Raw genomic sequence first — 1153433 nt, 5'->3', positions numbered from 1 at the left:
AACATGCATTTGGTGGTGTCGTCCGAAAGTGCTTCGGCATATGTTTAAACTCTGGATAAAGTTAGCGGGGACACCCTGTCTATAAGACCGAAATTTCGCCCTACCCAAAATCATCGCAAGGCACTCATTCTCGATCGTAAAATAATTGGCTTGCGTTTTCGACAGTGACCGCCTAGGGTAAGCTACTACGCTTTGACCTCCATTGTTCCTTTGAACAAGCACGGCACCAATGCCTACGCTACTAGCGATGGTATGAGTGTGCGTCTCGGCATCTTCGTTGAAGTGTGAATACACCGGTGGTGACTGCAGTCGTCGTTTCTGCTCCTGAAATGTGCCTTCTTGCCGTGTTTCCATTTAAAGTCAGCGTGGGAATACGTGATATAGTTTAATGGCTTCGCAATTCTTGAAAAGGTCCTTACGAAGCGCCTGTAATAGACACGCAATCCAAGTAATTTTGGAATGGCCTTCTTGTCTACGGGCCGCAGTAACTTAGCGACGACAGCTATCATCTGTGAGTTAGGGACGGATAGAGAATTGCTGATGACGCGGCCTAGGAGCAGAAGTTCTTGCAAAGAGAAACGGCACTTTTCCGACTTCAAGCTGAGTTTAGGTAAATATATCGCTTCAAATACTGTCACAAGCCGCCTCAGGTGATCGTCGAAATTTGTAGCAAAGACTGTGACTCCTTCCAAGTATACAAGAGAGGTCTGCCTCTTCGGCTCTGCGAACACAGTGACATTCACGCACTTAAACGTTGCAGGCACTGACCAAATTCCGAATGCCATGACCTTGAGCTCATTCATACAGGCTGTTCGGCGTCATGAACGCGGTCGTCACACGATCGCTCTCGCCGTCTTCTATTTGCCAGTAGCCAGTCTTGATATGCATCGACGAGACGTATTTAGCGTCGCAGAGCCGATCGAATGCGACGTTTAGCCGTGGGAGGGGGTATACGTGCTTACTTGTGAAATAGTTCAGTCTACGATATTGGACGCAGAAACGCAGCATTCCGTCCTTTTTCGCCGGCAAGACTACACGAGATGTCCACGGGCTTCTCGACAACTGGACGGTGTCGCCGCGCTGAATTTCGTCAACTTGCGGCCTTATAGCCTCAGGTTCTCGCGTCGAAGCTTGGTAAGGGCTATGGCGGAGTGGTTGAGCGCACTATTCGGTTATTATGCGATGCTTTGCGACTCATAATTGTCGAATTATCGATGACTTCTGAAAGCAGTTTTTGTATCGTCGAAGCAGACTTCTAAGCTGTTACTGCTTAATCACGGGGAGACAGGTATTTATGTCGAAGCCTGGTTCGAGAACTATGGTCATCGGGGTAGATGCGGCAGAATCACAGAGGACAAACGCATTGCTGTATTATGCAATTTCTGCGATCTATGTGATAGTCGTGCTTTGTTCACGGTCTTGCACTCCTTGCTGACATCAGCATCAGTTTTGCGAGTCGTCGCAAATTTCATGATCGAGCAGTAGATGTTGCTCGCCTTCAATAACGTCTTCTACGTCTGCGGGTGTTTCAGTGCCGACGGAAATGATAATGCTGGAGGGAGGCGGGACGCTGGATTTCCGAGCACGCTCTAGGCATAGCGACTATGACAGCGATCTGATGGTAGCGTTTGATTTTCGGATAATGTTATAGACTTTGACTTCAGGTCGATGATTGCGCCGTCTTGGTTCAGGAAGTTCATGCTGAGAAGGACATCTCGCGAACACTGTTCGACGATAATGAAGGTGACAGGGCAGGTCCTACCATGAGCTGTAATTCTTGACGTGCAGATTACAGTTAGTGTTGTTAGGCGTCTTCCAGCGGTCCGAATTTGACGGCCTTGCCATGCAGTCCTAACTTTATACGAATGGGCAGCGATGGGTCCACTTGTGACGAATAGTGCATTCCTGCGCCGACTAAGGCGGTGATTGCATGGCCGTCAAGCAGTACGGCGAGGTAAGTGGTTGTTTGTTTTGCGTTGCAGTTTCGTCTGGGCGCCGGATCGCGGCTGCGTAGCGTTGACCTGTCGTGTCGCTTTTTCAGGTCTTCTTTTTTCGGCGTATTTTTGCTACGGAGGCTTTGTCGCAATGGCGGCGTGTCCTTCATATATACACGTGCACTTGTTTATATTTCGCCAAGACGTTGTTTCGTAAGACAAACGAAAACAATCTGCGCTTAAATACCCTCAGGACAAAGTGGGTCGTGCCTTGCAAGTACTAAGCAAGGCTTCTGAGCTTCGCGGCCGCTCACTGTTGCTGGACAAAATCATCTGCACTTAGTGTACCCATAAAGACCTCCTCGTCTTTGTCAGCTTGGGGTTGGGAGTCCGCCGTAGCGCAGTTCAGGTCGTCGGTACCAGTGTGTTTTCTTCTGGACTTATGGGATACAGCGTTTTCATATTGTTGCAGTCTGAGGCTCCACAGCGCTAGACGTCGTGAAGGGTACTTTCATTTCACTCGCCAACATAACCCGTGACGGTTGCGGACGACTTTGAAGGGCCTGACATATGAATGGCCTGAATTTTTTTGTAGCCCAAAGGCTGGCGAGGCAGTCCTTTTTGGTCACAGAATAATTGCCTTCAGCTTCTCAGAGTGACTGGCTAGCGCGAGCTACAAGCCCTTGAAGTCCGTCTTTCGTGTGGACTAAGACGGCACCGAGGCCTAGGCTACTGGCGTCAGTGTGAATTTCTGTATCGGGCGTCCTCGTTGTAATGAGCAAATACTGGTGGCTACTGCATGTGTGGTTTGGGTTCTCGACATGCGTCGGCCTGCGGCGTTTCCCACTTCAACTCTACAGCACATTTAGTTAGATGTCTCAGTGGCTCAGCGATGGGTGAAAAGTCCTTGAGAAAGCGCCCGTAGTAGGCACACATGCCAAGGAATCTATGCACTGCCTTCTTGTCCATTAGGTGTGGGAACATTGAGATGGCAGCTCTCTTCCGCGTATCGGGGCAGACTCCGGATTTTCTGATGACGTGACCCAGGAACAGAAGCTCATCGTAAGCGAAGCGGCACTTTTCCGGTTTCAAGGTGAGCCCTGATGACTTGGTGGCCTTTAGTACTGTCCTAAGTCACTTAAGGTGATTGTCTAAATTTCTGATGAAGACGACGACGTCATCAAAAGTAAACCATCGATAAGAATGTGAACGTCGCTGCCTATCTCTGGCGCGCCGAAGTAGCCCGACAGCTACCCTGGCAAGACCTTGACGGCGGGCGATGCAGGCATTGGTCATCGCTTCCGGCACGGGTTGCGGAGATTCCGGCTCCACTTCGAAGACTCCCAATGACCGCTGTAGTTCATCCTTTACCATATTCTTTACCATCTTTTACCTTTGCCGAGGCCACTGTGAGATTGCGACGAATGCAAGATCTTGCGCAGTTTTTCGCGGACAATGGCCCTGATGATCTCTTGGAGATCCTCCCAGCCCAGTGCTTGGATGGCACACTGCGGCGTGCGAACTTAGCGAATATATTGCCCAATACGCATTTACAGAGTTTTCTCGATCGTGGTTGCCTCTGATGAGAACTCAACTGCGGTCTCGGACGGATTGCGGGTCAGTCCTTCGAAACGTTTTGGCTTTAGCCCCGCATCGGGAAGCCGACTTTTTTCTCCTTCTATATTTCCAGATCGACGTGCCGCAAAAGACGCGTCATCTCTTTCGTGAAGATGGCGGTGATCTTATTGGGCAGTTACACTCTCATTTCTAGCAGGACTTGGGCTCGTTCTTTGCACACGACTCTCAAAGCCGCTGCGGAACAGCCCCGCACAACGTTCTAGTGTTTTTTCCATTCTCGAAAAAAGACCTGGCGGCGTCTTCCAATGTGAAAAATAGATGGCGCAGCTTGTCGTCGTCACAAGCTGCGGCTTGTCTATTGTGTATCACATTCTAAAGGACACGCCGAACCAAGCGATTACAATGGCACCTTCGACGAGGGATGTATCAAAGATAGCGCACCTGACCCGCTGATTATATTTCACGATTGCCGACTGTGTTCGCCGATATCGTTGCGCTTTGAATGTAGCATGTTTCTGAGGGCACAGGTTCACCCAATCATTAGTTTCGTCACTCACAGTTTTACTGATGTTTTCTGCAACGTCACTACTACGCAACGTCTGCTGGAGCTGCTTGTGCGTTCATGTGCCGAACGCCTCCGCAGAGCCTTTACCAATGTCCCACACCTAAACACAGCTCCCAGACGCATGCCGCATGCCGCATGCTTCCAAACATGCCCCTGTAGGATGGAACTCTACCTGAAAACACGAGGAATCAGGATGGCAACGAGAGCAGCTAGAATAACAGCCCCATGCCACCAACACGGATCGTGTGTCAGCAGCCTTGGAAGCCACTGACATTCTGTGGATCAATATTTCCGGGCCCGGAAAGCTTGCTGGAGACGCGAAAAGGGGTCGCTGCATTCGCCAAGGTCTGAATACAGCTCATTTCTCAGATGTCGATATGCCAGGCATGCCATATCGTCCTGACAAGAATCAAGGTATCGAGAAACTATCCCTCCTTTGGATTCGCTTGTACAATTAACGAGTAACCCATTGTTTTGTAGATTTGCAGAGACATTTCAGCTGATGTAGTGGAACGGAAACGTGATCTAAATTTGATGTTGCACAAATATAACTTGTGGTATATACATGGCTCACTTCCATTCTGTACATCCGCTCAATCGATATGCTCTACCCCTGACTTCATCATCATTATCAGCCTGGCTACGCCCACTGAAGGGCAAAGGCCTCTCCCATACTTCGCCAACAACCCCGGTCACGTACTAATTGTGGCCATGCCGTGCCTGCAAACTTCTTAATCTCATCCGCCCACCTAACTTTCAGCCGCCCCGTGCTACGCTTCCCTTCCCTTGGAATCCAGTCCGTAAACCTTAATGACCATCGGTTATCTTCCCTCCTCATTACATGTCCTGCCCATGTCCCATTTCTTTTTATTGATTTCAACTAAGATGTCATTAACTCGCGTTTGTTCCCTCGCCCAATCTGCTCTTTTCTTATCCCTTAACGTTACACCTATCATTCTTCTTTCCGTAACTCGTTGCGTCGTCCTCAATTTGAGTAGAACCCTTTTCGTAAGCCTCCAGGTTTCTGCCCCCTAGGTGAGTACTGGTAAGATACAGCTATTATATACTTTTCTCTTTAGGGATAATGGCAACCTGCTGTTTATGATCTGAGAATGCCTGCCAAAAGCACCCCAGCCCATTCTTATTCTTCTGATTATTTCCCTGTCATGATCGGGATCCGCCGTCACTACCTGCCCTAAGTAGATGTATTCTCTTACGACTTCCAGTGCCTCGCTGCCCATTGTAAATTGCTTTTCTCTTCCGAGACTGTTAAGCATTACTTTAGTTTTCTGCAGATTAATTTTTAGACCCACTCTTCTTCTTCGCCTCTGAGTTACTAAGCAAGGCAATATCATCAGCGAATCGCAAGTTACTAAGGTATTCTCCATTAACTTTTATCCCCAATTCTTCCCAATCCAAGTCCCTGAATACCTCAGTCTCACTGTTCGAATTCACATGCAACAAAGGGACAACATGCGCAGGTCAGTTTTTTCTGGCTAGTGGAGGCAGGGTATAAAACTATGAATATATTAATATTGACGGATGATCGATTATGTCGAGGGTAATAAGGATGCCAGAAAAGAAATCATTTACATCTACATTTGTGATACAAACGTCACTTAAACTTTATCCTTTATCCTTTTACAGGCTAGCCAACCGGAACTACCTCTGGCTAAGCTCCCTGCCTTTCTATACTTCATTTTCTCTCTCTCACTCTTGACGGAAGCCTATCTGGCCAGGATGCGTCATCAAGAGGAAATATGACACTGACCACGGAAAGAGTAAAATACGTATAGACTTCCCTGAAGGGAGCCTTGTTCACAATGTAATCAATGACGTCCTTGTTCCCCTCAAAAGGACAGCCGCCAAATGTGGAGTTCTCAGCGCTGGCAAGTTGGTTCGTATGTGCCAGGTGGTAAACGACAAAAAACACTAGAGCCGGTCTGTTGAAAAACGCATGCTGCCGATTTCATTGGCGGCACTATAGGGTTTTTTATAGCATCGCTTGTCATGTGGCTAGTGCTACGTCCGCAAACTGGCCGCTGTGTAAACTACAAATTTAGCAAATTTCGGGCGCAGGTAGCGGCCTTAGCGGGATCTGTCCATTTAGGAGACAACTGTTAGTGATGCCCGCAGGCGCCTTCGTTTCACAGAACACGTGTTATGGGAGAATATATGCACTACGTCTGCTGGCTTGGAGTGGCCCCTGGCACCGGCGAAAGATGCCGAGAGTGAGTGGGGCCATACTAAATCCAGTACAACAGAATTAGGAAGGCCCACTAAACTTGAACAAAGACACTCCCTCACCAGAAAAGGAATTGGCCTCCCTGGTGCAGTACTTGGCCAACAACATCCCGAATGATATCTACAATTAACCAATCGCCCTCAGTCCACAGCAGCTGCGGAGAACCTTACTAAGGCGGCGGTGAGACATGTAACGCCGCAGCTGGTGCTAAGAATATCTGGTTCCGGACAGGCCGCCAATGGAAACTCACCCGGTTAATTTTTAATGTCCGAAGTCTGTCGAATGAGGCTAGCTTAGCAGTACTCATTGAAGAACTATCGGACATTGTATGGGATATCATCCGCCTTAGTGAGATTAGAAGGACTGGTGAGGCTTATGCGCTGCTGAATAACAGCCATGTATGTCCTCGGCTATAGAGGTATCCCTCAGAAGAAGCAATGCGGAGTAGCATTCTTAATCCATAAGGACATAGCGGGCAACATTGATGAATTGTACAGCATTAATGAGAGGGTAGCAGTAGTGGTAATCAAACTTAATAATGAATGAATGAATGTGTGTTGTTTAGTGGCGCAAGGGCCAGATATGGCCAAAGAGCGCCAAGACATTGTTATTTATTTCGCGGTGGAATGATGAGTTCTGTGAAGTTGTTATGACGAGGCTGTAAAGGGGCCGGAAAACAGTCGCTTTAAAGTGCGCAAATTCTACCTGCAATAATATTATGGCGATGACTAATGATCAGTACTATGAGCCTTACACTGCAGTGCGGAAGAATATGATATGCAGAACATCTAAGATGCAAAAATTAGCTAGAGCACAACTGCCTCACCAGAGTCCTTGAAACACAAGGGCCTGGAGGCATGTGCTATACAGTACAACTATCCCAGCGGCATCCTCTAAAGAGAGGAAGCGCTACGAATGTATGGAACTCATTAAATGTAAGACCACATCTCTGAGGAAACCAAAGACTGTGCCTGTAATAATTAGTGATTTTGGACCAAGAGAAATAGCAGGATGGAGAGGAATGTGCTGCCGGTATGCTAAGGAAAAATGTCTCTTTCTCTCACATTCGGCTTCCCGACACTCCAGGAGGACGTGGAGTACGGTCAGCCTCTCCCTCCATCTGCCACTGGTTGGAGGCTCACTTCCGGTGAGTAGAAAGTTATGGGTGCCAAATGTGTGTCCTTTTCTGAGACGACAGAATAGAACGTCTGTTCGGCGCGGTTTTGTAGTAGAGGGCCAGAATCCTAACTGTGGTTTTATAGGGTGGAGCTTATTTTCCGTTTCCGCGTCCCACATGCGTTGCCAGTGGTCTCGCAGCCTCCTTTGCAAGAAACGCCTCAGATCTGTGACAGGCACCTCAGCGGTAGGGTTAGCGGCTCGCGATGCGATTGACGTGGCCATCTCGTCCGCCAGAACGTTACCCTCGATGCTCCTATGCCCAGGCACCCAACATATATTGATATGCTGGTTAGATATGTACGCTTTACACAAGACGGATAAGACGTAGTAGTTCTGCGGAAACCCGCAAGGTGGAGAGAAGTAATGAATAAAGGGAAAGTCAGACGTCCACCCGTTCGTAGCAATTGCTACAAAGGAAACCCACACGGGTTCTTCGAAAGGAAAGCCTCATAATTGAAGAAAAATTCGTCCTGGTCCGGGACTCGAACCCGGGACCACCGCCTTTCCGGGGCAGCCGCTCTACCATCTGAGCTAACCAGGCGGCTAGCAGATGGCAAGGCGAAGTCGAATTTGTCGACAACACGAAGCAAAGCAAGAGTTTGACGTAGTAGTTCTGCGGAAACCCGCAAGGTGGAGAGAAGTAATGAATAAAGGGAAAGTCAGACGTCCACCCGTTCGTAGCAATTGCATGGTGCATGGTGCAATTGCATGGTGGTTTGTGGTGGTAGCAATTGCTACGAACGGGTGGACGTCTGCCTTTCCCTTTATTCATTACTTCTCTCCACCTTGCGGGTTTCCGCAGAACCTCTACGTCAAACTCTTGCTTTGCTTCGTGTTGTCGACAAATTCGACTTCGTCTTGCCATCTGCTAGCCGCCTGGTTAGCTCAGATGGTAGAGCGGCTGCCCCGGAAAGGCGGTGGTCCCGGGTTCGAGTCCCGGACCAGGGCGAATTTTTCTTCAATTATGAGGCTTTCCTTTCGAGGAACCCGTGTGGGTTTCCTTTGTAGCAATTGCTACGAACGGGTGGACGTCTGACTTTCCCTTTATTCAAGACGGATAAGAGTTCATTAGGTACTGCAGTTTTGTGTCTATAGAGTGACATCAAGGCCTTCACAACGCTTAGGGAGTCTAGATATATCGCTCACTTTTGAAGTTTTGATTTTCTTTTATGCTTCACAGAACACAGTAATGCGTAGGCCTCGGCCGTAAAGATACTTGCTTCCGGATGCAGTACACCGTATTCTGAGAAAGATGGGCCTACGGTAGCATAGGACACCCCGGCATTTGAGTTCAAAGCGTCTGTGTAGAACTCTGCGCAGGAGTGTTTGTGCTGGAGATCTAGAAAATGCATTCGCATTTCGAGCTCTGGTGCGTGTTTTGTTACTTCTAAAAAGGATATGTAAGATTCTATCACCGGCCACTCCCAAGGTGGTAACAGCTTGGTTTGGATGCATTAGGCGAAGCTCGGGGAGCGGGACATGTATTTCATCACTAAGCTCCCGCACGCGAAGCGAGAAAGGCTGTCTTACAGAGGGGCGGTTATGGAAAAGTGTCCTACATGTCATATCGTCAACAGTGTTAAAACATGAATGTTGATGATTGGAATGTATTTTCAATGAATATTTAAGGCTGATGTAAGTTCTCTGTACACGGAGTGACCGTTCATTTGATTCTGCGTATAAGCTTGAATAGGGCTTGTCCTGAAAGAGCCAGTGGCCACACGGATACCTAGATGGTGGACAGGATCTAGAATCTTTAGTGCGCTTGGAGCGGCAGAGTTATACACGACGGCACTATAGTCAAATCGTGATTGAATTAGGCTTTTATAAACACTCATCAGACACTTCCTGTCGCTACCCCACGTTGTGTGGGATAAAATTTTAAGTGAGTCCATTGTCCTTAGACAATTTTCTTTAAGATACTTAATCTGCTGAATAAAAGTAAGCTTGGAGTCAAGCATAATACCTAGAAATTTGTGTTCTTTGTTGATAGGTCTTTGATGTCCACGCAGTTGGACACAAGGATCTGCAACCAGGCCTCTCTTTCTAGTAAACAGAACACAAGAAATTTTGTGGTGGTTGATTTTAAATCCGTTTTCTGTGCCCGCTTGGAAACCTTGTTCAAGCCCTGCTGCATCTGTCTCTCGCATATTGCGAGGTTACAAGATTTGAAGCCGATTTGAATGTCGTCCGCGTAGACGGAATAAAGAATGGCAGGTGGTAATGAAGCAAGAAGCGTGTTCATCTTCACGATAAAGAGCGTACAACTAAGCACGCCTCCCTGGGGTACACCTGTTTCTTGTGTGAAAGGTCGCGACAATACGTTGCCCATTTCCACGCGGAAGATGTGATTCTACAAATAGCTTTCAATTATTTTCAACATTTGTCCACAGATGCCAATTCCCGACAAGTTTCGCAAGATGCAGTAACGCCATGCTGTGTCATATGCCTTCTCCATGTCAAGGAATATTTATAAGAAAAACTGTTTATGTACATATGCATCACAAATATAACCTTCAATGCGTACAAGATGATCTGTTGTCGACCGGCCTTGTTTTTTTTAAATTATGGGTTTTACGTGCCAAAACCACTTTCTGATTATGAGGCACGCCGTAGTGGAGGACTCCGGAAATTTCGACCTCCCGAGGTTCTTTATCGTGCACCTAAATACATGGGTGTTTTCGCATTTCGCCCCCATCGAAATGCTGCCGCCGCGGCCGGGATTCGATCCCGCGACCTCGTGCTCAGCAGCCCAACACCATAGCCACTGAGCAACCACGGCGGGTACCGGCCTTCTCTGAAGCCACACTGATAGCGATCAAGTATATTGTTGAGTTCAAGGAAATGCATGAGTCTCCGATTAACCATTTCTTCAAGAAGCTTACACATGCTGCTTGTAAGAGCTATCGGGCGATAGCATGCCGCCAGAGATGAGTCGTTCCCCTGCTTCAAAACAGGGACCGTAATTGCTTCTTTCCATGTGTGTGGAAGGTATCCAGCAGCCCAAATAGTGTTGAAGAGTACGAGTAGTGTAACATGGGTGTCTGTGTGCAAGTTTTTGATTATGTCATACATGACTCGGTCAGGTCCCGGTGTAGTGCTCTTGCATGAGATCAAGGCAGCTCTTAACTCGGCAATACTGAATGGGCGGTTATACGCTTCGTCGTGTCTGCATTTACGTACAAATGGCTTAAGTTCTTCTATTTCTTTGTATTCAAGGAATGATGCAGAATAGTGTATTGAGCTTGACACACGCTCAAAGTGTTTCCTTAGAGAGTCTGCCTGGTCTTGCATGGTATCCCCTTGGTCGTTCACCAGAGGCAATGGATGGATTTGTTGCCCTTGTAGCTTTCTCAAGCCATTCCACACTTTTGCCTCCTGCATGTATGAACTAATCCCGGAGAGCAACCTCACCCAGCTTTCTCTCTTTGCCTGACGTCGTGTCCGCCTTCCCTGTGATTTAATTTGTTTAAAGTGTATTAGATTTTCGGTATTAGGCGATCTGCGCAATACGCCCCATGCCTTGTTCTGTCTCTTTCGCGCCTCTCTACAGTCTTCGTTCCACCAGGGAACATGCCTTCTTAGTGAACCACCATTCGTTTGTGAAATATACTACTCGGCTAAATCAATAATAAAAGCGGTAAAATATGCAATGGCATCATCCATAGTAAAATTATTTATAAAATCTGGTGATAAGTAATATGATTCTTTAAAATGCTCCCAATCCGCCGATGCTAATTTCCATCGAGTTATATGCGGAGGGTTCTCATGCAAAGTTATGAGGTTTAAAATTACAGCGAAGTGGTCACTTCCATACAATTTATTGATCACGGACCATTCTAGGTGATGCAGAAGAGAAGAACCGATAGCTAAATTTATTGCAGAATATGTGTTATGTTGGACACTGTGATATGTCGGCTCCTTGTTAAACAGGCAGGCACTAGAAGTCAAAAGAAAATTTTCAATTAATCGACCTTTCGCGTCGCATCGCGAATGGCCCCACATCGTGTTGTGGGCATTAAAGTCACCCACGAGTATCTAGGGGTCAGGAAGCTGATTAATTAGGTTATGGAAATCGTTTTTTTTCAGGTGATAGTTAGGCGGTATCTATAAAGAGCACACAGTCACCAGTTTGTTAAAAAAGATTGCCCGAACCGACACGGCCTCATGGGGCGTCTGGAGGGCAATCTGTTGACAAGCTACAGATTTATCCGCTACTATTGCAACACCGCCGGAGGCGTTAGCCTCGTTGCGGTCATTACAATAAATTATATGCTGACGTAAAAAGTTTGCTTGTGTGGGTTTAAGATTTATCTCTTGAACACACAGCAACTTGGAATTGTGTTTGTGTATTAGGTCTCTAATGTCGTCGAGGTTATTGACACAATGCGGTGGAGCTCCCGCACCGCGGGACGGCGCGCGCAACGGCCGGCGCCATGGAAGATGACGAAGCGCGTACGCTTCACGCTCTTTTTCTGGCCCGCCATTAAAGAGAAGCGTATACTTTGTAAGACTCGTCTTCAATCTACGTTTCGTTTTTCTGGTGGAGGTGCGGGGTACATGCTACCACGCCCAGATCGACCGCCGTCTACAAGCCCAGTACGAAGTCCGGTCGAGCTGACTCGTGTTCACGTACGGACAAGCCGTGAACTTCAGGGACTGCCGCCTGAGCACGAGCCTCTACCCAATCGAGTCGGAAAGATGAGTACATCAGTTCCGTCTTCTTCCTCAACGGCACCGACCGAGGTCGTCCTTAACCAGCCGCGAATCCCCACATCCTTCCATGGGGACACTTTCGAGGATGTTGAGGGCTGGCTCGATCACTTTGAGCGTGTCGCAGAATTCAACAGCTGGACTCCAGAGCGCAAGCTACGAAACGCCTACTTTGCCATCGAGGACTACGCGCGGACATGGTTTGAGAACCGTGAGGCGGTCTTATGGACGTGGGATGAATTCCGACGCCAGCTAATCAGCACATACGCCAGCCTGGATTGCAAGGAGCGAGCTGAATCTGCAAGTCAGGCGAGAGTATAGCGGCCGAACGAAAGCGTCGCAATGTTTGTCGAAGATATGTGCCTACTTTACCGAGGCGCGGATCCAGCCATGCCGGAAGAAAAGAAGGCCAGGAACCTGATGCGTGGTGTGAAGCAAGAGTTATTTGGTGGCCTAATACGCAACCCACCAAAGACCGTCACAGAGTTTCTCGTGGAAGCCATATCAATGGGAAATGCACTGCAGCAACGAACAAGGCAGTACAACCGCGATGTGTCGACCCTATCGCGTGAGCCTCTCGCTATACCCTTGGACAATACCGACGCCTTGCGGGAGCTCATTAGGATTGTTGTCCGAGAGGAGCTCCAAAAGCTTCAGGTGGCTCCGGTATCGGTACCGCGAATCGCTGCAGTACCGATACTGAGGTTGTCCTGCGGTACCACGGCTGAGGTCGTCCGGGAAGAAATCACGCAGGCAGTACAAGTCCCGGAGCGAAGCGAGGCACAACAGCACGTGGTACGGCAGCCACGGCCTCGCATGTCGTATGCGGAAGCTGCGCGAAGTTCGTTGTCTCCGACTTTTCACAATGCGCGCGATGTCCCGGACTTTCATGGTGTGCCCGCTGTTGAACAAGCGACTGCCGACCTCAGGACTCGCCACACGCCATTCATGGCTGAAACACGACCACCCCGCAAGAGCGACGTATGGGGCACTGCAGACCGGAGACCCTTATGTTTTCATTGCGGTGAAGCCGATCACCTCTAGAGGTCCTGTCCTTACCGCCGAAATGGGCTGCGAGGATTTTCACTGAATGCGCCTTGCCTACGCAGTGGTGAACGTCCCCTCGAGATTGAAGCCTACCTCGAGGACGCCAGGAGCTCATTTGGCCCACGATTCCGTGGCCCCCGGTCACCGTCAGCTGCCCGATACAGATCTTCCGGCCCCGTCTTCACGCCGAGCGCAACAAGGCGTCGCTCACCCAGCACTGCCTCACGGGAAAACTGAGTCCTGCGACCTGCGGAGGTGAGGTGGCTGACGTTGCGAACGCTGAAGATCCTCCATTACGCCGACCGCGATATGACACAATTGAGACGCAGAGAAAGCAGTGTAGTTCGGTGTCAGTATCTTGCGACGTACCAGTTACCATTGATGACCACGAAGTCACGCCGCTAATCGACACGGGTGCGGACACGTCTGTTATAGGCCAGAATCTCGCGCGCACGCTGAACAAAGTTTCAACGCAATGGACCGGAACTCAAATTCGTACTGCAGGGGGGCACCTCATAATTCCAATGGGCCGGTGCACGGCAGAAGTCAACATTCGGGGCTTCACGTACATCGGCGACTTCGTCATTCTTCCTGAATGTTCAAAGGACCTTATACTCGGCATGGATTTCCTTCAGGCGAACGGTGCGATCATCAACCAGCAAGAGTCCAGAGTTAGCTTCGCTACTACGCAAGCCATAGCGAACAGTAATGACAACGACATTGACATCGCGCTTCGCGTAGCTGACGATCACGTAACGTTGCCACCCAAGAGCAGCGTGCTTACCCTTGTCCGATGCGACATGGACGATGACGCCGAAGGTATTGCTGAGGCCAACATCCCCCTGCTTCTTGAGCGCCACATTTGCATAGCCAGAGGGCTTCTTCAGGTGCGAAAGAAATGTTCAGTCGTTTTGCTAACAAACTTTAGCAACGAGTATCGGCATGTATCGCGAGGAACGACAATCGCATTTCTTCGCGAAATCATTGATGTCACTGACATTGCCACATTGGAAATCGCATCGTCTCAGCAATCTGAGTTACCCAGCCGAAAAGAACGGATTCACGTTAACGCTGCTCTGCCAGACCATCAGAAAGACGGTCTACTGAGTCTTGTGAATGAATTTGCGGACTGTTGTTCAACGCCATACTAAGTAGGCGCACGTTCATCACAAAGTACCGCATTATTACTCACGAGTCTGCACGTCCTGTTGGCAGCATCCTTACAGAGTGTCTCCAGTGGAAAGAGAAGCGACCATGCATCAGGTGAAACAGATACTCCAAGACGACGTGATCCAGCCGTCCACAAGCTCGTGGACCTCCCTTCAGTGTTAGTCAGAAAGAAAGATAACACGCTACGGTTCTGTGTAGATTGCAGGAAATTGAACAGTGTCACCAAGCGTGATGTTTACATTGCCCCGCGTCGACGACGCATTAGATCGTCTAGAACATGCCATGTTTTTTCTTCGTTGGACCTTAAATCGGGGTATCGGCAAATCGAAGTTGATGAACAGGATCGTGAAAAAATAGCGTTTATGACACCGGACGGGCTTTATGAGTTCAATGTACTCCCCTTCGGTGTCGGTTCCGCACCTGCCACTTTTCAGCGGATGATGGATACTGTGTTTGCTGAACTCAAATGGCAAACCTGCCTCGCATACTTCGACGACGTCGTCGTTTTCTCGAGCACGTTTGACGAACATCTCGCACGACTTGAGAGTGTCCTCGCTGCTATCCGTACTGCCAGCCTCACCATCAAGCCTGAAAATTGCTACTTCGGGTTCCAAGAGCTCAAATTTCTTGGCCATGTCGTTGGTCCTAACGACAAGTTAGCTGCCGTCGCCGAGTTTTAGCCACCCACAGACAAGAAGGCTGTCCAACGCTTCCTTGGTTTGTGCGCATAATATAGGCGCTTTGTCGAGGGATTCTGGAGAATTTCTGAGCCTCTGACACGGCTTACACGCTACGATGTGCCTTTCATTTGGGCGGACGAGCAGCAGCAGTCGTTCAATGAATTGCGCCAGCGTTTGCAAGCGGCCCCGATACTTGCTCATTTCGACGAAGACGCTGACACTGAAATCCATACTAACGCCAGTAATACGGGTCTCGGTGCACTTATTGTGCAGTGGCAAGCTGGTGCGGAACGACCCATTGCTTATGCAAGCCGCAGTCTCACCAAGGCTGAGAAGAACTACTCAACCACTGAAAAAGAATGCTTAGCGGTTTTGTGGGCTATTGGTAAATTCTGACCCTACTTGTACGGTAGACCCTTTAAGGCTGTCAGCGATCACGACGCCCTGTGCTGGATTGCCAACCTCACGGATCCTTCAGGCAGACTAGCCCGTTGGAGCCTGAGCTTACAAGAGTACGACATAACAGTTGTCTACCGATCTGGGAGGAATCACAGCGATGCTGACTGTTTGTCACGTGCACCACTCCTTACGACGTCATCGGACCCTGACCATGACTTGCCATTTGTCGGCGCTATTGACGCCATAAAGATGGCTGAGCACCAGTGTGCTGACCCTGAGCTGCTGCCGTTGACCGAGCACCTTCAAAGAGTTGCAGGTGTTTTACCCCGCTCGCTTGTGCGCGGCTTATCATTGTACCGCTTGCACAACAGCGTCCTTTACAGGAAAAACTGCGGAAGCGGTCCCAATACGTACCTCCTTGTCGTGCTGTCGGCGCTGCGCCAAGACATTTTGCAAGCCTGCCATGATGAGCCATGCGCGGGGCACCTGGGATTCGCTAAAACATTAGCAAGAATGCGACAGAAGTATTACAGGCCCCGGCTTTATTCTTCTGTGAAACGGTACGTGAAGACCTACCGCGATTGTCAGAGCCGCAAGAAACCACCAGTTAAACCGGCTGGCTTTCTCCACCCTGTGGACCCTCCTCAAGCACCGTTCCAACAAATAGGAATGGATTTACTTGGGCCATTCCCAGTGACCTCTTCGCACAACAAATGGATAGTCATCGCTACCGACTACTTAACTCGGTACGCCGAAACCGAAGCTATTTCGCAAGCAACTCGTATGAAATGGCCAAGTTCTTTGTACGCCACATCGTACTACGACATGGTGCACCGTCTGTTGTCATCACCGACCGCGGTACAGCATTTACAGCCGAACTAATGCAGGACGTTCTCCAGCTGACGCATTGCTCCCACCGCAAGAGCACTGCGTATCACCCTCTGACGAATGGATTAACGGAGCATCTGAACAGAACCCTGGCTGATATGCTTTCCTTGTATATCGACGTAGAGCACAAGACGAGGCACGAGATCTTACCCTATGTGACCTTCGCGTATAACTCTGCCGTACAGGAGACTACGCAGTATACGCCGTTCGAGCTTGTATACGGCCTTCACGTCTCATCCACACTTGACGCCATGCTACCTCTGGCTGATAATAGCCCGACCAGCGAACACGTAGAAGAGTTCGTACAAAGAGCTGAAAGAGCCCGCCAGCTTGCTCGGCATTGTATCCGGAGCCAACAGTATGCCGACACCCTTCGGTACAATCAGGGTCGACGCGACGTCCATTACAATACCGGCGCCTTCGTGTGGGTCTGGACGCCCATCCGTCGCCGTAGACTCTCGGAAAAGTTGCTCCGCCGGTATTTTGGTCCCTACAAGGTTACACGCCGCCTCAGTGACATCACCTACGAAGTCGTCCCCTGCAGTTCTGACCCCGGTTCGCCCCGTCGTCGTCTTCGCGCTGAAGTTGTTCATGTAGTGCGCATGAAACCCAACTATGCGCGTACGTGAACTCCGAGCTGCACCTGAAGAGCTCCATTTGTTGTCGTCGCTGAAAGAACTTTTTCACGCGGCCGAGACGGTCGCTTTTCGCATGGGGGGCAATTGACACAATGCTGTGTGGGTCTCCCGCACCGCGGGACGGCGCACTCAATGGGTGGCGCCATGGAAGACGACGAAGCTCGTACGCTTCACGCTCTTCCTCTGGCCCGCCATTAAAGAGAAGCGAATATTTTGTAAGGCTTGTCTTCAATCTACGTTACATTATGGGGAAGTCCTCTAATATTCCACTGTAGTACTTCTGCATCTATGTGTTGGGTGCTGTGTGTTTAAGAGACGAGGATTATCTCACGGGCCTTTTGCAGGCACCGTGACGGGAGTTTTGTCTCTTTTGGAGTGATCTAGAGTGCCTCGCCGCTCCTTAGGCGCTGATGGCGCCGTCTGGTTCATCGTTGTGTTCATCGCCTCTTTCCAGGCGCTGGACACGCGCTCTTCCGAGCGCTTCGTTTGACATGAAGGCCTCGGCATGTTGGACGAGACCTTTGAGGCCACCTGCCCGGAGCTAGATGGCCCCTTCTCTTGGGCTTGGGTTGCAGCGCTAGCTGCGGCTACCGGGGGGGGGGGGTGTGGCGGATGGCGTCACTGCCGCCTCACTGGGTGTGGGTCGGACAGCCGCCGGAGACCGTTGTGGCGCTGCCCCCTGACGCGCCACTTCGGCAAAGCTGCTCTTAGGCAGGTATGTCACCAGCCTGCGTGCCTCCTTCAACGATATATTTTCTTTCACTTTGATCATGACAATTTCCTCTTCTTTTTTTCCAAGACGGGCACGACTGCGAATACTCGGCATGCTCCCCATCACAGTGTATACAATGAAAAGAGTTCTCGCGAGCTTGACATATGTTCATGGGCACTACATGTCGCACATGTTTGGCGGCCTCGGCAGCACTGCGAGCTGTGACCGAAACGTTGGCATTTGAAACATATGAGGGGATTTGGCACATATGGCCTAACACGAAGTTTGATGGACGCGGACTCTGCGGACTCGGGCAGAATACTTGAGCCGAATGTGAGTATAATGTGTTTGGTCTTGATTTCTTTGCTGTCACGCCTGATCTTAGTTCTTTTAACATTGATAACATTCTGGTCACTGAAGCCCTCCAAGAGTGCATCCTCAGTGAGCTCCAGCAAGTCGTCGTCCGAGACAACACCGCGGCTTGTGTTCATCGTACGGTGCGGGGTTACAATTACTTGAGTTCCCCAAATGACACTAGTTTTTTTTTTTCAATTTCTCATATTGTTTTAGATCGCGGAGCTCCAAGAGGAGATCACCGCTTGCCATCCTCAGCGCCTTATAAACTGGACCAAAGACTTCAGTCAATGTCTTAGAAACAAGGGATGGTGAGATTTTTCGCACTGGTTTAGCTGGTTTTTCAGAGTGGATCACGTGAAAACGAGGGAAAGATTCTTTTTGCCGACAAAAAACTGAAGACTTCATCGGTGCGCCCTCTTTTCTGAGGGCGATCAGGAAGAGGAGGGAAGGAGGTTGCCATAAAAGAATTGAATTTTCGGCAATAACGCCAGCCACCCACCGTGGAGTCCTACAAGAGGACGCTACCGGGACTGTAAGAACAGGTCCTGTAAAGTCCAGCTGTACGTCATCCCTCTAACCAAATATGAGATAACCTAGGTTGGCTATTCACACAAGGTTCACCCTTGCTGCCTGGAAAAATTGGAAGAGAAGCCAGGAGAAGACAGGCAGAGCGGAAAGTGAGAAAACGACGAAGGCTAGAGGGAGAGAGAGAGACAGGAAAAGGCAACTACCGATTTCCCCCGGGTGGGTCAGTCCGGGGGTGCCGTCTACGTGAAGCAGAGGCCAAAGAGGTGTGTTGCCTGCGCCGGGGGGCCTTAAAGTCCGAACACCCGGCATCGGCTCAATCCCCAGGATGCGCCTTTCCACGTTCGCGGCTAAGCCGCGCACGGCTACACGCGGGAGGTTCCAACCCTCGTGTACGTGGTGTCGCTCAAACTTAATAAGAGGTATAGAATAAAAGTAGTGCAAGCCTACGATCCAACATCCAGCCACGACAATAAGGAAGTAGATCACTTTTGTGAAGATGTTGAATTAGCGATGAGAAAAATGTGAACTCGGTGTACAGTAGTATACAGTGACTTCAATGCAAAGGTGGCGAATGGCGGAAAGCAGGCGGGTGGACAGGCAATTGGTAACTACGGCGTAGATTATAACGAACGCTGAAGGAAAGGTGCTGGTAGAATTCGCAGAAAGGAATAAGCTGAGAATACTCAACAGTTTTTTTCAGGAAGCGAAGCGACAGAAAATGGACCTGGAGAAGCCCTAAGGGTGAAACAAGAAATGAAATTGATTTCATACTTTCTGCCGATCCCAGCGTAGCGCAGGATGTAGAAGTGATATGTAGGGTAAAGTGCAGTCATCATAGGTTACTGAGAGCTAGCATTCACGTCAACTTTAAGCGAGCAAGAGTAAAATTGGTCAAGAAGAAACACGTCAACTTAGAGGCAGTAAGGCTAAAAGCAGACAAATTTCGGGTACTACTCGCAAACAACTTTGCAGCCTTACAACAGAGAGATAAGGACAATGACATAGAGTTAATGAATGAAACCGTAACGAGGCTTGGCTTAAGAGGCAACAAGTGAAGTGGGAGCCAAGTCACCAATGCAACCAGTAGGCAAGCTCTCAAGTAACAAAGGACGTAATAAAGAAACGACAAAGAATGAAAGTGAATCAGCAGATAAGATAGAATTCGCAGAATTGTCAAAACTGATGAACAAGGCGAAAATAAGTAAAATTCGGAATTATAACGTGAGAAAGACTGAGGAAGCCGTAAAAATGGACGCAGCCTGAAATCAGTGAGAAGAAAACTTGGCATAGGACCAACCAAGATATATGCACTGAAAGATGAGCAGGGTAATATCATTGAACTAACGCAAAAGAGCGATAACTGCTCAGGAGCAGAAAGGCAACTGACTTTATTGCGAAGAACGGCTTGTTCTTATGCAGAGGACGCTATGACGTCACAGGGCCGTATGTAATATTTATTCGCATCATATAGTTCCATATCACAAGACGCCACGCACAAACCTTGCGCTACAACACTCCTTCCCAATTAGATTAAGTTCGCACTCCACTTCCTAGATTCCTCATGTCCAAACCTATCTGGCCGACGTCGCGCACGGCTGCGTCGTCGAGGCATGACATTGGGCTTCCTTGGAACTTCTGTGCTCTGCTCTGCTGGGGATGTGTCCTTGTGTGAAGTGGTTGTTGGTGCCGTAGTCGGAGAGTCGGTTGAAGTCTGAGGAGTTGGACTCGGCATAGAGTTCCGCAATGCAGCTTCCATGGGTTGTGCGGTGGCCATTGCGAGTCTTGTAGTGGTGTCTACGGGATCTGTATCTGGCGGTTGTTGTGGCTCGGCCAGGCGCATCGTGTCGGGAACTAGCTGCAATGGTTCAGTTGAGACAGGTCTAGCAAAGGAGTGACGCAAATAGTCGGTATTCACAAAGCAACACTTCACCCGCCACATTCACATGATATGTTACTGGATTCACAATCTGCGTAACTACGCCGTCTTCCCAAGTCACATTTTCACCACCAACGCATTTAACAAACAATTTTTCACTCACTAAGAATTCACGTTCAATACCCCAGTGCTTATTTTTCTGCCGCTTGCTGTTCAGCTGTTTCTTGAGCATATCTTGCTGAAAATCGGGTTTTAGGAATGACAACTTGGTCTTATAGGTTGCCTCTTTAAGAATAGTTGTGCAGGAGTGCTGCCTGCCACACTGGGTGGCGTGTTTCAATAGCTTTCAGAAAGCTGCCTAACACGGCTTGCACCGATTCTCTGTTTTGCGAGACATCTGATAAGAGCTGTTTCAGCAATTCGCGCTTCGTTGTTTGCACCACACGTTCGTCTGCCCGCTCGAAACTGGGTGATAGGGCGGCGTTCTTGTATGTTTAATCTGGATTTTAGCCACGTACTCGAACTCCTGTGATGCAAATTGTGGCGCGTTGTCACTTACAATTTCGTCGGCAAATCCGTACGCTGCGAAGGCACTTCGAAATTGGGAATCATTTGGCTTGTGACAGTTTAAGTCATTAGCACTACTTCAATCCACTTAGAATAGACACAAATTAAGTCTAGGAAGTTAAGCTGTCCTTTGACAGTAAAGTCAGCATGCAGCCTTTGCCAAACCTTTGCCAAAAGACAAGTACGACCTTAGGGTCGTACTCGTCGTTGAGACGCTGCATCTGCGTTGTTTGTGTCCAGTAGTACAAGTCACGGTAGTACCATCTTCGTCGCCGGATAAACTAACTCGGAAGAGCGACAACGGCCCAGGAGCAGAAAGCCAACACACTTTATTGCCAAGAACGGCTTGTTCTTGTACAGAGAACGCTATGGCTTCACAGGGCCGTGTGCAATCTTTAATCGCACCATATAGTTCGATATCACAAGCGGTCACACACAAAACTTGCGCTACGACAATCATCAGCAATCTCGAAGGTACAATAAATTCTATTCTGACCTGTACAGCACCCAGAGGATTCGGGAGAACTCCATTCGAAATGATAATGAACAGGATACAGAAACTCCTCCTATAACTAGAGATGAGGTCAGGAGGCCCTTGCAAGACACAAAACGGGGAAAAACGCCAGGAGAAGGTGGGAATAACAGTCGATTTAATCAAAGATGGAGGAGACATAATGCTTGGAAATCTGGTGGCTCTCGATACGAAATGTCTATCGACTGCACGCGTCCCAGAAAACTGGAAGAATGCAAACATTACAGTAATCCACAAAAAGAGAGATATTAAATAACTGAAAAAAGGCCTATTAGCTTACTCCCAGTATTATATATTTACCAAAGTAATATTTAATAGGATACGGGCAACACTAGACTTTAGTCAACTAAAGGAACAGGCGGGCTTCAGGAAGGGATTCTCTACAATGGATTACATCCATGTTATTATTCAGGTTACCGAGAAATCCGCAGTATATGGATTTCATAGATTACGAAAAAGCATTTGATTCAGTAGAGGTGCCAGCAGTCACAGAGGCATTGCCTAATCAAGGAGTACAGACCGCCTACGAAATACCTTGGAAAATATGTGCAGAGATTCCACAGCCACTTAAATTTGACACAAGTAGGAAGATAGCTCTAAAGAAAGGAGTCACACAAGAAGACACAATTTCTCCAAAAGTTTGCGTGCTTGGAAGAAATATTGAAGCTATTAAACTGGGAAGGTTTAGGAGTAAGGATCTACGGAGTAAGGACCTCAGCAAGCTTTGGTTTACCGATGACAATGTTCTATTCAGCAACGCTGCAGACCATTTACAAGAAATTATTGAGGAGCTTAACAGAGAGAGTGTAAAAGTGGGGCTGAAGATTAATAGGCAGAAGACAAAGATAATGATGAATAACCCGGCAAGGAAACGAGAATTCAGGATCGCCAGTCATCCTATTGAGGCCGTGAATGAGTACGTTTACCTAGGTGAACTAATCGCAGGGAACCCTGACCAGGACAAGGAAATTCACAGAAGAATAAAAATGGCTTGAATCGCATACGGCAGACATCGTGAACTCCTGACTCGAAGCTTACCGTTATTTTAAAGTTATGTTACCGGTGATGACATATGAAGCGGAGACTTGGAGACTGACAAAGAAGCTTGAGAACCAGTTAAGGACTGCGCGAAGAGCGATCAAACGAACAATGTTAGGCATAACTATAAGAGACAGAAAGGGAGCGGTTTGAATCAGAGAGCAAACGGGTGTAGACGACATTTTAATTGACACGAAGAGAAAAGAATGCTGCTGAGCAGCTCATGTAATGGGGAAGTTAAATAACCGTTGTACCATTAGGGCGACATAATCGGTATCAAGAGAAGGGAAGCGCAGTAGAGGACGGCCGAAGACTAGGTGGTGCAACGAAATTAGGAAATTGGTGGGTGCTAGTTGGAAGCGGTTGGCGGAGGACAGGTGTAATTGCAGATCATGGGGAGAGGCCTTCATCCTGCAGTGGACATAATATAGGCTGAAAATGATGATGATTATGATAGATACGGGAAAAGCAGATTTCTGATTGAGGTCGACAACATCAAAAAGCGGTCCTCTATAGGCATTAAGACTTGCTGAATCTGGTTGGCAATGAAAGAGTGCGGCTATCTGCGTAAAAACTAGAGGTATACACGTCTGCGACGATTGGATGGACGCATGTGCCACAATTCTAGGTTTTACTGTGCTACCACGTGTCATTTGTGCGTTCTTTCCTTGGTTTCAATCACTTGGAGACTGGCGTCCTCCCTGTTCTATTTTGTTTTACTATAAACCGTTCTGCTGTTTCATAAGCGCCGGAAATACATAGGTCATCAATTATCAAACTAACTCAACTGACTGTCGTAGGAAAAATCTTCCTGCCTACGCAAGAATGAATAACGGTCCCTCTTTTATTTTGGAGTGGTATAAATTACGCTACTGAAGTTAATAACTGTTAGCCTTTTTTTACAGAGATGATACGTCCGTACATTCTTCTGACAAAGCCATTCGCTTCGGCTGTCAAGCTAAGCGCAGACCTTAGTAACACGTCTACCTCTTGCCAATATAACTCTTTCAGCGGTAATCCTTCAAAGACAGAGTTCGAACCACAAGATTTTTTGTCATAACGCTGCAATCAAACTAAATGGCAATTTTTCGTTGTTTCTGCTAACGAATGTTCATCCATGGGTGTTATCTCTGGGTCAATTCCTAATGACGTTGATACTTACGAAGCCAAATAGCCTATGGAATTGGATGATCCATTCACAAAACGTCACTACTTCTTACACTGTACCAAGAATTTATTCACAGTTAGATATCTATTCTATCGCGACATGGGGCAATGCTTCTCTAAATCTGTATCACCAACACCGCATTTAGGAAAACAATATTGTCACGTGCTGGTGACGTTGAAGAACACAGTAGCAATACCGTAAAAGACAAAACTAACTTTTATTGGGCGAACCTGTGCCCACAAAAACAGGCTACAATTATAGCACAAGGATAGCGGCGAACACGGTCAGCGATCGTCGAAAATCTGATCAGCGGGTCTAGCGCGTCCTCTTTTATACATCAGTCGACGAATGTTCCAGTGTAATCGCTGGGACCCGCGTGCCTTCCAGAAAGTTCTACATCATTCGCGTCGCGCACACGTGCGATCAGATTACACAAGGTTCGGTCACAGACAGCGGATGGAAGCATCGTTAACATTCCAGAAATTTCCGATACACGCAGGCGCGTCCTGCGCTGTGCGATAACATTTGTTAGGTGCTGAAACGTGTCGCCTCATATAGACAAACAAGTCCACGTGACAATACCCCCTCTCCAAAAGCATCGACCCGATGCTGCAAACAAACGAAAGTAATAAACAAAACAACTGTAGCAATGATCGTGTTGACCATTGATTATCGTGGCGTGATCTGTGTTGTTTCTTGCGTCGCCGTGTTGTAAGCGAATATCACGTACGGCAGGACAGCATCCCAGGTCTTGTGTTCGACGTCGACGTACATTGCTAGCATGTCGGCGAGGGTCTTATTCACCCTCTCTTTAAGACCATTCGCCTGTGGGTGGTAGGCTGTTGTCCTCGTGTGGCTTGTCTGCGTGTTTTGCAGAATGGTTTGGGTGAGCTCTGCTGTAAAAGCCGTTCCTCTGTCGGTGATGAAAACTTCTGGGGCACCATGTCGCCGCAGGATGTTCTCGACAAAAAATTTCGCCACTTCGGCTGCGCTTCCTTTTGGTAGAGCTTTAGTTTCAGCGAAGCAGGTGACATAGTGCTTCGCTACGACGACCCACTTATTCCCGGATGTTGACGTCGGAAATGGCCCCAACAAATCCATCCCGATCTGCTGGAATGGTCAGCGAGGAGGTTCGATCGGCTGCAGTAATCCTGCTGGCCTTGTCGGTGGTGTCTTCTCGGCATGTCTTGACGCCGAGAAGTCTTGACATGTCTTGACGCCAAGTCTTGACGCCGGCATGTCTTACTGGACGCTCAGACGCGACCAGTAATATCTTTCCTGTATCCTCGACAGTGTCCGGGAGAATCAGTATTTGGATCGTCGCGTAGGGCGTGCGGTACTTCCGGACGTAGCGCTGATGGTACAACAAGAACGTAGCTGGCGCGGACTGGTGAGAAGTTTTTCTTCACAAGCAGGTTGTTTTGTAGCGTGAATGAAGACAACAGACGCCTAAATGCCCTAGTGACAACGTCGGTGTTCCCTTCCAAATACTCTATGAGACCTTTTAGCTCCGGGTCTGCTCGTTGCTGTTTAGTCGTCTTCCGTGCTTATTATTTCGACGAAGGCGTCGTTGTCCTCGTCGTCTTGCGGTGGGGGATCGATGGGGGCGGGTGATAAGCAGTCGGCGTCAGAGTGTTTCTTCCGGTCTTGTATATTACCGTGACCTACGTTAATACGCACGTCTACTGGCGCTCACTCAATCACTCACTCACCTTAGTACTCACATATACTAAAAGTCATGAGCACTTACATTTATACCATCGTTGAGTTCAGTTAAGTTTATTTGCCTTAAGTATTCCCGATTTAAGCGATACTACATAAGGGATTGGTATAAGATTCGAATGTACACTTGTTCAAGTAACGTTCAAGTGAAGTTCAAGTGTGCATATATATGCACATACATAGTAAACATATTCAAGTATATTCACACGTGTTCACACATATCGCAGCCATTCATACACGTATGTATATACAAACAACATATCTAAGGAAAATCATGTATAACGCAGTTGGAGGTGGTCAGTGACCTGTTGTAAAAATACGGATGGGCAGATTATGTCGACAATGGTAGGGGGGAGGGAGTTCCAGTCTGCCGCCATGCGAAGAAAAATACGAGGCTAAAAATGTTGATGTTCGTGAACGTGGTCATGAAACCTGCTGCGAGTGACTGGTCCGGTATGAACTTTGCGTTGCGGGAGTGATATAGGGTGCTTGATGAAGGATAGGACTGTGAAAGAATTTGTGGTAAAGAAAGAGGAAAGCGATGCGCCAACGTAAAACGAGGTCCGGAAGCCCGGATAGTGATTTCAGTGACGTGACGCTTATGTCATATGAGTGCGACGAATGGATGAATCGAGCGCCGCGGTTTTGTACCGCTTCGAGAGCGTCGATGAGATATGCTTGATGCGGATTCCGGACTGCTGAGGCGTATTCTAGTTTCGGTCGTACAAGCGATGTGTAGGCAAGTAATTTTACGGGATTTGGGGCTTTCCGCAAATGACGTTTTAAGAAACTTGAATTTTTGTTAGAAGCTGAACTGATGGTATGCACATGCGTACGCCATTGAGGTTGTCTGATACAGTGACACCTAGGTATTTATTAGTGTCAGTTGATTCAAGAGCGAAGGCATTAATTGCGTACGGAAACGTCGGAGGATTATGGCTGCAGGGGAACGACATGCTTTTGCATTTGTTAAGGTTTAGTGTCATTAACGAAGTGGTACACCATTCCGAAATATTAGCAAGGTCACTTTGTAGGGTAAATTGTTTCGAAGTGTTAAGTATGGTGCGGTAGATAACACAGTCGTCCGCGAATATGCGTATATTACAGGATACATGCAAAATTAAGTCGTTGATATAGATTAAGAATAGGAGCGGGCCAAGAACCAATCCCTGGGCGACGCCTGACGTTACTGGAACCTGAGTGGACAGGTGGTTATTTATAACAACGTACTGCGATCGATTAGTAAGAAATTTTGTGATCCATGTTAAGACAGTAGGATGTAAATTTAGCTGGGAGCGTTTTGCAAGTAATTGTTGGTGAGGCACTTTATCAAAGGCTTTAGCATAATCAAGAAAGATCGCGTCAGTCTGTAGATTACTATCCAGGTTAGTGTGGATGTCATGTTGAAAAACTGCAAGCTGTGTTTTGCATGACAACCCCTACGGAAGCCATGTTGTGAAGGATGGAAAACGTGATTACTCTCAAGAAAATTTATTATGTGGTAGTAGATCACATGCTCCATGATTTTACAGGGGACGCTTGTTAGAGAGAGATAGGGCGCTAATTAACTTGGGTATTTCTGCTAACTGACTTGAGAACAGGAACGACCTTCCCTGTCCTCCAGTCGTCTGGAACGACTCCTTAAGAAAGCGACTGTGAGAAAATTAGGTTGAGATAAAGTGAGACGTTGGGTTTGGTGTTTTTCAAGATTTTGGCATTAATTTCGTCCATTCCAGTAGAAGATTACGGTTTGATATTTTCTCTTATGGATGAAATTTCATTTTCACAAAAACTTGTCGCTGGCATGTCACAATGAAAGTCAAGCAAATGTACCCAGAGGGGTGCGCTCACTTCGTCAGAAAGGGCAGAAGCGAACGTCACGTTGAACAAGTTCGCACAGTCCACGTCCGCAATTCTTTCATTCATGTCACTCGTGGGCACGACTTCTCGCGGTTCGTCGTCTTTCAGTGTTTTCGAAAACTGTTCTTGATTAGTTTTTAGTAGCTTCGGCGATTCTAAGTGGTAAAAAAAGTGCTTTGCTTGATGTAGAGTATAAAGGTAGTTTTTATCTGCTTTGTAATATTTCTCCCATGCATTTGGTTGATCTCTAAACTTTGCAACCCGGAATAGACGTTTCTTTTTATTTTCAAGCATTTTTAATGTTTTCGTAAAGCATAGTTTGTGACGACTGGCTCTGAAACTTACTTTTGGTACAAAGTTATCGGTATATTCCTTGAGCTTTTCTTTAAAGCGTGTCCAATTGGCATCAAGATTATGGTGGTGAAAAGTTGTCTCAAATGTGGGAAAATATGTGCTAAGCTTACCTCATTTATCGCTTCATAATCACCTTTGTCTTACAGCTGTATCGTCTTCTTGTACATTTCGCACTTTGTTGGTCGAAAAGAACAACCGGCACGAATTGCTTTGCGGTCGCTGAGTTCGTTAAGATAATGGATGTATGATAGGTTTTCGGGGTTGTTGGTTAATATTAGATCTAAGATATTGGATTTATCTTGTGAAACACGTGTTGCTTCAGAAACTAGCTGGGTCATGTTAAAATTGAGGCAGATATTGAGAAAGTTCCTGGCCTCGGTTAGTATGGTCGATGAACATATATTATCAGTGCACCAGTGTATTTGCGGGAAGTTAAGATCGCCAAATAGTAGTATGTGTGCATTTGGGTGAGCAGCAATAAGCTGACACATGCTTTGGTTAAGCTGGCTGCAAAATTCGCAAGTAGTTCGGGGAGTTCGGTAACAAACGCCTAGTAGTACGGTGTGTGGACGTGATTGGTAGTCACCCATAATAATTCCAGCTTTGACTGAATATTGGTGACTGCACAAGAGAATGGCTCGTAGAATGCAATCAGTACACCGCCACCGCGCGTGGATGCACGGTCATTGCGGTACACACAAAAGTTCGGCAAGTCCGATAGCATTTCAGTATAGCTCACGTATCGGTAAGTACCATTAGATTACTCCTAGAGGACAATACAATGCTAGATATACGTTCACGCTTTTGAAGAAAACTGCAGATGTTAGTGTAAATCGCAGAAAGTGAAAGAACATCGCTAGAGACAGTATATGCTCGGTTCTTTTCTTTCTTTTTTGCTGATTCGGCTGATGTGATAATTCTTTGATGCTGTTCGTACTGTCGTCAAAGATGTAACACTTTTGGTTCATATACAGAGTTTTGAAACGGACGGAAAATTGCTTGTTCTTGCTTTTCGCAAAAGCAATCAGTTTATGGGGCATTTTGGACGGAGTGCAAGAAATCCTCACCGATGCCATAACTTGTTCTTTTAAGCATCCGGCCATTTGACAGCATTGCAGTTTTGGTCTTGTGTAATGCAAGCTTTACTAGAATTGGCCGGCAGCGACCAGCTGAGGGACGACCAGGGCAATGCAGGCGCTCTATATTCCTTGGTTCGATGGTTAACTGTAAATGATCCCGGCAAAGGTTTGTGATCACCTGCTCTGTCTCTGCGAATGTTTCCGACGAGGAGCGGTCGGGGACACCGTAGAAGATGAGGTTATTTCGCCTCGAACGGTTCGTGGCGTCACCCATACGGTAGTCCAGCTCCGAAATTCGAGAGGCAGTGCGCTCTGTGCCAATGTGCATGGTTTCAATGTCTTTCATCAGGGGTACTAATGCCTCATAATGATTTTCAAGATCTTTTAGGCTTTCGTTCAATTCCCTGATTGCTTTGTCAGTATTGTCGAGCTGAGCTTTCAGGCCTTATATTTCTGCAATTACCTGCACTTGGCCGTTAGTCAGGTTACACAATTCAGCGAGAAGGGCTTCAGCAGAAGGGCGAGGGTTAGATTCAATATCTCCATCTTGGAGTAGTAGTGAGCGCATTACAATAACGCATTCCCTAACAATAGTAATACAGCACTGTGGACTCGGTCACTGTACCAGGCAATAATTGCTCGTTTTTTTCGCAAACATAACGTAAATTTCACCAACCTGCATAGCGAAAGTGAAACGATTAGTGGCCCGTGCACACGCACAGTCCGTGCACTGGCACGCTTATATCCATACACGCAAGCACTCACTTACATTCACACTCACCAGCACTCAACACCACGTTCACGCTCACCTCCACTATCCCACGTTCACACTCGCCTGCACTCACACTCACCTCCACTCATTCACGTTCACGCTCACCTCCACTCACTCACAAGCCCTCACCACCTTCACACTCACTTCCACTTGCACTCACAGTACTGAGTCACGTTCACAGTCACCTCCACTCACACTCACAGGCGCTCACTCGTACTCACCTCCACTCAGACTCACTGGCTCTCGCTCGCACTCACACTCACCTCCGCTCGCACTCACTGGCACTCACTCGCAGTAGCACTCACCTCCGCCCACATTCACGGGCACTCATTCACACTCGCAGTCAACTCTGCTCACACTCACTGTGCTCTCTCACACTCGAACTCACCTCCACTCACACTCACCGGCACTCACTCGCACTCGCACTAACCTCCGCCCGCACTCACTGGCACTCACTCGCCTCGCACTAACTTCCTCCCGCACTCACTCGCACTCACCTCCGCTCACACCCACTGGCACTCACTCGCACTCGCACTAACCTCCGCCCACACTCACTCGCACACACCTCCTCTCACACTCACTGGCACTAACTCGCACCCGCACTCACCTCCACTCACACTTACTGGCACTCACTCGCATTCGCACTCACCTCCACTCACACTCACTGGCACTCACTCGCACTCGCACTCGCCTCCACTCACACTCACTGGCACTCACTCGCACTCGCACTAACTTCCGCCCGCACTCACTTGCAATCACCTCCGCTCCCACTCGCACTCACCTCCATTCACACTGACTGGCACTCACTCGCACTCGCACTAACCTCCACCCACACTCCTTCGCACTCACCTCCACTCACACTCACTGGCACTCACTCGCACTCGCACTAACTTCCGCCCGCACTCACTCGCAATCACCTCCGCTCCCACTCGCACTCACCTCCACTCACACTGACTGGCACTCACTCGCACTCGCACTAACCTCCACCCACACTCACTCGCACTCACCTCCGCTCACACTCACTGGCACTCACTCGCACTCGCACTAACTTCCGCCCGCACTCACTCGCAATCACCTCCGCTCCCACTCGCACTCACCTCCGCTCACACTCACTGGCACTCACTCGCACTCGCGCTCACCTCCACTCACACTCACTGGCACTCACTCACAAACGCACTCACCTCCGCTCACACCCACTGGCACTCACTCGCAGTCTCACTAACCTCCACCCACACTCACTCGCACTCACCTCCGCTCACACTCACTGGCACTCACTCGCACTCGCGCTCACCTCCACTCACACTCACTGGCACTCACTCACACACGCACTCACCTCCGCTCACACCCACTGGCACTCACTCGCAGTCTCACTAACCTCCACCCACACTCACTCGCACTCACCTCCGCTCACACTCACTGGCACTCACTCGCACTCGCGCTCACCTCCACTCACACTCACTGGCACTCACTCACACACGCACTCACCTCCGCTCACACCCACTGGCACTCACTCGCAGTCGCACTAACCTCCACCCACACTCACTCGCACTCACCTCCGCTCACACTCACTGGCACTCACTCGCACTCGCGCTCACGTCCACTCACACTCACTGGCACTCACTCACACACGCACTCACATCCGCTCACACCCACTGGCACTCACTCGCACTCGCACTAACTTCCACCCGCACTCACCCGCAATCACCTCCGCTGGCATTCACCTCCACTCACACTCACTGGCACTCAGTCGCACTCGCACTAACTCTCGCCCACACGCACTCGCACTTACCTACGCTTACACTCACTGGCACTAACTTGCACTCACCTCCACTCACACTCACTGCCACTAACTCGCACCCGCACTCACCTCCACTCACACTCACTGGCACTCACTCGCACTCGCACTAACTTCCGCCCACACTCACTCGCACTCACCTCCGCTCACACCCACTGGCACTCACTCGCACTCGCACTAACTTCCGCCCACACTCACCTCTGCTCACACTCAGTGGCACTCACTCGCCCTAACCTCCGCCCGCACTCACTCGCACTCACCTCCGCTCACACTCACTGGCACTCACTCACACTCGCACTCACCTCCACTCACACTCACTGGCACTCACTCGCACTCGCACTAACTTCCGCCCACACTCACTCGCACTCACCTCCTCTCATACCCACTAGAACTAACTCGCACTCGCACTCACCTCTACGCACACTCACTGGCACTCACTCGCACTAGCGCAAACCCCCGCCCACACTCACTCGTCCTCACTTCCGCTCCGCTCAACTCACTTGCACTCACTCGCACTCCCCTCTGCTTACGCTCACTGGAGCTTACTCATACACGCACTCACGCCTTTGAAATGAGGGCTACTGAGTGTGAGTGCACTCATTAGTGGTTGCAGGCAATTCCTGAGTGACGCAAAAACACAAGAGCTACTCATCCATGTCGATATCGATTTATCTGATGAAGACGGCATTCTGGATGACCTCCACAGCAGCAATGAATGCTCAGATATCAGCACTGATGATCAAGACGATGAAAATGACGCACCACGAAGCCAAGAAGTTCCAAGCCGAGGGCCCATTTGGAAAACGACAGAGTATGTGCTTCGTTTCCGTAAATTGTTTAGATGATAATGGCATTATTCGAAAGCACCTTCTTGAATCCAAGTTGTGAATGATACTTTTTTTGCTTCCATCCCAGGCGCACTTTCGATACCACGCCGCTTCAGCTCCACTCAAGGTTCCCTCTGCTTCTGTTTTCCTACTTTACCAAATACTTCCTGCTGAACCTTTTCTAAGCTATGCGCGGAGTAAACGAACCTTTATTCTGTTCAGAAGAGAGACCACAGGTTTGTGCGAACACTATCGGAAATTGGAAAACTTGTGGAAATCCATATACTACTGGGCGTTGTTGTACTGCCTAGAGCAAGACCCTGCTAGTACCGTATATCTCCTGCACATCTTGTCAGAGTAAAATGACACGGGACCAAGTTTTCGAGTAACGCGGCATGCTGCAAATCATGGGCATCACCAAAACATCAGAAACACAAACCGAGAACACGTTCAGAACGGAGCACATCATCCAGTCATTATGAAATGCGTGTCACGAGCTGCCGCACCCGAATGTGCTATCTGTCGATGATCAGATGATCCTGTTCAGCCGACGTTGTCCTGCCCGACAATACGTACCAAGTAGACCAAATACTGTTGCCTGAAGAACTTTGTTTTGTACAGTTGAGATGGAGTCACGCTAGATTTCGTCACCAATAGCGCGTCGAATTGAGAGTAAAGGAATGCTGTGCACAAGGACAAGGCCAGGCCCCTCCCCCCCCCCCCTACGTTCTGTCAAAGCACGCGTGTTAGCCGGCGTATCAACGGCGTCTGACACGCCGCCTCAAAAAAGAAAAGAGGAAAAGACAGGGAGAAAGAAAAAGGAGGGGGGGATACGCCAAGAAATCAAACTAAGTGTTGTTGCCTATAGCATGCAATTTAGCATAGCGAATAGATTCTAAAGCTCCCTTTGAAACGTTTATGCCTATTGGCTGGAATGTCTTGAACTTATGGATAAGGTGTGATTCTCTGTATTTTTTTCTCGTTCAGAGCTGAAATTTGACTGTAATATGTGTAGTTTACGTTCATCAAAGTTATGACCTGGTTGGTTGAAATACTCGGAGATGGCTTTCGGAAGCTTTTTAGCTGTGTCCGTGCGATGTGCGTTTAATCTTACATTCATTGATTGTCCTGTTTCGCCGATATATTGTTTTTTACGGAAGGAACATTCAAGCGTATAAATCACATCCGAACTTGTACAAGTTAAGCTAGATTTGACTTCATGTATATAACTATTTGCGGTGCTTTTAATTTTAATGGGACCTTGAAGGCGCCTGCAGGTGTTGCACCTGGGGTGACAACATGCTTTTATTACGGGGGAATACTGTTGGGTGACTTTTGCGTGCACTAACGTCTCTTTAATGTCCCTGTTTCGGCGATAGGTAACCCTAGGTACATCCGGGAAAGCTTTGCTCAGACGCTCGTTACTTGATAATACTGGGTGGTATTTTGTTAGGATGTTGTTTATGTTTGGAAGTGCATAAAAATATTTTGTTATAAAGGCCGGCGGTCTGTCAGATTCTAGTGTGGGTTGTTTCTTCGCCAGTTCCGACTTTCTCTCCAATTTTGAGGCGGCATTTAAGCTCTATCGAGAGCAACTCAGGGATAGTTCCTTTCTGCTAACGTTGTTTTAAGGTCATTGAGGTGGTGTATATAATCGTGGTCTTCACTGCAGATTCTTCTTATTCGTTGCGCTTGTCCGACAAAAATTCTTTTCTCGCAATGTCGCGGGTGATGACTGTTGTAGTCTAAATATCGCTTGCTATCTGTGGGCTTCCGGTAAAGTGTCGTTCTCAGTTTCACGTTTTCTGTGTAGACCGCCGTGTCCAGGAAGTTGATCTGACTAGGAGAGTGCTGAGCAGTAAATTTGATACTCGGGTGAAAGCGATTGAAATGGCTCATTAAGTCGGTTAAGGCGCTTGTGCCGTGTTCCCATATTATAATTATGTCGCCAATGTAACGAAGATAGGTGTAGGGTTTTAAAGGGTAGGATTTCAACAGGTCTGCTTCAAGCTGTCCCATGAAGATGTTCGCATACGTGGGAGCGAATGGCCTACCCATGCTACTGCCGAAAGTTCGCAGGTAGTGAATACAATCCAATTCGAAGTAGTTGAGCGTGAGAACTACATAAGGAGCGATAAGTAAACTTCAGGAGCATGCGCTTGGGGATTGATTGCGAGGGATCTAGAAACGGCTTCAATTCCTACACTCATGGGAATGTTGGTGTAAAGGGGCGAACCATCCAAAGTGATTAGAATAGCGTGGTCGGAAAGGATTTGGCTGGCGTTGATGCCGTCGATAATTCGAAGGAAGTGCGGCGTGTCTTGACACGCCAGGAACATTGCCCGTGACCGCCTTCTGAAATCTCATAAGAGTCAAAGGCGTTTGTACGACCGGCGACACCGAGTCGTGCACTTACAGCCTTGTTCTTGGGTGCTCCTATTGTCTCCGTCGCGTCAGGTCGGCCTGTCAGAAAAACTGCTGTCTCGTTACACAGGTCCATACCGAGTGCTTCGTGCCGTGACTCCCGTCACCTATGAGATCGCCCCTGACACCCGATGTGCTTCCCAGTCCAGTGATATTGTACACGCTCCACGACTGAAGCAGTATCACCCTCCCAGTGAGGACATTTGGACGTGCCGGGGCGTCACTTCTGCCGCCGGAGGATTATGCTACACGCGTGTGGTTTTTGATTGTTTGAACGAGGCGTGTGGGCGCCATCACTCGAGAAAGGAGGAGGAAGAACAAAGTGGGCGTGGCGCTGTGAATCTAACTGGTCAGCGCTACAAGTGCTCTTGTAAATAAATCGTGTAAATAGTTGCTCGTCTTACTGACTCGTCCTTCGCGTAACAATATGTCTGCCTTGTTGTTCACGAAACTGGTTACCGTGAGTGATTTTCACGGTGGCTTCGGCAAGATCATTCGAAAGTGCTATGACGCGTGATAGCGCATATTCATCATAAAGCTTGAGTCCCTCCAAATATATGTTTACTGATCAGGTTGCTAGGTAGACATCGTGATGTGCGAGTGGGAAGGGGAACTTGTAAGCGACGAGACCATAGAGTGTGAACGCGTTTATGTAGTAGACATAAATGTGAAATGCTGTGATGGGTAGCGAATGGCTGAAGGTCAAGTTCTTGTTAAAGTTAGTAACCATGAAATTGCGGCGGTACTTAGATGACATAAATAGAGCCGGCCTGTTCTGAATCAACTAGTTTTATCTTGTAGACGAAGTACTTGTGATGAGGAGACCAGTCTGCTGAGGCGAATTCTAGCTATGGGCGAAGAAGAGTTATGTAAGCTAATTTACGTACACTTGAGTTAGAAAGACGCAAGTTGCAACGCATGTAGCCACTGGTTTTAGATGCCTTAGCACAAATAGTAGTTATGCGTTTCCTCCGAGAAAGGATAGGAGTTACACTCATGTTTAAGTAGGAGTATGAAGACGCATGAGGTAACACTCTTATTTATAGAGTAAGGGAAGATAGATATAGAGTGCTCACGACCTAGCGAAACTACCTTGTTTTTAGTTGAGTTAAGCGTCATTAGCCTGTTATCGAATGAGGAGGTAATAGTGTCAAGATGAAGGTTAACATGATGATCAGCAATTTTATTACCTTGGTAGATGATGAAGTCATCGGCAGAGGGCCCTATCCTGGAAGTTATATTAATGCTGACGTTATTAATGTAACTAATGTAACTAATTATATAACTGTAATAATGAGAACACAAATATAAATTGTGTTGTAAGCGCTTACAACATACAGAAGTTAGTGAAATGGAATGGGGATTAGAAATAATATTACGGGGACCAGACTTTGGAATAGGAGCAACGGATGCTTTCTTCCCGACCTCGGGTAGAATTTTTTTTTCAAAACTTATCTTTATGTACTACCGCGCTCAATATGAGTTGCAACGTCCAAGCGCCGACCGGAGCTCTCTCCTCGGCTTGCATTGCGACAACACTCGCTAGGAATTCTGGGAGAAAGTGCTGTTCCGGGAAGTGACCGTACCCCCATCAGAAAAACAGCTTGCAGTCTGTGGCTCCAGGGTTTTAAAGGCGGCCTCCTTCAGCAGATGAAAAATTTTCTGCTCAGAGCCCGAATTTACCTGCGTCACTTTATTACAAAATTGAACTCAATTTGATGCAAACGGACTAAATATGCAGTGAAACGCAATTCAAGCATCACGCACATGCAGGAAACGGTTTTTGAAGCCCAGTTTCGCTATGACTAAAAGATCGCACATGGAGTCACTACTGATTCCTGTCACGAGACCACATTCACTAGGTGTATTTTTTTTTGCTCCCAAGACACGACACATGTGAAACGACTGGGATCTCCACGCCCTGCTTGGTTCTGAGCATGACAAGCTTACATGACCAAGTCGCTAGAGATTCTGGTCACGCGAGCACCTTCTGACATGCTGCCCTATTTCGTACCCTGACTTCATGTATGTCAACCGATAAAAATTCAGTCGAGTGCAATGCTCTTCTACCCGGGGATGATGCATATCAAACGAAATGGTTTTCGAAGCCCGGCTCAGCTACCACCATGATAAGCTCACATGACCAAGTCACGCGTGATTAGGGACGCACGATCACCATAAAGAGCACTGGAAACTATATCTACATACCCATGACGCATATCAAGCGACGCGGATGGAGAAGCTCTCTTCGAGTACGAGAGTAAGAGAGTTGACACGGACAAGTCAGTAGTCATTCAGGCCACGTGACTACTTTCGGGCTTGCTGCCATATTGTGTACCTTGGCCTGATGCATATTAAACGAAATGGTTTTTGTAGCCCAGTCTGACTATCGCTACAATGTGGCTTCATGTTGTGGTTAGTGACTCTTATCACGTGGCCGTATTCGAAAGCATTGCACTCGTTTGTATCCTGGCCTGATGCATATCAAACGAAGTTGTGTTGGGAGCCTGGTTCCGCTATGACTCTTGTGAGCTCACACTAGGTAAACACTAGTGACGTAAATAAAAGTGCCACATAGCGACCGTGTGCACCGTTCTTCTATCCCAGAGCATGATACATGTCAACCAATATCGTTTTTGAAATCCTCTTCAACAATCAAATCGATGAACGGTAACGACCAAGTCCCTAATATATTTTGCCACATGACCACTTTCGGGTGTGATGCAATGGTTTTCTACGTGCATGATGTATATCAAACGAAATGGCCTTAAAAGCCCTGGTCAACTGCCACTATAGTAAGCTCACATGAGGCAATTACAAATGATTAGCGCTACATGACCCCGTCCGGACATGGTGAACTCTTCTTTTGTTCAGCCTTGGTACGCACTTATCTGAATGGTTTTAAAGCCTGGTTCAGCTATCACTGAATGAGCTAACACGCTGAAACTTAAAGACTGGTGTTACATGACAGGGTATCTTAGCATAGTGCGCTCTTCCATCCACACATTATAGATAGCAAAGAAGGTGGCGTCCGTCTCTCTTGGGCTATCTTTACATAAAGCTCACTTTGCAAATGAGCTAACGATTCGTGTAACATGACCATGTTCGATCACAGTGCGCCCTTTTAGTAACAAGGAATGACACATATTACAGGAACGAACATATGAACCCCTGCTAAGCTATCGCTCCAATTAACTGGCAAGACTAGTTCAGTAGGGATTCTCATTGCGTGATCATGTTCTTGTAAAATGTGCTTTTTTACTGCGTTAGGTATTCCTAGCACTAGACCCCCCTCCCCCTACGCCCTTGAGGCTCAGCGCTATTTTTACATTGAGAACACTTTTATGCGAATATATGAAAAGATGTTATGCCCATTTTGATACTGCGAGTCACCAAATTGAAGCAATTTAATACAGATATCATCCTATGTAGTCATACTCTTGACAATTAAAACGAAGGCGTAAACGAAAGGAACTGAAAGGGTTAGGATTCAGCTGTAGGTGACGCCAAATTTCAGTGAATTAATTCGTATGTCCTTGCGCGTCACCTCAGGCCCAGTGTCGGGTTATGCCTCCTTGGAGGTCAGTGACATCCTCTATTCGAGAAGGCGGTCCTCTGTACAGTGCGTCAAAGAAGCTGGAGTCGGCATTCGCACAGTCTCACCTCCTTTCTACCGCCTCCGAGAGCGCACTTGCCAAAGTGCCATGACATTCGCTCCTCAAGATGTTCAGCTTTCTTTTGCCCCCTATATGCTCAATTCTGTTCATGTAGGCTCTGTTGGTAGCCATCGAAGCCTTCTAACGTTAAGATAGATATGAAGTCCATCCACTTTCGTAATGTGTGCGCAGAGGAGAGGTCCTGTTGAAAAAATAAAATCACTATCGGGATAGCGCCGTCTTGAACCTATAAAAGCATGACGAGATTACGTATTTCGGAGCATTTCCCTGGTGTACGGCTCCCATCTATCCAATGCAGCACACAAGGTTTCCCTCTGGATACTGCGTCCCACACATTGACTGCGCATCTTTCGCTCAAGTAGGAGGTCTTGTGTACATAGTGAAGGTGAGACCTTTAGTAATCGGGACGTCAGATGCGCCTTTGGAAATCGCTAACGGTCGTAAAGGCAGATTAATCGGTGAAGACGACTATATTCCACCTATCTGCGCCCCACGAGGCGTGTTCGTTGGCGAAAAATAGGTGCTCAGTTTTGTTTTGTGCCGATATCGGTGGTATCTGCGCCGCTACGTGGCTGTGGAGGTCGCCTTCCGCTAGCTGCCGTTTCAGTGTTGATTGGCTGAAAACACGCTGGCAATAGCACCAGTTTGGCAGTTCCAAAGCGTTTCATGTGGGCGGCAGCAAGAACGGCTTCATCTTCGAATTCTTCTGTTACCCAAGGGCTACGTTGATGAGGAGCACCCGTGATTCAGCCATCTTCTCTCTTCGCTTGTGTGATTCTATTTACGCTCTGCGTTTACCTTCCCACCATTATCTCAATTTGTCTCTCAAAATATTGCTTTGTTCAGGGATCTGTAATTCGTACCCATTCTTTGTTCAGCACCCGTGAGATGACGGCCACATGACGGTCGTGTGTTCGTGTGTTCAAAGCTTACAGACAGATAAATTCTTGTACAGTGGAATCATTTTGCTGTAATCTGCGTCTCGCTGATTGGAGCCAAGTCATAGATTCTACTGAACCAGAAGGATCCTATACAGAGTTCATAAGGGTCTTTAGCGCGGCGTGTGACCAAAGTTTTCCGCGTAAGTTAAGAAAACGAACTCGGAAAGCCCGTAAGCCATGGGTCACATGGGAACATCTGCAGAGTATGAAAGAAAAAGATAAGCTCCACCAGCGTTTCATGAAAACAGGACACCCGACTGACTTGCAGGTTTTTAAGCGTTTCTGAAACAATCTAAACAAACAGTTCCGAGATGCAAAACGGATATACATGACCAATCTTTTTTCTCCCGAAGTGTGCAGGAAACCCTACCTAGTCTGGAAACGACTAAATACCGTACTGCAAGGCGACCCCAAAGAGGAATCAGTTTTATCAATCACCAATGGAGGCGAGACATTAACAGATACCCATTTAGCGGATTACTTTAACGAGTTCTTCACATCATTAGTCAAGAGTGAGCACGATCCCAAATGCCTTGACTACTTAACAACACGAATAATGAATAGTGCATTTCTGTTTCCCACTACAGTGCACGAAATTTTAAGTTCAGTCATGTCCCTGAGGAATAGTATGTGTACCGATGCTGATGACTTCCAGATACAACCTGTAAAATATGCCATCAATATAATCGCACCGATTTTAGAACATGTAGTCAACCATGTGTTTTCCATCGGCACTTTCCGCAAAGGACTTAAGAAATCAAAAGTATCAGTGATTTTCAAGGGCGGTGATATTAACGACTTATCTAATGGAAGTCCAATTTCATTTATTTCTTGTGTTTTCAAAATGCATTGAAAAGTTGATATATGAACGCATTTCCAGCTTCGCAATGAAACACAGCATTATCACGCCATGTCAATACGGTTTTAGGAAAGGCTGCTAAACCGAAACGGCCCTTCTTAGCCAAAAAGAACACATTTTGCAGTCCTTTGAAAATCGACTATGCACACTAGGCATATTTGTTTCCTACTCTAAAGCATTTGATGCAATTAATCACCAGTCTTTGCTTGAGAAACTGGAATATTATGGCTTTAGAGGCACTTCCCTAACACTTCTCACTTCCTATTTTCATCATCGTCGGCAGCAAACCAGTGTTAACGGTTTTCTATCTGAAGTAAAACCAATTCGTGCTGGTGTGCCTCAAGGCAGTATCTTAGGCCCATTACTCTTCAACATATATGTGAAGGATATAGTAAACATGGACAGTAACACAAAATTTATTATATACGCAGACGATACACGTATTTTCATAACAGGGTGTGATCCGTCTAGCCTCATAGAAAAAGGCAACGTGGTGTTAAATAAACTTGACGCTTGGAGTGTGGTTAACTCATTAAACTTAAACGCTGCAAAGACGAAAGCAATTTTATTTCGCCCTCAGCACAAAGCACTCAATATAACCAGCAGCCTGAAAATTGGGTCATCAAGTATACCAATATCGCGCGAAGTCTTGGCGTCGTTTTTGAAGAACACATGACGTGGACAGTTCAAGTAAATGAAACATTAAATAAGCTTTCAAAAACTGTAGGGGTGTTGTGCAAATATCGCTACATCTTGCCTCAGAATATAAAATTGTTAATTTACAAATCCCTGTTTTTGTCGAAATTATCGTACTGCTAATTAGTCTGGGGCACGACGAACACAAACAAACACTCAGAAACTACATAAACTTCAGAAGAAAGCCCTTCGCAACATCGTTAATGCTGCATACGACACACACACGGAACCAATCTTTAAGGCCCTAAATCTATTAGCAGTAAATGAGTTTTACCCTATAATGTTAAATAAATGCTACAAATCGGAAGGAAAAATAACAATTCATTTCTTACTGAATTGTCCGGACTACGCCGGCTTGAGCATGCCCGTACATTGAGAATGCGTGAGCTGTGGAAGGTACCTTGAACACGTACAAAGTACGGCACTCAGATGTTAAAATACCAGTTACCTGCGCTGCTTAATAATTCAGAGTTCCAAATATAACACAATGCCACGCCTAAATGTCTTCTTTGCTTTGCTGTGATGTTCTATTTATCGGTGCTTTTTGCTTTCGCAATAGAGTGTGTAATCTCATGCAGTATTCATGTACTCATTTGACCCTGTAGTGTGTTCAAGCGTATTTCTTTCTTATTTTATTATTTTTTCTACACAATGATTTGGTGTTATGCTTCTTTTACTAGTACTTATGACAATAGCAGCTGATTTAAGACCGTAAATGCACACACACCTGACTTCTGTACACTGTTCAGTTTATTTATGTTGGCGTGCTGTATTTGTTATCCGCCTTCTCTGCCAGTATTCGGGGGTGCAGACCTCGTCAAGCCTGATGAATGGCTTTTTGTCTGTACCCACTAAGTGTCTTTGATACTGAAATAAATTGATTGATTGATTGATTGATTAATCGATCGACACCGCCAAGAAGCAACAGTAGACGTTTACCGAAGTGTATCATGTGTTCCACGTCTGCAATAAGCAACAACTCGGAAGAGGTGGCAGTTACAGACTGCCGCGTTATGTACTGACATGCGGCTCACATCATATAGAGTTTTAAAAGCTTTTTAAATAATATGTATTCGCTTTTTCTTCACGGTAAAAACTGGCTGCGGCTCAGCTCGGCTAGGCCCAGTTATGCAAGCGAAAGCGTGTTATGCTTGGTTATGCTGTGTTGTTGAGTTAGGCTCATATGGACAACCCCATATTTTACATTGTTTGCATCGTTTATTTACGGTTTAGTTTTATGGCAGCTAATTCTGTTCCCTTTTGTTAAAGTAGTTTGGCGCCATTTTATTCTTGGCCACGCAAAGTAAATCAAGCCCAACCACTCTCTCTAGAACACGAGGCCTATTCGTGACTCAACCAATCCATGCGGTACCTGGCAGCAAAAGCAAGCAACGCTAATTGGAAGTGAAAGTATCAGACGCCCCTGGTCAGCCTAATAAAAACCATTAGTATATGGCAAGTGGAGCCGCGAAAAAACAAAAAAAATGAGCGGGAAACTACTTTTGCAGTGTTCTGCAATACGTGTCAACACGGTGACAATCGCTTCACAAATTTCCTTCCTGCTGCAACAATCGGCGCCGCAGGACTTTATGAATTGTGAATCTCCGCGCATGGGTATGAAAGTGACGCTTGCATGTATATTTTCGTCCGTTGTGAACAAAAGATTTCGTCATTCCTCGCATCTATTATTTTTAAGGTGTCCGATGCACGGAGCTCCTGTGTGCTCGTATTCGCCTTTGTCATCACAACGTTGACTCGCACAAACAACTGCCACAGCTGAGATCATAACGCATTTCAAACGCGCTACAAAGTTGCGCGCACTTGCTGATGACTAAACATGCAATCTATTTCGCCAGATTTTGTCTTGGGCCAGTAATCACCGGTCATCTTGGGCCAGCAGCACCGGTCTCAATCTTGCACCGCGCGCATTACTGCAACAAGGAACCGTTGCGCGATAACTTGCCTACGTAAAAGATCGTGCGGCAGTAACTTCATGTACTCGAGGCGTGAATCCCGCATCTGTCTCGAATAGAATGCGAGGAAGTGATGACCGGCCGACATCGCAACCGTAGCAGAAGTGCCTTTATTCCGGATAAGGTCCGCGAAAGGGGTGCCCCTGGGAGCAAAGTCCACACACACATAGCGGCGGGTAAGCAGACGCAAGCTAGAAAGTATGAGTAAGCAACAGACCGTACCCGCGCAAGCCCCCGATGACGACGATTGGCTTTTCCTCATGCAATTTTTTAAGCATCTATAGGAACGCACGTCGTCGGAAGGCAAAGGTCGTCTTGACGGGTGGAGACCACTGCTTGTTGTCTCGGTTTCCCTCTGGAGGTTAGCCCTTTGGCATTAGCGGTAGCACGTGCAAACTGTCGACGCCAAAAGAGGCTACCGACACGATCGATCATGCAAAATATTTTTTCGTACTTGTTTGGCGAAATTTCACTGTGAATTAAAACGACCTGTCCACGCACACGGATGAATCTCAGCAAAAGCACATGCATTTTTACGTGAGCACGTTACATATGTTCGCATGCCGACTTATTTGGCTTCCCCTTCTCGCTACAGACAGCTATACATTCCCTACTGAGAACAAAAGAAGCTGCCAACGCGAGAACGTAATCTACTGCTACAGCTACGAAGAAGTTGGTGGAACAAACGCGGCGCATTATTAGAAATATTGACAACCGAAGGCACCCTCGGCGAGCGTGGCTCCATTGGTTGCAAGCTAATTGATGGAAAAATTGCCCACTCCCTTACTTAGAGTAATGAATGAACATGGCGCTAAGGTACTCCCTTCCGTCGGCGACACCTGAAGCTCAGAAGCCATTCGATTCCCCTATGTAGACTCCGCGAAAACATTCGTCAGCTAGACCGCGATCTCGAGCGGATATGACACGCCGAAAATTCCGAAACTTCGGTGTGATTGCTTACAGTGGCTTAAACACGTCGAAACTGCTCGACGTCAAGTATTGGATCGTTCTCCACAAAACACCGCGAATACCTCCACAAGCAAGGAGCCACAATATATTCCCCGGCGACGAGCATCGAGTGAACCTCCATGTGACACAATGTGGCCAGATCCTCGCTGCGCCCCCTAAAGGTGAGGTAACTCACGAATAGTAGTTGGATCCTCCTTGACCATGCACAGTTTGCCAACCGAACTAGTCGAACGTTCTGTTCTGGGAGCACTCACTACCGTCGTTTCGTCAGTTTTCGAGGCCGTCGTCGAAGTTGAAGGCGAGGCGTCCATTGCCGCCTCTAAAGCTCGCCCTGTCGTCCTTCTGCCGCCTTCACCCCGCGCTAAGCTCGCCGAAGTTCACGTTCTTCACTGGTTTCAACCTGCCACTTAGCGCGCCCGTACTCACGTCTCCGCTTTATCTCATTAGCAAGTCGAGTGACATCTGGAGGTTGGTACGACTCAGCTTGCCGCTTTCGTCGCTGGGACCGGGCAGACAACTTCGCCGCAGATTGACCAGAGTCCACGCTCCTTTCTACCATCGCACGACGGCTCAACTGAAGTACTGGCCTGGATATAGCGAAAAACTGCGAGGTGGTAGAGAGCACGGCGCCGTCTGCCTTTGAAGAGATCGGCGAGTCACGTAGTTAGTCACTTAGACACATCTGGCGAGGTGGCGGTCGGTGCAGCGGCAGCGAGTCATGTGGTATCAATTTTTAACTATAAAGTCTTACTCTCGCACACGGCGAAACTCGCTCGACTAGGCCAGTAACGCTGTCGCTTTAAAAATAACCAGTGTTTCAAATGCGCAATATGTAATAACGACGCAAACGAACTCACAGTGTCGTCTGCAACCGCGTCGCAGGCAGACGATACTGAGCTGAACTACGCGGTGAAGCGGCGCACTGGCGCCAGTGGCGATAAAATCGCGCCTCGATCACTGTATAACTAGCGATCTGAGTGCAATGCTCCTGGGTCTGAGTCCAAGTGCAGTGATCCTGGTAATATGGCCAGGGTTCCAGAAAGCGAACGGGTGAAGATTGTAGAGCTTTCCTTGCGGTGTTATTCTCAGCGGAAGATCGCAGAGATGACGGGGCGGTCTACACACACAGTCAACCGAATTCAACCGAAGTCAACCGAACAAGGCCGCATTTCAGATGCTCCACATGACCGACGCCCACGGGCAACTACAGTAGAAGAAGACGAAGTCTTGACCGCTGCAGCGTGTGCTAACCCATTCGGTGTTGCTAAAGGATTTGCCGATACTGCAGGTGTTTCTGTATCACTTGCAACGGTGAGAAGAAGACTAGCGCAAGCGGGTCTAAAGAGCCGGGTTGCTGTGCAAAAGCCAATGGTGACTGAGGGAAACAAAGCGGCCCGTCTCCAGTTCGCAATTGATCACAGTGGATGGAGCGTTGACCAGTGGAAAAGAGTGCTGTTTTCAGATGAGTCGACATTCGCCACTGTCTGGGACCAGAAACGTCGTGCTTGGCGTCCGGACAACGCTCGCTACGACCCTGAATATATTCAGGAAGTGGCTACAAGTGGCAGGACTGCTGTAAGCGTATAGGGAGCCGTGTCGGCCAAAGGACTGGGTCCACTGGTCCGAATCGAGGGTGCCCAGACGTGTGAGAAATACTGCGACATCTTGGACTACACAATGATTCCATATGTCCTGGTTGGGCGGTTTCCCGATGGAAAATTTTATTTTCAGCAGGACCTATCCCTCATCCACATAGCAAACCGGGTCAAGACACTGTTAGACGATCATGGCGTGCCCCAGCTTCAATGGGTCCCAAAGGGTGCGGACACGAATATTATTGAACATGTCCGGGGCCGAATGAAGAGCACCCTGTCCAAGCAACTCCTCCACAGTGCATCCCATGACGACTTGTGGGTCACCGTCCAAGAAGCTTGGAATGCCATTCGAGCGGACACTTGCTTCAATGAAGCATTGTTCGAGTCCCTTCCTTCGAGGATGCGTGAGGTGATCAGGGCGCGTGGAGGGATGATACGCTACTGGACGTCTCCAGTTTCCCCCATTTAGGTTTACTTTTTCAAAACGAGGGCCTTCGTTGGACCTCCTTTGCTTATGCTTTTCTCGGCAAACAAAGATATCAATGCAGTGGCGTTTTGTTGCTAAATGAATTACAATTTTTCCTGAACAGTGCTCGCTCCCGTGACGGACGTTGGTAACTCGTAGTTATGTCATCGGCATGCCTATGTCTATGGCACACTAAACGCACCGTCATCTGCGTGCAGTGACGATGGCATATAGCGTTGAGAAGACGACACGGGAATGCAGCTCGCGGCTGGGACAGCCGAAGCCCTTCCACATCAACCTCACGCGCGTCGTGTAGGCAGCACCGTACGTCCGTTATGGTCTACGGCCATACGCTCGTGTGTGCAAGTCATGCAATCAATTTGCCAGGCCTCTGGACGAATGTGTGGAGGCGCTGGGGGGGGGGCGGGGGGAGGGGTGTTGAGCTTATCACTGCCATCAAGAAAGAGCGCGTTATGCTACAACAATGGGATGTAACGAAGGGCTTTACTGAACTTGCCTTCCCAACCTTTCTTTAGTGATAGTGGGATGCCTTGTAGAGTGCATGGCTTCAAATCTGTATCCATGCCTTGCTAAAAAATATACATCAATTTGCATAGTCAGTCGAATGGGAAGTAACTGCTTTGGTATTGATTACCACCGCTACACTTTGCTGTGACATTAACCAGAGAGAATATTGCACCTCCTGATGAATGCGCGTGGCAGTTTCTTCCCTGCCCTACGGCTGATCTCGAGAGTGCGCGCGAAGAGCACCCGCTCCCCTCGAGGCCGGTAGTGCCTTCCCGCGTATCGGCGCCGCCGCATACTGTACCGCAGGAATACCAGCTGAAGTGAGTGTTTTATCCCTAAATTGGCGCGCTCCGAAAATATCTAGCTTGAGGTAAGATCCCCAGGATTTAATTATGGTGTAGTTATTCTGACCCCTTCTCCTTCAACAAAGTCTCAACGTAGTTAGCTCTTTAGTTCGTTTGGTCTGCGTCTGTTAGAGGTAGAAAGATTATTAGCCGCAACCCTAGCTGTTTTTTGCATTTAGTAGAAACAAAAGGAACATATCTTACAGTCTGGTAGCCATCCTTTGTGCTAGGAATCAGCCTCCTATTTGACGAGATATTTTTTGTCATATACTATCGCTTTCTTTCTGCTTGCCTCATCTTGCTCATTGTGTCCTGTTCCTGAAGTTTCCGTTCTGGACTTGCAACATTTTTGCATTATGAAGGTACAAGGCGAGTGCTAACCTAGCTTGTTTTTCCTGGCATAAGTGGAAGTTGCAGTCTGCGCTTCGCAGAGCAGCAGTCACTCGCGGCGCTAAAGATGATAAGTGCGTCCCAATTTAACAATCACCAAAGTAAGGTTTCGTTTTTCCTATCGGTGTGCAGCAGTCGATAATCTAGTGCACCAGAACTCCTCTGGTACTTTGCCGGCCCGGCACAACATCAACGCTGCTTTGAATAAAAACAGACTGCTGCAGTAATTTGACTCTTTTACTGTCTATTTTTTAAACGTGAGAATAATCGTAACGCCTGCCACTAGCGAACTTTACATGACAACTATCGAGCCTCTGAAAAATCCCTACGTACCAAAAGAAGTAGTGACTCCCTGAACGAGAAGTAAAACCCTAGATATAGGGATCAGTGGCGTAGTAAAGGGAGGGGGGGGGGCGTGGGCGTGTGGTGTACTCATGCACAGGGCGGGCACCACTAAATAAACAGTGTGGCGATGTGGCTTTTGGGTCCCTCTTCGCTTCAGTCCGCGCTATCCTAAAATATGATATTTTAATAATTGCTTAATTAGAAATTATACACGAAACATTGCAATTGGGGAATTGAGGACCTAAAGCCATATTATTAATTCAACAAGAACTTCTCTACGCAATATCGTCTAGGGTTCTAGAGCATGCAATGCTTGGCAATGCGGGCGGCCCAGTATGGCAGTACCGAAATTAATATGAAATAATGCACCAGCGACAGCAATGTCTCTCTCCTCTTGATTGCGATTGCATACCAACTGTAGCTCATGCTTTCGCTGGCGCGGGCTTCATCACGGCCTTCTCGCTTTCTGCGTGGTGACGTCAAGAATCCACGTTGAGCGGGCTCTATTTATTTCCCAACATGGAGGCGGTAGAGCAGCTATAAGATGACGACGTTCGCCAATAGTAGCAAAGAAAGAAAGGTTTTATGGATCAGAATGACAGACTTCGGAAGTGTCATAGCATTGACCCCGCGCCACAGGGAAGCATGTGCCATTTTCTAATAGGGTGAGGAGATCCGCGTCACTAACACGTTATTAAATTTTCTTTCGGGTTCAAGGATGCGCACAGCCAAAATACTGCATGCGGTAGTGCCTACGACAATTTTTGTTGAGATGCTGTTGGGCAACTCATGAATGTCGTGCTTCAACTGTGCAAATGCGATAGAGCCTCTGAAATTGCCAATGAAAGTTTTATTGAAATATTTTTGTGACTTGTCATCCATATTTTCCACGATGCCTTACATTCTGACAGCGCATGTGCAAATGCGCTTAATACAAGTTATCAACGCGGCACCCTGTGCTATTTGGTGCAGAAAATATACCTGCGTGTGTATACCTGCTTCATTCGCGATTTCAGGGAATAAAAGCGAAGAGGGGGGGGGGCGTACCCAAGGCGGCTGTGCTGGTTCTGAAACAAACCCCACACACCTCCCCGCAAATTTTCGATGTTCTCCTCTTCCTGAATACAACGCGGAGGGGGAGGGGGTGACATAGGGTCTATGGGCGCCGGGTGCCAGACGACCTAGCAATGCCACTGCTAGGGGCAAATCCCTAAGGGTGGTGTCAATGCGCGAGATACCCTGGCTACAATGTTCCTTGGCCGTCTCGTCGGCCGCTTGTTACCCGGTCTCTCGCACGCAGCACGCAGGCCGTGAGTGAAGTGGCAGTGGGGCGGGGCTCCTTTAAATTAATGTAGAACCCTCGGCATTGGCCAAAGCGGCGCTCTGCCCGTGAGGCTGAGAAAGCGGTCTTCGCGGTGTGGCGCTGGCATAGTCTCCTGGAGCAGAAATCAGCGCGGATGCGGTGGTGGTCGTGAAAACTTTTATCGGTCAAATCGAGAAAGTTCGGAGAACACGATGTGGCCCGCTACATGGCCGTCTCGTCTAGCTCCCATTCACCAAAGCCCTTTAGAACTCCAGCGAGGAGCAGTTAAAGAGGACAGACAGTCTCTCATGCCTCTGGGGAAGGGTTAGGTGAAGCGGAAAGGTGGGAATTTTGTGTGCATGCCCACACCATGTGTACGATATCACAGGTCTCCCCACAGTGCGCGCACCAACCTGCCGTGTTAGGATCAAAATGTTTGATGTTTGCAGGAAAGAACAGAGTACCTGTCTGCAGGCGCCTTAATCTTCGCTCCTCCGCCTTACTTAGCCCGTTTGTAGGAGCCGGCAAAAAGCGGTGGTTGTCTCTATAATGTATTATGATTTCCTTGAACTGCAGCAGCGGTTGGTTTGCCTCCGAGCCAGAATAGCCGCGGTGAGGAGGATCCCGGTGCGTCAGTGCTCGGGCAGCCGCGTCAATGGCCTCATCACCTCGTAAACCCTGGTGGGCCAGGGGCCCGAATGATACGATTCGGTGTTGGATCAGTGGCAGCCAGATTTAGAATTTGACTGGCTAAGGGGGAAATGAAGGAGAAGCAATGTGGTCCAGATTGCAATGTTATCGGCATATAACGCGTGTTAAACGCCTTCCACCCGCGTTTTGGAGGCACATAATAGCTGTGTTGGACAGGAGCGGGGATAACACCGATCCGTGAGGGGTTCCCCGGGTTCCCAAAGGCTGCAGGGGGCCGACCGCATAGTCGCGCTGTCTGCTGTGGCAGTGTCACATCACTACCGTATGTTTGTTTATAGCTACGAAGGTGCCAATGTAGACGCATAAAGAAAGCTGTCCCTTGAATTTGAGTCATTTAAAAGGAAATCAGTTGGTTGAAAGCGCGTTTCATATGAAAAAGCGGAAACTGCCGACCCTTGCTTTTCCGAGCTTTTTCTTTGCTCTTTTCTTCAGTAATCTCAGCTACAATAACCCCTCCCCACCCCCACACGCAAATAAAAGCAGTGTTACTGTGCTATGGGTCCGGAGGTGACATCGACTGTTTTCCTTTCCGATGCTCGCTCACATTAATAACAAAAGACATCGCAAATAATTTGTCTACATTCATCCTATATTTGTTTGCCTGCTATGTAAACATACAAGCGCACTGAGACTTATTTTTTATTGTGGCGATCAAAGCAAGATTTACAATACCAGGATTTAATAAAGTTACAGAACATATCGTAGGTCGCGATACAAATTTATTGCAACTTGAAAAAGACGAAAACAAATTGCGTACTAAAACGTACCCCTCAAATAGATCTGAAAATGTATGATTGTAGATTCTCGAAAGCGTCGAAGTTGTACGACAATATACACACATGAAATTTCTTCTGTTAGGTGCTAGTATATTTTACCTACTGTTTCATAATTCGGATACGTAATCGCCAGCAGAAAAGACGCGAGACACGCATAGGGGCCGCCGCCCTTAAGTCTGCGGGCTAGGGGCTGATTAGCTGCAAATACGACGGCCACAACCACCCTCTGAATATCTCCAATTAAAGATGATTCAGTCATCCATGTAGGGGCGCCCGATAGATCACCATTTTCCGGAGTGTTGGGCATACCTCGTAGCTGAGTTTGCTGTGAAAGCTCATTTAAGTGAATATTGAGCGAACCCGCGCTGCCGCTAGCTCTTCGATGATACTAATTCGCACGTTATAAGCTCCACGTCCATCCAGCACCGCCTTAGCGATCGACCACTGCTAGCTACCATTCAAATTTAACATAATAAAGTACAAACAGCGGAAATAAATAAAAAGACTACGTATTGGTAATTGTGATGAAATTGCTACCAACTTTCACTATTTACGGATCATTGCCTTTCGGTCTTCGACGCACGTTATGTCCCCGTCTAGTGGGACATTTTCACTGATATGAAAGCCACAAGTTATCTTCACATACATACACAGAAAAACTGCCTCCAAGGCCCACCTACATTCGACTGATATTCATCTTGGAAATCTTATCAGCGGTACCATTCCTCAAAACAGGGACTGCAGCTGCGTGTCGTTTTCACAAAACTACTCTATGATCGCGAAAAGTGCCAGCTGCCTTACCAGAGAACTTAGGCCTGGTCGAAGCACTTCTGCCAGACAACGTTGTATCAAACATTATCATAGAAATGTAAACATTTTTTTTCCCGCGAACTTCATGAATCATTTTTTGCAGTGCTCACCCACCTTTATTTTCGTCGTTTCCCGTAATATTTCTTGCTTCCTTCTTTGCCTCTCTTCCCTTGAATTTATTGACACTTCATTTTCTTCTCACGGATTTTTTTTCGCACCTTGCTTATATTTTTGCCTTTTCCTGTTCATTTGTTTTCCTCTTCTTTTACACCTTTTCGCTATTGCTGAACCGTTGCCTCCTGGGTCCTTCCTGAATGGTTTTGCAATCCTCCCTCCACTGTTTAGTTCCTTCCATCTTTCGTTCTACCTCCTCGTCACTCCACTCCTACTACGCGTTCGCTGGCCTCCTGACTTTGCAGCGCATTGCATTTGCAATGGGTTTTCATTCTATATACTTCCTCAGGATGTCTCGTTGAAGCAGCGTCTTCGCGGGAGGCATTTTGTACAATGTCCACGTGTGACAGGGACCCGCTTCCCGTTTTTTGTCATAACTTGTGCAGTTTTGCAATCCCCCAGGCAAACTGTTTGTGCTTTTCTTAGCCTCACAACTACAGCCAGCTGAAATCGTTCCTTTTTTTTAACGGCAGCGCTGAAACCTGCTCAATGCAGCAACGCGGCGAAGCAGACAGCCAGCATTTCTCCTCCGATATTCGACGGGAGAACAACGCGCGGGCCACCGCCTTTTTGACACACCGCCTCCCATCGAAGCGCGCCGCATTCTGAATAGTACCCAGCCTTCTAGAACACTAACTTCGTGCTCCGCTGCGGCTTTGGAGAAACCCCGGCGAAATCCGTGACTGTGGCCAGTGGAACTAAGGCACTGAAACGATGCACTACGATCGAACTTTGTCAAGATACTGCAATCACTGGCGAACCTGCACTTCCGCGGTGGCTCAGTGGTTATTGTGCTCGGCTGGTGGCATGAAAAGACTCGAGTTCGATGCGACGGCAGCGGTTCCATTTCCATTAAGGCGAAGTGCTAGAGGCCCGTTTACTGTGCGATGTCAGTGCACGTCCAAGAACCCCACATGGTCTAATAATCCAGAGCCCCGCTCCACAGTATTCCTGATATGCTGAGTCGGGTTCGAGGCGTTAAACCACGTAAAACGAGCAGGCAAAGGATCGCGAATTTCCAAAGTGAGCATTATGTGATGATAGCACAAGAAAGTTTAAGAAATGGCTTCTTTGCTACATATATGTGATGACCCTAATATGGGACAAAGGTTCGTGTACTCAAAAGGTTCTGATGGTTCTCTTAGGCGGAGCCTCCGAGAACCCAATTGAGGACAAAGCCGTTCGTTTCGAACACACACACACACAAATGTTTAATGGAACTAAAGAAGGCTTAAAATTAAATAGAAGAAACTATCAAACATAAAAGAAACACTCAAATACACATCAAGACGCACATAAGCCCCTTTTTCAACAAGCTTTTCAGAGGAAAAGCTGCCGCTTAGTGCGCGACATAGCTCACAACTCTACAGTCATGGTCTGTCCACGAGATTGCGCATAACACTACAGTCATGGTCTGTCCACGAGATTGCGCTGTAAGGTTTCATGCGCAGTTCACACAGTTGCACAGTTCACTGAGCATACAGATCAAAGATATTAACGGAAGACACTAATTGAAAAGCACCACAACAAACTCTATAAAATTATAAGTGTAGCATCAAAGACTATTACAAAACACTCTATAAACCATGAAGTTGAAGTCACGAAGTCCGAGGTCAAAAGTCCGTGAAGAGCCATAAGCGAAGCATCGGCTCATCAGGTGACCCTTTCTCATATCAACCTAACTAGACATTTAACTTCTCGGTCAGAGTGCACTGGCCGGTCCGTGACCATATAGCTCCAGGCATTAATGTCTGTGCATGGCTTCGACCGAGTCACTGCCTGTGTTCTAATGTAGTGAACCTTGTAATGCGTGGTTGCCGCATCAGTGCCAGTGGTCGAACCACACATGAGTTCATGAAAACAAAGGATGTTCTGGATCCTTAAAGCCACAAGTTGGTGGGGCAGACATTCCTGAGCCCTCCCAAGTGCCCATAGTGTCACAAATAGTTTTTGTCTGATTCGAGGGACGCAGTAAAGCCCCTCAATACTTTTTGTGGAAACCAAACACGGTTCCACAGGAGCCCTGATATTTTCAGGTTCAACTTGGCCCTGGTGCGAACCCTCAGACGTGCTATCTTTAGCCTGTAGGAGGTGCTCGGTTCCAACTTTTTCAACCAGGCCCATGCACGCCAGCTCTGAACCTTGCACGAACCATTCATCGCCTGCGCTGTGCTCACGCGGCACTAGTTGAGGTATGGAAGCAGTATGCTCCTTGTCTTGTGACCATACCTCAGTATATTTGCCTACAATGGCATCATTACAAGGTGTCTCTCCTTGAGACACTTTTTGGTCGCCAAGGCCTGACGTCATGTCGGAGGGCACCCTCGGGTCGCCGCCGCACTGCGGTGCTGCATCCTCAACAATGGACCTCGTCCCTTCGGAGCAAGCATCCGCGAGTGCCTTGATGTGAACGCGCACCCTGCGAAGCTCTTCCTCCAGGCGTTCCCTCTCAGCTGCCTGTTCTGCCACTCGCCTGTCGTGCTCTTTCTGCACTTTTTCGCATATTATTACCCATCTGTCTTGAACCCACCTGTTCGCGTCTGCCCCATGCAAACCCAATCGCTGGGCTACGGTGGCTAAAACAGACAAACTAATTCCTGGCTGTTTCTTGCCAAGATATGCGCCCTCAGCCTCTGCGACTTTAAGCCGCAATTGTAAAATTCTCTCCTCTAATACAAGCTCCTGCTTCTTGGCTTCGCACTCCGCTGCCCGCTCATCTCGCGCCCGCGCTTCCTGCTCGTTCCACCATGCCCTCAACTACGCACTTTCTAGCCCCATGCGCTCGGCTAAGGCTAACAAGTCTCGTGTGCTAGCCATAGTTCCTAGCGACCAGAATAAAAAATATCCAAACGAACGGCTTTGTCCTGTAGCGGACGCCAATTTGTGATGACCCTAATATAGGACAAAGGTTCGTGTACTCAAAAGGTTCTGATAGTTCTCTTACGCGGAGCCTCCGAGAACCCAATTGAGGACAAAGCCGTTCGTTTCGAACACACACACACAAACGTTTAATGGAACTAAAGAAGGCTTAAAATTAAATAGAAGAAAATAGGAAACATAAAAGAAACACTGAAATACACATCAAGACGCACATTTGGGGCTAGTATGGAGCTAAGTAGCGCGCGAGTCTGGGCTTGCCATGACGGCAGGGATACATAACAGTCTCGAAGCTGCGACGCTGCGACAAGCTGGTGAAAGGAGCGGCGCCGGTCTCACCAAAGGTCGTGGTCTAAGTTGGTTGACCGAGCGACCGGAGCTGGCCAGCTCTTTCTCGGAGAAGTAAACCATGCGGCTTGGTGGCACGAGCAGACGGCGGCGGCGTTCTGGCCGGGCAGCTGGGTGTAGAGATCGGGCCCGTAGCCCGACTGCTCTTGTCCTGCCCACGGGCACAGAAGCTTGAACGCCGGCCTCGGGCAGCGGGCTGCACGACAGACGGGGGCGGCGTTCTGGCCGCGCAGCTGGCGTAGAACTCGGGCCCGTAGCCCGACTGTTCTCGTCGTACCCACGAGCACAGAAGCTCACCGGCCTTGAGGAGCTGGCGGCACGCTCGGGTAGACGGGCGACGCACAGGAACAGGTTGGCAGGAGGCCCCGGTCGGGTGAAGTCCTGGTGGCTTGGGTCCGGAACCCGACGGCCCGTCTTCAACGCCCGCTACGGTGGTTGACCTCCTCCTGCCGTCGCTTCCTGGGACTCTCCTGGCGTCTCCCCGGCGTCTCCTTTGCGTCTCCTTGCGTGTCCTCCGGTTCTGCCAGCGCACCACGCTTTTTTTTCTGATCTGTCCGATTTGGCATTCTCGGATTGGCTGCCTGACTCCCCGTGGTCTTTCCTAATTGGTTGCTTTTCTTCTTTTTGTTTTTCATGCGCCGCGCGTTCTCGTGCCGGACGCTCTTCGGTGTCGTTGGGTTCCTTCTTCCAGCATGGAATCCGCCTCTGCGCGCGCACTCCCTGTCGTGTGCTCCTGACCGTCCCGATCACCGCACCATGTTGCGCCCCACACATCACAATATAATATGTAGATAGAAGAACGCACTAGGCTAAGACATGCTCTCACATAATCCTATTCGCAAAACTTTGCCTATGTGAGCTCATTATTGTGCTAGTTGGACAAGGCTTTAAACCTATCCAGATTACTGTGCATCTACACTGAATAGTAAAGGAGTGCATCGTGCCCGGTCACATACACAGAACACTAATGACTAGCGAATGCCTCACGTGAGCTCACCCGCCGTGGTTGCTCAGTGGCTATGGTGTTGGGCTGCTGAGCACGAGGTCGCGGGATCGAATCCCGGCCACGGCGGCCGCATTTCGATGGGGGCGAAATGCGAAAACACCCGTGTGCTTAGATTTAGGTGCACGTTAAAGAACCCCAGGTGGTCAAAATTTCCGGAGTCCTCCACTACGGCGTGCCTCATAATCAGAAAGTGGTTTTGGCACGTAAAACCCTAAATATTATTATTATTATTCACGTGAGCTCATCAAAAAGACAGCTGACAAGGGCTTTTAAAGTAATTTTGTATGATATGCATCATACCCTGGGTTAGAAAAACAGTGCACTATGTTGCAATGTGGCAATTTTATCGCAGTCACTACCGATGCTGCACGTCAGCTGGGGCCAACGTTCGATAGGTGTCGGCAGTTCCTGGCCCAGTGATGGCCTAAGGTTGACAGCGTGGTTTTAATATTGGCTGTGCCATTCTGATTGCTTGCCCAATGATGGCCTAAAGTTAACAGCGTGGTTGAAATATTGGTTCTACCATTCTTACTGCTTGCCGAATGATGGCCTAAGATAAATAGCTTGAATCGTATATTGGCTGTGCCACTGTGACAGAGATCCAAGGTTGTTTGCACATGCAACACAGAATATAGCCCTGCCATTCGAGAAGAAGGAAATATGGGACCGACATTCGCATTGATTTGCCAACATGGTTTACTAAGCTGGCTTTCTTGGAACAATGCAGGGCTTCAAGTAAGCAAATGTGTTAGGCTTAAGTGACGCTTAAAAATGTCAATACAAATTTAAAATATGAAGTTATGTGTGCCTAAACCACAATGTGATTATGAGGCGCGTCGTAGGGGCGAGGCGGGGCGGAATTTGTACTAACCACCTGTGGTTGTTCCATGTCAACTGAATGCGTGGTATGCAGCCGTTTCTGCACTTCGCCTTCACCAACATGCGCCCCTAAACAGACAAGTCAATGCACGGCGTAGCAAGCAGGAGAAGTCGCATAACGGGCAAACTAGCCGCAGCTTTATTGGTCATCCTTGGTAACATGAGCTTTGCATAAAAAACAACCGTATTGCGCACTTGCCTGCACATTGTATATTTTGCATTACGCTCCGCGGCTTCAGAGGATCATATTTCTGAGGAGAACCAAGAATTACAGTGCCGCAGGGCTGATGGAACCGTTTTATATTGCATCGAGATGGAGCGCATATGTATTAGTGAAACTTTGTTTAGCATGCATGGCAAGTTGCAGTGACATTATCGTCGTGCTCCTATTCCAATAGAATTGTTTGTTCGCAGATGCGTAGTAAGCTCCTTTATGAGTGCCCCTGACAGAAAGAAAAATTAGTTGGAAATTTGTGCTTGTCCGTGTCAACAGCCTCTAGTCGTTGCCTGTCTTTGGCACGTCGCCATTCCCGATTTTTTTTGCCCCTACTTGCATCTCCGTCACGCACCCGCGTGAGCCTGGTCAATGCTATCAATCAAGCGCTCAGACACTACAAGCTTCTGTGTCGGATTGGCTGCTCTCGCAGGCAGGAGTGAACGCGGCGGGGTTACTATTGTCGTCTTTGCCTTCCTCCGTCGCTGCCGCCCGAAGAACGCGGTCGGGCTAGGTCCAGCGGGGGAAAGTGTGGCATTTAGTGCCGTTTTCTTCATTCACCCTTTCCTTTTACCCTTTCCTTCTGTGCATAGCTAGCACCGACTGGGCGCAACACCACCTGAGTGCTTGCAGAAGTCCGTTCTTGTCAGCGCACTCCTATCGCGAAAAATGTTCGTTTGCGGTCGTCATTCCTACTGAGAAGCCTACATCTTGAAATACGCAGCAAAGTTGGCACGACTGCTCGTGAGTATTAGAATTAATTATAAGCGGAAACAACATGCAGAAAAATGTCGGCGCTGGTGGCCACTGTCTTCGATGTGGGATGAACTCGGATACACAGAAGCGTGGATCTTGCAATGGTGAGTGCATTTGTTTTGCGCATGTTATAAGTTTTATAAGGAGTCAGACGAAGTTAATTAGGAAACGACTTAGGGTTTGTGTTTTGCAAGTAAGGTTGTTTCAAAGGCCTCAATTTCAGGACACTTTTGTTTTTAAACATATGTCCAGCTGCTCAACGCTCTTTCTCTTCACTTTTTAATTCCAAGATTTGTGTGTATATTACTGTTGACGTTCTAACATTTCTCATCGTTTCGCTGCGTCTTTAACGCTGAATTTTTCCCCATTCATGCTCAGCACTGCATCGATTTTGAATGGATTAAAGAACGATGTGTCGTGGCGATTGCAACTTTATATTACGTTTGCCTGCTGTAAGCTTGGGCCATTCATGTGTGCATCATAAATATAGGTTGACTAGAAATTTAAAACAGTTTTTATGTGCAGCGGTTACATTTCAGATATGATATACCATACTTTCTCCGCCGACTTTTTTAAATGAATACATTTTCATATAACCGCCAGATCGTTGTCGAGTTCCCTGAAGTGGAAGAACGCAATTATTGCAGGAACGAGCAGGCGATCTAAAATGAAATGGTGGTCCTCACAGCTTAAAAATGCTCTTATCACAGTAGGCTAGTACACAGCCGAAAGAATCTCTCAAATATGCTTTCTTATTTGTTCATTTCTTGCCTGTGGAAATTTAGGTGCTACTAAATTGCTCATGTCGACCCATCAACTTTTTCTGAGCAGAAAAACTGTGAGCCGAATCGACAATTCTTTTGCGATATTTTAGAATGAATGTTATAAACTGCTGCCAATCCAAGCGAAATCACGCGATATATACAATACCGAAACAGCCCTGGCTAATGTAGAGTGCCTACAATTACATAGTTCTTATTCGTAGCGTCCGAATGGTGCCCGGAGCAGAACACGTGTAAATCTGTTTGTGAATTTCACCCAAATTCAGGGGCTTTGCTTTTATCAAGCCATGCGCGCTGCCTGATCCTGCTAGTCATACCGAGGAACCGCGCTTATTCCCACTTCTCTAGGTCAAAGATTGTTTCCAGCCGGCAGTCTTTCTTTCTTTTCCTATAATAAACGACGATTTTGCTAGTGTTCCTTGAGGGAACTTCTCGGATTTCACATGACCAATTTCGCACAAAGGCTGCACTGTGTCTACACTATCTGAAACTAGGCTTTTTTTACTGTAGCAGGTTTTGCAGCAATTTTTTTAATTGGAAAGTGCTCCGGTGACTAGGTGTTAGGTGTAAAAAGGCGGACGGATCTTGCGCATTTTGTTTGTGTTCTAAATATTCTCTGTTACACTTTCTACGAAATATGCCATATATGTTGAAATAATAATACGTGCTACATGAAAAATATCTTGCAAGAAAATTTCTTGATTTACCACTTCTAACTCTCTGCTCAAGCTTATATTCTTGCTGTAGGGCGATTTTTCAAATGAGAATACTGCCACATACATTTGTCATACCAACATCTCTGATAATATTTATTTTTATTTTACAGTGCAAGCATCTCCTCCAAGTAATGGTGAAGTCGCTAAGGAGCGTGGTAGCAAATTCAACGAAACCACCGCGTTATTGTGGTCCTCGGGGGCCTGCCCAGCCCGCCGTCCTCCAAGCACTGACCAACCTGCCTACCGATGTCAGCTCCCTGCCCTAAAAGCCATGGCCAGCACACTGTGCTGGGCACCTTGCCCACGTCCAATACTGAGGGCGCGGCCTCTAAATATTCGAACATAACCGAGCGTCACCCATCTAGGTCGATGGAAAATGCCTTTTATGCAAATTTATTCGCCAATGAACCGTCGTAAAGTGAATTTCAGTATTATTTTATTATTATTTGCATCTATATAGGACTTCTGCTTCTTGACATATCTTTCTGTTGAGCTTTCTTGGCTACTATTGAGGAAGAAGGCATGGGGACAATTACTGTCAGAAATGCCGCTACCAAAAGGTTCGGAGTAAGAATAGTTGTGTACCCTAGAGCCAGCGTACCTACAATATTCGTGATGAACAGGGCATGGTCTCAAAGCAGGAATCAATAATGGCAACGATATGGCTCAACACTGCTCCTACGCTGGCAGCACAATGGTTGCCGCATTGGCATAACATTGTTCCAATATTGGCTTTAATCCTGGGCCAACATTGGATTGCGTGGCACTTTGCCAATATGCCAATATTCGTTGAAGATTACTACCAATTGCTGCCAGGATTGGGCCATTCTTGACCAATGCTGGTGTGATATCTGGGCAGTTTACCTAGAATGAGCTCATAAGAGTTACAGCCGAACCAGGCTCCCAACACAATTTCGTTTGATATGCATCAGGCCAGGATACAAACGAATACAATGCTTTCGAATAGGGCCGCATGATAAGAGTCACTAGCGACAACATGAAGCCACATTGTAGCGATAGTCAGACTGGGCTACAAAAACAATTTCATTTGATATGCATCAAGCCAGGGTACACAATATGGCAGCATGCCCGAAAGTAGTCACGTGACCTGAATCACTACCGACTTGTCCGTGTCAACTCTCTCACTCTCGTACTCGAAGAGAGCTTCTCCATCCGCCTCGTTTGACATGCGTCATGGGTATGTGGAGATAGTTTCCAGCGCTCTTTATGGTGATCGTGCGTCCCTAATCACAAGTGACTTGGTCATGCGACCTCGTCATGGTGTTAGTTGAGCCGTGCTTCAAAAACGATTTCGTTGGATATGCATCATTCCCGGGTAGAAGAGCACTGCGCTCGGCTGAACATTGGTCACGTGACGACATCACTAGTGATCATCCCATGTGGACTTATTTAGTGATAGCCAGACTAGGTTACAAAAACCATTTCGTTTGATATGCATCAAGCCAGGGTACACAATATGGCAGCATGCCCTAAAGTAGTCACGCGGCCTGAATCACTACTGACTTGTCCGTGTCAACTCTCTCACTTTCGTACTCGAAGAGAGCTTCTCGATCCGCGTCGTTTGATATGCGTCATGGGTATGTAGAGATAGTTTCCAGCGCTATAGATGGTGATCATGCGTCCCTAATTACTAGTGACTTGGTCATGTGACCTCATCATGGTGGTGGCTGAGCCAGGCTTCGAAAACCATTTCGTTTGATATGCATCATCCCCGGGCAGAAGAGCACTGCGCTCGACTGAACATTGGTCACTTGACCACATCACTAGTGATCATCCCATGTGGACTCATTTAGTGATAGCCAGACTGGGCTAAAAAACCATTTCGTTTGATATGCATCAAGCCAGGGTACACAATTTGGCAGCATGCCCTAAATTAGTCACGTGACCTGAATCACTACTGACTTTTCCGTGTCAACTCTCTCACTCTCGTACTCGAAGAGAGCTTCTCCATCCGCGTCGTTTGATATGCGCCATGGGTATGTAGAGATAGCTTCCAGCGCTCTTTATGGTGATCGTGCGTCCCTAATCACGCGTGATTTGGTCATGTGACCTCATCATGGTGGTAGCTGAGCCGGGCTTCGAAAACCATTTCGTTTGATATGCATCATCCATAAGTAGAAGAGCACTGCGCTCGACTGAACATTGGTCATGTGGCCACATCACCAGTGATCATACCATGTGGACTCATTTAGTGATAGCCAGACTGGGCTACAAAAACCATTTCGTTTGATATGCATCAAGCCAGGGTACACAATATGGCAGCATGCCCGAAAGTAATCACGGGACCTGAAACACTACTGACTTGTCCGTGTGAACTCTCTCACTTCCGTACTCGAAGTGAGCTTCTCGATCCGCGTCGTTTGATATGCGTCATGTGCATATAGAGAAAGTATCCACCGCCCGTTACGATGGTCATGCGTCGCTAACCACTAGTGACATGCTCATATGACCTCATCATGGTGGTGGCAGAGCCGGGCTTAAAAAACCATTTCGTTTGATATGCATCATCACCTGGTAAAAGAGCAGTGCTCTCGACTTAACTTTTATCGGTTAACATACGTGAAGCCAGGGTACGAAATAGGGCAGCATGTCAGAAGGTGGTCGCGTGACCAGGACCTCTAGCGACTTGGTCAAGTAAACTTGTCATGCTGAGAGCCAAGCAGGGCGTTGAGACCCAGTCGTTTCACATGTGTCGTGTTCTGGGAGCAAAGAAAAAATACACCTCCTGAATATGGTCTCGTGACAGGAATCAGTAGTGACTCCATGTGAGATCATTTATAAATAGCGAAACTGGGCTTCAAAAACCGTTTCCTGCATGTGCATGATGCTTTAATTGCGTTTCACTGCATATTTAATCCGTTTGCATCAAATTGAGTTCAATTTTGTAATAAAGTGACGCAGGCAAATTCGGGCTATGAGCAGAAAATTTTTCATCTGCTGAAAGAGGCCGCCTGTAAAACCCTGGAGCCATAGAGTTTCTCACTATAACACCTAGAGGGTAATCCGGCGCCACCGTCTATAGGAGTTTCTTAAGGGGGCACCGTGCCGTCATGGGAATGATGGTACATGTGTCTGCGAGGCTCGTGTTGATTGGTGTTGTAAGAGGCTTCGTCTAAAACCTGAATATGGCTACGCAAATAACGCGTTCTCAAAGTAAAATCTTCATAAAATGTTTCCATTCACGCATAATACATCTTTACTCACCCACAATGCATGACCAAGCGAAGAAAACCAAGAACAGACGACCAACTGTTTCGAAGCTAGCGCGAACCTTGTCGTCTGTCCTCCAACTTTAGCGGCCCGGTGACACGTTTTACGTAACATGTAGTCGTACACACAATAACAAGTTCTCATAGTTAAACAAAACATGTTTTCGCGTAATAATAAAGCTAAAACAGCTTTTCACGTGCTGTTTTAGTAGAAAATGAATCGTCGTGACAGGCGGAACGGTATTTGGGAAGCGCGTCTTCAAGGTGTCCTGTCTCTACGAGAACAATGCCATGCGAAGTCACAAGATACCGGCATTTGCATGCATACCACAGCGCAGCAGCGTCAGATTTCCCTCTAGGTAATGTAGTGAGAAACTCTATGCCTGGAGCCACAGACTGCAAGCTGTTTTCCTGATGCGGGGTACGGTCACTTCCCGGAACAGACCTTTCTCCCAGAATTCCTAGCGAGTGTTGTCTCAATGCAAGCCGAGGAGCGAGCTCCGGTCGGCGCTCGGACGTTGCAACTCATATTAAGCGCGATAGTAGATCCAAACTCTGTAGTGTACATCAGATATCAGTAGTGAGTTCGGTAATCCGTTGGGACATAGAGCTTTGAACTTACACACCTTAGATGTCAAATGTGAGAGGCTCCACATCTGACCCAAGATTCATAACCATATCTTCCGAATCATCTGCCCCTATAGAACATGAAAAGACCCGAACCAAACATAAATATAAAAAAGCTGGTTTCTTTGGTTTGTAATTAATGATACTGCGTTGGTCACTGATCAGAAAGAGAACTACATATTCTGTTAACACAGCAAGCTGGGCGACTTGGTGACTGAACATATTCCGCTCGTATCGTCCACTTCCTTTTGCCCTATGTCCGGGTTGCAATGCCCGCCGCTAGGAATATTAAATATTGTGTTTCATAATTTCAGTTATGTATTGCGAAAGCTCTTTTGAGAATGCACTATGGAAGTATGCCAGCAAATTGTTTCGTTCTGCGTGAACCGGCTATCACCTGTCTTATCTATACGTTAAAATGGGCAAGGCATGACTTCATATAGGTTCGACTCAATATTCTTCCTTATTGTGGCAATCGCAAGCGTATCCGTGAAAGACCGAAGTTAATGGCCAAGAATTATTGTCAGCTTAAATTCCTTAACGCTTTATTTGCTAATATTGCTGGGAACCGCGGGTCACTCGGTGAGCTTCAACATGGGCGCACTGCAAGTGGTGAACGTATTGTTCCGACAGCCGTTGACTTCAAAGGAAGTTGTGGGCTGTTAATAAAAGCTTACAAATGGCAAAGCCGCGGCAACGATGGTTTAGAGATATGATCTGTTATAGGCGTTTTTGTCATTCTCGGGCCATTCACTGCATATTGCTACACGCGTGTGGCATCTGATAGTTTGAAGGAGGCGCGTGGGCGCCATCACTCGCGAAATGAGAAGGAAGAACGAACTGGGCTCGCGCGGTGAATCTAACCGCTCAGCGCTGCAACGGCTTTTATATGTGTAACCTGAAAATAGTTGCTTGTCTTACTGACTCGTCCATCGCGTAACATTGTGGTGGAGGTGGAACGTTCCCCGTCCCCGCCGTGGAGCTCCGAAGCGGACGCACCATCGTCTTCTCAGCCATGGCTTCCGATGGAACCATCCCGTCCCCACCTACACTTGCGGCGCCAACCACAACGTACGTTATGGTTCCTAACCTCCGTGATCCTGGGACATTCTCCGACCAAAATGGCGTTGACGTCGACGACTGGCTCAGCATGTACGAGCGTGGTAGCCAAAGCCACCACTTCGACCCTACCATCATGCTTGCCAATGTGATTTTTTATCTGGACGGGACACCGCGTGTCTGGTTTTACACCCATGAGGTCGAGCAAGCGAGCTAGGACATTTTGAAAGAGAGGCTTTGCGACCTATTTGGCAACCGCTCAGGTCGCCAACAGGTTGCGCGAAAAGAGCTTGCCACCCGTGTGCAGTCGTCGACCGAATCATATGTATCCTACAAATAGGAAGGGCTCGCGTTTGGCCGGAAAATCTACGAGCGCATGACCCAGGTTGACAAGATGCGCCATATCCTAAAAGGCATCGTTGACGATGCCTTCAATTTGATCGTCTATAACGACGCTTCTGCCGTCGACGCCATCGTCAAAGAATGCCGCCGCTTTGAGGTAGCCAAAAGCCATCGCTTCGTCTCACAGTTTTCATGGCTTCGAAACACCCCTGACACATCCTCTTGTTCCGCTATTATCGCCACAGACCATCTCAAGAGAACGTCCAAAGTATCGTTCACTGTGATATTGAAGCGGCGAGACCAGCCCCCCTTCATCCACGACCCCTTGACGGTACCTTCGACGAAACGGTCCCCACTATTTCCGTTATTAAAACAGTTGTGCGTCAAGAAATTGTAAACCTTGGCATCCCTACCGCCTGCTCTGTCTCCTGATCTGATTTGGCACCCATTCCTATGTCCACAACCTGTAATGACCTTTATTTCGCTCCTAGACCCCCGAACCCCAGAGGACAAACAGACCTGCTTCCACTGCCACCACGTTGATCATGTAGCCCACTACCGCCGCACCATCTGGATGCCGCCGTATTGTAGCTCATTCCCTGCTCCTTGCCCATACGCCGATGCTCGCCGTTATTCACCTCGCCGTCTGTGCCCTACTTCTTATCCCCCTGACAGCTGCTCCTCCGTGCGATCACCGTCAAGCCGTCGCTCTCCGTCACCCCAACCTCACCGCTTTTCTTCGCCAGAACCGACGTCCGGAAGACTAGGCCATGCAGGTCTTGGAGGTAGCGCTGCATCCATCACGTTCGTCCTGTCAAATCCTCCGGTGACCCTCCTCCCCAACACGAACCTAATTAAGGTAGACCTCGATGATGTTCCGTTGACGGCATTAATTGATACCGGAGCCCAAGTATCCATAATGAGCGCTAACCTATGTCGTCGCCTCAAAAACGTTCTTACGCCTGTCATCACTCGAGCCGTACGTGTCACCAAATGCGGTACTGTTGGCGGCAGTGGTATGGGCACAGCTCGCACAAGAATTGGTATTTGCTAATTTGGGCGCGGTATCTTTCCAGCACAAAATTCTGGTTGCGCGGGTCACCGTAATATATTCGAAAGGAAGCAGAGCTGATCGGGCTGCAATTATAGGCCAGTGTGTATCCTGCCTATAAACGAACTCTTTCGATAGGGTCACGTGGTAGTGACGTATAAAGAACACAGTAGCAATAGTGTGGAATACGAAACTAACTTTTATTCGGCGAACCTGTGCCCACAAAAACAGGCTAAACTTAAAGAACGGCGAAAGCAGTGAAATCTTATCTGATCGAAATCTGATCAGCGCGTCAAGCACGTCGGCTTCTATACGTCAGTGTTCGAATGTTCCAGAGTAATCACTGGGATTCGGGTCTTACACAAAGTTCTACACCATTGGCGTCACGCATACATGCAATCAGATTACACAAAGTTCGGTAACAGACAGCGGATGCAATCATAGATAACATTCGAGAAACTTCCTATACATGCAAGCGCGTCCTGCGCCGTGCGATAACATTTGTTAGGTGGTGAAATGTAGTCACCCGATAAAGATAAAAATGTACACGCGTCAACACCCCCCTCCTAGATAGCATCGACCCGATGCTGCAAACAAACGAAAGTAATAAACAAAAACACCCGTAGAAAAAATACAACAAAGGAAGTTGGCCAGCGTGCGCGAAAGGACTTAAGATGCGCCAAGTGGACCACTTCAGATAGTGCGCGGCGCCGCTGTGGATGCGAAATGGCGTCTGGCATGACCTCATAGTGCACTTCGTCAACACGTCGGATGATTTTGTAGGGTTCGAAATTGCGTCGCAATGGTTTCTCACCGAGTCCTCGTCGACCTATTGGGGTCCTACCCAAACACGGTCCCCAGGTTGGTACTGGACTTTGCTTCATCGGAGGTTCTAGTGTCGGCTGTCGGTAGGCTACTGGTTCTGGATCCGTAGGTGCGCGAGCTGTCGGGCTTCTTCGGCATGATGGAGATAGCAACCGACGTCAAGATTATGTTCGTCAGTGACGTGCCGCTACATGGTAGCGAGCGTCGTCGTCGGGTTACTGCCGTAAACCAGCTTGAACGGCGTGATCTGTGTAAGTTTGTTGCACCACCATGTTATAAGGACGGCATCCCACGTCTTGTGCTCGACGTCGACGTATATTGGTAGCATGTCGGTGAGGGTCTTGTTCAGGCGAGACGTTTCGTCTGTGGGTGGTCGGTAGTTGTCCTCCTGGGGCTTGTCTGACTATTGCAGAATGACTTGGGTGAACTCAGCGTTAAGAGCTGTTCCTCTGTCAGTTATGAGGACTTCTGGGGCACCATATCGCAGAAGGATTTTCTCGACGAAAAATTGCGCCGGTTCGGCTGCGCTGCCTTTCCGTAGCGCTTTAGTTTCAGCGAAGCGGGTGAGATAGTCCGTCGCCACGACAATCAATTTATTTCGGGATGGTGATGTCGGAAACAGTCCCAACAAATCCATCGCAATCTGATGAAATGGTCGACAAGGATGCTCGATTGGCTTTAGTAATCCTGCTGGCCTTGTCGGTGGTGTCTTGCGTCACCGACAGGCTCAGCGTATCTTGACGTAACGGGCGAAGTCGACGGTCAGACGCGATCAGTAATACCTTTCCTGTATCCTCGACAGCGTCAGGGAGAATCCGAGGCGCCCAGCGGTTGGATCGTCATGTAGAGCGTGCAGTAGTTCGGGATGCAGCACTGACGGAACAATAAGAAGGTAGTTGCCGTGGACTGGTGAGAAGTTCTTCACTAGGAGGTTGTTTTGTAGAGTGAACGAAGACAATCCGCGCTTATATGCCCTAGCGACAATATCGATGTTGCCTTCCAAATACTCGATGAGGCCTTTTAGCTGCTGGTTGCTATTTAGTTAAGTCTTCCGCGCTTTTTATTCCAAGGAAGGCGTCGTCGTCCTCGTCGTCTTGCGCCGGGGGATCGATGGGGGTGCGTAAATAGTCAGTCGGCGTCAGAGTGTTTTCGTCCGAACTTGCAGATTACCGTGACATCATATTCTTGTAGTCTGAGGCTCCACCGTGCCAGCCGTCTGGCTAGCCGGCACAACGCTTGATGGTTGCTTATGACAATTAATGACCTGCCATATAGGTATCGACTGAATTATGCTGTCGCCCAAATGATGGCGAGGCATTCCTTTTCAGTCCTAGAATAATTCCTGTCCGCTTTTGACAGCGACCGGCTAGCGTAAGCTATCACGCGTTGAGCTCCATCTTTTCTCTAAACTTGGAGAGCACCGTGGCCTAGGCTACTGGCGTCAGTGTGGATTTCGGTATCGGCGTCCTCGTCGAAGTGTGTAAGTACGGGCGGCATCTGCATGCACCGTTTGAGTTCTTGAAATCCGTCGGCCTGCGGCTTTTGCTACTTGAACTCGACATCGCATTTGGTTAGCTGTGTTAGTGGCTCGGCGATGTGACAAGTCTTTGACGAAGCGCCTGTAGTAGGCACACATTCCAAGGATTCCAAGCACTGCCTTCTTATAGATGGGCTGTGGGAACCTTGCGATGGCAGTTGCCTTCTGCGGGCCTTGGCGGACTCCACTTCTGCTGATGACGGGGCCTAGGAACAGAAGCTCCTCGTAAGCGAAGCGGCACTTTTCGGCCTTCAGAGTAAGTCCTGATGAAATTATAGCCGCTAATTCTGTCGCAAGCCTCCTAAGCTGATCGTCGAAATTTCCGGTGAAGACAACGACGTCATCCAAGTTAACAAGACACGTCTGCCACTTCAATCCTGCTAACACTGTGTCCATGAAGCACTGAAACGTTGCAGGTGCCGAGCACAGTCCGAATGACATGACTTTGAACTCGTAGAGGCCGTCTGGCATGATGAAGGCGGTCTCTTTGCGATGTGTCCATGTCGACTTCCATTTACCAGTAGCCAGACTTGAGGTCCATGGATGAGAAGTATTTAGCGTTGCAGAGTCGATGCAATGCGTCATGTATTCGTGGAAGGGGTTACATGTCCTTCGCCGCGATCTCTTTAAGTGGATGATAATCGACGCAGAAACATCTTGAAGGGGCAGCGCGAAACAACGACAGAAGACAGGAACACACAGGACAGCGCTGTCCTGTGTGTTCCTGTCTTCTGTCGTTGTTTCGCGCTGCCCCTTCAAGATGTTCAACCAGTACCAACTCGCCCAAATGTCGATCCTTCGACGCAGAAACGTAGGGTCCCTCCTTTTTCTTCACCAAGACTACAGGAGATGCCCACGGGCTTTCCGACGGCTGAATGATGTCGTGGCACAGCATTTTATCGACTTCTTGCCTAATCGTGTCACGGTCTCGCGTCGAAACTCGGTAAGGGCTCTGGCTGGGTGGTGGAGCGCACTCGTCAGATATTATGCGATGCCTTGCGGCTGGCGTTTGTAGAATCATCGATGACTTCGAAAAACACTCTTTGTATCGTAGGAGAACCCTTCTGAACTGTTGCTGCTTATTAATGGCGAGACTTATATTTATGTTGAAGTCTGGTTCGGGAAATATGATCGTCAGGGTAGATGCTGCAGAATCCGAAAGGACAAATGCATTGCTGGTTTCCATAATTTCCTCGATATACGCAAGCGTCGTGCCTTTGTTGAGGTGCTTGAACTCCTTGCTGAAGTTTGTTAGCAACATTTTAATTTTTCTTCCGTGCAGGCTAGCAATCCCTCTTGCGACACAAATTTCACTGTCGTGCAATAGGCCTTGGTCACACTCGATGACGCCATCTACGTCAGAGGGTGTTTCGGTCGGCGTAATCAGGTGTCCTCCAGCGGTCCGACTTTGAGGGCCTTCCCATGTAGTGTTAAGTTTCTTTAACTGGGCGGCGATGTGTCCACTCATGACGGAGTAATCAGCCGCTGTGTCCACTAAGGCGGGGACTGCATGGCCGTGGACGTCGAGAAGCACGTCGAGGTCCGTGGTTCTTTGTCTTGCGTTACAGTTAGGTCTTGGCTTCGGATCATGGCTGCTTCGCGTTGACCTGTGGCTGGTACGTGGCGTCGTCCAGTCATCTGTTGTCGGTGTATTCTTTGCTTCTAGGCTTCGTCGGGACGGCGGCGTGTCGTTGTTATGTCGTCGAGATAGTTTCTTCGGCGTCCTCATCGGCGGCGGAGGATCTTCGTCAGTTTGATGAACAGCAAGCGCACGTCCATCTTTTGCTGATTTTAGCTTTCCGGACATGGGCTCGTAGAACTGCCCCGGGCTAGCCCAGTCTATGGACGGCGCTGCGGCGACAGGCAGCGGCCTGGTGGTGGCCAACGGGGCTGTCTTCGAAAGCTCCATTGAGTAGCAGCGACATAGTCGGCGATATTGCGAGGGCATTCACCTTGCTGCGGGCGCAGAGCGTTCACAGCGAACCCTCGTCGTGCCATTTCGCGTTATGGGCATCGGCGGTAGGTATGTCCGGCTTTCCCTCAGTGATAGCAGAGCGGGCAATTGTCGGGGGCGCGCTTAATGTCCGTCTTACTCACGTAGCTGCACTGGGCAACGGGTGGGCGTGCTGGTGGCGGTGGAAGACGGAATTACGGCGTCACAGGGCCCTGGCGCAATCATGGAGGGGGATCTTGACGACGGGCGACGAAGGCTTAGGTCATCGCTTCCTGCACGGGAAGGGACGATTCGGGCTGCACTTCGGCAACGCCCAGTGATTGTCGAAGTTCATCCTTGACGATGTCAGTGACTGAGGACACCTGGGGTTGCGTCGAGGGAAACATATTGGGCAGTTCTTCGCGCACAATGGTCCTGATGGTGTCTAGGAGATCACCGGGGCCCAGTGCTTGGATCACCGGAGCCCAGGCGTGAGCACTTGGCGGTTAAATATCCTAGTGCGCATTTCTAGAGCTTTCGCAATTGTTGTTGCCTCTGTCAAGAACTCAGCTACGGTCTTCGGTGGGTTTCGTATCAGTCCGGCGAAAAGTTCTTGCTTTACTCCTCGCATCAAGAAACGCACTTTTTTCTCTTTGGACTGTTTTCGGGTCGGCGTGCCGGAAAAAAAAACGGGTCATCTCTTGCCTGAAGATGGCGATGGTCTCATTGGGTAGTTGCCCTCGTGTTTCCAGCAGACCTTCGGCCCTCTCTTTTCGGACAACGCTCGTGAGCGTCCCCAGGAAGTTACTGCGGAAAAGGTAACTTGTTGTAAAAGTGGACTCCCGGTTCTCGAAGCAAGTCCTCGCACCATCTTCCAAGCAGAAGAACACATGTCGTATCTTATCCTCAGAGGTCCAGTTGTTGAAGGTCGAGATCCTTTCGAAGGTATCGAGCCCGGTTCCCGGATCTTCCGAACTAGCTCCACAGAAGGTAGGGGGCTCTCTGGGTTGTTGAAGTACGATGGGGACACTGGGGCTGCCATTGTGATTGTCTTGGCCACAATCTTCTTGGTCTTGTCAGGTAGAAGTCCGTACTCCGGGGAATGTTTTGTAGACGGCGACTTGCTCGATGGTCGCAGTCTACGTTGCGGTCCGGGCTTGGCTCACGGCTTGTCGGGGGCGTCCGGTACATGAACGAAAATCACCTCCACCAGATGTCCCGTGGTAGTGACGTATAAAGAAACAGTAGCAATACCGTGGAAGACGAAACTAGCTCTTATTGGGCGAACCCGTGGCCACAAAAACAGGCCACACTTAAAGAACACCGACAGCGGGGAACGCAATCGGCGATCATCAAAATCTGATCAGCGGGTCAATCGTGTCGGCTTTAATATATCAGTGGTGGAATGTTCCAAAGTAATCGCTGGGACACGCGTGTCTTCCACGAAGTTCTACACATTCTCGTCGCGCATACATGCAATCTTGGGTGCTAGAAGATAAAGCTATTCCAAACTTTTCTATTCCAATTCTGCAATCAGCCATCCGAGATTGGTCAAAAACTATTTTGGACCCCGCTTACGCCACCTGTCTATCACGCGACGTCTCGAAAACCGCGATAGCTCCCCATCTGATATGACATTACACGCTAATTATGCCGGATTGGACCGAGCACGAAAACATTGTTAGTTTTGATTCGACGCCTTTTCGCCATTAGACCTCGGCTATTGGTCAAAAGCTTTAGGGCTGCACCCACTTCACCTGCCTTTCACGCGACGTGACAAAACCGTGAAAGCTCACCGCGTCAGAGTTACGTGTACGCGTTATGGATGCATTAATTTGCCAACAAAACTGAATTTTTTTCTGAATAGCCGCAGGCTGTCCCGTTCTGAAAGGAATAAAAGATGGCTGCCGCCGATCGCTCAGGCACTCGCTGCTCGCGCCTGCCGGAGAGCATGGATTTATTTGCGTATAATAAAACTTTTTGCGCCGCAGTGTAACGTTTTCGAGTATTCTTGGCACGTTTACGACCTATCTCTGCCAACTCTTCTTTGCTGAGTAACCATTTTAGCAGCATTATTTACCTTTCGTTGCATGCCACCGCGATTTTCGACCAGCCACCGCAAGCTAAGTAACGGGAAGCAGACCAATCACAGACGCTGGCACAACCCTCTTCATCCGGTTATGTAGTTTCAGTGCACTGAAACGAACCCATCGAATCGCTCTCCACTTGAACGTGCACCTTGCCTCTTGTCAGCCAATTAGATAAGACAAGCCACACAGTATAGGCAGTGTTATTAGGTTTTAAAGTAAACAGAAGTGACCTCCTAGAAACAAGGAGAACGTTTGATTGGTCTCTTCAGACCACCCAGCGGATCACCGCCCGATGCTTGCGTCGGCGGTTACGCAAATTTGACGTCACGAGATTGAAATGAAAACATATTGGAATAGTTTTACGTTATAGGGCCCCATACTGCACAAAGTTCGGTGACAGACAGCGTATGGAACCATCGATAACAATCCAGTAACTTCCTTTACATGCAGACGCGTCCTGAGCTGTGCGATGACATTTGTTAGGTGGTGAAAAATGCGCATGGGCAACAGATGTAATGAGGAGGGAAGATAACGGATGGTCATTAAGGGTTATGAACTGGATTCCAAGGGAAGGGAAGCGTAGCAGGGGACGGCAGAAAGTTAGGTGGGCGGATGAGATGGCAGGGACAACATAGCCACAATTAGTATATGACCGGGGTGGTTGGAGAAGTATGGGAGAGGACTTCGCCCTGCAGTGGGCGTAACCAGGCTGATGATGATGATGATTACGAAAACTGGTCACCCGATAAAGATAAACAAGTGCATGTGTCAATATGATCGTGTACGACCGGATATCAGAATTTATAGGGAAAGACACTGCATTACGGATAAATCAATTTTGTTTTACTAAATTACCAAGTCGACGGAGTCCTCATCACTAGAACGAAAGGAGTTCATCGTTCGCAGTTTGAAAACAAACGCATTGTGCTCGATGTATTTGTAGACTTCAGGAAGTTCTTTGACCTTCTCTATCACAGTATCTCACTGAGAAAGCTTATGGGATTTTATCGGTCGTCATGCTTAGTTACTACAAAAATCCTTTTTATCCCAGCAAAAACATTTGGTCTAAAAAGGCATTGAAAACTCTTGTCTCTACAGCCGTCATCTGTGGTGTTTCGCAAGGCAGTATTCTGGTATCCCTTATCTTTAACTGATACCGCGATGACTTTGTAAATATTACATATCAAGAGAAATAGCTCATCTACGCAAAAAACACGCGCATGTTTTTTCCAGGGACATACATTACTGAGCTTGCAATTGTATGCAACAACACGAGTCAATTGTTGGAAAGATGTTTGAAAGTAAACTACATGCGCACAAATGCAAGCGAAATCAAATCGCTTATTTTGTGAACGAACGAACATATAAGCACCACTCATCTCGCGATGAATGTCGACTGTAACGCGATTAGCAACGAGTGATGTAGTGACATACCGTATTTCTCAAGCCACATTTCTTTGATATCTGTAGTGGTTATTGTGGGAGTGCCGTTGACTCGGCTATATGTGACATGCTTTGGTATCATCCCACTTTGCTATGGCATTCTCTTGCAAAGGTAGTCCATTTGCATTGCTGCTCAAAAACGGCATCATGGCGCTGGCACTGGGACGGCGATGCAATGATGAAGGAGGACTGTCGTCCATGGAACGACCAAGGCGGTATGAAGACTACTACATGAAGGCAATGAGACGATCATTATTAGATGGTGCTGATGGTGCGCCGACGACAGCGTGACCACGGCATATTCACAATTGGATGACGAGAGCACGATAAAAATAGAATAACGAAGAGGAATTACGTCGATGGACCGGCGAAGGCGGTATAAACGCGACGATGACGCTGTGAGGAATGTCGAAAACACGTTGCTAAAGTGATGGCCGTGATGATGACGCTCGCTCTCCTTCCCCTTACTAAGGTAGAGGAAGTTGGGTTTAGGAAGCTTCGGGTCGGGGTAGTCCTTGCACCCGCTGTGATCTTAACCTGGAACTCGTCCTATTTACCGCTTGGTGCTACGTGCCCCTACTGGTGAGCCCCAGTGATGGAGGCAGGTGCGTACGACCTAATCTGCACGTATCCAGGCTTACAGTTGTAACGCTCATGTCTCCTGCTTCCGCTACGGTGTGACAACCAGCTAAGATGGCCTGACACATAACAGATTCCACAACACACTGCTTCAGTTCATACACAACACAGGCCTCGTGGCACACAACAATACATATATGCACGTCAAAAATTGTGCCTTATAGGAAAGTCTGCATCACGATATAAAAGCACACGGTCATGTGTTTATCTAAATCAACGACACCCCGCCCCCCGCCTTTCATACTCTCTAAATAACCCTATCTTCATAGTGAAATATTTAGCTCGCACAATTGACAAGGACACACTGAAGGCGGACACTATTTCACTATGAATATTTCACTATATATCTCAATATGAATTTGTACCAACTCGCCCAACTATTAGTTCTGCAACACTATCTTGACATCCGTTCTCATTCTAATGCCTGCTAGTCCACACCACGAATGAGGTACCCTGGCCTGCTTCATTATTTACGCCACGGCTTCTTTACTACTCAGTCTTCTTCGAAATTAGTAGTTCCAGGTATATTCACACAAGCACTTGTCTTCATCGGGCGACACGTTTCACCACCGAACAAATGTTATCGCACAGCGCAGGACGCGCTTGCGTGTGTGGGAAATTTCTGGAATGTTATCGATGGTTCCATCTACTGTCTGTGGCCGAACCTTGTGTAATCTGATTGCATGTGTGCGCGCCGCGAATAGTGTAGAACTTTGTGGAAGGCGCGCGGGTCGCAGCGATTAGCCTGGAACATTTGACGATTGATGTATAAAAGTCGACGTGCTTGACCCGTTGATCAGATTTTCGACGATCGCCGACTGTGTTCGCCGCTGTCGCCGTTCGTTGAGTGTAGCCTGTTTTTGAGGGCACAAGTTCGCCCAATAAAACGCTAGTTTCGTCTTTCTCAGTTCGGCTGCTTTCTTCACAGTCACTACCAGGGGACAATGTCTAGCTAACTGCATTGAATTTCAATGGTATCATTCCGTTTATTACCTATTCGCCAATCAGAACCGTACCAACGTAGTTTTGACGATGAAAGCTAGCCTCGTATTAGCCTCTGATAACTTGAGGAATGGTTTCTCGTTTACGACTGTTCGCAAATTGTATCGCCCTTGTTAGCTACATGACTAGTCACGTCTGCGCATAAATCAACAGAAGTAGGAACCGCATAACAAAATACAGGTACATTTCTTCCCTCTTTGCCTCGTACATCACTCCAAGTTGCCGTTCTGGTTCCCTATTTATAAGTTTTGTGACGTTCTAGCAGACATTAGATAAATAGGGGCTGATTTGCATAAATACATTTTCTGATAGCTTTTTATTAACTTATATTGCATCCTATCCCTACTCCCCTGTTTGATATGAAGTTTCCCCGAAGTAAAATAAATAAATTCATATATAAGCAAATAAACAAATAGCACATACTTTGTCCAACAGTGAAGGTGCCTGAGCCGCTTGGTAAAAAACGTATTCCATAACACAACGACGCCCAAGACCGCGTCAAAGCATTTAGTACTCTAGAATAAACCAAAGTGAATTCTTTCCTCTTGGTGTCCGATAAGTTCATTATTAATGAATGTGTAAGTCTATGATAAAGGTAATGATATAGTTCATCGGTAATGAGAAATCACTAACAGAAAAATACTTACAAAGAACTGTTGATACCATTTCGTAAGCGAAACATACGAAGGAAGGGGCCACGAATGCTTTGAAACCAAGCTTACGCTGATATCAGTGTTAAGTCATCGTCAGCGGCCGCACTCTAGAAGCGCGCCTTATGCTCCAGCTACTCTTTTTTTATAATATCCCTGGTAAGTAAGCGACTGCAGCGCCATCCATGTTTGAGTTCATGAAGTGGTCCACCGTTACGGGACCAAAATGCCACGCGGCAACGTCCCCACCTGTCTGTCAACGGTGGCGCGCAGGCGCTGCTGGGTCGCTGTTCTCACAGGAAACGGGAAGTGGCTCATGAGCGCCCAATTCGGAGCGAAGGCCTCGAGACACAGCGCGCCACGCGGCCTGGGGGAGCACACCGCTCATGTGCGCGGTAACGCGTGTCTTGGAGAACCGTCCCCGGGCTTCCAGGCAGTCTCCTCGCTGGGCGTTTTGCGCGCGTGGCACTTCCGGGACGCGGTCATTATACATACGCTGCCGCACCCTTCGTGATAAACCGCATCAAAACCTCGTGGTGCTTCCCTCTTTGTAGCCGCTAACTTGCATTCATTGGAGCCTGATGTGTGTTCGCAACACTGGTCAAAGGCAGTAGGTGTCGTGCAAATTATGTTCTGAAGAAGAGCTGATGCACTAGTAGAGTTTTTCATGTACCAACATTGTGGGCTTTTCCCAGAGCCTGCGTAAACTGTAATGAAGAGAAAAATGTGGGAGAACGTATGCCTGGAAAAAATCAAGAGAGCAGCTGGGCCCGTGATTCTAGTCCGCTGAAGTGTCACAGAAAGTCTACATCGTCGTGAAGCGATAACATTGTGCTCATACGACGGCACCAGAACTAAACTTGCCATTTGGACGTGTCGCTGATATACGAGAGCTGTAAATGAAGTTCAGTGTTTGACGGAAGCCCGTCTGGTCGGGATGAAACATGGTTAAAAGGTTAACAAAAACCCGGGGCACTTCGCCGACCAAATAAAGATTTAAAAGAAAAGAAGTCGTTTCGGGAGCCGAAACGTCTTCTTTTCTTTTAAATCTTTATTTGGTCGGCGAAGTGCCCCGGGTTTTTGTTAACCTTTTAACCACGAGAGCTGTAAATGTAACATAATTCCGTCAAGAAGATACTAGGAAGAACTTAGCCCCACGTGAGCCCAGTTCCTCGTTTCTTCCTTAGTGAAGAAACCACGCTAGGTTTACTTCAGCCACTAAGCACTCCCCAGGCTACCAGCTAGATTCATGTTGCGCAATCACAAACTCCTGCTTCTGTTAGCATTTGCTGTGGTTCATTTCACTGAATAGTATTGCACATTTCAAAATCCTACCTATGCAATCGCCCCCATCTTTTTAGGGGGGGGGGCGGGGGGAGAGAATCATTAGCGCAGTAACATACAGGCAAAAAATAATCATAAAAAGTGGGGGTGTGCGAATATTCGAAATTCTGAATGCGAATTGAATCGCCTCTTCTAAGACGGTAGGCACGATGCGCGACCACTCTTATGTCACGGTCGTGCTGCCTTTGCTCTTTGTATTGAGAGAGAGAGAGAGAGAACAACTTTAGTAAATATGCCTGCAGAGTCGGTTAGGCTCCCTCCACGCAGGGAGGACAAGCTTTTACCGCGACGCGGTATTGCTACCTGCGCGGTCTGGGACTGCACTCACATCACGCGAAGTGGTTCGTTCAGTTCTTACGATCGGCGTCGCCACGTCACTGTTCACCAGTGAGCTTAGCAGCATATAAGCTACGTCGATGTTGATGAACCCTTTCTGTTGACTATTGCTTTGCTGTTGCTGCTTTGCTGCTATTTTTTAATACATTGCTACGTGTTTTGCTTTCTTGCTGAAAGATCTTTTCATCTTTGGTGGCATTGGGCCCGTTCTACGGAAAAAGAGCTGCTGACTGAGCAAATAACTCACAAAAATAAAATCAATATTATTGAGCGCTGATGCCCCTTGGCTTTCCCTACAATTTCCGCTTTCACTGGAAGACCGACCATGGGAACCTTCGGGACCATCCGCATCGGCGTACTTTCATGAAATGACTGAGGCAGACGAGGCCGGATCAGATGACGAGATGGCAATCTCTGGGAATCTGAGCAGTTGTGCGGCTCTGTGGTGTACGCCAGGTTCTTTAGATTCCACTAGGACTACACATATTCGTTTCTGCAAGCATTCACTTTTCACTATTCAAGAATTTGCGAACAGTCGCGGGAACCTTAAATGAACTGGAATAGCTTTGTGTCTCCGCACTGTGAAAGCTTCGTTTAATGTAGGGTACGTTTGACGAGTGTGTGCTAACTTCATTCTTGCTTAGCGTTGTAAGAATATATTTCTTACAACCAACGGCATTCGACTTAAGGACATTTTAGCGGCGACGAGAGGGGGGAGGAGAGGAGGGAAGTTGTCGTGTTTCTAATTTTTTTTACAACAACGTGGTACACAGTCGCACGGGAACCAAACATCGCTACAAAATAAAATAGTACAGCACAGTCTGTAGTGAAAAGCAGTATATTGCAACATCCGATAGAGAGGCCCTATATGTATCAAAACAAGAAGTAGAAGGAAAGGCTGTCAAGATGCAAGAAACTGCAGTGCATTTCCATTTTTACAGCCATGAAACTCGGTTATGCAACATTGAATTTCGTTCAAAACTCTTAAGTTCTTCAGGAAGTAAGTTTCATTGAGTAATTGTGCGCGCAAAAAAAGGAAACTTTAGTAAATTTGTCGCAGATTTTATTTCCCGAACTTTCTAGCCATGATTTCGTCGCTGAAAGGTTTAATGCGGCGGTAACACATATATTTATTTCTTGATGCCAGTGTGCTTGTGGTAATTATTAAGAAACAATTTCAGAATCAGACAGTGCCTACGGTGGCACAAGAAAAACTTCTGTAGATTTGTCTTCATCGCTGTGAAGTTGTTGAGACGACGGTAATCCCTGATCATAAAACTGGCGTGGCAATTTGGTATCCTGTATGCTTTCCCCAGAGTCCATTATAATTAGGATCCCAAACCACGCAGGCGTATTCAAAAATAAGCCTGAATCATGTTCCTCAATCATTTGTTGCAATTCGACATTGAAGATGAAATGCATCAAATGAGTGAGGACCTTAACTGAGAAAGTGCACTAGTAGGGTTGAAGTATAATATGCAGAAGATGCAGGTAATGTTCAATTGACTGGGAAAGAAACAAAAATTAGTGATCGCCAGTCGGCCTCTAGAGTCTGTAAAGGAGTGCGTGTATCTAGGTTAATTACTTACAGGAGACCCTGGCCGTGAGAAGGAGATTTACTGAACTATAAATATGGGTTGGAGTGCATACTGCAGGCATTACTAAATCCTTACTGCGAGCTTACCACCGTCGTTGAAAAGAAAAGTCTAGAGTCATTGCATTATATCGGTGATACCATATGGAGCAGAAACTTGGAGGTGAACAAAGAAGCTCGAGAACAAGTTAAGCATTGCACAAAGAGCGATGGAACGAAGAATATTAGGCGTAACACTGAGAGACGGGAAGAAAGCATAAACGAGAATACTCGATATTCTAGATACCACTAAGAGAAATAAATGGAGCTCGGCCGGCCGTGTAATGCGTAGGGTAGATAACTGGTGAACCATTAGTTACAGAAATTATGGAATTGGTGCGAAGGGAAGAAAAGCGCTGTCGAGGATGGGAGGAAAGTAGCTGGCATGATGATATTAGAAAAATTTACAGGCGCAAGCGGGAATCGGTTAACGACAGACACGCGTAATTGGAGATCACTGGCAGAGGCCCTCGTCCTGTAGCAGACGCAAAGATAGGCTGATGATTATGATGTATACATAATTTTTTATTCATGTAGAACTACATATAAAAGTACGGGCCAAGAACATGCAACTTTTTTTTTCCTTTATTCGTTGTTCCAATGGTATGCTCGAGCCAGGAAAGAGCACTTGTGAAATGCGCACCAAAGTATTTTGCACCTGCCACGCGCTGAAATATTATGTGGTTTATAAAATGTAACATATGTGTGTTTAACTTTTTTCCTTGTGAAATTAGTGTAAATATATTTTGTAATATATTGAGCTATAGACAAATTATATTCAAATCTGACGGAGTGATATTATATCTTTGGCATTCTACATTTCTATGTAAACAGCGCCGTTGTCGGGGTAAAGCCAGTCCTGGGAGTCAATTTCTTTTGAAATGCCACTATAAATATTGGCAAAATCAATGTTTACAACAGAGATCCCTGTGGGACACGGCGTAATATGTGCTAACGAAAAAAAAGGAGCCCTTTAATAAAGTGAGTTACTTTTGGCCTGAACGACAACCTTTAAGCCTGCTGACTACATTTTCTGGAAGACCAAAGTGTGTAAGTCAGTGATTTGAATTGAAGTGACTGTTCTTGTCCAAAGGCTTACAGGAATCCAGGAGCACGCAGTTCACTGGAATGTCTTTGTTAACTGATGATGCCATGTCAAAATGGAGGTTTAATAATGTCTTTGTTTATTACCGCTGGAAACCGTTTGGTAGCCAAGGCAGGAGTGGGTCCACAAGAATAACAGCAAAAGAAAAGCACATACGTACAAAGTGAAGCTTCTGCGGAGCAAATCAGGAAGAAACAAACAAGACACACACGTTTTACATTGAAATACAAAAACAGAAAGCATCAGAAAGATACCATCGAAAAATAAAACCAAGCACGCCAAACGTATTCGCTGGATCTTATTGCACGTAAATATGCATAAGGTGACGATAATCCACAAGGTGATGCTAAGCAGGCCTATTAATAAGGCAACTTGTTCCAGTCGGCTATCATTCTTGAAAAGAAGGACAACTTGTATGCATTGGTTATGCGTTGAGGAATTACAATTGTTTTATCGTGTTTTTGTCGAGTTTGTCATGTTCTGTTGTGCTGCGCATAGGTACAGAATCTTATTTTGGTATGATTAATAATGATGTCAAATAACATATTCAAACGTTGGATTTTTCGATGGGATTCCCCGTTGGGAAAGCCTGAATTGAGTCGATAACAATTGCGAGTCGCATGAAAAATCTGCGCGAAATGCATGCTGCTTCTGGAAAAAGTAACTTTCTTTAGCGCTATTTCCTTATATTTTGTTAAAAAACTTTTCTTTGTTACTTTAGGTGCCCCCAATATAAGCAAAATTAGCGGGTGTTGTTCCACAATATGTCTTGGTTCCCGTTCGTGGACTGGTAGCGCATGGGCCTATGGTACCCGTGCTAATTGTCGTTCTTCCGGGTAAAGCCATTGCCAAGTGGGAACGGGATGAGTAAAATAAGAGGGGACCAAATGTGTGTGCGAATGTTTTCAGCCCTCTGCCACAGCCACTATCGCGCTGTCAGGGCCAGTCGCTGTACTAGGGTTCATGTCGCTCGCAGGGCCCAGAATGTCCTCCTAAGATACCCATGCCGCCGCCATAGATTACGCAACTTGCATACAGACGGATAGCTCCGCATGATTCCCTTGTAGAATATGCCAGAAAAACAGATTTGAGATGGTCGTTTAGTCCGATTGTTTTGCATTCATATTCCTGTAATGATTCCGTCAAATGTAGCGAGATTTGGCCTCTCCTAGTTCTTTGTTAGATTTACTTTTAACTAATTACCAGACTCTATTTCTCCTACTTTCACGGACGATAGCAAGTTTTTATAGGATGCATTGTTAGCTTCCGTAATGTAGCTTTCTTACAAATACTTAACTCTAGAGATTTCCTTTATGAAGGGGCCATTTTCGCTTTGCAAAGGCGCGCAAATAAGAGTGGTGTTCGTTTTTATATATAGGGCTACGTATTTCACTCGTCACGAACGGTTCGCATCTGCGACGTTTAAGGCCATGCATAATTGACTGAATGTGCTCCTCAATCACGAGTTGTATAGTTTTCTTATTAGCGAACACCATGCATTGTCCGCAATGCATTCACAACATCTTTTATAAAATTCCTATTAAACAGAGCGTAACTCGGTTGAAATAGCTTGGGAATTTTCTTGCTTATATAAGTATAATTTCGTTTTGCTGCATCTTATGTTGCGTAACTAAGTGCAATGGAAACATGGTCAAGCGTTTTCAAGGTCGCTCATTCCATGGACGCACTAAGCGTCTAACATTACTAACAGCACTTACGAATAACAGGTAAAGAGCAGCAAATGTCCAAGAGATTGCTTTAGCTCTCTGCAACACATACTGTATGAAAAAAGAGGTGTTTACAAAGCTCTCACGATCATTATGCAAAGAAGTGTGCGCGTTAAACAAGCGTTCTCTCTGAATACTGACAGCGTCTGGAAGATTGAATTCACCTCTTATGACAATAAAGTGGCAAGATTTAGCAATAGGGAAGCCTTGCAAATCATCAGCAGTCCTGAATTTTCTGTGGGTGGCTTGTAGTGTGATCCACTTGTAATTGTTCACTCGGTTGATAAGGAAACCTTGCGTCATTGCCCTTCCCAGCTTCGGTCTGAGTTCAACGACCAACTTTCGAACGCAACACTTTATACCAAGAGAAGAACACCACCGCCATGTGTGCGATAGGCTCTGATGGAAGGAAGGCAAAGCCTGCTACGGAATTGCCAGGACATGACTTAAAGAATTTACTCATTTTTATTTCTTTTGAATGTATTTCCTTTCCCACGTTTTCCTGAGGTGCGCGATAGAAAGAAGTCGCACTGTTGAGAAACCAGGTGATACTTGTGCGAATTCACCGATGTCTATCAAGGCAAGCACTGAGCTTGTGACGATTCGCCATCGTCATGAATTAAAGCACGCGCTAAAACTTGCATTAGTGCTTTTTCTTTTCTGTAATTAGGTCCTTCATAGATACCAAGGAAAAAAACACTCACCACAGGCGTTACATCTAATTTTGCCCAATTTCTACTAGTTACTAGTCAAGACTTCTACCCTCCCTCTACTCACGGTGGACAAGCCTCAGTCCAGGTAAACTGTCAGAAATGTCTCATTCTAGATAGAGAGAGAGAAAGAACTTTATTTGCCACTGCAGGGTAGGAAGTTAGGGCAGGTAGGCCTAGTGCGGCTCCCAGGTGGGGGCGACGTCTTGGGCCCACGAGACGAGTGGCAGTTGCGTTTTCTTGTCTGCTCTGGTCAGCAGCTGGTTCCTACCCTCCTCGGAGGGAGCTGGCAGTAATGATTGTGGGGGAGGGTTGCCCTCGCATCCCCAGAGAATGTGCGCCCGAGTGGCGAGCACTCCATGGTCGCACTTAGTACATACGGGGTCGTAATCCCCTCCAGTGATTAAATAAAGCCTAGAATGACTGAGAATTGAATCAGTTTGCAGTCTGCGAAGCATGGTGGCTTGCGCTCGTTCGAGGTCGGGGTGGGGAGGCGGGTACACTCGTCTCGTCACCTTGTAGAAGTTTGTAATTTCAGCATAGGATTTGGGGGCGTCTACGAGCACATCTGGGACGAGGGGCCGGCCTCCCGGTTAGTTAGGCCTCGGGCTAAACGGTCGACCCCTTCGTTCCCAGAGTTCCCCGCGCGAGCAGGTACCCACACTAAGCTTACAGTTCTGTCGAGAGCGCAACCGCGGAGGATGTGTGCGGCGGGAAGAGAGAGTGAGTTTTTTGAGAAATTTTGGATGGCTTGTTGAGACTCACTGAGAACCGTGCTTGGGCGGGGATCCGCGATGGCTAGCGCGATAGCGACCTCTTCGTCAGTGGTGGAGGAGTGCTATGCTGCGTCGCTAGATTATTGCGGCACACCCGCTTTTCCAGGTGAGCTGGAGAAACTGCCGCTGCTGTGAACACTTCACAGATGGCGTTTGATTATAGCGCTGTGCTCAGAAGGAAGCTCTTGTGGTCAGCAGTGCCGTCAGCCGCTATCAGAGATTTGTTCCTGAGAGCCTTAGGACAGTTCAGTACAATGCTTTAAGACCAAGCACAAGATATCTTCATTTACTTTTGTTCGATGCGCGCCGACATGAGTGTGTGTTGTTTGGGTGGTTTGCGACCTTTCTCTTTTGCAGTTTTCTTCCCTAATTGTTTAATTGTTCTCTTAACTGCCACTGTGTGAAGCAAATTATGATCGCAATTTTTTCGTATAAAAAGGGGCACATGGAAACCACTAGGTTCAAGGTAGAGACGTTGTGGAGCCTGATTGTTTGCTAACAGAATAGTGCGCAGTGCCACGAGAAGGTGAGTAGCTTAACTGTCGGATTTCTCTATAAAGGCATCTAGTTTAATCAGGACCTAACCATGACTCAGTTGCTATAGAAGCGTGCCGTGATTTGATGAAAGTGGTGATCCTTTAAATATAGGCTCCTAATATATCATGAACGAAGCTGCCCTTTTCAGGCAGCCTTTTCTTAAATTTTAGAAGGATAATTTTTATGCATGTTTGAATAAGTCATAATTTGATGTTTTCCTCAGCTAGGAAATGAAGAGATTTATTAGGTGAATTAGCACTGGCCAATAAGTAAATCATAGTTATTGTGCTCGACAGGTACCACCGATTGAGAAGGCAGCCGCTAAGGTGCACCCTGCAGTTCTCACCACCGCAGGAGGTCGGGTGGCGGCAGAAAGGTGCGCACAGCAATCGCTCATAATTTCATGGCCACAACTTATTTCTAATTTGAACTGCGAACCTGCTTGTCGGTTGCATTGCATCTATATATATATATATATATATATATATATATATATATATATATATATATATATATATATATATATATATATATATATATATATATATATAGGGGGTTTCTTCAAGGTTCAGCATGCAGGACCCGACGTAACACACGCACGCAAGAGCCGACGCACTGTTAGGAAGACTTGCTTACTGAACGTTTTCGGCTGGTGGAACAGCCTTCGTCAGAGTACAGTAATACATGAACAACACACACACACAGCTTTAAAGTTTGAATCATAAATCATTATCATTGCGCGTTATGAATGATTATCAATATATATATATGTTTGTGTGTGTGCGTATGTGCATATATTGTAACCACTATTAACGTACTTCATCGTTTTCATTTGTACATAGCGATCATCATCTTCCTTATCCTTCAACTTCTTCGCGCATGAGCTGGGGCGTTGGATTTTTTTGGGATAAACAGTGCCGGACAGCTTGGTCAGTCTCGGTCTTATAAAGTGGTCGTTGTACGTCAAGACTCCGACGTCCTCTCGCGTTCCTATCCTCCTTGGAGCCAAGTTTCGGTGACCGCCTGCGCCCGGCTACCCCTACAACGACACTTCCAACCCCGGCTCTTCCGGTGCCACTAACCCTACCACACAGACGACTCCACCTGCTATGCCCTCTTGGACTGTGACGAGCATTCGACGCGATCCCCCCATCATTGCGGGACTCCGCGGTGATGGCGTCGACGACTGGATCGAGCACTACGCCCGCATGAGTTCTTGCAATAAGTAGAACGACACGCAGAAATTGAGGCACGTCACATTCCACTTGACTGGTGTTGCAAAGACGTGGTATTTCAATCATGAATTCGACATCGCAGATTGGTCCACGTTTACCTCCAAGCTTCGACGAATCTTCGCTTCCTAGTCTGGCCGTGCCTAAGTCACCAAGGAGAAGCTGGGCACGCACCTCCAGCTTCCACAAGAGTCTTACACCTCATACGTAGAGGATGTCTTGGCTCTGTGCTGCCATGCGAACCCTAGCATGACGGAAGCCGAGCGCGTTCAGCACATATTAAAAGGCATTGGGTCTATCGCGTTCGGCTCTTTAATCCTGCGAAATCAGGCTTCAGTCCAAGGCATCACTTCAACATGTCAGCGCCTACACGAGCTGCAGTCTCTTCGTCTTCAACATGGCAGCAGCGCTCCTTAGGTTCCCTATTCTTCAGATCTACCTCCTCTTATCCGCACGATCATCCGCGAATAGCTTCAAATACAAGACCTGAGGCGTTCACCACCTGCCTGTGTCCCCCCCCCCCTTCGTCTTGCGCGAGGTTGTAAAGCAAGAATTGACAGCGATGACTACACCCACGCGGCATCTTGCTCCGGCCGCGCGCCCCACACCTACCTACGCCGATGTTGCTTCGCTACCCACCTCTACCGTGACCTCCGTGCCTGCTGACGTTACCTATGACCATTTGGCTTCGATGGGAACCAGAGCATTTTCTGCGCCATCTTACCCTCAGTGGCGTCCACCTCGTCCGGTTTGATTTTGCTGTGGTATACGCGGCTACATATCTCGCTTCTGCCGCCGTCGCCAGCAGCATGGAAGACTAGGCTATGCTGTGCACGAGAGAGACCGCACTCGCCAAACAGAAGCCTACCATCCCGGATCCTACTCATTCCCTCAGCAGCGTGCTCCGTCTCCTCAAGCTGCTCCCAATCTGCCTCGTAGTTCCCGTTCGGCCAGCCGTCGTTCTCTTTCGCCTTACCGGCGCGTGCGCCTTACCGGCGCATGTATACATGACCGCTTCGCCCCACTTTCCATCTTGCAGACCAGCACTCTGAAAACTACCCTATTGATAATCCCAGCATTGCCCATCATGAATTTTATGCTGGCCATGATGTAAAATGTGCTGGGTATGATGGAAAACATGGTGGTTATGGTGGAATTCATCGTGGGTATAATGGGTGGATGGTGGGTACAGTGGTAGATGGTGGGATGTATTTGTGGGATACATATTGGGTGACTTGGTGATTGTCTCAATGGTGGGCGGGCTGGGTGAATGGTGGGTGGATGGTGGGATGACTACTGGGTGACCTGTGTAAATGGTGGGTGAATGCTGGGCGTGCTGGGAGGATAGTGGGTACATACGGGGTGAACTGTGGGAATGGTGGGTGAATGATGGATGTGCTGGGTGAATACTGAATGTACGTACTGGGTGAAATGTGAATGGTGGGTAAATGGTGTGCATGCTGGTTGAATGGTGTGTGTACTGGGTAATTCGTGAAACACATAGCGCAAGAAAAATGAGCGAATATATGTGACAGCCAGAACATGACAGGTGTGTGTGTGTCACGGATCTCCTCCGGAGAACACTCTGGCCGAAGGAATGGACTAGGAGACAGGCGTACCCACACAGATGCACATTTAATACAACCCACGCGACAAGAACAGCAGCACACAAACCTAACAAAACTAACACACAAGATACAAAAACTATCAGTACACACGAACCGGTAACACTGCCACTAGCGTTCCATTGAGAGTGGTTGGCGTTCGTGCTTATGTCTGGTTCGGTGCGGATGTGGCGTGGTGTGGGTCCCGTAGCCGGCGTCGGAGTGGCGTTCGACGTTCGAGGACTGGCGTCGCTGGAGGCGTCGTTGGTTGCGTCGTACACGCTCCCGGTCCAAGCGCCCGTGGAGGTGTGGCCGATGATGTTGGCGTTGGGGCACCACCCGAAAGAGTGGTGACAGCGGTAGAGACACCCCTGGCCGTAGCATGTGGTGGCGTCCTCCGTGGACTCCCCGGAACGGGCTCAGGAACGGCAGGAAGTCTGCGGTGCAAAGCCGTAGAACACGAGCACGCCGAAGCAGTAGCCGGCGTCGCTCTCTTCCGGTCGAACCGTCCCTCACCCGCCGAGTCTCCGCTGCTTTCTTCTCCCCCCCCCGTGTCTCGCCCTTCCTCTCCCTTTTATAGCCTTCTTGTTAGTCCACGTAATCCTTCTCTTCGTCTTCTCTTCTTCACCAATCATTGCTTTCCATCTCACCGGATACTTCTCCACCAATCATCTCTTGTCACCTCACAGAGAACTTCTTTATCTTCTTTCGTCTTCGGTTAATCCACGTCATTCCTAACGCCATCCTCGTCGTCTTCTTGAAACATTTCTTCGTCTAGCATTTTATTTTATCTTCCCTCTTATATGTGACAGTGTGTCAGTGGTTGTAATGTTTGGAGTGATAATGGTGGGTGCCTAATGTGTACATGATTGTTTGATTTGCCAAATGGTACCAATGCATGTAGTCCCATTTTTTACGCATATAAACACGCATGCACATGTACTTTGCTATTATAACATTTATTCTAATATTTCAGCATATTATTTCATAGTGCATGCCTAATACATAATACAAGTAGTTTAATATATCTTGATGTAATGACTAATGAATGCGTACCGTTCCTACACTTCGTAGAAAGGCATGAAAGGAAGCGGTTATGATAATGAAAGGTTATGCTTGTAGCTTTCATAAAATCAACTTTGAATGATATGCTGAAAGCCAGTAGTTGTGCCTAAAAGGTGTGTTACATAATGCTTGATTCTACTTATGTTACACTATACTAAACATTACGTGAGAACCAGAAAAGAATTCCACATTGTGTTGGGAAGAAAGGGTATTTGCTAAACAGAAACGCTGTGCTTACAGATGGCTTGGCAGTTCTGTAACTCAGAAAAGCAGACACGTTCGCTAAGTAAATCTGTCATTTTAGCAGTAGTGTGACATAGGAGCTTATTGTTTAGTTAGCACATTGTTGCTCTTATCTTCTGTGCCATTGTCCAGACGAATGCATATAAACATCCTACATGCATAACAATTCGGTGGCAAAGCCAATTACCAAACTAACAAGATAGTGGAGACTCATACTTCAGCACAAGCTGAAATGAATTTCTTGTTTGCTTCATGACATACCAACTACAGGTGATGGAGGAATGAGATTTTGAGTACTGATATATATATATATATATATATATATATATATATACATATATATATATATATTTACTTGAATGGAGTAACTAGACACGGCACAACCTATATTACTGCTGAATTCATGTCGGCACAATGTAACAACTAGTGCTGAATAATATCTCAAAATGTCTTCTTAACTCGAAAAGGCAACAGTGCATAGATGAGAATTTTGTACTTGGAGCTAATGATATGAAGAAATGGCATACACTACTCCAGACAAATAAACAATTATATTTGCCTTTAATGTGGTGGAAGGGCGCCAGCACTGGGGACATGCTGAAATTTTGATAAATCAACCTGAGATTCACGTACTGCAACAAGTTTAGATAATTTTGCTTTATAGTACGATTTCTACAGCTGGATTGCTATGAAATTTCAACACCACTAGAGGCATTTTACTGTCAAGCAGGAACATCTTTAAAAGGACACTTATTGAAGAAGGCGAACAAGACAAAATTAGTCACAATGTGATGTCATGTCCCACTTTAAAGACACAACCTGATCAATATTTAATAAAAAATTGAGAGACCTCTTTACGGATATGTAAATTTATTAGTACAAAAAAAAAGAAAAGTATAAAAAAAACACTTCTAAACCGGGATTCGAATTTTGGACCGAAGGATCACGAGCCTAGCGTCTTACCACGGCACCACGGCGCACTGGTCTTTCAACGCACATTTTGGCTATGTCAACAGTAAAAATCGCTGTCCGCGTTGCTGTTTACATTTGTATTTTAAAAGCCAAGATGCGCGTTCCCTACACCGCGTCAAGTGTTGCTACCAGAGCACAAGTGTTGTTACCATCGACAGGTACATGGTGGAGTGATAGAACATCGATTTTGCTGTACGATATGCATATTGAATAAGAAATTCAGAAATAGACAACGGTGACCGGGGACACTGTTAGGGTTGTTACTGCTAATTTCGAAAATTGTCTCTCGCTCTTTACACTTTTGAGCGCGGACATAATTCGTGTGCTCAACGCAAAATAGCTACTTAAACACTCGTGGATGAGTCTTCATTCTGACAGCATACTGGCTTCTCACGGCAGCGCTGTACCAGATTAATGAGACCCGAGCGAGACAGGTTTTTACGCAACTTTGTGGAACAACCCAAAACTTCTTTTCCGCTTCGCATAAGCTTGTGCAATAATTCTGGGAAATTAACTAATGCGTCAGTGTAACCGCACATGCAAGTTCACAGGCTTGTGTGCCACATCTTACCAAATAAAACAAAACGGATACGCAGCCATTCCTGCGGATGGTATGATTTTCATCAGCGGCCGATATTGAGGAGGCGGGTAGGGCGTTGCTGGTGCCGCGTCGTAGCGGCACAATTATAACAATTGGCCACGTCGACTTTAATACCGGTGTCGGTGCTATCAGCATTGCCGGATTGAGAGAAGCACGATTGAATGCCGCGCAAGAGAAAAGTACAGTGCACACCACCGATGCGAAACTGGCAAACAATTTTAAAGGGCGGCGACGGAGAGCGCTTCTGTTGCGACTTCAGAACTCTTGGCCGTCGAGACCGAATGTTTCAGTTGCGACGTCAGAATTGCTGCCGTAACGTCAGAGTCGCTGTCATGATAGAAAGCTATTGTTCCGACTTCAGAACTCCTGTTGTCTCGACAGAACGTTTCTGTTGCGACATCAGAGATCTTGGTCATCGCGACAGAATGCTTCTGTTGCGACATCAGAATTTCTGTCGTAACGTCAGGAATGTCTGTCAACTACGGAAACGTCAGGAACTTCTGTCGTACAACAGAAATTTCTCTAGTTGCGACATGAATTCCTGTTGTCTTTTTCAACTGGGGTACCTTGTGGATTCTATCGCTGACGCAAGTAAATCACAAAGCTAATGAAGAAACACCGAATAAAACCGCGCATAAGCAGCCGCGTCTATTCCCTGGAATGCACGGTAGCACTTGGCTGCGAACACATTGTACACCGCCGCACATTTCTTGCACCCACCACATAGGACACATTCACGTGGCAGAGACATGCGGTTTTTTCGAGGAATATTCGTGGGCCGCAAGATAAATACAGAAGGCATGGACGACAGGAGCGCAATACGCACACATTCACCACAGCAACACGAAAGCAATGCGGATGACACGGTTGTTACCCACGCCACACGAGCGATTAATCCTCGTAGATTTGATGCTTTCTGACTGAATAAGTTACAACGCGCACGGAAACATCGCACACTGGACGTGTACCTCCGAGATCATGTCAACAATTCTAATGCTACAGTAGAGGGTGACGACATCAACAAGTCCTTCAAAACGAAGTGACGGCGCAGGTAGCACGGGCCAATGCACGGGCAGTAGCGCAAGGCGTCGTGGGTAGGCATGCATGGGCTTCAAAACAGCTGAAAGTAGGCGGCACACTTTCCAGAAGGGAGCAATGGGAGACTTGGCTCGCCAGCGTCGACCAGGCACGGCGGACCGCACAAGCCAGTGGAGTTCTGGGCTAGGGGCTCCACCCCCTCGCTTTCCACACCTATTTTTTTTTCCTTTTTTACTAAACCTTCTTTTATATATTTGTTCAAATCACATCCCGGAGAAGGCTTCGTAAGAATGGCATACGCGAATCTCGAAGGCCAGCTTTTTACTGCCCGCATGCGGCGGAAGCTATCGGAAATCGAATAAACGTCATAGAATTTCTTTCTGCGCTAAAGTACAGCGCACAATATAAACAGTGCGATGGTTGTTTATGTATTGGAACCTCTATATGTAGTTGGGCGCAACAAGGCACAGAGCGAGTGTGTGCTGGTTATTATTTTAGTCATCGCGAAGGCCAAACAAACTCCCAATTTCACAGGTGGCGCAACCCACCGCCCCGTTTCTAATAGGTTGCTCATAGTATCCATCCACCAATCTTGTTCCCTTGTTTACATGTGCTGTCGGTCGTAGTGTTTTTTTGATCGTGTTTTTGCGTTTGCTGTAATGAATTGTGACAGTTCGCGTGCACAAAAGTGCCAGAAGATAGCTTGTGTCTCGCTGCAAACTTGCGGTATGCGTGGTGCGCCAGGCAAACGTGGACCAACGATTTTCATGCCATGGAGTGCGTTCCTTTTGTCCCTGGTTGTTGTGGAGAGTTCGGTGGACGCCGCAAAGAAATGATGCGCATTATTAGCGTTCCGCAGGTCGTCCACTACGCAACGGCATGTATGCGGGAATAACTTTGCAGCTCTGGCAACTTGGAGGGCGCTTTTCGACCGCATCGTACCATTTGAAAGGTGAGTACACGCATGCTGTGCTTGCTTCTCGTGTGTGCATAGAGTGCCTTGCGAGCATAGGAAATCCAACTCCCACGACGACATTGACTGTGCCGATGCTTGCTGAGCGTTGGTTCACATAATTTGCTTGCGCAAGTTTATTGGCTTAATGCTAAATTGAAAATCTTGGTGAGCGTTTCCTTCTGGTGAGAGGGATTAGGTTCGGCAACAATCCTTATTTGCGCGAGCTGCCACTTTTCTGCTGAAGTTGGATAATAAAGACTCATCTGCCTCTTTACCTTTTCTTACTGCAATGACGTTTCCTCTCTTCCTTATGCTTCGAGGTTGTAAATAATCTCTGTTTACGCGGTTGTTGGTTTGCGAGCAGTTATTGGGAAAAAGTATAAACACCATGCAAGTGATCCTGCGCGCGACAGCGACGCGATGTAGATGGCTGTCGCGCTCGCTCGTTCCCTACAAGTCGTACCCCATGCGAGCGGTCTTGCGCGCGACAGCGACGCGATGTAGGTTGCTGTCGCGCTCACTCATTCCCTACAAGTCGTACCCCATGCGAGCGATCTTGCGCGGGACAGAGACGCGATGTAGATGGCTGTCGCGCTAGGTCGTTCCGTACAAATCGTACCCTATGCGAGCGACGACATTGAGAGCCGTCTCTCCGGTGTTGGCGGTATGAGGGCAGCAAATACGCTCCAAAAGTGTGCTTTAATAATTTAGGTTGCTATGTTTTACTCAAAGGAGCAGCGTAAAACATTTCTTTAAAGTCTTGCAGTAGATTCTTAACCTTGCACGTATCAAAATAGTCGTTTGCTTGTTCCGTGCAACAAGCGGTAGTACTCGACTGATGTACATCCAGTTCCGGCTTCGCGCTATTGTCTGTTCGCTCAGAGCACTTCTGGGCGACGAGCGACGAATTCTAGATTTCCAGAACCGGGCGACAAGAACGAGCGATATGTTCGCGCGACGGCCCGTTTTCTCGCTCAAAGCCGTCGCGCGTCGTCGCCGCGGGCAAAATCTCCCTCATAGGCTTCGGGCAAAAATTTTAAGCAAAACGGCTTGCTACTACTACAGCTTACGTTTTGAGACAAGGTGTTTTGACATAACTTTGACATAAGTAGACATGATAAGACAAAGTTGCTTTAACTAAGTGATAGAAAAAAATGAATTGTTACGTAAACAAACATTTCTTTGCAATGTACTGTTGCTGTATGTCTTAAAAATTTTATTGTCATGAAAAGGTCCCTATTATCACAGCATTCACCAGTAACTTCGACCTTGTGCTCTGTTCCCACCCAGCAGAGGTGCAAACATTGTTTTTGATACTTTTTAGGTGCTCCTTGCATGTGTTCACAATGTGACTTCTTTAAAGTGCCACTGCTATAAGTTAACACAGAACCTATCTTGCAGTGGCAAGGCCGTGGCCAACAACAGTGTCCACTTCAGGGAGGAGCTATGGCTGCAGCAGCACTGTGTGTAATCGGATGGTCTGGTCAGGTATGACTGAAGTGTATGTGTTTGCAAAAGTAGGATCTCGGTATCATTCGTCAATAAGTTTATGGACATATTACTCAGCAGTGCTTACTAAATAGGCTAAATATCTGCTCAACTTTATTCAACTTGCTGCTTATTTTTGTTTGTAGACATTGTGTACACATTACCTTGTTCACTTTAAAACTAGACCTAACATGTCTTGAGGTTTATTTTTTCTTGCATCAATCACTTGGCCTGCGCGTTACATTTTATTTTGCTTAGTACACATTATATCTACCTTTTGTTATTTTGTTTTATCGATTTGAAACTTTCCTTTGTTATACCTTTTATATCCACTTTTTTTTTCGTTTAGGCTACACGCTTGTGCAGTTTCTGCACACGTATGGATTAAAAGTGTAATGGGCCAAATATGTCACAGGTCTAAGCATGCAGCACGCTTACCATTGTTTAACATTGGTATTTACAATTATTGTGATGGTTAATTGCACGAACAAGACTAATTGAGAAAAGTGGGACAAGACAGTGCACTAGACTTCAACTTACAAGCTTTATTCAGAAAACACGAAATGAGGCCCACCATATGCTCAAAAATATCTGCAGACAGATGCATAAATAAATGTGCCACATGGGAGGAAACCAAATGGGCAACGAAGCCAATACTGCCCACAACAAGCCATTACAAAGCATTCAGCAGGTTCTTAAGGTACAACAAACAATCCTTTATCAGTGAGTTCCAGTAAAGGAGTGCTTACACATTCATCAGCAGCCTTTGAAATGCCAAACACCAAATGTTTCCTTATCTAACTGCCTGGCAAACCGTCTGAGCAATTGCTTGTTTTGAAAACACAGGTAGCATTTACAAGCACATCTTCACCAGTGGTCAGCCAAATGGGCAGCGCCTGCTAGAGCGTTTACAGCGTTCTGCTGCTCCCTAAGCCTCTCATTCAAGAACCTGCCCTTTTGTCCAATACAGTACTTTCTACAGGGAAGTGAAATCTTGTATACCACCCCCACATTGCAGTTAAAAAAATGGGTGACATGCTCCTTAGTGCATGTACCCTGATTCCCAGCGTTGCTTACCAACCTGCACATTCTTGCGAGCTCTAGTGGCGCTGAAGAAAACACCTACGCTGCACTAGTTTGCCACTTTGTTTAGGTGGTGGGACACCCTATGTACATATGGCACAGCCACAGGGCGCCCACTGGGACGTGCGTTATTGCACCGAGCAGCTGCCAGATCTGTTTTTACCTCTTTAATGAGGCTCCCAGTAATTGACACTAAGGTTTATCGAGATACCCGGCCCTAAATAAATGGCTCGCTTGTTGCTGAGCGCTGCAGGAAACCCGGTGCACAAGATTTAACCAGAACAGCTCTCGGGCAGCTAGGAGCTATGCAGCTTTTTACATGGAGTATGCCAAACGGTAGTCGAGCAAGAGCTTCTTTTTCCTTAGAGTGTATATATAATAAAGGAAAGTATGATTTAAAATTACACTAGAATATCGAATGATTGCAGGCGATCATCTTCTGGCAACTCATGTGTGAACTTGGGTCCTACTGAACACTGTTCGAAAACACCCACAATGTTTTAACAGCAAAGCCAGCACAACAAGAAAGTCATTGGCACTACCACATTGCCCACTGGACGTGCAGTAACGCATGTCGCAGTGGTAGCTGTGCAGCTCTGCCATACATACACAGGGTGTCCCACCGCCTAGAAGAAAGGCGGCGAACAAGTTTGGTGTAGGCATTTCTTCAGCACCGCTAACGCTCACAAGAATATGCAAATTAGTAAACATTGCCGCGCGTCAAGGTACATGCACTAAGGCGCATGTCACCCGGTTTGTTAACTGAAATGTAGTGGTGGTAAACTACATTGCACTTCCCTGTGGAAAGTGGTATATTGAACAAACAGGTGCCTGAATGAGTGGCTTGGGGAGTACCGGAACACTGTAGATGCTCTCACAGGCGCTGGCTACTTGGCTGATCACTGCTGAAGTACCCATAAATGCTCCCCATGTTTTTATAACACACAAGTGCTCAGCCAGTTTGCCAGGCAGTTATATAGGAAAATGTTTGAGGTGTTTTGCATTTCGAAAGCTGCTGATGAATGCATAAGCACTCCATCACTGGTACTAGCTGATAAATAAGTGTTGTGTCTTCAGAAGAATCTGGTGAATGCTTTGTAATGGCTTCTTGTGGATGCTTATCAGCTTCTGTGTGCATTTGGTTATCCCTTATGTGGCACATTCGTTTATGCATCTCATCATCATCATCATCATCAGCCTGGTTACGCCCACTGCAGGGCAAAGGCCTCTCCCATACTTCTCCAACAACCCCGGTCATGTACTAATTGTGGCCATGCCGTCCCTGCAAACTTCTTAATCTCATCCGCCCACCTAACTTTCTGCCGCCCCCTGCTACGCTTCCCTTCCCTTGGGATCCAGTCCGTAACCCTTAATGACCATCGGTTATCTTCCCTCCTCATTACATGTCCTGCCCATGCCCATTTCTTTTTCTTGATTTCAACTAAGATGTCATTAACTCGCGTTTGTTCCCTCACCCAATCTGCTCTTTTCTTATCCCTTAACGTTACACCTATCATTCTTCTTTCCATAGCTCGTTGTGTCGTCCTCAATTTGAGTAGAACCCTTTTCGTAAGCCTCCAGGTTTCTGCCCCGTAGGTGAGTACTGGTAAGACACAGCTATTATATACTTTTCTCTTGAGGGATAACGGCAACCTGCTGTTCATGATTTGGGAATGCCTGCCAAACGCACTCCAGCCCATTCTTATTCTTCTGATTATTTCCGTCTCATGATCCGGATCCGCCGTCACTACCTGCCCTAAGTAGATGTATTCCCTTACGACTTCCAGTGCCTCGCTGCCTATTGTAAATTGCTGTTCTCTCCCGAGACTGTTAAGCATTACTTTAGTTTTCTGCATATTAATTTTTAGACCCACTCTTCTGCTTTGCCTCTCCAGGTCAGTGAGCATGTATTGCAATTGGTCCCCTGAGTTACTAAGTAAGGCAATATCATCAGCGAATCGCAAGTTACTAAGGTATTCTCCATTAACTTTTATCCCCAGTTCTTCCCAATCCAGGTCTCTGAATACCTCCTGTAAACACGCTGTGAATAGCATTGGAGATATTGTATCTCCCTGCCTGACGCCTTTCTTTATTGAGATTTTGTTGCTTGCTTTATGGAGGACTACGGTGGCTGTGGAGCCGCTATAGATATCTTCCAGTATTTTTACATATGGCTCATCTACATCCTGATTCCGTAGTGCCTCCATGACTGCTGAGGTTTCGACTGAATCAAACGCTTTCTCGTAATCAATGAAAGCTATATATAAGGGTTGGTTATATTCTGCACATTTCTCTATCACCTGATCGATAGTATGAATATGGTCTATTGTTGAGTAGCCTTTACGGAATCCTGCCTGGTCCTTTGGTTGACAGAAGTCTAAGGTGTTCCTGATTCTATTTGCAATTACCTTAGTAAATACTTTGTATGCAACGGACAGTAAGCTGATCGGTCTATAATTTTTCAAGTCCTTGGCGTCCCCTTTCTTATGGATTAGGATAATGTTAGCGTTCTTCCAAGATTCCGGTACGCTCGAGGTCCACCATCCTTCAACAAATCTGCTGTTACCTGATCCTCCCCAGCTGCCTTCCCCCTTTGCATATCTCCTAAGGCTTTCTTTACTTCTTCCGGCGTTACCTTCGGGATTTCGAATTCCTCTAGACTATTTTCTCTTCCATCTGTCTGCACATTAACTGAGCATGCGGTGGCCTGTTTGCATGTTTCTTCTGAATAAAGCTTGTCAGTTGAAGTCTACCGCTTTGAATAGTCCGACCTTTATTCCGTTCGCCTTGTTTGTGCTAGTAACTATGTCACAGGAGCTGTGTCAGCGCCAACTAGCCCAACCTTCTGCATTAATTTCACAATTATTTCTCAAGTTCCCAGTACAATGAACACGAGCTTGAATTTCTTTAAATAGTACATGAAGGCCAGTATTCACTGTGCTGTAAGTACTACAGCAGTGAGGAGTTTTCTAGTAAGCTTGCTTTCTTTCTCTAAATATTTTTATTTTTGACGCAGTAGTTCTGCGGAAACCCGCAAGGTGGAGAGAAGCAATGAATAAAGGGAAAATGAGACATCCACCCGATTTGTAGCAATTGCTACAAAGGAAACCCATACGGGTTCCTCGAAAGAAAAGCCTCATAGTTGAAGAAAAATTCGTCCTGGTCCGGGAATCGAACCCGGGACCACCGCCTTTCCGGGGCAGCCGCTCTACCATCTGAGCTAACCAGGCGGCTAGCAGATGGTAGGGCGAAGTCGAATTTGTCGACAACACGAAGCAAAGGCAAGAGTTTGACGTAGTAGTTCTGCGGAAACCCGCAAGGTGGAGAGAAGCAATGAATAAAGGGAAAATGAGACATCCACCCTATTTGTAGCAATTGCTACAAAGGAAACCCATACGGGTTCCTCGAAAGAAAAGCCTCATAGTTGAAGAAACATTCGTCCTGGTCCGGGACTCGAACCCGGGACCACCGCCTTTCCGGGGCAGCCGCTCTACCATCTGAGCTAACCAGGCGGCTAGCAGATGGTAGGGCGAAGTCGAATTTGTCGACAACACGAAGCAAAGGCAAGAGTTTGACGTAGTAGTTCTGCGGAAACCCGCAAGGTGGAGAGAAGCAATGAATACAGGGAAAATGAGACATCCACCCGATTTGTAGCAATTGCTACAAAGGAAACCCATACGGGTTCCTCGAAAGAAAAGCCTCATAGTTGAAGAAAAATTCGTCCTGGTCCAGGACTCGAAGCCGGGACCACCGCCTTTCCGGGGCAGCCGCTCTACCATCTGAGCTAACCAGGCGGCTAGCAGATGGTAGGGCGAAGTCGAATTTGTCGACAACACGAAGCAAAAGCAAGAGTTTGACGTAGTAGTTCTGCGGAAACCCGCATGGTGGAGAGAAGCAATGAATAAAGGGAAAATGAGACATCCACCCGATTTGTAGCAATTGCTACAAAGGAAACCCATCCGGGTTCCTCGAAAGAAAAGCCTCATAGTTGAAGAAAAATTCGTCCTGGTCCGGGACTCGAACCCGGGACCACCGCCTTTCCGGGTCAGCCGCTCTACCATCTGAGCTAACCAGGCGGCTAGCAGATGGTAGGGCGAAGTCGAATTTGTCGACAACACGAAGCAAAGGCAAGAGTTTGACGTAGTAGTTCTGCGGAAACCCGCAAGGTGGAGAGAAGCAATAAATAAAGGGAAAATGAGACATCCACCCGATTTGTAGCAATTGCTACAAAGGAAACCCATACGGGTTCCTCGAAAGAAAAGCCTCATAGTTGAAGAAAAATTCGTCCTGGTCCGGGACTCGAACCCGGGACCACCGCCTTTCCGGGGCAGCCGCTCTACCATCTGAGCTAACCAGGCGGCTAGCAGATGGTAGGGCGAAGTCGAATTTGTCGACAACACGAAGCAAAGGCAAGAGTTTGACGTAGTAGTTCTGCGGAAACCCGCAAGGTGGAGAGAAGCAATGAATAAAGGGAAAATGAGACATCCACCCGATTTGTAGCAATTGCTACAAAGGAAACCCATACGGGTTCCTCGAAAGAAAAGCCTCATAGTTGAAGAAAAATTCGTTCTGGACCGGGACTCGAACCCGGGACCACCGCCTTTCCGGGGCAGCCGCTCTACCATCTGAGCTAACCAGGCGGCTAGCAGATGGTAGGGCGAAGTCGAATTTGTCGACAACACGAAGCAAAGGCAAGAGTTTGATGTAGTAGTTCTGCGGAAACCCGCAAAGTGGAGAGAAGCAATGAATAAAGGGAAAATGAGACATCCACCCGATTTGTAGCAATTGCTACAAAGGAAACCCATACGGGTTCCTCGAAAGAAAAGCCTCATAGTTGAAGAAAAATTCGTCCTGGTCCGGGACTCGAACCCGGGACCACCGCCTTTCCGGGGCAGCCGCTCTACCATCTGAGCTAACCAGGCGGCTAGCAGATAGTAGGGCGAAGTCGAATTTGTCGACAACACGAAGCAAAGGCAAGAGTTTGACGTAGTAGTTCTGCGGAAACCCGCAAGGTGGAGAGAAGCAATGAATAAAGGGAGAATGAGCCATCCACCCGATTTGTAGCCCGGACCAGCACGAATTTTTCTTCAACTATGAGGCTTTCTTTCGAGGAACCCTTATGGGTTTCCTGTGTAGCAATTGCTACAAATCGGGTGGATGTCTCATTTTCCCTTTATTCATTGCTTCTCTCCACCTTGCGGGTTTCCGCAATACTACTACGTCGAACTCTTGCCTTTGCTTCGTGTTGTGGACAAATTCGACTTCGCCCTACCATCTGCTAGCCGCCTGGTTAGCTCAGATGGTAGAGCGGCTGACCCGGAAAGGCGGTGGTCCCGGGTTCGAGTCCCGGACCAGGACGAATTTTTCTTCAACTATGAGGCTTTCTTTCGAGGAACCCTTATGGGTTTCCTGTGTAGCAATTGCTACAAATCGGGTGGATGTCTGATTTTCCCTTTATTCATTGCTTCTCTCCACCTTGCGGGTTTCCGCAGAACTACTACGTCAAACTCTTGCCTTTGCTTCGTGTTGTCGACAAATTCGACTTCGCCCTACCATCTGCTAGCCGCCTGGTTAGCTCAGATGGTAGAGCGGCTGTCCCGGAAAGGCGGTGGTCCCGGGTTCGAGTCCCGGACCAGGACGAATTTTTCTTCAACTATGAGGCTTTTCTTTCGAGGAACCCGTATGGGTTTCCTTTGTAGCAATTGCTACAAATCGGGTGGATGTCTCATTTTCCCTTTATTCATTGCTTCTCTCCACCTTGCGGGTTTCCGCAGAACTACTACGTCAAACTCTTGCCTTTGCTTCGTGTTGTCGACAAATTCGACTTCGCCCTACCATCTGCTAGCCGCCTGGTTAGCTCAGATGGTAGAGCGGCTGCCCCGGAAAGGCGGTGGTCCCGGGTTCGAGTCCCGGACCAGGACGAATTTTTCTTCAACTATGAGGCTTTTCTTTCGAGGAACCCGTATGGGTTTCTTTTGTAGCAATTGCTACAAATCGGGTGGATGACTCATTTTCCCTTTATTCATTGCTTCTCTCCACCTTGCGGGTTTCCGCAGAACTAATACGTCAAACTCTTGCCTTTGCTTCGTGTTGTCGACAAATTCGACTTCGCCCTACCATCTGCTAGCCGCCTGGTTAGCTCAGATGGTAGAGCGGCTGCCCCGGAATGGCGGTGGTCCCGGGTTCGAGTCCCGGACCAGGACGAATTTTTCTTCAACCATGAGGCTTTTCTTTCGAGAAACCCGTATGGGTTTCCTTTGTAGCAATTGCTACAAATCGGGTGGATGTCTCATTTTCCCTTTATTCATTGCTTCTCTCCAACTTGCGGGTTTCCGCAGAACTACTACGTCAAACTCTTGCCTTTGCTTCGTGTTGTGGACAAATTCGACTTCGCCCTACCATCTGCTAGCCGCCTGGTTAGCTCAGATGGTAGAGCGGCTGCCCCGGAAAGGCGGTGGTCCCGGGTTCGAGTCCCGGACCAGGACGAATTTTTCTTCAACTATGAGGCTTTCTTTCGAGGAACCCTTATGGGTTTCCTGTGTAGCAATTGCTACAAATCGGGTGGATGTCTCATTTTCCCTTTATTCATTGCTTCTCTCCACCTTGCGGGTTTCCGCAGAACTACTACGTCAAACTCTTGCCTTTGCTTCGTGTTGTGGACAAATTCGACTTCGCCCTACCATCTGCTAGCCGCCTGGTTAGCTCAGATGGTAGAGCGGCTGCCCCGGAAAGGCGGTGGTCCCGGGTTCGAGTCCCGGACCAGGACGAATTTTTCTTCAACTATGAGGCTTTCTTTCGAGGAACCCTTATGGGTTTCCTGTGTAGCAATTGCTACAAATCGGGTGGATGTCTCATTTTCCCTTTATTCATTGCTTCTCTCCACCTTGCGGGTTTCCGCAGAACTACTACGTCAAACTCTTGCCTTTGCTTCGTGTTGTCGACAAAGTCGACTTCGCCCTACCATCTGCTAGCCGCCTGGTTAGCTCAGATGGTAGAGTGGCTGCCCCGGAAAGGCGGTGGTCCCGGGTTCGAGTCCCGGACCAGGACGAATGTTTCTTCAACTATGAGGCTTTTCTTTCGAGGAACCCGTATGGGTTTCCTTTGTAGCAATTGCTACAAATCGGGTGGATGTCTCATTTTCCCTTTATTCATTGCTTCTCTCCACCTTGCGGGTTTCCGCAGAACTACTACGTCAAACTCTTGCCTTTGCTTCGTGTTGTCGACAAATTCGACTTCGCCCTACCATCTGCTAGCCGCCTGGTTAGCTCAGATGGTAGAGCGGCTGCCCCGGAAAGGCGGTGTCCCGGGTTCGAGTCCCGGACCAGGACGAATTTTTCTTCATCCATGAGGCTTTTCTTTCGAGGAACCCGTATGGGTTTCCTTTGTAGCAATTGCTACAAATCGGGTGGATGTCTCATTTTCCCTTTATTCATTGCTTCTCTCCACCTTGCGGGTTTCCGCAGAACTACTACGTCAAACTCTTGCCTTTGCTTCGTGTTGTCGACAAATTCGACTTCGCCCTACCATCTGCTAGCCGCCTGGTTAGCTCAGATGGTAGAGCGGCTGCCCCGGAAAGGCGGTGTCCCGGGTTCGAGTCCCGGACCAGGACGAATTTTTCTTCACCTATGAGGCTTTTCTTTCCAGGAACCCGTATGGGTTTCCTTTGTAGCAATTGCTACAAATCGGGTGGATGTCTCATTTTCCCTTTATTCATTGCTTCTCTCCACCTTGCGGGTTTCCGCAGAACTACTACGTCAAACTCTGCCTTTGCTTCGTGTTGTCGACAAATTCGACTTCGCCCTACCATCTGCTAGCCGCCTGGTTAGCTCAGATGGTAGAGCGGCTGCCCCGGAAAGGCGGTGGTCCCGGGTTCGAGTCCCGGACCAGCACGAATTTTTCTTCAACTATGAGGCTTTTCTTTCGAGGAATCCGTATGGGTTTCCTTTGAAGCAATTGCTACAAATCGGGTGGATGTCTCATTTTCCCTTCATTCATTGCTTCTCTCCACCTTGCGGGTTTCCGCAGAACTACTACGTCAAACTCTTGCCTTTGCTTCGTGTTGTCGACAAATTCGACTTCGCCCTACCATCTGCTAGCCGCCTGGTTAGCTCAGATGGTAGAGCGGCTGCCCCGGAAAGGCGGTGGTCCCGGGTTCGAGTCCCGGACCAGTACGAATTTTTCTTCAACCATGAGGCTTTTCTTTCGAGGAACCCGTATGGGTTTCCTTTGTAGCAATTGCTACAAATCGGGTGGATGTCTCATTTTCCCTTTATTCATTGCTTCTCTCCACCTTGCGGGTTTCCGCAGAACTACTACGTCAAACTCTTGCCTTTGCTTCGTGTTGTCGACAAATTCGTCTTCGCCCTACCATCTGCTAGCCGCCTGGTTAGCTCAGATGGTAGAGCGGCTGCCCCGGAAAGGCGGTGGTCCCGGGTTCGAGTCCCGGACCAGGACGAATTTTTCTTCAACTTTGAGGCTTTTCTTTCGAGGAACCCGTATGGGTTTCCAATGTAGCAATTGCTACAAATCGGGTAGATGTCTCATTTTCCCTTTATTCATTGCTTCTCTCCACCTTGCGGGTTTCCGCAGAACTACTACGTCAAACTCTTGCCTTTGCTTCGTGTTGTCGACAAATTCGACTTCGCCCTACCATCTGCTAGCCGCCTGGTTAGCTCAGATGGTAGAGCGGCTGCCCCGGAAAGGCGGTGTCCCAGGTTCGAGTCCCGGACCAGGACGAATTTTTCTTCATCTATGAGGCTTTTCTTTCGAGGAACCCGTATGGGTTTCCTTTGTAGCAATTGCTACAAATCGGGTGGATGTCTCATTTTCCCTTTATTCATTGCTTCTCTCCACCTTGCGGGTTTCCGCAGAACTACTACGTCAAACTCTTGCCTTTGCTTCGTGTTGTCGACAAATTCGACTTCGCCCTACCATCTGCTAGCCGCCTGGTTAGCTCAGATGGTAGAGCGGCTGCCCCGGAAAGGCGGTGGTCCCGGGTTCGAGTCCCGGACCCGGACGAATTTTTCTTCAACTATGAGGCTTTTCTTTCGAGGAACCCGTATGGGTTTCCTTTGTAGCAATTGCTACAAATCGGGTAGATGTCTCATTTTCCCTTTATTCATATTTTTATATTCTTCTTAAGCTATATTCATTCATGCAAGTAGGCATTGTGGCAGAGTCTGTGTCCAGTTGCATCCTTTTTGACTTTCTGTCTATACTGCATAGACCACATAGTTGGTACATAGTTCAGTCTATTGATGCACTATCATTAAATAAGCATGCAATTTTGCACATGCAAGATTGCCTGCTCGCTGTTGCTAAAGCATTTGCTGGTTATTGCTATGTTGCTCATCAAGTGAACTTGATTTCAACAGCACCACACAGAACATCTGCTTGGCAGTGGTGTAATTTTAATAGTGATTATCAGCCAACAAGCTCTAACTCTACAGCTGTCCAGAAATAATTCTATTACTTTGGGTCTCTCCACATATTTGGTCAGCACAGTGGGCAGTTTTCTATTTATTCTGCTTGGTGCTGTTCAGGTGAGAATATTTTCAACCAGCAAGTACAAACTGTAATGCTGTCAAAAGCCTTTGATTACTGGCAAAGGAATTGAAAGCATTGTACGTAATCCAAAAAGTAGTTTTCACAAAATACCAGTGTCAAGAACAAGCATCATATGCACTGCAACTCATGGTTTTATGTTGGTATGCAGGTATCTCAAGCTAAGGGTGCTTGTGCATGTATTTTCCACATATTAGCTAATGCTTTAGCCATATGAAACTGCCTATGTTGTGGCTGCTGAAGTCAAATTTGTGGTTGATGAACCTGCTTCTTTTTGCTGTGCACTTACATTTCTGTTGTGTCTTAAGGTTTGTAGCCATGTGACAACTGATGTATTGCAGCAGTGTCAAAGGTAGCTTGCACCCATTATTGCTACAGTGTGCCAACAGACACCTGTCGCCGTATTTGTGCCTTTTCTGAGAACCAGCTGTATCCTCTAGGTGAAATTTGTAGTGTCGTTTTGAGTTTGCCAGTCATTTCATATAACTCTTGAGAACAAATTTTACACAGTGAAGGAAGGGAAACCATACAACATGACCAGTGATGACTAAATATTTTGATAGAAGGAATAAAAATAACACTGAATGTATGCTTATATTGTGCACAAGTTCCTTCAGAAAGAAAATGTGAGTTGTCATACAAAGGCAAAAAATCACAATAAACAGTGTTTGCGTAAAAAAAGGTGAATAGTCAAAGACTAATTTCTATCCCCTGTCATCTAGAAAGGACGCCTTTTTTCATGCATTCATAATGGGGGCTTGCTCACACGTCTTATCTTGTGGTATGCCTCTCTGATTTCACTTGTCAATTTTTCACCGTGGGTGGAAACAGATAAACTAATGTAATCGGGCCTAAAGCCCCATCGCGGCAATGCACGGCCAAGTCGGACGAGCATGCTGGTCTTCTCAGTAAAATGTGGTGATTTCTTTGGTACATATTTACTTCCTGGCCTGTCAGCTTCCTAACATTGGAATGCAGTACACTGCCCCTAACACGCACTAGACATATTTGGTGGTATGTTTAACCAAGCGAACCTCGCTTGCCTGCTCGCTTTTCTCAGTTCCCTTGTGGACTGTGCTGCATACCTGCCTACTTTATTTTTTCGCTGGAAATATGTGTGCATTGCATTCCACAAGCGCATTGAGAAAGACATCCAGGCAAGGGAGATTTGTATAAATTACCACTAAATATGTGTTGTGTCCGTCATTAGTAGTGTAGCCTATGCCTCTGTTCATGTGTATGTTTAGTCAAATGTACAGGGTCGTCAACTCTTGGCACGAACACGACTCAGCGTGACCACGCGCCGCGGAGTGCCAGCGTGCATGGCGCAGGGGGGATGTGGAGCTTCGTGTCATCTGCTATAGTGCGGGAGCACGCCATGCTTTAGCGGATGACACACGACATGAAGTCCCACCTCTAAGCCCCTGTGCGCCTGCGCCGCTTAGCTCCGTTGCACAGCCATGCCATGCGCGCTGGCAATCCGCGGAGTTCGGCCACTCTGCACCATCTTCATACTAAGAATGGACGGTCTTGTACATGTGGCAGACTGGCCGGTGCATCAGCATGTGCCCAGGAGAGCACCATTATCCACTCAAGGGACAAGCATGCTCGTCCCACTTGACAATGCATTGACACAACTGGTGATGCACGCCAGATTTAGATTGTTCATCTGTTTTGTTTACTTAAGGCAACCGATTGATCGACAATATCACTGAGGCATACCATTTAAAAAAAGAGGGACATCTGTCAGCCAGTGCTCATTATGATTGCATTAAAAAGAGGAATACTCTCTAAATGACGCGGAATAGTGATCACTCCCTGCTTATTTGTTCTATTTTTATGCATGTACTGTTTATCATGATTTTGTACATTTGTATTGCAACTTGTGCCCTTTGTCTTAAAAGATCGCTTGTGCAGTGCAAGGGCACACACAGTTTAAATATTATCTTTAATATTTGCATCAAAATTAACGGTGAATTGGTAGCTTTTGTGTCTTGTTGTCTTCTTTCTTTCCCTTGTATGACTCAAAAGGTAAACATTAACGTACACCAACTTTCTTAATTACTTGCCCGTCAGTGTTGATAAACATGAAATGTTCTTTTGAGCCAGAATATTCTTACCATTTCTCATTTCCGGTCAGCATAGTGCTACTCCTTTGGCTATTTACAAAGCGTGCTAATATGTACTTCTGATTAATGCAAAAGTTAGTTCTAGTTGGTGGTAGCTGAACTTGGACATCATGACAAGTGCGAGGGCACACACACACACAAAGAGACACAGACTGAACGGGCGCTAGACATCAACTGAAAGACCTAATGACAAAAAACAGCAACGCACATATTGCACAAAAACCTACAAAAAAGATGTAGAAGGTGCAATTGTCACTAAAGAGAATTCCACTGCCGCTGTACTAGCGCTGTACTGTTACAACAAACATTTCAAAGCTGGTCGCAGTAAAAGGAGTGTGCACACCGAGTTCTGAAGTTTGAAGTTGTGACGGGACTTGGTGCATTCGTCGCTGCAGTTTAGTCATGACGAAAATATAACTGCTGAGATGAGTGAGTGGTGCGAGTGGTTTTCAGAGACCACAAGGGAATTCACTTGTTTTCAACCATGCAAGGGTAATCATACTTTCAAGGCATGTCTCCAGTGTTCTTTAGAACAAGGCCATGTTGTGTGATGGTAGTGGCCTTTGGAGACTGGCGTGCGTAAGTCTCTAGGTAACTTGTGCTGGACTGTTCTCCGTGTGATACTGCAATCTTGGAGGCCTTGACGTCACTCGTTCTTGCATGGCGCCACCTTCTCTGCATGGCGGTGCGCCTATTTGAATCAATTGTTTCGCTTCCTCTGTTAATTTCATTATTGCAAGGTTAGACTGTACGAAATATGAGCGTTTGCTGCCCTTAAAATGGCAAAATTTTATTAGTTTAATCGTTTACACAAAAATGAATTTCTTGGTGAGGTTGGGTTTAACCCCATCTTTTTAAACTTGTTCGAGGGGCAGAAATTGGAAATTATAGAGTTGCATCAGAAATTGACGGACCTAAGTAACCTATATCATATTGTTTTATACAAGTGTGTTTTAGTGTTAAGAATACTGCTCAGAAAAAAAACACTTCATATCTATTGCAGGTGCAGATTGGTGTGGGATTTGTGATGCCACTCAACAAGTGGCATTACATACTCAAGTCTGCTTCCGACGGAAAGTGCACATTAGAGGTGGCATGGCACCTGTGGACACCAGTACAAGCAGGTGAAAGCAGCCTCACTGGTCAGGCCTGCCGGACAATGTGCCGCGCATCTGGGAAGCTTCCGGCAACACCGGAGAAAGTGGCTGCTTTGAAGAGTAAGTCAACAGTCACCTCATTTTAAGAACATAACTGCATATCTACAAGTTATCTGAATGAGTCAGCATTGCATGATGTATACAGAGTGACAAGAAATGCCAAAGCAAGAATGAGGCAAGTGCCTATATGTTTTTTTATTTTATTCAAAATACCCCCAAAGGCCCTCATTACGAGGGTATTACATGGGGGGGGGCAATCACAAGCACTGGTCATTAGTTAGTACATACGAAAAACAAGAGAGTGTAACAGAAGTAATAATACAGTGAAACATAGGTAATATACAAGATAATTAGGCAACAATTATTACAGAGAAAACATTAGTACATATTAGGAGAACATAAGGCAAACTGCAATGAAAAACATCAACAAACATCCAAAACACTGTACAAGTATCAAAAAAGAATAGTAATACGATTAGTCGACAAGTCGTGAGCGAATTAAATGTTGAAACTTAGTCAAGTCGGGTTCCGTGGCAATGACTGATGGTAAGGCGTTCCATTCAGTTATTGTGCGAGGTAAGAACGAATATGCATAATGGGATGACTGGCAGTTAATGCGTTTGACTTTGTATGGATGGTCACGGCGTGGAAAAATAACTGTTGGTGACTGAACGAAATCATCGTGAAGTGATGGATGGTGATAAAGCTTATGGAAAAGTGTTAAGCGAGAAATTTTACGGCGAAGTGCTAAGTTGCCCAAGTCAGCTTTATTCTTTAACGAGGTGACGCTGGTGTAACGTCAATAATCTGAAAATATAAAACGTGCATCACGGTTCTGCAAGGCTTCGATGTTACTGATGATATAAGTTTGTTCGGGATCCCAGATGGCAGACGCGTATTCTAGTTTAGGACGAATTAATGTTGTGTATGCTAGTTTTTTAACATGCATAGGGGCTTCTCTTAAGTTATGTTTATTAAGTCCGAGAGTACGATTTGAAGAGGCAAGGGTAAGATTAATATGATTATTCCATGATAAGTTTGACTGAAGATTGATGCCAAGGTACTTGTAAGTAGTTGCGAGTTCCACAGGGTTGTTATCAAGGGAATAGGTGGTTAGAATTCGTGGCCTATTGGTGAAAGACATGAGTTTAGTTTTGGAAATAGTTAATGGCATTAACCAATTAGAACACCATGTACTTATTGCGTCCAGATCAGTTTGTAGTAAGTGGCTATCAGTGTTACTTGTGACACATCGGTAAACTACACAATCGTCTGCAAATAGTCTGATTTTAGATGAGACGCTACTGGGTAAATCATTAATATAAATTAGAAAGAGTAAAGGTCCAAGTACGCTGCCCTGTGGAACTCCAGACGTAACATCAGCATAACATGAATTGGAATTGTTAACTGATGTAAACTGAATTCTAGATGAGAGAAAATCGGTGATCCATGCAATTATAGTAGGGTGAATGTTAAGCTGTGAAAGTTTAAGTAACAACCTGTGGTGCGGAACACGGTCAAATGCCTTAGAAAAATCTAGAAATATTGCGTCAACTTGGAACCCGGCGTCTATTAGTGCGTGTATGTCGTTAATAAATCCGGCAAGTTGTGTGTCGCATGAGTAGCCTTTGTTAAAACCGTGCTGATGCTTAAAAATAATGTTATGGTCTTCAAGGAAGTTGATGACTTGACTGTGTATGATATGTTCGAGTAATTTACAAATAGTGCTGGTTAAGGAGATGGGACGATAATTAAGGGGAGAAGCACGATCACCTGATTTGAAAATGGGTATTATTTTAGCAATGCGGCAGTCATTAGGAATACCACCAGTTGATAGTGACTGGGAAAATAGAGCTGTTAACATGGAACAAATACTATGCGACGTATTCTTTAAAATTTCATTGTTGAAACCTAGATGGTCGGCACTAGATGACATTTTAAGATTGGTTAGTAGAGATAAAACACCAGCCTCACTGATGTCTACCTCATGCATTGTGAATCCCACTGTCTGTAAAGTTGGCAATGAGTTAACGTTTTCATGGGTGAAAATTGATACAAACGTATCATTTAGAAGTTGAGCACAATCTGAATCGGGGATGGGAACACCAAAAGAATCTGTAAGAATGATGTCAGTGCGAATTGCAGGGTTCACTACACGCCAAAAGTGACGAGTATTCTTTTTTAGCATGGATGGTAAATCATGAGAAAAAAAGTTATTGCGAGTGGATTTTAGCAATGCCTTATAAGCCTTTTCACACGCTTTGTGTTTATCCTGGGCACTGGCTAGACCAGTCAGCTTAGCCTGCCTGTAAAGTCTTTTCTTTTTGTTATTAAGCCGCCGAAGCTTGTTTGTAAACCATGGAGAACTGCTTTTGCAGGAAATGGATAACACAGGAATGTAGGTGTCAATGAGTGAACTGAGGGTGGCCTCAAAGAGGACCCAGTTCTGTTCAATGGAACGTGAATGATAATCATGCAGAAATTGACCTGAAAATGTTGTTAATTCATTGTCAATTGCGTCGAAATTGGCTTTGCCGTAACACCTAATTTTCTTTTTGGTAATTATTTTTTTGCTCACGCAAAAGTTAATGCATCCAGTTATGATATCATGGTCAGCGATGCCTGCTTCATGAGTTATGTCGGATAATATTTCAGGATTATTAGTTAAAACTAAAAGAAGTTTCAGTGGATCGTGTTGGTTGACTAATAAGTTGTGTTAATGAAAAGTGAAGACAAGTGCGGAGAAAGGTATGTGCGGCCCCATCCGTGGCCGATACGGAGAGCGTCGACCAATATATATTTGGAAAATTGAAATCACCAAATATGATAATTGACGACCTCGGAAAATGCGCGCACACCTCGCTCAGCACTCGATGATACTCTTCGGAAAACGCGCCAGACATGTCGGGTGGACGGTAAAAAACGCCAATTATCACACCAAATGCTGCACCCTTCAAGGAAATCCAAATACATTCCAGAAAAGAATCGATAATGATGGGTGCGGCGATGAATTCTTCCTTTATCGCGATGAGCACACCGCCCCCTCTACGCTGTTGCCTATCACATCGAAAAAACTTGAAAGTGGATTCACTCGTAAAGATGTTGTTATCGTGTATGGCGTTGTTAAGCCAGGTCTCGGTAAGTAACACTAAAGAAGCCTGGAATGAATCGATGAGCGATGAGAGTGCAATACCATGAGCGATAATACTTGTAGCGTTGGTGTATAAAAAGAGAAGTTTGTTATCAGTGCTACAGTGCAATTTAACGGGTGAGCCAGTAGATGAAACTGAGCTTAATGAAACAAAGGAGGAGGAACGTCATTGATCCCTGCGCCGAGAAACAAGAACAGCCTGGCCTTCATTGGTGTTCCACTCGTAAACGTCATTGTTCAAGTGCAGTTTGTTGAAAACCAGACGCACTCGATCTCCGTCCTTCTTCATAGTTCGCGAGAACTGGAGAAGTTTCCGTCGCTTTTCACGAACTGCTTCCGAGTAATCTCGCGAGATGCTCAAGTTAGTGTTCTTCAATTTATGGCCGCGGCTCAGAACCAGTTCAACTTCCTTCTCATTGAAAAATTTGGCTATGATAGGCCGATTCTTCTCAGACGAAAAGCGGCCCACACGATGTGCTCTCGAAATTGACGTCACGGTAAGCCCAAGTTTTTGGTACAGAAATTACTTACGAGTCGTTCTGACTCTTCCCAAGTTTCAGACTTCGCCGAATCTGTTAAGCCATAAAAAAGAACGTTAGACCACCTAGAGCGATTTTCAAGGTCATCAATTTTTTCCTGTATGCCTACGAGACCGTTGTCACTGCTCGTGATGGACTGAGCACATGGGAGCGCTGCAACTTTCTGCTCTAGATCAAGGACACGCTTTGTCAGTTTTTCTAAGTCATTCTTTAACTCCACGTGCATTTGAAGCACCTTGTTCACAGATTCTTGAAGCACTGAATTACTAGCTTCAACACGCAAGATAGAGCCAGCCACAAGGTCTAGCTTTTCCTCTTGAGCCTTGGTCATAGGTCCAGGGTTTAGCTCGACATCACCATCCAGAACAAGCAGGCACAACAGATACGATGTACAAGCGCGAACACTTTTCAAAACATGGGGTGGCCACGACACCGCTAAAAGACAGACATCATCGTCACGATAGGAATAAGCGTCATAGTAGCTAACCTGTATAAACATCAGCGGTGAGCGCAGGATCCCAGTGGCGGTGCCGTGGCCTAGGGCGGCGTTGGAATGCGCACACTTTTGTACTGCCCGCTCAGCTGACTCAGTCCCACGTTGCCAGACGGAAAAATCTGCGGCATCCAGAAGTGGCGCAGCATCCAGGAGAGGTGAAGTGGCCAAAAACGGTATTGATAGGCCGCAGTCCGTTGACGAAAGTGCGCCGAGCCAGGGGGAGCTTGTATCGTTGTGCCATACACGCATGGGTGTCATCGGGACCGGCTGCATCGAAGAAACAGACCATGGCCGGCCCAGGGAAATCAGCAACAGGACCAGTATAAACATCAGCGGTGAGCGTAGGATCGCAGTGGCGGTGCCGTGGCCCAGGGTGGCGTTGGAATGCGCGCACTTTTGTACTGCCCGCTCAGCTGACTCAGTCCCACGTTGCCAGACGGAAAAATCTGCGGCGTCCAGAAGTGGCGGAGCATATCTTTTTGTATATCTTTTTGTTCTGCTGTATATTCACTGTGTCTCGGCGCACAATTTAAATGTCTCTGTGGGTATGAAAAGGAGCACAAGATAATTTCGGGATAGGGGTTTCCGGCGAAAACCGCCCACAAAGGTTCCCCCATAATCTGGTTGAATTAAAAACAATCAAGAAAGTCGGGTGGCTACACGAGCAGTTAATTTGACAGGACCTTGATAGCTTGCATTCACCTGCTGCTCATTGTCTTAACAGAAGTGAACATTTAAGCACCTCATTGTCTTTGAAATTTCTAATGTAGACTTGGCATGGGTTATTGTAGCTTTTCATGCTGCAGCTTTCATTTCACTTTTTGAAATAATGCTTCGCAAGAAAATGGGTTCCGACACAGCTTGGCAGATTGTATGGTCTAAAAGAAGCTTTTTAAACCACTGCCTTCCAAAGTGTTGACTGTGGTCACCTGATGTGCTGCTTTGCAATCTGCAGCGTTAACAGCCATGCAATTTCAAAACACTATTCTGATTATTGTAATGTAAAAGTTATAAACAGGGATAAAGTGCCTCAGAAAGGGTGGCCAATGTTTCTTTAGGAGGACCTATCGTCTGAAAGGCCGCCTCGTCATCCTCGGCATGTTAGTTTTAAAGTGTTAGTAGAGTGACGTCACATGCGGTTGTCGGGAGTGGCTGGTTGTAAAGGGAGAGACTTGAAGGAGAACGAGCGCGGTCACCTGATGTCTGTAAGCATGATTCCTAAGACGTGGGAAGAAGAGTGGGAGTGGGAAGGCGGGGAGAAAAGGAGAAAAAAAGAGACACCAAGAGGGAAAGAATGAACAATAAAAGAAAAAGAAGGGCCTAGGAGAGTGTTTGCGAAGCAAGAGGTTAGGGATCATTCACGGGTGTCTTTGGCAGCATGTTCTTGTGGTTTCAAAGGAGCCGGTGAGGCGGTCAGTGCTCGTGTAATAAAAAAAACCCAAAAAGACAATTGAAAGAATGACTGAGTAGCATAGCAGCAATGCGTCGGATAATTTAGAAGGAGTTAAGATTGCAACAAGGAGTCCGAAATGCAGTGCATAGGGTAGCTGGAAGGCAGCGGCATGGTCTTTCTAGGGACGTTAGTCTTAGTAGCTCAACGTAGGTGTCGTCACAGCGGTATACAGAAGTGGTAATACCCTGTGTGGCTGAGGCACCGAAGAAGGTATCCTGGCGCCTGGGACTTTGGAATGTGTTGGTGAGTGTGTTTCGAAAAAATATAATAAAGAACAGACAAATATGGGGGTGAACTGAAACTGGAATAACAAATAAGAGGGTGGCATGAGCAAAAGCGGGCAGAAGCAGATGTACATGGGAAAACTTATTTATGCGAACACATTTATGGGGATTCTACAGCCTTCCTATTGCGCTGCACTGACAGGCCCCACACATACCTACGATACATAGACGACATATTCATAATATGGGGACATGGTCAAGACAGCCTTGATAAATATGTAGGATTTCTAAATTCTTTTCACCAAACAATGAAATTCACATCAAAATCTTCAATGGAGCGCATAAACTTTCTGGACACAAGAATATACATTGAGAACTGGGACACTAATGACAATGCTGCATGGAAACCTTTTGACAAACAACAGTACCTAGAATATACAAGCCACCATCAAGCCACATTGCAAGGAAGGCATCTTTAAAGGCCAAGCACATGGCTACGTCGCATGTGTATTGAAAACAAAGACTATACATCACCTTAACGAAACCCTATCAAAGGGGAACCACCCAAAGAGTGCCCTTCAGAAAACCTGCACCGATGTAACCAAACTTGACTGAGCCGAGGTGCTCGAGCTCCACCCTAGGATCACTAGAACAGCACCTCTTCTTAGTACTAAATTCTCAAACACACTCCCAAACATGAACAAGATCCTCAATAAGTACTACCCAATTCTCACCAGCAACCAGAAACAAGATTTTTCCCGCCCTGCCCAGAGTAGTCTTCAGATGCAACACTATAATATTAAGGATATTCTTGTATGTGCCAAACTAAAAAAAACAAAGTTAGGAACCAGTCCCTGTGGCTGCCCGGGTGCTCTACATGCAAACATATTTAATATACTACTACAGTAATAAGTACAGCATCAAATTACTCGAACAAGGTAACTTCGAGTTTCATCTGCACATCAAGCAATGTAGCCTACTGTCTAGAATGTGCCACTTGGAGCAAATAATAAATAAGTGAGACAGGACAAAAATTCATAAAAGACTCAACGGTCACCGCGCAGATACAAAAAAAATTTACCTAAAGCAGTAGCCAGCCACTTCAATGAACATGTCATATGTGTGACAAAGCAAGTCTCTAAGACTACAAATTTCCGCTCACCTCTCTAGAGCAGATATATGAAATCATACCTCCTACACAAGTTTAAATGCCTACATCCAATCGGAATCAATTTAACACATAGCAACTTAGAATCTTTAAAAACTTTAAAGCGGTAACTTAAATCGGAAAGCCTCATGTCATCAACCAAGGCACAAAACACATTTTGCCACCAGCTAAAGTTAATTCTTAACCTCACATATTCCACTATTCCCAATTTTTACCTGCTTACTACCCAATTTAATATATTCTTTCATGTTTTAACGTTTATATCAACTGTATGACCCCTTGACCCATGTACACCTACCTCCGCCCGCTTTTACTCATGTCACCCTCCTATATGTTATTCCACTTTCAGTTCCCCCTTTTTTCTGTTTTGTATCATATTTTTTTAACACCCTCACCAACAAAATCCAAAGTACCAGATGCCAGGATACCTTTTTCTGCGCATCAGTCACAAGGTATCACCAGCTCTATATACCACCGTGACGATACCTACGTTGAGCTACTGAGGCTAACATCCCTAAAACACCATGCCTCTGCCTGCCAGCTACCATATGCATTGCATCCCAGACTCCTTGTCACCATCTTAACTTCTTCAAGATTACCCGACGCGTTGCTGCTACGCTACTCAAGTCATTCTTTCAACTGATGTCTTTTGGGGTAGTTTTTGTTACTCGCGCCCTGACCTCCTGACCAGCTCTTCTAAAACGGCAGAAAAATGCCGCCAATGACACTCCTGAATGCTCCCTAACCCCTCACTTCCCCAACAAGCTCCCATGCCCTTCTTTTTCTTTCTTTTTTTGCCTCTTGGCATCTCTTTTTTCTGCTTTTCTTTCGTTTCTTTTCTCGCCGGCTTCCTATTCTCACAGTCTTGTGCCACAGTCTTAGGAACCATGCTTACAGACATCAGACAGCGCTCATTCTCTTTAAAGCCTCTCCCTTTCGAACCAGCTGCCACTGACAACCGCACGTGACGTCACCTTACTAGCCCTTTAAAACTAACATGCTGAGGCTGACCAGGCCACTCGCTTTTGACGAAGATATCTCCTATCGAAACGTTGGCCAGCCTTTCTGAGGCACCTCATCCATGTTTATAACCTTTATACCACAGTGTGCTATTCCATCTGTCAGCCCCTTTCTTGATTTTGGATGTTCTGATTATTGAAGTTTGTAAGATATGGCCTATCAGCACTTTCGGCATCCTTTCAGTGGCCTCATTTTATTTAAGCATAAGAATGAGGAAAGAACTGCTACACAAAGAAAGCACCTCGTACATTAGTCGCATGTACGCTCTGATCTGGATAGCTGATCTTGTTCTATGCAAAGCATCCTAAAATTGTCATGCCTCTCGTCGGTGCCAAGAAAAGCAAGGTGCTGGGTGTCATGCGGAATTCCAGCGCTTTCTGCCAGCCTGGATTAGGAAGGACAATATAATGTGGCTGTAACTGGCATTCTTCTGCCAAGATTCAATTGTTTTATGGATCAAAGTACCAGTTACTCTTGTAGTCGCATCAACACTCTGCCGCAGATTTCATTTCCTACAGAAATATGTTTTTTAAACAGACGAGCATGAAAGATTGCTCTGTATTAGGTTAAGATGCTTCTTTAGGCTTTTTTTGCATTGAAGATGTAGGTTAGCTTAGCAAAGTAGCAATATGGAGATTGAAAAGTACAACACAAAAAAAAAATGGCAGATCCCATGCACTGTGAGAATCGCTGTACACGAAGCACACATTGTTTGCTTTGATTGACAATAATTAACGGTGATGCTAGTGGCAAGCTTGTAATTGTTTCAGCGTTTAGTCGAATACAAAAGTGGCGAGTTGATGTTAAGCGTTACCTTGCATGCACCACTTCTGTTTGTCTGCATAGTCCACAGAACACACAGGGAGATGTTTGCTTGAGGCGTTGTTGCGAGTCATTGTTCATAATCTCTGAGAGGGAATTGAGCGTTGTCATTGCCTCACATGGCGCACCGCATCATGGCAGAAATATTAAACTTTAATTGAATTATGATGCTGTGCATACTTCAATTAGGTATTGTAATTGTATGTATACAATGTATACATAAGTTCGCGGTCTGCACTACATTTCACTGTGTAGCCAAGACCCTCCTGTTCTGTGTGACGCTTCTTTCAAGTCTGGGTGTCCTCGACGTCGAGTGCACGCCTTGCTGGCACGTGTTAATGGGCTCCTTCTACACACATGGCCAACACACTGTTGAGATTCCAGCTTAAAGCGCTCTCTTCAGACTAAGGACGATTCTAATGTTTACACTATCACAGCCCAGCATCTGAATTTTTCTCGCATAGAAATTAAAACCAGCAAAGCACGTGCAATACACACTAATGGTGAAATGCTGGGGCAGCAGCGCCGGTCAGAATGTGCAGAGGTGAGCGCCAATGGTAACGTTGCAAGAAATCCAACGGCACGCATGACAAGACCATAGCAGCTGCAGCGCCCGTAATGTTGGGAGAAGAGGCAAAAAAAGCTTCACTTTAAAACATTGGTTGCCATCATTTGCAGCTAAATAAAGCTTGCAAGCCAGCCATTATACAGCTTTTACATGAAATCTTTTATGCCTATCTGGCAAATGCTAAAGTTACGACTTCCACACCAACTGCACGAGCACCAAGCAATGCTAATAAATGATAGAATGGACAAACCAGATAGCTTGCACCTTGCAGCTCTCCTGCATGCGTTAGAGACAGTGTAGCCAAATTGTGGCTCTCCGAAGTTGACAGGAATTTGGGTGGTCAAAGAGCAGACAAATTATGCGAAATCAGAAGCCATATATCCACCCCATAAGGCTTTGAGTACAGCTCCCATGTGTCTAAATTTTGCAGTTAAGCCAACCTCCCGATGAGAAGAGGCGTGGCTTTGGCTTTGGCAAAAAACATACGAAAATCCCATGTATATCTGCAAAACAATGTGATGCATGTGTATGCATTCTCACTGCAAATAAACCTGTGCTGGCTGCGCCCTGGGTAGCATGTTTGTGTGTAACATTTGCTGCATTTTGTTATCTGAAACTTTTGTTGAATTGATCTTTCACTTGAAGTGATTAGAGCATATTTCCTTCATTCATTCATTGCTAGAAATCATTGGAAAAACAATTCACTTATATATTTATTGCACTCTCCTTTTATACTGCCTGGAGAAATACATAAGTGACCATCCAATGATGCCACCTGCACCACATCCGGAGAACCACCTTGCTTCTCTGCGAAAGCACCTTTGGAGCTTTCTTTACACAAGCAGGACGCCAGGGCAAGCGAGTGGAAAAGTAAATACAGTACATGTCCATTGATGCTTTTTGAATAAAGTGTGATGATATGCTACGTAGTATGGTGCTTTACAGATTGATTCTTTATGGCATGAAAATAGCCGCATCTTGTCCACATGTATATACAGACTGTACACTTCACAAGACTCAACATCACATAACGATAGCCCGTCATGAGCTTTCGAATAGCAATGGCTGCTCCTTCAATTCATCACACAACTTGCCTTTGACGTGCTGCGCCCACGATGATATCTAACCCAGTGCCCACCGTGCAAGCCAGCGCCCACCGTGCCACCCATCCCTCACCGTACCGCCCAGCACCCACTGTGCCCAGCAACCACCATGCCGGCCAGCACCCGCCGTGCCCAGCAACCACCATGCCGACCAGCACCCGCCGTGCCCAGCAACCACCATGCCGCCCAGCACCCACCGTGCCACCCGTCACCCACCATGTCACCCAGCACCCACCATGCCACCCGTCACCCAGCATGCCACCAATACCATATTTCCACCATGATGATGGATGATGGATTCCACTATGCCCAGCATCGGGTAAATTTTCATTAGGGTAACTGTTGCAGATTTTGGAGGAAAAACTACTTCCTATCGGTGTTCTAAAATTTCTCATGTTCGCCTGACCAACATTCTTTATGTAACTGTTGAAGGTGTTCCGCCTCAGCTCTTATCGATACCGGCGAGACGACTCACCGGTACCGTTTCTGCTCTTCGTAGTGACCTGTGTTCACGACTATGGAAGGTAAAAACGCCTTATCTAGGACCTATTTTGTGTGGTGCTAATAATGCATTCATTCACCCCGACGGACAGTGTACTGTTCGTGTTCTCATCGATGGCATTCGCCACCACATTGAGTTTATCATCCTTCAAACGTGTATCAATGAACTTATACTGGGTTGGGACACCCTACATTCTGCTTCAGCCGTCATTATATGTAGAGAGGAAGTTGTCCATATCACAGATACAGCCCTTGTACCTTTTACGGTTTCTTCACCTTCATGCGTGAACTTGGCCATTGCTGTAGACTACGCCCTGCGCCCTGGTCATGAAGACGTTTTCGCCGCGAAATCCAGTCAGATGGCAGACGGAGACGCTCTAGTCGCCCTTTCTTCCCCAGTACTTCTCGCGGAATTCTCATTGCTGCCTGTCTCGTACGGTTCTCGCGTGGCCGCGCCCTTCTGTCTGCTTGCAACACGACCGCAGATCCTGTGATACTGCCCAAAGGAATGATCGTGGCAACCCTCGCCGACAGTCAACCTATCTCTATAGTCGCGCTTTGCCCTTCTTCATCGCCAGCACCAACTTCAGGTTTCGATTATTCTTTCCCTCCTCCCGCCGTTCTCGGCTCTGACCTAACAGCCGCGCAGTCAGAAGCCTTGCTGATGGTCTTGGCGAAGCGCAAAGCCCGTTTCGATAGCTGTTTCCCTGTGTTGAGCCAAATTTCTGCGACTTCACACCACATCGAAACCGATGGTTCCGCTATAATACGACGACGCCCCTATCGTGTATCGCCGTCCGAATTGTAGGTCATTGAACAAGAGGTTGCTGACATGTTTGCTCGGAAGATGACACGACCTTCATCTAGCCCCTCGGCTTTTCCCGTGATTCCGGTGAAGAAAAAAAGATGGATGCGTTCGCTTTTGCGTCGATTATCGAGCGCTTAATAAGATGCACACGCAAGGACGTATATCCAATACCTCGAAGTGTCGACGCCTTGGACACACTTTAAGGGGCGGAGTACATCTCCAGCCTTGATCTTCAATAAGGAGTGGCAAATTCTGATGAACGAGACTGACAAAGAATAGACCGCATTCGCTACACGAGACGGACTTTGCGAATTTAACGTAATGCCTTTTGGCCTTTGTAATGCTCCCGTCACAATTGAGCGCATGATAGACAACGTACTTCGTGGTCTAAAATTGAAGACCTGCCTCTGTTATCTGGGCCATATTGTCATTTTCTCGCCTAACTTCAGCCAACACCTTCATCGATTAGACGAAGTTCTCAAGTGCCTTGCAAGTGCTCGTGTCCAGATCAATAAAAAATGCTAATTTGCAAGCAAGGCAATAAAAGTATTGGGCCACGTCGTCTCAAAAGATAGCATTCAGCCTGACCCCGAAAAGATTAGTGCTGTTGTCCAATTTCTTCGCCCCCAGAAACGGAAAGATCTACGTAGTTTCCTAAGCTTGGCGTCATATTTTCGCCGATTTATACGCAATTTCGCTGCAAGAGCAGCTCCTCTACACAAGCTACTGGTTACTGGTGCCCCTTTCACAGGGACTAACGACTGCGAGTCGGCTTTTCAAGCTCTTAAGCAACATCTTACTTCCAGACCAGTGCTTCGCCACGTTGAAGATCGAGCACCCACCATACTTCATACTGACGCGAGCGCACAAGGTATTGGCGCAGTAATTATTTATTTATTTCGAAATACTTCTGCAACGTAATGCAGCCTCTAAAAAGCAAGTCACAGCATCTGCCAGCCGAACACTTTCTTCAGCTGAGCGGAACTACACCATTACAGCGCAAGAGTGCCTGGCTATCGTTTGGTCGATTCAGAAATTTCGCCCGTACTTTTACAGCCGCCAATTCACCATCGTCACCGACCATCATACTCTGTGTTAGCTGTCATCAATGAAAAACATGTCAGGGCACTTAGGACGCTGGATACTCCGCTTGCTCGAATATGACTTTACAATAACGTACAAGTCTGGGAAAAGTCATCAAGATGCAGATGCATTGTCTCGTTTCCCACTCTCGCTCTCTCCGGGTAACGCGCCGTTGTCTTCCCAACCACGTCGTTCCAATGCTACGCCTGCCTCTTGATAACGCTCCTGCACCAAGATAAACTTTCATCATGCTCTGATTTCGTCTCGCTTCAGCGGGCCGACTCCTACTGTCGAACTCTTATAGATCGCCTTAGTGGATTCACCGAACCACCCAACACCCGCTTGCTATGCCAACTTCGACAATTCCGCCTTCAAGGTGGAGTGCTACACCACTACGTTCCCACCCAACAGGTCACTGGTGGGTCCCAGTTCTACCTCGCGGCCTTCGCCTGCGAGTATTAGTGGCACTTCACGACGACATATCGGCTGGCCACTTAGGCTTCCACGTGACTTACGACCGCATCAAGACCCGCTGCTTCTGGCCTGGCCTATCTACAACGGTGGCCAAATACATTGCCTCTTGCGGGTCATGTCAGCACCGCAAACGCTCGACATCCCCTCCTGCCGGTTTACTACAACCTCGCCCTTGCCCGGGGGTACCTTTTGAATTTGTTGGAATTGATTTATATGGTCCTTTGCCTTTGATATCCTCCAGTCAGCGTTGGATTGTCACTTCAGTCGACCATTTAACAAGATATGCCGAGACTGCCCCTCTGCAATCCGGTACCGCCTCTGAGGTCGCAGACTTTTTCTTGCGCTACATCGTCTTGCGCCACGGCGCTCCTCGCGTTCTTCTCAGTGACCGTGGCAAGGCGTTTATTTCCCAAGTCCTCGAGGAAGTTCTTCGAGCCACTAATGCCATCCACAAACCTACTTCTACCTATCATCCGCAAACCAATGCCTTACTGAACGCTTCCACCATACGCTGTCTAATGTGATTTCCATGTACATCCGTCCTGACCACGCTGACTAGGATAAAATTCTTCCTTTCGTGACATCCGCATATAATACTGCTATTCAACAGACTACCACATACAGCCCTTTCTTTCTTGTGTATGGATTAACTCCTTCCACCCTATTCGACACGGAATTTTTTAGCACCTTCTTCGCCTAACGCGTCCCTTCCAGAAGATGTCGCTACCCGAGTTGCGCATTGCCGTTAAATCTCCCGGCAAGGCACCGAAGCTACCCAAACTGAGCGCAAACGTCGCTGCGACAACAAACGCCGCGACCTCCGTTTTCATCCTGGAGAGCAAGTCCTGCTCTGGACTCCAGTCCGCACTCCATGCCTCTGTGAAAAGTTCCTTCAACGCTACATTAGCCCATACACCGTTGTGCAGCAAACATTTCCAGTGATCTATCTGGTCAGCCCAGCACACTCCGTCACTGGCGGGCGCCGCTGGAATGCCGAAATTGCTCACTTCTAGTGGGTGGAGCCCTTCTCTCCCCGTTTAGATAATCTCTAATCTGCGGAAAGTGGCTGAGGAGTTCTATAGAGATTTGTACAGTACCAGTAGCACCCACGATGATAATGGAAGAGAGAATAGTCTAGAGGAATACGAAATCCCACAGGTAACGCCGGAAGAAGTAAACAAAGCCTTGGGAGCTATGCAAAGGGGGATGGCAGCTGGGGAGGATCCAAGTAACAGCAGAGTTGTTGATGTAGTGCCTGGAATATACTGGCTAGTGGGCCGTCCAGCCGCTCTTTTCAATGGATGAGCGTGGCGCCGCCTGCAATGAATGCCCACGGTGGCCGGCAGAGGTCGTTGCCATACGGGTGGAGGCAGACTGCGCGTGTCGTCTGCTTCGCACATCAGTTTCGCAGCGGTTGCGTCGGTTTCCATGTTTGCGTTCTCAGTGTTATAACAGTGTTGCGTGTTTGTTCTTGGTGTTATCAAAGAGTGAGTGTGTCGCTGTGGTGTTTGTGTGCCTGTCATTACCAGAAATATATGGCGGCGGTGAAAAAATGCCGAAGCTAAAGAGACCATGCAAGGAGAGGACCTGCTTTGTGCCGTTGTGTAAAAGCGGTTACCGCTCGAACACAGAGCGTGTATCCTTGTTCAATGCACCATCTGATGTGAAGCGGCTAGCAGAATGGGCAAGAATGATCAAGAGAATGGACAGAAGACTAGCACCATCTGCTGTGGTTTGCGAAAAACATTTCGAAAGCAGCTTAATCGAGCGCGCGTTCTCTGTCACCGTGAACGGCGTTGTCCACGAGATTCCTCGCGATAAACCGCGCCTGAAACCCGACGCCGTACCCACGATATTTCCTGACTATCCTAAGCACCTTGTGCCTAAAGTGCCAGTAAAAAGAAAAACAAGAAATCTGCGGGAGCAAGATCTAAAGCTTCCATCAAAGTGGCGCAAGCGGGGTGAGTCAGCTGCCTCTGAGATGTGCTCAGCCGTTGAGGGAGCGGAAACAGAGAGTCTCGAAGGTGTCCACCAGAATGCTGCTGTACCTGAAGAGTGCATCCCACGCAGTAGCTTTGAAGCAGCAAGCGCGCAAAATGATGGAGCTCAGTGCCTGCAAAACACTACTGAAAGTCGCCATCCGTTCAGCGACCTCTCCATTCCTGTCGCGTGGATGAAAGTGCCATCTCTGCCAGCAGAATCTGTAGCTTACGCTTATTGTGAAGCCGAAACAAATAACTTCGCCACCGTTTTCATTCAGAAAGTGGTATTGTTCGAAAAGCCTTTGCCTGAGCGACAGTCAGTAGTAGCCACGGTTTACTTGAGAGGGAGAGAGAAATCAAAACAAGTCCTTACAACTCGTGATGAGGCCGAATCCCTGATGAAGAACGTTTCCTTGACTGTTCTTTGTGGTGGATGCGGCCTAAAGCCTGCTTCAAAGAAGCACACTTCCTGCAGAGATGTATTTTGCGGAAAATGCTTGTTATCTACGAAGTCTGAAGGGGAGTCCTGCGGTATTTTCTGCAAGTACCAAAGAGTTCTAGCTCAAAACCAAGCCTGCAGGAGAAAGAAAAGGGAAAAGGCAAGCGCAGAGAAGCATGGCGAAAAGAAACACTGTAAGAACATTTCTCGAAATTTGCCAAGAACCAAGAAACGACTCGCAACGGCAAAAGAACAGGTGGCACACATCAAAGAGAAAAATGAGGCTGTTAGCGAAGAGGCATTTGAAAATAAAATTAAATCTCTTCCTCACTAACAGCAACTCGCTGTCAAGAACTGCTTGGTCACTCCAAGACGGAAGTCACATAAAGGCATGCGATACAATGATGAGTGGATCGTAGAATGCATGATGATGAAGATGCGAAGCCCGAAGTTGTATGAACATCTCCGCAGAGAAACTATTATGGTACTGCCTGGGAGAACTTGCCTGCAAAGGTATCTGCAACGCTTCAAGGGTGGCTTTGGCCTCAGTGCCAATATTTTCAATGCCTTGACTGAAAAGACGAAGGCCATGGATGTTTACAGTCGACACCGTGGTCTCGTCATCGATGAGATGAAGCTTTCAGAGCACCTAAATGTAAAATCAGCAAGTGAGTAAAGCTTCATTGCATATTCTTCGAAACTCCTGCGTACATGAAGAAGTTGGAGTGTTCTGCTAATCGCTATGATTTTCCTCAAACAAAATGTATTACGATCGAACGCCCATATGCCTAAGGTGTTCTGCAATGTGTTGCTTTTTATTGCGATATTAATTATATGAACACGTACTCCAGGTAAATTTTCGCCACCGCCGTAATGTTCTGTGTAAAGTTAAAGTGCGGTAAGATCCATTCACACCCCTGAGTGCCGTATCGTGTGCGTGCGACGGTGCGCCAAAAATTATGATGGTTTGATGCACACCGTCTTCCCGTGCGCTCTATGTTGGAGCTGACATTCAAGCGCGAGCTATAGGGGGCAGCAGGCTCCTCTAGCCCAGCCGTGGCTGCGCATAAAGCCCGCATGGCTGTTCGCGCACCGCACCTTTGCGACGGGTGCATAGCCTAATTAGGGCGAGCCGAGATGGTTTGTGGCTACATAAACGCTCTCTGTTCGCCTTGAGTTGGAGGTCGCGTAACCTCAAATTCTGGAACGGCGGTGAAGCGAGAGGCATTTCCTCCCCTCTGCATGTGCTCTAAACCAGAGTTCCTGTTCATCGAGTGCTGTCCGTCAAGAAGTACCGGTGCGCACGCGACACCGTACTTGTAAATTGAATTAGCGAATCTTTACTGTAACCTATACGACTGATAAAACTACGAAGCTTAATACGTCGTGCAGGTTAATGCTTTGCCATCGCTCTAAATTCCTCGCCTTTCATGTGAAACTGACATGTTTACATTGTTTTACTAACTACTGATATGTTCCAACCTTTCTTGAGATGTCAAAGTAAAACTAGATGTTCCTCCTGTGCTTATTTTTTACAATTAAGGCCACATTGAAGGTTTTGTCGACCTCGGGGATCATACACCTGCTGACCAGAAGAATGTGCTGGCAGACCATGGCATGGTAGTGCTGTTTCAGCCATTTACTGGTTAGCTGATTTATTTTTCTTTTTTGCTTCGCAACCGTATAATATGTAAGGCGTATGCGCTCAGAAAATACTTATACCTTTATGCAGGAAGCTGGACACAAATTCTTGGCGTTCTTGCCTCCAAGGGCAATGTGAAATCCGCGACACTGGCAAAAATCATTGTGGAAACAGCCATCCTTGCGGAAAAAGCTGGTCTCTTTGTGGACTGCATAACATGCGACGGCGCCAGCTGGAATAGGAGCATGTGGCGGCTGTTTGGAATACACGGTGAGATATCTTATTTGAGTGCAATATGCTAAGTTGTTCTTGCAACGTTGTGCTAGTACTGCAGCACACGCTTTACGATTTTTTAACTTGTGATGAATTAATCGCCAACCGTGGTGGAGCAGTGGCTTTGTTGAAGAGCGCGCTGCAAAGCCCAAGGGTGCGGGATCAAATCATTGCTGCAGCGGCAGCATTTCGACTAGGGCGAAATGCAAAAACGCCCATGTACCGCGCAATGGGTGGACGTTAAAGCACCCCAGGTGGTGAAAATTAATCCATAGTCCAGTCACCCACCATGGGGTGCCTTATAATCTTATTGTGGTTTTGGCACGTAAAACCACACAATTTTTTTTCTTGAAATTAGCTAATAACTGCTTCTCCTTAACATGTTTTCTTTATTTATTTTTACAAGGTTCTGCAAGCCACGTTCGGAGCAGCAGCAAGCACTCAGTCGATCTGAAGAGGCAGTTGTTTTTTGTGTCCGATTTTCCACACTTAATGAAGAACGTGAGAAATGGATTTGTTGCAAAAGGGTACCTGACACCAACTGGACATGTCCACAGTGGTATTGTTCAAGCAGCTTTCGAAGCAGATCGGGAAAGTGTTACACTGAAAGTGATGCCGAGCATTACAAATGCGCACATTAAGCCGAAGCGTTTCGAAAAAATGAAGGTGGACATCGCGTTTCAGCTCTACAGCGATCAGGTCATCAAAGGACTATTTGTGTACAGGGAGCGCGTTGAGTCTTCGTATGGGACTGTGCAGCCGACTGTACATTTTGTGAAAGAAATGAATCGCCTGATTCGTGTCATGACATCACGGACAAGCGGAAAGGCGCTCAAGCCTGGAAGTCCAAACATGCGCGTTTTGAAAGGGTTTCTTGAATATTTGCGAGAGTGAGAGCAGCATGCAAAACCGGCTGATGATGGTTTTCTTACAGAAAGCACAGCTTCTGGACTAAGGGTTACCATCACAAGTATCCTTAATCTGTTGTCCTACCTGTCATCTACCGTGGGCTTGAAATATCTTTTAACGTCCCGCTTAAGTCAAGATAAGCTAGAAAACCTTTTTGGAATAATTAGACAATCATCAGGCTGCAATGACCATCCAACAGTTTCGCAGTTTCTCGTGACTGTCAAGTTACTGGCATTTTATAATCTAGCCAAACCACCCAGAGGAGGAAACTGCCCACCAGACGTGGTCAGAGCACTGCTCAATCCAAATGAGTTGTGTGCAACAACAGGCAGCAGCCTACTGGACAGGATAGACGGCCTTCTTGACCGCGGAAGTATCAATGAAGCTGAGGATGTCATTCAATCTCTTGCGTCCAGTGGTGAACATGAAGCTTACACAGAAAAAAGGAGCAATAGCGCTTTGATATACTATACTGCAGGTTATGTTGCACGAAAAATCATTGCCAAAAATTCTTGTCCCCAGTGTGCAGGCTGCCTTTGCGTAAGTAAAGCAGAAGCTAGGGCCGACGTTGCTTCATATTTCACAACCCATTTTGACAATGGAGGCCTTGCCTATCCTAGTCACGCCTTGTCAACAGCTGTGAAGGCCATGGAAGATGCATTTACTGCGTTCTTTAGTAAAAACAAGTTGCATGTAGCGAGTCTAGCTGATTTTTCAAGTCAGCTGCAGACACCGGCCTTTCCACAACTAGGGTGCCCAGAGCACGAAAAAGCAACTTTGACCGCAGTTGTAAAGCTCTATGTTCTTTTGAGGTTTCGTATTTTTGCAAAAAGCATCAACAAAGAGAGGGAAGCGCAAAAAAAAAAAACGGCAGAAGCTCCTTAAACTGTGTCACTGCAACTAGATCTATCTTCATGTATGTGTGCTTTATCTCATCTAGTGCAGTATTGTGCCTCCGTTTGACTGTTCTTCCACTTGAATAAAATCTTCGTTACGCTTAAATAAAAGCTCTGTTTCCTATTTTTGTTCAAGTACCTCAGACATAGAAAGAAAACTGCACGTGTTTACCAGCTTTAAGAAATTTATATAGCACACGGAACACCAGCAGTCCATTTTACATATATTGTGCCAGGGCACTACCCCCGGCGGCAAAAGCGCCGTCCCGGAGCGACTAAAGATCGGACTCGGAAGCAGTGTAGTAGGCCTTGAGCCTACTGACGTGTACGACATCACTAGATGCCAGAGGAGAGGACGAGGTTGAACCCACAGGAGCAATTTCGTAAGTCACAGGCGTCACCTGGCGCAGCACGCGGTAGGGCCCTGTGTATCGCGAAAGGAGCTTCTCTGAAAGTCTGACGTGACGAGTGGGCGACCACAGGAGCACGAGCGCACCAGGCGAAAACTGTACGTCACGATGTCGGGCGTTGTACTGGCACTGCTGAGTGGTTTGTGAGGCCGTCAGTCGAGCACGGGCAAGCTGGCGTGCATGGTCGGCGAGGGCGATGGCGTCGCGCGCATACTCGCTTGTGGAGACCGCAGCAGGAGGAAGTGCCGTGTCTAAGGGCAAGGTAGGTTCGCGACCATACAGTAGATAAAAGGGAGAAAATCCAGCTGTGTCGTGCCGGGAAGAATTGTACGCAAATGTTACGTAAGGAAGGGCAATGTCCCAGTCGTGGTGGTCCTTGGAAACGTACTTGGCCAGCATATCGGTAAGAGTACGGTTTAACCGCTCTGTCAGGCTATTGGTTTGAGGATGGTATGAGGTAGTCAGCTTGTGTTGAATAGAGCAGGAACGCACAATGTCGGCGATAACTGTCGAGAGGAAGTTACGACCACGGTCAGTAAGCAGCTGTCGCGGGGCGCCATGCACTAAGATAATGTCACGCAAGAGAAAGTCCGCGACGTCAGTGGCGCAACTGGTAGGGAGAGCTTGCGGGAAAGCGTATCACGTGATAGTTACTTTAACGTGGTTTAGAAGCATTTTAAAGCTTACAAGTTGTACACAAAATGCGTGTTAGACTAATTTGTAATTTAGTACGCTTCGCATTATACAACGAGCGAACGCTGTGGTGGCGTCATCACATCCATTCACCGGCCGAGCATGGCCTAAGCATCTTAGAGGCCCAGTGTAAACGAGCTCGTACAACGAGCTTGCAGTGCGCGACCTACTGATCAGGCTCGACGAAGGCCACTATTTCTTGGCTAGTTCTGTTCCTCCGTGAGAAATCTTTCCGTGCACCCCGTCAGACTTCCAGTAGCTTCGGCGACCTTACAGATCGCAACGCGCTCCTACTGTTCACGGCGTAATGCTGAAGAAACAGCTTGTCCGGTGTTCTTTCTGTGAGTGCGCTGAGTTCCTCCACTCTGCGTGACTGCTAGCGTCACGAAAATTACATAGTGCGTGCAAAAGGAAGAGAGCCTATGTAGCTACGATGCGACAAGGAGGTGCCGTTGACGATGTAACTCGGAACCAACACAGGGAAGGAGGCATCGCCAAACTGCAGATAAGCATATTTCTACTGTTTATTATTTAGCATAATATTAGAGCACGGATTAAGTCACTTTCGTAGTAACGAACTGAATGTGCAGCATTGTAAAAAAGACACTGAGAACCAATGAGTGTTCATGCTTTTACATGCACGGGAGCCCACGAAAATTGAAAGGTGATCGCGTTTACCCGAGCTTCGACGCCATCCCATGCCACATTCATGTCATCAATCAGGAAATTGAAAAATCTGCAGAGCACAAGAAGATTTTTACATGGCTTCATTTATAGTACATATGCATTTTGATTCTATGATACACATACAGTCATAAACGTTTGACGTAGTAGTTCTGCGGAAGCCCGCAAGGTGGAGAGAAGAATTATAAAGGGAAAATCAGACATCCACCCGTTCGTAGCAATTGCTACAAAGGAAACCCATACAGGTTGCTCGAAAGAAAAGCCTCAGAGTTGAAGAAAAGTTCGTCCTGGTCCGGGACTCGAACCCGGGACCACCGCCTTTAGGGGCAGCCGCTCTACCATCTGAGCTAACCAGGCGGCTAGCAGATGGCAGGGCGAAGTCGAATTTGTCGACAACCCACGAAGCAAAGGCAAGTCTTTGACATAGTAGTTCTTCGGAAGCCCGTAATGGAGTTGTCGACAAATTTGACTTCGCCCTGCCATTTGCTAGCCGCCTGGTTAGCTCAGATGGTAGAGCGGCTGCCCCGGAAAGGCGGTGGTCCCGGGTTCGAGTCCCGGACCAGGACGAATTTTTCTTCAACTCTGAGGCTTTTCTTTCGAGGAGCCCGTTTGGGTTTCCTTTGTAGCGATTGCTACGAACGGGTGGATGTCTGATTTTTCCTTTATAGTGATAAACGTTGTGCGTAATAGAGCACAGGAAGCACACTACCTTGGGAAATATCGAGACTATGCAACTATATTAATTCGCCACTAGCAAAGTGGAATACGAATCAGAAAAGGGGTCAAGCAAGGATACAATATCACCTAGGAGCTATTCACAGCGTGGTTAGAAGTATTCGAACTATTACACTTAGGCGGACCTAGTGTGAGCATTGGAAGGTTGAATAATATGGAAAAGATAAAGGTAGCCTTCACTAGCTTGGGGAGATAGGAGAAATTCATGGCTGACATTCAGCCCACAGGTTCTATGGAAGAGTATCGTTATCCAGGGGAAATATCAATAGCAGGTGCTGATCTAAACCAGGAAACTTATACAAAAATTTTATGGATTAAACAGCACATCATGATCGCCACGTTACCGGTATCCTTGAATAAAATTCAGAATCCTTCCATTCTACCGGTTATAATATATGGGACGTAAACCTGGAGGTTAAAAAAGAAACTTGAGAAGTTGAGCATTGTGCAGAAAACGAAGTAACAAAAATGGTTGGATATAGCATTAAGGCAGGAATACAGTGGCGTAATAAACCGTGGTAACTGATATATGCTAGTTGAGATAAAAAATGGAGTTTGCGGACAGGCCACGAACGTCTTCAATCACTTGTTGCCAATTCATAACAGGTGATTACATAAGCGTGACAGAATTGATGTCAAGGAGAGAGAACTGCAGCTGAGGATAGTAGAAAATTTTACCTTGGCGCTTCATGACATCTTCACGCACACCGAGTTCTGCAGAGCGTTGGGTCTGCATTGTTCGACTGCTAAGGAATTAGAGCCCCATTGTGAGACGAAAATATATGATTTGTCCATCAAGAATAACGCTGACCCCCCCCCCCACCCCCCGAAATATACACTCAACCTGTGGCACATGCCCCAACAGGGAACACAGCAAACACTCGGTAGTATTTTCTTCAAGCAAGCCAGCACACTAAGATTCTCAATGCATTTTCATTTCGCCACATATGCATAAGCACAACCGGCTTGGCGCAACATCCGCATCTCGCGCTGCAATGAATTGTTCAATGCCTCGCTGTTTCATAGTGCGGCCAATAGATGACACGTGACCAAAATTCAGCATTATGCATACTTAGTAACTTGACCAATGAAGAACCCCAAGTTCTTTATCAGATTAGCATTCATAGGGTATTTCACACAATTTGTGATGTCCATTTATCTATTTATACTTAACTAATCTCTTTCCCAAGAAAGTGAGCCATTTGGAAGGCACCCTGACAGACAAGTGGAACCACCGGCAAAAAGTCAGCAACCAGCGAAAAAGTGAGTTATCACAGGCAGCTGCATGTGAGATGTGGATAGCACAAAATTTGACTCGGCTACATAGAATCGACAAATTTGGCAATATCGTGTGCCTAGACATTGCTTCAATGCTAGTCACAGTAGCGCTGACATTGAAGGCGCCTTAATTCCTACGTACGTTCCGTCGACAGACTCGACTACGTTCGTTATCTTCTCGCGAGGTAGGAAGCGTTCCTTTATATATACCCGCGCAGCCGCACTCGTCGGGAAAGTTAGCCACCGCTTACGCACTCCCGCATCGATAAGCGCGTCAGACACATATCTGACACAGCGGCTCACAGTAGTTTGATGACGTCCAATGTAAGGCTTGGGGCCAACGCTTCCCTGAAAACTCCCAGTCCCGTAGAAACGGAGGGCGCAGGAGTCTTGCTCTTCGACGGTGAGCGAATGAAGCCCGCCACGCTGTCTCCGCAGACGAGTCTTCGCCTAGCTCGTCACAAAGCCAGCGCAGTGATGTCTTCGACAGGCGAAAATGACACTGGAACTCCACGTCAGTGATGTGCGTGAAAGGGTCCAGACGGTCCTACTGACGCTCGCTGCCGCTGGATGCAATGACACAGGCTGCTGCTGCCGCCACCATGTTCCCGAGTTGAACTCTGCGGGGGTTTCGCGATGTACGAGTTTAGCACGAGTTCGCCTGTCAATCAAAACCAGAGGTCACGGCCCGCGCGAGGCATGTAACTCTTGTGTGCGCACCCACCACGATTGGGCCGCGCCCAACTTATTTTTTCACAACAGCGACGCATTGCCGAGCTGAGAGGCATCAACAACCTTGTCTGCCGACATAAAACACGCACAACGCACTGTCATCGGCGATGTACTGAGCAACATTATCAAAAACAAAGCGTTGACTGTCACTGGCGTTTGCATATATATTCTCGGGCTGAGATGGCCCCACAACACGGTTTCATTGCCTGCATTGTGGCGAGGTAGCGCACAGTAAATAATTATCGGCACGTCACTGTAGCTGCTTGCAAGGCGTCGATGCGCCGGGGTGGACGACGATGCTGAGGAGCGCGTATCGCAGTAATCGTTTGAGGTGGCTGCTCTGTCATCGGTGATGTATCGGAGCCACAGCGTCGTAAACACGATGAGTGTCCGAGAATCGCTCGCTTTTCTACACCCAGTGCAATGACATTTATTCATCACAAGCACTGCGCACTCAACAGTTCCAACACCTTCCTCGGTTCGAAGTCTCATTTCATAACTGCACACAAGAGCTGTCGCCTGCTAAAATGCGATTGCTGCGGTGTCGTTACAATATTCATCTGCCATCGCTGTGGCTCCACCAGAGATAATCCACAAGCACCTTGGTGTGCACAACACACTGAAATACTGCGTACATGTGCTCATAGGCTACTTCATTGGGCAAGCCATGACAAGCGATGAATTGTGTACCTGGGAAGCGGGCACTTTTTTGCAATGTATCACAGAGGCTTCGCGCACGAACATAAACTGGTACAGTTTCACTGAACTGCGTAACTACGGTCCCTAAAATAACGTACCACCGTTTTACAGCGAGAGCCGTTGCTCCCGTATCTATGACTAGTGTGGGCCTTAAATGGGGGCCTTAATACCCTAGTGAAGCGCTGCGTTTCTATTACCCCAATAGAGAAAGAGCGGTCATGACTGACTTTATTGAGAATAGCACTGCAGCGCTCTAGGCGACTTCTCACCGTATGAACTCCCTCGTGCGTGCGACCTCCCTTCAATGTATCCGCTTGTAAGCTTTCGCCTCACTGTCGCCACTCGCGGCAAGAAGTGCAAAATTTAATCATTTGCTCGATCTCCGTTTGTCATCAGAAGTTTCTAGCATTCAAAACGGGAAACAGATACTTAAAGAAATAAAAATGTTCGTTCTTTTATTTGTTGTATCTTAACGTATTCGTTTGAGCGAAAGTGTAGGTGCAAGAATGCGCCGCATGTACCCTGCTCGCAATCGACGGAGAATAGAAAGACATTGCCCGAAAGTGGAGGCACGCCCTTACGCGCCCGAGAAAGGAGTGTCAAGCGGCACACTGCAAGTGTGCCGCTTGACACGCTTTTCGGGACAGTCACGGTATTGCGAAGTTGCGATAATACGTTGATAAAATTACGCGGCGCAGGCGCGTTTAGCTGTGCAGCCTTCAGCGCTTGCAACGTGGAAGCAGTGACATGCCGCGTGGAACGTGGAAGCAGCGACATGCCGCGCAGGGCGCGCTCATGTTGTCATACGCGGCTTTTTGTCTACATATGTTTTTGCCTGTAGCTTTTGTGCGTTCCGCGCTATCTCGGTTCACTGACTGCCGTTGAGCAAACTCGAGTGAACGAGAAACTCGGTGCATCCTGCATAACACCCTTTGTTGGCCTCCAACAATTGACACGCTGCAGAATCTTTACTTTTAAATATGATTGCTGTATCCTGAAACCTTGCTTCGCATAATTTCTTATTCTCATTCTCGCCGGCCTTGGAATGAAGCGCCAAATTTGTACCCTAATCATTTTTAATGAAAGCTTACGCTCCCGCAGGCGTTCATTAATACATCGGCCAGTTGGGCCGATATACCCTTTCTCACAGTTCAGTGGTATGCGGTATACGACCTCTTCTTCAAACTTCACAAAAGGGTTTGTATGTTTAATAGAACACCCTACTTAGAGTTATCAGAACCAATCAGGCTGCACAAAGTAGCAAGATTTCGAGGCGGTGAAAACAACACAGGAATCTTGTATTTCACGGCGCATGTTTTAAATTTATGCGCCACTTCATGAGAATACAGTATCGTCAGTGGTTTAGCTTTCTTTTCAAATGTTTGGCCTTCTTTACTGCTTCTTCTTTCACCTTTTTTCAATAGCGGCTCCGAAGCTGCGCTTAAAACCAAACAACGCAAGCCAGCCTTCCTCAAGTACAAAATCTGTTCGTCAAAGCTTGCTTGTGCCTTATGACAGCTCACTGAGTGGGCATGGAAGCACAATCAAAAAGCGGGACACGCGCTTCCTCTTGTTAATTTTGCAGGTTATCGGCATGTTCCTGGACTGTCATGGTATGCATGCTACGCCCTTCTTCAGCACCAGCATCACACCTGCGCATGCGCCCGAAGACTGCAGCGGTGGAGCGCAGCTGACATCTACGGCTTTCATCGTCATCACCATCATCATCATTCGGAATACGCCCACTGCAGAGCAGAGCCCTCTCCCCTACTACTCCAAATAGTCCGGTCGTCTTCTAATTGAGGTCACGTCGTCCCTGCAAACTTCTTAATCTCATTCGCCCACCTAACTTTCTGCCGCCCCTTGCTATGCTTCCCTTCTCTTGGAATCCAGTCCGTAACCCTTAATGACCATCGATTAACTTCCCTCCTCATTACATGCCCTGCCCAAGCCCATTTTCTTCTTGATTTCAACTAAGATCCAATCTGCTCTCTTCTTATCCCTTAGTGTTACACCCACCATTCTCCTTTCCATAGGTCGTTGCGTCGACATCAATTTGAGTAGAACCCTTTTCGTTAGCCTCCTGTTTTCTGCCCCGTAGTTGAGCACTTGTAAGACATAGCTCTTGTACACTTTTCTCTTGAGGGATAATGGCAACCTCCTGTTCATGATCTGAGAACGCCTGCCAAACGCACCCCAGCCCATTTTTATTCCTCTTATTTCAGTCTCATTATCCGGATTCGTGGTCACTCATTACCTGTCCTAAGTAGATGCATACCCTTACCACTTCCAGTGCCTCGCTACCTGTCGTAAACTGTTGTTCTCTTCTCCCCCCCCCGAGACTGTTAAACATTACATTAGTTTTCTGCAGATTAATTTTTAGACCGGCCTTTCTGCTCTGCCTGTCCTGTTCAGTGAGCATGCATTGCAATGGGTGCCCTGAGTTACTAAGCAATAATAATAATAATATTTGGGGTTTTACGTGCCAAAACCACTTTCTGATTATGAGGCACGCCGTAGTGGAGGACTCCGGAAATTTTGACCACCTGGAGTTCTTTAACGTGCACCTAAATCTAAGCACACGGGTGTTTTTCGCATTTCGCCCCCATCGAAATGCGGCCGCCGTGGCCGGGATTCTATCCCACGACCTCGTGCTCAGCAGCCCAACACCATAGCCACTGAGCAACCACGGCGGGTTTACTAAGCAAGGCAATATTATCAGCGATTCGCAAGTTACTAAGAGATTCCCTATTAACTTCTTCTTCCCAATGCAGGTGTCTGAATACCTCCTGTAAACACGCTGTGAATAGCATTAGAGCGATCGTATCTGCCTGCCTGACGGCCTTCTCTATTGGGATCTTGTTGCGGTCTGTATGGAGCACTGCGGTGGCTGTAGAGCCAATATAGATATCTTTCACTGCTTCCTTTGCTAGCTTTCATGGTATAAATTATGGGGTGTTACGTGCCAAAACCACTTTCTGATTATGAGGTGCGCCGTAGTGGAGGACGCTGGAAATTCCGACCACCTAGGGTTTTTTAACGAGCACCTAAATCTAAGCACACGGGCGTTGTCGCATTTCGCCCCCATCGAAATGCGGCCGCAGTGGCCGGGATTTGATCCTGCGACCTCGTGCTCAGCAGCCCAACACCATAGCCCTGAGCAACCACGGCGGGTAGCTTTCATGGTTGGAGTCGAGCATGAAATAGGTGGTAGCTGGCCCACGCCCTCGTCCAACTTATCCACGCTGAAGACGTCGTTGAAGGGAAGAGCTGCTTCCCGTTGTGAACGAGGAATATGAGATTTATTTACAGTATCTACATCAGAACGTTAGAGTTCATCAGTCTAACATGACTGAAAGAGGAATGCACTCTGAGGAGCCGCCAACGGCTCCTTAAATACACAATGTCCTCCCTAGATCCCTAGGTTAGGGATAACAGCCGTTGAACCTCTGACCAATTCGGAGCGTTTAAAGTCATCGTAGCTGACCCGCCTTTCAGGGGGAGGGTTTACACACACAGGTTTCACTGACTACGCCGAGGTGAGCTGGTTCTCGCAGACACGTTTCTTACACCGAGCTGGCGCCTCTTCATCCCAGTGTTGACTCCCCAGATAATGGCCGCCGCGTCCGTCCATGACTTCTAAGCCCCCTGAGATGGCGGCAAGACGGCCGCAAAACATCTCCTCCCAGGATTTCCACCCCTTCTAACAAGCCATGGCGGCCACGGCGAATCCACGAACAATAGTTGATCCCGCGGGCGCGTTTAGTCATAGCGGCGCCGAGGGGTGTTGATGCGGCATACCGTCGTCCCTACCAAACGAGGCGCCGCGGAGGTGGGGAAGGCTTCCATGGTCGCTTCTGGGAAGCTCGCCACCCTCTCAGCTGCGGCTGGCTGGGAAAATTTTGTAGGTCGGTACCCTTGCAGGCTGTTCGTAAGAGCTCCTCCATGTCCCGGAAAATCTCGAATGGTCAGCGCTGATAACAGCTGGGCAGGAAGAGTATGGCTGGTGGCAAGGGGGGATGCTTTGGCTCGCAGCGACCAGCTGTGAAATAGTGACACCACCACAAAACATTCAACAAGGACAGGCAACTGCAAAACGAACCCCACAACAGACTTCTGCGCCGAGATGAAGTATCTTCGATCTCACTTTAGACCCGCTAGGCTTCAACTAAAACAGAAGTTCGGAAACAAAAAATGCTGCATTTCGCTACTGCGATTTGATAGGAATTTCGTGCTGACAAATTGGGCAATCATGGAGGGAGTCCTGCTAAATAAGATGGGATCTTCTTGGCTTAACAAAATTAACAGTAAAAACCCCAAAATTTAGGCGGGATCCCAAAACTCAGAATTCAAATTAGCCTGCTCAAACCATCCGCACTGCTATGGAACTTTACCTTCTTATATCTCACGGAGAAGTTGCACTCTTGGAGAGTGTGGTTCCATCGGAGCAAGCGGCCATTTTTGTGTGACATTTGATTGAGCTACGTCAGAGGACAGTGGTCTGTCTCGAAGATGAACCTCGCTCCATACAAGTAACACAACAACTTCTGGGCTGCCCAAACTAAACAAGCACATTCCTTTTCTGGAGCGCTGCAGGCTTCCTCTCTTACAATTAGTTTACGGCTGGCATAGAGGATAGGATGTTCCTCGTTACCGTGGCCGACCTGACTAATTACCACTCCCATACCCCTGTCGCTTGCGTCATACTGAACTATGAATTCCTTTGCGTAGTCTGGTGCGCGAAGCACAGTACGTGGAACCAATAGCGTTTTCAAATTTTGCGAAGCCTTTTCCTTGTCCTTATCCCAGTGCACGCTATTGGGTGCTCCCTTTTGGAGGGCATCCGTTAAAGCACTTGCCATTTGCGAGTAATTCTGAATGTACCGGTGATAGTATCCCACAACTCACGAAAATGAACGAATGTCTGTTTTCGTGCGTGGCTGGGAAAATTCTCCAATCGTAGATATTTTCAACTCGGCCGGCCGTCTCGTGCCCTGGCCGAGAACATCGCCCAGATAAGTAACATGTGAACAACAAAATCTACACTTCTCCGCTTTCATCGTTAAGCAGGCTTTCCTCAATCATGGGAACACCTGCTTGAGGTGCGATACTTGTGGTTCCCAGCTGTCTGAACAAATTGCTACATCATCAACATATGACAAGGCGAACTCCTGCAAGTCCTTTAGGACCATATCCATTAACTTAGAGAAGCTAAACGGCGCGTTCTTCAGCCCGAAGCTGAGTGCCAGAGGGCGAAAAGTGCCTACAGGTGAGATGAATGCGGCACAGTAGCTGGCACTTTCTGAAAGAGGAACTTGCCAGTAGCCACGCACGACATCTATAGTTGAAACGTATTTAGCAGGGCTAACTCTTTCAATTCGCTCCTCAATGTTGGGTTTCTAATACAGATGATCCCTACAGTGATGGAATTTGACTTCCTTTAGTGAGCACACGGACGAGGGTCCTTGTTAGGGGTTTCTACCAGTATTAGCGATGACGTGTAGTCACTCTCAGCGGGCTCAATACCTCCCAACTCTAGCATGCGCTGTATCTCTGCCTCCATAATTTCTCTTTGTCTTGAAGACACCCTGTAACGCTTTGATCTTACGGGTTCAGTTGATATCAGCTCTATTTCATGCGTTATTAGTTCGGTTCTACCCGGCCGATCGTTCAATCTGTCGAGATATTCCCCTCACACCCCTTTTAGCTCGTCTAGCTGCTCGGGTCTTAGAGCGTGCGAGCTTACCGAATGTTTTACTACTTCTTCTACGGTGATTTCAGAGTTGGAGGTCGCCTTATACTCATTAAACTTGGTACTAGCGTCATCCTGTTCCTTGATGGTACAGTTAGCGATTCCACTCCGCTCGAAGTATGGCTTCATCAAATTGCAGTGGTATATCCTCACCTCCTTCCTGCGACCGGGCATTTTCAGAGAATAGTTCGTATCTAAAAGTTTGTACAACACTTTAACGGGCCCGTCCCAGTGAACTTCAAACTTGTTCTTTCTTGAAGATTTCAAGATCATTACCTGGTCTCCGGCGTTAAACGCACAAAGCCTCGCATTCTTGTCGTAATAGAACTTGCCGTTCGTTTGAGCTACTCCCATGTTCTTTTCAACTAGTTCTTGGGTTGTACCTAGCCATTCCAGTAGATTTAGCACGTATTCTACCAGTGTTGGACTCTCTCCTCTTTCCTCCCACATCTCCCTTAACATTCTCAGCGGAGAACGGAGTGTCCGCCCATACGCTAGTTCTGCTGGCGAGAACCCTGTAGCCTCATGCGGAACCGTTTGCAATGCAAAAAAAAGTAGCCGGAAGACAATTCTCCGAGTCCTCCTTGTGTTCGTAACAGAGCACCCGCAAAACTCGCTTAAGCACTGAGTGCCACCTCTCTACACTATTTGAGTGAGGGTGATAGACGGAACTGTGTATCAACTTTACCCCGCACTTTTGCAAGAATGTGGAAGTCAGTGTGCTGTTGAATACTGACTCTTGATCCACTTGAATTGCGGCTGGAAACCCAACTCGTACAAATACTGTCAAAAGCGCGTCTGCTGCTTCGGTGGAGCTGAGCTATTTCAGAGGGAATGCTTCTGGAAACTTTGTAGCCGGACACAGCATGGTAAATAAGTACCTGCAACCCGACATTGTCTTTGGTAGAGGCCCTACCGTGTCTATCACAAGTCGTCTGAAAGGTTCTGATATTAAGGGCATTACTTTTAGTGGAGCTTTCCACGTTTCCCCTGGCTTACCCGAGCGCTGGCAGCCGTCGCATGATCTTACAAAATTTTCTCCGTCTTTTAAAGAGCCAGGTCATTAGTATTCCATAATCAATCTTTCCTTTGATTTGTTTGTGCTTATGTTGCCAAAGCACTCATTTCCATGACAGAGGCTCAAAAGGTCATCACTGTACATAGTAGGTACCACAAACTGATCTAGAATCCTACCCTACCGGTCTCTGTAGTGCCGATACAACAATCCTCCTCTCTCTTGTATCGTCACGTTGCGACTAGCAATGCCTTCTTTAGCTGTGTGATGTAATTTAGCTAAGCTGTCATCTTTCTTTTGCTCGGCTGCCAGTGAATCTCTGTCCGCACGTAAGAGCTGATCAAAGTTCTTTGAAGCCGGTGATAGTAACGACCCTGTCTCAGTTGCGAATGCGTCAGCTGGCTCTTCCTGCAGGCGTGAACTTCGACACCATAGTGATACGCTCGCTCTGAGCTGGTCAGCTGACAGGCTTTCCTCAAACGTCTTTTCGTCCCTCAAGCCTAGCTCGGATTCGGTTACTGAAGTTACCTCTTTTGCTACTTCCGCTGAAGCAGCATTTGCATTTTCAGCCGAAAGCGACGCGATTTTACAAGCTTGGCCTCGCGTCAACGCTTTTACCACACCCTCTCCCAGTTTAAGCCCTTTGTCACGTACACTCTAAAAACAAAGAGAGTTCCGGGCACTCTCTTTGAGAGAGTAGCTGCTTGCCCCATATTTCACTCTCTTTTCGAGAGTACATCGACCCTCTTTGAGAGAGAGTAGGTCAACGCTGCGGAAGAGTACTAGCAAGGGATTGCTAGTACCCTTCCGCAGAGTGATAATACTCCTCCCACAGGGAGTGCTAGTACTCTTCCGCAGAGTACCGATACTCTACCCGCAGGGGTAATAGTACTCCGACAGACCGAGTACTTCCACCCCCCCAAACAGAGTGCTTCTACTCCTTCAGAACAGAGTGCTAGTACTCTTCCCAATACCCTCTTAGCCAAGTCCTGGCGACGCATGCAGGCAGGAAATCAGATCAAATTAGGACCGCTGATATAATGTTACGTGGTCGTGACGTCAAAGAACACAGTAGCAATACTGCGAAAGGCAAAACAAGCTTTTATTGGGCGAACCTATGCGCATAAAACAGGCTACACTTAAAGCACAACGAGAGCGGCGAACACAGTCGGCGATCGTCGAAAATCGGATCAGCGGGTCAAGCGTGTCGGCTTTTATACAGCAGTCGTCGAACGTTCCAGACTAATCGTTCGGACCCGCGTGCCTTCCACAAAGTTCTACACCATTCGCGTCACGCGATGAAATCAGATAACACAAGGTTCGGCGACAACAGACAGCCGGATAAAGCATCGATAATATTCCAGAAATTTCGGATACATGCAGGCGCGTCCCGCACTGCGCGATAACATTTGTTAGGTGGCGAAACGTGGTCGCCCGATAAAGATAAGTACACGCGTCAATATTCTTCCCTAGGCAGCTCCTCAGAGACAGTGGGCCAATCCCAAGCGGCCTTCACAATAGGCGTGAGCAAAGTTTTGCAGGATATTAAAGTCATTTCTCCTGGCAATTTGCTGCCTACCACGAGGCGTGACTGCTCTGAAGTGGCGTGTACGTATGCATGCCGAACGCCACGGCGGAGAAAGAAAAGGTAATTAACACTTAATCCGCAATTATCTTGGCAGATTTCACAATCAGGAGTCACATAATCTAATTAGAACACAATTGTCAAGGGAACCACATACTTATGAAGAATCACACAATGCTCTATACATCACGTGGATTTGAACCCGCGTACACTCGCATCTATACATTTCAAAGCACACATCCTAACCATTACACCACAGCGCCACCACGCCCAGCCATGTTCTTTTAGAGGTTATATATATACCAAATGTATTTGAGGAATCGGCTGCGGTGGTTTCTCTGCAGTGCGCTGTGCTGTTGTGTACTGGAATACGTTTGCGTTTGCACCATTTCCATTCCTTGCTACGACTAACGAAGGAAGACAACGTAGACGACAACGTGAGAACTATTCACGGCTTGTCGTCACCGCAGGAAAACAACAAATGTGCCGTTCGGCTCACGATCGAGTGCTTCTACCGTCCATGCATTATATGTTCTCCGAAAATACGCGGATACAAAGTATCGCGCCAACGATCTACGTATGTGAATTTAATTCGCGCGTATACCGGTGAGCATTTGTTTATTTTTTCGCTAGTTCCATTCGTATATGGTCAACTTCGACGCCAGTACCAGGCATTTCGACGTGCCTCACGCTGCCGTGTAGGCGTTCTTTTCAAGTGCATTAGTTTAGAGTTTTGTTCAGTCCGCTGTGAGCTGTTGTCCTGCATTAGCAGTGGATCGTTAGAGTTTTGAGGAGCATGCATTCCAGCACTTGGAGACTGCTTGTGCTCGATAGCCGCGTCACATGCATTGGCACGCATGTTTAAATGACTAATGTGTCAAATTGTTACGCGTGCACTGCTCGTATCCTGTGGCAGTGCTCGTTCTAAAAGCTTCGAAGACCATCTACACTCATGCGTGTGTTCAATATATATGCACAGGAGGGACTGGCCGGCTAGTTGGTTGAGCATTTTAGAAGAAAAAACAGCGCAACACAAGGACGACGCAAAAACATGGACCACACCACGAAGCGCTGGTGTGGTTGATGCTTTTTTTCGTCCTTGTGCTTGCGCTGTCTTCTTCCACGGTAGACGCACACCATAGGTACGCGAAAGTTTAGGAGCATAGGGGGTTAACTTTGTTTTCCCCGTTTCCTCTCAGTGTCAATGGCACAGTGCGTTGCCCGGAATTGTGCACACTTACCCCCATATGCAGAAATGTATCATGACTTGAAGCCCATGCTGGACTTGATCTTAATGACGCAAGTTGTGAACGCACGAAAAGAAAGGCAGTGATCGTCTTGGGGGAAGTTCGCAGCAGGCGTCGTTTATATCAAGTCAAGCATGAGCTTTGTATTAAGATACATTTCTGAATACGGGGGTTAGTCATTTGTTTCTCACAGAACGTGTCGAAGAAATGCCCACCAAAATGAGGCACATTCGTAAACTTTACTAGGCAATACGATGCTCCATAGAAAAAAAGGAGAGTGGTATTAAAAGCTTTCAGTAACTTTCTTTACGCCAAAATGGTTGCGCTCTCGTGGCTTCAATGTACAGAGATTGTGCAGCGTTAGCTAAAAAGCATGAATTTCCGAACTCCATGCCAAAATATGCTTGTAAAATTATTTAGGTACTACAATGCCGGGTTTGTAGCGATCCTTGAAAATCCTTTATTTCTGAAACGCCATTTTCAAGGCATTGAAAACCCTTGAATTTTTAGAAGTACTGGAAAATCCTTAAACTTGTACACTTGGCTAGACTTAGCAGACATTGCCAAGCGTTTTTTTCCTTCTGCGACACTCTCTCGCATGTCGCAGAGAATTGTCTGTGGAGGTAATAGAAGGAAAGCGACATCCTTAAAGTTGAAATTACAAAGGAGCTGCAGATACCAGTTTTATGGACATGGAACCGGCGACAAATGTACTTGGAGGAGCAGAAGCAGGAAGCTCATCAGTTGAGGCATTCTAAGAGAAGTCGTGAAGAGTAAATCTTACAGCTACAGACACAGTAAAAAGAAATTAGAAATGATTATTGCTTATTTGATGGTGAAAAGCTGTGGCAACAGATGACATCGCATACGCTGTCAAACCAAACAGTATTCAAAAACTGCAAATGTTGCAGGTCCAAGTAGTTAATTGCGCTATTCCATAAGAACTTTGCGCGCTTTCTTGAAATGCTTCCTTGTGTGTGTGTAGTGATGGGCGGTGAAAGGCAAATTAGCAGTCTTTCAAATGTTTGAAATCAGTGAAATGCGATTTGTTTTTTTTCTTTTGCTTGCATTCAAGTTAACGATGTTGTTGAACAAGTTATTGCCTGCCCAAACTGCTAAACACATCGCACGAGGCCCTTGAAGTTACTGTGTCGGGGTCTCGAAAGTCCTTGAAAACCATTGAATTTTTTCTCCAATAATGCTACGAATCCAGTAGAACAACTGTCGCGGAGTAAAAACCTTGGCTGAACAGGGGCTTATGCGCAGAGCACAGGAAGACTAGAAATGCAGTAATAAGCATGGAGGGCCCTGAAAAAAATGTGCCACATCTGCTCGTCTGCCTTGTGTTTCTGCACCGACTATCGCATTTTTAATAGAAGTGCACTTTCTGTTCTACTCCAATAAACGCAACATTACGAACTCCAATGGGGGGCACTCCTTCAGCCAGTGCAGAACTCTTTCTGTACATCCCAGTCAGCTCTGTCATTTTTCCAGCATTGTAGTACAAGATTTGTTAGACTAGTTTAGCAGAATATGAGCAGTATACTCTTAAATTAGCTGTTTATTTGTATGCAGAAGTTCAGGTCCTCAGTTTGGTTGCATGACAAATTTCCATACCTCAATAGATACAAGAAACAGTTTTATTGCAGTTTAATGGAATCCAAACAGTAATAATCACAACAATATACTGACATACATTTTTGTTCGTACGTATACAGCCCATGTCTTGGCACTCTATAAATTCAACTATACATCGCAAGCACTGTGTCCTGAACACTATTATTCACATGTGTAAAACCATCACAGCAATTCTTCAACAAATATCACAGTGATTAGTGACATACACTTTGTAACTGCTTTACATGAGCATAATGTATACAAATGGTCCCTTTGTACGTACACATGACTAGTGCCACCCGAGTACTATTACTCACAGATGTAAAACCAATAAAGCAGTTCTTTAACAAATATCACAGCACTTAGTGACGTACATGCTGTAACTCCCTTGTAAAAGCTTGATACAAACACGTGAGGACACAGAAAGCTAGCAGTGGGCCTACATGGGAATACCACCGCCTCAATACTAATTCACAAGTGTAAAACCAACCAAGCAGTTCTTTCGTGATATTCTTTAAAGAATATCACAATGCTTCGTGACATACATTTTGTAACTAGCTTATATAAGCTTTATACAAACATGAGAACATACGCGAAGCTAGCGGTGCACCGACACAGAAGTGTGGCCATCTGAACACTAACATTTGCAAGTGTAAGCTTAACAGAACAGTTCGTTGTAGTGATTCACATTTTGTAACTGCCTTATACAAGCTTAGTGCAAGCACAAGAATGCGGAAAAAAATAAATTAAAAACTGGCTCAATGCATACACAAACAGATCAACACAAATGGTAAACACCGCTTTGAAGACACACGTGACTGTGGCAAAGCGCAGTGCTGTGCCGGTTGAAACAGCCATCCACAAAAGTATTGAGCAATGCTTAAACCACAGGCAATAAAGTGCTGAAAAACTGCGTCTCTAACGTACCGATCTTAATTCAGATTTCTTGAATATACGGCTCTCTTGCAGATAAGGCATCTGATCCAAATGACCTGATTTTAGACCTGCTACATCCATACAATGCATTCAGGTATAAGTGGTAATATTAATTATAAAAGGCATTTAAAAAGTTGATAGTATGATGAAGATGCATGACTAGAAAAGTTGTCCCCCTCGTACTTGTTAAAAAGGTGTAAGTGCGACACATGTACTTTTTTCCTCAATTTTTGCATTAATGGACACCCAGGAACCTCGAACCCACACAAAAAAAGATACTGCTATGTTAATATTGTTACGAATAATTTCTTGTGAAAGCTTTTTTACAGACAAGTTGCAGTCTAGTTTCTGGAGGTTGAGCTGTATGTGCAAAATAACATAGAAAATGGCCACATGGGAGCATGACACTATGTCATAATGTTCGTTTCAGTTGACTCTCTTGCCCTACAAGTCGCTGCTCACTGTGGCTAGTGATGCAACAGCAGTGTCTGTGTTATTTTCATCACACTTGTGTCCTATGCCATCCTTACCAGAGTTGGCGGCACATAGATACCCAAATTTCGATAGTGTTGCTTTCTCAGGTGGTTGTTTTTGATTTGCTCAATATCAGTTGGCACTTCACCTGCATCAAACTTTTTTACCTTTTCAACAGCAACATCAACAACAATCTTATGACATCTGTGTTGTCCTTCAAGTTGCCTACAAAGACCAGTCAATCTATAAAAAACACTGACAGTCTCTACTATCTTCTAATGGGGGAGAAGTGTGCCCCACCATGTGTTCCACATTGTTGTCGCTAGGTGGGCTGGCTGGGGAGGCTGCAACTGTAATATGTTTGCATTTGCATATCTTAAAGTGACGCTTGTACTGTGTTGTAACACCTAACTTAGTCTTGCACTTGCTGCACTAAAACACTGGCTCACAGTCGTGGTGAAAAGCTTTTGTATGTTGAGCAAATGAGTTGTATGCACTACAAAAAAGTCACAGTGATAGCACACATGTTGCTGTACCAGGCCTAGTGCGGTTTCTTCTGACACTGCTGCTGATGCTGATGCGCTGCTGCTTGCCTCGTACACTGTTGTAGCTGCAGTAGACATGGCCGTCTCTGTATCTATTGCTGCCGTGTCATCTGTCTTGGTAACTTCAGGTGGTATCGGGCTCACTTCTGCAACAGAGATGTCGTTTGCCCCTTGAGGGCTCTCGTCATGAGGGCCAATAATTTCGTAGGCATTGTTTCCTGCATCGAAGAACCAGTAAGAACAGCCTGAATTAATAAACATAGCTCTAAATAGTACGGACATCAAGACTTAACCACAAGCTTTGCACATCAGTGACCAGGCTTAATGAATAATACTTGCAGGAGGAGTTGCACAATTGCATGTGTATATTACAGTAAAGCCTCATAAGAGATACTCAAGAGTCACGGGAAATGTCTCCCGAAACTAAAAATTTTAAAACACTGAGGAGCCAGACTAGATCACTTTATTATGCATCATCACTAAAGTAAGTTTAGAGATATCTGAAGGAATAATTGCTCAGGGTGGCTTAAAGGGCCTCTAAACCACTTCTCGACATTTTTTGAACATTTCAAGTAAACACGCGTATCGAAATCAGAATGCCGTCACAATGAACAATGCCAAACGCCACAGTGCGTATCACTGCGGGAGCACCACAATATGAAGAAAACGGCCCCGTGCGCCTCTCTGGACCTATCCTGCAACCCCCAGTTTGTCCTGACGTCCCCATGCTGTCTCTGATGATGTCACCAGTTTCCGATGCTGTCGATTGGTAGAACGAAAGTGTACGACTGCCGGCAAGGCCTGCAAGCAAATGCACACACTCCTTCTTCTTTGTTGCGTTGCTCGCGATGCCATTGTTGGCAGCCCATGGGGGCAAAGAACAGAAACGCCAACAAAAGGGTCTCCCTATGAGGCTCTTCAACATGAGTTACGATACAGTTCAATTGTATTGGCGAGGTCATTAGCGCCACCCCTCGCAGGACGACGGGCCAGCGCGGTAGCAAGAGAGCTCGTTGGCGATGGCCTATCCCGTAACATTTGGGGGTGTACTAGGCGAGGAAAAGACGATACTGCCCAGATGGCGTGTACCAGATGAAAGAGTAAAATGAGCGGGGACTACTTTTCGATAATCAAACACACGTAGCTCCACTATTACTGCACCGTTTCGAAAACTTCTCGTGGCTACGTGTTCGTTGCCTTATCGTGTACAACTGCAACACCGCAACTGAATTTCAACCTATGTGGTTTAGGGGCTCTTTAAATAAGACATTCACAACTTTTTAGTGACTGCAGATTGCGTTAGCTTCCTTCTCAACTTCTGGAAGGTAAACACTTCACTTTGCAAGCCTTGTTGCTCGCAGTACCTTTGAGGTGCTCTTAGACGCTCGTCAGCTTCAACTGCCGAAACTTTCTGCCCTGCATTGTCCTCGTTGCCCTCCTTTCATAGTTCATGCTTAAAGAAACATGTGCAATTGACTTGTGTGATGATTGCGTGATCTCTACGCCCTTCGGAGCACACAAGGTGCACGAAGTGAATGTGTCTGGGTTGTGTCCCTTCAAAGTAGTGAATACTTAGTCATCCTTAGTAACAAAGGTGTCTCTTTTATACAGTGTCGTTAACCTGGGAAACATCGGGAAACGAACCAAACCCGTTTCAGCTGTCTCTTACAAGCAAGTGTATCTTGTAATGAGATTCTACTGTGCTTAGTATTTTTCTTCTATGGATCATCTCCATGTACATATAGTCACAAAGACATGTTGTGTGGAATGGCGAATCAGGAAACAGCTCGTACCCTTACTTTTTGTTCCTAACATAAGCAGCTGATAACAATATGATAAAACAGCCGGCAATGAGGCTAGCATGGAACATAATCCTTGAGCTCTAAACAGTTTTTTGGGCCCACGTCATTCCCTCACATGACATAAGGAAACAACTTGATCGCAATAATGACTGCATGTGATCTGAGTTGATTGAAACAAAATACGTAAGGTTGTCCTGTATTTAATTTTATCAGAGTGCTTTTTAAATGTCCTGCTGGCGATCCTGGTTGCACGATGTTTCTCGTGCTTTTTGGCGCGATTCCTTTCTTTTCCATTCCACCCTTTTTTTCTGGTTTTCTCGCCTTTCTCTTCCCCCTTGTGTAAAATAGCACACCTGAAGTATCAAATCTGCTGAATTAACGTGTGTATCAAACCTGTTAACATGTGTGCTTCTCTGAGGTCTGTGGTATTTTGGCGCTGTACAAGTCAATTCAAAAGGAAAGGTCCCTGTCTTTAGTATAATTATATATATATATATATATATTTATATATATATATATATATATATATATATATATATGTCTCTGTCATGTTGTGCAATATATGTACATCCAGGAGTGCCTGCATGCTCTTCTCCTCTGCGCTCCAGTGACGAAAAGGAGAGCCTTTTTATGTACCATAGTAAAACATTCAAAGGATTTCGCTGTGCCCATTACATCACTTATCATATGGATCTCTCACAATAGAGAGTAGCAGTGGTCCATAATACTAGCCCATCCCAACATAACTATAAATTAGCACATACCAACATACTGTGAAACACCTGTTGCAAAGCCGCTGGTGCTGGCAATTTCTGCAGCACTGCAGTGGTACAGCCGAGTGCCACCTGTGCAGTGACAAATGCATATGCATGTTAACAACTCAGTAGTTGCTGATCGTTTCATAAGCGTTACACTACACAACAAAGTAATCTAGACAACTTTGTTGGAACAAATGCACATAATTAGGACACCATTTAAACAATAACTCCATTAATTGCCCCCAATATCTCACTCACTAAAGGATTACTACTGAAACATCGGTGGAGAGCTCAGATTAACACAGCCCATAAAGGACAAGCTTTCTTTGAGGAAAACAGCTATAACAGCGGTTAGTCTTCTTGATCATATTATGTGCTAGCTTTGATTTAAATTTCATGTAGTACTATCAAATATGAGGTGCCGCGTTTCTAGCAGCAGAAGGCGTCGTCAGCCTCATCGTACTACTGATTTTTGCACTGTTTGCGTCAGTGAGCCGACACATACAAAGAAAACCAAATTCACACATACATATACAGTGCCAAGTGCACTACTCCTTCTGAAGACGCAGCCACCAATGCTGCTGAAAGGAAAAGTTATATAGCGTGCGAGACTGCATGGAACTACCACCTATGACTGTAAGTGTATGATCTGCTGATTGGAGAGGTAGTCACATGCTATTTGTAGTCTCTTTTAGAAGCATTACTAAAGGGTGAATTAAAATCTATTCATAAGTCACGAATTCACGCATCCACAGTTTGGCTAAATAACTTGTGTGAAAAAGACATGTTTACCTGGAATAGCAACCTTTTTTCCTGCTGCAAAACTTTCCTTCGAATTAATGAAATAACCTTACAGCGTCCTAATATATTGCGCTTCTCGCAACTACTTGCTGGCTGTGGCGAGTTCCAGTATTTATACCGACTCATTGGGCGACAATACTGCCAAACACAAATGCTTCACGACCACGAGAACACGTCCCTCGCAGAGAATAGCAACCATATATGCCTCTGTGAGACATGATCGCACCTTTGTGGTCAAATTATACATTAGAACGACACCACCATCTCATTAAAAAAAGCCTCTGTACGAGGCAGCAGCCAACTGCATAATGTGAAATTGCAACTGATGTCCACTTACTGGTGGCCTGTGTTTGAGTCACTTCTGGCAGTTGACTGGGTGCTGAGAAATGCACGTCCTGCGTCGTCCCTAAAAAACATACAGGGTTATGTCAAATGTTGAAAATATATATACGCCGGCATTTCATAAGTCGGAAAACAAACGAGTAAACTAATAAACAACAGTAATGTAAACAGAGTACACATCATAAGATAGGCGGTCAACTGGTAATGCATTACGTGAAAAACCTAATGCATAGGAAAGACTATATGTATACACACGAAGCTGACAAACAATTTAATTTGCTTTAGGTTTTTCCGTGTAATATAATATATTCAAATTATTATGTCTCGTGGTTAGAGCGAAATTAGTGTAAATTACGCGCTAAAGTATGTACCCTGGAAAACTTTTCTTCAAGATGCACTTGTGCGCGCTTGGAATGAGTAGCATTCTAATATTTACGCATATGGCATTTAAGATAGTTGCTGAACACAGATTTCCTTTGCTCTATGTCGTGTACAGTGAGCTACATACATCCCCCCCCTTTTGTACTAGCCATACTGCGTGCCACTGCACCCATACGCAGTCAGCAAACCTCACAACACAGAAATAAAAAAAGATGCGCCAATCACCCGTGCCTGCATGTTGTACTGGGCCTAACCTAACCAAGCATGGGCAGTTGCTTTTTATAGTAAGCACAGGCGACGCGCTCATTGCAAGAATGTATGATGGCACTAAGCAAATATGCAATTTCATTGTACCACTATTTTTTTATCACATGGATGTATCGGCTGAGAGCCAAGAGAAAAAGCAGTCACTTCTCAGAACTAATTAGCTTTTTTAAAACACATTTCTAACTTTTCAATGACACTTGCTGCTATGTGTTTGTCTCCAGAGAGCATACTTGATTTGACTTTCCGATCAGAGACATTACATAAATTTACCATGTTAAGATGACTGCCTAGAGCACGTCAGAATTTTCTTCTTTGTGTAACATACTGTATCTCGATTTTGTTGACATTTGGTGAAATGGTACACCCAATATACCCACATACTAGTTTTTGTGTACAAATTGCATGCCAATGTATTTTGACTTATTGGCATTCGCTCCTCTGCACTACGTGAAGTCGCGCTGCACTGGCTGTTTCACATCCTCGTGTCCTTGCAGCTGCCTTCTTGCGTTATATAAAGCGGGTACCTGAAAAATATCGTGTGCAAAAGTCAACACAAGGGCATGGTGCAAAACAACATCAAGACAGTCAAGGCCATGGCAATAAAAGAAAGTCTTAGCTCTTTGTCTTCCTAGTGAAATGCATGCAAAACGTCCAAGTATGACTGCCACAGTCAACTGCTAAACTAACTTCAATTTTTAGATTTAAACAAAAAAAAATAACCAACAGTTCATCCTTGTTTGTCACCAATGTTAGAATACTCCTGCTAATAAATAGAATATTGGTCATTTTCAGACGTCATAGGTCTGTCATAAGTCTGGTGTATCGCAAACACCACTTGTGACACATCCTAAGCACGTGCCCAGTGTGCCCCCCGCACCATCCCTGGTTGTGCCACTGCTGAAGCCATAATTTGAGGATCAGTGAGGATGAAAATACTGTCCTTCAGTTCAATGGATATATGGATGTGTCTATAAAAAAAGGTAACAAGGCTTGTTATGGCAAGCTTACCCACATTTCAATACTAACAAGAAAGTTTACTGCGGCTTGCATCTAAGCTACTAAAAGGCATGAACTTATTTTCATTTATGAGGTGCGCAATGGAGTTCATTTTTGAGACTCGACTACTGCTGCAGTTTGAAATCTAGCATTTTAGATTCTTGAAGGCATGTAAAAGTTGCAGTTAAACCGCAGTTATTAGTTTATTAGACACGTTATTGTTCTGTGAACGACAGCCGACTGGTAAACGGAATTAAACCAACATCTTATTTTCATATTTTATTTCTCTACTAAAGATATTCAAGTGATAAACACATTTTGATGTGCCACGCAGTAGCAAAATGCATACATTAGGCTTGTAACCCCCAGAGGAAGGCTGATTTAGCTGTTTATATGACCGAACTCTGACACGCCAACTCATATTAGCAAATGCACAGGCATGTCCAAAACAATAAGCGTATGCAAAGCGCCCCTGCAATTGCAATTCCACACAGCAGCCGTTATATTCGATGCCGATGCATAACTGGCTGTTCGACAATTCACCAAGTTCGTAGACATAAGCATCCTTTCAGTTTCGCACCGTGCTCGAAAACCGCAACAGGAGACAAAACGAGACTATAATCACACCATTTCAATACATGAGCAAAAACAGTTCAGTCTTAGGGATAAACACTGTGAGAGCGATTTAGTCCGTGACGGCGACGAGCGACGGCGTCGAGCGACAAAACGGGCCGTCGCTTGAATAGATGGCTCGGTTTTGGAAATATAGAAATCGTCGCTCGTCTCCCGGAAGTGCTATGAGCGACTAGCCTATAGCGCGAAGCCAGGCCTGGATGTACATCGCTCAAATACTACCGATTGTCGCACGGAACGAGCAAATGATTAAATTTTTATACGTGCAAGGATAAGAACCCACTGCAAGACCTCCGGAAATATTTATTGCTACTTTTTTATAATAAAATACATCAACGTAAATTACTAAAGCACGCGTCACGCGTGATTGCAGCCCTCATACCGGCAGCACCGGGGAGGCATCGCTCAAAATCGTCGCTCGCACGCAGTAGGACTTGTAGGCGACGAACGAACGCGACAGCCATCTCCATCGCGTCGCTTATAGGTGCCGCGCGCAAGATCGCTTATATGGAGTTTATACTTTTTTCAGCATAAAACATGGATACCTCATGCGTTTTCAGTAAGTTCAAGATAACGCGCCCAATTGACCTCTTGCAGCATGCAGCTGAATGCCTGCGGCAATGTTTCTAACTAGCACTGGTGCTGCACGTAACTTCAGTGGCCGCAGATTCCCGCTCGGCGAGACACCGTCAAGCGCGCGGCTTGTTTCTAACAAAAGCATGCTGCCAGCAAAATGACGCCTTCTGTTATGTGATTCCTCATATCAACAGCGTTCCGTACACTGTATACTGCCAAACTGAATAAATTCAAACACACAAAACGCACGCAAATCACGCTCCGCATAGGCTCGGAATCACGGGCTGGTGAACAAACCATTTCAACCGTCCTCTCGCGTGGCGTCTTATTGAACATACCATAGTTCTGGCAGCATCTGCGATTTTCAAAGCTCTTACGGATAACGGCAAAGTGATGAAATCACATGCAGTTATCGCGACGACTGGCTTTTTCAATTGACATCGAGAGACACAGCGCGTATGCGTATTCCGTTGTCAATCGCGTCGGCTAAGCGCAGCGACGAATTCCTGGCGATAGCACTTCATATACGGAGAATGTGCACCTAAGTTAAAATTCACTTACCGTGGAGAATTTGTCGTTATATCCAATGCATGACGAACGACTGTCGTATTTTCGCGGCGGCGCGAGATGGCTGACACACGACCTGCCTTGGATGGCCTTCGTTGCGGCTCGCTGGACGGATCAACTTTCTCCGGTGCTGTGTTGTTCCGCGATCTTGAGCGCGCGCGCGCGGTGGAGCAACTCCGAGTGAAAAAGTAGAGCGCTCGCTACGCGTTCCTTTGAACTGCGGCGGCCTGTTCTCTTAGAAGCAAAATGATGTGTTCTTTGCTCAGCGTGCATAAGTGATACATTGCCAAGTTCGGGGCCAGCCACCTCAGTTGAAGCAGAAGATTACGCTACGTTTTGTTCTCTATTGCCGCAAGAGTAGAACGGGCATTCTACACTCTCTCTGAAGGGGAGAGTCAGAAGCACATTTCACTCTCTCCTTGGTGACAGAGTGAACAATGCATTTCACTCTACTCGACATTTTGCGAGAGTAAAACAACGCTTTGAAGAGTATAAATCGGCCGCTTCACTCCTGCGATACCCCTCCTAGTTTTTAGAGTGTAGTAACTGATCCGAACTATTCGAAAAAATGTAAGGGTACTGCAGCGACAAAAATTCGGGAACTGCAGCCTCGGTCACCAGCTCCCCTGAACGGTCTACTGATTTTCGTTTTGACCCTGGGCAGTCACACGCTGTGTGTCTCCCCATATGATTCTAACTGTTTAATCCATGCTACTTTTTCAGTGAAGTCATCTACCGTCACGCAAGATAGATGGACAAAGTTCATCGTGGCGGCACTGTCTCGCAGCACCCGGCATGGTTTGCCAATAACTTCCAGGTCGTGAAGATATGGGCTTAAAAGTTCCATATTATCGACTTTTTCATCCACGTAGGAGAAAACTATGCTGGGCTTCCCGCAGTTTACAGCGATCTGTTCCAGTTTGTGGCACTTATAGCAGCGGATCAGTCTAAAAGATTCCAATTTTCTTTTCTGCTCTTTTTGTACGGTTTCCCCGTTAGACTTCTCGCTCATTTCTGAGTGCTTTTCATCCACGTTTACAGGTTCCGGTCGTCTAGTCTGAATCCTTTTTCAATGGAAATGGTTCCGCAGTCCATTTCGACCTTCGCAATTTCCGTCCTCGGCGTTCAGCTTTCTACGCGTTGCGTCCACTTCAGCTAATTCAGCCGTCCTTTCCACAGTGTTTACATTTCCTCTGTCTTGCACCCACAGCTTCACAGATTGTGGGATGCTTCTGTAATAGACACATGCATTCAATAATTATGTCTCTGCTCTCGTACGCTTCCGCGCTTTTCCCACTCGACTAGGTTAGCCTTTATATCATACGCAAACTCCGGATATCCCTCGCTGTCTTTCTTGGCCGTGTTTCTAAACCTCTGCGAAAAGCTTCGGCTGAAAGGTGGTACTTTTCCAAAAGACTACCCTTAACTTCCGCATAATCATATGCATCCTGCGCACTGAGTCTGCCGATTACTTCCGCAGCCTCACACGGCAACATAGACAGCAACCGCTGTGGCCATGTACTCGGACCAAAGTTCATCTTCTCGCAAGTCCTTTTAAAATTTCCCAGGAACGAGCCTATGTCGTTCCCAACCTCAAATGGCTTTAACAGGCTGTCTATGCGGTATGATTCTGCCTCAATTGATCATCCCAGAGCCCCTTCACTTCCTTGAGACAACTCCAAACGTTTGCTTTCAACTTCAAGTTGCATTTTTATTAACTCGCGATCTTTCTCGCGTTCCTCTCTCTCTCTCTTTCTGACCCGTTCTTCTCTGTCCTGTTCTTCTCTCTCTCTGTCCCGCTCCTCTCTTTTCGCAAGAAGGTCCAACCCCATTACAGTGTCTTCCTTACTGGCGTGTTCCCTTGCGTACCTCTACGCCCATTTCCCCACGAACAATGAACAATTTGTCTCTCAGCAGTGTCCTTAACTCCATGATTGCTGCATTACTGCCTTGGTTGTGCTCGCTCAACCTACCTAGGAAAACACAACCTAGCTAACAATCAACAATCCAGCTTCCTTACTGTTCTAAACAGAACAACCACAAAATGAGGCCTAGAGAGTTAAAGCAAGAACCAAGCACTTACCGCAAACACAGCACCACGTCTCAAAGTCCGTCTCACCGCAGCCAGCCATTGTAATGGCTGTAGTCACGCATGAAATACATGGTAGCTGGCCCATGCCTTCCTCAAACTTATCCACGCTGAGGACGTCGTTGAACGGAAGGAACGTTTCTCATCCTGATCGAGGAATATGAAATTTATTTAAAGTATCTACATCAGAACGTTAAAGTTCATCAGCCTAACATGACTGAAAGAGTAATGCACCCTGAGGAGGCGCCAACGGCTCCTTAAATACACTATGTCCTCCCTAGATCCCTAGGTGAAGGAAAACGGCCGTTCAACCGCCTACCAATTCTGAGCGTTCAAAGTCATCGTATTCATCGTAGAGAGGGAGGGTTTACACACACTTCCGCACAGGTTTCACTGACCACGCTGAGGTGAGCGGGTTCTCGCAGACCCGTGTCTTTCTCCGAGCAGGCGCCTCTTCATCCCAGTATCGAACAAAAAAAGCACGCTTGTTCGTAGTGCGAAAAATCGTCGAACGCAGAGAGATGGGCTGTTTACAAAGCCGCTTCTGTGGCACATTTATAGGCGCTGAAAACGGCAAAATCTACCTTTCACCATTCAACGCTGCTGTCCTCACTCAAAACTAAACCTAAACCCTTTTGGAATACAACAAAAAACAGCAACAACTACGTAACTCTCAATAACAATGGTGAACCAGTTCCGAAGCATCTTTGCGCCTGGATCCATAATAAAACCTTTACAAGCTCATTCTAGGATCCAATATTCAGTCTTCCTTCGTATCTGAGAGCACATCTTACACCAATGGGTCCCATCATGATTGACCAAGCCGGCATTTGTGCTATTATTAACAGACTAAAACGTTCATCTTCATGTGGCCGGGATGGTATTAACGCTATATTCTTGCAAAACACTAATGAGTACAGCTCTATCATGAATTACATTTCAACTAAATCGCTCAGCGATGGGTGCTTACCCAAGGATTGGAAAGTAGCCAAGGTCGTGCCTTTCTACAAGTCTGGTGACGCACACAACCCAAGTAACAATGATGCGATATCGCTAACATCAGTTCCGTGCAAAATATTAGAACACGTCATCTTTACTCACTTAGTTAACTTCTTAGAGTCGAACAACTTCTTTCATCCATCCCAGAATGGTTTTCGTAAACATTTTTCGTGTGGAACACATCTACTTACATTTACTAATGACCTTCACGCATTCCTTGACGCCGGCCTTATCACTGATTGCATATACTTGAATTTTGCGAAATCCTTTCATTGTGTGAACGATGAGCTCCTTATGATAAAACTAACCAACCTAAACGTTCATCCTTTAGTACAACACTTGATATGCGACTTTCTTTCTTACCGCACTCAATTCGTCACGGTGAATGGAACCGATTCTCTGGAGGCACCTGTTCTCTAGTGGCACTCCGTAGGAGCCTGGTGGCACCTTCGGAGTGCCACCGGGCTCAGTCTTAGGCCGATTACTATTTTTGATTTACATTAATGGTTTACCTACTAGCATCGCTTCTTCTGTCTTTTTGCTGGTGATTGCGTTATCTACCGCACGATTTCAAATTATACTGAGACAATAATCCTTCAAACTGACCTAAATATTATTGCTGCTTGCTGCGAACTGAGGAAAATGAAACTTAGCATTCTTAAATGTAATCAATGAGAGTATGGCGTAATAACGCCTTACCCCAACTACCTTCTTCACAGCACAGCGCTTGAATCCGTAGCTACATATAAATACCTCAGCGTACATATTACTAATGACCTTTCATGGAAATACCACATCGACCACGAAACATCGAAGGCCAATCGTATGCTTGGTCACTTGAAAAGAAACTTCTCTATCGCACGTTCATCACTCAAGCGAAATCATTACATTGCATATCACTTATGTCCGATCTAATCTCGAATATGCCTCATCAATATGGGACCCCGGCCTTGCACACCTTACCAATAACTTAGAGGCAATGCAGAATCGTTCAGCACGCTTTATCTTAAGTAACTACCATTTAAATTCCAGCTTAACTAACAGGAAATGGATACTTAATCTGCTCCCGCTTGCAAATAGACGGAAACTATCTCAAATTGTCTTGTTTTATAAGATCTATCATCACAACCGTGTTCTTAGGAGACGACTAATTAAACCGCTTAATTTTGTTTCATCTCGACTTGATCACCACCACTAAGGCCATATCCCTCACCAAAACACTGTAACATACTCGCACTCTTTCCTGCCCAAAACCAGCCTTGACTGGAACCATCTTCCCGCCTAATTACTTAGTTTCCAACTGTGAGAATTTTAGTGAAACGTTTGCCGGCGCAATTTAACGCTATCTGTCACTTATTTTCCGTAAACGTTCTCCATGTCGGTAGAAAACTTGATCCTTTAGTGCCTTAATCGGCTGCAATAGTATTTTCTTGCGATAATTATTGTGCAAGCCTGCCATGACAGTGTTTGAATTTCCGTTGTTATTAGAAATTAGATTGGTTCCCATTCTTAAATTTTTTAATTGTGTATGTGCAAATGACTGTATTTATGTTGAACGATTGACCACTACCATCTATAATGCTTGTATGCCTTGAGGGTACAATAAAAAAATAAATAAGTAATTAAATAAATAATGGTGTCCACAAATGTAGGGACAACTGTTTAAATGTATTCTTTAATGCAAAAATGCACAAAGGTGACATTCCGCTGAGTGTACTGTAAGTGAAAGAGGTTCCTCGAAAACAACGTTAGCCGTTACCTTCTAAAGCAGCTTAACACCTTGGTTATAGATGACCCACTCATCAAAAAAATAGCCTTCACATCATAGCTATTTTACGTGAGACCAAGTCGCTAGGGTACTTACTTTCAATAGATGCTCTTGACCTTTTTTACTCTATTCCGCAAAAATAATTGTTAGCTGCCGTCCTGAGTTGCATTTAGATGAACGGGCAGGTACCCTTTCGGAATACCGTGGGAATTTCGCTTGATAACTTCATAGCGCTCCTGCAGTTTCCTTTGTGTTCAACAGCTTTTTTGTTTTCAAAGCCAGTTTATGTGCAAAACAAAGGAATTTGTTGTGGCGCGTGCGTGGCTAACGCACTTTGCAAGATTTTCCTTGCGGACATCGACAGAGCGCTATCCAAGGAGTTTGACGGAGGCAAATTGGTCAAGGTTTTAGATATGTTGATGATTTTTTAATTTTACTGACGAAACGATCTCCCATTACCTACTGACATACTGTGCAGGGCATTTTACCTGATTTTAAACAGCAAACCAAAGGCTTAGATTTTAGTTTTGAATTAGTTAAAGATACCAGCTTGCAGTTTTTAAATCTTGACATAAACCTTACCGACGAAGGCTCCTGCTAGGTGTACCAACCCCGTGCCCGCAAGGAATTGATGCCCATGAGTCTACAAACTCCAAGACTGTTAAACGTGCGATTGGCATTATGTGCCTTGACTCCGCGCTTAAGAGGAAGCTTTAGCTCGGGTGCCCCTATCTAAATACATGTAAAAGGATAATTCGTTTATCTCGGCAACAACTGTACCAAATATGACGAGGTTTGTTGAATTTAAAAGAAAAACTTAAAATCTAGTGACTGTTGGTTTCGAATTATTTAGTTATGTCGTCAATTTTTATTAATAATTGGCAAAAATTGAACATTTTTAAAAACCAAAACTATCAATTTTACAACCCTGTAGCTCAACAATGAAAACGATAATACAATTCTGTGAATTGCATATAATAGTACATCTAAAGCGGACAAAATTGATATGTCACACACGAGCCTGAAAAAATCTAGTAATGTGGAAATACAGAATTTGCAGAACCCTTGTAACCAACGTAACAAATTCACGTAAGATGTATATAGACATACCGAATTCGTCCGTTTTGAATGATCTAATGGGTGCCGTTTACAGACCTGCGATATCTGTTCTTGATGCAGAGCTATGGATTTGTAAATTTCGTGCTTCTAGTTTTTTCTAACGGTCGAATATTGAAAATTTTTTCAACGAAATTCAAACCGTAAATCGAAATTGCGCTTGCAACAGTCACTAGAAATTAACTTTCTCTCTCAAATGCAACAAATTTCATTAAAATCGGTGCAGCAGATATCTCAGAAAACGGTTATTGCATTTTACATGTATTTGAATAGGCCGCGTCGGAGTTGGGCCCGAGCTAAAGCTTTCTCTTAAATATTCGTGCTGTCGTAAGGCACAAGGAAGCTTTGACGAACAGATTTTGAAGTTGAGGAAGGCTAGCTTTCCTTGTTCGTTTATAAGCGCAGTTCCAGATGCGTTATGGGAAAAAAGGTGAGCAAAGAAAGAAAAATAAGCAGTGAAGTACGTCAAATATTTGAAAAGAAAGCTAAACCAGTAGTGATGCCGTATTCTCACAAAGTGGCACATAATCTTAAACACGTGGCCATGAAATACGAAATTCCTGTGGTTTTTTTTCCGTGCCCGAATATCTTGCTACTTTGTGGCGCTTGATTGGTTCTCATTACTCTAAGAAAGTAGGGTGCTCTATTAAACACACAAATCCTTTTGTGAAGTGTAAAGAAGGGGTCGCATACTGGATACCTCTGAAATGCGCGAAAGAGTATATCGCCCAAACTGGCTGATGTATTACTGAACGCCTGCGGGAGCATAAGCTTTAATTGAAAAATGCTTATGGCCAAACTTGCCGCTTCATTGCACGGCCTACGGGAATGACAATAAGCAAGTATGTGAACCAAGGCTTCAGGATACAACGGTCATGTGTAAAGGTAAAGGTTCTGTGGCGCGTGAATTGTTGGAGGCCAACCTCATTAAGAAACGAGGCGACGCCTGTGTCAGCACCCAGTCTCTGCATATTTACGCAAAAGAAAGCATGTTTTTAGATCAGATTTAGATTTTGGTTAATCGTGATGCCCCTTACATACGTCTTCAGTGTTCTTGCGCGTGCGCATTCACATAAACAGTGTTCTTTTTTCGTCCCCTTCTCCCCATGGCTATATAATCAGCTGCCTTTGATTTCAATGAACAGTTGGAAGTAGCGGCTTGTCCTGTCTTTGTTCCTTCTCAGTGTGCCGTCACTGCTGGCGCTTCATCTTTTGAAATCAGATGGTAGAGCGGCCGCCCCGGAAAGGCGGTGGGCCTGGGTTTGAGTCCCGGACCATTACAAATTTTTCTTCAACTGCGAGGCTTTTCTTTCAAGGAATCCGTATGGGTTTCCACTGTAAAAATTGCTACGATTGCGTGGAAGCCTGATTTTCGTTGATTAATTACTTCTCTCCACCTTGCGGGTTTCTGCAGAACTATTACGTCAACCTCTCACTTGTGTATTTCAAGGTAAATATTTAGGTGTTTCTTTAACACGCGCTCTCGAATGGGAAACCAATGTTAACAACATAACCTCAAGTGGAAATCAATGTATATGCTGAGTACCAAAGCGACCTATATTTCTGGGAAGAGGACTTCGTCTTGCGCCTGCAGATACAAATCTTCTGCCTTTCGAAATCCATGTTCAAGCAGTTCTGGAGTACACGAGTATTGTTTGATTTGCGTAAAGAAAAGAACTCATAGGAGGAAGGCAATAAGGCTCATTTCTAATAAATACAAGTTAACGGTCTTATCTATGGAATTATTAAAAAGAGCTGTTTTATTAACACTGCAAATTAGGGCAGTACTATCCCGACTAAAGTTGTTGAGTCAATTTATTCATGGTGACAAACCATTGACACATCCGTATGAAGTTCTTCGAATAGTTCTTGTTGAGCACGGTACAAGCACTCTAGAACACCTAATGAATACACATTTAACTCCAATTGCCTTAAATATTAATATTTCCTTAAAACAATTAGGGAATAGAATGAAATTGGTGCTTCCGTTACTAACGTTTTATCTTTAAGTAACTTCACGACTTCGAGCGGCCGCCAACTTAAACAGCGTTCGCTCGGAGCTTGTCTCTCGTTGATCATCGAGGAGGAAGCTGCAGGTAAACAAGATAATGTAAAATGTAAAACAAACTGGTTTAATACATCGCTACGGGCGAGCGAACATCAAGCAACAGAGCAATGGAGCAACAGTATGCCAGGAACTACAAAAGTTAGAAGGAGAGCGCTTATCTACAGAACAGCGCTCTCTCTCTTCATATCCCGTACGGGGTGTTGTCTTCACAACACTGGAATCTGGAACAAGCAATTTGAATGCGTCTTTATGCTTCGAAAAATGCATTGGCGCTATTTGTGTACTAGTGCGTAGCGTGCCGTCGATTCGATCTATTCGAATAAGAAAAAAAAAAGCTATTTCCCGGCATAGCGCGCGCGCATAAAAAAAGAACACGCCGCTAGCACAGGCCATTGCAAAAAAAAGAAAACTGCGTATGTGGCATGAGGGGGAGGGAGGAAGCGAGTAGCGAGCAGGAAAAGTCGGTATAATAATTAAAAAGAACGCTACTTTGGAGTAGATGTATCGCGCGTCATATGTTCCTTTTGCTATGAAGACGTACGGGCCGAAGTTACGGCACGAAGGGGCCATAGCTGAAAGACGCTTTAGCGCTAGCATGCAGAAAAGCCGCTGCATTTACTCGACCAAAGCGAGCCATGCGCAGGTGACGTTGGTCAGGAGCAGGAGCATGGTTAAAGTCATAGAGTTTCCTAAAACCGACTAGAGGAAACTCTGGCGTTACAGTCATTGACCCACCATGGGAATGGTGGGAAGTACATGAATTTTTCTGTGTTCGTGCTTTTGGATTGAGACATTCTTGTGCTTTCTTTACTACGATCCCTCATTGTCATAAACTTCATAGCGCTCTATACTCTTCGAAGTGGAGAAGACAGTGCGAACACGCTTAATCAGCACTAAGACAACAATTCAGCTTGTCGAGGTGCCCAAATCAAAACGCACCAAGCGTCTCAAAGCACTGGCATGCCTATCACATGGCCTATCGATGCATGTGTCCGTTGTCTAATGGTTTCAGTATCAGGCTTCTGGTCTAGAGGTCCTGTGTTTGAATCCAGCCGTCGGACAATTTGAAGAATGTTCATTTAATAATAAATTACGGAGTACATTGTTGAAAATGACTAGCTTATAAAGCCACAAAGCCGTTTGAAGCCAGAATGACGAAGATTAGGCAAATTTATGTACTTCCCATAACTCCTCTTGTGTCTGGCTCAGACCAGACGCGTGACACTGGACCACGCAAGCGCAGTCTGCAACCCTTTTATTCGTCACAGTAAAGCCACTTATATGGAAAATCATATTGAATGACGATGACGATATGTACACTGAAAGAAACGAAACTGAAACAATAAGGAAGGATACAACATCGCCTCCCACTTGAAAATACAACATAGTAATTTGCAACAACCAAAATAACACGAACTAAACGCTTATTGTTCAGGCAAAGAAAACCCAAATCTTTCGACAGGTCGGCGTACCCTAGTGCTGCGACGCAAAGGTTGCTACACCGAATCCTCTAAAGGAGCGATCACTTCTTCATTAACTTCAGCCCTTGTTTCCGGCGATCGCAACAGTTCACCCTGTTCAGCGTCTGCGCGGCTTTCAGCCCCAGCGGTACCCGAGTAGTCAATACGCAATTCCCATGCCCATTGTTCTGTTGTCTGCGATTGATTGCAGGGAACCTGAACTAGTTTAGACGCGTTCCAGCAACGGCCGTCGCTCATCAAAAAGCTATTTTTGCCTTTTCTGCCGACAATCTTGAAAGGTCCTATGTACTTTACCGACGCTTTCCCACCGCCTGCTGGCTTGCGTACACGAACGAAGTCCCCTACCCTAAAGGCTGGTCTTTTCGCACCTCGCCTCCTGTCCGTATACTGTTTTGCATACGTCTGCTTCGCCTTAACCCTAGCAGGAAGATTTTTATTTGAACCGGCATGGACACCCTCTCTTGTCGGCAAACCCACTGTATTGAGTCTTGTCCTTGGCTGGCGCCCGTGAAGCTACTTAGCTGGCGACACACCCGTTGTCGCATGCGGCGTCGACCTATGTATGCCGAGATAGTCAACCACAGCAGCCTGGAGGGGCCGTTGTTCCAGTTGGGCAACCAGCATGAAATCTTTCAGCACGCGATTAAAGCGTTTAATCGCGCCGTTTCCTTGTGGATAGTACAGAGAAGAACAACAATGCGCAATACCCCTCTCTCTCAAGAATGTTTCAAACATTTGCGATCTAAACTGAGGCCCATTATCTGTGACAATTTCTTCCGGATAGCCTTCTCGGCTGAACACAGCCTGCAAAAAATCGACCACACTCTGTGACGTCACTTTAGATGAAAAGGCAACCGCAGGCCACTTGGAATGATAATCGATCAGCGATATCATGTACCTACAGTTTGAAGGGGCCCAGTCAATCGGTCCCACTATATCCATTGCTAACTTCTGCCATGGTAGCGCTGTAAACGTCACCGGGCAGCGGTGCAAACGACGTTTTGCAGACTTGTCCGCGGCCTGGCAGATATGACAAAAATGGATTGCTTCTTCTACCTGTTCATTCAAACGCGGCCACCAGTAAAGATCACGTAGTCTCTGCTTCGTCCTCACAATTCCTGGGTTACCTTCGTGCGCAAAACCAACAAGGAGCGAGGTTAATTCACTCGGAACAACTACCTGCTCGCCGCGCATCAAAATGCCATCAACGAAAGAAAGCTCTTCCCCCACGTTAAAGTACGGCATTACTTCTGCTGGCAAAGCTTTTCTAGGTGCCCAACCATGTACCCCGTGTACAACAACCTGTTGCAGTGTGCTGTCTGCAGCAGTGGCCACCTGTAGCCGTTCCTTTGTTAGGCACTCTGATACAACGGACACAATTTCTTCCTGCATCGTCTACTGCGAATCACAGTCAAGAGGTAGGCGTGAAAGCGCATCGGCCACGACCATTTTGCGATCCCTTTTGGTACTCTATGTCGAAGTTATACTACAAAAGTCGAGCTGACCATCTGGATATACGCAAAGGTCAGCGTCCTGTACCGGCAACTGAAAGTAACGTCACTAGTGCCTGATGGTCCGTACGCAACAAAAATTTTCTACCCCACAAGTAGACGTGCCAGCGCTCGCACGCGAAGAGACAAGCAAGGGCCTCACGTTCCCCAGCGGAGTACTTCCGCTCAGCAGGAGTCAGCGCACGCGATACGAAGGCCACCTTGCGTACGCTGTCACCATCGCGTTGCTGAAGAACGGCTCCCAGTCCCTTATCAGATGCATCTGTCGTAACAATTACATCGAGGTCTGGGTTAAACATTTGTATGACTGGGCTTGAAGACAAAGCTGTCTTAACAAGCTGGAAGCTACGCTCAGCCTCATCATCCCACGTGAACTGTTGACCAGACCGCAGGAGCCTTCTAAGCGGCTCGACGAGATCAGCAAATCGCGGCAAAAACAGAGCATAGTAACCAGCGAGACCCAAAAATATCCTCAAAGTGGCAACTTCGTGAGGAGCAGGCACTTTGACAATAGCGTCAACCTTACACTGCAATGGTGTGAGCCCTTTTGAGCTCACCGTAGGCCCTCAAAAGGGTAGTTCTGAAACAGCAAATGTGCATTTCCGGTTGAGCTTCAAACCTGAATCACCAATGCCTTTTAGCACCTGGTGTAGATTCTTGTGGTGCTCCTCACGTGTCTTGCCCCACACAATCACATCATCAATGTAACAAAGTACGCCTTTACAATCTTTCAAAATATGCTGCACCATTATCTGAAAGGCTGAAGGGGCAGATGCAAGGCCAGAACACACTCTCTTAAAACGAAACAATCCTCCGTGTGTGATAAAGGTGGTTAGTCCCCGACTTTCCGGAGTCAGTGCTAGCTGGTGGTATGCCGACACTAAGTCGAGCTTTGAGAAGCACGTTCCTCCAGCTAGTTTATGAAGTAGTTCCTCTGTATGCGGAAGAGGAAAAGCATCGGCAATTACTGCCTTGTTCACTTCACGAAGGTCCACACACAACCTATTTGAAACGTCCCTCTTCCTCACGACGACGATCGGTGAAATCCACTCCGATGCGTCGACAGGTTCAATTATATCTTCGGCCAGCAGACGTTGTATCTCTACCACCGATACCTGTTGCCGTAGCGTGAGCGGCAGGCGTCGGAGCTTTGCAACGACTGGTTTCACAGATAAACGGCCTTTAACACGGTGAACAAAGCCTTTCACATGCCCTAACTGTTCCGTGAACAAGTGCGCAAACTGTTGCGTGAATTCTGAAGGCAGTGAATCAGGGCGCGTCACCTGGCAGCAATTCAAGGTTGAGCCGTTGAAAGTGATTCCCAGGCTCCGAACGGCATCAAGCCCCAGCAGCGAAGTGCCCTTGGTTGTGACATGAAAAAGCACACTGGCTCTGTTTCCCTTGTAAGATACGTCAGCAAGAAAGCAACCGCTTAACTTGATTTGTTCTCCGGAATAGTTACACAAATTGGCATTCGGCGGTCGCAACGAGTAGGTGTTGGCTAGATATTTGTGGCAGTGCTCTTCACTGAGCAAAGAAACCGTAGCGTCCGTGTCGACAATCAACGACAATCTTAACTTCCCGATAGAAATGTTGGCTCGAATATCTTTCGCCGACGCATTACGGTCACCGATTTGAAGTACCGTGACGGCGATGGCCTTCTCGGGCTTTCGAACGGCAGATTTCTTTTTCTTCGACTTGCACACGCTTGAAAAGTGACCAATTTTTCCACAAGAGTGGCAATTGCTTGTCTCTGACGCCCCGGTGATCGGAGCCAGCGCGCTCGCCTCCACGCAAGACCCAGGTCAAAGCCGGCCGCGGCAGTTCGTGTCTCGACAGCTTTTCTCAAAACCTCGCCGATCGCATTGTCTGGACGCGGCTAGGGTGGCAAAGTCAAGGGAAAGAGCAAGACCCGCTCTAGCCGGGCCGGGCGGCAGTTCCCGGTGGGTCGTATCCACCGTCTACTACGCAAGGGAAACTACGCCGAGCGCGTAGGTGCCGGTGCTCCGGTCTACCTGGCGGCTGTCCTCGGGTACTTGGCCGCCGAAGTACTCTAGTTGGCCGGGAACGCAGCCCGCGACAACAAGAAGACTCGCATCATTCCCCGACATCTGCAGCTCGCCATCAGCAACGACGAAGAGCTCAACAAGCTGCTCTCGGGCGTCACCATCGCGCTGGGTGGTGTGCTGCCCAACATTCAAGCCGTCCTGCTCCCCAAGAAGACCGAGATGAAGTCCTAAACACAGCGCACGGTTCCGCTGACCTCGGCAGCAAATGTATCTCAAGCTGGATGGAGTAACCAGACGTGTTCTCGTCAGGCATAACGCGGGGCTGTTTTTAAAAGTCGCTGGTGTCACTTTTTTTTCCTGTAAATAACTCGAGGTGAAATTTGTGTTGTCCTGTGTATAGAACTGTGCGTGAACTTGTCCGTGCTCTGTGATCGCGCTGTATGTGTTCTGCTGGTGGCAGTCTTTCACGTACCTGCTAGAAATATTTTAGTTCTATGCAAATTTGTTTTTTACATTGTTTAGAACTATCTTTTATGTTATGTTTGTATTAAGTTATCCACTCTTAGGTTGTAAATGGTTGTGTTGCACTTATATTTCACGAGATTGTATTGAATAATTTATTGTATCTATAACATCTGTTTTATCGTTATAGTTGACTTCACTAATTATATGCATGAAACAATGCCTTTTTTGCATTTTGTATTTTTCCAGAGTGTACTGTGTAGCTACATGTAGAGTATCTAGTTTATTGTACTTTGTATACACATGTTCTATGAAAAATGTTGTATCAGCGCTTACATTGTAACAATATGCCCACCTGGTATGGTCTCGATAATGTGACTGGCAGTATTGAAAGTAAATAATAATAATAATCACTCGCATATTGTTTAGGAATACAAAGCTGCTCTATCTGTATAATAAATATAATCGTCAAATTCAGAGACCTCCTATGTTCCGTGCCTGACCAAAGTATAACATGAGACAACGAATTATTGATCATAAATAGGTACAGGCTGGACGTTTGGGAGTATGCTCGGGCCAGTCATGCATCGCCCTTGTGTCTTTCTACAGGGATCACTGAACATCAATACAAAATATTTACCCAAGGTGCTAGGGTGATATAACTCAGTCTCACGTACAGCAACTTAATATATCTTGAAGATTCATGGCGGTTAGCGTTCGAGTATTTTAAAGACGTTGCAAAGAAATGGAGACAAGTGGTTACATAGAAAGCAACCATTCCAGCGGAAAGTGAGTGCGTGCGAGTGGGTCAACCGACCGCAACTTTCCGCTTTTTCCTGATGAGTACCATACCGTTCATGACGCTCTCATGATTTGAAGCTCTCGCGTACAGAAACAGCTTCTCAAAAGGTTTTCGGAATCTTTGATGAATCTAAAGAGATGGCAAGACGGGTACAGCAAGCGTCCCTTGTCCCGCAGCTAGACGTGAGTAATCAGCTGCGCTCAGCTGGCAAAGGTATTTTTTCTTGGCTAGTAGAATATAGCCACACTGGTGACACTTTGTTTTCAGAACAAACTTCCTAGTCACATAGCCGCAAATACACAATATGACCCTTTCATCATTTTTTTGAGACTGCGTTCGGCGTAATCGGGTTCTGCACCGTACAGGTTGCCTTCTTCTTTCAGCCTTTCGATCATGCAACATTTGTCTAGCTTTGCACCACTTGCATTATCTTTATTGAAAAGTGCAGTGAGTACACATGGCTCTGAATTGGTGCTATGATGCATTGTCTAGAACTGCGGCGGAGGCGCGTAACTACGGTATGAGCTAAGAGAAGTAAGAAAGTTAAGAAATATTGGGAGTGGTGAGGCAATTTGGGGACGACATTACGCCGTATGATAGCTCAATATGGTAAGTGAGAAAGGTTACGAGACAGGAAGTGATGATGTAATATGGAGATTACATTACTAAGATTACGCCGTATAACTAGAAAAGTGCAGGGGCTTTCTTCGCGTATAATAGGTCAATGAGAAGAAAGAAAGGAGCGAGGTGTGGACGTGATATGAAGCCGTGACATTCGGTCAACCCGCCAGAAGCATTGAATCTTGCATCTGCGTCACTTGCATTTTCGCGGCCAACTCCTCCTTTTAGAAAATTTTGCATCTGTTAACAAGTTTTTTTGTAGATTGAAATGAATATATGGCTATTAATGGCTCAGGTTTTTTCGCATTGTTGATGTGAAATTTTGGCCTCTCTTAAAGTCCTCTCTTAAAGCATCAGCATGTAACTTGTCTCATATTACCATATGCAAATGGCCCGCCAGTGGAATAGTTGTAAGGATAGTTTATTGCATAACGTAGGATTGTTTAGCAAGAATTTGTTGCGCAGGACGATGTATGCGTTTGCGTTATATTGCCACCCTTAATGCACTACAAATATTTCTATTTACTTTAAATATCAGTACTGCTATTGCCTTCAATGGCAGTAAAAGGTAAAAAGTTTACGTCCTTGCAATTTTCGTTAACTAATTACAACTACGTATTATCTGATCACCAATTATAGTTGCTATGTTCGAACCAGTGAACATACGGAATAAATTCCTAAATTTACTTTCATGTTAAGAAGGAAACAGCAGAGCGCGGGATACAGTCTTTCAAAGCAAATTCAACGCATGAAATGAAAGTAAGTGAAAGGTGCAAAGCGTTAGCACCAGTAAGCCGTTCATATCTGCTTCGTTCTTCTGGTTATGGGCGTAATCTCGTGCTTATTCTATTTTGCAGCACATTTACGTTCGTCATGGGACGCTTAACTAAATTAATATTCCTCCGCTTGAAATAAAGGGCGCGCTGAATGTGTGCCTGAAACAGCACCTTAATTAAGTGCGGACTATTGCCGTGACAAACCTGCAAGCATAGAAGGAAATCAACAAAATCCCTGTATATACAGCACACAAACACGTTCTCTGTGCGGTGAGTCTCCTGCAGTATTACGTTGCAGTTACGTAGTATACTACAAAAGCTAAATTGTCGCAATGTTGCCTAATAGCTATAAAAATATCAAGTGCATAGCTGACGCCCACCGCACTCGCGCAGCGCAGAAAGCACACGGGCCCGGCAAAGCAGCGCGGCGGCGTGGCAGTTCTTTGGAAAAGCTTCATCCCCCCAGTATTCTAGGTCACCCTAGCCCGGTTTGGTCCAATCAGATATGCACGCGAAAGATCGGACCATAAATTGGCATAACCGTCTCATGGAAGCACCCATCGCCAACTTATCGCTTTGGCAGATGAGAAGGGGTGAGCGTCCAAAGGAAGAGCAGGAACCGCTGGTGTACACACGCACGCACACACGGTCGTGTTTCGGCGACTCGTCGGCGCCTCCCTAAAGCCGAGGAGTCTCACGATTCCCGGCCCTTTGGCGCCGTCTGCAAAGGTCTTCCCCTGACATAAAAACTGTTACAGCGCAAACACATGCAAACACAAAGTATAAAGGACGAGACACAAGCGCTGAGTGATGCGAGAAGAGGGAACAACACAGAAGGAAGGGCACGCTGAACAAGAAAGGTACTTCATTAAAACTTCTTTCTGGGCGAGTTGGTGCATACTTGACATAAAAATTGTTACAGCGCAAACACATGCAACCACAAAGTTTCAAGGACGAAACTACCTAGCACTAAGTACTTGTGTCTAACTACTAACTACCAACTAAGGAATAACTACTCGTGTCTCGTCCTTGATACATTGTGGTTCCATGTGTTTGCGCTGTAACAATTTTATCTCAAGGATGCACCAACTCACCCAGAAATAAATTTTATTAAAGGTCTTCCCATCCCTGATGTTGAATGCCACTGCGCTTTGCGCCCGCGCTAAAGTTGCACTTTTTGTTTAGTTGTTCATTCATTGCAAGAGCCATGAAAATAATTTAGCTGCACTAGCCTACGCTTAGTGCACAAGCGAGTAGGCACTCGTGTACTTGAAACAATAGAAAGAGTTGTTTTCCATGCATTACACAAAAGAACGTTACAAAACAATAAACTACGTAAATAATGAATGAAAGCGCGCAGTAACAATCGGGTTTGTCACCTCGAGCACTCAAATACATCGCGCTAACACTAATGTACATTGGAAAGTGAATATCAACTGCTGAGAAAAGAGAAACGGGCGTGACGTGTAAATTCGCACCCCAATATAAAAGTTTTCGTTAACAGTGAATTTTCACAAGTTTTCTTTAAAATGTATTTGAGAATTTGCACTCCTTTTTCGGCCAGGACATTTGACCTTGGAAAGTGCGTACTGGATGTGACGTGAAGGGAAGTTGTCCGCTAGGCACGAAATAGAACAAGGGAAGCGGAAACCTGTGCCCCCCCCCCCTTTGCAACCGCCCCCATTTAAGGCGGAAGCCTTTAATGGCTCATTGTCAAGGTCATCTGTCGTTAGCAGAAACTGTCACGGCTTTCCGCCCTCCTGGTTGGTCTCCTCTGTGTGGTGACGTCACTGTCGCTAGGCGCAGGTGTGCGCCTCCTGATTTGCTCGCGTGCGTGACGTCACTGTCGTCAAGTGCGCGTGTCGGGGTGGTTCGTCAACGCACGGGATGACTCATCACATGGGCACGCGTGGCAGCCGTGTGTTCGACGGTGCGCCCTGACGTCACTGTCGTCAGGCGCTTGAGTTGGCTTCCCGATTGGCCGCTGTGTGGCCTGACATCACTGTCGCGAGACGCGCGTGTCCACCGTCTGCTTGGGTGTGGTGTGGTGGCGGCGGTGGCGCCAGTTTACTTCGCGGTATCGCGTGGGAAGGATGCCTCGTCTCGCCAAACCAGTGTCTCCCAACACGCGACGTCCGGCAGCCGCTGAACGCAAACGGCGCTCAAGATAGGCGGAGCGTATACGACGCATGCATCAGGGTGGCGAGGCGTGTCCGACAGCACAGAGTCGAGGGACGCGACGGGCCAACGCAAGAGAGGCAATACATTTGAAGCGACTCGCTGCATCTCCGGGTACCAAGGCAAATGAAGCTCGGAAGCGCTGTGACCGCCATATTGCCGCAGCAAGCCGAGCAAGTACAAGTCAATCGAGTGAAGTGGATGACGAGGATTGCCACCTACACCCCACACCGCCATGGAAGACGCGTCTCCTCGTGATGCACAAACAGCGCTGCAACAGTTCCAGGTCGACACAAACTACTTTAACAGACTCTTCGTCTAGAACTATGTTGCAGGCATTTAATAAACAAACATTCACAGTTACAGTCACATTCACAGTACGAGCATTCACAGTACGAGTTGTGTGCCTCCTTGGTGTTTCCGACGCAACAAATCGCCATTGGCAATGGTGTCAGGCTTCCGCCGTTCCACACTTTAGTCTCGACAAAGCGAAGTGTCTTCCGTCTTTTTTGGTAGGGACTCCGAGCTGCTTCACAAACGGTAAGGGTAGCCTTCCGGTAGTCCCTTGGAAACTGCTGCCTTTCTTCATTTGAAGTAGTAGCTAAGCGCGAATGAAACTGCGGACACAAGGAAGACAGAGAAGGACAAGCGCTACTCACAACTGTTTAATGGAAGGAAGGATAGTGCATATATATAAATATATATATCCTGTTGTCACGCATGCACCTACCAAGCATACGAGTAGCAGGTGGATGCACATCGAAGGAGGTTGCGCAAGAAGTGAAATTCGGCATCCAGTATTCTGATAGAAGGCTCACTCACACATCTCTATTCTTCTTGAGAAAGAAGGCCTCAAGAGCGAGCCCGGAAGAGGCGTTGCCGCTCCTACCAAGAATAGTTGTCGCAGAAAATCGATCGTCACAACCACACTGCTTCGTAGGCGCATGCGTGACAAGAGTATATATATATATATATATATATATATATATATATATATATATATATATATATATATATATATGTTGCCACATCCTATATGGTCACCGCGGGTATGTGCCAGGCGATGAGAACGACGCTGAAGTAGCGCGTGAGTGGAAAAACAGAGACAACAACGACGTCGCGTTGACTGCTCTGATAAAGTGCTTCCATACGTCCTCTACGCCGGCTTTCCCGTCTTCTACTAGGCTGCGACACTGGTGGAGGTGCGGGGTAGGATTGCCTCATGCTCGGCACCCCTTCGCGGAGCCATACCTCGAAAACGGAATCACCTTCGTTCGTCGAAACTCCTGTTCACCGGTACAGTCGCCACCTGCTAGGCCTGACGCCCGAGTTCAACCCTTTGCAGGACCCTGCTGGAACGCGTCTACCTCCTACCGCCATGGCTACTGCAACTCCATCGCAGGTGACGCTGCAGAATCCTAAGATACCAGAAAGTTTCCATGGCGACGCTTTTGAAGATGTCCAAGATTGGCTTGACGAATTTGAGCGTGTCGCCAGTTATAATGACTGGGGCTCCCAGCAAAAGCTGTCTAATGTCTATTTCACGCTTCAAGACAGTGCGCGGACGTGGTTTGTGAACCGGGAGAGAAGCTTGACCACATGGGATACCTTCCGCACCCAGCTGCTAGACACGTTCACTAGTACCGACAGAAGAGACACTGCTCAGCGGCTACTCGAATCCCGTATTCAAAAACCAAACGAGAGCGTAGCCATGTATGGAGAAGATATAACCCGCCTTTTCCGCAGAGCAGACCCTGAGATGGCCGAAGAAAAGAAGTTACGCTATCTCTTGCGCGGTGTGAAGGAGGAACTGTTTGCCGGACTCGTGAGGAACCCACCGACGACAGTGGTCGAATTCACCAAGGAGGCTACCGCTATAGAACGGGCACTAAAGCAACGGTACCGCCAATATGATCGCGCGAACTCGCCGGTGAATGCTTCAATGCTACCTGAGAGCTACGGCACGTCTCTGCGTGAATTCATCCGGGAGATTGTGCGAGAAGAGATCCGGCAGTTTGGGATTTTTCCTATGGCACCTGCGGTGGCTTCTGTCGCTGATATCGTTCGGGAGGAGGTTCGAGAGGCCTTTTCGTCCCCCTACCGGCAGGCGGTGCCGCGACGACTAACCTACGCGGAAGCGGTCTGTCGTCCATCTCCCGCGACTTCGATGCTGCTGAAACCGTCGACCACTACGACGCAGCCAGCACCGCCACCCCCGACACCATATTTTCGCCAGCCGCTGCCAGCTATGCCGTATCGCCGCCAGCCGATCGCTGCGCCTCGGTCTTACGGCGAATCCCCTGTGGGCTACCCGCTTCGAAAGACCGATTTGTGGCGCACCGCTGACCGCCGGCCGCTGTGCTTTCATTGCGGCGAAGCTGGACATGTTTACCGCGCGTGCCACTACCGCGCAGCCGGGTATCCAAGGTTTCCCAACTGCCATTACCCTGTGTTTGGTGCTGCACGTACCTGCGACGAAAATTCTACAAACTTTCGGCCGGGGGGTTCAGCGACGCCTCGATCACGTTCCCCTTCTCCGGCTCGTTATACCCCACCGACTCGTCGCGATTTTTCTGACGCCCCTAGGGGCAGGTCCCCTAGCCCGCGCCGGGGAAACTAGAAGCAGCGACCTCCGCGGGTGAGGTTGCAAACCGTCTAGCTGTCCAAGAGCCCCCATCACCGACGACCGACGACTCTAAAACTCCGACGCATCCAACCGCACCCCCTGTAACCGATGCCGTCAGCGCAGATCTTGTCGTTTTCATTGACGGCCACCAAGTGGCCGCTCTCGTCGATCCTGGTTCGCATTTTTCGATAATAAGTCAAAAGCTGGCCGACAGGTTGAGAAACGTGAAGACGCCGTGGACCGGGCCCCACATCAGAACTGCCGGCGGCCAGTTGATGACGCCGATCGGAAAATGCACAGCCAGGATAGTAATCGCCGGTGAAACCTTCGTGGCCACCCTCGTCATTCTCTTTGCGTGCTGCAAGGAACTTATATTGGGTATGGATTTCTTGAGAGAGTACGGTGCAGTGAATAATGTCCGTGACCTCGTCGTCACATTTTCTACGCGATCAGACGACGTCGACCCCGCGGAGCACCAGCGACCCCGTTTACGTATCGCCGACGACGACGTCACGCTTCTGCCGCGAAGGTGTGCCCTCGTACCTGTTATCTGCGACAACTTGAACGCCGGGACTGGTGTCGCTGAACACATCGACGCACTGGTACTGAGTCAAGGCGTTTCCATCGCCTGAGCCGTAATTCACGTACACGACGGACGTGCTGAACTCCTGCTGACGAACTTTACCAGGGAACGTCGACACATTGTTAGAGGCACGGCTGTTGCTTACTTCGACGAATTGACCTCAATACAAGACTGCCTCTCAGTGGAGCACGCGACGGCCACCGTGGCCATGCCTGCCCCTGTGGTTGATATCAGTCCTACCTTGTCACCTGTCGAACGTAACAGCCTTCTTGAGCTCATCGATGAGTTTAAGAGCTGCTTTTCATCTACGTCACGAGTCAGCCAGACGCCGCTCACTAAGCACCGTATTCTCACCGAAGCCGACGCCAGACCAATTCGGCAGAATCCTTATCGTGTGGCACCTAAAGAGCGCGAGGCGATACAAACGCAAGTGAAGACGATGCTTGAGCACGGGGTTATTCAACCATCTAAGAGTCCTTGGGCATCGCCTGTCGTGTTGGTGAAAAAGAAGGACGGTAGCCTGCGCTTCTGCGTCGACTATCGAAAACTCAACCAGATCACAAAGAAAGACGTTTATCCGCTGCCGCGTATCGACGATTCACTGGACAGGCTACGATACGCACGTTGCTTTTCGTCGATGGACTTGAAAAGCGGCTACTGGCAAATCGAAGTTGATGAGAGAGACTGTGAGAACACCGTTTTTGTGACGCCCGACGGACTTTATGAATTTCAGGTGCTCCCCTTCAGTTTGTGTTCTGCGCCAGCAACGTTTCAGCGACTAATGGACACGGTACTCGCAGGCCTCAAGTGGCAAACCTGTCTGGTGTACCTCGACGACGTAATTGTTTTCTCCGTCACGTTCGAGGAACACTTACGGAGGCTAAAGACGGTCTTTGAATCAATACGCTCAGCTGGTCTAACTTTGAAACCTGAAAAGTGCCATTTTGGCTTTGAAGAACTTCAATTTCTCGGTCACGTTGTCAGTCGTGAAGGTGTGCGACCTGACCCTGATAAAATCTCTGCCGTTGCTAATTTCCCAACGCCATCAGATAAATAGGCAGTGCGGCGTTTTCTGGGCCTTTGCGCCTACTACTGACGCTTTATTGTGGACTTTTCGCGCATCGCATGGCCATTAACGCATCTAACCAGAGAAGATGTCCCCTTCGTATGGGGTGAAACCCAGCAACGGGCATTTCACGACCTATGGCAACGGCTGCAGACGCCTCCCGTGCTCGCACACTTTGATGACGACGCCCCAACGATTCTTCATACCGACGCTAGTAATGTCGGCCTCGGCGCAGTGCTTGTACAGCGGCAGGACGGCGCCGAAAGAGTGATTGCTTACGCCAGCAGGGCGCTATCAAGAACGGAGGCAAACTACTCCACCACAGAAAAAGAATGTCTCGCACTGGTGTGGGCCGTCCTGAAATTTCGGCCATATTTGTATGGTCGGCGTTCCACCGTTGTCAGCGATCATCATGCACTTTGCTGGCTGACTAATTTAAAAGCTCCAGCTGGTCGGCTAGCGCGCTGGAGTCTTCGTCTCCAAGAGTTCGACTTCACGGTTGTCTACAAATCAGGGAAACAACACACCGACGCCGACTGCCTTTCTCGGTCTCCTGTTCAGACTGCAGTGCACGACGATGATGACACGGCTTTTCTAGGCGTGCTAGATACTGTCGCCGTTTCACGCCACCAACGCGAGGACGCAGAACTGGTTCCTCTTTTTGATTACTTAGAGGGAAGAACAGGCAACGTCCCACGTTTATTCGCCTGAGGGCTGCCTTCATTCTGCTTACGCCACGACGTTATGTATAAAAAGAACTTTTCACCTAGTGGCAGCAGCTACCTACTCGTCATTCCCGCATCTCTTCGCGACGAAGTCCTACATGCCTGTCACAACGAGCCGACCGCTGGTCACTTGGGTTACACTCGGACATTAGCAAGAATTAGGCTAAAGTACTATTGGCCGAGACTTGCGTCGATCGGAAACGTTACACACAGACATGCCTGGATTGCCAGCACCGCAAAGCCCTACCCGGCAAGCCAGCTGGACTGCTGCATCTTGTTCAGATACCGCAAGCGCCGTTCGAACAAATTGGCATGGACCGTTTAGGTCCGTTTCCACTGTCTACTGCCGGAAATAGATGGATAATCGTCGTCACAGATTAACTTACGTGATACGCCGAAACAGGTGCTATCCAACGTGGAACAGCAACCGAAGCAGCACGATTTCTTGTCGAAGCCGTCGTCTTAAGGCATGGCGCTACCGCAGTGGTCATACCAGACAGAGGATCTGCGTTCACGGCTGCGCTTCTGGATACCGTGTTGCGACTAAGTGGTACCACTCATAGAAAGACCACGGCTTACCATCCCCAAACGAATGGGCTGACAGAACGTCTGAATAAGACTCTGGCAGACATGATGAGTATGTACATCGACGTCGACCACAAGAACTGGGACGAGATTTTGCCATATGTTACATTTGCATATAACGCGGCTCGCCAAGAGACAACACGCGTGACGCCTTTCAACCTTGTTTACGGACGCGAAGTGACAACCATGTTGGACGCAATGCTGCCGCACGAGTGCGGTGACGACGAGACTGGTGCCGAGGAGTTTACGCAACGCGCAGAGGAAGCCAGGCAGCTTCCGCGTTTGCGAATCACACAACAACAGGAATACGATGCCCGACTCTACAATCTTCGACACAGACCCGTCACGTACAACGTCGGTGACCAGGTGTGGGTCTGGACTTCGATTCGTCGGCGCGGGCTGTCTGAAAAGCTCCTGCGAAGATACTTCGGCCCGTATACAGTTCTGCGCCGCATCAGCGATGTTCATTATGAAGTTGTCCCCGCCAGCCATAACAGCTCCAACCGCCGGCGACATCTGCCCGAGGTTGTGCATGTGCTTCGTATGGAGCCATACATTTCCTCATGACCTCAACTTTGCACCGTCTGTGCACAGCCTTCGGACCTTGGTGCATCGGAACGATTCCTCTTTTTTTCAAAGGGGGGGCAAATGCCACATCCTATATGGTCACCGCGGGTATGTGCCAGGCGATGAGAACGACGCTGAAGTAGCGCGTGAGTGGAAAAACAGAGACGACAACGAGGTCGCGTTGACTGCTCTGATAAAATGCTTCCATACGTCCTCTACGCCGGCTTTCCCGTCTTCTACTAGGCTGCGACAATATATATATATATATATATATATATATATATATATATATATATATATATATATATATATATATATATATATATATATATATATATATATTGTTACGTGCGAAGGAGACCGTCTTTAACCCTTACGGGTGAAGGGGACCGTTTACTTTTAGGTCGCGATCGAAGGTGAGCGCAAGAGCGGCCAGCTGGTTAATCAACTCAGCGTCGTTCTCTTCTTCCTTCCTCTACTCGGGACCACAAGCACGTTCACTGGTCTTCGTTTTCTTCATGCGTAACATTCCCCTCGTCACAGACGAAGCCCACCGGGTGAGTTAATCCATTTGCCTGGACGTGAACAATTTCAAGCGGGCGACATGGACCACTTGTGTCTTGGCAGCTCTTCTACCACTCGCCGTGAGGCGAGCTATGTTATACGTTACTTCCGTGAGTCTGTTAAGAATAACAAATGGTCCATCGTAGGTGGCCAAAAGCTTTTGGCATAACCCGCGTTTCCGTACTGGAGTCCACAGCCAGACTAAATCACCAGGGCGATAGGTTACCGGACGGTGGCGAATGTCGTAGCGTTCTTTTGATCTGTTCTGCGATGCCAAAGGGCGCAAACGAGCAATACGACGAGCTTCTTCGGCAAGGCAGAGAGTCTCGGCGACAGTGGGATTTTCATGACTACAGAAAGGGAAAACAGTGTCGATTGTGTACCGGGGTGGCCGTGCGTACAGCAGGAAGAAAGGGCTATAGCCGGTAGTCTCGTGCTTGGCGGTGTTGAACGCGTACGTGATAAAAGGCAGTACGTCATCCCAGTTCTTGTGGTCGGATGAAACATACATGAATAGCATGTTTACAATTGTTCGGTTGGTGCGCTCCGTAAGCCCATTCGTTTGTGGATGGTATGGTGTCGAGTGACGCAAGTGGGATCCACACAAACGAAGCAGCTCCTCTACGACGTCCGCTGTGAATTGTCGTCCACGGTCGCTGATGATCACGCGAGGCGGACCATGTCGCAGGATCACATACTGCAGCAGGAATGTTGAAACGTCAGTGGCAGTTGCGGAGGGCACGGCCGCCGTCTCGCAGTAGCGCGTGAGGTAGTCGACGCAAACAACTATCCAACGATTTCCCTTGGCTGATTTTGGAAATGGACCTACGAAGTCAATGCCCACTTGTTGGAAGGGCGTGCATGGAGGCGGGATCGGCTGCAGGAGACCAGCTGGAGCAGTAGATGGCCGTTTGTGGCGCTGACACTGCAAGCAACTGGCCACAGACGTCTCAACAGACTGTCGCATTCCAGGCCAATAAAAGCGCTCCTGAATCCGGTAGAGCGTCCTCGCCGAACCTAAATGGCCAAACGTAGGGTCATCGTGCATAGCACTCAGAATCGTTGTGCGAAGGCTCTCCGGTACCACTAGGAGGAAACGTGCGCCAGTGCTGGAAAAGTTATTCTTATACAGGAGTCCATCACATACACAGAAATGGTTTGCTGTCGTCGAGGCGAAGAGCGGTGTTAATTTATCGTCTTTTCGCTGTTCGGCTTTGAAGCAGTCGAAGTCTGGAAAACGCGGCGACACAGAAGCCACGAGGTGATCGAAGTCGTCGGCGTCACAGTCCGTGATGCTAAGTGGCATACGCGAGAGGCAGTCCGCGTCAGCGTGTCGTCGACCGCTCTTATAAGATACGGTGAAGCTGTATTCTTGCAGTCGGAGCGCCCAGCGCGCAAGACGGCCACAAGGGTCACGAAGATTCACAAGCCAACACAATGAGTGGTGGTCGGTGACCACTGTAAAGGGGCGTCCATACAGGTAAGAACGAAACCGCTGAACCGCAAATATTACCGCGAGGCATTCTTGTTCCGTGACAGTGTAATTCTGCTCGGGCCTACTTAATGAGCGGCTTGCATATGCGATCACGTGTTCGCGGTCACCGTACCGTTGAACTAGGACGGCACCAATACCTATGCCACTCGCATCCGTATGGAGTTCCGTCGGAGCTGAAGGACTGAAGTGTTGAAGAACCGGTCGTGACGTCAGCAGAAACTTCAACTGACGAAAAGAAGAGTCGCACTCTGGAGTCCACTCAAAGGGGGTGTCCTTTCGTAGCAGGCATGTCAGCGGATACGCGACGTCGGCGAATTTCGGAATAAATCGGCGGAAATAGGAACAAAGCCCCAGAAAACTACGGAGCTCCTTGACAGAACGCGGTGCACTGAACGCTTCAACGGCTGCTGTTTTCTGGGGATCAGGGCGGATGCCATCCTTGTCGACAAGGTGCCCAAGCACAAGGGTTTGGCGTTCACCGAAGTGGCATTTCTTAGAGTTTAAAACTAGACCAGCATTTCTGATGCAGTTCAGGACAATATCCAGGCGCGAGTTGTGTTCACTGAAGGTGCGGCCAAAGATGACGACGTCATCGAGGTAGCACATGCAGATGTTCCACTTCAAGCCGCGCAGAACAGTGTCCATAAATCTCTCGAAAGTTGCCGGAGCGTTGCACAATCCAAATGGCATCACATTAAATTCGAAGAGGCCGTCAGGGGTTACAAAGGCAGTCTTCTCCTTGTCGTCAGGATGCATCGGAATTTGCCAATAGCCAGATCGTAAATCTACTGATGAAAAGTAAGAGGCGGAATGAAGGCAGTCTATTGCGTCATCAATACGTGGAAGTGGGTACACGTCTTTTTTTGTTATAGCATTCAAACGGCGATAGTCGACGCAAAATCTCCAAGTACCATCTTTTTTTTTAACAAGAATCACTGGAGCTGCCCACGGACTCGCTGACTCTTGTACGACTCCCTTTTTCATCATTTCGTGCGCTTGTTCGTTGATAATCTGGCGCTCTGATGGTGAAACACGATATGGCTTTTGTCTAATCGGATTTGCCGAACCCGTGTTGATGGTATGGCGCGTTCGAGACGCAGGGATCGCAGGCATTTTGTCTTTCTGCGCAAAGTCGAATACTGAAACGTGCTTCGAAAGCACACGCACTAACTTTCGGCGTTCACTCGTGCTGAGCGATTTATTTACCATCGACATAAGGGCTGTTTCCGAACTGTGGCCATCAGGTTCTTCCGGCACATCTGTAAGTTCAGCCACTGATAAGGACGCGTGTTCCCTGGCGAAGGCTAATTTCATGCCGTCTGGTAGTATAACGGGCTCCTTAGAACAGTTTACTGTCCATAAGCCAGTGCGTCCGCCTTTGATTGACACCACACAATGTGGCACCAACACATTCTTCTTCACACAGTTAAAGTGCATCGGTTCTACGGTAGCTTCGAAGCTGTCGGAATCGGCGCCGCAACAGACAACGGGAACGCAAACGGTAGATGACGCAGGTATGACCGTATCACCACAAACACACAGTGTAGTTTCGCGATCTACAGGGTTCTCCATGAGTCCTGATGGAATCGCACCACTTATGAATACTTTCCCTGTGCGGCAGTCGACAGTAGCCCCACACTCCTGCAAGAAGTCCATGCCGAGAATAACATCATGGGTCGACCGAGGAATAATTACAAACTCTGTCGTAATAACATGGCCTCCCAAGCACACGTCAGCACTACACACCCCAATAGGTCGCAACGGCTCGCCACTTACTCCACAGAACTTTGAACCTTCGTCCCATTTAAACAAAACCTTTCGCCCTAACACGTGTTTAAAAGAGGCACTCATAACAGAAATTGTTGCGCCTGTGTCCACCAGAGCCATCACAGGGACATTATCTACAAGAACGCGCACTTTGTTTTTCAGCATCAACACAGGAGGTATTTCTGTCAGTAGCATGTCTCCAGCGACCTCACCTCCATCGGCCGCGCTAGCCAGTTTTCCGGTGACGATGGGGACGTGGTGCGATGCCGCGGTGACGGAGAACGGGGAGCACGACGTTGCGGTGGGGGTGTCAAACTCCTGTCAGATGCCGGGGAGCGATTCATGGAGCTGCTGAGCCAATACTCGTCGCCAGATGATACGTGTGGTGGCCACGGGGCACAGTGTGACCGTTCGGAGGGCCGAGAAAACTCTGAGGGCTGGCCATACCACGTGGCCATACGCTGGTTGCAAAACCGCGAGATATGACCCGGGACACCGCAGGAATAACACACCGGGAGAGGTCGAAACCTTGGTTGTTCGTCAATGAAGCGGATATTATCATTTTCCCGCGTGTAGTGGGTTGGTTCGTGGCGTGTGTCACGACGATACATCGGGCGTCGAGTAGGCGTGCGTTGAGCGCGTTGGTCATAGCGCGGAGTCGGAGGGCGTGTTGTCATCCTCGGCTGTGGGGCTGCGCTGTACTCTACGGCCGCTGCGGTAACCATCGGTTGCCAAGGGGCCGCATGTGGTGTCGTCATAGCCTCACGTGACGTGTACACGCCGTGGTGGTCAGCAGTTGAATGCAACTCCTCGCGGCGGGAAAGTTCCTCGCGGACAATCTGTCGGATGGTGGAAGGAAGGTCCAGGCAAGGACTCGTGTCCACACTGGCAACCGTCGTAACGTTTGCCAATCGACCAAACTTTGGCGCAATCCGACGCATCTTGAGCGTTTGAAAAGTTCTGCAGTGCCGAATGACGTCAGACACAGAACTGAGGCTCTCCTTTCCAATTAGAAAATAGTACACATCCTCAGCCGCTCCTTTCAGCAAATGTCCAACTTTATCTTCTTCCGACATGCGAGCACTGACCACCTTGCACAGCTTTAATACTTCTTCGATATATGTTGTGCATGTCTCACCTGGTAGCTGCGCCCGTTGAGACAGTGTCTGCTCCGCACGCTTCTTTTTGGCGACTGAGTCCCCAAAACACGCCTTTAGCTCGTCAACAAAATGTTCCCACGTCGTAAGCGCGTCCTCGTGGTTCTCGTACCACACGAGGGCGGTATCGGTCAGGGAGAACACCACATTGGTGAGCTGAGCGGTAGCATCCCACCCGTTGGACTTGCTCACTCGTTTGTAGTGGACGAGCCACTCGTCGGCATCTTCCCCCGCTTTGCCTCCGAAGGTGGGTGGAACTCGGTAGTATGGCAGTGGACTGCTAGGCGCTGCCCTAGGAGCGGCTCCTTCTTCTGGCATGTCGAAGACGGTCACGGCTGATGGCGGGAGGCCGGCAAGTCGACGGCTTCGACGAAGCTGTGGCAGTGACGGTTCCGTTGTTGTCAGCGGTACCCCGCACCTCCACCACTTTGTTACGTGCGAAGGAGACCGTCTTTAACCCTTACGGGTGAAGGGGACCGTTTACTTTTAGGTCGCGATCGAAGGTGAGCGCAAGAGCGGCCAGCTGGTTAATCAACTCAGCGTCGTTCTCTTCTTCCTTCCTCTACTCGGGACCACAAGCACGTTCACTGGTCTTCGTTTTCTTCATGCGTAACAATATATATATATATATATATATATATATATATATATATATATATGCACTATTCTTCCTTCCATTAAACAGTCGTGAGTAGCGCTTGTACTTGTCGGCCTTCCTTGTGTTCCTTGTGTTATTCGCGCTTAGCTACTACTTCAAATATGGACGACCAACTAGCCCAACAGTCAACTCTGCCAGAATGCCTTTCTTAATATCTCCGAAATGTCGCTCACTATGTAGCTTTGCCATAGGTAAGCACACTGAGTCTTCGCTCATGGCTTGTTTTATCCATGTACGTTTGGACACGTAGTCTTCACTTTTCACATACTTTGAATAGACGACGTGCATGTTGGCCGCGCAATCCCTAAGTTCCCTGCAATCTAGGCCATTTACCGTTAGATCAGTCATGTATGACTTTACAAGATCGCTGTTACTCTAATACTTTCTTATGCAAGCGAAAACTGGCATATTGTTTAGGCAGTTTCTGGCGAAGTGACCCGTTTCCCTCAATGATAACAAGCTAACGGAACTTTCAATTTGAGCTCTTCCGAATGAGTTGTATGTTCCCTTCTATCTCTTTCAGGTGCCTTCGCTATGCCTACGGTGCGCACAGAACTGCGACTAATGTCTCGTTCTTATTAGGTGGTTTGCTGCCCTCGAGGGTGGCCATGAGGAAGACTTTTGATAGTACTGCGTGGTGCTGCTCTGCGGCCTGAAGCCACGACCTGCCACTTACTCATCGGCCAGCCGTGTTGCGTTCTTTGCAGACACACCTTCCTTTCGAGCCTTAGCCCAAAGGCGTACGTTATCTGGCCGGGTCTCGTAAAACTGCTTTAAGTAGACTAAATCTGACAGTTTACTGACGTTATCCGACCCTGTTCCTTTTACCCACTCTGCAAAATTATACTTCAGGTTACATGCACATTCAAGAAAGCTTTCATTAGGCTTCTTTCTTTCCTGCCAAAATCTCCTCCGAAGTTCCTCGGTGGAAAGTTTGTATTTTGCTAGCAAACCTGACTTCACGGAACTGTACGCGCCAGACGCGGCTGCGCTCAGTCTGGCTACGAGTTCCGAAGTCTCTCTCGGCAGTAACGCCAGCAACCACTCTGGCCATGTGTCTTAGTGATATGATTGTTTCGCACAAATCCGTTAGAAATTAATCAGGTAGAGAACAATTTCATCACCCGTATAGTGCGGCTCAAGCAAACTCGTCATCTTCATGCTTTCTGTTTGTGTCCGCGCCACAACCGCACTGCTCGCTATTCTCGCTTCCTCTAGTTCTATTTTCGGGAGATCCACTTCATGCTGCCTCTTCTCTTCGGCTCTTTCTTGCTTCTCGCGCTCTATTATCTGGCGTTCTTTCTCTTCCGCAATTTTTTTTCCTTTCGCGCTCCATCACCTCGCGTTACTCTCTTCCGCTCTTCCTGTCCTCTCACGTTCCTTCTCTTCCCCTCTTTCAATCCTCTTGCGAGAAATATTTTTCCCGGCCTCTGTGAGCTCGTACTCATTGAGACCCACTTTATCAATCGCCTTACGAAATTCTGGCTTCCTCAATCTATGATTAGTCTCTATACCGAGATCTGCTGCCAAGAACAACAGCTCCTCTTTCTTTATGAATGCTTTTCGAGAAATGACTACCACTTCCCTACATTGCTCGCACACCCAGTGCCGATTAATCACAGCTAATTGTCCGATAGAATCCTGTCCTTATCGTCCGGCAAAACGTAGTCGCCCAAGCACTCACCCCAAGTCGAGCATGCGAAGGTCATGTCTCCTGGAACCACGTTCCCAGATCCGCCGATCCAAGATGGCGGAACTTCCCTTCTGCTGCTCTTCCTTTTAGATTCCTTGAGTCGTACAAGACTTCACATTCTTACTGGGACAGTTGTGCCGCCCGGAGCCACGAAGAGGAGGGCTGCTGATCCGAGATCCGCAGAAGTCGCTCTTCTGTCCACAGTTTCCTTCGATCTTGCAAAGTTCGTGTCTGTCGGAGCCACGTGCACATGTCCGCCAATCCCAGATCGTGAGGAGTGCTTTCTTGATCCCACCGCTGACACGAGTTGTTGAGGCTAGGGTGGCGTTGAGGGCATGGAATCCACCAAGCCGATCGACTATTTCGTCAGGTTGTAGAAAATAAATAAAAAAAGTTTATTTAGCTTAGTTACACGACTCCAGATACGTCGGAACAAGTTCATCGTCTCAGTTCCCATCAGAACCCTTAGTCCTCACTCTCGAAAAGTCTCTGCTTTTAATAGCGTCGTAGTCCCTAGGCGAGCCGACTATGGAACCTGAAGACTGTCCATCAGGAAATCACCAGCGTTGTCTCCGTTGCAATACCACGCCCATGCTCACAATAACGCGCAGTAACTCCACCTCGAAAAAACTGGTTTGGAATCTGTGGAAAAAAATTATCGGCCGACACCTAGTTCGTCGTCGCACCCCCTCCCCCTCATTCTTTTCCCCTCAGTCTGCCAGGTGAAGGGCGGGCTGAGGGCCTTTCGTAGAACCCATCAACAGCCGATTTGTAGCGCAGACGGATGGGTGGCGATTTGACTCGTCTGCGCTTATCAATTCCGTTGTCGTGGTTCCCTCTCTTTCATATTTTCGGTCGTTTCCAGGTAATCGTGGGGTGAGCGCTTTTAGTCATCCGCGCCACGTTGACGTCTAGATAGGAGATGCGGAGGTTTGACACGTGGTAAACGTTCAATTGATACCCTTGGTGGTGTGGAGACCTGATAATACGATGCAATACACGATTGTTGGTATTTGTTCCTTCGATACGAGCTGGTGTCTGTCAACATGTCCGTTGACATGACCAATACATATTACACCGTTTTTTATTGCAAGGCACCGCGCGTTTGCACGATAACTTTTGAGTTGTTCGAGTCACGGGCGTAGTCAGGATGTTATTTTGAGGGATCAAACGGGGTTCTACCCTCATATGTACGTTCGTGCCTACTTGTATATGTGCGAGTACATATGTACTTACGTACAAATTTAGTAGTGTTGTTGGCTGGGCCAATTGGTGCATGGTGAACGTGTAAGGGGTTCGAGCAAGTAGGGAAGCGAGCACAAGTACGAAGAAAGGGACATGACAACGCTGGACCAAGACTTACAATTTGAAACTGAAATGGCACTAACACAAATGCTGGCGAGATCTGTAGAATAGAAAACACGTAGAAAGGAGGCCAAGGTAAAAGAAAAGCAGTTTTTATTCTACCTTGGGCTGCTTTTCTTCTATTTTGGGCTGCTTTCTGCGTCTTTCCTGTCCTACGGATCCCGCCAATACTTGTGTTAGTGCCATTGTAGTGTCAACTTGTAAGTCTCGGTCCAGCGTTGTCTTGTCCGTTCCTTCTTGTGCCCGCGTCCGTACTTGCGTAACCCCTTATACGTTTACGTACAAAGTCTACATTTCGGCGTGTTAGCACTGTACCCCAACCCCCCTGCAGCTACGCCAATGGCTCGAGCGTAGCCTGTAATAAAACGTGCCATTTTACTCAGCACGTGCGAACAACTGCCGTATGTAGCTCGTGACGAGCAGTTAAAATAGCAAATGGAACACCGTGCGGCATTTCCCACCTGCGTTCGCGAGGAGTGGCTTCACTGCAGAGCTGGAACACAAAGTAGACCTAGGCGCAACTCTGCTCCCTGCGGGAGCATATACGGGGACACTATTTACCACCACTTGAACTTCACAGAAAACGCTAGAGACGACCTTAGGGTTGAGAGCGCTGCGCCCAAATGCGTTTTTGTCAATCTGATTCCCCACCAGCCTCCCCACCACGGGGCTCTATTATCAATGACCTTTCACTTCATCTTGATAACAGCAACATATTCTTGATGAACAGGCACAATGCTCTGAAACACTTGCGCACAACTGTGGGGAGACAGTGGGTTACCCAAGCATACGGTGTCAGGGATTCCATCCCACGAGACAGAACGACGGAAGTGTGGTGGTTGTCATATTGGTCGTCAATTCTAAATGTATGGCACGGTGACGGCACACGAGAAGATCATAATGTATCCCATTTTCTCAGTAGCAGCCGTGCCACGCCGCGTAGAGGGGCCCACAGTAATCCAAACTAATGAAGGCAGACTTGCTTCGCTGACTCCGTCTCGCGGCAACGAAGGAAGCGCCCGTGTCTCGGCGGCAGGCTTATGGCACATGAAAGATAAACAGCTATTTCATTATCATCATCATCATAATCATCATCCTGGCTACGCCCACTGCAGGGCAAAGGCCTCTCTCATACTTCTCCAACTACCCCGGTCATGTACTAATTGCGGCCATGTTGCGCCTGAAAACTTCTTAATCTCATCCACCCACCTAACTTTCTGCCGCTCCCTGCTGCGTTTCCCTTTCTTTGGAATCCCGTCCGTAACCCTTAATGACCATCGTTTATCTTCCCTCCTCATTACATGTCCTGCCCATGCCCCCCATTTCTTTTTCTGGATTTCTACTAAGATGCCATTAACTCGCGTTTGTTCCCTCACCCAATCTGCTCTTTTCTTATCCCTTAACGTTACACCCATCATTCTTCTTTCCACAGCTCGTTGCGTCGTCCTCAACTCTTTAGCACCCTTTAAATGGTGTACCGTCCTTTTACAATCGAAAACCTGTCTCGAAGCCCACAAAGCGTGGCCTGAACTCCGCCATGGAGTACGCATTCATGCGCCGCTAAAACAATGAGAGAGTGGAATGCATGCCCTACGGTTTACAGGACTGGGTGCCTTACATGCGAAGTCGCTGCGAGCTGCTGCAGACGGCTACCTACACTAAGTAAACCACTTGCCTCCGGGAAAGAATGTAGTGTAAGAATGTGAGTCGTTGATGGTAGCCCTTTTCCTTCGCGCAGTGCTTGTACTTCCTTGGAGAGAACAACTTTTCTTCGACATTTTGCAAGCAATATTGTTCCAGCGTGTACATCTATGCTACGGTTAGTGGCCCAGCAAGTCGGTAGAACCAGTCGATGACTCTTAACGGTTTCTTCTCGCTACTTACATGTTGACCGGTACTATAGTGTTCGGAGCAAGAGCTGCAGGGCAAACTTACGTCATTTCTGGAATTTTTACCAAGTCCTTCAATTTGTTCTCGCAATTCACTATGCTCAGTAGGAATGGGTTGTTCCGGGTCATGAGACCAGGTTGGAGCGTGCCACCACATAGTTACTGTAAGAAGACGGTCGCTTCTGACTTGATAATACTCCTTGCCTTGCGAAGTCAGCTGGGTTCTCTTTTCCGGCACAATGATGAATTGCATTGGCAATGTTAGGCCAGAATCTCGGAGACTCTATGACACACGAACTTTTGTCAGTGTACTTTGAACCCAATGCAGGGCGACGAGTGAGTCGGTCCAAAAGCGAACTGGAACAGAGCTGAGAAATGGTACTGTATTGACGTATCCACACAACCTCGCACCGATGACGCAGTCTATTGGCTCCAGGCGCTGAACCGAAGTCCCTTTGACAGGTGCAACACGGATCTAGCTTATCAACAGCTACGTGTTGTTGGTGCCGTTTCTTGAGCACGCACGTACATAGATACAGGAGCCTAAGCTCTTGAGCCTGCGTTAGAGAATGCGCGTAGCTCGATTGAAAAGGCTCCATCATTTGCTCCTCGCAGCAAGACGTACGGTTAAATAAAATAGGGGCCTGTCGGCGAGCGCCGTATTCAGCCACTCGGTAAGACTGTTCGTCTCCGGGTGGTAGGCTGTTGTCCTCTTGTGGCTTGTCTGGCTGTACTGCAGAATGGCTTGGGTGAGCTCCGCTGTAAAGGTTGTTGCTCTGTCGGTAATGAGGACTTAACGTGCGCCATGTCGAAGCAGGATGTCCTCGACGAAGAATTTTGCCCCTTCGGCTGCACTGCTTTACGGTATAGCGATCGTTTCGGCGAAGCGGGTGAGGTAGTCGGGCGCCACGACAGTCCGCTTATTTCCGGATGTTGACGTCGGAAAGCGTCCCAACAAGTCCATCTAGATCTGCTGAAATGGTCGGCAAGGAGGCCCGATTGGCTTTAGTAATCCTGCTGGCCTTGTCGGTGGTGTCTTGCGTCGCTGACAGTCTCGGCGTGTTTTTACGTAACGGGCGAAGTCGGCGGTCAGGCGCGGCCAGTGATGCTTTTCCTGTATCCTCGATAGCGTACGGGAGTATCCGAGGTACCCAGGGGTCAGATCATCATGTAGGACGTACAGTACTTCTGGACGCAGCGCTAAGGGAACAAGAAGATACATTTGCGCAAGCTTCCAGAAGAGGGTTACAGCGCCGAAAAAACACAACACACAGCAAGCGAGACGGGACAGGCGCAACTTCCAACTGTTTATTCACCGCGTATGCGAATGAATATGAGGTCAAACAAAGATGGACAGCAAGAACCACACATGCGCACGAGGTTTTTACAAAAAGCGGATAAAGATAGGTGAAGTACACACGTATCTCACGCCCGTGTATCTAAAAAAGCAGTTTCATTCTTATAAATGGAGATAGATGGGGCGCTAACACAATCGCTACAGTTTCTTTCAATATAGTAGGCCTCCAACAGTTCACGGGCTGTCTGGTCCTTACTTCTGTTTAAAACCTTTGTTTCTTTCAGCCTTGCCACACACTTAATCTTCCTTTCTTCTCCACAGGCTTTACAATGATGCGGCAGATGAGAACCAGTACCATTTTTTAAGTCGCGATTATGTTCCGCTAATCGGTCATTAATACAACGGCCGGTTTGTCCGATGTAATTCTTTCCACATGTGAGAGGTATCTGATATACGACACCCACGGCACATTTAACAAGCGGAGCTGCATGTCTCTTTTTACAGTCAGTTTTGTTTACCTTGTTGGGATCAGTTTTAACGCACAAGCCAGCCAGTTTTTTTGGGGCGGAAAAAACCACAGGAACCTTATATTTTGTCGCTACATGCTTCAAATTGTGTGCTACCTTATGGGTGTACGGGATGACAACCGGTCTGCTTTTTCTTTTGGGGAGCTCATCTTGGTCGCCCTTCTTTGTACTTTCTTTTTTCAATTTCTTCAGCAAGGCTTCCGCTACTCCGGTTAAAATCGAGGTTGGAAAGCCTGCTTTTTCCAACTTCCGAATCTGGGTGTTAAAGCTTTCCTCTGCCTTATGGCAACAAGATTTCTTCAGCGACGCTTCCAGGCACATCTGAGCAATGGCGCGCTTTACTGTCTTTGAATGGGATGAATCATAGGGCATTAGTTCTTTTTGTGCGCGAGGGCGATACATCCAGCAAAAGCTTTGGTCATTAAGGGTGATGTCAATGTCTAAAAACTGCAAACTGTTGCCTTGGGCAAGCTCATGGGTGAAGTCTAAACCTTTTCCGAGTAGTTTAAAACCAGATAAAACTTCTTCCACTATTTGTGGGTAAGATGAAGAAACCTGTTTCTTTAAAATAATTAAAAAATCGTCAACGTATCTAAAAGTTTTCAGCACTTTGGCTTCGTCGAAAGTATCCGCCAGTGACCTGTCCATCTGCGCGAGAAAGATGTTACAGAGCACTGGAGCGACGCAGGAACCAATGCAAATTCCTTTTTTCTGAACAAACAGCTGATCTTCAAATAATACCACCGTGCAAGACAAATAATACTCTAACAATGCCAAGAAATTCGCAACTGAAACACCGGCAGAGTTCTGGAAGGAAATTGCCCCATTCTTTTCAATGCACGACTGTACAGCGGCTAACAACTCAGTCTGTGGGATAGAATAGAACAAGTCAACAACGTCAATGGAAAACATATAACCTGAAGACTTATTGTCATTCAAAAATTTAACAACATCAAGAGAGTTCCTGCAAGAAAATGGGTCTTCGACATCTAACCCATTAAGTTGCCTTAGCAGGAAACCACTAACATGGCTCTGCCAAGCCCCTCTTTCACTCACGATACATCTGAACGGGATTCGTTCCTTATGCGTTTTTGCAGTGAAAAACACGTATAAGCTATTTCCTTTACAAAGCCGAATACCTTTAGCAATTCTGTCCAAGCCAATACGTTCACACAGAGAAACGGCATTAGATTTCAGCTTTCCCAGATTAACACCAGTCTTCCGGAAATTCCTGTGCACAGCTTCATGAGCCTTCTCGTTGAACATACCAGACGGAATGATGACGAATCCGCCCTGCTTGTCCGCTTGGGTGAGTCGCAGCTTCTGGTCGGCGAAGAACTCGACGACTCTTTTGGTGGTCGACTCTTTTCTAGCTCCGTTGATGGGCGCGGTCCTGTTGAGGCTGTCCACGCCATCTAGCAAGCACCTTTCCTGGTCCTCTGGGTCAGCTTTACCGGCAATCCTTCGATTCAAGGAAAGTAGCTCATGCCCTGGAATCCTAGGCTCGATGCTGTACTTCGGGCCCTTCCTAAGGATGGCAACTACATCTTCCGGGATACTAGTACCCCCCAGAACCCTGAGCGCCATGCAGCTGTCTTGGTTTCTTCTTTCAACACATTTTGACAGTACCGGCAATGTCTTTTTCCACATGAATTCACTAGTTTGCGCGGCCAGCCGCCTGAAGGACTGAAGTTTCACGCCTGCAATGTTCGCAGAGTTCTGGGAAAAACATATCCATTGCAGCCAATCGTACAGAAGACGTACCTGACGCCAGAGTTCCGCACGTAAAATTCGGCACATCCTCTTGACGTGGCCAAGTGAAGGTCTGGTAGAACCAAACAGGCAGGAGATCTCGTGTGGGACTAGGCCTTTTCTTATGCAGAATCCCATCTTCCTAGCGCGGCAGGAGATGAGGGCGATATGGCTGACTAACACTGAAAGAGGCGGTGGTCTTGCAGAAGGAACACAAAGAAAGGGGCCCACTGTAGAAGAAAGGTAACTGAGTAATACTTGTTGGGGGGCTAGTTGGTGCATGTTTCCAGAAGAGGGTTACAGCGCCGAAAAAACACAACACACAGCAAGCGAGACGGGACAGGCGCAACTTCCAACTGTTTATTCACCGCGTATGCGAATGAATATGAGGTCAAACAAAGATGGACAGCAAGAACCACACATGCGCACGAGGTTTTTACAAAAAGCGGATAAAGATAGGTGAAGTACACACGTATCTCACGCCCGTGTATCTAAAAAAGCAGTTTCATTCTTATAAATGGAGATAGATGGGGCGCTAACACAATCGCTACAGTTTCTTTCAATATAGTAGGCCTCCAACAGTTCACGGGCTGTCTGGTCCTTACTTCTGTTTAAAACCTTTGTTTCTTTCAGCCTTGCCACACACTTAATCTTCCTTTCTTCTCCACAGGCTTTACAATGATGCGGCAGATGAGAACCAGTACCATTTTTTAAGTCGCGATTATGTTCCGCTAATCGGTCATTAATACAACGGCCGGTTTGTCCGATGTAATTCTTTCCACATGTGAGAGGTATCTGATATACGACACCCACGGCACATTTAACAAGCGGAGCTGCATGTCTCTTTTTACAGTCAGTTTTGTTTACCTTGTTGGGATCAGTTTTAACGCACAAGCCAGCCAGTTTTTTTGGGGCGGAAAAAACCACAGGAACCTTATATTTTGTCGCTACATGCTTCAAATTGTGTGCTACCTTATGGGTGTACGGGATGACAACCGGTCTGCTTTTTCTTTTGGGGAGCTCATCTTGGTCGCCCTTCTTTGTACTTTCTTTTTTCAATTTCTTCAGCAAGGCTTCCGCTACTCCGGTTAAAATCGAGGTTGGAAAGCCTGCTTTTTCCAACTTCCGAATCTGGGTGTTAAAGCTTTCCTCTGCCTTATGGCAACAAGATTTCTTCAGCGACGCTTCCAGGCACATCTGAGCAATGGCGCGCTTTACTGTCTTTGAATGGGATGAATCATAGGGCATTAGTTCTTTTTGTGCGCGAGGGCGATACATCCAGCAAAAGCTTTGGTCATTAAGGGTGATGTCAATGTCTAAAAACTGCAAACTGTTGCCTTGGGCAAGCTCATGGGTGAAGTCTAAACCTTTTCCGAGTAGTTTAAAACCAGATAAAACTTCTTCCACTATTTGTGGGTAAGATGAAGAAACCTGTTTCTTTAAAATAATTAAAAAATCGTCAACGTATCTAAAAGTTTTCAGCACTTTGGCTTCGTCGAAAGTATCCGCCAGTGACCTGTCCATCTGCGCGAGAAAGATGTTACAGAGCACTGGAGCGACGCAGGAACCAATGCAAATTCCTTTTTTCTGAACAAACAGCTGATCTTCAAATAATACCACCGTGCAAGACAAATAATACTCTAACAATGCCAAGAAATTCGCAACTGAAACACCGGCAGAGTTCTGGAAGGAAATTGCCCCATTCTTTTCAATGCACGACTGTACAGCGGCTAACAACTCAGTCTGTGGGATAGAATAGAACAAGTCAACAACGTCAATGGAAAACATATAACCTGAAGACTTATTGTCATTCAAAAATTTAACAACATCAAGAGAGTTCCTGCAAGAAAATGGGTCTTCGACATCTAACCCATTCAGTTGCCTTAGCAGGAAACCACTAACATGGCTCTGCCAAGCCCCTCTTTCACTCACGATACATCTGAACGGGATTCGTTCCTTATGCGTTTTTGCAGTGAAAAACACGTATAAGCTATTTCCTTTACAAAGCCGAATACCTTTAGCAATTCTGTCCAAGCCAATACGTTCACACAGAGAAACGGCATTAGATTTCAGCTTTCCCAGATTAACACCAGTCTTCCGGAAATTCCTGTGCACAGCTTCATGAGCCTTCTCGTTGAACATACCAGACGGAATGATGACGAATCCGCCCTGCTTGTCCGCTTGGGTGAGTCGCAGCTTCTGGTCGGCGAAGAACTCGACGACTCTTTTGGTGGTCGACTCTTTTCTAGCTCCGTTGATGGGCGCGGTCCTGTTGAGGCTGTCCACGCCATCTAGCAAGCACCTTTCCTGGTCCTCTGGGTCAGCTTTACCGGCAATCCTTCGATTCAAGGAAAGTAGCTCATGCCCTGGAATCCTAGGCTCGATGCTGTACTTCGGGCCCTTCCTAAGGATGGCAACTACATCTTCCGGGATACTAGTACCCCCCAGAACCCTGAGCGCCATGCAGCTGTCTTGGTTTCTTCTTTCAACACATTTTGACAGTACCGGCAATGTCTTTTTCCACATGAATTCACTAGTTTGCGCGGCCAGCCGCCTGAAGGACTGAAGTTTCACGCCTGCAATGTTCGCAGAGTTCTGGGAAAAACATATCCATTGCAGCCAATCGTACAGAAGACGTACCTGACGCCAGAGTTCCGCACGTAAAATTCGGCACATCCTCTTGACGTGGCCAAGTGAAGGTCTGGTAGAACCAAACAGGCAGGAGATCTCGTGTGGGACTAGGCCTTTTCTTATGCAGAATCCCATCTTCCTAGCGCGGCAGGAGATGAGGGCGATATGGCTGACTAACACTGAAAGAGGCGGTGGTCTTGCAGAAGGAACACAAAGAAAGGGGCCCACTGTAGAAGAAAGGTAACTGAGTAATACTTGTTGGGGGGCTAGTTGGTGCATGTTTCCAGAAGAGGGTTACAGCGCCGAAAAAACACAACACACAGCAAGCGAGACGGGACAGGCGCAACTTCCAACTGTTTATTCACCGCGTATGCGAATGAATATGAGGTCAAACAAAGATGGATAGCAAGAACCACACATGCGCACGAGGTTTTTACAAAAAGCGGATAAAGATAGGTGAAGTACACACGTATCTCACGCCCGTGTATCTAAAAAAGCAGTTTCATTCTTATAAATGGAGATAGATGGGGCGCTAACACAATCGCTACAGTTTCTTTCAATATAGTAGGCCTCCAACAGTTCACGGGCTGTCTGGTCCTTACTTCTGTTTAAAACCTTTGTTTCTTTCAGCCTTGCCACACACTTAATCTTCCTTTCTTCTCCACAGGCTTTACAATGATGCGGCAGATGAGAACCAGTACCATTTTTTTTTAAGTCGCGATTATGTTCCGCTAATCGGTCATTAATACAACGGCCGGTTTGTCCGATGTAATTCTTTCCACATGTGAGAGGTATCTGATATACGACACCCACGGCACATTTAACAAGCGGAGCTGCATGTCTCTTTTTACAGTCAGTTTTGTTTACCTTGTTGGGATCAGTTTTAACGCACAAGCCAGCCAGTTTTTTTGGGGCGGAAAAAACCACAGGAACCTTATATTTTGTCGCTACATGCTTCAAATTGTGTGCTACCTTATGGGTGTACGGGATGACAACCGGTCTGCTTTTTCTTTTGGGGAGCTCATCTTGGTCGCCCTTCTTTGTACTTTCTTTTTTCAATTTCTTCAGCAAGGCTTCCGCTACTCCGGTTAAAATCGAGGTTGGAAAGCCTGCTTTTTCCAACTTCCGAATCTGGGTGTTAAAGCTTTCCTCTGCCTTATGGCAACAAGATTTCTTCAGCGACGCTTCCAGGCACATCTGAGCAATGGCGCGCTTTACTGTCTTTGAATGGGATGAATCATAGGGCATTAGTTCTTTTTGTGCGCGAGGGCGATACATCCAGCAAAAGCTTTGGTCATTAAGGGTGATGTCAATGTCTAAAAACTGCAAACTGTTGCCTTGGGCAAGCTCATGGGTGAAGTCTAAACCTTTTCCGAGTAGTTTAAAACCAGATAAAACTTCTTCCACTATTTGTGGGTAAGATGAAGAAACCTGTTTCTTTAAAATAATTAAAAAATCGTCAACGTATCTAAAAGTTTTCAGCACTTTGGCTTCGTCGAAAGTATCCGCCAGTGACCTGTCCATCTGCGCGAGAAAGATGTTACAGAGCACTGGAGCGACGCAGGAACCAATGCAAATTCCTTTTTTCTGAACAAACAGCTGATCTTCAAATAATACCACCGTGCAAGACAAATAATACTCTAACAATGCCAAGAAATTCGCAACTGAAACACCGGCAGAGTTCTGGAAGGAAATTGCCCCATTCTTTTCAATGCACGACTGTACAGCGGCTAACAACTCAGTCTGTGGGATAGAATAGAACAAGTCAACAACGTCAATGGAAAACATATAACCTGAAGACTTATTGTCATTCAAAAATTTAACAACATCAAGAGAGTTCCTGCAAGAAAATGGGTCTTCGACATCTAACCCATTAAGTTGCCTTAGCAGGAAACCACTAACATGGCTCTGCCAAGCCCCTCTTTCACTCACGATACATCTGAACGGGATTCGTTCCTTATGCGTTTTTGCAGTGAAAAACACGTATAAGCTATTTCCTTTACAAAGCCGAATACCTTTAGCAATTCTGTCCAAGCCAATACGTTCACACAGAGAAACGGCATTAGATTTCAGCTTTCCCAGATTAACACCAGTCTTCCGGAAATTCCTGTGCACAGCTTCATGAGCCTTCTCGTTGCTTTTTTAGATACTGCTTTTTTAGATACACGGGCGTGAGATACGTGTGTACTTCACCTATCTTTATCCGCTTTTTGTAAAAACCTCGTGCGCATGTGTGGTTCTTGCTATCCATCTTTGTTTGACCTCATATTCATTCGCATACGCGGTGAATAAACAGTTGGAAGTTGCGCCTGTCCCGTCTCGCTTGCTGTGTGTTGTGTTTTTTCGGCGCTGTAACCCTCTTCTGGAAACATGCACCAACTAGCCCCCCAACAAGTATTACTCAGTTGCGCAAGCTCTTGGGCCAGTTTGTGCATGGTGAACTTGGAAGAAAGGCTACCAGCGATACACGAAGGACGCGGACACAACGAAAAGAAGTTAGACACGGACGCACGCTAGACTTTCAACTGTACAATACTCCAGGATGGAAATATGACGTTCGGAGCGCGTGGCCGCCGGTACATGCAGCGCCGCTCATCTGTGCTCATGGGACCAAGCTGCTGCATTGTGGTATAGCGCGAGGGGAGAACATCTAAGGAGCAGAATTGCTCCTTCCCATGGAGGAAGGAAAACTGAGGATTGGCCCCACCCCTTCCACGTGCTAGGAGAGAAGTGTGGAAGAAATGACGCAGTAGGTTGTCCTTTTTCTTTCCTTTTTTGTTTCTTATGCTGTAGCGGGCACGCTTTCGGGCCGCAATGGCGGTATTTTTATGGTTCTGTGCGCTCACACGTGTTGCTCCGTATGTTTCGTACCGTGGCAAATGTGCCGTGTGGGCAGGTTTGCATTAGACTTCCTGTTTTGTTGCGCTAGGTTATCTGGACCGCGCACTGCCGGACGTTGCTGTGGCCAGATGGGACCGGAGCAACTAAAGCTCGTGAAATAAACGAGGATGCGGCGCTGTACGCAATTTATAGCGCCTTGGAAATGGCAACGGACCAAGGAATATCCGCGGGAAACTTTGCCTTCTTCTGCATAATCATGTAACGCGCCATCGCAGGCCGAATCCGACGTCTATAACAATGAGCCAGCTCCTTGCAGACCAGTGAATCCTGCTTTTGACAGCGCATGGTGCATTTGCGGCACGTAGAACGTACGTTATTCAAAAATGCATAGTCCAGGTTTTAGAACATTTGTATTCAGTTACAACTTGCTTTTGTGCGTATTAAAACACGTGTTGCTCAACTGTTGCCTGTTTCTCGCAGTACTGGCGACAACACGAAGCCTTTTAAGCAAAGTGTGTTAGAGGTTCAGGCGCACCTGCACAGGTGTACCCAATACACATGTTCATAAAGCCTTACGCAGAATATGGGCATTTTGCTGCCCTCGGCACCGTGCGCCGGCCAGCCGATGCTTCATCCGGGAAGATGGGAAAAAGGTATATGTGGCTACTTTGACTGAGTAAGGAACGTCCCCCTACCCCAGGCGTATCTTATCTGTGCGCGTGAGAAGTGCAGGGAGGTGAAGGATAGCGGATGCGCTACAAGAGTTAGCAAGGCTCCTCAGAATGTACGCCTGCGAACGCATTAAACGGCTGTTCCATGGTCTCACGCAGGCAGGTTCTGCGCGCGTATTTCTCTGCACCGCGCACCGACTATCGCAAAACTTTGGTTCCGTGAAATTCACTTTCCGTGGGAAGAAGGCACATGAGGCCGCAGCCAATGAATGTAAACGCGGAGTCAGAAATGACATTCTGCCTCCTCGACGGCGCATTGCGGCAGTGATGCGCAGCCACCCGAAATTTGTTTTATAAAGCACGATGATTCCTCAGGCCACTGTGAGAATACGTGTTTAAGCTCATAAACTCCAGAATGATCTCAAATTTGTGGGTGTGTCGTACGTGTCTCCAGTGCATTCTTGGAGTGCAGTGTGACTGCGAACATTTTTTTCGTATCGCCAGACGTCTGGCTCATAAGTCCGTCTGAGAGCCCCAGGAAGTCCAAGCAGAGCAAAACAAGTACAAGAGAGCGATAAAGGTGACTGTTTTAAAAACACGCAGGAACTGGGCAGCGGCCGGCACCTGCAGTTGATGAAAACAGTTCAGTTGGCTGGGCTGATCAAGCATGTTTATTTTCATAAAGGCCAGTAAAGGCAGGCGATTCGACCTCAAGGCCCAATTTGCGAAAATAATTATTAACTTATTTCAACATGGACTTCGGCAACGGTAATGCAATGAGACATCGCGATTACATCCTTTTGATTTGCATTGCTGCGGAGCGTGCGCGTCCGAGCAGCCAGGTTGCGCACAGCGCTGCATGGTTTCGCGAGTGATGTAAACAAGAGAGGAGAGCTAGCCCGAAAGGATGGCGTAGGAACGCCAACTTCTGGCTTATTTTGTGTAGTTACAGGGTCCGTGAGTGTCGTGATGAGACAGCTGCTACAAAGACTGCAGAAGTTGTTTATATATAATTACGATACCTGACTTCGGCGATGCCACAGCTCCTGCAAACACTGCAACGGCTGCTACTTTTGTGTAGTTAAAAGGTCCATGAGTGTTGTGACGAGACAGCTGCTGCAAAAAGTGCAAAAGTGGTTGCTTTTGTGTTATTACGTTACCCGACTTCTCCGATGCCACAGCTCCTGCAAACACTGGAACACCTGCTATTATGTGTAGTTACAGGGTCTGTGAGTGTTGTGACGACGCAGCTGCTGCGAAGACTGCAAAAGTTGTTGCTTTTGTGTTGTTACGACACCTGACTTCTGCGACGCCACAGCTCCTGCAAACACTGCTTCAGCTGCCATTCTTGTGTAGATACAGGGCCCGTGAGTTTTATGACGGTACACCCGCTACAATGTCTGCAAAAGTTCTTGCTTTTGTCTTGTTAGGATACCCGACTTCTGCGACGCCACAGCTCCTGCAAACACTGCTTCAGCTGCCATTCTTGTGTAGATACAGGGCCCGTGAGTGTTATGACGGTACACCCGCTACAATGTCTGCAAAAGTTCTTGCTTTTATGTTGTTAGGATACCCGACTTCTGCGATGCCACAGCTCCTGCAAACACTGCAAGAGCTGCAACTTTTGTGTAGTTACAGGGTCCGTGAGTGTTGTGACGACACAGCTGCTGCAAAGAGGGCAAAAATTGTTTCTTTTGCGTAGTTACGACACCTGACTTCTGCTATGCCACAGCTGCTGCAAACACTGCATCAGCTGCCACTTTTGTGTAGATACAGGGCCCCTAAATGTTATGACGAGACAGCCGCTACAATGACTGCAAAAGTTGCTGCTTTTGTGTTGTTAGCATACCCGATTTCTGCGATGTCACAGCTCCTCCAAACACTGCAACAGCTGCAACTTTTTTTTAGTTAGAGGGTCCCTGAGTGGTGTGACGAGACAGCTGATGCAAAGGCCGCAAAAGTTGTTGCTTTTGTGTGTTAACGTTACCCGATTCCTGCGACGCCACAGCTCCTGCAAGCACTGCAACAGCTGCTATTTTGTGTAGTTACAGGGTTCTTGAGTGTCCTGATGAGTCAGCTGCTGCAAAGACTGCGGAAGTTGTTTCTCTATAGTTACGATACCTGATTTCGGCGATGCCACCGCTCCTGCAAACACTGCAACGGCTGCCACTTTTGTGTAGTTACAGGGTACGTGAGTATTGTGACGAGACAGATGCTGCAAAGAGTGCCAAATTGTTCCTTTTGTGTAGTTACGATTCCTGGCTTCTGCGATGCCACAGCTCCTGCAAACACTGCTTAAGCTGCCATTCTTGTGTAGATACAGGACCCGTGAGTGTTATGACGGGACAGTCGCTACAATGAATGCAAATGTTGTTGCTTTCGTGTTGTTAGGATACCCGACTTCTGCGATGCCACAGCTCCTGCAAAAACTGCAAGAGCTGCAAGTTTTGCATAGTTACAGGGTCCGTGAGTGTTGTGACTAGGCAGCTGCTGCAAGGACTGCAAAAGTTGTTGCTTTTGTGTTGTTATGATAACTGACTTCTGCGACGCCACAGCTCCTGCAAACACAACAACAGCTGCCACTTTTGTGTAGAGACAGGGTCCGTGAGTGTTGTGACGAGAAAGCTGCTGCAAAGGCTTCAAAATTTGTTGCTTTTGTGTTTTTACGTTACCCGACTTCTGCGACTCCACAGCTCCTGCAAACACTGCAACAGCTGCCACTTTTTTTAGTTGCATGGTCCGTGAGTCTTGTGACGAGACAGCTGCTCCTAAGGCTGCAAAATTGTTCCTTTTGTGAAGTTACGATACCTGACTTCTGCGACGCCACAGCTACTGCAAACAATGCAACAGCTGCCACTTTGTGTAGTTACAGGGTCCGTGAGTGTTGTGACGAGACGGCTGCTGCAAAGGCTGCGAAAGTTGTTGCTTTTGTGTTTTTACTTTACTCGACTTCTGCGATGCCACTGCTCCTGCAAACACTGAAACAGCTGCCATTTTTGTCTAGACAGAGGGCCCCTGAATGTTATGACGAGACAGTCGCTACAATGACTGAAAAATTTGTTGCTTTTGTGTTGTTAGGATACCCGATTTCTGCGATGTCACAGCACCTCCAAACACTGCAATAACCGCAACTTTTTGTAGTTACAGGGTCCGGGGGTGTTGTGACGAGGCAGCATCTGCAAAGGCCGCAAAAGTTGTTGCTTTTGTATGTTTACGATACCCGATTTCTGCGATGCCATAGCTGCTGCAAACATTGCAACAGCTGTTATTTTGTGTAGTTACAGGGTCCGTGAGTGTCGTGATGAGACAGCTGCTGCAAAGACTGCAATAGTTGTTTATGTGTGGTTACGATACCCTACTTCTGCAATGCCACAGCTCAACCAAACACTGCAACAGCTGCTATTTTGTGTAGGTACAGGGTCCGTGAGTGTCGTGACGAGACAGCTGCTGCACGCAGTGAAAAATTGTTCCTTTTGGGTAATTACGATTCCTGACTTCTTTGATGCCACAGCTCCTGCAAACACTGCAACGGCTGCCACTTTTGTGTAGAGACAGGGTCCGTGAGTGTTGTGACGAGACAGCTGCTACAAAGAGTGCAAAATTGTTCCTTTCGTGTAGTTACGATACCAGACTTCTGCGATGGCACAGCTCCTGGAAACACTGCAACAGCTGCCACTTTGTGAAGGTACAGGGTCTGTGAGTGTTGTGACGAGACAGCTGCTGCAAAGGCTGCGAAAGTTGTTGCTTTTGTGTTTTTCCGTAACTCGACTTCTTCGATGCCACAGCTCCTGCAAACACTGCAAGAGCTGCTATTTTGTGTAGTTACAGGGTCCGTGAGTGTCGTGATGTGACAGCTGCTGCAAAGACCGCAGGAGTAATTTTTTTGTAGTTAGGATTCCTGACTTCTGCGATGCCACAGCTGCTGCAAACACTGCAACGGCTGCCACTTTTGTGTAGTTACAGGGTATGTGAGTGTCGTGATGAGACAGCTGCTGCACAGACTACAGAAGTTGTTTGCAAAATTGCAAACAACTTCTGCAAAAAAGTGCAAAATTGTTCCTTTTGTGTAGTTACGATTCCTGACTTCTGCGATGCCACAGCTCCTGCAACCACTGCTTCAGCTGCCCTTTTTGTGTAGATACAGGGCCCGCGAGTGTTATGACCAGACAGCCGCTAAAATGACTGCAAGAGTTGTTGCTTTTGTGTTGCGAGGATACCCGACTTCTGCGATGCCACAGCTCCTGCAAACGCTGCAACAGGTGCCACTTTTGTGTAGTTACAGGGTCCGTCAGTATCGTGACGAGACAGCTGCTGCATATACTGCAAGATTCGCTGCTTTTATGTTCTAACGATACACGACTTCTGCGATGCCACAGCTCCTGCAAACACCGGATCAGCTGCCATTTTTGTGTAGGTCCAGAGTTCATGAGTGTTATGATGAGACAGCTGCTGCAAAGAATGCAAAACTTGTTCCTTCTGTGCAGTTACGAAACCTGACTTCTGCTGTGCCACAGCTCGTGCAAACACTGCCACAGCTGCAATTTTGCGTAGTTACAGGGTCTGTCAGTGTTGTGACGAGACAGCTGCTGCAAAGAAATCAAGAGTTGTTTATTTGGAGTTACAATAGCGGACTTCGGCGATGCTACAGCTCCTGCAAACACTGCAACGGCTGCCACTTTTGTATAGAGTCAGTGTCCGTTAGTGTTCTGACGAGACAGCTGCTGCAAAGAGTGCAAAATTGATCCTGATGTGTAGTCACGATACCTGACTTCTGCGAAGCGACAGCTCCTGCAAACACTGCAACAGCTGCCACTTTTGTGTAGAGACAGGGTCCGTGAGTGTCGTAACGAGACAGCTGCTGCAAAGAGTGCAAAACTGTTGCTTTTGTGTTGTTAGGATACCAGACTTCTGCGATGTCAGAGCTCCTCCAAACACTGCAACAGCCGCAACTTTTTTGTATTTACAGGGTGCGTGAGTGTTGTGATGAGACAGCTGCTGCATAGGCTGCAAAATTTGTTGCTTTGGTGTTTTACGTTGCCCGACTTCTGCGATGCCACAGCTCCTGCAAACACTGCAACAGCTGCTATTTTGTGTAGTTACAGGGTCCGTGAGTGTCGTGATGTGACAGCTGCTGCAAAGACTGCAGGAGTTATTTATTTGTAGTTACGATACCTGACTTCGGCAATGCCACAGCTCCTGTAAACACTGCAACGGCTGCCACTTTTGTATAGAGACAGTGTCCGTGAGTGTTCTGACGAGACAGCTGCTGCAAAGAGTGCAAAATTGATCCTTATGTGTAGTCACGATACCTGACTTCTACGAAGCCACAGCTCCTGAAACACTGCAACAGCTGCCACTTTTGTGTAGAGACATGTTCCTTGAGTGCCGTCACGAGGCTGCTGCTGCAGAGACTACAAAAGTATTTGGTTTTGTGTTGTTAGAATATTCGACTTCTGCGATGCCACTGCTCCTGCAAACACTGCAACAGCTGCCACTTTTGTGTAGTTACAGGGTCCGTGAGTGTTGTGACAAGACTGCTGCTGCAAATACTGCAAGAGTGTATGTGTAGGTACGATAGCTGACTTCTGCGATACCATAACTCTTCAAACACTGCAACACCTGCCACTTTTCTGTAGGTACAGGGTCCCTGGGTGTTGTGACGAGACAGCGGCTGCAAAGAGTGCAAAATTATTCTTTTTGTGTAGTTACGATTCCTGATCTGCGATGCCACAGCTCCTGCAAACACTGCTTCAGCTGCCATTTTTGTGTAGATACAGGGCCCTTGAGTGTTATGACGAGACAGCCGCTACAATGACTGCAAAAGCTGTTCCTTTTCTGTTGCTAGGATACCTGACTTCTGCGATGCCGCAGCTCCTGCAAACACTGCTACAGCTGCAACTTTTGTGTAGTTACAGGGTCCGTGAGTGTTATGACGAGACAACTGCTGCAGAGACTGCAAAAGATGTTGGTGTTTTGTTGATAGAATGTCCGAATGCGGCAATGCCACAGCTCCTGCAAACTCTGCAACACCTGGCACTTTTGTGTACTTACAGGGTCCGTGAGTGTAGTGACGAGACAGCTGCTGCAAAGACTGCAAGAGTTTATGTGTAGTTACGATAGCAGACTTCTGCGATACCACAACTCCTCAAACACTGCAACAACTGCCACTTTTGTGTAGGTACAGGGTCCCGAGTGTTGTGACGAGACAGCTGCTGCAAAGAGTGCAAAATAATTCTTTTTGTGTAGTCACGATTCATCTGCGATGCCACAGCTCCTGCAAACACTGCTTCAGCTGCCATTTTGTGTAGTTACATGGTCCGTGAGTGTCGTGATGAGAGAGCTGCTGTAAAGACCGCAGGAGTTGTTTATTCGTAGTTACGATACCTGGCTTCGGCGATGCCACAGCTCCTGCAAACAGTGCGACGGCTGCCACTTTTGTGTAGAGACAGCGTCAGTGACTGTTGTGATGAGGCAGCTGCTGCAAAGAGTGAAAAATTGTTCCTTTTGGGTAGTTACGATTCCTGACTCCTTTGATGCCACAGCTCCTGCAAACACTGCTTCAGCTGCCATTTTTGTGTAGATACAGGGCCCGTGAGTGTTATGACGAGACAGCCGCTACAATGACTGCAAAAGTTGTTGCTTTTGTGTTGTTAGGATACCCGACCTCTGCGATACCACAGCTCCTGCAAACACTGCAACAGCTGCAACATTTGTGTAGTTACAGGTTCCGTGAGTGTTATGACGAGGCAGCTGCTCCAGAGACGGAAAAATTTGTTGGTTTTGTGTTGTTAGAATATTCGACTTCTGCGATGCCACAGCTCCTGCAAACACTGCAAGAGCTGCCACTTTTCCATAGTTACAGGGTCCGTGACTGTCGTGACGAGGCAGCTGCTGCAAAGACTGCCGCAGCTCTTTATTTGTAGTTACCGTACCTGCCTTCGGCGATGCCGCAGCTCCTGCAAACACTGGAATGGCTGCCACTTTTGTGTAGATACAGGGCTCGTGAGTGTTATGACGAGACCACGACTACAATGACTGCCAAGGTTGTTGCTTTTGCGTTGCTAGGAAATCCGACTTCCGCGATGCCACAGCTCCTGCATACACTGCAACAGCTGCCACTTTTGTGTAGATACAGGGCCCGTGAGTGTTATGACGAGACGGCCGCTAAATTACTGCAAAAGTTGTTCCGTTTTTGTTATTAGGATTCCCGACTTCAGCGATGCCACAGCTCCTGCAAACACTGCAACGGCTGCCACTTTTGTGTAGTTACAGGGTCCGTGAGTGTTGTGACGAGACAGCTGCTGCAAAGAGTGCAAAATTGTTCTTTTTGTGTAGTTACGATTCCTGATCTGCGATGCCACAGCTCCTGCAAACACTGCTTCAGCTGCCATTTTTGTGTAGACACAGGGCCCGTGAGTGTTATGACCAGACAGCCGCTACAATGACTGCAAAAGTTGTTGCTTTTGTGTTGCTAGGATACCCGACTTTTGCGATGCCGCAGCCATTGCAAACACTGCAACACCCGCCACCTTTCTGTAATTACAGGGTCCCTGAATTTTGTGACGAGACAGCTGCTGCAAAGACTGCAAAAGTTTCTGCTTTTGTGTTGTTATGATATTCGACTTCTGCGATGCCACAGCTCCTGCAAACACTGCAATAGCTGCCGCTTTTGTATAGTTACAGGATGCGTGAGAGTTCTGACGAGACAGCTGCTGCAATGAGTGCAAAATTGTTCCTTTTGTGTAGTTGCGATACCTGACTTCTGCGATGCCACAGCTCCTGCAAACACTGCATCAGATATCATTTTCGTGTAGATACAGGGCGCATGATTGTTATGATGACACAGCCGCTAATATGACTGCAAAAGTTGTTTCTTATGTGTAGTTACGATACTTCACTTGCGCGATGCCACAGCTCCTGCAAACACTGCAACAGCTGCAACTTCTGTGTAGTTACAGGATCCGTGAGTGTTGTGACGAGACAGCTGCTCCAAAGGCTGCCAAAGTTGGCGCTTTTGTGTTTTTAAGTTACCCGAGTTCTGCGATGCCACAGGTCCTGCAAACACTGCATCTGCTGATATTTATTTGTAGATACAGGACCCGTGAATGTTATGACGAGACAGCTGCTGCCAAGACTGCAAGAGTTGCTTATGCGAAGTTACGATAGCTGACTTCTGCGATACCACAACAATGCAAACACTGACAAGCTGCCACTTATGTGTAGCTACAGGGTCCCTGAGTATTGTGACGAGAACTGCTGCAAAGACTGCAGGAGTTGTTTATGCGAAGTTAAGATACCTGACTTCGGCGATGCCACAGCTCCTGAGAACAATGCAACAGCTGCCACTTTTGTATAGTTACTGGGTCCGTCAGTGTCGTGAGGAGACAGCTGCTGCAAAGACTTCATAAGTTGTTGCTTTTGTGTTGATACGATACCCGACTTATGCGAAGTCACAGGTCCTGTAAACACAGCACCCGCTACTACTTTTGTGTAGTTACAGGGTCCGTGAGTGTTGTGACGAGAAAGGAGCTGCAAGGACTGCAGGAGTTGTTTATGGGTAGTTACGATACCTGACTTCGGCGATGCCACAGCTCCTCCAAACACTGCAATGGCTGCCACTTTTGTGTAGTTTCAGGGTCCGTGAGTGTTCTGAAGAGACAGCTGCTGCAAAGAGTGCAAAATTGTTCTTTTTGTGTAGTTACGATTCCTGATCTGCGATGCCACAGCTCCTGCAAACACTGCTTCAGGTGCAACTTTTGGGTAGTTACAGGGTCCGTGAGTGCTATGACGAGACAGCTGCTGCCAAGACTGCAAGAGTTGCTTATGTGAAGCTACGATAGCGGCCTTCTGCGATACCACAACTCTGCAAACACTGCAACAGCTGCCACTTATGTGTAGCTATAGGGTCCCTGAGTATTGTGACAAGACAGCTGCTGCAAAGACTGCAGTAGTTGTTTATGCGTAGTTACGATACCTGACTTCGGCGATGCCACAGCTGCTCCAAACACTGCAACAGCTGCCACGTTTGTGTAGTTGCAGGGTTCGTGAACGTTGTGACGAGACAGCTGCTGCAAAGACTGCAAGAGTTGTTTTTGTGTAGTTACGATACCCGACTTCTGCAATGCCACAGCTCCAGCAAACATTGCAACAGCTGCTATTTTGTGTAGTTACAGGGTCCGTGAGTGTTGTGACGAGACAGCTGCTGCAAAGACTGCAAAAGTCATTTATGTGTAGTTACGATACCAGACTTCTGCGATGCCACAACCCTGCAAACACTGCAACACCTGCCACTTTTCTGTAGTTACAGGGTCCCTGAATGTTGTGACGAGACAGCTGCTGCAAAGACTGCAAAAGTTGCAGCTTTTGTGTTGTTATGATATTCGACTTCTGCGATGCAACAGCTCCTGCAAAGACTGCAACAGCTGCCACTTTTGCGTTGTTACAGGGTCGGTGAGAGTTCTAACGAGACAGCTGCTGCAATGAGTGCAAAATTGTTCCTTTTGGGTAGTTGCGATACCTGACTTCTGCGATGCCACAGCTCCTGCAAACACTGCATCAGATGTCATTTTCGAGTAGATACAGGGCGCATGATTGTTATGATGACACAGCCGCTACAATAACTGCAAAAGTTGTTGCTTTTGTGTTGTTAGGATACCCGACTTCTGCGATGCCACACCTTCTGCAAACACTCCAAGAGCTGCCACTTTTGTGTGGTTACCGGGTCCGTGAGTGTCTTGACATGACAGCTGCTGCAAAGACTGCCGCAGTTCTTTATTTGTAGCAACGATACCTGACTTCGGCGATGCCGCAGCTCCTGCAACCACTGCAATGGCTGCCACTTTTGTGTAGGTACAGGGCTCGTGAGTGTTATGACGAGACGGCTACTACAATGACTGCCACGGTTGTTGCTTTTGTGTTGTTAGGATACACGACTTCCGCGATGCCACAGCTCCTGCAAACACTGCAACATCTGCCAGTGTTGTGTAATTACATGGTCCGTGAGTGGTGTGACTAGACAGCTTTTGCAAAGGCTGCAAAATTTGTTGATTTAGTGTTTTTACGTTACCCGACTTCTGCGATACCACATCTCCTGCAAACACTGCATCATCTGCCACTTTTATGTAGATACGGGGCCCGTCTGTGTTATCACGAGACAGCCGCTACAATGACTGCAAAAGTTGTTCCTTTGTTGTTAGGATACCCAACGTCTGCAATGGCACAGCTCCTGCAAACACTGCAACAGCTGCCACTTTTGCGTAGTTACAGGTTCCGTGAGTATCGTAATGAGACAGCTGCTGCTAAGACTGCAGGAGTTGTTTATTTGTAGTTATGATACCTGACTTCAGCGATGCCACAGCTCCCGCAAACAGTGCAACGGCTGCCACTTTTGTGAAGTTACAGGATCCGTGAGTGTTGTGACGAGACAGCTGCTGCAAAGAGTGCAAAATTATTCTTTTTGTGTAGTTACGATTCCTGATCTGCGATGCCAGAGCTCCTGCAAACACTGCTTCAGCTGCCATTTTTTGAAGACACAGGGCCCGTGAGTGTTACGACCAGACAGCCGCTACAATGACTGCAAAAGTTGTTGCTTTCGTGTTGCTAGGATACCCGACTTCTGCGATGCCGCAGCTCCTGCAAACACTGCTACTGCTGCAACTTTTGTGTAGTTACAGGGTCCGCGAGTGTTATGACGAGGTAGCTGCTGCAGAGACTGTAAAAGTTGTTGGTTTTGCGTTGATAGAATATCCGAATTCGGCAATGCCAGAGCTCCAGCAAACTCTGCAACAGCTTCCACTTTTGTCTACTTACAGTGTCCGTGAGTGTAGTAACGAGACAGCTGCTGCAAAGACTGCAAGAGTTTAGGTGGAGTTACGATAGCTGACTTCTGCGATACCACAACCCTAGAAACACTGCAACACCTGCCACTTTTCTGTAGTTACAGGGTCCCTGAATGTTGTGTCGAGACAGCTGCTGCAAAGACTGCAAAAGTTGCTGCTTTGGTGTTGTTATGATATTCGACTTCTGCAATGCCACAGATCCTGCAAACACTGCAACAGCTGCCACTTTTGTGTAGTTACAGGGTCCGTGAGAGTTCTGACGAGACAGCTGCTGCAATGAGTGCAAAATTGTTCCTTTTGTGTAGTTGCGATACGTGACTTCTGCAATGCCACAGCTCCTGCAAACACTGCATCAGATGTCATTTTTGCGTAGATACAGTGCGCATGATTGTTATGATGACACAGCCGCTAATATTACTGCAAACGTTGTTGCTTATGTGTAGTTACGATACTTGACTTGTGTGATGCCACAGCACCTGCAAACACTGCAACAGCTGCAACTTCTGTGTAGTTGCAGGATCCGCGAGTGTTGTGACGAGACAGCTGCTCCAAAGGATGCCAAAGTTGGCGCTTTTGTGTTTTTAAGTTACCCGACTTCTGCGATGCCACAGCTCCTGCAAACACTGCATCTGCTGCTATTTTTTGTACATACAGGGCCCGTGAGTGTTATGAGGAGACAGCTGCTGCCAAGACTGCAAGAGTTGCCTATGTGAAGTTACGATAGCTGACTTCTGCGACACCACAACTCTGCAAACACTGCAACAGCTGCCACTTATGTGTAGCTACAGGGTCCCTGAGTATTGTGATGAGACAGCTGCTGCAAAGACTGCAGGAGTTGTTTATGCGCAGCTACGATACCTGACTTCGGCGATGCCACAGCTCCTGAAAACAACGCAACAGGTGCCACTTTCGTATAGTTACTGGGTCCGTCAGTGTCGTGACGCGACAGCTGCTGCAAAGACTTCATAAGTTGTTGCTTTTGCGTTGATACGATACCCGACTTATGCGATGTCACAGCTCCTGCAAACACAGCAGCCGCTACTACTTTTGTGTAGTTACAGGGTCGGTGAGTGTTGTGACGAGACAGCTGCTGCAAAGACTGCAGGAGTTGTTTATGGGTAGTTACGTTACCTGACTTCGGCGATGCCACAGCTCCTGCAAACACTGCGATGGCTGCCACTTTTGTGTAGTTTCAGGGTCCGTGAGTGTTCTGACGAGACAGCTGCAGCAAAGAGTGAAAATTGTTCCTTAGTGTAGTCACGATACCTGACTTCTGCGATGCCACAGCTCCTATAAACACTAAATCAGCTGCCATTTTTCTGTAGATAGAGGGCCCCAGCGTGTTATAACGAGACAGCAGCTACAATGACTGCAAAAGTTGTTGTTTTTCTATTAGGATACCCGACTTCTGTGATGCAACAGCTCCTGCAAACACTGCAACAGCTGCAATTTTGTGTATTTACAGGGTCCGTGAGTGTCGTGACGAGACAGCTGCTGCAAAACTGCAAAAGTTGCGGCTTTTGCGCTGTTACGATATCCGACTTCGACGATGCCATAGCTCCTGCAAACACTGCAACAGCTGCCACTTATGTGTAGCTACAGGGTCCCTGAGTATTGTGACGAGACAGCGGCTGCAAAAACTGCAGGGGTTGTTTATGCGTAGCTACGATACCTGACTTCGGCGATGCCACAGCTGCTCCAAACACTGCAACAGCTGCCACTTTTGTGTAGTTGCAGGGTTCGTGAGCGTTGTGACGAGACAGCTGCTGCAAAGACTGCAAGAGTTGTTTATGTGTAGGTACGATACCCGACTTCTGCATTGCGAAAGCTCCAGCAAACACTGCAACAGCTGCTATTTTGTGTAGTTACTGGGTCCGTGAGTGTCAGGACGAGACAGCTGCTGCAAGGGGTTAAAAATTGTTCCTTTTGGGTAGTTACGATTCCTGACTTCTTTGATGCCACAGCTTCTGCAAACACTGCAACGGCTGCCGCTTTTGTGTAGTTACAGGGTCCGTGAGGGTCGTGACGAGACAGCTGCTGCAAAGACTGCCGCAGTTCTTTATTTGTAGTTACGATACCTGACTTCGGCGATGCCGCAGCTCCTGCAAACAGTGCAATGGCTGCCACTTTTGTGTAGACACAGGGCACGTGAGTGTCATGACGAGACGGCCACTACAATGACTGCCAAAGTTGTTGCTTTTGTGTTGTTAGGATACCCGACTTCCCCGATGCCACAGCTCCTGCAAACACTGCAACAGCTGCCACTTTGGTGTAGTTACAGGTTCCATGAGTGTAGTGACGAGACAGCCGCTGCAAAGGCTGCAAAACTTGTTGCTTTGGTGTTTTACGTTACCCGACTTCTTCAATGCCACAACTCCTGCAAACACTGCAACAGCTGCCAATTTTGTGTAGATACAGGGCCCGTGAGTGTTATGACGAGACGGCCGCTACAATGACTGCAAAGGTTGTTCCGTTTGTGTTGTTAGGATACCCGAGTACTGTGACGCAACAGCTTCTGCAAACACTGCAACAGCTGCAACGTTTGTGTAGTTACAGGTTCCGTTAGTGTTATGACGAGAAAGCTGCTCCAGAGACGGCAAATGTTGTTGGTTTTGGGTTGTTAGAATATTCGACTTCGGCGATGCCACAGCTCCTCCAAACACTGCAATGGCTGCCACTTTTGTGTAGTTTCAGGGTCCGTGAGTGTTCTGAAGAGACAGCTGCTGCAAAGAGTGCAAAATTGTTCTTTTTGTGTAGTTACGATTCCTGATCTGCGATGCCACAGCTCCTGCAAACACTGCTTCAGGTGCAACTTTTGGGTAGTTACAGGGTCCGTGAGTGCTATGACGAGACAGCTGCTGCCAAGACTGCAAGAGTTGCTTATGTGAAGCTACGATAGCGGCCTTCTGCGATACCACAACTCTGCAAACACTGCAACAGCTGCCACTTATGTGTAGCTATAGGGTCCCTGAGTATTGTGACAAGACAGCTGCTGCAAAGACTGCAGTAGTTGTTTATGCGTAGTTACGATACCTGACTTCGGCGATGCCACAGCTGCTCCAAACACTGCAACAGCTGCCACGTTTGTGTAGTTGCAGGGTTCGTGAACGTTGTGACGAGACAGCTGCTGCAAAGACTGCAAGAGTTGTTTTTGTGTAGTTACGATACCCGACTTCTGCAATGCCACAGCTCCAGCAAACATTGCAACAGCTGCTATTTTGTGTAGTTACAGGGTCCGTGAGTGTTGTGACGAGACAGCTGCTGCAAAGACTGCAAAAGTCATTTATGTGTAGTTACGATACCAGACTTCTGCGATGCCACAACCCTGCAAACACTGCAACACCTGCCACTTTTCTGTAGTTACAGGGTCCCTGAATGTTGTGACGAGACAGCTGCTGCAAAGACTGCAAAAGTTGCAGCTTTTGTGTTGTTATGATATTCGACTTCTGCGATGCAACAGCTCCTGCAAAGACTGCAACAGCTGCCACTTTTGCGTTGTTACAGGGTCGGTGAGAGTTCTAACGAGACAGCTGCTGCAATGAGTGCAAAATTGTTCCTTTTGGGTAGTTGCGATACCTGACTTCTGCGATGCCACAGCTCCTGCAAACACTGCATCAGATGTCATTTTCGAGTAGATACAGGGCGCATGATTGTTATGATGACACAGCCGCTACAATAACTGCAAAAGTTGTTGCTTTTGTGTTGTTAGGATACCCGACTTCTGCGATGCCACACCTTCTGCAAACACTCCAAGAGCTGCCACTTTTGTGTGGTTACCGGGTCCGTGAGTGTCTTGACATGACAGCTGCTGCAAAGACTGCCGCAGTTCTTTATTTGTAGCAACGATACCTGACTTCGGCGATGCCGCAGCTCCTGCAACCACTGCAATGGCTGCCACTTTTGTGTAGGTACAGGGCTCGTGAGTGTTATGACGAGACGGCTACTACAATGACTGCCACGGTTGTTGCTTTTGTGTTGTTAGGATACACGACTTCCGCGATGCCACAGCTCCTGCAAACACTGCAACATCTGCCAGTGTTGTGTAATTACATGGTCCGTGAGTGGTGTGACTAGACAGCTTTTGCAAAGGCTGCAAAATTTGTTGATTTAGTGTTTTTACGTTACCCGACTTCTGCGATACCACATCTCCTGCAAACACTGCATCATCTGCCACTTTTATGTAGATACGGGGCCCGTCTGTGTTATCACGAGACAGCCGCTACAATGACTGCAAAAGTTGTTCCTTTGTTGTTAGGATACCCAACGTCTGCAATGGCACAGCTCCTGCAAACACTGCAACAGCTGCCACTTTTGCGTAGTTACAGGTTCCGTGAGTATCGTAATGAGACAGCTGCTGCTAAGACTGCAGGAGTTGTTTATTTGTAGTTATGATACCTGACTTCAGCGATGCCACAGCTCCCGCAAACAGTGCAACGGCTGCCACTTTTGTGAAGTTACAGGATCCGTGAGTGTTGTGACGAGACAGCTGCTGCAAAGAGTGCAAAATTATTCTTTTTGTGTAGTTACGATTCCTGATCTGCGATGCCAGAGCTCCTGCAAACACTGCTTCAGCTGCCATTTTTTGAAGACACAGGGCCCGTGAGTGTTACGACCAGACAGCCGCTACAATGACTGCAAAAGTTGTTGCTTTCGTGTTGCTAGGATACCCGACTTCTGCGATGCCGCAGCTCCTGCAAACACTGCTACTGCTGCAACTTTTGTGTAGTTACAGGGTCCGCGAGTGTTATGACGAGGTAGCTGCTGCAGAGACTGTAAAAGTTGTTGGTTTTGCGTTGATAGAATATCCGAATTCGGCAATGCCAGAGCTCCAGCAAACTCTGCAACAGCTTCCACTTTTGTCTACTTACAGTGTCCGTGAGTGTAGTAACGAGACAGCTGCTGCAAAGACTGCAAGAGTTTAGGTGGAGTTACGATAGCTGACTTCTGCGATACCACAACCCTAGAAACACTGCAACACCTGCCACTTTTCTGTAGTTACAGGGTCCCTGAATGTTGTGTCGAGACAGCTGCTGCAAAGACTGCAAAAGTTGCTGCTTTGGTGTTGTTATGATATTCGACTTCTGCAATGCCACAGATCCTGCAAACACTGCAACAGCTGCCACTTTTGTGTAGTTACAGGGTCCGTGAGAGTTCTGACGAGACAGCTGCTGCAATGAGTGCAAAATTGTTCCTTTTGTGTAGTTGCGATACGTGACTTCTGCAATGCCACAGCTCCTGCAAACACTGCATCAGATGTCATTTTTGCGTAGATACAGTGCGCATGATTGTTATGATGACACAGCCGCTAATATTACTGCAAACGTTGTTGCTTATGTGTAGTTACGATACTTGACTTGTGTGATGCCACAGCACCTGCAAACACTGCAACAGCTGCAACTTCTGTGTAGTTGCAGGATCCGCGAGTGTTGTGACGAGACAGCTGCTCCAAAGGATGCCAAAGTTGGCGCTTTTGTGTTTTTAAGTTACCCGACTTCTGCGATGCCACAGCTCCTGCAAACACTGCATCTGCTGCTATTTTTTGTACATACAGGGCCCGTGAGTGTTATGAGGAGACAGCTGCTGCCAAGACTGCAAGAGTTGCCTATGTGAAGTTACGATAGCTGACTTCTGCGACACCACAACTCTGCAAACACTGCAACAGCTGCCACTTATGTGTAGCTACAGGGTCCCTGAGTATTGTGATGAGACAGCTGCTGCAAAGACTGCAGGAGTTGTTTATGCGCAGCTACGATACCTGACTTCGGCGATGCCACAGCTCCTGAAAACAACGCAACAGGTGCCACTTTCGTATAGTTACTGGGTCCGTCAGTGTCGTGACGCGACAGCTGCTGCAAAGACTTCATAAGTTGTTGCTTTTGCGTTGATACGATACCCGACTTATGCGATGTCACAGCTCCTGCAAACACAGCAGCCGCTACTACTTTTGTGTAGTTACAGGGTCGGTGAGTGTTGTGACGAGACAGCTGCTGCAAAGACTGCAGGAGTTGTTTATGGGTAGTTACGTTACCTGACTTCGGCGATGCCACAGCTCCTGCAAACACTGCGATGGCTGCCACTTTTGTGTAGTTTCAGGGTCCGTGAGTGTTCTGACGAGACAGCTGCAGCAAAGAGTGAAAATTGTTCCTTAGTGTAGTCACGATACCTGACTTCTGCGATGCCACAGCTCCTATAAACACTAAATCAGCTGCCATTTTTCTGTAGATAGAGGGCCCCAGCGTGTTATAACGAGACAGCAGCTACAATGACTGCAAAAGTTGTTGTTTTTCTATTAGGATACCCGACTTCTGTGATGCAACAGCTCCTGCAAACACTGCAACAGCTGCAATTTTGTGTATTTACAGGGTCCGTGAGTGTCGTGACGAGACAGCTGCTGCAAAACTGCAAAAGTTGCGGCTTTTGCGCTGTTACGATATCCGACTTCGACGATGCCATAGCTCCTGCAAACACTGCAACAGCTGCCACTTATGTGTAGCTACAGGGTCCCTGAGTATTGTGACGAGACAGCGGCTGCAAAAACTGCAGGGGTTGTTTATGCGTAGCTACGATACCTGACTTCGGCGATGCCACAGCTGCTCCAAACACTGCAACAGCTGCCACTTTTGTGTAGTTGCAGGGTTCGTGAGCGTTGTGACGAGACAGCTGCTGCAAAGACTGCAAGAGTTGTTTATGTGTAGGTACGATACCCGACTTCTGCATTGCGAAAGCTCCAGCAAACACTGCAACAGCTGCTATTTTGTGTAGTTACTGGGTCCGTGAGTGTCAGGACGAGACAGCTGCTGCAAGGGGTTAAAAATTGTTCCTTTTGGGTAGTTACGATTCCTGACTTCTTTGATGCCACAGCTTCTGCAAACACTGCAACGGCTGCCGCTTTTGTGTAGTTACAGGGTCCGTGAGGGTCGTGACGAGACAGCTGCTGCAAAGACTGCCGCAGTTCTTTATTTGTAGTTACGATACCTGACTTCGGCGATGCCGCAGCTCCTGCAAACAGTGCAATGGCTGCCACTTTTGTGTAGACACAGGGCACGTGAGTGTCATGACGAGACGGCCACTACAATGACTGCCAAAGTTGTTGCTTTTGTGTTGTTAGGATACCCGACTTCCCCGATGCCACAGCTCCTGCAAACACTGCAACAGCTGCCACTTTGGTGTAGTTACAGGTTCCATGAGTGTAGTGACGAGACAGCCGCTGCAAAGGCTGCAAAACTTGTTGCTTTGGTGTTTTACGTTACCCGACTTCTTCAATGCCACAACTCCTGCAAACACTGCAACAGCTGCCAATTTTGTGTAGATACAGGGCCCGTGAGTGTTATGACGAGACGGCCGCTACAATGACTGCAAAGGTTGTTCCGTTTGTGTTGTTAGGATACCCGAGTACTGTGACGCAACAGCTTCTGCAAACACTGCAACAGCTGCAACGTTTGTGTAGTTACAGGTTCCGTTAGTGTTATGACGAGAAAGCTGCTCCAGAGACGGCAAATGTTGTTGGTTTTGGGTTGTTAGAATATTCGACTTCTGCGATGTCACAGCTCCTGCAAACACTGCAATGGCGGCCACTTTTGTGTAGATACAGGGCTCGTGAGTGTTATGACGAGACGGCCAATACAATGACAGCCAAGCTTGTTGCTTTTGTGTTGGTAGTATACCCGACTTCCGCGATGCCACAGCTCCTGCAAACACTGCAACAGCTGACACTTTTGTGTAGTTACATGGTCCCTGAGTGTTGTGACGAGACAGCCGCTGCAAAGCCTGCAAAACTTGTTGCTTTGGTGTTTTGCGTTACCCGACTTCTTCAATGCCTCAACTCCTGCAAACACTGCAACAGCTGCGCCTTTTGTGTAGTTGCAGCGTTCGTGAGCGTTGTGACGAGAAAGCTGCTGCAAAGACTGCAAGAGTTGTTTATGTGTAGTTACGATACCAGACTTCTGCGATGCTACAGCTCCTGCAAACACTGCAGCAGCTGCCACTTTTGTGTAGTTAAAGGGTCCGTGAGTGTAGTGACGAGACAGCTGCTGCAAAGGCTGCAAAACTTGTTGCTTTGGATTTTTATGTTACCCGACTTCTGCAATGCCACAGCTCCAGCAAACACTGCAACAGCTCCTATTTTGTGTACTTACAGGGTCCGTGAGTGTTATGACGAGACGGCCGCTACAATGACTGTAAAAGTTGTTCCGTTTGTGTTGTTAGGATACCCGAGTACTGACGCAACAGCTTCTGCAAACACTACAACAGCTACACCCTTTGTGTAGTTACGGGGTCCATGAGTGTCGTGATGAGGCAGCTCCTGCAAAGACTCCAGGAGTTCTTTATTTGTAGTTACGATACCTGGCTTCAGCGATGCCACAGCTCCTGCAAACACTGCAATGGCGGCCACTTTTGTGTAGATACAGGACTCGTGAGTGTTATGACGAGACGGCCACTACAATGACAGCCAAGTTTGTTGCTTTTGTGTTGTTAGTATACCCGACTTCCGCGATGCCACAGCTCCTGCAAACACTGGAACAACTGCCACTTTTGTGTAGTTACATGGTCCGTGAGTGTTGTGATTAGGCAGCTGTTGCAAGGGCTGCAAAACTTGTTGCTTTAGCGTTTTTTCGTTACCAGACTTCTGCGATGCCACAGCTCCTCCAAACACTGCAGCAGCTGCCACTTTTGTGTAGTTAAAGGGTCCGTGAGTGTAGTGACGACACAGCTGCTGCAAAGGCTGCAAAACTTGTTGCTTTGGATTTTTATGTTACCGGACTTCTGCAATGCCACAGCTCCAGCAAACACTGCAACAGCTGCTATTTTGTGTAGTTACAGGGTCCGTGAGTATCGTGACGAGACAGCTGCTGCAAAGAGTGAAAAATTGTTCCTTTTGGGTAGTTACGATTCCTGAATTCTTTGATGCCACAGCTCCTGCAAACACTACTTCAGCTGCAATTTTTGTGTAGATACAGGGCCCGTGATTGTTATGCCGAGACAGCCGCTACAATGACTGCAAAAGTTGTCCTTTTGTGTTGTTAAGATACCCGACTTCTGCGATGTCACAGCTCCTGCAAACACTGCAACAGCTGCCACTTTTGTGTAGTTACAGGGTCCGTGAGTGTCGTGACGAGACAGCTGCTGCAAAGACCGCCGCAGTTCTTTATTTGTAGTTACGATACCTGACTTCGGCGATGCCGCAGCTCCCGCAAACACTGCAATGGCTGCCACTTTTGTGTAGATACAGGGCTCGTAAGTGTTATGACGAGACGGCCACTACAATGACTGCCAAGGTTGTTGCTTTTGTATTGTTAGGATACCAGACTTCTGCGATGCCACAGCTCCTGCAAACACTGCAGCAGCTGCCACTTTTGTGTAGTTACATGGTCCGTGAGTGTTGTGACTAGACAGCTGTTGCAAAGGCTCCAAAACTTGTTGCTTTAGTGTTTTTACGTTACGCGACTTCTGCGATGCCACAGCTCCTGCAAACACTTTATCTGCTGCTACTTTCTTGTAGATACAGGGCCCGTGAGTGTTATGACGAGGCAGCTGATGCCAAGACCGCAAGGGTTGCTTATGTGAAGTTACGATAGCTGACTTGTGCGACACCACAACTCTTCAAACACTGCAACAGCTGCCACCTATGTGTAGATACAGGGTCCCTGAGTATTGTGACGAGACAGCTGCTGCAAAGACTGCAGGATTTGTTTATGCGCAGTTACGATACCTGTCTTCGGCGATGTCACAGGTCCTGAACACAATGCAACAGCTGCCACTTTTTTATAGTTACTGGGTCCGTCAGTGTCGTGACGAGACAGCTGCTGCAACGACTTCATAAGGTGTTGCTTTTGTGTTGTTAGGATACCCGACTTATGCGATGTCACAGCTCCTGCAAACACAGCAGCCGCTACTACTTTTGTGTAGTTACAGGGTCCGTGAGTGTTGTGATGAGACAGCAGCTGCAAAGACTGCAGCAGTTGTTTATGGGTTGTTACGATACCTGACTTCGGTGATGCCACAGCTCCTGAAAACGCTTCAATGGCTGCCACTTTTGTGTAGTTTCCGGGTCCGTGATTGTTCTGACGAGACAGCTGCTGCAAAGAGTGAAAATTGTTCCTTAGTCTAGTCACGATACCTGACTTCTACGATGCCACAGCTCCTAAAAACACTAAATCAGCTGCCATTTTTCTGTAGATAGAGGGCCCCAGCGTGTTATAACGAGACAGCAGCTACAATGACTGCAAAAGTTGTTGCTTTTCTATTAGGATACCCGACTTCTGTGATGCCACAGCTCCTGCAAACACTGCAACAGCTGCAATTTTGTGTATTTACAGGGTCCATGAGTGTCGTGACGAGACAGCTGCTGCAAAACTCCTAAAGTTGTGGCTTTTGCGCTGTTACGATATCCGACTTCGGCGATGCCATAGCTCCTGCAAACACTGCAACAGCTGCCACTTATGTGTAGCTACAGGGTCCCTGAGTATTGTGACGAGACAGCTGCTGCAAAGACTGCAGGGGTTGTTTATGCGTAGTTACGATACCTGACTTCGGCGATGCCACAGCTGCTCCAAACACTGCAACAGCTGCCACTTTTGTGTAGTTGCAGGGTTCGTGAGCGTTGTGACGAGACAGCTGCTGCAAAGACTGCAAGAGTTGTTTATGTGTAGGTAAGATACCCGACTTCTGCATTGCGACAGCTCCAGCAAACACTGCAACAGCTGCTATTTTGTGTAGTTACTGGGTCCGTGAGTGTCAGGACGAGACAGCTGCTGCAAGGGGTTAAAAATTGTTCCTTTTGGGTAGTTACGATTCCTGACTTCTTTGATGCCACAGCTTCTGCAAACACTGCAACGGCTGCCTCTTTTGTGTAGTTACAGGGTCCGTGAGTGTCGTGACGAGGCAGCTGCTGCAAAGACTGCCGCAGTTCTTTATTTGTAGTTACGATACCTGACTTCGGCGATGCCGCAGCTCCTGCAAACAGTGCAATGGCTGCCACTTTTGTGTAGACACAGGGCTCGTGAGTGTCATGACGAGACGGCCACTACAATGACTGCCAAAGTTGTTGCTTTTGTGTTGTTAGGATACCCGACTTCCGCGATGCCACAGCTCCTGCAAACACTGCAACAGCTGCCACTTTTCCGTAGTTACAGGTTCCATGAGTGTAGTGACGAGACAGCCGCTGCAAAGGCTGCAAAACTTGTTGCTTTGGTGTTTTACGTTACCCGACTTCTTCAATGCCTCAACTCCTGCAAACACTGCAACAGCTGCGCCTTTTGTGTAGTTGCAGGGTTCGTGAGCGTTGTGACGAGAAAGCTGCTGCAAAGACTGCAACAGTTGTTTATGTGTAGTTACGATACCAGACTTCTGCGATGCCACAGCTCCTGCAAACACTGCAGCAGCTGCCACTTTTGTGTAGTTAAAGGGTCCGTGAGTGTAGTGACGAGACAGCTGCTGCAAAGGCTGCAAAACTTGTTGCTTTGGATTTTTATGTTACCCGACTTCTGCAATGCCACAGCTCCAGCAAACACTGCAACAGCTGCTATTTTGTGTACTTACAGGGTCCGTGAGTGTTATGACGAGACGGCCGCTACAATGACTGTAAAAGTTGTTCCGTTTGTGTTGTTAGGATACCCGAGTACTGTGACGCAACAGCTTCTGCAAACACTGCAACAGCTGCACCCTTTGTGTAGTTACGGGGTCCATGAGTGTCGTGATGAGGCAGCTGCTGCAAAGACTCCAGGAGTTCGTTATTTGTAGTTACGATACCTGGCTTCAGCGATGCCACAGCTCCTGCAAACACTGCAATGGCGGCCACTTTTGTGTAGATGCAGGGCTCGTGAGTGTTATGACGAGACGGCCACTACAATGACAGCCAAGTTTGTTGCTTTTGTGTTGTTAGTATACCCGACTTCCGCGATGCCACAGCTCCTGCAAACACTGCAACAACTGCCACTTTTGTGTAGTTACATGGTCCGTGAGTGTTGTGATTAGGCAGCTGTTGCAAGGGCTGCAAAACTTGTTGCTTTAGCGTTTTTTTGTTACCCGGCTTCTGCGATGGTACAGCTCCTCCAAACACTGTAACAGCTGCCACTTTTGTATAGTTACAGGGTCCTTCACTTCACTTCACTTTCACTTCACTTTATTACCTTAAAGGCCCCCAGGATTGGGGGTCTTACATAAGGGGTGGGTAGCTATTAAAATAAATTATATACACAAGGGAAAGATGTTTAGGTACAAGTTTGCTCGCTGGTAAATATGTTAATTATACAGTTCAAAAACGTCGATGGGCAGGTGATTGCGGCGATTTCGTGTGGAAGGCCGTTCCAGTCCGAGGCTGAACGTGGGAAGAATGATGTGGCAAACGTGGTAGTGTGCGTACGTGGACGGGCGACTTGAAAGGGATGACCAATGCGGAGAGAAATGCGTGCAGGAGGGCTGATGTAGGGTGGATGATGAAGTGAGCTGTAAAAAAACCTATGAAATAAGTACATAGTAGCGATACGACGCCGACAAGTCAGGCTTGTTAAGCCGGTTTCTGCTTTTAACGATGATATACTGACATTATATGAATAGCATGAATGGATGAATCTTGTGGCACGATTCTGCACTGATTCTAGACAGTTTGTTAGATATTTTTGGTTAGGGCTCCAGATGGCAGAGGCATATTCCAGCTTAGAGCGTAGGAGTGACTTGTATGCAAGCAATCTTAGGTTTGGTGGCGCTAGACGTAGATGACGTTTTAGGAAACCAAGGCTTCTGTTAGCAGATGATATCACTCTAGTGACATGCGCGTTCCAGGTTAGATCGTTAGACAACGTTACGCCTAGGTATTTGTAAGACTGTGTTAATGCTATCGTGACGTGCGAAATTGTATAAGGCAACAGGAGAGGATTACGTTTTCGATGAAATGACATGAGTTTGCATTTATCGGGGTTTAGTTCCATGAGCCATTGGTTACACCAGTCCTGGACGCAAGTTAAATCTCTTTGAAGAGTTAGTTGATCAGAGGGGTTACTGATTGTGCGATAGATAACACAGTCATCGGAAAAGATGCGAATGTTACAGGAGACCTGTGTTGGTAGGTCGTTAATATATATTAAAAATAGAAGGGGACCAAGAACTGATCCTTGCGGGACGCCTGATGTTACTGCAAGAGACCTAGAGGTTTGATTATTAACGTGAACAAATTGGGTACGGTTTGCCAGAAATTCTTTTATCCACTGTAGTATGTTATGATGCAAATTTAACCAAGAAAGTTTTAGTATCAAGCGCTCGTGGGGAACCTTGTCGAAGGCTTTCGCGAAATCTAGGAAGATTGAGTCAGTTTGAAGGTTAGAATCAAGGGCCATGTGCAGGTCATGGACAAAAATAGCTAATTGCGTTTCACAAGATAGGTTTTTACGGAAGCCGTGTTGAGAAGGATGAAAGAAATTAATAGAGTGGAGAAAGTTCATTATGCAAGAATAAATTACATGTTCCATGATTTTGCATGGCACACTTGTTAAAGAGATGGGGCGATAATTAAGGGGCGATTCTTTGTTACCTGATTTGAAGACCGGAACGACCTTCCCCACCTTCCAATCGCTGGGTATGCTACCTGTGGAGAGTGATTGTGTGAACAGTAATGATAAGTACTCTGAAGAAGCATGACGTATGTTTTTTAAGAGTTTGCTGGTGATTTCGTCAGTACCTGCAGAAGATGACACCTTAATATTTTCAATGATACCGGCGATGCCGTGTGCAGCGAATGTGACTGGTGGCATGAGCGATCTTGGTTGGGAAGTTGGGACAAATGTTGGCATATCAGTTTCGTTTGTGAAGACAGATGAAAATGCAGTGTTAAATATATTTGCACACTCAACGTCGCTCACTTCCTCGCCATCCGTGTCGGTAAGTGTGATGATAGGCGCATAATCAGGGTTTAGAACTTGCCAGAACTTTCTGGTATTATTGCTTAGGATCTTCGGCAGGTCAGTATGAAAAAATGCATGTTTGGCATTAGTAATGGACCGCAAATACGTTGACTCGGCCTCGTAGTATTTATTCCATGCGCATTCGCTTGGGTTTAGTTTTGCTGCACGGAAAAGTCGTTTTTTCTTGTTCTCGAGCTTTTTTAAGGACTTTGTGAACCATGGTTTATTATGATTGGCACGAAATGTAATGGTGGGAATGAATTTGGATGTTAGTTCTGCAAGCTTGGTTTTAAAAGTAAGCCAGTTGTCCTCAATTGATCGGTCATGAAAATCTCTTTCGAATTCTGGAAAAAAAGCAAGCAATTGGTTGTTCATTTCATTGTAATTGCCTTTGTCATAAAGGCGAATTCTTTTGTGGAACGTTTGGCGCGATTCCGCGATGAAGGTGAAAGTAGCATGTATAATTTTGTGGTCGCTAACTTCGCGGAGATAAGTAAGATTCGCTAAACTTTCAGGGTGATTAGTTAGTATAAGGTCCAAGATGTTTGACGAATCACGTACGACGCGTGTAGGTTCTTTTACTAATTGGGTGAGATTAAAATTTAGACAGACGTCAAGGAAGTTAGTTATTTCTTCATTGCTTGTTGGTGTGAAGTTCTGCCAGTCAATAGACGGGAAGTTAAAATCGCCAAAAAGAAGAATGCGCGCGTTGGGATGTGTAGTAGTAAGTTGATTTAGGCTATCATTTAGGTAATAAGAAAATTGTGGATAGCTGTAGGGGAGTCTGTAGCAGACACCTAGTATGACGGTTTGAGGTGCGGAACGGCAGATTACCCATAGTATTTCAAGTTCTGATTGGATATTAATAACAGAACAAGGCAATTGTTGGTTAGTGGCAATGAGAACACCTCCTCCTCTGGAGCCCCTGCGGTCCTTGCGGAAAACTTTAAAATTAGGTAGATTGGCAAGAACTTCCGTATCAGTGACGTCATCTGTTAGCCACGTTTCAGTTAGTACAAGTATGTTGCTGGAAGATGATGAAACAAGATTACAGATGTGTTCACGTTTGGGGAGGAAACTGCGTATGTTTGTGAAAATAATAGAAAAAGAAAGATTTGGAAGTTTACCACGAGGGCTGCTACCAGGAAGTTTAGTTACACGACGATGAACCGTATGCTATGAGATTTCTTTTACTGTCTGCGATGATTCGTCGAATGCGTACTGTTTCGGACCGATGAATAATGTTTTGTAGCGCAAGGAAAATTTTGTGTTTTTAGTTTTGGCAAATCTAACTAGATGCTTTCGCGCATCTCGGACAGGGCGTGAAAAATCCTCCCCGACGCTGTAATCAGTCCCTTTTAACTTACGGCCATTTGAAAGAATTAGCTGTTTGGTTTTAAAAAATGTCAGTTTGACTATAATTGGGCGAGAGCGCCCAGAAGAATGGCGCCCAAGACGGTGAGCCCGTTCAATTTCTTTTGGGTCAATGGTTAGACCTAAGTGATCACGGCAGAGGCGTAGGACAGATTCTTCAGATTGGGCGTAGTTTTCCGATGCATTGTTATCTGTGATATTATAGAAAATTAAATTGTTTCGTCGCAAGCGATTTTCGGCGTCATCCAGGCGGGCTTCTATTCCTTTGATATCTTTGGCTGTTTGGGTGGTGTTAGTGCAGATCGCATCCATGTCGGTGCGTAGTGTTACCAGGTCTTGATAGCGAGTTTCTAGGTTGGATAATCTGTTACTGAGGTCAGATATAGCCTGTTCAGTAGTTGTTAGTTGGTTTCTAAGGCCTTGAACCTCGGCGAGTAGTTGTGACTGACCAGTAGACAGCTTCTTTAGTTCTGCGAGTACAGTGTCGGGACCTGGGTTTGACTCGATATCACCAGCCAACAGCAACAAGGTACGTACTACATCATAACATTCAACAACAATCGAAAGGCAGCACTGTGGGCTCGGTAGCTGCAGGAGACAGTAGTTACTTGATTTTTTTGTGAAAAGACAATACTGATTACTGACCTGCGCAGCGAAGGCGAACGGCTTAGATGAGTGCATCGTGCCACAGCGACCGAGCCCACAGAGTGCCGCGCGTTGGTGATGGTCTTTTATAGATGGCTCCTCGGTTGTTGTCGATGACGGTGCGTGAATCCAGGGGCAGTTGAGGCACGGCAGTGGTGGCGCTGCCGGGCTATCTGTAGTAGCAGACAGCAGACAAGGGCTGGCGGGCCACTCGCAGCGAAGTGGTTCGCTGAGGGCCGTGGCATCAGAAGCGGCGGGAACCAGGGACAGGATGAGTATCCGGATGATTAGACGGGCAGGCACCTGCGCAGCGAAGGCGAACGGCTTAGATGAGTGCATCGTGGCACAGCGACCGAGCCCACCATGAGTGTTGTGACGAGACAGCCGCTGCAAAGGCTGCAAAACTTGTTGCTTTGGTGTTTTACGTTACCCGACTTCTTCAATGCCAGAACTTCTGCAAACACTGCAGCAGCTGCGCCTTTTGTGTAGTTGCAGGGCTCGTAAGCGTTGTGTCGAGACAGCTGCTGCAAAGACTGCAAGAGTTGTTTATATGCAGTTACGATACCAGACTTCTGCGATGCCACAGCTCCTCCAAACACTGCAGCAGCTGCCACTTTTGTGTAGTTAACGGGTCCGTGAGTGTAGTGACGACACAGCTGCTGCAAAGGCTGCAAAACTTGTTGCTTTGGATTTTTATGTTACCCTACTTCTGCAATGCCACAGCTCCAGCAAATACTGCAACAGCTGCTATTTTGTGTAGTTACAGGGTCCGTGAGTATCGTGACGAGACAGCTGCTGCAAAGAGTGAAAAATTGTTCCTTTTGGGTAGTTACGATTCCTGAATTCTTTGATGCCACAGCTCCTGCAAACACTACTTCAGCTGCAATTTTTGTGTAGATACAGGGCCCGTGAGTGTTATGACGAGACAGCCGCTACAATGACTGCAAAAGTTGTTGCTTTTGTGTTGTTAAGATACCCGACTTCTGCGATGCCACAGCTCCTGCAAACACTGCAACAGCTGCCACTTTTGTGTAGTTACAGGGTCCGTGAGTGTCGTGACGAGACAGCTGCTGCAAAGAACGCCGCAGTTCTTTATTTGTAGTTACGATACCTGACCTCGGCGAAGCCGCAGCTCCTGCAAACAGTGCAATGGCTGCCACTTTTGTGTAGATACAGGGCTCGTAAGTGTTATGACGAGACGGCCACTACAATGACTGCCAAGGTTGTTGCTTTTGTATTGTTAGGATACCAGACTTCTGCGATGCCACAGCTCCTGCAAACACTGCAGCAGCTGCCACTTTTGTGTAGTTACATGGTCCGTGAGTGTTGTGACTAGACAGCTGTTGCAAAGGCTCCAAAACTTGTTGCTTTAGTGTTTTTACGTTACACGACTTCTGCGATGCCACAGCTCCTGCAAACACTTTATCTGCTGCTACTTTCTTGTAGATACAGGGCCCGTGAGTGTTATGACGAGACAGCTGATGCCGAGACTGCAAGGGTTGCTTATGTGAAGTTACGATAGCTGACTTGTGCGACACCACAACTCTTCAAACACTGCAACAGCTGCCACCTATGTGTAGATAGAGGGTCCCTGAGTATTGTGACGAGACAGCTGCTGCAAAGACTACAGGATTTGTTTATGCGCAGTTACGATACCTGTCTCCGGCGATGTCACAGCTGCTGAACACAATGCAACAGCTGCCACTTTTTTATAGTTACTGGGTCCGTCAGTGTCGTGACGAGACAGCTGCTGCAACGACTTCATAAGTTGTTGCTTTTGTGTTGTTAGGATACCCGACTTATGCGATGTCACAGCTCCTGCAAACACAGCAGCCGCTACTACTTTTGTGTAGTTACAGGGTCCGTGGGTGTTGTGATGGGACAGCAGCTGCAAAGACTGCAGGAGTTGTTTATGGGTAGTTACGATACCTGACTTCGGTGATGCCACAGCTCCTGAAAACACTGCAATGGCTGCCACTTTTGTGTAGTTTCAGGGTCCGTGATTGTTCTGACGAGACAGCTGCTTCAAAGAGTGAAAATTGTTCCTTAGTCTAGTCACGATACCTGACTTCTGCGATGCCACAGCTCCTATAAACACTAAATCAGCTGCCATTTTTCTGTAGATAGAGGGCCCCAGAGTGTTATAACGAGACAGCATCTACAATGACTGCAAAAGTTGTTGCTTTTGTGTTAGGGTACCCGACTTCTGCAATGCCACAGCTCCTGCAAACACTGCAACAGCTGCAATTTTGTTTATTTACAGGGTCCGTGAGTGCCGTGACGAGACAGCTGCTGCAAAACTGCAAAGGTTGTGGCTTTTGCGTTGTTACGATATCCGACTTCTGCGATGCCATAGCTCCTGCAAACACTGCAACAGCTGCAACTTATGTGTAGTTACAGGGTCCGTGAGTGTTATGACGAGACAGCTGCTGCCAAGACTGCAAGAGTTGCTTATCTGTAGTTACGATACCAGACTTCTGCGCTGCCACAGCTCCAGCAAATACTGCAGCAGCTGCCACTTTTGTATAGTTAAAGGTCCGTGAGTGTTGTGACGAGACAGCTGCTGCAAAGGCTGCAAAACTTGTTGCTTTGGATTTTTATGTTACCCGACTTCTGCAATGCCACAGTTCCAGCAAACACTGCAACAGCTGGTATTTAGTGCAGTTACACGGTCCGTGAGTGTCGTGATGAGACAGCTGCTGCAAAGGCTGCAAAACTTGTTGCTTTGGATTTTTATGTTACCCGACTTCTGCAATGCCACAGCTCCAGCAAACACTGCAACAGCTGCTATATTGTGTAGTTACAGGGTCCGTGAGTATCGTAACGAGACAGCTGCTGCAAAGAGTGAAAAATTGTGCCGTTTGGGTAGTTACGATTCCTGACTTCTTTGATGCCACAGCTCCTGCAAACACTGCTTCAGCTGCCATTTTTGTGTAGATACAGGGCCCGTGAGTGTTATGACGAGACAGCCGCTACAATGACTGCAAAAGTTGTTGCTTTTGTGTTGTGAGGATACCCTACTTCTGCAATGCCACAGCTCCTGCAAACACTGCAACAGCTGCAACTTTTGTGTAGTTACAGGTTCCGTGAGTGTTATGACGAGAAAGCTGCTCCAGAGGCGGCAAAAGTTGTTGGTTTTGTGTTGTTAGAATATTCGACTTCTGCGATTCCACAGCTCCTGCAAACACTGCTTCAGCTGCCATTTTTGTGTAGATACAGGGCCCGTGAGTGTTATGACGAGACAGCCGCTACAATGACTGCAAAAGTTGTTGCTTTTGTGTTGTGAGGATACCCTACTTCTGCGATGCCACAGCTCCTGCAAACACTGCAACAGCTGCAACTTTTGTGTAGTTACAGGTTCCGTGAGTGTTATGACGAGAAAGCTGCTCCAGAGGCGGCAAAAGTTGTTGGTTTTGTGTTGTTAGAATATTCGACTTCTGCGATGCCACAGCTCCTGCAAACACTGCAATGGCGGGCACTTTTGTGTACATACAGGGCTCGTGAGTGTTATGAAGAGACGGCCACTACAATGGCAGCCAAGGTTGTTGCTTTTCTGTTGCTAGTATACACCGACTTTCGCGATGCCACAGCTCCTGCAAACACTGCAACAGCTGCCACTTTTGTGTAGTTACATGGTCCGTGAGTGTTGTGACTAGACAGCTGTTGCAAGGGCTGCAAAACTTGTTGCTTTAGCGTTTTTACGTTACCCGGCTTCTGCGATGCTACAGCTCCTGCAAACACTGTAACAGCTGCCACTTTTGTATAGCTACAGGGTCCATGAGTGTTGTGACGAGACAGCGGCTGCAAAGGCTGCAAAACTTGTTGCTTTGGTGTTTTACGTTACCCGACTTCTTCAATGCCACAACTTCTGCAAACACCGCAGCAGCTGCGCCTTTTGTGTAGTTGCAGGGCTCGTAAGCCTTGTGACGAGACAGCTGCCGCAAAGACTGCAAGAGTTGTTTATATGTAGTTACGATACCAGACTTTTGCGATGCCACAGCTCCAGCAAACACTGCAACAGCTGCCACTTTTGTGCAGATACAGCGCCCGTGAGTGTTTTGACGAGACGGCCGCTACAATGGCTGCAAAAGTTGTTCTGTTTGTGATGTTAGGATACCCGACTACTGCGACGCCACAGCTTCTGGAAACGCTGCAACAGCTGCACCTTTTGTGTAGTTACAGGGTCCATGAGTGTCGTGATGAGACAGCTGCTGCAAAGACTGCAGGAGTTCTTTATTTGTAGTTACGATACCTGACTTCAGCGACGCCACGACTCCTGCAAACACTGCAAAGGCTGCCACTTTTGTGCAGAGACAGTGTCTGCGAGTGTTGTGACAAGACAGGTGCTGCAAAGAGTGCAAAATTGTTGCTTTTGTGTAGTTACGATACCTAACTTCTGCGATTCCACAGCTCCTGCAAACACTTCATCTGCTGCCATTTTTGTTTAGATACAGGGCACGTGAGTGTTATGACGAGACGGCCTCTACAATGACTGCAAAAGTTGTTGCGTTTGTGCTGTTAGGATACCCGACTTCTGTGATGTCACAGCTCCGGGAAACACTGCAACACCTGCCACTTTTGTGTAGTTAAAGGGTCCGTGAGTGTTGTGACGAGGCAGCTGCTGCAAATGCTGCAAAACTTGTTGCTTTGAAATATTATGTTACCCGACTTCTGCAATGCCACAGCTCTATCAAACACAGCAACAGCTGCTATTTTGTGTAGTTACAGGGTCCGTGAGTATCGTGACGAGACAGCTGCTGCAAAGAGTGAAAAATTGTTCCTTTTGGGTAGTTGCGATTCCTGACTTCTTTGATGCCACAGCTCCTGCAAACACTGCTTCAGCTGCCATTTTTGTGTAGATCCAGGGCTCGTGAGTGTTATGAAGAGACGGCCACTACAATGACAGCCAAGGTTGTTGCTTTCGTGTTGCTAGTATACACCGACTTCCGCGATGCCACAGCTCCTGCAAACACTGCAACAGCTGCCACTTTTGTGTAGTTACATGGTCCGTGAGTGTTGTGACTAGACAGCTGTTGCAAGGGCTGCAAAACTTCTTGCTTTAGCGTTTTTACGTTACCCGGCTTCTGCGATGCTACAGCTCCTGCAAACACTGTAACAGCTGCCACTTTTGTATAGCTACAGGGTCCATGAGTGTTGTGACGAGACAGCGGCTGCAAAGGCTGCAAAACTTGTTGCTTTGGTGTTTTACGTTACCCGACTTCTTCAATGCCACAACTTCTGCAAACACCGCAGCAGCTGCGCCTTTTGTGTAGTTGCAGGGCTCGTAAGCGGTGTGTCGAGACAGCTGCTGCAAAGACTGCAAGAGTTGTTTATATGTAGTTACGATACCAGACTTCTGCGATGCCACAGCTCCTCCAAACACTGCAGCAGCTGCCACTTTTGTGTAGGTAAAGGGTCCGTGAGTGTAGTGACGACACAGCTGCTGCAAAGGCTGCAAAACTTGTTGCTTTGGATTTTTATGTTACCCGACTTCTGCAATGCCACAGCTCCAGCAAACACTGCAACAGCTGCTATTTTGTGTAGTTACAGGGTCCGTGAGTATCGTGACGAGACAGCTGCTGCAAAGAGTGAAAAATTGTTCCTTTTGGGTAGTTACGATTCCTGAATTCTTTGATGCCACAGCTCCTGCAAACACTACTTCAGCTGCAATTTTTGTGTAGATACAGGGCCCGTGAGTGTTATGACGAGACAGCCGCTACAATGACTGCAAAAGTTCTTTATTTGTAGTTGCGATACCTGACTTCGGCGATGCCGCAGCTCCTGCAGAATCTGCAATGGCTGCCACTTTTGTGTAGATACAGGGCTCGTAAGTGTTATGACGAGACGGCCACTACAATGACTGCCAAGGTTGTTGCTTTTGTATTGTTAGGATACCAGACTTCTGCGATGCCACAGCTCCTGCAAACACTGCAGCAGCTGCCCCTTTTGTGTAGTTACATGGTCCGTGAGTGTTGTGACTAGACAGCTGTTGCAAAGGCTGCAAAACTTGTTGCTTTTGTGTTTTTACGTTACCCGACTTCTGCGATGCCACAGCTCCTGCAAACACTGTATCTGCTGCTACTTTCTTGTAGATACAGGGTCCGTGAGTGTTATGACGAGACAGCTGATGCCAAGACTGCAAGGGTTGCTTGTGTGAAGTTACGATAGCTGACTTCTGCGATACCACAACTCTTCAAACACGGCAACAGCTGCCACCTATGTGTAGATACAGGGTCCCTGAGTATTGTGACGAGACAGCTGCTGCAAAGACTGCAGGATTTGTTTGTGCGCAGTTACGATACCTGTCTTCGGCGATGTCACAGGTCCAGAACACAATGCAACAGCTGCCACTTTTTATAGTTACTGGGTCCGTCAGTGTCGTGACGAGACAGCTGCTGCAAATACTTCATAAGGTGTTGCTTTTGTGTTGTTAGGATACCCGACTTATGCGATGTCACAGCTCCTGCAAACACAGCAGCCGCTACTACTTTTGTGTAGTTACAGGGTCCGTGAGTGTTGTGATGAGACAGCAGCTGCAAAGACTGCAGCAGTTGTTTATGGGTAGTTACGATACCTGACTTCGGTGATGCCACAGCTCCTGAAAACACTGCAATGGCTGCCACTTTTGTGTAGTTTCAGGGTCCGTGATTGTTCTGACGAGACAGCTGCTGCAAAGAGTGAAAATTGTTCCTTAGTCTAGTCACGATACCTGACTTCTGCGATGCCACAGCTCCTGCAAACACTGCTTCAGCTGCCATTTTTGTGTAGATACAGGGCCCGTGAGTGTTATTTATTTATTTATTTTACAATACTGCCGCTCTCAGCCGAGAGCCTAGCAGACGGGCATGAACATTTCTTTTCCCGACATAAATACATGTGCGAGTTACACAAAGAATGAAAAGGCAACAATATTCAACAAAAATACAAAAGACGAGACAGTCGCTACAATATGACGAGACAGTCGCTACAATGACTGCAAAAGTTGTTGCTTTTGTGTTGTGAGGATACCCGACTTCTGCGATGCCACAGCTCCTGCAAACACTGCAACAGCTGCAACTTTTGTGTAGTTACAGGTTCCGTGAGTTTTATGACGAGAAAGCTGCTCCAGAGACGGCAAAAGTTGTTGGTTTTGTGTTGTTAGAATATTCGACTTCTGCGATGCCACAGCTCCTGCAAACACTGCAATGGCGGCCACTTTTGTGTACATACAGGGCTCGTGAGTGTTATGACGAGACCGCCACTACAATGACAGCCAAGGTTGTTGCTTTTGTGTTGCTAGTATACACCGACTTCCACGATGCCACAGCTCCTGCAAACACTGCAACAGCTGCCACTTTTGTGTAGTTACATGGTCCGTGAGTGTTGTGACTAGACAGCTGTTGCAAGGGCTGCAAAACTTGTTGCTTTAGCGTTTTTACGTTACACGGCTTCTGCGATGCTACAGCTCCTGCAAACACTGTAACAGCTGCCACTTTTGTATAGTTACAGGGTCCATGAGTGTTGTGACTAGACAGCGGCTGCAAAGGCTGCTAAACTAGTTGGTTTGGTGTTTTACGTTACCCGACTTCTTCAATGCCACAACTTCTGCAAACACCGCAGCAGCTGCGCCTTTTGTGTAGTTGCAGGGCTCGTAAGCGTTGTGACGAGACAGCTGCCGCAAAGACTGCAAGAGTTGTTTATATGTAGTTACGATACCAGACTTCTGCGATGCCACAGCTCCTGCAAACACTGCAGCAGCTGCCACTTTTGTGTAGTTAAAGGGTCCGTGAGTGTAGTGACGAGACAGCTGCTGCAGAGGCTGCAAAACTTGTTGCTTTGGATTTTTATGTTACCCGACTTCTGCAATGCCACAGCTCCAGCAAACACTGAAACAGCTGCTATTTTGTGTAGTTACAGGGTCCGTGAGTATCGTGACGAGACATCTGCTGCAAAGAGTGAAAAATTGTTCTTTTTGGGGAGTTACGATTCCTGACTTCTTTGATGCCACAGCTCCTGCAAACACTACTTCAGCTGCAATTTTTGTGTAGATACAGGGCCCGTGAGTGTTATGATGAGACAGCCGCTACAATGACTGCAAAAGTTGTTGCTTTTGTGTTGTTAAGATACTCGACTTCTGCGATGCCACAGCTCCTGCAAACACTGCAACAGCTGCCACTTTTGTGTAGTTACAGGGTCCGTGAGTGTCGTGACGAGACAGCTGCTGCAAAGACTGCCGCATTTCTTTATTTGTAGTTACGATACCTGACTTCGGCGATGCCGCAGCTCCTGCAAACACTGCAACAGCTGCCACTTTTGTTTAGTTACAGGGTCCGTGAGCGTTGTGACGAGACAGCTGCTGCAAAAGCTGCAAATGTTCTTGGTTTTGTGTTTTTACGGTACCCGACTTTTACGATGTCGCTCCTCTTGTAAATACTACAACAGCTGCAATTTTGTATCGTTATAGGGTCCGTGAGTGTCGTGAAGAGACAGCAGCTGCAAAGACTGCAAAAGTTGTTGATTTCGTGTTGTTACGATACCCGACATCTGCGATGACACAGCTCCTGCAAACACTGCATCAGCTGCCATTCTGTGTAGTTACAGGGTCCATGAGTGTTATGACGGGACAGCTGCTGCAAAGAGTGCAAAAGTTGTTCCTTTTGTGTAGTTACGACACCTGACTTCTGCGATGCCACAGCTGCTGCAAACACTGTATCAGCTGCCACGTTTGTGTAGTTACAGGGTCCGTGAGTGTTATGATGAGACCGCTGCTACAAAGAGTGCAAATGTTGCGTTTGTGTTGTTACGATATCCGACTTCTGCCATGCCACTTTTGTGAGTGTTGTGACGAGATAGCTGCTGCAAAGACTGCAAGAGTTTATGTGTAGTCACGATAGCTGACTTCTGCGATACCACAACTCTGAAAAGACTGCAACACCTGCCACTTTTTTGTAGTTACAGGCTCCCTGAGTGTTGTGACGAGACAGCCGCTACAATGACTGCGAAAGTGCTTGCTTTTGTGTTGTTAGGATACCCGACTCCTGCGATGCCACAGCTCCTCCAAACACTGCAACAACTGCCACTTTTGAGTAGTTACAAAGTCCGTGAGTGTTATGACGACACCGCTGCTGCAAAGACTGCAAAAGTTGTTGCTTTTGTGTTGTTACGATATCCGACTTCTTCAATGCCACAGCTCGTGCAAGCAATGCAACAGCTGCAATTTCGTGTATTTACAGGGTCCGTGAATGTCGTGACGAGCCAGCTGCTGCAAAGACTGCAGGAGTGTTTTATGTGTAGTTACGATACCTGACTTCGCCGATGCCACAGCTCCTGCAAACACTTCAAGAGCTGCAACTTTTTTGTAGTTACAGGGTCCGTGAATCTTCTGACGAGACAGCTGCTGGAAAGAGTGCAAAATTGTTCCTTTTGTGTAGTTTCGATACCTGACTTCTGCGAAGCCACAGTTCCTGCAAACACTGCATCTGCTGCCATTTTTTTGTAGACACAGGGCCCGTGAGTTTCATTACGAGACAATCGCTACAATGACTGCAAAAGTTGTGGTTTTTGTGTTGTTAGGATACACGACTTCTGCGATGCCACAGGTCCAGCAAACCCTGCAACAGCTGAAAGTTTTGTGTAGTACAGGGGCCGTGAGTGTTGTGACGAGACAGCTGCTGCAAAGGCTGCAAAAGTTGTTGCTTTTGTGTTTTAACGATACCCAACTTTTGCGATGCCACAGCTCCTGCAAACACTGGAACGGCTGCCACATTTGTGTAGTTACAGGGCCCGTGAGTGTTCTGACGAGACAGGTGGTGCAAAGAGGGCAAAATTGTTCCTTTGTGTAGTTACGACACATCACTTCTGCGATGCCACAGCTGCTGCAAACACCGCATCAGCTGCTACTTTTGTGTAGTTACAGGGGACGTGAGTGTTCTGACGAGACAGCGGCTGCAAAGAGTGCAAAATTGTTCCTTTTGTGTAGTTACGATACCTGAATTCTGCGATGCACCAGCTCCTCTAAACTGCAACAGCTGCCACTTTTGTATAGGTACAAGGTCAGTGAGTGGTATGACGAGACAGCTGCTTTAAAGAGTGCAAAGTTGTCGCTTTTGTGTTGTTACGATGACCGACTTCGGCGATTCCACAGCTCCTGCAAACACTGCAGCAGCTGCCACTTTTGTGTAGCTACAGGGTACGTGAGTGTTGTGACGAGACAGCTGCTGCAATGACTGCAAAAGTTGTTGCTTTTGTGTTGTTATGATACCCTACTTCTGTGATGCCACAGATGCTGCAAACACAGCAACAGCTGCCCCTTTTGTGTAGTTACAGAGACCATGAGTATTGTGACGAGACAGCTCCTACAAAGACTGCATGAGTTGCTTATGTGTAGCGACGATACCTTACTTCTGCGATGCCACAGCTCCTAAAAACACTGCAACAGCTGCCATATTTGTGTAGTTATAGGGTCCGTGATTGTTGTGACAAGACAGCTGCTGCAAAGGCTGCAAAAGTTGTTGCTTTCGTATTTTTATGATACCCGACTTCTACGATGCCACAGCTCCTGCAAACACTGCAACAGCTGCAATTTTGTGTAGTTACAGGGTGCGTGAGTGTTGCGACGAGACAGCTGCTGCAAGGACTACAATAGTTGTTTATGTGTAGTTCCGATACCTGAATTCTGCGAAGCTACAGCTCCTGCAAACACTGCAACAACTGCCACTTTTTAGTTACAGGGTTGGTGAGTGTTGTGACGAAACAGCTGCTGCAAACGCTGCACAAGTTGTTGCTTTTGTGCTTTCACGTTACCTGACTTCTGCGATGCCACAGCTCCTGCAAACACTGCAACAGATGCCACTTTTGTGTAGCTACAGGGTCCGTGAGTGTTGCGACGACACAGCAGCATCAAAGACTACATAAGTTGTTGCTTTTGTGTAGTTACGATACCTGATTTCTGCGATGCCACAGCTGCTGCAAACACAGCAACAGCTGCCTCTTTTTTGTAATTACAGGGTCCATGCGTGTTGTAACGAGGCAGCTGCTGCAAAGACAGCATGAGTTGTTTGTGTAGTTACGATACCTTACTTCTGCGATGCCACAGCTCCTGCAAACGCTGCAACAGCTGCCACTTTTGTGTAGTTACAGGGTCCGTGAGTGTCGTGAAGAGACAGCTGCTGCAAAGACAGCAAAATTTCTTGCTTTCGTGTTGTTACGATACCCGACATCTGCGATGCAACAGCTCCTGCAAACAGTGTATCAGCTGCCATGTTGTGTAGTTACAGGGTCCAGGAGTGTTATGACGGGACAGCTGCTGCAAAGAGTGCAAAAGTTGTTCCTTTTGTGCAGTTACGACACCTGACTTCTGCGATGCCACAGCTGCTGCAAACACTGTATCAGCTGCCACGTTTGTGTAGTTACAGGGTCCGTGAGTGTTATGATGAGACCGCTGCTACAAAGAGTGCAAATGTTGCATTTGTGTTGTTACGATATCCGACTTCTGCCATGCCACTTTTGTGAGTGTTGTGACGAGATAGCTGCTGCAAAGACTGCAAGAGTTTATGTGTAGTCAGGATAGCTGACTTCAGCGATACCACAACTCTGAAAAGACTGCAACACCTGCCACTTTTTTGTAGCTACAGGCTCCCTGAGTGTTGTGACGAGACAGCCGCTACAATGACTGCGAATGTGCTAGCTTTTGTGTTGTTAGGATACCCGACTTCTGCGATGCCACAGCTCCTGCAAACACTGCAGCACCTGCCACTTTTGTGTAGTTACAGGGTCCGTTAGTGTTGTGACGAGACAGCATCAACAAAGACTGCAAGAGTTGTTTATGTGTAGTTACGATACCGTACTTCTGCGATGTCGGAGCTCCTGCAAACACTGCTACAGCTGCCACTTTTGTGTAGTTACAGGGTCCGTGAGCGTTGTGACGAGACAGCTGCTGCAAAAGCTACAAAAGTAGTTGCTTTTGTGTTTTTACGGTACCCGACTTCTACAATGCCACTGCTCCTGCAAATACTGCAACAGCTGCAATTTTGTATAGTTACAGGGTCCGTGAGTGTCGTGAAGAGACAGCTGCTGCAAAGACTGCAAAAGTTGTTGCTTTCGTGTTCTTACGATACCCGACATCTGCGATGACACAGCTCCTGCAGACACTGCATCAGCTGCCATATTATTGTAGTTGCAGGGTCCGTGAGTGTTGTAACAAGATAGCTGCTCCAAAGACTACAAAAGTTGTTGCTTTTGTGTTGTTACGATCTTCGACTTCTGCGATGCCACAGCTCCTGCAAACACTGCAAAAGCTGCCACTCTTGTGTAGGTAAAGAGTCCCTGAGTGTTGCGACGAGACAGCTGCTGCAAAGGCTGCAAAAGTTGTTGCTTTTGTTCTTTTATGTTACCAGACTTCTGCGATGCCACAGCTCCTGCAAACAGTGCAACAGCTGCAATATATTGCAGTTCCAGGGTCCGTGAGTGTCGTACGAGACAGCTGCGGCAAATACTGCAAGAGTTGTTTATGTGTACTTACGAACGCTGACTTCTGCGATACCACAACTCTGTTAACACTGCAACAGCTGTCACTGTTGCGTAGTTACAGGGTCCCGGAGTGTTGTGACGAAAAAGCTGCGGCAAAGACTACAAAACTTATTTCTTTTGTGTTGTTACCATTCCCGACTTCTGCAATGTACCGGCTCCTGTAAACACAGCAACAGCTGCAACTTTTGTGTAGCTACACGGCCCGTGAGTGTTATGACCAGACAGCTACTGCAAAGACTGCAAAATTTGTAACTTTTGTGTTGTTGCGATATCCGACTTCTACGATGCCACAGCTTCTGAAAACACTGCAACAGCAGCCGCTTTTGTGTAGTTACCGGGTCCGTGAGTGTCGTGAAGAGACAGCTGCTACAAAAACTGCAAAAGACGTTGCTTTCGTGTTGTTACGATACCCGACATCTGCGATGTCAGAGCTCCTTCAAACAGTGCTGCAGCTGCCATTTTGTGTAGTTATCGGGGCCATGAGTGTTATGGCGGGACAGCTGCTGCAAAGAGTGCCAAAGTTGTTCCTTTTGTGTAGTTACGACAAATTACATCTGCCATGGCAAAGCTCTTGCAAACACTGCATCAGCTGCCATTTTCGTGTAGTTACAAGGTGCATGAGTGTTATGACGGGACTGCTGCTGCAATGACTGCAAAAGTTGTTGCTTTTGTGTTGTTACGATACCGGACTTCTGCGATGCCACAGCTCCTGCAAACACTGCGACAGCTGCCACTTTTGTGTAGTTACAGGGTGTGTGAGTGTTGTGACGATACAGCTGCTACAAAGACTGCTAGAGCGGTTTATGTGTAGTTACGATACCTGAATCAAACCCCGGCCCTCAGTCCCCAGCAGCTGCGAAGCAACTGACCACGGCGGCGGTCAGACCTGCGACGCAGCAGAGGGTGCTAAGAATCACTGGCTCCGGACAGGCCGCCATTGGAATATGAACCTGGCAACGTTTAACGCTAGAAAGTTATCTAGTGAGGCGAGTCTAGCAGTGCTATTGGAGGAATTAGAGAGCAGTAAATGGGATATAATAGGGCTCAGTGAAGTTAGGAGGCCGAAAGAAGCATATACAGTGCTAAATAGCGGGCACGTCCTGTGCTACCGGGGCTTAGCGGATAGAAGAGAACTAGGAGTCGGATTCCTGATTAATAAGAATATAGCTGGTAACATACAGGAATTCTATAGCATTAACGAGAGGGTGGCAAGTCTTGTTGTGAAACTTAATAAGAGGTACAATATGAAGATTGTACAGGTCTACGCCCCTACATCCAGTCATGATGACCAGGAAGTCGAAAGCTTCTATGAAGACGTGGAATCGGCGGTGGGGAGACTGAAAACTAAATACACCATACTAATGGGCGACTTTAATGCCAAGGTAGGCAAGAAGCAGGCTGGAGACAAGGCAGTGGGGGAATATGGCATAGGCACTAGGAATAGCAGTGGAGAGTTATTAGTAGAGTTTGCGGAACAGAATAATATGAGGATAATCAATACCTTCTTCCGCAAGCGGGATAGCCGAAAGTGGACGTGGAGGAGCCCAAACGGCGAGACTAGAAATGAAATAGACTTCATACTCTGCGCTAACCCTGGCATCATACAAGATGTGGACGTGCTCGGCAAGGTGCGCTGCAGTGACCACAGGATGGTAAGAACTCGAATTAGCCTAGACCTGAGGAGGGAACGGAAGAAACTGGTACATAAGAAGCCGATCAATGAGTTAGCGGTAAGAGGGAAAATAGAGGAATTCCAGATCAAGCTACAGAACAGGTATTCAGCTTTAACTCAGGAAGAGGACCTTAGTGTTGAAGCAATGAACGACAATCTTGTGGGCATCATTAAGGAATGTGCAATGGAAGTCGGTGGTAACTCCGTTAGGCAGGATACCAGCAAACTATCGCAGGAGACGAAAGATCTGATCAAGAAACGCCAATGTATGAAAGCCTCTAACCCTACAGCTAGAATAGAACTGGCAGAACTTTCGAAGTTAATCAACAAGCGTAAGACAGCTGACATAAGGAAGTATAATATGGATAGAATTGAACATGCTCTCAGGAGCGGAGGAAGCCTAAAAACAGTGAAGAAGAAACTAGGAATTGGCAAGAATCAGATGTATGCGTTAAGAGACAAAGCCGGCAATATCATTACTAATATGGATGAGATAGTTCAAGTGGCTGAGGAGTTCTATAGAGATTTATACAGTACCAGTGGCACCCACGACGATAATGGAAGAGAAGATAGTCTAGAGGAATTCGAAATCCCGAAGGTAACGCCGGAAGAAGTAAAGAAAGCCTTAGGAGATATGCAAAGGGGGAAGGCAGCTGGGGAGGATCAGGTAACAGCAGATTTGTTGAAGGATGGTGGACAGATTGTTCTAGAGAAACTGGCCACACTGTATACGCAATGCCTCATGACCTCGAGCGTACCGGAATCTTGGAAGAACGCTAACATAATCCTAATCCATAAGAAAGGGGACGCCAAAGACTTGAAAAATTATAGACCGATCAGCTTACTGTCCGTTGCCTACAAAGTATTTACTAAGGTAATTGCAAATAGAATCAGGAACACCTTAGACTTCTGTCAACCAAAGGACCAGGCAGGATTCCGTAAAGGCTACTCAACAATAGACCATATTCACACTATCCATCAAGTGATAGAGAAATGTGCAGAATACAACCTACACTTATATATAGCTTTCATTGATTACGAGAAAGCGTTTGATTCAGTCGAAACCTCAGCAGTCATGGAGGCATTACGGAATCAGGGTGTAGATGAGTCATATGTAAAAATACTGGAAGATATCTATAGCGGCTCTACAGCCACCGTAGTCCTCCATAAAGCAAGCAACAAAATCTCAATAAAGAAACGCGTCAGGCAGGGAGATACGATATCTCCAATGCTATTCACAGCGTGTTTACAGGAGGTATTCAGAGACCTGGATTGGGAAGAATTGGGGATAAAAGTTAATGGAGAATACCTTAGTAACTTGCGATTCGCTGATGATATTGCCTTGCTTAGTACCTCAGGGGACCAATTGCAATGCATGCTCACTGACCTGGAGAGGCAAAGCAGAAGAGTGGGTCTAAAAATTAATATGCAGAAAACTAAAGTAATGCTTAACAGTCTCGGGAGAGAACAGCAATTTACAATAGGCAGCGAGGCACTGGAAGTCGTAAGGGAATACATCTACTTAGGGCAGGTAGTGACGGCGGATCCGGATCATCAGACGGAAATAATCAGAAGAATAAGAATGGGCTGGAGTGCATTTGGCAGGCATTCCCAAATCATGAACAGCAGGTTGCCGTTATCCCTCAAGAGAAAAGTATATAATAGCTGTGTCTTACCAGTACTCACCTACGGGGCAGAAACCTGGAGGCTTACAAAAAGGGTTCTACTCAAATTGAGGACAACACAACGAGCTATGGAAAGAAGAATGATAGGTGTAACGTTAAGGGATAAGAAAAGAGCAGATTGGGTGAGGGAACAAACGCGAGTTAATAACATCTTAGTTGAAATCAAGAAAAAGAAATGGGCATGGGCAGGACATGTAATGAGGAGGGAAGATAACCGATGGTCATTAAGGATTACGGACTGGATCCCAAGGGAAGGGAAGCGTAGCAGGGGACGGCAGAAAGTTAGGTGGGCGGATGAGATTAAGAAGTTTGCAGGGACGGCATGGCCACAATTAGTACATGACCGGGGTTGTTGGAGAAGTATGGGAGAGGCATTTGCCCTGCAGTGGGTGTAACCAGGCTGATGATGATGATGATGATGACGATACCTGACATCTCCGATGTCACAGCTCCTGCAAAGACTGCATCAGCTGCCACTTTTTTGTAGTTACAGGGTCCGTGAGTGCTATGACGAGACAGCCGCTACACTGACTGAAAAAGATGTTGCTTTTTTGTTGTTAGGATACCCGACTTTTCCGATGCCGCAGCTCCTGCAAAGACTGCAACAACTGCCACTTTTGTGTAGTTAAAGGGTCCGTGAGTGTTGTGACGATACAGCTGCTACAAAGACAGCAAGAGCTGTTTATGTGTAGTTAAGATACCTGACTTCTCCGATGCCACAGCTCCGGCAAACACTGCAACAGCCGCAACTTTTTTGTAGTTACAGGTCCGTGAGTGTTGTGACGAGGCAGCTGCTGCAGAGGCTGCAAAAGTTGTTCTTTTTGTGTTTTCACGTTACCCGACTTCTGCGATGCCACAGCTCCTGCAAAACATTCAACAGCTGCAATTTTGTGTAGTAACAGGGTCCGTGAGTGTCGTGACGAGACAGCTCCTGCAAAGACTGCAAATGTTTTTGCTTTTGTGTTGCTACGATACCCGACTTCTGCGATGCCGCAGCTCCTGCAAACACTGCAACAACTGCCCCTTTCTTGTAGTTACAGAGACCATGAGTATTGTGACGAGGCCGCTGCTGCAAAGACTGCATGAGTTGTATATGTGTACTTACGACACCTTACTTCTGCGATGCCACAGCTCCTGCAAACACTGCAACAGCTGCCATATTTGTGTAGTTATAGGGTCCGTGAGTGTTGTGACGAGACAGCGCCTGCAAAGGCTGCAAAACCTATTGCTTTTGTGCTTTTATGATACCCGACTTCTACGATGCCACAGCCCCTGCAAACACTGCAACAGCTGCAATTTTGTGTAGTTATGGGGGACATGAGTGCTGTGACGAGACAGCTGCTGCAAAGACTACAAGAGTTGTTTATCTGTAGCTCCAAAACCTGACTTCTGCGATGCCTCAGCTCCTGGAAACACTGCAACAACTGCCACTTTATTGTAGTTACATGGTCCGTGAGCGTTGTGACGAGACAGCAGTTGCAAATAGTGCAAAAGGTATTGCTTTTGCGTAGTTACGATACCTGACTTCTGCGATGCCACAGCTGCTGCAAACACTGCAACAGCTGCCAGTTTTGTGTAGTTACAGGGTGTGTGAGTGTTGTGACTATACAGCTGCTACAAAGACTGCAAGAGCTGTTTAGGTGTAGTTGCGATACCTGACTTCTGCGATGCACCAGCTCCTCTAAACTGCAACAGCTGCCACTTTTGTATAGGTACAGGGTCAGTGAGTGTTATGACGAGACAGCTGCTTTAAAGACTGCAAAGTTGTCGCTTTTGTGTTGTTACGATGACCGACTTCTGCGATTCCACAGCTCCTGCAAACACTGCAGCAGCTGCCACTTTTGTGTAGCTACAGGGTACGTCAGTGTTGTGACGAGACAGCAGCATCAAGGACACAAGAATTGTGGCTTTTGTGTAGCTACGATGCCTCATTTCTGTGATGCCACAGATGCTGCAAACACAGCAACAGCTGCCCCTTTTGTGTAGTTACAGAGACCATGAATATTGTGAAGACACAGCTGCTGCAGAGTCTGCAGAAGTTGTTGCTTTTGTGTTTTCACGTTACCCGATTTCTGCGATGTCACAGCTGCTGCAAACAATGCAACAGCTGCAATTTTGTGGAGTTACAGGGTCCATGAGTGTCTTGACGAGACAGCTACTGCAAAGACTGCAGGAGTTGTTTATGTGTAGTTACGATACCTGGCATCGTCAATGCCACAGCTCCTGCAAACACTCTGACGCCTGCAACTTTTGTTTAGTTACAGGGTCCGTGAGTGATCTGACGAGACAGCTGCTGCAAAGAGTGTAAGATTGTTCTTTTTGAGTAGATACGATACCTGACTTCTGCGATGCGACAGATCCTGCAAACACTGCATCAGCTGCCACTTTTGTGTAGTTACGGGGTCTCTGAGTGTTACGACGAGACAGCTGCTGCAAAGACTGCAAAAGTTTTTGCTTTTGTGTTGTTACAATATCCGGCCTCGGCGATGCCACAGCTCCTGAAAACACTGCAACAGCTGCCATTTTTGTGTAGTTACGCGCTGCATGAGTGTTATGACCAGACAGCTATTGCAAAGACTGGAAAAGTTGTTGCTTTTGTGTTGTTACGATGTTCGATTTCTGCGATGCCACCGCCCCTACAAACACTTCAACAGCTGCTACTTTTGTGTAGTTACAGGGTCCGTGAGTGTTGTGACGAGACAGCTGCTGCAAAGGCTGCAAAAGTTGTTGCTTTTAAGTTTTTACGTTACCCGACTTCTGCGATGGCACAGCTCCTGCAAACACTGCAACAGATGCCACTTTTGTGTAGCTACAGGTCCGTGAGTGTTGCGACGAGACAGCAGCATCAAAGACCGCACAAGTTGTTGCTTTTGTGTACTTACGATACCTTACTTCTGCGATGCCACAGCTCCTGCAAACACTGCAACAGCTGCCACTTTTGTGTAGTTACAGGGTCCGTGAGTCTCGTGAAGCGACAGCTGCTGCAAAGACTGCAAAATTTCTTGCTTTCGTGTTGTTTCGATACCCGACATCTGCGATGCCACAGCTCCTGCAAACACTCTATCAGCTGCCATTTTGTGTAGTTACAGTGTCAATGAGAGTTATCACGAGGCAGCTGCTGCAAAGAGAGCAAAAGTTGTTCCTTTTGTGTAGTTATGACACCTGATTTCTGCGATGCCACCTGCTGCAAACACTGCATCAGCTGCCACTTTTGTGTAGTTACAGGGTCCATTAGTGTTATGACGACACAGCTGCTGTAAAGACTGCAATAGTTTTTGCTTTTATGTTGTTACGATGTTCGACTTCTGCGATGCCACACCTCCTGCAAACACTGCAACAGCTGCCACTTTTGTGTAGTTACAGGGTCCGTGTGTGTTGTGACCAGACAGCATCATCAAGGACTGCAAGAGTTGTTTATGTGTAGTTACGATAGCGAACTTCTGCGATGTCGCAGCTCCAGAAAACACTGCAACAGCTGCCACTTTTGTGTAGTTACAGGGTCCGTGAGCGTTGTGACGAGACAGCTCCTGCAAAAGCTGCAAAAGTTGTTGCTTTTGTGTTTTTACGGTACCCGACTTCTTCGATGCCACTGCTCCTGCAAATACTGCAAAAGCTGCAATTCCGTGAAGAGACAGGGTCCGTGAGTGTCGTGACGACACGGCTGCTACAAAGACTGCAGGAGTTTATGTGTAGTCACGATAGCTGACTTCTGCGATACCACAACTCTACAAACACTGCAACATCAACCACTTTTGTTTAGTTACAGGGTCCCTGAGTGCTGTAACGAGACAGCCGCTACAATGACTGCGAAAGTGCTTGCTTTTGTGTTGTTAGGATACCCGACTCCTGCGATGCCACAGGTCCTGCAAACACTGCAACAGCTGCAACTTTGTTGCAGTTAGAGGGCCCGTGAGTGCTGTGACGAGATAGGTGCTGCAAAGGCTACAAACGTTCTTGCTTTTTGTTTTAGCGATACCCGACTTCTGCGATGCCAACGGAAGAAACTGGTACATAAGAAGCCGATCAATGAGTTAGCGGTAAGAGGGAAAATAGAGGAATTCCAGATCAAGCTACAGAACAGGTATTCAGCTTTAACTCAGGAAGAGGACCTTAGTGTTGAAGCAATGAACGACAATCTTGTGGGCATCATTAAGGAATGTGCAATGGAAGTCGGTGGTAACTCCGTTAGGCAGGATACCAGCAAACTATCGCAGGAGACGAAAGATCTGATCAAGAAACGCCAATGTATGAAAGCCTCTAACCCTACAGCTAGAATAGAACTGGCAGAACTTTCGAAGTTAATCAACAAGCGTAAGACAGCTGACATAAGGAAGTATAATATGGATAGAATTGAACATGCTCTCAGGAGCGGAGGAAGCCTAAAAACAGTGAAGAAGAAACTAGGAATTGGCAAGAATCAGATGTATGCGTTAAGAGACAAAGCCGGCAATATCATTACTAATATGGATGAGATAGTTCAAGTGGCTGAGGAGTTCTATAGAGATTTATACAGTACCAGTGGCACCCACGACGATAATGGAAGAGAAGATAGTCTAGAGGAATTCGAAATCCCGAAGGTAACGCCGGAAGAAGTAAAGAAAGCCTTAGGAGATATGCAAAGGGGGAAGGCAGCTGGGGAGCTCAGGTAACAGCAGATTTGTTGAAGGATGGTGGACAGATTGTTCTAGAGAAACTGGCCACACTGTATACGCAATGCCTCATGACCTCGAGCGTACCGGAATCTTGGAAGAACGCTAACATAATCCTAATCCATAAGAAAGGGGACGCCAAAGACTTGAAAAATTATAGACCGATCAGCTTACTGTCCGTTGCCTACAAAGTATTTACTAAGGTAATTGCAAATAGAATCAGGAACACCTTAGACTTCTGTCAACCAAAGGACCAGGCAGGATTCCGTAAAGGCTACTCAACAATAGACCATATTCACACTATCCATCAAGTGATAGAGAAATGTGCAGAATACAACCTACACTTATATATAGCTTTCATTGATTACGAGAAAGCGTTTGATTCAGTCGAAACCTCAGCAGTCATGGAGGCATTACGGAATCAGGGTGTAGATGAGTCATATGTAAAAATACTGGAAGATATCTATAGCGGCTCTACAGCCACCGTAGTCCTCCATAAAGCAAGCAACAAAATCTCAATAAAGAAACGCGTCAGGCAGGGAGATACGATATCTCCAATGCTATTCACAGCGTGTTTACAGGAGGTATTCAGAGACCTGGATTGGGAAGAATTGGGGATAAAAGTTAATGGAGAATACCTTAGTAACTTGCGATTCGCTGATGATATTGCCTTGCTTAGTACCTCAGGGGACCAATTGCAATGCATGCTCACTGACCTGGAGAGGCAAAGCAGAAGAGTGGGTCTAAAAATTAATATGCAGAAAACTAAAGTAATGCTTAACAGTCTCGGGAGAGAACAGCAATTTACAATAGGCAGCGAGGCACTGGAAGTCGTAAGGGAATACATCTACTTAGGGCAGGTAGTGACGGCGGATCCGGATCATCAGACGGAAATAATCAGAAGAATAAGAATGGGCTGGAGTGCATTTGGCAGGCATTCCCAAATCATGAACAGCAGGTTGCCGTTATCCCTCAAGAGAAAAGTATATAATAGCTGTGTCTTACCAGTACTCACCTACGGGGCAGAAACCTGGAGGCTTACAAAAAGGGTTCTACTCAAATTGAGGACGACACAACGAGCTATGGAAAGAAGAATGATAGGTGTAACGTTAAGGGATAAGAAAAGAGCAGATTGGGTGAGGGAACAAACGCGAGTTAATAACATCTTAGTTGAAATCAAGAAAAAGAAATGGGCATGGGCAGGACATGTAATGAGGAGGGAAGATAACCGATGGTCATTAAGGATTACGGACTGGATCCCAAGGGAAGGGAAGCGTAGCAGGGGACGGCAGAAAGTTAGGTGGGCGGATGAGATTAAGAAGTTTGCAGGGACGGCATGGCCACAATTAGTACATGACCGGGGTTGTTGGAGAAGTATGGGAGAGGCATTTGCCCTGCAGTGGGCGTAACCAGGCTGATGATGATGATGATGATGATGATGACGATACCTGACATCTCCGATGTCACAGCTCCTGCAAAGACTGCATCAGCTGCCACTTTTTTGTAGTTACAGGGTCCGTGAGTGCTATGACGAGACAGCCGCTACACTGACTGAAAAAGATGTTGCTTTTTTGTTGTTAGGATACCCGACTTTTCCGATGCCGCAGCTCCTGCAAAGACTGCAACAACTGCCACTTTTGTGTAGTTAAAGGGTCCGTGAGTGTTGTGACGATACAGCTGCTACAAAGACAGCAAGAGCTGTTTATGTGTAGTTAAGATACCTGACTTCTCCGATGCCACAGCTCCGGCAAACACTGCAACAGCCGCAACTTTTTTGTAGTTACAGGTCCGTGAGTGTTGTGACGAGGCAGCTGCTGCAGAGGCTGCAAAAGTTGTTCTTTTTGTGTTTTCACGTTACCCGACTTCTGCGATGCCACAGCTCCTGCAAAACATTCAACAGCTGCAATTTTGTGTAGTAACAGGGTCCGTGAGTGTCGTGACGAGACAGCTCCTGCAAAGACTGCAAATGTTTTTGCTTTTGTGTTGCTACGATACCCGACTTCTGCGATGCCACAGCTCCTGCAAACACTGCAACAACTGCCCCTTTCTTGTAGTTACAGAGACCATGAGTATTGTGACGAGGCAGCTGCTGCAAAGAGTGCATGAGTTGTATATGTGTACTTACGACACCTTACTTCTGCGATGCTACAGCTCCTGCAAACACTGCAACAGCTGCCATATTTGTGTAGTTATAGGGTCCGTGAGTGTTGTGACGAGACAGCGCCTACAAAGGCTGCAAAACCTATTGCTTTTGTGCTTTTATGATACTCGACTTCTACGATGCCACAGCCCCTCCAAACACTGCAACAGCTGCAATTTTGTGTAGTTATAGGGGCCATGAGTGCTGTGACGAGACAGCTGCTGCAAAGACTACAAGAGTTGTTTATCTGTAGCTCCAAAACCTGACTTCTGCGATGCCTCAGCTCCTTGAAACACTGCAACAACTGCCACTTTATTGTAGTTACATGGTCCGTGAGCGTTGTGACGAGACAGCAGTTGCAAATAGTGCAAAAGGTATTGCTTTTGCGTAGTTACGATACCTGACTTCTGCGATGCCACAGCTGCTGCAAACACTGCAACAGCTGCCAGTTTTGTGTAGTTACAGGGTGTGTGAGTGTTGTGACTATACAGCTGCTACAAAGACTGCAAGAGCTGTTTAGGTGTAGGTGCGATACCTGACTTCTGCGATGCACCAGCTCCTCTAAACTGCAACAGCTGCCACTTTTGTATAGGTACAGGGTCAGTGAGTGTTATGACGAGACAGCTGCTTTAAAGACTGCAAAGTTGTCGCTTTTGTGTTGTTACGATGACCGACTTCTGCGATTCCACAGCTCCTGCACACACTGCAGCAGCTGCCACTTTTGTGTAGCTACAGGGTACGTCAGTGTTGAGACGAGACAGCAGCATCAAGGACACAAGAATTGTGGCTTTTGTGTAGCTACGATGCCTCATTTCTGTGATGCCACAGATGCTGCAAACACTGCAACAGCTGCCCCTTTTGTGTAGTTACAGAGACCATGAATATTGTGAAGACACAGCTGCTGCAGAGTCTGCAGAAGTTGTTGCTTTTGTGTTTTCACGTTACCCGATTTCTGCGATGTCACAGCTGCTGCAAACAATGCAACAGCTGCAATTTTGTGGAGTTACAGGGTCCATGAGTGTCTTGACGAGACAGCTACTGCAAAGACTGCAGGAGTTGTTTATGTGTAGTTACGATACCTGGCATCGTCAATGCCACAGCTCCTGCAAACACTCTGACGCCTGCAACTTTTGTGTAGTTACAGGGTCCGTGAGTGATCTGACGAGACAGCTGCTGCAAAGAGTGTAAGATTGTTCTTTTTGAGTAGATACGATACCTGACTTCTGCGATGCGACAGATCCTGCAAACACTGCATCAGCTGCCACTTTTGTGTAGTTACGGGGTCTCTGAGTGTTACGACGAGACAGCTGCTGCAAAGACTGCAAAAGTTTTTGCTTTTGTGTTGTTACAATATCCGGCCTCGGCGATGCCACAGCTCCTGAAAACACTGCAACAGCTGCCATTTTTGTGTAGTTACGCGCTGCATGAGTGTTATGACCAGACAGCTATTGCATAGACTGCAAAAGTTGTTGCTTTTGTGTTGTTACGATGTTCGATTTCTGCGATGCCACCGCCCCTACAAACACTTCAACAGCTGCTACTTTTGTGTAGTTACAGGGTCCGTGAGTGTTGTGACGAGACAGCTGCTGCAAAGGCTGCAAAAGTTGTTGCTTTTAAGTTTTTACGTTACCCGACTTCTGCGATGGCACAGCTCCTGCAAACACTGCAACAGATGCCACTTTTGTGTAGCTACAGGTCCGTGAGTGTTGCGACGAGACAGCAGCATCAAAGACCGCACAAGTTGTTGCTTTTGTGTACTTACGATACCTTACTTCTGCGATGCCACAGCTCCTGCAAACACTGCAACAGCTGCCACTTTTGTGTAGTTACAGGGTCCGTGAGTCTCGTGAAGCGACAGCTGCTGCAAAGACTGCAAAATTTCTTGCTTTCGTGTTGTTTCGATACCCGACATCTGCGATGCCACAGCTCCTGCAAACACTCTATCAGCTGCCATTTTGTGTAGTTACAGTGTCAATGAGAGTTATCACGAGGCAGCTGCTGCAAAGAGAGCAAAAGTTGTTCCTTTTGTGTAGTTATGACACCTGACTTCTGCGATGCCACCTGCTGCAAACACTGCATCAGCTGCCACTTTTGTGTAGTTACAGGGTCCATTAGTGTTATGACGACACAGCTGCTGTAAAGACTGCAATAGTTTTTGCTTTTATGTTGTTACGATGTTCGACTTCTGCGATGCCACACCTCCTGCAAACACTGCAACAGCTGCCACTTTTGTGTAGTTACAGGGTCCGTGTGTGTTGTGACCAGACAGCATCATCAAGGACTGCAAGAGTTGTTTATGTGTAGTTACGATAGCGAACTTCTGCGATGTCGCAGCTCCAGAAAACACTGCAACAGCTGCCACTTTTGTGTAGTTACAGGGTCCGTGAGCGTTGTGACGAGACAGCTCCTGCAAAAGCTGCAAAAGTTGTTGCTTTTGTGTTTTTACGGTACCCGACTTCTTCGATGCCACTGCTCCTGCAAATACTGCAAAAGCTGCAATTCCGTGAAGAGACAGGGTCCGTGAGTGTCGTGACGACACGGCTGCTACAAAGACTGCAGGAGTTTATGTGTAGTCACGATAGCTGACTTCTGCGATACCACAACTCTACAAACACTGCAACATCAACCACTTTTGTTTAGTTACAGGGTCCCTGAGTGCTGTGACGAGACAGCCGCTACAATGACTGCGAAAGTGCTTGCTTTTGTGTTGTTAGGATACCCGACTTCTGCGATGCCACAGGTCCTGCAAACACTGCAACAGCTGCAACTTTGTTGCAGTTAGAGGGCCCGTGAGTGCTGTGACGAGATAGGTGCTGCAAAGGCTACAAACGTTCTTGCTTTTTGTTTTAGCGATACCCGACTTCTGCGATGCCAAAGCTCCTGCAAACACAGCAACAGTTGCAACTTTGTGTAGTTACTGGGTCCGTGAGTGTTGTGACGAGACAGCTGCTGCAAAGACTGCAAAAGTGCTTGCTTTTGTATTGTGAGGATACCCGACTTCTGCGATGCCACAGGTCCTGCAAACACTGCAACAGCTGTAACTATTGTGTAGTTACAGCGGCCGTGAGTGCTGTGACCAGGTAGCTGCTGCAAAGGCTTCAAAACTTCTTGCTTTGAGTTTTAACGATACCCGGCTTGTGCAATGCCACAGCTCCTGCAAACACTGCAACCGTTGCAATTTTGTGTAGTTACTGGGTTCGTGAGTGTCGTGACGAAACAGCTGCTGCAAAGACTGCAAGAGTTGTTGCTTTTGTGTTCATACGATACACGACTTTGGCGATGCCACAGCTCCTGCAAACACTGCATCAGCTGCCATTTTTGTGTAGTTACACGGTCCATGACTGTTATGACGAGACAGCTGCTGCAAAGGCTGCAAAAGTTGTTGCTTTTGTTCTTTTATGTTACCCGACTTCTGCGATGCCACAGCTCCTGCAAACTGTGCAACAGCTGCAATATATTGCTGTTCCAGGGTCCGTGAGTGTCGTACGAGACAGCTGCGGCAAATACTGCAAGAGTTGTTTATGTGTACTTACGAACGCTGACTTCTGCGATACCACAACTCTGTTAACACTGCAACAGCTGTCACTGTTGCGTAGTTACAGGGTCCCGGAGTGTTGTGACGAAAAAGCTGCGGCAAAGACTACAAAACTTATTTCTTTTGTGTTGTTACCATTCCCGACTTCTGCAATGTACCGGCTCCTGTAAACACAGCAACAGCTGCAACTTTTGTGTAGCTACACGGCCCGTGAGTGTTATGACCAGACAGCTACTGCAAAGACTGCAAAATTTGTAACTTTTGTGTTGTTGCGATAACCGACTTCTACGATGCCACAGCTTCTGAAAACACTGCAACAGCAGCCGCTTTTGTGTAGTTACCGGGTCCGTGAGTGTCGTGAAGAGACAGCTGCTACAAAAACTGCAAAAGACGTTGCTTTCGTGTTGTTACAATACCCGACATCTGCGATGTCAGAGCTCCTGCAAACAGTGCTGCAGCTGCCATTTTGTGTAGTTATCGGGGCCATGAGTGTTATGGCGGGACAGCTGCTGCAAAGAGTGCAAAAGTTGTTCCTTTTGTGTAGTTACGACAAATTACATCTGCGATAGCAAAGCTCCTGCAAACACTGCATCAGCTGCCATTTTTGTGTGGTTACAAGGTGCATGAGCGTTATGACGAGACTGCTGCTGCAATGGCTGCAAAAGTTGTTGCTTTTGTGTTGTTACGATACCGGACTTCTGCGATGCCACAGCTCCTGCAAACACTGCGACAGCTGCCACTTTTGTGTAGTTACAGGGTGTGTGAGTGTTGTGACGATACAGCTGCTACAAAGACTGCTAGAGCGGTTTATGTGTAGTTACGATACCTGACATCTCCGATGTCACAGCTCCTGCAAAGACTGCATCAGCTGCCACTTTTTTGTAGTTACAGGGTCCGTGAGTGCTATGACGAGACAGCCGTTACACTGACTGAAAAAGATGTTGCTTTTTTGTTGTTAGGATACCCGACTTCTCCGATGCCGCAGCTCCTGCAAAGACTGCAACAACTGCCACTTTTGTGTAGTTAAAGGGTCCGTGAGTGTTGTGACGATACAGCTGCTACAAAGACAGCAAGAGCTCTTTATGTATAGTTAAGATACCTGACTTCTGCGATGCCACAGCTCCTGCAAACAATGCAACAACTGCCCCTTTCTTGTAGAGACAGAGACCATGAGTATTGTGACGAGACAGCTGCTGCAAAGACTGCATGAGTTGTATATGTGTACTTACGATACCTTACTTCTGCGATGCCACAGCTCCTGCAAACACTGCAACAGCTGCCATATTTGTGTAGTTATAGGGTCCGTGAGTGTTGTGACGAGACAGCGCCTACAAAGGCTGCAAAACCTATTGCTTTTGTGCTTTTATGATACTCGACTTCTACGATGCCACAGCCCCTCCAAACACTGCAACAGCTGCAATTTTGTGTAGTTATAGGGGCCATGAGTGCTGTGACGAGACAGCTGCTGCAAAGACTACAAGAGTTGTTTATCTGTAGCTCCAAAACCTGACTTCTGCGATGCCTCAGCTCCTTGAAACACTGCAACAACTGCCACTTTATTGTAGTTACATGGTCCGTGAGTGTTGTGATGAGACAGCAGTTGCAAATAGTGCAAAAGGTATTGCTTTTGCGTAGTTACGATACCTGACTTCTGCGATGCCACAGCTGCTGCAAACACTGCAACAGCTGCCAGTTTTGTGTAGTTACAGGGTGTGTGAGTGTTGTGACTATACAGCTGCTACAAAGACTGCAAGAGCTCTTTAGGTGTAGTTGCGATACCTGACTTCTGCGATGCACCAGCTCCTCTAAAGTGCAACAGCTGCCACTTTTGTATAGGTATAGGGTCAGTGAGTGTTATGACGAGACAGCTGCTTTAAAGACTGCAAAGTTGTCGCTTTTGTGTTGTTACGATGACCGACTTCTGCGATTCCACAGCTCCTGCAAACACTGCAGCAGCTGCCACTTTTGTGTAGCTACAGGGAACGTGAGTGTTGTGACGAGACAGCAGCAACAAGGACGCAAGACTTGTGGCTTTTGTGTAGCTGCGATGCCTCATTTCTGTGATGCCACAGATGCTGCAAACACAGCAACAGCTACCCCTTTTGTGTAGTTACAGAGACCATGAATATTTTGAAGACACAGCTGCTGCAGAGGCTGCAGAAGTTGTTGCTTCTGTGTTTTCACGTTACCCGATTTCTGCGATGTCACAGCTGCTGCAAACAATGCAACAGCTGCAATTTTGTGGAGTTACAGGGTCCGTGAGTGTCTTGACGAGACAGCTACTGCAAAGACTGCAGGAGTTGTTTATGTGTAGTTACGATACCTGGCATCGTCAATGCCACAGCTCCTGCAAACACTCTGACGCCTGCAACTTTTGTGTAGTTACAGGGTCCGTGAGTGATCTGACGAGACAGCTGCTGCAAAGAGTGTAAGATTGTTCTTTTTGAGTAGATACGATACCTGACTTCTGCGATGCGACAGATCCTGCAAACACTGCATCAGCTGCCACTTTTGTGTAGTTACGGGGTCTCTGAGTGTTACGACGAGACAGCTGCTGCAAAGACTGCAAAAGTTTTTGCTTTTGTGTTGTTACAATATCCGGCCTCGGCGATGCCACAGCTCCTGAAAACACTGCAACAGCTGCCATTTTTGTGTAGTTACGCGCTGCATGAGTGTTATGACCAGACAGCTATTGCAAAGACTGCAAAAGTTGTTGCTTTTGTGTTGTTACGATGTTCGATTTCTGCGATGCCACCGCCCCTACAAACACTTCAACAGCTGCTACTTTTGTGTAGTTACAGGGTCCGTGAGTGTTGTGACGAGATAGCTGCTGCAAAGGCTGCAAAAGTTGTTGCTTTTAAGTTTTTACGTTACCCGACTTCTGCGATGGCACAGCTCCTGCAAACACTGCAACAGATGCCACTTTTGTGTAGCTACAGGTCCGTGAGTGTTGCGACGAGACAGCAGCATCAAAGACCGCACAAGTTGTTGCTTTTGTGTACTTACGATACCTGATTTCTGCGATGCCACAGCTCCTGCAAACACTGCAACAGATGCCACTTTTTTGCAGTTACAGCGTTCATACGTGTCGTAACGAGACAGCTGCTGCAAAGACAGCACGAGTTGTTTGTGTAGTTACGATACCTTACTTCTGCGATGCTACAGCTCCTGCAAACACTGCAACAGCTGCCACTTTTGTGTAGTTACAGGGTCCGTGAGTGCCGTGAAGAGACAGCTGCTGCAAAGACTGCAAAATGTCTTGCTTTCGTGTTGTTACGATATCCGACATCTGCGATGCCACAGCTCCTGCAATGACTGTATCAGCTGCCATTTTGTGTAGTTACAGTGTCAATGAGTGTTTTGACGAGACAGCTCCTGCAAAGAGTGCAAAAGCTGTTCCTTTTTTGTAGTTATGACACCTGACTTCTGCGATGCCACACCTCCTGCAAACACTGCAACAGCTGCCACTTTTTGTAGTTACAGGGTCCGTGAGCGTTGTGACGAGACAGCTGCTTCAAAAGCTGCAAATGTTCTTGGTTTTGTGTTTTTACGGCACCCGACTTCTACGACGTCGCTGCTCCTGCAAATAGTACAACAGCTGCAATTTTGTATAGTTATAGGGTCCGTGAGTGTCGTGAAGAGACAGCAGCTGCAAAGACTGCAAAAGTTGTTGCTTTCGTGTTGTTACGATACCCGACATCTGCGATGACACAGCTCCTGCAAACACTGCATCAGCTGCCATTCTGTGTAGTTACAGGGTCCATGAGTGTTATGATGAGACAGCTGCTACAAAGAGTGCAAATGTTGCATTTGTGTTGTTACGATATCCGAGTTCTGCCATGCCGCTTTTGTGAGTAGTGTGACGAGATAGCTGCTGCAATGACTGCAAGAGTTTATGTGTAGTCACGATAGCTGACTTCTGCGATACCACAACTCTACAAACACTGCAACACCTGCCACTTTTGTGTAGTTACAGGGTCCCTGAGTGTTGTGACGAGACAGCCGCTACAATGACTGCGAAAGTGCTTGCTTTTGTATTGTTAGGATACCCGACTTCTCCGATGCCACAGCTCCTGCAAACACTGCAACAACTGCCACTTTTGTGTAGTTACAAAGTCCGTGAGTGTTATGACGAGACCGCTGCTGCAAAGACTGCAAAAGTTGTTGCTTTTGTGTTGTTACGATATCCGACTTCTGCCGTGCCACAGCTCCAGCAAACATTGCAGCAGCTACCACTTTTTTGTAGTTACAGGGAGTGTGAGTGTTGTGACGAGACAGCTGCTGCAAAGACTGAAAGGGTTGTTTATGTGTAGTTAGGATACCGGACTTCTACGATGCCACAGCTCCTGCAAACGCTGCAACAGCTGCCACTTTTTTGTAGTTACAGGGTCCGTGAGTGGTGCGACGAGACAGCTGCTGCAGAGGCTGCAAAAGTTGTTGCTTTTGTGTTTTCACGTTACCAGACTTCTGCAATGCCACAGCTCGTGCAAACAATGCAACAGCTGCAATTTCGTGTATTTACAGGGTCCTTGAATGTCGTGACGAGACAGCTGCTGCAAAGACTGCAGGAGTGTTTTATGTGCAGTTACGATACCTGACTTCGGCGATGGCACAGCTCCTGCAAACACTGTATCAGCTCCAATTTTTTGTAGATACAGGGCCCGTGAGTGTTATGACGAGACAGCCGCTACACTGAATGCAAAAAATGTTGCTTTTGTGTTGTTAGCATAACCGACTTCTGCGATGCCTCAGCTCCTGCAAACACTGCAACAGCTGCACTTTTGTGTAGTTACAGGGACCGTGAGTGTTGTGACGAGACAGCTTCATCACAGACTGCAAAATTTTTTTCTTTTGTGTAACGATACCCGACTTCTGCGATGCCACAGCTCCTGCCAATACTGCGACAGCTGCCACTTTGGTGTATCTACAGGGTCCGTGAGTGTTGTGACGATAAAGCAGTTGCAGACTGCAAAAGTTGTTGCTTTTGTGTAGTTACGATACCTGACTTCTTCGACACCACAGCTCCTTTAAACACTGCAGCAGCTGCCATTTTTGTGTAGTTACAGGTCCGTGATTGTTATGACGAGACAGCCGCTGCAAAGTCTGCAAGAGTTGTTTATGTGTAGTTAGGATACCTGACTTCTGCAATGCCACAGCTCCTGCAAGCACTACAACAGCTGCCACTTTTGTGTAGTTCAGATTCCCTGAGTGTTGTGATGAGACAGCTGCTGTAAACAGTGCAAAATTTGTTGCTTTTTATGTTGTTACGATACCAGATTTCTGCGATGCCACAGCTCCTGCAAACACTGCAGCAGCTGCCATATTAATGTAGTTACAGGGTCCGTAAGTGTTGTGACGAGACAGCTGCTTCAAAGTGTGCAAAAGTTGTTCCTTTTGTGTAGTTACGACTCCTGACTTCTGCGATGCCACAGCTCCTGCAAACACTGCAACAACTGCCACTTTTGTGCAGTTACAGGGTCCGTGAGTGTTATGACGATACATCTGCAGCAAAGACTGCAAAAATTGTTGCTTTTGTGTTGTCACGATTGTATCGTTTGTAGTGTCTACAGAGTAACAGCCTGTACCAGTTCTCAGCAAACGAAGGCTCGCCAGCATTTATTCGTGCTCGTTTTATACCCAGTACAGGAAAGGGCACACAAGTGGCGAGCATGCGCTGAAGATGCTACACGCAGGCACGTATCATTTCGGCTTATCTACCTGATACATCTTCCTTTCTTGGAAGGAAACTAAACAATTTTAACGTTTTAACGAACAAATGCGCTCAGAAGAATACACAGCACCATCACCGATTAAAGTTTGCGTACCCAGTTTAGATGGTTTAGAGCTCACGGAACTTGCACCAAATTGTCATCATATCTCATATCATCATACTGAGCTAAGACAGCCTAGCTGCTAGAGCCTCACAGCAAATTTAATCAAATTGCTGCGGCTTCTTTCGCGCTGGGATCTTCGTGGTTCTCGTGTCGGTGGCGTAATGGCGGCAGCACTTTCGTTGTTTGGTTGGACCTGGCAAGGGGACCCGTTCTCATGGCTGTCGTCTGGTATGTCGTCATCACTAGGTGCAATGCTGAAAGGCTCAGACATAGCCATGAGATGTTGTCGGTTGGGTCGCAAAACGACGCCGTCTTCGGTGGCGACCTGGTACGACCTTGGTTGGGCAGTTGCATTAAGAATCTTTGCTTTCGGCGACCACGAGTCTCCTCGTACTCTGACAACGTGGCCTTTTTGTAGCGGTGCAAGACTGCGCCTTGGGGTTCGGTACTTTTCATGTTTCTTCACCGACTGTCTGTGAGCTTCGTTGAAGTCTGGGAGAGTTGTGCGAAGTCGTCTGCCCTGAAGCAACTCTCCAGGTGACTGACCGTCTTCTAGCGGACTGCTCCTGTAAGCGAGCAATCCAAGCCACAAATCATCGTTAATCTCCGACGTCTTCTTTAAAATTCGCTTTACTATTTGAACGCCTTTTTCTGCGAGGCCATTCGAGCGAGGAAACCGCGGGCTGGACGTAATGTGTTTAGAATCGTACTTCTTGGCAAACAGTGCAAACTTTTGACTCGCAAACTGCGGACCATTGTCTGTGCACACTTCAATAGGTATTCCATACCTTGCAAACACTGCGCTGAGCTTTTTCACAACTGTGGTCGTCGTTGTATCACTTAGAAGTTCCACCTCCAGAAAGTTGGATAACACGTCAAAAACACACAGGTACGATTTTCCGGCCCACTGAAAAATATCAACACTTCTCGGTACCATGCATGTTCAGGGGCTGGGCGGTCCATGAGCGGTTCGCTTTGCTGCCGAAATGCATACATCTGACAGACTGCGCACCTCTTGATGTGTGCTTCAATGTCAGCATTGAGACCAGGCCAAAACAGCAGCTTACGTGCTCGAGATTTGCATATATTTATTCCCAAGTGGCCTTCGCGAATTCTTCGAAGTAGCTCAGGGCGCATGCTTGACGGCATCACCACCTTGCATCCCTTAAGCAACACACCACTCAAGACAACCAATTCACTTTCGAAGGATTTTAGTGTCCCAGGGACTGGATGACTGCTTTCCAAGCAATGAATGACTTGAATGAAGCAGTCTTCCTTGCTAGTTTCTTCTGCCAAACGCTTCAATGTTTCCTCGCTGACAAGTGACGACAAAACACTTACCGCGTGAACTTCCACGTCATCGTCGATGTTTGCTTCTGGGTTTTCGACGGACGCTCGGGACAGCATGTCAGCGACCACCAAGCGTTTTCCTGGAACAAACTGGAGTTTGTAGTGGTATCTAAGCAATTGAAGAAAAAATCGCTGAAGTCTGGGCGGCATTTCTCCAATCGGCTTCTCCGAGATAGCTATTAAGGGTCGATGGTCTGTCTCGAGGACAACGTTACGTCCGTACGCAAAATGGTGAAACTTTTCGCACCCGAAGACAACAGCCATAGCCTCTTTTTCTATCTGGGAATGTCTACGTCGCGCTTCGGTTAAGACGCGTAAGGCATAAGCGATGGGCTTCCAAGAACCCTCATGAAGCTGCCAGAGAGCCGAGCCTATTCCATATTGCGAAACATTGGATGTTATCTTCATAATCCGTTTAGGATCGAAAATCGCCAGCACAGGATCTTTGCTCAGACTGTCACAAATCATTTTCCATTCTTTCGCGTGGTTTTCCGTCCACTCAAAGATGCGGTCTTTCTTTATCAAGTCGCGAAGCAGTTTCGTTCGGTCCGTAATTGATGGCAGGAACTTCGACAAATAGTTTACGACACCGAGCATGCGCTGTACTGCTTGCTTGTCAGTCGGCGGTGACATACTTACCAGAGAACTGACCAGGGTAGGATTTGGGCGCATGCCGTCTGCCGCAAGAACGTCGCCAAGAAAAAAATCTTGCGCACGCCAATGCGGCACTTGTCTGCATTAAACGATAGACCAGCTTTCCGTACTGCTTCTAGTACCACTCGTAACCTCTGATCGTGCTCTTTTCTTGTCGCACCCCACACGATGACGTCATCAACGTACACTCGCACTCCGGGCAGTGTCTCGAATATTTCGCTAAGAGCCTTTTGAAGCAGTTCTGGGGCGGAGGCTATACCGAAGGGCAGCCTCAGAAAGCGGTAATGACCGAAGGCAGTCGCGAACGTACAAATTGTTGACGTTTCATTATGGAAGTATCTGGTGAAACCCCGAGTTGGCGTCAAGCGCGAAAAAAAACGTGCTCTAGCTAGTTATGATTCAATATCTTCTCGACGCGGCATCTCATAGTGCTCGCGCTTGAGGCTGTCATTAAATTTCCTCGGGTCCATGCATAACCGTAGTTTTCCGTCCTTTTTTCTGATAATAACTAGAGGACTCACCCAGTCCGTCGGCTGGTCTTACTTGGCTACAATGCCGGCTTTGACCACGCGGGCAAGTTCTTCGCGCAGAGGCTCTTTCAAGGAAAGGGGCACACGGCGGGCTGTCTGGACGACTGGCACCGCATCTTCTCGAAGAACCATGCGATATGGTCGCTTGATACATCCAGTCCCAGAATAAACCTGTTGAAACTCTTGGACAACTGCCTCGCTGTTGCTTATTCCGATGTCGTATACGGTGCGCGAGAACCGTCCAAGCAGTTCGCTGGCTCGCAGTCCAAGTATGACATGATGGTTCTTCTTCACGATAAAGAAATTAATCTTTGCCGTCTTGCTTCCGACGGCCACCGTGGTAGTCATGTCTCCGAGGTGCTTGATGACTCCTCCGTTCTAAGATCGTAGGATACAGTTGCTTCTAGCCAAGGGTACCCTCGGCTGCAGTTTTTTGTAGGCAGAGAATGGCACGAGGTTGGCTTGCGATCCTGTGTCAACTTTGAAATCTATTGTCGTGTCCGCAACTTGCGCTCTGACCACCCAGTCACGGTCACACGATCTTCCAATGCTGTTGACAGATACATCAAGGATGTCAAATTCCTCTTCGCTATCTTCGGTGCTCCTCACTTCCCTAACTTGTCTATTCACCTTGCAACGGACAGCAAAATGATTCTGCCCTTGGCATTTTCTGCACACTTTGCCAAATGCAGGGCAGCTTCGCGGACCGTGCGTACGTCCACACCTGCGGCACTTGAACATTGCAGATCGTTCATCGCACTGCTGCTGCTTCGTATGCTCCCGTAGTTTGACAGCGTCAATCTGTCTCTGTTCTCGAGACCAGATTTCGTTTTGGACGGCAGTAATTTCCGCGGCCTTGCAGACTTCTCCCGCTTTAGCCAAGGTCAACTTCTTATCCTGCAGCAACTTTTGCCTTACTTTGTCATCATTTGTACCAAAAACTATTTGGTCACGTATGAACGACTCTGCCATGGTGCCAAAGTTGCATGAACGAGACATCTTCCTGAGCCCTCTGACAAACTGTTCAACCGGCTCACCTTGAGCTTGGACGCGTTGCCTAAAGAGGTAGCGCTCGTGCACTTCATTCAGCTGTTCTGCGCAGTAAGTGTCGAACTTGGCTATGACAGTTGCGTAACTTTCCCGGCTCTCATCGTCCCCGAAAGTGAAGTTGTAAATTTCCAGTGCGTCGTCGCCTGCCACGGTTAGCAGTAAAGCAATCTTTGAGGCATCCGGTCGAGGTTTCTTGTCGGGCTCGGAGGCAACCAAGAAAAGTTCAAACTTTTGTTTGAAAAGCTTCCATTGCTTACTGATTTCGCCGGTGAAATGTAGCGGCTCTGGTGGCTTCACAAGTTACATGCTGCTTTACCGTGCCCGAGCACTATGGGCGTGACTTCTGACACCGTGTATCGTTTGTAGTGTCGACAGATTAACAGCCTGGACCAGTTCTCAGCAAACGAAGACACCCCAGCATTTATTCGTGCTCCTTTTATACCCAGTACAGGAAAGGGCACACAAGTGGCGAGCATGCGCCGAAGATGCTACACGCAGGCACGTATCATTTGGGCTTATCTACCTGATACAACGATACCCGACTTGTGCGATGCCACAGCTCCTGTAAACACTGCAACAGCTGCCACTTTTGTGTAGGTACAGGGTCCGTGAGTGTTATGACGAGACAGCTGCTGCAAAGAGTGCAAAAGTTGTTCCCTTTGTGTTGTTACGATACCCGACTTCTGCGATGCGACAGCTCCTGGAAACACTGCAACAGCTGCCACTTTTGTGTAATTACAGGGTCCGTGAGTGTTGTGACGAGACAGCTGCTGCTAAGACGGCAGAAGCTGTTGCTTTTGTGTAGTTACGATACCTGATTTCTGCAATGCCACAGCTCCTGCAAACACTGCAACAGCTGCCACTTTTGTGTAGTTACAGGGTCCGTGAGTGTTGTGACGATACAGCTCCTGCAAAGACTGCAAGAGTTGCTTCTGTGTAGTGACGATACCAGACTTCTGTGATGGGCCAACTGACGCAGTGACAGTAGAAGAGCCCACACTTTTGTGTATTTGCATGACGCTGAACTCATGACTCTGCCAATTCTGATGCAAATGACCGAGTGGCTGCATTATGTGGCCATTACAAAAATTATTGGGGGAGGGGCAAGATTTGTTGAGCCCCACCACTCTCGGCTTCTCGTGGTTCCCCCTGGGAAACGCTGGGACTATGGCATTGTGTTTACCCCCATAGGCTAAAGAGAGTTGAAAGGAATCGTTAAATAGACAATAGAGCTAAAGCCTCTTTGTTGTTGGCATGCCACATGGAGCAGGCAAGTACAATTTTCATATATATAAAATTTTATAATGCAAGAACAATGCTTTGTGAAACACACACTGTTCTAAAGAAGAGAAGCAAAGTAAGAGGTTTTATACATGAGAAGCTGCTTTAGGTATTCTGGCATAGCCAATTTGTCTAACAAGTTACCACATAAACCTCTTGGAGTCCGATTTACGGACACTGAGCTAAGGCAGCCTAGCTGCTAGAGCCTCACAGCAAATTTAATCAAATTGCTGCGGCAGCGAAATGTGATAAGAAATGACTGATTTTGGTAACACCCACTTCCATCCTCTTTACCTCATTCATGCAAGGCTAATAATTTGTGGTATTTTTAGGTACCTACCGATCATGCAAACTGTGTTCGGCCACTCGTGGCGACAAGAACTATGCATACCACGACAGAACGCGACTGCTTAGGAACAGTATATCATTAAACAACACGGTAAACGAGAGCACCGAATGAGCGAATCGAATCATGCAGCAATTCCCTTTTGTTTATCAGCAGTGATGCAGCACGAAATTATGTGCACTTCCTCTGAGTCAAAAATCTAGAACAGGCCCAACCACAGTCACTGCGATACATTTCAAGCTGGCAATGCACGTTGACTGGGCCAGCGCCTCAAAACACTAAGCGCCTCGGCACACTACACAAAAAGCCTACTGTGCAAACTTCCAAGGCTATGCAGAGCACAATAATTTCCTGACGTCTTTGGCGCACGGTTGCGCACAACGCTTGTCTTTTGTGGGTCACTGAGTGCTTCATTTCTCGCAACAAATGTATGGGTGCAGCGCTATACAGCCAGTACTCTGACATTTTTTAAAAACAAAATCATTTGAAAAAGAACCGCTTCAGCTGTTCAGATGTTCAGATGTGCGCTGTCCCTGCAGGCGGCAGCCGAGGCGAGGAGTCCACGGCAAAGCGGCCATCTCCACTTCGACAAAAAACTCGCGCAAGATCGCTTGCACACTAGATTACAGTCACGTTAGCATATTTGTAACAACGGAATGATACACTCCTTAAACCGCTGCACCACGAAGTCATCGGTCGCGGAGGCCGATACACGCCAGGCAGCGACAAAGGAACGGCACGGGGAACGATAAACGAAAACAAAACTCACCTCCGAAATCCAATCCGTAGAACCATTTACAAGGCGGCGAACGCCAATCCATGCATTCCCATGCATACCACAGCGTAGCAGCGCCAGATTTCCCTCTTGGTGTCATAGTGAGAAACTCTATGGCATACGAAGGGTGGATGGATGGATGGATGGTATGAGCGTCACCTTTGGAACGGGGTGGTCCGTTGCGCCACCAAGCTTTTGCTATTATACTGCCCAATGTCCTACCTAAGTTAAAGAATATAAAAAATAAACATTATAAACTCCCACACCCAAATTTTCTGATCCCCTATTGCTAACTGTGCTTTTGTACGTCTCCGCTTTTTGTCGTTTCCCTACTTTTCGTCCACCAATCCTCCAATCGCCTGTTACTAGCGCTCAAGCCCTGCAGTGCCACGCTGACAGTGTGGTAAACTACAGTCCGGATCGTTCGCGACCGGCCGGAGCAATTCTGCTCCGTACTTGTTCTCCCCCTCGCGCTATACCATAATGCAGCACCTTGGTTCCAGGAGCCCCCACGGGTGGCGCTGCATGTAGCGACGACCATGAGCTCCGAATGTCCTATTTCAATCCGAGAGTACAGTACTTTATTGGAATTTACATTGTCGCACACAACCTCCGACGCAGGCGCATCATCAACTCCTCCCAAGACATGTGCTTAGTTAACAACTCGAAAGTACATTACCGCGCGAAAACAGCTCAGGTGTACGCAACTTCTCCTCCCAGGACCAGTGCATCAATGTCCATTTTTTATTAATCATCTTTTCCCCTTTTACCTACCTATCGCCTATGTAAAATATGATTACTAAAAGAAAAAAACTGACATTGATGTATGGGTGTTGGGAGGAGAAGTTGCGCATGAACCAGCTGTTTCTTTTTATTTTGCTAAGAGTCCCTTGCAAGTGATTTACCTAGATAAACGTATTCCTGCAAAAGTTATACAGGCTGAGTGCCGAAAATGAAATCTCGTTCTCTCGCGATGCTATTGCATAATACATTTGTCTTCCGCTTAATATCCTTGAACCAGACTCTTACACTTTCTCGGCTAGAGCCCTTAATCGTTTGTTACAAATAGTACCGAGCATTTGTTAACATGACAATGTCATCTCTAAACGGTAGGTTGTTGCTGTAGTTGCCGTTATTCCTCACTCCTAACCTCTCTCAGTCTAGCTGCTTGAATACATTTAGGCATACAGTGATAGCATTGTAGATTTCGTGTCATCGATCAAGAGAAGCATTTTGAAGATATCTGGAGATTCGAAGTCAGCGCATTAATATCTGGCGTTCCGAATCGGCATTCACGGAAACTTTCTTCGGAACCACTGTACGGAGTCAGTGTACTGCTGCCTAGAAGTCCTGTACTAATGCGAGCTACCTGATTCGAGCGCAGGCAGAGCGCGTTTATTGTATAGCAAAGAAAATGCGGAACCGGCAAACGTTAAGTTATAATGTACACCTTGACCATTTACACCGGTAATGTAAAGGTGTTAATGGTTTGTCAAATGGTGTCTTCTAATGGAACAAGCTTTTCTTGGAAAGGTGGCATTTCAAACATGTTTACGAGGGTAAAAAACAAAAAACAACCCTATTAGAGCTGTACGGGTGGGAAAATTTTAAAGGAGTCTATATGTTTGGGCGATGGGTACAGCAAGTGTGATTAGTTTATTTATACTTCGTAACTTCATCCTTGTCCATGACCTGGTCCCGGACCTTATGCATTTTTCTTCAACAACGAAGCTTTTCTTTCGAGCAACGTGCATGGGTTTCCTTTGTAGCAATTGCTACGATTGGGTGGATGTCTCATTTTCCCTTAATTAATTGTCCTGTACTATGCAGAGAATAGTGGTCCGGGCATGTCGACTCACCCCTTTTTCTCTCAAATATACAAGTTCACCTCAATTGTTCTTTGCTTACTTCATCCTTTTTGGGGAACTTTCACTTTAGCCTTGCACATAAATCTCCCCTCATTAGGTTTAGCGGCGATTCCTTGACGTATGCTGTGTAGTGGGTACCTGCCATAGTGTAGGTAGCAAGCAAGCATGGCGGCTTCATCGGCGCATGAAGGCGGCGTCACTGAACCGGCGCAGTCCCAAGTCGTCGAGCGCCTCGTCAAGCTGCTCGACCAAGTGGAGAAGCGGGTCGAGCTTCTACGAGAGCATGCCGCGTCAATAGAGCAGGAGCGCCGAGGGCTCGTCGACACCCTTAGCTCAGTGGCCAGCAGCCAGGAGCTCGCCTCACTCACGCCGGGTACGCCCTTCCTTTGCAGGGTATTTGCGTACGTATTAGCAAGATTTATTGCGATGGTAGTTGTACAAAGAGCCGTGCCACGTTTTAGCCTTCGTCACTGACGTACTATCGCGCTATTGATGGAGCATGCGCAGCCCGCGACCAGAGATGCACGCAATGAAAGATCCAAGCGCGACCTGTATTAAATAGACAAGGCAGCGCCGCGCTGGAACGCGACTATTCTAGCCTTCCAACTTGGCCATGTCCTACTCGGCCAAGCAACCCGCCCTGCTGAACCGTCCTTGCAGGACAAACGTGCCAGCGTTCAGCGTTACGCCACTGTTACAAGCGCTGTGCGCGCGTTCGCGTTTCTGATAACCAGCGTCGTGCATACCATAAATTGGTGCATACAATGGTTTGAGCACAACGGGCCGTAAATGCAAAACTAAAACTCCCAAGCCTCATTTAAAGGTAGCATCCGCGCCGTCCATTCACGCCACCGGTGCACGTCCGGAGAGAAGGTTTCCTCCCTCGCGTGATCTCGAAATCAGTACTGCCACGACATTGGCGAAGTGTTTTAATTGAGGGGAAATCTGATGGAGGAGACTTTTGGGTGATCCATAAATAACTACAACGCAAGAAATAAGAACGCTGGAAGACGCAAGAAGGTAAAGAACACAGTGCTGAGGAACTGCGGAAGTAGCGCTCAGTATATGCTAAGCTGGCTTTAAAGCAAAAAAGAAGAAACAGTGTTTGTGCTGTCTGCACGTACCCTTTGTGTCGCGCTTCATCGCACTGGTAACGTAAATAAAGAATCTTGTAACCGACTGCCTTGCTTAACCGCAATGATTACACACAAGGCCCGCCCGCTAATACCATTGTCATTCACTTGCTTTTAAAATTCTGCCTATTCTGCTTTTGACCACCCTATATGTTTGTTAAGCAAGTTGTACGGCCTCCATACTGATTCTTTGCGAGTAGTTTCTTCCCTTCATGTGTTAATTAGGTTCCTTCATGGTGTATCGAAATTTTGATGAATAAATTGCCTTCTGAGTGTATTCATCATCATCAGCCTGGCTATACCCACTGCAGTGCAGAGGCCTCTCCCATACTTCTCCAACTGCCCCAGTCATGTGCTAATTTTGGCCATGATGTCCCTGCAAACTTAATCTCATTTGCCCACCTACGCTTCGCTTCTCTTGGAATCCAGTCCGTAACCTTTAATGACCATCGGTTATCTTCCCTCCTCATTACATGTCCTGCGCATGCCCCCATTTCTTTTTCTTGATTTCAAATAAGATGTCATTACCTCCCATTTTTCCCTCCCCCAATCTCTATGCTTATCCCTTAACGTTACACCCATCATTCTTCATTCCATAGCTCGTTGCGTCGCCCTCAATTTAAGTAGAACCCTTTTCTTAAACCTCCATGTTTCTGCCCCGTAGGCGAGTGCTGGTAAGACACAGGTGTTATACACATTTCTTTTGAGGGATAATGACAATCTGATGTTCGTGATCTGAGAATGCGTACCAAACGCACCCCAGCCCATTCTTATTCTTCTGCTTATTTCAGACTCATGGTCCGGATCCGCGCTCACTACCTGCCCAAAGCAGAGGTATTCCCTTACCATTTCCAGTGCCTCGCTGCCGATCGTAAACTGCTATTCTCTACCGAGACTGCGAAACATTACTTTAGTTTTCTGCAGATTAATTTTTAGACCCATGCTTCTACTTTGCTTCTCCAGGTCTGTAAGCAAGCATTGCAATTGGTCCCCTGAGTTACTAAGCAAGGCAATATCAGCGAAGCAAGTTACTAAGGTATTCTCCATTAACTCTTATCCCCAATGCTTCCCTATCTAGCTATCTGAATACCTCCTGTACACACGCTGTGAGTAGCATGGAGAGATCGTATCTCCCTGCCTGACGGCCTTATTTATTGTTATTTTGTTGCTTTCTTTAAGGAGGAGTACGGTGGCTGTGAAGCCGCTATAGACATCGTTCAGTATTTTTACATACGGACCGTCTACACCCTGATTCCCTAATGACTGCATGAGTGCTGAGGTTTCGACTGAATCAAACGCTTTCTCGTAATCAATGAAAGCTATATATAAGGATTGGTTATATTCCGCACATTTCTCTATCCCCTGATTGATAGCGTGAATATGGTCTATCGTTGAGTATCCGTTACAAAATCATGCCTGGTCTTTTGATTGACAGAAGTCTAAGGTGTTCCTGATTCTGTTTCCGATTACCTTAGTAAATACTTTGTAGGCAACGGACAGTAATCTGATCGATCTATCATTTTTCAATTCTTTGGCGTCTTCTTTCGTATGGGTTAAGATTATGTTCGCATTCTTCCTAGATTCCGGTAGGCTCGAGGTCATAAGGCATTGCGCATACACGGTGGCCAGCTTTTCTAGAACAACCTGCCCACCATCCTTCAATAAATCTGTTGCTACCTGATCTTCCCTAGCCACCTTCCCTCTTAACATAGCTCCCAAGGCTTTTTTTTTACTTCTTCCGGCGTTACTTGTGGGATGTCAAATTCCTCTAGCCGATTCCCTCTTCCATTATTCTCGTGGGTGCCACTGGTACTGTATAAATCTCTATAGAACTTCTCAGCCACTTGAACAATCTCATACATATTAGTAAAGATAGTGCCCGCTTTGTCGCTCAACGAATACATCTGATTCTTGCCTATTCCTAGTTTCTTCACTGATTTTACGCTTCCTCCGTTCCGGAGAGCACGTTCAATTCTATTCATAGTATACTTCCTTATGTCTGCGGTCTTACACTTTTTCATTACTTTGGAAAGTTCTGCCAGTTCTATTCTAGCTGTATAGTTAGAGGCTGTCACACATTGGCGTATTTTGATCAGCTCTTTCGTCCTGCTGCGATAGCTTACTGGTGTCCTGTATACAGAAGTTGCCAACGACTTCTATTGCACACTCTATAATGATGCCCATAAGATTGTCGTTCAAGACTAAGTTCATTTTCCTGAGTTAAAACCGAATGCCTGTTCTGTAGCTTGATCCCGAATTCCTCTATTTTCCCTCCTACCGCTAATTGATCGGCTTCTTATATACCAGTTTCTTCCGTTCCTTCCTCAAGTCTAGGCTAATTTGAGTTCTTACCATCCTATGGTCACTGCAGTGCACCTAGCCGAGCACGTTCACATCTTGTATGATGCCAGGGTTAGCGCAGAGTATGAGGTCTATTTCATTTCTTGTCTCGCCCATTCGGGCTCCTCCACGTCTACTATAGGCTATCCCGCTTGTGGAAGAAGGTATTCATTATTCGCATATTATTCCGTTCTGGAAACTCTACTAAAAGTTTTCCACTGCTGTTCCTAGAACCTATGCTATATCCCCCCCCGACTTGTCTCCAGCCTGCTTCTTGCCTACCCTGGCATTGCAGTCGCCCATCAGTATAGTATATTTGTTTTGACTTTAGCGATCGCCGATTCCAAGTATTCATAGAAGCTGTCGACTTCTTGGTCATCATGACTGGATGTAGGGGCGTAGACCTTTACGACCTTCAATTCTGACCTCTTTTTTCACAACAAGACCTGCCACCCTCTCGTTATTGCTATGTAATTCCTGTATGTTACCAGCTATGTCCTTATTAATGAGGAATCCGACTCTTAGTTCTAGTGTCTCCGCTAAGTCCCGGAAGCACAGGACGTGCCCGCTTTTCAGCACTATATAAGCTTCTTTTCTCCTCCGAACCTTACTGAGTCATATTATATCCCCTTTACTTCACGCTAATTCTTCCAGTAGCACTGCTGGAATCGCCTCACTAGATAACATCCTAGCGATAAACGTTGCCTGGTTCAGATTACAGTGGCGGTCTTTCCAGACCTTGAGATTCTTAGCACCTTCTGCTGCGTCACAGGTCGGTCCGCCGCAGTGGTCAGTTGCTTCACAGCTGCTGGGGACTGAAGGCCAGGATTTGATTGTTGTATTCATATAGGACGTTGTGGCCAAGTAGTGCACCAGGGTGGCCAATCCTGCTCTGGTGAGGGAGTGCGTTACCGGTTCTGCTCACCAAGATCAGGCCGCACTCCTGGCTTGTTTATGCAATTTTATCTACACGCGAATTTTCGTTTTATCCAGTGCAAAATTGCGCGGCACCCAGATTCTAACCATGCTCATCTCGCACGCGAGGCGGATGCTCCACGTCTACGCCACCGCTGCAGGCTGTATGCGTGGACAGGCTATATATATGCATGCGTGCACAGCTGACACAATTGAGCCCACCTAAAAATTTAAGTTGGCCCACCTTCAGATTTCGACACAGCCCACCCCAAATTTAGGTTGGTGCAGCCCTAAATTTCAGTAGAACGACCACTAATTTCAAGCTGGTGCACCCCAAAATTAAGTTGGCCTACCGCCAAGTTTCTTGTTGGGCCACCCACAAATTTCATGTTGGCCCTATCCGAAACTTCACTTGGACAACCTAGACTTTCCAAGCTAACGCACCCCACAATTTGAAATTGCACAACCCTTAAATTTCAGTTAGCAATTCCCCAAATTTAAGCTGTCCTTCCACCAGATTTCAAGTTTGCCCACCCTCAAATATTAACTTAGACACCCCAAATTTCAGTTGACCTACCTCCATATCGGAACTTGGCACATCGCCAAATTTAAGCTGGCCCACTCCCCAATAGAACACGCCAAAATTTAAAGTTGGCGGACCCTAAATTTCCAATTGGCCTGCCCCGAAATTTCAAGTTTACTGAAACCGAAATTTCAAGTTGCTGTATCCTCAAATTTAAGTTGACCCACCTACAAATACAGGTTGGCTCACCACACAATTTGAAGTTGGCCCACCCTCAAATTTCGAGTCGTCCGAACCCCAAATTTCAGTCGACACACCTCCAAAGTTCAATTTGACCCACCCCCAATCTCAAATTGGTCATGCCCTAAAGTTCAAGTTAGCCAACCCCCAAATGGAAGTTGTCCCACCTCGAAATTTCGAGTGGGCCCATTGCCAAATTTAAATTGCCATTGCCAATATGATTTGGCCCCCTCCCCAATAGAAGTAGGCCCACACCACAATTTGAAGCTGGCCCCACTTCAATTTGGCCTGCTTGCAAATTTCAAGTTGACCGACCCCCAAATTTCAAGTTGGTAGATTCCCAAATTTGAGTTGGTATATCGCCAAATTGATGTTGGCCCACCACCCAATTTCAATTTGGCCTGCCCCCAAATTTCACTTCGCTTCATATATTTCGAACACAAAGTTGGCGGTTCTCCAGGTAAGACACTTGTTTAGACAACTTGCAGGGATCTGGGAACCGTACAGACAGCAGACAAAGTGATACATTAACAAACCCAAAATTAACAAGACTTGTCATCACTGGGTATTTTAAAATAGTGAAAATAATATACAAGGCAAGATAAAAACAAATACTGATACGGAAACTACAAATCTCACGTACATTCAAAACATCAAACGTCAAAAATAAAGATGCACTTGTGTTATAAGGGTTCTTCACTGATTCAACAAAAAAATCTTATTTGCGATTTAAATTTTGAAAGCTGCACTGAATTTTTTGTGAGGTCAGACGCTTTATTAATGCGGGTATTTTATGATAGGCGAGGGCAGGCCTTCCATAATTGATACGTGTTCGTGGCGTTGTTATCCGTGGTGTTGTTACGCATTGCATAACGAGCTGACGTTGTGTCGGCTGAATGTAGCAGGTTATGCTTATGTACGTGCAGGAGGAGTTGGTAGTCATATATTTTGCTCGCTTTATGCTAATTGTGTTTTATGAACAAAGCATTAGATGGTGGATCTTTGGCTTGTACATGATAATTCTAAGAAAATCTTGGCCCATTCTTTTGCTGGACCTCCAGTTTGTTATTATTCGTAGTCATTGTGGTGTCGCAAACTATTATTTTACTACAGCGCAAAGGACTGGGACGGGACGAGTGCACGTACACGCGCTGAAGTTACAACTGGTTTTATTGAGGCGATTTCCATTGTTTAAATACGGTGGCAAGAAATCTCAAATGAAAATACACAAGGCCACACAAATATTGCCGGAATGACAGTACTTGAGCCTAGGGCTACAGTGACACATGAACAGCTGTGTACGTGTTTCCTAATCATATTCAAGAAAACGCAGCTCCTTTTCTGACAGAGATATTGAGGCTGCGCTTACACATTTGTCTTTGAAATGGTGGAATCTGTAGTGTCTCCACACTTTGACGGTGTGGCTCTTGAAAGCAAGTCCACAATCGCCAATTCTTTGCCTGGCAGAAACTCTTAAAACATACTCGGATATTGGCAGACGAAGAAACAAAAACGTTGAAGCCTTGGGGGCATGTTACCGATGTCTTTAGCTGCAATGACTAACAATGGCTTGTGAAAGGTGCCTATTACAATTTTCTTGCCATAGACAAAATGGTGGTGCAGTAAAACACGTTGTCGGGCTAGTTGGTGCATAGCTTTAAATAGGTAAAGCGGCCATAGTGACGGCACACAAGAAGGAATACAGATAGGACAAGGCGCTTCCTGTCTGTATTCCTTCTTGTGTGCCGTCACTATTGGCGCTTCACTTAGTGAAAACAAAATGGTGGAACTTCTCGCAACCGTATACAATTCTCATCGCCTCTTTCTCGATCTGAGAATAACGTTTTTCCACTTCGGCCACTGGTCGTGACGCATAGGTGACAGGAGGCCAGCGACTGGTGTGTCGTTAAAGGAGTGCAACCCCTACGTCATCCTTAGAAGCGTCTGACGTTATCTTAGTTTCTTTTGCAGGGCTGAACATAGCAAGCATTGGGGCAGTGTGCAGTGGCTCGCAGATGGTGTCCAATTCTTTCGTGTGCTTTTCTGTGCAATTGAACACGGTGTACTTCCGTATGACACTTCTAAGAAGCTTTGTTTTGTCAGCCAGTGTTGGCAGATGTTTACCAAAATAGTTTATTACACTTAGCATGTACTGAACGGCGTGTATAGTTTGCTATTTGAATTTGGCTTGGACAGTGTACTAATACTGGGTTTGGACGAATTCACGCGTCACTGATATCATCGCCGAAAAAAGCTATTTCGTGTACTCCATACTTAGCCAAGTTGAATGTTGGCGCTGCTCGTTGTGCTGCAAAAATAGCGGATTTAAGGCGATCGTCATGCTCCTGCCTTGAAGTTCCCCACACCAGAATGTCATCAATCTACGCCCTTACTTCTGGTAAAGGGTCGAAAATCTCGCTGAGCGTTTTCTGGAAGACTTCGGGTGTAGATGCGATTCCAAATGACTGCCTAAGGAAGCGGTAGCGACCAAAGACGTGGCGAACGTGCATCATCATTGATGTGGCCTCGTCGAGTGGAATTTGGTTGAAACCCGCGTCCGCATCTAGTCGGCTAAAGGATTTTGCGCCTGTCAGCCGCGCATCGATTTTTGTGCTACGGCATCTGGTAGTGCTCTAGTTTCAAGCATGTGTTTACGTTTCTTGGATCCATGCACACCCTGAGGCTACTGTCTTGTTTCCTCGCAATAACCAGCGGACTAACCCAATCAGTTGGTTCGTCCACATTGCAGATGATGTTCGCCTTTTCCATGCGCAGGAGTTCTTTCTGCAGAGGTTCCAGTAACGCGAAGGCAACACGACGCGCTACATGGGTCACCGGAACTGCATCGTCACGAAGCACCATCCGGTACTCTCGCTGCGCACAACCAGTGCCTCCGAAGGGACGGCAAAATTCCTGTACGGCCGGGACAACCTTGTCTGTGGCCACGAAATCGACATTTCCGAAGAGTAGTGCTAAGTATTCAGCCAGTTTCAGACTTAAGATTGGCTGTCACCGCTTTAAAACGATGAAGTCTGTGAAGCACCTACGATAGTTGATGGAGACCACTTGAGTTGTCTCTCCGCAGTGACTTATAGCATTTCCGATATAGGACCGTTAAACCAAATTACTTGGCTTCAGGCGTTACATCGTTCGGAATCTGTTTTACACCCCCCAACGGTAACAGATTGGTTTGGAAACCAGGGCCCACATTGAAAGCAACGTGTTGTTTTCCAACTTGGGGCCTAACAATCCAGTCCGTTTCTGGATTCCGCATACAGTGAGGTCAAAGATTTCAAAATCTCCCCTTTCATGTTGCACTTCGCCGACCTCATGCTTTCTGCAGCACACCGCGAGAAGCACGCCAGATTTTGCCAAAGGCGGGACACTTCCTTGGCTTGTGTCTTCTATTGCACTTGGAGCACTGGAACGTGTTTTCCAGGCTTTGGCTCTAGTGTGGGTAGCTTTATTCGAGAGCGTCCACTTTTGCTTTGCTACTTTGCATTCCTTCGTTTTGTTTGCTCGCAATCTCTGCGGCCTTGCAGGTTTGTTCTGCCTTTGGAGCGTCAAAGCCTTCTCGCTCAATATTTTTTTCCTTTGTTTATTGTTCCTGGTACTAAACACAACTTGCTCGCGAATCATCCAGTCAAAAGGCGAACGAAAGTTACAGTACTTTTCTTGCTTTCGTAGATTTCGTATTAAGTGCTCCACCGGTTCGCCTTCGTTTTTCATTCTTGTTCTGAAGACGTAGCTTTCGTGGACTTCGTTCTTCGGCTCTGCGCAGTATTCTTAGAATTTTTTACCACATTTTTGAAGTCTTGCCTATTTTCGCCTTCAGCGAACTTAAACTTATTGAAGACATCCAGTGCGTCATCCCCGGCAGCAGTCAGGAGCCTGGCGGTTTTCGCAGCTTCTGTCAGCGATTTTGCTGATTCTGTTGCTTGTACGTACAGTAGGAACTTTTGCTTGAATAGCTCCCAGTTCTTCTGAACATTTTCTGTTAGACGAAGATAGTCCGGTGCCTTCCGCGGTTCCATGATCCTCGGTACGGATAAGCGTCGCAGCTGCTTGCACCGTTGGCACCACATCCGACACCATATATCAGCACAGACAGGCGTAATAGACTGAGACATTCGCCGAGGAATATGCCACCAGCAATTGTTGCTGCGGCATTTATGTCAACGCTTAAATAGGCCATCGTCGGTCAATGCGCACCAGAGCGCTCATCACATGGCATGCTCGGCAAGACCAAGCATGCTACAGTAAGCTAGCGCTGTAAACAGTAAAATGGGTAGGTCGTGCATTGATATTTGAGCAAGCTAATGAGTCAAGAATAGTTTCGAGCTGTTTACAAGATACATCCCCCACTGAGCATTTCAACTTACCCCACCCTTAAATTTCTGTTTGCCCATTCCCGAACTTCAAGTTGACATATTTGAAGCAGTAGCTCAGCGTAAATAAAACCACGGACACAAGGAAGACAGACAAGGACAAGCGCTACTCACAACTGTTTAGTGGAAGGAAGGATAGTGCATATTATATATATATATATATATAGATATATATATATATATATATATATATATATATATATATATATATCCTCTTGTCACGCATGCGCCTACCAAGCAGAATTGAAGCCGGTACATGCACATCAAAGGCGGTTGCACAAGAAGTTAAATTCGGCATCCAGTAATGTGATGGAAGGCTCACTCACACATCTATCTCTATTCTTCTTGATAAAGGCCTCAAGAGCGAGCCTGGAAGACGCGTTGCCACTTCTGCCAAGAATAGTTGTCGCAGAAAATCAAGCGCCGCAACCACACACTCGATTCGGCATCCACACTGGATGCCGAATTTAACTTCTTGCGCAACCGCCTTTGATGTGCATGTACCGGCTTCTCTACTGCTTGGTAGGCGCATGCGTGAAAAGAGGATATATATATATATATATATATATATATATATATATATATATATATATATATGCCCTATCCTTCCTTCCATTAAACAGTTGTGAGTAGCCCTTGTCCTTCTCTGTCTTCCTTGTGTCCGTGGTTTTATTTGCGCTAAGCTACTACTTCAAATATGGACGGCCAACTAGCCCAACAGTCAACTCTTCTAGAATTCAAGTTGACCCACCCTCAAACGTCGAATTGGCCCACTACTAAATTTCAAGCCTGCCCATCCCCAAATTTCAGTTGGCCTGCCACGCAATTTCAGTTGCCCCACGCGTGAACTTCAAGTTGACCCGCTCAAAATTTCAGTTGGGCCAAGCCCAAAACTGAAGCTGGTGCACTACAAGATTTCTACTTTACGCATCCCCAAATTTAGTTTGGCACGTCCCCAAATATTCGTTGGCCGACCCCCCAATTTCATGTAGGCCCATTCGCAAATATGAAGTTCACCCACCCCCAAATTTTATGTTAGGGAATCTCCAAATTTCAGTTGTCCCACTCCCAACATTTAGGTTGACCTATCACTAAAAATAGGTTGGTGCACACCCAAATTACTGTTGGCCCACCCTCAATTTCATGTTGCCCAAGCCCTGAACTAAAGTTGGCCTTCCCCCACATTTCGTATTGGACACACCCAAATTTCAGTTGGCCCTGCTCTACTAGAAGATAACCAAAGTGTCTTCTATAGAGCCTATGAATCCACATAGGTTTTCTCTATGATGAAATAATTTCTTTTCAAAATTGTTGTTTATCGCTTACAAAGCTAACACCCATCTACATTTACAGTGTTCAACGGCATAAGATATGTGTAGCGGTGCGACTATCGCCTCCAAAGGAGGCTAAGAATTTTATAGTAATACTAATAATAAATGGGCACGGCGAATCAAATAAGATAAAGCCATCTGAACTACGTGTCCTGTATTGGCAGATTTTGATGTGCTATGCCACTGGCTTCACAGACAAACCACGAACGGCCCAGGCCATCAGAACTTCTGACCATTGTCGCTTGCAAGAGCCACGCAGCTATGTTCGAATGTCATCATCTATGCACTGGCGCATGCGTATGCAACGACGACGGTGTCCGCCCCCGCTATGAAAACGGAGTGTGCTGGATTCTTAAGGGCAGTCGGCGCCGAGGTATTTCGTGGACACCGGGAAGCTATTAGGATGAAGGCAACTTAATGACAGAAAGCTGCGCTAGTGGGTAAGGATTCATTATGAAAAATAGAGGTGAGGCGTGCAGACAGGACACAAGAGTAGAGAAGTGGACAACACGAACGCCGACTATCAACTCAAGGGAGAACTGAGGCGAAAAAAGAAAGAAGACACAAAACTCATTTGTGCATGCTCAGGAATGGTAACACCACGTGTCAATCGGGTACACGTGCCGGTCTACGTGAGAGATAACTGTTAAGGCACTTAATCTTTTCGTTATGTAAAGTAATCAAAGGCTGACTCACGCACGCACTTACACCATTATAGATATGCCATTCCTCTACCATAAGACGCGTATCTTCATTCTTATGCCTGTACAATATCGCGCATTCATCTAACTCTGGCGTGCAGTTACAATCTCGGCAATGTAGCGAAAGATTAGAAGGCGATCCACCGGTTAACGACCTTTTATGTTTCATTAGCCTCTGATTGATATACCGCCCCGTTTGCCCTACGTAGAACTGGACACAGCTAAGGGGAATTTTACACACCACACCCATACGACAGTCAGTAAAACTGTTATTCTTATTGTGCTTTACTGGACAAATATCTGTTCGTTTTTTGCCTTTTACCCGCTCCTGTTTATTCTGTACGGCAGCGCATATCATACCTAGCTCATTGGGAGCAGTAACGCAACATTAACATCATATCTACTAGCAACTTTTTTAAGCCTTTGTGACACTGAATGAATATACAGAATAGCCACTACTCTTTTTTTGCTATTACTGCTTTCTGTAATCACGTCCGTCTCTCTCGAAACCGACTTCTTTAGGCGCTCAGCCACAGCGGCCACCGCTACACTAGAATAACCTGCTTCTAATAGACGCCGGACCTGCGCATTAAAACTGGCGCTCATTTTGTGCATGCACGATCTGGTGAGGGAAGACTTAAGGCACGACATGGCAATTTCGTTTTTTACTAATTTAGAATGCTTGGATTGAAAGTTTAGCAACGGCTTCGAAGATCTTGGGGAGTACTGCCAACAAACATGATTTTGTTCGAAGATCAAGGAAATGTCAAAAATTGAATTACGCATCGCTGAGGAAATTCCTTATTTAGTAAAGCAATGAAGGGGGCTAGTTGGTGAACGTTCATGGTTATATTGCGCTCAGTTTTACATAAACTTTAATCCTCCCCCATAAAGTTAAAATTGCTGACTTACTAAGGTAGCAGCGGAATCGAATTCTTCCCTATTGCACAAAATCAGGTAATCATCAACGTAACGAAATATCTTGATAACGCTATCACCTAAGGCGTTTTCTGAGCAGTTGTCAACCTCAACCGTCAACTGGGCATGCCAGGAGGATTGGAGCTATTTTTTCCGCTGAATCATGGCGGCAAGTGATATTCTACCAGGAGTGTCTAAGGGTCCGTTGCGTGGCCCTGGAAGACGGTCGCCATTGGAACCGCCCCTGCGCCGATTGGAATAACTTAGCCGTGCAACATGCGGACTTCCTATGGCGGATGAAACTTCCGGAGCTTCAACAAAGTAAGAGGAAACACCTTTCTAATAATTCACCGTCAAATAACGTACTAGTTCTTGGAGACGCCATCGTAAGTGATAACCATAGAAGAACCCTTGCTTTAGGTCCTAAGCACTGGTTCAAGCCTAACATAAGACCCGTTGACGTTATAAGCATACCGCGCTGCATAACCACGTTCGTCCCGGAAGAAGAACGCTCACGCTGTATTTCGGATCGCATTGCTATAATTAAACAATCAAATTCTCATTCTAAGACGCCTGACCCTGTCCGTTCCGTTAGTTGATTACCTTGTGGAGCATAAACTTAGACCAGTAATATCCGACAAGAAAGGTTATTTCGTAATTATGCCAGATGGCATGTTTTCAGAAAAAGCGATTTCATCCATAGAAAAGAATTTGCAGCCAGTAAAACTTAAGCCTTCGTAGTTAAACAACGTGCGGTTGACCTCTTATCAAGGCATAATATTGATAGGCTTGTCTGTAATGTCAAGAAAGCTAAATCCCTAACCTTAGAACTGTTTTTTTCGGCCAAGACCCATAAACAAGAAATTACTTTTCGTGCTACAGTGTCAGAGAAAGGGACGTGGCAGGTCTGTGTTGCTAGTAACCTTCAGAACTGCGTAGCTTCACTAGTTTTTTCAGACCCCTTTTGCCTACGTTATTCTGAGGCACTAGTTCAGTATTTGAGAGAGGAAAATCCTGGTTATTGTACAGCTTTTAGTATGGATATCGAAGACCTGTAATATTCCTTGCCGCATGACGGGTTGCTAAATTTCGTAAATGAGTGCATTAATGAACAAATGCAAGAGTCGGCTTTTATTGACAGATGCGGTGTTTCCACCGGAGCTTTTCTAGAAATTCTTTCAATGTACTTGAAGTCGACGCTGATTGGGCTGACAGATGGCGTTTCTCTGCAGAAATCAGGCATTTGTATTGGCTCAAAGGTTGCTCCTTTTCTTAGCAACATTTACCTGAGTGAGGTTGACAACTGCTTAGAGAAAGCCTTAGGTGATAGCGTCATTAAGATATTTCGTTACGTTGATGATTACCTGATTTTCTGCAATAGGAAAGAATTCGATTCCGCTGCTACCTAAGTAAGTAAGCAATTTAAACTTTATGGGGGAGCATTAAAGTTTCCCAAGGAATTTTCTCACCGACGCATAATTCAGTTCCTTGACATTTCCTTGATCTTCGAACAAAATCCTGTTTGTTGGCAGTACGCCCCAAGATCTTCGAAGCCGTTGCTAAACTTTCAATCCAAGCATTCTAAACTAGTAAAAAACGGAATTGCCATGTCGTGCCTTAAGTCTTCCCTCACCAGATCGTGCATGCACAAAATGAGCGCCAGTTTTAATGCGCAGGTCCGGCGTCTATTAGAAGCAGGTTATTCTAGTGTAGCGATGGCCGCTGTGGCTGAGCGCTTAAAGAAGTCGGTTTCGAGAGAGACGGACGTGATTACAGAAAGCAGTAATAGCAAAAAAAGAGTAGTGGCTATTCTGTATATTCAACTTTGTCACAAAGGCTTAAAAAAGTTGCTAGTAGATGTGATGTTAATGTTGCTTTCACTGCTCCCAATGAGCTAAGTAGGATATGCGCTGCCGTACAGAATATACAGGAGTGGGTAAAAGGCAAAACCAACAGATATTTGTCCAGTAAAGCACAATAAGAACAACAGTTTTACTGACTGTCGTATGGGTGTGGTGTATAAAATTCCCCTTAGCTGTGGCCAGTTCTACGTAGGACAAACGGGACGGTGTATCAATCAGAGGCTAATAGAACGTCAAAGGTCGTTAACCGGTGGATCGCCTTCTAATCTTTCGCTACATTGCCGAGATTGTAACTGCACGCCAGAGTTAGATGAATGCGCGATATTGTACAGGCATAAGAATGAAGATACGGGTCTTATAGTAGAGGCATGGCATACCTATAATGGTGGAAGTACGTGCGTGAGTCAGCCTTCGATTACTTTACATAAGGAAGAGATTAAGTGCCTTAACAGTTATCTCTCACGTAGACCGGCACGTGTACCCGATTGACACGTGGTGTTACCATTCCTGAGCATGCGCAGATGAGTTTTGTGTCTTCTTTCTTTTTTCGCCTCAGTTCTCCCTTCAGTTGATAGTCGGCGTTCGTGTTTTACACTTCTCTACTCTTGTGTCCTGTCTGCACGCCTCACTTTTATTTGCATATTGAAGCCAACTGGATTGCATGTCCTGTATTGAAAGATTTTGCTGTGCTATGCCATTGATTTCGCGGAGACTCCACGAATGGTTCGGGCCTTCAGAACTACTCACCATCGTAGCCTGCAACACCACGCAGCTATGCGCGAATGTCATCATCTATGGACTGGCGCATGCGTATGGAGTGACGACGGCCTCCACCCCCGCTGCGTGGACGGAGTGTGCTGGCTACTTAAGGGCAGTGGGCGCCGAGGTATTTCGTGGGCACCGGGAAGCTATTAGGATGAAGCCAACTGAACTGAGTGTCCTGTATTGAAAGATTTTCCTGTGCTATGCCATTGATATTGCGGACACTCCACGAACGGCCTTGGCCATCAGAGCTACTGACCATCGTTGCATGCAACATGCCACGCAGCTATGCTGGAATATTTTCATCTATGCACAGGCGCATGAGTATACAATGACGACGGCCTCCGCCCGTGCGGTGAGAATGGAGCCTGCTGGCTATTTAAGGGCAGTCGGCGCCGAGGTATTTCGTGGGCACCGCGAAGCTAATAATTTGAAGCCACCTGAATCGCGTTTCACGTAATTGCATATTTTGCATTGCTATGCCACTGACTTCAAGGGTGCTCCACGAACGGCCCTGGCTACCAGAACTACTGATTATCGTCGCATGCAACATACATGCCACGCAGCTATGCTCGAACGTTATCATCTATGGACTGGCGTATGCCTATGCAACGACGACGGCCTCTGCCTCCGCTGTAAAAACAGAGTGTGCTGGCTAATTAAGGGCAGTCTGCGCCGAGGTATTCCGTGGCTACAAAGAAGCTATTAGTATGAAGCGAACCAAATTGCGTGCCCTGTATTAGTAGATTTCGCTGTGCTATGACATTGATATCACGGACGCTCTAGGAACGGTGATGGCGATCAGAACAACTGATCATCGTCGATTGCAACATGACACACAGCTTAGCCAAAGGTTGTCATCTATGCACTGACGCATGCGTATGGAAAGACAACGGCCTCCCACCCCGCAGTGAGAGCGGAGTGGGCTTTCTACTTAAGGGCAGTCGGCGCAGAGGTATTTCGTGGACACCGGGAGGCTATTAGGATCAAACAAACTGAATTGCGTGTCCCGTATTAGCAGATTTTGCTGTGCTTTGCATTGCTTTCACGGGCGCTCCGCGCACGGTCCTGGCCATCATAACTACTGACCATCGTTGCTTGCAACATGCCACGCAGCTATGCTCGAATGTCATCATCTATAGATTGGCATATCCGTATGGAATGACGGCGGCCTGCGCCCCCGCTTTGAGAACGGAATGTGCTGGCTGCTTAAGGGCAGTCGGCGCCGACGTATTTCACAGGCACCGGGAAGCTTTTAGGATGAAACAAACGGAACTGCGTCTCCTGTATTTGCATATATCGCTGTGCTATGCCACATACTTCACGTACGCTCCACGAACAGTCCTGGACGTCAGAACTGACCATCGTCGCTTGCCACTTGTCACCAGCTGTCCTCCAATGTTATCATCTATGAACTGGCGCAAGCGTATCGAAAGACGACGGCCTCAGCCACGCTTTGAGAATGGAGTATGCTGGCTATTTAAGGACAATCGGCGCCGAGGTATTTTGTGGGTATGGCGAACCTATCGCCCCGAAGCCAGCCGAACTGAGTGTCCTGTATTTTCATATTTTACTATTGTATGCAAATGATTTCACGGACATTCTACGAAGGGTCGTGAACATCACAACTACTGACGATCGTCACTTGCAAGATGCCACACAGCTATCCTTGGATGTGATCATCTATGTACTGGCGCTTGCGTACAGAACGATGACTGCCTCCACCTCCGCTGCGAGAACGTAACATGCTGGCGACTTAAGGGAAGTCGGCACATAGGTATTTCTTATGCACCGCGAAGCTCGTATGGTGATGCCAACTGAACTGGGTGTCCTGTATTTGAAGATATTGCTGCGCTATGCCACTGACTTCACGGCTGTTCAACGAACGGTCCTGGCCATTACAGCTACTAGCCCTCCTCGCTTGCAACACGCCAAGCCGCTATCCTGGGATGGTATCATATATGGACTTGCGCTTGCTTACGGAACGACGATTGCCTCCACCCCCACTGTGAGAACGGAGTGTGCTGGCCACTGAAGGGCAGTCGGCGGCTAGGTATTCCGTGGGCACGGCGAACCTATTAGGGTGAAGCCAACTGAATTGCCTGTCCTGTATTTTCAGATTTTGCTGTGCTATGCCATTGATTTCGCATATGCTCCACGAACGGTCCTGGCCATCAAAACTATTGGCTATCGTCTCTTGCAACATGCCACGCAGCTATGCTCGAATGTCATCATCTATAGATTGGCCCATGCGTATGGAATGACGACGGCCTGCGCCCCCGCTGTGAGAACGGAGTGGGCTGGCTACTTAAGGCCAGCCGGCGCCGACGTATTTCGCAGGCACCGGGAAGCTTTTAGGATGATGCAAACGGAACTGCGTGTCCTGTAGTGAAATATTGTGCTGTGATATGCCATTGATTTCGCGGACACTTCAAGAACGGTCCTGGCCATCAGAACTGCCTACCATCGTCACATGCAACATGGCACGGTGCTATGCTCAAATGCTATCATCTATGCGCTCGCGCATGCGTATGGAACGAAGACGGCCTCCGCTGTAAAAACGGAGTGTGTTCGCTACTATAGGGCAGCCGGCGCCGAGGTGTTTCGTGGGCACAGGGAAGCTATTAGGATGAAGCCAACTGAATGGCGTGTCCTGTATTAGCAGATTTTGCTGTGCTCTGCCATTGATTTGAGGGACGCTCCACGAACTGTCCTGGCCGTCAGAACTAGTGACCATCGTCGCTTGCAACATGCCACGCAGCTATCCTAGGATGTTATCATCTATGGACTGGTGCTTGCGTACGGAACGAGGACTGCCTCCGCCCCCGCTGTGAGAACGGAGTGGGCTGGCCACTTAAGGGCTGTCGGCAGCTAGGTATTTTGTGGGCACGGCGAAGGTAGTAGGATCAAGCCAGCTGAACTGCGTGTCCTGTATTTGCAGATATTGCTGTGCTATGCCACTGACTTCACGGACAACCACGAACGGTCCTGGCCATGAGAACTACTGACCATCGTCGCTTGCAACATGCCACGCAGCTATGCCGAATGTTATCTTCTATGGGGTGGCGCATGCGTATGGAACGATGACGGTCTCCGCCCCCTTTGTGAGAGCGGAGTGTGCTTTTTACTTAAGGGCAGTCGGCGCGGAGGTATTTTGTGGGCACAGGGAGGCTATATATTTATTAATTTTTTATTTATTTATTCATACATACTGCAACCGCTTTATGGGGCTATTGCAGAAGTGGGTTAGACAAAAAGAAGTCATACAATAAACAAGTAAACAATAACATATTAAAAATTCACAAGAAATGAGGCAGATGACACAAATGAAACTCAAAATTACAGCAACACTGAGAGTCAGTACAAAACGAGAATGAGTCGGTACACTGTAACAAGAAAATAGATGAAATCATTTGTAGTTAACTTTTAACATGAAATCTTTTAGTGGCAGTGACCTAATTGTTCCGGGAAATAAGTTCCGGAATTCAATAGTACGTGGCAAAAAGCTGTATTTAAATTTATTATTTCTAGCAAAGTAAGGCTTAATATTGAGGCTATGGTGACTCCTACTTGACCGAGGAATGGCTGAAGGAATATATATGGGATGCGAGACACGATAAGCAAAATTGGCGATGCCATGCAGAAACTTCAATGACACAATGTGACGGGGTATGAATAAAGGGGTTAGGTTCAAAGAACACAAGGCACGAGAGGGTGAAAAATAGTGATCATAGCGACGATATATGAACCTATTAGATTTTCGTTGTATGCTCTCAATGGAGTTTATGTCGCACTGCTTATGAGGGTTCCAGACAGCAGAAGCATAGTCTAGGATTGGGTGAAATAAAGTTTGATACATCAGTAGCTTAGTTTCCTTTGGAGAACTGTTGAACATCCGCCTCAAATACCTGAGCTTCCGGATTGCTTTAGTGCAAATGAAATTAATGTGTTTGTCCAGGACATGTTAGTGGTAAATATGACGCCAAGATACTTGTATTCCAAGACCCTGTGCAAGGATAAGTCGTTGAAACTATAATTGATCAATGAACGAGAGCCACTATTAGAGAATGACATTACCAAATTTGTTTTTATTTGCCAAGTGCTACACCAGGTGCAGAAGCTGACAAATAAAGTAGTTAGTTCAAGATGATCTTCTGGTGTGTTATTCACGCTTTTCAAAACACAGTCGTCCGCATAAAGGCGTATGTGTGAAGTGACGTTTCGAGGTAAGTCATTAATGTATAGTAGAAATAGTAAAGGACGAAGAACCGGCCCTTCGGGTACATCAGATGACACGTCAACAGAAGAACAATCAGTTGAATTATAGCATACGAATTGTGACCGATGAGAAAGAAAACTGGCAATCCAGCTAACCCAGTGAGAATTTCTCAAGATCATGTTAAGCTTTATTAAGAGATTGGAATGCAGCACAGTATCGAAAGCCTTGGAAAAATCTATTAATACTGTTACGGTGAAGGGAACGAAGAAGTTGGATTGGACCAGACGAAGACGAAGTCTGGCAGTTGCCTGAACGCCATATACGCCAGTTGTAAATATACTTTATTTACACTCGTGGGCTTGCTTTCTTCCTGCAACATTTTGGTGGAGGAGCGGGGTACAATCACGGAACTTCGCAGCGAACGTCATCTACTTGCCGCAACAATGGCAAATCAACCGACACAAGCGACAACGCCTCAGCAGCCCGTGCCAACGGTCATCCTCACTCATCCGCGGGACCCAGGGACATCTTGTGGCACGGACAACGCCGACATCGAGGACTGGCTTACGATGTACGGACGAGTGTGCGACAACAACAGGTGGGATCCAACAATGATGCTACCAAACGTGATATTTTACCTAAGAGGAACTGTGAGGCAATGGTATGACACACACGAAGCTGACCTAACGAGCTGGGATGTCTGCAAAGAAAAAAATGCGATACCTGTTTGGCAGACCTGTCGGTCGTCAGCTGGCGGCAAAAAAAGAACTTGCGTGTCCCGCTCAAACGTCCACAGAATCCTATGTCGCCTACATACAGGATGTGCTGGCCCTTTGTCGCAAGGCTTATAACATGACCGAGGCAGACAAGATTGGTCACATATTGAAATGAATTGCAGGCGATGCCTTCAATCTCCTGATGTGCAAGGATTGTGCCACTGTGTATGCAATTATAGAGGAGTGCCGGCGCTTCGAACAAGCGAAGGGCCGCCGCGTCGCTCAGACTTTCGACCGATTCCCCAATACCGCCGCGACATCTTCTTGCGAAGACCCGCCGTGCTTCGTTCAGCCCACAGGACCGGAAGAAATCACGCGCATCGTTCGCCGTGAGCTTGAGGGCATGGCTCCGGCTCCAGTCCGTTCTGACTGTCGGGAAAGCGTGTCCGCTATCTCCCTTATACAAGCGGTCGTTCGGGAGGAAATAGCAAGTTTGGGCATTCCATCTCTCTGCTCGATCCGCCATACAAACACCTACCAGATTTCTCCGGCCGCTCGCTCCCAGACGCAAAGCTTTCCGCCACCTCGTCGCAACCCAGCGGACTGGCGCACAGCGGATGATAAACCTATCGGCTTTAATTGTTCCGGTATTGGACACATCGCCCGTCATTGCGGCAACTATTGGTCGTCGCCTCCTCGGTGGTCGTCTGTGAGTCTCTACCGCCAATTACCAGACAATTGTACTTTCTCGCCCTATACGCCGACTAGGAACATCAACGCCGACAGTGCTCCACCAAGATCTAACCGCTCCACATCTCCGCAAGGTCGTAGGTCCCGTTCGCCTCTCGTTCAACGCTCTTCGTCCCCTTCTGCAACCGGTCGCTTCGCTTCCGGAGACTAGGCGGTGCTGCTCCCGGAGGTAAAGCTGCAACTCCGACCCGGCCCACAAATCCTCTGTTGACCCTGCCTACATGTGGAAACCTACTGGACATTGAAGTTGATGGCGTTCCTGTTAGATCTCTCGTTGACACAGGAGCGCACATTTCAGTTATCAGCGCTGCTCTCCGCCGAAGGCTCAAAAACGTTCTGACACCCACCGTACCGTGCACTGTGCGAGTCGCCGATGGGAGTACTTCACCTGTCCTTGGAAAGTGCACAGCACGTGTGACCATTGGGGGTCATTATGCCGTCGTTCTATTTATCGTCCTTGAACACTGTCCACACGACCTAATTCTCGGCCTCGACTTCCTTTCGAAACCCTCTGCCCAAATTGACTGCTCCGCAAGTGTTGTACATTTGGATCTGCCGCTTCCTGCCGACGCAACAACTTGTGTTTCACACCGCTTATATTCTGCTGAGTTTGCAAGGCTGTTTGCACAAGCGGCTACAAATGTCCTCCTGACGTCCTGTCCTGCCGTACCTGATGGCGAGTACGTCGTGTCGCCGCTTACTGACGTGGTTTGTCGCGCAATATTGCCCTACCGAGCACCTTAATCCGGATCCGCGAAAACTGCGCTCGCGTGCCCATCCTCAATTTTGGATTTTCGTCGCATGTGCTGCCATACGGTATATCCATAGCGCATATCACTCATTTGGAAGAATTTGATATTTCTTCTTTGACCTCTGAATCCTTCGTCAGTACCAACGGACTTTTGTCACCCACTCCTCCGTACTCGACGCCTGCGGACGATGTTTCTAAGATGATAGCCCCTGACCTTCCTTCCGAGTAAACAACAGCTCTTCGTCACTTCCTGTCATCTTTTCGGGACATCTTTTATTTGGATGACCGCCCACTTGGCCAGACATCTGTTGTGACGCATCGCATCAACACCGGTGACGCCAGCCCCATTCATAGGCGGCCATATCGTGTCTCCGCAACAGAAAGGGCCATCATACAGAAAGAAGTAGACAGGATGATGGACAACGACATCATTCAACCTTCCAGAAGCCCGTGAGCATCACCAGTTGTCTTAGTAAAGAAGAAAGACAACTCGTGGCGCTTCTGTATTGACTACCGTCACCTCAACACGATAACAAAGAAGGATGCTTATCCTCTGCCTTGCATTGACGACGCTCTTGACTGCCTTCACGGATCCAAATACTTTTCATCAATTGACCTCCGCTCCAGCTATTGGCAGATTAGCGTCGATGAGATGGACCGCGAGAAAACAGCCTTCGTCACACCGGGCGGTCTGTACCAATTTAAAGTCATGCCGTTTGGACTATGCAATGCGCCAGCTACATTCGAGCTGGAAAGAAGCATGATAGGTGTAACGTTAAGGGATAAGAAAAGAGCAGATTGGGTGAGGGAACAAACGCAAGTTAATGACATCTTAGTTGAAATCAAGAAAAAGAAATGGGGGCATGGGCAGGACATGTAATGAGGAGGGAAGATAACCGATGGTCATTAAGGGTTACGGACTGGATTCCAAGGGAAGAGAAGCGTAGCAGGGGGCGGCATAAAGTTAGGTGGGCGGATGAGATTAAGAAGTTTGCAGGGACGACATGGCCACAATTAGTACATGACCGGGGTTGTCGGAGAAGTATGGGAGAGGCCTTTGCCCTGCAGTGGGCGTAACCAGGCTGATGATGATGATGATGATGATGATGATGATGATGATGATGATGATGATGATGATGATGATGTAGACGACGACGACGACGACATTCGAGCGCATGATGGACTCTCTCTTGCACGGCTTGAAGTGGTCTAGATGCCTCTGTTACCTCGACGATGTGATTGTGTTTTCGCCGAACTTTGAGAGCCCCCTGCGGCGCCTCACAACCATACTCTCCGTGTTTCGCAGGGCTGGCTTCCAGCTAAACTCCTCCAAGTGCCATTGCGGTCGCCGTGAAATTAACAATCTCGGCCATCTCGTAAACGCCGCCGGAATCCAACCTGATCCACAGAAAGTTCACGCCGTGGGAAATTTTCCTGTACCTTGTTCAACAAACGATGTCGGTAGTTTTCTGGGCTGATGCTCTTATTTCCGGCGATTTGTGAAAAATTTTGCGACATCGCTCACCCTCTCACTGACCTTCTTAAGAAAGACGTCTCTTTCTCTTGGGGACCTCTGCAGGAGAAAGCCTTTTCTACCCTGATTGAGCGACTTACAACTTCCCCAATTCAGTCACACTTTGACCCTTCTGCGCCCACTGAACTACTAACTGACGCGAGTGGTCATGGCATCGGCGCTGTCCTCACTCAGCATCACCAGGGCCAAGACCGTGTCATCGCTTACGCTAGCCGCCTTCTTTCCACGCCCGAGCGAAATTACTCCATTACCGAGAGAGAATGTGTCGCGCTCGTATGGGCGGTCGCGAAATTCCGGCCGTACCTTTTCGGTCGGAGCTTCTGCGTCGTAACCGATCATCACGCCCTCTGTTGGCTCTCCTCTCTAAAGGACCCAACTGGACGACTTGCACGTTGGGCATTGCGTCTACAGGAATATACATTTTCTGTTATGTATAAGTCAGGGCGCCTGCATAAATACGCTGGCTGCCTGTCCCGCAATACCGTGGATCAACCGGACGATACCGACGCAGACTCGGACATCAGTGTTCTATCCATCTCCGACTTCCTCCATATTGGCGACGAGCAGCGCAAAGATCCTGTTGTTGGAACACTTATGGAACGCCTATGTTCCTCGCCCAATGACCCCTTCCTCCGCATGTTCACCTTGCGCGATCGAACTTTATACCGTCGTAGCGTTCGTCCTGTCTGCCCGGAGCTCCTCCTAGTCGTTACCAAGCACCTTCGACTAGCCGTGCTCCTGCAACTTCACGACACTTCTACTGCTGGACATCTGGGCATCATTCGTACATACGACCGCCTGCAGCGCCGTTTTTTCTGGCCCGGCATCTATCGCTCTGTGCGCCGTTATGTCACTTCTTGCGACATGTGTCAGCGCCGGAAGACGCCTGCTACGCCTCCCGCTGGTTTGCTTCAAGCAATCGATATCCCCACAGAGCCTTTCCTTCGTGTGGGCCTAGACCTTCTGGGCCCCTTTCCAATTTCTATCAAAATCAACAAATGAATTGCTGTAGCAACCGATTATGCCATGAGATATGCCATCGCGCGAGCGCTACCAACCATCTGCGCTACAGATGTCGCAGACTTCTTACTATAAGACGTCGTCCTGCACCACGGCGCCCCTCGCCAGTTGCTGACGGATCGCGGCCGCTACTTTATATCGAAGGTCGCCGATGACCTGCTCCGCTCCTGCGCAACAGAACACCAGATTGCTACCGCGTACTACCCTCAAACGAACGGCCTCACCGAGCGACTCAGCCGCACGCTAACCTAAATGCTGGCCATCTAGGTTTCCGACGATCACCGTGACTGGGACGTCGCTTTACCATACATCACTTTCGCATACAACTCGTCCCGTCACGACACTGCCGGATTTTCACCATTTTGCCTTTTGTATGGCCGCGATCCCACCTTGCCCTTTGACATGTTGCTGCCTTCCGCAGTGCAATCACCCAGCACTGGTTACGCTCGCGAAGCTATTAACTTAGCCGCCCAGGCCCGAGATGTCTCGCAAGCTTCTCAAAAACGACGCTACGACCTTCGACAGCGAAACTACCATTTTTCACCTGGTTCCCTTGTCCTTTTCTGGACGCCTTCACGTCGCGTCGGCTTGTCGGAAAAACTACTTTCCTGTTATTCCGGTCCATACCAGATCTTACGCCAACTGTCTGATGGGACATACCAGATCGCCCCAGTCGGTCAGCCTTCAGTGCCTTCCAACGTCACCAGCGATGTTTGTCACGTCGCCAGGCTCAAGCCCTATGTCCCTCCATTAAGTAAGGCTTGCAGACTAAACTTGCACCGGGACAGAGCTACTCTGCCGGGAGGGTAATGTTACTGTGCAGGGAAGGAAGAAGTTGAATTGGACGAGAGGAAGACGAAGTCTGGCAGTTGCCTGAACGCCAAATACGCCAGTTGTAAATATATGTTATTTTACACTCGTGGGCCTGCTTTCTTCCTGCAACAATATAGTGTCGACCTGGGTGCCGACATCAAGGGTGGAGAGAATGTCGTGTGAGAATTCAACTAGGTGTCTTAAGGTGCTGAAACCTTTCCTAAAACCGTGCTGAAAGTTAGAAAGCATGTTATTAGATTCCAGAAATTCTATTATAGGTTTGTGAATTATGTGCTCGAGCATCTTACATAAATATGATGTTAATGAAATGGGTCTATAGTTAGATAAAAGCTGTTTATTACTAGATTTGAATAATGGATGTACTTTGGCCAGCTTCCATGAGGATGGAACAATGCCGGTGTTGAAGGACTTTTGAAAGATGATGGTTAAGTACCGAGCAGACCACAATGAATCACGAACGAGAAAAGAATTGGGTATACCATCAGGACCGGTCGATTTTTTATTGTCTAACTGTAGTATTATGTTCAGTACACCATGCTCATTAATCATGATATCAGTAATCGGGGTTGCCACTTTATTTATTTTTGTTTACACAATACTGCAGGCAGCAATGCTGCCCAAGCAAGAGAGGGTTTACATAAAATGCCTTATCAACATATTTTCAAATGAAACATAAGAAGTGCATTCAACAACACATTCCGGTAGATTCCATTCTTCGCTCGTAAGTGGAAAAAATGATTTTAGAAAGATTTTAGTTTGAGCAAAGTATGACTGATCTACTTTAGAATGAAAAATACGCGACGACCTTTGAGAAGCACGGGTAATATATGTGGCATTTGTTAAACCTATTTGCTTATGAAATAACGAGTAAAAAATTTTCAACCTGGCGATTTTACGGCGCACGTGGAGCGGATCCAGTCCAAGTTGGCCTAACATGCCAGAAACTGATGAAGGTGTTTTTTAATCAGAGCAAATAAACCGTTCAGCCTGGCACTGAATTCGTTCAAGTTTGTCAATTTCCTTTTTAATGAACGCATCCTACACTATGGAAGCATACTCTAGGACTGGGCGTACGAGGGAACGATAATCTTGCAGTTTGACAGATGACGGGGACTTCTTTAGCTTTCGACGTAGAAAGGAAATTTTTTGAAAGCGTTATTGCATATGTTGTTAATATGGGTGTCCCGCTTGAGGTTACTGTTAATTGTTATGGCTAAATATATAACAGAGGTAATTGATTCAAGGTTCCGCTTGCCAATGGGGTAAGTATAGAGTAGAGGTTTTCGTTTCAATGTTATTGTCATTGACACTGTTTTGAAAAAATTTGCATTCCTCTGTCGTCGCACCAGTCCGCGAGTTTGCAAAGACTATTGTTAAGTGTATCCTGGCATGAAGAACTCCTTACAGTGGAATAAATAACACAATCATCAGCAAAAAATTTCACCTTCACATTACGATCCAAATTTTTAGCAATATCATTTACATAGATAAGAAACAGCAGGGGTCGCAACACTGTGGTACACCGGATTAAACAGGCAGGCTATTAGATTTCACACCATCGATTTGCACAAACTGAACACGACTCGCTAAAGAAGCTTGAATCCAATGTACTATATTTTCTGGTAATCCAAGTGTTTTAAGAATTTCAGTTAAATTTGCACGTGGCACACGGTCAAATGCCTTTGACAAGTCTAGGAATATAGCGTCAATATGCAGGCGGTCATCAATGGCACTGGCAAAATCATGTACAACGGATAACAATTGAGTTGAGGTTGAAAACTTTCTACAAAAGCCATGCTGAAAATTAAAAAAAAAATTATTCACTTCCAAGTGGTTAGAAAAGTAATTAGCGATAATATGCTCCAAGAGCTTACAACACGTGCATATGAGGGAAATAGGTCTATAATTGTTAGGAATAAGCTTATCATCTGATTTAAACACCGGTATTACTTTGGCCGTGAGCCAGTCTTTCGGTACTGAGCTCTGTTTAAGGGATTCACTAAAAATAATGTATTTTAAAATTATGGGGTTTTACGTGCCAAAACCACTTTCTGATTATGAGGCACGCCGTAGTGGAGGACTCCAGAAATTTAGACCGCCTGGTTCTTTAACGTGCACCTAAATCTAAGTACACGGGTGTTTTTGCATTTCGCCCCCATCGAAATGCGGCCGCCGTGGCCGGGAACTAAAAATAATGTATAAGAATTCAGAAGTTAATTCGGAGTAGCGTCGAAGAAAGTTGTTAGGCAAACCATCGGCTCCAGGCGATTTTTTTACGTCAATGTCAAGCAACATAGTAAGAATTCCTTCACGGCTAATTGAAATGTCAGGAATTGATTGAGATGTAAATAGCGCATATGATTTATCATGGGCGCTGAGAACTGAAGGTCGAGTGAATGCTTTATAAAATGTGTCATTTAACTCATTGTCGATATCTTTAAGATTAGAACTTACGCTGTTATTTATCCTTAGCTGCTGAACACTACAATTAGAGTCAAACAGGAAACGCCAAAACTTGTCTGGGGAACTTTTTAGGAATGTAATCATAGTCTGATTATGAAATTTGTCACGGGCGTTGCGAAGCTTGATGAGTAAAGCATCCCTTAAAGAGCGGAATTCGGTGCTCTGAGCTAGCTTATACTTGCGTTTGCGCTTTATTCTACGTTTGAGATGAATGATTTCACGAGTGGTCCATGGATTATGACGTTTAGTTTTCGTTCTACGTGTCGGTACGAATTTATCAATACAATGCTTAACAACAGAGTTAAACTTGTCCTAGAGAAGCATGACGTCATCATCGCGTTTGAAATCATCGAGGGAAAGGTGTAAGCAATCCAAGGCGGATTCGTCATCAGCCGATGAAAAGTCTAGAAAGGACCGCGTGATGGGTGTAACTTGGACGCTTTTTTGTATTTCTAAATCCGCATGTACAAGTTTGTGGTCAGCTATACCTTCAGTTAACACAACAGCAGGATTTTCCGAGAAGCCTTTGATACAACAAGGTCAAGAATTGATTGGGGGAGTTCTGTGACGCGTGTGGGATGTAGTACAAGCTATTTAAGGTCATGAAAGAACATAGAATCAAGGAGAGCGTATGCACTGTCAACATCATGAGAGCCAGAGATTGATAACTGTTCCCAATCAACGCTAGGCAGATTGAAGTCACGAGCCATCAGAAATTTATGATTAGGTCGGAACTTGCACTCTAGGTGGATGGCAATGGATTCCACGAATGACACTGGGCTTTTGAAAGGCCTGTACACGACACCAACCAAAATAGAAAAATCTCGATATTTAACGTCACACGAAATGCTTTCATGCTGTGGTATGCTTGGAAGCTGGACACAACTTATCTCCCTTTTTGCGATCAAGGCAACGCCCCCTCCTCGCCCAGTGCGGTCATGGCTAATTATATTGTGGGATGGGGGAATTATTTCAGAGTCATTTATCTCCGGTGTCAACCAAGTTTCTGTGACTGCCAAAATGTGTGGGTCATAGAGGATGAGGATATCTTCTAATTGGGTTGACTTGTTGGCAAGACTTCTTGCATTAGGCAAGATAAAACGGAGCGTCTCTGTTTGCAATCAAGGACCAGTTTTAGGGAAATTAGTCTGAGGTAGCATAACTGGTTGCGGGTGGCCTCATCCCCAACGTAAATGCTATTGTCTACCCGAAGTCGCTCATAGTCCAGAGAAACTTTATGGCCTTTAGCTTTAAAATGTTTGCCATGTTGCCATAGTTTGGAAAGTTTATTTAAGGTAGCCAAACAAAAGTCGTGGCTAATAGAAATAGTTGAGCCTTTCAGTTTTAATGAATTGTGTAGGACGCGCAATTTCTCGTTGTAATCAAAGTTCATAATGACAGGTCTATGTTTATCAGGCCGTCTCTTTTCCTATTCTGTGCACCCTTTCTACGGTGCCGACCGATCATCCCAGCTTTACGCGGATTAGGTCTTCAGTAGTTGTGTGCTTTAAAGTGCTCGGACTCTCATGATCAGATTTAGGAAGGCCAAAAACAACTAAATTGCGGCGCCGACTTCTGTCTTCAAAGTTGTCCAATTTCTTTTGTTGCGAATTGATCACCTTCTTAAGAGGCGCAACTTCAGATTGAAATTGCCTGATTACTTCGCTATGCTGAGCGAGTACTTTAGCGTATCATTTGATTCATTGAAACGGGCGCTCATGGTTTTTTTGAGATCGGAATGCGACGTAGCTAGGTTATTAATAGATGATTGTAAGGATGAGGACATATCGGAAAGAAGAAGCTTAGTCTCATCCCTAGAAGGTCCTGGATTTTGCTCAATATCGCTAGCAAGCAACAGCAAAAGCACACTCCATGCATAATCAAGTAAAGAAAGGCACTGTTGAGGGCACGGCAGGATGATAATATACCTATCATCACTACGAAAGCAACGACAGGAATAATAAGGACGAACCTGTACAAAGAACAAAAGGCAGTTCATGGCTGCATCTGCGATGGTCTCGCCATGCCCTCTGAAGGTGTGCTTGAGTTGCCCGGGTATTTGTACTGTCAGTGGTGGCGCTGAAGGTCGGGGCTGATGAGCAGATTGCGTGACCAAGCCTCGGTTGATATCGGCAGTCACGTGGTCCACGAGAACTCCGTCATCAAGACTGCAAGATGAGTTGCTGATGGTGCGCACAGGATTGGTCAGCGCGACCTGTACAAAGAACATAAGGCGGTTCATGGCTGCATCTGCGATGGCCTCGCCATGCCCTCTGAAGGTGTGCTTGAGTGGAGGGTCAAAGGATGGAACTTCGTGGGTATCTGATGAAAGCACAGATTTAATGTAGTCATTAAAAGCATCAGCTATTATTAACGGATCATTAGTTGTTTCATCATTGAAGATAATAGATGCCGATCTAGACCCTGTTGGCAAGACAGAGCGCCAAAATTTGCGAGGACTAGTTTTTAGAATATTTCCTAAGTGGACATTGAAAAAACAATCTTTTACTGATTTTGTAATTACTCACAGTTCTTCCTTTTCCCTACGAAACTTGATAGCGCTGTTAGGGTCTGATAAACGCTTCACGCGCCTCAGGCGTCCGACGCGGTGTGATACGTGAAGGCTATCACATGACATTCAGGGTACTTTGAGGTTCCTTCTCTTTATATTTAGCGGAACAAAACGTTGCATGCAGTCACTGACAATAGTTTCAATGTTGCTGACTAGTTCGCTGATGTCACCTATGTGACTGATCGTGTGAAATGCATCGAAAGAAGAAGCAAGCAAATCGGTGATAGCAATATCATCAGCGCGAGCGAAATCAGGAAACGTGGTGAAAGTCGACAGCGGCGCGAAAACAGGACAGTAAAAAGTAACTGCCACACCCTTGTGGTCCGAAATTCCATCTACAATATCACATTCAAAACCACACTGAAAAATATTTGAACCGAGAAAGACCAAGTCAAGCAGCGAGTCACCTCTTGTTACTTCGTTAACAATTTGCTTTAGATCGAAGAACAAGGAAATGTTCAGCAATTCTTGACAGATGGATGTTTCCCGACCAGAAAACGTAAATGATGGCCAATGGATACCTGGAGCGTTGAAATCACCCATCAAAATAAGATAAGACAGCTTCAATGTTTCTATGTTCAAATAATTATTAAGGATCCGCAATACATCGACAGATGAACCTGGCGGTCGATAAAGAATACCGGTTACAATGGACTGTTCGTTAAGAAAAATTTTATACCAGACAGATTCAATTTCTGCTGGCGCCTTCATAACGGAGAACTTATTGTCAGATAGAACGATAAGAGCGACCCCTCCGCCGTTGCTATCCTGTTGATCCGCTCGTATCGCCACGTAGCCTGGGGGAGTGAATTCTGAATCATGGAGGCCATTGTGAAGCCACGTTTCCGTAATGCCCACAATATGTGGGGAGTGCGAACACACAAGAGACAAGAAGTCAGGAAATTTGTTTATAATGCTTCTAGCGTTAATATACATAATCGAAAGCTTTCATGCCTGTGCTTAGGACGTCAAACAGAAGAAGTAGTAAAATGTCGGGTTGTGCTTTTGGGGGACTGCCTGTGGTCTTTCTCGAGGGCATCCTTATCAGCGTTCCAGACGTACCGAGATTTATCAATGAGAATGTAACTGAAACGAAGCTTCACCTAAGAGCCATTGTTGCGATATACCTGAGACGCTTCCCAAAGTTTTTTTCGGAGTGCACGAATTTTAAAGAAGTCTTCGGTTGCATACTAGTCAGTGTCTTTAAATTTGTGTACGTTCTTTAGTATGGTTATTTTCTCGGAGTAGTCCAGAATTCTCATATTAACAGGACGTGGACGGTCCTCGCATACCCTACCAAGCCTATGACAGTGTTCGATGCTTGGACATTGGATCGACAATTTCTCTGAGATGACGTTTGACACCTTGTTAAGTAAGTCCTCGCGATCTTCATTTGGGTCTGCTGGGATGCCATTTAAGATTAAGTTACTGCAACGAGATCAATTTTCCAGGTCATCCTTCTTCTTACTCAGCTGCGCCACAGCAACAGTCAAGGAATCAAGTTGAGTACGTAAGATGTCGCACTTTTCCGGTGGTGAGAACTCAAGCGCCGTCACACGAGATTCGAAGCGTTAGAAACGCTCGTCGACAGTTTTCTGTAATTACTTTATTTCTGCTATGTCACGAGCTATTCGCTTCTGCCCATCTAATAGTTCAGATAACATTTTGGCAATCAAAGTGTCATTAGCATCAGCGGCCGTAGGGTTGGCGTGTGACGTGGAAGCAGCGGCTGCCGCGGTTCTCGTAAGACTACTCGAAGCCATATGAATTTTGGGGAAAGGGTGAAGACCAGGATTTTTCTTTGGAGGGCTGCGGTTCACTTCCACGTCACCGCTCAACAGAAGGCGACTCAATCAACACATCATTTGTAAAGAACAGGAAACAACATCATGTGCGCATAGGAACAGCAGTAGAAACCTATCGTCGGATCTGATACAATGAGCGCCTTTGCGGTAACATACCTGCACGAAGAAAAATATACGAGTGAGCATCTTGCTGGCACTGCTTTCACATAGCCCACTGAAGAAGGGCGCTGGGGGCAACGCTTTTATATCCTCGGTAGATGACGTAATAGCAGCGCGTAGGCCACTGATAGCTGGCTGATCCAGCGAGGCGTAGACAATGTCGTGCAAGGGGTCCATAGATACGCCGATGAACGGGCCAGGGCTATCATACAGGGTGATATGGCAGTACAGACGCGCATCGTCAGTGCACGGCACGTGCCGACCTTGTGAGCAGAGGCCAGCTGGACACGAAGAAATGTTGCAGCCAAAAGGAGCAGCACAGAACTCAACAGGAACAGCCAGGCAATCCAGAAGCTGCACGAAGAAAAATATTCCGGTGAGAATCTTGCCGGCACTGCTGTTTCATAGCCCACTCTTACGATGAAGCAAACTGAATTGCGTGTCCCGTATTACCAGATTTTGCTGTGCTTTGCCATTGCTTTCACGGATGCTCCACGCACGGCCCTGGCCATCAGAACTACTGACCATCGTCGCTTGCAACGTGCCACGCAGCTATGCTCGAATGTCATCATCTATGGACTGGCGCATGCCTATGCAACGACGACGGCCGTCGCCCCTGCGGTGAAAACGGAGTGTGCTGGATAATTAAGGGCAGTCTGCGCCGAGGTAGTCCGTGGGCATCGGGAAGCCATTAGGATGAACCGCACCGAATTGCGTGTCCTGTATTAGCAGATTTTGCAGTGCTATGCCACTGACTTCAAGAAGGCTACATGAACGGCGCTTGCCATGAGAACTACTGATCATCGTCGCATGCAACATGCCACGCAGCTATGCCCGAATGTTACCATCTATGCACTGGCGCATGCGTATGGAACGACGATGGCCTCCGCCTCCGCTTCGAAAACGGATTGTGCGGAATACTTAAGGGCAGGGGGCGCCGAGGTATTTTGTGGGCACCGGGAAGCTATGAGGATGAAGGCAATTGAACTGCGTGTTCTGTATTGGAAGGTTTTCCTGTGCTATGCCATTGATTTCGCGGGCACTCCAAGAACAGTCCTGGCCATCAGAACTACTGACCATCGTCTCATGCAACATGCCACGGGGCTGTGCTCGAATGTTATCGTCTGTGGACTCGCGCGAGCGTATAGAACGACGGCCTCCGCCCTCGCCGTGAAAACGGAGTGTGCTGGCTACTTAAGGGCAGTCGGCAACGAGGTATTTCGTAGGCACCAGGAAGCTATTAAGAGAAAGCCAACTGAACTGCGCGTTCTGTAATTTCAGATTTTGCGGTGCAATGCCACTAAATCAAGGACGCTCCACGAACGCTCTTCGCCATCAAAACGACTGACCATCGTCGCTTGCAACCTGCACCGCAGCAATGCTCGAATGATATCTTGTATGCACGGGCACATGCGTGTCAAACGACAACGGTCTGCGCCCCCGCTGTGAGAACGGAGTGTGTTGGCTACTTAATAACAGTGGCCGCCGAGTTATTTCGTGGCCACCGCGAAGTTTTTGGATGAAGCCAAGTGAATCACGTGTCCTGTAATTACAGATTTTGCAGTGCTATGCCACTGACTTCAAGGACGGTCCACGAACGGCCCTGGCCACTAGAACTACTGACCATCATCGCTTACAACTTGTCGCCAGCTGTTCACCGATGTTATCATCTATGGACGGGCGCAAACGTATGGAAAAACGACGGCCTCCGCCACGCTTTGAGAATGGAGTATGCTGGCTACTTAAGGGCAATCCGCACCAAGGTATTTCGTGGGCATGGCGAACCAATCACGATGAAGACAAGCGAACTGCGTTTCCTGTATTTGCATATTTTGATATTTGTATGCAAATGACTTCACGGACTTTCCACGAAGGATCGTGGATACAGAACTACTAACCATCGTCGCTTCCAAGATGCCACACAGCTATCCTTCGATGTTATCATCTATGGACTGGCACTTGCGTACAGTATGATGACTGCCTCCGCTGCAAGAACGTAGTGTGCTGGTGACATCAGGGCAATCGGCACACAGGTATTTCGTGGGCACGGCGAAGCTATTATGGTGATGCCATCTGAACTGGGTGTCCTGTATTTGCGGATATTGCTGCCCTATGCCACTGACTTCACGGATGTTCAATGAACTGTCCTGGCCATCAGAACTACTGGCCATCGTCGCTTGCAATATGCCATGCCGCTATCCTGGGATGGTATCATATATGGACTGGCGCTTGCGTACGGAACGACGACTGCCTCCGCCCCCGCTATGAGAACGGAGTGTGCTGGAAATTTAAGGTCACTCGGCGCCGAGGTATTTCGTCAACACGGCGAAGACACATGCAAATGAACTGAATGTCCTGTATTGACATATTTTTCTGTGGTATGCCAATGATTTCACGGACGTTCCACGAACTGTGCTGGACATCACAACTACTGACCATCGGCGCTTGCAAGATGCCACACAGCTATCCTGGCATGTGATCATCTATGGACTGGCACTTGCGTACAGAATGATGACTGTCTCCGCCTCCGTTGCGAGAACGTAGTGTGCTGGCGACATAAGGAAAATCGGCACACAGGTATTTCGTGGGCACGGCGAAGCTATTATGGTGATGCCAACTGAACTGGGTGTCCTGTATTTGCAGATTTTGCGGCGCTATGCCACTGACTTCACGTATGCTCCACGAACGGTCCTGGCCATCAGAAGTACTGACCATCGACGCTTGCAACGTGCCACGCAGATATCCTGGCATGTTATCATCTGGCATATCCTGGCATGTAATCATGTTCCGCGCATAAGCCGCTGCGCGCGCCAACACAAGAGTGGACCATATATATCCCGCACGGGCACTACATCGGCAGTGGGCACGGCGGCACTACTAGCATGCGGTGCACTAATGCTCTCATCTTCGTTGTGCAGGAGAGAAGGGCTTATGGAAAATGCTTTCGCTCAAGCGACCGTTTTTTGGTGGTGCTGCCGTGCCCGCAGCTATGTATTTCTGTGGAAGTCGGAACAAACCTCGGACCTGAACTAAAGGACATCGTTAAGCAACTAAAGGAAATTGCTGCTGATATCAAAGAAATAAAAGAACTTCTTGCAGATATAGAGACCAAATTAGATGCCATAGCACTTCTAGAAAACAAAGTACAATCTTGTCAGACCGAGATTTCCCGCATGAGTTGCGTGATAGAAACAATGGAAAAAAAATCGATGACCTTGAGAACAGAAGCAGGAGAGCTAACTTAATAGTTTATGGCATACTGGAAACGGAAGAAGAAACAAGCGACAGTCTTGAGCAGATAGTTAGCAGAGATATTATACAAGATGTCCTAGAGCTGGACCCAGTTACGATAGATCGCATACAAGCAAAATCGCATCGCAAGCGAAAAAGACTAGGCCGGTAATTAAGCTACTGAATTCCCGCGACAAATCGGCAATATTGAAAAAAGGTTTTAAACTTAAAGGCTCAAAATTTGCGATTGGGGAAGATTTTTCTCCTAAAATATGGGACATTAGAAAGAAACTTTGGAACAGTGCCAAAGAAAATCGCGACAAACACGACGAAGTCTCCCTCGCCTTTGACAAACTGTACATTAACAGTCGCGCCTTTGTTTGGGACGACGAAGCCAATGACAAAGTACCCCTTTCAAAAATGAAGCGGAATCAAGCAAAACATACGGCCCGCCAATGACGCGGAGAAGAGCTCGATAAGACAAGTAACAATCATGAATGTGAATGCAAGAAGCTTACTAAACAAAATAGAATCTTTCGAAAACCTGTTAACTGATCGCGAACCTGATATAGTCGCCGTCACGGAAACGTGGCTTTCACCGGGTGTTTCCAACCATGAAATCATTTCACCGAATTATTCAGTCATTCGAAAAGATCGGGGTTCTCGTAGGGGTGGCATGGCTCCTGTGATACAGAAAAAACTTCAATTTGTTTTACTGCCAGATATATCAGGTGCTGAAAGCGTGTTTTGCAGGATTCTTTTTAACAATACTACTATTTGTTTGGGTTGCTTCTATAGAAGCCCCTCTTCGGGTGATGAGAGCATTTCTGCCATTCATGAGTTTCTACATCGATATGCTAACAAGTCTAGAATTATCCTTATGTAAAAGTTTAACCTTCCAGATGTAGACTGGGTAAATATGCATCACACATCATCTTCTTCAGAAATTCTGTTTGACCTAATGTTATCATTTAACCTTCACCAAATAATCCTAGAACCGACGCGTGGGCAAGGTTCGGCAAAAAATATCCTTGACCTTATACTGATCAGTGATCATTTTTCAGGGCACCAACCACAGAGAGAAATTATTCAAGGCATTTCAGATCACAGCATGCTGCTATGCTTGTTCCCTCTGCACGGCTCAATAAGAACGCGTTGTAGTACGTCTACAGTACCCAACTTCGAGAAGGCGGATGACGCCAGCATACTAACCCACCTTGCGCACGAATTTCAAACCTTTACTGAAATAATCTCTGACCCCTCAGTCGATGTGAACACAGCCTGGCTTCATTTTAAGAATATGGTTTGCTACTGTGTAACTATCTTCCCTTAAAGAACAAGCGACCACAAAGAACAAGCCCATGGATAACTTGGGAAATCATCCACGCCAAACATCATGTAAAAATGATACGTAACTCTATTAAAAATCATGGATCATGCCCATCCAAAACTAACAAACTAGCATGCGCAGTACCACATTTTCGACAGAGAGCCAAAGAAGCTAGAGATCATTATTTTCATATAACGCTGCCTAACTTTCTGACAAACAGCCCTCAGCGATTCTGGAACCACTTCCGCCCTACTAAAGACACGTTATCGGACTTGTCTCCTGAGGAAAAAACTATCAACGCTAATACGTACAATAACTATTTTCACTCGAACTTCACAAAAGATGACGGTAACCTGTCAGACTTGAGTAGCAGTTCAACATCGCGTATCGATCCTTTAATCATTTCTGACGCGGGTATCTTTAACATGTTGCTCACCCTTGACCCTAAAAAATCACGCGGACCAGATGACATTCCAAACCATTTTCTACAGAGATACGCAGAGTGGTGCAGCCGATACTTGGGCCTCATATTTCGAAGATCCCTATCACAATCATCCTTACCTGACGACTGGAAAAATGCGAAAATCATCCCAATGCACAAAACAGGAGACACCTCATTGCCCTCTAATTGTCGACCAATATCTCTTACTAGCACCGCTTGCAGGATGCTCGAGCATATCATCCTTAAACACCTAACAAACTTTCTTGACACTCACAACTTATTAACGCCACACCAGCACGGATTCCGCCATGGATTGTCAACCGTCACGCAGCTTACGGAAGTTCTGCATGACCTCGCATTTAACATCAATAACTGTACACAGACGGACGTAATATTATTATACCTTTCCAAAGCATTTGATCGCGTATGCGACAGTAAATTATTAACAAAATTGTGTGGTTTTATTGGGGACGGGGTAATTTTAGACTGGGTAACAGATTTCTTAACAAACCGGACACACTTCGTACTATTTCAGCATGTGGAATCTGCGACAGTGCCTGTCACATCAGGCGTCCCCCAAGGTTCCGTGTTGGGGCCACTGTTATTTTCAATTTTCATTACCGACATAACCAGAAATATTGACTGTAATATCAAACTGTTTGCTGATGACTGCATCCTCTACCAAACAATTAACACCTACGAAGATCATGTTTCGCTTAGCAACTCACTAGACCAACTAAATGAATGGTGCAAAAATGGCAAATGACCATGAACACAACTAAATCAGTTTCCATGACGGTAACAAGAAAAAAACAACCTTACGACTTTCCGTACTTTATTAACGGCACAATGCTAACGAAAGTTCACCAGCATAAATACTTAGGCATCACTCTAACTTCTCGCCTGAGATCGGACGCGCACATTGCCAACGTGACCTCGAAGGCATTACGCGAGCTATTTTATCTCCGAAGATGTCTCAGCCTCGCACCAACGTCGACTAAGCTTCTCGCGTATACTACTTTCGTTAGACCGGTTTTGGAGTACGCTAACACAGTTTGGGTTTCCCCATTAAGTAACTAACATAACGAAACTGGAAAAAGTACACCGAAAAACGCTGCGGTTTATTCACAAGTATAAGCGCACAGATTCACCCACTAACCTTGCGGCTATGTCGGGTTTAGCGACGCTCTCATCAAGGGCGAAGCTAGAACGGCTCAAATTTTTATTTACCTTGATTCACAACTATTATAAGATAAACCTAACAAAATACATATATTTTCGCAGTCACGATCATCGAGACATAAACATACACACGCTTTAACAGAATATTCATGCCATAATGACACATTCATGTACTCCTATTTCCCCCTCGTGATAAGGGAATGGAATCGCCTCGATCCGTCAGTCATTTCTGCAGACCCATTATCTCAGTTCACATCACGGTTACAATCCACATCTAGTAATCAGTAACGCAGTCTTATTCACGTAATATGCTTTGCAACTCTTGTAAGCCATGCTGATTATCGTGAAAGTGTTTACTGTTCATTTTGTTCCCGTTTGTTATCCTTCTCATAATGGATTCTCTGTATTGCTTCGCAAGTCTCCTAGAAATGTGATATCTATATTTGCTTTTTATGTATTCTTACCTTGTTCCTTCACGTTCCTTGCTTGGTTTATCTACATGCAATTTGTACGTGCACGTTTATTACCATGTCTTTCATTTCTGTATGTCCACCTGCCATGGTCGCTGATGCGATTGGTAGTATTGAAAATAAATAAATAAATAAATAAATTTATGGAGTGGTCCTTGCGTACGCAACGAGGACTGCCTCCCCCGCCCCTCGTTGTGAGAACGGATTGTGCTGGCCACTGAATGGAAATCGGCGTCTAGGTATTTCGTGGGCACGGCGAAGCTATTTGGGTGAAGCCAACTAAATTGCCTGTCCTGTATTTCCAGATTTTGCTTTGCTATGCCTTTGACATCACGGATGTTCCACGAACGGTCCTGGCCATCAGAACTACAGACCATCGTCGCTTTGAACATGCCACGCAGTTTTCCTGGGATGTAATCATCTATGCGCTGGCCCATGCGTATGGAACGACGACGGCCTCCGCCCCTACTCTGAGAACGGACTGTGCTGGCTACTGAAGGGTAGTCGGTGCCCAGCTGTTTCATTGGCACCGGGAAGCTATTAGAATGTAGCCAACTGAACTGCGTGTCCTGTATTGGAATATTTTGCTGTGCTATGCCATTGACTTCACGGATGCTCCAAGAACGGTCCTGGCCATCAGAACTATTGACCATCGTCGCTTGCAACATGCCACGCAGCTATGCTCGAATGTCATCATCTATGGACTGGCGCATGCGTATGGAACCACGACGGCCTCCGCCCCCGCTGTGAGAACGCAGTCTGCTGGCTACTTCAGAGCAGTGGGCGCCGAGGTATTTCGTGGGCGCCGGCAATCTCTTAGGATGAAGACACTGAATTGCGTATCCTGTATTAGCAGATATTGCTATGGTATGCCATTGACTTCACGGACGTTACACGAACGGTCGTGGACATCAGAACTGCTGTTAGTCATCACTTGCAAGATGCCACACAACTATCCTGGGATGTTATCATCTATAAACTGGCGCTTGCGTACGGAACGATGACTGTTTCAGCCTCCGCGGTGAGAACCTAGTGTGTTGGCTATTGAAGGGCAGTCGGCGCCAAGGTATGTCGTGGTCACCGGGAAGCTATTAGGATGAAGCCAACTTAACAGCGCGTCCTGAATTGGAAGGTTTTGCTGTGCTATGCCATCGATTTCGCGGACACTCCGTGAACGCTCCTGACCTTCAGAACTAATGATCATCGTTGCTTGCAGCATGCCGCGCAGGTATGCTCGACTGTCATCATCTATGCACTGGCGCATGAATATGGGACGACAACGGCCTCCGTACCCCGCTGCTAGAACGGAGTGCGGTGGCTACTTAACGACAGTGGGCGCCTAGGTATTTGGGGGCATCGGTAATCTATTAGGGTGAAGCCAACTAAAGTGCGTGTCTTGTATTACCTGATTTTGTGGCGCTATTCCATTGATTTCACGGACGCTTCACGAACGTTCCTGGCTATCAGAACTACTGACCATCGTCGCTTGTAACATGCCACGCAGCTATGCTCGAATATTATCATCTATGGACACGTGCATGCGAATGCAACCACGACGGCCTCCGCCCCCGCTTTCAAAACGGAGTGCGCTGGCTACTTACGTGCAGTCGGTGCCAAAGTATTTCGGGGGCACCGGGAAGCTATTAGGAAGAAGCCAACTGAGCTGCGTGTCCGGTATTTGCAGGTTTTGCAATGGTATGCCAATGAATTTACTGAGGTTCCGCGAACGGTCGTGGACATCAGAACTACTGACCATCGTCGATTCCAAGATGCCACACAGCTATCCTGGGATGTTATCATCTATGAACTGGCGTTTGCGTACGGAAAGATGACTGCCTCCGCCTCCGCTATGAGAACGTAGTGCGCTGGTGACTTAAATGCAGTCGGCAGCTAGGTATTTTGTCGGCACGGCTAAGCTATTGTGGTGAAGCGAACTGAACTGGGTGTCTCGTATTTGCAGATTCTGCTTTGCTATGGCATTAATTTCACGGACACTCGACGAACGGTGCCGGCCATCAGAACTACTGGCTATCGTCGCGTGTAACATTCCAAGCCGCTGCCCTGGGATGTTATGATTTATGCAATGGCGCATGCGTATCGAACGAAGACGGCCTCCGCCCCGCTGCGAAAACTGAGTGCGCTGGCTAGTAAAAGGCAGTCGGCGCCGAGGTATCTCGTGGGCACCGGGAGTCTATTAGGATGAAGCCAAGTGAACTGCGTATTAGCAGGTTTTGCTGTGCTGTGCCATTGATGTCACGGACGCTGCACGAACCGTCCTGGACATCAGAGCTACTGACCATCGTCGCTTGCAACAAGCCACGCAGCTATGCTCCAATGTTATCATCTATGCACTGGCGCATGCATATGGAACGACGACGGCCTCCGCCCCCGCTCTAAAGACAGAGTGTGTTGGCTCCTTGAGGACAGTCGGCGCCGACGTATTTAGTGGGCACCGGGAATCTATTAGAATGGAGTCAAATGAATTACGTGTCCTGTATTAGCAGAATTTGCTGCGCTATGGCATTGACTTTGCGGACACTCCACGAACGGCCCTGGCAATCAGAACTACAGGCCATCGTCGCATGCAAGATCCCACGCAGCATTGCTCGAACGTTGTCAACTATGCACTGGCTCATGCGTGTGGAACGACGGCGCCCTCTGGCCCCGCTGCGAGAACGGAGTGTGCGTGCTAGTTAAGGGCAGTCGGCGCCGAGGTAAATCATGACCACTGAGAAGCTATTAGGATGAAGCCATGTGAACTGCGCGACCTGCATTGGAAGATTTTGCTGTGCTATGCCATTGATTTCGTGGACACTCTACGATCGGTCCTTGCCTTCAGAACTACTGACAATCTTCGCTTGCAACATGCCACGCAGCTATGCTTGAATGTCATTATCTATGGACTGGCGCATGCGTACGGAATGACGACAGCCTCCGCCGCCGCTGCGAGAACGGAGTGTGCTGGGTACTTAAGGGCAGTGGTCGCCGAGGTATATTATGGGCACCGGGAATCTATTAGGATGAAGCAACTGAATTGCTTTTGTTTTTTGAGGAGATTTTGCTGCGCCATACCATTGATTTCATGGACGCTTCACGAACGTTCCTGGCTATCAGAATTACTGACCGTCGTCGCTTGCAACATGCCATGCAGCAATGCTCGGATGTTACCATCTGTAGACAGGTCCATGCATATGCAACGACGACAGCGTCCTCCCCCACTTTCAAAACGGCGTGTGCTGGCTACTTAAGGGCAGTTAGTGCCGAGGTATTTCGTAGAAACCGGGAACCTATTAGGATGAAGCTAACTGAACTGAGGGTCCTGTATTGGAAGGTTTTGCTGTGCTATGCCGTTGATTTCGTGGGCACCTTACTATCGGTCCTTGCCTTCAGAACTGCTGACCATCGTCGCTTGCAACATGCCACACAGCTATGCTCGAATATCTTTATCTATGCACTGGCGCATGCGTATCGAACGGCGACGGCCTCCATACCCTGCTGCGAGAACGGACTGTCGTGGCTATATAACGGCAGTGGGCACCGAGCTATCTCGTGGGCACCGGGAATCTATTAGGATGAAGCAAACAACGTTGCGTGTCTTGTATTACCAGATTTTGCTGCGCTTTTCCATTGATTTCACGGACGTTTCACGAACATTCCTGGCTGTCAGAACAACTGACCATCACCGCTTGCAACATGCCACGCAGCAATGCTAGAATGTTATCATCTGAGGACCAGTGCATGCTTATGCAACGACGACGGCCTCCGCCCCCCTGTGAAAACGGAGTATGCTGTCAATTAAAGGGCACTCGGCGCCGACGTATTTCTTGGGTACCGGCAGCATATATGAATGAAGCCAACTGACCTCCGTGTCTTGGATTGGAAGAGTTTGTGGTGATACTCCATTGATTTGGCGGACACTACACTAATGGTCCTGGCATTCAGAACTACTGACCACCGTTGTTTGCAACATGCCACGCAGATATGCCCTAATGTCGTCATCTATGGATTTGCGCATGTGTAATGAACGACGACTGCCTCCGCCCCCGCTGCGAGAACGGAGTGTGCTGGCTACATAAGGCCAGTCGGCGCGGAGGTATTTCGTGGGCACCGGGAGGCTATTAGGATGAAGCCAACTGAACTGTGTGTTCTGTATTGGAAGATTTCTCTGCTATGCGATTCATTTCGCGGGCACTCCACAAACGGTCCTGGCCATCAGAACTACTGGCCATCGTCGCATGCCAGATCCCACGCAGCATTGCTCGGACGTTATCAAATATGCAATGGCGCATGCGTATGGGACGACGACGGCCTCCGCCCCCGCTGGGAGAACAGAGTGTGCTGGCTACTTAAGGGCCGTGGGCGCCAAAGTTTTTCGTGGGCACCGGGAATCTATTAGGATTAAACCAACTGAATTGCGTGTCCAGTATTAGCAGGTTTTGCTGCGCTATGGCATTGATTCCCCGGACACTCCACGAACGGCCCTGGCCATCACAACTACTGGCCATCTTCGCATGCAGGATCCCACGCACCATTTCTCGGACGTTATCAACTATGCACTTGCCCACGCGTATGGAACGACGACGGCCTCCGCCCCCGCTGCGAGAACGGAGTGTGCGTGCTACTTAAGGGCGGTCAGCGCCGAGGTGAACCATTGGCACTGGGAAGCTATTAGGATGAATCCAACTGAATTGCGTGTCTTGTATGAGCAGATTTTGCGGCTCTCTTCCATTGATATTGACACGTGTACTTATCTTTATCGGGCGACCTGGTTTCGCCGCCTAACAAATGTTATGTCGCAGCGCGGGACGCGCCTGCATGTATCTGAAGTTTCTGCAAAGTTATCGATCGCCTGACGCGAATGGTGTAGAACTTTGAGGAAGGCACGCGGGTCCCAACCATTAGTCTGCAACATTCGACGATTGATGTATAAAATCGTACGCGTTTGACCCTTTGATCAGATTTTTGACGTTCGCCGACCGTGTTCGTCGCTCTTGTTGTGCTACAAGTGTAGCCTGTTTTTTGTGCTCACAGGTTCGCCCAATAAAAGTTTGTTTTGTCGTTCACAGTATTGCTACTGTGTTCTTCAACGTCACCGCCTCGTGACATCTCGTGGAGGTGCTTCTGCGTTCATGTACCGAACGCCCCCGCAAATCCGCGCTCCAAGCCTGCGGAAAAAACCAACATCAACCAAGACCAGCGTGCTAGCCGCCGACTTCAACGACTGCCCCCAGAGCACGGACTTCTACTTGAGACGAGCAGGAAGACTGCCACCAAGTCCACCCCAATGGCAGCCCCAGCGTCTCCCGTCGTGCTGCAGCAGCCCAGGGAGCCCCTGACGTTCCGCTGCTCAATATTCGAGGACCCGAACTCCTGGTTCGTGACATATGAGAGGGTCGCTGCATTTAAAAGCTGGAACAGCGCCGACAAACTGCGACATGTCTTCTTCGCATTGGAAGACGCTGCCAGGACTTGGTTCGAGAACAGAGAAGCCACCTTAAAGACCTGGGACCTTTTCCGAGACGGCTTCCTGCAGACATTCACAAGAGTCGTACGCCGAGAACCAACCCAAGCACTACTAGAAACCCGAGTGCAGCTGCCTAATGAGACCACCGCGATTTTTACAGAAGAAATGAGCCGCCTATTCCGCCACGCCGACCCAGAAATGTCCGAGGAAAAGAAAGTTCGGCTAATGATGCGTGGTGTAAAGGAGGAACTTTTCGCGGGTATGGTACGAAGCCCACCGAAGACTGTCGACGAGTTTCTTCGCGAGGCCACTAGCATCGAGAAGATACGATAAATGCGGAACCGGCAGTTCAACCGCCGCACGAATTCGGCAAGCTACGCCGGAGTTCATTCACTGGCCACCGACGACCTGTGCGAGACTATCCGAGCGGTCGTGCGGGAAGAGCTACACATGCTGTTCTCTTCATCACAGCCTCAAATGGCGTCGATTGCCGACGAATACATGAGGAGCTCCAGCAATTCAGATTAACCCCTGAATCACCGCAGCCTCAGCCATAAGCGATGACATAAGCCGCTGTAGCCCGCCGTCACGTTCCCCCTCCGCGCCCACGGCAGGGCCCAGTGACGACACAGTTCCGTCCTCCTCCACCAGCCCCGCCACCAGCACGCCAACCCGTCACCCCACGCCGAATTCCAAGGAAAACGGACATTTGGCGCGCCCCCGACCACCGCCCGTACTGCTGCCACTGCGGCGAAGCCGGCCATGTGTACCGCCGATGCCCATACCGCGACCTTGGATTGCGAGGCTTCGCTGTCTACGCACAGCGCCCGAGGGAAGGTGAACGCCCTCGTGACATCGCCGACTACCTCGCCGCTACTCAGTGGAGCCCTCGACAACCATGCCGTTCGCCGTCACCAGACCGCTACCTGTCACCACAGCGCCGACCATACACTGGCCCAGCCCGGGGTCGGTCCGTCAGCTCATATCCGGGAACTAAAAGCAGCAACTGATGGAGGTGCGGCTGCTGCTCGTCGAAATGACGAAGATCCTCCGCCGCCGACGAAGACGCCGAAAAAACTATCTCGACGACATAACAACGACGACACACCGCCGTCCCGACGAAGTCTTTCAGGAAAGAACACGCTGACGAAAGACCACCTGACAACGCCATGCAGATTTTCCTGTGCTGTGCTATTGATGTCACGGACGCTGCACGAACGGTCCTGGACATCAGAACTACTGAGCACCGCCGCTTGCAACAAGCCACGCAGCTATGCTCCAATGTTATCTTCTATGTACTAGCGCATGCATATGGATCGACGACGGCCTCCACCCCCGCTCTAAAAACGGAGTGTGCTGGCTGCTTAAGGACAGTCGGCGCCAACGTATTTCGTGGGCACCGGGAATCTGTTAGGATAAAGCCAACTGAATCGCGTGTCCTGTATTAGCAGATTTTGCTGCGCTATGGCATTTATTTCGCGGACACTCCCCGAATTTTCTTGGCTATCAGAACTACTGACCATCGTCGCTTGCAACAAGCCATGCAGCAATGCTCGAATGTTATCATCTATGGAACGGTACATGCGTATGCAACGGTGACGGCCTCCGTACCCCGCTTCGAGTACGGAATGTGGTGGCTAGTTAATGGCAGTGGGCGCCGAGGAATTTCATGGGCACCAGGAATCTATTAGGATGAAGGAAACTACTTTGCGTGTCTTGTATTACCAGATATTGGTGCGCTATTCCATTGATTTCACGGACGTTTCACGAACGTTCCTGGCTACCAGAACAACTGACCATCAGCGCTTGCAACATGCCATGCAGCAGTGCTCTAATGTTTAAATCTGTGGACAGGTGCATGCTTATGCAGTGACGTCGGCCTCCGCCCCGGCTGTTAAAACGGAGTGCGCTGGCTACTTAAGGGCAGTCGGCGTCGAGGTATTTCGTGGGCACAGGGAATCTATAAGGATGAAGCAAACCGAATTGCGTATTAGGAGATTTTGCTGTGCTATGCCATGAATTTCACGAACACTCCAAGAACGGTTCTGGCCATTAGAACTACTGACCATCGTCCCTTGCAACATGCCACACTGCTATGCCCGAATGTCAACATCTATGGAGTGGTGCATGCGTGTGGAACGACGACGACCTCCGCCCCCGCTGCGAGAACGGACTGTGCCTACTACTTAAGGGCAGTGGGCGCCGAGGTAAATCGTGGGCACTGGGAAGCTATTAGGATGAAGCCTCGTGAACTGGGCGACCTGTATTGGAAGAATTTGCTGTGCTATGCCATTGATTCGTGGACACTCTACGATCGGTCTTTGCCTTCAGAACTACTGACCATCGTCGCTTCCAACTTGCCACGCAGCTTTGCTCGAATGTCATCATCGATGGACTGCCGCATGCGAATGGAACGACAAAGGCCCCCCCACTCGCAGCGAGAACGGAGTGTGCTGGCTACTTAAAGGCAGTGGGCGCCGAGGTTTTTCGTGGGCACCGGGAATCTATTACGGTGAAGCCCTCTGAATTGAGTGTCCTGAATTAGCAGATTTTGCTGTGCTATGCCATTTATTCAACTGACGCTCCACGAACGGCCCTGGCCATCAGAATTACTGACCATGGTCGCTGGCATCATGCGGCGCAGCTATGCTCGAATGTCATTATCTATACAGTGGCGCATGCGTATCGAAAGACGACGGCCTCCCTACCCCGCTGCGAGAACGGAGTGTGGTGGCTTGTTAACAGCAGTGCGCCCCGAGGTATTTCGTGGGCACCGGGAATTTATTAGGATGAAGCAAACTACGTTGCGTATCTTCTATTACCAGATTTTTCTGCGCCTTTCCATTGATTTCGCCGACGTTTCACGAACGTTCCTGGCTATCAGAACAATTGACCATCAGCGCTTGCAACATGTCACGCAGCAATGCTCGAATGTTATTATCTATGGACAGGTGCATGCTCATGCAACGACGACGGCCTCCGCCCCCCTGTGAAAACGGAGTGTGCTGGCTACTTAAGGGCAGTGGGCGCAAAGGTTTTTCGTGGGCACCGGGAATCTATTAGGATGAAGCAAACTACGTTGCGTGTCTTGTATTACCAGATTTTGTTCGGCTATTCCATTGATTTCACCGACGTTTCACGAACGTTCCTGGCCAACAAAACTACTGGCCATCGACGTATGCCTGATACCAAGCAGCATTGCTCGGACGTTATCAACTGTGCACTGGCGTATGCTTATGGTACGACGACGGCCTCCGCTCGCGCTGCGAGAACGGTGTGTGCGTGCTACTTAAGGGCAGCCGGCACGGAGGTAAATCATGGGCACTGGGATGCTATTAGGATGAAGCAGAGTGAACTGCGTGTCCTGTATTGGAAGATTTTGCTGTGCTATACCATTGATTTCGCGGGCACTGTACTATCGGTCCTTGCCTTAAGAACTACGGACTATTGTCGCCTGCGACATGGCACGCACTTATGGGCGAATGTCATCATCTATGGACTGCGGCATGCGAATGGAACGACATGGACAGAAGGACAGGCCCCCACACCCGCAGCGAGAACGGAGTGTGCTGGCTACTTAAATGTAGTGGGCGCCGAAGTTTTGCGTGGGCACTGGGAATATATTATGGAGAAGCCAACTGAATTGAGTGTACTGTATTGGCAGATTTCTGTGCTATGCCATTCATTTCACGGATGCTCCACGAACGGTCCTGGCTATCAGAACTACTGACCATCGTCGCTTGCAATGTGCGATGCAGCAATGCTCGAATGTTATCATCTATGGACAGGTGCATGCGTATGCAACGACGACGGCCTCCGTACCCCATTGAAAGAACGGAATGTGGTGGCTAGTTAATGGCAGTCGGCGCCGAGGCAAATCATGGGCACTGGAAAGCGATTAGGATGAAGCCAACTGAATTGCGTGCCTTGTATGAGCAGATTTTCCTGCACTATTTAATTGATATTAAGGATGCTTCACGAACATTCCTGGCTATCTGAAATACTGACCATCGTCGCTTGCAACAAGCCATGCAGCAATGCTCGAATGTTATCATCTACAGACTGGCGCATGCGTATGCAGCGACGACGGCCTCCGCCCCCACTGTGAGAACGGAGTGTGCTCGCTACTTAAGGGCAGTCAGCGCCAAGGTATTTCATGGGCACCGGGAAGCTATTAGGATGAAGCCAAGTGAACTGCGTGTCCTGTATTGGAAGATTTTGCTTTGCTACGCCATTGATCTCGTGGACAATTTACGATTGGTCCTTGCCTCGAGAACTACTGACTATCGTCGCTTGCAACATGCCACGCAGCTATGCCCGAATGTTATCATCTATGCACTGGCGCATGCGTATGGAACGACGACGGCCTCCGCCCCCGCTGCGAGAACGGAGTGTGCTGGCTACTTAAGACCAGTGGGCGCCGAGGTATTTTGTGGGCACCGAGAGTCTATTAAGATGAAGCCACATGAATGTCACGTCCTGTATTAGCAGATTTTGCTGTGCTACGCCATTGATTTCACTGACGCACCACGAATGGTCCTAGCCATCAGAACTACTGACCATCATTGCTTCCAGCATGCCACGTGGCTATGCTCGAATGTTAACTGAATCTATCCACTCGCGCATGAGTATGCCACGACGAGGCTTCCGCCCCTGCTGTGAGAACGGAGTGTGCTGGCGACTTAAGGGCAGTCGGCGCCTAGATATTTCGTGGGCAGGGCGACGCTATCATGATGAAGCTAACTGAACTGCGTGTCCTGTATTGAAAGATGTTGCTGTGCTCTATCATTGTTTTCGCGGACATTCCACGAACGGCCCTGGCCATCAGAACTACTGACCGTCGTCGCTTGCAACATGACACGCAGCTATGCTCGAATGTTATCGTCTGTAGACTAGCGCTAGCGTATGGAACAATGACGGCCTCCGCCCTCGCTGTGAGAGCGGAGTTTGCTGGCTTCTTAAGGGCAGTTCGCGCCTAGGTATTTCTTGGGCGTGGCGAATCTATTCGAATGAAGCCAACTGAACTGCGTGTGCTGTATTTGCTGATTTTGCTGTGCTATGTTAGTGCCTGCACGGATGTTCCACGTACGGTCCTGGCAATCAGAACAACTGGCCATCATCGCTTGACAATGCCGCCAGCTATCCTCCGATGTTATCACCTATGGACTGGCGTAAACCTACGGAACGATGACGGCCTCCACCCCCGCTGTGAGAACGGGGTGTGCTGGCTATATAAGGGCAGTCGGCGCCGAGGTATTTCGTGGGCGCGGCGAAGCTAAATGAACTGCGTGTCCTGTATGGGAAGGTTGTTCTGTGCTATGCCATTGATTTCGTGGACATTCCACGAACGGCCTTGGCCATAAGAACTACTGACGATCGTCGCATGCAACATGCCACGCAGCCATGCTGGATTGTTGTCATCAATGCACGGGCGCATGCGTATGGAACGACGACGGCCTCTGCCACCGCTTTGAAAACGGAGTGTGGTGGCTACTTAATGGCAGTCGGCACCGAGGTATTTCGTGGTCACCGGGAAGCTGTTAGGATGAAGGCAAGTGAATAGCGTGTCCTCTATTAGCAGATTTTGCTGTGCTATGCCCTTGATTGCACGGACGCTCCACGAACGGTCCTCGCCCTCAGAACTACTAACCATCGTCGCTTGCAGCATGCCACGTAGCTATGCTTGAATGTCTTCAACTATAGACTGGCGCATGCGCATGCAACGGCGACGGCCCGCGCCTCCGCTGTGAGAACTTAGTGTGCTGGCGACTTAAGGGTTGTCGGCAGCTAGTTATCTCGTGGGCTCGGTGAAGCTTTTATGGTGAAGCTAACTGAACTGGTTGTCCTGTATTTGCACATTTCGCTGCGGTATGCGAATGACGTCACGCACGTTCCACGAACAGTCCTGTACATCATAACTACTGAGCATCGGCGCTTGCAACATGCCACGCCGCTATCCTGGGATGTTATCATCTATGGACTAGCACTTCCATATGGATCGATGGCGGCCTCCACCCACGCTGTGAGAATGGAGTGTGCTGGCAACTTAAGCGCAGTTGGCACCGAAGTATTTCGCGGCCAAGGCGAATCTATTAGGATGAAGCCAACTGTACTGCGTGTGCTGTATTTGCTGATTTGGCTGTGCTAGGCCATTGACATCTATCTCGGATGTTCCACGAACGATCCTGGCCATCAAAACTACTGCCGTCATCGCTTGCAGCATTCCACGCAGCTATACTGGGGTGTTATCTTCTATGGACTGGCACTTGCGTATGGAAAGATGACTGCCTCGACCGCTGCTGTGAGGACAGAGTGTGCTGGCGACTTAAGGGCAGTCGGCGCCGAGGTATTTCATGGACACAGCGAAGCTATTAGGATGAAGCCAACTGAACTGCGTGTCCGGTATTTGCATATTTTGCTGTGGTAAGCTAATGACTTCACGGACGTTCCACGAACGCCCCTACACATCAGAACTACTGACCATGGGCGCTTGCAACATGCCACGTAGCTATCCTGGGATGTCCTGGGACTTGGCAGCAGCGAGGGCAGCGAAAGTTCGTTCCTCACACGCCTGCTTTCGTTTACTGCAGTTGATGGCGCGCTGGCAAAACAGACGCATCTACTCGTGGTCTACTGACTGTACCGCCACGATTGCTGACTGCACCACACGTATCGAGAGGCAAATCGACGCATCGACACGTGCCGAGGCACGAACACTGCCTGACGAAGCAGGGACCGCACCGACGCAAGGCACCGCCAGGGGAACCTTCCTATAAAACCTGCTCCATTGGAGTCCTGCACCTCACTTGGCAGCTGCGAGGGCAGCGAAAGTTCGTTCCTCACACGCCTGTTTTCGTTTATTGCAGTTGACGGCGCGCTGGCAAAATCGACGCATCTACATGTGGTTTACTGACTGTACCGCCACGATTGCTAACTGCACCACACGTATCGAGAGGCAAATCGACGCATCGACACGTGCCGAGGCACGAACACTGCCTGACGAAGCAGGGACAGTACCGAGGCAAGGCACCGCCAGGGGAACCTTCCTATAAAACTTGCTGCATTGGAGCCCTGCACCTCACTTGTCAGCTGCGAGGGCAGCGAAAGTTCGTTCCTCACACGCCTGTTTTCGTTTATTGCAGTTGACGGCGCGCTGGCAAAATCGACGCATCTACTCGTGGTCTACTGACTGTACCGCCACGATTGCTGACTGCACAACACTTATCGAGAGGCAAATCGACGCATCGACACGTGCCGAGGCACGAACACTGCCTGACGAAGCAGGGACAGTACCGAGGCAAGGCACCGCCAGGGGAACCTTCCTATAAAACCTACTGCATTGGAGTCCTGCACCTCACTTGGCAGCAGCGAGGGCAGCGAAAGTTCGTTCCTCACACGCCTGTTTTCGTTTATTGCAGGTTAGCCATCATTTTCTTACTACACAAGTATCATTGAATTGCTGCCTCTCTGCTGCCAAAGTGATAATATGGTGTTGTGAATATGAGCGAATTAGCAAAGTTTCGAGAAGAGATGAGAAAAGAAATGCTTGAATTCAAATCTGCAATTGAGAGAGAACTACGGAAGGAAATAAGAGACCTAAAAAACAGTGTGAGCTTTTTGAATGAGGAAGTCGAAAAATTAAAGGGAGGAAACGTTGATCTTGAGAGGGACAACAAGTCTCTAAGGAGCATCAATGAAAAGCTGACAACTGAGTGCGAAGCTTTGAGGAAACAAATGTCTCAACAGGATCAGAGGATCACTGCCCAAGAACAATATTCTCTCAAATATAACCTTGAAATTAAGGGAATACCCAAACTTGCTGATGAGGACCTTCCTAGTACCCTTCATGAGATTGGCGCACTGCTAAATGTTCCCATCTCGAAAGATGATGTTGAAAAGTGTCACCGTGTACCTGCAAAAAATTTCACTTCAAACCCGAACATAGTAGTCCAATTCAAGAGCCGCTCCAAACGTGATTCGGTGCTTCAACAAGCAAAGAAAACGCGCATTTCGACAAAGGATCTTGGCCACTCCTCTAACACGCTTGTGTTCATCAATGAACACTTTCGCCCAGTTTTAAAGCAACTTCTTGGCATCGCAATAGCTAAAAAGAAAACAGCAAACTGGAAGTTTGTGTGGACGAATGGTGGGCGTATTCTTGCACGGAAGGATGCAAACTCGCATGTTCTGCACATTCGTGAAGCATGTGACATTGAAGAGATTGCTTAGAATCGCTTTGCGCTGTTGTGGTGCATCTTTTCTTTCGCCATGGCGATATCATCTCGTGACATCAATAATCTTGTAGCGAGTCGCTTTCGCGACAAACTGTGCTGCTTTGATCTAAACATTCGTTCAGCACGACACAAGATGAACTATCTGCTTTTCATAACACATTTCTTTCACTTTTGACGTCATAATGATTACGGAAACTTGGTATACTTTAGAAGACGAGGTTTACAGGCACGATAGTTATAACACTTACTTCCTCAACCGTACGAATAAAAAAGGGCGTGGACTTGCTGTTTTAGTAAAGAACGACATAGACTCTCGAATAGTATCAGAATTTTCTTTTATTAATTCCGACACTGAATGTTTAACTCTAACGTCACGAAATTACGTTTATTCTGTCATATACAGACCACCTGATTCATCTGTAAATAATTTCACCAGTGTTCTTGAACAATTATTCAATTACGTAAACGACAACAATTTAAGACGGTGGCGACATCAACATCAACGTACTAGAGTCTTCTCCCCTCGTAAATGAGTTTGTGGCTATGGTTGTGTCAAATGGTTACGAGATTGTAACAGAGACCCCCCACGTATCACACCAAATTCAGCAACTTTAATTGATGTTTTTATTACCAACATAAACAAAGATAACGTGGAGTCAGGTGTATTGTATTGCGATATGAGCGACCACCTAGCACTTCATTTTATTACAGACCAAAAAGCCGACGGAGTTACTGACTAGAACAGTTCAAGACATCGCGCCTCTTTCCTTGGCTGCTTTTAGCACAAGTCTTTCCCAAACAGATTGGAGTACAGTCTACCTTTAATTAACTGCAGATTCAGCCTACGAGATATTCATAGCTATCCTTAAGCAAATTTATTTGAAGCATTTCAAAGAAAAGGTTGTAAAATAATGTCGTAAAAATCGAAAACCATGGATAAATTATGAATGTTTAAAAGTTTAAAAATGATCAAGAAGAAAACGACACTCTTTAGTAGGTTTTTAAGAACTAGAGACATATCAGACCTTAAAACATTTAAAGAATTCCGAAATAAAGTAAATGCGTTTATTTGGAAAGAAAAAAGAAATTATTTAAGTCAACAATTCGTTCCAGACTTCTGCAATGGGAGTGCATACATCTGGAGGAAGCTTAATACGTTACTTCACGGGACCCCTATTTGCCCAGGAATTACGGAAATAGAAATAGATGGCCGCATTGTTAAAGATCTAAAGCTTGCTGAAAAATTTAACCACTTTCTCATAAACGTTCTACAGCCAACGGTAACTCGCGCACAGACTACAGAAACGAACAGCATCTTTTTCGCACCAACCGACGATCAAGAAATAGTCCTAACCTTCTCTACGCTAAAAAACACCAGCGCACCTGACATAGACGGTTTTCAGATATCTCCGATCAAGCATGTAATCCGTATTATAGCTCCTGTGCTCGCCCACATTTATAACCTGTCTTTATCGACGGGCTGTTTTCCAAAACAAATGCAAACGTCTGTTGTGACTGTGCTACATAAAAAAGGAGACAAAAATGACCTTGGGAACTACTGACCCGTCTCTATATTACCGATATTTTAAAAAGGCTTTGAAAAAATTATTTTTAAAAGAGTTATAAGCTTTTGCACCAAATTTCACATAATAACAAAGTCGCAATATTGTTTCATGAAGGGCAGGTCGACTGAGACCGCTTTACTAGCCCAAAAAGAAATAATTCTAAAATCTTTTGAAGATAGGAAACTCTGCATTGGAATCTTCATAGATTTTTCCAGGGCCTTTGATCGTCTCTGTCACTACACTTTAATTGAAAAACTAGAAATGTATGGTATTCGTGGCATCCCACTTTCACTCTTGAAATCATTCCTTAAGTGCCGATCGCAATGTGTAAAAATTAACAATTACTGCTCTTCTCTTCAGCCGATAATCACTGGGGTACCACAATGTAGCATTTTAGGGCCGCTGCTTTTTTAACTTATTCATCAGCCACATTGTAAATATTAATGATAAACTTAAATATATAATCTATGCCGATGACACTAGCATTTTCCTCATTGGTAATGATATGGGTGCATTGACTACACTTATCAGCACTACATTAGAGAACCTATATGCATGGAGTGAGCAAAATTCATTAGTCATTAACGCATGAAAAACAAAAGCTGTTATTTTTTCACTCGCGGATGCATCTTACTTCTTCACGCGATGTCATACGCTTAGGTAGCGCGACGATTGAAATTTTAGAGGCGGTTAAAACTTTAGGAGTGTTTTTTAATTGTATAATTTCATGGGAACCACGAATTAATAAGCTATTAACTAATATTTCCAAATGTGTAGGTATACTCGCACGACTGCGTTCCTTGCTTCCAGTTTCCGTTAAGATAACACTTTATAACAGCTTGTTTTTATCGCATGTCAGTTATTGTCTTTTTGTATGGGGAAGTAGAACAGCAACGAATATTAATAGACTATACAAATTACAGAAAAAAGCGATTAGGCACATTGCTAACATTGACTACTATGCATATACGAGTGAATTATTTAAGCGGTTTCACATTATCCCAATTCATCAGCTTTACGAGTATTACCTAGCAATAAGATATAAAAAATCCGTGCTCAATAGCAATCGAGATTTTTTGGATATTTTCAACTTGAACCATACACTATCCAATACCCTACTCGTCACCAACAACACTGGATCATTCCATTGTGCAGGACACACTTTGGCCGACAAATGCTTCGCTTCACTGTTCCTGTTTTATTAAACAAATTAATTTAAAAAGATAATAATTAAGGAATGTGGCATACATGTTATTAGGGAAGCCCTTTTATCATGAAATGAACGCAATATTATGTAGCAGTAACTAAACTTTCAGTGTATATTGGAATTTGTCTTCATGTATTATACTGTATAATTTAACCGTACAGGAATCATTATATCTATATTTTCAGTTCACGATGAATCTATGTGTATTACGACTTGTAAATATTAACCCCTTCTTGCTATGAACGAATTTTGTTCGTCTGTCCTCAATGCATTCCATGTATCAGGGAGGCTCGGGTTCCCCTCAAGTGACTGATGTACTTTTATCCCGAGCCTGCCCTCATGCTTAAGATGAAAATAAACTGATTTGATTTGATGTTATCATCTGTGGACTGGTGCTTGCCTACGGAAGGACGACTGCCTCCACCCCCGCTGTGAGAACGGAGTGTGCTGGCGACTTAAGGGCAGTCGGCGCCTAGGTATTTCGTGGGCACGGCGAAGCTATTAGGGTGAAGCCAACTGGATCACGCGTCCTTTATTAGCAGATTTTGTTGTGCTATGCCATTTATTTCACGGACGCTCAACGAATGGTCCTGGCCACCAGAACTACTGACCAACGTCGCTTGCAACATGCCACGCAGCTATGCTCGAATGTTAACTGGCGCATGCGTAAGGAATGACGACGGTCTCCTCCCCCGCTGCGAGAACGGGGTGTGCTGGCGACTTAAAAGCAGCCGACGCCGAGGTATTTAGAGGGCACGGCGAAGCTATTAGGATGAAGCCAAATGCACTGCGTGTTCTGTATTTGCAGATTTTTCTGTGCTATGCCACTGACTTCAAGGATGTTCCTCGAACGGTCTTGGCCTACTGACCATCGTCGCTTCCCACATGCCACGCAGCTATGCTCGAATGTTATCATCTATGAACTGGCACATGCGTATGCGACGACGACGGCCTCCGCCCCCGCTCTGAGAACGCACTGTGCTGCCTACTTGAGGGCAGTCGGCGCCGAGGTATTTTGTGGGCACCGGGAAGCTATTAGGATGAAGCCAACTGAATTGCGTGTCCTGTATTAGCAGATTTTGCTGTTCTATGCTATTGATTTCACGCACGGTTCACGAATGGTTCTGCCTATCAGAATTACTGACCATCTTTGCTTGCAACACGCCACGCAGCTATGCTCGGCTGTTATCATCTACGGACTGGCGCGTGCGTATGGAGTGACGACGACCTCTGCCCCCGCTGTGAGAACGCAGTAGGCTGGCTACCTGAGGGCAGTCGGCATCAAGTTTTTTCGTGGGCACGGCGAATCTATTAGGATGATACCAACTGAACGCGTGTCCTGTATTTGCACCTTGGTAAGTGTGGAAAGTACTTCAAGATTGACGATATGTTTATCGTTGTTCTGCCGTGCACCATAGCTTGTGTTGATATTGCCATGGCATTCTGTCAATGTGGCTGTTGCTTAGTGGCGTTTTAGAACAAAACCGAAGACCTAATGTGGAGCATATGCTGCAGAAACTTTTGGACGGCAAAAAAAAATGAGAGGACATATTGGGAATTAACGCCGATCAATCTTCGTTTTCTACTGAACAAGGCAAGCTAAACCGAAGTATGCTTCAAGTTGAGAGCACATTGAATATAGTAACCATGTATGAGAAAGATTTACCCACCTTGGAACAACCTTGGAGGATATGGCTATTGCCATGGAAGCGCAACATGAGAAAACGGCTGATTTAGAAGAGCGCAGCTGTAGAAACAATCTTATAGTGGTTCAAATGCCTGAAAGGGAAAATGAGAGTGCTGAACAGATTTAAAAGAAAGTGTGAACTTATCTTTTCCGTGAGCGACCTAATGGTAAAAAAGAAGCACAGTGGTAAGTATACATAGGCTGGGTAGAAAGCTGAAAGCAATATTACGCCCAATTATCATGAGGGTTTTTGACTACATAAAGAAGGCTGCGGTGTTCAAGAACTCCAGAAAGGAAAAATGGACTGATATTTCTGGCTCCGATTATTATTCTATAAGGACACTACGAAAACAGGAACATCTATGGGAAAGCGCGAAAGCAGGAAAGGAATGGTGCAGAAAGGTTTGGCTAATGTATGACAAGATTCTTATGGAGAACGAGTTGCATGCAAGGAATCATGCCCAGTCTTGGAGAATAAAAACAAGCAAGGAAAGCACAACAGCACGTGAGTCTCAATGGCACTATAGAAACGTAACTCGAGATTTCACCGTAATAAATAATATTGCTTGCCGCCTACCGAACAAACCCACTGAATTTGAGCACGTTCTCTTTGCGTATAATCCCGATATTGTCATTGTGACCGAAACCTGGTTGCCCTCAGACATATGCAAAAGCAAAATAATACCACCCTCGTATCAAATTATTGGTGAGGATCATGAAATTCGTAGTGGTGGCGTAGCGATTGTTCATAAAAAATATTGAGCTTGTGATGATACGCGAATGTCCTGATAACCAAATTTTTTTGGTGTGCGGCTTTCCTTGCGTAATTGGCGCTGTTTGTAGACCCCTTAATGCCGCTCTTGCCTTTCTAAAATGTATTCACGACTTTTTGATTTGATGTATCCGAAAACACGCATCTAATTATAGCAGATGATTTACCCTGTAATATATTTGCTGGGATGTACGACAGATTGGCTCGGCAGACTTCAAACACTGCGATGCTTTATTTTACATGGTATTTAGCAGATATCTTGCGCTGGTTAATAATGAAGCAACTAGAATTAGACCAACTGCTCGGTCAGTACTTGACCTTGTATTTATAAATAGCAGGGTTACTGATTAGGCCGTTTCTGTTCATGACGGACTATCAGACCACAAACTTCTCCTACTGTGCTTAAAGAAGATGTTTCCAGTCAAGCGTCACAGAGAAACACTACTCGTAACAAATTTTGCTACTGCAGATGATGTCAGCATCCTATATCTCCTAGGTGGCATTGGAGACGTTTGATGGAGCAGATGGGGTGACTACATTGTGGTATATGTATTATCAATGACTGTGTCACTACACGTAACAAATTTTGCTACTGCAGATGATGTCAGCATCCTATATCTCCTAGGTGGCATTGGAGACGTTTGATGGAGCAGATGGGGTGACTACATTGTGGTATATGTATTATCAATGACTGTGTGCATGACTATGTTCCAATGAAGATAAAAAATGTGAAAAGTCGGAATCCTAGGGTGAACCGAGAAATCATTCAGGGAAAGCGAAAATTAAAACGTAAAAGAAAATCAAAACCAAAGATCATAAGGAGATTCGAGATCTTTCGATAATACTAAAGGAAAATTATCTACTGCGAAAAAAGTTTACTACACCCACACTTTATCACGGGTTATGAAAGATTCGCCACAGCGTTTTTGGTGTCACTTTGCTCCATCACGTCAGGATGTGAAGCATGTTACTGAATGTATAATTAGACTGCACAAATTGCTGATAGATTTAACGAATTTTTCCATTCCCAGTTTGACCCTTCCCTACCATTTCCTGCAGAAGTAAGAGAGAAAATGACTAATGCTCGCTAAGGCATGCCTGACATTATCTTAACTGTAGAAGGTATAGTTTCACTTCTTTTAGGCCTACACACGAAAAAGTCACCTGGCATGGATGGCATCCCTAATGAGCTCTTGAGACGATATGCTGAATAGATCGCGATGTATTTGTTAATAATTTTCCGTGCGTCTCTTAAACAGAACAATTTGCCAAATAATTGGTTAATGGCGCGAGTCGTGCCACTTCATAAAACTGGGGACAAATATCAAGTTCAAAATTCTAGTCCATTTCAATTACATGTACTTGATCAAAGATGTTCGAACTTATTATATTCCATTCTATTCTAGCGTATTACAAGCATGAATGCCAGATTAGCGTACGTAGAGCAGAAAGTCGCTGTACTTGAAACTCAGCAAGAAGCTGCTCATATCCGAGGCAATATTACCGAAGCCATGAAAAGTGAGAATGCATTCGTGCAATCTCGTCTGGACGATTTCGAGCACAGGTCAAGGAGAGATAACTTGATTTTCTATGGTATCGCCGATGGTGCCTCTGAAACTTGGGCGGAAACAGAAAAAAGAAGTTCGTGCACTCCTTGCGCAGTTTTTCGCGTTGCAATTGCCCGAAGAAGAAATTGAGCACGCGCATCGCTTAGGTTCCTTTATAAATAACAAATGTCGACTAGTGGTAGTGAAATTAGCATCATTTAAAGCAAAGGAAAACATAACACATTATAACAAACTGAAAGGATCCGGGGTATCCATTCAAGAAGACTTCTGTCGGACAACTAGAATGACCAGGAAGAAGTTAATTGCATTTGGGAAGTCTTCCTGTCAATTGTATTATCTCAGGTACAACAAATTGTTCAACAAAACGTGCTACGCTTATTGCTCTCAAACCGTTACCGTTTATGAACTCCAGCAGAACAGTATTGCTACTGCCAGCGGTAATGTAGGCAGCGGCAGAATAAATTTCCCTGCGAATCCCCCGTCACCCGCTTCCAGTTAGCATCGCACGGCCGTATAGAATAAGCTTGACAACGATTACTCTGTGTTGTTCACTAACATCCGCTCCATTATGAATAAGCGCGATGCTCTGTCTGCGCTGATCGACACGTGCAATGCAGATATTATTGTTTTAGTCGAGACGAGGCTTTCAGATAAAATTGAAAATTCGGAGCTTTTCACGTGCAGTAAGGCTTACAGTATTTATCGAAATGACAGAATAGGACGATGTGGCGGTAAGACCTTGATCGCTATTTCATCTGATATCACCTCTTTTGATATACACGTGCCTTCGCAAATTGAGTTCTTGTGCTGTTGTATTCACATAAATAACAAAGACGTGATATTTGCCGCGTGCTACCGACCACCCGATAGTACATCCACATGTTGCAATGAGCTATTTGATTGTCTTAACCAAATCGTTGTTAAATATCCAGCAGCTCCAATATTCTTGCTCGGCGATTTCAATTTCCCTAGCATTGACTGGGCTGTTGACTTCCCATCAATGACTTTATCCTCATCCCAATGTTCAACCTTTCTTGATATATGTTCGACATTTGGCCTCACTCAGTTTGTTAAAGAGCCTTCCCGTGTCACTGCAATTCCTGCCAACATCATTGACCTCGTCTTCACCACATCCCCTGATTCAATTTCATCATTATCGATTATACCTGGTTTAAGCTATCATTGCGTGATTCATTTTGCAATCCCCTTACGCTCGCCACAGCGTCTAAAACACCGTAAGAAAATTCGTGACTACAGTCGAGCAGATTTTTCCTCGATCGATAACGAATTACAAAGTTTTGCCAATTTCTTTTTTCCTCAGTTCTGGGAAAGAACTATTGCAGAAAACTGGCTCCTTTTCAAGAACAAGGTTCGAACGCTAACTGAAGAATATGCTCCGACTGGCCTATTATCTCCATGCAATCGGGCTCCTTGGTTTATCTTGAGTTTAAAACAGCTTCATAACAAGAAAAAACGCATTTTTCGACGCTTCAAGCTATCTGGGGAAACCAAAGCAAAAGCTGTCTACGTAGCTATCGCATCTGAACATAAAATGGCCATTCGCTATGCCAAGAATTGCTTTTTTTCTGAAACACTACCTCATCTGCTCACAACTAACCCTCAAAAGTTTTGGAACATTATTAACGTACGCAAACCCACAGAAATCGTTCTGAAAACTGACGATGGATTTCCTGTCCCCCGTGAGCTTTGCTCAACGGTTTTTAACAACACATTCTCGCTATCTTTTTGTAACGCTCTAATAGATACTTCACCATCCGCACGTGCCTTTACGTACCCTGAGATGGAGCCGATTTCGACCGATTTAGATGGCATATACAACTTGATTAAGAAAGCTAAACTTTCTTCATCGGCAGGTGTTGATACCATAAATTACAAATTCCTTAAGAGTACTGTAACGTATTCATCTGCTTTCTTGTCATATATTCTTACGCAGTTTTTGCAGAGTTGAACACTTCCTGACGACTGGAGGACGGCGAAGGTGATTCCAGTCCACAAATCCAGTGATACACATAACCCCTTAAACTGCCAGCCGATCTCCTTAACTTTTATTCCATGAAAATTATTAGAGCACATAATCTACTGCAACCTGATTAGCTTTCTTGAGTCTAATAATTTTTTGGCGTCACAGCAGCATGGGGGGGAGGGGAGGGGTTCGCAAAATTATTCTTGTGTGACTCAATTATTAACCTTTACTAATGATTTGTCTCCCGCATTAGATCGAGCTTCAGTTATTGACTGCATCTTCCTTGACTTCGCGAAAGCTTTCGATACCGTCTCCCATCGACTGCTATTACTGAAACTTAGCACACTCCATCTTGATTGCAAGTTCCTTAAGTGGATTGAATGTTTCTTGCAGAATAGAACACAGTACGTTTCTGTTAATGATCATGACTCTAAATCATCCAATGTAACATCCGGGGTTCCTCAGGGGTCAGTCCCAGGGCCTCTTCTTTTTCTATTTTATATTAGTGACCCGCCTGATTCTGTTACTTCTAACATAAGGCTCTTTGCAGACGACTGCGTACTGTACCGCGTAATTTTTAATGAGTCTGACTTCTCCGTTCTTCCCTCTGACCTAAATAAAATTTCTTCTTGGTTTGATGCATGGCTTATGAAACTAAACATTACCAATTGTTAAAAAATGGGGGTGTCTCGAAAGATTAACCAGTCCATTTCTCAGGGCTATGATCTTAACGGTTGCCCTCTTCAGTTCGACCACAGCTACAAGTATCTAGGCGTCCATATCACTAATAATCTGTCATGGCAGAAGCATATCCACCATCTTATTAACAAAGCTAACAGTTCCCTTGGTTTTCTTAGGCGGAATTTTCGCCGCGCTCCCGTTCCGCTGAAACTACTACTATATAAAACACTCGTGTGTTCTAAACTCGCGTACACTTCATCGGTATGGGACCCGTACACTAGCTCGTTAACACAGTCCATAGAATCGGTTCAGAACCGCTCAGTTAGGTTTATCCTCTCTAACTACTATCGCTTAGCCAGCGTTTCTCGCATGAAGCAAATGCTTGAACTACCTCTCCTTTCTATTAGACGTCGAATTTCCCGCTTATGCCTGTTTCACAAAATATACTACACTGATAATGAGCTAAAAATGACACTTTTTTGCCACCGAATCATTTGTCATTCCGTATTGATCATCGAATGAAGGTTGGGGTGCCTCAGTGTAAGAGCACTGTATACCTCGAAGCCTTCATCCCGAGAACAAGTCAAGACTGGAATCGCCATCCCGCATTCATCGTCACTATCACAGACCATGATGTGTTCAAGTCGGCTATCTGTGACCATGTGCTGCCTCACTAGCTATGCTTTTCTTTTTTCTATTGCCACTCCTCTTTGTAATGCGTGTACGGCCTTGAGAGTAAATAAATGAAATGAAATGAAAAAAGCTTGTTTAACTATATCGAAAGCTCGAACATATTTATAACTACCATAGAGTTAGCAGCACATTATCCACTATCACTCAGCTTGCACAGACAGTACACAATATTCCTCACGTAATTACTGAAACAGATCAAGGGGACGGAATTTGCCTAGATTTATCAAAAGCTTTCTGTTTTGTATGCTGCCATTTAGTGAAAGTGAGGAGACAGTCCCCTGTGACTGCACGTAGTCGGCGATCTGGCAGTGCGTGCTTTTCTTCTTCTTCTTGAGGTAGAACACGTTTTAGAGATCATTGAACGTGTGCGTATGTAACTCCTCGCCAGGCCGTCTCGTTATTCCTTCGTGGCTGCAACATGGTGCCAGAAGAAGAGGTTCTACAAGCGGATATGGGCTCCTAGTGCTCTGCTCTGCGAAGGACGATGCCAGTAACGAAACGCTGGTGAGCTGCTCCCTACACGCACATCTCGGTATTTAAGTAGCGCAACTCCTTAAAGTTCAAGGCCATGGCGTCATTCGCAATGCAACCGCCGGACGCCTTCAATTTTTCGTCAGCGAACGAGTGGCCTAAGTGGAAACAAAGATTTTAACGTTTCCAAACATCTTCAAGGTTATGCGTTAAGCCTGAAAAGCGTCAAGTAGGCACCCTACTCTACATCATGGGCGAGCGAACCGAGTAAATCTATGCCACTTTTGCTCTCTCCGAAGAGAACTCCAAGAAATGCGACGCAGTCCTAGAGCAGTTCGACAAATACTTTACCCCGCAAGGCAGCGTAATCTTTGAACGAGCCAAATTCAACACCAGAGTGCGACACGACGGTGGGTCAGTCGAAAATGTCGTTACTGCGCGTCACACACTTTCGAAAGACTGCGTGTTCAACGCTCTTCGAGAAGAGTTCGCGCGCGACCGCCTCGTAGTTAGGATAAAAGATAAGCAGCTATCCGCCAGGTTACAGCTCGACGCTGACCTGTCTCTTCAGAAGGCTCTTGAGTCCGTCCGCCAGATCGAGAGCGTCCATGAGCAACATGTCGAGCAACGCCAGGAAGTGCCATGTGTCAACAAAGTTGCTTCCACTTCCCCATTCTCTTCGATTACTTCGAAATAGGACAAAAGCGGCAGCTATTCACGTGGGGCAAGCAAGCAATCTTCATCCTCCAGTAAAAACACCTTGCAGAAACCATGCCGTTGGTGCGGTCAAGGGCGTCACCCTCGCACTCTGTGCCCAGCACGCTGGGAAGTTTGCAGGAATTGCCGGAAAAAGGGTCATTACGCCTCCGTATGCATGTCCCAGCGCCTCGATTCTGTCGAAACGCAACAACTCAGTTTAGAAGCAGGATTCCTCGGAGTAATGAAGACCTCGGATGCTGGAACATGGGAGGCTACAGTCTTGGCCCAAGGTCAGCCAGTAGATTTCAAAATTGACACTGGCGCCGAAGAAACAGTCCTCCCCAAACGAGTATTCCAGACGCTCAAGGACATACCTTTTCTGTCAGCTCCTCCTCGCTAGCTCCATGGTGCAGAGGGAATGCTTCTTCCAGCCACAAGAGTGGCACAACTCGAGCTCATCTATCGCGACTGGACGGCTGCTTTGGTTGTCTACGTCTTAGATGAGGCCCGCACTTCATTGCTAGGCAAGCCAGCGATCAAAGAACTCCGGATGTTGACATTTGTAAACACAATAGCTGAGAATGCGAATTCGAAAGAAGGATTTCCAGCGTTATTCTAGGGACTCAGCAAGCTGCACAAGGAACACCGAATTCCGCTGCAAGCAGGAGCGAAACCTTTTGCGCTCAGCTCTCCGAGGCGCATCCCAATTCATTTTTACGAAACGACAAAATTGGAAGTACAAAGAATGCAGAAACTCGGCGTCATAACACCTGTCGACGAGCCGACTGAGGAGTGTGCACCAATGGCAGTCGTCCCAAAGCCCTCCGGAGGCGTAAGAATCGGTGTGTACTTCACAGAACTGAACCGCCACGTTCTGAAAGAATGGCATCATATCCCTTCCGTGGAGAACTCTCATACTTCTTCATGGATGTAAAGTGTTCCTCAAACTGGGCGCTAACTGTGGATTTTGGCAAATTCCACTTTATGGAGGTTCCAAATAGCTCACCACGTTCACCTCACCTTTCGGACTCTTCTATTTCAACTGGTGGATGGGGATCTGGCAGTGGCGCTCCACTTCTTCTTGAGATAGAACACATCTGAGAGACCATTAAACTTGTGCGCATGTGACTCCTCGTTTGCCCGTCTCGCTCTTCTTTCCCGGCTACAACACTTTCGACCACGTTTCAGATTCGGATTTCATTGGTAAACTACTTGATCTCGGAGATTATTTAAATATAATTAAGCGGAATAGTTCATAACTTACTAACAGGTCGTAATACGTCGAAGTGAAAGGAAATACAGCGAAAGTTCTAAAAGTAACATGAAGTGTCCCTCAAGGAGAGTCTCTGTCAGAACCGGTATTGTTCCTATGTTATAACAATGACTTGACAAATGACCTTAACTATGAGATAATACTTCGTTTACAGATGATTGCTTAATATACTCTAAAATCTCGTGTCATCAGGGCCAATTAAAGTTAGGTTCAGCACTATAATCAATCGCCAATTGGTGCAAGCGCTGGAAAATGAAAATAAATGACGGAATACTGTTTATGCGCGAATAACTAGAAAAACAAATTTATTACATTACAATTACAAGTTAGACGGTAAAGCAATAAAACAAGTGAGCCATTTCAAGTATTAAGGCGTTACAATATCAGATCACTAGGAAAAACACAGGCTTAATTTATGTAATGCCGCAGAAGATAAAATTTGGTCAGTAAGACGGAGGCTTAAACTTGCTCCCCGAGATGTTGAACTAACTGCATAGCTGGCATTGGTGCGTCCTGCGATAGAATGTGCTAGCATAATATGGGATCTGCATAAGAAGAATGAAGTAAATCAAACTGAAAAAGCATACAGAGGCGTTCCGCAAGTTATATGATGTAACAATATAGGTACACGGATTCAGTGACTGAGGTGCTCACTCAACTAAATTTGCCCGAGCTTCCATTGCGGCGAAAAGTGGCTAGCCTAAAATTTATTTATTTAATCAAATATTACTGCTTCAATTTCGATGCTCGAAGGTACTTACAAAAGAGAACATCACGGATATCACGGCACGTTAGGTCTGGTCACGAGGACTAATATATGGCCATACCTGCAAAGGTTGACTCATTTAAGTGCTCCGTCGTTTCTAATACGATTGAAGATTGGAATGCGCTACCGCATAGCATAACGAACATTGATTCTCTAGAACAGATCCAAAAATCTGTACTTACCTATTATTCTTCTCTCTAACCATCCTCACACAATATTAGCTTCTTTGTGCAATGATAGGCAGCATGTTTAACATGACATGATTGAAATGATTCTACCAGATATTGGCGAAGTTCCTGTTTGTGATGTTGAAAATTTGATTTTGTGTGGTACAGTTGTTGCTTGTAGTGTTCCGTGCCTGTCATATAATGCTTAATTCTATACCTGCGTATATACCTGTTTAAAATTGGCATAACTAAGCTGTTGTATTTTCTGGTTTCATTTGCGTTGCTTTCGTGTTTGTAGAGATCTTTGGAACTTATTTTATCATTGCTCCACCCTGTATGGGCCTTCGGGCTAACAGTATCAATAAATAAAAATATATAAATATAGGCTCACGTGCAAGTAGCGCGAGAATGAAACACGCTCCGCACTCGACCTGAGGGGCCGCGATGTCGGCCATTCCTGAGATTTTGATGCACAATAGCTGGCCGCCCTACATAAACCGCGACAATGGCGATTGAATCTTCGTGCCGCTTTCCACAAATTGCTGACCCGGACGACCAAGCCCAGCCATGCCAGCATCAGACCATCCATTCTACCAAGGCGTGAGACACTTTCCAAGGAATCCACTGGGCCATACCTAAGCGCTTTGGGTATTTCTTTGACCCGCCCGTCTCCTTTCTTGTACATACTCGTAAGCTGTCCGCTTTCAGTTCAGGGGCACCTCACTCATCACTGATACAAAGGGCGTCTGACCGCCTTCGCTAGGCGCAAATCTCACTCTCGCAGCCACGGAGACGTCAGAAGCACACCTTTCGCGATGCATTCAGAGACCGCCGAATGCTGTAGGCATTCCAGATTTCAGCGCAAGCAGCAGAAGGAGAGGTTTCCGATTTTGTGTGCTCACGACATCCGCGAATGCATGCCTCACCGCAATTTCGCAAGAGCACCCCCCCCCCCCCGTTCCGTCATCGGGGTTCGTCAGCTAGAAAATCAAATCTACGTCAACAATATGAGCGACCAACACTTGCGTTATCTTCACGCAATTGTCGAGCTGCCAGACTGCCCGCTTTCGAGCCCGGACCTCTACAAGCCTGGGTATCTTCGCGAACCAGCGGATGGTCACAATTTCGCACTACGGTATCAGTCTGGCTGCACCTGGCTCGCAACCTACGCTGCCGGTGCTGCCTAGTACATCTCTTTCTGATATCGTGAACCCGACACTACTAACGATGACAACATCTGCACACTTAACCTGGATTTACCATGGGACTTTATTTTATTCACGCTTCGCACTCGGAGAAGGGCCCTGTAGCGGCCCGACGGTCGCCTCCAAATCAGGCAAAGAAGAATATTGGCTCACGTGCAGGCAGATCAAGAACAGAATAAGCTAGGGCGCTATACCTAAGCTGCCGCTGTCTCGGCTGCTCCTGAAATCCCGCTGCACGATGTCTGCCGGCCTAAATAAACCGTGGCTACGCCGGCTACCCCTTCGCGCCTTCCGACAAATATTAATTTCGCAAATTACGCATTTTTGTGCAGATACAAGACATTACACTTTTCGCATGACTTTATGCGTCACGGGGCTGGGTACTCGCTAAAGCATGCTCACGCATTAAAATGCATCTGCCAAGAGCTGCGAGCGCACCTCCAACTGGTGCTGCTACATCCTCGCTAAAATGTACGCCGTCAGACACAAAAGTGTTACACCAGCGTGCTGGGTGCACTGTCTGGTTGCCACGTGCACTTGTTTGCCTTTATCGTGTGACCGCATTTCACCGACTAACAAATCGTATGGCTCAGCGTAGGACGCTCGTGAATGTGACAACGCAGATCATGCCGTTCAAGCTGGTTTACGGCAGCAAGCCGAAGACGACTCTAGACAACATGCTTCCGCCCGTCATCAAAGAAAACGACATCGGTGAACTCCGTTAGGTCCAACGTGCGAATGAATCCCATAGCTCGCACGCCTTTCCATCGACAACTAGAAGCGGACTTACAGCCAACACTACAATCTTCGAAGACGCGACGTCCAGTACCAGCGCGGTGACCATGTTTGGGGTTAAACCCCAATACGCCAACGAGGACATAGCAAGAAACTTTTAGGCGCTACTTTGTGCCCTACAAAATCACCGACCCATTGCCACACTGGCTTATGAGGTCGTGCCAGACGGCATTTCGCAATGACAGCGGCGCCTTGCACGACATGAAGTTATCCACGTGGTGCGTCTTAAGTCTGTATATGCCCGCTGAAGAAGTTAGGGACTTATTTTGTTTCTTATTTGTTATTGTCGATTTTTCTCTATAATGCGTGTTTGTTCTCGCTTCGTGTTTCTTTGTGGCACCAGGACGATGCTATTTAGTAGGGGGTTATTGACACCTGTACTTGTTTATTTTTATCGGGCGACCGCGCTTCATCGTCTCACAAGTGTTATATCTCAGCGCTGGACGCACCTGTATGTATAGGAAGTTTCTCGAATGTTATCGATGGTTACATTTCGCTGTCTCTTGTCATGGCACCTTGTGCAATCTGATTGCATGTATGCGCGATGTGAATTGTCTAGTACTTTCTGAAAGACACAAGGGCACCAACGATCCCCCTGGAAACTCCCATGACTCCTGTATAAAAGCCGACGTGCTTGACCCACTGATCAGATTTTCGAAGATTGCCGTCTGTGTTCGCCGCTATTGTTGTTCTTTGAGTGTAGCCTGTTTTTGAGGGCACACGTTCGGCCAATAAAACGCTAGTTTCGTTATTCGCAGTTCTGCAGCTTTCTTCACCGTGAATACTGTGTGACTTCTGGTGGAGGTGCTGGGAACGTTCATGCACAGAACGCCCCGAAATGCCATGATCCAATACCGAAGCAGGAGGAGCACACCAACGAAGCCCTGCACCATCGAACGAGCCGCCGACTACAAAGCTTGCATTTGAAGCGCGGTCTTCTACACTAGCGCAGAGGAAGGATCAACACCAAGTCAGCAACAACGATGACGACAATACCACCATCAGAGGTAGTGTTTCAGCAAGCCAGGAAGCCACCTACCTTCGGCAGAGCTTCCTCGCAAGGCCGGAGACTTGGCTCGAGACAATCGAAAGGGTGTGCGAGTGCAACTGATGGCAAGTCGTCTAACGTCTATTTATAATAGACGTTAGCAGCAAGTCCTTCTAATAAAGTTAGCAGCAAGTGGAAGCAAGTCCTCTGCGAGGACTTGCTTCCGAAATTGAGAGTCCTCGTTAACGACATGGCATCTGTTCTGCAGCCAGCTTTTGAAGATTTTCGTAAGCGTCGTCAGAAGAGAAAAGACCAAACTACTACAAACCTGAGCGCAGCTCCCTAAAGAGAACGTCGCGTAATTCAGGGAAGAGGTGGCTGGTCTTTTCCGTCACGCTGACCCGGAAATCTCTGAAGAGAAGAAAGTACGTCTTCTCATGCGCGGAGTAAAACAAGAACTCGTCGCCGGAATAATAGGCAATTTCTGTCAGAAGCAACGACAATTAGGGAATTGTTAGAACTACATGTGCACCAGGCTCTGCAGAAGTTCAAGCTCTCTGCTCCCTCTGCTGGCGAGAGACAACCAGACAGGTTGTGCGCGAACAACTACAGAATATATTTTCAGCATCGCAGTCCCTGTTAATTCGATTGCTGATACAGTGCAGAATGAAATCGAGTGGTCATTCGGAGTTCCCGGAGTACAGCCGGAATCGCCACAGCCTCAGCCTGAATCGAGGACCTACGCCGCTGTCGCCCGCCGTCCCGTTCCCCTTACTGGGCCACACCAGGGCCCAGTAACGCCACACGTCGGAGATCCACAGCTGCCGCCGCATGCACGTCTACCCATCGCCCCGCGCAGCATGCCAAGGAAGACTGAAGTTTCGCGCATCCCCGACCATCGTGCACTCTGCTACCATATTGGAGAAACAGGCCACGCCTACCGCCGATGCCCATGCAGCGAGATTGGCCTACGGCGGTTCACCGTCAACTTGCCATATCCACAGCTTAGCGAGCGGCTAGGTTAAATTTTCCAACTACATCGCTGGAACAGAGTGTAGACCCCGACGTGCTTCGTGGTCACCGTTTCCAGGATATTACCTGTCGCCTTATTACTGACCATACATTGCGCCAGCCTAAGGCCAGTCCCTAAACCCCTATGCGGAAAACTAAGACGAGCAACCGATGGAGGTGCGGTTGCTGTATGTCGAAATTACGAAGAGAGTCTGTCAATCGAGGAAGACGCTTCAAGATCTATTTTGACGACGCAGCGACGACACGCCGCCATCCCGACGAAGCATGGAAGCCAAGGGTGCGCCGTCGAAAGATGTCCTGACGACGCCACGTACTAGCCACAGGTCAACGCGACGAAGTCGTGATCCGACGCTGCCATAATCTGACGCCAAGACCAAACTGCAACGGAAGACAAAGAACCACCGACCTCGAGGTGCTTGTCGGTGGCCACGCAGTGACCACCTTAGTGGACAAAGGAGCCGACTACTCCGTGACGAGTGCACCCCTAGCCACCTAGTTGAAGAAACACAACTGTGTGGGACAGCCCTCAAATTCACAGTTGGAGGACACCTCATAACGCCGGCAGGAATCTCCTCCGCAAGAATTACAGTTCATGATCGGACCTACCCTGGGACGTTAGTTTTCCACCAACAGTGCTCACAAGAAGTAATTCTCGACATGTACTTGCATAAACACAGTCACTCTTCGACCTGTGCTAGTAGTATATAACGCTGTCCATAGACCAAGCGATACCCACGCAGAGGCCTTTCATGGTACCTAAGGACCAAGTCAGCATGCCGCTTCGCTCCAGCATTAGGATTTTCGCCGGCATCCAAACAAGCGCGCACGTAGAAAGAGTCATCAAGAGTGACCAATCTATGCTGCTCGACTGTGAAATTTGCGTCACAAGAGGGATCGCTCAAATGCACGGAGGAAAAATGGAAGTGACGCTGACATACTTCAGCGAAGATTTTAAAAACATCAAAAAGCACACGACGATCGCATGCAACGAGGAAATTGTGGGAATAATTAATGCGTTTGTCCTCGCGGTTTCGGCCGCGTCCACCACGACGATCATGTTCCTGAAACAGACTTCGACATAAATCCAAGTCTCACTTTGAGTAAGCAGCAACCGCTCGAAAGGCTTGTCCGACAATACAGATTGCTTTTCGTCGACATCGACGATTGTACAAGCACCACTTGGAAAGCATCGCATAACAACCAAAGATTGCGCTCGACCACACCACAAAAGCTCTTACAGAGTTTAGACACGAGAGCGTGAAGGTATAAGACAACAAGTCGACGAAATGGTGACCGATGGCGTCATACAGCGGTCGGAAAGTGCGTGGGCATCTCTTGGAGTCGTGGTCAAAAAAAGGGACGGAACGCTGAGTTCCTGCGTCGATTATCGCAGACTGAACAAGATCACGATGAAGGAGGTACGCCTCTCCCACGCATATATGACGCATTGGATCGGCCCTGCAACGCTAAGTACTACTCATCAATGGACCTCAAGACTGGCTGCCGGCAAACAGAATCCGACGAGAAGGATCACGAAAAGACCGCGATCATCACGGCAGACCGCCTCTATGCGTTCAAGGCCATGCCATTCAGACTGTGCTCGGCGACTGCAACGTTCCGGCGCGTGATGGACAGGTTAGCAGTAATGAAGTGGCAGATCTCTCTTATTTACTAGGATGACGTCGTTGTCTTCGCCAGAAATTTCTACGTACACCTTAGGTGGCTTGCGACAGCACCATCAAGTCATCAAGGCTCACTTTAAAGCCAGAAAGGTGCCGCTTCGCTTACGAAGAGCTTCTGTTCCTGAGCCACGTCATTAGCAAATCTGGAGTCCACTCCAACCCGAAGAACACAGCTTCCATCGTAAAGTTGGAGCGCCTATCGACATGTAGGCAGTGCGTAGATGCTTTGGTATGTGTGGCGACTACAGGCACTTTGTCAAGGACTTTTCATGCGTTCCTCAGCCGCTGACATGTCTAACTAAAGGTGGTGTCGAATTAAAGTGGCGGACACCACAAGCAAATGCATTTCAAATACTCAAACGACGCGTACTGTAGCCACCATTACTTGTGCACTCCGACGACGGCGCCGATACGGAAATCCACACTGACGACAGTAGCTTATGCCTCGCTGCTGTCCTAGCTAAGAGGAAAGATGGACATGAACTGGTGATAGCTTATGCTAGCCGGTCGCTGTCAAAAGCGGAATGCAATTATTCTACACAAAAAAGGAATGCCTCGCCTTCATTTGGGCTACAGCAAAATTTCACGCTTACCTATATGGCAGGCCATTCAAAGTCGTCAGCGACAATCACGCGTTGTGTTGGCTAGCGAGATTGAAAGAATAAATGAGTGAATGAATGAATGAACCTTTATTTTCTACCGAACATGGAAGGGGGTGAGAAAAAAGCCGTAGAGGGACAGCTTGGAAATCTCTCAACCCCTTGACAACACATGGAAGCGGCCGGTCGGCATTCCGCGCGATAAAGAAAACTAACAGAAAATAAAATACAGTGTAGGCATAAATTTGGTGCAGCATCTCAGCACATACATGAAACACTCCTGACAGGTATACATTGACAAATCTATAAGGAATGCTTTGAAATTTGTCAACAAAAAAGCAACGGTAATAACAAAAACGGCATGTCACATAGACGCACCTTAACAAGACCACTCTAGAACAATTTGTATAGACAGAAGTAAGTAATTTACGTAATGAATAGTGCAGCCAAATCATTGTTTAACTAGGAAAATATATGTGCTCAATATGTCAAACTCAATTAATGAGTGCGACAAATTCTTGTTCAGTAAGTTTAAGCTATACGTGGAACGGCAAGTCGGAACATTTGGAAATTTCGGTCCTGGGAGTGTCGTAGGTGGCAGTACTCTTTTCTAAGTTCGCAATTTACGTAAACAAGAAATTCCTCTGTTTAACACATGAAGAATTCGATCGCGCTAGCCTATGCCAGGATAAATTGCTACACTTAAACATTTTGTATCTCTTCAGCAAGTGGGACGTAGACTATCAGTAAACGAGGTTTGCAAAAATCCGCATAATTCTTTCTAAACTTTTATGAACGCCATAGCATTTATTTCTGGTTGTGCACCATCTTAAAATGCAGTATTTAAATCGGGTCCTTATGGACGGCTGGTGCGGAGGAGCCTCAAACTGCAAGAATACGATGACACTGTAATCTATAAGTCCAGACGAAAACACTCAGATGCCGACAGCTTGTCTCGCTCTTCCGTGGAACCGCCGCCACAAAATAATCAAGAGGCGGACGGCTTTTAAGTACAATAAGTGCAGACGACTTTGCCGAGCAGCAGTGAGCGGACCCGGAGCTCAGAGGCCCTGCCGAGCATCTGCAAGGCAAGACCGACTTTGGCCTGAGGGCATTTAGGCACGCATTGCCTTCGTTTATCTTACGAAACGGCGTCCTCGTGAAGGATTTTTCGCCAGCCCGCGCCAACTACCTTCTCAGTGTACCCGCAACCCTCAGCACTCCGGCCAGAAGTTTTGCACGCCCTGCAGGATGACCAGACAACCGGGCACTTCTGGCTTTGCCGTACGCTCGCAAGAATACAATAAAAGTACTATTGGCCGCGCCTGACTAGTGATGTCGCCGGTTCCGTCGAAACATGTAGAGAATGCCATAGACGCCAGACACCACCGACATGACCGGCGGGATTAGTACAGCCAACAGAGCCACCTTGCTGACCATTTCACTAGGTTGGGATGGATTTCTTGGACGCTTTTCTACGTCAATATCTGGAAGCAAATGGATCGTCGGGGCCACCAACAACCTTACCCGCTACTCCAAAGCGAAAGCCCTGCCCCAAGGTAGTGCAGTGGAAGTAGTCAAATTTTTCGTCGATAACATCCTGCTGCAACAGGGGGCAACAAAAGTCCTAATTTCTGACAGAGCTATATAAGCTCAGCTTTCACAGCTGAGCTTATACAAGCCATCGTAAAGTATAGCCAGACAAGTCACCGAAGGACCACTGCCTACCACCCGCAGACTAATGGCCTCACGGAACGATTGAACAAGGCGCTCGCCGACGTGCTAGCGACGTACGGGCGCCGACAAAAGTGGTATACTCCACGCAGTCCACGCAGAGGGAGCCGGAGTAGTGGCACACTGCATCGCGACGCCATCTACAGGCGGCATCTGGGATTGAGACAGCCAATGGGTGCCCTTTATTATCGGCAGACATGATCCGAGATTATGCCTGTCGATGGCGTTGCAATGCAGTTTGCCGTACAATCAGGGGTACAATCAGGACTCGACGGGAACCAAAGGTCACTGGGATGCCTCGCATTGGGCGCTTACGTTAAGACTTCAAATGAAGCTGTGCAGGCTGATATGGGCTGGACAAGTTTTGAAGTGAGGGAAGCTCGCAGTAAAATTGAGTATGAAGAACGGCTGAGGAATATGGAAGAAAGCAAATCGGCTGGGAGAGTGTTCAGGTATCTGTACAGGAAAAACATTGATTCACAGTGGAGGAAAAGAAGTAGGAAGCTTACCAGCAAGTATGCGGCCGGTAGGGTGGGCAACACAGCAACAAAGCAGGTCAAGCGGAAAGTCAGAGAGGCTAAATTAATCTCATCGGTGTCGGCAACGGAAAAGAAACCCGCCATGAGTAACTACTTGAGAGGAAAAAACGAAATCAGGAAAGAAACCATTTATGATAACTCAAAGGGAAGCACCTTACTTTTCGAAGCAAGATAGGGATGCCATAGAGCACGCATCTATAAAGCGAGATATAAGAAGGAAGAAAAAGCATGTGCTTGCTGCGGTAAAGCTACGGAAACGATGGAGCATGTTTTACTAGAATGTGAAGATATCTGCCCAGCACTCGATTTAGGCACCACTGGCCTCCTTGAAGCCCTCGGGTTCAGCGAGAGCAGGGGAAAATAAATATGTCCGCAGTAGAAATTAGAAAGAGGCGATTGGAAGGTTGGAGGAAGAAAAGTAGGGATACGACAAAAAAAAACGAGACGTACAAAAGCAAAGTTCGCTATAGGAGCTCAGAAACTTTGCTTCTAGAAGTTCAAAGTGTTTTGTTTAACCTAGGTAGGATATTCCACAGTATAATAGCAACAGCTTGCTGGCGCAACCCACCACCTCGTTCCAAAGGGGACCCTCATAGCATCCATCCATCCAGCCCAACTTTCCCACTGTCGCCACCAACTTACCTATGTAGTGAGGTGTGCTATTTCATGTGGAAACTTTACTCAAGTATTTCGACTACTTAGTCTGTACACGCCTTTAAAGAGAGATCTGCGTAGAAGTGTGGAGGGTGCACCGAGTGCTGTCCTTATGGGTCTTCAAGCAACACTGAAGAAATCGAGAGAAGCACACCTTCGGAAGCAAGCTCGCCTGCATGAAATGATGGACTCTAGAATGCTCGAGTTAACTTCGGAAGCTGACTCGCCCAAAGACAATCACCACATTTACCAAAACGGTGAAGTGGAGGACAGCATCTCATACTACATTTCAGGCTATGGGGTGCGCAAATTCTCCGAGAGCACAACTTTTCATTCCTGTACGAAAGATGTCAGCTCTCCAGTGCCATTTGTTGGCATTGAATCATACCTTAGGGTGTACAATAGTTTCAAGCAAGGGTGCCGAAAGCATCCCACCAAAACATGCTACAGTGTAGAAATGCCGCAAACATAGCATTTTATATTTCCTAAAAAAGTCTCGTTCTGGGAGATAGCTTTTGGAACATCGGGAGTTGCTGAACCTTGCTCTAGTTCGATGTGCAGAGCCTATGGCCACTTTTACATGCCAGGTACTGTATTTCATCATTGTGACTCGCGTGCATTTTTATGCGAAAGACGAGAGTCGCCAGCTGGAAAACAAAGAAAAGGCCGTCATTGCAAATAAAACCTCTTCTTCCGTAGCTATTCCCTCCATGCTTCTGATTACGTTTGTCTTCATGTAATGCTTGTTTATGGTAACTGATATTACCGTTATTATAACATGTAAAATTCTTCTTGCCAACAGGTTGATCAGTGGCCTGTGTTCCTCTTCGTCCTTGGTTCCAGCGTCGTCTGTGGCCACCATGGTTCCATTTCCACATGAGCTTGCACTCACTGCGAGTACTTTCAAGCGTCTGAGCCCTGTACTACCTGCTGCATCTGCGCGGACTGCACGAGACTTCAACGAGGACCATGTAAGGACGCACACAGCGGCTCTGACTCAATTTGGCAGCAGAAGTTGCGGCGGCATGTCCTCGTTCTGAGAAAATTCTTCTTGCCAACAGGTTGATCAGTCGCCTGTGTTCCTGCTCGTCCTTGGTTCCTGCGTCGTCTGTGGCCACCGTGGTTCCATTTACACGTGCGCTTGCACTCACTGCGAGTACTTTTAAGCGTCTGAGCCTTGTACTGCCTGCTGCGTCTGCGCGGACTACACGTGACTTCAACTAGGACCATATAAGGACGCACACAACGGCGCTGACTCAATTTGGCGGCAGCAGTGTCGGCGGCATGTCCTCCTCCTCAGAAAATACTTCTTGCCAACAGGTTGATCAGTCGCCTGTGTTCCTGCTCGTCCTTGGTTCCTGCGTCGTCTGTGGCACCATGGTTTCATTTCCACCTGCGCTTGCACTCAAAGAAGTTGAAGTTGAAGTTTACTCATAGGAAAAAACATAGGTACATAAATGTAATATACAGAAGAGGGTCCCAAAGCAATGATACAGAAAACGGCACCCTCGGTTAGTAACTACAACAGAATTGTGACATAGTTGGCAGCATAACAGTGGATAGCATAATAATATATTAGTTGCAAGACAATCAAATGGTAACGAAAAGAAAAAAGAAGATAAACCAAACAAACTATGCTCTAATCAATAAAGTGTAACATATATAACAACGCGAGTGACAAACTTTATAAAATTGTTAAAGGCAAAAAGCAAAAAAAGAACGAACAAAGAGGGATAAAAAAATGTGGCGCAATGTGAGCACTGCAAAAAAAAAAAAGAATGGGTGATACTTATTAGTTAGGTAACTATGAAAATACAAATATTTATCAGAAAAAATTATCAGAGGTTAGCAAAAAATCTTTTAGCGAAGCTTTGAAACGCTGAAATGTAGGTAGTATTTTAAGCGAAGCAGGCAAAGGATTCCAAAGTGTAATGGTAGCGAATGTAGATGTTTTTAGCATAGTTAGTACGAACTGATGGTAACAGAAAATTATAATTAGAAGCGAACCTAGTAGGGTTTGTATTTCAGAGGGATCTGCTTTGAATATATTGAAAGGTCAGCTGGGAATCACGCAATTTATAAAACTATATTGCTAAATTGTAGTTGAATAATCTTTTTATACATAGAATTTTGTACTGCTAAGCAGGCCCACAGCATTAGGGCGCGGTGAACTGTGGGTGATGATACAGATTGCTCGATTTGTATATGCTGAACTGAAGACAAATGACATAGATATGTATTACCCCAAACGATTAATCCGTGGTTAATGTGTGAATGAATTAACGCAAAGTAGAGTGAAAGCAAAGCAGAAGGAGAAAAATAGTGTCGTGCCTTGATAAGTGCACGGATACCAAAGGCGCATTTCAGCTTGACGTGATTGATGTGCAGGTGAAACTTCAGATGGCTGTCTAGGATAACCCCTAGAAATGAAACGGCGTCGCTAATGGGAATAGAATGATTGCCTAAGGTTAACGAAGGAGGAATAATTAGTGATTTTTGGTGCGAATGGAATACTAAAAATATCGTTTTAGATGGATTAATGACTCGATCGTTGTCGTTACACCAATTCATTAGGTGGTCAAGAGTTTTATTTAGTTTGATTACTAGAGAACAGATACACTTATCAGCTATAGATATAATTGTATCGTCAGCATAGAGAACGTAGTGACTTAAGTCAGTGACGTCTGGCATATCATTAATGTAAAGAGAAAAAAGCAAAGGCCCCGGTATTGAGCCTCGTGGTACCCTTTGGTTAAGTTTTTTAGAACTGGAGAAAGTTTCACACGCATAAACAATGAATTCCCTATCAGACAAATAACTTATTAAGAAGGCCAGAGCAGGGCCAGTTATTCCATATGCTTCCAGTTTACGAAATAAAATCATGTGATTAATAGATTAATTAATAAGGTCTAAGAAAACTGAACCAACGAATTTATTATTGTCAAGATTATTCTTAATAAAATCAGTTAAGCAAAGTAGAGCTAAGTTGGTGGAGCTTCCAGACCGAAAACCGAACTGGCAGGATTTAATTATATGGCATTTTTGCCAAATACTTGCTTAATCTGATCAAAAATAATTGTTCAATTATTTTACTTAGGGAAGAAAGAACCGAGATGGGACGGTAATTTGAAATTAATTCTTTGTTACCTTTTTAAAAACTGGGATAACCTTTGCGCGCTTTAGCAATGGCGGAAATACACAAGATTTAAAGATCAGGTTAATTACTACGCTCAGGGGTTCACATATGACATCAGCGACTAGCTTTAGGTGGCGCACTGCAATACCATCTAATCCTGGACTTGTATTACGAAGATTACACATAATAGAAAGCACTTCATGCGGCGTGACAGGATGAAGGAAAAATGAATGGCTCAGGCGATCTATTTTAGGCTGAAAAGTTGTTAGTTTGTTTCCCTCGGGCAATGCGAAATGAGCAGAAAAAGCACTTGCTATCTGAGAAGGCTGACAAAAAGTAAGATTGTCGCGTACAATTTTAGAGATAAACTTAGGCGGCTCATTGTTGAAAAAGTCATTCAGCAACTGCCATTGTTTTTTAGGGTTGTTTTTATTCTGCAAGGATGCTGTTTCATAGTAAAGCCTTTTGGCTTCTCTGAGACTCCTGTAAAGAACGTTGCAGTATATTTTGTACAGATTTCTCAGAGAACAGTTAAATGGTTGTCTTTTAGTCTTCTTATACAAATTATCTTTTTTGCGCAAACTCTTCAGCAGACCATCTGACATCCATGGATTATTCGGGCGTTTAAATCGATTTTGACAGCCCACAGTTCGAGAGCAAGTACTGATAGCTTTAGTGAATAAATTGCAGAAGAAATTAAGAGCTTCTATGGGGTCACCAATAAAATTCAAATCTGACCAGTCAGTGGAGCTAATGATAGAACGTAATTTATCTGTGTCGAGTACTGTAGCGAAGTAAGAGGTGGCAATGTTGGCCAAACGTGTTTTGAAGATTGCAAAAACCGGAAAGTGATCAGTGAGGTCAGTGTTGACAACGCCCGCCGAAATGGGTACGTCTAGGTTTGTTAAAACATGATCAATTAGTGAATGAGAACCCTCACCAACGCATCTTGTAGGCGATGTAATGAGTGATTCAAGGCCGTAGCAGGCTGTAGCCACTGAAGCAGTCAGTGTAGGCTGTATACAAGCTAGAATTAACATCCAGCAAGTTGGTGTTTATATCCCCCACAATCATTACACTATTATTTTCCGATAGCAGTTTGGTAAGTACGTTATCAAGAGCATAGATGAAATCCGAAGCGTTAGGACCTCGTGACCTATAAACACAACCGAGAACAAATCTTTTAGTGCTACATGCGTCGATGGGCTCGTTAGTTTCCACGCATACCGTTTCTCAGCAATCGACGTGAAAGTTTAAATCATTTCGGAGAGTGTAACTGATGCGCGGAGAAACAAAGCTGGCAGCCCCACCATACCTACTGTTTAAACGGTGACAGTACTCAGGACTGTAAGAATGAAACCCATACATTTTACTATCATCGCTAGAAAGCCACGTTTCGGAAACACAAATAAAAGAGAAATCATGATCAAGCAAAGATAAAAAATTATTTATCCCCTCGTGATTCTTTCGTAGACTGCGTGAGTTAAAATGAATCAGTGAAGGATTAGTGTGACAAAGTGAAGAACGAAGTTCACGAGAATACGTAATGGACATAGCGATGAAAAAGTGACCAGGTACGTGTAATCAGCACAATAGGCACTCTTACGTGAATATGCGCAGATCCGACTCGGCTGAAATACGGAAAACCCAACTATCAGTAGCTTTCCGAGCTTTGATCTGGCTGTTTTCAGTCCAGATGTACTGCCACTATTTTGCCTTTTTCAGGGCAAGTGCTTTGGCAAACAGCATTTTATTACTGATTGTCAAATGGTCGTTCACGTAAACAGCCGTGCCGTTTGTGCCAGAAAGCCCAAGGTGGCTCACACGGAGCCGAGCCTTGCGGGCTCTCTTTACAAATTCATTTTTCTTGTCTCTTGATACAAAGCGAGCAATTAAATGTTGATCGGATGAGTTGGACGGAACACGATGAACTGTCTCAATGTCAGTTTCAGATACAGGACACTCGATGACGTCGCCCATACGCTTCAGAATGGCTCGGCAGTCCTCCCCCTTTGTCAGAAGAATTCCTTTAACTTCAATGTTGTTGAGCCTAGAATATTACTCCAAATCAGCCACCCGTTTCACAAGCATTTCATTTTGGGCCAATAAGGACTTGTTCGAAGTCATCAATTCATCCTGCTTGGCTCTGAACTCATCAAACAAGTTGCTCATAAAGTCAATGCTTTCGCGATGCGAGGCATTTCCAGACAGACCAAAGTCGTTCAATTTCAGTTTGATCTTAGAGCCCATTTCTAACATAAGGGATTCCATCCTATTGTTGAAATGCTGTTCCCGTTGTTCAATTTTTTTGGCAAGTTCTTGACACGTAGGCGTGACGTAACAAACGTGTGGGCAAGCAAAAAAAAATATATTCAAGAAAATAGAACTGACAGGAAAATGGCAGCAGTTGTGGCTAAACAAAGTTGAAGCAGCTAAAACAAAGATGCAAACAACCAACCTGAAAGCACAAGTGCAGAGTTTAGGCGTTGCACTATTGCCACAACTGCCACTGCCAAAGGATCCGAGACGCTGCTGAAGCTTCATTGTATGCCCTTGGAGGTAGATCGCAGCTGTAGTCCATGCAGCCGCAGCTGTCACCGTCGATGAATTTGCAGCACGTGCTCAGTCCAAACAAGCTCGCCTGCCGCGTCCAGAAATCAGCACTGGAAAACTTAATAATAATATATGGGGTTTTACGTGCCAAAACCACTTTCTGATTATGAGGCACGCCGTAGTGGAGGACTCCGGAAATTTTGACCACCTGGGGTTCTTTAACGTGCACCTAAATCTAAGCACACGGGTATTTTCGCATTTCGCCCCCATCGAAATGCGGCCGCCGTGGCCGGGATTCGATCCCGCGACCTCGTGCTCAGCAACCCAACACCATAGCCACTGAGCAACCACGGCGGGTACTGGAAAACTTGATAAATCCTGAGCGAAGGCCGCCCAGTCGATGGTACGGTTCCTGAAAGTACAAGCGCAGAGTTTAGGCGTTGCACTATTGCCGCAACTGCCACTGCCAAATTGCGAGTACTTTCAAGCGTTGAACCCTGTACTGCCTGCTGCGTCTGCGCGGACTGCATGTGACTTTAACGAGGGACATATAAGGACGCACACAACAGCAGTGACTCAATTTGGCGGCAGCAGTTGCGGCGGCATGTCCTCCTAAGAAAATGCTTCTTGCCAAGAGGTTGATCAGTCACCTGTGTTCCTGCTCGTCCTTGGTTCCTGCGTCGTCTGTGGCCACCATGGTTTAATTTCCACGTGCGCTTGCACTCACTGGGAGTACTTTCAAGCTTTTGAGCTCTGTACTGCCTGCTGCGTCTGCGCGGACTGCACATTACTTCAACGAAGACCATATAAGGACGCACACAGCGGCACTGACTCAATTTTGCGGCAGCAGTTGCGGTGGCACGTCCGCCTTCTAAGAAAATACTTGTTGCCAACAGGTTGATCAGTGGCCCGTGTTCTTGCTCGTCCTTGGTTTCTGCGTCGTCTGTGGCCACCGTGGTTTCATTTCCACCTGCGCTTGCACTCACTGCGAGTACTTTCAAGCGTCTGAGCCCTGTACTTCCTGCTGCGTCTGCGCGGACTACACGTCATTTCAACGAGGACCATATAAGGACGCACACAACGGCACTGACTCAATTTGGCGGCAGCAGTTGCGGCGGCATGTGCTCCTTCTAACAAAATGGTTCTTGCCAACAGGTTCATCAGTGGCCTGTGTTCCTGCTCGTCCATGGTTCCTGCGTCGTCTGTGGCCACCGTGGTTTAATTTCCACGTGCGCTTGCACTCACTGCGAGTACTTTCAAGCGTCTGAGCCCTCTACTGCCTGCTGCGTGCGTGCGGACTACACGTGATTTCAACGAGGACCATATAAGGACGCGCCCAACGTCACTGACTCAATTTTGCGGCATCAATTACGGCGGCACGTCCTCCGTCTAAAAAAATACTTCTTGCCGACAGGTTGATCACTGGCCCGTGTTCCTGCTCGGCTTTGGTTCCTGCGTCGGCTGTGGCCACCGTGGTTTCATTTCCACGTGCGCTTGCACTCACTGCGAGTACTTTCAAGCGTCTGAGCCCTGTACTGCCTGCTGCGTCTGCGCGGACTGCACGTTACTTCAACGAGGACCATATAAGGACGCGCCCAACGTCACTGACTCAATTTTGCGGCATCAATTACGGCGGCACGTCCTCCGTCTAAAAAAATACTTCTTGCCGACAGGTTCATCACTGGCCCGTGTTCCTGCTCGGCTTTGGTTCCTGCGTCGTCTGTGGCCACCGTGGTTTCATTTCCACGTGCGCTTGCACTCACTGCGAGTACTTTCAAGCGTCTGAGCCCTTTACTGCCTGCTGCGTCTGCGCGGACTGCACGTTACTTCAACGAGGACCATATAAGGACGCACACAAGGGCACTGACTCAATTTTGCGGCAGCAGTTGCGGCGGCACGTCCTCCTTCTAAGAAAATACTTGTTGCCAACAGGTTGATCAGTGGCCCGTGTTCTTGCTCGTCCTTGGTTCCTGCGTCGTCTGTGGCCACCGTGGTTTCATTCCCACGCGCGCTTGCACTCACTGTGAAACTCGGCTTTAATTATCATTGCTTTGACCAATTGGAACGCCTGCTGCTGAGCAATGCCCCACTTCCACTTCGCCCTTGCGCGCAATAGTTCGTACAAAGGTGCAAGGATCGTGGCTGCCTGCGGTAGAAACCTTTGGTAACAGGTGACCAGACTCAAAAATGTCCTTAACTCGGGCACTCACGTAGGTGTGCCGACGCCTAGAATAGCCTCATGATTTTCCCTTGTGGCATGCACGCCCTTATCGTTCATTTTGTAACCCGAAAAATCAAGGTCATTCTCACGAAGCCTTGACTTCTCCCCATTCAACCGCACCCCGAACTCGCGGAACCTTCCCAGAAATCGGCGTAAGGTGGCGGCATCATTCCGCTTTTCTGCAATGATGACGTCATCCAAATAGACCTGTACTCCGGGCAGTCCTTGCAAAATTGTTTCCATGCGTTGCTTAAATAGCGCTGGCGCAGAGGCTATTCCGAACGGAAGACGTGTGAAACAAAAAGGGCCGTTCTGTGTATTCACCGTTGTGAGCACTTGCGATTCTTCGTCTAAGACGATTTGATTGTAGGCGTCCCGGAGATCGATAGTTGTAAAAACTTCACCGCCGTTTAACCTCGCCATGCTGTCCTCTATGCGCGGGAGAGGATACTGGATCGTATGGCAGGCTTAGTTGACAGTAGATTTGAAATCGCCGCGTGAGCGAATGTTTCCGTTACGCTTTACCACCGCCACCACGGGTGCCGCCCACTCCGAGTGTGCGACCGGGGCAAGAATTCTATTTTCAACCAACCGATCAATTTCGGCCTCCACTTTTGAGCGCAATGCGAACGGCACCGGCCGCGCCTTGCGGAACCGAGGAACAGCATCATCCTGCAATGGCAAAAGGGCGAGCGGTCCCTTTATGAGCCCTAACTCGGATCCAAACACGTCGGAAGATTCTTCTAACAAGACTTCAACGCCACTGCCAACTTCACGAATGGCTGCACTCTCACCTTCCTGCGTTGCGCTGAGCACCGGCTCCCCAAGAAGGTCCAGCGCTGTCATGACTTTCCGGCCACACAGGTTCGGCCCGGAACAACACAGCACCGCTAATGTGGCTTTCGTAGTCTTCGAACCCAAGGAAACATCGAGCTATAACTGGCCACGCACCGGCAATGGTCCAAGGAAGCATGGCAACTTGAGCGGCGATTCTTGCAGTTTCGGCCAGGCGCCTTGATGCTGTACTTAGGTGGGCCAAGTAATGATAGAAACCGGGGACTCTGTGTCCAGATGCCCCCTATCTTGATCGCTATTCCTTTCCAAAGTAGAGTGCACATTATTGTCTTTACGGTGTGAATGTTTCCAACGAAATTATCTGCCGTTTCAACTAGGAACAGAGCTTCTGATCCCGGATCGTTGCAGTTTCCTGCTGACGCATGCAAGGCATTAATTTGCTGGGGTGGCCACGTGAAAGGTACCCACGTTCTGCTGTCTGCTTGTCCGGTACACATCTTGCGAACATGACCGCGCTGCAGGCACCGGTAGCATTTCGCCGAGCGGAACCGGCAGGTTCTTGGGTCGTGCCCTGTTTTTCCACACCTGAAGCATGGTGGCCGACTTCCACGTCGTGCATACATGTTTCTTAACATGTGTAAGCCTTCGCCTTCGGGCGCAATCTTCAACGTCTTCACGTTTTCTTCCGCCATTTCCACTGCTAAGGCGATTTCCTCTGCTTCGCTTCTTGTTAAGGATGCCTTCGAAAGCAGTTGCGGCGTACTGAGTTGTCTTGAAGGCTACAAACTACACGGTCCCGGAGCATCCTGTCAAGTAAAGTGCCGAAGTTGCAGGTATCCGCCATTTGCCGAATGGCTACGAGAAAATATCTGACTGGCTCTCATGGCATCTGGTTGCGTGAGAAAAATTTGTAGGATTGGGCTATTTCATTCGGACTGGGCGAAAAATGCTTCTGCAGTATGTCGAGTGCTTCATTGTACGACAGCTCGTTCTCCTTTGTTGGCTTGCAGCGTCCACTAACAACGGCCACCGTATGAGTGCTCAGCCGTTCTACGAGCAATGCTCGCTTTTCTTCCGTGATGCCGTTGCCTTCGAAGAAAGCTTCTCGCCGCACTATATATGCCGGCCAGTGGTCCGTAGCTTCCTGGAACTGCGGCGGACTTGCGTATCCGGCCATGGCTATTGGGGTGTTTGGAGGTGGGGCGGCAGGCTTATCCCATCATCGTCGCCACTGAAGTGGTCACGTACTCCCAAGAAGATCAACGGAGCAAAGAACATTTATTACGGGTACCGCGTGCAGTATATAGCACACAACAAGAAAGAGGGGAAGGGACAAATAGAGAGTGAGGGAAGAAAGTGATTACAGCAGGTGCGCCCAGCTTCATAGGCTCGTGCGGTGCCATGACGATACAACACTAATAATGCGCGCCTTAAACACCATTAGTATCACCTATCTTTAAGCCTCTCCTTGGGACTCTTGGTTCACAGTGTGATAAAGAAAATAAAACCTTGCAGAGCTCCGCGAAGAAGTGAGCCTGACGGTCGAGCGGCTCCAGACGCGCGTCAAGTCGGTCGACGTGTCGGTGACCACGCCACGCAGCGCGGAGCAGGAGACTGCGCTCGGGCAGATCGAGCAGTATGTCACCAACCTTGTGCTTCGCATGACCTCTGACCCCAAAGGTGCCAGGTAAGGAGGTGGCGTGCGAGGGCTTCACTTCTGCCACATTTGGCGAAAAGATATTGCTTCCCGCCACCATGACGACCCTGCTCGTGTCAGGCATATTAAATCGCAAGTATTCACTTGAGAATGTGGTGGACGGTTTGTTATCGCCCAATTCATGAACGTACAGCAACATACAGGTAGAGCGCATAGAGCCGAATATGTAAAACGAAAGCGCGCAGCAATTCACTATAATGGAGGGTTCGACGAAAGTTAGTCTACTAATGTAAGATAATTATGAAGTTGTGACTAAGAAAACATATAAAAAGACATTTCGGAGCGTCTACGTGTTTTTGGCGTCCTATATAATCGCGGTTGCACACCGAGAAGCTTTATGTCGCCTGACGAGCCGCGTGATAGTTGGTCGCAAAAAGAGCGCGTTCACACCCAACTCACATTCCGCACGAAGAAACGCTTGTTGCCTGCCGCCAACGCCCACGAGATGCGCTGGAACTCGGGAGGTCACTTCTCACTGGTTTGTTCGGAGTTTACGGCTAGTGCAGGATTGTTTTGTATGAGCCGGTAAAAAAAAGTAACACTACGCCCAAACCAAACGTAAACTATATATTACTTGGGTAAATACGGTAACGCGCTTCCATAGAAATTAATTGCAACAATGTATGAGTTGGCTCGGTGCCGCTTTAGAATCGCTTGTGCAGTAGCTACAACCGTGGCGTGCAAGCCAACAGCACTACATCAGCGGCGCACGCAGCTGCAGATGCTACAGCGCGTGCACGACCGCACTCAACGTAGTGCAGGTGATGCATTACGTCAGTCGCGCTCTCCAGCAGTATGGCGATATACCTAGGTATACACTGCACTGGGTTAACCGTGTGCTTCTGAGAGCGAGGGTGGCGTAGCGTCGCAGCGATACCCTCTCGGCTCACACTACACCGGGCGCGCAGACGTCACGCCTGCTCGTCCCTGTCGAGGCACACTCGTGGCATGGAGTCACAGTCTGATGTAGGCTGCTTCAGGCGCCGGCCGCCGGCCTTTTTCGCTCAGTAAGCGATTTGACGCTTTCGTACTAAAAGGCGAAGACGACGTAAAGCAATTCCTGCAGAGCAGGTTCAAATGTGAGAGGCAGACCCCACATATCCCCTTCGGCCATGGCGCACACGTTTGTGGACGCGAATTATTTTTGCCATTACTGTGCAGTGGTTGCTAGGAATAGAAAACAAACATTAAGCTTTCAGTAGATTGAACATTCTGCTCTACTAAAGTGCACCCATTTCACTTCTGAGCAGAATTTATCAGTTCAGACGACTGCTATGGTGAAGGCACTGGCGTGTTTGAAGGGACGTTTGAAGTGGGGTGCTTCGGTAGCAATTTCGAAAGATGTTTTGCCTTTGTTGAAATGCTTGTGCCCAATAATTAACCTCTGCATGTAATTGGAGCGGCTGAGAAAATATTTTTTATTGAAGAAACGTAGCATGACTGACTGTACAGTAAACGAACAATTAATTAATATGTATTAATATGGCGGGTCTCTATGAAATGCACAGAACCTTTCTCACCTCACCTTGACTTGCTTCCTGTATAGTCTGCAGCAGCTTGGCATAAATTTATGTAAATTTCACACATTTATCGACAGTCGCACATAATTAGTGACTGAATGGGATATGGAGCAGGGCACTTTCATTCATTATTTTTGTTCTTGAATTATAATAGTACGTGCTGGAATAGTTGAGATCATTTTCTCAGTTAATACATCTTGTCGTATTAGAATCTTTAGGAAAGTTCGATTTCCAAAAACGTCAAAACCTGCTTTAATAGTAGTTTCTTGGCTAAAATATTTTCAGGAAGAAAATGAACCTTTTATACCTAAATATTTCTGTAACATTGTAGTAAATTGAGGCTAAGTTCAAATTTTAGTTGTAATGATATTTCATATATGTAATCATTTTTTGTGTTATATATGTTTAAAGTATGTGTTATATACGTTTAAAATGTTTTATATATTTATATAAAACACAAAAATTATTACATATATGAAATATCATGACAACGAAAGAATTGAACTTGACCTCAAAGTGACGACAACGTTACAGAAATGCAACGCAAAACGCGCTACTGGCATTATCCTGCACTATCACCCCGTAGAAGGTATCTCACAAGAACAGTTTGCCTTCATTACTTCAGTATGATAGTTTTACCAAGGTGACATGCCTAATTGGTCCATATTGCAGCCGTAACTTCTCTTCTATTTGATCTCTATTAAAGAAATTTAAAATCTGAAATTAAAACAAGATACATATTTTTATAAATATGCGTGCAGCGATTCAAAAGTTTATTTTTAACCCCGCGTCTACCCTTAACTTTACAACGGGCTGGAATTACAACTTTGCTGCTCTCCAACACGAGTAGAGGAGAAAAGGATGCCACATTCACGGTGAAAGCCGTATCCGGCTCGCATCAACCCTGCAAATACACACGCTCAGTTAACCCACATCTATTGGAACGCACATACCTTCCGTTTCCTACTCAGCAGACTTGTCCTGCAGGCTTCTCTTCAAGCAAACCACGGTATATATTTGCAAAAGACCAGCAAAAATACTTTGAAGCTATGACGTAACTGGCCATGCCAGCGCCATTTGCACAATGGCCGACCGGATGTGTGCAACCCTGAGCAGCTTCCTCCGTTTCCTCCTATCCCTGCCATTTTATTAACTCGTGAAAAGCGACGCTTTCTTCCGGCGTGGAAAAACAGTTTCAGGCCAACCTGTGCAACCACGGCTCTCTTCTTTTGGGCGTCGTAGATTTTGCGGTCGCTGATGTGGCATAAGGATGGGGCATAAGGCAGGCAATAGTCATATGTTATTTTATGCCAAGATACGATGTAGTGAGCGGGAGTAGATAGCACGCACGTAGAACGGGAGCACCTAGCACCGTTAGGGTCGGTCATCGTTCGGACCCACTCACTCACTCACTCACTCCCTCAATCAATCAATCAATGTTTATTTCGGACATAAATACAATGTTCCGGGTACGTCCACGAGGCGTGGTAAAAGGAAACACGCATGTTTCCTTCGCCTCGGGAGTACACATCAAACAGCATTTTCACAAAATCAGATACAGTGTGCAGCCATATCATACCAAATAAATAGAACAAAACACAGGTATTATAATACATAGGGAACACAGGCAAATGTACACTTGACATAGATTATAATGAATTGATTACTACACATAGAGCAACAAGTCATACAATATAGTACAATACGTTGTATCACTACATAAATATGAATCTATGGGATGAAATTATACTCTAATGTCAAGATATTGTTACGGAGATGTTGCGAGTATATAAAAGCTATATTTGCAATATATATATATATTTATATAGGATGAGTCAGAATAGCAAAGAGTGCTGAGCACCAACAACACGCAGCAGCCAGCGTCTCCCCGATCTACTTCTTCGTCTCTCTTTTCGCATGCTTCATTAACAGGACCCCCGGGTGGCGAAGCGCCGTCTCGGCGCATGGCAGGCGAAGAATTGCGAGCGAAGTATGGCTTCAGCCGCGAAACGTGCGCGACGTCGACAGGCGCCTGACTTGAGGATGCATCAAAATGTAGCGGCGAAATCCCGTAATTGGCGTCGTTAATTTGGTATAGGACTTCATAACGCCCTGTGTAGCGAGAGAGAAGCTTCTGGGAGATTCCAACCCGACGATATGGTGACCAGAGGAGCACCCAAGCACCTAGTGCGAACTTCACATAGTGATGGCAGCGGTCGTAACGCTCTTGCTGTACATGCTGTGGGGCTAATGAACGGGATTGGGCGACTGGACGTGCCAAGCGAGCGCGATCGATGACTTCACGAGCGTACACGGTTGCAGCGCGAGGCACAGAAGGGAGGATGGTGTCAAACGGCAGTGTGGGGTCGCGACCACGCAAGAGATAAAAGGGTGAATATCCTGCGGTGTCATGTCGGAACAAGTTATACGCGAACGTCACGTAAGCAAGCGTGGCGTCCCAGTTGCGGTGATCGTTGGAGACGTAAATCGACAGAATCTCTGTGATTGTTCGGTTGAGAATTTCCGTAAGACCGTTCGTTTATGGGTGGTAGGCGGTGGACGGCTTGTGCTCAGTAGCACAAGAGCGGAGAAGGGCGTCGACAACCAGAAACAAGAACGAGCGGCCGCGGTCTGTAAGTCACTGTCGCGGAGCACCGTTACCTCTCGCTGGAGAATGACGTCGCGAAGGAGAAAATCAGGGACATCAGTTGCGAAACTAGTTGGCAGCACCTTGTTATCGAGTAGCGTGTCGCGTAATCAGTAGCGACGGCGATCCACTTGTTCCCTCTAGTCGTTGTCGGAAAAGGGCGAAGCAGGTCAAGGCCTACGTGAAAGAACAATTCAGACGGAACAATGGGATGGAGTCGTCTGACAGGTGCCAGGGGAAGTTTCGGCCGGCGCAGACACAATTCGCAGGTTGGGACATAACGACGCACTGAGCGGTAGCGGTAGAGACCCGGCAAGAAAAACCGGCGCCGTACGTGGTCGTATGTACGCAAAACTCCAAGGCATCCCGCCGTCGGTGCATAATGAAGTTGTTCGAGAACGACAGGTCGCAGAGGACGAGGGGGACAAGCAGCAACAAAGGGCCGTCATGGTTGATATTGCGGCGGTAGAGGAGGCCGTCATGCAGCAGGAACATGCGGCACCTGCCGTCGGTGCTGCCAGATTGCACTCCTGCGATATTGTACTGTAAGGATGCGTCGCGTTTTTGTTCAACGCGCATGTCGGTCATGCCAACCAAAGCTATCACGCAGGTCACCGGATCATGTGGAACAGGATCGGGAGGATCCACAGGGTGACGCGAGAGGCAGTCAGCAACCCAGTGGAGGCGTCCAGTCTTGTCATCATCATCATCATCATCCTAGTTAGGCCCACTGCAGGGCAAATGCCTCTGCCATATTTCTCCAACTCACTGGTCAGGTACTAATTGTGGCCATGTTGTCCCTGCAAACTTCTCAATCTCATCCGCCCACCTAACTTTCTGCCGCCCTTGCTACGCTTCCCTTCTATTGGAATCCAATCCGTAACCCTTAATGACTATCGGTTATCTTCCCTCCTCATTACATGTCCTGCCCATGCCCATTTATTTTTCTTGATTTCAACTGAGATCTCATTACCTCGCGTTTGTTCCCTCACCCAATCTGCTCTTTTCTTATCCCTTAACGTTACACCCATAATTCTTTCCATAGCTCGTTGCGTCGTCCTCAATATGAGTGGAACCCTTTTCATGAGCCTCCAGGTTTCTGCCCATACGTTAATACTGCTAAGACACAGCTGTTATATACTTTTCTCTTGAGGGATAATGGCAACCTGCTGTTCATGATCTGCGAATGCGTGCCAAACGCATCCCAGCCCATACTTTCTTCTCTGATAATTTCAGTCTCGTGATACGGATCCGCGGTCACTACCTGCCCTAATTATATGTATTACCTTACCACTTACAGTGCCTCGGTACCTATCGTAAACTGCAGTTCTCTTCCAAGACTGTTAAACGTTACTTTAGTTTTCTGCAGATTAAATTTTAGACCCACCCTTCTGCCTGTCTGTCTGTCTTCACTGTGATCCTTCACTGTATTTCTGTCTTCACTGTGATCCATTCTGGGATCGACTATTTCCTTTTTGCCGCCCAACTCACTGTCACTCTCTAGCTGTGCGCTTAACCTTAATGAAAGACTGGGACGGCGTTCGAGAAAGTCACGAGACAGTGATTCGGAAACGTTATATCTGGAGCGCACGTAAAACGCTTGCTTGATAGGGCTTGCGTATGACTCAAGCTTGCGAATCTGTTTCAGTGCACGTGCCCTTTCCCCCTCTGTGACTTTGAGACGCAGTTAAATTTTTCTCGCCTTCACCTCCGATTGCCATTCACTTGTCTCTCTACGTCTGCTCTCAGCTTCAGCGACTTGCAGTCATCACTGCAGGTTTCTCTCCCAATTCGCGTTCCCGCTCTAGAGGCTGCATTTTACCCTCTCGTTCCGCAGCCCTTTCCTCCCGGGCTTGCGCCTCCTGTTCATCGTACCACGCCTCAACGGAGTTCTAGGAGGCTCCGCCTCAGGGAAGCAATCTCCAACAATAACAGAAGAACTTGCATCAGAAATTGGAGCCCGCGACAGGACAAAGCCGCTTGTTCATTTTGCGTGGCTACCCTACGAGGTTGAAACCATGACTAGCATGCGAGAGTTATACACTCTAAGAAAAAAGAGAGTAAAATGTGTGTCATGGCAACTTGACTCTCTTTTTTGTTCCGAAGACCCACTTGTGCGCGAGTAGAGTCAGAAAACAAGAGTGAACATTTGCGCATGGGTCGTTTGACTCTCAATAGCACGCGAAGAGTCGTCGTGGAAGATCGCGATTCCTCTGATATTCGAGATGAGTCTGGCGAGAGAAAGATTTTAATGCAGGAGACGAAATACCAGATAACCTCTTCTGTTTTAGGCAGGCCCTCTGGTTCCTGTCCTGGTTGTAATGCGGTGTATCATTCTTTCATCCTTGTCATGTTCTGCAATTACTTCGAACTCTATATATTGATTTTCCTTTACCATGTTTGTTGGTACCTCACATGCTTAAGGGATAGCTGGTTTCCTATGCTAAGGAAGATATGGATTTGTCACACTGGATTCTCACCATAAGTAATTCTAAAAAAAAATATTGACTACTAAACAGAGCACAGCAACGAGATAACAAGTTCAATACGCGCACTCAACAGTGTCGATTGCAAATGTAATTCCGCGAGTTAAAACAAAATTTTGAAGATTTAAGTTCCAAGATCAATATCTTGTTATGAGACTCGCGGTAATGGGAAGCTGCAGATTTATTTTCAGCAGCTCGGATTATTTAACATGTACGGAATGCACGGTATACGCGCGTTTTCGCATTCTGACCCCGTTGGAAAGCGACTGCCGGGGTTGTGATTGGACCCGTCACCTCGAACTCAGCAGCGCAACACCAAAGCCACTGGGCTGCCGCAGTGCGTTGCGTTCCGCGACCAGAAACAAATATTAGCGTGCGCAACACTGCTTTGGAACACCCTAGAAATATAAGAACAAAAATATAGCAGTTTCACCCCAATGCTGCATGAACCACTCCACGAACTATTGCACGAACCAAGGTTCGTAGTTTCATCGGCTGAATAAACTGCAGTAAACATTCGCTTACTCCTTAAATTAGCAAGCACTGGGTCACGCGCGCACGTGCAAACATCGACAGATCTCACTCAATGAACGCGAACACTCGCTGTCACAGCGTTGGCGTGATGAAGGGCGCGAACAGAGCGGACCGAACGCTTCTGCTGCCTCTTCCTTCAAAGCGTCTCCGAAAAATAGCGCTATCTGAGCGCTCCCCCCCCCCCCCCCAGCTTTGCATCCCTCGGAAATTATCTCCAAAACAGAGCGAGGGTGGCGCAAGACCGGGCTAGAGCAACGGCCAGAGTGCGCGCGTTTTATCACGTGACCTCCCAAAGATACTTGACTTAGGGCGCCCATCCAGCCCGGCTCAGCCTCGAACATTTCCTTTAACCCGCACAGCCAACGGCGCGGGATATGATCTTATCGAACTTGACTTTATACGTAAGCTCACGGTGACACCGTTAGATATATTTCGACGGTTGTATCCATATAACTGCTATCGCAAAATTCGCAATAAACAGAAAATTTTTCGAAGGACCAACAACGCTTCTTCTCCAACGTCGTGATACAGCGGTGAACGATATTTCTGGAAAATGTGTTGCTAAATCTCTCGCCAAATGACTACGCTCGCATTTGGTGACAGCGGAACGCAGTTGCAAGAAATTGTGCAGGAAATACCGGAGTTCTGTCAGCTTCAGGTGCACTACATTATTCAGTAACGTCGGCGGCTTTGTAGTTCTACCTTACATCAGAGCAAACTGCACTCGACAGAGATCAAGGGCAGCCGCACCGTTATAGCTAAGCAAATTAAGCACAATTAGGCCGCGTCTTCCCACTTCGAGCACGCTCCGACAGCCCAACGATAGATATTTCAAACGTAACCACACTTGGAAGAGCAAATTTTGCTTCTGCGAAGTGAACGCAGCGGGTATTTCAAGACGCTCTTAAATTCATGGCTGTTTCATTCGTGAACATTACTTACGTGACGTAAAATTATCCGTGAGCAAAACAGTTTTTATTTCAACGCGAGGAAAGAAAACCGAAACTAGCGCAACTGTTTTGCTCAGTTGTGCGGATACGAATGATCCAAAGCCGAAGCCATCAATAGCATGACGCCATTTTGCGATTGCGTTGCATCTCGCGCGTGTACGTTGTTGTCGAGTGGTGGTTCTTTATTCTATGGAGTGGTTCTGAAAGCGCTGCGTTAGGGGCGACTGCTACCAGGCGTTGCGGCAAGTTACGGTGGGAACGTCTGTCCGTGCTGTGTGATTGCGACGAAGAGGACTTCCGCCAGCAGCGGCGTGTCGCCGATTTCGTCTTTGCCGACATCGAGCAAGTGCAGCTCGCCGGACCGTCACAAGCGCCGGAAGCGTTGCGTTTTGCACTGCGTTTTCCTTGTGATATGGGAGATCGCAACGCAGAGACGACCAGATGCATACGAAGGACTACCAGCGGAGAGTGACCTGTGCCTTATTTCTCTTAACCTCTCAGGTAAGCGTATCAGCTTTTGTTCCGAGTTTGCAAACGACACGTACTCGGCCCTTCCGGTACGGCTACATTTTGCGCCACTTTTCTCTTAGCTGTTCACAGAAGTTTCATAGGCATGCGTGCGCGTATGTATGCGAAAATACTACTGGCAGACGGAAGCCTCAGGAGAGCATCTGAAATTATAGCAAAGCTGTACTGCCATAGACAAACATCGTTCTTAACGACTGCAATGACGAGTGGCCTGTCGCATCGAAAAATCCGTAGAATACCAAGTATTGCGTAACTTGAAGTGTAGATACAATACTAGCACCAGTGTGACTTTCGCTGGCGAAGACAGGTTCTCGAAAAAACAGCTTGTGTATTCTGAAGATTTACTAGCGTTTTAGGTATATTACCGCGAATAATAAAAACGCTACAACGCTGTATGGCAGTGTCAGGCGATGTGGCAGCACGGACATTTTCGTAGCGGTAAGACGGCTGCATGCACGAGCGAACAGAGGCAACGCTTTAAAAGTGCTGAAACAGAACAAATTTAATGTGCATTTGGCTGCAAGTCGGAAACATTAGCTCACAATATAAGCCGATATATAATGTTATTTTTTATGTAATGTTTATTTTCACGGTTTTAAATATTCAAAAGCATGAATTTGTTGCAACCTTTATATTGTAAATCCTACTAGGCTTACAAAGCCTGGCTGTGTCATGTAGAGAACTTGTGGTATTCCTACTGGATTTTCTATTTTGAGTCCGGTATTTTATGAAAAAGAGGGTCTTTTATTTGTAGTCTTATGTTAGTGCAGATATGTGGCAAGCAGAAATGAGTTGATTGCAAAGTTGTACCTCCCGGTGAGCTGCATATGAACCCAAGTTTATCCTGTCTTGGCTATTGTAATGTGCATATAAAAATTTTAAGTATATACAGCTGTAGTTGGCTTAGTCGCTGTCGCGTATTTTTAAAAGTAGAAGGCTATGATTATTTTACTGTTTTCATGCAGAAATACCTCTTTTTTCTTGTACAAAGAAGTGCTCACAGCATTGAATGAAATGAAGTGTGGTGTATTTTTCTACTAATTTAATAAAGGAAATTTCGTCTGCGGTGTATCAGAGATTAGTTTACCTTCTTTTACTACACAATGCGTTATCTCCTCTGCTACTGCTGTTCTTCTGTGTATTTTTGTAATTTTGAAATGTACTTTATTTTAGGTATTCAAGAAATGGCAACATCCAGAAGAAGACGCCATCTTATCCAGCACGTTATGGGTGAGACAGATCGTAGCAGGCACTTTTGCATACCTCATTAACATATGATGCTATTAGTTGTAATTTTTGTGTCCACTTTCCTGTCCTTTATTCATTTCAGCATTATTGGGCAAAGGGTAATACTTTTACATCGACGTAGAGTAATTGTCCAAAGGAGAGACATGGCTGGAGAAGACGACACACATAAGCCTCCTTTGTCCGTATGTCTATGTTGCGCAGTTGATCTGTCGTTATCTACCAACAAGCCCAAGTTCTTCATCAGCTACATTTACTAATTCTCCGTTATTACAATTTCATTGATACAACATTGAAAGTACAGAGGTACACAGGAAGAGAGACTTGAGAGATGAAGAGCAGTAGAACAAGGAGCATCACTGAAGCCAATGTTTTGACAAAGAGAAGGAGATAAGTTTTCTTGTCAAAACATTGGCTCCAGTAAAATTTCTTGTTCTATCACTATTTACGATTAAAAGACAGCATTATTGTTCTTTCTGAAGTATTATGCATTATGGAATCAAAATTAACAGGTTGAAATGTCAGGAATGTGAAATTTCTTGTGTATTCTAATGCTACAGCGAAAGCCAGAAAAACAAAATATAGAGAACCACATTGTTATTTTTCACTACCCAGTTTGGCCAGCTTCATTCAGAGCTTGCACTTTGTTGCATTAACGACCACTGGGATTCATTAATTGAATTGCTTCGTGATTAACTTATGTTTAGAGATGAACTTGTTTTAATATAGCTTAACATCGTGCGTGTAAAAAATATACAATGACATTTTAGGAGGCTTGCAGTTGACTAGCAGCTCAGGTTTCCACCAAGCTTCCATGCACAAATCGGATGCACATTCTTTTTTGTCATTGCTTGGATTTTCATGACCATGAGTACCATTTCTTTATTGTCGACGGTCTAGTTGCGTTGTAGGACGTAGCTGTTTACATTTATTTGTATTGGTATCCATGTTACACAGACAACTGATTTTTTCTTATAAATTGTGACATGGTAGGACTAAGCGTATTTGTGGAAATTTGCTGCAGGTACACTCTGGTGGCTCCCGCCCCTGCATCCTGCCAACACCGTGTCCTGACTACGTCCACTAGGGAGTTCGAAGCCTTTGGCGGCTCCTGCCACCACCGTGTCCTGACTACGTCCACTAGGGAGTTGGCAGCCTTCGTGATAATGCCAAGCAGGCTGGAAGCCGACAGAAAGATTAAGGTAAATGCATGTAATTAATTGGCAACTTTTTGAGTGAAATGGCTTGTAGCCACTCAGCAATGAAAGAATTAACTTTAAAGCAGTTTAGACTCCCTGCTATCGCTGCAGGAATGCTCAAGTCCATGCATTTTGCTTTAGCCGCCAAGAGGCTATGTGGATTAGACGAAACACGATGCAAATTTTGAAACTAGTAGGAGACCACTTGTACATTTTTTTTCTTGCTTAACACAAAGCTGCTTTGATAAAGGTTTAGCAATTTAAAAACTATACAGTGTACTCGCATACATGGTATTGGGCATAAATTTACTAGAACTGCCTCAATAGTTAGTATGCTGATAAACTTACACCAAAACTGACTTTTTTTGCTAGTTCATCCTCATCTCTGTGCACTGCTGCATAATTTACCTTCCTGAAACCAGTTTTTGCATGCAGCACAAGTACAATATATGTGGATTACATAAATTTGCAGCTTTTGCTGTAAGCCAGTTCTATGAAATTAAAGTTAATAGGCCATCTTGTCCATTTTTAGTGGCCCATATTAAACTGAGCAGTGGCTAATAAGCAGTTCAATTTTTGGTGTAAGGCCTCTGTTTATTGTCCTGAAAAATTTGGCCCCCTTAATGAAGGAACCAATTTTTTAGCTATGCCTTTTATGATGCATAGTTTGGTGTGTTACACAAAATCTCAGGTAGTGCTTGCGCCAGTAAAAAACTTTTTAAGTATTTCTTGAAATTAACATTTGTCCTATATTGAAGGGCCTCCAGTTCTTCAAAAAAAAAAAAATTCAAGTAGTCGTGTGCCAGGTCGGGACAGCTCGCATGGAATAGCCTACTTACACAAATAGGGAGGGCTATACCCACCGTGGTTGCTCAGTGGCTATGGTGTTGGGCTGCTGAGCACGAGGTCACGGGCTCGAACCCCGGCCACGGCGGCCGCATTTCGATGGGGGCGAAATGCGAAAACACCCATGTACTTAGATTTAGTTGCACATTAAAGAACCCCAGGTAGTCGAACTTTCCGGAGTCCTCCACTACGCCGTGCCTCATAATCAGTGGTTTTTGCACGTAAAACCCCATAATATAAATTTTTAGGGAGGGCCAAGTACACTTGACTTTATGTTAAGATACTATTATTGACCTACAAAAGACAAAATGAAACATTCCATCCTATAAGCAGCTCTTCACATTCATTTACACTTTTGCACATTTGTATACCTCAGGTCTGCTGTCTTGTGTCTGTTTTCATTATCTGCTATGTACCGATGGTAAACTTCAGGTTTGCCTTATTGTGAAGAATATTTTGGTGCTTATAGATATGGATCTGTGTTTTTCAGGTTGCCTCGAAATTTTACCCAAGCCGTGCCATACACTGGCCAGGCCTCCTGCAAACGACGTATAAGCAGGCTCAACGCATGAGTGTCGAGTGAGTCCGGAGATCAAGGCAACCTGCTGTGCAACCAGCGTGCAACCTTTGGTGACCCCTCTACATGTTCCACCTATTTCACAGCTGCACCTCAGCTCCCACCTATCCCAACAGCATCAGCAGCAGTGGTCACTCATCAAACCATGGATAAATGTTGGGGTGGAGTGATTTGAAGAGGCTTTCTATGTGTCTCTTCAACTTCTTAGCAAATACTTGTGTTACTATGATTCATATGTGTCTTTAGTAGCTACTTTTTAATGGTTCCTTTCTATTAGAGTTCTCACCATCGATTCCTGCTATTATAATGTATATCTGTGTTTATGCCTAGTTTTTCGTAGTTCTTTTGCACTTGTGTATGTAATTGATAGGTTCATAATTGTTATACAGAAGGCTAAAATGCAAACTTATGGCATTTTTTTCTTCATTTTGATAATCTACAGCACTGCAAAGTGTTCAAGAAGTGTAGCCTAACGTGGGCTTTGGTGCAGGAAAAATTTAAGAGCAATATAGGGTACTTATTTCGAACACTCATTATTTTTGGAAAAGTTAAGAATATAGGAGCACAGAAAAGAAAATATTAAACTAGAGAAACATATATATAAATAGCAGAAACTATAGCATAAAGCTATGGTGCCCTTGGCATTTCTCAGTGCCTATTTGCCACACTGACGAATGTCAAAGGCATTGTAGGTTTCATGCACGCACTGGTTGTGTTACACTTTTGAGTATTGCATTTCTCAAACACAAAGGTTTACAGCAGTGTTCTAAATAGCAAATGCCTTTCTTAATTTATTAGTGCAAGAGTAACAGTACAGATCATGTAAAAATTATTTTACAGACTATATGTCCATGGATGCATGCTTCTGATGACATAGCAGTGACGTGGTAGTGGGATGAATGTCTATTTCAGATTTAAATATTGGCTTCCAGGTCTGGGTTAGTCTCCTGCACTGAGTAGTCTAGGTCAGAGCCCATTTACTAGAGAAAGTGAATTAAACTAGGAATTATAAACATCAAAAGATCTTGTTTAGGAAACTAATGTGACAATCAGCAAGGTTCTTTGGGCATTAATTTCCGAATTTGTGAGGATATATTTTATGAGTGGCTTCACTATTGTGAGAACAAATGTTTGTTTATTGTCACACTAGGGTTGGCTGCCCCATTTGTATACAACCCCTTTACAGGCTAAAAATTCAGTGTGTTACCCTGTTTACACGCATGATAGCACTTTTAAAGAAAATGACTCAAATTCAGGGGTGCGATCATTACGCGGGTTAAATTTCCCGCAAAAAGAAAAAGAATTTCATCTGGCATTTGCTACAGGATGACAACAGGTCAGCAAATAGGCGGCTGCCGCTGTATGTAGTGCGGGACACAAAAAAAAATGGTGGCCGGCAGAGCAAGCCGAACGCGCCACACGCGATTTTTTTCTTCTCTTGAGTACATTACGTGCATTCAAACAGTTTCTTCCGTATCAGTAATGAATAATATCGGCAAGCTTGCGGCAATAACATAGCCATGTCCACTTTGAGGGGACAGAAACAGATGGGCGTGCTTAGCTGCCAGTGACATAGGAACACATGGTGGGCATGCTGCGGAAACTGCAGCATTTGTCTTTACCACTATCCTAATATGGCACGTTTCCGCTAAGGGTGGGCGAATATCTTAGCTGCGTTACAAACGTCGGCGAATGAATAGGGTACACTTCTAACGTGTCAGTGTAAACGTGGCTGCTATCTTAGCCGCTCGTTATTTGTTGCGTGCCCAGGAGTGCAGACAAGAAGAATCAAAAGACGCCTTTTTTGTTGTGTTTGTTGGTCACAACCATTATAAAGCCTGCACATAATAAAGGCAAGTTTGTTTGTAGCTTTTTTTTTGTCATAGAAGTGCGGAAAGTGATGAAAGGAATGAAATGGGGCATCTGCTTAAGAATGTTTGGTGCATTCAGACCGCTTGGTTTGTCTTGAGTTGTTCGCATAGCAGTCTACAGATGGTAAGCGCGATCATTATTAGCTAGACTTGGCACATGACATATCGCTTGGGCAAGTTCGGGGTGCAATCATTACACGGGAAATAAAAAGTCGAATTTTGACGACAAAATTTAGGGGTGCGATTATTATGCGAGTAAATATGGTAATAGGCTGTTTTTGGTTTTGCGCACTCAATGTTAAGGGATGCAAATGGTGACATACCACAGAATGCAGAACTGACTAAAGAATGCAAGCAGGGCGTGGGGCTTTTTAGGCAGATGCGTGCTTGTGCTATTTATAAAATAGCTCCCCATGGTATGCCTGAAGGCATTATCTAACGCTTTGATAGAATACACTGACACCCACTTATTAAGGGGAAATACTCCTCAAAACAACTTTTTTATATATTAGTACTAGATTTGAATATACTATCATTCATGAAGTGTTTTATTAGATTTGAATTGTCATTGATTTTTGTGTAGCTGCTGTTTTTTAGTTATGTCCAGCACAGTGGCAAAATATTTTTGTGGGCACTTTCTGGTGTATAAAATTTTCAGAAATAGCTTCATGCTGTATCTTATTTAGCTAGTTGTATACTAGAAAGTGGTGATACCTATCCAAATGGCTTGTACAATTACTTGAAGTATGCAAAAAATATTAGGCCACTATAAATAATTTTACAGATTGCAATTTCAATTAGATATCAGTATTCTGCATATCTTGAAAAGTACGTATGCCAAATTTCGTTAGTATAGGAGAATTATAAGTGCATAAGGTTATTCTGATGCTATTTTGCGAAAATGTTTTTGAAGTATATTCAATAATTTTTTTTACAATAGCGTGAGAAGTATGCAAGATTAGTAGGCAGGCCTGTCTGCCTGCCTACTAATCTTGCATACTTCTAGTAACTTTACATGCTGTTTGAATAGATATTGGCACTTTGCAGTCTACAAAGAGCTTAGTTAGCTACAGCACACTGCTTTTTGGGAAAATTTAGTACACTGGAAAGTGTCCACAAAGATCACCGTATTTTCCCATTGTGTAGGACATAACTCAAGAAGCACCCAAAAAAATACTAATGACATATATGAAATCTCCATGAAGAACTCTACAATTTGCTCTGTTTTCAAACCTCTAGTACAAGTAATAAAGCTGTTTCGAGTAATATTCAATCAGCAAAACATGCCCCTTGCTATAGTGACCTACAACATAGCGACGCAAATTGAAGGCAAGTCCTTTTGTCGAAGCGACTCTGGGCTGTCTTCCCAGGGGCTTCTGTTAAACACTGAAATTTCCTGCATTTGTCTGAAGTGCAATACTAAAATGTTTGTGAATGTGCAATTGGTATTGGCACACTAACAGAAAAAAGACAGTTCCGTGGAATGTAGAATCGACTATAACTTTGTTCGACATTTACATTTTGACTCCATATCTTTGTTTTGTGTTTTGTACTGAGTGTTTCAGCAGTGACTGCCGCTAAAATTGAACATAACTGCTTCATGACAATGCGACAATTTTCGCTAACAAAAATTTATAGCAGTGGCAGGCATTATAATTACAGTACTCAATAAGTCTAGTTTGTAAGAACTCAGACTAGCACCAGTTCTGAGATAAACAACCCAAAAACACATGATCAAATGGGTTTATCTTCCACACAGAATTGTCCCACAAGGCTTGCAAAATATTTTGTGGCAAAGTATTATCTGCAACAGCAAAGCATGTTCCACCAAGTATGGCGATAAATATTTCAGAGCTGTCAGTCTGAGGACTCCTACAAACTAACAATACCTTGAGCACTGACTAGCCTCAACAATGGGAAGTCAGCCATTTTGCTGAAATTATTAAAACCAATTATTGTGATCTTGTTTAAGAAGAAATTTGCAATGATGATGCAGTTCTAGTCTCCGTCACTTTTGTAAATCTTTTCCAATTATTTTTTCAGAGTACAATTTTTGGAAATAGAGGTATTCATTGCAGAAAGAGCTAGTACATGGCATTTGATAATAAAGGTAGTGGTCATTGTAGACTTTCTGTCTTCAGCATTTGTTCTGTTGCACAGCTGTTTCTTGAAATCTGAAAGGATGTACCCGCCTCCTTATGTTAGCAAGAAACAGGGAAATCTGTCAGTGTGTTTTGTTTAGAATACAGCTGATCAAACCGATAGTTAGGCTGCTTGCTAATTATAAAATATGACGATAATAGTGCAGGGCCATAAAAGCAGTGATGCTGACTAACAGCTATGCCCAGCTACATCCACGCAGCTGTGTCATACAATGTGCATGTGTTCGCCATGCATGTGCATGTGTTCGCCAAAGCATTCGATACTGTTTCACACGAATTACTTTTAACTAAATTAAGTAACCTCAACATTGATCCTAACGTGCTTGCTTGGATAAAGTTTTTTTGTCTAGCCGTTCCCAATTTGTTTATGCTAACGAATACTTCTCTTCCACTGGTCGAGTAACGTCCAGTGTACCGCAAGGCTCGGTTCTAGGACCATTATTATTTTTAATTTATATTAATAACCTCCCAGACCAAATTAAATCATCAATTAAGTTATTCGCCGATGACTGTGTTCCCTATCGTGTCATTTCTAACTCTCGCGACTGCGATACTCTTCAATCAGACATTGGCATAGTAAGATCATGGTGTGCTAGATCCCAAATGAAGCTCAATTCTAATAAATGTAAGGCGATGCGTGTGTCCCGTGTTGTAAGAAATACCACCCTTCCTACGTACAATATTAACAACATACCTGTAGAAAATGTATCATCATATAAATATTTTGGTATATACATTACGCACAATCTTACATGGAACATTCATATAAATTACATTTACGGTAACGCTAATCGCATGCTTGGGTTTTTACGGCGTAATTTTTCATCGGCAACTGCAGCTGTCAAGTTATTTCTGTACAAATCCTTAGTGAGGCCTAAACTTCAATATGCATGCTCCATTTTCGACCCTTCTACTCTAAAGCTAAAAAACACCATCAAATCCATTCAAAACCGAGCTGCTCGTTTTATTCTTTCGAATTATTCTCGTCATGCAAGTGTCTCATCAATTAAACTAACCCTTGACTTGCCTAACCTAGGGTTACGTCGTAAATACTTTCCCCTATGCCTTTTTCACAAGATTTATTACTCTAACGAAACACTTAAGGATGAACTAATCTCCCCGCCATCATACATATGGTCACGCACGGATCATCGTTTTAAGGTTGAAGTTCCAACTTGTCGCACCAACGTTTATTTTGATTCCTTTATAACAAGAACGACGAATGACTGGAACCGCCTCCCTGCCTCCATTACTGCCATTTCTGACGCCACAAACTTCAAGAATATTGTTAACGAATATGTTTGTAATAATCGCCACTCCTCTCTGTAATGCCTCCAGGCCTTGAGAGTATGACAATAAATAAATGTGCATGTGTTCGGAAGAGCCAAATGTCCAATTGTTTGTCATCTTGTACAAGCAGATTATGCGCTAGGTGTAATTTATGCTCAGTAAATACATAAATCAGTCATGTCAGGTGTCTTACTTTAGGTTGCAAGTTCGAAGTTCCTGTAATCTTGCTAGTTTTTATTTCTTTTCCTTTGTGAGCATGAGTGACTTGGTCGGCTTCGCACATATTCTCAAGACTGTTTCTTCATCACTGGGAATCACGAAATTTAATTTAGGTATAAAATTCCCAGTTATTGATATGGTAGGCTTCGAGCTTAATTCAGTTTTTTGCATATGTTTATCTACGAAGTAGTTTTATCGTTCATTGAAACATATCACGCAATGCACAGTGGGCACCCAAATTATAAATGTCTGTTCTTGCTTTCTGCCCTGCTCTGGTGTTTTCAAAACCTAGCATTGGTGCAATGGCCTGTCAGCAGCTGCAGAAAACTAGTAAAGTGGCTAAAGTTAACGGTCAACAACATAATTAAGATACAAAGCAAAAATATAAGTTCGCAATTGTCCCCCATAACCAGAGTTTCGCTTAGAATTAAAAAAAATTTACATCCTGCTCTGGTGTGAGAGTTGCTTTGGTCACCAAAGGGACTACGTAGAACCTGTGCTAGTGTACACAACAAAGCAAAAAAATCACTCCAGATTAGAGTGGCAGTGGAAAGTTAAGCACAGATGTTTTATTTCACGCATCGTTAATGTGGCTTATCATCTGCTCCTGTTCTGTGGGAACGCATACATTGGGAAGACAATCCTTTGCACCATTGTTACCTTAGCGGGACAACAGAGGAAGGTAGAAATGGAGAACAGGTATTCACACTTGGTTGCCCGCAGTGTATTATCTGGATGTGTTTCACTCTACAAAAGACTACTGCGGTAGATAATCATAATGACAAAGACAAAAGTCAGTCATCCGTCCGTGACCTCCAGTGTTTATAGAAATACTTCTTTCTGTATATGTGCCAAGCCGTAGGGAGGATTTACATAACTCAGTCATGCTTGCTAAGTTAAAGATCAGAATAAGGAAAATCACAAGAACATTGTATGAGTGATTTGTAAATGTGGCACCTAATGTAACTTATTCATGTATGGGCTGAGGATAGATTACAGCCAGTGCATAATGTGCTCTTAAAGGATGACTTGTGATGAGTAAAAGCCTTCCTCACATCTTCCTCTTTGTTTCTTTTGGATCTTTGTGCACTATGTGTATTGTTACAGCTGCATGCATGCAGCTGGGTATAGTTTGTTTGTGTTCTGCTTCCTCCCTTGTCCTCATCATTCATGCGCTATCTTTGCCGTAACAAAATATAGCTACCTGTGCTACTTATTTTGTGAATGTGTTTCCATTATGGAAAGTTTTGTATTAGCGGTTATTTCTACCTGTGAAATTGTCTGTGTGAGCTATTATACTTAGTCTTTCAAAAGTACATTTCTCAACATAAATAAATGACCAATATAAGTATTGCTGTATTTACTTTTGTAATTTTGTCAGTTATGAAGTTTTTATGCACTATTGCATGTTGTATGACAGAATAAAATTGATGCACAACTTTTCTAATGTGGTGTTGTTCAGATCAATTTTCATCTCACGCTAACACGCAGAAATTGTGTGGGAAAAAGTGCCAACAAGAGTACCATAAGGTAAGACAGCTGCTTTTACTGTTAGATTGGATTATCAATTGCCAGCCAGTTATTTTCAGCAAGCTGTGTAATGCATAGATAATGTAATCTAAGTTGGAATATTGTTTTTATTGCACTTCATTATTGGGTCTCTTTTGTACATAAATGCAGCTTTTCTTGTTATGTGTAGCTTACTTGCTTAGAATGTCAAGTCGTAAGTTGAGTCTTTTAGAACAGGGAAATAGGTTGAACTTATAAATCTTTTGACATATTATAAGAGACTTGTGAGGTGGTGAATTGAACTTCTACATGAGTTACACAATATTTTGCGGTCTCATTATGGTTCCGAGTGGCATTGCAGTGTCATGCATATACACTGCAGGCTACATATTGGATATTTAAGACTGTTTTGCTTGGTTGGCTATTGATTCCAGTTTAATAGCAATGACAACTGTCCTGCTTACATAGTGATTCTGTGCTGACTGATACATTTGAATTTTCCAGAAGACAATAACAAAGATTGATGAAATATTAACTTTTTCTTGCTAACCTCCCATGTGCTTTTGGGCAAGCTTACTGTGGATTCTTTGTTATCCTATGTTGTCTTTTCACAGTAGCCTTCTTGAGAACTAGCTATAGTTGTGTGTACTTACAGCAAGAGTTGTTGACACATATTGAAAAGTGGCTCGACACTGCCATACAAGAGTGAAACGATTTACATGAATTAGCTTACTTTATTTGCAAGAGACCGGCACCATGCAGTAAGGTTAACTTGACACGCACTGCTGGAGTCTCCAGACTCATCTAGCATAGTTGCCTGAATCATTCTTGCAGTGTTCATGTGACACTTTATCTTGAGTCATCTGACTCATCTAGGATTTTTAACTGACTCCCTCAGCACTAGTCTTCTGACCCTTTTGAGAGGGTATAGGCGACTACTACAACAGAGTATGCATGACTATTGTGTGCGGAGTCACGTAAACACCTTGTATCGAGCACAGATACTCGTGGGACTCTGCCAAAAGAGAGTTCGGGTGTCTCCCACAAAGTGTGTCATATACGTGACGAGTCCAGACTCTTCGAAAAGAGTAAGGGATACTCTTTTTTTTTTCTTAGTGTGTAGGTTTTAGCTGAACGCATGAGGCTTGAAGCTTCTTCAGTTATACGAAGTCAAGACAGTAGTTTTATCGGCCGCATAAACTTGAAAGGATTTGCTCACTAATTGAATTAACAAACATGGGGTCAGCGTGCACTTGAAAACATGAACACATCCTGCTGGATGACCGCATACACTCGCTGTCAAAACGAAAGCGTAAGCGCGGCAGCAGCAGCGAGCAAATTGATTCATGCTGTCTATCGCTTCAACGCAAACAGTGGCGAAAAATCAGCAAGCACAAAGGTATGAACCGTCAGCAGATCGCTTTCAAGTTACGGCGCGCGCGATCATGCGCCGCTCCTCAAAACGCGCTGTTGCTGGCAGAGTAGAAGCCCACCCTTCCCCACCTCCCTCCCGAGCTGTCCTCTCACTTGCCTCCGTTTTATGCGTGAGCTTGAGCCTCGATCGTCCGTTCCTTTTGCGCCCGATCGCGAAAAACGCGGTTGCTACAAGAGCCCAACGCGCCCTCCCTCCCTGCAAGCGCCCCCCTCCCAGCCGTTAGCCCAACGGAAGACAGCGCGCTTCATCTGCGCCTTCTTCCCTCGTGCGCGCCAGATTGAGTCACGATCGTCGGCTCACCTCGCACGCTTTCGCTCGTATATACAGCATACGGAGCGCGGTGACGTCTATATTGCCTTTGGACTTTTTACCAAACATCACGGCAGCGGCGACGGCAAAAGTGCGTCAGGATAGGATCGTCTGTGTAACTGCTAACGCAATAAAAGTATGCGGATCTCACGCCCAGTGAGAATCGATGTAAGCGAAGCTTTCTTGCTTCTTGCGTTCATTGACGGAATTTGGCGGTGATGTCGACGGCATACGACAGTCGTGACGTCAAGTTAAATGTTACTTTGCGTGCACCACTTCTGTTTGTCCACCTACCACACAGACACGGAGAGGCGAGTCATTCATTCGCTCATTCCTTTCAGAAGAGATCCCTAATGAGCAGTGGTTCATGGCGCCGCATTTTGTTTCTCCCGTATCTTATTAGGGGAATTGCCATGTAAACAGAGGGGTACGGTTAATTACCTGTTTCCTGACTTGGTCTGTACGGGATTGAGTTGTACCCATACCCTGCCTCCTCCCTTTCTGCTCCATTCTTCGTACCTTCTCCATGGACTGCCGTTGCAGTGCACATGAGAACTAAGGCAAGCGCGGCAGCTCTTAAGATGGCGGAACGTCACGCCTAGTTACGGCGTCCAGAGGGCATTATGTCGTACCTCAGAGCGCGTCGGTGGACATTGTGGCCACGCTCTGCCAAAATGTCGTCGACGTCGCCTGTCTCGTCTCCCGCACTTCCACCGTGTGCTCGCAACGCCCCCCTCCCGAACGCGGCGTGCAAGGCAGCAGCAGCGGAAAGGTCCTGGTAATAGAAGCTTGGCTTTAAAAAAATGCACTTGCGTCTCAATCACATTGCTAGCCGAGGCTTATGCATTCGGCAAACTATATTGGATTTCTGTCTTGGTCGACTCAATTGTGGGCATGCCGAAGCATGAGCTTCATTTTCTGAGTATGGCCACGGCTTTTATGATGGCACGTACGTCTCTGTCAGTCCCTGCTGCCGAGGATACTTTTCTCAATAAATACGTCTCATTAAACCGGCCGGGCACGCTGGCTCGCACTGCTTCGCAAAATTTTGTGGTGTCTGAAGGTTTAGGTGCTCTGGTGGAGGGCTAGGGAAAAACAGCCTCAAAGTGGGCACAAGCGCCAAAAGCCTCAGAAAATCCGCTTACTAGACAGAATAGGCGTGAGCAAAACATGGCCTGATTGGTCTGAGACAGTTTCTCGCCGCAGTGAAAGCGGAAATTCGTTCCGTTCCGCTGCACAGCATGTAATTATCCCACCGTAAATAAAGGATGGCGAGTAAAGTACTGCCATCGCTCATCCAGGCAGTCAAAAAACAAATTCTATGTGTTTCACGTGCCATAATCACAATTTTATTGTGAGGCATGCATAGTGCGGGACTTCAAATAATTTTGACCACTGCGGTTCTTTAACGTGCCCCTAATGCACAATACATGGAAGCTTTTCCATTTCACCTTTATAACATGCGGCTGTGGAGGTTTAAGTTTAATGCCGCTTCCCCGGGCTTAGTAGCACAACGCCACAGCCCCTAAACCATCATTGCTGGTGAATCGACGTAGTTAATAATTGCCCCGTGCTGTACGATAAAGCTCACAGCGTCTACAAGGACACATTCCAATTGAGCGAGGTTTGAATGAAGATGTCCGATCAGCTGGAAATAAGCAGATTGTGCAGCTTCAAAGCATTGGCGTATCCCTACTTCTCATGCTCATGTGGAGTAAAGCAGTAGACGCAAATCCACGACCAGCGCTCCTGGGACTCCCACTTCTTCAGTGCTCCTGGTGCTTCTCCACAAAACAAGAAGTTAATGGAAGAAAAGTTATTTCTTCTTGGTCTGCTGGGCACACAGTTAAAACTCGGAACTGAAGAAAGGCACAGACGAGAGGCGGAATGACACGCAAACACTCTATTGGATTGTTAATGTATCAATAAATGGGCGCGATGCTTGAAAGCCGCGGCAAAGGAAATGTGCGCATCTCCGTCATGCTCGACAAGGAATTAAACTAGGCAGTTTTGCTCTCTTGCCGCTTCCTAAGTGTGAAAGCATACCTTTCCTTTTCTGCCAGTGCTTCCTGCCCCTTTGACAGCTGTAAGAGAGAGCGCTTGCTGTGCTGCAGATGTACGGCATGGTTAATACCCATGTCCTCTACGTAATTACCCCAATGAACAACCTTGCCTTAAGTCTCCGCTCCAATGAATATATTCCTTCAGAGTTATCGTTTCATTAATAAATAAAACAAACTCCCTTCTGCAACTGTTTCGCTATTCGGTTGCATTGAAAACATCGCTGATGGTTTCTCCAGAATCTTTGATTTCCGCTTGTCGCGCATACGCAGGGCCCAATGCAAGGCGTACCTGAGTGCCTGCTCGACTGATGCGGCCGGGCCAGTCGACCAGAAGTTTCAGGCAGCCATCTTGGGATGCACAGCCGATGATCAGAAGAAGACACGCCGTCGCCTTGAGGCTATCCTGGCGGCCCTGCCGCGTCGGTGCTGATGTCGTACGCCACTCGGTGTAATAATTCGCTTTCGGCACAGTGCACACTTGTGCCTTTGCAACAAAGGACAGCTTCATATCCAAGAATGCCTTCGAAGCCGAGCTAAGCGCAAGTGCACCTGGCTGTTTGAATATGATGCACTAGACACGAGTGAAATGATAAGGTGCAGAAATTGTGTCGCAGTTCGAGCACTGCTATTTTTGTTTCGTGGAATGCGCACACTGATGGCTATATTGCGCAGTGGGACTTGAAGACCGATTCTGAACGCAATCTACTGATTCTGTCTCATCATACCCGTAGGCAAAATTAAGGACAAGTACGGACTGGGCATCTTGGTTAAATATTCTTGGGTGGTGTTTTATATTTTATGAACGTTATTCTGTAGTACATACACAATACAATTTCTTAGAAAACATTCCAAGACTGCTTTAAAGTGCTTGATTGTACGACAAAATATTCCACAGATAATGTGCTGCTCGTTCCGAGCTGAAGACAGTAATTTTCTTTTATTAGCATAGTTACATACTGGGCTAGATCTACATATAGCATTTCAATTATATTGTGGTACAGCTCACTGTGTTCATAAAAATGACTCCTTGTTTTTTCTTTTTTTTAATTTGATCCAATGACGCAAGATGTACCAGAGAAAACTCAGCGCCCTTCCAAACTGTGAAGAAGGATGAGCAGCGAAGTTGTGCATGTGGGGCCGTTAATGGTGAACTGAACCCTCGCCGCGGGTTAGCCCAGTATTGCGCTATCTTCGGTATCGGCCTACGTATGCGGAGTGCTAAACGCCTGCCTCACGTCCGCCGCGGGTCGTCCCGGCATTGCACTATCTTCGGGATCGGCCCACATATGGGGAGTGCTTAACGCCTGCTTAACCTGCGCCGCGGGTCTGCCCGGCATTTCGCTGTCTTCGGGATCGGCGCAAGTATGGGCATTGCTTAACGCCTCATTCACCTCCACCACCGGTCGGCCAGGCATTGCACGGTCTCCGGGATCGGCACACGTATGGCGAGTTTTCTGCTTACCACGCCTACGACAGGAAAGTTTTCCTGGACTGGTAGAGGCATCCAGCTTCGCTGTAAAACATGGCACATACATACGCACAGCTAAGACACGCAGGCATGCGCCTTGAAGCTGACAACATGCAGTTTGTGGTCTGTAACAGAATGCTATTTATTGATTCTCTCCCACAGCATATAAATACAAAAATAGGAGGAGGTAAGGGGAACAATACTAACGGGTGACGGTGTCTACTACGTCTTTTTGTCTCACTAGCACAGTCTCTGTACTGGTCTTCGTGTGGGACGTGAAGCGCTTGACTGGGCTATCACTTTCGACTGGCCTACGTGGCTCGCCACGGCCTCCGTTCAAGCTTCAGGCACCTTAGACTCCCCCACGTTGCCCTGAATTGGTGGTCTAGGTAAGTATATTGAAATACATTATGTAACCGCGCAAACGACAGCGGACGAAGAAGGAAACACACAAGACAAGCGTGGAACTTCTACTCAGATTTACTCCAGGAAAGCCACACACTTATATATGTATCATAATCACACTTGTTAATCATCGGACAGCCATCACTCGACGTTGGCATGCGGGCGTGAGTCACACAAATTTCTGTGTAAATAATTTAACTCTTTTTCACTCAGTGACACTGAAGAGCTGCTTACGTGTATTTATGTGTACCTCCGTATGCGCCCGCGGGTTGTCGTGCCGGAGTATCGAAGACGATATAAGCAGTTGGTGCGGTTTCTGGAATGCGTCAACACATGCGGAAGACCAGTTAGACATGTGGATCCCAACGGTAAGCAGGCACGTCAAAGGAACGATAACGGTTACGAAATTGCGCACAAAGCGACGAAAATAAGAACAAAGACCGACGATGCTTCGGAGGTTTTTCAGTGACATAGGTCTAGGAGATTCGGCGACAGCTCGAAGTATCGCAGGATCAGGGAGGACGCCATGTTTGGATACAACGTGGCCCAAGACTGTCAAGGTGCGAGCTGCAAAGCGACACTACTTGATATTCAACTATATTCAACTGAAGACCAGCCTGTTCATGACATGTCAAAACTTGTTGGAGACGAGAGAAGTGCGTCGAGAGGTCCCCCCCCCAAAAAAACGATGTTATCAAGGTAGAACATACATGAGTCATTTGATTCCGCGAAGTAGGGTAGCCATCATGCGCTCGAAAGTTGCGGGTGAATTGCAGAGTCCGAATGGCATTACATTAAATTCATTTGGCCAACCAGGGTGACAAACGCTCTCTTCAGACGATCGCATGCGGCCATGGTAACTTGCCTCTAACCAAGTCTCGGGTCCAATGACGAGAAGTACCAGGCGCCTTGTAAAGAATCAAGTGCATCGTCAATTCGGGGTAAGAGGTAGACGTCCTTCCGTGTTACTTTGTTGAGACGGTGGCAGTAGACACAGAATCGAATAGAACCAACCTTTCTGAGCACAAGCGTAACTGGAGAAGACCATGGATTTTGGAATGGTTTAATGACACCATTCTCGAGCATGTCATTCACTTGGTCGTTGATTACCCGACGCTCCGTCGCTGAGACGCGATAAGGGCCTTGTCTGAGGTAAGGCTGGGACCCGGTGTCGGTGTTTTGGGAAACACTGTCCGTACGATCGAAAGCGTGTTCCGTACACTCGAAGGAAAAGCGGATACTATCTAGGAGGTACAGAAGTTGGTCGTCTGTTCCAGAGAAAGGTTGGCGTCAAGGCACGAATTAACGACTTCGGTAGCCAATTGGGAGCTCTTGGGAAATGGTGTCATGGTGTCGAGCGAATGTCCAGAAGAGGAGGCCTGCTCGTTCAAACAATCCGATATGTCAGTGGGGTCGACAGCCGAGGGACTTCTCGCGAAGCAGAGTGAGCGGGTATGCGAACGGGTTGTGCGCCAGAATAACTGTTGTACCAGCGCCTATGTCAAGAATGGTGAATGAAAACGGTAAAGGTTTGGTGGTCAAGAGAAGTAGATGTTGTTGTGAACAGCACCTGGGCGTTGGGCGCCGATACACAGAAGAAAGGGAACTGTGTTGAGCTTCTTGGTGGCAAATCAGAATTAGCGGCGACAATAATCTTTAAGGGGGTGGGGGAGGCGGCCGGCCGAGTGTTGTTAACGAGAGACAGAGCAACTTCGGCACGGGTGGAGCCAATGACTACGCTGTGGCGCGACAGAAAGTCCCATCCCAGGATGAAATCATGAGAGCAGGAAGGCAGCTCAAAGAATTCAATCATGTAAAGAACGCCCTCAATAACTGTCCTAGCGGTGCATGCGGCTGAAGGTGCGACTGGCTCAGTGGTGGCAGCACGAAGTACAATGCCAGAAAGTGATGTGGTGACCTTTCTGATCTTACGGCGAAGAATCTCATGTATGACGGAAATGGGAGCGCCGCTGTCGACAAGCGCGAATGTAACGATTCCTTCAACTTGCATTTCTTTGATGTTTTGTGGCGGTAGCGGAAGTCTTGGGCATTTAGACAAGGGTGCACCTCTTGCCTCCGAAGCTGCAGCACTTAGTTTCCCTCGTTAGAAGGCGGGTGACGACGCATCGGCGATATAGAACGGCGGCGCGGTGATAGGGTACGATGGCTGCTGAAGTTCTGACGACCGGTACAGAAATTTGGCTACGGGTTCGAATCAGTATACTGGTAGGCGGTAGGTACGTGTGGATCAGCAACGGTTCATCCGGACGCAAAAGCGGTGGCGACAAAATCGCGCCACGTGTCCCGTGAGACCGCAGAAGAAGCATATGGGCCAATTGTCCCGCGTGCGCAATCAATTTTCTGGCCTGAAGTACTGAGGGGGCTTTCGAGGCACAGGGAGAAGTGCTGGGCGTGGTGGCGGCGTAGGGTGGGGAAGCATCGTTGGTTTAGAAGGCGACACGACTTCAGCGTACGGCAACAGTGCGGCAATCGGAGCGTGCCAGTGGGCTAGCGGAAAAGCCTCTGCAACCTGCTCGCGATGTCCTGCTGCACGGCCGAGGACAAAGTTAGAACGGCTCCTGGGTGGGAGAGAGCAGCAAGTGCAGGAGCGCTACCTCTTCACGAATGAAGCCTTCGATTTCAGGTAGCAGAAACCCGTGATCAGTCTGCCCGGGAGCAGTCGCCAAACTGGAAAAGGAGGCCACATAAGGAACAGTTTGACGAGCGAGCGCTCGTTGTCGGCGTAGTTCGTCGAAGCTTTGGCAGTTGTGACTATAGCGGCAATGGTAACATGATTCTTAGCCAGGAGCATTTGAAAACCGTCGTCGTTAATCCCCTTAAGGATTTGTTTAATCTTCAGTCATCGTTCGGCTCACTCAGTTGCATAGATCGATGACGTCCTCGATATAACTAGTGAAATTCACTCTGGGAGGTTGAGCTCGTTGGCGCAGGCGTTGTTCGGTGCTAAGTTTTCGCACGTTCCGACCGCCAAATACCTCCACGAAAGCAGTCTTAAAGTCATTCCATGTCGCAATATTGGTCGCATGGCTTCGGAATGAGAGGTCGGTGACATCCGCTAGATAAAAATAATGTTGGTGAGTTTTGTCGGATGATCCTATTTGTTGTGGTTGCTCACCTGTTGTGCTCACCTGTTGGTACGACGAAAGCCAGTCGTCGGCGTCAGTACCAGCGGTGCCACTGAACACAACTGGGCCTCGCTGACGAACGGCACCGCCGGTGATTCGTCGAATTGACGAAGAGGATCGCTCACCGGCGTCGTCTGACATGGTCGTGGTGGTAGCGGTGAGCAGACTATCGCTCCGGAGTTCCAGGGCGATGCCTTAGGGTAGCCCTGCACCTCCACCAAATGCTACGAGCTTTATTTACTGTTACAGGGAATCGCAGTCACGTCCGGTCCAGCGCGCAGAGAAGCTGAGCTATTCCAGCGAAGCGCCACTGCGAGCAAGAACAGGGACACCGACCATGTGGTCTTTGTGCTTCTCACTTCAGGAACCATGCGGCCGCAGTAACACTTGTGCTATCTTTGTCCAAATTAATAAATATTTACGCCACAATGAATAAATCACGTCACACGCACCCCAAGAAAGTTATATAAGCGCGAGCGTGGTATTGAAATCGGGAGTGTGATTATACGGCCTAGACGTGTACATTGTGTGCGCATGATTCTGCCTAGTGTGTTTCAATGTTCTGAATAAATTTTAATTCACACAGTGCTAATGACACTGAAGGGTGACTTCAACACACAGCTTTTGCTTTCCAAATACGGAACGCTCCTACTATGGCCCTCATGAGTTTAGTACTATGACTATGAACGATAGCGCATTGCTCGAAACACAGTTCACAGCCACATGTTCCACTCAACCCCCTCCCCTGGCCCCCCAATACGCGCCGATATGCGACAGCCTATAATTCTTGCTGGGCCTTTAACTCTCTCTCGAACACACATTGATGCAGTGCCGCGTGTGCTTTACGTACACGCTTCCGCGTGATTATGGCAACTGTTAATTGCTCTATAGGGAATGCATGGCAACTTGAGCTTGACGCGGCACTTGTTCGAGAGAGAAATCCTGGATTTTCGTTAAACAGTGGCGCAGTTTCTCCGTGTTTTCCTTGGTGCCGAAGAAAGCAAATTCCACCCCGCACCTGTCTGTCACGTTCTTGACGCCATGTGACATACGATGCAGATATAGCATCACACGCACCTTGCTTTTCATTGTACCTTCATTGCGATTTGCCGCCTTATTTTTAGCCAACAAATAATCTCCAAAGAAGGGGTGAGTAAAAAAATTCGTGAAGTCTCAACATTCTTATGCGGACCTATTACCAGCGAAGCTGTTTAGGCGGCAAACATGGGCTGCATACATTAAGAAATCATACTTTTTAATTATACGACACCCCACTACGCTGACAGAATAAACACCTCCGCGATCACGCATCGGTCACCCTTTGCATCGGCCGCAACCGCGGCTGCAGCCGCGCTGGCACCTCCCATGCGCGTGACCTGATAACCAATGTATGTTTCTAACGACGACACCAGTGGGTAGATAGTGTTGCTAGTTTCGGTATTGGCATGAAGGAAAGAAATAAAATAGGAGAGGCCTTGACGTATCGTTTTAGAAGCCGGAAATGCAGCCGTGTTGTTGTGCCATCTCCCGTTGCACCTCCCCTCAGCTCACCGGAGCAGATAGGTGGGAGCTTTGAACTTGCATTGCGACGAGCAGCCGGTAGTGTGTGCGGCCTACGCGCGTCAGAACAGAGCCTACGAAACTTCTGTAACACTTTTAATAAAGCAGCCGTGCTCGATCCTGTGGTTTTCCGTGGCACGTTCAAGATGGCGACGATGACCCATGCCATAATTACTTGAGTGGGTCTGTTGCTGACTGACAATTCACACTCAGACTCAAAACCCAACTTTCAAGCTGCCGCACCACGCTCCAAAGTCAGATTGCCTCGCGAACAGAATGTACCGAAAGAAAGGCGCGAGCCGAAAAAGCCTGCCCAATTTTCAGAGGCCTAGAAGAGCAGCGAGAGCTTCAGGAGCCTGCGTACAGATTATTATCAGGAAAGTGCAGCGGCCGGCACTCTCCGCGTGGCTACGGAGGCGTCGCCAGTAGCGGCGGCGCAACGATCCACTAAACCTGCAAACGCAGCCGACAAAACGATCGCATGCACTGCTACGCACGCACATGCTTCACGATCGCAGATGGTTTTGTTCAAGTTTTTGCCCGAAGCACTCCGTTTATTTGGTTTGGTCGTCTCTGTTTACGCTCAGGCAATGAAATGCGTGTTGTTTTTTGGCCACGTAGGCTAAAGCGTTTTCTGAAATCGCTATACCATGTCTGTCTTAGCCGCTGGAACCTAGCCACGCTGGCGAGAACACGGATGCTTTCGATCGCAATCGAGTGCCATCCGGACGAACTTCAACAATATAGAAAATGATCACTGCTATACGTTCACCAACCAGGATCGAATTTGTGTAGCTTACATCTGGAGGGCGAAGACGACTGTCTATGCGAGCTCGAGTGAGCAGACTCACATTGTGCATAATCCCAACCGACTGCCTGCATGATAGAGTAACTATACATAAGTAGTTCCAACAACCTCCAAAGTAAGTGTAAATTAAGTTGTTGCGTTGCACGTTCGTTCTCTCCTTGGCACATATTTCAACAAAAGCACATTATAAGCGGCGCCTTAGATGAAAACAGAAACTGCGCTAATGAATCACGACGAACAGCCGGAGTGGTGGCTCCTAGCGCGAACAGAAAGGCTCACGAATTCAAGAGCAGCCAAGAAAACGTGGACGCACACACTGAAGTCACATACGCTCACAGAAACAAACTCATTCTGCAAGAGTAATTGAAATTCATCTCTAGAAATCATGTCGCGCATATACAGTAAACGCGAATAGGTAGAAGGACAGGACTAGAACAACAATGATTCCGGAAGGCAAGAAGTTTTTCGATAGACTTACAAGCCCGCCTTTTATTCAGCACCACCACCTTGTGCCTTCCACACAGTCTTTGATTACAAGCATATAAAACAGACAGGACGAATGCAAGCGACGTGCACAGCACTGGTATACAGCTACCGGCCCTTGTGTAGTTCAAGATCGTTTCGCCCTGGTTTCTATAGGGTCTTCAAATACCAGCATTAAAAAAGCAAGAGACGAACGTATTCAGATATACGTGCGCTCACACACGTCAACTAGCTCACTTGTAGTTGAGGGTCATCGCGCTGTGGCTACGATAGTGTCATCAAGTACCATCGCGTAATAAATGCGGAACAACAATCAGGAGATATACGTCCCTGCCATACAGTTACTAGACTGCCTTTCGTTCAGCACCATTGCCCTCAGCCTCCAAAACAGCATTTGATATTGTCATCGAATGGCAGTTTGTACAAATCAAGCAAAGAACATGAGGATACACGCAAAGCGCAGACATACATCAACTAGGCCGCCTGTTTTTCAAGGTGGTTGTGCTGTGCCTTTGGTAGTAATCAAATACCAGCGTGTACAATACAAGGCAAGTATAAAAGGCGCCGGCATGCATCAACTAACCCGCCAATAGTTCAGGGTATTGGGTATCGCTTTCAATGTATTCATCAAATAGCAGCGTTTATAAAACAAGAGAAGGACATAAGGAGACATGTCCAGTGCTGACATGCATCAACTTGCCTGCCAGTAGTTGAAGGTGGTTGCGCTGTGACTTTGATATCGTCGTGAAATTGCAGCGTGAACAGAACAGGCGGAGAACATAAGGAGACATGCACAGAACTGACATGCATCAACTAGCCCGCTTGTAGTTCAAGGTCGAGGTGCTGTGGCTTTGATATTGTCATCGAATGACAGGGCTTACAAACCAAGCGAAGAAAATATGGGACATACGCAGTGCTGACGTGCATCAGATAGCCTGCCTTAAGTTCAAGGTCGTTGCGGTGTGCCTTTGATAGAGTCATTAAGTTGTAGCGTGTTCAAAACAAAGGAGGAACATAACTAGACGTGCACAGCGCCGGTGTGCATAAATAACCCGCATATAGTTCACGGTATTTCGTTGCGCCTGCGATATAGTTATCAAACAGCAGTGTTTAAAAAACAAGGGAAGAACATAAGGTGACATGTAGACTGTTGGCACGCATCCACTAGCCTGCCTGTAGCCCAAGATGGTGGCGATGTTCCTTTGATATTGGCGGCGAGGAGTTACGGAGTCGCCATCTGTCGGAAGCGCCTCACTTGCGTAGTATGAGGGATCACGCGGCGCGCTCCTCGTAGGTTTCGCTTACCGCGCTCTATAAGAACACCACACGGTAGCCCTCCTGGACATTTATGTAGGTAGTCTCAAAAAGAGGGAAGTTTTTGACTGCCGATATAATAATCTTAGGCAAACTGAAAGCACAGAATCGGTTACAGATGCTATCTCTTTACCGAATACGTACAGTGAACGCCACTGCGCGCAGTCGCCGCGATGAAGTCTCCCGAACCGGCTTCTTGCGTGATAGGTAGGCAAACGCTGACAGTAAACTATGTGAAATTTGTTCTTATAGTGGGCTGTCTGTATAACCAAATGGAGCATAACAGGATGGAGTTTAATCCAGCGATCGCAAGGGTTCGCAGCGACCTACTGCGCGTCTGCAGGCACGTCCGCGCTCAATGTTTTGCTTTCGCTGTGAGCTCGTTTTCGCACCATTCCGTGAGCTTTAGGCCTCAGTATATGAGCATTTGACAGTACAGTAGCAGCCATTGTTGCGTGAACGCTAGCAGAACTGTTCAAAAATATATCCGTTACAGAGACTTCGGCGCCTAGCTACGGCGACTGTGATGTGCCGTCGCGACGATTCAATTTTTTTAAGTCTTTTACCTTCTTGGACATTTCAATAATATTTCTCAAGTTGCATCGGTACGTTTATCGGTCTTCTCAGCGTGCGATTTCCCGCTGCTTGTTTTTCGTAATCCAGTGCATTAATTCATAACACAAACATGACCATGCATATGCCATGCCTTTTTTTAATGTGTGTCTTACCAGTGAACTGGCCAGTACCTAGCACCAACAAGTTCATAGACCAAACCATCATGGCATTATACGGGCAGCGGGCGCGGGCGAGCGTTCCAGTGCACGTTTTCTGCTACTCACCGAACATCGCGCAGTCCCGGCGTCGTAGCAGAAATGTTCCTCGCGTCTGTGCTTGCTCCATACCCCAGTTGTAGCTGATGGCTGTCTGCCGTTTCTACGTTTCGCCAGCCAATCTTCACGCAGCTCCTTGCCCTGTGGCTACGTGTGAATAAGGCTGGCACCGGGCTCCGTTGCATGCGTCCGGCACTGCGGCACCGAGCACTAGCCTACCATGCTGCGCGCCTCCAAAGGCAGCCACTACCTAATATAGTACTTTCACATGTTGTCAAACAGACATGCAAGGCGGTAAAGCCTCACCACTTAATCAGAACCGCGGCGCAGGTCGGACTTTAAACTTTCGTTTTCAGCTCGCTTCTGCGCTTCCGAAGTAGCCGACGCGGCCGCTGTGTGCACGTGATCCCTCATGCCACGTCATGCCGACGGTGGCGCTACCTTTTCCAGTGGTGGAGCTCGCCCTCAATAGTAATCAAATTGCAGCTTCTCCAAACCAAAGGAAGAACATAAGGAGACGTGCACTGCGTTTGCATGCATCAACTAGTCCACCTGTGGTTCAAGGTCGTTGCCCTGTGCCTTTGAAATAGTCATCAAATAACCGCGTGTACAATCGAAACTAAAAATACAAGGAGACATGCACAGCACTGACTTTCATCAAATAGCCTGACTGTAGTTCAAGGTGGTCGCGCAGCGCCTTTGATACCATCATCAAATAGAAGCGTGTACAAAACAAAGTAGGAATAAAAGGATACATGAGCAGCGTGGACAAGCATCAAATAGCCTGCCTGTAGTTTGAGGCACCTGCGCTGTGCCTTTGATATAGTCATCGAATAGCAGCGTTTACAAAACAAGGGAAGAACATAAGGTGACATGCACAGTGTTGACATGCATTCACTAGCCTGCCTGTAGTTGAAGGTCGTTGGGCTGTGCCTTTGAGGTAGTCATCAAATTTTAACGTTTCAAAAACAAGGGAAGAACATCAGGAGACGTGCGCAACGTGTACATGCATCAGCTAGCCCACCTGTAGTTCAGGGTCGTTGCGTTGTGCCTTTGATATCGTCATCAAAATGCAGCCTGTACAAGACAAGGTGAGAACATAAGGAGACATGCACAGCGCTGACATGCATCAACTAGCCTGCCTGTAGTTCAAAGACGTTGCGTTGTGGCTTTGATATAGTTATATAAAAGCAGCCTTCACAATCGAAGCGAATAAATAAAGGAGACATGTACAGTTCTCATATGCACCAACTTGTCCGCCTGTTGTTCAAGATCGCTGTGCTGTGGCTTTCACATAGTCATCAAATAGCACCGTGCAAAAACCAAGCGAAGAACATAAGGATGCATGCACAGTACTGACACGCATCAACTAGCCAGCCTGTAGTTCAAGGTCTTTGTGCTGTGTCTTTCATATAGTCATCAAATAGCAGCGTGCACAAACCACGCGAAGAAAATAAGGAGACATGCAAAGTGCTTACATGCATCTACTAGCCAGCCGGTAGTTCAAGGTCGTTGTGCTGTGGCTTCGATATAGTCATCAAATTGCAGCGTGTACACACCAAACGAAGAAAATAAGGAGACATGCACAGCGCTGACACGCATCAACGAGCCCACCTGTAGTTCAAGGTCGTTGCGCTTTGCCTTTCATATATTCAACAAATAGCAGCTTTTACAGAAGTGGTGAAGAACATAAGGAGACATGCACATTGCTGACATGCATCAACTAGCCAGCCTGTAGTTCAAGGGGGTTGCGCTGAGCTTTTGATATCGCCATCAAAATGTAGCGTGTACAAAACAAGCTGAGAAGATAAGGAGACATGCACAGCGCCGACACTCATCAACTAGCCCGCTTGTAGTTCAAGGTATTGCGCTGCGCCTTTTATATAGTCCTCAAAAAACAGCATGTACAAAATTACCGGAGGACATAAGGAGACATGCACAACACTGGCATGCATAAGTAGCCATCCTGAAGTTCAAAGTGGTTGCGCTGTGGTTTTGATATCCTCATCAAAAACCAGAGTGTACAAAACAAGCTCAGAACATAAGGAGGCATGCAAAGCGCTTACATGCCTCAACTAGCCCGCCTGTAGTTCAACGACTATACGATGTGGCTTTGATACAGTCATTAAATAGCAGCGTGCTCAAAACAAGGGAAGAACATAAGGAGACGTGCACAACGCTTACATGCATAAACTAAACCGCCTGTATTTCGAGGTCGTTGCGCGGCGCCTTTGATATAGTCAACAAATAGCAGCCTGTGCAAACCAAGCGGAGAACATAAGGAGACATACACAGTGCTGACATCCATCAACTAGTCAGCCGATAGTTGAAGGTCGTTGTGCTCTGCCTTTGATATAGTAATTAAATAGAAGCGTGTACAAAACCAGCGAACAACATAAGGAGACCTGCACAGTGCCGACACGCATGAACTAGCCCGCCTGTATTTTCAGGTCGTTGCGCTGTGCTTTTGATATAGTCATCAAAGAGCAGATGTGGGGAAGAACAGAAGGCGACGTGCACACTGCTGACATGAATCAACTAGCCTGCCTGTAGTTCAAGGCGGTTGCGCTGTGCCTTTGATATCTTCATCGAATAACCACTTGCACAATCGAAACGCAGTATACAAGGAGACATGCAAAGCGCTGACATGCATCAACTGGCCTGCTTGTAGTTCAAGGTGGTTGCGGTGCGCCTTTGATATCGTCATCAAATAGAAGCGTGTACATAACAATGTAGGAATAAAAGGAGACATGTAAAGCGTTGACGGGCATCAACTAGCCTCCCTGTAGTTCGAGGTGGTTGCGCTGCCCATTTGATATATTCATCAAGCAGCGTTTAAAAACAGGGGAAGGACATAAGGTGACATGTACGGTGTTGACATGCATGCACTAGCCTGTCTATAGTTCAAGGTCGTTGCGCTGTGCCTTTTTTATAGTCATCTAATTGTAGCCTGTTCAAAACAAGGGAAGAACATCAGGAGACCTGCACAACGCTTACATGCATCAACCAGTCCACCTGAAGTTCAAGGTCCTCGCGCTGTGCCTTTGATATAGCCATCAAATAGCAGGTTTTACAAAAGTGGGGAAGAATATAAGAAGACATGCGCACTGCTGACATGCATCAACTAGCCTGCCTGTAGTTCAAGGTGGTTGCGCTTTGCCTTCAATAAAGTCATCAAATAGCCGCGTGTACAATCGTAGCGAAAAATCAAGGAGAAATACACAGCTCCGACACGCATCAACTAGTCCGCCTGTTCAAAGTCTGGGCGCTGTGTCTTTGATATCGTGATCAAATAGAAGTGTGCACAAAACTAGGTAAAAATAAAAGGAGACATGCACAGCGCCGACATTCATCAACTAGTCCGCTTATAGTTCAAGGTATCGCGCTGCGCCTTTGATATAGTCATCAAATAACAGCGTGTACAAAACTACCGGAGAACATAAGAAGACGTGCACAACACTGGCATGTATAACTAGCCATCCTGTAGTTCAAGGTGGTTGCGCGGTGCCTTGGATATCGTCATCAAAAAGCAGCGTGTACAAAACAAGCTGAGAACATAAAGAGACATGCAAAGCGCAGACATTCATCAACTAGCCCGCCTGTAGACCAAGGACGTTGCGCAGTGGCTTTGAGATAGTCACCAAATTGTATCATGCTCAAAACAAGGGAAGAACACAAGGAGACACGCACAACGCTTACACGCATCAACTATATCGTCATCCAATCGTCCTGCTGTTTGCTTCGTGGGAACGCGTGTACCGACTGCATCGTACTGCGCCTGCGTGGTTTCCAGCGCGGCCGTTAATAGCTCGTCGAAGACCCAGGAACATTCAATTTAGCAGCAGCGGCTTGCGGCAGCGTGTATACCTGCCTGACACTTCAAATTTTTTACCGTACAGATGAGTGTGTTTCTAGCAAGTTTTTGTTGTATCTATCACACCTTCTCCTGCCGTTGCTGCAGCTAGTACTGTTGGTGCTTTAATGCCTGCTTTTTCTAAAGCTATGAATTACTGCTTCTCTGTATCTACTTTGCAAGGTTGTACTTAATCTTGTTACTTTGAATTTCGCAGTACTCGCATAGCATGACAAAGGAAGTGCATAAGTTTGAGGATCTCAAGCAATGAATGATGCAGGAATTTCGTGATATTCGAGAAAGCCTTGAGAGGGATTTAAGAAAGGACATCAGGGAAATAAAGGTTAGCCTGAGCTGCATAAACGAAGGCTAAGAGTCAATGAAGGTGCCCTTTGGTCGAGTCGAAACAGAAAATTAAGCTTTAAAAGGAAGTGTTAGGGTGTTGGAGGGTAAGCATGATGCTAAGTGTGCGGAGCTGAAGCAACATGAGACTAGACTTATGCACAGTGAAGAGCACTCGAGATGCAATAATGTAGAAGTCAAGGGCATGCCACGTGCTTCGAATGAAAACGCCAAAGAAATCGCCATGAAACTAGGACACGCACTAGGCATGCCCCTTGAGGACTCTGACATTGAAATTAGCCACCGTGTTAAAACATCAGGCGCTACTACTTCTCCTAACATTGTCATTCAATTTGCCAATCATGACGAAACTGCTTCCTAGATAGGACTTGGAAACAAAAGCTATCTTCGGATGCCTTGGGATTTTCACCAAAAGTGCCCGTTTATGTAAACGAGCATTTGTGCCCTGCCATGAAGCCGCTATGCGGTGCCGCGAAGGAAAAGAGGAAAGAATGTAAATGGCAGTATGCATGGACAAGAAACGGCAAATACTTGTTCGCAAATCGGTTACGGCGCCTGCTGTTCTACTAAACAGCCTCGATAATTTAAGCAACATCGTGTAGGAAAGCTCAGTCGTTTTTCTGTTTTGCTTTTCTGTTATTGTGTTCAGTTATGGGTTTTCTATGAGATGGTGTTAACATAGTGATGAATGCAAATAGACCAGCACTATCATTTTTTCACCAACGCGTTCGTTCATTAGCCTCCTCATACCATGGGTACCCAAAGGGTACCTTTTTATTTAATTGGGCAACAATTTGCAGAATTGAATACTCGCTTTGAGACCCGTATTTCCCGTTTGCTTACATTGTATTTTCCGCTTTGTGCAAGAGATAGCGCTCTAAGTCTTGCCGCGGCTGCCGCATGTGCAGTCAAACATGGCTTCTTCCAGCGCGCGCGCGCGTTTTCGTCCCCGCGGTAAGTAAACTTTTCTTACGCTGCCTTGCGGCCCTCCTCCTAAACTTTGTAGCTGTGATGAAAATGAAGACACAATATAGAGCGTGCTGGTACATGTTTAGTACGAGTATTGCACGTAGTATTGATACTAGGTGTGCGTGAAGTTTTAGGTACCTAATTGGGTACTTGGGGATTGAGTTGTTTAGTGGTGATTTACAGGAAAGTACCTCACGGACGAAGAAATTCAGGCTCTTTTAGAGCAGAGTGATGCGGATTTGTCAGACTGTGATGAACCAGAGTGCGTCGACAACTCCGCACAAAGTTTGGACGAATCCAGCCGAGAATGCAACTCGACGATAGTGACGATCAACCGAACCAGCCTTCTACTGCAGACTACATGAGGAAAACAAAAACGTAAGTGTGTATATTTCAAAATCTTTACATTTTCAAATCTTTTAAATTTCGGCGCAGGAAGTGATGAACAGTGTACACCTCCCAAGAGAGCCAAGGTGATTCCTCTGCCGCCAGACAAGGTGCGCTACGACAGGACTGGACACTTTCCAGAATATGAAAGGCTGAACTCCCAGATTAGGTGTCGGAACCCGCAGCCAAAGAGAAGTCGCCATTAAAATGCCGTAAATGTAACGTGGTTATTTGCCTGCAAAGTAAGAACTGTTTCCTGGAGTTCCATACGGCCTAAGTCCCAGAGTATTCACTCTGGTACGAACGAACAAACTACCTTTCGTTCAGATTGTTCACATGCAACATTTTTGATCGGTTGTTTTGCTGTATTCTGCGTGCAATAAACAAACTTTATCAAAATTGTTTAAGAATTTATGTCTCAGGACTGGTGAGGCTAGTGAATAAAACTGATGAAATGGAAATGCTCCTGGAAAACGTAAATCTGCCTTTCACTGCTCTAATGCTTACGGAAACGTGGTACGCTATCATGCCACCTGTGTTTTGTCCCCCCGGCTATCAAAGTTTTTATCGAAATGGTGAAGTAAAATGCAGAGACGGTTTTGCTATTTTTCTTAAGGAGGGCATCACATGTGAAATTGTGGACGATTTTGCGCTATCAGTTTTGATATCGAAGTACTTACACTCCGAAACCGCGAGAATCTTTTTTGTGTCATCTACCGGCCACCCTCCGGTGATTTTAATCGCTTTTTTAGTTTCACCGGAGAGCTTTTCAGCCATGTTGCGGAGGGAAATTTTAACTTTTTTCTAGGAGGTGACTAACGTAGACATGTTTACGCCCGCGCACTGCGAGGATGCAACGGTGGCGTAGAGGTAGAACAACCGCCTCGCGTGCAAGAGGTCCGTGGTTCGAATACCGGTGGCGCGCAATTTTCCACCGGATAAAAAAAATCAGCGTGTATCAACAGGCCTGGAGTGTGGCCTGATCCCGATGACCAGAACCGGTAACGCACTCCCTCACCAGAGCAGGATTGGCCACCCTGGTGCAGTACTTGGCCACAACCTCCTATGAACACAACAATCAAACCCCGGCCCTCAGTCCCCAGCAGCTGCGAAGCAACTGACCACGGCCGCGGTCAGAACTGCGACGCAGCAGAGGGTGCTAAGAATCACTGGCTCCGGACAGGCCGCCATTGGAATATGAACCTGGCAACGTTTAACGCTAGAACGTTATCTAGTGAGGCGAGTCTAGCAGTGCTATTGGAGGAATTATAGGGCAGTAAATGGCATATAATAGGGCTCAGTGAAATTAGGAGGCCAAAAGAAGCATATACAGTGCCAAAAAGCGGGCACGTCCTGTGCTACTAGGGCTTAGCGGAGAGACCAGAACTAGGAGTCGGATTCCTGATTAATAAGAACATAGCTGGTAACATACAGGAATTCTATGGGTGGCAGGTCTTGTTGTGAAACTTAATAAGAGGTACAAAATGAAGGTTGTACAGGTCTACGCCCCTACATCCAGTCATGATGACCAGGAAGTCGAAAGCTTCTATGAAGACGTGGAATCGGCGATGGGTAAAGTCAAAACAAAATACAGTATACTGATGGGCGACTTCAATGCCAAAGTAGGCAAGAAGCAGGCTGGAGACAAGGCAGTGGGGGAATATGGCACAGCCATTAGGAATAGCAGGGGAGAGTTATTAGTAGAGTTTGCGGTAGAGAATAATATGCGGATAATGAATACCTTCATCCGTAAGCGAGATAGCCGAAAGTGGACGTGGAGGAGCCCGAACGGCAACACTAGAAATGAAATAGACTTCATACTCTGCGGTAACCCTGCCATCATACAAGATCTGGACGTGCTCAGCAAGGTGCACTGCAGCGACCATAGGATGGTAAGAACTCGAATTAGCCTAGACCTGAGGAGGGAACGGAAGAAACTGGTACATAAGAAGCCGATCAATGAGTTAGCGGTAAAAGGGAAAATAGAGGAATTCCAGATCAAGCTACAGAACAGGTATTCGGCTTTGACTCAGGAACAGGACCTTAGTGTTGAAGCAATGAACGACAATCTTGCGGGCATCATTAAGGAGTGTGCAATAGAAGTCGGTGGTAACCCCCTTAGACAGGATACCAGTAAGCTATCGCAGGAGACGAAAGATCTAATCAAGAAACGCCAATGTATAAAAGCCTCTAACCCTACAGCTAGAATAGAACTGGCAGAACTCTCGAAGTTAATCAACAAGCGTAAGACAACTGACATAAGGGATCATAATATGGATAGAATTGAACATGCTCCCAGGAACGGAGGAAGCCTAAAAGCAGTGAAGAAGAAACTAGGAATTGGCAAGAATCAGATGTATGCGTTAAGAGACAAAGCAGGCAATATCATTACTAATATGGATGAGATAGTTCAAGTAGCTGAGGAGTTCTATAGAGATTTATACAGTACTAGTGGCACCCACGACGATAATGGAAAAGAGAATAGTCTAGAGGAATTTGAAATCCCACAGGTAACACCGGAAGAAGTAAAGAAAGCCTTGGGAGCTATGCAAAGGGGGAAGGCCGCTGGGGAGAATCAGGTAGCAGCAGATTTGTTGAAGGATGGTGGGCAGATTGTTCTAGAGAAACTGGCCACCCTGTATACGCAATGCCTCATGACTTCGAGCGTACCGAAATCTTGGAAAAACGCTAGCATAATCCTAATCCATAGGAAAGGGGACGCCAAACACTTGAAAAATTATACACCGATCAGTTTGCTGTCCGTTGCCTACAAAGTATATACTAAGGTAATTGCAAATAGAATCAGGAACACCTTAGACTTCCGTCAACCAAAGGACCAGGCAGGATTCCGTAAAGGTTACTCAACAATAGACCATACTCACACTATGAATCAGGTGATAGAAAAATGTGCGGAATATAACCAACCTTTATATACAGCTTTCATTGATTACGAGAAAGCGTTTGATTCAGTAGAAACCTCAGCAGTCATGGAGGCACTGCGGAATCAGGGTGTAGACAAGCCGTATGTAAAAATACTGAAAAACATCTATAGCGGCTCCACAGCCACCGTAGTGCTCCATAAAGAAAGCAACAAAATCCCAATAAAGAAAGGTGTCAGGCAGGGAGATACGATCTCTCCGATGCTATTCACAGCGTGTTTACAGGAGGTATTCAGAGACTTTGATTGGGAAGAATTTGGGATAAGAGTTAATGGAGAATACCTTAGTAACTTGCGATTCGCTGATGATATTGCCTCGCTTAGTAACTCAGGGGACCAACTGCAATGCATGCTCAATGATCTGGAGAGGCAAAGCCGAAGGGTGGGTCTAAAAATTAATATGCAGAAAACTAAAGTAATGTTTAACAGTCTCGGAAGGGAACAGCAGTTTACAATAGGTAGTGAGGCACTAGGAGTGGTAAGGGAATACATATACTTAGGACAGGTAGTGACTGCGGATCCGGATGATGAGACTGAAATAATCAGAAGAATAAGAATGGGCTGGGGTGCGTTTGGCAGGCATTCTCAGATCATGAACAGCAGGTTGCCATTATCCCTGAAGATAAAAGTTTATAACAGCTGTCTCTTACCAGTACTCACGTACGGGGCAGAAACCTGGAGGCTTAAGAAAAGGTTCTACTTAAATTGAGGACGACGCAACGAGCTATGGAAAGAAGATTGATAGGTGTAACGTTAAGGGAGAAGAAAAGAGCAGATTGGGTGAGGGAACAAACGCGAGTTAATGATATCTTAGTTGAAATCAAGAAAAAGAAATGGACATGGGCAGGACACGTAATGAGGAGGGAAGATAACCGATGGTCATTAAGAGTTGCGGAATGGATTCCAAGGGAAGGAAAGCGTAGCAGAGGGCGGCAGAAAGTTAGGTGGGAGGATGAGATTAAGAAGTGTGCAGGGACAACTTGGCCACAATTAGCACATGATCGGGGTAGTTGGAGAAGTATGGGAGAGGCCTTTACCCTGCAGTGGGCATAACCAGGCTGATGATGATGATGATGACTATAAGCAACAACTTCAGGACCTGATAATCGTGAACGGTTTGAGCAATGTAATTGCAGCGCAAACACGTGTTACTTAGGGAAGTGCCACACTGTTAGATATTTTCATCGCAAACACTTACTTTGATCATCCCCGCAGGGGCGTCTGCGTCAGCAGGCGTTTGGTGTGTTGCGACACCACGTACCCGAGCACACGAGGGTGGGACCCTCCCGCGTGTAGCCATGCGCGTCTTAGCCGTGTCTGGGGAAAGGGGGATCCTGGAGGTTGAGCCAATGCTGGGTGTTCGGACCTTTAAGGACCCCCGGCGGTGGCAACACACCTCTTCGGCCTCGGCTTCACATAGACGGCACCTCCAGACTGACCCACCTGGAGGACATCGGCAGTCGCCTTTTCCTGTCTCTCCCTCTTCAAATCTTCGTCTTTATCTCCCACTTTTTGACCTTTCCTGTCTCCTTCTCTCTTCTTTTTACTTCCTTTCTCCTGGCGGCAAGGGTTAACCCTGTGTGGCTATCCAACCTTGGGTACACCATATTCGGTTATAGTGACGGCGTACGACTGGCGTCGTGCAGACTTGTATGCAAGCTCTGCCGCGTCCCCTCGTTGGGCTCCGTGGTGGGCGGTCGGCGCTGTTGCCGAATATATAGATTTTTTCATGGAAACTTCTTTCCCCTCCCTTGCTGATCGCCCTCAGAAACGAGGGTGCACCGAAGATGTGTTCAAGTTTGTTGGACGCCAAACCCAGAATTTTCCCCGCTTTCACGTTGTCCATTCAGAAAAGCCAAACAAAGTAGTCCGAAACATTTCACAATTCCTTGTCTCAAAATCCCTGGCTGATGTTTTTGGTCCAGGTTACAAGGTGTCGAGGATGGCAAGCGGCGACCTCCTCTTGGAGCTCCGCGATGTAAAACAATATGAGAAACTACCGCAACTAGTGTCGTTTGGGGAGACCCCCATAACAGTAACCCCGCGCCGTACAATGAACACCACCCGTGGTGTTGTGTCAGATGATGATTTGCTTGAGCTGACTGAAGCGGAACTCCTGGAGGGCTTCAGCGAACAAAATGTCATCAATGTCAGCAGAATTAAGATGAGGCGAGAAGGTAAAGAGCTTCAGACGAAGTACTTAATAATCACCTTTGGTTCAAGTTTCTTGCCCGAGTCAATCGAGGCCGGGTATATCAAGCTCCGTGTCCGGCCGTACGTGCCAAACCCACTCCGTTGTTTCAAATGCCAGCGCTTCGGCCACAGCTCGCAGAGCTGCCGAGGTCGCCAAACTTTTGCTAAATGCAGTGCCCAAGAACACACCACTGAAACTTGTGAGAATGCTCTCCACTGTGTAAACTGTGATGGGGAGCACGCCGCGTACTCGCGGTCGTGCCCCTCCTGGAAGAAGGAAAAAGAAATAGTAACGATCAAAGTAAAAGAGAACGTATCATTCAAAGAGGCACGCAGGCGGGTTTCATACCTGCCCAAGAAAAGTTTTGCCGATGTGACGCGCCAGGGGGCAGCGACACAACGGCCACCGGCGGCTGTCCGACCCACATCCAGCGAGTCGGCAGTTACGCCATCTGCCCCCGCGGCGGTTGCAGCTAGTGCTGCTCCGTCAACCCAGCAGACGGGCCCATCGACCCCGAAGGTGGGCGCAGCTGAGGCTGCCCCAACTTCCCCGGCCCCTTCCAGCGCTGGCAACAGCCGGCGCAGCCAAATACCTCAGGGAGCCCCATCGACCTCTGGGCTGGTGGGCGCAGCGGTCTTGCCCTCCAAGGCGGGACCCTCGCTGGTAACTTCCCGCTCGCAAGAGCACGTGTCCGGCGCCTCACAAGAGGCAATGGACACTACACCTATCCCCAAGGCGCACCAAGTGCCTAAGGAGCGGCGAGGCTCACTCGAACGCTCCAGAAAGGGCAGAACCCCTGTTACAGGGCCTCGAAAGAGCTCTGTAACCTAAGCCATCACCTCCGTTTCCATACACACAGCGCTTATTAACTTTCAATATGGATACACAAATAATTCAATGGAACGTTAGAGGTCTTCTTAGGAACCTTGATGACGTGCAAGAGCTTATCCAAAAACACAATCCAAAAGTGCTGTGTCTACAGGAAACACACTTAAAACCACAACACACAAACTTTCTCCGACCTTATGTTAAGCTCCGCAAAGATCGCGATGATGCTGTCGTATCAGCCGGCGGTGTTGCTATTTTTATTCATAAAAGTATTTCCTGTCAGCATTTACAGCTACAAACGCCTCTTGAAGCAGTGGCGGTTCGAGCTGTTCTTCGAAATAAACTCGTCACCATTTGCTCGCTTTACGTACCCCCATATTACAAATTAACGAAGCATGAATTCCAATCCTTTATTGATCAATTGCCAGAACCTTACGTTGTTCTTGGCGATTTCAATGCGCACAGCTCCCTGTGGGGCGACTCTCGTATAGATGCGCGAGGTCGTCTCGTTGAACAGTTCCTTTTTTCTTCTGGAGTGTGCCTTCTAAATAAGAAAGAACCCACGTATTACTCTCTTGCAAACAGATCCTTTTCGTCAATAGATCTTAGTATAGTTTCCGCGTCTATACTGCCCGAACTCAAATGGGAAGTTACGAGCAATCCTTACGGGAGCGATCACTTCCCCGTACTGCTAAGAACATCTAAAGAAAATGAATTTCCCTCATAAGCTCCTAGGTGGAAGATAGATACAGCCGACTGGGAGAAATTTCGAAATCTATCTAGCATCTCATGGGCTGATATGTCTTCTCTAGAAATTGATGCCGCTGTGGAGTATGTTACAGCGTTTATAATAGATGCCGCATCTAAATGCATATCTGAAGGAAGTGTTTTGGCATGCAGACGGCGTGTCCCGTGATGGAATGACGAATGTAGTATTGCTCGTAAGAAACAGAACAAAGCGTGGGGGTGGCTACGCGCTTCCCCCACTGCAGAGAATCTTATCAAATTTAAGAAAGTAAAATCTCAAGGGAGGAGAACCCGCAGGCAGGCCAGAAGAGAAAGTTGGCAGAACTTTTTATCAAGTATTAACTCGTTTACAGATGAGGCGAAAGTCTGGAACCGCGTAAATAGAATTAGAGGGCGACAAACATATTCACTCCCTCTGGTAAACACACAGGGTGATATGCTGCAAGACCAGGCAGACTCACTTGGGGAGCACTTTCAGAGCGTGTCAAGTTCAACAAATTATTCAGAATCCTTCCTCAAATACAAACAAATAGAAGAATGTAAGCCACTAATAGCAAAATGTCGAAAGAATGAACCATACAACTGTCCATTTAGTATTGCAGAGTTCAGAGCTGCCTTGAGATCATGCAAGAGCTCCGCACCGGGTTCTGACAAAATCATGTATGAAATGATCAAAAACCTACACAATGACACTCAAGTTACACTACTCACAATTTTTAACACTATTTGGGCTGCAGGATACTTTCCAACTGCATGGAAAGGAGCAATTGTGGTCCCTGTTTTGAAGCAGGGGAAAGAGCCATCCATGGCGGCAAGCTATCGTCCGATAGCTCTTACAAGCTGCCTGTGTAAGGTTTTTGAAAAAATGATAAATCGGTGACTCATTCGTTTCCTTGAACAAAACAAAATGCTTGATCCTTATCAGTGTGGCTTCCGAGAAGGGCGCTGCACAACCGACCATCTTGTACGTATTGAAGAACATATTCATGACGCGTTTGTACACAAACAGTTTTTCTTATCGATATTCCTCGATATGGAGAAGGCGGACGATACGAGCTGGCGCTACGGAATCTTGAGATATTTGTCAGAAATGGGCATTCATGGTAATATGCTAAACGTAATAAAAAGCTACTTGTCCAATCGTACCTTCCGGGTGAAAGTAGGCAATGTGCTGTCACGTCCTTTTATACAAGAAACCGGTGTACCCCAGGGTGGCGTGCTCAGTTGCACACTCTTTATTGTTAAGATGACAACACTTCGTGCTTCCTTACCACCGGCCATTTTATATTCTGTCTATGTGGACGACATTCAAATAGGCTTCAAATCCTGTAACCTCGCAGTATGCGAGAGACAGGTACAGCATGGTTTGAACAAGGTGTCAGGGTGGGCAGAGAAAAATGGTTTTAAAATGAATCCTCAAAAGAGTTCTTGCGTGCTGTTTACAAGGAAGAGAGGCCTGGTTCCGGATCCTTGCTTGGAAATGTGTGGACAACAGATACCTGTAAACAAAGAACACAAATTTCTAGGTGTTATACTTGACAATAGACTCACTTTCGTCCCACACATTAAACATCTTAAAGAAAAGTGTCTAAAAACAATGAACATAATGAAACTTCTATCCCAGACTACGTGGGGTAGTGACAGAAAGTGCCTAATGAATCTCTATAAGAGCCTCATCCGGTGACGATTAGATTATGGTGCCGTGGTATATAACTCTGCCGCTCCGAGCGCGCTAAAGATGCTAGACCCTGTTCACCATCTGGGTATCCGTTTAGCCACAGGAGCTTTCAGAACGAGTCCCGTACAAAGTTTATATGCAGAATCGAATGAGTGGTCACTTCACATCCAGAGAACATACATCAGCCAAACATATTTTTTGAAAGTCCACTCTAATCCTGGACATCCCTGTTTCAACACCATTAATGATATGATATATGCTACACTGTTTCGTAATCGTCCTTCCGTAAGACAGCCTTTCTCGCTGCGTGTGAGGGAGCTAAGTCATGAAATGCATGTTCCACTCCTCGAACTTCGCCTAATGCATCCAGCCAAGCTGCTACCTCCTTAGGAGTGGCAGTTGATACAATGCGATACATCTTTCATGGAAGTTACAAAAAACGCTCCAGAGATTGAAATCCAAATGCATTTCCGGGAACTCCAGCACAAACACTCCTGCACGGAGTTCTACACAGACGCATCGAAGTCATACGATGGGGTGTCCTACGCAGCCGTCGGGCCATCCTTTTCGGAAACCGATGTACTGCATGCGGAAACTAGTATCTTTACGGCTGAGGCCTACGCACTATTGTCGGCTGTGAAGCATATCAGGAAATCAAAACTCCAGAAAGCAGTCATATATACGGATTCCCTTAGTGTTGTGAAGGCCTTGATGGCATTCTCTAACCACAAAAATCCGGTAATTAACGAACTCTATTCTGCTCTGTGCAAAGCGTATATAGGTAATCGACATGTCATCATATGCTGGGTGCCAGGTCATAGGGGCATCGAAGGTAACGTTGTGGCGGACCAGATGGCCACGTCAGTTGCATCACATTCTGCTAATCCCACCGCTGCAGTTCCTGTGACAGACCTGAAGCCCTTCTTACGGAGGAAACTACGGAACCAGTGGCAACGCCTATGGGACGCGGAAACAAATAATAAGCTCCACGTGATAAAGCCACAGTTAGGATTCTGGCCTTCCGTAACAAAATCACGCCGGACAGAGGTCCTATTCTGTCGTCTCAGAATAGGACACACATTTGGCACACATAACTTTTTACTCAACGGAAATGAGCCTCCAACCTGCGGTAGATGCCGGGAGAGGCTCACCGTCTTCCACGTCCTTCTGGAGTGTCGGAAAGCCGAATCTGAAAGAAAGAAACATTTTCCCATTGCATACCGGCAGCAGATCCCCCTTCATCCAGTAATGTTACTCGGCCCAGAACCGCTATTTGACACCAACGCGGTCCTAAGTTATCTGAAAGATGTTGTGTTGCATGTTGTTAGCCCCATACGTTCATAGCGTCTCCTCTCTTCAGAGGATGGCGCTGTGATAATTATTTTGAATAGCACATGCCTCTAGCCCTTGTGGTTCAAGGGCTCTGGCGAGGCAGCAGTGCTCCAAGTAATTTTACCATCTTATATATTTAATATTTTGCATCATCCTTCTACGATGGATTTTAATGTTCATAGTACTCGTCATTAATCATCGCCATAATTTTATAGCCCATAGATTTTACGCACTTTACAGCGAATATTTTTAGGCCACTTTACAGCCAAGTCACATCTTCCATAGTACATCGTCAACATTACCACGTGTCATGGCGCTCTTTGGCCAAACCTGGCCCTTGCGCCACAAAACACAACACATCATCATCATTACTTTGATCATGTAATAGAGAATATTATTTATACAGATATCAGCGACCATTTAGGTATTGTTTTGTTAACCAACAGTACCTTCCGTTTAGTAATAAAGGGTACACCAATTCGCTATGTTGAAGACATAACGGCACGTTTTCTGGAAGATATTGCAGCTCCATCAATTCGCAGCAGTGGTACAATATTTTAAGTTCAAACAATAGCGAAAGTGCATATTCAGCTTGCATCATTACATTTAAAAAAATATACCATGGACAATTTCGACAAAAAAAGCTAGAAGAAGCTTCGAAAGCTCGTAAACCTTGGGTTACCTAGAATTATAAACATGATTAAGGATAAGAATTCGCTGTACGCCCATTTTGTTAAACATAAAAATCCAGCTAGTCTAGAAGAATATAGGTCGTACCGAAATAAACTTACAAGCAAACCGAGACCAGCTAAAAACTTACATCTACAAAACGTATTTTCAAAACCGGCGCCTACGCGATCCGATGTGACATGGAGAAATTTAAGCTGTCTGCTAGGCCCTGGTAAACCTCACATTATTCCCCATAACTATCTACATCAAGGCAAACGGCTGTCTTGCGCAGCACTAGCAGATGCTTTTAACAATTTCTTTATCCAACAAGTTAACCCCTGTAGTGATTTACAGAGTAGTCATTATGGTGCATTGCCCATTAAAAACTCGAGTGCGAAACCATTTTTCTTCACTCCTACGAATTGTGCTGAGTTTTTAGAGCGCAGCTCTTTGGCGTCCGTTCCTGGGTTTCGCGTCGGCGTCGTCGTCGGCCTCGTAACCAGCTGCGCCCCCCTTTCATCCCCCCAGCGCTAGCAGCGACCGACTTATACCGCTGGATGCCGCTGACGCCGCTAGAGAGTCAAGATAACGTGACTGCATAGAACACCGTCGCCGCCATGCAGAAAGAGGAGGAAAGGGTCCCCCCCCCCCTGTTCTTGTGTGGCGGATAGGGTGCTCTTCAGTTGCCGACGCGCCGGTTATTCGTTGTCCCTGAAACCAACTCCGCAGCTGGGGTTGACTCACTATCGGCGTCAGCGGCATCAGTCAGTCGCTGCTATCTCTTCCCTCCTCCCTTTATCGTGTTGTCCGCTTGCTGCGCGCGCTTCTGCCCCCATCGTTTGCCGCTGGGTGTACACGCCGCCCCCCTCCCCCCTCTTCCTGCGAGTCTCCGGTTGTCAAAGCGCCGGCTCGAACTTAATTCCTTTCTTCGCTCCTCCTCCAATGCAACCCCTGTGCGGTGGCAATCAGAGAGCCAGATCGGTGGCGGCGGATCTGTATATGTGCACCGCCCGAGCCGAAATTGCCGCTGCCGTTCGCCCTGTGCGGTGGCAATCAGAGAGCCAGATCGGTGGCGGCTTGACATAAAGACAAACAGCAATTTCCTAACACTTATGCGGGAGAACATCCCGTTCCTCTCGCTCGTAACGCGTCCCACGGCTGTGACAACCTCGCGAGGCACTTGTATAGATCTCGTCTTTGAGAATCAAGCATTGGTGTACCAAGTCGAACATATATCAGTCTATTTCTCCGACCACAAAGCTTCCTTCATGACTGTCAAGAACTGTTAGTGGAGTCTTTGTTAAAGGAATACGTGTCAAAAATAAAAAAAAATTCTGTGATAGCGCATACATGTGTTGCTCGATTTCTTTGCCTCAATCTATCGAAAAGGTGAAACAGCTTATTTGCTGCGCTCAAATTTCGCATTAGGAAGTAACGTAATCGTCGGCAATTTTTTATAAGCTCTCTTAAAAATAGTAAATCGCAGGACACGGATGGTATTGAAATGGACCTATAAAGCATGTCCTTGACATCATTTGTCCTGTTGTTACATTTAAAACTTGATTCTGTCGTCTGGCCAATTTCCAAAAACCGTGCAAATTGCTGGAGTGCAGCCTGTGTGTAAAAAAGGTGGCAAAAATTTGCTAGGCATTTGTCGTCCAATTTTGATCCAACCAGTATTTTCCAAACGCATTGAAAACATATTTCACGCTAAAATAGCATTATATCTTGACAAAAATAACTTGTTAGGCGATTTCCACAATGGCTTTAGGAAGCATTGCTCCACCGAAACAGCTCTATTAATTCATGAAGAGATCATTCTACAAGAGTTCAGCAATAACCCGCCGTGGTTGCTCAGTGGCTATGGTGTTGGGCTGCTGAGCACAAGGTCGCGGGATCGAATCCCGGCCACGGCGGCCGCATTTCGATGGGGACGAAATGCGAAAACACCCGCGTACTTAGGTTTAGGTGCACGTTAAGGAACCCCAGGTGGTCGAAATTTCTGTAGTCCTTCACTACGGCGTGCCTCATAATCAGAAAGTGGTTTTAGCACGTAAAACCCCATAATTTATATTATCTTTTAGTTCAACAATAAAATATTACTTATGGCAATATATATACATTTTTCCAAAGCATTCGATCTTGTAAATCATAAAATTTTACTTGCTAAGCTGCTAGCTCATGGTATGCGTGGTATCACCTTGGAGCTCTTTCAATCTTATTTATCGCATCGAGCACGATATGTAGAGTTGGAAAGGGAAAGGTCCAGTCCTCGGCTATAGGAATTAGAGTGCCGCAGGGAAGCATCCTTGGACCACTCCTGTTCATAATGTTTGTAAACGATATGCCACGAAGTTTGAGAACGGGCAAGATTTATTTTTATGCTGATGATACAGCAATATTTATCACTGCTACGTCAGAAAACTACAGCTTCAGGGCAAGATAGCGTTAAGAGAATATAAAGATTGGCCTGATGCAAACTGCTTGCGAATAAATGTCAGCAAGACAAAAGTTGTTGTCTATGTGCAAAAAGGCAAAAAGTTACAAAATACAATAAACATGAATATAGATACGGATCAATTAGAGATTGTTAATACGGCCTCTGTTTTAGGTGTAACATTTGCTAAAAAAATTAAGTTGGAATGATCACGTGGAACATGTTAGTAAAAAGCTATCTTCAGTTGTAGGTATAATAGGTCGATTTAAATCCTTGCTTCCTCTTAAAATTAAAATTTTACATCATAATACTTTAGTATTGTCAGTTCTGCAATATTGTAACCTCGTTTTGGGCACTACTAGCAAGGCAAACCTTACGAAATTGCATTTGCTCCAGAAAAGAGCAGTGCGATACTTCGCCAAAGTCCGCGTTTATTTTCTACGACAAATCTGTTCTCAAAGTTTAAAATTTTGTTGTATTCTCTTTATACAACTATCGTTTTTTACCCGCCGTGGTTGCTCAGTGGCTATGGTGTTGGGCTGCTGAGCACGAGGTCGCGGGATCGAATCCCGGCCACGGCGGCCGCATTTCGATGGGGGCGAAATGCGAAAACACCCGTGTGCTTAGATTTAGGTGCACGTTAAAGAACCCCAGGTGGTCAAAATTTCCGGAGTCCTCCACTACGGCGTGCCTCATAATCAGAAAGTGGTTTTGGCACGTAAAACCCCAAATATTATTATTATTACCTATCGTTTAATTTTGAACTACAGGTCATACTTGAACTGTAATAAATCTATTGTGTTTTCTCTGGCCGATTTAAAAGCTAAACGTAGCATCCGTGATATTAGGCATACGCACACTTGGGACCAATTACGATGAACAATCATTGACATTTACAGTACCCATTCTACTTAATCAACTCGCACAGAAAGACTTTGATGACTTATGCAACTCCAATAATGAATTAAGACTATTTTTCCAATTATACCAAATAGACTACAATCTCACAATATATTTTTTCACATAGTACAGTCATGAGTGCGTGTCAGCACACCTGCCCATTCGTGTATATAGATCTATGTGCATTGCTTGTGCATATTGACACGTGTACTTGTATTTATAGGGCGACACGTTTCACCGCCTAACAAATGATATCGCACAACGCAGGATGCGCCTGAATGTATCGGAAGTTTCTGGGATGTTATCGATGGTTCCATCCGTTGTCTGTGACCGAACCTTGCGAAAACTGATTGCATGTGTGCACGACACGAATAATGTAGAACTTTGTGTACGACACACGGGTCCCAGCGATTAGTCTGGAACATTCGACGATTGGTGTATAAAAGCCGACACGCTAGACCCGTTGATCAGATTTTCGATGATCGCCGACCGTGTTCGCCTCTATCGTTGTGCTATAACTGTAGCCTGTTTTGTGGGCACAGGTTCGCCCAATAAAGTTAGTTTTGTCGTTCGCAGTATTGCTACTGTGTTCTTCAACGTCACCACCACGTGACAATATCGTATATATCTACATGTGAGTGTATATTATTACGATATCATCGAGCGATGCTCAAGAGATGAGCCGCCGCGAGAACGACGAAGTTGGTCAGTGCCCTTCGCACGAGCGAGTGTCAACCTGGCTGCCTGGCTCCAGTGTAAATAGCCTGTAAATAGCATCTTTCGTCTGTGTCTTTCCACACGAAACATCTCTGGGGGAGGTCAGCGATCCCCGTCCTCACCACGGAACTCCGAAGTGGTCGGCGCACTGAGCTTGTCACCATGCCTCCCGTTGACGAGCACGCCTCTGCAATGGCTGCGGCTTGTCCGACTGCTCCAATCGCCACCGTTGCCCCACAACGTGACCCAGGTGTGTTCTCTGGCCTGGAGGCACAGGATGTCGACGACTGGATCAAGCTCTATGAACACGCCAGTGCTAATAACAGGTGGGCAGCAACGATCATGCTCGCCAAAGTCATTTTTTATCTCGGCGGTACCCCACGCGTGTGGCACCAATCGCATGATGACGAAATAACCAGTTGGGACAACTTTAAAGAAAAGCTACGGGAACTGTTCTGCGACCCCATTGGGTGCAAGGCTGCCGCGAGAAAGGCTCTTGCGTCTCGTGTTCATTCATCTACAGAGCCATACGTTACCTACATCCTCAAGGTCTTGGCTCTATGCCGTAAACTTGAGGACAATATGTCCGAAGCAGATGAAGAGGCACATGTGCTAAAAGGCATCGCCGACGACGCTGTCAATTTGCTTGTTTTCGGCAACGTCCGGACTGTCGATGCCACTATGAAAGAATGCAGTCACCTTGAACAAGCTAAGAGCCGCCGTATCTCACACCACATTGCGCGGCTACCCAACACTGCTGCTACGTCGACATGTGAGGGCCGACCGCGTCAGACTACCACTTGTGACGTCGTCACCCGTATTGCCCGTCGCGAATTCGAGGCTGCCTGTTCGCCAACCTTCTCCGCGACGCCTCCCGATCCGCCAGCAACCACCATTCCGATGATTCAGGCCGTCTACAGACGAGAATGTCAAAACATGGCTCTGAACAGCGTGTGTTCCACGTCTCGACCCAGCGTTCCCCAGTTATCTAGTGGCCCTCCTCGTTCCCGGCAGTCCTTTACTGCCACATCTTGCCGTAACCCGACAGAATGGCCTATCTCTGATGACAGGCCGATCTGCTTCCACTGCTGTCGCATCGGCCACGTCGCCAGTCACTGCCGCAACCGATGGCCACCACCTCCTCGGACTCACGCCGCCACTTATTCCCGCACCTTTGGACCTTCTGTACCCTGTGCCACCCGCCGTGAATCCACTAACGCTGATGTCCCTGCTCCGAACCTTAGTTACAGTCGCTCGCCCTCAGTTCGACGCCACCAGTCTCGTTCGCCCCAACCCCGCCGCTTCTCTTCGCCGCCTATCACCTCCCGGACCCAGCCGGAAAACTAGGCACTGCAGCTTCTGGAGGTGAAGCTAAGTTGTCGACCCTGCCCTCAAATCCTGTGCTCACGTTACCTAACCCAAACCTTCTTGACGTTGACGTCGACGGCCATTCTGTCACGGCACTCATCGATACAGGAGCACATCTTTCTATTATGAGTGCGGCCTTCCGACGACGACTGAACAAGCTCCACACCCCAGCGTCGGCACGCGTCGTCCGCTTTGCGAATAGTGGTACTGTGCCTATCATCGGCATGTGTACGGCACGTGTCAGCATCGCCGGCCGCCACACTCCGGTCCTCTTCACCGTAATTGCTCATTGCCCCACGACCTCATTCTCGGCCTCGATTTTCTCTCCGCCCATTCTGCTCTTATTGACTGCTCTTCCAGTACACTTCGCCTTGAGTTGCCGATGCTCACAGAACCTTCTGGCGCACCCCACTGCCCCTTACGCTTTACCGCCTTTCTTCGCCTGCCGCCGAAGCCCATAGCCTACATCGTACTGTTGTCTTTCCCACCAGTACCTGATGGCGAGTACCTCGTAACTCCTCTGCCCGACACCCCAATACAGTATGACGTCACCGTGCCTCACAGTGTACTTACTATTACTGCGAACCACACTCTCATGCCTGTCTGTAACTTTGCAGTGACAAAGCAAATTCTACCGCAAGGTATTTGCCTTGTCACCATTGATTGTCTCGGCGACCAATACGTGGCAGCGCTATCGACCAAAGGTTCTCGCGAGCTTAGAATGCCCCTCGCGCCTGCCTCGGGCGTTGATCCCAACATAAAGAAAATGGTTGCGACGGACCTGTCCTCTACGCAGGCTGAAGACCTTTGCGAAGTATTATCGTCCTACCGCGATATTTTTTACTTCGACGATCGCCCTTTAGGCCAGACGCTCACGGTCAAGCATCGGATTCCTACTGGCGATGCTGCGTCCATTCTCCGACGACCGTATCGGGTTTCTGCGTCGGAACGCCGAGTAATTCAAGATGAAGTCAACAAAATGTTCGATAAATCCATCATTGAGCCTTCATCGAGTCCCTGGGCGTCACCTGTGGTGTTGGTTAAGAAGAAGGTCGGCACGTGGCGCTTCTGTGAAGACGACCGTCATCTGAACAGCATTACAAAGAAGGACGTCTACACGCTCCCACGTATAGACGACGCCCTTGACTGCCTGCACGGTTCCAGCTATTTCTCGTCTATTCATCCTCGTTCGGGATATTGGCAGATTGCTGTTGAGGATGGCCTATACCTGATGGCCTATATCAATTTCATGTAATGCCGTTTGGATTATGCAGCGCCCATGCTACCTTTGAGCGTATGATGGACTCCTTGCTCCAAGGTTTCAAATGGTCCACATGCCTCTGCTACCTCGACGACGTCATCTTCTTCTCGCCAACGTTCGACACTCACCTTGAGCGTCTCACAACTATACTTGATATATTTCGAAAGGCGAAGCTGCAACTTAACACGTCCGAATGTCGTTTTGGCCACTGACAAATTACTTTTCTGGGCCATCTCGTTGACGCTTCCGGAGTAGAGCCTGATCCCGACAAAACTCGCGCTGTCCGAGAGTTTCCGGTTCCGAAGACAGCCGCAGACGTTCGTAGTTTTGTAGCGTTGTGCTCGTACTTTCGTCGTTTTGTTCAAGATTTTGCGACAATTGCTAGGCCCCTAACTAATCTTTTGAAGAAAGGCGTTCAATTCTCGTGGGGTACTGCAGAAGCCGCCGCCTTCTCTTGTCTCGTCACTCTTCGAACCTCCCCACCCATTCTCGCCCACTTCGACCCTGAGGCCCCTACAGAATTACGTACAGATGCCGGCGGTCATGGCTTAGGTGCTGTCTTATCCCAGCGTCAGCGTGGCAAGGATCGCGTTATTGCTTATGCGAGCCGCCTCCTAGCACCATCGGAGCGCAACTATTCCATTACGGAACGAGAGTGCCTTGCTGTTATTTGGGTGGTTGCAATGTTCCGTCCTTACCTTTACGGTCGTCCTTTTTCCGTAGTCACTGACCATCATGCTCTCTGCTGGCTGTCATCGCTAAAGGATCCTACAGGCGGGCTTGGTCGATGGGCTTTGAGGCTACAGGTATTTCCATATTCCGTGGTGTACAAGTCTGGCCGCCTGCACCAAGACGCTGACCGTTTGTCGCGTTACCCTGTTGACAACTCTGGCTCCTCCAATATTGCCAGTGCTTCTTGCGTATTCTCTGTATCCCAGCTGCTTCAGTTTGCCGACGAGCAACGCCGTGACGCCTACATCAGAGCACTTATCGACCGTTTTGAACACTCTCCGGCCGATGCTGCTCTACGCCTCTTCGTCCTCCGCGACGGTACTCTGTACCGTTGTAACCTTCATCCGGACGGCTCTGAGTTCCTGCTTGTAATACCTAAACACCTCCACTCCACCGTTCTAGAAGAGCTTCACGACGCACCAACGGCGGGACACCTCGGCGTATGTCGAAACTATGATCGTGTACATCGCCGTTTTTTCTGGCCGGGCCTTGCCCGTTCCATACGACGTTACGTCGCCGCTTGTGAACTTTGCCAAGGACGCAAGAAGCCTTCCCAGCTCCCCGCTGGTTACCTGCAGCCGCTCGACATCCTTGCCGAGCCCTTCCATCGTGTCATTTTGGACCTTCTCGGGCCATTTCAGGATTCCACATCAGGAAACAAGTGGGTTGCAGTCACGCCGTAACCCGTGCTCTTCCGACCAGTTGCGCAACTGATGTTGTGGACTTCCCCCTACATGATATCATTTTGATGCACGGTGCTCCGCGTCAATTGCTAACCGACCGTGGCCGTACGTTTTTGGCCAAAGTCATTGACAACATCATGCGTGCCTGCTCAATACAGCATAAATTTACCACCTCCTACCACCGTTACACGAAAGGCTTCAGTGAGTGTTTGAACCGCACCTTTACAGACATGCTATCGAAATATCTTTCAGACGACCACCGTGACTGGGACCTGGCTCTACCTTACATTGCCTTTGCATACAACTCTTCCGGTCTCGAAACTGCTGGCTTTTCCCCGTTTTACCTCTTGTATGGCCGCGAAACAACGCTACCACTGGACACTGTGCTTCCGTCCGCCACAACTTCAACTAGCGATTATGCCCGTGATGCAATCGCCGATGCTGACCATGCTCGCCAACTTGCGCGCGCTCGTCTACATGTGTCTCAAGACAAGCAGAAACAACACTACGACCTCCGTCACCGTGATGATCATATTGTGCCCGGTGCCCTCGTGTTACTTTGGCCACCATCTCGCAAAGTTGGTCTTAGTGAAAAACTGCTTTCCTGTTACACAGGCCCATGTCGTGTCATGCGCAAAGTGACCGATGTCACCTATGAAATCGTTCTAGACACGCCCACTATGTCCTCCGCTGTGACAACCAGTGACATTGTCCACGTTGCCCGACTCAAGCCCTACAACTCTCCATGGACCTTGGATATTTAACAGCACCGTGACGGTGCTTTTGCCGCCGGGGGGTAATATTACGATATCATCGAGCGATGCTCAAGTTGGTCGGTGCCCTTCGCACGAGCGAGTGTCAGCCTGGCTGCCTGGCTCCAGTGTAAATAGCTTGTAAATAGCATCTTTCGTCTGTGTCTTTCCACACGTAACAATGTGCATAAACGCGAAATAGTGTGTGTATATAAGTATGCATGTATTTTGTGTATTTTATACTAGGTTTTTTCTTTTTGTTGAAAGTGCATTTGTTTCCAATATTACTTGGTTGCGAGTGTTGCATTTTTCGTGATGTTTCTGCAGTGCCCTGCTGTCAAATGTATAAGGGGGCGGGAACCTCGTCAAGCTGTACCCCAGCTTTTAGTTCTGTCTCCTCTTTTTCAATGCGAAAAGAAATAAAACATCATTCATTCAACTAGCCCACCTGTGTTTCAAGGTCGTTGCGCTGCGCCTTTGATATAGTCATCAACAACCATCTATTGCAAAAGTGGGGAAGAACATATATATATAAGGATACATACACACTGCTGACATAAACCAACTAGCCTGCCTGCAGTTCAAGGTGGTTGCGCTGTGCCTTTGACATCGTAATTGAATAAATGCGTCTACAATCGAAACGAAAAATACAAGGAGACATTCACAGCGCTGACATGCATCAACTAGCCCGCCTGTACTTTAAGGTCAGTGCGCAGTGTCTTCGATACAGTGATCAAATAGAAACGTGTACAAAACAAGGTAAGAATAAAAAGAGACGTGCACAGCGCCGACATACATCAATTAGCCAGCCTATAGTTTAAGGTATTGCGGTGAGCCTTAGCGATAGTCATCAAGTAGCAGCATGCATAGAACAAACGGAGAACATAAGCAGACATGCAAAACACTGACATGCAACAACTCGCCAGCCTGCAGTGCAAGGTTGTTGTGCTGTCCTATTCATATCGTCATCAAAAAGCAGCGTGTACAAAATATGCTGAGAACATAAGGAGACATGCAAAGCGCAGACATGTGTCAACTAGCCCGCCTGTAGTTCAAGGAAGTTGCGCTGTGGCTTTGATATAGTTCTCAAATAGCAGCTATTCGGAATGTCGGGAAGAACACAAGGAGACATACAAACTGCTGACATGCCTCAACTAACCTGCGCGTAAATTATGGTGGTTGCACTGTGCCTTTGATATTGTCATCAAAAAGGAGCATGTAGAAAACAAGTGGATTTCTCGGTTCCGCATTTCCAGTGTCTTCTCGATGCTGGTGGCTTCGCGAAGAAATTCGTCGAAGGTCTTCGGTGGGCTCCGTACCATTCCGACGAAAAGATCCTCCTTTAAACCACGCATCAGTAGGCGGACTTTTTTCTCCTCGGACGTTTCCTGGTCGGCGCGGTGGAATAGGCGGCTCATTTCTTCTGTAAAAATTGCGGTGGTCTCATTAGGCATCTGCACTCGGGTTCCTATTAGTGCTTGGACTCGTTCTCGGCGTACGACGCTTGTGAATGTGCGCAGGAGGCCGCTTCGGAACAGGTTCCATGTCGTTAAGGCGGCTTCTCGGTTCTCGAACCATGTTCTGGCGGCGTCTTGCAATGCCAAAAAGAAATATCGAAGTTTGTCGTCGCTGTTCCAGCTGTTAAAAGCAGCGACCCTCTCGTATGTTTCAAGCCTGGTTTCCGGGTCGTCGAATGTTGAACCACCGAACGTTGGAGGCTCCCTGGGCTGCTGCAGCACGATGGGCGACGCTGGGGCTGCCGTTGGGGTTGACTGGGCGACGATCTTCCTGGTCGTCTCAAGCAAAAGTCCGTGCTCCGGGAGCAGTCCTTGCAGCCTGCGGCTACGTCATTGGTTCTTGGCGACGTTGGTGTTGTCTTCAACGTGCGAGCTTGGGTCACGGCTTTGTGGTGGCGTCCGGTACATGAACGCAAAGCACCTCCACCAGATGTCACGTGGTGGTGACGTTGAAGAACACAGTGGCAATACTGTGAAAGACAAAACTAACTTTTGTTGTGCGAACCTGTGCCCACAAAAACAGGCTACACTTATAGAACGGCGACAGCGGCGAACACAGTCTACCACAGCGTATCTTCAGCGCGGAGAAGAAGCCCGACACATCGCGCGCCTACAGATCAAGAACCAGCAGTGTACCGACAGCCGACAACCTACGACGATTCGTCGAGTACAAGCCCAGCGAGCGTGTTTTGGTTTGGACCACGATACGCCGACGAGGATTGATTGAGGAACTATTGCGGCGCTATTTTGGACCCTGCAAGGTCATTCGACGTATTGCAGCACTGGACTATGAGGTCGGGCCACACGGTATTTCGCATTCACAGCAGCGCCGCGCATGATCTGACGTGGTCCACGTGCCGCCTCCGAAACTATTTTACGGACGCTGACAAAGTTCCTTATTTTGTTTTTCTCTTTGCTACTGGTGTTTTTCTCTATTACTTTCCTTAGCAGCATCGGGTCGATGCTTTTTAAGGGGGGATGTTGACACGTGTACCTGTTTGTCTTTTTCGGGTGACACGTTTCACCACCTAACAAATGTTATCGCACAGCGCAGGATGCGCCTGCATGTATCGGAAGTTTCTGAAATGTTATCGATGCTTCCATCCGCTGTCTGTGACCGAACTTTGTGCAATCCTGATTGCCTGTGTTCGCGACGCGAATAACGTACAACTTTGTGGAAGGCACGCGGGTCCCAGCGATTACTCTGGACCATTCGACGACTGATGTATAAAAGCCGGCGCGCTTGACCCGCTGATCCCATTTTCGACGATGGCCTACTGTATTCGCCGCTATCGTTGCGCTATAAGTGTAGCCTTTTTTTGTGGGCAAAGGTTCGCCCATTAAAAGTTAGTTTTGTCTTTCACAGTATTGCTACTGTGTTCTGCAACGTCACCCCTACGTGACAATATCGTCATGAAATAGTAGCCTCTACAAAAGGATTGCAGAGTATAAGGAGACATGCACAGCGCTGACCTGCATCAGCTAGACTGCCGTTATTTCAAAGTATTGCCTTTGTGCCGTAGATATAGTCATCACGTAGCAGGGTGCACACAATAAGGGCAGAACAAGAGGAGACATCCACAGCGTAGACATACATAAATTAGCCCTATGAAACATCGTTCCAGCGCACAAATGAACAAGGACGAGAAGAGAAAGACAGCACGAACGACAGACTTCAACTTAATTTTATTCATGGAAAACAGGGCTTTATGTACACAGGGGGAGGGAGGGGGGCTGCGAGTGCGCAGGACCACCCAAAAATATTTCCTTGGTCTAGGCAGCACTGATCAGAAGTGTCAAACCAAAAGAAGAAAGGAATAAAAGCAAAAAGTGAAAAAAGGTGAGAAAGCCATTCCCCCTCTTTTTTACATCACTCAGTACAATCTTGCTCATCTCCCGCCCTACCTAGCTGATTCTACACACTAATCACAATGATAATCACAACCAACTAGGCCAGCTGCCCATACTTAGCCATAATTTAGCCCGCCTATCTTTCATGGTGGTTGTGCTGTAGCATTGATATCCTCATCAAATAGCGTCTACAAAACTAGCGAATAACATCAGGAGAGATGCACAGCGCTGACATGCATCAACTAGCCCGCCTGTTCTTGAAGGTGATTGCACTGTGCCTTTGAGAATCATCAAAAAGCAGCATGGACAAAGCGAGGGAACAGGATTAGACCCACACAGCGCTGACATGCACTAACTCTCTCACATGTAGTTCAAGGTCACTGCACTGTTCCTTTGATATAGTCATCGAAAAGGCGCCTGTACAATCGAAGCGAATACTAAAAGAAGACATGCACAGCACTTCATACATTAACTAGTCCGCCAGTAGTTCAAGGTCGGTGCGCTGTGTCTTTTATACAGTCATCAAATATCAGCATGTACAAACCAGGCGAGAAACATAAGGATACATGCACAGCGCTGACATGCATGAACAAGCCCGCTTGTAGTTCAAGGCCATCACACAGCGGCTTTGATGTAGTCATCAAATTGCAGCGTATACATACGAAGGAAACAATGCAGGGAGACATGCACAGCACTTCCACGCATCAACTAGCCCGCCTCTAGTTCAAGATCGTTGCTCAGTGCCTTAATATAGTCACCAAATAGCCGCGTGTGCAAACGAAGCGAAGAATAAAAAAAGGACATGCACAGCGCTGGCATGCATCAAGTAGCCCGGCTGTAGTTTAAGGTCTTTGAGCTGTGCCTTTGATATATTCATGAAACAGAAGCGTGTACAAAACAAGCTAAGAATAAAAGGAGACGTGTTTATTACCGATATGAATCAAATAAGCCACCCGTAGTTCAAGGTATTGCCTTGCGCCTTCAATACCGTCATCAAATAGGAGTGCGAAATAAAGAAGCAAATAACATAGGGAGACATGCACTGCGCTTACATGCATCAACTGGCCCGCTTGTAGTTCAAGGTCATAGCCCTGTGCCTTTAATATAGTCGTGAAATAGTCGCCTGTACAATCGAAGCGAATAATAAAAGGAGACATGCACAGCGCTGACTTGCATCAACTAGCCGGCCAGTAGTTCAAGGTGGGTGCGCTCTGTCTTTTATATAGTCATCAAATAACAGCGTATACGAACCAAGCGAAGAACATAAGGAGACATGTACAACGCTGACGTGCATCAACTAGCCCATCCGTAGTTCGAGGTCATCGCGCTGTTCCATTGCTATAGTCATCAAATAGCTACGTCTAGATAGCTAGGGAAGAAGATAAGCAGACATCCACCGCGCTGACATGCATCAACTAGCACGCCGGTACCTCAAGGTGGTTGTGCTGTGCCTTCGATATAGTCATCACACAGCAGTGTGCACACAATAAGGGCCGAGCGAAAGGAGACATCCACAGCGTTGACATGCACCATTTAGCCCGCCTGTCGTTCATGGTCGTTGTGCTGTACCATTGGTGTCATCATCAAAGAGCAGCGTCTACAAAACTAGCGGAAAACATAAGAAGAGATGCGAAGCGCTGAGATGCATCAACTAACCTGCCTGTACTTGTAGGCAGTCGCACTGTGTTTTTGATATCGTCATCAAATCGCAGCCTGTAAAAACAAGGGCAGAATATCAGGAGACATTCACAGGGCTGACCTGCATCAACTAGCCTGCCCTTAGTTCCACGCATTGAGTTTTGCCTTCGATATAGTCAACACATAGCAGCGTGCACACAATAAGGGCAGAACAAAAGCAGGCATCCACAGCGTTGACATGCATCATTTTGCCCGCCTATCTTTCAAGGTTGGTGTGCTCTACCATTGATATCCTCATCAAATAGCAGCATATACAAAACCAGGGAATAACATAAGGATACATGCACAGCGCTGACATGCATAAATTAGCCCGCCTGTATTTAGAGGTGGTTGTGCTGTGCCTTTGATATAGTTACCTAATAGCAGTATGTACAGAACAAGGGAAGAACATAAGCAGGCGTGCACAGCGCTGGCGTGCATCAGCTGGTCAACCTATGGTTCAAGGTCGTTTAGCTGTGCCTCTGAATGTCATCAAATAGAAGCATGTACAAATCAAGTGAAGAACATAAGGAGGCATGCGCACTGCTGACATGCATCAACTAGCCCACCTGTAGTTCAAGGTCGCTGCTCTGTGCCTTCTATATATTCTAATAGCAGCGTGTACAAAACAAGGGTAGAACATGAGCAGACACGCAGAGTTCAGTAAAGTGGAAAGTTGGGCTAGTTCGTGAGTGATCATCATACCTTGCTGGTGAAGCAGCGCACTGACACGGACACAGTGAAGTCAAACAGGAAAAGACGACACTCGCTGCCTTGCCTCATACTTGCCTCATACTTGCCTCATCATACCTTGCTTCACCAGCAAGGTATGATGATCACTCACCAACTAGCCCAACTTTCCACTTTACTGAACTTCATTTCCATTACAACGGGCCCTTTTATATGTTCGAACAACTTCAAAGCAATATGACCCTAGCACCCTGGCTACAGTTATGGCAATATGCGTCTGGAAGGCAAGAGTGGCATCTTGGCATGTGAGGTACAACGTGTGCCCCCAGGAACTCGAAACCATATGCGGTTTCCTTCAGCCATCTTCAACACACTCAAAACGAATTTTTAGGATTGTGAAAGCCGAATTATGGAGACGAGCAAGGCAATTCTAGGATTCCCTGAGAGTAACGTGCGCCTTGCTTCATGGTCGAGAGCACAATAGGCGCTTCAGGGAATGGTGTAGGATGTCCGACAATTTGGCGGAATGGTTATGGGCGACCACGAGACCACACCTACCTAGACCAAAGAAGCACAGACCACCGGAAGGTAGGGTGGTCACCTTGGGAGACACCACCGTAGCCGAGAACTACAAAAGGATTCTTGGACTCGGTCCGAAGTTCTGCTTCGAGCCGACCGTCACTCCACCAGAAAAAGTAGCACTGACCAAGACCATGGCGCGTCGTTTGACCGAAGAGCGTCCATGTTTCATCACAGAGAGTATGGATGTGCTTTCCAGGACAATAACCGCCGACAGAAAAGAGCAACACGTAAGGAATCTAGTGAACTTTGGCGTGAAGAACGATTTACGGTTTCTGACTTCTGATAAGGAAGGTTGTTTTGTAGTGCCTGAAGGTCCCTTCCAAGACAAGGCGATGACAGCGGTGAGAAAGAATTCCGTACGTGTCGACGTAAAAGCTAAAAAGGTGAGGGATAAAGCGGTCACATTACTGACAAGCAACAATTTTGAGCGACTTGCTTCAGCAGTTAAGCGCTCGTGCAACCTACACCTCGAATTGTTTTTCGTGGCAAAAACACACAAGGTTGACGTTCCGTTCAGAGCCATAGTATCAGAAAGCGACTCGTGGCAGTTGGTTGTCTCTTCATTTCTTCAAAACCACCTTAATGGCTTGATAGTTACCGATCCGTTCGTTTTACCAAACTCTGAAACGTTAGTAACGCACTTAAGCACGTCTAAGCCTGGACGATGTGAATTCTTCAGCATAGATGTACAGGATCTGTATTACAATATTGAGCATGGTCCCTTATTATCGAGTGTTAGGCATTGTATAACGGAAGACAACGACGAGATGGAATTTGTCAGCAAATGTGGCGTATCAGTTAATACTTTTCTTGAACTATTAACCTTTTACCTTGAGTCCACATTTGTAATGTGGAATAATGTTATGTACAGACAAAAGTCCGGTATATGTATAGGCTCAAAAGTAGCTCCGGTACTTAGCACAATTTTTTTAGGTAGCACAGACAAAGCATTAGATGCAAACCTTGAAGACCTAGCGGTAAAAGTGTTCTGCTTTGTGGACGATTTTTTGGTTATAGTCGAACATGGTGTTTTGGACGTAAGAGTGAATGAAGTCTTAAAAGTGGTCAAGGACAACAGCCAAGGACTGGCTTTCACTGTTGAGTTGCCGAAGAATGGCAAGCTACAGTTTTTAGATTTGGCGTTAACTTCCACACCGGACCACGTTTGCTGGTCATACAATCCACGATCAGAAAAACCCTTGCTTAGCTATAATTCGGGACACTCTAAAATTGTAAAAAGTGGCATAGCCTTCTCGTGCCTGAGGCCGGCCTTGACTAAGTCTTGCCCGGAAAAATAAAAGAAACTTTCAGCCAACAGGTTATCAGACTAAAGAATGCAGGATATGAAAAACATGTACTCTGTACATCAGCTTATAAGTTGATTCGTTATGTGCGCAATGGCTATCAGAAAGAGCGCAACAGAAAAGAGATTGATAGCAAAAAAAATGTCACTACCATATGCACAGAAAATTGCGCATAGCTTAAAAAACGTAGGTGGCAGATATGGCCTACGAGTAGTTTTTTCAGCGCCTAACAAACTCGGAAAAATATGTGCCGGACTGGATCTTAGAGTTTCAACAAAAGTAAAAGTAAATGGTCGTAAGTGCACAGTGAAGCATAAAGAAAAACTTGTCGAGTGCAGGTCATCTGTAGTCTACTGTTTGCCCATATCGTGTGGAAAAGTGTACATCGGCACTGACATGCATGAAGAAGCCTACCTGTAATTCAACGTCGTTGCGCTGTGCATTTGATGTAGTCAAAAAGCAGCGTCTGCAAAACAAGGTAACAACATAGACTTGTCCAGCGCTGACATGCATGATCAAGACCGCCTGTAGCTGAAGGTATTTGCACTGTGCATTTGACATAGTCATCAAATAGCAGTGTGTACAAAATTAGGAAAAAACTTAAGCAGATATCTCAGCACAATGCGTTGGCGGGCTAGTTGGTGCGAATCCATGAATACTTTGCTTAGCGCAAAACAACATACACAATAAAGACGATCAGGACTAGGCGCTACTCTGAACTGACATCATTTTATTGCGTCACTCCTTTATAGAACAGCTGAAACTAGAGGAACATGCGCAGTGAGCACTAAGCGGTGGAGCCACCAACATCCGATCCCAAGAGCGCACTGATGCGACAGAATCCAAAAAACCAAATTCAGCGCTGTACAAGGTTGAGGAAGGCACACTAATGCACTGCGACCCCAATGACTGAATGAAGAATGCTTCCGATAACTCTCGGGCGGTGGTGTCACGGCTCTTTTTCAAAATCGTGGTATCGCGAAACATAGGTTTGCACTTGCATATTTTACGATGCTGAGCCAAATGAGAACATGTGCCTGTTGGTATGGATCGCTCATGCGCTGTGGCATAAAGGATTCTTTCGATTTTGTTTCCTTTCTGGAAGACAGCCATTCAGTAGCCGGCATTTTTTTCTGTTGACGTCGAAGATCTTTACTATTCAATACCGCATGATGAGCTATTTCGCAGTGTGATGACGTGCATAGAAGAAAGTGGTGAGGTAGATTTTCGCAATGCGACCGGTTTGTCCTCGGAAAGTTTCATGTCCCTTCTTCAATTTTATTTAAGTGCAACTTTTATCCGGTTCGAAAATAACCTCTTTATCCAGAAAATGGTGTGTGTATTGGTTCATGTGTTGCGCCTGCTCTTTGTAATATCTTGTTATCGTTTGTCGACCGCGCTCTTAAGAGTGTCTTAAACAATGACTCAGTTCAAATTTTTAGATATTTTGACGATTTTCTTGTGATAAAACAGACTAACAATGAATGCTCCGTTACGGTATCTGACATTTTAACTCTGTTCAATGACAATGGCAAAGGTTTAACTTTCACACATGAGCTATCTGGGGACGGTAAACTCCAGTTTTTAAATTTGCAGCTATCCTTACAAACAGGCCACGCCTGTTGGATGTATTCGCCACGTGCACGTAAGGAACTTTTACCTTACGCGTCTGCGCACTCTAAGACTGTGAAACGCGCCATTGCTTTGATATGTCTAGAATCTTCGTTAATGAAATCTTGTCATCACTCTGCGAACCTGAGTTTCATTACACAATTACATACGCTGCAGGCTGCTGGTTACCCAAGTGTGGTGGTGACGTCAGTCTCAGAGTTATTCCTTCAGAAACTGAAAGGGAAGCGGCACAAAAGTAAATGCATCACAAAAAAGAAGAGGCCTTAAGTTGTGCCTTTTTTCCACAGAGTGGCTCACAATTTAAAGAATGTCGCCACTAGATACCAAATTGCGGTACTGCTTTCCGCTCCTCAGAAACTGTCGATTTTGTGCAGCCGTATTTGTAAAACAAGTAAAAAACCAGATTGTGAAAAGAACCACGTGAAGTTTGTAAATTGCAGCGTCCGTGTGGTTTATAACATTCCCTTGTCATGTGGCAAAGTGTATGTAGGGCAGTCAGGCTGCGGTGTCAACGAGCGTCTTAGAAAACATGAGCGATCCATACCAACAGGCATAGGTGCCCATTTTGCTCAGCGTTGTAAAATATGCAAGTGCAAACCCATGTTTCGTGATACCACGATTTTGAAAAAGAGCCGTGACACCACCGCCCTAGAGTTATCGGAAGCATTCTTCATTCAGTCATTGGGGTCACAGTGCATTGGTGTGCCTTGCTTAACCTTGTACAGCGCTGAATTTGGTTTTCTGGATTCTGTCGCATCAGTACGCTCTTGGGATCGGATGTTGGTGGCTCCACTGCATGGCGCTCACTGCGCATGTTCCTCTAGTTTCAGCTGTTCTATAAAGGAGTGACGCAATAAAATGATGTCAGTTAAGAGTAGCGCCTTGTCCTGGTCGTCTTTCGTGTGTGTGTTGTTTTGCACTAAACGAAGTATTCATGGTTAAGCAGATATGCACAGCGCTGAAATGTCTCCTGTAGCCTCTCGCCGCCTGTAGTTCAAATTCATTGCAAGGTGCCTTTGGCATAGCCATTAAATAGCAGCGCCTACAAAACAATGGAAGAACATAAGGAGATATGCACAACACTGACATGCATCAAGTAGCCCGTCTGTAGTTAAAGGTCGTTGCGCTGTGCCTTTTATATAGTCATCAAATAGGAGCGTGTACAAAAATGGTAGAACATAAGGAGATATGCACAGTGTTGGCATGCATCAAATACCCGCCTGTAGTTCACGGACGTTGCACTGTGCCTTTTGTATTCTCGACAAACAGATGTGTGTACAAGACAAGGTACAAATAAAAGGAGACATGCACAGGGTCGACATGCGTCAACTAGCCCGCATTTAGTTCAAGGTTTGTGTTGTACCTTCGATATACTGATCAAATATCAGCGTGTACAAAACCCGTGAATGTGATGCTACCATACATTATTGTTTATTTATTCACCACTAAAGCCACGCTTCGTACTAACTTCCTTATTAGAATATCAGCGCTCAAACAACGCGTACCAGCAGCCAACTCTCGACAATTAGAAAAGTGGTGTGTTCCCAAAACTCTAATGATTTACGGTCAACAAATGTGAAAGTACGCAATATCATACATCCTGAACGCTAATATATCCTCAATTGATGGCCCACCAATAAATAAAGGTGCTTTATTGGAATACTTTCTAAACTGAATAGTTTAATCGGCAGCTGATTTATGTCATGTTTACATTCAGCGTTGTGCGTTGTTTTCTGTGGATCTGTTTGGAATGATTTTGCAAGCATTGTCTAATTTCACTTTCTTTTTCTCTCTCTCGCTCTGCCTTTTTGTAGCAGTTGATGCTTCATCAAATATTTAATTTAAGGTATACATGTGCGCGCTTGAGTGGTGCGTATCTATACCTTGTGCGTGTGTCTATGGGAATGTATAGGTGTGTGTATATATGTATGTATATGTATATACATGTGCGTAAATATGGGCATATGGGCGCCACTTCTACGGGTGTTTGCACGTGTACCTATGAATGTAACATGTCAGTGCACAAGCTAGTTTTGTATTGCTGTATGTACTTGCAATTCTTTTTCTCGTTCTCCAAAGCTCGATGCGAGCAGTTTCTTTCTTTTCTTTTTTTGTTTCTCGTGTAGCTTTTACTTCTCGTACGGGTTTACGACATACACTGCGGCTTTGCCGGTGGTGCTGAGCCTGTAGGGGCGCAGGCCTCGTCAAGCTGCTCAATGAGCACCTTTTTGTCTAGGGACCATTTTTCCTTGAGGAAAACACAAACAGTTTCTGATACTAATAGTTATTCTGAGACATGCACAGCACTCACATGAAGCAACTAGCCCTCCTGTACTTCAAAGTAATTAGATACGCACGCACACCAAACCACTCGCCTCATAGCAAGCATCGCAACTCGACGTCACGGCATGAAAGAAAACAACCTTATACGCCTGGTAACCGCCCACGCCCAGAGTGAGATCACCTGTGTCGCCCCGTACCTCAGCCTCAATGCAACCGACAAGCTCAAACTCAATACCATGATCAAGAGGGCCCATAAAGAAGCCCTACAGCTTCCTATCTCCACCTCTAACGAAAAACTAGACGCCCTCGGCATTCACAACACCATGGACGAGCTTACTGAAGCGCACCGTATCAGCCAATACGAACGAATCGCCAATTGCACCACGGGCAAGCACAGTCTAGGCACCCTAGGCATAACCTACACCACCCAATTTGGACCAAAAGTGCCCATCCTTCCAAACATTCGCGCTCAGATAGTTATCCCGCCCACACCTCGCAATATGCACCCTCAACACAGTCCGGAGTGACGTGCTGAAAAAGCTAAACAACTACAATAGCGCACGATAAAGCAGGTGACGTAGCCTACGAGGACACAGCGGAATACCCCAACCAAAGCGCCATGGTGGTAGTCGCAGTCGCGGGTTCGCAGTACTGCCTCGCTGCGGCTGCATTAATACTCACCACGGAACCCGAAGAAGGAGAATAAACGGCCATTGTTTTGACCAACGCGGCTACCAATGCACACTGCATCATGAAAGATTCAAAAACGGCCATTCGCAACTACAGAAGAGGACTGATAGCACCCCAAGTGCAGAAGATACTCTCTGACACTCCTCCCTTAAGGCAACGCCGCGTCCAGATCATCTCGCCCACTGGTCACTCGGGGCTGGATTTAAACGAAGCCGCCCACGATGCCGCCCGATCTCTCGCACACCGGGCGCATCATCCTTTTCCTGCGTCTTCCGATCCCGACCAGCCCTCTGTTCTGCATCGCGGTCCCGCGCGGGACCAAATTGTCACGTTCAGAGCAATTCTCCTCCACTACCGCAGAGAGCGGTTACGCTGCCCCTCCCCCCAGCACACAAAACATTGAACAAATATCTATCCACCACTCGGCGACTCCTTCAGACGCGAACTTTCCCGAACCCCGTGCTTTACAACCGCATTTACCCCGATGCATACTCCCCACTCTGCAAAGCGTGCAAGGCCCGCGCTGACCTCGATCCCATTATCTGGCAATGCCCCAAAGCCTCACCCACCAACACCTACCGCACTAACACACGCATCATAATAACTACGGCCAAGCAGTGGGAGACATTGCTGCTCAGCTTGGACCCAGAGGAGCAGCTCTGCGCCGTCCGGATGACCGAAGACACCGCCAGAAAGCAAGAACTGGCCGTCGCCTCAGGAACGGGGGGACTAGGGGTTAGTCTCCCGACCCCCGCCACCCGTGAACCCCATGAAGGACATGATAAAGGTATCTCTCTCAATGTCGTTGCGCTGTGCCGTTGACATAGTGCGCTGAACCACCCAAAAATATTGCCTTGGTCCAGGCAACAGTCATCAGAAGTGTCGAAACCAAAAGAAGAAAGGAATAAAAGCATAAATGTGAGAAAAGGTCAGAAAACCTTTCTTTCTCTCTTTTCTTCCCATTTTTTTACATCACTCAGTACAATCTTGCTCATCTTCCGCCCTACCTAGCTGATTGGACGCACACGTTTGCCCTGAGATAATCAAGTTCTTTTTTCCCGAGTACCACAGAAGGAGCAATGACACAGTAGTCGTTTTCATTGGAGATACAGAAGGCTTCAAAAATTTCCTGGTTTTTCTGATTGCTAAATTTGCGCAACACACGTGTTCGTTCGAAAAACGCCTTGCACGCTGACTTGTGCGAGCAACGGCGAATGTGGTCGGCAAATCACCAACGCCACGTAGTGAAGTAGCATTCCTGCGATGCTCTAGCAGGCGTTCATTGAGACAGCGCCCGGTTTGGCCAATATAGCATTTCCCACAGGCGAGGGCAATACTATACACAACACCAACGTCACATTCAACGAGGGCTTTGGTGTGCTTTATTTTGCAGGCTGGCTTCTTCTGGGATTGGTTTACTAGGCGACACATTCGTCCTAGCTGACGGAACAACAAGAAGGTAGCTGGTGCGGACTGTGAACGAAGACAATTAGCGCTTAAATGCCCTAAGGACAACAACGTCGGTGTTCCCTTCCAAATACACGACGAGCCCTTTTAGCTCCGGTTCTGCTCGTTGCTGTTTAGTGAAGGCTTCCGCGCTTATTATGCGGCATCTACTAATGTTTTATTCTGCACTTCAGGAATAGTTAAAATACACAAGACATACAATTATAGGTTAAGCAGGAACTTCAACTTAGAAACTTGTAAGAACATAACAAATTTGCGTGTTCTGGCCAATTTAAGAATTAGGCATTTAAATTATCCCACACGTCATGGAGAAAATTGGAAAGTAGACACAGTACGATTAAACTCCAGAAAAGAGCCCGTGTCTTACACTCTTCCGTCCCTCCTCAATCACTATGACCTTAACAATTTTGACTTATTTGATTGTTCATATCAGGATATCCGCAAGTTATACAAAGTGATGGATATCTCTGATATTTCTACTTCTTAACACTGGTTTTACTACAAACTTTGTCTCGTTTATCAAATCCATAACCGTATCGAATTGTTTCATCTGGTTGTATGTAACTATTTGTAACAAATTGATTTCTATATTGTTTTTTCCTGTACATTCAGTGTATTTATTATAGACATCTGTAATTTGATAGCATTTCAGATATTCATTTTTCTAAGAAAATGTTTTGTATTTATTTTTGATGACTGTAAAAACTGCCTTCTGTATTACCTCAGCATTTCCTTTACTTTGTGTGTGCCGTGTAGTACTAAGCTGTCAAGTTTCAATTCTTGATTTATTTTACGGTAGTGCTGTTACCGCTCCGAAATTTTTCCATGGGGCTATGGCCTAGTCAAGCTGTTCTGAAAAACACCTTATTGTCACAGTCCTTCTTTCTGTATCATTGAGAGAATGAAAATAAAAATTGATTGATTGATTGATTGATTGATTGATTGATTGATTGATTGATTGATTGATTATTCAGAGGACGGCGTCGTCGTCCTCGTCGTCTTGCGGTGGGGGATCGACAGGGGCGCGTGATAGGCAGTTGGCGTCATAGTGTTTTCGTCCGGACTTATAGGTTACCGTGACGTCATATTCTTGCAGTCTGAGGCTCCACCGCGCCAGCCGTCCTGAAGGGTCCTTTGAGTTAGCTAGCCAACACAACGCGCGATGGTCGCTGACGACTTTGAATGGCCTGCAATATAGATAAGGGCGGAATTTTGCTGTAGCCGAAATGACGATGAGGCATTCCTTTTCAGTCGTAGAATAATTGTCCTGCGCTTTTGACTTCGACCGGCTAGCATAAGATATCACCCTTTCAAGTCCATCTTTCCTCTGGACTAGGACGGCACCGAGGCCTATGCTACTGGCGTCAGCGTGGATTTCGGCATCGGTGTCTTCGTCGAAGTGTGCAAGTACTAACGGCGGCGACTGCATACGTCGTTTCAGTTCTTGAAATGCGTCGGCCTGTCGCGTTTCCCACTGGAACTCGACGTCACATTTGGTTAGATGTGTTAGCGGCTAAGCGATGGGGGAAAAGTCCTTGACAAAGCGCCTGTAGTAGGTGCGAATGCCACGGAATCTACGCACCACCTTCTTGTCGGTGCTCTGTGGGAACTTTACGATGGCAGCTGTCTTCTGCGGGTCGGGGCGAACTCCAGATTTGCTGATGACGTGGCCTAGAAACAGAAGCTCATCGCAAGTGAAGCGTCACTTTTCCGGCTTCAGAGTGAGTCCTGATGATTTGATGGCCTCTAATACTGTCGCAAGCCGCCTAAGGTGATCGTCACAATTTCCGGCGAAGACAACGACGTCATCCAAGTAAACAAAACGTCTGTCATTTCAATCCTGCTAACACTGTGTCCATGACGCAGTGAAACGTTGCAGGCACCGAGCATAGTCCGAATGGCATGACTTTGAACTCCTAGAGGCCGTCTGGCGTGATGAAGGCGGTCTTTTCGCGATCTCTCTCGTTGGCTTATATTTCCCTGTACCCAGACTTGAGGATAATCAACGAGAAGTATTTAGAGTTGCAGACCCGATCAAATGCGTCGTCAATTCCGTGGAAGGGCGTATACGTCCTTCTACGTGATCTTGTTTAGTCAACGATAATGGACGCAGAAACGTAGGGTTTCGCCCTTTTTCTTCATCAGGGCTACAGGAGATGCCCACGGACTTTTAGACTGCTGGATGATGTCACCGCACAGCATTTCGTCGACTTGATGCCTAATAGCTTCACGTTCTCGCGTCTAAACTCCGTAAGGGCTGTGGCGGATTGGTCGAGAGCGCTCTTCGATTATTATGCGATGTTTTGCAACTGGTCCTTGTCGAATCCTCGATGACGTCGAAAATCAGTCTTTGCATCGTCGGAGAAGACTTCTGAGCTGTTGCTCCTGGATTTACGTCGAGGTCTGGTTCGGTAACTATGGTCGTCGGGGTAGAGGCGGCCGAACCCGAGAGGACGAACGCATTGCTCGTTTCCAGAAGTTCCTCGATGTACACAATCATGTGCCCTTGTTGATGTGCTTGAACGCCTGGCTGAAGTTTGACAGCAACTCTTACGTTTTTCCGCCGTGCAGTCGCGCGATTCCTCTTGCGACGCAAATTTCTCGGTCTAACAGTAGGCGTTGGTCACCCTTGATGACGCCTTCTACGTCGGCAGGTGTTTTTGTGCCAACAGAAATGGCAATGCTGGAGCGAGGCGGGATGCTGACTTGACTTTCGAGCACGCTCAAGGCATGGTGCCTACGAGAGCTCTCCGGCGATACCGCTTGATCTTCCGACAGGGTTATCGACTTCGACTTCAGGTCGATGACTGCGCCGTGTTAGTTTAGGAAGTCCATGCCGAGAATGACGTCGCGTGAACATTGCTGGCGGATAATGAAGGTGGCAGGGCAAGTCCGGTCATGAGTAGTAATTCTTGCCGTGCAGGTTCCAGTTGGCGTGATGAGGTGTCCTCCAGCGGTACGAATTTGAGCGCCTTCCCATGCAGTCTTAGCTTTTTTCAAATGGTCGGTGATGGATTCATTCATGACGGAGTAATCGGCTCCTGTGTCTACTAAGGCAGTGACTGCGTGGCCGTCCAGAAGCACGTCGAGTTCGGTGGTTTTTTGTCTTGCGTTACAGTTTGGTCTTGGCGTCGGATCCTCGCTGCGTCGAGTTGACCTGTAGTTGGTACGTGGCGTCGTCAGGTTGCCTTTCGTCGGCGTATTCTTCGCTTCCGGACTTCGTCGGGACGGCCGCATGTCGTTGTTATGTCGTCGAGGAAGTCTCTTCGGCGTCTTCATCGGCGGCAGATCATCTTCGTTAGTTCGACGAACAGCAACCACACCTCCATCGGATGCTGCTTTTAGTTTTCCGGATATGGGGCTCGCAGAGCGGCCCCGGGGCTGGGCCAGTGTAGCGTCGGCGCTGCGGCGACAGGTAGCGGCCTGGTAATGGCGAACGGGATGATCGACGAGGGCTCCACTGAGTGGCGGCGAGGTAGTCGGCTATATCGTGAGGTCGTTCGCCAAGCTGTGGCCTCAGCGCGTTAACGGCGAACCCTCGGAGTCTCATCTCGCGGTATGGGCATCGACGGTAGATGCGACCCGCTTCTCCGCAGTGGTAGCACAGCGGACGGTGGTCGGGGTTGCGCCAAACGTCAATCTTCCTTGGAATGCTAACTGGGGTGACGGGTTGGCGTGCTGGCAGCGGGGGTGGTGGTGGACGATGGAGCTGTGTCTTCACTGGGCCCTACCGTGGGCGCGGAGTGGGAACGTGACAGTGGGCTACAGCGGCGTGTCATCGCTTGCGGCTGAGGCTGCGGCGATTCAGGTGTTACTCCGAGCTGTTGTTGGAGCTCCTCATGGACGGCGTCGGCAATTGAAGCCACTTGAGGCTCTGATGAACAGAACAGCTTCTATTGCTCCTCCCACACGACCGCTCGGATAGTCTCGCGCAGCATGTCGATGGCAAGTGACAGAACTCTGGCGTAGTGTGTCGAGTTCGTGCGGCGGTTGAATTGCCGGTTCGCCATTTGCAGTGTCGTCTCGATGCTGGTGGCCTCGCGAGGAAACTCGTCGACGGTCGTCGGTGGGCTCCGTACCATTCCGGCGAAAAGTTCCTCCTTCACACCACGGATCAGTAGGAGGGATTTCTTCTTCTCGAACACTTCCGGGTCGGCGTGGCGGAATAGGCGGCTTATTTCTGCTGTAAAAATCGCGGTAGTCTGTTTAGGCAGCTGCACTCGGGTACCTAGTAGTGCTTCAGCTCGTTCTCGGTGTACGACACTTGTGAATGTCTGCAGGAAGCCTCTTCGGAACAGGTCTCATGTCGTTAAGACGGCTTCTCGGGTCTCGAACCACGTCCTGGTGGCGTATTCCAATGCGGAAAAGACATGTCGAAGTTTGTCGTCGCTGTTCCAGCTGTTAAACACGACCCTCTCATACGTCTCAAGCCAGGTTTCCAGGTCCTCGTATGTTGAACCGCGGAACGTCTGAGGCTCCCTGGGCTGCTGTAGCACAATGGGGGACGCTTGGGCAGCCAATGGGGTTGACTGGGCGACGATCTTCCCGGTCGTCTCAGGCAAAAGTCCGTGCTCCGGGGAGAGTCCTTGCAGCCTGCGGCTACCTCGCTGGTTTTTGGCGACGTTAGTGTGGTCTTCCGCGTATGGTCACGGCTTTGTGGGGCCGTCTGTTGCATGAACGGAAAGCACCTCTACCAGATGTCACGTGATAGTGACGTGAAAAGAACACAGTAGCAATACTGTGGAAGACGAAACTTTTGTTGGGCGAACCTGTGCCCTCAAAAGCAGGCTACACTCAAAGAACGATAGCGGCGAACACACTCGGCGATCGGCGAAAATCTCATCAGCGAGTCAGGCGCGTCGGCTTTTATAGATCAGTCGTCGAATGTTCCAGAGTAATCGCTGAGACCCACGCGCCTTCCAGAAAGTTCTACGTCATTCGCGTCGCGCGTGCACGCAATAAGATTACACAAGTTTCGGCGACAACATACAGCGGAGAGGCATCGATAACATTCTAAAAACTTACCATACATGTAGACGCGTCCTGCGCTGAGCGAAAACATTTCTTAGAAGGTAAAAGCCCTCACCCCTAAAAGATAAACGAGTTCACATGTCAATATTCGTGACTTATGTGATTCAATAACGAAACAAATTTTAGATGCAGCTGAAAACTCCATACCACTTTCACAAGGGAAGCTTCCACTTAGACCAAAACTGTGGTGGAACGACGCATGTCATAAAGCTCGTGGGAAACAAAACTGTGCACGGTCTCGACTGAACAGGTACCCAACATTCGAAAATTAATTGTTATTTAAACAAAAGCGCAGTGAGGTTAGGTGGGAAAGACGGATAGCAAGAAGAACATCGTTGGCGAAATATCTGATCTCCATAAACAGTGGCACAAGAAATAAAGTAGTCTTGGAAAAAGTAAGGAAGATTGACGGTGTTCATACAGAATACACAGTCCCTATATTTGGCGAGGAAACGGATCTTAAAAGGCAAGCAAATATACTTGGCGAGCACTTTGCTGAAATTTCGCTTGGCGCTCACTACAGTCCTGAGTCTCTTATGACAAACTCCACTGCAGAAAAGAAAAATCTTCGGATATTCACTGAGTAGTAATGAGCTGTATAACTGTCCTTTTACATAAACAGGACTCTTCGATGCGATCAACTTAGGGAAGAGCCATTCAGCAGGTCCGGACAACATACGCTGAGAAATGCTGCAACACCTACACGCGAACACGTACGACACGATCCTACACCTCTTAAAGACGGAAGGCTATTTTCCGAAAGCATGGAAGAAGACGATAGTTATACAACTTCTAAAACCTGGAAAGGAACGCTCTGACCCGAACACTTATCGCCCCATTGCTTCAAACAGCAGTTTAGTAAATACATATGAAAGAATAGCTAAAAAACGGCTTGTACACCTTGTGGAAAGAAACGAGTTACTTGATCAGTACTGGTGTTGCTTTAGAGCCGATCGCAGACGTAATCATCATCATCATCATCAGCAGCAGCAGCAGCAGCCTGGTTACGCCCTCTGCAGGACAAAGGCCTCTCCCATATTTCTCCAGCTACCCTGGTCATGTACTAATTGTGGCCATGCCGACCCTGCAGACTTCTTCATCTCATCCGCCCAGCTAACTTCCTGCCACCCCCTGCTACGCTTCCATTCCCTTGGAATACAATCCGTAACCCTTAATGACTATCGGTTATCCTCCCCCCTCATTACATGTCCTGCCCATGCCCCATTTCTTTTTCTTGATTTGAACTAAGATGTCATTAATTCGCGTTTGTCCCCTGACCCAATCTGCTCTATTCTTATCCCTGAACGTTACACCCATCATTCTTCTTTCCATAGCTCATTTCGGTGTCCTCAATTTTGTAAAACCCCTTTCGTATGCCTCCAGGTTTCTGCCCCGTACATGAGTACTGGTAAGACAGAGCTGTTATACACTTTTCTCTTGAGGGATAATGGCAACCTGTTGTTCGTGATCTGAGGATGTCTGCCAAACGCACCCCAGCCCATTCTTATTCTTCTGATTACTTCCGTCTCATGATCCAGATCCGCAGTCACTACCTGTCCTAAGTAGATGTATTCCCTTACCACTTCCAGGGTTCGCTACCTTTCGTAAACTGCTGTTCTGAGACTGTTAAACAATACTTTAGTTTTCTGCAGAGTAATTTTTAGACCCACCCTTCTGCTTTGCCTCTAGAGATCAGTAAGCATGCATTGCAATTGGTCCCCTGAGTTACTAGCAAGGCAATATAATCAGCGAATCGAAAGTTACTAAGGTATTCTCTGATCCTCAATTATTCCCAATCCAGGTCTCTGAATGCCTCCTGTAAACATGCTGTGAATAGCATTGGAGAGATCGTACCTCCCTGCCTGACGCCTTTCTTTATAGGGATTTTGTTGCTTTCTTTATGGAGGACTACGGTGGTTGTGTAACCGCTTCAGATAGCTTTCAGTATTTTTGCATATGGCTCGTCTACACCCTGATTGCGTAATGCCTGCATGACTGCTGGGGTTTCGACTGAATCAAACGCTTTCTCGTAGTCAATGAAAGCTATATGTAACGGTTGGTTATATTCCGCACATTTCTCTATCACCTGATTGATAGTGTGAATATGATCTATTGTTGAGTAGCCTTTACGGAATCCTGCCTGGTCCTTTGCTTGACAGAAGTCTAAGGTGTTCCTGATTCTATTTGCGATTACCTTAGTAAATAGTTTGTAGGCAACGGACAGTAAGCTAATCGGTCTGTAATTTTTGGTGTCTTCAGCATCCCCTTTTTTATGGATTAAGATTATGTTGGTGTTCTTCCAAGATTCCGGTACGCTCGAGGTTATGAGGCATTGCGTATACAGGGTTGCCAGTTTTTCTAGAACGTAGAGACATGGCGTGTTAATGGATTTGCACAGATACGGAATAAAGGGGCACATGCTTGGTATAATTAAAAGCTATCCGGGGAACCGAATTCTTCAAGTGGACTTTGGAGCAACTTTCTCTAATTGTTTTATACAGAAAAATGCAGTGCCACGAGCTGGAGTGTAAGTGTTACGCTTTTTTTAGAGAAGCTCAACTCGATAACTACACTTATTCTGTCTTCCTTAATGTATTCTTCATACGTCGATGGCATTCAACTTTGTTGCTCCTCTTGTAACATGGTTACTTGCGAGCGCCAACTGCAGTTGGGCATAAACTCTATAGTGTTATGGGCAAGTGCAAATGGTTTTAAATTTTGCGCAGAACAAATATATGCGTACCTCTCAGTCAATATCGAAGGCTCACACCGGAACCAGCATTGCATAATAAAGGGCAGCAAATCACAGAAAAGAATAAACACAAATTTCTTGATGTAATGTTTCAGAAGAAGCAAAACTTCAAAGCGCACATCGCGTATGCAAAACAAAAATCTCTCAAATTCTTCAGTCTAATAAAGCTCATATCCCAGCGATAATGGGGTTCAAGTCGAATATGTCTGCTTCGCATATACAATGCAGTCGTCTGATCACAATCGGACTACAGATGTCTTGTGTATGGCTGAGCTTGAAAGTCAGCATTAGAGATTGTTGACCCGCTGCATCATCTTGGACTACGTCTGTGTTTCGGCGCGCTCCGTACGTCTCCATACAAAGTTTGTACGCAGAAACCAACCAGTTGTCTTTGGAACACAGACGACTAGTTCTTGGAAACATGTACGTAATGAGGGTACCGTCCTGTTCAACGCGTCCTTGTAGACTAATATTTACAGTGCCGCGCTTTCAAACACATTTAGAAACAAACATGCAGTCATTCCTTCCTTTTTTATCGCGTACCAATCAGGTACCAAGAAAACACAAAATCAATAAACCAAATGACATAACAGCGCTTTAAACGTCACTTTCTGCTAGATTTCTAGTCATGTAGGAATCGCCGATAATGAAAGAGCAGATTTTATGGCAGCCGGTACTAGAGAGCGGGAGCTACATGGTGTTGGCCTATCTCGGCAATATTATAAAGCCACATTAAATATAGCAGCTGTAAAACACTGGCAGAAACTGTGGAATCAGCAAGAACATAAGAGGCTACATTGCATAAAAACTGTTTTACGAGAATGGCGCAGTTGTCGCCACTGACAAAGACTACGAGGCAATCTTATGGCGCTTAAGAATTGGTCACACAAGGCTGACCTATTGTTACCTAATAAATAATAAATCACAACCAATATGCCAACACTACGGTGAATTTCTAAACGTGCTATACACTTTGATACAATTTCCCGGCTTAGAAAAACCGAGAAAAAGATACTTCACATTTTTTTTTACGAGAAATGAATCGCTTTTTATCGCATGCTCTTATTGAGCGATGAACCATTCGTGCTATATGAAGACACCTTTACGAATTTAAAAGCCACAGTAACTCTGCAAGAACACCCGCCGTGGTTGCTCAGTGGCTATGGTGTTGGGCTGCTGAGCACGAGGTCGCGGGATCAAATCCCGGCCACGGCGGCCGCATTTCGATGGGGGCGAAATGCGAAAACACCCGTGTGCTTAGATTTAGGCGCACGTTAAAGAACCCCAGGTGGTCAAAATTTCCGGAGTCCTCCACTACGGCGTGCCTCATAATCAGAAAGTGGTTTTGGCACGTAAAACCCCAAATACTATTATTATTAACTCTGCAAGAACGGTAGCACATTTCATGTGCTCATATTTTTACTTGGCCATCAACACTATTTTACCACATTTGAACAAACAAGCTACTACCAAAAAACATGTGCTTGGCGCAGTATAGCCTGCACGGCTGCTGCACCATAAAAATTGCAACTCATCATCACCAAGAGATGAAGGATCAAAACTATGCCACGGCTTATATGCACCAATTGGCCCGCCTGTAGTTAAGGACCCTTGTGCTGTGCCTTCGACAGCGTCTTCAATTACCAGCATGCAAAAAAACAAACGACAAACGTAATTAGACGCACAGCGCTCACACACATCAACTAGTCCTAGTGTAATTCACAGTCCTTGCGCTGTTCAAATACTATAACGTGCAGAAAACATAAGGACTAACGTAAAGAGACACATACAGCGCTGAGATACACAAACCAGCCCGCTTGCCGGTTGAGGTTGTTGCGCTGTGCCTTCGATAAAGTCATCAAGTAGCAGCGTGTGGAAAACAAGGGACGAACATAAAGGAACATGCACAGCGCCGAGAAACGTCAACTAGCCCACCTTTTGTTCAGTAGTCGCTCCCTTCGGTCGAGTGGTCAAATACCGGCTCGTAAAACACAAGGGACGAGCGTTCATATATGTCAAGGAGCCCACCTGAGGTTGACGGTCGCAGCGCTGTGCTTCGGCAGAGTCTTCAAATACCAGAGTGTAAAAACGGAAGAACATAAGGAGACACGCACAGGGTAAGCATAGGTGGCGAGTTGGGCTACTTGATGTATATGGCTAGTTGGGCTAGTTGATGTATATGACATCAACTAGCCCGCCCGAACTTTGCGGTCGTTGCGGTGTGCTTTCGATACAGTCGTCAGTTAGGAGCATAAACAAGGAATTAACGTAAAGAGACATATACAGCGCTGAAATACGCCAACCAGCCCGCTAATTGTTCTTGGTCATTGCGCTGTGCTTTCCATGGAGTCATCAAATAGCAGCCTGTGAAAACTTTCCGCTCATTGCTCATCACAGAATGCAAGTATGCTCATCCTGGCCTCATGTTATTACGTACGCTTGTGTGCTGTCCCATGCGTGCATTGCGTGCGAAGCGAGCAAAGTAATCCGTCACACTGTGACGCTGCACCAACGGTTTCCGTCTCCTGACTAGCGATTAGACCGGGTGCGTATAAACATATCTACGCTGCTACCTCTCCCGCGTGGTTATCGCTATGTTGTGAGCATAATGGAACGTTTTACACGCTGGCTCGTGGCAGTTCTCATTGTTCACACCATTTTAGAGACAGTGGCAGGCGCCTTCGTCTCTGTCTTGGTTTCACCTTTTGGCTGCACAGCCATTTTAACAGCACAGCGTGGATGACAGCTTGAATCTGCGTTATTTTGTGTCCTTTCCTTAACTTTATATGTACTTCTTAAGTTTCGCAACTCCTCCTCTCGATCCTGGCAAAACTTGTTCCGAGGGACTGTGAGGGCGCTGTCGTCGAGCTTTTCGGCCAGGCACTGCTCTGCTGAAATGAGCACGCAGGGTGCGGGTGTTTGCACTGCTTCTTGTGCTGGTAGCCAATTTTAATTTCTCACTGTGCGTGCCTTGTTACACTCGCCTTCCGCGTGGCCGGCGGCCAAGGCCTTTCACGTCTGGTCCATCTTCAGCGCTCACGGATGCGCGATTTCCTGCGATGTACGGGTCACCGAGTGTTGATAATATGCGCGCACTTTCTGTTTAGGCCCAATTTTTTTGCGTCTGCTGACATATACCTTACTACTGGTGCCCTATATTACGACATATTACGGAACTTCATGACAACACGCCGAGGTATTTCGTCTCTGTTTCCATCAGCAGCTACATGAAAGCTCTTTCTTACAAATGGTATTTAATTGTCCCCACCGTCAGATCTTCGTTGTTCCTTTAGAAGGCGCGAGGAGCCATTTCCTGCGCGGAGAAAGGTTTGGAGAAAAGTCCTGCAAGGGACAGTTTCAGGATGCAGACATAATCAAGTCACATGTTACACGCCACATGAGTAAAAACCATTCCTTTCTCAAGACGGCAAAAGGCCGCTAAATCATCATATTGTTGACATAGATTTAGTGGCTGTTTGGCGTCTAGGGAAGGGAATGATTTTACTCACAAGGTACATTCCTGTAATTCATTGCAATTTTTATATCTTAATATTACCTTGCCGACGGGTAACAGTTCGGGGCTTTGTTGGCCTCGGACAACAAAGGAAATACTGCCACATGAGTCGGCACATTCCAAGATAGTTAAGAGAGCCATTTCTAAACATTGCCTTCAATCCTGTCTTGTACGGTCGTACCCTCACGCAGTGCAGGCATGCTTTAAGGATCAGTTGGTTCGACCGTCTTGTACTGAGTTTCCCCGCGCGCTGATTACTGCCGTAATGAGCGCGCGGTTTTGATGCTTTGTATGTTGCGCATTCGCCTGCGTGTATATATTTCATGTTATATGATACAATAGAGAATAAACATTCGAAAGATGGCGCTCCCCTTGTTCCCTTCCGTCCTTCCTTGTTTGCGCAAAAGCGGTCATATTTATGTTCTACTCAGCAATATGAACTGTCCAGCCCAGCCACATGTACTTCTGAACCATCACCGCGCTAGGCTGTAAATAGCAGACGACGCTTGCGCGCTTGGCGCCAACCTCGACGGAAGCGCAGCGATGGCGGGAACGACAGCGGGCCGCTTGCTGCGCATAGGCGAGGAGTTCGGGAACTGAAAAGGTATCCGTAAACGTTTTGTTTAGTTGTGCATTTTATTTTCTTTGTTTCAAATTCTGCTAATCCCAATGATAGGGGTGTTGCAAAGTTGCACAAACAGCATATTACAAGAGAAATACATAATTTTATCTTATCACACAAAAGAAATCTACATACATAATATACACATACAATATGCCCATACATGTATATGAAATGACACCGTGCTCGACAAAAATAGCAATATAATTAGTAAAAAAACAAAAAAACAAAGTGGCACCTTTCCTGCATTCTTGGATTCAAGCACCGTCGCACTACTGCTTATCATCCGTGCACTATGGTCGAGCATCTACATCGGCAGCTCAAGATTCCCATCACAGTACAAAAGGATCTTGAGCAGTGCACCAAACAGTTCGTTCTGCTTGCTGCGCTATACTGTTATACAAATGACAAAAACACATATTTTTAACTTTTGTATAACAGTATCGAGCAGCAAGCAGAACGATGCCACTCCCACTGGCCCCAGCCGAAGCTTTATTGAACCAAACAGTTGAAGATTGTAATGCTCAGTCTTCGAGCCGTTCTTTGTCGCGACCTCGAGTATTCTGCGGCCGAACTTGTTCTCGACTGCTCCATACGTCTTCCCGCCGACAGATCGCGACAGAGAAGGCAAAACTTCGACACCAAGCATATCTTCAATATCTCAAGAAACGCTTCCGCGACCTACGGGCCATGCAACGTACGTCAGCGAAGCAACACCTATTCGAACACCCGGACCTCGTGTCATGGGCATATGTTTTTTCCTAGGTGAGAAGGCATACAGGTTGCTATATCGCCGGCTTATCACGGACGCTTTCCGGTTCTGTGCCGTTCCTCGAAGATTTTTGCCAGTGCGCAGCACGGACGTTTGGAGACATTGCATTCATCACCTCAAGCCGGCCTACCCGGAGACACCAGTCACCCACGTGCATCTCCAGTGCACATATTTCTCAATTCCCCACCTTGTGTTGAATTATCAAAAGCTTCCGCATCGCGTCCATTTCAAGCTTGCGGTTTATAAAAGGTAAATAACCTCGTAGTGAAGATTCAATTGAATTCCATACGTTCAAAACCTGGCGGGTCATAGGCGTTTCGTGAGGTTTAGCGCTATCTGTGTCACGATGGAACACTTCCGGCGGAACAAAAAATAAAATGACGCCATATCCTTTTAAGAAGAGATGGGACGTCATTTTAATTTCAAAGCAATGAAACTTATTTTCGTGGCCTGTCATTAGAGCAGTATTTTCACGTATCCCGCAATACAACGCGAGCTGCTGGCTCGCAAAGCGACGCAGCGAAAGTTCAGCCGTGTCGCAATCGCCCCCATGCTTGGCGCGTCGTTTCTTTGGGAGCCGCCAAAAGCTTTCGGTGTGGAATGCTTGCCGTATCGCCGGACGCCTAGCCTACTGGTCAATGATGTCGTACGAAGGCTGCTAAGTGAAAAAAAATTCGGCAGGGGCACTTTATTCTGCTTACGGTTGGAAATGAGAAAGCAGTATACCATCTGTAGGCTTCGGAACATGATGAACGCGCTCTTTTTGTACACTAATGACGTGGCGCCACCTCCTCCTTAATGGTTGCAGCGTCACGTGCCCACTGGTGTAAGTTCTCGGCCACACTTTTAGTCACCAGTGTGCACACTTTAGTGTAGGACGTCGCACACTAAAGTGTGAACACGAATGCATCGCGTCCACATTTCAGTGCGGGACGGGACGTGAGCAATGACGCTCGCACCGGGCGAGCCAGAACCGCGGAGCCGCCGTGGCTGCGGGGAAGCGCGGCTCGTATCGCACCCCGGAGGCCTGGATTCCCCACCCAGACAGAAATGGGGTACATTTTGCTTTGAAAGTAATTAATTTACGTTGTTTCCAGAAACCTCCATGAGAAATTTGACGTACTTTCAAGTTCTTTTTTTCACCTGTTTTTACTCTCTGCGTCGTTGGCCACTTTTGATGCCATCTTTCTGTCGCGCCGACGGATTTTCGCGTAATTGGCCCTTTACTGCTTTCGTATAATAATCTGGCGATTGTAACTAATTACTATTTACTGTACGCGTTACCTACGATGCATGAAACACACCTCGCAAAACACAACGCCACAAGAACTCAGACGTACGTTGCCGACGAAAACAACACATTTGAAGGGGGCGTATAGCAGCATGTGAACTTTATGAGCGCGCCTCTCAGGATACTTGAAGCACGGCATTTCACTGCAGTGGGCATGAACAGCCTTTTTTTTTCAGCGGGCGCTAAAAAGAACGTGCAATCGTTTCCAATTTTTCAGCGAAAGAATTCTTTTGTGTCCTGGCCAGATCAATACAAATTTAATTAGAAATTTCATTTCGTTAAATATGTCTAAGTTGGGCTTTCTCTTTATTGAAAGAAACATTTTTATTTACAATCGCTGTTCCTCGTCACCTAACCGCGCTTCACTCGCTGCTCCCATAACCGCCCTTGCTGGTGTCGGTGAAAATCGCTTCTGGACGGATTTTAGCCCAAAGCTTCGCGAGCAGTTTGGATCGGCCTTGCTTTAGCCAGGGCGCCTTGTAGCACCCCCATCTGCTGGACGTCAGCTGGCACTCGCAGCAAGCCATGAACGCAAGAAATAAAGCTACGCTATGAGCGATTGCTCAGTTATCAGGTTTGCGGCATGCGTGTCGATCGTCGTTCTCTGCCCTCAGCATACTGAAGCGAGGGCTGAGGTAACGCTACAGGCCAATGAAAACTGATAGGATCAGTTAGTGACATAGGATAGAGGCCATGCGCCACGCGCATGAGCCAAGCTTCCGTGCACTTTTGAAACAGTGATATGACGGGCCTAAACATGTCAGAATTACATTTTGGGAGACGCTTGTTGTTTCATTATTACTTGACTCTAAAATGTGCGCCTCCGTTATACAGTGCTACGATTCTGACTTAGTATTTTTAATAGTTTGTTTTACCTTTTCTGGTTCTTCGGTTGGCTTGTGCGAAATCGCTGGGATAAGACGCGTATGTCACCGTCACCTCCACTTCTTTTTCTTTTTTTGGTCCTTGTGTTTCTTGCGCTGTTTTTCTGTTAATTTATCTCATGAAATCAAATTTTGGAAAAAACGTTTCTGAAAGCTCCGTTTTTGTAACTGCAAATTACTTCCGGGATTCAGCCTGCTATAGGATATGCTCGTCGGCAACCTCAATTTGAGATTTGTTGTAGCAGTGACTGATCGCGGCGAAATATTGATCAATAAAACAGATTACATTATCCGCAAGATACAGAACACTTTATTAGACAACCTTTTGTTGCATTTTATTTTAAATTGCCGTTTGAGAACCCGGTAAAAGAACGCATGTTGCGTCATATGATGACGTTTCGGTTGGTTCTATTCGTGCCAGGAAGTAGGTAAGCGCTTAGTAAACTACACATAAGCAACAGCTGAACAATGTAGTTATTGTTACATTTTATTCCGCACAACAGCCACACGGTTGTTTCACAAAGATACAGCACTCTGATATCTTTAGATATAATTGTACACATTCTTACGGCTATTAGGACAAACTTTCTCATTCTCATTGCTTGTCTATAAAAGCCGCTGGCGGCTTTACACACAGCATTTGTGTACAGGAACTTTCACCTCGAAATTACCTTAGAACATGTGGCACATAAATTGACAAACTTGGGAAGGCCGTTTTAAATCCTCCTCATAAGGGACGCTCTGAATGGGCTGAGCATCGCAATGCAGAACCAGCTGAGTTTCACTGTGTGCAATCTCTGTAAATAGTAGAAGGACGTCATGCATTAGGAACACAAACTCCAGCATCAATTGCAAATAAAAAGGTGCTTAGTACCTATTAGCATTTGCCTTGCAAAGAAACACATCAAAACTGCCAGTCACGATAGCGCAGAAACGCTGCCCAGATATGATAGCGTTACTCAAGAAGTAAAGCGGTTGCGATGAGCTAGTAGAGTTCGGGTGCGTGGGACGTGAAGGAAATTACTTCAATGTACGGGGCCGATAACGTGAATCAAACATAAGCCAACGTGGCCCTCAGTCGAGCCTAGCGCTAAACATGTGCAAGCCAACACAATTCATAAGCACAATATGGGCTGTTTCTGCCGAGCCGTCTCCTTATAAGGAGACGTCTGTATAGGCCTATAGGCCTATACAGACGCCTGGGTTATACAATTATTTAGGAAACTTGATAAGGTAGCCCTTAATTGTACACCAGAATTCCTAACCTACAGCTCTTAGTAAGAAAAGTTGCCATAAAACTTTGACCTTTGATAAAAACAGACCACGCGGATCACCTTGAATCACGTGATGGAGAATATTGGAATAAATTTGACTGAAGAGGAAGAAAATGAAGCAGGTAGAATAGGATGGCGGCGGGCTCAGTCGAAAAATGTGGAGCAGACGGGCCCAGATCTCTTTTATGCACTTCTCTGGCGTGCAGGCATTCTACAGCTTTATCATATATCGCACGGTTCATACTGTTCACGGTGTAGCTGAGCCCTTTCTGCCCGAATCGTTTCGAGACATTTCACCGGCAAATCAGAGTCACCGAAAAGTGCCTTTAATCCGTCTGTGATGCACTTCCATAACCATAAGACGTATGACTTACTAACCTACTGAGTAAGCCATCATCATCATCATCAGCCTGGTTACGCCCACTGCAGGGCAAAGGCTTCTCCCATACTTCTCCAACTACCCCGGTCATCTATTAATGGTGGCCATGTTGTCGCAGCAAACTTCTTAATCTCATCCACCCACCTAACTTTCTGCCGCCCTCAGCTACGCTTCCCTTCCCTTGGAACCCATTCCGTAACTTTGAATGACCATTGGTTATTTTCCCTCCTCATTACGTGTCCTGCCCATGCCCCCCATTTCTTTTTCTTGATTTCAACTAAGATATCATTAACTCGCGTTTGTTCCCTCACCCAATCAGCTCTTTTCTTATCCCTTAACGTTACACCTATCATTCTTCTTTCCATAGCTCGTTGCGTCGCCGTCAATTTAAGTAGAACCCTTTTCCTAAGCCTCCAGGTTTCTGCCCCGCACGTGAGCACTGGTAAGACACAGCTGTTATAAACTTTTCTCTTGAGGGATAATGGCAACCTGCTGTTCATGATCTGAGAATGCCTGCCAAACGCACCCCAGCCTATTCTTATTCTTCTGATTATTTCAGTCTCATGATCCTGATCCGCAGTTCCTACCTGTCCTAAGTAGATGTATTCCCTTACCACTTCCGGTGCCTCGCTACCTATCGTAAACTGCTGTTCACTTCCGAGACTGTTAAACATTACTTTACTTTTCTGCAAACTAATCTTTAGACGCACCCTTCGGCTTTGCCTCTTCAGGCCAGTGAGCATGCATTGCAGTTGGTCCCCTGAGTTACTTAGCAAGGCAATATCATCAGCGAATCGCACTTTACTAAGGTATTCTCCATTAACTTTTATCCCCAATTATTTCCAACCCAGGTCTCTGAATACCTCCTGTAAACACGCTGACATTCTTCTACATCTTCATCCTCTTTTCTCGTTTGTTGCTCTTAGCTGTCGTGCAGCCACGCATGGATGTCTGCCCGCCATCGAATACCTCTGATGGCCAATCCAACAAGGCGTGTGCTTTCGCCAAGTACGAGTAGGGGTGGTTGCGTCGTTACTTCTCGTCCATTGCAACATCATCAAACCGGTACGAGCGCAAAAGAGCGTTGCTTTTAAAGGGACAAGATGCTGAGGAGTCCACAGGGCTAGGCCTCTAGCAGTTCGTCATCCTGTTCTCCAACTTTTTTTTTCAAATTATTCGTCTTCATTTATAAATTATTCTCAACTACATTATCAAAACAGCTCGGTCATGGAAAATAGCCGCTGTGGTCGGAACTCTTTGAGACTTCAGCTCCGTGTCACTTGAGAGGAAAAGAAAGCCTCGTTTGCCGTTTATTGCTGAGTAACGATAATTGCAGCGCAGTAATCAAGACAATTCACACTCGAGTTGCAGCCACAGTGGTTAGACCTCACAAATTCATTTCTTAGAGAGAGATATGAAAATGAGAGAAAGGCAGATTACTTAAGTAGCACATACCTCAAGCAGGTTACCTGCGTTAGCAGATGCGGCGCACGTATGCGGGTGAATGCATACTATGATCGAGCTTCCGCAGCAAAGGTCACCCTTTATTTCTTTACGTACACTCACAATCTTTGTGATCATAAACACGGGAAAGCGTGCTAATCGATGTATGCAGAGGACTTTGGCGGACGGCTGCCGCACTCTTGCAAGTTTAGTGGACGCACTCACCAATTCCGCTCCCACCTCCTCTGCTGCTGTCACTGGAGCCCAGCAATGAGAAATTACGCAACGTGTGGTCACAAACTAGCAGACTATGGGAAAGCGCAATCAGGGAGGGAGTGCATGCGACTGGACTACAAGGGTGGGCCAGCCCCACGTCAATGTTCTCAACAAATAGAGAGCGCTGCCGAGTTCGCAGACAGTGTTAGTTGTAAGCCCTCTGCGCCTGGTTGCGTAAGCTGTTGTAAAGCTCTCAATAAAAAAGTAGCGAATACGCAGAACACAATTGGAATGACCCCACATTTACAAATCACTCAAGGTATTGTTTTTAAGTAAAATACAATAGGCTGCTAAGAAGACATTGAACGGAGATGGGTCTGAGCGAGTCGATGCAGCAACCTGCTTTTAACTAAAGGTTTGTCAACGTACAGGCGCATGAAAGATGCAAACGACTCTTTCGTACTCTACGCTTTATGAACTTATATGCAAGTCAGCTTTGTTCGTTCACTCGCGAACCAGTAGCAGATGCGCCAATTTCACAAATATATCTGTAAAGCTAGCCAATATAACAGCATTCAACTAGAGAATATACTTATGCGCGTGATTTTCAGCAGTGGCCAATTTATAACGTTACCGGAAAATAGACGCCAACTTCGCCTACGCCAAAATGCATTATGCAATCTATCTGCCCTCATTATCAAGCTTCGCTGACCCAACTCAAAAGAAAGAAACCATGGTAAAGCCAACATTTTCTCACGGTGAACAACGAGCAAGCGCAGGTTACCTCAGTGGACAGATTTCCTGCTGCACATTTCTCCCGCCACCCATAATACAATTTCCTTCAGATGGCGGCAGTGGACGCAGGCCTCGTAAGCATGGGTAATTGAGCGCTACGCTCTGCCCGATGGCACAGACTGTTGCGACTTACTTCGTTTTCGTGGGATTAGTCAGCGTTTCTGTTAGTGCTTCAATTGTTATTGACTACAGCGCAGCAACCTGACTACATTGCGCAAATACCTCGTTTAAAAAATGGCAAATCTTTCTGAATTAATATTTTGGCCTGCAGGGTTACAGTTAGCTATTGTGCTGGTCAACTTAAAGCAACTTGCCTTAAGCCTGCCGGAGAAGTTCAACACATGCGTTGATGTCATTCCATGGAAGTGCTTTCTCTTTTCCCCAAATTGATATATCTGGAGTCTCCTCGATCAACACGTAGGCGGACCATCTAAGAGATAACTTGAAAGGGGAGGAATACAGGCGTCTTACCGTTATTTTCTTTCAAAAAATTTGGTGATATGAATAATTTCGCTGCTATGACAAGCTATTACCTACGATTCGTATGTAATACAATTGAGAATAATAAAATTTACCCATGTTCACTGCGTAGTCATATGCACTCTCCCTACCATTCCTGTTCGTCGTCTAACTTCTATCTGCAGTGCACAGAGGATATACATTGGGAAGCAGCTTTGGAAAATAACCTAATCTTCAACAAAATCTTTATATGCATGTTGGCAAGACTGCATAGTGAGAGCAGCTCGCGCAAAGAACACGGACCACAGTGCAGGTTTGTATCTGCTTCCCCTATTTTGTCGCTACTCGCGAATATTTCTACTACGTAAACATGATACAACGTGGCTGGGTACGATGGCTAGCGGTAAATTGACGAGCGGCAGAATACAACCGTTGCACACCAGATGAGTGAGTCCGCTCACAGTCACAAGTTCATTTGCTGTGCAGCACTGTCTCACGGAGCTGGTACTGGAGTTGCACAAAGTCGGCTGTTGCCCTTGTATAACGCACGAGATTTTTCTTCACAGTAACTCCCAGTTTACCATAGTTTTTATTATTGGCAAAAACATCGGGATGCCAAACGAGAGCAGCCACTGTTCGTCGGAGCGTCCGTACCTAGCACGGCCAACGGTGGTGAGCAGCACGGGAACCAGCGACAGCTCTGAGCATGTGTTCCTCACACGCCGAAAATACCGCAAAACATCAAGGAAGAGGCACGTTTCTGGAAGACTGTGGTAACGGCGTCCGAGACCTCAGACGTGAAGCAATACGGACCCAGAACAAGGCACGGGAAAATCATGGGCCAGCTATGAACGTTCTGTGTTAGGGCCAATCCGTGTTGACGTTCTCCAACATTCAAGCAGCTGCTTTGAGGTGATGCTTCTTAGCCGTACGCATCAGAAACTACACTACTGTAGCTACCTTGAGCTGAAACTTGCCTTTGTAGCAAAAAATAAATTGCAAGAATGTGCATGGCCAAATGACTAGGTGGCGAGACCTCATTAACTGCAAATCATAACTGCCACCTAACCGCGTAATGAACTCAATATGACAAGTAAGCGAAAGAACCATAGTAACAGCTGGCACGGCGTCACGAGGTGGCCGTGCACTTGTGGCAGCGGCTGTGACGAACACGTGCGCATAAGTAAATAAGCTCTTTGAATTCCTGTTTGCGCTCCCAGCACTTGACGGCAGAGTTGGTAGTGGTGCCACCCCGCCATTGGTGAAACCTTGATACTAGGTACTAAAGCAGTTCCATATGCCTTTCGTGTATATTGACGCGACAAGTGTCGTTTCCCCTGGTGCTGCAGTTGTTTTGACATCGCTGACAGCAAAATGTTCGCAATGTGTGTAGGTAGTCGAGATGGAAAGCCCAAGAGGAAGGAACTGGGCGATCATTTTTTGATGCAAGCTACGACGTCCGGTAGTCCTATCGGGCGTGTGGCTCGCTAGCAGCGCGCTACCGGCACCTTTCGGTCACTCCACGTGGCTGCGTGCAACGAAGAGAGGCGCAACAAACGAGCGCCCGGCTTGTCTTCCGTGCTGCCGCTTCGCGCGTCACGCTTCAGTGATGATCGTTCAGGTGTCGGAGCAGGGCGGACCTGCGAGTGCCAGCTGACGCCCGTCGACGGTCGCCTCGTGTATGCAGCCCACGAAGCCCAAGTAGAGCGCGGCTGGCAGCCCGGGCGGCAGCTTGGGGCACCCGCCCAGCCACAGCAGCCCGTCGGTGTTGAGCTGCGTGGCGCCGGGGGCAGCGGTCGAGCTCAAAGGCTTCGCACCGTCCACCACCAGGGTGGCCAGGCGGCCCTGGCGCTGTAGCCGCGCCGTGTGCCAGCGGCCATCGTCGAGCCGCGACCCGGACCACAGTTCCTGACGTCGAGCGCCCAAGTCGTACGAGACGACCAGCCTGCCTTGGTCCAGCGCCAGCGCCATGTGGTCTCCACGGCCGCCCGTCCAGAGCAGCAGACCGCGAGGCTCCCGGCTCCGGAAGCGAATCTCCACCTCGTTCTCTGGGGCGCCGCTGCGGTAAGGATAGGGAGCGCCGTCAGCTACAGTCTCAGACGCCATTAGTGCGCAATCACTGCGGCGTGCGCTAATCGGTTCTGGTGCGCGCGTTACTGGCAGAATGTACTGGAGAACCTAGCAATTAAAGAGCGGCAGGAATGAACCGCGTCAAAGCTAGTTCCGTACTTTTCCTCTTTGCTTCATTAAGAATGCCGCGCTTATTGAAAATTTTGTTCTCGCCGACATGTAACTCTAGATTACAATAAATCCCGCTCCTTTAGCTTTACGCTCTAACAGCTCGAAAATCAAACAGCACACAGAGAATACGACACACGCAGGCGCTTACGTCATTGTCGTGTTTTGTGTGTGCTGTGGCTCTTCGCGCCGTTAGGATTCTTAGTAAGCCACACCATCTTGTCCAGCAACAAGGTACTTTACCGGTGTTTTTTTTTTCGACACATTGAAACACACTCCACGCACCATTTACTAAATATTATCTGGGCTATCGATCGCTCCATATGCAGTGTTATCCGGCGGCAGTTTTCCGCTCACGATATTGCAAACAAAAAATTCTACATGAGCGAGAATTTCTGCATCATCAAAAGACGGCCACTCTATCGGTTCCTCTACTACTTCAGGCAAACATTCAAAATGCTGTTGAAATCTGCGTCTCGAACTGAACCCCAACCGAAAACCGTACTCCGATAGCAATTTTCTCCGTCTTGAACCCTAGTCCGACCATGTTAGAACGTGTTTGAGCCTGAACCAAACCGGAACTTAAAAGAATAGTCAGGCAGGGCGATCTCGTGCAGATGTTTATCGTCATTATTGCGATTAGCATTCAAGTGCAAGTTGGTGGTGGAAGATTTCCTACTGAATGAATTGTTAGAAATTCCGTCAACGTTATATGCACCGCCAACCTGTGGCGGCTACGGAGGAAATTGGCCGCACCGCGTTAATTAGTTGTAACGCAACAAATCAGTCGGCGGGGATGCTTCTATTTCTCCGATCTAGAGCACATTTGTTCAAGTAGTCCTCAGTTTACAGGCACTCACCATACACATGGCAGATGGGAATTCGTCCGGTACTCATAAAACCTTTTGTTATACCGGTCACTTCGTTCTAAATGAGCAAAACGAAACAAGTAAAAGCAGGAGGCAACGTTTCAACAAATGAACATGTCTTTTTCAAGACGAAATTTATTGGAAGCCTACGGATAGACAGCAATAATTAGACTACACCCGTCATCACTCGCGACAGTGCAAGCGAAACAAAATTTTATCGGATAATTGAAACGAAAAGGAAGAAGTACCAGTAGCGAAGACAAGGATTATATCCAACACTTACATGACCTTAAAGCAGCGCTAGCAGAAAGAAACTACTCACAAGTTCCTCTCAACAGGGTTCATGGTGTTGCGTCAAGATAGGAGAGGCAGTCGGATCAAGCTAAGAAACAGCCTACACAAAACTCTGAGAGACCACCAGCCTTTATAACAAGGTGTTCTAATGATCTTACAAACACAAACAACAACCTACGAAAATACCACCTTATTTTATCAAGTAATGAGCTTCTGAAGAACGTTCCCGGAGGTACCAAGGCTTACCTATTGACGCAACAGATTCTTTAAAGACGTGTTAGTGTATGCGAAACCGAGCCAGGACCATTCCCCCGTAATAAAAGTATGTTCCCGCCCCAGGTGCGAAACGCGCAAGCACCTTCAAAGGGACGTTAAAATTAAAGTAAACACCAATAGCTATACAAATGAAGTGAAAGCTAGCTTCACTTCCACTAGAGACAATGTAATTTTTATTTATTTATTTATTTAAAATACCTTACAGGCCAATTTAAGGGCATAGGGTAAGGGGGGACACAAACTAAGTGTTTCAACAGGAGTAAACAATATAAATATCAATACTGGCAGGCACAACATAAGTAAAGCAAAGTTCAAAAAAATTTTTTTGTCTAGGCTAAGCTTTAGACAGCGTAAACACAGTAATATACTCATACACACAAAAAAATACAAAAATACAAGTGTGAGAAACAGGGTAGGAAAGCAGGTCAATAACATCCTTATACAATGTTTCTACAGGAAGCTTTGCAATTCTTCGTGAAAGGTGTCACGATTTGTTAAGCGCGCAATGTTATCAGGAAGACTGTTCCATACGGTTATAGCACGTGGCAGTGCTGATGCATTAAATGACAATGTATTGCCAAATATGCGCTTGAAACTATGCCTATTGTTAAGGCGGCGTGACGTGCGTGCTAGTACTTCAAGCGGCAACACATGAGGTCGATTACCATGAACGTATTTATGGAAAAGGCAAAGAAGACTTATCGTGCGACGAGTTTCAAGTGGCTGGAGCGAAATGTCTGCTTTAATTTTAATTGCGCCGAAAGTTCTGTCGTAGTTGCTTGTGATGAAGCGCGAATACTTGCATGTTCCTTGTATAAGAAACAACATATCGGTAAAACGGGACAATCAATGCAGGTAACGTTAAAGGGACATGGCGCCGGCACATGTGAAAAGCCTCCTAAAGCCGTCGCCGAGCACTTCAACCAAGCGGGTCATAACTTTGATGAACTTAAACCCTCCATCCTACAGTCTAATTTCAGTTCTGTGCTGGACAGAAAATACAGAGAATCATACCTGATCCATAAGTTCAAGGCATTGCAACTAATAGTCACAAACGTTTCAAAGGGATCTTTAGAATGTATTCGCTAGGCTAAATCTCAAACTACAGGCAACAGCATTAGTTATTTTTCATTTAACGGTTTAGCGTTTTCTTTTTCTTTATTCCCTTTCTATTGTTCTTTTATTTATATGTTCTTCCACGAGCACTATTTTCTGCCGCTTCTTTTTTTCTCTCTTTCAGCAAGACGACAGTTCACTGACCTCCAGCAGAGTAGATAATCATCCCCCTCCCCCCTCGTCGAGGCCCCTTCAACGAAAAAAGGAACCCAAAATGACAGGTCAGCCGGCTGACACATGGCGTTACCTCACATTCCTACACCGACGTTGAATAGCATGTGTCTTTTCGATGCTACATCCTCATTGCTAACGCACCGTCGATCGTTGCCTCGCTCATCACCACTACACTCTCTCCTTTTTAGAAGAACCGTACATATTGTGCCATGGAAAGCATATGTCGCCTAGAAAAAGAGAAGTTCGCTTGTCGAAACATTGGCTTTTACCTTGTTCTCGTTTTGCTCATCGTTTAATTTCCATCTCCCGCCTTCCCCATGTTTTCCTTTGACTTCATTGTAGATGCATTCGAGTGCAAATGTCTTATGGCACATGCCAGCGCACTGATTTTGTAGCTTTAGGGGCTACGCCTATTCGTAAAAGCCAAATCATCGTACATTTTTCTTCCTATATATTTCATAGAAAAACAAAATAAATGCTTTGTATACAATATATTCAATATTTAAAATACAGTATTATTGAAACTATAGCACACACACAAGGGCGATAAGCATCCTGAAGAGAAATTACCGAAATCTTGAAGAGATATTCTTGAAGAAAGCCGTTACTTTCAACGCACCAGTGAAATCAATTATAAAAATAACCATTACTTGAGCACGCGGTTTGATCGCCAAGTGCACAGCCAACACTGCAACTCAGGAAAATAAAATTTATAACGAACATGAAGTTGAAGAAGATGATGACCATATTGTCGCGTAGTGGTGACGGTGAAGAAAGCAGCAAAACTGTGAATTACGAAACTAGCGTTTGATTGGGCGAACCTGTGCTTTCAAAACAGGCTACACTCAAGGACCAACGATAGCGGTGAACATAGTCGGCAATCGTCGAAAATCTGACGTGCCGATCAAGCGCGTCGGCTTTTATACACATGCGATCGAAGGTTCCAGAGAAATCGCTGGTGCACGCGTGTCTTCCGGAAAGGACTGCACAATTCGCGTCGCGTATACAATCGCATCACACAAGCTTCAGTGACAACAGGCAACGCCTAGAACCATCAATAACATTCCAGTAGGTTCCGATCATGCAGGCGCGCCCTGCGCTCAGCGATGCCCTTAAGTTGTTAGCAGGTGAATTGAAGTTCCTCAAAAAAGAATAAATAGGTAGACATGTCAATGCTCCCCTCTTATAGAACATCGTACAGACGCTACAAACGCTGGCGCAAGAAATTGAAGCACATACAATTAAGAGAAATAAAAAAAAACAGATTCCCAAAGTTAGCTTAGGTAGAAGCGCTTGAGACGCACACCATGGACTATTGTAGGCCTGGAGCGGTGCCGCAGTGATTGCGTAATGCCGTCTGGCACGACCTCATAGTCCAGTGCGCCCATACGTCTGATGATTCTGTAGAGTCCAAAACAGCGGCGCATAAGTTTTTCGCTAAGTGCTGCTTGGAGTATTGGGTTCGGAACCCGAACACGGTCGCGGGGCTGCTACTCGACGTATCGTTGCCGAAGGTTGTAGTGTCGGCTGTCGGTCCTCTTGCTGGTTCCTCATCCGCAGGCGGGCGAGCTGTCAGACTTCTTCGGTGCACTGGATATACGTGGCGACGTCAAGATGCTGCCCCACGTCGGTGATGTGGGGCAGCATGGCGCTGAGAGTCATCATCGGGGTCCTGCGTATACCAGCCTGAACGGCATGGTCTGCGTTGTTTCTTACACCACCGTGTTGTAAGCGAAGGTTTAGCAGTACGGGTCCCACATCTTGTTTTCGACATCGACGTACATAGCTAACATGTGGGCGAGCGTCTTGTTCAGACGTTTCGTTAGACCATACGTCTGTGGGCGGTAGGCAGTGGTCCTCTGGTGACTTGTCTGGCTGTACTACAGTATGGCCTGAGTAAGCTCAGCTGTGAAAGCTGTTCCTCTTTCAGGAATGACAGCTTCTGGCGCACCATGTCGTAGCAGCATGTTCTCGACGAAAAATTTGGCTACTTCCGCTTCACGGTCTTTGGGCAGGGATTTCGTTTCGGCGTAGCGGGTAAGGTAGTCCGTAAGCACTATGATCCACTTGTGTCCAGATAATGACGTCGGAAAGGGTCGCTACAAATTCATCCCGATCTGCTGAAACGGTTGGCATAATAGTAAACCCGCTGGCCATATAGGTGGTGTCGTGTTTCGCTGGCAGTCACGGCATGTTTTAACCTAGCGGATGACGTCGGCGGTCACGCGCAGCCTATAGCACTTCTCTTGTATTCTAGCAAGCGTACGGGAAAACCCAAGGTGCCCAGCTGTCTGATCATCGTGCAGGGCAGCAAGAGTTCTGGTCGAAGTGCTACTGGCACAGCGAGAAGGTAGTGTTCGTGGACTAGGGAGAAGTTCCTTTTACGAGGACATCATTGCGCAAGCAAAATGAAGACGGTCCGCTACGAAATACCTTACGTGCAACGTTGGTCTTGCCATCTAAGTACTCCACCAGGCTTTATAACTCCATGTCTATTGGTTGCCGTTCGGCGAAGTAGTCTTCAGTTGTTGCTCCTGGGAAAGCGTCGTCATCCAGTTCGTCTTGCGGTGGTGGATCAATAGAGGCATGCATACGACAGGCAGTCGGCGTCAGGATGCTTTCTACCGTAATTACACACCAAGGTGATGCCGAATTCCTGGAGTCTGAGACTTCACCGGGCAAGGCGACAATGGCGGATTGCCAAGTTTGCCAACCAACAGAAGGCGTGGTGGTCGCTTACCACTTCGAAGTGCCTGCCTATATGCATGGCCAAAATTTCGCCGTAGCCTAAATGATCGCAAGGCAGTCTTTCTACCTCGTAGAATAATTCGCTTGGGTTGTTGACAGTGACTGGCTAGCTTAACCTATGATACTTTCAACTCGGTCCTTCTTTTAAACTAGTATGGTACCGAGGCCTACGCTACTTGCGTTCGTGTGGATTTCCGTCTCGGCGTCTTCGTGTATGTGTGAAAGCAGCGTAGGTGACTGTAGCCGTCATTTCAGGTCCTCAAATGCGCCATTCTGCCATGTTTATCATTTCAAGTTGTCGTCGGCTTTCAATGTTCCGCAATTCTTGAAAGTATTTTACAAAGCGCCTGTAATAGGCACACAAACCAAAGAATCTGCGCACTGCCTTGGTAGTTATCTTCTGTGGGTTACAATGGACTGCAAACTTGTTTATGACATGGCCAAGGAAAAGTTCTTCGTAAGCAAAGTGGCACTTTTCCGGCTTCAGTGTGAGTCCAGATTACTTGATCGCCTCTAGTACTGTGTTGAGTCGCCTCAGGTGATCTTCGAAATTCGTGGCAAAGACCGCGACGTCATCCAAGCAGACGAAACAAGTCTGCCGCTTCAGTCCTGTCAAGACTGCGTGCCTCACGCGCTGGAACGTTGCAGAAGCCCAGCAAAGTTCGAATGGCCTTACCTTGAACTCTAAGAGGCCATCTGGCATGGTAAAACGGTCTTTTCTCGATTCCTTTCGAATTGTTGCTTACTTATTGAGAGGCTTGCTTTATTTCGGATACTGATTCTTCAACAATATTCGTCGAGAGAGATGCGGCAAAATCGGAGAGGTACAACGCATTGCTGGTTTCAACTATTTCTTCGAGATATGCATTCGTCGCGCCCTTGTTTACATGCTTGAACTCCTGGCTGAAGCTGGTCAGCATCGCTTTCGCTTTTACTCCATGAAGTCCAATGAAGCATCTTGCGAGGCAAATTTCACAATTGAGCAGTAGACGTTGCTCATCCTCAAAGACGTGTGTGAGTGTTTCGGTGCCGACGGAAATGACAATGCTCGAACGAGGCGGCATGCAAACTTCATCTTAGAGCACACTTGAATCGTGATGACTACGAAAGCTCTCTGGCAGTATCGCTTGATCTTCAGACAGCAGTTGGCTTCAAGTAGATGATTGCGCCGTATTGGTTCAGGAAGTCCTTGTCGAGAATGACGTCTCGTGAACACTGTTAGAGGATAACAAAGGTGGCAGAGTCCACTCATGAACGGTTGTTCTTGCCGGGCAGCTTCCAGTGGGTGTCATTAGGTACCCGCCAGCAGTGCCAATTTGATGTCCTCATGCAGTCTGCCTTCAACTGAGCGGCGATTTATCCACACATGACGGAGTAGGCGGCTCGGGTGTCCACTAAGGTGGTGACTGCGTGGCTGTCGAGAAGAACGCCGAGGTCGTTGGTTCATTTGCTTGCGTTGCAGCTAGGACTTTGTGTCGGATCACGGCTGTGTCGTCTTGACCTGTGGCTGGAACGTCGCGTCGTAACGACTTCATTTGTCAGAGCATTCTTTGCTTCTAGGCTTCGTCGGAATGGCGGCGTCTCGTTCATATTTCGTCGAAACGATCTTCTTGGCGTCTTCGTCGATGGTGGAGGATCTTGGTCAGTTCGGCGAATAGCAACCACAGCTCCATCGGTTGCTGCTTTTAGTTTTCCAAATATGGGCTCATGGACCGGCCCCATGGTATATGGTTGGCGTTGCAGGGACATTTAGAGGCCTGGTGACGGCGACTCGTCGAAAGCTCCACTGAGCGGCGGCGAGTAGTAGGCGATATCACGCAGCATTTCACCTTGTTGCGGGCACGGCGCGTTAACTACGAGCCCCCGCAGAGCGATGTCCTGGTATGGACATCTGCGATAGGTGTGACCTGCTTCTCTGAAGCGGTAGCCAGCTGGAGCGGTGGTCAGGAGGGCGCCAGACGTCTGTCTTCCTTGGGTAGTTGCTCTGAGCGACATACGGTGAGCTGGCGGCTGCTGCGGCGAACGACGGAATGCGGCGTTATCGGGCCCTGGCGTGGGCCCGGAGGGGGCAGTGTCAAGGCGGGCTATGGTGGCGTAGGTCATTCTTTCCGGCTGAGGCTTAAACAGGCTAAATTCAAGGAACAACAATAGTGATGAACAGAGTCGGCGATCGTCGAAAATCTGATCTTCTGGTCAAGCGCGTCGCGTTTTATACATGAGTCATCGAGGTTTCCAGAGTAATCGCTGGTGCCGGCGTATTTTCCAGAAATTATTAGACAATTCGCTTCACGCATACAATCAGGCTGCTCTAGCTTCGGTGACAACAGACAACCCACAGAACAATCGATAACACTCCAGTTGGTTCCAATTATGCAGCCGCGCCATGCGCTGAGCCATAGCTTTAAGTTGTCAGTGGGTTAATTGCAGTCCCTGAGAAAAGGATAAACAAGTACACGTGTCGATATATTAACATGTCTTCCAAAACGTGGCGGCGACAAATCGCCACCTAGCCTCCTTGAACTACTCCAGTAATCTGCAGATATTTATCAGCCTGACATTTGGTCTACGTCTCTTTAATATTTTCACCTTTCCTCGAAAACTTCATTTCCAGTTTGTACAGTAATGCATGCCTGTTAGGGATCCGGTCATATCATCTTCTTCCCTGATTATTTTTCAACAACACACTGAACTTCTCTTGCTTGGCTATTCACCACTAAACGCTTACATTCGCTATAAATCATAGCGCATTTTAAAGCTGACCGTTTCCTACAGGTTTCGCTGTGTAAATACATTTGCATTGCATTACTACGTGCTCAGTTTCTCCTAATTTTCGCTGTACCACACATGTGCCTCATCCTGATGCGAATATTTGCCACGGTATATATTTGTCCTTTGGCAGCCAGCTCAACCTTCATATAGTAAGGCGTTGTCCTCCGTGTTATTGCACGCATTTACCATTGTAACTCTTTTTGTGCTATTGTTATAAATCTCCGTAGCCTTCTAAGTTTGTATTCTTCGCATCCAGTTTACTGTATTTGTATCTCACAGTTTCTTGTTCATGACACTGGGTTGCCTATTTACATTTTCAATTAACACGTACTTGGTTGGAAACTATCGTGGCTTCTTCTTCCTTTCTGTGGCCACGCTATGAGGTACATATATTTGTGCGCTTTAGCCATCCATCCATTTTCATCCATTTGTTTGAGTCCTCAAGGTTAATTTTGCTCTGCGTTTTTCTAACTTCCAAATAGGCGTAACCCATGTGTCCCTGCACAGCCTCATTTGTGGTTTTACCTTGGGCGCCCAGGGGAAACTGGCATACGGACGTTTTGTTAACTTCCATCTTTGACAAAACGTATAATTTTGAGCACTAAATGCCGTTCGCGAACGTTAGCGATGACGCGATTCCTCCTTCCCGGATTACACGCACCAACCTAAATTTGTTTAAGCCCCAAAGCGCTCCATGTTTCATTAATGCTGCATTTTGCTACCCCTTCATTCTTACATTATTTGGTGGATGCATGAGTAACCTTTTCCTTCGTTTATATATACACCCAGGTATTTATATTGCTGAACTGCGGGTATGACTTGCTTCCTAAGATAAACAGGTTAAGAAGAGCGACCACTCGCAAATGTCCGGACACCGCAGTATCCGACTACTTAAATCGGCGTGATGATCTGCTCGGAAGCGTCATCGAGGCCGTCCAGGTCGGGGTGAAGGCAATGGCAGCGGTACCTGCACACTAACCACGCATTTTAACCACGCAGGCAATAGCAGCATTCGACGCTATGCTGCTCTGCCTCTGAGCGAGATCATTCAATTTGCCCGATTACACACGCGGCACCGCGAAACGCCATTAGCTCTCTTAGCGAGTAACGTAAAAGCGATACGCAAAATGAAGCTGCTGTTGCCCTTCCTTCTCATTCCGATTCCCCCTGATGTACGCAATTACCGCTTGGATGCATAGTCCCTTTACAAGAATACCGAGACGCACCGCTTTATCACTTCATTAGCTATTAATTTTACGCCGCCCTACTTTTGCACAGGAGGGTTCCACTGCGAGCCACGCTTCGCAATAGATGGACAGATGCAGATAGATATTTCATTTTGAGTGTGGCTCAACAGCCATTGGCCTAAACAAGCGCAAATTAGGTCAGACACAAAGACCATGACATGAACCGGACACATTACAGAAAAAAGAAAATCACAAAGAAAATATAGAGAATAAAACAAAAATTTATAAAGAACAATGCCAAACAGCAGTTTAGCCAAATATGCCCATTCTATGAAATAAATTATAGGTGATCTGCAGACGATTCATGGGACAAATGGCACGCTTGCGAAAAAAAATGTATCGCAACATTTAACATCAGTAACTGGTCACACTCAATGAAGCCACGCACAATTTTATGATGGAATTGTGAGTCACGCACAAGTCGCCTGTCATAAAGAGTAGACACACTAAGGTCTGCTAGGAGGGAATCATAGATATAAAAACGACGGCGACCAATACATCTATCACAGAGTATGCATGCGAATTTACGCTGAACATTTTCAATTCGATTAGAACAGCCAACGGAGACGTCATTCCAGGCTACTGATGCCAACTCGAGGCGTTGTCTCACGACAGCACAGTAAAGAGTGCGCAGGCACTCATATCGATGAAATTTTCTTGTTAACTTAGAAATAACGCCAATATGACTCAATCCGCGCAAAACAATTAAAAATACATTAAAGATACAACTTGACGAAGGACTTCATAAGGCCCTCTGTAGGGAAAGAGAAGTTAATCATCATCAACAGACTGTTTTATGTCCACTGCAGGACGAAGGCTTCTCCCTGGGATCTCCAATTACCCCTGTCCTGCGCCAACTGATTTCAACAAGCGCCCGTGAATTTCCAAATTTAGTCGCTTCACTTTGTCTTCATCCGTACTCGATGGCGTTTCCTTTCTCTTGGTAGCCATTCTACAACGCTAATGGTTCAACGGTTACCTAACCGGCGCATTACATGACCTGCCTAGCTGTATTTTTTTTTCTCTTAATGTCAATTAGAATATCGGCTATACCCGTTTGCTCTCTGATCCAAACCGCTCTCTTACTGTATCTTAACGTTATGCCTAGCAATCTTCATTCCATCGCTCTTTGCGCGGTCCTTAACTTGTTCTCAAGCTTCTTTGTCAGTCCCCAAGTCTCTGCCCCATATGACAGCATTGGTAAAATGCACTGATTGTACACCTTCGTTTTCAATGATAATGGTAAGCTTCCAGTCAGGAGCTGACCATGTCTGCCGTATGCGATCCAACCCATTTTTATTCTTCTATGAATTTCCTTGTCATGATCAGGGCTCACTGTGATTAGGTTACTCAAGTAAACGTACTCCTTCACAGACTCTAGAGACTGACTGGCGATCTTGAACTCTTGTTCCCTTGCCCGGCTATTCATCATTATCGTTGTCTTCTGCATATTAATCTTCAACCCCGCTCTCACCCTCTTTCTGCTGAGCTGTTACCCGTGAAATGCGGTCGCCGGAAAGAATGATAAATAAGTGCACGCGTCAATGTCCTCCTCTTAAGAATCATCGTCACAGTGCTTGAACAATGAGTGCAAAATCTAAAGAACACGTAGTAAAGAAAAAGAACAACCAAAGAGAAAGAATGTCACAGGTTTCGTTATCCCTCATACAATGGCTTAAGCGGCCCAACATGGACTGCTTAAGGTCGCGAGCGGGGCTGCTCTGTTTACGTAATGCCGTCTGGCAGGGCCTCATAGTCCAGTGCGCCAATACGTCGCATGATCTAGCAGGGTTGGAAGTAACGTCGCAAAAGTTTCTCACAAACTCCTCGTCGGCTAATCAACGTCCACACGCTAGCACTGTCGCCGGGCTGGTATTCCACGTAGCGTTGTAGAGGATTGTAGTGTCGGTTGTCCGTCCTATGATGGCCTTGTTGTGCAGGCGGGCGAGTTGTGCTTCTGCGGCGAGCTGCGGACAGGCTGCGACGGCGAGATCTCTCTGTCAGTGACGTACGTACGGCAGCATGTCGCCGAGAGTCGTCGATCGGTTGCGAAGAATTTCGCTACTTCCACCGCACTACCTTTGGGTAATGCTTTGGCATCTGCGTAGCAGGTAAGTTAGTCGGAGGCAACGAAGATCCTCTTGTTTCCAGGTATTGCCGTCGGAAATTGCCACAACAAATCTATCCAGGTCTGCCGCAGCTGTCGGGAAGGAAGCTCCATCGGTTGTAAAAAAATATTGCTGGCCTTGTCGGTGGTGTCTGGCGTCGCTGGCAGCGTCGACACACATTGCGTAATCGATAACGTCGGCGTTCAAGCGTGGCCAGTCACACTCTCGCGAACGCAGGGGAAACCCCTAGACGCGCTGCTGTTTGGCCGTCACGAATGCCGTGGAGAACGTCTTAAGACGCCCACAGTAATGCGGCCAGACATTCTCCACGCTACCTGCGCCACCGGTGACAATAGCATATATAGTCGGAAATGAGAAAAAAAAATTGCCTGCGGCTTAGCTCAGCTAACCCTAGGTATGCAAAGCCTGGTTAAGTATTCGTTTAGCTAGGTTAACCTCTCATTTAGCTGTAAATGTTACAGTTAGGTATGCAATCGTCGTTAAGCCAGGTATGAGGGCTGCGCCTGCGTCGGTGGCTAGAAATCACTGGCTTGGGTAGACACGCATCGCTCAGCGGTGCGACGCCTGTTGTGCCACAGGGAAAGCGCAAGTGCTAGACATGCAAAGAGATGCCGCGAACATGCGCAGTGCCGAAGTACAAACGGACAGGGCGCGAACGCGGTTGCTATATTGATCTGGACGGTTGGACGCCTGTTGCATTCCCGACCCTCTCCAGTAAAGCAACTAGCCGGCCAATATCTGCGGGGTAGTCTGACACTGTTTGGCGACGACGGCTCAAAGGCTTCTGCTCCCACGCAACGCTCCGAAAAGACGGCGGCCCGGCTTCGCCCTCATCCACGGCCAAGTTCGCACTGACCAGGCGAGCGCGACGCTGCTCGTATCCAGGAGCGCGGTGAGTCACGTGGTCAGCCGTCTACCCAGCAGTGGTGAACGTATGCGCCAAGCTGGCGTGATGCGTTGCCAAGGCTACGGCGCCGCTGCGGTCAGATGAATGTCAATTTGACCGCGATGGCGGAACTCGGCTCCACGCGATTAGTAAAGCTTCTGCTTTAAAAAAATGGAGAGATGCACTCAAGACTGCTTACGTGTGGGAATGCGAAAGTATTATACTTGCTTTCGTGAAATGTTTTTATTTCTGCGCGCGCGTTCCTTGCGAGCGAAAGCTCTCGCCTGCATTTTAACTGCACCTGAGTAAGGCCAAATGAAAACACGCCATGCGTCTCAAAGCCCTCGCTTGCCCGCTAGGAGTTCACAACTCAAAGGACCACTCTGCGGCATTCAATTGCACATTAATGCGTTTCATTTTATACTCATTTGATGTACTCATAACGTGGGGCCACCTCCTTCCTACGCACCGGCTGCACCATCACGTTCCCGGCGAAGCACGCTCTAGGTTAGTCGACCAGAACTGTGGCGCAGCCATCGGAGAAGCATGCTCGTCTCGCATGCCCGGGCTCCACCCAGACCGCTAGTTACCTGATACTCCCTTCAAAGGCATTAATTCACCTTGTTTACATGAACCACCCTGAGAAATTTGACATTAATTCGAGTATTTATAAACATCAAAATGCTTTTAGCTCCTGTTGTCGGTGACGTTCAAGTGACCTTGCGCCAAAACCCAGAGCCGTGTTCCGGGCACTTAAGGACGAACATCCGGGCAAATTACGAGAAAAAAAAGAACAAGGTCATCAGGCAACCAGTCAAGACCACATTACACGCGCTAGTTACCTGATTCTCCAAATAAGTTACAAAAATATTGCTTCCGAGTTCTTCAAATGTTTGTTCACAATTTTACCGTAACTGCAACTTCTAGTACGCTGAAGTTTTAACTGTTATTTCCAATAGCGACATTCAAAAAACAGGTACAGGTCACTATACACTTGATTGTCATCTTTTGGCGCTGAGACAGAGTTTCTTGTGCTCTTTTCACCGCCAGCAGTCCGCGAGGTCTGCGAGGCGTACGGCAGCGTCCAAGCCGTTAGCGTCCACCGCGGATTGCTATTTTACAGTGAAGATGTATACCTCTTCCGTGCGAGGAAATGTTTGTGTCGCACGCAAGAAGCTCCCCATATGTGGGCTGATCCCGGAGACAGTGCAATACCGGGCCGACCGGCGGCGGAGGTGGAGCACTCGGAGCCGGATGTCCAGCTGCAGCTAACGATCTGGCCACCGGAAGTCGCTGCCAGGTATGATCTGGTGGCCACGACCGGCAGCCTGAAGGCCAACCACGCAACGGCGGCATCTTAATTGCTTTTATTTTTGGCCTTTACTAAATAACATTTCAACCACTACCACCACCAGGCGTTAAGCACTCTCCATACGTAGGCCGATCCCGAAGACACGGATGGCGGCGGCGGTGGTGAAAGGACGCTTCACTTATCTGTTCTTTTTTGCCTATCCAGACGACCTAAAAACTGCTACCGTGGCTTAGGAACTGCGTGCTGATTGACGTCACTGACCTCGTGCAAGTGTTCTCGCGCTTCCGGTGCCGAAAACTGCGACTGTACACACGGGTGGCGGCGGCGGTTGTCAAAGGACGCTTCACTTATCTGTTATTGTTTGCCTGTCCAGGTTGGTTATGACTTCTGGGAAGGCGGTGTTTCACTGTTCGTGCATTGCTGGAATCGTCGCGCCTGCAGCTGCTTTCCTAAGCGACGTTTTTTTCAACGTGTTCTTCATCGTCAAATTTTCTCCACCCACCAGACGACCTAAAAACTGCTACCGTGGCTTAGGCACTGCGTGCTGATCGACGTCACTGACCTCGTGCAAGTGTTGTCACGCTTCCGGTGCCGAAAACTGTGACTGGACACACGGGTGGCGGCGGCGGTGGTGAAAGGACGCTTCACTTATCGGTTCTTTTTTGCCTATCCAGGTTGGTATATTCGCTCATTTCTTCTGTTTACCGCTAAGTTACCGCTACCGCCGTTGCCACCATGTTCTCTGCTTTGTTCAGTGCTGTGTGCTATATGTGCCTTTTGTCAAACTGAGTGCTACCGTGTATTTCTCGACCACGGAACATGGCAAACAGATGTCAGTTCTGCGATGAGCCCCTGCCATGTGACGGCCGCGTCCTGAATTGCAGCGAATGTGAGTCCTCATCATCATCATCATCAGCCTGGTTACGCCCACTGCAGGGCAAAGGCCTCTCCCATACTTCTCCAACAACCCCGGTCATGTACTAATTGTGGCCATGCCATGCCTGCAAACTTCTTAATCTCATCCGCCCACCTAACTTTCTGCCGCCCCCTGCTACGCTTCCCTTCCCTTGGGATCCAGTCCGTAACCCTTAATGACCATCGGTTATATTCCCTCCTCATTATATGTCCTGCCCAAGCCCATTTCTTTTTCTTGATTTCAACTAAGATGTCATTAACTCGCGTTTGTTCCCTCACCCAATCTGCTCTTTTCTTATCCCTTAACGTTACACCTATCATTCTTCTTTCCATAGCTCGTTGCGTCGTCCTCAATTTGAGTAGAACCCTTTTCGTAAGCCTCCAGGTTTCTGCCCCGTAGGTGAGTACTGGTAAGACACAGCTATTATATACTTTTCTCCTGAGGGATAATGGCAACCTGCTGTTCATGATCTGAGAATGCCTGCCAAACGCACCACAGCCCATTCTTATTCTTCTGGCTCTTTCCGTCTCATGATCCGGATCCGCCGTCACTACCTGCCCTAAGTAGATGTATTCCCTTACGACTTCCAGTGCCTCGCTGCCTATTGTAAATTGCTGTTCTCTTCCGAGACTGTTAAGCATTACTTTAGTTTTCTGCAGATTAATTTTTAGACCCACTCTTCTGGGTCTAAAAATTAATCTGCAGAAAACTAAAGTAATGCTTAACAGTCTCGGAAAAGACTTATGTTGGTAATTGTAATGGCTGGTCGGAGTCAACATTCAAGAGCTAAGGCGAAAGCGGCCGCAAGGCATAGCGATGTACTACTTGCCGTCCATCAAAAGCTAACGGTGGGAACAAGAACATGAACTCTGAGCTAACTATCTGTCTGGCAGATATAACTAGAAGGCTTGATGCTCTGGCTGGGCTGGCAGCTCAAGTTGGGGGGATTAAGGATTCAGTTGAGCTATTGTCACAGATGTATGACGAAATCCTGAACCGACAAGTTAAACAGGAGCAGCAAATTAGTAGCTTCAACAGGCATGTAGGCAAATTAGAGGCGGTTTCCACTTCAAATGACATTCAGCAATTGAAAGCGACTGTAAATGACGTTGAGTTTCGCAGTAGGAAACTAAACATCGAAGTAAATGGCATTCGAGCTGCGCCAAACGAGGATTCGCTGTGTAGGTTGAATGATCTGACTAAGACTGTTAGCCTACCAGAGCTGACGGGGAATGACATCGGCGCTATTCCCAGGCTTCCTTCAAATCCAAGCAAAACGCCTGGATTTATTTTTCGATTTGCCCAGCAGTCAACCCGCGATAAGTGGCTGGAAAAGCGGAAAGCCCTCAGGAATAAGTCTTCGGGTATTTCGATCACTGAGAACATGACTCAACATAACAGATAGCTGCTCCGCTGCGCAAAAGAATGGCCAGAGCGCAACGGCTATCGTTTTTCATGGCATTGTAATCGCAAGATTCTTGTAAGGACAACAGAGGGTGATAGTGCCTTTGTCATTCGTTGCGCGGCTGACCTTGATAAGCTGTGATATGATTTTACCTGGCACTGCACCCTGATATTTCTTTTAGTATCCCTCTCACCATGCTTCCTTCACAAGTGCGCAGGTAGACGTTACAAACCTTAAAGACTTCTATGATACTGGTTGCCAAAAATGCCTTAGTTGTGTTCATTTTAACCTCAGATCTGGTATAAATGAGCAGGATGAACTCGATCACTTTTTAGCGAAGCGCAAGTACGCTTTGACATTGTGATGTATTCAGAAACCTGGTTTGCCTCGGAAGAGAGCGTGTTTACATCTCCAACATATAATTCCTTCTACATGAACCGCTAAGGCAAAAGGGGTGGTGACGTAGCAATGCTAATCTCCAACTTAATTGATTCTGAACTAATGCCATAATTCTGCTGTATCACTCCATTTTATGAAACGCTTGCTATCAGATGTGGTACTTCGGTTTTTTGTGTTTGTTACCGCCCTCCTTCGAATAATATCCTTCTGTTTTTCTCCTTCTTGAACTCTCTGTTAGAATTCATCAGTGAAAGAAAATACGCATTAATTCTAGGTGGTGAATTCAACATCAACATGTTAGCTGATAGCAGTGCTAAATTAGAACTCGAATCGCTGTTAAGCTCTCATTCTTGTCAAAACTATATAACATCCCCCACGCGAATCACTACACAATGAACAACGCTTTTTCATCTGTTTATAACCAATTTTGATCCTTCATTTGTTAAGGGTGGCACTTTAATTCATAATATTAGCGACAACTTGCCTGTATTTATGTTTGTCAGTCAATTCACTAACGCACGTAAACGACTGCATTCTGAATTTTCATACGGACTAATTACTCCTGAAACACTATCCGCTTTTAGAGACTGCTTAGGAAGAACAAACTGGAACGAAGTATTCGCAACGAGCGACCCCAACTTGGCATACGATTTGTTTCTCAAGAAGTTCTCTGAATTATACTTTGCATGTTTTCCAGTCAGGACTTTTAAAATATGCAAGAAAAGTCGAGAACCTTGGGTAAAGAAAGAATGCCTCAAGCCTATAAGAAAGTGGGACCATTTGTTTAAGGCATTTATAGTCAGTAAATATCATAGATCCCTCACAGTTTTCAAGAAATACAGAAATTTCGTCACCAAACACCTTCGTGATGCAAAAAAAGCAATATTATTCTAACCTATTCAACTCGACATAAGGACGCATAGAAAATGTTTGGAAGGCACTTAACACTGTCATTAGTAGTGCATCTGAGGCAGTAACTAAAATTGTACAAGATGGAATAGAAATTCAAGGCCCTGAGCTAGCTAATGCATTCAACGACTTCTTTCTATCAGTTGGTGACGCTACCACCAGCAGCGCTGACCTAAGATATATGAATGATCGAACAAACCAAACCATATTTTCAGAGCCAGTTTCAGATGGTGAGCTTGTAGCTACATTTCTAACTCTAAGCAATAGCAAAGCCACTGATGCGGACAATATCCAAATGAAACCAGTAAAATATGTCATTGACATACTAGCACCCTGCCTTACCTACATCTTTAATATGTGTTTATCTACGGGATCTCTTCCTCGAAATATCCAGACAGCAAAAGTAACAGTTGTATATAAAAAGGGTAATAGAAATGATATGTCCAACTACCGACCTATATCAGTTCTGCCTGTATTTTCCAAAGGTTTGAAGAAAACAATTTTGAAACGCCTGACCTCTTTCACTGACCGCTTCAACTTGATCAGTTCTGCACAGTATGGTTTTCGGAGAAACAAGTCTACAGAGCTCGCACTACTGGCCCAAAATCAATTCATTCTAGGAAATTTCGAGTACAGAAATATGGTACTTGGGCTTTTTTAGACTTTTCAAAAGCCTTCGACCTCATTAATCATGATATTCTGCTTCAAAAACTAGATCACTATGGCATAAGAGGTATCGCGCACAAATTAACCAAGTCGTACTTACTATACCGTACTCAATTTGTAGTCATTGAAGGAAAACATTCCTCAATAAAATCTATTAAAACAGGTGTCCCTCAGGGAGGCATTCTGGGACCATTTCTGTACATACTTTATATTAATGATATTGTCCACATTGATGAAACAGCCCATTATATAATCTATGCTGATGATACGAGTTTATTCTTTTCAGGCAAGTCATGTGCCGATTTGGCAGTCGAGTGAATAACGCACTGTCTGAAATGAATGCATGGGCTCAAATGAACTCCCTAAAACTAAACATTAATGAAACGAAGGCTCTTCTATTTCACGCCCGTCACACATATGTCCAGTTACCCACCATTTCGTTAAATAACTATAAAATTGAAGTGGTAAAAAGCTTCAAATCACTGGGCTTGTATTTCTCACAAAACATGACATGGGATGATCACGTGAACTACATTATTAATAACCTATCTAGGACAACCGGCATTATGCGCCATCACTGTTACTATTTTCCTACCTCTGTTAACATACTCATATATAATTCTTTATTTTCTTCTCTATTGAATTACGCGTTTCTTGTATGGTCAACAACAACAGCTTCAAGCATTAGCAAACTTTCTGTGTTGCAAAAAGTACTCTACGACTAGCCTGTAAAGTCACATATCGCTACCACAGTGCAGAATTGTTTAAGAAGCACCACATCATTCAGGTTTCATCAATGTATGATCACAAGCTATGCCGTTTATATAAACTCGGTTTGCTGAAAAATAATGATGCCACGACAAACCTAGCAAGGCTAGAAAAAAACTTCCTTGCTTATAATGTGCGCCATCCTGAATTGTGGTACTTCGCCAAATGTAGGACCAATTACGGAAATCAAATGTTAAAATTTCAATTGCCTACACTTCTAAACCACATAATAAAAGAAAAAAAAAGATTGACATATCTAGTACATCACCAAAACAACTGCGTTTAATGTTTGTATAATGATGTCATACGATGATTTTCTATTTGACTACTGTATAATCCCCTTTACAGTGACGTTTTATAACTCTTGTAAGTGTTTTCCTCTTAGTAGGTTGTACTCTCTTAGCCGTACGCTTTTATGATTCCCCGTGTGATAGGGGGTCAGGGCTCCTCAAGCTGTTTTTGCAGCTTTTACCTGTCCTCCTCCTAACATTTTCTTGTTGCGGAATAAACTCAATTCAATTCAATAGTGCAGTACCGGCATGACCCAGGGCGGAGGTGAAGCAGACGTTAAGCACTCCCACACGTGACCCGATCCCGGCTAGAGACGCTCCCAGACACTCGTAGCGAGCGGACGCATTTCCCCTCGCTCCGACGACCACGGCACTCGCTACAGCCCTTGTTGTGAGAGGTCGTTTTTTTTTACCCCTAACCCTAGCTACTTGTTAAACTTCTCTTACGGCAGCGCTCTTGAGCGTAGCCCTTTTTAGGGCTTCCAAGGGAGAAGGTATGGACATGTAGCCGGCCGTTCCGGCCCTTGGTTGGACCCTGACATGGATGACACCCAGGACACAGTGCCCGGCTCACGAGCGAGACGCCACAGTCTCGCTCGTGAGCACTGGACTTGCTGCTTTTGCAGGCCCGCCGTATGCTAGGCTCGGAAGGGATGCCAAAGCCTCTGTCACCGACAACCCGTAAGAACGCCGTCCGCAAGAATGCCAACCGCCACGCACGTGGCAACCGCTATCGGCGAGAGCCCGCCCACACCAGTGCCGCCGCAGCATCTTTCGCCGAGATGGAAAGCGACAGCAGTGCTTCAGTGCCAACGTCTACGAGTAGCAGCACGATCTCCTCCTCGCCGGCCACCAGCCCTGACAGCACGGAGTCGTCGCCATCGCTCAGCGCCTCGTGTAGGGGGTCACCGACCTCTACACCCACGAGGTCCGATCGCTCGTCGTCGTCTGCATCATTGCCTGCCTCACCGCTGACTCGCGTTGACAACGAAGCTACCAGCGCGGCCGCGACGGAAAGCAGCCCACCGCCCACGTTAGAAGCTCCGCAACATGGCGAACAACATGTGAGCGACCCCCGCCGGCGCCATGACAGCCACCCGGCGTCACCCTCCCCAGGCCTCCACGTGGCAGCGGCTGCCGAGCATTCGCAGAACTGGCCAGCTCCCCAACCAAGCAAGGGCCAACAAGTCGAACGGCGAACAAAAAAAGCCCCCACTGGCCAAACCACCCACTCGTCCGCGCCCGACAAAGCGAGAGAGAGAGGGTCAGTCTGCTTCTTCTATGACTCACGCCGCGGCCACACCTGCGATAGGTTCCCAAGGTACGAGCACCGCCGGCGCCGAAGCGAAGGAGGCAGCTAGCTCGGCGTGCCCCAGCTGAGTTCTCGGGCCGCTCCAGCCGCTCGCTCCGCAGAGCAGCCAGCAGCAGCAGCCCCACACCAAGCCTGAACATCGCCCAGTACTCATCTCCGCCTCGAATTCAACCGAGCAAGCTACTCAACACAGCGCCAATCCCCACTCACTACCCAAGAGGGCCGGGAGAAGGAGGCCGCGCTACAGGCCTGTCGAGATGATCACACATACACCCTCGGTCGACGACCCAGCCTTAGGAGAACGCGCTGACACGGTCCTGTTTCGTCCCGAAGGGAAGAAAGGCAACTTCCTGAGACTGGCGCAAGAAGCTATTGCCGCACAGCTCTCAGCTATTCAGGGAACACACCGCGTACGGGTGAACTTTCGACGGAATGTTGTCGCCGTGGACGCGCTCCCGGGGGCAGAACTGTCACATCTCCTACAAGTCCGGACCATCGGCGATGTGCCAGTGAAGGCGAAAGCGCTCACAAAAAACACCTGCGCTGGCACCATCTTCGGTGTCGACCGCTCGTTCGACGCGGACACCGTGACCCCGTGACCGTCCTCTCATGGGAACGCAGGGGCCACAACATAGCGGTGCGATTCGCCGCCAACGCCGTTCCGGCCGAAGTGCTCCTCTTCAAGCGGCGTCGCACGGTTCGTCCCTGGCTCCCGCGGCCACTCCAGTGCGATCGACGCGGCTTGTTTGGTCACGCCGGCGCAGCATGTTCAAGCGATGCCCGCTGCCTCCGTTGCGTAGAGTCGCACGCCACCGCCACCTGCACCACGCAGAGGCCACGCTGCATTAATTGCAGCGGGAAACACGCAGCCTAGGAGCCGCGCTCCCCCAACTGGCAAATGGAGAGGAAGGGTGCCGTGCTGTTGTCACTGCCGCCAGAGCCTCTCACGCGACAGCAGGCGATCGCTAAAGCTCGCGTCTCATCAGACGCCATCCGACGGAAGCAAGGAGCAGCCACCCGTCCTTCCGCGGTCGTACAACCTGGGTTGTCATTCAGAGACGCGCTCAGCCGGCGCAGCAAGCGCAGACGCAACAGCCCACTACCCCCGCCACTTCCGATCCAAAGGATGCAGTTATTGCGGCCCTCGCAGCAGCAGTGCGCGTCCTCATAGAGACAGCAGCGATGGACGACACCACTCGGCAAATGTGCGCCGCTGCCCTTGCAGCCCAGCAAGCCCTTCCCCAGCATGGATAGGCGATCTCCGAAACATCGGCCGCGCATCCTCCAGTGGAATGTTCGCTCGTTGCGCCGCCGTCATGCTGAACTCACCGAGCACCTCTCACTACACGAATACGACGGGCTCGCGCTACAGGAAACTTACGTGCGTCCCGGCGAGTTCAACCTCCCCGTATTTGTGGCCTATCACACTGCCACCGAATGGCAGCCGCAGACCTGCAGCAATACTTATTGCTGCGACCCGCTGCATTCGCCTGGACGGTCCTGCGCATCTCTGTATGTTCGCGCATGTCTCGTGCAAGCCGACGTAAATGTCACCGACATCGTGACCAGTTGCATCGAGTGCGTGACCGTGACTATGCGTGTTGGGGGAGCCGACACGTGTGTCGCCAGTGTTTATGTTCGGCTCGTGCGTGGGTGGGACAGTTAGTTCGTCGTTGCGCTTGTCGCTCGTATCGGGGGTGACTCCGTGGTGTTGGGTGACTTCAACAGTCACCACACAACATGGGGGTGCCCCCACACCGAGCCCTGAGGTAGGGACTTGCTGAACTCCATCCTCTCTGTGGGCCTCCTACTTCTCAACACCGGCAGTCCCACATTCGTGCGCCGGGGCTCACGGGAGAGCGCTATCGACTTGTCGCTTGTGAGCGAGGGTTGCCACTACGAGTGGCGACGCAGCCCCGACACTCAGGGCTCTGATCATTACCAGATCTCCCACAAGCCGCACGCTGCAGCCCATGGACTGAGGCGCTCCTACCGTGTCACCGACTGGACACAGTTTCGGAAACTGTGTGCCACGCCCCCTACTGAGAACACGGATTTCCTGACTCACGTGACACGTGGTGTCGACGCCGCCACGAAATGCTGTTCTGTGCCTGCGGGAACGCCGTTGCCCGACATCAAGCTGCTTAACCTTCGAGCTGACCGGCGCCGCGCTGAACACCGAGCCATCAAGAGCGACAAGAAAGAGGATTGGACTCTCTACAATCGCCTTGATGCGGCGTGCCGCCATCATACCAGGCAGCGGCGCAACCAGAGCTGGAGCAGTTTGTGTGTGTCGCTCGACGATACGCGCAACAGATTGCGCGCGCGGCGCATTCTCGGCGCTCTCCTTCGACCAAACATCCCTCGCTGTCTTGCGCTTTCCATCGCGGTCGCACAGGGCTTGAGCGCAGAGCAGCTCGCGAACGCGTTCGCCGCCACCTTTGCACCGCCGCCGCCATTGCGTCCGACGGATGGCGCAGTTTTCCAGCTTCCTGAGCACAATAAAGCCGCGCTCCTCGCGCCGCTGCGCTACTTCCCGACAAACGGAATTCCGAAGCAGGTGAAGGCGCTGTGCACGGAGGACTTCACCTCGAGCGAGCTTCGCATCGTGCTCAACGCTTGGAGGCGACGTTCTGCGCCGGGCGCGGATGGAATCACCTTCCAGACGCTGCGAAACATCGACGACGAGAAGCTCCCATCGCTGTTGGAGGTGTACAACCGCGTCTGGCGCACCGGCGTCGTCCTTCCCGAGTGGAAATAAGCAACCGTGGTTCCTCTCCTCAAGCGCGGCAAACCGGGAAGCAGCGTGAGCTCCTACCGCCCGGTTTCACTCACGTCTGTCGCCGGTACTCGAAGCCATGGCACTTGGTCGTCTGGAGTGGATTGCAGCGGCACTCGACGCATTCTCTCCCGAGCAGAGCGGCTTCCGCCGGCTGCGCGCAACGGCTGACGCCCTGGCCGAGGTTGTCGCTACGCTCGAGCAGGCGGCGGGCCGTCGCGAGCCGGCTACCTTGTCCTGCTTGTTGTACAGGGCGCCCTCGACGGGTTGCCGCATTCTACGATCGTCAGTGCACTACACGAGCTCGGCATCACCGACCGACTACTCGACTATGTACGAGCCTTCTTGTCTGATCGCACGCTTCGGGTGCGGGTGGGAAGTGCGGTCAGCCGGCCGCACAGTGTGTGTATTGGTGTTCCGCAGGGCAGTTTTTTGAGCCTCTTTTTGTTTAATCTTGCCCTCGCGTGACTTCCGGACTACATCCCAAAAGCGATGCCGCACGAATTACGGGTGGCCATGTACGCTGACGACATCGCCCTCTTCGCGACTGGCCCTACTGCAGTCGGCTATCAGGTGCGTGCATCCGTCCAGACTGCAATCGACGCAGTGGAACAGCACATGGGAAGCATCGGCCTCCAGCTGTCGGCGTACAAAACAGAGGCACTGCTGCTACATCCACGAGGCACGCGAGCACGTGCCGAAGTGCCACCGCTGACTCTGAGCCGTTGCCCTCTCCCGTGGCGCAAGAGCGTCCGTTACCTCGGCCTGCAGATCGACTGCCGCGTCAACTTCAATGCGGCCGTCTTCCACATCTGCAAGTAATCTAGGAAAGTCGCCAGCGCCGCGCGCTCTCTTCTCGCGCGTGGACACAGATGCACGCCGCAACTCGCACTGCGCGTGTACGACTCTGGGGCCACATCGAGGGCACTCTACGCCCTCCCCACCACCAACGCTCGAGCGGCGAATTGGAATGCTATTGACGTGGCACACCGTACTGCGGTGCGAGAACGATACGGCCTCTATCGCTCCTCCCAAGTAGGGGCGACACTCGCGGAAGTGGGAAACTGGCCGCCATCCCTTCCTGCACGAAAGTAGGCGCTCCACCACATTGAGCGCCTGCAACGCTCTCCACAGGGCCAGCGGCTCGTCTGCAGACTCCACTCCCTTCCGAACTCGGGTATGGGCAAGCGCGCCACCGAGTTCTTAAAGCTCATCGGGTCGTCGCCACAGTTCGTCTCCCTGCCGTACTACTCCAGTCTGCTCGACGTGAACATCGCGGTGCCTGGCGTCGCATCAAAGCGCCGAACTGCGGTGTGCGCCATGAGACGGGAGACCGCCTCCCTACTGCACGAGCGAGTGGCAGGACGACTACTCGTCTACACCGATGGCTCGGTGACGCCAGGGCGTCCGGTGCTGCGGCTTGCACGGCACCGGACATCTCGGAAACGCGCCAGTGCCGACTGCGCTTTGCCGCGTCGTCGACAGTGCCCGAACTCGCCGCAATCGATCTTGCTGCCAACCTCCTTTTGGAAGATCCGAACATTGTGTCAGCGGCCATTCTCACTTAATCTCGTGTGGCGCTTTGCATGCTGGCCAGGGCCTACGCCGGTGTGCCCCTTGTTCGAGTTGGCTGCAAGCTGCGACACATCGTGAATCAAGGCTGCGACTTGGCGCTCCAATGGATACCCGCACACATCGGATTGCCAGGCAACGAGGAGGCCGACTCCCTCGCCGAGGCGGCGCACGGTGAGTGCTTCCCTCTCACCCACTTGGTGACGAGTTCGTCGCGGCCAAGACAGTGGTTCTGCGCAGCCTCACTGCGCAACATCCCGATCGGCGCGTCGCGGCGGGAACGCCCTCGCGCCTGCTTCCGCGTGCGGGCCTTTCCCGGGCTGACTACGGCTTACTACGGGCTGACTACGGCTGCTACAAAACAGCGGCGCGCACACACAGGCTCACGGGAACCGGCAGCCCCGTGTGTGGTAGCTGCGACGGCGTGGAGACATTGGAACATCTGCTTCACTGCCCGGCTTTCGGGACCGGGACCTCTGTACGCCTCCTACCGCCGATGTGGCTTGCCATCCACCACCCTGCAGCGCCTACTCTTCCCCAATGCTCCCAGTTCCATCACCAAGCGTGCATTTTCGGCATTGATGAAATTCTGTGAAGCAATACACCTCGGAGCGCGGCTCTAAGACCCGCAAACTCTTAGCTACATTGTCCTTTCTTTTACTATTCTGGTCTCTCTCTCCTTTTTACTTCCGGTCTCTATCTCCTTCATCTTTTTCTCCCCAAACCCCTTCCCCGTGCAGTGCTGTTGAGGTGTTCTCCTGTGAGAGACAGTTACGACACTGCATTTATCTGTTTAATTTCTCTTTAAAAATCACTTCACACACATCCCAACGATAGTGAAATACCGGCCCGACTCGCGGCGGAGGTGAAGCAGGCGTTAAATACTCCTCATACGTTGGCCGATCCGGAAGATAGTGCAATAGCGGCCCGACCCGCGGCGGACGTGAAGCAGGCGTTAAGCACTCCCCCATACGTGGGCCGATCACGGAGATAGTGCAATGCCGGACCAACACGCGCCGGAGGTGCAGTTCACCATTAAGGGCCCACATATATACCTTTACTGGTGATCCTTCTTGACAGAGTGGAAGGGCACTGAGTCTTTTTATGTTGTTTTACTCTTTGCCGTCGGCCATTTTTCGTACTATGATTCGGTCACGCCGCCGACTGCAACGCCGGATTTTCGCGTGATGGGGCATATAATGCCTTCGCATAATAAAAATGCCCAGCAGCCGCACAAAGGGAACCCGGTCCCGCAGTGTGGGTGTCAGCAACCCCACCACTGAACCACGCCAGCGCTTACTAGAATGCGGCGCGAAAATGCCCAATCAACGCGTCCTGTTGCGCGGGAGGAGACATGCTATGTGGCATGCGTGCCGCGTAGTCTCGATACGTGTACATCTTGCATTGCAGTTACATATGTAACACCAGGCAGAACGCCATATAGGAGATGAAGGGTAGCGATACAGGGCAGTTAAAGAATTTTTGAGAAAGCAAAAGAAGTTTAAGGATATGTATACAAGCATGCTAGAAAATATATGTAAGATGTATATTCTATACCGGGTTAAATGAAGCTGGCTAGGTGAGTATGTGACCACCGCGTTTCAAAGGGTAATAATAATAATATTTGAGGTTTTACGTGCCAAAACCACTTTCTGATTATGAGGCACGCCGTAGTGGAGGACTCCGGAAATTTTGACCACCTGGGGTTCTTTAACGTGCACCTAAATCTAAGCACACGGGTGTTTCGCATTTCGCTTCCATCGAAATGCAGCCGCCGTGGGGGGGATTCGATCCCGCGACCTCGTGCTCAGCAGCCCAACACCATAGCCACTGAGCAACCACGGCGGGTATTTCAAAGGGTAGGCCACTAAATTATCATCACCGTCATCGCCATTAGCATCGTGTCGTGTCTTTGGCTTGCGATGTGAGAGTCGGGCCGCGTAGCGTCTATACGAGCGCCATTTGCATTGTATTTGCATATTATTACACTAGACGGCACGTCATGTACCAGTTGCATACGTAGAGGTAAAATGTAGACAGCCAACTCTTGCAGAAGTAAAAGGAGGTTATCGAGATTATAAATATTGAAGTAATGAAAAAAACTCGCAGCCATTCCATTCTGTGAATGCGTCCTACCAGCGGAACAGCAAAAAGTCAAAGAATACCAGTTAGTGTAAAAGTTTACTTATTATGGGCTTTTCCCTTCTACGTCTGAAGAATACCGTACGAACACGACCATTCGCTACTAATAGCGGCAGTGCTCAAGTGTTCACCTGATGTCATGATGAGTCCTTGAAGCAGTCACCGCGGCCTCACGTAAATAAAGGAACCATGATACAATCTGTCGTAGAAACAAATGAGCAAGTCCTAGCCCACCTTTCTCGAATGGACGGAACAAATTCGTTCGACCGGTCCACTGCCAAGTTGACGCCAAAATAAAAACGGTGAAAGCATGGTAAATTTTATGTATGCTTAATCGCAATGCACATAACACATTCATCACCTTGGAAACAAGAAAGAGGTTCCAGACAGTGGCTCGTGAAAACATGGACAATTGCCTGCCTTGCCACGCCGCAGTCTTTTCTCTTGGACTCAGCAATTGATCAGTCAAGTACGCCACAGGATCAGGGTAACAATCAAGTGGCACACTGAGGTATTGCATTGGAGCAATCGACAAATGTATACGAGAGAAGTGTTGCGGCATGTCTTTTCAGTCGCCATGCCAAAAAGCCGCAACTCTTCTCTCAGTTAATCTTGGCTCCGGTACATTCACAAAAAGTTTGAACAGCATTGTTGGCTTGTTTAATGCTCTCCCAGTCTGAGCAAAAGTCGGCAATACCATCTGCGGAAGCCAATATTTTTACATGTGCAGCCTGCAGCCCAAAACCTATTATATCATCATTGTAAACGATGGCCAAACAGAGTGACCCGAGGCAAGCTGGAAATAACGGCGAATATGGGTATCCATGCCTCACCTGAGAGCGAACGCACACGCTAACACTAAGTTCACCTATGACAATAATGCGCGTTGTGCAATTCGTGTACGCCCTATCTTAACACCCTCTACTATTAGGTTGCCCACGTTAGAATTCTCTAAAATGTAAAAGAGGCTCTGGTGCAAGACGCGATCGTAAGCTTTTATCTAGTAAAGCTGCATGTTCGCCACGTGCTCACCAAGCGCATCGCAGCATTCAAGCACACCTCGCGCAACATGCACGTTTTTCACAGTAGAGCGGTCTTTCATACCACAAGTCTGCTGTGGCCCTACCGACATTGTTATAACACCTTAAGTCCTTTCGCTAATATTTTCAGAAAAATTTTGCAGTTGACGTTGGTGAGGGCAATCGGTTGATAAGATCCCGCCAACAGACATTTTTATGCATCATCACTTTTCGGTATGAGCATAATATGCGACGTTGTGAAGAATACGCGCACTAGTTTCTGGTCATGAAAACTCTAAGCAGCATAGGAGTGACCATACTCTTAAACGGTTTATAAAAGGCGGCCCCTAGGCTGTCAAGCCTAGGTTCTTTACCTCAAGCCAAGTCGTCACATGCGTCTTCTATTTCCTGCTGTTGTGATCGGCCGTTCTCCCCGCGACAACCTCAAGCCACGGCTAACGTGATTATGGGGAACGGGCCGACAGCCTCGTCAAAATGGTTCTGAAAACGAATGATTAATGACCAGCGTGGGAGGACCTAGTTCAGAAGACGTTTTAGCAATCTATGGAATGATACGGCCATCACCTGTCAGCCGCCCTAACTGGCATGTCCACACCGCGGACGGAGTAAGTGTGCGTTAGGAGTCAGCGTACGTCCACCCGCTCTGCCACCTTGCACCCAGTAATGTGCGCGCGTTTCGGACCAAGCTCCCTTCGGAGGGAAAGGCAAACGACCTCCGGATTGGCGGGACCTGATGTCGTCAGTCTCCTGACGCCGGATTAGCGGAAGTGACTGAACAATGACCACGCAAGCCATAAAAGGAGCGACGGACGGCGGGAGTGATCGGCTGCTACAACTTCATCATGAACTTTTCTCTATTACTTTTGCTTTGCTTCTAAATATGTAAATATAAACGTGTTTGTCAAACGTCCTGAATATCGGACCCAGCCTCATGCTCACTTACTCCTCTCCGAGCAAAGTGAATTCCACGTCTTCGAACCCCGATTCGCAACATTGGATGGCAACGGTGAGATAATCTGTGCAGAGCTTTGATTTCGGCATGGTGAGTGCACGACCTTTTCGCCTTCAGAATTGCCAGGTTTTACGCAGTTCTTCCTGGTTACAAGGGTGTTTGAAGCCTCGTTGAAAGATATGTTGCTTCAACACTTAATTGCTTGAGAAACTTGTGGGCAAAAGAGAGATAGCCACGGATTGGAGGAAGTTGCGCACAACGGACCTAAACGCGATATGCGTGGAATTCGACATTGATTATGGGAAAGAGATGAAGCAGGCGGAGGTCATCGATGCGATAAAGGCAAACAGCAGAGATGACGAGGAAATTGTGGAGGCTTTGGAGGATGTTCAGGGCCAGAGGGAACGCGAACGCGAGAAAGAAGGCGAAATAAGATGGGACAAAGAGTACCAGAGGGAAGGCGAACACGAGATAGGCCGACAGAAGGCGGTAAAAAGACCGTTAACTCGAAGCAAAGAACTTAGTTCCACAGATAGCCCAAGCAGTGGCCTCTCAAAGCACATCCTCCAATGCTCAAGTAGTGAAGCCGCCAAAGATAAAAGACCTGCTACAGCTTTGTAAAACGAGAGAGGACATCGGTTTCTTTTTGGTTAGTTTTGAAAGAGCCTGCGAAGGCAAAGTGCCACGTGAAATATGGTCGCAAATGCTACTAACCGTTCTCCCTTGTGAGCAGCGGAAGTGCTTGCTCAACTTAGAAAAGAAGTCGATTATGACAAAGTAACAAGCGTGCCGCAAAAAAGGTACCGACTCTCCGCCGAAGCCTTCCCCCGTCGCTTTAGAGATAAAGCAAAACGGAGCGACGAGCCATTCACCGACCTCATGGAATGGCTCGAGGGCGAGGACGTTTTCGGATACCATCATAAGGTTGTCGAGTTAATATGCATTGAACAATTTTTATTGGTCTGAACGAAGAGGCGCGCCAGAGAAAAAAAGACGTAGAGCGGGCCGCAGAGCTGGCCGACAAATTTAGTCTCAGACGAGGGGAGGAGAAAGAACGCGTGAGAGCGGCAAAGAAACCATACCTAGAAACTGCTAAGCGCCCCGAACCTAGCAATCATGCAGGGCAGGTACAAAAAGGCGCGAACGAAATAAATCAGCACAAGGAGTCCACCAACAGTGCGTGCTCAGGCAAGGAAATAGGGGAGCAGAACAAGAACCGAGATAGAGAGTTCAAGGCACAGAAACCAATTGTGATTTTAGGTTCCACGAAACCGGGCATTTGGCGATTAGTTGGCGCATGGAAAAGGTAGCTTTTTCGTTGCTAACCAACAATGACGACATGCGGCTGCTAGAGCCTTACTTACGAGATATGGCCATAAATGTCCAATACTGCTGTGTTCTCCGTGCTTCCGCGGCTATCGAGGACGTAATCCGAACCTCGCACGTGCCCGCGGACACGTTTACGGGGGAATGTGCATGGATTAGACAGGTAGCCCGAGAGCATAGCGTAGGTCTGCCCATGGCAAGGGCACTCGTTAAGGGTGCGTTCGAAGAGCTGGAAACAGAAGCCGCCGTGTCACAAAGTTTATCAAAGCAGTATGGCTGACTCTTTTCTAATTATTCAGAGCAAGTGTTGGGAGAAAGACATCTGAGCTTCGGAGAATACATTGTAATGGCTCTCACACCTTCGAAGACCAGATAAATCGAAACGCAGCTCTGTGATTCCGAAAACATAGAGGCGCGGACACTAGGACAAATAGGGACCGCAACGAATTCGGGAGGCGTTTCGGGCGACAACGAGAATAGTTCCAGTCTCCCCAGAGAAGGTAGCGAGGAACGGTTTGGGCGGCTTCTTAGAACTGTCGAAAGTGGGCCCAGAGGTCATCGCGTCAGAACAAACCAAGGACGAAGCACTTCGGGTATTTAACAGTACGGTAGGGGAGTGCCAAGAACAAAAAAACGTGGTTTTTCGCCGTTGCGCAGACGTCGGTATGCCCGTACACGCGTCTGAACCACAGTCACTTTCCGTCCTGATAGAGAGGGCCACCCATAGTTCCGATCTGAATGAAGAACAAATGCAGGAGCTTGAAGAGGTCCTTGTGGAGTTCACTGAGCCGTTCGAAGATATGCCGGAAAAAAACAACTTAGTGGAACACCACATTGAATTAATTTCCAACGAGCCAATTCGCTCCCGACCTTACCGAGTTGCACCCAAGCAACGAGAAATACTTGAACGCGAAATTGAAAAAAAATGTTGGACATGGTGTCATTGTCCCTTCCGAGAGTGAATATACCTCGCCTCTCATACTACAGAGGAGCCCGGAAAGTAGCCGAGGCACTGCATCGATTGTAGGAAATTGAATGCAATCACATGGGACCAGCTGTACGCTATTCCGAACCTAGATGAGAGGTTTTTTAGCGCACGAAAAGGGACGAGACACAGTGGCAAGGCGCGGACACAGCGCTACGTCCCCGTCTTGCCACTGTCTCTCGTCCCTTTTCATGCGCTAAAACACCTCAGTTTTGGAATACCAACACGCCCTAACCTACGCTCTAGAAGAGGGGGTGGAGACAGTCCGCCTGCCCCAGTACGTCTCTACACTCGATCTGACATGCGGCCACTGACAGGTACCCTTGACTAAGCGTGCCAGTAAATACACCACGTTAGTCTCGCCCTTAAGGAATTTTCGACCGTTGGTCCTTAGTTTTGGGTTCAAAAACGCACCCTTTCGTTTGTCATGGATCACGGATTGTGTGCTCGCCGAGGCAGAGGACTACGTTGTTCCATATCTCGATGATATTGAGGTCTTTTCGAACAGTTGGGAAGATCACATGGGCCACATGCGAGATGTCTTAACGGGATTACGTTACGCTGGGCTCACTGTAAGAGCTGAATAAAGTCCGTTCAGCAAGACAGAGGTGGATTACTTTGGGCGTCTTATTGGGCAAGGATACCGCCGGCCTCATGAGACAAAACTTGCCGCCATCGATAGCCACCCACTACTAACACCAATGTCCGCGCATTTTTCGGACACGCTGGATATTACCTGCATTAAATCCCAAACTATTCCAATGTCGCCAGTCCCTTAACCGATAGCTTAAGCAAAGAAGAGCCGATTAAAGTACACTGGAACGAGATGAAGGATAGTTCTTTCATGGCTTTAAAGAAAGCCCTAACGTTTCAACCCATTTTGAGAGCTCTGGTTTGTAACCTGCCATTCATACTGCAGTGCCATGCCAGGGGTCTCGGGGCAGTTTTGTGTCAGCGGGACGAAAATGGACAAGAGCACCCGGTGCTTTTTGTTAGACGAAAGCTTACTGTAAGCTAGGAAGCATGTAGCACTTCGGAGAAAAAGTGAGCGTGCCTTGTGCGGGCCATCCAGAAGCTTCGATGCCATTTAGCCGGCTCCCGCTTTGTTGTGGAGACGGATCACTATTCTTTTTCATGGCTCCGTAATATGTGGCCCAAGAATGGTCGCCTACTGCGATGGAGTCTTGTCCTACAGGAACCAAATTTCGAGGTGAAGTACAACAAGGGAAGGGAAAACGGAAATGCAGACTCGCTGAGCCGTGGCTTTTTCTACTGATGGAAGACTGACCCGTATTCGAAACTCAGACCATTAGTTGATTTTCAGTTTCTTTTCTTCGAGTGTTATGTTAATGACTGCTTTATTGTGCAAGTTGAAGACACCTACGTAGGTACGGTAAGGTTTTTTTAATGCTTTAATTGTTCTTCGTCATGGGTATCTCAAACACTATCCCTTTGTAGATCGCCTCAGAGCTGCTTACGTGAGCTGCGCTTTCTCTGAGACACGAATGAAGTGAAATTCATCAAAACGTTAGTCGCGCTGTCATTTCAGCTTATTTAGGGTCGTTTGCGCGGCGCTCCTCTATGGCTGCCTTTCTCGCGCTCGCTGGTTCTAGCCTCGGGATTAATTATGGGAGAGGGTATGATTACCTGGCATATCTAGGAGGGTGGTTGCGTGCTTGCCTTGTCGCTGCTCGGGCGCTGTGCGGCTTTGATTGCTAAATGCCAGTTCCCAGCCTACGACCTGCAGACGCAATGCCTCATAACCTCGAGCGTACCGGAATCTTGGAAGAACGCTAACATAATCCTAATGCATAAGAAAGGGGACACCAAAGACTTGAAAAATTATAGACCGATCAGCTTACTGTCCGTTGCCTACAAACTATTTACTAAGGTAATCGCAAATAGAATCAGGAACACCTTAGACTTCTGTCAAGCAAAGGACCAGGCAGGATTCCGTAAAGGCTACTCAACAATAGATCATATTCACACTATCAATCAGGTGATAGAGAAATGTGCGGAATATAACCAACCCTTATATATAGTTTTCATTGATTACGAGAAAGGGTTTGATTCTGTCGAACGAAACCTCAGCAGTCATAGAGGCATTACGGAATCAGGGTGTAGACGAGCCGTATGTAAAAATACTGAAAGATATCTATAGCGGCTCCACAGCCACCGTAGTCCTCCATAAAGCAAGCAACAAAATCCCAATAAAGAAAGGCGTCAGGCAGGGAGATACGATATCTCCAATCCTATTCACAGCGTGTTTACAGGAGGTATTCAGAGACCTGGATTGGGAAGAATTGGGGATAAAAGTTAATGGAGAATACCTTAGTAACTTGCAATTCGCTGATGATATTGCCTTGCTTAGTAACTCAGGGGTCCGATTGCAATGCATGCTCACTGACCTGGAGAGGCAAAGCAGAAGAGTGGCTCTAAAAATTAATCTGCAGAAAACTAAAATAATCCTTAACAGTCTCGGAAGAGAACAGAAATTTACAATAGGCTGCGAGGCACTGGAAGTCGTAAGGGAATACATCTACTTAGGGCAGGTAGTGACGGCGGATCCGGATCATGAGACGGAAATAATCAGAAGAATAAGAATGGGCTGGGGTGCGTTTGGCAGGCAATCTCAGATCATGAACAGCAGGTTGCCATTATCCCTCAAGAGAAAAGTATATAATAGCTGTGTCTTACCAGTACTCGCCTACGGGGCAGAAACCTGGAGGCTTACGAAAAGGGTTCTACTCAAATTGAGGACGACGCAACGAGCTATGGAAAGAAGAATGATAGGTGTAACGTTAAGGGATAAGAAAAGAGCAGATTGGGTGAGGGAACAAACGCGAGTTAATGACATCTTAGTTGAAATCAAGAAAGAGAAATGGGCATGGGCAGGACATGTAATGAGGAGGGAAGATAACCGATGGTCATTAAGGGTTACGGACTGGATCCGAAGGGAAGGGAAGCGTAGCAGGGGGCGGCAGAAAGTTAGGTGGGCGGATGAGGTTAAGAAGTTTGCAGGCATGGCATGGCCACAATTAGTACATGACCGGGGTTGTTGGAGAAGTATGGGAGAGGCCTTTGCCCTGCAGTGGGCGTAAATAGGCTGATGATGATGATGACCTGCAGACAACCCTCCATCCACGATGGCCATTGCCCCTGAACGTGATACTCCCGCCGAGCCCGGTATTTCGAGCCAGAGCTGAGCCTGCTGGGCAACCAAGGCCTCTTCAAGGGGAACCGATGAGCTGCCCCCTTTCGAGCCCCCTTCCTGGCGGTGGACGGGCTGTTGTGATCGGCCGTTCACCCCGCGGCAACTTCCGGTCACGGCTAAGACGATTGTGGGGATCGGGCCGACAGTCTCGTCAAGCTGCTTCTTAAAATGGATGACTTATGACCAGCGCGGGAGTACCTAATTCAGGAGAGGTTTGACAAATCAGTGCATCGATACGGCCATCCCCTCTCAGCCACACTAATTAGCATGTCCACGACAGGGACGAAGTCAGTGTGCGATCTAAGTCAGCGTACGTCCCGCCCCATTTCCTTGTTTGTGCCCAGTGATATGCGTGTGTTTCCGACCCAGCTTCATTTGGAGGGAAAGGGCAACCGACCTCCGGATTGGTGGGACCTGATGTCATCAGCCTCCTGATGCCGGATTGGGGGAAGTGACTGAACAATGACAACGCAAGGCATAAAAAGAGCCATGGATGGCGGGAGTGATCGGCTGCTACAAGTTCATCAAAATATTTTCTTTATTATCTTGACTTTTAATAATTACATCAATGATTTTCCCTAGCTCATCAACTCCCATATCCATCTGTTCGCTGATGATAGAGTAATTTTCAGAGAAATTGCCAATGCTAACGACACTGAATTACTTCAGTCGGATCTTACCACTGGTGCAATGGATCGTTAATGGAGCTAAATATTAAGAAAGGCAAAGACATGCGTGTGTCTAGGAAACCATCTACCATACCGTCATACTGCATTGACAACATGTCGTTGGAATCAGTTTCTTCATATAAATATCTTGGTGCTTACATCACTTCTAGCCTCAGCTGGTCTCTTCATAATGACAACATAATTAAAAACGCTAATCGCCATTCCTGGCTACTAATATCGCAACTTCTTCAACGTACCTACTAATTTGAAACTTTTGTTATATGAAACTTTAATACTACCCAAACTCGAATGCGCCAATCCGGCATGGGACCCTGCTCAAGAAGACCGAATCAGTGATCTCGAGATGGTTCAAAATAATTCTGTAAGTTTTGTTCTTCCTAACTACAACCGCACAGCGAGTATAACTAGCATGAACTCTAATCTTTGCCTCCCATCGCTTGCAGAAAAGTGTCTCGGATTGCACTCTTCCACAAGTTGTACCACCATCCCACTCCACGAGATCATCTAATGCCCCATCCAATTTCTCTATCCCGTCGCAATGATCATCAGTGCAAAGTTGGCATTTTTTCATGCAACATTAAAAGTTTCTCACACTCATTCCTGCCGCGAACCTCATGTCACTGAACCATCTTCCCGCTTAAGTTGAAGGCCTTGCTAATTATGAACAGTTGCGTGAAACTTTATCTAATATTGTTCATACAGGTGCCAATTAAAAATTAATGTAACCAAGTGTACTTCTCTTCTTCATTCTTTTGTATTTACCACTCCCCCTCGGTAATGCCCTTGGCCCTGAGGGCTGTAATAAATTAAATAAAACAACTTTTCTTGTAAACATCTAAATATAAACATCTTTGTCAAACGTACTGAATATTGGACCCAGCCTCATGTTCACCTACTTCTTCACCATCAAAATGAATTCCACATCTTCGAACCCCGTGTCACAACACTGAACAGTAAACTTTTGTCCGAGACGTGCTTTACGTTCGTCATCCGGCACCGGCAGAAATTGAAAAAAAAAAGTTTCTGGACGCCATCCTTAAAATACTTTTGGTGGCTTAGCAAGTTATTGAAATGCTCGGTTATCACACGTTTATTAACCTTGCTATCGGACGTTATTTCCTTCCCTTAAGCCGTCTGACGGATTTCCTTCTGGCACACGTATCTATTTTCCTCCGATAGCGCACGTTTCGTTGGCATTTCCCCATCACATAGCGTTTCGGATCTTGCACATATAATCGCAGCTTTGTACTTCTCAGCACCAATTAGTTCCAGTTGACTTTTAACGCGTTTTAATTGCAAAATACCTGCTGGCTTTATTCGCCTCGGACAACTAAGGAAATGCTGCTATATGAGTCGGCACATTCTAAGACAGTTACGAGAGCAATTGCTAAACATTCCCTTGAATCCGCACTTGTACGGTCGCGCCCTCACGCAACGCAGGCAAGCTTTCAAAATCAGTTGGCTCGACTGTTTTGCGCTGGGTTTCCCCATGCCCTCATTACTGCCGTTGCCGAGTCGCACCTCAAGAAATTCAAGAGCGACGAACACAGGAGAAGGACTGAGCGATAGCGGAGAATTTTGACTCCGTAGGTCTTGCCTTATATGCACCATATAACTTAAAGAAGGTTGCAAACAGACATGGGGTGCCAGTCCCATTCTCTGCGCCACGCAAGCTCGCCCAGTTGTGTTCTAGCATCCTTTCTGATGGGTGCAAGAAAACTGGCTGTTTTAAAGTACACGCAAGGGGCATACAGAAAATGTGCTACCGTAGTTGTGTATATCTTTCTGCTGCCTTGCGGTGTAGGAGTTGTCGGACGATCTCGCCGCTGCCACCATTTGAAGGATTTGAAGGTCGTACAGATGAACTTGGGAGGAACTAGGTGAACAGGGCTTATTTACATTATTTACAGTTGAACATGAGATACATTCACACAGTCTAGCGTGACTCCCAAATGGAGCCCGCAAGACGAAGCATACAGCAAACGAGCACACAGCTTACGAGTACATTTCTAGCACGACAACGAGCATACTCTAGCAGCCGACAATCGCTGCTTATAAGCATTTGGTCCCCCCTTGACTCCAAGGGGACGGAAACGTTTGTCCAGTCATTGTAAACAGGCCGCCTCTCCCCTGGTCGGGTTACATACACACACGCACACACACACACAGGTGCAATGGTCCGGAGCCGACGTCAGAGGGGCTTCGTAGAACTCGGAGCCGATCCAGGTAGCGCGTCCGGGTAGCACATTGTCTTGCGTCTTGGTCGGCGCGTGAGAAGGAGCCTACGGCGACTTTCCCGCGGCAACTCCCCCACCCGTAGCAGATCAGGTCCGCGTTGGGGAGTTGGGTAACAATAGTTGGCCCGCCGAACTCATTCCGTCACAACGGCGACGAGGCTAGAGCGTAATGGTGGCGGTTTCAGCCCAAAGCCTGCTTCGTCAAACGCATCCTAGCTGAAGCGACGGAGAGTGGAGGGCGTGCGTATTGTTCCCGACACAAAGTCGACTTAGTCACGCCGTGGCTAGAGGTTGGCGGCGCCGTTCCAAGATGAGGTTGCCACCGCTGGCGTAAATGGCTGGCAAACATGCACTGCAGCTGGCCGTTCTTAACAGCGCTAAGACGTATGTCGGCCAGACTGGACGATGCGCTAATGAGCGTGCGCGGGAGCATCAGCTCTCAATGAAAGGTAAAGACGGAGCACATTTGCCTAAGCACTGCAATTCACATCCGTGTGAGGCGCGACTGGACCAGATACGGATTCTTGGAAGAGGCAGGGACACCACAGCACGTGAATTGTTAGAGGCCTTTCACATTAAAGAGCGTGGCTCGTCTTGTGTTAACGACACATCAGTTTTACTTTTACATGCAGAAAGAAGGTTTTTTGATAGCCGGCTGTTATAGGGCATTGCGTGATTGAAGCTGTTTTGTATGTTGCGCATTCGCCTGCGTGCATATATTTCATGCTATACAACAGATAATAAACAGTCGAAAGTTGGCGCTCCCCTTCTTCCCTTCGGTCCTTCCTTGTCTGCACGAAAGCGATCATATTTATGGTCTACTCAGCGATATGAACAGACTAGCCCAGCAACATGTACTTCTGTTACCAACACTGCCACACGCCCACTTGCTGGAGACGATGCACCATCCAAATCCGCCTCGCCCATGAGCAGGTCGGATGAATCCGCGCTGCGCCTGGGTCGGGTCACGCTCGCGTACGTCCGTTCGCACTTACTGTCTTTCCGTTCGAAGTGCCGGCAGACACCACACCGCCAAATTCCGCACTTGTGATGAATATGGCTTGTGCCACGGCGGCGAAGGCACAGCAGAGCCCTGCCGGGCGCAACAACGAGGGCCAGCTTGCCCGCGGTACTCAGCTGATGAGGCAGGTCGTCTGCTTTCCCCCCAGCATTCATATTCAGGATCACGAGCCTGGTTGTAGAGCACTTGCTGCTCACTCCCTCAACCTGTCAACGCTCCCGGGTGACGTTGGTGACTTTTCCAAGCGACGCGAAGGCCAGGCCTACGTCCTTGTCAAGCACACTATTGAGGAGCTAGTGCACCTCCATGTCAATGAAGATGTAGCACTTGCCTTGCACTTGCAGTTCACCTATGTTGTCCAGCTTCTTCTCCCCTTTACCATCTTTGAATTTGGCAGCCCACACATGGCTTATGCGGTACGCCCCTGTGGCGATAACCTAGGGAAGTACCGCATGTCGAGCGAGGGCGTCCCGAAAGTCTTCAACCCTATACGGCCGAGCACATACGTAAGCGTGCAAAAAACGGTTTGCAAACAAACCGGCAGGTATAGAAACTGTGCAGAACTACCTGTTACTCACTGTCCATTGACGAAAACCTGTTTCCGCGACCAGCCGTGGCCGCTGTAACAGCTCCGACGGAGCCCTGCGTTCTGCGTCCGTTCACGAGTGTGGCCGGAATTTAAACCCTTCATTGCGCCACGGACACATACATCGACAAGCAATATGAAATGCCCTTCTGAATTTATCGCCGGCAAGCCAGTGCCTTGAGACGCTTGGCGCGTTTTGATTTGGCCAGCTCGATAAGCTCAGTCGTTGCAATTAGCAAGCGACTGTGCGTCTTCGGAGCGTTTTCTGCACTTCCAAGAGTATAGATTTCTCTGGAATTGATGACAATGAAGGCATCCAAAACGTAATAAACAAAGCCACAAGAACGTCTCAATCTACTAGCACGTACATCACGTAAATCTATGCACTTTCCGTCATTCCCATGGCAGCTGAACGATTGCAGCGCCAGTGTTCCGTCTAGTAATTACAGTGGGACACTCTATATGCAGAGGGGCCTCAATTTCAGCTCCCTTAAACACAAGCCCCAGAATTCCCTATCGTAATTATGATATCAACCGATATATTGGGTTCTTTCTTCGCTTCGCGCTTGCTACGCCAGGTATCATGATCTACCTTAATGGTTTTCTTCCTTCCTTTTAAAGTTCATGGGAGTTTTGAGGCACGGAAGTTGAAAAATTATGAGAGGGTAGACATATAAATCTGAACTGTAACACATGTATGGCATAACTGAATAATTGAAACAAGCTAGGCGACTCTCACCGTCCCGTTTCGAAGGGAATGTCATAAAATCTAGATCGTCGTCAGTATCGTATAGAGTCATTTGACACGCGAAGTCACATGCGCGCTGCATAGCGTAGATACGTACAAACCTTGCGTTGCGATTCCGTTATATCCCACCACGTGTGCCGACACGCAGCAGTCGCAATGTGCAATTATGTGCTCCGTGCAGTTGGCCCTAGTTTAATCAAACATGCTAGGTGACTGTTTGGCACCATCCCGTTTCGAAGGGGATGCCAATAAATTATTGTTATCATAATCATCAGCAACAGCAACGTACCGAGCCGCAGGTCAAGAGATGTGACATGTGCGCCGCGTAGTCAGCAGATACCAGTGTTTACTCCACGGTACTCGTTATGGCGCCTCCTGGCACGGTGCGAGCCGCTACTGAAGAAGCAAATCGTGCAGCTACGCGCGCCACTGCAACGAGACAACATCTGGCTCATCAGGCAGCAGCAGAAGGCTTGTGCAGAGAGCAACACAGGCTGCAGCTCGTCGTTGAGGCCACGCGGACATGAAACCGCGTTTTATCGTGAGAGACTTCGCCGCGAAGACACTGTAGTGCACGGTGCCAAAAATGGAGACTTGATTTGCGAGTAGCATCGACTAAAAATACTTTGACCTGCGCAGCCGGTTTCACGTGTCACCTATTCGTTGGAGGGAGTAGATGTTCTTATTCGTGATTTTGTCAAGGCGAAGGTAATCGACGCAGAAACGCAGAGTTCTATCTTTTTTCTTCATCAAGACTACAGCAGACGCCCTACTGGATTTTCGGCGACTGGACGATATCGTCGCGCAGCATTTCACGTACTTGTTGCTTTATAACTTCACGTTCCCGCCTCGACAATCAGTAAGGTCTCCGGCAAAGTGTTCGAGGGCACCTTCGGTTATTAGGGGAGAATTAGAAACCGGTCTTTGTCGAATCCTTGATGACGACGAGAAGCAGTCCTTGTATTGATTGAGGACACGTTTCAGCTGTACTTGCCTATGCCTGGTGTTAAAACTGTGCAACCAGGACCGGGGCGGTAGCGTGGACATGTCGGTTTGGTGCTTGACTAGCATGGATCGACCCAGGCAGAGACGCTAGACGATCCACGTAACGAGCAACGAGTAACTTTTAATTGCATCTTTACGGAGCGGTTAGCTATGCAAGCTTTCTGACGGAGAGCAACACACAATGTAGCATGTGCGCAAGTCTGTTGAAGGCTGAAATCCGTTGGCGGAGTGGGGGAGGAAGGGGCGGGGGTCTCTTTATGTATAGTCCCTTAAACTTCGTAAAGTACTGCCACGCTCTGAAGAATGCCGCCTCCTCCTCGCGCGCTCTGGCCTAGGCCGATGCCGCGTGGCTATTGGCCTAATAATCACGTGGGCCCTCGCGCCGTGCATCAGCGCCATTTTTGCTCGAGAAGCTTCTACGGAGTGGCGAGGAGCGCATGTTGGCGCCGTTGCTACGCTCGAGCAGTGTAGGAGGCGCCACGGTCGAAGAGGGAGCGTGAAAGAGACGAGAAACGAGGTGGAGTGAAGGCGGAGGAGGAGAGTGTCGCTACTTCACGAAGTTTAAGGGGATTTATCTTTATGCACTCTTTGGAACGCCCTCACTCAGGAGAAGGAGACGCGAACGCTATCCACGCTTGCGACCGCCACTCGGTGCATGGAAAACAGCTTACCAATTTTTCTATCCGCCACTGCCCCAGGAGACGGAAAGGAACTGACGCGCGCGCACTCACAGACACCGCCGGCGTATTCCTCTCTGAAGAGGAGGACAAAGAGGGAATGAACACACGGACATAACCGCCACACTCACTGAAGAGAGATGCCACTGTAGACCCTACGCAGACATCAGGGCGTCGTGCGAGCTGTGGGTAAGGAGGAAAAAACGCGCACACAAAAGTTAACGCCTTTTGGCCATGTTGCAGCCTCCTAGGCGTTTGTCAACGGTTGTGGACGTCTCGGCGTATTTCCTTTTAAAAACGACTTGGTATGTGCCGTGGCTTAGGAGGCGCGACATCAATCTTTCACCAGACAGGCCAGTCGTAATACTGAGAAGAATCGGATTAATATCGAAAGATGGTTCTGTACACGGACCGTCCTCGCAGCTCCAGCTGAATGCGAGAGGACATCGCTGATACTTCTTCCATGAAAGCAATCTTCGTGTCCTTGTTCGCGTGTTTAAACCCTTCACTGAAGTTTGTAAGCATTATTTCAGTATTTCATCCGCGCAGTCGAAGAATTCCTCTTGCGACGCAAGTTTCACCGTCGAGCAGTAGCTGTTGGTGACCACTCGAAGACGCATTCAACTTCTGCGCATGTTTCGGTGGCGACGGAAATAATGATGCTGGAGTGAGGTGTAACCCTGACTTCGTATTCAACCACACTCAAACTTGGTAAGTCAGAGAACTCCCTGGTTGTACATTTGGTATTCGGATACCGTCATTGACTGCGCCGTGTTGGTTCAACTTGTTCATGCCTAGAACTACATCTTGCTAGTTCTGCTGGATAATGACGAAAGTGGTGGGATAGATCCGTTCGTGAGCTGTAATTCCTGCCCTGCAGATTCCAGTCAGTGTTATCACGTGTCCTCCAGCTGTCCGGATTTGAAGGCCTCAGCTTTCTTAAACTTGGCGGCGAACAGGCTACTGACGTCACAGTAGTGGGCTCCTCTATCGACTAGAGTGGTCACGTTTTGGCCGTCGATAAGATCGTTGGGGTCGGTGGCTCGGTTAGGCCATGGGAATGGATGACGGCTGTGCCGCGCTGTCCGATTGATGTTACGTCGGGTCGTCAGGTCCTTTTTTGTCGGCCTATTGTTGGCTTCGAGGCTTTCTGTCATTCTTTATTACACGTTCTTGATTACAATATATAAGAGGTAATCAAAATTGGCTAGGGCCATAGCCAAAGACTAGTAGGGGCCTAAACTAAGATATATAAGTACAAGCAATACATTTTAGACAGCGAACAGTAAATTTTAAATATCCATGTCTGGTGAGGATGAAAATAAACGCGAAAAAAAGCATAAACTGCGATTCATTATAAGGTAATACGCAACAGGAAAAAAGGCATGATAATACAATTGACATAACGAACACAATTGACATGTACTTGGCGTGGTGATGCATACACTGCAGGTACAATACAACAGAATGCTAATATACGGTAATAAATATAGGTCATGCGTACGAATGACACTTACAGTGAAGAAACATTATTTCACTACTACAATAAAAACTAATCTATGACAGATGCGGGCGAAAAACAAATAAATCATGGGGTGTTACGTGTCAAAACCACGATCAGACTACGAGGCACGCCGTGCTAGGGAACTCCGCATTAATTTGACCACCTGGGGTTCGTTAACGCTCACCTAAATATAAGTACACGGGTCTTTTTGCATTTCGCCCCCATCAAGATGTGGCCGCCGTGGCCGGGATTTGATTCCGCGACTTCGTGCTTAGATGCGCAACACCAAAGATACTAAGCATCCACGACTATCCTCGGTCAGTCATGGTGGGAGTTGACTTGGCCACGACCTTCCTGGTCGTTTCAGGCAGAAACCCGTGCCCCGCGGGCGGGATTTTTAGCCTGTGGCTTGCTCGACGCTTCGGGGCCAGGCTAGTGTTTTCTTGAGGGTGTGGGTGCGTCTGGTACATATATGAATGCAAAAGCACTCCACCAGTTGACGTTGTAATGAGAGAGAGCACCGTAGTAAAATTGTCAAACCACGAAACTAAGTTTTTATCGGGCGAACCTGTGCCCACAAAAGTAATTGATGCTCGAAGAGCAACGATAGCGGCGAGCATAGTCCGCGATCGCCGAAATCTGATCAACGGCTCAAGTGCATTGGCTTTCATGCTTGACTCCTTGAACGTTCCAGCGTAATTGCTGGCGCCAGCGTCTGTTCCAGAAAGTGCTCCACAATTCGTGTCGCGCAACCAATCTGAGTACACAAAGTTCGATGGCACAGATGGAATCAGCGATAACATTTGAGGTAATTGCAAAGCATGCAGGCGCGTCAGGCGCTGACATATAACTTCAAGCTGTTAGCAGGTGAAGTGCAATCCGCGGAAAAAGGAGAAATAAGTATACCTGCCAATATTTATACCACCTTTTGGTTCTTCCAGGCAGCTGGAAAACTTTCAACCGTTCATTTCATACGTCAATACAGGCTAAAACCCCAGTCTAACACATTTATTTTGGCCGTTTATTGACCCAGACATTTTAAGTTTGCGTGCACATTCTCCCTAGCATGCGGATCCCCTTCCCTCCCATTTTTAAGTCTATACGTTGGTAATGATGTACTTTATTTTCAAGACATCTTAAAGGCTGTACGAGGACTTGTAGCCGCGCTAACAGGTGCCCTGTAAAAATATGCTCCACTTGAAACAGCTAACCTACGCATCGTAACAGAGGGAGAACCTTCGATGCTAATAGAAAGTTTCACGACTTAGTGCCGTTTCTCGCGGCTTTCCGCGCCAATTCAAAATTTTAATATCTCTTTGAGCAATAAATGTTACCCATAAATAATATGATATTTTGCGACATTCAGATTGTATTTTGCATTCTGGTGAGTTGGTTTTCTTAAGCAGACAATGTGGGACAAACTCATTACATCATCATTACGTTATAAAAATACGTGCCTATAGTGCCTACCAGGAAGGTGTCGGTGAAACATGAAAATTAATGCTAATTGGAAGAAAATATTCGTGGATGAAAGCTTGGCAGGCCATCTAGCGCAATAGTAAATAAAATGCCATTTACTCACCCTAAGGGCTCTTCGTCGACGCCAGGCTCCCTGGAAAAATAAAACCCCTATTAAAATATACACGGGTGCAAATTCATTAAGTGCGGATACTTCGCAAACTTCGCGGTATATGTTGCAAGCAGTCCTCCTAGCCTTTACTTCTTTTTTTTTACACTAAGGCCCAAAAGGATATCCTGGATTACATATCCCTGCAGCCTAATTGTGAGCGAACGGGTTCCTGCAGTATGGCATTAGACTTTCCGTGTTGGCAAACAAATTTTCAAGTTTCAAGTATATTGCTTCATTCATTAGTGGTACACATATGCAGTAGAAGTTATACAGAAAAAGGTCCCATAGTTATAAACTGCAGCGGGACCTCTTGTTATTAGTTACATAATAATATATAAATAAAAAGGTGGCAGTTGCGGTTATAAACAAGAAAAGCAGATTACGCAATTTCTACCAGTGTTAAAGTAATAAAACCTATGGCAACACATCACAACATAAAAAATGTAAATAATAGACAACATAAAAAATACTTCTAAGAATAGATGCAGTTTACAAGGTATTAATATACGCTCTCAGTGAACGTTGGTATGACGATAATGTAGGTGAGGGTTTCACGTGAGCACGTAAATTATTCCACATTTTCACACTAGCAAAACCAACAGTTAGTTTGCAATTTCAATTTATCAACTTCACTTATAGAATTCACAGCCTCTCCCTCTGTGAACACTGACGAAGAAAATTTGGAATGTAACCCTACGGAATGGACTTATTCACGATATTACACACTAGCCATCCTTACAGTCTAACATAACCAAATTCAGCGAAAATTCACAGGCTGGAGGAGTTTTTTCCTGGTGTGGTGCGGGGCCAGTGCGAATTTTGTTTCAACTGCAAAGCTTTCATTTCGTTTCTTTTTTCGGAAAAGTCCTTTTGGTGTTGTTTACTTTCATAGTTTCGTACTGTTATTGGTCGAAAGACGACTTGTCCTTTCAGATTTTCAGTCCTTCAGTGCTATAAAGTCCTTCAGCGTGAGCGTCAACTGCTTAAGCCATACAATAAGAAAGGGCAGATGCTGCTACGACTGTAAGAAGTTGAGGAAGCTGACTTGCATTAACAAAGGAGGGGACCAGTGCAGCACTTTGCCTTTTCAGGAAATTCAGACGCGAGAACCCGACAAGTAAGGCAACTGTGGCCGATAACCAAAGGAGTAAAAATTGCTGAGCGCTCGTCTCCCATGCCATTAGTCTAGCAGTCACGGTCGCATCACCTCTGTGCCTACATGTCAACGAAGACAGCGAGCTTACAAAATGCGCAAGAAAGGCACGAGACCAAGCGCATGCCGTGAAGTGGGTTAAAATATTCTTCTCAATTGCTCTTCATGTTATATCCCACAAGCCGGGTGGTGCCTTTGTGATCTTAGGGCAGAACAAACAGTTTCCATAAAAACGATGCCTAGAAAACAGGCCGCAAAGCATTGTCGACAGTGCGAAGACTGTCTTTGATAGAAACTGGGAGAACGGTTGCTAGAACATGGTAATGTTTACCCATTTCCAATTATAATCACCATTGTACCATTGTGGTCGATGATATTTACAGAAAAGCCCGTTTTGCAACAGAACTACAACTTCGCTACTTGTATACAGTGACAATTATTGCATGTGTATTTACCTATCACATGTTTGTATTTCCGTTTATGATATGCACAGAATATTCGCAAGAATAAACCTCAGAAGTTCCTGGTTGAAGACTAGGTGGTTCATGCTGATGAACTACTGTGCAAAATGCAAGGACGACTAGCGCCGTGCTACCGCTCTTTCCTCCTTTTGTCTCCAAATTACACAGTGCGTTACTCGTTCAATGCAGCTTCAGTAGGTAGTCATGTCTAGTGATTGCTCGCCTTGGTCTTTAATTTATTTAGTTATTTAGTTATTTCAAGTACCTGCAGCGCCAGAAGGCATTATTGCAGGGGGGATTACACAGTGGTCCATAAGCTCGACAAAATATAGAACTGGTCAACCAAAAAACAACACAATAGAAATGTTCACGCCCCTATAAGTTCAGCAGAAATGCTCTGAACGATGCTTCAGTGCAACAATCAGCAATTTCCTGCGGTAGCTGATTTCACTGTGATATTGTGTGTGAAAAAAATGAATGCTTGAAGACGTTTGTTCTACAAATAATTCTCTTGTTTTTAAAGAGTGGTCACGTCTGTGAGTGATGAAATGAGGAGGTAAATGGTAAGTTTCTCTATCTATTTTAGCCATACCGAAATAAATGATAAAAAGCATTTCTAATCTCATGTTTTGTCTGCGTGTGCTTAGGAATTCCCGCCCCAAGTTGTCCTTGGGTGCTGTAATACTGGAAGTAAAGTCACAGGTATTACAGACAAAACGGGCTGCGCGGTTTTGTACATGCTCGAGCATATTAGACAGAGTTTTGGCTTGCGGGTCCCAGGCCATACAGTGATACTCTAATATGGGTCTTACGTTCGAAAAAATAGAGCCCAGAATGACCCCAGAAAAAGCATTTCTAATCTCATGTTTTGTCTGCGTGTGCTTAGGAATTCCCGCCCCAAGTTGTCCTTGGGTGCTGTAATACTGGAAGTAAAGTCACAGGTATTACAGACAAAACGGGCTGCGCGGTTTTGTACATGCTCGAGCATATTAGACAGAGTTTTGGCTTGCGGGTCCCAGGCCATACAGTCATACTCTAATATGGGTCTTACGTTCGAAAAAATAGAGTTGTTCTTTAATTTTGGGAGGAGCTAACCGGAAGTTGCGTTTAACAAAATTTAGCATTTTACAGGCTTTCGCTGTAACATACTCAACGTACTTAGTCCAAGATAAATTCGATGAGAAATAAACACCAAGATATTTATACTGAGTTAGTCGCGATAGCTGGACATTGCCTAAAGTATAATGAAATAGATATGAATTTTGTTTACGTGTAAAGCGCACGTACTGACACTTACTGGTGTTCAAAGACATTTGCCACCTAACATACCAGCGTGTTATACAGTCCAAATTGCGTTGCAAGCACTCGTGGTTAGCGGCAGACCTAATGCAGTCATAAATCACACAATCATCTGCATACAGACTCACTGTGCAATGTCATTGATGTAGACCAAAAACAGCAATGGCCCCAGAACAGATCCCTGGGGAACTCCCAATGTAACAGCAATGTAATCAGATTGTGAGCCATTAATTACAACACGTTCCATGCGTTCTTGTAGATAACACTTAATGCAATCAAGCAATGAAGCAGAGATACCAAGGGATGATAGCTTAAAGAACAGTAAAACATGGGGAACAGAATTAAATACCTTTCTAACATCTATAGATATATAGTCAGTCTGTACAACGAGATCGAATGAATGAAAAAATCGTGGCTGAATTCTAGGAGCTGTGTCGCACAAGAACGACCAGACCCAAAACCATGCTGATATTCGCTACAAAAATTATTGTTTTCTAGATGTTTTATTATGGCACTGCATACGATGGGCTCCAGTGTTTTACTACACACACTCGTTACGCAAATTGGTCTGTAGTTGGAGACAATATCTTTTGCGCCACTTTGATGGATTGGTACCACGTTTGCAACTTTCCACTTTTTAGGTAAACAAGAAGTACTTAACGATTTCTCAAAAATAATAACCAGATAGTGGGCGATTGTGTCAGAACAAGCCTTTAACACATAAAAAGGTATACCATCAGGACCACTTCCAGAAGAAGCATTTATATTTCCAAGCAACTTAAGTATACCACCATGTGTCACCACCAGTTCTGGCATATGTTTCGAACACATTGTCGGGAATACGCGGTAATTCATTATGACAGGGAGTTGTGAAAGAAGATTGGAAATACAGATTTAAGCAAGAAGATTTATCGAAATCATCAGTAAGAAGTACACTACCGTTTTTTAAGCTCGGGATGCCAACTTATTCTTTGATAATGGTTTTTCAACACTTCCACATTTCTTTCGGTTTATCTTGTGACTTTGGGCCCCATGCTAAGAAGTCTTTTTCCTTAGCAACCTTGTTTTTTACTTTTATATCTTTTCCAAGGGTTTTTAGCATTACAAATAGAGAAGGGTTACGCTGCTTTCTATAAGCATTGAGAAGACGATGTCTCTTCTTAATCAATTGCTTGACTTCCCGAGTTACCCAAGGCTTATCATTACTTTTTTTTTTCTAGCCAAATGTTTCCATGGAACATGTGTGTCAACCAGGAGCTTTAGTGCGTAGGAAAATGTATCCCATACGGTACTGCAATCTTCAGACTGAGCTAAATTACTGAATTCCTGCAGGAATATGGCAAGGTCATTAGATAATGAAACATAATTGCCTTTCTAAAAAAATATACCTTCCTTGAGTGATCACGTGCACATGAGAAGGCGACAATCTGCACATGCGCCACAATGCAGTCATGGTCACTAATACCGGGAATTACGGCGTTATCAGACACAAGCACTGGCTGGTTTGAAAAAAGCAGATCTGAGACAGAAGAGCTATTCGGACCACACCTAGTAGGTTAAGTAACAAACTGATAAATATCATTGGTAACTATTGCCTCGCGGCATGCTATAGACCGAGCGGAAGAATTAGCAAGGACAGGCTTATAGTGAACCCACCTCACGTCAGGCATATTGAAATCACCGCCCCTAATATAGTCATTATGTACTGTAGAAAGAAACTCGGATAGGGTTGTGAAGGTCTCAGGCGATGTGCAAGCGGAAGAACGGCAAAAGGAGCCAACTGTCAGCAACTGACCAGTTTTAAAGCGAATACTGCAGCAAACTGACTCGGGACAATCAGTTGGGATTAACATGGGAGATGATTGCAAGCACGATTGAACAAGTAGAAAGACACCACCGCCATGCGCATTGCGATCGGAACGGTAGACGTGAAAACCGAGCGGAAAAACTTCGGAACTACCAACAGATTCGTCGAGCCAAGACTCCGTACCTATAATGCCGTGGGGTTTTACAGTTTTGTTTTTTACACTTCTGCAGTTCACGACTAAAATGGTAAGCTTTGAAATTGGATGACCGGAACGTCCCGTGCGCACACTTAGATAGCCGCATTGTCTTGTTTGCCGCAAGAAGGTACACATTTTCTAGAATTCTCCAAGGGTCTCCAGATGCCGACTTCCTAAGGTAGGCCCCTCGCTACAGCTCTAATTGGAACGCTACTACCAACGTTGCTATAATTTAATGGCTGGGTGTGGCGTGCACAAACACCTAACCCTACTGTATTGGAAGGTAAATAGGCCAACAGGTAACTCCTATATATGCGTGAAAACCATTTAGTACATGTTGTATATCTATCCTAGCTGCAACGCCAAGGGCCTCTCTCGCTGGCCAATTGCAAACCGGGTGGCCTCGAGAAAATTTTCGAGACTAACAAAAAATCGGGCCGTTCGGTTTCCTTTGCTCCCGTTCGCGCGCGCGCGCACGCGCGTGTGTGTGTGTGTGTGTGTGTGTGTGTGTGTGTGTGTGTGTGTGTGTGTGTGTGTGTGTGTGTGTGTGTGTGTGTGTGTGTGTGTGTGTGTGTGTGTGTGTGTGTGTGTGTGTGTGTGTGTGTGTGTGTTGGGGGCCGGTACTTGAACAGGCACTTGTCGGTTGACGATGCATTTAAGAAAAGAACGATGCTTTATTTCTTAGATTTCGGCCGGGATGCGGCTTTGGCAAGGAATACATGAAACGGTAAGGCGTTCTAATTACATATGCACATGGCTACGGGGCCCCGCTATGCGCTTGTCCACTGTCAAGACACATTATTGCTCTTAGTAGCTCGCACTCGTGACCAATCGATAGTACATGTCAGACGGGAAAAAAAGTGCGCGACGGGATGTTTGTAACAGGTTCACGGAGCAACATTATATACCGTGTAAGGGGGGGTTATTTGGCCCTTAGAGCAGCAGCGACAAAGTCAGCACCAGCAGGTAGGGCGCAGCCTGCGAACGAACTGGGTACGCGCCACGCGATGGCAACGGGGCTTTTCAGCCTGCCGATCTTCTTCGTCACGATCACCCGCGGAATTGAAGACTAACCATCCTGGCGACCTAGAAAGAGGTGAGCGGATCGCAATAGTGCTTCAGCCGGTCAATGTGCACAGTTCTCGCCCCCGACGATGCAGATCGAAAGATGGCGATACGGGTTCGACTACGTAATTAACTGGCGATGTTTGTAGCACAACCACGCAGTAGGGCCTGTGACACTTCGGGAGGAGCTTGAACGAAAGACCAGGAGCAGCAGCAGGTGGGACCCAAAGCCACACAAGTGAGTAAATGGGAAAGGGGTAAGGGGGGGACTGAGGTCATGACGCTCTTTTTGGCGTCCCTGTAGAGCAGACGTCAAAGAAAGGGCCAGTAGTCGGCGTTTCTCGGCGTGCTGAGCGATCGCAGAAACAGGTGAGCAATCAGCTGGGTCCGGCCGGTACGGGAGAACCGTATTAATGGTGCTAGAAGGATGGTGGCAGTAAAGCAGAAAAAATGGTGAGAATCCGGTAGTGGCTTGAGAGGCAGTGTTGTATGCGTAAGTGACGAATGGAAGTACAAGATCCCAGTTGGAGTGGTCAGACGCAACATACATTGACAGCATGTTACCAAGAGTTCTGTTGAATCGTTCTGCTAAGCCATCGCTCTGTGGATGATAAGCAGTAGTAGTGCGGTGAATAATTTGGCATTTAGATAGGAGTGAGTGCAGGACGTCCGAGAGGAATATGTGGCCTCGATCGCTAAACAGTTCACAAGGTGCGCCATGGCGCAGAACGAAGTTGTTTAGAATGAACGAGGCGAGGTCTTTTGCTGATGGCGGCAGGCAAAGCGGCGGTTTCAGCATACCGTGTCAAATCATGTACGGTGACAACAATCTATCGGTTGCCAGCGCCAGTATATGTATGAGGCCTGCATATATAAATGCCGACACGGTCAAATGGCTGAGCTGGGCAGGGAAGTGGCTGCAGAATTGCGGTGGAGAGATGCGAGACATATTTGCGTCGCTGGCAGGCAATGCAGGATAGTACGTATTTGTGGACGAAGGTGTACATCCCTGGTCAGTAATCTCGTAGGCGAACCCGTGTGTAGGTTTTTGACACTCCGCCGTGACCACACTGCGGGTCAGCGTGAAGAGCGGAGCATAAATCTTGTCGAATGTGGTGGGGCACTCCTAAGAGCCATTTGCGGCCGTCCTTGTGGTAGTTGCGGCGGTATAAAAGTCCGTCGCGGATTGTAAAATGTTGCGCCTGCCAGTGTAACGTTCGAGGTGTTGAAGCTGCCGGAGGATTTGATAAAAAGTCGAATATCATCACGATCTATGGGTCTTTTCGTTGCTCCGAGGCCATGTCCAGGATGTCGAGTGGTGAGATGTCATGTCTGTAGGTAGAAGTACTGCTGTCTGAAGTAACTGGGAAGCGCGAGAGGGCATCGGCGTCAGAGTGCGTCCACTGCGATAGAGGACACGGATGTCATATCCTTGGATTCGGAGGGCCCACCGAGCGAGGCAGCCCGACGGGTCTTTTAGGTTAGACAACCAGAAAAGAGCGCGATGATCCGTCACCACGTCAAAGCGTCGACCGTAGAGATATGGGCGAAATTTTTGAAGAGCGCATACGATAGCCGGGCACTCTTTTTCTGTTACTGAGCAATTTGCCTCAGGTTTCATGAGGGCACGACTGGCATGAGCGAGCAAGTATTCGGCATTAGTGTTATTGCGTTGTGCGAGCACGGCACCAAGGCCGACACCACTGGCGTCAGTGTGAAGTTCTGTAGGTGCGCTTGGATCGAAGTAGCTCAAGATTGGCGGAAGCGCAAGAGGGCATCGGCGTCAGTGTTTGCGTCCACAAGGATAGACGACACGGATATCATATGCCTGGATTCGGAGAGCCCACGGAGCGAAGCGGCCCGAAGGGTCATTTAGGTTAGATAAGCAGCAAAGAGCGTGATGATCCGTCACCACGTAAAAGCGTCGACCGTAGATATATGGGCGAAAGTTTTGAAGAGCGCATATGATAGCCAGGCATTCGTTTTCTGTTACTGAGTAATTGGCCTCAGATTTCGTGACGGCACGACTGGCATAAGCTACCACGTATTCGGCGTTAGTGTTCTTGCGTTGTGCGAGCATGGCACCTAGGCCGACACCACTGGCGTCAGTGTGAAGTTCTGTAGGTGTGCTTGGATCAAAGTAGCTCAAGATTGGCGGAGACGTGAGTAGGGGCCCTATAACGTAAAACTATTCCAATATGTTTCTATTCCAATCTCCTGACGTCAAATTTGCGTAACCACCGACTCAAGCACCGGGCGGTCACCCACAGGGTTGTCTGTACAGACCAATCAAACACTCTCTTCGTTCATAGGAGGTCACTTTTGTTTGCTTGAAAAACGAATAACATTGCCTACACTGAGCGGCTTGTCGTATCTAATTGGCTGACAAGAGGCGAGGAGAACGCACAAGTGGAGAGGGATCCGCTGGGGCAGAGCCTGTGCACTGAAAATCGATAACCCGATGAAGAGGGTGGTGCCGGCGTCTGCGATTGGTCGGCTTTCCCTTACTTAGCTTGTGGTGGCTGGTCGGCGGCATGCTACGGAAGCTTAAAGGGCCCCTGAAACGGTTCGGACAAATTTTGTAGACGCGTAGGGTACAGCTTAAGTAGAACATTCGCACCACAATTTAAGTGAAGCGTTACGTATTAATGGAGCTACAAGCGATTAGAAGCTACCCTCCTCCCTAGCCATGCTTTTCCTCCTCAACTCGTTCGCCGAGCGAGTGGGGCTAAGCTCCGCCTTCACTGGTTCAGCGTCACGATGCGACGTCACATCGTCCACTTCCGGTTGTTTTGGAGCCCGCCCCCGCCCGCGCGAGACCGCTCCGCTAGCCGCTTGGCCGTCGACTCCAAGCGAGAGCTATCGAAGCAGCGTGCGTTGCGAGCATTCTGTCGTAGCGCCGAACGTGTCTTGTATTCCGGTAACCACAGGCAAGCTGGTCATTTCGGCAAATGACTGTAGGCATAAACTCAAGCTGATGAAGGAACTTTAGCGTAGACGTACGTGAGCGGCCTCATCGGTCAGCACGGTCCATACACTTATTGGTGCAGCGTTTAACCAGCCAAACAAAGTGCTAATATTGCTCTAACCAAGTGTAAAACATTTTAAACATTTATAAAAACAACGTGTTCATGATTACACTCCTGCGAAAAATACACACCAGCAGCAAAGAAGAATACACTTCGTTGCAGCTACTGTGTATGGTTGAGCTCTGTGCCACCAGGTGGCTGCACCGTGCAGACCATTCGCATTTGCCCTTCTGCTCATCTCATGGCTCATCCCGTTACGGCAAAGTCAAGCGGCCAGACTCTGTCCCCTTGCGCTTGCGTTTTCCCTAATACCGGACTCGGGAAACGCTATTGCGTTAGTAATCTTCCGGTGTAAAGTGACGGCCACAAACGCGCAAATCCTGGCGCCGATCGGATAGCGGCAGTCCGATGTGCAGCAGCCAGTTCGCTCGTACGCTGCCTTGCAGAGGGACACGATGTCGCAGCTTGACATACTGCCAGTCGCTACGTTTGCAGTCCACAAGGCAACAAAGTCGAATCATAGTGCTCGCGAAAAGACTGAGACCGAATCTGACCGCGGAGCTCTCTTCAAAATGGAGTACGTTGTAACACAAGCAGACGACACTTGCTGTGTGCCGGAAGTGCTTAAGTGTACTGAAAAATTATTCTTGTGCATTCTCTTTATGTTACTTTCGTTTCATAAAAACAAATTAACTAACATTCCAACTATTACGAAGATCATTTGTTTACATTAAAGTTGGAAAAATTATCGATCACGCGCCCTTGTCAGCCAATCGGATAGCTCGCCCCACTGACGTCGCATGGGTGATTTCGGTCATATGGGTAGGGGCGGCTTAAAATTCCGCCGAGCAGTGCGCTGCGATCGGCAGCGATGTGCATATTAAAAACCTTATAATAAATTACACGCTTTACGCGGAGCACTTAGATGAGTCAATTAATGATCAGAAGGACCTACTCTAACGACTCAATACGTTTGTAGAAAATCGTCAAAAGCGTTTCAGGGTCCCTTTAAGAGTGACGCTAAAGCTTACCCGCAGCAAAGAAGAGTTGGTAGAATGAGGTGGCAAACTTGCCGAAAGTGCTCGAAAACGTTGCACCGCCACAAAAGGAGTTTTATTATACGCAAATACACTTGTGCTCTCCGGCAGGTGCGAGTAGCCAGCGTCTCAGCGATTGCGGCCGCCATATTTTATTCCTTTCGGAAAGGGGGAGCCTGCGGCTATTGCGAAGAAAATTCAGTTTTGTTCGGCATATTAATGCATCTTTATCGCGTACACGTCACTTTGACGCGGTGAGATTGTGTGGTTTTGTGACGTCGCGTGACAGGCAGGTGAAGTGGGTGCAGCCCGAAAACTTTTTACCAATAGCCGAGGCCTAATGGCGAAAAGGGGTCGAATCAGAAATAACCGTTTTTCTTTTTTCTGTCAAATCATGCATAATCAGTGTGTACACATCATATCAGATGGGGAGATATCGCGGTTTTCGTGACGTCGCATGACAGACAGGTGAAGGGGGGGTGGTCGAATAAAGTTTTGACCAATCGTGGAGGGCTGATAGCAGAATTGGAATAGAAAAGTTTGGAATAGTTTTACGTTATAGCGCCCTAGGCGATGAAGAGTCGTAAAGGCATCATCAATGGCTTCAGACCAAGCAGAGACTTTATTGTCTTCTTGCAGAAGTTGGTTTAGTGGTGCGATCACTGTAGCGAAATTACGAACGGAACGTCGAAAATAGGAGCATAGAGGCGCTATAACGTAAAACTATTACAAACTTTCTTATTCCAATTCTGCTATCAGCCCTCCACGATTGGTCTAAAACTTTTTTCGACCACCCCCACTTCACCTGTCTGTCACGTGACGTCACGAAAACCGCGATACCTCCCCATCTGATATCATGCGTACGCACTGATTATTCTTGATTTGACAAAAAAAAAACAGGTACTTCTGATTCAACCCCTTTTCGCAATTAGCCCTTGGCTATTGGTAAAAAGCTTTCACCTGCCTGTCACGCGACGCCACAAAACCGCAAGAATTCACCGCGTCAAAGTGACGTGTACGCTTTAAAGATGCATTATTATGCCGAACAAAACTGAATATTCTTCGGAATAACCTCAGGCTGCCCCGTTCCGAAAGGAATAAAAGATGGCTGCCGCCGATCGCTCAGACGCTGGCTACTCGCACCTGCCGGAGAGCATGGGTGTATTTGCGTATAATAAAGCTTCTTGCGTTGCCGTGGAACGTTTTCGAGCACTTTCGGCACGTTTACCCCCTCATTCTGCCAACTCTTCTTTGCTGCGGGTAAGTTTTAGCGTCACTCTTAAGCTTCCGTAGCACGCCGCCATTTTCGACCAGCCACCACAGGCTAAGTAAGGGAAAGCCGACCAATGCCGGCACCACCCTCTTCATACGGTTACCGATTTTCAGTGCACAGGCTCTGCCCCAGCGGATCCCTCTCCACTTGAGCGTTCTCCTCGCCTCTTGTCAGCCAATTAGATACCACAAGCCGCTCAGTGTAGGCAATGTTATTCGTTTTTCAAGCAAACAAAAGTGACCTCCTATGAACAAGGAGAGCGTTTGATTGGTCGGTTCAGACAACCCTGCGGTTGACCGCTCGGTGCTAGCGTTGGTGGTTACGAAAATTTTGCGTCAGGAGATTGGAATAAAAACACATTGGAATAGTTTTACGTTATAGGGCCCTAGGTCAATGAAGCTGCGTAGTGCTTTCAAATTTAATGGGCTTCGGAAATTCGGATACGGCACGAAGTTTAGCAGGATCAGGAAGAATGCCTTCTTTGGAGACAACGTGGCCTAATATAGTCTGTTTTCGAGCTCCAAAAGGGGCACTTATATAAGTTAAGCTGGAGACGAGCATTCCGGAGACAGGTCAAAACTTGATGTAAACGCCTAAGATGGGTCGGAAAGTCGGGGGAAAAAATGACAACGTCGTCGAGGTAGCACAGACAAGTATGTCACTTCAGGCCGCGTAGGATGCCGTCCATCATGCGTTCAAAGATGGCGGGCGCGTTGCACAGACTGAACGGCATTACAGTGAATTTTTACCAGCCGTCTGGTGTTAAAATCGCATTTTTATAACAGTGAGCGTCAGCCATGGGCACCTGCGAGTAGCCAGAGCGGAGATCTAAGAAGGAAAAAAACTCCGCTCCTTGCAAACATTCAAGTGCGTCGTCAATACCTGGCAACGGGTATACATACTTTCGATTAATCTTGTTAAGCCTTCGATTATCGACGCAAAATCGTATGGTGCCGTCCTTTTTTTTTTTTTAACTAGGACGACTGGTGCTGCCCAGGGACAACTAGAAGGCTGGATGACACCGCGATGGAGCATATCGTTCGCCTGGTCATTGATAAGGCGTCTTTCAGTGGCCGATACTCTGTAGGGATTCTGTCAAATTGGTGCATGGCTCCCAATGTCGATAGTGTGCGAAACAGTCGTTGTGCGGCCGAGTGAAGTTTCTTGGCAGTAAAAAGAGGAAGAGAAGCCTTGTAGCGAGTGAAGAAGTTTGTCGCGCTGCGTCGTCGTAAGGTCAGTGGCAATAGCTGGCATAAAATAACGCGGCAGTGACTGAGGAGGCGATGCCTCGAGAGTGGCAAGATAAGTGGAATCGTCCATCCTGTGAAATATTGAAGATGAGGTCAGTGGCTCTGCTCTGCCAAGGCTTTCACGGCCGCGTAAAATATTGGTTCAGTCGATGGGTTTGAGACGCACATGAGAGAGGCGCCAGCTTTGAACTCGAGGACGGCTAACTGCAGTGGTAGTGAATGGCGGTGAACTAAGAGTTCAGACGGAGTGAAATGTACTATGCCGTCATCTACATAGTCAGAAGTGATACTGACAAGAGCGGAAGACCAGGCAGGTATAACGGTGTCTTCTGAAACAGCGATTTTGCGACAACCGTCCTTGTGGTCAGTGATAATATCGGTCGAAAACTGAAACAGATCGATTTCGGTGCGGGCGCAGTCAATGATACCATAATGGTTAGAGAGAAAGTCCCAACCTAGTATGACGTCGTGTGAACATAATGGCCACACGACGTATTCTATGATATAAAGGACCTCCTGAATGAAGACAGGAGCGGTGCAGGCGCCGGATGGCTCGACGTGCTGCGCGTTGGCGGTCCTAAGGGACAGTCCCGAAAGCGGCGTTGTCACTTTTTCTATCTTGCGGCAATTACGGGCATCTATCGCTGAAAGTGCAGCGCCGGTGTCGACAAGTGCTGTCAATGTTCCTTCTATTGCAACTTCAATAACGTCCTTCGGGGAAGTGTGAGGCCTTATACATATCGCTGACACGGCAGTTCTCTCCTCCTCGCCTGCGATATTTAGTTTTCCTGGCGCAGAAGGCCCAGCGGCCGGTGCATGAGGGAAAGGGAGCGGCGGCGAGGACAAAGTGAAGGGCCAGCGGCGGAGAATGTGGTCTCAACGGCAGGAGGAGATTCAAAGGTGTCCGAATAGTTGCGGCGTTGTTGGAAACGTGGCGCATATGGACGCACGTTGTTGGGGACGTTCGGTGTAAGCAGGCGACAGTTACGTGCCACGTGTCCAGCACGGCCATGATAAAAACAAATCGGACGATTGTCTTCCGTGCGCCAATCGTCTTAAGGTCGTGCATAGTGCACCAGTGGCCGGACTGTAGGGGATACGGGTGGGCGCAAAGGTGGGCGAAGGGTAGGTCTGTGACGCACGTCAGGGGAGCGGCCGTCGGAGCCTGCTGCAGAGAAGGCGAAATGTGGCCGGCTACCTGCTCCTTGACAGATTGGAGAGCGGGCGCCAACGGAGTACTCGACTGGCCGTGTGTAAGTGGAATCAAGGAAAGCTGACGAGCCACCTCTTCACGGACGAACTCCTTGATCTGCAGCAGCAACGAAGTGTTATCTGGGGCAACAGCAAAGTTCGACTTTGAAGTGGACTGAGGTGTAGATTGGCGGGTGGCTACGCATTGTTTGTGTAGTTCGTCGACGCTTTGACAGAGACTGCCGAGTTCAGTTGGCAGACTGCCGAGTTGGCAGAGTTCAGATACTGCCGACGCATTTTTCGCCAACAGCATCTGGAAGGCGTCGTCTTCAATGCCTTTTAAGATATGGCGGATCTTCTCGGCATCAGCCATTGTGACGTCAACGCGGTTAGAGAGGTCGACAACATCTTCTATATAGCTGGTAAATATCTCCCACCACTGTTGCGCACAACCACGTAAACATTGCTCGGCGCGAAGCTTGCGAACCGCGCGGAGCCCAAATACCTCTGTCACGTTAGTCTTGAAGGCCGTCCACATTGTCAGATAACTTTCGTGGTTGCGGTGCCACACGCTGGCGACACCGTTCAAACAATATGGCACGTAATTCAATTTTTTGGTGTCGTTCCAGTGGCTGTGGATGCTCACCTGGTCGTAGTCAGCGAGCCAGTCTTCTACTTCATGGTCTTCGGTACCGCTCAAGATGGGTGGGTCACCTTGACGCAGTGGGCTGGGGCAGGCCAGGGTAGTCAACGGGGCTGCGGGTTGTAGTTGTGGTAGTCCTTCTTCCGGCATAATGAAGACGGGCTGCAGTGTCCGATTACGAAGTTCCAGAATTCCGGTTGTACCCAGCAGCTCCACCAATAATAAGGGGGGTTTATTCGGCTCGTAGAGCATCAGCTACAAAGTCAGCACCAGCAGGTAGGGTGCAGCCAGCGAACGAACTGGGTAGGCGCCACGCGATGGCAACGACGCTTTTCAGCCTGCCGATGTTCTTCATCACAACCGCAAGAACAGAGGTCACAAAAAAGATGACAGGGGTTTAAAAATAGAAAAGAAATAAAATTTTCGACGTTATGGTTGTAACAGGTTCGTAGAGCAACACTATATGCAACAAAAACAGGGTTTAGAGAGATGACGCACGGTTAGCAAAAAAGGAGAGAATCAACAGTGCCAGTAGACAGATTTTTGCTGTAAGGCGAGTGAGTGCACCCGTCACCAATCATCAGTAGACATATTAAACGTGGTAAAAATGCACCACGGGATGCGGTGGCTGTAACAGCAGGTCCGTAGAGCTACAAATGTAACAAATGCAGGGTTTACAACATAGCTTAGCGAGAAAGGTGACAACAGAAGTTCTCATAACGATGTGACAACAATCATTGACGAACATCACTCGTCCTAGGTTAGATACAATAAAATGAGACGTCAGCAACCAGAAAATTGTTTGGGGTGAAAGTCACGCGTGTAGGTTGTGCGAACAGCTATTCTGACGACGTGGCGTTAATGATGCGATGAAGAACAAGCTGTTTAATCTAAGAACAACGAGAATGCGATTCTCTATTTCGCGTACAGAAAGGTCAACGTACCAGGGTTCTCGTTAATCCCAGCAGCCACGGCACTAGACTTATGGACTAGAAATGAGTCACGAACCTCCCTTTCGTAGTGCGATTTGAAACCACATTCATGTATGGCGGCGGTTAGCTTGCAAAAGAAGTGGCGCACGAAAACGACATGTTCGGATAACGAAAGGTTAGGGAAGGTCACGGCATGCGATCTATGATTGTTAAAACGCAATGTAAGGGGTGTTTTCGTTTGTCCAATGTACTGTAGCTCACACGCTGAGCATTCAAGCCATCACAATAGGTTAACAAGAAAAATCGTAGAAGCTACCGAGATTACACGGGCAGGAGCGTTGCGTCAGTTAGCTATCAGTCTGCATGTGGCAGTATAGCTTCTCTGTGGATTCCGATGGGCGTATATGTATGCCTAGATCCGCAATAACATGTTTGTTGCAAGTTAGCGCCTGTCCTGTCTCGACTTGTCTCTCGTCCCTACTGCGCTGTGTTACATGCATTATGATAAACAACGGGGCCGCACGTTTCAGCTTCGCTGGTTCACTTTTATTGTTATTATTATCATTATTATTCTTATTATTACTGTTGTTATTATTAGACAAAACCAATATTGATCACCAAGTAGATCAGTTTATGGAGCTTGTTTTGAGCAGTATGCGCAAATACATTCAACTGGTTCTCGTCTGAACTCTATATTGCCCTAAAACATAAACATTGCCTCACCGAAAATCTAGAATTTCTGTGCCTAGTGAGTCGAGAGAAGAAATCCGCTATCTTGAGGCTCTCTGGGAACTTGATCAATATTGATCAATATTATTGAAGTTTGGCTTTGAAACCAATGTCCTGAGTTGTCGCCAAATTTCTCTTCTCTGTGATACGTCAAAGGTTTTTGAGCTTGCTCTTCAGAACATATTGTCTTATACTGTGCATAACTCATTCGTACCGTAGAAGCATGTACCTCTCACCCGCCACTGCACTATCAGAAATCTCGCAAGTTTCACGACACAGATCTCCGTGCCGGTATTTCAATGGGGGGCAAGTTGACAACCGTTTGCTGTGACTCACGCAAAGCTTTTGATGTAGTCAGCCACGCATTGCTTCTGGCCAAGCTTAAGCATTTTGGTCTTGATTCGTCAGTTGATGATCTTTTACGCAGTTGTCTTCTCGATAGATCACGTTCAGTTAACGTGAATAGCCAAAAGAATTCATATTTAATGAGAGCGAGTGGTGTCTCTTAAAGGTCAGTATTAGTACAGCTGCATTAAAAAAAAATTACAACAAAGTTCTTTCCTTTACTGGGAAAAATTTCGTACTGTATTCCGATGACATCAAGATCGACCTTTAAGGAACTTCACAATGTGACGTTTCACTCCCTGCAGTTGGACCCTGCTTCTTACCCTGCAGTCGGACCTTCATTCTTTTTCTAAATGGTGCAAAATAACCTCACCTTGAATGCTCCTAAGATCATAATCATAACTTTCACAAGCAGAACAGCAAGCATTTCTTTTCCCGATTCTGTAGTTTCTGTACCCTTGCGGCCTTTGATATCAATAATCTCAGTGTACTTTTTGACACAACGTTTCTCTTTTCTAATCAAACTAAGCGGCGCTGTTTGCATTCTATCGTGGCACTTCAAGTCTCCTACACTGTTCCCCGATTTATACACAACAATCTGTTTTCCTCGACATGAGTACGTGTCGGTCGTCTGGAATAGAATTTCTAGATGCCACCATTATATTATAGATGGAGTACAGAAAACGCTTGTACATATATATTGTCACGTGGTAGTGACGGTGAAGGAAGGAGCAAAACTGTGAATGGCGAAGCTAGTGTTTTATTGGCCGAACCTGTGCCCTAAATAAACAGGCTACACTCAAAGTGCAATGATAGCAGCGAACACAGTCAGCGATTGTCAAAAATCTGATCTGCTGGTCAAGCGTGTGGGCTTCTGTACACGCGCCATCGAACGTTCCAGAGTAATCGCAGGTGCCGCGTGTCTTCCAGAAAGTTCTGCACCATTCGCGTTGCGCGTACCTGCAATCATATTGCACAAGGTTTGGTGACAACAGACAGCGGTTGGAACCATCGATAACATTCTAGAAACTTCAGATACCAGCAGACGCGTCCCGCACTGAGCGATAACATTTGTTAGACGCTGAAAAGCGCTTGCCCCTAAAATATTAACAAGTCTACGTGCCAATATCATTCACGCTTTCCTAACCCCAAAACAAGACCTTGTACTCTTGGATAATTGTCAATGCCTTTACTTTGCTGCAGAAGTAATGGCCGTGAACTCCTGTTTATTCTCAAACTCCTTCACGAGAACTTCACCTGTCACCCACTCTCACGTTTACTATGTTTCACATCCGAGCAGGATTTCCAGAGAACATTGACATTTCAATGGCCCTGCTCGTCATCATCAAAACGCAACTGTCCACATAATACTCAGCATTCATAACGCTTAGTTTCATGCTCTTTATATTTTTGTTATATTCCCAGTTTTGTGCAGGTATGTCAAAGTTTAACTCATTGTTAAAGGCCATTCTCATGTTTTTTGTATTCACTTTTAAACACAAAAAGAGAGAGGTACACCACTTCTTGAATTATTCATGCCCATGTTAAATGTGGCGTCAATTCAGAAAACTACTCTACTTCGTCTAGAGCTCTTCGAAGTAGGTTCAGCAGCCAGACTGGTACCTTCCGTGAAATGTGGACTGGGTCTTGAATACACGGAAACTGGGATGTGGACTGATTCAATGATAACGTTACACAGGATATGTTACACAGGACATCAAAAGACATTGGACAGCAATGAAGAGCGAAGGAATTGAAGCGTTATTTCGAACCAGAATATCCAATGGAAGATAATTCCTGAAGAAGCTACCTGGTGGAAACGATTCTAGGAAAGGCTAAATCGTTCTGTAATGAGTTCCGTTGGAGCGCTTTCTTCAACGCGATGTTGAAGAAACTACTCAAGTGGAACTGACTAAGCTTTGAAGAGTTATCAACAACACTTATGCATGTGGAATGAATGATTAATTCGCAACCAATGACCTACGTCTACAGTAACCATTCCTAGCCTAGACCGCTTACACCAGGAAGGTTCCTGATCGGGAAGAAAAGTCACTATGCTGCCATCGAACAACTAACATTTACCCCAGTATTCAGAAACGCATCTTAACTTGAATCCCATGCTCGATTTCATTTTAATGACACCTGTCGTGAACGCGCCGCAGGAAACGCAATGAGCGTCATGGGCTCATTCATGCCAGACGTCATATAAACCAAGTTAAGCATGGGCTTCAACTTAAGATGCATTTCTGAACACGGGCGTTAGTCTGAAGACGTAACATAATTAGCGATAGCACTTCGATGTAGGTCATCAGCGGGTTCTCAGAAGGCTTCTGGACAAGGTGGCGCCGTGAATACTTGTAGGAACCTCATTCGGCTCTCATAATCAAGAAAACCAAGTGTTTGCCCATCAAGATGGAAGAACTTGTACTAATAAAGAAGCACACCCAGGGAACAGCGCAAGTTAGGACAAGTTGATGAACTGTTCGCAGCGATTGCTGGAAATGCCCGTTCTTGCAAAGCTCGTTCACCATGCGGAGCAGTCTTACGACGACCGATGAAGCTTCTCTACCACATGGAGGCTGTGGATGCAGACATGAGCCAGAACAGCAGTCCTTGAGGCCAAGGGTGCGCATCAGTACTGTCGGGTGGCGAGCCCGTTGAAAATCCTACCGCGGACCAAAGGAGAACGTTGTTTAAATAGCAGCGTCGATGGGGAAGAAGTCTGCCGCACGAGCTTCGATTTCTTCCAATTTTCGATGCTTCGATCGTGGAATAAGCGGCTCCATCTCTAACAGCTTCACGTGGCCTTCAATAAGGCCTAGTCGTTTGTTTTCGTTTTAGACAACCTATTTCCCTGTTTCGCCTCAATAAAACTCAGCTCGGAGCAGCAGTCAACCTTGCCTCGTTGTCGAGTTGTTGTTTTTTTTATTCACGCTACCACCCTCCCCAGTAGTCACATTTTAAATGAGAACCTAAGTCTGGGCTACTTAGCCCATTGCTCTGTTGAAGAAATGAAGGCGGAAAGTAGAACAATGGCAGGTGCCATAATGCACAATTATATAAAAAGAAACATAAATACAGGGATACAAGCAAAAATAAACACACACCCGAATGTCATTTTCACTGTAAAAAGACATGACCGCATATGACAGTTTGAAAACGTGGTACGCCCTGAAAGTTCCATCCTTGACTATATTTATTTTCTTGTATGAGAGCAATATAGGAACATTCGTTCTTTCTACTCCGATTTCTACCTTCGGAAGCACAAGGGTGACATGGCATGATTTTACTCCTTCAAAATCTCCTTGAGGAAACCGCGCGCAGGAAGTTTTAAATTATTCCCAGCACGAAACATGCTGGTCACGGGGCGCCTCCCATGAGGCGGTGCGCGGTGCCAGTAACTGCCTGCATTCAGCGTAGTTGGAGTTACTCGTCGCTGACAGCTTGTTTACATTCGTGACCTGCTTGGCATGCCAAGGTTTTGTGAGACATTCAAAAGCGTAAGCATTCCTGTGCCTACCCAACGAGAAATTGCCTCCGTCCGCCCATCACGTAAGACGAATCACCATAACAAATTAATGCATAAAAAAGAGACCAAATTCGAAAGCGTTCGCAGGGGTTAGCCTCGAACTTAACTCTGCGCTCAGAAGCCGAGTGTCTTAGCGACTCGGCGAGACACCTGCGCGCTTACAGATAGTGAATATATATGAATCATGGGAATGTTCTGTCCCGGCGGCAATAAACAAATGTTAGAAGAGCACAGTTTGTATAAAGGCCGCGTTCACAAATTTGGTGATGGTAGAATAAAAGCTATCTCAGGGGCCATTTGTACAGCCGACTTGAAGCGTCGCCGAGATCAAGAAAATGCAGATTTTGCGAAAATTCAATGCCAAACATTCACATTACCTATGCGTTCTAAAGATCGAGGGATACACCATCCGTTGGGGCATTCCTTCGCAGACCGAAATGTCACTGAGCTCCAAAGACTCGTGCGCATCACGTTGTGTTATACAGGTAGATAATCAGTCCATGAATCGATTAGGAGTGATGAGCGGTTATATGGGTTTCACCACGGTTGATGATGATGGTTCTATGGGGATGGATAAGGCGCTAAAGAGCTATAAGGCATGATTATGATTGGAGCAATTCTGATGAGGTTAATAAGCACCGACAAGGGTTGATAAGGATAGGGTCAAGTGCTGTAAGGCTGGTAAGGACAGGTAATGGTTGATAAGGACCGGGTAGATTGCGATAAGGCTGATACTGACCAACAAGGTTAGATAAGGCATGCATGGAGCACGATAAGGTTGATAATAAACGATAAGTTTTCACGGGTGACAAATAGCGTGAAATAAACACGGACAAAGGAGGAACACAGCACGAGCGATGCCTTCCAACTTCTAGGGTTTATTGGACGCATACACAAATATACTCTACAGGTGGTCTTGTGTATGCCCGCAATAAACCATAGTAACTGGCACTTAGCGCTCGTCGTGTGTTCCTCCGTAGTTTTTGTTTATTTTGCGCTGGTTTTTACCCATGGATTCATACAAACTAGCTCGCATTCATACCCTTTTAAGGTAAGGATCGGACCTAGTACGATAGGGTGCACAACGGCCGATAAGGGTTGATAAGTGTTTATGCTTGTAGGATCAAGTTTCTTAACATTGAGAATGAATCCGGCTTTTGCCAGAACATTGTTCACGCATACTTGGACAACTCCTAAAGGAGTTCTTGCGTGAAATTTTTTTAGCCTGCTGCCTTCAAGAAAGTGCCTGAGGCACGCCTGTAACTTACTGTATCTTAGCTTCGCGTGTATTAGCTGTGATCATTTTGTGTGACAGCGGACAGCGTGTGTATGAGCTCTTCGCTCTTTATACTTCTGTCGTCTCTTTTCATTGCGTCATTCATTTATTCAAAGAACACTTTTGATTTTCTAGATGTCGGTCGGTGAGACGTGGTCGCATCATCTAAGATTACTAGGTTAAGGCTGAGGGCTGTAAATCGTATATCTTACGCTCTCCACATCCGCTTAATCTTTCCTGAAGCTCATGCCACGGCTATGGCATTGGGTGAAAATGCGCTCGTTTGACCCAATGCACCCCAGTGTGCTTACCTAGAGCCGTGCCTGAAGTGCAGGAAGGACGTTCCCCGAAAGGCAACGGGCCTCCTTTGGGCCTCGTCGAAGGCGAGCTCGCACAGGGCTCCGCCGAAGTGCGCCGGGCACAGGCACGAGTGTGCGGCCAGCTGGGGCAGACAAATGCCCCCGTTCAGGCAGGGCCCGGCTGCCCCGCCACCCATGCACGGTGGCCCACGGTGCTCGGACACGCGTTCCGAGGCAGCCGCCCGTGCCACCAGGTCGGCCCAGGCATCCCCGTTGAGCACCAGACGCTGCAGCGCCCCGTCCAGACCGGGCGAGCGGGGTCCCGCGTCGACGCTCATCGCGGCCTCCGGCGGCAGCCCGCCGAGGAACAGCGGCTGCTCCAGGTTTAGTTCGCTCAGCGGGCCCTGAGAGATGAATACTGTGGCTGCATGGGCGCTTTCAAGACCTCACGCTGCTTTGACACTAAAACCACTTTGGTCTGTACTGTGTTCGCTACGCTGACTTTCGGCTGAAAAATGGCCTCAGCAAGCCTCTCACTTGGCGGCCTGGAGGACGCGGGGACCGTGCCACAGCGTCCTTTTGTAATGCATTGCAAAATAGTAGACACAGATATAACTACTCCGCCGTGAGTGTACGGGTTTCCCTCAAAGCAGAAGTAACGACAGAAAAACTCTGTAATACCTGCAGATATAAATTATTAACACCCATCAAAGCGACACGCAGAGTAACAATTGGGCTTTATAGCCGCACTTCTGCTACTAATTTTAACAATTTGACCTCGTTCATAAGGCTTCATTCACGAGATGGAAATGTAGCAGGGCCCGATCTCGAGCAGAGCGATACTCACACTCGATTCTCCGTGCACTGTGGGTCCATCGTCGAGCTGTAAGGAGCCCTCCCTGCGAGTGCGCGTCACACGCACTACGTGCCATTGGTTCAGAGTCACTTCATTGGGGGACCTGCAGCACGCGCCAGAATTTTCACTGTATAGTTCGTACTTCTCGAAACGATCAGCCTCGTTCTAAAAGTGGTAAAATTTTACCTCATGGTCTATGTGGTACTGCGAAGAACGCTAGTTGAGACAGTGTTTGACAGGAAGATGGAGATTTAAAGGGATTAACAGAGGCAGAACAAGGGCAGCCTGTAACGAACCTTTTGACGGAAGTCTTTGACAAGGCCCTTACCGCAAGTGCTCCCCTTCTTCTAAAGGCCCTCCCCTAAATTGTGGCAAGCAAAGGGCTGAGTGCAGGAAGCCAAAATGCTCAAAATGAGGTAACGGCGAGAAGGAAAAGAGGAGCGGAGTGTGCTGCGGTGTACTTAAAGAGGTGAAAAGAAGGGAAAGAACCTGTCAGCAGGGAATCCAGTGAGCTAACGTTTCCTAGAAAACCAAAAGTATGATTGTTCCGCAGCTTCATGTAATGCAAGAAAGGCTGACATCTGTCAGGATTTAAAAGAAAGCTCGCCGAATGACCGTTTGCTCGGCAACAACTGCACCGAATTTGATTACTTAAAAGCAAAAGTCTACCAAATGCAAGCAGTAGGTCTTTTAAGGTGTCTTTTTTTTCACTCATGTAATATGTAGCTATGGCCGAGGAAGAGCGCTATTTTTTTGTACTGTTGAACATGGCAGAATTTCAGAAAACTAAATCCTCAAGACTACAGTTTTTCATGTTCGTCTCGCAAACGATATGAGAACGCTTTGATGTGCCCCCATTGATACATGTGAAATGGACAAAAGTATTGTAACTTTTATTACACCACTGACAAGCAAGTACGGCTTGTACAAACCCGTCAAAAATATTGTAGCACTTTCTTGTAAGCGGTACACACATATAGCATATTTGTCTACTCCAGACTCTCTAAGAGTTGCAGTTTACGGAACAGGTATATCAGTTCTTGGTGCACAGTTAAGAGTTTGCAAACTCATTGCTTCGGTTATTTAAGTTATCTGTTGTTGGCCATTTTCGCGAGAACTAAAATGCCTTGTAATAAAATTTGGCTTGCTACATTTGGTATAATTCGGATCTTTCTTCTAAATGAAATGAATTGTATTCCAATCAGTTGTCTGCGTTTTACATCTACTTGAATAGGAAAACTGCAGCTTGCCTCGCGGTAAAGCTTGCTTTTAAGAAGAGAGAGCGCCAGAGCCTAACGAATGGAAATACATGTCTTGTCGCGACCGCAGACCCAGAGAAATAACACGAATGTCTTCGCCAAATACAACATGACAGCATAAATAAAAGACAAAGCAACTGAACTATGGGCAGGAGTAAGTAAAATTACGAAGGCCAATAAGACACCAGAGTAGTTGTGCAATATATATATATATATATATATATATATATATTATTTTGAGAGCCCTCATAAAAATATAAGCTCCAAACTGATACTTCACTAAACTTAATATGTCACCGCACATTTTTAAGTGCGGCTCGATGTTGCTTCGTGAAAAGACTCAGAGGAATGGCCGTGATATTTGTTGGGGAACAAAATTCAATTTTCTTATAGCATAAATTGCAGTACCAAAATTATTGAGTCAAGTATCAATTACATCGGGCTGTCTCTAGTGAAAAGCAGAAAGTGACGACTGAATAAAACAGCGTGTTTCGTGTACCTAGTGCTTGGCTTGTAGCCGCCGGCTATCTGCGGACGCCATCACTGATCAGGAATGCTCCTTATCTAAAGAAAAACTTTGTCTTTTATTTTTCTTGTTTGTCTTACGAGCGGAGCAAATTAGTTTTCACTAAACGAGGCTGCCGTTAGACATATAACCTCAGGCTTAATTATAATGAAAATAGTTCGGTGAGTAAAGAATGTACTTACACGAGGAGTACAGATCCCCTGCAGCATGAAAGAAAATTGTGCGTTTCGGTCAATATTGTCTCCTCTGGTCACGGACAACGTAAGCGTTCAAAGCACCAGACCATTGTGAAGACACGTATAACTGGCACGCTTCATGTCAGCAGTTGAACCTTGTGGCAATAAAATATTGGTGAAACCCATGGAAATACTTATTCGCGCTGCAATGTGTGGCGCCTTTTGAAGCAGTAGAAACAGCCTGGCCACCTCCGTATTAATGTATTAATGTATGTATTAATGACCGCCTGCGTGAGCACCACTCCTCCCTGGGGTCAGATAACGGCACAAACTTGCCTCGCCATTGCAATGAATGTGGTTGTCACCCTTTGTTCAGCAATGTGACGATTCTTGGAAGGGGCAAGGGCAAAGAAGAGCTAGAAATCCTGGGAGCGTACTACATCAGTTTATTAGGTGACGACTGCCTTAGTACAACCTCGGTGCACTTACTTGAAAAAGAATTTCCATTTCTAGGTCGGTCACGATAGTAGCGATTCTTGGCTTTTCGTGCTCTGTGATTAGCATTGGTGCAGTTGCGCATGCTCTGCTGGCCTTGCTGGGACTACACCGATTCTAATAAAGCACAGTTGATAGTACAGTCGTTGTGGTGTGAACTTGTCCTTTGTGTTTTTTTACTGGTTTTTTCCTTCAAGTATCTACCAACTGGCCCAGATTTCCACCCTTCTGCACCTGCGGCGGCTGGCGACAATCTTTCCAGTGGTGATGCTACGTATACGGGCAGCACTTCGCGACCTTCGGCTGCTGTCGCACACGAGCCAAACAGCAAGCTCATACTTGTAGCTCCACCATTGTCTCATCCTGCAATGGTTTTCCATAAATACCAATATTTTATTTCGTAACTTGGTTATAGAATTTTTTCAAAACATATAAAAAATTATTTTACATGCCCCAAATGTGAAATCCAAGAGTCTTTTCTTTCAATACAATCATGTTTATTGATTTATTAATTTAAATTGGCCTGAGGGCATTTTCAGAACGAGCGCGGCTCCTCTCTTTTGCCCCAAGGCCAGAGAGAGGAGTGGGGCACACGTCTCTAAAGGCCGCCCACGTGCGTCTTTTTAGTGAAATGAAATGAAAAGAAAGAGACGTAGTCACCTTATAATGGTGAAGGCTACTCCTTTTCTCATATGGGAAAAAACAATATGAAAAGTGTCTAGGAAAATGAAAAGAAATTGCTTCATACGATGAGAAATCCACAGCTCAGTCCTTTACGCCCATGAACATAACAATATAAAAGTGAAATGAAAGTTGCATCACAATGATTCGTAAACAATCACAAACACACGTAAACCGCAGCGATGGAGACTTTAATGAGCATATAAACAGATGAGGAATTACACAGTAGTAAAATAATTCATGCACAGAATGCAAAAATAATTAGTGCTTGTACACGTAGTATACAAGCACTAATTATTACAAATAATAGAAGAATGTTATAGTAACATCGTGTGATAATTCAGTGCAACACCTAGTACTTGTTAAGGATGCCTGTTTCTTCATAACAATGTTCAAGTGTGTTCAATGCTTTTCGCTTTGCAATTTTCGATGGCCGTGGGCCCACCAATTTTGTGAGTGGGAAAAGGCGGTGAGGTTTGATGGAGTGCAGCTCTTCTTCTAGCCGCCTTCTTTGAATCTCGTATAAGGGGCATTCGAGGAGTAGATGGCGAACATCCTCATCATCGTGGCCACAGGAGCAAGGCGGGAAAGGAGAACGTTTGATGCCATATAGGAAATGTTTGGTGTATGCTGACCGAAGGCGAACTCGATGAATTAGTGTCTCGTTACTTTTATAAAGTTTTACATCCAGCTGGTTTTGAGTTGAGGGTCCACTTCATCATGAAATGATTCATTAGTATTTTCGAGAAACCATGTTGCATACACAAGTCCTTCTTTAGTACTCTCAATACCTGTTTTGTGTCCATTGCAAATAAAGGGATTTGTTTAATTTCTACATCTTTATGGGCCGATATTGACAATGAGTCCACTAGTTCGTTGCGTGCTATACCAGCATGGCCCGGGACCCACTGTAATATCACGTCATGTTACCTTTCATTAGCCTGAGTTGAACTGCTCAGTACAGCGTATGTTATGCGTGCGTGTGATTAGCTGTCATCAATATGTTCAAGACATGCTAAAGCCGATAAAGAATCCGTGCAAAAACCCACTTTGTATGTGTCTCATATGTTTTGATAAGATAAGTGGATTGGAGAATCGCCACTAATTCCGCTATTGTTGGTGAAGACATTGGAGATATCTCCAATGCTATTCACAGCGTGTTTACAGGAGGTATTCAGAGACCTGTATTAGGGAGAATTTGGGATAAGAGTTAATGGAGAATACCTTAGTAACTTGCGATTCGCTGATGATATTGCCTTGCTTAGTAACTCAGGGGACCAACTTCAATGCATGCTCACTGACTTGGAGAGGCAAAGCCGAAGGGTGGGTCTAAAAATTATTCTGCAGAAAACTAAAGTATTGTTTAACAGTCTCGGAAGAGAACAGCAGTTTACGATAGGTAGTGAGGCACTGGAAGTGGTAAGGGAATACATCTATTTAGGACAGGTAGTGACTGCGGATCCGGATCATGAGACTGCAATAATCAGAAGAATAAGAATGAGTTGGGGTGCGTTTGGCAGGCATTCTCAGATCATGAACAGCAGGTTGCCATTGTCCCTCAAGAGAAAAGTTTATAACAGCGTTGTCTTACCAGTACTCACGTAAGGGGCAGAAACCTGGAGTCTAAGGAAAGGGTTCCACTTAAATTGAGGACGACGCAACGAGCTATGGAAAGAAGGATGATATGTATAACGTTAAGGGATAAGAAAAGAGGAGATTGGGTGAGGGAACAGACGCGAGTTAATGATGTCTTAGTTGAAATTAAGAAAACGAAAAGAGGGCGTGGGCAGGACACGTAATGAGGAGGGAAAATAACCGATGGTCATTAAGAGTTACAGAATGGATTCCAAGGAAAGGGAATCGTAGCAGACGGCGGCAGAAAGTTAGGTGTGCGGATGAGATTAAGAAGTTTGCAGGGACAACATGGCCACAATTAGTACATGACCGCGGTAGTTGAAGTATGGGAGAGGCCTTTGCCCTGCAGTGGGCGTAACCAGGCTGATGATGATGATGATGATGATGATGACGACGACGACGACGACGTGCGTCCTAGTAGACAAGGGATAGCTCTAAGGATGGTAACCGTGCGTTAGTTTGTATTTCATATATTACTAAAGCTATTCTGACATTTACAATAATATCTATTATAAAGCGTTTCTTTACTGTGCCGATCTTCCTTCAGAAACAATTTTTCTTACTGGCACTGACACAACAATCACGTTGTTATAGACCCATAGCTTATCATAGCTTCTAGGCAGATATTGTGTATTTTTCTAAGTTGTAAAAATGAAATAATTTGAATTGAATTGAAAGGCGCGTATATAGTCCGACGTTTTTAGCGTCCCAAGCAGCGGCAGGTGAAGTTCGCTGTCACGCCAGGTCATCGGCATGAGCTGCAACGCATGCGTACAACATAAATGGTAATTTTTGTTAACGCCACTTTTTCGTTTTCATCACGCACCATCTTTTACGGAATCCTCGAACTAAGAGGCTTCTGCATTTTAGAGTCATCAAACTGCTCGAGGATCAAACGCCAGTGCCCCCAGTGTGCGCCCAGCGCTGTTGTGAGCAGTTGCGTGCGTCAGATGTTGCGAATTTTTTTTTCATGGAAGATAACCACTGCAATGGAACTCTAAATTAATTGCTCACTGCATATAAGCTAAGGGACGACTGTAGATGGATATTTTATTAAATTATGAAGTTGTGGCTGCCAAAAGCCCTGTATACTTATGAGGCACCCCATAGCGGGGGACTCCGGATTCATTTATGCCACCTGGTGTTCTGTAACGCGCACCCATGCACGGTAAACGGGTGTTTTCGCATATCGCCGCCACTACAATGCAGCCGCCGTGGCAGGGGTTTGATCCCATGCTCTCGGGCTTAGCAGCACAACGCAAAACTCGCTATGCCACCACGGCGGCCGTAATTTAGATGCATCTACCAGTAGCTCGGAGGTTAGCGGGCAGCATACTCACGAAACGTTCGCTGCACCAGAACCCAAGTCATATCGGAACTGGACACGTCCGGCTTCAAGTCGCAGTGCCAGGAAGTCACCTCGGCCGGAGGATCCTCCGCCGTTGTAGAGCAGGAGACCCTACGTGGGTGAAAATGAATCAGCGTCTCGCATTTGATAATAGCTCAGATCGAAGGACACGTATGTGGAATGGCAGTTGATTTGGGAAGGTTGCATCAGTACCAACGGACCAAAAGCACTGGCGCACATCCATGGCAAAGCCTGTAAAATTTTCGAAGGGAATACCACAGGTTTTTCCAATGCTACTCATAGTAACAAGCGGATAAGGCACCCAAGACGAAGCAACTATGCGAGCAGCCCATAGGAAACACTGCAGGAGAGCAAGACATGTGCCTAGTGCCGATAATTCTATGCAAGTAACGAGGCAAACACAGCACCCACAGCATATCCACTTGTAGGCCTCCTGATGATAAAAGCTAACGCCTCGTACGCAGCACGAGCCTCTCAACTACTGTCCCTCGACAGGAAGTTCAAAGTGTACAAGACGTACCAGGAATAGAAATAATCAATGAATCACTTATTTATCGTGCCTAGGAGCAGCCATCAGGTCTGATTGCTGGCGAACGGGCACATTGAAAAATAAAGGAAAGAGCTCGAGGGGAATATACGTAAAAACAAATAATAAAAGAAAAGTTTGAACAGAAGACATACGAAAAAACGCATACATACGAAAAAAGGCAAGCTGAATACAAAATGAAAAAGAGAAGGGCACTTGAACAATGTGTAAAACTATGACACAGCAATACAAAGCACAGGAAAGGACAATGCCATAGAATTCTGAAAAATAAAAAGATAATGAAAATAAGCGTAATAATGACTATGTATTCTGTGGACAGTTTAGTGTTGCTGATGGTAGGCACGGGCATGGAAAGGTTATGTTCTCTGCCGATCTTGCGCACAAACGAAACATCGTATAACTGGGGAGTTCAGGATAGGTAAGCATACCGGGAAGGAGTCTGAATAACAACAAAAGATAACTGCGATTACGTCAACAGGAAAGTAAGGGTAATAATCCAAGAGTTCAAGAGAAAGGTTCAGTGTCCGTGTTAGCAAAGGACTGATGATGTAGGCTTAGAAACTTTTTTATACCCGACCTATAATGCAACGGCTGCATATAAAAATTACATTCCATAAGACCGACGCGTAGTCCAGTTAAGGAAGAGAGATTGTTGTGTACGAAGTGCGCAACGGCGCTCAAGACGAATTCCCTCAATAGTGTGCAAACAGAGCCCAGAGGGCGCATACCCCGCATGCCAATGATTTTATGCAAAAGTCTAAGGTTGTAAGAAAACCTACACCGAAATCATTAATCTCACAGACCCTACATGACGGTACAGAATCTTCAGAATACGAAAAATAAATGCTCGCGGTTTTGCGTGGGAAAGTCATAGCTTTGCTCTTAGCAGCGTTCAAAGTGAGGTTTTTATCTTTGCACTACTTAGAAAACAGGACAGAGAGCAGAGTTCGAAATTCTCAGAGTGCGCATTTTCTAAAAATCTTGACCACATTGGCATATAGAAGGTAAGGCGAGTACCGAATAGCGGAATTCTTCGCATTATTATTATTATTATTATTATTATTATTATTATTATTATTATTATTATTATTATTATTATTATTATTATTATTATTATTATTATTTTAATCAATATTAAAAATTAAAAAAGGAGTGGCCCTAATAATGATCCATGATTGACGCCGTTAGTTCCGAAACTAAATGTAGACGCTTGATCGAACTATCGAGATTTGTGATGGTCGAGCAGCCAGCGTCCCCCGACCTTCTTCCTCTACCTTCTTTAATCCTTCCGTAACAGCACCTCCGGGTGGTGAAGCGCCGTCTCGGCTCATGACAAGTGAAGAATTGCAAGCAAAGTATGGCTTGCATAGTATAGCGAGAGAGAAGCTTCTGCGAGAGGCCAACCCAACGATATGGTGACCAGAGGAGCACCCAAGCACCTGGTGCGAAATTCACATCGCGATGGCAGTGGTCATAACGCTCTTACTGTATATGCTGTGAGGATAATAAACGAGATTGGGCGACTTGACGTGCCATGCGAGCGCGATCGATCACTTCACGAGCGTACACAGTTGCAACACATGGCAGAGAAGGGAGGATGGCGTCAAACGGCAGTATGGGGTCGCGACCATAGAAGAGATAAAAGGATAAATATTCTGCGGTGTCATGTCGGGACAAAGTATATAATAGCTGTGTCTTACCAGTACTCACCTACGGGGCAGAAACCTGGAGGCTTACGAAAAGGGTTCTACTCAAATTGAGGACGACACAACGAGCTATGGAAAGAAGAATGATAGGTGTAACGTTAAGGGATAAGAAAAGAGCAGATTGGGTGAGGGAACAAACGCGAGTTAATGACATCTTAGTTGAAATCAAGAAAAAGAAATGGGCATGGGCAGGACATGTAATGAGGAGGAAAGATAACCGATGGTCATTAAGGGTTACGGACTGGATCCCAAGGGAAGGGAAGCGTAGCAGGGGGCGGCAGAAAGTTAGGTGGGCGGATGAGATTAAGAAGTTTGCAGGGACGGCATGGCCACAATTAGTACATGACCGGGGTTGTTGGAGAAGTATGGGAGAGGCCTTTGCCCTGCAGTGGGCGTAACCAGGCTGATGATGATGATGATGTCGGGACAACTTATACGCAAACGTCGCGTAAGCCAGCGCGGAGTCCCAGGTACGGTGGTCGTTGGAGGCGGCGTACATCGACAGTCCCGCTGTGATTGTTCGCTTGAGACATTCCGTAAGACCGTTCGTTTATAGGTGGTAAGCGGAGGACAACTTGTGCTCAGTGGAACAAGAGCAAAGGAGGTCGTCGACAACTCGAGGTAACAACGAGCGACCGCGGTCTGTGAATAACTGTCGAGGTGAACCGAGGTGGAGAATGACTTGTTGGAGGAGAAAATCGGCGACGTCAGTTACGGAACTAGTCGGCAACGCCTTCGTTATCGTAGCGTGTCGCGTAATCACTTGCGACAGCGATCCACTTGTTCCCTCTTGTCGTGAGGAAAAGGGCGAAGCATGCCTAGGCGAGAGAACTGTTCAGAGGGGACTTCGATTGGATGGAGTCGTCCGACAGGTGCCAGGGGAGATTTCTGCCGGCGCTGATACGATTCGCAAGTTGCGACATAACGACGCACAGAGCGGTAGAGACCCGGCCAGAAAAATCGGCCTCGTACGCGGTCGTATGCACGTAAAAATCCAAGGTGTCCCGCAGTCGGTGCATCGTGAAGTTCGAGAACGACGGGACGCATATGACGAGCAAAGACAATGAGTAACTCAGTTCCGTTAGGGTTGATATTGTGGCGGCAGCGGATGCCGTCATGCAGCACGAACATGTGGCACGTGCAGTCAGTGCTGCCAGATTGCACTCCGGCAATTATGGACTGTAAAGATGCATCGCGTTCTTGTTCAGCGAACATGTCGGTCATGTTAGTCAAACCCATCACCCAGGTCACCGGATCATGCGCAACATGATCGGGAGGATCCAAGGGGTGACGCGAGAGGCAGTGAGCGTCCTTGTAAAGGCGTCCAGTCTTGTAATAGACACTAAATGAAAATTCCTAGAGCCGCAAAGCCCAGCGACAAAGCCGTCCAGTGGGGTACCGTAGGGAAGACAGCCAGCAGAGTGCGTGGTGGTCTGTAACGACTGAAAATGTACGGCCGTACAAATATTGCCGGAACTTGACAACAGCCCAAACTAAAGCGAAGCACTCCCACTCGGTGATGGGGTAATTTCTCTCGGCAGGTGACAGCAGGCGGCTGGCGTAAGCTATCACCCACTCGATACCATTCTGCTGGTGGGCGAGCACAGCGCCGATGCCATAGCCGCTTGCGTCAGTGTGGACTTCGGTCGGTGCAGACGCATCAAAGTGGGCAAGTATGGAAAGGGTGGCCAGAAAGCCGATGAGAGTGGCGAACGCGCGAGCCTGCTCCGGCTCCATGAGAATAACGTGTTCTTCTTTAGAAGATCTGTGAAAGGCCGAGCAACGTCGGCGATGTTTTTCACGAAACCGCGAAAGCAAGAATACAGGCCGACGAAGCAGCGCACGTCAGAGGCCGAACGTGGTACAGTGAGACTGCGTACGGCGCGAACTTTTTCTGGATCTGGTTGGACACCGGATGTGTCAACGAGGTGTCCCTACACGGTAATCTGACGGCGCCCGAATTGACACTTCGTGGAGTTCACTTGAAGGCCGGCTTTTCGGAAGACCACCAAAATTGCAGCGAGTCGGGTAAGGTAGCTGCCGAACGTGGCAGAAAAAACAGTAACATCGCCAAGGTAACAACGACAGGTAGTCCATTTATAACCCCGCAGAAGAGATTCGATCACACGTTCAAATGTCGCAGTAGCATTGCATACGGCAAATGGCATGACTTTGAACTGATATAAGCCATCCGGCGTGATGAAGGCCGTCTTATCGAGATCAATTTCATCAACTGAAATCTGCTAGTAGCCGGATCGAAGATCGATAGACGGAAGTATTTAGCTCCGCACAAGCAGTCCAATGCGTCATCGATGCGTCGTAGTGGGTAGACGTCTTTTCGCGTGATCTTGGTTAAGTGGCGATAATCGACGCGAAAACGCCAGGTACCATCCTTTTTTTTTCACAAGGACGACAGCCGAAGACCAAGGGCTCGCTGATGGCTCGATTACCCCGCTGCGGATGCATTTTGGCCCCTTCTAATTGGATGAGTCGATGTTCTTCATGCGATACACGATAGGGACGACGACAAATAGGATTCGTACCTCCAGTGCTTATACGGTCGTGAACAGCAGATGTTTGGCCCAAAGGCCTGTCGCCGAAATTCAAGATGTCACTGTACGATACAAGCAGGAGTCGTATGTCCGTGGCCTGTGCAGAGGTGAGGTCAGGTGCAATAATTTTCGTGAAGTCATCACTTAAGGAACCAGAGATGTTAGCTGCAATTGGCGCTAATAAGGCACTCTCTGCATTCAGACTCTCCATGCCACATTCGCTTCCACTAGAAACGCTGGCCTAGAACATGCCGGTCGGAAGCACTTGAGGGCACAGGCTGAAATTCAGAAGCGTTACAAGGACGTCGTTATTGGTAACAGTGACCAACCTATGCGCAACAGCAACGTTCCGTTCAAAAGCACGTCGATTATGGAATAAAGCACATATTCACCGTCAGGAACCTGTGGCTGGGCAGTCAAAGTGACGTAACTGCCTCGGGTGGGAGACACACATATTGAATCAAGCACAAGCGCGGTGGGGCGGTACTCGCACCATCGGCGAGTTGAGGCAGTTCTAACTGAAGAACGCCGGTCGCGCAGTCGATGAGAGCAGAATGAGTGCATAAAAGGTCTAATCCAAGGATAACGTCGTGAAGGCAGTTGTCGATCAAAGCAAAGAGAACAGAAGTAGGGCGGCTGGCTCTAATTAAACGCGCAGTACACATTCCAAGAACAACCTGCACGCCGCCGTCGGCCACACGAAGCACTCGGGCAGCTGTTGAGGTGAGGACCTGCTTTAAACCTCTACGTAGGCTAGCACTCATCATAGATACATGGGCTCCAGTGTCGACGAGTGGTAGGACAGGTACGCCGTCTATTTAACGTCAATTACACTTCTCCTTGTGTGCACAGACAGATGATTTGCTGCAGTAGTCGCAAAGCAGCACCACCTTCGAGGGCTGCATTTCTTACTTTTCTGAAAGGGTGCGGCCAAAAGCCACAGGGGACGAGAAGCGACGTGGCTTCGGCGAACGGCAAGGTGGGCGACGTAATTGCGACGAACGAGACTCGTGTCTTCGCGGCTTTGGTGAGCGGCTGTACCACGTGTTTCGAGCACAGTTTGCGGCGCTGTTGGACTCGGTGGTGGGCGAAATATTGCGGGTATTTCCATTAAAACGGCTCAGGTTGGTCGGTCTGCGAGGTGTTGAGGGCCATGAGTTGCGACAGTATCCGGCGACATGACCAATGCGGCGACAGTTGAAACATATCGGCTGGTCGTCCGCAGTTCTCCACTCATTCCGGTTGCCATAACGTGGATAGAAGCGTCGGGGTGGAGCTAAAATAGTAGAAATGCGTTCGTTAGCTTTGGGATTGGCGACAGCACACACAGACTGTAAACCAATGTTTTCAAGTTCCTCGCGAACGATAGCTTGCACGAGGGGAACTGGAAATGTGGTAGCATCAGGGCTACGCGAACAGAAAGCTGCGGGCGGCATCGCATCCAGTTCACGTCTAACGATTAGCACCACGTCCTCTGATGGAGACGCATGCTGCTGTGCGGGTTGATCTTCACACGTGGACGTTGTGGCACTATTGGGAAGTTTGGCGAATGGTTGCAAGACGCGTCGGCTTTTGGCCTGCTCGAAGTGGCGGCACTCTTTAATGCTTGCGTCAACTGTAGAGCAGCTGTTGAACATGAGCAGAATAAACGCGTCGCCAGCAATGACCTTAAGCACGTGCCCGACCTTTTCGGTTTCTGTCATGTCGGGATCGGCCTTACGACAAAGTGCCAGCACGTCGGGCATGTATGAGACATTGGACCATGTGGGGGATTGGGTACTGGAGGCCAGTTCCTGCTTTGCGGCAATTTTACGGCCAGCTGGTTTGCCAAACAACTCTGTCCGTTTCTCTTTGCATCGGTCCCAGCTGATTAGCTCCTCCTCGTGGTTTTCGTACCACACCTTTGCCGTGCCTGTTAGGTAGAACAACAAGTTAGCTAGCATAAGAGGGTGCCATCTGTTGTTTCCACTCACGCGCTCGTGCATGGCCACCCACTCTTCAACGTCGGCGCCATCGGTCCCGCAGAAACTTCCAGGATCCTTGGGTTGCACAACGACAACCAAAGGTGACCGTGACGTAGCTAGTGACAGAGACGTTGGAGGCGACAACTACGTTGATCCCGCGTGCTCAACGTCATTCATCGTGCGAACGGTGATGGCACGCCCACTGCGGAGCTCCGTTTCTAGCCGTGGTACCCCGCAGCTCCCAGCAATATGTTACGGGGGTGTTGTGAGTATAGGAAGACTATATTTGCAATATATATGCAGCAGGAGTCAGATTAGTTAAGATGACTGGCCACCAACAGCAGCCAACCTCCCCCGATCTTCTTTCATTCTTTCGTAACAATATGTTGTGAAGGGCAAGCTCAAGGATTTTAGACGTGGCACAGAGCCCAGAAATAGGGTGAGCAGTTTTCGAGATGTGAGGGAAAGTGGAAGTATTTAGAGAGATATTAAATATACATATCAGTAATTGGGCAAACGTACTGGCGTAAACATTCAGCATTGAGGAGGGGATGCTTCAGAGCCACAGGATAGGGAAACTTTCATGCCCTTAAGGCATCAGTTGATGAGCTTTTTATAAAAGAGCCCTGCACTAGATGTTGGAACTGTCGGGTTCTGTTGACTCACAGCTCTGTTGAAGCCTGAACTTTGGCATAAGCAATGCGAAATGACCATCAAAACATAACGCAACGCCTTGGGCTTCTACTCCGATGGAGCTCAGCAGGCGAAAACACTCTTTGTATTTACCAGAGCGCTTGCGGTTATATTTCCAAAATTCTGGCTGCCTGTCGGAGGCGCTTGTTTCCAAGAAAGCAATATATGAACGCAATATATCCCGCTTAGAGGGGCGTTTGCTGAGAGCCTGAAAAAGCGAGAATCTCAACTCATTAGGCATAGGACTTTCATGTAAGTTTTATGTTGCATCCTTCCAAAATTAAAGCTACAAAGTGTTCACAAGAGCCACACGCCGTACAGTCTACATCGCCTTAAAGCATGCAGGCTTTCAAGGGTGATATTAGTGAGCCTGACTGGTCTTTTCGATATAACATGTGCAAGCGTGATGTACAAAAAATTCATTGCAACCTTTGTGCAAATTTATACTTCCCCTTGAAGAGAATAAATCAATCTAATGGGAATAAAAATGTGTGGGTTACGTCGTCTCTCAACTGAATAATACAGGTAAAAGTTCCGCGTTATCATGTGTTCTTCAATTCACTTGCACCAGCAAATCTGGCAGTCTTCAAAAAAGCAGGAATCAAGTAAATGGTAAACTTAAGCGATCTAAGACAGCCTACAATGAGACAATATTTGCTGATAGTACAAATAAATCAGCTGACTTATTGTGGAAGGTTATCGACGATGTACTCGGCCGCGCAAAGCAAGATGTCGCGCCAGAAAACATTGAACCAACCTGCAAAGCGCTGGCGGATCACTTCAGCAACCAATTTTTAAACGTAGCTATTGACCCTTTTCGCGGAGCAGTTTGTTCTATAGAAACGAGATGGGCGGTTTCGGCGGCGCGCCGCACGTAGCCTCAGCAAAAGCGCACGCAACCACTACCGCTTCCATCTTGGTTCTGTGCGATCAGCTGTCGGCAATGCAACTGCGTTTTCGCTAACGCACTGTGCTTCAGTCATGCTGCATGGAATCATTTGGATTGAAGACGTGTGCTGTAGTTCGTTGCAAAAATAGTGACTGGCATATTAATGAATTGAATGAATTTGTGTGGACAAGTTCACGGACGACTACTGCAACTGTCCATACGTGTTATCAGCACTTCGAGATGAACGGCTTTCTTCGCGGATACAGAAATTCGCTCACCTGCCCGCGTTGTATCGCTAACCTTCAAAGAAGTGCTGAAGCACTAGAACGTCAGCAAGAGTGAGTACCGCCCGTTAAACAATGATAAATGTAGTAGCGTCGCTTCCTGTCACAGTACGTTTCGCGCACACTACCAACCCGCATCTACTCCAAATGGCATGAAAACTTAAGCCGACTCTGTCGCCAATGTGTCAACGAGTGAATGGGCGCACACTTGAACATATGCGCACCATCTACGCACAATAAGTGACGGACTACAGCGATAGCGCACGAAGGGTCGAAGTTGAACGTTTAATGACTGTCTACGAGAGGAAGTGAATTGCGAGCGATGACACATCCATGCTACAAGGTATAACAAGGTAGAAAACAGCCGCGGTTCCAGCTTTGAGCGCAGCACGGACCAATCTATCGGAAATGAGCACGCCCGCGAGCCATCAGGCAGAAAATAAGCAGATAGTGACCGCACCGAGGAAGTCAGAAAGGTGACCAGCCGCTGCTTCAAAATATTGGCCAAATAAATAACGAAGAGCAAAACGCACTAATCCTGACTCAATTCATGAGCGGAAAGTTTGGAGAGCTTGGAATGCATATTTGGCCCCGATTTTAGAACAAGCACGATATTTGCTGCTCGCGCCATCTGGACATAGCTTAACGAGCTCTGAAAGCGCATGGACAAAGCTTCGTTTCGTCTACGATAAATATCGGGAAATATCGGGAAATATGGGGAAATAACGGGAAATATCGTCTACGATATTTCCCGAACCAGAGGTTTGCAAAACTGCACTGGCGTCATATAAACACATTGTGAACATGGAGGCGACGAAGGCAGTTCAGGCAAGCAATGGGCGGGTTACCACGTGATCAAACATGGCAGCGCCCACCGGATCGGCGCGAAATGGGTCAGTACAAATGCAATAACCCTCTGTCGACATATCATTAAGAGGTATATCAACGTTCCATTCCCCACATGAAATCTTCCGCAGATGAATGAACAGGAAATCTGCGCTAGTTTTATCAACCTAAAAAACGACTAAAGCACTAGACATTGATAAGATTCAGAGTACACCACTCAAACATGTTTTAGATATTATAAGTCCCGTACTTCCTCATGTATTAGATTCGGTATTCGGTCGGGAGTATTTCCTGATGATATGAAGAAACAATTTCATTGCCAAATTAACATTTTCATTAACGACCACTCACTCGAACGAACACACTCATTTAAGTATCTTGGTGTCATTCAAAATGAACATCACCACTGGAAAAATCAGATTAGCGACGTCTTTTCGAAGTTGGCTTCTGGCTGTTATGCTTTAATACAGGCCCGCTATTCTTTTAATTAACACACATACACTCCGTACCCTTTATTTTGCCCTTAATAACAGTAATTTAACATACTGTGTAGACTCATGGGGTTTGACATACAACACTTACCTTGATTCTATCCAGCGATTACGAAAACGGGCTATCCAAATTATAACACAAAGCAAGCATACTGAACCAAGTAAACCAATTTTCCAGTTATTAAATATCCTTCCTTTTGCCCTTTCGCGGTCTTTAAACATAGCAGTGTGTGTAAACAACATAGTAAAATATAACCAACCTTTCAATGCCACCCTGTTTCGCTCTCCTTCTCGACTCGCGAGAAACCTCACACGTAGTAACTTTAATCTACTACCGAATAATATCTACAGTGAAAGATTGGTGCAGTTTTCAGGAGCCAAGGTATGGAACGCTTTACCCCCAGAAATAAAACAGTTCCTCGAAACAAATAAAACATTAAGAACATACTTTATGAGCCCTATTTCATCTATGTGACAGTCGTTCTCGGTTTGTGTTTGTTCTACCCTGTTCTTCATTACAGATCTTTATTCATTCTGCTGTAAAATGCACATTATTTGATTCTCTCCTCATTGTATGCTGGAAGTTGGCCTTTCGCCGTGATTTTGGGCTTTTCATTTTACACAAGTGCTGTGTCATTGTCATCGTATATTTTTGTTTCTGAACTCCACACTAGCCTCTCGCTATGGGCTCAGTCAGTGTTTTGATAATTTGTATGACAAGAGTAGCAATAAAATGAAATTAAATAAAAAGTAGGGTAACAGTAACATCTATGGAGGGAATAGTGCTGTGATCGACCTGTCAAGTGTGAGACATCCAGGCGTACGTTCCCATGACAGGATGGTTTGCCTCGTCCCAGAAAAAGCTGTTACAATAAGCCTGGACGTCGACCTATCAACTGTTAGAAGCGTTCAAGCGGGCGTCCCCATTGCAGACATAATTGCCCTCTTCTCCGAAACAGCGTCACCAATTTTATTCCCCGAGCTGACACAAAGAGAAGGACGAAGGGAAGACAAACCGAAGGGCACGAGGTCGTCGACGACGGAACCTGCCGAAAGCACTAATGCTTCCACAGGCTCCCAAAGAAGGCAGCGATCACCAGCAGACCGCAAGGGATTGATCATGTTGATCAAACCGCTCGAGACTCGGATGAGAGGCAATGAAGTTCATACAACCTTTTCTACTTTTTTTCATCGTCACGATGCCCGGCTTCGTCGACATTTTCCTGATTCTTGCGGTGAACACCCACCTCACCCAATCGCGACCGTATCAATACAGCTAACATGCCAAACAATAGACCAATATCAATCATTCCAATTTTTTCAAAAGCTATGGAAAAAATTATGTTTTCTCATATGTCAAAATTTTTCTATTCACGAAGGCGATTGGCAATTCGGTTTCAGAAAAGAGCAAGTCTACTGAGTTAGCGTTGTTGGCAATTAGAGAAATTATACTCCAAACATCGATGAAAATTTCTTCAGAGCAGGCCTTTCCGTAGACATCAACAAGGCCTCTGACTCCTTATGTCACGAAATTTTATTGCACAGACAGTGCATGCACACATGGTATTCGTGGCACTACACTGGCCTTCGTTAGATCTCACTCGTAGGAGTGATTAGGACGCGTTCATTTAGATAGTTACACGTCATCCTTTTTGCATGTCTTAAGTGGCGCCCCACAAGGGAGCATATTAGACCATTATTCTTTAACGTGTAAATCTACAACATTGTTAATATTGATAATACCATAAATGTTGTAATATACGCGGACGACACCAGTATGCTTCTATCAAGCCCAGACCCAGACGGATTAATTACTATGTGCAATACAAGAATGCAACACTAGGTGCGCTGCAACAATTACTTCTTTGGTCCAGTTAAAATTTAATAACGATTAACACCAACGCAATCAAAAGCTGTAATTTTTCGTGCCATAAACAAAAAATCATTGCAGCACAGCAACTTGCGTATGCCGATAAGGAAATCGATACTGTCAGTGAGCACAAAATTCCTGGTGTCACCGTTTCTTCTCACACGAGTTGGGATCCGCATGTCACCAATATGTGTAAAAGAGCTACTTCAATAGTTGGCGTACTTGCTCGCTGACGACGTCTTCTCCTGACGCAGGGGGCGTGATACAGGTGTGCACGTCATTTTCACGCCGAACCAACACTATTCCTATCTATGGCACTATAACGTAAAACCATTCCAATCTTTCTATTCCAATTCTGTAATCAGTCCTCCACGATTGGTCAAAAACTTTTTTGGACAACGACCACTTCCCCTGTCTGCCACGCGACGCCACGAAAACCACGATAGCTCCCCTTCTGATATGACGTGCACACACTGATTATGCCTGATATTAAAGAGAAATGAAAATAGTTATTTCTGTTTCGATGCCTTTTCGCCGTTTACCCCCGGCTATTGGTCAAAAGTTTTCGGGCTGCACCCACTTAACCCGCCTGTCACGCGACGTCACAAAACCGCAAGAATTCGCCACATGAAACTGACGTGTACGCATTAATGATGCGTTAATATGCCGAATAAAACTGATTTTTCTTCGGAATAGCCGCAGGCTGCCCCGTTCCGAAAGGAATAAAAGATGGCTGCCGTCGATAGCTTAGGCGCTGGGTACTCGCATCTTCCGAAGAGCATGGGCTTATTTGCGTGTAATAAAGCTTTTTGCGTGGCCGCGTAACGTTTTCGAGCACTTTCGACACGTTTAGGACCTCGTTCTACCAACTCTTCTTTGCTGAGAATCCGTTTCAGCGTCATCCTTGAGCTTGCGTTGCATTCCACCGCGATTTTCGACCGGCCACTGCAAGCTAAGTAAGGGAAAGCGAACCAATCGCAGACGGTATCAGCTATCGACTTTTACTGCACTGGGTCAGCCCCATTGAAGATTGAAGCCCTCTCCACTTGAGCGTGCTCCTCGCCTCTTGTCAACGAATTAGATAAAACAACCCGTTCAGTGTAGGCAATGTTATCCGTTTTTCAAGCAAACAACAGATACCTCCTATGAACGTGGAGAGCGCTTGATTAGTCTGTTCAGACAACCGTGCGGGTGAACGCCCGCTGTCTGCGTCGGCGGTTACGCAACCTTGACGTGAGGACATAGGAATAAAAACACATTGGAATAGTTTTACGTTATAGGGCCCCTTGTGGACTGTCCACTTTCGATTTTTATTCACGCTGTATTTTTGAAAGCGAGCAGTTTCAACTTTTAATATAACAGTGAACGCGTGCCGCCGGAAGCTTGTTTTGTCGCAGAAGCGATGCATGATGCAATGATGGTGCAGATTTAGCTCATCGCTGGCATCAAGACAATGCGTTGCCGCCGAGAGAAGGAAGATAACAAAAGTGAACAGCTCGGTAACTGCTCACAAAGTGGTGCCGATGGTGACGGTGCCATAGTCACTATATCTGGGGCGGTGATATTGACGTTTCAGATGCATTTTATTCTGTTTATCTCGATTTCACAAATAGATAATGTTATAAATGCAGTGTCATTCTTTCTTGTCTCGTAGGTTTAAATATAGGCTTAAATAAGCTCTATATCCCATTCTTCCGCGAGAGTAGGTGTAAGCGGGGAAATGCCTGTTCGCGCTCTCTCTGTCTCTGTGCCATACACACACAGAGAGAGAGATACGACAACTGTTCGACACATCTAACATGTAAGGGCTTCCAGGCCTTGTCAAGGTGCTAATAGCAACTTATAGCCGGCAAACCTCTCCAGAAACCCTTTTTTTGTTCTTTCTCCTCACTTTCTGGCAAATAATACAGATTTAATCAAAGCACATCGCCACCCCTAACTATGATCACCTATACCAATATAGCAGTGCCCATACCGCACCGGTCACCCGCTTTCATCCGAATTCGCGCTTATTGCTGCCCTGTCAGCAAGGAACACGTGTCGAAATCCGTCATAGGTCGTCCGACGCTGAGGTCAGAGCATTAGGTACGATTTATCGTAATTAACTCTATACCCTGCAAAGTGTAGTGCGTTTCCGGCACATGACGGTCTGTTTGGCGTGATATTCCACTTCTACGGGCCCACTTGAATGAAGTGAGAGTACGTCTGCAGAAATACATTTACATTTGAAAAAATAGGCTCCAGCATGCTCTTTGCCCCTCGCGCACCTCCTTGAGCCGCCATTTGCAAATTAGTAAAAGATCATAAAGCACCGCAAAACATTCTTTCCTCGCGTCATCTAAGCCACGACAACAGTACCAGAGGTCCCGAAAGCATGCCTGATGCACGAGTAGCATTGAAGCCTTTAAATAGCATCGGTTGCGAGCGCCGCGGCGCGGAGGAGGAGCCGGCTACGCACACCTCTGAAATTACGCTCTCTCGGTGCGGCTGGGAGGGCCGGAGGAAAACCAGCCTGCGCATGCAAATCTCGGAGCCCACGGGCTGGGCGCAATGTGCGCGTAATGTCACGGCCGCAGCCATCGCCCGCTTAGATCAGAGGGCATCGCATTCAGCCAATGGGTTTCTTCGATTTCCCCCTTCTGGCTACCCGCGGGCTGCCAGAGCCAGCCAGAGCGTCTTCGTTTTTCTCGGGTTGCTCCGCCCACCGCCTACGCACTTCCGCCGGGCGTTCGTTTTGCTCGCGCTGGGCAGTTCTGGCTACCCGCGGGCTGCCAGAACCTGCCAGGACGATTTTGGTCTGGCTGCTCTCTGGAAGTTTTATGGCTAGCAGACGACTAAAAGAGGCGATGGGCGCTCGCCGCCATCTTTACGGGGACTTCACGGATTGCAACGCGGGCGCTTGAGGACTTAAATTTACCTCGCTCAGCCAACTGTCTACGGTCATCTTCGGATTTCCTTACTTCGAGCGTTATCTTTTTGGGTGCTAACGCTCCGTTCCGCATCGCGAAGCGGTTCGGTACGAGCCGTGGTGAACCGTTTGAAGCTTTTGTGTGCGTGTATATGTGTGTGTGTCCCCTGATTGGTTCTTCGCGGCGGTGAACAGTGCGCCGCCCTCCCATGTGTGCATGTTACGTGCATCGTGTTCCACGCAAGTTGTAGATGCTCATTCACACATTGCGGTACATTTTGGGTTCGTATTTCTCTGATGGCGTTCCTTTTCACATATCTCGCGTATGTATATCTCGCCTTTCTTTGCAGTTAGCGAAGGCTTTGCAGCTACCCCGTGTTAGCTGCGCCTCCCCGTCGTATGCTTAGGTGGCAGCTCGAAACCGATATGTCATGGAACTGCAGGCTGTTGATCTAGAAATACACTGATTGCACTCGGTACATTTAGACACACGTACATTAGCTTATTGCTCTCATGATTGTGACCGATGTTATGTGGAACGTTTCGCTGGTCACAGGCGACGTGCATTTTCACGCGCCAGCCGCGTCCCCCAGCTCCTTAAATGAGAAGCACCATCAGCCGCAACAGACTTTCTGAAATCGAAGCCCAAGCAGGTCGGCGCGAAATTTTGTGCATATGAGACGTACCCAATAAACTGCTTTTTCATGTCTTGTGATGACACAATGCCAACTCATCAATGTCGCCGGTGGTCGACGTGATCGCTGCGAGCGGGGATCCTCCAGTCATCGCTTTCGAGTATACAATCACGATTTCGCGTCTTGTCATCTGCCGCGTCGGAGGCCATATGTTGCGCTGCGCAAGGCGAGGTTGGCCGAGTACGCGTCCTGCGCCGAATCGCGCGAAAGTGATCGTATCCCTGAATGCAACTATATATTTTAAAGCTGGCAACGCATAAATGAGCCGACTACGCCGAGCGCGCGCCGGCCTCGCCGGGCGCTGCCATGCTGGTAGCATGTTTACATTTGGCCAGCTGTACCGGCGTTCGATTTTGCAAACTTCGGGTAGGTTCGGGTTGTCTTGGGATCCCAGCCCACGTAACTTCCTGTCAGAACCGGAGCTAGCTCACTGCCATCTGGCTGCCAGCGGGCTGCCAGAACTCCGAAAATCGGAGAGGCCCAATGTTTGCCGTCGGGTTTACACCGTCGACGCCGAGTCGCGTTCTTCTTGGTGACAAGCGCAGCACTCCAGCTGCTGACAGCGTTTGTGGCGCAGTGTCAGAAAGGCTTTCGTTCGTTTATTTAGAGACGTAATGTGGTCGGGCATGATACAGTTCAGAAATAATCGCTTGAGAATAATTCCTCTGAACGCAACATTGGTGTTCGTGCGCCAACGTAGCTTATAGAACTTACAGTAATTTAGAGAAAATGTTTTGCAAGCAGATATTTCAGGGGTATGTGGCCGTGCTCGCGAAATGTAGCCTGTGCTGCTTCGTCAAGTGCAGTTTACATGTTTTGTGCTAGTGGGCTGGTTCGCGTCGCATTTACTAGCTGCGGTGCGGTGAACGATTGTACCATAAAAGCTGGGAAAGGAAAGATGTGTCCTGCGTTCAACTGCGCAGCATTGTTTACTGCGCAGGCATCGTTTGTTTTGGAGCACACAGAATGCGTCTCCATTCTTGCAAACTCAAATCACATGCGCAACGAGAAAGCGCGCTGGAAGATACACCCATCGACTTTCATATGTTAAGCGAGCGACGTGCCAGGACGCCTAAGCGCATCTGAGAGAGTCGCGTATGGTACTAGCGCTTTCGCCATATCCACATCACTACCACTCACCGCCAGGCGCAAGCGGCGGCTGCCTATAGGCACCATGCAAACGCTCCTATTAAGAATGTTAGACAGTTATTAGCCTTGCGGCTTTGCCAAGATTACATTGATAACGTATGCTATGCATTTATAGCTAATATAGCCGGAGTGAAATTTCGTTGCAGTTGGCCCCTTAAGTGCCGAGCAGCCCCGAGCCCTCAGTTTGTCTTAAGGAATGCTGCAATATTATTCGGCCTACGGACCCATCGAGTGCTCTGCAAATGGAAGGGCGATGTGTGCTCTATCGCTGATCTCTCTCAGTGCAGTTCACCGAACGGAAAAGGCAAATGTGGCCGCAGAGGGATGCCGGTGTACCTGTGGAGCCCTGGTGAGGAACCACAGCTCGAGAGAGAATGCCTGTCCCACGTTGTGCAGGCGCGGCAGCTCCAGGTATCCGTCGCCCGCGAAGTCTGGCACCGCCGCTCGGCCCTCGCACAGGCGGCCGGTGCGGCCCGCGGGGCAACGGCACGAGAAGGCGCTGCCCCGTGCAAGGCATGAGGCTCCCACGCCGCACGGGTCCGGCTCGCACGCACGGCGGCGGGGACGCTCACACTGGGCGCCCTGCGATGCAGAAGCACGCACTGAGATCGCCGCTGTGCTGCGGCGGCAGAGCCACGCTACATCTCTCGCTGAAATTGGTCTGAGAAAAGACCAGTGCAGGAAGAATAGAAGGGACAGATGCCACCACTCTTTGAAAAATCGACCCAGGAAAAACAACACCATCCCGACTGCTCTCTCGCCGCTATGTTTGTGTCGGATGCATACAAAAAACACAACGCTTTTCACGGGCATAAATAAAACCCGATGTAGCAGCCAAATTACAGGAAGTACGTAAAGGAAACCATTGTCCTAATTAAAACAATGTATCTGTCTGTTAACAAATTACTAAAGCACCACTTAAAATCGAAAGAAAATAGAACTTGATAGGAAGGTGGAGCTCGAATTTATTTCAATTGTGGGGCTTAACCTTCCATAAACTGCACTATGCGTTATTAGGAACGCCCTAGGTGGAGGGCTGCGGAAGGATTTTGACAGTGTCAACTTCTTTACGCGCACACAAAGCACATGACACGGGCGTTCTCGCATTTATCCCCCATCGGAATGCGGCCGGAATCGCAGGTTTGCGCTCGGCAGGATGGTTCGGTCCTACGCGGGCGTGGAGCCAACTTTCCCACTTTTTGTCGAAACACTGGCTCCAGTGACGTGCCCATGTTCCACCACTGTCAATAATTACAATCATTACTTGGATTTTACTGCTTGTAAAAAAAATTCCTGCAACGACATCCCTGAATCGCATATTGTCTGGACCCCGGGACATGAATCCTTGGAGAGAAGCCAAGCGGCTCACGCTGCCGCCAGAGAACGCCGGGCAACCCCGACATCGTCTACCACCAGACGAAATGGTACTACACCATTTGAGAACAACTGCAAGGAGAACACGAGGGAATATCCGCCACCACCCACATGACAAGCTTAACAGAGAAGAAGCCGTCACACTACGCGGACTTGAGATGCGCGATTACTTCCACGACACTCCACTACACGCAATGTACCCCTCAACATTTACAAGAGACGGCCAATTCTGCAATATGCCAAACACCCTTCACCACGTGGTCTGGCATAGCAAAAAGAACCCGCGGACAACGTCTTTCTAAGCACCAACGGAAGACCAGTGGGAGGCACTGCTGACAAGCGCAACACATGAGGACGAACACATGGTCAACCGGTGACAGCACAGTGCCACGGCTAGCTGAAGCATTGTGGCCGCCCACCTTCGGGCATCAGCAGCTTCGTCTCTGAAATAAAGCTTGTTCACTTACAGCGCCACCACCTAAGGGGCATCGAGAGGACACCAGCTAAGTTTCCTGTACGAAATCATAGTTTATGCTTTGATTGTATGCGTTGACTCTGATATTGTCGCTGCATCATTATCTCATTTCATCGAATACGTTCTAAAGGCTACATTAGCCGTGCCATAGAGAGTTCTAACAAATCGCAAATATTTGTCGTCATTCTCGAATTGGTACGGTTTTCAGACTTGTGCGATGAATGCTAATGTGCCGTTAGAGGCCTAGTCAGGTTACATCGTCAGGTTACAGTCATGTCAACCAGCATTCAGTCTTCCATACGTGTTTTTGCTGGTCTGCGTAATATATAAAGAAATAGGAAACCAGAACGACACTTTAACCCTGCAGTCAGACTTAATGACTCTTTCAGAATGGTGCAGCAAATGACAGATCAAAATTAACATTGAGAAAACTAAGCCCGGTAAATTTGGTCCCAGTCTCAACTTCTTGCCTAACGAGTACCTGGTTAACAATTCTGCAGTTGAAGCAGTTTCGTCGTATAAATACTAAGTAGTTCTGCTCATTTGCAATTTAAAATGGAATGTATATATAGAACTAATCACTAGCAAAGCTTTTAGAAAGCTTGGCGTCCTAAAACGCCGATTACGCATTGCTAATTCCGACACCAAACTTCAGGCATTTCATTCGTTAATTAGACCATCGTTAAAGGACGCCTCTAACATATGGCATCAACATGAAGCTTACCTTACTGACATGCTGGAATCAATTCAATGCAAAGCCGCTAGATTCATATCGTCCTCATATTCTCGTTATCACAGTGTGTCGTCTATAAAAAGAACCCTTGGCATTTTGCCTTTCGTAATACGCAGAACAGATTTACGATTATACTTTTTTCACAGTGTTTATTACAGTAACTGTGCCTTTTCATGCAAATTTATTCATCCAGCAGCACACATCTCCGCCCGTATTGACCACGAACTCAAGGTATACTCAACCTTCGCGTGGACTAAAAAGTATTTACACTCACCTTTAGTCATGTCAACGAATGAGTGCAACACCCTTTCGCCAGTCATTGTCAACCTTAGGGAATTACCCTCTTTGCAATCGGCCTTACTAAACTACCTTAATGAACAAGCCTGCCATCCCAGCTGATATTTTGTAAACTACCATGTTATCCTGCTTGAGCGCCCTACTACCTTTGATCACTGCCATGTATTTGTTGCATTATTCTAAATAGTGTTGTAGTTCGATGTTCTGTTATTGCATTATATAATCATTACGCCATGCTATTACTAGATTCACTCTACCTTCTTAAAGCTGAAAACAGTTATGTTTTTTATTTTGTGTTTTGATCCTAATACTTATAACCCCCCTTTTGAAATTTCTTGTTGTTTTCATCCCTCCCCCCCATGTAATGCCCTATTCTGTGCCCCTAGTGTGAATGAAACGAAATGAAACGAAATCAAATGAAATGAAAATATAACGTCACCTTATGTCCTAAGCATCACGACAATAATGTATTGTTACGCAAAACAAGTAGATCAATAACTACATGAATGAATAAGTAAACAAATCAATAATTGTGCGAGCGCGATCGTATTTTGCGAAGTCTCCGAGCCTTCCATGTCTATGCCTTGCTTATAGGCTACAAGAGCGTATCGCTTTTAATCAATCCAACCATTTTTCATATTATAATCCTCAGTGATTATTTTGATCACTTTGTATGATTCTTAATACACGTTACATATTTACTCGAGTGTTTTACATATGCTTTGTGCTGGAGGTCGCATCACTGTCTTTGATTACTGGTCTTGTGGAAGGAAGCATTCGCGCATGTTTTCGGGGGTGCATTCCTTTTGTGTAAAGGAACAAGAGAAGGTGCGGCCGATGTTTGTGCAATGACAGCAACCACACGCACAGGAGACATGGATTGCGCTAGAAAGTTTTATTGCTGAACCTTGCCACCCACCTGCTTAATCCTGTTATATCTCTTCTTGAATTTCCTGCTGCTCATTGCAGCGCAATAGCTCCCATTTTCATTTTTTTCTTTGCGTAAAAATTGATTTCATTTCTTGACTTTGGCCACCATGATTGTGTCGGCCACAGCGATTGCAATCTGCGCATGACTAGGGGATTCTTTCTTTCTTGTGGCAAAACATCGCCGTGTTCCTAGACATCCTAGGCATCAAGCTTTCAGAGGCCGAACTCGGCTCGAGCAAGCACTCTCGCACCGGCGCCCACTTCCCGCCCACCTGGAATCCCGGCGCGCACAGGCAGCTGTGGTTGCCCGGCGCCTGGTCCAGGCAGGTGGCGCCGTTCAGGCACGGTCCGCACGGCGGGCCGCACTCGCGGAGGCGCACGGCGCGCAGCACGTCGCGCGAGGCGCCCGACAGGCGGACGTCGCGCTTGCCCAGCCGCAGCCGGCGCAGGCAGCCCCGGAAGCCCCGCTCCACGCCGCCCACGTTGTCCAGGACGCCCGCGGGGGGCCCCAGGCCGCGAGGACCCGGCAGCCAGCCGACGAACAAGTTCTCGGCGAGGTCCAGAGACTGCAGCAGGCCGCCCGATCGACCGCGAATGTCTGCCTCGCCGTCCAGCGTGAGGAAGCCGTCCTGCACGCGACAGACGCACAAAATGCATCGGCAGCTTTCAAACATACACTATTCCATCTCTGCACTCAATTAGTGAGACAGCAGTGAATTCTTGCTCTCCGTCGCCCGCAGAGGGATTCTCGAAGAATGCAGTGGCTAGGAAATAAACACGCATATGCGTCGTAATAACAATATCTGAGTTCCCACAGGAAGCTCAAAAGTTGAGGATGCGGGAAAGCATATAAATGGACAACACAGAACTAAGGGAACCAGAAGAAAATATATGGAATATACTGAGCCAATTCACGCATTTTTTTGTGCTCTGCAAGCCAACCGTTCTGCAAGATGGCCTATAAATAAATTTACGAAAGGCTGCAAAACATTGCAACCCGCGTTGATAAAGTTCGTTAATTGCGATAACAATTACATGGACGCACCGAACGCATATTTGTCGTCGTCGTCGCTGTCTCTGTGAGGTCATTTATTTATTTAGGTACACGTTTCCTATATGCCACAATCTGTTACGTGACATGCAGCATACGCGCGTTATATTGCCCCCCCCCCCCCATTTTATCACTAAAGTTCTCGATAGTAGGGTCGCTATAATATAAAACTATTCCGAACTTTTTTTATCAAATTCTGCAATCAGGCCTCCTTGAGGAGGAGGAAAGAACTTTATTGTGTGCCCTGTTATTTGGTGGGGAGGGCCAAAGGCCCCGCCTAGATGACGGCCAGGAGTTCGTGGGTCCTGGCGGCATCCTCGGCCCGCTGGACGGCCCCTAGTTGATCCTCTAGGGTGGGGCTCAGCAGCACGGCTTCCCAGCGCGTGCGAAGGCTGCTGCTAGAGGCCGCATTTTCTTTGTTATTTATCCCTCGGCATTCCGATAATATCTGCTCCAGAGTGGCTCTGGGATTCACATGTTTTGCATTTGTCCGTAGGATATACATCCGCATATATGATGTGCGAGAGCGAAGGATTCGGATACGTCCTAGTTTTGTAACTGCGGCCATGCGACAGACTGCGTGAGGTCGCGGGAATATGCGCCTCTGTAACCTATAATGTTTCGTGATGTCGTTTTATGTTGTCATTCTGTCCTCCCATTCCCACTCATTTAACGCACCGTCACGTCCGGAGGGTGTGGGGGCGTCACTTGCGACTGCGGCTCGGTCCGTAAGCCCTCGAGCCGCGTCATGTGCCGCCTCGTTGTTGCCGTCCTCCGTGGGGGTGTGAGCGGGTGTCCAGGTGATGTATACCTTTCTTTTGTAATTTTGGCCTCCCGCAAGAAGAATGCGTAGTGCCTCCGCGGAGATTCGGCCGTTGGCAAAGTTTCTTATTGCCGTCTCAGAGTCGCTGTCAATCACGGTTGCGTTAGTCTGAGCTACTGCGAGCGGTATGGCTACTTCTTCAGCTATCTCGTTACTTGTGGTTCGTATCGTCGCGCACGTCTTGCACCGTTTCTCCCTATCGATTACGGCTGCCGTAAACCCCCGTCTGCGACTGTATCGAGCCGCGTCTACGAACACTGCGTCCTTGCTGCCGAATTTCTTCTGTATTTGCTTCGCTCTGTTCTCTCTTCTGTCCGTATTGTGTTCTGGGTGCATGTTCTTTGGTATGGGAGGCATTACCAATCTTTCCTTCGTCTTTCTCGGGTTGTCCACCTTGACACCGTGTTGTGTGCGGTAACCTATGTCTAATCTCTCTAGGATGTATCTGCCGGCTCTACTCTTAGAGAGGCGTTCAAATTTGCCGTACATTGTGCTTCAATGAGCTCGTCTATCGTGCTGTGTAGGCCTAATTGCAGTAAGTTGTCCGTGCTGGTGCTGATCGGTAGTCCTATGGCTAGTTTGTATATTTTCCGAACGAGCCATTCTAGTTTGATCTTGTGGCTATGGTGTTGGGCTGCTGAGCACGAGGTCGCGGGATCAAATCCCGGCCACGGCGGCCGCATTTCGATGGGGGCGAAATGCGAAAACAGTGTGCTTAGATTTAGGTGCACGTTAAAGAACCCCAGGTGGTCAAAATTTCCGGAGTCCTCCACTACGGCGTGCCTCATAATCAGAAAGTGGTTTTGGCACGTAAAACCCCAAATATTATTATTATTAGTTTGATCTTTTCCGGGATCTGGCATATTAAGTACGGCGCTACGTATACTATTCTACTTATTACAAAGGCCTGTATTAACATGATCTTGTTTTCCTCTTTCATCCCACTATTGTTTATTTGTTAGCCTCATGATTTGCGCTACAGTTCCCTCCAGTCTTCTGAGGGTCTCTCCGTTGTTGCCCTTGGCTTCAATGAGGAGCCCCAATACCCTGATCCTATCGACCTTGGGTATGGGTTTCCCATCGGCCGTCTTTAACTGTATCTCCTCTCTATGGGGGAGCTCTTCCCTTTAGTTGCCTGGTTTGCGACCTCTGCGAGTCGGTCTGTACAGCACCAGATTCGATCTCTCTGCCGAGCATGTTAACCCTGTCCCCTCTAGATATTTTTCGATTGTTTCGACTGCTATTTGAACTTTTGGCCACCCCCACTTCAACTGTATGTCATGACTCGACGTCACGACAACCGCAATAGCTCCTCATCTGATATGAAGTGTACACACTCATTATGTATGATTTCATAGAACAAAAGAAAAATAGTTATTTCTGATTCGACCACTTTGCGCCATTAGCTTTCGGCTATTGGTCAAAAGATGTTGGGCTGCACCCACTGCACTTGCCCGTCACGCGACCTCACAAAGTCGCAAGAACACCGCGTCAAAGTGAGGTGTAAGCGTTAAAAATGCATTATATGCCGAACAAAACTGAGTAACCGCAGGCTGCCCCGCTCCGAAAGGAATGAAAGATGGAAAGATGAACGATGGCTGCCGCGAATCCCTCAGGCACTGGCTTCTAGCACCTGCCAGAGAGCATAAGTTTATTTGTGTGTAATAAAGCTTTTTGCATGGCCGTGTAACGCTTTCGGGCACTTTCGGTACGTTTAGGACCTCGCCCTGCAAATCCTTCTTTGCTTCGGATCCGTTTTAGCATTATTCCAAAGCTTCCGTTGCACACCGCCGCGATTTTCGACCCGCTACCGCCAGCTAAGTAAGGGCACCAATCGCAGACGCCGGCACGACACTGGTCATCCGGTTATCGATTTTCAGTGCAGTGATTCGACCCCATCGAGTCCCTCTCCACTTGAGTGCACTCCTCACCTCTTGTCAGCCATGTAGATCAAACAAGCCGCTCAGTGTTGGCAATATTATTCGTTTTTCAAGCAAACAAAAGTGACCTCGTTTGAACAAGGAGAGCATTTGGTTGGTCTGTTCAGACAACCCTGCTGGTCACCGCCCGATGCTTGCGTCGGCTGTTACGCAAATTTTACGTCAGGACATTGGAATAAAACTATACTGGAATAGTTTTAAGTTATACGGCCCTAGGTCTTACATACTTCACAATATATTCTTCAAAATCTTGAGAATGCAGCTCACGAACAAATGCAATAAAACAAAACACCGACAGCGCAAGTCTTTTTTTTAAATCTTCTCAAATATTTAATATGTGGAACAACAGAGCTCGAACTATATAACGATGTATATTTATTGGCGCGGCTATGCACTAGCTGCAGGATCGGCCCAGAAAAGAGGTTTGTAACGCAGCCGAGATGAAAAAGTGGTGGTAAAGTCGCTAAGAAAGACGTTGACATTCAATAATAAATATATAAGAAATTGACCGCTGGCCGAAATCAAACAGAAGTCCCTTTGCACAATTACAAAGACGGCGCCGAATAAAACAACACACGAAGAAGGGGCACTTCGTGTGTTCCTTCTTGGTTGCGAATAAGGTGACCATTTTAGGGAGCTGTCGTACTCAATGAATCTAATGCTTAGGCAGAGGCTTGTCTGTCTGATGTATTTATGTCAACATAAAAAAAGGACAAGGTACACGACATTTCATGGACATGCAACGAAGTTTCTGTAGAGTCTCGTGATGCACTGAGCTTGTTCGGTATTCCTTTCCTGCGCATGCGCTTTTAAAGAGCTGGACAATTAGCGCCTAGCTTGTTCTGAGGAGTTAAAACTTCGATATTACATCGCGATGCCACTTCTGCAGTGATCTGAAAGCACATGAGTATAGGGTTTTACCGCATGCTTATGTTATCAATGCTTTCCTTTGGTGCGCACTCCGCTCCTACATTCTTGGCCCTTGAGGCTCTTAAAAGTAGCTGTGGTAATAACAGCCCCTGGCTAGACACTTCACGAAGTTTTTTTTACCTGACCTTCCACGCTTTGTTTTTCCAGATGTTGACAAGACCTAGTCACCGCGAACAGACGCAGCAAAAATCGATGCCATACTTTACAAATTTCGAATGGCACGAACGAAAGCTTAGGAGGGCTTTTACAGAACGGGACTTCTATTTCCAGCATACGTTTGATGCACAAAGCGGAAGTTACAGGTCTAGGAACCACATCTTTTGATTTTTTGGGGTCTCAAACAAAAAGATGAAAGCTAGCCGCTGCACTTTCAACATGCTAAACACTTGTGCGACCTTTTGGCTCAAGCTGATCCTATTGCCAAACTAGGCAGTTATCCACGTATATCACGACGTTGAGAGCGAAACCACTCAGATTCCTCGATATGACTGGGGCCACCTTAGCCAAAAAAATGTTACTCAGGAAAGGCTCTACTCGTGACCCCATACGTACACCTGAACGTTGAAGATCGAGATTAGCTTCCCAGGAAGTGAACGTAGAGCGAAGATAAACGGACAACTCTAAAAAATCTTTCATCGAAACACCACAACGGGAAGTGAAAGCCGCATCATCCTTGTGTTCGCTATGCACTCTTTCACGCTCTGCATCAAGGCGTCGTGTCGCATAGAATATAGTCTCTCGCCATCAATGGTAAAGGCTCTGCAATTTACACGGTTTCGCGGATACAGAAAATCTACAACATAAGCAGAGCAAGGAACTGAGAAAGGCTCCTCAACACGAAAAGATTCCAAATGATTATTAAGGAACCCTGACACCGGGAACAAGTATGTGTTCCTCTCCGATACTACTGCTTTAAACGGAAGATCAGATTTATGTGTTTTTGCGGAGAGCACTTCCCTCAACAGTCCTTTCCTTTACCTCACTTCACCCGCTAATTTCTCTAGCAAGAGATTTCTGAGAAGTTCTACAGCTCCATATCTCACCTTCGTTTCCTTTTCACACACCAACCTTGACCCCTTGACCCTCTCGTGGAATAAATACTACTCATCCGATCGTTCATAGTTTACAGTTATCGGTGGTCATCACTTCGCCATAGTTTCTGTAAATTCTACATTCCACCAGGGATCAGTTCCTGGCCCTCAACTCGTTTTAATTGATGTAAATGACTTGCTATGGAGAATTTTATCATCGATTCGAATATTCGCTGACGACTGTGTCCTGTAACGCCGCATAACCACTACTAAATGCCACGAACTACTCCAAAACTATCTCTACATGATAGAAAACTGGTGCTCGCACTGGATGATGCAGCCTAATGCTCTAAATGTAAAGTTATACGTGTATCTCGCAAGCAGTCTCACTGGGAATACAACTACTCAATAAATTCCACGAGCCTAATACATGTAGACAGGTACAAGCTCCTTGGCATCTTAACCTGTAGCAACTTCCCGTTAGCCGAACACAATAGTCAACCTCTGACTAATGCATCAAAAAAACTTGGTTATATTAGAAGAACGTTGTTTCTGTGTCCACCCTCACCCCGCCAATGAGCATACGTAACCTTCTTTCGCACTAAACTTGAATACGCGTCATCATTTTGGCGGCCTCATCAAAGCTACCTAATTAGGCTACTAGAAACAGTGCAAAAATTGTGCTGCTCGCTTCATAACGTGTAACCACAACTGCCACTCGAGCATCAATGGCATGATGAAGTCACTCGAACTGGAATCTCTAGACGTGAGACGTCAGGTATCTCGACTCTGCTTATTTCATAAATTGTACCACTACTTTCCTAACTTGCATGGCTCCTTACTACTACCTCCCGCCCTCTATTCACACCACCTACTAAACTTTGCGAGCATCCAACTACTTTTTGATAGAACCACCGCGCTTAATAAACAATTTCTTCCTGTAGCCTTTGAGGACTGGAAAAACTTTCCCCAATCGATCGTTACAGAGCGTGATCCGCGAAAATTCAAACAACTAATAGGAAACATGTTTTGCTCAGAATCACGTTATTACTCCGCCCACGCACCTTACGTTTCTATATATTTATATGTGACATTTATGTATGTTTATAACTATTGTTACTTGCTAAGCGTCTAGGTAGTACGTATGTTACTTTTCAAGCACTCTGTGCACATGCGTTTTCTGTGGCATTAATTCTACGCAAATTGTCAATTTTCTTCGCTCTGATCATTCTTTCTGCTGTTCTGACTGATGCCGCCCCCCCTCCCTTATGTAGTGCCCCTCTGGGACGTTTTGGGTATAATAAATTATGATGATGACCTTTCGTAAGTTCTTTTTCACTGCTGCCGACCCTTTCTCGTAAAAAGTATCTTCCTTCATGACGACTAAAGACCCATTTCGTACGACACGACTGCCGTGAGGCCGGACGTACCTGAGAAGTCAAGGAGAGAACCGGTGTTCCCGGTGCGAGACGACTGATGGCCAAACACGGCACTCAAGCCTTCGGCGACATATGCGCCCCTGAACTCCTCTGAGACGCGAGCCGCAACCTCCCTCGACAGCGTCAGCAGCTGTGCCGGCGTAGCATTGTGCAAAACTTGGGTCCGAGTCGCAGCGTCTTCTCTTACTCCGTAGGGATGGGCTGGCTACTGATTCAAATTTGAACCTTGTAATGTGTCTGCATTCTTTTTCCAAGGCAAACACGGGCTTGTGTGGCACCACATCCACTTGTTGGTTTGGTTGGACGCCTTTATCCAACTTTGAGAGCTTCGCGGAGAGCTCAATTCAACTCAGTTTTCTCAACTCAGCAATTTTCGAAGAATCTTACCTAGTACCATAGCTCAGCATTGAGCATCCCGCCACATCCACCTTGCGTGTCCCGTAGAAGGACGCAACACATCACAAATAACTTGTACTTCTGGCAAACATAATGAAGCCTTAGCACACCAGGAAGCTGTTATTGCGCAGCAGATGTATATTGCGATCAGCGAGGGCACATATGCATATGCGGAATTAGAGAATAGAAGTTTTCGAACACATAAAAGAGCCATGCGTACTAGAAAGTAAGCTTTTACAAGGTGAAATTTGGGCGAATTAGTGAGACTGCATACTCGGTGCACACATGATAAGGGCTTGATTCAGAGCTTGCTTCCACGTATTACGATCTCGGAGCTTTTTTGTGTGTGTTGTTGTGCACACCATCGCGATTTACTTGGAAAGCTATTTTAAACATTTTGGGGGCACTGAAGCGCGCTTGACAATGCTTTTGCTCTGTGTCGACAGATAAAAACTCGTGGCTTTCCGAGTATAAATTTTAGTTTGAAGTTAGCGCTCGTGTTGTTGTGTGTTGCTTTTTCTGTGTCTTCGTGTTATTTGAACTTCAAATGAAGTTCGCAGCTTCCTCCAAACGAAGTGAATTAAGTGATAGAACTGTACGCCGCAGAGAGAGCGCACAAGTCGGCGTAATGCGAGCGACTCAAACGACGATCTTGCTGACACGACGCGTTTTAGTGACCACGCTCAACGTAGTGCACGATTCACATTCGCGATACCAGGTCACTGTTGTTGGATTTTTTATAACGTTATGTTGATTTAACTGCTTTGCGTCAGGCGCAGAGCACCGCAAGACTGTCGACGGCTGGAAGAAAATTCTTGCGCTTAATTCACAAACACCTATGGAGACTTTGTTACGGGAAATGCGAAAAATATAGAAAGAACTTTGCAGGAATCGAGTGAAAGAAATAAGTGACACCATTTCGCCTAGATGTGATGTTAGGTCGGGGTTTGGAATAAGCATTTCCAACCAGTCGCAAGACGAATGTCTGCTGCGCGTGTTATGCTGTGAACGTTTTTCTGCGAAGAACGAAGTCACTTCCGTGATACGCGGCTGTGTGGTTACATATACAAATTCGTTTGTTTGTTTGTTTGCGTGCTTGTGTGTGTGTGAGTGTGTGTGTGTGTGTGTGTGTGTGTGTGTGTGTGTGTGTGTGTGTGTGTGTGTGTGTGTGTGTGTGTGTGTGTGTGTGTGTGTGTGTGTTCGTGTGTGTTTTTGCGTGAACGTGCGCGCGCGCGTGTGTGTGTGTGTGTGTTTGTCCGTGTGCCTGCGTGTGTGGAGCCTTAGGACTCGACCTAACCGAAGCTTCATTAAATTCACAGATATGATCTGTACATTGTCAATCACCGTAAGTGCACCCTCCTTAGTGCATTGATAAATAAATACCAACTAATAAAAGGCGAATTATTATAGGTTATTAGTCCCTGACAGGCTCGCATAAGTGCCTAGATATTATTGGGCGGTACTCTATAGTGTGTAGTTATAGCATCACCGAATGCACCTTAACAATTACCGGCAATGACAGGTGGCCGTCGTATCTCACTCTACATATTGGTTCACCGGCCGCTTTATAACGACACCCGGTTGACCTATTATTGTACGAAGCTTCATGGCGGCATGGATCTTTGTAGTTCATTTGAATCAAGTGGCATAGGCCAACCCGACAGATGTCTGCTCAAAATTTTTCACCATCAGAGACAAGTATTTGTTTCCTTTCATTTCATCCGATTACCCGCCGTGGTTGCTCAGTGGCTATGGTGTTGGGCTGCTGAGCACGAGGTCGCGGGATCGAATCCCGGCCACGGCGGCCGCATTTCGATGGGGGCGAAATGCGAAAACACCCGTGTGCTTAGATTTAGGTGCACGTTAAAGAACCCCAGGTGGTCAAAATTTCCGGAGCCCTCCACTACGGCGTGCCTCATAATCAGAAAGTGGTTTTGGCACGTAAAACCCCAAATATTATTATTACTATTCATCCGATTGGCTACAGGAGGACTCGTGGGACCATTATTCACTCCGTTCATGACATGTATTTTATTGCAGAGCTTCACGCTCGTTCGTACGTGAATTTCGCATCAATGGTGGTAGGCGATTTTATTCAGCATTTAAGTTTTTTTTTATATTGTCACGTAGTATTGACGGTAAAGAATGGAGTAGCAAGACTGTGAATAACGATACTAAGTTTCTATTGGGCGAATGTGAGCCCGCAAAGACAGGCTACACTCAAAGCACAACGATAGCGGCGAAAACAGTCGTCGATCGTCGAAATCTTAGCTGCCGGGCAAGCGGGTCGGATTTGGTGCATGAGTCATCGAAGGTTCCAGAATAATCACTGGCGCCCGAGTGTCTTCCAGAAAGTACTGAACAATTCGCATCGCGCATACAATGCGATTACACAAGGTTCCGTGACGACAGACAATGGATAGAAGCATAGATAAAATTTGCCAAACTTCCGATACGTGCAGGCGCGTCCTGCGCTGAGCTATAACGTTTAACCTTTGTTAGCCCGTGAAAAAGTGTTCATCAGACAGAGATAAGCAACTACACGTGTCAAACGGTCATGGTAGTGACCTCCCGCTTCATATCATAGAGGATTGCCGCCCGTCGCACGCATACGTTCGCTCACACCGTAGGCCAAGGGATGAGAAAGAAATGTCACGTGCAGGCACTACGTCGCTTCGAATTTGTGCTCGATGGAAACTATGAGCAATATATAAGAACGCTGAGGTTGATAGCAAGGAACACCACAGCGAATTGTCGAAAAGCAATAAGTTTTACTGCGAGAAAAAAAAAAACTTGAACCGACAAAAAGCGCATATCCCCTTTGGAATCAAGCATACAACGCACAGCTCAGTATTCATTTCCATAAAGTAAAGCATAAAACAAACGTCGAAACCGCATGATGGATGATAAGGCGCCAGTGAACAATGCGAGGCACATTCCTTCTCCTCGCGTGTGTTTCCCGGTAAAGATTACGGTTGCTTAAGCTGCTCCGGTGGGAAAGGGGCACCAGCAGCATACGAATCATTGAGTGACGTCAGCAAACTTCATATATAAATGGGGGATATGCCTACAACTCATTCACTTCATTGCAAGACCGCTATGGGTAGACCAGGCAAAGACTCACGAAGAGCAGCGGGAATACGATGAGCGTCGAAGACTGCAAAATGGTTATGCTCAGCAACGGTGTCGTGCTAAGACTAGGCAGAACAATAAAACATATACCCATCCATGACATTTGAGTGGTTTTCTACCAACTTCGCTGGCTATTTACTATCGCAGTTTCGGGACGGCTAGTCAATTTTTGATAATTTGAAACATTTAGGCGTTCATTCGCTGCTTCATCTCGCATAGAAAATTTTAGCCCACAAAAGAATCTGGAAAAATAATCATCCGCAACCCTATGAGCGAGGGAAAGCTCGAACTAGAAATTAAGACGATACAAGTGCACAAAGAAAATCAGTGAATACTTGACAATTGTCAGTGATGGACACCACTCTTCTATTTGCTACCACCCAATAGAATGTCACGAAGAGTATGATTATTCAGGCTATTGCGCGCACAGGCAAACAGAGCCTGTCAGGTACCCGCCGTGGTTGCTCAGTGGCTATGGTGTTGGGTTGCTGAGCACGAAGTCGGAGGATCGAATCCCTGCCACGGTGGTCGCATTTCTATGGGGGCTAAATGCCAAAACACCCGTGTACTTAGATTTAGGTGCACGTTAAAGAACCCTAGGTGGTCGAAATTTCAGGAGTCCTCCACTACGGCGTGCCTCATAATCAGAAAGTGGTTTTGGCACGTAAAACCCCATATATTAAAAAGAAGAGCCTGTCTGGCACTAAGCAGCGCAGCATTAATGTTACTGTCTTCAATGGCAGCGCAGGCAACTACAATTATGCTCTAAAACTGCTCAATGCACTTTGAAATGATCAGAGTGCATCCCAAATGCATAAGCACACGCCATCGTTGGTTATCAGTCAATCATTCGCCACAGCGCATTCCAACGTGTCACCTAGAGCAGCGCAGATAGACTTGCGTATGCTCGTAAGAGTACTTGAATCCTCTCGTATAAATTCCTTCCTACGTTGGCGGCTGCGTCGCCTATTTACGCTTTTTGAATTGACCCATTATTAGTATTTGCGCAAGTACTGAGGCTCGCACCTTTTCTACGATTATGTACATACGAGCCTTTTTTTTTTCGACTACAGCGCTTGTCCTTGCATAGGCGAGAATGCACCACAAGCTTGCTGATCTATGAACAGTTTTAGCATTGTAAATTCGCTGTTTTCGTATGGTTTTGCTTAATCCGAAATTTGTTCGTCAGTTTGCGTAGTGAATTCCGCCCCTTATGTCCAAGATAGGAATGCCGCAAGCACATAGAAAGTATGGTACACTTTTCTCCCTAATTGAGCGATAAGGTCGATTTCGTGGTCTGTAGAGCAGAATTCCTAATGTCATCAGAAATTTATGAGCAAATACCAAGAGAATTAGCTTCTGCGTTTTTCCATAAGCGGCGGTGACATGGTTGTATGAATAGTTGCTTGTACATGTTTTTGATTCACTGTACTATCATCATCATCACCATCAGTAGTAGCAGCAGCAGCCTATGTTATGTCCACTGCAGGACGAAGGCCTCTACCTGCGATCTCCAACTAGCCCTGTCCCGTGCCAACCGATTCCAACTACGCGAGCGAATTTCATCTCCCCATCTAGTCGGCTGCCATCCTCGACTGCATTTCCCTTCTCTTGGTACCCGAATGGTCCAACGGTTATCTAAACTGCGCATTACATGACCTGCCCAGCTCCATTTTTTTCGCTTTCTCCAAGATTGGAGAAGAATCTGCCATAGCACTTGCAATTGCAAGTACTTCAGCCAAAATTATAGTCAGCGACTCTAAGGTTGCGGTGATGAACTTTGCCAGAGGCATAATTTCTCCCGAGGCGAACAGAATCCTGCGGACCTGCAGAGATATCAGGAAAATTGAAATAATCCTGGCACTTGCGCACGCTTCCCTCGCTGGGAACGAGGCGGCCCACGAATTTGCTCGAGGACTCACATACCGAGCTGGTGGCCTAGCCGAAGGCTTCACGGGGCGGGACCGCTTAGTGTCTTACAGAGAGATCACACAACACTACAGACTAGGGCGGGTTAAATATCCTCCGGCTGATATATCCTTAAACAAGAGCCAGGCCTCCACTTGGCGTCCCCTGCAAACCAACTCGTTTCCAAGCCCGGTGTCGTGCAGCCTCTACTACTCGGGTCAGTACTTCAGCCAGCGTAAGCTTTGTAAAGTCAGGGCTAATCTTAATCACATTCTGTGGGAATGCCCACAGGCTCCATCTGAGGGAAGAATAAAGTCTTTAGAACAACGGGAGACCTTATTACTCAGCGCCGATCCGGAGATTCAACTAAAGACCGTCCGACGGGCGGAAACCGCCGCTAGGGTCCAAGGACTCCTGGTCGTCGTCTAGGTGGGAAGGCCTAAAGCCTTCCCTACATCTGTTGCACAAATGAAGTTTTACAAATACAAAAAATCTTAATGTCAATTAGAATATCGGCTATTCCCGCTTGATCTCTGATCCAAACCGTCTTCAAAACTTACGTCAATGTTGGAAATCAATGCAAATGATATGTACTAGGCCCGGTATTCTTTGAACCTGAGCATACATGTGCGGCATTTTTGATATCATAATTTTTATCTCTAAGTTGTATGGGTTCTTCCCGCGATAGCTATCGTTTTAGAATAGATGAGCCCACCAACTTGACAAATGTTCCTGCTTCCAAAAACAACAGCCAGTGTGACTTGACGATCTGTATTGCCCGGAAGCTGCGCTTCACACACATCAGCAAAGAAGGCCTCGTAAGCAGTTCTTAAGTAACCTGCGGCTTAACGCAAATGATTTATCTGAACTTCTACACCATCCCGTTCCTAACGTCTATGACCGCCACAATCTAGTTATTTTCCATTTTTTCCCCTTCTGCCCACTATAGCTCTTTACGAAGGTAAACCAATTACTTCTTCGACATTTGACCTACAACGCTCTATTTATTTCGTTTTAAAGTGTTTTAAAATGTTTTTTCGTTTAAAATGTTTTAGAACCTTTCAAAATTTTTATTTTCAAGAAGGTGAATTTTTTTTTGATAACTAAGGAATCTACATATAATGAATATCGTGGTGCAGAAAAAAATTACGTCTCTGTCCGGTTCTGGTAAAAAGGTATGTTGTTTTTTAGAACTGCCTGCAGATCTCCCTGAAACCGAAACTGATATTTCTGAAAGCAAAGCCTAGATTTCGATTATTAAAACAAGCTTACGGTTGTGCGCAGGACACTTTTGGATTAGTTGGTATGAGTTATTTTAAAGATTAATAAAACTGAATATGGGTGAGCGCTACAATTTTTCATTTAAATGACTGTACGTCTCTAAATATGTCCATGTAAGCTTATGCATCGTTTAGTTTGAAACATACTATTGTGTATATCATTTCAACAACGGAAATAGTGGCAAGCCGGATATGTTGAGGCATGCTGGCATTGATCCTGCCAACTACACCACAGTAGCTTGCCTCAGGAGGGACTGAACACTCGTGAAGAATGGCAACTGTCAGTGGACGGTTGACGACAAACAAGCTAAAAAAAACGACGAGCTATAAAACGATGTAAAGGTGAGTTCCTGGCACCTTAGGAGAGACCCACCTGGACTAGAACCCACCCGCCTGGTGGGTTCTAGTCTTCCACATCCTACCATTGATCTATATTAATCGTATAGAAAACATAACTGTTCCGTTTCTTGAAACTTCATTTTCATTTGCTTTTTGTTGCGCAGAAGCTCGTAACTTTTGAATAAAGCAGTATTATTCAATGAAACTTCACATCCTTCTTTCTTAAACAGTAAGCTATGCAATGGACTAGGAGAATTGATGTTATAGCATTTCAAATGAAATACAGCCACCTGAAGATACACAATTTTTGGTTTTTCGGGTATAACTTACGTAATACTGATGACAGCGCAAATACCCTAGTTCATCGCACAGCCTGCCTAAATTTATGCCACGCCATTTTTTTTTCATGTGGTAGGATCAGTAGTTATGACTGCTGTCGTGATTGACGTATTTTGGGTATTTTTCCTAATTAAATTGTAATTAGTTTAGATTTTTATCTAACGCACTTTAAACAGCCCTTCTGGAGGCAGATAGAAAGGAACCAGTTTTGGATCACTATCTAAAAACATTTCCGAAAAGGTGGCTCATTCCGTAGTTCCTAAATCTTCACTTTGTTCTTTCTGATGTATCGCATGGTGTTTTCTCTAGCCGCAGTCGCTTTTTACTGTGTTCCCTTGAAACTTCATTTAACAGCTTCGAAGTCTGAATAGGATAAGTCACTACGTACAATAGGCGTCACTCATGTCTAGAGCGCGGGAACAGCGGCCGCCAGGCCGCTCCGCAGCCAGCCAGCTACGTCTTTTATATACGGGTGCACAATTATTATAAGCAATTCATAGACGTGTACAGCTTCTACAACGCGACTGCCGCCTCCGCAGGTGAATAAGATTGAGCAGTGATTGTTATAATTACGCTCATATGTTGCCTCGTCCAGTCCCCAGTCTGTAGTACAAGGCACCATGTAGGAAAAGGGTTGTTCGCTCGCTCAGGAACACCGAATGGTCAAACGAATTATGTGTCAGTACTTATTGACACGTGTACTTATCTTTATCGGGCAACTACGTTTCACCGCTTAACAACTGTAATCCCACAGCGAGGGACGCGCCTGCATGTATCCGACGTTTCTGGAAAGTTATCGACGCTTCTATCCGCGTGTCTGTTGTCGCCGAACCTTGTGTTATCAGATTTCATCGCGTGACACGATTGGTGTAGAACTTTGTGGAAGACACGCGGGTCCCATCAGTTAATCTGGAACATTCGACGACTGATCTATAAAAGCCGACGCGCTTGACCCGCTGATCAGTTTTCCGACGATCGCCGACCGTGTTCGCCGCTATCGTTGTGCTATAAGTGTAGCCTGTTTTTGTGGGCACAGGTTCGCCCAATAAAAGCTAGTTTTGTATTCCACCGTATTGCTTCTTTCTTCACCGTCACTACCACGTGACATCTGGTGGAGGTGCTTTTCGTCCATGTACAGGACGCCCCCGACAAGCCGTGATCCCAGCCCAGGCCGCAAACAGAACACCAACGTAGTCCCGGACCACCGAGCAAGCCGCCGTCTTCAACAGCTGCCCCCGGAGCACGGACTTTTACCTGAGAAGACCAAGAAGATTGTGGCCAAGGCAACCGCAATGGCAGCCCCAGCGTCCCCCATCGTGCTGCAGCAGCCGAGGGAACCACCGACGTTCCGCAGTTCCACATTTGAGGACCCGGAAACCTGGCTGGAAACGTATGAGAGGGTCGCTACGTTTAACAACTGGGCAAGCGACGACAAGCTACGCCATGTCTATTTCGCACTGGAGGACGCCGCCAAGACGTGGTTCGAGAATCGAGAAGCCACCTTGACGACGTGGGACCTCTTCCGAAGCGGTTTTCTGCAAACATTTCAAAGCGTCCTGCGAAAAGAGCGAGCCCAAGCTCTACTGGAGACAAGAGCACAGCTGCCGAATGAGACGATCGCGATTTTCACTGAGGAAATGAGCCGTCTGTTCCGCCACGCCGACCCAGAAATGTCCGAGGAGAAGAAAGTACGTCTACTGATGCGTGGTGTCAAGGAGGAACTTTTCGCCGGTATGGTAAGAAGCCCACCGAAGACCGTCGACGAGTTTCTTCGTGAGGCGACGAGCATCGAGAAGACACTGGAATTGCGGAACCGGCAATTTGACCGACGCACCAAGCCAACAAGCTACTCCGGAATTCAATCACTGGCCACGGACGATTTATGCGAAACCATCAGGGCCATCGTGCGCGAAGAACTGCGCATGGTCTTGCCATCGTCGCAGCCTCAAGTGGCCTCGATCGCCGACATCGTGAAAGAAGAGGTGCACCGATCGCTAGGAGTTCCTGAGGTGCAACCACAATTACCGCAGCCCCAGCCAGAAGCGATGACTTACGCCGCCGTCGCACGCCGTCAAGCGCCCCCTCCGCGACAACGCCAGGGCCCTGTAACGCCGCAATTCCGTCGTCCACCGCCGCCGCCGCCAGCACGCCCACCCGCCGCCAGCACGCCCACCCGCCGCCAGCACGCCCACCCGTCGCCAGCACGCCCACCCGTCGCCAGCACGCCCACCCGTCGCCAGCACGCCCACCCGTCGCCCAGCGCACCTACGCGAGGAAAACGGACATTTGGCGCGCCCCCGACCACCGCCCGCTCTGCTACCACTGCGGCGAAGCCGGCCACGTGTACCGCCGATGCCCATACCGCGACCTGGGATTGCGAGGCTTCGCCGTGAACGCACAGCGCCCGAGGGAAGGTGAACGCCCCCGTGACATCGCCGACTACCTCGCCGCTACTCAGTGGAGCCCTCGACGACCGTCCCGTTCGCCGTCACCAGGCCGCTACCTGTCGCCGCAGCACCGACCATACACCGGCCCAGCCCGGGGCCGCTCTGCGAGCCCATATCCGGAAAACTAAAAGCAGCAACCGATGGAGGTGCGGTTGCTGTTTGTCGAACTGACGAAGATCCTCCGCCGCCGACGAAGACGACGAAGAAACCATCTCGACGACCTAATGACAACAGGCCGCCGTCCCGACGAAGTCGGGAAGCCAAGACTACACCGACGAAAGACGACTTGAAGAAGCGACGTTCCAGCTTCAATTCAACACGACGCAGCCGTGATCCGACGCCACGACCTAACTGCAACGCCAGACAAAGAACCACCGACCTTGACGTGCTTCTCGACGGCCACGCAGTCACTGCCTTAGTCGACACGGGGGCCGATTATTCCGTAATGAGTGGACACATCGCCGCCCACTTGAAGAAGGTTAAGACTGCATGGGAGGGCCCCCAAATTCAGACCGCTGGAGGGCACCTCATTACGCCGACTGGAATCTGCACGGCAAGAATTACCATTCATCACCGGACTTACCCTGCCACTTTCGTTATCCTGCAACAATGTTCACGAGACGTCATTCTCGGCATGGACTTCCTGAACCAACACGGCGCAATCATCGACCTGAAGTCGCAGTCAATAACGCTGTCGCAAGATCAAGCGATATCATCGGAGAGCCCTTGTAGTCACCACGCCTTGAGTGTGCTCGAAGATGAAGTGAGCATCCCGCCTCGCTCCAGCATCGTTATTTCGGTCGGCACCGAAACACCCGCTGACGTAGGAGGCGTCATCGAAGGCGACCAACGTCTACTACTCGACCGTGAAATTTGCGTCGCAAGAGGGATCGCTCGACTGCACGGAGGAAACACGAGAGTGTTGCTGACAAACTTCAGCCAGGAGTTCAAGCACATCAACAAGGGCACGACGATCGCATTCATCGAGGAAATACAGGAAACCAGCGATGCCTTTGTCCTCTCGGATTCTGTTGCATCTACCCCGACGACCGTAGTTCCCGAGCCAGACTTCAACATAAATCCAAGTCTCCCCATGATTAAGCAGCAACAGCTCAGAAGTCTGCTTCGACGATACAAAGACTGCTTTTCGACGTCATCAAGGATTCGACAAACACCAGTCGCAAAGCATCGCATAATCACCGAAGAGAGCGCTCGACCACTACACCAGAGCTCTTACCGAGTTTCGACGCGAGAACGCGAAGCTATAAGACAAGTCGACGAAATGCTGCGCGACGACATCATCCAGCCGTCGAAAAGCCCGTGGGCGTCTCCAGTTGTTTTAGTGAAGAAAAAGGACGGAACCCTACGTTTCTGCGTCGATTATCGTCGACTGAACAAAATCACGAAGAAAGACGTCTACCCCCTCCCACGGATAGACGACGCATTAGATCGGCTTTGCAATGCTAAATACTTCTCATCGATGGAGCTCAAGTCTGGCTACTGGCAAATAGAAGTCGACGAAAGGGATCGCGAAAAGACCGCCTTCATCACGCCAGACGGCCTCTATGAATTCAAGGTTATGCCATTTGCACTGTGCTCGGCGCCTGCAACGTTCCAGCGCGTGATGGACACGGTTTTAGCAGGATTGAAGTGGCAGACCTGTCTTGTTTACTTGGATGACGTCGTCGTCTTCGCCGGAAATTTCGACGATCACCTTAAGCGCCTTGCGACAGTATTAGAGGCCATCAGGGCTCACCCTGAAGCCGGAAAAGTGTCGCTTTGCTTACGATGAGCTTCTATTCCTAGGCCATGTCATCAGCAAATCTGGAGTGCGCCCCGACCCGCAGAAGACAGCTGCCATCGCAAAGTTCCCGCAGCCAATCGACAAGAAGGCAGTGCGCAGATTCCTTGGCATCTGTGCCTACTAAAGGCGCTTTGTCAAGGACTTTTCGCGCATCGCGGAGCCGCTAATACATCTCACGAAATCTGATGTCGAGTTCAATTGGGAAACGCCGCAGGCCGACGCATTTCAAGAACTCAAACGACGCATGCAGTCGCCGCCGGTACTTGCACACTTCGACGAGGACGCCGATACTGAAATCCACACTGACGCCGGTAGCCTAGGCCTCGGTGCCGTCCTAGTCCAGAGGAAAGAAGGACTTGAACGGGTGATATCGTATGCTAGCCGGTCGCTGTCAAAAGCGGAAAGCAATTATTCTACGACTGAAAAGGAATGCCTCGCCATCATTTGGGCTACAGCTAAATTCCGCCCTTACCTCTATGGCAGGCCATTCAAAGTCGTCAGCGACCACCACGCGTTGTGTTGGCTAGCTAACTTAAATGGCCCTTCAGGACGGCTGGCGCGGTGGAGCCTCAGACTACAAGAACATGACGTAACGGTAATATACAAGTCCGGAAGAAAACACTCCGACGCCGACTGCTTATCACGCGCCCCAATCGATCCCCCGTCGCAAGACGACGTGGACGACGACGCCTTCCTTGGGATAATAAGCGCGGAAGACTTCACTAAACAGCAACGAGCAGACCCGGAGCTAAAAGGCCTCGTCGAGTATTTGAAAGGGAACACCGACGTTGTCCCTGGGGCATTTAAGCGCGTGTTGTCTTCGTTCACGCTACGAAACAACCTGCTCGTGAAGAAGAACTTCTCACCAGTCCACGCCAGCTACCTTCTTGTGGTGCCGTCAGCGCTCCGTCCAGAAATACTGCATGCCCTACACGACGATCCAACCGCTGGGCACCTCGGATTCTCCCGGACGCGGTCGAGGATACAGGAAAAGTATTACTGGCCGCGTCTGACCGCCGACGTCGCCCGTTACGTCAAGACATGCAGAGACTGTCAACGACGCAAGACACCACCGACAAGGCCAGCAGGATTACTACAGCCGATCGAACCTCCTCGTCGACCATTCCAGCAGATTGGGATGGATTTGTTGGGGCCGTTTCCGATGTCAACATCCAGGAATAAGTGGATCATCGTGGCGACGGACTATCTCACCCGCTTTGCTGAAACCAAAGCTCTACCAGAAGGCAGCGCAGCCGAAGTGGCGAAATTTTTCGTCGAGAACATCCTGCTGCGACATGGTGCGCCAGAAGTCCTCATCACCGACAGAGGAACGGCTTTTACAGCAGAGCTCACCCAAGCCATTCTGCAGTACAGCCAGACGAGCCACAGGAGGACAACTGCCTACCATCCGCAGACGAATGGTCTCACGGAGCGCCTGAAAAAGACCCTCGCCGACATGCTAGCAATGTACGTCGACGTCGAGAACAAGACGTGGGACGCGGTCCTGCCGTATGTCACCTTCGCCTACAACACGGCGGTGCAAGAAACAACACAGATCACGCCATTCAAGTTGGTTTACGGCAGGAACCCGACGACGACGCTCGACGCCATGCTGCCGCACGTCACTGACGAGGAGAATCTTGACGTAGCTACCTATCTCCAGCGCGCCGAAGAAGCCCGACAGCTCGCCCGCCTACGGATCAAGACCCAGCAGCGTACCGACAGCCGACACTACAACCTCCGACGACGCTTCGTCGAGTACCAGCTCGGCGACCGTGTTTGGGTATGGACCCCGATACGCCGGCGAGGACTCAGTCAGAAGCTGCTGCGACGCTATTTCGGACCCTACAAGGTCTTCCGACGTATTGGCGCACTAGACTATGAGGTCGTGCCAGACGGCATTTCGCACTCACAGCGTCGCCGCGCACGATCTGAAGTGGTCCACGTGGTGCGCCTTAAACCATTTTACGGACGCTGATGAACTTCCTTTAGTTTGTTGTTTTCTTTGCTACGAGTGCTTTTCTTTGTTACTTTCGTTTGTTTACAGCATCGGGTCGATGCTTTTTAAGAGGGGGGTAATGACACGTGTACTTATCTTTATCGGGCAACTACGTTTCACCGCTTAACAACTGTAATCCCACAGCGAGGGACGCGCCTGCATGTATCCGACGTTTCTGGAAAGTTATCGACGCTTCTATCCGCGTGTCTGTTGTCGCCGAACCTTGTGTTATCAGATTTCATCGCGTGACACGAATGGTGTAGAACTTTGTGGAAGACACGCGGGTCCCATCAGTTAATCTGGAACATTCGACGACTGATCTATAAAAACCGACGCGCTTGACCCGCTGATCAGTTTTCCGACGATCGCCGACCGTGTTCGCCGCTATCGTTGTGCTATAAGTGTAGCCTGTTTTTGTGGGCACAGGGTTGCCCAATAAAAGCTAGTTTTGTATTCCACCGTATTGCTTCTTTCTTCACCGTTACTACCACGTGACATTATCGTCTTACTTCGATCGGGGATTGTCACTCTACTGCTCTTAACACGGCCAGCTGGGCGTGTTGGTGATTGAACATGTTCTTATGGGTGGGCAGCGCAACCCGTACGAAGGACGAAAGGAAGTACACAATACTAGTGCTCATCTCGAAATTAGACGCACAGCAGACCCGAGGAGTGTTTTCGTTAGCATAGGCACACTTAACATGGATTAATTGGTTTCATTTGTTGGCATGGCTCGAGGAGAACCCGCGCTGTAAATGAATTAAAATGCGAAAGGTCATGACTGCGCCTCTTAAAGAGTGAGTGCAGAGACTGCAAGTAACAATCCGTAGTCACGAGATTGGCACATATGTACGGGTACTATACATGGTTGTTTCGAGGAACGGCTTATGCTGATGTGGTTTACTTTTTAGCTAATTAGGAGGCCTACCATTATCGGCGGTGAGCATCTTCTCGTAGAATATACGCACCTTTAGGTAACGCTTCGCCACCACCCGGTGGAAGCGACCCATGGTGAGCGGCTTGGGTGCGCGCAGCAGCACAGGTCCGGAGCCGAGGTTGTAGCGGAACTCGAGGTGCCCGTCTCGCAACGCCAGCGACACGAAGTCCCCGGCCCCCGAAGTGGTCTGGCCGTTGTACAGGAGCAACCCATCTGGCGCGTCCGCCTTCAGCTCCAGCTCGAGCGAGAGACCCGTGTAGGCCTGCAGCCGGTGCAGCTCCAGGAAAGAGCGGCCGGAGAACTGGGGCACGCGCAGCGGCTGCAGTGGCGGGGACTCTGGCGGCGCTCGCTCTTCGTCACCACGGATGTCCTCCTCCTCCTCCTCGGTGCCAGCGACGGGAGGACGGCCTTCCTGGGGTTCTGCGTTACAGAGGAGTGTATTTCAATTGCTGCTGCAGGGTGGATCATTTCTGCCTGAGCATTGATAAGGCGTTGCCGTACGTGAGGGCGGCGTGCTGCACCGAACCGTTATAAGTACGTGGACATCTTTCCTCAGTTTGTTTATTCTAAGAAAAAGTTAACTTGCTGGTTCATCCATCCTTTCTGCGGAATGGTTCGTGACTTTGATTTATATTACGAAGCTCTGCTAAATTGCATGCATTCGCTCTTTGGTAGTATTGAATATTAAAATAACGTCTACTTTTCATACACAAGATTCTACTGAGCTCTCCGGCACTCGTAGTTGCATTCGTGTTTTGACAGTCTGTGTGTTCATTTACTAATTCATTCGTTCATTCATGCATTTTTAATACTGCGAAACAGAATGGCTCGCCAGTTGCCAGAGATATTTGACCACCAAGAAAAATGACGTGGCAATCGGCGGGGATACACATGCGGGGATAGATTTGCGGCGATACATTTAGGATCGTCTAGTACTTGATACGGTATGCCACACCTGTTCATGTTGAATTAAGTGGTTGTCAGGATGAAAGCTTCGAAAATGCGCTCGTCACAGGGATGCATTTGACTGCAACGCAAAGCTTGTGCATATCACCACATGGCGCCACGGCTATAAACTCAACTGGTTCTGCCAATCAAGAAAGAAAGGGGTCCAGTCACCATCAGTGGCCGCCGTTGGTCGCGTGCTTAGCGGCGGGAACCCGCCCAGTGGGTCGCCTCCTGGGCTGCCCTGGAACCAACCCTGGAACTCGGAGTCGACGCCGGCGTCTCTGTGGACCGTCGACCTCCGAACGGGCCCTGCCGTAGGTGACGCGGGAGCCTCCTCGCAGGGCCCAGGACTGCGCACGGTCAAGTTTCGCTGCAGACGGCACACAAACTGGCGCAGCTGGCAGGCCGACGCGTAAGTGTTGCCGTCCGAGCCACAGACGGGCCCGCCTTCCTCTGGTCCGCCCGTGCACTGCTCGCAAGTGGATGGCGGCGAAGGCGCAGAAGCTGAGGCACAACCGTGGCTGCCCAGCAGCGCCCTGGGATCCGTGCACTCGGTGCACTTCATGCCCTGCGTGACACGACGACGCACCTCCGTTTTTTTTCGTTTCGCCCGTCCGGGATGTTCGAGATCCCTGCCAGAACGGCTTGTAGCTCGCGCCCGTCATGTCACCTTGGGGACGCCAAATACTGCGGCGCCCGATGTCACCGGGCGCAAGAACTTTGAATCTATTGCACGTGCGTGCCATCGAGCGAGGGAAGTAGGCCTAAACGAGTCGTTGAACGCTTTGTTTCAGCTTCTGATAAAGATTGCGTGTTTAAACGAGGAAGAACGCGAGGGTGAATGAAATACAACGCTCCTTTTTAACATATCAATCCTGCTTGCGAAAAATGATAAACCTTTCCTTCTCAAATTTCGTTTAGACTGGATGCAAATGATTGGTTCATCACTGAGAATTGCAAGTGCTACAGACTAGAAGGCCGAAAAATTTGAAGCTCATTAGTTATACACGCGCAAACATTTACTGCCATCAATGACTAAGGCGAGATCATAGGGCGGCTATGTAACAAAATATGCAGCAGAAATTGCTGCAAGGCCTCATTGGCGCAATATGCTGTGGCAGCCTATACTGTTGCTGCACTTTTTAAATGCCCGTGCACTTGAGCGTAAAAATTCTTTATGATAAAGGCCGCGATACTTTGTATATTATCGCCTTCAGGAGGCTCAGCATTTACACATTTTGAATTTTCGTCCGTCCCTTTGAAAGTTAATTATGACTGCCGAGCTTTCTTTATTTCTAACGACAGAATGCCAAATAGTAATGATTTAGGAATTACTAACACATATTGGTTTATCATTTATGAGCAAAACCTCTCTCTTATCGCTATACGCCGAAACTGAGACAATGGCACACAAGCTGGATGGACGAAATAGGCCTTAACGGCTGACGTGTGCTGATGTAATTGGAAGTGAAAACTACCAGTGTCAGAGAGGCACGCTCGCATATTTAGAGTCTAACCAGCTTGCACTGCAGACTGCTACAGCAGCAAGCGAATAAACCTGACCATTCTGAACGAACTCCATGTTGAGTCTTGGCGCCACGCTGCAAGAACAGCACAGTCATCGTTGCAATTTACGCAAGACACTGGACTACACTCAGCGCTATAACACTCCCGCTTCTTCGGCAGAGTACACTCGCACATCTATTTGTGTTGGCATCCATCCAGCCCAGCTCTTCCCCTTCCCCAGTTCGGGAGGACGGCAGAGCGCATTAACCCGCAGTGACCTTTCTGCCTGACTAAATGTATTCGTTTTCCCTTGAATCTAATACATTCTTCCCGTTCCATCACGAGAACACTGCCAATAAATATATCTAGAACGTCTGTAACTTACGTGAGGCTAGTGGAATATGGCTGGTATATTTCTTGGGGTAAGCGGCGGCAAATAATGTACGCGCATGTACCTCGAAATCGTCAATGCTCTTTCGTTTTTCTTTGTCTTGCATTTCTCCGTCCCATATACCAAAATAGGGAACTAGGCACGCTAGTGTTTATGCACTTTCAAATTTTCTTTTGAAAGGCCCTACAATGGATGGATAGATGGATGGATGCTGTGAACATTCCCTTTGAAACGGGGTGGTGGGTTGCGCCACCTCGCTCTTGTTATTATTTTGCCTAATGCCCTAGAACACTGCCCAGGTTCGCGCTGCCCCAAGTGCCCGGGGACGGCCCAGCCTGCCGGCTGGGTCGGGCCGCCCGAAGCGTTTTTCGGCGGGCTTGGGCCAGGCCCCGGCTTGAAGCCGCGGGACTGGGCCGTGCTCGGGCATGAGATTGCAGACCCGGGCCAGACTCGGGATTGAAGCCATGGACCGGGGCCGAACATAGGCCCACTCATTAATGGGCCTAAGTCAGGCCTTCCAGCATACGCGAACGTTATCTTAGAACGAAAGCTGAGCTAGTTGGTAAGGATTCATTATGCAAAATAGAAGTGGAGGCGTGCAGAGTAGAGAACACAAGAGTAGAGAAGTGGACGTTCGTGTTGTCCCCTTCTCTACTCTTGTGTCCTGTCTGCACGCCTCACTTCTATTTTGCATTTCGAACGTTATGCATTCCAAGGTTCAAGGCATTCTGTGTAACGCTGAAGAGACACATCGAAAGCGCTGGATCTTAGTATTCCTTAGCACAATAAAAGAGCAAAACAGGTGAAGTTCGAATTTCTTTCTTTTCCAAAGAACAAACATTGCTTCCGTGTCGGAGAAAAAATAAATCATGCAATAAACCGCTCATCAAACAATTTTCTTGGCATTGGTTTGGCACCTGCAATATTTCCCTCGACACGATCATAATATTTTAGCGCTGACGCAAGGGGTGGCGCTTTCTTCTTCTGCATTTATTTTATGTTGCCCACTCGTGAAACCTGTTTCTTTATATATATATATATATATATATATATATATATTATATATATATATCTTCAGCCTGGTTCTGCCCACCTAAATTTCTGGCGCTCCCTGCTACACTTCCCTTCCTTTGGAATCCAGTCCGTAAGCCTTAATGACCATCGGTTATCTTCCCTCCTCATTACATATCCTGCCCATGTCCATGCCCATTTATTTTTCTTGATTTCAACAAAGATATCATTAACTCGCGTTTGTTCCCTCACCCAATCTGCTCTTTTCTTATCCCTTAACGTTACATCCAGCATTTTTCTTTCCATAGCTCGTTGTGTCCTCCTCAATTTGAGTAGAACCCTTTTCGTAAGCCTCCAGGTTTCTGTCCCGTACGTGAGTACTGGTAAGACACAGCTGTTTTACACTTTTCTCTTGAGGGATAATGGCAACCTGCTGTTCATGATCTGAGAATGCCTACCAAACGCTCCCGAGCCCATTTCTGTTCTTCTGATTATTTCAGTCTCATGATCCGGATCCGCGGTCACTACCTGCCATAAGTAGATGTATTCCCTTACCACTTCCACTGCCTCCCGACCTATCGTAAGCTGCTGTTCTCTCCCGATACTGTTAAACATAACTTTCGTTTTCTGCAGATCAATTTTTAGACCCACCCTTCTGCTTTGCCTCTCCACGACAGTGAGCATGGATTGCAATTGGTCCCCTTAGTTACTATGAAAGGCAATCTCATCAGCGAATCACAAGTTACTAAGGTATTCTCTATTAGCTCTTATCCTCAATTCTTCCCAATCCAGGTCTCTGAACACCTCCTGTAAACATGCTGTGAATAGCATTGGAGAGATCATATCTTCTATCTGACGGCCTTCTTCATTGGGATTTTGTTGCTTTCTTTATGGAGGACTACGGTGGCTGTAGAGCGGCTCTAGATATCTGTGAGTATATTTACATACGGCTCGTCTACAGCCTGATTCCGTAATGCCTACATGACTGCTGAGGTTTCGGCTGAATCAAATTTTTTTCTCGTAATCAATGAAAGCTATATATAAGGGTTGGTTATATTCAGCACATTTTTTTATCACCTGATTGGTAGGGTGAATATGGTCTATTGTTGAGTAGCCTTTATGGAATCCTGCCTGGTCCTTTGCTTCACACAAGCCTAAGGTGTTGCTGATTCTATTTGCGATTACCTTAGTAAATACTTTCTAGGCTACGGACAGTAAGCTGATCGGTCTAATTTTTAAGTTTGTTGGCGTCCCCTTTCTTATATATTAGGGTTATGTTAGCGTTCTTCCAAAATTCCGGTACGCTCGAAGTCATGAGAAATTGCGTATACAGGGTGGCCAGTTTTTCTAGAATAGTCTGCCCACCATCCAACCAATCTGCTGCTGCTGGATCCTCCCCAGCGGCATTCCCCCTTTGCACAGCTCCCATGGCTTCCTTTACTTCTTACGGCGTTACTTGCGGGATTTTAAAGTCCTCTAGACTATTCTCTCTTCCATTATATTCGTGGGTGTCCCTGGTACTGTGTAAACCTCTATAGAACTCCTCAGCCACTTGAACTATCTCATCCACATTAGTAATTATATTGCCGTCTTTGTCCCTTAGCGCATATGTCTGATTCTTGCCAATTCCTATTTTCTTCTTCACTGCTTTTACGCTTCCTCCGTTCCTGAGACCATGTTCAATTCAATCCATATTATAGTTCCTTATGTCAGCTGTCTTACGCTTGTTGATTAACTTCGAAAGTTCTGCCAGTTCTATTCTAGCTGTAGGGTAAGGGGCTTTGATACATTGGCGTTTCTTGGTGAGATCTTTCCTCTTTCGCGATAGCTTACTGGCATCCTAACAGAATTACCACCGACTTCTGTTGCGCACTCCTTAACGATGCCCATAAGATCGCCGTTCATTGTTTCAACACTAAGGACCTCTTCCTTAGTTAAAGCCGAATATCTGTTCTGTAGCTTGATCCGGAATCCCTCTACTTAGCTCCAACCACTAACTCATTGATCGGCTTCTTATGTACCAGTTTCTTCCGGTCCCTCCTCAGGTCTAGGCTAATTTGAGTTCTTACCATCCTATGGACATCGCAGCCCACCTTGCCGAGCACATGCATATCTTGTACGACAACAAGGTTAGCGTAGAGTACAAAGTCTATTTCGGGCTCCTCGACGTACACTTTCGCCTTGCGGAAGAAGGTATTAATTATCCGCATATTATTCTGTTCTGCAAACTCTACTAATAACTCTCCCCTGCTATTCCTAGAGCCTAAGCCATGTTCCCCCACTGACTAGTTTCCTGCCTGCTTCTTGCCTACCGTGGCATTGTAGTCGTCCATCAGTACAGTATATTTTGTTTTGGCTTTACCCATCGCCGATTCCACGTCTTCATAGAAGCTTTCGACTTCCTGGTCATCATGACTGGATGTAGGCGCGTAGACCTACCTGTACGACCTTGAATTTGTACCTTTTATTAAGTTTCACAACAACACCTGGCACCCTCTCTTTAATGCTATAGAGTTCCTGTATGTTACCAGCTATATCCTTATTAATCAAGAATCCTACTCCTAGCTCTCGTCTCTCCGCTAAGCCCCGGAAGCACAGGACGCGCCCGCTGTTTAGCAATGTATATGCTTTATTTGTCCTCCTAACTTCACTGAGCCCTGTTATATCCCATTTACTGCCCTGTAATTCCTCCAATAGCACTGCTAGACTCGCCTCACTAGATAACGTTCTTCGTTGAACGTTGCCAGGTTCAGATTCCAATGGCGGCCTGCCTGGATCCAGGGACTCTTAGCACCCTCTGCTGTGTCACAGGTCGGACCGCCGCCTTGGTGAGTTGCTTCACAGCTGCTGAGGACGGAGGGCCAGGGTTTGATTCTTCTATTCATATAGGAATTTGTGGCCAAGTTGTGCACGGGGAAGCATACGCTGGAGCTTATCATAAGTCGCATCACTGATCTGTCGGACGACGCGGTTAAGGCCAGGGTACCGGGAGAGCAGTTCTTCCGAGTCTGAGTCCCAAGGAGGACTTGGTTGACAGCAGAGAACTTGACATCACGATGACGGTTGTCATAAAGAGACTTCCTTCTTGCCTGCAACTCAGAAAGGCGACGGTGGGCAGTTTGGCATGCCTGGGCGGCTGTAGCTATAACGTCGCGAGCGTAGTTGGCAAGAGCGTGTCAAAAGGCAATGTCGGGTCACGCCCAAAGAGGAAATAGAAGGGGGAGTAGAGAGCTGTGTCGTGACATGACGAGTTGTGCCCGAATATCACAAATGGAAGCGCAACGTCCCAGTTATGATGATCTGAGGAGACACACATCGAGAGGATATCTATAAGTGTTCTGTCCAGGGGTTCAGTGAGGCCGTTCGTTTGAGGATGGTATACTGTCGGTAACTTGTGCTTCGTGGCACAAGATCGAAGTAGGTCTTCAATAACCAGGGATAAAAAGTAGCGGCCCCTGTCGGTGTGAAGCTGCCGAGGAGCTCCATGGTGTAAATGACGTCTTGGAGCAGGAAGTCCGCGACGTCGGTAGCACAACTGGTCTAGATTGCTGGAGTGACGGCATAGCGGCTTGAATATTCCGTTGCAACGGCGGTGTACTTATTTCCAACTCTGGAGGCAGGGATAGGGCCTAAGAGGTCGAGGCCAACACGACAAATCGATTCGGTGGGTATATTAATTGGCTGCAGGGTTTCAGCCGGAAGCAAAGCAGGCTTCTTAAGCCGTTGGCATGGCTCGCAAGCAGCGAGATAACGTCGCACGGTACGGGAGAGTCCAGGCCAGATAAATAAAACTTTTCGCCGGTATGGTAAGAAACCCACCGAAGACCGTCGACGAGTTTCTTCGTGAGGCGGCGAGCATCGAGAAGACACTGGAATTGCGGAACCGGCAATTCGACCGACGCACCAAGCCAACAAGCTACTCCGGAATTCAATCACTGGCCACGGACGATCTACGCGAGACCATCAGTACCATTTTGCGCGAAGAACTGCGCAAGGTCTTGCCATCGTCGTAGCCTCAAGTGGCCTCGATCGCCGACATCGTGAAAGAAGAGGTGCACCGATCGCTAGGAGTTCCTGAACTGCAACCACAATTACCGCAGCCCCAGGCAGAAGCGATGACATACGCCGCCGGCGCACGCCGTCCAGGTCCCCCTCCGCGACCACGCCAGGGCCCTGCAACGACGCAATTCCGTCGTCCACCGCCGCCGCCGCCAGCACACCCACCCGTCGCCCAGCGCACCTACGCGAGGAAGACGGACATTTGGCGCGCCCCCCACCACCGCCCGCTCTGCTACCACTGCGGCGAAGCCGGCCATGTGTACCGCCAATGCCCATACCGCGACCTGGGATTGCGAGGCTTCGCCGTCAACGCACAGCGCCCGAGGGAAGGTGAACGACCTCGTGACATCGCCGACTACCTCGCCGCTACTCAGTGGAGCACTCGACGACCATCGCGTTCGCCATCACCAGGCCGCTACCTGTCGCCGCAGCGCCGACCATACACTGGCCCAGCCCGAGGCCAGTCAGCGAGCCCATATCCGGAAAACTAAAAGCAGCAACCGATGGAGGTGCGGTTGCTGTTCGTCGAACTGATGAAGATCCTCCGCCGCCGACGAAGACGACGAAGAAACGATCTCGACGACATAACAGCGACACGCCGCCGTCCCGACGAAGTCAGGACGGCGGCGTCGACGAAGGAACACCGACGAACGACGACTTGACGACGCGACGTTCCAACTTCAGTTCAACACGACGCAGCCGTGATCCGACGCCACGACCTAACTGCAATGCCAGACAAAGAACCACCGACCTCGACGTGCTTCTCGACGGCCACGCAGTCACTGCCTTAGTCGACACAGGGGCCGATTACTCCGTAATGAGTGGACACATCGCCGCCCAGTTGAAGAAGGTTAAGACTGCATGGGAGGGCCCCCAAATTCGGACCGCTGGAGGACACCTCATTACGCCGACTGGAATCTGCACGGCAAGAATTACCATTCATGACCGGACTTAACCTGCCACCTTCGTTATCCTCCAACAGTGTTCACGAGACGTCTTTATCGCATGGACTTCCTGAATCAACGTGGCGCAGTCATCGACCTGAAGTCGAAATCGATAACGCTGTCACAAGATCAAGCGATACCGCCGGAGAACTGTCGTAGTCACCACGCCTTGAGTGTGCTCGAAGATCAAGTGAGCATCCCGCCGCGTTCCAGCATTATTATTTCCGTCGGCACTGAAACACCCGCTGACGTAGAAGGCGTCATCGAGGGCGACCAACATCTACTGCTCGACCGTGAAATTTGCGTCGCAAGAGGGATCGCTCGACTCCACGGAGGGCAAGTGGAAGTTATGCTAACCAACTTCAGCCAAGAGTTCAAGCACATCAACAAGGGCACGACAATCGCATACATCGAGGAAATTGTGGAAACCAGCAATGCCTTTGTCCTCTCGGATTCAGCCGCATCTACCCCGATGAGCATTATCCCCGAAGCAGACTTCGACGTGAATCCAAGTCTTCCTATGAGTAAGCCGCAACAGATCAGAAGTCTTCTTAGACGATACAAAGACTGCTTTTCGACGTCATCGAGGATTCGACAAACACCAGTTGCAAAGCATCGCATAATAACCGAAGAGAGCGCTCGACCACTCCGCCAGAGCCCTTACCGAGTTTCGACGCGAGAACGTGAAGCTATTAGGCAACAAGTCGACGAAATGCTGCGCGACGACATCATCCAGCCGTCGAAAAGCCCGTGGGCCTCTCCTGTAGTCCTGGTAAAGAAAAAGGACGGAACCCTACGCTTCTGCGTCGATTATCGTCGACTGAACAAGATCACGAAGAAGGATGTGTACCCCCTTCCACGGATAGACGACGCATTGGATCGGCTCTGCAACGCTAAATACTTCTCGTCGATGGACCTCAAGTCTGGCTACTGGCAAATAGAAGTCGACGAGACAGATCGCGAAAAGACTGCCTTCATCACGCCAGATGGCCTCTACGAGTTCAAGGTCATGCCATTCGGACTGTGCTCGGCGCCTGCAACGTTTCAGCGCGTCATGGACACGGTGTTAGCCGGACTGAAGTGGCAGACGTGCCTTGTTTACCTGGATGACGTCGTTGTCTTCGCCGGAAATTTCGACGATCACCTTAGGCGGCTTGCGACAGTGTTAGAAGCCATTAAGTCATCAGGGCTCACTCTGAAGCCGGAAAAGTGCCGTTTCGCTTACGATGAGCTTTTGTTCCTAGGCCACGTGATCAGCAAATCAGGAGTACGCCCCGACCCACAAAAGACAGCTGCCATCGCAAAGTTCCCGCAGCCAACCGACAAGAAGGCAGTGCGCAGATTCCTTGGCATGTGTGCCTACTATAGGCGCTTTGTCAAGGACTTTTCACGCATCGCGGAGCCGCTAACACATCTAACCAAATGTGATGTCGCGTTCAAGTGGGAAACGCCTCAGGCCAAGGCATTTCAAGAACTCAAACGACGCATGCAGTCGCCGCCGGTACTTGCACACTTCGACGAGGACGCCGATTCCGAAATCCACACTGACGCCAGTAGCCTAGGCCTCGGTGCCGTCCTAGTCCAGAAGAAAGAAGGACTTGAAAGGGTGATATCGTATGCTAGCCGGTCGCTGTCAAAAGCGGAAAGCAACTATTCTACGACTGAAAAGGAATGCCTCGCCATCATTTGGGCTACAGCTAAATTCCGCCCTTACCTCTATGGCAGGCCATTCAAAGTCGTCAGTGACCATCACGCACTGTGTTGGCTAGCTAACTTTAAGGACCCTTCAGGACGGCTGGCGCGGTGGAGCCTCAGACTACAAGAATATGACGTCACGGTAATATACAAGTCCGGGAGAAAACACTCCGACGCCGACTGCTTATCGCGCGCCCCCATCGATCCCCCGCCGCAAGACGACGAGGACGACGACGCCTTCCTTGGGATAATAAGCGCGGAAGACTTCACTAAACAGCAACGAGCCGACCCGGAGCTAAAAGGCCTCGTCGAGTATTTGGAAGGGAACACCGACGTTGTCCCTAGGGCATTTAAGCGCGGGAAGTCTTCGTTCACGCTACAAAACAACCTGCTCGTGAAGAAGAACTTTTCACCAGTCCGCGCCAGCTGCCAGCTTGTTGTACCGTCAGCGCTGCGTCCAGAAATACTGCACGCCCTACACGACGATCCAACCGCTGGGCACCTCGGATTCTCCTGGACGCTGCCGAGAATACAGGAAAGGTATTACTGGCTGCGTCTGAGCGCTGACGTCGCCCGTTACGTCAAGACATGCCGAGACTGTCAACGACGCAAGACACCACCGACAAGGCCAGCAGGATTACTACAGCCGATCGAACCTCCTCGCCGACCATTCCAGCAGATTGGGATGGATTTGTTAGGGCCGTTTCCGATATCAACATCCGGGAATAAGTGGATCGTCGTGGCGACGGACTATCTCACCCGTTTTGCTGAAACTAAAGCTCTACCAAAAGGCAGCGCAGCCGAAGTGGCGAAATTTTTCGTGGAGAACATCCTGCTGCGACATGGTGCCCCAGAAGTCCTCATCACCCACAGAGGAACGGTTTTTACAGTAGAGCTCACCCAAGCCATTCTGCAGTACAGCCAGACAAGCCACAGGAGGACAACTGCCTACCATCCGCAGACGAATGGTCTCACGGAGCGCCTGAACAAGACCCTCGCCGACATGCTAGCAATGTACGTCGACGTCGAACACAAGACGTGGGACGCGGTCCTGCCGTACGTAACCTTTGCGTACAACACGGCGGTGCAAGAAACAACACAGATCACGCCGTTTAAGCTGGTTTACGGCAGGAACCCGACGACGACGCTTGACGCCATGCTGCCGCACGTAATTGACGAAGAGAATGTTGACGTCGCTAGCTATCTCCAGCGCGCCGAAGAAGCCCGACAGCTCGCCCGCCTGCGAATCAAGAGCCAGCAGAGGACCGACAGCCGACACTACAATCTCCGACGACGCTTCGTCGAGTACCAACCTGGCGACCGTGTTTGGGTCTGGACCCCGATACGCCGACGAGGACTCAGTGAGAAACTACTCCGACGCTATTTCGGACCCTACAAGGTCATCCGACGTATTGGCGCTCTGGACTATGAGGTCGTGCCTGACGGCATTTCGCATTCACATGGGCGCCGCGCACGATCTGAAGTGGTCCACGTGGTGCGCCTTAAACCCTTTTACGGACGCTGACAAACTTCGCCATTTTTGTTCTTTTCTTTGCTACGAGTGCTTTTGTTTATTACCTTCGTTTGTTTGCAGCATCAGGTCGATGCTTTTTAAGAGGGGGGTATTGATACGTGTACTTATCTTTATCGGGCGACCACGTTTCGCCGCTTAACAAATGTAATCGCACAGCGAGGGACGCGCCTGCATGTATCCGACGTTACTGGAAAGTTATCGATGCTTCTACCCGGCTGTCTGTTGTCGCCGAACCTTGTGTTATCTGATTCCATCGCGTAACGCGAATGGTGTAGAACATTGTGGAAGGCACGCGGGTCCAAACGATTAGTCTGGAACATTCGACGACTGCTCTATAAAAGCCGACGCGCTTGACCTGCTGATCAGATTTCCGACGATCGCCGACCGTGTTCGCCGCTATCGTTGTGCTATAAGTGTAGCCTGTTTTCTGGGTACAGGTTCGCCCAATAAAAGCTAGTTTTGTATTCCACCGTACTGCTTCTTTCTTCACCGTCACTACCACGTGACAATATATATATATATATATATATATATATATATATATATATATATATGAATGCTAAAATAAGTGGCTTCATATGACGAAATCGTACGATCAATGTGCATGCATGTGCACCAGCGAAAACATAAAAGCCCAGGCAATTGGCCAAATCACTGATGTTGGCATCGGATAAAGATGTCGGTTTTAACGCGATAGCGTTGTGGGCCCCGTGTAGCAGGAAATCCGGTGTCGGCGTTGACGGAGTTGTCCGTGAGTGAAAATTTTGGTAGATATTAGGTATATGTACATGTCACGCCCTGCTGTATGACATGGGGCACATGCGGGTTATATTGCCGCACCAAGCTATCACTAAATTAGCTTATACCTCTTCTTCCATTCTTGACGAAATAATTCCTTGGAATTTTGAGAATAACAGCACACAAACAAATGTCATGAACCAAAACACCGACAGTGGATGCCTTTCGTGGTAAATATTCTCAGACTTATACATTAAAAGTGTGAAACAATAACAGAAATATGAAAATGATAGAATACTCTTTTTTTGGCGCGGCGGTGCACGACCTCCGGGATCGACCCACGCACGAGACATTTCTATCGGAAAGCTCAGTTTCGGGCCTTGCGTTCACCGCCAGCGTTTTCCGGTAAAGATTGTGGTTACATAACCTGCAGTTGCCGAGAAACGTTAGAAGCCATCCGGGTTCTTTAAATGCATTCCACTCTTTAAGACGAAGCTTCAGCGCCTTCCAAATTTTTATTGCTCATACAATACAGGTGATTAGTCCTCGAGAAGGTGTGGCCGACACATACGGTACAATCAGTAAGTAAAAACATACTCTTTCTCCCTTACAGGCCGGGCTTGGCCATGCACACTCGGCGTTAAGTGTATTAATGAACGCCCGGGCTTAGCGACACGGGCCCGGGGTGGGCCCTGGCTTAAAATTAGGGGCTCAGGCTGGGCCTAGGCTTCATAAAACTTGCCCGGTTCGGGCAAGTTTTATGCCCCAGGGCGGCAAAATCAGGCCCGTGCCATGTTCTACATATCCTACCTACATTTAATAAGAAACAAACCAACCAAACAAAAAACAGAAAAAAATACAATTTCTCGCACCAAGCTTTCGTAATCACTATAGAGAACTTTGTTTTTGTACGCCTGCATTGTTTGTGATCTCCTTGCTTATCTGACAGAAAACTTCCAATTACCTCTTACTAATCTCTATTGCGGACATGCTAACTTTCCACCTGCTCTCGCTGAACTCAAGGGTATCAAGGAGGCCAGAGGTGCCTAAATTGACCACTGCTCAGATATCTTTACATTCTCATAAAACATGCTCCATCGTATCTCCAGCTTTACCGATGCAAGCACATGCTTCTTCTTCCTTGTTGTATCTCGCTTTATATGTATGCGTTCTAATGCATAGTGATCCAACTTCGAAAAATAAAGAACTTCCATTTGAGCTATCGTAAAATGTTTCTTTCCTGATTTGGTTATTTCTTCTTAGGTAGATACTGAAAGCAGGTTTCTTTTTTCCATTGCCGCCACCGATGAGATTGTCTCAGCCTCTATGACTTTGCGTTTGTACATTCTTTGTTGCCATGTTACTCGCGATACCAGTCGCATGCTTGCAGTAAGCTTCGTAGTTCCTTTCCTCAAGTGTAAATCAATGATTTTCCTGTACAAATGTGCGAACACTCCAGCGGCCCATTTATTATCTTCAATATATATATTATCGTTGTTCAAAATCAATATTGCCCTGGGCTTTTCTCACTTCAAAATTTGTCCAGGGCATATCACCCTGCACAGCTTCATTTGTAGCGTTTTTGTGAGCACCCAAATCGAGGCAGCTGAGTGACCTTTGGTTGCTGTCGAGTCCTTATTGTGCTCCTCACTTCAAGCAAACAACAGCATTTCCAAATAGAAGTCCCGGAACCATTACAGCTTTTCGCATACTCCGGAGCACCTCATACCTAGATCGCTCTGGCTGAGGCGAGCGTCATCTGGTGGTGTTACAAGAAGCCCAGCAAAAAGCCCAACAAGACCATCACAGCGCCCGGAAAGTAAGGTGTCGGGAGAAGAGGCAAAGATAGTTTCACTTTAAAAAGCAGCGCACTCTTCTTCTCGAAACAGTCGGGACGCCACGCTAGGAGAGACCACGTGTGAGCCGTGGTCTTCAAAAGACACTTGGGCACAAGAAGACCAGCCCCGGAAATATGCCTCACCCCAAGAAAGAAAAAAGGCACATTGAAATCGTGACACAACGTCACGTTTGCGCTCGCCTACAATGTAGGAGAATGAAATGCTACTGGCGACTCTGGTTGAGAAAACGGAAGCGCCTCTGCTGCAAGGAGGTTTGCTCGCCACCGTGCAACATTGCTTCACAGCATCTCGCTGCGTCTGTGTCCTTACTAAGCCGAAAAAAAAAATGCGCACTCAAACGCTACTCGAGCAGCCCTTGACAATTTGCCATGCCAGCCAAAACTATCAACGTGGCGATGAGCGGCCCTTTAAGCATTGCCTCATTCCGGAGGCTGCGTCTAAAGGTGCGTCCACACTAGCGACAAAAACGCGCGCGACACGCCGCGCGCGCCAAGCGCCCGCGCGGCAGACACGCGCACGCAAGTCCACAGTCGCGTTTTGCGGCACGCGGCAACGGCCCGTGGGGTCCCGCGTTGTCTCGTTCCATTCGATAGTTCTCGTGACAACGGACTCTCCGTTCTGTCCATGTCGTGTTTCATTGGAAGTGTCTGTGTTTCGCCACTGCCGGCCACGCACAGGCATGTAGGATAAGGACGAGGAGCTATTAGTGACTCTGAACACTATAATACTTCTTTGTTCTTTACTTGTGCGACGCCGACGTGCCAGAAAGCGGACGAGAAAGTTTTCGGTGCGGTACAGGAACAGTGAGGGCCAGGCGCACTCTCTGCTTCCCCACCTTCACCAATTACTCACCTGTCATGCCAAATTGCCGTCCAATAATGTGCCAGCGGTTGGCGTGCAGCTCCTTGTCCGACGTTCGATTTGTCATAGAGGCACGCATATCCGCGAACTGTTTCCAAAAACGCCTCCATTGCGAGGCGACTTCTTCGTCGACGTCTCGGTGGCGGTGTAGGAAGGCTTAACAAAAACAGCCCCTTGACTGGAAATGGCCTCGAGATTTTGCGGCGCGCGTGTCACTGTTCAATCTCAAAGCCCATAGATTATGAGTCTTTGCTTATGCGACAGATGGCGTCACAACAGCGCGGCTGGCTTCTTATTGGTGCTCGTCTTGCGGCTGCCGCGAAAAAATGGGTCTCGCACCCACTCACGCGTTTCCAACGCGTCGCTGCCTCTTTTCGTGAATCTTGCCGCGCGCGGCGTGTCGTGCGCGTTTTTGTCGCTAGTGTGAACGTAGCTTTAGAACGGCGGCCAGATGTGTGCGGAGAAGCGGGTGATGGCACATCGATGCCAGAGGAGGACGGAGTGGCCCGTTTTGTTCTAGGTACAACATGATACTGCGTAAAACGTCTGATGTGCAGTTCCCGCGAGACATGAGTAAGTGGTAAACTGGTTTCCAGTGAATAATCACAAAGGGTACACTATGAATACAGCGCTTCCGCAAACAACTTAGTCGCGTGGAAACGCGGCTGCAAACAAAACAACAGGAAAAAATACACAACGCACATTTTTTTTTTAGTTAGCTTCCTATGAATGCTTCAATAAATTCGTTGGCACGTAATTAGCCAGGGATCAGGATCTAAACAATGATGTGTTATGCTTCATGAAACCCCCGACACAATCACAAATAGCTTTTTTCGCGTAGAATGAAATGCCTAATGAATGAAAAAGCCTAATGAAATTGTGAGAACAACTTCGTCACTTAACATGCGCCATGAATCCAAGTAATTCTACTGCAGGCTGTACGCAAGGCATCGTAATAAGCTGCAGTACGCTGAAACGGTTACTATACAAAGCGTACCTAGTAATTTGTGCGCGAGCTCCGTATCGGTGTTCTTCTCGAGACGTGCTCAAGTAGCAGGCTAACTGTACGGGCGATAGACGCACTTTCTTGAAGACATTCTCTGTATCGTTTCCAGCCACCGATGACGCCGTCGTGTTAGCAGCGAGATGGACACCACTAACCTGGACGCCGTGCTTGCAGACGCAGCGTCCAGTCATCTGTTCGCAGTCGTCGCGCACTGAGCCGAGCGGCGAGCACTGGCAGGGCGAGCAGCCGTTGACGCCGTCGGCGATCCGGTGCAGCCCCCAGTAGCCGGCCAGGCACCGGTCGCACCTCTGGCCACCGACGCCAGGCTTGCAGGCGCACTGGCTGCTCAGCGCGTCGCACGTGGCCGCCAGCGAGCCGAGCCGGTTGCAGTTGCACACGCCTGTCGCGCAACGGTGTGCTTAGGCTCGGACAACGGCAACGGTTGAAACAAAGAAAACCGACACGCTAGAAAAATCGCACGCGATATCACTGAAAACGTGCGTACAGCCGCTTGTAAAGCTACTGTGCTGCATGTATATATATATATATATATATATATATATATATATATATATATATATATATATATATATATATATATATATAGATATAATGTTCAAAAAACGGTGAACGACATCGCATACGTTTTATTTTGAATAATATACCTCCGGGTTTGGCGCAAAACACTGCGTCTTGTGTGTGTGTGTATATATATATATATATATATATATATATGTGTGTGTGTGTGTGTGTGTGTGTGTGTGTGTGTGTGTGTGTGTGTGTGTGTATGTGTGTGTGTGTGTGTGTGTGGACAAGCTGATCAATATGACTGCCACGTAATAGGGATGAGTACGGACACAAAAAAAAACACAGTGTAAGGAAAATTGGGTGGTGAACTAACGGAATGAAGCGCTTAGCACTGATTTAAATCATACATACAAAACGGACTTTCTTCGGCACAAATGTGCAGACTAAATCTTTCAATTGAATGAATTTCACAGTGACAGAAGAAACGCGCAATGAGCTGAGTGAGTTCATAAAAGTCGCGAGTGGGACTCTCAGCATATCTAAAGTCATTTCGGAATGAAAGTCGCCGCAGTGAAGCCTCCAGACCACGTGACGATCTTTATCGCGCACCCAAAACAGGGTTCCACCCTCCCCGCAATAGAATCGGCTTGAAATCGAACGCGTGACGGGTAGGTGTACGTTCAGAAGGCAAAACCGAAATGCTGTCAGGAATCACTTGAGAGTGACATCAGCTTATGCGATTGAAGCCTTTGCGGCTCCGTACATCTCGTATGGTAAATTACGCATGCACCTTATGGATATAAGGAAAAACTAATGCGTTGCGCGACACATAGTGTAATGCATAATTCAGCAAATGCGCTGTAACAAACATTTCTTTCCTCTTCGCGCAAACTAGGAAAACGAATAAAACAGCACAATAACGTATCTTGCACAATGTAGACTATATTCAGACAAGATGGTAATCTAAAGTGTCACATTTGCTGGGTGTAATTAGTCCTTGCCCATGACAACTCCGAGAGTTCGCAATTGCGCCCATTTAATTAATTAACTAATTAATTTATGCGGCGGACACGATGTCCATGCAGGGTGCGTATAATACAAAGTTAAATAACAAGAATTAAAGCACTGCTAATACAGCAAGATGCAGCGCTAATGCGGATACAACTTTTATAAGCGAAAGTTATGTCATTCATTAAGGTTGCACGGAAAGAAAGAGTATTTAAATGGGTTGGTTCAGGCAAATAGGGGGTTAAGTCATTTTGTTGATGTTAGCGAGTAAGTCTCGTAATTAGTTGATTTATATTGTCGGGTCGAGTGCCAGCTTGTTCTTAACTGAGGAAGAAAGTGGAGCCGTAATTTTTTGCGATGCGATTTAAGCGTAGGAACATTATTACAAATCAATAGTTCAGTTGGAGAGTCGAATGTCAAAACTTTGTTGTAAACAAACTGGATAGTCTCGCTTTGGTTTCCTTCAAGTTTCTTTGGTGTATTGAGTGTAGGGATCCTAGATAATACAGGCGTGCTCCAGCTTCGGTAGAATTTGGTAGTTTAACAGAGCATGGGGAGTGTTTAAGCTTGTATTTGAGAAAACACAGTTAAGGGAAGGCGGAGAAAGATTGAGAAAGGACAGTTTCCTGAAAAGAGTGAATACCGAATATTTGCCCTCGGTGCATGGTGAAGTTCTTCGAGAACGACGGGTCGCAGATGACGAGGAAGGACAAGCAGCAACTCGGGGCCGTCAGCGTTGATATTGCGGCGGTAGAGGATGCCGTCATGCAGCAAGGACATGCGGCACGTGTCGTCGGTGCTGCCAGATCGCACTCCGGCGATGATGGACTGTAAGGATGGCTGGCGTTGTTGTTCAGCGCGCATATCGATCATGTCAATAAAAGCCATCACGCAGGTTACCGGATCGTGCGCAAAAGGATCGGGAGGATCCACGGGGTAACGCGAGAGGCAGTCATCGTTCATGTTGAAGCGTGCAGTCTTGTAATGGACACTAAATAAAATTTTCTGGAGCCGCAAAGCTCAGCGACCAAGCCGTCCATTCGGGTCCCATAGGGAAGACAGCCAGCAGAGTGCGTCGTGGTCAGTGAGGACCGAATACGCGTGGCCGTACAAATATGGCCGGAACTTGGCGATACGCCAAACTAAAGCCAAGAACTCCCGCTCGATGATGGTGTTATTTCTCTCGGAAGGTGACAGCAATTGGCTAGCGTAAGCTGCAACGCACTCTGTACCATTCTGGTGTTGCGCGAGAACAGCGCCAATGCCATAGCCGCATGCACCAGTGTGGACTTCAGTCGGCGCTGCCGGCTAAAAGTGGGCAACTATGGAAGGAATGGTCAGAATGGTAAGAAAGAGAGCGGCGAACGCGTGAGCCTGCTCCGAGCCCCATGAAAATGGCGTGTTCTTCTTTAGAGATCAGTCAAGGGCCGAGCAACGACGGCGAAGTTTTTTTACAAACCGGCGAAAGTAAGAACTCAGGCCGACGAAGCAGCGCACGTCAGAGGTAGAACGTGGCACAGGGAAACTGCGTACGGCGTGAGCTTTTTCCAAATCTGGTTGGATACCGGATGCATCAACGAGGTGTCCCAACACGATGATCTGACGGCGCCCGAATTGACACTTCGTGGAGTTCAGCTGAAGGCCGGCTTTTCGGAAGACTGAAAGAATCACAGCGAGTCTGGTAAGGGAGAAAAACGTGGGAGAAAAAAACAATAACGTCGTCAAGGTAACAAAAACAGCTCGTCCATTTGTAGCCCCGCAGAAGAGTCCATCATACGTTCAAATGTCGCAGGAGCATTGCATAGGCCAAGCGGCATAACATTGAAGAGATATAAACCATGACGTGTAATGAAGGCTGTGTTCTCGCGGACTATTTCATCAATTGAAATCTGCCGAAAGCCGGATCGAAGATCGATGGACGAGAAGAATTCAGCTCCGTGCAAGCTCACCAAGGCGTCATCGATGCGTGGTTGTGGGTAGACGTCTTTACGCGTGATCTTGTTTAGGTGGCAATAATCGACGCAAAAACGCCAGTTATGGATGGATGGATGGATGGATGGATGGATGGATACAACTTGTACGTCCGGCAAGGTTTAACGCGACTCGGGCTAACTGTCTCCCACGAGGGAACGTCACGGGCCTGCCTCAACGCCGCCTCACGGGCTTGCTGGACTGCCGACGTCTGGATACCATCTTTCTTTTTCACAAGGACGACAGGCGAAGCCCAAGGGCTGGCTGATGGCTCAATGACCCCTTTGCGGAGCATTTTGTCCACTTCTAGTTGGATGACTCGACGTTCAGCATGCGATACACGATAGGGATGCCGACGAATAGGATTCCTAACACCAGTGTTTATACGGTGGTGAACAACCGATGTTTGGCCTAATGGCCTGTCGCAGAAATAAAAAAAAATACTGTACGATTCAACCAGGAGTCATATATCCGTGGCCAGTGCACAGGTGAGGTCAGGTGCAATCATTTTCGCGAAGTCATCCGTTAAGGAACGAGAGCTGTCTGCTGCAATTGGGGCTAATAAGCCATTCTCGGCATTCAGGTTCAATGTCAAATTCGCAACCACTAGAAACGCTGGCCAGGAACATGCCGGCCGGAAGCACTTGAAGGCACAGACTGAAATTAAAAAGCGGTACAACGACGTCGTTATTTGTTACCGTGACCAACCTATGCGGAACAGCAACGTTCCGCTTCAAAAGCATGTCGATGAAGGGGTGAAGCACATATTCACCGCCAGCAACCTGTGGCTGGGCGGTCAAAGTGCCGTAACTGCGTCGGGGGACAGACGCACACTTTGAAGCGAGCACAAGCGCTGTGGGGCGGTACTCGGATCATCGGCGAGTTGAGGCAGTTCCAACTGAAGAATGCCGGTCGCGCAGTCGATGAAAGCGAAATGAGTGGATAAAAAGTTCAATCCAAGGATATCGTTGAGAGGCCAGTTGTCGATCACAGCAAAGAGAACAGAAGTATGGCGGCCGGCTATAATTAAACGTGCAGTACACATTAGAAGAAAACCAGCAAGCCGCCGTCGGCCACACAAAGCACTCGGGCAGCTGCTAGGGTGAGGACCTTATTTAAAGTTATACGTAGGCTAGCACTCCTAACAGTAACTTGGGCTCCAGTGTCGACGAGTGCTTGGACAGGTACGAAGTCTATTTTAACGTCAAATACACATCTCGTTGTTGGCACAGACAGAGGATTTGCTGCAGTAGTCGCCAATGCAACACCGCCTCCGAGAGATGCATTTCCTAGTGTTCCGAAAGGGTGCGGCCAAAAGCCACAGTAGACGAAAGGCGACGTGGCTGCGGCAAACGGGAAGATGGGCGACGTGTTTGCGGTGAACGAGGCTGGCGTCCACGCAGCGATGATGAGCGGCTGTTCCAGGTGTTACGAGCAGAGCTGGTGGGCCTGTTAGACTCGGTGGTGGGCGAAACATTGCGACATTTTTATCGAAACGGCTCAAGTTTGTCGGCGTGCGAGGTGTTGAGGGCCACTAGTTGCGACAGTATCGGGCGTCATGACCAATGCGGCGACAGGTAAAACATATCGGCTGGTCGTCCGCAGTTCTCCACTCATTCCGGTTGCCATAACGTGGAGAGAAGCGTCGGGGGGAACGAAAATAGCAGAAGGGCTTTCGTTGGCTCTGTAATTGGTGACAGCACACACAGACTGTAAACCAATCTTTTCAAGTTCCTGGCGAACGATGGCTTGTACGAGGGGGGACTGAAAATGTGACAGTATCAGAGCTACGCGAATTGAAGGCTGCGGGCGCCATCGCATCCAGTTCACGTCTAACGATTCGCACCACGTCCTCTAATGGCGACGCGTGCTGCTGTGCGGGTTGATCTCCACACATCGACGTTGCGGCAGTATTGGGAACTCTGGCGCATGGTTGCAAGAGGCGTCGGCTTTTGGCCTGCTCGAATTGTCGGTACTCTTTAATGATTGCGCCAACTGTAGGGCAGCTGCTTTACATGAGCAGACTAAACGCGTCGTCAGCAATACCTTTAAGCCAGTGCCCGACTTTCTCAGCTTCTGTCATGTCGTGATCGGCTTTACGACAAAGTGCCAGCACGTCCTGCATGTGGGCTACATAGGACTCCGTGAGGGATTGGGCACGGGAGGCCAGTTCCTGTTTTGCGGCGATTTTACGGTCGGCTGGTGTGCCAAATAACTCTGTCAATTTCTCTTTGCATCGGCCCCAGCTAGTTAGCTCCTCTTCGTGGTTTTCGTAGCACACCTTTGCCGTGCCTCTTAGGTAGAACAAAAGGGTAGCTAGCTTAAGCGTAACGTCCCATCTATTGATTCCATTCACGCGTTCGTACATGGCCACCCACTCTTTAACGTCGGCGCCATCGGTGCCGCAGAAAGTTCCGGGATCCTTGGGTTGCACAAAGACAACCGAAGGTGACAGCGGCGTAGCTGGAGACGGTGGCGTTAATCCTGCGTGCTCACCGTCATTCATGGTGCGGACGGTGATACGACGTCCATTGCAAAGCTCTGTTTCCAGCGGTAGTACCCTGCACCTCTGACCAATATGTTACGAGGATGTTGCGAATATAGAAAAACTATATTTACACTACCAATTCAATATACTACCTACACTGCCAATATTCAATAAATGGCCGCAGTCTTTCTTCAGTAGAGAGTTATAAATACTTGGGTGTCATGATCACGCCTGATCTCAGGTGGAACACGCATATCAACTACATACAAAAAGAGGCCATGCAGAAGCTTGGGTATCTGAAACGTTCCCTACGTCGGTCGACAGAAGAAATAAAGTTACTGGCATATAAAACATTTATTAGGCCGATTCTTGAATATGCTTCCGTCTTATGGGACCCATTTACTGAATTACATATAAGTAAACTCGAAAGTGTCCAAAGGAAATCAATAAGATTCGTCTATAATTCATATAGCTAGCACACATCTCCGACTCAGCTGCTAGAAAAAGCTAATTTAGAAACACTTCAACTAAGACGCCATCGTGATAGGTTGAAATATATGTATTTAATATATCATGATAATTTGCGTATCAATAAGGAATTGTACATTCAACAGGTGACTCGTCGTTCCACACGAGGAAATGACTCGAAAAAGGTCAGAGAATTCGCCTGCAGAACCGATTGCTTCAGTAATTCATTTTTTCCTCGAACTATTCGAGAATGGAACCGTCTCAGTGCACACATTGTCGAGAAACCCACCATGCAGTCATTCTTAAGTGCTTTATAATTCCATCAGCCTTCAATTTTTCAGCAACACTTATCATCTCGCGACATATGCTATGGTTCTCCCGCAAAATGCTTCGATAAGTGATGCATTACAGCAGTTTGTCATATCGAGCGACGCGCATGTGCAGCTTGAATTGTCCATGTTCTGATTTCTTCTTTCCTTGTCAAGCACTCTGTAAATATATCATTGTACAATTTTTATATCTGTAGCACGGGTTTGTATGCAAGCGACGTGCAAACTATTGGTCTTTCGCTACTTTTCAGTGCGTAGTGCGAGCCTTCTGTAATGCGTTCTTGTCTTGTTATTTTTGATCATTTTTTCATATGTACCGTCCACTCCTGCCTACGGCCTTCTCTGAAGACTGGCAGTATTTCTCAAATAAATAAATAAATAAATATACACAGGAGGAGTCAGAGTAGTTAAGATGGGTAAACACCACCAACACACTGCAGCCAGCGTCTCCGATCTTCCTCTTCGTCTGTCTTTGTTCATCATTCCGTAAGAATATTACTAGTGAAACTCCAAGCATATGGTGTTCGAGGCATGGCATTAGAACTTATGCATAGCTAGATTGAACCTAGGGGCGTTCTAATGTAAAATTATTTAAAGCTTTTCTATTCCAATTCTGCAATGGGCCCACCGCGATTGGTCAAAAACGTTTTTTGAACCACCCCACTTCACCTGCGTGTCACGCGACGTCACGAAAACCGCGATAGGTCCCCATCTGATATGACATGTAAACACTGATTATGCGTAATTTCACCGAACGAAACAAAAATGGTTATTTCTGATTCGGCGCCTTTTTAACATTAGCCCTCGACTATTGGTCGAAAGTTTTCTGGCTGCACCCACTTTACCTGCATCTCACGCGACGTCACAAACCCGCAAAATCTGACCCCGTCAAAGTGACGCATACGAGTTAGAGAGGCATTAATATGCCCAACAAAACTGAATTTTCTTCTGAATAGCCGCAGGCTGCCCCGTTCCGAAAGGAATAAAAGATGGCTGCCGCCGATCGCTCATGCACTGGCTACTCGCCCCTGCCAGAGAGCATTGGTTTATTTGCGTGTAAGAAAACATTTTGCGTGGCTGTGTAACGCCTTTGAGAACTTTCGGCACGTTTACAACCTCGTTGAGCCAACTCTTCTTTACTGAGGATCCTTTTTAGCGTCATTCTTAAGCTTCCGTTCCATGCCGCCGCGATTGTCGACGCGTCGCCGCAAGTTAAGAGAAAGCGGACCAATCGCAGACGCCGGCACCACCCTCTTCATCCAGTTATCGATATTCAGTGCAGCTCTGCCCCATCGAATCCCTCTCCACTTGAGCGTCCTACTCGCCTGTTGTGAGCCAATTATATAAGATAATCCGCTTAGTGCAGGCAATGTTATTTGTTTTTCAAGCAAACAAAAGTGACCTATGAGCGAGGGGAGCATTTGTTTGGTTTGTTCAGTCAACCCTGCTTGTGACCGCCCTATGCTTGCGTCGGCTGTTACGCAAATTTGACGTCAGGAGATTGGAATAAAAATATATTGGAATAGTCTTACGGTACACGGCCCTAGATTTTAGTATACTTCCTTGGAAGGGTACAGTTCTGAAAAGAACAGAATTAAACATGGGGTACCATAAGGCTCCAATTTAGGGTTGTTGTTATTTCTTATTTACATAAATGGACCTAAGAAACAATCCCCTCACAGATGAAGACATACTGTACGCTGACGACACTACTGTCTTTTTTTCTGGAGTAGACCTTAACGAACTAGAAGTTACCGCATATCATTGGTTACAAGAACTTAGCGAATGGCTATATATATATAAACTTGTCTTAAATGAAAAAAGAAATACGAAGTATACAGTTTTTTATTTCAATATTACGGAAATAGATTACGACGTGGCGGGGGGAAGCATTTTTATTCTGGATTGCAACTTGAACATGTCTCAAGCCATTCGTTTCTGGGTGTTACATATCATAAAAACCTAAGCTGGACAGAGCAGATTAATAAGATACGCGCTAAGGTTGCAAGATCTGTGTGCTTGCCACAACGGATCCGATGCTTTGTGCTTGTCAGGCTTCTCAGACAACTGTACTTTTTGTTTTGTGCACTCGCACCTTAGCTATTGCCTCGTATTATGGGGGAAATGCTAATAAAACGGATATAGAAAAATTGGCAGTACTGCAACTGCGAGATTTTGGGTTATTGAACTTCTCAAAACAATACCTAGGATCTTCTATATTAACGATGCGCCAAAACATTCCTAATTTTAGAGGCTCTTACAAAACAAAGACATGCACGCGGCTATTTAAATAAATCTACAATCTCTAACAACACTGAACTATTTTAAAATCGTTACCTGAGTAGAGACACAGGATGGAACCTACATCGTACTTCAGTAGTAATGCAGAAACTAGGGACAAAACATGGCACGCAACCGATCGACTATGAAACCATATGTTTATGCAATACGTACCATAACATTGTTGACGAAGCTATAAATTATAAAACTATTCAAAATTAAAACACGCAATACAAGACATGCTATTTTCTGATGACACAATGTGTAACGAACGAAAATATTGTTTTAAATTGTTTGATGTCAATAGTGATGTTATAAATGTTATATTCCGAAAGCGTAACCTTTGTTAGTAACAGAATGTTCTTGTTTTTTGCAGTGCCGTATTTATTTAGTTACTTGTGTTCGGCTGCTGAGCACGAGGTCGCGGGATCGAATCCCGGCCACGGCGGTCGCATTTCGATGGGGGCGAAATGCGAAAACACCCGTGTGCTTAGATTTAGGTGCACGTTAAAGAACCCCAGGTGGTCAAAATTTCCGGAGTCCTCCACTACGGCGTGCCTCATAATCAGAAAGTGGTTTTGGCACGTAAAACCCCAAATATTATTATTATTATTTAGTCACTTGCTATTTTGCAAACAGTTGATACTTTTCAATGCGTTTAAAATGTTCCTGTAAAAAGTTTTGATGTTTTCTGTCTTATTAGTTCTAATTGTTTTATTAGTAAACTGCTACTTCTGCTCCAGCGAGGTAAAGGGCTTAGTCAGGAGGATGACGCCCTCCTTTTGCCTTACCTTGTGGGAAAACGTTGCATTTGTTTTGGCCAAATAAATAACTACTGCGTTACCCATCGCATGAATCTCACGCCCTATCGGTAAAAAAGTTCTTTTTTAGAATATTCTGATTAACTTTGCTCAAACACCATGGTACTTATAATGATGAGCAAAACGAGAACAAGGTGAAAGCAAGAGCCAATGTTTCGACAAGTGGACTTGTCTTCAAGGGGACATATGCTTTTCTCGCCACAGCATATATAGGTGGGGTTCTTCTAAAGGGGAGAGGCGGTAAGGCGGGTGGGTGCGGTCACGAGCGAAGGTGTGTTAGCGTGCGAAGTGAGAATAAATATGTGCCATGCACAAGGCCAGGGACCCGGCCGTCTGTCAATCACGTGTCAACGCGCGCCTGTAATGTAAGATTTCAAAGACCAACAAAAAATGTTTAAAAAGTCAGCAGAAACACTTAAGACTCCTTACATGTTAGAATGCGGAAGCATTATAATCGCTTAGATGAACTGTTTTCGATTTATGTTTTCGACATGCATTAATGATATTTCTGCTGAATATGGGTGTGTGTTTGCGCATACGTTACGCACAGGCCGGACACATTTGGGCCATTTTGCTGCAGAGTGACGATTTTTTTGGTCCCTCGCTTCCATTTCTGAGCCGGGCTTGCGTGGGCGTCCACGTGTCACAGCTGGCGCTGAGGTAGACTCTTCGGAGAATATCCCAGCACACACAGCACTGATATAATCCGAAGGCTCACATCTCATTTTATACACGCATGATTTGGCGTCGAGAATACGGCAAAGTAGACCATATTACACACAGCGCCGATGAACTCCGAAGAGCAACTGGCACGTGGGAGGCAGGGACATGGCGTGTGCAATGACGCACGCACTGGGCGCAACTCTGGTCAACCATAGCCGTGGCGTCGGGGAAGCGTGCACCCTGCAGGCCCGCGTTCAATTCCCACCCTGACTGAAATGTACGAAACTTCCTTTTGAGTTCCATTAACTGACTTTGTGTTGATAAACCTGCCTGACAAACGTCAATCCGATTATTTTTTAAGTGTTCTTACTTTTCCCGCCGTGGGCCATTTTTGGTGCCATCTGTCGGTTCTTCGCGTAATATCGCAAATAATGATTTCGTATTAACAAAATAAAGGGGGCACGTTGTACCGCTCGCTATCTATAGCTGTTCGCGTAGTTCCATGCTGTGTCTTTTGACATGATACGATGGCGCGTGGTCCCCTATGTACTGCGTATGAATAATCGGTGGACCCTGATTTCTTGCGAGTGAATGTTAAAATTTACACAAGATATACCGAGGAACGAGTAACGTGCATCACGTAATGACATAGCTATGTATGGACATCTTGCAGTATTGCATCGCGCAGCAGGCGTTTTTCGTGCGTATGAAGGGACGAGGAGACGACTTAGGGAAACGCGCCTATGTATGGACATTTTGCAGTATTGCATCGCGCAGCAGGCGTTTTTCATGCGTATGAAGGGACGAGGAGACGACTTAGGGAAACGCGCCTATGTATGGACATTTTGCAGTATTGCATCGCGCAGCAGGCGTTTTTCGTGCGTATGAAGGGACGAGGAGACGACTTAGGGAAACGCGCCTATGTATGGACATTTTGCAGTATTGCATCGCGCAGCAGGCGTTTTTCGTGCGTATGAAGGGACGAGGAGACGACTTAGGGAAACGCGCCTATGTATGGACATTTTGCAGTATTGCATCGCGTAGCAGGCGTTTTTGATGTGTATGAACTGACGAGCAGACGACTTATGGAAACGCGCCTGGAACAAAAAAGAGTATTAATAACTTTTTTTTGGTTCCCATGCTCGTCATGGTGTACACAGGGCAAGAAGAAGCTGGGAAATTAATTTTTTTTTTCGACAAAAATTTAAGCGCAAGGCGTCATGGCTTTCTAGAAGTGGCGTATATTCTGTTAAGTAGTTGGCCCGGCACAAGCAGATACATTGACGTAGGAAATTAGCAGTCCGTAAAATACGCGCAGAACCTTCGATACCAGCCTATATACATATTCAGAGGCGGAATAATGGAATTGAAACGCAGTAGCTTTTTTGTTGTTACTTTTTGCGAATATGTTCCTACGTGCATCTTTTTATTTGTATTGCCGCCTTTTAATTGAATATCAACTAATACGCCAAGTTTTACATGGGTTTGTTGCTCGGATGGCTGGTGCCATTTACGGTAACTTTTTTTTAGCTGTGAGAGAACACGTAGAATTTGTTTTGGCGCTGTTAAGAAGGTGTGCCGTAGGCCCAAATTACCACTTCAATTATGAAACTCGCCGCTGCCGGGCATTTGTGAACCGTTAGTCAGGAAGAGAAAAGAGCACATGACGCGGACTCCCGGGAGGCCCGGTCACCGCGGCACTCACTGGGGCAGCCGGCCTGGTGAACGCCCATCGCGGGCGTCACGCCGTCCGAGCAGCAGCCGAACGCGCTCTGGGCGCACGTCTTGGGTCCCTTCTTGCCCCCCGCGCAGGACTCGGGGCCGTCCGCGGGCCGCACGTCCTTCTGGCGGCGACAGGCCTCCTGCTGCACGTGGCATCTGCTCGGGTACCAGAAGCCGTCCGTGGCGCACACCCGCACGGCTCCGTGGCCCACCTGCGGCATTCGGTGAGGCGAACAAAACGACCGCTCGCCTAAGCCCCAAACGTGTGCGGAAAACTAGAAAAGCGTGCGAGTGAGAAAGTGTTCACTTTTGTACCACATACAAACAAGTCAACATAAAGAGAAGGGGATAAGCGCTGTAACTTAAGTTTTATGCGGAAACAATAGACTATACAAAACATTGAAAGAGGATATCGTATGGATAACGCGTGGGATAGATGCCACGCAATCACTAATTATCAATAGAAGCAAGCTTGTCGTTCGAAGAAGAAACTGAATGCCGACAAATGCACACGTCTTTATTCTTGATGATCCAAGCGCGCCAAAGGAGAACAAGTCGGAGAACAGCGCAAGCAGGGCTGAGATAGGAGAGGAGGATAAGCAAGTTAGAAATTATGACATGACACTGAATGAATTATTGTACAGCTGTTGTAATGGTTATAATCGAATCAAGACGATTTCCTTATTCCTAATTGTCCAAGTGATTCCTTTCTTCTTACCTAATCAAAATTTCTCCATAGTGCTTCCTTTTATATTGTCACGTGGTAGTGACTGTGAAGAAAGCAGCCAAACTTACAAAGACGAAACTAGCGTTTTATTGGGCGAACTTATGCCCTCAAAAACAGGCTACAGTCGAACAACGGCGACTGCGGCGAACACAGTCTCCTATCGTCGAAAATCTCATCATCGGGTCAAGCGCATCGGCTTTATAGATCAGTCGTCGAATGTTCCAGAGTAACCGCTGGGACCCGTGTGTCTTCCACAAAGTTCTACACTATTCGCGTCGTGTATACATGCAATCAGATTACACAAGTTGCGGGGAAAGACAGAGGATGGGACCATCGATAACATTCCAGAAATTTCTTTTACATGCAGGCGCGTCGTGCGCTGTGCGATAATGTTTGTTAGGCGGTGAGAAGTGGTCGCCCGACAAAGATAAATATGTACACGTGTCATTACCCCCCCCCCCCCCCCCCACCTGAAAAGCATCGTCCCGAAGCTACAAATATAAGAGAGCGAAACACAAAATAATAATAATAATATTTGGGGTTTTACGTGCCAAAACCACTTTCTGATTATGAGGCACGCCGTAGTGGAGGACTCCGGAAATTTTGACCACCTGGGGTTCTTTAACGTGCACCTAAATCGAAGCACACGGGCGTTTTCGCATTTCGCCCCCATCGAAATGCGGCCGCCGTGGCCGGGATTCGATCCCGCGACCTCGTGCTCAGCAGCCCAACACCATAGCCACTGAGCAACCACGGCGGGTGATGCGAAACACAAAGGGACACTTATTAAAAAAAAGTAACAAAACAACGGAAAGGAACAGAGTCCGAAGGACAGCTAGGCGAAGTCCCAAAGTTCATTAACGCTGGTAGTACGGCTTGAGTCGCACAACGTGGACTATTTCAGGTCGTGAGCGGCGCCGCTGTGACAGCGAAATGCCGTCTGGCACGACCTCATAATCCAGTGCGCCAATACGTTGGGTGATATTGTACGGTCCGAAATAGCGACGCAAAAGCTTTTCGCTCAGTTCTCGTCGGCGTATAGCGGTCCAAACCCAAACACGGTCACCGGGCTGGTACTCGACGAAGCGTCGTCGGAGGTTGTAGTGTCGGCTGTAGGTACACTGCTGGTTCTTGATCCGTAGGCGTGCGAGCTGTCGGGCTTCTTCGGCGCACTGGAGATAGCTGGCGATGTCAACATTCTCTTCATCAGTTACGTGCGGCAGCATGACGTCAAGCGTCGTCGTCGGGTTCCTGCAGTAAACCAGCTTAAACGACGTGATCTGTGTTGTTTCTTGCACCGCCGTGTTGTAAGCAAAGGTTACGTACGGCAGGACCGCGTCCCACGTCTTGTGCTCGACGTCGACGTATATTGGTAGCATGTCGGCGAGGGTCTTGTTCAAGCGCTCCGTGAGACCATTCGTCTGCGGGTGGTAGGCAGTTGTCCTCCTGTGGCTTGTATGGCTGTACTGCAGAATGGCTTGGGTGAGCTCTGCTGTAAGCGCTGTTCCTCTGTCGGTGATGCGGACTTCCGGCGCACCAGGTGGCAGCAGGATGTTGTCGACGAAAAATTTCGCCACTTCGGCTGCGCGGCCGTTTGGTAGAGCTTTAGTTTCAGCGAAGCGGGTGAGATAGTCCGTTGCCACGACGATCCACTTATTTCCGGATGTTGACGCAGGAAACGGTCCCAAAATATACATACCAATCTGCTGAAATGGTCAGCAAGGAGGTTTGATCGCCTGTAGTAATCCTGTTGGCATTGTTGGTGGTGTCTTGCGTCGCTGACACTCTCGGCATGTCTTGACTTAACGGGCGACGTCGGCGGTCAGACGCGGCCGGTAATACCTTTCCTGTATCCTCGACAGCGTTCGGGAGAATCCGAGGTGCCCAGCGGTTGGATCGTCATGGAGGGCGTACAGTACTTCTGGACGCAGCGCTTTTGAACAACAAGAAGGTAGCTGGCGCGGACTCGTGAGAAGTTCTTCTTTACGAGCAGGTTGTTTTGTAATGTGAACGAAAGCAATCCACGCTTAAATGCCCTAGGTACTACGTCGATGTTCCCTTCCTAGTACTCGACGAGGCACTTTAGCTCCGGGTCTGCTCATTGCTGTTTAGTGAAATCTTCTGCGCCTATTATTCCAAGGAAAGTGTCGTCATCCTCGTCGTCTTCCGGCGGGAGATCAATGTTGGCGCGTGATAGGCAGTCGGCATCTGAGTGTTTCTTCCGGACTTATATATTACCGCGACGTCATGTTCTTGCAGTCTGAGGGTCCAGCGCGCCGGCCGTCCTGAAGCGTCTTTTAAGTTAGCTAGCCAACACAACGCGTGATGGTCGCTGAGAACTTTGAATGGCCTGCCATACAGGTAAGGGCAGAATTTTGCTGTAGCACAAATGATGGCGAGGCATTCCTTTGAAGTCGTAGAATAATTGCCTTCCGCTTTTGACAGCGACCGGCTAGCGTACGATATTGCGACACGTTAATGAAGAATATGTTTTAATCATCGTCTGAAGAACACGATGTTCTGGTCCTCGCGCGCTGTCAAACACAAAACGTTTACTTTTAAACTAACACGCTCAAATTGTTAACCCCCTTGTTATGATTATTATTTTTATGTACCTAATTAAACCACCCGATTCTTGCCCAATCCCCCACTGTGGGTTTGTGCCACGGCCACTCAGGATGACAACAACAACTACCAGCTTGACAGCTGATATAATTATTGTAAATATTCTGTAAATACACGTCTGACTGTTTTTAACCCCGTAACGTTTTTGGTGTAGGTTGCGGGATAATTATCAAGACGGATTTACGCAGCGGACGCTTCTCGGGCGCATCTACAATGCCAGCTCAAGGCGAGGACGCTTGGGGCCCGTCGGCACCCACACCCACCGTCATTATTGCACAACCCCGCGACCCAGGAACCTTTTCTGGCACCGACGACACTGATGTTGAAGACTGGCTTGAACTATATGAACGGGTGAGCGCCAGCAACCACTGGGACCAGACCATCATGCTCGCGAATCTGATATTTTACCTCGTGGGAACGGCACGCGTCAGGTTTCAGACCCACGAGGAGGAACTTACCAGCTGGTACCTTTGTAAACGGAAGCTCAAAGAATTGTTTGGCAAGCCAGTTGGACGTCAGCGCGCCGCCCAAAAAGACCTGGCTTCGCTTGTCCAGACGTGCACAGAATTCTATCTCACTTACATCCAGGACGTGCTCGCTCTGTGCCGCAAAATGGATCCGAAGATGTCCGAACCTGATAAGCTTTCACGTTTCTTTAAGGGCATAGCAAATGATGCCTTCCATCTCCTTGTCTTCAAAAATTCTTCCACTCTGCAAGCCATCATTACCGAATGCCGCCGGTTTGAAGAAGCCAAGAGTCGCCGCATTTCCCAGCCATTTCCCCGCCTTCCCAACACGGCTGCTACGTCCACCTGCGAAGACCTCCGCAGTCCACCCACACCCAATCGCTCTGATGGCATCCTCCATGTCATTTGACGTAAAATAGAAGCCGCATCTCTTGTCACGACCCCAACCCATGGCCCCGACAATTTCCATGCGACCGTCTCATTGATACAGTCCCTCGCGCGCCAAGAATTGGCCAACGTTGTCTTGACCAACGTCTGCTCAGTTGTTCAGCCTGAGTACACTCAGGCCAGCACTCTCATACGCACCCGCAGCCTGAATGCCCCAACGCGGTATCGCAATCCGGCCGAATAGCGTACTCCAGACGACAGGCTTATATGCTCCACTTGTGCCCGTATCGGCCATATTTCACGTCATTGCCAGTCTTCGTGGAATTCGACCCCCTAGTCCTACGAACCATCGCATGGCTCTCGGTTCGCCCCGCAAACGCAGCCAGCAAATGCTGGCAACACTTCTCGTCCTACCCGCATAGGCGCTCTCCTTCACCACGTCACCGCTTCTCCCGATCGCCCCCATCTCGCCGATCACCGTCCCCTAGTTCCTTCTGGTGCACCCTTCCGGAAAACTAACGGGTGCAGCAACTGGAGGTGATGCTGCCAAACCGACCCGACGCAAAAATCCTCTTTTGACGTGGCCCACACATCGGAACCTCCTTAACGTGAACGTGGACGGTGTGTCTGTTACGGCTCTGATTGACACTGGCGCGCAGTTATCTATGACGAATGTTCAGCTGCGGAATCGTCTCAAGAAAGTCCTCACTCCTGCTCATTCGCCTGTGGTCCAAGTCGCCGACAGTTGAACACCAGCCGTTATTGGCGTGTGTCCGGCTCACGTGAGTGTCGCCGGACATCATACTTCTGTTTTATTTTATGTATTAGAGCACTGCCCTCACGACCTCATCCTGGGCCTTGACTTTCTGTCTACACATACCGCTTTGATGGACTGTTCTGCTGGTGTTGTGCAACTCGCTCTACCTGGTGCTATTGACCCTCCCGATAGTGCTCCGATACGGCTATGTTCCACAGAGCATATTCGCCTCCCTCACCGTGCCATTACCTACATAGGTGTCTCCCACGTTCCACCTGTCCGAGACGGTGACTACATTGTATCTCCTAATCCAGATGTCCTGCTCTCGCATAACGTCGCTTTCCCTCACACCGTCGTTACCATTTCGGACAACACATCTTGCTTGTGAACTTTGGACTCTGTACACAAGTACTCCCGCGCGGAATATCCCTGGCGCAAATAACGCCAGCCAGAGACTACCACAATTCGGCTTTAACTTGTGACAGCTTCTCGTGTTCAACTCTTGCTTCGCCCCCTGTCCCTTCAGATTTGAATGCCCTAACAAAAATGATAGCTCCCGACCTTCCCACCAGCGTGCTCAAGAACTACGTTGCCTCCTTGCCTCGTACTGGGATATATTCGGCCTTGGAGAACGCCCTCTTGGACAAACATCTGTCGTAAAACATCGAAAAAACACCGGTGATGCGATCCCGACCCATCGGCGACCCTACCGCGTCTCGCCTACTGAGCGACATACCATCCAAAACGAGATTGACAAGATGCATTCACGAGACATCATCGAACCGTCTTGCAGCCCATGGGCATTCCCTGCTGTACTAGTTAAAAAGAAGGACAACAGTTGGCGATTTTGCGTCGGTTATCGACACCTCAACAATGTAAGGTTGAAGTTTATTTTATTATTTTTACATCGCCAAAAAATCAACGATGCGGGTAGGCCCGGGCAAAAAGTGAACACAATCACTTGAGGGACGCCCCAGCCCCCCTGTACATGGCACACAGCGAAAACGCAAAGTGTAAAAGTCATAGTAACACTCTGGCTATTTGACAAGGGCAAAAATATCTCGTGTATGCATGAGTTTGTGAACAAAGCATAAACAGAAAAAACACAGCATAATAGTAAAAAAAACACAGAAATGCATAGCAGCAAGATAAAATTACACAGGATACATCGCAGCAACATACGAAAAAAATACATGAACGCGGCTTTCAAGAAGAAGATATTAGTGAATTAATGCACTTCTCATGTCAACAAGTGAACATGTTTCAGGAGTTATACCCCTTGACAATAATTTATTCAAAACAGTGGGCAGGCTATGTCGGAGCATCTGTTGCCCGTACATTGTACGGGAAAAGGGAATGTGCCAAATTTCTTTTTTGCGAAAGGAGTATTCTGAAAGATTTTGACTGAGACAGGGTAATTCAAGAAAACTAAGCTGGTTATTTTGGATACAACGCTTATATTTCAATGCTAAGTAATATTCGTACACGGTATTAATCGGCACAATTTGGTAACGAGCAAACAGTTCCTGAGTGTGAACAAGGTAATCTACGTTTGCAATGTAGCGTACAGCTTTCTTTTGAAGCATGTATATTTTATTAATATTTGTTGTAGTGGTAGTACCCCAAACCAAGAAACAATAATTTAGGTGGGACACAAACAGCGCATTGTAAATAATTAATTTTATACGTTCGGGCAGAAAATGCCGACATTTTGCGAGAATTCCGGTGCACGTTGCCAGTTTACTCATAACGAACTGAACTTCAGTGTCCCAGCTCATGGTCTTGCTAAAAATTACCCCTAAAATCTTGACAGTGTCTACAAACTGGACACGTGAATCGCCTATGTATATATGTATATCGGGTTGAGTGGGAAACTGTCTTGTACTGAATAGAAGCGCTTTAGTTTTTTTCGTGTTTATGAGTAAAGAGTTTGCTTCAGACCATTCCTTAAGTTTATCAATAATAATAATAATAATATTTGGGGTTTTACGTGCCAAAACCACTTTCTGATTATGAGGCACGCCGTAGTGGAGCACTCCGGAAATTTTGACCACCTGGGGTTCTTTAACGTGCACCTAAATCTAAGCACACGGGTGTTTTCGCATTAAGTTTATCAAGAGCATTGTTAGTAACAGAAACCAGAGATTTTATGGAACCACCTGTGAAAAATAAACTTGCATCGTCAGCATAAATTACATATTTCGGCTGGCTAACAGTCAAAACAAGGTCATTTATATATAAAATGAAAAGTAGAGGTCGTAAAATACTACCCTGTGGGACACCAGCAGTAATAGTTTGAAATGAAGATACATGTGGCCCTATTTTAACGCATTATAGACGATGACGCAAGTACGATTTCAGTAGTTCAAGTGGAGTGCCACGTATGCCATAAAGGTCTAATTTTTTAAGTAAGGTATTATGATTAAGGCGATCGAAAGCCTTTGAGAAAACTATGAAGATGCCGATGCACAATTTTTTATTTTCAAAAGCGTTAAGAACAATATCTTTATGGGACAATAAAGCTGATTCGGTAGATTTACCTCGCAAAAAGCCATGTTGTGCTGTTGATAACAATTTAAACCTATTGCATAATTTCATTAACCGTTGTTCAATAATTTTCTCCAACCCTTTCGAGAAAAGCGGTAAAATGGAAATCGGTCGGTAAATTGACATGCTATTTTTATCACCGCTTTTATATAATACTATTACTTTAGATTTCTGCATCTGCTTCGGAAAGGACCCGCTTGATAAGGCAAGGTTATAAATATAAGTTAATACTGGTGCTATTAGAGTGAGGACAAATTTTACCGGTGAGATTTGAATGCCATCTATATCACAAGACCTGTTGTTCTTAAAGGAAGTAAAAGTACTGCACACTTCAGTGTCACCCGTAGGTTCCAAAAATATACTATTGCTATTCCGTCGTATAGTGTTGCAAGCGAAATCTGAACTCAGACCAGTATTTACATTATCTTTGAAAAACGTATTAAATTTATCTGCAAGTGCAACACCTTCAATACGTTCACCTTCAAACCAAAGCTCTGTAACTCTTGACGTAGACTGTGCTCGGTTTAATAATTTATTAACTTTTTTCCAAACTTGTGCGCTACCATTACAGAACTCCCTGTCAAACCCATTGTACAAAAAGTTTCTTTTTTCGTTTCTGAGAAAAGACGTCACTTTATTGCGGTATTGTTTAAACTTGCCTAGGTCAGCAAGGGACTTGGTCCTCATAAATTTCTTGTATAACTGGTCTTTCTTTTTAATCATTCTAAGGCAATCTCGATTTATCCATGGCTTACGACTTCTAGGGGACTTTTTTACAGTTTTCTCAGGGTAATGATCATGGTATAGGCGTTTAAAACAGGTGATGAATGCCTCATACGCCACATCTACAGTCTCAGAAGAAAAGACGTCATCCCAGTTTTGATTTGAAAGAATAGAAAAAAAGGACGCGAGGGTGTCCGGAGTAATATTTTGCACAGTATTCTGCGCCGATAGGTTGTGTTGTTTATTTGCGGCACATTTCAGGAGCACATAAATGGGATAATGGTCGCTGATAGAACTGTGTAATACACCTGAAAGTAAGCTACTAGTATTTAGGTTAGAGATAAATACATCAATAAGTGTGGCTGTCTGCATCGTAACGCGTGTAGCCGTCTGAGTCAGTATGCAATTACCACTTGATTCTACAGTTAGTAAAAGAGCTTCCTGCGCAGGAGATCGTTTCAGGAGATCAATGTTAAAATCGCCCACAAGAAATAAATTGAACTTGTTGTCGCTTACGTAGCTGAAGAGGCGGGCTAGAAATTCAATAAAGGTACTTATGTCAGCATTAGGGGGTCGGTACGCTACGGAATAAATATAATTTTGTGATAACAAAGTTAAACATTCAACTTCATTGCATATAAATAAAAATTCCGAAAGAACTTCACAGTCGAACTTATTTTTAACCAAGATAGCAAGCCCACCCCCCATCCTACGGGATCGATTTGCAAAGAAGCTCTGATATCCGTCCAGCTTGTAAATTTCTTCGCCACATGTATACCATGTGGCGAAGAATGTGGTAGAAAGACGTCTATCCGCTACCACGCATTGACGATGCCCTGGATTGCCTGCATGGAGCACAATATTTTTCGTCCATCGACCTTCGCTCCGGCTACTGGCAAATTGCCGTCGATGACATGGACCGCGAGAAGACAGCTTTCACTACTCCCTATGGCCTGTATCAGTTCAAAGTAATGCCTTTCGGTTTATGTAATGCCCCGGCCACACGATCATATCTGTTTTCTGTCAGGCGGGGCTACAACTAAAGTCGTCCAAGTGCCACTTCGGTCGTCGTGAAATTTCTGTGCTTGGGCATCTCGTTGATTCTTCTGGTGTACGCCCTCATCGTGATAAAATACGGGCAGGCAGACTTTCACGTGCCAACATGTGCCAAGGATGTCCGCAGCTTGTTAGGCCTTTGCTCCTACTTCCGTCGGTTTGTCCGAAATTTTGCGAACGTTGCGCGCCCTCTGAATGAGCTCCTCAAAAAAGACGCTGCGTTCATTTGGGGCCCTGAGCAAGCTGGTGCTTTCACCAAGGTGATTGGACTGCTTACGTCCCGCCCATTCTCACTCACTTTGATGCGTCAGCTCCAAGAGAAGTCCGTGCCGATTCCAGTGGCCATGGTATTGGAGCTATCATGGCACAGAAACAACAAGGCGGAGAACGTGTTATTGCCTACGCCAGCCTCCTTCTTTCCTCTGCAGAGAGCAATTATTCTACCACCGAACGCGAGTGTCTGAATCTCGTTTGGGCAGTGGGTAAATTCCATCCCTATTTGTACGGCCGCCAATTCACCGTCATCACTGATCACCACGCTCTGTGTTGGCTTTTGTCCCTCAAAGATCTCTAAGGCGCCTTGGCCGCTGGGCGTGCCTCCAAAAATATCCCGTTGTATACAAGACCGGCCGGTTACTCAAGATGCGGACTGCTTGTCGCGCCATCCTGTCGACCCTCCTGACGTTTCTGCGGCCGGCATACCTGTCACCGTTGTCTCTCTGGCTGCTTTTCGCGACATAGGAGCCGAACAACGTCGGGACCCCTCATTGCAGCACCATATTAAACGGCTCACTTCAACGACGCCTGATCCTTCCCTTCGCATTTTTGAACTTCAGGATGGTATGTTGTACCGCTCCAACATGCGCTTGGACGGCCCTGCCCGACTCTTCGTTGTGTCTGAGCATCTGCGTCAGACTGTTCTCACCCAGCTTCATGATGTACCGCCTGCAGGTCACCTTGACGTGTCACGGACTTATGACCGCGTTCGTCGCCGCTTCTTTTGGCCTGGTCTATACCTTGACATCTGCCGTTATGTCGCTGCGTGTTATCTCTGTCAACGACGCAAAAAGCCGACCACACTGCCTGCTGGTCGCCTTCAACCACTTGACGTACCATCAGAACCATTCTTATGTGTAAGTGTTGATCTTTTAGGCCCTTTTCCTTCGTCTGCTTCGGGAAAGAAGTGGATTGCTGGAGCAACAGACTACGCCACCCAATATGCAATCGCACGGGCTCTTCCGACAAGCTGTGTAACCGATGTCGCCGACTTCCTCCTAGAAAACGCCATCCTTCACCACGGCGCCCCTCAAGAGCTCCTCACCGACCGAGGCCGCTACTTTCTTTCTAAAGTTGTCAATGACATTCTACACTCGTGCGCGACTAAACACAAACTTGCTACTGCTTACCATCCACAAACTAACGGTCTAACCGAGCCCCTTAACCGCACCCTTACTGACATGCTGTCCATGTACGTCTCCGATGACCATCGCGACTGGGACGTTGCGCTACCGCTCGTTACATTCGCCTATAATTCGTCTCGCCGTGATACCGCAGGCTTCTCTCCATATTCCTCTTGTTTGGCCGTGACCTTACGTTACCTTTCGACACCGCTCTGCCTGCTAGTCAGAATTCCACATCCGAGTACGCCCGTGAAGCCATCCTCAAAGCACAAGAAGCAGGCCATATTGCTCGACGTCCACTTGTGGAGTCGCAGGACAATCAGCGGCGCTTGTATGACGCCCGCCATTGTGATGTCCATTACACAGCGGGGGCCCTGGTTCTCCTTTGGTCGCCATCGCGACGCGTTGGCCTCTCGGAGAAGTTACTTTCACGCTACTCCGGCCTTTACCTTGTCTTACGTCAAGTAACTGACGTCACATACGAAATCGCCCCTCCTGAGCCAACCGTGGCTCAGCATCACTCTGATGGGGTCCACGTCGCGCTTCTTAAGTTGTATCATTCGCTCACCTCCTAACCAGCACCGAGCCGGTGCTTCAGCCGCCGGGGGTCATGTGACACATTGACGAAGATGTTTTAATCATCGTCGGAAGAAGACGATGTTCTCGTCTTCGCGCGCTGTCTACCATCTTGACAGCTGATATAGTTATTGTAAATAATCCGTAAATACACGTCTGACTGGTTTTAACCCCGTAACAATATCACCCGTTTATGTCCGTCGTTCTTCTTGACTAGGACGGCACCGAGGCCTAGGCTACTGGCGTCAGTGTGCATTTCGGTATCGGCGAAATGTGCAAGTAGCGGCGGTGACTGCATGCGTCGTTTTGTTCTTGAAATGCGTCGGCCTGCAGCGTTTGCCACTTGACCTCGACGTCAGATTTCGTTAGATGCGTTAGCGGCTAAGCTATGCGTGAAGAGTCTTTGACAAAGCGCCTGTAGTAGGCACACATGCCAAGAAATCTACGCACTGCCTTCTTGTCGATGCGCTGCAGGAACATTGCGATGGCAGCTATTTTCTGCGGGTCGGGGCGTACTCCGGATTTTCTGATGACGTGGCCTAGGAACAGAAGCTCAGCGTAAGCGAAGCGGCACTCTTTCAGCTTCAAAATGAGCCCTGATGACTTGATGGCCTCTACTACTGTTGCAAGCTGCCTAAGGTGATCGTCCAAATTTCCAGCGAAGACAACGACGTCATGCAAAGAAACAAGACACGGCTGCCACTTCAATCCAGATAACACCATGTCAATGACGCGCTGAAACATTGCAGGCGCCGAGCACAGACCGAATGGCATGACCTTGAACTCGTAGAGGCCGTCTGGTGTGATCAAGGCGGTCTTTTCGCGTTCTCTCTCGTCGACATATTGTTACGTCCAAGCGCGTAAAAGGGACGCGTGGATCAAGAAGAGAAAGAAAGAAGAGAACGAAGACTGTGCAGCGGCCATTCCTGTTGTTCGTAGCCTGCCGTTCCTGCTCTCGCACGCCTAAATAAACCCCTTTTCCCCGTGCTTGTAACAAATTGGTGGACGGTGCGGGGTACACCTCGTAACCACGGAGCCTACGCTGCTACAACTTCGCCGAAGCCGTCGACTTGCCGGACTTCCGCCACCATCGCCTGACATGACTGAATACGCCTGCCAGATTCCCGAAGGTTCTGACGCGGCTTCAAGGCCAGCACCTGGCGTTCCGTGGCAATACTACCGGGTGCCACTCACTTTCGGAGGAAAAGCCGGAGAAGATGTCGACGAGTGGCTCACAAACTACCGAAGGGTGAGCCGATCTAACGGTTGGAACTCGACAGCACAGTTGTCAAATGTTGTGTTTTCCCTTACCGACACAGCACTCGTCTGGTATGAGAATCACGAAGACACGCTCACTTCATGGGAGCTTTTCGTAGAGGAGCTCAGAGCGTGTTTTGGAGACTCTAGCGCAAAAAAGAAACGCGCCGAACAGACGCTTTCGCAAAGAGCTCAGATTCCCGGCGAGACCTGTACAACTTATATCGAAGAAGTGCTGAAACTGTGCAAAATAGTGAACTCTCAAATGTCTGAAGAGGACAAAGTTGGACATTTGTTGAAAGGGATAGCCGAAGACGTCTACAATTTTTTGATCGGCAAAGAAAGCTTGGATTCCGTGTCTGACGTCATTCGCCACTGCAGGACCTTTGAGACGCTGAAGATGCGACGGATAATACCGAAGTTTAGTCGCCTGGCTAATGTCACAACGGTGGCAAGTGTAGACCCGAGTTCGTGTGTTGACCTTCCAGCAACAATACGGCAGATTGTTCGCGAAGAGTTGCTCCATCGGGAAGAGATGTACCGTTGCACACCCGGCATCGCTGGTGCGTACTTACCACACGAGATGCGAAACACGGCCGTTTCGCCCGCATGGCAACCCACGGTTCCCTCAGCGACGGTCGAGTATAGGTCTACCCCACAAACGAGAGCGACCCTAAGCTATCAAGATCATGACTACGACCGACGCCCTCGCCGCACGCACGCCTCCGTGCGGCCGATGCCTAGCCATGATGAAGGGGACACACCTGCTGGCTATGCAGTCGACAGCAACATGCGTGACTACGTGCAAGAACATCGAAATTTGCGGCATCTGCCGGTGTGTTTCCAATGCGGTGTCGCGGGCCACATAGCGAGATTTTGCAATCGTCGCCCAACAACGTGCAATCGTAGATCGGGGTCTTCAACAAGGACCACACCTCCTACGAGGACAACTCAACAGCCATGCACCACCTCTTGGTCAGCTGGCGTCCCTCCTGGCAACGATTACTGGCAGAGAAGCTTCCGGAGCCGCTCGCCGGCATCTGACAGGAGTTTGACGCCACCGCCAACTTCTCGTGCACCGCGTTTACGTCAATCTCCATCGCCAGTGCGCCGCTCAGCCTCGCCTTCACAACCGGAAAAATAGCTAGCGCGGCCGATGGGGGTGAGGTCGCTCGACACGTGCTATGGACAGAAATGCCCCCAGCAGTTGCTATGATTAAGAACAAAGTGCATGTACTTGTTGATGGTGTTCCTACAATGGCTTTAGTGGATACCGGGGCAACTGTATCCGTACTGAGTCTCGGTTTTAAAGGTCGGTTGGGGCGCAAAGTTGTATTTCCGTGGAACCAGGCGGCAACATTTTGTGGAGTGAGCGGCGAGTCGTTGCGTCCTGTTTGTGTGTGCACTGCTGAAGTGTCCCTGGCTGGTGGAGTTTTCGCGACGGAGTTTGTAGTTATCCCCCGATCGACGCACGAAGTGATTTTGGGCATCGACTTTTTGCGGCAGTGTGGTGCGACCGTTGATTGTCGCACGGGGGAAGTTTGCGTCGATGACCATGTTTCGTCCGGGCTCTTAGCGGAGACTTGCAGTCAAGGTGAACTTTGTGTGTCTGCAGATACTGTTGTGCCTGCGTACACCTCGGTGTGCGTGCCGGTTGTATGTCGCGGTGAAGTTCCAGACAGTTTCGACGCCTCCGTAGAGCCAATGCATCTAAATTGTATGAAGAAGAACATTTTTGTCCCTCATTGTGTGGTATCCATCGGCAACGGGCGTGCTGGCTTGTGGACGGCCAACTGCTCGGCAGAACCCGTCCTGCTTCCAGACGGCTTGAAACTCGCCTACTTTACAGAATACACGTCTTCGTCCGTAGCCGTACTAAGAGATCCGCCGTGTGAACCTGCTGACCCTCGCCAAGTCTCAGACAAAAAGCTTCTGTCTATGATAAACAAGTCGCTCAGCACAAGGGAGCGCCATACCTTGGTGGATACGCTTTCTAAGCATCTGTCAGTGTTTGACTTTGCGCAGCCGGACAAAGCGTTCTCGATTCCCGAGTTACGAACGCGCCATACTATCGATACGGGATCTGCGCGCCCGATCAGGCAAAAGCCTTATCGCGTGTCGCCTAACGAGCGCAAGATAATCGGGGAACAAGTGAGTGACATGACGAAAAATGGGATAATACAAGAGTCCTCGAGTCCTTGGGCAGCTCCGGTCATACTCGTCAGAAAGAAAGACGGTAACTGGAGATTTTGCGTTGATTATCGAAGATTAAACGCCGTGACTAAGAAGGATGTCTAGCCGCTGCCCCGGATTGATGATGCAATTGATTGCCTTCATTCGGCCTCTTATTTTTCTTCAGTGGACCTGCGCTCAGGATATTGGCAAATCCCGATACACCCGACAGACAGAGAGAAAACAGCCTTCATAACCCCGGATGGATTATTCGAATTCAATGTGATGCCATTTGGGTTGTGCAACGCTACAACAACCTTTTAAAGGTTCATGGACACCATTCTGCGTGGGTTAAAATGGAACATCTGTATGTGCTATCTTGACGACGTTGTTATATTCGGGCGCACATTCAATGAGCACAATACGCGCCTGGATATTGTCCTCGACTGCATCAAAAACGCCGGCCTGGTTCTGAACTCCAAGAAATGTAAATTTGGTGACCGTCAAACCCTTGTGCTGGGTCATCTTGTTGACAAAGACGGTATCCGGCCTGATCCCCTCAAGACGGCAGCTGTTGAGGCATTCAGTGCGCCGCAGTCAGTGAAGCAACTTCGTAGTTTTCTGGGTCTTTGCTCTTACTTTCGCCGATTTATTCCTGGTTTTGCTGACGTCGCTTATCCTCTGACAAATCTGCTACATAAAGACGCACGGTTTGAGTGGACACCCGAGTGCGAGTCTGCATTTCGTCAGTTGAAGTTCCTGCTGACCTCCCGACCTATCCTTCGCCAGTTCAATCCTACTGCGCCGACAGAAATCCACACAGATGCTAGTGACGTCGGTTTGGGTGCCGTCTTGGTCCAACGTTTTGACGACCGTCAGCACGTGATTGCTTATGCAAGCCGCTCATTAAGCAAACCTGAACGAAATTACACGGTGATAGAGCAAGAATTCCTCGCTATAATCTTTGCAGTTCAGCAATTTCGCTCGTACTTGTACGGACCTCCATTCCTAGTCGTCACAGGCCACCATTCCCTGTGCTGGCTCGTGAATCTTCGCGACCCTTGTGGTCGCCTTGCGCGCTGGGCTTTGAGGTTGCAGGAATATAACTTCACTGTTGCCTACAAGAGTGGCCGAAAACATGCTGACGCAGACTGCCTTTCCCGTATGCCGCTTACTACGACGGACTGCGACGCAGACGATTTTGATCATCTCGTCGCTTCTGTGACATCCGGTTTTCCAGAAATCGATGCGTTCAAAGCAGAACAACGGACAGACACCAAATTGGAGCCACTCTTCACTTCTGCCCATTCATGTGCAACAAGCAGCTACTGTCTACGTGACGGGCCCCTGTACAAAAGGAACTACTCAAGCACGGGTGCACGCTTTCTTCTAGTGGTGCCGGAGCGTCCCCGGCCAGCAATCCTTCAGGCTATGCACGATGACCCTACCTCCGGTCACTTAGGCACTGTGCGCACCCTTTATCGCATTCAAGAACGCTTTTACTGGCCCCGGATGCGACATTCGGTTGAGTTGTATGTCGCCAGCTGCATACAGTGTCAACGTCGGAAACGCCCAACCACTGCCCCATCTGGTCTCCTTCAACCTGTGCCGCCTCCCAGCTCACCGTTTCGGCAAGTTGGAATTGATCTGTTAGGCCCTTTTCCAAAGTCATCTAAAGGGAACCGCTGGATAATTGTCTGCGCCGACTATTTCACGCGCTATTGCGAGACGGCGGCTATACCATCAGCCAACGCCACCGAAGTATCGCTCTTCTTACTTCACGTTATTGCTCTGCGACATGGACCGCCTGGTGTTATTATAAGTGACCGGGGACGTTAATTCACGGCGGATATCGTGGAAGAGCTTGTGCGTTTATGTAACTCGCACCTCAGGCACTCGACGCCGTATCATCCGCAAACGAACGGCCTCACTGAGCGCACTAATCGGACAATCACAAATATGCTTTCCATGTATGTTGCGTCCGATCACAAGAATTGGGATGAAGTTCTACCGTTTATTACTTACGCCTACAACACCGCCAAGCACGAGACAACCGGCTACAGCCCCTTCTTCCTTCTATATGCTCGGCCGCCCCCGTATACGCTCGACACTGTCCTCCCTTTTTACCACCACGACAATCCTACGGTCGCCGATACGCTATGCCTTGCTGAAGAGGCTCGGAGACTTGCGCGTCTGCGGACTTTGGCATCACAAGAAAACTCCAAAGCCCGCTACGATGCACGATATCGGCCTGTTGCATATCACCTTGGTGATCTCGTTTGGCTTTGGACTCCTACAAGGAAGCGCGGTTTGTGCCAAAAGCTGCTGGCAAACTACGATGGACCGTATGTTGTCATCGACAAAGTCAGCGAAGTGAACTATACTCTCGCGCGCCTCACGAACAATGGTAGACGTTCTGCTAGGACACAAGTCGCGCATGTAGCACGGTTGAAATCATGCACGCCACGTCAAGCTTGTTGACTCGCCCAGTGGGCTTTGTCTGCGAGGAGAGGTATATGTTACGTCCAAGCGCGTAAAAGGGACGCGTGGATCAAGAAGAGAAAGAAAGAGGAGAACGAAGACTGTGCAGCGGCCATTCCTGTTGTTCGTAGCCTGCCGTTCCTGCTCTCGCACGCCTAAATAAACCCCTTTTCCCCGTGCTTGTAACAATATATTTGCCAGTAGCCAGACTTGAGGTCCATCGACGAGAAGTATTTAGCGTTGCAGAGCCGATCCAATGCGTCGTCAATCTGTGGAAGGGGGTACACATCCTTCTTTGTCATCTTGTTCATTTGACGATAATTGACGCAGAAGCGTAGGTTGTATTTGTGCAGCGAAGACGGGTTTTGCAATCTACACCATGAATTACTAATATGTAATCTGATCCACACGTATAGGTGTTGTGTATGCCCATCGAAGCTTCAAGGCCGGCTGTTGAACGGTGCGTTTGGTAGCCGAACTTAAAACTCCTGGCTCACACGAGAGTTACGAGTGAATCGCTGTACATAATAGTAATTGAAGGCGTGTATTGCCTAACCTGCCTTCCATACCTGCCATTCCTGCCTTTCCGGTGTGCCTTCCATGCACACCGGAAATAAAAGGGTGTACACCCTTCCAACACCCACATAAATGGGTGTTAATGTGGACTAGCACCCTTACACCCTAAATTTATTTTGCTGGACACCCTTCATCTAGGGTGCTTTAATTGCACCTCAACTGTAGGGTGTAGGCAACAGCACCCTTAGCGTGTCGGTCTGGTGACAAACCGATTTACACCCTTGAGGGTGTTAAACTGTTTAGTGTGTAAGAGCTGCGCTCTAAATCCAGTTTACTGAGGAGATCGTCATAGTGTGCGTGGTATTTTTTGGAGCTGCTTATCTCCTAAAACACGGCAGCTTTGGCTTCGAGGGTAGGCTTCATTAGTAGTGATTACGCGCTATATTTAATTCCCCGATAGCGACATTCTGCTCCAGTTTTTTTTTTTGGTTTCCCCTGCGGGACGAAGGCCACTCCCGCCACTATTAGCGCTTATAAGTGCTTCTCCCTTTCGTTTGTACCTCCTTGCAGCTGGCGCGTACGATCACTGCGCGTGGAGAGAAACGGCTTACCGTGTCGCAGTGGATGTCGCACTGGCAGTCTCCGCCGGGCGCACACAGCGCGCCAAAGCGGCAGCTGCACCCGTCCCCACTGCCGCCGTCCGGGTCCTGGTCGAGGCCAGCGCCCGCGCAGGGCCTGGGAGGCCCCAAGTCGCGTCCCTGCTGGCATGAGGCCCTGCGCAGCTGGCACTCGTTGGCGTACGGCTGGCCGCGGGTGTCGCACACGGGCTCCAACCCTTCGGGGCAGTCTCGCGGGCACACGCAGACGCCGCTCTCGCAGCGTGCGCCGAGCTCACAGCGCACTCCGCGGCACACGTCGCAGGCGCCCCGCGACGCCACCGCGATGGCCCGCTGGTGGCGGCACGACGCGCGCCGCAGCTCGCACTCGTTGGCGTACGTCAGGCCGTCCGAGCCGCACACCGCGTCGTCCACGGGAGACGGGCACGGCGGCGGGCACCCGCAGCGGGCGCCACCCTGCGCGGCGCGACTTCTGTGCAGTACCGTACACGCTTCCCCGGAACGCCAACGTTCAACGTGCTGGCCTGCGGACAATCCTCTTCTCGCTCACCTAAACTGCATTCACGCTTCTCTGCCCGTGGCTGCTTCTAAATCCAGAGTCTTCCTGGGTTTGTGCAATTCTATCTTCTATTTGTGGCCAAACAGTGCTTGTTGTATGATAAATTAGTAATAAATTGCTTCCCTGGTTTACAAATGTTTTCTACATTGTTCCCCTATATATGTTCTACGCGTTCAAATTCGCTGCATACACGTAGGTTCGTATGCGGTATACAGGCTGTCCCAACTATCTTGCACCAAGACTTAAAAGTATGCAAATGCCACGTCGATGCACAAAATCATGTCAGTGTTGTTTGCGGTCCCTTGGAGATACTGAAATTATTTCTTGCATTGCGCCTAATTGCATAATTTTGCGTAAATATTTATTCAAATTCTTAAATGTAGAATTAGATGAAAATTGTCAATGAGAAAATTTTAGAGCAATATGAAACCTCCCCATACAGCTTTCTGTTGTTCAATCCGTGGTACATAACACTGTTTCTCGGAGCGTGAAAGAAGCCCGCTAATACACTCAAAGTGCCTCGAAAGGCCAGGCGTGTGGCAATTTTGCCTGCCAAGTTTTGAGAAGGGGCCAAGTGGTAATTCATGGAGATGTGTACGGCGCGAAAGTGCGCAAAGAACGGAGAGGCGAGGAGGGAACAAGAGCTCACTATCGACTTCAAGTGCGATTCCCGAGTTGGATGTCAGCGTCTGTCCACGTCGTGCCTTCCCGTTGTTTGCCCGCTGTAGCAGTCTGCACATCATCTACTTTCATGATGTTTAGATTAGTTCATGGTTCTCCGTAGCCGTGATGAAGAATATACGTGCAGTAGCTCACGTCGATGATAAACAGTGTTGGCATGGGTGGTCAGAGGCGTTACAGATAAAAGGTTAAACTATAAAGTAGGTAAAAGGCACAAAATTGGTTTCTAGAATGGCCAAAATAAAAAATAACAATATGCCGCAGAAACCTGCACAGCTTGCACGGAATATTACAAGTACATCAAGAACCGGAAGTCGCACGTTTTGTTAATGTGGCGGTAAGGTTACCGCTCGCTAAGCTGGGTCTACGTTGGTACCAATACACTGAATATATTATTGCGAAAAGCATTCGTTCCCTATGTCAGCCGTTTTGGTCTATCTATCTATGGTGCCAAGAAAACGTGCACCCTCCAGAAATAAAAGAAAAATAAAGAACATGATGTTTCGAACGCCCTGGCGTAACATCGCGAACTAACCGGACACAGCATTGACTGGAACTCGGCAGTCATCATCACAATCAGAAACACTTATGCGCCCGTTTGCTTTTAGAATCATACTACATTTAATCAACTAGACACACGATAAACAGGACGCGGGGTAATCTTCGCGAGATATACACCCGTAGGCTGCGCCACCTCACCGATAAATAGCCGCGCGCCCATGCTTATACCTTCACTGTTATCAAGGGACCCGAGGGGGGCCCGAAGCGTCCAGTTCTTTATTTTTCCTTTATTCTTGGCGAGCGCATGCTTTTTGGCACCAGTATGTTTCCTCGCCAGACCAGTTCTCGTCGAACACTTAACTATCTTTCTATCTATCTCATCAGAATCATCATCACCACCACCACCATCATCATAATCATCATCATCATCCCATATTAATAATATTTGGGGTTTTATGCGCCAAAACCACTTTCTGATTATGAGGCACGCCGTAGTGGAGGACTCCGGAAATTTTGACCACCTGGGGTTCTTTAACGTGCACCTAAATCTAAGCACACGGGTGTTTTCGCATTTCGCCCCCATCGAAATGCGGCCGCCGTGGCCGGGATTCGATCCCGTGACCTCGTGCTCAGCAGCCCAACACCATAGCCACTGAGCAACCCCGGCGGGTGTCATCCCATATTATGCTCACTGCACGACCAATGCCTCTCCCTGCAATCTCCATTACCCTTGTCCTGCGCCAAGCGATTCCAACTAGCGCCCGCGAATTTCCAAATTCAATCGCCCCACCTATACTTGTACCGTCCTCGACTGCGCTTTCCTTCACTTGGCACCAATTCTGTAACCGTGGTCGTCCAGCGGTTATTTAGCCGGCACAGTACAAGACATTCCCACTTCATTTTTTTGTCTTAATGTGAATTAGAATATCGGCTATACTCGTTTGCGCTCTGATCCAAAAGGCTTTCTATCTGTCTCTTAACGTTAAGCCTAACATTCTTCATTCCGTCTCTGTTTGCGCGGTCCTTAACTTGTTCTCAAGCTTCTTTGTAAGTCTCCAAGTTTTTTGCCCCATATGTCAGCAACAGCAAAATGCACTGATTGTACACTTTCCTTTTCAATGATAATGGAAAGTTTCCAGTCATGAGCTGAAGATGTTGGCCCTATGCTTTCCAACACATTTTTATTCTTCAGTGAATTTCCTTCTCATTGTCAGGGTTTCCTGTGAATAACTGACCTGGACAAACGTACTCCTTCACAGACTCTAGAGGCTGACTGTCCATCCTGAACCCTTGTTCCCTTGCCCTGCTATTTATCATTTTCTTTGTCTTCTGCACATTAATATTCACCTCACTCTTAAGCTTTCTCTGTTAAAGTACTCAATCATTTGTTGCTGCTCATCTCCAGTGTTGCTGAACAGAACAATGTTATCTGCAAACCGAATGTTGCAGAGATATTCGCCGTCGATCCTTATGCCTAAACTTTCCCAGTTAAATAGTTTGAATACTTCTGCCAAGTAGGGAGAGAAAAGCGCGCTTTGTCGACGCAGCCGAATATCCGAACGGCCATATATACACCGCCGTAGTCATAGACACCGAACCCAAAATCAAAATGGCATGCCGTGTATACACCAAACACTCTGAAATAGAGGAGAGAGTAGCGATTGCGCTGGCCCTCACAGAACAGGAATGCGAAGTTGTACTAAGCAACTCGCCAACGGCAGTAAAGAACTACGCCAAAACTACGCTCCCGAACCTAAACGAGACGGAGCACCGGACGACGCAAGACATGACCCACTGCGCCGAACAGGGGCAATGCCTTTCGCACGATAGAGAACACTGATCGCGGAGAATGGGACAGGCTCCCTAGATACAATAACATAACCAGTGCATATCTAAACGACAGAACGATATACCCATTGACGAGCCCCAAATTTAACAGGAGGCAGGCAGTCACCTGGAAACAGTTCCAAACGAACACCTTCTTTAACCAATTCTATCTGAAACGTATCTTCCCAGTTAAGGATCTGAACGACACGTGGAAATTTGGCCAGGAAGGACCAACAACACTCAAACACATGCTGTGGGAGGGCAATGCAGTTATAGGAAGGATGTCTCCGGACACCCTGTCGTCGAGGTGGCCCGCCGCTCTTCCCAGCTCAGAGCTCGGCATCCAGACGTAGGCAATGAAGCAAGCCCGTGAGGCGGCGCTGAGGCAGGGCCTTGAATGGATGGATGGAAAAACTTTATTTTCGTCAGAACGCATGCGCGGACGATTCCGTGCTAGATGGCCATCAGCTCATGGCTGTCGGCGACCTGGGTGTCCCACTTCACGGCCCTGGTCTGGACGACCGGGTCTGAGCTGGCCAACACGGCCTCCCACTGCTCGAGAGAAGGATCACGCATAATATCCGCCGGTGGCGGCGCTATGCTACAGCTTCATAATATGTGATCATAGGTGGCCAGTTCCTGGCACCATTTGCATTGCGGCTGAACGTCCGGGTGATGTTGTTTAACACGTATGGGTTATAGAAAGATCTCGTCTGCAATCTTCGCCAGACGCTTTCCTGCGCCTTTTCCAATTGCTTGTTCGGTGGAGGGTAAATTCTCCGCTCAACTTTGTAATGGTTATTAATGTCGTGAAAGGACACCAGCCCATCTCTCGTGGCCCTTTCCAGAATGTCCGGCTCACCTGCTCGGCTGACGAAACCTCGAGCATTCATGTGAGCCGCCTCGTTCCCAGGCTTCCCAGAGTGTGCCCAGACAATTTCCACCTCCGTAGTCCCTCGCCCCGTGGCCCGCTTTAGTAATCCTGCCGCTGTGACAGAGATTCGGCCCCTCGCCAAATTTCGGATGGCTGTTTTACAGTCGCTGAAAATCAGGTCAGCTTCAGTATTACCTAGAGCTAGCGCTATCGCCGCCTCCTCTGTAGTTTCTGAGGAGCGGGTTTTGACTGATCCAGAGGTGACTAAGCGTCCCCGCCCGTCCACCACCACAACTGCAAGTGCGTCCTTGTTCTTATACTCGGCGACATCTACGTAGACTGCCCCGTTGTACTTCCCGTACTTAGAATATAAAGCTCTGGCTCTTGCCTTCCTACGATTCTCGTGATGTATCGGATGCATATTTTTAGGCAAAGGTTTTATGTACAAGCCCTTGTGCATTTCTCGCTTCACCTGAATTTTCATGTCCCCGGCTGGAGGATCAACTCCAATGCCGATCCTCTCCAATATAACCCTCCCTACTCTCGTTTTGGAAAGCCTACTGAGTTGCATCGCCAAGTGTGCCTCCCGCAGTTCTTCCAAGGTGTTGTGCGCCCCTAATCCCAGCAGCCTTTCGGTAGAAGTATTGTTAGGCAACCCAAGGGCCGCCTTATACGCCTGTCTAATCATAGCCTCCACCTTGCCTTTCTCCGTCGCGTCCAACTTCATGTAAGGCGTCGCATACACTATTCTACTTAGCACAAATGCGTGTACCAGATTACACAAGTCCTTTTCCTTGACGCCTTGCTTACGATTGGCGATTCTCCTGATTAGTCTCACGGAACCATTGACCGTATTTTTGAGCCTTTCCAAGGCCTCCCTATTCTTCCTGTTAGTCTGCAGATACAGACCCAGGATCCTGATCGTTTGGACCTCAGCGACTGTGCACCCCCCACTTTCACCTTCAGCGGTGGTGGCGGCACATAGTGCCTCGCATGTATCCCTCTTGGTTCCCTGCCTCCCCCACTAGCTCCTCCACAATATCCACTGCCTGTTGTAAAGTTTCCTCCAATTGTGCGCCGCTACCCGTTGTTACCAATAGAGTAATGTCATCCGCCTAAAATGTACGTTTAAGTCCCGATATCCTTGCCAGCCTGGGCGGTATCTTGATCAAGGCGAGATTAAACAAGAACGGCGATAAAACCGACCCTTGTGGTGTCCCCCTGCCCCCCAACGGGAAAGGATCCGATTTAAATTCTCCGACTGCAATCACCGCAGTCCTGTCCTCCAGAAATGATCTGATGTATTGGAAGGTTCTACCCCCCGGTCCTATGTCCGATAGGTTCTTTAATATTGCCTCATGGGTGACATTGTCAAAGGCCTTTGTGAGGTCGAGCCTCAAGATAGCCTTGGTGCCCGTGCCGTACCCATGATCAACCACGTCCTTTTTGAGCTGTATCATGACGTCCTGCGTTGATATATCAGCCCTGAAGCCAATCATCGTTTTAGGTATCGACTCCTTGTCCTCCACATAACCCTGAAGCCTGTTGAGGACCACATGCTCCATCAATTTGGCCAAACAGGACGTCAGCGAGATGGGTCGAAGATTCTCAATACACATCTTCTTCCCTGGTTTAGGAATAAATGTAATCCTAGCATGCTTCCACTCTGCCGGGATCTCCACGGCCGCCCAATATTTGTTCATCAAGTCCGTGAGCCGTGACTTGAAATCCGTGACTTGAAATCCGTGAGTCCGTGACTTGAAATCCAGGTTCCTCAGCATTTTATTAGTAACCCCGTCCGGACCCGCTGCCGACGTAGTACGAAGCTGCCCCATTGCAAACTCCACCTCAGCCACCGTAAAGTCCGCATCTAATTCGAGGTTTTCCTCTCCCGAGTAATGCGGCAAGCAACCGCCCGCCTCCCCATTTATGTAACGACTTCGGGGTTCTTGAATGAACTCCCCAGTCGTGCCTTGATACTGATGAACTAACCTAGCCATTTGACCCTTCTGCGCCGATTTGGTTGCCGCCGGATCTAAAAGGTGCCTCAACAACTGCCACGATTTTTTGCATCCGAATTGCCCATTCATCCTGTCACAAATCTGCCCCCATTGTTTGCACTGCAAGTCCAAGGTGTAGGTTTCGATTTCTCGTTCTAGCTTGGCCACCTTCCTACGGATGACCCCATTATGCTTTTGTTTCTTCCACCTCCGAAGGAGACTCGCATGCGCTTCCCACATGTGTAACAGTCTAGAGTCCGCCGCAAAGCCCTCCTCCACCATCGGAACCTCTTCAGTGGTACCCTTCACGTCCTGCTTGAGCGCCTCAACCCAGGCTCCCAAGTCCTCGATTTCCCCGCTCACTGTGTCTTTCCTAACTTTCCGAAATCTGTCCCAATCCGTCACTCTAGTTTCTTTTACCCTGTCTTTGTGCTTAGCAGCACTAAATACCGTGGAAAGGATATAGTGATCACTGCCCAGTGGCTGTCCCGTGTTTACCCACTTTGCATCCCTAATTCCTTTAACAAATGTGAGATCCGGAGAGGTGTCTATGCTAACGCTGTTGCCTATCCTCATATAATCTAGCGGGTTGTTCAAGATCGTCCATTGTAGGTCGTGAGCAACCCGCCAAAGCGTATTTCCCTTCGGAGTGGCTCGGATGTAGCCCCACTCCGGATGAGGCGCGTTGAAATCTCCAACCACGATGAGTTGAGCCCTAGCCGTTGCGTCTTTATCAAGAGGTCTGGCAAGCCCACCCCTTCATCTTTCGGAGAACAATATGCATTAAGAACAAAGAGACTCTTATCGTCCTTTCTTTTGGGCAGAACCTCTAGCAGGACGTAGTCCTCTCTACTGCTATCTATGGTACGCTGAATCGCCGTGGCGTTGCGATGGACTAGCATGGCAGTGAAGACGCTCGATACACCCCCCCCCCCCCGATCAATCTCTGGCGGTGTAAATGCCTTAAATCCCGGTAATTTCACCCAGCCACTAGCCTCTTGCAAAGCTATAATGTGAGACTTACTGTCCAGATTTTGTATGAGCAATTGCAGGTTCCCCCGCTTGCGACGGAAGCCCCTGCAGTTCCACTGCCAAACCTCAATTTGCTGGCGAGGGGCCATGATTAGGCACTAGGTTCACTAACATCGGCGCTTGGCCGACTACGGGAGGCAATCTAGGCTGTAGCGTAGCATTGAGCTGTTGAAACATGCCCATAACCTGTGTTTGGAAAGCCCGCATGTCATTGGTGAAGGCGTCAAGACGCTCCTCAATCTTGTGTAGTCCGGCTTCGATCCTGTCGATCCGAGCTTCCAACCTATCCTGTCTTTCCTCCAGTTTTCCTATTCTGTCCGCAAGGGCAGACATTTACCCCCTAAGACTAGTGACTTTAACGACTGGCTGCTGCGTGTCCGCCGTTGAAGTTTCTGCCACTCTTTTTGCATTAGCTCCGTCATCCGCCGATGGTGGCCTCTTAATGTTCCCCCAATTCTCCACCTCCATAGCTGTGCTCTCGCTCTCGCGAGAAGCAGTCGCCTGTGCCGCTTTCAGTGGGGCCTGGACCACCGGCGTTTGTACCCTTTGTCCTTTGTCGCTTTTAAGCACGCGTTCCATCTCTCCCATCCTGACTTCCATCTTTTTAATCGTCTCAGCCTGCTGCTGCACCTGCCTTTGTAGCTCCTTCTCTCGAGCAGTCTCACTCTGGGAGGCCACGTAGGGCCAGCTCACCTTTTTTCTCGTGGCACTGGGACTTCTTCCATGACTGGAGCCCTGTTCTCCTTTGCCACGCTCGGGTCCGGGCAGTGGTGGGAAGTGGACCGGTCCCTGCTCTTGTTATCGTCTCTCGCACCACTGGATGACCGCTTCCTGGGCCTCGAGCGCCGCTCCTCCTTGTCAGTTTGGCCCTTGTCCTCACTGCCCTGCTGCAGGCCCGTCGGCTGCTTACGGGCTAGACGAAACTTGCAGTTCCGGCTCCCCGTGTTGTGCGCCCCATGGCACACGATTCAGTCCAGGGTGCAGGTCAGCGGCTCTCCTTCCGGTGGCGCAGGATGGTCTTTTCCGCAGCGGTGACACAAATTAGTCTTCGGACGATAACAAACGTCCGCCCGATGTCCCACTCGTCTGCAGTTATAGCAGGTCTCGACTAACTCTCTGTACCGAATTACAGCGTACAAACAGTTCCAGTAAATAAATTGCCGGGGAACATGCTTCCCCCCGAACGTTATCTGAATCGCCTTCGACTTTCTCAAAGGTCTGGCATCCAAAATTTCTATGCCGTCATTCCTCTTCAAGAATCCCGCCCGAACTTCTGCCAGTGGGCATCCGTTGTACGCGTTGTAAATGACTCCGCGCACAGAGTTCTCCGGCGCCGCCACGTACGCCGAAATCTCAAGGTCATGACCGCTCAGCTTGAGCGTCTTTACATTCGCATATGCCCACAGCGATGCATACACGGCGTGCTCACCGTCATCGTATTGTTTGTCTCGTTGACCCGCACCAGGTCTTCCTGCGCCGCAGTCGCATTCGTCAGCTCCGCTGCTACTCTCAAGGCATTTCCGAGTTCCCTCGACGTCACTATACTCAAGTCCCAATTCTTGGGTTGGCACACAACCTTGAAGCCCTTGGCTGGCATCTTCAGAAACGGTCCCCGTTTCTTCCACACCGGCGCTTTCCCACGCTTGACTTGTTCTGCTCCGTGCGTCTGGCGCCCGTCGCTGCCCGCCTGCGTCTGGCTAGGGCTACTCTCGGGATGGTTCTCGTATACAGATTTCTTGAATCGATCTTGAGCCCGCAAAACCCAGGCCCATCCTCCCGCCTCGAACTCTTCGGGCGTTATAGTCTCTCCCTCAATGGAGTACTCCATTGTCTTCAGCCTCACAGAGGTCCAAGACCACAAGTCACCGCCCCGGAGCCCGGTGCCGTCGGCGGCGGCTCGGCCTAATGATGAGGCCTAACTTTGCCGCGCCGTGGTTGAGCACGAAAAGCGTTGAAAAACCCCAAAAAAGGGGGCAAACTTGCCGAAATTAGGTGTCCGCAGGGACAGGGCAACTTCCTGTAGACAATCCAAGCAAAAGCAAGTCCACAGCACAGGGAGTTCCACCGAAAAATGGTCTCAAAGCGGGAGCCCATGCGGAGCACGTCCGCGATCTTCGACTTCGTCGTCTTCCACCTGCAGGGCCTTGAAGTTTTCCCGTGGGAGACCTGAGCCCGGGTTGCGTTAAACCTTGCCGGATTCCAATAAACTTGTATCCATCCATTCATCTTCCAAGAACGCAATGAATAGCGTTGGACAGACTGTGTCTCCCTGTCTGTCCCCTTTCTTTAAAGGCATCTTTCTATCATTATGAAACTTCGTTCCACCGCACAATTGAACATGGACGAGAAGAGAAAGACAACACGAACGCCGGTAATGTACTAGAAAGTATATCGCTAAGTATGGACAGCTGGGCTGGACAGCTGGGTATGGACAATTGTGCGCTGGAACGATGTTTCATAGTGCTAATCATAACCAACCGGCGTTCGTGTTGTCTTTCTCTTCTCGTCCGTGGTCAATTGTGCGCTGGAACGATGTTTCATAGTGGTAATCATAACCAACTAGCCCAGCTGTCCATACTTAGAGTATCTTTCTACTTTTCTGGTGTAGAATTGAGGTAGCTGCTGAATCTCTGTAGATATTTTCTAAGATGTTGACGTAAGCGGCCTGTACACCTTGATTACGTAATGCCTCTATGACTGCTGGTATGTCTATTGAATCAAATGCCTTTCGTTATTCTGTGAAGGCCATACAGGGAGGCAGATTTTACTCTGCGGATTTTTCGATTACCCAATTGATGACAAGGATGTGATTCATTGTAGAGTATCCCTTCCTGAACACTGCCTATTTCCTTGGTTGAATAATGTCCGAAGTTTACCTTATTCTATTGCAGATTATCTTGGTGAATATTTTATATAATACTGAAAGTAAGCTAATGGGCCTAAAATTTTTTCACTTCTTTAACGTCTCTTTTTTTTGTGGGTTGTTACAACGTTTTCATTCTTCCAGTTTTCTGGGACTATTGAAGTCGATAGACACTTCGTATAGAGAGCCGGAAGCTTTTCAATCGTAATGTCTCCTCCATCTTTCCTTAAATGGGCGGTTATTCCGTCTTCTCCTGCCAGTTTTCCCCGCTTCATGTCTTGCAAGGCGCTTCTGAGCTCATCACAATCAACTATAGCTTGTCTATAGTTGTCTATAGTTGTCTATAGCTTTGGTCAGCATGACCAACGCTATAGACAACTTGTTACCAAACAATGACCAAACGTGAGTGGGCTTGGCGGCACCGTTCGGCGCACGATGTTAAACTTCGTGCTCTTCTTTGTCCAGGTGCTCGTGGATGTACGCTGGCCAAGCAATGACACCTTGCCGTTGCTCTTGGATTACCACAGTTCGACAAGCAGCTACCAACCGGTGATGTCTTGCCCGATAGTCAACCTGATGCGTCTACGGACGCCATCGCATCACGAAGAAGCGCTGCAGATAACTTCCCGACTGGACCCGCCTTTTGGATTACGAGCGGCATCGATAACATCGTGGGAAACGCTTAAAAACCGAGAAAAGCGGCACGGACAGGCCAGTGGGCTTGGCGGCACCGTTCGGCGCACGTTGGTAAACTTCGTGCTCTTCTTTGTCCAGGTTAGTGACAAATGATCTTTCTCAAATTGCACGAAAAGCAACTGCGTAGGCCTCATTGTGCTGCCAAGCCCACTGTGTCTGCTATATTATTGCTACGAGTCGTTCTGTGTTGTCCAATTGCTTTCACAACTGAGTGGTGATGTGGAGAAGAATCCCGGTCCAGATAAGCTGGACCAAATTCTTTCCATGGTCGCTTCAATTAAGACTTCACAGGCTACTCTAGAAAGTGGACTCGAGGGTGTACATCAAAGGTTAACGCAAGTAGAAACTGCATTGTCTACATTAAGACAATACCACGAAAAAGTCGATGAGGGCGTCGCAACAGTCAAAGCGATGCGCGCATATGTGAACCAAATTAACAACAAAATCTGTGATTTAGAAAACCGCAGTCGAAGAAATAACACGCACTAAGATAATGCTAACAGGGGATTTCAACTTACAGGACATGAATTGGGAAGACCTAACGGTGAGCACGAAAGGAAAGCAGAGTTCTGAGCAATTTTTGGATATAATGTTCAGTTTTTCTTTATCTCGAATTGTCAAAGAACTCACACGTGTGCAGGGAGACACGTCGTCGCTGCTAGACCTGGCTCTCGTGTCAGGATCATTATCAACAAGTATTAGCATAGCTGATGGTATCTCGGATCATAAGATTTTAGTGTTGACAGTACGCAACACAAATATGGGCCGAAACAGTTATACTAACCCCTCGCGTATTGAAATTAAAGACTGCAACCGGGCTGCCGATGAAAGCGTAATAGATTACTTTGAGCAGGCACTAGATAATTTTTCAATTGAGTCTTTCGGCACTGTTAATGAGCTGTGGGTGCAATTAAAAGAAGCTATCGTGCACTGTGAAAAAACCTTCATACCTACGAAACTAGAGAGAATTGGGAATAGGTCTCCTTGGATAGCACGCCAAATAATACACCTTAAACGGAAATGGAAAAGAATGAGGAATAAAAGGAATACCTGCAAAGACATACGTGAACTTTCGCAGTCGTTAAAATCGGAGATTAGAACTGCGAGAAATAGCTTCTTTTCAAATACCCTAGTGAACTTCATGCAGAACCAACCACAAAAGTTCTGGAGGTATCTATCGAAACCAGAGGATCGTACTAGTAACTTAGAAATTAATGGCTCTGTTGTAACAAATGAAGGCGCTATATCAAATACATTCAATAATTATTTTCAATCGGTATTCACTCGTTCACCTGTAATAAGCACATCCTTGGCTGAAGCTGCCCTCGTTATGCCAGAGCTTCTGATAACAGAGTCAGGCGTGTTGAAACTGCTTTTACTAAGTGATACCAAGAAAGCGCCCGGTCCTGATGACATATCTAACACGTTCCTGAGACGATATGCCCAACAGTTCACACCCATCTTATACACCATATTCACCGAATCGATTAGTACAGCCACGTTACCTGCGGACTGGTTATGCGCAAAGGTTGCTCCTAATCACAAAGAAGGAAAAAAGACACTGGTAGACAAATATCGGCCCACATCACTCACAAGTTACTTTTGCAAATTACTCGTGCATATAATCAACAAAGCAATCGTGACACACTTAGAACAAGATAATTTATTATGCCCAATACAACATGATTTTAGAAAAGGGTTATCTGCAGCAACACAACATTTAGAAATTACAAAAGTCTTCGCTTCAGCAATTAATGATAGGTCGGAAATCGAAGCTATATTCATTGATTTTTCAAAAGCATTTGACCGCGTTATACATATTAAATTAATTGAGAAACTTAGGTCTATTGGTATAGAACCAATATTCTTAGCCTGGATCACTGCCTATCTGTCCAATAGTACACAATATGTGATCATCAATAATAGCAAGTCTGATTTACTTGAGGTATACTCCGGAGTACTACAGGGATCAGTGTTAGGGCCGCTATTATTTCTTATTCATATCAATGACGTTGCTAATTGTGTTGAAGCAGGCGTGAAAGTTGGGTTATTCGCTGATGACCGGGTTGTGTATACATGTGTGCGTGATGCTGCGGATCAGAAGCTCCTAAATGCCTCCTTAGATAAGATTACTCAATGGTGTGTAACCTGGGGCATGGAAATTAACGTCAGAAAAACAAAGTGCATGACTATTATCCGTAGGAAGTCCTTTATTACATTCAATTATAGAATAGCGGGCTCCGACATAACACGAACAGACGCTATGAAATATTTGGGCTTAACAATTACAAGTAACTTAAAGTGGAACGTTCACATAGAGAATACATGCGCAAAAGCTTTTAAAACACTCGGGTTTCTACGAACAAAGTTGGCTGCGGCTCCTCCTTACGTTATTACCCTATAAAACTTTAGTGCGGCCCATTCTCGAATATGGCAGTATAGTTTGGAACCCTCATCATATAGAGAGATTGGAAACAATCCAAAATAAGGCATTACGTTTCGTCTATTGAAAATATTCCCGTCAGAACAGCGTCACTACTCTTCGAAATGCCGCAGGCATTCCTACACTTGCCTGTCGGCGGCGTGTGGCAGCAATGAAGTTCCTTTTTTTTTGCTCTATCATGATCGTATAAAAATAGATAAACACGTCCACTTGAAACCACCACATCGTCATTTCCGTAGAAAATGTCATGATAAACATATCAGGCAATACGTCACACGCTGCCGCATGTTCAAAGTTTCATTTTTTCCTGCTGCCATTGAAATATGGAACGCTTCGCCCCGGGAAATTATTGGCAGGGATAGCGTAGCGAAATTTGTGGAGAGGGTAGAAGAATACCTTCTTATGCTATAACATTGATGTGTTATACTTGGTTATATTATGTCTACTTATCTTTCATGCTTACTTATGAGACTTACGATTTGTTTGTTATCGGTTGCATAGAATTTTGTATCGTTGCTGTTGTATCGGTTATGATTACTGATGTGTAGTTGATAAATTGCACTCCTACGTGTACCGACCCGTCGACTCCCTGTAATGGCCTGTATAAGGCTGACAGTAGTTTTCAAATAAATAATAAATAAATAAACATGTATGGTGTCGGGGTCATGATGCCGTCGTGGTCGTTGCATCGCCGCCATACCAGCTTTGTCATTGGACTTTCGTCATGCCGTCGTCGTCACGCTGTCGTTTCATCATTGTAATGATTTCACTAAAGTGATCCAATTATCGTCATGTCGTTGTCGTCATACAGCTTTTGTCGTTGAGTCGACTTCAATCTTTCTTCTTTATGGGGGCGAAATGTGAAACCACCCGTGTGCTTACATTTAGGTGCACGTTAAAGAATTTCAGGTAGCCAAATTCCCGGAGTCCTCCACTACGGCGTGCCTCATAATCAGAAAGTGGTTTTGCCCGTAAAATCCTACAATTTACAATCTTTCTTCTTTGAGGTACGTAGGCGCGGCGCGATATGGAGGAAGGAGAAGCGCACACGCGATAGCGGTTGTAGACCGCTCAGGTAAGTGCCTCGGGAGCGCCACGGTGACCACGGGACACACGGAGGCGGCTGAATAAGCCGCGATAGCCCAAGCACTCGTCGCAGTGCCGAACGCTGCGATCGTGATCAGCGACTCGAAGGCGGCAATCCGCGGCTTCGCGCGCGGTCGTGTCTCGCGGGAAGCGGCCCGCATACTCCAAATTTCTGTCGACGGCGGCTCGTCATCGCCCTCGCAACCCCAAAATTCTACAGTCTTCCTCCTCTGGACCACGGCACACACCGATGTTCCGCTCGCGGGCAACGAGGCGGCCCACGCAACGGCTTGAGGTCTCACACGCCGAGCCGCCGCTGATTATGTGGCCGCCTCCGCCCCCGAGAGCGGGGCATCGGATTTGCCGGATCGGGACACTACAACAGAAACACAGCAACAAGAACACACTGGGCGTGGGGCGGTCGCCTAACCACGTTCAGCGACCTCACCCAACACTACAGACTCTAAAGACGCACATTCCCGCCACCGCACGATAAATTGGACAGGAACGAGGCCGTAACTTTACGCTTGCTCCAGACACACACCTACCCTAGCCCCGCTATCTTACACCACTGCTATCCGCGTTTATATCCGACAGACGCGTGTAAAACATGCGGACAGAGAGCAGCGCTGCGACATATGCTCTGGGAGTGTGCCGGCAACAACGGTAATCAAACCAGCTCCGTTCGCAACGCGTCCATAATCGCGGCCGTTGCCAGAGTAGGAGAAGGCTCGAGCTCGCTTCTTCCCGACGCCGCCCCGGATGCGGGAGCCACCGCGGACCTTCTCCGTAGCCGTCGCCGCCACTGAGAGGCGGCTATCAGAAGTTCAGAGCTGGCAGACCAGCTCTGGGCCGTCCGGCCAGCCGAAGATGCCGCTCGAGTCCAAGGACTTCGAGCCGTCACCTGAGGCCACTACAGCAAGAACAGCCGGACTATTCTTTAATAAAGTTTCTTCTTCTTCTTATTCTTCTTCCTCTTCTTCTTCTTCTACTTCTTCTTTGAGGTATTGTATACATACTGCTGGGATTGAATCTTTTTCATTTTAATTTGATTACCTTAAAGACCCCTATCGGGGTATTACATAAGGGGCGGTTGACAGGTATACACAAGGAAAGGCAGGGGTTACAGTGAAATAGAAGTTTGAACAGTTTCCAGAAATTCTGAATGACATGTGATGGCAGCGTCATTGAGGCGTAGGCCGTTCCAGTCTTTGGCAGCTCGTTGTAACAATGAAGCTTGAAAAGTGGCAGTTCGTGTTGGAGGACGAGAACCTTGGAGTTGATGGCTGGTGCGCGTTGACATGCGTGAAGATGGTGGCGTAATGTAAGTTTTGTAATGTAGTGTCTAGTTTCGTGATAATCTCGTCATGCGAGCTGTGAAAATTTTGTGACACAGAAAGAGTGTGGCGATAAGACAACGAAAAGCAAGAGATGTCAAGCTAGATTCTGCCTCTAAGAGCGAAATGCTGATGTATGTGAAGATGAAGAATGGATGAATCTAGTCGCACTGTTCTGAACTGACTCGAGTGCGTTGACGATATATGTTTGATGAGGGTTGCAGATGCCCGCGGCATATTCGAGTTGTGGCCTGGCAAATGATTCGTATTCGAGTAGCATAACGAGCTGTGGAGCATCACGATGGTGACGTTTCATGAACTCAAGGGTCTCATTCGATGACATAGTTACGTTAGTGGCATGCGCATTCCAGAAATGTCATGGGAAAGGGTTATGCCTAAGTACTTATAGGATAGAACTGATTCCATTCGGACGTTTCCAATAGAGATAAGGATTATGACGGCGGAAAACTGAAATAAATTGGCCCCTGTTAGTATTCAAGGCCATTTGCCAACTGTTGCACCAGTTTTGCACGTTATTAAGGTCATTTTGGAGAGATGCTTGGTCAGAGGTGTCAGTCACAGTACGACAGATTCCGCAGTCGTCAGTGAACAAGCGAATACGACAAGATACATGCAGTGGAAGATCGTTAATGTATATCAAGAAAGGAACCGGTCCCAATCGTGATTGTGCCGCCCTTGCCATGCCGTAATCGTCAGTCGCTATCATGCCAGCATTGTCAGACCGTCGTCGTGGCGCCGTCGTCCTTGTTCCGTCGTCGTCATTCAAGCTTCCTCATCCAACTCCAATCACGGCACTGTCGTCCCGCCATCGTCGGCATACAGGTTATGTGATACAGTCTTCGTCACACAATTGTCACTATACGTTCATTTTTATCTCATTGTCACCAAGTCGTGGCTTCACAATCGTCCTCCTTGCCTCGTCGTCATGTAGTCATACTCATGCATTGCTCGTCATATCATCTCTGGGTTGTTGCGGTCGTTCCATCTTCATCATTAAAGCTTGGACATGTGACTATCGTCATCCCGCAGTCTTCACAACGCCATCGTCATATCCTTGTCGTCACGCCGTCAACGTCACGCTGCAATATCACCATTATCATCCCTTCAATATCGTCATCCCATTATCTTCATGCCGTCACCGTCATACAGGCTTCATAGATCCGTCGACGTCATTTCTTGTTAGTCATTCTACTGTATCACGCTGTCGCCATTCAATCGTGATTATGCCATTATTGTCATGTCACCCTCGCCATTGCGTTGTCGTCACATAGACGCTATTATGCATCCGTTATACCGTCGTCGCCATTCTCTCTTGGTCATGCCATTATCACCATTCCCATTTCCTCATGCACTATTTCTATTCGTCCGTCCGTCCGTCCGTCCGTACGTCCGTCCGTCTGTCCGTCCGTCCGTCCATCTGTCTGGGCCTGTCTGTCTTGTTCTATGGTTTCTTTGTTATTGGCTCGTTATTTATTCTGACGAGTCAATGCGGTTGCTTTCAGAACCACTAAATGAATAGCTATTTCCGAGAGATCTTCATTCGGATGCACAACTTGGAAACAGAGAACACGCCCAGCGGAAGATCAGTTGAAATGCAGGAGATGAGGATAGCGATAGGGGCTTGTTGGTACGGCATAACTTTTTTGTTATAGCGCAAGCTTGACACGGACAACAGAAGGCACATCTGACACGCACAGCGCAATGGACGCACACAGCGCAATGACACACACAGCACAAGCACTGTGTGTGTCAGATGTGCCTTCTGTTGTCCGTGTCAAGCTTGCGCTATAACAAAATCAGAAATGCAGGAGCTCACGAAAGACGTCTCCCAACCAAGCGCACCCTTGGTCTCCAACTTGTGCTGTGGCCGCAGCGACCGGAGTACTAACCACAGCAATGCGCTGAACACTGCCGCTTGTGACAGTGAAAATAAACTGGGAAATCCCAAAGCAATACATACTGCAGCCTGCGAAAAAAAAACAAGTGAAAAAATTTAACGTAGAATCTCTTGTGGGAGTCATCTAAATGATGCCTAAGCATTAGCTACTAATCACCTGTTTTTTCGTCTTCGTACGCCATACTGACTGCGTTTGGTTTAATTGCAAGAAACACCGCGAAAGAATCGTGACACGGCAAAGCGCGGCTGCAGAACCCAAATGCTAATTGAGACCAGCAGGAGACGACGAAGAAGATGCGAGTAGTAGCAATAATCACTGATGTTATATGATTGTGCGTTTAGATGATGCTCATGCTTCGTGGATGGCATCCAATGGCCGATGCGTGGTGTAATCGAACAGTGTAACGTTTGGTAGACCTCATACGTAGCCGCGGTCGATGACGCTGCCTCCTCTCGATGCAAACCATTATTAACCGTTATCAAGCGCGCACCGGGGGCGGCCGCGTGGACCTATCTTGAAAGCGATTTGCGATGTGGGCGGGGGGCACCGAGTCTCGATGGCTCCGTGGCCGCTGTATTCTTGGCGTTGAAACGAGAAGCAGCACGAAGGTGGACTCGCTCGCCGCTACCGGCCCCGCCTTGAAAATGACGACACACGGACGGACGGGTTTTCTCGTTGGGTTGTGATAACAATGCTATCGCATTGCAAACGCCGGATGCATGAGGTGCAGGAATAAGCAAAAAATTTTAATATTATGCGCATACCAAGCACCATGGGAATCGATGTATGCGCGGCTTTGTTTGCTGTTTGCTTTCATTGAAAATAATTAGCGGTGATGTTAGCAGCGAATGTGTAATCTCTTCAGCGTTTAGTTCAATACAAGAGCGGTGAGTTGACACTAAACGTTACCTTGGGTGGACCAATGCTGCTTGTCTGCGTAGTCCACCGAACGTGCTTGCTTGAGCCGTTGTTGTGCGTCATTGTTCTTAATTTCTGAGACTTGAGCATTAACACTGCCTCGCATGGCACATCGCATCGTGGTAGAAGTGTTAAACTTAATTAAATTATGGGGCTGTACATAATTCCATTTTTTATTATAAAATTAAATTTATAAATTGCATACATACATTCGCTCTCTGCACCACGTTTCACTGCGTAGGGAAGACGCTCCTCTTCCGCGCGACGCTTTTTTCTGGCCTGGCTGTCTTCGACGCAGAGTGCACGGTTTGGAGCTATTTCGCTGGCGCCTGTTTACGCGCCCCTTCAGCATACGCGACCAGCACGCTATTGAGACGCCAGCTCCAAGGGCTCCCTTGTAGGCTATGGACGATTCTAATGTTTACGCTACTAGAGACCAGCACGAGACCTCCACAGCCCGGCATTCTTGTCGCACAAGAAAGCAAGCACAGCACGGGATATACGCACAAACTACGCATCCCGGATGGATGGACGGACGGACGGACGGGTGCTATGAGCGTGCCCTTTGGTGGGCTGCGCCACGAAGCTCTTGTTATTACATTGCCGAATGTTCTACATATGTTAAAAAACAAAAAGAAATAAAAAACAAAACAAGAATTTTCTGAACCCCTGTTGGGAACTTTTCTTTTTGCGCCTCCATTGTATCTCGTTTGCCCGCTTTTCTTCCACCAATTTTCTAATCGCCCCTTACTCATCTCTATTGCTGACATTCTTACATTCCAACTACTCTCGCCGAACCCAGAGGCCAAATGTGCCTAAATCGATCGCTCGGCAAATATTTTGGATTCTAATAAAACATGCTCCATCGTTTTCCTAGATTTTTATCGCAGCAAGCACATGCTTCTTCCTCCTTGCATCTCGCTTTACATGTGCGTTTTCTAACGCACCCTGATCTCACTTTGAAAAGTAATGAGCTTCCCGTTGAGTTATAATTTTTTTCTTCCCTGATTTCATTTTTTTCCTCTTAAGTAGTTACTCATAGCAGGTATGTTTTCCATTGCCGCCATCCATGAGATTATTTGAGCCACTATGACTTTCCGCTTGACGTTCTCTATTGCTGTGTTGCTCACCATACCGATCGTATAGTTTCTTGTAAGTTTCTTGCAAGTTTCCTAGTTATTTTCCTCCACTGTGAATCAATGTTTTTACTGTACAGATACCTGAACACTCTCTCAGGCCATTTGCTTTCTGCCATATCCCTCAGTCGTTCATCATAATAAATTTTACTCTGAGCTTCTCCCACTTCAAAACTTCTCCAGCCCATATCACCCTGCACATCTTCATTTGTAGCCTTCCCGTGAGTGCCCAATGGGAGGCATCCCACTGGCCTTTAGTTGCCATCGAGTCCTCATTGTACCCCTGACTTCAAAGGAAACAACCGCTATTCCAAATGTAAGTCCTGGAACCATCACACCTTTCTGCATAAGCCGGAGCACCTCGTACCTATTGTGTCCCCATTTCTCCTCCCCTTTCTGTTATTGTTTTTTCCTGTGTTTCCATATATTTATTGCGTTGGTTTATCCGCGTAGCAAGGTATATATATTGTTTCACCTAGGTATTTCCTGACCCTGAATTGACGCTGCCAGTTAGCTGTTGTCATTGAGTACCATGACATTTTATTTTATAACGGTAAATTTCAGACCTATGTTCTCGTCTTTCTGTGCACAGATATTAGCCAGACAATGCGCACCACTTTGCTTGCTAGCTAGCAACATAATATGGTCCACATAAAACAAACATGGAAGGTGCCGATCTGCTACTGTATCCGCCTGTTTGTATGAGAGATTAAACCCAAATTTACTTCCCTCCTGCGCCCTTGGAATCCTCGCCATGTACATCATATACAGCAGTGGGGGTAAAGGGCACCCTGCCTCAGTGCCCTGTTGACAATAACTTTCTCCTCGCTCCTCATCCCTTCCCATTAAACGCAAACCATATTTTCTAAGTAAATCTTTCTCAAAAGCTGTAGACAATCGTCACCTAAGCATTCCGAGGCGAGCGCCATCTGATGGTATAGCGATAACCCCAGCGGCAAGGCCACCACAGCAGCGCCCGGCAAAAAAGGCGTCGCTTTGAGAAACGGTACTTGCCTCGCAGACACCATAGAAGGGGCACTGGCGGCCGTCGCACGGGTCCGAGCAGAGCCCAGGGTGCGCGACGGCCACGGGAGGCAGCGCAGAGCCTCCTGGGGCTGTGCTCCGCTGGCAGGTCTCGCGCCTGAGCTTGCACTCGTTCGGGTACGAGATTCCATCCGAGCCGCACACGGGTTCGAACTCCTCCGAACAGGGCGGGCAGCGGCACGACGGTTGGCCGCTGCCGTCGGGCGCACAGAAGGCGCCCGGCGGGCAGCGGAAGCCGTGGCAGGGCGCGGCGGCGTCGCACGGTCCCGCGTACGAGACCCGCAGCTCGGCGTCCCCCGCCAGGCACGCCTCGCGCCGGAGATGGCAGGCTGAGTCGTACGTCTTGTCGTCCGAGCCGCAAACGGGTCTCAGCACCTGCGCGCCGAGTAGTGTCTCCATACACCTTGACGGGGTCGTAGCATTGCTCAAGAAGAAGGCAGAATCACTTTTTGTCCCGTGCGTTCCACAATAAGGTGAAATTGAAAGTTCCGCTGCGCAGCTAACTCGGCATTTCTTAATTGCACGAAGCAAATTCAGACTCACCTGTTCACAAGGAGGCGGGCAGGTACACGAGGCTTTTCCGAATCGGTCGATGGAGCACTCGAACGGGCACTGCAGGTCTCCGCAGGGATTCAGGCCTTGCGAGCAGGCACCCGCATACACGAGCCGCAGTGACCTGCGCGAGCGGCATGCTTCGACTCGGAGCAGGCACTCGTTGGGGTAGGTGCGTCCGTCAGACCCACAAACGGGCCGCAGATCCCCGGGGCAGGCACCGTTGCAGCGGCAGATTGGGTTGCGCTGCTCGTCCAGCTGGCACACTTGCGACGCCGGGCACTGGACGCCACGGCACGGGTCTGCGCGAGACAGCAGGCGGCGCAGGTGATTCGCTCCCGTTTGCGTTTGTTGAGCGATGGCCACTTTTCTCGAGTGTCGTGTGTGTTTCTTCAACCCTAATGGATACAGACTGGAATAATGCAGCTAAATAATGGCCTATTCAATATTTTTCCTTGTAAGGGAACGTCTTCAGTTCTCGTGTCACAAGTAATAATTGTCGGAAATGCATTTCGGCACTTATTATTTCTAGCATACTACGCCACACTACTTGCTGACATTCGCCTTAGATGCTGCAGAAGACAACAGACGCGCGGTGCATTCGAGAACCGAACACCAGGAGTTGCTGGTGCAGGAGAGACATATTGACCCTAAGGAAGTCAACAGTGCCAAAATATTGCACACACAACACTGAAATAAAAAAAGATGACACCACTAGCAATCAGCACGCTGTTTGTCGCTGCTTTATTCCAAATTCACAAGAGCGCCGGCAGAGTGTCTTGTACTTCGCGCCACCTATCATTTTTGCTACGCTGAGTTTTATACCTCAAAACCTATGTTTAGGCGTAGAGGCCACAATTAGGCAAAGCTATATACATAGTTGCAGCGTTTTGAATAACCTACCACACGATTTATGTTGTGCGCAGTTTATCAAACCAGCTTCTGCTATCCACGGACTATACTAATTGATTTCAACGCATATAATGTTTCGTTTCTTTAAACCTACGAATAAACTCCGCATGGCGAAAAATTAATGCGGACGATCTCTGCCAAATTGCCTTGAGTTGGCATGGTGTGTTGGATTATTTAGTGTCACTTTACAATGAAACGTACAAGTTTCATGTCATGACGACGCTAATTGCAGTGTAACCTGCAAAGACTTCTTTTATTATCTTATTATCACGGTATCCTGCTCGCGGTATCTTTGCCAACTATGCTTTAAAAGTGCAGCCTTCTAAGCACGACGAACCGGCTCTCGCATTATCGGCCACATTTTTTCTGTGTTGGTGAATTTTACCAACCGTTGCAATTGGTGATGCCAGTCTTGGCGGTATAGTGTAAACCAGCAGCTCTTTGAGACTCTGGTTTTATAATGGCGCTCACATTCCCGTATGCCTTCGTAATTCTATGAAGTGAAATTTCGAGGTTTCGTCGATACTTCCCCACGTTTAGAAAGCTAATATGGAAGTGCTTCTGTATCTGTCGTTCGTCCAAGCGATTTAAAATTGGCGTCAGCATAACACTTCAGAAATACGAGCATTGTGAACTTCTTGAAAATGTCAATTAAGACTTTTTGCTCTCTGTCTCTCCTCGATACATAAAAGAAAAGACAAACTTGCAAGCATCTTAGCACCTTACACTATTAGGAAGGGCCGCCTTTCTTTTTTTACAAAAAAATCCAAGTAAAAAAACAAAAAGAGAGAGAAAACGTATTCACTTATCCGTTATATATAGTTACGCGCAGTTACGGGTTCACCCTTGTCATTACAATTAATTCGATATCATATAATGTTCACGCGAATAAATTTCCAGTGAAACTACCCGTATACACAGAAAATGGCTTAGAGGTAACGTAAAATGAATAGCTTAAAAGGCAATGTACACTGGTAGTTTAAAAGATTTGTTTTTATGCTTTGAAAACGAATCCGAAATTGAAATGATTTACACCGACAGGTGCCGCGGGGTGCTGTGCGTGTTGAGCGTGACAGCGTTAAAGTTTTATGTTGTTAGATTGTTTCGGCTGCGTTTAGTTTCCGCGCCCCATTATTTTCATGCACTTTTATGGTCATCCACGCAAAGTGAACGTCCGGAGTGAAGGCGACGCAACTTGCGCGAGAAAGGCTGCAGTGGCCTACAACATCGGTGTTTCTTTGTGACCGTGCGCGTACTGTGTCTACGACGGCCCTTATTCGTGGCAAAGTACAAAAAAGCTTCCTTTCGGCCTGAACAGTGATAAAGTGGACACTTTTTCTTTCGGCGGAATCTATCTTCAACAACGTCCATCCATTACTTAGATGCAATGGCGTGCCCAGAGTGCACATCGTGACAGCACTTCGCCTTCGAACAGAGGGGCAAATTCAAGGCGCATGGACTGCTCATATAAGAAGTACGCACGTAGTCCTGTTCAGCGTCGTGTTTTTGTGGTGCGTTACTGTGGCAGAAATTTTCGCGTAATTGCTTCAAAGGACAGAACAACGTGTGTTGGGTGCAGGTGTAGTATGTGTGCTCCAGGGGGAGCCTACGGGCACTCAATGGTGACAGCACCTACAGTTGTAGAGAATTAAGTTCTGCTACGCATCAGTAATCGGCGCATGCATGTAAATAATACTTTGGATGTGCTAGTTGGTTCATTCTCTAAAAAAAGATGGGCGTGGAGTCCCACCACTGTCGCACGGCCACTTTTGATCGCGATGAAGCCCGTTCTGGATCGAAATTTTCGACCGCGATTGGCTCCCGTCCGCAAATTGAGCAAGGAAGCCCAATGCGACCAGAAATTCGATCCGAATCTGGATAGAACGCGATCAAAAGTCTGCATTGTGACACTCGCAATAAATGTCCGTTCTGTACTTGCACTGAATACTTCTTTTTGGTTGGAGATCACTTGCTAGGTAATGGCGCAGGTAGCTTGCAGTGCTTGTGCATTCGTCGCTAGAACAGAACAAAAGAACCACGACCATCCCAACTGCGTACTCATCCTTCGTCTTCAGTTCTGCTCGTTCGTTCTAGAAACTCACGTGCTCTTCCGCACGAACGCGCGATTACGCGATTTGTTAATAAATTTGTCTTTATTGTATCAGCACACGGAGGCAAAACAAATATTTCTTATCCTTCAATTTCTTTCTAGGTTTCACGCAGGCATACTTATTACTACTGCTATGTATGTTTCTTCTTGTATGACTGAACCCTGCCCAAAGATATCGTACCAGTGGTCGGAAGATATCGTACCGAGTGGGCGCGGCAGCAGTGCCGAGATGCATAGGTCAAATCTATTCTTGTTTGCCATCCATGTTACGCTTGGTTTGCTGCTCACTGTAACCGGACCTTCACCAGGGAATTCGTCGACGCAACTGTTCCGCCTACCTGATATCCCCGGACGTGACTGGCCTTATCGTCGGACACCAGATGGTGCCAAAGGCTACTTGCCTCCGACCAGTTCAACTCTATCAGAGCACAAGGTCATGACGTCACAGGAATGCTATTTAAGGACCTGCTTCTGCGAGGGATCCTTCAGTGGGCGCGGCAGCAGTGCCGAGAGGCATCGGTCAAATCCATTCTTGTTTGCCATCCAGGTTACGCTTGGTTTGCTGCTCACTGTAACCGGACCTTCACCAGGGAATTCGTCGACGCAACTGTTCCGCCTACCTGATATCCCCGGACGTCACTGGCCTTATCGTCGGACACCAGATGGTGCCAGAGGCTACTTGCCCCCGACCAGTTCAACTCTATCAGAGCACAAGGCCATGACGTCACGGGAATGCTATTTAAGGACCTGCTTCTGCGAGGGATCCTTCAGTGGGCGCGGCAGCAGTGCCGAGATGCATCGGTCAAATCCATTCTTGTTTGCCATCCAGGTGAGGAAGCGGTTCGGCAAATCCTTTCGTAGCAGTAATGTTCGTCTTGTTTTGCTGCCGTGCCCACACGCTTTGCTTGAGTGGTTCTGTGATCTGTCGAATTCCTTGCGGTTCCTGTTGTTACTGGCAGGGGACGTCGAGACTAATCCTGGGCCCGGGGACATTACGATTGAACAGCAGCTCAAAATTATTGCAAAAGACATCCAAGAGATAAAGAATGAAGAACTGGTGACCAATCAAAAACTTGGAGCGATAGATAAAAAGCTGGAAAAAATAGGCAAAATGGAAAAGCAGATCTTCGAATGCGTGGAAAGGGTTGACAAACTCGATCACCTGGTACTGTCCTTGACTAAGAAAGTCGACAAATTAGATAACAGAGGCCGCAGGTCTAATCTTGTCGTATACGGTGTTAAGGAAATCGAAAATGAGAGCCACCAAGATCTGCTGAGAGAGCCACCAAGATCTGAGAAAACAATCTTTGAAGATACGGTATTAATAAAAACGGCTGGCATCGAAAGAATCCACCGTCTTGGGCGAAAACAAACGATTGATAATCCCAAGCAGAGACCTGTCATTTTGAAGTTATTTGACTACCGGGATAAAGCTAACATACTTAGCAATTGCAGAAAGCTGAAAAGAACTGAATATTCAATTAGTGAGGATTATTCGCCTGTAGTAAGACAAATTAGAAAGAAGCTATGGGAAAGAACGAAAGTACATCGAGACCAGAAAGAGTTTTTTTGTCCTACGATAAATTCAACATAAATAATCGTCTGTACACCTGGCATGATCAAGCGAAAGACATAGTGGAAGTTGAAAAAAAACGAAAGCATGCACAACGAACCAGCCACGCGAACTCGAAACCGCCGTCCCTAGTTCTTCTCAATGTTAATGCGCGCAGCCTGTTGAACAAAATCGAACAGCTAGAGGCGATTCTGATCGCTCTTGTACCTGACATTATCTGTGTGACTGAGACATGGCTGCACGTTGACATCGCGAACCGTGAAGTAGCCCCTCCGGGCTACTCCATTGTCCGAAAAGACCGAACAACTAGAGGTGGTGGTGTTGCTTTGCTCATAGGCCAAGGCATAAATTACTCAGTGATGCCAGATGTCCGTGGTGTGGAGGCGGTCTGGTGTAGAATTCAGCTGGGCCAGACCCACGTCTATGCTGGCGCCGACTACAGACCACCCCAAGCCGAAGTCTCGTATCTCGAGCAGCTTCTAGAATACATGTATCAACACGTGCTGGGGAACGCCATAATAATGGGAGGAGATTTTAATCTTCCAGAGATTAACTGGGACTCACTGAGCCCATCCAATGTAACAAATAATACCTTGCTGAGCTTTCTGTTTACCTTCAACCTGACCGAAATAGTATCCAAGCCCACCCGTGTCCAGGGCACTTCAAGCTCCATTTTTAGGCCTTATTTTCATAGGCGATTTCTTTTCCAAAGAAGATAACAAAGTCAAAATTCTTGAAGGACTAGCGGATCATTACATGGTTTTTTGCACGTTCACCATTCCAAACCGAATCCGCCAACGTAACACTAGAAAGCGCGTGTACGCATTTAACAAAGCAGACGATGACGCCATTATGACCTACCTTGCACACGTGTACTACGACTTTAACGAGCTAATCCGAAAGGGCTCGGCCAATATGGACGAAATTTGGTTGCTGTTCAAAGCACATGTTATGCACTGCTTAAGGCAATTTGTCCCACAAATACAAAAGAACACCAATAAGCACAACCCATGGATTACACGTGACGTAATTCATTTAAAACGTAGAATAAAAAGATTGCTGAAATCTAACAAATGATGCCCAGTTCCAGACTTCTGCCAAAAAAATAAACTCAAACAGATTACTAAAGGAAGCAACAACGGTTGTAAACCGGCAAGACCAAATTATTCTTAACAAGGATTTTTCTTTGATAGTCCAATGGTGTAAAGACTGGCAAATCGTCATCAACTTCGATAAAACAGTTTCAATGTCAGTAACAAAAAAGAAATCCAAGGTTACTTTTTCATACGGCTGTGCTAATACTATACTTAACACTGGCACTCAATACAAGTACTTGGGCGTCATCATATCATCAGACTTAGGATGGTCGGCTCATGTAGAGCACGTAGCAAGCAAAGCGATGCGAAAGCTTACGTTCTTAAAACGGACCCTGCGATACTCTACGAAGGAGGCCAAGCTCTTGGCCTATGTTACAATCATACGTCCTATCTTAGAATATGCGAACGTGGCGTGGTTTCCCTCTGCCCAAAATCAAATTACCACTCTTGAGGCTGTCCAACGAAAAGCCGCGCGGTTTATCTGTAACCGATTTTGGCGCACCGACTCGCCTACTCAGATGCTATCCGAAATCGGCCTTCACACACTAAGCAGTCGTGCGATGCTGTACCGACTCAAATTTTTGTATCTCATCCTGCATAATAAGGTACATGTGGATTCTAACACCTATATTTCCTATAACACATCCAGAGAAACCCGTCACAAGCATCACCTAACACTCCAAGAATATTCTCGCACTAACAATACATTCAGCTTTTCCTTCTTCCCGCGAGCACTTCGCGATTGGAATGCTTTAGCCCAGTCGTTAGTCGCACAGCCCACTGTTGGCAAATTTGTTGAAATCGTTGGCGCAACAGTACTGTCAATCAATACTAAATGATGTTATCAACATTGTTTTTTTCATTGTATTAATTACCAAATGTTTTTAGAAATGTGCGATGTGAAATGATGTATGGTGCTATCAATTGTATAACCATATGCTTAGCCTTCTTCCTTTTTGTCTCTTTGCAAAACATCATATGTAATTGAAATAAGCTCTTCGTGCGTTATGTTTTTGCCATACTTATTGCTGTTAACATAGGTCCATGAAACTCTACTCTTGCCAAGTGCCCTTTTGTATGCTTATGTAAATGCCTGTATTACTATGTCTACAGACCCTTCAAACCCACTTCTGTAAAAATCCCTGATGGGATTGACAGTATCACAAAATAAAAATTAAATAAATAAAGTATGTCGAAGCGAAAAGCTTCCCTACGCTAGTCAAAACACCGCTCTTCGCGAGCTGGCTTATGTCGAAATTGGCTCCGTAAGCGTGCTCGGAGTCGGCGCAGCTGGCCACTGCTATGCGTCATGGTTTGACGTTCACCGCAAGCGCGTGTTTATCGCGGAGGCCGACTATATAACCGCTTGCCAGATAATAGGCGTGCGCATTCAACATGGAAGGAGAAGAGAGCTATACTACCGATACAGAGAGCTGTGTTTATGGCTCTACAGAAATCGCAAGACAATGTGCCCAACAATGATGAATAAAGAAGTTTAATTATCCTGCATAACTTATGGTATATATCATGGATAAGCAATTTGCAAAACTACCCAAGGCACACGTATAGCATAACCATAAGCTAACCAAAGCATATACATAAGTTAAACGGTGAGCATAACCATAGGCTAAAGCATAACCATAAGCTAAACCGTAAGCACATCCATAAATTAAACCATAAGCTTATCCATAAGTTAAACCGTAAGCATATCCAAAGGCTAAACATAAAGCATAACCATAAGCTAAACTGTAAGCACATCCATAACTTAAACCATAAGCTTATCCATAAGTTAAACGGTAAGCATATCCAAAGGCATAACCATAAGCTAAACCGTGAGCATCACAGAACCATTTCGCTTCGAGATATCCACGCTTAACCTTAGTTAAGCCCAACCCAATTTCTTGAAGTAAATTTCACAGAACGTACTATGGCTACTGTACATTTCACTACTTTATTCTTATGTCTTATGAAAAAGCTCATGGTTATTGTAACTATCCTTGGCCTTTAATATTTATATTAGGGTGGTAAATCTTTATTGTATTCGAAGTTTTGAGAGGTTCCTTTAATAACTGGTGAATCTCGGATGGTATTAAGGATGAGTTGTCTTCATGTGATTCAAATCCCGGTGCAGCGCAATTCTCCAAAGGAAAATACAAAAAAAAACGTGTGTTGAGAAAATTGCACAAACAGGCCTGGAGTGCGGCCTGATCCCGGTGACCAGAACCGGTAACGCGCTCTCTCACCAGAGCAGGATTTGCCACCCTGGTGCAGTACTGGGCCACAACCTCCTATATGAATACAGCAATCAAACCCCGGCCCTCAGTCCCCAGCAGCCGCGAAGCAACTGACCACGGCGGCGGTCAGATCTGTGACGCTGCAGAGGGTGCTAAGAATACCTGGCTCCGGACAGGCCGCCATTGGAATCTGAACCTGGCAACGTTTAACGTTAGAACGCTATCTAGCGAGGCGAGTCTAGCAGTGTTATTGGAGGAATTAGAGGGTAGTAAATGGGATATAATAGGGCTCAGTGAGGTTAGGAGGACAAAAGAAGCATATACAGTGCTAAAAAGCGGATACGTCCTCTGCTACCGGGGCTTAGCGGAGAGACGAGAACTAGGAGTCGGATTCCTGATTAATAAGGAAATAGCTGGTGACATACAGGAATTCTATAGCATTAACGAGAGGGTGGCAGGTCTTGTTGTGAAGCTTAATAAGAGGTACAAATTGAAGGTGGTACAAGTCTATGCCCCTACATGCAGTCATGATGACCAGGAAGTCGAAAGCTTTTATGAAGACGTGGAATCGGCGATGGGTAAAGTCAAAACAAAATACACTATACTGATGGGCGACTTCAATGCCAGGGTAGGCAAGAAGCAGGCTGGAGACAAGTCAGTGGGGGAATATGGCATAGGCTCTAGGAATAGCAGAGGAGAATTATTAGTAGAGTTTGCAGAACAGAATAATATGCGGATAATGAACACCCTTTTCCGAAAGCGGGTTAGTCGAAAGTGGACGTGGAGGAGCCCGAATGGTGAGACTAGAAATGAAATCGAATTCATACTCTGCGCGAACCCTGGCATCATACAAGATGTAGACGTGCTCGGCAAGGTACGCTGCAGTGACCATAGAATGGTAAGAACTCGAATTAGCCTAGACTTGAGGAGGGAACGGAAGAAATTGGTACACAAGAAGCCAATCAATGAGTTAGCGGTAAGAGGGAAACTAGAGGAATTCCGGATCAAGCTACAGAACAGGTACTCGGCTTTAACTCAGGAAGAGGACCTTAGTGTTGCAGCAATGAACGACAATCTTATGGGCATCATTAAGAAGTGCGCAATAGAAGTCGGTGGTAACGCCGTTATACAGGAAACCAGTAAGCTATCGCAGGAGACGAAAGATCTGATCAAGAAACGCCAATGTATGAAAGCCTCTAACCCTACAGCTAGAATAGAACTGGCAGAACTTTCTAAGTTAATCAACAAGCGTAAGACAGCGGACATCAGAAACTATAATATGGATAGAATTGAACAGGCTCTCAGGAATGGAGGAAGCCTAAAAACAGTGAAGAAGAAACTAGGAATAGGCAAGAATCAGATGTGTGCGTTAAGAGACAAAGCGGGAAATATCGTTACAAATATGGATGAGATAGTTGAAGTGGCTGAGGAGTTCTATAGAGATTTATACAGTACCAGTGGTACCCACGACGATAGTGGAAGAGAGAATAGCCTAGAGGAATTCGAAATCCCACAGGTAACGCCAGAAGAAGTAAAGAAAGCCTTAGGAGCTATGCAAAGGGGGAAGGCAGCTGGGGAGGATTGGGTAACAGCAGATTTGTTGAAGGATGGTGGTCAGATTGTTCTAGAGAAACTGGCCACCCTGTATACGCAATGCCTCATAACCTCGAGCGTGCCGGAATCTTGGAAGAACGCTAACATAATCCTAATCCATAAGAAAGGGGACGCCAAAGACTTGAAAAATTATAGACCGATCAGCTTACTGTCCGTTGCCTACAAAGTATTTACTAAGGTAATCGCAAATAGAATCAGGAACACCTTAGACTTCTGTCAACCAAAGGACCAGGCAGGATTCCGTAAAGGCTACTCAACAATAGACCATATTCACACTGTCAATCAAGTGATAGAGAAATGTGCAGAATATAACCAACCCTTATATATAGCTTTCATTGATTACGAGAAAGCGTTTGATTCAGTCGAAACCTCAGCAGTCATGGAGGCATTACGGAATCAGGGTGTAGATGAGCCATATGTAAAAATACTGGAAGATATCTATAGCGGCTCCACAGCCACCGTAGTCCTCCACAAAGAAAGTAACAAAATCCCTATAAAGAAAGGCGTCAGACAGGGAGATACGATATCTCCAATGCTATTCACAGCATGTTTACAGGAGGTATTCAGAGGCCTGGAGTGGGAAGAATTGGGGATAAAAGTTGATGGAGAATACCTTAGCAACTTACGATTCGCTGATGATATTGCCTTGCTTAGTAACTCAGGAGACCAATTGCAATGCATGCTCACTGACCTGGAGAGGCAAAGCAGAAGGGCGGTTCTGAAAATTAATTTGCAGAAAACTAAAGTATTGTTTAACAGTCTCGGAAGAGAACAGCAGTTTACGATAGGTAGCGAAGCACTGGAAGTGGTAAGGGAATACATCTACTTAGGGCAGGTAGTGACCACGGATCCGGATCATGAGACTGAAATAACCAGAAGAATAAGAATGGGCTGGAATGCGTTTGGCAGGCATTCTCAAATCATGAACAGCAGGTTACCACTATCCCTCAAAAGGAAAGTGTATAACAGCTATGTGTTACCAGTACTCACATATGGGGCAGAAACCTGGAGGCTTACGAAAAGGGTTCTGCTGAAATTGAGGACGACGCAACGAGCTATGGAAAGAAGAATGATGGGTGTAACGTTAAGGGATAAGAAAAGAGCAGATTGGGTGAGGCAACAAACGCGGGTAAACGACATCTTAGTTGAAATCAAGAAAAAGAAATGGGCATGGGCAGGACGTGTAATGAGGAGGGAAGATAACCGATGGTCATTAAGGGTTACGGACTGGATTCCAAGGCAAGGGAAGCGTAGCAGGGGGCGGCAGAAAGTTAGGTGGGCGGATGAAATTAAGACGTTTGCAGGGACAACATGGCCACAATTAGTACATGACCGGGGTAGTTGGAGAAGTATGGGAGAGGCCTTTGCCCTGCAGTGGGCGTAACTAGGCTGATGATGATGATGATGATGATGATGATGATGATGTCTTCATGTGATGTGAACCGAATGAGGAATTCCAGATCGAAGGAATTCCGGATCAAGCTTTTAAAATCAGGAAGAGGACCTTAGTGTTGAAGCAATGAGCGACAATCTTAAGGGCATCATTTAAGAGGGTGCATTAGAAGTCGGTGGTAACTTCGTTAGACAGGATACCGGTAAGCTATCGCAGGAGACGAAATATCTGATTAAGAAACGTTAATGTATGAAACCCTCTAACCCTACAGCTAGAATAGAACTGGCAGAGCTTTCCAATTTAATCAACAAGCGTAAGATAGCTTACATAAGGAGGTATATTATGGATAGAATTAAGCCTGCTGTCAGGGACGGAGGAAGCCTAAAAGCAGTGAAGAAGAAACTAGGAATAGGCAAGAATCAGATGTATGCGTTAAGCGACAAAGCCGGCTATGTCAATACTAATATATATAAGACACTTCAGGTGACCGAGGAGTTCTACAGAGGTTTATACAGAACCAGTGGCAACCATGAGGATAATGGAAGAGGAAATAGTCTAGAGGAATTTCACATCCCACAAGTAACGCCGGATGAAGTAAAGAAAGCCTTGGGAGCTATGCAAAGGGGCAAGACAGCTGGTGAGTATCAGGTAACAGCAGATTTGTTGAAGGATGGTGGGCAAATTGTTTCAGAAAAACTGGCCACCCTGTATACGCAATGCCTCGTGGCCTCGAGCGTACCGGAATCTTGGAAGAACACCAACATAATCTTAAACCATAAAAAAGGGGACGCTGAAGACACCAAAAATTACAGACCGATTAGCTTACTGTCCGTTGCCTACACAGTACTTACTGATGTAATCGCAAATAGAATCAGGAACACCGTAGGCTTCTGTCAACCAAAGGACCAGGCAAGATTTCGTAAAGGCTACTCAACAACAGACCACATTCACACTATCGATCATGTGATAGAGAAATGTGCGGAATATAAAGAACCCTTACATATAGCTTTCATCGATTACGAGAAAGCGTTTGATTCAGTCGAAACCTCAGCAGTCAAGCAGGCATTACGGAATCAGGGTGTAGGTGACACGTATGTAAAAGTACTGAAATATATCTATAGCGGATCCACAGCCACCGTAGTCCTGCATAAGGAACGCAACAAAACCCCAATAAAGAAGGGCGTCAGGCAGGGACGTACGATCTCTTCAATGTTGTTGACAACTTGTTTACAGGAGGTATTCAGAGACTTGAATTGGGAAGAACTGGGAAGAAGAGTTAATGGAGAATGCCTTAGTAACATGCGATTAGCTGCTGATATTGCCTTGCTTAGTAACTGAGGGGACCAATCGCAATGCATGCTCACTGACCTGGACAGGCAAATCAGAAGGGTGGGTCTAAAAATTAATCAGCAGAAAACTAATAAAATTGTTTAACAGCAGTTTACGACAGGTAACGAGGCACTGGAAGTGGTAAGGGAATACGTCTATTTAGGGCAGGTAGTGACCGCAAATCCGGATCATGAGACTGAAATAATCAGAAGACTAAGAATGGGTTATGGTGCCTTTTCCAGGCATCCTCAGATCATGAACAGCAGGTTGCCATTATCCCTGAATAGAGAAGTGTATAACAGCTGTGACTTACCAGCACTCACCTACTGGGCAGAAATCTGGAGGCTTGTGAAAAGGGTTCTACTTAAATTGAGGACGACTGCAGGGTCCTATCGACTGCAAGGGTTTCAGAAAACTGGAAGAACGCAAGCATTATACTGATGCCCAAAAAGGGAAATGCTACAGAATTGAAAAATTATAGGCCGATTAGCTTACTTTCAGTATTATAAAAATATTTACCAAAATAATCTCCAAAATAATAAGGGCAACACTGGACTTTAGTCAACCAAGGGAACAGGCTGCCTTCAGGAAGAGATACTCTGCAATAGATCACACGAATGTGTGATCTATGTGTGAGCATGCGTGAGCATTTTTGATCGGGTATGGACGATAATCAGGTTATCGAGAAATCCGCAGAGTGTATATATATATATATATATATATATATATATATATATATATATATATATATATCTTTTCTGTATGGCTTTCATACATTACGAAAATGCATTTCATACAGCAGAGATACCAGCAGTGATAGAGGCATTACGTAATCAAGGAGTACAAAACGCTTACGTAAATACGTTGGAAAATATCTACAGAGGTTGCACGGGTACCTTAATTCTACACAAGACAATGAGGAAGGTAGCTATAAAAAAAGGGTCATACAGGGAGACACAATCTCTCCAATGCTATCCACTACGTCTTTAGAAGAAGTATTCAATCAATTAAACTGGGAATGTTTAGGAGTAAGGATCGACGGCGAATATCTCAGCAACGTGCGGTTTGTCCATGACATTGTTCTAATAAGCAACAATGCAGACGAGTTACAACAAATGATTGAGGACCTTTAGAAAGAGAGTGTGAGAGTAGGGCTGAAGATTTATATGCCGAAGACAAAGATCATGATGAATAGCGGGGGCAAGGGAACAAGAGTTGAGGACCGCCAGTCAGGCTCTAGAGTCTGTAAAAAAGTATGTTTACCCAGGTCAAATATTCACAGAGCCTGATCATAAGAAGAAAATTCAAAGAAGAATAAAAATGGCTTCGATCGCATACGGCAGACATTGTCAGCTCCCGACTGGAAGCTCACCATTATCATTGAAAAGGAAGGTGTGCAAACAGTGCATTTTACAAGTGCTGACATATGGGGCAGAGACTTGCAGACTGACAAAGAAGCTTGAGAACAAGTTAAGGGCCCCGCGATGAGCGGTGGAACGATGATTGCTAGGCATAATGTTAAGAGACCGAAAGAGAGCGGTTTGGATCAGAGATGAAAAGGGTAGGGACGATATTCTAAATGACATCAAGAGAAGAAATTGAAGCTGGGCAGCTAATGTAATTCTCCAGTTAGACAACTGTTCGACCATTAGGGTTACAAAATGGGTACCAAGAGAACGAAAACGGCAGTCGAGGACGGTAGCAAATTAGGTGGAGCGAAGGAATTAGGAAATTGATGATGTATGGGGTTTTATGGCGCAATGGCCAGGTATGGCCAAAGAGCGCCATGTGTGTGCTAATGAGTTTGCAGTGTAATTATGATTACTATGAAGTTGGTGTGACGTGGCTTTAAAGAGGCCTTAAAATATACGCAATAAAGTGCGTAAAATCTTTATAATAAAATTATGGCGATGACGTATGACTTGTACTATGAACATTTAGATGCAGATAAAGAGAATGATACGATAGGCAAAATATATCAGATTATAAGAAATGCTAGAGCACTACTGCCTCCTTAGAGCCCTTGAAACACAAGGGCCTGGAGGCATGTGCTATGCAAAACAATTATCGCAGTGGCATCCTCTGGAGAGAGGAGGCGCTACGAATGCGTGGGACTAATAACATGTAAGACCATACCTCTGAGGAAACCTAGGACTGTGTCTGTGTTAAAGACGGTTCTGGACCAAGAAGCATTGCAGGATGAAGAGGAATGTGCTGTCGATATGCTAATGAAAAATGTCTCTTTCTCTCAGATTCGGCTTCCCAACACTCCAGGAGGACGTGGAGTACGGTCAGCCTCTCACCGCATCTACCACAGGTTGGGGGCTCACTTCCGGTGAGTAGAAAATTATGGGTGGCAAACGTGTGTCCTATTCTGAGACGACAGAATAGGACATCTCTTCGGAGCGATTTTGTAGCAGCGGGCCAGAATCCTAACTGTGGCTTTATCAGGTGGAGCTTATTATCCGTTTCCGCGTCCCACATGCGTTGCCAGTGGTCTCGCAATCTCCTTCGCAAGAAAGGCCTCAGATCTGTGACAGGCACCGCAGCGGTAGGGTTAACAGCTTGCGATGCGATTGACGTGGCCATCTCGTCCGCCAGAACGTTACCCTCGATGCTCCTATGGCCAGGCACCCAGCATATAATGATACGCTGGTTAGATTTGTACGCTATACAAGACGGAATATAGTTCATTAAGTACTGGATTTTTGTGTGTATAGAGTGACATGAGGGCCTTCACGACACTTAGGGAGTCTGTATATATCACTGACTTTTGGAGTTTTGATTTTCTTATATGCTTCACAGCAGACACTAACGCGTAGGCCTGGGCCGTAAATATACTTGTTTCCGGACGTAGTACATCGGATTCTGAGAAGGATGGGCCGACGGCAGCATAGGACACCCCGGCATTAGACTTCGAAGCGTCTGTGTAGAACTCTGCGCAGGAGTGCTTGTGCTGGAGTTCTAGGAAATGAGTCCGTATTTCGATCGCTGGTGCGTGTTTTGTTACTTCTAAGAAGGATATGTCACATTCTATGACCTGCCACTCCCAAGGCGGTAACAACTTGGTTGGATGCATTAGGCGAAGCTCGAAGAGTGGGACACGCATTTCATCACTAAGCTCCCTCACTCGAAGCGAGAAAGGCTTTCTTACAGAGGGGCAATTATGGAAAAGTGTAGTGCAGGTCATATCGTTAACAGTGTTAAAACATGGATGTTGATGATTGGAGTGTATTTTTAGTAAATATGTAAGGCTGATGTAAGTTCTCTGTAGATGGAGGGACCATTCAGTTGATTCCGCGTATAAGCTTTCAATCGGGCTTGTTCTGAAAGCGCCATTGGCTAAGCGGATACCTAGATGGTGGACAGGATCTAGGATCTTTACTGCGCTCGGAGCAGCAGAGTTATACACGACGGCACCATAGTCCAATCGTGATCGAATTAGGCTCTCATAAAGATTCATCAGACACTTCCTGTCGCTACCCCATGTTGAGTAGGATAGAATTTTAAGTAAGTTCATTGTCCTTAGACATTTTTCTTTAAGATATTTAATGTGCTGCATAAAAGTAAGCTTGGAGTCTAGTATAATACCTAGAAATTTGTGTTCTTTGTTGATAGGTATTCGATGTCCACACAGTTGAACACAAGGATCTGGAACCAGGCCTCTTTTTCTAGTCAAAAGAACACAGGAGCTTTTGTGTGGGTTCATTTTAAATCCGTTTTCGTCTGCCCACTTGGAAACCTTGTTCAAGCCCTGCTTTACCTGTCTCTCGCATACTGTGAGGTTGCAGGATTTGAAGCCTATTTGTCTATCGTCTACGTATACGGAATAAGAAATGGCCGGTGGCAGTGAAGCACGTAGCGTGTTCATCTTAACGATAAAGAGAGTGCAGCTGAGCACGCCTCCCTGGGGTACACCAGTTTCCTGCGTAAAAGGACGCGACAGTGCATTACCGACTTTTACTCGGAAGGTACGATTTGACAAATAGCTTTCAATTGTGTTCAGCATATTTCCACGGATGCCAATTTCCGACAGGTCTCGCAAGATCCCGTAACGCCATGCCGTGTTATATGCCTATATGCCTTCTCCATATCGAGGAATATCGACAGGAAAAGCTGTTTATGTATAAATGCATCGCGGATATTTCCTTCAATGCGCACAAGATGATCGGTTGTCGACCGCCCTTCTCGGAATCCACACTGATAAGGATCGAGCATATTGTTGAGCTCAAGGAAATGTATAAGTCTGCGATTTATCATTTTTTTCAAAAAGCTTACACAGACAATTAGTTAGAGCTATCGGACGGTAGCTTGCCGCCACGGAGGGGTCGTTTCTGTGCTTCAGAACAGGAACCACAATCGCTTCTTTCGATGTGGATGGGAGGTATCCGGAAGCCCAAATAGTGTTGAATAGTGTAAGTGTTGTAACTTGTGTGTCAGTATGTAGGTTTCTGATCATATCATACATGACTCTGTCAGGTCCCGGTGCAGTGCTTTTACATGTGTTCAAGGCAGCTCTCAACTCGGCAATACTGAAAGGCCGGTTATACGGTTCATTCTGCCTGGATTTTCGTATGATTGGCTTACGTTCTATTATTTCTTTATGTTTAGGAAAGGAATGGGATAATTGATTGAGCTCGACACACGCTCAAAGTGCTCCCCCAAGTGAATCTGCCTGGTCTTGCAGGATTTCGCCTTGTGTGTTTACCAAAGGGAGGGAGTATGTTTGTCGCCCTCTAATCCTACTAACCCTGTTCCAGACTTTGGCCTCATCTGTATACGAGTTGATACCCGATGAAAACGTTTGCCAGCTGTCTCTTCTGGCCTGTCGGCGGGTTCGCCTGCCTTGGCATTTTACTTTTTTAATGTTTATAAGATTCTCCGCAGTGGGGGAGGCGCGTAGCAACCCCCCACTGCGGAGGATATTCGTCTTCTTTAAGTGTTCTTAAGAGTATGGGGAAATGGTCGCTTCCGTAAGGATTGTTCTTAACTTCCCATTCGAGTTCAGGAAGTATGGACGGGGAAACTATGCTCAGATCAATTGAAGAAAAGGTATTGTTTGCAAGACAGTAATTTGTGGGTTTCTTCGTATTCAGAAAGCACGCCCCAGAAGAAAAAAGGAACTGTTCAACAAGACGACCTCGCGTATCTATACGAGAGTCGCCCCAGAGGGAGCTGTGCGCATTGAAATCGCCAAGAACAGCATAAGGTTCTGGCAATTCGTCTAAGAATGACTGAAATTCGTGTTTGTTTAATTTGTAGTGGGGGGGGGGGGTAAGTAAATCGAGCAAATCGTGATGAGTTTATTTAGGAGAACAACTCGAACCGCCACTGCTTCAAGGGGCGTTTGTAGCTGTAAACGCTGACACGAAATGCTTTTATGAATAAAAATGGCAACACCGCCTCATGATACGACAGCATCATCGCGATCTTTGCGAAACTTGACATACGGTCGGAGAAAGTTTGTGTGTTGTGGTTTTAAGTGTGTTTCCTGTAGACACAGCACTTTTGGGATGTGTTCTTGGATAAGCTCTTGCACGTCATCAAGGTTCCTAAGAAGTCCTCTGACGTTCCATTGAATTATTGCTGTACCCATGTTGGAAGTAAATAGGTGCTGTGTATACGGAAACAGTAGTAATAATTACAGATTTCAGAGATTAGGTTCCAGAGCTCTTTCGAGGCCCTGTAACCGGGGTCTATTGAAGCGTTCGAGGGAACCTCGCCGCTCCTTATGCGCTTGGTGCGCCTTCAGGATAGGTGTAGTGTCCATTGCCTCTTGTGAGGCGCCGCACACGTGCTATTGCGAGCGAGAAGTTTCCCGAGAGAGTCCCTCCTTGGAGGGCAAGACTCCTGCGCCCACCAGCCCAGAGGTCGATGGGGCTCCCTGAGGGATTTGGCTACGCCGGATGTTGCCAGCGCTGGAAGAGGCCGGGGAAGTTGGGGCAGTCTCGGCTGCACCCACCTTCGGGGTTGGTACTCCCTTCTGCTCGGTTGGTGGAGCAGCACTAGCTGCGGCCACCGTGGGGGCAGATGGCGTAACTGATGGCTCACTGCTTATGGGTCGGACAGCCGCCGGAAGCCGTTGTGTCGCTGCCCCCTGACGCGTCACATCGGCAAAGCGGCTCTTAGGCAGGTATGACACCCGCCTACGTGCCTCCTTGAAAGATATGTTTTCTTTGACTTTGATTGTGACAATTTCTTTCTACTTCTTCCAGGCTGGGCACGACCGCGAGTATGCGGCGTGCTCCCCTTCACAGTTTACACAATGGAGAGTGTTCTCGCAAGTTTGAGAGGTATGTTCGTGGGCACTGCTCTTCGCACAGGTTTGACGGCCTGGGCAGCTCTGCGAACTCTGGCCGAAACGTTGACATTTGAAGCATCTGGGGGGATTTGGAACATATGGCCTAACACGGAGCTTGAGGTACCCTGCCTCTACAGACTCGGGCAGAATACTTGAGCCGAAAGTCAATATAAGGTGTTTGGTCTTGATTTCTTTGCTGTCACGTCTGATTTTTATTCTTTTAACATTGATAACATTCTGGTCACTGAAGCCCTCCAAGAGTTCATCCTCAGTGAGCTCCAGCAGGTCATCGTCCGAGACAACACCGCGGCTTGTGTTCATCGTACGGTGCGGGGTTACAATTACTTGGGTTTCCCCAAATGACACTAGTTTTGTCAATTTCTCGTAATGTTTCTGATCGCGGAGCTCCAAGAGATCACCGCTTGACATCCTCGACGCCTTATAACCTGGACGAAAGACTTCAACCAGTGTCTTAGAAACAAGGAATGGTGAGATTGTTCGTACTGGTTTATCTGGTTTTGCAGAATCAATCGCATGGAAACGCGGGAAGGATTCTTTGTGGCGGCCGAAAAACTGGAAGGCTTCATCGGTGCGCCCTCTTTTCTGAGGGCGATCAGGGAGCAGAGGCACGGATGTTGCCATAAAGGAATTGAATTTTCGGCAATAACGCCCGCCACCCACCATGGAGTCTTACAAGGGGATGCTACAGGGACTGTAAGAACAGGTCCTGTAAACGCCAGCTGTACGTCATCACTATTACCAAATATGAAATAGCCTAGGTTGGCTAATCACACAAGGTTAACCCTTGCTGCCTGGAAAATTTGGAAGTAAGCGGAAGGGAGGAGAAGACAGGAAAGATGAAAAGTGAGAGAAAGACGAAGGCTGGAGGGAGAGAGCGACAGGAAAAGGCAACTACCGTTTTCCCCGGGTGGGTCAGTCCGGGGACGCCGTCTATGTGAAGCAGAGGCCAAAGGGGTGTGTTGCCTCCGCCGGGGGGCCTTAAAGGTCCAAATACCCAGCATCAGCTCAACCCCCAGGATCCCCCTTTCCCTAGACACGGCTAAGCCGCGCACGGCTACACGCGGGAGGGTCCAACCCTCGTGTGCTGGGGTACGTGGTGTCGCAACACACCAAACGCCTGCTGACGCAGACGCCCCTGCGGGGCAATGAGGAAATTCGAAGGCGCTAGATGGAATCGGTTGGCGCAGGACGGGTGTAATTGGAGATCGCAGGGACATGCCTTCGTCCTGCAGTTGACATAAAACAGGGTGATGATGATAATGATGATGAAGTTGATGTTGTTCTTGTTGATGATGCATATGCCATCAACGTCGATCGAAATCGGCTCCTTCTTAAGGTATGTAAAGACACGTGCCGATGGTGAATTATCTGTTACAGCGTCAGAAAAAGATTGCGAAAATGAGTTGTTAAAAGGCGTTGAGCAAAGCTCACGGGGTACAGGAAATCCAGCGTCACTTTTCAGAACAATTTCTGCCGGTTTGCGTGCGTTGATAACGTTCGAAAACTTCTTAGGATTAGTTGTGAACAGCAAAAACGACGACAGTGAATATGTCTTTAAAAGATCTCTGCCCATGCGGCAACACACAATCCTTGTTCCACATGGAGTCGCAGACACTGCGCGTGAACCACTTACCGCAGGGTCCCGTGAAACGGTGCTGAACGTCCCGCATGGCGTTGCAGGCAGCCCTGCGCAGCTCGCAACTGTTGGGGTAATCGCGGCCGTCCGAGCCACACACGGGTCTCGAACCACGGGCGTCCCCGTACGAGACACATTTGTCCGGGCAGACGCAGTCGGCCCCGCGTCCGTCCAACGTCGGGCGGCACTCGGCGCCCCACTCGCACCTCTTGTCCAGGCACGGGTCGGCCACGTCTGCGGGAAATTTGTAGCACGCCCTGCTCAGGCAGGCGAGAACGAGGTGCACGAACACCGAGCACAGCTTCACTGCCATGGTGCCAACCGCCGGCGCTCGCTCGCCGTCAGCGCTCAATGGCGGACGCATCGATCGGGGCTCGACGCGCGCCCCGCGCAGGCGCGCTGTGATCGCTGGCACCGCGGCTTTCGGCAGGACTTTCGTGCAAGTTCAGTGCGCATGCGGCTGGCAGAAGCGCGCCTAACGAAGTGTGAATTACAACTTGATAATGAAACGATCGAGAAGAGACCGCCAGACACGCTGCTGTCGACGTTGCATTTGCTTGCTCATTGCATTAATCAGTGGCAAAAATAGTTGGGGTGTAGTACATCGCACACGGTACTCAAAAACCACTGCAAATTCATCTGCGACTCGAACCGCAACCTTTAATCGCATACCTTAAATACAGGGTATGCGGTTTTCGCGGAATGGGTGTTTGGTGCAGAAAACATTGGAGAGGCAGGCGACTTGGTAATGAAGCATTGTTTTGCTTCACAAAATTCAAAGTTCCGTGATTGGTTTTCTAAACAACTGAAACTGGCAATAAAAGTGAATGACCATGCACATAGAAAAGCGGGGAAAACAAGCATCGATAAGTGCAAACTTAAATATAGGCGCTGTTGTATTTGCCAATTTTAATATAACAATGATCACTTCGAGAACACTGAACGTGTTTAAGCCAGAATGACACGTAGTTGAAATTATTGCTTGGGCAACGTCTCCTCTCATTCTTTTTTATGTATTTTTTGTTGACCGAAATGACGATGTCTCGAACACTGCTGAAGCATTAGCAAGATGTGATTGTTCTCTATTTGGCGCAAAAGATGCTTCTACTTCAAGTCACCTTCGTTCACAGTTCGATACCTCCTGTACGCTATCAGTCAATGAAGAGATTAGTAAAAAGCATCTCAGTCCTTCCCTTTCTTTTGAGGCTCTGTTCTTTTCTAGCCCGCCCTGCTAAGGCGCACGAAAACTTACTTGTCCCTCTACTCTACAGCATCTTGAACAGTTCCCTAAATTCTAGTGCGTTTCCTAGCCCTTGCACGGTAGCAGGGGTAGCTCTCGTACAGACGTCGTGTGCTAGAAGTAACTACCGGCCTATATGTATCCTCTGCGCAGCGTCAAATGTGTTTGAATCGGCATACAATTCCTTACTTTATGCTAGTGCCGAGAAAATTTTACCAGATGAACAGGAAATTTGTATCACGGTGCTCTACAACATTGACCTTGGCCAGATTTACGACCCATGCTTCTAGTGGGGTACGTAGAAGGGCCGAAATAAACGGTCTCTTCGTTGACTTAAGTAAAGCAGTCGATGTTGTTAGTCATCAGCGCCTTCATGTTTTATGGTATCTTCCGGGATGAATCAAGTATTTTCTACACCATGTATGTAAAAGCGAATTGTTTTCTTTGTAATGCCGCCCATTCACGACTATCGCCCGTTTCGCTTTTACACGCAGTATTCCTATGAGGTCTAAATACCAAAATGCCCCTTGCTTGTAATTTACTTTCTTGAGAAGAAGCCGTCCGGAGGGGCTTCGTACCAGAAGTACTGCTGCTTACCTGATGCCAGAATGTTGGATGAACGTACAAGAAGCCCACAATGAGCATTTCTATAGAGCAAAATAAACATTTGCTCATTTACAATGAGTCTTGCGTCTACTTTATGAAATTGCACGTGGTACAGATTCGATCGAGTCTTGTAAAGATATTTCGCAGTCATTTCTAGTGTATAATACGATACCGCACTAAGCCCACATGCGGTTGAGCAGCAGAAGCAAAAAAATAAATGAATAAATGAAAAAATTGGAGGACGCTTAAGCTTCGCCTTCAAGAGTGGAACGCGACAGCGTTCCCGTCGACCCGCCAAGGGGTGTAAGACAATGGGCTACGGCGCTGCGACTACGCGCCCCTCATCGGACGCGGAGAGCGTCGAGCAACGCAGCGTTCGGCGCGACAACGAAATGTGCGCCTGAGCAAGCGACGCACGCCTGAGCCTTAGAAACAGCTCGTTTCTAAGGCAACACCGCGTTCACTAGAGGCGCTTTTGTACCGCTTTGAAGCATCGAACTCGTGGCTCAGTGGTAACGTCTCCGTCTCACACTCCGGAGACCCTGGTTGCAAGTTGACCCTGATCTTGCAAGTTGTTTTTATACATGAAGTGCCTGCTGGGATTTATCGCTCATGGCCAACGCCGCCGACGCCGACACCGACGCTGAAGACACCGGCTTTTCTGCGACACGAGCTCCTTAACGCTGTCGCGTTAAAATGCCGCGCCGATCAGCCCAGCCGGCGTAACGGCTGCCAGCAAGTGTTCAAAACGCGCGCGCCCAAAACCGAACGGGATTTCTTGTTCAGGTGTTTTTCTTATCGGCTTTGTGCGCTACAGTCAATTCGGCTTTTAAGCTCTGTGGGAGGGTCCGCTCTTGTTGAAGTTCTTCCTCTATGGTGTAAGTGTAGCAACGGCGCAAATGCCTCATAGCTGCTTGGGCACTGTGTTCTCGCCTCTGCGTTTGCGTTGAAGCGGTAGACAGCACCAATGGCGCTTCACTCGCTGCTGCTGCCGCGCTTCCTCAGGGCAGCGTGTTGAGAGCGAGTGTCCGCGGTCGTCGAGTGTGATGTGTTCATAAATGCCTGTACGCACTGCGACTGTGCTTGTTAATTTTATTAGTAAGCGAACGTTCGGAAGTTTATAGGGCCGATAAAAATACTATTCTTACTTCGTGTACCTGTGCAATAATTTGCCATCGCAATCGAGACATTCTCTTCGGTGTTGCGCTTCCGGAGTTCGCGCAAGGCACTACATCCACTGGGCTTCCAAACGGGTTGACGATGACGAGGAATTCCTAAGCTACGGTGTCTGGCCTGGTACACCTTCGTTGTCGCAAGCCGCCCAGCACGTTCCTCAGGAGGCACACTAAGCCCGCGACTTTTGCCGGACTTGTTCAGCTTGTGCCCGGTGCTTGGCGACGACTTCGGGGTCAGTGGACTAGTGGTCGGCCTACCGCCGCTTGCGTTGCTGCTCCGTGGTTCTCGCTCGACTCTCGGCCACTTGATCGCGAGACAAACCCGGTACATACATAGCATTCACACAACGAGTAGCAACTTCCAGATAAGGTCAACCCAGCGTGCCTCCCCCTACCTTCCTCCTCGGCGACCCTTCGCCTAGTTTCTCCATCCTCCCTTCACTGAACGTTAACTACACTTTACTCTAGGTGGCGTTACCTTGCCGCGTGCTATGCGTGCACCTCCGTACCTATTCCAACCTCCAGGCGCCTTCCTCCTTCAAGGCTTCATATATTCGCCGATTTCACTAGCTGGCCAGTTACGGTGGCGCGTAGAAAAGCACCACAAGGGCTTGTGGTGTTTGGTTCTTTGTTTAGCGCCTCTGTAAGTAATGGCGCTGTCTGACAACACTGTTTTATAGGCTCCTTATACTGATCTCTAATTGTATAGATTGAAAATGTTCGTAACAGTTGATGTGAGAGCTTCAAAAGAAAAACACAGGAACTCCGGCTGTTGCAGTTTATATACAGCGAAGCTTTCCGTAAATGCATAAGGAGTGCTAAAGCAAGCGTTTATCTGTTATTCAATATGAGGACAAAGTAAAACCGAACGCTTTATTCATGTTGGCAAAAATTTCAGTGCATCTTTGAATGCGACCAGCATTATAGGGGTTCAAATTGGGAAGCTTGCTTTCGGCGCTGATTGTTCGGTGTACCAGACCTCCCCTTGGAGGCGCAGATGCGACCGTCCGCACCATGGCCAGTTGATGCAACGTATTCGCAAAGGGAGCCCTTCTCCTCCTATGCTCTCTCCCGTCTCATCGCGGTCCTCCGCGATGCGGCCCCCTCGCCCTCTACACCAGCGGCCAGCGGCCCACATGTGCAGGCCGGCTTCCCCCCTCTACCGTGTACTGCTGCGGTCGAAGTAGGGGATGTAGTGGTAGTAGTGGATGGCGGCGCCCCAATGGCGCTGCTGTCCCTCAGCCGGTCTCACCTACTCGGCGAGAACGCACGAGCAGCAGCAGGCAGCCACGCTCCGCAAGAGAGGCGCAGCGGGTTCGCAAATAAAGCTTGTGTTCAAGAAATTTAGTACCTTTCCACTCTGTGAAGAACGATAGCCATCGAAGCTGTATTGGGATGAATATATTGACAACTATATCGATTTATATGGATTGACATAAGATTGCTATACTGGTTGAATAAAACACATACACGTAACTTCATGGCTTTGATCGTCTTTATTTTTTCTTATTCGTTACCGCAGTGATATAGCTTTGTCGTCGCTGTGGCACACAGCGATGTGTTGCACTGCTATGCTAGATAAATCCTTGCCAAGGGTTAAATTTATCCACGACCACTGACACGTGGCCGGCACATTGACCTCCGTGTAACACTGAATTCCAAACCATCCGAACAAGAAGGATACAGTCCACTTTCCAAGCCATCCGAACAGGAAGGATACAGTCCACTTGCCATCGGGGCGCGCTAGGTTGACGTTAAAGTCGACGATTTGTGGGTATTGCGTTTTACTATGCTTTTCGGCATAGGACCGAACGAGCGCCGCCATCCCACGTTTTCTAAATGGCCATTAAGATCATGCGGAATAACATGTCGATAAGATTACACCATTCAGAGCGATCACCGCGATTTGTTTTCTTTTTTTTTCTGCTCATGTGCACGGGGTTGGGCGGGAGGAGTGTTCGGAGTACAGGTGACACACGGACGGACGGACGAATCGACCAACCATATAGAACTTCGCTGTAAAAGGTGCCTATGTAGAAAAAAGTGGCTGATTACGCTGTTCCGCCATGCATAACCAGTAATGTGCTCAGCCGTTATTCGATACCAGTCAAGCTGCCCATATCAGATGCGAGCCTCGAAGGCACGGCACACCCAGTGAAATGTGTGTTGATGCGACTCCACCAGCGTGGCTCTATCTGTGGCAAGTTGCCAGAACGCCGCAACGAAGAACTTGGAGAAATGGAGGCCACTGCAACTTTGACCTTAGCGAGGCCTGCCATACTGCTATCCACTGTATAGTGAGAAGTGCGACAATTTTGACGTATTGCTAATTGTGGATGGCGACGGATAAACGGCACAGAGATGGGAATAATTGGAAGTAGGTCAATTTTCTTGCTAAGCCCGTGTTCTTTTTCGCGTACTCTGTATCCCACCGTGAAAATTATACTCTACATTTTGAAAAAGTCCACGCCTAAACTCACGCTAAACGCCAATGCTTGACGTGCTGTACATGGAAGTGAGGCGTTGCTAACCGTTTTACTTCCACATATGAAAAGCACGCGCGAGGCTGTTTCCTGCAAACTTGAGGGCGATCGCTGTATGCTTGGCGCTCTCCTTCGGTGACTTCACGCAATGTTTCAAGCGTGCGCAGCGCAAAGCACACTCTTAGGTGCTTGCTAACATGCGCGCCTCTTTTTCATCGAGCATGCAGTAGAAATCCGAATTGATTTGCTCTGCCCCTCCAGGTACAGGATTTCTTTCTTTGTTGGCAGCAGTCATATTTTATCAGTTAGTTGAGCATGAGACGCTTGCGGGATTTCTGGCGGGAGATCAGTGTAGGGTTGCGCTAAGTGTGCCAACTACTCTCTTGGAGTTCAAAATGGTCAGGCTTGCCTGCGATCGGTGACGCCCTTCGTTGAAGTAATTTTCTCGCACACACGCTTGCTCGTGTGCGCGTGGTGTACAGTGCCGACGTTGCAAACATCACGGCTGTGGCCGTGAGCGATAATACCCTTGAATTAGGGTTTTTGATGTGTTGGCTTGTTTCTGCTGACATTCCCTAGCGTTCACGGTTGCCTGAATTATCTTCGAGTACGGAATTTGTATTTGTTTCTTGTGCAGATTTTTTATAGCCAAAATATTTCGAGGGGTCAAACGCAGTTTTCTGTAAAGACTATCTGGCGACTACCTGGCCTTTTTCATGGCCCAAAGATAGTGCAGTGCAAAATATGGGCCGCTCACGTACGTATGTGCCCATACAGAGTGTGTGCCGCTCTTGAATCAACCTCTTTGACGCTAGCTTGTGTGTGCGCCGCTTGGACGAATTGGTGTGCACCACTAGAAGAGACAGTGATGGTGATAGCAATATCACTAACCTTAGCCTTTACATACCCAAGTCTCCCGGAGAGTGTTCGGGCAAGTTTTAGAAGCAAACTGGACACGCTGAACTTGCAATCCTCTACAGTTCTTGAGCTGGATGCGCGAGTTAGGAAACTAGGTCTTTTCGGTAACCATGGTAAGCAAATCTTGAAGCACTTCGGAACAGAGACAGAAAAGCAGACAGGGCCGCATTTGCCCTAAGCATTTCCATGTTCTCGTGCGCTTCGTGATCTCTTCAACATGAGCATCAGTCAAACTGGCCAACTTGTTGTTTCCTTGTCCCTTCACACTATGAGCAGAAAATGTACACCTAGTAAGATCCTCGAAGATAGCACATTAGCGGCGGTTGAAATCAAGAGTTCGAAGAAAATTCGTCTGGTCGGGATCGCTCATTGTCAAGGGTAAAACGGGCGCCGACCAAAAACATTAAAAGAAAAAAAACCAAGATGTTTCCGCTCCCATACGGGGGCCTTGTTCACATTGTAAGTAAACGAAAGGGGTGAGATGATTATGTACGTGCGAATAGACGGCTCAAACAGCGGGCATAAACGGAAGGAAGGCTGCCGTCATTTCGGTTGAGCGGTGGCATTAATGGTTCGTATTAGTAATGACTCGAGATGGAAACGCGATGCTAGATTACTTTCAGTTGCTAGTACATGCGCCCTATCCAAGTCAATATCATGTCCTGCGAAGTTTACTTAACTGCGATACTACCTTCACCATAGGTTATTTGATAGCATTTTGATAGGATTGCCGTTCGATTTGTACAGCTTTAGCAGATTTGTCTTCACTACCTCTTCAATCGATCCGAATAAACATCTAAAATAAACACCTTGCCAAATGAAAAAAAGATGTTCCCTTAAGAGGTATTTCATGTTTTGGTTTATATTAGTGTCAACCGAAATTTTCCTGCAATAAAAGGATGGCGAGTAAACTACGTCCTGAATATGATGTTGTAGTAATAATCTTAAGCCTTCCTACGTATTGTTCATTTTTATCACGACTGCCTATTGCTCCTCAGGCACTACAATGAGCACGCCGTCTGTCATGTTCAATTTCTTCGGGCAGATATAACCTTTCTTTTGATACTGCCCCAAAGAGTACCGTGAGCATTAAAATCCCCCACTAAAACAAATGGCTCCGGTAATTGACCTGTTATATTTTCTAAATGTTTAGTAGTAAAATGGGTGTGGGGTGGGATATGCAGCGAGCAAATGGTGATGGTTTTGTGAGTTATAACAGTGACAGCAACGGCTTCTATGTGACTGGTAATCGGAACTTCTCTAACTGCAATACCGCCCTGCACAATAATGGCTACACCACCCGAAAGCCGGTTCATCTGAGTACGGTCGCGCCGTACAACAGTGAAACCTTTTAAAATATGTTTGTGTTTTTCACCTAGGTTTGTTTCCTGTAAGCATAAGGCCACAGGAGAGAAGTTAAATAACAGGTCTTTAATGTCACCTAGGTTATGTAAAAGACCTCTACAGTTCCAGTGAATAATAAAAGCCAATATGGAATTGAAGGGTAAAAAATAGCTTTAACAGTTGAATAGGAGGTAGGTAAGATATTAGGTGACGTTGATCTCAGGAAGGGTGATACAAAGGAGCGATAACCTTCAGGTTATCGCTTTCTTATTTTGGGTGGTTATTGGGATCTTGTCCCTCTTACCACGCTCAAGAGAGCGCTTGTCCTTCGGTGTCAATGACACCGGGTTTTTTGTGTCGACCTCCATCGCTCTCTCTGAGGCGCTGGAGGACCGAGAGTTAGGCGCCGAGACACGTGCCTCGGGCCTTGGGGTTCGTTTGATTTTAGGGCCCTGCGGGGCTGGTGTCTGCAGGGCCGTCGAAGAGGGTGGAGCAGTACTGACTGCTTCCACCACGGGGGCGGGAGGAGTCACTGCGGCACCACTGCGCGTGGGCTCGGAGGACTCCGGAGGCCTCTGTGACGCTGCCCCCGCCTGCGTCACTTCGGCATAACTTCTTCGGGGAAGGTACGACAGTCTTTTCCTGGCTTCGAAGAACGAGATTTTTTCTTTAACAGTTAGTGCAATGACTTCTTTTTCTTTTTTCCATCAAGGGCAGGACCGCGAATAAGCTGGGTGATCTCCCTTACAGTTAACACAACGTGGCGAAGAAGTGCAATTCTCTGATTGGTGGTCATTGAAGCTGCATTTAGCACAAGTTGTTTGTCCTCGGCATGCATGTGAAGCATGTCCAAATCTTTGGCACTTGAAACATCGTCCAGGATTCGGGATATACGGTCTCACATTGACTTTGACATAACCTGCATCGAGTGAAGTAGGCATTACGCTTGTTCCGAAGGTGAGTATAACATGTTTGGTGGGGATTTCTTGATCGTTTCTGCGGATTACTATTCTCTGTACTTTGGTAACATTTTGTTCCTGGAAACCTTCCAGCAGTTCCTCGTCGCTTAATCCAATAAAATCTTCTTCAGATATTACTCCCCTGCTTGTGTTGAGTGTTCTGTGGGCTGAAACAGTCACTGTCGCCTCGCCAATACTGGTAAGTTCTGACAGCTTATCTGCTTGATCTTTACTATTCAATTCTAGGAGGAGGTCCCCGCTAGACATTTTGGAGGCTTTGTATGTCTGTCTGATTTTATCTTTCAGGCATTTGGCGACCAGGAATGGAGAAAGCTTTCTAATAGGCGTGTTACTTTCACTGTGCACTACATAGTATTTGGGGAAAGATGGAGCGTTGCTTCGAAAGGAGAATTGAAATGGTACTTCGGTGCGGCATCTTTTGAGACGCCGATCATGGACAACAGAGATTTGAGCTGCCATAGGAAAGTGTGTGTGTTCGGCAACAGCGCCGACCGCCCACCACGGAGCCCAACGAGGGGACGCGGCAGGGCTTGTGTCCAAGCCTGCACGACGCCAGCCGTACGCCGTCACTATAGCGAAATATGGTGTACCCAAGGTAGGATATCCACACAAGGTTAACCCTTGCCGCCGTGGAGAAAGGAAGTAAATGGAAGAGAGAAGAAGACAGGAAAGATAAAAAAAGTGAGAGATAAAGTCGAAGGTTTGAGGGGAGAGGGATAGGAAGAGGCGACTACCGATTTCCCCCGGGTGGGTCAGTCCGGGGGTGCCGTCTACGTGAAGCAGAGGCCAAAGAGGTGTGTTGCCTCCGCCGAGGGGCCTTAAAGGTCCGAACACCCGGCATCGGCTCAACCTCCAGGATCCCTCTTTCCCGGGACACGGCTAAGCCGCGCACGGCTACACGCGGGAGGGTCCAACCCTCGTGTGCTCGGGTCCGTGGTGTCGCAACACACCAAACGCCTGCTGACGCAGACGCCCCTGCGGGGGCAAAAATCACGTCTGCGGGATTTCGTCTGCGGGAATCACGTCTGCAGGGACGTCTGCGGGGGCCCCCTGCGGGGGCCCCTGCGGGACCAAAGAGGGCAAATGGTCGAGGGTTTTATTCTATCCAATGATATCTGCCTTTTAAATTCAGGTGCACCGACATACTTTTCACCAACTTCCCGCACTTTTAGTTGTTTAGATTTAGCCTTTTGCTCACCATCGCTTTTTAATGATTTTAAATGGGAAACCGTCGACAAGTCTTATGGCAGTGATCACTTGCCCGCAATCATCAAATTTTTATCATTACCACCAACCTTAATCACAAGGCCACGCCAGTGGAAATTACAGCTCGCTGACTGGCCGCTTTTTACGGAAAACGCGAGACTGGAAGTTGTCTTTTCACAAGAACTAAGCATTGATGAACTTAATAAAAAAATCACTGAAGTAATAATCTCTGCAGCAGAAAAGGCAATACCCCAGTCATCCGGTATTGTACACAAAAGGTTAAATCCCTGGTGGACGAACGAGTGTACCGAAGCCAAAAAGAAACAAAATAAGGCCTGGGGAATCCTACGTAGGTACCCCACTTATAGCAACCTTTTAAATTTCAAACAGGCCAAAGCCAAAGCACGATTTTTTCGAAGGCAGGCAGAGAAATCGTCATGGCAAAAATATGTATCCTCAATTAATAATACGGTCACGTCAAAACGAATGTGGGAGCAGGTAAGAAAGTTTAGAGGAGAGTACACATCATACACAATTCCACTACTCACATGCCCAGGCACACAAACAACACTGCAGGACCAGGCGAACTTATTAGGCGAACATTTTTACAAGGTCTCAAGCTCAGCAAACTACTCAAGTGACTTCTTAAAATATAAAATGTCGGCGGAGAAACAGAGACTGCCCACTACTGGGGCTTCAAATGAACCTTATAATAACGCCCTCACAATGCAAGAATTGAACAGGGTTCTCTCTGCCGGTAAAAAAACAGCAACAGGCCTTGACCGTGTCCACTACACAATGTTGGCACACCTCTCGCAAGCATCAACAGAAACACTTCTTAAATTTTTCAACAAGATCTGGGAATCTGGAATAATGCCCACAGACTGGAAAAATGCAGTAATAGTGCCTTTTTTGAAATCAGGTAAATCCACAACGTCCCCAAGCAGCTACAGACCCATCGCCTTAACAAGCTGTCTAGCCAAAACCTACGAGAGTATCATAAACATAAGGCTCACATTCATCCTTGAATCACGGAATCTAATAGACGTGCACCAGTGCGGATACAGAAAGGGCTGCTCAACAACTGACCACCTCGTACGACTAGAACATGAAATACGTAACGCGTTTCTACACAAACAACACTGTCTCACAATATTTTTCGATCTAGAGAAAGCGTAAGATACCACTTGGCGGTATGGAATTTTAAGAGACCTGGCTGAATTGGGAGTGCGTGGCAGAATGCTAAACTGTCTATCTGATTTTATGGCAAATAGAACATTTCAGGTGTGTCTCGGCGCCATACTTTCACGCACATTTACACAGGAAAATAGCGTTCCACAGGGTTGTATTCTGAGCACGACACTCTTCATAATCAAAATGAACTCTGTTAATAAGATCATACCATCCTCTGTTATGCACTCCATATATGTCGACGATCTGCAAGTTGCTTGCCGCGCCTCAAATCTATCCACTTGCGAAAGACAACTACAAATAACCATAAATAACCTTACACAATGGGCTGACAAAAATGGATTCCGTTTTTCAACAGACAAAACTGTTACAGTTCTCTTCTCCCAGAAACGAGGATTACACTTGAACCCAGTTCTCACATTGCATGGTACAACCTTGCCGGTCAAAGAACACTATAAATTTCTAGGCGTAACGTTTGACACAAAGCTGAACTTCCTGGCCCACATTAACACAACTAAAATTAAAGCAAATAAAGCATTAAATATCCTCAAGGTGCTATCACACAAGCACTGGGGATCTGACCGAACTTGTCTACTACGTATATACCGGTCCCTCGTACGTAGCATCCTCGACTACGGTAGTGTAGTTTATGGTGCAGCTAGGCAGTCATACATCAAGCGACTCGATCCAGTTCATAATCTCGGCCTACGACTGGCAAGCGGTGCCTACAGAACATCGCCTGTTCGAAGTTTATATGTTGACTGCAATGAGCCGTCCTTACAGCAACGCAGAGCACTGCTTACACTTTCCTATGTACTACGAGTTCGATCATCACCACAACATATATGCTACAACATCGTTACACAGTGCATATCAAGGATACACTACACAAGCAAACCGAACATGATTCGGCCACTAATCTTACGATACGAAGAATACTGTGAGGCTTATGATGTTCCTCACGAGGCCCTGCAGGTTGCTGAAAGGCCACCAAGACTGCCACCATGGTACAACTTTTCACAGCTATGTGACTGGACACTAACACATCTAAAGAAAAAAGACATCCCACAGGAACACATAATACAAGAGTTTCGAGCTATACAAGAAAAATATAAACATTACACGGAATTTTACACCGACGGCTCCAAAACACTAGAATACGTAGGTGTCGGAATAATTACGAAAAATTGGCAAAATAGCATTCGGATAAATAACTTTTCTTCAGTGTTTACCGCCGAAGTTTTCGCAATATGGACGGCAGTTAAAAAAAATTACCAGTGACAAGCAGACGAATGCTATCATATATACCGATTCGTTAAGCGCACTCAGAGCTCTAAACCTTAACTCCGCGTCCGAACCCCTACTTGGTGACATCCTAAACATGTTGGCTTATAACGAATATGGAAGAACAATACGATTATGCTGGGTTCCAAGCCATGTCGGGATACCAGGGAATGAAGCAGCAGATAGATGCGCGTTCATGGCAGCACATAAAGGTATAACGCAAACAACACTTCCATACCAAGACAGTATCCGAGCTATTCATAAGGCCCTAACATTAAAGTGGCAACTAGAATGGGACACATGCACAAATAACAAGTTACACACAATAAAACCCGTGCTTAGAGAATGGAAGTCGTGCTGTCACCAGCAACGCTTCTATGAGGTGATCCTATGTAGACTCCGAATCGGGCATACGCACCTGACCCACAATTTTCTACTTCAAAACGAAAACCCGCCAACTTGCGAGAAGTGCCATGAACCACTCACCGTTATGCATATTCTTATGACATGTCCAAATATTGAAACACAGAGACACAAGCTTTTACAGAATCTCTATAACTTACACATACCTTTACACCCCGCCTCAATAGTCGGAGATGAACCGCTAGTACCTTTCGCTGACTTGTTCAGCTTTCTAGAAGAAACCGGTTTTTTACACAGACTCTAAAATAACGCTGCTTCCACTGTTTCACATTTGAATCCTTAATATCTTGTGGCTGGCGCAGCATGGCCTTAGTTGCTTTTGCGCCATAAAACCCGAATTAACTAACTAACATAACCTTTCTTTTACGGGTGACTTCAAATGTTGTCACGTGGCATATGGCCTAAGGAAAGGCCTACGCGGCACTTGCTTGTGGGATTGGTCACAGGATAATGGTCACAAAATTCAGGGCACCCTACATTTTTTACTGGTCTGGCTGCTTCTGCTCTGGATTATTTTACTTATTCACGCTCAGGTTTCTGCGTACCTATTGGTAAACTCTACATCGCCCCACAAATCACGACCACATTCCGTTGTTTTGATGAACCAGTAGGCCTGGTACCATCACTACATTATAAACTTTATATTCAGATAGTAAGCTAATATTCAGAATTAATGTTATCTTCAAAAACACCGCTCTTGCACGGTGGCAAAGTTCATATCCTACACAAAGAGAGCAAGGAGCATGTATAACTAGGAAACCAACAATCTATTTTATTTTCTTCACTTTCTGGGGAACCCCTTGGCATCGTTTCGGGGGCCCTCCAGCAGCATGAATGATTTGACTGGAGATATTACAGCTCAAATAGGAATGTTCGCAGACGACGGCACACATATACAAAAAACAGAATCACCGAACTGGCCCTCTTTTGTCGGAACTGGCCTTTGCGCCATAAGACCCCTAATGCAACCAGAATCACCGAATGATGAAGCCGAACTTAATCACCAAGGAAAAATGAATGCAAGCATGCGATCATTGCCAAATGTAGCTACACGCAGCTAAAGCAGTACTTGTGTCTATTTCAAGGAAGGAAAATATTTTGAAGGTTCTGTGTAGTACAAATGGCCATAACTTTGTACCAAATAAATAGCATAATTACTCAGGCTTCGTACTTACATTCACATTGGGCTGTAACCTTTATACAGAAGAACTTTCTGCAAATAGTAAGAATGCATTGTGGGGACTAAAGCGAAACTGGCATTGCACATCACCAGAAATAATAATTTTAGAATATATTGCCTTGATAAAATCCATCTATAAATACGCTAAGACTGTATGGAATCCATATACCCAAAAGGACCACTTAAAACTTGAGAAAGTCCAGCGTGTTCCTTCCATGTTTACATGTAATATATATCGTCATTGTTACTCTTCGCCTGAACTACCTAAACACCCTCAGCTCCCAGAGCTGGAAAAACGAACCAAATATGAGAGCGCGAAATTTTCTTCTTAGTCATCCACAATAAAGTAAAAATAAACTACGATAAGTCTCATAGCTGGCGATGTTCATATGGATGTTTATCCCTGCACCGAAACAGTACGAACATGCCCCTCCCATAAGGTCATATGACTGCTTCAAGTACACTTCCTCCCCTAGGACCAAACAACATTCGAATTCCTTACGCGTATCAAATGTCACATCATATTCTACCAGTGCATATTTAGAAACCCTTAACTGTCCCGGGTACCCTGACCCTCTTTCAGAACAGTGTCATCAGGCTGAGTGCGGTTTAACTGTTATTCTGTTTTTTTCTTTGGTGTACTCCTTCGCTTCTGCATGTCGCATTTGATGTGTGAGTAACGATACTTCTTTTTTAATTGCTTGCAAATACACTCATGTAGATTATGCAACTGTGGCCGATGACTCCTGCCATAGCCTCTAAGGGTTGACAGTATGTATACATAAAATCAAATGTCGTGAGTACTTTCATAAATTACCGTAAGCGTAGAGGCACCTTTCAGTTTTCCCAGGCTTCCCCATCTGAAACAAATTCTAAACAAAAAGCATTGAACATTCGGCCTCTTAATGTATTCCTCTAGAAAAGAAGAATTTGAGGATAAATTATCTTCGCGTCAGTGGCATGACGACTACTCGAGCGATTATTGACAAAGATAGCTCAACCAAATATAATAATGTCTTGCATAACCAAGCTGAAAAATTTGCCAAAATGTAAGTGTTACTGCAGGCCCAAGTAAAATCTATTCCAGTTACCGCACTAGGTTGGCGTTGCAAAAGTACTTGCGAAATAGGAAAATGTTGTACAAGTATTTAGAGCGCTGTAATTCGATTAGCGTATTTCAAGTAGGTATAGTTCTCGCTCATGATCAAGGTTCTGCGCGCTTTAAAGCGCGGACTTAGGGTCGAATTCTTTATGGGAAATTTTATCTAAGATGCCGTCACCTGTGAGAAGTGATGCAGTTTAGGTGTGACTTTGCTCTACTGGTTACTGCCTCGGCCCAAAAAAACGAGTTCTCGGTCAACTAGAACTGAGGTTGAACAGCACCAGTCAAACAAGGAAACGAAGAAACCAATACCACATACAAGCGCTGCCTGACAACTGGAAGTTTATTTGAAATTCACCGGCCATTTTTCTGCCTTCCCCGACATAGGCACGCGTTAGTCTTTTTTTTTTTTTCTGGCAAGGAGAGGGAGCGCTTACACATTTAATTCTCTCTTTTCTAACGTGATATGCCTCTACCAATTCCCTTTACCTCCTACCTTTTTCCTTTCGCTAAGAATGTTTTTTTTTTTCAAATACAGAAGTGCAGGGACACTTGTTATAATATCCTGTAAATGACTCCCATAGCCATGTTTTCCGTTACTGCTGTACTGACAAGCTCTCTAATTGAAACACTGTCCAATTTATCGCACATAAGTTTTTCCAGAACCCTTCAGTATCTGATAGATAACGTTGCGCCTGCAATCAGGGAAATGATATTTATGATTGGTGTTGCACAGGGGCCTTTTGAGCGTTTTCATACGATTGCATATCGAGGGAAGCTTGTGCAGGACACTGAAAGCTAAATTGACATTATATCAAAGGGAAACATTCTTTAGATTGTGCGACAACTTTTTGAACTCCGGCACCACGCGCGCTGGTTAATTTTGTTTATTATTTTCTTTGTATACTGCTTCCAAACTTATTCTTCTTTTCTTTCTACAACATATGGCTTCGGATATTGAAGTAATGGCAGAACTGGGATAACGTGCGTTCCGTTATTGTGCCATCTCATTTGAAGAACTTCGCTGAAGAAGGGTAAAAAGAAGGACACCGACCACTGAATGAACACATTCTTGTATTCATGTATTCATTCAGTGGTCGGTGTCGTTCTTTTTACCCTTCTTCACGATGCCTCCCGACCAGACGGACTTCCGTCAAAACCTCGACTTCATGAAGAACTGCGCTAAAACTCATGCTCACACGACTGACTTAGTGCTGCCTTAATATAGGTGGCTGGTATGTACCTTTTAATCAACTCAGAGTGCACGCTTTGCTAGCGCAAGAATATTTTCTCACATATGGGATGATAGGCCCAGCATACATGCTAATCCAAAGAAAAGCAGATATTATTATCCAGAAACTGAATGCGGTTGTTAATTGGCAATTCTTGCGTGAACTCAGGTCCTCTCCATGAGTTAATGAACATGCGAAAAATTTATTCGACCGCGTCATGAAATTGCATGCACATCTTTTTCTTCGTAACAATTTACTAGTCGTCAACGTACCTAAGCACTCGCGCATCCACCGATCGATTATCGTTTGACCAAGGTCGCGGTGGTCAAGGTCAAGGTTAGCGGTGCCTACAAGTTAGGTCCAATAGCCTACCGCACGAGCCCTGGTGTGCGACGACGATCCTCTTCTGCCGGATGCAGGCGGTCATGCGCAGTCGACACTCGGACGAGTAGGTGAAGCCGTCCGAACCGCACACGGGCGCGAACAGCTGGTCGGCGCAGGAGAGGCGGCAGCGGCAGTACGCCTGGCCCCTGTCGCTGTGGCACTCGGCGCCGAAGCGGCAAGTGGTGCGCGAGCACGAGTCATCGCCGCCGTGTTCCGGTGAGCCTGCGGTACCGCAAATACGTCACGCCTTGTGTGCCTACACATGGCGCTCCGAATAAGCACTTGATGTCACGCAGCTCGTCACTAAGGCCCCTCGTCCATAAACTAAGCGCCTGGAAACGAGCTCAGCTCCTTGGGCCAGGTTAGATTTTACAAAAAGTGTCGCAAGCGCTCTCAGCGCCATCAACATGAAGTCACATGCGGCGTTAGCACTTCCTAAACTATAATAGTAACCACAGAATTACAAACAAAAATGTTTTTTTTATATAGGATCGCTAATTTACACGCCTAAGCGGTCTTTTGGCACCGAGCAAACAATATATACATGCCTAAGTTGCGGTAAAAGCCAAGCTGAAGCAACCCACACGGCTATGCGTTTTAGCGTCTGGTCAGCGCCACCTTGAACAAGTTTCGTCTGGTACGGCATATTCGTGCGTAAATCCATTATGACCAGATAGCGGTGACTTACATCCTGCACCAGATTCATAGTGATAGACTGTTCGCCATCTTCACTTCCGGAAGGAGAATCGATGTGGCGAGATTGAAGAATAGCACAGCGCCGGTCAGTTCGACAGCTGTTCTTTTGTGAAAGCATGCCTCAGTCTGCTTCCTAACAATGATCGTTCTTGGTCGAGCAACGAAGCCCCGTTGGGGCAGCAATGTTTTTGCCGAGCGGACCGGCCCAAGGACTTAAGTGAAAACTTGATTCCGTGCGGGCGCAGTTCCGCAGCCCCTGTTTGCTGAGTACGAAAGTCTCCCTTGCGTCCCCTAATCTGAAAACCTTTATTGAACTACACCTTTAGGATAATGCACGTGGTCGTTTCGTACCGGGGGCTGTACTCAAAGAGCTTGAGCGCAATGCATTGAGGAGAACAAGAAGACACAAGAAGAAAACAGGAAAAGGTGCATGCACGTTGAAATGTTTGTTAGATAAGCCTTCTAATTTGTGCTCAATTAAGCAAAAAATTGGCGGTGCACCCACTTTTTACAGATGACTGCTGACTTTATTGCTAATATTTATCTATCCTGTTGTTAGTGGGTACTTCTCCGTATGTTTTATATATTTAATATTATGAAATACACGACATATCCAACGAGACATATCTATTGACCCTAGCTGGCAGGACAGATTGTTATTGAAGATTGGCACATACCCAGTGGGAAATTCCAGGTGAAACAAGTTGGCGTCAAAGAGGTTCATTCAAGATTTGCACATAGTCAACCAGGCTGGCGTCATGACGAGTTATTGAGGAGCAGCACATACGAGGTGACCCAAGTTGTTCCAATGGTGGGTATTCACCATGTCCATTTGACCATGGACAACTCTCTGACCGAGTTTAGCGGCAAAAAAATCAAGCGCGAACCCACACATACACAAACACACACACACACACACACACACACACACAACATACATACACCATCATCATCAGCATGGTTAAGCCCACTGCAGGGCAAAGGCCTCTCCCATACTTCTCCAATAACCCTGGTCATGTACTAATTGTGGCCATGTCGTCCCTGCAAACTTCTTAATCTCAACCGCCCACCTAACTTCCTGCCGCCATCTGCTACGCTTCCCTTCCCTTGCAATCCACTGCGTAACCCTTAATGACCATCGGTTAACTTCCTTCCTCATTACATGTCCTGCCCATACCCATTTCTTTTTCTAGATTTCAACTAAGTTGTCATTAACTCGCGTTTGTTCCCTAACCCACTCTGCTCTTTTCTTATTCCTTAACAATACACCCACCATTCTTCTTTCCATAGCTCGTTGCGTCGTCCTCAATTTAAGCACAACGCATTTCGTAAGCCTCCAGGTTTCTGCCGCGTAGGTGAGTGCTGGTAAGGCACAGCTGTTAAACGCTTTTCTATTCAGGGACAATGGCAACCTGCTGTTCTTGATCGGAGGAAGCCTGCAAAAGGCACCCTAGCCCATTCTTATTCTTCTGATTGTTTCAGTCTCATGATCCGGATTAGCGGTCACTACCTGCCCTAAATAGACGTATTCCCTTACCAATTCCAGTGCCTCGCTACCTATCGTAAACTGCTGTTCTCTTCCGAGACTGTTAAATATTACTTTAGCTTTCTGCAGATTAATGTTTAGACCCACCCTTCTGCTTTGCCTCTCCAGGTCAGTGAGCATGCCTTGCAATTGGTCCCCCGAGTTTCTAAGCGAATCATCAGCTCGTCTCATTATCATAAGCGAATCTCAAGCTACTAAGGTACTCACCATAAACTCTTATTCCCAATTCTTCCCAATCCAGGTCTCTGAATACCTCCTGTAAACACGCTGTGAATAGCATTGGAGTGATCGTATCTCCCTGCCTGACCCCTTTCTTTATTGTAATTTTGTTGCTTTCTTTATGGAGGACTACGGTGGCTGTGGAGCCGCTATTGATATCTTTCAGTATTTTTACATACGGCTCGTCTACGCCCTGATTCCGTAATGCGTCTATCACTGCTGAGGTTTCGACTGAATCAAACGCTTTCTAGTAATCAATGAAAGCTATATGTAAGGGTTGGTTATAGTCCGTACATTTCTCTATCACCCGACTGATAGGGTGAATATGGTCTATTGTTGAGTAGCCTTTACGGAATCCTGCCTGGTCCTTTGGTTGACAGAAGTCTAAGGTGTTCCTGATTCTATTTGCGATTACCTTAGTAAATACTTTGTAGGCGACGGACAGTAAGCTGATCGATCTATAAATTTTCAAATCTTTGGCGTCCCCATTCTTATGGATTAGGATTATGTTAGCGTTCTTCCAAGATTCCGGTACACTCGAAGTCATGAGGCATTGCATATACAGGGTGGCCAGTTTTTCTAGAACAATCTGCCCACCATCCTGCAAGAAATCTGCTGTTACCAGATCCTCCCCAGCAGCGTTCCTTCCTTGCACAGCTCCCAAAGCATTTTTTATTTATTCCGGTGTTACTCGTGGGATTTCAAATTCCTCTAGACTATTCTCTCTTCCATTATCGTCGTGGGTGCCACTGGTGCTGTATAAATCTCTTTAGAACTCCTAATCATCTTGAACTATCTCATCCATATTAGTAATTATATTGCCGTCTTTGTCCCTTAGCGCATATATCTGATTCTTGCCAATTCCTAGTTTCTTCTTCACTGCTTTTACGCTTCCTTCGTTCCTGAGACCATGTTAAATTCAATCCATATTATAGTTCCTTATGTCAGCTGTCTTACGCTTGTTGATTATGTTCGAAAGTTCTGCCAGTTCTATTCTAGCTGTAGAGTAAGGGGCTTTTATACATTGGCGTTTCTTGTTGAGATCTTTCCTCTCCTGTGATAGCTTACTGGCATCCTGTCGAACGGAATTACCACCGACTTCTATTGCACACTCCTTAACGATGCCCATAAGATCGTCGTTCATTGTTTCAAAACTAAGGTCCTCTTCCTTAGTTAAAGCCGAATACATGTTCTGTCTCTTGGTCCGCAATTCCTCTATTTTCCCTCTTACCGCTAACTCATTGTTCGGCTTCCTACGTACCAATTTCTTCCGTGTCATCCTCAAGTCATGGCTAAATCCAGTTCTTACCATCCTATGGTCACTGTAGCGCACCTTGCCGAGCACGTCCACATCTTCTATGATGCCAGGGTTAGCGCAAAGTATAAAGTCTATTTCATTTGTAGTCTCGTCATTCGGGCTCCTCCACGTTCACTTTCGGCTATCCCGCTTGCGGAAGAAGGTATTCATTATCCGCATATTAATCCGTTCTGCAAAGTCTACTCATAACTCTACCCTGCTATTCCTAGTGCCTATGCCGTATGCCGTTCCTAGTGCCTAGGAGAAGGTCACTGCCTTGTCTCCAGCCTGCTTCTTGCCTACCTTTGCATTGAAGTCGCCCATCAGTACAGTGCATTCTGTTTTGACTTTACCCATCGGCGATTCCACGTCTTCATAGAAGCTTTAGACTTCCTGGTCATCATGACTGGCTGTAGGGGCGCAGACCTGTACGCCCCTTCAATTTGTACCTCTTAATAATGTTCCCAACAAGACCTGCCACCCTCTCGTTAATGCTAAAGAATTCTTGTATGTTACCAGCTATATTCTTATTAATCAGGAATCCGACTCTTTGTTCTCGTCTCTCCGCAAAGCCCCGGTAGCACAGGACGCGCTCGCTTTTTAGCACTGCATATTCTTCATTTGTCCTCCTAACTTCACTAAGCCCTATTATCTCCCATTTTCTGCCCTCTAATTCCTCCAATAGCACTGCTAGACTCGCCTCACTAGATGAAGTTCTAGCGTTAAACGTTGCCAGGTTCAGATTCCAATGGCGGCCTGTCCGAATCCATGGATTCTTAGCACCGTCTGCTGCGTCACAGGCCTGACCGCCGCCGTAGTCAGTTACTTCGCAGCTGCTGGGGACTGAGGACCGGGGTAGGTTAGACTGTTTTATTCATACCCGCCGTGGTTGCTCAGTGGCTATGGTGTTGGGCTGCTGAGCACGAGGTCGCGGGATCGAATCCCGGCCACGGCGGCCGCATTTCGATGGGGGCGAAATGCGAAAACACCCGTGTGCTTAGATTTAGGTGCACGTTAAAAACCGCAGGTGGTCAGAATTTCCGGAGTCCTCCACTACGGCGTGCCTCATAATCAGAAAGTGGTTTTGGCACGTAAAACCCCAAATATTATTATTACTGTTTTATTCATATAAGAGGTCGTGGCCAAGTACTCAACCAGGGTGGCCAATCCTGCTCTAGTGGGGTAGTGCGTTACCGGTTCTGGTCACCGGGATCAGGCTGCACTCCAGGCCTGTCTGTGCGATTTTATGAACACGCGCATTTTTTTAATCCGGTGGAAAATTGCGTGGCACCGGGATTTGAACCACGGTCCTCTTGCACGCGAGGCGGGTGCTCTACCTCTACGCCACTGCTGCATGCATGCATACATACATACATACATACATACATACATACATACATACATACATACATACATACACACACACACACATACATACATACATACATACATACATACATACGTACATACATACATACCTACATACATATGATCGACATATTGTGAGCGGGGATGGCATGCTTTGCTGTTCCCTGCTTCGGTGAATCAATCGAAAGTGTGGTCGTCCACAACTGCGTGAGGCGGCAGACGTTGCTGTTCCATCTTTCCCACGCTTACCGGCCACGCCGGAAACATGAAAGCGCGGTGGCCCTAATCTCCACGCTCCTCCGGGCACTCGGCGGTAGACCCTTTGGCAATCATTCCTGAGCGACATTTTAGCACCCCTTCACGATGTTGCAGTTATAAGACGCCCTACATAGTTTGTGTTATGCATACTTCTCTTTGCCCTTTGAGTTCCACGCTTCATATTTCCTCTAAGATGTACAGAGATTTGGGACCTCAAACAATAACGGCGATGGATGCGAAGCATTTTCGTCGATCAAAGAAAAACGCCAATAAAATGAACTGCAGCAGAACACTGATTGCGTCATATCAAGAAAGTGTCCCACTATGTGCAAAGAGTGTTTGATTATCGGAAACCTTCTCCACGACATTTCAATGTGAATTCAATGTTTGTGCTTGTGTCGGTCGTTTCGTAACCCTCGTTTCAAGTGATGCGCGAATACCATTTATCATGAAAGTTAAGTTTGGTTCACCTGAAGGCATATAGCTTGCACTATGGAATATATGAAAAAAGTTCAATTCCATAAGGAGGAGGTCATGAAATTTCAATTTCTTGCTGGGAATTGATTCGGCTACACACCACGTACTCAGATATCCTCCCCTTTTGCCACGGAATTCGCTTACCAAGGTCGACTATGAGCATGGAGGCATGACGACAACTATACGCCGCCAATGCAGTGAAGATATAATTAACAAGTATGAATAATATCGATGGAACAACAAAGACCTATAAGGATGACGGCACGACGGCGATGACATGCTGATCTTTAAATTATGACGATGGCATAACGATGACAACATGACATCGACAACATGAGGAGAATGAAATGACACGACTGTGTCTCGAGGATGGCGCGACGACGACGGCATGAGGACAATCGGATGAACAAGCGGCACTGGCGATGATGGCACGACGAAGGCGACATGACGGTAGCGTCTGTGTGACGACGACGCAATGACGAGGATGGCATGAATACGATGGCATAATCCCGATTGAACGACGACAGCATGACTACTAAACAATGGCAAACAAGGAATGACGTCGGCTGATAGACGAAGGGGCATGGCGACAACGGCCTGACGACAATGGGATTGCAAAACTGAAGTGATGGCAATGTTCATACGACCACGCAACGACGACGGTATGGCGATGATGGCCTGACGACAGTCGTACGTGGAAGTTTTAATGATGGCGATGGAACGACTACGACGGCATCTTGAGGATTCTATGACTACGATGTAGTGACAACGATGGTATAAGAATGGTATGACGACAAGTGTATGATGACTTGGCGGGACGATGACTGCATCACGAAACCTGTATGACGACGACGGCATGCGGAGAGTCGGGTGACATTGCTGGAGTGATGATGGTGGCACAAACGCAATGGCATCACGACGACGATCTGACAATGGAGACGTGATAGCCGCTGACAACGACGGCATGGCAACGACGGTATGGGGTGGGCGGCATAATAGGTTTGTATGACGACAGTATGATCACAATAAAATGAAAATGACTGACATTGATCTAGTGACGAAGGAGGTATAACGACGACGACATGAAGATAATGGATTCAAGTTACTGAATGAATGACAATTATAAATCGACAGCGTCACGACTACTGTGTGACGGTGATGGCGTGATGACAATGGTAAGACGGTAGACGGATGAGAAACGTGCAATGACGAGGATGCGGTGATCATGAAGGCATCATGATCTGCAACACCATCCTAGTGACCCTAGTTATGCTATTAGACAACTTGGAGCTTCGGGACAAAGTGGAAAGTTTGAAGACGACAGCATGACGAATCCGATCACGAATCTGGTAGCACGATGATTGAACGACCACACGGCATCACAATGGCAGCGTGATTACGAATACATGACAACAGTATGAGAACGATAGCGTGAGGACGATGACCAGACGAGCATCGGATGACAAGGCTGGAATGGCGGCGATGCAATGAGCATGACGATATGACAACCACCATCCGATACCTATTAGCCCCAGCTGTTAAACTTGGGCGACTTACCTAGGGGTAGAAGGCGTGACGAGGACAGCATGGCGAGAGTACGATAACGAAGCAGGAATAGCGACACTGGAGCAACCCCGATGGCATCACGACCAGGAGCACCAATGTAGTGAACCAAGCAGGCAGACAATTTGAACCACTCGGTTGGCATACGAGGACGGACGGACAGACAGACAGACAGACAGACAGACAGACAGACAGACAGACAGACAGACAGACAGACAGACAGACAGACAGATAGATAGATAGATAGATAGATAGATAGATAGATAGATAGATAGATAGATAGATAGATAGATAGATAGATAGATAGATAGATCCAAAACGTGGCAAGTAGGCAAAGATTGCTATTCGCATTAGCGCATTGCTCAAAGAAAATATTCGTATTAAAGTAGATTTTCTATTTTGTGCACTAAACACTGGCAAAACGTTGTGTTTTTAGTATGTGGGGTTGCTGACATACTGGGACAAATATAGGAACAATCTACGTTTTACGATAATTGATCTTAAATTGAGAAAGCGCCTTTTTCATTGCGAGAAAGACAAATTCATGGATTTATGCAATAAGCAACAGCCACGTACTCGTCCCTACAATTTCTTTTTCTAGCATAATGTCTCCAGGCATGTCTTGCTGCCTGGTATGTAGCCTTATCGGCGAAGTGAATTGAACAGCAACCAAGGCTGTGTAACTGCCACACCAAATAAAGTTCTAGGAATACTGTGAACAAATTCATGGCATGACATAGGATAACGTTACCATCAGAAATCGCCCAAAAGCGTCTCACGATGACCACCGGCGGTAATACGCTTAGCATTGTATCAATATAGCAACACATCGTACCGTCACCGTGAAAACGAGCTACATCTGAGGAGTGTATTGCAGAGCCACTTCGCGCTGCCATTCTAAAAATACTGGGCGCCACACAGCGGTCCCGCCGGGAAGGCTGCGCGCGTGGCCCTCGAAATGCGGCGAGTGCCGGGGCGTGCGAATGCCGCGAAATGCGTAAAGGCCAGAATACATGGAGCGAATAAGCGACGAATAGTCGGCGTTTGACGCCCGGCGGCGTACGCGCGATGCGCGGCGGCGGAGAAAACGTCGTTCGCCGCCGATCTAGCTGGCGCAGAAAAGTTCGTCGGGCGTCGGCGATACCGGAAGCGGCAAACGAGCGGCGCCCGAAAGCGAGCCAATCAGGTCTCACTATCGGCCCCGACTTCGGACGAGGCTTCCCCGCTTGTCCGTGTATCCCGATCCCGCTCTATCGTTCACGCCGGTCTCCCGCTTTTCGTAGTCGTGGCTTCCAAAGCGGCGCGGCTGGAATTTAAGGTCAAGTTAATTTCGGCTGTTAAAAAGCGTGCCGCGCTCGCGTTGAGCCACAGAAGAGAGCCGCGGAGTTGGAGGAGCCGAAAGTTGTTTACCCGACCACTGTTGCCACAATGCATAGCATCGCCGCTTTCTTTAAACTACATCGGCACATGAATGTCTCAAACACATAAAAAATGCTAGAAATCATTTCTAAACAAAATTTTGCGCGTTTTTAGAGTGTTCCACGATTCAAAAGCGGTAATAGTTGTCGTTAACGTTTTTTTTTTTGTGTCATGCGTTTCACTACAGCGCATTTTCCCCGTCTAGCCACACTGATAACGCAGCGACTCGCCGGCGGCGGCCGCCGTGTCTTCGCACCATGTAGCGCAGCCCCACGAACATACAGCGTCGCGCCGCGGCAGATTTTCTGCCGCCCGAACTTCGTCGTGAAAGTTCGCTCCATGTATTCTGGCCTTTACGCGGCCACAAGACCCCCGCGCGCTTCCTTCTGGGCGCACTGCACCATATGGTGGCGCTGCCGAGAAGTGCGCCTGTCATCGCAACAGAAAGTACGGCGCTCCGGGGCTTGCGAATACTGACAATTCCTCCCTCGTTTGCTGCGCACCCAGTTGGGGAGATGTTCATCGAAGAGTGGCACACACCTAGGGCCCTATAAGGTAAAACTATTCCAATACGTTTATATTCCAATCTCCTGACGTCAAATTTGCGTAACCGCAGACGGAAGCGTCGGCGGTGACCCGCAGGGTTGTCTGAACGCACCAAACACTCTCCTCGTTTATAAGAGGTCACATTTGTTTGCTTTAACAGCAAATAGCATTGGCTATACTGATCGGTTTGTCTGATCTAATTGGCTCACAAGAGGTGAGGAGCACGCTCAAGCGGAGAAGGATTCGACTGGGCTGAGCCAGTGCACTGAAAATTGATAACCGGATGAAGAGGGTGGTGCCGGCGTCTGTGATTTGTCCGTTCTCCCTTACTCATCTTGCGGCGGCTGGTCGAAAATCGCTACGGCACATAGCAGAAGGTAAAGAATGCTGCTCAATTGGATCCGTTGCAAAGAATACTTGTGAGAACGAGATTGTACGCATGCCGAAAGTGCTCGAACACCTTACACGGCCAAGCAAGAAGATTTATTGTATGCAAATAAACCCATGCTCTCCTGCTGGTGCAAGTAGGCAATGCCTGAGCTATCGACGGCAGCCATCTTTTATTCCTTTCGCAACGAGGCAGCCTGCGCCTATTCAGAAGAAAACTGAGTTTTGTTCGACATATTAATGCATCCTTAACGCGTACACGTCACTTTGACCTGGTGAGTTCTCGCGGTTTTGGGACGTCGCGTGAGAGGCAGGTGAAGTGTGTGTGGCCCAAAAACTTATGAACAATATTCTAGCGCTAATGGCGAAAAGGCGTCGTATTATAAACAACTATTTTTCTTCTCTTCTTTCCAGTCATGCATAGTCAGTGCGTTCATGTCATATCAGATGGGGCGATATCGCGGTTTTCGTGGCGCCACGTGACAGACAGGCGAAGTGGGGATGGTTGAAATAAGTTTTTGACCAATGGCGGAGGGCTGATTGCATAATTGGGGTGCTATAACGTAAAACTATTCGAAACTTTTCTATTCCAATTCTGCAATAAGCCCCTCGCGTTTGGTCAAAAACATTTTGGACCACCCCTACTTCACCTGTCTTTCACGCGACGTCACGAAAACTGCGATAGCTCCCCATCTGATATGACGTGCACACACTGATTATGCATGATTCGACCGAAAGAAGAAAAATAGTTATTTCTGATTCGACGTGTTTTCGCCATTAGCCACCCGGCTTTTGGTCAAAAGTTATCGGCTGCAGCCACTTCTCTTGCCTGTCACGCGACGTCACAAAACCGCAAGAACTGGCCGCGTCAAAGCGACGTGGACGCATTGAAGATGCATTATTAGGCCGAACAAAACTGAATCTTCTTCTGAATAACCACAGGCTGCCCCCTTCCGAAAGGAATAAATGATGGCTGCCGCCGATCGCTCAGGCGCTGACTACTCGCAACTGCCGGAGAGCATGGGTTTATTATCGTATAATGAAACTTCTTGTGTGGCCGTGTCACGTTTTCGAGCACTTTTGGAACGTTTACGAGCTCATTTTGCCAACTCTTTATTACCAAGGATCCGTTTTAGCTTCATTATTAAGGTTCCGTTGCATGCCGCCGCGATTTTCGACCAGCACCGCGGGCTAAGTAATGGAAAGCGGGCCAATCCCAGACGCCGGCACCACTTTCTTCATCCGGTTATCGACTTTCCGTGCAGTGGCTCGGCCCTATCGAATCCCTCTCCACTTAACCGTGCTCCTCGCCACTTGTCAGCCAATTATATAAGACAAGCCGCTCAGCGTAGGCAATGTTATTCGATTTTCAAGCAAGCAAAAGTGACCTCCTATGAACGAGGAGAGCGTTGGATTCGGTTCTTCAGACAACCCAGCGGGTGGCCGCTCGGTGCTTGCGTCGGCGATTACACAATTTTGACGTCAGGAGACTGGGATAAAACATATTGGAATAGTTTTACGTTATAGGGCCCTTGGATTAGAAAAGTTTGGAATAGCTTTACGTCATAGCGCCCCTATTGTAGTCATGGCGCAGCTTGCTAAAGCGTGTGAAAAACGTTGATTTATAAGCTCCACATGGGGGCCCTTGTGCATTTTGTGGCGGAGCCTACTAATGCGTCGGGTTTCTGTTCTTGAGGAACATTTGTGACGTGGGTTCTACTGTTCTCAGCATCGAAGAGGCCTAAGCGACATTTTTCTAATTGCAGAGTGGCACATTCCCAGTTCAACATACATAAGTCGGCGTCAAGGACGTTCACTAAAAAGCGGCAAACATCTACTGGCACATACCCAGTGCTCCAAGTCGACGTCAATGAGTTTTCTCGAAAAGCAGCACCCACCCATTCCCGCATTTACAGTGACCTATGTCGGCTTTTAAGAGTTTCGTTGGAGAGCGGCACACATTAACACATCGCCACATACTCAGTGACCGAAGTTGGTGGAATGGTTGGTTTCGCACCCTGTTGCCCCAGCATGGCAGCCCAAAGCGCTATCCATTTCATTATAGACTACCCACAATCGGTAGGCGGGTAGGTTAAATTGAAACATATATAGCTAACCACCGAAAAGTGTGTGAAGCACCCCAAGAACGCGAACTCATTATTAGATGTCGAGGCAATATGAAGCGTGGCTATATTTATTTCTGAGGAGCCCACGACACATTGCATAGTGTAGTGTTTTTGAACAGCTGGAGGTTCTTTGCGCACTTTCCTGACAGGGTTTTCGGCGACAGCAGCACATGCGTAAATTTCATGTAACGTGTAGCCATCGTCAGTAAACATAAACTTGTGACGGTACACAAAGGAATACCTGTCCTGTCTATCTCTCGCTGTCCCGTTGGAAGTTTGCTGTTTCCTTTGTTTCGTGCATAGGTAAGTCAATTTCCAAGGGTGCACAAAAAGGATTCATTTCTGAAAGTTTATTCGTAGTACTCTCTTGCTTTATAAGGGAAAATTATTGCTATGCTCAGAGGGCCCCGCGGCCATTGGCGGCGGGTCCTAAGCGCGCTTCACTGTGCCGCTTACTGCTGGGGATTGTGGTAGGATGCGACGACTGTGCGGCTGACACGATCGCATGTTGCGTTGCCATCTCTCGTTGGTGGCAACTTGTAAACATGGTTGGATATTTCTTAAGGACATCAACGGCTGCTGATTAGTACTAAGAGCTGCTATTTCACTGCTACGTAGCTGCATTGGAGCAGGTGGGACAGGCGTAGTATGAATCAGATTGGTTGAGGGATTTTCAGAAAGCTGCAGTTTTCACTCCTGTGCAAATATTTTCTCCTTAAAACGCATGTGTTGCACAATATGAGGCGAGTGCAGCATTAAGAGTCACATGCGATGATGGCACAAAACTGGGCAAGGTACACCTAACTTCGAGTGAGCTCGCAGACTCTCACTTTGCTGGAAGTTGAGCTTTTCTACCTCCCTTCTCTATGGCACACGGAGCACAGATACATCTCTGATGTGATTTTCTCAGCTAATGCGGTGGAAGTATATGACCCTGGTGTGGCGTCTGAAGACTGGCCCTGGCTGCCGACCAATTACCAGTGCCGCCAACCCTGTCACGCACGCTATTGCCATTGGACGGTGCAAAAAGATTCACACTACCGATTAACTAAAGTCTTTTTTTTTCATCGTCGCACAAATTTGCAATATTTTTCTTCTTCTGGTAATGTGATGACGCACCGCCTGAAAAATATCCAAGTATATTGCATGCATTGCTAAATCACTGCAATTTATTTCGCACGGCGGGCACCAGTATATGAAATGGTATGCGATGAAGAGATGTCGCTTGAGTGATAGGCTTACGGAGCATTTCGCACCATAAATCTGATTTCCTGCGAAGTTTGTCTTATTTTCCCTTAATTAATTACTTCTCTCCACCTTGCGTGTTTCCGCACAGCTATTAAGTCAAACTCTTGCCTTTGCTTCGAGTTGTTGACAAATTCAGCTTCACCGTGCTACCTGCTAGCCGCCTGGTTAGCTCAGGTGGTAGAGCGGCTGCCCCTTTAATGTCGTGGTCCCGGGCTTGGGTCCCTGTCGAGGACGAACTTTTCTTCAACTGCAAGGCTTTTCTTCCAAGGAACCCGTGTGGGTTTCCTTTGTAGCGATTGCTACGAATGGGTAGATGTCTGATTTTCTCTTAATTGCCCAGGTTTTTAGTCGAAAATGACCATCCCAGCTCTGTACCGGAAAGTAACTGTAAATTGAAAAATAACACCATACTGGGAAACATAAGCATAGGTTATAAGTGCATCCGGGTAAATATAATTCATTAGAGTTGATTTGGTTTAAAGTATACGAACGTGTTTTGCGTTTTATGCCCATCGAAACGCGGCCGCCAATCCGGGACTGAAACCATGGCCTCGAGCTCAGCAGAGCAACGCCATAGCCCCTAAGCTATACCACTGCGGTTACAGAGACGCGAAGTGCGTATGGTTGAGAAATAAATAGAAGCATTGCGGAAAAAATTATCTCACAATGTCCGTCATCGCTAATACGATTATAAGGGAAGTAATGCAACGAGACACCGCATTGTGTTGCGTAGAAGGTGGGCGCAGCACTCGTCTCTCGCTTCCCGCCGGACACGCTGTGCCACTTTGCGACGCCGTTGCGAAGTCCACTGCTGTTTGAATATGCAGGGTGTCCTTTTTTCTTAGCTACAGCAATTTTTTGCAAGTTTGCCTATGGCAGATAGCGCAATTCTAACCCTTTATCTAGATTACTCGATGAGGCGGCCATTACACTATGAGAAATCAAAATGTCCAATTGAATAATTAAAGAAGGTATGCTAATTAACTTTCGAACTAATTACCTTACGCGCCGCATATATAAATCTACGAATTATAACTGCTGAGTTCAGACGGTGTATCCACTTCGAAAGAATGCTCTGGACAGCACCAGTTAGGAGGTATTAATTTACAATATGTCCGGTTAAACGCATTTGCTTTCCATTTATTTTTTAAGAAATCGCTGCTTTACATATTCAAGCACAAAAGTAACTGCAACACCAGTGCATTCAACCAACTATCCCGATTGCCCATCTTATAGCGTTTCATTAATCGCTTCATAAAACTGACGAAAGCTCCCGCACCCTACTTAGTGCGGATAACATTAAGCATCATCATCAGCAGCAGCCTATATTTATACTGACTACCCCGGGAAGAAGCCTCTCTCAGGGATTTCAAATTTGCCTTGTCTTGCGTTAGAAGATTCCCACTTGTGCTTGAAAATTTACTAATGTCATCATCGGACCTCATTTTCTGCCTTCCTGCGGTTCCCTTCGCCTGGCTTCCATTCTGGAACTGTTATGACAACTGGAATACCGGCTATTTCTTTTTGCTCTTTGATCCACGCCGTTCTAGTCCTGTCTCCTAATGTTAAGCCTAATGTTTTAGTGCAAAAGCACTACTTGGCTCATTCAGCGTTTTGTCCGTGTCCGGCGGTGGTGGTACATTTAATGGTAGGAACGCTAAAATGTAAGTATAGTAAGAATGAGCCCGATGTAGAGTATAGAGGAAAGTCATAATGGTTTGGGAGGTCGGTGTGTAGACATGTCGAGGCATAACAAACAGGGAGATTTGAAAAGAAAATTCGGAATGCATTTGCCCATTGGCGGATTCGAACCCAGGCCAGCCCGATGAAGCTTTGCAGTAAGAGCCAGAGGAGTTACTACTACTCCACTTCCGCAGGCATCATCGGCGAGACAAAGGAGCGCCTACTTCGCGCGGCGTGCCTAGCGGTTGGTTGTCATGGGAGAGGGCACGCCACTTGTGTATAAAAGGACGCGGGCGTTGGCTTGTCTCCACTGCGTGTTGCAAAATGGATCCAGGAGCATCTAACTCTACGGCGCCTACATTTGGAAAAAAAAGTGAATCATAATAGTTTCCTAATGTAGTGTCCCATGTAGTCCCCCAATGTGTTCCCTTTGTTGCTCTCGCAGTAGCCTCCTGAAGTGCTGTGGACTCCCCAATTTCTTTTGTTCCACTGCTCCTTGCGCGGTCCCATACTTGTTCTCGAGCTCCTTTGTTAACCTCCAAGTTTCTGCCCCATGTGTCAGCACCGGTGGAATGTAACAATTGCATTTTTAAACGACAGTGGTAAGCCCTAAGTCAGGATTTGGTAATGCCTGCTGCACGCCTTACAAAGTTTTTTATTCTGTGAAATTTCTCCTCATGATCGGCGTCCCCTGAGAGTATCTCACTTATATACATGTGTTCCTGCGCAGACTCTACAGACCCACTGGCACTGGTAACATCTTGTTCTCTTGCCAAGTTAATGAACAATGCTATTGTCTTTTGAATATTAATCTTCAAGTGTACATTTACGCTTTCTCGGCTTAGGCACTTCCTGCAATTCTTCTCCAGTGTTGCTCAACAGGACGCTGTCACCTGCAAAGTGAATGTTGCTGAGATATTCACCGTTGACCCTCAGTCGTACGGATTCCTAGTGTAATGACCTTATAGCGGCAGCAGCATCGTCGTCGCACGAGAATTACGTAGACGCTTGGGTCTACACGAGGCACGAGCGGCTGGCACGCTCCTGCTAGGGCTAGCGTTCCGAAAGGCATTAAAAAGAATGCTACGCTAAGAGATCGAGTGTCGACTTTAAGGTGAAAGTGTTACTGGCCGCGAACTTGCGATTCCGCTGTGGTGGTGCTCGAGGAGGCACATGACGTCACAACGCGCGCCCCGCCGCGGATATTTCTCTCTCTCACTCCCTAGTCACTACTGCACATGCGCCACTAGTAGCACTGAGCCATAGGTGCTACGCCGCTGCGCAGCGCCGCGCCTTTCCGCGGCCACCGTTTGGTATGACGTCACAACGTGTTCCTCGTCGTTGCGCTTCCCTCCGCTCGCTACGTCAGCTGCGTCGCACGCTTGATAACATGTCAGAGGATTGAAAAGGAGAGCTCGGGTGCGCCGCAACATCAGTTGAGGCGGCAGTATGGACGGCGACAATTCTGATAATCAGAAGGAGGCCAGGAATCGACATCGGAACGAGATGAAGAGGAAACAAATCGCCCAGGAAACAGACGAACAGCAGCCGAACGACTGACTAAACGCCGCAACATAGCTAGACAACCAGACTAACCTGCACTTGCAATCAAGAGAAACCAAGGCTAACCATGCTGTGCCTTAGCTTTCGCTACGTATATCCTGGCATAGACGAGCTAAGCTATTGCCAATTTTTTCCTCTCCTGCGAGAGCCCGAGGCTTTACCAGTCTACGCGGTCGCTCGTCGCCACAGTTTGGCGACCACGGAGGTGATACTGTCATACGTTCCTGTGGTAGAGACGACAATGGACCAGACCAACGCTACAAGAGCTCAAGGCCAGAACCCTTCCGAGGAACGCGGTGAGCCCTCCTGTTCCGCCATCACTGTCCGCCTCCCTCAGTACTGGGACCAGCATGCCCTGGCCTGGTTTTTTCAGGCCTAATAGCAATTTCCAATCGCTCGTGACCACTCTCAAGCCTCGGACTTTCATTACGTCATTGTAGTGCTCTCGCCCACCGCCACTGACGAGGTAGCATTTTCTGCCGCCGCTTATGAGGGTCTCAATGCAACCCTGCTACAGCGCACAGCAGCTTCACAGCGTTCTCACATCCAGCAGCTTCTGTCCATTGAAGAACTCAATGACCGATGCCCCAGTCAACTTCTTCGCTGAATAAGACAGCTGCTCGGACACAACACGAGATCCATCGACGACGCGCTGTTGCGTGAATTGTATTTGCAACGAATCCCGGCTAAGACGAAGATAGTCCTGGCGACAACCTCTACCATGGACCTCACCGGACTTGCCACTTTGGCCGACAAAGTCATGGAAGTAGCCACCCCAACCATCGTAGCCACGGCATCGTCTCCGGGTGACAATACAACTACCCTGAAAACCCTTCCGTGCTCTTCAGCAGCGCAATCTCCGCTCGACTCCTCGTGTGAGCGCCTGGAACGCATCATCTCTGGAGAGGAACATCGCCGCACGCCATCTCGTCGCCCACGCAGCCGTAGTTCCAGCAAATCAAGAGGCGCCGACACCCGCAATGACACATCAGCTACAACGTCTGGTGTTTGCTACTACCACCGCCGTTTTGGAAACGACGCTCGTCACTGTCGCGTCGCGGCACTTGGCAGGGAAACAGGCCGGCCGAACTTTTAATGGCGTTGAGTGGTCCAGCCCAACACACAAGTCGCCTTTTCTACGTGACGGACAGCGTTACGGGACAACGATTCTTAGACAATACAGGAGCTGACGCCAGTATTCTCCTCGCCCACCACTCCGACCCTAAAGCGACGCGTGTGTCGTTTTTGCAAGCCGTCAATGGCACCAGGACTCCAGTTTTTTCGTCACGTTCCGTCATGCAAACCTTGGTCTTCGACGAGCGTTTCGCTGGATTTTCCTGTTTGCAGATGTCTGTTGTGCTGTCATTGAAGCAGACTTCTAGCACAACTACGGGCTCCTTGTCGACATCTGACGCCGTCTCATCGACTCCGTGACCCAGCTATCCGTTCCTGGCGTCCCATCATCCGGCACATCGCCAATCGTGCCTATTTCTGCCATGTTGGACGAACCTGTCCCCGTGCTCCTACGCGAGTTTCCCATTTTGACGCACCTGCTGGACCGGATGCAACCGGCGCAACATGACGCGTGCCATCACATCGTCACCTCCGACCCACCAGTCTATTTCTGACCCTGGCGTTTGTCCCTGGAGAAACTCAAGATCGCTCACACGGAGTTCGAACACATGCTTTAACTTGGCATCATCCGCCCTTCCTCCAGTAATTGGGGATCACCGCTTCACATGGTGCCTAAGAAGACGGGAGAATGGCACCCATGCGGTGATTACCGGGCACTAAACAACGTTACAGTTCCTGATCACTACCCTCTACCGAGCATTCAGGACTTAACGGTGGCGTTGCACGGTGCGACGATCTTTTCTAAGATTGATGTCGTTCGCGCCTATCATCAACTAGCGGTCGCTGAAGAAGACATTCCAAAGACCGCCATCACCACACCCTTCGGTCTTTTTGAATTTCCCCGCATGCCTTCTGGCTTACGGAACGCGGGTCAATCCTTTCAGCGTTTCATTGATTCCGTCACCAGAGGCTTGTCTTTCGTTTTGCATAGATTGACGACCTTCTCTTACTTGACTTCGTCTTACTTGGCATTAGAGCCACATTCAAGAGCGACCTAGGTTGCTCCTGTGCTGACCTAGTCTACGGCGCACCTACGCCTTCCATGCGACTTTGTCGCCACCACTAAAACACCTATGCCATCACCTGCCGACTATGTTGCCGAACTGCAAGCTTTCTTCAGCGAGATACGCCACGTGCCTATACGTTCGCAAAAAGCAACGTCTGCGTACGATTCTGCCGCAATCACCTTTGCTACCCACGTTTTCGTGCGTAACTGTGCCGTGCGGAAGCCTTTGCAGCCACACTACTTCGGGTCATATTGTGTTTTCGAGCATCGTCCGACCACTTTTGTCGTGAATGTCACCGGCCGATCAGACACAATTGCCCTGGAACGTCTCAAAACCGCCTACACTGAAGCACCCACGCCATCGGCCCCACCAATGTGCGACGCAACACTGCTGCATCATTCGACGCCACCTCCGCACGTGACATCCAAGACCAACGCCAAGACACGCCGCGTCACGTGGACTTTCCACCGTACGTCGAATTTTCGTCCTCGCTTGGGGGGGGGAGCCCTCTGCAGCATGATAATTACATAGACGCCCGCGTCTATACGAGGCACGAGCGGCTGGCAAGCTCCAGCTCGGTCTAGCGCTCTGAAAGGCATTAAAAAGAATACTATGCTTGGAGATCGAGTGTCGGTTTTTCCTCTCCTGCGAGAGCCCGAGACTTTACCTGTCTACGCGGTCGCTCGTCATCACAACCTGAATACTTTCTTTAGGAATGCAGTTTCTTGCATGGTAGAGGTTGTGCCTTCCTTCCTGACACAATTCTCGACTCTCACGGAAAAGCAGAGTAGCTGTGAAATCTTTGCAGATATTTCTCAAAAAATTCCCTATGAATCTGGTACTCCTTGATGACACAATTCCTCCATTATGGTGGTATCTGTGGAAAATGCGTCTTCACATTCCACGAAAATCATTTAGTGAGGTTGATTGAACTCGGCAGAATTTACAATTACTTGATTGATGACATGGACATGATCCATTGCAGAATATCCTTTCCTGAAGCCAGCCTGTTTTCTTGGTTGATTGAAGTAAAGCGTCACCTGCCGTATTTGCTTAGTGGCTATGGTGTTGGGCTGCTGAACACAAGGTCGCCGGATCAAATGCCGCCCTCTGTGGCCGTGCTTCTGTGGGGGTGAAATGCGAAAAGACCTGTGTGCTTAGATTAAGTGCACGTCAAAGAGCTGCAGGTGGTCCAAATTATTCCTAAATCTGATACGACCTGGAGTGGGCGAGGTGCGTCTTCACCGCCAGAAAAGAAAATGACGACGAAGCCGGGCATCCTGATGATGAAAAAAGTAAAACAGATTTTATTTACTTCATTGGCACATGGTTGTGACTCTCCCGAGTGTCGAGCGATTCTGCTTCACACAAGGGCCAGGACAGCCTTAAATAGCCCCAGTCGGCCCTGTGGTCGTCGACGTCTTTGTGAGGAGCCTGTGGAAGTAGGTTCTATCGTCGAACTCCTCACCTTCGGGTTTTCTTTCCTTCGTCCTTCCCTTTGTGTCAGCTCGGGGAATAAAAGGGTTAACGCTGTTTCGGAGGAGAAGGCAATTATGTCGGCATGGGCAGGCCCGCTTGAACGCATCTCACACTTGACAGGTCTGTCATACGGGGGCCAAGACCGCTTTGATTACCCCTTGCGGTCTTGCGGTCGCCGACGTCTTCCCAGGGAGCCTGTGGAAGCATTAGTGCATTCATCAGGCTCTGTCGTCGGTGGCTCCCCGCCATTCGGTTCGTCTTCTCTTCGTCCATTCATTTGTGCCAGCTCAGGAAAAAAAGGGGTGACGCCAAATCGAAGAGGGAAATTTTTTTTTTACTTGGACCCGCACGCGTGAACGCTTCTCACACTTGACAGCTCGACGTACAGGCTTTCGGTAGCAGCCTTTTCTCGGATGAGGCAAATCACCTTGTCACGGGAAGGAACGTCTCAATGCCTCTCACACCCGACAGGTCAGTCATAACAGGATGTCCGCCGCCACAGAAGGTCTCGAAGGGGCTGCAGTATCCAAGCGAAGAGACCGGTAAACCTCGTGCCTCTGCTTCGTTTTGCTTATCATTCCAAGGCCGGCCTGGGGACACCTGGAAGGAAACCACGCCAAGCCCAAGGCACAACAAACAGAGAGCACCCAACCAACCACAAGAACTGCCAAGTTCACTCGTCTTTCACATTAAACCCTATCAGAATCGTGCCTGCAGCTCTCCTTCGAGATTCCTGAAAACTAACAAACGTGAAAACCAGGCTTCAGTACGTATTTCAACCAGCGCAATTACTAACGTTGCTGCGTTTCCTTTTTCCGAGAAAGCCGCGGTTGTTGAGAGGCTGTGAACGTATTGAAACCCCTCTCTAATAGCGTTAATCATAAATTTGAAACGGACACACATAACGCCTTCGAAGAAAAGCAGAGAACGAAAAGGGACCCTTTACAACATTGTGCTTCAAACAAGGAAGTTACGGCGAAGCCCGTCTGCATTGAGATTGTCGTGTCCTTTCCTGTACCTGACATCAAAGATAAGCTCTTGCTGACTAAGGCTCACGCGAAACGGTCTGCCGTTCCTTGTGGACATATTTCCAAGCCACGTCAAAGGCCGGTGGCCACTTTCTATTAGGAACCATGATCCGGCCAGATAACTTTGGAGGTATTGTATTGCCCTTACCAGGCAAGCGCACTCCTTTTCTGAAGTACTATAGGCCTGTTCGCGGACAGTCAGCTTCCGGCTTACGAACACTACTAGGTGTTCCTCCCCATTTTCGTTTTTCTGACTGAGATCGAGGCGACCTCCCATAAAAGAGCTCGGCTAGGCTGAACCTTGTGGGTTCCTGCGGCACCGACCGCAAGGCATAGTGGCCACTAAGCACGCTTTCCCGTATTTTCTTTGCTCGTAACACAAAGCCCGCAGTACCCTTTTCAGCAAGGGGTGTCATGCTTCTACACTATTGCTCTGTGGATGCCACACTGAACTGTGGATGATGCAAATGCCGCACTTTTCTAGGAAGGTGGTACTAAAGGCGCTAGTGAATACGCTGCTCTGATCGTTTTCCAGCTCAGGTGGGAAACATGATCGAGAAAACACCGAGAGTAACGCTTCAACTACCTCGACTGAATTGATTTCTTTTAGGGGAATGACCTCCGGAAACTTGTTCGAGGGGAAAATGATTGTCAAAATGTATTTGTACCCTGAACTAGTCACGGGAAGGGGTCCCACCCCATCAACCACTAAGCATTTCAAGGGTTCAGTGATTGCAGGAACCAACTTCATAGGAGCTTTCCTCGTGTCGCGTGGCTACGCCACTTTCTGACAAGACTCGCATGTCTGGACATAATTTTCTATATCTTGGAAGCATCCTGGCCAATGAAATTCTCGCAGCAACTGTCATCGGTCATGTCATCGAAGCTATGTTGCGTTAAATGGGTCTACTGTTTTTGCAATGAATATAAGCACCCTGTCTGTGCCTAAATTTTGTGTAGAATGAATATCTCCAAATTCAAGAGGCGAAGTTCTGTAGGACGCGTCGCTAAACACTTAACAGTCCCTTAATACTTAGCTATGAGAGATATTGAATTTAACATGGAAAAAAGTTTTGGTATTTGGTATCAACATGTTATCCCTGTTACAAAGACACTGCCTAGCGAAACTGTCATAATGATTCTTATTACTGTGGCGAGTTGATGTAGAGAAATATGGACAATTTATTATTATGTAAAAGAAAGGGGCGCGCATTTCGTCTGAATAAAGTTGCTGCTACTTTCGCCGCTCTCGGAAACAGGCTCCCATAAAACGAATTGCTCATGGCTGCTAACACGTCGGTGCTTCATATAGAGTATTTACATAAGTAATTCACAAATCCCATATAGTAATCGCCTGAAAGAAAAGTTTCGTGGTTAAGATCGAAAGCCAATCAATTGCAAGCGATGAAACTTTTCATGGTGTCCCTCAGTAGACTTTATCGACGATATACAACGGTAGAAGCCGACTGTTGTTATAGTGAGGCACGGATTGTTCGCGCAACGCAGCAGTTCACTACCAGTTCGAGTGGAAACCATGAAGCAGTTTTTACAACGCCAATAGCAATGCCTAAAGTATACTTGAGGTACTACAGCGCAGCTTAGGTTGCGTAGAAAATGAAAATTCAAGTACCTTCTGCCTCACCATGTCTCGATTCATCGTTGTTTGTTTATACAAACGGAGTACTTCTCGCTTCGTCAGCACATAAAACAGAACCTCGCATACCTTCATAAGGAAGACAGCAAGCCTTACTTATTTCACTTTATTTTTGACCCGCCTCCACCAGGGAATTATGATATCTTAAATCCGTCCCATATTACTAATAAATGATGCTTCGGTTTCTTTCTGGCTGCAGCCATGCGGTTCAACATTGCACAAATATTGCACAAAAAAATTTGGGCTGAGCAGCCTGTGTCGGTTCGCCAGAGATTCGTCATGTATATTTCTCAAGCAACAAACACCAGTAAGTTGCTCAATTGAGTTGAACGTGGAGCACGGAAAATGGAATATATATTGGTGCATTGCTTTTCGTATTTTGCAAACAGCTGTAAGCATCAATTAGCTTACTTCAAATTACCGCCACTTAATATAAACGCGTGAAGAAACACCTATTTTTGAGAAGCAGTTAAAGAAGCAAGTGGTTTTAGTAGAATTGAAATTGCAGTGTTAGTTAGGTCCTCGTGCTACTGCCGAGCGTTTCCGTGACGACATGCTAAAATTCGATATTATACTATGAACTACTCGTCGAGAGCAAACCTGTTTTAGCAGATTAAAATCAACGTAATTGTTGTAGAACTCATATATAACCTGCGTTTGTGACATACTTTTTGCACCGCAACTGGTGTGGAGTCATAGCTAGATTCTTATATGCTATATTTTTGCGATTGTCGATCTGCACATGAAAAGCCCCCATTGGGCTCCTTCGAAAGGTACTGTAGCGTTAAATTTGAGAACTGTATTGTTGTCTAAATAATAAGCTCTTTGAACAAATTTTCGCGAATGAAGACGTCGCAAAAATGTATTTGAGACGACCACCATCAGTATACAAGCAGAGGGAACGAGAGCGAAGAAATGAAAACACTGCAGAAGGCGCCCGCACATCGCCCGAACTGCAGCAGACGACAGGCGCTAGTCCGTGCTCAGACTTCACGCGAGCGGCGTCCGAAGCGCCCCTGCAGTTCGAGGCTAAGAGTCCCAACGGCGCCTCAATCTTCACTCTCGCTTTGGGCAGACAAACACTTTTGGTGTTTGCCTCTGGTTCTATCCTCTAGTTCACATACGCTGGGTGGACAATGTCCATGGTCGCCGCTTAGAAATTATGGACCTTACATAGCCTTCCATGCACTACTAGGTCGCGAAGGTAGGGTTATAAGAGCGTGAAGTTGTTTTTGGGCTTCAGACAGTCGATCGGAAGGTGTCCAGGCTCCTTACAACGGAAACAGACGACTGGTTTTGTAGCCTCCAATGTTCTTGCTTATTTTTTCAGCCTTTCGCTGCCGTGCTATTTTGGCCTAAATTATCGGTCGGCACGTTTTCGCTTCCACCTCCAGCTTTCTCGTTGGGAAAGGGGCGCCTATGTTACTCTTTAGTGAATTTAATGAATGGCCTGGCACGCCTTTTCCCGTATTCGCGTCGTGCAGTGAATTCATTTGCTAGCACTGCAGCACCTTCCAATTCCTTTCCGCCCTAGCTATTTTGAATAAACAGGAGCATCTTTTCGCTCAAGGACCCATAGAACTGCTCCAAGCAGATTAACTTAACAACCGTGTCATGGCTACCGAACGCATCTTCCCTTTTAGTCACTCAATTAAATTAGGTTTCAGTTCATATGTGAAATCTTAAAAAGACTCGCCCGGTGTTTTAGCTGTCTCCCGAAAACGACGACGCAAAGCCTCCACTGAGAGCCGATATTTTCTAAGCAACGCAGCAATTAGTTTTTAATTTTAATCGGCGTTGTCTCTCGTTAGCTTTGCAATTATTTCATTTCCTTCACGAGGAAGAAACGTCACAGTCAGTTGTGGCCAACTTTCTAGTACCAAGCCGTTTTTTGCCGCAGGTTGCTTCAAAAGTAACGAGAAACAATACCATGTCATCGTTTACTTTGTACCACGGCATTGGATCTCTTATTTTGTACTCCTGCTTCACCTGAACGTCTGTCATTTATTGAGATGCTATTTGCTGATTGCGCTGACAGATCCCGCTGTACCTCTAGTTCTTTTAGTTTTAGTTCGTGAGCTCCTTGTTCCTCTCATTCCTTTCTTTGTGAAGCTCTCTGCTCCTCTCGTTCTTCTTTTTTTTTCTGCAGCTTTCTTTTGATCAGCTCTCTGCCTGTTTCTTCTGCGGCGTCTTGTTCAACTTTCTCGGCTCTCTGCCTTTCTTCTACAGCGTTTTGTTCAGCTTTTTATGCTCGTTTCAGATTCAGATTCAGATTTATTGGTTCCAAAAAAAGAAGTAATTACATGACAAATATTCAGACGAGAGAGAGAGAGAGAGAGAAACAACTTCATTGAGCCGAGCTCGACATCTTCTTAGACGCCGTCGATGGAAGTGGTTCCCTCTTCACGGGACCCGTATGCTTCCCTAGCCTCCTGGCCCCTGGAGATCAGGACGAGCTGGTCTTCGAGGGTCCCAAAGTGAAAGAACTGTAGTGGGACCCTCGGTTAATAATAACAACATTGATGGCGATATCAATACTCAGCAAATTAGCGTATTATAAACAACATCTACCGATCAAATACATCATTAGACATGTCATTTACAATCAAACACGAAAAAGCACGTTATAAAAGAGAGGCAGAAAAAAGCATGGATGAAATACAAGAAATGACATGTGAGATAGAAGTGAAAGGTATACCGCCAGATCGTAGTTAAGTTATCACAGGAAATGATGCTTAAGGTGATTTTTAAAAATTGCAAGAGAAGTACAGGATTTTATGGTTGATGGTAATTCATTCCAAAGAGAAATTGCAGCGAAGGAAGATTTTTTTTTTGCCGTAATTGGTATGAACCATGGGTAACAAGAAATTGTTGTTAGCCGCAAATATGGTCATATTTTATTCTGCAAAAGGTCACTTGCGATAAACGGAAACGTAAGGTTATTATGAAGCAACTTGTGGAGTAAGAAGACTATGTTAAACTGGAACAAATTACTAATAGGCAAGATAATATATGCGCGAGGTAACAAAGAGGCATTGGATTGCATGGAGCTAGAAGTGATAATGCGTATTGACTGATTTTGGATATGTTGAATTGATGGTACGTGACAAGCCTACGTGTCGCCCCATGAAACGATGCCGTAATTAATGTGACTATCAATGAACGCATAATACAACGTTAGCAGAGCCTCACGAAAAATACAGGGCGAGCTTTGATTAATGCACGTATACCAAACGCAGTCTTCTGCTTGTGATGTTGGAAGTGAGAGTGAAATGTAAGGTTAGGGTCAAGCTTTATGCCAAGAAAAGTGACATCGGCGCTAACGGGAATTGAATGAATTCCAAGCTTTACTTCAGGAATAGAAGTTAAGGCCCTTTGAGCGCTTTTGAATAACACAAATTTAGTTTATTAAAGGATTAAGAACTAAGTAATTGTTGCTACACCATTTTATAATGTTACTTAATGCAATTTTTAACTTAGAAGTAAGAGTAGTAACAGATTTCTCAGGTGAAGATATGGTTATGTCACCTGCGTATAAAATGCAATGCACGTAGTTGGTGGAGTTAAGAGAATCTGGAAGATCATTAATATATAAAAGGAAAACCAAAGGGCCCAGAACTGATCCCTGGGATACACCTTGGTTAATACATTTTGTTACTGAGAAAGTATTTGCTGCATGTACTGTGTATGGCCGGTCAAGTAAATAATTTTTTAAGAATGTTTGCGCAGGACCGGTTATACCATAAGAGTCAAGTTTATTAAACAGGACTTGATGGTTAACCGTGTCATGAGCTTTACTGAAGTCTAAAACTACAGATCCGACTAAGTCTCCCGAATCAATACATTTTTTTATGTAGTCAGAGATAGATCAGCTAGATTTGTGAAACCAAATTGATTGTTCTTTAGCAATTTAAACTTTGTTAAGTAGTTATTAAGACGTTTAACAAATAATTTCTCAATTAGTTTACTAAGGCAGGAAAGAATTGCAATTGGTCGGTAATTATTAACTGTGGGTTTGTCGCCTTTTTTAAAAACAGGAATAATCTGGGCATTTTTTTAAATGAAGGGAATGCACCTTCTTTAAACATAAGGTTGATAATATTACAGAGCGTGTCGCAAACTATATGCGCAACCAGTTTTAAATGCTTGACACAAATATTGTCTAAGCCAGGCCCTTTATTTTGAAGGTTAGCAATCGTGGAGCTCACTTCATTTGGTGTAGCTGGTAACACGAAGAATGATTGTGTCGTACGGCTCAAAGTATTATGCAACTGCGCCTGTATGTTGTTATTAGTGTAAAAAGAAGAAAAGTAGTCCGAAAAGCATTATCGATTTCGTTGGGCTGAGAAAGAGTGGGACCATTGTAATTTATTTTGGTTATAGAGGCATCAACAGACGATTTGTTAAGGAAAGAGTTCAACAACTGCCATTGGTTTTTGGGGTCGTCCTTATTCTGATCAAATTTATTTTCGTAGTAGCGTTTTTTCGCCTGTTTAAGTAAAACATTCAGTAATTTATAGTACCTACTATAGCATCTAGCTAGTCCAGTATTAAAGGGCTGACGTTAAGTTTTCTTCTACATGTTTTCCTTCTTTCTCAAACTTTCTAGAAGACCGTCCGTCATTCATGGGTTGCGCGGATATTTATACTTTTTCCCACATTTTACAGTGCGTGTGTTAGTCGAAATGGCCAATAAAAATAAAGTGCAGAATTTGTTTAGTGCTTCTTCGGCATCACACATAGAATTAATTGGTGACCAATCAGTTTCACTGATGGCTTCAATAAAGGCACCTGCACTAAATACGGAAGTAAAGTAGCTATTATCGCTCTCTGTTAAATGTAAGAAAAGCAGGAAAATCATCGGTTATGTCAGTATTAATAACCCCAGAGCAAGGTGATGGTGATATGTTTCACACGTGATTAATAAGCGTACTACTCCCACGAGAGGCTACTCTAGTTGGGCAGCCAATGAGTGATTCAAAACCGAATCCAGCAAAACAATCTGTGTAAGTTGTGTACGAGGTAGCTTCAGTGTCAAGGAAGGTAGTATTAACATCACCTACAATCACCACATCCTTATTTTCAAAAGCTAGCTTAGACAATACTGCATCAAGAGAAAGCAGGAAATCGTTAAGGGAAGATGACGGTGAGCGATAAATGCAACCAAGGATCAAGTTCTTATTGTTATTGAGGAATGACTGGTCGAATTCTATCCACACTAACTCACAATGATTCACGTTAACTGCCAGATCAAATCTTGAGCGTAGGTGACAGCTTGTGAAACGAAAATGGCGGCGCCACCGTGTTCTAGGTCTCTAGGCCTCGAGGTCTTTCGATGCTTCTGAAATTTCGTCCTCCATCGCTGCAATAACCTGCGGCTTTCTCCGACTTTTTCCGACCTCAATCCCCAGTTGTTCACATAGTAATAACAACTCTGGCTTTTTCAGTCTGCTGAAATACATGGTCAATCCCGAACAAGGATTTTCTTACTCTAATATGACATGAGGAAGATTTCAACAGGAGCCTGCACATGCATAAACTAACTTGTAGTTTTAGTAAATACGCCAGCTAAAACTTGGCAAATTCTCAAAGGAAATCAAGCGCTCACCGTTCTGCTGAAGCCAGGACAAACGGGCGGAATATGCCGCCGCCGCCACCAGTTGGTGCGATCTCAACCGGGGGAGGTGCGTCTACGTCGCAAGAATCAAGAAACGATGATGAAGCCGGGCATCGTGATGATGAAAAAAGGTAGGAAAGATTGTATTCACTTCCTTCGACAATGGTTGTGACTCTCCCGAGTCTCGAGCGGTTCTGATTACCACGGGGGCCAGGATGGCCTTGAATAACCCCAGGCGGTCCTGTGGTCGTAGACGTCTTTGTGGGGAGCCTGTGGAAGTGGGTTCTTCCGTTTAGCTCCTCACCTTCGGGTTTTCTTTCCTTCGTCATTCCCTTTGTGTCAGCTAGGGGAATAAAAGGGCTGACGCTCTTTCAGAGAAGAGGGCAATTATGTCGACATGGCGACGCCCGCTTGAACGCTTCTCACACTTGACAGGTCGTTCATACCGGTGTAAAGACGCCCCTAATTACCCCTTGCGGTCTTGTGGTTGGCGACGTTTTTCCGGGGAGCCTGTGGAGGCATTAGCGCACTCGTCAGGCTCCGTCGTCGATGGCCTCCCGCTCTTCGGTTTGTCTTCTCTTCGTCAATCTTTTTGTGTCACCTGTGGAGAAAAGTGGTGATGCCGCTTCGGAGAAGAAGGCAGTTATGTTGAAATGGGGACGGCCGCTTGAATACTTCTCACATACGACAGGTCGATGTCCAGACTTACCGTTACAGCCTTTTCTAGGACGAGGCAAATCATCTTGTCATGGGAACGTATGGCTCTCTCACATGCGACATTTCGATCATATCAAGTCCTCCACTAGGGCGTGTCTCATAATCAGATCGTGGTCATGGCATGTAAAACCCAATATTTAAAATTTTAATTAAGGAGTTGCCCTGATTCGATTGGAAATTATCTTGGTAAATAATTTATGCAACACTCCATGCAAGCTAATTGCCTTGTATTCTTTAACGCCTCTATCTTTATTGATTAGTGTAATGTTTGCATTATTCAAATAACACCAATGGAATGCGTGAAATTTACGCGTTTTTGGGGACAATGGTAGGCTGCAGGTCACGACATGGCAACGGCTGCCCCTTGCGATCCAACCACTGTTTATTCAACAAGAGAGCAGGAGGGCCTAAACTCATAGGTTAAAGTTGACGATAATCAGATCATGAAGCGCATCGGCACACAAACGAAACGTGTCAGAAAAGCTGAAAGGATCGCGCCTTAACTTTATTCTCCTTCACATTTTCTTCTCATAATCCGCGTCCCCCGTATGTAATAGGGCTAGGTAAACGCACTCTTGCATTGCTTACACACGCTATCTGGCAACCCCGAACGCTTCTTGTCGTTATAGGCTATATAAAATTAAATTTGTCATCTGGATATAATTTTCAACGTCGGCCTCCCATCTTGTCGGCTAATAGCTTCAACCATTTGTTGTGAGTAATATTCAGTATCGCTGAACACGACGTCACCGGAACAGGCCAGGTTGTCGAGACGTTCCCTGTTGATGTTTGCATCTAGTCTTCCCGAGCCTTGGAAATATTTGGCAAACTTTAGCAGTCGCGCCCTTTGCAAGGGGGGCAAATGCATTGAATAATAAATAACCTAGCCTTCTTGCGGAAGCGACAGCGACTTTCGACCGAAATCTCACATTTTACTACTAAAGAGACTGTGAAGAAAAGAAAATTTTCCGGACAGCGTTTGGTTTTATGGCCTTGGTCGATTTGATGTCAGATGACGAGAAAAGAAAAGAGAAGATAACAATACAGCTTCTGAGCAAAAGAGCTGAAAATTAAACGAAACCTCCTTGAACGGCAAGTGTGCAAGGTATACGTAGTATTATATGGCGATCGGCGTGGTGCTGAATATGTTATACAGGCCAAAGGTGTGTAGGGTGCGGGGGTAGGGGGGCGTTTTACTGATGTAATATGCTTTAATTTTTTTTAAAGATGCGTCAAGAGTACCAGCAGAAAAATGCATCCTCTCGTTTTGCGCCCCCTTTAGTCACCCTCCATCCTCAGTGGTGGGTTCTTTACCGGGGCTTCCATTTTGCTTGCTATCCCCCTCTTAGAAAATGCTTATGCATTTCTCGCCTAGGTTTAACGTCTCCGTTGTATGGTGATAGCGATGGCTAATGGGCTCATGGAATGTTTTGCGCCAATTGGCATCGGGCTGGTGGCTCATTCCACGCCATCTGTCTCAAGCGTGGCGCTCGGCCACTAACCATTTCTGTCAAAAAATAAAAAAGAGATACACGTACATAAGCCTTAGTTTACAGTATTATTGCAATATATTCTGAGCGGGAAAGAGCTTTTCGCGAAGGTGAGGGCCATTTGAACTTTACGACACGGTGCAAAACAATGTGCAAAACAACATCGGCCAAAGTCGACCGTCTCGCGCATTTTTTTCAAAATTTGTGCTGTTTGAAGATATTCGTTTCATTATAAAGGTGTTTCATAGAGTACTTTCATGCCATTTAACTCGTAATACCGAAGTATAAATACGCAAATTATAGCGTTTTCGGTAAATTTTCCAGAAAAAAATTGTCACCGAAGAAAACCTGGAGATCAATTTCGTGACACTATCCCTAAAACGTACCTTATACTAAAATGTTATATGCGCCTGTTTGCTACTCATGGGATCTAAAATAAAAGCCTACATGTGGCATAAATGCAATTTTGGCGCTTGTTTAGGCGTCGGTCACCCGCTACGGTGGTCAATGAAGGAAATATGCGGAAAAGCACATACAAGTGAGAAACGTAACCACTTTCGCCACGTAAATTTTCATGCAAGTAATTTACGCTATCACTGAAGAAAAAAACTATGCTGAATCCGCGTCTCAACGTAGCAATATTTTCATGCACGCTTAGCATATTGGCAAGAAATGCACACAAGGAAGTGCACACTCGTATGTGTGTAGAGAAAGAAAATCCTGATGAACAGAAATTCCTATGATTTTAATGCTTAAAGCGCACCTACTTAAGGTGTTTCGACATCACAAGTACACAGGGTGTCGCACGTAATTAAGCCAAACTTCACTTAATTTCAACCTGGCCATGCCCACTGCCGCGCAAAGGCCTCTCCCATAATTCTACAATTACCCCACTCATGTGCTAATAGTGACCATGTTGTTCCAGCAAACTTCTTAATCTCATCCGTCCACCTTACTTTCTGCGCCCTCTGCAACACTTCCGTTCTTTAGGAAACCAGTGCGTAACCCTTAATGACCATCGGTTATCTTCTCTCCTCATTACATGCCCTGCCCATGCCCATTTCCTTTTATTGATTTGAACTCAGCTGTCATTAACTCGCGTTTGTTTCTTCACCCAATCTGCTCTCTTCTTGTCCCCCCTTAACGTTACACCCATCATTCTTCTTTCCATAGCTCGTTGCGTCGTCCTCAATTTAAGCAGAACCCTTTTTGTAAGCCTCCAGGTTTCTGCCTCGTAGGTGAGTACTGGAAAGACACAGCTATTATATACTTTTCTCTTGAGGGATAATGGCAACGTGCTGTTCATGATCTGAGAATGCCTGCCAAACGCACCCCAGCCCATTCTTACACTTCTGATTATGTCAGTCTCATGACCCAGATCCGCGGTGACTACCTGCTCTAAGTAGATGTATTCCCTTACCACTTGCAACGCCTCGTTACCTGTCGTAAAGTGCTGTTTTCTTCCCGAGACCGTTAAACATTACTTTAGTTCCCTGCAGATTAATTTTTAGACCCACCATTCTGCTTTGCCTGTCCAGGTCAGTGAGCATGCATTTCAATTGGCCCCCTGACTTACTAAGCAAGGCAATATCATCAGCGAATCGCAAGTTACTAAGGTATGCACAATAAACGCTTATCCCCAATTCTTCCCAATCCAGATCTGTGAATACGTCGAGAAAATACGCTGTGAATAGCATTGGCGAGATCGTATCTCCTTGCCTGACGGCTTTCTTTATTGGAATTTTGTGGCTTTCTTTATGGAGGACTATGGTGGGTGTGGAGCCGCTATAGATATCTTTCAGTTTATTTACATACGGCTCGTCTACACCCTGGTTCCGTAATGCCTGCATGACTACGGAGGTTTCGGCTTAATCAGACGCCTTCTGGTAATCAATGAAAGCTATATATAAGGATCCGTTATATTCCGCGCATTTGTCTATCACCTGATTGATAGTGTAAATATGGTCTATGGATGAGTAGCCTTTACGGAATCCTGCCTGGTCCTTTGGCTGACAAAAGTCTAAGGTGTTCCTGATTCTATTTGCGATTACCTTAGTAAATACTTGTAGACAACGGACAGTAAGCTGGTCTCTCTATAATTTTTCAAGTGTTTGGCGTCTGCTTTCTTATGGATTAAAATTATTTTGGCGTTCTTCCAAGATTCCGGTAAGCTCGAAGTGATGAGGCATTCCGTATACAGGGTGACCAGTTTTTCTAGAACAATCTGCCCACCCTCCTTCACGAAACCTGCTGCAACCTCATCTTCCCCAGCTTTGCATACCTTCGAAGGCTTTCTTTACTTCTTCCGACGTTACTTCTGGGATTTCAAATTCCTCTAGACTATTCGCTCTTCCATTATATCGTCACGGGTGCCACTGGTACTGCATAAATCTCTATGGAACTCCTCAGCCACTTGAACTATGCCATCCATATGGGTAATGGTATTGCCGGCTTTGTCTCTTAACACATACATCTGATTCTTGCCTATTCCTAGTTTCTTCTTCACCGTTTTTAGGCTCCCTCCGTTCCCGAGAGCCTGTTGAATTCTATCCATATTATAGTTCCTGATGTCCGCAGTCTTACGCTTGTTGATTAGCTTAGAAAGTTCTGCCAGTTCTATTCTAGCTGTAGGGTTAGAGGCTTTCATACATTGGCGTTACTTGATCAGATCTTTCGTCTCCTGCAGTAGTTTACTGGTAGCCTATCTAACGGAGTTACGCAGACTTCTATTGCCCACTCCTTAATGATGCCCCCGTATCATAGTCGCTCATTGCTTCAACACTTAGGTCCTCTTCCTGAGTTAAGGCCGAATACCTGTTATATAGCTTGATCCGGAATCGCTCCATTTTCCCTCATACCGCTAACTCATTGATCGGCTTCTGATGTACCAGTTCTTTCCCTTCCCTCCACAAGTCTAGGCTAATTCGAGATCTTACCATCCTACGGTCGCTGCAGCGCACCTTGCCGAGCACGTCCACTTCTTGTATGATGTCAGGGCTAGCAAAGAGTATGAGGTGTATTTCATTTCTAGTCTCGCCATTCGAGCTCCTCTACGTTCACTTTCGGTTATCCCGCTTGCGGAAGAAGGTATCCGCAAATTACTCCGTTCTGCAAACTCTAATAATAAGTCTGCCCTGCTATTTCTAGAACCTATGCCATATTCCCCTACTGACTTGTCTCCAGCCTGCTTCTTGCCTACCCTGGCATTGAAGTCGCCCATCAGTATAGTGTATTTTGTTTTTACTTTACCCATCGCCGATTCCACGTCTTCATAGAAGCTTTCGACTTCTTGCTCATCATGACTGGATGTAGGGGACTAGAGCTGTACGACTTTCAATATGTATCACTTATTGTATTACTTATCACTTATTATCACTTATTAAGTTTCGCGACACAACCTGTCATCCTCTTGTTAATGCTGTAGAATACCTGTATGTTACCAGCTATATTCTTGTTAACCAGGAATCCGACTCCTAGTTCTCGTCTCTCCGCTAAGCTTCCTAGGTATACTTTGTGGCGCAAAATACATTTCTTGAAACGGGTCCAAAGAAAGGAAGACAGTGAAGCGCCAAACTACCAACTGTTTAATCAGAGCTTGAACAAACGTATAGAAGAAAATGCAACTTCCGCTTATGCGCAAGGAGCCAAGGTGTGACAGAACAACATGGTCATGATAACATACTTTGTATGAAGCACATTTCTGCCGAATATAATACGATAGATTGTATTGCTGACACAATCAGGCCCTTTCTTTTTGATATAAAACGCTTCCAACAACTCCCTTGCAGTTTGGTCCCTATTTTTGCCAAGAATCAATACTTGTTCAAAGCATGGCGTACAACGACAGGCTTTACAGTGCGCAGGAAGAAGCGCCTTGTCACACTTGCCGATGCTATTAGCGTGCTCCCTCAGTCTGTCATTAACACAACGTCCCGTTTGTCCGATGTATGACTTGCCGCAATCTAGGGGTATCTCGTAGACCACCCCTTCAACGCAGTCCGTGAAATGTTTGACGTGCTGCTTCTGGCAGCCCGGCGGCTGCCAGAAGCAGCACGTCTTCCTTTCTTCTGTCCCTTTTCGAGAAATGTATTTTGCGCCACAAAGTATACGTAGGAAATCTAAGCACCAACTTGCCCAAGAAGAAGTCCTTTTGGAACATCTTTCTCGTACAGTAGGCTCAGGGTATCTCTTCCCCGGCAATTCTTCGTCAAGGCTTTCCGATGTGAACAAGGTGACACGGAACATCGTGGCAGCAACATGCCAAGCGCGCTATCTAGGCTTCTGCATAAGGAAAAGACTGCTACCAGTTGAAATCACTGCTTTCTTCGGTTCTGTGTTTTTGTCCTGGGGCCACATGAAAAGAATATGCAGGATTCTACGTTCGGAGCTGGGTCTTCAGATCCGGCTTTTCAACGACCTTCTCAGATGCATGTTCTACAGCAACTTCCCTGCGTGGGTTGCTGCAGGTAAACTAAGAGACAACCGGAACGTGGTGAGTACTGCCATAGAAACCACATGGAACAGTATGCTATCTTGCCTACTGAGGAGTGTGAACGCGGCAACCACAAATAAGAGACGGACAGATAGACTGATAGTTATTGGTGAAACCAATATTCCAAACGATATAGTCAACCTTTTTAGAAAGGGACCAAAATAGGGACTTGAGCCTCAGGTCCCAGCACAAGAGGTTCTGGCATGGAATTGGCAAGTCGCATGAAATGCGCCCCATGAACAGCGCGAGCATTGCCTACTAGTTGGTGTAGACAGCCTACAGAGAGCTGCCCCCAAGGCCGGAACTGGTCGACAGGTGCGGAATGTTGCAACGTGTTGTGTCTTTTTTCAAAGGCAATGAACTCTGTCGAATGCAGTCCGATAAGGAAGGTGCTTTTGTAGCTCTTCCTAGGCAAGCCTTTAACGAAAAAGCATTAGAGGCAATCAAAAAGAATTTTAAGCCTGTAAAAGTCAGCTAAACAAAAGTTAAGCGAACCATGACTTCGTTCTGTGAAGAAATTGGCTGTGAAAGATTAGCTAAACAGATCAGAAAGAGTAAAAAATATTCTCTTCGAGCTTTCTTCAGTGCCAAGACCCATAAGGTTGATGTCCCGTTTCGAACGATTATTAGTGAACGGGACACGTGGCAATATCAAGTCAGCAGTTTTTTGTTAAAATGCGTGCAGCTTCTTCAACTCAATGATACTTTCTTGACTAGAAACTCGGATGAAGTTTTTGAATATTTCCGTGGCAGCCAAGAAATACGCTATATGTAAATGACCTTTTTTACTCAGTTCCGCATCCTGAGCTTCTAAAAGCCGTTAAACAGTGCATTGAGGAAAGTGGCGAGCTAATTTTGTGTCTAAACTGGAGATTTCGGCTTCCAATTTCGTTTCCCTCTTGGAAGCTTATCTCAACAGCACCTTTGTAACTTTTGAACAAGGCATATTTTTGCAAAAAGCGGACATCTGCATTGGTTCACGCGTAGCACCCATTTTATCTGACATCTTTTTAGCCTACTTTGACCACGAACTACAATGCGTTTTTACTTGATCTCATCCTAATGTTCTTAATGTTTTTAGATACGTTGACGATTTTTTAGTTGTTATTGACAATAGATGCTCCTTGCCATGCCATGAAATGGTTGAGCAGCTTTTAGATGTTTTTAGAGCCAACGCAAAAGGACTTTTACTTTTACCTTTACTAACGAGCTTCCGAAGGACAGTTCGTTGCAGTTTTTAGACCTTAACCTAACACTTCAGAGTCATCACGTTTGCTGTGCGTACCTCCCTCGAGGTAAAAAAGAATTGCTACAATATGACTCAGCGCACTCTAAGACTGTGAAGCGTGGAATCGCCTTACTTTCCTGGAATTGGCTTTACACAAGTCATGTGTGCATGTAATGCAGGCGAGTTTTTTCCATCAACTTCAGAGACATTTAAAGTAGGCTACCCTCAGTCTGTCTTAAATGCCGTGGTCGAGTCCCTTCTACAGAAGCTGACAACTACCTGCTGCGAGTGGGAAAACGCACTCGAAGAAAAGGGAGCGAGTGAAACCAGAAGTAGTAGCTTATGTGCACCGTGTGAGCCATCACCTCAAGAAGGTAGCTACCAGATATGGCATTCCGGTTGTCTTTTCGGCTCCCAACAAGTTAGCTCAATCGTGCCCCTGGATCACACGCGAGGGGCCGCGGGGCTGCCAGAAGCAGCACGCCAAACATTTCAGGGACTGTGTTGAAGGGGTGGTCTACGAGATACCCCTAGATTGCGGCAAGTCATACATCGGACAAACGGGACGTTGTATTAATGACAGACTGAGGGAGCACGCTAATAGCATCGGCAAGTGTGACAAGGCGCATCTTCCTGCGCACTGTAAAGCCTGTCGTTGTACGCCATGCTTTGAAAAAGTATTGATTCTTGGCAAAAGTAGGGACCAAACTGCAAGGGAGTTGTTGGAAGCGTTTTATATTTAAAAGAAAGGGTCTGATCGTGTCAGCAATACAATCTATCCTATTATATTCCGCAGAAATGTGCTTCATCCAAAGTATGTTATCATGACCATGTTGTTCTGTCACACCTTGGCTACCTGCGCATGAGCGGAAGTCGTATTTTCTTCTATACGTTTGTTCATGCTGTCATTAAACATTTGGTAGTTTGGCGCTTCACTGTCTTCCTTTCTTCTGTCCCTTTTCAAGAAATGTATTTTGCGCCACAAAGTATACCTAGGTAGGTAATCTAAGCACCAACTTGCCCAAGAGGCAGTCCTTTTTGAACATCTCCGCTAAACCCCGGTAGCACAGGACGTGCCCGCGTTTTAGCACTGTATATGCTTCTAAAATGCCATGTACCTGTAGGGAACAAAGATAATGTTGTTTGCCGTCGTTTGGAGATGCTCAACGTATTTTTAATAACGCTTCATTAAATAATTAGTCTTTATCAACTAATCCAGTTCTAGAGTAATATAGTTTGATGAAAGTGTCAATGAGAAAATTGTTAAGTGACATGAAAGACTCCCGATACATTTTTAATACGTGCTACATAAAAGCGGCCTTCCGAGCGTGAGAGAAGCGCTCAAATGCACGCAAAATTGCCCTGCCAGCGGCCACTCGAGACAGATGGCATAAATTTAATGTTTGGCTATAGTTACATGGCACACCCTGTATAATGCGGCCGCCTATGCGCGAAGTGGTAGAGCGGGCCACAAATTGCTTTCATGAGCGTGAACTGGGAGCACCATTTGCAGGACACATGTTTATTTACTGTGAAAGCAGCGAGAAAAGAAGAATACATTTGGAGACTATTATGGATAGGCAGCTTTATCGACCATATTTCGCAAGTACCGTGGTATGTGCGTACTGTCATTCCAACTACTTTGGGCCAGGTAATCAAATTATATTAGTGATTTCTAATAATGAAAAATTAATCAATTTCTGTGGTACTACAAGCCAAAAGCGCGATCTGACTATGAGGCATGCCTTAGTGGTGGACTCCAGAAATTTTGGCCAACTGAGGGCTCTTTGACGTGCTCCTTAATTTACGTAAGTACACGGGTGTTTCCGCATTTCGCCCCCATCGAAGTGGGCCCACCGTGGCCGGGATTCAATCCCGCGACCTCGTGCTTAGCAGCCCAACGCTTTAGCCACTAAGCAGCCACGGCGGATGACAGACATACAGGCGCAGCACAGGGCCTTTGTGATGCTAAGCCTGAAGAAACCAATAAGTACAGCTGTTTATTACTGGGAGCATTGGGACACTTTATTCAATGCAATTGTTATATTTCTGACTGTGTTTGTTATCGCATTTACATACGGGGTGATAATTTTTAAGTTTTGCGAAAATTTTTAAAAACAGGCTTTGCTGATAACAATTCTAGTTCTTGAGCGGGATTAGTCAAAGAGGTGGAGGTGACTTGTACAAGACATCAACACACATATTGAACCAATTATCAAAATTTCCCTAATTAGCGTTCTAATAATTACTTGGCAGCAGATATTGCTTTTACCATTTTTTTCTGGTGAGTTTGCAAGGCACATCCGTTCAGAATGAATTTACATAACCACACTAGTTTCGAGATACGTGCCATCAAACCCTGCAATAACGCGCTGTTGTTCTACCTATTTCTTAAACAAATCGCTTTTTCATGCATTGAAGCACGAAAGTAACTAGAATTCTAACGTATTTCGTCCCACAGTTTAGGAAATGTCTTGAAATTGGCATTTCAAGTGGTTACGTCTTGCAGGCTCGCCGGCTACAATTTCTGAATTGAAATATGTGCTGTAAAATAATTAATTAAGAAGTTAGGCAGTGAATATATGGTAATTAGTTGAATATGTGTTTTGATTTCTAGTGATATCAAGTACTGTCTTTGAATAATCCAGCTCAAAACAAGAATTACGCTATCTGCCACAGGTGATTTTTTAAAACTTACTTAAAACTTCAAAATGATTTCCTCGTATATTATTGACACGTGGCCTTGTTTATCTTTTCCGAGTGAACGCTTTAAGTGCAGCGTGTTATTGTGGGCACAGGTTCGCCAAATAAAAGTAAGTTTCGTCGTTCACAGTATTGCCTACTGTGTTCTTTACCGTCACTACTACGTGACATTATAAAAAAATACAGTCCAAAAAAGAACTGACTGTCATATGCAAGGGATGCCCAGCGCATGTTTTTACGCCACTCAGATTGTTTATGTGTGGCGTCAATATGCTACGAGTTGAAGCCGAAGCCCGAACGAAAATATTGCAATGGTGTCGTTAAAATTCAAAAATGAATTTCTTGGCGAAAGCGCCAATTACATCGAATGAGATTTGCGCGACTAAAATTGCTGTGCTTCTCAATTATATCCACCTTTCTACGTACTTTCCATTCTCATGCTAATCCACCTTAGTGTATTACCAATGTCTCAACGTAGGCCAAAATTGTATTTTTGCCAAGTCAGGCGTTTATAACTGATCCTGAGCGCAGCACATCGCTGAAAATAACATTTTAGAAGATAGTACGTTTTAGGAACGGTTCTGCGAAAATGGGTCTTGGTTTCCTTCCCTGACAATTTCTTATAAAACATTTACCGACAACACCATAATTTGCGCATTTTTACCTCGGTGCTAAAAATTGAAAAACATAAAAAAGTGTGAAACTTTTTACAATGAAAGCAGTGTGCAGACAACGCAGAATCACAGTTTGAAAGAATTCGCGGTCTATTTCTGCGATATTTTTATTTTGTTTCGCACATGGCTTTCCACCGTATCGTAAAATTCGAATGGCGATCACGGGTGCGAAAAAATGTTTCCGCTTGAAAATGTTTTGGGAAAGTAATGTGTAAGTAATGCTTATATACGCGTAATTTTTTGTAAATTATGAAAGAAATGAAAGATGCTTGAGCGCAACAGCTGGGGCAGTTGGCGTGGAATGACCCTCGTTTGTCAGTGCGCACCCGATGACAGCTGTGCATTATCACCCTGCGCATTCTCGCCCTGAACTGGGATGATGGTTTCCTGGCTGCACATGGTATCTTTCCTGAAGCCACCATATAATGCTACGCGTAAAAACGTGAACGGTACGTTTCAAGAGTAAGACGATACTAGTAAGCAAAGCCGCGAGGTCCAGCGGAAGAGGAGAAAAAAATATTTCCAGGCCAAACTATCCATACGGTGGTGGATCAGCCAACGAAGCTGTCGACTGCAGACCGAGCAACTATGGCCAAACTCTGCGTCCAGAAACATTATCTTGAATTTAAAATTCGCCCCGGTGAAACTCGCAGGTAGCAACTCACGCCTGTGCTGCTTGGACGCAGACTCAAACGACCTAGCTTGAGGCCTACGAGCAGCTATAGCGCGCGATCTTCATCGGCAGCTTGCGCTCGACAATTAAACTGTCGCGTCTGCTCTCGCTGACCTTCTTCGGAGCAGTCACTGTCCGCATTCTCCGCTTCCGTAGGGGCACATTGTCTTTGGTTATAGTCGCGTCTCTGCTGTCCACGTCTCTCCTCGTATTGAGCTTGTTCTTTGAACCTGTGCAGAATGCGTATTATTCCCACTTTCCCATTTTTTGTTGGAGTTGCAACTGTTGCAGCAGTCTACTCTGAAATGCACAATCCTGTTCTTACACAACGCGGCGCACAATGCAGAGTTTTGCCATCACAACTGCCGCGCCGCTACATTGAGGGCAGACGACAGCAGACGCAGCCGACAGCAGACGCAGCCGGCAGCAATAAAGGCGGCCAGCGCGGGCACCCTCCCCCACTCCGCATGTGCGGCGCGCGGAGAAATCGCGCGTTATTTCTTTCTTCTCTGCCGTACTATCGTTCGTAATCCCCTATTTGGCGCTGACGCCACCATCTTTTTGTTCACTTTACGGACGCTCGCCAGCCCAGATACGAGACGACGCATACGGCTTTGTCATACAGGTCCGTCAGTTAAACAGCTTCGCTGTAATATGGATGGCCAAACCGGAGATGAAATTAAACAGCAAAGTAGCATTGCACAATCAAGAAGACCATGCACCAGGAAAACTGTCTTCACCCAGCGAGCCTCGATGTAGGATGCCTCACATTTAGGCCCCCGTCCCCGATCGCACATTGATTTAGTGGCACCACTTACACCGGGAGAGTCGGTGGCAGCGTGTAACACCAGTCTCTGACCGCGACTGGTGTCTGGGCTATGCGCAGCAACAGAAAGCGCGCGCAGACGCTTGCGACACCCGGCGCTTCGAAAAAAGGCAGGAACGCGTTTTTCGATTCGGTTCATAGTGTACTGGCAAGTGCCGATCCCGTTTCTCGTGACTCGGATCAGTTCTCGAAATAAAAAGGGCGGTGACGAGCGCAGCAGTAGCCAATCGATAAACTCCTTTCTCCATGTCCCGCACACGGTTCATTGCGCCCTTGCAGGGAAGCGGCGCGCCGAGCATAGTAAAACGCCTCGCAGTAAAAAAAAAGATAAAAAGAAGAATACTGTACAGTGATTCACTATTATGTTTTATCTACTCTGCACGCGAGCTTCAAATAAAACGCCTACCGCTGTCTCTTGTGCCAGAATATTGGCACGCAGTACTCACGGAGAACAACGCACGAGCAAAAACAGGATACACTCAAAGCACAACGATAGCGGCGAACACAGTCAGCGGTCGTCGAAAATATGATCTGCGAGTCAAGTGCGTCGGCTTTTATACGTGAATAATCGAAGGTCCTAGAGTAATCGCTGTTGCCCGCGCATCTTCCAGAAAGTACAACAAAATTAGCGTCGCGCCTACAATCAGATGACACACGCTTCGGTGGCAACAGACAACGCATATAGAGGCAGCGATAACATTAAGGTTCAAGTCATGCAGGCGCGTCTTGCACGGAGCGATAACTAATTTGTCAGTGGGTGAAATGCAGTCGCCGAGAAAACGATAAATAAGTACACGTCTAAGTATTACACTCCGAGTTTGGGAAGCATACTCCATGCATGCACGTCAGTGCTTTCGGTCCAACAACAGTTAGGTGGCCGCTCGCAATATGAGATGCCACGAAGAAGTGAGCCTGCGCGGAAAAACAAAAGCTGTCGTTGGCATAAATGACCGTTGTCGGTTATCTAGAAATAGGGCTGCAGGGTATCCGTGGTCGAAAATGTGTGCGAACCGTGAGCTACCGTTTAAGTTCTGGCAAAGTTGTCATCATCAAAGCTTATCTTAGTCATCAGGCTGCGCGATATAACACGACTGCACCACATGAAGCACTAAATGAAGCTTTAGTTGCTGCTCTTTCGAACCTAGCGGAATAGTTCGAGTAACTTTTTTCATACCTCATGACGTATTTCTTTTTGTTTGCTAAAAAAAGGTTATATAGAAGAAATGGGAAAACAATAAAGAATTTCAGCACAGCCCGAATGGCTATCCCAGGCAGGCAACTACGCATGCTCTCCTCAGTCTACAGCACCATCATGAATTTGCGCGACTCCAGCAGTCGGAACGTGTGCGATTGCGCACACTACAACGCGTCCAAAGAAGTGTTGATAACAGATCGAGAAAGCGAGAGGAACGAGCATAGGTCCCACCCATGTGCGCCACTTCCGTACAGTGAAACGTATTTCGACAGGGTGTTTTGTTGCGCAACAACTAAATCCTCAAGCTTGCGCCGCCCACTTACGCTGATTAGTGGAAGGCCAAGCCCGTATGTGGTTGGATCGATGGTCCATAGTTGTTACGCCACCGTTGACCCAGTACAGTAATTTTCATCATCACATTAACTTTTAAACGAAATATAAGTAACTTGTTTCAAAATAAACAGTCAGTGCTTTACAAGACGAAACCATAATCCGAGCTCGAGACACACGATGTTATGAGGGCTTAACTTCAACTGTTTGAATAAAATTAATAATTATTAAACATAACAGAACACATCAGGAAAAACTCCGAACAAAATATTTAGTGACGACATAAAGCCCTACAATAGTACAGACTGTAAGTTCAGTAGAGGGTAAATGCAGAGTAAGTAAACATAAGAAGGACGAACTAAGAAAACTGATAGACTGTGCCGTATGTAATTAGTGCCCAATGCGCGCTGCACTAATGTAAGTGACTGTCACGAAAATCACCCATTTGCTTCGCGAGAAACATCCTGCTGTCAGTATCGCGTGCACTGTATCAGCGCATAAGGCTGAAAGAAGAGGAGAAAAAACTTGGTGGTTACTTAGGCTTCGCCTTTAAGGGGGAAGTGCGTCTTTAGGTGCGAGAAATTGAGAAATTTTTTTTGTTTTTATATATGTCATATTCGCAATTATTAGGGTCCCTTCCACCCATATCCGAACTTTCGGGCCCGCGGGAGGCGTAGCTTCCAAGAAATTGTCAAATGAATTAGCGGGATCGAAGTTATTTAATGCGAAAACGTTAACAAAAAGCGCCCATTTGCGGCCATCTTGCTCTCACTTGAAGGAGTGGTCTTTTTTTCCCGCCGGAAATGAGCCTATATGCTTCCCGTCAATAGAAACAAAATCGCACATAAATAAACAAGGATTGCGAGCACGACAGTGGCTGTTTGTGACCAAGTGGGAAAATTACGTGACAACCGCCCGCAAATCCTTCGCGCGTGCATGAATTTTGGAGTGGGTAAAGACATGCGCGAACGTGCGATATTCCTCCGTATCAGCAGTACCATGCCGTCCACAAGGTCGGCAACGGCGGGCAGGAAATGCGTTAAAAGGCTAGCGGATTCTGTTTAGCCGAGGGTGATAACATCGGGCAACGGCTCCATATCGGGCGGCTCAGCCACGTAGCCTGAGTCGGCATTGCGCGCTTTCGGCTCCCTTGAAAGTGGCTCCACGGCGGTGAATTGACGCAACATTCCTCAGCGTGAATACAGTGGGCAACGGCGCATATCGGGAGGCGAATAAGTGGACGATACGACGGGTGGCTGAATGGCATCGGGCGAGTACACGATGGCCGCTACCACCTCTTCGCGAAGTGGTGGCCAGGCAGAACGACGGAGAATTGACGCAAGGTTCCTCAGCGTGAACACATCGGGCAATGGCGCCCTAACGGAAGGCGAATCAGTGGACGAGACGACGGCCGGCTCAAATGCGTGTGAAAAGTCCGCAATGCCCGCTGCCGGCTCCCTTGGAAGTGGTTTCACGGAGCGACGGTGAATTGACCCTACTTTCCTCTGTATGTGTACATCTGGCAACGGTGCACAATCGGAAAGCGAATAAGTGGACGAGACAAGGCCCGCTCAAAGACGTCAGACAAGTCCGCAATGCCCGCTGCCTTACAGGTGGTGGCTCCCTTGGAAGTAGTTTCACGGAGCGACGGTGAATTGACCCAACGTACCTCCGGCAAACGGCATCCGGCAACCGCCGGTACATCCGGCAAACCGGTTTGCCGGTACATCCGGCAAACGGCGCCCTATCAAAAGGCGAATCAGTGGACGAGGTGGCGGTTAGCTCAACGACGTCGCATGACTCCGCAATGCCCGCGGCGAGCTCCCTTGCGAGTGGCTGCACGGAGAGGCGGTGAATTGACCCAACGTTCCTCAGTATGGATACATCCGGCAACGGCACCTTATCGAAAGGCGAATCAGTACACGAGACGGCAGTTAGCTCAACGACGTCGGGCGAGCCCACAATGCCCGCTGCCGGCTCCTTTGTAAGCGGTTGCGTGAAGCGACGGTGAATCGACCCAACGTTCCTCTGTATGGGTACATCCGGCAACGGCGCCCTATCAAAAGGCGAATCAGTGGACGAGACGACGGCCGGCTCAAAGACGTCAGACAAGTCCGCAATGCCCGCTGCCGACTCCCTTGGAAGTGGTTTCGCGGAGCGACGGTGAATTGACCCAACGTTCCTCTGTATGAGTACATCTGGGAACGGTGCACAGTCGGAAAGCGAATAAGTGGACGAAACAAGGGACGGCTCAAAGACGTCAGACAAGTCCGCAATGCCCGCTGCCGGCTACCTTGGGATTGGTTTCACGGACGACGGTGAATTGACCCAACGTTCCTCTGTATGGGTAGATCTGGCAACAGAGCACTATCGGAGAGTGAATAAGTGGACAACACGACGGCCGACTCAAAGACGTCTGGCAAGTCCGCAATGCCCGCTGTCGACTCCCTTGGAAGTGGTTTCACGGAGCGACGGTGAGTTGACCCAACATTCCTCTGTATGCGTGCATCTGGCAAGGGTGCACAATTGGAAAGCGAATAAGTGGACGAGACAATGGCCGGCTGAAAGACGTCAGACAAGTCCGCAATGCCCGCTACCGGCTCCCTTGGAAGTGGTTTCACGGAGCGACGGTGAATTGACCAAACGTTCCTCTGTATGGGTACATCCGGCAATGGCGCCCTACCAAAAGGCGAATCAGTGAACGAGACGACGGTTAACTCAACAATGTCGCATGACTCCGCAATGCACGCGGCGAGCTCCCTTGCAAGTGGCAGCACGGAGAGGTGGTGAATTGACGCAACGTTCCTCAGTATGGATACATCCGGCAACGGCACCTTATCGAAAGGCGAATCAGTACACGAGACGACAGTTACCTCAACAACGTCGGGCGAGTCAACAATGGCCGCTGCCGGCTCCCTTGTAAGTGGCTGCCCGCAGCGATGGTGAATTGACACAACTTCCCTCGGCATGAATACATCGGCAACGGTGCACTATCGGAAAGCCAATAAGTAGACGAAACGACGGCCTGTTCAAAGACATCGGGCAAGACCGTGATGTCTGCTACCAGACCCCTTGGATTGGCTGCCGGGAACAGCGACAGAGAATTGACGCAATGCTCCTCAGCATGGATACATCGGGCAACGGTGCCCTATCGAAAGGTGAATCAGTGGACGAGACGACGGTTAGCTCAACGACGTCGGGCGTGCCCACAATGCCCGCTGCCGGCTCCCTTGCGAGTGGCTGCATGGAACGGCGGTGAATCGACGCAATGCTCCTCAGCATGGATACATCGGGCGACGGTGCCCTATCGAAAGGCGAATCAGTGAAAGAGACGACGGTTAGCTAAATGTCGCCAGACGAGTTCGCAATGTTCACTGCCGGCTCTCTTGCGAGTGGCTGCACGGAACGGCGGTGAATTGACGCAATGCTCCTCAGCATGGATACGTAGGGCAACGGTGCCCAATCAAAAGGCGAATCAGTGGACGAAACGACGGTTAGCTAAATATCGCCAGAGAAGTCTGCAATGTTCTCTGCCAGCTCCGTTAGAAGTGGATTCACGGAGCGACGGCGAATTGACGTAACGTTCCTCAGCATGGATGCATGAGTCAACTGCGCCCTATTGGAAGGCGAATCGTGAACTAGACGACGGTTAGGTTAACGAAGTTGCGCGAGTTTGCAATGCCCGCTGCCGGCTTGCTTGCAAGTGGTTGTTCGGAGTGACAGTGAATTGACGCAATGTTCCCCAGCATGGAGACATCAGGGAACGACGCAATATGGGACGGCGAATCTTGGACAAGTTGACTCTTAGCTCAACCACGTTGCATGAGTTCGCAATGCCCGCCGCAATCTCCCTTGCAAGTGGCTGTACGGACCGACGTCGAATTGACACAACTTTCCTCAGCATGGGTACACCCTGCGTTGGCGCCCTACCGAAAAGCGAATCTGTGGACGAAACGACAGTTAGCGTAATGAAGTCGGGCGAGTGCGCAATGCCCGCTGCCAGCTTTCTTGGACGCTTGGAAGTGGCTGCACGGAGCGACGGCAAATTGGCGCAACGTTCCTCGACATGGATACAACGGGCAACGGCACCCTGCAGAAACGCGAATCAGAGGACGAGCCGACGCTTAGCTTAATGGCGTCGGGCGAGTCCCCAATGCACGCTTCTGGCTCCCTTGCAAGTGGCTGCGCGGAGGGATGGTGAATTGACGTAATGTTCTCCATAATGGGATATATCAGGCAGCGGCGCCCTATGGGAAGCCCAATCAGTGCACAAAAGGACGGATAGCTCAACGACGTCAGGCGACTTCGCAATGCCTGCGGCCAGATCCCTTTGAAATGGGTGCACCGGGTGACAGTGTTCTTACGCGACGTTTCTCAACATGGATACATTGAGCAACAGCGCACTGTCGCAAGGCGAGTCAGTGGATGAGACGACACTTAGCTTAACCATGTCGCGTGAGACCGCAATGCCCTTTCTAGGCTCCCTGGCGGCGCGGAGCGGTGGTGAAAGTGGCGGCGCGGAGCGGTGGTGAATTCACGCAACTTTTCTCGGCATGAATACATCGGGCCCCGGCGCACTATCGGAAGACGAATGAGTGGACGAGACGACGGCCGGCTCAACTACGTTGGTTGAGATTGTGATGCGCACTACCGGCTCCTTTCGAAGTTCCGGTCAGAAACAGCGACGGAGAATTGATGCAAGGTTCCTCAGGATAAATACATTGGGCAACGACGCCCTATCGGAAAGCTAGTCAATGGACAAGACGACGGTTAGCTCGACGACGGCGGCCGAATCCGCAATGCCCACTTCCGGCTATCTTTCAATGGCCGCACGGAGCGACGGTGAATGTACGCAGCGTTCCTCAGCATAGTGATATCAGGAAACTGCACCCTTTCACAAGGCGAATCAGTGGACGAGAGGAATGTTAGCTCAACAACGTGAGACGAGTCCGCGATAGCGCTACTGGCTCCCTTAGATGTGGCGCCAAGAGCAATGGCGGAGAATTGACGTAACAATTCTCAGCATGAATACAGCGGGCAACGGCGTACTATCGGAAGGCGAATGAGTGACGACGGTTAGCTCAATTACGTCGGGCGATTCCGCAATGCCCGCTGCTGGCTCTCTTGCAATAGGCTGCGCGGAAAGACGGTCAATTGATGCAATATTCCCCAGAATGGTTATATCTGGCAATGGCGCCCTATGGGAAGGTGAATCAGTTGATGAGATGACAATTGGCCTAACGACGTTGGGCGAGTCCGCAATGCCCGCAGCTGGCTTCCTTAGAAGCGGCTGTACAGTGCGACGGTGAATTGCTGCGACTTTCCGTGGCATGAATACATCGGCCAACGTAGCACTATCGGAAGGCGAATAAGTGGACGAGACGAAGGCTGGCTCAACGACGTCGGGTGAGACCACGATGCCCGCTACAGGCTCCCTTCGAAGTTGCGGCCGGGAAAAGCGACGGAGGATTGACACAAGGTTCCTCAGGACAAACACACTTGGCAACGACGCCCTATCAGAAGGCGAGTCAGTGGACGAGACGACGGTTAGCTCAACGACGTCGGGCGAGTCTGCAATGGCCACTGCCGGCTCCCTCGGAATGGCCGCACGGAGCGACGCTGAATTGAAGCAACGTTCATCAGCATGAATACATCGGGCAACGGGGTACTATCGGAAGGCAAATCAGTGGACGAGGCGACGGCCGGTTCAACGACGTCGGGCGAGTCCACGATGCCCGCTACCGGTGGCCTTGGAAGTGGCGGACAGGAACAACGAGGAAGAATTCACACAACGTCCCTATGCCAGGATGATAGCAAAAGGCGGACGAACAAGGGGGATGAAGTACAAAAGGCGTGTGAATAATTTTCCGACTTATCGTCTCTGCCAACGAGCGGAAGCTCGCAACGACGGACTGCTAGAGGCCGGTCACCGCAAAGCGCATGGTCGTCGACATTACTGTTGCCAACGAACAGTTTTGCAAGATTTGTGCTCCACAAATGCGGATGTAGTGTTTCAATCACCAGAGGGGCGCATGATTAGGGCATCGCAGTGCGACTAAGACTGGAATGCAACTTTTGAGGCTGTTTGGAAAAAAAAAGGGAGCTCACGGCGCCTTTCCGGAACGGCAAAAATTTAACCAATTTGAGATAAACATTCTCGCGGCCCGTGCTGTTCGAAGTACCAGAAACGGCAAATAGCTCTCAACAACTTATTTTGCGCTATTAGGAATATCCCACACAGGCCTACAGAACAAGACATACCAAGGCCATCTGGAGGGAGGACTAAACGCTGCTGCAATGAAGGCTCATGAAAAGGTGCTTTCTAATTCTTATTCAGCAGTAAAGGAACTTTACAAAATGCTCAATTTCAGAAATACTGGTAATGTTACAAAATAAACAACGGGGCTGACAGATGGAATTGCACACTGTGGTATAAAGGTTATAAAAATAAATAAGCTGCCTTAGAAAGGCTGGCCACCAAATCGATAGCAGGACCTATCTTTGTCAAAGGTGGCCTCGTCATCTTCGGCATCTTGGTTTTAAAATGTTAGTACATTGACGTCAAGTGAGGTTCTCGGTGTCGGCTGATAGTAAAGGGAGAAAGTTCAAAGAGAATGAGCGCTGTCGCCTGACGTCTGTGAGCTTGGTTCCCAAAACGAGGGCAAAAGAGCGGGAGAGTGGAAGCTATTATCACCTTCCTCTACCGCCTTTTTTATGAGTACATGGCGCGCTCCCGCGCGTCTCGAGCATCGTGCTGCGAGCTACGAGATTACAAAAAAATGAGAGAATAAAAAAATGTCATAGTTTCATCCGAAAGGCGAACTATCCGATTGGAATAACAAATTAGTGCGCAGCTATACGAATTAAGGATGGCAGTCTTATCGTCCGTTTAAACTTGTAAACATAGGCATACTAAGTTTGACGTAAATGTTCTGGGGAGACCCGCTAGGTGGAGGGAAGTAATTAATAACTTCGCCTGCCATCTGCCAGCCGCCTGGTTAGCTCAGATAGTAGAGCGGATGCCCCAAAAAGGCGGTCGTCCCGTGTTCGAGTCCCGGACCAGGACGAATTTTTCTTCAACTCGAGGCTTTTATTTCGAGGAACCCGTATGGGTTTCCTTTGTAGAAACTGCTACGAATGGGTGCATGTCTCATTTTCCCTTCATTAATTACCTCCCTCCACCTTGCGGGTTTCCGCAGAACTATTACGTCAAACACTGACCTTTGCTTCGAGTTGTCGATAAATTCGACTTCGCCCTGCCATCAGCTAGCCGCCTTGTTAGCTCAGATAGTAGAGCGGCTGCCCCAAAAAGGCGATGTTCGGGGGTTCGAATCCCGGAGCAGGACGAATTTCTTTCAACTGCTAAGCTTTGCTTTCGACAAATCCGTATGGGTTTCCTTTGTAGCACTTTTCTACGTTTGGATGGATGTCTCATTTTCCCTTTATTATTTACTCCTCTCCACCTTGCGGGTCTCCAATGAGCTATTACGTTAAACTCTTGCCATTGCTTCTGAGTTGTTGAGAAATACGATTTTGCCTGCCATCTGCAAGTCTCCTGATTAGCTCAGATGGTAGCGCGGCTGCCCGGGAAAGGCGGCGGTCCCGGGTTCGAGTCCTGGACGAGGACTAATTTTTCTTGAACTGCGAAGCTTTTCTATCGAGAAAACCGATAAGGGTTTCGCCTTGTAGCGCTTAGCTGCGTTTGGGTGGATGTCTCATTTTCTCTTTATTAGGCACACTAAATCAATGAACAAGTATAGTGCTTCGGGCACAAAAGCGAACGTGAAGACATCTCACTCGATGACCACGTAGACTGGCTGTCGAAACACGGCAGCAGCAGCGAGCGAATGGGCCTTCGCATCAACTCGAACTAAACTGCCAAAACGCAGCGCAGCGTGGCCTCTGTACCCGTCGCAGATGGCTTTCAAGATACAGTGGCCCGGGCCGCCCGGTGTAGAACGCTCCCCCGAATGCTTGTGCGCAACAAATGGCGACGCGAGTTTTGCCCGCTTTTCTCCGTTGCGTGCGCGAGATTGAGCCACTATCACCCTCACACGCTTTCACTCACCCATGCCGCGCGCGGCGACGATTTCATCGCCTTTGGATTTTACATGGAACATCGCGGCGGCACCGGCGCCGACTGCGACGCCGATGGAAGAGATGCGCCCTATCTCTATCTCTATCGCAATGAAAAGAGCTTCTTCAGCTCCTGTTATCGCTCCCAATGATTCTCATGTCTTTCACTCGCAGATTCACCCATTTTTGTAGTGGGCATAACCTTCGTCCTTATAGAGAGATACTGCCGATAACCAGGTTCTTAACGTTTTTAGTCTTGGAAGGCTAAGCGTTTTTGGCAGGCAACTCTACGCTATTGGGCTACTGAAATATAGGTTAAGGGCAAACTGGCGGAACTCTTCTGGCCAACGTCGTCCGCGCTTGTTCAGGCGTTGCATCTGAACACGAAGAATTTCTAGAAAGCCTTTTGCTGAGGTACCTGGATGTCTCGGCCAAGATCCATGCTGGTGGAATGATGGCGGAGGCTCTGTTCAGTCCTGTGCGCGTTTTCGCACTAGCTGAATAATAAAGGTGTGAAGATGGGTCAGGTTAGCAAAAGGGTGCAATTAGGTGATTATACGAGCGCATTTCACAGTGTTAAGCGATATTTCTGTTGCTGCACCAGTGCTGCTGCGATTAGGTTACCTTGTGATGTTAATTTATGAAGAATCACGCATGCATGTTTGTTTTACCAATGTAAAGGTTACCTTCTCTGTAAAAATTTTCTGTACGGCATAATAGAGATAGCTACACTTCTTGAGGACATTTACGAAAAATGTAATATCGAGCAGTGATATATTCGCTGTTCTATAATATGCTGATAAATTTTAGAATTTCACTGACGACAAGAAGTCGGCGTTTAAACAATCGATTATTACAGGCGTCGACATTGGCGCTCACAAAAGCACTCCAGGATATAATAAAGACCACATTAACGTCGCATCTATAAAAACAATGCCAACTGTGAAGAGTGACTGAACGCATCGCGAAACAACATGGTGGCAGTGACTAGCGAAAATTAATTCACTTGTTATAGGCGAAACTAATCGCCCAGTCTACAGGTAACATGGTTGATGAATAGTCATACCGTAGTAGTAACTTTATTGTCTTGAGCTACACACTAAACATTTTTACACCCTTATGGGTGTTAATAGGGGTGCTTTCGGCATTTACACCCATGCCCACACCCTTTTAGCACCCTTTTCGGCCAAAGCACCCTATCACAAGGGTGGATACCACACATAAGGTGTGACTTTGCTCAAAGAAGGGTGTTAAATCGACGCCTGAAGGGTGTTGAACGTATTGATGCATAAATCTGAGTAACGTGTACACGTCCACGCATTGAGCAATATGTGTATGTATTGCATTTTTAATGCGAAAGCGTTTCATGGCCTTTCAGGTAGGAAAGGTGGCGTTCTCCGCAACAACAATCCATACGGGACCCTGCTCATGCCAATCTTGTCATTTCCCTTGAAAGCATTCAGAAAGCATTCAGAACCGCGCCGCCCATTTTATTCTCTCAAATTATTCACTTCATTCTAGCGTCACGTCCATGAAAAGAACACTAGGGGAACCTGACCTTTGGTTACGTCGCAAATACTTTCGTCTCTGTCTTTTTCATAGAATATGCTAATTTAACCCTTCCCGTAAAGAAAATCTTTTCACCACACCAAGTTCTCGTCTCGCATCGACCATCAACACAAAATTGATGTGCCATTCTTCCTTTTTGCCAAGAACAGCCACTGAATGCAACCGCCTTCCCGCCTCAACAGTCTCAATTTGTGACACCACTAATTCAAGGTCACCGTTCAAATTATCTTATGGTTTGATTTTCTATTTTTGCGCTGCAATGCAATTATTGCATATTTTCGCCACTTCTTTCTGTTGTGCCTACTAGGCCTTGAATGTATATAATAAATAAATAAAATGTGAAGTCATCACCGTCTTGTATGACGTCAGTAGTGATACAGAAGGTAGTAAATACAACAACGTTAAGTATGAGCAATTATGGGTAAATAATGTGAAATAATGTGAATAAGTGTGGAATAAATTGCATTAAGGTTCGTACAAACTATAGCACGGTGGATTACGGGAGATTAAGGTAGTATTGTGAAGAACACGTGACAATGTATGAACTAACGTATTATGGTCACGTGACAATTGCAAGTGTAGATGCGTGAAGCGATTAAGTTTTCCCATTCCTAAGTGACTGTCGATATTTCTTCAAGGATTCTGATGTTACTGGCATGACGGCCACTCCAAAAATGTATCATCCAGAAAAAGAACGCCCTTTCACTTACAATTCCATTATCATTATTTTTCGTGCTCACAGGAATATTAACATGCAATTAAACACTTCTAGAAAAACTGCAGTAGCAGAGCGAAAACACGAGAGCAACTTGCGCAATTCTGCACTAATATTTCGGTGCCCTTAATAGCCCAACAAAAAGTGGTGAAATGGAAGAAGCTGTTTGGATACATTGCTGAACAAACAGGGACGTGCTGTTGGACGAGCCTCTGCTGTACAATGGCATCAACATACAATTTGCATGGTGAATCCATAAAGAAGACTTATAGAGGCGAGATCACGTTGGAAGTTCTCAAACCCGAATTTCCACGTACCATGCCTAATTCATTCAGAGGCTTACTAAGCTACTGATCTGCTTTCTAAGTGCATCCTCAAATACAGCTTGTAAGGCTGAGCCTATATATTAAGGGCTGGTGTCGTCAAAGCTGTAATTTCTTATCCAGAGCATACGCACTTGCAAACGCAGTCTTCAGTCTCCTCATGAATGTTTACGCGTCGCTGTCGCACGACCAAGATGTGAGCGTCTTTATCGAGCCATGATATCGCTGAAACTACGCTGTGACCTCGCAAAGTTGCTTCGTTCGGACGCAGCGAATAATCTAATCGCACCAGCAGAAGAGCGCCGATCGTCTCGCTCACGGTCCCGATTTGTGTACTGTACCCTCAGTGATGCAGCACAGACTGCGCCCCCCACCCCAAAATAAAATGCCCCGCACGAAACGTAGTAGTAACTACCCGCTTCACCGCTCTAGTTAGAGACCACAACGAAGCAGCAGCAAACAGGCGGCCATGCGAGCAAGCAAACCTGTCAGAATAAACGTTCAATTTGCGCGGCCACCCCATGCCCAATGAAAAGCGACCGGAAGTGACGGCCGACGCTGTACCATCACTTCGGCGCGCGGCAGGACGGGAAGGCGGAAGCTGCGCCATCATGCTCGTTTTCGCGTGCGTTCGCGTCGCGCGCTGTGCGAAGTAATTTTAAACGTGTGATTAGTTTTGCGCGCGGGGTAGAAGATGTGGCCCATGCTTTGTGTATTACTCGTGCCCCACTTCAAAGCAAAGCGTTCGTACGCACTGGAAGATGGATCCACGAAGGCTGAAACGAGAAGTTGCAACGTGCCCGGTCGGTAGTACTGGCATGATGGAAACTTTCAGGCAAGTGCCCGTTTATTTGGTATTTGTTTTGTTCGCTTTAGAAATATCTCACTGTGATCTCGTAGCATAATTCATAATTCGCTAATGTAAGAGCAAGAGCAGCTGCACTCCTACTAGGGCAAGTTAACTACCTCGATCGCGTCCCGTGTGACTAATGTTTGTCAAATCTACATCGGGCGTGGTGCGCCTGCATAGTTACGCTTTGTTTCTCAGCGCTTGAACGTTCATTGATGTGATTCTCTTGTGCGTTCAGCGCGGCTGCTTGTAATACGGTCGTTCGCACTTCAGTTAAATGTGGTCGACCACTTTTGCGTCGCGTAGAAAAAGGACTGGCCTAGCCACCTTTCGAAGGAACCGGCGCGGTATTGGTTCTCCCTGATGCGGTCGCGTGCTGCTGTTGCTGCTTGCCGGACGCCTTCAGCATTTTTTCGGCTCGCTTTGTCTGTGCGTGTGCGCTGTGCTCGCGCTCGGCTTGATTTGTGTGTGCGTGCGTGTGTGTGTGTGTGCGCTCAGCTCGCTTTGTGTGTGTGTGCGTGCGTGCGCTCGGCTCGCTGTGTGTGTGTGTGTGTGTGTGTGTGTGCGCGCGCGTGCGCGCGGGCGCGCGCGTTCAGTACATGCCGGTTTGTATGGGCCGGCGTGTTTGCGCGTGTCTAGTGCGTACGTGTTTTGTGAGTGTGTTGTCTGTGGGTCGCTGTGTGTGCGTGCACGTGTTAGCGTGTCTGCCTGCATGCATGTATGTGTGCTTGTTTGTGTTCATCAATGTGCGCGTGCGCGCTTTTGTGTCTGCGCTTTGAGAGTGCGTATACTTGTGTGTGCGTGTGGGTGCGTTTTGTGTGCGTGCGTGCGTATTGCATGAGGCCGGTAGAGTTTTACTCGCAATAAAACTCTTCCGATTTGGTGCAGCGAATGTTCCCGCCTGAAAGCCGAGTTTGGTTTCAAGCCACCCTGGACAACTGCTGTAGAGGCGCCGTTTCTCGGGAGGACCAGTGGGAAGGCGCCAAGTATACGCTTCGTCCTTTTTCCTCCCATGCACTGATAAATCAATAGCCTTGTTTTTTATTGTGAAAGGAACGGTACATCCAGAGCATAAATAAATGATTAAGAAATCTGGTAGTGTGTTTTAAAGACGTGGATTTCCCATTAGCCCACATTTCTTTTGATGCAGACAACCGCTGAAATTGTTAGCGGCAGGTTATTCGAGACGTTCTACGTATATAGCAATTGTCTTCAGGAGCTTTAATGAATTTTGAAAATTTGAAGCGTTGTGCTTTAGAGGTATCATATACAAGCTTTAGGTCTCCGAGTAATTTGCATGCCCTTCGAGAGCTGTCGCCTATAGCCCTATTGAAATTCGTAACTACAGTTTGGAGCACTGGGGAAGCTAGAAGGCTTGTCCTGGCTCTCGAGAAAGTGTTTAAGCTGGTGGTGTAGGTTGAGGAGTTTGGGGTTGGTAACACAAAGGATTTTTTATGCCTTAGCAGTAGGAGTGACACAGGATAAAAAAAATGTATGTGTGTCAAGCACAGGAAGCTGCTCATATTGTAGAAGCATGTGTGTGCGTGTGTGTGTGTGTGCGCCCATGCATGCGTGCGTGTGTGTGAATTCTCTCCTCAAAAGGGAGTATGTGTGTAAGTGAGCTATTTCATTGCTGGTCTGTTTGCCAAGAATTGGCAAGAAAACACAATAATCAATTTAACTTGAAATAATAAACTTCAAAGCATACTGGCGTACTGGCGACAGCAGCATACAAGCATGCAGCTGTGTGACAATCTTAATGCATGACTGCAACATCTGGAAGGAGGCTTGCTTCTTCAGTAAGCAGCACAAAGTCCATATTCTTGGCTTTTCTCGTTCAAACCAAAACGAGGCTCATCGCCAATGATCTTGTCTTTTGCTCTAATAGCATTTGTTTATCTTGTACTTAGAGCGTCGTTTCTCGCAGGTCATGCAGATGGTAGCAGCAATTTCACAATGCCCAGCCTTGGCGCCCCCCATCAAGAGCAAGCCACTTGCGTTCGCCTTCAGACAGATGGTTAATGTCTTCTTGAAAGCGGTTGAGAAGACAACATTGTAAGTAGATATAGTTGTGTAGTGTAATATAATAAGTCAAGTTATAATTTAAAACTCAGGCTCCTTGGCCGCCTAAGCTTGATATGATGTGCAGTTGTGTGTGGTTGTAAATATTGCCGATGGTACAGTCCATACTGCAGGTATGACTGCTGATCCAAAGTATACATTTGCATTTTCTTGATGGTCTTTCATAATGAGAATTTTCTTTGTGCAAGAATATTCACAGAATGCCGGGGCATTGTAGCATCATATTCTTTATTGTGCATTCACTGCTAATTTCGTATGACCTTCCTGCTACCAATTTATTTGCAGGAAAGGAATATTTGTTTACTCTCTGCAATGAGCTTGTTATTTGCTCATTGCATTACACTCTTCTACCGTTAATTTATTCCCATATAATTATCAAAACCTTGAAATTTCAGCTGTTTTTATTTTGAATACAATATCAAAATCAAAATGCACCGGATTGCAATCTAGACTGCAAGGGATTTGAAGAAATTACAAGAAACCAGGACCTCTCGAGAGCGTTAAAAAAACGTTTCCGCAGGTAATGTGCCTAATTGTACTGCGCTAGCTGCTCACGAAAATTGCAAGCATATTTCATTTCACATAGTTTTGCAGGATATAGCAGGCCTATCATAGTCTCTGAGCACAACCTTACCTCATTTGCATCATGAAAATGTCTCGTGCTGAATTTGGGACAAGTTTTGAAAAATGAATGTATCATAATTTTGAAACTACACAAAGTATTGGTTGAGGCTAGACAGTTTTCAAACAACTTGACCATGTTGAACTTAGCCATTACAGGACGGAAAAAAAAACATGCACAGGAGCATTCATTCAATGAAATGTGATGCTTGTGGTTATTTTCCACATGCAAAATGTACTTTTAAGCGAGAGAGGGCAGGTAGCCACTTTACAACCATTATGACTCATGCGGGTAGTAGCAACACAGGATGAGAAATGGTTGTGTCTCTGAGGTTCATTGAATATGTGAAAACTCATATACAGTACACCCCCCCACCCCCTTTGAGGGGTAACCGTGCAATATGTTTTGGGCAAGAAAAACGATTGTTCTAGGAGACAAGAAATTTCAGGCTCTAGTTGAGAGGCTACAGAAAGGACCATGTAAATAGTCACAGATTAACATAAACTGCATCGGAGTGGCATCACAGTTTAGAGCATGAAGTGGGAGCATGAGGAAGGATCGTAAGTTTAAATAAGGGAATACTACTTGTCAGTGCATTGCCAAGCTAACCCATTGAAAGAAGGGGGCGTGCTCTAAGAAAAATAGTTGATCACACATGCTAAATTTTCGAGGAAAGTATGCCAAAATGCCCATTCTTACTAAATTAATAAATGAGAAATACACGATGAATTTTAGGATGCAGAAAGTGTCTAATAAACTGCATTGTAGAGTTGGATATTGTTGGGCTGGATGCATGTATTTCAGGGCAAATGAGAATGCCAGTGGGGATTCCCTCATTTTCATTTTGTGTGCACACTCTGTAAAACAGTTCTCTGTCTCCTAGTGTAATAATGTTGTGTAAAAACAGTCATTTTTTAATGCCTTGTGCATTTAACTCTTAATGTGCCATATCCCGTAAGCTTCTCACCTGCAGTACTTATAAAGTGTAATGCAGATATATTGCAGATTTCATAATGTCAATTTTGTATTAAGGTCACATACACACTCTTGGACAAATGTCTGTTGTTGAGAGATGTCATTGGTAGTCTTTAAACTTTATTCACTCTTATTTTCTATGGTGAAAAGGCTACTGTAAATTTATGTTTTTGCTGCTGTATGTACCTTGTGTTCACAATGACATAGTGGTTTAGCATTGACAGTAACATGCAATTCCTTAATTTGCAAAATAGAAACGCCTCCTACCTTTCACTTGTCTTGCCCAGTTGCCTGAGCGGTGCATTCTGCCCAGTCACATTAATTATCATTTTTCCGCAAAGTACGTGTGTAATTGCACGGGCTGAATTCTCATGATTCTCTTCTTATTTTGCTAATGCAGGATGCAAGATTCCAGCAATGCCATGCGCTGCATTTATTGGTCAAGATGCTCAGAGAATGGAGTCCCTGCACCTCGTGGTTAACCGTGAACATTTCTTTTTCTTTTGGAAAGCTAAAGGCCATTTGCTGCATCACTTGCATTTTTGCAGCTCAGATGTGTACTATATTTTTCTAATTTTGAATCAATATTGGCTGTTCAGTATAAAAAATGATGTACAGCGTGAAGGACAAGGACTGCGAGAGACACACTCCACTGACTTTCAACAATATTTTATTGCGTTGCCACATCGTGTGTGTATACACAGAGGGGTCATGCGCAGAAAATGAAAGCCAGTCGCAAGGGGTGTTCTAACAGCAAGTCATTGTAAAAAGAACATGGTCACTTGAAAAAAAAAACATCACAATTTCTATCTGTTTAGATACAAAATTTCACTAGGGGTCAGCGTGATAGAGGGGCCACTAACGCACACACTACCCAGTTTTCTGGTGAAATCAGCTTCAATAATTTACCGGGTGAGCTGTGTCTCGCTGAAACTTCCGTATCTTAAAGAGGGGCATGCAGCCGCAGTCCCGGCAATGAATGCCCAAGTGGCCTTGAACAGTGTTATTGACGTTGTTATAGTGCTCTCTTAAACGATCATTTAGGCGCCTGCCTATCTGTCCAATATATTTACTGCCTCAAAATGGGAATTTGGGAAACCACATTCGTTGCACACATCGCAAAACGTTTTCTGTGCCCGGCAGAGCAACAACTCTGACGTGATTCAGGCGCGTTTACACACTTACAGAGCCTTGCCAGCTTTTCCGGGGCTGAGAAAAGGACTGCGATTTCTGTAGGTTCCCTAATCTTTTTTAGCCTATGGGAGACATCATGAACATACGGTAGCACTGCAAACCTGTGTCTTTCAACCGGCTGGTTCCTTGACCGAGCGCGCTCATCATGTTTTGTGCACTTCAGAAGCTGTTCCGCTATGCCTGAAATAAGGCCAAAGGGTAGCCAACCCAAGAAAGGCAATCAGCCTGTGCAGCAACGCTATGTTGCATCTCGTGTGAGCAAGATTTATTGAGGCTGTTCAGGAGGCAAAGCTTTACAATATCTCATTTGACTTTGTTGGACAGACAGGCAGGCGCCTAAACAATCATTTAGGAGAGCACGATAACAACGTCCATAACACTATTCAAGGCCACTTCGGCATCCATTGCTGGGACTGCGGCTGCGTGCCCCTCTTTGAAGATACGGAAGCTTTAGCGAGACACAGGTCATCCGGGAAACTATAGAAGCAGATTTCACTAGAAAACTGGTTAGTGTGTGCGTTAGTGACCCCTCTATCGTGCTGACTCCTAGTGAAGTCTTGTATCTCAACAGATAGAAATTATAATGTTTATTTTTTTCAAAGGGCGATGTTCTTTTCTTAGTACAGTCACTTGCTGTTAGACACCCCTTGTGACTCATATTCTGCGCATGCCCGCTTTTGTACAAATACACATGATGTGGCAACATAATTAAATATTGTTGGAAGTCAGCGCAGTCTGTCATCTCTCGCAGTTCTTGTCATTCAAGCTGTACGTAATTTTATCTCATTAATTGCAAACTATCCCAAGAAACTACCCTTGTTCAGTATAATTATAATGTTTGATACGGCCATTTGCTGGCAAATGTTAACAGTGTGATATTTAACTTGAACTTTTGCATGACTGCCTATGCCTGTGTTCTTTTAGTAACCAGAGTATGGCTAACTTATTAAACCATATTTGCTAATTTGCATGCTCACATGCTATAGCATGCCTTAATCTTGAATTACTGCATCTAAGTGCAAATAATTTAGAAATTTACTATGTATTTTAAAACACTGTCCACATTTTGTGCTCAGCAAAATCATTTAATCAACAGTGGTTTGTTTTTATCAGGCCTCCTACTGCACTTTGCACCCAGGCACTAGTAGATGTGGAATATGCACTCTTTTGATTTATAGTAAGAAAAGAACCTATTTTCAAACTACATATTGTATATGTACCAGTGCCTTAGAGTTACAAAACAAAAATTTATAGAAACTGGTATTGTAGTTAGAAAAACCGCTACACAGCACCTTTAGCCCAGAGAACTCTCGTTTCACAAAAGAGGACAAACTATGTAGGCACTAAAAAATTCTACGTATTTTTTGTGCTCAAGTAATCTTGTTGGAAATAGAAAATTAGCAATAAGGCTTCTGGCATAAACCTCACTTAAAGCATGTCTATGCTTGGAAAGTATTGTTTCAGTCTGAAAAATGTTGGCCAGTTATGCTTTACATCGACTTTCCAAACTTTTCATAATGCTTTGCGATTACATTAGTGTACAAAATGACACGTGCCTTTCTTGTGCATTTGCTCTGCATTTCAATTGCTTCCCTAATTCACCTTTGCAATATGCCTTTTTTTAAGGCATCAAAACGTGAATTTTCGTTCACTGGAGCCTAATACTAAAAATTTATTCCTTTATGTGGCCCAAAACACTGCGAATCAACCCAGGCTCTTTCAGTGCCGCTATACATAGTTTCTTCTCTAATAACAGATTTGATCAATACATATATTTTAGGTACCTTTGTGGGGAATGTACATGTTCTTGTACTTACCGATGTGTTTGGTGATTGTGCATGTTTATATTTCATGTGATTTATGTATATGTTGTACTCTGTATTGCAGCATGCAATAAATATATTTGCGTTTTCTTGAAAATGCAGCATATATCTTACCAGTCTGTGTTGCATATTATTTGGATATGGAAATCGTGATAACCTTGGTGTTGATATACATGCTCAAAAGTGTCAAGTTTGCTAGGTTGTATTTGTGCAGCGAAGACAGGTTTTCCAATATACACCATGAATTACTAATATGTAATGTGATCCACACGTATAGGTGTTGTGTATGCCCATCGAAGCTTCAAGGCCGGCTGTTCGACAGTGCGTTTGGTAGCCGAACTTGAACCTTCTGGCACACGCAATAGTTGCGCGAGGATCGCTGTACATAGTAGTAATTGAAGGCGTGTACTGCCGAATCTGCCTTCCATACACGCTAGAAATAAAAGGGTGTACACCCTTCCAACACCCACACAGATGGGTGTTAATTTGGACGAGCACCCTTACACCCTAAATTTATTTTGCTGGACACCCTTCCTTTAGGGTGCTATAGTGGCACCCCAACTGTAGGGTGTAGACAACAGCACCCTTAGGGTGTTCGTCTGGCGACAAACTGATTTACACCCTTAAGGGTGTTAAAATGTTTAGTGTGTACTTGGAAAGCAGTAAGAAGCTTTGTCTACAACAGTCGAGCGACTGGCTTAAATAATGCGTCAGCACCTGAACACCTGGTATTGAGCGTTGTAGTCATGCAAAGAGCAAAGGCACTGCTCATTTCATAGCAAAAGCTCTCTCAGCTCGGCCAAATAGTGCAAGGTTTTTTAATAGCGCTCGCAATCTTGTTTTGAACCGATACGAAGGCGTCCCCTCTATTGCGTGTTCACTGTGAGCAACGGTTGTGATTTATCAGAGCAGAGAGAGCGTCCAGAGCTAACAAAAATTGCCGCGAAAGGCAACTTCACACGGCGCTACGTTTATCGGCGGCATTGTGGGAAAGCACGGAGCACCTCAAGCATTTTGCCTACGTGGAACGTTTTGCCCAGGGGCATGCAGGCAAACGGCATTTCTTTAAAGGCAGTCCAGGAGGTTGAGCTGGCAGGGCCAGACGCTCCTTTTCTTGTTACCGAGTTGCGTGAATTGCCTCGGGGCTCTTACTGGCGCGCAATATAAGGACACCCGTTATGTTAATTAAAAGAACTCTTGTTGTCCATTCAGACTAAATGAAAAAGCGGAGGCCGAACTTCGGGATGCAAGCTGATATGCCGGGTGGTGTGTGCAACTGCAGGCGTTTTGTTAGGAAGATCGGCGAACTAGTAGACGTTTCACGGGAAGTTGACTGCAGCGTTGCCATATACATACTCATTTCTCAGGGACTTGTGCTGTATTGTGTGCACTGTGTATTGCCATTATGCCGTATGTTGTATTTAGTACTGCGGTTTCTCAGAATATACTAATAAGTTGAATGGGCTCCTACCGGTGGTCTCCTTATGGCGTTATGGGTAAAAAGAAATAAAATAAATAAATGAGTTGTATTTTGCGTGACACATATGCCCACCAACATTATGCTCTAAGAAGATAAAAACATTACAACACTAACCAGAGCACGAATGCAAGTGGCACGAGGAGCCTCAGATTGGTGGATTTTAATTTACAAGAAAGAAAAACACCGCAAAGTTGAATCTTATGTGACGCGTGCGCAAGAGAAATGATAATTTGGAAGGTATGTAACAAATGTTCAAGCACCAACGTGCTCACCGTCAAAATTCTCCCCCTTAGAGACAACACACTGGTTCCACCCCTTATTTCTTTGCTACAAGGACCCAGGGAGTTTTCTTCTCCTAAACACCTCATTAACGATGTCCTTTTCTTTTGAATTGGCATCCCATTCCCAAAATGCCGCCCATAAAGAACGGGTCTGCATTTAGGCGGAAAAAAGAAAGAAAAGGTGCATGCAGACAATCCTGCGAACAGGGAACGTGTTCCAGCGCAGTGCTGGAATCGAGTAAAAACTCACGCGCGATTAGTGCACAGAGCGCCGGATAATTATCATGCTCCCCAATTCAGCGCTCCTCTTTTGTCAAATATGGTCGCACGTGGTGGGCACGATCTTTTAGACGCCACTGAGACTACATTTAGAAATGTGCATTGATAGTTTGCCATTCAGATACAAATTTGCTGTGTACAATTGCCTGAGAGTAAAAGGAACGTGATCAGATACAATGAATATATTGAACAGGTACATAAATATAATGACTTTAGCTTTGTTCTTCCGCCGTGTTCTTTTCCCCCTTGAGCCACCTTTCTTTTCCTGCGTTTTCATCTGGGACGAAAGGTGAATGCAGTCGCCCGTGACGACCCTTTGCGAGACTTCATTGTTCTTATTTGAAGTTTTCTAATCATTCCAACATTATTTTTCATAGCAGCTTTTACTCAGAAGTTAGTATTTTTACGCAATCTTGGCGCAAACATTCTTATTTTCATATTTGCTGCTAACTTTAAGAGACGGAGCGAATTTCATAAAGCAAGAGCTTTCATTATTATTCTAACAGTCATTCGGCTGTTACTGAGCACCAGAAATCGCACACGATGGATGTTTATTTACTTATTTATACTGCAGACCGCCATGGTGGTCTTGGCAGGAGTGGCGTACAAGTAATAAACACAATCATAGCAAGCAACTAACAATAAGACATGGAGAAAAACAACAAAGTAGATAATGCAAGATAATCCAAGTAAACGCCGATGATAGTGCTCGTAACAACTGAAACAATAGCGGCTTGAAAAGTGCATAACGGCTAACGGGCTGCATGTAGTCAACCCTTCCCTGTATAATAGTTGCTACGAATTCAATAATAGGCATTACATTGAAAACGATAGAGAAAAGTGTGCCTATCCTTTTGACAGTAGAATCAGTGCGGCGCAAAGCATAACATGTAGAATTATTGGCTCTGCGTATGTCTGCGTATGTGACTCCGATAGAGCATCCGGTTATAAGCTAAACGACGGTAGTTCTAATGTAACCTCTGTAAAATTTTTTTTTTATTTAGAAGGTCCAAGGCCAATTCGTGTTTGTTATCACCGTTACTAAACCGCACTAATTTGTCCACGTCTTACTGCGGCCCTAAATTTGTTACTCTGTCTTCAGCTATAGCAAACCCACCGGGTATCTACAAGGTTTATGATCTCTTGTAGACCATTCCACGGCTGCCAGCCCAGCCAGCAGATCCAGCGGTCCAGGTTGAGCACTCGTGTCATGCAACAGCTTAAATACATAGTAGCTGCCATCCGTCATGCACTGCCGCCTCCTAAAAAAAGTAATGCACCGCACGAGGGACACCATATGTTGATCCTGTATGGCGACGGCTAGCCTACCTATGCTTCTATATACATCGACTTGGGCAAATGTAGCACGTGACATTTATTCAAACGCGTTTTTGTCGCCAAACCTATTAATTCATGTCATACGACTTCAGGCAACACGCTAAGAGTGGCAATTAACCGAGATGCTGTACCTGTTCGCCTCAATATGCATACCTTATTTGGATGATTCTATATATCTATATAGGTAAATATATTCTAGATATTTGGATGAATTTAGGTGGCAAGGCAAAATACTATTTTTTGTCCCATAAGTGAGTGATCCCTCTTTCAGCTCCAGCGAGTCCTATAGAAAAAGGAATGCCTAGTACTAATTTGTCATTTCTGCCCATTGTTTTCCTTGGCCCCATTGCTGATTTCCCACTCCGAAATATTTGCGGAAACTCCACTGGAGATGTCTAAGGATGTGTTAGCGCACCCGAAAACTTTAATTGGCCCAGCCCAAACTTCAATGGGCCACCCCACCCTGAACTTTCAAGTTGGCCCACAATCTAAAACTCACTTGACCCACTCCTCAAATTTAAGTGGCCCACCCGTAACTTTAAGTTGGTCTACCCACAAATTTAAGTTGGCTTACCCCATATTTTATGTTGCCCATCCCCTAAACACATTTTCTACCTAGTCCTATGTATCTCTATGGGTATTCGCTCTGATCAATTTCATTTTTTCAATTGTTCTTCATTGCTGATCAAATCTACTATAGTCATCGACATTTGCTCTATTATAATAATTAAACGTCCTAACGTCACAAAGTATAAATTTTTTTACTGAAGTACTACAGCGCCAAACAAACGACACTCGCGTGTCCGTGTCACTTAGTGTGTCGGCTGTTTGGCGCTTTAGTACTTCAGTAACATGCACCAACTAGCCCAACAAAAAGATCTGCTGGAATACATTTTTTGCAGATATAAGGCATTACACTCTTCGCGTGACAAAGAGATTTCGCTAGAGTACCCGCCAGATAATGTTTGAACATTAAAAATTGACACTTTGTTTGTTTCTAATGGAACAACAATATCTTATTTCATTTCTATGCCACAATTATATAGGGTGTCTCAGCTAGTTTTAGTCAGTGTTTAAAAACATACCGATGCGCTCTAAGACGACGCGACCAAATGCATGTTGCTGACTATGGTATGGCGTAAGTGGAAGCCAACTCGGAAGGCACGAAGTTAGGGAAAATTTCAAATTAGAAAGTTCTAGAGTGTTTTGGACAACGTATGACTACACAACTTCTAAGCTTCTATCTATTGGGGATTAGTGTTTTTCCGCTTGCTGCGGATGCGCGGGAACTACAAACAAGAAAACACGTGACATGACCGCTTGGGCACCGTGATTGCAGCGCTCCAAAACGTTGCGAGTGCAAACGAACATAGCATTTACGTGGGTGTGCTGTCGCTGCGTCTACTTATCAATATCATGAACCGCCGTGAGAGAAGCACATCATTGGTGTAAATCGCACTGCCAACGCCTGCGCAACTGCCATGTCGCCTTTTAAGCGCCAGCACACACTGCTAGATACTATGGTCGTTTGTAGCGGAACGTTTGGGAGCGCAGCAATCACTGTCCGCAAGCGGGCATGTCACATGAAATTTTTTTCGTATTTCGCGTGCGTCTGCAACACGAACTCGCCGTGACGGTGTCCAAAAAAAGACCATATTACTGGTATTCAAATGGGTATCATGGTAGCGGGCATTCTAGAATCGTCGTTGCTTTTCCTGCGAAGCGGTACGACGCAGCCGTGCCTCCCCAGCTCTGAAGATAGCGTCACGGGAGCATTCTGATGACGTGTCAAGAATGGTGGGATGGAGCGTGTGAAATGGAAGCGTGGGATTTCTCCCATGCAAGAAATAAAGTGGAGAAAAACATGCATAGTCATGTCAGGAGGAATTAAAGGCAAATTTTCTTAAGGGCAGAGCAACATCCCAGTGATGATGGTTGGCAGAAAGCTACAAAGTAAGCATATCTATTATAGTGCTTTTAAGATACTCTCTGAGGCCGTTTGTCGGAGGCTGGTACGCCATTGCGAACTTGTGTTTCGTAGCGCAAGAGTGCAAGCGGTCCTGGACAGCCTTCGACATGAAATAGTGGCCCAGGTCTGTGGGGAGCAGCGCCGTGGTGAAGTATAACGTTTTCGGGAAGGAAGTCGGTGGCCTCGGTTGCACAACTGGTTGGAAGAACTCGAGTGATCGCGTACCGAGTCGTGTAGTCGGTAGCGACTGCTGTCCACCTATTTCCGCAGGCACATAGCAAGAAAGGGGCAAGAGGGTCAAGAGCAACACTAAAGAATGGCTCTTATGGAAAGTCAAGGGGTTGAAGGAAGCCAGCTGGGAGTAATATTGGTTTGTTTTTGCGCTGGCATTGCTCACAGGAAGCAATGTAACGGCAGACGGAACGATAAACACCGGGCAAAAAGGATCGATGCCGAACACAGGTAGAGTCTGCAGCGGTGGCGTAGAGGTAGAACACCCGCCTCGCGTGCAAGAGGTCCGTGGTTCGAATCCTGGTGCCCGCAATTTTCCACCAGATTAAAAAAAATCCGCGTGTTCATAAAATTGCACAAACAGGCCTGGAGTATGGCCTAATCCCGGTGACCAGAACCGGTAACGCACTCCCTCACCAGAGCAGGATTGGCCACCCTGGTGCAGTACTTGGCCACAACCTCCTATATGAACAGAACAATCAAACCCCGGCCCTCAGTCCCCAGCAGCTGCGAAGCAACTGACCACGGCGGCTGTCAGACCTGCGACGCAGCAGAGGGTGCTAAGAATCACTGGCTCCGGACAGGTCGCCATTGGAATATGAACCTGGCAACGTTTAACACTAGAACGTTATCTAGTGAGGCGAGTCTAGCAGTGTTATTGGAGGAATTACAGGGCAGTAAATGGGATATAATAGGGCTCAGTGAACTTAGGAGGCCGAAAGAAGCCTATACAGTGCTAAAAAGCGGGCACGTCCTGTGCTACCGGAGCTTGGCGGAGAGAAGAGAACTAGGAGTCGGATTCCTGATTAATAAGAATATAGCTGGTAACATACAGGAATTCTATAGCATTAACGAGAGGGTGGCAGGTCTTGTTGTGAAACTTAATAAGAGGTACAAAATGAAGATTGTACAGGTCTACGCCCCTACATCCAGTCATGATGACCAGGAAGTCGAAAGCTTCTATGAAGACGTGGAGTCGGCGGTGGGTAGAGTGAAAACTAAATACACTATACTAATGGGCGACTTTAATGCCAAGGTAGGCAAGAAGCAGGCTGGAGACAAGGCAGTGGGGGAATATGGCATAGGCACTAGGAGTAGCAGGGGAGAGGTATTAGTAGAGTTTGCGGAACAGAATAATATGAGGATAATGAATACCTTCTTCCGCAAGCGGGACAGCCGAAAGTGGACCTGGAGGAGCCCGAACGGCGAGACTAGAAATGAAATACACCTCATACTCCGCGCTAACCCTGGCATCATACAAGATGTGGACGTGCTCGGCAAGGTGCGCTGCAGTGACGACAGGATGGTAAGAACTCGAATTAGCCTAGACCTGAGGAGGGAACGGAAGAAAGTGGTACATAGGCTTGCACATATCAGACAGATAAAGCAAGCGTCATGTTGCCATTTCTAACTTCTCTACTCCGTCTCCGCGCTCCTTCCGATGTTCTCCGGACCAAAGTGCGCGTCGCTCGCCGAGAGATAGACGCTATGTGAGCTTCTTGACGTACGTCCCTGATGATATTCGATCGATGATTTCTTCGTCGCCCATGTACCGGCGCTCGTCGGAAAACTGACAGGTTCAGCTCTGAAGGGTGACGCTACTACAACCACTCGGCATGATTTTGCCCTTCTGATCTTGCTGACGAACAGAAATTTACTTGAGGCGTATGGGGATGGTGTCCCCGTAAGAGCTTTGATACCGGCGCACATGTATGTCTTGAGTGGCTATTTTCGTAGACGCCTGGTCAAAGTCCTCACACTTGCTGCGTCCCGTGTTGTGTGGGTCGCCCATGGAAGAACACCGGTCGTCATAGGAATGTGCGCTGCCCTTGTCAGTGTCGCTGGACGTAACGCCTCTGTTGTATTCACTGTCCCTGAAGAGTGACCCCGACGTGGTTTCGGGTGTTAAATTTCGATCAGCGCATGCGAAATTTATTGACCGCTCTGCGGAACTTGTTCAGCTCGATTTGTGCCGGAGTTATGACCCTGCTGATGAAATTTCCATCCGATTGTGTTCTTCAGAGCACATTCATATTGCCCCCAAAGTTACCACGTACGTCCGTCTGGCCCACCTTACCTGCACCTGACGGCGATGACATCGTTTCTCCTCTTTCGGACGTCCCCCTTGCCTATAACATTGCGCTTCGACACAATGTCGTCAATATAACTAACAATTCTACGTACATTCCTCTTGTAAACTTCGGACCATACAACCACGTTCTCCCGCAAGAAATAGCCTTAAGCAATTTGCTATCTTGCGAGACGACTTCCTATCGGACTTGGCTATTGAACCATCGTCTCACAGTGTCTCTTCGCCTTCTCGAACTGCCTTAGCGAAGCATGATGTTTCCTCATCTCGTACTCAGCACGTCCACTGGTTGCGCCGTTTGCACGCGTCGTTCAGCGACATATTTACTTGAATGGCCGCCATTTAAGCCAGACCTCATTAACGAAACACAAAATTCACACTGATGACGCCTACCTGATTCATCGTAGGCCATAGAAAGCGTCCTAGCCGGAGCAACAAGACATTCAAATGGAGTTCTAAAAGATGCTTTCTCGGGGAATAACTGAGCCATCTTTGAGCCCATTCTCGTCCGTTGCATTCCTAGTTCAAAAAGAAGGACCACACCTGGCGTTACTGTGTGGGCTCCTGGAACCCGAAAAAGTTAACTAAAAATGATGTTTACCCTCTCCCGCACATTCATGACGCTCTCGACTGCATTCGCGTGCGAAATAATTTTTTTCATGGATCTTTGTTGGGGATACTGATGGATTTCTGTAGACAACATGGACCACGAGAAGATGGCCTTTGTAACACCGGACGGCCTACACCAGTTCAAAGTCATTCCTTTTAGCTTGTGCAATGCTCGAGCCACTTTGTAACCCACGATGGACGTACTTCTGCGTGGACTCAAGCGCCCCATCTCTCTTGGTTGCCTAGAAGATCTCCACAACCCGCTACGCCAGTACTTACCGGGCCCTCCGCCAGGCGACAGATGGAACCTGCTGAATTTCTCCGATCACGATTCCCCCTTGCTATGCCCCGCCTCCCCGTGACCTCGTCCATGCTGGACGCTTTAAATGCCACCAGTTTGCTTCCACATAAAACACACCATAACGTTGCTCCCACGCGGGTGGGACACATGTTACAGCGCTGAAAGCAAGGCTAATAAGGAGCATGACGTTGGGACTAAAAACGACTACGTTAGGGATTATACTGTTTTGCCTGTCTTTTCGACATGACGTGTAAATATATTCCTTAGAGCGACAGAAAGCTGAGCTAGTTGGTAAGGATTCATTATGCAAAAATGAGGTGAGGCGTGCAGACAGGACACAAGAATAGAGAAGTGGACAACACGAACGACGACTATCAACTGAGGGGAACACTGAGGTGAAAAAAGAAAGAAGACACAAAACTCTTCTGCGCAAGCTTTGGAATGGTATCACCACGTGTCAGTCGGGTACATGTGCAGGTCTACGTGGGAGATAACTGTTAAGACTGTTAATGTCTTTCTTGTGTAAAGTAATCGAAGTCAGTGAGCGTGAGTCAGGCTTCCATTACTTTACATAAGGAAGAGATTATGTGCCTTAACAGTTATCTCTCACTTAGACCGGCACATGTGCCCGAGTGACACGTGGTGTTACCATTCCAGAGCTTGCACAGATGAGTTTTGTGTGTTTTTTCTTTTTTCACCTCAGTGCTCTCTCCATTTGATAGTCGGCGTTCGTGTTGTCCACTTCTCTACTCTTGTGTTCTGTGCACGCCTCACCTCTTCTTTGCATAATGAAATATATTCGCTTGTTTCTTTATTCCTTGTGCCACAAAGACAGACAGACAGACAGACAGACAGACAGACAGACAGACAGACAGACAGACAGACAGATAGACAGATAGATAGATAGATAGATAGATAGATAGATAGATTCAAAAGAAAATTCGAGGTGTGTTCAGTGGACGCGATCGTATCGGAGTGTGCTGTATAATGCAAAGGAGACACGAGGTGCATATATAGAAATGGCCCTTTGATAAATGGGAGGGTCGCTTGAGGCGCATGCGTGCGCAGCTGTCCGGAGGCCGCCATCATCACAATCAATGTATGCTATCTCATATTTAGATAATTATTTGGCTTATGATCTCGCCTAGTTGTTTCTTTCCTAAATATATGTAACAAATACTGGAAAAGTTAGAGGCCGCTGAAATTAACAAGGGCGCTTATCTTGGACAATTTTGTACATGCGAATCATGTTTTAAGTTGAGTCGATACACAGAAAGTTGATCCACAATAAATTGCTGAAACTTAAGCCGCTTCTTGGATTGCTTTTGGACATCTCGCTGCGTGTTTATTTCAAACGACTTACCTTATTTGCGGCGCTGCACATATATCAACTTACCGGCTGTGGAAATCTCATTGGCCGTATATTGTTTGCATTGCACTTCAACATGAGCAAATGACGTGCTTATCGGGCGTGTCGTGGGGGAGGGAGTCTTTCTTATTTTTTTTTGGGGGGGGAGGGGTATTACGCGCCTGAACCACAATCTCAGTATGGGGCATGCTGTAGTAGAGGACTGCGGAATAATTTTTACTACATGCGTTTCTTCAACTTGCAGCTAAATATATGCATATGCGCGTTCTTTTATAATTTCGTCCCCATCGAAACGCAGCCGCCGTGGCTGAGATTGAATGTGCGACCTCAGTCTCATCAGCACAACGCCAGAACCACTGACCTACTGCACTAGCATTGTCGCGTTAAATAGTACACCTTGCTGTTCATAATACTTCCTTGGTGTCTAAAAGTGTTTTCGCAAACACAGTGTTGCTTACAGAAGCATACAATAGCAATACAACTTGGTGATATACGGTAACTTTCGGACAAAACAACCAAAGCCACTTTGTAGAAACGAGGAGTGTTTGATTGTGTTCTATATACCACATGAGTCCCAGCACACGTTAAGGCTGCCAGCTTTGTAGACAATATTACACCGATAGGAATAACTTCAGAACACTATATACAGAACTCCCTTGATTTTGGTATAGCGAGGCGTCCGACTTCTATGACGCTAATATTTCGCCGCGCTAGAAAAGCTGCGCAACTTACCGGGAGAGATGCCGGAGTTGGCTTCGTGCTCATCAGTAACGTCTGCAAAAGGAAGATCCAGGAAGTTAGGGTCATGCGACGTGCACTACTTTATATATATATATATATATATATATATATATATATTATTTTACTTTAAGATCATAAGACATTACGGAGTGGGTTGGTTACTCAACAAACTAATTTTGTCACATTGTAGTGACAGTGAAGAAACCGCATGAAAACTATGAATCACAAAAATATATTTTTATAGGGCGAACCTGTGCCCACAAATCTAAGTTACACTAAAACACAGCAATAGCGGTGAGCACAGTCGGTAACTATCGACATCTAATCTGCAGATAAGACGCGTCGGCTATTTATGCATGTCTCAATGAAAGTTCGAGAGTAATAGCTACAGTAAGCGAAAGTTCTAGAATCACACGAGTATTCCCGTGGCGCACAGAAGAGAGAGAGAGAGAGAGATGTAAATAAAAGAAAGGCAGGGAGGTTAACCAGAGTTAAAACCTCAGGTTTGCTACCCAGCACTATGGGGAAGGGAAAGGGAAGTAAAGAGGGAAAGAAGAGCGCGACAAAAATAAAAGCATGAAAAAATATGAAAAGGGACGGAATGGGATCATTATAGTCTTTCTAATATGCCACTCTCACATAAAATGGTCAAAAAAGCCTTGACCGACTTTCGCTGCGACGCCCGTTAATGTCGGCATTCCAAGACTCACTGTTCTGAAAGTGGCCTGTCGTCAAGGCGTGCCAACGCGGTCGCTAGTGACAGCCGGCGCCCATTGTATCGAGGACAGTGGCAAAGTACATGTTCGATAGTCTCCTCACCGCAGCAGTGGCTGCAAGCCGCGCTCACGTCCATACCGATTCGGAAGGCGAAAAATGTTGTGTAAGCGACACCAAGCCACAGTTGGCAAAGTACTGCTGTCTCGAGTCGAGAGAATCCAGATGGGTCCAGTCGGTGTAGACGTGTGTGCTTGAAGCTTTGTGTTCCATAGAATTCTGATGGCTTCATTTGCAAGCACACGAATTTTCATTGCAGCATCTCTTCTTGAGAATGAAATGGAGTCTTGCAAGCCCTCCTCATGATCGTGCTGCTGCGTCGGCATGTTCATTGCCCATTATGCCACAGTGGCTTGGAATCCACTGTAACGTGATGTCGACTCCTTGCTCGACGAGGTGATGAAGCAGCAGTCTGATTTCTAGAACCAGTTGCTCATTGGGTCCTTGGCGTAAGGCAGAAACCAAACAATGAAGAGCAGCCTTGGAGTCACTGAACACGCTCCACTTCTTGGGTAGTTCATCAGAAATTACACGAAGTGCATAACAAATAGCAGCAAGCTCTGCGGCAGTCGATGTAGTCTGGTGAGATAGTCTAATCTTTATGGTGGAGGGTTTTGCTGGAAAGATCACCGATCCTGCAGACCCATTCACCGTGTTTGAAGCGTCAGTATATAGATGATGGTGCTCGTTGTAGGTCTCCTACAGCAAGAGCAGTGAAAGCTGCTTGAGTGCTGGAGACGAGAGTTGGGCTTTTGTTCGTATTCCTGATACCATTAGTCGAACCTTTCCTTGAGCCAAGCACCATGGGCGAAACGGAACTTTGGCTGGAGCTGTATAACCTGATGGAAGGTATGCACGATAGGGCAGAGCTGTTTCAGAAAAGGAGGCATGTGGTCGATTCTCTGGCACTGAGGCTAGATCATGGGCAGGAGCTCGAGCAAGGTGTCTTACGTGTCCTCTGAGCGCTTCCATGACTATATGGGTCTTGGCTGGGAAATTGTGCGCAATGGCAATTGTTTCAGCTCTTCACGAGCACCGCGGCAATCGAAGAAACACTCTAAGTGCCTGAGCCTGGACGCTTTTGAGTGTACGGATATTACTTCTGCAGGTGTTGGTCAGCACAGGCAAGCTGTATCGCAAATACCCAAGAAAGAGCGTCCTGTATAGTTGCATCATTGCATGTACTGACGTACCCCAGACTTTTCCTCTAAGAAACATAAACACATTAGAAACGTCCGTCAGGCGCTTCTTTAGGTAAGCCACATGATGAATCCAGCAGAGGTCACGATCAATGATGACGCCTAAGAATCGGTGCGTCCTGACATAAGGTATGCTTTGACCGTCCGTAGAGATATCGTATGATCTCATTGGCTTTCGGCTAAACGCGCCCAATGCGCATTTTTCGGGCGAGAACTTGAGGGCTTGTTCATTTAAGTGCGTCGATGTTGACGTCACAGCTTTTTGAAGCCTTGCACGTGCTTGCGGCCGTGTCACACCAGATGCCCAGACGCAGATGTCCTCGGCATACATTGATATTTTAATTGTGTTCGGAAGTCGTTCCACGAGACCAATAAGCACAAGGTTGAAAAGTGTGGGACTCAAAACACCGCCTTGTTGAAGTCCATGGTGTGTATATTATTGCGAGGTTGGGCCAGCTTCAGTGTTAACAAACAGTGTCCGTTTATGTAAATAACTGCGTGTCCAAGGGTATAATAGACAACCTAGGCCCACCAATTCCAATGCTTCAAGTATGGCGTAATGAAGAACGTTGTCGTAGGCTCCATTTATATCTAAGAACATTGCGACAGATAACCTCTTACACGTCTTTTGGTGTTGAACACAGGTTACCAGATCGATACCATTGTCGATAGAACATCGGTGACGTCGAAAGGCAGATATGGCGGCCGGGTAGACTTCGTAATGTTCAGTGTACCACTCAAGTCTGGTAAGGATCATTCGCTCAATTACCTTCCCAGTGCAACTTGCCAGCGTAATAATCTTGAGGAACTTTGCCCTCCTGCCAGGACTCATTATTAATATTAAGGAGCGCACTTCGTGCCCGTTCACCAAGATGACATAGGATACGGTAAGATATATTATCCGGACAAGGTGACGACAACCGATTACATAGGGCGAGCGCCGCGTGAAACTGCGTTGTGAAAGGCAGATCCATGCGTGAATCTCGTGAACCTGGAATACGGTTCAATGTAAGCGAACCTGTGCGAGTTGGGCGGCCTGCAGTCATAGCACAGAAGTCTTCCGCCACATCAATGTCTTGTCGGCGCTGGAATAGTGCTAGGGCTTTAAACGGAAAACGCTGTTCCAGAACAGGACCTAGACCTCGCACAGTTCTCCATATATAAGATAGCGATTTGTGGGGATCTAGCGACGCACAAAATTTCGACCACCGCGGAGCCTCTAGTTTATCCATTCGGCGCTGTATCTTCTTTTGAATTCGCCGGGCTGTCCTTAGATCCTGAATTGACTTAGTGTGTCGATATCTTCTTTCAGCACGACGGTGAATCGCACGAAGCCGCTCCAATTCCAGGTCGAATTCAGAATACCTTGGGGAACACGTGAGTGTGCGCGTGGCTGTCTGTGCCGTTTTATTGATAGCTTGTTGAAGTCAACATGGGAAGCCTTTGTGACAAGCCTCCTCAATCTGGGATTTAAAGACAGTCCAATCTGTTCTTCGTATCGTGGTGGACGTATATGTGTTAGACATTCCCTTGGCCTTGGGGTAAGTGGGGTTGTGGTCGCTTCCATGCGTTTCCATGTCCAAAAACCACTTAACATGTGCTGCGAGGCGGTGGGAGACGAAAGTCAAATCGAGGCAGCTGCTGTACGTTATTCCCCGCAAAAATGTTGGACTCCCGTCATTCAGCAGGTAGAGACGATTATAGGAAACTAATGAAGCTAATCGTCGTCCAGTCGCGTTGACCTTTGAGCTTCCCCAAATGGTATGGTGTGCGTTGAAGTTCCCGGTGATAATCTATGGACAAGGTTGTGTTTTTAAGATGTCTTCTAGTCTTTTGGTGTCAAATCGACTTGATGGAGACAGATACACCTCCAAGAGTGCAAAGATGACATTCCTATTTTTAAAAGTCATGCACACATACCGATTGTCGTTATGAGGTTGCACCGGTTGAACGACGTAAGTGAGTTAACGGCGAATAAACACGACGACCTTGCTACTTTACTGTCGCTTGATGAGAATATTCTGTCGTAGCCGGATAGTCTTATTGGATGTGATAATCGTGGTTCACAGATGACAATGATTGGAAATCAACTAGTGAGAACAAATTGACGGAAATCGGCGATGCGAGATCTTAGACCTCTCGCGTTGCACTGAAGTTCTCTGACCTACTTACGAATTGAATGGTGATTGTGAGTCATGGCTTCACTCAAGACTTGCTAGGAGGGGGCTCAGCGCGTCGAGCACATTTAGCTCACTTCGAGCAGATGGGGTGCCAATGCTTTTCAGCACAGCCCTGATGACATTCACAATTGATCACAGTACCAGAATAATTTGGGAGTCCACTGTTGAAGCCTCACCAACAGAAGCGGGCTTCGATGGGAGCATCAAGCGTGGAGGCTCTTTAGAAGGCTGAGAGCTTGCGAGCGCCGGCCACTCTTCCACAGGAGCAGCCTTTTCCGTGTTAGGCCTGTTTGCGCTCTCGGGCTTTCTTTTTGAAGATGATGATGTCTGCGCAAGCTGTGCACCACCTCCACCCTGTCTTGAGCGTTTCCGTCGATGACGACGTCTGAGGCTTATCTATAGATTCAGTCATCCCTTACCATTTGCTTCAGAACTTCGAACTCTTTTTTATTCTTGGGCATTCTTTGGATGTCGCTTCATGGGTGCCTTCACAGTTGCCATACCTAAACTTTGTTGCAGGGCAGACTTCTACCGTGTGTGAATCCGCGCACCGGGGGCAGATTGCGGAGTTTGAGCAGGCGCCCTTAACATGCCCGATCCTGAAGCACTTGTGGCATTGAAGCGGCTTTGGGACAAACCGCCGTACGACATGTCGCAAATGACCGACCTTTACGTCCGAAGGGATGGAATCCCCCTTGAACACTATCTTCACACAACGGCTGTTTCCGAGTCGGCTACGTCCGTATGACCACTCCTTCGTATGCCGGTTTTGTCAGAATTGCTAGGTCCGAGCTCGAAATTGCCAAGTCAACATCGTAGATCACACCTGCAGTGCAGGCCCCGTCCATAAGTATGACCGGTCGTACTTTTGTATTCGCCAGATCTGTTATCTGTCGTAGCGTCTCCAGCGTGGTTCCAAGAGTTGTGTGGATAGCTAGAACATTCTTTCGTGTGTTCAACCGTACTTCCGTGGTTTCGTTAGGCGCCTTTCCCTCAAGAAAAACAGAGAGAGAGCTTGCCTGTTCAATACTCGAAGGTTGACGGAAGAATCCACAGGCATGAAGAGGATGGTGCGCGGCCAGCGTCCACTGCCTGCCTGCATGGTCGACGTACTCGCTGGTGACGACGCCTTGATAAGCCTCCTTTTAGCCCTTCGGCTCCTCACTGACACGAAGCTGTCATCGGATGAGTCGTCACCTGTGATTGAGTAGACCTCTGTGTCTTGGCTGGTGCTGGACCAGGTGCCTCGTTTCGTTGAGGAACTTGTCAATGTAGAGCTCTGGCCGGACGGGCAGGCAATAGGCTCTGCATCCGTGGCCACGGAAGTAGGAGCCTCTCTTGAGCGTTCTGGTGCTCAAGCCTCTCTTGAGCATTCACTGGTGGTTGACCAGGTGCCTTGAGTCATAGAAGAGCTTGCGGTTGCAGACGTCTGGCCGCACGAGCCTTCGGATCGTTCCGCGTCCATCGCCACAAGCCAGGACGCGGAAGGCGCACCAGAGATTGATGAAAATTTGACGAAAACTGGCTGGCTGGGACAGGTACGTTCTAGCACTGAGTAACTTATTACAGAATCTGATTGCACGAGCCTGGGCGACAACATAGACAGCAATAGAACAATCGACAACTTTACAGAAACTTTCAATACAGAAAAGTGCGTCTTGTGCTGACCAATGACATTTAACATTTGTTACCTGGTGAAATGCTGGGACCGGATAAAGATATATACGTGCGTCAATATAAAAAGAACATGGAAGCGTTCCTGTTTGCACAATATTATCTAAAGCAAGAGCGCGAAAGAAAATGTTTGAGTATATTGGCTAACGCGTTAACAAAATATTCATAATTTGGGATTGGTAGTAGTGGCGCAGGTACACAATTCGAATAAAAACGAATAAGCGGCATGTAACACTTCAGAGATGCAGCGCTTTTACATAACGGGGTGCAAGCGAATACAAGGAAGGACATGGTCGTAAGTGCGTGCAATATAAAGAGAAAGGACTAGCGGATCACGCTGGCACGGATGATAATATAGCTACGGGAGCAATGACGCCCTCAGCATCGTATGGCGTTGGTAAGTGAAGGTAGTTAAAGGTTAACTTTCAATACTGTGATACGTACGGTCCGGTTGTAGTTAAACGGAATAAAAGGAACCGAGTCTTTTTGAAGCTTATACAGAGATCACGTCACGCTAGTTTGTTACGGATCTCAAATTGACGTGCATTCAAGTTTTAAAAATTAATCAGACAGATGAAGGCGATCTAGGGAAGTTATAAGGAAGGTATCCTAACTTGCGATTAGGTTTGTTGATGTGATGACGTAACGCCAAGTGCATGCCGGGGCACTTCGTCGCACGGGCACTGATATCAGCAGCGGATAAGTAACCGCTGCCTATAAAAAGCGTGTGCAAAAGAATAAACGCGGATTCCTTGTTCTGCACCGACAACTGTCGTTTTCTGGAGTACGGCTTCTCGGTTGCCGCACGCTACTACAGTTGACAACAAAAGATACACGTTTATTCCCTGTTAGATTGTTACTTACATGGACACCGAGGCACTTGAAGGAGAACAGACTGCGTAAGATGCACTATTTAAAGGTATTAAAGTCACTATTTAAAGAATAGTGACTTTCCTACACACACGCAGGAATATGCATTTGTTGCTGTTAGGTTGCAAATCCCAACCGCACATTTGGCACACGCCAATTGCACCGCGCGCGCAGAAGGTATAGGTTAAATTAAGACCTCGTTAGGACTAGATATGTCTAAATATTGCACAATTGCCAGTAGACAAAGGAACACTGGACGAAACGCAGGGTGGAAAATCATTCCAAGTAAGGAAAAGAAGCGAACCATTCAGGGTACCTTGCAGTAGAACGGAACTTACTGCACCTACGCTGGAGCGTTAGCAAGACCAACTTGCATACTGGTTAAAAGGTGGGAATAAAACTCAAGTAGTGTGAGCCTATATGCATTACAAGCTTGTAACATACTTTTCAAACAAGTTAAAGATGTTAAGGAAAGGACAGCATGAAAAACGAATGGGAGTCCGCAATAGTAGGTTGATGCGAGGCTTCGACGTGCTGCATAGTATTTAAAGAGGTGCGCTTGTGAGCGAGATTGCTAGAAAAACTTTGTCAAGATGGCATAACAACAGCAAGTTGCACTTTCTAGAAGGTTTACGTTAATCTGGTCACAACCCTACGTACAGGGCAGTCTTACTGATATATTATTATTTGCGAAACTCTCGTAACTATTATTAACTTGGAACATTTCAGGATAGTGGGCCATGCTACAGTGCACTGTCGGAACAATAATTATTTACACAGTAGCGCAGAAGCACATGGACGACGAAAGAAAAAGACAGGAACTAATATTGCCTGAGAACATTTCTGGGTAATCGGCAAGGTCAGAGTGCACTAATCTAAATGTGAAAGGCCGTCTATTTCATCATGCTTTAACTGAAAATTTATATCAAAAAAGCGCATGCTCCTTGGCTTGGCAGGTAACTAATGCAATAGTGACATGGACTGAAGGCACTGGTTACAGAGGCTCCGTGCAATATTAAAAAAAAGGCTTCAGGCGAAATGTTGTGACAGTCATAAATGATCAAATATTCGTCACTATAACTAAAGCTCCAATGTGTATGCGTCAATTGCACGCTTTGACAAGTCTATGCATTCTAGCTAAACAGACAAGGCAGAGACTCGATGCAAAAGACGACCCAATACGCAAACCTTGTATATGAATAAAGAGTGTTGAACTTCATAAAATTTAAGTCAATCCTTTTACCTGAAGTCGAATTACATTCAGGTGGCTGAAAAATCTATTTCTACTTGTACATAGGTTCTGTTGAAACGAACACATTGCCCAATAAAAGTTAGTTTTGTCTTTCACAGTATTGCTGCTGTGTTCTTCAACGTCACCACCACGTGACAATATTTACCACGTGCACGAATATCAGTATGTATGCATGCAGTTAGGTCAAACGCTACCAGTTGTATTGTGGGGTCGCGCGCCATGTTAAGTCTCTTTCCTTGGTATTTTATTTACAAGATCAGCACCACCACTTTTGCTCGTAATTGCTTGAGAATGTGGTAGGCAAGCATGTCGTCGCTGGTTATATGCGTTACCAGAGTTGCGAATGTAACTGTGCAGCGTAATTGTTTTACAAACCGACAAAAATGTCAGCAAACCTTGAAATTCAGGGTGCAGTCCAGCAGTTTCCGATGTGGTCGCGTTCGAATTTAGGCCGATAGTGCAGATTCAATTCCCACCATCCGCTCATTCATGAACTAAGAACGCCATCATTTCTTACAATTATTGCACACTACCTTAAGAAATTTTTCAAGATGCTGGGAATAGATCAATATTCTTGTATTTGATTTGTATTGTTTATAAATGATATTTATGTGTTCACCTGAAATGTATGTATGAAATGTTATGTACTCACCCCGCTATGTAACGCCTACTAGGGCCTTTAAGATATTGAAATAAATAAATAAATAAGTCCGGAGCATAGTTGTTCTGTGCAGTACCTCAGAAGGACTTCAGCTTGGCTTAGTCGGTGTTTACTGCATGTCATATGGACAGCTAGTGAAGACCGGAGAAAAAACATGAAACGCAGCAACAAGACTACTGATGAGTGGCCTCGTTGCTGCGTCGTGTGTCGCGTCATCAGCTCGTGTCGCTCGGAAGTGATCACGCTACTTTATCAATGCTCTCGGTTTTCTTTCAAATTTCCAAGAAGCTCGTCATTTCACTGCAAAGCCATGGAAGACAAGTTATGATGGATGGTCACACACAAAAAAAGATGGCACGCTTCTGCAACGAGTAGGTGGACATCTTTTTTACTATATAACGAACCAGACCTATTGTATCGAAATTCCGTACTTACATTTCAGACTGACTAATAGCTTCCAGACAATGTGAAATAGAGTCAAGTTTTTTACCGTCTGGAGTTGTCCGTCGGGATATGTTCATCGAATCACGTGGCGGCAACGGCACTGTGTTACGCAAGATAATTGCGAAAACCGACAATGCTTTTCACCTTTTCCGAAGGGTCACGAACAGACATCGTGGCCTCGAGGAGGACAACCTGTTTCGGCAGATCAACTCCTTGGCGTTGTGTCACTCCACCTACACGGTGGCCATGCACAACTGGCTCAGAGCCGAACGAGAAAAGCATAATGCCCTCATTAGAAAATTCGTCAAGAGAGCACTCTGGCTGCCCGTAAGAACGCATACTGAGGACCTCGTTCGGCTCGGTATACACAACACCATGGAGGAGATAGGTGAGGCTTAGGAACGGGCCCAGCTAACTCGGCTGTGCACCAAGCCGGCCGGCAGGCGTATCCTCAAGGAGATCGGACTCGCACCCACCAAAAACTTGGCTGAAAACACCCAAATCCCCAGAGAGATAGGGGAGAAGATCGTGGTCGTCCCTTTGCCTCGCAACGTTCATTCCGTTCACAACGCAGGTTGTCGCAAGGCAAGAGCATTGCATATACGGAAGCAAATAAACAAGGACAATATCGAAGCAAGCTTCGTGAACCCAGCTGCATACCAAGACGGCAAGGCATTTGCGGTTTCCGTGGTGGACACGCTGGGCAAAGTCATCAACTGTGCTTCCGTCCGGACGACGAACCCCGAGGTGGCCGAGCAAGTGGCGATTTCACTCGCCATGCAAGACGGTCGGAGAGAAATGGTGTATATTGATTCGAAAGTGGCCGTCAGTGCATTCCAAAAAGGCCGGGTAGCCTGGCAGGCAATTCAAATTCTGAAAGGCGCCAAACACGACGACACCTCCTTACAATCCAACCTTTGGCTCCCTGCACACGTAGGGGCGATTGAGGGGGTTCCTCTGAACGTCAACGAGTCTGCCCACGCGGCTGCGCGTTACTTTACCTACCGCACTGCCCTCGGATTGGGCTACTCTCTCTTCGGACAGAAAGACGCTCCTATAACGCACAATGAACTTACTAAATTCTTTTACTTAAAGAGAAAGGTTTTCCCGCCGCCTCACTCCAAGCTAAGCAGCCCGCAGGCGGTCACACTTAGACTCCTGCAAACGAACTCCTACCCAAACTTGGCGTCCCTTAACAGCATATATCCCAAGATTTATCCGAATTGTTCTTGCGTGGCCTGTGGTGAGGTTGCTATTTTGCCTAATATGCTCTGGGAGTGCAGGTCACTGGTCCCAAAGTTCACCATGGAAGAGGGGGACGCGCGCCCGCGAAGTCACGTCGTTGAAGACCAAATCCTGGCCGTCCAACACGCCCACCATCGGGCCGGCAGACTAGATCTGTCACTTCCGTCGTGGGATGAGCCGGGTGCGCGTTTTATCACGTTCTGCTGGACCAAATAAAATCTTATTCACTCCCTCACTCCTTGTCTATACCGGACTGTAGCAAATGTTACTTTCTCAGTGTGATTTAAGGCTGAACCAAATCATAATTTGACAGCATGTGAACTTCTGGTACGTGGTACGTAATTGAAATTCAGGACTTCCTTCACAAAACATGCTTCTTCGCCGGCAGGTGGGCCACCGCCAATTGCCCCCCGTGATGTAAGCTCATTTTGCACTTAAGTCACTGCTGATTTCATCTTTGGCTGGAAGCCACGCTGACATGAGATCTTAAACATTGTACCTAGTACCAAATTTCTGCCCCAAAACGGCACCACGGCGACCGCATTTCGATGGGGGCGAAATGCGAAAACTCCCGTTTACTTAGATTTAGGTGCACGTTAAAGAACCCCAGGTGGTCGAAACTTCCGGAGTCCTCCACTGCGACGTGCTTCATAGTAAGAAAGTGTTTTTGGAACGTAAAACCCCATAATTAAAACGATACGGCAGATTTTTGAGTCATGACAAACAGCAAACTGTATCCGTTCAAAAGTTCTTAAGGTACGGCTAACATGTTTCAAGTCGGATCTGCCCTGACTCAGTTCTCTCTCTCAACCACTCGCACATCTGGAGGGCTGCTCACGGCCATCCCCTACCTCTTCCGAAAGGAATGATTAATGCGTTAGCATAGCTGCTTACTTGGTTAGCGATTGATTGTGCTATTTGACGAATTAGCGATGGAAGTTCTATTTGGAAATAGTGCTAAGATATCCTCTCAATAAATTGATGAGCAAGGTGGGAAAGTCGAATATCATCAGAACCTTTTCCGTAGCTCCTGCAATGCCATAGCTATTTCACTCGTAGCATTACTCGACCCGCATCTTCTTTCTGAGGGAGCTGATATTATTTATTACTGTAATGTCTAAGATCATGGTTAGGTGTGTCGGTGTTGTGAAACTATAATTCACGTTCCTCGGTCCAAGGAAAACGAGAGGCTCCGAAAGCATTTCCAGCTGTTCGCAGTGCTTCGAAGCGGGCATACTTACTTGCAGTGGCTTCAACGCCGGTAGCTGATGCCTTCATCAGCAGAGCGAAACTGCGCCGACCAGGCTCCCTTTTGGCCCCTCAGGTAAGGCCGTGCCTTCCGAATCTCGGATCCCGATAGGAAAGCGTGAGCCGTTCAGGAAACGGCGTGCCAAAAGGATGGCCGCGCCCCGCGTGCTCGGTTTCCGGAAGGGCTGCTGCAAATTGCCGCTTCCTGTGTCCAGAGTCCCCAGGCGGAAGCGCCGCTTCCTCCAGCCCCACCGGATGCCCGCTGATAAGCGCCACGTACATTTCCCCGCAACATTCGTGAAGGGCAAGCCTGGTGCATGATCATCACTCAGCCGACACGCGATGTCACTCTCGCACACCACACGACGTTCGATGGCCTTCCCCGACACGGAACACTTTTAGAAAGCAATGCTTAATGCCCTGTTGGCATGCTGTATCAAACCAAAAACGACCTTCACGCATATTCCTCTAGCTGTATACATGACACTTTCCCAAAGGCTTCTTTGTTTGATGGTTGGGTGTTATATCGGGCACATCATGCAATAGAAAGGAAGCGCGCGTAATAACATAACTCCGACCAAGAAACTGCGGAGTTACCATATACACGGCTGCGTCAGTTGCTTTCAGGTCTCTTGATTAGACAGCAGCCAAATTATGCGCCTCCTTTCCTAACCTCTTTCTACTCAAACAAGCGCTCATATGTTATCTCTATGTTTCTGAAAGCGGCACTAGGCAATGCATTCCTTCAATGGCAACACACACTATCTGACTACTTGCCATCTCCTCTCTTTCTTCATACTGAAATTTATTTTAAATTAGCTGGAGTCAAGACTGAACGAGGTATCCTGTTGCAAAAATGTTATCTTGACTTCCTAGCAAGTCCTTCACAATTTTGGTTCTTTTGTTGGCTGTCCTGACCGGGCTGTAACAATATATTAGGACAACGTTCAAGTGCTTTCAAGTATTTATTGTGATTTGGTGCTGGAATGTTGGTCTTAAAACCCGGCCTACAAAAGCTAGGCTGTCACGAAAGCTCTTGATAGTCAGAACTCCTTACGGAATGAAATAGCTTCAAGTAAATGAATGACACTTATCTTTCGTTAAACTGTAAACAGCAAAACTTGGCAGCTTGACTAAAGCTAGTAAATGAATTGAAACTTCAATACGTTCTCCGAAGAGTAAGTTAACTGATATTAAACTGTTATTGGAGGAAGATAGAGACCTTCCAACCCTATCAATTATCACAATTATTGGGGCTCGATAAAAGCGTAAAAGACCCTCAAGAATAACGCAATTATCGAGACATAAGAGGAGAAACTAGGTATGAAGTGGGGGGGGGGGGGTAATGTATGCACCATATTTATCGACTTCAAAAGGGGGTTTTGTGTTCATCGCGTTCTGTTATTGCATTCTTACAAGATTAAAATAAAATATCTGTTTTCAAAAAAACCTTCGTAAGCTCAAGGGAGCAAAGATATTTTCAGAGATAGCTATCCCTGCGAAAGTGAGAAAAAGCTGTCTGCTGTGCGATAGTGCTAAATATACCCAACTGCACGATAAAAAGGTATCATTGGTTTATATTGTTACGGTGAAGGGAAGGAAGAAGTTGGATTGGACGAGAGGAAGACTGGCAAGTCTGGCAGTTGCCTGAACGCGATTAACCTCAGTTGTAAATATACATTATTTTACACTCGTGGGCCTGCTTTCTTCCTGCAACATTTTGGTGGAAGGTGCGGGGTACAATCACGGAACTTCGCAGCGGACGTCATCTACCTGCCGCCACAATGGCAAATCAACCGACACAAGCGACAACGCCTCAGCAGCCCGTGCCAACGGTCATCCTCACTCATCCGCGGGACCCAGGGACATCTTGTGGCACGGACAACGCCGACGTCGAGGACTGGCTTACGATGTACGAGCGAGTACGCGACAACAACAGGTGGGATCCAACAATGATGCTAGCAAACGTGATATTTTATCTAAGAGGAACTGCGAAGCAATGGTACGACACACACGAAGCTGACCTAACGAGCTGGGATGTCTGCAAAGAAAAAATGCGAGACCTGTTTGGCAGACCTGTCGGTCGTCAGCTGACAGCAAAAAAAGAACTTGTGTGCCGCGCTCAGACGTCCACAGAATCCTATGTCATGTACAACAGGATGTGCTGGCCCTCTGTCGCAAGGCTGATGACAACACGACCGAGGCAGACAAGATTGGTCACATACTGAAAGGTATTGCAGACGATGCCTTCAATCTCCTGATGTGTAAGGATTGTGCCACTGTTAATGGAATTGTAAAGGAGTGCCGGTGCTTCGAATAAGCGAAGGGCCGCCGCGTCGCTCAAACTTTCGACCGATTGCCCAATACCGCCGCGACATCTTCTTGCGACGACCCGCCGTGGTTCGTTCAGCCCGCAGGACCGGAAGATATCACGCGCATCGTTCGCCGTGAGCTTGAGGCCATGGCTCCGGCTCCAGTTCGTCCCGACTGTCGAGAAAGCCTGCGCGCTATCTCCCTTATAAAAGCGGTAGTTCGGGAGGAAATAGCAAGCTTGGGCATTCCATATCTCTGCTCGGTCCGCCATACAAACACCTACCAGATTTCTCCAGCCGCTCGCTCCCAGACGTAAAGCTTTCCGCCACCCCGTCGCAACCCAGCTGACTGGCGCACAGCGGATGATAAACTCATCTGCTTTAATTGTTCCGGTATTGGACACATCGCCCGTCATTGCCGCAACCACTGGTGGTCGCCTCCTCGGTGGTCGTCTCCGTGTCACTACCGCCAAGTACCAGACAATCGCACTTTCTCGCCCTATACGCCGACTAGGAACATCAAAGCCGAGAGTGCTCCACCAAGATCTAACCGCTCCACATCTCCGCAAGGTCGTAGGTCCCGTTCGCCTCTTGTTCACCGCTCTTCGCCCCCTTCTGCAACCGATCGCCTCGCTTTGGGAAACTAGGCGGTGCAGCTCCCGGAAGGGAAGCTGCAACTACGACCCGGCCCACAAATCCTCTGTTGACCCTGCCTACATTGTTACAACTTTGAGGTGGTCTCGTAGCGCTCGTCACCCGTTTCGTGACAGAGCGTTGGTAGCGAAGACTCCGAGTCAGGCGTCGGTGAGAATAACGAAAGGGACTTTATACACTGTATACAGGTCATCATACGGGACAAGATCGGATCAGCACGGGGGCCGAGAGCTCACAGCAAACGCGACTGGTCCCGCACGGCGACGTCCGGCGAGACTCCAACGCGTGACACATCTCACTCCACTCGAGAGCGGCACTCGGCTCATGGTGGTTCGGTGGATCCGGTTCTCCCGGCGGCGGCGTCGGGGACTAAAGCCCCGAGAAACGATTGTCACTCAAACGGCCCAATACAAAGCCAGCACTCGGCGGTCGTCCGAGAGGTCCAACCAGCGACAGCGTTGGCCACCCGCTAAATTTGCCGCGCGCGGTGACCTCCAGGGGAAAGGAAATACGGCGCCAGGCTGTCTAGCGCTTTTTTGCACGTTTAGACATGTCGCTCGCCGATGCTTCTCCTCAGGGCGCCGCTGCCTGGCGGCTCAGAATCTTGACTTGTCAAGGGAGAGTTAGGGCGCTGTGCCTTTCGGCGCAGCCCCGGGTTTTTCCAAAGCGCGTTCGCGGGATAAATTCTGCATCTTGTAGATTCGGAATCCGGGCTGGTTGTACAGGCACAACAACATGTGGAAACCTACAGGACATTGAAGTTGACGGCGTTCCTGTTAGATCTCTCGCTGATACAGGAGCGCAGCTTTCAGTTAAGAGCGATGCTCTCCGCCGAAGGCTCAAGAAGGTTCTGACACCCGCTGTACTGGGCACTGTGCGAGTCGCCGATGGGAGTACTTCTCCTGTCCTTGGAATGTGCACAGCACGTGTGAGCATTGGGGGCCGTGATACCGTTGTTCTATTTATCGTCCTTGAACACTGTCCGCACGACCTAATTCTCGGCCTCGTCTTCCTTTCGAAACACTCTGCCCAAATTGGCTGCTCCGTAGGTGTTGTACAGTTGGATCTGCCGCTTCCTGCCGACACAACAACTTGTGCTTCCCACCGCTTATGTTCAGCTGAATACGCAAGGCTGTCTCCACAAGCGCCTACAAATGTCCTCCTGACGCCCTGCCCTCCCGTACCTGATGGCGACTACGTCGTGTCGTCGCTTACTGACGTGGTTTTGTAGCGCAATATTGCCCTGCCGAGCACCTTAGTCCGGATCTGCGAAAACTGCACTCGAATGCCCATCCTCAATTTTGGATTTTCGTCGCATGTGCTGTCACACGGTATCGCCATAGCGCATATCACTCCTTTGGAAGAACTTGAGGTTTCTTCTTTGACCTCTGAATCCTTCCTCAGTACCAACCGACCTTTGTCACCCACTCCGCCGTACTCGACGCCTACGGACGATGTTTCTAAGATGATCGCCCCTGACCTTCCTTCCGAGCAAACAGCAGCTCTTCGTCACCTCCTGTCATCTTATCGGGACATAATTGATTTGGACGACCATCCACTTGGCCAGACATCTGTTGTCACGCATCGCATCAGTACCGGTGACGCCAGCCCCATTCATCGGCAGCCATATCGTGTCTCCGCAACAGAAAGGGCCATCATACAAAAAGTGGTAGACAGGGTGAAGGGTAAGGACATCATTGAACCTTCAAGTAGCCCGTGAGCATCACCAGTTGTCTTAGTAAAGAAGAAAGACAACTCGTGGCGCTTCTGCATTGACTACCGTCACCTCAACACGATAACAAAGAAGGATGCTTATCCCCTGCCTTGCATTGACGACGCTCTTGACTGCCTTCACGGATCGCAATACTTTTCATCAATTGGCCTCCGCTCCGGCTATTGGCAGATTAGCGTCGATGAGATGGAACGCGAGAAAACTGCCTTCGTCACACCTAACGGTCTGTACCAATTTAAAGTCACGCCCTTTCGATTATGCAATGCGCCAGCTACATTCGAGCGCATGATGGACTCCAACCTGATCTACAGAAAGTTCACGCCGTGCGAAATTTTCCTGTACCTTGTTCAACAAACGATGTCCGTAGTTTTCTGGGCTTATGCTCTTATTTCCGGCGATTTGTGAAAAATTTTGCCGACATAGCTCACCCTCTCACTGACCTTCTTATGAAAGACGTCTCTTTCTCTTGGGGACCACCGCAGGAGAAAGCGTTCTCTACCCTGATTGAGCGGCTTACAACTTCCCCACTTCTGTCACACTTTGAGCCTTCTGCGCCCACTGAAGTACGAACTGACGCGAGTGGTGATGGCATCGGCGCTGTCCTCGCTCAGCGTCAACAGGGCCAAGATCGTGTCATCGCTTACGCAAGCCGCCTTTCCACGGCCGAGCGAAATTACTTCATTACTGCGAGAGAATGTGTCGCGCTCGTATGGGCGGTCGCGAAATTTCGGCCGTACCTTCTCCGTCGAAGCTTCTGCGTCGTAACCGATCATCACGCCCTCTGCTGGCTCTCCTCTTTGAAGGACCCAACTGGACGACTTGCACGTCGGGCCTTGCGTTTACAAGAATATACTTTTTCTATTATGTATAAATCAGGGCAAATTTTTTTGTTTTGCAGACGAGGGTCCTAAAGACTGTAGCCGGGATCCTCGGTGGGTAATTATAAGAAAAATATGCATACGTGGCAGGACAGAAATAAAAATTTACGAAATGTCCATTGAGAGAAACAAAGAGGTGAAGTACAACAGAAACATGATTAGGACTACATTGTACAGTGTTACTACCAACAAATATAAATAAATTCGGCGTACAACAGAACCTTTAAATCATGTAAAGAAGGAACAGAAGAAACTGGAGAAAAATTTAATCGGCATACCCAAATGAACGTAAAGTACAAATATCAGTGTGCTAAAAATATACATATAAAAAATTTAAAAACAAGAAAAGCAAGAGAATACATAAAAAGGAGCATTTATCAACAAAACGACTAAAGGCAACGACAAGCATGTGAATAGCAAAACTTAGGAAAAACAATGATAAGAATAAATAAATAAAACGTTTGAAACCTTAATTAGGCCGAGGCGTCAAAAGGAAATCTTTAAGGCATTTTTGAAGGCATTGAATGAACTGAGTGATCTTATGTTTGATGGTAAGCGATTTCATAAAGATATGCCATCAAGAGTTGATGTTACTTTACCATAATTGGTACGAAGACGAGGCAGTAATATATTTCTGCTAAAGCAAACCTTGTTCTATTGTAGTTATGTAAATAATTTAAGTCAATAAATTCGTAAAGCAAATTGGTTAAGTAACTTGAAAAATGAGGTTGTTAAGTTATATTTAACCAAGTGCACGGTCGTTAAAATGAGGTTTTGACGGAGGAAAAAGGATGCACTTGACTGGCGAGGACTGCTAGTAACGATACGATTTACTTGATTTTGTAAACGCTGAACTCATGACAGGCGACAATTGTACGTGTTACCCCAGGCAGCGATTCCATAGTTAATATGACTATGAATAAAATCAAAGTGATAAAAGGGCCTTGTGGGAAAATAAGGCGTGTGCTATTATTAGAGCGCGAATGCCAAATTGTTCATTGGCTATGGTGTTGGGTTACTGAGCACGAGGTCGCGGGATCAAATCCCGGTCGCGGAGGCCGCATTTCGATGGGGGCGAAATGCGAAAACACTCGTGTACTTAGATTTAGGTGCACGTTAAAGAACCCTAGGTGGTCGAAATTTCCGGAGTCCTCCACTACGGCGTGCTTCGTAATCAGAAAGTGGTTTTGGCACGTAAAACCCTATACTTTGATTTTTTTATTGCCAAATGTTTTTTTTTCTTAATATTGTAAATATGGGAATCAAATTTGAGGTTAGCATCCAGGAGAACACCGAGGAATAGAACCAAGTCAACGGCTCTCGCGTATGTTGCGAGATATCGTTTATGGTCACTATGCGGTAAAAATTATGTGTGTATCTATTATAAGGTATATATATATATATAGATATAGATTTAGATTTAGATTTAGATATTTATTTCTCTCAAAACAAAGTACAGAAATGAGAGAGGACGGAAGGGAAAAAGCTGCCGAATGCAGCTTGAGGACCCCCTACGCCCTACAGAGCAGCAGTGAGGTGAGAAACAAAGGCAATACGACAGGTTACAAAGTATACACAAACAGAATTCAAAATCACAATACTCGTAATCTATTGCATAACTGCAATTTTTACACGGAATCTATTACATTGTTATGATTTTACACAATTAACGCATTTACACAATTTCTTCGTCAATTCCCATTACACAATTTTAACGCCAAAAAATACAGATAAATATAATTCATTCAATACAGTTACAATACATACAATACATACATACAATACAGTCACATAGGTGAGCTATTCGCTCGAAAGCCCGAAAAGATTGATCAATTCTATGAAGGTTTGTATAGAAAGCAACCTAAGGGAAAAACGATTTTCTTCGAGAACATTTAGATACCTAGGCAGATTGTACGATAAAGATTGTGTGCGGTATTTGGTGCGACTTAACGGTAGGGACCATGACATAGAATGACGTACATCATATGTAGGTTCATGACGTACAAGCTGAAACATTGTTAGCATAAGGTTGTTGTTAGTTGCTACAGCAGTTTTGTAAATGAAAAGAAGTTTGAACACATACAAGGTAGTTACACTTAAAATATTGAACTGCCTAAAATATTCTCTGGTGTGAGCATTCCACGGTATATTAGCTATCAGCCTTACCGCACGCTTTTCTGCAATTAAAAGGCGCTGTTTATTGTGTTGAGTCGTTGTACCCCAAACTGTGTGGCAATAAGTGATCACTGGCGCTATGTATGAATTATAAATGAGGAGTTTAACCTGTGTGGGAAGGGTTAACCTATGTTTGCATAATACCCCATTTAACCTGTTCATTCTAGCACGAATATTTTCAACTTGTAGGTCAACTTGTAGGTATATATATATATATATATATATATATATATATATATATATATATATATATATATATATATATATATATATATATATATATATATATATAGTTACACACGAGGTGTTTTAATGCAGAACCAGATGAATCTGGTTGATAGGCGCGGTTGCTGAAGAGCGGTCTCGCGGCAGCTTGGCTAACGTCATTCTCTTCCTTCCTTCATCTGGTTGTCTGCGCGGCAGGCGTGGTTCATGACAGCTTCTGACATTTCTCCGCTGGCAGACGAAGCCCGCTGGGCGAGTCAGTCATCTCGTGGGTTGTAACGCCTCAGACGCGCGACGTGTGTCACTTCAGCCTTGGCCGAGCGTCGTCCACTGTTCGTGAGACGCGCAATGCGGTAGTTTACTTCGCTGAGGCGCTCCAGAATAACGTAAGGGCCGACGTAGTGGGCGAGAAACTTGTGGCACAAGCCACGCTTCCGCAACGGCGTTCAGAGCCACACAAGGTCACCAGGATCGAAGTAAACGTGGCGGTGACGCCCGTCATAGCGTATGTTGGACCGGTCCTGCGATGCTATGGTGCGTAGCCTAGCGAGGCGTCGCGCTTCTTCTGCTCGACATAGGATCTCATCAATTGATTCGTTGTCATGAGCGACGTAGGGAAATATGGTGTCGAGGGTGTAGCGCGGCGGACGAGCATACAGAAGGGAAAATGGTGAGTAACCAGTGGTCTCGTGTCTCGCGGTATTGAAGGCATAGGTAATGAAAGGCAAGATACTGTCCCAATTCTTGTGTGCTGAATCGACGTACATGGATAGCATGTTGGAAAGCGTTCTGTTTGTGCGCTCGACCAGACCATTAGTTTGTGGATGGTAGGGTGTAGAATGGCGGAAGCTACATGAACACAGACGAAGGGTTTCTTCAACTACGTCCGCGGTAAACTGTCGCCCACGATCGCTGATTACTATGCGAGGAGGTCCATGTCGGAGTATAACGTTAGCCAGCAAGAAGATAGAAACTTCTGTAGCTGTGGCCGATGGCAATGTGGCGGTCTCACAATAGCGGGTAAGGTGATCTATGCAAACGATAACCCAACGGTTACCCTTGGAGGATCGCGGGAAAGGGCCCAGAAGACCTATACCAACTTGCTCAAAGGGGACGCTAGAAGGGGGAACTGGTTGAAGCTGGCCATGTGGCGCTTGTGGCGGTCGCTTGTAGCGCTGGCACTGAGAGCAGCTGGCGACGGACCGTTCGATATCTTTCTGCATCTTAGGCCAGTAAAAACGTTCTTGAGCCCGGTAGAGAGTACGTGTGGAACCAAGATGACCGGAAGTTGGGTCATCGTGCATGGCGTGTAATACTTGGTGGCGAAGGTTCTTGGCGACAACTAAAAGATAGCGTGCACCGGTGGTCGAGTAGTTCTTCTTATACAGCGCGCCACCATCCCGTAGGCGAAAGCGGCTGCCTGCAGGTGACTCCTGTGCTGCCGCGAAGAGCGGTTGTAAGCTCTCGTCCTTGTGCTGCTCGGATATGACGGTACCCATATCCGGAAATTCCGGGGACACAAAAGCGATGTATTCATCAAAATTGTCCGCATCACATTCAGTTGTTTGAAGTGGCATCCGAGAGAGACAATCAGCGTCAGCATGCCGCCGGCCACTTTTGTAGCAAATAACGAGATTGTATTCCTGTAGACGGAGGGCCCAGCGCGCTAGTCGTCCTGAGGGATCCCGCAGATTCACAAGCCAGCATAGCGAATGATGATCTGTTATCACAGTGAAGGGGTGCCCATAGAGATACGAACGAAACCGTTGCACGGCGAAGATGACCGCCAGACACTCTTGTTCGGTGACTGTGTAGTTGCGCTCGGAGCGGCTCAAGGACCGGCTAGGGTAAGAGATCACGTGCTCACTGTCGCCAACACGCTGAACCAGCACAGCACCGATGCCTACGCCGCTGGCATCGGTGTGAATCTCAGTTGGTGATGAAAGATCAAAGTGGCGAAGAATTGGTTGGGATGTCAGCAGGAACTTGAGCTGGCGAAACGATGAGTCGCACTCTGCAGTCCACTCAAAGGGAACGCCTTTTTGGAGAAGGCGTGTAAGGGGATGAGCCATGTCAGCAAACCGGGGAAGGAATCGGCGAAAATAGGAGCACAAGCCCAAGAAACTTCTTAACTGCTTGACAGAGTTGGGTACTCTAAATGCTTCTACGGCCGCAGTCTTTTGAGGATCTGGTCGGATGCCTTCTTTAGCGACCAGATGGACTAGCACAAGAGTTTGTCGTTCCCCAAAACGGCATTTTTTTTAATTGAGCACAAGACCCGCTTTCTCCAAGCAGTTCAAGACCAAATCCAAACGTTTGTTGTGCTCACTAAACGTTCGCGCGAAGATCACAGCGTCGTCTAAGTAGCACATGCAAACTTCCCATTTTAAGCCGCGTAATATCGTGTCCATGAACCTTTCGAACGTTGCGGGCGCGTTACACAACCCGAAATGCATCACGTTAAACTCGGATAGTCCGTCGGGTGTTACAAATGCTGTCTTTTCTCTGTCGTCCTTGTGTATAGGAATTTGCCAGTAACCTGACCGTAAATCGATTGAGGAAAAGTAAGATGCCGCAAAGAGACAGTCGATGGCGTCGTCAATTTGTGGGAGCGGATATACATCTTTCTTAGTAACGGCGTTTAGGCGACAGTAATCAACACAGAACCGCCACGTACCGTCTTTCTTCTTCACCAATATCACGGGGGCTGCCCAAGGACTAGATTATTCTCGAATGACGCCTTTGCATAGCATTTCTTGGACCTGATCGCTGATTATGTTGCGTTCTGATGGGGATACACGATGTGGTTTTTGTCGGATTGGCTGGGCGGCTCCTGTGTTGATGCGGTGACGAGTTCTGGACGCAGGAATTGATGGCGGTCCATCGCGCTGCGCAAAGTCGAATACCGAGGTATGTTTCGTAGGCAGGGCCATCAAAACTTGGCGCTCGTTATCGCTGAGTGACTTATCAATCATGGAAAGTATCTTCGAGCTCACGGGGCTCAAGACACTGGTTGCTCCTCCATCGGGGAGCTCTGCAAGTACTGCCACCGATACGGGCGACTCTTCCTGAAACGTGGCAATCTTTAGGCCTTGAGGTAGCACTGCCGCTTCACTGGAACAGTTTAGCGCCCACAGCCCAGCGCATCCATTGATCACTGAGACCACGCAGTACAGAACTAACAGGTTTTTCTTGAGGCAGTTCCGATGTACAGGTTCCACTGCAGCATCGAACGAGATAGGAGCCGGAGATGAACAGGCGACGGCAACGCGCATCGCGGATAAGGCGGGCACAACTGTATCCTCAGACACGCACAACACACTCTCCGGGAAAGCTTCACCTTCAAAGAGCACAGGTGAAACACTGGTGTCGACACTGAGTTCTGCCAGTCCGGCTGTCAACATTCGCACCACACAATTGCAAAAAGTCGATCCCCAGAATCACGTCATGCGAGGAGTGAGGAAGAACAGTAAAGTCTGCATTAAAAACTTTCCCACCCAAAGACACATCCACGTTACACGCACCAACCGGGTATAATGCTTCACCACTGACTCCATGGAAACTTGTGCACTGGTCCCAACGAAACATAACCTTGCGTCCCAGAAGGCCTTTAAACCCCACACTCATGACCGAGACAGTTGCTCCCGTGTCGACTAAAGCCATTGTTGAGACCCCATCAATCAGTACATGAACCTTATTCTTTAGCATGAAAATAGTTGGAGGCAGTTGAGTCGGCAGCACACATGTTCCAGCGACCTCACCTCCATCGGCCGCGCTGGCTAGTTTCCCGGCGGGGGCGGCACGAAACGGCGCCGAGGCGATGGTGACGTGAATCGCGACCGAGGGGATGGTGATCGGGGGGCTTGGAAGGCTGGTGGTGGCGTCAAAGTACGGTCGGAGGAAGGAGAGCGGTAGCGGTTCCGGGTTCTTTCTTCTCCAAAGTAGGTTTCCTGGGCGGTGCGTCAGTCCTCCCGAAAGTGGCTTCCTGAAGTGGAGTCTCCTGGCCACTGAGTGCGCAGTGTACGACCGCTAGACCGCATAGTCGGCGCTGACGATCCGTAGTTTGATGCCCGGCATCGGCTACAGTACCTAGCTATATGGCCAGGCATGCCGCAGCAGCAACACACTGGCGAAGGGCGAACTTCAGAATGCGGATTGAAGTATTCTGCCGAAGACATCGGTTGAGGGTAACGAGGCTCTTCCCCTTGAAAGTAGTAGGTAGCGGCGAGTCTTCGCGGACGAAAGTTGCGTGGGCGTGGATCAAAACATTGAGGGTGCGAATCATTGCGTGGTGGTTCAGTCGTAATGTAATGCGGTTCGTCTCTGGAGCCGTTAAGATCCGTGACGTTCACCGAGTGGTTCCAAGTAGCCAAAGGGGGTTCCCAAAGCGTGTCTCGGAAAACGGAGGAGCTGCAACGTAGCGCCGCATAATGTGCCTGTTCGTCATGTCGCTGGAGCTCCTCACGGACTATCTGGCGGATGGCGGACGAAAGGTCTGGGAGCGGAGGACTCGTGTCAACACTTGCTACAGTCGTTACATTGGCCAGCTGTCCAAACTTTGGTGTAATTCAGCGAGTCTTCAGCGCCTCGAACGTACGGCAGTGCCGTATCAGTTCTGATACAGTGTCCAAGTTCTCTTTACCAATGAGGAACTTGTACACGTCTTCCGCTATTCCTTTTACCACGTGCCCCACTTTATCTTCCTCTCTCATTTGAGGGTTGACGGTGCGGCACAGCTTCAAAATTTCTTCGATGTAGGTAGTTCAAGTCTCGCCGGGTACCTGAGCTCTCTGGGCTAATGTGAGTTCCGCACGTTTCCTCTTTGCGTCCGAGTCACCGAAACACTTTTTGATCTCCTCAACGAAGCGTGTCCATGTAAATAGCATGTCCGCGTGGTTGTCATACCATACGAACGCCGTGCCTGCCAAGAAGAAAACAACGTTCCTAAGCTGACTGGCAGCATTACAGTTATTGTATTGGCTTACCCTTTCGTAATGGGTTAGCCACTCATCCACGTCTTTCTCTGCCTTCGCCGAGAACGTGCGTGGCTCTCGGTAGTGCTGGATAGGGACTGGGTTCGCCGAGGCACTGCTGGTGAGGGTATTTTGCTCTGTGGCCATGACTGAGCGCGACGGCGAAAGTCCGGCGAGGCGACGGCTTCGGCGTAGTTCTGGTGCTGGTGGCTCCGTTGTAGGTCGTGGGAGTTACTCCGCACAGCTCCACCAAATGTTACACACGAGGTGTTTTAATTCACAACCAGATGAATCTGATTGATAGGCGCGGTTGTTGAAGAGCAGTCTCGCGGCAGCTTGGCTAACGTCGTTCTCTTCCTTCCTTCATCTGGTTGTCTGCGCGGCAGGCGTGGTTCATGACAGCTTGTGACAATATATATATATATATATATATATATATATATATATATATATATATATATATATATATATATATATATATATATATATATATATGGGCATATTCCGAAGATTGCGCAATACCGGGCCAAACCGCGGTGTAGGTGAAGCAGGCGTTCCCCATTCACTGGCCGATAAAGAAGGTAGAGCAATGCCGGGAAGATCCGCGGCGGGGATTAAGCAGGCGTTAAGCAATCGCCATACGCTTGCTGATCCCGAAGCTAGTGCAATAGCAGCGCGACCCGACGTGGAGGTGAACCCGACGTTAAGCACTACCCATACGTGGGCGGATCCCGAAGATAGTGCAATAGTGGACCAAACCACGGTGGAGGTGAAGCAGGCATTAAGCACTCCCCATACGTTGGCCGATCCAGAAAATAGAACAATACCGGGCCTACCGACTGCGGGGGCTAATCAGGCGTTAAGCCCTCGCCATACGTTGACCGATCCCGAAAATAGTGCAATAACAGCGCGACCCGTGGTGGAGGTGAAGCAGACTTTAAGCACTCCCCATGTGTAGGGCGATCCCGAAGATAGTGGAAGAGCAGCCCGACCCGTGGTCCAGGTGGGGGAACGTCCAGGTGGTGGATGCAGAAGGTTGTGTAAAGCCAAGCCAAAGCGCGGCGGAGGTGAAGCAGGCGTTAAGCACTCCTCATACGTTGGCCGATCCAGAAAATAGAGCAATGCCGGGCCTACCCGCTGCAGGTGTTAAGCAGGCGTTAAGCACTCCGCATACGTTAACCGATCCCGAAAATAGTGCAATAGCAGCCCGACCTTAGGGAGGTGAAGCAGACCATAGGCACTCCCCATACGTAGGCATATTCCGAAGTTACTGCAATACCGAGCCAAACCCCGGTAGAGGTGAAGCAGGGGTTAGGCACTCACCATACTTTGAGCCATCCAGAAGATAGAGCAATGCCGAATCGAGCCGCGTCGGGGGTTGAGCAGGCGTTAAGCACTTCCCATACTTGGGCCGATTCCGAAGATAGTGGAAGAAGTGAATAGTGGATAGCAGTCGGGGTCCGTTACCGTCGGTGGCTGATAGGGTGGCTGATCCAGAAGATCATGCAATACCGGGCCGACCCACGGCAGGGGTTAAATAGGCGTTAAGCACTCCCCATACGTGGGCCAATCCCGAAAATAATGGAATAGCATCCCGACCGGCGGCCTATGTGAATCAGACATTAAGCGCTACCCATACGTGGGCGGATGCCGAAGATTGAACAATACCGAGCCAAATCGCGGCGGAGGAGAAGCAGGTGTTAAGCACTCCCTATTCGTTGGCCGATCCAGAAAATAAAGCAATACCGGGCCGACCCGCGGAGGGGGTTAAGCAGGCATTAAGCACCCCCATACGTGGGCCGATCCCGAAGATAGTGTAATTGCAGCCCGACCCGCGGTGGAGGTGAGCCCGACGTTAAGCACTACCCGTTCGTGGGCGGATCCCGAAGATAGTGCAATACCGAGCAAAACCGCGGTGGAGGTGAAGCAGGCGTTAAGCACTCCCCATACGTCGGCCGATCCAAAAGTTAGAGCAATTCCTGGGCGACCCGCGGCGGGGGTTAAGCAGGCGTTAAGCACTCCCTATGCGTTAGCCGATCCCGAAGTTAGTGAAATAGCAGCCCTACCCGCGGTGGATGTTAAGCAGACGTTAAGCACTCCCCATACGTGGGCGGATTCCGAAGATTCTGCAATACCGGGGCGACCCGCGGCAGAGGTGAAGCACGCGTTATGCACCTCCTATACGTGGGCCGATCCCGAAGATAGTGGAATAGCAGCCCGACCCGTGGTCTATGTGAAGCAGATGTGGGTGGATGCCGAAGATTGTGTACTACCGAGCCAAACCGCAGCGGAGGTGTAGCAGACGCTAAGCATTCCCTTTACGGGGCATATTCCGAAGATTGAGCAATGCCAAGCAAACCGCGGCGGAGGTGAAGCAGGCGTTAAGCACTCCCCATGCTTTGGCAGATCCCGAAGATTGAGCAATGTCGGGCCGACCGGCGGCGGGGGTTAGGCAGGCGGTAAGCACTCCCCATAGGTTGGCCGATCCCGAAGATAGTGCAATAGCAGCCCGACCCACGGTGGAGGTGAAGCATACGTTAAGCATTCCCCATACGTGGATTCCGAAGATAGTGCAATACCGGAGCGACCCGCGGCGGAAGTGAAGCAGTCGTTAAGCACCCCCCATACTCGGACCGATCCCGCAAATAGTGAAATAGCAGCCCGACCCGTGGTCTAGGCGAAGCAGACGTTACGTACTCCCCTGGCATATCTACGGAAGATTACTTAAGAAGTGCGTGACAACCAAGTGCGTGACTTAACTGGTGGCCTACGGTGGACCTACCGCCCCAACGGCTGATCGCACTGTCACCACAGCGGCTGATGCGCGCAGAGTCTATTTTGGCATACGACGCAACATGGCTTTGCTATGAAAGCCCTGTTTGGATGGAGCCAGCATCACTTCAGAGCGATCCAGGCAGCAAGTAGCAACTGCCATGTACTAAATCCGGAGCTCGCATCTTTGCAGGTACGTAAGCTTTCAAACGCTTATCTCAAGTTCAAATTACAGCTGCTGGATTGCTCTGCATTGTTGCTCTGTTGTAGGAAACTTGTAATGGGCGAAAATCCGCTGAAATAATTTGGACAGTTTCTTGCGGACAAACCGCCGGGTACCGTTAAGGATCTAGCTAAAGTCTTGCGTGACATGACCTCAAAGCTAGAAAGTATCACAATAAGCACCAGAGTTGACATAAAAAGCTTAGTAGCCGACAACAAACTGTCCCAGAGGGACATGCAGGACATCAAGACATCCATGTACATCATGAATAGGACATTTGAGCAACTCAGGACTGATGTGCACAACGTGCACCATGAACTATCAGAAGTGAAACACCAGCAGGCTAGCATTATTGGCGCTGTGCACCAGTTGCAGAGATGATGTGAGAGAAATGCGAGAGGAAATAATCGAGCTCAAGCAATAGAGTCGTCGGAAACACTTGGAAATAAGAAATGTCCCTTGTCGACAGACGAATCGTTGCCAGAAGTGATGCAAAAATTCGCGACTTGCTTGAAGATAGAACTTCGTCCCGAAGATATCGATGTAGTGCATCGAGTTCCGACCTAAAACAAGGCTCAGCAGAACATTTTGGTAAGATTCACCTCCACTGTAGTTCGAGACAAAATGGTAAAGAATGCCAAGAAAGGGAGATTGTCTACATCTGCCCTTTGCTTACAAAATTATGAGCCCATATTCATTAATGAACAATTCTGCCAAGAGAATAAGATTCTTCTCGCAAAAGCTCGCCAAGCCAGAAGGGAGAAAAATTGGAAGTATGTATGGGTATCGCAGGCCAAAATTCTAATGCGGAAAAACGAGAATTCTCGTGTACTGCACATCATTTCTGAAGACCACCTGAGAAAGGTACTTTAGGAGCCTATAGAGTTAAGTCTTGTTTGCCGCACCAATCATGGCGTTTTCAATCCGTGATGTTGAACGGGAATTCCACAAAACCCAGTGCGTATCGATACTTCACTGCAACATTCGACGTTTTCGTAGAAACGAAGATACATTGTGGTCCTTTTTGACACAGCATAACTTTACTTTTGATGTAATTGGCTTAACGGAAACTTGGTTAAAAGAAGGTGAGCCCATCTCCATTCCAGGATACAGTCTTGTAAGCAGTCCTAGGAATGCAGTATTACGTGGTGGTGGAGTGGCTCTACTAATCAAGCAGATGGTACCCTTTAGGACAATCACCGATACTGAAATTAGTAACAGTACGGTTAAATCTCTCGTTGTTCTTTTAGATTCACGCATAGTTGTTGGTACAATATACCGGCCACGAAACTTGAGTCTCCCGTTTTTTATCAATCGTTCGAATCTATGCTTTCCACCCTAAGTAGTAAGCCACCCTAAGTAGTACCATCACCGTTGCTAGTGACTTTAACATTAATATCAGCAAAGCCACGAATTCTGAATACTCGTACCTACTAGAGTCATATAACTTTAGGAATACAATCTGTGAACCTACTAGATTGTCACCAAGTGCATCTACAACTATAGACCATGTATTGTGTAGCAGTAATAACATACATTCTGGCGTATACGATACGAGTCTCACTGACCACTGCCCTATTTTTGCGTTATTACACAGCGCAAATATGACCATGGTAAAAAAGACCATCCTAGCAAATCGCAACATTATTTAGAAAAAACTTCGGCAAAAAATTAAGGAAAATGAATTTCAAGATGAATTTAGCAGTCACGCTCATATCGAATGCCCAAAGTTCGCAAATGCATTAACACACATGATATCTAAGTGTACCACATATAAACAAAACAAATGCGAGGAACCTTTGTGCCCGTGGATGAATAACACCATAATTACAGCAATAAAAGAAAAGGACTGGTGGTACCACAAATGGAAAAAACACAGAGATAACACTTATCATTTGCAAAATTTTGGAATATCTCGTAACCACGTAGTAGCTCTTATCTGGAGGCGCAAGAAAAGAATATAACGCTCTCTTAATAAAACAAGCACAAGGCAATACCAAAAAAATGTGGGAAATTGTAAAAGGAGTAATTGATAACCCAAATAAAAACCGGTCACTCCTGAACATATCGATGCCAAGTGCGCCGACGCTTTATACGCGTACTTTACTAGCATTGGCCCAAAGCTAGCGGAGCGTATTCCAGTTACTGAAAGCAATGTCGATTGCCCCAGCATCCATGCATGGTTTTCCTTGGATCAAGTGGACGTGCATACCGTAACCTTAATTATATCAGGCATGCCTTGCTACAAAGCTACTGGCCACGATGGCATTAACGTAAAAGCATTGAAAGACAATATGGATATTCTTGTGCCAGTACTGACTAAAATAATTAATAACTGTAAAAGCCGAGGCACATAGCCTGAAATCTTAAAGATCACAAGAGTTTCTCCTATATATAAAAGTGGCGACGTCAATGACCCTGGAAGCTATCGGCCTACTCTGTACTTAGCATAATAAATACTGTATTTGAAAAGGTCATCGCGGGTCAACTGAAGCACTATCTAAACAACAAGCTTCTAACAAATTCTCAACATGGATTTAGAGCCATCAACGTCATCAGCAGTGTTAGAACTAACCCAGAGTATATACACTGCTCAACACAATAACGAGTTTGCCGTAGGATTACTTTTAGATTTAAAGAAAACACTTGACACGGTCTGTCATTCCATACTTCTAAAAAAATTACGAACTTATGATTTTAGCGAAATTACAATGGACCTCTTTTCAAGCTACCTAAATTGTCGAAAACAATATCTAAAATTTGGCTCCTTTGCTTCTCAGTATACTACTATGGATAAAGGAGTTCCGCAAGGATCAGTTTTGTGGCCCATACTGTTCTCGCTATATGTCAATGACTTCCCATCAATACTGAAGCCATCAAAATGTGTTATGTACGCTGACGATACCACGCTATTATTTTCAGGTAAATCCCTTGACGTATTGCAGAACACTATAAACAGCGAGTTATCAAATATATCAACTTGGTTTGCACGTAATAAATTAACACTAAACAGAGATAAGACAAAATACATAGTATTCAACTCCCATTTTGCCTGGGGTGACACAATAGCCATGCAAATTCACCTTCTAGGTGGAACAATAGAACAGCTCTACCACATAAAATATTTAGGGGTGTTATTGAACTGAAACTTGAACAGGAGACCACATATATCTAGTTTATCTGCGAAATTAGCTTCGGCTTGCAATTTATTAATAAAATGCAAAGAATATCTTGACGTTAGTGGTCTTAAAGTTGTTTACTTTTTCATATTTCACTGTCACAACATATACTGTTCTGAATCATAGTCTAGCACATATAAAACTTACGTAGATCCCGTCTTTCGGTTACAGAGAAGGGCCTTGCGCATTATGGCATACACAAGGCCACATAATAATAGTGACATGCTGTTCGGTCGTCTCGGTATATTACCATTATCTCTGGCATGCGAAATGAAAGTTGCCATATTGATTAACAATGTTTTAGGTGGGAATCACTCATTATCACCAAGCCTGTTTATTACACCTAATCGCAATACAAGGGGTGCAACAAATATAAATTTCAACCTACCAATCACTGGTAACCCACATGGCCAACGAGTACTTGAGTTTCATGGTGCCAAAATTTGGAACACAGTACCTCTTGAGGTAAAAATGGCCAACCATTTCGTGTCTGCTGTAAAAAAGCTATACCTATCAAAAAGTACGTGATTTTCCCTCAGTCTGGTTCTCCACTTGTTTCTTGGTCTGGTTCTCCAGTGTGCAAGATTATTCCTTATTGGATCTATTCAGAAAGCCTAAACACTTGAGCATAGACCTTCGCAAATATTTTACTTCTACGTATAATATGCTATTCTTTTTTTTGTGTGTAGGTATTCTCCTAACAGTTCTGTTACATTACAGGTGATTGAGTAGCACTGTTTGCTTTTTTAATGGTTTTAATTGTATGTATCCACCTAACTGTATTAGGTTATATCGCTAATAACTAGATATGCGCATGACATTGTAGCTGCTGCTACAGATATAACTATGGGCCAACACTAGCCTTTGGATAATGGCCCAACAGTTCCTTTGTACAAATTATTATCAGTGAAAAATAAACTGAATTGAATTGAATTGAAAAAATTGATACGTGGATTCCAAAGATAGTGCAATACCGGGGCGAGCCACGGCGGAAGGGAAGCAGTCATTAGGCACTCCCCATACGGAGGCTGATCCCGAAGTTAGTGAAATAGCAGCCCGACCCATGGTATAGATGAAGCAGATGCTAAGCACAACACATACGGGGGCGCATGCCGAAGCTTGTGAAACACCGAGCCAAACCGCGGTGGAAGCAGACGTTAAGCATACCCCAGACGTGGGCGGATACCGAAGTTACTGCAATAAGGGGCGACCCGCGGCCGAGGTGAAGCAGGCGTTAAGCTCTCCCCATGCGTTGGCCGATCCAGAAGATAGTGCAATGCCGGGCCGACCCGCGGCGGGGTTAAGCAGGCCTTAAGCACTCCCCATACGTGGGCCGATCCCGAAGTTTGTGCAATAGCAGCCCGACGCGCGGTGGAGGTGAAGCAGATGTTAAACACTCCCCATACGTGGGCAGATTTCGAAGGCAGTGGAATACCAGGTCAACCCGCGGCGGTGGTTAAGCAGGCATTAAGCCCTCCCCATACGTGGGCTGATCCCGAAGATTGTGCAATAGCAGCCCGACGCGCGGTGGAGGTGAAGCAGATGTTAAACACTCCCCATACGTGGGCAGATTTCGAAGGTAGTGGAATACCAGGCTAACCCGCGGCGGTGGTTAAGCAGGCATTAAGCCCTCCCCATACGTGGGCTGATCCCGAAGATTGTGCAATTGTAGCCCGACCCGCGGTGTAGGTGAAGCCGGCGTTAAGTACTCCCCATACGTAGGCAGATTTCAAAGGTAGTGCAATACCGAGACAAACCGCGGCGTTGGTGAAGCAGGCATTAAGCACTCCCCATACGTTGGCCAATCCAGAAGTTGTGCAATGCCAACGCGACCCACGACGGGGCTTAAGCAGGCATTAAGCCCTCTCCATACGTGGGCTGACCCCGAAGTTTGTGCAATGGCAGCCCGACGCGCGGTGGAGGTGAACGGATGTTAAGCACTCCCCATAAGTGGACAGATTTCGAAGTTAGTGCAATACTGACACAAACCGCGGCGGAGGTGAAGCAGGCGTTAAGCACCCCCTACGTGGGCCGATCCAGAAGATAATGCAAAGCCGGCCGACCCGCGGCGGGGGTGAAGCAGGCGTTAAGCACTTTCCATACGTGGGCGGATTCTGAAGGTAGTTCACTACCGAGCGCAATCGCGGCGGAAGTGAAGCATGCGCTAAGCACTCGCTATACGTTGGCGGATCCAGAAAATTGTACAATGCCTGCCAAACCGCGGCGGGGGTGAAGCAAGCGCTAAGCACTCCCCATACGTTGGTTGATCCAGAAGTTAGTGCAATGACGGCCTGACCTACGGCGGAGGTGACGCATGCGTGAAGCGCTCCCCATGCGTGGGCTGATCTCGAAGATAATGCAATTATGGGCCGACTCGCGACGGAGGTGCAGTTCGCCATTAAAGGGCCGACATATTCAGCTTCGCTGATCATCCTTCACAGAGTGGAAGGGCACAGATGCTTATTTCTGAAACACTACCACTCTGCTCCCAACTAATCCTAAGAAGTTTTGAAACCTTATCAACGTACGGAAACCTAAAGAAATGATTCTAAAAACTGACGCTGGAGCTTCCAACATCACACTTTCGAGATAATTTTTTTGACGATCGAACAAATACTTCACCGTCCCCAGGTGCCTTTACGTACCTTGAGATGGAGCCGATTTCGATCGACGTTGATGGCATATGCAATTAGATTAAAAAAGCTAAACTTACTTCATCGGCGTATGTGGATAACGTTAATTACATATTATTTAAGAGTACGTAACATATTGATCTGCTTTGTTGTGAGATATTTTTGCTGAGATTTTGCAGAGTTCAACAACGGACGACTGAAAGACGGCGAAGGTGACTCCAGTCCACAAGTCTGGCGATATTCATAACTCCTTAAACTATCGGCAGATCTCCTTAACTTCTATTCCATGCAAGTTATTAGCCCACATAATCTACGGCAACCTTGTTAGTTTTCTCGAGTCTAAGAACTTTTTTACGTCACAGCAGCATGGTTTTGGTAAACATTATTCTTGTGAGACTCAATTGCTAACTATTACTGATGATTTGTCTTCCTCTATATATCGAGCTTCAGTGATTGACTGCATCTTCCTTGACTTTGCGAAAGGTTTTGAAACCATCTCACAACGACTAGTGAAACATAGCATTACTGAAACTTAGCGCACTCCATCTTGATTTCAGCTTGCTTAAACTGATTGAACGTTTCTTGCAGAATAGAACACAGTATGTTTCTGTTAATGATCATGACTCTAAATAATGCTACGTAACATCTGGTGTTCCTCAGGGATCAGTCCTTGGGCCTCTTCGTTTTTCTAATTTATATTTATGACGGGCCTGATTTGTTACTTCTAATATCGGGTTCTTTGCAGACGACTGTTTTCACAGATTATGATGTGTTGAAGTCGGCTTTTCTTGTTTTTTTTTACTATTTCGACTCCTCCTTGTAGTGCATGTGTGGCCTTGAGATTAAATGAATGAAATGAAATCCGTCAAGGGTCTGCATGGCTAGCCAACTCTGCGAGAATGAGCGAGAGAGCAATACGATGACGACGGTCGCAGGCGAAGACACTCGCACAAAACACAGAAAGCACAATAGCGCTGCCGTCTTCTGAGCCAGTGATTGGTAAGGACGATGTTTCAGTATTATCTGGTTTTGCTCAGTGAATGATCACCTATTCTCCTCAATGCGCAGGAAAGAAATTGTATTTGTGTTTCAAGTTGAGGACAGTCGTACAATAGGTGGTCATTCTTCTCTTCGAAGAAATATTGACGAAAAGTTAGCTGCTGCTATCAATTCCATGAATATGCAAAATATAAAAAGGGCTATATCACTCATTGTCACCGATGTGATTCTGCAAAAAAAAGTCAGAGTTCCGATAATGCTCGAACACTGCTGCCCAGAACGACGCTACCGAAGCATACACGGAAACGTTGTTTCGTTCTTCACCACGACGACGAGAACGCTTACTTCTACGTCTTTCTTCGTTCTGTTTTTCAGAAAGCCCCGCTGGGCGTCGTTCTACGCGCAACGGCTACTGTCGAGCTACGCTGCGCCTTCCAGTGTGCAAGAAAGGCAAGAATAAAGGCAAACTCTCAGGTCTTCGTGTCACAAAGTTATGTGCAGCGACTGCGTGTCCCTCGGGCGCATGGCTCTTAGTGGTTAGCACATATGATGCCTTCCTTGCTTGGCCTTTTTTATCGCGGATATCCCCCTTATTCTTTCTCGTTTTACACGTTTTGCTATAAGCAGAAGTAATCTGATTAGAAAGAAAAATATTCGTGATTTAGGAAGAATGTTGCCACTTTCACTTGCTCACTAACACTACTTTAAGTGACGAAAGAAAAGCGGAAGTACATCGAGCTATGAATCCCACCTCCTTCCTCATTCTCGTTGAAAGTTCGCCTATCGCTGGAGTTGTATAGAAACCCATTCTTACACCTCAGAGGTAAAACAGACTGAAAGAAGCTGTATCTGTCTCACAAATGGCCGCCATCTTTTTCTGTGAAAGAAAACTGACGCTGGTGCTGTCGCAGCGACTTCCTGAACGGGACTTGCCATCACGGCTGTTCACTGCAGCGAACTGTCGCGTGTCGACGGGCTCGCGCGTACAGCGATGCTCCGCAGGCGCCCGTCGAACGCTGTCCATTAGCCGAAGGCACGCTGCAGGTCTTCAGCACCGACCGCGACTGACGTTGTGCACTACACCCAGGGAGGGAGAGAGCGCTGTGGTGGCGCTCGTTGGCGCGGATTAATTAAGAGGGGGCCGCCATCTGTCCGGCGCCTCTTTTTAATTAAAGCGAGCAATAAATAGTGCCGGCGCACAATAATTAAACGGCCGCCGAACAGCCCATTCGTTACGGAATAACAACGCATCTCGCGTCGCACCCGGGCGCCCGACGCCAGGCCAACGGCGTCGCTTCGCTTCGTCAGCGATTTTCATTTCCGACGCCGTTTCTTTTTGCGCCGGCTCGATGTGTCATGCATGGCGCCAGACGCAACGAAATTGCTTCGCGCCGAGCCACCTTTATTTTAACGCTCGCACTCGAGTCAAGTCACAGCGGAACGTATTGTGTCATAGTGCCCATATACCACGTAACTTGTGCCAGAATTTCAAGAGGCATTTGCCACTTACCTGAACGTTAAGGTATTCCGTCGCTTGTAGCGATTTGTACATTTTTTTCGTATTTCTGCTAATTACATATTTTGCTATTATCATTACTTTAACATCCTTATATAATATATTCACTGCAAAAGTGTTACTGAAAAAATAGTAGAGCGTCCTGAAAAATTCCCGATACGGCTTTCTTTTGCTCAATACCTAATGAATGAAGTTTCTCCTAAGCCTGAAAAAAGAAAGCCCGGAAAAAGTGACACTCGCCGCTTTTTTTCATGATCCGTGGGCTCCTTTCAGGCGTAAGCACAAAGGAGGTTTTGTTTTTGTCGTGCTTCTATTGTTGGAATTGTTGGACTGAAGGCACTGACAGTTGACATTAGCCTGGCAAACACACTGCACCCTTCTTGTTGTGGACAGCGGCATAGTAGGTCACAGCGCATGCCCTACCTGCGTCTCTGCCGTCAATATTGAGTCGCGCTGCCCACGCAAAATATAATCGCGCAGAATCTCATCTAGAAGTTTTCTAAGTCAGCGTAAGCATTGTGTCATTTCATCTTCTTCAAGCCGCCCGGTGTCATTATCACTTTTATGAAACATTATCCGGTCACTACGAACGGTCGCAGTAGCTCAGTCGCTGCGGCGACAGGAGCTGCGGAGCACGGCGGCGCAAGGTGGATAGATGACGCAGGCAAATTACTGCAGATGGCTGAGCCAGGTGTGCTGATGATGCTCCAATTATTATAAGCCGTTATTGCTCTCTAGCGCCTTGTCCACCCACGTCGAACCGTCGTGAACCATTATCAACCGTACTCTGCCGGCGGCTGCGTATGGCACGGCCGCGGCACGGGCCATATCTTGAAAGCGATCTGCGATGGCGACAGTGAGCGCCGATTGCTCATAGCTTCGTCAGGGCTGTGTTCTCGGCGCTTAAAACGCGTTGAAGAGGCAGCACAATGGTGAATTCGCTCACTGCTGCGGACGCTATTTTGGAAACGGTCGTCTTACGGAATGGATGTACGGGCGAACGTACAGCTGGACGGCTGTGCGCGGTCGGTAAGCATAGAAATGCTTAGCTAGACATTTAAGAGTGGCCGTTCTTTTCAGGCCTTTCTTTCTGAAAAAAAAAATGCGGCACTGTTCCTGCAGTGAGATAAAAAGGCGACGTTTCGTTTGCCGAGCCAACCGCAAGCGCACTGTCTGCAGAGAGAGAAAGAAAGAAGGTGAGAGTGCTATGCCTCTAGCACAAATTGTGAGTGCTCGCACCGCGCGTGCAGCAGTTTTTACGCCACCAGCCAGGAGGATCCTTGCCGCAGTAGATCCTGCAAGAAGCGTTCTGCAGGAAGTGTGCGACTGAGCCTACAAGTGTGGGGGTAAGATATTTCTGTTACTTCGCCACCTGACATAGAATTGGAGGTGGGAGGGCGGGGTCATCGGACTGTGCCATCTACGTTTGCCGAGCAGCTACAGTTTGTTAGTACGCTTTGAGTTTGATAGTGTGTTTAGTGCTGCGCTTACCTGAAATATTCGCGCTAGTGAAGTTAAAAGCAATATCTTGCCATTGGTTCAGCGTGCCTCAAGGAAATCGTGCCTGTGAGGGTGGCGTTATATGACAGTCATGGCTCTCGCACTAATTGTTTGCGTAGACTAAGGTGTGTTACGCTCTTGATTTTTTTTAAAGGCTGATGAACTTCGCCAGCACCTAATCTCATTCCCATTTTTTCGCTCTTTGTGCCGTTGTGCCTAGCTCGGAGTATGCATCTATGATTTCTTCTGTTAATGGGAATGATGTATATGCCTCATGAAGTTGAAAATGTCCCTCTGGCGTTAACATCTGAATCTACCAAACCCAAGTGACGACGTAATGCTCCCGGCGCTCAACCTGTTGCGGTCCGCACGCGAAATACCACGGTAAACAGTTACGGCGTCGGTCGGCCGCCGCGGCCCACACCCAAAAAGTTGACTTCGCCCAATTCCAAAATTTAGCTGACCTACATTCAAAACCGAAATAGCCCACTGCCAAAATTTGGCTGGCCTACCTTCAAAATTTTCTTTGCCAAATTCGAGCACATGCCCAAGCGAAAAGTATCGTGCGGAAGAGTCATAATGCTTTCACATTCAGTGCACGTAAGGAAACCAAAGTGCCTGTGTAACATTTGGTTGGTTGTGTCACGCTGGATGATATTGTCAAGTGGAGTGACGTATGAAGAACACAGTAGCAATATTGCGAAAGACGAAACAAACTTTTATTGGGCGAACATGTGCCCACTAAAACAGGCTACACTAAAGAACAGCGACAACGGCGAACAAAGTCGGCGATCGTCAAAATCTGATCAGCGGGTCCAGCACGTCGGCTTTTATACGTCAGTTGTCGAATATTCCAGACTAATCGCTGGGTCCCGCGTGTCTTGCACAAAGTTCCACACTATTCGCGTCGCGCGTACATGCAATCAGATTAAACAAGGCTGGGTGACAGACAGCAGCTGGAACCATCGATAACATTCCAGAAAATTCCTTTACATGCAGGCGCGTCCTGTACTGCGTGATAACATTTGTTAAGCAGTGAAACGTGCCACCCGAGAAAGATAAAGATATACACGTGTCACTACCTCCCGCCCCCCCCTCCTCTTAAAAAGCATCGACCCAATGCTGCAAACAAATGAAAGTAATAAACAAAAACACCCGTAGCAAAGAAACAACAAACTAAGGAAGTTCGTCGGCGTGCGTAAAATGGCTTCAGAATCACCACGTGGACCACTTCAGATCCTGCGCGGCGCCGCTGTGAATGCTGAATGCCGTCTGGCATGACCTCACAGTCTAGTGCGCCAATACGTCGGATGACCTTGTAGGGTCCGAAATAGCGTCGCAATAGTTCCTCACGGATTCCTCGTCGGCGTATCGGGGTCCACACCCAAACATGGTCACCGGGCTGGTACTCGACGTTGCGTCGTCGCAGGTTGTAGTGTCGGCAGTCGGTACGCTGCTGGTTCTGGATCCGCAGGCGGGCGAGCTGTCGGGCTTCTTCAGCGCGCTAGAGATAGGCAGCGACGTCAACATTCTCTTCGTCAGTGACGTGCGGCAGCATGGCGTTGAGCGTCGTCGTCGGGTTCCGGCCGTAAACCAACTTGAACGGCGTGATCTGTGTTGTTTCCTGCACCGCCGTGCTGTAAGCGAAGGGTACACACGGCAGGACCGCGTCCCACGTCTTGTCCTCGACGACGACGTACATTGCTAGCATGTCGGCGAGGGTCTTGTTCAGGCGCTCCGTGAGACCATTCGTTTGCGGACGGTAGGCAGTTGTCCTCCTGTGGCTTGTCTGGCGGTACTGCAGAATGGCTTGGGTGAGCTCTGCCGTAAAAGCCGTTCCTCCGTCGGTGATGAGGATGAGAACAAATCCATCCCAATCTGCTGGAATGGTCGGTGAGGAGGTTCGATCGGCTGTAGTAATCCTGCTGGCCTTGTCGGGGTGTCTTGCGTAGCTGACAGTCTCGGCATGTCTTGACGTAACGGGCGACGTCGGCGGTCAGACGCGGCCAGTAATACCTTTCCTGTATAGTCGACAGCGTCCGGGAGAATCCGAGGTGCCCAGCGGTTGGTGGTCGTGTAGGGCGTGCAGTACTTCTGGACGCAGCGCTGACGGTACAACAAGCATGTAGCTGGCGCAGACTGGTGAGAAATTCTTCTTCACGAGCAGGTTGTTTTGTAGCGTGAACGAGGACAACCCGCGCTTAAATGCCCTAGGGACAACGTCGGTGTTCCCTTCCAAATACTCGACGAGGCCTTTTAGCTCCGGGTCCTGTCGTTGCTGTTTAGTGAAGTCTTCCATGCTTATTCCGAGGAACGCATCGTCGTCCTCGTCGTGTTGCGGCGGGGGATCGATGGGGGCGCGATATAGGCAGTCGTTGTCACAGTGTTTTCTTCCGGACTCGTAGATTACCGTGATGCCATATTCTTGCAATATGAGGCTCCACCTCGCCAGCCGTCCTGAACGGTCCTTTAAGTTAGCTAGCCAACACAACGCGTGATAGCCGCTGACGACTTAGAATGGCCTGCCATATAGGTAAGGGAGTAATTTTGCTGTAGCCCAAATGATGGCGAGGCATTCCTTTTCAGTCGTAGAATAATTGCTTCCGCTTTTGACAGCGACCAGCTTGCATAAGATATCACCCGTTCATGGCGGCCTTTTTCTGGACTAGGACGGCACCGAGGTCTAGGTTACTGGCGTCAGTGTCGATTTTGGTATCGGCGTCTTCGTCGAAATGTGCAAGTACGGGCGGTGACTGCATGCGTCGTTTTAGTTCTTGAAATGCGTCGGCCTGCGGCGTTTCCCACTTGAACTCGACATCACATTTGGTTAGATGTGTTAGCGGCTCGGCGATCTGTGAAAAGTCCTTGACAAATTGTCTATACTAGACACACATGCCAACGAATCTGCGCACTGCCTTCTTGTCGATTGGCTGCGGGAACATTGCGACGCGAGCTTTCTTCTGCGGGTCGGGGCGTACACCAGATTTGCTGATGACGTGGCCTAGGAACAAAAGCTCATCGTAAGCGAAACGGCACTTTTCCGGCTTCAGAGTGAGCCCTGATGACTTGATGGCTTCTAACACTGTCGCAAGCCGCCTAAGGCGATCGTCGAAATTTCCGGCGAAGACAACGACGTCATCCAGGTAAACAAGGCACGTCTGCCACTTCAGTCCGGCTAACACCGTGTCCATGACGCGCTGAAACATTGCAGGCGCCGAGCATAGTCCGAATGGCGTGACCTTGAACTAGTAGAGGCCGACCGGCGTGATGAAGGCGGTATTTTCGCGATCTCTCTCGCCGACTTCTATTTGCCAGTAGCCAGACTTCAGGTCCATCAACGAGAAGTATTTAGCGTTGCAGAGCCGATCCAATGCGTCGTATATTCTTGAAAGGGGTACACGTCCTTCTTCGTGATCTTGTTCAGTCGACGATAATCGACGCAGAAGCGTAGGGTTCCATCCTTTTTCTTCACCAAGAATACAGGAGATGCCCACGGGCTATTCTACGGCTGGATGATGTCGTGGCGCAGCATTTCGTCGACTTGTTGCGTAATAGCTTCACGTTCTCGCGTTGAAACTCCGGAAGGGCTCTATCGGAGTGGTCGAGCGCACTCTTCGGTTACTATGGAATGCTTTGCCACTGGTGTTTGTTGCATCCTCGATCACGTTGAAAAGCAGTGTTTGTATCGTCGGAGAAGACTTCAGATCTGTTGCTGCTTACTCGTAGGAAGATTTGGATTTACGTCGATGTCCGGTTCGGGGACTATGCTCATCGGGGTAGAAGCGGCAGAATACAAAAGGACAAATGCATTGCAGGTTTGCACAATTTCCTCGATGTACGCGATTGTCGTGCCCTTGCTGATGTGCTTCAACTCTTGGCTGAAGATGGGTAGCATCACTTCCGCTTTCCCTCCGTGGAGTCAAGCGATACCTCTTGCGACGCAAATTTCATGGTCGAGCAGTAGATGTTGGTCGCCCTCGATGACGCCTTCTGCGTCAGCGGGTGTTTCGGTGCCGACGGAAATAATAATGCTGGAGCGCGGCGGGATGCTCACTTGATCTTCATGCACACTCAAGGCTTGGTGACCACGAGAGCTCTCCGGCGGTATCGCTTGATCCTGTGACAGCGTTATCGATTTCGACTTCAGGTCGATGATTGCGCCGTGTTGGTTCAGGAAGTCCATGCCGAGAATGACGTCTCGTCAATAGTGTTGGAGGATAATGAATGTGGCAGGGTCAGTGCTGTCATGAACGCTAATTCCTGCAGTGCGGATTCCAGTCGGCGTAATGAGGTGTCCTTCAGCGGTTCGTGTTTGAGGACCTTCTCATGCAGTTTTAACTTTCCTCAACTGGGCGGTGATGTGTCCACTCAATACGGAGTAATCGGCCCCTGTGCCCACTAAGGTGGTAACTGCGTGGCCGTCGAGAAGCACGCCGAGGTCGGTGGTTCTTTGTCTGGCGTTGCAGTTAGGTCTTGGCGTCGGGTCACGGCTGCGTCGTGTTGAACTGAAGCTGGAACATCGCGTCGTCAAGTCGTCTTTCCTCGGTGTAGTCTTGGCTTCCTGGCTTCGTCGGGGCGGCGGCATGTCGTTATTATGTCGTCGAGATGGCCTTGTCGTCTTCGTCGGCGGCGGAGGATCTTCGTCAGTTTGACGAACAGCAACCGCACCTCCATCAGTTGCTGCTTTTAGGTTTCCGGATATGGGCTGGCAGAGCGGCCCCGGGGTGGGCCGGTGTATGGTCGGCACTGCGGCGACAGCTAGCCGCCTAGTGACGGTGAACAGAGCGGTTGTCGAGGGCTGCACTGAGTGGCGGCGAGGTAGTCGGCGATATCGCGAGGTCGTTTTCCAATCTTTTGTCGCGGCGCGTTAACGGCGAACCCTCGGAGTCCCATCTCCCGGTATGGGCATTGGCGGTAGATGTGCCCGGTTTCTCCGCTGTGGTAGCAAAGCGGACGGTGGTCCGGGGTGCGCCAAACGTCAGTCTTCATTGGAATGCCGCGTGGGGTGACGTGTTGGCGGGCTGGCGGCGGGGCTGGTGGTGAACGACGGAACCGTGTCGTCACTGGGCCCTGTCATCGGCACGGAGGGGGAACGTCACGGTGGGCTACAGCGGCGTATGTCATCGCTTGCGGTGATTCAGGGGCTACTCCGACTTGTTGTTGGAGCTACACACGTACGGCGTCACCAATCGAAGCCACTTGAGGCTGTGATAACGGGAACAGATTCTGTAGCTCCTCCCGCACGACCGATCGGATAGTCTCGCGCAGGTCGTCGATGGTCAGTGACTGAGCTCCGGAGTAGCTTGTCGAGTTCGTGTTGTGGTTGAATTGCCGGATCCGCATTTCCAGTGTCTTCTCGATGCTAGTGGGCTCGCGAAGAAACTCGACAGTCTTCGGTGGGCTTCGTACCATTCCGGCGAAAAGTTCCTCCTTTACACCACGCATCGGTAGGCGGACTCTCTTTTCCTGGGACATTTCCGGGTCGGCATGGCAGAGTAGGCGGCTCATTTCTTCTGTATATATCGCGGTGTTCTAATTAGGCAGCTGCACTCGGGTTTCTAGTAGTGCTTGGGCTCGTTCTCGGCGTACGATGCTTGTGAATGTCTGCAGGAAGCCGCTTCGGAAAAGGTGCCATGCCGTTAAGGTGGCTTCTCTGTTCTCGAACTACATCCTGAAAGCGTCTTCCAATGCGAAGAAGACAAGTGGCAGTTTGTCGTCGCTGTTCCAGCTGTTAAATGTAGTGACCCTCTCATACGTCTCGAGCCAGGTTTCCGGGTCCTCGAATTTTGACCGCGGAACGTCGCAGCCTCCCTGGGCTGCTGCAGCAGGATGAGGGATGCTGGGGCTGCCATTGGGGTTGCCGTGGCCACAATCTTCTTGGTCTTCTCAGGCAGAAGTTTGCGCTCTGGGGGCAGCTGTTGAAGACGGCGGCTTGATCGATGGTCCGTGACTGCATTGGTGTTCTCTTTGCGGTCCGAGCTTGGATCACGGCTTGTCCGGGGCGTCCGGTACATGAAGGAAAAGCACCTCCACCAGATGACCCGCCGTGGTTGCTCAGTGGCTATGGTGTTGGGCTGCTGAGCACGAGGTCGCGGGATCGAATCCCGGCCACGGCGGCCGCATTTCGATGGGGGCGAAATGCGAAAACACCCGTGTGCTTAGATTTAGGTGCACGTTAAAGAACCCCAGGTGGTCAAAATTTCCGGAGTCCTCCACTACGGCGTGCCTCATAATCAGAAAGTGGTTTTGGCACGTAAAACCCCAAATATTATTATTATTATTATCCACCAGATGTCACGTGTAGTGACGTATGAAGAACACAGTACCAATACTGTGAAAGACGAAACTTTTATTTGGCTAACTTGTGCCCACAAAAACAGGCTACACCTAAAGAACGGCGTCAACGGCGAACACAGTCGGCGATGGTCAAAATCTGATGAGCGGGTCAAGCCCGTCGGCTTTTATACATCAGTCGTCGAATGTTCCACACTAATCGCTGTGACCCGCGTGTCTTCCAGATAGTTCTACACTATTCGTGTCGCACATACATGCAATCAGATTACACAAGGTTCGGTGACATACAGCGGATGGAACCATCGGTAACATTCCAGAAACTTCCTATACATGCAGGTGCGTCCTGCGATAGGTGATAACATTTGTTAAGCGGTGAAACATGGTCACCCGTGAAAGATAAACATGTACACGTGTCAATATCATGGGAGCTTGCCCATTTCAGATGGACACACTTTTGGGATATGCTCGTCATTTCGAGTGCGAGAGATGTTATAAATATCGGGCACACCTGCTGCCAGCTGTAGCGAAATTGTGGCTCACGATGCATTGACATTGTCATATTTTTCGCATTCACAGAAGTGAAGTTCACAAATGCAGTTTTTAGATGAACACGTATGATAGAACAGGCGTTAATAGTGATACAGCGCATATGCTGTTGAAAATGTTTTCATTTGAAGGAAACTTGTAATTTGGTTCATCGTGACAAAAATATCAACTTCGCTATTCAACGAGAAGGACACCCTCACTGTACATTAACCAAATGTTCAGCGTAACAATGTTTATCAAAAAAAGAGGTGAGTGCATTTTTCACAGAATCGGCTATATATGCCTTATCGATAAGTCTTTCATCGGACTTACTATTCAAGAGCTGAAATTGTACCATATTGCAGCCCACTTAACAAACTTAAGAACTTCGAACTTCAATTTCAAGTTTCTTTTCTATTTCGTTGATCTCCTTCATGGACACTCCTTGGCATCAATTTGAGCTTTGGCACAAGATTACCGATAAAAGCACGGGATCATGAAAAGGTGCTAAGCCTTGGCCATCTAGTCAAATAAGCAGACTATGCCAGTTTGGTGTGATTTAATTTTTTGTCACTCAAGTATCTTTCTTTAGGTGTCTAAATATAAGTGAATTGCGGCGTAGTGAGAATAAGCGCTGCACAAAAGTTTTCATGCCGCAGCACTTATACCCTGTGTTCATTTTCTGCCAACAGCGCTAGCATCCTGCCATGCTGGGGCATGGACTGCAATATTGAAACTGTACTCTCAAGTGTCCCATTTTTTTTATTCAACACTGCCAACAAACCTGTTTGTGCAATAAAACAGTTACTTATTAAACAATTACTTTAATTAAACACACATTCAAAGTACAAAGATAAGCAAACGTGTTCAAGCTACCGCATGCAGAAAATTTTTCATCGCGTGTTTGAAGGCCACAGTATCTTCTATGCAGGCAATGTATGGGAGCCGGTGGTTCCAATATGTTGTTTTCGGCAAGAAAGGTTTAGAAAGAGATATGTGCGGCAGATTGGGGCGTGAACTTTATGTGTATGGCAGACGCGTATGGGTAAGTAAACTGGTTCGGAAACGAGTTAACCTTTTAGAAATGGATGAGTGAAATAAATATTGTGAAGTCACCACTTCCTTCGAACATGTAAGTTAGGTAGACCTATCTGTGATTTCATTAAGAAATCTAGCAGTAAGGGCATAATAAAGTAGTATGGACACGGTGGGCTATTTTGAACTGCTTCGATATCGTCAAATAAAGTACAAGCAGCTGGATCCCATTTGCGGAGGCATATTCGAGCCTAGGTCAAACTAGGGCTAGATACAAACTGAGCTTAAGATGTTTTGGCCCTTGGGAAGAGTTTCCGCACAAGTAACCGAAAGTGCGATTAGCATTGTTACTGATATGTTTTACATGGACTTGCCCTGGAAAGCTATTTCTTAGGTAAACACAGTGATACCGACTTCGCAGCAGCGGCAGCGAACCATGAACAACGTCTAAAAAAACTGTTCTTTTTGCAGTGCTGTCCACTTCGAGGCCCTACGGATGGAGCGAAGTGTTGCGTCGACATGTGGCTGCCGACACAACCATAACCCCTGAGTCGTCGATGGCTGTTGTCCTTTCATCGACTGCCGCATCTGACGCCACTGTAGCGTTCAAGCCGTCCTGTGTTTTCTGAGCGTAAGGGCAATGTTCTACTGTTTGCCGTGCTAACTATAGCGCCTGAGCCAACTGCGATCCTCGTCCCCAACTACTACCAGTATCCGATCACCCTACTGTGTGGAGAAACCCTAGGATATGTTCAGGTTGGTCGACTACGTTGACGATCTCAATGTTCCTACCTGTTCTCTTCGTCGATCTCTTCGTTATTACGCTGAAGACACCGCTTCTCTCTCAGACTCATCACCTTCAGTGGGTTTGGACAGCGCCATCGACCCTGCTCTTTCCCCATCTCATCGCCGCCAACTTCTCGCTCTCCTTTCCAAGTTTCTCTGTTTTCATCATCAGCATCATCATCATCCATCATCATCATCATCAGCCTGGTTACGCCCACTGCAGGGCAAAGGCCTCTGCCCTACTTCTCCAACTACCCCGGTCATGTACTAATTGTGGCCATGTTGTCCCTGCAAACTTCTTAATCTCATCCGCCCACCTAACTTTCTGCCGCCCTCTGCTACGCTTCCCTTCACTTGGAATCCAGTCCGTAAGCCTTAATGACCATCGGTTATCTTCCCTCCTCATTCCATGTCCTGCCCATGCCCATTTCTTTTTCTTGATTTCAACTAAGATGTCATTAACTCGCGTTTGTTCCCTCACCCAATCTGCTCTTTTCTTTTCCCTTAACGTTACACCTGTCATTCTTCTTTCCATAGCTCGTTGCGTCGTCCTCAATTTAAGTAGAACCCTTTTCGTAAGCCTCCAGGTTTCTGCACCATAGGTGAGTACCGCTAAGACACAGCTTTTATACAGTTTCCTCTTGAGGGATAATGACAATCTGCTGTTCATGATCTGAGAATGCCTGCCAAACGCACCCCAGCCCATTCTTATTCTTCTGGTTATTTCAGTCTCATGATCCGGATCCGCAGTCACTACCTGTCCTAAGTAAATGTATTCCCTTACCACTTCCAGTGCTTCGCTACCTATTGTAAATTGCTGTTCTCTTCCGAGAATGTTAAACATTAGTTTTCTTCAGATTAATTTTTATACAAACTGTTCTGCTTTGCCTCTCCAGGTCAGTGAGCATGCATTGCAGTTGGTCCCCTGAGTTACTAAGCAAGGCAATATCATCGGCGAATCGCAAGTTACTAAGGTACTCTCCAATAACTCTTATGCTGAATTCTTCCCAATCCAGGTCTCTGAATACCTCCTTTAAGCACGCTGTGAATAGCATTGGAGAGATCGTATCTCCCTGCCTGACGCCTTTCTTTATTGGGATTTTGTTGCTTTCTTTATGGAGGACTACGGTGGCTGTGGAGCCGCTATGGATATCTTTCAGTATGTTTACATACGGCTCGTCTACACCCTGATTCCGCAATGCCTCCATGACTGCTGAGGTTTCGGCTGAATCAAACGCTTTCTCGTAACCAATGAAAGCTATATATAAAGGTTGGTTATACTCCGCACACTTTTCTATCACCTGATTGATAGTGTGAATATGGTCTATTGTTGAGTAGCCTTTAAGGAATCATGCCTGGTCCTTCGGTTGACGGAAATCAAAGGTGTTCCTGATTCTATTTTCAATTACCTTAGTAAATAGTTTGTAGGCAACGGACAGTAAGCTGATCGGTCTGTAATTTTTCAAATGTTTGGCGTCCCCTTTTTTATGGATTAGGATTATGTTGGCGTTTTTCCAAGATTCCGGTAGGCTCGAAGTCATGAGGCATTGCGTAAACAGGGTGGCCAGTTTTTCTAGAACAATCTGCCCACCATCCTTCAACAAATCTGCTGTTACCTGATCCTCCCCAGCTGCCTTCCCCCTCTGCATAGCTCCCAAGGCTTTCTTTACTTCTTCCGGCGTTACCTGTGGGATTTCGAATTCCTCTAGACTATTCTCCCTTCCATTATCGTCGTGGGTACCACTGGTACTGTATAAATCTCCATAGAACTCCACAGCCACTTGAACTATCTCATCCATATTAGTAATTATATTGCCGGCTTTGTCTCTTAACGCATGCATCTGATTCTTTCCAATTCCTAGTTTCTTCTTCACTGCTTTTAGGCTTCCTCCGTTCCTGAGAGCATGTTCGATTCTATGCATATTATACTTCCTTATGTCAGCTATCTTACGCTTGTTGATTAACTTCGATAGTTCTGCCAGTTCTCTTCTAGCTGTAGGGTTAGAGGCTTTCGTACATTGGCGTTTCTTAATTACATCTTTCGTCTCCTGCGATAGCTTACTGGTATCCGGTCTACCGGAGTTACCACCGACTTCTATTGCACACTCCTTAATGATGCATACAAGATTGTCATTCATTGCTTCAACACTAAGGTCCTCTTCCTGAGTTAAAGCCGAACACCTGTTCTGTAGCTTTATCTGGGATCCCTCTATTTTCCCTCTTACCGCTAACACATTTATCGGCTTCTTATGTACCAGTTTCTTCCGTTCCCTCCTCAGGTCTAGGCTAATTCTAGTTCTTACCATCCTATGGTCACTGCAGCGCACCTTGCTGAGCACGTCCACATTTTGTATGATACCACGGTTAGCGCAGAGTACGAAGTCTATTTCATTTCTAGTCTCGCCGTTCGGGCTCCTCCACGTCCACTTTCGGCTATCCCGTTTACGGAAGAAGGTAATCATTATCCCCATATTATTCTGTTCCGCAAACTCTACTAATAGCTCTCCCCTGCTATTCCTAGTGCCTATGCCACATTCCCCCACTGCCTTGTCTCCAGCCTGCTTCTTGCCTACCTTGGCATTGAAGTCGCCCATCAGTATAGTGTATTTTGTCTTGACTTTACCCATCGCCGATTCCACGTCTTTATAGAAGCTTTCGACTTCCTGGTCATCATGACTGGATGCCACCGTAGTCCTCCATAAAGCAAGCAACAAAATCCCAATAAAGAAAGGCGTCAGGCAGGGAGATACGATATCTCGAATCCTATTCACAGCGTGTTTACAGGAGGTATTCAGAGACCTGGATTGGGAAGAATTGGGGATAAAAGTTAATGGAGGATACCTTAGTAACTTGCGATTCGCTGATGATATTGCCTTGCTTAGTAACTCAGGGGACCAATTGCAATGCATGCTCACTGACCTGGAGAGGCAAAGCAGAACAGTGGGTCTAAAGATTCATCTGCAGAAAACTAAAGTAATGCTTAACAGTCTCGGAAGAGAACAGCAATTTACAATAGGCAGCGAGGCACTGGAAGTCGTAAGGGAATTCATGTACTTAGGGCAGGTAGTACCGGCGGATCCGGATCATGAGACGGAAATAAGAATAAGAAAATAAGAATGGGCTGGGGTGCGTTTGGCAGGCATTCTCATATCATGAACTGCAGGTTGCCATTATCCCTCAAGAGAAAAGTATATAATAGCTGTGTCTTACCAGTACTCACCTACGGGGCAGAAACCTGGAGGCTTACGAAAAGGGTTCTAAATTGAGGACGACGCAACGAGCTATGGAAAGAAGAATGATAGGTGTAACGTTAAGGGATAAGAAAAGAGCAGATTGGGTGAGGGAACAAACGCGAGTTAATGACATCTTAAATGAAATCAAGAAAAAGAAATGGGCATGGGCAGGACATGGAATGAGGAGGGAAGATAACCGATGGTCATTAAGGGTTACGGACTGGATCCCAAGGGTAGGGAAGCGTAGCAGGTGGCGGCAGAAAGTTAGGTGGGCGGATGAGATAAAGAAGTTTGCAGGCATAGCATGGCCACAATTAGTACATGACCGGGGTTGTTGGAGAAGTGTGGGAGAGGCCTTTGCCCTGCAGTGGGCGTAACCAGGCTGATGATGATGACTGGATGTAGGGTGTAGACCTGTACAACCTTCATTTCGTACCTCTTATTAAGGTTCACAACAAGACCTACCACCCTCTCGTTAATGCTATAGAATTGCTGTATGTTAGCAGCTATATACTTATTAATAAGGGATCCGACTCCTAGTTCTCGTCTCTCCACTAAACCCCGGTAGCACAGGGCGTGCCCACTTTTTAGCACTGTATATGCTTCTTTTAGCGTCCTAACTTCACTGAGCCCTATTATATCCCATTTACTGCCCTCTAATTCCTCCAATAGCACTGCTAGACTCGCCTCACTAGATAACGTTCTAGCGTTAAACGTTGCCAGGTTCATATTCCAATGGCGGCCTGTCCGGAGCCAGCGATTCTTAGCACCCTCTGCTGCGTCGCAGGTCTCACCGCCGCCGCGGTGAGTTGCTTCGCAGCTGCTGGGGCCTGAGGGCCGGGGTTTGATTGTTGTGTTCATATAGGAGGGTGTGGCCTAGTATTGAACCAGGGTGGCCAGTCCTGCTCTGGTGAGGGAGTGCGTTACCGGTTCTGGTAACCGGGATCAGGCCACACTCCAGGCCTGTTTATGCAATTTTTTCAACACGCGGATTTTTTTTTATTCCGGTGGAAAACTGCGCGGCACCGGGATTTTCACCACGGACCTCTTGCACGCGAGGTGGGTGTTTTACCTCTACGCCACCGCTGCACCTTCTTTTGACTGTCATCAAACGCCATTGGGCCGTGCCACCCTTGTTTCTGACACCATCAAAACCGGTTCACACTCCCCCTTGCGATAGCACCAGTATCGTGTCCCCGCCCAAGAGCGCCGAATCGCCACGGAACAAGTGGACGATATGCTCAAACCTAGAGTCATCCGTCCTTCTCAAAGTCCTTGGTCTTAACATGTCATATTGGCAAGAAAAAAAGATGGCTCCATTCGCTTTTGTGTCGACTACAGCCGCCTAAACAAAATAACGAGAAAAGACGTTTACCCACTGCCTCGGATCAATGACGCTCTCAACTGCTTGCAAGACGCAGAATATTTCGCTTTTTTGGATCTGCGCTCCGGATACTGGCATGTTCGTATGGCTAAACCTGATCGTCCAAAAACCGCATTCGTTACACCCGATGGCATCTACGAATTTAACGTCATGCCCTTCCGGTTGTGCAACGCGCCTGCTATTTTTGAGCGTATGATCCATACCATCCTTCTCGGCCACAAATCAAAGACCTGGTTATGTTTCCTCGACGACATTGCCACTTTCTCAACCAATTTTTCCGCACACATTGCTCGCCTGCATTACGTTCTGACCTGTCTCGCCTCTGCCGGCCTACAGCTCAACCTCAAGTACCGTATTGCTGCAAGCAAGCTAACCATATTGGTTCACATAGTCTCAAAAGACGGCGTCCTCCAGGACCCAGACCAGCTCTACGCCGTTGCCGACTTCTCATCGCCCACATCTATCAAAACCCTCAGAAGTTTTATTGCCTTGTGTTTCTATTTTAGTCGCTTCGTACCCAATTTCGCATACATCATGGCTCCCTTGACAGGTTTACTTTCCGCCAGTACCGGCATAGCAGCGTGGTCACCTGAATGTGATGCAGTATATCAACAGTTACACCACATGTTGACCTTCAACCGGTTCTTCGCCAGTACGACCCTGCTGCTCCCAAGGAAGTTCACACTGACGCCAGCGGAGTTGGCTTTCGTGCGGTCTTAGCGCATTGGAAAGCTGGCTATAATGAATAAGTCGTCGCTTATGCGAGCCCTACTCTAAAGAAAGCAGAAATAAATCAATCAGTCACAGATAACGAGTGCCTAGGGATAATCTGGGCACTAAGCAACTTTCGCCTATACCTTTACGGCCGTTCCTTCACTGTAGTTACTGAGCAACATGCCCTTTGTTGGCTTTCTTCCCTGAAATACCCGTCGGGACGCCTGCGACATTGGGCACTTCGCTTGCAAGAGTAAGGAATCCGCGTCATGTACTGTTCCGGTCGCAAGCACTCCGACGCTGATGCGCTGTCCCACTCCCCACTGACACCTTCTTTGGCGTCTTTTTCAGCTTCCTCGTGCACCCTCCCACCGTTGACCATCACTGACATGCTCACAGACCAGCGCAAGGACCCAATAGTTGTAATGTTACTTGACTACCTTCCTAGTGTTAACAGCCCAACATGTAGACGAGACGAGAAGACTACACCACAAGCGCTGATTTTCGTGTCTCGTCTACGTTTTGCGCTGTTAAAGGGACCCTGAAGCGCTTTTGACGATTTTCTACAAACGTACTGAGTCGTTAGAGTAGGTCCTCCTGATCATTAATTGACACATCTAAGTGCTCCGAGTAAAGCGTGTAATTTATTATAGGGTTTTAAACATGCACATCGCTGCCGGCCGCAGCACACTGCTCGGTGGAATTTTAAGCCGCCCCTACCCATATGACCGAAATCACCCATACGACGTCAGTGGGACGAGGTACCCGATTGGCTGACAAGGGCGCGTGATCGATAATTTTTCCAACTTTATGGTAAACAAATGATCTTCGTAATAGTTCGAATGTTAGTTAATTTGTTTTTATGAAAAGAAAGTAACATAAAGAGAATGCACAAGAATAATTTTTCGGTACACTTAAGCACTTCCGGCACACAGCAAGTGTCGTCTGCTTGTGTTACAACGTACTTCATTTTGACGAGAGCTCCGCGGTCAGGGTCTGTCTCAGTCTTTCCGCGGGCACTATGATTCGACTTTGTTACCTTGTCGACTGCAAACGTAGCGACTGGCAATATGTCAAGCTGCGACATCGTGTCCCTCTGCAAGGCAGCGTACGAGCGAACTGGCTGTTGCGCATCGGACTGCTGCTGTCCGATCGGCGCCAGGATTTGCGCGTTTGTGGCCGTCACTTTAGACCGGAAAATTACTAACGCAATAGCGTTTCGCGAGTCCGGTATTAGGGCAAACGCAAGCGCAAAGGGACAGGGTCTGGCCGCTTGACGGTGCCGTACCGGGGTGAGCCATGAGATGAGCAGCAGAGCAAATGTGAATGGCCTGCATGGTGCAGCCACCTGGTGGCACAGAGCTCAACCATACACAGTAGCAGCAACGAATTGTCTGCTGCTGGTGTGTATTTTTCGCAGGAGTGTAATCATCAACACATTTTTATAAATGTTTAAAATGTTTTACACTTCGTTAGAGCAATATTAGCGCTTTGTTTGGCTGGTTAAGCGCTGCGCCAACAAGTGTATAGACCGTGCAGACCGATCAGGCCGCTCACGTACGTCTACGCTAAAGTTCCTTCATCAGCTTGAGTTTATGCCTCCAGTCATTTGCCGAAATGACCAGCTTGCCTGTGGTTACAGGAATACAAGACACGTTCGGCGCTACGACAGAATGCTCGCAACGCACGCTGCTTCGATAGCTCTCGCTTGGGGTCGACCGCCAAGCGGCTAGCGGAGGGGTCTCGCGCGGGCGGGGGCGTGCTCCAAAACAACCGGAAGTGGACGATGTGACGTCGCATCGTGACGCTGAACCAGTGAAGGCGGAGCTTAGCCCTGCTCTCTCGGCGAACGAGTTGAGGAGGAAAAGCATTGCTAGGGAGGAGGGTAGCTTCTAATCGCTTGTAGCTCCATAAATACGCAACGCTTCACTTAAATTGTGGTGCGAATGTTCTACTTAAGCTGTACCCTACGCGTCTACAAAATTTGTCCGAACCGTTTCAGGGGCCCTTTAACACTAGGATGGAAATCCAACAAGCCCAAGCTGGTATTCTAGCGAAATACATTACTTGACTACCTTGCCGCTCCATCTGATGTCCCTTCGACAGGAGCACTGCGTCGCCAAGCGACCCACTTTTCCGTGCCAGACAACATTCTATATCGCCGCAACTATATGTCCGACGGTCAGAAATGGCTCCTTGCTATGCCTCGTCATATGCGCTCTCACATCTGCGAGTCTTTTCACGCTGATCCCCGAAGCACTCATGCCGGCGTCCTCAAAGCTCACACGGCGTTGCGTCAGCGCTATTAAGAGCGAGGCATGTACAACTTTTCGCAAAAGTACATTCAGTTTTGTGCTACATGCCAACAAGGCAAGACGCCTACCCAACATTTCACAGGACCGTTGCAGCCCCTATTATGCCCGGCTAGTCCATTCGACCGCGTCAGCATCGACCTCTACGGCCCACTTCCATGCAGCGGGTGTGGAAATCGGTGGATTATTGTCGGCGTCATTTACCTTACTCGCTACGCTGAAACTGCAGCTCTGCCACCAGCGGCCACCCGTGAAGTAGGTTATTTATCCTTCGCAATTTTGTTCTTCACCCGGTGCTCCCCAAAAACAATTAAATGATAGGAACCATGTCTTCCCGTGAGAGGGCATCCAAGCCCTCTTCGCTGAGTGCAGGTTCATTCACCGAAAATCGACAGCGTACCATCCAGAAATTAACGGTCTGACCGAGCGGTTTAATCGCACACTTGGCGATAGGCTGCGGATGTATATTTCATCCGACGACTCCAACTGGGACACCGTGCTCCTCTTTGTTGCGTGCGCATACATCATTGCGACGCAAGCGACTATAGGGAGCATACTTCCCCCTTTATCCTGGTGTATGGCCGTGAGCCTTCGTGCTCTTTGGACACCATGCTGCCATACCAACCTGACGCTCCAGAGTATACTCCGCTTTCCGAAGTCGCCAAATATGCTGAAGATTGCCGTGCGGCTGGCACGTGCCCTGACCAGCGAGATTCAAGAACGTCAAAAGACATGACATAACAGTACTCATCAACCACCGCACTACTTTGATCCTGGTTCGCTTATTTGACTTTGGTACCAGCCTACATTCCTGGCCTCTCTTCCAAAGTCCTGGCGCGTTATCACGGTCCGTACCGTATTATCAATACCACTTCACTGGTCAACAACATCGTCCAGCTGCTCATAGTGTCACCAGACCAGCGTCGTCGTGGGCGAGAGACAGTACATGTCAACTGCCTGAAACCGTATTACGACCCGCTCATCTTCTCTGCGCCCTGAGTGGCCAGGGTCGCTACGCGTAACTCCCGGGGCACTGTATTGAAGCAGATATGCCCCTGTGTGTGTTCTGACTGAAGAGAAATACGAAGAATCGTGCCGTGACTGCGAGTGAGCCCTGTGCCACGGACAGCCCTTGCGGTGCCTTCCTATACCTATATAGCAACGTTGTCAACGACAATAAACCTCGTCGCAATGTTAATTTTTGAGTGAGGGTCCCAAACTATGGAAGCGTACTCAAGTTTTCGCCCAATTAAGGGAAAGTAAGAGAGTAGTTTAGCACTAGGCGTAGCAGTCTCGATTTTGTGGCGTAGGAGGCATAGTTTCCATAAAGCAGCGGAGCATATAATATCTTTGTACAAGTTCCACAGTAAGTCACCCGTTAATGTTAGACGTCAATATTTATAGTTGGCTGCTTTTAGTAAATGTGCTGCAGCTAAATTGTAAGTGTAGTCTAAGGGGTATTTTTTGCGCGCTATTGGGAGATAGACACTCTTACTTGCATTAAGAAGCATTCGCCATTGCTCACATCCTTTTAACATGTTGCCTAAGTTAGAATTTAGGTCACATTGGTCACTAGTGCAGGTAACTTCTCTAAACAAAACACTATCGTCAGCGAATACACGAATTTGAACTCGGGTGTTAACCACATTGACAATTTCATTTATATATAGCAAGGAATGCAGGGGGCCGAGTAAGCTTCCCTGTGGAACGGCAGAAGTTACCGGGAAATAGCCAGAATGTCAGTTTTAATGGTCAGTTTTAACAAATCATCAACATGGATTTCGAAAAAGTTTTCCACTACAACACAATTGCTTACTAAACGCCTTCGTAGCTTTTCTAGATACTAACAGTGAAATTGGGGTAATATTCCTAAATTACAGCAAAAGATTCGATAGATTTCCACACGATAAACGAATGAGAAAGCTTCGGTTTATTTGCCAACCAGAATTATTCATTTTTTAGACTTCAGTCAACAAACGCAACCTGAACGTGTTCGTTACGGTTGTTCAGATAAAGTTTACATTTACAGCACGGTCCACTTTTTTGCTAAAATAGCAGCTTGGGCTTGTTGGTTTTCCATCCTGGTGTTAACAGCGCAAAATGTAGACGAGCGATGAGACTAGAAGACGACACCACAAGCGCTGCCTCTAACCACCTTTTTGGTGGTTAGAGAAACATTAGGGGTATAAAATACACATTGTAAGTAGTCATTAAAGTGTTGAGCAATGGCGGTACGGTCTGATACCATTGAGTCATAAAAAGAAACCTGTGATATGGGTTTCTTTCTTTCGTTGATATAGTTCCACAACTTTTTTTATTCATTTTCTTTTTATAAAATTTGGAAGTACCATATTGAAGTAGTATTTTTTCGAGCTATGCACCACATGTGGAAGGTTATTTGGAGTGTCTGATATATATTTGGGTAAAGCATGATTTTCCTTTATTCTTTTCTCTTTAAGCTTGAAGTGAATGATGCTTCTCGTCATTCAGGGCGTATGTATATGCACTTTTTTTATGTTTAAACGGTATAAAGTTGTTAATGCAGTAGAAGCAAGTGCGTTTAAATTCGTCCAACAAAGTGCAAACATCGCTAGCAACAAAATCTATCAGAGAAGTTTCTAGGTGGACCATGATGCGTGCATCATGGGGACATGTATAGCCTTTCACACAAAGAAAGGACGGGTTCATAGTTCACAAAAGCGGCAAGAGGTGTTTGGATCCCACCGATGGCATCGGTTGTTGGGAACTCGGCGCTGACGCCCGTGGCTGTACCTGGGTCGCAAGCCCCAAGGGTAGCGTTGGCCTGGCGGCCTGGGGTACAACTGGAAGCATCCGAAGGTCCCGGCAAAGCATGAGTCGACTGGTAACAACAAAACAACTTGTTTATTTTAACATCGCAAAGAGTTGGCGGTCAGGTTGACCGAAGTAGAGAGACGGGAGAGCACTTTACTCAACCGAAGAAATCGGAGCCCTCCTTTTGGCGTCCGGGGGCAGCTGTTTTTATACTCTCGCAGTTGAGGGCAAGAAGGAACCCCTCAATAGACGAGCACGTGATTGTACAATGGGCTAAGGTGACGCACACTGCCGCCGGTCGGGCACAAAGACTGGAAGGAGAGGGTGACCCCCTGCTTTCGCATCGCCTGGTTCGGGCACAATGACTGGAAGGAGAGGGTGACCCCTGCTGTCGCATCGCCTGGTTCGGGCACAATGACTGGAAGGAGAGGGTGACCCCTGCTGTCGCATCGCCTGGTTCGGGCACAATGGCACATACACTCACACACGCACATGAAGACACGTGGCATCGGAACATGCCTGGAAACGCCTGGAAACACCTGGCGGGGAGCGTTGCGGCGACGCCGAACGGGCCAAAATGTCTGCCGCCCCGCCGCAGTCGCGCCGGCAAAACCGCGTGTCGCAGGCGAAACGCAACAGACCGCCCCGCCGGGGGAAGGAGATCCCGATGGACAGGGGACTGCATCCGCTGTCCGGAGGGATGTCGCTCGATGATGCTCATAACCGAAGTCGGGCGTCCCTCGACGTTTCTTGAGCGCAGCGCACAGAGAAGGCCTCGTTCTCTCGTTCAGGTTCGCACGGGACACTGCAAAGTGACTTCGGGAGAGTTCACATTTTTGTTCTCGTTCCCGGCAAGCGTTAGAACTACGCTGAAACTCAACCGCTCAGTCAGCAAGCACGGCACAACCCTCACTAAGCCCTGCCAGGCTCTTTCCCCTTTTTATACCACTGCCTAGTTCCTTACAGTAGTCTAGCATCACTCAGAACGCGTCCACACATTGGAAAATTGCACTAGAAAGCATATCATCACTTTGAAACACTAAACAAAAGCAATATGTTAAAAAAAATCCTGCCTCAGGAAGAAAAACATCAGTAACAAACAATTTTTAGGCTGATTCCTACGTTAGGGGCTTCGACTTAAGCCATCGGCGTTACCGTTGAGACTCCCCTTTTTGTAACGCACCTCAAAGGAATATTGTTGTAAAGCGAGGCTCCAGCGCAGGAGGCGGCCATTTTTGGGAGAGATGGTCTGCAGCCATTGGAGAGGGCAGTGATCCGTCTCAATGATAAACCTCGAGCCGGCTAGATAGCATGACAATTTCTGAACGGCCCACACGAGACATGCACACTCTTTCTCGGTGGCGCTATACGCCTGCTCACGACTGGTCAGCTTACGACTAGCATACAGGACGGGGTGTTCTACTTCTCCCTTTTCCCGTTGGCACAGTACAACGCCCATGCCTCGCTCACTAGCATCGCACTGAACAATGAACCCTTTTGTATAGTCTGGCGATCGTAGCACAGGCTGGCTTGTTAGGGCACTCTTTAGGGCGCTAAAAGCTCTTTCCTTTGTCTCGTCCCAGACGACTGTTTGAGGCTCTGACTTTCTTAGAGCATCCGTCAGGGGAGCCGCGATATCAGAGTACCTAGGGATGTACCTCTGATAGTAGCCGGCGACACCTAAGAACGACCGAATATCGGTCTTTGTGCGCGGTTGCGGAAAGTCTCGCACAGCGGCCACTTTTATTTCAGAGGGGCGGCGACGACCCTGACCAATCACGTGACCGAGGTAGACAACCTCGGCCTGTGCTAACTGGCACTTAGGAGCCTTTACTGTCAAGCCCGCTTCGCGCAGGCGGGTTAGCACTGCCCGCAAGTGTGTCATATGCTCAGACCAGGATGCGGAGAATATCGCTACGTCGTCTAGATACGGTAAAGCGAATTCTTGCTGTCCCCGCAACACTTTATCCATGAGGCTTGAAAAACAGTATGGCGCGTTCTTCAAACCAAAACTCAACACTTTAGGACGGAATGTTCCCATTGGTGAAATGAACGCCGCATACCTACTAGCCTCTTCTGTAAGTGGAACCTGCCAATAACCCCTGACAAGATCTAGGGTGGAAATAAACTGAGCGCTACTAACTTTCTCAAGGCGCTCCTCGATGTTAGGGATCGGATAAATTTGATCCTTAGTGATGGAATTAAGCCTGCGGTAGTCGACGCAAGGACGAGGTTCCTTGCCCGGTACCTCAACTAAAATCAAAGGGGAGGTATAATCACTCTCACCTGCCTCAATAACACCGAGCTGTAGCATTTTCTTTACCTCAGCCTCCATAATATCACTCTGGCGGGGTGACACCCGATACGCCTTGGATCGTACTGGCTCTGGAGAGGTAAGTTCTATATCATGAGTAAGTACAGAAGTCCTACCAGGCCTCTCAGAGAACAGACCTTGAAACTCTTGTAATAGCTGGTGTAGTTCGGTTTTCTGCTCGGGCGACAGCGGTGCTTTACTGATAAGGTCACTAATGACTTGACCGGTGTCTTCCCTGTTCGTCACTGAGCCTAGTCCCGGAAGCTCGACCGGAAGCTCTTCAGGAACGTTTACCATCATGCACACCACTGCTTCCCTTTGTCTATAAGGTTTGAGCAGATTACAGTGGTAAACTTGCTGTGCTTTCCGCTTTCCTGGCAGACTTACCACGTAGTTAACGTCCGACAGTTTCTGAACAATTCGTGCTGGGCCCTCCCACTGCACGTCTAGTTTGTTGTTTAGCGATGTGCGCAATATCATGACCTCATCGCCCACCTCAAAACGACGGGCCCTGGCTGTCCGATCATAATAAACCTTGGCCCTCTGCTGGGCCTTTGTCATTGCTTCACCTGACAACTCCTGTGCCCTTCTTAAGCGTTCGAGGAGCTTAAGTACGTACTCCACCACGACTGGGTCGTCGCCCCTACCTTCCCACGATTCTCGAAGCATGCGAAGCGGAGATCGAAGCGAGCGACCGTACACCAGTTCAGCTGGCGAAAACCCCGTAGCCGCATGCGGCGCGGTCCTTAAAGCAAACATCACCCCAGGCAGACACAGCTCCCAGTCAGTTCGATGTTCAAAACACAACGCTCTCAACACGCGCTTCATGACGGAGTGGAGCTTCTCAACGGAATTCGACTGTGGGTGGTACACTGAGCTGTGTAACAGCTTTACCCCACACCTTTCGAGAAAAGTTGTCGTCAAAGCGCTAGTAAACACTGTGCCCTGATCTGATTGGATTTCCGCAGGGAAACCAACTCGCGCAAATATGGACAGTAGTGCATTAACTATCTCAACTTAGCTGAGTTCTTTAAGCGGCACTGCTTCAGGAAACTTTGTCGCTGGGCAGATCACAGTCAAAATGTGTCTGTACCCCGTGGCTGTTACCGGCAGAGGTCCCACTGTATCAATAACGAGCCGTCTAAAAGGCTCCGTTATGATAGGTACCAATTTCAACGGCGCCCTTGATTTGTCCCCTGGTTTGCCCACCCGCTGACAAGTGTCACATGTCCTCACGAAATGGTCTGCGTCCCGAAAACACCCTGGCCAATAGTACTCTTGCAAGAGACGGTCCTTAGTTTTCTTAACTCCTAGGTGTCCGGACCACGAACCCCCATGTGTCAAGCGCAACAGATCCTGACGATAGCATTGAGGCACGATCAGCTGATCGAACTCCACTCCTCTGCGGTCTACATACTTCCGGTACAGGACTCCACCTCTTTCCACAAAACGCGCATTTTTCCTGGCGATACCTTCCTTGACATTGCAGCGTATGTTTTCTAGGCTACAATCCTTCTTTTGCTCGGCTATCAAAGCCGACCGGCTGACTTTTAGCAACCTATCAAGTCCGTCTGACGTAGGCGCGATGAGCAAATCAGTAGATAGCTCTTCTAACTTTCCCGCATCGGGATTTTCCTCTCCAGTATCTGGTGCCTTTAACGTTACAGACTCAATTTTATTCAGTTCGGGCGTGCTCTGAATATCGGCTTGCTGCGCCTCTGACCCTTTCTCATTGTTCGATAACGTCGGCCCCGCAACTACCGCCTTTGCAGCGAGCTCCCGAACCTTCGACCTGGTTAAGGCCTGAATACTAGCTTCACCAAACAAAAGCCCCTTATCGCGCAGGAGGTGATCGGACCTGTTTGAAAATAGGTACGGGTACTGAGGTGGCAGCATAGATGACACTGCGGCCTCCGTCCCAAGCGCTCCGAAAGGTCCTTCGATAAGCACCTTTGCTACCGGCAGACACACGCTATGAGCTTCCACGGCTTGCTTGATCCACGCGCACTCGCCCGTGAACATATGGGGTTCTACGTAAGACGGGTGAACTACATCCATCGTAGCTGCGGAATCGCGAAGCACTCGGCACTCTTTCCCGTTCACGAGGAGGTCTCGCATGTAAGGCTCGAGAAGCTTCATGTTCTCGTCAGTACTGCCTATTGAAAAAAACACAACTTTTGGTGTTGTTTCCGGACACTGCGCCGAAAAGTGACCCGGCTTCTGGCACGTATAACAAACGCGCGCTTGCCTCATCTCGAACCGCTTTCTGCGTTCGGCTTCGGCTGCCGCCGTCTCCTTAGGTTCGGTCGCACTGCTTCCACTCGCATCCGCACTACGCGTGTTCCCCTTTGCTCTCATGGGTGTGAACTTCGGCCTCTCGAACTTCGAGCCAAATTCACCCTTTTGACCGTCCTTAGCTCCGCGAGCCCGACGCGTCACAAACTCCTCGGCTAGCTCAGCGGCTTTAGCCACCGTACAAACATCTGGCCTATCCAAGACCCAGTATCGCACGTTCTCCGGTAACCGACTATAAAACTGTTCTAGCCCGAAGCACTGCAGAACTTTATCGTGGTCACCAAACGCTTTCTCTTCTTTGAGCCACTCCTGCATGTTCGACATAAGCCTATACGCAAACTCTGTATATGACTCACTTTTGCCTTTCTCATTTTCCCGAAACTTCCGACGGAACGCCTCCGCAGACAGCCGGTACTTTTTTAGAAGACTCGATTTCACTGTGTCGAAATCCTCTGCCTCCTCTCTATCCAAGCGAGCGACTACGTCGGCCGCCTCGCCGGGTAACAAAGTTAGCAAGCGCTGTGGCCACGTTTCCCGAGAGAACCCCTGCTTCTCGCACGTTCGCTCAAAGTTAACCAGGAACAAACCAATGTCCTCTCCAAGCTTAAACGGCCGCATCAGGTCAGTCATTTTGAACAATACTCGTTCTCCTGCACCGTGTGCCTGACTTCCATTACGAGCGCGTTCCATCTCTACCTCGAGACGCTTCATTTCCAAAGCGTGTTCGCGCTCTTCTTTTTCTTTCTGCTCTTTAAGTTCGCGCTTCTGTTTCTCTTTTTGCTCTTTAAGTTCGCGCTCCTGTTTCTCTTTTTGCTCTTTAAGTTCGCGCTCCTGTCTTTTTGACCTCTCCTCAATAGTCTCAAGGCATTCCGACAGCTCGTCATCCTCAGCCTCTAACTCCAGAATAGCCTTTAGCAGTTCTGGTTTTCTGAGTTTGTCCGAGACATCCAGACCCAACTCTCTTGCAAGCTCCAACAATTTCGGTTTGCGCAACGACTTCAAATCCATGGCTGCTCTGAATGCTGCTTTCTCTACTGCCTATTATTGTCTTGCCGCAAACTAACCCGGCAGCAACGACAACCACAATTACCAGCTCTGTTTCTAACACTAACAAAAGCCTGGCAAAGCTCAGAAGAAGAAAGTCCCGCACTCACCAAACCTCGCAGCCAAGAGTCCAGCGCAGTCGTTCCGCTGCAGGCAACCAGTCATCACACAGGGCTCGTTGCACTGCTCCCGGATCGTCGTTGAGCTGCTCAGCATACAGTCAACTGCATATCTTCGCTGCTGGCCTCCGTTGTCGCGATCCCACCGCTGCCACCAGATGTTTGGATCCCACCGATGGCATCGGTTGTTGGGAACTCGGCGCTGACGCCCGTGGCTGTACCTGGGTCGCAAGCCCCAAGGGTAGCGTTGGCCTGGCGGCCTGGGGTACAACTGGAAGCATCCGAAGGTCCCGGCAAAGCATGAGTCGACTGGTAACAACAAAACAACTTGTTTATTTTAACATCGCAAAGAGTTGGCGGTCAGGTTGACCGAAGTAGAGAGACGGGAGAGCACTTTACTCAACCGAAGAAATCGGAGCCCTCCTTTTGGCGTCCGGGGGCAGCTGTTTTTATACTCTCGCAGTTGAGGGCAAGAAGGAACCCCTCAATAGACGAGCACGTGATTGTACAATGGGCTAAGGTGACGCACACTGCCGCCGGTCGGGCACAAAGACTGGAAGGAGAGGGTGACCCCCTGCTTTCGCATCGCCTGGTTCGGGCACAATGACTGGAAGGAGAGGGTGACCCCTGCTGTCGCATCGCCTGGTTCGGGCACAATGACTGGAAGGAGAGGGTGACCCCTGCTGTCGCATCGCCTGGTTCGGGCACAATGGCACATACACTCACACACGCACATGAAGACACGTGGCATCGGAACATGCCTGGAAACGCCTGGAAACGCCTGGCGGGGAGCGTTGCGGCGACGCCGAACGGGCCAAAATGTCTGCCGCCCCGCCGCAGTCGCGCCGGCAAAACCGCGTGTCGCAGGCGAAACGCAACAGAGGGGACTAGATACTAAGGCAAGTTGGGGAACAGCCCTTGATCAAATAAAACGGTGGATGCGGCGAATTCACGTGGTAGAAATACCAAATATAAAACAGATGTCGAGGTGCCTTGACAATGCGTTGGTTTATGAGCAAATTGTATTGTTATGTTATTTTATGTTGTGTTAATTGTATATTGTGGTAAACACAGCATTTACGTGACTGATATTTGTTGAAAACGTGTTAAAACGTCACCAGTCTATTACAGGATAATTACAATTGTCAATCAAAAGAACCTTATTGTCCTGGTATTTAGACATGTGTGCCTTCAATGTTAGTAAGCATTCAAGAGTTGAGTCGGGCGGTCCATATAATGCCTTTGAGATGAATGAGTCGCCCCACAAGGTTATTTTAATGGAGACAATCAACTTCCCGTACGTCCTCGAGCAAAACAGCGTTAAACTTGCGCAACTTCAGCTTATGCAACCGTAATGTTTACCGGGAAACGCTTGCGGCGAACGCTATGCTTGGTATATGCACGAAGCTTCAGAGAGGGGCCACCCTGGTTCTTGCAAGAGTGACAGCTGCTGCAAGCGACCATATCGCCGATGCCGCTCTGCCGGACTTTGTTTTAGTTTTCGCGTAACAGAATTATGTTCTCACGTATATTCAATTTAAAACCCGACGATATCATGCCTGTAGGTTGTGTGTAAGTTGTACTTTACGATTTTTCTACTTATTTTACCTTGAGAAATTCAATTAGTTCAGTAACTTCCTTGCGCCACATGGAGGGCCTGCGTGGTTAGGAATTTCTAACCACGTAGTATGGGTGGTTAGAAATTATTTTTAACGGAACGAAGTCCGGCGCAGGACGTGGGACGTTGGGCGTGGGACGCCGACGCTGAATTTTCTACGACACGGAGCCCTTAACGCTATCAATTAAAAACATCAATTAGCCGTAATACCTAATATATTGAGTGCATGACACAGTTGAAAAAGATCGCACAGCGATTTCTTATAAAGGTGATCTTCTCTGCCCCTTTGAAAGTCTCCTGCCTCTACAGGATTAACATGTCCCCCAAAGCACCAGTCTGTTGTCAATTACGAGAGTAAGTATGTCACGTGTCATGTGGGTGCAGTCTATGAAAAATATTTGTCTTGCGGTAGAAAATGCGTAGGCCTGACAGGTAAGTGATTAAATGAAAGGCTGTGACAGCAATGTCCCTATGTTAGGAACGACACAGGACACCTGGCGATTCGATGTCGGGAGTGCGCACCAAGCTTTGTCGCATGATTTGTTTTTGCAAATCAGCTAAGTAAGTAGATTCTGTTGATAATTGAGAGAAGAACAATCATAGTAGCAGGTGAGCGTTGTTTGAGTGTAACATCCATATCGTTAGCACCCCGAAAAATGCAATATCTCGATGTGACTACACGCTGAGCCTCCGTGACAGCTCTTTGTGTATAAGTGGTTTCCCTTTTTCTCTTTTTAAATTTGTTGGAAGCGGTCCTTCGTGTGTATCGGTCGCGTCGATCGACATTGTGGTGTCATTATTCCAGCTTTTACGTGTAGATAAAGCATTTTGAAACAACTTTTACTTCGTACTAATGAAGAATGAAGCTTAAGCTAGAACGTATAATGGTTTCCAGCTAGTACTGAGGCGAGCACAAGAAGTAGAAACAGACAGGACAACGCTGGACTTACAACTGAAGTTTCAGTTGTAAGTGTCGTGCCTGTTTCTGCTTCTTGTGCTCGCGTCCATGCTGGCTCGAAACCATTATGCGTTCACCATGCACCAACTGGCCCAGCAAACTACTCTACTGAAGCTAGAAATTTTAATAATGCATTAGAGGAAGAGAACTCCATATCCTGAACTTGATAAAAAAATTACATTATGAGATTTTACGCGCTAAAACGACTTTCTGATTATGAGGCACGCCGTAGTGGTGGACTACGGCAATTTGGACCAACTGGGGTTTTTAGCGCGCACCTAAATTTAAGTACACGGGTGCTATTCGCATTTCGCCTCCACCGAAATGCGGCCGCTGTAGCCGGCATTCGATCCCACGTCCTCGTGATTAGCAGGCTGACACTATTGCCACTAAACAACCAATGCGGGCCCTAAACTTGTTATGCGAGCCTCTCGCTTTTTAGTTTTCGCTTTGCATGTTCATTTCTCCCTCGGTATTTTTGCTTGGTGAGTTGTACATACTGAGTTGTTCTTTTTCCAACCAAAGCAAACCTGTGTAATTTGCTGTGTAACTGAGTAATTTTTTAATGTAAACCTTGCGTGTTTTCAGTAAGCGCCTTGTGCTGGTAATATGGTGCAAGTGCTAGGACCAATTGGCCTGCCTTAGCATAACAGAAATAAGTAAATGAACAAAAAGTGCACAGAACCTGAATGTCCTGTATTCATGCAGGATTGTGAATGTGTTTATCGGTGAAAATACCCAGCTGCTGACATTATCGCTATTTTGTGATGCTGAATTTCTCACAGACGGGCGTTCGCGATGACTACGCTGGTTGAACTGTGCGTGCTCTTTTCCGTCAGACGCGCGTAGCACCGAGCTCTGCGAAACAATGTTTTCACGGCAATCTTCACCACCAAATGGGCTGGTCTCTCTGTCTCATGCCCTCTCCCATCGTTTCTTTTTACCTCCAACAGGTGGCCTTTTTCGGGTGCCTTCGGTTAATTACCTCTCGCCAACGACGTCTTTAATGTCCGCCGACTGCATGCCTAATGCAGACGTCGAGGAGGAAGGCCGAGGAGCGACGAACAGCGCCTCCGTCTATTCCCGTGACACCCTTCCCGCTCGGGCGGTCTAAGGAAACGGGGCGCTACGCGCAGCCCGAGTCGATAAAACGACTGCCTCGAAATACGGGTCATTCCGGGACACCGGGTACGGTGCGCGCTCAGCCACACCGTTGCATGACCACTAAGCAAATACGCGCACAGCAAGGTATAGTTTCCAAAAAATGATGATATTTTAGGTATTTAACACACAGTACATGCAAGCGCCTGACCACATCGATGAAAGCGACATAGAGAATGTTTTCTCGGACACAACAAAAAAAAAAGAACATGTGCCATGTCTTTTATTGACGTTTCCCTTGCAAAAGACGTTAATAATACTATATTTCTAATATGGTTATACGAATTATTATTATTATTAGTAGTAGTAGTAGTACTGGTGGTAATAGTAGTAGTAGTAGTGGTATTACGACAATAAAACTGAAATAAGCTGAGAATAAACTTAATAATAATAACGACAATAAAGTGAAACACCGCGCGCACAGGAAACCGGGCAAACAGGTCGAGATAAGTGGAAACTTGAATTTAGGCGCTGTCATTCTCCTTGCAAATTTTATTTCATCAATGATCGCTACAACCACATTGAACGACTTGAAGCTGGAATTACACGTAACTCAAAATATTTTAGGAGCTACGTGTGGTCTCATTCTTCTAAAAAGAGGCCCGGAGATGTATGCCTTCTTGATGAAAAGGGCGAAGTTTTCTCGAACACTGATCGCTTTGCAGAAAGTTTCGGTTCTGTACTTGGTGTAAAAGATTGTTTTACCTGAAGTAATATTCCTTTTGATCCTGGTACGATATGTACGCTATCACTAAATGGATATCTTGTTTTCAAGCGTATGAAGCGCCTCAAACTCTCCCTTTCTGGTAGCCCTGATGGTCTCCCTCCCGCACTGCTAACACGTAGTGAAGCATACTTGTCCCTGTTCTCACAAGCATTTTCAACAGTATTCTGGTCTACTACTGTTGTTATTCTGCGCTCGTATCGTGTACTTCAGTTTGTCTTTCTTCCGGGTTGCGCTGCCCATCCCTAGGAACATGTTCAACCACCAACTCGCCTCGCTTGCCGTGTTAATTTAGTGCTGTTTTCTAGAGATTGGAAGGTAGCACGGGTAGTGCCCGCAGACAAATCTAGTGCTAGAAATGCCGATAGTAATTACCGGCCTCTATCCTCTGCGCTGCATCAAAAGTGCCTCAATCAGTATTTCATTGCCAGATTTCTGTTAGTGCTAAAAAATTTTTAATAGATTAACAGCATGACTTTGTAGCGGGGCGCTCCACAGCAACGAACCTGGTCATATTTAGGAATCGTGCTTCCAGTATGGTGCTTGTGTCAGACTGTCTTTTCCATAAAATTTTCCCCGACAATCCCACTATGAAGCAGCAATTATTCCTTCCTTCACCATACAGTTCATAACGTAACGATCGTAGGTTTAAAGTAGGTGTTCCCTCATGCAGTACCAGTATGCAGTCTAATTGATTTTTCTGGCGTACACAAGTGATGATTGGAAACACCCTCCTGTCTCCCACACAGGCGCAATGGGAGCGCCTGTGTGTGTCACGTCTCACTTCCGTCCTTGTCATTTTCACGCGCTATAAGCCTGACGATGTCTTTCCAACAAGCCGAAATCACTGCTTTACTCCTGTCTCCGTCGCTGCCATCACCGATAACATCGCCTTCAAGAGCGCTGTCACCGATTTCTTTTGTAAAAAGTTTTGCTCACCCACTCCCCTCTATAATGCTCTCGGCTCTACAGAGCGTGAAAATAAATAGAAAGGGCCAATTTAACGCTCTTGATGCTCACCTAAGTGAATCATTTGAGGTGTTAGCCATGAGCTCCTCTTATAACTCATTCGAATGAAAATACCTTTGCCCTGGTGTCTAATTACTCAGGAAAAAAATCGTGCTTCGTTGGCAATCATGGACAGAGCTCTGCTAGCAATGAGGTAACTAGCGACGTTTCTCAACTTTCAGTTCTCGGTCGTTGTTCATTTGAGTGTAGCCTGCTTTTGAGGGCACAAGTTCGCCCAATAAAACGCTAGTTTCTATAATCACAGTTTTGCTGCCTTCTTCACCGTCACTAATCTGTGACAGTATTCTACTCCATGCCCTCCACAACTAGAGTATGCCTCTGTAATTTTGGCCGCATTGTGCAACTCTAATTTTACATTTTGAGCGCGTTCAGCATACATTTGTATCTATCTTAAGGCATCGCTTTTGCCGTTCTAGCGACCATAGTCCAGCACTCTCATATGCACAACTCGCTCTTTTAAAATCAAGATGTATTAAATCGGACCTTTTTTTCGTTTATAATGTGATTCATTGCATTGAACGTCGCCCAAAGCTTCCCAATCTTCTGCAATTTTCCGTGCCACAGATGTACACCAATCAACATTCCGTGTTTTCTGACGGGCCTTGTTGCATTAAGGACTGTCCTGTGGCTGAGCTACAATAAAACATGTAACAAGTATTCTGCCTCTATTGACACTTTTCAGTGTGCATTTCCTGTGTTTTGTATAAGTGCAAGTAATCATTTTCTACCATTAACACCCTTTTAATGCTGCCTCCTCGTTTTCTGCTTGCCGATTTGTTTCGCCATCTCGTACTTTGTTTACCAGATACGTCTTTTGTACACAATGCCTTGCGTACTACTCTTTAAGCACGGCAGTATTAAATCTCCGTAGCTGTCCCTGGGCACTACACTAAATATTGGACCGACTGACTAAAGAATATTATTATTATTGTTATTCTTAATAACGTCTTCGACATTTGCCTCTCAACTCCATGTCTACCGTTCTGACATTTCCCTTGTGCGTGCCGATAAGTTTCACCCTTCACTAAAAATAAGTTCCTCTGTGTCAGCCATGAAGCTAAGCTCCTATAGCGGCATTAATGAATGCTCTCGCTTTTTTTTCATGCCTGGCGAATAGGTTCGCATATGTGATTTCTTGTCCGCCACCGGTAGGTAACTGGTCACGGACAAAAGCAATGTTGATGACAAAGTACATCAGTTTACGAAGAGTGTTTTGAGCCGTATGCGCTAATACATTCCTCAGTACAGTCCTAAACGCTCTAAGTATCCGCACTGGTTCTCACATGAACTAAGAATTGCTGTAAGGCGTCGCCATAGTACTTGAAGTCCGCAGCTCTCTACCACCGTTAAAAGCTTCGGTGCGCAACTTCAATTGTTACAATTATTTTCATGTTTTCACCCCTTTATCCCCTTCCCCAACTGCAGGGTAGCAAACCGGACATGCCTCCGGTTAACCTCCCTGCCTTTCTTTGCGTCTCAATTTCACTCTCTATCTCTTAAGATTTCATGCGTACAAAGCAAAATTACCGCGCAAACCATAAATCCAGAAGTCCTGTGACTTATAAGTGGAGAGAAGAATTCAGCTTTTTGGAACTCTGTGAACAGCGCTATTATAAGTGGAGAGAAGAATTCAGCTTTTTGGAACTCTGCGAACAGCGCTATAAGCCCAATCCTTATACATTGCATTTTTGGAAAAAAGTGCCTCTGACGGCCCGGCAGAATTTCGGAAGTATGTCCGGTAGCACTCTAGTAAAAGTGGAGAGTGTTTTCGCCTGCTCGGCTGTAGAGAAATAGAACTCCAGGCAGTCTTGGAGTGTTTTACTCCCCATTTCTATTCCTTATATAAACCTACAGGTTTCAACGCTGGTGTCAGTCAGCAGCACACGACGCTTCCTTTATGTAGTGCTGTGTTATTCGACGAAAACCTCATCGTCAAATGTCTTAGGCTCTTTAAGCCTTCCCTATACTACGGCCTGCTGGCATCCCCTCCACAATTCTAAAAGCTTGTGGCAGTAGGTATGCCCCAGTATTTACATCTACCTCTATTAACCCTTAGAATACTTCCAATTTTCTCAGAAGGGTCAGAAGGGCGCTCGTCCTGTGTCCTCCCTTGTCCGTGTTATTTGCGCTGTTTTAAATATGAAAGTTCCAATTTTCCTCACATGTGAAAAACTGCTCATGTTTTCCCTGTATTTGTGTCTGCCTGTAAAACCGGTGTCTCTATTTATCGCCCTATTTCAGAGTCATATAGTCATTATAACTCTTATTTTCGTGATCCCGCTATTTTTGTAACTTGCTGTCATTGTTCATTTGCGAGCTGGGCATTGTTGTGACATAGTTTCGCCCATCGTTCAGCTGCCTTTCTCTTCACTTTTATTTTGTATTTACCTTGAACGTTGTCGTATGTGCGCGTGTCTTTTCAAAAGTTGTTTTTAATGGTAGTTCTTTTTTACTTGTACTCCCTTGTAGCTCTTTTTCTTTTTAGTATATCCGTGCACGGTAAATGAATGATTGGACTGATTCTTATTACTCCAACGAACCGGCAAGTAAGCCAAATAAGACAGGAGGCAGTGAAGGACGGGACAAAAGGGAAGTGACGTGTCAGTGACGCTGCAGAATCATGAATCTTCCATCGAAATTGTTCACGCCTACTCACGAAAGCAAATAATTTATTTTTCCAAACGTTGTCTCGTCTGCTCATTCTGGTACCTTTAAGTAAAGGCTGGCTTTCATCGGAAATCGCATCTACCATGTGTCTGCCTGCGTATCGTAACGTCTTTCGTAGAGATCAACAATATACCTCATGGAAGCAGAAAGGTGGTGGGCCCCTTATCGCTGTTGACAGTGCGATAGAATGTGTCCGTCGCTTGGACCTAGAAGGTGATTATGAAGCTGTTTGGATAGACATTGGATAGAGGAATTTTCTGATGAACTGTCTCGGCATTCGATCAGAATCTTTTGGCACATGCGCTATATTTAGATGTAGCAAAAGCGTTTGACACCCTGAATCATCAAATCTTTTAAATAAACTGCATTTCTGGTGATTTTGTGGGCCTTTTTGCAAAGTTCTCGAAAATTACTTGAGCAACAGATTTCAGGTGGTCTCTACCGATGATAAGGGCGTTTTTAGTCCTAAGCTGTCAATGAAGGCTGGAGTTCCTCAGGGGTCCATGTCATCGCCATTGTTGTTTAATATCTTCGGCAACGAATTCCTTTGGCAATTTCGAAATGTTCAGTATTCCAGTATGCTGACGACACTGTATTATTGGCGAAACACCTTTCTTATAAAACGTTCACTGAAATGTTGCAAAGTGACGTGTACAAGGCAATGCTTTGGTTCTCTAATAATGGAATTGTTGTTAATGTTCCAAAAAAACACGATTGTTTGTTTTCGCTCGCCACTCTAGATTATTGCCATTAACATGCCTCTCTACTTGCATGAGTCGGAGTGTGTTCATTGTAAGTTTGCGCCTATTCCATACGTGGATTGTGTGAAATATCTCGGAATCTATTTCGATAGTAATTTACCGTGGCAACATCACTTATCACTTATTTCTTCTAAACTGATGTCAGTAGCTTGGCTGTTGTTTAATATCAAAAGTATTGCACCCTTGTCTGTAAAAAAGATTATAGCACATGCACTAGGTTACAGTGTGTTGGGATACTGCATCACAGTCTTTGGCTTTTGTTCGGATCGTTGGAGATGCAGGGTATACCGGAATATAAAAAACACTCTTAAAAATGTTGCGCAATTTTCCACAATAGTAACATCTGCAAATATTTTCCGTGAACTTGGTCTACCTAATTTCCATTCATACTTATAGAAACATTTGTCGTTAAACGTTTCTGGAATTCCGCTTTCAAGCAAAAAAGTCCGCCGCAAGAGAGCTTACAAAACATGTCCGTTATGTAGTTCCTCGTTCAGCCACAAGGTATGGCGCGGCCAGGCACTGTGCTTATGTGCCTGACATATTTAACAAATTGCCAGGAGAAATTTTTATCACGACATCAAAAAGCATGTTCAAGCACTTCTTAAAGCAGCTATAGTAATATTAAGCTCTTGAGCATTTTTGCATCGCATTGTTTACCTCTTCAACTTCTTTTGTTATATGCAGATAACCAAATGTTATCTCGTTCTTTTCAATTTTTTTCCATTCGTCCTTTTTCTTCATGTCTCATCAATTTATGTATACTTCTTTGCCTTGTCTATCATATTGATAGGAACCGTCCTACAAGCGAACTGAGGCTTAGACCGGCCTGCTTGTGTTGTATTGTATATCTTGTGGCAATAAACATTATTGCCACAAGTGTGGCAATAATGTTTATTGGCCTGTACAAAAGCTCCTCAACAGCTCCTCCCTCTATTAAACAACTTGCTTTTCTAACCTTTGTGCGGCCCAAGCTTGAGTATGCCGAAGCTATTTTTGACCCCCACCACAATAACCTTATTAAAGCCCTCGAGTCGGTTCAGAACCGCGCGACACGATTTATCCTGTCAACTTATTCATACAATTCAAGCATTTCGGCACTAAAAGCCCAAATAAGCCTACCCTCTCTAGCCTCACGCCGTAGAATAGCCCGTCTTAACCTTTTTCATAAATTATTTCATTCCTTGCCTTTTGACAACCCGTACATAAAAAGATTCTCTACCACGGGTGCGCTTTAAAACCACGGCGCTGCAATTTTGATTTCTTTTCCTTCCTTCTCCGCCTTTAAACTGGCTCTCTTAACTACTACACGCTGAGACAAAGCAACAGCGCGCGCATTAGATCCCATAGATGAGATGAATATTTACAGTTATTATTAGGGTTATAATTATATTCGAGTGCTGATTGCTGTGCTATCGCTTGTTAACGAAGCTTTCCCTCATGTCTAAATATTTTAAGGCAGTTTGTCGTGTGCTTATCATGGCCACGCACGCTTATATCGCCTTCCGTTTCTCTACCCCGGGTGCGCTTTAAAACCACGGCGCTGCAATTTCGCTTCAGAGACTTTCCTTTCCTTCCTTCTTCTCCGCCCTTAAACTGGCTCTCTTAACTACTACACGCAGAGACAAAGCAACAGCGCGCGCATGCGATCCCATAGATGAGATGAATATATATATATATATATAGAAAATTATCAGTCATAGCTCTCGTAGTATAGCCCTCTGGGCCGTTTCCTTTTTTTTTCTTCGAAAATAGTGCTATTACGGTTATTATACTTACACGAAGGTATTTCGCCCTCATCAGCAGTAGTCCCTGAGATAGTTATTCTGGCGACTAGCTTCCCACGCTATGCGTGCCGCCCTCGCACCTGTTTAAGCTTTTCCTAGACGCTAGATTTATACTAGGTCCGCGCAACCATGAGCGATCGGAAAGCGCGTTTTCTCCTCTTGGCCGGCGGAGAAGGGAGGCTTTGTTCCGGCCGCAGAGTCCTCCCCGTCTCAGTAAGGTGCCTGGTGGTGGTCTCACGCGGACGATGCCCTCTCGGTGAGCGCTTATTCCCCCTCATCTTTTAAGGGGTTCAATACTTACAAGCATTTGTCTCGCAAACCATATTTATTTCAAGGGAGTTTTCCACGTCTCAATAATTTCTCTCGTCGTATTCGAGTGCTGATTGCCGTGTTATAGTTTGTTAACGAAGCTTTCCCTGAAGTCTAAATATTTTAAGGCAGTTTTCCTAGTCTCTAAAGCTGCTCAAGTTCGCTCTTCTCATCGGGCGGCCATTTTTCCAAGAAAGTATGCCTTCCAACTACTCGAACCACTCAAAAAGCGACTATCGTGGACAACATCAGTCCTTTTCCACGTAAGTATGAGGCTCGGAGCAGGAGCTATGGCGCTTGAAAGTAACCTGGGGCCTGACGAACCAACTGACTGAGCTATCTTTCCGGGCAACATCCAATGGTCACGAGTTCAAATCACCACTTATGTTCCTTTTTCTCCCCCAAATTTCTTTTTCTTTTTCTTCTTTTTTTTCTTTTTAATGTCTTTTCCTTTATTTTATCACTGTACGGGAACCCTCCTTCAAAAAAAAAATATATATATATGGTCAATTATATATGGCCACACATGTGCAGGTCATAAATACCAGGTTCTCTAGCCGAGTGCCATCCGTGCGGTATAACCGAGCTCAGATTGGTCCACCTTGACTGATCAAATAGGGCACCACTGTAGGTGAAATGAGGCGCACAACTCCTGCGGGACCCGCCATGGTTGCTCAGTGGCTATGGTGTTAGACTGCTGCGCATGAGGTCGCGGGATGGAATCCCGGCCACGGCGGCCACATTTCGATGGGGGCGAAATGCGAAAACAACCGTGTACTTAGAATGAGGTGCACGTTAAAGAACCCCAGGTGGTCGAAATTTCCGGCTCCACTACGGTGTGCCTCATCATCAGAAAGTAGTTTTGTCACGTAAAACCCCATAATTTAATTTTTAATTTAACTCCTACGGGGACGGTAGAGTATCCGCCTCCCGTGCAAGAGGACCGTGGTTCAAATCCCCGTGCCGCGCAATTCTCCACCGGAAAATACAAAAAAAAACCGTGTGTTGAGAAAATTGCACAAACAGGCCTGGAGTGCGGCTTGATCCCGGTGACCAGAAGCGGTAACGCACTCTCTCACCAGAGCAGGATTGGCCACCCTGGTGCAGTACTTGGCCACAACCTCCTATATGAATACAACAATCAAACCCCGGCCCTCAGTCCCCAGCAGCCGCGAAGCAACTGACCACGGCGGCGGTCAGATCTGTGACGCTGCAGAGGGTGCTAGGATGCCTGGCTCCGGACAGGCCGCCATTGGAATCTGAACCTGGCAACGTTTAACGTTAGAACGATATCTAGTGAGGCGAGTCTAGCAGTGTTATTGGAGGAATTAGAGGGTAGTAAATGGGATATAATAGGGCTCAGTGAGGTTAGGAGGACAAAATAAGCATATACAGTGCGAAAAAGCGGGCACGTACTGTGCTACCGGGGCTTAGCGGAGAGACGAGAACTAGGAATCGGATTCCTGATTAATAAGGAAATAGCTGGTAACATACAGGAATTCTATAGCATCAACGAGAGGGTGGCAGGTCTTGTTGTGTAACTTAAAAGAGGTACAAATGAACGTGGTACAAGTCTATGCCCCTACATGCAGTCATGATGACCAGGAAGTTGAAAGCTTTTATGAAGACCTGGAATCGGCGATGGGTAAAGTCAAAACAAAATACACTATACTGATGGGCGACTTCAATGCCAGGGTAGGCAATAAGCAGGCTGGAGACAAGTCAGTAGGGAAATATGGCATAGGCTCTAGGAATAGCAGAGGAGAGTTATTAGTAGAGTTTGCAGAACAGAATAATATGCGGATAATGAATACCTTTTTCCGCAAGCGGGTTAGCCGAAAGTGGACGTGGAGGAGCTCGAATGGTGAGACTAGAAATGAAATCGACTTCATACTCTGCGCGAACCGTGGCATCATACAAGATGTAGACGTGCTCGGCAAGGTACGCTGCAGTGACCATAGGATGGTAAGAACTCGAATTAGCCTAGACTTGAGGAGGGAACGGAAGAAACTGGTACACAAGAAGCCAATCAATGAGTTAGCGGTAAGAGGGAAACTAGAATTCCGGATCAAGCTACAGAACAGGTATTCGGCTTTAACTCAGGAAGAGGACCTTAGTGTTGAAGCAATGAACGACAATCTCATGGGCATCATTAAGGAGTGCGCAATAGAAGTCGGTGGTAACCCCCTTAGACAGGAAACCAGTAAGCGATCGCAGGAGACGAAAGATCTGATCAAGAAACGCCAATGTATGAAAGCCTCTAACCCCACAGCTAGAATAGAACTGGCAGAACTTTCTAAGCTAATCAACAAGCGTAAGACTGCGGACATCAGGAACTATAATATGGATAGAATTCAACAGGCTCTCAGGAACGGAGGAAGCCTAAAAACAGTGAAGAAGAAACTAGGAATAGGCAAGAATCAGATGTGTGCGTTAAGAGACAAAGCCGGCAATATCGTTACTAATATGGATGAGATAGTTCAAGTGGCTGAGGAGTTCTATCGAGATTTATACAGTACCAGTGGCACCCACGACGATAGTGGAAGAGAGAATAGCCTAGAGAAATTCGAAATCCCACAGGTAACGCCAGAAGAAGTAAAGAAAGCCTTTGGAGCTATGCAAAAGGGGGAAGGCAGCTGGGGAGGATCAGGTAACAGCAGATTTGTTGAAGGATGGTGGTCAGATTGTTCTAGAGAAAACTGTCCACCCTGTATACGCAATGCCTCATAACCTCGAGCGTACCGGAATCTTGGAAGAACGCTAACATAATCCTAATCCATAAGAAAGGGGACGCCAAAGACTTGAAAAATTATAGACCGATCAGCTTACTGTCCGTTGCCTACAAAGTATTTACTAAGGTAATCGCAAACAGAATCAGGAACACCTTAGACTTCTGTCAACCAAAGGACCAGGCAGGATTCCGTAAAGGCTACTCAACAATAGACCATATTCACACTATCAATCAAGTGATAGAGAAATGTGCAGAATATAACCAACCCTTATATTTAGCTTTCATTGATTACGAGAAAGCGTTTGATTCAGTCGAAACCTCAGCAGTCATGGAGGCATTACGGAATCAGGGTGTAGACGAGCCGTATATAATTATACTGAGAGGTATCTATTGCGGCTCCACAGCCACCGTAGTCCTCCATAAAGGAAGCAACAAAATCCCTATCAAGAAGTGCGTCAGGCAGGGAGATACGATCTCTCCAATGCTATTCACAGCATGTCTACAGGAGGTATTCAGAGACCTGGAGTGGGAAGAATTGGGGATAGAAGTTGATGGAGAATACCTTAGCAACTTGCGATTCGCTGATGATATTGCCTTGCTTAGTAACTCAGGAGACCAATTGCAATGCATGCTCACTGACCTGGAGAGGCAAAGCAGAAGGGTGGGTTTGAAAATTAATCTGCAGAAAACTAAAGTAATGTTTAACAGTCACGGAAGGGAACAGCAGTTTACGATAGGTAGCGAGGCACTGGAAGTGGTGAGGGAATACATCTACTTAGGGCAGGTAGTGACCACGGATCCGGATCATGAGACTGAAATAACCAGAAGAATAAGAATGGGCTGGGGTGCGTTTGGCATGCATTCTCATATCATGAACAGCAGGTTGCCACTATCCCTTAAAAGGAAAGTGTATAACAGCTGTGTGTTACCAGTACTCACATATGGGGCAGAAACCTGGAGGCTTACGAAAAGGGTTCTGCTGAAATTGAGGACGACGCAGCGAGCTATGGAAAGAAGAATGACAGGTGTAACGTTAAGGCAAAAGAAAAGAGCAGATTGGGTGAGGGAACAAACGCGAGTTAATGACATCTTAGTTGAAATCAAGAAAAAGAAATGGGCATGGGCAGTACATGGAATGAGGAGGGAAGATAACCGATGGTCATTAAGGGTTACGGACTGGATTCCAAGGGAAGGGAAGCGTAAAAGGGGGCGGCAGAAAGTTAGGTGGGCGGATGACATTAAGACGTTTGCAGGGACAACATCGCCACAATTAGTACATGACCGGGGTAGTTGGAGAAGTATGGGAGAGGCCTTTGCCGTGCAGTGGGCGTAACTAGGCTGACGATGAAGATGATGATGATGATGACATAGAAAGAGCACATCGCATCGCCCGCACCAGTCACTCTAATACAGTACATCCCCCACAAGCCCATACCGTTACTTTTCAGCAATCAGTTTTTATGCGCACAACACGAGACTGGAATGGCCTGCCCGCCGAAGTTGCCACTATCATCGACCCACTTGCATTCAAGCGACTCATCGGAAATATTCCTTTGTAATTTGAAGTATCTATCTTTGTCACTAACTCCCCACTCCCTTATGTAATGTCTGAACAGAGACCTATGAGGAAATGAATAAATAAATTATTATTATTATTATTATTATTATTATTATTATTATTATTATTATTATTATTATTATTGCAGTTCTGATAAAGATTTTACCTTTGTCAGCGTTAATATTCGAAGTCTGCGTAAATACTGGGACGAATTTAAATTTCTGGCTGAATCGGCAGCTAACTTTGTAGACGCATTTATGGTAACAGAAATCAATGTTTCCCAGGCTTTCCATGATACGTTTACCTTGCGGGGCTTTTGCGCACATTTTGTCACACAAAGCGGGCCTCGTGGTAGGAGGTATTGCTCTCTTTGTAAACGATAACTGTGAAGTTTCTTGTGCTGATGCATCTTTTGTAGAGGCCAAATCTATGATGGTCAAAGTTTGTAAGAGGTCATTTTCTGTCCATATTTTATTGATTTATCGACCACCCTCATGCAGCCTTTCACGGTTTCTTGTAGAGCTTGAGGAAGCTCTGCGGCAGTGGAGCTCAGTGGACCAATTCTGCTTTATCGGAGACTTGAATATTATAATACCGAGACCGATCAAGTTGTCGAGCGCTGTTTATTCCACAAAAGGCAACGCCCCAGCTCACGTGCGAAGAAGACGAAGAACAGGGAAGATGATGATGGCTATGTACAAATGAAAACGACGAAGTACGTTAATAGTGCTTACACTAACTTCCCCCCGTCATGGACGCGGCCAGCCTGGCCGCAGATTAGAGATTATCTAAACGGGGAGTGAAGGGCTTCATCCGCGAGACGTGAACAATTTCGGCATTCCGGCGGCGCCGGTCAGTGACGGAGTGTACTGGGCGGACGAGATAGTTCACTGCAGATGTTTGCTGCACAACGGTGTATGGGCCAATGTAGCGTGGAAGGAACTTCTCACAGAGGCCTGGGGTGCGGAGTGGAGTCCAAAGCAGGACTTGGTCTCCAGGGTGAAAACGTAGGTCACGGCGTTTGTGGTCGCAGTAACGCTTGCGCTCAGCTTGGGTAGCTTCTGTGCTTTTCCGGGCGATTTGACGGCAATGTGCAACTCGGGCAGCAAAATCTTCTGGAAGCGACGCGTTAGGCGAAGAAGGTGCGAGAAATAGTTCTCTGTCGAATATGGTGGAAGGAGATCGTCCATACACAAGGAAGAAAGGGCTGTAGCCGGTAGTCCGTTGAATAGCAGTATTATATGCGAATGTCACAAAAGGAAGAATTTTATCCCAGTCAGTGTGGTCAGGACGGATGTACATGGAAATCATGTCAGACAGCGTACGGTGGAAGCGCTCAGTAAGGCCATTGGTTTGCGGATGATAAGTGGAAGTAGATTTGTGGACGGTATTAGTGGCTCGAAGAACTTCCTCGAGAACTTGTGAAATGAACGCCTTGCCATGGTCACTGAGAAGAACGCGAGGAGCCCCATGGCGCAAGACGATGGCGCGCAAGAAAAAGTCGGCGACCTCAGAAGCGGTGCCGGATCGCAGAGGGGCAGTCTCGGCATATCTTGTTAAGTGGTCGACCGAAGTGACAATCCGACGGTGACCGGAGGGTGTCAACGGCAAGGGACCATATAAATCAATGCCAACAAATTCAAAAGGTGCGTCTGGGCAAGGGAGAGGTTGTAGTAAACCGGCAGGAGGGGATGTCGAGCGTTTGCGGTGCTGACATGACGCACAAGAGGCAATGTATTTGGCCACCGTTGAGGATAGGCCAGGCCAGAAGCAGCGGGTCTTTATGCGGTCGTAAGTCTTGTGGAAGCCTAAGTGGCCAGCCGATACATCGTCGTGAAGTGCCTCTAATACCCGCAAACGAAGGCAGCGAGGTAGAACTGGGACCCACCGGTGACCTGTTGGGTGGTAAACGTAGCGGTGTAGCACGCCACCTTGAAGGCGGAATTGTCGAAGTTGGCGGCGCAAGCGGCTGTTGGGTGGTTCGGCGAACCCACTAAGGCGATCCATGAGAGCTCGACAGTAGGAGTCGGCCCGCTGAAGCGAGACGAAATCAGAGCGTGATGAAAGCGTAACTTGGTCCAGGGGCGTTATCGGGAGTTGGTGAGAGGCAGGCGGAGCATCGGAACGACGTGGTTGGGAAGACGACGGCGCGTTACCTGGAGATAGTGGGCAGCGAGACAATGCGTCTGCATCATGATGGTGTTTTCCAGACTTGTACGTTATAGTGAAGTCATATTCCTGCAAGCGGAGTATCCAGCGGCCTAAGCGTCCTGACATGTTTTTCATTGATGACAGCCAACACAGAGCATGATGGTCGGTGACGATGGTGAAGTGGCGGCCGTAAAGGTATGGGCGAAATTTCTGAATCGACCAAACGATAGCCAGGCACTCTTGCTCTGTAATGGTGTAGTTCTGCTCCGCTGGAGAAAGTGTTCGGCTGGCATATGCTATGACTTGCTCTTTAGATGCTGTATTGCGTTGCAGAAGTACTGCGCCAATACCTTGTGCGCTTGCGTCAGTATGGAGTATGGTGGGGGCACGATTATCGAAGTGGCGAAGCACTGGTCCAGAAGTAAGATGCCGCTTAAGAGCTTGAAAAGCCGACTCGCAGTCGCTAGTCCACGTGAAAGAGGCACCGGTAACCGGCAGCTTGTGTAGAGGAGCTGCTATTGCTGCGAAGTTGCGTATAAACCTACGAAAATATGACGCCAAGCCGAGGAAACTACGTAGATCTTTCTGTTGCTGAGGGCGAGGAAACTGAAGAACGGCACTAATCTTTTCGGGGTCAGGCTGGATGCCATCTTTTGAGACGACGTGACCCAACACTTTTATTGTTTTGCTTGCAAATTTGCATTTTTTTGTATTGATCTGGAGACCAGCATTCGCAAGGCACTTGAGAACTTCGTCCAATCGATGAAGATGTTGGCTGAAGTCAGACGAAAAGATGACAATATCGTCCAGATAACAGAGGCATGTCTTCCATTTTAGACCACGAAGTACGTTGTCTATCATGCGCTCAAATGTGGCAGGAGCATTACAAAGGCCAAAAGGCATCACGTTAAATTCATAAAGGCCATCCGGTGTAGCGAATGCGGTCTTTTCTTTGGCAGTCTCGTTCATCGGAATTTGCCAATATCCTGATCGAAGATCAAGGCTGGAGAAATACTCCGCCCCTTGTAGTGTGTCCAAAGCGTCGTCAATTCTAGGTATTGGATATACGTCCTTGCGTGTGATCTTATTGAGAGCTCGATAATCCACGCAAAAGCGAACTGAGCCATCTTTTTTCTTTACCAGGACCACGGGAGACGCCCATGGGCTAGATGAAGGTCGTATTATCTTCCGCGCAAGCATGTCAGCGACCTGTTGTTCAATGACCTTTCGTTCGGACGGCGATACACGATAGGGGCGTCGTCGTATTATAGCGGAACCATCGGTTTCAATGCGGTGTGTAGCCGCAGGAGTTTGGCTCAACACAGGGGAACAGCTATCGAAACAGGCTTTGTGTTTTGCCAAGACCACCATTAAGGCTTCGGACTGCGCGGCTGTTAGGTCAGAACCAAGAACGGCTGGAGGAGGGAAAGAATCATCCAAACCTGAGGTTGGTGCTGGCGATGAAGAAGGGCAAAGCGTGACTAGAGAGATAGGTTGAGTGTCGGCGAGGGTTGCCACAGTCATCCCTTTGGGCAGCATCACAGGATCTGGGGTCGTGTTGCAAGCAGACAGAAGGGCGCGGCCGCGTGAAAACCGGACGAGACAGGTGGCAATGAGAATTCCGCGAGAAGTACAGCGGGAAGAAGGGGCGACTAGGGCATCTCCGTCGGCGATCTGAGGGGATGTTACGGCTACAACGTCTTCGTGACCAGGACGCAGAACGTAGTCTGCAGCGATGGCCAAGTTCACGCATGAAAGTGATGAGTCCGCAACAGGTTCAAACTCTGTATCCGTGATCTGGACAACTTCCTCTCTACATGAAATGACGGCTGAAGCAGAATGTAGGAAGTCCCAACCAAGTATAAGTTCATGGATACACGTTGGAAGGATGATAAACTAAATGTGGTGGCGGATGCCGTCGATGAGAACACGAGCAGTACACTGTCCGTCAGGGTGAATGAATGCATTATTAGCACCGCGCAAAATAGGTCCAAGATAAGGCGTTTTTACTTTACGGAGCCGGGAACACAGATCACTCCGAAGAACAGAAACGGCGGCACCAGTATCGATGAGAGCTGACGCGGGAACACCTTCGACAGTCACAGAAAGCATGTTGGCGGGGCGAACAGGAGGAATTTTTGAAGACCGATAAGAAGCACTTTCCCCTCCAAAAACTGCAACAGTTAGTTTTCCGAGCGCTGGTCGACAAAATGGGAAGTGGGACGAAGCGGTGATGTAGAGCGCCGGTAAGGGGATGGAGAACGACGTCTGGCCGAACGGGAACTATGAGGCAGACTGGGAGCAGCTGGTGGAGACGGAGAACGCTGTTGAGGGAACGAGTGCGGTAACGAGTGCGGTCCGGGATAGTAGTCGTCTGATCGGCGAGTGCGGTCTCTTTCGTGCTCAGCATAGCCTCGCCTTTCATCCTGCTGGCGCCGGCGGCAGAAGCGAGATATATGGCCGCGTATGCCACAGTAAAAACAAACCGGACGAGGTGGACGCCACTGAGGGTACGATGGCGCAGCAAGTGCTCTGGTTCCCATCGAAGCCAAATGGTCATAGGAAACGCCAGTAGGCACGGAAGTCACGGTAGGGTTGGGTAGCGAAACAACATCCGCGTAGGTAGGTGTGGAGCGCGCTACCGGAGCAAGATGCGTCGTGGGTGTAGTCATCGCCGTCAACTCCTGCTTTACGACCTCGCGCAAGTCGAAGGTGGGGGTTGGTGCGCAGGCAGCAGGGGGACGCTTTAGGTCTTGTAGTTGAAGCTCCTCGCGGATGATGGTGCGGATAAGAGCACGTAGATCTGGAGAATGAGGAACTTGAGGATCGCTGCTGTCATGTGGAAGACGAATAGATTGCAGCTCGTCGAGGCGTTGACACGTTGAAGTGATGTCTTCGACAGAAGCCGGATTTTGCGCGATTAAGGCGTTGAAGGCGACAGGCCCAATGCCTTTTAAGATGTGGCGAACGCGTTCGGCTTCCGTCATGCTAGGATTCGCACGGCGGCACAGAGCCAAGACGTCCTCTATGTATGAGGTGTAAGACTCTTGGGGAAGTTGGCGGCGCGTTCCCAGCTTCTGTTTGGCGACTTCTGCACGGCCAGACGAGGAAGCGAAGATTTGCCGCAGCTTCGAGGTAAACGTGGACCAATCCGCGATGTCGGATTCGTGGTTGAAATACCACGTCTTTGCAACACCGGTCAAGTAGAAGGCGACGTGCCTCAATTTCTGGGTGTCGTTCCACTTGTTGCAAGAACTCACGCGGTCGTAGTGGTCGATCCAATCGTCTACGTCATCACCGCGGAGTCTCGCAAAGACAGGGGGATCGCGCTGAGGGCTCGTCACAGTCCAAGAGGGCGCCGCAGGTGGGGTCGTCTGTGTGGTAGGGTTGGAGGCGCCGGAAGGGCCGGGGTTGGAAGTGTCCATTGTTGTAGGGGTAGCTGGGGGCAGGCGGCGACCGGAACGGAGCTCCAGGGAGAACGGGAACGCGAGAGGACGTCGGGATCTTGACGTACCTCCACCACTTTATAATACCGAGACCGATCAAGTTGTCGAGCGCTGTTTATTCCACAAAAGGCAACGCCCCAGCTCACGTGCGAAGAAGACGAAGAACAGGGAAGATGATGATGGCTATGTACAAATGAAAACGACGAAGTACGTTAATAGTGCTTACAATATCAATATTTTATGCCCTGAAAAAGTGACTGTTCGTGATTATTTATCTACGTTGTCAGCGTTGTCAGGCCTGGAATGTAGAATTAGTGCTACTACTAGAGCGGAATTAGTTAATAATAGCGTAGTGCAATCTTGTTTAGATCACATAGCGGTCAGAGCTCCCAGCTGTTTACTTAGGTCATGTGCTATTCTACAACGGTTGGCGGACCACTATTTTGTAGTATGCCGTCTTGTATTACCGGACCCGTCTCGAACGGCGTCGGTGGAAATTGGATCTGGGAAGCGCAAATGCCCTGTCCCTATCCTGAACCAATCCAAGTTTGATAGGCTTATCGATTCCTTTGACGGGACATCCTTAACCAAAGAAGATTCGTCGGGCATAGCGTATGAAAGGTTCTGTACGCAACTGAAAATTTTTGAATAACGTTGCATACGGCCGATACCTAAGCTGATAAGAAAGGGTGACTGCTCGATGAACACGAAAATTCTTGCTTCCATTTCCTATTCAGGCACATTGTGGAAACGCTGCTGAAGAAATCCCAGAAACCAAGCACTGCGCTTAGAATACAAGTATCCAAGAAATAGAGTTGTTACTCTTCTGCGTGGTGCCAAACGCTGTTAATTCTTTAACAAATTCCAACAAGCTTCAAATATTGTAAACAAAACATGGTCTTTGGTAAATCACCTGAGAGGAGCGGGGTCTAGTAAACGGTAAGTTTTCGGTGGTTTTCAGCAACGTCCCGCAGAAGTGGCTGATGCTTTCAACAAGCACTTTGTTAAAGTGTCCCAAAGGGCTGTCTCTCCATGTACAAGCACTCCGCCGTTAGGGCATTCCGTATCTGCATCATCTTTTCTTCCCAAAGTTTTCAGGGGTGATCTGGAAAAAATATTTTCAGTTTCCGTCCTAACAAGTCCATTGGGTATGATGTAATTTCCTTACACACCACCAGAAGCAATTTCAATGCTCTGTCAGATATTATCCTTCATATACTGAATGTTTTTTTGGAAGGTGACGAAATTCCTGAGTGCCTGAAAACTGCAGCAATTTTTGCACTACACAAGTCAAGGAAGAAAGAGAGTATTGAAAACGATCTGCCAATTTCCATATTGCCAGTTATTTCTCAGGTTTTAGAAGAATTTCCTTTCCACACTATGTCTTCTCTTCTTAACAAATTTCCCATTCTAACTGATCGACAGTTTGGCCTTGTTTCAGGGCATTATACTCTGGCACTGCTGGAGGAATTTCCTGATGAACTGTCTCGGCATTCGATCAGAATATATTCATGTGTGCGGTGTTCTAGATGTAGCGAAAGCGTTTGAATCCCTTGAATCATCAAATCTTGTTAAGTAAACTGCATTCTTGGGTATTTCGCGCGATTTTTCATAACATTCTCGAAAATTACTTGAGCAACAAATTTCAAGTGGGCGCTACCGATGATAACGGCATTTTTAGTTCTAAGCTGTCACTGAAAGCTGGAGTTCCACAGGGGTCCATTTTATCGCCGTTATTGTGTAATATCTTCGTTAACGACTTTCCTTTGGCAATTTCCAAATGTTCCGTGTTCCATTATGCTGACGACACTGTGTTACTCGCGAAACATCTTTCTTACGAAATGTCCATTGAAGTGTTGCAAAATGACGTTTACAAGACAATGCTTTCGTTCACTAATAATGGAATTGTTAAAACCCACAAAACACAACTTGTTTGCTTTCGCTCCCTACTCAAGACTACACTAATTAACATGCTTCTCTACTTACATGAGTCGGACTGTGTTTCTTGTAAATGTGCGCCTATTTCATACGTGGACTGCGTGATACATCTGGGAATCTATTTCGATAGTAGCTTATGGTGGCAACATGACTTATCACTTATTTGTTTTAAACTGAGGTCAGTAGCTTGCATGTTGTTTAATATCAAAAGTTTCGCACCCCTATGTGTAAAAACAATTATAGTACATGCAATGGGTTACAGTGTTTTCAGATACGGCATTACAGTTTACGGCTTCTGTTCGGATTGTTGGGGATGCAGAGCAGACAGGAATATAAAAAATTTTCTGAAAAATGTTGCGTTAGATTCCCCAATAGTAACAGCTGCGAATATCTTTCGGGAACTTGCTCAATGAAGTTTCGCTCTTTGCTGTACAAACAGTTGTCGTCAAACATTTTTGGAATTCAACTTTCAAACAAAAAAATGCCGCCACTAGAGAACTTAGAAAACACGTCCGTTACGTTGTTCCTCGTTCAGCCACAATGTGCGGTGCTGCCAGACGCTGTGCACCGCACAGCGTCTGGCAGCACGCCTCACTCATTCGTGTGAACCGGGAAACTGATATTAAACGAATTGCTTAAGCAGAATGGCAGCTACTTTAGGTGAATTATCTGATTTCACCTTTTTCGAGAAATCGTTTTGGCGCACGTCAGCACGCGATTTTACACTTGTGAACGTGAACATCGGGAGTCTGCGCAAATACGGGGAGGAATTGAAAGGGCTCGCTGAGTCTTTGCTTGATTTTGTAGAGGCTTTGTGGTCACAGAAATCAACGTGTCAGAATATTCCTGTTAAATGGATACAGGTGTTGCAGCATAACACGGACTAGCCGCAGAAGCAGCGGCATTGCTATATTTGTAAATTCAAAATATGACACTTCACTGCTAGACTTTAGGTTCAGGCATGCGGAATGTCTTGCCTTAAAGGTTCATTGTGCAAATTATGAACTGTTATTGTTTGCGGTGTACCAGCCGCCAAGTAATAGTGTTACTCGTTTATTTTTTTTTGGGGGGGGGGCGGTGTTGGAACTGAAAGAAGCCTTGAAGAGCTGGTCATCAGTGGATCAAGTTTGCCTGGCAGGGGATTTCAATACTAACATCCTATGTCCAACAAACACCTTAGTAGCAGATTATTTATCCGTTTTACATCTTATGGTTTCACGCCAACGGTGATTGCCCCGACAAGAGAGGAAATTTTGAATGGCCGTTTTGTAGTGTCTTGCATAGACCATATTGCGGTTTGAGCGCCTAATTATTAAATCGCTTGTTGTGTTATCACTCAAAAATGATCTGACCACTATGCTGTCGCTTGCCATGTATCCCTAAGTGTATCGTTCGTTGACACGCCGTATTCAAGTGATAAGGTAAGAACCACGTGAGAATTTCATATTAAGTTTGTGGATCATTATGAAGCCCATTTTCAGTCTCATGAATTTTACCTGGTCTTCATTGATTAACGGTAGGCCCACAGACCAAGTGTAGGATAGCTTTTGTGAGCATGTAGCACATTTCGAATGGTGCTGCACATCTTTCAGGAATAAAAAGTGCGGGAAAAGCTATCCATAGATGAATTCCGATATTATGCAAGCCATATCTCACGGAGATTGGCTTTGGAAAAAGAAAAAGTAAACGCACCCCTAGAAATAGAGACCTCCAATTCGAATATAAGATTGCAAGAAATCAAGTAGTTGCTCTTCTCCGCGCTGCAAAACTTCGCTTTTTCTTACATAAATTTAATCGATCGTCCAAAAGTGCTAGCAAAACTTGGTTACTGATAAACCATCTCAGAGGGAAATCTGAGACTGTAAAATCTGTGGTAGAACATTTTGCCGGAAACCCTGGCGAAACAGCTGACTTATTAAATAATTTCTTCAGTCAGGCTTCAACAGAGGTGTTATCTAAGCCTCGGCAAATGTGACGCTTGGTGATTCTTTGACAACATCTGCATTTTTACCGCCGCTTTCGAAATCTGACCTTGCCCGGATGATTTTCAGGTTTCGAACGAATAAACCACCTGGAGTAGATAGAATATCTGTAAGCTTGCTGAGAAGGAACTTTGAGGCGCTTTCAGATATTGTTCTTTTCATCCTAAATGAGTTAAATGGCTTCCTAGATACTGGAATTATGCCACAATATCTAAACTGCTTCAGTTAGACCACTCCATAAGGCAGGTAAGACATCTATTATCGAACACTACCGACATGTATTCATTTTGCCCGCAATATATCAGGTTTTAGAAAAATATTTGCTTGAGGTTATGACTTCTTTCATTGAAAAGTTTTCAATTTTTTCTGACCGACAATTTGGTTTCCGGCAACGCCGGGGTACAATTTCGCTCCTGGAAGAATTCGCAGATCTGCATTCTGCTTTGGAACACAATCTCTTTAGCTGTGCTTTGTTTCTTGACTTATCGAAAGTCTTTGATTCAGTTTGCCATGACATATTCCTTCGGAAATTATATCTTACTGCCTTTAGGCGCCCCTTCTATACTCCACTTCAAAGCTATTTCACTGGCAGGTCACAAATGGTTGTTATAGGTACCAAATACTACAGCAGCAAATTATCCCTTGGTGCTCGTGTCGCTTAAGGGTCAATTTTATCGCCTCTTTTCTTTAACATATCTGTGAACGATTTCATTTCAGTAATCCCATATGGTAAAATGTATCAGTATGTGGGTGATATCGTCCTTAAAGAAAGCATGTTAATTACAAAAAGGCTGTTGAATATCTGCAGCAATCGGTGCATGAAGCTATGGTCTGGCTTTTTAAAAACAAACATACCGTCAATGAAAAAAAGACTAAAATTATTTGCTTCAAGAAACCCTTGAAGATTGGAACCACGCTCATTTCTGTGTATCTTCATACCCAAGACTGCTTATCCTGTAAGTGTATTACTGTCGAAAATACAAACTCAATTAAGTATCTCAGGATTCATTTTGATAATGATTTGCCGTGGCGTAATAATGGGGCGCATGTATGCTCCAAACTAAGTCTGACGCATGTTTACTCTTCAACATTAAGTGTTTGGTGCCGTTACAGACTAAAAAAATGATAGTGATTTTTCTTGCATACAGCACCTGAATTAAGGTATGGTATAACGGTTTTCGCTTTCTACTCCCAACGTTGGCAGGACAGATTTGATAACCTCTTAAAAATACACTAACAAGTGTGGGATATAATCGCGTGACACCATCAAACAAAGATATTTTTCATGATCTCGGTTTCCTGTTCTTTTAATCTTTATTCATTTCTACGGTTGTGCTGCGCCATTCCTGGACATATGAATTTAAGCATCCGCACGCCTCCCTGCGACCGCTGCGCAAAGAAACGTGCATCGTTGTAGTGCACGTCTCTACTAGATACGGAACAGCAAGACGCTGCGTGTATGTCTCCAAGATATTTAAGCATTTCCCAGACGACTATTTTTCTGCGGACTTTCGGTCTAAATTGATGAGTCTATTGCACATGTTGTAATACAGATGTAAGTACTTATTTTCCTTTTGTTTGTCGCAGTTTCCTTGTGATTACTTTATGCTTTTATTTCGATACCGTCGACACCTGATCTACGCTTATCACTCTCATTTTCTTCCCATTTTCTTTGTTGGTTCTGAATTTGTGGATGTATACTAAAACCCCATCGCTTAGCTGACGATGCCGGGCCACATCACACAAGTCACCATTGGCTTAGATGGGCCCGTTTTGCTGTACAGATTTTCTTGGGTACTTAATAAAGATTATTATTATTATTATTATTATTACCCGTTTTCTTCTGGAACTCCAAGAAAAGTTGACCTCATGGAATTCAGTGGAAGAATTATGTTTAGTGGGAGACATGAATATAAATACCCTATGTTCCACAGTATGCTCTGTATCCGATTACTTGTCCCTCTTGTCCTCGTGCGGTATTGTTAATGCTATAACCGCTCTCACCCGGGGAAAAATAGTTGATCAGCACGTAACAATGTCATGTTTAGACCATATCGCTTCACGCGCTCCTAACTACTCCTTTGTTTCTTGTGTTATTTTGCAACGTTTCGCGGCTCCCTATCTCGTCGCTTGTCGTTCGTCTCCACCTTCTCCGATGCCAACTGCTCGTCGAACCACCACACCCAATAGCTCAATTTACATCACTATAACCAACCAGAGGGTCTTAGACAACCTGGTTGACAGTTTTAATTGGATGGCTATAACTGATTCAAATTCACCGCAGAATGTGTATAGTATCTTTTGCGACCAAATAAAAGAGTTTCGAAACATTTCTAAGCGCGCTGTAATACAGAAGCGTAGAAAGGATTATAAATGGTTGACCGCAGACATAATGCGTGCCATTTCTTACAGAGACATGCTCTGGAAACGGCGCAAACATGCCTCAAAAATAAAACCTACGTCTAGAGTACAAAGTCGCATGAAATAGGGTGGTTGCTTTGATAAGATATACAAAACGGCAGCACATTTTCGAAAAATTTCATCAGTCATCGAGAAATGCGGCAAAAACATGGTCACTGATAAATTGTCTTCGTGGAAAAAATGCCTCAAACATGTGCCCAATTTCTTTTTTTTTTTCAGGTGAATCAGACAAGGTCGCAGCTAACTTCAACCATTTGTTTGTACTGGCTTCCGAGAACGCATCTTTATGTCAGACTGTCGAATACATGCTTAAAGACTCCCTTTCAGCGTCCTCCTTTCTACCTAGAATTTCAGGAAGTGAACTCCGTGAAATGATTTTCAGCTTTGAGCGCAGTCAGCCTCCTGGAATGAACGGTTTATCAGCGAATCTGCTACAAAGGAACTTTGCAGCATTATCCGATATACTACTCTTCATGTTGAACAATTTTCTTGATACCGCGCTTATCCCAAAAGAGCTTAAGACCGCAATTATTAAACCGAATTTTAAAGGAGGGAAGAAGAATGATATGAAAAACTATAGACCAATTTCTCTACTACTCATACTTTCTCAGATTATTAAAAATATCTCTTGAAATCCATGACATCTTTTGTTGAAAATTTTAAAATGTTGTCAACTCGTCAGTTTGGTTTTGTGACCGGCCGTGGCAGCGCTGCCCTTCTGGGGCAGTTCTCGGATGAACTATTTTCAGCACTTGATCAAATCTGTTTAGCGTTGCTTTATTTTTTGGACATATCTAAAGCTTTCGATACAGTTCATCGCGGGATTCTATTACAAAAATTATGTTCCAGAGTTTTTAGGGGTCAATTTTACGATGTCCTCAAAAAACTATCTCGCAGAACGGTCACAAGTGGTTGTCGTGGATAAAATGATAAATGCAAGTGGTGAGCTTCCACTGAAAGCCGGAGTTCATCAAGGTTCCATTCTATCACCTCTACTTTTCAATATGTTTATTAAATATTTATCTCGGTTTGTTTCAAAATGTTCGATATTTGAATACGCTGACGACACTGTATTGCTGTCAAAACATTTTTCGTACAACACGGCTATCTTGAATCTTCAGAATAATGTGGACAAGACAATGACATGGTTCGCTGATTAGTGTCTAAAGGTTAACGCCTTAAAAACCCCACTCATTTGCTTCAGGTCCCCTTTAAAGCTAACCGTAATCGATGCACCGATTTTACCGCAAAGTCGGAACTGTCATCCCTATCGATGTGTGCCGGTTTAACTAGTGAACTCGGTGAAATGCCTGGGAGTATTCTTCGACAGCGATATGTCGTGGTATACGCTCATTTGGGATAAGCTTAGCAGCGCTGCGTGCTTTTTCTTTCACATTGAATCTATCGTTCCGCTTCAAGTAAAAAAAAACAACCATTGCGCGTGCCTTGGTCTACAGCACTCTTTGATATGGAATTCGTGTTCTTGCCTTCAGCCCCACCCTATGGCAAAACCGTGTTGATTCTTTGTTAAAAAAATGGCTGAAGGCTGAGCTTGGTTAAACCTGCAAGAGCGCGAAAGCAATACCCTTGGCTGCGCCTTGCTTCGGCTGATGGTGTGGACATGGTTGCCCTTTGTTAAACTTATGGCTGTACAGCATCCGACATAGCGCAAGGCAGCGCGCCGACCACTGTGAGGAGCCGAGCTGTAGCCCCATTTATCCTACTAGCCTGACATCACACCAGCGAGCGCCCTCTCTCGGCAGCGCCGCAGCAGTGGCGCGCAAGGTTTCGTCTCCCCCATCAATGCCGCGAGCTGGGGCCCCGTCTCTCGGTCTGGCGTGACGTCACACGGTCACGTGACACGCAGCTGTGTAAGGAGGCGCAACGACCACCGATGGGCCGAAAGTGCGAGCAGTATTGCTTTCGCAATAAAAACATACTAAAAAACATAGCCTACAACACTCCATCAATCACAAATGGTAACGTCTTCTCAGCGCTTGGCCCGCCATGCTTCTTGGCTCTGTTTACGCAAACTGTGGTGCTAAGGCATTTTTGATTCAGTGATCCTAAAGTATGCTACACAGCCGCCCGAAGCCTTCGTAGTACTGTTCGTTTTGTAGTTCCGTGGCCCTCAAAAAGATATGCTGAAGCTAGGCGTTATGTTTATCTGCCGAAAATCTTAACAATTTGCCAAATGAGGCACTCTCCATTACATCAAAAAAGGCATTGAAAACCACGCTTTATTCACTGTAACATGGTTGCTTCAACATTTGTCACCAATGCTGTTCATCATTTCTAAAACATGTACATCTTGCCATCTCATTGTATCTTGCTATATGTTTTGCTTCTTGTTCGTGTTAAGCTTCCTAACTGTTAATCTTCCTGCATTATCTTGCCAGATGTCTATGGAAATGTAAATATTGCACGCTCGTCCGCTGATGCACGCTTCAAGCACACTCATCCGCTTGAAGTCCCTCAAGCCACTTGTGTCTTTGACAGGCCCATTTCTTGTATTCTGTATTCCTTTGTGCAATAAAAAATTATTATAACTATTGTTCTTGTTGTTGTTGTTCTTACACTTTTCACCACTAAAAGGTGCTAAACGCTGTAAATTTCCGCACTGATTTTCCGTTGAACTGAAGACAACTTTGAAACTAAAAGAACGCGCTCACACGAAGGCACAACGTACGAATCAGAAACACTGAAATATAGAATTTAAAATGTACTGGACACATCTATAAACATCTTTACAGGCAATATCATTTCATCTATATATCAAATGTGGGAGCTAGTACTCAAAATTCAGTCTTTTTGGCGACACAATCGTGAACAGTCATCCAACAATAACAAACAAGATATCTCTCTACTTAGTGGTGACAGCCAACCTGTCCCAGTGAAATTTTACATTCCGCAGAAAGGCACAAGGAAACAGCACGCCTTTCAGCCTTCAGACTTTTGTGACCCTCTATCTAGAGGGCAGGCGACTTATAACGCCCATTCAGTGTGTCTGGATATCTTCATGCCTAATTTTAATATTTTTCTGAAGGTAGTCGCAGAGGAATTTCATAACTTACCCCAACCGCTCATATCTGTTGTGTGCTCCGTCATTCTGTAATCCTTCCTTTTTCTATTTCTCCACTTTTGCTTTGTATTTTCTTCGTATTTTTCTCTTTATATCCTGTTATGCTCGGTTAAAATCTGTATTCGTGAAATTATTATTCTTCTTATGCGTGCGCGCGTTAGTATGTGTGTATGTGTATGTGAGCTTGTATTCTTCGTCTTGTGCATTGTTTTTCCCAGTGGGCCAGCCCGAAGACCATCGAGGTTCTTCCTGGGCACCCTAATAAACACTTTTGATTGGTTGATTATTATTTTGTTTATTAATTTGCCGATTCAAGTGTTCAGTGAGCTCGTTCTTTCGGGGATGGTACGACGTGGTGATCTTGTGCCGCCTGGAGCAACGCCGCAGGATATTGCCGATGACTTTATACAAGAAGGTACGGCCTCGGTCAGTCAGCGTATGACGTGGGAAACCGTCTACCAAAATTACGTCACGGAAGAGAGAGTCTGTCATGTCTGTAGCTCGTAGCCAGTGATCATGTCATTGCGTAGCACGTCAAATAACCGGTAGCGCCGGCAACCCATTTGTTTCCTGATCACGGTTCAGGAAAGGGTGCGAGAAGGTCTAAACCGACACCGAAGAAGAGCTCATGTGAGGCGTTGATGGGTTGAATATACCATCAGGAAGCATAGACGGTCTCTTATTGCATTGGCAGAGCTCGCTGGCGGTAACATAACGCCGCATTGAGTGTGCCATGCCAGGCAATTAAAAGCGTTGACGCACAGGGTCATGTGTGCAAGTAACACTATGGTAGCCAGTGGCTGAGGCGTCGTGAAGCTCACGAAGAACTGCGGAGCGCAGGTGCAATAGTATAACTAGGAGAACATCAGGACCATCAGGGTACGCGTTACGTATTTATAAGGTATCATCCTTCAGGGTGAACAAGCGCACAGACGCGTCGCTGGGAGAGAATTCAGGCACTCGATTGTGTCTCTTAAGTAGGCATCCTGACTCTATTCGTAGGCGATGTTAAGCAACTGGCTCACGAAAAAACGCAATCGAGGAATTCAGTGAGCTGGAAGTTACAGCCGGCCACAGGGTACCGGGGCAAACAATCCGCATTTTTGTGCAGGCTGCATGTCTCGTGAACCACCGTGCAGTCGCACCCTTGTAGGCGCAGTGTCCATCGGGTGAGTCTGCTAGTAGGATCTTTCAAAGAGGCGAGTCAACAGAAAGCATGATGGTCGGAAACTACTATGAACGGTCGGCCGCATAGCTGCGGGTGAAATTTTGCAAGAGCGAGGCACTCACGTTCTGTAATTCAGTAATTTCTTTCCGATGCGAACAGATGCCTGCTTGCATAAGCAATGACGCAGTTAGTGTGGGCCAAAACAGCGCCTATCCCGTAACCACTCGTGCCAGTGTGGACTTCGGGATGAGCTGATGGGTCGAAATGGACCAAAATGGGAAGCGTTGCGAGGAAGGTGTTTAACTAACAGAAACCCGCGGCTTATCTAGGACCCCAGTTAAAATGGGCGTCTTGCTTCAAATCGCTGAGAGTTTTCGAATTAACTCCGAAATTCTTCACTAACCGGCGAACATAGGAGCAGAGCCCAACAAACCTGCGCATATCTTTGGCATACTTGGATAATAGAAAGTGTTTCATGGATCAATTTTTTTTCTTGGTCAGGTAGTACACCAGCAACGTCCACAATATTGTCACATTGTAATGACAACGAAGAAATCAGTCACAAAACTGTGAATGATGAAACTAACACTTTTTTTGGCGAAGCTGTGCCCACAAAAGCAAGTTACACTCAAAGAACAAAGGTAGCGGTGAACACAGTCGGCGATCATTGAAATCTGATCTGCCGGTCAAGCGTGTCAGCTTTTCTACATGAGTAACCGAATAGTAATAATTGGTGCCTGGGTGCCTTCTAGAAAATACTATGCAATACGCGTCGCACATGCAATCAGATGACACAAATTCCGGTGACATGAGACAATGGATATAACCATCAATAAAATGCCAGTAAGTTCCAACCATACGGGCGCGTCTTGCTACAGACCACGGAGTAAGACATTTAGGAGGTGAAACTCCCGTCAGCGCGAGCGAGCGCGGGCGACCAGATAAGGTCACAACTGTTGTATGCGCCGATGGGGCCGTATATAGTGGCGGAGCCATGCGGCGCGTCGTATAAGCCGCAGCGAAAAAAAAAAATGCAGCTCCCGGGCAGGCGGCTCCGGCCAAAGGAGGCATTGCTCCGGCGCGCTCTCAACGGCGGTAATTTCTTTCCAGGCCGCCAGCCGCCGCCAGCACGATAACGGTTCCGCGAGCTTGTGACCTTTTCTGGTTGCCGCAAACAGCGGAGTTTCCACTCCTAAATATTTCTTGCTCCGTGCTCCAGACTTGCAGTGGCGCTTGACACCGGCAAAAAAGGCCGAGAGCCTAAGGGCTATACTATTCCAGGTACTACCAAATTAGGGAGGCCCACTAAGCTTCAACAGAAGAGACTTCCTCACCAGAAGAGGAAGTGGCCTCCCTGATGCCGTATTCGGCTACTACCTTCCTCATGAATTCTTCAATCAACCCATGGCCTCAGTCCACAACAGCTGCGGAGCACCTGACCAAGGCAGTGGTGAGACCTGTAACGCAGGAGAGGGGGCTGATAATATTTGGAGCCGAACAGGCCGTAACTGGAAACTGAACCTGTCAACGTTCGACACGCGAATCTTCTCTACTGAAGGTAGCTAAACAGGACTCTCAGGAACCATTAGGAGGCATATCATTGGCCTTAATGAGACTTTTACACTGCTGACTAACGACCACATCCTCTGGTATAGAGGACTGCCAGATAATAAGCAATACGGGGTAGGATTGCTAATTCATAAGGATATGGCGGGCAACATTGACAAATTCTACAGCATAAATGAGAGGGTAGCAGTAGTCATAACAAATATCAATAGGAGGTATAGAATAGAGGTGGTACAAGCCTGCGCTCCGACTTGCACTCACGATGATAAAGAAGTAGAACAGCCTTGTTAAAATGTTCAGTTATAGATGAGAAAAGTGCAAGCTCAGGGTACTGCATTGATGGCTGACTACAATGCAAAAGTGGAGAAAAGGTCGACTGGTGAACAAGCACACGGCAGCTACGGCATCGATTCTTGGAACACAAGAGGAGAGATGTTGGTAGAATTCGCAGAAAGGAATAAGCTCCGAATAATGAACACCGTCTTCACGAAGCGCAGAAACCAAATGTGGACCTCGAAAATTCATAATGGAGAAACAAAGAATGAAACAGATTTCATAATTTCTGCCGGTCCCAGCACAGTGCAGGATGTAGAAGTGTTAGCTAGGGTAAAGTGCAGTGATCACAGGTTAGTTAGGTCTAGCATTAGCCTCAATATGAAGAGAGAAAGAGTAAAATTGTTCAAGGAGAAGCGCGCCAACCTAGACGCAGTAAGAGTAAAAGCAGACCAAATCAGGCTGGTACTTGCAAACAAATATGCAGCTTTAGAGCAGCGAGATGAAGATAACATAGAAGTAATGAATGAAACCGTAACTGGGCTAGGTTCAGAAGCAGCTATTGAAGTGGGAGGTAGGGCTCCAGCACAAACATTAGGCAAGCACTCCCAAGTAACGTTGGACCTAATAAAGAAACGACAGACAATCAAAGTGTCCTACTCAAAAGATCTGATAGAATTCACGCAACAGTCAAAACTGATAAACAAGTAGAAAGGAAGGGATATTCGAAATTCTAACGTGAGAAACACTGACGAAGCAGTACAAGTGGACGGCCTATGAAATCTGTGAAAAGAAAACTTGGCATAGGATCTGCCACGATGTTTGCACTGAAAGATAAACAGGGTAAAATCATCATCGATTTCGAAGGTAAAGTGAAATCAGTGGAAAAATTCTATAGTGACCTGTACAGAACCCAGAGCAGCCACAATACCTCCTTTATAAAGTGGTAATGAGCCGGTTACCGATGTTCCTTCTATAACTAGCCATGAAGTTAGAAAGGCCCTGCAAGACGCATAACGGACAGAAGCGGCAGGAGAAGATGGAATAACAGTCAATTTTATCAAATATGGAGAAGATATATAATTGAAAAGCTTGCGGACCTCTATATGAAATTTCTCATTCCTTGAAGGGTTACAGACAACTGGAAGAATGCCATAATTATACAAATCCACAACAAGGGAGACGTTAAAGAATTGAAAATTATAGGCCCATTAGCTTATTTCAAATATTGTATAAAATATTCACCAGGGTAATCTTCAATAAAGTAAGGGCAACACTTGACTTCCGTCAACCAAAAGAACAGGCTAGCGTCAGGAAAGAATACCATGGATCACATCCATCTCTTCAATCAGGTAATTGAGAAATCCGCAGAGTAGAATCAACCTCTCTATATGGCTTTCGTAGATTATGAAAAGGCACTTGATTCGGTAGAGATCGCAGCAATCACAGATGCATTACGTAATCAAGGAGCACACTAGGCCTCCGTGAATACGTTGCAACATATCTAGGAAGATTCCGCAGCTACCTTGATTCTCCACAAGAAATCTAGAAACATACCTATAAGGAAAGGAGTCAGGCAAGCAGACACAATCTCTGCTGTGATATTCACTGTATGCTTGGAGAATTATTTGAGCTATTAAACTGGAAAGGCTTAGGAGTGAGGATCGACGGCAAATACCTCCACAACTTTGGTTGTGTGGTTGCGGGGACGAGTAACTAGAAATGATTGAGAATGTTAAAAGAAGTAAGAGTGGGGCTCAACGTTAATATTCAGAAGACAAAGATAATGGTCAATAGCCTGGCAAGAAAACAAGAATTCAGGATCGCCAGTCAGCCTCTAGAATCGGTGAAGGAGTGTGTTTACCTAGGTCAATCACTCACAGGGAATCCTAATCACGAGAAAGGAATATGCAGAAGAATAAGAATGGGTTGGAGTGCATACGACAGACATTGTCAAATCCTGACTAGAAGCTCACCATTATCATTGAAAAAGAAGGTGTACAATCATTGAATTTTACGGGTGCTAACATATGGGGCAGAAATTTGGAGGCTGAAAAAGAAGCTCGAGAACACGTCAAGGGCCACGCACACAGCGATGGAATGAAGATTTTTAGGCGTAACGATAAGAGACACGATGAGAGCGGTGTGGATCACAGAGCAAAAGGGGGTAGGCGATGTTTTGATTGACATTAAGAGAAAAAATGGAACAGCGCAGGCCATGTAATGCGCTGTTTAGATAACAGCTGAACCATTAAGGTTACCGATTCGGTGCCAAGAGAATGGAAGCGCAGTCGAGGACGGCAGAAGACTAGGTGGGGTGATAAAATTAGGAAATTTGCAGGCCCAAGTTGGAATTGGTTGGCGCCAGACAGGGGTTATTATAGATCGCAGGGAGAGGCTTTCGTCCTGCAGTGGACATAAAATAGGCAGATGAAGTATGCGTGTCAGTGCCCACTCTTAAAGAGCGCCAACCCGATGCTACAAACAGGCACGAAAGATAGAACAAAACCACGCATACGCAAGAAAGAACAACAAAGCAACCAAGAAACGTAGTTTCTTATTGCGTTAGCGGGCGTAGACGCATCACGTGGACGACCTTAGGTCGTGCGCGGCGCAGCTGTGATAGCGAAATGCCGCCTGGCACAACCTCACACATCCGTTCGCCAATGCGTCGAATGATTGTCTAGGACCCGAAATAGCGTCGTAACAGTTTCCCGCTGAGTCCTCTTCGGCGCATCGGAGTCCAGACCCAAACATGGTCACCTGGGCGGTATTCCGCGTAGCGTCTTTGAAGATTGTAGTGGCGGCTGTTGATCTTCTGGTGGTTTTTGATGCGCAAGCGAGGGAGCTGTCGAGTTTCTTCAACGCGCTGGGAGATAGTCGGCGACTTCAAGGTTCTCTTCGTCGGTGACGTGTTGAAGCATGGCGTCGAGAGTCAATGTCCGGTTAATGCCCTAGACGAACTTTAACGACGTGATAGGTGTTATTTATTGCACATCCGTATTATAAGCGAAGGTTACGCACGGCAGGACGCCATCTCACACTTGTGCTCGATATCGAGTGGAGGATATTCTTTAGCCGCACCGAAGACCATTCGTCTGCGGGTGCTAGGCAGTTGCCCTCCTGTGATGGTAAAAACCGGCGCTCGCTAAAACATTTATTTATATTTTTTATGAGCACCGGTTTCTGCCGTTCCTTCTACTATCTCTTTCACAGAAAGGATAGCCCACGACCACTAGCGAAGCAGATAATCGAGGGGTGCTGTGCAAGCCGTTATCATGACGACTGACACGGGGTCGTTGACATGTGACTGACAGACGGCCGTGTCACAGGCCTCATCACAGCACTCCTTTATTCTCAATTCTACACCGTCGTGTTACCTTACCTTCGCTTTGGCCGCACAGACCTTCCTTACTACCTCTCCCCTTGAGAAGAACCCTACTTAATATACCGTGCCTTGGAAGGCATGTGCGCCTTGAAAAAGACAAGTCGATTTGTCAAAACGTTCGCTCCCGCTTTCACCTTGTTCTCGTTTTGCGCATCGTCTTGCACAGAGAGAGTGGTTTAAAAAGTCCCTCTTTCCTGTAACAAAGTATATATTGGGCCAATGGGCGGGTGCTTGAATACGCGGCTAACTGAGCACAATTATCATTACATGGCTATAAATTCAGGTCATTTACCGTTTCATTGCAGGGACTGTGGTTGCAAACCCCTCCTGAAAGATACAGAAGTTTTGCACAGAGAACACAAAAAACAAAGGGAAATCTTTGAAGCACTAGAAAGGGACAAATGAAAAGATAGGTGTATCAGTTGCCCCTCGGTATCATTCTCTGAAGAAGCACGCCGCTGTCTTGGACTTCGATTATTCATGGAGTGTGAATGCAAAAAATTCTCAGTGCCCTTCCACTCTGTGAAGAAGGACGGCCAGCAAAGATGTGTATGTGGGCCCCTTAGTGGTGAACTGCACCTCCGCTGTGGGTCGGCCCGGTATTGCACTATCTTCGGAATCGGCCACGTATGGGGAGTGCTTAACGCCTGCTTCACCTCCGCCACGGGTCCGCCCGGCATTTCACTATCTTCGATATCAGTCCACGTATGGGCAGGGCCGGATTAAGAAAAATGGGGGCCCTGGACTAATGCGCATGCAGGCCGCCCTGTCGCCTGCTACGCAACTGGAAATATGCCATGTTTCATTTTAATTCCACCAAATTAAAAAGAACGAAGCGCGATCAACGGGATTATTATTATTGTTATTACTATAAGGAAAACAACAAAACTTGCTTGAAACGCATTCTGTTGTAAACACCAACACGTATGTTAGCTTTGTGATTAATCTGCATTCTGTTTTCAGCAAAAGCTAGGCTTTAAAAAAAGTTCAGTGCACTCAAGACGAACAAGAACATAGAAAAGACGACACAGCTCAGATGTCGATCCTTCTGAAGCTAGGCTTTGTTTGCATCACTAAGTTTTGATCCAGTCAGGAGACGCATGGTTGTATCCAAAATATTCTTTATTAAAATTCGAGCATCGGACTGCAGTAATCGTTATACTGGTTACTCTATAAATATGCAGTAGATATATACAATACTTAAGGCAATACAAACACCATAAATATGCACTAGAACACAGATGAAAATTACCAACTGTAATTACAAAACATTATTTGAAAATATTTTGGTTAAACGTAAGATAAGCAAAGACGGCACAAAATAAACATGGCACTATCAAAAACAACAAAGATACAGTTCTTTATAAGCGCACTAAATATCACAAGACGAACAAGCAAGAGACGAACAACGAAGATGTTTATATCTTGAATTACACTGCTCAGGGTTTCATCGACAACGTGGAGTATGGGAGGCGACAAAACGAACTTATTGCAACTTTCAAACTATTCATGTCTAGCGCAAACAGTCCTCTTTTAAAATGGCACCTTTCGCGCCTTCGCTTTGGCGAAATCCTGTTCGAAGGATAGATCGCCGAGGAGGTCACTTTCAATGGACATGATAGCAACCGAGTTCACCTTGTCGACAAGGAGGCTCGAACGAAGGCAATTTTTTATCAGCGACAACTTGGAAAACGATCGTTCGGTCTCACAGCTTGCCACGGGTATGCTTAAGTACATTTGCAAAGCAATTGAAAGGTTCGGAAACACATCAATAAGCTTTCTTTCCTGCAGCAACTTCAATATTCCCAGGGGACTCGTGTCCTGGCACACAGAGTTGTGCAGAAAGTTCGCAAAATGAAAGATTTCAGCAAAAAATGCTGGCTCCAAATAATTTTTGTAGGTTTTCACCAACTTCTCAGCCTGCTGTGCCCCAAAGAGGCCTCGCTCCCAACTTCTGTCATCAATTTTAAGAATCCGAACTTTTCGCAGAGTTCAGTGTAGGCAGCCTTTCGCACTCTCAAAGCAGAGCCTAGCCTGTCAAGTACAACATTGTAGGTCTCTACGATAAACTGTTTTCTACCTTATAGCGCACTATCCCTTTTTTTCCGTCCGGGTGCTAACTCAAAATGGTGCGTTCGCCCCCATCCTGATAACGTTGATTGGTACTTAGCGTGCGTGCTCTCTCTTCGAAGGTATCAAAAACAGGTCGCAAAGAATTAACAAAGCCTTCTAGAGAGCTCAGGAGGTCTACAACAGTTGAAACATCTAGGCCTGGTTTCTGAAGTGCTGCGCTCGTTTTGTCAAAGCGCTCCAAGATTTAATTCCAGAAAATCGGCATGAATGCAGTCTCTAGTTTTCTCATTTTCTTGAACAGAGAGTGATGGAGTGTTTCTGTTAACTGTGTCACCGTAGAAACATCACTCCTAAATCCATGTTGGTTTGTGGAAAGTAACTAGTTAGTGTCAAGGAAACTAATAACATGTTTTCCAATAACGCGTTCTGAGACCTTACAGCAAACTGACGTCGAAGATATCGGTCGGTAATTGTTTACTTGCGTACAGTTGCCATTTTTCTAAAACGGGGATTACTATTGCATTGCGCGAGTCTTGTGGAAGTGAATGCGAATGAAAACTTCGCAGACATTATCTCTAAGTAAAGGGAAATGCATTCGCCATATTGTTCTATACATGTAGTTCATATATCATCAGGTCAGCTTCTCTTCTTCGTGTCTAATTCAAGCAGCAATTGTAAAACACATGAGGGCTTTTAGTAACTGGTCCAATTGCACAGTGATGCGTTGTCACACGTTCCATTGTTGCAGTCTCAAGACTGCGAGCAAGTGCTTCAGTAATAATTGCAGGGTTACCCCAGCCACCAAAGCATTGTATGTTGCTGTCAGAGATATGTTGACAAAAGCGGTCATAGAAATAAGGTCCTTTGTAACACAATGACACCCTGCAAGTGCGTTTCGCGAAAGTTTTTCAACATGGGAGCCGAGCTGTCGAACGCTTTTTCTCGAACAATTTCAGCTGTGTGATGAAAAGCTGGTGGAGATGGCCGTCACAGAAACGAGCCCCGAGCGCGGAAAATAATGCGCCGTCGCTTTAACTTAATATTCCTCCAGAGCTCCGCCCACGCGGAACGGAGTTGTAAAACAAGCACCTCTCTTTTTTTCTACCAAGGTCCCGGTGAACTGTACGCGAAATTCTGTCCACGAGGTGCTGCCATTGAAGGTAGGAGACTATTGGGGCTGTGCACCTGGCTGCAACGGTACCATTTAGATTCAATGGCGATGACGCACATGGCTTGGCCCGGGATGATCTCATCTGCATAGATGTTCGCTTGGCGAAAACAGTCGGGAGAGACAGGAGGCTGAGTGCAAAGCGAGTTTCAATATCCTGGATGAAGGCTCGTCTGTCAACTGGGGCTTGTGATGCAAAGGTATGAAGGTAGTAATTTAAAGGTCAAGACACTTCGGCACTTGAATCGTAGTGCTGAACGGTCGTCCGCAAGGTATAGAAGCCGGTAGTAATGCAGATGACTGCGGTTTGTGGAAGTTGTAAGACGTTGAGGCCTCCATTGTAGGCAATAGGACAGTGGGTGACACGATCTTTGCTGAGTGCTCCATCGGAGTTCCTTGCCCGGCCACCTTGGTAGCGGTGGCCTTGCCTCAGGCAAAAATGGTCACCGCTGCAACTATATGAAAATTATCACCACTACGTGAGTCTTGCATTGCTGAACAAGACCTACATTATGCTACGTTATCTACAGCTTCTTCCTTTCCGTTCTTGCTGTCCATTATGCGCGCTGTCTTTTTAGACGCGATACCTAATCTGAGACAATTCAAGTGCTTCTTGCTGGGCCAATTGGTTCATGCTGGCACTTGAGAAAACAAGCGAAAAAAAATGAGACGCTATCACGATAGAAAGAAGAGACACTAGATCGCTGGACTAGCAACTGACATATACTTGAAAACATGGATCAACCCTGGAACATCAAGCTGCTGACGAATGCGCAATGCTTCTAGCAAGGTAGAAGTTCTCTTACTTGATGAACACACCATTTTGCCCTAACTACCACATTATTAAGCTCTGCCTTTTAGATAAGCTATTTCTTTATCGCTCAGAGATAGAAGGAACACTGATACATTTTTTTTTCATATTGATATAAAACGCATGAAGTATTTCTCTTTCGGTTTTCGTCCTGCCCCTGCCAAGAATGGTCACATTTTCAAAAAGTGGTGCACACTCACGCTAACGACAATGATTGCAATGAAAAGACAGGTGGGGGAGACCAGCTCATTGAGAATTGGTGAACACACAATGCTTGCGCATCCGGTCACTGACACATCCGCCTGTTTGGCCAATATAGACCTTACCACAATTCAACGGAATTTTCTAGATAATATGTGTCGCGCACCTAATGTATTTGTTCACATGCTTGGTTTTGTAGTATTCTTTCTTCTTTTCAGCATTTTCAACGCGCGTGCACAGTCCTGACAGCTTAAATGGAGCGCAAAACATTAATTGTACACCATGTCGCCAAGCCACTTTCTTGATATGTGCGACACTTTATGAATATAATGCACCAAAAATGAAACGACGAATGTGGCTACTCACGAAGCCGAAAAGTACCGAATGGTATTAGCACCAAAAAAGTCATCGCTGCACAATATGAGCCCAGAGTTGGTGCACAGTGCTCACGTCAAAGCTGATCGGCCAGCGCCGTTTGTCCTGTAGGCTATCTCTGTTCCCAAGAGGCAGCCGAGTCTGTTTATGCCACATGTAATATAACGCTGTTATGGTAAGGTGCCATTGCGGTTTCTAGAGTCAAGCGAAATTTCAGTGAACTGCTCACACTTAGAAAATGTATCATACTTCTGGCAAAAAGAAGCATCTTGCACGATATTTTGATAGCCTCATTTCAACCGTATGCTGGGTAGTAAATGTCCACGCCATACCTCAAATTACGGTGAACTGGAAAGCACAAGCATAGAAAAGGGTCTAACTACAGCTGATGTGCGGGGACGACCAATCCGGTCATGAGCACGGTGGCGAGCAGGCGGCGCCTGACGAAGCCACCCTGTTGAGCTCACGCAACGTGCGATGTATTCCTGACTCAGCACCGGTTCGTGCTACCGTGAACGGCCACGTGGGCCCAAAGGAGAGCGTTGTTGTAGCCGACACGGACGTGCTCTCCGCTGCTCCTCCTCCATTTGCATCCGGAACCAACGAGCTGTTGTGCGCGCGCTTGTCCGCGCGATCGAGGATGGCGAGGGCCAGCTCCCTCGACACAGCTGCCGTCGATCAGACCGAAGAGGAGGGGGTCTATGGCGAGGATTATGCAAATGACCGCCGCTGGTTCCTGCGCTCGCACAACTGGCCGCCGTGCAGCTCATTAGTCGGCCAGCTGCTACCGGCGGCAAAAGTTGGAGCTGGCCCGACCGGAGGAGAAACTTTGTGCACCCCTGGCCGACGTCTTCGGTGGGCGGCCAAGCGCGAAAAGCCGCCCGCATTTGGACACGTGGCTTTGCCGCCGCTCTTGCTGCTCGGCTTTTGCTGGCTCTCTGCGTCCCTCGCTCTTTTTTTCTCGCTTAAGTTGAGCTCGCTTGCACCGAGCCGGGTGCATGGTTTCGCGCCCTGTTAAGCCCTGCGACTTCTTTATTTCTCAGCGCTGCCTCTTGTTCGCGGCCTCTTCTCGCGTTGGTCTCTGTTATCGCCCCTCACCACTTCGTTTTTCATCTTTGAAGCGTACTTTGTGAAAGACCAGAAAGGCTCAGACGGGCTAAGTTAACCTGACTATATACTGAAAGTAAATAACACAAGCCAAAACGTTCCTGAACGCTCTCACAGAATAGCGTCAATAGTCGTTATAGATCCAGGCCTAAAGTGCCCGTCCACCGACAGTGTACACGAGTACGAGCAAGGTGTCCCACCCACCAGGTCAGCGAAAAAGACGTGATTCCTCATTCAATAACGCTATTAAAGAATCCTACATTTTATTACATTTACTGCTTTATTCTTGCTCGAATGCCTTGCCAATATAAAAAATTTCATAATCATCCTGCAATTTATAAATATTTTCAAACAGCCGCCTTCCAACGCGTTTCGCTAACACTATTCAACATGTAGTAGTTTGAAATCCTAACCTATTTGATATTGCAGTGCTTGCGCAAAACCGCGTATTGATCAAATTTTTATTTTCTTTATGTTTTTCTTGCGATCCTCCTTAACCGACTAGCTAACAAGTTTATTCGAGACAACAGACGAAGGAGGAAGACGGAGTGATTATTTGATAGAACGCTTGTACTTTTGTCTCTGCTTTTTCGCTTTGCTTCCCTGCATTTCCGGGAGCTGCCGCTCCCTCCTTCCGGCAATGGATGAAGAGGTCTCCGAGGGCCTTCTTGGTGCGCAGCCGTCAGTTCATATAACGTCTAGGAAACATGGGAGTGCGTCAAGCGATGCGGACAGCGAGGCCACTGAGTTATGCTCGGACAGCTACAAATCGTCGGACGATGACTTCAAAGTCGTGATGTGTAGATCAGCAAAAAGAACACTGCCGCAGGCATCTTCGTCGCCAGGTGCTTCTACCATAAAGAGTGCTCCGTAGCGCTGGCCACCCGCTGTGCTCTTCATGCCCGTGGACCGAGCCACCAATTTGCAGCTCCTAAAAAGGCAGGTCCGTTCTTAGTTGCTCGAGAAAATCGCACCAAACGAGAATAAAGACGTGAGAATAAAATCGCGCAAGAGTTTCTTGGTCATTCACATGTTACACTGCACCGCTCTAGAAGGCCTACGTAATATAATTGAGATCGACAATGTAAAGGTGCGATCAATGATCCCTACAGACGGCGATGGTACTGCGGGCGTCATTTATGACATCGACGTTGCAATCCTGAATGACGACTTGCCAATACTGATCAAAAAAACGACAGAAGGCACTTCCATTACGAGAATTTCAGACTGGGAAAGACTATCTGTGTGAAGACTTTGTTTGAAGGAGACAGCCTTCCTTCCCACGTCAAAGTAGGACATGTCCGCCATCCAGTACGACCATTCTTACCGAAGCCCAATCAGTGCTTCAAGTGTGCCAGGATTCGCCACGTAAAGGGTGTCTGCGTGAACAAAGTCGTGTGCCCGCGGGGCTCTGAGTCCCATTCACAAGACGTCTGCCGCACAGATGTTCTAAAGTGCCCTAACTGCAGTAGTCCTCACAAGGCCTCATCAAAGGATTGTCCGCGGGTGCGGAAGGAATTCGGGATCGTCAAACGAATGATGCGGGACAATTCGACGCATCGAGAGGCTGCTGCCGTTCTTCGGCAATGTCGGCATCGACACCGAAAACTTTCACGAAATAACGCAGCTGCAGATAGTTACACGCCATTTCCGTCACAAGGATTGCCGCATCAACGCATAGCACAAGCAAGGTAGATGGAAGGAAAGCAAACAAAGCGGAAAGGTTTGCCCGTACTGAAGCTTGACCTGAGCTACCGAAGGCACAACGCCCCGCTTAGCTACTTCAAAACGCTCCGACCTCGACAGCTTCGGCAACTGTTGAAGCAACGCTCGCTGATGATCTTCATATCATCAACATTCTGCAGTCGCTCCTGAATGCCACTCGCGTTATACTTAACATAAAATATTCGTCTGCGCAAAGCGCGCTGCAGGTGCTGGACACTTTGAGTACAGCACTTGCAGCTGTTGGTTGAAATCATGGCTCTCCAGAAGCCGTCGTTTCGTGACGACGTCCGGAACGCGTCGACATTTCAGTGGAACACCAGGCTACATAAGTCACGCATATCGGACATTCGGCAGCTTGCGTTCATGCATAAGTTCTCCATCATCGTCATCTGCGAGCCCCTATCAGCTAACATCAGACTGCCCGGGTACGAGTGTGTCATATCCGCCACGAACGAAAAATCCGAGCGAAATCATCGTTTTCATACGGCGTGATCTTACGCTCGTCCATCATCCAGTTCCACCTGACCAAGAAAACGAGTACGTATGCCTGACAAAGCAAGTTCACTTTCACAGTAGTTGGAGCCTGCACATCGCCCTCAAGTAGGGTGGACTGCGAGCAGTTACGGCGAATAATGACAGCGACTCCACAGCCTTTGGTGATGAATGGAGATTTTAATGCCCACCACTATCTCTGGAGAAATTCTAAGATAAACTCCAGGGTAAGAGCATTACCGTCATTTGCCTCAGCACAAGAACTGTGCTTGTTAAATGATTGAAGCCCCACCTTTCTGCGTGGAACTGTCTGCTGTAGCTGTCTGGACTTCACCTTTGTTTCACGCTCCTTCAGTCGGAAGGTCAGGGTGTTTCCGGATATTTAACGGTGGGAAAGTGACCACCTACCCACTTATCTAAAGATTAAAGGGTTGACGGGCCCCAAGTAAGCAGGCGTCATTCAATGTATCGACTGGTCAATGTTGAAATCAATTGTCGAAGCCAGATGTCGTGATGACTTGTCCCCTAGCCTAGAGGACACCATAAAGGCTGCCCTAGAGGATGCCATGCTCTCGTATCACAGAACATCGACACGCACTGAATACGACATTGAGCTGGCGAAGCTTCGTGCAATTCGTCGCCGTGCAGCGCGAAGATACAGGCGTACAAAGTATGTTCGTGACTTGAGGTTGGCCAGAAGAACTCAAAAGCAATTTCAGCGTTATATGGACAAACTTGCATCGCAAAGATGGATGTCATTCTGCGAGTCCTTCGATCCACGAATACCTTTGTCTCACAAGTAGAGAACTGTTCATGGTCTCCGTTGAACCCCTCAGTAGCGCCGCCCTTTCAGGCCTTTGGCCCTTCACTAACAATGCAGAGAGATTGACGTCGCTGAAGATGTCTGCAGGAGGATCGCTGGCTAAACTAGTTCCGCTGGAACAGCGCTCCACCATTCATAGATTTCACGCGACCCCCGCATGGACCGTCCTTTCTCCGTGTACGAACTCGAAGATGAACTTGCCTTGTGCAAGCATTCATCTTCAACAGGACCCGATGGTATAACCTAACGTGCCCTACGTAATCTTGTTGAGGAGGCTCGGAAATCGCTGCTGCTCTTGTTCAACAGCTCTTGGCAGAGAGGTACGGTTCCCCAGGAATTGAAGACCAGTTTCCTAATTCCACCGCTCAAGCCTGGCAAATCGCCTGTGGACATTGCGTTATACCGACCAATGGCGTTTGAAAGATTGCATTGGAAAACTAATTGAGAGGACTGTTGCAGCGCGGCTAGAATGGTACCTCGAACATTAGCACGTATATCCAGGTGCAATGTCCTGTTTGAGGCGTGGCTGTTCTTCTATAGACAACGTTATCCACTTGGTGACGTACGTCGAGCACCAGAAGTCCTGCAAAAGGCTATCTGCTGCCCTGTTTCTCGATATTAAAGCAGCATTCGATAACGTAACGCATAAAGCGATTTTAGACGCGTTAGGGGCAGTAGGACTTGGCGGCAAGATCAATCTGGATTAGTAGTTATGTACATAAGATCCTTTTTCATACTTGCCGAGGATAGCCCAACCTTACAGCATTACAATAACCGTGGGGTGCCTCAAGGCGGAGTACTGAGCCCAATGCTCTTCAATCTAGCAGACCTTGGGCTCACCGACATCCTTCCAATTACCGTTACGCTCTCCATCTATGCAGGCGACATTTCAATTTGGACGTCGGGTGTGACGCGAGTGCAGCTTCGCGCACGGCTTTAGAAGGCAGCCAGTTTAACGTCATCCTACCTTCGAGAACAAGGGCTTGAATTATCTCGTGAAAAGTGTGCAGTGGCAGCATTTACTAGAAAACCAATGTCTCCGTACGTGATAAAGCGTCGACGGACAGCTGATCTCGTACAGCAGAAGTCAGAGATTGTGGGAGGCGGTCATAGACATAAATCTCTCCTGGACCCCTCATGTCAATTATGTGAGAAAACGCCTAACAGGAATTTGTCATATGTCTAAATTTCTAGCAGGAAAGACCTGGGGATTGTAAATACAATCTATGCTGCAACTGTACAGGGTACTCTTGGATGCCTGCGGTGCAGGCTACTGGTCATCCCCGACACCTGCAGAACTAACCCTAATACAATCCAAAGCATATGCCTCAAGATATGCCTTCGTATACCGCGGAATGCGTCGACTGCAGCTATTGCAATCGCTCAAAATTACTATATTAGAAGGCACATTTTCATTGAAACAATGCGTGTTCACATAAGGCAATTGGCCCGGACCTCTACCCACCACCTCGCAAGTATTCCAGTAGAAAGGCCTCGCACGACATTCAGTGCAACTGTCTTCGTGCACCGTGCCTCTCTCAGGTGAGGTTACGCATCTGAGGCAAGACCTTCGATTCCTCCATGGTGTGTGAGCCATACTCAAGTAAACCTTACAACCGAAAGACTTCAAAAAAGTCGGACTTGCCAGCGTCATCACTCAAGCAAATTACTTTACTCCTTGTGTACGAGAAATACAGCGACTGCAAACGCGTCTACACTGGTGGCTCAACTACATCAGCCTGTTCCGGTGGCACAATGGGAATAACGAAGCGGTTCAGGAGTTTCCATATCACTACAGCTGGCAGAGCTCGCGGCTCTCCTCGACGCACTTCATGTGACAAATGCTGAAAGACTTCAGAAATGGGCAGTATCATGCGATGCAAGGTCGGCCTTGCAATGTGTGCAGTCGTTTCTCACGATCAGCTAACGTGTCAAATCGTGGAAGTTGTCCACCACTTGAAAGAAAACGGTCAGCATTTGTTATTTCACTGTAACCAAGTCAGTGCTGTATCATTGGAAATGATGACACAGATAAAGCAACTCGGACGTCCAACAAAGAAGACCGCTGCATCCCCATTCGTCTCTCAAGGACTGACGCTGCGAGACAACTTCCCATTCTAGCACACACGCTTTCCTTAGCAGAGTGGAATACCGCACATACAAGGCGCACCAGCCTGTTCAGACTAAACCCTTCACTGCAACTCAGACCCCTGGCCGGATTGCACCGACGCGAAACGTATCTTCTGTCTCGGTTGCGCCTGGGACTTGCCTTCACGAAAGCTTACTGAACACTAATTACAATGGCTGATTGTCCTGCATGTGATGTTTGCGGATGTGACGAGAACATTGATCACTTATTGTGCCACTGTCCTGAATTTCAAGCACAAAGACAATCTTTGTCCGACACATTGAGAAAACTAGATGATCGTCCTCTGAGTGAACAGACGGTACTAGAGCACCGTCCCTACCTATCGTCGGCTCCGAAGGCAGTGAAAGCACTTGCGCTTTCTGAGAACGCCTGGCTTGCACGAACGGCTTTGACTCAATGAATGTCTGTGCACGTCTCTATAACCTCTCTCTCCCTTCTTTCTCTTCTCCTTTTGCCTTCCCCCAGCGTAGGGTAGCCAAAGAGACTCCTGGCTGCCTAACATTCCTGTCATCCTTATATCCCTCTCTCTATCTCAAGACAACAGATCCAAATTTCCGCAAATTATCACTCAACCTGAAATGATTCCATAACGCTTCTCCCAACCTGCGCGCTTCTCACCTGCAAAGCAGCAAGCGGATGCGACACCAAGCTAGTTGGTATTGCATTTTGTTGTGGAAACAGCGCGAGAAACCGACGAAGCACAATTATGGCGACCGCCTAACTTTGTGTCGTTTGCTCTCTATACAAAACTTCCACACAATGAAGCCGAGCTGAAGTGTGCATCATTACGTCACAATGTAGTCACCGTCAAAAAAAAACAGTAGCAAAACTGTGAATGATGAAACTAACTTTAATTGGGCGAACTCGTGCCCACAACACAAGTGACACACGGAGCACAACGATAGCGGCGAACCTTGTCAGCGTTCGTCGAAATCTGATCTCCGGCTCAAGCGCGTCGGCGTTTTACGTGAGTCATCGAAGGTTCCGGAGTAATTTCTGGTGCCCGCTTGTGCTCCAGGAATTCGTACACAGTTGGCGTCGCGCATACAATCACATGACACAAGGTTCGGTGACAAGAGACAACAGATAGAACCATCGATAACATTCGAGAGACTTGACATCCACGCAGGCGCGTCCGGCGCTGAGTGATAACGGTTAACATTTGTTAGCCCGTGAAAATTTATCACCCAAAATAGAAAAACAAGTAAGTACAAATGTCAACCCACAATCAATGCGACGTCTGCAAACCTCTTAAGACAAGCGAAATCATACCAAAATGAGAAGTGCTTACTTCGAGTCTAAAATGAGACAGGGGTAAGTGTTATACCAACTGCCTAGTGCAGTACAAGCGCACGCGAGCTTGGTTTTCTCAGTTCCCCCACCCTTTCTGCCAAGTGGTAGAAGGCAGGACCGTAGCGCTGGGGTCATTTCCGTTAGTGCTCTAGTTAGTATAGTTGACTCTAGTTTGCTAGTTAACTCTACTAGCTGCGTCATGTCTAATGCTTGACAATATAATATGTTCTGATCCATTTCTACCGTGCCCAGAAGGTTAGTATTTATGCAATGCAAATTCCGCTGTGCGAGCGGTACTGAAAAAGTATATGCAGATCTAACGCACATTCTGGAGTTTAGGTGACGCCAAGTTTCACGTAAGTTCACATGTGCGGTAATTCACATAGAAAACGGTTAATTTCATCTTTTACGACTAACTCTCATCATCATCAGCAGCAGCGGTCTATTTTATGTCCACTCCAGGACGAAGGCTTCTCCCTGAGACAAGACAATTACACCTGTCTTGCGCCAACCGATTCCAAATAGCACCCGCGAATTTTCTAATTTCACCGCCCCACTTAGTCGTCAGCTTTCTCTACTGCGCTTCCCTTATCTTGGTATCCATTCTGTAGTCCTAAAGGTCGAACGATTATCAAACGTGCGCATTACATGGCCTGCCCAGCGTCATTCTTCCTCTTAATGTGAATTAGAATATCTGCTATACCCGTTTGCTCTCTAATCGAAACAGCTCTCTTTCTGTCTCTCAAGGTTATGACTAGCATTCTGCGTTCCGGCGCTCTTTGTGCGGTCCTTAACTTATTTCCAAGTTTCTTTGTCAGCCTCCGAGACTCTGCTCCATTTGTCCGCACCGGTAAAATGCACTGATTATAAACCTTCCTTTTTCAATGATAATGGTAAACTTCCAGTCATTAGCTGACAATGTCTGCCGTATGCGATCCAATCCATTTTTATTCTTCTATGAATTTCCTTCTCATGAACAGGCTTCGCTGTGAATAATTGACCTAGGTAAACGAACTCCTTCTCAGAGTCTAGAGGCTGACTGGCGATCCAGAACTCTTGTTCCTTTGCCCGGTTATTCATCATTATATTTGTCTGCTGCATATTATTCTTCAACCCCACTCTTCCACTCTCCCTGTTAAGGTCCTCAATAATTTGTTCTAACTCGTCTCTCGTGTTTGTATATTTTGTGTATTTCATCCTATACCACGTGCAATTTCAGGCAGTGTTTATATTTATACACCACAAAGCACACAACTTTATTCTAATGCAATATTCGTGTTTATGCACTACACTACTAACAAGCTTTGCCGAGATGCATATTCCAAGAGGTGGACGCACAGTGTGAAACTCAACCATCCAACGATGACGCAGGCGATGTAAGATGCTTGTCAAGGGAAGAATGGTGGTGACAGTCGCAAAAAAATACGACACTTATTAAGGAATATTTACGAATTATGGGGTTTTACATGCCAAACCCACTTTCTGATTATGAGGCACGCCATAGTGGAGGACTCCGGAAATTTCGACCACCTGGGGTTCTTTAACGTGCACCTAAATCTAAGCACATGGGCGTTTTCGCATTTAGCCCCCATCGAAATGCGGCCGCCGTGGCCGGGATTCAATCCCGCGATCTCGTGCTCAGCAGCCCAACACCATAGCCACTGAGCAACCACGGCGGGTTATTAAGAAATATTTAAGGAATGTGTACTTCATGTGTCACATTGGGCGATACCCATTGTAGAGCATTGTCCAGAAACACAGGAGACACAGAAGCACATACCGAATGAAAAAAAAGTAAAGAAATGAATAGATTATACATTATGCAGCACTGCATTAGCAGATTGGTATCCTTTAGAAATACCTTTGAGCCGATATTATATGTTCAGGTTTCATGTTGGAAGCTTCGTCTTGTTTGTAGCAGCCCACAAGAGCGCATACCTTTTTTCGTTTTTCTTTTCCTTCTTTATATTTATTCAGAAGAATCTAAAATAAAAATAAAGTAAACAAAGAGGCCACAGCAGCTATCTGGCTGACAGTATGAATGAACGGCTACTGTTACTTTTCCAGATCATGCCCTGGTGTTTCTGCGGCAGAAACGGCAAGGAACACTCACGAAACGCACGGCAGAATCTTGCTTCATCGTACCGGCGACGAGACGGCGGCTGCGTTATTGGCCGACCAAAGGGCGTAGACGGTGACGTCGTCGGCAGGAAGAATGCAAGAGGAGCGGCACGACGTCGTCAACATCAGAGGGCACCTATCTGGCGGACAGTAGGAATGAACGGCTACTGTTACCTTTCCATGTTAGTTCTGGAAATGATACTGCTTCATACCGTAGCGACGATAGATTTTTCTTGGTTCTGCCGTGCCCTCGGTGGTATGGTGCTGTACTGACTGATGTTTGGTCCATGATGCTATTATTGTTGACATCGGGAGATGTAGAGGAGAATCCTGGCCATCCATTAGAGCAAATGTTACGGACAATTTTGGACAACCAGGCAAGATCGGACCGCAGGTTAAATGCTATTACAGAGGAAACCTCAACCCTAAACCATAAAACAGACCGACTAACCGATATTTTTGAGGTAGTCCAGGAAACTAAGGTTAAGATTGCTTCTCTTGAAAAGACTGTAAAGTACCAGGCTGAACGATTAACAAAGTTAGAAAATAGACGCAGACGAAACAACCTTCTTGTTCTTGATGTTCAAGAGCGGAGCAAGGAATCGGAGGTTGACTTGAAGAAAGCTATTGTAAATTACGTATTTGCAAAGCAGCGGGCGTTGAAATACAGTCAATAGAAAGAATTCGCCGCATCCGGAAAAACCACCCAGCATATGTCGACCCATAATGAAATTTTTGGCGGCGGCAAAAAGGTTAGCGTGCTGCAGATTGCAAAAAAAAAAACTGAAAGGGAGATCTATCAGTAAGCACCAGCAATGATTATGCGCGTGGCACTGTAGTAGTTCGCGAAAAATTGTGGGAAAGTGCTGCTGCGGACAGGGTGAATTGCAAAAAGGCGACCCACCTCGGTGACAAGATTAATATAGACGAGTAAGTATACATATAGGACACAGACCGATATGAGCGGTCACCATATCAGGATCACCGAAATAAAGGCCACCAAAGCACACGTTCTCAAACCGGCACAGCGCAGAACATGCATTCGTCTCGGAATAAGCCACCTGAAGCATAGCCACGCTTGATTCCCTTGAATGTTCGTAGTATTATTAATAAAATTACTGACCTCGAATAGATATTGCTGTTGGCGAACTCTCATGTATTATTAAACGAAACCAGGTTAAGCACCTGGACACCAAGCGATTGTACGTATGGCACCGCCAGGGTATACATGTTTAGATAAGACAGAGATGCAAGAGGTGGGGGTTTCGCCATTATTGTTAACAATTGTTGTCAGGTCATAATGGTAGAAAGCAACATGTCAGAGTCATTGTGGTGTAAACTAATTTTTGGGAACATTGCGTAGCTTGTTGGAGTAGTTTACAGGCCACCAGCGACTCCACCTGAATTTTAGATGGCCTCAACGAATTTATCAGCACTCATGTAAATAGAAGCACTCCGCTAACATCAGCTGGTGACTTGTACTTAGGACACATTGATTGGGAGGCTCTATCAAGTAACCACATCGAGACAATGAGTGCAACTAAATTATTGTAAATTGCCTTTTTTAATGATTTAAGGTAACTTGTTAACGAATACACAAGAGTGACACCCGCATCCCGATCAGTATTGGATTTGGTTTTTCTGTGCAGTAATGTCGAAGCTTATTACTGGATGGTATATACGGCGATAAGGTGCTTTCAGTAAACATACTGCCCTCCTCGTGCAATTATTTTGCCGAGTTAGGGCGTAAGGAACGAGTGTCCCTTAAAGACTAGGGACGAGCAGATGATAATGCGGTTTTCGACTATTTAGAGCAATCATTTGATGAACTTGAAATTGCCTTCCAGTCTGAGCCAGTCGAGGAACTGTGGCAGCGAGTGAAATGCATTAATACAATTAGCGCCGGCAGATCTGTGCAAAGTCCTTAGAAAAAAAGAAAACAGAGAAATCCATGGATAACCCGTGGCAGTGTTCACGTGAAACGTAAAATAAAAAGGCTACGCAAGCAGCCAAAGAAGTTCAACGAACCATCAAAGGTGCGGAGCAGCCTTAATACAGCATTATCAGAATCAAAAAGAAAGTTCTTCAGTGACACTCTCGGCAACTTTCTTCAAAGTGCTTAACAAAAATGTTGGCGTTTTTTTTGGGGAGCACAGAAAGCAAAAAATAGAGCAGATAACAATAGAAGGCGACCTTGTAACAGACACGCTACAGATAGCAGATGGTTTTAATTAGTTCTTTCAGTCGGTGTTTCACAGAGGTACAGATAATCACGTCACAGATGACGTGAACTATTCCTGCGCTTTTCCTTTGGAGCCTCTTTCGTTTCACCAGGAGGGCGTCTTTCATCAACTGCTAAATTGAGATTTAAAGAAGGCCGGTGGCCCCCACGGGATACCGACAGTATTTATGAAGCGATATGCCGAGTGAATTTCCTTTTATTTAGAAAATATTTTTGAACGCTCCTTACGTACTCATTTTCTTCTACTAGATTGGCGCTGCGCTGCTGTTATCCCGGTATTCAGAAGTGGAAATTGCCTGCTTCCAAACAACTATCTCCCTGTATCCTTGTCCTCTGTATGCTAAAAACTCATGGAACACGTAACAGCAGAACACAATATTCATTTTCTGGAAACAAATAAGTTATTTAATGAATATTAGCATGGTTTTAGACAGGGCTGCTCAACGGTTACCCAACCAATTGAAACGGTTCACGAGTTTTCAGCGGCTTTAGACGAACACCAACACACAGATGAGATTTGCGTTTATTTTAGGAAAGCGTTTGATAAAGTGTTGCATAATAAACTGATTCTTAAACTCCGCCAAGTAGGTATCAATAACGACATCTTAAAATCGATTGAAGCATACTTAACAGGGCGGAGGCAAGTTGTAAGCGTTAGTAATTGTGTGTCAGCTTTTTTGGAGGTATTTTCAGGTGCACCACAGGGGGCGGGGCTAGGCCCATTATTGTTTTTCCTTTATATAACTGATGTAGTCACAGTCGTTCAGCCGCCAGTGATGTTGAAGCTTTTTGCAAATGACTGCTTACTTTATGCAGCAGTTACCTGTAAAAACGATCAGGTAAAACTTAAACAGTGTCTCGAAGGTCTCCATACTACGTGTCAGAAATGAAACACGAAAATTAATTATACCAAATGCACCTTCGCGCACGTTACCCGGAAGAAAAAGGTTGTTTCCTTTCAGTATCATATTGGAAGTGTTATTTTGACAAATGTGTCGAGTTTCAGATATCTTGATTGTTGATGACGTAAACTGGCGCAGCCAGATTGGAAATGTGTGCTCTGCATCGCACAAAAATTTGTGCTTTCTTCGAGTAAAGCTACGAAACGCAACCAAAGCTGTCACGCTAATGGCATACAAAACATTTATTCGACCTGGTCTCGAATACGCTGGCGTAGTTTGGAATCCCCATCAATAAGGTCTAAACGCTAAACTAGAAAGAATTCGAAGACTTGCAGTCTGATTTATATGTTCTAGGTAACAAAAAACAGACATGGTTACCGAAATGCTGAGGTAATGTAATTTGTAATTATTAAAAATTAGGCGACAGAGGAACAGGATAAAATTATTATTTCAGGTTCGCCACGATTATGCAAAGATTGATAAAAACAGCTACATACGTGCACCTAGTAGACTTAGCCAGAGAATAAGTAATGGTGCAACCATCCGTCCTTGTGCCACCCGCACAAGCGTCTTTCTTTATTCGTTTTTTCCTGATGTCATCCAAAAATGGAATGCACTACCTGCACATATTGCTGAATGCACTGATGTAAAAGTTTGATGCTTTTCTTGATAGTTTTGTCCCTTAAAATCCATTCAATGTTATGTTGATGTTCTGCATTCCGGTCAATCATTCTATGCCACTTGTTTGATGATCTTGATATTTTTCGATGATGTATTGTTGAAGTTTTATGATACGTCCAAGTTCCTTCCATATCAGTTTCGTATTTGTGATGTATTCCCTCTATGGTAATGACCCTCACGTCAGGGTTAACAGTATGTTATTAAAAAATTAAAGCTTTCGACACTCTGGTCAGTATAGAAGCGTTCTACGGGCTGATAATTGTTAGGTTTCCCGGAATTTTTAAAAATCACCTGTAACCAATAGAATATTTGTTGACCTTGAGCTGGGTTATTCTAAAAGGCGTAGATTACTAGCTAGAGGAATGAAAACACATTTTCAACTAGCCAACAAAAAATTTACTAATTACCTTCTCAAATTAAATACATTATCATACTATCGTAATTTACGAATTCTAGCCGGTGAGGTGGTTGCAAGACATATCTACTTCGAATAAATCGCGACGATGGCGCCACTTTCGAAATATTTTTTCCCAAAATGTGGGACGAATACATGGGCGCTCCGGTTAATTTTACACTTCAATGCATAAAAAAAGCATTTTCTTAATAAGTGTAACAGTGAATATTCACAGCGGGTTTTATGGCGCATATCTCCAAACTGGTGTAAGTCTATAAATTCGTTCGAAACGGACGCACCGTGGAAGCTCAACCGATACAATTCGTATAATTGCAATAAGAGCCGTAAAGTAAGTATATAAAACGTTAATTGGTGATTTCATCTCATTAGTTCAATATTTGTTCAAATTTCTCGTAGAAGTAATGTCCACCTGTCTGAATAACCCAGCTCAAACACTAGACTTATGTCATCTGCAACAGGCGATGTTTAAAACTTGTGGAATTTAAAATTGATCACCCCAAATACGGTCGTTCGCTGGTACTTCAATTCAGCGCACATTCAACATTTTATTAAAGAGGAAAAGAACAGTGACTTCAGAGCAGACGACGAAGTGGAGCGGACGAGCGGTCACTAGTAGGCGAGGTTTGTTGCCACGAAACACGTAGCAGCAAAAGGCCGCACCTGCGTGCAGCGTGCCTTGACATAGTGACGAGCAAGATGAAACACACGCGGTAGAGATGAGTACTAGATGAATATGGAAAGTGCCAACGGGCAAAAAACAACTATCTCTAGTTAATCGAAAACCGGGTTTCTTTGACTGGGAGAGCGACCGAAGACTCACGCATACGTCTAGGCCAAGTCTGCGCATGGGTGCCGCTTCCATAATTTCTCACTCAAGTCTACAGAGCTTCCCCAGCCTACAATGATGGCTTTATTGAGTTTGGGGTAGCAACGTTTGAATTCGCTGGTGTGTCTGGGGAGATTGACGCTGCTTTCCCCCTTCAGGGAGCGGTAATGCTACCGCAGTGTATCATTAATACACGGGCCAGGTTGGCCAACGTAAACACTTGCGTATCACAGCAAAAACTGATACACGCACGTTGGTGGCACAGTAGATTATCATCCTCAGCAGCTGCAGCCCATTTTTGCGTCCGCTGCAGGACGAAGGTGTTTCCCAAGGATCTCCACTTATCCCTGTCTCGGGCTAGCTGATTACAACTTACGGCTGCAAATTTCTTAATTTCCTCACTTCACCTAATATTCTGCCGTACTCGACTGCACTTCCCTTTCTCGGCACCCATTGCGATACTCTTACGGTCCACCGGTTATCTGCGATACGCCATTACATGGCCTGTCCAGTTCCATTTTTCTCTTCTCGTAACGCAACGTAGGATATCGGCTATTTCTACTTGCTCTCTTATCCACACCACTTTACAGGCACAGCTTGAGGGGCCACGGAAGTAAACTAAATTGATGGGTTTTAGGTGCCAAAGACGCCATCTGATTATGACGCACGTCGTAGTGGAGGACTCCGAAAATTTGGACCACCTGCAGTTCCTTAACGCGCACCTAAATCTAGGTACGCGGGTGTTTGCGCATTTCGCCCCCACTGAAATATGTCCGCCGAGGCCGGGATTCGATCCCTCGACTTCGCGCATAGCAGCCCAACACGGAAGGAAACTTGCCTGCGTGGATATCACCGTTGTGATCATTCGGGCCTGTTGGTGTGGCATACTAAAGGTTTCGAATAGCGTAAGTGTGGCCCAAGCATACGGTTTCAAAAACCATTACGTTATGGATGCGCGCGAAATCGCCATCAGTTCACTTGTACTGGCAATCGCGCGCGAACATGCCCAGCCGCGTGTTCTTTCCTATACAACAATATGCTGTTTAAACGGGCCGTTGTCATACGAATGAAAGGATCCCGCGAAATTCGTGCAAGCCTTCGGGAACTACTTCCTGTTGGAACCAGTCGTCATCGCTGGGCGACAGTTACAGGGAGCCGGCGCGTGCCTTCTTGCGCGGCTTCTTGCGACGCCGCGTGGCCCGTCCGTCCCTTCGTTCTCGGCCGCTGCGTCGGTTACTCCCGAAACTACACACACGCTGCTAATTTCAAAGATGGCTTTCAGCTCGCGGAACAACCGAGTACATTCGCACTCACGCGTAACCAAGCGGGTACGAATGAAACGCTTTCAGCACGCACCTGCGAATTCCTGTGTGCTATGCCAAGTGTAACATTTGTAAGTGGTTTTCCGGGAACAAACTAACAATTGTTGTAAACAAAACACGCAATTGTTCACTGCCGTTACCGATGTTTAAATATTGATTCTTTGCGCCTAAAAATACACAACTGCCTGCTTGAGCAGACGTACGATTTCAAATATTCGGGTCCAACTTTCGACAGCCTCCTAAACTGGAAAAGCCATATCAACTCATCATCAACAACAACCTATGTTCAAGTTCACTGTAGGATGGACTCTCCCACCGCCCTCCATTTACCCTCGTTGTATGCTAGCGGATTTGAACTGTGCATCCAAATCTGTTAATTTCATAAACCCACCCAATTTTCACTGTCCTCGGCTGCGCTTCCGTTCCCTTGGCACCCATTTTGTAACTCTAATGGTGACGCATTACATGGCCTGCCCAGTTTCACATTTTTGTCTTATTGTCAATTAAATTTCTGTTATTCCCGTTTGCTCGCTCATAATGAGGAAAAAGTGAAAATAAAAGTGGACGAAAAGATAACTCGCCGCCAGTCCGATTGAAACCCATAAGCTCCACATAACGCGTGCATTGCACTACCAATTCTGCTAGGGCCTCGGCTATCAATTCGGCCACTATTTTCTGTGACTATGCGTGATCGGTCAAGCCCCAGGAGTGTTATCCAGTTCCAGTCGCGGCCATGGCGGGCAGATGTGGAATATCCTTTTTTTTTTTTGCGCTGTGGTATCATGTAACACCACAGCTTGAAAGCAGACCATATTTCTTGACATTTCATAAAGAATGTGTCCCATCTTGTTAAACAACGCTCTAAGACTGGGCTCAACAAAACGCAACGTTATTCTATGGTAACCTTTGAAAGCTGGTCCCTTTTAACCAAACAGCAGTTTATTGAATACTGCGTTACAGTTTTAAACACTGTGCGCCTCACTATGGTTAAGCGTATCTGTAACGGACACGGTGAACTATAGTGCGACCTCGGTTTCCCACGTAAAGAAAGTTGGTCATGCTTTGTATATATTGCAATTGAATATTGTCACGTGGTGGTGACGTTATGAACACAGTAACAATACTGTCAAAGGCAAAACTAGATTTTTATTGGGCGAACCTGTGCCCACAAAACAAGCCACACTTATAGCACAACGAAAGCGGCGAACACAGTCGGCGATCGTCGAAAATCTGATCTGCGGGTCAAGCGCGTCGGCTTTTATAGAGCAGTCGTCGAATGTTCCAGACTAATCGTTCGGACCCGCGTGCCTTCCACAAAGTTTTACACCATTCGCGTCAGGTGATGAAATCAGATAACATAAGTCTCGGCGACAACAGATAGCGGATAGAAGCATCGATAACTTTCCAGAACCTTCGGATACATGCAGGCGCGTCCCATGCTGTGCGATTACATTTGTTAGGCGGCGAAACGTGGTTGCCCGATAAAGGTAAGTACACGTGTCAATACCCCCCCCCTCTTAAAAAGCATCGTCCCGATGCTACAAATATAAGAGAGCGAAACACAAAAGGACACTTATTAAACATAAGTAACAACAAAAAGAAACCAAGTCCAAAGGTCAGTTACGCGAAGCCCGAAAGTTCATTAACGCTGGTAGTAGGGCTTTAGTCGCACAACGTGGACTATTTCAGGTCGTGAGCGGTGCCGCTGTGATAGCGAAATACCGTCTGGCACGACCTCATAGTCCAGTGCGCCAATACATCGGATGATCTTGTACGGTCCGAAATAGCGACGCAAAAGCTTCTCGCTCAGTCCTCGTCGGCGTATAGGGGTCCAAACCCAAACACGGTCACCGGGCTGGTACTCCACGAAGCGTCGTCGGTGGTTGTAGTGTCGGCTGTCGGTCCTCTGCTGGTTCTTGATCCGTAGGCGGGCGAGCTGTCGGGCTTCTTCGGCGCGCTGGAGCTAGGTACGGACGTCAAGGTTCTCCTCGTCAGTGACGTGCGGCAGCATGGCGTCGAGCGTCGTCGTCAGGTTCCTGCCGTAGACCAGCTTGAACGGCGTGATCTGTGTTGTTTCTTGTACCGCCGTGTTATAAGCGAATGTTACGTACGGCAGGACGGCATCCCAGGTCTTGTGTTCGACGTCGACGTACATCGCTAGCATGTCGGCGAGGGTCTTATTCAGCCGCTCCGTAAGACCATTCGTCTGCGGGTGGTAAGCCGTTGTCCTCTTGTGCCTTGTCTGACTGTATTTCAGAATGGCGTGGGTGAGCTCCGCTGTAAAGGCTGTTCCTCGGTCGGTGATGAGGACTTCTGGGGCGCCATGTCGCAGCAGGATGTTTTCGACAAAGAATTTCGCCACTTCGGCTGCGCTACCTTTCGGCAGTGCTTTTGTTTCAGCGAAGCGGGTGAGGTAGTCCGTCACCACGACGATCCACTTATTTCCGGTTATTGACGTCGGAAAGGGTCCCAGCAAGTCCATCCCGATCTGCTGGAATGGTCGGCAAGGAGGCTCGATTGGCTGTAGTGATCCGGCTGGCCTTGTCGGCGGTGGTCGGGGGTGCGCCAAACGTCAGTCTTCCTTGCATAGGTGCGCTGGGCGACGGGTGGGCGTGCTGGCGGCGGCGGCGGTGGACGACGGAATTGCGGCGTTCAAGGGCCCTGGCGTTGTCGCGGAGGGGGACCTTGATGGCGGGCCACGGCGGCGTATGTCATCGCTTGCGGCTGAGGCTGGGGCGATTCAGGGGCTTCTCCGAGTTATTATTGGAGCTCTTCACGTACGACGTCGGCAGTCGAAGCCACTTGAGGCTGTGATGACGGGAACAGCTTCTGTAGCTCCTCCCGCACGACCGCTCGGATAGTCTCGCGCAGGTCGTCGGTGGCCAGTGACTGAACTCCGGCGTAGCTTGTTGAATTCGTGCGGCGGTTGGATTGGCGGTTCCGCATTTCCAGTGTCTTCTCGATGCTGGTGGCCTCGCGAAGAAACTCGTCGACAGTCTTCGGTGGGCTTCGTACCATACCGGCGAAAAGTTCCTCCTTTACACCACGCATCAGTAGCCGACTTTCTTTTCCTCTGACATTTCCGGGTCGGCGTGGCGGAATAGGCGGCTCATTTCTTCTGTAAAAATTGCGGTCGTCTCATTAGGCAGCTGCACTCGGGTTTCTAGTAGTGCTTGTGCTCGTTCTCGGCGTACGACGCTTGTGAAGATCTGCAGGAAGCCGCTTCGGAAAAGGTCCCACGTCGTCAAGGTGGCTTTTCGATTCTCGAACCACGTCCTGGCGGCGTCCTCCAAGGCGAAATAGACGTGACGCAGTTTGTCGTCGCTGTTCCAGCTGTTAAATGCGGCGACCCTCTCATACGTCTCGAGCCAGGTTTCCGGGTCCTCGAATGTTGAACCGCGGAAGGTTGGAGGCTCCCTGGGCGGCTGCAGCACGATGGAGGACGCTAGGGCTGCCATTGGGGTTTCCTTGGCCACAATCTTCTTGGTCTTCTTAGGTAGGAGTCCGTGTTCCGGGGGCAGCTGTTGAAGACGGCGGCTTGCTCGATGTTCCGGGACGGCGCTGGTGTTGTCTTTGCGGTCCGGGCTTGGATTACGGCTTGTCGGGGGCGTCCGGTACATGGACGTAAAGCACCTCCACCAGATGTCACGTGGTGGTGACGTTAAGAACACAGTAACAATACTGTGAAAGGCAAAACTAGATTTTTATTGGGCGAACCTGTGCCCACAAAACAAGCCACACTTATAGCACAACGAAAGCGGCGAACACAGTCGGCGATCGTCGAAAATCTGATCTGCGGGTCAAGCGCGTCGGCTTTTATAGAGCAGTCGTCGAATGTTCCAGACTAACCGTTCTGACCCGCGTGCCTTCCACAAAGTTCTACACCATTCGCGTCAGGTGATGAAATCAGATAACATAAGTCTCGGCGACAACAGACAGCGGATAGAAGCATCGATAACTTTCCAGAACCTTCGGATACATGCAGGCGCGTCCCATGCTGTGCGATTACATTTGTTAGGCGGCGAAACGTGGTTGCCCCATAAAGATAAGTACACGTGTCAATATTATCTCACAAATAGGTCTTATAAGAGCAAGTGAGACTAAAAGAGATTATTCAGTTTGTAACTGAATGTGCTATTGACATGACGGAACAAATTGCACATTCGTTGGAAACTATGTTTAGTTTTATATAGGAATCAATGTTTACAGATGATTACCAGTAGTGGCACAAGGAGCTGAGCCAAATTTTCGACAAGAGAACTTATCTTCGGGGGGGGGGGGGGGCAGCAAGTGCTTTTTGCAGTTGCGGCGTTGTTTTGCAACTGCTTGGTGCAGCTGCGAAATCAGCCCTGACGAAAACTCCCGGTGTCGGAACATTACACCTAAAGCGATGCTCCTTGTTCCACTACTGCTCACCATTTCAATTTTCCACCTTCCTTTCAACTCCTCCCTGGTTTTATTATTTACAGATATTATTTATATATAAGGAACAACTACCGTATTTATGAAAACCCAGTCTACGCAACTAGTAAAAGGAAGCTGAAGATGCGACGAAATAGGAGCGATCAACACAAAAGGTTCCGTTCCGTCTCCTGCTCAGGATACACGCGCCCAGCCGGTGACAATTGTTTACGGACCACAGCATCTCTGAAAACGTTAAATTTCCGAGCATCCTGTAGCAGTAGCCACCAAAACTGTGTACGACAACGGTGTTAGCATAATCTAGTCGAAGAGCAGACGGCGTTGTGAGGCTGCGGAGATAATAACCTTTTCCTCAGATCTCGCGCCCCGTAATATATTGTCACCGGGTGTGCTTTCCGGGTGTTACATTTCCTATTTTAATACACACCTTTTAGAATACAGGTCTTAGGCGTGCGTCGTTCCTCCGGTGACTGTCGGCGTTGGCCGTCCTTCGTAACCTAGCAAACAAGCACAGCGAAGGATGAAAGAGCGAACGCGGAGCGCTGCCGGGGATGAAAGACAGCAACAGCGAAGAAAGTGCGAGGAGGAAAATGGAGGAGAAGGGCGTAGCGGAACCTTAAAAGTTAATTCATGCCGGCAATTGATACAATCGCGCGACCAAGTTGCTCGCAAAGCGACAGGTCGCAAACGGTCGCAAATGGTCGCTTTTCTATAAAAACGACTGTTTGGCGCCGCTGTGCGATTTTTCAGTCGTGCGACCATGGTCGCAAAACTGCTAAACCAATCAGCGGTGCGCTGAAAGTTATGTTAGCATGTGCTTTCATCTGCGTACTCTGTGAGTTCCACCAAAATCTAGGTCACCATGGCAGGCTACACGAATGCAATTACAAAGTCCACACCACCATGGCAGATTACAGGAATGTAATTCGTGTTTTGCTTCGTGATGCGCTGCGGCGGAGCGGTTCTGGCAACGTGTCAAATCTACACGGTAAGTAAGCTAAACAACAGCAAAATAATGCACGAAAAATCGTGCACCCATTTCCACGCAACGCGAACTTGAAATTACAACTTATTCTCAAAGAATACTCCTCGTCATGCTCGCGGAGTTCGTGCAGAAGGCGGCTAGCGTGGACGGCCACTTAACGGAAAGGGAGGCATGGGCTCACACACTGGCGTTGCTTTTCCTTCCTAGGCACCCGCGCTACCACATATAACGTCACGCTAGAGCACATCAGCACAGTGAGGACAACTTCGTCACTGGAATTAAAATCAATGGCTGTTGCAAGAGCGCGAAACCAGCGAAGTGCGCGCGAACTCCGTAGAATTCTCGTCGCGAACGATTGTCTCTGGCAACGCGACCTGCAGTCATCGCTCGACTGGGCTTGCCGGTGTGAGCATCTGCCGCCTTTGCTCGCCTACTGGTCGCCATTCAGAAATGGTCGAGCGACACCCTCAATTCGCTGTTGTGGTGGAACCTTAAGGCGGAAAGCGGTGGCGGCAGCGTGACAATAAAAGCTAAGTGACGCGCAAGACGTGCTTTTCGGCGACAATGGCCACGAGATGGTGCCAGAGGAGGGCGCGTCGTCTGTTCACCGATGATGCCATCTATACCATATATGAAAAACAAAGCGCTACATAGGAGCGGATGTCTGTGTGCGGAGGCTGCTGTGGATCGCGCCTGCGATTCACCCTCGCGAGGCAGTTGCGCCACACTTCGCTCCGTTTGCAAGGTGCCACACAACACAGACTGTCCGCGCCACCTAATATATCACGAAATGAAAACACGTATAGAGCTGCGCTCAAATTTCGCGCTAGATAGTGCATAATCCTCGGTGATTTTTTTGTGAATCAGCTGTAAGCAACCACACGTCTTCCGCGTATGCCTATTCTTATGAGCATCTTTATCATAGCGTGATAGGCTAACTGGTGCAACACTTATGATAGGTGGGAATGTAAGGCAATCTAAAATAATATTCGTATCATGGGCAAAGTCATAAACACCACTGACTTTATCAGTTCTTCACCGGAGCTTGGTCGTGACTAGGACAAGGCAAAGACACACAAGAATACACGACACCTTCTGCACTCCTAACTATTTTATTTCAGAGCACACAGTTCACTGTTATATACCTGCGCACCCTTAGATGTCAGAGATAAGCAAGGCAAGGTGAAAAGCATTTTCAAATTCATTAGCCTTCCCATACTCGGGCGTCAAAAGTAGGCAACCTATCTATCATGGTGTACAATCCTGCCCGTTGCACCCCTAAGAAATATATTTTATTACACAGTTCTTTTCTTTTTTTCCTAGTGTTCTTTCAGAAAAGGCAACCTCACCATGGCTCAGCAAAACAGATGGTTGACTGACACGATCCTCTCCTCTCTTGTAAATTTGAAAAGCTTCGACTATTTCCCTGGTCAGCTGATCCTTATGGTGCGATAGAACTGTAGTGCCTTTGTAAAACAGCCAAGAACTATGTTGTGAGCAGTGCCCTTTAATGTGGGAATGAATGTTTCTCCCCATAGGCCTTTTGTCCTCCAAAAGTCTTGTGTTTGCACACGGACCCATTTGGCCGATGTATACATTTCCACAAGATATGGGCAAACAGTACACAACGGACGACCTGCACATGACAAATTGGTTCCTTTGCTTGACCGTACACCTAGACCCATTTACTTTTAATGTTGTTGAAAATGCACGATCCAGTCTGGCACATATATTACATAGTTTGTTAGATGCTGAAAAAAATCTGCTTGTAGACCACAGCTGCTACCAGCGTTCTTTAGGTTATGCGCAATCTGGTGTGCATATGGTATTGACACAATACTGTTGAAATATGCTGCTACATCTGTGCCTACAATCTATATTTTATTAGCTTTATGGCACTTCGAAATATTGGTGGCAGTTATAGAAAAAAAAAGATAGAGAGAACACCCTTTAAGGAAAAGGCATACATTTTATCCGGCGTATACGGACATCGCTGACATGCTACTCTGCGTGGGGAACCCATCTATCACGGTGTACAATGCTATGATTGCACCCCTAACAAAGATTTTTTGTTACACGTTTTTTTTTTCTCAGAGGTTGTGTCGTACCTCATGAAGGGTGGCAATTAGATGGCTGCCGCATATTACATTTACTTCAAGTGGGCTTTAATGTCAAATGAGCAGTATGCATGTCTCTTCGTTGCAAAAAATCGCTTATGGTTCTCTTCTCGGAGTCACAAATTTTGCAGCAGTTTCAAGCGACATCGCGTTCAATTCAGAAGTAGATAAATTAGTTAATTTTTCAATTGCGGTCACAATCCCATATCCACTTCAGTTCATGCATGCTAAATTCTGTGCAAATGAGGGAGCATCTGATGTGACGCGAAGGCGCGCTCAACTTCATCGTCTGTTGCACCGCAGTGCGCCTGGCACGTGTGGTGCCCTCTATCATACCAGTACGTTAATATGTTTAATTTCGATTTTCGCAATTCTTTTTTAAACGTACATCGAGCCCTTCGTAATCAAAGTTCGGAACTGTATCGCTTTAGGTTGCGTGCGCTGCCACCGGACTCTGCTAATGAACGAGATGAAAATGGCGGACTGCACTTGAGGGGGGCATAAACGACTGGCTATTGCGAGGTAAGAAATGGCACTACAAGTCTTTAATCAACCGGAAAAATTAACGAATTTGTAGGGTATGTATTATAATTATTTTCCTATAATTTCTTCAAGTGTGCTGCACTGTTCGTCAGTTTGTGAAACATGCTAAAAACGACTTCTTGGAAGTTGTACTTCTTTTCTTGAGGACGCTTCTCATGCAACTTTGCGTTTGTGAGTCCTGACTAAAGTTGATTTTTTTTAATTTTTATAACCACGGCAATAAAAGCATTCCTTCTACGTATGCGATTTGACGAAGCCGTTTCTCTGATGCGGCCGCAACGGGCGACCGGAAATTATAGCGCCTCTTATCTCAACATGCGCCCGTTTGCTGAGGCGAGGCGCAGGGTGCAAATAGAATTGCGCTGTGTTCGAGACCTAATTTCCTTTTCGGCAAACGATGACTGTAGGCGCTCACGTGGCTCGTTGCATTGGCCGCTAGCCTGAGCGACAGGAATTTCCTGCCTATGGCGAAGCAACTCATTCATATACTCTGGACATTCCGCCATTTTCTTCGAGGCATGACGTAGGCGCGACGCTTGCAAAATGGCACTGATGGCCCTGACTTATTTTCCTAGTGTGACGCACATATTTGACGTTTCGCCGAAGAAGGTGTAATGTGGCAAGTGAACCTAACGTTCTTGATAAAGCAGGGTCGTTTTCCTACACAGTAAAAATACAGCACCTAGCTCAAAGCATACGATAATTCCGTCAAAAATGCTTCTTGCTGCCGTCGCCTGCTTCATTAGCAAGAATGCACGAAACGGAATGAGTCGCCGTATATTGGCCACAACGCACATGTTTTCTACCTTGACACAAGATACAAGGTAACTATACCTAGTAGCGAAGCTTCCATAGGAGCCCATACGTTCAAAACATGGTGGTTCATCGGCTGTTCATGGGGCTTAGCGCCATCTGTATGTGGAGGGAACACTTCCGGTGGAAGAAAAAATAATGTGACGCCATATCCATTAAAAACACGAGTGACGTTATTTTGTTTTCGAAGGCGCGAAATTTGTTTTGTTGGCCTGCCTTTAGAGCTATATGTTCAAAGGCCCCGCCATTCGACTTCATGGGCGTTACGAGCTTTCAGCGCGGAAAGCGATGCAGGAAAAGGCCAGCCGTACGGTTGTTGAAATCGCACCCCTGCACAGAACTACTCTCGTTGGAGGCCGGTGAGGGCTTTAGGTGTCGAGTGCTGGTTCTATCGTGGGATGCGAAGCCCGTCGGCCAGCGCAGTCGCACGAAAACAGCTGCACAATTATCCGGCGGTCGTAACTCACTACTGTTGACTGAACAGGTTAATACGCGATGAAGCTGTCCGCGTCACCAAATTCAGACAAACTATGACAAGCAAAAAAAGCGCAAAGTGTGAGGGGGGCGTACTTCAACAGGTGAACTTTACGAGCGTGCCTTTCTGCACATTTCAAGAGGTGCATTGCATTGCGAATGATAGCGGCGTCAACACCCCCAGTAACCATTGGTGCTGAAATGAAATGTATTTATTAATAATAATAAGATTAAATAAACTCGTATTTCCTTAACTCATCAGGAATATATAAATTTGACCAGGAATTTCATTTTTCTTGAATGAATCTGTGTCTCGCTTGAATTAAAAAACGCTTTTTATCTTTCCCAATGTTTGCTCCCTCCAAACATAGTCGCGCTTCTATCGTTGCTCCCATAGCCATCGTTGATGATGTCGGTGACAAGTTGCAGTTAATCGCTTATTGCCCGAAACATCGCGGCCTATTCGGGTGGACCTTACCAGATACGCGCCCTACCAGTGGTGAAGATCGCGCGTTCTAGGCCCCGTTATCGCTATCTCGTGAAACGCAAATTACTCGGCCGGACTCTGAGAAGCGACACAATATCGCCGATACGGTTGCGTGCGCCGCGGCTATCAACTTGTGCATCTCAAGCGCCATCTCTTGTTCACTTCGCTGCTTACTCGCGCCACGTGAGAAAACTCCAGTCATGAGCACATTTGTTTTTATAATTTAAATAGCCACAGTTGTCATAACCTCTGATGATATGAAATGTCATTAATCTAGATTAGAATACATACGCAGAAGTGAAAACTGCAAAATGTCGCAGCAGGTTTGTGATGTTCAACCAATATTATTACAAATAAACGCGTTTCTTAAAAAAGTGATCGCCCAAAACACGAACGCCAGCACCACTGGAGAGCGATGCAAATACCATGAGCGCGGGTTATAAACAAAAGATTTTCATGGCCCCAAACGACGGGGAAAATCTGGCGATGCGCATGCCATCGGCCGCCATTTCATATGGCCGCTCACTAGCATAAATCGCGAGGCTCGTCGCACCAAAAATTATGGCGGAAAATCTCTGTAATGGCGACGAGCGCAACGTCGCGCAACGTCCGTCGCTATCAAAAGAAGTGATCTGACTGTATAATTTAATAGTGTACTGTTCCGCACATGGACCTGCAAGCTTACTTTTGAACAGTTCAAGTCATCGGAAGTCATGATGGGGCATTACAGGAAATAAAGGCACTGCCTAGATAAAACACTAAGAGTGACACAAAATTCTCAATGAAGAAGCCGGAAGAACGAATAAAATCTATGCCTACCCCCCCACTCCACCATATCTTCGGTGAATAATTGGATTCACACATAGATATTTAAAACCCCTCCGGCCATCCCATGGGCAGTTTTACGTTAATGTTTCACCTACGCACCACCTTTATTTATTCTAATGACGAACTGTTCGCGAAAGAAACGCAGTCTTATATTAGTTCACGTCGCTCCTGTTCTAGCAGCATTTTTCTTTCGCCTATTGACCGCATTTCAGAGACTGATTGACACGGACATAGGGCTGAAGATATTTAGATAAGTTTACTATTTCCTAATGGCTTTGAAAAGTTCTCAATTTTTTACCGTGTCTCATGATGTAATTACGTTTTTATCCTTGTTCAGACAGCATGGAAAAGGCTGAACTTTTACCCATGAACTAGTGTCGAACATGCACCTGCAGTTTTTAGATATCAGCTTGATCTTAGGCGGGCGAAATGGTTGCAGGCAATATAGCCCCCGTGCGCGAAAATATTTAATCCTATTCGATGCCGAGAATTCAAAGCTAGTGAATAGAGCTACAGCGACGTTGTGTCTTCGGTCTGTACTCATCAAGTGATGCGAACAGACGATAGAAGAGGACTTTCACTGGCCAGATTCGCGACTGGTTGCAGCCCGCTTCTCTACTTCGGCCTTAGTTAGTGCGTCCGAGATGCTGCTCCAGAGGTTGAAGGACGGTAGCAGAGGTCCAGGTCAGCAGCACAGAAATAAGAAAAGACTGTAAGTTGTACCGTATATGCACAAAGTCTCACACAACCCAAAAAATGTTGCGAATCAGCACGAAGTTCTGTGGTTTTCTTCGCGTCTAATAAGCTGTTGAGGGTTTGCGCCCGCATTGCCTGTTGAAGGGCCAAGCCTGTGTGCACTAAGCCCGCCAGGCGTTTCTTGCGCTAAGCCATCGCAATTATTTAAGACATACATCTGTGTTGCGGCCGAGTATATATCGGCCAAACACTACGTTAGGCTAATGACCCATTAAAAAGCACGGGTTATCGATAACAAAAAGACGATCACAGTTTCGCTCGAAAGCCATCGATTGCGACAGCAAATTATCGGACACCTAGTTATACGGAGAGAGTAGTTTTATCGGACGTATGAACTCGTAAACGCAGTCACCCTAACAAATTTAACAAGGATGGTATCACGCGAGCACAAGAAAATTTGAACTCTTCTCACCACATGTCCATGGGAAATAGCTGCCAAAACACTGCGGTGAGGAAGCGCAGCAGCAGCAGCGAGCGAATTGACCTTCGTGCTGCGTCTCACATCAACGCGAACCAGGCGATGAAAACACACGGACGGAGTCTGTCTCCGTCGCAGATGGCCTTCAAAATACAGCGGCCGTCCGGGCGGCCCGGAGTAGAACGCCTCCACCCTTTCCTACAGTTCGCCCAGAGCTTTCGGCGCGACGGACGACCCCGGCGCGCTTCCTGTCCGCTTTGCTCTCTTGCGTGCGCGAGCCCCGATCGCCCGCTCGCCGTCGCACACTCTCAAACAGCACACGTCGCGCGGCAACGATTTTATTGCCCTTACATATTATAGAAACCCCACGGTGACACGACTACGACGGCATAAATGCACCTGGAGTGTCCATCGTTGTCGCAATAACTTGGAGGAGGCTTAAGCTTGTCCTTTAAGAGTGGAATGCGATAGCAATCAAAGATCCCTGACTGCTTATCACGCATCCCGGCAGCTTCATCGTATGTTACCGCAATGCATAGGTCGGCAAACTCACTCATGAGTGCACTCACCTCCGCTCACACTCGCTCGCACTCATTTCAAAGACGCGAGCGCGAGTGCTAGTGAGTTCCAGTGGGTGCGAGTGGAGGTGAGTGTGAACAAAAGTGCGTGCTTGTGAGTGTGAATGGAAGTGAGTCTGAAAGTGGTGAGGTTTTTGAGTGAATGGAGGTGAGTGTGAGCGTGTAACTGTGAGTGCGAGTGCAGGTAAGCGTGAACGTGAGTGTAAGTGGACGTGAGTGTGAACGCGGCTCACTCCTGTAACTGTGAGTGGAGGTGAGTGTGAACGCGAGTGAGTGCTCATGAGTGGAAGTGTGTGTGAACGTGGTGAGTACTTGTGAGTGAGTGTAGGTGATCGTGACCATGAGTGAGTGCCTGTGAGTGCGAGTGCAGGTGAGTGTGAGCGTAGTGTTTGTGAGTGGAGGTGAGTGTCGACGTGAGTGTTAGTGCAGGTGAGTGCGAACATCGGTGAGCGGAGGTGAGCGTGAAGGTGATTTAGTGTGTGCGGGTGAATGTGAATGGGAGTGAGTGCTCGTGAGTGTTGGTAGACGTGAGTATGAAGGTGAGTGCGTGAGCGTGAGTAGACGTGAGTATTACCCTAAGTGAGTATATCACAGCTAGCAAAACAATTGAAGACGTTTAATGTTCCCTTCGCCTATACGCCATCGCGATGGCGTGGAGGTAGAGCATCGGCGTCGAGTGCGAGAGGACCGTAGTCCGAATCCCGGTGCCGCGCAATTTTCCACCGGTATAAAAAAAATCCGCGTGTTGATAAAATTTCATAAATAGCCCTGGAGTGCGGCCTGAGCTCAGTGACCAGAACCGGTAACGCACTCCCTCACAAGAACAGAATTTGCCACCCTGCTGCAGTCCCCTATCCACAATCCCCTATATCACCACAATCCACAATCCGTTATCCACAATCCCCTAGCCACAATCCCCTATATGAATACAACAATCAAACCCCAGCACTCGGTACCCAGCGGCTTCGAAGCAACTGACCACGGCGGCGGTCACACCTGTCACGCAGCAGAGTGTGCTAAGAATCTCTGGGTCCGGACAGGCACCTATTGGAACCTGAACCTGGCAACGTTTAACGCTCGAATGTTATCCAGTGATTGCAGGAATTGCAGTGCTATTGCAGGAAATAGCGGGAATTAAATGGGATATAATAGGATTCAGTGAGGTTAGAAGGACAAATAAAGCGTATACAGTGCTGAAAAGCGGGCACATCCTGTGCTACAAGGGCTTAGCGGACAGACGAGAACTACGAGTCGGATTACTGGTTAATAAGGATATAGCTGGTAACATACAGGAATTCTATAGATTTAACTAAAGGGGGGCAGGTCTTGTGAAAATTAATCAGAGGTACAAATTGAAGGTCTTGCAAATCCATGCGACTATACTTCTAGTCATGATGACCAGGAAGTTGAAAGCTTCTATGAAGACGTGGAATCGGCGATGGGTAAAGTCAAAATAAAATACACTATACTAATGGGCGACTTCAATGCAAGCGTAGGCCAAAAGCAGGCAGGAGACAAGTCAGTGAGGGAATATGGCATAAGCTCGAGGAATAGCAGGGGAGAGCTATTTGTAGATTTGGATGAACGGAATAATTTGCGGATAAGGGATACCTTCTTCCGCAAGCGGGATGACCGAAAGTGACCGTGGAGGAGCCGGAATGGCAAGACGAAATGAAATAGATTTCATACTCTGCGCTAACCCTGTCATCATACAAGATGGGGAAGTGCTCAACAAAGTGCGCTGCAGTGACAATAGGATGGTGAGATGTCGAATTAGCCTGGACTTGGAGGAGGGAACGGAAGAAACTAGTACATAAGAAACCGATCAATGAGTTAGCGGTAAAAGGGAAAATAGAGGAATTCCGGATAAAGCTACAGAACAGGTATTCGGCTTTAACATAGAAAGAAGACCTTAGTGCTGAAGCAATGAAAGACAATCTTATGGGCATCATTAAGAAGTGTGCAGTAAAAGTCCGTGGTAACTTCCTTAGACAGGATACAGGTAAGCTACCTGGAGACGAAAGATTGGATTGAGAAACGCCATTGTATGAAAGCCTCTAACCCTACACCTAGAATAGTACAGGCATAAACTTCCAAGGTAATCAACTAGCGTAAGATAGCTGACATAAGCAAGTACATTATGGATACAATTGAGCGTGCTCTCAGGAACGGAGGAAGCCTAACAGCAGTGAAGAAGAAACTAGGAATAGGCAAGTATCACATGTATGCGTTAGGAGAAGAAACCGCCAATGTCATTACTAATATGGATGAGATAGTTGAAGTGGCTCAGGAGTTCTATAGAGATTTATACAGGACCAGTGGCACTCAAGAGGATAATGGAAGAGGCAATAGTCTAGAGGAATTTGACATCCTACAAATAACACCGGAAGATTTAGAGAAAGCCTTGGGAGCTATGCAAAGGGGCAAGGCAGCTGGGGAGGATCAGATAACAGCAGATTTGTTGAAGCATGGTGGGCGGATTGTTTTAGAAAAACTGGCCGCCCTCTTTACGCAATGCCTCTTGACCTCGAGCGTACCGGAATCTTGGACGAACGCCAACAAAATCTTAATCCATAAGAAAGGCGACGCCAGAGACTTGAAAAATTATAGACCGATCAGCGTACTGTCCGTTGCCTACAAAATATTTACTAAAGTAATCGCAAATAGAATTAGGAACATCTTAGATTTCTGTCAACCAAATGAGCAGGTAGGATTTCGTAAAGGCTATTCAACAATAGACCATATTCACACTATCAATTAGGTGATAGAGAAATATGAGAATATAACCAACCCTTATATATAGCTTTCATTTATTACGAGAAAGCGTTTGATTCAATCGAAACTTCAGCAGTAATGCAGGCATTCCGGAATCAGGGTGTAGACGAGCTGTATGTAAAAATACGGAAAGATATCTGTAGCGGCTCGACAGCCACCTTAGTGCTCCATAAAGAAAGCAACAAAATCCCAATAAAGAAGGCCGTCAGGCAGGGAGATAAGATCTCTCCAATGCTATTCACAGCATGTTAACAGGAGTTATTCAAAGACCTGGATTGGGAAGGAGTGGGGATAAGAGTTAATGGAGAACACCTTAGCTAACTTCCGATTCTCTGATGATATTGCCTTGCTTAGTAACACAGGGGACCAATTGCAATGCATGCTCACTAACCTGGACAGGCAAAGCAGAAAAGTGGGTCAAAAAATTAAGCTGCAGAAAACTAAAGTAATGTTTAACAGTCTCGGAAGAGAACAGCAGTTTACGATAGGCAGCGAGGCACTGGGAGTATTAAGGTAATACATCTACTTAGGCCGGGAGTGACCGCGAATGCAGACCTTGAGACTGAAATAATCAGAAGAATAAGAATGGGCTGGGGTGCGTTTGACAGAAATTCTCAGATAATGAACCGCAGGTTGCCATTATCCCTCAAGAGAAAAGTGTTTAATAGCTCTGTCTTACCAGTACTCACCACGCACGGGGCAGAAACCTGGAGGCTTACGAAAAGCGTTCTACTTAAATTGAGGACGATGCAACGAACTACCCAAAGAAGGATGATAGGTGTAACGTTAAGAGATAAGAAAAGAGCAGATTGGGAACAAACGTGAGTTAATGACATCTTAGTTGAAATCAAGAAAAAGAAATGGGCATAGGCAGGACATGTAATGAGGAGGGAAGATAACCAATGGTCATTAAGGGTTACGAATTGTATTCGAAGGGAAGGGAAGCGTAGCAGGGGGCGGTAGAAAGTTAGAAAGCGGTAGAAAGCGCTGCTTCGCCGCACCCGCGAAGCAGCGCGGCGGGTCCGGCGATGGAAAAGAAACCTGCCATGAGTAACTAATTAAGAGGAAAAAACGAAATCAGGGAAACACATATTTATGATAACTCCAAGGGAAGCTCATTACTTTTCGAAGCGAGTTCGGGCTACCTTAGAACACGCACTTTTGAAGCGATATAGGATGGAAGAAGAAGCATGTGCTTGGTGCGGTAAAGCTAGAGGGAAACGATGGAACATGTTTTATTAGAATGTGAAGACATCTGCCCTGCGGTCGATTTAGGCACCACTGGCCTCCTTGAAGCCCTTGGGTTCAGCGAGAGCAGGTGAAAAGTATACATGTCGCAGCAGAGATTAGTAAGAGACGATTTTAAGATTGGTGGAAGAAAAATAGGGAAACGACAAAAAACGGAGACGTTCCAAAGCAAAGTTCGCAGTAGGCGGTCAGAAAATTTGCTTGAGAGAGTTCATATTGTTTTTTTTTCTTTTTTTTTCTTTTTTAACCTAGGTAAGACATTAGGCACTATAATAGCAAGAGCATGGTGGCGCAACCCACCACCCCGTTCCAAAGCGGAAGCTCATAACATGCATCCATCCATCCATCGCGGGCTTTCTCCGCTGTGGAAGCTGCGCGAAAGCGGCGGGCGTCCGCTGTGCGCTTGATATATTGGTCGCTATTCGCGAACATTGCAATAATTTAACCCCTATAATATACGACGCAACCACAAGATAATAGTGCAGCGACTCACCGCACACAGAACGCGCTCGTGTGCTGTAGATACGGGGATTTTGTACATTTCCTTCTATGCTTGCAGGTTTGTTACCGCAATGGTTCGCACTTGCGGGGCTGTTTCATTATGTACGGCGTGACGAACGTAAACGTGCTGCAGATGACCTTTTTCGTTTTAATTTACTTTTTTCCTTTGCTCTTATCACATGCATCACCCCTTTTGCCCGCATATCCATGCGAATAACTTTGTTTTCATTCTCTTGTGCGCGTGACTTCCTTTCGCGCGTTTCTACGCACGTGCAGCTCCCCCATTACAGCAACGAAACTGGGCTGCGCCGATGCCGTTCGACAGATGATTTTTGCAATATCTTGCTGCTCCAGCACTAAGACAACTCATAAAGATGCGTAAGTACCATGCCGTACCGCACCATCGAAATTAAATAGCCTCCAAGTGTTTTGCATAGAAACTGAACGCAAGAAAAGTACAGCGCATAGCAGACCCCCCTGGTGTTCCACTCCGAGCGCCCACAGGTCCGGGTCCACCACAGCAGCCGCGCGGCGCGGCAGTGCAGATGCCTCAAGCGGGAGCCGGTGCTTCGGAAACTCGGCCAGTATTCTAGGCATAGAGGATTCTATACACGCCAAAAACTTTGTGTGGCAATGAAGGGTAAGCTACGGAGGGAAAGTGCGCACAAGTTAGAGCGTTCTAAAAAGAGTGCCGCGTTTTCAACCCCGTTCCTTTAGGCTGCGGAAGAGAAAACAAACACCTCATTACACTGTAAACGAAAAGAAACCCAACTGTGAGTTTTTAACAGGTGATGTGCCCTAAAACCTCCCCTCCTCAAATATTTTCTCCGATGTATGGGAGCAAAACAGTGCCATTCCCTCGTTTCACTCCGCTGGCTAGCTGCGGGAATATTAGGGCATGACGCGGTTTTACTCCGCTTAAAAATCTCGTTCTCCCGTGAAACTCCGACAGGGAATTTAAAAAAAAAAACCCTCTGCCGAAACAGGTTGGTCACGTGGCGCTTCCCATGAGGCTGTGCGCCTCGCCAGCGACCGGGCGCCTTTGGCGGAGTCGGCAGTGATCATGGCTGACGGATTGTCTACGTCTGTGAAGTGTCCTTCCGTGAGAGCGTTTCGTCAATTTGTTTGCCGTATTTCCTTCCAGAAAGTGTTATAGGCATGCCTGAAGCTCAGCTTCAAGTACGTTAGCTCTGATCACTTTGCTGACATCGACGAATGCAAGAGCAACGTTTTCAAGCGCGGAAAGAGGCTTAGGTTACCTCGAAGCTGCTCACTGCTCGTGATGTCGGCTGACGTTCTGACTGTGTTTTTGTGCTGCGTGACCCTAGCTTGTGTTCTTCAGTACGTGAAATACGAAGTTTATGTCCTTTAGTGTACATGCTGACAACGTCCCGTGAAATGTTTGAAAGGACCGCGTAGCAATGGCAACAGCAGCCACTGTTCGAGCGACGACGTCCGTGCTAGTCGCACTTGAATCATCATCATCAGCCTGGTTACGCCCACTGCAGGGCAAAGGCCTCTCCCATACTTCTCCAACTACCCCGGTCATGTACTAATTGTGGCCATGTTGTCCCTGCGCACTTGAATGGCGTACCCCAAGTTCGTTGCGGTGCTGTTTTACCAGTGAGAAAGACTGGAGTGCAAGCAACTGTTTTTATGTATCTGTGAGCGGATATTATCGCCCGAAGAAAAAATGGTAGGACATAAGTATGCGTACTGTAAATAGAACTTCTTATTGAACGATGTGAATCGAATTGTTAACGCGCATATAGGTTTTGGTCACGTCGTTGCTTCCGATATTGCATTAACATTACGCTCTATCCGAGATACTGATTTAGACGCATGCCTGCTGGCTCCGAGTTTAAGGATTCACTCGACAGATCAGCGATGTAGCTCCTTTTCAGAACGGAGAGAGATTGCTTGGACGCAGAGCAAGTAGTGCGGTCTATAATATGTATGACTGCGCATTTTGCGGTGTTACGTCGGCTGCTGCGGGTCATGCTCACACGTAATAATTTCTTGCTATGCTACCAATATATCGCAAAAATTTAATTTTGCTACGAAGCATACGCACTTACATTTTTCTTGCTTACTGTAACAAACGCACTACTTTTTGGTTGCGAACGCCGGCAGTGTGCGAAGTCGCTTCAGCACTCACAGAATAGCATCATAATTTTGAAAAATTACGCCATTAACTTTTTTTCTCTCACTATTCTGAATTAACAGTTTTGTGTTGATTAAGATATTCTTTTAATTCCAGAGAGGCAGATCTCGTATGAACGAGCATTTGAGTCGTAATCTGAAAACAGCACAGCTACTCCCTAGGCAGTTTCGAGGCACACAGTATCATGCCTATATATATACTGGCACCGTTGCTTCTTGAGTATCGCGTGTACGTGGGATGTCTTTCAAATTTCTGCATTGTACGTTTCTGAAATGTTTATGTATGTCATGATATATGTGCTTTCATTGACTTGTTTCGTCGAATTTGACGCGGTCTCGTGTGCATATTTAGAAATTTGACCAGCAGCCTCTGTATGTAAAGATGTTCGCGCGAACTCGCGCCATGCCTCTTGTTACACTCTCGTTGCAGCTCAGGAAACTCCACCCATTGCAAAGCAATAAATAAAGAAAAAAAAGCTCTCATAATTCCACGCAAACATTCCGCTCGCACGGAGTAAAAATTCTACTCCGATCATACGGAGCATAATAAACTCCGAACTGGAGGGTCGCTAGAGGACAAGCATTATACTGCCACCTCGGAGTTATTTCCATTTGCAGTGTAGCAACAGATAAACAAGCTAAAACACACCACTGAATGAAAAAGTTAACTTATTTGGTGGCTTCTCCCTTCCGCGTCTGGGCAAACGCAAAACCGTCGCACGTGAAGCTGCGTCGATTCAGCGTCTGTTCCGAGCAACGAAAAGCACTGTCAAATGCTGGCGGACTACTTGGGGCCGTGACACATGTGCGGCAGCCAAGCCCCTGTAGCTTTCCCTTCATTGTCACACAAGGTTGTTGGCTAGTATAGGCCACTCACTCTAACCATGGAGTTTCACAAAATAATTACTAGAGGGAACTATGGAGGTAGTGTCTACGGGAGCTACAATAGGAGCAGAGTCACCAGCAGGGGAATTATGGGAAGTACATGGATTTGCCTAAACTTCCTCGTTGTGGCTTCAAACTGCTTTTTAACTTTGTAAGCTCGTCATTTTCAACAATGTAGAGCGTAATAAATAATAAATGAACCTTATCAAAATTCTCCGACGGCACGTTTCGAACATAGCACCTCTAGCAGAGAAGGCTGATACTGAAAGCAGTAAGCCACGGTCGCTTCTTTTTAATTTCCAGTTTGGCTACAAGTAGCAAAGGAGTTTGTGGTCACAGATCACACTCGTTTTATATGTGTTAAAGTATCCAGCATTGACGCCACATTTTCATCACATTCAATCGTCTTTTACACGTTACGTACTTTCACAATCATTTTCACGGAATACTCATACTACACAGATCTCCCTTTAACATCACAGTGTCTGTATGCTAACAGACTACGCCTGACTTCGTGAAGCCCGAGTAAAAACATAACGTCCATCTGTTCAAAATCGCGTTCAGGAGGTAAAAAACGAATGCCATGTGGATTGATAGTAGGTCTATCTTGAAAGTTCTCAGATATATATCCCAAAAGAATATGGCATTATGGCGATGAAAACATGTTCAATCGTTTCAGCTTTGTTGCACAGAAAGCATCTGCTTCCCTATGGCACATATATTCCTCTTTCCTCTCACCACGTTATAACAGGCAAGCTTCCCGTGTGAAGCTGGAAGAAAATGTTTTAACGTTCACCGGTATCCACATATTTTTAACCCTTTTATGTACGTCTTACCCAGGCCCTGGGAACATTAACCGATACAATGGTACAGGGAGCACACTCTCAATAAGATCGTTTATAAGACGCTTTCTTTTTATATTGGAGAGGTACTCAAGATTAGGCGACGGACATATGCATCGATATGCGATGTGAAACGCCCGTATGAATTTATCGTGAGCGTGCGAGTGCTTGGTGTATGCGCTTCTTCTCAAGGTCATCATCATCAGCCTGGTTACGCCCACTGCAGGTCAAAGGCCTCTTCCATACTTTTCGAACTACCCCGGTCATGTACTAATTGTGGCCATGTCGTCACTGCAAACTTCTTAATCTCATCCGCCCACCTAACTTTCTGCCGCCCCCTGCTACGCTTGCCTTCCCTTGGAATCCAGTCCGTAACCCTTAATGACCATCGGTTATCTTCCGTCCTCATTACATGTCCTGCCCATGCTCATTTCTTTTTCTTGATTTTAACTAAGATGTCATTAACTAGCGTTTGTTCCCTCACCCAATCTGCTCTTTTCTTATCCCTTAACATTCCACCCATCATTCTTCTTTCCATAGCTCGTTGCGTCGTCCTCAATTTAAGTAGAACCCTTTTCGTACGCCTCCAGGTTTCTGGTGAGTACTGGTAAGACACAGCTATTGTACACTTTTCTCTTGAGGGATAATGGCAACCTGCTGTTCATGACCTGAGAATGCCTGCCAAACGCACCCCGCCTATTCTTATTCTTCTGATTATTTCCGTCTCATGATCCGGATCCGCCATCACTACCTGCCCTAAGTAGATGTATTCCCTCACCACTTCCAGTGCCGCGCTACCTATTGTAAATTGCTGTTCTCTTCCGAGACTGTTAAACATTACTTTAGTTTTCTGCAGATTAATTTTGAGACCCACTCTTCTGCTTTGCCTCTCCAGGTCAGTGAGCATTCCTTGGAATTGGTCCCCTATATATATATATATATATATATATATATATATATATATATATATATATATATATATATATATATATATATATATATATATAAATATATATATATATATATATATATATATATAGTGTTATTGAATATCAAAGGTGGATCCAATTTGGTCGCGAAGAGTCGGGCAAAAAGCGGTTCAGAACCAATTGTCAGCGACATAAGCAAGGGTGGTCTGGGCGCAGTGATTGAAGCACGACTATCTTAGAAGGCAACAAACATTGCGAAAGAATAAAGACATTTTTAACTAACACGAGACACAGTTTGATTCATTCGACCAAAATAAAATTCTTAATCCATTTTATGAATAAAGGACAACTCTATGTTAGTGTATCATTGCCAATAGATAGCTATGTTTGAGCGCCAACTATACTTGACGCCGTTATCACTTGCAATGCAATGAAGCTCTTGAAGTGTGCATAAAGGCGTGCTAGCAAAGTTCGCCTTTAGAATACGCTTGCCTCACACGTTGTGTTGTTTCGCTTGTCAACGTTTCTCTGAATTTGGTAGCACCGGTGGTTTCATTCTTACATTTTTTTCATTTTTTTTACATATTCTTCACCGGAGGATGGACATCGATGGACAGCACAATGCGTTGGCGGGCTAGTTGGTGCGAATCCCTGAATACTTTGTTTAGCGCAGAACGACAGACACAAAAAAGACGGCCAGGACAAGATGTTGTGTGAGTTCTACCTCCACCTCTAAAGTTGCGGTGGAGCTACCGACATCCACCATGCGGTGGATGTTGTGGCTCCACCGCATGGTGCTCACTGCGCATGTTCCTCTGGTTTGAGCGGTCTATAAAGGAGTTACGCAATAAAATGATGTCAGTTGAGAGTAGCGCCTTGTCCTGGTCGTCTTTCTTGTGTCTGTCGTTTTGCGCTAAACAAAATATTCATGGATCGATGGACAGTTGGCGCGAAGAAAGAGACGTCAAGACAGGAAGAGTGCGAACTACCATAGACGTTGTAGAAGGGCGAGTAACCGGTCGAGCACTGAACGGCGTATTATACGCAAAAGTCACGAATGGCAAAACTACGTCCCAGTTTCTGTCATCTGGTTCGTTGTACATGGATAGCATGTCTGACAGCGTGCGATGAAGTCGCTTTGTTAGGCCGTTGGTTTGTGGATGGTAACTGGAGGTAGTCTTGTGGATGGTTCTGGAGGCTCTCAGTACTTCGTCTACTAGTTGCGAGAGGAATGCTTTTCCCCAGTCGCTCAGGAGGACGCGAGGAGCACCGTGACGCAGTACTAAGACTTGAAGTATGAATTCAGCAACTTTAGAGGCGGAGGCAGAACTCACACAAGCTGTTACCGCGTAGCGTGTCAAGTGGTCAACGGCTGTCACAATCCATCATTTACCGATGAGAGTCACAGGAAGAGGACCACACAGGTCAATGCCAACGACTTCAAATGATTGCGACGGACACGGAACCGGTTGCTGTTGTCCGCTTGGAGCTGGTGTAGGGAGCTCTCTACGCCGACATGGGGCGCAGGAAGCGAACTTTGATGCGGTCATAGGTTTTCTGGAAACTAGGGTGACGAGCAGTCATGTCGTCGTGAGAAGCCTGCAGGACATCAGCACGTCGAGAGTGTGGCAGGACAGGAACCCACTATTGACCGTCAGGGTGATAGACATGACGGCACACGACGCGGTTGTCAATCTTAAATTGCGTCAGCAGTCGACGAAGACGGGTGTTAGGCGGACGCCAAGCTCCTTGAAGGTGGTCTATGATGCGCCGACAGTAGCAGTCGGCAAGTTGATGAGAGCGGAAGAGTCTGTTGTCGTGTGGAAGCATCTCGTCTACAGTGGCCAACGAGAAAGCATATGAAGAGGGATCGTGCGAAAGCTTGTCACGGCAGGTAGTTGGAAGTCCACTGCATGGTGTCGTAGGAAGTGGAGAGCGAAAAAGCGCGTCTGCATTCTGGTGTTTTTACCGCACTTGTAGGTAATGGTAAAATCATATTCTTGCAGAAGAAGAATCCACCGACCAAGTCGTCCAGACAACTACTTCAGCGTTGAAAGCCAGCATAATGCATTGTGGTCTGTAACGATGGTAAAATGGTGGCCGTGAAGTTAAGGTTGAAACTTCTGCACAGACCACACGATACCTAGGCTTTCCTTCTCCGTATTGGTGTGATTCTTTTCAGCGTTTGTAAGAACGCGACTTCCGTACGCGACGACCCTCTCACCTAAAGTGTCGTCTCGCTCTAGGAGAATGCTATCAATGCAGGGACCACTACCATCCGTATGCAGGAGATTAGGAGCAGCTTCGTCAATATGGTGAAGCACTGGTTCAGATGTGAGAGCGCCCTTCAGATGGCCGAACGCTGAATCACATTCGAGAGACCGCACGAAGGGAACATTAGAACTCAGTAATTTGTACAGAGATGACACTATTGAGGCGAAGTCTCGTATGAATCGGTGAAAGTAGGATGCGAGGCCTAGAAAACTACACAGATCTTTGGTCTTTTCGAGACGAGGGAAGTTCCGAACTGCGGAAACCTTGTCAGGATCAGGACGAATGCCGTCTTTTCTCACAAGGTGACCTAGTACCTTGCTCGTCTTGCTCGCAAAATGGCATTTCTTGGTGTTTAGCTGAAGTCCAGCGTTGGCAAGGCACCTGAGAACTTCATCCAGACGTTTCAGGTGCTTATGGGAGGTTGACAAGAAACCAGCAATATCGTCCAGGTAGCACAAGCAAGTCTTCCACTTCAGGCCACGAAGAACGGTGTCAATCATGCGCTCAAGCGTTGCGGGCGCATTGCAGAGACCAAGTGGCATGACATTAAACTCGTAGAGCCTATCTGATGTTGAAAACGCTGTTTTCTCTTTATCGTCCTCATGCGTAGGTATCTGCGAATAGCCGGAACACAGATCGAGACTGGAGAAGTACTCAGCACCCTGCAGGGTATCCAAGGCATCGTCTATTCGCGACATAGGATATACATCCTTGCGTGTGATCTTGTAAAGTGCTGGGTAGTCGACACAAAATCGAACAGAGCCGTCTTTCCTTTTCTTTTTTTTTCGTTGGTGCATGTCGGCGACGTTGTCGTGAATGACTATCCTCTCGGTAAGCGATACGCGATACGGTCGCCGGCGCACGATGAATATAGCATCTGTCTATCCGATGCGTCGTAATCGAAGTCTTTCCCACTGAAGCAGAATGTGCGTGAAACGAAGCATCATGTTTTTGGAGCAAAGCAAGCAACTGTTGTGACTGCGAAGGTGTCAGGTCGGAACTGATGGCAACTGCAAGAGCTAAAGGAGATGCGGCCCGTCCAATACAAGGAACTTCAGAGAAAGCTGCTTTAAAGGAAACAGAGATAAACTCCGATACAGCGGCGCAAGCCAATGTAGTGCCTTTGGGGATGAGAATCTTTTCGGATGTCGGGTTTGTAGCGTAGAGCCGTACACAGCCATAATAAAACCAAGACAGCCCTGATGCAAAGGCTATCCCTTTTGCGAGACAGCGTGCAGATGGTAATACGAGCACGTCACCGCGGTCAATGACATCAGACGTGATAGTAACAATTCTTTGATGGAGAGGAGGTAGTGCGGTATCTTCTGCGGCAAGCAAGTGAAGTGGTGCGTCATCGGCATAAGTAAATGGGTCGTGTCGGTCATGTGGAGAACGCGTTGGCCTCAGCAGATGGAGGCGGAGGCCGTAGAAAAAAAATCTCATCCCAATATGAGCTGCTGGGCCCACGAACTTAGTACTACAAATTGTACGTAACGCAGAGGTCCATCGATGGAAATACGAGCAGTGCACATGGCGGTAGGTCGAATGACAGCCCCTTGAGGAGCAAGTAGCGTAGGTCCGTCATAGGGGGTCGTAACTATGCGGAGTCGCGAACACAACGCACGGTGAATAACTGAAACATTAGCACCAGTGTCTATCAAAGCTTCCACTCGTACACCTTGTACTACAACCGATATCATATTGCACGGACGCGATGGAAAAATTTCTGTCCTGTCGTTCGATGCAGCTTTTCCTCCAAAAGCTGCATAATTCAGTTTTCCAGACGACGCTCGGCAAAATGAGAAGCAGGTCTAAGGGGGGACGTAGAGCGGCGAAGGGTTGACGGCGAGCGGTGTCTCGCAGTACGGTACGTTGGAGCCGTCTCGGATGCTACAGTAGGTGATGGAGAGCGGCCGCGTGGTCGAGCATAAGAACGGCGTTGGTCATGGAGGCTCCCTAGACGTTGCAAAGTAGATTCCGGGGAAAAGCCATCCGGTTCGTATAAGTCATATTGATGACGCTCATCTTGCCGGCACTTGCGGCAACAACGTGCTATGGCCACGATAACCACACTAGTAGCAGATGGGACGAGGAGGACGCCACTGCGTATAGCTGGTTTGGGTAGGTGCGCTGGTAGTCATAGAAGCCATGCGCGCCGGTGTTCGTATTGGAGGCACCGGTGGAGCGATGACTGGAGTAACTGCGGCTACTTGTTCGTAAGTTGCTGGGGCCCTAGAGGTTTAAGGGTCCGTGTACGCTGCACCAGCCATGGACGCCAAGTCTTCCTTGACAACGTCTCGCAGATTGGTATCAGAGGCATGAGAAGGCAAGATACTGCAGCTCTTCTCGAATTATTGCCCGGATAATTGCTCTTAACGTGGGGTAGTTGGCGCCAGTGTGTGCAGTGGTGTCTGGCTGCAACCGTACTGATTCGAGTTTGTCAAGGCGCTGGCAAGTAGCGATGAGATCAGCGACGGTAGCGGGCCTCTTGATGGCTAAAGCCTTGAAAGCGACTGCTCCGATGCCTTTGAGGATGCGGCGAACCCTGTCTAATTTGGTCATGGCCGTGTTGACGCGTCGACAAAGAGCAAGCACATCCTCGATGTACAACGTATAAGATTCCCCGAGTTGTTTCTTGCGAGTGTCGATCGTCTTTTTTGTGAGGCCGGCACGAACAGCCAGTGTGCCGAAGATTTGGCGGAGCTGCTGTTTGAAAGAGCCCCAGTTCGTGAAATCAACCTCATAGTTAAGGTTGATTTCCTGTCAGATAAAAGGCGACGTGACCTAGCTTGCATGCATCGTCCCAACGGTCAGCTAAAATCACTCCGTCGTAGTCGTCCAGCCAATCCTCGACGCCTTCACCGTGAAGTCCAGCGAACAGATGGGGATCGCGCTGGTGTTCACTGACAATCCAATACGGAGAGGCTGGTGTAGCCGAGGTCGGTACGGTTGAAGTAGAAGTGCCTGTTTGCTCTTCCTGCGACATGCTGGCGGACAGCTGGCACAATCGGCAACCTGATCGAAGCTCCAGGAGGTTGAGCGGAGAGTCAGAGGACGGAGGACCGAAGAGCCCACTCCACCACTTGTGACGCAGCAGTTATCACGACGTTTATTACGCGTCGGAGGTGCGGCGAACCGACCACGCCCACAGCACGGATCACACTAAAGAGCAAGCCCCACAAGCGATGATGACGAAGAACCTTATGTGAACCCCGCATGATGATGATAATTTACAGATGACAAAGAATAGCTTATAAATGCCGACGATACCATTATTTAACTTGTGCGCCCGCAGGATTGGAACACATGGCCTCTAGCACAGGAGCCCAGCATTGAAAGCATTGCGCCATGGACGCATGCATCGACAGGCGACATAAAACTCCCTTATGAATTTATAACGGGCAAGTCAGTGCCTTGAGGCGCTTAGTGCGTTTCGATTTGGCCACCTCGGCAACCTGAAGCGTTGCAATTTGTAGCGATTGTGCGTGTTCGCTGCGTTTTTCGAACTTTGACAAGTACGCATTGCTCTGGAATTTACGTCCGTGAAGGCATATAAAGTGTAATAAACAATGCCACAAGAAAGTTTGAATGCACAAGCAGGAAAATCAGACAGATCCATGTACTTCCCATCATTCGTATCGTGGATGAGCGATTGCTTCGCCAGAGTTCTCTCTAGTAATTATTGCATGAAACGCTATGACCGAACCGAATTTCATCCCTTTGAGAACGAATGATGTTAAATGATGAGGGTGGTAATAAGTTGTGTTGGTATATCAATTCAATGCTAACGCATTACCGTCCATCATCATCATCATCAGCAGCAGCAGCAGCAGCCTAGTTATGCCCACTGTAGCGCAAAGGCCTCTCCCATACTTCTCCAACTACCCCGGTCATGTACTAAATGTGGCCATGTTGTCCCTGCAAACTTCTTAATCTCATCCGCCCACCTAACTTTCTGCCCCCCTCTGCTACGCTTTCCTTCCCTTGGAATCCATTCCGTAACTCTTAATGACCATCGGTTATCTTCCCTCCTCATTACGTGTCCTGCCCATGCCCCCATTTATTTTTCTTGATTTCAAGTAAGATATCATTACCGTCCATAGTCATCGTCAGATGGGTCCTTCTGCAATTTTAGTCGCGTTAATGCACTTAGCGTCTTTAGGGTACTTCACTGACTCTCCGGGGGCAATCTGTCCACCTATCGATGTATGTATATATGCTTGTATCCATCCGGCCAACCTGGTACTCTGTGAAGTCTATGGTCGAACGGTAAGGGCTGAGGAAAAAGGGTTCGAAACCAAGCGTTGGACCAACTTGAGCTGATGAGTGCAATGTCCACCTATGAGACAGGTAAATCATTTATTTCTAATGAGACAGGGAGATTTCCTCGTAGGGTGGAGCCCTTAGTTCAGGGCCCCATTGGCTCGCGCCACTCCGCGTGTATACCGGATCAGCCGTTGTTGCTCTTGCGGGTCTAAGCTGGACAGCGCAGTCTCCATGGGGGAAGGTGAACGTGAAGGAATAGGGGAGTAACCCGGAGTGTGTGGGCACTCCCAGGGGCAACAACATACTGTGGTCTTTCCTCCACTGTAGGCACAGTATGAGGGGTATAGAGGTGAAGATAAAAGAGACAGGAAAATGAATTACTTTGAAGCTGTCACCACGCGATGGCCTTTTCTCGGTTAACGAAATTCTGTTGTTGGGAAGTGTCTACTGGTATATCTGTAATGTTGCATAGTTTCAGTGCAGTTCAGTTCTGTCGGTGCGTCGTCTGCGTTGGACAGCTCTTCCAATAGCACCCGGTTAGCGAGCTCTGTCAGGATTGGGGGCTCAATCCGATCGCTCGTAACCCGTTGTCAAGATTAAAGTCCGGCATGAATTAGAAGGTAGCTGGCCCATGCCGTCGTCCAACTTATCCACGCTGAGGACATTCATGAAGGGAAGGACTGCTTCCCATCGAGAACGAGGAATATGGGTTTATTTACAGTATCTACGTTCAGTTCATCAGTCTAGCATGACAGCGAGAGAAAAGTACATCAGTCTAACATCACTACGCGAGAAAGTCAACTGAGCAGCCGCACAACAGCGGTTTATAAACATTCGGTCCTCAATAGATCCCAAGGTGTCGGAAACGTTCGACCAGGCACCGTAGGCGAGACGACCAGCCACCGTAGGGGCATTTTATTTCCCGAGCTGACCCCCCCCCCCTCCCAGCGCGCCCGCCGGCTGCCCATTGTCTTGCGTCTTCGTCGGCGCGTGGGAAGGGGTCTCCGTAGACGTTCCCGCGGCAACTCCCCCGCTCATAGCAGATCAGGTCCGCGGCGGCTGGTTCAGGCACAAAGCCTGCTTTGTCAAACTCGGCTCCAGCGACGGAGAGTTGAGAACGCGCTTATTGTTCTTCACACACAGTCGACTTAGTGACGCCGTGGCTAGAGGTTTGCGGTGGCGTTCCAGGAAAGTTGCCGCCGCTGTCACAACTGGCTGGAAAAACTTGCCCTTCAGCTGGCCGTTCTTAACAGCTCTTGGGCTACCACACTAGCGCGTTTATTACCATTGAGAGAGGCGTGCTCAGGTGCCCAGACGATACGCACTCTGTGTAACGCTGTGGGGCGTAATGATGTAAAGATGTGGTGTGCGTACGGTGTAAAGATCTTTTATGCCAAAGTCCTGCAGGCGGTCTGTGAATCAGTGACCACTCTGATGGGTCCATCCTGTGCCGGTATGGTTCAAGCGTGTGCGATAGGTAGGGCTATAGTAGCCATTTCCACCGTGCCACTGTGCACAGTGTTGAGCGTGGCCGAAGCCCTCAGAATGTCTCTACTAACTAGCAAGACTAGTCTAGTAAGACTATGTCTAGTAAGACTAGACATAGGACACATCTCTGGGGGTACCAGACCACGTTGTTGTTGAGGACCGATGTGTCATCGCCAGAGAGTCAAGCCAGGGCTTGGGCTCTTGCCTTTCTTCAGCCTTTATGACGGTCAGGGGGCATATTCCGTGGAATCAGGGCCACCCGAATTTTCTTGCGAATGCTCAGCGCAAGAAGTCTGCAGTCTTCCTGTTGTTTTCTCGGCGTTTGGTATTTTAGATGAAATAGAACGAGGCACCCCTGCATTGTTCGTTGGAGACGTTGCATCTGGCTTTTAAGGTGACCTTCGACTAGTTCACGGATGATTTAGTGCACCCTGATTTGTAGTAGAAGATGCGTGGACGCATGTTTAGTCCCAGCGTTGCCTTTAGTGTCGTACGGAGGAGGGTATCCATTTGGTGCTTCATGGTCTGAGTGAGGTTATCATAGGGTGAGGTGGTAGGTTAATCTTCTAAATATAAGGACTTGCACGTTTCTCAGTAAATCTTTTTCTTGAAGTCCTTGTCGGTTGTCTGTAACGCACTTTATCATGTGCGTTGCTTGGGTGATTTGGTGCTGCAGTATGTGTAGGGTATGCGTGGCTTTCGCGTTGTATTGTATCGATCGATGAAGGCTTGTGGCGTGGGCTAGAGGGCGGCCTTTTGGAGTTTCTGTTTGATACCCTCAGGCTGGGTGGTACGCAAGGAAATCTCCCAGAATAATACATTTTTTGTCTTGTTTGCTGGCGGCCGAAAAAAGATGTGCGAAGTCGTCTGGTAGCGATTTAGGTGCACTGTAGACATTAGGTAAAAACAAGTTGGTTTGATATCGATTTCTGGGTACAATTTCTAAGGGCACATGCTGAATATGAAAGCTGTCGAGCGTTTCCTTGATCACTGTGATTTGTTCGGACACAATTGTGGCAACTAGTGGTGGTTTGGTAGTGCCATGTTTGTCTTTGTGCGAATGTATCCAGTGAGCGTGGGAGCGCAGTGTACTTCTTGAAGTGCGATACCATCTGGCGGATGGGGCTGGTTGGCTAGTAACTGTGTGAGGGAGCCCCTCTTCCTTCGGTACCCTCTACAGTTCGATTGCCACAATCGGTAGGGGGTGGTAGGACGTCTCTTGGCTTTGCTGGCCATGAGTAGTTATACCGCCTCGCTGGTCAGGGCAGGTGTTGTATGAGCCGGACGGGTATAAAGGTGTGACCTTCGTGGGTCTCGAGTGGCGTTATTGTCATGTAAGAGGGAATTGTTTTGATGGCTGGAGGTTGATGGTTTGATGGCCGACATGGGTCACTAGATTCTGTACTGGATATGCACGACTCTCCAGTGAAACTCTTTAACACCATTTGCAACACTGGATATGTGCCAATCTGTCTGTTCTGGACCACGAGTTTCTTCATGAAAGTTAATTCCTAGAAATTTTATTGTTGTATATTGGTGCATCATGCTTCCTTGGAAATAAATCCGTATTCATGGATTGTTTGTAACGTCTATAGGCTGAAAGAGTAGGGGCCTCATGCCTAGAACACAAGCGAGCCACCGCACATTTTTATGGCTCTTCACAACCACATGCTTCTGATGTCCTACATTCAAAAATTTACACTTCCGCTTTGGCGGCACCGAGACATACTCGCAACAGAGAAGAACGGGTGGCTTCAAAGAATGATCCACGCGCCTGCAGCATGACAGCCGGCGCAATTAGAGGTACCACAATTGTTGCTCGTTACCACGCTAGTTGCACGGAACAAACCGCGGAAAGCGTGCTTGGTGTCGCCGCCATGACAGTCACTGTCGTGGCTACGTCAGCATCGTGCCGCGTCCAAATGAAGCCACTTAGGCCTCGCTTGTCAGAGCGCACCAAGCGGGCTCCGACTTGGTAACAGGGTTACGACCGTGGCCTGAACAATACTTGGCCACACACGTACAACTACTTAGTGTTCAGGGAAAACACGGGGAAGGGGGGAGTTGAAAATTTAAGACGATGAGCAAAACGAAAAAAAAGTTGAAAGCCGGAGCTCCGGCTTTCACCTTGTTCTGGTTCTGCTCATTAGTTAGTGCTAACAAGCTATGGTATGGTAAGCGTGCAATTAGTCTGGCAGGATACGACACCATGCGTAGTTCTGCCCCAATGAAAGCGCCCGAAAGGTGGCTCTTCCCAGGTCGCTTGGTGTCATAGCACGTTCTTTCATGGTCATCTTATTCTGCTCATGCATTGGGACAAGGAACAACCGTTAGCCTACGTGTGTGCTCAGCATCCCTCAGTGAGCGCTTTACTTTCTCGATGATATAATTATTTATAGATGTCGCGCGCAAATTAGAGCATTCGCATAAAATGGTTTCTTCAGTTCGTGTCATGCACTCAGGGGAACCTAGGTTTAAAGAAATGAAAGAGCTCCTTTTCAAAAGAATGTTTGCGATTATTGCTTTGCCACACTGAACATAAATATTGAAAAGATGTAATGTCGCATATCCTGCAGAAACTGTAACGGACCAATGTAAGTAAGTGTAGCTTCATAATTTTGTTCGGTCTTAACAGGCACACGACGGTAGAATACTCGACAAGTGAAGAAAACCGCGTTTTATTCAAAAACAAAGAACAATGTATGGCCCACAACTGCTATTAGCAGCAGCGATTTACATGCTGAAAGAGAGAACACAGACGATGAAACGATCAATCATGAGATCTGAAGCGCGTCCCACTCGAATCATATGAAAGCAATTGTATTATCTTATTCTTGCAGATCACGGTGGTCCTTTTTTTTTTGTTTCCCTTCCTTGCATTCAATGCACTGTGTCTGTTTCTCTCGCTTTCTTTTTGATGACTCCTGCTTGCCTTTTCACACTTTCATCATCATCATTTATCAGCCTGGTTAAGCCCACTGAAGGGCAAAGGGCTCTCCCATACTTCTCCAACTACCCCGATCATGTACAAATTGCGGCCACGTCGTCCCTGCAAACTTCTCAATCTCATCCGCCCACCTAACTTCCTGCTGCCTCCTGCTACGCTTCCCTTCCCTTCGAATACAACTCGTAACCCTTAATGACCATCGGTTATCTTCCCTCCTCATTACATGTCCTGCCCATGCCCTCATTTATTTGTCTTGATTTCAACTAAGATGTCATTAACCCGCGTTTGTTCCATCACCCAATCTGCTCTTTTCTTATCCCTTAACGTTAAACCCATCATTCTTCTTTCCATTGCTCGTTGCGTCGTCCTCTGTTTAAGTAGAACCCTTTTCGTAAGCCTCCAGGCTTCTGCCCCATACGTGAGTACTAGTAAGACACAGCTGTTATACGCTTCTCTTTTGAGGGATAATGGCAACCTGCTGTTCATGATCTGAGAATGCCTGCCAAACGCACCCCAGCTCATTTTCATTCTGATTATTTCAGTCTCGTGATCTGGATCCGCGGTCACTACCTGCCCTAAGTAGATGTATTCCCTTACCACATCCAGTGCCTCGCCACCCATTGTAAACTGCTCTTCTCTTCCGAGACTGTTAAACATTACTTTAGTTTTCTGCAGATTAATTTTTCGACCCACCCTTCTGCTTTGCCTCTCCAGGTCAGTGAGCATGCCTTGCAATTGGTCCCCTGAGTTAAAGGAGTACTGACACAAAAAAAATCCACGTGGTTTTTTCTGCTTTAATAAGTAGTTAATGACCCAGTAATCACGGAACGAAACCTCATTTGCTGCAGAGCGCGACAGGTAATTATTTGCAGTCTTTTTTGTAGCGACCAGTCGAAGTTTCGCTTCCAGAGAGCAACGAGACGGGAGAAACGGGAATGTAAACAAAGTGGTCACGTGTTCGCAAAAAGCCATGACATATGCTCTGACGCGCAGCCAGCGTGCGCGACCAACTTGCTGAATATTGTCGTGCGACTGCCGCGTCGGTCGGACAACCGCAGCCAATGACAGCGCCGGTAGCGTGAACGTCATGGCCACGTGGTAGACCCGACTGGGCGGGGCCGACGAGCGGGCCCCTCGCCGCTCTGATCATGTCTGTTTTTTTTTTCTCTCCCTGGTCGAAAGGCGGGCCTCCTTCGCCGCTGACGGCGGCACATGAATCGGCTACAATTTGTTTCTGACACGAAATAACTTGTAGAATAAAGTAACCTCGAAAGAGTGCGAGTTATAAAACGTTGTGCGAAATATTAAATTGTTGGCGTGATTTCTACTAGGACGCGGTAAGTGCAGAACGCGCCAGCAATCGTCTGTATACGAAGCGGCTCGCCTGAGTGTCATGTTTACTCATCGATACTAACGGATCCGGGAAAACTAACCGTATTTTCACTTAAGAGAAACATAAATGTTCAGGCATTGATTGCGCTGACGAATTTAGGCGCTTTATTACGAGCTGTGGACGCATCGCAAGTACCCTCGGCCCCGGATAGACGGCCGGCGAGCTAGGCCTACATTGTCTCCCAGCGATCGCAAGCTCGCCTGGCATGCTCGTTCGCTTCTGTCGGCGCCAATGAATCCAAATGTGCTGCAATTTAAGCGTGACATAACTGGGTACACGTTGTGCCGACTAACATAGGCGCTTCATTATACGAGCTGCAAGCGATCGTGTCACAAGCGCAAACGGTGTCGGATTCGATGGCCCAGCGAGCTATGCCTGCCGGTTCCTGGCCATCGGCGGCTGTCATCGGATCCGATACTGCTAACGCTGCCTTGCGGAAACACGTCTGCAGTGCTCGCATAGACGTCTTTATATTGTCATCGTTTGTTTCAAACAAGATAGCTGTGCAAATACGGTTTCTTTCACTTTCTGTTCGAAGTCACGCAGCATTCCCCACTTCCACGCAGGGGCACTTGTTCTGGGCGGAGCTACCTGCCGCTCGCTCATTCGTACCACGTGTCCCGAATCACCGCATGTGGCAAGGCGCACACGACGCGCCGCATGACAGATCGCACGGAAAATCGCACCATGTGTCTCGCGCTTTAGACTAGGCCAATCACTTAGCGACTCAGATAATGCGGCCGGCGATGGCGAGGACGCACCTCAACAAAACCCTCGCATCGGCCACGATCAATGGTAAGGCACAACAAATCAGCGTTGAACGTTGTGGCAGCGCAGTCAAGCTGATAGTGTGGGAAATATCCCGATGGACACGACAAAAACTGCAGTTGCAGCGACATGGAGAGCGTCCCACTACAAGTACAACAGCTTGAACAAGCAACAACAGAGAAGAGCACATGTAAGCCGCATGGCAGCCAACGAAAATTTGTGACGTAGCCACATGACGTAGCGTTTTCTTGGCTACTTACAATCCCGCTTGATGTCAATGTCGCGAGGCCCTCTGTTTTGCGGTTGGCTGCGTGCACTTACATTAAAATTGATTTTAAATATGTTCTAAGCAATATTCGCCGCTGATATATTATAGACGATGTGTGTGTGACCAACTAAATCGATCTCACAAGTTATCTCGACTTCAAACTTTTGTGTCAGTACTTCTTTAATAAGCAAGGCAGCATCATCAGCGAATCTCAAGTTACTAAGGTATTCTCTATTATCTCTTGTCCCCAATTCTTTCCAATCCAGGTCTCTGAATACCTCCTGTAAACACGCCGTGAATATCATTGGAGAGATCGTATCTCCCTGCCTGACGCCTTTCTTTATTGGGATTTTGTTGCTTTCTTTACGGAGGACTACGGTGGCTGTGGAGCCGCTACAGATACCTTTCAGTATATTTGCATACGGCTCGTCTACACCCCGATTCTGTAATGCCTGCATGACTGCTGAGGTTTCGACTTCGCACTTTCAATCGCTCTGCATTTCGTTTTCAACAGTCTTGACCTCTTCCTTCATTCTGTGCTGACTTCATTTTAGCTGCATACCACTTTGAGTTTATTTACACATTATGTTGTTGGATACTTGAGCAAGCATTTGGACCATTCATGTATATGCCGAAATTCTTATATTGCTTCACTATGGGTGTGACTTGCTGTTGAGTTAACACCACATAATTATTCGTCTCTTCATTAAAGATTATAACGCGGGTTTGTAAGGATGTAGGGATTGATGTTCTAGCGTCCCCTTTGGAACGTCCCGTTCCAGCTTGGTGGGTTGCGCCACCAAGCTCTTGCTTTTTTACTTTCTAATTTCCCACCTTGGTTAAAAAAATGAAAAGAAAACAAAAAAAACACCCAATCAATTCCCTTAATCAATTTTTCTGACCGTCTGTTGTGAACTTCGATTGCGTACGTTTGTTTTTTGTCATTTCCCTAATTTTTCTCCCACCAATCTTCCAATCGCCTGTTATTAATCTCTATTGCGGACACTTTCACTTTCCCCCTGCTATCACTGAACCCAAGGGCTTCAAGAAGGCCAGTGGTGCCTAAATCGACCGCTGGGCAGATATCTTCCCATTAAAATAAAACATGCTGAATCGTTTCCTTAGCTTTACCGCAGCAAGCACATGCTTCTTCTTCCTTCTTATGTTTGGCTTATTAGGTGCGTTTTCTAAGGCATCCTGATCGCGCTTCGAGAAGTAATGAGCGTCCCTCTGAGTTACCATAAATTGTTTCTTTCCTGATTTTATTTTTTCCTCTTAAGTAGTTACCCATGGCACGTTTCTTTTCGATTGCCGCCGCCGTGAGCTTATTTCAGCCTCTCTGACTTGCGGCTTGACCTTCTTTGTTGCTGTGTTGCTGTGCTGGTAAGCTTCCTAGTTGTTTAGCTCCCCTGTGAATCGGTGTATTTCCTGTACAAATACCTCAATATTCTCCCAGTCCATTTCCTTCCTTCCATATTCCACAGTCGTTCTTCACAATAACTTTTAGTATGAGTTTCCCTCACTTCAAAACTTGTCCAGCCCATATCACTCTACACAGCTTCATTTGTAGTCTTCCCGTGAGCGCCCCAATGCAAGGCTTCCCACTGACCTTTGGTTGCCATCGAGTGCTGATTGTACGCCTGATTTCAAGCAAACAAGCGCATTTTCAAACGTAAGCCCTGGAACCGTTATACCTTTCCACATACCCTAGGGCACCTCGTACCTATTGTATTCCCATAGCGCCCTGTGCTTCATTGTGGCTGCATTTCCCTTCCCCTTTAACAATATTGTTTTTCCTGCGTTTCCATATATATGTTGCCATCGTTTATCCACATACTAATGTATTACTACTCTTTTACCCGAGGTATTTTCTGGCCCTGTATTGCCACTGTCTGTTCACTGCCTCAATTGAATATAACAGCTGATTTTCTAACGCTAAATCTCAAACCTAAATTCTCGCCTTTCTGTCCACAGATATCAGCTAGACATTGCAAATCAATTTGCTTCTTAGCTAGCAACACAATGCGGTCCGCATAAAATAAACCTCGAAGCTGCTGCTCTAATACTGTACCCCCCTGTCTGTATGAGAGACTAAACCCGATATTACTTCTTTGTAGCTCCCTCTCCATCCTCACCATGTACATCATAAACAGCAGGGGAGATGAAGGGCACCCTTGCCTCAGTCCTTTATCGATATCAACTTTGTCCTTGCTCCTCATCCCTTTCCATTCAACGCAAATGGTGTTTTCTAGGCAAATCTCTTTCAAAAGCTCAAGACAATCGCCGCCTAAGCCCTCCTCTTCCAGAATATCCCACAAAATGTTGGGGTCTACGTTTTTAAACGTTCCTCTCATGTATAACAAGGCCACATATAACGGTCTGCTTTACATTCTCAATATTAAGAATACACTTAGTAAGAACAAATAAATCATCATCCAAACGCCTACCTATTCTGGGGCCGTATAACGTAACACTATTCCAATATGTTTTTATTCCAATCTCCTGACGTCAAAATTGCGTAACCGCAGACGCAAGCATGGGGCGGTCACCCGCAGGGTTGTCTGAACAAACCAATGAAATGCTCCCTTCGTTCATAGGAGGTCACTTTTGTTTTCTTGAAAAACGAATAACATTGCCTGCACTGAGCGGCTTGTCTTATCTAATTGGCTCACAAGAGGCGAGGAGCATGCTCAACTGGAGAGGGATTCGATGGGGCCGAGCCACTACACTGAATATCGATAACCGGCCGGATGAAGAGGGTGGGGCCGGCGTCTACGATTGGTCCGCTTTCACTTGCTTAGCTTGCGGTGGCTCGTCGACAATCTCGGCGGCATGCAACGGAAGCTTAAGAATGATGCTAAAACAGATCCTCAGCAAAGAAGAGTTGGCAGAACGAGGTCGTTAACGTATCGAAAGTTCTCGAAAACGTTACACGGCCACACAAAATGTTTTATTACACGCAAATAAACCCGTGCTCTCCGGAAGGGGCGAGTAGCCAGTGCCGGACCGATCGGCGGCAGCCATATTTTATTTCTTTCGAAACGGGGCAGCCTGCGGCTATTTAGAAGAAAATTCGGTTTTGTTCGGCATATTAATGCATCTTTAAAGCGTACGCGTCAGTTTTACGCAGTAAGTGCTGGCGGTTTTCTGACGTCGCGTGAGGGGCACGTGAAGTGGGTGCAGCACGAAAACTTTTGATCGATAGCCGAGGACTGATGGTAAAAAGACGTCGAATCAGAAATAACTATTTTTGTTTTGTTCGGTAAAATTATGCATAATCATGTGTACACGTACAGTACAGTACATGTACAGATGAGCAGGTGTCGCGGTTTTCGTTACGTCGCGTGACAGACAGGTGAAATGGGGGTGGTCCAAAAAAGTTTAGACGAATCGCGGTGGGCTGATTGCAGAATTGGAATAGAAAAGTTTGGAATAGTTTTGCGTTATAGCGCCCCTGAAGTCATTCTGAAGTTCTCCCAAAATGCCATAATTCTCTGCCGATGCTTGCAGTTTTAATTTGATTGCCTGCATTGCTAGCCTGTATATTACTGATGTAATGGTCAACGGTCTATATCAGTGAATTCTATCTTTCTCCCCCTTACCTTTTTAAATTAAATTCATTCTACTTTGTCACAACTGTCTGGCATTCTTCTATCTTTTAAGGTTTTTTACGCTGCTTTCACCAAAGCTTCCTTTCTTTTTGGCCCTAGTTCATTAATGAGCCTAACGGGAACCTCGTCTAGTCCTGTGGCTGTGCGCTTAGGGATTTCCTCTTCGGCTTTCCTCCAGTTGAAATTTGTCAGCACCAGCTCCTTTTCCACCTGGTTCGCTTTTATGCTCTTTCTTTTCTTCAAATACAACCTCGTCATTGCCTTGGAAAGATTCGCCTGTTATTTTTCAGGTGTAATTTAATGCCACTTTCCCTTCCAGCTTGTTTCAATCTTCGTCCACGATGTGTTCCACGGTTGTTGACTTCCAGCCCAATAATTTTACTTGGTTCGAAACTATTCTAGGTGCGGCATTCTTTTTCTGGCGTATTTCTGACAACCAACGCTCACTTTCACCACTTACTTTTGGTGGCACCTGTATTTGAACCATAGACTTTTTCTCCTGGTATATTTCACATTAACTGGCTACTTCATCCTGCGGAAACTGCGCCTTCTTTACCAGCGTGTGCTCTCGGGAGGCTTTCTGTCGTTGGCCGATCGCTTCTCGTATCTCCCTCTTGCACCAGCCTTTCGGTTTCTTTTTTTATTTGCAACGAACATGTTGTTTCTTTTACCGTATTTCTGTCGTTCTTACACTTAGAAGCTCACTATATTCCCACTCTTTGCTTGGCCATTTTCAAAGTTCTTACTCGACTCTTCTTACTATACTTGTTATTTGTTCAGCGTTCAAATTTGGACATGCCATTTTGCACTTCTTGCTCCCTTTCACAACTACATATCGCATTTTCAAGATGGTGCGTTAATGGTCACTCCCTATGCTGCTATACTCTCCCTCGTCAATGACCACTTGTCTCAACTTATCATGAATTCCTTCTGCCATCAGACAGCAATGAATAGTCGATTGTCGGTTTCCCACTCCCCACGTGATCTGCCCTTCACACTTAGGACCTGTATTCACGACAGCGAGGTTATGTTGCTTAGATCCACCATAGGCTTCCCGTTGCTGTCGATATAGCCATCTAGATCCTGTATGTGGGCATTCATGTCACCTAATGGGATCATTTCAGCATCGTTCCCGAAACCCTTAATATCACCACTTATGCATTCCACTGACTCTTGATTCTTTAATGTGCAATAACTTCAGGTCCACAAACATGTTACGCGCAGCCAAGCTTCTTTCCCGCTCATTGTACCTGATAACCAAGGAGGCTCTTTGTTCTCGACACGCTGCGCCATCGAGCGGCACTGCCGTGAAGGCCGTGCGCGCCCTGCGAGGCGAGAATCGTGGTGCGCTGGTGACAGCGAACACTGAAAATTGTTCCCTCGCTTGCCAACCAATCAGTGGCACATACTGAGTTACTCAAGTTGGCGAGAGGTGCATTGGAGAGCCGTATATAGCCAGTTCATTCATGGCGCAGCACGCCAAAGTGCTGGCGTGAAAGGCGACCATTAAAATGCTGCGCACACCTGACGCATTTGTGGCGCAGCCTGCTAATGCGTCGGTTTGCTGTCATTGAGGAACCTTTGCGGCGTGAGATCGATCGCGTTAAGCATCACAGAGACCTAAGGGATCTTTTTCCTCCTTGCAGAGTGGCATCATTCCAGTAGCAAGCACCAAGTTGCGCAAACTGCCTCAAAGACGTTCATTGAAGAGCGTCCATGCACCTATTAGCGCATACCCAGCGACCCAACTTGGCATCACCGTGGCTCATCGAAGACCGTTACAGACCGAGTGGCACACACCCAGCGCTCCAAGTCGGCGCCGCGGAGGTTCCCCGGAGAGCGGCGCGCTTGCGCCAACGCCGGCAGGCAGCGGGGGGCAGCCCTGCTGCTCATGGGTCGAGCACGTCAGTCGACCTGGTGGGTGGAGACGACTGGCCACGAACCGCCTTGCTCGCCTCCGTGCGTACTTTGCGCTTCCTTTTTCCCGCATTTTCACAATTTCCAGTTTGCTGCATTTTGCAGGCTGTTGCTTTGTTCTTCTTGCGTTTGCGTTGCCGTCGTTGATCACGTCTTCTGGCACAAGTGAGAGAGCACATCATAATCGTTTACTGACTCCTGCAGTCTTATCTCTTCGACCAACAGCGATGCGTGGTTATTAACGGTTGTGCCAAATCATCTCGAACGGTACTGAGCAGCATGTCCAAGGGCAGCGTTTTCGAGCTCTTTTTGTTTGCCGTATACGTGAATGGTTATACGTTACGTTTTTAACGTTACGTTTATGGTTACGTTACGTGTTTGCCGTATACGTTAATGAAGCCATCATAACGCAAGTAATGCGAATCCAAGCTACACAATACCGGGCCCCAGATGCGCGCGTGGTTCGGTACTCTATTCTTCGAGTACGTTTTATTTGGCGCTATAACGGCTTCACCAAATATCAACCAACCATACAAAGAACAAGGTATGTTAGTTAAATGATTTGCCCCTAATTGATAAGTGTGCCGATTTTGTTTACAAATGGTTTACAAATGTGACTTGTTTTCTCACGACAATATATGCTGTCTAATACATCTGAGTTGTTCGATAAGGGACAAATTAATGTGAGAAATCAAAATCCATTGCTGTTCCCACAAGTGAAAAATCTTACCACCTTCAATCTAAACATAGGGTCACCTTCGCTTGTTATTGTGCAGGAACCCAAATTTTAGGGGCCATGGTTTTTACTCACATGACAGAAACTCGCATAGACCTCAGGTCAAAAAATTGTATGCCCTACTTTCTGCGCGATTTCAATGCCGATATGTTATCAACTTGTAGTGAGGGCGAAAAGCTGCACTCCGAAAAACACTGATTATAAGTACAACTCTTCAGTGGGCGGACAAAAAAGGTGTGTCAACTAACGTTGCGGTTAAAGAAAACGGGGTCTACGTACATGATTGTTCAAATTATTCGATGATTAGTGTTGTTTATTTGTCTCTATTCTGTCTCTTTTTTATGTTTATTATTTACTTCATTCTCATCTTAATCGTGTCATATTTCACGCGAGAAAACGATGATAATCATTGAGTCTCCTTCGCCAACTTTAATCGCAGGAGACGGTATCGCAGGTAACGGCGGCCACCGTTACCGTGCGAAGGTTACACATAACGTGCAACAGACATTTTTAGCGTACTTCTTAGCGTACAATCAACCATATTGGCAAAAAAAGCACTATATTATTTAACAGTAACCTGGAACATATAGCGAGGCCGAGTTATAAAAATATGCTTGTGAACTTCAAAAGAACAAAACAACTATAGCGGATGATTACATTATATGCAGCACAATAAACTGGAAACTTATAATATGCAATATTATGATTTTAAAGAAACAAAGGAAGACGTCGGCTTTGCGATTTCTTAATACTTAATTTATTTATTCAGTACATACTGCAGAGCACATTCTTGTCGTTGCCGGATGGGGAGACATAATGGACTCCAAGGCTAGGTATATAAAGATACAAGGATACTCAGATATACGCATACAGAAAGAATATACGCTTTCCTATGACATATTGCTCCCAAAACACTTCTTCAAAGATCAAAACACAAAGCCTTAATCAATACGTTCTTGCCGGTCGATTGTGGAACGAAAAATAGGGGCAAACAGCGCAATGAAAGCTAGATAATAGCAGATCAGCGACAATAGGCAACTAAGCGCAACGCACCAAACGCAAGGAGGTTTGAGAGGCGAGGACTAGCCGTGATCATTAAACAGCAAAAAGAACAAATTTATGCAGACATACTTACTGAAAAAAATGCACACATTTTTGTACACACAGCTGAAAAAAGATGCACACATTCAAAATGTACATATGCAGCCTAAGAGTCAGTACAAATATACAGCAACTTATGGCAGCACGTAAACACAATCAGTCCTAGGGTACACGCAATTCTTGGATCTTATCCGTACCTTGCAGAGCATCATCCTCTACCGATGATTACGATGCCATTGTGCCAATTTTGCTACTATGTCAATTGGCAATCTGTATTCACAGACTTTTTTTTTCGCCTCTGATGATCATCCCACCCACTTAGTAGCAGCATATTTAACGTGTGAAATGTCAAATCTATTACGACGCTTGCTCTCCACAATGCCCATGTCGCTAAAGCATATTTCTACTCCAGCCTTCGAGAAAGGCAACGATAGCACTGTCATGGCGGGCGGGGCCAGCTCGGCAAAGGGGTTTGCCTCCTGTGCGTGCCTATAGGAAATGACTTCTGCCCTGAAACTGTCGGTTGTGTTCGCAGAGCACCATTTTCCGCGCCACAAATTCCTCCACTGCGTTTCGCAAGCGGGCACGGCTTCCACGGAGACAAACTGTGACGCCAATTCCGTCATTGGCTCATGTATTGCTTTCAATGCGTGCTCTAAAGAGAGGAGAGAAGCCTTTCGGAAACATTGAACATTTTCTGGAAGCCGCTGGCGTAGCTGGTTGTTCCCCAATGAAATGACGTCGAGAGCGAAGCTCCTTTTCGTCGTCGCGTGGTAAACATGCTTGACGTAGTGCTTTTCTAAACCGGTCACGAAAGTGCGGATTTGGGTCGAGTTGATATTGGGTGTTAACATGTCCTATCAGGAAGTTGGCAAATATGCTTTTGAAGCTGTCGACTTGAAAAGGATCATTAGGTCTGCGAACAATTTGATCGAGTCTTGTTTCTTTTTCGTTTGATAGGGTTTGTTGACAAGCTCAACTCGCGCTAAAGCCCAGTCCATCAACACTACGCGGAATTTGTTTTCGGGATCACTGTGCATTTCATAAAGCATCAATGCCATGCAGCAATTTATGTCTCTCTGTGTTTTATTTCAAAATCCCCTTTCAGTTCATTCGATTGGGAAAGTATCCTGTTTGCTGCCGTATTTATTGAGAAACAGCGTGAGTCACACGCTAGCGGAATACTAAGAGGAGTCTCTCCGTCGTTCATTTCGTGGTATAGGCCTTGGCATTCCAGTTTCCTTGTTGAAGACCACTCCTCAACAAAGCAACAAGCCATCGCTAGGTCTATATCACCAGAAATCATGTGATTCGCGGCAAGATAACCGACGCTTGTGAAATTACAAACAGAAGAGAATGGCAGACGCATCGCACCATAACAAGATGAGCAATTTCGTTTCTCAGTAGAGTGAAGACGCAACTATTCACACCCGTCATTACGCTAGCATTGTCTGATCAATGCCAAGGAGGCAGTCCTTTAAAAACACTGAGGCGAGGCCTTCAACTTTGCACAGTTCGACTTCTTCCAGAGTAGGGAAAGTCAAAACGACCTCACTGTTTCATTGACAACGCCGACGACCTTGATGACACTAATATCACTCGACACGTCAATCAGAACGCTGGACCTTTGTTCGGCAATCATCAGCAGCAGCAGCAGTCTGGCTACGCCCACTGCATGGCAAAGGCCTCTCCCATACTTCTCCAACAACCCCGGTCATGTGCTCATTGTGGCCAATGTGCTCCTGCAAACTCCTTAATCTCATCCATCCACCTAACCTTCTGCCGCCCCCTGCTACGCTTCCCGTCCCTTGGAATCCAGTCCGTAACCCTTAATGACCATCGGTTATCTTCCCTCCTCATTACATGTTCTGCCTATGCCCATTTCTTTTTCTTGATTTCAAATAAGCTGTCATTAACTCGCGTTTGTTGCCAATCTGCTCATTTCTTATCCCTTAACGTTACACCTATCATCCTTCTTTCCGTAGTTCGTTGCGTCGTCCTCAATCTAAGTAGAACGCTTTTCGTAAGTCTCCAGGTTTCTGCCCCGTACGTGGTGAGTACTGGTAAGACACAGCTGTTATACACTTTCCTCTTGAGGGATAATGGCAACTTGCTGTTCATTATCTGAGAATGCCTGCCCAAACGCATCCCAGCCACCCCCCCCCCCTCCCCACATCCGAAATTTTTTCGTGCTGTGATGCACCACCAACCAAAACAACCCACGGTGCCGGAAATCATTCCGTATTTTCTCTCGAAAGTATTTTTCGCGCCCGAGAGGACATTTGAGCGCGAAGATTGTCAAATCGGGCTGGATTTCGTGGCAACGCCCACACACCTGGAGTCACATAACGCAAAGATCCCCATCCGAGCACAAAGTTTCAAGGGCGCTTTGATGGCGAATGGGCTCGTCACGGCATCTCGCAGAGACCGCAGAATCTATGGAGCGCATGGATTTAAATTAAGAAACTTTAGAGGTGTAAAGATCACATAAAGTTTAGATGCGAATGGTGCATTGATATTTCCAAAGTCGTGCTTTACATTTTCAATTGCGGATATTCGTGGGTTTGATGTTCTTATTAAAATTTGATGCCAAAGCTGCATTGACTTTTCTAAAATTGTACATCGGACCGTACAACGAATCAAGCCAAATCAATACATTCTCAGAAAAGTTGACAAAGCACGCTGCGAGGTCCGATGAGACGAAGCGCTGTGACGGTTCATTTGTGCCATCATGTCACAGAAAACAATATCAACATCTTTTTCACCAGCGCCAAAGCATCCATGTCAAGACACTAAAGCCAGCAAAGGTAACTGCGCTGTTCTTTATTTTTCCTATTTTGAATTTTATTCGCGAGGACACATTGAGGCTCTCCAATTTTTTGTTCTCGCTACCCGCGGGCTACCAGAGCCAGCCATAGGTTATGCGTTTTTCAGGTGTTGCCCTGACAACCGCGTGGCGCACATATGGTTTCTCTGGCCGAGCGGATTTTGGCCTCGGAGAATTTTTGATGCTTTCTGGTTAGCAGACGAGAAAAAAAGCAATGGTCGCTCGCCGTCACCATTGTGGGGACTCGACAGATTGCAACGCGTTCGCTTGAGGGCATCACTATCGTTTCGATGTTATTGCAGCGTCTACGTAAACTGTTATCTTGCCAGTGTAGGATAACGAGCAGCATGCATATGGATCTCTGTGGACCAAGCGTCTCACGTTTTCTTGAATATTCCTTAGGTAGCTACATTAGGTCCCCCAAGTAGGCATTCGATTGGGGCCAAGATGCTTTCCATTGCGTTTCTGCATTTCGCTGCCCCCCCCCCCCCCCCCCACACACACACAACACAAAAAGACATTGTTGCGGCTCAGCAAATTGTGGCATGCTGAAAGTTCGATTTCGTTACTACTTTTGCGAAAAGCAATATGCCATGGGACTCTTCACTTGCCGGATACTGTTATTATACTATTGCTATAGCAATTAGGTGATCGCTCAAGGCGCATTCCTGTCGTCGCCGTCATGTTCCATATGAAGTCCAAGGGCGATAAGATCGTCAGGGCGCGCCATGGATCGTCATGCTGCGTGTGCGAGTGCAAGCGTAGCAGGAGCCGACGATGGTGGGTCCGTCTTGTGGGCGCAACAGAGAAAATCGGGAAGCGAGCGCACCGCCTTCTGTCGCAAGCGATGTATTGGGGGAGTGTAGGGAGGGAGGGAGGGGCGCAGGCCTTACGATTCTATGATCTGTGAATCTCTGATCGCGAAACATGTTTATTTGCTTTGTTTGACGCATAATATTCACACGTGTACTTGTTTCTCTTTATCGGGCGACACGTTTCACCGCCTAACAAATGTTATCGCACAGCGCAGGAGGCGCTTGCATGTGTGGGAAGTTTCTGGAATGTTCTCGATGGTTCCATCCGCTGTCTGTGACCGATCCTTGTGTAATCTGATTGCATGTGTGCGCGACTAAATAATGTAGAACTTTGTGGAAGACACGCGGGTCCCAGCGATTACTCTGGAACATTCGACGACTAATGTGTAAAAGCCGACGCGCTTGACCCGCTCATCAGATTTTCGACGATCGCGGACTGTGTTCGCCGCTGTCGCCATTCTTTGAGTGTAGCCTGTTTTTGTGGGCACAAGTTCGCGCAATAAAACGCTAGTTTCGTCTTTCTCAGTTTGCCTGCTTTCTTCACAGTCACTACCACGTGACAATACACAGTGTTCTAGCTTACTTTAGCCGGAGTTTAAAAATATGTCGATGCACTCTAAGGCGACGCGACCAAATGCATGTTGCTCACTTTTGTACGCGTTGTGTTGTTATTTTTTGTATTTTGTTTGATTAGATAATTAGTCAATAATAATTAACTTCTGAAGCAACGAAGCTAGGAAAAAGAATACAATTAGAAAGTTTCAGAGCGGCTTGCGAAACGTCCGAGTAAACAGTTTCTGTCTTTCTATCTATTAAGTATTAGTGTTTTTCAGCTCACTGCGGATTCCCGCAAAATATAACAAAACAACGTGACATGCCCGCTTGCGTGTTCCCAAGCTTTCCGCGCACAAACAGCCATAGGTGTGCTAGCTGCCACTTAAAAAGTGAGAGCAGCGACGCAAGCGTTGGCTATTAGGACCCGATTTAAGCTAGCAACAGTTATCTCCTGCGCTGCGTAAAGCGACGGAAGGGCGTGGTTGTAGTGGTAGGTGATAATTTCTGACAGCGATAAACAGACTATCGTGCATCGGCTGCTAAAGTGCGAGAAATTTCATGATGCCTTTTGCCAACGAGAAAAAAGCAAACATGATCCTTGTCCTAGTAGCTGCAGGCAGACAGAGACGGCAGGCTGCAAGAATATTTCGAAGCTGGCACCCAGGTACGCGACGCACCCCAATGGTAATATTCGACACCTACGAGTCGCTGAAGCAAATCTGCAGCGTCACAAAAATAGGCAGAGAGCTTCAGTCATAAATAATGAGGTTCGCTCCAATATTTTTTATTTCATGGCGCCTACTCCACACGCTAGCATGCGCAGCGTGAGCGCACAACTCGGTGTGTTCAACTCAACTGCCGGGATGATTTTGAAAACAGCTGGACTGCACCCTTATCACCTGCAGATGCATCAATGCCTGGAGTCAAGGGATCTTCAACAGCGACTCGACTTTGCGAATTGGATTTCGATTCAGGAAGAGCAGGATTCTGACTTTCTCACCAAGGCATCCGGACTGACGAGATGAACATTTCCTTAAATTGCCAAGTAAATATCCACAACGCCCTCTATAGAAGTTAGCAAAATCCCCACTAGATAGGAAGATCCCGCCACCGATATCAGTGGTCTTTTAACGTTTGGTGCGGAATGGGCCAATGACAGCACAGTCATTGACCCAGTGTTTTTAACAACACTCTGACCGGCAAGAGGTACGTCAGTTCCACAAAGGGCAAGTTGAAGACTTCTGCTGCAACATGCCACTAGCCTAGCTTCACGCAACGTGGTGTCAGCACGACGGGGCCCCAGCCTGCAGCTGCAGTCAAGCACGAGCAACAGAAGAACTTCACTTTGGCCTAGTTGGTATTTACTGCATATCATATTGACCGCAAATAAGACGGGGACAGAGGGGACATCCGTGCTGTTTCTGTGTTCTCTCCCTCTGCCACCGTCTTATTGCGGTCAATATGATATGAAGCACGAGCAAGCCTTGATGTTACCTTCCCAGGGTAATTGATAGGCAGAAACAGGCCTGTGCTGTGGCCGGCAACGTCGCCCGACCTCAACCTTCTTGACTTTTTCTTCTGGGGCTATAATAAGGATCACGTATACACGACGGAAGCGACGATTCCAGAAGCCTTACAAGAGAAGATAATTGAAGCCTGCCACAGCATTTCACCGACGGTGCTCAAGGCAGCGACACCAAGTCTTCTCAGAAGTTCCCAGTGTTGTGTCGCTGCAGAAGGCGACCTCTTCGAGCGCTTGCTATCAGAGCGCATGAAAAATAAACGTAAATTCAGTGAAAGATTGCGTCTGGTTATTAATGATACTCTTATGCAGCAATTTTAAGCCTTCTGAAAACTGAGTTGTTTTATTTAGTGATGTTCAATTTGCTTGCAGCTATCGAGAAATGACGGACCTGTTGCTTCCGGCAGCACAAGCGATAACCGCGGCGTCTGCTTATCGCTATAACGAACTTTCGCGAGGGGAGCACATCGCTGGCCTAAATGGCACAGCCAACGCCTACGTCGCTGCCCTGTCGCCTTTTAGGCGGCAGCGCACCTATGGCTGTTTGTGCACGCAACGTTAGGGAGCAGTGCCATCACGACGCGCAAGCGGGCATGTCACCAGTCTTGTAGTTCGCGGGCATCATGAGTAAGCTGAATTCACTAATACCTAATTTATATATAGAAAGACAGAAACTGTTTATTCGGACGTTTTGCAAACCGCTCTGCAATTTTCTGAATGGAATTTCTTTCCTAAGTTCGTTACTTCAGAAGTTAGTTTATTAATCTTGAATAAATATCTCATTAAGCAAAATACAAAATGTAGCGTGACACACTACGTACAAAAATAACCAACATGCACTTGGTCGCGTCGTCTTAGAGTGCATCGGAATATTTTTTAAACACTGGCTCAAATTGGCTGAAACACACTTTATAAAGTGACTTTTGCTTAGATACGTAGATTAATTGGTCACTTATACGTATAATTAAATTTCTTGTTGCGAGGTTTTGTAGATACATGCAGTCAACTATGTTTCCAGAGACACTTTTCTTGGTTTTAAAAATCTTTATCTTCGCATTTGTCAATTCCATTGTACTTCGAATTTCGAATGTGTACTTTGCAGAACTCCTTTTTATAAGTGATCTCTGTTGCGACTACGATTTCGGTGCAATTACAGTACACAACCGGTGACAGCTGCTCCTGCGCAGTAGATTAGAACGAAGGACAGCCTCACTGAGATTTTTCCCTGGCCGTTGCATATGTACAAAAATGTAAACAAGGCATTCAATGACAAAGTATTATTAACATATTTGTCCTCAACTTGTTCATTTTGCGGTTTTTACGTTTATCATATCAGCGGCATGCACTGCTTTGCTGGTTTCGCACTGATACAGTTCTAAAGTCTGTGCGATATTTTCTTTTTTAATAAATACACAAACAACATGAAAGCATTGATATCAGTTATTTTTGGCACAATTTTTAGGATTTAGGAATATATTCTTTTATGAAGAAATACATATTTTACTTGTCTTGAGAGTGCGTACCGTTCAAGAGTTTGTTTGCAGCATCTTTGGCAATGGCAATGCACTTATTATTCATGTATTTGATCCTTCGACAAATTCTGTGAGGAGGCCAAGCTCCAACGTGAGCCCCCCCCCCCCCCCGAATAAAATTTCTGGCTAGGCCAGTGGAGGAGAGGGAGAAATTTGTGCCAGCAAGGCTACGCACTCTCCGTCTGTCATCAGTGGATTTTCGTAAGATGTTCTCGTACATTCTACGGCGTGTGTAGGTAAGTCTTCGTTCCCTTGGCTTTAGCTGCCTAAATATGCGTTGATTCCTTTGACACTGGCGAAAAATGCTGGTTTCACATGCAATAAAAACGGTAGCAACATCAAGAAAATGCAGTGCACCGGAGAAGGAATAACAATCAAGGTGCTTAAGGCGAGTAAATGAACGTAAATGAACCTACCTTCGGTTTCTGTTGTAATAGAGAACCCACCAATTCATTCGATCTTTGGCATCAATTTCTGTCACATGCCTTGTGTGTGCATATGACCGACAGTGACAGTGACGCAGTTGGCGCAGCTATAGATTGGATGGTACGTGAAATTACAGAAACACCAGCTCGCGTCCGTGAAAGTGGGGTCAGCACGTCGTGCTTTCGCTACCCGTGATGGCGTCTTTTGTGGCTTTGAATCGATCAGCTTGGAGGGAGCCGCTCAAGGCGCTGCTGGCACTCGCGAGCGTCACTCCGAAGACCGGCGTCCACCCGCGGACAGAGTCGGATGCGGAGTGCCTTGAGATCGCCGCCGCTCAGAAACGTCAAGAGGCTCGTGCTGTGTCCACGTGGCGTTTGAGTAATAGGAATGCGGTCACATGCGTACATACAAGTACAATATTGTAGCGCAAGCAATAATTCGATGCTCATCGAAGTGCTCGTACGATAAGCGTCAGAAGCCGCGCCACCACATAACCTCTCGTTTGATTATGTGCTCTTTCTCCAAGTGACGCAGCGAGGCAGACCCGTCCGCAGTCTTCTTTGCATTCTTTCTGTTTTCAACTGTTTCATTCTTTCTCTCGAGAGGGGATATTTCTTGGTCTGATTTGTATCTTCCTTAAAAGCTACTAGAAGGCGCTATATTCGTTTCATCATGTGTAGCATATGTGTAGCAAGTACTTTTTCACACCAGAATAGTGATTACGAAATGTCGCTAGACTAAAGCTAGACTTGGCTAAAATAGCTATTAGGAGATAGATTTAGGAACGAAACAGCTATTAGGAGCTACGAGCTATACTCGCAGCTCAATTAAGTTTGGTAGTAGTTGAGTCCGAAAGTAGAAAGATCTAGCTACAACATAGCTAAATTGGCCACACTGGATGACAGCGCGTATGCGCACTCAGCAGCGCTTCTTCCACCAAGCTTTCCCTACCGCGCCGTGTGCACGAGACGTTCACAGGGGTAGCTCAAGCTCAACACATGGCCACAGGCGGCCAGAACATCGACAACGCGTAGCTGCTAATAAAACCAGCATAGTAGAAACACTTAGGGATGCCTTCGTTAGCTCCAATGTCTCCCGCTAGTGGTGCCGTAACAAGCGCAATTTTATCTTACGTACGATCTCCTAAAATTATTGAAGCAGTTCTATTACATAAAAAAGAGCACAAGGTTATAATTTCTAATTAGATATTGTACTCTTCATTTCTAAGATTATTGTATTTTTTTTCAGTATAAACGTAAATAAGGTTCAGCATCATCGATCTTCCGCGTGACCTCAGGCCTGGATTTAAAATTTTTACAGCTATTTTCGAGTGCACGGCGGCACGGATTCATTCGTTCGCACAATTACGCTGGTTGCTTGTTTGTTGCTAAAACTATTTCATTGCGCTTCGATGTCTCGCATTATTTAACATGGTGGGGCAAGCGGACATATATGCTAGGCTTTCGGTTGAAAGCTGGGTTTCGGTCGTGAGCCATTCGCAACTCGTCTGCATCAAAACGGGAGCTGGATTCTGTTGGGCTGACAACCGCAATAAAGGTGAGTCATTTAACACACTCCGTGCATCGTTATATATTATTCGTCTTATTACAGGCGGAGGCAAGTTAACAAACTAGGCCCTGCGTTTCATATGGGCAGTCAGGACCCTCCGTAGATGCTTCCTAAATAAAGCTTTAGATGCGAGGTCGTCGTTATACAAGCACAATCAGGAAAGAAAGAGAGCGATATCGCAACGCGCGTAACACTTTTCATCGTGTTGTAGCCGTGGCCATAGGTGACTGAGTAGCCTTATCAATATATATATAAAACTTATTTCGAGTCCGCTGGCAACTTCTTTCGTCCACAAAACCGAATAATCATTTCGTAAAATGAAGCGAAAGCACAGAATTGAATGTATTAAACAGTTGCAAGCGTGATAATTCGCCCATATTTTGTACTTGTTGGTTCTAAATGTTCTTGCGGTTCAGTTTAGTTTACCGTGGGGAATTTATTTTTGCAGTAGTGAAGCGGTGCATCACGTTCGCGCAGAAAAATAATGCATCAGTTCTAAAATAGCTTCATGACTTTCATGCATTTGCTTGTGGAACCAGCAGTATGATCTCTTCTATAGTGTATAAATAAGGGCACAAATGTTCTCATTTGTGATCTTCATAATACTTCAGCTGTTGACATGCATTGTAGTTAGGCAGACATCAATTTTATGGAGAGTAGCAATATTTATTTAACATGCTGCTTAAGCACCCTAGAACAGACACTGTACATTTGCATGTGTTCGGTAGTCGCAAGCCATTACAATATATATGTCACACCTTTTTGGATTTCATATTGCAGAGTTCTGCTTTTCCAATTTCTGATTCAGTCAAAATTTCTGTTCCAGACATGGAATAATGAGGACGGCACCAGTATCAAGCAACACACTCCATGCACTAAAAAAGAAGCTGCTGCCTGCTACAAGGGTATTGTGTAGACTTTGGCTGCTACTACAAGGTAAACAACACCTGGTTCAGAAATAAATATGCTTGATGTATACTGTATTGGCTTGCTAGTCTTGAGATACATGCCATTTGTTTTCAACAGATATGAATGTTTGTTCATATTTATGGTTCAGTATAATTGGTTCGAACACAAAAGAAAACACTAAATGAGTTCGGCTAAACTGTGCTGTATCTCATGTGTCGCTGTTCTGCCCCAACAGAGTTTGTGCCAAGCACATCTTGGTCATCGCAGGAACTCCCATCTACACGAACAGGAACGGGCTGGAGCCAAATTTGCAAGGTTTTTACACCACGAACAAAGAAGCGCATGCAGAAGAATTTGAATGAGATATAAAGACTGCAGAGGAGTGTCAAGACTAACAAGAGCTTCAGCTACCATTCCACCAGCACGGACATTTGGCCGAGTCATGCAGGTAACTCAATAAGGACTTTCTACAAATTCTTCATTTCAGATGCACCTGTAACTTCTGACCAAGCACGGACGACGCTGGCCAATAGAGTTCCGTCAGTTTGCTCTTAATCAGCTTCCTGGCCATGGCAGTTAGATCTGTGCCAAGTCTAATCTTTTTCTATAAATGCATGCTTTTTCATTGCCCATTCTCGTTAGAGATCGTTCATCCTCATCCAAACATAAAGGTCAACCAAGTGTTCGCTCATACACCAGTCACTGTCTAGTAGCGCCACATATCTGTGGCAGTATCTTCTAGTGTATGTTGTCATGCGCAATTCCTCTCCTGAAATACCTGATGCAGCATCGGCATGTGTCTTGCATTAGCCCACGCGTCATGTGCTATGCGCCATTTTACATTTTCTAATCTTATTAGCCTTCAATTCTTGCAAAGCACAGTGGCTTCTTTCTTGAACGCAAGCTTTCTCCTTTTCCATATTCCTAGTCTTGTTGATGATTGCTCTTCTTCCTGGGTAGCCTGGGTCTTTGCGCAAGCTACACTGAAGTGATTGATTGCAGAATCTGGTTTTGCTGCCCCACTTGGTTGTGGTCACCATGTTACATTTCTCGGCTGTGGGGGCCTGGTCATTTGCCTTGGTAAGCAGTCTCTCGAGGTAAACATTTGCTCCTGCAATCCGCACAGCGACATAGACTCCCAGTATACGCGCACCGTAACTGGAGCTCCCCGTTCGTTCTTTCCTGCTGCATCCTTGGGCAAATTGTGCTTGTGGCCTTCCTCGTCTGAGAACGGACACCAGCATATGTGCTTACATGGTTCGAAGCGTATGAAGTTGGTAGCCGTATGGGTGGAAAGGCCCGCAGCAGTTGCTGCCGAAGGTGGTGCCCATTGAACCGATTTGTCCATATTGAGACAAAGTGGGGCACCAAGTGCGAGCCACACGTTAGTGGGCCCCGAAGGAAAAGAAACGTGCAGGTTGGAAAGGAGTTAACGCTAAAATACTGGGTTTCCATGCCGCTGTGTTGGTTGCGGCAGTAGATGGCGGCGTCCCCTGATTGCTTCGCAATGCAAGTTGCTCATCTTTAACTGCAATTGTCTGTTCAAACAGGTGCGACGCTCTATCGCATCTGTTTGCGCTGCTGGTTGTCGCTCGTTGCCAGACCACCACGTGCGACGAAGGCAAGCATTATGCCTGTAGGTAGGCGGCCGAATGTACCGTAAGAGACCCGTGTACGTGAATGCTCAATGTTGCCACATGGTTCGTAGCCAACGCATAATGTGTTGTCTGAACCCTATGCGGTGATTGAGTGCTGTTTAATTTCGTTGTTATTTCACTTGGTTACGGTTGCCGCGTTATCCTTCTCGGATGTGTGGCGGCCTCGTCAGTTGCATTGGGAAGCAGTCTCTCGGAGTAAGCATTTGCTCCTGCAGTCGGCACAGCGACATGGACTCCCAATTCACACACACCGTGATTCTTGCTCCCCGTTCACCATTTCCTGCCGCATCCATGGGCAAATAGTGCCTGTGGCCTTTCTCGGCCGCGATTAGGCATGAACGGAGACCAGCATATGTGCTTACATGGTTCGAAGTGTATGAAGCTGATAGCCGTATGGGCGGAAAGACTCGCAAAAGTGGCTGTCGAAGGTGATGCCCACGAAAGCGACTTGTCCATATTGAGACAATGTGGGACACCAAGTGTGAGCCGCACATTAGCGGCCCCCGAAAGAAAAGCAACGCGCAGGTTGGAAAGGAGTTAACGCTAAAATTCCGGGTAGTCCATGTCGCTGTGCTGGCTGCGGCAGCAGATGCCTACATAAACCGATTGCTTCCCAATGCAAGTTGCTCATCTTTAACGGTGACTGTCGCTGCAAACAGGTGGGACATTCTGTCCAATCTGCTTTCGCCGCTGGTTGTCGCTCTTTTCGAGGCGACGATGTGCGACGACGATGGTGAGCCGTTCACGAGCTCACGTCCATGATTCCAGCGTATTTCGACATGTATATTTTATTTCTGCTCTTGCACGAGAATATACACTGCTTGTCTTCTGCCAATAAAGTCGCAAGTTCTGTTCACTCACTCGTGACTTGTTTGCATGGGCGTCAGTAGAGGCTTTTTGGTCTCCTGGCAATTATAACGCACCATCTACGCGCCAGCCAAGGCATTGAGGCATGCCGCTTAGCCGGCAGAGCAAGCTCGGCGCGTACTGGCGTACCCAACCGGTTAAACACAGCCCCCATACTGGAATTCGCTCTAAGAAAACGCACTTCTGCTTCCTCGTTGAGCAGTGCCATCTGGCGTCCGCCTACGTAAGTTCCATGCACTGCCGCTGATTATTTTCGTACCACTGCGGAAGGTATAGTTTCCCGTTTCTAAAGTTGGTTCTTTATTCTATGACCTTCATTTGAGGAATCGCCAGCCGTCTGCGCGCAACGCTAGTAAGAGCGGGCGCGAGAGAGAAAATCTGGGGGCTTTTGCTCATGCTACTTCTGACACTGGGGGCTTTTGCTACTCTGTCTAGGCACTACGGAGACGGTTTCTTCACTCGCGTTGTATGCGTTTGTCCCCTAGGCATGCTGGCATTGCAGGGTGATGTCGACTTTGTTTACGCTCCGACGCAAGCTGCGCCGTGCCCACTGCCTGCGCAATGAGGCAGTGGCACGGTCACCCCATTTGGGGATTGCTGTGTCTGGAGGTAGGTCGAACTTTCTCGCGCCTGCGGCGCTGGTGCTGAGTCAGTCATGCCGGAATAAACTTTCTTCGAAAAAATCCCTTCGAAATTTTCTCCTTTGAAAAAAAAATCTCGCTCATTTTTCCGGGGGAGCAGTAGTTGCCGTAGTAGAGGCCTTGCCTGCTCTCCTGTAGCAGTACCGTCACTCTTGGCAGGATTTGCTATGCTGCTGTCGGTGACCTTTGAGAAGCAATTTTGGGTGTTCCCCTTTAAGTGATATAAACGCACAGCGCCTTCGCAACGGCGTTTGAAAGCCACTGCCTGATATCACGCCGTCAGTATTATTGCGTTTTTTCTCTCGTCCATGTTAGGTTAGGTTAAGGTTTTCTTAGGTTAGGCTACGTTAGCGCAAGTAGCGTTACTGCGGCGCGGTCTATTCTGCCGTTATAAAGTTGTTACGCCGTGCGGATTTTCGTCTTTGAGTCTCAGCCACGTTAGGTTAGGTTAGCGTAAAAGGCGTTAAGGTGGCGCGGCGTATTCTCACAGCGGTTACGCCGTGAGGAGTATTGTCTTTTAATCTCGGCCGTGTTTGCTTAGGTTATCGTTAGGTTAGGTTAATGGAAGAGGCGTTAGGGCAGCGCGACGTATTCTCATACCGGCTGCAAGGGCGTCGAGCGTCACTGGTGGCCTTTCAGCCACTTGCGTTCAAACGCGGTTGCTAAGGCACTCTGGCGTCCAGATATTCAATATATGCGGCCGGGCCTCCCCTATGGTCCCTGCTGCTCCCACGGAAACATCTGTGATGTTATTTACAAGGCACATCACCGTAAGGCGCGAGAAAGCTATGGTTCGGCACGACTGACTTAGCAGGAGCGCCGCAGGTGCGAGACGGTCGCCAAGTGGGGCGTCAGTGCCCGGTAATTCACCTATTTGACCGCGCCGGCAGCCAGCGTCTGAGCGTAAACAAACTCGACTCTGCTCTGCAATGTCGGCACGCCTAGGAACAAACGCATACAGCACGCGCTAAGAAACCTCCTCCGAGTGCCTAGGCACAGTCATAAATTCAAGGAGCAAAAGCCCCCACATTTTCTCTCTCGCGCCCGCTCTTACTTGCGCCTGCGCACAAACGGCTGGCGATCCTTCCAATTAACGTCTCGTCACCGGACGCGAGCCCTTCATCCGGCCGGTATCAAGTAGCCTATTGATGAATATTAGAGAGGTTTAGCTTGTCCGGAAAGCCGCCCCGTTAGCGTTGGGGCGTTTTACCGGGTGCGAACTGCGCATGCGCATGACTTTACCGGATACCGTATTGCGTTACCGGATTGCCGGATTCCGGTACCGTCCGCTCCGACCCAGGTGGCCAGATTACCGCGTCTACACCGACGACCAAATAAGCCGAGTCAAGACAAGCCAAAAAAACAAAACAAAGAACTACAAAATGGCTGTCCCTCCTGTGGTTCGTTCGCGTAGGCGATTTATGCCGAGCGATGATATTATTATATTACAAGAAGTGCTAAAACATAACCCGTTCGACGATCCCACGATGTGGGTGAAGATCAGCGAGAAACTTAGCGAACTCACGCAAGTGGTTCGCAATCTCCGCAGCGTGAGAGAACGGCTGGACCTCCTCCTGGCACAGTTCTTGCGGGACGACATAAAAAACAGGAAAAAGTAAGTGTTCCAGACGTTTATTACTCGTCGATATCCTAAGCTAACACGTTTCGGCCAAATTTTCTAAATGTGCCTGTTTGCTTTTCTAGATCAGGGACGGAGGAAGTTTACGAGGTAGTGCACAGGCTGCTACAGCAGGTAGCAGACCTGGCACGCGAGTACAGCTACCGACCACCAAGATCAGCGGTGCGGAGCCACCGCGGCACTAATAAGGGTAGGCCTGTCTGCGCTGCTGCGAGCGCCGCAGGTGCAAAGCAGCGCCAGCCCAGCACCCGCAAGACAGCTGCCATGGAGTGCTTCGCTGCCTCGTCTACTGATTGTGGTAGGAGACTTAATACTTCACTTTTTCTTTTATTCTTCTTTGGGGGGAGGGGGGGGGGGGGTTGACGTGCATGAGTTGAGATGTTAGCACTCAACTCGATTGCTAAATACAATGCTGCATGCCCTTGTGCCATACCATATGCATTGCTATCATTATTCATTTCACACCTAAGATTGGTCGCTATGTGGCTTCCTGAAAGCTTGCATTCAAGTATGCATACCATGTTCATTTTATTTAGCCGTGTAGCTGCAGTTTTGAATCATGAGAGCCAAGTAATTACTGTAATTACCGTAATCTAAATGCCTCAAGCCTGCAATTTTTATGGGACCGCGTTTTAAAATGTGTAAATTATGTAGAACTGTGCTGCTGCTTCCTTTTGAAAGTGCAGTTTTCTCCCACAAATTCTTTAGGCAAACATTTCACCACGCGCGCCTCCCTATGATTGAACTGTTGGGAACCAGTACAAGGAACCTGCCCTAAGTGTTAGCAAAGCTACTGGTTTTGTTTTAAATTTCATGAAATTTTGTGCTCTTTTCTATCTGTAGGGGAGAACAGCGACGTGCACGTATTCGTACCAGAGCCAGAAGAGGAGCCTGACGACCCAGGCAGGTGGGCCTCAAGTGGGTGGCCTGCATCGCCTGAGCCATGTTGTCGTATGTAAAAGTACCTTATTCTCAGTGCATATGATGAAAGCTCAGTAAAATAGTGCCGCTTGTACTCGATTCTTCAAGTAATCTGTTACCTGTTGTCTTGAGGAAGACATTGTTAATGTGCTCATATAATAGGCGCCACTTCGTGGGTGACCGCAGAACTCGTTTACTCTATCAGTATCCTGGTGCTTTGAATTGTCAATTAATTCTTCCTCATCTTGTCTTCTGGTTAGCTCAGGCGGTGGAGGAACTCTCCTGGAAAGGCATTAGTCCAAGATTGAATCCCAAGGCCAGGATGAATTTTCTTGGAACTGTGCAGCTTTCTTTAAAGAAAAAAAGGAGGGGGGGGGGGTTTCCTAGTCGCTGTAGGCTACTTTCAGATGGATAACACAACTCTTTCCTTTCATGAAACTTCCCCCACATTGCTGATTTCCACAGAACAGTGCATTTGCTCATACTGTGTTCCGAGTTCGTTGGATAGCAGCATTTCTTGAAGCTAGTCTGGATAATCACCAGACTGACTTTATGGCCTGCGCGTCGAAGGAACTCCATTAGCTCATAAATATTGTTAGCTTTTTCACGAATGTAGATCAAAATTTTTTGCAATGAGTATGAGGCAATAGGTCATTTTGCATACCATTCCAGAAAATAAAGGGTGACCTATATTGAAATAAATACGGTAGTCCTGCATAAATGAGAAAATATTGCCAGACACTGCAATTATTAGCTGTCAGTCAGTAACATAAAACTGCTGATGTGAGTGGCAGATTTAGGACTTCTGAAATATCAGGGAACAATTTTTTTAGACCCTTAAACATGCAGATAACATTAAAATGTTAAAACACTAAACAATAGAAACAAATAACATCGATTATATTCCTGAATCTATGGAAGCCACATAGAGAGTTTGATTGTACTCTGCAGATTTGTCAATGACCTGATTCATGTGCAAATCTTATACTCCATTTTTTTTACACCTCAAGGGCAGCTGGCAAGTCCCAGTGACTTCGCACGTGAAAACCCCACACAGAGGTCGCCAGTGGGGACAGGTGGTAATGACGCCCGTTTGCCATTGCAAGGTAACTATCTTATTCGTTTCACTCCCTCTTGCACCATAAATAAGGTATATACAGTATATATATACTGTATATACAACTGCTTGTATGTATATACAAGCAGTTGTGTATACAGACTCCCTAAGTGTCGTGAAAGCCTTGTTGTCAATCTGTAAGCATAAAAATCCCGTACTTATTTAGCTCTATTCCGAGCTGTGTAAAGCTTATCTTGCCAATCATCATATCATTATATGCTGTGTACCCAGCCATAGGGGAACCAAGGGTAACATTCTGGCGGACCAGATGGCCACATCAATTGCATAACATGCTGTTAATCCTACCGCTGCTGTCCCTGTCACAGATCCGAAGCCTTTCTTACGAAGGAAACTGCGAAACCACTGGCAATGCATGTGGAACATAGAAACAAATAATAAACTGCAGGTGATAAAGCCACAATTAGGTTCTTGGCCCTCTGCAACAAAAACAGATTTCCTATTCGAACAAATTTCCTATTCTGTCATCTCAGAATAGGACCCACATTTGGAACTCCCCCCCCCCCCCATAATGTTATACTTTCTAGAAATGAACCTTCAACCTGTTGTAGATGCTGGGAGAGGGTGACCATCCTCCACATCTCACTTGAGTGTCGGGAAGCCGAAGCTGAGAGAAATAAACATTTTCCTCTGGCATAGCGGTATTGTATCCCGCTTCACCCGGCTATGTTTCTTGGCAAAGTACCGCATTTTAACGCCAAAGCTGTCCTCAGTTTCTTCAATGATGTTGTCCTACATGTTATTAGTCCCATACATTCGTAGCGCTCCCTCTCTTCAGAGGATGCCGCTGTGATAGCAGCATTGCATAACACATGCCTCCAGGACCTTGTGTCTCAAGGGCTCTGGTGAGGCCATAGTGCTGTGGCCAGTCTTTGATTCTGACATGCTTTGTATATCATCATTTTCGTAATGTACTTTAAGGCTGATAGTACACGTCGTTAGCCATCGCCATAACCTTACTACATGTAGATTTTACAGCCTTTAGAGCCACTATTTTTTAGGCCCCTTTACAGCCACGTCACATCAACTTAATAGAATGTATCACTCCACTGCGAAATCACTAAACACTGGCATGGTACTCTTTGGCCATACCTGGCCCTTGCGCCAATAAAAACCACACATTCATTCATTCATTTCCCTCTGGCACCACAGGCACGCTGTATACATTGTGGTACTAGCAGTGCAGCCAGTAATAGTAAGGCCAGTATTTTATGCTTCAATAATATAACTGATTGGATGCTGCCAACTGCCTACTTAACACATTCCGAATGCTTTCTGTCAGCACTTGCATAAATAATAATCATCAAGTGAGGCCACATTGGTAATGATGGTAGTTTTTAAACACACTATTGGTGTATGTCATATAACTGTCCCCTTGCCTATAAAAGTATTGTCACACCTATATGGTCATACTGTTTGTAGTATGTACAATTCAGCAAAGCTGCATTAGTCCAGTGAATACTGCATGTCTGAAATTCAAGTGAAAAGCCAATTTTCAGCACTGCTTTACTGCAGTTAGTGCCAGTACTGCCTGATGTTACAGAATTCCTAAACGCACACTCAGGCAATATTAAATTTTGCATTTTAAGAGCTTCCTGCAAATGCAACGGGCACCTGCCATGGGACCGTGCATGGCAACAGCAGCAGCAGCAACAGACCATTGCCACCTGCTGCCCCTATACAAGCGACCCTTCGTGTACGAAGGACACCACTGAGAGGTAAATAACTTTCTTCACAAAGAACCTGGTGTCACAAGCGCTTGTCTGCCTTACTGACCAAGTCTGGCAGTAGGGTGCAGTGGAATGCAGTGGAGTGCTTCGTGTTACGCTCATGTATGTTTTGCGCACTGTTGTTACCACAGTCTTCGGTTCCGGTGGTCACTGCAAACTCGTCAGTTGAATTGGCGCATAGCATAGGCTCGTGAATTGCGCAGTTCGGCACTTGTTTGCAGACAGTTGCATATTCCGACCATGGTCGAGCTTGTGGTTCTGCAGTGTTACACCGGGTGCGAACTGCGTGGTGCTTTCTTTTGCTTTCATTGTAGCAAGTGTGAAGTGTTATTCATGTATGAGTGGACAATTCTGAAAATTAGTGTGAATGGTTTGAGGATTGGGCCAGTTCCATGACATGACTGTTTGGTTTTCTGCATGCTGTGCAAGGAGCTGTCACCAAAAAAATTGGGAAGGAGAGCAGGACCGAGCCATGCAGCAAGCAAGGAACATAGAATTACCACGTAGTTAACTTTTGCGACCTTAAGAGGAAGGTTTAGCTCAGGAGCTTCAATCTAAATCCACAGAAAATGAGATATCATTTTTATTAGCAACCATTGCACCGAATTTGATGAAATTTGTTGCATCTCAAAGAAAAAGATTAAATCTAATGACTGTTGGTAGTAAATTTTTTATTTACGCTGTCAATTTTAAAAATAAAAATGGCTTAAAATCCGAAATTTTCTGAAAAGGTTACTGTGAAGTTTACAGCGATGTAGCACAGTAAGGAAAAATAATATAACTCCGTGAATTGCATCTAACTGTACATTTAAAGCGGACATAGTTGACATGGTATGCATGGTTCTGAAATAGACCACTAACATGTGAGTAGGACTTTCGCAATACTCTTATAAACAGTGTAGCAAATCCACGCACAATATAAATTGATGTCGAATTTGTTTTGAGTGCAGTAATGGGCGTAGCTTACAGAACTGCGCATCTGTTCTTGGTGGAGAGCTACAAAGTTGTAAACTTCGTGCTTTTATTTTTTTGCAAACTTACGAAGTTCTCGAAAAAAAAAGATTCAGGCCTTAAATCATAGTTTCGCTTCCAACAGTCGCTAGACTTTTTTTCTCTCAAGTGCAACTAATTTCATAAAAATTGGCCTAGTGGCCGATTGTAATACATGGTTTCAATAAGCGTTTCTGCGTTTCACGTTCTGCAATCACGCTAAAACTTCTACTTTACATTTTTGGGTGAGCTAAACAGTGGTTACTGGCCCGTTGTGGCTTCTGATGCATTCAGAAAGGGGTGTTGTATTTAGCATGCGACAGAAGGAGGGTGGTAGGGGTTTGTACACCCAGATCAGGCTGTTCTATTATTTTTTTCGATACGGCCATTTTTTTTGTTTTTAATGGTACCTTCAACAATGTTGCACGTTGACCCCTTAACGAACTGTACACGAGGCATCAATGTATCTGTTGTGCAGGTGCCAGTATGTTGTGAATATGTGGCACGGGGTACCTGTCGGGCATTGTGACACTGTTCAGTGCTCGATAATACCCGCAAGGACGCCAGTCACCGGATGATTGCTTAGGAACCATGTGAAGGGGAGATGCCCAAGGACTGGAAGATGGTTGGATGACACCCAACTCCAACATATGGTCGAATTCCTGTCGTGCCACCACCAGTTTCTCGGGCGACAATCGACATAGTCGAGCGTAAACCGGTGGTCCAGTAGTGGTGATGTGGTGAAACACGTCGTGTATTACTGGGGATCCCACTTGGCGCTGGTGTGTCTGGTCAGAAAATTGGCTCAGTATGGAAGTGAAACGAAGAGGGCCTGCTGGCTTGATCAGCATAGGGCTGAGCAGCGTATGTCTTGAAGGCTTGCCTTTTACATCGCTTTGTGACACAGGGTCCTGTAACTTCCGGTTATGCACGTCGACTAACAGTCCGAAGTGGCGCAGAAAATCCTCCCTGAGAATGATGAATTTCACGTCGGCTACTATGAAAATCCATTGTAGCGTTCTCTGCAGGCCCAGACTGACAGATGCACGTTGCAGCAGTCAGTAACCTACTGGAGCAAAGCTTCTTTGAGCTGGGGATAAGCTGCGGTTCGCAACCGCTTTCTCGATGCTTGAAGAATCTGTTCATTTTCACGTATGTTCCCAACGTGCTCTGCTTCACGTTGTACTTGGTCATCATGTGCTGTCGCAATTCGCCATTCTTCAAAGCCTGCAAAATTTCCACCTTAGTCGCCAAGTTGTTGGCTTCGTACTTCTCCCGCTTTGCCGGCGTTGCCATCACCGTAGCACAGGATGGTGGTGGCATGCAAAACATGGTCACAACGAAAAGAGACAACTCCGCAAGAAGAGATGATGCCGACTCGACAACACAAGGAAAAATGGCATCGAAGGCGCAGTGGCGCAAAGAAAGAAGACACTGACATTCGGCGACGCTGCGCTGCTTTACCACACTTTCGTGTAGCGGCAACCGTCAGCATTTGTCTGAATTAAGCGGTGTGGGGCCGAATTCTGACAAATTAACGAAGGTTTGGGCCCATAGACTACCATGCACTTTGGCCGGGACCAATAGAGCCATCCGAATTACCCAAATTTCCAAATTAACGGGTGTCGCATTAATGAGCTTTTACTGTAGTGTCCCTGAGTACAAGACACACGTGTGTGTCCTTGTACTCAATGCTGCGTTTGTCGCCTTCAAAAAAGCACTGCTTGTGCTTCAAAGCATGAAGTTCAGAAACGCTTCATAACATTTCTTATGTTCCTTGTTTGATTTGTGCAGGCACACGAGGGCATAATGAAGCCACCCTGGCGTATCTGGAGGCCCGGTCAGACCAAGAAATGCAGATGCGCATGCTCGGTCATGAACTTGACCGGGAGAGACTGGCGCTCCAGATACGCCAGCACGACGACAAGATGCAGCTCCACATCCGCCAGCATGACGACAACGTGAGGCTGAGGGAGCAGGAGCTTGAGCTGCGAAAAACTGAGCTGGCCGCACTTCTTGAGGAACGGCGGAGCAGCCAAGTGTACCAGACTGCCCAGCTGGAGCTGATCAAAGCTTTAACAGAAAAGCTCCAAAAATAGTGTTAATTGTACCTGATGCTCCAGTTTCTTGTTCAGTGCTCTTTTTTCTCTCTTTTCTTACTCTCAATTCACATGCATGATGCTCCCATTTCTTGTTCACTGCTCTTTTTCTTTCTTTTCTTAATCTCGGTACATACAGATCATGGTGCACTATTTTAAAACAATTAAATTAGGGGGTTTTACGTACCAGAACCAATATTTGATAGCGAGGCACGCCGTAGTGTGGGACTCCGTAAATTTGCACCACCTGCGATTTTTTAATGTGTACCTAAATTTCAGTACACAGTGTTTTCACATTACGCGCACTGTTTTAGCATGTTCTGATCGGATAGTGAAGGGTACACTACCTTGCACAAGTTGAGGTGTATCTTTGCTGTGAAGTTTTTAAGCCATGAGAATGAATGCTCGGGTTTTGTGTTTAATTCATGTGTTCCTCATCAGCCACACTAATTCTGCTTATTTAGCGATTATTTATTAAGTTGCCATAAGTGTTCCATGTTTTGCTCACGCATAGAGGATGCCTTGTCTTCAGAATGCACGATGCCCCAATTTTTATTCAATATTTATTTTCTTTTTCTTTTGTTAGTCAGTTCGTACAGATCATGGTGCACTGCTTTAACTGGTTTAGTTTTAATAGAAATTGTTGATGCGCCACTTTGTCAGACACTTTTCCATAATCTAAGAAAATGGCATCAGTTTGTATGTTGGTGTCAAAGTTCACATGCAAATCATGAATGAAAATGGACAGTTGTCTCGCATAAGAAACCCCTTTTGAAAGCCACGCTGGGATGAATGAAAAGTATTTTTATCGAGAAATGCCACGATATGAGAGTAAATGACATGCTGAATGATTTTGCACGGGACACTTAATGACAATCACCACCATCAATCAGCCTATTTGATGTCCAATACAGGACAAAGGCTTCTTCCTGTGATCTCCGATGACCCCTGTCCTGTGCCAATAGATTCCAGCTATCACCTGCGAATTTCTTTTCATCACCCCACATAGTCTTCTGCCGGCCTCGGCTGCGCTTTCTTTCTCTTGGTGCCGATTCTGTAACCCTAATGGTCCACTGATTACCTAACCAACTCATTATATGGCCTGCCCAGCTCCATTTTTTCTCTTAATGCCAATTAGAGTATTGGCTACCCGTTTGCTCTCTTCCTGTCTCGTAACGTTACACCTAACATTCTTCATTCCATAGCTCTTTGTGCGGTCCTTAACTTGTTTCTGAGCTTCTTTGTCAGTCTCAAGTTTCTGCCTCATATGTCAGCACTGGCAGAATGCACTGATTGTACACCTTTCTTTTTAATGATAATGGTAAGCTTCTAGTCAGTATCTGACAATGCGTGCTGAATGCGCTCCAGCCCATTTTTATTCTTCTATGAATTTCCTTCTCATGATCAGTGTGCCCTGAGTAATTGACCTAGGTGACCATACTCCTTCACAGACTCGAGAGGCTGACTGGCGATCCTGAACTCTTGTTCCCTTGCCCAACTATTTATGATCATCTTTGTCTTCTGCATGTTAATCTTCAGCCCCACTCTTATACTTTCTCTGTTGAGGTCCTAAATTATTTCTTATAACTCGTCCCCAGTGTTGCTGAATGGGACAATGTCATCTGCAAATCGAAGGTTGCTGAGATATTTACCATTGATCCTTGCTTCTAAGCCTTCCTACTTTACTTCTTCCAAGCGCGCAGAAAATAGCAATGGAGAGATTGTGTCTCCTTGTGTGACCCCACTCTTTATAGGTATCTTCCTACTTGTGTAGGATAAGGTAGCTGTGGAATCTCGGTAGATGTTTTCCAAGATATTTACATAAGCAGTCTGTACTCCTTGATTAGGTAATGCCTCTACGACTGCTGGTATCTCTATGGGATCAAACGCCTTTTCTTAATCTATGAAAGCCATATAGAGAAGCTGATTGTGCTCTGCGGATTTAACCTGATTGATGGCATGGATACGATCCAATGTTGAGTATCCTTGCATGGAACCTGCCTGTTCCCTTGGTTGACTGAAGTCCAGTGTTGCCCTTATTCAATTGGAGATTATCTTGGCGATTACAAAACACTGGAAGTAAGCTAATGGGCCTATAATTTTTCAATTCTTTAATGTCTTGTTTTGTGGATTATTATAATATTGCCATTCCTTCAGTTCTCTGGGACTCTTGAAGTCCATAGACACTCAGATAAAGGGCCGCTAGTTTTTCAAGCATTATGTCTCCTTTATCGTTGATTAAATCGACTGGTAGTCCATCTTCTGCCGCTTTCCCCTGTTTTATGTCTTGCAAAGGCCTTTTTAACTTCTAATGATATAGGGCAGTACTTTAGTGGGCAATCTTCTTTTGCCAGATTTGAAGATAGGATCGACCTACTGCACTTTCCAATCGTTTGGCATGTGACCTACAGAGAGTGAATGATAAAATAAAATACACAGATATGTAGTAATGGTATGTCTGGTGTCCTTTAACAGCTTGGAATTAATATCAATGGCGCTTGTCGATGAAGAAAGCTTAGTGTTATATAACAAAGATAAATTTCCATCATGAAATATTGTGATAGCAGGCATAGTAGACGGAGTTCTGGCCGGTGGCGTAGGCAAATATGTGCTAAAAACGATGTTAAAGGTGTTATCACATTCGAGATCTCCAGTAGTTTCTCCGAATTCGTTAGAGTGACAACGTGATTCAATAGGGTTGACGACCTTCCAAAATTTCCTCGGTTTATCATTTAACAATTTTGTCAAATCGCAGTCGAAAACTTTGTGCTTATCATTGCGCAGGGCAATCAGGCAGGAATTCTCAGCAGTATAATATCACTGCCACGCATTAGACAAGGCTCTCAGCTTAGCAGCACAAAACAAGCGCTGTTTTTCTGCCTTCTTATCTCTTTAGTGCCTTAGTGTACCGTAGCTTTTGGGGGTTTTCATAGAAAATAAATTTCGGAATGAATTTGTTGGATGCTCACGTGTTGTTAAGGATGCCTAGTCCTCAGAATGCACGATGCCCCAATTTCTTGTTCAATTTTTTTTTTTCTGAGTCTCAATTCATACGGATCATGATGCACACTTTCAGAATGCCTGGACAGGGTAGCAAAGTGTACACTACCTTGCACAGGTTGAGGTACAATATCATTGCTGTGATGTTTTCAAGCCATGAGAATCAATAGCCACATTTTGTTTAATTCACGTGTTCCTCGTCGACCACGCTATTGTAATTCTGCTTTATTTAAAGATTATTTATGAGTCATCGCAAGTGTTCAGTTCTTTGCTCACGTGTTGAGGATGCCTAGTCTTCGGAATGCACGATGCATCAATTTTTCATTCCCTGCTTACTTTTTTCCCCTCTCTTTTTGTAATCTCAGTTCACGCAGATCGTGGTGCACTGCGTTAGAATGTTATGGCAGGTAAGTGCACAATGTGTTGCACAGGTTGAAGTACAATATCTTTGCTGTGATTTTTTCAAGCCATGAGAATGAATAGTCACATTTTATGGTCAATTTCATGTTCATCAACTGTTATTCTAGTTCTGTTTATTTAAGAATTGTTTATTGTGCCGTGTGTCCAGTGCTTTGTCCATGCAAATCATGGTACAATTCTTTAGAAGGCAGGGCAGTGAAGTGTACACTGCATTGCAGTTTGAAGTGCAATATTTTCACTGTTAATTACATCTCTATTAAAATATTTGTCTGAGTATTCTTGTCCGTTGTCGTGCTGCCATGTTGCCAGGAGGCTTAGTTTTCATGATATGCGAAGTCCATCTCTTGTTCTCTGGTTTTTCCCTTTATTTTCAGTTTGTACAACTAAATGTAAAACACTCTAACTTGTAGTCCTTGCATGTCACAGATGTTACCAACATGTGGGGCACAAACGAAGTAGCTCATTAGCGAAAGTCATGTTGGAATCAGTCGTTATATTTTCCTCTGCAGATTAACATGTTACTATGCAGCCTTCTCTGTGTTAACACGCCTGTGAACCTTAATTCTAATCAATTTCTGTGGACACAATACAAGCAACATACGGCATTCAGAACTTTCTTGCTACTTTTGTGTTGCAGATTATGAATGTTTCAGTAACTTGCCGACATTCACTCACCTAAATTCAATTTAGCTTTATTTTCATTTCAGACAAAGGTTTCTGGACTAAAAGCTGCTTTTTAGCAGCTTCACTAGGTCCAGAAACACAGGCAATGCACAACACAAATGTCCAAAGAAAAGCCACACAGCAAACAGAGTAACACAAAAAAACATAATACGCAAAGGGTCTCGTGCTATACATGCCGAAGTACATCATACACAAACAACAAAGAAAAAATTGTGCATATTGTTACGAGGTTAAAAGTAGTCAGACGTATATTTACAGGATATTTACGATAATCGTAGCGGCTGACAAGACGGTAGACAGCGCAGACAGTCCAGAGCATCGTCTTCCGACCAAGCTGACATCATCTTCGTCAGCATGTCACAATATGTATGGTAAACAAACGTATTGACACTTTTCATGGAGCAGTTTGTTGTAGAGAAATGAGATGGCGCACCGCACGTCTCCTCAGTGACAGCACACGAATATGAAACCATTACCGCTTCCACCTTGCTTCTGTACAATCAGCTGTTGGAAATAGAACTGAGTTTTCGCTAGTGCACTGTGCTCCAATCATGTGGATTGAAGACGTAAAGTAGTTGGCTGCAAAAGTGGTGGCTAGCATACTAAGGAATGGAATGAATCTGTGCAGCAAAATTAGTGGACTGTTTCTGCAATTGTCCGCACATGTTACCGGCACTTCAAGATGTACGGCTTTCTTCGAGGATACAGAAATTTGCTCATCCACCAGCGTTGTATCGTTAACCTTCAAAGAAAGTGCTTCAGCCCCGGGATGACGGCAAGAGTCAGTATCGCTCGTTAAACACAGACAAAGAGAGTAGCGCCGCTTCGTGTCATAGTACGTTCCTGCACAGTATCTACAAACATCTAACCCAACTGGCACAAAATCTTACACCCACTCTATTGCCAACGTGTTAATAAGTGAATGGGCACACACTTGAATATGCATGCCATATACGCACAATAAATAAGGGACTGCAATTATAACACACGAATGGTCGAAGCCGAATGCTTTGTGACGGTCCACAAGAGTAAGCGAGCTGCTAACAATAAGACACCTTTGCTCCAAGATATTGCAATGTACACAATGGCCACGTTTCAAGCCTCGCGCGCAGCAAGAACAAATTTGTCGCAAGTGAGCACACCCACAAGTGTTTAGGCAGAAATAATCAGATGGTGGACCGCACCAAGGAAATTTGAGTCAGAAATGTGACAAGCCGCTGGTTCAAAAATTTGCCATATAAAGAACGAAGAGCAAAACACTTATCCTGATTCAATTCATGAACGGAAAGTTTGGATAGCTTGGAATATGTATTTAGCCTTGCTTTTAAAACAAGCACGCTGTTTGGACATAGCATAATCTACTTCCAAAGCACTTTTGCATGTTCTCCGAAACTGGAGTCAAAGCTTCGTGTCATCCACGCAGTTACCATCTACGACACCTTCCAAAAAAGATGTTTGCTAAGCCACACCAGCGTCATACACACCCACTGTAAACGCGGAGGCAATGGACGCAGTTGAGGCAAGCAATGGATGCGTCGCCACATGATCAAAACATGGCAGCGGCCACAGGACTGTCATGAAAAGGGTCAATAAAGGAAAGTTGCATCATTTAACATGCGAGCAATGCAACAATGGCAGGCACGTTACGTTTTCAAATTTACAAATATACTGCAGCAGTCATTCATTTGCGAAAACTATTGTGTGATCATACCCAGTCAGAATAAAGGAATATTATGTTTTAGTGACTGAAATTTGCAACTAATTCGAAAGTGGGGAATGAAACACGTTCCTTGTTTATGTGTTCACAATTTACTGCTGTGGTGTTAAATTCAATATGGAAGCTAGGAATTCTATAAATTTGAGTCGCAAAAGAAAAAGTTCGCACAATACGAGAATAGAGAGGTTTAGCTTGTCCGGTATTTGGGTAAATCCATGTGGGCGTTGGGGCGGAGGCGTAAACGTGAGCGGCCTGGACAGTGCAGAGCTCAAACAGACAAAACAGCTAATGTTGCCTTAACCAAGTGTATTCCACTTTGCTGCTGGTGTAAATTTTGGGCACTGGCATAACCGTGTTGCTGCCAAAAATTTACACCCGCAACAATGTAAAATACACTTGGTTGCTGCAATATTAACCATTTTCGTCTGTTCGAGCTCTACGATACCAGGTGGCTACATCATGTAGGCCACTCCTGTTCCCGCCTCCTCGCCAACACTCCGTCCACCTGCGTTTACCCGAATACCAGACAAGCTAAACCTCTCTAATAATATCACTGTTCTATTTTTGTAGAAAAAGAATAATTGTGCACCGACTAAACATGTGGGTAAAAAAAGAAAGGGCGTTGTAAACGCAAGGGAAAATGGCTCGGTGTCTGACTTCTTGTGTCAGCTCAGTTTCCCTATATTTTCGCGGCCGAATACCCCATGCACGACACTACGTTCCTTCACACGATTCAAGGGACCTTACACTCGACCACTTCACGCTGTGGGTGAGAGGATCAAGAGACCGACGAACACTCCCAAGCATCACCAAGGAATCCGGACGTCTGTGTACTCACAGCTGAAGAGTTTCACTGATGGACCATCTAAAGAACAAGCGGGCAGCTTGCCATGCCCAGAACAGCAAGCAGCTGTAAGGGGGGTCCAAGTGCTGCTCAACAACTGCAACACTGACATTGCCAATCTCACACGTATTCTTGACTGCCTGAGTTGCAGCAATCTTGAAATTCAAGTCTTAATGCCAGTATTCAAGGGCACGTTCCTGACGACGAGCTTGAGGCAGAATACAGCACTGCAGCAGATTATGACAATCGGGTCATGGTACGCTGGACGAATTGCTCTGCCAGACCGCCACTCTGGAACGACTTGAATGCGACCCGCAGTGCAGTTTCTGCTCAACCTTATCTGGCCGCAACTAACATGGCATTGTCGCATTTAGGATTATGACTGCTTAAGCTTAGCATTCCAATTTTTAGAGGAGACGTTCCCCAATTAGCAGAATTTTGGGAACAGTCTGAAGAAAACTGCCCAACGCAGTGCGACACTATTGCACAAGACCAAGTTCCACTACTTGAGGAATTGCCTTGTAGATAAGGCAGCAGCGTCGATTGCTGGTTTACTGACCACAGAATGTTATGTGGATGCCGTCGAGTTTCTTACGTAAAGGTTCGGTGACCAAAAGAAGACTGAACAGTGTCACTTGTCAACCCAAGAAACTTTCCGCATGTCATGTCGGGAACACGATGCAAGGTCTCCAGAAGTTGTATGATGCCACGTAACTGCATATTCATTGCCTTTCTGCATCGAACCTACCAGCCCTTAGTTTTTCGGGAATGCTGGCAGACGTCATGCGGAACGCCTTGTCATGTAACATGTACTTGATCTTGTGCAAGAGAAGTGCAGAGAGGCGCTAAGGGGACTTAGCATTGCCAACCCTCTGGGAAATGTTTTGGGACAAATGGTAGCAGCCAAGTTGAAAGAGCTGCTCAACTTTACCAGAGTAGAATTAGAAAGCCAGGTGAAGTGCTTCACATAAGCGGCATGCGTTCGGAAGGTGTACATACATCGAAAAGTCACGAGACCACAGCACCACTTTTGCATAATGCGCCTTTGGTGAGAAGTGCATTTCTTCTGCTAATCAAAGAACCATTCCACACGAACCTGTGATGCTAAGCTCTCTCTGGCTGAGAAAAAGGAACAGCTAGATTAGGACAATTGTTGCTTCAGATGTATGTCACGAGTTCACCAGTCAAGATCTTGTCATGTAAAGCTCACTTAGTCTCGCAATAAGGTTACGACCAAAGGTTGTTGGTGAGACAAGAATCGCTTTCAACACAGGTCCGTGCGTTTCAGCACTCCATCAGGCACTGAAAGGCGTAGAATCGTGAAAGTTGCTTTGCATAACTAGTACAATGCCCAAGTCTTCACAGTGCAAGCAATCATGGTGCCATATGCCGCTACATTTCTGCACCATCCATCGACAACAACTTTGTGGGACAAGTAAGACTTAAAGGCAAATTTCTTGCAGATTAGCGGCGTTTCTTTGAAGCAAATGCCAAATCCGGACTTTGTTTGGTCATCGGGTGAGAACATCTCTGGAAGGTATTGACTGGAGAACTTGAATGGAGCACAGATATCTAAGGATTAGTCGCAGTAAATTCCATCATTGGATGGACACTCCAAGAACCAAGTCAAAGCAAAGCATTCATCGAACGCAATACGAACTTGATGGTCTGTGCACTGTAAGTGGCAAGTCTTTCTGATCACAAAATGTTACAGATTTTGCAGCCCTTTTGGTGACTGACTCAAAGCAATGGGTAGCGCTCAGCAAAGCGACTCAATCACTTACAAGTCTCTAGAGCGATTTGAAGAGACTAACAGCAAATCTAATGGCAAATGTATTGTCACGCTACTGTGGGAAGAGGGCAAGCATTTATTCAGAGATAACTGTGATACAGCTCTCACTTGCCTTAGTAAGCTGGTTAAAATGCTAACGCAACGTGACACAACTACAGCTTGGACAAGACCTCACATTGAAGAAAGCAGTACTTTGCGGCAAGCAGTTTGAGGAAGTCCTTAAGCAGCAACCGCACATTCATGCTGCCGGCTCATCAGAAACCATCGATCTTTGCATACAACTCGCCAAACGCGACGTGTCGACAGGAAACGCAACACAGTTGAGCAACCTCAGACAAAGCATTCCTGTCACTGGTGCGGTAGACAAGGAACACACCCCAAATAAGAGTCCAGCATCAAAAGTGCTGCAAAAAGGGACGTTTCACCACTGTATGCTGATCATCACGCATGCTTCATCATCTGAAATTAAAGGGACACTAAAGTTTAGTATTAAGTCAACGTGGACTGTTGAAATACCATCTCAGAAACCTCGAAACGCTTGTTTCGTGCCAAGGAGAAACTTATTTTAAGAGAAAATACGTTCTGAAGCGTCCGCGTACCTCTAGCGCAGTTCAAGTCGCCCGCCCTCCGATCGAGGAGTACTGACATCATGGTCTCTCAGTGACATTGCGCCGTCGGTGAGTAGAACGGCGTCCACAGACGGTGCTACGGCTTTTCTGCGCAAAACGCAAACGCGCGGCCAGAAACAGAGCCAAGGCAGAGCCGACAGCAGAGCGAAAGCGGGAGTATGGCGGCTGGCGGAAGGAGAAACGCGCGACCATAAGCTGGTACTTCATTCTATGACGCAAACTTCGACGCTCGTCGCAATGGACCCTGACAACGACAGATTCTCTCGCGATGCTGGGCTCAACTTCAGCGATTTGAGCACAGACGAGCGCGACCTGCTGCTGAGGGCTCGTGCTGCCAGCGTCGTTGCGTACTACGACGGCGGCCTCGACACCGGCTCTCCGGAGCGGGAAAGTAACGAGGGCTTCCCACGACATCACATGGATGTGGCATTCTCGCTGCTTGTTCCAAATGAAAGTTTCGCAAGCCAGCAGAACCCGCACAGCACGACGCACGGCGGTGTCCCATGCGAGCGAGGAAGGCGCCTGCAGGCGAATACCGTCGGGCGCCCGGGAAACCGCGCCGGAGTGCGGCAACGTGACGCCACCTTAGTTTATACAAATTCAGTAATGAACTTCAAGATAGTATGCTCAAGCATAAACTGGGAAGTTATAATTAACCGTAATCCCTATATTTTTCTTAACGCATGAGAAGTATTATAATTAATATGCTCAACAGCGCATCAGTGCACGTGTTTCGTTCGAAGATGTTTTCTTTTAAAGAAATGCTGCCTAAGACTTGCCAATGTCTCTGCCGAGAGATTTCAATTATACAATGATGCAGTTGCACGGCACTCTCAGAAAGCTTACAAGACGACTTTCGTAGACATTGTAAAGCTATAAGAATAGCCGCTACTCCGTCTATATGAAGCAGAAGACTGGGATGAATTTTTATTCAGCACTGGTACACATTGATGTGCCTGAAATGTATTCTTCAGGGAGACGGTTGTACTGGTAGCATCCGTTTTGCCACATTTGGAACCTATCTGGAATCTCCCCAAGTGCCGCATTTTCTATGGACGAATTATATTTATATTTATGCATAAATCCCTGGTAAGCCATTGTAAATCCCCCTCCTTAGGCCACTACGTGTGGTACAGCCTTGCACCAGTACAAGCTGAAAGCGACGACAGACGGGAATTTTTCGCCCTCCTCTGTGACTGCTTCAGGGCACCAAGCGTCCACTAAACAGTGAAGCCAACCAAAAGAATGCGTATCATTTGTGTCGCCTAAAGCACTGTGTGCCGCGTAGGTGCGGAACAGGCCGCGTGCACCTCTCTGAGGGCGACGCGCCACTATGGCTTCGATGCGCTTTCTCGCTCCCGAGCGTAACCCAGCTGTGAATTCCAACTTTGGTGGCTATGGCGCTATAGTTATCCAATTTCCGCAAAGCAGTATGCTTTCTTTTCAATTATTGGTGTACTGCATTATTCCAGCTCTCCCATATAATAACGAAGCCATAAACAAAGTATCGTGGAGCCATTTAACAAACTTTTTGGCACTGCATTGCTTTCGTCGGAGCTCTGATACTATCAGTCCAAGCATGTCCACTTTGCGTGTCTATCTGCACTTTCTCGTACTTTTGTCGCCCTTACATATAAAGCATAACATGCCCTATAACCACCTCACAAACCTTTTTCCCATTTACCCAAGAACTAGCAACCCCGTCATTTTGTACTCCATTAATAAGAAGCCCACACAATTGCCTGTATGCTCAATAAATGTCTCTGCGATAGAGTGCAGAGGAGCCTCTTGGATATGGACCAGAAAAAACACCTGCCACTATGCTATTGTTCGTAGTTTGCACCATCTGTTCAAGCATTACGCTTAGTCACCGTAGGCTGTTTCAAGAACTGTTTTTTAGGCATCCGTATGGTATTACTTACGTACAAGCAAATGTAAATGTTTTGTAAATCCGACGACCAGTTAGGACATCGGACTTCGTCTGAAAACATAGCCACGACCGAAGTCGCTGTTAGGTGTTACACGCCCAAGCATAATTTCAGCCTTAATGCTTGGCTATTTATAAGGAAAGGGGCATAAAACACATGAAAGTTACAATGCAACACACTACCATCTTTATCAATGGCCGAGCGTCGAATAAGACCGCGGTAGATCAAAGTAAATAGGAACACGTACATCAAATGAAAAAGATAAGAAAAACTAGATCCTTAGATTTAATCTGTTCAAAGAAGGGCGATTTGAGGAGAGCTGGCAATCGAGTAAATAGTGTGTGGTAACACACGGGTCCGGTGCCTACATACCAGCGGTAAACTCTACGCGTTAACGAAATTCGTCCTAAAGTCGTGCGACACACAGCGTAAATTGCCGGCGAGGTAACGCGACACTACTGTTGCTGATGACATCACCAAGGTGCACCGAAACAAGCCATTGATGCGACCTTCTTCCGCTAGCTGTTGTTGCCATCAATGCATAACGGTTCGTTCGAGACTGCCACTTCAAGAGGCAATACTTGTGGCTAATCCAGGCGCGCAAAGAGAAAAACCGAGGCGACGGCGTTCGACTCACGGTGTGCGTAGAGCAGCAGCCCGGTGACTAGTCCCACCAGCAGCAGGGCAGCGGCGGCGAGCGCGAGTGCGGCCAACGTGCGCGCAGCAGCCGGCAGAGTGGACGCGGGGCCAACTCCGCCGCGAGCAGCCTGCTTGGAGGCTGCCTCCATGCGGACACGTGCGTGCCGCCACACGCTCTGGCCGCCGGGAGAAGAAGCAGCGGCTCCCCCCGGGGGAGAGCGGGCGAGGAGCCTTCCCGTGCGACCTCTGACTCCCCGCCCACGAGGAAAGGAAGCGATACGTCGGAGGGAGCGCGCGCCAATCCGTAGCGGGCACGCCGCGCCTCGCCACGCGAACGGGAAACGATCGTTCTCGGGAGACAAACTTTGCTCGGTGCAGCCCATCATATCCCTATGCACACTGCATTCAGAATGGGTAGCGGACGTCATGCACATTCAGTAGAGCATCGTAGCACAGGTACGTATAAGAGGAAGCAACGACACTACTTCTTACAGACCATACGCTAACCTCATGCAGCTTCTTTCCGAGTCGACTAACAGCCCCCATTTCATTCATCTGCTTTTTCCTCTCTACACCAGCTCATTGGAGACACTCAACGAAGGTCAGACATTCACAAGGTTGTTCAAGAGTTCAGGCATCCTAAATCGCGAATAGAATATCGTAATACATTGACTAGCTTAGCATTCTTGGGCTCGCACCTGAAAAATCTGACGTTGATTTAGACATACGTGAACTTCACGAAATTTAACAGCATATGTCAGCTTGCCAGAGGTACGATTAATGTGTAACGTCTACTTTCTTTAGGTGCGTCGGCTCGAAGAGGGAGCGATGAAGTTGGGCTTGTTTACTATGCCACTTGTTTCCCGATCGCCATAGGTTCGGCAGCGTGAGTGTTATGATATATATTACTATGTAGCCTGATTAAATGCGTCACTCCACTGCCTACAATTTATTTATAGGCACGCTTAATACAAACATTATGGTACTTTTGTTATCTGATGCGCGAATAACCGAAAGAAACTACTTTCCTGAATAACCGGACACCTGCGATGGTTTCTGCGGTAATAGAGATGATGTACAATTTGGACTGCAACAGAACTTGTGCGCATGAGCCGAGCTCGTGTGATGAGGCTTCGAATCCGCTCCCCACAGGATCGCGAAGGATCTTTATTTCGATATTAATTATATGGACACTGCTGGTGAATTTCTGCTGTCGGTGTCCCCGTCGCCGTTATACGTCACCCTATAAAGTTTATCTGCAGAAATATAAATTAATTATATATAAATTAATGTGCAGAAAACTAAAGTAATGTTTAACAGTCTTGGTAGAGTACAGCAGTGTGCGATATAGGTAGCGATGCACTGGAAGTAGTAAGGGAATACATCTACTTAAGGCAGGTAGTGACCGCGGATCCGGGTCATGAGACTTAAATATTCAGAAGAATAAGAATGGGCTGGGGTGCGTTTGGCAGGCATTCTCAGATCATTAACAACAGGTTGTCATTATCCCTCAAAAGAAAAGTGTATAGCAACTGTGTCTTACCAGTACTCACGTACGGGGCTGAAATCTGGAGGCTTACGAAAAGGGTCATACTTAAACTGAGGACGACGCAACGAGCTATGGAAAGAAGAATGATGGGTGTAACGTTAAGGGATGATAAAACAGGAGATCGGGTGAGGGATCAAACGCGAGTTAATGACATCTTAGTTGAAATCAAGAAAAAGAAATGGGGGCATGGGCAGGACATGTAATGAGGATGGAAGATAACCGATGGTCATTAAGGGTTACGGACTGGATTCCAAGGGAAGGGAAGCGTAGCAGGGGGCGGCAGAAAGTTAGGTGGGCGGATTAGATTAAGAAGTTTGCAGGGACGACATGGCTACAATTAGTGCACGATCGGGGTAGTTGGAGAAGTATATGAGAGGCGTTTGCCCTGCAGTGGGCGTAACCAGGATGATGATGATGATGATGCTAAAGTTCACGGGCCATAAAATCGTAGCCACGCACCGCATGCTCTGTCTGCGAGCGAAAGTGGGCGAAGGTGAGCCGGCGATTGTAGCTCAATCTCGCGCACGCAACGCAGGAAGCGCGTCGCCTTCGGTCGGCGCAAGAGTTCGGAGGTAGGGGGGCGGGGCGTTCTATTCTGGACGCCCATGCGTGCCTGGGCGGGCCGCTGTACCTTGAAAGCCGTCTACGACGGGCACGGAATCCACGCTGCGCTTTGTCTTAGCGACTTGGTTCGCCTTGATGCGAGCGGTAGCACCAAGTTCAATTCGCTCGCTGCCACTGCCGCGTTTCCTCACTGCAGGATTTAGACAGCAGGTATACGTAGTCATCGAGCGAGGTGTCTTCAAGCGTTCTTGTGCGTGCGTTACATCATGCGTGTTTATTTAGTTAGTATAGCAGTGTTTGCAAGTTTATACGGCCTATGAAACTATTATCCTAAGTTCTTATAGCTCGTAGAGTCCACTAATTTGCACTCGCAATCGATGCTCCAACTTCCGCGCGAAACTGCGACCTCTTTCTTTAATGATCAGTGCCGTAAAGATGATTAGATAGATAGATAGATAGATAGATAGATAGATAGATAGATAGATAGATAGATAGATAGATAGATAGATAGATAGATAGATAGATAGATAGATAGATAGATAGATAGATAGATAGATAGATAGATAGATAGATAGATAGATAGATAGATAGATAGATAGAAGTTGAAGTATTTCAAGAAAGCTAATCGCACTAAAGCAGCGAACAGAACGAAATAGAAATACCGCCCTCTTGTATCGCTACAGTTCCGAAGCATGGTGTCGTAATCGATGCAATACAATGTCAATTCGCACAATCCCCGACAGCATAGATCGTATACCTAAGTTCGATATTCTAGTAGTAAATCCCTGAAGCAAAGGCCCAACCTAATTTGGTGCAATCAAGGTTACCACTCACCAAGGCTGTTCATTCCATGGAGACACATGAATTATCGTTCAATTGCTCCTTTTTAATCATACACATTACAATTTATCTCTATCTGTGCAAACCAATGATGAACTGTACGATATAGCGAAACACGAATGTGTCCATTCTTATCAGAGTTCTTTGAAGTCTTTCGGAAGTGTCACTGAAAAAAATTGCTGTCTCTCCCGTACTCGAGAGCAAATGTAAGCATGAAATCGCAACAGGCAAAGCAGATTGGTTGGAGATGATACTAGCAACAATCTAAAGACGTGTGTAGTGCATGTTAACAGCGGCACACCCCGCCGCACAGCACCGCACCACGCCATACTGTGCAATGGTCCATATGGACGCTGCCCAGCTACAATAAAAAAAACCGACTGAAGGCAGTATGACAGTCAGCGAAAGACACAAGAAAGACAGTGCGAACTGCTCAGCTAGAAGAAGGAACGTGCCTAAAAAGGCGCCACGCCTCATGGCGCCATCTCTTGTGGCACGCAAAACCTGCTTCACGGAACCCACGGACCACCGGCGTTAAAAAGTGCCCAGGCAACCCTGTCTCAGCGCCAGAAGATGACAATGAATTGTATAATTCCCTGTATCTGCCTTTTGAATGTCGTCCCTCCCTATTGGAAATGACAAATAAAACTGCACGGTATTTGAAGTTACTGCTTGAGTGATATTGCGAACGAACATAAGGAAGAACTTGGAAACAATTTTTCTTGTAACTTGTTTGGGCAGCAAATAGCGTGTGTAATGTGGTACTGTAGAAATAGTTGGGGTTCAAAGGCCACATTTTCTTAAGTTTTACCAGGTTGCCCAAATGATGTTTTGTTCTCGCAATTTGGCCAGATATCCTCGTTTGAGTTGCCGGATTACGAATCAGGCTTTTGGCTCAAGGTCACTTGAAGGTCGCCGACAATGGGAGCTAAAAGCATTTCATGTCTAAAACATCGCTAAAGTCGGGGTAATAGTGGCAACGCGGGAAGTTTATCCTAGGCGCCCACTGTCTCAACATTGCCCTTTCAAGGTCACTGCAGCCCCTCACGCACACCGGCACCGCTATGTACGTCCTTGGAGCGTCGGCACTAAATTATCGCAGCACCTGTAATGCAGTCAGCTGCCATTCCGCCTAAACGCACCGCGTGACAACAGGCGTCCACAAGCGTTCCATGTCTCTGCTGTGCTTCCCTCAGCAACCGAAACGACAGTTCTGGAAAAGGCAGTTGAGGGGCGAAGGGGGGTGGGAAGGGCGGGGGCGAAGGGGGGAGGTTCATAAAGTGGCTACCATAGCGCATGCGCTCATATGCATAGTGAAGCTTCGAACTGCAGGATCCGCCAGTGAAAACATTCATGGACGATTACGATAACTCCTAATGTGAAATTTGAGCGCAGCTGCATGTATACGTGTTTTTAATTCGCGCTGGCGTGGACAATCTCACTCCAGCTGCACGTTGGAAGGTGAGAAAAGTTTGGCGCGATTGACTTGCTAATCGCTAAACGGCGAAAGGCCGCGCGTCGGTAACGCAGGGCCCGATTCATAGCAGTCGCGGCAAACAGACTTCCGCTGATGCAGAGCTTTGTTTCCATATACCGTATCGGTGGTGTCACCGGTGCACAGGCGACGCGTTGCTCTGCTGCATCCCGTAGCCGTCGTCGCCGCAGAGCCCGTCTTGCGTGGCACAGAGCTTTTCTTCTCGGTTTTTGCCATACCCATCCTCATCTGCTTTCCGCATTGTGGTGCCGCCGTACCCTCCTCCTCCACGTTCCTCCTCGCGCTCTCTTCGCTATCACCGTGTTTCATCCCCCCCTACGCTCCGCGGTCGCTCTTTCATCCTTCGCTGTGCTAGTTTGCTCGGTTACGAGGGACACTGATGGCAACCCCACCGCTCGCCGCAGGAACGGGCGGCCAAATGCTGCACTCTAGCAGGTCAAAAATAGAAGCACGTATCAAGAATACCAGGATTTTAATAACGATCACTCCGGTCACATGAACGGTACTATCGCGATTAAATTGTTTGCAAAAATTTGGAGGGCTGGAATGGCCCCGCACAAGGCTCTACTGATACACGATTACCTCCAGCCAAATTTCAGGGTAGGGCAACTGAAATTTGGGGGTGGGCTAAGTTAACCTTTGGCCGTAGGCCATCTGGAATTTGGGGGCGGAGCAAATTAAATTTAGGAGTTGCGCAACTGAAATTTGGGGACGGGCCAACTGAAATTTTGGGGTATGCTTACGCATACTTAGACAACTACAGTACAGTTTCTGTCTACCTTTTTTAGTGGACAAGGGGCAATGGGCAAAAGGCAAGCAACGAGCAGAAATGACAAATTAGTGCTAGGCATTGCTTTCTCTACAGGAGTCACTGGATTTCAAAGAGTAATCGCTGTCTAATAAGCAAGAAACCTTAATCTGCCATAAAGCTTAAATTAGGTTTCATTTATTCGAAGACAACTGCATCAATATTACGGGGAGCTAAAGAGGCCTTGTTTCGGAAAGCGTAGGCAGTTACTCGTTCAAAATACTACGCTTGAACCACATGGTAAGCTAGAAAAAATAGACGTTATCAACGAAGAAACTGACAAAAACCCTACTCACTTGCAGAAATGATGCGGAATTCAGATTATTTAGGATTAGCTAGCCCAAAACACTGAGAATACGTTTGATACTTGCATCATATCCGCTAACTACGGCGTGTTCGCGCCGTCGCCCTAGGGAAAACATGATGGTTGCTAAAAAAACAGAAAATGCCAATTACTCGCCCCACATTTGGGATAATATTGCTATGACAGCATATACGCCAATGGTTTATAATTAACTTTGCCCAAGCGAAATTTCGTTGCAGCTAGACTTTATATAGAATATAAAGCGCCATCTGGTTTTCAGTATTTTCAAGCGATCTCGACACCTCAAGCAGGATGCGATGGGAGCCACAGCTGTCTAGAGACCCGCAAGCACTTGAGGTCATTTTCCACAGGCACCCAGATGTAAATATCTCTGACCGGCCACTGAACACTGAGCTGTGTTTCATGGTTGCTCCCATGACTAATGAGCCAGACAATCAGCTGCCTATTGTTTAGTATGCCAGATAGAAGAACAAAATGGATATTGCGTTTTTCTGCGCGGCGCACCTAAGACTTGCGGCTGCTCTCAATGCGCACGCAGATACCCAGCACATGTAACTGTTGAGATCACGAAATATCGGCCACCTCAGCATGTTCACAGTAATATCTTTGATTTGATTTGATTTATTGATTTCCATTTAAACACTCACACACATGTACAGAGTAGTGGTAAATTGAGGTGGATGACGGGAAAAGCCGCACAGACGCGGCTTGAGGTAACCTCACCGCCTTAGGTACAATAAGGCTGCATGGGGTAACACATCAAGCGCCATATAATTCACATTTATATAGTGGCCATAAAGCATTGCCTTTATACAATATATGAAAAAAGGGAAATATTTCCACAATAACAACACAAAACACACTACGGCATTGAGATAATTAAATAATATACACTTGGTAACATAGTAAAAAAAAGAACATAACATACATATTATTCATTAAAAAACGCGCTCTAAAGCGGTGAAAGCAATAGAGTTTTAAATTCTGACAGCGATAAATCCTGTAAATTGTAGCCTGCTCTGTCATATGAATTCAGTAATCTTGGAAGGTTGTTGCACAACATTTGACAACCGTAGTTAGTTCTAGAACGCGGAACTTTCCATACTTCCGGTGTAGAAGTCGAATAGAGTATGAATTGACGGATAGATTTGGAAGTTCTACAAGTAAAGTATTGTTACATTTGGTACTAAAGTAATACTCGTGTAATAGTCTGCAGTTATAGATGTTATGGGCTGTAGCAATGTTGTATTTCTCGAACAGGTTTTCAGTATGGGCGGCAAATGGTACATTAGCGATGACATGTATTATTTTCCTTTCGGCATACGAAATAATTTACTCAATTTACATTCAGTTGTGGCGTCCCATACAAAATGTCCATAATGTATGTGAGACACAAATAAGGCATTATAAATGAATACTTTTACAGAGCCGGGTAAAGTATATCTGTAGCGATTTAAAACACCTGTAATGCGGCAAAGTTTTTGGACTACAAAGCTTACATGGTCGTCCCATTGCATAGTACTTGTGAAGTGTACCCCTAACACCTTTGCAGAAAGAGCAAGTTCTATATTTGTGGATCTATACGCTAATGTTAGATCTGGAGGAATGCTCATGCCTTTGGTACGAAAAATCACTGCCTTTGTGTTCGCCGTATTTGCTTTTAAACAGTCCTCTGTGGAACGATGGGATACGATGTCTTCACATGTACCTTTGGCATAACAGAACAAAGTAGCAAATAGGCATTTACGGGTTTTTGTTCTTCGTGTCGGTTACTCTGGCTACACTACGATGCTGTACGTGCAACTAGAAATATGTGAGGCTGAGTACCTGTATGCGTTCACTCATGAGACCATGCAAAGCTTTCGGGAGATATGATAGAGTCAAGTGGAATGGGCAGCGGAAGCAGGCGACCAGTCATACGCTGGCGAGCCACGCTGTCCGACCCTGAGTGCCTGGCTCGAACCTTAAATTTTTCTGAAGGGAAGATTCATCCAAATAAGGAATGCGTAACTAGTCGAAGAGGTACAGCGTCTGAATTAATTGCCACTCTTAGCGTCTTGCCTGCAGTCGTGTGGTTAAATACGTAGATTTGGCGATAACAAATATTTTTGAATAATTGTCCCGTGCTGCATTTGCCCAAGTCGACGTTTGTAGAAGCATAGTTTGGCTAGCCGTTGCCATTGAGGATCACCATGTGGCATCCCTCGTGTAGTGCATTAGTTTTCTTGGGGGAGGCGGCATTACATGACGGTGGATAGCCACTATGTATTGAAGCTGTTGCCTCGCACGAGTGCTTAACCTGGTAGCCGTGCAATCTTCTGCGAGAGATCATACTCCTTGTGGATACCGGGTAAGTTTGCTATAGCTGACGACTTGGTAACAAATTGAGGGCCGCAGTAGGACGTGGATAATTTGATGTTGTTTAAAAACGGCGATCACTCATACGAATTTGCAGGTGGAGCGGCTGGGCCGTAATTTTGTTGGGTACCTTCCCGGGTGATATCGCTTTTCGCATGAAAGCGACGGTCCACCCACGTTATCAACGGAACCAGCCGGCTGTGAACGGGACAAGAGTGGCACAGAATGGAGCTGAAGGCATTGCTATAAAAGTTGCGTGCCAATGAGTGTCCTTTTGCGTGGAGGTTACGAGAGGTACTGATTACGAGAGGTACGCGCTCTATCACGCTGCACGCTAACACCATCATATTTTTGTCGATAGCGCTAACACCAAGCAGTGATGGAGCCGCTATAGGGATGTGAGCTGTATGCAACACTTTCTTCGCTCCTTTGCAAAACAGTCTCGCCTGGCTTGGAATCTCTTCAATCAAAAGTAATTTTTTTTTTTTTTTGCAGAGGGGAGATTAGAACTATCATCTTTTAGCTCATAGCCAGATGCTCTACCGATAGAGTCATATACGCAGACATAGACAGAGCCAATTATTCTACGTGTTATGACGCATTAGGTCTTCGCACAGCTCGCAAGGTAGAGAGAGGTAATTAATAAACGGAAAATGAGGCATCCACCCAATTGTAGCAGTCACTACAAGGGAAACCCATATTGGTTCCTCCAAAGATAAGCCTCGTAGTTGAAGAAAAAATGGTCTTGGTCCGTGACGAATGTTCTGCTTACATGTTAAGCTTTGCGCAGCGCTCATTCCTCCCTGTGAATGTAATCAGCACAATTTTCTCTCTCGTTTTCAATGTATCACAGTGTAGCAACTGTGATACATAGCACGGTTGACTAAATGATGCCCGTCAGCTCCTATGCCATTCTCGAGTGTTTAATTTATTACAAGCACTATCGGCGGTGTTTGCTCGAAGAAGGTTGGCGGCATCCTAGATATTGTAGCTGAACGTTCCTATACGAGTGCCGTGAGAACATACCTGTGACTGGTGCCTTCGATGAGAAAAGTGAATCGAAGATATTTGGCCAAGAAGTACAATCTTATATTCGTACTCGTATTCTTATTCCGTGAGTATTTCGCTCTGCGTTTTCATGGTAGGTTTGTGCTTCCGTGCGTTTATTCAGAGCTTCTAGTTTATCCGACGCAGTTCTTGATGGAACACTCTTTTATTTAAACGCGCTTTCATATTATTATTGATGTCATACCACCACCTAACAGAACTATGAGCAGTAGAAATAACTCCGTCAGTTGTTGAAGCATTGCATACTGGGAACGCCCAGAACGTCATCGTGTTCTCCAAGAACGCGCTCGGCAATGAAATTTTCTCCTTGACTTCTGCCATTCAGCTTATAAAAGGAGAAATGGGTACGTTTATTTTGGCTGAAATGTGTTTTATTACTTCTTCTATTTCATTTATTCTCCATTACCCTAGTTTATCAGTGAAGTGTGTGACGCTGTGTAGCATTATTAAGACGCTACTTGTATTCAGAACCAGTGACAGTCTTCTGAACAGCCGTACCTAATGCCGAAAGTATATTTACAGGAAATACAGTATGCTCCTGTCGACAAAAGAAGTGATTAATAACAAGTGGTGTTGTAGAGCGAGGAGTTGCACCCGAATGTCACCAAAGACAGGGCCATGTTCCTGTCCTGGAGATGAACGGAAATCTACATCGACGGCATGTCGACTAGCGTGCAATTGTTACGTCATCAGGTCGTTGCGTGTTTGTATTGTGTCTAGCACAAGTGAGTAGTGTAAGCGGTGACATTGGAGAGAAAGCGGTGAGCTAAGTCCGCGAGTAGTTCTCGTTGATCGCCGTATTGAACGTCGACGCCATGTTGAGGAAAGCCTGCGAGTTCGTTGCTCAGTTGGCTAGGAAAGCTTGTAGCCTACCATTGAGTGCATTGGTTAACCACTGCAACAGGCACGCACTTTGCGGAAATCAACAAGAGGGAACGGGGCGGGAGAGTTGAAAAATTACCCAATGACGACCCTCCTATGGTATATCAAAGACTGAAGAAGACGATCCGGTTTGATGGACGGAAGCTCTGGTTAATAAGTGGTGACGTAACGATGCACAAAATAGTGTATAACTAGCTAAATGAATCAACGTGGTCATACTTGCGTGACAAGCCATGGTGGCCTGCGCCATGACATCATGAATTTGCGTGATGACTGTTTACATTGGGTGCTTGAGAATAAAATTAGCTCATCAGATACGGCCGACAGACGTTTCACCCGGTGCAAGATTACATCCAGAAAAAAAAACTTGCGAATGAGGGCATCAGTAAACTGAGTACTATGGCCCTTATTGATCTTATTCAGGACGAATTCAGCGTTTCATTCAGCGTTTATTTCCTAGAAATTAAGTTCAGGTTATGTTTATTTGCTTCACAATGGCAGGAGTGTTCAAGAAAAAAAGTGAAAGCATTTCATTTAGGGTGCCTGAGTACTCTATGTACATTACGTTTGGCACTGATAGCAAGCATACAAAATTGTTTGACGAATATAATTCGAAAGCAAGTCCGCTGATTAGTCCAGTGTAGCAAAAGAAAGCGCCACCATGATATGGCGGTGGTAGACGCAAGTAATTAACAGCCTGGGCAAAAAACACAGAGGTTTGTAGGCCTGTAATAAACTGGATAGACCATTCGCGTCTTGGCAACAGGATATGATTACTCCTGAAGGCAAAAAGTCTGGTGGAAAAATCGGCCAGTGTGATTAATGAAATCTCGCAAAGGGCGCGATGACGCCAACAAATGCAGAAATTTTTCTTAACCCCTCTTTGCCTCATCCTTCGGCTTTGGCACTGCTGCTGTCTTGCACGCCGCGTCGGAAGGTGGTTGAGAGCGTGCATATAGATGGAAGAAACGGGTCAGAAAGGAAAGGTGGCGCGAGAAATTTATTTGTACCTTCCCATCGCCTCGCACGTGCAAAATGCCCTCTGTAGCTCCCTGGCCGTCGACACATTAGCCTCTTGACAGCTATTATCATGTGCGACTCCCAGCAAAAGTATTCCAGCAACTTGAGTACTTACTCTTCTACTAACGTACAAGTCCTGAGGAGAGTTAGATAGAATCGTTGAGAGGGGGCAAAGAGTTGAGGCATAGGATGAATAGCACCCGCGCAATCGCGAAACGAGCCTTAGAACTCTTCACTCACGTTTCCCATACAGGGGAAAAGGTCGGAACAGGGAAAAGGCGGTGTTACCGAAATAAAGATATGGAACCTCTAGTACAGGACAACCGTTGCGGGAAAAGTGAAGGTGCGGTACTTTACGTTTTTGCTATTCCTAAAAATAAACAGCATGATAATTCGTTAAGCCGACAATTGACAAAGGCATGCAGATGTAAAGCCGTATTAAAGCACCGTAGGGTATAGGCCACATACGGAAGCGATCGCACGTCAAATCAACGGTTTTGTGTCCGCCACGGTAGCTATGCGGCTATAGCATTGCTCGACGTCGCCGGTTTGATCCCCGCCACGGCAGCCAGATTTCGACGGGCGCAAAATGCAAAAACGGTCGTGCACTTAGATTTTTACATTATTCTGATATCACGGTGTCAAAATTAATCAGGAGGCCGCCACTACGACGTGCCTCATAATACGATTTTGGTTTTGGCTCGTAGAGCCCCATAATTCTGCTAACACTTTTGCCGCAATGAAATGTGCCATGTGAAGCAATGACAATGCTCCACCCTCGCATAGGTTAAATACAATGGCGCTCCAATAACGCCTGAAACAAAAAGGTCTCGCTCTATCTTTTGTGTACTACGCGGGCAAAGACCAGTAGTGCACACAAGGTAACAGTTTCCATCAACTCACAACTCTTTTATTACACAAAACGCTGAAGAAAAGAAACATTCGCAGTCGTCATCACCGCTGATTATCATCAATCAAAGCAAACAGAGCAAGGTCCGCGTACATCGGTTCCCAGAGTGCGTGGGATCTACATAGTTTTCTATTTAGACTCTGAATTTTTATGCTCAAGAATAACTCTCATTAATGCAATAGCTTCATTCAAACGGGGCAAAAGCGGCGCTCGTTTCCCTGGTAGAGTTGATTTAAACGGATTGAATGCCATATTTCATTCCCGACTTCCGTGGGAGCATAGTCGTCAAAACGGGATATAATCGGTAGTAAAATGAGGAGGTGGATGAGTGGCAACAAGGCAGAACCTTGCACAGGGCCTCAGGAAACCAAAATGACATTTTTTCGGCATCATGGTTTCAACGTCTATAAAAAATGCCCGAAAATATGAACTGAGGAGGACAAAAATGCAGGAATTGTTGGAAAGGTGAAACCGCTGGAAATGTCAGGAAAGCACCAGCTAAAATATAAAAGATAACTTAAAAGATAAAAACCCTAACCCTGACAGGGTAACCAAATTTAGGGACAAATCAATTGGCTGTTGAAAAAGTTCAACTGAAACCCGATGGTGCGAAATATGGCGAGAATGTCGGAAAGTGTTGACGAGAGATCAAGTACGTCCAGTAGCCGACGCCAGCGCCCTGCTGTAGTCAGGCGATTGCACATATAACCGAGATGCTTGGTCATCATTCGTTACAGGGTGGTTCGGACCTGAAACGTGGGACGCGGACTCCATCGCATTAAATACAATGCACGCTACGGTGTCGTTCTTCGATGGCCAGCACTGATTCTCGCGCAATGAGGATGCGAACAAATTGTCTCACGTGCTGACTGTCACCTTCACCGAACTGCCAACATTCGTTAAGGATGTCCTTGGCAGTCACCTAACCGTTGAATATACGTAAGTGCCAGGAGCTGTGCGTGAGCTCTTTGTATATCTTGCAATGTAGACGGACGTCGAACGTTGAAAACGCTACCGACTATATTGTAAAGGTGGAACTGCAGCATGGTAGACAATAAGGAAGGCGGATGAATCCCGCATATGTTACTGCGGAATAATTTTAAATATCATTTTCGTTCTTTGTTCATGCACGTGGATAACCGTGACAAGACTCTACTTTTACAATTAACTGCAAGTGCTATACGTTATACCCAAAAATGTACCTGGCCCGGTGGCCAGTAAATGTGACGTAATATTGCGAGAAGCTTCGGCCATAGCATGCCAAATTGCACAACTGCACAGTTCTTGTATCGTGCATTTAGACTGAAGCAGAAAAAGCAACTTATTCATGTATGTATCTTAATACTTAAGAATATCCTGATTTGCAGTTGCTGCCGTAGCGCATGTTTGCGGCAGCGCATGCTATATGCACTCATGGGGGGACACTAACAAAACTGATGGGTCAAAATCAAAATCCGTCCACGACCGCGGCTTTCGTGGACGCTATGCGATGTTCCGACGCTCAGAATGTACGCCGACTGAAGAAAGTTTGCCGCGGAGTGCATCAGACAATTGCCCTAGCTTGTTTACTCCGTATAATAAAAAAAAAAGAAACCGTGGCTGCCTTTCGGGAAGCCTCTGAAAAGCGGAGAATCAATCATCGCTCGTCTCGACTTTAAGGCTTTTAGGAAAATAAGTCATTTCCCGCTGACGAGCGGCTAAGCAGCATTGTGCTGAAGTTGAATGCGCAGGGATAGCTCTTATTTTATTTATGTTTTGTCACGTCATCATGACGTCACCGCGAGAAGTTTGAGAAGATTAAGGTGAATACGCCGCGTGGTGGCACTCATGCGAAGTAAACCCGAAATTAAAAAAATGAATTATGAGGTTTTACGCGCCAGAACCACGACTTGATTATGAGGCACGCCTTAGTGTAGGACTCCGAAAATTTGGACCATCTGGGGTTCTTTACCGTGCCCCTAGATCTAAGTACAACGGTATCTTCCCATTTTGCCCCAATTGAAATGCGGCCGCCGTGGTCGGGATACGATCTGGCGACTTCGTGGTTAGCAGCCCAACAAAAGAACTAAACCTTGAAGTCCAGAAAAGCTGGATACGTACGTGACAGTGGGTTTTAAAGCGAAATATTTACTGGCCGCGAACTTGCGATTTCGCCGTGGCCGTGCTCCGAGGAGGCACATGATGTCACACCGCGTTTCTCGTCGTTGCGTTCGCCTCCGCTCGCTTCGCCAGCTACGTCGCACGCGTGATAACATGTCGGAGGATTGAAAAGGAGAGCTCGCGTGCGCCGCAACCACAGCTGGGGCGGCAGTACGGACGGCGGCAATTATGATAAGCAGGACGAGGCCTGGAATCGACAGCGGAACGAGATGGAGAGGAAACGAATCGCCCAGGAAACAGACGAACAGCGCGCCGAACGACTGGCTAAACACCGCAAAATAGCTAGACAACCAGACTAACCTGGACTTGCAATCAATGTTAACCAAGGATAACCATGCCTTAGCTTTCGCTACGTATATCCTGAACTCAAAGCAAACAAGACTAGCTGCAACAAAAAACAAGTGTTCCCTTGCTTCATTGATAACATGATGCACTACTACAAGAATATATTTTATGGCGATAGGAATAATGTGGACGCTCCAGGCGTATTTTTGGCGACGCAGTCGCCGTGATGTTTCGTATAAAGTCCAAGGGCGCCGGGGGCGCGCGCTGCATCCTGTATGTGAGAGCGAAAACACGCGAGGAGATCCAGCGATCGCGGAGCAATATGGCGAGCGAAGAAAACGGAGAGCTTCCGTCGCGCGAAAGGCCGTGGGGGGATGGGAGGTAGCGAGGGGGGACGGCGTTGGGCTGCGGATGCAACTGCGTATTTCGCCGCCGGGTGTAACAAGAATTGACGATTGCAGCTCAATTTCCCGCGCGAAAGGGAGTAAACTAGGGAGACAGCGCAGGAGGGAGAGTGCAGCGGCTCTGCCGACAACTGCGTACTTTGAGCGGCAGCGCGCCGTATCTTATGACAATATAATAATAATATTTGGGGTTTTACTTGCCAAAACCACTTTCTGATTATGAGGAACGCAGTAGTGGAGGACTCCGGAAATTTTGACCACCTGGGGTTCTTTAACGTGCACCTAAATCTAAGCACACGGGTGTTTTCGCATTTCGCCCCCATCGAAATGCGGCCGCCGTGGCCGGGATTCGATCCCGCTTATGACAATATCTCTCTTATTCCTATGGTAAATTATAATACTGCTTTAGCTGTATGACAATATCTGCTTTGCTATTATTGATCGTGCCACATCAACCGATGAATCGCGATGAAATCATTTATCGAAAAATTGGAGAGTTATGTTTTCCCCGCAGAATGCACCACTGGTAATAAAATCGCCTCCAGTGCTTGGCGAATCAGTGCTGTAGTTGACCTGGCGAGGCGGGGTACACAGGATCCAACCCGTAGTCGGTCCGTCAAGCCCGTGTCTGGAAAACTAAAAGCAGCAATTGATGTAGGTGCGGTTGCTGTCCGTCTAAATGTCATTGATCTTCCGTCGACATCACTGCAAGGACAACTTCGACGATGCCGTAGCGAAGCGCTGGCTTTCAGACGCCGCCTCGAGAAAACCCGGTGATGACTCTCGGCACCATGCTGCCACTTGTTACTGAAGAAGCAAATATCGACGTCGCCGCATATCCACGGCGCACCAAAGAAGCACGACAGCTTGTACACCTGTACTGTGCACGACGGTCGTAAAGGCCTCCAGGAAGCTATTCTAAACAGGTCCCTTGTCGTTAGGGCCGACTGTCGCTCCCAAAACCAGGTCCTCCTGGCATCTTCCAGGGAGAAGTATACATGGCGCCACTTGGCCTGAGAGGTCCAGTTGTTCAACGTCGCGACCCTTTCGCACGTCACCAGTCTGCTTTCAGGGTTTTCTGCCGATGATCCGCAAAGGTTGCCGGCTCCCTGGGTTGTTGCAGGACGACCGTGGCCGCGGGTGCTGTCATTTCGGCTCTGGACTTGGCCTTGACCTTCCTGGATGTCTCCATCAGAAGTTCTTGCTCCGGATGTAATTTTAGCAGCCTGCGGCTAGCTTCGTAGTCCGTGGCGACGCTGATACCCCAACCGTGACTCCTTGACATGTGGCAAGACTTATGTGGGCCATAGTGGCCAATGGTATAACACGCGCCTAAGTGAACGCCGGGATTCACTGGCAGCATCCACGCATTCCAATTTGGCTTCGCACTGCAGCGCACGCGGCCGCGATGTTGATTTTTTTTTTTGTTATTGAATCATCGTGGCCGGTGTCGCCCCGTGTTTGTGGCTTTCTGTGGTGCCGTTTTTAAGAGCTGAACCTGCGGGCGCGAAGAGGTAGCCACTGTTTATTTAGGCCGGCCTGCCATGGCGCTGCGCGATCGCTGGTCGAGCGCCTTAATTCTCTCGCGCTCTGTTCTCGTGTGCCGCCGCAATCTTCTTCTTAGCCAGCTCAGGAGGCGATAGCCGCACCTCTGCAAGCCCTTAACAACTGATCAAACAGTCCGTTTTACGTAAGGCATCGTGCGAAAGCCAGACAATGTGTGAAATTAGTGAAGCATTCCACACCAAAGGAAAAGCCGCAACATGTGTTAGCCAGCCCTGTGTTTCACTTTGTGATAAAGACTTGGCGTTCTTGGCAACCACTTGTCGTGCTCCCTGAATAGTTTCTAATCATTGTTAGAATGGTTAAGTGACCGTGTTGATTGAGCATAATCTGATGTGAAAGGCGCGTAGACGATGGCGGACAAAGCTAGAAAAACACACACACAGGGTGCCACTTCCAGCGCTGCTCAATAAAGGGAAAACGTCACTATTTGATACAAGGAGCACGTTCGCCTGTGCGCATTCGGGTCCAGGTAGAGCAACTCTTTTTGCGACAATTATGCAACACTCGCGCACCTGCCACCTGCCTCCTCCCTCCCCTTTACTCAGTCATCCTTTTGACCTCGGCTTCCAGTCTAAGCCATTTGCCATGGCTTCTGGCCACCACTTCGCTGGCGTGAAAATTTGGCTTACATTTGGAGTCCCGACAATCAATTGCCAGGTGGCCCTCTCTCCCATTCCTAACATTGTTTCGATGTTGCCTCAGCCTATGATTCAGAAATTGATCGGGTCAAGCCACGTACATACTGCGACACGACAAAGGGATTTCATAAACGACTCCTGCCCAACAATCAACGTATTTATTTTCATGATGCAGGCTTCACACAACTTGTTCTAGTTTCCGTTGCAGAAAGAATCCTCAAGTCCCAAACCCGCCAACTGGTCCAGTAGCCACCTAGCGAAAAATAAAAGGCAGCAGTCATACCATACATGCACCGCATGTCGCATAAGTTCAAGAAGATCGCCAAGCGAGCTAACGTAATGGTAATGTTTCCTGTCCCGTACAGGCCTTTTAGTCCCTGCAGAATGACCGACCCTTTTTTACCTCAAGCCACAGGCCTATATGTCGCATGTATAATGTAGCAGGAAAAGCATATGCACAAAATGTTGGCTTAGAAATGTCTTAACTTCAACCTACCTTGTTTCAATTGAATGAAATGTCTGTTAGTATCCCAAAATTTTTGCTTTTCTTCCTCAAAGTACTTTCATTCCGAAACAATTTATTGGGGTTGCTTTAGCCGTTAGCTTTCAGCGTGATTTGTGCGATAGGGACATCCCAATAGTACCGAGCATCAGGATCCTTGGACTCAGAATACAGGCCAATGGGCACAACAACGAAGTGATAAAAGCACTAGACTCGCACGTGCATCAAACAACAAGACTTATTTCGCGCATCACCAACGGAAACCACGGCATGAAAGAAACTAATCTGCTCAGATTGGTACAGGCTTTTGTCATAAGCAGAATAGTGTGCGCTACTCAATTCCTGCTACTAAAGAGTGATGAACGCTGCAAAATTAACCTCATGATCAAGAAAGCATACAAGCAGGCTCTACACCTCCCAATTACGACCACAAACGAAAAGTTTAAGGCTTTAGGAGTTCACAACACTCTTGACGAGCTCATGGAAGCCCAAAGAATTGTCCAACTGGAGAGACTCTCGCTTTCTCCGACGTGCAACGTGCAACGTGCAACACCCAATTCGGACCAAAGCGGGACATTTGACAGAGTTAAGAAAATACATACACGTCCCACCATTAACTAACAACACTCATCCTTAGCACAAGCAAGAGCGCAGGCAGCAAAGAGCCAAATCCTTACAAAAACGCTTTGCAAACTCTAAGGGCGGGACCTATGTAGACGCTTCCGAGTATCATGACCGAAACGCTAAGGCAGCGGCTGTACTAGATCAGCAAATCGAATCATCGCTGCAAGGTCAGGTATTACAAGCTCGCCGGAGGTAGGGGAGAAAGTCGCAATCGCCTTGGCGTACGCTTCCGCGGCAGCCAAATTCATAGTCAGTGACTGAAAGACAGCTATACGAAATTTCGCGAAAGGGCGCATTTCGCCTGAAGCCCTCAAGATTCTGGCCAGGGTACTGGAAACCCGGCGCAGATGGACGCAACTCGTTTGGAGGCGCCGGCGCAGTCCGGTCTTCCAGGAAAGGAAGCTGCTCACAGTGCGGCGCGAGAACTGGCCAGCCACGGCCACACGACAAGCTCTTGGGATGGGCAGTTCGAATCCCTCCGCCGCTCAGGCAGGGAGCGGATAGTATCCTACAGGAAATTCCGCAATTCTAGTGCCCGGCCAGGGGACATTACCCTGCCACTCACAAAAGTTTAAATAAAAATTAATCGGTTACCTGGCGCCTTTTATTGACGCACTTTCCCAAACGCAGTGATGTACAGTCACCTCTATTCCAGCGGATTGTAAATTATGCGCAGGTAGAGCCGATCTTCGCCACGTCATGTGGGCATGTTCCCTGATAAGGACCAGAAAACGCACTAGCTTATTGCCTCCCCTTCCCATCGCTACCCTAGAGCAGTGGGAGACTGCACTGCTCAGCTCAGACCTGGATCCCCAACTCCGGGTCGCCCGGAAGGCCGAAGACGCCGCCAAAGCTCAAGACCTGGCCGCCGCCTTAGAAAGAAGCAGACGGGCCCCCCTCACTCCCCTCCTCCCTACACTCCATCTCGCACCCCCCCCCCCCCCGAAATAAAGTTTATACTACTACTACTACTACTGCTTTAGCCACCTGACATGAGAGTTCTTGATACGCCTCACTGTCATCGGTTCTTTCTTGTCGCTTTTCTCATTGATGGGAGTCCTTGCTCGGCGTGCCGAACAGCTACAGGATTGCTTTACAAGAACTTCAATAAGAAGCCTTTACACAATGGCGCAAATGCCGCTCTGGACTTTTACCTTGTCCGCAGACGTATTAGCGTTTACGCGTTACTGGATTACCGAACAGATTCACAGCAGCAACAAAGTTGGTAACGACATTTTTGTGTGGCGTCGTGTATAGAGTGCACATAAAGTTACAATAACCTTTCCAGTTCTACTTATCTGTTCATTCATTAGCGAATGGTTCATTTATTCAGGTGGCTCAGTGGCTGCAGTATCAGCTCGAGAGGTGGAGTTCACCCAGCATTTATACTTTCGCACGGTGATGTAGCAATAGCCCCCCACTATCTTGTATCCTAAGATACACGATACATTCTTTCAAGTATCGGAAATACAGATACTGATGCTGCAGACGTATCATGATAACGGTACAAGATGCCCAAGGAGTATGTAATACAGTATCTAAGATACATGTGTCTTCGACCTTACCCAGCACTGGCTGTAATTCACAGCCACATGCACGACCACCCACACGCCCGGCCTAAAACTTTGTTCCCCCCCTACCCCAAAAAAATGCGTTTGGGAAGGCCCACGAATGTCGGCTCGATTCGCGGCACCCCGGCACATTTTTTTTTCTTTCTTCAGTTTTTATTTTACGTTCTCGAAAGAACTTGCCATTTCCTGACTTTTCTCAATAAGGTTCACTAGAAAGCTACGGAGCGTTTGCGTTGCTTTGGTAAGTGATCAACTCGACGTGCACGAAGGTTTAAAGAATGGGTCAAGTTTTGCAGGTGTATAGTGCAGAGGCCGCGCGCCTGAACTAGTTCTACATCACATTTACGTCGTATCAAACGGCAGAACTTGCGCTTGGCAGGTTGGGAGTATATTTTTATTATTCATACAAAATTATAGGTCTGTTTATTTATACGTGGAAATGAGGCATTCCCATCACGTGGGCATGAAAATTCGTGCGTGAAAGCGACATGACTCGTACTCATCACGTTCTTTTGCTGCGTTGCTGCCACGTGCCGACATTGGTTTCATTTTTCTTCGCCAGCGCCTGCCAGGTCCCGCATCGTGTCCACTGCGACGGAACCAAGGGCTGCGGTGCCGAGAAAACGTCTCGGAGGCAGCGAGTCGGCTGTCGTGCCAGGCTGCCGCAGGTGGTGGCGGTGCAGGATCCAGCAGATGCATATGGATGTGTCCAAGCTGGCGCCCGGCCGTCGGCATCGATCGCGCCGCGGCGTCGGCTCAAATTAAAAGCGGCTCGCCGCCCATTGAGCAGCGCTCTCTCGCACGAAAGCAACAGCCCGAGGGGCGCAAAATTGAAATTCTGCCGCCGCCTCTCAAAAAGCCGGGCCCCGCGAATAGGATTCTTGGGGCGCGAGCCACCCATTGTGTCCCAGTGGACGCGGCGCAGAAAGGCCTAATTACGACCGCTCGAGGTCCGTTCAATGGGGGACGCCGCGAGGGCAGAGCGAATTAACCGCGGCTCCCGAAAGGCGACATCGCCGGAGGCCCAGCAGCACAAAGCCGTTGTCGCGCGAGGCACGTCGGGCGGGAAAACGACGTCGCTTTTCGCCATTCAAATCACGGCCGCCGATGGTCGGGCGCATCAATGCGCCATCAGGCAGGCGCCGCACGCGCCTGCCATGATGACCGGTCGAGGAGGAGGATTCCCCTCGCTCGGCTATCGCGGCGGGATGCGGATGCCGCGACCACCTGTCGTTAGCTCGGGCTCCCGTGGCGGCCACGACCCGAGAATCGGGCCGCAAAGCATGCGGGCACGCGGCTTGCGGCGTGAACTCGCCGATGGTGCCGCAAGCCAGAGTCGCGGACCCCGGGTTTCCCGCCAGCGAGCGTTGCAAGCGCCAGCTTCGCCGGGGCGCGGCCCTCTCTCGACGGCGCGCGTTTCGCCCGCTGCGTTTCTAGGCGCCGCGAGTGCACGGCGCGGCCGATCGTGCGAGCTGCACGCGGGCCGCTGTGCTACGTGGACGCCCGGTGTCCGCCGCGCGGCGTGAAAAGTAACGGGCCCACTCGCTGTCTTGGCGACAAAACTTGGGGAACACGAGTCGTGCGTGAACGTTTCCTGGAGCAAGTTATTCCTTTGCGTCGCATGCTCCTGACATAGAGAGCCGCGGCACGTTTTCCCCCCTCCAAGTATGCAATAAGCAGCTCAGCCTGCAATGTTTCTGAAAATATCGAAAGGGACTTCGGCGACAGTAACTACCATGCAAGGTCAGGAGACAATGAATCAGTGTTATGCACCAGGGAAATAAGCGGTCCTTTTTATAGAACTCTATAATTCTTACACATGAATAAAACATTTAGGATCAACACCCAATAAACTTCCTTTTCCTCGCTAAATAAAGAAATAGAAGACTAGATGGAGCTGCGCAAATTTTCGGCTAACGCTGCGCACGTGCTGGATTCAAAACGGGGTCGCATCTCTTTCTTTATGAAACCATTCGGCGGCGACCTGCTTTGCTTTAGCGTTGTGAAAAAAAAAATGGCGAAGCAAATCCAGTATACGAGAAGGCGACCACGTAATATTTACTGAACGTTCAGTCGATCATTGCGACATACTTTTGTTGGCTTGACTGTACAATGCTCAATTACCAACTAAGGCACGCAATCAGTACTACACTGACCGCACGACAATATTTCAATCTTGCCAGTGCAGGTGCGGCTAAATTCAAGAAAGCCTGAAGCCCCGACCACATGCGCGGGTTACGCTTATGCTCGCAAGGTAGCTTCTTTAAATTGATAACTTCTTTTCGCATGGGAAAGTACGGAATTGCGCATAAACCAAACAAACAATTTGATACCGAAAGTATCGTGTATCCCAATGCCTACAGATCCGTCTTGGATGCATGGGTGCCTTTCTTTTCTTTTTTGGCGCGCGGAGGACAGGAATAAAGAAAAGGCCGAACGAGCTGGTCCATTCATTGAGGTCCTATATTTGCACGCGCTCGCGGACCCTTTCCCTTGGAGTGATCCACGCCCGGCCGATAGCATGCGCGCGCTTTCCAAAGCTCGCACTGGTTCCTGCTTGGGAATTGTTGCAGGCCGTTAGAGGAGGCACCTGATTTACGAATGCGGATAGCTACGCGGACGTGGACGGAGCGGCATAGCCCAGCTTCGATCCGCAAACTGGCGCGCTCATCTGTCAGGACTACTTGTGCCACACGCGAGGCCAATCCCCAGCATCCGTCACAATGAGCCGTAGTGCTTTCCTTCTCTTCCTCGAGGGTTGCTTGCTTCCGTTCGGCACCGCGAATCGTGGTCCCGTCTCGTTGCGCTTTGGCGAAACCTTATGCGTCCATATTATGCCGCACATTCTTGAAGCTCTCGCTGAGTAAATCCACAAGGAGCGACAAAGAATGATAGATATCGTGGTCTCAAAGATCCGCAAACAGACGACGTCAATAAAAACAATACAGAAACGACGTCAACAGAAAATCTAATAAACCAACTTACTGATTATCAGTGCTTCCCTCTTTATGTAGTGCACCATACGGAAATGTGACAGACAAGTGGCAAGCGTCCATTACCCACCACAGCCATCAGTCTCAAGTCGATCGCGCATCACGCACTTATACATGCAGGGAGTGAAATACACGTATGGGTTGTGTTCAAGCTGGCATGTGTAACAGCAACGCTTTTAACAGCGTTATTAAAAGAGTTTTAAATTAGGGTCTCTTAGCGCTTGGGGTCAGGGTAGTGTGCATGCGCAGCACCATGGCCCCAAGCGCCCTCAACGCTTGCGTCCATCTCATCTAAAACTCACTATTTATTCTGCCTGGTCGACGTCAGCGTGTGTGTTTGTCACTCTCACTACAAGGTAATATCACGAAGCTCATGAAACCGCATTCAAGAAATCGCTTAATTTTTTTGCCCATGGGAACAAGAAATGCCAAAACAATTCCGGGCATTTTGAAGCATCAGACGCTCTTTCACATGTCGCGCTGTTTAGAACAGAAATGTACCGTCGGGAAAATGCTATAGCCAATCGAAAGGATATTCAAAGCAATGTTCAGGATACCCTAAAAAAAGTTTAGACGTACATGAGCAGCTTGAAAAATTATGGATGAATTTCACTTGTTCTCATGACTTTATTTAATATGATTCTGTTGTCCAGATTTTCTTGTGCACCTGTCGGGAAAAGAAAGCTAAAATTGGATTCGATAATACATGATCGTCTTCCGCACATTCCCAACCAACGCCAGGGGTCGTAGCCGTCAATGCCAACAAAAAATGGTGATCGAATAAAAACAGTCATTTTGTGGCTTAAGTTACCAACGGAAGCGCGGAAATATGCAACTTGATCAGGTGAGCACGGCAGGAGCCTAAAGAGGCAGACGACAATTGTGCGGTGCGCGTCTTTCGTGAATGGTTTTCGCTTTGCCAAGGCTTCTACGCTGCTACATTGCGCTACAGTGTGCCGCTCGCGTTCAAACCGCTGTGCAGGTTCACTCACCGAGCCTGCGCCGCCGGCCCAGGAGTCTCTTGCGGCGGGACCTATTCCAGGGCCTCCGCTGCAGAGCCTGGCAGAGGTCGCCCGCGGCCACTGCGTTGCCTTCATCGGCAGCACCGGCGGATGGGTTGCGTCGCCGCTGCTGGGTTCGTGCTCGCAGGAAAGCCTTACGCAGTCGGTGCACGGCCAAGGGCTCATGCCTCCGCCGGTGGTGCCTGGGCTGCTGATGGCCCAGCAGCAGCAGCGCCTTGCAGCGTCTCCTCCACGACCAGGGACCACGGTCGCTGTGCTGGCGCAATTCAGACGATGCCGCAACCACCACCAAGGCGAACAGCAACAAGAACAGCGGCCGCGACATGGCCCGTCCGAGCTGCGGGCCGCGTGTGAGCCGGTGCGCGTCGCCCCACTGGGCGAGGAGGGTGACGTGGGCGATCGCTACCACGTGCTCCCCGTACTGCTCCGCCAGCTGAAAGTCGTTCGGACAGGCCGCCGAGCTGCCGGGGGTGTGGCCGTCCTGGGCCGGCGCGTAGCCCCCCTCTGCGTCATTGGGGCCTGCCCCGCAGCGGCGAGGAGTGACCGCACACTGCAGTTACGCTGACGACTTCATCGCCCCTTACCGCAGCGACGATACTCGTGAGCAGTTCGACCGCTGCAGCGATGCCAAAGAAATGGTATGCCTGCTGACTCGTCGTGCCCGTCACTAAACGAGCACCTTTTTCTGGCCGGTGCTTTCGGTGCAAGCACCAATTTCGAAGCACGCCCCGATAAGTAACAAGTCTGAAAGCCGCCTTCGTATAAAAAACGGTGACGCGGATACAAACCTGCGTTCGCTCGCTCACTAATGTTTGACAGGCGTAAAGTTTCTTCGCGTTAATTGTTTGTTTCTGTATCCATCGAATTATATGCTACATCTGTGCTGGTTCACGACAGAATACCGGTACTCTACTTCATTCCACGAATGCTGACCTTGTCTCAAATGCTCTGGATGCCAAAAGATACAGATCGCCTTTGAAACAAAAAATTATGCACATCCAACGCACACCTTGAAATCCGTGTGAAGCGAAGCTTTTTGGGAAGCGCGTAATAAAGTGTTAAAGTTCGCCCCATTTCATTCCGGCCCGTCTGACGTAAACTGTCGCGCGCCCATGCGATCACGCGCTCCCCTACTAGGCAGTGTTGCGCAGCCGCCGACCATCTCCAAGGATAGTTGGCGTTGGCGCGTTAGAAGCGTGCGTGCGATCGAGACCTATTTATTCTTCCATCATTTGTTAGAATGCTGTGTCCTTCCGAAACATTCCCAAAAAAACTCTAAAATATGATTTATATTTGGCACCATACACAATTTTTGGAAATTGCTCTGACGAACCACATACATACATACATACATACATACATACATACATACATACATACATACTGTCACGTGGTAGTGACGGTGAAGAAAGGAGCAGTACGGTGGAATGCAAAACTAGCTTTTATTGGGCGAACCTGTGCCCACAAAACAGGCTACACTTATACCACAACGATAGCGGCGAACACGGTCGGCGATCGTAATCGTTCGGACCCGCGTGCCTTCCACAATGTTCTGCACCATTCGCGTTACGCGATGGAATCAGATAACACCAGGTTTGGCGACAACAGACAGCCGGGTAGAAGCATCGATAACTTTCCAGAAATGTCGGATACATGCAGGCGCGTCCCTCGCTGTGCGATTACATTTGTTAAGCGGCGAAACGTGGTCGCCCGATAAAGATAAGTACACGTGTCAATACATACATACATACATACATACATACATACATACATACATACATACATACATACATACATACATACATACATACATACATACATACATACATACATACTACATACACTATGACGTGTTCATATTACTTGGCCTCACAGCCTTCGGTGCACTAGAATGTGCGACAGGCATGCTGAATTACTGCGAAGCACTCAGCCATTGTTTCGTATACGCGCAGAGCGTGCTGACGAACGTACCACTGGTGGCGGCCTGGCTAAGTGCATGCGGGAAAGGACGCAGTGGTGTGCCGGAGTTTTTTGCGGCATTCCTCGCGCTTCTCTATTTGATTCATGTTTTTGGGGCAAAATAAGCAATACCCGTCACCCGTTTGCGGTGGCCGAACTTCAAGGCATGTCGAAGAACACTCTTAGAAAATGTACACCATTTGGCGTTGTATATTTGCCACACAACAATAATCGTCATCTTTCTTGCTTGCGTTTCCTTTTATGAAAATGCTACGCTCGCTACTTTCCTGTCAAGATTGCTCTGTCATGCTGATAACGCGCATGCCGTTCGTGATTTGGAAGTACCGGGCTTCCAGCGTTAAACAAGGAAGTGCGGACAAGACAGATGACGATTATTGTTGTGAGCCAAGATACGGCCGAAAGGGTGTACTTTTGTTTAAGAGTGAACAGTTTACTGTTAAAACAGTTGCACCGTTTGAGGTGTATATTTGTCCTACAACAATAATCGTCATCAACATCGCTTTAATTTCTTTTGCTGACAACGCTGTGCTCGCTACAGAGGCCCGCGCCTTTCCTGCAGCTGCCACCGCTGAATCAGCGGTCATGCACCTTAAAGGAGGGGAAACCGCAGCCGCGAACTTCATCAATTCTTGCAGCAAAGCGTTGTTGTCTGCAACAGCATCCCGAGCGTACATTTGAAAGCACCCGCGAGATGACCATCAGTGGTGCCTCTATAGGTGGTGCGCCACTCGCATATATACTGCTCAAGAATCACTGTCGGACTGGACGCCTTTATTGGACGTTTGTCCAACAAAGACAAAATGACATAAACAATGTAACTTTACGCAAATCCCACTACGCTAATTACGTAAATGCAATGCAATGTTTCATGGAACCTAACGCGATTGCGCTATTGTATGCCATAATTACGAAAATGTTCAGATGCAGGCACGGCGGCGCCACACAAATGCCCATTAGATACAAACACTGTGCGATTTTCAAGTACGGTAATGAAGTTTTTTTTTTCACTGAAATGAAAATGAAAGAAAGAGATGTAGTCACCCTATAATGGTGACGGCTACTACTTTTCAAAGTCTTTACTGGGTTGATCTTTATAAGGTTTTAAGTCCTACGTTATAGAAAAGTCGATCGTGGCCTAATGGTTATTGCCGATCAGGCTGCTGTGGTGGGGGAGAGACGTTTGATCACTCACCCACAACTGGAGGCCTGATGTCCTCATTTTGGGGGCTGTTGGGCACCCATGGCCAGGAAAGTCCTGGTGGGATCACAGAGAACACCGTTCTTAAATAAATCGCAATAATGGACATTATAGCGAGGTTTGCAGCACCACCACGCGTCGTCTCGTGTTTTTTTTTTTATTATTATACGTGTAATAGGGTGTACTGAAAAGTTCAGATGGTAGCGTCTGTTCGTAGCCGAGAAGGCAGGTGACGCAGAACAGGAACAGCTGGTTGCCCGAACGGCTCACACTCGTGCTAAGCACTGGCGATCCGGCTGGCCCACTGGTTGCACTGCAGGCATGGAATAGACGGTCTGGCTGGCCTTGTTCTTGTGCTCTTCTTCTTCATTACAAGTACCCCCGGTGCCACAGCGCGAAGTTTTGATGGGTCGGGGCAAATGCCGTCTTTTGATACAACGTCACCAAGAATTATGAGCTTGCGCGTGACGAACTGGCACTTTTGCAGGTTCAGTTGCAGGCCTGCGTTGGTCAAGGACGTCAACACTTGCCTAAGGCGAAGACGATGCGTGCTGAAATCAGGGGCGAGCGATGTCGTTGGAGTAGCACAAACACGTGCTCCATTTTAGGCCGCCCAAGATATTGTCCATCATTCGGTCAAACATAGCAGGCGCATTGCATATTCCAAATGGAATCACGTTAAATCCGTATAAACCATCTGGAGTAATGAATGCAGTTTTACGACGATGAACTGCTGACATCGGGACCTGCCAGTAGCCCGAGCGTAAATCCAACGAAGAGAAGAATTGAGCGCCTTGCAAGCTGTCCAGAGCGTCGTCAATGCGCGGTAGAGGGCAGACGTCCTTTCGCGTTATCTTATCAAGACGGCGATAATCGACGCAGAACCTAATGGAACCATCTTTTTTTGTGACGAGAACCAGCGGTGATGCCCACTGGCTATATATTGGAAGGTCGACTGACGCCGCGCTGAAGCATGTCGTCCACGTGCTCACTGATCACCTGCATGACGCTCCTTGGCGGATACGCGGTACGGGCGCTGCCGCGTATTTGAGCTTTCTATCACATTACTAGATGCCGAATTTAACTTCTGGCGCAACCGCCTTTCATGTGCATGTGCCTGGTTCTCTTCTGCTTGGCAGGCGCATGCGTGACAAAAGGATATATATGTACTATCTTTCCTTCCATTGAACGGTTGAGTAGCGCTTGTCCTGGTCCGCCTTTCTTGTTTCCGTGTTGGTACAGCGCCGAGTTACTACTTCGAATATTGTGCAAAGTACACCTTTATGCTACTTTATTCGGCGCCATCGGAGATAACACCGTTCACTCGTTGCCATCTTTCCCTCTTTCCTTTAGAAGAACCCCAGCACTGTGGCGAGGAAAGCACATGTCGCCTTAAAGAAGACAAGTCCACTTGTAAAAACGTTGGCTCCAGGTTTCACCTTGTTCTCGTTTTGCTCATCGTCTGGAATTTCCACCTCTCGCCTTCGCCGTGTTTTCCCTGGATTACTACCGCTAGTGTGCAATGCGGGGCACAGTATTTCCTAGGGTCACTTTGGCATAATCGGGATGTCGTGTATTCGAGGAAAAACTACATTCTGCCATAGAAACCTCGCCTGCTTCTAGCTCGCAGCCGTCGGGGTGTTGGTTTTCGATGTCGCTAATTTCTGATGAACACTTTTCGTAGCTGTATATCAGTAAATGGCTGATAAACGAGGCATTCTTTTCGAGGTGGTTTTCAGCGGGGCAGTGCAAGCGAACAGGAAATGAAACTGAGATGATGCATTAATGTTCAGTCAAATGCTAAAATAAATGTTGTGCGAAGGAAAAGCTATTTACGGAAATTTTTCGGCCAGATGACATAGACGGTCTCTATTTTATGCAACTGCAACACCAATGCAACAGCTAAACACAACACGATCACGCTACTGCATACCGGAATAACAAAGAATGCTAATATGCAGGTGAGACACAAGCCTACATGAAATGCGCACACATTCGTTAGGTTACGCATCGTCAAGTCTACCGCTGTTCGCCTACGCGAGCTCAACGACATGGTTCCACTGTCGTCGTGCACGCAAAGCACAGATAGAAATAGAAATCGTTCTCTATAGTATGTTGTTGTCTCTGGTGCTCTCGACTTCACATAACGGTGAGAAGCTACACGCGCGTCGAAAAACACCGCGGAATGAGAAAGGTTCAAAGTCTCGACTACTCTGGAGAACACGCGGGCGATCGCGTCACCAATTCTGAAAGCGGGCAGTGATGACTCTTTAAGAGGTGACAAGAAGCACATACATGGCATTTTCCCCGAAGGTCGGTAGCCACCAGCTTTGTTAACATGTCCAGTGAAGACGAACGGCGTCTAGTCGTGCCTGTTGTGTGAGCCAGAGAGCATTGAATGAAGCAGAGGGCGCAGAACTCCTAATGTTGTGATCCCACACTTGAGTCGCACAGCGCACCTATCGACAACGCTGCTTCTCAGTATGCACTGTGTTTCGTGGTAACCACAACTTCGAAAACCCAATAGAGCTGGCAGTAAGGCTTTCAGTCACGTATTCGCTGGAAACCAGTGCCTCTGCCTGACGAAGGCGTCGTTGGTCGAGTTTCGAATCTGGCCGCTGGGGGTGTATTCTTTTTCTTTCTTTTTTATGTATTATTAGAGGGAACAGGAATATACTTGGCGAGAACGCGGCCAGCGACCGACGGACCGACCCGTGCGAAACCATGGGATGGTAGGCAAAGGAAACATCGCTTTGAAAAAAAAAAAGAACATGCCATTCTTCTTGCCTCAAACAGACAAAGATATTTTATTTATTTATTTATTTTATTTCACAGTACTGGAGGCCTTGACAGGCCCAAGCAGGAGTGGAAAATCAAAACGTAATAAGTATAAATCGGGATTACAAATGAATAACGCCATCAGCAAGAGATGGTATCACAAACGCTCCCCCAGCTGCAATAGGGAGTGGTAGATCGGAACACCGGCGGAAGATGAGGTGTTAAAGGGCCCCTGAAACGGTTCGGACAAATTTTGTAGACGCGTAGGGTACAGCTTAAGTATAACGTTTGCACCAGCAATTTAGGTGAAGCGTTACGTATTAGTGGAGCTACAAGCGATTACAAGTTACCCTCCTCCCTAGCCATGCTTTTCCTCCTCAACTCGTTCGCCGAGCGATCGGGGCTAAGCTCCGCCTTCACTGGTTCTGCGTCACAATGCGACGTCACATCGTCCACTTCCGGTTGATTTGGAGCCCGCCCCCGCCCGCGCGATACGTCTCCGCTAGCGGCTTGGCCGTCAACCCCAAGCGAGAGCTATCGAAGCAACGTGCGTTACGAGCATTCTGTCGTAGCACCGAACGTGTCTGGTACTCCGGTAATCACACCCTGGCAGGACGTTTCGACGGAACTGTGAAGGCACAAACTCAAGCTATGAAGGAACTTTAGCGTAGACGTACGTGAGCTGCCTGATCGGTCACCACGGTCCAGCCACCCGTTGGCGCAGAGCTTAACGTGCCAAAGAAAGAGCTAATATTGCTCTAACCAAGCGCAAATCATTTTAAACATCTACAAAAACAACGTGTTAACGATTACACTCCTGCAAGAAATTTACACCAGCAGCAAAGAAGAATACATTTCATTTTGTTACTGCTACTGTGTGTGGTTGAGCTCTATGCCACCAGGTGGCTGCACCGTGCAGACCATTCACATTTGCGCATCTCTTCATCCCCTAAAACGACACGCAAGGGACACGGCCAGGCCCGGTGCCCTTGCGCTTGCGTTTACCCTAATACCGGACTCGCGAAGCGCTATTGCGTTAGTAATCTTCCGGTGTAAAGTGGACGGCCGCAATCGCGCAAACCCTGGCGCCCCTTGGATAGCGGCTGTCCAATGCGCTGCGGCCAGTCCGGTCGTCTACTGGCTTGCAGAAGGACACGATATCGCAGCTTGACATATTACCCGTCGGTACGTTTGCAGTCCACAACGCAGCAAATTCGAATCATAGCGCTCGCGAAAAGACAGACGGACACTGACTGCGGAGCTCTCGTCAAAGATGGAGCACGTTGTAACACGAGCAGACGGCACTCCCTGTGTGCCGGAAGTGCTTAAGTGTACTGAAAAATTGTTCTTGTGCATTTTTATCTTTCTTTCCTATGATAAAAACAAATTAACTAACATTTCAACTATTAGAAACATCATTTGTTTACCATAAAGTTGAAAAAAATTATAGATCACGCGCCCTGGTCAGCCATTCGGATAGCTCGCCCCACTGACGTCATATGGGCGATTTCCGTCATATGGGTAGTGTCGGCTTAAAATTCGCCGAGCAGTGTGTTGCGATCGGCCGCGATGTGCATTTTTAAAACCTTATAATGAATTACACGCTTCACGCGGAACACTTAGATGTGGGAATTAATGATCAGAAGGACCTACTCTAACGACTCATTACGTTTGTAGAAAATCGTCAAAATCGTTTCAGGGTCCCTTTAAGCGAAGCTTTGTTTTCGAGCTTTTGTGGAAGCCGGGTTATCATTCTGCAAGGTTGCGCAAGTCTGCTGTCATTTTTTTCTTGTCATTGAGCGAGTTCAGTGATGCAAGGGCGCGTTCCGAGGTTGAGCAGATGAAGTATGGAGCCAGTAGACGAACACAACTGAAACAAAAGAAATGAATGAAATATCTAATGCGCTAATAATCCGCCTGCGCTAGGTTACGGTTGCGAGTGGTGCGGACAAGTTTAGTGTTGCCGGCTCGGCTTCATGTGGCGCGCAGCATGGAGAAGAACGGCACCGAGAGCGGCGCTGCTGCGCCGGCGTTGAGCAAAATTCTATTAGCGGGTGGTACCCATCATCTCTCGTTCGCGCCGCCTTGATTGCCTCCTGCACGGCGCGTGTTTGGGCACGTTTCGTGCCGCGCGCGGTGTGTGCCTACGTGTGTGCGCGTGGACATTTCATTCGAAGAGCGGTGTACAGTCTGTTCCACATTTAGGGGAAAACTCGGAGCGCATTGCATCGCGATGCGGCGAGCGCTTCAGTCAGGCGGCGGCAGCAGCTCGCGCAGGTGGTCGCGGGGCAGGTTCTTGAACGGTGTCGTCTCCTACGGCGGCGCGCGCTGGCCGCATTGTAGGGAAACCTTCTACTGTCAGTTGCAGGGCGCTGATCTCATCGTTACTGTATGAAATGAGCCGGTATTCTTTAATAACCGTTGTGCGATGCCCACTGATACGCCTCGAAGGTAAGTTCATCGCTGCAGGGCAGTCATAGACGACGTACTGATTCCATATATTCTGGACGGCCACATTCTGGACGTCGACTATATATTCTAACGCCCTAGGTCGCCGATCCACACTGCTCGTGTTGTGCAAAAACTGCTGGAAGAGCGCGCAGTCACTCTCTTGGAGCGGCCGCCTCAATCCCCGGGCGCCAACATCATTTAAGATGTCTGGGGCTCGTTGAAAGTATCGCTGGCGCACCATCCCCTCTATCAGTCGCCCGAGGATTGGATTCGATCCACCATCGTGAGCGACTGCGACGTGCTGCGAATGAACACATTCCTGATCAAGTCATTCTACACTTCACTGCCTTCCAGGATGAGCGCTGTCATCGCTGCCGCTCGGGACATGACGAGATACTAACTGAAGTTCCGAGCGTGACGTGTCCAATTCCCCGCCGGCGGGCAGGGTCTGTCTGGTGAATCGAATGATTGTTAAGTAAAATCACTTCCAGCTCATTGTCTGAACCTAAAACATTCATTTAATCGTATCCGTTTGTTTCATCGTGTTCGACTCCAACATTTATCATTGTTAAGTGCTTTGTTTTCCTTTCGAGTCAAACAAAGGCTGAGCACGTTGCGCGCACATCTTCGTGCGTTCTTGTCGCTGCTTATTGCGGTAGCAGACACAGTGAAGAAATATACGTGCACAGCCCCTGACAGTAGCAGGCTTCCCGGCAATGCGGCCAGCGCGTGCCGCTGTAGCAGACGACGCTGTTAGGAATGGCCGTACGGGCTGACAGCGTGCCAGCTATTTCAGCCCGCTGCACGTGTTCCTATCCAACCGGATGGGGCGCACTTCAGAGAACTGCGAATGACCGGCAGCCACGTGGCGCGGGGTCAGCTCAGGAATGTGGTACCCGGCCGCGCCACCCGGGACGAAGTAGAGTTCTACGAAGCCCCTCTGACGTCAGCTCAGGACCTTTACACATGTGTGTGTGTGCGGCACTGAAACCTGTGCAACCCGTGTTTGTGAGTCCTCCTCCAAAAGGGCGGGTCATCTACGGTGACGTCGAACGATGACTGGACAAACGTTTCTGTCCACCTGGAAACAAGGGGGGACCAAGTGCTTATAAGCAGCGTTTGCCGGGTGCTCGCTGTCGTGCTCGTTGTGTGCTCGTGGTAGTGAACTGAGTGCTCGTTGTCATGCTCGAAATGTACTCGTGTTCTGTGTGCTCGTAAGCTGTTTGCTGTATGTTAGTCTTGCGGGCTCCATATGGGAGTCACGCTTGACTGTCGATGTATTTGTTGTCTAAAATGTAAACAATGTAAATAAATCCTGCTCTCCTAAGTCCCGACGAAGAGTCAAGCTCCTTCCTACAGCTACGACTGCCAACCCTAATAACTGATGGCAGCGGTGGGATCTGCCTACGGCTCCTGGATCGGGCTATGGCTCGGAAACAGCAACGGCAGCTGACGGACGTTGGCACCTGGTGAGCGACTGGTATCCTGATCAAGTTGGAGGCGACTTGGGATTGACCACCTCTTGCAACTGACTAGATACGGCGGGGAAGGACTGGTGATATGGCGCTGCTTCAGTGGGTGCGCGTTTGGTTTTGGCTGTAAGATTTACCAGGCTTCAATTTCTCTGTGTTTTTGGATTTGATTCACTGGGGATCTTTTACTTGTATTTTGATATGCGTGGGTATCGCAACAAGTATTGTGTGACAGCAGAGCCAAAGCTTAAAGTAGCGACCATGGTCCTAATGTGTTTGACGAGAGCTGACCTGTTGTGGTTGTGTGAGGAGATCGAGGTAGACGTAGAGGAGGACTTGATGGAAACAGAAATTCGTAAGACAATTTTCGAAAGTGAGAATGATTTGAAATTCATAGAACAAATGGGCAAACGAATTGTTAGTAAGAAACGGGAACAGGAAGCAATCAGGCAAGAAGAGGATGAATTTAGGCAAAAACAGGAAGAAGCTAGGCAGAAACTAAAAAGTATTTCGTAGGAAGAAGGCCTAAGAGAAGTTACGAGGCAGTACATTGATGCACTGAACATGGAGATTGAAGGTCTTAAGCAGTTAATGGAGCAAAATCAACAGCGACTTGAAAAATCTGTAGGCTGGACGCAGCGAAAATTGCAGGAAGTAGATAGCAGATTTTGCTCAAAAGCCGAGAGAAGTAGCAGCACCTGCGAGATTAGCAGCACGTTCATAAGTGAACTCGAAGTGCTAGCAGCTAACAATGCCTTAGTGGCAGCAGAGGCCGTTAAAGGCCAGAGTGAGAGCGACGAGGTGCTGTGCCAACAGAGGACTGTAGGGACAGCTAGGCCAGCTGCGAACAAATTGGCACAGTTACGGCACGTGTGCGTCGCTTGTAATGTTAGCGAGGTTGCTAGCGAAGTAAAGAGTACTGCTGACCCGATAGGCACGAGCCCCCATGTCGAGTCAGATCTGCGTGCCCAAGTGATGTGCGAGCTGGACGATGCAGTTGAGAGTAGTTCTCGGGATGGCGAGCTCCGTAGCTCACGAGAGAACAACTGCGTTGTTCAGGGATCGGTGCGGCTCTCCGCCAGTCTAGGTAGCCAAGAGAGGAATGATTTAGTTAAGGATCATTCAGACTATGCGGGTAAGAGACCGATCCGGGCCGATGAGGTGTGTAACGGCCAGCACGAGGCGCGAGATGACGGCATGAAAAAGAGTTCGAGGAGAAAGCGCCGCAGAAAGAAGCGCCGAAAAGATCGGAATGCGGTGGCTAATGTAGCGAAGCCAAAGACGGCGACAGGTGCGAAAAGGCAGGGCGCGGAGAAAAGAAAGGTGCGGTCGTCACGGACGATGGTGACGCATCAAACACGTTCGAGCCACCGGTCGAAAAGAGACCGAGACGCATGTTCTGCACGGACGCGGACAAAGGGCACCGGGCAGTTAAATTCCTCGTCGTTCCGTCGTTCTTTTCGAAGTTCAGCGTGTAGTACAAAGAAGCGCAAGGTGGCAAGACGAGACCAGGTGGGGAATCGCGACGCGGTCACTCGAGTTTGTGAGGAAAGAGGGGCGCCAGGACGCAAATTGGCAGGAGATTGCAACGTCTTGGGGGAGCTGATAGTGAGTCAGCCGTTTTGTTGTTCCTGGGTAGCCAGGATAGCTTTCAAACCGCGTCCACCTCGAGTACGGCTCAAATATTATGAGTTAGTTGTAAACGTTTGAAAAAGAGAGGCCAAGAGAGCTTCCGTACAACGAAAAAAAATGCTGTTTTGTATTATTTTTGAGCATTTGGAAAATATGATCTCTGGGAGGACGAAGAAGACGACGGTCGCAAGCGCTAGGGTTCCATCTCGGCTCCTGCTCTCTTGAATGATTTTGGCAAGATTTTCGCCTCTAATCTCCATCATGTTGTGTCCAACGCACGTCTAAGGGGAAGAGGATCACATCGATATCGGATTTTCTCCGGTGGGTGGCCTCTTCCATTTTATGAACGTTTTTGTGCTCGGACTACGTCGCCGCCTTTCTCGCCCTAACGACAAGCCTAGCCCGGCGTAGCGCCCATTGGCGTCGCCAAGTGTAGCTGGAGCAAGAATTCTGAGATCTCAGTAACTATGCAGATGACGGTGGAAGGGCAGGATCTTCCTCCTGAAGAATTTTCAGCAGAATTTGGATGGCAGTCGGCAGTTTCGAAGCGTATGTCCGCCAAGGCGGACTCTGCCAACGGCCTAGCGGCGACATATGGGGGAATAGGCGTAACGCCGGCGCCTCATTCAGAACTCAGGAAAATGGAGATAAGCTCAAGAGCAAAATCATCAGGGCGTCACGGATGCCTCCCATGCCCAAGGAACATGCCAAAATTATTATACGGCCCCGCGGAGGGCTGAATATTGCCAAGACAGGACCGACCGTGATCGGCAAGGCGATCGTGGAAGCGGCGGGTCTTACCCCTACGCAGATAAGCTCGGACATCATTTGTCCTAACATACTACAAAACATTCTGGTGGCCAGCAAGCCCAACCGAGACAACACTTCAAAATACACAAGAATTAGGGCAATTCTTGTGGCTGGAAGAATGTTTGAAGTCAGTGCATACGAGGCCGCCCCCTACACCATGTGTAAAGGGGTAATCGACACATCGACCTCAACGACAGTCCATCGGACCTGGAACGTAACATCATCAACGAGAGAAACCCGCTGGCCTTGGCGGTCAAGAGAATTAAGAACACAGGCACAATCATCATTGCTTTCGACGGACTCAAGGTTCCGAACTTCGTACGCTATGGCCCAGTCCTTGTGAAATGCTTTCTTTATCGCAAACAAGTTGACGTCTGCTACGCGTGCGGCAAACTCGGCCATCGTGCCGACGTTTGCCCAACTCCCGAAGAGTCCACCTGCAGAGGATGTGGGGCAGTCAACCCGGACGATCAACACCAGTGCACGCCAAAGTGTGGGTTGTGCGGAGGCCCACACCCTACGGCGGACAAAACGTGCAAGGAGAGATTCCAGATCCCATACATCGTCAGAAGGAAGCGATGGGAGAGTGCGACGGTGACATCAAGCGACATCAAGAATCACTTCGAGCAACTTCCACCGCAAGAGCCTAGGGGGCGCTCCCGATCCAGGGGACGCTCTGGCTCCAGAGGGAGCCCACGGAGTCGCTCTCGATCCAGAGGGCGCTCTTGTTCCAGAACCAGGACCAGATCACGCTCCAGGGGTCGTTCCGGATCCTGGCGCCGAGGCAGTCAAGTCCGGTTCAGGTCCTGCTCGAGGTCCTGCTCCAGGGATCGCCGACCCGAGTGCTACCCAACCTGGGCCGACCGAGTTCGAGGAACGCCGGAAAAGGTAACGCGGGGCTCACCGCCAGAGCATGATAGAGGTAACAACAGACTAGCACAACTTGAGCGCGAAAACGAGATGATGAAGAACACCATAGCTCGATTGATGACAGAAATTGCCGAAATTAAGAAGGGTAGTCAACCCGTCATGGCTGACAAGCAGCCAGCCACTCCCCAGCCAATGGAAGTCCCCATGGTTAAGAAGAGCGATTCGGATAAGCAACCGGCAGCTCCTCAGCCAATGGAAGTCCCCATGGTTGAGATGATCGATACAGAGAGGCCCGCTAAGAAGAGGGCAATCGCTAACGAGCAAGAAAGAGCACCAGGCAGGGCCAAATCGGAGATTCGCGAGTTGCTCTCCGCTCTAAGTGACAGCATAAAGCAGATAAATGAAAAGTTCTCGCTCTTCCACAGCAACATGGCGTCCATGGAGGAGCGCACTAATCAGCGGATCAGCAAAATTGAATCCTTCTTAGAAAACGTTGTAACACCTGTGCTGGTACCTAAAGCTCCTACAGTCCCAGCAACAGCATCGACTAGTAACAGCTCGGGGGCGATCGGCCCTCCAAAGGTTAGCACAGCACCTCAAGAGCAATACGATGGCCACTCAAACTAGCTCATTCAGAATGTGGCAATGGAATTGCAGGGGTTTCCTTCCCAAGAGGGCTCCCCTGCAACAATATATTCGCTCACACGCAGAGAAGCCAAATGTTATCGTTTTACAAGAAACATTAACATCTAACGTCACGCTGTCTGGCTACAAGCCCGTAGCAAAACATGAAGAAGGACGGGGGATCGCCGTACTGATTAGCAACAAGCTGACCCACATCACTCACGACCTTAATATGACCGCAAGTACAGTCGAATACATGATGATAGAGATAATTCCTAGCCCAACTAACCGCGAAAGTATATTCATCCTGAATGTCTACAGTAGTCCCAAAGCTCCACGACAACGCTTCAAAGCCCTAATCACCAAGGCCACGCAACTAGCACGCGACTCCCCTTTGATCATAGCTGGTGATTTCAACGCGCCGTACCACACCTGGGGCTACCCATATAACACTAACAAGGGGGAGGAACTCTGGCGTGAGGCCATAAACCTAAACTTGATGCTAGTCACGGACCCAGCGTTCCCCACCAGATGTGGAACATCGTCGAGCCGTGACACGACACCGGATCTCACCTTTGTCAGGAGCAATGCAGCCGTCCAGTGGACGAACCTCGGGGTAGACTTTGGTAGCGACCATTACATCTTGGCCACGCACCTCCAAGTCGAGCAGAAGAGACAGCGTATGTTCCAGTACACAGATTGGGACAAATTTCGCAAAATTAGGGAAGAGCGAACGGAGTGTGTGGAGAAGCCTAGCCTCGAACAATGGGTTGTACAGGTTAAACAAGACATCAAAGCTACTACCAAAGAGGTTTGTACCGATCTTCCAGTGGAAAAGATGGACAGCCGTCTGGCTCACCTGTTGGAGGCGAAGCAGTCGCTCCTCGCCAGGTGGAAAGGACAACGGCTCAACCGTAGGCTAAGAAAAAAGATATCGGAAATCAATAGAACTATAGAGGAACACTGCAGAGCCCTTTCTAAGCAACAGTGGGATGAGGTGTGTAACTCGATCGACGGGCAGCTGCGCAACGGGGGCACCTGGAACCTCCTAAAGCATCTCCTCGACGAGACAAACACTAAAACCAACCAACGCAACACACTGGCGCGCACCCTACACACAGCAAAGCGAAAATATTCGAACAATGAAATTTTATCCAAACTAGTGAAGAAGTACCTATCAGTCGCATCGGGCCCTACACCACCTTCCCCTGACTACGAAGGCTCCGACAACCCTGAGCTCGACGCAGAATTCGGGATTGAGGAGATCAGGCAGGCGCTCCATGCCCTCAACGGCAGATCGGCTCCGGGTCCGGACAAGATCACAAACAAAGCTCTACGGAACCTGGACGAAAAGTCCATCGAATACCTAACGGACATCATTAACCAAACATGGAGCAGCGGTAAAGTCCCGGAAATGTGGAAATCGGCCAACACCATTCTTATCCCCAAGCCAGGCAAGCCGCCCAGCCTCGATAACCTCCGCCCAATTTCGCTCACATCGTGCGTAGGGAAGGTTGCTGAGCACGCAATCCTAAACAGGCTTTCATGCTACCTGGAGGACCACGACATTTACCCGCACAACATGATCGGCTTCAGGGTCGGACTGTCGACGCAGGACGCGATGAAGCTCATCAAGCATCACATTATTGACTGTACTACGCGGGACACGAGAGCCATACTAGGTCTAGATCTGGAAAAGGCCTTCGATAACGTTCTTCACTCGTTCGTTTTGAACAGAATCTCGAGTCTTAACCTGGGGAAGCACTTTCATTCCTACACGAGATCTTTCCTGTCAAACAGAGAAGCCACCCTTAAGATCGGGGACCTGACTTCAGACATGATCAAGCTGGGGTCTAAGGGGACGCCACAAGGGGCAGTCATATCCCCAACTCTCTTTAACCTCGTCATGATTGGGCTATCCAGGACACTCTCTGCTATCGACGGTATCAGTCATACCATATACGCAGACGACGTTACCATCTGGTGTACGGGAGGTAGTGACGGACAGGTAGAGACGGCCCTGCAAGAGGCGATTGATGCTACCCAGAGATACCTTGAGTCCACGGGCCTTCGGTGCTCACCGCACAAGTCGGAACTGCTACTTTATCGACCCAAGCGAAGAGGCCCGAAACCAAAGGGGTGGAAACCACTCGCCGATTGCGATATAAACCTGCGCACAAACGACGGAGGATATATTCCGAGGGTGGATGCTATCCGGATTCTCGGCATGATGGTAGAGTCGAATGGTTCAAACAACCAGACAGTGTACCCCGAAATTCAGACAACAAATGCATGTGCACTATGCAGTGATTTAGCGAATTTACCTCACATGCTCTGGCGATGTCCCGCGTTACACAGCGATAAAAACAACACTTCTTCACGTTGGGATGCGGTCCTACACAGCCCCAACCTCGAAGAACAGTTATGGGCTGTCCAACGGGCCCGCGACGCGGCGGAGAGACTCGGCCTCTCTGTCCCGACGTGGGAGCGGCCCGCTGCGCGCTAGTGCGCGCCCTAAAGGACCCTAATAAAGTTTTTCATCCATCCATCCATCCATTTGGAAAATATCGCGATTTAAGACTACAGTTTCTTTCAGTATGTAAGGTATGAGCTTTGTTTATGTTTTGTTTCAGAAGCTCCGAGAGTTGAAAGACGCGTTTAATGTAAACCTGTAGTTTAGCGAGTTGTTAGTTAATGAGTAAATAGGCTTTCTTTTTTTGTGTGTAAGTAACCTGAGTGTCAAGGTTATCGTTGAGAGGCCTATGGTAACGCGCGTGTGTATTAGTTAACCTTCTTTTTTTATAAGCGTTTTTTATTTTCTAAGGTTAACCGCGTAGGTTTTCAGTAAGTGCGTGATTTGCATTGAGAAGAGCTCTTAGTTCCTTTAGCGCGTGTCCTGTCTGGACGGAGTGAAGCAGATTGTTAATGACGGTTGTGCTCGTGTGTGTCGAGGGCAGCCGTATTCTGACTTCTCTAGTACGCGTGCGTAGAGCTAGTTAGTAAAAGACACATTTGTTCAAAGGTTCTTTTGTGTTGCGTAAGTTACGCAAGTTTGGTTGTTTGTTTAAGGAACGTGTCCTGTGTGGTTTAAAGGAACAAATGTGAGTAAGCGTGGCAAGTACGCGTTTTGAATAGAAACCACAAAGCTAGCGCGATTGTATTTGCGCACCTGTGGAGTTGGCCAGACGGTTCAGCGGCAACAGTACATGAGAGAAGTACGCCACTGTGATAGGATCAGAACAGGCTGTTCGTGAACTTAGGCTGCTTAAGTTATGTTTGGGTATTGGTATTTGAGAACCTTCGGTTCAGTTCTGCGTAAACCTTTGCTCTTATGCAGTGCGACGGTTAGGTTTTGTCGAACTCAAGAGGAACGTGAACGCTCGCTTTGGCGGCACGAAATTTTGGGGCAAAATTTGGGATTCCCAGTTGAGTGACGGCGCATTGAAATTGTGATAGGAGGCCTGGTGTATGAACAGCTGATTCCGGGCGTTTGAACGCTGAGCGGTATTGTGTTGCCGTGTCGACTCTTCTGTGCCAGTTGTTGTGAGATGGTTGTAGGCGTTCCAAGTAGGCAGGGGTTGCAGAGAGCAAAGCCATCGTCTTGCTCGCCAGCCATTCTCTTCCTGCCCAGCGGTTGCCAGCACTGGCCAGGCGAGATTTTCCGGGCCATGGAGGAGCTGTTAGGAATGGCCGTACGGGGTGACAATGTGCCATCTGTTTTAGCCCGCTGCACGTGTTCCTATCCAACCGGACGGGGCGCACTTCAGAGAACTGCGAATGACCGGCAGCCACGTGGCGCGGGGTCAGCTCAGGAATGTGGTACCTGGCCGCGCCACCCGGGACGAAGCAGAGTTCTACGAAGCGCCTCTGACGTTGGCTCCGGACCTTTATACCTGTGTGTGTGTGCGGCACTGAAACCTGTGCAAAACGTGTTTGTGAGCCCTCCTCCAAAAGGGCGGGTCATCTACGATGACGTCGAACGATGACTGGACGAACGTTTCCGGCCACTGGGAATCAAGGGGGGACCAAGTGCTTATAAGCAGCGTTTGCCAGCTGCTAGAGGGTGCTCGCTTTGTGCTCGTCGTAGTGAGCTGAGTGCTCGTTGTCGTGCTCGTTGTGTGCTCGTCGTAGTGAGCTGAGTGCTCGTTGTCATGCTCGATATGTACTCGTGAGCTGTGTGCTCGTAAGCTGTTTGCTGTATGCTAGTCTTGCGGGCTCCATATGGGAGTCACGCTAGAGTGTCGATGTATGTCTTGTCTAAGATGTAAATAATGTAAATAAATCCTGCTCTCCTAAGTCCCGACGAAAAGTGAAGCTCCTTCCTACAGCTACGACTGCCAACCCTAATAACGCAGATCACGACTCCGCCCCTCGAGCGTCTGCGCCTGCTCGAGCTGCTGCCGCCGCACGACTCCATTGCTTGCCGCATCGCGATGCAATACGTTACGAGTTTTCCCCTAAGTGTGAAACAGAATGTACACGCTTCTATTTGCCTTTAAGAAGATCGGTACGCTTGATGATTATTTTTATGGCTGCAACGCGGCGAAAGGGCAGCGTCTACTTAACCATGTAAGTGACGCTGAGCAGGTGATTGGAAACGATATCGTATGTACCACCGGAAAAATCGTCAGCACGTACGATGCGGCACATAAATACGGAACATGCGAGCTAAAGTCATTCTTGTAGTTTGTCACAATATGTTTGCTACAAATCCGTGTCGTCTCTGATGGCGACAACGGACTTCCATCGACATTGTGCCGAAATAAACAAAATATGTCGCTGCATAGCACAAGTACGACATGCGCACACAACTTTAACTAGTGCGTGCCCTACAATATGGAATAGAGGCAGGAATGTAGAGAGCTTGACCATTTTTTAACAGTGCTCAAGGGACGGAAGTAGAAAGTATTAGTAATCATTCCTGCTTAAGCAATGCCGGTGCGACGAAGACGCGGGCGTGTATCGTCCAGTAACTCGATCGATCGGTGCAGTGATGAAGCGGGAATAAACTCCGGTTATGTTCAATGCATCGTGCACATATTCAATTTCTCGGAACGTGGGAACTTCGGCCACTGCTAGCTCATACAACGAAGTGGTTTCCATTCTTGGGCAGCGCACACACAAACGAAACACGAGAAAAAAAGACAGAGGACAAGTGCTCGTCGAACAACTTAATGTTTCTATATGAATAAAAGGATTATGTACCGAGTAATCATTAAATTCATGTGGGTTACATATAAAAACTGTCATACACTCAGGAGTGATCAATGAACGAGCTCGCTTCGTTTGGCAGTTTACTTCGCTCGGCGTACCGCAGTAATCCATGTCGGTCGTCTGCTTTTTTCGTACCATTTTCTTGTGAATCGGCAGAATTTCACTGGTGGCATCAACACTTTCGTGTTTACATTGCTGTCGTGACAGTTACCAACACAATAATAATTTCCGGTCATCCAAAGAGGCGCCGTCGCAAACAAGACACGTTTCGCGCGCAGAACGAACTGAACGCGGGCGCGACCGCTAAGGGAAGCGGCGGCGGAAACCTACACCCGTTGGAGATGCAATCGTTCCGCCAGGGGAGAAACGAGCGCTGGCGTCTAGGATGAAGCTTGGCGTGCGTTCGTCCATGGGGAACCAGCTCTGGACAGATGGCGCCCCAAAAATAACGGATAGCGCCGTCTGGATAGCGCCGTCGTATGGGACGGAAATGCATTTTTCTGTAACACACACTGTGCGAGCAATGCTGTCACATCCGCTGCCCGCCGCGTCGACGTAAGTATTGTAGGCCCCACGGCGAGCACGTTTTTGTCGCTTGTTTCTGTTGTGTCGTGGTGCGTTGCAAGATTTTCACAAGTTTCAAAAACTGCGCCGCCACCTCCGCGCCTGCAGCATGGCACCCGCAGTGCTGCGCTACGGTTTTAGAAAAGTGGCCGGGATCGACGAATATTTCCGCGCTAGTGCGCTTGAGAAGGGCCGAAAGTTCTGCGCTGCGAAGTACACTAACGACGTCGAGGAAACCCTGGAACGGTTTGATGGCGATTCACAAGTGGCGGCGAAATGCCACTCGCAAGTGCGTCAAGCTACGTACGACGTCAACATTCAGGTAAGCGCGCATATTCGTTAAGCTTTTTCTTATTTCACAATGACCGCGAAGAATGGTGTCTTGCGTAGTTTGACCAGCGTTTACGGACTTGATATCCTTATTAATATTAAGTTTTATGCGGCGTAGCGAAGCCTCATAAACTAAACAATTTCAAGCGCTGCTTATCTCCTGTATGCCTAGTGCAAATTTCGCTACGTCCGTGCGCGGTAAGAATCACATTTTCTGTAGTTTGACTAAATAATCATATTTTTGCGTCGGCAGCTGTCATCGTAGCGGTGAATACTGGGTGCGCAGTGCACGTGCAAGGCCGGCCTTGGTGGCGGTTGCAAACATGTAGCTGCCGTCGTCCTGTTTGTCAACGAGGCCGATGCGCCGTCTTCGACTGATCGCCCTCAAGGTCGGCCGTCCTCTAAGCCGGACACTTCTCGAAGGGAGTCCATCGAAGAGCTTTTTGGAGGTGCACTGTACATTTTGTCTTGCAAAGATGTGGCGGGGAGAACTACTGGTTCTCGGTACAGCGGAAATTGAAAGCCTTTTGGAAACACGATTTCATTTTCATATTTATATGCCTGTTTGACAAGTCGACATTAACGAGGTCAAAGTGGTGCCTAGCTGGTTTTGGGCATGCTGACGTTAAGCACATGTGGAAGGAAGCTAAGTGCATGTGGAAGCTTGTGTATGTGTGTCGGTATGCAGGAAAGGGGGGGGGGGTCAGCCGCACTAAGCTGCTGGTCTTGTCGCTTGCGTAGGGACGCCCCTGCATTGACAATGCAACGGTGCCGTATCTAATAAGCATGCATTTTCTGAGCATGGAGTCGGTATGTGTGTATGCCTAGCACAAGTTTGGCTGTGTCTGTACTCAATCACAATCATGTTTTATATTGTTGCACTAAATACTGATCATACTTTTGCATCTGCAGCTGTCGTCACTGCAATTTCATTGCTTTTAGTTTATTTAACACGTAGTTCACAGCTGTTAACTCTTGCAGAGTATAAGCCCCTGCATGTTGGTGGCAAGTGCCCAAAAGAAGAACCACCATCCTATGTTGTGCACCATTTTCCCGACATAAGCTGTGTAATGAATTCAGCTTTGATAAGAGAGGAGCAAGGGCGAGATGAATGAGACGTGCAATACGTCTTAGAAGACCTTATTTCAAACGCAGCACTCCATGCTGACATATTATCTTTAGAAGAGGTGTTGATCTGGGAATGTAGTCTACCTCACTATACAGCAGGACAGTGTGCCTCACTCACTGCAACTGAGCAGCAATTTATTGCCACAAAAGTGGCATGTACAGGTTCCCAGGCAACCGTGACAGCTGCTGAAACTATAATGCAGGGAAAATGCCCCCGGTTTGTAACAAAGCACTGCACATTTCTGAAATTTTGCATGCTTTCCTTTTCTTACCTTTTCTGCAGCATGAGCACATGTAGTACACTATACTCTTTCTTGGTCCATGCATGGATGCATGCTTTCAGAATGTGCTCTACGTTTTATAACTGGCCATGAAATTTAACTGATCCTTATTGTGTTGCAGTTGGCACAAAGAAAGGTCGGTAAGGATATCCAGCTCCATTGCACACCGCATCCTGACTAGACAAAAGGCCTTCGAGTCCCTGGCCGAGCGGCTGCAGAACTCCAAGACACCACTTATTCCGGCACTGATGTATGGTAGGCAGGCAATTTTTTTTCTCAATGACTTGATGGAATTAAGACATGTAATAGAAATGAATTAATTTTGTTTTAAAGCAGCAGCCCTGAGCCAGTGACGGCTAAGCACGGTAATCCACTGTAATATACCACTTTACATCACTTAGGAACACCTCAATCATGCAACTGAACAAATGTTTACATATGCACTGCTAAAGATTGGTCTTTGCTTGAATACTGCAACGTGGATCAGGTTATCAGAGACAGTAAAATTTGTAGCTCTGTGTTCCGTTAAATGCATGAGTGAGGCACAGTTCCTCCAGAAGTGCACATTTTAACAAGGGAACATACAGCAAGGATTATGACAGCCGTAGATTCTTGTGCAGGCATTTGAACTCGAATGTCATATGCCTACATACACCCTGTGAGCCTGTAGGCAAGCATCTAGGCAACCAACACATTGGTGTTTGTTGTATTCACACAGGGAGACGTAGGCTTCAGGAAATTGTTTTATTTTCCGTGCTGCATACTGGCAGCATGAAAACAACAATTGATGATAGTGCAGTACACAAACAACAATATATATGCACCAAGATACAGTCATACATGGAACATCCTGGTGACATTCATTACCCAGGTCATTGTCCTGATTACCAGCTAAGGAGGCATGCAATGTCACATTTTGCTGCTGGTGGGACCGATTTTCCAGTGCACCACAAGGCAGGTGGCTGCTGTAGTGAATTAAAAACGTTCATTACTCGGTGTGCTAAGGAAAAGAAGCAACTAGAGGTTGAAGTGGCAGCAATGCTTGGGTTGGGGCTTGGACGTCCGTGTTAGCATGCCATCGTTTCGCTGACAGAAAAATAAAGCCTTGAGAAGCAGACATGGCCCTTTGGGCATGCGCCATACACAGTTTTTTCCAAATTATTTTTCTTGTATATCTGACGTTGGCTTTGCATGTAGTGTTTGATTACCATGTTCGTAAGAGTGATTATGGCTGGCCTTGTGCGTGCACTGTATTCCACTAGGTTTTCATCAAATTTTGAGTTGTAAGCCACTGCTTGTGTATCATGTAGTATTCCTTCAGTTCTGTCTGTATAATTGTATTTCACCTGGAATGAAAAGTAGCTGTGGTGTACTGGTAGGGCACTTGTTTCAGAGTTTTGCTTGTGTGTAGATGTGCTTAGTAGACGACAAAAGAAAGAATGAGGTGCGCACAGCTGGTGTGTTACGCGTCTCTCGTCATCTCTTCTGTAATGTCTGGTAAGCACATGAACATACACGATTGCACTTCTCAACTCGCCCAACTAGCCGTGTTGACCTGCTTGGCAGTCATGAGGTTATTTGTTCGAGCCGACGAAAATTCATGAACCTTTTCTTCCTTTTCACTTCTGACACTTCAAGTTTGATGTTACCAGGGGCCATGATGCAAAAGGGATACACTCATAACTGCTTAGCACACTAAAATGTGCAACACTGGTACTGACAAGTGATCTATGGAAGGATTTCAGAGCAAAATCCATGATATCATTAATGAGCATGAAGCTCTCTAAGTGTTTCTACATTGAACTCATGCGATGGAAGCTTGTGCACATAGCATCTGCATTTTTTTCTATCTTCTGAAGGTACTGCTATGTAACCAACAGCAAGGGCAACATTCGAGAAAAAACTGGTGCCAAGGTAACCCAGGTTTGTAACTACATTCATCATCATCATCAGCATACTTTATGTCCACAGCAGGACGAAGCCTCTCCCTGCGATCTCCAATTACCTCTTTCCTGCGCCAACAGATTCCAACTAGCACCCGCAAATTTCCAAATTTCGTCGCACCACCTAGTCTTCTGCCGTCAGCTACTGCGCTTCCCTTCTCTTGGGACCTATTCTGTCACCCTAATGGTCCAACGGTTATCTAATCTGCGCATTCATGACCTGCCCAGCGCATTTTTTTCTCTTGATGTCTATTGAATACGTTTGCTCTCTGATCCAAACCGCTCTCTTTCTGTCTCCTAAAGTTATGCCTAGCATTCTTCGTTCCATCGCTCTTTGCGCGGTCCTTAACTTGCTTCTTTGTCAGTCTCCAAGTGTCTGTCTCCCCATATTTCAGCACCGGTAAAATGCATTGATTGCATATTTTCCTTTTCAATGACAACGGTAAGCTCCCAGTCAGGAGTTCACGATGTCTGCTGTATGCGGTCCAACCCATTTTAACGCGACATCGTTAAGGAGCTTGTGTCGCACAAAAGCCGGTGTCGTCAGCGGCGTTGGCCGTGAGCGATAAATCCCGGGAGGCATTTCATGAATAAAAAAGGACTTGCAAGATGGACTGGGTGTGAATCGAACCAGGGTCTCCGGAATGTGAGACGAAGACGCTACCACTCAGCCTCGAGTTTTTATTCTTTTAATACCGGCTTGGCAAAAGAAAATACAATGTGAGTATTACATAGTCATAAAAAACAACTAGTCAATGCCGGATCAGTGTGGTGTGATAAGAACGATGTAGGCTAGTCACTTTGTCCAAAGCACTTAGCCAATCAGGAGGATCACTCTGTGCACAGAAAAATTCGCGTATACATAACACACTTTCAATGAAATATTCATGTGCTGGGGCCTGAACAATGCGCTCATGTCTAATATCCATACGCGTTCGCCACACACTGTGCATGCACAGAAGCATTAACAGATCGACAGGCACTCCCTCTGGTTCCGCGCATGGCAGGAAGCGTATTCCGAAAGCGCTTAACGGGAATTCTTTTTTAAGGCTACGTTTTAGAATATTCCACAAAAACACTGCGTCATGACAGTCCAAAAAGATATGCTCAATCGTCTCTGGTTTTTTGCATATAAAGCAATTCACAGACCAAGGTACAAAAATGCCTTTGCTTTGCAGCCACGGTTTCACTGGAGAGTGCCTGTATGTACTTGAAAAAAGAAAGATTTAACAGAAGCTCTTACCGGCATTCGTTTAACTCTCTTAAGAACATCTCGTTCTGAACCTAAAACAAATACTGTACGATACAACGGTACAGGCAAGAGTACACCAACAAGATCTTTGTACAACTTCTTACTAGTAACAACGGCTAGATATTCACTAGAAAATCTTGCTTTTAGTATTCGGAAAGACGCGACCACTTCACGCAAAAAAGCACTTAAAGGCATTGGCCCCGTATACATGGACGACACTACATAATCAGGCAATGAATCACGCAGTCTAGCATGAATCATTGTTCTCAGAAAAGCATCCTTTTGATCACGCAAAAAAGGAAACCTGCTTACAATCTGTTTGAGGAACAAATGTGACAACCCCAGCCGTTCGATGCTTCAAAGCGGTACAAAAGCGCCTCTAGTAAATGCGGTGTTGCCTTAGAAACCAGCCGTAGAAAGCTATACTGCGGTGTATATCGGTAATTATGAACATGCAACTTACAGAAGTCGCAGTTACACGAGTAGCGAAGTGCGTTTCCGTTACATTTCTTCTGCGCATTCCGCACGCACAGAGCCATCTTGCGGCAAACACAGAAGACCCCCTCCTCTCAAAGTACGGCGCTGCCCTGACAGGTGGAGCGCCACGCGCGCATTGGGGCTGTGCGGGGACCGGCGCGAGGCGCCTCGCGGCCCGGACCCCCTCTCCCCTGACGACGCTTCGCCTTGCTCCCTCACGGGTTGCAGAATCAAGCGTCCTTCCTTTCTTTAGATCACTATCTGTCTATCTCTCTGCCCGTGCCGATCACGACGTTTGGCGGGCGTATATCGTTTCCCCCTCCGAGACACGCCGAGTTCTTTGGATCGTTCCGCTTGCTCAGGCGCACGTTTCGTTGCCGCGCCGAACGCTGCGTTGCTCGACGCTCACCGCGTGATTGGTGGGTGGAAAGTACACTCTAAGAAAAATCTCGGGGAGAACGGGAGTAACTGGGCCGTTAGTCCTAAAAAGGGCGCTTTCGTCCCTCAAAGGACTAACTGCATGAATGTGCGTGCCGTGTGCAAATTTCGGAGAGTAAATGTTTAGTCCCTGGTCTGAAGGAGAGCAACGGGAGGACGAACGACAACAGTTACTCCCACTGCACGTCCACGTTTCCCTCCACATCATCGAGTGAAGCGACGCGGGAACGCCAACCTAAATAATTTGAAGTATATATGCCTGGTATGTTGAACTTGTACACTGGAAGCACTATATATAGGCCTATTCGAGACAAAATTCCGCGAAATTAATAGGTGGAATATATATGACGAGCCATGTGTTGAAATAAATGAACGATATCCATTAAACGCGCAAGTAATTACTCGACTGGCAGAATTCTTTGTCCGTGGTGCCTGAGACAACGCTGGAGTACCATCATGTACCATCATGTACAGCAAAGCTTGCAAACACAAACCCACTCACCCTGTAAATTGCTTCTCAGGAAAAAAGAAAAAAAAAACTCCGATTGCATTTTTACGCACAACGCATGCTGTGCTCTATCTGGTGCTCCATTCTGGGGATGTCAGTGACGTGCGCTGGCACACACACACACATGCGGTATACGGCGCGTCGCCGCACAGAGGATGGGATCGGGACCCATTTGTGCAGCAGCCGTAGAGCAACGTGGCCAATCAGTTTTCGAGCCACTATGACAGGGCCGGCGCTGATCGGCGGCTCCGATATCGTGGCTAAGCCTTTTCTGGTTCCCTTCAAAGCCAATGACGGCGCTTCTACGCTCACAATCAAGCCGCAATATTTTGCTGCCGTTATTGTCGCTCCTCGAAATACGCTGTAGCGGCGCGTCGGCTGCGATGCGAGCACAGCCGATCCGGTTGTTCGCCGTCGGTATAGACGCGTGCACTGCAGCTGAGCTCGACAACTATCGGAGCTTTCGCTTGTGTTTGTTGTTTGTTCTGTTTTTCTCTTTAAGACATATTATGACGCTCCCTTTATGGCGCCGATCTACATGCACCAGATGTAAGCCAGCGCCTTTGCTGTGCAGGGACATACGTTAAGTACATATGCTGATTGCAAGCACGTAAATTCCGACGCAAAGCAACATACAGAAAGTGAGAAATAAAAAAAAATGGCACTGAAAATAAACGGACTCCATCTCGTCTCGTGTGGCGTAGCCAAGACTTACTGCGGGGAGGCGCGGTGGGGAGAAGGCCACCCGACCCATGTCTCCTCCCCCCTTACGAAATTTTGGTATACCAGCACACCTGGCATAAAACGGCCTGCCGCAACACCCGCCTCCGCGGTCTACTCTGCGGTTGAATGCACAACCCCCCCCCACCCCCGCACCCCCGCACCCCACTTTTTCCTCAAAAAAAAAATATTCCTTACGATGCCACTGACTGCATGGTTACACGCCGTTGTCACTGCTCCTGAGCGGTGGAGACCTGTGGTGGCGTGAGCTGGTGGAGCTCCACATTTTGGTATAGCGAGGCAAGCGCGAGGAGCGGACAATATTTGTTTGTGTGCCTGAAACGACTGTCATATAGCACATCTATGTTAACCAGTACATGTAAATATTAAATAGAGCAAAGAGGAAAACAATAAATGAACATGTATCAATCACCGCACAACAATTTAATAGCATCACGACCAGGGCTGGGTGAAGATACTTTGCATTTCCATCATAATACGACACAATATACACGGGCCACAAGTATTTAAACATAGATACAAAATACTACTGCAATTATTGTATCTTAAGATACTTCGATACATTCGCAAATTTCTTATTATAGATCTATATAATTTAGTAGCAAACATGTATGCTCATCAATGTTTGCTTGGAAATTTCTTAACTTCGACAAACCTTGTTTCATTTGAGCGAAATGTCTGTTAATATCTCAAAATTTTTGTCTTTCTTGCTCAAAGTATAATAACTTCATTCCGAAACTGTTTATTGGGGCTGCTTTAGCTGCTTAACATGAAAGCTCTTATATGCTGCGCTCTCAGGTTTTGGTTATTGCTTTTGTGATGCTTGCCGACCAGCTTGCGGGCCACCATCTAATTAAAAGAATGTCAATCAGAAGCCTCTGCACGATGGCACAAATACCGCTGTGGAGGTTTACCTTGTCCGTAAACATATTACTGTTACCGTTTACGCAATACCGGATCATCGGACAGGTGTACAGCAGCAACAGCGCTAGATGCAAGGCAGCACCATTCTTGCATTCTTCAGACTTCATCACAAAACATCATGCAAGAGATACTTTGATAACGACACTATAGGGGCATAACAATTTGTGTGAGAGATGCCGCATGCATTGGCGTAGGCAGCACCGTACGGTGGCTACAAGCAAATGTCATAGCACCGGCCCAACTAAAAACCAGAAACCAAGAAAACAAAAAGTAGGCTGTTCGCTTGTTTTTGTTGAGACGGCACGAGCGCTGCCACATGTCTGCTCCACGAATAGGGACACGCAGACCTCATTGCCAGCCTTCACTGGAGAGCCCTGGCGGAAAGATAAAAGAATGTCACTGCCTTACCCAAACTGACTGACTGACTTACCCAAATAACGCACATGATAAAGCGCATTACAAACCGCCGACAAGGACTGAAAGAAAAAGACGTACTTCGAATTGTGCAAGCCCTCATAATTTGCCGATTAACCTACCACCTTTCTTATCATAATCTGACTCAGACTGAGATTCACCAGATGGACACCCTCCTCCGTACGGCACTAAAGGCAGCGCTGGGACTACCCCAACATGTGTCTACGCAGTTGCTACTACGAGTGGGGATGCACAACACCATCCGCGAACTAGTTGAAGGTCATCTTAACAGCCAATTGTAACGTCTGCAACGAACAATGCAAGGGTGCCACATTTTATCCCAACTAGGATACCAAACACCAAGAAAACTACAACAGGAAAACCGCACTCTTCTTCCACTTAGTATTGGCAACAAAATTCACGTTGCCCCAATTCCCCGGAATATGCACCCTGACAGTCGTAAAGGTCGAAGAAAGGCAAGAGCACAAGCCCGGGCTCAACTCTTTGGCGATGACACATCAAACACACCAGTACTATACACCGACGCGGCCCACTACCCACAGAAACGTGCCCTATGTCTAGTTGTACTAGATAGTGCAGACATTCTGAGGGCTTCGGTCACGCTCAATACTGTGGACAGTGGCACGGCGGAAGAGGCTGCTATCACCCTAGCCATCGTACACGCTTAAACCATGCCGGCACCGGATGGACCTATCACAGTGGTCACTGATTCTCCGACCGCCGGCAGGACTTTGGCACAAGGGAGGGTGACACCCTACACACACCGCATCCTTACATCATTACACCCCACAGCGTTACACAGAGTGCGTATCGTCTGGACACCTGGACACGCCTCTCTCCATGGTAATGAACGCGCTAATGCGGTAGCCCGAGAGCTTGCTAACCGGGCGCCATTGGAAGAGCTGTCCAACCCAGACCGACGCACCGACAGAACCACTGGACTACACTGAAACTCTACGATATTACAGAGATACCAGGAGACACTTCCCTCCACCACATAATTCCCTTAATCGAGAAGATACTGTCGCATGGCGACAGCTTCAAACTAATTCATTTCCCTGCCTCTTTTATCTTCACCTCTTCCACCCCACACAATATCCCTCATACTGTACCTATTGTGGAGCAAAGCCCACAGTATATAATTGCACCTGGGAGTGCCCACACCCTTCGGGCTACTCCCCTATTCCTACACCTTCATTTTCCTCCTGGCAGACTGCGCTGAACAGCTCAGATCCGGAAGAGCAGCGACGGCTGATTCAACGGGCATGCACAGTGGCGCGAGCCAATGGGGCCCTGAACTAAGGGCTCCACCCTGCGAGGAAGTCGCCCAATCTCATGACAAATAAATGTTCTCTCTCTCTGTCTCTTCAGTTTTATTCAGGTGACTCAGTGGCAGCAGCATCAGTTTGAGAAGTGGAATTAAGCCAACGTTTGTAGCTTCACGCAGTGATGTTGCGATAGCCAGTATCTTGTATTTTAAGATACACAATACATCCTTTCATGTATTGGAAATACAGACATAGATATCGGCACTTTTCCACATCTCTATGCAGTGTGTCACACTGTCAACATCGCCACCTCGTTCTTGTTTTCAGTTGTGTCGGTTCCATGCCATTTGCTCGTACCCACCGTACGGTGCTGCCTATATCAATGCGTGCGGCACTCTCGCACAAATTCTTATGCCTCTATAGGGTCGTTATCGGACTTTCTCTTGCATGGTCTCATCTACATTTTCGATGGCTAAGATGTCAAGCAAACATTCCTGCATAAAACATTGTCAGGGTCTGCAACCACCGTGAATCTACCTGCAGCCAAAATTGCGGGTAGAGATAGAAGGCATGAAGAAAAAATGCAACATTCTTTCCTTGGTCTAGCCTGTTCTGCTTCAACATCACTAGAAGATGCGGTATTTCTCAGTGTGCCCCCATGTAATTCCAGCCTTGGATGAACAGCGTCTACTTAGACTATTCTCGCTTGACATCCAGTACAGCAGATCTATGTGCCACAGTAGAAGCAGCAAAGTTCATTGCCAGAAGTGATGCACCTGAAAACTGGATGGTCTTCTTGTACTCAAAGCTGGCATTGGAGCTCCTATATATATATATAACATCCACGCGAAATCATCATACAATGAGATTACTGTTTCAGCTATGGAACATACACATAGCCCAGCATGTTCTGGACATGCATGGTGCTACATTTCAGTGAGTGCCCAGTCACACTGGATTATCCAGGAATGACCAGACAGGCAAAATGGGCCCGTGAATATGGTGACACATGTATTATTGCGCTCTTCAGCCTTGGCATAGAAGACGCATGGTGAACAGCGCTTCCATAGAATAGCCTTTGAGAACATGGTTCGACAATACAGTGAAAAGATCTGTTCTGCGTGCAGTAAACTCTGAAGTTCACTTTCTGGAAACTGTTGCAACTTTGCTAGGTGTGGCCTTTACCAACTGCCTTCCACATGAAATAGGCTGTGCTGAATAATCATCATGTGCCTCATGGTAGACCAGATACCTCGCATGTGCTGCTAACTTGTCCATTAAAATAAGGTATGGCTAGGCAAGATGGTATTTTATAACGAATTGGCAGCAAATTACAGTGCATGCGATAATTGTCACTACTTTCCTTGTGTCTTGATTGGATTGTCATGATGCTGATTCTTTGTAAGTTGCCTGTTTTGTGCCGAGCAGAGGTGAGAACTGTTTATCAAGCTTAGAGGAACAAGGGAACAGACATTCTCTTTAGCGATTCCTCTCAAACCGTGACCTTCTCCAGTTATTGTGAGAAGGACATTATGTGCTGCGCAGTTTTTCGTTTTGTGGGACCTAGCCTAAAATTACTGACAGCGTGCATTTCTTAAAGCTATTCTATTTTCAACCTTGTGCTTAAGTATAATATAATGTTCCCCACTATTTATTTATTCTTTTACCAATTTTTACATGTCAATTAGCATGTCTTTTTAAAGTAATTTTGGTCCCTTTTTGCTTTATAGCACCTTAGCCAAAACAATATTAAGTCAAAAGTCTGTCTTTGTGCCAACGACTGCGTGTTTCTTTTCCTAGTGATCACGCCTTACTTCACGGTTCCTTCAACCTATTTTGCACCTAGTGTATGGACTGGCAGATGCGCATTAACTTTCAAAAAACCGTAGTAGTGTCCTTTACGAACAGAGATTTTCCTTCACAGCATGCGTACGCTTTCAATAACACAATAGTTCCCCAGGCACAGGTGTACAAATACCTTGGAGTTATCTTGATGCACAACATGAAGTGGTCCCAGCATATTGATCATATTACATCTATAGCACGAAGAAAATTAGGTTACTTGAGACGAAAACTATGTAAATTGTCAAAGCACACTAAATTACTAATGTATAAAACACTCATTCGTCCTGTATTAGAGTACGCTTCATGCGTCTGGAACCTGTATAAAGTGTGTGACATAAACAAAGTCGAATCTGTACAAAGGAAGGCTGTTCATTTCATTTGCCATCGCTATGATCGTGATTTGTCGCCTTTATCCACAATGAATTCCTTGATTTTATCTCTTCTATGCACGAGGTGGCAGATATATTCCAGATTAATTGAATGTGATACATTCAATTATTCACTCATGTTGTCGACTATCCGCTGATGACTACATCGTGTATGCCAGTGGTCTTCCAACTAGACGTTGTCACACCCTCAACCTAAAGCCTTTCTTTGCATGCACTAACATGTTCAAACACAGTTATTTCCTGAGAGTTGCTGATTGCTGGAACGAGTTACCCGGTTCTGTGCGGGAATGGGCACTGTCTGATTTTCTAGAAGCACTAGTGTGATAAGACTGCTGTCCTTTTTTTTATTAATCTGTTATGTTCAACTGCCTTTTTTTCTGTTTCTTGTGTTTGTTGTACCTGCACTCCTGCAATAGCCCTGAATAGGGCTGCAGTATTTGAAAATAAAAAAAATAAATAGATGAGTGGAATAGAGTAGCCGTAATCTCTCAGAATGAAGCCGCAATCTCTCCACTTAATCCCACATCTATATCCAATCTAGTCTAAGAACATTACGAGACATTTTTGGGCTTTCATCCAAAACTTTAGACCATTCTCCAGCTCAACCCACAATCACAACTTTTATCCGTGTCGTGTCACTGTATTGTTTTCTCCAGAACCATACAGGAATCACTGCTTAAATGTGTTAATGTGTGTGTGCATGTTCATGCACACAATGACACAAATCCTGATGTGTACATATATATGCACATCACTACAGGGGCTGAGGATCAGAACTCTTCTCATATATATCTCATATACTTAACACTTCATTTTATGTATTGCCCTGAGAGGCACCTTTCAGGGCACCACAAATAATGCCAAGATTGACTTGACAGGCCATATTTTCCCCACAGCTTTGTCTCCATCGCCCCCGAGTCTGTCATGCCTTCATTATCCATAATGCTCAGATCCTTGGGTTGATAACTACTGCTCAATATATGTCACTGAACACTGGTGTGGTCCCCCATCTGCCTGGTGTCTAGTGTGCACCCCCCTGGCTACATCCCTGGCGATAATCTAACCTAAATATCAAGCTTTTTAGTTATATTATATAGTGATCTAAGAATAAAAAAATAACTCATTGTATCAGCCTGCCCACATGCCCTTACCAAAGTGAGTCTGTGTAGAGCTTCATGAAGAAGAAAAAAAATTAGCCTTGCACTGAGCTCCATTGTTCACCATGCAGACATTGTAACTTTCACTGCATTGTACATTTTTCGACGTTTGTAAGTTACCGAAGATTATTGTTCTCATTCAGTCGATCATTATCATTGAAAGGGCAACACATATCAGTGACTGATATCATTTACGCACATCTTATTCTCTGTCCTCAGAAGTTAAGGCAACTAAAATGCCATAAGTAATTTTGGGGATAGCATAAAGATTTACAGGGACTTTCACCAGCATATGTTGATATGGGGTTGATTAGTAATTGGACAGAAGGAAGCTTTTTTGCAGCATGCAAATGAGGGAGAGGGTATGAAAGGACATGACAGAGTGCTAACCAACTGCCAGCTGAAATTTATCACTTAGAATAACAATATGGAGAGACAAGAAAATAAAATGCTGCATAATTAAATTATTGCAGGATAACAGAAAGGGCCTTTCACAGCATTTTCTGATCAGCATTTATCAGGCCCTTCAGCTGTCATATCTAGGAACAATCTTGCATTTTCAAACATACGTGATCATGTTCAATGGTATTCAACAGCACTTTGTTCTATCCATTGTTCAGACACAGTGAAAAATTTCCCTACCTTCAGTGTTTAGCTATCCTCTGTAAAGACTACCGGCCAAGGCTGGCATTGTGTAAATAAATTGTGGATTGCCCGCAGAGTTGGATACAACAAGCTCTTTCTCTCTCCCTCTCGCTATGTGTGTGTGTGCCCTCAGTGTTACACAGCATTACACAGGAAGGAGGCAATACACAACATAATATTAGATGTACAAAGAATACAGTGCTTGAGTCCTAATTGCTCTTATGCAACAAAACTGTTTCTAATTATACAATATATGCTACAATATGCTTAGAAATTTCACCTACATAATAAAAGGTAATGTGCTACATGTGCACCGATTATCTACTTCGGCTGCGCTTGCTACTAAAAGTAGAAGACTATGTAGACATTCTGTGACGTTGCTGCTAGACCAACAGAATTGCAAAAATGGGTTCCTATTTGAGACCTTTGCTGCTGGTTAAGCTTAAGTGCAAAAGCAAAACAAACTTGTTTTAATGATGTGACATCATGTCATGACAGTTGTAAAACTGGCTCTCAAAGTCATCGGGTACACCTGCTTTTAAATTTTTGTCTAAGCGCAATTCAGCAGCATATTAAAGCTGATTGGATAAGAATATGGCTCTGATAGTAAGAGTGCTATCTGAATGTAGGTTGACTTTTATTTCTTAATACTGGATTTGAATTTTAACAAGAGGAATTGTGCATGTCTCTTCATCCCATCACCTAATCTGAGACCATGGGCTGAAACGTGATGCAATAGTTTAAAGCTGTAGTAAGCTTAACAAATTTGAAATTATATTATGTAGCATCAATAAGTAAACACCATTTATTTGTCGAACAGCTATTAGAGTAAGCAATGCATCAGCGGCGCGTAAGACAGTTTGCATGCCAGTGACTTCTCAACTCCCTTCTTTGTAGGCAGTGGGGACAAGGTCAAGAAGACGCACAGCATCTTGCTATTGATAGATTACCTGCTTGCCCTAAAGCATTACAGCATATTTATAGCTTCACTGCATTTTATCAGTCGATGCTTAGCTCTCATAATCAGACAAGTGATCATATTTAAGTATGTGCTGCATGCTAATAGCATGCGATATTGAGGCCAGTTGGTGTAGCAAAACCCTGATCAAACATGTAAAGTGCAAACTCGCAACAATCGCTTTATTTATTTTATCCTTCTGCCTTATCTTCGTTAACAGTTGGTTTCTGCTCAAATAGCATTGCACTTAGCCACATGCTGTGCCATATGGCACATTGTGTCTTACGTTCTTACATGCCCTTCTACATACGGCAACCACAAAGATGAGATGAAAAAAGAAATATGGCTGTGCACGTGCCACAATTTTTGTGTGTCTCATCCTTGTGTACACTGTACATGAAGATTAGGGACCACCAACTCATCCAAGCCTCCACCCAAGCAAGCTAGGCCTTATGCGATAGCCTGGTATCCTGTAGTCAGGAGATTTCGTGTTAAATCGTGCAGGGAAATGCTCTTGCTAATGTTTACCTGCTTTCCCCGGATGATGTGCTAGCTTGTGTTTTTTTGCTAAGAGCGGTTGTTTTCATTTTCGACTTGGAGTTATGTCAATGCATATGTGAGAGGAGTCACCCTAGATGTCTAAAAAATACTTTCATACAAGCCATACAAACATATCATGTTTGAAGGAATGTTACAGATGCATTAATGACATAACTTCCTGTTAGGTGCGTCAAAACATTTATTTCATATAGGAACAGCAACTGTGCATTGTCTTCCATGGACAGCAGTGAGGCTATCAAGATCTCCTACAAAAAGATTTTAGGAGTTGTTTGCTATATGTACAATAGACCTGACACGCTGGAGTTTTGAACACGCCATGCTGCAACATGGTGGTGAGCAACAAGATAGGCTTGGTAGTAGAAGTCACAGTTCTCTGCATTGGGTTGCGCTGTCACCGGGCTGTACAGCCGCTCTCGCTTGCTTTGTTCGCGTGTTCAGGCTGAATTTCTTAGTTTATTCGGAAGTTCAGCTACCAGAAAAGGCACCTGCATTCCCTCAGAGTTGCCTTTGTCTCATCTTGTGAAGAGAGCACCCCATTCTTCGCTTAACCATGCAAAAAGCTGGTGCAAAAATGTAGTCGAGCCTCTAAAACTGTGGGTGTTGTCTTAATTTAAAAGCTGCCATGCACAGAAATTTACAAGATTTAAGGGGACTTCTGATAGTAAAATGGCCCACATAAGTAAATGAAAATTCATAGAGTGGTAGAAACTAATGCAGAACACATTGCAGAGAGGAGAGGCAAAAAAAATCAGTCAACTGATGTGGTAGAGACAGCCACTTATAGCATGAAGCTAGAGAACTGTAGATAAGAAGTGGTGTTTAAACATCCGTTTTCACATTTTGCATTGCTGTAAACAAATTATTCCCAACAAATGAAATTACTGCTGGCAAATCGTCACTTCTATGAAAGCAAAATTACTGCGCATCAATGCAAAGGCTCCAGGCACTCAGTCATGCTATTTACCGATAGTCATGTCCGGAAATGTGCTTTTGCTGCATAATAATATTCATGGTGGGCACTCTCAGTTTAAACATGTACGAGAACTGCTGAAGCTCAGCCATAATGCTAATGCCATTAGCTCATTTACTCTTTTATTTGTTTGATTAGTTGATTACATTGTTGTTCTGAGGCCATGCTTCAGGGTGGATGCCTGTTAAGCGAGTAGACACACAGTGCAACACCCTACCGTAGCAGCTCAACATTGTGCAACTTTAGTACATATAGACGAAAGCAGCAGTGCAGTAAAACTGTCTACAACTTCTGGCATGCAGTGTATGCATATGGCATAGCACTTTGCTTCCTTGGTGAAGGAAGGTATGCTATGTACAAAGCCTCGCATGCACAAAATTATGCACAATTCCCGTCGTGGCATAGCTCAGACGAGCAGATACTTTTGTTCACCAGCAGGGCATCGCGTTTCGTACTGCCCGAAATTAATAAGCACAGCATGGAAAGCTCTACTGATGACATTTCTGCAGCGTCGCCTCGGCTGTGCATCACTCCCATGATTCAGTACTTTTCAGCTAATGAGGCATTTTTCTTTATTCAATTTCGCCTGGGTTGCCATGTGCATGCCTGCCACGTTTCCCACTTTGTGACTTCCTCAGCCATTTCAATTCAAGTTCAGCACATAATGTTAAAACAGATTTTGCTAGTTGTCTGACTTGCAGACACAGAAGCAATAGCTATGCCAGTCAAAGTACTCTACCGCCAATGATAAAGAATTTCAGAATCTCTTTGGTACTTGGCACAGTAGCAAGAGTGTAATCTTTATGTTTGCTGCACAGTTGTAATTGTGATTCCTTCATAGTTTCAACTCACCCATTTTTATTTGTATATTTGTTAACATTCCTTACCAGAAAAAATTGGTTGCGAGTGGAGCACGTCCTGCCCTCTCTTTCATCAGTCCTTGTTCGAGTAGCGCTGTTGTTATACAATGAAATTTTGAGCCTTCACTACCCCTCCCATCACCCCCCTGGTCAACTTGCATCACGGCAAGTATTGTGCAGGACAATCCACCGTAAGCACATGCTTTGTTATGCAACATTGAGCACTTGTCCTGTCGATATTTTTTTATTTATGCACATGTTGTTCGCACAAACTAGCATTTCCCATAGCTTCCATTGAATTCACATTATTTCAACACCACTGATCTTTAGGACCGACAGTTAGCAAAATTACATTGCCTTCTTTTTGGCATTAAGACTTTGAACATTTCTATATTGGGTGATGTTGTGGAAGAGCATGCCATAGCTATGAATAATGTGATATAATCACACAAACCTTTTTTTTGTGGGAGAAGCAAATAAGGCAGGACAAGCAAATTTATTAGACATATTGACACTGTCTTAAGTTGTAAGCATTAAAAATACAAAGCATTTAAAATATTAGAACAATGCAAAACAGGAACACTTCCTCTGTACAACACTCATAGGTAAAACACATATGCATTGTTGCATATGCATTTCACCAAGTTTCCCATCGAGGAACTAGTCTAGAACCTTGATACAAGTCCAGCAGGTGATGTTCGAACTTGTCACCTGGCTGGCATATCTTCTCATCACTTGATCTCTTGACGCCATAGCAATACTTGTGACGGTCAAAGCCTTCCACTAGTAAAGTTCTTGTGAGGAGGTAGAGCCTTCCACTTGCTACAATTAACGACTCAATCATATGAAACTCAGGGCCTTCCTGCGAAGTCGCAACAAGAACACTCCCACACCTGTATGAGCGTTGATCAAGCGTTGCACTGTTTACTTCATAGACTCTCAGTGGCAAGACTTCCTTGGCAAAGCCTGGAAGTCTGTTCCAATCGACAGGCTTACTTCTAGCAGTTTGAAGCCCCTGGTAAAGTTGAAATGTATGCAGTTGGTAACACTGTTTCAGCTGGTGTCGATTTGCTAGTGTATACGTCAAATTTCTGAAATTCTTTACTGTTCTTGCCAGTTTCTTGAAGTTTTGGTGCTTTGCTTCAAATCTCATTGACCAAAAATGTCTCAGAGGGCCAACTTCACGTACAAACCTTGCATAACGCACCATGTAGTGCAGCTTGGGGATGAGTGCAAGAGGGCCATATCTGCCTGCAAATTGAATTAAGAAGGTCTGCACAATTACATCCAAATAAGAAAGGCGTGCAGATGAGATTTCAGATGCAAATGTGATGTCTAAAATTTCACGGAACTTCAAAAAGATCTCCCAATCTTCATTTCCTTCTGGAATTTTCGATCCTAGTATCAATGGCAAAAACCTAAAGAGACACCATTTGTTTGATGCAGTGCCTGCCAAGACAGAGTGACTGTCTAAAAATGCCATGTTTAACGGTGGGGGTTTGTTCTTTGCATCACTCGGACCATAGTCATATGATGACACTGCTTCAAGGTCTTTTTTTGAGATCAAGTGACTAGATATTAGAGATTTTAGAACATGCCGCAGAACACATTCTCCTCCCCCTTCCAAGATGTCGTGCAATAGATCTGGAGGCAACTGCCCGCTCACATCAAAATACTGCAACTGCAGAAGAGGCGATACCTCATTCACGCCATACAAGGACTTGTTAACTGCGTTCACTGTAACTGCTTGAAGATGCAACTGGTGCCTCTTTAACGTACTGGCCTTGCACATCGTTTCACTAGTTTTTACGGCCAAATGCTTTACTGATACAATGCAGTACCTGCAAACTCGTCCTTTGCTGAAACAACAAGAAAATCCACCTAAGCGGTTTAGGGAAAGATTATCACCGCAAAAGGCAAGCACAACAACAATGGCACATATCTGCTCTCCCCTGATTCTAATTGTGAGGCCGTCCTTGTACATGTGCTCTAAGTCATCTAGCGTTGGTCGCAATACTTTGTCTAAACCATGAGTCTTCACATCGGCATAGCACACGAGCATGACTAAATAGATGTTGTCAAGCTGTGACCAGTGCTTGGCGTGAAGGTTTAACAAGGCACAGTACACAGCAAGGAGCTTGTGCTTGCCTCGTTTGGCACCCAATGGATTTACCACTTCAATCTCATTAGTACAGAACAAAGTGATGATGGTGTGTGTGCTACCCTCAGAGATTAGAGCTCGAAGGTGTTCCCTGTACACAAGACCATCAGTGTAGTCTCTGTACATACTGGGCGCATGATTCACGATGTCAGGCGTCGTTAGATGAGCAGAAATGCCAGGAATTTCACAAACTGCAGTGAGAAGCTTGGGCAATGGAATGTAGTGGTACCGTGCAGCCTGGCCCAAATACTGTTCCTCGGGTGCTACGAAAGGAAATGTTTTCACAGCATATTCATCTCGCTGATGTTTGCTGTCAAGACCACGGAAAAGCTCAGGCACAAATGAGCAGTCGAGCAGACGTTGTACATCAGGAGTTGTTGCCGATGCTTTCATGCCATCTGCAATCTGATTACTGTAAACCTTTAGCTCTAATTCGAACATCACATGCAATTCAGCAAACACATTGACAGCTGCTGTATGTGGCAGACAATGTTTCTCTGTGACACAGAAAAAGAAATTCTATATAGTTGACTTTGCCTGCTTGAGAAAGCACTCGAAGCGATCAAGTGGAGCCGTTGTAGGCTCCGACGACAAATCATCTGTGGAAGGTCGTTCACTGGAAACGTTCGCGCTGGCGTCAGTACAGTCCATTGCTTGTGGAAACTGTTCGCCGTCCTGCACATCTGAATTTCCTCCACCAGCAGGCTGTTCAGTGTGTCGCTGTTGCAAAGTGCTGCTGTTTTCTTCAAGTAAGTTACGATGCCGACGATACAGATGCGATCTGTATAAAGAGAAATTTGTATACGTGCTCGCACAACCTTCTATGCCACAGTATACACTGAAGTTGGGCTCCGCACTGTGCACTAGGCCTATGTGCGTGACGACTCGTGTACATTGTCATGAGTTGAACGGGCGCCTTGGACAATATTTCACATTCATTGTTAGTGTCACAAGTCACCAAAGTCACAGAGGTACGCTAGTGCATTTCCTAACCTTTCCGGAAACGAAATGTTCATATTTCCAGAGTATCGCGGACTTGCCAATGACACGCACGACAGATCGCACACGCACCAAAACGACACAAATTTCACTAAACCAGTTCGCGCGCGCAAACGTCGCTGGTACAGTATACTAGCACGTACTGTCTTCTAGTTCGTACCACTATACGGACTATACCGTTTGCGCGTAGCGAAGCATAGACGAAACGCGCGGAGTGATACATTTGGGTGACCGTACTTCTCGCGTAGATGATATGAAAGTCAACGCTGCTCACAGCTATCAACCATGCTAGTTCAATAAACGCATGTGACGTCTGACTATAGAGTTCTATAGCCACTGCATAGCATATATATAGACTGTAGCCTGACATCCATCCAGTCGGAGCCGAAGCCGCATTGTCAGCGACAGCATTCGAAGAGCCGCGCCATTGCACGCGCCCGTCAAACTGCCATCGCTGATTTTTTCTATCTATCCCGTATTGTGCAAAACTTAGTATTGGTCTAGTCGAGGGTTCCGTGATTGCCGTCGGCGCATCTTTTTGTGAGCCATGGCATCGAAGTGCCTGGTTATGTACGGCGACAGTAATGTCGTCGTGACTTTCGACGAGCCTTGCGGCCGGCAGGACCTCCTAAGCCAACTTTCAAAGAATGGAATGTTCAAGGATGTCGACGTCTGCGCCATTGGATTAACGGTGGGTGTTCTTGAATTAGCCTCATAATTCTTGCTCTCTAAACCGGCTTCTTTTTTTCTCCTTTGTGTTGGTCATGCGTGTGTTAATCATGCGTGTGTTGCAGTAGCGGTACAGGCACGGTTAGCGTTTAGAGAAGTTAATTTCAACGTAGCTTGGCGTTTGTCTTCTCTTACTCCAGCCTTGCGTTTTAATGCACGAACCTAGGTATTCGTACGATAACTTTTGCATTCGGCACTATGAACCAGACTTCTGCAGTCGTGCTTTCACTGCACACGTGCACTGAAAATCGTGTACGTGCTTTGTGACGGCTTTACAGGCAGATGTGTAAGTGAATATCGGGCGTTTTGCATTCAGAAAGCGGTGGACAAGTGAATAGCCAACATTAAAATAATTGATAGTGAACGCGGTATCTTGTGCGAATGGTACACTGTGCCGAGGGCTGCGCAATGCTGATTTGTGCCTCATGATGGAAATGCAGGGTGAAAATACGGAAAAACAAAAGACAGTGTGCTGTCCTGGATTTGTGCATTGTATAAATTTTGTATAGGGGGGATCAGTAAAAGGCGTTATAATTTAACTGTTTGTGTATTCATTCCTGACCCCCCCCCTTTTTTTTATTAGGCCTAAGTCCTAATTGGAAGGTTCGCTGACCGGCTAAATAGTTTTCGTTTCATGTAGCGTATATTCTGGCAGCTTAAGTTGCTCTTCGGCGCCTGTTGACATTATGCCACAGAAACACAGCTTTTTTTTACTCTTGGACCCTGGGATCTAATACCGACCATGCCGAGGTGTGAACATCTCCTTTGTTGTCATGAGACACATTGGAGGTAGCAGTGTTCCTTGTAAGACTGCTGACAGAGCAATAATTTAAACATCGGTTTTCTGAAAGCCAGACACACTACCAACTGTGCCTAAGGTATGACCAAGGAATACCAGTCTGTTTGCTTTAGTTGAAATGTGCTAAGAAACTTAGCGCAGCACTGAGGCCAAACTTCCTCATCGACCCTAAAGCAGTCATTTTAACCTGATGACATTTTTGCAGATCTTTGACGAGGACTTTGACACTTTTGTTGAAATAACAGAGGACTCTGCTATCCACAATAAGGCTAGAAATAAAGTCAAGGAGACTAACCAAGTAAGGTGAGTGTTGCCTCAATGCAGATGTTCTTCATTTTAGATTGTGTCAAAGAAGCTTTTTATTTCATTCGGTTGTCACATCTAAAATTTAGAAAGTTATCCAAAAGCACTGCACAATGTCTTTTCCTTTTTCTCCCATCAACTGTACTGCAGGATAGCAGATGTCCTCGAAAAACGCCTACCACAACAGGCACGCCCCGGTCATGTATACATGCTGCCAACTGTGCCACAAGATATAACCATGAGCATAGAGAAACACAGGGCTGGGCAGTACTTCAAAAACAGGCGGCGGATGCTACAATGGTTATACCACGATTTGTGTCTTCAAACAATGTAAGTCATTAACACAAACTTTTAGAAACCAACTTCGACACATCTTGGCTTGTGGCTGTCTTGCTGAGCTATGTTGAAAGGAGCCTGCCATTAAAGCTATGTTGACTAAATCAGCTTGTTATGGAAGATTTCAGGTGCTAGAAGCAAAACATAATGATTATTGTATTGTATTGACTGGCAATTTTCCCCCTGGATGTTATTTCCAAAGCTGCTCTGATTTATTATGTAACTACCGTGATTTCATTATCTGAAGTGTCAAGTATGTAAAGAATTGTATTCCTTCAGCATAAACCAGCTTTAGAGCATTAAATGTCTGGTAGAAATCTTATAGCATTGCCATCTTTAAACTTAGTTTTGTAATCTCACTTCCGTTGGCTTCTAGTTTCCTCTTTGTTGCTTTTATTAGGGGTGTGCAAATAGTAATTTTTACAATAGAATCGCATACGGTCGAACCCTCTTATAACAATATTCAAGTGCCCCGAAAATTCCATTGTTACAACCAATAATTGTTATAACCGAGTTGCATGAGAAAATAAAAAAAGGGGATGGCAGAGCCTGATATGAGAAAACTATATAGGCGGGGAGGCCAGTGCCCCTCCCCACCACCTTCCTCCGCCGGGCTGCTGATTGTATTCACTCGTTTACTCGTTTAACTGCTCCCTGGGCGCTCTGATTGCGTGTAATAAGCTGCAGCTGTCAACATGAAACAGTAGTACTGCTATAACAGCTGCAAAGAAGTGTCACAGGTGGCAAGCGATGTGTGAGCACCGCCTCTAGTATTTACGTTCCCTCTGTACTTTAACGTTTCTCCAATATGGTCCAAATAAAACTGCCATATTTAGTTTATTCTGTACCTATTGGTTCATTGCAATGGTAGTTCATATTTGTCAGCAGCTGTTAGCCTGATAAATCAACAGGCACTGCTTTTTCACCTCGCCCTAATTACCCAGGTTGCTGTTTGGATTAGCCAAAAATGTTTCAAAGTGTAGCACTTCAGTACTGTTGGCAAATTACTGCCTACTTTTATTTCCTTAGTATTACTGCTTGAAGATCAATTTTTCATCATGCCACCTAAGTTCTTTGCCTCTTTAAATCTGCTAGGTACCCTGGGAAACTGTATGCAGAGGCAGCCCAAGCCCTCAAAGCCAAGTTTCCAAACTTGGCTGACAGTACAGGGACTGGCTATGTAAGTTTTTCATTGTTTTGTTTGCACACTGTACCAAGGTGTGGCTTCAGTTGGTTGACAACCTTCTGATAAGGTGGCTCGTCATCTTTAAGGTGAAATGGCAGAACGGTAGTCCAGGTTGGTGTAGCTGTAGCCTTTGCAGGCTTCATTGCCTTACTAGGAAGACCAAGGATTTCAAAGGGTGGAAAAAGAGTGCCAGGTTGAAATGTGTTAAGGGTAGTTTTAGTTTACTTTGAATTTGTGTGCATAAGCCTTTCCGCCGGCATTTTATATACAAACCCTGACATGTTTGCTAGGACATGTTTGACGATGCAGCGGTGACATAGAGGTAGAGTATCTGCCTTGCGTGCAAGCGGACCGGGGTTCAAATCCCGGTGCCGTGTAATTTTCTACCGGATTTTTTAAAAAGAACTGCGTTTTGATAAAATTGCATAAACAGGCCTGGAGTGCGGCCTGATCCCGGTGACCAGAACCGGTAACGCACTCCCTCACCAGAGCAGGATTGGCCACCCTAGTGCAGTACTTGGCCACAACCTCCTATATGAATAAAACAATCAAACCCCGGCCCTCAGTCCCCAGCGGCTCCGAAGCAACTGATCAAGGCGGCTGTCAGACCTGTGACGCAGCAGAGGGTGCTGTTGCGTTTCGCCTGCGACACGTGGTTTTGCCGGCGCGACTGCGGCGGGGCGGCAGACATTTTGGCCCGATCGTCGTCGCCGCAACGCTCCCCGCCAGGTGTTTCCAGGCGCGACTGCGGCGATGCGACCGCAAAGGATCACCCTCTCCTTCCAGTCATTGTGCCTGAACCAGGCGATGCGACAGCAGGGGCACCCTCTCCTTCCAGTCATTGTGCCCGACCGGCAGCGCTACGACAGTGTGCGTCACCCTTAGCCCATTGTACATTCACGTGCTCGTCTATTGAGGGGTTCCTTCTTGCCCTCAACTGCGAGAGTATAAAAACAGCTGCCCCCGGACGCCAAAAGGAGGGCTCCGATTTCTTCTGTTGAGTAAAGTGCTCTCCCGTCTCTCTACTTCGGTCAACCTGACCGCCAACTCTTTGCGATGTTAAAATAAACAAGTTGTTTTGTTGTTACCAGTCGACTCATGCTTTGCCGGGACCTTCGGATGCTTCCAGTTGTACCCCAGGCCGCCAGGCCAACGCTACCCTTGGGGCTTGCGACCCAGGTACAACCACGGGCGTCAGCGCCGAGTTCCCAACCGATCGCGCCAGCGGTGCGATCCAAACAGTGCTAAGAATACCTGGGTCTGAACAGGCCGCCATTAGAATCTGAATCTGACAACGTGACAACTGAGGCGAGTCTAGCAGTGCTATTGGAGGAATTAGCGGGCATTAAATGGGATATAATAGGGCTCAGTGAGGCTAAGAAGACAAATGAAGCTGATACAGTGCTAAAAGTCAGGCACGTCATGTGCTACCAGGGCTTAGCAGGGAGATGAAAACTAGGAGTCGGATTCCTGATTAATAAGGATATAGCTGGCAACATACAGGAATTCTATAGCTTACGAAAAGGGTTCTACTTAAATTGAGGAGGATGCAACGAGCTATGGAAGGAAGAATGATGAGTGTAACATTAAAGGATAAGAAAAGAGCAGGTTGGGTGAGGGAACAAACGCGAGTTAATCACATCTTAGTTGAAATCAAGAAAAAGAAATGGGGGGGGGGGGCATGGCCAGGACAGGTTATGAAGAGGGAAGATAACCAATGGTCATTAAGAGGAAGCTTTAGCTCGGGCCCAACTCCGACGCGGCCTATTCAAATACATGTAAAACGCAAAAACGTTTTTATGAGATAACCCCTGGACCGATTTTGATGAAATTTGTCGCATTTGAAAGAGAAAGTTAAATTCTAGTGACTGTTGGAAGCGGAATTTCGATTTAGGGCTGGAATTTTCTTAAAAAGATTTTCAAATATTTGACCGCTAGAAAAAAATAGAATCACGAAGTTTACAAATTCATAGCTTTGCATCAAGAACTGATATCGCTGTTCTGTAAACGACATTCATTAGATCATTCAAAGCGGACAAATTCATGATGTCATTTTACATCTTACGTGAATTTGTTACGTTGGTTACAACGGTTTTGCAAAAGTTGTATTTCCCTATGATTAAATTTTTTTATATTCATGTTTAACATATCAATTTTGTTCGCTTTAGATGTACTATTAGATGCAATTCACAGAATTGTATTATCATTTTTAGTGGTTAAGTTACAGAGTTGTAAACTTGATAGTTTCGTTCTTTGAAAATTTCCGATTTTTGCCAATTTTTAATAAAAAATTGACAATCTAACTCAAAAATTCGAAACCAACAGTCACTAGATTTTAAGTTGGTCTTTTAAATGCAACAAACCTCGTCAAATTTGGTGCAGTGGTTGCCGAGAAAAACGAATTCTCCTTTTACATGTATTTAGATAGGAGCACTCGAGCTAAAGCTTCCTCTTAAGGGTTACGGACTGGATTCCAAGGGAAGTGAAGCGTAGCAGGGGCAGAAAGTTAGGTGGGCGGATGAGATTAATTAGTACATGACCAGCGTGGTTGAAGTATAGGAAAGGCCTTGGCCCTGCAGTGGGCGTAACCAGGCTGATGATGATGATGTTTGCCATTCTGCGACATGCATATGTATATTACATACTGGATATTTCATGTAACGTAAAGCAAACCTTCAAAATAAGTAGTGCATGTAAGTGAATGAGACAGTGAGAGGGGGTCATCTTAAAGGAAACCTTAAACTATTTTGACAAATGTGCATAAACTGAGTCATTAAGGTAGGCTCTCTGATCATTGACACATTTGATTGATTGATTCTTTATTGGTTTATCGCAATAAATGTGATGGGAGGTGAATGGAAAAGCCGTTTAAGGATAGCTTGAGAGGGTCCTCTGCCCCCATATACTTCTTTTAAGAGCTCCACGTAAAGTGTGTAGTTTATTATAGGGCTATGAACATGTGCATCGCTACCGACTGCAGTGTTGCTGCTCCCCCGAGTTTTCAGCCGCCCTTTCACCTGCTACATAGCAAGTGCGTGCTAAAGCCCCTCCATATAAGTTTTCGCCGACCAGGTTAAGTACCCCCAACCTACCCTCCTCCTCCATGCTTCTCCCCCTCAGCTTCCGGCAGCAAGCGGAACTTGTCCAGCTTCTGGTTTTAGGCAGAAGCGACGTCACTGCTGTATTGAGGTGCGATCGTGCAACAAGCAAAAATTCAGGAACCGGAAATCCCGGAAGCAGAATGACTAGAAACTGAAATTGTGGAAGCGGAACTGGTATGAGCGACGAATCGGAGAACAGCGGCACACATCAAAGGTTGGCGCTACTTAGCCCAAGCGGTGCTGGCGCATGAATTTAGGGGCTTTAGCCCACTCAATGTCAGTCGGGCAAGCTATCTGATTAGCTATCTATGTTGCATCCTTGGGAATTCTTGAAACATGCTGCAGCATTAAGCTTAACTTTAATAACATACATATGCATAGCAATTTCTCTACAGAAATGTAATAAATATAGACTTTTCTTTAAACCACTGGCCCCCATCCATCTGAGAATGGGGATTGTCTGCTACTGCTCTGGACTGAGGCAGCTGATGGGATGCGGACTAGTTGCATGAAAATATAGGCAGCAATGTGCTCTTGGGCCGCAGTAACATGAATGGTAGCGGTGCTGTATTATGCTCATCTTGCACTGCAGGTGTGTGCAGGGAGTAAACTGCAATGTCTGCATGCTGTAGAAAACATGAATGCTGAACTTGGTAAACACGTGGTCACCTGCAGTTCTGAAAAGAAAGGCGCTTTACAGCAGTTGCCACCAGTTCTGCATTTGTCAAAATGAAAAAAATGTTATGTAATTTTTCCAGAATAGCAGAAAGTTATCCTAACAAGCCGAGATCCAGGAAGAAAAGCATTGCGAAGGAAATTGAACGTGCTTTACAACATGTCATATGTCCGTCATAACACCACCAGTATATTTGTGCTCAAGTATTCAGAACTTAAAATAATTGTTTTAGGACTTGATTTGTACGTGATGAGTTGTAGAGCATGCTCAAACCCCAAATGAAGTTGTTTCTGTAAAATTTTTGTGGTTCTTTCTTTTTGCAAGCTGTGAAAAAACCCAGAAAATATTGAAAAATTATCCCTCCTATCTCTTAGGACTGGCAGATTTCAATCTCCATATCAAAGGTGCTGACGTACTATGGATGCTGTGGTCGATTCATTTTTTCATCTTTGGCAACAAGCATGCAGGCTTTCTCCTTTCAAAGCACGCTAGAGAGCTGTGACAACTTTGGATTTGTATATCGTAGAGCCCAGAAAAGATAACCACATAAGAGATACTGCCATTCAAAGAACTTCATTTTGTGCTTCTGAGCATGCTCTAAAACTTTTAGAATACGGCTTATGCTCTAAAACAAAGTATTTTACACATATAGATGTACTTATTACGTAACTCATGAAACCTTATGAAAATCCGACAACTTTGAGCTATTTGTGTCATTCGTCTTAAGTGTACCACTCTATTTTGAGACTTTAGTTCAAGCTATGTAAACACTGGCTGTAGGGTGCCCCAGTTAAATTTATCCACGGTTTTAAACATATGCTCTTGCGTTATATGAGGGTGCAACTTGATGTTAATTGCTCAGCGGAGCATGTTGCACTTATTCTTCTATTCCTTCAATTTCATAATTAGACAAGATAATCCTCTGTGCAAGTTTTAGAGGAATACACTAACTGCACAGTTATAGCGCGGGATTAAAGATTCCACATTTGTGACTATCACACAACTATTTTCTGTGTTGTACAGCCTACAGAATACGAAAATTCACCTAACTTGCTGTTGGCAAGCTGTGTTTGCAGTGCTCTTAAAGGTGCTATGAATTATTGAATAGCGTTTTTAAAGAAACCTAGTGTTGATGCTTGTAGAGTGACAGTAGCCACAATATCATGTTCCATCTGTTTACTACTGTAATCAACTGCCGCACTTGTTCGTTTTGGCTGTGCAAGTAAAACCAATTGCTGCATTAATTTTGAAGCGTACTGCATCAAGGCTGTATCACTGTATCTTAGCGACAGCATGCTCTGCTCGATTTCACGCCTAGCAGGCAACACTATGAAATCAACTTAAATTATGCACTTATAGATGTCTAACTCTTTCGATTTTACGGTGCAGTTGTTAGGCATTTGCGATTTTTACAGAATAACCACTTCTTATTGTACATCTATAGCTTGTGGTTGTGAGTTGAAGGAGAGATATGGGTTTGACAAAAAATATTTGTCATTGACTATAGAAAGTTGAAATTTTCAACAAATATTCAATCTTAGTAAAGGGAAAATCAGGCATCCACCCGTTCCGCAGCAATTGCTATAAAGGAAACCCATGCGAGGAACCCGTATGGGTTTCCTTTGTAGCAATTGCTACGAAACGAGTGGATGTCTGATGTTCCCTTTATTAATTGCTTCTCTCTACCTTGCGGGTTTCCGCAGAACTACTACGTCAAATATTCAATCTTATTGCCGATTGCCCATATGCAATTTGTTCTTTTTTTTTTGCTAAGTAAAGAAATAACTTTTCCATGTTTTAATTGGGTCTTAAGCTTCAAAAAAATGTACTTTGGCAAGAGAGCTAAAATTAACCCAGTATGTTGTTAAATGTCCAAGGAGTGAAAGTTCGTATTGTAATGTTTGTATCTATTGTTCAGGCAAAGTTGCGAAATTCTAAATTTGCAACATTGCCAATGTGAACTGATTTCTATATTTCAAAATGCTTCCATGTCCTAAAACACTGTCACAGTGGTTCTGCACTGTATGTATCTCTAGCATATAGGCAAAAAAGGATTGAGTAGCAGAGAGACAGTATGACTTCCAAAGTTTTTGACTTGCAAAAAGTGTGTAAGGAAAACAGACAAAAAAAAACTAAGAGTGGAAAACGTGCATTTCATGCAAGGCTCGTTCTGGCAGGATAGCAAGCCGAAAATGTGCTCATTCTAACAAGATCCAGATGGCTTGGCTATTAAGCGGCTTTGCAATGGCAAAGACACAAGAAGGGTCATTTTCAGTGCTTTTATGGGCATACTGAACATTTTGTAGTACTAATACAGTGTTTTTTCTTTCTCAGCTACATGTTGTTTTGAGGTCGTTTTTTGCCAGCAGTGTGGAATGTACGCAGATTTGAAAAAATAGGACAATCTTATGTTTTAGTGTGTGTGTGTGTGTGTGTGTGTGTGTGTGTGTCTGTGTGTGCGTGTGCGTGTGTGTGTGTATACACACACACACACACACACACATCGTCAGGCTTCTGTGCCAGGGGACATAGTTTCAAAATCCACCATCAGACACGATTTAAAAAATAATGGAGGCTGCATTTGAAGCTATCTGGGTGGATGTATGCTTAAATGAGTATAAGTCTTTAGGGTGTGTGTGTGTATACACACACACACACACCCTAAAGACCTATACTCATTTAAGCGAAATCACTTAGTTTAGTCGAGAGCACAAAAAGTTGGCTGCAGCTGCTGGTTGCCACAAATGTGCTGCTCCACTGGTTCAAATCAGTGCCGTCCTGGTAATGTTTGTAGCATTTATGATGTAAAAGTATGAGACAAATTTACATGTGATTGCATGATGCATGCATATACCTCACTTTAATATGTGGTGTGCTATCTTTTGGTTGCAAATGAGAGCAGCAAGAGAAGTCTCTCGAACCCTCACCGCATTGGAGTGTAGATTTGAAGCACTGCATTCGTGCGTGGCACAAGTGAGAGCACTGCAGTCACAGAGCCTTCTCCCCCGCCCTAATTTCAAAGGGCGTACTTCATAATGCAAGATACAATATTGCCCCAACAGAAAGTGGTGATATTGAAGCTTCCTAGCACATTCTACAACTTTTGCATTCGAAATTACCTATGAAGTGTTTTCCAATTGCAGAATAAGGCTTGTGAAGTTGAATAATTACCAACTTTTGCTAGTTATACTAGAACATTGAAAGCATTGTCTTGGTCTGTAAAGCGGCCACACATGGCTTTAGTTGTATCCTGTGGCATCTCTCTAAAACCTTGGCTTACAGTTGCCTGTGTACACATGGGCTTTGTACACCAAGAGAAGGTGATGTAATGCAAACTGATGATGACCTAATTGACCCTCATTTACCTCATTTGCAGCATTGCCTACCGGTTGACACCCAGGTTTTGTTCAGCTTTTATCCTTAGTTAACTGCAATGCGTGGTACTTTTGACTGTTAATGCTGAAAAAATAGATGCATTAAAATTGCCGCCAAGTTATAGCCAGTTCATGTATATACATAAGAACATAACATTGAGGTCGCTGAGCACTTAGCAGAAGCATTGGGCAGTGTGCCGAAAACTCCTGCCACTCAGCTGTGTCCTTCTTGAGTAAGATAGTTATTGCGTTCGCTGGCAGAGTGGCATCTTCCTCTCACAATAAGCACTGATCACAACTAGTTGAAGGTGCTCCTAAAAGGCAGTGGTGGTTACCATGGATCGAATGCCAACCAAAGCAGACAATGAAGCGAACGACGCTCAGAGAACTGTATTGATGTATGACATAGCGAATGCATCAGTTTTCTAAAAGCTGAAGTTTGCATGTATGAAGAACTGATAAGGTTGCTATCGTCAGGCTTCTGTGCCAGGGGACATAGTTTCAAAATCCACCATCAGACACGATTTAAAAAATAATGGAGGCTGCATTTGAAGCTATCTGGGTGGATGTATGAAGAAAACTTGGGGATCAGTGATAGTATTGAATTGTAATAAAAAGTTCAGCATGTTACACTCCTGTAACACATGAAGGCGAAAGCTTGCTGCACAGATAGTAATGCATTAATTTGTACAATCAGAGGCGTCAGACTTCTTGCATGACATACCGAGCTGAAGTGTGATGTAAACGTATGGCGCTGTAGGTCGACCTCCTCGACGACACGTGCCAGTACCTAATGTACTACCTAACGGTTCTTTCATTCTTTCTTTAGTTTCTTGATTCATATTCAGCCATTCCTGATGATATTTTTTGCATCACTAGGTTTAGACTACACTTTTTTCAGGTATGAGCCATTGCAACGAGCCACTTAAGGCTTTTTCTTTTTTCTTTGTCCCTTTGTTCATTCCTCCTTTCAATTCTTCATTCATATTCAGTCATTGCATCTTTGCTTGCTTGTGGGGGTATGAGCCATTCTTGATGATATTTTTTGCATCACTGGATGTGACACCGCTTGTTTTTTGGTATGAGCCATTGCAACAAGCCACTCAAGGCTTTCGTCTTAGAATAGTATCTGCCACAGGCTATTCATGATATAGTTTTGCTCAACTGGGCTCTAAGACAGCAGTACTAGTGAATATAGACCAGCGCTACTAGCGTTGTATAGATTTATGTGACCTGTGCAACATTGTAGTTGCTGTTTATTGCTATCGGGCATGCGATACATTTTACTTTTGTTTGCCATTGTATATGGGATTGCTTCACCTAGTAATAGTTTGTGATGCTTTTTACCTAGGACTCGTGGCGAGAAGCTTTAAGGTTTAAAGCTAAATATGAGCGAAGAAAGCTGAGACTGCAAGAAGAAACAGATGATGGCCCACCACCTAAAAGATCAGTAGTGGTCAACAATGACAGTCTTGACTCCAAAAGGATCACAAGATCATTTTCAGTATGTATAATAAATTTTAGTGTAAATCTACAAGTTGCCAGCCTACTATAGTGTTAAGTGATTAACATGGTTTCTTTTCAGGCTGCTGCCATAGAAGATGGAGAGGACAATGAAACCATTGATGCTCATGTTGTAGCCATGGCTCAAGAAGTGTCAAAGGCCCGGCCTGATGTCGCTTACATTTCTGACTGCATGGCAAGAACATTTGCTAGTAGAAGAAAATGAATTGGCGAAAACCCATCAGCGGGAGACATTGTGAAGATGTATCCCGCTCTTTCCATTAGCACAATGGTACGTTCTTGAAGGAAAAGTATTTGGCTATCACTGAACCCAGGAAAATGCATAGGCAAACTTTTTGTTTCAATATGCCAGAAAAAGACCTTGTGTATTTTCTTGTTTTCACTTATTGCAGTCCTTTGCTTGCAGTTGTCATTCAAAGGCACCAATTGGGCTCAAGCCGATTTTCCTCAATTTTATTTGGGATGCTAAACTTCGAAATTATCAGGTTTTACCCTGAAAACTAACCTGTGCGCACATGAGTGAGTGCATGTGTTGTGCACACATTCATGCATTCTAAATGCGCTGTACTGATGCATAAAAAACATTCACGTGGCCAGTGCCATTAATGGTTCAAGAAAGCTTTACCTTGGGGCCAACTCTCATCCCCACACAAACACATGTGAAACACAGAAATGCTCTCATTAGACTACTACTGAAACGACTTGTATGAAAATTATTGCACATAAGAGAGAAACTGGTATTCTGCCATCTTTAAGGAGCACTTTTGAATTAAGGCTTCGAATTCATTAGTAAATCTTCTGAAAATTGGTAAATGGGGGAGCACAAAGATTTACTAATCTGCAACTTTCTACCAAATACAGTTATTGTTTTGTAAAGTGCCTCTATTCGAGCATCTCAAATAGACAAATATGCACATATGTCTTTAGCTTACACGTAATTGTTAAAATACTTGTGAGGCTTTTGCGAAATTCCTATTTACAAATTAGTTTTATTTCAGTTTCACTTTCCCTTTTTGTCACAAGTATTCATTTAACACTCATTCGGAACAAACGAAAATGTTACAAAGGAAAAAGAAAGCAAGGAAAACCAGGGATTAAAGGTGTTTATCTGCACCTGACTAGGTCATTGTGCTCAATATACCAGGTGTTTGAGCAAACACTTCCAAAACTTTTCAAAGGTTGCCTGTGGCAGATTACACAATTCTACACTCTTGAGCAAATTACACCCTTTTGCCACGCAATAGTAATCTGTCTTGTCCGCATTCTCTTTCTCTAACGCTGCAAGCCCGGTACTTCCCAGTAACGAACAGCATGCTCGTTATCAGCATGACATAGCATTCCTGACAGGAAAGTAGCAGGTGCGGCGCTTTCGAGAAAGGAAACGCGAGCAAGGCAGATGACGATTGTTGTGTGGCAGATATACATTTCAAAGGGTGTACCTTTTTCTAAGAGTGTATAGTTCAAGAGCCGGTCTACTCGAAGAGGCGGACATTACTTAAAAAATAAGATGCATAATTGACTAATTAACAAAAATTCACTAAGTAGACGAATTACCATATGGCCCACATTGAAATTTACAAATTCTAGCCATGGAGTTCGCAACACACACCCATTTGGAACACATTCTCAGGATGACACCAGTTTCTAGATATTAATGGCAAAGAAATGCATTGGTGTTCCTGTTTAAAAATGTTTAAGTGTTTGCTGAAACACCCTGTACTGTGCACTGAAGCCACAGTGGTAACATCTTATTGAGGCACAGATTGAGAAAGCAAAAGCACAGAAAGAAATAGGAATTTTGATGCCTCTTGAAAATGAACATAAAGGTCTCGGCAACAAGTATTTACACAAATGAAAAATGCCTTTACCAAGACGTAAAAGGAATTGTTCAAGAGACATCTCATAACTAAAAAGCTTTCTACAAGCAATTAGGCAAAGAACACCCACTATCTATTTTTGGGTAAAACAAGTAAAATAGAGCTTGACATTAAAATGAAAAAGAAAGAGAAAATGAAAAACCGCTGTGCCAAATGTTGTAATACCTAAGTCTTAAGACAAAGAATTAACAGGAGGAGGCTTGGTCCATTATGGTTTCTGAAAACTAGCTTTCTGTAGTTTTTTTGGGACATTTGCCTTGGTAATTTCACCTTCAATACATTTGTGTGTAACATATCAATGTTCTCTGCTTTAGATGTTTCAATAGGTTTACAGAATTGCTGTCTTCTGCTTTTCTTTATTGCACAGTTAATTGTCTTCAGTTTTTATAATGTTCTGATTTCATGAATTTTTCTTGAATTTTCAACCTCCCTAAAGGGAAGCTGAAGAGTCCGTCGAATTGAATAAGATGCTCATATACGGATGCGGGATCTTTATCAACCATGCATGTAAAATTTTGGGCGGGATTTTTCACTTAAGAACTACGTAATCGCAGGTTAAAAGTGCGCTGTTGCTCTGCCTCCCCCCCCCCCGTCGAGCGCCGCGCGCTGCTGCTGACGATGCGAGCGGAGACCGGAAACCTCGGCGTAGTGACGTCAGCACTGGTGTTCCGCTCCTTCAGTCTCCGCGACAGTGCCTGACCGCGTTTGTTTCTGCGTGCGTGCCATCATAATCAGCCTCGCTCGAGTCTGCATCCCTTAATTTGTGTGTATGTAGAGTGGAAGTTGACGTGCGCAGCATCAGTTGAGTGGTGGGCCGATCATGCCGGCGTTCTGTGCAGCCTACGGTTGCACGAACACCAACAGCCGCGACGATGTTCCATTACTCCTCGCAAGACAAGAAGCTTGCAGCTAAGTGGGAGGCTGATGTGAATCGAATGAATTTCAAGCACTCAAGAACAACAATGCTGTGCTCTAACCACTTCCGTGACGACGATTACTACCATAGTTTATCAATAAGGCGTGAATGAGTGAGAGTACGACTTCCTGCTAGCAGGCTTTCTAAACGCAGCGTGAAAAGGTCGGGGCACCGAACGCAGAAAAGCGGGATGGGTGCGGGCGGACGGTTGGTTACTGGTCTTGGAAGACCTTATGAATACACGAACTCGCCCAAACCTGGGTTTTGATTTATTGCTAGCACCTTCGTGTTAGCACGCTAAACGGAAGGTACATGTTCATCTCCCACCCTTAACGCGGCTTTGGTCGCAAACCGCCGTTAATTTTCTATTCGCAGGTGTGTTGTCAAACAGCCAACATGCAGCTACCATAATGCCGTGCAAGTGTAAAGTTTTCATGTGTCTGAAAGCCGGCGTATGCCAGGACGCTGCGCTCCCCCTCGCGCACAGACAGAAACCGGATGTCTCATGTAGCCGATGGAATTCGCCGCATTTACGGCTCCGGTTACGATTAGCGTGCCGATGGCGCGCTGATGAAGGCTACTAAACGTGCTACAAGAGCTGGAAAACTTTTCCCCCATGTAAACCGTCTGTGTAGGGTGCCGACAGCTTTGGGGCAGCGCACAAAAGCCGACGATTGCATCCCTCCTTACGGTGCATGAGGAGGCATGCAGGAATATAACAGTACAGTTGTTTGCCCGGAACCGAACTCTCTGGATTGCTGAATACAGCTTTGCAAAAAAACATACTCGCCAAAGAACATTTCTAACGCAAGGAGATGCTCACACATCGCTTTCGTTCGCGTCGAAAGTACTGCTTGCTACCAGCATCTTTTGCTTCTTGGAGAGGCTGGCTACATATACATGCAGGGAGAAACGCAAGCTCTCGAAATTTACCATTACTGTCTCACCAAAGCACCTTGCACCATGCTTCATGTGTGGCGGCAGCGGCCGGTCCGGACGATCACCAATGTTGACGTCACGAGGCACCCGACCAATCACAGGCGGAAACGAGGTGCGCAAGCTGCTCGAGTCTACTGCTGCACTTTGCGTCGAAATAAAATCTGTTTGCGCTTTCTTGCGCTCAATTTCAATGCGATATTCGGATTCGGAGGGTTGAAAATCATTACGTACAGCTCTTCACTCATTTTTTCTGGAAAACTCTTCAGCTTCCCTTTAAAGGGCCCTTCACCAGGCCATGTGGCGAATTTTAATTATGTGCTGGAAGTTGTTACGTGTTCTTAGCGAGCACCGTTCTACCGCCAGATTGTTCAAGTTGGTTCCTCAATAGATAGAAATATTTGTGAGTGCTCCAAACCGATCATTTCAGGAGATGAGCATCACAGCCAACATAGACGCTCTCTCCACTTGCTCTGTATAGCCTCCCCAAGCGAAATTCCATCCCTGTGTTCTCCCGTACTCCAGCTGAAGATCGCATGATGCATGCGTCACGGGCCCTGCCTTTCTTTTTTTTTTTTGCTCACTTCATTACTGCACGGCGCTCTTCCGCTGACGGTCCTGCGTGTGAGCACTTGCATTTGTCTTCCTTTGCACAGCAAACAATTTGCATGCTGTGCACGAGAACACTTAGCAAGTGGTATAAGTCAGTGCAACACAAATGCTGAAGCAGACGCAAGCGAATCACAGAGCATGGTCGTGCGCTAGTACATGGTAGACAATGACAGTGTCACTCTGCACGTGCGAGTGTATGACCTGGGTACAAGCAGATGAAGTGAAAGTACATCTCTCTTGCTATACGGTACGAAGTAGAACAGACATGTGGACATTCTGTTTGTAGGTTTTATTATTTCTCTAAACTTTAATTTGTCTATTACACCAAAAGGTCAAATAGCTTGTTGCATTGAATTATTCTCAAATACACATATCACTTTGAATGACATTGCAGCCCTGGCATGCATGTAGTGCACTTATGCGATATATGTCGACCCTCCGGCTGGGAGTGCGGCCCCCGCAAGGAGAAGGGCAAACAGCGTCTCGTTTGGCATTTAACTTGTTTTTTTTCGGTGCGTAGGGATGTAATACTTGGCAGACATGGTCACTAGCTGCATTGTATGTACTGCACTTGTCAGCTCAAGATGGCCAGACCTGGTGAAGGGGCCCTCTAAAAACGGTGCTTTCTACAGTTGGTAAATATAATCTTTTACTTTAAATGCAGCAAACCTAATCAAAATTAGTGCCTTGTATTCCGAGAAAAAGTTTCTATAAAATGTACTAGACATTGTGTGTTGCAATGCCTAAAATGCTGTGAAAAGCTTTTTAATCTGCACTTTCCTTGTTTTAACGAGTACTAGCGAAAACGTATATCTTTTTGGGACATTGGTTCCACTTTTGCAGTGCAGGTGATGGAAGGAATGCAAGAATGAAAGCTGGATGCCATGAGCATGGTTTTGCGTTCTTTTGTCCTTTATTTTTCATGTGTGCCAACCAACTATCCCATTAACATATGTGCAGCTAATTTAATGCGTCCATCAATATGACAAAGCATAACTCGGAGCTGCTGTAAGCCAATGCTGTTGCTTAACAACTTCCATCTGGCCAAAACCTGTGATGTGATCTGCCTTGTTATTCATTTTCTTTAGGCTCGGCTGTAGTTTCAGCGAATGACAACAGTTGCAGTTATGGAGAAAATGGAAGAAATTCTAGGACAAGCTGCACAAAAAATCATTATGGCGTCTAAGAAGAAGCCACACCTTCAGAGCTTCCTCCAAGGATACGAGGAAACCATGAGCAGCATCTCAGAGGCCTCACACTGTGGTACTTGTCACGATATCAGTGAGCCACAACTAATATTTTATCATGTGAAAGTCTCTCCATGCACTATATGGGAGTGAACATCTTGTGATTGGAAAGGGTACACTGCAATAAGTTCTTTAGCATAAATAGTAACAATAATTATAAATGGGCAGTCAACCAGAGCAGTGGGCGGCATTTCCCCCGCCACGCATTGTGGGGAGTTTGGTTTGGCAGTAGGGTTCTCCTGACATCCCATTTGCATGTAATTGGACATGCGAGATAGTATTTTCTAGGGTAATTTTTAAGGTGCTCTTTACTCAGTATGCTTCAGTGCAGCTTAGACCGCGCCCTCAACTAGAAAACCACTGTTTGCTGGCAGTTGTGAGGAATTTAGTCCATGGTCTTTACTCTCTTGTGAAAACTATTTTACTCGCTTTGCTTTTATATGGGGCTGATATGTTGCAGGATCCCTTGGCTATGTTAGCACTAGCGCATTCAAGAGTATGTGGGACAGAATTTCTGTTATAGTGACTCAGTTCAAGGGCTCCATGACGAACACGGAGCCGTCTGCACATTAAAAAATTCCTTAGGTGGAGTATACTACTACCGAGTTTCCTACATACTTTCATGTAGCATTTACTGCAGCATATGATGGCTAAGTGTCAAGTCTGAATTTATGATAATCCAGTAAACCATTCCTGCGCAAGTATAGAGCTACTTTTGCTGCCCCACATAGGCCCATTATCTATGATTCCCAATCGAGGCCTTTTAAAATGACGCATGCAAACGAAAGTGAGCAAACTTGATGTGTGGTGAAGCAGTGTGTCTAATGCTCCTGCATAACTTTTTCAGAGATGACACTTACAGCAGCAATTTGCATTCTGCCCAGCATGGTGAAGGAGCGAATGGAAACGTTCATTTGCTCTTCTGTAAATAATTCCCTTTTCAGAAGTTTTTGGAAATTGCAGACTGCTTTGCATCTGGCTGCAATGTTCAGTTTATGCACTTTAGTTATAAATGCTGACAAAGTATTGTACATACTATTGTGGGGGGGGGGGGCAAATAAAACAAATAGTAAAGCATTAAGTAAAAAACGCCCGACCTGTAGGCAACAACTGTCAAAATCACTGTGTGTGCTGCTGCAAAAATTGTGCGGGTCCCGAGGCAAGTGTACAAGCCTAAATGATGCTGAGATGACATGGAGTGACAAATGTAGAAGCAAAAGAATGCATTCGAGTCTGCCCTAGTTTCCTGTTCGTTTGTACCATTGCAGACATCTGTGAACTACATGTATTCTTAAAATCTAGGCAGCTACTTTTGGCCATGAGAGAGTGGCTTAAAAGATAGAGATCGGCAAGTTGTTGATATGAAACCTGCAAACTGACGAGGACCAAGGCAAAAGGTGATAGAACAAATGCTGGGCTCACAATAGTTTCTTTTCTCTGAGGTAAATAAGGCATGTTTACAGTGATGTGGTGCTTTAATATGTTAAAGTTCGGTCATTGCTTTTGATCACTGGGAATGACAGAGTTCACTGGCACCATATTCCTCCGTGGAGCCGTTATTTTTTAAAAAGTAAGATATGCTTCTGTGAAGTTGCATCACATGTTTTCTCACCATTCAGACATAATTACATATTTACAACATGAGAGGGTAATTGGCAATTTACAGTTCTGGATGATGTGTCAGAGCGCTGTCCTGATATGCTCATTGATGAAAATTGCAGTTATCAGGAGCAGGCCTGAATGCTAATAGAAAGCTTCAGCATAAGGGCTGATATAGTTGCACTGGTATGGTGCACGCATAAAATGTTAGCTTGTGGTATCTTTTGAATAAACCGAAAAATGAAAGTCCAGCATCTGTCCTATTTCCATCTTTGTCTCTGTTCTCATCTCTTTCGGCTAGTTTCACATATTTATGGCTTGTCATTTTGGAAACACTGCAGTCACCGTCACAACTAAAATTTTTGTGCTAGTGTGTCGCTTTGTGGCACCCTGCTGTAGACCTAAAATTGGCTGATGATGGTGTAGCTTGGTAATATGAAATTATAGATAGAATTCTTACATATTTGTTTCCTGAGTTCTTGCATTGTCAATGCAAATATTCTTTTATTGCATGTAGCATTCTTGGCATTGTCATACCAGTTTTCTTTCCATGTGTCTGCGCATTTTCGTGAAGCACCCAGATGGAAGTGGCGATGCTCTAGCAAAACTACGTACTGATATTTAGGTGCTGAAGAAATTTTAAATCAGGGATGCATACATGAAAATTGCTTGTATTATTTGGATTAAATCAGTTCATTTATATATAGGTCATAAATGATTTACGTAAAGAAAACTGCTAACCAAGTGATAGTGTGAGGGCTTCCTCGAGCGCAGTTCGACTGTATGTGGGTTGTTTCCAGTATGCTATAAAGATGCACATTACACACGCTCTGCCCTAGGCACTTGAGGATTTTAAAAATGTGCGCCGTTCCCATGGTTATGTGCTCTTGGAACCAGTAGGTATGTGCTTATTTTATGTTTCAGGTATATTTGCTTACAGAGTGTGTTGCAAAGTATTAGCAATAGAATACTGTTTGAAAACAATGTAGATCTCTTTAAAACCATACCGTAATGTCCTTTCTGTAAATTATAATTTGCATTGAATTTCTTGCCGGACTCCACAGTGGTGCACTATGTGCCCACTGTTACATATGAAGGTGATCTGTTGGAAGCAAGATCATTTGCTGTGTGCCATGAAGGGCTGAAAATTGAAGAAGGAAGTTTGCTGGCTGCAGTAGCCACGCTGCTGGCTCTGTACTGGGCTTTTAATATTGTGTTCATAAATAAAGGCCAGAAGACACTAGATTTATTGTGCCGCCTAATTCAAGTGGATAGTGGTGTCCCAGCCACACCACTCGTCCGTGTATCACACAGTCTTTTGGTGCAATAAATAGTTCCAGTGAAACGCTTGTGGTTTTGTACAACCCCAAAAAGGCGCTAACAGATGCACTGCCATGGCTGAGTTCTCCCAAGTCTGTTGAAAGCTTGTCAAAAGTGAGCCTAAAGGGACAAGTGGAGCAACGGTTAATCTCCTGGATGAAACACTATTGGATGAACATTTGTGGCAAGTAGAGAACTTGTGGGGTTCAAAAGTTAGCCTTTGTGGCAGCATTGGAAGGAGAATCCGTTAGTCCCTTCGTGAGCCTTGGAAGCACCCGTTAGTCCCTTCAGGAGTACCTGAAAAGATAAATAGTTAGGCCTTTTGGGATCATCTGTTAGGCCCTTTGGGAGTAGCATGAAGGATAAACTATTAGTCGCTTTAGGTCTATCCGTCCGGCTCTTCGGGAGTATCTGAAAAGATTAAATGTTAGTCCTTTTGGTCCCCTTGGGAGTAACATAAAGGATGAACTGGTAGTCTCTTTAGGTGCATCCGTTAGTCTCTCTGGGAGTAACTGACAGCATGGACTGTTGGTCCCTTCGGGTGCATCCTTTAGGCCCTTTAGGAGTAACTGAAAGGATGAACTGTCGGACCTTTGGGTGCATCCGTTAGTCTCTCTGGGAGTAACTGAAAGGATGAACTGCTGGTCCCTTCGGGTGCATTTTTTAGGCCCTTTGAGAGTAACTGAAAGGATTAACTGTTGGTCTCTTCGGGAGTAATTGGAAGGATAAACTGTTAGTCCCTTAAAGACTAAATGCAAGGGGACTAACAGTTCATCCCATGTCAGTTAGTCCCCAGAAGGACTAATGGTTGTGGCAAATCAGTTAGTCCCCAAAAGGACTAGCCTCTCTACCCCTTTTAGTCCTTTTTTTAGAGTGTACGATGCGGGGTGCCTCGTAAGTGATCGCTGCGCCGTAGCGCATTGTCTTACACCCCTTGGCGGGTCGACGGGAACGCTGTCGCGTTCCACTGTTGAAGGCGAAGCTTAAGCGTCCTCCAATTTTTTATTCTTCTGTGAATTTCCTTCTCATGGTCAGGGTTCCCTGTGATTAGTTGACCTAGGTAAACGTACTCCTTCGCAGACTGTAGAGGCTGACTGGCGATCCTAAACTCTTGTTCTCTTGCTCGGCTGCGTATCTACAATTGCTGGTAGGTATAGCGGGGCGTGGCACTTGCGCAGACGACGGATGTTTGCGCGCATGTGCGAGTAAGAGTGGTTACAAGAGAGCAAATGTGGGGACTTTTGCTCCCTGAATATGCGACTCTCCCTAGGCACTACGGAGGAGTTTCTTAGCGCGTGTTCTATGTGTTTGTCCCTAGGCATGCCGGCAGAAGTCGCGGGGTGTGGTAGTGCTGAACTTAGCGTCGCAAGTTGGTGGCTGGACGTAATTATATTTATTCAATCGTCTTCTGTACTAATTGAAACAACGTGCCATTATGTCGCATTATTGGCTGCACCTCCAGGACACCAAAGCAGCAACGAGGACATCAAAGCTGGAACCCAGACTCGTCTGTGGGTTGGGGCTCGCCGAGTTATCCACGGGCCACCCTGCTCCCAACTTTGATCCCCCCGCTACCCCTTGGGTGCCCTGGAGACCAGCGCCGCCTGCTTTATCATAACCTCACGTGCTCTCCTGAGGCCTCCGCTTGCCAGTTACATGTGCCCTCCTGGAGCAGTGCTTGTAAAAAATGCAATCTATCGTCACGACGAAAAAACACCACGACTTATACAACACCAGTCAGAACCTTGCCCCTTCAGACACAGCGATCACCAAATGGGGCATCCGTGTTCACTGCCTCACCGCGGCGGCAGCCAGCGGCGGAGCGTAAACAAACTGGACCGCATTCCACAATGCCAGCATGCCTAGGGGACAAACGCATACAACACACGCTAAGAAACCTGCTCCGTAGTGCCTAGGCAGACTCACATATTCAAAGAGCAAAGGCCCCCAGATTTTCTCTCTCGCGCCTGCTCATACACGCGCCTGCGCAGAAACATCCAGCACCACTGTAACTACTAGCAATTGTAATAACGCTGCCCAGCTATTCATAATTATCTTTGTCTTCTACGTATTAACCTTTAACCCCATTCTTACACTCTCTCTTTTACGGTCCTCAATCATTTGTTGTAACTCGTCTGTATTGTTCCTGAATAGAACAATGTCATCGGCAAACCGAAGGTTGCTGAGATATTCACCGTCGATCCTAACTCCTATAGCCTTCCCAGTTTAATAGCTTGAATACTTCTTCCAAGCATGCAGTGCATAGCATTGGAGAGATTGTGTCTCCCTTTCTTTATAGGTATCTTTCTGCTTTTCTTGTGTAGAATTAAGGTAGCTGTGGAACTTCTGTAGACATTTCCAAGGTATTTACGTAAGCGTTTTGTACTCCTTGATTACGCAATGCCTCTATGACTGCTGGTGTCTCTACTGAATCAAGTGCTTCTTCGTAACCTATGAAAGCCATATGGAGAGGCTTATTGTACTCTGTGGCTTTCTCGATAGCCTGATTAATGACATGGATATATGATCCACTGCAGAGTATCCCATCCTGAAGCCAGCCTGTTCCCTTGGTTGACTAAAGTCCAGTGTTGCCCTTATTCTACTGGAGATTAATGTGGTAAATATTTTATATAATAGTGGGAGTAAGCTAATGGACCTATAATTTTTCAGTTATTTAACGTCTCCCTCTCTGTGGATTAGTATAATGCTTGCATTCTTTCAGTTTTTTTGGACCCTTGCAGTCGATAGACACTTCGTATAGAGAGCTGCCAATTTTCCTAGCATTATGTCTCCTCCATCTTTGATTAAATAGACTGTTATTTCATCTTCTCCTGCCGCTTTTCCCCGTTTCATGCCTTGCAAGGCCCTTCTGACCTCATCCCTAGTTATAGGTAGAGTTTCTGTATCCTATTCATAATTATTCCGAATGGAGTACTCCTGAGTCCTCCGAGTACTGTTCAGGTCAGTATAGAATTCTTCCGCTGCTTTTATTATACCTTCAAGATTGCTGATGATATTACCCTGCTTATCTTTCAGTGCATACATCTTAGTTTGTGCTACGCCAAGTTTCCTTCTCACTGATTTCAGGCTGCGTCCATTTTTTACAGCTTCTGCAGTCTTTCTCACGTTATAATTTCAGATATCACTTATTTTCGTTTTGTTGATCAGTTTTGACAGTTCAGTTTTGACAGTTCATCTTATCCCTTGAGTTGGACACTTTCATTCTTTGTCGTTTCTTTATTCGGTCCTTTGTTACTTGGCAGAGCTCGCCGCTTGCCTTGGTGCCTTGCCTCCCACTTCAATTCCTGCCTCTGACACCCGCTTTGTTACAGTTTCACTCATTACCTCTATATCATCATCATCATCATCATCATCTCTGTTCTAAGGCTGCATATTCGTTTGCAAGTACCAGCTTTGCATCAGAGACCGAGAGTTCGAGGCGAACGCCTATCAAGCCGGCCCGGGGAACACTTCCAAGGGCCTGACCAGGAACATTACAAAGACCGAGAGCCCGGCAGACGTCATCGCTAATCTAGTGACGCAGCGCAACCCCGGTGTGCTGCACGCCAAGCGCATGGGCAACATAGACAACGTAATCGTTTTGTTCGACGGATTCCACGTACCGAGATACGTATATTACGGACCTATGCTCGTCAGATGCTCCCTCTACAGGAAGCAAATTGACGTATGCTACGCGTGCGGGAGGATGCGACACCGCGCCGACGTGTGCCCCAACCCCAACGACAAGATTTGCCGTAGATGCGGACGCAACAATCCGTCGCCTGACCATCGATGCGAGCCGCGTTGTCGACCATGCAGCAAGGGACACTTCACGGGAGACCACAGGTGCAAGGCGCGATACAAGACCCCGTACATAGTAATGTGCCGCCAACTAGAACGAAAAAGAGAAGAAGAGGAAGAAGTGGCCGCAGAGTACGGCAGCTGTTACAACAGCAGCAGCGACTGTAATGGCAACGGATGCTACTACCTGAATTACCCAGAGATAGACCATCATTTAGTCACCGACAACCGAAGAGGACGCTCGGCTAGCCGCGGCGGGAAGGGCGGCGTGGGAAAATCCCGATCCCGATCCCGCTTTCGCACCCGGCCACAGCGGCGGATGGGGCGCGGTGGTGCCGGTCCGGGCATCGCATCTGTCGGCCACATCAATCAACAAAGTCAGCAGCAGCAGCCGTGGCAGCAGCAACAAGGTCACAGGAGCATTGGGCAACAGGTGAGCTGGGCGGCTGTCGCCGCGTCTCCCGGCGGCGGAGGCGTTGCGGTGGGCAGCCCCGGCGGACCCGCCGTCAGAGGCGGCGGTGGAAACGAGCTCGAACGAGCGATAGAGCGAGTACTACGACAATGCCTAGAACCATTAGAATCGTTGATTGCCGAGCTTAAACGCGAAAATGCTCTCCTTAGAGAGGAAAATTTCAAATTCAAAGGCGAGGCTCCACAACCGCAGCAACCACAGCAACGTCACACGACGATGCCGCCGTCCTTGGTGCCTCGATCACCGACTCCATCTCGGCCTGAGCCGGCCGGGTTGGACACGGATGACGAGGGTAGCTCGGTGGAGACGGCGGATGAACGGGATAATCGTCCAGTTACCGCGAAAAGGATCGCACTAGATCCCGCATGACCCGACTCCAAACAGCGATGCGGCCGTTACGAGAAATTAGAGAAATGAGTAGACAGCATCGAGAAGAGCCTCGAGGAACGTTTTGCAAAACAGACGGCACATATGAACGAAATGTTTATTAACGCGGTAGCTAAGCTCTCTGAGCAAATAACACAAATGCTCGCCGCGCATTTGGCGCGCATAGACGACATAGAAGCGACGCTGCCGCCAGCTGCGGGTAAACCAATAAGAACGATGAGCAAGCCGTACTCTAGACAGCAACAACAGAATCAGCCGCAGCAAAACACGCTCACAGACGTAGAGACGCAACCGCAGCAGCAACCAAGTCGCCTCGATGGTGACGGGTTAAATTAAACACAGGCATCATCATGGCTACACACGCAATGAACCCCACTAACACTGGGAAACAACAACAATACACCATCTGGCAGTGGAACTGCCGGGGCTACAGGAGGAAGCGCGCTAATCTCCAGCAATTCATACGCAGCAGCGAGACGAAACCGGGCGTGATCCTTTTACAGAAGACAAACCATCCGGTCAAACTAGCTGGCTACAAAGCCATAGATGCGACCGCGACGGACAACAGACGAAGGAAACGGTCTACACCCCGCGGGGCAGATGGCGCGGGGCCGTGGGCGGTGGCGCACTGTAAACAGGTTTGACCCTTTTAGGGAGTTTTGGCCTCGTTGCATAACTCAAGCCCTTAAGGGAGGACAATATCCTCCATTCGAACGGAGTTTTTTTTCACACCCTTGTGTTTGGTGGTTTTATGGGGAATTATGGGAGTTTTTAATTCTGCTTTGAACACCAACCCCTGAGCGGTTGCAGGAGTCCTTATGGGGAACGTTGGGAGTTTTTTAGCCCTCTTTTGAACACCAGCACTATGGAAGTTTTTATAAGGGGCTTTGGGAGCTTTTACTAGTTGGCATGGGTATTTTATTTTGCTGCTTATGGGAAATTATAGGAGAAGCGATGGGAGTTCTTACGTACATATTTTCGGAAACGTTTGGCTTCTTAAGGGAGTGTTGAAGGAGACCTTTGGGACATTATTTTGCCTCCTTGTAGGAGTGCTTAGGTGTAAACATGGGAGCAACTGTTCCCATATGTTGGAAGCTTTGCTTAAGGGAGCACTTATGGTTAATTTTGAGAGTTCAATTTTTGCTTTCTATGGGAATATATAAGAGAATGTTTGGGAGTGAATTCTTACAGCTTCAGGGAGCTGTTTTATAAGGGAGTTTTAAACAGATGTTTTGGGAGTGCATTTAGCTCTTTATTAGAGCTTTTTACAGGTATGTCTGGAAGTATATTATGCGCCTTTTGGGAATTTTGCGAGGTTGAAGGGAGTTTTCTTGTGTGTTTAGTAGATTTTGTCTAACGAGGTGCAAAAATTATGACAAAGCAATAAAATGTCTGGAAATTTATTGCAGTTCCAGAATCAAATGTACCAGCTGACAGTACAATCAATGACTATTAGCATAACGAAAGTGGAATAATTCAATAAATTGGATAGAAACAAGCAAACCAGTTTGACAGGAAATTCAAGCATGTTTCAAGCTTGAGTACAGTTGAAAATCCACAAGTGCAGCCAAGACTGAAATTGAGTGGCTCAATACATCATGAGCTATTGAGCAGTCCTTGCATGCATTAGAACAGGCCACATTTGTTTTTTGCACATGAACGAGCATGCTACAAAGAATGGTGCGAGGCCAGACAGTACCAATGACCTAGAACATTATGAAAGTACCTTTGGATACCTATGCTATTTCTAATTGGCATCTACGTACAACTTATTCTCTCATGTAACACGTAGCTGCACAGAAAAAGCCGAGGTAGTACCACCTACTCTGAATCAATTTCCTTAGCACTGTGGAATACCTGAAATTGAACCTTGCCAGCTAGAGAACATGACAAGTTCACCACAGCAAAATGGGCATAATGTGATAACAGCAGTCAAACAGGTGATATCTCAGGCTGAAGTAAATTCAACAAGGGGACTAGTCGTCGTCAGTGAAAGAAAATCCAAGCAGACAATTTCAGCTCACACTTACATGCATACACATTGTCACTTTGTAGGTTCTTGTTGTGATGCCCCATGACCTAAGTCAGCATCAAAGAGGTTCATTAAAGAGTGGCACATATGCAGTGGCACACACCCAGTGTGCATACACAGGTTTGTGTCAAAAAGTTCATTGAAGAGCTGCATCTACCCAGTGGCCCCTAGCATTTATAACCAATGGCCACAGTGACACATACCTATGGTAGCCCCAGGGCACGTACTGAATTTCCACAACTATAAGGATTTTTTTCAAAATTTCTGGCCTCAAAAGACGCCTCGCATTATATAACCGACATAGATACAAACAACAAGATCACTCATAGAAATTGGTGTCAGCAACCTGCCAAACTCCCCTACTTCTACACACCTTGCTATCCGAACTAAATCCCCATGTTGAGCATTTAAACTTGCCTCACCCTCCCTATGCACTCAGTCATTTTGCTGGATGTCCATGAAGTGAACTATGTAAATACTGCCAAGGAAAACAGTTGTTACCCTAATGAAGAAGTCCCCTTCTCAAAAAAATTTCTCCACCTGATATAACACTTGTTCGACCTCTGCTGTTCACCTCCAGCTGAATATTGCATATCACACAAAGCAGCAATTCAACTGTATTTTTTAGTTTTATAATGAAACAAAAATTTCTAATACAAGAATCCTTAACAGGAAGCTGTAAGTAATAATAATAATACAGGAAACCTTAACAGTATCAATAAGTGTGAAATTTTCACACAGGCAAAGAGGCCAACATTTAGCCACCAGGGCACACACAAGGCACCATTACAAACATTTTCTCTGCAAAAAGCCCTAACACCCCGACGGCAGGTGGTGTTGCGTAGAGCCATGCACGCATTTCAAAAAATAAGCATTTTGTATTTTCTTCTTCCACAAGATCAACGCAGGCAGGCTGTGATGCTGTGCAAGCAGTGGTGGCCTTCAAAAGGGAAGGAATCCACACAAAAACCATGGTACTGTTGAGATGGCAGTGCATGATAGGGAGCATCCTGAAAAAGCAAACGTAAGTAGATTATGTACTATTCTATTGCAAACTGACACCACATGAATATTTAAACATAGCATCACGAATTAGTCAACAGTGCTGGGCCATTCAGTGCTACCACGCCAAGTGTATCTTGGCCACCTCAGATTTTAGGAAAAATTACAGCCCATTGTACATTAGAACGACAGAAAGCTGAGTTAGTCGCTAAGGATTCATTATGCAAAAAAGGTGAGGCGTGCAGACAGGACAAAAGAGTAGAGAAGTGGACAACACGAGCGCATTGTACAGTTTCAGACTGGATGAAGTCGAGAGTATGACAAAAGCCCGTCTGGTCGGGATGATGCATACTAAAAAGAAGAGTTCCAGACACCGACCAAAACAGCTTAAAATAGTGATTTACGTTGTGGCTCCCCCCCCCCCCCCCGGAGCCTTGTGAACAAGACTCCCAGGGGGAGCCAAAATGCGAATAACTATTTTAAACCATTTTGGCCAGTGTTCAGACCTCTTCGTTTTAAGTTGCAGAACGCACACACAGAATACTTCGTGAAAATTTCACATAATGTGAGCATCGTTATCTTGTAGACTAAGGTTGAAACATCACGGCACTGACAAAGCTAAAAACAAGTGTTTCTATGAATGACCACAAGGCTTTCCAGAATGTTTCATTAATTGAGATGGACCACTAATGTTTTGTATCGGCAAAGAGTACCTTCTTATTCTCGCTTGATTAAATATAATAGACCTTCGAGCAATTTCTGAAAAGTAGTTTCATCCAGCTAGGATGGTTTATAGGTATGAATAACCAATTTAGGAACCCCTATATTGTAGCGAAGAAAGAGCTTATTAGTAAAAGAACCTATAGCTGCAGTGATTAAAAGTTTCTGAAGTTTTGAATCAACTCTTTACATCTGCAGAAGCTCTTTAATTGGGTATTAGGATGCCTAGCAGCACTGATAATGAAAGGAAATCATGACAACACATTACAAGAACTAATAAAATGAATGTGTTCTTGATAATATCATGTGCTGTTTTATTATACACAGATTATACAAAACACCAGCAGTAATGCGCATATCTTCAGAGTGCACACACAGTTCACCAACATAATAATAAATACAGGTCAACATCATAAAGCAACACAGGTACTGCGGTTTTTCTTTCGCATTGGCCTAAAAAACCAATCACATTAGCATTCAGCCATCTTATAAACAGCACCTGCTTGCATGAATTCAAGGAACTTTCAGATGTGCAAAATTGCTTAGGAGCTTTTAAGCAATGGGCATGGCACTACTATTATGGTTAATTTATTGCCTGTAAACGTGGTAAATCAGGTGAACTGCTAGTTGTCCTTCCGGTGAAGGATATTGCAGAAAATGTGAGGACAAAAACATTATAGGAGCTATTTGGAACCTATGAATGTTAAGAAAGAAGACAATATGCAATGTTACCATGCTGACAGACAGTCAGATAAAAGATGATACAAAGAAAAAGTTATGTATAGATTACACAGATGCAAGCATTCTGCTTCTTTATTGCTGCAAAACTCGGCAGTTACAGAGGCACTTCATCCCCTGAAAAATATTTTTAGTAATACGTTCACTATGGAGTTCTATTGAGGATGCATCAGATTAGCATGTTTTAAGTGGTTTGGGCTATTCAGAGACATCTGGCTTGTAAACGCAAGAACATGACGAAATACTGTAAGTGCTCCACAAAAATGCTTACATGGTAAGGAAAATGACAAAAACAAGAACGGGGATGAAAAGACCAAACTGCCCCAAAGTCTAATTTTAGCAATGTAAGGTTTTATGAAACATAATCACATTTCTAAGACAAAACAAAATACCAACATGATATGCAGAGAATGGGTGCTGGAAATGAAATGACCTCACTAAACAATGACTACATATATAAAAACGACAAATTCGCAGGAAATTTCACAATACATGACATATAAACTATGTGATTCATGATGCACCCATGTCGTACATCATATTGTTCAAGTAACCAACTTCTTTATTCAAGACCGCTGTAGAAGGTTTGTTAATGCAGTTGTTGGTTTCTTGGATGGAAAAGGCCTAGTATGCAAATCTGCACTTCCCTGCCTTATATTTGCAATGTGCATGTGTACAGTCCAATTTTTGCACAGTTTGGCATCTTTTACAATGTTTTGTGAGATATCCAGATGCTACCATCTGTGCACGATGCTCCTGCAGCTTGCCATTACCACAAATCCTGATCTATCCTACGTAACACTTGCTGCTGAAAGCATTAAAGGCACTCAAAGGTGCCCCAAAGACAGCCTGAGCATTCTGCGCAGGTTAGCAAGGTCTGAAAAACTTGCAGGACATTGTAAAAGATGTCAATACATGGCAAAATAGAACAGCACAAAATACTTAGAAAATGTAAGGCGAAAAGTGCACACTGCTATATAAGGGTTTTCCCAGACAAACCGATAAATGCAATAGTATACCTATTGAAATCTCGAATAGAAAAATTGATTACTTGAAAAAGATGTATGGTACACGCAAATAGAATAAGTGATGTATCTTATATGTCACGTATAGCCAAATTTTGCTGCGAATGTGAGCCTTTCATGCATGCATATAATCGCACTCATGTACTAAAACAAGTTCATGTGCAGTGCTCATCCTGTGCATTTCATGTGCTTCATCTTAAAGTGTAGTAACTGTTTCCTAATGCCAATAACCAACTCTCCCAGTGTTCAGCAATAGTATGCAAGATTATTTATTCTTAGAAGTATGATAGCATGAAAAAACAAGGAGAAAGACCCATCAACAGGACCAGCACCAATTACAAGCTGATTTTGCTCCTGGATGGAAACAAGTATTATTAACCATAACCATTATCAGTGTTTCAATGAGGGAGTGGGTGAACCCAGAACTTGCATGAAGAATAACTACAGTAGCCATCTGGCTGCACATAGGAGCCATGGGTGTTTCCCTATCTTCCAGCACATGAGGTTAGTTGCAAAGAGCCCTGACAGAGCTGATAGGGATGTAATTAAGGTTTTCCACATTAGCAAACAAAGATCGACATGCGTCAGAAAATAATCACCATCTTTCGTCAAAAACATGTAATTTTTATAGAGCATTTACCCTCGATTCATTACACACATTGCGTTAGGTGACTACCATATTTACTCGAATCTAGGCCGAACCCGATTCTAGCCGACCCCTTAAAGTCCGAAGCCAACAAAAAAATATATTACCTCCTCGAATGTAGGCCGAACAAAAAAAGCGAGGACAGCGTTCACAAAATGCAAACAGCATTTATTGAATCTGAACGTGCAGAGCTCATTCAACGTCGTCGTCACTGCTAGACTCGTCGCTGTGTTCCTTGTCCCTGTCACCTTCAAATAGTGCACTATGTTCGGTACCATCAAGCGCATTACATATGCTGCACTTTTTAAAGGTGTGCACGATTAATGTACCTGGGATGTCGTCCTAGGCTGAGCTACCCAGCCAGCCAGCTGCGATAGCTATGCATGTTTGATGCGGCCGTTGCCATTAGCATGTGGTCTTCGTCAGTCAACCAGTCCGTGTAATATTCCCGCAGACGATCCTTGAAAGGTTTGTTGATGCAGACATCAAGTGGCTGCAACTGGCCCGTCCCGTCTGGTATGACAGCGAGGCCCGTGTTCGCTTGGGCGAGTGCAGCCTTCACATTGTCGGTCAAGTGCCCACGGTAAAGGTCGACGACTAGGAGCGAGTTCTTTATCAAAAGGGCTGCTGGACATCATTGGCACACAATCTTAACCCGCTCTTCCACAATCGCACCCGTCATCCATCCGTTCTCATTTACCTGCACAATGACATTTCTTGGGAAAGCTTCTCGAGCAGGCACGGTCTTCCTTTTAAATATCATATAAGGAGGGAGTTTATGTCCATAAGCTGTGCAGCACAGCATCACAGTTGCGCACTGCTTGTCGTAGCCCGCAGAGAGCACCTTCACCTTCTTGGCACTCTTTTCATTCACAGTGTACGCCAATGGCGTATCAAAATACACAGCCGTATGGCCGACGTTGCCGATTTGCCCAAGGTTGTAGCCCGCCGCTACTCTCTTTCGCAGCACATAGTGCTGAGAAGCTATCAGCTTTTCTTCGAAATCGCTTGGCAGCTTCTGGGTGTGCTTCTGATGTGCGACATCGGAGGCTGAATGCAAAGCGCTTCATGAATTTCTGAAGCCAGCTCCGGCTGGCTTTGAAATTCTTTGGCATTAGGCCTCGCTCCCTCGAAAGCTCCCTAGCTTTTGCATGGAACACTTGCGTTGTCACTGGAAAGGCAGCTGCTCTCTGCGTCCAAACAAAATTGGTCAAAACTGTCTCCACTTCGTGGTGATGGCCTTTCTTTGGTCCGCTAAATGCCATCCTCGTTGCGGCGCACAAAAAGAGCTGCTGTCGTTGTCCCCTCCAACGACGGACGTTTTTCTCATCGACGCCGAAGCCCCGCTTGGCGTGAAGGTTCGACGATGCCTCTGCGGCTATCACAACTTTTCGCTTGAAAGCGGCACTGTAGTGTCACCTGCTTAGTGTCATAGCAATAACACCACGCCGCACACCGATATGGCCGACACAACACAGGTCAAAATGACAACCTCGCTTGTGTACGGTTGGCTACTGGCATGGCTAGTAGCGGCTGCGATACTGACTTTTCTAGATGGCGCTAGCTATGCACCATATTTAGCAGTTTCAATTAAAAACTGGCGTGTTTTTTTAAGTCCTCGAATCTAAGCCGACCCTAGAGTTAGCAATATGATTATTTGAAAAAAAAAACTATCGGCCTAGATTCAAATAAATACGGTAATTTGTTTCACTACTTTCCTTAGTGCCCCATACAAGATTAACCTTTTCCATGCCAATTTTATTTTCAGAAAACCACCGAAATTTCCAAACAATTTTTGTGAGCTATTCTTTGTGAAGAGTTTTCATTACTGCAATATCAGCAGTTCGTTTACAACTTTCTGCAGTCTTTTACTAGCCGATTGTCATGTTTTTAGGTTGCAAACAGACAAGGACGCAGAAACAGTCTACATGAAGCATATCTTTTGGAAGAAAGTCAAGCGTACTTTTCTTATCCTCCATGAAACATGTTCTTCCAGGAAGAAAGGGGGTTAACCGAGGGCCCCGATTTTTATTAGTCATATCATAAGAAGGCAACAAGCACTAACACCAAGGACAACATAGGAGAAATTACTTGAGCTTAATAAATGAAATAACGAAACGATAAATTAATGGAATGAAAGTGGATGAAAAAGCAACTTGCCGCAGGTGGGAAACCTTCGCATTTCACGTGCGATGCTTTACCAATTGAGCTACCGCGGCGCCGTTTCCCCGCCCACTTTCTTGGGTATTTGTTTCCTTGTAGAACGCTGGGAGTGTTAGCCAGCGCCACCACTCACAGACCTTGGCGGTGAACGTGGAACATTCTTTCTGCCGCAGGCGTCATGAGAACGTGATCTTTTTTTGGGTGAAGGCGACCGGTCAAGAAACCCACACATGCTACCTGAAGGCATCAATGTTGCCAGATTTGAGACCCTCGTTATGTAATAAATGAGAAGAAAGGGGGTTAACCGAGGGGCCCAATTTTTATTAGTCATATCATAAGAAGCCAACAAACACTGACACCAAGGACAACATAGGGAAAATTACTTGAGCTTAATAAATGAAATAATGAAAAGATAAATTAGTGGAAATGAAAGTGGATGAAAAAACAACTTGCCGCAACTTGTGCGATTGTTCCCCACCTGGTGCTCTGAGGCAGTACTTCCAGCTGCTTCAGCTGCTTTTAAGTGTGTGCACTGCTGGCTTTTGCTGTTTTACAGCCCTTAAAGCCAAACTACAACAAAAGTTAGGGCTGGGTAAAAAAATGATTCATACAGTGTAAATAGAAAACAGCCTTCTAGCATTCTTGATTGCGAGACTGCAATGAATGCCACAATTACCATTAACTGCCAGTGAGGCATGACTCAGATTGCAGGGCTTCCTAGTGTGGCCTACAAGATAAGGGACCATCTGCAGCTGCCTGCAGTGTGATAAAAAACCTGGAGGCGATTTGAACTCTCGTCATAGCCACTAACCACCAAGTTCATGCGTCATCTGCTAATGCAGTATTAAAAGAATGAAAAAAAAATTAGACACTTACCAGCCCCGCAGCTTTGCCAAGATCACTACAGTAGTATTTACTACTCATTTATTACCAATTTAGCCAAAGTGAAATTTCATTGTATTTGGCATTTAACTTTTGCAGTAGGAGTATTAAGATGTGATAATCACAATGCTCCTGTGCTTTGTGACATTACATCACTACATACTTGACAAGACCGTGGTTCTAAGTGTTTTAGATACTCGATATCTTAATTCTTTCACAATCTAACTGTAATATGACACATGAGCATACAGTAAATTACATTTGAAATCTTTTTAACGGGCATGGAAAAGGACTAACCTTTACACATGAGACACGCATGACAAAAGCATTGTAAGCAGAGGTCCCACGTGTTTTTAAATAATTTTTCACCTTGGTCAGTGTCAGTTCTCTTTATTCCCTTGACTCTTCCTAACCGGACAAGACTTCGTCAGACTCAACTTCACTAACCCATTGACAATGCGCTGCATATCTTAGATAAACGTTTGATTGTCACCCTAAAGCATGTTTCCCGAAGTTACCAACCAAGAGCAAAGAATGGTTAGCTACTGTATGAACCAGCCTACACCCATGTTAAACCCACTATTGCCCCAATGTGCCTTGAATAGGCTCTAAAAACGTGTATTCACACAATGCGCAATAGCTTTTGTGCTCAGGTTGGCAGGTTCATAGCAGCTGGCTTCCCTCACTCTCATCATTGGAACCTCAGAATGCCTACTGCGAAAACTTCAGCAGCTGAAAGCAGCAAGATAAAAGCGCGCAGTTTTAAGCAGCCAGAGGCACTGCCTCATGAGCACAGCAGTTGCACTCACTGAAGAAGTTTGATGACAAATATGGGGCCGAATTTGTGCCGCTGGTGCCGAAGAAGCCATCTAAGCTTTGTTCCCATGCTTGAGTGTAAAAATACAGCTGCTTTTAACAAAAGGCATGCAACACCATTCGTGAATTGTGCCATTGGAATGGTTTACCAAATAACCTCTTACTTGTGGTAAGCTCTACACAAGCCAAATTGGACGCTTTACTGATGAAAAGGCAAGAGAACATTTGCAGAATATAACAACAAAGGAAGACCGATGTAGGTGAGCATTGTAACGCACGCACTTGTCATCCCCAACTTGAAATATATTCTTTGGAGGAGTAGGAACACGAATGCACAACTGATATCATAAGCTCTTTTAATATTAAAGAGTGGGAGTGACTGTAATTATTCATTTTCTTTTTTTTTTCTATTTCTCACAAGTATGCGTATGAATGTTTTTTTGCTTTCGGTTCACACAGGTTGCTACGCCTCAATTTGTTTGACACTGTTCCCTTCTTTGCAATCCTTCATCCCTCCCCCTCTTTTATGAACTTCGAGAGAGATTATATGAACAGGTCCTCCTTTCTTAGAAAGCATGGCACACTGTATTGGCAGTTCCTACCACTGCATGTAAATTCTTTTGTGTTTCTGGCTTTCAACTCAACTCCTGAAAGAACCCAACACCAGTACCGCCTTTCCTCTCCCCATCTACCACAACTCAATACCTCGCTTTGTAAATCCCTTCCATTTACAGTCTGTCTTTTTTTTTATTTGACATCCACTACTCTACACAACAAACTGGCTAATACGGATTTTTGCTCATATTATGTCGCATCGATTTTTACAAAAAGAAATTTCTGTTCTCATATGTATTGAAGGATGAGGTGGCACAAGCATGTCTAGAAATTTTGGACAATGCACCTTCCGCTATTTGTCTATCTTCATTGCTATGTGTCGTGATCAAGTGACGAGCATACAACACTTTTTTTTAACTGACAACTGTATAATAGGTTACATATGCAACACATGCAAGGCTACATGCCAGCTTTGCTCGCATGGTCTGGGCAAATCTCCCAGAGGCATCGTTCCGCATCTCACATGACGGTGTACGTAGCGCCATCTCGTTGCGGTGGCGCACACACCTCCCTTTCTTTAATGTGGCCCCAGTCATAAGTAGAGCCTTACTCCTCACGTCCTCTTCTCACTCTCATGTCCACTTCTTGTGAATGCTCCAGGTTGCAACGGCTGTAAATGCTTACTTGTGCATCGAGTGAGACCACTAGCTGTGCTCACCACATTGAACGTTAAGTGTGAGCTGGCCCAACTACTGTCCCTGTTGCACCACCGAACAGGATACGGATGGCAGTATGTAGTTGAATAGGGTCTAATACCAAAGTCCTGTGTTGCCAGTCGTATTACCTGCACTGCTTGGCCGTTCATGCTTCATTTCTTTTCTTGAATGTCCCGATGTTCCCCAGTGGCATCAGCATTCTTGGTGCCACCGGCACATCGGTTCTGAGGCATCTTCCTATGAGTTCAGCAAGTGTGAGCCCTTCTTTGCCTGGAGGTCATGATGAGCAAGCAGAGCCTTGTGAATGTTGAATGACTTCTTGAGCAACTGCTTAGCCATCTGTACAGTTCTTTCTGCAGCGCCGTTGCTCTGGTGTAAGTAGGTGCTACTGGTTACATCACATGATTCTTATTGCTTGACAAACATTCTGAATTGTGCCAAATCGAACTGAGGACCATTGTCCTGTCATATAATAGCTGGTGTCTCAAAGTAAGCGAAGATCTGGCTGAGTGCTTGAGTTATGTTCTGTGTGGTAGTACGCCTCAACTTCATGTGTTCAAAGAAGCATGAGTAATAGTCCACCACTACGAGGTAATTCTCTCCATTCTCACAGAAGAGATCAATTCCAATGACTTTCCATGGGTGTTCTGAAAGTGGGGTGTGTATCACGGCTTGTGTCTGGTTTACAGTGCTATTGACAGACAGGACATTTTGACACATAACTCTGGATGTGTTGGTTAATGTCTGGCCACCAGACTGACTGAGTGGCTCAAGCCTTACATCTTCCAATACCCTGACGACCAATATGCAAGCGCTCAAGCACATCACTTTGCATATTCAGTGGGATGATAATGTAACTGCCTTTGAGTAATATTCCATCCACCAGTGTCAGTTCGTGGGCAAATTCTGCATACCTCTGCACTTCTGGGGGAAGCAACTTGTTTGGGCCATGACGTACAGTAGCCCCTGACCCTTGCTAAAACGGGATCATTCATTTGCATGGCCTTTATCCTCTCTAGCAAGTCTTGGGAGGTAGTCGGCAGTTCCATCGTAAGAATTATGTGTTCTATGATGGCCTCGCTGAGGGTCCCTGGGCTGCTATTGTCTGTTTCTTTCTGCAGTTTCCTTGAGAGCACGTCAGCGGGGCATATTTTCTTGCCGAAGATGTGGGAAATTGGGTAATCCAGCAGTCTCATTCGGACCCGTTGCAGATGCGGACTCAGTTCACCCAGGCAGCTTGATGACAGCAGCGGCACTAGCGGCTTATGGTCTCTTTCTGCACGAAACTGCAGACCTACCACGTAGCAGCGGAAATGCTTGCAGGCCATTGTAACTGCCAGTGCTTCTTTCTCTATACAAGCATATTATGTCTCTATGTGAGAGAGGGACCTTGAGGCACAGTCAACTACAAGCCTACGACCTTCTGTCTCTTGAGGGACTGCCCCAAGACTGTACGATGATGCATATGCAGACACAGTGAGAAGACTGACGGTTGTACTGGGTGAGCACCGGTATCGTCGTCAATGGTTTTTGATGGATTCAGCATCACTGTGAAGCAGATCACGTAATGGTTTTGCGAGCTGTGAGAGCCCTGGCAGAAATTGACCAGGTGGCGGGCCATTCCAAGAAGGACCTCGCTTCTACATCTTACGTCTGTCGGCTCTGCTACCTGACACTGCACATTGACCTTTTCAGGGTCAGCACTGATACCGTTTGCCAATACAATGTGTCCAAGGAATTCCACCGACTTCTGGTGAATGAGAAGAAAGGGGGTTAACCAAGGGGCCTGATTTTTAGTAATCACATCATAAGAAGCCAACGAAGACACCAAGGACAACACAGCAGTAAATACTTATTCTTACTAATTGAAATAAATTATAAATTTATGGAATTGAAAGTGGATGAAAAAACAGCTTGCCGCAGGTGGGGAACGATCTCACGTCTAAGCATTACGCATGCGATGCTCTACCAATTGAGCTACAGCAGCGCCGTCTTCTCATCCACTTTCTGGGGTATTTATGTGTTACTACTACAACTAACCCTAGGAGTGTTAGCCAGCACCACCACTCACAAACCTTGGCGATGGATGTGGGACATCCTTTCTGCTGCAGGCGGCACAAGTACGTGATCTTTTTGGGTGAAGGCAACTGGTCAGTAAAGCCCCATATGCCAACTGAAGGCATCAATGTTGCCGGATTCGAGGCCCTTGTTATGTAATGAACGAGAAGAAAGCAAGTTAACCGAGGGGCCCGATTTTTATTAATCATATAAGATGCCAACAAACAAAGACACCAAGGACAACACAGGGGAAATTACTTGTACCTACTAATTGAAATGAAGAAATTATAAATTAATGGAATTGAAAGTGGATGAAGAAACAACTTCCCGCAGTTCGGAAACGCTTCCACATCTTCATATTACGCGTGTAATGCTCTACCGACTGAGCTACCACAGCACCGTCTTCCCATCCATTTTCTGGGGTATTTAAGTTACTACTAGAACTAACCCTGGGATTGTTAGCCAGTGCCACTACTCACAAACCTTGGCGGGGGAGGTAGAGCATCCTTTCTGCCACAGGCATCACGAGTATGTGATATTTTTGGCTGAAGGCAACTGGTCAATAAACCAACACATGCTACCTGAAGGCACCAATGTTGCCAGATTCAAGACCCTCATTATGTAATGAACAAGGGGGTTAACAAAGGGGCCCGATGTTTTTTTTTACTGCTGGTGTAGTACACACTCTCCTGCGTTTAGGGTGATGCCAGCTTCTTGCAGGCGTTGAAGTACTTTGTGTAGTCATGCATCATGTTCTGCCTTCGTGCGGCCAAACAGTATTATGTAGTTTTGCAGACATGCTTTGCCGTCCAGGTCTTCTAGCGTCCTTAGCATTTCCCTATGGAAAAATTCAGTTGCTGTGGAAATTCCGAAGGGCAATCGGAGAAACCTAAATGGCCAATTGGCGTCAGGAAAGTGTTCTACCTCTAGGACACAGGTAACCAGTAACCAATAACCGACTCTTGCGTCAAGTTTGCTAAAGCAGGCATGTCCGGTGAGTTTGGCCAGGCAATCATCGATGGTGGGCGCTAAGACTCATTCTCACAGAATGTTTTATTTCAACCTTTCAAAGTCACTGCATATTTGCAGCTCGCCTCCTTTATTTTTCGCAACTACCATAGGTGCACGCCACTCTCTGGTCTCTTCTACCTTTATGATGACACCCAGGCTCTCCATTCTCTCCAACTCACATTGGACACTCGGCAACATGGGCAGAGGTACTCGCCTCGAGTACATAATAGCACACTGCTCGGCATCAAGGAGTCGCGATATTTTGTAATCGGTCTTGAGAAGGCCCAGGTCTGTAGCCAGGTAGAGGCAGCGGCATAAAATGTTGGCTGGGTCCCTGACCTTGCCTGCTGACTCTGCTACTTCTAGGAGACTTGGAGGACATTGAAGGATTTGATTGCGGGATGTCAAAAAGTGCGTCATGCAGCTAGTCTATTACATAAATTTCTTCTTGACACAACCAGCGATTTCAGCACAGGGTAACAGTGAAGATTCCAACCGTTGCTATTTTGCTCCTACCGGGTCTGAGCAGCTATTCCTTTGCTTGCTTCAGGTTGCCCATGACTTGTTTGTCGTAGAGGCTTGTTGGCATGGCAGTTACATTTGCGCCAGTGTCTACCTTGAACTTCATTGGCAAGCCATTGACCATCACATTGATTTTCCATGGCACAGGATCCGGCTGGTCAGATAATTGTCCAAGCAAACCTCTTCCAAAACAGCTTGGTATGTGCTTTTTGTTCTCCATTTTGGAAGCAGAAAATGATACAGCAGCAGTGTTCCTTTTTCTGCAGGCACTGCATGTTTGGCATTCGCTGGGCACATAGTGTGTAATGGTGAACCATAGGTGTTCTGTTGAACCCTATTGACACGTGTACTTTATCGGTCGACCAAGTTTGGCCGCCTGACAAATGTTATCGCGCAGCGCGGGATGCGCCTGCATGTATCCGAAGTTTCTGGAAAGTTATCGATTGTTCATTCGCCGTCTGTAGTCGCCGAACCTTGCGTTATCAGATTTCATCGCGTGACGCGAATGGTGTAGAACTTTGTGGAAGGCACGCGGGTCCCAACAATTAGTCTGGAACATTCGATGACTGCTGTATAAAAGCCGACGCACTTGACACACTGATCAGATTTTTGACGATCGCCGACCATGTTCGCCGCTATCGTTGTGCTATAAGTGTAGCCTGTTTTGTAGGCGCAGGTTCGCCCAATAAAAGTTAGTTTTGTCTTTCAGAGCCTTGCTACTGTGTTCTTAACGTCACCGCCACGTGACATCTGTTGGAGGTGCTTTTCGTTCATGTACCGGACGCCCCCGACAAGCCGTGATCCAAGCCCGGACCACAAAGACAACACCAACGTAGTCCTGGACCATCGAGCAAGCCGCCGTCTTCAACAGCTGCCCCCGGAGCACGGACTTCTACCTGAGACCAGGAAGATCTCCACCAAGTTCACCCCAATGGCAGCCCCAGCTTCCCCCATCGTGCTGCAGCAGCCCAGGGAGCCTCCGACGTTCTGCGGTTCAACGTTCGAGGACCCGGAATGCTGGCTTGAGACATACGAGAGGGTCGCTGCTTTTAACAACTGGAACAGCGACGAAAAACTGCGACATGTCTTCTTCGCATTGGAAGACGCTGCCAGGACGTGGTTATAGCCTTAGTTTATACTGTGCAGAAATGTAGCGCTGCCTTCATTTTCGATGAGTTGGCCCACTTGTGGCATAGTTGATGTCATATTGTATCTCATAGGGGGGACCACAGAACTTAGGTTACTTGCATGCAAATTCGCCTGTGTACAAAAGCATCCATGTGTACCATTATGCATGTCTTTTTACCTTGTAATACTCACAGGTTAAAGCACCTGTAATATTAAGGCAGGTAAAGCACAAATAAAAAACAGAAAGCGGAAAGAATGAGAAAATACATTGTGATTGCCATACATGCCTTACCAAAACATGCTACTGTCTCAATCTTCCACTGTACCAACTAGCTTGGATATAGACCCTAGGCCTGTGTAATATAAAGGCTGATTTGCAAATTATGCTGCACTTATTAACAGCTCAATCACCTACAGTATGTTAGTATCAAGGTTTCACCTTTGGTGAGAGTGACAAAGTGTTTTTCGATCTCTGTGCCAATATAAAATTATAATTGCTACTTAAAACATGTACAGCATCCTTGTTTCTATCAATATAAATCATGGTATTTTCTTTTGCACCATTTCATGACACATTCTTTGCACTTGTTGGCCCTTTAAGGAAGTTCCTAGAGTGTTAAACACTGTCGAGCTACCTGATGGCAAAAGCTGGTTTTAGTCTGAATCTTCCTCTGAAATTGCCTGGCCACCAGGAACTTGCAAATGAACAACAATGCTTTGTTACCACCAATTTCTTTGCTTATTGTTGCTTTATAACTGCAACATGAAAGACTGCGTCAAAAAGATTCCGAACGTGTGCCATGGCTTTTACATGTCGATTCTGTCACTGAAGCAGTTGCAGTGATTCTTTCAGTTGTATCTGTAAGCTTGCAGACTGTATTTCCTTATTGAGTGCCTTTACTGTTGCACAGTTAAGGCTAGTTCACAGTTGCAGTGTTTAAGCCCTTTTTGATGCCTGTAGTGAATGTAGCCTTGAGGCCCATCCTTTCAAGAGATCTATATCAGACCAGAGGTCTGATCACCGTCGACCTTTAATTTTAATTGATGTCTCCCATTCTTTCTGTGTATGGTGGTTAAGAGCCACATCATATCTTTTAGATATATTTGCAAATTTGTTCAGCCTAGTGCTGTCCCCTTGCTTTACAATTTCTTATCCAAGTTTGTAATTTTACAGTCACAGATAAATCTGCTAGCTTTCCTGGTGACCTGGGCACTACTATGTTAGCTGGCTAAAACATCACTGCTACGAGCAGGGTCTTCAGTGTCATACTGCGCTTAATGTTCTAAAAATAAAGCACAGTAATTTGTTTGTGTATTGTGCTTGCCTGCAAAACAGCAGTACTGTGTTTGCAAGCTAGGCACATAAGTCTACACATGTTTACACGAATGGATTGATAATTGTCAAAAATGATGAAAAACATACTTGACCGGAATATTTTTCAAAATCTCTGTGGGGAAGTTGGCCTCTAAATATTACAATATTGTAAAAGGTGGTAGCAGTGCTAATGCCAAAAATACGTTTGTTGCTCTGTGCTTGTGTATCACAGTGAAAATAAAGCACCTTACTTTCTGGTGCTTTGAATTATTGGACTTTGCAGATTTGCCAAAATGCAGCACATATGAAAAATCTCACTCATGGCAGGAATCAAACTGACAGGAATACGGTGCTCCAAAATTCGATGAGTTTTTATGCGCTGTATCACTCTCTCTATATGGACGCGCACTTGAGCAACATTGTAAGTTTCTTGCAGTTCTGCAGGCGAGAAAGGCTGGTTGCCAGTCGAGAATGGTGGCATAATCAGTACTTCATTTTTACCTGCTACACTTGCTAGTATTCCAGGAAAACCCTTATCAGCAAGAATAACATCATGCTGACCGATTAATTCAAGGAATCCTGATTCCAGCACGATTTGTGTGTCTGATCAACGCCCACCATAGGATCTGGACTTGAATACAATGAGGCCAGAAGGGGCAATCGCAACTAAAAATTTCAATGTAAAGCCACTTTTGTACGTGGAGTAGAGGACATGTTGTCGCCTCACCTCTGATGGTGTTTCTGTGCGCACCTCAGTGCAATAGACAATCAGTGTGCAGTCAGGATAGTTGACCTTAAAACACTCTAGACGTGTATCCCGTACCACTTGCATATGTGGCTTATATATCCACTTTCTTGTAGCACCCGCAAGCGTGCCCAGAACTGCATGAAACGTTCGTGCTGCTGTTGTTTCAGGAATGCCAAAAATTGCTGCAATTGCACTAAAAGGCACCCCATGCTTCAATTTGAATAGAAATAATAAATGTTTCTTTGGAAGGCTGACATCAGTACCCTTATCTCTCGTGTGAGGCAGGAGACTTAACAGGAGCGAGAAATGATTGTCAGAAACGCCACAGAGGTCTCTCACTGCACCGGGTGTTAAGGACACTGTGTCGAATCCCCCCAAAAAGCAAGCGCTAGAGTCTAGGCCTGCGGCAGGGTGCAATAGACATGGTAAATTCCCTGCCGGTGTTGTGAAGCATGGTGTGGCCGATTCTTCTTTCTGGCACACCTTTGGCACTGTAAGGTCTAATGCCTCAATGTGCTCCTCTTCAAGATTGTATTCAACCTGAAAGTCGCAAATGAGAGAGAATATGAATCGAGCTCCAGCAAAAGGTGAACGTACCAGCTGCAGGCTACTGTGTCCATTTGACGGTTCAAGGCCTGACTGCTGCTGATACAAGCCTCCAACCAAACTGTGAATGTCATTGTCCTGTATAAATGGAAAAAGTCAACTAACTGCTGCTGATTGGAGCCTCCAACCAAACTGTGAGTGTCCTTGTCCTGCGTAAATGGAAAAAGTAAATTTTTCTGTGATTTCTGAACGAAAATGCAACAACATTGTTTTCCATTTGCCCTCCTTTCACTTTGTTGTGTGGCTCCTGGCAATTCGTAGGCGATTTCGCACGTGCCCGAGCTCGCTCTGCCCATCTGGTAAGACAAAAAAACAATCGGTGCACTTGTACGTACGGTTTTTAATGACATCCCCCACTGCATCAACGTGACATTAATGTGATAGGTTGATGAAGAAGACGTTTAAGATTAGTCGAAAGGCGACTCTTGGACTTTGAAAGCTAACTACCACCTCGTCAGCCGCTATAGTCTCTGTATCGTTGAAACCAACAAACTATAAAATGGAGTTTGGTGTCGCGATAGCCCGGAAACAAAACCGTCAGCTGCGTACAATTAGGCGACTGGGGTATGCGAACGTACCAAGCAGCAGTGGTGTATCGAGATGTCGATGCGTACATGGAGGCTTTTACTATAAATCAACAGTTTGTATCGTTTCTACTGCAATCCAGAAATAGCCCAAGAAATAATAAAGGCGGCCGCGATCGTTCGTGGCTAGGGCGACGTTCGATCGTCCGCGTTATCAACGGGATCAGCCGGCCTTGAACGGTGGATGACGAGTGGCACAAAACGAACAGTTTGGCCTTCAGGGTTGTGAAACACCTGCTCACTGGTACAGTAGCCGAACGCAGCGCAAATTTCCAACCGCCTGACGGGCCCTTACGCGCGCGTCGTGCAAGCTGCGCTCCTCTCGGCAACAAGTTGACGGAGCGGCTTTCGAGAGACGCGATCGCTCGATGCCTAACCAACGCAATTTAACACAACCGCCAACGATGACACGTAGTTTTGCCTTAAAAAACCTCACCGGTGGTAACGCTCTGTTGCTGCCGAAGGGTCGCAAGGAACCGTGCAGCGGCATGCTGAAGGAAAAGTTGTTGGCACGTAAGCGGGATGGTGCATGCAATTACGCTTTGCATTGCCGAAGAAGTGCCGGCTGCATATTCTGGTGTTCGCATTCGGCTGTCATGGCTTGCCGTCAGGCCTGTCGAACAAATTAAGCATATAAGTTCAAGCGTAGTCCCACCTATTTAAGTGCCACGCTTTAAAATTCAGCACACTCACCCAGCACGTCGAACCGCTTGTATCCAATGCTGCCGCCGCTCTAACTCGTACGGCTTTGAAGGGAATGTGTTAAAAGACGCGCTGCTATCAAAGCCTTCTTGGCTGTGGCACTTAAAAACACAGCAATACCGCCGGCGTCGAAGTTTCTTTTTCCGCGTTTCACCTATGGTTTCACCCTCATGCACCACGGTGTGGTTCACATTAGCTGCCATTTCTATGTGTTTGTATTACTGAAAACTTCCGGCCGCGTCGAAGAAAGCGGCGCTGCATGTTTGTCGAAACTCCAGCGCTGGTTCTCCATACAGAAGCTCCCGTGGCTGCCTCCTTCTGGGAGGGCTCCGCCTAGAAGCCAAGTCGCTTCCATCTGGCACCTCGTGCACGACCGATGGCGGCGCTGCGAACGGCGCTACGGTGACGACAGCCGGTGGGCTAGGCTTAGTCGTCTACTAGGCTTCGGCTAAGAAAGCTGCATTTTCGTGCATTCGCTCGCGCTTTGGCTGCGTGCACGCGTAGCAAAGTGCTTTCTAATTAATACGTGTATTATTACGGTAGCAATTATATGGACACTTCCGGAGCATTTTTGGCGTCGCCGTCACCGTGATGTTCTGTCCAAGGGCGATAGCACCGTGGCCGCTCTCCGCACGCACGAAAGAAAGCGCGCGAGGGGAGTCGACGGCGGTCGTGGCTCAACCTCGCGCACGCTCAAAGGAAGAAGGCAGAGGACGAACGCGCCGTCGCGTCTTCCCTTACCAAAGGCCCTGGGGAGCGAAGGGGGGCGGCGTTGTGCCCCACGAGCAACTGCCTATTTTCCAACCGGATGGAAGGAGTACTGATGATCGCGTTTAATCTCGCGCGCCACAGGGCGGAAAGAGAGGAGGGAGCACGGGAGGGAGGGGTCGGCTTCTACTCCGCGAGCAACTTCGTAGTTTGTGCGGTCTTGGTCGCCGTACCCTAAAAGCGATCTGATGGCTAGTTCCTTTGTGCGTAGTGTGTTCTCGCTGCTCAGTTTGCGTTCAAGCGATAGACAGCACGGAGGTTGTTTTGCTCGCTGCTCCGGCCGCGCTTGCTCAGGCCAGCGGTTTCACAGCGAGTGTCCGCGGTCATCGATTGTGATGTATACATGTTCGCCTGTACGCGCTGACACCATGCTTGTCAATTCAGTTAGTAAGCGAATATTTCCAATTTTATACGGCCGATAAAACTACTATGCTTACTTCGTACAGCTGTCTACTAACTTCTATCAGAATGGATGCCTCGTCTTTCGGGCGAAACTGCGACTTTTTTTTTTCTAATGCTGGTTTTATAAATGGCAAGATTACGAAGACAACAAACGTTATGAGTTCAATGTATCTCCACCGGCATGGTAGCCTATAGTGGCACTGGCGTTTCACTTCAATCCAGGCCGCTGGAATCCAGGCCGCGTTTCTATGGAAACGAAATGGAGAATCGGTCATGTACTTAGAATTAGGTTCACGTTACAGAACCCCAAGTGGTCAAATACATTGCGGTTTCCTTCACTATACCTCGCTTAATATTTATGTGGGGCTGTATGGGCGTAAAATTGCGGTGTTTATTTTTTATGTTTAACCGCAGCCGTCACGGTGAGGGACACGATCTCATTATGCCGAGCGATTAAACGACAGTCAACGCAGCTTTAGAAACGAGACACTATCGCAGAGCTCATTTGGACACGCTGCCAAAGCGGCGCTTAAGTTTCACGGTCGCTCGATCGTGGTAGTTAAATACAAATGTCACATTTCACTCACAATTCTAGTCACTTCGTGTTGCCTAAAAAAAACTCTTGCTGAAAAGGAAAGTCTTGTAATTTAACTGGCACAAGGTTTATATCGAACATGAAATGCCTCATGCTCTATCATATTTTGCATATGTCAAGCATTTGCTACACTATATTATGCAAATAAATTTCATTATAGCTTTCCAATGCAAACAGTTTATGTTCATTTTGGTCAGCATCGATCCATTTCCGTTAAACGCACTACTGGCTACCAGACCCTACTCGGAAGACATCCCTTTATCAGCTTAAGGACGATATAACGTAAAACTAGTCCAAACTTTTCTTTTCCAATGCCGCAATCAGCCCTCCGCGATTGGTCAAAAACATTTTTGGACCACCCCCACTTCACCTACCTGTTCCGCGACGTCACAGAAACCGCGATAGCTCCCCATCAAATATGACGTACACACACTGATTATGCATGATTTGACCAAACAAAAGTAAAATAGTTATTTCTAATTGGAAGCTTTTTAGCCATTGGCCCTTGGCTATTGGTCAAAAGTTTTCGGGCTGCACCCACTTCATCTGCCTGTAAAGGCGCGTTCACAGTGGCGGGAAAGCGCGCAACGCAGAACGTTTCCCGCGCGCCGCTTCCCGCACAAACCGGTTTTTCTCCCGCAGACGGGCTGCTGTGCCGTCCCGCAGAGCGATGGGTCGGGTAGCTATTTTTCCCGCGCCGCTGACGAGAACAGCCAATGGGGGCCGACCGTGAACCGTGACGTCGGTCCCAGACCCCGTCGGCGGAGGCAGGAGGCTGCGCGCGTGCTGCGGGACACTCGGCGGTTGCTTTGCCACCATGAACATGCGACTTGAGGATTTTGAGCGATTCCTGGAGTGTATTCGGTCCTACCCTTTTCTTTATGACAAGACTCATTGCGACTATAAAGACACGGATGGTAAGACCAACCGACGGGAATTGATAGGACTGGAGTTCGGCCTGACTGCTAAGTTTATTTCGTTGTGGAGTGTCTAGTATACGGTGTCGACCCAGGTGTCGGTCAGCATGAGGAAAATTTTTTCTGCAGCTTCCGAAGCATCATCAAAATTTAGAAATGCCTGGGACCGCTGGCTTAAGATCGTCAGCGGCACTGCCGCTACGTGTCGGATTGGGGCACCCGGCAACGGCGGCAACGCCGCGAAAAAGTGGGCGCTCTTCCCTCTGATTGACGGCATGCTGCGAAGAACGCCGCACTACGCCCGCAGGTTAGTATACTCACACCTTTGCCGGCATGTTTTACCGTTTCAGTTTGAATGTTTTCCTGACTTGGTGCCTAGCCACAGTGCTCCAAAAGTGCCTCCGCTACCCTTTTCGCAGTGGGAAGCAGAAGCAGTGGTGCATGTTTCCTTCTTTGCTTGCCATACCCGAACTTTTTCAGTGCCATAGTTCTTTCTCAACGTCCCGTACCGCTTCTTTCCATGCGCACATTTTCGTCTGAACTTTCGCAACGCGTGCTTAGCCCCAATATCATTGAAAAGCTAGCTAGAATTGGGCGCGACTGAGCACCGCCTCCGGGTCCCTTTGTGCTTGCGGCACTTTGCTTCGATACGCGTCCGCGTACGGCGGTTTACATGCATATAACATGTTTCAGAACGTAATGTCAGGTGCGATTTTTTAAGATTCTTTTATATCTCCCGCGGAATATTGCAAATTCCATGTTCTCAGGTCGCGTAATCTGAAAGTTTGTCTGGGATAGTTAGAAGCCTTAAGCATGTTGCCTCACTGACAGTGCTGTAAACACTTATGCTTTTTTTTCTCACCTCAGGACCACGACAAACATTCCAAATAAAACCGGGTATGTATGATTATGAACTGCAGCTGAGATTTGCATGCATGCTTGAGAATCAAAATCTTCTAGCCTGGCGTCTGTTATGCAGACAATCACCAGGGCCGAGTCAGCCAAATTGCAGCAGATTTGCTACCCCAGAAAGGTAAGCATTATTGTCTGTTTCTTTGGCTGGCAAACGTATGCACTTATGTCAAGCTTCTGATTGTATTTTGAGCAGCGTTGAGGCAAGGTGAAAGGATATTTCATTGTTTCATGCAGTACTGACACAAGCCAGAACTCTCCAGACATGGAGCTTCCGGAAATGTAAGTACACACTCAGTAAGCACGTATGAACTGTGTTATACACTACACACTACAGATTCGGAAATTTTCGTACCTTTCAAATGATAAACCCTACATTTGTGCTTCTCAGTATGTTTTCAAGCAGTGTTGGTACAAGGAGAGTACAAAGAATGTCATGTTTCAATACATTTATTTGATGCAGTGCTGATATGAACAGCCAGAGCCCTGCAGAAGCGCAACTTCTCGCATTGTAAGTAGACACATCCAGGCGTAAGTCTATATCATGCTGCAAGTTCCGTGAACTCGCATTTTGTACAATCCAGGTACGACACAGTTGTCAATTCGGATGACGACGACAGCAGGTAAGCATCTACCATCCTTTTTACTGACATTTGCAGGCATTTTGCAGTAAGTGATCTATGTCAGAAAATTCAGAAGTGCATTGTTTGTCACGCAGCCCAGCACCTGCTCAAGCTGGGTTTTCAGGGTCTTGTAGCCCTTTACCAGCTCGAAACCGGGGGCAACCTCCTCTTAGCCCTGCACCAGCTGAGACTGATCCACTTGGGCAATACACGCCGCCGGCCAGGTACACAAGCAAGCAAACTTTGCCATGTAGTCATTTCTTGACTTGTTCTTGTGCTTTTTCTTCTCAGGGCTGTCCAAAGGAACACCTGCCGGAGGGCCACCTTCACGGTACGTACTTGCAAGTTTCATTCTGCCTAACAAAAGAGAGATTTAAAAAATGGTGTGAAACAATGCAGTTTTCATCATTTTGCAGAAGGAGGAAGAGGACAGACGACAATTTTGAAGATTGCGTCAAGGCGACCCTTGACAAATGTGCTGGCAGTCTTGCTAGCATCACAAGAAAACAAAGGAATGAAGTAGAATGCGACGACGACAGTGAGGCCACGGGCCGCTTAGTCACCGTGAAGCTTCGTGCTCTGCCGCCAAGGCAGCGATCGCAAGCTATATTTAATATATCCAAAATTTTGTATGAAGCTGAGCAAGATAGTCTACAGTAGAGTAATTGGCCTTCATTTTGAGGCGAAATAAAGCCTACGATTGTTTGAACTCAAGAGTATGATGCCTGAATTCATTTTAAAGAACATCTTTTAGAGCCGATGCTGCATTATCCTCCTTGTTTTACCTTCCGTCCTGCACGGTTGACGATCCTTTCTTGCCATGGAACTTTGCCATCCGTGACAAAATATTGTGCCAGTCTGTCACGCACATCCATAGCAGACCTGCAATACAACATCGCAGCAGCTCAACATACACTGCATAAAAATGTTGGTTGGCGCAGGCTTTCCATATTTACCTTGCAGAGTGGCAGCCTTGTCTACTTATCCCTCTCATTGCTGGAAGGTTATTGCCGTCTGTCCTCCATAAGCCTGGAGTTTCGTTTCCTTGCCGGTCCTCACTGTCGGCATAGCCAGGTGGGCTGTAGGCAGAACGTGCCAATGCGCTCTCCGACATCATGAAGTTATGTAGCACAACACATGCCTTGCAAATATTTTCTGTTGTTTCCTCTGATGCCCTAAAGGGCCTCCTTAATATTCGCCATCTTGCAGCCATTATGCCAAACGAATTTTCAATGACCCGGCGAGCCCGGCTTAAACGGTAGTTGAAAGTTGCTCTCTGCTGGTACTCCTCACGTCCAGATGGGCTTAACCTGTGCTTCTGCAGGTCTAGAAAGGACAACATGAGGCATATTATTTGAAAGAATTTTACCACTCCAAATCATTTTAAATTTTAACAAAAGGGTAACGCAACAATGAAAAATAAAGTAAATCATGGCTGTGTTTGACAACAGCTTTCTGTTCAGAATGGCGCTTTACAAAATGCATTGTGTCACCCAGAATGGCTTCTATCGTATACTTGATTTCAAAATAAAGTGAGCTTGGTTACAATAAGTACTAATGCTTTTGAGTAAAAATATGTTGCCGGTTGCTGTAACAGAAAAGAGATTTTAATGTCAACTTCAAGGATCACAAGTAAAACCGTCTCTTTAAATGTGCATAATGCTGCTTGGTCCTATTTGACTAGGGTACTTCACCCAGATATTTGCTCTAAAATGGAAAACAACAGAAAAACTTCCTGGGCAGCAACTACAAAGAGCATCATGCAATTACTGGCTGTAAAATGCATAATGCTATTCATAAACAGGCTCACCACGACGGGCATAGGGACGCATGAGGAATGTTTTCAAAGGGAAGGCTTCATCCCCTACTATTACATAGGGAATGACACCTGCCGACCCGGCAGTGGTGGGGGATGGAACTCCACACAAGTCTTCGCTGAGGGTTTTGAGCAAATCTGACCGCAAAAATATACCAGAATCCCCTTCACCACCATAGTGGCAAAGATCAACATATGTGAATCTGAAACAAAGTGGCATAAGAGAAGGAAATCAGTAAGCTAATAATGAGTGCTTCTCATTATTACTCTTTCTCTACAGATGATCATGGTCTATTGCTGCATTTCTTACAGCATTCAGTCTGATTTGCCATTAATGTTTAGCATTGGTGCAACCAAAAGAGCAAAGCACTGAGGTGTACATGGCTAGAACTAAGCTGAAACCAAGTGCACAGAATATAGTTACCTGTAATGTGCATCACAGCAGGCCAAAAGAACGACACTGAAAGTTTTTTTGTAGTTAAGATTCCTTGACCCAGTTATTTGGGCATTCAATGTTTACATGTTTGCCGTCAAGGCTCCCTATGCAGTTTGGAAAATTCCAATAGTGTTCCATGTCAAATGCAATCTGAAACAGGCACAAATTTGGCAGCCATTAACTGGCTTAGTAAACAATTTCATGAAAGTGGGGAGCGGGAATAGTGCATATAATGAGAAACGAAAATTATGCTGACATAAAAATCCTGGTTTCTGCTTCCTGTTTGTTCAGTTGAAATAAGTTTCTTTCAGAAGCATTAATAATTTAACGAGTTTCAAACATTTACACATAGGTCTTGCAAAACAAAAAAAAATCATAGAAAAATTAATTAAAGGACCTCTGAAGATGCGGCATTTCACTGCGTAATCACAGTACAAAAAGCACAGTAAGACTGACGCAAAGGAGTCACTCAGTGTAGCACTGACCATTCCATTAAACTTGCCCTACATGTCACGGCAACATGTATAATGTTTTAATAAGTTGTGCGGTTCATTGGAGAAAAGAGATATTTGCTTCCCAAAATGTGTTCCTTCTTAATTCCAGAATAAGGGTTATGTTGAGCTGTCACCGCAGGGTGGAATAAAGAGTAACGTGAAAATTATAGTCGTACATGCAGTGAGCTAGCACTGAGCAGCTTTAAATTCCTAGGAAGGGGTGGCAAGGTTCATATGGATGTCGCAACACATCATCTGTGGCCTCCATTTTATGTTCTCACACTCCTATGCAGGTGCTGTTCTTTCAGAAAACTAATTTCTCTCACCTTTTTCCATTCTATCTCAGTCTGAGGAAAAGGAACGTATGTATGCCACAGATTCTTCCATATTGCAGCTGTGGTTTCTCTAATGAGAACTGAAGCTGTAGATCGGCCAATTAAAAAGTTGTACGACAAGCTGCGGAATGTGTCCCCATTTGCAAGAAACCTGGAAAACAATCACATATGTAATAGAGATTAAGCAGCAATATATCTGACCGGCATATTTTTTAAGAAAACAAAACTAAATAAAAATTAAAACAACAAGGTGTCTAGTTGTTCTGCATCGAAAGATCAAAAATTTTGTATTTTGCTCTACAAATATGAAAACTGCGGTGGGCCACATACAACATTTCCTCTTCCCCTTTGACGAAAGAAAAGACTGCTTCGTCTTGGTGTTGGATGCTCTGCCAATGGCGGAAGAGCAATTTTTTTATACTGAACATTAAAACCATTATTATCGTGCTTTATGCATTCTTCTAGTCGCAACACAGCATGCACCTAATAAGCAGTAACTTGCAGTTTTAGCACCTTATACTTGTTTTACTTCACATTTCTGAAATTGGCTCCAACAAAATGGTTGCATCCGATGAAAACGTGGACCGCACGATGGGTTGTAAATAATGATTCGAAAAAATACTCGCTCACGGCGGCGCCTCAAAACCGGAAGCGTTCTGCTCCATCAGCTCTGGATCATGGGTTGAAATTCCAGTCACGCGAGACGTAGCCAAAAATATTAATTTCCTTATGCTGTGCGCAGTGTAATTAATCTTCACATGCGAATGAAAACTATCCGTAACAGCGCATCAGACTACATGGAGCAGCTTCAGGAAATAAATTTGCTGTAAGCTGTTAACCATTTTAATTAATTGAACATGATTAGCCATGGACACTCACCGTACTGTTATTGCCAGACGATCGTGGGCTGAAATCGGATCTCTGAATGGAGTGACCTGACGGCTGAGGCTGTGCTCGACGAAGCCCAGCAAAGTTTCGAAGGTGCTGGGAGGCATCTGAAGGTAGCTAAAAGGCGACCGGTAATAGGTCAGTTACATCCCGTACGACGAGCACAGACTTTACGAATGCATCATAAGAAACAGCACTTACTCGCGGAAGTAGGCCTCGTATTCCGCCCGCAGCCGCGGCAGCAATAGGCGCGCCTGCCCTTCTTGCTCTCGACGGCGAAACATGGGTCGCACCCGAAATCGGCGCTTCCGTGCATTCCGTGCACGGCGACGGTGCAAAAGCAGCGAACAAGCAAGTATAAGTACGTTTACCGTAGCCAACAGCTCATCGTTCGAACCAGCCATCCTCGTGACAAAAAGGGCGTCGCGAGGAGAGCTAGCAGACGGTCAAGACGACCACGTGGGAAATCTGGTGTCACATGACTATCCCCTTCCCTCTCTGCTCGTTAGGGTCCTCCCTCAACGCCTCCTCTCTCTACATTCCAAGAACCGCAGCGAGAAAACGCGCGCAGTGTGATCGTCATTCCGAGCAGCTGCGACGCAGCATCGACGTTGACGCTGTGCCGCTGCGGGAAGTCTCCCTCTAGTGTGAGCGTGGCTTAACGCGACGTGAAAAAACTGCGAGAACTCACCGCGTCAAAGTGACGTGTGTATGCCGAACAAAACGGAATTTTCTTCTGAGTAACCGCAGGCGGCCCCGTTCCAAAAGGAATAAAAGATGGCTGCCGCCGATCGCTCAGGCACTGGCTACTCGCTACTCGCACCTGCCGGGGAGCATGGGTATATTTGCGTATATTCAAACGTTTTTCGCGGCCTTCTAACGTTTTCGAGCACTTCTGGCACGTTTACGACCTCGTTCTGCCAACTCTTCTTTGCTGAGAATTCGTTTTATCGTAATTCTTAAAGGGCCCCTGAAACGGTTCGGACAAATTTTGTAGACGCGTAGGGTACAGCTTAAGTAGAACATTGGCACCACAATTTAAGTGAAGCGTTACGTATTAACGAAGCTACAAGCGATTACAAGTTACCCTCCTCCCTAGCCATGCTTTTCCTCCTCAACTCGTTTGCCAAGCAATCGGGGCTAAGCTCCACCTTCACTGGTTTTGCGTCACGATGCGACGTCACATCGTCCACTTCCGGTTGTTTTGGAGCCCGCCCCCACCCGCGAGAAACCTCTCCGCTAGCCGTTTGGCCGTCGACCACTAGCGAGAGCTATCGAAGCAGCGTGCGTTGCGAGCATTCTGTTGTAGCGCCGAACGTGTCTGGTATTCCGGTAATCCCACACTACCTGAATATTTCGAGGGAACGGCGGAGACATAAACTCAAGCTGATGAAGGAACTTTAGCGTAGACGTACGTGAGCTGCCTGATCGGTCTCCACGGTCCAGCCACCTGTTGGCGCAGAGCTTAACCAGCCAAAGAAAGAGCTAATATTGCTCTAACCAAGCATAAAACATTTTAAACATTTACAAAAACAACGTGTTAACGATTACACTCCTGAGAGAAATTTACACCAGCAGCAAAGAAGAATACATTTTGTTACTGCTACTGTGTGTGGTTGAGCTCTATGCCACCAGGTGGCTGCACCGTGCAGACCATTCACATTTGCGCATCTCTTCATCCCCTAAAACGACACGCAAGGGACACGGCCAGGCCCGGTGCCCTTGCGCTTGCGTTTACCCTAATACCGGACTCGCGAAGCGCTATTGCGTTAGTAATCTTCCGGTGTAAAGTGGACGGCCGCAATCGCGCAAACCCTGGCGCCCCTTGGATAGCGGCTGTCCAATGCGCTGCGGCCAGTCCGGTCGTCTACTGGCTTGCAGAAGGACACGATATCGCAGCTTGACATATTACCCGTCGGTACGTTTGCAGTCCACAACGCAGCAAAGTCGAATCATAGCGCTCGCGAAAAGACAGACGGACACTGACTGCGGAGCTCTCGTCAAAGATGGAGCACGTTGTAACACAAGCAGACGCACTTGCTGTGTGCCGGAAGTGCTTAAGTGTACCGAAAATTTTTCTTGTGCTTTCTGTTTATGTTAAATTCTTTTAAAAACAAATGAGCAAACATTCCAGCTATTACGAACATCATTTGTTTACCATAAAGTTGGAAATATTATTGATCACGCGCCCTGGTCAGCCAATCGGATAGCTCGCCCCACTGACGTCATATGGGTGATTTCGGTCATATGGGTAGAGGCGGCTTAAAATTCCGCCCAGCAGTGTGCTGCGATCGGCAGCGATGTGCATTTTTAAGGCCTTATAATAAACTACACGCTTTACCCGGAGCACTAAGATGTGTCAATTAATGATCAGAATGACCTACTCTAACGACTCAATACGTTTGTAGAAAATCGTCAAAATCGTTTCAGGGTCTCTTTAAGCTTCCGTTGCATGCCGCCGCGATTTTCGACCAGTGTTGGGACTTCGGGGTGTAGGACGAAAGACGGACTCGTTCAGTAGACGAAGACGAAACGAAAAGCTTTATATACAATATTTACAGATGCAATGCCTCATGACCTCGAGCGTACCGGATTCTTGGAAGAACGCTAACATAATCCTAATCCATAAGAAAGGGGACGCCAAAGACTTGAAAAATTATAGACCGACCAGATTACTCTCAATTGCCTACAAACTATTTACTAAGGTAATCGCAGTTAGAATCAGGAACACCTTACACTTCTGTCAAGCAAAGGACCAGGCAGGATTCCGTAAAGGCTACTCTAAAATAGACCATATTCACACTATCAATCAGGTGATAGAGAAATGTGCGTAATATAACCAACTCTTATATATAGCTTTCATTGATTATGAGAAAGCGTTTGATTCAGTCGAAACCTCAGCAGTCATGGAGACATTACGGAATCAGGGTGTAGACGAGCCGTACGTAAAAATACTGAAAGATATCTGTAGCGGCTCCACAGCCACCGTAGTGCTCCATAAGGAAAGCAACAAAATCCCAATAAAGAAAGGCGTCAGGCAGGAAGATACGATCTCTCCAATGCTATTCACAGCTTGTTTACAGGAGGTATTCAGAGACCTGGATTGGGAAAAATTGGGGATAAAAGTTGATGGAGAATACCTTAGTAACTTGCGATTCGCTAATGATATTGCCTTGCTTAGTAACTCAGAGGACCAATTGCAATGCATCCTCACTGACCTGGAGAGGCTAAGCAGAAAGGTGGGTCTAAAAATTAATCTGCAGAAAACTAAAGTAATGTTTAACCGTCTCGGAAGAGAACAGCAATTTACAATAGGTAGCGAGGCACTGGAAGTGGTAAAGGAATACATCTACTTAGGGCAGGTAGTGACGGCGGATCCGGATCATGAGACGGAAATAATAAGAAGAATTAGAATGGGCTGGGGTGCGTTTGGTAGGCATTCTCAGATAATGAACAGCAGGTTGCCATTATCCCTCAAGGGAAAAGTGTATAATAGCTGTATCTTACCAGTACGCACCTACGGGGCAGAAACTTGGAGGCTTACGAAAAGGGTTCTACTTAAATTGAGGACGACGCAACGAGCTATGGAAAGAATAATGATCGGTGTAACGTTAAGGGATAAGAAAAGAGCAGATTGGGTGAGGGAAGAAACGCGAGTTAATGACATCTTAGTTGAAATCAGGAAAAAGAAATGGGGGCATGGGCAGGACATGTAATGAGGAGGGAAGATAACCGATGGTTACATCGTTACGATGGTTACCGTAACATTAAGGGTTACGGGATGGATTGCAAGGGAAGGGAAGCGTAGCTGGGGGCGGCAGAAAGTTAGGTGGGCGGATGAGATTAAGAAGTTTGCAGGGACGACATGGCCACAATTAGTAAATGACCGCCGTTGTTGGAGAAGTATGGGAGAGGCCTTTGCCCTGCAGTGGGCGTAACCAGGCTGATGATGATGATGATGATGATGATAATTTACAGATAGTAGATGATAGCGTTCAGGTAGCAGTAGAAGCGCTTCAGACCGACTGGGAGGGTGCAAGCGACTCTCTCTCTTCACAATGGGCCGGTCCGCCCTTAAAAAACACCCTCTAGAGAACTAGGAGGTGTTGGCTTGGCGCCCGTTAAAGTCGCCTCCCGTGTCGAATTCCCGATTCGCCGTGGAGAAGTGGGTGCTTTCGTCACCTCGTGGTAGACACGTGCTGCAGGCAGTAAGTCAACTACCATCGCCTCGTGGTCGCCACGTGGTGCTCGTAGCATGGCACAACAGTAGTCACCGCAAGTTAAGTAAAGGAATGCGGACCAATCGCAGACGTCGGCACCACCCTCTTCATCCGGTTATCGATTTTCAGTCCAGTGGCTCGGCCCCATCGAATCCCTCTCCAATTGAGCGTGCTCCTCTCCTCTTGTCAGCCAATGACACAAGACAAGCGGCTCAGTGTGGGCAATGTTATTCGTTTTTAAAGCAAACAGAAGTGATTTCCTATGAACGAGGAGAGCGTTTGATTGGTCTGTTCAGACAACCCTGTGGGTGACCCCCCGATGCTTGCGTCGGCGATTACGCAAAGTTGGCGTCAGAAGATTGGAATAAAACATATTGGAATAGTTTAACGTTATAGGGCTCAAGGAAGAAAAATACTGTGTTATGAAAAAATATAGAAACTACAGGATAAACTCTCAACATATCATTCCCACTTTTTACGTCCTCTCCCTTCCCTCCCCTTTCTTTTTTTTTTTTGCGCGTAAGCGTCCATGCCTCGTCTGTGCGAGATTATGTTTTTCTTGTGTGTTAGCGGTCCATCTACTCTTTCAGACCGGTATCAGCAAACCAAACCTCCCCGATATTCTTGGCTTAGTTTCAAAATACGCATGAGGTTCTTACATTACAAAATATATTGAAAACGGCGATGTAAGCAGCGGTTGTCACCTGTGGTTGAAATAAAATTATGCCGTTTAGGGGTCAGAACCACGATCTGATTTTGCAGCACGCCGCAGTGGGATACTCCGGAAATTTGGACCACCTGGGTTTCTTTAACGAATACCTAAATATAAATACATGGGTGTTTTTGCATTTCTCCCCCATCGAGATACGGCCGCAGCGGCAGGGATTGGTTTCCGCTACCGCGTGCTTAGCATCCCAAGGCTATAGCTACTAAGTGACCGCGGCGGGTCCGGCGTGTGGTTGTTACGGGAAGGAACTAACTGTCATCGCTGGACGAACATCACCCTCGAAAGGTGCGCGGTATACCTATGGCAGAGAAAGAATTAGGAATAGTCGGGTTAGGATGAGCACACTAAGCGGTATGGGCGAGCTGTGTCACTGTAGAAGTATCAAGACCTCGCGAAGTCAGCAATTCACACAACGCTACATAACTTTGTTTGCTTGTCTGTCATTCTATCGGAGGCTCCGGCCAGACATTGCATAACCTCCTCAGATCGTTAGATGGGCGGTTGGCGGTGCCCATTGCCACGTAGAAGACAGCGCTTCGATGCGAGTGTATAGTCATTTTTGTAGTATTGTAATCAACCCTCTAAATTTATTGATTTGATAAGATACTGTCTTCGCAAAAACACCCTCCTTTCTTTGAAGAAGAGCGCAGACACCTGCTGAAAGTGAAACATGCACGAAATGTTAGTCACACCTCGGATCTCACACTCCGCCGTAGAATCGTGTTGGACCATTCAAAGCTCGCATACGTCAATTACCTAATGCCACATTTCGCACTCATGCCAGATCCACCGTAGCGAAATACCGCGTTTTACTACACTCCCGCTGTGGCAGTGTTGGCAGCAACGCATCGCCGCGGCCACCTAATTTCATTTAGGAATTCATCAAACGTCTTGCGCGATATGCTTAACGCGGTCGGCAACTACAAAATTAAGATTTTTCTGGCCATAGAAGCTGGCGACCGAACACGCCGCCCAGGCTCCGCCCAGACAAGCGCAGTATTACAGCGCAGACACGGTTGCCGAAGACGCAATGCTAGAGTGCGCCACAAGCGCAAAGTCCTACACACACAGACACACGCCCTACGCAACAATGCCGTACACGCACGCATAACCCGGTAGCAGATGGCGCCTGGAGCAGCCCACACTAAGCATGATAATGACGGCGACTATGCTGAATTTCGCAGAGAATGCTGTCCTGGAACGTTTCGTATGAACTGTTCTACATTCCTGTACACTGGAATTTTGAAGCTCGAGAAGAACAGCTCGGTCGCAAGCCTGAAGTGGCCTTCATGCAGCGAGCACGTGCGTAGCGTCGCAGCACAGTCCCCCGGCAGACGTCGCAGGCGTGAGGCAGCCACTCAGAGACCTCAGGGCTAAGGGCCGAAACAGGGTCAATCCGCCGTCTCTTCTGCCCTCGTCCGCCTGCTCGCCTCATTGGTTGGTCCGATGCGGACGGCATCGGGCGTTTTCAGGGCAAAGATGGCGCTCACTTGAAGCGAAGCGAAGCGGGGTCGCGAACTCCAATAACTCTAGCAAAAATCTTGTGATTTTTACTGGAGTTATCCAGCACCCATGGAGATAGTCATCGAAGGCAGCAAACTGGGCTACCCTTCCAGGCCTCATAGGTGCGCGCTATCGCCGACAGAAACAGACGAAGCGCAGGAAGCGTGTGTAGTGTTTACGAGAGCGTTGGAAGAAATTTTTGAAGCCGTCAACTTTGTGAATCTTTTGCGCCCTGCTTCGCGTGTGCTTCGCAAACGAGAAGTCCATCACATCCACGTGCATTCTGAGCAGGACACATGTTCAGGGCTAGGTGAAATGAAAAGTATCTGATCGGCACATCCAGCGTACGTGATTCGTATATGTGTTCAGTACATATATACGATCAGTAGCAATATGTTTTCATTGCCTCGTTATCGTTGTCATTTGGCGTGTGCTATACTGCATTTGAGCCGTTTTGCCGGTTGCGGTGCACCGTGGTGACCGCGACGCTCGAGCTGTGTTCTTTTTGTTACGAAGTGCGTTCACAAGAGGCAAATCGTGACGCATATGTGCCATGTGTCGCATGGTTACTGGGCGTAGAACTGCTCGTTCTATGCGATGTGCGTGTGCTCAGAAGTCAACTGTGCATAAGTGGCAAAAAACAAAAATTAGGGGGTTTTACGTGCAGAAACCACTTCCTGATTATGAGGCATGCCGTAGTGGGAGACTCCGGAAATTTGGAACACCTACGGCTCTTTAAAGTGCACCTAATTCTAAGTGCACGGGTACTTTGTGCATAAGTGTTGCCGATCGCGTTTTAATATAGATAAGCCCTATCACAGCGGCCGTTTCTGCTTCGTACATGTATCGTTTCCTTCAGAAGTTGTTACTGCTTTTTTTAAGGTGCTTCTTTTAGAGGGGGAATTTAGGGAACATAGTAGTTGCATACGTAAAGACAAACAGCGCTATCCTTACATGTGGACGTGCCTGAAAGCACTCATGTAAAGAATTAAAATTTTTGGCGGCCTTGCTTTTTATCATGGAGACATTGGTGTGAATAGCAAGAATTTCCTGACTGCACGAAGTAAATTGCTTTATATTTTGTGACGCACGCGGCTTGCATACCCAAGAATCCTGACCACTTGTTTTTGGCTGGTGACTTAGTACAGAGCCTTTTTTTTTGAAGACACCAGGGTAGATGAATATGTTATAGGCGAGAATTGGATACTTCCGGCTGATAAAGCACACGTTTTACATTTCCTGGCAAAAAGCAACACATATTTAAACATGAACAAGTAAGAGAAATAATAACAAGTAACAAGTAAGTGTCGCAGGTATAGTGATCAAGGTACATCCTTCTAGCAGACAGTAGAATTGCGGGAAAGAAATTTTGCCAAGATTTCTTCCTCATTGGCTAGCTATGGTAACGTTACTATTGCAGGCAGAATAACGTACGCTAAACTTTGCGTCCTGCTTTGTATATACTCCCTATTTCATTCTCTGGATCGTGTCACCTGTCTACGCATGAACCTTAATTTTAATGCAAGCGATAATCATCATAAGTACCAACCTTATGTGGCTGGAAAGTGCTTTATTTCATCTCCTCTTGCTCATGCTGCCTACAGTCATTCCAAAATAATGCACGTTAAACCGACTTGTACCTGCAAAGTGTGCCTATTAAGTGTTTTTCCAGTGTTCTTTCGTCTAGCAGTAAGCGCACTGCTACCTATCATTCGTGGGTGTAGGATGTTGCACGCTATAAGTGGCCATCTCGCTCATCTTTATTTTGCACAGCTCATGATTCCACTCATTAAATGAACCGTCTTCAGCTGGGCTGTCAGACTATGGAAAGAGGCGCCTCACCTCTCGTCATTCTTTAGCATGTTCATAGCAACAGTGCATTGCGCCTGAGAATCCAGCTGCTATCAATATAAAGTGTGCCCTATTTACTGTCATGAGAATAATCTGTACACAAATTTTCGCAATTATGTCAGCGTCACTTACATAATCGAAGGCAGCCAATGAGGCAAAATTTTGAAGTGACTGCTGCCAGAATGTGTGCTCCATATAACGTATTAGCTATATTAGCCACACTGTTTTGGTCAGTGTGCTAGATTTTTCTTTTGACACAAGTTTACTACCCAGCCAGATAAGATATTGTCAAACCATCAAATTTACGCCTATACACATGGACACTTCTTTATTTTATTATATCCTGAAAATGATACCCATGCCTAGCTTAGAGTAGCAACATCAGCTTAACTTATGCATGCAGTTGAGTTGCTGTATGCGAGAAAAATAAATCATAGTGTAACTAACAAAAATTAGTACCCTACACAAAATTATTTCTATTGATGCCTTGATTGTATAAGTTATGTTGTTCGTTCGATGCGCACAATAACATGTAAACACAAACTGTACGTGTACTTGGCGTTTACGTACATGTGTGTTTGAATAAAACAGCACGACTTCTAATATCAAGACAAGTCGCACCAACTGGGCCCCATCAAATATGTCCTGTATGGTATTCAGCTGATCGTATTTAAATTTTATCATGTGGGGCAGGTACAACATCTCAAACGTGTAAGTCACTTTATGAAATGTATCTGCTGCACGTGAGAATGCATATTTTAGACCAATGACAGTACCTGAGGCAGCAGTTTTTTATTTAGCCTTTGCCCTTCCTTATTATAGGTCTCTTCTTGATTATGTCATCCAAACAACTGTAAAGGTTTGTGTTTAGTGTACCAGCACTTAAATCTGAACACAGCCGCACTTCTTTGTTCACTAGCAAGATGAATTTCACTGTTCGTCGTTCACTCACGTGTTGTTCAGTCATATATGGTGACTACATTAGGTGTTATGAGTTCTAGGCTCATTTTCACTTGGGTCTTTCGATGAAGGTAAATTCGTCTCTTAACAGTCAATTTAGTGGACAGCCACCACTGAGCCAATAGCTCAAAAACCAATTCCTGCATGCGTTTGGCCAATCAGATTGTCTTCGGAAACTATGTATGTATGCATCACGTGTTACTGTTACTCATCCCTTGAAATGTGAATGACCCAAGCCTTCGTAAGCAAATTGGTCACAACTGTGCGACAACACAAGTGCGAACACTTGTGCTATCACAAGTTAAAACAAGTAGAATAGTGCCACCTTTTCAGCTGGTTTCTCAAGATGCCCTTATCCGCAAGTTTCTTGTTTATATTGAACAGGCCTTCTATTTTAGAATTCACAGTTTTCACACCAGTTACTGCATTAATGAAGGCACAGCAAAGATACCACTACTCAAGGAGGTATCAGTATAGCAGAGTTGAGAGAATTTATGGGCGAGTTAAAAAATATACAGGTAAAGCTACGTGGAACAAAGTATATTTAGATTAGAAGATATACCACCGTCAGTGAAAGCACATTAAGAGCTTCCAATGAGTGTCATGCGTGAAAGATGGAGACGTCTGGTCTCGAAAACCTGCTTGCCTTTTGAATATTCGCTTAAAAAAGAAACTCCAATCTGTACTTCTGTGTTCCATGCCCGAGGGTAAAATATCAAAGGAGAGGGGCAAAACTGATGTTGTATGTATTAGTCCATTATGAAAGTGCTACTCAAGTTGAACCAATCAGCTTTCAGAGTGCAAAGCATTTGACAAAGTACCATATGTATGTCTGACACATTAAAAATCTTTTGCGCTAAGCATTCAGCGCTCTAAATGTGAAATCCATGCGGTTTTAAGCTACAATAGTGTATATATATATATATATATATATATATATATATATATATATATATATATATATATATAATATGTGTGTGTGTGTGTGTGTGTGTGTGTGTGGCTCATGCGACAACAAAATGTGTACACCTGAGTGTTATGTTGCTTTTCAAAATTTATCCCTTTACTTAGTTCAGTTTCGGATTTACAAACTGCTTCATATGATTATAGCTAAAAAACCACAGAGAAAAATACCACAGACCTTCATTAAGACCGCGAGGTCAAAACGCGAGTATTTGTGCGGTGTCCTTCCTGTCCATCGATGTAGCCTTGATATATAATGATAAAGTGTCACACCTGCTAAACTGATCATCCACCCTTACATTTCAAACGCTTTTTTGAATGCTAGGCAGTTATGCTTATGAGCACATGCTGACAGGAAATCTGCAACACCTTAATTTAACCGTGATGTAAAAGGATCTTTGTGCAAGGCCAAGATGTCCTAGCGTGCCTACAGGAATACAGCAGTGCCCGGTGGCACCGTATAGCCCAGGAGTAACAGTGAACAACTAGAAGAAAAAGTGGCTGATACTACTAAGATGACCCATATTTAGGATGATTATATTATCTAAGCAACCCGCAAAGTTGCTTTCAGTGTACCGAATTAGCACAACATTGATTAGTCGAGTTATATTACGGCACACAAATAGCGCTATAACAAAATCTGTATAATGGTGAGCATTGCAGCAAGGAATAAAATATTACTTGTGGCGTGCAGACTTGAATAGTACATGTGAATGCATACCCAATTGAAGTTATGAAGTCTCGTCGTTTAATTTATCTTTGCTAATACCGTTTCATTGCTCTGCAACACCACTGCCTGTCTGTACTTGATTGTTTTTGGTACTTCGCACAGGAGGTCCTCTCGGCACTTTGAACTCTGCGACCTCCTTCTGTAGCAATATTCACCATATACTGTCCTGTATCCAAATATTTTTCAATACCACCTTGAAAACCTTCAAACCAGTATGCATGCTTCCTTTTGGAACAATTTTACACTTGGCACAGTGGCTCAGCCACTGTGGCCTATTGACTGAAAATTTCTGTGCTGTGTTTCACAGTGCTCGTGCTGGTATCAATCATTTGGCTACTCCAATAACGAATAGATAATGGAGTACACCAATCTTTTAGTTTTATGCAGAACATCTTGTGCATTATTCACAAAACTGTAGCTATGAAACTGTTCGCTTGTTTGTCATGGAAATGAAAAAAAAACATGGCAATGAATGTTTCCTTACTTTTTTTTTTGTGGCCCTGTCTGATGCCATATGAGCCTTCATTTCATTATCACGTGCATGTGCAGCTACTAATTAGGAAATACGAACACAAGACCACTTACTGCATCAATCTTTTCACACCATGAGTTGTCACTGAGCTCACTGCTCAGCTAAGTCACTGTATAATCTTGGTTTGCTTTCAAATAAACTACAGATACTGTCCAGCTGTTTATGTTATGGTATGCATTTCTCAATTTCCTAAAATATTCCTTTGCATCAGTGAGCGAGGTTGTTATTGTATAAATACATAAACAACATGCAGCACATGCCCATCTATCTCAAACTCAAATAACCTGAGTAGAGTTTACACTAGTCCACTTATAATGTGCGCCCTGTGTGAGGTTATATCTTATATGTCGAATAATCAAAATGGAACGCGCATGTATGATGCTGAAAGTATGAAACAGTCTCGAGTAGATCGTCCTTATATGCCACCATGTTTGAGTGAGGGAGCATGCCCGTCGCAGTACTGCTTCATTTTGTGCACTTTGGTAATGGTTTGTACCTTGTTTAAAAGCTAAATTAGGTACGTCTAAGTAGTAGGGGGGAAACAGATTAGCCACCCAGGCCGGCAAGAAAGAATGTAATTATCTGATTTCACTCGAAATAAGTTGTCACTTTAGCAATATAAATTATTTGCTTTCAAATAAATGTTCTCCACGAAAACATCTCACGAGTATTTATCTGCATATGGTAACCGCTATACGTACATATTCATTTTATGCCAGTCAAAATGGATTATACACTCACTCTTTAACCTTCATTTCCTTGCTGCATCAAGGTGATCGCTTATGTACAACCTTTTTGCACATGGTGAGAACTTCATCCAACATTTACGGTTATATATTGTTTGCAAAGTTTACAAGCAGCAAGTATTAAATTTCTAATATGCCTGTTTGATGGCTCCTCTTTAGTGGCTTTATATATGTAAACAAAGGAAAAGGCATTTCATGCTTCCAAGGGCCATATAACGTAAAGCTATTCCAAACTTTTCTATTCCAATTCTGCAATCAGCACTCCACAGCTCAAGCGATTTTTGAACCACACCCACTTCGCCTGCCTGTCACGCGACGTCATGAAAACCGCGATACCTCCCCATCTGACATGACGTGTATACACTTATTATGAATCATTAGATCAAACAAAAAAATAGTTATTTCTCTTTCGACGCCTTTTCGCCATTAGTCCTCGGCTATCGGTCAAAGTTTTCGGGCTGTACCCACTTCGCCTGCCCGTCGAGCGACATCAAAAACCGCGAAAACTCACTGCGTCTATGTGATGTGTACGCGTTAAAGAGTCATTCATATGCCGAACAACACTGAAATTTTTCTGAATAGACGCAGGCTGTCCCGTTCCAAAAGGAATAAAAGATGGCTGCCGCCGACCACTCAGCCACTGGCTGGTCGCAGCTGCCGGAAACTACGGATTTATTTGCGTGCGCTAAATCTTTCTGCGTTGACATGTAACGTTTTCGAGCACTTTCGGCACGTTTACAACCTTGCTCTGCTAACTCTTCCTTCCTGAGGATCCGTTTTAGTGTCATTCATAAGCTTCCGTTGAATGCAGCCGCGATTTTCGATCAGCCACCGCAATCTAAGTAAGGAAAAGCGAACCAATCGTAAGTGCCGTATTACCCTCTTCATCCGGTTATCTATTTTCAGTGTGCTGGCTCGGCCCCATCGATATCCTCTACACTTGCAGCCAATTACAAACGAAAAACCACTCAATGTAAGCAAAGGTATTCGTTTTCAAAGCAAAGTGACCTCCTATAAACTAAGAGGACGTTTGATTGGATGTTGAGGCGACGGAGCGGGTCAGCGGCTGATACTTACGTCGGCGGTTACGCAAACTTGAAGTAAGGAGATTGGAATAGAAACAAATTGAATTAATTTTACGTTATAGGGCCCCAAATGCTTTAACCACTCTCTTAAAATTGACAAAATTAAAGAAAAAGCATGAGCAAGCAAATGCAAGCATATCGGCAAGCTGTGCTTGGAGCCTCACATGCGTACTTAGTGGTAAAGACGTGCGTCTTGGCGACCTGCGCATCTGTATTCCGCGACAGGCGCGCGTGTGTTCCGTATTCTTTCAAGCTGTCACTGGCGCTACAGAAACTGCGCCATCGCGCCAAACACGGACATTTCGGATGAATCGCTGCCTGCGACACTCACTTTCGCGTGGCGTAGAACGCTGCACGTTGGATAATTCGAGAGGTTTTGCTCAACCAGCCAAGACAGCACGCACTGAAAGTAATCGTCCCAGAATACGTCGCATGTTGCGGCAGGATGCGATTGCAATACATCTTTAAAAGGTGGCGCATATAAGGTGACTGTGCAGTGTTTCGAAGAAGGATGACGGTGCCAGTGCGGCTGCAGAACAGAATGTGACAGCCTAGAGTCGGATTTTCACCCTGACGTAGAAACTTGAAACCACATCTGCAAAAATATGCCAGTGTCGTCAATTGCAGGGCCTCCTCTACGTAAAGGAGGCGATGTCTGCTGTCAAAGCTAGTTGCCAGCTTTGAACATCTTTGTTCCGCCGAACGGTGGCCGACTGTCAACAGGCCGCGTCGCCCACTAAGAGTGCGCGCGCGATACGCTCGTATGGATTGAGCGTGCACCGAATTTTGCGACGGGATCCACCTTTTGGGCGTCCGCCCCGCTACGCACGCGCGCGGACGGGGGCGGAACGGACGGGCGGATTGACCATGCTTCCGCCCTAACACAGCGGTCACGGCTGTGAGTACGCCCTATGCCAATTGAGAGAGTGCCCGAGGCAAAGGGCTATTTAGTTAGCGACGGGTGATAGCGGTGCGAAGTGTTTGCATCGTTTTGAAACTTTTCTCTATTTCTGTTTAACGCAATCGTTTCTCTTAAAGGAAGGGCTAGTGTTATTGAACATCGAAACTTGTCGCGACCTTTCGGACTTTTATTTACCGTCTTTGTACCGTTATCAAGTTTCGTAATCGCTCATTTTATTTAAAGCTATGAGAACTGCGTTGCCGCATTTTGTTTATGAAAGAACGTACGCGAGGCGGAGCATTCCTAAGCAGCAATGCTAAATTATACCACGTGGCGGCATTAGGTCCTGGATTGCTTCTATTTCAGCGCTCCTCGGCAAGCAAGCTTTCCGAAACCGGCGGCCTCACCGCTGGTGGATAGGCGCAACACATTGTGGGAGAAGTGAGCGCACGCTGACGGGCAAGGCGAGCCTCTGGCGGCTGCGACGGCCAACACTCATATTTGCCATACTACTTTGCGGTCGCCTTGACAGTGCACGTGCGTATAGTAGCACTTGCCGCGATGAAAATTTATTGCGATCCCTTTGAAATGGATCGGTGGCAAATAGTAACCTAGAATGCTTGTTTGTGTGAGGTACGCTGTGCATGTTTTTAACGCTAGCATTCTTGTACACATCTGCACAACCTTTACTTTTTTTCTTCAAAACATCATTATCTACTTTGTATCTCCACCTGCGCCTCTAACGGATCCGGTCGCATCAATCTATTCCCTATTTTTTTACATTGGAGCTGTTAGCAGCTCGCTGGGTTTCTCTTGACATGTGCAGCTTCGCCTAGCACGGAAGAGATAGTTGGGAGAGGGTGCAAGAAGAGTATAAAAATACCATCCCGCAGCGTAGCGACGCGGCGAGGGTTGGAGGAGCCTAGCCGGGGAGAAAGAGCGGCGGGCACAGGAGCGAGGAGCGCGGCCCGGATGCGTGCCCTTTCCTGTGGCGCGCGAGCAGTGGGGTCGGGCGAGGAAGGAGGGGGTTCTTCTCCGGCGGCTGCTAGGGTACTTCTATAGACCGTTTCATCGGGCAAGGAGGATACGGCGCGCGGAGAGCCTTTCCTCCTCTCTGGCTTGGGTGATCCGGCGCGGCGCTGCTTGAAAGTATAGACCTCAGACTCTGCCCAGGCGGCGCTGCGGAAAAAACCGTCACCAACGCCCCCATCGGAGACTTGGCGCAAACTGAGTAGTGCAAGGAGAGCTGTCCGCAAGCGAAGGTGCATAGGCCAGAATGGACCTTCGTTTGCATTGAGGCACGGTTTCCTAAAAATCAAGGACCTAGAAAGCTTCTTCCGCCCATCGACGCTTCGGAATGGAAGCTTAGCAGGGCGAAGTACGTGTACAATATAAAATAAAGTCTCAAGTGTTATTTCGGCGTGCTGCAACTCGCAAGTACAGAGAGCGTCAGGTTTGTCTATAGGCATATCAGCATAAAAATCTAAGAATTTCAAGTTGTTTCATATTGAATATGTCCTGAACACAAGACTTAATAGGTATCTCCAATATTTTTATGTATGTTATCGTAATGTTTTCTCTCGCAATTATTTATAGAGAGTAAATCCTTTCATAGCCTTTTCCAGGGCAGCTGCAAACAGACAACGTTTTCCAAGGCAGCAAATAGCGTGCGATCATAACGAAAGTAAGCTTCCTACAGTGCCTACGCGCTGCATCTTTTATTCTCGCAGGAGCTACAGCATCGCTCAGTACCTTAATTTGAAATTTTTGCAGACGCTTCGAGCAACAAGCGCGCACAAATAAATGTAAATAAATGCGACATTTTTTTCTTTACACATTTGCGTTATTTCGCAATTACTCATCAGTGCTCCTACAGCAACCTTATTGCTCACATTTGAAAAACGCAGTCGAGCAGGCTCAGCACATTGCGAAGCGTGCTTGTTGTATCGGCGCAGTACATACAAAATACCGAAAGTAGAAATGAGCTCGCTATGCAACGATGCTCTGGAACAGGTTTTTTAATTCATAAACGAACCAAAATGTTTGGTTAGACTGACCAGACAAATCTCTCCGTTCCACTTGTTGAGTCAAGCGGAGACGGACGTCTGTTAAAAGGCGGAGATATCGATGGCACATAAGCAAGATGGTTCTCAACGTTGTTTTTTCTGTTACCATCGAAGTGGCAGCTGCAGATTCTGGAGCTTTTGCTTATTTACCACGGTACTCCGTCAGGGCTACGTAACACAATTACAGAAAAACAACATTGTCGCACTTTCTCATGCGAGCCACTGTGTTGTGCGGAATGCAAGTAATCGATTACCCAACATGTTGAACGGCCCGTATACCCAGCGCTCTCACATTTCCCCTTCATACGATCGCGATGGAAATCGGTAAAACTGAACGTTGGTATTCCATCCTTCACGTTCATGGCAATTTACAACACAACAGTAACGTCGATTGCGGCGTTTCTTCGTAGCGCGCGGAGCTATCGCGGTTGCCGTCGTTTCCGCCATCAGTCTGACGAACGAGCCAGTAAGCGCTTTATGGCAGTTCGGAGGCGCGTCCGACTCGCGTAGAAATTCATAGCGATCTGTCTGGGTGTTAAATGCGCAAAACGCTCGCCATATGGACCAAAATCTAGTTAAATCGTTGTTTCGCAGTCGCTAGCTGCATAGGTAACTTAGCAAGGAAGTCGGGCTTCGCACTACTCAATTACTGTCTCTTCGCACCGGCAGGTGGCGCTACACGTCTTGCAAAACTCCAGAGTCTGACGTCCATTGCTGTCGCGTGCTGCGGAACGATTTCGAGATGTTTTAGCTGGTACTTTGTGAAATTTACGCCGTGTCCGTTCATATAAGGTAGTCAGGGAAGCCTTTCGGTACATCGGTGACTACAGTAGGCGGAAATATCTTTTGGGGGCGCAAAAATGTGACGCGTTTTATCAGCCGCGGTGTACGCACATTATCAGTCGCGGTGTCTGTATGTGTTGTGAACCATTTTGCTTATATCGGTTTTAATTCAAAAAAGAAAAGCGGTGTCTCTGTATTAGCAGAGTGAAATGGTAAATCTGCTCAATATCTGATCGCTTGGCGTAGGGAGTAAAACATAAAGCATAAGAGCGCATGCTCGTGCACGGCCAACCTAAGGCAACCACGAAACATCTAAGCGGCAGGCGCAATCAAATCTTTGTGATGCGCCGGCATCATTCTCGCGCATTTCAAGTCTAGTAGGCTTCAAATTACCATATGTCTACGCTAGCCTTCCTGCATGAGGCCGATGGCGCTGCTCAAAACAGCGATCACTGCGGTTGGTGAACCAGCACGGTACATATGTAAGCTGTGCGCTTCGGCATTGCCTTTTTGGCCTGCATACAGCCATAATATATGAGGGATCGCATAAAAAGAATGCGATGCCTATTTTTGAGGACAAAATTTCCGTAATGCGTGTGAGTGCGTCGTAGAGAACGGAACGAACACAACCGAAATAGAAATTCGGTTATCACCCTCTTTCTCGAAAAAGCAAGAGAAAACGGGCTAACGCCGCAATAGGGCCTCGCATAGTTACGCTGCCCAACGTTTATAAATATATAACCGCTGATGCCGTATGCTTGGACCATGCGGTGTATAGAACAAATATATATGTAATCCAGCACCTACCACTGCTTAGGACGCTGGCGCAGTTCGTAAACAGTCCCTTTGCTGGACAAGCGTAATTCAGACTTTAAGGTATGCTGCTGTCACTTGCCAAAACTATTTTATTCAGGGGCGGAAACCTCATCCATCGAACCAAGTAGTCACGCTATGTAACCTGCAGCGAACAGTTTGAACGCTCGTCAAAGTATAACATCACCGCTCCTATCATAGCAGAACGGTACCCACGCTCACGCTGTTACGATCGTCGCGTATGTTTCATGGCTCCTAAACCGCAGCTTACAAATAGAGGATAATACTACAATGAGGTCACATTAGTTACTGGAACATTCAGAAATACACAATTCATCTCCGAGGCTGATTGTAGACTCGAATATGCGCGCACACATCGCGCTGCGTGTTCCGTCCACCTCAACGCCAGCACAAATTCCGGTGATGACGCCTTAAACCAATTCAGCACGTCTCACAGAACCGTTTACCACGTAGAAGACGCACGTCATACTAAGCAGACCGCACGACCGCGAAAGCAAACGCCAGAACCAGCCGCCGAGCGTATACCTGCCATCCAAAAGACCGCTTTCACCCAAGCCAGTATGGCGCTGCTCATAGGCGGCGCCACTGCGTCCACAGTATGGCGGCGCCTACGAAAAAACGGTCTATAGAGACAAGAACACTAAAGCCCCTTAAACTTGGTAAAGTAGCGACGCTCTCCTCCACCGCTTTCCCTCCTCCTCGTTTCTCCTCTCTTTCACGCTCCCTCCTCGACCGTGGCGCCACCAACACTGCTCGAGCGTAGCAACGGCGCCAACATGCGATCCTCGCCACTTCGTAGACGCTTCTCGCGCAAAAATGGCGCTGATGCACGGCGCGAGGGCCCACGCGATGCTATTAGGCCAATAGCGACGCGGCGTCGGCCTCGGCCAGAGTGCGCGAGGAGGAGGCGGCATTCTTCAAAGCGTGGCACTACTTTACGAAGTTTATGGGGCTTTAAGGAATACAACAAGAGTGCACACTCCCACAGAGCCCAGCTGCCCAATTCACTGCAGCACACCAAGCTGTCGGCGTTAATACCCGAACCACACTTCTGGTTTCGGTTTTGTGCGCGCGCGTTTTGAATATTGCCTGGTACGCGTGACGCCGCGGCTCCGTTGGTTTTGTTTTCTGCTTCTACAGCTCAACCGCGCGCGGTCCTCGCGCGATATCTTTAATGAATAAGTGAAATTGATTGCGAAGTATCTTCACAAGCCTCCATCGAATATGTGCCACGTGCAATTTCATAAAGACGCCTTGGGAAATGAGGAAATGTTTTATTCTTTATAAATGCTCGTTGCGGGCTTTTTCAGCATTCATACAACGTTGTGGCACCAGCTAAGCAGCAGTAGTTTCCGTACGAAGCTCCACCAGACGACGTCAGCTGAAAAAATTAAATTACAAGCAAGTGTTATTTTGGTGTTAACAAGTAAGTATAATGCGTGTAGAGGCGAAGCATGCGAAAGTGGTGAATGGGCGGAATTACAAACAAAAGCAGTTCGTATTTACACATACGGCGTAGAAAATACCCGACTCATCCGAAACAATACCGTGCATACCACAAAAATATTCTAATTCCAAGCATTCCCCTCTTCCAGGGCCATATTCCGGCACTTTAATAGCACGAATGCACGGGCTACTGCGCCTTTCGCGAACTTGGCTACAACCGATGCGATAGTACGCTGCGAATACACAGAGGTGGCCAGAACACAGGCTCTCAACAAGACCACGCTGGACGATCGCAGAATTCCTTCTACTCGCACTCAAGACAAATGCGTGGGTGCCGCTAAAGGGAAGCTGAAACGGTTTTCAATGTCCATGAATTGCTTGAGTTGGGAATAACAGACCTATTGATTTACGGTTCTTAAATATTTTTCTTCGTTTTGTTAATATAAGGGGCGGAAATCGCTTTCTAAATCCCCCCCGCGGACACGCCCCCGTCGCTTCCCGGAGCGCCGGGTGAGGAGGCAGCCGAAGGAGAGAACCGCCGAGAGTGACGTCATTCCCGGGGACCGTGATGCCGGACCGGCGTGCTGGCATGTGCTGGCATGCTTCTTTCCGTGCTGCGCTTTACTAAACGACGCTACGAGAGCTCTGCCACCGCTGACGTTTGTTTCCTTTTGCGATTTTCGTGAACTGTGCTTCCTTTCTCTGCTGCGTGAGTGCCTACAGCCAAGGGCGCACAACATGCCCTCGTTCTGTGCAGCATTCGGCTGTGCGAACAGAGTCGGGCGAGACGATGTGGTGTTTCACATGTTCCCGAAGGACAAGAAGCTTGCAGCGCAGTGGGTCCGTGCGGTGATGAGAGAAAATTTCGTGCCGACGAATCAACTGGGCTGTGCTCGGAGCATTTCCGCGACAGTGATTATCATCGGAGCTTCACAACGAGGCGGGCAATCAGTATTCCAATTAAATCGGCCCGACTGAAGTCCGGCTTTGTTCCGTCTATATTCTCTCACAAGAGAAACACCTCGCCACATCGAAGAGCGGCCTTCGCCAAGAGGCGCTCAGTTCTGAATGAAAAAAAAAGAATTTACCTATAGAAAAGTCCGTTAACTTATACGGCTGCTAAAACGTTGTTTTAAATCAATTTGCTTTTCATTATTTTTTAATTGCAGCCCGTCGCGGCAGCTTCACGTGCACACTCGCGCGAGCAAACGCCGCTGGCACGCTGCGAAGCATAGACGGAAACGCGGGGAGTAATGAATTTTGGTGACCGGACTTCTTGCGTGACTTCCACAGCGTTGCACCTGAGGTATGAAATGGAGTATAGGCTTGTCTAGCGACATTCGACGTACGGTTGCAGTTACTGTAAAGTTACCATGTTTACCATATGGTGGCGCTACAACTGCATAATATCTGTTTGTCAACACTAGCATGCAGCACGCATACCGATTCTTGATCGAGCCAGAATGTTAATGTCGAACCATAGTATAAATATTGCACACATAATCCCCCTGGCCCTCTCTGGATGTGTATGATAAGCAGCTTCCATGACTGTACTTCCCAGCACTGCATGTGCGCGCTTTGAAACGCGGCACTTATGTTCGCGATCGTGTATCAACACGCAAAAAACCACGGCACTTTAGACAAGCAGCAGCAAGGTGCTTGACATCGTGGAATTGCACCCGTGTTTACAATCTAATGCGAAGTTATTGCTTCGGCATTCTTCCAGCAGCAAGTTCCCATTGACACTTTAGCGCGTTTTTTCTCCCGTCATTGGAACGTACAACTACACGAAAAAACATACATACCAGCTAAGATTTCTAACACGCGAGAAGGTTAGCACATCGCTCTCACCGTTGACACACTCAACATCGTCGTTGCCACCGTTACCGCCATCGTTTTCTGTATCAGCTGTCGGTTCGAACATGTGCGGTGAAAACGCAAGCTGTCCGAGATAGCGAGAACGTCCCATAATGCTTACAACTCAGCTGTGAAGCCAGAACGGAACAGCGTGCTACGCTCTGAAACGGCGGCGCCGACCGGCGATCCCTGTGAATGATGTCACACCGGTCCCGACCAATCACGGCCCGCAGCGGCGTGCCCTGATGCCCTGAGGCGCTTGTGCGCGCTTTCTTGCAAATAAACGGTTGCTTGCGTTTGTTTCTGCCCTTTTTAAACGAGATAGTCGTGTTGAGTGGACTCAAAACTGTACAATGCCCCAGGGAACTCCTTTTTTTCGAAAAGTGTTTCAGCTTCCCTGACAGAATTTTCTAGTTACTAGTTCCTGGCTTTTGAGCTCCTTGGCGTTATTTCTTGCGCGTTCTGCTGGCGCAAGTAACACACTCCTGTGTTATCACACTCTTGACAATTGCTCGTCGCGTTTTCGACAAGCGTGAGTACCGAAAGAAGGCTTAAATTGTTGCGGGGACATAACCATTGCCACAACCTTATCGCAGTAAGATTCAGCACGCGCCAAACTAACTTTGTCACGACAGCCTAGCTGTTTTTCACTGCGTCACGACAGGCGCGGCGAGCGTGCGTCATAAGTAACAAAAAAAGTACCGAAAATAATTTTCAAAAATGTTGGGCGTCAGAGAAAGCGCCATGAACTTGTCAGTGCATTAAAGCGCGAAACTGCGCACCACGGCCGACCAGCTTTTCGCCAACCGGTTCAGAGCGCCAGGCGCGGCCACTGCTCTCGATAGGTACCCCAAAAAGTAACGAAATTGCTTACAGTAATCTTGGCGGTCAGAGAAAGCGCCAAAACGTGCCGCAGTAACATTCAGTACACGCGAAACTGCGTCACATCACCCTGTGCGACTAGCTTGCCCAAAAAATACTGAAATGAGTTAATATTGGGGCTCGTAGAAAGCGTCGCAAACATCTCCCAGTCCGATTCATTGATTCCAATTTACTGTGCCGCGATGACCACGCTGTTTATCGTTAACTGCGTCACAAGTCTAGCCTATAGGTACCGGGCAGTAAGCCTAATTGCTTGAAATGCGTCGCAGACTGTCGAACAAGGTTTCCCACCTAGCCGTAGCCTAATGGTGCAGTGGTGCGATGTCGAAGTTCAGAAGGAATGCAAAAATTCGCCGGGAACCCACCAAACAAGGCCAAAAATCCCAAAACGGAAAGAACTGGCAGACGGGTCACCGCTCAGATACGCGGCCGGTCTTTCTCGCTTCGGCGGTGTGTCTGATAAATGACGCAAGCATCTGGCTCGTCATTCGCCGGTTCGCCTGTCGCTAGGCAACGGAAGTAAGCCGTAAAGTTTAATTCAATTTATACGCAGATATTTTTACTTCTGCCGGGAAAGAATAAAAAGAAATAAAACAATTTCTGTTAATCTCATTTCACATTCTTTTTCTTTGGATCCTTGCGGCCCCAAACGGTCGGCGTTAATAGTGAGCTTTAGTTTAGGGGACGCAAGGCGTTGGGGCCCCTAGCGCTTGGGTGCGTTTGCGTACGCAAGCAGAAACGCGTTATATGTTAGCGGCCCCAAATGCAAGCCGCAGTGAGGTCGCATGCGCTCGCAGCGCCATCAGCGTCTGATCTTTGCAGCGTTATCATTTTTTAAAACATGAAATCAAGCATATGAAGTAAAGCACATAAAGCTATTCTTATTAAAAGCAGGTAATAGAGAGGTTTAGGGTGTCCGGTATTCGGGTATACGCAGGCTGGGGCGTTGGGGCGGAGCCATGAAGGGGAGCGGCCTGCATGGTGCAGCCACCTGGTGGCGCAAAGCTCAAACAGACAACAGCTAATATTGCAGTAACCCAGTGTATTTTACTTTGCTGCGGGTATAAATGTTTGGCAGCAACACAATTACGCCAGTTCCGAAAATTTACACCAGCAGCGCAGTACAATAGACTTGGTTACAACAATATTAGCTGCTTTTGTCCATTTGAGCTTTGCGCCGTCAGGTGGATTCACCATGCAGACCGCTCCCATTTATTGCTCCGCCCCAACGCCCCAACTGCGTTTATCCGACTACCGGACACGCTAAACCTCTTCAATATATATAAAAACGACGTCTGTCGACACTTGGCGAAAGATTTATTAGATTATCTACCCGCTAGCTACTCGTAAGTTCTCCTACACCGCGAGAGTCACGTGGGTAACGTGACCAGTTAGGGGCAGCGATGTTTTCGGCCGGTCAAACAACCCAAGGACGCAAGTAGACATAGCGGTCTGCGCATGCGCAGTACCGTCGCCCCTAGTTCTTGCGTACGCAAGCCGCTTGCGTCCCCTAAAATAAAGCTCTCTAATACTGTAGCATGACGTATTTCCTGTTTCCAATTTTCGCCGAGTGTCCGCTCTTGTAATATTCATTTCTCTATGGTACTTCGATGTCCTCCTCGCTTGGCGCTCCGTACAGAGTGGAGAGAACCTTCGGCATCTACTACGGCGTTGGCCACGCGAATCGTGGACGTCGTAGTAGACACCTTTAGGCTATTTCACATGGCGCGATTGGGGCGACAACCATCGTTCTGCCGCGCACGTTCCAGAGCGATTTTTGCAGACAGCTTTCACATGGTTTGTTTCTTTTTCTTTATTACCGACATGGCAACATACAAAACAAGACATCTGAACAATGCACAACAGTCACGACAAGAATCTCTGATATTGGGTGGCAGTCACAGGGCTAAAAACGCTTGAAATTCGCAAGCTCAGTCATCACATTGAGCCATGTTGCTTTTTCTTTTTGCAAATTATACATTTCCTTTATATAACAAATGCTTTCAATGAAGTATTCAGGCCGGGCGTTTATTTCGGCATGTCTCACCGTCATTCTAGTTTTCCATGAACTATGTAAGGACACCCGCGTGAACATGTCATACGGTACAATGTCTTCATTTAAAGTAGGCAAGAAACGAATCCCATATGGTGTAATCGGCAAGTCCTTCTTTAGTGTTCTCTGTAAAATGTCCCAACGGAACACAGCGTTTCCTGCAGCGCAATTTCCGTCGCAGCGGTGCGCAAGCTAACCCCATGCCCACGAAGTATCCATGCCTGCAACGTTAAATAAAAACAACATGGGAACCAGCCAAATATTCGAATTTTCCTAATATTATTGGATAATAGAATAAGTGCACCATTTTTAACGTTTCAAAGCGTTGATACTTTACGGCAGCTTGCAGATGCGGTGAGTGACACGCTGCACAATACCGCAAGTATGAGCGTGCGGCTTGTACGGCGTCGCTGGGGTGGTTCCCTTTAGTACACACTAGTTTCGCTGTTACTATGGGAGCCACAACTTTTTTCCTGGGGTGCTATGCAGGATGCGCCGAGTTTGGCGAAACTCGGTATCTTCACGAGCTCTGGCTACACCCCAAGATGAAAGCACAACTGGTACCGAGACACAGTTTATCTTTCGACAAGCCTCCAGTTTCATTGGTTTATCTAGATTCACTCTGGGTGGCTATCATTCCTTGGGCGTTGTCTTCTGAGCGGTCAACAAACTGGGGCTCACGTGATCATACCGTCGGTGAATGGTCGTGCCTTCTTTCACTTGTTTGTCGTTCCACCGAGTGCATTACATGCAGAAGCAAGTTATAAAACAAATGCATTTAGTGCAATATTATTAGTTACTTTAACGTGGTTTAGAAGCCTTTTAAAGCTTACAAGATGCACACGGCATGCCTATTAGACTAATTTGTAATTTAGTACGCTTCGCATTATACTACGAGGGAACGCTGTGATGGCGTCATCACATCCATACACCAGGCCATCATGGCGGCTTCACATCCAATAGGCCCAGCCTAAACAAACTCGTACAACGAGCTTGCAGTGCGCGACGTAGTGATCAGGCTCGACGATGATTACTATTTCTTGGATAGTTCTGTTCCTCTGTGAGCAATCTTTCTGTGCACCCCGTAGGACTGCCAATAGCTTCGGCAATTTTACGGATCGCAACGCGCACCTGCTGTTCACGGCGCAATGCTGAAAAAACAACTTGTCCGGTGCTGCTTCTGCGAGTGCGCTGAGTTCCTCCACTCTGCGTGACTGCGAGCGCCACGAATATTACATAGTGTGTGCAAAAGGAAGACAGCCTATATGGATACGATGCGACAAGGAGGTGGTGCCGACGATGGATCTCGCTACCAACACAGTGAAGGAGACATCGACAAGCTGCAGATAAGTATATTTCTGCTGTTTCATATTTAGCATAATAATAGTGCACGGATTAAGTCACTTTTAAAAAAGGCATTGAGAACCAATGAGTGTTCGTGCGTTTACACGCACGTGGGCACGAGAAAATATGCAAAAGATTACGGTAACCTTCACTAACTTGGTGAGAGAACAGAAATTCATGAGTGACATTAAGCCCGCAGAATCTATGTACGAGTATCTTTATCCAGGTGAAATATCAATAGCAGGTACTGATATAAAGCAGGAAACTTATACGAAAATTTCATGGGTTGAACAGCACATGGAAGGCATTACGGAATCGTGATCGCCACGTTACCGATATCCTTGAAGAAAGTTTAGAATCATTGCATTCTACCGGTTATGCAATATGGGACATAAACTTGGAGGTTAACAAAGAAACTTGAGAAGTCGAGGACCGTGCAGAAAGCGAAGTAACAAAAATTGTCGGAGATAGCATTAAGGCCCGAAGACAGTGGCGTAGTATACCATGGCAACTGATATGCTAGTTGAGATTGAGAAAAAAATAGAATCAGCAGGCAGGCCATCATCTTCAATCATCAATCAATCTTCAATCTTCAATCACTTGTTGCCAATTCATAACAGGTGATCACATAAGCGTGACAGAATGGATGTCAAGCATAGAGAACTACAGCCGATGATGGTAGAAAATTGCGTAATGGGACAAAAATGTCATGTTTGTAGGCATAGGATGCAATCAGCGCGTATAAGACAGGATTGTAGGGAGAGGCATTTGTTTTGCAGTGAACAAAAATAGGTTTGTGGTGCTGACAGTAGAGACTCGTGAAGGTGCGGAGACACCTCAGCTGCTGGCACACTAATCAACATGACAATTGGCTCTGAAAAAGGCAGCCCCAGTTATGAAAAATAAAGCAACGTTGTCCCAACACATTGTTTTATTATGCACACTACACTAAAGGCTTCCACAGTTAAGGGCACTTAGTACCAATAGGGCAACGAGCATTTTTCTTTGTAAATAATGGTTTTATGCGGTTGATTCATTCCAATAATGCACTTTTTTTTCAGCAAGACATTCTGCTGCTGGAGGCACTCAACCGCCTAGTGGCAGAAGGCGAGCGCCTGGCACATGCTCTTGAGAGTGTGGCAGAGGTCCAGAGGGCTGCTCTACAACAGTAGTATCGGTGCCCTCACTGCTCTCCAGTCGAGCCCCCAGAAGACACCTTATAAAAGAGCTTTCAGTTTATTATTTTGTTTATTATTCAAGAAAATGAATAAAATTATCGCAGTAAACATTGCGCTGTGCATATTAGGAAACTTATAACATGCATTTGGCGTCTCTTCAAGATAGGAATAAATGTATGACAACCTGTGCCACTCTTGGTCCATGTAAATGAAAAATACACTAATGCAGCATACACGTCATTTTGCTGTTTGTGCTTTCTATATGCAAGAATACAGTGCGTGTTGATTAGCCACAAGATGAACGGTGTGTGTAATTCACAATGAAAAGACAGGAAACAGCAGGAGCCTAATAATGATATCACCTATAGACTGTGCATATCACTGCAACACTCCCGATTCAAACGTGCCATTACATGCATGTACGATACAACATATTTTTTAACAATGTCATATATTTGCATGTACTAATTTTCACACAGCTTAAGACCTTGCATAGCTCACTTCTGATGTATCCATTTCATAGGCCAAATAATTGTACACTTTGTCCTTTTCTGTTGTATGAAAAGCGGCATCCTCTAGCCGGATACAACTTCAGAAGACAGGAAAGGCCCCGCCCAGATGACCAAAGCGCCGCAGCCGATCGCCTCCACGTCTAAAGAAATAGTCCCTCTCCAACAAACGGTTATTAGTGTGTCCGGTGGCACGACGTCAGTCTATAGTGCGTGACCATTCGTGCAGGCTTGTGTTCGCCTGCCTTTAAAGTGCAGATTCTGCGGCCTCCTAAAGTTGTATCCGACTATAGAATCACGTAATGCCTTGCACCAGTTGCATGTACTTTAGCAACATGACAGCACACAATGATTAGGAACAGAAATCTATAAAGGCATCCAAGCAAAGCTGGCTGGGCACACTTCCATTATGAGGGGCTGTAAAAAGGTCTCGCCAAATATTCCCATGACGTCTTTGAAAAAGAGGTGGTGTTTGGCACTTCTTTAGAATCAAAAACAGATTACAGTGAATGTCGTCTACCACGTCAAAACAAACTGAGCTTGGTTATCTGCACAGCATGTTATGGAAGCTTGTGTTTCACATAGGAAGCAAAGTGCTCTGTGCAGTACAATTATGAGGCCGGTATGGCACCTACTATGTCAACAGTGTCAATATACAAATTACACTTTTCACCGGCCATTGATTTCACCATATTTTTCGTATGATGGTTCTTTCAATCAGTGCTTGTATTACATGAGCAGGTGGATTTTAAAGCAAAGCTTTGTTTGCAAACCTTCAGGCTTCCATAATTGTGTGGCAAGGCACTAGCAAGTTGTCGAATAGCTCAGACTTTTTCGGTCCTGCACAAAAGAAGCCCTTGACGTAAAAATTGTAACTGCATAAACACATGCAACCACAAAGTAACAAGGACGAGACACAAGAGTCCTTGTTACTTTCTGGTTGCATATGTTTGAGCTGTTACAATTTTTGTGTCAAGTATTCACCAACTCGCCCAGAAAGAAGTTTTAACCAATGAAGCCCAATGCTCTATTTGAATTTGGATCGCATAACAATTCGACGGCACTAAAAGAAGAGCAACACACACAGCAGAGCGTTCTGCTGTGTGTATTTCTCTTCTTTGAGTCCCGCCGAATTGTTGTGCAATTCAAGTTAAAGCTTCTATACCAATACACCTAATCTTAAACCTCACCAATGCTCTAGCTATTAGGCCACAATGGTGCATATGTCTGAAATGTCCCAGCACAAATTAGCTCTAAAAAAATCACAAGTGTTAAATTTTCCAGCACAGGTGTATGCACGTGCCTTCTTCTTTAACACTAAACTCACAGGAATCAAAGAGGCAAGCATTAACCAGCCTCAGTGCTGCCGTTACCATCATCATCATGACACCAATGGAAAGACAGTACCACGTTTCAGTAAAGGGAGTGCCGGAGAGAAAGGTGTACAATAAAAATAGCGGTTACAAGACATGTTCAATGCCAAAGTATGCTACACGTCGCTCATCCTACTTTGGCGTCGCGGCAAGCTTTTACTCGTTTGAGCATATCACGTTTTGTGTAATCACTGCTCTAGAGCAATTTTAATTTTTATCATGGAGGGTTAAAGACAAACTTTTCATTGGCATCTGCACCACATTTCTCCCCATATGTAATTTTGCCTTGGTGGTTCATGACATCTTCACGCACACCGAGTCCTGCAGAGCATTGGATCTGCATTGTTCTACTGCTTAAGAATTAGAGCCTCATTACGAGAGGAAAATATATGATTTATCAATCCAGCTTAACGCTGCCTCCCCCCCCCCCTCCGAAACGAAAGACACACTGAACCTCTGGCACATGCATCAACAGTGAACAGAGCAAACAATCTGAAGTATTTTCTTCATGCAAGCCAGCGCACTAAGATTCTCAATGCATTTTCATTTCGCCACAAATGCATAGGCACAACCGGCTTGGCGCAACATCCACATCTCGCACTGCAACAAATTGTGCAATGCCTCGCTGTTCCATGGTGCGGTCGATAGATGACGCATGACCAAAATTCAGCACTTTATTCAGTTCTTTATGAGATTAGCACTCATAGGTTACTTCACACAATTTGTGATATCCATTTATTTATTTATGCTTAATTAACCTCCTTCTCAAGAAAGTGATCCATTTGGAAGGCACCCTGACAGACAAGTAGAACAATCAGCAAAAAGTCAGCGACCAGCGAAAAAGTCAGTATCATATGCAGTCGCATGCGAGATGTCGGTAACACAAAATTTCAGTCGGCTACACAGAGTGACAAATTTGGCGGTATGACGTGTCTAGACATTGCTTCAATGCTAATCACAGTAACGCTGACATTGAAGGTGCCTTAATTCCTACGTACTTTCCGTCGACACACCCGACTATGTTCGTAATGTTCCCGCGAAGTAGGAAGCATTCTTTTATATATGCCCGCTCAGCCGCAGTATTCTGGAAAGCTAGCCACCGCTTACGCACTGCCGCATCGATAAGCGCGTCAGACACATCTCTGACACAGTGGCTAACAGTAGTTTGATGGCGTCCACTGTAACGCTCGGCGCCGACGCTTCTCTAAAAACTCTCAGTCTCGTAGAAACGGAGCGCACAGATGACTTGTTCTACGACGGTGAACGAATGAAGCCCGCCAGGCTGTCTCCGCAGACGAGAGTCTTCGCCTAGCTCGTCACACAGCCAGCGCACTGATGTCTTCGACAGGCGAAAATAACGCTGAAAATCCCCGTCGGTCATGTAGGTGAACGGGTCCGGACGGTCATACTGACGCTTGCTGCCGCTGGATGCAATGAAACAGGCTGCTGCTGCCGCCGCCATGTTTCCGAGTTGAACTCGGAGGGGGCTTCGCGATGTACGAGTTTAGCACGAGTTCGCCTGTCAATCAAAACCAGAGGTCACGCCCCGCGCGAAGCATGTAACTCTAGTGCGCGCACCCACCACGGTTGGGCCACGCCCAAGTTATCTTTCGGCAACAGCGACGCAGTGTCGAGCTGAGAGGCATCAACAGTCTTGACCGCCGACATAAAACACGCGCAACGCACTGTCATCGGTGATGTACTGAGCACCACTATCAAATACAAAGCGTTAACTGTCGCCGACTTATGCATACGTCTTCTAGCGCTGAGATGGGCCCACGACACGGTTTCATTGCCTGCATTGTGGCGACGTAGCGCACACTAAATAATTATCGGCACGTCACTGTAGCTGCTTGCAAGGCGTCGGTGCGCCGAGGGCGACGACGATGCTGAGAGTGCGTATAGCAGTAATCGTTTGAGGTGGCTGCTCTGTCATCGACGATATATCGGAGCCACAGCGTCGTAAACACGATCAGCGTCCGAGAATAGCTCGCTCTTCTAGACCCAGTGCAATCGCATTTCTTCATCACAAGCACTGCGCACTCAACAGTTCCAGCACCTTTCCCCGTTCGAAGTCTCATTTCATAACTGCACACAAGAGCCCTCACCTGACAAAATGCGATTGCTGCGGTGTCGTTACGATATCCATCTGCGATCGCTGCTGGCTCCAGCAGAGGTCATCCGCAAGCACCTTGGACTGCACAACACACTCAAATATACGTACATGCGCTCAGAGGCACCTTCACTGCGCAATCGATGAATTGTGTTGCTGAGAAGCATGTACTTCTTCGCAATGTATCGCAGAGGCTTCGGGCACAAAGATAAACTGGTACATTTCCACTGAACTGCATCACTACGGACCCTAAAATAACGTACCGCCATTTTGCAGCGTCAGCCGTTGCTCCCGCATCTATGACTAATGTGTCGTTTTTAGTTGATAAAGCGGGGGCCTTAATAGCCTTGTGAAACGCCTGCGATGAACAGCCGTACCGCGGCGCTGCGTTTCTATTCCCCTAATAGAGAAAGAGTGATCATGACCCTCCATGGGTCATGAGTGACTTTATTGAGAATGGCACTGCAGCGCCCCTAGGCGACTTCTCACCGTATGAACTCCTTCGTGCGTGCGACCCTCTTCAATGTATCCGCTTCTAAGCTTTAGCCTCGCTGTCGCCACTCGCGCAAGAAGTGCAAAATTTAATAATTTGTTCGATCTCCGTCTGTAATCAGATATTTCTGGCATTCAAAAATAAAAACAGGCACTTAAAGAAATAAAAATGTTTGTAATTTTATTTGTTGCACTTTAACGTATTCGTTTGAGCGAAAGTGTAGCTGCAAGTGTGCGCCGCATGTACTCTGTTCGCATTCGATGGAGGATAGAAAGATAGTGCCCGAAAGAGGAAGCAAGCCATTGACGCACCCAGGAAAGGCGTGGCTTGCGGCTCACGACAAGTGTGCAGACAGACAGACGGACAGTCACGGTATTGCTAAGCTGCGATAATCCGTTGATAACAACACGCGGCGTTCGCGTGTTTCGTTGTGCAGCTGTCTGCGCTTGAAACGCGGAACCAGCGTGCCGCGCAAGGTGCGCTCATGTTGTCATACGCGGCTTCCTGCCTACTTTTTTTTTTGCCTGTAGCTTTTGCGCGTTCCGTGCTATCTCCGTTCACTGACTGCCGTCGAGCAAACTCGGGTGAACGAGAAACTCGGCGCATCCTGCATAGCACACCTGAATGGGTATTTGCTTTTCCAAAAGAAGAAGCTACGAATGTTTATGAAGCTCTTAAGCCGCAGGAACTGGTGGGTACGGCCTATTAAAACATAAATGCGCGCGTGGTTGCTCCAATGATCTACCAACGCGCGGTAAGACAGGAAAGTGCCTATTTTGACTGCTCTTTCTTTCGTCACACATTGCCCTTCCCACATCGCGCCGATCGCTGCGACTCAGCGACGGCATGACCAACTCGTTGGAATCCAGTCGCGGAGAGCCCACGACGTCGCGGTGGTCACTGAGCGACGGAATTCGCTGTGTCGCTGACTTTATATCGCGCCATGTGAAACAGCCTCTTGGCGAACGCCGTAGGGACGCGTTGCCGGCGCTTGCGTGTCTTGTGTGCCGTTTGGCACTACTTTACAGGCCTTCCCCCAGCTCCACTGGTCTCTGTTGTTTGCGATAGCAGAGCCATGCATAATTTTAGAGCGCAACTATTTGGCGCCCGTTACCAAGTAGATGCCATGCTCCGGAAGGTAAGGCGGCACTGAAGCTGCCCCGGGCACCCCTACGAGCAAGCTCCTCGCATTGGGTCTGCACAACACCTATGCAGAACTTTGCGAAGCGCAACTCGCCACGCAACTTCGGCGACTTGCGCAAATGCCAATGGTCCGCGCCCTGCTTCGACACCTTGGCTATAAAGGTGAGCTCCATGAAGCAGTCACCGCGAGCCCATTCCAGACCTACTTCGAGCCACCTGTAAGGTCGCCCCCATACCCCGCAATATGGACCCCGACTACATCACGGCCGTGAGAAGCCTGAATGAAAGACCTCGAACGAAAGTACAGGCACAATAACACCACATAGGTTGACGCCGCCATCTACGACCTTACGAATACCAAGGCAGTAACCGCAGTTGTGAACAACACGCTCCAAGAACTTACCAGCGCCTCCATATGTTGCCACAACATTACCGATGCCGAAGAAACAGCCATTATGCTTGCTCTTGCCCACGGCTACAGGCATAGACGATCGTTTACAGTTCTGACTGACTACCAGGCGGCTTGCCGCAACTACCTACAAGGGCGCATCAACCAACCTACCCACAGTATCATCCTTGGCGCGACAGACAATGGCGAGTGTCCTAATACACACACACCCCTGATTCAGCATCGGATCACGTGGACCCCGGGACACATGGGGCTGGAGGGAAGCCAGGCAGCGGATAGGGTAGCTCGAGGATATACGAGCCAAGCACCCTCCAACTCGGACCCTGAGGAACCCGTTCCCGCCGCGTGGGACTACAGGACCATTTTAAACCACTATAGAGGGCTTAGGCGAACCTATTTTGCACCCCACCGAACACTAAATAAAGAAGAATCGGTCAGTTGGAGGCAAATCCAAACTGGCTCGTATCCCAATTTGCACATCCTCAATAAAATACATCATACGGCATACCCTCCTCGCTGCCCATTTTGCTCAGCTAAAGCCGCCTAATACCATGTCAAGTGGGCATGTCAGGCAATCATTGCCGTACCCCCCATACAACACCATACAGCTTAGCGATGGGAGGAGCTCCTGGCCAGCGAGACCCTGGAAGATCAGCTGAGTCTGATTGACCGGGCCCGCAGAGAAGCAGCCGTAAGCGGAGTCCCGGACTGCGGGCCCCACCTATCAGAAGCCAAGCACCTCCGACCACTCAGAGTCTCCCCGCAGCAATTTGACTGCAAATAAAAAGTTTTCCCCACCACCACCACCCGCGTTTCGCGTCGCCATCGGCCTCATAACCAAGGTCATCATCCGCGCTCCGGGGGCCGTATTCTGTAGCGGTTCGCTTTGGAACTGGTTCGGTCTGGCTGTTCCCATTGGTCGGCGCTTCGTTGTCGTCATCACTGGTGGCTGGGACGACAAATTTTGTTGACGTCACACAGGTTGTCAATCATTTAGAAAGGAACCGGTTCCCTGCTACGAGAGGAACCGCGTAGAAGAGGTTCGCTCGAAGGGCACGCGGGGTGGCGAGCATGATGTCGAGGGTTGCTAGGGCAACCCTGGCTGCCGACTTGTCTCGCACCAGCTGACGAGCCAGCACCTAGACGAGACGAGACGAGACAGAGACGGCAATGGCGGCTCCTTTTGTTGTGCTGCTGGCGAGCGCCGAAAGACAACGACGCGACGAGAGGAAACGACGCGACGCGTTCGGCATGGCCGAAGAAGAGTTTAGAAGACATTTTAGGCTCTCCGAAGACATAGTGCGATAGTCTTTGCGATGAGCTGGAAGAACATCTCGGACCTCAAAGATTTCGTGGTGTCGACACTACGATGAAAGTGCTGTGCGCGCTGCGGTTTTTTGCCACCGGGAGCTTTTAACTGTTCGTCGGGAATGAAGAAGCGATTGCACTGTCGCAGCCTTCGGTCAGCGGGATCATTACAGCCGTCGCCAAAGCCATTACGGTTGTGGGCAAATAAAAAGGATGGGTTAGATTCCCATCCACGGCGCAACATAAAGCCGCCGTCAAGGAAGGCTTTCTTAGCCGTGGAAAAATTGCAGGAGTTGTGGGATGTGTGTACGGCAGTCTAATAGCCATCGTTTGCCCTAAGAAGCTTGGCCCTGGCGAAATGGAATCGTACTGGAGCCGTAAAGGGTATTACGCCCTCAACTCCATGGTCGTGAGTATTGTTCATTGACAAATATTTTCGATATGTGTTTGCGCGAGTGCACGTTGTAAAAAACTTCGTTTCGTTATTTTTCATCAATTGCCGGTAATACTTGCGTTCCTATTCGAGAAAGTAGCGTTTGTGTTGTATGTGTAATGACGACTTTGATCTTTGCAATAGAACACGGCCGCACTTTTTCAGTGCTCTCTAATCACAGTTGAATAGCCTTTTCGATGCAACAATGTAAACACATTACGCGCGACTTAAACCGGAATAGACGCCGTAGCAGTGAAGGGAGTCTTCGTCTGCGAGCGATCCTAACAAAAGCCGAGCCCTTGCGATTCTTATTCGACGTAAAACTAAAGCATTGTGGCCAACAGACAGTACACGTGTACAGGAGCACCCCATCGATGAAAATGGTGTGACGGAGAATGAGAATGTGTGGACACCCATTTGCTCTAGCTGTTAATGCGGCACATGCTGTTTCGGCGTTCTTTCGCTTGTAATAGCCACTTTGTCTGAAAAAAAAAACACAGGTGGCACTCTCTAGCAGAATCTTGTACAATATGGACGGAAGATACCAAAGAAATTATTTTGCACAATGTGTTGTGACCGCACGCCATACATGAGGCCGTGTACACATGCCAACATTGCATTTGTAGGTTAAGATGACATTGCTATCGTGCTGGTATCATTAGTTAAACTGCCTACTGCGTATGTTAATATTGTCACGTGATAGTGACGTTAAAGAACACAGTAGCAATACTGTGAAAGACAAAACTAGCATCTATTGGGCGGATCTGTGCCCCCAAAGACAGGCTACACTTAAAGCACAACGATAACGGCGAACACAGTCGGCGATCGTCGAAAATCTGATCAGCGGCTCAAGCGCGTCGGCTTTTATAGATCAGTGGTCGAATGTTCCAGAATAACCGCTGGGACCCGCGTGCCTTCCACAAAATTCTACACTATTCGCGTCCCGGATGCATGCAATCAGATTACACAAGTTGCGGGGAAAGACAGCCGATGGAATCATCGATAACATTCCAGAAACTTCTTTTACACGCAGGCGCGTCCTGCGCTGTGCGATAACATTTGTTAAGTGGTGAGAAGTGGCCACCCGATAAAGATAAAGAAGTATACGTGTCATTAACCCCCTCTTAAAGAAAGCATCGTCCCGATGCTACAAATATAAGAGAGCGAAACAGAAAAGGACAATTATTAAAAAAAAATTACGAAACAATGAAAAGAAACAAAGTGCAAAGGTCCGTTACGCGAAGTCCCAAAGTTCATTAACGCTGGTAGTACGGCTTGAGTCGCACAACGTGGGCTATTTCAGGTCGTGAGCGGTGCCGCTGTGATAGCGAAATGCCGTCTGGCACGACCTCATAGTCCAGTGCGCGAATACGTCGGCTGATCTTGTACGGTCCGAAATAGCGACGCAAAAGCTTCTCGCTCAGTCCTCGTCGGCATATAGGGGTCCAAACACAAACAAAGTCACCGGGCTGGTACTCGACAAAGCGTCGTCGGAGGTTGTAGTGTCGGCTATCGGTACGCTGCTGGTTCTTGATGCGTAGGCGGGCGAGCTGTCGGGCTTCTTCGGTGCGCTGTAGATAGGTCGCGACGTCAAGATTCTCTTCGTCAGTGACGTGCGGCAGCATGGCGTCAAGCGTCGTCGTCGGGTTCCTGCAGTAAACCAGCTTAAACGGCCTGATCTGTGTTGTTTCTTGCACCGCCGTGCTGTAAGCAAAGGTTACGTACGGCAGGATCACGTCCCACCTCTTGTGTTCGACGTCGACGTATGTACATTGCTAGCATGTCGGCGAGGGTCTTGTTTAGGCGCTCCGTCAGACCATTCGTCTGCGGGTGGTAGGCAGTTGTCCTCCTGTGGCTTGTATGGCTGTACTGCAGAATGGCCTGGGTAAGATCTGATGTAAAAGCCATTCCTCTGTCGGTGATGAGGACTTCAGGGGAACTATGTCGCAGCAGAACGTTCTCGACGAAAAATTTCGCCACTTCGGCTGCGCTGCCTTTCGGTAGAGCTTTATCTTCAGCGAAGCGTGTGAGATAGTCCGTTGCCACGACGATCCACATATTTCCGGATGTTGAGGCCGGAAATGGTCCCAACAAATCCATCCCGATCTGCTGAAATGGTCGGCAAGGAGGTTTGATCGGCTGTAGTAATCCTGCTGGCCTTGTCGGTGGTGTCTTGCGTCGCTGACAGTCTCGGCATGTCTTGACGTAACGGGCGACGTCGGCGGTCAGACGCGGCCAGTAATACCTTTCCTGTATCCTCGACAGCGTTCGAGAGAATCCGAGGTGCCCAGAGGTTGGATCGCCATGTAGGGCGTACAGTACTTCTGGACGCAGCGCTGACGGAACAACAAGAAGGTAGCTGGCGCGGACTGGTGAGAAGTTTTTCTTTACGAGAAGATTGTTTTGTAATGTTAACGAAGACAATGCGCGCTTAAATGCCCTAGGTACTATGTCGGTGTTCCCTTCCAAATACTCGACGAGGCATTTTAGCTCCGGGTCTGCTCGTTGCTGTTTAGTGAAGTCTTCTGCGCCTATTCCGAGGAAGGCGTCGTCATCTTCGTCGTCTTCCGGCGTAGGATCGATGGGACCCGCCGTGGCTGCTCAGTGGCTATGGTGTTGGGCTGCTGAGCACGAGGTCGCGGGATCGAATCCCGGCCACGGCGGCCGCATATCGATGGGGGCGAAATGCGAAAACAACCGTGTGCTAAGATTTAGGTGCACGTTAAAGAACCCCAGGTGGTCAAAATTTCCGGAGTCCTCCACTACGGCGTGCCTCATAATCAGAAAGTGGTTTTGGCACGTAAAACCCCAAATATTATTATTATTAGGATCGATGGGGGCGCGTGATAGGCAGTCGGCGTCTGAGTGTATCTTCCGGACTTATATATTACCGCGACGTCATGTTCTTGCAGTCTGAGGCTCCACCTCGACAGCCGTCCTGAAGGCTCCTTTAAGTTAGCTAGCCAACACAACGCGTGACGGTCGCTGACGACTTTGAATGGCCTGCCATAGAGGTAAGGGTGGAATTTTGCTGTAGCCCAAATGATGTCGAGGCATTTCTTTTCAGTCGTAGAATAATTGCCTTCCGCTTTTGACAGCGACCGGCTAGCATAATATATCACCCATTCATTTCCGTCTTTCTTCTGGACTAGGACGGCACCGAGGCCTAGGCTACTGGCGACAGTGTGGATTTCGGTATCGGCGTCTTAGTCGAAATGTGCAAGTACTGGCGGTGACTGCATGCGTCGTTTTAGTTTTTGAAATGCGTCGGCCTGCGGCGTTTGCCACTTGAACTCGACATCAGATTTGGTTAGATGCGTTAGCGGCTCAGCGATGTGTGAAACGTCCTTGACAAAGCGCCTGTAGTAGGCACACATGCCAAGGAATCTACGCACTGCCATCTTGTCGATGGGCTGCGGGAACTTTGCGATGGCAGCTGTTTTCTGTGGGTCGGGGCGTACTCCGGAGTTGCTGATGACGTGGCCTAGGAACAGAAGCTTATCGTAAGCGAAGCGGGACTTTTCTGGCTTCAGACTGAGCCCTGAGGATTTGATGGCCTCTAGTACTGTCGCAAGCCGCCTAAGGTGATCGTCGAAATTTCCGGCGAAGACGACGACGTCATCCAAGTAAACAATACAGGTCTGCCACTCCAATCCTGCTAACACCGTGTCCATGACGCGTTGGAACGTTGCAGGTGCCGAGCACAGTCCGAATGCCATGACCTTGAAATCGTAGAGGCCGTCTGGCGTGATGAAGGCAGTCTTTTCGCGATCTCTCTCGTCGAATTCTATTTGCCAGTAGCCAGACTTGAGGTCCATCGACGACTAGTATTTAGCGTTGCAGAGCCGATCCAATGCGTCGTCTATCCGTGGAAAGGGGTATACGACTTTCTTCGTGATCTTATTCAGTCGACGATAATCGACGCAGAAACGTAGGGTTCCGTCCTTTTTCTTCACCAGGACGACAGGAGATGCCCACGGGCTTTTCGACGGCTGGATGATGTCGTCGCGGAGCATTTCGTCGACTTGTTGCCTAATAGCTTCACGTTCTCGCGTCGAAACTCGGTAAGGGCTCTGGCGGAGTGGTTGAGCGCACTCTTTGGTTATTATGCGATGCTTTGCAAATGGTTTTTGTCGAATCCACGATGACGTCGAAAAGCAGTCCTTGTATCGTCGGAGAAGACTTCTGAGCTGCTGCTGCTTGATCATCGGGAGATTTGGATTTTCGTCGAAGTCTAGTTCGGGAACTATGGTCGTCGGGTAGATGCAGCAGAACCGGAGAGAACAAACTCATTACTCGTTTCCAGAATTTCCTCGATGTACGCGATCGTAGTGCCCTTGTTGATGTGTTTGCACTCCTGGCTGAAATTTGTCAGCAACATTTTAGTTTTTCCTTCGTGCAGTCGAGCGATCCCTCTTGCGACGCAAATTTCACGGTCTTGCAGTAGACCTTGGTCACCCTCGATGACGCCTTCCACGTCGGCAGGTGTTTTGGTGCCAACGGAAATGACAATGCTGGAGCGCGGCGGGATGCTGACTTGACTTTCGAGCACGCTTGAGGCATGGTGACTACGAGAGCTCCCCGGTGGTATCGCTCGTTCTTCTGACAGCGTTACCGACTTCGACTTCAGGTCGATGATTGCGCCGTGGTGTTTCAGGAAGTCCATGCGGAGAATGACGTCTCGTGAACACTGTTGGAGGATAACGAAGGTGGCAGGGTAAGTCCGGTCATGAACGGTAATTCTTGCCATGCACATTCCAGTCGGCGTAATGAGGTGCCCTCCAGCGGTCCGAATTTGAGGGCCTGCCCATGCAGTCTTAACCTTCTTCAACTGTGCGGAGTGTGTCCACTCATGACGGAGTAATCGGCCCCTGGGTCGACTAAGGCGGTGACTGCGTGGCCGTCGAGAAGCACGTCGGGGTCTGTGGTTCTTTGTCTTGCGTTACAGTTAGTTCTTGGCGTCGGATCACGGCTGTTTTGCGTTGAGATGTGGCTGGTATGGGACGTCGTCAGGTCGTCTTTCGTCATCGTATTCTTTGCTTCCACACTTCGTCGGGATGGCTGCATGTCGTTATGTCATCGAGGTAGTTTCTGTGGCGTCTTCGTCGGCGGCGGAGGATCTTCGTCAGTTCGACGGACAGCAACCGCACCTCCATCGGTTGCTGCTTTTAGTTTTCCTGACATGGGCTCGCTGACCGGCCCCGGGCTGGGCCAGTGTATGGACGGCGTTGCGGCGACAGGTAGCGGCCTGGTTACGGCAAACGGGATGGTAGTCGAGCGCTCCAATCACTAGCGGCGAGGTAGTCTGCGATGTGACGAGGGCGTTCACCTTCTCTCGGGCGCTGTGCGTTGACGGCGAAGCGTCGCAATCCCAGGTCGCGGTATGCGCATCGGCGGTACACATGGCCGTCTTCTCCGCAGTGATAGCAGAGCGGGCGGTGGTCGGGGGCGCGCAAAATGTACGTCTTCCTCGCGTAGGTGCGCTGGGCGACGGATGGCCATGCTGGCGGCGGCGGCGGCGGCGGACGACGGAATTGTGGCGTTACAGGGCCCTGGCGTGGTCGCGGAGGGGGACCTTGACGGCGTGCGACGGTGGCGTAGGTCATCGCTTCTGGCTGGGGATGCGGCAATTGAGGTTGCAGCTCAGGAACTCCCGGCGATCGCTGAACCTCATCTTTCACGATGTCAGCGATCGAAGCTACTTGAGGCTGCGACGAAGGCAAGACCTTGCGCAGTTCTTCGCGCACAATGGCCCTGATGGTCTCTTGGAGATCAACGGAGCCCAGCGCTTGGATGGCGCACTAAGGCGTGAGCACTTGGCGGTTATATTGCCTAGTGCGCATTTTAAAAGTTTTCTCAATCGTTGTAGCCTCTGTCAGGAACTCAGCTACGGTCTTGGGTGGGTTTCGGATTAGTCCGGCGAAAAGTTCTTGCTTTACGCCTCGCATCAAGAAACGTACTTTTTTCTCTTCGGACATTTCTGGGTCGGCGTGCCGGAAAAGAAGGGTCATCTCTTCTGCGAAGATGGCGATGGTCTCATTGGGTAGTTGGCCTTGGGTTTCTAGCAGAACTTCGGCCCTTTCTTTTCGAGCAACGCTCGTGAACGTCCTAAGGGAGTTACTGCGGAACAGGTCCCATGTTGCAAGGATGGACTCCCGGTTCTCGAACCAAGTCCTCGCGGCATCTTCCAAGGAGTAGAACCTGTTGCTGGGCGAGTTGGTTGGGATATAAAGAATACATTGTTGCGCCAAAAAAGGAAAAATAAAGACTTGGGAAGGAAGAGTACGAAAAGACAGATTGAGCGCTGAACTTCCAGTTCAGCGCTCAATCTGTCTTTTCGTACTCTTCCTTCCAAAGTCTTTATTTTTCTTTTTTTTGGCGCAACAACGGATTCTTTATCTTCCAAGGAGAAGTACACATGTAGCTTATCCTCAGATGTCCAGTTGTTAAAGGTCGAGATCCTTTCGAAGGTCACGAGCCAGGTTTCCGGATCCTCCGACGTAGCTCCACGGAAGGTAGGGGGCTCTCTGGGTTGTTGAAGTACGACGGGTGACACTGGGGCTGCCACAGTGGTTGTCTTGGCCACAATATTTTCGGTCTTCTGAGGTAGAAGTCCGTGCTCTGGGGACAGCTGTTGTAGACGACGGCTTGCTCGATGGTCCGGGACTAGGTTGGTGCTCTCTTTGCGCTCCCGGCTTGGATCACGGCTTGTCGGGGGTGTCCCGTACATGGACAAAAAACACCTACACCAGATGTCACGTGGTAGTGACGTTAAAGAACACAGTAGCAATACTGTGAAAGGCAAAACTAGCTTTTATTGGGTGAACCTGTGCCCTCAAAGACAGGGTACACTTAAAGCAGAACGATTGCGGCGAACACAGTCGGCGATCGGCGAAAATCTGATCAGCTGGTCAAGCGCGTCGGCTTTTATAGATCAGTCGTCGAATGTTCCAGAGTAACCGCTGGGACCCGCGCCTTCCACAAAGTTCTGCACTATTCGTGTCGCGCATACATGCAATCAGATTACACAAGTTGCGGGGAAAGACAGCGGATGGAACCATCGATAACATTCCAGAAACTTCTTTTACATGCAGGCGCGTCCTGCGCTGTGCGATAACATTTGTTAGGTGGTCAGAAGTGGTCACCCGATAAAGTACACGTGCCAATATCTCCTTTTCTGCAATTGTGTTGGCTGACTGAACAGTAACTGATTGGCAAGTAGTGTTGTAAGGAAAAGTTTGTGGCAAATATTTGTTGCAGTGGCATTGACACCTTCTCCTCGCTTTCCCTTATGAGGTGTGCGATGCGAAGCTGAAAATCCTGCCAAATGACCCACGGTTTCTGGGATCCTGCCACGATTCTTTCGTTTGGAGGCATTCTGCATTTCGCCGCCGCCTCACTCGTGGCCTGTTACTTCATGGAGAAGTCTTGCTTGGTAAGTGCACCTAAAGTAGCAGTGCTTCTTCAACATGTAAAGCATACACAGTCAAATAGTTTTGCATCCTAGCAAGCTTTAAGAAAGCGTGATTTGCTAGAAATGTTTTGTGAATGCAGCAGTACCTAATGAACCTGCAGCGACTATTGAGAGAAACAATTCTCTCTTAGAAGTCATATATTTTTACCAGCATGTATACAACAGCTGACATGTTATTCTGTTTATTTACTTATTAATTTCAATACACTGAATGCCACGTGGAGCGTTACAGGCAGGGGTGGAATTCTACAGAACGCGTCGAAATGGCAGTTTTCAAGTATGATAGAAAAGGGTTGGTGACAATGGACTCGGGGAGCTGGTTCATGTTCACTGTCCTTGGAACGAAGGAATAAGTGTGTGCGTGAAACTTTTGGCATCGACTTTAGTGATCGGCGAAGTATGTATTGTAGAATGGTGCAAGCTGCGCTATTTTTCTTTGTGTCGCAACGTCTGCGATTTTTTTTTTGTTGCAGCGACATGTGGTGCTGGATGGATTAGAAAGGATCAAACGGGTAGCTCGATTTTGGGTACCTTCACGAGAAGGGGTGCGAAAGGTAGAGTAAGGATCCCAGATACTGGCAGCATATTGGAGAGTAGACCTTAGAAGTGTTTTATAAAATAACACTTCTGAAGAGAGAAGAGCTAATTAGTTTTAGTGGAGGATGTACATTTAGGGAGGGGCAAATGGGATGAACGGAGCAGAAAACCACGAGTATGAAATAAATATTACATGTCCAACTTAACCCGAGAATGAGATTTGCAGGCAAGACAACAGGTGAAATTGGGCTTTTCTTTAAAATGAGTCGAACTTTGTTTACAACTTTCCGGGAAGGTCAATGTTTGATAGGTATTGCAATAAATCCAAGACCCGCTGCTGTTGTAAAAGGGCCCTTGTGTAGAATGTGTCCTTGCATTGGGCCTTAATGTATTCATGTTCGTTCAGTGACATGGAACACATTACAGGGGACTCTGGGTACCCGCTAGAGCCATGGATCATTACTCCTGTGCCTGGTCACCCAAATCGCCTCACGGCAGAGGGGCGCTATAATGAGGCACATGCATCAATGCGAAATGCCGTCGAGCGGTGCATAGGAGTCGTCAAGAGCCGCTTCCGATGCCTGCAGAGGTATCGGGCGCTCTACTACTCGCCTCAGGAAGCAGCCACTATTGCTGCAGCTTGTGCAGCGCTGCATAACCTCTGTCTTGCAGTAGGCGTGCCTCTGCCAGGTGACCCAGATGACGACGGTGCACATGGCGACAGCGCACGGGAGCGAGCCCAGGCACGAGTGCCACTTCAAGTACAGCTGCCACCGCAGGCGCACCCTGTACAGCCTTCTCGAGCTTTGTTTCCAAGAGGCCGTGCTGTGCGCGAATCCATAGCTGGTGTGTTTCGGCTGCGCAGAAATTTGCGCGTTGCCTACCTGCAAAGTGCGCGCCGGCGCATTCGCTGGCAAATGAGGCGGAGACACGTGCAGGTGTAACATGTTTTCTTTTTCTTTTCATGAAAGTAAATAGGCCGTGCACTTCAACATAACACATTGCATGTGCTCACATGTGGCAAATCACAGTGTGCTGCATACTGCAGTAGTGAAAAGCACATGATTTGTCTATGTTGAGCATGACAGATACACATGCAGTGACAAAAAATTGGAGGACGCTTAAGCTTCGCCTTCAAGAGTGAAACGCGACAGCGTTCCCGTCGACCCGCCAAGGGGTGTAAAACAATGGGCTACGGCGCAGCGATCACTTAGAGGCGCCCCGCATCGGACGCGGTGAGCGTCGAGCAACGCAGCGTTCGGCGCGGCAACGAAACGTGCGCCTGAGCAAGCGGAACGAACCAAAGAACTCGGTGTCTCGGAGGGGGAAACGATGCACGCCAGCCAAACGTCGTCGGCACGGGCAGAGAGATAGACAGATAGTGATCTAAAGAAAGGAAGGACGCTTGATTCTGCAAACCGCGAGGGAGCAAGGCGAAGTGTCATCAGGGGAGAGGGAGTCCGGGCCGCGACGCGCCTCACACCGGTCCCCGCACAGCCCCAATGCGCGCGTGGCGCGCCACCTGTCGGGGCAGCGCCGTACATTGAGAGGAGGGGGTCTTCTGTGCTTGCCGCAAGATGGCTCTGCGTGTGCGGAAAGCGCAGAAGAAATGTAGCGGAAACGCACTTCGCTACTCATGTAACTGCGACTTCTGTAAGTTACATAGTCAGTTAAGTGATGGTATTCCTGTGCAGTCGTCTGTGAGACAGGGCTGCCCTTTATCCCCCCTGCTTTTCGCTCTCTACCTCGAACCCTTTTGTTTGCGGCTGCTGAAGTGCCCAAACATCCGGGGTTACACTTTTCATAAAACTGAAGTTCGATTTTTAGCATATGCTGATGATTTAGCAGTGTTTTGTACGGACCATGACAGTGTTAAAGCAGTTGTACAAGAGGCTGTAAAATTTTGTACTTCAAGTGGAAGTGCTATTAACTGGAACAAGTGTCGTGGTTTTTGGCATGGGAATTGGCAATACAAGCCTGAGACTTTTTGTTACATGCAATGGGCGGTAACTGCAGGCACCTACCTAGGTGTCCCCTTCGAACATTATCGAGATAGCAAAGAATATTGGGACAATGAAGTAGTGCGAATGAAAACCCAGAGCGGCAAATGGGGAGGGCATAATTTTTCAATGTTTGCAAGAGCCACCGTGTGTAATTTGTTTTTAGTCGCTAAAATCTTTTATGTGATGCAAGCGTTATGTCTGACGAGGATATCTGTGCAAAAGCTGCATACAGTGTTTGCGATGTCTATTTGGGCCTCAACATGGGAACGTACAAGTCGTAGTAATCTGTTCCATGGAGTGTTGAATGGGGGGCTGGGGTTGTCACATTTGTTCCTCAAACAGATTGTAAGCAGGTTTCTTTTTTTGCGTGACCAAAAGGATGCTTTTCTGAGAACAATGATTCAAGCTAGACTGCGCGATTCTTTGCCTGATTATGTAGTGTCGTCCATGTATACGGGGCCAATGCCTTTAAGTGCTTTTTTGCGTGAAGTGGTCGCGTCGTTCCGAATACTAAAAGCAATATTTTCCAGTGAATATCTGGCCGCTGTTACTAGTAAGAAGTTGTACAGAGATCTTGTTGATGTATTCTTGCCTGCACTGTTGTATCGTACAGTATTTGTTTTAGGTTCAGAACGAGACGTTCTTAAGAGAGTTAAACGAATGCCGGTAAGAGCTTCTGTTAAATCTTTCTTTTTTCAACTACATACAGGCACTCTCCCAGTGAAACCGTCGCTGCAAAGCAAAGACATTTTTGTACCTTGTTCTGTGAATTGCTTTATATGCAAAAAACCGGAGACGATTGAGCATATCTTTTTGGACTGCCATGACGCAGTGTTTTTGTGGGATATTCTAAAACGTAGCCTTAAAAAAGAATTGCCGTTAAGTGCTTTCGGGATACGCTTCCTGCCATGCGCGGAACCAGAGGGAGTGCGTGTCGATCTGTTAATGCTTCTGTGCATGCACAGTGTGTGACGAACGCGTATGGATATTAGGCATGAGCGCATTTTTCAGACCCCAGCACATGAACACTTCATTGAAAGTGTGTTATATATACGCGAATTTTTCTGTGCACAGCGTAATCCTCCTGATTGGCTAAGTGCTTTGGACAAAGTGACTAGCCTACATCGTTCTTATCTCACCACACTGATCTGGCATTGACTAGTTGTCTTTTATGGCCATGTAATGCTCACATTGTATTTTCCTTTGCCAAGCCGGTAATTAGAATAAAACACGTGGCTGAGTGGTAGCGTCTCCGTCTCACACTATGGAGACCCTGGTTCGATTCCCACCCAGCCCATCTTGCAAGTTGTTTTTTATTCCTGAAGTGCCTGCCGGGATTTATCGCTCACGGCCAACGCCGCCGACCCCGACGACACTGGCTTTTCTGCGAAACGAGCTCCTTAACGCTGTCGCTTTAATAACCATGTGCCATTATGTTACTCGTTTGCTTTGTTCACTGTGCTTTTGAAAATTGTATCGCCAGGGAATTTTCTTTAAATAAAGGTTATTTCCAAGGTGAACGGCAACCAATCACGCATTGTTGAATATTGCTTTGCGATGGCTATTTTACTGTACGGTATGCATTGTTCCAAAGCTGAAGATGTCTGTTCATGTGTGACACGCAAGCACAGCATGAGTTACACAGCAACTGAAATGTCGTTCAGAGAAATCTGTATAGCACCAAACGAGACATGTCAAGCACATTTTGGAGCAGGATTTCTTTAAATAGCAGACATGCTTACTACTGCTTTGTTTAAACTCAAGAGTTCCTTCAACATTCCATTACTTGCACGCATGATTTCACATAATGCTCGTAATTGCTGCTTAACAAGGTGCAACTACGCTACAACACAATATAAACAAAATCATGACAATGAAACATTTCTTTATTTATTTATTTTATTTATTGGGTACCTGCTTCGCCATTCAGGCACTACAGCAGGGAGGGTACACCTCATATATATGAACACTCAAAATTACATTCATAAAGCATGAAAGAAATCATCATTTCAACAAATGCAGACAGTGTCAGGTGGTAGATTAACCCAATCTTTTGTAGTACGAACAAAGAAAGAATAGCGGAAAGCGTCGCTTTAACCCTCTATTGCATAGCGTCCCATATTTGGCACATACCGGTTACCATTTTTTTTCGGGTGTGTAAGATTCCCAGTTGAGAATGTGATACCGTCAGAGTAATTCTCATAGTTACGCGCTCTTATTATGGGCAAGTGCTGCCATTTCTTGAGCGATACGCAAAACAGAGGTGAAGTATATTTTGGGAAGCGACGTGAAATCCGGAGGGGGCAAACATGTGCAATTGGTATTTTTTTTTCTCTGAAAGATTCGACCGCAGAAACATAGAGAAATTATTTTAGCATATTTTTTGGTGTCGCCAATTCAAGGTAGTTATTAGTTCTCTCAATTTTGCCTGCAACTGCAGCAGAGAACCCGAAATCGGTGTGTGCCATATTTGGCACAGTATGAAGTTGAAAGACAAAATATTGTAACGTGCTGCCATCTCTTCAATAGCCCGAAGCTGCAGGTCACTCTATCACAAGATGGAATTTTGTCGATCGGTACAGTGAGGGCGAATCGTCTACCAAACAGCCGCCTGACAAGCGAAAAGGAACTGAAATGTAAAGGACGTGGTGCTTCAGAGGCACTCACAAGCGCGATAGATGACGTGGAGTTATCGTGTGTGCGTTGATACGATAACCGCGCCGTGAAATTTCTGTCGACGTTTGTTAGGAGAGATCCAGTCCAAGAGACTAATCGCTGGTTTACCTCCGCCAGGGTGTTTCGCGAAATTGATTGCCCCAGCGTAGTAAAGGTCCACAACAGGCACATGGGTGGTGTCGACCTGCTGGACTCACTGCTTGGATTTTACCGCATACATATCAGGTCGAAGAAATGGCACTTTTGAACTTTTACGCCTATGCTAGACTTATCGGTAGTAACAGCATGGGTATTGTACAGGAGGGTGCAGGAGCAGCTTAGGAAGAGACAAGTACTACCGCTGGCTCAATTAAAAGCAGAAATTGCAGAATGCCTTACTTCGCATAACAAGTGCCTACCCAACAAGCGACCAGGAAGGACTTCTAGTCAAGACATCGAATTCCAGGTTCAAGTCAAAAAGCACATGGACCAGCGGCCGCAATGCCACCCAAAGACGACCGATCTGACCAAATCGACCACTGGCCAGAATTTGATGAGAGGAAACAAAGATGTAAGCGGCCATCTTGCACAAACAAGTCGTCGGTAAGATAGAGGAAGTGCAACATTCATCTGTGCCTGAACGCAGCAAACAACTTTTTCATTTCATTCCACACATCGCACTAAAAAGACCACCGTCCGTGAAGCTTTGTTTTCCACCCATGGCAGCAAGAGCGCTCATCCATCTTCATGGCGTGGCGTATTTGGCACTTATCGTTATTATTACAGTCGCTATAACTCTGAAACTTTTTGTATATGTGTTTGTTCATTCAAACAATAATGAAAGTTGAAAAGATGACTTTTTCATAATTCATGCAATAGAGGGTTAAAAGGAATCTCACATATTTTTAATTTGTGATCTCGCCTTTTAGAAACATATGTCGGCGGCTTAAAATACAATTCCCTGGCTATCCACGTATTAGAGTTGTATATGTTACGAAGAAATCTTAATCTGAGATTTTGGCGACGGTGTTCAAGAAGATGCCAATTTAATGCTTTTTTCGCTTTCTGTCATGCCAAGCATCCTGTCATAATTGCCAAGGACAAACCGAACTGCCCTGTTCTGCACTTTTTCTAGTTTATCTACAAGTTTTGTAGTATATCGATCCCAGCAAACACACGCATACTCCAGTGTACTGCGGACATGTGTGAAATGCAGTTGCTCCCTAAGTTTCTGTGGCAAACAACTAAAGTTACGTTTCAAGAAACCCAATGCTCCCACAGCCTTGCTCCTAACATGAGTAACGTGTCTGTTCCACCTTAGATCAGCAGAAAAAAAATACGCCTAAGTATTTACATGCTGACATTTGTTCAAGAGTAGCACTATTTATAGTGTTATGATTGCTGTCGTATGAGCGCCTCCCGGTAAAGGTGACGTGGACACTGTTTTTCTCATTCAGTGACATTTTCCATTTTTCACATCATGTGGTAATCAAATCCAAATCATGTTGTAGTGCTTGTTGGTCAGATTCGCTGTTGATGACCCTATATACTATACAGTCATCTGCAAACATTCTAAATGATGATGTAATGCCCGAAGTGATGTCATTAATGAACAACAAAAATAAAAGGGGTCCTAAAATTGATCCCTGGGGTACCCCAGAAGTCACAGGTACGTATTCACAGGAACATCCGTTGAGAGCCACAGACATCTGTCTTCAGCGAAGCTATTCGGCAATCCATGCGATAACCTTCTCATCCAATTTGTAAAGTCGAAGTTTAGCGATCAGTAGACTATGTGTAATGACGTCAAAAGCTTTTTTTGAAATCCAGAAATATACAATCAATAATTTAAGTCTTGTCGACTGCTAAGGCTAGCTCATGAGTGAATGCAACCAATTGTGTCGTACACGAAAAACCCTGCCGAAACCCATGCTGACTAGGATGAAGAAGGTTATTGTTATCAAGATGAGACATGATGCAGGTATACACATGTGCCATAACCTTACATACAATGCTAGTTAAGGATACTGGTCTGTAATTCTCAACTTTGTCCCTCTGTCCACTCTTATGAATTGGCACCACTCGCGCTAGGTTGCAATCACTAGGGACAACGCTGTTATTTAAGGAATTTTGAAATAAGCGACAGAAGTACGTACATAAGATGCCCGAGCAATTTATAAGGAATGATGTAGGAATATCATCCGGACCACACACTTTTGTTGGTTCCAAACACTGTAATAATCGCTCGATGCCCGTCACACTAAATAGAACCTCAGACATTTCGCCGGCTTCGACCGGAAACTCAACTCTATTAACCCCACTAATGTTTGAATGAGTAGACTGAAATACTGATGGAAAGTATTTAAGAAGAATGTCGACCTTACTTGAGTCGTCAGTAACAATTCTGTCGAACCAGTGCAAGGGTGGAACAGAAGTGTCATCCTCACCGTTTCTCTTAAGATATTTCCAAAATTCCTTAGGATCGTCCACTAATCTCTGTCCCAAGTTCACAAAGTATGTGCGTTTAGCAGATCCAGCGAGCTCTCTAAAGCTACGCTTGAACTCAACTAACTGTATGTGACGAATATGCGATTTCTTAGTTTTAATCTGCCGATAGATTGCTCTTATTTTTCGTAATAAGAAACGGACGACAGTGAAACCATGGCTTATCTTTTGTACGTTTGGAAGACAGAGTTCGAAGGGGAACAAAGTCATCTCGCAGTTCCAAAAGCTTGTTTTTTAAGTACCTCCATAACTCTCCCACGTTTAATTCATCAGCCAATGTGTCAAAAGTATGAAAATAAGATTGAAGTGCTGATTTTAGTGCAGCGTAGTTAGCCCTATTATATGCATACACAGTTCTAGGAGGTTTTTTTGATACACACACATTTCGAAAGATAGTGTCGGCTACAATAACATTATGATCGCTTATACCATGCAAAACACGTACATTTGATACAATGCTTGGTGCATCACAAAACAACACATCAAGCACATTGCCAGTGCTATCATTACGCGAAGGGTCTCTTACGAACTGATGCAGCAAATTTTCACGCACAAACTCAAGGAACGCTGTATATTGACTGCCCGTTCTGTTCACAGATGAAAAACCAGCAAATATATTGTTACGGGGTTAAAAGTAGTCAGACGTGTATTTACAGAATATTTACAATTATTATAGCAGCTGACAAGATGGTAGACAGCGCCCGACGACCAGAACATCGTCGTCTTCCGATGATGATTAAAACATCTTCTTCGTCAGCGTGTCGCATGACCCCCGGCAGCTGAAGCACCGGCTCGGTGCTGGTTAGGAGGCGGGCGAGTGATACTACTTAAGACGGGCGACGTGGACCACGTCAGAGCGATGGTGAGCCATGGTTGGCTCAACGGGGGCCACTTCGTATGTGACGTAAGTTACTAGACGCAAGACACGGTAAGGGCCGGAGTAGCATGAAAGTAACTTCTCCTAGAGGCCAACGCGTCGCGACGGCGACAAAAGGAAAACCAGGGCGCCCGGTGTGTATTGGACGTCATGATGGCGGCCGTCATATAAGTGCCGCTGATTGTCCTGCGTCTCCACAAGTCGACGTCTAGCAATATGGCGTGCTTCTTGTGCTTTGAGGATGGCTTCACGGGCGTATTCGGGTGTGGAATTCAGCCTAGCAGGCAGAACGGTGTCGAAAGGTAACGTAGGGTCGTGGCCAAACAAGAGGAAGAATGGAGAGAAGCCTGCGGTATCATGGCGAGACGAATTATACGCGAAAGTAACGAACGGCCGCGCAAAGTTCCAGCCGCGATGGTCATCGGAGAGACACATGGACAGCATGTCAGTAAGGGTGTGGTTAAGGCGCTCGGTTAGACCATTCGTTTGTGGATGGTAAGCAGTAGCAAGTTTGTGTTTAGTCGCGCACGAGTGTAGAATGTCATTGACAACTTTATAAAGAAAGTAGCGGCCTCGGTCGGTGAGGAGCTGTCGATGGGCGCCGTGGTGAAGGATGACGTTTTCTAGGAGGAAGCGGGCGACATCAGTTGCACAGCTTGTCGGAAGAGTCCGTGTGATTGCATATCGGGTAGCGTAGTCTGTTGCTACGGCAACTCACTTGTTTCCCGAAGCAGACGTTAAAAAAGTGCCTACAAGATCAACACTTACACGGAAGAATGGTTCTGATGGTACGTCAAGTGGTTTAAGGCGACCAGCAGGGAGTGTGGTCGGCTTTTTGAGTCGTTGACAAAGATCACACGCAGCGACATAACGGCAGACGTCACGGTATAGACTAGGCCATAAGAAGCGCCGATGAACACGGTCATAAGTCCGTTAAACGCCAAGGTGACCTGCAGTTGGTACATCATGAAGCTGGGCGAGAACAGTCTGACGTAGATGCTCAGTCACAAAGAAGAGTCGGGCAGGGCCGTCCGGGCGCATGTTAGAGCGGTACAATACACCATCTTGAAGTTCAAACATGCGAAGGGAAGGATTGGGCGCCGTTGAAGTGAGCTGTCGAATAAGGTGTTGCAAGGAGGCGTCCCGACGTTGTTCGGCCCCAATGTCGCGAAACGCAGCCAGAGAGAGAACGGTGACAGGTATGCCGTCCGCAGAAACGTCAGGAGGGTGGACAGGATGGTGCGACAAGCAGTCCGCATCTTGATGTTACCGGCCGGTCAAGTATACAACTGAATAGTTGTATTCTTGAAGGTGCAGAGCCCAGCGGCCAAGGCGGCCTGAAGGATCTTTGAGGGACGAAAGCCAAGACAGAGCGTGGTGATCAGTGATGACTGTGAATTGGCGGCCGTACAAATAGGGGCGGAATTTATCCACTGCCCAAACGAGAGCCAGACACTCGCGTTCGGCGATAGAAAAATTGCTCTCCGCAGAGGAAAGAAGGCGGCTGGCGTAGGCAATAACACATTCCCGCCCTTGTTGTTTCTGTGCCAAGATAGCTCTAATACCGTGGCCACTGGCATCGGTACGGACTTCTGTTGGAGCTGGGGCATCAAAGTAAGCGAGAATGGGTGGGGACGTAAGCAGCCCAATCAGCTCGGTGAAAGCACCAGCTTGCTCAGGGCCCCAAAGGAATGCAGCGTCTTTTCTTGAGGAGCTGATTGAGAGGGCGCGCAACGTTCGCTAAATTTCGGACAAACCGACCGAAGTAGGAGCAAAGGCCCAAGAAGCTTCGAACATCCTTGGCACATGTTGGCACGGGAAAGTCTTTGACTGCACGTATTTTATCGTGATCAGGGCGCACACCATAAGAATCGACGAGATGCCCGAGCACAGAAATTTCATGACGACCGAAGTGGCACTTGGACGAATTTAGTTGTAGCCCCACTTGACGGAATACAGATAGGATCGTCGACAGGCGCTCGAGGTGTGTCGCAAAAGTCGGAGAAAAAACGATCACGTCGTCCAGGTAACAGAGGCAGATGGATCACTTGAAACCGTTAGGAGGGCTTCCATCATTCGTTCAAATGTGGCCGGGGCATTACATAAACCGAAAGGCATCACTTTGAACTGATACAGGCAATCGGGAGTAATAAAAGCTGTCTCCTCGCGGTCCGTGAAGGCCCTGTCGGGCATTGAGTAAGGGGGGCAATGTTACAAAGAACTGTTAAGTACAATGGAAACAACTAAAAAATAAAACTAAGACAACTGTACAGTGGCTCAACTAAAAAGCAAAAGAAGGCACAGCATGATCAAGCAAAGCAGATATATAAAAGGAACGAGATTATGTAAAAAGCACGCATAGGAATTCACGAAATATTTTACGATCAGTTATCGTGACGATATCGTCGGGAAGACCATTCCAGTGGGATATGGCACGAGGTACAGCAGATAAATTGAAAGCAGTGGTTTTTCCGAAAATGCGCTTGAAGCTAAAATGATTATGTAATCTTGAGGAGGTGGGGGTTTCGAGGGGTAATATGCATTGCTTATCGGAATGAACATGTTTGTGAAATAGACAGAGCAAAGCAATCTTGCTGCGGATGTGTAGGGGCTGTAAAGAAATATCGAGCTTGATCTGCGTTATACTTGACTTTCGATCGAAATTCCGAGTTATATATCGGGCAGCTCTGTTCTGGGTGCGTTTCAGCATGGTTATTAAATATTTTTGGTGTGGTGACCATACAGCGGATGCAAATTCTAATTGCGGGCGTACGAATGTCAGGTATGCTAATTTACGCACGTCAGCAGATGAACTTTGCAAGTTGCGCCTCAGAAAGCCAATGGTTTTAGATGCAGTTGCACAAATTGTAGTGGTATGCGGAGACCAAGAAAGGTTACTAGTGAGGTTTACACCAAGGTATTTGTAAGTAGTGGTACGTGACAGATTCGTGTTATTTATGGTGTATGTGAATATGGAGCTAGTGTGATTGCGTGAGAACGATATATTATTACATTTGGAAGGGTTAAGAGACATTTTTTCATATATTACACCAGTCGGTAATAATGTGAAGGTCATGCTGCAAGGCGGTATGATCGTTAGTGAAATTAATTGGTCGGTAAACAACGCAATCGTCGGCGAACAGTCGTATGCAGGAGGAAATGTTTGAACGTAGGCCGTTAATAAATATTAGGAAAAGCAGAGGCCCCAACACACTCCCCTGTGGTACACCAGACGTGACCTCAGTGATAGGAGAAGGACAATCGTTAACAACGGTAAATTGGCGACGAAGCGATAAAAAGTTTCTAAGCCAAGAAAGGGTTAGTGAGTCGATACCTAGATGAGATATTTTAGAAATGAGCCGGCAATAGGCAGCGCGATTAAATGCTTTTGAGAAGTTCAGGAAAATGGCGTCTATTTGTTGACTGTTGTTCATACTGCTGTGTAGATCGGTGGTAAACTGTAGTAACTGTGTTTCACAAGATAGACCTTTCCTGAAGCCAAGCTGTTTCTGAAAAAAAAATTTATTTTTTTCTAGGTGCGTGTAAATGTGCGAGGCGATTATGTGTTCAAATAGTTTTCATGACAGAGATGTTAGCGATATTGGGCGATAGTTTTCAGGCCTATGTATATCTCCAGTTTTAAAAATAGGGACAACCTTCGCCATCTTCCAGTCAACAGGGAAGACACCGGAAGACAAGGACTGATTGAAGATATGATACAGAATGACACGTGAAGTAGATACTGCGTTTTTTAATAGCTTAGTGTTAATATTGTCAATACCACAGGTAGATGTGGTTTTAAGTCCGTTAATGAGGCTAACAATGCCTTCAGTTGAGATATTTATGGGTGCCACAAATGGGTAATCGTAATCCGGAACCACTGGAACATCGGAATGGTCTTCCCTTGTAAAAACAGAAGAAAAACATGCATTAAGTAGCGATGAACATTCCCCGTCTGAAAGGGGTTGTTTGTCGTCTAGCAGAGAAATATCAGAAGTGTGACCGGGTGTTAACATTTGCCAAAATTTTCGCGGATTAGTCTTCAGGAGAGAAGGTAAGTCGTGAGCGAAGTACATGTCTTTAGCAGTGCGTAAGGCTAAAGTGTACTCACTAGGGAAACTTTTGCACTTGCTCCATGAGGACTCGCTTGCATGATTCATAGCATTACGGTGCAGACATTTTCTTTTATTACGTAGTGTCCGAAGTTTTTTATTGAACCATGGTTTGGACTTGTCCTTCGCTGCAGAAACGTACGGAATATATTTGTATGCAAGGGCGAGTAATTTGTCTTTGTAAAGTATCCAGTTTTCGTTAACGGAACGTTGGGAAAAAGACGGCAAGAATGAGTCACTGAGAAATAACTGAAGTTCACTGTTGATAGAAACGTAGTTAGCTTTGTTCTAATCCCGAATTTTTTTATATTGAAACCCAGTAAATAACATGGGTATACGGAGCGTCAGCTGAAGCAGCTTATGGTCACTAAAACCGTCAGAAATTAACACAGGACACGCGGTTTCAGGTGCGGTAGTTAGTGCCAAATCTAAAAGGTTATTGTCACGGGTGGGTTGATTGATTACCTGAGAATGATTTAAGTCCAAGGTTAATTCAGTGAAATCGGTTGCGTGCTTGCACGATGATGGCAAGCATGGCCGAATGATTTGGGGAAAATTGAGATCGCCAAGCAGATAAACATAACTAGTTGAACATTTCTGCATGGCAGTAACAATGCTTTCGCGTAGTTTATCAACAAATGGAAGGGACAATTCAGGGGGGTGGTAACAGACACCAACTAATATGTTTCTACAAATGGTTTGACAGGCAACCCAGATAATCCTTAGTGATGATGAGGTGTCAATTTCACAAGAAGAAATCCTTTTATTTATTGCAAGAAAGACACCACCGCCCTTTTTATCATTGCGGTCATGCCGATAAATGCTGAATATGTCGCTTTCTATAAAAATTTCACTATCTGAAACACCCTGGTGCAGCCATGTTTCTGCTAGAGCTAGAATGTCGGGATTGCTATCTTCTATGAAGGAACAAAATATATCGCGCTTATTTAGTATGCTGCGTAGGTTAGTGCAAGATATTGTGAGCAAGCGAGATTAGTCAGTATAAGGGGGCAGTTTAGGGACCTGTGCACCCGTAGATTTCTTTAGCTATCTGCTACATATTACGACGGTGTCTCTATAAACGTCGTACATGTATTCCTTGTTGTTAATGCGCATCTTGTCAAGTGAAAGTTTGCACGGTTTGTCCTGTGCTCTTGCATATTCTAGCAGTTTTTTTCGTGCTAAGCGAGTGCTTGGCGCGAAATCCTCGCGGACAGGTAAGCGGGAGCCTTTTAGCTTCCTTGCAGAAGAGAAAATGTTCTGTTTGTCTTTAAATGTGACAAGCTTAGCGATTATTGGCCTGCATTTGTCATGAGCGAATCGACCAATTCTGTGCACTCGTTCAAACTGGTCGCTTGATAAAGTAAGATCCAGCCTTTCGGCGCTGAGTTTGACGACTTTTTGCTCTGAAGTCGTCCAATCTTCACCGGACTCATCGCTAATGCCAAAAAAAGTAAATTTGATCTACGTAGTCTGTTTTCGGCGTCCTCGCACTTTGTAGTTGTGGTTTTTAACTGGCGTGAGAATTACTGGATGCTGTCAGGTGTGTCTGTCCCATAGGTTTCACGTAGGCTAAGGGTGGACTCGACAGTGGCGACTCTGTCCTTACGGCATTTCACCTCAACGTTTGTGGCGTCCTGCTTCTCTTTTGTCGCCTTAAGTTGCACCAAAATTTCAGTTTGGCCTGCTTCTATCCTGCGTACAATCTCTAACAAAGAATCTTCAGGTCCAGGATTAAGTTCGAGATCCCCCAACAGCATCGATCGCAACGAGACACAGAAAGAAGCATGAAGTCGGACAAAGTAGCACAGTGCGCGTTTTACACTGTCATAGAGCTCAATTGGGCACGACACCGCTATTAGACAGCAATTATTGCACTTAAAGCCGCTGGTATTGCCCAGGTAATTGACCTGTAACAACAGAAGCGGTGAGTGTCCCATTGACGTAGCGGCGTCGTGCCCAGCAGAGAGCAGTTGTGGCGGGCTTTTATATCCCGCGCCGGATCCGATGTTCGTTCCGGTGCATTGTCCGCGTTGCCAGGTGATGATTCCGTCATCCGCGAAAGTTGATGCCGCATCCCACGTAGCCGCTCCCTCGTTTTGCGGTAGATCGACGATACCATTGTTGGCAGGGCTCGGCCAAGCAGACCACGCATGCGCGTCCAAGATACGTGTCACACCCACGGAGCCAAGTTCCAGAATGACGGGAGGCCGGCAGGTCAGCCCGAGCAGGCGGAACTGTAACAACAGATGCGGTGAGCGTTCCATTGTCGTAGCGGCGTCGTGCCCCGGCACGTTCATTATCGGCACCTTGTTGAGGGGCCGATAATCGACGCAAAATTGCCTACTGTTGTCCTTCTTTTTAACTAGTACAACAGGGGATGCCCATGGGCTACAAGAAGGTTCTATGATGTTTCGAGAAAACATCTTGTCAACTTCATGTTGGATGATATGTCGCTCAGAAGGCGAGACGCCGTAAGGTCGCAGATGGATCGGGCTCGCATCACCGGTGTTTATTCGATGTTTTACGACAGATGTTTGTCCTAGTGGGCGTTCTCCAAGGTCGAATATGTCCCAGTATGAGGCAAGCAGGCAACGTAGTTCTTGAACACGCTGGGGAGGAAGGTCGGGAGCAATCATTTTTGTTAGGGCATTCAGGTCTGAAGAGATAGGTGGCGAAGCAGGAGTTGTCACAAGTTAAAGCCGAAATGTGGTAGTCTCTGGCTGGCGTTATTTGCGCCAGGGATATTCCGCGCGGGAGTACTTGTGTACAGAGTCCGAAGTTCACAAGCGGAAGGCATGAAGTGTTGTCCCAAATGGTAACGACGGTGTGAGGGAAAGCGACTTTATGCGAGAGCAGGACATCCGGATTAGGTGATACGATGTAGTCACCGTCTGCTACAGTTGGAACGGGGGAGACACCTATGTAGGTAACGGCACGGTGAGGGAGGCGAGTATGCTCTGTGGAACATAGCCGTATCGGAGCACCATCGGGAGGGTCAATAGCAGCAGGTAGATCGAGTTGCACAACACCAGCAGAACAGTCTATCAAAGCGGAATGTGTAGACAGAAAGTCAAGGCCCGGGATGAGGTCGTGAGGGCAGTGCTCTAGTACATAAAACAGAAGTATGATGGCCGGCGACACTCACGCGAGCCAGACACATGCCAATAACGGCTGGTGTTCCACCATCGGCGACTTCGCCCACAGGCGAAGAGGCAGGAGTGAGGACTTTCTTGAGACGATTCCGAAGCTGAGCATTCATCACAGATACGTGCACGCCAGTGTCAATCAGAGCCGTAACACGTACACCATCTACGCGCACTGAATTAATCCACGTACAAGGTTCTAACACATGGAATTTACATAAGTGCAATATCTGTTTTCTGAAAAGAACCGGCCGCGGTTGCTCAGTGGCTATGGTGTTAGGCTGCTGAGCACGAGGTCGCGGGATCGAATCCCGTCCACGGCGGTCGCATTTCGATGGGGGACGAAATGCGAAAACACCTGTGTACTTAGATTTAGGTGCACGTTAAAGAACCCCAGGTGGTCGAAGTTTCCGAAGTCCCCCACTACGGATGCCCCACTACGGATGCTCGCCGTAGTGCGGGACTCCAGAAGATTCCTCTTAAGAGGAAGCTTTAGCTCGGGTGCTCCTAGCTAAATACATGTAAAATGCGACTTCATTTTTCTCGGCAACCACTGCACCAAATTTCACAAGGTTTCTTACATTTAAAATAAAAACTTAAAATCTAGTCACTGTTGGTTTCGAATTTTTTAGTTAAGTCGTCAATTTGTCATTAAAAATTGGCAAAAATTCGAAAATCTTCAAGAAAAAACTATGAAGTTCGCAACTCTAACTCAACAACAACAAATTATAATACAATTCTGTGAATTGAATCTAACAGTACATCTAAAGCGGACAAAATTGATATGTTACACATGAAAATAAAAGAATAGTAATACGGAAATAAAGCTCTTGCAGAACCCTTGTAACCAACGTAACAAATTCATGTAAGATGTAAAATGACACATCAAATTTCTCCGCTTTGAATGATCTCATGGATGCCATTTGCAGAACCACGATATCTATTCTTGACGCAGAGCTATGAATTTGTAGACTTCATGCTTCTTTTTTTTCATATGGTCGAATATTTGAAAATCCTCTTAAGAAAAATCAGGACATAAATCGAAATTCTGCTTCGAACAGTCACTATAATTTAACTTTCTCTCTGAAATGCAACAAGTTTCATTAAAATCGGCCCAAGGGTTATCTCAGAAAAACGTTTTTGCGTTTTAAATGTATTTGAATAGGCCGCGTCGGAGCTGGGCCCCAGCTAGAGCTTCCTCTTAAGAAGGTGGTCCACCTGCTGGGGCTTGTGCTGGCATCCCCATGGCCTGCTGAATACAAAGCAGCAGTGCTGGCGCCAAATGTGTGAGGCTCCGCAGTTCCTGCAGCAGCTGAGTGTTTTGCTGCACTTGTTCAGCAGGAGAGGCGAGACGCTCGGTGGCTACTGCTTGGCGCAACGTCGCCGTGCCTTGACTTTCTACAGCCGTTCTCAGCTGCTCAACCGACTGGAAGAGGTCTTGTATTTGCTGTATAGGGACAAGTTATAACCATACAATGATGAAGAACGTCTTAACCCTTTATTGTGCAGTGTACCCTCTATGCAACCGTGAGGTTCAATCTTCAATATACTCACTTAAGATTTGAACTCAACCACAATGAACAAGATGGCACAAGTCCTTAAGAAATTTCTTCTGAAGAAGCACTTTATGTGGCATATGCATGAATGAATGAATAGAATTTATTGATAGGAAAGACAGAGAGGTCGACCTGAGCTAGTGCGCTCTAGTCTGCTACTCTGCACTGGGGAAGAGGGAAGGGGAGTGAAAGTATTGGAATGGATAATGATGATAAGAGAAGTGGTGAGTGCTTATGTACATGAGACAGTTGCCTCGCTAGAGCCGCTCGTCGAGCTTGGTGTCCTGCAGGAACTTCAACAATACTTTTGTTGCACGCATTGAGATTGCAGTGTCAGGCCATGGGCCGAGGATAGCTTCCTCCGACAGTAGTTGCCTGCCAACGCTGGCTAAGAAACTGTCTAACGTCCTTCGCTCCAGCATATATGCTGGGCAGTCGCACAGTACGTGTTGCAGTGTTTCGGGCATCTGGCAGTGTACACAATCAGGGCGGTTCGATTGGCCGATGAGGTGTGCGTAGCGAAGGGTGAAAGCAACGCCGAGCCGAATCCTGTGTAGCAATGATGTTTTGCTCCGTGTAAGCTTCGGGGGCAAACAGAATTTACCGTCTGGGTCAATCATATGTAGACGTCTGTGAATGTTATCAGAGTGGGCTCTGTAAGCCTTTGTAAGGTTCTGCATGAGTGCCTTGATCATGGAGTTGGTGTCAGGTCGCGAGTAGGCAATCCGTACTTCATCATAAGAGGAGGCCGATCTTGCCTCACGGTCAGCGAGTTCATTACCAAAAACACCACAATGACTAGGCACCCATTGAAAGGTGATCACGTGGCAACTTAACTCGGCACTGTGATAAAGTAAATGGACAATAAAATGTGATAAGTAAATGGACAATATTGTGCGATGCCAAATCAGCGCTACAGGCGCTAAAATACTTTTTTAAACAAAGGATCATACTATCTTCTCGTGCTGGAAATCGTCGAACTTTATCACACTGCATATGCATGCACTTTTATGGCAAATTCCATTGGGAGAACAGGAGTAGAGAGCCGAACAGTGCGGAGTCGGGTGGCAGCGCAGTGCGAGCAGGAACACTCGACCCGCCACTGGAATGCGGCGTTGATCCGGAGAGCAGGTGGGAGGGGGCCGTGTGAGGAGAAATGTATCACGTGACACAAGCAATCGACGTCCCAGCATTCTCTGCGGGAGAGCGGCAAAACACGTGTAACCGTGTTGTGGTCGTCGGACGTTCACCGGTTCGCCGCAGCGTACAACGTGCATTTGTGCAACGCCGAGGCATCCCGCAACGTTTCCGTCTGCAAGATTATCCGAAATGGATTCTGAAGCTCAGCGCATCCTGCTTTCTATTATTCGTCGGAGTATGAAGAGACAGTCTTTCCAATGTACGAGTCCGCTTTTGGTCTTTCCTCCGGCAACGAAAATAGCTCGTGAGAGGTCGCCGCGTACATTTCGTAGTCATCATCGCTACTAGTGTCGTCCGTAGAACTACAACTCGAATCCGAAGTTGAGCTCCAGATGCTGTCGCTGCTGTCACCGACGAGCGTCTCGAGCACTTCAGCAAGGCGAAGACGCTTTGCTGCCACTGTTTCCCGCGCATCCGAAGAGAAGCAAGGTGTACTAGAAATGTTGGTATCTCTCGCTGAATCGTTAAGCCCGTTCATATTAACGACGTCAAAGTCACTGGGGCCAAAACAGTGCCTACGCTTGGCTGCCGCCATTGCCGCCGCTACCGCCGCTAGCCACCCTACCGCCGCACTCGCCGGCTGAAGCAAAATGAGGAGGATATGACGGTTTGGATCACGTGACTTCCTCGGTACTCCGCTTTTCAGGCGAGAGCAGTGCGGACTGCTCCCGGCTGCTCTCGGCGCAGCGAAACTGCTCTTGTTCTACCACTGGATGACGGCGCTCCCACTCCTGTTCGACCAATGAAACACGCCGCGCCTGGAAGGAGCACTTTCAGCGTGCTTTTGAGTGCTCCTGTTCTCCCAATGGAATTCGCCATTAGACGCAGTGCACTAGAAGATTCCACACTTTGAACAGTGAAGACTGGTAAGCAAAATGTTCTCTCTAGATTGCGCGAACTTTTTCAGGGACATTACAGTTGCCCTTTTTGGCTGCTTCAAGTACTGCACCGAAAAACTTCGTCAAAGGTAATAACCCTCCCCCCCCCCCCATATACAGCATCTTACAAACCCACAAGCAGATGGTGCAAGAGCCACCCCAATCTTTTGCAATGCTGCGTAACGCCACTATACAATACAGTGGCCGCATCGGCAGGTATGCAGGTTCTACGACGTATGTCGCCTGCTAATATTACGTGTGCATAGGTAATCTAACGAGTAATCTTTATGAAACAGTACTGTCAGAAGTAGTGCAGTAACATAAATCAGCTAACTGCTGTAAGAAACACCAAGCATTTTCATTCACTCAGGAATGCCTTCCGTGTATAGAGTGAAATCATGAGAATGATTACCTAGTTAGAATGCTTACGTTGTTTTGCTGTTGCGCGAGTGCAACAGACTCAGCATAGCTGCCAGCGACAGAGGACAGCAGGTCGTCCACTCTCGGTTCTCACCTTCTGCTCCTCCCTGCCTGCCGTGGCTCTAAAAGTAGGGCAAAATGGGCACCATTACTAATTTCCTCACATGCAATGCAAAACTTGTTTTTGTGCGTTATTGTAAGTTGTTTACCACCGCTCATTGCAACTACTATTTGTATCAGAGATCACATATACCAAAATGTTTTCTTTAGGGAAAATCAAGGAAATGCAGAGTTAATGAGAGGCATTTCACATGGGGCCACTATTCTTCAAAGCAATCCCAAGCATTCTTGCGCCTTTTGGCACCAAAAAAAACCACATTGTTTGTGGCATTGCATAATTTCCTTTTTTAAATAGCACCACAAATGTAGTGCAATTTGTTGCCTAGCCACTCTGTTCGTTCTCGCAACCCTTCTTGCGTAACGATGAGAAATACTTTCTTCCCTCTGCGCAACTACTTTATTAGCAAAGTCACTTGAAGTACGTAACATAGGACGGCGAGCCCATTCACTAATCATACAGCAAATACATACACATACTGACACATTCATTGTTCCCCTTGTACAATTACGTGCTCGTGTTGTCCATCAGCAAGCATGATCCGAATTAAGTCCTCGTAGTCAATGCGTAATACAGCTCATATACATGTTCAACACGACTTGTGTTTGTGCTCCTAAATCTTTCCTTTTTTATTGTTCTGGGGAATTCTGAACGTGTTTGTTCTTTAGTTTTGTGAATTTAGTACGCTACTTATGGCTATGATTCTACAACCCACGTTCTGTAATGAAAATGTTTCTGAAAAGTGTATGTTTACAATAAGTAAGTAAAAAATTGTGAAGACCTCTGTTGTACACATACGTGTCTGACTGCTATGGCCACCTGCGTCCTCGCGATGCCTCTCCGCTGTTGCGGTCTGGAGTGGTCTCGCTAAGAATGAATGCGACGCATAAGGAAAATAAGTACATGTTATACGTTTGGAAAAAGACTGTAGAGGTGTGTATAACAAATGAACAAAAGAAATGCCTTCAACTTATCTCTTAAGCCCTTTGCGTGTGTGAAGTGATTTTTAAAGATAAATGGAAGAGATAAGTGCAGTGCCGTAACTGTCTCTCACAGGAGGACACCTCAACAGCACTGCACGGGGAAAGGGGTGTGGGGAGAAAAAGATGCAGATAGTGACCGGAAGTAAAAAGGGGAGAGAGACCGGAATAGCAAAAAAGAAAAGACGACAATGTAGCTAAGCGTTTGCGGGGCCTACAGCGGCGCTCTGAGGTGTGTTGCTTCACATAATTCCATCAATGCCGAAAATGCACGCTTGGTGATGGAACTGGGAGCATTGGGGAAGAGTAGGCGCTGCAGGGTGGTGGATGGCAAGCCACATCGGCGGTAGGAAGCGTACAGAGCCTGCCTCTCGGTCCCGAAGGCCGGGCAGTGACGTAGAAGATGCTCCAGTGTCTCCACGCCGTCGCATCTACCACACACGGGGCTGCCGGTTCCCGCGAGCCTGTGTGTGCGCGCCGCTGTTTTGTAGCAGCCGATGCGCAGGCGGAGAAGGAAGGCGCAGTCAGCCCGAGAGAGCCCCGCACGCGGGAGCAGGCGCGGGGGCGTTCCCGCCGCGACGCGCCGATCGGGATGTTGCGCAGTGAGGCTGCGCAGAACCGCTGTCTTGGCCGCGTCGAAGCTCGTCACCAAGTGGATGAGGGGAAAGCGCTCACCGTGCGCCGCCTTGGCGAGGGAGTCAGCCTCCTCGTTGCCCGGCAATCCTATGTGTGCGGGTATCCATTGAAGCGCCAGGTCGCAGCCTTGATTCATGATGTGTCGCAGCTTGCAGCCAACTCGAACAACAAGGGGCACTCCGGCGTAGTCCCTGGCCAGCATGCAAAGCGCCGCACGAGAGTCAGTGAGAATGGCCGCTGACACAATGTTCGGATCTTCCAAAAGGAGGTCGGCAGCGAGATCGATGGCGGGGAGTTCGGCCACTGTCGATGACGCAGCAAAGCGCAGTCGGCACTGGCGCGTTTCCGAGATGTCCGGTGCCGTGCAAGCCGCAGCACCAGACCCGTCCGGTGTCACCGAGCCATCGGTGCAGACGAGAAGTCGTCCTGCCAGTCGCTCGTGCAGTAGGGAGGCGGTCTCCTGTCTCATGCGCACACCGCAGTTCGGCGCTTTGATGCGACGCCAGGCACCGCGATGTTCACGTCGAGCAGACTGGAGTGGTACGGCAGGGAGACGAACTGTGGCGACGACCCGATGAGCTTTGAGAACTCGGTGGCGCACTTGCCCATTCGCGAGTTCGGCAGGGAGGGGAGTCTGCAGACGAGCCGCTGGCCCTGTGGTGAGCGCTGCAGGCGCTCAATGTGGTGGAGCGCCTGCTTTCGTGCACGAAGCGATGGCGGCCAGTTGCCCACTTCCGCGAGTGTCGCCCCTACTTGGGAGGAGCGAGGGAGGCCGTATAGTTCTCGCACCGCAGTACGGTGCGCCATGTCAATGGCATTCCAATTCGCGTTGGCGGTGGGGAGGGCGTAGAGAGCCCTCGATGTGGCCCCAGAGTTGTACACGCGCAGTGCGAGTTGCGGCGTGCATCCGTGTCCACGCGCGAGAAGAGAGCGCGCGGCACTGGCGACTTTCCTTGATTGCTTGCAGATGTGGGAGACGGCCGCATTGAAGTTGACGCAGCAGTCGATCTGCAGGCCGAGATAACGGACGCTCTTGCGTCACGGGAGAGGGCAACGGCGCAGAGTCAGCGGTGGCGCTTCGGAACGTGCTCGCGTTCATCGCGGGTGTACCAGTAGTGCCTCTGTTTTGGTCACCGACAGCTGGAGGCCGATGCTTCCCATGTACTGGTCCACCGCGTCAATTGCAGTCTGGACAGATGCACGCACCCGATAGCCGACTTGAGTAGGGCCAGTCGCAAAGAGGGCGATGTCGTCAGCGTAGATTGCCACCCGTACTTCGTGCGACATCGCTTTTGGGATGTAGTCCGGAAGTCGCGCGAGGGCAAGATTAAAAAAAAGGGGTCTCAAAACACTGCCCTGCGGAACACCAGAAAACACACTGCGCGGCCGGCTGAGCGCACCTCCAACCCGCACCCGAAGCGTGCGATCAGACAAGAAGGCTCGCACGTAGTCGAGTAGCCGGTCGGTGATGCCGAGCTCGTGCAGCGCACTGACGATCGTAGAATGCGGCAGCCCATCGAAGGCGCCCTGTACATCAAGCAGGACGAGGTAGCCGGCCTCGCGACGGCTAGCCGCCTGCTCGAGCGTAGCGACAACCTCGGCCAGGGCGTCAGCCGTTGCGGGCAGCCGGCGGAAGCCGCTCTGCTCGGGAGCGAATGCGTCGAGTGCCGCCGCAATCCACTCCAGACGACGAAGTGCCATAGCTTCGAGTGTCTTACCGGCGACAGACGTGAGTGAAACGGGGCGGTAGGAGCTCACGCTGCTTCGCGGTTTGCCGCGCTTGAGGAGAGGAGCCACGGTTGCTTATTTCCACTCGGGAGGGACGACGCCGGTGCGCCAGACGCGGTTGTACACCTCCAACAGCGATGGGAGCTGCTCGTCGTCGATGTTTCGCAACGTCTGGTAGGTGATTCCATCCGCGCCCGGCGCAGAACGTCGCTTACGAGCGTTGAGCACGATGCGAAGCTCGCTCAAGGTGAAGTCCTCCGTGCACAGCGCCTTCACCTGCTGCAGAATTCCGTTCGTCGGGAAGTAGCGAAGCGGCGCGAGGAGAGCGACTTTGTTGTGCTCAGAAAGCTTGGGAAGCTCAAAAACTGGGCCATCCGGCGGAAGCAACGGCGGTGGCGGTGCAAAAGCGGCGGCGAACGCGTTCGCGAGCTGCTCTGCGCTCAAGCCCTGTGCGACCGCGATGGAAAGCGCAGGACAGCGAGGGACCTTTGGTCGAAGGAGAGCGCCGAGAATGCGCCACGGGCGCGATCTGTTGCGCGTACCGTCGAGCGACACACACAAGCTGCTCCAGCTCTGATTGCGCCGCTGCCTGGCATGACGGCGGCACGCCGCATCAAGGCGATTGCAGAGAGTCCAATCCTCTCTCCTGTCACTCTTGATGGCTCGATGTTCAGCGCGGCGCCGGACATGCTCGAAGGTTAAGCAGCTTGATGTCGGGCACCGGCGTTCCCGCAGGCACAGAACAGCATTTCGTGGCGGCGTCTACACAACGTGTCACGTGAGTTAGTAAATCTGCGTTCGCAGTAGGGGGCGTGGCACAGAGTTTCCGAAACTGTGTCCAGTCGGTAACACGGTAGGAGCGCCGCGGTCCATGGGCTGTAGCGTGCGGCTCGAGGGAGATCGGGTAATGATCGGAGCCCTGAGTGTCGGGGCTGCGTCGCCACTCGTAGTGGCAACCCTCGCTCACAAGCGACAAGTCGATGGCGCTCTTCCGCGCCCCCCGGCGCACGAATGTGGGACTGCCGGTGTTGAGAAGTAGGAGGCCCGCAGAGAGGATGGAGTTCAGCAAGTCCCTACCTCGCGGCTCGGTGTGTGGGCACCCCCATGTTGGGTGGTGACTGTTGAAGTCACCCAACACTACACAGTCACCTCCGATGCGAGCGACAAGCGCAACCGCGAACGAACTGTCCTACCGACGCCGAACATAAACACTGGCGACACAGGTGTCGGCACCCCCAACACGCACAGTCACGGCCACGCACTCGATGCCACTGGTCACGATGTCGGTGACATTTACGTCGGCTTGCGCGAGACATGCGCGAACATACAGAGATGCGCGGGACCGTCCAGGCGAATGCAGCGGGTCACAACAATGAGTCTTGTTGCAGGTCTGCGACTGGCATTCGGTGGCACTGTGATAGGCCACAAATCCGGGGAGGTTAAACTCGCCGGGACGCGCGTAAGTTTCTTGTAGCGCGAGCACCTCGTATTCGTGTAGTGAGAGGTGCTCGGCGAGTTGAGCATGACGGCGGCGCATCGAGCGGACATTCCACTGGAGGATGCGCGGCCGACGTTTCGGAGATCGCCTATCCGTGCTGGGGCAGCGCTTGCTGGGCTGCAAGGGCCGCGACGCACATTTGCCGAGTGGTGTCGTCCATCGGTTCTGTCTCTATGAAGACGCGCAGTGCTGCTGCGAGGGCAGCAATAACTGCATCCTTTGGATAGGAGGTGGCGGAGGTAGTGGGCTGTTGCGTCTGCGCTTGCTCCGCCGACTGGGCGCCGCGACCGCTGAGCGCGTCTCTGAATGACAACCCAGCTTGTACGACCGCGGAAGGACGGGTGAACATCTTGAAGGGGCAGCGCAAAAAGACGATGACAGAAGGCAGGAACTCGCCCAAATGTCGATCCTTCTGAAGGACGGGTGGTTGCTCCTTGCTTCCGTCGGATGGCGTCTGATGAGACGCGAGCTTTAGCGATCGCCTGCTGTCGCGTGAGAGGCTCTGGTGACAGTGACAACAGTACGGCAGCCTTCCTCTCCATTTGCCAGTTGGGGCAGCGCGGCTCCGAGGTTGCGTGATTCCCGCTGCAGTTAATGCAGCGCGGCCTCTGCGCGGTGCAGTCGGCGGTGGCGTGCGATTCTCCGCAACGGAGGCAGCGGGCATCGCGCGAACATGTTGCGCCGGCGTGACCAAAGAAGCCGCATCGATCGCACTGGAGTGGCCGCGGGAGTCTGGGACGAACCGTGCGACGCTGCTTGAAGAGGAGCACTTCGGCTGGAACGGCGTTGCCGGCGAATCGCAACGCTATGTTGTGTCCCCTGCGCTCGCATGAGAGGACGGTCACGGAGGCTTCAAGCTGGTCTCTTATTGTGTCCGCGTCGAACGAGCGGTCGACACCGAAGATGGTGCCAGCACAGGTGTTTTTTGTGAGAGCTTTCGCCCTCACTGGCACATCGCCGACGGTGCGGACTTGTAGGAGATGTGACCGTTCTGCCCCCGGGAGCGCGTCGACGGCGACAACATACCGTCGAAAGTTCACCCGCACGCGGTGTGCTCCCTGAATAGCCGAGAGCTGTGCGGCGATAGATTCTTGCGTCAGTCTCTGGAAGTTTCCTTTCTTCCCTTGGGGACGAAACAGGACCGTGTCAGCGCGTTCTCCTGCAGCTGGGCCGTCGACCGAGGGTGTATGCGGGATCATCTCGAGAGGCCTGTAGCGCGGCCTCCTTTTCCCGGCCCTCTTGGGTAGTGAGGGGGATTAGCGTTTTGTTGATTAGCCTGCTTGGTTGAGTCCGAGGCGGAGATAAGTGCTGGGCGACGTTCTGGCTCGGTGTGGGGCTGTTGCTGCTGGCTGCTTTGCGAGGCGAGCGGCTGGAGCGGCCCGAGAACACAGCTGGGGCGCGGGTGCGCCGAGCTAGCTGGGTCGGTTGAGGAGTGCATTCCTTTTTTCCCCATTGCCTTTTTCACTTCGGCGCCGTCGTTGCTCATACCTTGAGAGCTTGTCGCAGGTGCGGCCCCGGCGTGAGTCATTGGAGAGGGAGACTGACCCTCTCTCTCTCGCTCTGTCGGGCGCGGACGAGCGGGTGGCTCGGCCAGTGGTGGCTGTTGTTGTTCCCCGTTTGACTTGTCGGCGCTTGCTTGGGGAGCTGGCCCGTTCTGCGAATGCTCGGCAACCGCTGCCACGTGGAGGGATAGGGAAGGTGACGCCGAGTGGCTGTCATGGCGCCGGCGGGGGTCGTTCGCTTGTTGTTCGCCATGTTGCGGAGCTTCGAGATATGGCGGTGGGCTGCTTTCCGTCGCGGCCGCGGTCGTAGTTTCGTTGTCAACGCGAGTCAGCGGTGAGGCGGGCAATGATGCAGACGACGAACGATCAGACCTCGTGGGTTTGGAGGTTGGTGACCCGCTACACGAGGCGCTGAGCGATGGCGACGACTCCGTGCTGTCAGAGCTGGTGGCCGGCGAGGAGGAGATCGTGCTGCTACTCGGAGACGTAGGCGCTGAGGCATTGCTGTCGCTTTCCATCTCAGCGAGAGATGCTGCGGCGGCAGTGGTGTTGGCGGCCTCTCGGCGATGGCGGTTGCACGTGCGTGGCGGTTGGCGTTCTTGCGGCCGGCGTTCTTACGGGTTGTCGGTGACAGGCGCTTTGGCATCCCTTCCGAACTTAGCATACGGCGGGCCTCCAAAAGTAGCAAGTCCAGTGCTCGCGAGCGAGGCTGTGGCGTGCCGAGACGAAACCCGGGCACTGTGTCCTGGGTGTCATCCATGTCAGGGTCCAACCATGGCCTGAAACGGCCGGCTACAGGTGCATACCTTCTCCCCTGGGAGCCCTAAAAAGGGCTACGCTCAAGAGCGCTGTCGTGGGAGAAGGTTAACAAGTAGCTAGGGTTAGGGATAAAAAAAAACCTCTCACAACGAGGGCTGTAGCAAGTGCCGTGGTCGTCGGAGCGATAGGGAATGCGACCGCTCGTTACGAGTGTCCGGGAGCGTCTCCTAAGCCCTTTGTCCCAGGCGCTGTGCCGACAGACACATGGGATTCAGCACTTGCCGCGTCGCCAGGAGCGCGGTCAGCAGCGCTTTCCTCCTGCACATAGGCAATTGGCATCATTATTGATAACACTTTTGTTGCTGTGATACGTGTCATGTACGGGAAATATTGTAGTCATATTTCAATGGGATCCCAAACCATTGCATTTCGAAATGGCTACACTAATAAAAGCCTGTGCTATGTCCTTTTATATGACCATCAATGACGAATGGTTGGTGCACGTCTGCTCAATAAATGAAGCTGTTTTGTTCCTGTTGCAAACCGTTCTAAGTGTTTGCTTACCTATTGAGTAAAAAGGTGGCATGCTTCTGGTGTTTCTACACTCAGAAGTTATCTATTATGTCACTTTTATATATCTGCATCGGCTCAACCCCAATTATTTACAAAACAGAACAGCATATCATTGCATGCGGACATACATAAGCTAACTATAGAATGATTAAACGGACTACACCAACATGGCTTATATGCCTCATTAAAAAGCAGAGAACATTGACTTTACATAAAAACAGAGGCACTGAGCAAGCATTTGTGTGCATGTTTCAGAGAAAGACACAAGCGATAGTAAATAGCTTGACGATTTCCGCTCAAGCTCGGGCCATCTTCTGAGCGGCAACACTAGCGCGCAACCACACATCAGCCATAACGGCGGTGACTGAGCGAATCGCGACAGCGCGTCGACTTGGCGTTGACCTTTTGAAACCCATGCGCCTGTTCACCTCTTTGTCGAGCTCGAAGAACGGCGGGCAGACCGATGGCCCTTGCCCTTCCAACTAAGGAGAGGATGCGCCCTTGCGGTGAGGGCAGGCTGCCTCCTCCGGTTCCTCTGTGATTAACACGTTTGTTAGGATATGGTGCGCAAAAGCTCCGTCAACGAGTGTGCTTACCTGCTTTCGGTGTGCAAGGCGGCTGCATCTCGGCGCCTTGCACACCGCGATGGAGCCGTTGCAGCCGATGCAGCCGATTCAAGCGTTGTACACGTCCTTCTTCCATACGCCGTGTCATTGGGCTGCAGTTTTCACTGCCGGACCCTGAACGTTCAGCAAAGCAGTGACTTGCTGCCAGAGGTCCTCCTTGCGCTCCGCCGTCAGCTGCTGGCCCAACACACACGATGCCTTTGGAAGGTAGGGGTGCTCCTCGACAAATGAAACGAGTATTTCGTGCTGCCTCGCTGAAAGATGAGGACCCAGCCGCCTGTCCTTGCGCGACGACATTGTTTCGGTTTCGGCGTGCGAACAAGTCCAAAACGTAAACAAAGCGAGGCAAGTTGTTTGCATAACGTATGGCACTCCCACCACCTAGCGACTAAATAAGAAAACAACACAAATAAAATTACAACTCCCAGTAGCCGTCTGCGCCGCAAGCTCTCATTTATTAATGAAAATTTTATTTGCAAGTGTTCTATACAAACCAATTTTTTTATCAAACCAGCAACATCCTTCAATTGCTATACCGTCTCCCAAGTACAAACAAAAACAATGACGTGATCTTCCGGCAGACCGCCGCTCGTTGATTGGTTCGTCTCACGCCGCCCCGTTCCACTCATTCTCCGAGTGACGTAATCCAGACGGAACAGCCAGACCGAACCAGTTCCAAAGCGAACCGCTACAGAATTCGGCCCCTGCTGCCATGTCTCGCGCGCGGCGTGAGCCTTGCTCTACCCTTGTCATAGAGCTTCATACAATATTACTAGAGGGAACCCTGGCGCAAGTGTCTACGGGAACTGCAATGAGAGCGGTTGTACCAGCATGGGAATTATAGGAAATACATGGATTTTCATCAATTTCGTCCTTCTGGCTTCAAACCGGCTTTGTGACTTTGTAAACTCGTCATATTAAACAATTTACTTCGTAGGAAACAATTAAATGAACATTAATAAAATTGCCCCACGGTAGGATATGAACACGGGACTTCTAGCACAGAAGCCGGATATTGAGACCATTAAACCACGGACGCTTTCTTTTTTCATTCCTGTTTTGTACAACTATATCAAACAAAAATGACGTTTGCGAAAACAAGATAAATTTCCAAGTTTTAAGCACCAAGTATCAGCCTTGCCGGGCTGACTATTTTAGAATTCTTTGAGCGCGGTAAAGGGTTCCACCCTTGGCAGCCACGCAGGTACACAATCTTGTGCTTTCTGAATTTCTACAAATCTCGACATGCATTCTCGAAAAAGCATTCGTGCAGGCCGAGCATCTGGATCGCAGTGATACCGCGCCATACGGGCGCGCCATAGACAGTGAAGGCCAACTAGCGTAATAAGGTCAAACTGCAGTCCCTCATCGTTTTCTATAGGTAAATATCTAATACCCTGTGTATCTAAAGGAATGCTTTTTTTCATAGTCCTCTGAAGAACATCCCAAAAGAAGACACCCGCCCAGCAATCTAGAAATACATGATCTATACTTTCTGGTTTGTTACAGATGAAGCAATGCGAGCCCCAGGGTAAGAAAAAACCACGATCTTCTAAAAAGGTTTTGACATTGAACATACCCGTATGAAGCTTAAAAAAGAAACACTTGGTCCCTGGTCTTACTTGCATTCTTTTTACGCGCTTAAGCACGTCTTGCCTCTGGCCTCTACTGTATATGGCCCTGTACGCTGGCACAGGGAGAACTACATCGCATACATCTTTGTACAGAGTTTTACGTTTCACTGTAAAAAGCTACTCATTTGAACATCTAACGGGCAAGAACCGTACACTTCGATTAACTTCTTTCAGAGATGTACAAACAGGACCGCTCATATTCTCTGTACAGACTACATTGCCAGGTAGCGCGCTCCTTAGCCTCACTTGGCAGACCGTGCTCAAGAAAGGATCGCTGAAGTCGCGGAAAAATAAAAACCAGGTTATGACCGTCCGTATAAAAAGGTGCGTCATTCCCAAACCTCCGTCTTTAACTAGCCTGAACAAATTCGTTCGACTGCGTCGTTCCCAATTCAAAGCCCACACAAATACTGCGAATAGTCGGTGCAACTTCTGTATATTTACCCTTGAACAATAAAATTCCTGCACTACATACCAGTGCTTTGCGACAAAAAATAGCTTGCAAACTGTAGCTCTTGCAAACATTGACAGATGTCCACTTTTGCACTTGTTCGCTTTCATCTGTGTTTCTCTTGCTTGATCTTGCCAATACTCATCGTTATTTTTGTAATATTCCAGCGGGACGCCTAGGTATTTAACGGGTGTCGTCAGCCACTTGACGTTGGCGAAAGTGCCCGGGGTGGAAGGCCATTCTCCGTGCCAGAAGCCAAGGCACTTTCCCCAGTTTACCATGCTTTGAGTTCCCTTGCCGAAACCCTTCACAACAGCGATAGCCGCAGCTATACTCTCTTTATCTGTACAACAAAGTGCGACGTCAACCGCATACGCCGGAATTTTAAGTTCCAATGCATTAAATCTGAAGCCGTAAATACTCCTATTTTCAATTATAGCTAGGCACATTGTTTCAATATATATACAGAACAGAAGGGGACTCAGGGGGCAGCCTTGGCATACAGAACGCTTTAGGTTAATCGGGGACCCCCCTGACTTGTTAACAATTAAACGCGTAGTGCAGTTTCGGTACCGCAAAGTTACCCCATCTCTAATGATGGATCCGACATTAATATGGTCGAGGATAGCAAGTAAAATACCATGAGGTAGACATTCTAACGCTTTCTCAAGATCGAGCTGGAGAATTGCTAACCCTGCTTGAATAATGTCGCAGCACTCCAACACGCTCCGAAACTTATGTATATTAGTCACAATCGACCGCCCCATAATGCCACATGTTTGATGAGGACCAACCAATCCCTAATTATTTTCTGTAGCCGCCTTGCTAGCACTTGTATCAAGATTTTATAATCACAATTAGTTAGTGATATAGGCGTGTATTAGGAAACTAATTTTAACTTCTCTGTCTGTTCTGTCTTTGGTATTAATACAGTATGTGGTTCCCCCAATGATCGGGGCAGGACATCCAGTTCGTAAGCCTCATTAAAAAGAGCTGTAAGCAGATGAGAGAATTCTTTTTAAACGTCTTGTAAAACATAGCGCTCAGGCCGTCAGGCCCTGGCGACTTGCCGAGATTCAGGTCAGTAGGCCTTTTCTACTTCCGTTTGTGATATGGGTGATTTCAACTCTGTTCTGGTGTCATCTTGCAGCCGTGGCATTCTCTGAAGAAATTCTACTTTAAACTTCTCTGCATTCACAGGTCTAGAAGCAAAAAGCACTTCGTAATGTCGAGCAAACGCACGCCCTATGCTGTCATTGTCTGTCATTACTATCCCATTATCTTCAATAACATCTATATGGTTCCGCCGGGCGCGCCTTTTTTCGAGTCCAAGTGCGCGTCTTCTTTAATGTTCATTTATAGCCATCGCGTCTACCCTTGCTCTCACATGCGCTCCGCGATAACGGTTCTCATCATAAAGCTCCAGTTTTTGTTTGATACTGCGTAGATCTTCGGCATACACACCTGGCGTTTCGCATTCAAGCGCTGTTAGCTTTTCAAAAATCATCTTGAACCCTTTCTCTTCCTTTTTGGCTTCAAACAATAAAATGCTGGATCTTTCTATCGCTTCAATTTTTATCTGTTGCTTAAAAATTTCCCACTGCTCTCCTATTTTGTCCCCACTCTCTTCATGGATATTCTTAATTGCACGCATCACTGCTTCATTGAGAGATTCATCCCTTAATAAATTGGAATTCAATTTCCATTGCTCCCATGAAAAACTCTTGCTGTCTTTCCTTGATCCTATTTGACATTTTACAAGACAGTGATCAGGAAAAGAAATTGGCAAAGCACCATAACTGCGACACTTTGGGACCGTATCCACTGACAGGTGCAGTTGGTCCAAGCGGGCATGGTTGTTGCCCTGAAAATGAGTGTACTTCACAGATAAGCAGCCCTCCAGACACTCTGCAATATCCTCTAGCTCATGTTCTGCAATTATTTGTGACAACACATCAATGCTTTTCTCTTTAACCATTCTTCCACTTGACCTATCACTTGAGTTCAAAACGCAATTAAAATCTCCAACCAAAATAAGCTGCTTATCAATGTGACTTAATGTATCTAGTTGGTTTAGCACTTGGCTCATTTGTAAATACAGCATACAAATACATAAATTCTGACCTGCCTAAGCATGTTGTGCTTGTTGGCTGGTCAGGCAGCAGGTGGAGAATCTTCTAAAAAAATAACTTCATATACATGCATTTCATGTTATACACGACATTGCCGATAAATCTGACAGCACAGGATAACATACAAAACAAGTAAAACTATACACAAGGCAATAAATTTCCGCACCAATCTCTTAAACCAGTCATCATCTTTCTCTTGCTGCTTGCAAGACATAGATCATCAGGAATTTCATTAAAAATAGCTGGTACACAATAATTGCGGATCTTTTTACCATAATTACTATAGACCCGTGGTTTAACAAAATGTTCTGTTCTCCTCAATGTAACATCTTTTTTTACAGGAGTTTTATATTCATTTCAATAATAATACCGCGTCAACACAACAAGATAAAACAGCTCACGAATCTGTAGGGTGCTTAACTGAACGTATTTCTCTTTCATGTCAAGCGAGTGTAATTTGGTACCGTAAGATATACTGTTCACGATTCTTTTCAGTATGACATTTAATGCTTGCTTCATATATTCCGAGCAGTTTCCATATAATGTAATACTATACTTTAAAACAGGTTCCACTAATGCTGTGTAGATTACTCGTCTAAGGTGAAGCGGAGATTTCCCCCGAAGGTGATACAACATGGTCGCAATGGCCCTAATCTTTCTAGAGAGGTAAGCGATGTAATCGTTCAAAGTGAGACGTTAGTCGAAATAAATACCCAGATATTGAACTGTTCGCTCTATTTGCATGGCTTCGCAACCACATGGGTAGCAACGGGATAAGTTCAAGTACAGCGGTTGCATTAAGGCAACTGTTTTGCGGGGTTTTTTAAAACATGTCAGTTTTGTTTTGTAAAGGTTTAAGAAAATAAAATTTTGTGAGAACCAATCAAATACTGCAGTTATATCTGCCTGATACGTTTTAACGTTAGTACAATAGTCAGTGACTTTAAGTGCGGGCGCTGTATCATCAGCGTATTGAAAATATTTTTGCCTTAGTCTGCAATAGACCCAAATCAGACACATAAACGTTAAATAGCAGTGGGCCGAGTGCACTTCCTTGCGGTACACCGAAAGTAACATTCTTCAAATGTCCGTACGTATTATCAAGCTTTACACACTGCAACCTGTTCGTAAAATAACTGGTAAAGAACTTTTTAAAATGACCGCGGAAACCAAGTGAACTTAATTTTTCCAGTAGTAACGCATGGTCTATCGTGTCAAATGTCTTCGTTAAATCCACGAATAGGGCTAACACAACCTGATTATTTTCTATCGCATTGTAAACATAATCAGAAAATTCTTCGAGAAGTGCTGTCGTATTTCTATTTTTTGTAAAGCCAAATTGCGCAGCATTGTTCAAAGAGTATTTTTCACAAAATGATTGCATAACGTATGCAACATGCTTTTCCATAATATGTGTTATCAAGAACAGTATTGCAATGGGCCTATAATTTATTAAGTCGCCTTTGTTGCCGTGTTTGTACACAGGCCTGACAACAGATATTTTAAGTTCCTCGGGTACATCACCAGTTTCGAATATGCCGTTCAGTATGTTCAGAAGAACGTCTTTTAAAACGCCAAAGTTCCTGTGCAAATCTATGAGGCGAATGCCATCACATCCTGGTGGCTTGAACTGTTTCATTCTGCAAATAATGCTCCATAGATCATCCGCTGATATGAGGGGCAGGTACGCTATACGCGCACATGCTCGTTTTGGTTGACATGGTACACGACTACTGACTGTTATGGTTCGCAACTTTTCTGTTGTATTTAAGAACACATCGTTAAATTTATCACAGAGCACCTTCACATTTTCCTTTGGAAAATTCTTCTTCACTGTTTCATCTATGGAAGCCTTTTTCTGCCTACCCATTAGTTCATTCGCTATCTCCCACGTTTTCTTTCCGTCACATTTGTTGAGTGAAAACTGTCGCATGAAAAAGGATCTTTTCGCCTGTCGTATTTTAGCTGTCACTTGATTCCGCAATGCGCGATAGTCATCTCTTAGCGTTTTATCTTCAGGTTGTTTCCTGCATTTCCGCCATGCCTTATCTTTCGCGCAGCACAATTCTGCTATTTCATTAGTTATCCATTCCTTATCTGGGCTTCTTATTTTGATATTAACAGATTTAGTCTACTGTTCATAGACGTTGCGAAGGATTTCAACAGTTTTCTTGCATAAACTGATATGATCCAAATATAGAAGGGAACTGCAGTCAACGTTATGAATGAATTGGTCTACTTTTTTGTTATCTAAAACAGACCCTCTAATAATGCCTCCATCAGTTCTATGATCGCTAGACATAATTGCAACCGCTACAAAGTAATGATCGGCTAGTTTTTGCTTGCTAACCCCCGAAACATATTGCTGGTTTTGCAAACGAATTATTATGTGGTCAATGCATGACTTTGTTATATTAGCACCTAAGTGTTCTTCTCTTGTACATTCATTAATTATGCTAACGAGTCCAAATTCTACCAGCAAATTGAGGTAATTAGCAGGGATACTTTCTGTCTCTATCATAATGTCTATGTTAAGATCCCCCGCAATAATGAAGTGTTTCTCATTCATGTAATTATAGAAAAAAGTATACAGCTCATATTGAAATGCACTGGCATTCATATTCGGTGGCCTATATGTTGCGCATAAAGTGTACTTTGTATTTTCTTTCGAAATAGACAGAGTGACCATCTCTGCATGAATAAAACTAACATCAATTCTATTCGTCATCCACACTTCTTTTATGAACACCATGACACCGCCTACTTTACGACTTTCCTGGCACAGTGCATATTGAGAATACCCAGCCAAGATAAATGTACATTTTCTCGACGCATCTATATCAACTTCGGTTAAAATAATAACATCGAAAGAAACCACCGCAGTCTTGAGCTTCAATCCTAATTCATCCCAGTATTTGTTCAAGCTTCTGATATTAACATGTAGCAAACTAAGTTCGTGGTTCAATTGTGCTTCACTCTTAGCAGTTTCTACATGAATATTCTACTCACGAAATTAGTCAAAGGAGGCCATTACGCTAGTTTACCGAGGTCTCTTTCTGAGTTGATACTAATTACCGATGCGCCTTCACTTTCCGCACAAGGATTTTCCCGATTTCTCACCCAGACAAATTTGAATCCTTGATCTTTGGCAAGCTTCTTACATTCCGAAAGCAACATTTTCTGAGCCCTTGTCAGGTTTTCGTTGATGTAGATTTTGTCTGCCCGCAGCGCGCGCTTTTTCGCCAGCCACATGTTTCTTGTAGTCTGGTCCACAAAACGAACAATAATCGGCGCAATCTTATCTTTATGTGCCTTGAGCCGATGCAATGCCTCTATCACCTGTCGCTCCGGTGACTGCATGTTCAGCTTCACGCTGAGGTCAGTCAGAACTTGGTAAAGGTCTTGATTAGGGGCTTCAGGTATCCCGTGTATTTCTACATTTCTGCGCCTTGTGTATTGTTCAGCGCTTTCGACACAGTCTTTCAACCTGGCAAGCTCAGTGTCCTTATCAACTTCTCAGTCAGTACCTCAGTTGTTCTTTTTTTAATTTTAGCTATTTCATTTTCCTGATCGACAGTCTTTGACAAAAGTTCGTCGTACTTGGAAGCAAGCAACTCCATTGACTTTTCAACTGTCTCTGTGATTCTATTCTGTTTGTCAACTTTGCCTTCGAGGGTTCCCAGTCTGCTCAGTATTTCGGCAAGCTTCTGGCTCAAGCCTTCAATGAGAGTATTCACAGAGCCTGTGGTCCTTTTGTTTTGCCTTGTCTCGCTGTCACTTTCACCATTTGATGCATCATCATCAATTTCCGTTTCCTTGCAGACATCGCACTTCCAAGTTGATAATTCTCTAGGTCTAAGGCTTTTAAAAGCTGATTTAGTTGTTCCTGAGCACTTGCCCAAGCGGAAAGACTTTTCACATTTGCTACATGTTAAAAACGCACTTTCTTTTCCAATACCCTTCGAACAAGAGAAACACTGTTGAGCCATTACTGATTACAAAAAAGTGCAGTCCAGTGGAGCATAGAGCTGGAAAAATGGCGCTTACCTAAGAGCAACAAGACAAGTAGTTAGCCCAGCATTCGATGCTCCACCGGACTGCGGAGTGTAGCCTTTCGCTGCTCCCTTTTATAGTGCTCAGATCCCGTGGTCCGTGACGTCAGTTTCTCTGCAGGTGGTGACAGCGAAGTTATCTGTCGTTGCTTCGGTGCCTTTATCTTGTTTCCTTGCTACGGCCGTACAGCAGGATCATCAGACCAGGAAGGGACACGTCGGCGCCTAAGAGCAACAAGACAAGTAGTTAGCCCAGCATGCGGTGCTCCACCGGACTGTCATCAATGCACAAATACTGTCTTAGGTTAGAAGAAAAGTTTACGCGTTCCTGCGCCACACTTGGACCATAAACACACTAAAGACGTCATGCAATATCACTATGTGAAATCACACAGCACAAATCTACCGGAAGAACACGAAGAAACATTTTGCACTGACAGTCCTGGATTCCTTCGAACAAGGAGGACGCACCCTCCGGACCTGCTGATAGCGTGGCTCACAACGGCGTGGTAACGTGCAGTGAACCTCCGCAGCATGTTCGCCATCTACTCTTCTCCTTCCACTTTCTTCTCCTGCACAGCCAAAACGTCAAGATCTTCTACCATTACCAACCGGTACAGTTGACTTTGTTTTCTCCTAGAGGCCAGACCTCGAACGTTTAAAGTGGCGAGTGTAAGTGGCGTTTGAGAAGCCATCGTTGATTTTTGGAAAAGGTAGGCCCGGAGCATGACGCTTACATTGCGCGTCTAGGTCAATGCTAGACGCCTCCGAGACCACCCGGTGAGACGGTCACACCACTTTGCGAAAGTGGCTTGTCGTCAACTTTCCTAACCGCCGTGTCCCCAGGCCTTGCCCTGAGGTTCGTGCGCCTACCCGTTGGTGTCTTCGCAGGTGGTCCTTCGGTGCTTGGCGCGCCGACATTGTCGCCTTGGCTTGTGGCGTCCTCCAGGGGTCTTTAACTGCAGAGCTGACGCCAGTGCTCCCCGCGACGTCGCTGGCATCCGGTGACGCGCCGACAGCGTCAAGGTCAGCACTTGAACTACGACGGACGCTTTTCGCGGCCCTCCGTTTAGACACTTCGTGTGTGGGAGTGCCGGCTACTTGAGCACTTACATCTTTTTCAGAATCGTCTATTCCCTCAGCCGTTTTTGCCGCAGATCCCGGCGGGCTTTGTACTGCCTCTGATCGATCTTGACTTGCTAGAGTTGAGGCATCGCAATGTGGGCCATTTGTGATCACATCCTCGCTACCTCTCGCTGCGTCCTCCGCCTCGGTCACACCCATAATGTGCACCGTTGAATCCTCATCACCGGCTGTTACAGTCACTGCGGCGTAGGAACGAACGCAGTCGGCGTGAACGAAACACCGGCAGTACGAGCAACGTGGCACCTTACACTCGCGACGCACATGTCCCGAACCATGGCAGCGCCATCATTGCATAGGCTGACCTGGTGCAACCAACAGCGCTAGTTCACCGGCGACGCGAATCTGGTGTGTCTGGTTGTCATCCTTGAGACTACTCATGAGCTTCAGGAGCACAGTCCGGGTAGTCGAACCTTTCTCGTTCACTCCTTCCACACTCCAGCGTTCCCTAGTAACCTCGGTCACTTTGCCAAACGCCGCCAAAGCCGTACGCACGTCGTCGTCCGCCACGCCGTGTAGCAACCAATGAAGCCGAAGCCTCAACTGCTGCTCCTGCGGGTCGATGAGGACACAGCTTCGCCTTGACCTGCAGTTCTTTCGATCCAGCCAACCGCTTCGTCGCCTCTGGGCTGTTTAATGGCACGGCCCACACATGGCTGATCTGGTAGCCACCCAAAGCCACAACGTCAGGGAGCAGCCGTTCTTTGTGCAAAGCGTCCCGGAAATCTTCGACCCTGAAGGGCCGCGCTCGAACGTCTCCGGGCAAGAACAATGTGTTGAAAACGACGCGTCCTGTTGGCAAATGCGGCAAAATTATCGCAAGATCCTTGTCGACTTCAGCTACCATCCCGTTACCGCGTCCTGGGTGGGCCGCTGAGACCGCTCATGCGGAGCCCGACATTCCGCGTCCACTCACCTTGGTGGCTGAAGAGGAAGTGATTAAGCCACGGACGCAAGCCCGACAAGCCCGATAAGCGTGTCGGGCTTGCGTCCGTGGCTTAATCACTTCCTCTTCAGCCACCAAGGTGGGCGGACGCGGAATGTCGGGCTCTTCAGGAGCCGTCTCGGCCACGGACGCCAGCCCGACAAGCGACGTGAAACGCGCTGATGAATTTATCGCGAGCATGAGATGCCTTGAGACGCTTGGCGCATTTCGATTTGTCCACCACTTCTCCGCGCCGGTGGCGGCACGATGGCGCATCGCTGGAGCGCAGGGCTCGACAGCAGCGGATCGCGGTATGTACCACCTCCGTTCGGAACTGCGCCTTCTATATGCGGTTGCCTGTTGTTGAAATAAGCCAACAGCTGCGCTCAAAGATCGCATTACCAAGAAACGTTATCCTCGGCCAGTTTTATTTTTCGAACAATACTCTCGCCGGCACTTGTTTATGTGAATTGCTGACCAGGTGGATGCATTCGTCTACTTTAAATCCAGGCGCTTCTGGAAGGTGTACGCTACATACGGATCTCACTGGGTTGGAACTAAAACCCCTAGATCGGCTTTTGCCAAGTAGTGACCAGTTCCTCCTATCCTAGCAGCCTTCTCTTGCGGCTCGCGTGGGCCGCCATGTTTTTCCTAACGCGCTCCGGAGGCGCGGTTGTACGCTCTGTATGCACATGAACGGTATGCATTGGCAGTCACGGCTTTGCTGTGTCAGGCAGTAAAAAAAACGTGTCAAATGAGTTAGCACCGACAAGAAGGGAAACGTGCCACTAATGCGTTCCAGCTGTCATTTACGTGTTGTTTTGTCGTAGACTGTGCGAGCGGCGAAACTTCGTAGTCGTAGTGCGACTGTCTAGTTCGCGAGGAAACAGAGCACGCGCGCATCTTTGTATGTTGACACGTGTACTTGTTTGTCTTTATCCGGGGTACACGTTTCCCCGCCTAACAAATGTTATCGCACAGCGCATGACGCGCCTGCATGTATCGGACGTTTCTGGAATGTTATCGATGCTTCCATCCGCTGTCTGTGACGGAACCTTGAGTAATCTGATCGCATGTGTGCCCCACGCGAATAATGTAGAACTCTGTGGAAGGCACGCGGGTGCCAGCGATTACTCTGGAACATTCGACGACTGATGTATAAAAGCCGGCGCGCTTGACCCGCTGATCAGATTTTCGACGATCGCCGACTGTGTTCGCCGCTGTCGCCGTCCCTTGAGCGTAGCCTGCTTTTGAGTGCACATGTACGCCCAATAAAACGCTAGTTTCGTTAATCAGTTTTTCTGCCTTCTTCACCGTCACTACTACATGACAATATGCAGAGTGTTGTAGATGTTTTGATCAGTCGCTCGTACAGAGTACAATTCAGAACTGTGCCTGCAGCTTTGTATATAAACTGTGTTATTGCACATCTTTACCACGGTTACTTGCCCGTGGTACAATTCAGAATTGTGCCTGAACACTCGCGTGTGAGCGGTGCAAACTCATTTTCGTACTTAGTAAACCGAGCCCATAGCTCTTCCCTGTCTTTGCTAGAAATCTCCTGTCCCTCCCCTTGCCATGTTCTCCCTATCCCTTTTGTTTCTGCTGGCCGCAGCTTGTGCGCCCAAAACGTCACATTGCAACTGCCGCCGCTGGTAGCGTTATTTCCTTTCGTTTTCTACTGCAATAAAACTACTACCGAGTATCCTGTATGTTGCTGTTTAAATATTCAACAATAGCTGAACTACACAATTTTAAGTAGGATGTCGCACTGCGCGGTAACGCGTCATCCGCGCTCAGGAAGGATACCACGACCACAAAGCCAATTTGCCCTTCATAGCCGAATCTGGTTAGCGCTATTCAGACTGATTCTGCTCTCTTTTAAACGCGCTTTGCGCTCACAGTTGTGTTAGCTGTGCATTTATTATGCGTAAATTATTCTCTTGAGGCGAACAGTGAAGCATTGCAGCAGCAGGCAGCAAGAAGCGTCCGGAAAGGTACGCTGACTTCCAGCAAATAGCGACAGATATACAGAAGTCACCTTCGCTTAAGATTTGTGGCCAACACAACTGGACGAGTAAGAAAACAAGCGCGCTAGCACCGTCAAACTCAGCCGTTGGACTGGCGCAGGAAGAAGATGGAGGACGAAAGCAGCCCCCAGCCGGAAGTGGGCCCTGTCCAATGAAGTGCGTCGGCAGCACAGCAAACGTTTTCGATAATTAGCTTTTAAAGCTCGTAAAGAGACTTCAGGTGAAACCATTTCCATTAATTTAGTATGTGCGGAGTGGTATCTCGATTTTTGCTGCAGCATACAAATGCCTCCTATTGTTGCGAATATTTGCTCCGGTTTATTCCTGTCAGGCAACTAGCTAGAGTCTGAAATAACAAGGCACTGTATGTTATCTTACAGATTTTCCCTACTAATTTATTACTCCCCATTCTAGTAAATCGCCATGCACTTTTTTGTTTCCATTCTTTGTATCCGATTCGCTTTCTCTGCTTCTCGCACTTTCTGATGACTCCTGGTTGTATATTTACATTCTCATTCACGCAGTACTTGGTTGCTGTGGTAAGAGGACGGCAACTAGAAATGTGTGTCGGTGTGCGGGGCCGAAAAGCGAGAGTGTGCGCGTGAATGCTGCGCGGGTACCGCGAGATCGGCTAGAGCGACGGGGCCGACAAGCTGAGTGAAGCGGGGCAGCAAGGTGAGCTCTCGCCGGGCACTGCGGATCGAGCGGCGGGCCACGTCCTGACAACCCCGGTCCTGCCCCTGCGGAAGCGGGCCTCGCCCCGGTTTGCAGCGTTGTCCTCGGAGGCTACCTGGCGGTTGCTGCCGTGACCGGGCTTCGCCCCAGCTCCTGACGCTTCCTAGGCAGGCTGTGTTGCGGCGTTCATCGACGTGCTGCCTTCCCGACGCCGGGCTGCGCCCCGGCTGCCGTCACTGTCGTAGCGACTTGTGGCGGAGCTACGCCCCAGCCCACGCTACTCAACCTCTGCGGCTCGAATCCACTACCACTGGAACTATGAGTGACGCAGAACTGAACTGAGATTAGGGTCAATAGCGTGGCGCCCCTGTTTTATGTGCTACCTGCATTTAGTTTGTGTCTAGTCTCATGTCTGCTGTCCATGTTTATAGTCATTCGTCTCTGTCTTGGATGATTCCCTACTACGTCTGGTTGAGCTGCACCCACACATTCGCCCACAATTTTGGCAAGGCTGCCGGAATTCGGCTTTGCCATTTTGCTGACAACTAGACCTAGGCAAGAACCAGTGGATATTGAGGAGCTAGACGCGATTGGCAAGGACATGGGCCCATCTTGTGTCTCCGCGAGTGAGTTGATGCGGAACGCATGACAGAAAGGGACTCTCGCGCACAAGCTCGTGACGATCAGTGCGTGAACATAGAGCTCGGGGAGAAACGGCTACAAGCCGAGGAGCGTGTTTTGCAGCTGAAGCTCAAGCTTCAATAACAGGAAACGAGTTCTAACGCGCGCGATAGTGGACTACGTGTGGGCTAAGACGACTTTGTATCAGCTGCAATGGGTGGGTGTAGTCCGTACAAATTATTACCACCGTTTAATGAAGCGCGAGATAACCTCGACGCATATCTACAACGTTTTGAACACGTCGCAGCGTCTCAAGAGTGGCCTCGAAGCAAATGGGCCCTATCGCTGAGTTTGTGCCTGACAAGGAAAGCTTTGTCTGTCATTAGTCGACTTGACTTCGTTGCTACCTTTGGCTACGATAAGGTGAACGGTACGCTTTTGCTGTGATTTCGGCATACCGCCGAAGGTTACCGCGAGAAATTTCGCGAAGTGAGACCAGAGGAAAAATAAACTGGCCTCCAATATGCCTCTTGCATAGCGGGTCGTTTCGATCGTTGGATGGAACTAGCAAATGTTGAGAAGACGTACGACGCACTTCACGACGTAATCATAGAGCAGTTTATGAAATGGTGCTTGCCTGCACTGCGGGTATTTTTGAAAGAGAAGTTGCAAGAAACTGAGCCTAATAGCTCAAAACGTTGACTGCTTTTTAGAGGCCCAAGATCTTTCCGGTCTGGGCAAAGACACTTTGTATCAGGACAATGCAGCAGAGATCGGTCGTAAGACAGAGTCCAAGAAGAGACCACCTAGAAGTCCCATTCAATGCTTCTTGTGTAATAATACAGGTCATTGTGCATCCGAGTGTTGGTCTCGGACGAGAAATAACCAGTCAGAAATTGGCAATTGGCAGAAATGGCAAGATTGTTTCTTAAAACGAAACAGCAAATACGCAAGAAAAACGACAAGCGTCATGCATGTTGTCGACCGAAAAAGCGAGAGAGACTGGAGTAACCAAAGAGGCATAGGTCGTGCTTCAAAGCGGGGAAACCATCTCAGTCGTGAATACGACGTCGACACGTACTCCGACCGCGTCTGAAGTAGGAACTTTGCCAGTAGCGAAAGGATTTCTCGAGGGCAAGGCGGGAACAGTGCTTCGAGATACCGCCTGCAGCAGTATAGCTGCACGAGATACTTGTTCCGAAAGAAGAGTTTGCGGGAACTAGAAGTCCAGTTTTCTTGTTCGATCGGACTGTACATTATTTGCCGAAGGCAATCGTCTTTTAGATAAGCCGCTCCTCACGGGCGTCGTGTGGGCTAAATGCATGCAGAACACCCTTTATTATGTGGTGCTCGGGAACGGTAAAGGTGCCCGTCCTGCAGGGCAGGGAGTCTTAATGGAGTCTCATCCGCAGCATGAAGTTAGCCATTCAGATAGCACCGTGGGAAGCATGAACGACCCAGCCATTCGGTCGATGCCCACCCTGACTGAGGATAACACCGAACGGCGTTCACGAAATATGGGCGAGTATCTGCGAGTTTCCAAAGAGGATCTTCCGAAGGAAAGCGCTGCAGTGGCAGAGGGAACATGCCCCGCCTCCATCTTACCTGTATTAGAAGCCGCCGCAAGAACTATAGATAAGGTGACTCTCGAGGAATTCTAAAGGAATGACGCGTCTCTACGGCGTTGCTATGAAAGTGTGGGCAACGCTATGGTTCTAAATAATCACAACACATGCGATTTTCTATCTGATGGAATCTTATACCGGAGATACAAAATGCTATCTCGGAATTGGAACAGTTAGTAGTAGCTAGAAAGCTGAGACAAACGGTGCTAAAACTCGCACAGCAGGGAATCCTCGCAGGACACCAAGGTATATCTCGGACAACTGACCGCAATCTCGCTAAGTTTTACTGGCCAGGAGTCCAGTCTGAAACCAAGCGGTATGTGAAGTCCCGCAACGTTTGTCAGGGGACTGTTTCTCGACAGCTTGTTCGCTGTGCCCTGATTGGTACAATGTCAGTCATCGAAACCCCATTTTACCGTGTGGGCATCGACATCATCAGTCCTTTGTGACCAACATCTTACAAGGGCAACAAATACATCCTTACCGTGGTTGATTTTGCGACAAGGTACCCGGACTGTATCGCACTGCCCTCTAGAGCAAACTGGTGGCAGAAGCACTAATGGAAATGTTTTTCCCAGTGGGTTTGCCAAGCAACATTATCAGTGATCGCAGGTCGTCGGTCATGAAAGAGTCTAGCCGAGGACTGTCGGTGAAACAATTACCGACAACTCCATGTTGCCCAATGGCAAATGGGCCAGTTGAGTGCTTGAATGGGACTTTGAAGCGCATGTATGGCGGCATGTGTCAGGAATGCCGAAAGAATTGGGATCGTTACCTAGGGCATGTTTTGTTTTTATCGTGAAATGCCACAAAGCAGTACCAGTGTTCGCCTTTCGAGTTATTATATGGCCGATAGTTCACGGCCCAATGACCATTCTGAAGGATTTATGGACAAACCCCAGTTTGAATTACGTGACCAACTCGGCATACGAATAAATAGTGGAATTGAGAGAACGACTGCAGCGAACCTGTGGCATTACATCGCAAGAACTTGCCAACTCGCCAGCCAAAAGGGCTATCATGATCACAAAGCAAAGAAACGAGCATTTGGCGTTGGCGACAAAGTCCTCGTGCTTTTGCCCGCAGATTCTAACGAACTCATATTATCATGGAAAAATAATTTCATTGCCGTCGACACGAAGAGACCTTTAGACAATGCTGTCGATCTCAGCCAAAGAACCACTGTCTTCCATAATAACATGCCCAAAAAGTATGAGTAAAGGACAGACAGCGACACGACACCGATGAAAGCTACCGCTGTGACAAGAATCGGAACATTCCACGTTGAAAACGCGGAGAATTCACTCCATGATCCGCTCGTGCGAATGCAGACGTGGAGAGATGTGACCATATGTCCTAGGCTAACTGGTGCCCAACGAAATCAAATCTAGGCGCTTCTTTCAACCAATCAAAACATCTTTTCTGACGTACCAGGGAAGACAGATGTTTTACAGTGCCGGCCAAAGTAACGATTGACACGCCCGTTCATGTCCGGCAACACCAAATGCCACTTGCTGTGAAAAAAGCAGTTGAAAATGAGATAGAAGAAACGTTACGCTTTTGTATCACAGAAAAATGGACATCTGCTTATCAAGCACCGATTGCGTTTGTTAAAAAGAGGGACGGCAGGATGCGCTTATGCATTCACTTTCGCCAACTGAATGGTGTTATGGTTTCAGACTCAGAACCAATACCAGGTCCGGACGTGATGTTTGCACAACTCACTGGACGGCGCTACTTTTCGAAATTCGACTTCACGAAAGGGTACTGGCAAGTACCCATGGCTAGTACGTCGAATGAACTTACCGCATTTTCCTGTGACTCGAGCCTGTACGAGTTCCGATTCATGCCATTCGACATAAAAACTGCGCCTGCTGTCAATAGACTAATGAGGGACGTGCTGGGTGACATTGCTAACGTCTACTATTACTTTGACGATGTTCTCGTAGAACTACAACTTGGGAGAAACATCTGGCCACACTACATCAAATCTTTCGCCGTCTACGAGAGGCACATCTCACTGTCAAACCAAAGTGAAATAGGCTCCTTGACGACAAGCTTCCTTGGCCACGTTGCACGACAAGCCATATTGAAACCAATGAACGATAGGATACATCGGAAAAAATTGTTTCTGCAAAGGGACCCGAAAACAAGAAAGAACTTCGAGCCTTCCTCGGACTCACTGGATATTATCAAGAATTCGTTCCCAATTATGCAGAGCTCACCCAATCTCTCACGGAGATTGCACGGAAGTGGAGCCCAAACAAACTTCATTGGCGCAATATCAACCAGGGTCCGTTTTAGCGCTAAACACGGCTCTGTAAAAGAAATGGAGGTCGATCGGCAGCAAGCGGCGAACATCGTAGCCAACTATGCCAGTTGATGCGGCCTTCAGTGCTCCTCGTCCAAATCTGCATTTGTGCGCATACGCCCCTTACCAAAGTTCCCCACCAAAATCGACCTCTCCCTTAACGGTGCACCCATACCCGAACACGACGAGATCCGAGGACTGGGGCTCTTTATTCATAAAAATCGCAGAGCTGGCACAACATTGGCGCAAAGACGCCTTGCGGCTGGCGCATGCATTTGTAACCAGTCGAGTCCTATACTCGGCTCCATAGCTCCACCTAGGCAAATTTGACGAGAATGCACTCCGAAGTTATTCTCCGTAAAATCTACAAGTGTAGATTTTACGGGTAGATTCCGGTTAGATTCCCGGTAGATTCCCGGTCAGTACCTCCAACCCGCGCCTCCTGGGCCTGGAGATGGCGAACACCTTTCGAGAGGCACACTTGATGAACCAATACACGAGATTTTCTAAAATGCCGTCGGGTCGCCGCCTCCTTGCCCGACTACACATCCATCATTCAATACATACGGAAGAGCGCGTACATATCGCATCACAGGGGAGGTATGCCCTGCACATGCGCCCTCTTTCGGCCAACATGACCCGAGAGGACCATAGTGGCAGACGCCTCGCGCGGGCGGAAGCCATGGCTCGCCACTGCGGACACAAACACGGAGTCTTCTACGTGGACGCCTCCGGCCCGTATCGTGGGGGTTGGTACACGGCCGCAGTCATCCACCAAAACACTGCAGTAAACGGACTCACTTTCCGTGCACACAACATTACAGACACGGAGGTGGTTGCCATCGTGCTAGCCGCCGCAGATAAGCACTCCCGGGTCATCATCACACACTCGAGGGGTGCCTGCCGGAATATTGAGCAGGGGTACATATTGTACCTTGCCTACAAAATTTTACGAAACACCGACTATCTCGGCGCCCCCTCACACCACACGATTATCTAGACTCTGGCTCACACGGGCCTCGAGGGAAACGAGATGGCCGTCGTCCGCTCGTTCACTTTCCGGGCACCACCCTCTTCCCCCACCGATCACGACCCCGAACCCCATCCCGCCTATACCTTCAAACAGATCGTTATCTCTACCTATCTGGCCATCCCATCTATCATAAGCCCTGTAAGGGCCTCACAAAGATGGAGGAGAGCATTCTCCTTCGCCTTTACACCAAAACTCTACTGTGCCCGGCTGTCTTAAAATACTTTGTCCCCGCTTACCCGGGGTAGTGTCCGCACTGTGGGGAAAAGTCCTCAGACATTTTTCGCATGGTGTGGGCATGTCACAAAACCCCAAATCTAACCCCCCCCCTACCAAACTCTTCTCGGGAGGACTGGGAGGCAGCGCTGCTCGGCTGCTCTGACCTGACGGCCCAACGGGCCTTGGTCGAGCGGACCCGGGCGGGAGCCGACGCTATGAGCTCCCGGAAGGGGGAGCCCACCTAGTGTTCGTAAAGGGCAGCCCCTTAAGGACCGCTCCCGCACCCTCCCTGTATACAACTTCTGTAAATAAACGTTCATCAGACAGAGGCGTTTGAGGGACTCAAGTAAGAACTCTCATGCCATCCTATATTAAAGGCGCCCGATCTTGGAAAACCTTTTGTGATACGTACAGACACATCGTCACGATGTCTGGGAGCTGTTCCGCTACAAAAACACGACGGACGTTTGCATCCAGTGTCTTCCGCCAGCAGAAAACTGCTACCATGCGAAGCGGCTTATTCGACCATTGAGATAGAATGCTTCGCCATCGTGTGGGGCGTTCACAAGTTCCATATATTCTATTTGCAGTCTTCTATTTTGCAGTTTGACCACCAACCACTCAGATATATCAACTCTGCACGACAAGTCAACATTCGAATACTACGCTGAAGCTCACTGCTGATGGGCTATGAGTTCCGCGTCAAATATATTCCGGGATCCGAGGATATTGGTGCGGACTATCCAAGCCGACTATCTAGTGTTAGTGAGTAGTCTGTTCACGGCTACATGTACTAAGTGCGTCGTGTCAAATCACAAACAATCAGACTGTGAGCTCTTCGCTCATTCTGTGTTATGTACTGATTAAGTGTATCCACCCTTACCTCCATGGCGTCCTCATCGCTCTTGGATGGGGGAAGGGGGGGATGTGGTAACAGGACGGCAATTAGAAGCTCGTGTCGATGTGCAGCGCCGAAATGTGCGAGTGTGCTCGTGAATGGTGCGTGGGTGCCGCGAGTTCGGCTCGAGCGGCGGTGCCGGCAAGCTGAGTGCAGCGGGACAGCAAGTGAAGCTCTCGCCTGGCACTGCGGCGAGAGCTTCATAGCGTGGATGAGAGCTACGCCGCCGCCCTTGCTACTCAAAACGACAGAAAGCTGAGCTAGTTGGTAAGTATTCATTATGCAAAATAGAAGTGAGGCGTGCAGACAGGACACAAGAGTAGAGAAGTGGACAACACGAACGCCGACTATCAACTGAAGGGGACACTGAGGCGAAAAAAGAAAGAAGGCACAAAACTCATCTGCGCATGCTCAGGAATGGTAACACCACGTGTCAATCGGGTAAACGTGCCGGCCTACGTGAGAGATAACTGTTAAGGTACTTAATCTCTTCCTTATGTAAAGTAATCGAAGGCTGACTCACGCGCGCACTTCCACCATTATAGATATGCCATGCCGCTACCATAAGACGCGTATCTTCATTACGCCTGTACAATATCGCGCATTCATCTAACTCTGGCGTGCAGTTACAATCTCGGCAATGAAGCGAAAGATTAGAAGGCGATCCACCGGTTAACGACCTTTTCTCCATTACGGTGTGCGACAAATGAAACCCTAACTATCATGCACCCGATTTAAAAATATGCAAATGCCACATAGCTTTACCGAACCAAGCTCTTGTTTTTTGCCGTCGCTTGGAGGTAGTCAGAATATTTTGTTATTGCGCCTCATTGCACTGTTTGCCCTAATTTATTATTCAACTTCTTAAGCATTGTAATTTTATTGCACGAAGTATTGCAATTCAGATTTGCGGCCACAAGCAGCATGTACTGAGTTGTGCGTCTTTCTGCCATAGGTAGGCCATAATTTTGAGTTGTTCGATTAGCCCTAGGTGATTTCTGTGGCCGTTGACCCCCCGTGTATGTGCCTTTTTTGTTCAAATGGGTGTGGATCTGTGCACACACAGCGTACGCATTGGTTTGTTTGCATGCCGCAGTCACAGCAGGATTGAGCTTTTATATGACAGCTCGTGCTTTATTCGCGCGCAATCCCAGACCCTCATTGACATTGCTGTGCATTTCTATCGCTCTGCTCTTGCTTCGAGCTGGAGAGTAACCCTGGGCCTAGGATTGAGGACGTGCTGACCTTTCTGAAAGAGTTTCGGGAAGAAATGTCTTCCGATCTATAATAAGTTAACCAACAAATTTCAAGCTTAAATACCCGGGTCTCCGCCATTGAAAAAACACAATTAGTAGTGTTCCAGAAATAAAAAAGCATATTGGCGCTGTCAAGAATTCATAATAATAATATTTGGGGTTTTACGTGCCAAAACCACTTTCTGATTATGAGGCACGCCGTAGTGGAGGACTCCGCAAATTTTGACGACCTGGGGTTCTTTAACGTGCACCTAAATCTAAGCACACGGGTGTTTTCGCATTTCGCCCCCATCGAAATGCGGCCGCCGTGGCCGGGATTCTGTCAAGAATTCAGTTCAGGAAGTTAATACAAACATATCTAAAGCAAACGAAGAACTCGTCGATATTGTGGACGACATAAGTAACAGAACGAGGAGCAACAACCTTATAATCAAGGGTATACCCGAAGAGGGCCATGAAGGATATGCGGAATCCAAAGCCATTGTGAAGGAATTTTGTTCCGGTCACTTGAAGGTCAACGTCGGTGACATTGAACGGGCTCATCGCATCGGTCAGCGCCGTCACGGTTTTCACCGTTCTATTATCATTAAGGCGACTACAGACTTGAGGCCAAACCTTATTGTGGCTTTATGGATGACATTTGTGAATGTTTATCATCAGAGTGTTGAACTTGCTTTCACCTTTGCGCATCCTTTTTGCTATGTCATCATCATCCCTCATCACATCTTTATGTCCCCGTTCCCCCTCCCCCTGTGCAGAGTAGCAGGCTAGAGCACCTTAGCTCAGGCCGACCTCTGCCTTCTTTCAATTAAATTATCTCTCTCTCTCTACTTAACTTTCAATCTAAAACAGAAGTGCTACAAAATGCCCACAAACTGAAAAATCTCGAGTCCCCGAATGTGTGGATAGAAGACTTTTTGCCTAAGGTACACTTGGCTCGTAGGAAGTTGCGCGACTTTGCTAGGAGCAACCGTGAAGAAAACGAACGTTTTCCTATTCCTTTTACGTCCCTACATCTTAAAGGTTATGTTCTGTGTCGGCCAGGCGGTATGATAAGATTGTACCGTGAATGCCGCGTGCCTGACCGGCATGCAGCGTTATCTATAAAAGTGCGCTGCTGCCTTGAATGGCTTTTTTGCGTTGCTGCCACCGAAGCGTGTGTCTGCTGCTTAGAACATCTGGCGACGTAGATGGGATGCGGCGCGCAGCAAAACGCCGCCGGTCAGCAGCCGTCACGAGGCTGAACCGCCTACGGTGCAAAGCGACACAGGGGCTTTGCAGCCACGACTTAGCAGCAGCCACCAGGCGGAATCGCCTACGGTGCAAGGCGACACGGAGCCCTCGCAGCCACGGCTTCATAGACTGACTGGAGCAGCGCAAGAACATCGCGTGGAAGCAAGGCTTCACGGAGCGCTTGCATGGATTTCAGCGGCTGGCTGAAGCAAGCGAAGAAAAACCGACAGTACGGGCAAGGCACATCAAGGAAATCGGCTGGGCAGATAAGTGAAATTTGCTCATTATGGCAGAACCCGGACGTGGTCCGAAGCTAGGCATAATGACAGAATACGACTAAAAAATTGAAAACATACGCTCGTATTTTGAACGCTTCGAGAACTACGTAGACATAAATGATGTTCCTGCAGACAAGAAACTGAAGTTGTTTCTGAACTTACTCACATATGAAGAGCTAAAGAAGATAACTATGCCTCATTTACCTTCTCACAAAGATCTTCGCAGAAATGAAACAGCTTCTGGAAGCTCATTTCAGCCAAGCTCACTCAATTATCGCAGAACCCTGCAAATTTAATCACCGAATGCAGCAAGAAAATGAAAGTGTCAAAGATTTCATAACTGAATTGAAGCATCTTGTAAGAGATTGCAATTTCGGCACGTTTTTAAATGATGCCTTAAGGGACAGACTAGTGGCTGGTTTGCGTGACAAAGAAATGCAACGGGCTCTTTTGGCACAGGCTGACTTGACGTTCGAACTGGCGAACAAAACGGCGCTAGAAAAAGAGCTAGCTGCGCAACACGCGAAGCAAATGCATGAGTTTGACACAAAACCATGCAGCATCATCGTGATTCAGGGTGAACGTCCCCGGGATAAGCGAAAGAAATCGACGACGGTTGCATGGTCAAAAGATAAGCGAGACGTAGAGCAACGAAGTGTGTGAAGGCATTGCGGAAAGCGTCATGCGGGATGAAAATGTTGGTATAGGAACCACATCTGCAGAAATTGTGACAAAAAACGGCATTTGCAAGCCGTCTGCAAAACGGGAGCAAAAGCTGTCAGGTATGTCGACACCACGGACGACGAATCTGAATATTGAGTTGTCAAACTGTGTCCTACTCGGGCAAAAGTTCAAGGGGCTACAGCGTCAACCTGAACATTGAAGGGAAGACTGTTTCGCTGATAATTGACACTGATGCAGCGGTCACGATCGTACCAGAGCACTTGTATAAGCAGTATTTCCCGCATGTCAGATGTGTGAAATCGAAGGTGTCCTTGCGCACTTACACAAGAGAAAAGCAGAAGGTACTTGTAACAGCAAAGGTATTAGTCAAGCAGGAAGGAAGCGAGATCTCTTTGCCCATAGCGGTAGTGCAGGGAAACGGAACGCCGATGCCCGCTCTCATGGGAAGAGACTGGCTGGAAAAGCTGCAAATAAACTGTAAAGCAGTATACAGTCTGTCCACGGATACGCCACTGGAGCAGAGGGTAGAAGCATTGCGGAAGAAGTATCCCGAGGTTTTCAAGAGCACCCCAAGTGTCATCAAAAGCTTAGAAGCTCGCATCTTTGTTGAGGAAGGGGCTCAACCAGTGCTCTCAAAAGCGCGGCCAATACCGTTTTCTATCAAAGAGGAAGTAGCAAAGGAGTTGGAAAAGCTCGAGCAAGCCGGAATACTAAAAAGCGTCACAAAGAGGGACTGGGCAACGCCTCTGGTGGTGGTCGCGAAGAAAGGTGGCGCAGGATTAAGGTTACGCGACGACTACAAGGCCACGGTTAATCCTGTTCTAAAAACGGACCATTACCCTTTGCCGTCGCCGGAATCCATGCTCGCGGGAGGCAAAATCTTTTGCGACCTGCATCTATCACAAGCCTATTAACAAGTGCCGCTTGCTGAGGAAAGCAAAGCGTTGCTAACGGTGGGCACTCATCTCGGATTATTTCAGTTTCAGCGCCTTCCATTCGGCATCTCTAGCGCACCCGCTATGCTTCAGTCGTTAATGGACGAAGTCTTAAAAGGTATTCCAAAAGTGGGTTGTTATATCGACGACGTCATCGTCGTAGGCGACAACATAGACGACTGCCAGGAAACCGTGGAAAACGTGCTTCAACGACTATCAAAGCACCATGTTACCCTAAAACAACAGAAGTGTGAATTTTACAAAGAGTAGGTTGTTTATCTTGGACACAAAGTGACATCAGATGGCATTTTTCCAACCGCAACAAAGATAAAAGCAATCACGGAAGCACCTCAGCCAAGCAACGTAACTGAACTGCGAGCCTTCTTGGGCCTGCTGAATTTCTACGCAAAATTTATCACAGATTTAGCTGCAGTAGCTGCTCCAATGTACGAGCTGCTCAAAAAGGACACGAATGTGTGGACGGACGCATGCTCAAGATCATTCGTGGAAGCCAAGCAGCGCCTCATTGACAGTCAAGTTCTGACTTTTTACAACGTGAAAAGGCCAATCGGATTAAGCTGCGACGCGTCGGCCTGCTGTCTTGGGGCCGTAATTTTTGACGTCATGCCCGATGGTTCAAAAAGACCCGTCGCATTTGCCTCTATAACATTAGATACAGCGGAGGGCAACTAGGCGCAAGGCGAGAAGGAAGCCCTGGCCCTGATTTTTGGTCTAAGCATGTTTCATAGATACTTATACGGGTGCAAATTCACGCTGCATACAGACCACCAACAGCTGTTGGGGATCTTGGAATCGGATAAACCAATTCCTTCTTTGGCCGCAGCCAGGATTCAGCGTTAGGCTATCATATTAGCAGCTTATCAGTACACACTGCGCTACAGAAACGGCAAAAACATGGAAGTTGCCAGCGCACTTTCAAGGCTTCCACTTCTGGTCAAGCATAAAGACGACACTGGAGAATGTCTTGCGGTGTTTGAGGCAATGCCTCTAACTGCGAGCCAAGTTGCTGCTACGACTAAAAGGGAACGCTTTCTTTCCAAAATCGTGCAGTTCACCTTATCTGGCTGGCCCGCTCACCACGATGGTAAATTTCAGCCCTTCTACGTTCGTCGAAACGAACTATCGTACGAGCAAGGCTGTGTCACGTGGGGCCAGCAAGTGATCATTCCGGACGAACTTAGCGAAGCAGTATTAGCATTGCTGCATGAAGAGCACCCTGCAATGCAAAGAATGAAAATGCTTGCTAGGTCGTTGTTTGGTGACCATTGATTGACAAGAACATTGAAGACACTGTCCGTCGATGTACAGTGTGCCAAACGACCATGCCTGCGAAGGCACGAGGACCATTACATCCATGGACTTATCCAGCTCGTGTTTGGCAGAGAGTACATGTCAATTTGGCCATGAAGGATGGCTTCAACTTGTTCCTTCTAGTAGAGTCTTACTCAAAGTGGATAGAAGCAAAATGCCTTCGCACTACAACGACGTAGTACCCGGAGGCTACCTGGAGGATCTGATCAGCAACAACGGACCTCAGTTTACTGCGCAGTTCACCAATTTCACCTCTTCTCACGGGGTTTGACACACACGCACACCACCGTACCATGCTTCATCGAAGGGGGCAGCAGAAAGGCTAGTTCAAACGCCACTCTACTGAAGCAAGTGCTTCACGATAACATAACGGGCGAAAACAGAACTCTACATCAACGACTTAACGATTTCTTGCTTGCTTACAGGAACACCCCGAATTCCCTAACAGGGAGAACACCGGCTGAGCTATTCCTGAAACGACAACCTCGAGTGAAGCTTTCACTCCTAAAGCGAAGTTTTTTTCGGGATATGCGCAGCCGTCAAGACAGACACCACCCATCGCAACGAGGGCCGAGAAAGGGACTCGCAGATGACACAGTTCTCGTCAAGACTACGAGAGGGGAATCCCTGTCATGGGAGGAAGCTGCCGTAGTGCAATGCGTAAGCGACTCTACGTTTGTGGTCAAAGTCGGTGACCATTTTCGTTTTGTGCATATCGACCACTTGAGACCCGGCTGGATTTCGGGACCAAAGACTTCATTCGATCCGGACGTCGCAAATGATGCGCATCCAGAGTCGACTCCAAGTGCCCGTATTCAGCGAGATTTTGTATCAACACCCTCAGAAGAAAATCTCCCTGCTGACTCCATGATTAGTGTTCCTACAGCGGACAAGTTTGAGGATGTTCGCTTAGTTGACTCCACTTCAACTAAGGAACCGGCATCGCAGCCTTAGGCAAGACACTCAGCAGCGCAGCCTGCAAGTATCGCCCCATCAACCATGGCATTACCTGAAGAGGTCCATCTGCGAAGAAGTAATCGCACAAGGCGTCCTCCTGATCGCTATCAAGCCTCCAATTATGAACGCGGAGAGAAATGCGTGTAGCTTTAATTAAGGAGGAACGAATGTTCTGTATCGGCCAGGCGGTATAAGATTGTACCGTGATTGACGTGTGGCTGACCGGCATGCAGCGTTATCTATAAAAGTACGCTGCTGCCGCCTTGAATAAAGGGGTTTTTGCGTTGCTGCCACCGAAGCGTCTGTCTGCTGCTTAGAATAGAACAGGTTATGTTTACCGGTTTGACCCAGTCACTAATAATGTTGTACAGGTTGCTACAAGGAACCAACCTTCCAGTAATTGACGAGAAACAACTGGGACGCCTAAGGTTACATCCATACATGCAGTATCGTTGCTCTTCGCTCATTTCCGCAGACTTATTCACAAAATTGACGCACTGAAAATGCTCATACATTCTTGCACCACAGATATAGTAATAGGTACGGAAACGTGGCTTTCCAGTGGCATCACTAACAGTGAACTTGCACTTCACCCATCTTTCTTAATCTTTCGGAAAGTCCGGGAAGGCTTCCGAGGAGGCCGAATTATTATAATCATTAAAGGTGACTATCAACCGTTTCTACTGATAATCGACTCTACTCTTGTATGTGGGTCTCTGCACGTATCGTACATGCGTCGCGTGCATTGGTGCATGCTATCGTCCACCTGATAGCCGCTTGGAATGTGTTCATTTTTTCAATGATGCTTTAGAACAGGTCATATTCCAGTTCCCAGAATGAATATTGATATTAGGGGGTGACCTTAATTGTGTCCTTAAGGGAGTGTCCTTAAGGGAGAATAGCAACAGATCTGAGCGTCTTCATTTTCTACAACACTTGCGTTTTCTTCAATTAACTCAAGTTGTGCGCGAACCAACTCGGGATGACCACGTACAAGACACTCTTTTAACAAATCATCCAGCCTTGGCTGTGACACATGCACTAGAACCATTAGGGGATCACACGGTGGAGCAATGTTCCTTTGCATTGAAACCTGCCGAGAAATAGACGCCCAAAAAATGCATTCTCAACTACGCACGCGCCGACGTTGCCAAAATGACTGGTATGTTAGCCTCATTTACAGCTGACTTCGCAAATAATATTCAAAACACAACGGTAAGTGATAACTGGAGCTTGTTCCGTGATAAACTCAGAGAAGTTGAAACTACATGTATACCAAAAAATGACCATCAGCTCAAAGCAGAATGATCCGTGGTTTAACTGCGATGTGAAAAAGAGCATAAACAAGAAAACGTTCAGAAAAGCTGCCCGAACAAATGCTCCAGAAGACTGGCAAAATTACAAAACCATAGCGCGCCATACAGAAACTACAATTCGCGAAGCTAAAAACAAGTTTTTTAATTGCACCCTTCCCAATATGATAAACAATGATCCGAAAAAGTTTTGGCAAGTAGTTAACCCAAAACTAAAACACACTGCTCCCTTTCTAATTTCCGAAAGCGGAGCAGTGCTTAACACAAGACATAGCGCAGAGCTATTTAGCAAATACTTCTCTGCAGTTTTTACTAGCAAACTGCCGCTTTATAACACTAGCATACTTGAACAACGATCTATTGAATTCCCTTTTTCATCCATCATAATATCGGAACATGGTATCTCTCGTGCAATTGACAGGCTTCCTCATAAAAACAGCCCAGGTCCTGACGGTATAAGTGCTAAACTTCTAAAATTATCGTCGCACTACTCTTCAGTTTTGTTATCTCTAATATTTCAGCAGTCACTAGATACGGGGTGCCTACCGGAAGATTGGAAATCAGCATTAGTAATACCGGTATTTAAATCTGGTGACACAGCAGATCCTCATAACTACAGACCTATATCACTGACATCTGTTTGTTGCAAATAACTGGAACACATCCTATACTTTCGCATTATAGCCTATCTTAATAATAACAACCTGCTGCTCAATAACCAACATGGCTTTCGCCAAAACCGCTCATGTCACACGCAACTATATGAACTTGTAATAAAAATTCACATTTCTTTACACAAATTAATTAGTACAGACGCCATTTTTATACATTCTTCTAAAGCTTTCGACCGGGCACCTCATAATCGACTAAAAGTGAAAGTTGGAAATCTACAGCTTGACTACAACACGGCACGATGGATTGAGGAGTTCATAACGAACAGATTTCAAGGAATCAATATAAACAACTGCTTTTCTAACCACACTCACGTGAGTTCGGGAGTTCCTCAAGGGACCCTGTCCTTGGTCCACTGCTACTTTTAATATTCATCAATGACATCAGAACTAATATTACTTCACAAATACCTCTCCTCGCAGATGACTGCGTCTAGTTTAATGAGATAAGCTGGCCTGCCGACATCTCTGTGCTGCAGTCTGATTTAACAAATCTAACTGACTGGTGTGACACATGGCAGATGGAAATTAACATAGCCAAAACTACACACATAAAATTTGCTTCGATAACTCGACCTACCTCTGACCAGCATACAATACACGGTATTGCTATTCACTCAGTACCTTCAATCAAGTACTTGGGTGTCCTGTTTACCTCCAATTTAAGCTGGAATGCTCACATTAAACACACCACCACAAAATGCAAATACTTGGTTACCTTAAACGGCACTTACACCTTGCGAACAAAGATACCAGACTTCGCGCATACAGTTCTCTTGTCAGGCCCTATTTAGAGTATGCGTGCATAATTTGGCACCCTCAACACTCTAATCTCACGAACCTACTCGAATCAGTTCAAAATAAAGCTGAGCGGTTCATCTTAACTTCATACTCTCGATATCAAAATGTGTCCGCCTTAAAGAAATTACTCAATCTCCCTTCACTTGACATGCGTAAGAAATTACCACGCTTGTCCTTCTTCCATAGCCTTTACCAAAGCAACATCGCATTAGCTCGGGCCTATATTCTCACCGCTCCCAACATCTCGACTCGCACAGACCATGTTCATAAAATAAAACGTATATTTGCCAGGACTAACGATTATCGAAATTCCCCTCTAGTTTTATCTCTGGTTGAATGGAACTCGCTACCTTCAAACGTTGTCTCGCTTACGGAATCATCATGATTTCATGCAGCACTGCTAACCTTTTTAGAGTGTATCAAGCTGTCCGAACCAGTATTTGCTTGAATATTTACTTAAACAGTGTTTTCATGTGCTTGGCGTTGTATAAAATTCATTCCGTTGCATCTGATATGTATCTGTTTAGGTTGTTTGCCAAAATCATCATTCGATTGTATCGTTACACTCGTGTTCTGATGGGTACTGGTTGTTAACATCGCATTTTAGGTTCTTATGCGTTTTCACGCGACCAGATATTGTATAAACTCCGTTTCTCTTTTCTTTCATTCTTTTTTCTGTTTCGTTTTTTTTTCTCGACGGTTACATATTTTTTTTCCATTGTTCCTAACTCCTTCAAGTAACATTTGCATTTTACACACTCCACTTACGCTTGAACTTTTTCGTCCCCCCTATGTAATGCCGTAACGGGCCCTTAGGGTACTCAAATAATAAATAAATAAATTGATTAATATAATTACCTAATTATAATAATAGTGTCAATTTGAAAATTGTAGAACAACAAGAAGAACACCTGCTACAGCTTTCTTTTGCTCAATACGTGCTATATAGAAGTGTGAAAGAACCCGCGAGTACACGCAAAGTGCCTTGAGCAGCCAGTGGCACGGCAATGTTGCATGCATTCCCGGGCTTCATCTCTACTATCACTACCTCTTCATAGGTAGGCTACTCCCAGCCACGTCTTCTGGTCTTCTCATGTGCCGATAATCCATAAATGCTCCTTAAATTTCGATTATATCCTTAGCCACTTCATGCCTCACTTAATTACCATGCCTGCACCTCCGCCTTTCCTTTGCTGAGTCATTCTATTGCACCCTTCCTTGCGAAATTGTCAATAATAGGTGATTGTTGCTAATCTCGTAGATGAGTTTTGGTCATGGCGTACGTTCAGCTCCGTCATTCAGCTGTGTTTCAATTTGCAGCCATTTCTCCTGCTTGCGACCACCCTGCATGGTTATGAAACAAATTTTACCGTCTTTATACTTATCCTTTGTGCGTCTTCTGTTAACTCTTTGTTGTCTAATTCTGCTCGTTGGCGGCGTGTCGTTAGTGTCCGTGCTTATTCTTCCTTTTCTGATTGCCCTGGCTCCGTCGAAAAGACTACTGCACATGCCGCTAATCGACGTGCAACCAGTATCGCTGCACTATCGCTAAAATAAATCCCATCACTCACAAGGGCGTCTTCGCGGCTTCCTCGGTGCAGTTCACGGTTTGAAAGGCATAGTTAAAATGCATTGCTTTAGCTAGCGTCCAAAGTTGCTTGTTTACTGCAAGCACGGCCCTTTGACATGCATACCCCTGCCTTTCAGCCTCTGACACCGTGCACACTGCGATTTACGCTTCCTTTGAAACCTTCCTCAGATCAGTAACCTCTTTGGCTATTTGCTTCGCAATCCATGTCCCCCGCCCATGCAGTACGTCAATTACTCCATCACCGCCGGGTGCTTCTCCTCCATCTTGTCCTGCATGCGTTCCTTGGCTTTCGCTATCACTACCGTGTTCGGTTTCCCCGAAAGCACCCTAATCTGTACTCGCTCGCCTGCACCTACGCTCTCCATTATCACCGGTTCTACTTCATGCATCTCTGAATCCTCAACAAGCATAACTGGACGCTTTTCCTCCTCGAAAGCTGCACCTGGAGCAGCGATGCCCTCTCCCTGTCCCGTCCTCCTTCTTCAGTTTGTTGTCCGCGGCCGGCCTGCCAGCGGTAGCCCGTTCACGACTATCATTCACGTGTCGGTCACTACTTTCTGGCATGGTGGTTTCAGCATCGTTACCTGGTCCCACTCCAAACCAGCCAAGTTCACGATGCTCGCATCGAAGCATTCACCCTTGCTTTGCGGAATGGTGGCCTTCAGCTTCATTTTCTCTCAGCTAGCTTATCTGCCAGCAACATCTGCTTCTGCTCGCACTTGAGTTCATTTTCCAGCTTCACAACATGCTTAACTAGCTTATTCTGCACCTGCTCTAGACAGTCTCGTCGCGACCACAGCACACACATCCCACAGATAAAAACGGCCCTCTTTGCAACGCGCACAAACTCAAACCACGGTTTTTCAACGCATAGAAGCACTCGCACGCAGAACACGCTCTTGTGTTCCTTCTTGTACTAGCAATTATCTTGATCTAACAAGGTATCATACGGAAGTAACTCTACTTGTAGGAAAACAATTGACTTATTCGTTACCTAATCAAAAATTATCTAATCAAGAGACCAAGAAACTAAAAAGCATACAATTATTATATATTGATTACTCGTGTAACCTAACACTTCTAACAACAAATGAGCGAAAAAAGTGGTTTGTCCACTATTCCACTATTACCCAGCTAACCGAGGTAGTTCATGACCTCGCAATTAACATCAATAATCCTGGCCAAATGGACGTGATCTTACTTGATTTATCGAAGGCCTTTGATTGCGTATGTCATAGTAAATTAATCGCAAATCTAGGAAGTGTAATCGGAGAGGGATCCGTTCTTTCATGGATAAAAGATTTCTTAACAAACCGATCATAGTTCGTGTTTTTCGGAGGTGTTAAGTCACAAACAGTTCCTGTAAATTCAGGAGTTCCTCAAGGTTCCGTCCTGGGACCACTGTTATTTTAATCTTTATAAATGATATTACAGAAAACATTGACTGCAGTGTCAAGCTCTTCGCAGACGACTGCTTTTATTTTTAAAGAAATTCACAGCATCACAGACCAACTTAAACTCAATGTATCCCTTGATAAGTTAGTAGATTGGCGCTCAAAATGGCCAATGTCCATTAATGTAAACAAATCCGTAACCATTGCAATAAAACGTAAACAGAACCGGTCCCAATTCACTTACACTAATAATGGTAAACCACTGGCGAATGTGGAACAACATAAGTCTTTAGGCGTTACGTTGACGGCTGACCTCCGATGGGACAAACACGTTGCCAACATTACGGCTGCCGCATTACGCAAGCTGTTCTATGTAAAAAGATGTTTAGGAATGGCACCCGCTTCCGCAAAGCTACTAGCATACGCTACATTCGTTAGACCAGTGTTAGAATGTGCTGACACAGTTTGGTTCCCTCATTCCCTAACTAGTATAACAAAATTGGAGTCAGTACAGCGCAAAGCCATAATATTTGTGTATAACAAGTAGAAACACAAGGACTCGCCCACTAGCCTTCCAGCCTCTTCTCGCATTAGTACGCTATCCACAAGGGCAAAGCAGGCACGTCTTAAGTTCTTGTAGCAACTGCTGTGTGACATCTATAAGATAAGTGTATCTAAGTAAATCGCATTTTCACAGTCGTGCCCGACCCGCCATAAGCAGAAGTACACATTAACTGAATGTTCCTTGAACAATGACTCGTTGGGGCAATCGTTTTCTCCACTTACGGTACGCGAATGGAATCGGTTAAATCCCGATGTCACAGACGCCGAAACAGTGTCCGCTTTCACTGCAAAGTTAGAACTTGCATCTGATCTCTAGTAGCATCGCCATTGCCGCGCACCCTCTCTCATTTGGACGCTAGTTCCCGTTTCTTAAGATTCCTACACTTCTACAATGTATTTCCTTTCGTAATATTTGCTGGTGATGACCGTTGAAATGTGTGCCGGTTGTCTTGGTGTGAGAGGTAGCTTAAGCTGATGCACATAATTTTGTTCTTGTACTATCACTTGCTTGCTTTTCTTATTCAATTCCCATTTTTGTAACAGATTGCAATCCTGTGCCTGGTTGTTCTTCGCTTTCTCATTTGCAATCTTATGTTGTGGTGTTCGCACATTCCGCATGATCGATACGGCGTTGATACTCTTTAGCTTGGCAAACTGGTTGTAAAGCATCTTCGTGGTTGCGCTTTATTTCGTGTGCGCAGCATGCACGTTTTCGAAATGTTAATTTGCATGTGCGAGTGATCTCTGCCTTAAATGCTCTGCATAGAAGCTTGCTTATCTCTCTTTTTTTTCAAATAATAATTTGAATTTTTATTTTTTAACAATATACTTGATTGTGCACTGTTAAACTTTATTTTAATATTGATGTTTTTGCTTGAAAAACTGCTTAACCTACATTTATTGCTTTAATACTACCCTGGCGGATGTGCTTCGGTATTTCCTTGTCGGTTCTTTTTTGTTGTTGTTTTCTTTTTCTTTTTAAACATGATTGTCTTTGTAATGCCCATCTGCTATGCTGTCAACTCAGAGTGGAAGTATTGAAAATAAATAAATAAATAAATAAAGGAAATAAAGAAACTATCGCGTTGGCGCACCACTCCTGTTGCGCTGAGAAGTCCTTTCCACTCGGCACATATGTTCCCTTCGGCGTCACTCGAGAGTGAGATGTGAGATGAGCGCTGCGTAGTGGTCGCCACTTGGAAACTTTGCATTGCATTCCCCCAGGTGTCAAGGCATGTAGCCGTTGAATTGTAGCGTGCCATGGGTCAAGGGGCGTGACATGTGCGCCACGTAGTCTGGACACCTGCGTTGGCTCTTCGGTACGTCTTGTGGCGCCACCTCTCAAGGCACGAACCACTGCTGAAGAAGCAAATCGCAGAGCAACACGCTCGGCTGCAACCAAGCAATGTCGGGCTCAGCAGACAACTGTGCTGGACAAGCCGCAGCTCGCAGCCGAGCGGACAGTTCAGTTCGTTTTCCTGAAAGCGACGCACAGGGAGTTCGTCGCGAAGCCCCTCGAGTGCGCGCTGCAGAAAACGGAGCTCCTATAGAACCGCTCCTCCAGCTTACGCTGTGACTGTACTGCGTGTGCCCCGCAGGCCTTTGACTTTTTGGAAACGCCTTGATCATGCAATACTTTCGCGTCTTATGAGAAAGTTCTGGTGGAGCTTGAGCGGGTGAATTTGTTCTGGGAAAACTTAATAAAAAAAGCCTTCTTGTTATACATGTTTTTATGTGTAGGGCCCTTGGGCCCTCTCTGCAGCGCTTACGGGGCAAGCCTCTTAAACGCGCGCCACAACGGCACTCGTCGCATGTAGCATGCGCACCCATCGTGTTATCGTAAGAACTCGCGCGGGGACTGCCGGGAAGGGAGCTGCCCGATAAGAAGGCAACGAAGACGGCACTCGTGGCTTTTTTTCCGTGGCGCGGGCCTGGGGAGGCGCTGGTGGGGTGTGGCCCGTCTAGGTTCCGAGCGTGCTGCGGAGCAGGGGGAAAAGCGTTTTTGCATTGTGTCCGCATGAAAGAGTGCTCTTGTTGTTCGCTTTTGGAACTGTGTCTGCGCGCCTGGTTCGGTGCTTGCTTGCTTCCTGCGCTTTATGCATTCTGTTATCTACCGAAAGATTGTGTTGGTTGATGGTTTGGAACGGCCGTTCTTTCGTCGCTCTCTTTGGCTTGTATATTTTGTTGCCTCGCTGTTTTGCTGCTTGCTTCTTTGCTTTTGCTGCTTTTTGCTGCTTGCTTCTTTGCTTCTTTGGCCGCGAGGCTGCAGTAATTGTTTGAGTGTTTCATTATATTGTAAATTAAAGCGGTTTTTGTTCTTTGCGCCACTGGTCCTCTGTTGTGCTGGTGGCGGCTCGCGGACTGCCTGAGCGAAGGCGAGGGGCCTTCACAGGTTTGCAAAGAAATGGTCGGTCACCAAGCGGCCCATCTACAACGCACGAACTTGTGGCGGACTTATGTCTCTGCCGTTTTCGTCTGGACTGTTTGTGCTGCACGAACAATTACGCAAGCCACTTGCCGCAGTCGCTTACCAGCAATGGTGTTGCGCTGCTACGCACGAGGTCGAGGGATCAAATTCCGGCAGCGGCGGCCCCATTTAGATTGGAGCAAAATGCAAGAACACCCATGTTCCATGCATGGGGCCACGTTCAAGATCCCCTGGCGGAAAAAAAATTAAACCGCAGTCCCTCACTACGGCGTGATTCATAATGAAATAGTTGTTTTGGCACGTAAAACCACAGAGTTATTGAATTCTGGGTGTTTTGCGTGCCAAAACAACTATTTAATTATACAAACCCATTTGATTCGTGGGGCCACTTTTGTATTATTCGCGTGAGTGCATGGCATCCTCAAATTGATATTCATGCGGATTACTAGATAGGGACGGAATTCTCACCCCGCCGATGGTAAGCACTCATTTTCTTTGCCTAATAACCAGGTGAAGATCAATTTCGAAGGGATCCGGAACGATTTCCATATGCCCGTTTCTCGGACGGAAGTTACATGGTTAAATGGACGTAGGCAAGGCGTTCCAATAAGTTTATTGTTTGCAGCCCAATCAAGAAGTGGATGAAAGGCACAGAGTGTCAGACCGGTCATAAGCCCAATCAATGAAGCACCAGATGGGCGATGGAGAGACAGAAACAAAAAGCGCATATACCAACGGAGTGTTGTTTGCGAGGTTCCGCGGGATACGTGCATGGATTTAGTTACGAATGTGCTCTGGGCGGCGGCGATAAGCCGGCGTGACCGACGGCCGGGCGCTCCAAGGCACTGACAGCTCTCTGCTTGCATTCACACGCTACGTGCACACTGCAGAAAGAAAGAGATCCGGGAACTCTTTGAGGGAGTATCTACTTGTCCCAAATTTCACTCCCTTTTTCAGAGTAGATCGACCCCTTTTGAGAGAGTGGAATAACACCCCTAGACAGAGTTTTATATTACACCTCAAGGTAGTTCTAGTACCCTTGCGCAGAGTGTTAAAACTCTCCCCACAAGGGTAACAGTACTCCCCCAGGCAGAGTTCTTCTACTCCTTCAAACCGAGCGTTTCTACTCTTCCAAACACAGTGCTTGTTCTCCTCTTAACACAGAGATTCTTAACAGAGTGGTAGTATTCTTCCCCATAGTGTGAAAGCACCCACAATGTAGAGCCATGGTCACGGTAGAAGGGATTCGCAATAATATATACATGTGAGGAATATTTGATTCCTTCATAACAAACTTCTGCACTTATGCTTCATTAATTGGATTTAATCTGTAGTTGCCGAGTTGTGCAAATGAAACATTTTTTCTAAAATAAAATTCTTATTGATTAGTCACAAGACAAACAGACTATTTCGAGAAACATACATACACACACTTAAAATCGAATGAAAATGATGGCCGTGAACTTTACATCATAAGTTGATTCATGAGTGTCGTAGTGTAGAAATATCCGTTATTTTCAGTTCGTTCCATCTTTTCAAAAGTATACAATGGAAAGTGAAACAC

At 47.0% G+C, this 1153433-nt stretch overlaps 3 protein-coding genes, 1 long non-coding RNA gene, 11 other non-coding genes and 1 pseudogene across 16 annotated transcripts; 8 read left to right on the top strand and 8 right to left on the bottom strand.

Moving 5' to 3' along the window:
• Window positions 1-7967: 7967 nt before the first annotated feature.
• TRNAS-GGA (transfer RNA serine (anticodon GGA)) lies at window positions 7968-8042 on the bottom strand. The gene has a single exon. It is a non-coding gene; the product is annotated as a tRNA-Ser (tRNA).
• A 333-nt stretch (window positions 8043-8375) lies between these two features.
• Window positions 8376-8450, top strand: TRNAS-GGA (transfer RNA serine (anticodon GGA)). The gene has a single exon. It is a non-coding gene; the product is annotated as a tRNA-Ser (tRNA).
• An 88364-nt stretch (window positions 8451-96814) lies between these two features.
• Window positions 96815-96889, bottom strand: TRNAS-GGA (transfer RNA serine (anticodon GGA)). Its single transcript has one exon. It is a non-coding gene; the product is annotated as a tRNA-Ser (tRNA).
• Window positions 96890-97096: 207 nt separating this feature from the next.
• On the bottom strand, window positions 97097-97171 carry TRNAS-GGA (transfer RNA serine (anticodon GGA)). The gene has a single exon. It is a non-coding gene; the product is annotated as a tRNA-Ser (tRNA).
• Window positions 97172-97942: 771 nt separating this feature from the next.
• On the bottom strand, window positions 97943-98017 carry TRNAS-GGA (transfer RNA serine (anticodon GGA)). Its single transcript has one exon. It is a non-coding gene; the product is annotated as a tRNA-Ser (tRNA).
• Window positions 98018-98506: 489 nt separating this feature from the next.
• On the bottom strand, window positions 98507-98581 carry TRNAS-GGA (transfer RNA serine (anticodon GGA)). The gene has a single exon. It is a non-coding gene; the product is annotated as a tRNA-Ser (tRNA).
• Window positions 98582-99506: 925 nt separating this feature from the next.
• On the top strand, window positions 99507-99581 carry TRNAS-GGA (transfer RNA serine (anticodon GGA)). The gene has a single exon. It is a non-coding gene; the product is annotated as a tRNA-Ser (tRNA).
• A 489-nt stretch (window positions 99582-100070) lies between these two features.
• On the top strand, window positions 100071-100145 carry TRNAS-GGA (transfer RNA serine (anticodon GGA)). The gene has a single exon. It is a non-coding gene; the product is annotated as a tRNA-Ser (tRNA).
• A 206-nt stretch (window positions 100146-100351) lies between these two features.
• TRNAS-GGA (transfer RNA serine (anticodon GGA)) lies at window positions 100352-100426 on the top strand. Its single transcript has one exon. It is a non-coding gene; the product is annotated as a tRNA-Ser (tRNA).
• Window positions 100427-102039: 1613 nt separating this feature from the next.
• Window positions 102040-102114, top strand: TRNAS-GGA (transfer RNA serine (anticodon GGA)). The gene has a single exon. It is a non-coding gene; the product is annotated as a tRNA-Ser (tRNA).
• Window positions 102115-128339: 26225 nt separating this feature from the next.
• On the top strand, window positions 128340-128414 carry TRNAS-GGA (transfer RNA serine (anticodon GGA)). The gene has a single exon. It is a non-coding gene; the product is annotated as a tRNA-Ser (tRNA).
• Window positions 128415-221567: 93153 nt separating this feature from the next.
• Window positions 221568-223015, bottom strand: LOC142557957 (uncharacterized). Its single transcript, XM_075670136.1, has one exon. It carries the CDS (start codon window positions 223013-223015, stop codon window positions 221834-221836), a length of 1182 nt encoding a protein of 393 aa, XP_075526251.1. The 3' UTR covers window positions 221568-221833.
• A 122965-nt stretch (window positions 223016-345980) lies between these two features.
• Window positions 345981-347484, bottom strand: LOC142557956 (uncharacterized; annotated as a pseudogene).
• An 84379-nt stretch (window positions 347485-431863) lies between these two features.
• LOC142558612 (agrin-like) lies at window positions 431864-953606 on the bottom strand. Of its 2 annotated transcripts, XM_075670788.1 has the most exons (19): window positions 953219-953606; window positions 734025-734066; window positions 662463-662696; window positions 645724-645960; window positions 625498-625808; window positions 624925-625329; window positions 604033-604494; window positions 585714-585942; window positions 573608-573852; window positions 558020-558416; window positions 556932-557320; window positions 535378-535734; window positions 531633-531878; window positions 514674-514792; window positions 510529-510546; window positions 508553-508664; window positions 507718-508109; window positions 486144-486173; window positions 431864-441420 (listed from the first exon to the last, which is right to left on the bottom strand). In XM_075670788.1, exons 1-19 carry the CDS (start codon window positions 953571-953573, stop codon window positions 440979-440981), a joined length of 5022 nt encoding a protein of 1673 aa, XP_075526903.1. In that variant the 5' UTR covers window positions 953574-953606; the 3' UTR covers window positions 431864-440978. The 2 variants fall into 2 exon arrangements, with proteins under 2 accessions (XP_075526903.1, XP_075526904.1); XM_075670789.1 differs by lacking the exon at window positions 510529-510546.
• LOC142557918 (uncharacterized) lies at window positions 771081-800879 on the top strand. Its single transcript, XR_012822898.1, has 3 exons — window positions 771081-771197; window positions 779677-779836; window positions 799729-800879. It is a non-coding gene; the product is annotated as an uncharacterized LOC142557918 (long non-coding RNA).
• Window positions 910929-918011, top strand: LOC142557867 (uncharacterized). The gene is made up of 4 exons (XM_075670082.1): window positions 910929-911112; window positions 911202-911434; window positions 911980-912087; window positions 917707-918011. Exons 1-4 carry the CDS (start codon window positions 910985-910987, stop codon window positions 918009-918011), a joined length of 774 nt encoding a protein of 257 aa, XP_075526197.1. The 5' UTR covers window positions 910929-910984.
• Window positions 953607-1153433: the final 199827 nt, after the last annotated feature.

The sequence above is a fragment of the Dermacentor variabilis genome, chromosome 9 (assembly GCF_050947875.1).
Source record: "Dermacentor variabilis isolate Ectoservices chromosome 9, ASM5094787v1, whole genome shotgun sequence".
NCBI classification, from domain to species: domain Eukaryota; kingdom Metazoa; phylum Arthropoda; class Arachnida; order Ixodida; family Ixodidae; genus Dermacentor; species Dermacentor variabilis.
The sequence above is the reverse complement of the archived record's forward strand: the minus strand, read 5'-3'. Positions and strand labels throughout refer to the sequence as shown.

Bases quoted from the DNA above. Each gene is read 5' to 3' on its own strand.
- LOC142557957 (XM_075670136.1), bottom strand. From the start codon at position 223,015: ATGCACTCATCTAAGCCGTTCGCCTTCGCTGCGCAGGTGCCTGCCCGT.
- LOC142558612 (XM_075670788.1), bottom strand. From the start codon at position 953,573: ATGTCGCGGCCGCTGTTCTTGTTGCTGTTCGCCTTGGTGGTGGTTGCG. The intron at 535,735-556,931 runs GTGCGTATATTC...TGTCGCGTGCAG, and splicing joins TGGCGAAGCGTTACCTAAAG to GACGGCTTCCTCACGCTGGA. The intron at 508,110-508,552 runs GTGAGTATCGCT...TTCATCTCTCAG, and splicing joins CAGTGCACGGAGAATCGAGT to GGCCCGCTGAGCGAACTAAA.
- LOC142557867 (XM_075670082.1), top strand. From the start codon at position 910,985: ATGTGGGTGAAGATCAGCGAGAAACTTAGCGAACTCACGCAAGTGGTT. The intron at 911,435-911,979 runs GTAGGAGACTTA...TTCTATCTGTAG, and splicing joins TGCCTCGTCTACTGATTGTG to GGGAGAACAGCGACGTGCAC. The intron at 912,088-917,706 runs GTATGTAAAAGT...TGATTTGTGCAG, and splicing joins ATCGCCTGAGCCATGTTGTC to GCACACGAGGGCATAATGAA.